The sequence below is a fragment of the Polypterus senegalus genome, chromosome 5 (assembly GCF_016835505.1).
Source record: "Polypterus senegalus isolate Bchr_013 chromosome 5, ASM1683550v1, whole genome shotgun sequence".
Taxonomy (NCBI): domain Eukaryota; kingdom Metazoa; phylum Chordata; class Cladistia; order Polypteriformes; family Polypteridae; genus Polypterus; species Polypterus senegalus.
The window spans coordinates 39,570,725-40,687,601 of record NC_053158.1 but is presented as its reverse complement, the minus strand read 5'-3'; the positions used below and the strand labels follow the sequence as shown (position 1 = coordinate 40,687,601).

The window sequence follows — 1,116,877 nt, the reverse complement described above, 5'->3', positions numbered from 1 at the left end:
CAGTACTATTGCACTGCAGTACATCCCTGTGTCTTAGGAGTGATGACATTGAAAATAATCAACAGCAAATGAGAAGGACGAATATAGTCGATCATTTCTGGAAGTTGAGTATGTACACTGCCACACATAAGATTCCAGTAAGTGTTTAACTTTTTAACCATCAAAAAACAGCAATGTGCAAATATTTAAAATGTAGCAGAGGCTAAAGTGTTGGCCTGTAAACAGCAAGGCTGCAGGTTCAGTGCCCACCAGTGTCAGACTGTGACCCTGAGCAAGTTACATAAATTTGTTAGTACTACAAATATAAAAATGTTCTATAGTTCTATGTTTGTGTTAATGCTAATGATGTGGTGTAAATTTTTATTTTAGACATTCAGATAGCCTTGATGAAAACAAGCCATTCAGCCTGAAAATAATGTATTCACCTTTAAATATGTGATTCTAATTTGGTGTTGAACTATGCACATATTTTTATTTTATCTTTAGTTTTTTTGTCAGTATTTCATACTGAAGTGTTACTTTTGTGCAATATCATAAAACGTGTTATTCTGTGCGACACTATATGGATATATTTACATTTTGAACAGATATTAACTGCTTAACTTAAAGTTACACAGTAGTGGTTGTCAAAGTTTAAACGAATTTCTGAATGGAGAACTGGAGCCAAGTCTTAGTGTTGTAGGCTTGTATTGTCAACTTTGTCAGTTATTAAGCTTGCTTACTAGTCTGGATTTTTGTTATCTTGTGAGGGATCATACGTTTTATCTAGATACAGTATAGTTCAGAATCCAGTCTTATTGTTCTGACGTCTGTAGTAAAGAAAGCAAGTTTAGTGTATTAATGCATCTTTGATAAACAGCGTTTGTTGTCAATTAAGTGTGTCACATTAAACAACTTTTCCAGCAGTTTTTTTTTTTATTTTGCAAACTTTCTTCCGATAGAAAATCTGCCCAACCAGTCTGCAGCTCGCCTTAAGACTTGATTTTTCTCTTAAGTGATAGGGGTGACCTCTGTGTATGCGAGAGTTGACAGCCAGTAAGCACTCACCTGGAAGTGCAATGCAAATAATGCAGCTATAAGGAATGTGTTTTGGACCTCATAAACAAGAATAAACTGGTCTGTCTAATGTTTCATGCTTTATGTTCCACAGCAGAGTGGAAAAATTATTAAAGGGGTGACATTGTGGCTGAACATGCTGTACCTGGAAGGCATTTGCACAATGCTGGATTTGTCAGGTAGCATGTTGCTGTCTGTCAGAAAAAGGGAAACATTTGCAATATTTTGGAAATGTGAAACTACCATGGAAGGTTGTCACTTGTTGTTGTGTAGTTTGTTATGTTCTGCAAAAGTTAGTTGTGTAATCTGACATCTTCAGGTAACAATCAGCAAACACAGTCATCAAGTTTGACATCCACTCTGTCTAGAAGTTGTGTAATGTGCCACTGGCTTATCTTTTGCACCCATATCATTTCTTTTCTTCTGTGTGTGCGTTATTTATAAAATGCTCACGACTTAGAACAATTTTATTTCATCAATGTTGCACACCCATTTATTGGAACGGACTATGACTATAAAGAGCCAAACACTTTTGTCACTAGGAATATACTTTTAAGAAACATTCCCTTAATTTCCTCATTCCTCTTAATGTTTTTCTGAATCATATTATTGTCTATAGCCCACTTAACAACTGCTAGGGAGCATTTCAACATAACCCACTCTGTGACTGTTTTACAGCAGAGATAGAGATAAAAAATATTAAAACTGGGTGGCATGAAACAACTGAAACTTTTGTGATAGTGACAGGTTCACGAGATTTCAAAACAAACTTGCCTTAGGTTCAAGCAACAAAAAAATGCAACGCCATTACAAAATGCCAGTAAAGTATCAATTCTGTTTTGTCACTTTGACATATTACCACTGGCTTCAAGTGTTAAAGCTATGACAGGGGAGTCATCTGTGTAGAAAATGCTCTCATTCGTTGTTGAGCGAATCAAATAAATAATAACAGTACAGGCAAACACAAAATTAGCCTGTTACATGCATTAGCAAAATGTAATTAAGAAATCATTTTGCAGGCAAAAGTTTTGAAGTATCTGAAGCTGTAATAATGCTTTATTTGGACCTGATTACTCTCAACTATAGTGGCTGACAGGAGCAGTGCTCCAGTACATCAGCTGGAGTGTCAAACTCAAGTCCTGACGGGCTGCTGCATTTCCTGACTTGCATCCCACGAATAATGCAAGTTGTTTCATTTTGCGTCCATTCTAAAAAGGCTTTATTACCTTTATAGGATTAGCAAGTAATTCCATTCATTGAGTAATCTATTCAGGCATAATTTGTTTATAAGACTGAAACCCATGCATTAGGCTGTATTAGAGACTCACATTATTATAATTATTATTATTATTTACATTTTATACTGAATGATTCTTCAACAATTTAACTCCATTGTGCTGAATGATTTTAGCACATGGAGTAAAGACGTAACTCACAGAAACTCTTTCAGCAGAATTTAAGCATAACTGAAAAGTTCACTACCAGATTTATTTAAAATCCTGTGAGTAAATCTTTATTATCTTATTGGTTTAGCACTATTAAAAAAAATCCTAATTATAACTTTTAAAACAACTGTACCTGGTAGTTAACAATACAGCAGTGATTTGTAGCTGTCCGTAGTTGTATCTAGTAGACAAAATGTCAAAAGACTAGTTACTGATTGTGTTTGACTAGAATGCCACTTTTCCACTAACTTGAACCCTGCTCTAGAGAGTCATAGGCCTAGCCAAGTGATAGTCTCACTGTGTGACTCAAGCAAGACACTTAACATAAAAGTGTGTCACTGTGGAGACAGGCAAACAAATGCACTTGTCTTTTATTATTTGTAAGTTGCTTTGGATAAAAAAACATGTAAAATGAAAAAGATCAGCTTTTAGACACAAGCAGCATATAGGGTTTAGGAAGAATAATTTGGGAGATGGTTGTAATGAAAATGTGACGCCACTCTGGGCCTCCACAGAGGGAGTTGTGTAACAGTGTTTTTGGATGATACATATTATTGTTTCTTAGATATACTGTATGTCCTTAACTAATGTGATATACAGGTTCAACATTCATTACAGATATTTTGTTTTAATACTTTTTTCTTTTATTCAATTGGAGCACAAGTGGGTTAATTAACTTGCTCAGGGGCACACAGTTAGTAAGAGGTGACAGTTTAACTGATACCTTTGTGTCTTGAAGTCAAATGCTACATGTCACTACATCATATGTACTAGAAGAAAGTAAGAGTTCACGGTCTTCAGTTATAGCCTGTAGTTGAAACTCTTTACTTTTTTCTTAAGCAGTGTGTAGTCTTAAACAGTTATTTGTAAATCTTACTGTTAATTACCATTGATTTATACTTTTTGATTCATTTATTTTAGTGCAGTCTCTGCCACCCTCTTTTGTATGGTAACAGAGTAGACCAGAACATACTTCTGTTGAAAAATTAAACTAACTTCTTTTTAAATAATCGTGAGAGAAAAAAAAGAAATGTCATCCATTTAAATATGGTTATATTATGAAAGTGATTAGCCATAATATTGTGTTGTTTTTGGTAGTTATTTGCATTTTTTTTGTTGATTCTCTTCTTTTTACTCTTTCTCTCTTTAAAATATTTGTACAGGGTGATAAACAAATAAAAGGTCCATCTTTAGTAAAAATGTAGTGCACACAACATCAGACGTGAGTAGTTGCTGATGTATGTGTCTGTAGAACAGACAATTTTAAATATCTTTTTATACTTGGGCTCAATTGCAATAGAAGTGGCACAAGTGCAGTATGTATTAAAGTTTATGTGTTTTGTGTATGTATATATACGTATATATATATGTATATATGTGTGTATATATATATATATATATATATATATATATATATATACATATATATATATATACATATACGTATACAGTTAGGTCCATAAATATTTGGACAAAGACAACTTTTTTCTAATTTTGGTTCAATCCAGCCTTGAGGCTTATGAGTGGCTTGCACCTTGCAGTGCACCCTCTGTATTTACTTTCCTGCAGTCTTCTCTTTATGGTAGACTTGGATATCGATACGCCTACCCCCTGGAGAGTGTTGTTCACTTGGTTGGCTGTTGTGAAGGGTTTCTCTTCACCATGGAAATGATTCTGCGATCATCCACCACTGTTGTCTTCCATGGACGTCCAGGTCTTTGCGTTGCTGAGTTCACCAGTGCTTGCTTTCTTTCTCATGATGTACCAAACTGTAGATTTTGCCACTCGTAATATTGTAGTAATTTCTCAGATGATTTTTTTCTGTTTTTGCAGCTTAAGGATGGCTTCTTTCACCTGCATGGAGAGCTCCTTTGACCGCATGTTGTCTGTTCACAGCAAAATCTTCCACATGCAAGCACCACACCTCAAATTAACTCCAGGTCTTTTATCTGCATAATTGATAATGACATAACAACGGACTTGCCCACACCTGCCCATGAAATAACCTTTGAGTCAATTGTCCAATTACTTTTGAGCCCCTGAAATGAAGGGATTGTGTTAAAAAAACCAAAATTAGAAAAAAGTTGTCTCTGTCCAAATATTTATGGACCTAATATATATATATATATATATACACACACACACAAAGTGAGAGAGAGGGTAGAATATTAAAAGATTGGATATTGCTATGCAATTTTTTTGAGGTTATAAATGAGAGAATTATTTGTTCAGCTGAGCTGAACAGTATAGGTTTTAAATTCTTTGTCATAATTTAGTCTTTAAGACATTTTATTGACAGCAGAGAGGTGTTTTCACATTGTACTCTTAAAACACTATGACAGTATTTTTGTCATATAAAAGAGAATTAATATTGCATTGTTTTCTGTGCTATCAAGTAGTGTGTACAGAAATTCAGCTATTATAACAAAAAAGGCAAAACCTGATGTTTCGATACATTGCTGGGTTTTGAATTAGTTTGTCTGTCATTAGGCACTTTGTAGACAGGAGTAGACATGACAGTACAGTAAACAGGACTGTTTGCAATATTAGAGGTAGATTTAATGTATAATAAACATTACCTCATATCTGGAATCATATAAACATATGTAAATTTTGACAATTTCAAAAATAGATCTTAAATTTATATATTGTACTGAATATCAGTATATGTGGTTAACCAAAGTTTTCATGAGCTATTGTATGCATCTCAAGAATTTTTTGTAAGGCTGACTCTTAATTAGTTATTCTTAATGCATGGGTCAGGCTTGCCATAGTCTTTAACAAAATTAGCTACAAGCTGTAAATGCTTTCTAGTTTGATATTGCCAGCCTGAAGACAACTGTTGCTTATTTTTTTAAATATTTATTAATGCAGCATAGTAGCACTGTGGTTAGTGCTGCAATATGACTGCCCGAGACACCAGAGTCCCACTCACAGCCTGATCGTTCACTCTGTGCAGTATTTTGGATTCCCGTAGTGTCTGCACATTTCCTCCCACATCCCAAAAACATTCATGTTAGGTTAAATGACAGCTGCATGTGAGTGAAAGTACCTTGTGATGGACAGGTTTCACATCCAGGGTTGTTCCTGCCGTGAACCCAGTACTTCTTGAAGAGGCCTGATTAAGTGGATTCTGGAAATAAATATATGGAAGAATATTTTTAAAATGTGTGCAGTCATTTAGATGAGCGGAATTCTAGACTCGACTGTCCGGTAACGTGTTTAAAGCAGATGTGCACTCTCTTTCTTTAAGAAGTTATTCGACAAGACATTGGTGAGGCTTAAGGTAATCACACATATGAAATGGTTAGCTTTCAGTAGCCCTGGTACATATACAGTATAATAAACGCTCAACCTAACAGCCATTTAACTGCCGTTTACAGTTTAGGTTACACAGTTACTGGTCCAACCAGCTAGAGGTCTGTACGTTTAAAAAAACATTTCTTTTTATGGAATATATACTCATTACTATATAAAAGTTTCCCAATCTGTGACAATAAAATATTTTTTTACTAGATGGCATTCCATTTAATAGTCAAAAGTTATTTCCTGTACAGGTATATATTTTACATATAGTGTGTTAGCCTCATAGCACTGGGGATGCAAGTTTAATTCCTGTTTCAGCCCGACTTTGTGTTACGTTCATCCCTGTGTCTGCTTTGGATTTCTTGTGGTATTTCAGTTTCATCATGAGGGCCTCCCTGTGAGGGTTTGACCATGACATCCTGAGAAGCGGGCCTGAAGTGGGATCTGTAAGCTTGTGACTGTACATTGGGAAAAATGTGTGAGTTCAGAAAATAAACAATGCACGGATGACCCTTTGCACAAATATTTTTTTGAATGACCTAAACTGTTTGCAGTGCTTGCTCTTGCATTTTTGCTGTCCTAGGTGAAGCTGTAAATGGTGTGAGGAAGCCCAAGACATAAGCGACTACTACATTATTTGGTAGATTTTTCAAATATTATCTATGTTAATACTAATATATAATAATCGTACTTATAGTAATATACAACAGGTATAATTTGCATAGTATTAAACATGGAATTGAAGAAATATCAATGCTGTGGAGAGTACGCTGACCACTTCAGCAGTTAGGTGGAACTCCTATTATTCTTTAAATATTGTCAGCATTCCTTCCAGGGATATACACACTTCTTCTAAAAACTGCTTGTAATGCAATATTCTCTTTGTGTAAAATAAAAGAAGACATGGAGAAAAAAATATATGTATGTGTTCAGCCAAAATTTGCATCAACCCAATGTCGAAACAAGTCTAGTATATAAAATAAGAACAAACTTGCGAAAAGAAATGAGTACTAAAACAAAAGTAAAACTACAAACCAGAAAGAAATAAAGAAACGTGATGTTCACCTTAAAGTTAGCCGCAGTAGTGTGGTGCAGTGTGTTCTAGGATTTGAAAGACCATCCATAAAGGGCTTGTGTAAGTTGTTCAGCGTTGACATCTGACATTGCCAGCATGCTAAAATAATATAAACAATACCGTATAATAAGGTTAATGGGAGTTGGACAACTCTAATGAGTCCAATAGTTCATTGGTCAAGGTTTGTGTCACTTAAAACAAGTCCCGCCCCCAAATTACACTGCCAAGTTCGCAGTTTGCATAACATGCTGTTTGTATGGTTGATTAGTCAAGGGTTTCACACTTTTTATTTATTTTATCTGTTGACAAAATCCCAAGTATCCTCCAAAGTGGTCCTTTACTTATTAATATCCTCAGGTGCTCAGTCTTAAATATGCGCTATGGCTGTTTATTCTGTGCCACATACTGTACTCACCAAGCAGACATCGTAATTTTAATACTGCCAGGAACTCTTGTGCAGTTTTAGAATTCTTTTTCATATTTAAATTAAAACCTTTCAATTAAAACACCACATAAGCTCTACCTTGGTCATTGGCAGTAATGCAGGGTTGTCCAATTCTGTTGATTTCTTTGTTAAAAAACAATCTCACATTTCCCACGGTGCATGTATATTGTATTAAATGGATCTGAATTGTGTGGGTAACTTATATAAAGAAGTCTTCATATAAAAGGTTTGCTTTTCTAAAAGGAAGAAAGAAAATGGTATATTTATAGGAAGGAAAGCTGTAGAATTGTTCAGATTCTGCAAGCTGAGTTGCCGTCCATATGTGAAGAACAACAGTCCTTAGAGAGACATGGAATAATGTGTAACTTAATTTTGGTTGCTAATTTTTATATAATTCTTAAACCAAAAAAAATCAACAAACAGCTTCATGATAAATTGTGAATGGATAGAAAGCTTTTCGATTGTCTAGATAGAAAGTGCCCTGTGTTGGCTGGGATTGGCTCCAGCAGACCCCCGTGACCCCATTGTTAAGATATAGCAGGTTGGATAATGGATGGAGGGACAGAAAGGCAGGATGTTACATCAGGATTAACACATTCACTGAAACCCACATTTTTTTTTTTAAATCATGCATTCTGTGTGAGTATGCAAAGTCTTAACATTACATCAGAATGCTTCGGCAAGCCTACTGCAGCAGTTACTCAGTTATAGTAGTTACTGTCACTTATGATAAGCGTTATTTGAAAATCGTCTCGCTGCCACTGCTAGCACTTTGTGAGCTGAACCCTCTCCTTGTGTGTGCTGTTGAACCTTTGTGACAAATGCAGTACACCAGAGGAAGGTGTCTAGTATTGATGTTTTACATATTATGATATCCTGGGTTTCAAAGCAGTCAGCACAATCACTGCAATATTTTGTGGTCTGTAGTTATGAAGTATACTGTACATTGTTTTGGGTAAAAAAATATATATATATATAAATAAATAAAGTATCTGTGTAACTGTTATAAGTGCTGTAATTATTAAATAGTGCAATTGTCACACTGCTTACAGGATAGCAGATATGTGATTGCAAAATGAAACTTGTTAATATTAGTAAATAATAGTCAAGGAGAGCTGGAAAATTAGTCTTATTGAAGAAAAACTATACAACCTCTTAGTTTTATAAAGTAATATTTACATTTATGCAACAAAAAATCATCAATCATGTTTTTTCCTAATTCTAAGTAACAAAGATGGTTTTAAAATTGTGATTAGCATCACTTCTGACTCCACGGCAGTACTGTCAACTGTGCTGGCAGATTGGTTGAACACTTTGAGTATTGAAATTCTCCTTTTGGCCGTGCAATTGTTTTAATTAAACATGACTGTTTTTTTAAGCATTTCTTGTTATGGAGTTTCTTACTGAGTAATCAGCAGATGTGCATACCCTGGATCTGCATCTCCTGTTGTCTTCACTCAACCAAAGCTCGAATTTGTGTGGGGACTGTGGGGTGTCCATTGCAAGGACGTGCCATGCAGTATGACTGTCTTCTAAATCTAACCAAAAAGGATATGCTGAAGCTACACACTTCACAGAATGGCCTAAGCCACTGACGTGGGAAGGAGGGTATCTATCTATCTATCTCTCCATCCATTCTTTAAGCTGACTCGTGTCTTTTAATGGCTATCACAGGTGTATTCTCACTTGTAATCACTCATTCAGACAGTATTAAATGAAAAATACACTCAACTGTTCTGTGTCACACTAATCATGGGAAAGACAATGAAAATCAGAGAGTTGACCAAGGAGGTAAAACAACTAGGAACGGCCAAGGTTAAAGCAACAAGACCATCTCCAAAGAGCTTAATATCCCTGGGATCACTGTTGCCAATATTACGAAGATGTTTCCTTGGATGTACAGTAGCTGCATGGTAAAAATTGACCTAAGATTGAAGAGAAACATTGTTCAAATGGTGGACAAAAAACAGGTCCAGGTTGACATGCAAACTCCAGGTGCAACAGTTTCAAGTCACACCATCCCTCGTTGTCTGGATGAAAATGGGCTCCATGGTAAACAACGTAGAAAAAGCCAACTGTTCAGGGAGAGTGAAGTTTACCACAAAGCATTTTGACAAGCCACAATCCTTCTAAGAGAATGAATGGCCTTGATGTGAATCAAAACAAGAACTTGATCGTAAATCACACCAACTCTGTGTTCATGATTAAAAAAAACTTAACAGCTTTTAAAGGAAAGAACATTATCCCTACAATGAAACTTGGAGGAGGTTTCTTTGCTGCCTCTTTGACTATCAGAAGACTATTGGGCATTCTAGGGTAAAACGTACTGCCCAGTGTCAGAAAGATGTGTCATGCCTCAAACATACCTCAGAAAGCACCTAAGAATGGAGGAAAAGAAAACATTGGACTGTTCTGAAGTGGCCTACTGTGAGTCCTGATCTGAATCCCATTCAACATCTGTGAAGATAGTCAAAAGTCAAAGCTGTGAGAAGGCGCCCATCAGACCTGAGAGAACTGTAAAAGAATGGGCCAGACAAGCAGACGTGGAGAAATCTCATTTAAAGCTACAGAAAGTGCTTGAAGGCAGTATTTGTGTCCAAAGGCTGTGCCACATAATGTTGTTTTAAGGGCATCAACATTTTTGTCTGTGGCATTTGTGTTTGTTTCATTATTAAAAATAATTTACTCGCTCATAAATCAAAAACAAAACTTCTGCTTAATTAACCTCCTTGGTGCTCATCCCGAGAGTCTCTTAGGCTTGGAACTCTATGTGAAATGGTTAATCCTGAGTGTCTGTTGGGTTAAGCTGTTATGATCCAATGTTGAGTGTTAAAATTTAATAACGCTCTGATGTCCTCTAGTGGATATAACAGCATCATGCTGCATTCGCCCCCTATTATAATTAATCAGTACTCATGAGTGGGCCAAGGCCTTTAACCAAATCACAATAATGTGTAAACGAAAAGTTGTAAAGCCAGTTTTACAACAAACTGAAACTGAACCATTAGCTGAATCAAGCAGTAATATTGACAGTGTGAAATGGCCATCATCTGTTAACACAGATAGTGAAACTGATGTATAAGGCACAATACAATTACAACCGAAACACCAGTGTGACAAACAGTGAAAGGACGAGAAAGACATTAGCCTCCTAAGCCCTGTTCTCAATGTGGCAGCTGTCAATGTTCACATCAGAAGAGATATGGAAGTCACTAAGCCTTACGCTGTGGTAGCCTACAAAAACACAAGGGACACATCAGTCATGTGGATCAGGCACTGATATTCTGCCTTCTCATGCACAGGTAACAGAAAATATTGACAAAATAAATATGCAAAGAAACAGCTTCTGCTCTCCCAGATGCAACATCGGGCTGCATGTTGCTGAATACATTTTTGATTGTTTCACAAATATTTTATTAAATAATTAAATCAGTACAATAATTTGGAGTTACATTAGAACATATTGTTTCGTACATATAACTGTATTGTTACTGTATCATACTTGTATGATGAATGAGAGACTCCAGACACATGCAATTAAATGAATAGATTTTGATTTATTTGGATTATGGGAAATCCAGGGGTGGGGTCCCCTCTGATCACATCACAAATATATCTATATAATAAAAGCCCAGCGCGGTGTCCGTGTCCGGGTCCGCATTCCTTTTGGCTGTATAGCCGCCTCATAGAAAAGCCCCAGTCTGTCCCCTCTCAGAATTCCTGCTTACCCCCCTCCGTTCTTTCCCCTTTGCTTTTATTTTTCCTGTTCCCGAAAATCTTTTCAAAACAAAAGTAAAGAAATAGACAGAGCGTCACAATAACGTCTTCTCCCCTCTGCCTATTAAATAATCAATAAAATGAAATAAAAAAATCACGAAAGAAACAGAAACCACAACCTACCCTTACAGCGTCCACCGCGCTTCTGGCGTTACAGCCAAACACGTGGTGTATGCAGGTTATGAGGTGTGACGCTAATTAACGCCCGTACTACAACAGATTAAATTGTTCATATACTATTAACTATTTACAGGGATCAACTCTTTTGGGGAAGTTTATAACAAAAAAAAAAATTAAATTATAAATAACGTGCACTTGAGTATTTCGAGCCCCGCGTCTGAGTCGGATGGTTCCCCTGGTCACCAACTCGTGTGTTTCACTATGCCCACTATGCCTTTCCATCTTCAGCTACCCATGTGCACTTGTACGAAGGAGACCTTACGGAACAATGCCGAAACAAAACGCAACTAAACCTGCTGCTGAGAGAGGACACATTACAGCGTGATCACGAAGCAAAGAGGCAAAGGCGTGACAGTCGCTCGCAAGAAACGGACACTCAGCATTCACACAGATTAGCTCAACGACGCGTCTCTGCCGCACAACGAAAGGCAACTGAAACCCCTACAGAGAGAGAAGACAGATTAGGCCGTGATCGCAAAAGAAAGAGGCAAAAGCGTGTCAATGAGGCTCCCAACGAGAGGTCCTTACGATTGAGTCCTTCAACTGTGGTCATCCAACACACAGCGTAGCGCGCGGCAAGTTGCTAGTAATTTAATAATTCACACATTAGTTTACATATATGCAGTATATACATATGTGTGTAAATATATGATTTATATTGTTGCTTGCTAATTTATATTTAATTAATTATCTATATATACACTTACTGACCACTTTATTAGGTACACCTGGCTAGTACTGGGTTGGACCCTCTTTTGCTTCAGAACTGCCATAGTTCTTCATGGTGTAGATTCAACAAGGTGCTGCAAACATTCCTCAGGGATTTCGATCCATATTGACATGATAGCATCAGGCAGTTGTTGAAGATATGTCAGCTGCAAAGCTCACGTTCCACCACATCCTAAAGGTGCTCTATCGGATTGAGATCTGGTGACTGTGGAGGCCATTTGAGTACCATTACAACCACCACCACCAGCTTGAACTGCTGATACAAGGCAGGTGGGATCCATGTTTTAATGGTGTTGACATTAAATTCTGAGTCCACCATCCAAATGTTGCAGAAGAAATTGAGACTAATAAGACCAGACAATGTTTTTCCAGCCTTCTGTTGATCAATTTTGGTGAGCCCATACAAATTTTAGCCTCAGTTGTCTGTTGTAGCTAACATGAGTGGCAGCTGGTGTGGTCATCTGCTGCCATAGCCCATTTGCTTCAAGGTTCATCATCTCTTCTGCATCTTCTCCTTTCGGCTGCTCCCGTTAGGGGTCGCCACAGCGGATCATCTTCATCCATACCTTTCTGTCCTCTGCATCTTGTTCTGTTACACCCATCATCTGCATGTCCTCTCTCACCACATCTATAAATCTTCTCTTAGGTCTTCCTCTTTTCCTCTTCCCTGGCAGCTCTATCCTTAGCATCCTTCTCCCAATATACTCAGCATTTCTCCTCTGCACATGTCCAAATCAACGCAATCTCGCCTCTCTGACTTTGTCTCCCAACCGTCCAACTTGAGCTGACATTCTAATGTCCTTATTTTTAATCCTATCCATCCTCATCACACCCAATGCAAATCTTAGCATCTTTAACTCAGAGATTCTCTTCTGCATACGTCAGTTTTAATGAGTTGTTATTTGAGTTACTGTTGCCTATCAGCTCAAGCCAGTCTGGCCATTCTCCTCTGACCTCTGGTATCAATAGGGCTTTTTCGCCCAGAGAACTGTCTCTAACTGCATATTTTCCCATTTTTGGACCATTTAATGTAAACCCTGGAGGTGGTTGGGTGTAAAAATCCCAGTACATCAGTAGTTTGTAAAATACTCAGACAAACCCGTCTGACACCAACAACCATGCCATGTTCAAAATCACTTAAATCACCCTTCTCCCCCATTCTGGTGCTTGGTTTGAACTAAAGTAGATTATCTTGACAATGTCTATATGCCTAAATGTATTGAGTTGCTGTAGTGTGATTGGTTGATTAGATATTTGCATTAAGTAGTTGAACAGGTGTCCCTAATAAAGTGGCCGGTGAGTGTATATAATTAGTTATATATATATAATTCATTATATTTTTAACATGATAATTCATATGACAGTGCCCTGTTTGCGTACACATATCATAATAACACATTTAAAATGCATAATTAAAGTAAGATACTGTATTATAATACAGAATCACAAGTGAATTTGAATTGTGCAACTCGTAATGATTTTTTCACGAATCAAATAATCGAGAATCGCTAGTGATCCTTGCATAGTGACTTGTTCACGAATGAAATGTGTTAATGCTCATGCGTCAGGCGTTTCTTGCGCGCATGCGCTTTAAACATCCACCAGCCAGCCCGAGCAACGAAACGGAAGATGTGCCAACGTCACGCATGACACGCACGTGCTTTGGCACCCTTCCCGCGGAATAGATTCACGATTCACTGAAAACAGTTGTTCAAAAAGAATGAACCGTTCACAAATCGCCAGTCGCTAGCTCGAATCAAAATGAAATACAATAGAGCAGCCTGTAGGCGAAATTCATCATGACTACTTTGCTTTTAGCTATGACATGCAATCTATGGACATGAATTAAAATGTCCTACGCTTTTGTATTTTATTTTAAACTAACTAAAATATGTGCCATAGTGAAATTGCAATTGATCATTTGGTTGATGTTTTTATGGCTTGATAAAACCGTGCAAAAATGAAATCTAATGTAAAATAACCTTCAATACTGTTAACATATACAGTAATCCCTCGCTATATCATGCTTCGACTTTTGCGGATTCACTCTATTGCGGATTTTAAATATACAGTAAGCATATCTAAATATATATCATGGATTTTTCGCTGGTTCTGCGGACAATGGGTCTTTTAATCTATGGTACATGCTTCCTCAGTTTGTTTGCCCAGTTGATTTCACACAAGGGACGCTATTGGCGGATGGTTTAGAAGCTACCCAATCAGAGCATGTATTACATATTAAATAAAACTCCTCAATGATATAAGATATGCTTCCCGCGCAGTGCTTGATTGTTTGCTTGATTGTTTGCTTTGCTATGTCTCTCTCACTCTCTCTGCCTGATGGAGGGGCTGTTTGCACAGAGGCTGTTTGCCTAGAAGATACGGACGCTCCTCTAAAAAATGTCGCTTTATCGCGGTGCTTCGGCATACTTAAAAACCCAAAAGCACGTATTGATTTTTTGATGGTTTGCTTTAATCTCTCTCTCTCTCTCTTACGTTCTCTGCGCCTGACGGAGGAGATGTGAGCAGAGGGGCTGTTTGCACAGAGGCTGTTTGCTTAGAAGATACAGACACTCCTCTAAAAAATGCCACTTTATCGCGGTGCTTCGGCATACAGTAATCCCTCGCTATGTCGCGCTTTGACTTTCGCGGTTTCACTCTATCGCGGATTTTAAATGTAAGCATATCTAAATATATATCATGGATTTTTCGCTGGTTCGCGGATTTCTGCGGACAATGGGTCTTTTAATTTATGCTACACGCTTCCTCAGTTTGTTTGCCCAGTTGATTTCATACAAGGGATGCTATTGGCGGATGGCTTAGAAGCTACCCAATCAGAGCATGTATTACATATTAACTAAAACTCCTCAATGATATAAGATTTGCTTCCTGCGCGGCGCTTGATTTTTGCTTCTCTCTATCTCTCTCACTCTCTCTGCCTGACGGAGGGGGTGTGAGTAGAGGGGCTGTTTGCACAGAGGACACGGACGCTCCTCTACAAAATGCCGCTTTATCGTGGTGCTTCTGTATACTTAAAAGCATGTATTGATTTTTTGATTGTTTGCTTTTCTTTGCGAGCGCTCTCTCTGACATTCACTGCTCCTGACGCGCTCCTTTATGATAAGATATGTTTGCATTCTTTTAATTGTGAGAAAGAACTGTCATCTCTGTCTTGTCATGGAGCACAGTTTAAACGTTTGACTAAAGGGTGTTATTTCATGTCTAGAGGGCTCTAATAATGTTAACAGTGTGGGAGAGTTTATAAGGGCTTAAAATATACAAAAATAACCATACAAACATATGGTTTCTACTTCGCGGATTTTCACCTATCGCGGGGGGTTCTGGAACGCAACCCCCGCGATCGAGGAGGGATTACTGTACTTAAAAGCACAAAAGCCCGTGTCTGCGTGGGTTTCCTCCCACAGTCCAAAGACATGCACGTTAGGTGGATTGGCGATTCTAAATTGGCCTTGGTGTGTGGTGGGTGTTTGTGTGTGTCCTGCGGTGGGTTGGCACCCTGCCTAGGATTGGTTCCTGCCTTGTGCCCTGTGTTGGCTGGGATTGGCTCCAGCAGACCCCCGTGACCCTGTGTTCGGATTCAGCGGGCTGGAAGATGGATGGATGGATGGCTGTCAAATGCTGTACTTCTTATTTTCCATTCTTTTGTTTTTCTGGTTAGCTAGATTGTGGCATACAAGACCATTTTGTTCCAGTATGACTCCATGATCTAAATAATAATCGCATGTATTCCTAAACCTGGGACTTTTAAGAGTTGTCACAGCTTTCCCTGCACCTACACTTGACGAGGACTGCTGTGCAAGAACAAAGCAGTTTGTGCTGTTGTATTGTATTTCTTAGGTGGCAATGACAGATTGGCTATCTAGCTCTGTTTTGTGTGTTGTGTTTACCCCATTTTTTGACACCCATTGCATGCTCAGCTTACCTGGAAGGACGTCTCTCTCCCTTTTCCAAGATTTCTTCCACTTTCTTCTCTACAAGGTTTTTTTGAGGGGGGAGTTTTTTCTTTTTCTTCTTACAGAGTGAGACAGGCTGAGGAGCTCTCATAAACAGGGCCTTTGCGTCATTCCTTGTGTGATTTTGGCCTATACATTAAATAAATAGCTGCTGTTTACACAAAACTAATTGCCATCTCATCACCGTCTGGGTCGACAGATCATTTCTTTGCTCAAGTGCAAGGGCTGAAAACAGTACAATTTACAATTTCCGACCAATTTGTTTTGACAAAATAGACATGTTAAAATGTTTTCAGCCAAAAAGTAAATCTTTTCATTCACACACATTATAGGGAGCTGCCAATATTATTTGAAAAATTATGAACAATATGCTTATTATTAAAGGAGAGTTTTAACTTTGTGTTTGGTTCAGTCCACTAATCCACAGAAAAACCTTCTTTAATGTCAAAGTCAAAACAGGTCTCTGTAAAGAGTTCTAAACGAATTACAAATGTAAAACACAAAAGAACTGATTGAAAAAGTTTAAATTCTCTTTAATGTGACCCACCTAAATCTGCAGTGGTGCAATCAATTGGTTTTAGAAGGCACAGAATTATGGAGTTCATAATCTGTCTGTAATCACGGGGTTTCAGTGCCACCTCCTGTATCTGAAAGCAACTACTGTCTGTGAAAAGGGGATTGAAAAGCACAGGTTAGGAGATGGAGAAGCTGAATATCCCATGGAGTCCATTTAAATCAGTCCTTAAGAAATGGAAAGAGTATGTATGGCACAGCAGGATAATGTGCTTAGGGCAAGGTATCCACAAAAACTGATTAATTGTGCAAGAATTCTAGTCAGGAAGGTCAACAAGAGACCTACAAGAACTCTCAAGGATTTACAAGGTACGGTGGCTCAGACTGGAGAGAGTGTACAGGCAACAACTAGACGTTAGTCACAGTTCTTTGGGAGAGTGGCAAAGAGAATGTTACTGCTAAAAAAACATACATGAAATCTCATGAGAAGGCACATTACTCTGAAATCAGTTAGAAGAAGGTTTAAAGCTCTGATGAGAACAAAATTGAGAGTTTTGGTCTTCAGACTACAACAACAACAACAACATTTATTTATATTTTCATACAAAAAGTAGCTCAAAGTGCTTTACATAATAAAGAATAGAAAAATAAAAGACAAAATAAGAAATTAAAATAAGACAACATTAGTTAACATAGACAATGAGTGAGGTCCAATAGCCAGGGTGGACAGAAAAAAACAAAAAAAAAAAAAAAACACCAGTTGGCTGGAGAAAAAAATAAAATCTGCAGGGGTTCCAGGCCACGGGACCACCCAGTCCCCTCTGGGCATTCTACCTAACATAAATGAAACAGTCCTCTTTGTAGTTAGGGTTCTCACAGAGTCTTTTAATCCATCCATCATTGTTGGAACATCACGGTGCTTTGAGTAGATGATTACCAGAAAAAAAAAAGGATACCGGTAAAGGAAACAGAAGATTTCACGTTTGCCATTTATCACAAATACACCACACTCACCATGAAGCATGCGGGCGGCAGCATCATGCTGTAGGGCTGTTTCTCTGCAGTAGGCCCTGGAAGACTGTGAGGATAAAGTTAATGCAGGAAAATTCAGGGAAATCCTGGAGGAAGACCCACAGTCTACAAAAACGTGCACTTTGGGAGAAGATTTGTTTTTCCAGCAAGACAACGACCCTGAACATAAAGTGAACGCTGAGCAGGAATGGCGTCAAAACATCATCAGTGATGATCAGTGTCAAAAAAGCCAAATTAAGTCCACCGTGATTCAGTGTCCCACTCGGGAGTACAACTTTAAAAATGCGAATTACTCTGCAACACGTGCATGTATCGTCATGCAACAAGGTTCAAAATATTCCTTATTTAATGAAGAATTGATTCTGTGTCATAAAGAGGTGGGCACTATAGGTGCGGCCCCGGATGTTTCAGCGGCCGGGTTGCGCCAGCCAGGCACAGACACCAACCCTGCAGATTGGCAAAAGCAAGCATGCAATTCTTGTCCATATTTGACGAATTTGTGAAACAACTGGATGACAACAAACTTCAAGAAGGTTACTTCCAATAGGACGGGGCAACGTGCCATACTTCTCATGCCAGTATGGTAGAGATCCGATTGTTTTTTGGAGACATAGTGATCTTGAAAGGTTTGTGGCCACCTCGATCGCCCAATTTAACTCCCCCAGATGTTTTTCTATGGGGATATTTAAAGGGCAAGGTTTATGCAAGCAAACCCAGGACCATCGAACAACTGAAAGCAAACATCGAGCGTGAAATTGTTGCCATCGGCAGTGACATGTTGCAGAGGACATTGTCAAATAAGGAGAGTCGGTTTCCTTGTGTGCGGACGTTGGGGGAGGACTTTTTCAGCACCTTTTGTAATGTGGACTTGTTTTCCACTAAATGCAGGTATGTTCAGTTCTTACCTTACCTTACCTTTACGTTCACGCATTCGCGAGTAATTCGCATTTTTAAAGTTGTACTCCCGAGTGGGACACCCTGTATAATAATAACATGTGAATACTTTTCCTAGGTAGTGTATCCATTTATTAATTATCTTCTTTTTGTTGTTCTATCTGTTCATCTAATCCTCTCATTTTGGTATATTTCACAGGGTTAGAGCTGAGATCCTCCAGTTACTAAGGGTTTGTTCTGACGTTTGCTAGCTGATAATGGCTGATATCCTGAGCGTGGTTTATTAAGCTTTGCAGGCTCCACGTCCCCAAATTGTAAAGATCAGGTTCAGTATTGGATGAAGGGAAGAACAGGATGAGAACAGGATGTTTTATGTTTTAGTCTTAACTCCTGCTAGTTCCTATAAATAACCAAACTCAAGTTTGTATCAAATAACGAGAACTTCTTTGTCAAAGTACAAGAGGTTATAGTACATCTTTATTCAAAGTCTACATATTATTTTATGTGAGGCAGTAAATATTGACACAAATTCATTAGAAGAGGCTGACAAAATGACCACAGTGTACTTTATTTAATGATTTTGGTACTTTGTGTTGCAGTAAAATTAAAAAAAAATTACAAAAATCCAAGATATACAAAATTTCAAGGTTTCTTTTTTTTTTATGTTTAGTTTTACAATAAAAGTAGGTTTAACCAATAAAATTATTTTTAAGCACAACTTCAGACTTTCATCACAAAATGCAACTTACTCAACAGACCAAAAATAACCATTATTTTAATAATACGTCACATATATCACACTAGTTTGATCTGTACTATATCATGAGCGGCTGCCTTTGCAGCATGGCAGCTACCTCTAGCCAATAAAGACACCCTTCACAATCAGGACTCGGAAAGAAGGAATGTTTTAAACATGGAGTTTTGCATACATTTATATACAGTTAAAATATTATTTTCAATAGCTATTATACTCTTCCATTTCAAATTACATAGCAAGTACATTTGTACAAGATGGTCACAATTCCAGCACACGTTAACACCTCTCGTTCCTCTCCTAAGCTGGCATTTACCATGCTTATACGTCTACACAAAGAGGAGCACAGAGCTTCTTCCTGCCAGTGGTTCTCAATGCTGAATCAGTTTCAAAAGACACACGGCTCTCATTTATGTGGTGCCCTTTATTTAAACACGTGGAGGCTCTGCTTGTTTAGCTTGACCAGGGTCAGGAATGGCAGCTCATAGTAGCCCAACTGTCTGTGGTGATCCCAAAGTGATCTCTGCCTATTGTGATAACTGAAGGAAGCTTATATATACTGTATATCACTCACATTAAAAAAGAAAGAAAATGTAAGAAATAACTGTACAGAGTGAGTAACTTCAATCTTCACCATCCCTCCTAATTTAGTTAGGCTGCATAATCACCCAATATCATCAAAGTATAGATACAGCATCCAGCTGGTCACGGAACTGCCTTGTGTGGTACCAAGGTGTGCTGCATGGCATCGGTCATGCCAACTGAAACGCTTCAGCCAGATAACTGAGTGGTGCGAACCAGGAGAGAGGCTTTAGCACAAGTCGTGTTCAATTTGCTTGCTTGTTTCTATTTGTTAAGGCAACGGAAAACCGGTTCAAGCAGCTTATACTGTGCCAAAGACATAATTGCATGATTCTGTCTCAATCTCTCAGCAAGCCGTGATCCAATCATGAAAAAAAAGGAAAGAGTGCAGTTCTATCTTTTGCTTGTTCCGTTCCAGATGCACGTACGTTATATCATCAATGAACATAATTAGACCTGCACTCAAAAAAAACAAGTTCAACTAAGACAACAATCCATTTTGTGTGTGACCGGTCCAGTTTCATAATACTATATGTGAAAGAGTGGAGAAAATTCTGTATATACAAAGTGAGCTGAGGTAGTTAAATGTAATAAATGTTCTCTTGTTAAAAAAATATAACTGGCAGGTAAATAAAACCATATGATGCGTGTGGCCGTGTAGTCTGTTTAAGTTATTCCAGGAGTCAGGAGTGCAGTTCATATGAGCAATGGGGCTTTTGGTTTCCCCTAAGCAGGATACTATTGCTCCTCTTTTTAGCCAGAGACACCTTCATGTGACCAGTGGCACAGGTCTGTTCCTTTGGGAGCCATTGTAGAAATGGCAAGCTGCCACACAGGAACCCAAGTAGAGGAATAAATAAAGAAAGTGGGCATTTTACATCAGGCCAAAATGCAGTTCTAAAGTCTCCTGTTTCTTATTAGTTTTACTATTAATGAAAGGTAACCTGTGCTAAACCTGGCTGCTGCTGCTGCTGTCGTTGATCTAAATGTTTCGTAATGGAACTGAAATCCTATTCACCTTACTGAAAATGGCCACACAACGACTTGAGGGCTGTTAAGCCATTAGGACCAAATCACAGGCAATGCGTCCAAGTGATAATGATCGAGGTAGGGGAAGAATAAAGATGTGGTGGCTTGAAGATTTGCATAAACACAGTTAAGTTATATTCGGAATCACTAAAGAGTTCGGAAAGCAGTCCTAAGCCCTCTTCAATATTAACAGTAAGGCTCTGGTTGTAACCCAGGGCTTCCTTTAGTGATATGCTTAGAACAGCTGTCAGGCTGGGGGTCATGCTGCCTAACTACTGGGGGTGGCATAGCTGAAGTATGTGGCCAGGTGTGGCATCACTGTTTGTGTCCACTTGGCCAGTTTAACTGGAACTCTACTGGACCTTACAAAGGGCAGCACAGACAGAAGGTAAGTTCACTATAATTTGTATGAGACCAAAAAGGCAAAAAGGAAGGTCCTAAGCAATGGATCAAGAGAAAAAAAAAAATAATTGCACAATGGAAAAGAAATAACAAACACAAAATAGATAGCTAGTTACATAGCAATACAAAAGTGTACTTTGTGCCGCTATGCAAATTATTTTGATTCATTTTCTGAAACAGGAAGGCCAAAATCTTAAAAACCCTCCAAAACTAGAACACTAACATTGAGTCATTTATTTAAATTGAAGAATTAAGAAACAACTTGAATATTATTGAAGCAAACTGAAATGGATCAAATAATGTAAAAATGAAAGATAAGAGAAAAAAAGCATACAGGAAAACAAACAATTAATGGAAGGAGAATACAGGGGGTCCTCGGGTTACAACGTTTCGACATACAACATTTACAAAGATCACTCCTATAAAAACTTAAAAAAATCGAGACGTGAGAATGATTAAAGGTAAAGATTATTTTTTACACTCATTTTTTTCTGTTACTACAGTACAGTGTACAGTACAGTATATTTTTCTGCAGCTTAGTTGTGTTTTTATGTTCTAGATTATGATTTTGCAAATGTGTTAGGATAGGCAAGTGACTTAGGCTAAGGTGTTTTTCGACTTACACCAAAATTCGGGTTACATCACTGTTGTAGGAACAGAACTGTGTCGTAACCCGAGGACCCCCTGTACAGTAACTGAATGAATAACCAAAACAATTACAAAACTTAGAAAGAAAGGAAACTATTAAGGAACCAGAAAATTACAATAGTAAACTCAAGGAAAACTTTGAGCATATGAAAATAAACGATCCATTGTGGAGACCCCTAACGGGAGCAGCCAAAAGAAGAAGAAGGAGGAAAACATTGAGCAAAAAGAAAATGAATAAAAATAAAGGTAAACTCTATACATCTTAAACCAAATGACAGCGTGAAATATGTTTTACAAGAATCCTCTTGGTTAGAGTGAAACTATAGTCAAATAAGAAATCTAACTAATATCGCAGCAAAGGGCAGACCAAAGTCTTTTATAAGCTTCTCAGGTAACTGCTGCCCCAATGACTGCAGCACCCATGACTCCTACTCTGGGAGACACAACTGAGAGTAAAAAAATAAAACACAAAACAAATATAGACATGAGCGTGGTCCTAAAGCACTTCTAACAAAAATGACTCATTTGGATTATTTCAGAAGTTTTATTTAGCAATAATGATTTCTTTGTTATGCAATGTTTATTTCCTTATTAGGAAATATATTTTTCATTGAGTTTTAGAGTTAAGAGTGCAGTAAGATGAGTAACATTGTGTAATGTATGGAGGAATATTTCTGACAAAATTATAAAAATTATAAAAAAAAAAAAAGCAAATAAACATACAGTGAAATGTGACAAGAAATAAATAATATCTAGAAAAAGTTAATCATTAGGAGTCTGCATCTGAATTGTCTGCTGTGAATATGGCACTTGAAGGTTGAAGCACCCTCTACTGACGATTCACCAATCAAAACGCAGTACTCACTAGGACCTGCCCTCTCAGCTTTGATGAATGAAAGTGACCGTTTTCATTTCAGGGTTCATTTCATGCTGTGTTTGGTGTTACTGAAATAAATAAATAATAAGCAACGAAAATATATTTTGTGACACATTTAAGTATTTTCACATTTCATGTTGTTATTATTTGTTGTCATATTTTACAGTACAGTAATCCCTCGTTTATCGTGGGAAATAGGTTCCAAGGCCAGCCGCAATAACTGAATTTCCGTGAAGTAGGGACACCATATTTATTTAATTATTTAACGTGTATTTGGACGTTTTTAAACCCTCCCTGTACTGTTTACAACTCACCCTTTACTCTATTAATAACAGGGACAACTGTTAAGCAATATGAAATCGGTAGATAAGTTTACAGTTACTGTATAGCGAAGTACACGTAGCTATATATGGCGTGATGATGGTGATGAATATGCTGTGCAGTAAAAATGATGACGATAAAGGTGATAATGACTTTTACTGCGCAGCCGATAACTGTATTTTACGTCTCTTCAGACGGCGGTGCCATCTACACCGCTCGGCGAGAAAGCTTGAAGAGAAATGGCCGCGACAGAGAGACAAGGGGAGATGCTGTGGGATCTGGGCATCAGTCAAAGCACCAATCACGGGCCCGATTAGAAAGCAGGAAGCTGTGATTTGTCGTCTCCCTCCCATGTACCAATCATAGCCCGTGTTACAATGCACTTAGTCACCGAACTAGTTTTGTTGTTCTTAGACTAGGAAATACTACGACTATATTTAAAAACCCGCAAAGTCGTGAATCCGCGAAAAGTGAACCGCGAAGTAGCAAGGGATTACTGTACTTGTATTTTTTTGCACATTTATTTATTTACTTATTTCATTTTGTCTGAAATATTCCTTCCCTGAAATGTTAGTAAGAAATATGCTGTACACCCAATTCTTCAATCAGTATTCCCTGAAAAAAACGGTTCTGGTGTAAAACTAAAAAATACTAATAACAACAATAATGCAATATTATTTTCTTTCTGGCACAAATATCATCTTTCGAAGAGTATATCCACTACTTGTAGCTAAAGACAGAAACAAAACTGAGAGGTAATCTGCACCTAACCAGTGATCTTTAGTGCACATGAAGTAAACCTTGGCATTATGGAAAGTTTCTTACACCTGCTGTTGTCTTCACTGATATATTTAACTGCCATTTCCACACAATAGAATGCTTGCAATTATTCTTTTGAACATAGAACAAAAAATAACTTTGCATGTTTAAGCAGCGCCACTGTACATCGTTCACAACAATTTTGCCATTCTTGTAGCATGGCAGGTTTCCTAAACGGGTATTAGCCTGCCAAGCTACACGTGATTTGCTGAATGGTCAATGGCTCACTTTCACAGCGTTGTCTCCCTGTCCTACTGTCATGGCATACAGTCACATTTGTTATGCTTATGTATAAGGAAAATCAAAGGAGACTTTGTCAAAAATTCCTTTAGTTTAAAGCTCATCATTGCTCGATACTTTAAAATCAGTAGTGGTGTGTAATGTAAAAAAGCTAGTGTTTATTTAAGGCGGATATGAGTTCCTCAAAATATTCTTTTAAAGGTAGAGTTTTAATGGATGAAGTAAAATTAAGGAGAGAACAAGCGTCATTCATTGTTCATTTTCAAAATCTGAATTAGAAAATCTGTGGGCGAACCTCAGGTTGACCTTCTGCACTCCTACAATGTGGTCTGATGTTGGGACTACTAAATGGCCAAGTGCTCTGGAGAAACTCTCACCTTCTACAACTGGTCCACATTCTAAATTTACGGAGAGTGTTGCTATCTGTAAATGTAAGACTGACTACGGGCTCCCTGTCATTATAGCTCCATTCCCATTTTTTAGTTACTCTCACACATTCTGTTAGCTAGAAGGCATATTTCAAAATTACTAGCTTATGATTTCAAAGTTTAAAGTAGTTTTCAAAATTATATTTATATATATATATATATATATACACTATATATACTGTATGTATATACTGTATATTATATTGTCCATTCCATATACCATTTCATAAAACTGCAACTTAGAAATCTGGAAAATAATTTACAAAAATGTACAAAAATAATACAATAAAATGTGTGCGTACTACACATCAAATATTTTGTTCATTTCATTTGATTCACAAAGTACGCACTCTTGTGTAACACTCCTCTGCTCCTGCCTTGCAAACAGACATACAGATAAAAACCGGAAGAAGCATGAAGTATGATCTGTAATTATTCACCAACATAAAATTCACTTTCTTTGAATGAAACAATGACTTTGGTTTGCTTTATTTCATTGTACAGTACTCAGTGAGTTGGAATTTAATAAACCAAATTCAAGCTCTTAGCGCCTTGTAGAGGTAAATGAATTAAAGTCTGCATGTTGAAAGGTGATAAGAGCTGTCGTCTCCACGAGACTTGTTTGATGTCCTACTCTATGGGTGCGAATGTCTTGTAGTGGCAAAGCAGCCTGAGGCCAGCAGTTATATTGTAACCCAACACCATACCCTCTTGCTCCGCTTCACTCTTACCAGGATACTACTGGACTCTTTGCAAGTCTTACTTCTCTAAATTCAAGTTTCTTTGGATTGCAACATTTATTGAAGTTTTTGCAATGGGAATTTAAGTCAGGATGTAAAAATAAAATACAAAAGCAACAGAATTAAGGAAGGCTGTGAAATTAAGATTACTGGTATATTAGACACACATAACCAAGCTTAGGGTTTCTTAGTATTCTAATATTGAGTCAGCCTGCCAATGGCCAACTGGTTGAGGACATTTTTGTATTTATTTTTTTAATGGTTCTGCCTTATCTATGTCTACGTATATACAGTATATATATTTCTGTTGTTTTGCTTTGCTGTTTCAGTATTCCAGACGCGTAACATGTGCTTTGCCACAACACCAGTGTGTCTTACTGGTAAAACTGGCAAGGCCAGGTCAGCTGGTGTGTGATGTCGCAGAGGTCGTGTTCACCCACCATAAAAGCAGACCTGCACAGTAGACGTGTTATTGGAATTGACAGACTTGTATCTTTATGCCATTCGATTTATTGAAATGTTGAAGCACATTGTTCATACATGTATGAAACTTTTTGTGTTATTTTCTTCATCGTTGACTATATCCCAATGTGAGTAATCAATATCAGTAAAGAAAAATGAGACATAAAGTACTATTTCTTTGATTTAAGAGGCAGTCACTTGTATCTGTCATGCTACAAACGATGTACATTATTTTGCAAGATTGACTGAGACTGTCCTTGTCTAAATGAAATTTGGTCCTGAACAGCATGAGCATGGCTCACAGCACACTGCCATCTCTTTCTAACAGTTTTCTTTGTGTCTGATATCGGCCCCATCCTCTGTGTCCCTAGAATTAAGTTGGCAAAACAATGGAGGAATGAATGGACTACCAGCTTTGTATTTTCTAAATTGGCTTTACCTGTGGGATTGCGGTCAGCTATACTGAGATTGGACTACTTTTGTGCTGGAAAAAACCAAACAGTTGTAATATTATTTTTTTCTAAGGGAATTGCAAGAAAATTTTCTGCTCCAGTTGCCAGATCATTTAGTGCCAGGCCTTCAAGAATTTATTGTTTCTTTTCTTTCTGTCAGACTGCTGGAAGTGTGCAGTAATTATAAAGTTAATATAACTAGTTTGTGCCTTCATTTAATAATCGATTGGCTGTAACAAAAAGGATAACAATATCCAATCTTGTACTATGGATATTCACACTAGAATGGTTACAATATTACTAATTATTTAATATAAGTAGGACATCACCCTGTGTAATGGGTAATATGTCTTTAATGGCATAATTAAAATATAAATTTAATGGCATAAAAATGTATTTAATGGTATAATTAAAAAGAAAGTGCTGCATTTGTTTATTTAAGGACAATAGCAATCAAATGAGCTATACTATGGATTTTCTTATATTCTTTTTACTATAGAATTTCTTTATTATATTAATAATGCAGCATTTCCCTTGATCACATATAATTTCTTTTATGACCTTGATATGATTTTGTCTTAAACCGTTTGAATGAAGGAGCTTAAAATCCACTGCCGTTCTTGGTGTACACTTCAGTTGTGATCTGGGTTCTGAAGTCTAAGCCGTGGGCAGGGTGCCACTCCATTGCTAAACTGGCACAATGCACACATTCATGCTCTTACTGGGTCAAGTTGGACTCAACAGTTAATCTAACATGCATGTTTTTGGAGATGTGGAAGGAAATGTGTTCAAAATATTCATGCTAAATTCTAGGTATGCAAGATATATTGCTCTAAGTCAATGTATCCTACATACAATCTCAGTTTACATCCGTCTCAGTGCATTGCGGAGGGACTACAGTATTCTCCACAAAGTGTGTAAATAGTGATGCACTAACTATCTCACTTCTCTGATTGTCACATGCTGATTGTCTCATTCAATGTTGTTTATGTTGCTCTCAGCAGAGGTAGTTTGTGGGTGAAGACTACAGTACAGTGCTAATCTGTTTCCCCGTTTCTAATGTGCTTTATCCATTTGCTGACACGGCTACCATCCTTCCAGGTTTCTCTCTATGCATTTGGTGATGTAAGCTTTGGATGGAGCTGCTTGGCCATGGAATCCCATTCCATGAAGCTCACTACACACTGTTCTTGAGCTAATCTGGAGGCCACGCAAAGTTTCGAGGTCTGTAGCTATCGACTCTGCAGAAAGTTGTTGACTTCTGCACACTGTGCGCCTCAGCATGCGCTGTCCCCGCTCTGTGATTTTACGTGGTCTACCTCTTTGGGGCTGAGTTGCTGTTGTTCCCAATTGCTTTCACTTTGTTATAATACCTCTAACAGTTGACTGTGAGATTGTAGCGAGGAAATTTCACGAATTGACTTATTGCACAGGTGGCATCCTACCAGGGTGCCACGCTTGAATTCACTGAGCTCCTGAGAGCAAACCCATTTTTCACAAATGTTTGTAGAAGCCGTGTACATGACTTGTTGCTTGATTTTATACACCTGTGGCCAAGGAAGTGATTGGAAAACCCGAATTCAATGATTTGGAGGGACGTCCGAATACTTTTGGCAATATAATGTATGTGAATAGCAGCTGTGGGGATTTCCTGTGTCATCATTACACCTCGTCAGAATGACAGATTCTCGTCAGGTATTTTCTCAAAATGAATTGACGACCATGCAACTGTGGCACCTGATGTATTTTTTTTTTATTCAACCATCAAACTACGGTTACAATACTGTGCCCTTCACAATAATGCCAATATGCTTGTTAGTTTAGTACAAACCCTTGTACATTAATTGTACAATTTTGTCTTGCAGTGGATGAATCACCTGTCCCGTCATGGGGCGTTGGTTACACAGACACACACAAACTCCCAAATCTGCTCATACAGAGTCAATTTAGAGTCGCTCATTAACCTAACCAGTGTGCCTTTTCAGCGTGAAGGTGGAAGCCCACATAGACATCAGCAGAATGAGCACACGCCATACAGAGTGCGGCCAGTCCATGAACAGAGGTCTCTGGGGCAGGGATGCTACAGTACATCCCACTGTGCCCCAATGCCGCTTTTTACAAATATTTAAACATTAAGTTAATAGATTTCTTCATGGTTGGGATATCAAGTTGCAAAGGATTTATGTTGTTTGGATGAAAACAGTACAAAATGTGCACACTCCACAAAGACGGTGACAGGATTTAAATCCAGGACTCTGATCTGGGTGGCAGAAGCACTAACCGCTGCACCGGATCGCCTTGGGAAAAACCAAAATGGTGATAGGGAGGATGTGCAATCTCTGCCAGGAATCAAAGCCAAGGCACAGAGTTGTAAGCCATTTCTATACTCTGTCTTGAATTTTTAAAAACTTAAAAACACCCAAGTGCTTGTGACGCAGTCAAATTCATTTTTAAATTCTTCACAGCACCTGCTAGCTTGCTGCTTGAAGTCCTAGGGAAAAAAAAATAAATGAACAAAAATCAACTTGGACTGCGCTGTACATTGCATCCTTGTGTAAGATGTGCTCACAAAGGATTAGCGCGTGACCTTTGCTGAATCTGTTTACTCGGAGATCATAAAAACCAAGCAATTGTGTGTAAAGGAAACTCAAAAGTCTAAGCACACATCAATTATAGCTGAAATGCCATTGATAATGTCAATGAGAGGATGTGCTTTTTGTGCGATATGAAAAGGTGTATAACGGATCTACTTCTGCCTCTCTAGCACCGCTCACGATGCGGCTTGGCAATACTGCTCGCATGCTTATCAGCTCAGGATGGGCTTTTTCAGATTTTTTCCCTTTGGTGTTTAAGCTTTTGTCCAAACTCGACTATTCCTGTATGGCTTGACTCGGCTTACATGTCTTTATATTGTCTGCCTCAGCATGAGCCTCTCAGTCGTCTCAATCATGTACTACAGATAGCTAGAGGGTGGCTGGGATAGACGTTCTGCTCAGGGTCACATAGTGAGTCACTAGAAAGGACTGAAGGCACCGCTTTAAACCTTACACTCCAACTCCTTACCCCTCCTAGGCTACAGGTAATGCATATGATAATCAAAGGTTTACTTTATGAATTATCAGACTCCTAATCAAGTGCAGGGGTGTGGAGGAGCCAAAGCCTATCCCAGCAGCAGTTGGTTCAAGGTAGGAACCCTCCCTGGATGGAGCACCAGTTAAGAATGGCACACATGATCAACACCCATTCAGAACACAGGATGGCCAAGCCCCTTGCCTTATGCGCACATCTATTTTAAATAATACCAGTTCTGAATGGGGTGGCACACTGAGTTGGTAACCTGCCTTTGGCTCCTGGGTTCAGATCCCAGGCCAGACCCTGACTACATGGAGTTAGTACATTTTTGATATGTTCTATAAATAAATTATAGCGCTAGATAGATTATAGAGTGATCATGACATGCAAGGTACTATATAGACAGTGAAACCAAGCAAAAACAACACATTCTGCAAATGTATTAAAAATAAGAACTGTCACATTGACGTTCGTATTCAGACTCTTTTCTCAATACTTCATTGAAACCTCTGATGGGAATTACAGCCTGGAGTCTTCTTACGTTTGATGCACTACCTGGATCTGGGAATTTCATGCCATTCTTCTCTACAGATCCTCTCAGGCTGTGTCATATTTCACGGAGAACACTGATGAACGGCTATTTTCAGGTCTATCCAGAAATGTTTAATTGTGGTCAAATGTTAGAGAAGAAGGGCCTGGTTAACAATCTTACAGTTCTCATTACAGTGCCACTTTAATGTGACAGATGTTTGAACCTGTTACTGACTTGATTCATTTGTCTTTTATTCTTCTTGATCATGGCTTTAATTTAAAGTAATATTCTTTACTTTTTAATGTAAATTTTAGGAATATGGGTGACACAACTGCTGCTTCACAGCCGGTGTCTGTGTATTACTTTCCTCACATATTCCATCTTAACTGGCCCCAGACTGGGTCTCTGAGTGAATGGGCCCTGAACTGGGCTGGCATCCTGACCAGTGTTGTGCGCCACATTATGGAACAGTGCTGCTTCTCATAACTCTGTAACTAGATTTAGTAATTTTAGACAGTAGATGGCCGGTTAGCTGAAGAAAGCCAAACCGACTTTATTTTACTACACTCTGTGGCCAAAAGTGTGAGGACACCCTCCAAATTATTTTGTTCAGGTGTTTCAGCCACACCTATTGTTAACAGATACATACAATCAAGCACTCAGCCATGCAGTCTCAATTGGCAAACACTGGATCATACTAAAGAGCTCAATGATTTTAAACATGGCACTATCATTGAATTTTGCCTTTGCCACAAGTCAGTAAAGTGGAACCTCGGTTTACGAGTAACTTGGTTTACGAGTGTTTTGCAAGACAAGTTAAATTTTTTAATAAATTTTGACTTGATAAACGAGCGATGTCTTGCAATACGAGTAGTATGGATACACTTTGTCTGCTGAGCGTCATGTGATCACAACTGAGCTGATGGTTCTTCTCTCTCTCGCGCGTCTCTCTCTCTCTCTCTCCTTATCTCGCTCGCCCGTCTCTCTCTCTCTCTCTCTTTCTCTGGCAATCGTCTCTTATTCTCCGTCTGAGTCTGTGTGCCTCACTCATATAGTCAACATCCGTACGAGTGTATACTGTTTACTACAGCATTGTGACTGTGTGTGTGTGTGCGCGCTGTGAAGTGCGAGTCCCCATCTTGCTCCCAAAAACACGAAGCTGAGTCTCAGTACTTTAACACCAGCTTTATTCAGCTTGAAACAGCAACAGCGCTGATATTTATTGTAGCGGGATCCTTATAATGTTCCTTGTATCACCCATCGACGGCAGCCGCATGTCCGCAATCTTTTTGGATGCGCTTATACGGCGAACTGCTACAGTGCTGGGAGACTGCGACTGCTTTGGGACGCTCTTCCGCGTGTCGTCCCATTGGGTGGAATCCCACAAGAGTTTAGAAACTCACTCACACCAGCCATGATTCTTTTTAAAGGTAAAGTGCAGGTTAATTTGTTTTATGTATTTTTACTTTATATTTTGTATTAATAATTTTTATATGAATAGTTTTGGGTTGTGGAACGAATCATCTGAGTTTCCATTATTTCTTATGGGGAAATTCACTTTGATATACGAGTGCTTTGGACTGCAAGCACATTTCCGGAACGAATTATGCTCGCAAACTGAGGTTCCACTGTACTTGAAATTTCTTGTACACTTTCAACTTTATGGCAACGTTCTGGGGAATTTTCTTTTCTGTTACAATGTGACTTTGCCTCTGAGCACAAAGCCAGGTCTACAAAGATAAGGAAAACTCAAGTGGCCTGCACACAGACCTCAAACCCTATTGAACACCTTTGGGATGAATTAGAATGGCAAATGTGAATCAGGTCTTCTTGTCCAACATCAGTAGCTGACTTCACAAGTATGTTTTGGCTTAATAGGCACAAATACCCACAGGCACACTTCAAACTCTTATGCAAAACCTTCCCAGAAGATTGTAGGCTGCTATAGCCACAGTTGGAGCCAACTCCATATTAATGCAAGTGGGATTTGGAGTGAGATATCCAACAAGTTGATATACGTGTGATGGACAAGGGTGTCCACAAATGTTTGGTCATAGAAACAGAAGACATCAAAAGGTTTGTTCGAACCACACTAAAAACAAAAATAATCGTGAAACCTGCATGTTTTACTTTGACATCAGAACCCCAGATATACTTAAAGTCTCAAAAAAGAAGCAGAACTGTCGTAGTAACAAGCTGAGCTAAAGTAAAACAAAGTGACAAGGCTGCTATCAGTTTACAACTCGGACACCAAGACATAAATGCCACAGTCAGCTCTTCTCTCACTGTGTCATTTGAAATCATTTTGACAATGTAAGTTGAACAAACTGGACTGATCAGTTATATTAGGCCTCCTGACAGCCCATATACACCTCCTCTCTCACATGGACTCTCTGATATCAGGCACTACATCTCGAATGCGAGCTCCTGAAGCTTTGGATTTCCAGATATTTAATGTTATTTCCTGTGTCTGTTTGATCTGAGATGTTAGAGGAATAATAGTTTGTGTGTTCAGGGATTGCAAAACCAATTAAAAGAGTGAGTTGTGGACATTAACAGAGAAAAGTGCAAATGCTTAGAGAGACTGTCCATCTTACTTCTACAATCACTGTTTCATTTTGGTATTGTCCAGGGATCTGCAGCTTCTCCACAACATTGCTCAGGATAAAGTGAATATAGAAGATGGATGTATGGAAGATACAACAGATCGCCGTTCAGTGGTTGGCTTTAATCTTTCAAAAGCCCCAACTGTTGGTATATCAGTTTATCCATCCATCTATCCATCCATCCATCCTCTTCCGCTTATCCGAGGTCGGGTCGCGGGGGCAGCAGCTTCAGCAGAGATGCCCAGACTTCCCTCTCACCAGTCACTTGTTCCAGCTCTTCCGGGAGAATCCCAAGGCGTTCCCAGGCCAGCCGGGAGACATAGTCCCTCCAGTGTGTCCTGGGTCTTCCCCGGGGCCTCCTCCTGGTTGGACGGGCCCAGAACACCACACCAGGGAGGCATCCAGGAGGCATCCTGATCAGATGCCCGAGCCACCTCATCTGACTCCTCTCGATGCGGAGGAACAGCGGCTCTACTCTGTGCCCCTCCTGGATGACCGAACTTCTCACCCTATCTTTAGGGGAAAGCCCAGACACCCTGCGGAGGAAACTCATTTCAGCTGCTTGTATTCGCGATCTTGTTCTTTCGGTCACCACCCATAGCTCATGACCACAGGTGAGGTTAGGAACGGAGATCGACCAGTAAATTGAGAGCTGTGCCGTCACCACGACAGAACGATGCAGAGCCCGCATCACTGCGGATGCCGCACCGATCCGCCTGCCGGTCTCACGCTCCATTCTTCCCTCACTTGTGGACAAGACCCCGAGATACTTGAACTCCTCCACTTGGGGCAGGATCTCTCCCTCAACCCTGAGAGGGCACTCCACCCTTTTCCGGCTGAGGACCATGGTCTCGGATTTGGAGGTGCTGATTCTCATCCCTGCCGCTTTACACTCAGCTGCGAACCGATCCAGAGAGAGCTGAAGATCACGGCCTGAAAGAAGGTTGGGTATGGGTTGACCCCATAATATCCTCAACAGCAAATCTCTGTTCCTGTTAGATTTTACAACACTAAATAAACTATCTTTTTAAAAGACTAGAGTCACAATGGATTAATATGATCAGCAAGGAAAGAGCACATCATTAAAGTGCCGCATTCTGTCCATCTGTTTTGAAAACCTGCATAATACAGTTCAGGGTTGTGACGCATTCCTGGGCATAAGGGAGGAGCCAACTTGAGATGTCAATCAAACACGTGCAACCTTCAGGTAAGTGGCATAGACAAGGGACAGCATGAACACTCCATGTAGACAGACCAGGATGAAAGCCACTGCTCTGCAGATATGAGGCAGTGCTGCTGCTAACTATTGTGCCACTCTGATCAGACTCACACAAATATACATGACCTGTACACATACAGACAAGACGGAACTAAATAATATGAATTTTGTGAATCTATTTTGTCCATTAGAGTAGTGTTTCTTAAACAACCCAAACTGTGATCGGTCACTACATGATTGTGAATTCTATTTTAGTGTACTATTTATTGGGACATCTTGTAAAACAATTCCATTACAGGGAGCTTTTGTTTCTGTGGCACAAAAATATAATAAATATTCCCAATCTCACATATCATAACCGATTAATTAGTCTGAGAAGATACAGTAGATGGCAAAGATATGTATAAGGAAACGGGAAAGAAGTGAAAATGACAAACAGGTTTGTGAGAGAAGGGACCACAGCGCCAGATTAAAATGATGAAATGAACATAGCAAGTGTGGGACAAGAATGTGATGATTTTCAGGGTGTTCTGAAGGGCAAGGGAATGGGATGGCAGAATATATATAGTACACTATGGTAGTGTTGTACGGTAAATGCTCATTCAGTGACCATTAACAGCTGCTTGGTGCCTAATTGTACAGTATATTCACTGTTATGGCATACATTAAATCCAAATCTGTTAATGTGGTGCAAAGTAGATTTTGTATCAAACTTAACATGTCTCAGACAGGAAGAATTCCTTCTCATCACACTATTTTAACAAATTTGGATAAATGTTCATTAACTGGTATTGTGAAGGCCTTGTTTGTTAGACCACTGAAAAGTGAGTGAGATAAGCAGTAGACATTCAGCACAATGGTTAGTAAAACTGGACTGTTCAGTGAATTATTCAACAAGATTTATCAGATCAAATGGTGCATACATTTTTTAGGAAGTATTTCATTTTTTTTCAAACTTGGTTAAATGAATTGTTAAGTGGAAACTAAGGTATGTAAAACACATTTAGAAAAGTGTATTTTTGATGGTGGAGCTTATTTGAAAAACTTTATTGTAAAAAATGTTATTTAGGACAATGTAAAGAAGCTGCATTAATTAAATAATTTTTGAACTGCTTCACCCCTTAATATTATTCAAGTGGCTAGGTTTAGTGATCTTTCATAATATCTTTACAAAAATCATGAAATCCTCAAGAATGTCTTTCTCTCGGCTTTAATTAATCCTAAACTAAGCATTTCCACTGGCAGGGGTACAGCTCAGGAATCGATTCATCTTTTGAATTATAATAATTTGGTTCAAGCCCCAGGTGCTTCCTATGTGGAGTTTTCATGTGCTCCCTGTATGTGAGAAGGTTTCCTCTAGTCCTCCAATTTCCTCCCACAGTCCAAAGATAAGCAAGTGAGGTGGACTGGCAAAGCTAAATTGGTCGTATTGTGTGTGTGTGTGTTCACCCTTTGATGAGCTGGTGCCCTGTTCAGGGGATGTTCCTGCCTTGCACCCTGTGCCTACTGGGATAGGCACCAGCTTCCCCACAACCCTGCTCAGAATAAAGTAGGTTTGGATGGATGGAGTACTGTTTAAACAATACATTTGTTTTCCACTTTTCTCTTTTAGCAATATTCATGTGAGAAATCTGCCTGACAGGAAACAACAATATTAACTTTTTTTGTTATATGGCCATTTTTACCTGTTTAGCTCTGCTGTCATTAATATGAATCTTCTTTTTGGGTTCCAGTGCCATACCGATTTTCTAATTTTGGTCTTCAGATTTAAATATATAAGAACCCCTGCATTAGAGGATTGTAGGGCAGTAAGTCCTTTCCTAGCAGCTTGAGACAGAAGGCAGGAAGTGGCCCTGGATGGGCTATCAGTTCATCGCAGGACACTCTTAACAGACACAGGGAGCGTTTAGTGTGACACACATCATTGGGATCTGGAAGGAAACTCGAACAGACACAAGGAGAACATAGAAATTGCACCAATAAGGATTGGGCCTGGAATTGATCTCTAGTCCCGGAGGCTATGAGATAGCAGCAGTACTAACCACTGTGAAAGCGAGACTCATTAAAATTTAAAAAATTAGCAAAGGAGGCTTAATATAGACACACACTTCAATGAATGATTCTGTCATAAAATAATATTCTGTTAATGATATTTCATTAATTTAATGTACGGGCCATATTAGTTCAAGTGAAGGCCTGCCTCGGTCTGACAAAACTGATGATGGCAATACCATTTAATATTAATTAATTTCTTGCTGTAAAGTGTGTTGGGGATTTATTCATATTAATGAGCACAGTTCCTCACAGATTAGATGAATAGGCCTAGTAGGGAGAAGTGCACAACATTATTAGAAGCAACTTTGTTTCGTTTAAAATTGTTAAGCACTAACTGTAGATATTCCTTCATCCTCCCGGAAGGAGTAAAAGATATAATGCTCCTTTTCAAGACTTTAAGCCCATTTCTAGTCTGGTTTAGATTGAGCAAAAATCTCTGGCACTACAAAGTTTTTAATTATTATATTGCCTTCCTAGAGATTTGTCTAAAAGCTCTTTAATAAGAAATAAATGAAATGAGTGAAGCACCGCCTGACTGGCTGCTGGTGTAAATTTCACAGGCCTGGCATTTATGCACAGGACACCCATTTTATTAGCTACTAAAAAACAAAACACATTAAACAGACTAAATGATCATTACACATGATATGAACTTGGACTTTTCTTTGTGCTTACTGCTTTCAAATATGCCTTTTGCTGGTCTTAAGTGGTAGGGGAAGAAGGGATCATATCAGAATTTGAAAAACAATATTGTATACTGTATAAATCTAATGATTTGGTATTGTTATGCTTTGTTACCCTGAAAACTTGACATCAAAGAATGAATTAAATATAGAGATCAGTGAAAGAGGATGTATTAACAAAAATGTGAAGGCTCAAACATGCATACAATAAGCAAGTGTAAACGGGTGAGCCATTTTCAAACTGCATAGGGTTTAAGCTAAAAAACACGAGTAAACTACAACATGGCTGGAAAATGGGTGTTTGAGCGGGTAATGGCACTCAGGCTGCTTTTGTTGCTTTTTGATTTTTTATAATACAGTATGAACTCGCCATTTTTTTTTTTTTTTTACTGTTTCAGTTGTTTGGATTCTTTGCTATTTTTTTAATAACCGAATTCAAACAACCTTCGTAGAGCCAATACTAATTACAGAGCTCCTTATACCCATTAGATATGAGCTACAGAAGTGTCCAGTTTTTAAAACTCAATGTGTGCACTTGTGCAGATATTGTAATGTCCTTTATGTAGGATCATCTCCCCTCAATGTCCTTTAAGATAAATACATCTTGCACACTTATATTAAAGGCAGTTTACAACATTTTCTCATAATAATCTACTGAAAATAAATACACTGTATCACATCTCTTAAGAGTCTTTAAAAGATGTAAAGGTTTACTGGCTCTCGAATAATGACCACATAAAAGAAAATTAGACCAGTTGAACTCCAGTCAGGCACCGGGACATTTCTTGATTCAGTGTTTTGAAGACACTATGGCTTATGTTCAATTTGTACACATTTATTGTATTGAGAATATTCAACACAATGTTCTTCTGATGCCCAAACACTATTGCAATTAACGTTTAATGTACATGGCGCTCAGTATTTTTTGTAGTTTCTAACATAATTATTCTACTGTTTCTTTTAAGTAATTCCTGCCATTTTCCATTGTGGTAATAACCTCAACTATGAAGTTTGGCACTCCACAGTCTACTGCAGACTAACAGGATTATTACAATGAGAAACCTCTTCACATTGTGGATGATGGATTGAAGAGCTTGAGATGGTTTATGCAGACCATAACCACTGAGCCTGTGAAGCCATTTGTTAAAACAGTGCAGTGTTGTTTTGCTAATCAAGTTTTCAAAGGTATCTTCCAGGACTACAGATTTTTTAAAAAGCCAGCCATCACTGCCACAGTACTTTTACTCTCATGAATGAATGATCCTTTATTGTCATTGTCACAAGTACAACGAAATTAAAAAGATGTCTCCGGTCAGTGCCTTATAAACATCCAAACACAACACTGACTGGTGAGACACCGAGCTGCTGCATCCAGATCAATCTCTGGTTATTTCCAGGAACGTTCATCTCTGAGATTTATAGCGACCAAGTACAGAAGCTAGATAGTCAGTGCTTTAAAAAACAGAGGTCACTGGAAAACACCTCTTCAATATGAAATCAATTTGGAAAGAACAACCTACAGACCAATGAGCACACAATATGCAGTACAGTTTGCTAAACAGTACATTTCTCCATTATGAAAATATAATCTACAGTGTAAAAGCACTGATAATTGAACTTCAAAGTAATCTACACAATTTGTTGTTCACCATACATGATTAAAACAATCCATTGTGTCATTACATTACACCAAATTCAGTACATACCCTCGTAAATATTTGGACTTGAATGTTGTGTACCTGAATGCGTTAATCAAATCATTGAGTTTTTTTTTTTTTTGAATCTGGCACACAAACTAGTACTTGCGTATTGGGTACTCCAGGAGTACTAAAACCTACTTGGAAAAAATAATCCACTGCGATTATCCTGAAGAAAATGGAAACAAACTGAAAAGTGTCAAAGGTATCAATCAGTAGGCAGGAGGCAACTTGAGTTGGGTTTTTGCTGCTTCCAAGAAGTTTGCATCACAAGCAACTTTATCTGTCTAGCGTGCAAGGGATAATGGACAGTGAACCTGAAATGCTAAGCAAGCTCATTGAAGGTTGGAAAAACAAAGCTGTGCCTTGAAATTGAACAGCTTTATTAACTGTTTGGGCTTTTAAAAACTGTTTAAAGGTTGAAATTGTTCAGGGTGCTATTTTGATGCAATTTCTAGAGGCTAGTTTAATGTTTTTCCTCACTCCCCTGACTTGATAAGACAAGTCAAGTTTTCAAATATGTTAGTGTCCAATAGAAAACAATTGACATGAAAAATTTATAAAACACAATTTCATGATTTTGGTCATAATAATTTCTATCTGTGTGATACTCTTTTGGCATCATACAAAAGGAAGTAGGCTTTAAACCTATTCTCTGATTGCCATATTTAGTAAAGGAAAGGAAAAAACTAGCGAGTCCTCCAGCGGTACGTCAACTTAATCAAAAATGTTTCATTTCAAAGGGGCCTCTTTTCTGCAGTGAAACTTAATTTATCTACAAAAGTATAAAATTCACTATTGCTCCTTGCTGGTTTCTTACTACCGCCTGTGATGTGTTCAATACAAACAAGTGTCTGAGACTGCATTACCAAAAACTATAACAGATTAATAGCTAAATCATACAACATTATTAGGGTTTAGAAAAATACTGATATTCAGCATTCTGAACACAGTAGCAGCCTTTTCCCCCTAATGACCTTGCGTCTCACACGACACCCCGTTCACACTTGTATTTCAGAACAGTCGTGCAACTCATTTGCCACGTCAAGCTTAATGTGCTAACAGCAAAATGTTTAGAGAAGTGTTATGGCCAAACGACCTCAAGGAGGCAGTGAACGGTTAGGGGACAATCCTTCATAACGTGTCCACATTCAAGAAGAATAAAAGAGATGGCCATGTGATTCAGCCCCCTAAAAAGAGAGAGCCTCGCTACTTAATGCTCCCCATCCTCTTGCTTTTAAAATTGTATTTGTTATACCTACAAAACACAGATTTTATAAAAAAAAGGGAGCATTATCTCCTCTGTTATTCTAAGATGCTTGATAAATCCAACTTTTTCTTTTCCTAACGTTTTGTAAGTCTACAATGATTGAGTAATAAATGTAGGTCTGATTTTTGAGACTCTCTTGGCATAATATTTAATTTCAACTGTACATTGATTTTTTTTCTACTAATTGCCCTTTTTGGAAAAACCAGAACAAAACAGTCTTCTTCAAAAATGATCTGGCCATTGCCACGTTGCTAGGTGGTCGACTAATCTTCTCATCGCCCTCCACTTCGCAGTGGATAAGGGTTGTGTTTTTTGAAAATGAAAAAACTGATTTACTCCACAGGGATGTGTCCACCTATTCTACAAAATACAGGAGCTTTTTTGTGTATAACACTTCATTTTCAAACCCCAGAGCAATGAAGGTCTTAGAACCTTTATTTGTACTCATTGTGTTCCAATGCAACATGAGACCATCAAGTATTGGTACAGCTTAGTTATTAGCTAAACAAACGAGCCTGATGGACTGAATGGCCTCGACTCGTTTGTCAAATTTCTTAAGTTCTCATGTTCTAATATTTCTTTTTCTGGTCCTAAGTGGAAGGAGAAGAACTGAAAAGATCAAAAACTGTTAAAAATAATATTGTATATGAATCTAATGATATACTGTAGTATTGTAATGTATTGGTACCCTAAAAACTCAATAACGAAGTCTGATTTAAATGCAGAGACCTCTTATCATCTTTCGAAACACTCAAACAATCATACGGAAAACAAGTGTGAACGGATGACCCGCGACCGTTTTATTTCTAATGTTCAAACACAGACAATTTTTAATTAACGAGTGCTAGAAACCAAACACAACAATATAAAGGAGACCTTACAAAATTTGCAGATATGCATTACATTGCTTGTCATGCTAAGTCACTGGATAAACACAGATGAAGTCCTGCCAGCACCCTTATAAAATCGTAAACATTTCTAGTTGGATATACGTATCTACTGTATTTTACTAATTAAAAAGGGCCAAAAGCAAAGCACAGTAGCACTGACATTTCTGAGTTTTGATTTGGTGACTAAAGTATACACTGTGTCTGCTATCCCACCCCTTCAAGTTGAGCAAGTTTTCAAATTATTTGAGGAGGGCCGCCTGTCACATTTCTCGCCTCTCTTTAAACTTTATAAAATGGCTCTTTGCCCTACTTTGCCCCCCAAACTTAACATAATTAGCTCTTAAACACAGGGGCTGCTGTGTTGTGACTCTTCTTGCTGACATGTTGTGCTTGCAATCTTCCATGTTGTGTCGGTGTTGTTTGTTTTTTTTGCATCTTGCTTAGAGATAACAGATGTGAATTCAAAACTCAACCTGAAGGATCGATCGCCTGTTGTCCGTTTGCAGAATTCATTCCTAAATATAAAGATGCAGCATTCGTTAAAAAAAATGCTATTAAGTACAAACAGGACCCAAATGTGATATTTTTTGAGATATGACTCTGAGTTGCTCACCGTCCTACTGAATTATTCAATCCTGTTCTTCCAAGAATATGATCCACTCTGGAGGGGAAGGTGGCTGCATTTAGCGGTAATCGTCGCAGGCAGTTGCACCATGGCAAGTGGTTTCAGCCCTATAATGTTAACGTTGTTGAGCAGAGCAACACAACAATTGTGTGTGCTCTGAATATGCATAATTTATATAGGATTAGCAGTTAAGTTAAAAAACAAAACAAAAAAAAAAAACAAACAAAATAAACAATTTTTGTTCCCCTCCTGAAACGTTTACTGACACAGTATCAGTGTGAAACTTAAAACAAATGGCCAAATAATTCCACTGAAAAGGAATGATGCATCTTTAACTGATCCATGGGCAATATTTCTGTGATCCCAGAAAGCCAAATTTGACGACTTGACTCCCAATAAATGCTGCAACACTGACAAATGAGGTTGTGTATCCAAGCTGCCCAAGCGTTCTTCCATTTCATCCCTCTCCTCTTGTAGATGAAACATCAGAACGTATCTGAGCCTGTTGAAAGAGGTGGGTTTTTGTTTTTGAGCAGCATCTCTTCAGGATTTCTAACATGGCCCCCGAAATTCAAGTAAAAGGTATATTCCAACATGCACACTTCAGTGTCCTGATTGCTCTCACCGCTGGCACCCTTTGATAATGCAAAGTCTAGAAAGGTCCTTCAGTTACAGAACATTTGGCACTAGAAGGGCTTGGCCATTAGCGTATTTAGTCACACACGTAGGCCAGCATTATGAGGCTTGAAGGAGAAGTAGCTAGCTTGTGGACAGCATGAATCTTTAGCAAATCTGAATTTGGTCCCCCACTAGTTTCACAATGAAACCTACTGTTTTCTCGTGGCTGTTTCTGTATATTTGAAATGAGCAATTTTTAATATTGTTTTTTGAGGATATTTAATAAAGTTGTGCAGACCTCAACCTATAGCCTGCATTATGTAGACAAAGAACAAGTTCATTGCAGCGTTCAAAATGACCTAGCAAGCCTGGTAACTGGGCACCACATGAATCTGGGAGGCAAAACCATTCGAATAAATTGTGTTTAACCCTTAAAGAAAGATGGCCTCATCTTTTTAACTGTGAGCTTGGTGATCACCAGGGACTTGGCCAATTTGTCTTTGTGAGGACAGACTGAAAATTTTGTTCACATTTTCATGAATATCAGATGCTCCTTTAAAACCAATAAGACTTTTACTGAATATTTGTCCCTGCCAGGCCTTCGCTCTTCCACTTCAAAAAGAACCAAACTGAGCAGAGTTTCCAAAATAAAATTTCCAAAATGGATGCTACTGTATGTGGTGCCACAACTTGCGTCCATGACAATCAACATCACGGATTGCCTTGCTGAAAGTAGAGATCTACTGTGATTCTTATTGCCACCGTCCTGCTGCCCCCACTTTAGATGCCCTGTTAGTTTTCAATTTGTCCCTGGAGCTACAGTGTTGTCTCATACTCCAGGCGCTCTTGCACAAGAGCATCGTCTTTATACTGTAATCGTGGAGGTGCGGGCGAACATTCAAAGGCCAAGATGGCCTTACGTATACTTCTGTCCAACACATGCCTCTCCCATGCTGGATATCTGTTCCTGAACAGGTCTATTTTAATAACTGTTTCCTCTATCCGTGGTGTGCGAGAGGAAGGGGTTGAGGGAGCGGTGGGCCTCACCTGAAAGACAGGAACACAGCCGTCTCTCTCAGTGTATTTAGGGTCCCTCTCGGCCATCACCGGTGCCCCCCGATTTTGCGAAACAGCCCTCAGTGCATTAGCTGCAGCTTCTGGGGGTAAGGTAAAGGTGGTGGTTGGGTCCTCAAGTGTACAGCTTGGCGACTGCCCAAACTTGGGTCCATTGGGGTGAAAAAAGGCATAGTACATAAGCATGAAAACTATTCCAGTCAGGAAACTGCTAAAGATGACACAGAGTGCAGGGATGGCAAATGAATCTGTGCTATGGGGAACCCGGTACAAGTACCATAGGGCGCTCAAAGCAGTATTTTCCAAAAGTATCACAAAGTAGTAGATGAATAACCGGCAACGGGTCCTTCCCTCCTTGACATTAAACCAACTAAAAATATAGATGATCCCCACGACCATATCGAAAACAATCTCCTCCCATTTTGTGATGCAGAATTCAGTCTCGCAGTGGACAATCCAGAAGGTCATGATGCACCAGTGCAAAACGATGAAGATGCCAAAATAGAGCTGAAATACTGAGGCAAAGAGTGCAAATGTGATGACGCGAGCAGCGATCGTGAAGAAGTGCCAGCAGAACTGAATGATGACTGCCAGGTAGCTAATGGGTTTTTTGTCATCTCTGGAGTCACGAAGAGCCTTCTGGTAGGATGCCAAAGCCCAAGCCAAAGAAACCAAAGAGGCAGCAGCTGTGAATCCTGAGGAAGAGAATAAAAGAGACATAACACGAGGGTTAAAAAGTGTGGCCCATTTAATGAAAGCAAAGATCAGACAAAAAGAGAGAACCAACAAAGGACATGATAATGAAATTAAACGAGTTAACTGTAAAGAATTGTTAGCTGCTACACACTTCAAAAAACAAAATTAAAGTGAGACATTTTTCCAATGATATATGTTAGGTTGAACATCCCCACCTTAGCTATATAACAAAAAACAAAAAACAAAAATGTAATCTTGAATTCTACTTCAGGTAATTTCATTTTAATATTTTTCAGGTATTTAATCCATTTGCTTTACAGGATAAGCCATTTTTTGAGGATGATGGTCTGAGGAGGCCGCTAACTGTTTCCGTGATTTCTCTTTCTCTTTATGTTAGCCCTACCTTTTGTTCTGGATCAATATAATGTATAAGCCTGTAAATGTGGTGTTTTATATGTGGGAGTGAGACACAGTAAAGACCAAAAATAGGCAGGTTCATAGGCAGATTATTCTGTAGAAACTTGACCAATGGCAATTCTGTTACCTTTCACCAACCTGAATAATATTATCTTCTTTTTTCTAGTACAGTAATCCCTCCTCGATCGCGGAGGTTGTGTTCCAGAACCCCTCGCAATAGGTGAAAATCCGCAAAGTAGAAACCATATGTTTGTATGGTTATTTTTATATATTTTAAGCCCTTTATAAACTCTCCCACACTGTTAACATTATTAGAGCCCTCTAGACATGAAATAACACCCTTTAGGCAAAAGTTTAAACTGTGCTCCATGACAAGACAGAGATGACAGTTCTTTCTCACAATTAAAAGAATGCAAACATATCTTCTCTTCAAAGGAGCGCCGTCAGGAGCAGATAATGTCAGAGAGAGAGTGAGCGCGAGTGAAAAGCAAACAATCAAAAAATCAATACATGCTGTTGGGCTTTTAAGTATGCGCACCGCGATAAAGCAGCTGCAAAGAAGGGAGCAATGTGAAGGTAGTCTTTCAGCATTTGTAGAGTATCCTCTAGGCAAACAGCCTCTGTGCAAACAGCCCCTCTGCTCACACCCCCTCTGTCAGGCGCAGAGAAAGTCAGAGAGAGTGAGAGAGACCGAGAAAAGCAAACAATCAAGCACCGCTCGAGAAACATCGTATATCATTGAGGAGTTTTATTTAATACTTAATACATGCTCTGATTAGGTGGCTTCTAAACCATCCACCAATAGCGTCCCTTGTATGAAATGAACTGGGCAAACAAACTGAGGAAGCATGTACTTTAAATTAAAAGACCCACTGTTCGCAGAAATCCGTGAACCAGCGAGAAATCAGTGATATATATTTAGATATGCTTACATTTAAAATCTGCGATGGAGTGAAGCCGCGAAAGTCGAAGCGCGATATAGCGAGGGATTACTGTATAGTGCTTTCTGTCTTCACCAGCTACCTCTTCATGGGTCTAGACTTGAGCACTTCATTATGCAAGTCACAAAAGAGTAGGCTGAACAGATTCTCCTGGAACAATTGGGAGGCATAGTGCTTGGCTTATGGTGATTTGTGTGAAACAGACAAGTTTCAATTTACATACACTTTGTGAAACTGACACTCAAATATGTTTCACAGGCAATTTCATAATTGCGAAACTCACTAAAAAGAGTTTTTTTAGAAGTTTTAAATGTTTTCTTTGGTGTGGAAAGCATGAAATATTGCTCCCTAAAGCATTATTCATATTTTCATGTTTACTTGCATTTTTTCTGCAGCTGCATAATATATGTAATGTGTACCATGAGTAAAATCAATTCAGTTTATGCCTCTTGTTCACATTACTGTGGAGTACATATTGCTTATTATTTATTTATTTTTTTTAAATATGACAAGCGGCTACTTTGAGCATGAAGACACTACTTTACCCCTTAGTACACAGGAAGCCCCCCGCCCTTCTGTTACCCATTTCTGTTTCTTGATTCCTGCAGAAGAGGTTAGGATAAGCACTCAAGTTCCTTTTCTGTCTCTGATACATTTTTGGGATTTCAACCCTCAAGACTGTCATCATAATTGCAAAGTTGGGGCTTGTACTGCCACAACATATCAAGCAAAATGTCTATATTATATGTGACAGGAAATGAGTCGGCAGTTTTGCTTTTTTATTGTTTTTTTTCCATTAGAGATCTTTATTTAAATACTGTATGACACACAGATACGTGCAGAATTAAAACATGCAAAAAAGTTACAGAAAGGACTAAATATCCTTCTTTTTGTGTCAACGGCACAAATTTTGCAGGAAGTAAATGTAACTGTCTGGCCATATTTTTTGCAAAGTGAAAGACTGAGTTTTGCCACAAATTAAATTTTGTGTGAATCGTGTCACTCATCACTGGTGGGTTATAATGATTCTTAAACATAATTAAACTTATTTCATATTTTTGAATTGGAGGGAAAATGTATATAAATGCATTTTGGAAAAAATACGTATGATACGTGTAATTTTCATATTTCTTCCTTTTAAGTCGTAGCTTCTCACACTTTAAGGAATTCATATGGCTGCTTCTTTTAAGTGTCTGGTGTCGCAGATGGCTGGGGGGGTGTTCCGGCTGGGACACCCAGGAGGACTGGAGGATGGCTCACGTGACCTCCCATGGGGGCGACCTCCCTGGTGCCTATGGGGACCACGGGTACAGAGCTTTGAAGCTCAACCCTGTAGGGGCCCGTGGTCACCACCAGGGGGCGCCCTAATGCCTGTGGAGCCCTGGACCTCAGCACTTCCGCCACACCTGGAAGTGCTGGGGGGAAGAGGAGCAGGGACACCCAGAGTGCTTCCGGAGATGCAGCCGGCACTTCCACCACACTGGGGAGTGCCGGTAGAAGATTGCTGGGAAGCACCTGGAGCACATCCGGGTGTGTATAAAAGGGGCCGCCTCCCTTCATTCAGTGACTTGAGCCGGGAGGAAAGAGGACGCGGTCTCTGGAGGCGGCCTGAAAAGAGAGAAGGTATTGCTTGGTGGCCTGGACTTGTGGGGACTTTTGGGTTCTGTGGCACTTTTTGTAAATATGGATCGTGTAAATAAACATGTGTTGGGTGACATTGCCGGCTACCATACTGGATATTTTCTTCTAGAATAATGGCTCATTTATTTTTATTGTTTGTAATTCTGAGACTGTTAATTAATCTATGTCTCCTTTTCGTTTTCTAGGCATCTTGTATGTTTTGCCTGTCACACAGGTGGCAAGCGATGTTCTGTGTTATTGTCTATTTTTGCCCATGTTAGATATTCTGGTTTGCTTGATGGTGCCTCCACAGACAATAATGTGTATGCAGGGCAAAATGTATCCTCTCACTTCACACAGGTTACTGTCACAGTTTGACCATTTGTCATTAGAAACACAAAACATGTCTACCACAGGGTGTAATATCCACTCCATTTAAACAATGAACCCAGCTCTCTCTGCCACAGATATGTTTTCATTGCTTTATTTGTCAAGTAAAATTAGTAAAGCCTTCATTATATTTTCTTATGAAATAGAAAATGATGGTAAAGATGGAAATATGATGATTAACTAAAAAGTGCTACTTGATCAGTTGAGTGACTCACTTTTGCATGCTGCAAAACAGAGGTAGGCAGCTCAAGTCCTGGAGTGCTCCACTCATTCTGTTTGTCATAAGTTGCTACTGGTATTTACTTTATTTCCATCCACCAATTATAACAAGTGCTTAAGCCAACTCAGGGTGGCAGAAGCTGAAGTTTAAAACCCAAGCAGACACAGAGAGAACATACTAAATCTGTTTTTGTTGATGAGTACCCCTCATTTTTCAACCCTTTTACCCCATTTTGTTCTAAATATATATGTGTTGGATGAATTAGAAATTCTAAATTGTCTTTGTGTGAAAGTATTTACTTGAGGGAATAGGCCCTGTGATGGACTAATACTCCTCACAGGTTAGTTCCTCATTTGCTCCTATGCTGCTGGGTTCGGCTCTGGCCACTCATAACCATGCAGAGGATCCATCCATCCATTTTCCAACTTGCTGAATCCGAACACAGGGTCACGGGGGTCTGCTGGAGCCAATCCCAGCCAACACAGGGCACAAGGCAGGAACCAATCCCGGGCAGGGTGCCAACCTACCGCAGGACACACACAAACACACCCACACACTAAACACACTAGGGCCAATTTAGAATCGCCAATCCACCTAACCTGCATGTCTTTGGACTGTGGGAGGAAACCCACGCAGACACGGGGAGAACATGCAAACTTCGCGCTCAGAGGACCCGGGAAGTGAACCGGGGTCTCCTAACTGCGAGGCAGCAGCGCTACCACTGCGCCACCATGCCACCCTCCATGCAGAGGATTCAACAGGTAATTGAATGTTATGTTGTTAAAAATTTGCACCCTCTATCATACGATAACACTTCTAACCGATGCAGAGTTATCTGGTTGATAATAATGAATTTAGAAAGTCAGCACGAGAGGAAAAGCAAAGAAACAAAAATGTGAAGAATAAACAAACTAAAGGTAAAGGATAAGAAAAACAAAACCTGACTCCCACTCTGTTACTCATTTCTGAGATTGCAGAGTGACAGGCTGTGTCTTGAGTCCTTTACTCTTTACCTTGATGCCTCAGGACTGTCAACGCCAGGTCAAGCATGCACCACATCATTAAGTTTGCAAATGACACAGCAGTGATAAGCCTCATCAGTGGAGATGATGAGACGGCTTGCAGAGAAGAAGAGGTTAAACATCTAGTGAGGTAAGGAGCATGCACTGAACCAGCGCATTGTCGCACCCACCACACGACACACCAACTCAGGATCCACATTAGGACCCGAGTGCAGCCATGCAACAGGTGATACCTCAGCACCACACTAGTTCAAAACATCTAGTGAACTGGTGTAAAAAACAATCACTTGACTAGGAATGTCAATAAAACAAAGAATTTCATTGTCAATTAACTTCAGGAGAACCACTCAAACCATGTTCCAACTTTACAAATCTAGTTTATTTTCTGTGTGGAGGTATTTGATCAGAGTCATGCAGAAGTAGCCATGTAGTCTATAGTCCAACACTTTAGGAAGCAATATACGTGCTGTACTATAATATATTATAATGTAACATAACATTCTCAAAGTTATGCTGGGGGAGGGCTGGAACATTTCTTGGCAGTGTTGGGTATAAGAGAGGAATTGTCCCTGCCATCAGAGAGCCCACTTACACTCACCTCCTTAGGAGAATTCCAAATTGCCAGATAACTTAAGATTGCACGTCTTTGGGATATGGGAGGAAAATCAAAGTACCCAAGGAAAAATGCAAGCATACATAACCAAAACATGCAAACCCCACACAGACCGGGATAGGGCACAGATGTAAAAGACAGAGGACTGGCTCCTTAAGGCAGCAGTGCTAACTACTGGGCCAACAAAATACAGTACAACAAAACGTTCTCAAACTGCTGTTATCTGTTTCAGGGTTACGGTAAGTCAGAGCCTCTTCCAACAGAACAGGATACAAGGCAGGAAGCAACCCTAGACAGAGTGCCAGCCCATCACAGGGCCCATAAATGCACATCTACGCTCTCAAAATGATAAAAATCTGAGAAGCAGGCTTTATGGGAATGTTCTCGCAAGTGGGACTGCCGATTAAGAAAGATTCAGACACACACAGATACCAAAGAAAGGCGTACAGCGAATGCAGAAGGTATATGGACAATGCTCCATATTGCAACTAAAATGGTCGCAAATGAGATCAAAAATAGGCTTGGGTGATTATTGTTTCTACTTAGTTCACCAGTGGTGAATGAAATCATTGAAACCTCTACACTAATTATATTGTAACAGATGCAAAAGGCCATTTCTTTTAAATGTTGAGCAGGTGTGCTATTAACATAAATGTTGGTACAGGGGAGATTTCCCCTTGGAGATTCGTGAACTGCTCTCTGCTAAAGGATGGTTTATACTTGACATGTTCATGCTGGGTGCAAGGGCCGCACGGACAGATACTCTTTCCTAATTCTGCTGTGCGGCTGACACTGCGGCCATGTATCCCAAATAATTAACTTCAAGGAGAGGCTGATTACGCTTGTGCCAAAATGATGAACAAAGTACTGAATATGCAACAGGTCATCAAAATGCAAAGAAGACATGAAAAAATTAAAAATGCATCTGTCCAACATGTAGGTCCCCTGTTATGAAGATATCTGTGCCCCGTGGAATTCAGTGCCATTTCTGATTTTTTGCAAACACACCAAGATAAGGTTGTGATGTTTTCGTGCATCTTTGTGCTCGATTTTGATTTAAAGCATGCTCTTTGCAAAATGCGGGTGTATTATTTGTTATTGTTGTTTTACCGGGTTGCTCCATGATTGACGGTTGACAGTAAACTTTGTTAAAATGGTATTGAAAAATGCTACTTATTAGCTGTTTCTTCAGTTGTTTTGGCGTGCACACTACATGTTCTGTTACAAATAAATTCTTTAACAGGAGCTCAGCAACAAAGAAACTAGAAAAATAGATTTTGCAAAATATTAATAATACTACAAATGATAATTTATAGTTTATTACTTGACACCCAATAACTCTGTACAAAGACTTTTAAAAGACACAACATTGATGGACTGAAAGCCAGAAGTCTACGTGACCATCATCATCAGGTCCTTCCATGAAAACCCTAAATACAAAGAGGACTGTTTCATTTATGTCAGGTAGACTGCCCAGAGGGGACTGGGCGGTCTCTTGGTCTGGAACCCCTACAGATTTTATTTTTTTTTCTCCAGCCTTTGGAGTTTTTTTTGTTTTTCTGTCCACCCTGGCCATCGGACCTTACTCTTATTCTATGTTAATTAATGTTGACTTATGTTTATTTTTTATTGTGTCTTCTATTTTTCTATTCATTTTGTAAAGCACTTTGAGCTACATTTTTTTGTATGAATATGTGCTATATAAATAAATGTTGATTGATTGATTGATTGATCATTAGAATAAATGTACTAATCCACTTTCATGCCATACATGGTCCCTTGTGCTTAAAAATTACTCAGGTAGTTTTTTCTGGGGAAAAAAATAACATTTCCACAGGAATGGCCTTTTGTGGAGCTAGAAAATTCACCTCAGTCATGTGCGCGATTAAAACCATCTGAATGAAATAGTTGAAGTTCTGACAAAAAATGGATTGGCTGTCATGACCACCCCTCTAAACTGGGGAGGATCTCAATTTAATACCAGGTATACTAGGCTCTATGGATTCCATTTTATTTTTTCACAAATTCTGTTTTATTTTTTTTTATTTTCGGTTTTCACCGTTTATTTTTCCTTGATTAGTTTTTTTTTACTGTAAGTAGCAACAGCTACAACAAAACTAACAATAATGAAATGACACTTTACATTCCTTTTAATGAAACAGCACACTAGCCCAACTGAAACTTATTTTGCAGTTCCATTCATCAGGTAGGAGCCCATGATGCTGTATGCTGAGACTGCAGTAGGATAGTGAATGCCCTCCAGAATTGTAAGAGCTGTTACTAGTCTGACACATTCCTTCTGAGATGAAGGTTAACTTCAGTTTTGGGGTCTAAGATATTTGATACAGCCTGAAATAACTTTTTGTAGAGGTGGATATGTTCAGCGAGGTACCCTACTGATTCAAACCAGTTATTTCCTGCCTTGTGGGTTCCTGGGAGGCTTCCTGAAGAAGGCAGATTTTACCCACATCATTATCGATGCAGCCTCACTAAAGTATTTATACTGCTGCCAGGTCTCTCCCACCAAACAGATGATAAGACACAAGCAGTTTGAATGTACACTGTTAGGCATAACCCCTTTTAAAACTTCCTGGTATGCTTTCAGACAGTATGATGCATTGTTTGTAACTACTGCTAAAATGTTATTAAGATTCAGCTGGTTGCTGTGAAGAGACTGAAGTACTGCTTGTGAAAGGGTGGAAAAGTTGCAGCTCTCCATAAACATAACATCTGCCAGAAAGTACTGGTCTTCAGTACTTGTAATTGTAATTATGTAAATTATTTCTAATGATTCTTAAACCTTAAATGTTTTCAGATTGAAAATGTGCATCATTACACCTGTAGCTTCATCTACTGCATAATTTAAAATAATTAATTACAAAGCTAAAGCAAACTAATCTGCAAGACGCTAAATCCAGGAATTAAACAGAAAAAACAAAAGAGAGACCCGCTTTTAAGGGCTCGGTGCACCTGAGGAGAGGCCTGCTCTTCTGGCCAGGTTTGTAGGTGCCGAGTTTATAACAGAAGAGTCAAATGTGGACCTTGTGTGCCTTGTCACCGTGAGGCAAAACATTTATTAAATCCAGAAACATCGTTTTTAATTTTTAAAAGGCAACCAGGGGCCTTTTAATAATACTTTAGAACAAAAACAAATATTGAAATAGAAATTTACATGCTTCATAACTCCAGGGGCCTCATGCATAAACGGTGCGTACACACAGAAATATTGTGTAAGAACGTTTCCACATTCAAATCGCGATTTATAAGACCTACACTTGGCATAAAGCCATGCACTTTTCCACGGTACCTCATACCCTGTCGTACGCAAGTTCTCCGCTCGGTTTTGCAGACTGGCGGCACCCAGCGTCAAAGCAGTGCTACTGTTCCTGTGTAGTTTCCCTTTTGTTTTTAGATCCACATCCCTGACACAGCTTTATAAATACACTGAAATTAACTGCATATTGTTTATTAATTTAATGCATCTGATTGTAATTAACCTGTAACAATATAATGGTCCACAGAATGGTCAAACTATTCTAAATACCATAGCTGCTTTAGCGTTGTTACTCTCACTGCACATTTTTTTTCTTCTTCTTTCAGCTGCTCCCGTTAGGAGTTACTACAGCAAATCATCCTTTTCCATATTACCCTCACTGCACCACTCAGAGTATTTATATCACTGTATCTGAGTGGGGAATCAAAGTTCAGCAGTTGATTGGAAAGAGAATTATCGGGATACAGCATCAAGCACACCCTGCCTCAACCACGGCAAAACGTTTCAAAGCCTTTCCTGTACGGACCTCGCGGTTCAGAAACAGTTTCATCCCAAGAACTATAAACGCACTCAATCAGTCCATCAAGTGCTCCTTGTAGAACTGTTTGTACTTATTAGTACAATCACCTCACTGTAAACTTGCACTACAGTTATAATGCACAACCTGAGCCACTTTATAAAGCGCGTATTTACATATGATGATGATATCATTTTTAAGATGAAATGCAGCAAAATATGTTTATTATATTATACAGATAAAACTTTAACTTCATTTAAATAATCTATATTGTTAATTATTAAACATGTGAGGACACGGTGTCGCTGCACTAGCGAGGAGCTGGCGCTCCGTTCACGGATTGTTCCTGCCTCGCGCTGTATTCTTCTAAACATGTACTGCGAAGATATTTCAATGTTCATTAAAAGTTTTAAAGAATCAGCGTTCTATGCTTACAGATGGTTTAACGTCTATTACAGAGCTGATTATGTGGCGATTGGGTACTTGGAGAAAGTAAAGGAAGGACAGGAATTGGAGGTTAGTACATTTGAAAGAGACAGTATTGCTGCCATAAATTATTTTATCGAAGGTCGCGCACAGCAAAGCAAGCATCTTGCATGAGGCAGGAACAATCACCGTGTTTCCATGTTTAATGACATGCTTTAACTCCTATTATCATGAAAATGATATCACGTATACATCTCAGTATTTTATTTATCCAGAGAGCTGTAATATCACGAATGTAATGGATTCTGTGTCCTGTCGGAGGAAGAGAAAGCCTGTTTAAGAAGCACGTAGTGATTCACACACATAGAGCACATGGAAGATCAAATACAAAACAAAGCATTTAATGTGCTACTTTAGTTACAATGGGATTTGAGAAACTAGTAAATTAAACGATTTTAAGATGAAGTTTATGATGTTCTACTTTAATGACAAAATAAACTACGTGATTAAAGGGGAAATTTTGAGATTAAAGTTGACATTTCATGCTTTTCTCTGTACCCTAATAAGCTTTCATATGACACTTAGACGGTGGGCTACGACTTGCCTTTTCATGGCACTGTGCGACTTTGTGAACTTGAGCTTTACAGTTTCTCCTACACTCTGTCACTCGATCAACTTCCTTTTGTTGATTACACCACTGTTTAAACCAACAAATAGTACGCTTTTCCTTGCCTCCACTTGATATTCGCTGAAATTCTTCTATTTCCCCCCGTGCTTTTGCCATTGCCTTTTCACAGAACGCTGAGCTTAAGGGCTATTTATATTGATTTGCATATTCAAAGAGGCATAATTCTGGGAGGAGATGGGGTGGGACAGCAGGTGCGTGCACATGCGTTACTTTTCACGCTGACCGGGATTTATGTAGCGGAAGAACATGGAAGCTGGCGTTCGCATACATTTATGCATATTGATTATTTTGTGCGTAAGCACATTTCCGCTTTTGTCCTTACACCATGTTATAATGCGAATTCTACGCATGGCGTTATGCATCAGGCCCCAGGGCCGTTTACTAATAACATTTTTCTATGGGAAAGACTGTTAATACGGGTTAAATATAATTTCATGTACAAATAGAACTACTTACTTAAAAGAATTAACATACAGCCAAATGTTTATTCACCAATCACTATGTTGAGAACTACGTGGTCTCGGGTATTTGTAGTTTCATCAACTGTAACATAAATTGTATTGCCATGAATCTTTCAAAGTACAGCATCCATCTGTTGTTCAAAGACATGGGGCAAATGAGTTTGACGAAGACTGCTCTCATTTTCTGGCAGCGCGCCTCCTTGTTTACAATGCTTAATAAAAGAAAGGACACATCTTTGTCATTTTTTCGAGCGGTACGTCTGACTCCCATGACCACTGTTGTGGGGTACAAAATGTGTAAATTTTGTTCTGTATTTTCATTATATTTTGCTCAAGACAACAACATATGAGTTAAATTCAGGACATATCAAGGCATATCCTCTTCCCAGTTGTACCTCACTTTTAAAACTGCTGTTCCAACAAAGAAAGAAGACATGCTGGTGCCTAAGGCTATTGATTAATTTATCACCTGGGCATCAGGGACAACAAGTAGCTAAATTGGTTTACAGCCTAGGAAAGGAAGACATGCCAGTAGGTATTAAGCAACATGAAAAAGTTTTATTGTTTGGGAAAAAAGACAGTGAATTCATACATCATACTGACAGCCAGCCAATCAGAATATCTAACAATCACATCTTGCAAAACCCCCCAGTAGAATTTTATAATAAATATACATCATCTGAACAGCAACATAGGAGGGAGGAAGAAAAAGGGAGGAAGACGTCAGGAGAAGGGAACAGAGCGACGTCAGAAGAGGGTGCTGGCAATGTGTGGCCATTTCCATCTGATCATCAGAAAAGCATCTAATGAATAACTATGAGTGCTAGATCACAAGCCGCCTGCGGCATTCATCCTTGTCATCTTTAACTTTTTGTAAGCTTTTTCTAAAGACTATATATATATATCCAGACTTTACTATCAGTCCTATTTTCTATTATTCTTTGTTCTACTGGTATTATTATTCCTGTAATAAATACCATGCTGCTTTTAACTTTCTAAGCTTTGTCTTAATGTCTAGAGTGATTGAAATAATAGGTAGATTTCTTTGAGCACCTGGTGCAGCCAGAGATTTGCCATTACCTCTGTGCTGCAAGGTTTATTAGATAGATAGATAGAGATATAGATAGATAGATAGATAGATAGATAGATAGATAGATAGATAGATAGATAGATAGATAGATAGATACTAAGGGCTGAGGATGAGAGCTCCACCTTAAAGTAGGGAACAGTACGTAAAGTAAGGCATTCTTGGCTGATAAATGGCCTATAGTCAATGATGCTGAGCCTTTGTATGTATAAATGTATTCTTGGACACCAAAAGTAATATTTAGGTCTGAGGTATCTTTAAAACATTGTATGTTGTTCGTGCTGATAATAAGTAAGTCTCTGAAAGTGCCGAGAGAGTGACAGGCTGTGTTATTCCTAAAGTGCTAGTGATTAACCAGCTGTGTGTTTGTCATTCATAGAGCACTGTTGTGATTAGGGTCTGTGTGTATGTACGTCTCATGAAGTCCTAGGAGAGTGACAAGTTGTGTTATTCAAAAGGCACTTGTGTGGTTTAAAGTGCTCGTGATTATCCAGCTGTGTGTTTGTCATTCATAGGGCACTGTTGAGTTGCTGTGGATACGTATGGCTATGTATGCGTGTGAAAAATCTGATGAGTACACTTACCCCTAGGTAAAGGGTAAGTAGAGGGAAATAGCATGATAATACAACCACAAAGTCCTCCACAAACTGGTGTCTTGCAGCTCACGATTTTGTTGTTTCCTCTATTGGTACCTGATGGGGGACACTTTTTAATCTTAATTTCTCCTTCTTCTTAAGATGTGTTTTGGATTTGACATGGTCATTGCAAGTATCTTTTCGTGTTCAGTCTATGGTATGATGGCAAAAATTGCAGAAAGGTTGTTGTCCAGATTTGTACAAGTCGCTTTGATATTGTGCCCTAAATTTTGCAGTTAAGCTTGTGTTTCTTAGTTTTTTTTTATGTAGTTAGGGTATCTGATACTGCTCACTTCAACATTTCTATCTCATGCAGTTAGCTAATTCACGTGCCTTTAACAAGGAAACACATTGGAAACACAAACAGATAGAGGCACGACTGAATTTCTACAAAAATTGTGTTTGCTTGAAAAACAACAAACTAGAAAATAGTTTTTGAATGACAGATTTACAGATTATTCGATCATTTAATTTATTGGGAAGTTTTGTAAAAGTCATCCCTTCAGTCCCTACATTCAGCACATTTCCGTTTTTAAATCTAAAATCCGTTTTGATGTGTTAATTCTATGATTCCGTCTGTGTTTTCTGCATCATATAAATCATAGAACCCTACAGGTATCATTATCTTCTAAAACTCTTGGAACTTGGAAGCATTAAATACAGTAGTAATCTTTATCTGCTGTGCCCCATTGCAAAATGAACACTGGGACGTTAAAATGGTGCACAGTGTCTTTAATAAGCCTATCATGCAGTATTCTGTAGCATGTTCATATCTACAGTGCCCCTCCATCCCCTACATCAGAGGGGACACTCATGTCCACAGCTCAGCCTTTACTGCTGAAATGCATGCCCTTGTAAATGAACATTATATAGCTAAAATTGTTCAAAATGTATTTTAAAAGACTGCAGATGTTTTTCCATATCAATTTAATATTTAATGTACCTCTACATCCCATCCACTGGAGGAGACTCTCATTTCCACAGCTGAGCCTTTGTCATTGAAATGTTCTTCTGTTTACAAAATGAACAGTGAACAGCTACAATTGAGCTAAACCTATTTAAAAAGACTTTAGGAATCCTTTTGTCCCTTTTTTTCTTCACTGTGCCCTTTTGTCCTAACCTTTGGAAGGGACACTTATTTCACAAGCTGGAGCAGAGACGTAGAAATGTGTACCCCCTTTCTGAATACTTGACACCTGAAATTCTATAAAATGTACTTTACAAGGTTTTAGAAAGGATTTTAATAGGACATTTTCATGTCCACTCTAGACATCAGTCCTATCCACTGGGGTACACTCATTTCCATAGCTGGAGCAGAGCTGTAGAAATACGTGCCCCCTGCCTGCTGCTTGCATGATGAATACTGGAATTTATAAAATTGTCCAAAAATTATTTTAAAAGATTGAAGAAGTCTTCTATATGTGTCTACTGTGCCCCACTGTCCCATCCATTCAAGGAGACAGTTATTTTCCTCAGCAAGTCCTTTGAAGTAGAAATGAGTACCCCAAGTCTTCTGATTTCAAAATTAACACTGGACAGCTAATGATCTAAAACGTCTATGACTTACTACCGCTGATATTGAAAACACACCAGCTCCAAAGCAAGTGTGAGCTGAGAGCCATCAGTGTATAACTGGGCTGTTCTATGCACACATCTTCTGCAGTGAAGATCCAGCACTGGTTGCCGCACATTTACTGGGCACTTCTGTTTTACTGCACTCAGATCACACAGTATACAGGTGTACATTAACATTAACGAGAGAGCAAAGCACATTGCATAGAAAATGGAGTAACGAGAGAGCAAAGCACATTGCATAGAAAATGGAGAGATTGCCTTTTGTGGCATTTTGTCACTTTCTTCATGGCTTGTTTGGGGAAATCTCAAAGTTAAGTGTTACACTCCAGAAGAATTCTTTGATTTTACCTCAAGCTGTAGCAGCTATTGATAGTTGTGTTGTCACAATCAAGGGCATGTCATTCAGACCATTAAGGAATGGAAATTTGCAGGAGTTTCTGCAGCACACTGGGCTAGAATCACTTGCTCAGCATAAAAATGAGGTGCCCCAGGATAACACACAGATCTCAGACAGACTGAAAACTAAAAAGCAGGGAAAGTCAGTGAGTAATACTGATACAGGCAGCACCTTTCAGAATATCCAACTCAAATGCACAAGTCTTACCAACTTTAGAGATGACCTTCAATTGCATGTTGAGCAAACAGTGGAGGTTACACTCAAAGAACTGGAAAGCTAGTTTGAAAATATGAGGGTAATACATAGCAAGAAACCACACATGGGTGTGCAATCATTTGTTGTTTCTCAGTCTTCTAATAATTCACAGCCTGATAATTTAACCACTTTTGGAGAAAATGAGATTGACACTTTTTAATTAACTGGTATCAAGAAGTCTTCTTGAAGAACGCATCTGACGTCAGGGGCTGAACAAACGGAATGGAGATTGTTAAATGGTAAATTGTCAGACAAGTCTTATAATGGTTTGTGGGAAGTCTTTTTGTGTAATATACACAGTCAGTTTTCCATAATATTCAACATCTTGTTGAGATCATACTTGTGCTTGTGGCTTTTCAGCAGAGGAGAATAAAATCAAAGGTGCTAAATTCACTCAGTGCCTCAACCATTAGGACAGGAGGATTTAGTCAGGATCAGCACAGAAGGCCCATCACTTGAGCGGTTTGATCCTGTGCCCTGTGTTAATCCATCCATTTTCTAACCCGCTGAATCCGAACACAGGGTCACGAGGGTCTGCTGGAGCCAATCCCAGCCAACACAGGGCGCAAAGCAGGAACCAATCCTGGGCAGGGTGCCAACCCACCGCAGGACACACAACAAACACACGAAAAAACCAAGCACACACTAGGGCCAATTTAGAATTGCCAATCCACCTAACCTGCATGTCTTTGGATTGTGGGAGGAAACCGGAGCGCCCGGAGGAAACCCAGGCAGACACGGGGAGAACATGCAAACTCCACGCAGGGAGGACCCGGAAGCGAACCCTGGGTCTCCTAACTGCAAGGCAGCAGCGCTACCACTGCGCCACCGTGCTGCCCGCCGTGTGCTAAATGTTGGCTAATTTAAAACGAGTAAAAGAAGATCAAATGACATTGCATGGCCTTGTGACACTGATATTCTGCTGGTCAGTGACATAGACTCAGAGCCTGAGTAAAACGCACGGTTCTTAATGACTATACATAGTTTGAAAGTTATAATGATATGTAGCTACCTAAATCATCAAGATGGACACAAAAGCACGAGATGAGGACGCACTGCACAGGAGAGGGAAAAGAATCAGGCACACATACATAGAGGTTTGAAAGGTAAGAGACTGAAAAATGAATATTTTATACATTTTACTATTTGCCACTTAAATCAAAGCTATTGGCTATTTTTTTTTTCTTAAGGGCAGTTTTTGTCTGGAGCATTACACGAAGGACAAGTATATTTTAAAATGTACTCTATTATCAGTCTTCAAAAGGTAACATTGCTAGTAATCTAATCTAATCTAATTTAATCCAATAAACCAATTACAGATATTATTTAGTAACTGCTGGAAAACATGGAAGAGATTCAAACTAAACAGAATGCTTGCTTCCAGGTCTCAGTTTGACAAACACTGATCCACACTGTATTATATAAAAAGCCATCAATACTTCCATTTCCTGTACTTATTTATACAATACATGGGCACCTCAGTAGTAAACCGGAGCCACCTCTGGCATAAAAATGCATTATTAACAATGTTTGCTTTGTAAAGCATCTTGCGATGTGTTTTGAACAGTCCTAAATAAACTAAAGATTGATGGATGACAGTGAAGCTCATTTTGTGTGGTGCCTTGGTGGGTACTCTCCCTGTACAAAGGTGACATGACATTCTCCATTTATATCTCTGCACTTTTCACAAGGGCTTTTTACGTGCAAAAAAATACTTTTGCCACAGAAAATGAAAACTATTAAATGAGCAAATATATATTAGGTATCTTTGCTATTAATAATAAAAAGCAAGGATTTTATCTTCAGTTTGACTAAGTGTATCAACAACACTCACAGGAAATGTTGAGCTGGCTAATAATAGAACAAGAGTGTGACAGCCTGATATTTATAGAAACTAACATGGCAGATCTTCTTGAAAAAAATGACACAAAATAAAAAGATGAAATAAACAAACAAAAATGACCCTTCTTCCTCTAAAATATCATCTACATTGACAATGAGTCTAGAACAAGTGGCATTGAGTCCCTGCTTAAAATTCGCCTTTGATTGATTCATGACTTGGCACAGACATGAAACTAAGGATTGGGTAAGTAGCATTGTGGGACAAAAAGTAGTTTGTGTGTCTTGCATTGCAAATTTACAGCACTTAAAGAATCCTAGTGTTAGTTTTTCACTAGCTTGTCAGATATGGACAAGCAGGCATAGTTGTTACTGCACCATTAATCCATCACTGGTGAGCATAGCCAGCTGAATTACTTGCAGCAGTCCAGCTTGAAAATAGTGGCTTCGTTTCTGCTGTCCTTAAAGGAATACTTCACCCAAAAATGATATTTTCTATATGTTACATTACCCCATGTACTTAGTAGTGAGGGTCAAGAAAATTTTTAACCTCACACTTTCATACAGCATGGGTGTAAAATAGTTCACGATATAATTGAAACCAATAGTGATCAATGCTGTATAAAGGAATGCTCTGTGAAAAAATCCATGGACAAAAAGAAAAAAAAACTTGCGTTACTCATCCCTCCATCCATCCATTATCCATCCCACTATATCCTAACTGCAGGGTCACAGGGGTCTGCTGGAGCCAATCCCAGCCAACACAGGATGCAAGGCAGGAAACAACCCTTGAGCAGGGTGCCAGCCCACCGCAGGGCGCACACACACACATACAGACATACCCACCCACACACCAAGCACACACTAGGGACCATTTAGAATCGCCAATGCACCTAACCTGCATGTCTTTGGTCTGTGGGAGGAAACTGGAGTACCCGGAGGAAGCCCACACAGACACAGGGTACTCATCTGGCTTAATTGGTGTTATTTATCCTGGATCAATGACAATCTACCTCTAAGGCACCGTGTGTCATGGATATCTGTATACGCCGCATATTTGTGCACACTCTTTAATGCCAAATTCATTTTTTGTCTGATATACATTTTTTTATTTTTATTCATCATTTTTCTGAACCTTCCCATCCCAATTCAGTCGAGTAACATCAGGCACGTCACATCTGGTCAGTTCACCTACAAGTCCAAAGAAATGAGAGATGAAAACCCAAGTACATAAAGAAAAACAATGGCTGACATGGAAAGAATGTGCAAATTTCACACAGACAGATAGCAGGCCAGGATTTAAACCCTGTCTTTTAAAAGCAACACTAACCACTGTGCCACCCTGCTCACCTCTGTTTAATATTTTATAGATACATTCTTCCATTTCCATACTCTCTTAATCTAATTACAGGGTTATAAGAAGATTACGATGGATCCTATCCTGGCAGCGTTACACAGTTAACACTAACACACAAACTCATAGTTGCTTATAGCACCAATTTAAAGTCACCAGTTATCTAGACTGGCATGCTTTTGGAAAAACCTCCAGAGATTCAAGGAGAACATGCAAATGCCACATGGAGACTGACTAGTGTCTCATTACTGGAACTGTCAGGCTGTCACTGTGATGACAACATGTATTTATTTTCATCTATCCTTTTTTTTAATTCTAAACTTTCTTTATCCAGTTAAGGGCTTTTAAATATGTTTGATTCCAAATATGGATAATTTTATTCATTTCTTGAGCCATACCCATTAAATGAGTTTAATGATGGATGGATGTAGTAAAAAAATGGTAAACCTTGACAGCTTCCATGCTTCAAAGCTTTCATCCTGACTTAAAATGGAAATATATGTTAAGATTGTGCAGTACAGTTCACAAATGAACTACAAGCATTAAATAATCCATAACCCTTGAAAAAGAAGCTGCAGTCAAGAGTGACAAATTATGTTTGTTCTTACATCAGAAATGACGCACCTACAAATCTTTTACTTTAAGGAAATTGTTGACACACTACATTTGATTTATACTAAAATCAAAGATTCTTTACAAAAGACCCTGTGATAGTAAAAGGTGACGCAAGGTGGGTATGAGGTTCTGCAGCATATTTCATTGTGTTTTCTAAATACAGTCATTTATTTTCACTGATTTTTATTTTGGATTTTTGGCAATCTTGTAGTGTCAATCTTATATTATTCCAGGTATCTGAACTGACTGTTAGTTTCAGACATCGTAACAGAAATGTTTCACAAAAAAGCACACAAAATCCTATGTTTGAAGAAAAACAAAAAGGCTCTTCTTTTGTTATTGATTAACATTCTGTTAGTAAAGTATATTTGGCAAGATGAATAGTCAAAGAACTGGCCGAGTTCACATGTACATATGTAAGCAGACAACCTTATTACCAAAATCAAACCTTTAACCAAACTTGTACATGGAAACAAATAATTATCTTCTCCTAAACGTCATCACATGTTATCTCATCTCATTTGCTTAAACTGCTTTTTCTGATAAAGGTTGTGGTGGTAGCAGAACAAGCAGGTCAGCCCAGACTTCCTTGTCCCTAGCTACATATGCCAGCTCTTTGAGGGGAATTCCCAGGTGTTCCCTAGCCAACTGAGAGATATAATTTCTCCAGCACATCCTCAGATCTCCGGATCATCTCATAGGGGGAGCTATCCAGGGGGCATTCTTGTGACATGCCTAAACCACCTCAAAAGGCTGCTCATAATCCAGAGAAGCAGTGACTCTACTCTGATGCTGTCCTGCATCGGTAAGCTTCACTCCAGCAACCCTGCAAAGAAACCTCATTTCTGCCACTCACACTTGTACTCAACTCTGTCGGTAATACAGGATTTACAGGGAGATAATATAGTCATGGGGGAATTTAATTATCCAAATATTAACTGGGATAACCTTGCAGATGGAGGGATACAAGAGCAGGAGTTTTTAGATGTAATCAGTGACTATTCAACACAGCATGTTAAAGCACCAACAAGGGGTGAAGCCTGTCTGGATTTAGTATTCTGTAATAATCAGGATAGAATTGAGGGTGTAGAGGTGATTGAACCACTAGGGTCAAGTGACCATAATATAATACAATTCTCAGTATTTTGTAAGAGTGCAGATGCAAAGACTAAAATTGTTAAGTTGAACTTTAGTAGGGCTAATTTTGAGCAGATGCGACAAAGTCTAAGTAGGATAGACTGGGATAAGCTTTTAAATGTGGAGACAGTCGAGGAGCAGTGGAACAGGTTTAAAAATGTTTTACATGAAATGCAGGACAGATACATACCTAAATTTGGAATTAATAGGAAACTAAAAAAACTCCACGGTGAGATTAATAAAGATTTAAAAAAGAAGTTGCAAAGGAAAAAACTGCTGTATAAGGCATATAAGACTAATGACTGCAAAGTGAATCGTAGCGTGTATGAGAACATGAGGGCAACCATTAAGAAGGATATCAGGGAGGCTAAAAGACAGTTGGAGAGGAATATAGCAGATAAGGAGAAAGAAGACCCCAAGAGATTCTTTCAGTATTTTAGTAGTAAAAGAACAGTTAAGGAGGAGGTCAAGTTCATCAGGAATAGTAAAGGGGAATTAAAAGATACAGACAATGAAATAGCAGATGCCCTAAACTTACATTTTTCTGAGGTGTTTACAAGTGAGCAAGTGGATAACCTCCCAGACTACTAAGGAGGTACTGTGGGATTTGGAAATTGTAGAGGGAGAAGTGCTGCTCAGATTAAATAAGATGAAATCAAACAAATCACCAGGACCACATAATATTTATCCTCATGTTCTTAAGGAGGCTAGTGAGTACATATATAAACCCTTGACACATATTTTTAGGAAGTCACTGAGCACTGGAGAAATTCCAAAGGACTGGAAAATGGCAAATATCATCCCATTATATAAAAAGGGTGACAGGGCAGATCCAAGCAACTATAGGCCAGTAAGCTTAACATGCATCACAGGAAAATTAATGGAAGGAATTATTAAGGATAAGATTGAGCAACACATGGCAAGGACAGGAGTTATTCTGAACAGTCAGCATGGGTTCAGAAGAGGGAGGTCGTGTTTTACTAACATGTTGGAATTCTATGAGGAGGCAACAAAAGGATACGATCAAAGTGGAGCTTATGATATTATTTATCTGGACTTTCAGAAAGCATTTGATAAGGTGCCACATGAGAGGTTGGGCATCAAGTTAAAAGAAGTGGGAGTTCAGGGTGATGTTTTTAGATGGGTGCAGAATTGGCTCAGACACAGGAAGCAGAGGGTGATGGTGCGAGGAACCTCATCAGAACTGGCCGATGTTAAGAGTGGTGTTCCACAGGGGTCAGTGCTAGGGCGCTGCTATTTTTAATATATATAAATGATTTAGATAGGAATATAAGTAACAAGCTGGTTAAGTTTGCAGATGATACCAAGATAGGTGGATTAGCAGATAATTTGGAATCTATTACATCATTACAGAAGGACTTGGATAGCATACAGGCTTGGGCAGATTTGTGGCAGATGAAATTTAATGTCAGTAAATGTAAAGTATTACACATAGGAAGTAAAAATATTAGGTTTGAATACACAATGGGCGGTCGGAAAATCAAGAGTACACCTTATGAGAAGGATTTAGGAGTCATAGTGGACTGTAAGCTATCAACTTCCCAACAGTGTTCAGAAGCCATTAAGAAGGCTAACAGAATGTTAGGTTATATAGCACGATCTGTGGAGTACAAGTCCAAGGAGGTTATGCTCAACCTTTATAATGCACTGGTGAGGCCTCATCTTGAGTACTGTGTGCAGTTTTGGTCTCCAGGCTACAAAAAGGACATAGCAGCACTAGAAAAGGTCCAGAGAAGAGTGACTAGGCTGATTCCAGGGCTACAGGGGTTGAATTATGAGGAAAGATTAAAAGAGCTGAGCCTTTACAGTTTAAGCAAAAGAAGATTAAGAGGTGACATGATTGAAGTGTTTAAAATTATGAAGGAATTAGTACAGTGGATCAAGACTTGTATTTTAAAATGAGTTCATCAAGAACACGGGGACACAGTTGGAAACTTGTTAAGGGTAAATTTCGCACAAACATTAGGACGTTTTTCTTTACACAACAAATGATAGACACTTGGAATAAGCTACTAAGTAGTGTGGTAGACAGTAAGACGTTAGGGACTTTCAAAACTCGAATCAATGTTTTTTTGGAAGAAATAAGTGGATAGGACTGGCGGGCTTTGTTGGGCTGAATGGCCTGTTCTCGTCTAGAGTATTCTGATTTTCTAATGTTCTAATTACCTACAGCTCATGACCATAGGTGAGGACAGGTATGTAGATCAACCAGTGAACGAAGAGTTTTGTCTTTAGACTCAGCATCTGCTTCAGCACCATGGACCAGTACAGCACCTTCAGAACAGCTGCTGACTCTCCAATCTTCTTATCGATCTCATGTTCCCTTTTCTATCATTTGTGAACAAGTTTCTGATATACTTGAACTCCTCCACTCTGGGCAGTTATTCCCTCTTTGTCTTGAGAGAGCAATCTACTCATTTCTGAAAACCTTTTCTTAAATGTCTTTTGAAGGTCTTTAATTTAAACTAGTCTTTAACCCAAAACTTCAGCAGCGATCTGTTATAATCATGGTATCAACTTCTTCAATGAGAAAATTAAAAATATAAGATCCCAGATCTCAGCATCACAGTACAAACCAAATACTAGCTTAGCAGACCCTGTCGCACATTGCATTCAGCACTTTAGTAATTTTAATCCTGTAACTCACCAGGAAGTCTTAACTTTAATTACTAAAATGAAGCCCACTACTTGTTCCCTAGATCCAGTGCCAACAAAACTAGTAAAAAGTGCAATGGATGTTCTTGCAGCGCCTATTCTAACCGTTATCAATAGTTCATTACTGCATGGCACGTACCTGATGCACTAAAAGTGTCAGTCATTAAACCTTTACTTAAAAAGTCAGACCTAGACCCACACATACTAAATAACTATAGGCCTATTTCAAATTTACCATTTCTCTCTAAAATACTAGAGAAAGTAGTCGCCAGTCAGCTTCAGTCACACCTTACGCATTACAATTTATTTGAGAAATTCCAGTCTGGCTTTCGCACTGGTCATAGTACAGAAACGCACTAACACGGGTTGTAAATGACATTCTGATATCCTCTGATGAAGGAAATTCCACTGTAATTATGTTGTTGGACTTAAGTGCAGCATTTGACACCATTGACCATTCTATTTTACTGCACAGGCTAGAAAACGATGTTGGGCTTACAGGCCCGTGCTCGCTTGGTTCAGTTCTTATTTATCAAATCGATTCCAGTATGTACAGAAATGTGCAGACAGTACTCCATCATTATACACAGAAGTTCAATATGGTGTCCGCAGGGCTCAGTACTGGGACCTTTACTGTTTTCACTTTACATGCTTCCACTGGGATCTCTCATTAGGAAACATAATGTTAATTTTCACTCGTATGCAGATGACACCCAGTTATACCTTTCATTTAAATCAAATGAAGTTTCTCCGATGTTGTCTTTAATTAGTTGTGTTAGTGAATTAAAGGAATGGATGAATGAGAACTACTTGTCTTTAAATACAGATAAAACAGAGATGTTAATTGTTGGAGGGAATGACGCTGATCACAGCAATATTTTGTCGTCATTTAACTCAGTTGGAATCCCAATTAATTTTACTGAATCAGCCCGCAATCTAGGAGTTATCTTTGACTCTAGCATGTCATTTAAAGCATATTACAAAGTCGTCCAAAACATGTTTTTCCATCTTAAAAATATTAGGAAATTAAGGCGCTTTCTAAATAAACAGGATTGTGAGAAATTAATTCATGCATTTATCTCTAGTAGGATTGACTACTGCAATGCGGTGTTCACTGGCTGTTCAAACTGTTCTCTATACAGCCTCCAGTTAATCCAAAATGCGACTGCAAGAATTATTACAAGAACAAGAAAATATGAACACATAACCCCAGTTCTTAAATCTTTACACTGGCTCCCAGTTAAGTTTAGGGCAGATTTCAAAATCCTCCTTTTAACATATAAAGCATTAAATGGCCAAGGTCCGCTTACTTGTCTGAACTTATCATGACTTACAAACCTGAGCACATTAAGATCTCAAGATGCCGGTCTGCTTAGGATTCCAAGGATTAATAAAATAACAGTGGGAGGTCGAGCTTTTAGTTACAGGGCCCCTAAACTGTGGAATGGTCTTCCTGCTTCCATAAGAGATGCCCCTCGGTCTCAGCCTTTAAATCCCGGCTGAAGACTCACTACTTCAGTTTAGCATATCCTGACTAGAGCTGCTGATTAACTGTACAGACTGCATCTCTGTTGTTAGTCATTAGCACTATAACATAAGTAACATGATAATTATATTTGAATACTAACCCTCACCTATTCTGTTTCTTTTCTCGGTACCCAAATGTGGCCATTGGTGCCACGCCCACCTGCCAAGTTGTTTGCCTGCCTATGGTAAAGTCATCCCTGATGGAGGATCACAGGAATCATGGGAAAGAGGGTCCTTTCATCGGAGCAACGTTTCAGCCGTGGCATGGCCAAATGGAGATGCAGCTAGATGGATGAGGTCTCCAGGACTCTAAAAATATCCAAACCTAATTATGTCATATCATCTACTGTTAAACCGTAATTCTAAAATTTTATTATTATGCTGTCTTAAGGAATTGTTCTGTTGTGTATATTGTATTGTATTGACCCCTACTTTTGACACCCACTGCACGCCCAACCTACCTGGAAAGGGGTCTCTCTTTGAACTGCCTTTCCGAGGTTTCTTCCATTTTCCCTACAAGGTTTTATTGGGAGTTTTTCCTTGTCTTCTCAGAGAGTCAAGGCTGGGGGCTGTCAAAGGCAGGGCCTGTTAAAGCCCATTGCGGCACTTCCTGTGTGATTTTGGGCTATACAAAAATAAACTGTATTATAATCATGGTATCATGACATAATGTGTTGCATCATTGCCAGTTCCTGTGATAGCAACAGACACCGTTGCTAATAGCTCTATGGTGGTGGCACATGAAAAATAACGTAGAAAATAGTCATACCCATTTAAAAAACATAAAACAAAATTGTGACATTATAATGTCATAAAATAAACATAAACATTATAAAAATAATGACAAATGTCCAAAAATTACATAAATGTGATCAGGACAATATCAGATGAATTTTTGGCAAATGTGAATAAAGCCCTCTAAGCACGGTGAACAAAACACTCTCATCATTTAAATTCCCAATGTAAGCAAGCTTTGAAAAGAACTGCTATTAAAGGATGTGAAATTGTATGACTTTTGCATACTAATAAGTTAGACACTAATTTTTAAACCTGATTGGCTTACCAACACTGGAATTTTTCAAGGCTGCTGCCTCAGCCCACTGTTATACAGTCTATTCACTTATGATTGTGTAGCAAAGCATGAAGGCGATAGCATCATCAAGTTCACAGATGACACCACTGAGGCTGCCTATGGGAGGAAGGTAAAACACCTAAGGCCTGTATGGAGTCATGACAACAAACTGTCCCTAAATGTAGACAGAACAAAGGAGGTCATTGTTGACTTCGGGAAGGACAAAGGAAGTCCCGTTCCAGCACACATCAACAGTTCTCCCTGTTCACACGGTTAGGAGTTTCAAGTTCCTTGGAGTATATACAGTACTAGCAGAATACCAGCCAGCGGAGAAGCAGTGTGTTAAAGAAGGTACGAAAAGAAAAGGAAAAATTTTAAAAATAACGTAACATGATTGTTAATGTAATTGTTTTGTCATTGATATGAGTGTTGTTCTCATATCTATCTATCTATATATATATATATATATATATATATGTATCTATATATATATATGTTGTTCTCATATCTATCTATATATATATCTCTATCTATCTATCTATATATATATACCGCGCTTGCAGCGGAGAAGTAGTGTGTTAAAGAAGAAAGAGAAAGAAAAGGAAACATTTTGAAAATAACGTAACATGATTGTCAATGTAATTGTTTTGTCACTGTTATGAGTGTCGCTGTGATATATATATATATATATATAGCAAAATACCAGCTTCACAGCGATGTCATGTGTTAAAGAAGTTATGAAAAGAAAAGGAAACATTTTAAAAATAATGTAACATGATTGTCAAAGTAATTATTTTGTGTATTTGGTGGCAGCGCCACGAAGTTGTTTTCGCTAGCTGCATCAGAAAATGTACCACGATGTCTGACACGCCTCCTTTTTACTGTTTTCTCACAGCTTGGATTGCTGCTGTCATATATATACACACACACACATATATATATACACATACATACATACATACATATAGATATAGACATATATATATATATATAGACATATATATATATATATATATAGATATATATATATATAGATATCTTCATATCTACATATCTATATACATATCTACATATACACATATATATATATACATACATACCTATCTACATCATATATTCACACACATACATACACACACACAAATTATATATATGTGTGTATGTATGTGTGTGTGTGTGTGTGTGTGTGTGTGTATATATATATACACATACATATAATTGTGTGTATGTTTGTATGTGTCTATATGTGTGTGTATAGGTTTGGTCACTGAGTGCAAGGGAAAAATAATAAATTATAGTCTATAAGTTATTAAACAGTACAAATTTAACGTTTTAAGAAGTACAGGTACATTGAAATTACATTTTCAATGTGAGCGTTCAAATTTGTGCCTCGCCACTCGATTGTGAATCGCCTTAATATTATTTTGCCGTGGTGTAGAAAGGGGTCCGTGTTTGCACTTGTCTGGGCTATAGCGCGGGGAGGATGAAAAAATTAAAAGTGCTCACTTTGACTTAAGGCAGACGCAGTCAGCGTCTCAAAGGCGGCACAGCTATGCACGCGCGCTGGCTGCTCGACTTTGCTGGGCAGGAGACCCCAGTTTGCAGACACGTTCATGATATCAAAAGTCTCAGCGCTCTTTGGAGGTCATTCGGGCCTGATATAATTACGCCGGGCGGATGTGGCCCGGCCCTTGAGTTTGACACATATGGACTAAATAGAACTTGAAAAGATATATTTTTTCAATTGTGATCGCGAAATTCAGATAGAGTTGCGCACTACAGCCTGCATGCCGCAATTAGTCATCCTCCCCTCGCCCTTACTTTTTACCGTTCATCTAATGAATAAACTGAGTATGGCTTTACCAAAACAATCATTGATGGCGAATAAAGTATCCATTATTCGAGTATGTAGATCGGGTTATATACATATACATATATATATACCCGCGTATCGCATGAGAAGTAGTGTGTTAAAAAGGTAGAAAAGAAAAGGGAACATTTTAAAAATAACGTAACATGACTGTCAATATACAGTATTTGTTTTGTGAGTGTTACTGAGTGTTGCGGTCATCAAGGATTTGATTATCATTATTTCTTTCAATCAGGTTCGTATTTGTAGGATGTGTTGTGTTCATGTTACATTCCGTGTTTGTCAATCGTTGTAAAGATGACAGGTTTCATTCATCGATTCGTTTCTTACTGCATCAATAAACAGCTCGTCTTCTTCTTTATCTGAGACCTGACACACTGCATGCACGGGTTTTTTACACTGTCTTCCTTTAGCGGGACATTGACTTTTTCCAACGTGTGCTTTGTTTCGCAGTAGTTGGATTTATGAATATGCTTGTATGTATGAGACACTTCATATTTTTTGCTGCCTTTTCAATTGTGTAATTCGGGTTTTGTTCAGCGCTCTTTGGAACTGTTGCCTTTTATCTGTGAACTGCGTCAGTTCCGTGAGCCACTTGGTGTACATGCATCGAAGGTTCCCAGCTGTGCTGGTGCCATCTCCTGCTATGTCCATGGCTGTATTTAATGTTACCTTAGTCCTGGCACTTAAAACTTTCTCTCGCAGTTTCGCGGAGTTTGTGTCAAACACCACCCTGACCATCTCATCTTCCTCTCCATAAGCACAGTCCTTCACCCGTGAATATTTACCCGTGGCAGTTTGCTATTGGATTGCCGCTGACGGACGGCCTTATATGGGCAGGCACTAAATTACAAACGCCAGCGCAGCCTGTCTATGAACTTAATTTAAAGTGTAGGTTTACATCGTGCTTTGTTTCAGTAGCAGAACTCATGAATATGGTAGTATATGCCATTCGCCGCTTCTTATTGTTTCGCTGCCTTCTCAATTATATAATGCATGTTTTCTTGAGCGCTTTTTTTTGAGGTCTTCCTGGTTTTCTATGTACTGCGTGATTACGTGGGAGGCGTGATGATGTCACACGAAACTCCGCCACGGCGTTGAAGCTCATCTCCATTACAGTAAATGGAGAAAAACTGCTTCCAGTTATGACCATTACGCGTAGAATTTCGATATAAAACCTGCCCAACTTTTGTAAGGAAGCTGTAAGGAATCAACCTGCCAAATTTCAGCCTTCCACCCACACAGGAAGTTGGAGAATTAGTGATGAGTGAGTGAGTGAGGGCTTTGCCTTTTATTATTATAGATCACTCACTGAATTTTGGGGTTTGTTCACATCACCTGCATCCTCAAAAAGGCTCAGCAAAGGTTCTTTTTTTTGAGGAGGCTAGAGAGCTTTGGGATGGGAATCAAAATCTTACTACTACCAACTATACTTAACATCCTGAAATTGGACAAATTACACTGCGGTTTCGTAACCTGACTTGCCAAAACTGCAAAGGACTGTCTGTGCATATAGCGAGGGGTGAGTGTCATGGAATGTAGTCATGTTGTCTTGGAAAAGCGTATACAATTACAATACAATACAATTTATTTTTGTATAGCCCAAAATAACACAAGAAGTGCCGCAATGGGCTTTAACAGGCCCTGCCTCTTGACAGCCACCCAGCCTTGACTCTCTAAGAGGACAAGGAAAAACTCCCAAAAAAACCCTTGTAGGGAAAAAATGGAAGAAACCTTGGGAAAGGCAGTTCAAAGAGAGAGCCCTTTCCAGGTAGGTTGGGCGTGCAGTGGGTGTCAAAAAAAAGGGGGTCAATACAAAACTACAGTATACACAGAACATAGCAAATCCTCAATACAGTATAAAAATAAAAAATGTACAAGTATGAAGCAGAATTTAACAGTAGAGAAAATCACATAATATGATTTGGATTTGTTTACAGTCCTGGAGACCATCAAGCGGCCTCCTCCAATTGGCCATTCCACAGCTGAAACAGCGCTGGTCCAGCCAATCCAATGAGAGGACCCCTCTTTTCCACGATTCCTGCCATCCACCATCAGGGATGACTTTATCTCAGGCAGGCAAAGCAACTTGGCAGGTGGGCCGTGGCACCAAGTGCCACATTTGAGTACCGAGAAGAGAATCAGAATAGGTGTGGGTTAGTATCCAATTCTAACTATCATGTTACTTATGTTTTAGTGCTAATGACTAACAACAGAGATGCAGTCTGTACAGTTAATTAGCAGCTCTGGTCAGGAAATGCTAAACTGAAGTAGTGAGTCTTCAGCCGGGATTCAAAAGCTGAGACCGTGTGCTATGTCCCCACTACTATGCTTTCATTTTAAGAAAGTTTTTAAACCAAAATGATCTCTGTCCATTAAAGCATTTTTACATGGTTTACAGAAGTATCTTCGTCTACATGAAAATGGCAGAAAATGCATATTGTAATCAATCGCCTACACTTGGCATGTGCAAATTGGTGGAAAAATCTTTAAGGGGGCAGTAATGAAGCTGGCCATGGAATTAATCGCAAAACTGTAGTGGCCGGTAAATTATTTGCCATTTGCACATGTATGCAGCATTCAAACTGTACAAAATGCATTTTTAATGCATACAGGAAAAGAACACAACAGGTCCCATTGAAAGCAACTCCATCATGTTGGAACATGGATTTCTTCCATGACAGGTGGGACCAGCCAGGGAATGAGACAGTGTAATGAGTAAAATCAAATCAGGAAAGGGTGTGGTTAGAGTCTGTGTTTTTGGAAAACTGCATTTTTGCCCATGCGGATTACAATGCTGATGCTGCATTTTCAGAGGTATACAGCTATGTACGGCGTTTTCAAAACTCTTTGTTTCAAGGAATGCTGGAGTAATGTGTATTAAAGGCAAAAACACAGACTAATTTCTGTGTTTTTAAACAAAAATGTAGTAGTCTGGACGGGGCCCTGGATGCATGATAAAATGATCGCCATTTCAGATCTGGTTGATTAGTTACTTCTTTCCATCTGCACCAGCGCTTTTGGAATTTATTAGCACTTTTGTGGTATTGGCCTTATGTATGTTTATTTAAATCACTAGATTTTTAACTTTTTTAGTATTATAGTGTTTACACACAAATAGTCATCTAGTTATGCCTGCCAAAGATAGGACAGGTGTGTGAAGAAATTTCATTCATAAGGCTGTAACTAGCAGCACTTGTAAGGCTAGTGTTAAGTTCTGGCAGAGCTGTTACACCACCTGCTGTTTTTTATAAATTTGTCTCCCAGTCACTACTAAAGTCTTGGGGACGCATCAAGCTTGTATTAAGCATTATAATATTGTACTGTTTTATTTATTTTAAACTTTTCTGCAGGCCATGACAGAAGGAATGTTGAACACTTCCACGACAGATTTACATGGCATGTTTAACCACATAAGATCTATGAACATATGTGGAATTTTAACAGCTAAAATTTAAACCATGTCAATAAATCTCATATTCTTTTCTCTCATACCTACTCATGAAATTCTGAAAGCTGAATAAATTGCCTTCTTTATTAACATGACTCAAGCTGATGGCCTACCGTGCAAGTCTTAAACAAGCAATGCCATTTCTTTTGACCCTGAATAAGCTTTAGTCTGCCTCCCCATCAATAATGCACCTCAGTGAAGAGCTAAACTCATTAATCTTTATATCACTGATCTCCTTCACAATACATTCTGACTGAGAGACCTCTGGGGAGTGAAATTAAAGATGTTTGATCTTGTTAAATTATTGTTATTTCAATAAAGCCCTCCTCAATCTGCAGTAAATGTCAGATAATTGAAGGATGCAGTCCTTGGCCATGGCCAGCCCACAAGGACTAACCTTGCTTTATAAGATTGATTTAGACAGACGCCAACTGGTAATGTTATCTTATGGTTTTAAAACAAGAATACAACATTTCACCTGTGTTTTTACTTTCATTCTACCCAGAGCATTTTAAATTTCTTTATTGAACCAGTCTTAATTATATTTCTCATTGTAGATGACATTTTTTACATCCCTAATTTAGAACTGCTGCGGAGTTTACTAGCAATGTACAGAATGCAACACACTTGACTAATGTTATTTTCTATGGCCAGGACTATGGTTTATTGTTATTACTTGCTTAAAAAGCTTTATCCAGCCTTCCATTCATGCATCTTTAACAGTCTTACCCTATAGACCTGATTACTGAGGTGCTGTGGTACTCACGACAGTCATCCTGTGAAATTAAAACAGCAATCATGCATTCCAAATCTGTGGACAAGCCAACATCAAGATTGAATCAGCCATCAAAAAATGTCCTCTTTGCTTTATAAATGGGGATAGCATGGTTGCACTATGTTTACTCTGCCGCAGGATCATGGAGAGACCTAGAGTAGCCTAACGTCATTGGTTGCAAGGACAAAACTAATCCTTTAGCATGTGTGAGGATAACCAGAATACCAAGAACAAATTCTGAGTGGGACGGACACACTTCACCCAGGCAGTGGCTTAGCTGACTCTGTTCACTGTGCCACTGTGCTGTCCCACAAAGTAACATGTATATACTGTATATCTGCTGATGCAATAGTGTAATGATTGTAATGGGGAGGAAGTAATGCTAGATAGTTACAAATACAGTATATCAGAAAAGGCACATTTACTGTTTATACAAAGGGGAGTGATAAAAAGGGACGTGAATAAAAACATGAACCCTATCAAACACAGTGAGAAGATCCAAACTGGTGATACACCATGTCCTCGGACCCCAGGACGTTTCAAACCCTGGGCATCTTATACTTCATACTGTAACTGAGGACCCGCTGAGAAGAACAGACACACGTAGTGCAAAACAAGACAACTCTTTATTAAACTAGTTTCTTTCTTTTGTGAGTCTCAGTTTGTGTACTTCGTAATAGACACAGTTCGCATTAGTGTGAGGTTCACAAACAAAAAAAAAGAGACAATTCTAAATACTTTTAAAAATCTTGACAAACACTTCTCTGAGTTAAAAAGAAACCATATATAGTATTCCCACCATTTGATGGTGCGTGTCCAGCTCCAGGCTCCCTCTTCTCATTTGGGAGCCTCTTAAACCTGACACCGTTGATAGTCATGGCCGTATGAGCTGTACAAATGAGGACACCACATGAAACAAGGGGAAACTGCAAAAGTGCTCAGTGCTTTTATTAAAAACAATCGAAAACAAGTGTTCAGATGTGCAGTGCATAAAAATATTCAATGAATAAATAATCCAAACAAAAAAAAAACAGGTACAAAACATAGAGGTTAAAATCCACTGGCAGGAACAGTCCTTTCTAGAAGCCCAGTGCCTTCCTTTTTTAACACAGTCACAGCTGACCTTCCACAGGTTCGGCTGACTGCCATCCCACGGCTACAGACAGGCTCCCTCGCCGGACCAGGACTCGGGTTCCCAACAGCCATGGTGTTCATGCTAGAGCTCTCCTCCCAAGCCTCCTTGACCTCCACTATCGTCCTGGTCTTCCGTGGCGGTCTGTACAAATTCCTGGTCACTCCGCTCCTTGTAACAGCTCAGCTGTAGTGACCACTTCTGACTGACCCCGAATGTCGGCCACACACTCCTTCTCCTCCCAGCTGCCTGTCTTCTCTCCCGTGAGCCTGCTCTGTTTCGCTCTTTTCACCTCCTGCCTTCTCCTCTCAGTAACCTCTGTTCTGTCTTTTCTTTTTTGATCCATCTCTCCTTGCACTCATGCTTCCCCTTTTAAAATGTGGACTCAGCACAGCTGTGTCGATTAGCAGCTGCCAATTAGGGTCACAGATGATCCTACAATGGTGCACTTAAGGGCCGACCACTCCCACATCGTGCCCAGGAACTGCTCTCACCACACTACTATGCCCCCTCCTACCAAGACGTGAGTGTGGCAATTATTTATATAAAAAGATGCCTGCAAAAATATTTGTAATGCTGGGCCGCCTTAGTTTTACTCGCACCTCTTCATCACTGTGTTAATTGTGCACTGACAGCACCAGGCAGCCTGCTATCCCATCCCTCAATGGGGCAGTTGAAGTCGGACACAAAATACTCACAACTGAAGTCTGTTTATCTGGGAGTGAGGTGTCTGGAATTGTATAGAAAAATAATATATCGTTATTTGAAATGCATACATTGCATGTGTGTTCCGTGTCTACAACGATCTGTGTAAATGTAGGATGACCTTTCTTGTGAGACAAGAAATGCTGAACACATAACTAAAACAGAAACTTTTTTCATATGTTAGAGTAATAATGCTATTGGTGCATAATTAATGCAGTGATGAGCAGGTGCGAGTAAAATTAAGGTGGCCAGGCATTACGATATTTTTGCAGGCTTCAGGGATTCTAGTGGTATGCTATCAGTACCGTGTGCTCCCTACATCAATATTGTATTGCACATATGTGTATTCACACTCTCTAGTCGATACCTCACTTTGAGATACTTTCACTCTTTTGGCAGTCAAGTCAATGCCACCTCCCTTCTGATGCATAGGAGCACTGAGAAGCCTAAATGCGGTCCATTGCCTCTTGTGGCATGACATGCTGCAACACCCTCTTCAGGTTAGCGCACGTACTTTTTAACTATTTACACATTGACCTTAGTTAAAATTGCAAACACCACAACAACGTCTATTGACAGTGTGACACAACTTGTCACAGGACACATTTCTGCCTCCCTTAAACTTTGTTCTAGCAGCATGAAACTAGCTAAATTATTTAGGATAAGGGCAGAGAGAAGAGACTTAATGACAGATCAAAGCCAAAGTCGAACATGAGAAATCAAAAAAATGTTAGATGGCAGAGTGGCACAGTGGTAGCGCAGCTGCCTCACAGTAAGGAGACCTGGGTTTGCTTCCTGGGTCCTCCCTGCTTGGAGTTTGCATGTTCTCCCGATGTCTGCGTGGGTTTCCTCCCAAAGACATGCAGGTTAGGTGCATTGGCGATCCTAATTTGTTCCTAGTGTGTGCCCTGCGGTGGGCTGGCGCACTGCCCAGGGTTTGTTTCTGCCTTGTGCCCTGTGCTGGCTGGGACTGGCTTCAGCAGATATGATATGTGACTTCTTTTTTATTTTGGCACTGTGTGACTTTGTGAACTTGAGCGTTCGAGTTTCTCTGACACGCTATGTTATTCGATCAACTTCCTTTTGTTGTTTATTCCACTGTTTAAATCAATAAATAGTATGTTTTTTCTTGGCCTCCACTTGGTAGTCGCTGAAATTCTTATATTTTCCCCCGTGCTTTTCCCATTGTCTTTTCACAGAAAACTTAAGGGCTATTTATATTGATTTGCATATTCAAAGAGGTGTAATTCTGGGAGGAGTTGGGGGCGGGACAGAAGGCGCGTGCATGAGCATTACTTTTCACGCTGACCGTGATTTATGGAGCGAAAGAACGCGGAAGTTGGAGCATTCCTGCATCTGGATTTTTCTGTGCGTAATCACATTTTGGCTTTTGTGCTTATGTCATGTTATAGTGCGAATTCTATGCACGGCGTTATGCATGATGCCCCAGAAGAATACAAAAAAGATCAGAAAAATGTAATTGCAAAGTTAGTTTTTTGTTGTGAAATTATGCCATGATCTGTCCTAATCCAGACATTTGGCCTTTCATAACTGCTGGAGGCCAGGCACGAACGTGCAATGTTTGATTTACAAAGATTCTTAGAGAAGTTCCTTTTATGCTGTCAGCAACAGAGCTGCAATGTTTGTGCACACATGGACTGCCACAAACCACTGCAAGCAGAGTGCGTCCTGGTGGTGTCAGCTAAGCCCACTCTTTCTCAGCCCATACCTTTCGTGCAGCATTGTTACTACACTTCAAAAATCTACAGTGCAAATTCTGCAGACTACACAAAGAGTTTTGTTGTGTAATTACAATTTGATCCGTCTCAAACCAGATATTTGTACTTTGAGAACTACCAGTGGTCAGCCACAAATCCATGGCATCTGGATAACAAAGGTCCTCAAAAGCTCCTTTTATGCCATGAGCAATATGAGAACTCCTAGGCTTGTACACATATGGGCTGCCTGTAAGCACTGCATGCAGAGCACTTCCTGTTGACTTCAGCTGAGCTCCCACCACTACAGTCAGAAATAATTAAATACAATCCTGTTACATGATAGACATCTCCCCGGCCCCCATTTACTTTGATGACTACAGGGTTATATATATATAAATAAAATATTATTATCATCATCATCACTGGCATATACTGAGAAATTTGTGCAAAGCTTCCACTCTGTCTCACACCGGTGCCTCTGACCATGAAGTCATCTCTCTAGCATCCCATTACTTTCTACTCTAAGGGCCTGTTTATACGCTCAGAACGAGTACGCACACGCATCATGGCTGCCATGCATTCCCAGCGTTCATTTGACACGTCCTCTGAGCACGTCCTAAGAAATTAATGCAACGCGTGTGTGAGTTGCAGTACCAGCAAAAAGTTGGGGAGCACAGTGTGATAAAAGTCAGAATGTGACGTCAGAATCTCTGTTTACTATCTACGTGTGGCAGAAAGCCGCTTTGAGGATCCTCCAGGATCGATGTGTGTGCTTCGATGTTTGATGAATGGTTCGATGTGGTGAAGCAAAATGCTGACATACAAATGCATTTGTAGTGCTTTTAAATTCAAGCATCACATATTCCCCAATGTAATGACACGATACAACATTTTAAAAGTTTCACATACCATCTTCTGTGCCATCTTTTTTTTTGCACCTTCACAACAGCATCAGAATGTATGACAGCGTATTTGAGCCACAGAGAAAAAAATTAAGGGCATGGTGAAAATGTCTATTTTGTGATTAAAGTGAAAATTTTGGCTTTAATCTTGAACTTTCCACTTTAACCTCGTAATTTACTTTATCATTAAAGTAGACCATCATAAATGTCATCTTAAAACCAACCCAGTTGTTAATCGCTGTGTGCTTCTGGGGCTTCCTCCTGACCTGACAGCAGCAATTGCTACACAGAACACATTACATTTATGATATTCCAGCTCTCTGCACCCTCACAAGACCATCCTAGTTAAATCGTAAGAATCTTTGTAAACTGAGGAAGACTTTCAGAAACGCAAGTTCTCTACGTGTACTGCTGTAGAGAGTGCTACATGAGGTCATTCCTGCCAGCAACACTCTATAATGAGCCCCAAACTGCTGAGGGAGTGTTGATCTCTTACTCCCTAAATGATACTAAATTGTTCCTTGCCTCTTAAATTAACTTGATTTTTTTATTGTTTTTGAAATGTTCAGCATTGTATGATTACAGCTACAATTTTGGCAATTTGCTTTGGGATTAATAAAGTTTCTGTCCATCTTCTAGAATGTGTCAGTAGGATTCTATGAACTAATTCATACTAGTGGGATAAGCCAAGGTTAATTCTTTACAAAGTTGTACAAGAGGTACAGAAGATATGCTGAATTAATAGACTGTATGCTGTCTGTTAGGGATTTTATAATAGACTTGTAATGGGGAAACATCTTCTATATTGTTTAGGTAACACTTTAGAATAAGGGCTCCCAAGGGACGTCTATTAGTCAGTTACGGCAATATAACAAGATCTTTAAAACCCTTGGCTTGGTTTTGATAAGCTTTACAAAGTACCAATGACAACAATGTCAGAGTCGGGACTGCCATAATGCTATGTACCCACTCTAAATCAGCTGAACTTGTGTTACACAGGGTTAGGAATCTCGTAGATGCACTAAAGCAAGCCGTTAAAACATGTCAGGTGAGCAACTTTAGATGGCACCTTACATACGCCATTGGCTTCTGAGTGGTTAGCAGTCTTGTGCATAGACTGGAGTTCGCGGATGAGCAGGCGTTTGTTATGACATGATATACTGTAATTTGAGTTATTAAGAATAATGTTTCCAGCTTACACTGACAAGATTTCTCACTTTCAAATGAACATTGTAACATATTGAATTTCAAGCACTAAAAATGCAATTGCCATATAATGCTTAAAATCCGACGGCATGTCAAAGCAAAAATAAAGCCTCAGAAGGTGTGGGACTTTCAGAATCAATGTTCTGTAAGGAAGATTTTCTGTTACTATATGTTACAATCTGCTGGGAGCATTCTGTACCTCAAAACCTCAAAAACAACTGTCACAATTAGAGTATCAGGTCTAACAAAAACAAGCTTTTTATTTTTTACAAGTTCATTTTCCAGGCATTTTTAAAATATAACATTCTTCTCCTTCAACACAATCACACACATAATTTGATACTTCTTCCTTATTTCCTCCACTACTCTCCAACTCCATTACTGACTCACCTGGCTGAGGCGGCGTAACTTCTATTAAGCCGGGTCCGGGAGTACTTCCAGCGCAGCAATGCTGCATCCAGGAAGCTCTTCTGGATGAGGAGGAAGCTATTGATGACATAGGAGCCTTCCTCTGGTAGCTCCATTCAGTGGCTTCCTCCTGAAACTACAGCTTCTATGCAACCCTGAGGGTGTCCAAATGAGAGCACCATAAAAGGGATTCACTGGAGGAACACAAATCTCCAGAAAGCAGCCTCCTGCTATCCATCCAGTGTCAGAGAACGTCATCTATCCCTGCTGGGTTGCCAGCCTGATCTTGTCCACTATTATAATGCTGTCATGGCAAAACCTTTGAGATTCACTTCTTGCTACATATCTCTATATATAAAATATAAAGCTGACTCCCTCATTCACTCACTTATCAACAAAAACACTATTTCCTGTTTGATTTAAAACCGGTCCCTTGGTCAGTCTAAACATGAGCATGGCCCCCCGCAACCAGAAGAGAAAGGAGGGAGGGGTGGGACACTGTATAAAGTTCACTGTACTATTTTCACCTGTTCTTTTCTGTACTTATTCCTCTCCTTTTCTGAGCCCTACTCCTTCTTAAAAAGTTCTCCCTTTGGTTGTGTCATATGTCTTTGTTCCTCTACCCACCAGGAGGCCACTACAATTTATATAGAGAGCTAAAGCAACCCCAAAATTAAAAACATTCAATTCTTTGCATGGGCTGTGTAAATATGAGCCTGTAAACATCACTGATATTTGTAATAAGTTTGTTTCTTTCTACCTGTATATTCTAACATCCTCAGAGAACAAAATCATCAACTGCCATCATCAAGTTTGCTGTTCCCTATAACTAGACGTTGTGTAATGTGATGCCAGCTTTAGGTGTATCCGCTTGTCACAAGTGAAAAGCCCATCAACCAGAACTCCTCATTTTCTTCTGCCACAGCCCTTCAATAGCAGTCACAAAACATCTTGTTAAAGTTATTTTTTGTATTTATAATGTTATATTGTGTCATACAGTGCCTGATTTAAAAAAAGAAATTGAGCCTGGAAAGAGCCTTTCTTGTCCTGGCCTACAGCACCATTCATACTGCTATACCACAACTGTTTGCTCATTTACAAAAAAAAAAAAAATCACTGGAAAAGACTACAAGGTCTTCTTATGTAAGTCTGCATTTGCCCTTCACAAAAAAGGGATCTCCTGCGTTTCTATGACACTGCAGTGGCAGAACTACAAGCAGATTAGTCAGACATCACACTGGCGGTGCTGCTGGCTTTAAGTAAGCTACCCTGCCTTGAACTCTTCAGGAGAAATGTGTACACAGAATAATGCCTTACATATGTAAATTTTACAAGGAAGATAAATCATATTAGAGCTTTTTAATAGTGGGCTTTCTGCGCTTATTTGTGATTAAAACAGCATTCAAGCATCAGCTCACAGCTGTAAAATTAAACAGTGACTCACATTTGGTTTCAGTCAAATTTCAGCAGACCCCGCTTGAACATTCCGTGATACTGACTAGAGCGATGGGTCTTTATATCACAAACCTTAACGATAGTGGATCTAGTTATACCAGAGGGCTTTTCTAATCTGCAGTGTGAAGTGCTTTCTGGAAAGACATTCTATTGCCACAGTGAAATGCTCAAGAAGAGTAATTAAAAAAACAATTCACAGCTGGGTTGAAATTTAGTCCTGTAAGGGGTCCCACAGGCTAAGAATGATTTAGTCCTCTTTAAGACTGTGTTATTTTTTTAAAAGTGTTTGGAGTTATTAGGACATATGCTGCTAATTTGGGGCCCTGAAATACAAGAGGACTCCAGAATATAAAAATCCTAATATTTGTGAATTTCCCCTTGGATTAATAAAGTATCTATTTATCTATCTAATATAGCCATTTGTTGTGAGAAATGCATGGTCATTCTGAGTTATAGAAATATGACTTTTTTAAATTTCTATTTAATAGGTAAGATCATTCCTCACAACTCTGTGATCTGCAGGTAGAACAAGGTCAACACCTCTCTTACATGTTATAAATTGTGATCAAAGCACACCATGACAATTTCTAATCCAAGATTTTGGGGACTATCAGCCAACATGGGTGAACACATAAAACGACTGTTAAATCAACAGAGAGAGAGATAGAAAGAGAAAGAGAGAGATTGGTACTCACATAATTAATTGCCTATTTGTTTTTCAGTTTGTTAACATCAGGTCAACTTCTGATTTTACTATGAGAAACCATGAGAATTTATTGGAAATTCTATGCTCTAAAGCATGTATGGTATAAAAGTGCTGTATATTCTGAGAGAGCCACTTTAACCAGATTAGCAGTGAGTGAAAAGGTAGAAATAACATAACTGGTGCCCACTGACATAAGTACAGCAGTAACATCTGTATCAGTGTGAGTCTAGTATGTACAGGCTAGAGATAGATAGATAGATAGATAGATAGATAGATAGATAGATAGATAGATAGATAGATAGATAGATAGATAGATAGATAGATAGATAGATAGATAGATAATAAACCACAGCCCCAATGAAATACATACAAGAATTACAAAAAAGAAGAAAACTTATGATTTGGGTAAAGATATCAAAGCAGTCATGCAGAGGTATTGTAAAGGTATACTTCTATAGGTATAAAGGAGCCCCAGTAGTGTTTCCTGACACATACCTGCTGAACACTAGAATCCCTGAAACGTCCGAAAAAACTTGTAATCCCAGCCAACCTTAAATCCCTTCGCACCTCTCCATCAGCGTCTTTTGTTTTGTAAATGTGTCGATCAGCACAAGCAGCAAATAGCCTGCTGTCCCATCCCCCACTTGACGGAGCTCAACTCTCTCAGATCGAGCCAAGGCTCCTTATCTGCGTGTGAGGTCACTGGAGTTGTACAGGGTAAATAATACAGTATATTGTTATTTGGAACACATGCATTTCATGTGTATTCCGTGTGTGTCTACAAAGATCTGGGTAAGTGTAGGATGAAAGGTAATACGAGGCAAGAAATGCTAAACACATACCTAAAGCAGAAACTTTTTCCATGTTATAATAATAATGACATTAAGTGCATAATGCGTGAAGACTTTAGTCCAAATATACAATAAACATGCGCGCTTTTATTCAACAATATAGCCAAAGAAAAAAAATCATTCAATTTACATGTTTCTGACAATGAGTGAAAAACCCAAGCTCAAATGTCAATTGACAGGAAGTTGTTAAATGTTCTTGAATGGTGTAGAGGTAAGAACTGCTGCCTTTTAACTGAAAGGTACCAGGTTCAAGACCAGGTGCTCCACGTTTTGAGTAGTGAGCTGCTATTATTATTATTATCACTATAATATGATAAAAGCATACATTTGATTTGAGTCTGTAATACCCTTTGTAAACTTTGGCTACTTGTAAAAGTTGGCGCTTTTTTTTTTTAATTATTCAATTTTATTCTCTCAGTGACGTTCACGTGGTACAACGAACTTGCCTCTCCCTCTCTGAGCTGATGGCATTTATCTCTATTCTTTTCACAAGAGCGGAGCTGTGGTTGATGCCTGCTCAGAACTATTTGTTGTACCGGCAATCAAAGATATGATGTCCCGTGACTGCTATCAGACTGGACAAAGGCAGGACCAACAACAGAGAGCTTCATCACAGCGCCTTCGCTGGCTAATAGACTGCTGCACTCTGCTTGGCACCATAAAGTAAAATGAGACTTCCACCTGCAGCTAAAGTCACTTTAGTATGCAAGCAATTCGCCACACTGCTGTTTAGATCTGGCAGTGGCATGATGACGGTGTATGCACCCAAAAAGTTTTGTTTTTATGTATGAGAGGTGTAAATCCAACTGAATCACATCATGAAATTATGCATTAATGAAGCACATTGGGCAGCGATCTTACAGAACACAAGCGTGAAAGTTCTGTGCATGGCTGCTACAGCTCTTTGATGCCACAATGGACTTGCAAAGCATAATGGGGCTCTGGCTGAAAAAGTTTAAGCTGGTCACATGGTGAATTTCCAAGAAAATATTCAAGCTAACAAGGTCACCAGTGAGCAAAGCATAATTACTATGAAAAAAAGCTTTGGTGAATTTTGTTGATCAACACTAATTACTACCCACAAAAAAACAAACATAGTCTCCTAATAAAAGAGCCTCCTCTGCCCTCTTTTATATACTGTTATTCCACTGTGTTACGAGACCAGTTCAGCCTATCATTGATATGGACGCACATATTTTTATGGTTTCAAAGCACTACCTTTTTTGTTAAGTGCTGAAAAACTAGGGGGACAATTTTTTATCTGTTCAAAAATATTGTATGAGGGACTATTAACAGGGTATTACAGATATGTGTGAGTGTGTTTGTATCTTTTAATTTTATACCCAATATTTGTTAGTGTATGAACAACAGTGTGGTTTGTTATGGAATAAAAAATTAGAAAGCCTGAAATTTACATATTTTTAATTAAAAAATATTCAGTTCAGAACTTTAATTTCTTGTGTGGCAGAGAGGGAGACTGTTTTCACTTACAGTTTCTATTAGCTTATACAATAAATAAATGCTTAAACCAATACTAAAACTTCAAACATTACCAGGTCATTACCAGATAAATTAGTGGATATCAAAATAATTCAGAATATTTTAATATACTTTTAAAATACCCAAACTCTTTAAAGTTTCATTTTTAAGAACAAATCAGGTTTCTCAGATAATCACTTTTTCAACGTTGTGACATTTGCTGTTGTAGAAAGAGGAGACATTAGCTGATTAGTAACACTTATGACAGAATAATATTTCATGGACAAGTCAAATAAATTCATATTTCAAATATCACAAACTCAAATTTCAAATAATTACTTCACTTTTTTTCAGATATGTCCCAACTTTAAGGGTAACATTGTGAAATCAATTTGTCAATTTAGGATTATGATTTCAGAATCCCAGTATTGTTTGCCTTTTGTCAGGCCACCTCAGGTTGATAATCAGACTTTGCTGTTGCTTATGCCTGCGCATTAATGCACAAATAGTCACAAAGCTGGCCTGACTAAGTGCAGAAATAAGTCATAACTAGAGATGGCATCGCATTCGCTCTGGTGCCATTCAGATATATACCTTAGGTTGAGATCCGCAGCATACAGATTTCATCGGCATTACATTTTTCAATAAAAAAACAAAAACAAAAAAAAACTGGCAACTCATAAGTGGCCAGTGATTAACATTCTAAAGATCGAAGAAAAAGATTTATCTGTCTGAAGAAGAGGTAAAACGTTTGAACGTTAATGAAGCAAGTGTTTGATCTTCACAAGCGTGTTGTCAGCACACTGTTTATAATCGTTATGGCCCCATAATTTTGCCTTTGCTACAAAGACTTGACAAGTTGCTTCTTTCTACCACAGAAAATTGCTAGCCTACCAAACAGAATGATTTCAAGTTTGTTTTTATTTTAGTAAGTCAGAACAAGACTACAACTACTGGAACACAACCTTTTAAAGCAAAATTTAATAAAAAGAAACATAAGAATAAAAAAAAAAAAGCCTTAGAACTATCAAAATGAAGGACTTGCTACGCTTGTTGCCATACTACTTACCATAATGTGAAAAGATATTTGCATCTTGTCTAATTTATTTATTGCTGTAGAATTATTTTGTGAATTTCAGAAAAATCTCCAGTCTAACATTAAAAAAGACACCTTCAATAAACAAATTACAATGATAATAATTTAATGAGACTGACATAATACTGCTGGAGAAAGCTACTAGATTGATCACAGGATACAGAGGCAAGCTGTTGGGACAGACAGGAGTCAAATTTGTTCATTGTAAGAAATGAAAGTTATAAGGGGGGCATAATACAAAATTAGAATGCTTGGCACCAACTATTACTTTAAAATCAGGTCTAAATTTACAAAACAATGTAACAAGTAGAGAAGACCATAAACATGAAGGATTGCATGCACTCAATAATCTAAGCACATTGACACCTCAGACTACTCAGAGATTTCAGGCTGTCCTCCCAGCTACTAAGAAACTTCAACATATCCAAAAGTATCCTAACAGAGACAGTTACCACCTGGTTTGGAAACAGCTAGCAGCAGGACCACAGGACTCCGGAGAGCATGGAGCAGTCAGCTGAACGCACCACTGGGTGTGCACTGCCTAACATCCATGACATCTTCACCAAGCGATGTCAGACCAGGGCAAAGAAAACTATCAGAGGTAGCAGGCATCTGAACAATGGCTTGTTCTCTGTACTGTGGTTAGGGAAAGGGTACTACAACCTAAACACCAGTACAGAGAGATTAAGAAGGAGCTAACTTCCTACATCCTAAACAAGTAGAGTGCCTAGAGCTGCATGATGTCATATTGCTATTGCTCCTAATTATTTATTTACCAGAAACGGCACACTGCACGATAACGTGCCGTGAACACACTTGACTTGAGCATTCATAGTTTTCCTACTCTTTCTCTGTACGTTTAGGAATCATTTGCTCAGATGTGCTTGCTGCTTCCTGAGCAGCTCTTCTTTTCTCCACCCTAGCGGCCCGCTTCTTCTCTTCTTTCGTTGGCATCATTTTGCATTAAAACTGATCAAGTCAGTGTTTGTGTTGCAATTACTTAGTACATTTTCTTTAATTTTTTCACTTAAGCTGACACTTAAGTCTTCAATCTGCCTCAAGAATGATTAAAGATATGAAGAGGTAGGTGAAGTGACGGCGAAGGTGGTAGGGAAGAGAACGGCGCCCGTATGCATGTGCCACACGGCCGCCCTGCTGGACGCTGCTGAGAGCCGATTCTACAATAAAAAAAAAAAAAAAAAAAAAAAAGAGGAATAACCTTGGAGGTCAATCATCACCCAGAATGCGGATAGTAGACGCCATGTAGTAAATCTGTACCAAATTTCAGGTCAAAAGGTCAAACGGTTTGTGAGCCAGAGGTGATTTAAAATCCTGGACAGACAAATAAACAGCCACGGAAGCGTATTATATATAAAGATTATATACTTTTTTGAAATAAACGTAGACCACAGTGTTAACGTTTGCAATGCACAGTCTACTGGAGAGTATTTTATAATGCAAATAGTAATAAGATGCATTTCATCAGGCTCATCCAAAAGACAAAAGATAGATAGAGTGTGATTGTTGAACCATACTCCACAGTTCTTAGACTTACCTGTATAGACGTATCTTACAATGTTAGGTTGCAGGACTTCAAAATTTTCTTGAAGAAGCAAATTTAAGATAACCATTGGTACATGCCAACTCTCTACCATGCACATTAAGAGATGTGTATTCTGCCTTCAGCTATTGCAAAATAAGAATTCCCATTCCAATGTAAAGCATTGTGATGCTCCGTGTCTCTGAACCCTTACACGGACCTAATCCCTTGGCACCTAAGCCAAACCAGAGTAAGAGTAAGGGACACAGACCCAAAATATATTGTGTCCACACGTGTGCATGGGAAGCAGCTGAAGGGCTTAGAAAATACTGCTTATACATCTGCCCGGGGGGGGCGGGGTACACTGACGCTCTTTCTGAGTTCTCTGCAGGTCTTACCCGGGAAATCCCACCAGGAGCCGCCATTTCCAGGAAGGACACATCACTTCCGGTTCCGACCCCCAAGGATGAGGTCACTTCCGGTTCCGGCCCCCAAGGATGATGTCACTTCCAGTTCCGGCCCAGAGGACGACATCATTTCCGCCCTCTGTGCTATAAAGCTCACTGCCTTTGCTTTGGCAGGCAGTTCTGTTTTGGACTCTGTTGTTGTATAAACTATTTACAATGCCTCAAAGACTTTTGCAGCCGGGAAACCGAATTAAATGGGTGGCTGCCCCAAACCTTTCCACGCCTCTGGTCTCCACTTATTACAATTGCAAAATCAGAACTTCTGTTTTATTCCAACAAGTGCAAGCAATTCACGGTTTAGTGTCATGCAATTGCTAAAACACAGTTTAATGCGATGACACTAATCAACAGGCAAAAATCAAAAGCAAATGAATATGTCCTATTTAAATATGGGTAGTGAAAACTAAAAGATAAACAATCTTCTTCCTCTTTAAATGGGAGTAAGTTCATTCTACCAAGTGAATGGAAAAGAAAGACATCCATCCATCCAAATACTGTATATCCTAACTACAGGGTCACCGGGGCCTGCTGGAGGCAATCCCAGCCAACACAGGGCGCAAGGCAGGAAGCAAACCCCGGGCAGGGTGCCAGCCAACCACAGGGCACGCACACGCACACACACACACCAGGGACAATTTAGGATTGCCAATGCACCTAACCTGCATATCTTTGGGCTGTGGGAGAAAACCAGAGCACCAGGAGGGAACCCACGCAGACACAGGGAGAACATGCAAACTCCATGCAGGGAGGACCCGGGAAGCGAACCCAGGTCTCCTTACTGAGAGGCAGCAACACTACCCATTGTGCCACCATGCTGCCCAAAAAGAAAGACAGTTAAACAAAAATCAAAAAGTGAAAAAATGCAAAATTAAGCACACCACTAATTCCCAAACACTTTCACAGTCTTAAATTCCTCCCAGGTGAACAATATCTGTTTACATCCAAACAGCACCAATCCATCACTTCTGCAAATAGCTCTGCAGTTCACGACAAAAATGCAGATGGTGAGGTTTCACCTGGCCAATCCCAGCTTACATTGTCTAGTTTCAGTCCATCATTGATGACGCTGAGAAGCTCTCCTAATGTCACACTCTGTCTTCCCTACCACCACATGTACATGAGCATGCGCACTTGTCAGAATGCATACGACTGAACGAATCCTTTTTACTTGTAAATATTGCTGAACTTATCCGGGGCTCTAAACTCAAGGCTTTGACAACCCACATACAGTAATTACTCTCTCCTTGCTGGTAAAGTAAGCAGCACTGAAGCATTGGAGAAATTTAGGATGTCAGCAGCACTTTTATTCTTGGGGCACAGAAATGGCACTGTAGGCCACTAGGACCCACAGGTCCATCTAAATGAGCCTCACACCTGAAGTGTGTCCTCATTCAGCTAGCCAGCCATTTCCATGGAACACTACACTGCATCAACTCCTATAACCAAAATGTGTGCACCATAACTATTTATAAAAAAATAAGGCTAAAGAGTGATATCATAAGAAACCTGCAGTAATATTGTGATGTGGGCCATCACAAGCACAAATTCAAAAACATGTTTATAACACATGTGACATTAAACAATACCACTGCCTGAATTCAGAGACTGAGGAGGAGCATTGATTAAGGAAAGTGTCTAGGACTACGTGATGCACTATTATTGTCTCACATTACATTTTTTTTTAGTTATTGTTTGTTATTTATAACATACTAGCCAACCCGTGGCGTACCATACTCCGCATAATCAGGCCGGTTTTTTAATGATTTATAAGCACAGGGAGAACATTAACATTTGAAAAATCGGTAATGTAATAAATCAGCAAGAAAAGCAACATTGTAACAATGCACGGAACGAACCAACACACAATCGTCTGTGACTGAAAACTGGCGGACCGCCATCGCTCATGTGCCCACCTCCAACTCCAACACTTGAGTCGTTGTCGTCTTTGCACAGTCCAGATGCAGCTGTGACTCATGTAGACTTTCTGTGTTCCTGCAGGAGCATCTAAGAAGACGCATGTTTGTCGCGGATGCGAATTGCTGTATGTAGCGTGTAAAACAGTTTGCTATGGTGCACGCGATCGTGCGTCGTAACCGAAAACTTGGTTTTTAAAGACTGCTTACTTCATTGTGTTTTAACCTCAGTTGTAAAGGATTGTTTTAAGGATCCCATGGGATACCCCTTGCAAACCGTTTTACACGCTGCATATGGCGATTCACCTCCGGCGTGGCTCCTTCCTGCGTGCGCCATAGGTGTCTTACTTGTTGGCAGCTTATTGAATCCACTCCCCTTCCGGCGTGCTTTCCATGGGTGTCTTGCCTTAGTGAATTATATACAGTATATAGATTTTATAACTCTATTAAAAATTGATATTTATAAAGTATTATTGTCATTGGCCTTTTATATTCTTCTTGAATGCACACTCATCAGGGTTTTGCAACTAAGTATTTCAATACATATGGCACTGTATGTATACAGTAATTTCTTTGTTACAAATTGAGTTCAGTTCATTCAGTTTATTTGACTGGCATGTGCACATAAAGTAGTCATTAAATAGCCACTGTACTTCTGTTAGCTTGGCATAATGGCAACATGCAGATCCCAAAACAACTCTGTGATCTACTTTCTCCTAAAAACAGAAATCACAAATTAAATCAGGTCAAGTCAGGTTGATAGGTTGGCATATCAGTAACGCAGATTGGAGACTCAAGAAAAACAAAAGAAAAAAAGAAAAAATCACTAAAACAGCATTGCATGTAAATATTTTAGACTTGAACTCCCTTGCACTGTGCTGTGGGCTTTGTACTGTCGGCTTTCCGTCATGTACAGACACACCATGCAAGTGGTTACTTAAGACACATTTCTACTTTAGACACTGGCTGGTTGAGCCCATGTTTTGAGACATCTGTTGTCTTAGCTAGCTCCCTCATTTCTGGGCATTGGAACCCATGTAATATGGGCACAGTACCAGTTCTGTGCTGCAGTGCGGTAGTCGGATGTTAATTACACTCGCTTGGATCCAAAAGCTAATCAGGGGATTTACCCAAAGAGTATACAGTATATATAGATTTGTGGTGTGAGTAAAGGAGATAAACTATTAAATATTAATGGATTAATTAAAACAGGAAAACTATATAGCAATATTTTCAATAGATATATATAAAGTATAACCGCTACTTAAAAAAGTATTCTTAGAATGCCATGTTTTAAATAAAGCATCCAAATATTACTTGTATTGGAGTATCACATGCTGGCAACATTGTTTGTAGATTAAACAATAGAAAATGTGCAGAATTACTAATAGAATCCACAATTTCTTGCTCTGTATTATGGTGCTTGTCTTGTTTCTTATGTAGCTACATTACTTGAGAATATTATTAACTCCTACATCTGCACAGATAATGCAGTCTTAGAACTGATCTCTGCTATGGATATAAGAACAGTCCTCATTTCTTTACTTAGATATTCTGTTATGTTTGGTGTGAATCCTCAACTGTAATTACAAACAGGGATGCTTTGATACATATAATCCCTCAGAATTCTGCCAGCTGAAGAGTTTGGGGACAATGCAAAAAATGGGAAGAAAAGAAATTTTGGACAAACTAGTCTCTTACAACGTTGTCTGACTGCATTTCTCGAGCTTGTCTGTTAACTGAGCACACAGACTGAATAGTTTCTAATTGCTTGTACATTTTGATGTTTTTAGGTTGCATGTCGTCAGTCATTGCTTGGATTTCAACTGAGGACTTTGCTATTATAGTGCAGACCTTTGCTTTGAAATTAGGGAAAGATGACAGAAATCAATAACAAGGTCCTTTCATCTTAAGCTTTCAGGACTGAGTTCAGGTGTCACCTCCCTTTCCATAGTTGTGGACAACTTTACTAATAACATTGTAGACAAGTGATCATTGTGGGATGCATCAGTAAGTGCCTTTTCCAGTATTTGTAGACAGCCACTTGACCTGTGTGTTCAAGTGCTTTGCTTTCTGGACTTTGCTTCGTATTGTACAGAGGCATAACTATAGGACAGGCATGACAGGGAACTGCCTGGGACCCTGACCTTGGAGATGGACCTCGAGGGCATTTGTTTACATTGGTACTCATTTCAATGACAAATCAGTGGGAACTTTTTTGACGTATAGCATCAACGCACTGCAATGACACGGTCAGAACCAACCCTGTGGGGCCCCATTTGCCTTTACAAGAGTGTTTGTGATGTTTTTAAGTTAAGTTAAATGTAATCAGTTCCATTTTCATAAATCATGGAGAGGACCTATATGTCTGGAAGCAAAAGGATGAAAGAAAAAAAAAAAACAAGAATAGGAGAAAAAGAAGAAGCAGGACAGCGGTAGTATTGAGTATTTTACAGCAGCAGAGGAGAATAAGTGACAGCTTATCTACAGTGAAGAAGTAATTGAATCCATCAGTAACACAAAAATTACAATTGGAATGAAAGCTGACATTTGACTAGCAGAAGAAAACCACAGCCGGAACTCATTTGTCCAGCTAATGGCAAAAGATTGAATGCGAGCTTAGCGAACCAGTGGAAGGCACAGAAACAAAAGAAAACACCTTGACAATGATAAACCCATTGCTAAATATTTTGTTAAGGACTTTGTTAAATGGTGCGACTCAAACCACTTACACCTGAACACCAGATAAACCAAGGAGCTGGTGGTGGATTTTAGGAGGCCCAGGCCCCTCCTGGACCCCTGATCATCATAGGTGACTGTACAGAGACTATAGACCTATAAATAGGTTGTATCGGGGCCACAGGCATGAGACTTCGGAGCTCATCCCTGTTGGGTTCCATGGCCACTGCCAGGGGAAGCTGCAAGGACTTAATGAGCCCGTCTGGGCTGTGATGCAGCCACACCCAGAAGTGCAGCCTAATTAGGCTAATTACCACCTGAAGCACTTCCGGGTGGGCTAAAAGACGAGCCTGCAGCCACTACTCAGGGTGGCAGAGTTGGGAGGAGGAGGAGGAGGACGGCAAAGCAGACCTGGGAGGAGTGGAGGAAAAGAAGAGTGGTTTGGGTGTTTTTCTTTGGTGGTGTTTTTGGGACTGTGTTGTGCCTGTGGGGATTACGGGGAAGACGTGCCCCACAGGTGAAAAAAAATAAATCTTTTTGTTTATTTTGCCCGTGCCTCTGGTGTCAGTCTGTGTCGGGGCAGCACCAATAAAGCACCTTTATCACACAGTCTATTTGTTATTGAATTGTGTTGTCAGAATAACCAAGACTGTTAGTATAGCACTGCGACTGCTCCTGAATCTTCCTATCACTGTTGTGTCTGGTAAGAGGAGTTTTATTTTTTTTAAAGCTGACTAAATCTTGAAATCTAATCTAGTCAACTAAATCTAATACTTGAGATCGATCATATGCCAGGAGATGCTTTGAGCCCTAGCTCAAATTTAAACAGAGCTCAGTGTTCGAAGGTCTTTGGGCCTGGAAGACAGTGGCTGAATTTGTGGCAGCCAACGCCTGCAAAGAGTAATTTTGAAAGTTACAGTAAAAAGTTGAGGTTTTTTTTTTTCATTTCTGGTATGTGCCCTTATTTATTTGTTAAATGTATTTTATTTACTTATTTAGACTTTAAAATTAACTTTAGATAGATATATCTTTATATTTCCCTAGATGGAATCTGGCTTTTTACAGAAGCTCTTTAAATATTCTATTATTGATTTTCTATTTTCTCTATACAACTCTACTACAACTATATAATTATACCTGAAACTAGGCTGAGGCAAAGATCAGTATCCTAAACTCTTTGCCAGTACAACACCAGCTGTCCTGTAAAATAGACATTATGCAGGTCCAAAATATTTAATGAAAAGTGTGTTTTTAAAAGACTCCTAAACATAATTAAATTGTGTACAGTACAAATAGACATAGGAAGATCATTCCACAGCTTTATAGCAAGAACAGAGAAGCATTGTCCAGTCTTGGGACATCTGGAGAGACCAAAGACTGAAGAAATTGAAGAGTAGAATCATTTGGAGAACTGCAGGTCAAGACAAGATTTTTGAAATGGAACCTTGCAGTGATTAGAGGCCAGTGAAGAGACCAAAACAGAAAAGTAATCGGAGTGAAACGAGGAACAGAGAACACCATTCAAGCAGTGAGATTTTAGATGAACTGGAGAGTTTAGATAACAGGTAAAGGAAGCCTTGCAAGGAGAGAGCTGCAATAGTCCAGCTGAGAGGATCCAGTAACTGAGCAAGGAGTTGCCTGCTGTAACTAGAGAGGATGGGCCAGATTGTCAGGATGTTATGAAGAAAGAAACAACATGATTATGTCATTGAAGAAATATATTCATTGAATGAAAGTGAGGAGTCCAGAGTCACACCAAAATTCCTAAGCATGACTGATGGTGAAAGGGTGACATTTTAAAGAGCAATTGTTAGAGGCAAATCTGAGGAAGGCAAATCAGAAGACAAGTAACAAGATATCTGACATCGAAAGGTTAAATTTAAAGTGATGATCATTCATCTGGGCTGAAATGTATGGGCTATAAAAGAAAAATGAGCCGGAATTCTGTGCATCATTAGCATTGAGTGGTAGGTGATGTGAATTGCCTAAGGTGCGAATGCATAAAAACGGGGCTGTAAAGTTCACGATGGGTCTAGTGATCATCTAACACATTGATTCTTAGGGTGGTCTGTCATCGTTTGTGTAACACTGACATTGTTCATGAAAGTACAAATTATAACAATTCAGAGGGACAATCGTATACGACTGTTATTTTCCTATACATGACCTAGGGTTTTACAAAATGCTGGTAATGGAAAAGTATTGAAAAACCCAAATTTTAGTACTCAGCATTTCGGGATGCTTTTGTACTGTAAGCAAACATCAGCTTGCCACTCAACCAGTAGACGGGGAAAAACATGCTTAGACTTGGTGGAGATTTCACAAGTCCACAGGCTCCAACATGACTGTGACTTGACTTGGGACCCCACCTTCTTTATATTACTTCAATGCACACTTAATTCTATTAGGAAGAAAGTTGTGTATGGTGCAGCGCAGTGGCATGGCGCACCTCAGGGTGGTGTGGTGTACCAGGGAAGCTGAAGTTATATGGGATGGGGTGTTTGGAGTTATTCTTTATTTGCTCCAGAACTGTCTTGATACCAGTACTGAAGCCCAAAAGTTGATATCGTTACTGAAGTCAGAATTTTAGTAAAGATTCAGCTCTTGCCTGACCTATCATTTAGTCCATATACAGCATCTTTATCATCTGTGAAAATGTCATTTTACAGTTAAATTAATGGAAGGAATTATTAAAGAAAAGAGTGAATAACACATGAGAAGAACAGGAGTTTAACTGAACAGTCCAGACAACGGAGGTCATGTTTTACTGACATGCTGACATTCAATAAGGAAGCAGCAAAAGCATATGGTAAAAGTGGAGCATATGATATTATTTATCTTGGCTTTTAGAAAGCACTTGATAAGGTGCCACATGAGAGGTTGGGCATCAGACTTAAAGTGGTGGCAGTTCAGGGTGTTGTGTGTAGATTGGTGCAAAACTGGCTGTAACATAGGAAGCAGAGGGTAAAGGTGCGAAAGACCATGTCAGGATCGGGTGTTGTTAAGAGTGGAGTCCCTTGGGGTCAGTGGGAGGGCTGCTGCTATTTTAATATTGTATATACAGTATATGATTTGGATAGGAATATAAGAAACAAGCTGGTTAAGTTTATAGATGACTGGCAGGTACTCTAGAATCCTTTGAATCATTACAAAAAGACTAAGACGATATACAGGCTTGGGCAGATTTGTGGCAGGTAAAGTTTAATGTAAGTAAGTGTAACATATTACACGGAGAAAGTAAAAATGTGAAGTTTGAATACACAATAGGAGGTGTGAAAATTGAAAGTGCACCTTATGAGATGGATTTAGGAGTCATAGCGGACTCTAAGCTATCAACTTCCAGATAGACTTCAGAAGTGATTAAGACAGCTAACACACTGTTAGGTTATATAGCATAATGTTTAGAGTACAAGTCAAAGGAGACTATTCATCCATTATCCAACCCGCTCGTATGCTGAAGCTTTATAATGAACTGATTAGATTCCTCTGCCGTTTTAGTCTCCAGGCTGCAAAATGACATAATAACACCGGACAAAGTCCAGAGAAGAGCGACTAGGCTGATTCCAGGGCTATATTGGATGAGTTATATGAGGAACAAGTAGAAGAGTTGAGCCTTTTCAGTTTAAGCAAAAGGAGATTAAGAGGAGACGTGTTTAAAATCCTGAAGGGAATTATTGCAGTGGAATGAGACTTTACTGTAAAATTATTGAATTAAAATGAGTTCATCAAGAGTCCTGCGGTGGGTTGGCACCCTGCCCGGGATTGGTTCCTGCCATGTGCCCTGTGTTGGCTGGGATTGGCTCCAGCAGACCCCTGTGACCCTGTGTTTGGACTCAGCGGGTTGGAAAATGGATGGATGGAGTTCATCAGGAATATATGGGGACACAGTTACAAACATTTTAAGGTTAAATTTTGCAAACATTAGGAAGTTTTTCTTCACACAGAGAACCATTGACACATGGAATAAGTTATCAAGTAGTGTGGTAGACAGTAAGACTTTAGGGACCTTCAAAATTCCACTTGATGTTACTTTGGAAGAATTTCGTTGATAGGACTGGCAAGCTTTGTTGGGCTAAATGGCCTGTTCTCATACAAAGTGTTCTAAAGTTTAAATATAATTGAATAGCAAAACTAATCTCTCTGCTATAACACAGATCTGATACTTGAGAGAAATGTATTACCAATGACATATGTTTTGCGAGCCAAACCAGTGGAATATAAAAATACTGATGGGAATTTGCAAAGATCAAGGAAAGTGAGAGGAAAGACTTTAAAATGGGTAAAACTTGTTAAGTGAGGTTTAAAATGGCTTAAAGGGAAATGATGGAAAATAAAAAAGAAAATGTGAAAATGATTAAGATACCATGAGACAGCTCAGCCAGCCCTGTTATAGAATGCAGGAAAAATAATTCTAGGAAGAAACATTGTCTTAAAAGCAAAGCAGAAAACTGAGTGAGAGAATAGGGCCCTACTACTGAAATAATACATTTAGGGCAGTGTTTTCAGTAATTAGAAACAATTAGGAAGAGCACAGTGACTAACACTGCTGTTTCAATAACCCTTTGTCCTGGGTTCAAATCCCGCACGTGGTCATTGCTCATGTAGCATATTCTCCCTGTATTTGATGACATTTTTCACATGATGCTTGCATCTTTTCTTCCACATCCCTAAAGTAAGCTAATAAGTTAATTTGCAGTTTCAAACTGGCTCTATGCGAGAGTTGTATGTGCATGAATGATCGGGGAGTTCCTCCTAATGATCTAATAGACACAAGGACAGGATAGTGGAAGATGCAAGGCTGACTATAAGCATCACAGCAGACACCAATGGAGGCAGTGGGGATGAAAATCGGAAAGTTGGATCACCGTTGCTGCTGTCTACGCCAGATGAGAATATCTGATTGGGTGAGCTGAGGAGACAGAGAGTTAATGATGCACTGGACTTGTGGAAAGAGAAAAAGTGAAGAAATCTGATATCTGAATGTGTTAGTTTAATTTTTATTCATGGATTTATTTATTGGTTGACTATTAACTATCACAGATGAGCACTTGTTTTTATGAAAGTATTTATTGGATCATTTATTGAAGCACTGCACTTGTTTGAATTTAGGGTCTTTGAACCCAACTGTTGTGAATAAAAGCACCGGGCACTATGCACCTGCCTCCTGACATTTGTGTCCTCTTTTTCCCAGCACATCCTTGGGTATGACTATTGATGGTTCTGGGTTTGAGAGTTGCCAAGGACCATGGAGTCAACTGAGACCATCAAACGTTATGGTAGCTAGAGTCAATCCAGACCATCACCAACAGGGTGAAGTTTCAAAGCTAAACTTTAATGTTCTAAAATATGTAACTGCCTTTCAAGAGTTTTAAACAGTTTAAATACAAGGAGTTTGTACTTTGTGTATAGCAGAGTTTAAGATATGTAAGAAGCAAGCACCACATATTGACATTTTTTCAGTTCTTTTTTATTATTACATCTAAGATATTAGGAATGACTAGAATGATTAGTTAGTACAGTGTTAAAAAAACACCCATAAAATGAATCAATTAATGAATTATATATTTACACCTAAAACAGTGGCACAATTAAAGATACAAATGTTTTTAAAAATACAAATGCATATACATTTATACTGAAGAAGTGTTTCAGCTGCCAGTATTATTTGATTTTTTTCAAAGTGCAAAAATATTTAATGGATATTTTGTATTGCCTTAGACATAGTTTGTAAAATATTTGTATGTAATATGAATATATTTTTATGTAAAATGTCTGATCCACTGCATTTAGTTTTTCTCATATTACATTAAAAATGCACTCTACCACTAAACACCTTTCTATATTTTGATGAATGGGTCTATAAATAAAAGTGTAAAAATGTTACATATTGTTTATTGTAGTCAATATCCCAATCTCTAATTGAAATAGTATAATTTAGTGATAATGATGATAGAATTTAAATTTTTCACTGCATTAGTTTTTCTAATTTAAAGCATATAGTCATCTATGCTTTGGACCCTTTTTTTAAGCTTTACTGATTGTCACATTAGCTACCAGTAAATTAACTGTTAAATTATTTAATTTTTTTGGTAAAAAAAACGGGCTCAAGCCCCCATGACCTATAAATCTGCAACTGCAGCCAAGTACTGTGATTTAATTGGAGTCCAGTAGTCTGAAAGGATAAGCTTCAATAACGGGCAGTACCTGCGGTGGGTTGGCACCCTGCCCAGGTTTGGTTCCTGCCTTGTGCCCTGTGTTGGCTGGGATTGGCTCCAGCAGACTCCCGTGACCCTGTATTCGGATTCAGCGGGTTAGGAAATGGATGGATGGATGGAACGGGCAGTACCATTTTAAATAAGATGCTTCCCTTGAGCGCATAATGCATAAGTAAGGTCCACTTAGCAAAGCAAATACAACAACTGCTTTGTCTTAAAAGTGACTTTTTTGATCTCACACTTAATCAGCAGCCGACACACAGCATTGCTTTTGTCTAAATTCTTCAGATCAGCAGTGGTCAGCAGCCCTTTTTGTTTAAGTACTGTTCATTTCTGCTTGCGTATTTATTTTTGTTTTTTAGTACTTTCATGTATTTGAGGGAGTGTTGCACTACCACATCGAATTTGAGTTTTTCAGATTTGCTTCTATATGCTGGTGCCGTGCTGATTCTACTCAGCTAATGTCAGGAAGATTAAAAAACCTTTTCTTGTTTAGATGTACAGTAAATTCTGCTTTCATTTCTTTTGTCTCCTACTGCACAACTGTAAGCTTTTCTTTTCTCTCCACTGGACTCTCTGCTGTCTCAAATGATAACTATGGACTACACTGAAAAATTACTGTATATTAAGGATAATTCTTATTCGTTGCTTACTACACCTTTCCTAGACATGCACTATACATAATATTTGGGGTTTGAAATTGAATTGCCATTTAACAGAACACTGTTTCTAGTTGTAAGTGTGTATATGGGTACATATTTCATGAATATAACTTTTGATAAATAAAATCTATTGTCATGCTTCTCACATCATAACATGTGTAGTTGAGGATATTTACCTTTACTTAGGTATTTTTTCACTAAGTAACAATACTTCTATTTGAGTACAGTTTTTAAATACTTCTTCCACTCTAGCCAAAAATTACAATTCCCAGCTAACAAGTCTCATTATGTGATCCAGATATCATAAACCAAAGACAAAGCAACAAAAATTTCAAAAATGGGAGGAGGTCCAGAAACAATGGCCAGTGCTCACAACTCCAATAGACTTCAAGGCACCATGTCTGAGGTCTCCTTCAGCTTTGCTCTAAATAGCCAGATGGAGGACTCACACATGGTGATATCAAGGTGGTCCCACCTCTTGGGGCTCCCCCCACAAAACACAAGTGTCATAAGAACATTTAAAGAAACAACAGAATATTAAAAATAACAGAAAAGATGGAAAAATAAAACAATCAAAAATAAGAAAAAACATCAATAGAATACATAATCACAAGTAATACCATAACGATATACTTAAAGGCTTGTTGTATTGTGCCTGACGTGTGAGTAGGGGACATCTTCAGGGCTTCTGCTCTAACGGCACTTCCATCCCGAACCACAGGTTGGCACAACAACAACAACAACAACAACAACATTTATTTATGTAGCACATTTTCATACAAACAGTAGCTCAAAGTGCTTTACATATTAAAGAATAGAAAAATGAAAGACACAATTATAAAACAAAATAAATCAACATTAACATCGAATAAGAGTAAGGTTCAATGGCCAGGGGACAGAAAAACAAAAACTCCAGACGGCTGGAGAAAAAATAAAATCTGTAGGGATTCCAGACCATGAGACCGCCCAGTCCCCTCTGGGCACTATCACTTACTCCTTCTCCTCTTTTACCCTCAGATTGGAAGTTCTTCGAGAATAAAGAACTGTGACGTCACTTCCACCTCTTATCTGGAAGTTCTGACTCTTCTACCCAGGGACATATATAAAAGCCAAGAACTCGGGAAAGCTCACGTTTACATAAGTCACTTCACTCTTTGCTATACTGAAAAGACAGCAATATTGTTTTCTTGTTTTTTGGCCAAGCAACCTGCCAAGTTAAATGGGTTTCACCCTTGGTGCCCCAAACCTTTATGCTGGCACCCACTTCAGTGTTTGTTCCTGCCTTGTGCCCTATGCTAGCCAGAATAGGCTCCAGCACCCCCAGGTACATTGGTCTGAATTAAGCAGGTTAGCAAAACATACTGTATACTTGTTTGCTCAGTGTATGTAACTCCTTATTAATTTAAACAACATATTTAACCAGAAAATACATCCTTACACACAGCAATCTGAGTAAACACTGTCTCCTCATTAGGAATTAGTTTTCCTTGCTTTCCTATATTAAGAACTGTAACATTTTGTGCTAGAGCTTGATTATATGCTTGGCCATGTGTAAGAACTGGTGACGATAACTAGCGTAGGTTTGGGAGGTGGCAGAGGGATATAAGACGGTCCAACAAAAAGGGTGCAACGCATTAAGTTGAAGGAAAAGTATGGAAATCCCCAAAAGATGCTAATAAAACTACTCATCCTGATCTTGAAATTTCATTAACTGTATTTGAAAGAACTACAATGCACGATTTTCAACTTTAAACTGTACCTCTGGTTAAACAGAATATGTTATTGCTTTTTAATGCAATCCATGCTTTTATACAGAGGGAATATATGAGCAACATTTTGAATTTTTTCAAGAAAAGCATACCGGACCTTTTAACTACAAACTTAAATACCATAAAATAAGGGACATTTTTATAATCATCAAGCATAGCTAAATTCCTAAAAGATTCATCCTTTTCATTACCTTCTTCATTAGTTCAATAAAAATATATGATAGGTGATTACAATCAGAAAAAAAACACAGCCATGAAATATAAGATAATAATAAATTAACGCAGAATGTCCTCCTCACTTTACTGAGGGGAAGTCTTGGCCAGTATTTGAGAGACAGTGTCAATGCTATTCCTCCATGTTGGGACAGGATGTGTGGGTGTCCTGAATATTGCTAACCCACCTTTGCTCCAAAAGTAAAATAGAAATATAAATAACCATATCTGAGCTCTCCACTTCTAACACATCTTGTTTACTGCTGTCATGGCCATGCATTCATCCATCATTAAGCCTTATTCAGGGTCATGGAGGGGAGCAGTTGAAACTTACCTTAGTAATATTGTTTGCAAGGCAGAAACCAATCCTGAACACAGTGCTTGTTTATCACAGGGAAACGTCCCTCTGACATATACATGTCCAATTTAGAGTTGCAAGAGCATGAGTATCTTTGGGATGAGAGAGAAAAACAAGTGTACTTGTTGGAAAATCCTCAAACTGCACACAGACAGTATCCAAGCTGGGACTCACACCTGAAGATCTGAGGAAGTAAAGCTAAACACTGCACTACCGTACAACCTGAACTTTTACTGTGTGTATAAAAAGTATTCACTCACTTGGAAGTTTTTTATTATTATACAGAACTGAACCAAAGGGGATTCAATTTGGATTTTTGACATTGATGAAAAGAAAAATACTCTCTGATGCCAAAATGAAAATAAATATCTGGAAAAAGCTGTAAATTAATTCCAGTTCTAAAACACAAAATAATTGTCTACATAAATATTCACCCCCTTCAGGTCAGTATTTTAGCCTTTGTCAGCAATGACAGCCTTCAGTCTGTCTGCACATGTCTGTATCAGCTTAGCACATCTGGACACTGCCATTTTTCTCCATTCCTCTTTGCAAAACTGTTCTGCCAGATTTCATGGGGATCATAATTGAACTTCCTTTTTCAAGTCCAGCCACACATCCTCAGTTGGATTGAGATCTGCACTCTAACTCGGCCACCCCAGGACATTCACATTATTGTTTTTATTCTTGGGGTCAATGTCTTCCTAGAAAGCACACCTTTCTTCCAGACACAGGTTTCTTGCAGTATTTATCAGGTTTTCCTTCATGATTTTTCACTGTTTTGCTGCATTTGTCTCACCCTGTAGCTTCACAAGCCTTCCAGGGCCTGCTAAAGAGAATCATCCCCACAACATGATGCTGCCATCACCATGGTTCATTGTAAGGATGGTGTATTTTTGATAATGTGCAGTGTTCAGCTTTTGTCAAACAGGGTTTTTAAGTCTGATGGCTTAATTTTGATCTCATCAGACCATAAAACCTTCGTCCTGCTGACTTCAGAGTCTCCAATGTGCACTCTGCCATTCTCTAGATATTGTATTTTTTGAAAAGTTTCTTTAAAGCTGTGACTAGTGAAAGACCTGGAAAACAATTGTTATCTGCATAGTCTTGTCAATCTCAGCCACTGTAGCATGTAACTCCTTAAGTTATCATAGGTTTCTTGGTGGACTGCTTCACTAGTCTTTTTCTTGCATGATCACTCAGTTTTTGCAGATGACTTTTGTGTAATGGACTCACAAACATGCTGAAAGGATGTGTGAGGCCTCCAAAAGACCTGTAAAGCCAGCCAGGACATTCACTGACCTCCTCAGAATAGGCTCACCTAAAATTAGTCAGGCCCCAAATACTACCTGCTGGCTTCAGGCAAGGCAGGCCTTAAAAAATGGTGAGCTGGTTTTAAAAGTTCAGCATACAAGGAATGTCCCACAAGGGAGATACGCTTGACAGAGCCCCGCCCACCAACTCTAACCCTCCTACCGCGTCATATGATATGCACGACAGAGCCATGCATGCCAACTGTAACCGTCCTCCCAAGTCCAGCGTCGCTCTCGAGGCACGCAACAACTCACCAAACACAGCCTCAGTCACTTTCGTCTGCGCAAAAGTCCACATACATCTCTGAGCCATGTTGACTTTACACCGCATGCAAGACAGAGAGCCACGAACCACAAAAGCCTGCCCGCCAACTCTAACTAAGGGCAAGCAAGACAGAGAGCGCATGCAAGACAGAGAGCCACGACCGACAACTCACGGAGCCCCGCCTACCAACTCTAAGACCATGGGATACGCACGCATTTAGTGTATAAATGGATATAAATAATTGCATGTAAACGATTCGCCAAAATCTGTTGTATGCAAACGATACTGTTTAAAATATTATTGTTTTTTCATCAGAAAACCCGGTTTCCACGTCTACCTTTATTAGTTTAAATGGCACTTTTACCAGTCGCAATAGGGCGGACGTGCTGACTTATTGTGTCGACAGGGCAACACAGTGAATGCGCCGTCTATCTATATATGTCTATGTTTTCTGTAGCCTGCTACAGGAAGGTACTCTCTCGACCATTGGCATTGGTTTCGCTCCTTGCTATTTTCGTTATACTGCGACGGTGGTTTCCTAAGCCTTTGTTATACTGAATTCCTTTCTCACCGTTTTCCATTCCTATTCTTACACCGCCGTATGCTACGCCGGGCTTCGACTAGTATTTATAAATAAAGATGTATTAACAAAAATAGAAAATAAAGCAAAAATGCTTAATAGAGCAAAAAAAGGCAAATGGATTTGCATAAAAAGGAAATCCACCACAGACTGTCATGTTCCAGCCAGCTTGTCTACCCTGGCTAGGTTTCAAAGTTCTGTGTTTTGTCTGTTTTCTTGATTTTTGTATTGTTTATTTGTATTAATGTTTCTTTTGTTTATTATGTATATTATTCTTTGTGTTTATTTAATTTTGTCCCATGTGTTTGGTGGGTGGTTCCCTAAGGGGCAGGCTCAACTGCCAGTTTCCCCCAGGAACTGCCCTCCACCTTATTTCTTGAAGGGCTTTCCATAGTTCCTGGTGGTTCATTTTGAACGCACTAAGAAGTGGGAGTGTTTCTTATGTTTAACTGTGCTTTTGCTTTGTGAATTCCTGGATTTTTTGAACCTGTGCTCTGTTTTTGACTTTACCTCTGGATTCTGTATTTGGACTTTGGTTGCTGTGGATTGCCTTGCCTTCACAGGTAATTCCTTTGTGCTCTTAGGAGCTTCATGCATTGCAGAGACTTTTGTTAAAATAAACCTCTAATTAATAAATATTTTCAAGGCCTTTTGTGTCTAGTTGGGGTTTTTGAGGTATTTTTCCCCCTAGATGGCAACCTTTGAAAGTGCTTTTGGGACCGCTGTGTCATGACACAAACAAGTCACAATATGTGATTCAATAATTGTAATCCCAAAACAGAAGCAAACATCCAGGAACCTAAAGAAAAATATCAAGAAATTTAACACTCGCAAATAACTCCAAATCAAATGTAATGTCCTGCTGCTTAAACTCTCTTTCCTGACTTAATATAAAGGCAGACCGAGGACCCAGCAGCTGTTGTGAACTTGGAGTTCCAAAAGCACAGAAATCCCATGAATATCTTCTAAACTGCCCACTAGGGAGGAATACCATCAAAACCCTGACTAGAAACAAAAAGAGACTTGAAGAATCTTTATAAAATAAGATTTATTATTAACAAAAACACTCTGAAGTACAAGAAGCTCTGTGGAGCACAAAAAAGAATTGCCCGAGAAGACAAGGCAATCCATAGCAAACACAGTTCAAATACAGAATCCCAAGCAAAGTAAAAAACAGAGCACAGGTTCAGTAGTCCAGAAATCACAAAGGATCAAAGTACAGCGAACACAAGAAAACACTCCACTCCTTGGCATGTTAAATGAACCACATGAAACTATGGAAACTATCCATATTTATAGAGCAGAGGGCTGTTCCAGGTGGTGATTGGCAGGTGGTCCTGCCTCTTGGGGAACCACCCACAAAACAAATGTAAGATAAAAAAGGCAGCTTATAAGTCATAGATGAATACAAAGAATAATGCACATAATAAACAAAACAAACAAAAAAAAGGCAGAAAATTGACAAAATAGATAAGAAACAGGACTTGGAACCCCAACCAGGGGAGAAACCTCAGCTAAAACTTGACAGTAGCAGTGGCCAAGCCTCCTGGGGATCTACCTATAAAGCACATGGAATGGCTGCACAATTAATGTTAATAGGCACAACTACTAAATCATAGACAAACATAATGGAAATGACATAGAAGCATAAAAAATAAATAAAAATGACAATAACACAACAAATAATTACAATCATTGGCTATAACATAACAGTCTACATTAGGCACATTTATACCTGTGCCTTACTCTTTCCTTTTTTTAAAGGAATACTCTGTCCAAAGATAATATTTTATTTAAATGTTACTCTATTTACTTTATAATGATGGCCATTTTTTTCATATCGTGTTTTCATTCTAAACTAAGCCAATAAAGTTTATGCTTCAATGGAAGTGGACGGAGGCCAATGTTGGAAACTGAAAACGATATCAAACCATCCATGAAAAAATCTCACGTTAACTTGTAATGGTTAAACCACATAAAGTCATCCAATTGAACACCCAAAACTTGCAAATCACAGGCACTTTTTGGTAAAATATTGTTAAATTGACTCTTACTTTAAAATGAAAGTAGCCCTCTGTTATGAACTAAAATGTTCCTAAGCACTAGAGTCCTACAATTACTAAAAAAATGTAAAATTTGATTAAATTAATTTTGCATAAAAGCATGAGAATAAAAAGTGTTCTCAGTCATCACTACAATGCAATTATACTTTTTAGGTGGAGGATTTCCTTATTGACTGATTTAACCGCACTCCACGATATATTCAGTGACAGGGACATTTTCTTGTTTTCATCCCCTGACTTGTCCTTTTTCAATCACCTTTTCACAGGTGATCCATCAAGATTTTTTCCACAAACACACACACGCATATATATATATATATATATATATATATATATATATATATATATATATATATATATATATATATATATATATATATATATATATATATATATATAATTTATTTCAATGTGTACTCAAGGTTTTCCTTCAGCATTTTCTAATCACAGTAAAGACAATCTGCAGAAGAAAACCTCTAATTCCCTCGACTCTGTCTGTTTCCTGCTCCTAGTGGGCCTCAGGCCTTTATGGGTAAATTTAAAAGTGAATTTTAAATATGCATCATGTTTATTTTTTATTGCTAAACTCTGAAATCCCAGGACTAATTTGCTGCCTCGACGTATACTGTGAAGATATAATCAATTACACAGAGACAGCCTTCAAAGTGCCCAACAGATTAACCAGTGGAGGGCCAGTGGCACAAGAAGAGCTGGCAGTTTTCTTTTCTATTTCTGTCTGATTTCTTCATCATACTTCATGTAAATTATAATTCCCACCAGCTACAGAATCAGACACCAATGTAATATTCAGGCAGCACTTAGTTATTTGTATGGCTGATTACTGTCTGGTGCTGTGGCAAAGTAGGCAGAGTTTGATTTATAGCTGGGATGCCCTCTTTGTGGAATTCTCTCGATTTCATGTGGGTTATCTAATAAAGTAAAGATGTTTTTTAAGTGAAACAAAATTCAGATCCTGGTTATGGGCACTGAATCTATGGAGTGTACATGTTCTCTCTGTGTCTGTATGGATTTTCTGTTGAGTGCCATGTTTTTTCTGCCACATCCCAAAGACATGTTTGCTAAATCAATTGGTCCTTCTAAAGGTTCCCTAGTGTGAGTGATTCTGCCAGAGTTGGTTGGTTTCTACGTTGCTCCCAGTATAGCTATAGTAGTCATAACGTGCCATTGTGAAGTCCCTGTAGCAAAACAGCGGTGTCTCCATGCCACTCTACAGTGATTACATAAAACTATGTATAAAGTAAGTCAGCGGTTAATATTTACTTCATCTTAACCACATAAAATAGTAGCTGTCTTCATGTTGTACTAGTGCATTTGCTCTGTATCAATGTATGTCTTCAGAAGTGGTTAAAAATACTGAATTGCCTTGAAGGCTGTGAAAGGCTTAATTCATTTTTAAAAAACGATATATTTTGACATGCTGTCTGGCAGGCATGGGGTTGCCAAGGGCAGAAGGGACATGCAGCAGACACATAACAAGCAATGGACCCAGCTCATTCTGAACTTTAAAAGAGGAGCCTCCACTGGTAATTGTAATTTCTGTTTATTTCTGAAGACAATCATTTGTCCATTGGATAACACAAACATAACATTTTTCAATCTGCTTAATGCACTTTAGAATTTAGTGAAATGGGGACTGCTATTCGAGCATCATCAAGGACAAGGCAGGAACCTTCTGTCAACAGGGTGACAGTCCATTACAAGGAACTTTCATGCTCACACATAGTCCCACTGACAGGGGAGCAAATTAGAACAGACAGTTCACCTAACATCCGTGCACGATTCATGCTCTAGCCAGTGGATTCATGAGGTAGCAACACTAATAAATACACCATGCTGTGGGTTTTCTCTGGATACAACTCATTCATTTTAAAAAGGACTTGGATGGTGGCTCTCTGTTCTGTGTCATGTTGGGTCCATATAGATGTCTTTATTATAATATGCTCACAAATTCCTCATCTTTGCTACAGTATATTAAATAGTATTTATTATTTCATTACACATATCATAGTGTTTAGTTATATAGTGTGACATATAACAGATAAATATTTGTTTAATTTTACAGAAGGTGTATATGAAGAAGATCAACCTAAAAGAAACCTGAGTAAAATGACAGTGCTGCAGTGAACCACATTTTTAAATCCTTTAAGATGTCAGCAGGTGTCCCTTGTAAACAGGAATTAATAACCTGGAAAAAATTATTTCCTGTCTCTAATCACCCTTAAGAAGAAACTCTGATGTCTCTAGTGAAAAAACAGCACAAATCTCACTTTGTTGCTCCATTTTTACATCCTTATAGTAAAGACTAATATTTTCCTTGTCTATATTTTAAAAAGAAAATGATTAGGGGTGGGGGTTAAGTTGTTTTCATCCTATGTTTTTTGTAAAAATTGATCTATTTGTATGGAATAAATATATTAATAAATAAATAAAATAAATATATATTGTATGGAATGGGATAAAATTAATAAAATTGAAAAAAAGAAAAAAGAAAATGTGCCTTTTGCAGCAATCTACCACTCTTTAAGGCCTACTATGCTGTTACACTACTAAAAGAGATAATATGAAAATTCCAAGAACAAAAGTGGTGAGGCGGCCTTCTGCTGCTATGCACCTAAAATCTGGAATAGCCTGCCAATAGGAATTTGCCAGGCTAATACAGTGGAGCACTTTAAAACACTGCTGAAAACACATTACTTTAACACGGCCTTCTCATAACTTCACTGTAATTAAAATCCTGATACTCTGTATATCCAACTCATTATAATAACTATTCATGGTGGCTCTAAAATCTGTACTAACCTCTACTCTCTCTGTTTCCTTTTCCGGTGTCCTGATGGATGGATTAAAAGCCAGAAGTCTGTATAACCATCAACATCAAGTGACTCCGTGAGAACCCTAACTACAAAGAGGACTACAGTAATCCCTCCTCGATCGCGGGGGTTGTATTCCAGAACCCCCCGCGATAGATGAAAATCCGCAAAGTAGAAACCATATGTTTGTGTAGTTATTTTTATATATTTTAAGCTCTTATAAACTCTCCCACACTGTTAACATTATTAGATCCCTCTAGACATGAAATAACACCCTTTAGTCAAAAGTTTAAACTGTGCTCCATTACAAGACAGAGATGACAGTTCTTTATCACAATTAAAAGAATGCAAACATATCTTCTCTTCAAAGGAGTGCCGTCAGGAGCAGAGAAAAGCAAACAATCAAAAAATCAATACGTGTTTTTAAGTATGCCGAAGCACCGCGATAAAGCAGCATTTTTTAGAGGAGCGTCCGTATCCACTATGCAAACAGCTTCTGTACAAACAGCCCCTCTGCTCACACCCCCTCTGTCAGGCACAGAGAATGTCAGAGAGTGAGAGAGACAGAGAAAAGCAAACACTCAAGAACCGCGCGGGAAGCATATCTTATATCATTGAGGAGTTTTAGTTAATACGTAATACGTGCTCTGATTGGGTAGCTTCTCAGCCATCCGCCAATAGCGTCCCTTGTATGAAATCAACTGGGCAAACAAACTGAGGAAGCATGTACTTTAAATTAAAGACCCATTGTCCAGAAATCCATGAACCAGCGAAAAATCCGTGATATATATTTAGATATGCTTACATTTAAAATCCGCGATAGAGTGAAGCCGCGAAAGTCAAAGTGCGATATAGCGAGGGATTACTGTATTTCATTTATGTTAGGTAGAATGCCCAGAGGGACTGGGCGGTCGCGTGGCCTGGAACCCCTGCAGATTTTATTTTTTTCTGCAGCCGTCTGGAGTTTTTTTTTTTCTGTTTTTTCTGTCCACCCTGGCCATCGGACCTTACTCATTTTCGATGTTAACTAATGTTGTCTTATATTAATTTCTTATTTTATCTTTTATTTTTATTTTCCTCATTATGTAAAGCACTTTGAGCTACTTTTTGTATGTAAATGTGCTATATAAATAAATGTTATTGTTGTTGTTGATGAAAATGAAAACAGCAGCCTGTCTTTTAGAGGAACAGAAAAAAAACAAATTCTCTCTCTCTCTCTCTCTATATATATATATATATACTCAGCAAAAAAAGAAACATCCCTTTTTCAGGACTGTGTATTTCAACAATAATGTTTTAAAAATCCAAATAACTTTACAGATCTTCATTGTAAAGGGTTTAAACAATGTTTTCCATGCATGTTCAATTAACCATAATCAATTAATTAACATGCACCTGTGGAATGGTCGTTAAGACCTTAACAGCTTACAGAAAGTAGGCATTTAAGGTCACAGTTCTAAAAACGCAGGACACTAAAGAGACTTGTCTACCGACTGTGAAAAACACCCAAAGAAAGATGCCCAGGGTCCCTGCTCATCTGCGTGAACGTGCATTAGGCATGCTGCAGAGAGGCATGAGGACTGCTGATGTGGCTAGGGCAATGAATTGCCATGTCCTCACTGTGAGACGCCTAAGACAGCGCTACAGGGAGACAGGAAGGACAGCTGATCATCCTCGCAGTGGAAGAGCCCGGATCTCATTCCCATTGAGCATGTCTGGTACCTGTTGGATCGCAGGGTGAGGGCTAGGGCCATTCCCCCCAGAAATGTCCAGGAACTTGCAGGTGCCTTGGTGAAAGAGTGGGGTAACATCTCACAGCAAGAACTGACAAATCTGGTCCAGTCCATGAGGAGGAGATGCACTGCGGTACTTCAAGCAGCTGGTGGCCACACCAGATACTGACTGGTACTTTTGATTTTGAGCCTCCCTTCATTCAGGGACACATTGTGAAACATTTTTAGTTTATGTCTAAGGGTGTTGACTCTTTTAGTGTTCATACAAATATTTACACATGAAGTTTACTGAAAGTAAAAACAGTTGAAAGTCAGAGGACGTTTCTTTTTTTGCGGAGTATATACAGTATATACATATATAGATATATATATATAATATATATACAGACATACTTAAAATGTATGAAAACACAAGTCCAACTGAGTGAAGTAAAACTTACTGGATCAGTTTTGTACAAAATCAATAGGCGTGTAGCACTTTGCAATGGTGTTAACTGTGGCAAGTTTCATTCAGACTGAATGCCTCATTTTTTAGTTCTAGTGTGCACTGACATTATGGCACACAGAAAGACATCACACCAGAAGAGGTCAAACTGTGTTTGGGGAAGCCTGACACAAGTAAATCTGTTTACAAATTAAAATTCCAAATTTTGCAGCCTCATAGATCGTGTCCTGGGTGCAAATGACATGCCTGAAAATTTAGTTTATAGAGTTTGCACCTTCTCTCACTGTTTGTGTGTTTCTCTCCTGGTTCTCTTCTTTTTCTATATTTCCCACAAGAAATAAACACTTAAAAAATGCAAATGTCCCATAATTTATGTAGCTTCAAAAATATTTACCTTGGCTTGCATTTTAGATCAGTTTTGACAAACCCTGGAGTTGCCCTGTAAGGGTCCTTAGGATTATCCTCCGCATTTACAGTAACATGCTTGATCACAACCCATAAAAGCATCAAAAATGTAAACTTTTCAGCTTGGAAATGTGAAGACTTTCTGTTAAGTGTTCTACATTTACAAAAATTTTAAAATGTTCTAAATGGACCATTTTTGTACAGCTGCTACCCACTTTGAACACCTCCGTGTCTTTCAGGTTGGTATTGACCTATCATTAACTTTAGAGAAATTTTATTTTAAAGTAATCTGTTTATTCAACATCTAAAAATGAGTAATCTTTTTAGCTTAGAAATGTGAAGACTTTTAGTAAAGTACCTTAACTTTACATGAAATAAAAAATTTCCCAAATTTTATATTTTGTACTGCTGCTACACATTTTGAACACTACCATACTATTGGCTTAAAATTTTTCTCTGCATTTAACATGCTTTGCTTGTTCACAACCCATAATAATATCCTAAACTTCTTCTGTTCTAAATGTTAGGATCATCAGCACTACAAGTTAAAATGGTCAATCAAAAAAGAAAAAAAGGCCTGGGGTGAAAAACGTGGTGTCCAGGGCACCTAAACAGGTCAAGAAGACCCATAAAACACAACATTGGGTCAGCATAATGAAGACATATTGAGTGTTAGGATGACCGACTATGCCAAATTGTATTGAGTGGACCCTGCAATGGACTGACTCCCTGTCCAGGGTTGTCTCCTGCCTTGTGCCCAGTGCCATTTAGGCTCCATCCTCCCATAACCCCAAACTCATTTACATGGCATGGCATATTTACTTACCTTGATAGCACACAATCGACTGGATAATGACTTTGTCAATTTTCATTAGGAGTGAGTAATTTGTTGTTGAGCTATAATGTTCACAGACACACAGTCGACACAGAGATAGATTTGGTTAAATTACATTTAAAATGCAAAAGTTGAAATTTTGACCTTGTCACAAAATCTGTCTGTCTTTAGCCTGTTATTACTCACTTGCCTATCTGTTTATTATGCAGGGCCTTTTTGGTCTATCTATTATTAATAATTTTCTGTTATTCAATGCCTTTTCTATGTAACTACCAAACTTGTATTCTTATACTTTTTAAAACTTGAATTACAAGTAATTTTGGTCAGATGTTTATTGTGTGTTTTTGCTATTACAGACTCCTATAGTGGATGACTAGAGTGTAAGTAACCATTTTTGGAAAGCACATTGAACCTCGTTGGTTTTCATTGAATATCTAACATGCAGTGACAAGTGTTTAGAAATGTCACATCATTTTCTTTTGGAGTTGAACTCAAATATGCCCTCATATTGCCCATCAAAAAGTCAACCTTACAAAATCTGGAAGGCTCTGACCTTTTCAAATAAAGTGTAGATGCCCATGTGGCTCTCACAAGTGTGACTGCTCATCACCTTAATTCTCTGTCGTTCACGCTCTCTCCATCTGCCCAGTAAGGATCAAATGGTCTATTGAAAATGAAGGCGGTCACTTTCCTTTTTTCACTGAAGTAGACAATCCTGTTCTCTCTAAGCTTTTACTGTATGTACTGTACACTCTGTACACTGACAGGACATCTTCATAATCAACAAATTTCTTCAGTTATTTTCTTGTATTGAATTTCCTGGTAGTTTAAAATTTGTGTTCCTATTACTAGTCGACATACTGCAATTTAATGCATTCCTCCACCTCCTTCCTAAATCTCCTTGTCTGCTAATGACTTTGCCACCTTTTTTCAGGATAGGGTGGCTGCTCTCAGCAGTCAGTTTCTAGCCTCACTGCTACCTACTATGCCTCCTCCTAGGCATCACCCAGCATTCTCCACATTCTCTTGACGCTCTGCCGCTGACGTTTCCAGCCTCCTCTCCATTCACCCCACTACCTGTCCACTTGACCCTATCCCCTTACATCTCCTTCATGCCATTTCAAAGTGGAATCTGACATCTTGATATGTTTCATGCATGCAGACTATCCTGCACAGTCTTTCCATTTGCCACCTACAGACAATATTTGTTGGGTGCTACTACAGTGTGTCATTGCACTGCGTAGTGCACCTACAGTGGTCAGTGGAAGGCTTCAAAGACAAAGATGGCCTACACTCTGCACTTTGATTGATACAGAGATGAAATGGGTCACATTCCTGCTGCTGCAATACCAAGAAGTTAACATTTCATTATAATTAGTTTTGTATTTAACGATAAACCAAGCAGCTGTTGTTCATGTGTTGTGCTTAATGTGCCTTTCCTTTGGTGATTTATTTTTTCGATTTCCGTTTCTGTTTACTAAATAATTAGGGATTTCTGATTCTAAATTGTAGATGTTTACATTCATGATGTGCCATACGATGGACTGACACCATGCCCAGGGATAAATCCTGCTACCAGGCCAGGCACAGGTACCCAACAAGTCTGATCTGGATTACGTGTGTGCTAGTTAAAGTACTGCCAGCAGTGAATGTAACATACATGTGATTAGGATGTGTGATGATCCTGGAGAAAACCTGCAGACACAAGTGTGCGGTCAAGCTTAAGCGCAAATCGCTGCACCGGCCTCCTGTCCAGATTTGATCTTGTTGGTGCCTTTAGGCCTTTAATGTTTTACAAATATTTCAACAAGACTGTCTAAAGCTGTGACTTTTTACCCCAACTTACAGTTTTTCCATGAAGCCATTAAAAATGTACCTGTGTTGTCAGTGTTCCGCTTCAATGGCACTACACTATCTGAGGTCCTTACTATACTGCTCTGACCAAAATATTTCCACAATGTCGGTCCTTTAATGTTATAGTATCAAAGAATCTCATGAAATTGACTTTGAAGATGGGCACACTTTTAATTCTACTTAGACTAAGTTAACTGGCACCACATTCTGAGTCTAAAAGGACAAAAAAGTAAACATTAGGCTTTGATAAATGTTAAAAAGGATTTCTTGGGAGTCTAAATAATAATTTGAATATGGCCAGTGCCACCTGTCAATCAGATCGTAATTGAAATTCATATCACAGAACAAGCTGCATTTACCTTCTCTCTATCTCTAATCGTAATGGACAGAAAAGCTAATTTTCTCACATAAAGTAGACATTCACCTCTAAGTTTGCTGTCCAAATTTTACAGAGAATATCTTTAGAGTAACAGCTAGCTGGTCTATCTGAAATAAGGAGAAAACCAGAACTCCAAAAGTGAGAAGAACAGGAGCTTGGCAGTACAATGATTTGCGAGTGAATGCAGACAGAGGCCATTTATCTGCTCTCATCCTCTTAGATCTGAGCGCTGCATTTGACACCATTGATCACAACATTCTTAGAAATCGCCTTAGTCAATGGGTGGGCCTCTCTGGCACGGTCTTAAATTGGTTTGAATCCTACCTGACAGGGAGAAAATTTTTTGTTAGTTGTGGGAATTACAACTCGAAGACACATGATATCCGATATGGTGTTCCACAAGGCTCTATCCTGGGTCCGCTGCTCTTCTCAATCTACATGCTTCCGTTAGGTCAGATTATCTCAGGGCACAACGTGAGCTACCACAGCTATGCTGATGACACACAGCTGTACGTATCAATAGCACCTGATGACCCCGATTCTATTGAGTCACTAACACAATGTCTGACTTGTATCTCAGAATGGATGAATAGTAACTTTCTCAAGTTAAATAAAGAGAAAACTGAAATCTTAGTGATTAGCAATAATGGATACAATGAGGCTATTAGAAATAAACTGGATACATTAGGATTAAAAGTCAAGACGGAGGTAAAAAGCTTAGGGGTAATTGTTGACTGTAATCTGAATTTTAAATCACATATTAATCAGATCACTAGGACAGCTTTTTTTTCACTTAAGAAACATAAGTAAAGTTAGACCTCTTATATCACTGAAAGATGCTGAGAAATTAGTTCACGCGTTTGTTTTCAGTCGACTAGATTACTGTAACGCACTCCTCTCAGGACTACCCAAAAAGACATAAATCGTTTGCAACTAGTGCAGAATGCAGCTGCTAGAATCCTAACTAGGAAAAGAAAATCTGAACACATTTCTCCAGTTTTAATGTCACTACATTGTGCTTATTGTGTGAGAAACGAGTGGGAAGAGTTGGACGAGTGGAACGAGTGGGACGAGTGGAAGAGTTTCCCACGGCAAAATAAAAGCCGGTGTGTTGTGCTGAACTTGTGTCTGCTCCAGTATGTGTTGGGGTGTGGAGCTGGTGCACACCCTGCAGGCCACACTTGTTTTCACCAAAATAAATGATTTCATTCCGTACCTACAGTAGATTCTGGCAGAATTGCTTTACCCAGAAAGAGAACAATGCAGTCCAGCTTATCTCACAAGAGCCTCTGCTCTTCTCCTGACTCCAAGGTTGTCTAACAGCCCACCATGAAACACTTCTGCGTCATTAATACTCCAATGAGACTATAACAGATGCTCCATTTCCCATGAGCCTCTGTGGGATTCTGACTTGTGGCAGACGAATAGGAGGTTTACCATTTTTTAGAGAGTATCCTTAGTAGAAGACCTCTTGTCATGGTGTAATGCATAGTAATTGAATGCCATCTGGAATGTGCACTCCCTTATATTTCCCACTGCCATTCATATATAGATATAGATACAGATATAAATACATACTTCGTGAAAAAAAATATTAGTAACACCTTTACACCTGCTTATCCATGCAACTATCCAATAGGATTATCTATATGAGCAGGCAAAGGGACAAAGCAGCTAGGAAAATGCATCCAAAGTGCTCACTAAATGCTGTGTCCATGAACGCCAATCTCCAAGATGCCGGCATCTCTGATAGTCTTGCCCCTTCGGACAGTTTTAGCAAGTGTATAGATTTATTGCTTTTGTGGTTGGTAAAATCGTGGTGGGCTTTGGGATTTTGTAGGTTACATAAATGTGCCACCAAGGAAACACAGTTGGAAAACTCTTGCTCTACCCATACCTTTACTCCTGGCACACTAAAGAAGTTCTGCAGCGGCTATCATGCCTAAAAACTGACACCGTGCATTACAGGGTGGGCCATTTATATGGATACACCTTAATAAAATGGGAATGGTTGGTGATATTAACTTCCTGTTTGTGGCACATTAGTATATGTGAGGGGGAAAACTTTTCAAGATGGGTGGTGACCATGGCGGCCATTTTCAAGTCGGCCATTTTGGATCCAACTTTTGTTTTTTCAATAGGAAGAGGGTCATGTGACATATCAAACTTATTGGGAATTTCACAAGAAAAACAATGGTGTGCTTGGTTTTAACGTAACTTTATTCTTTCATGAGTTATTTACAAGTTTCTCTTTGTTTACAGCCATTGACATGTCGCAGAGGTTAACATGTGAGGAGCGGATAGAAATTGTGTTGATGTCTGGTGAACGCAGTAACCGGGTCATTGCAGCAGATTTCAATGCAAGACACCCTACGAGACCACCCACCCATGCTACAGTTAGCAAACTGCTTGCTAAGTTTCGTGAAACTGGTTCAGTGTTGGATTTGCCAAAATGTGGACGCATGAAAACTGTCACTAATGAAGAAACATCAGTGACTGTCCTAGCTTCATTCAGCAAGAGCCCATAGCGTAGCACTCGCCACATGTCACTGGAGAGTGGCATTAGTCAAACATCCCCTCGGTGGATATTAGCTACTCACAAATGGCACCCTTACAAACTCCAGCTACTGCAGCATCTCAACATGGATGACCCAGATCGGCGCACTGAATTTGCAGAATGGGCAAAACAAAATTTGAACAGGACCCTCAGTTTACGCAGAAGATTTTGTTCAGTGATGAGGCAAACTTTTATGTGAATGGTGAAGTTAACAAACAAAACCACCGCTATTGGTCTGACACTAACCCACATTGGATAGATCCCTCCAAGACTGTTGGAACAAAAAAATTGATGGTATGGTGTGGTATATGGGGTACAAAGATAGTGGGGCCATTCTTCATCAATGGAAACCTCAAGGCCACTGGATATGCGAAATTGCTACATGATGATGTTTCCCTCTTTATGCACTGAAGCTGGCACGTTCCCTGAGTTTTTCCAGCAAGATGGTGCACCACCACATTATGGGTGTCAGGTCCGAGCATTCCTAGATGAACAGTTTCCTGGAAAGTGGATTGGTCGTCGTGGGCCAGTTGAATGGCCCCAAGGTCTCCCTATCTGACCCCCTTAGACTTTTATCTTTGGGGTCATCTGAAGGCAATTGTCTATGCTGTGAAGATACGAGATGTGCAGCACCTGAAACTACGGATACTGGAAGCCTGTGCTAGCATTTCTCCAGCGGTGTTGCTACCAGTGTGTGAAGAGTGGGAGAAGAGGGTTGCATTGACAATCCAACATAATGGGCAGCACATTGAACACATTTTATAAGTGGTCAGAAACTTGTAAATAACTCATGAAAGAATAAAGTTATGTTAAAACCAAGCACACCATTGTTTTTCTTGTGAAATTCCCAATAAGTTTGATGTGTCACATGACCCTCTTCCTATTGAAAAAACAAAAGTTGGATCCAAAATGGCCGACTTCAAAATGGCCACCATGGTCACCACCCATCTTGAAAAGTTTTCCCCCTCACATATACTAATGTGCCACAAACAGGAAGTTAATATCAACAACCATTCCCATTTTATTAAGGTGTATCCATATAAATGGCCCACCCTGTACTTGTGTGATTATGTTGCATTCTTTGCAGAAATTTTTAAACTGGAATAATGGGTAGGGATAGTCATTACACTTCTGTTTCGTACAATGTTGTCATTATATTAGGGCAGACTGGCAAGTTAAATGTGGAGGTAGTAGAGAGTTGTTTTGGTTTCAGTGCCACTCAAAGAAAATTTATTTTGCACGTATGTGATATGACTTTGATTTGATCTTCTTACAGAAACATGACGTGGGAATTGGTTTTACTCCAGGACTACCATAACCACTTCCTCTCACTCCCCTGCACCTACAGTTGGTATGTACAAATCAAGGAAATGAATACCAGTACCACGTACTGACATGTGGCAAGGCGATGTGGAACATGTAATTTGAAACTTTTAAATAAAATTTTACTACTCAAAATTTTTAAAGGTAGTATATAAATACGGTATTGGATGTGTATGTAATTCTTTAGGTTCACACTTAACTTTTTTGTAGTATTGTTTCGTAATGTAAAAAAAAAATTACATGAAAATGTAATTGTGATGCAACAATACTTTTTAATGCCACATTAATCATAAAAATTAACGCATTACTGAATACAGTAAATAATTCCTTACATATACTGTAGATATATATTAATATATAGCGAAAATATTATTGGGTAAAAATTTCAGCATCAAGACTCATAACAGAGTAATCTGCTTTAGTCATCCTTAAACGTGATCTGGCCAGAATTAAAGTAGTCTGTGTGTCAGGATGTGAGGCTCTGAAGATGATCAGATTAACACATGGCATAAGTATCAATCTAAAATTGCAAAAGGCCGAGTAGTTTTCAGCAGATCTTGTTCCTTTAGACGTATATTCATTTTCCCCAGATACATACAGTATATACAGGTGAAATATTATGAATGGTCAACATTTCAGCTCTGAATTTCAGTACATGAATATCTTTTAGGTTTTCTTGAACATGATTTGACCACCACAGAGTGATATGTTGAATCGCGTGGATCAGGATGAGAGTCTGGACACAATAAGCCAAAAACAACACAATCTAAATGAACCTTTGCATGGTTAGTAGCGCTGGAAAATGCTGTAAGGCAGAGTAACTGCAATGGCTTTGGCTCTGCACAGATCATGAGTTTGCCTTTTGGCTCACACTGACCTACAATATTCACTGCTGACATCAGTGCTTTATACAGGGAAAGTCATGCGTTGGACACATTAGATTTTGCTCTTGGTAGGAACCATAGACATATATACGGTAGATAGACGCCGTATTCACTGTGTTGCCCAGTCGACACGATACATTGGCGCGTCCGCCACATTGCGAGTGGCAAAAGTGCCATTTAAACTAATACAGGTAGACATGGAAAACTGGTTTTCTGATGAAAAAACAATAACATTTCATACAGTATCGTTTACATGTAACAGATTTTGCTGAATCGTTTACATGCAATTATTTATATCCATTTATACACTAATAATGGCAATTATTAAATAATAATAATAATAATTATTATTATTATTATTAAAGAATTCCTCCCATATAAGTAACATTTCTCGGACTGCCTTCTTCAATCTCTGAAACATTTCTAGATGTCCTGTCCTTACGCAACACAGTACTGAAGTATCGGTTAATGCCCTAGACACCTCACATATAGATTACTGTAATGCTGTTCTATCTGGCATCCCACAAAAACATATCCATCGCTTACAACTTCTTCAAAATTCTGCTGCCAGGATAATAACCTGCTGTTCTAAATCCACTGAACATACTACACCTATTCTTTTTTAGCTTCACTGGCTCCCTGTTAACTACAGAATACAATACTAAATACTGCTCTGAACATTTAAAGCTCTCCACAACCTCAATGATCTCCTCCAGACTGACACTCCTCTCGCTCACTCAGATCCTCATCTGCAGCTGTACTTTCTGTACCACACATCAAACTCTGTGCTATGGGAGCTCGAGCGTCTCTCATAGTGCTCCTCAACTCTGGAATTCTGTTCTCTCTCATATACATCAGCTCGATTCAATAACACATTTTAAAACTGCCCTCAAAACCTATTTTTTAAAACTGGCATACCAATTGTGAATTTTGCACTGTTACTGCCAGTTATGTTTATTTGTTTGCTAATTATTGCTTTTTGATTTATCATTCTCTTGTTTTAATTTTACTAATGTTGTTTACTTTTACTGTAAGGTGACCTTGAGTGCTAAGATTACAAAACGGGATTTTCTAAAGGCCAAATATAACCAAAACAATTGTTCAGCCTTACCTATGAAATGTAATCCCCTGGGATCTGGTTTAGAGCGTACAGTGGTCTGTACAATCCCAAGCAGCACATTATTCATTACTTCGCTCCACAGCAGTGCCACTCGCAATATGGCGGCGATGTTGACGTGCGATGCTGCTGGTCATGCGGCGGCTAGTAATTCTATATCTATGGTAGGAACAGCCTAAGACAATGAACTTAGGTAAAAAACAAAAACAGATAAGTCGAGTCACTTTGAGATATACTGGAGACTTTCCTGAATTCATGAGAAATATGAGCTTCTCATCTAGAAATTTCACAAGAATATCTCTTCAGTTATAGTTACCACTGCAAAAATTGTAAGTGATAATATTGTTCCTGGATTTGGCCACAAATTATAATGTAACCATGACTTCTCTCTTTGCTCATAAAATAAAAAAGAATGACAACAGGCTAAACCAAAATGCCATTTTCCTGTTAAACTGTACTAATTGCTCAGTGCATTTCCTTTATTTATTTTTTTCATTAAAAAAAATTAGATATGTCTTTAATAGCTTTATGAATTAATGGAGTCAAAAAAGAATTGCAATCTTGTATTTCTACCATTGGAAAAAAAACAAAAAATGTGTGACATTACAAAGGGTAACTCTGAAAACTCCCATACAGCTTCAATGCAGAACAATCCCTTATGTGGGCAACATGTCAGGGAGCCACACATCTATCTCAATAAAAACAGAATTACTGACTTGCAAAAAACTGGATGAGACCAAAGCTATGACCTTTCCACTGTGAAATATCACTAAGATGTCCTCAATGTCTACCAGTTCATTCAGTTATTTCTCGGAGATGTAAGCACTTTCTAGTTGAGATAAAGCAAACCTAGCAGTATACTAACACAAATGGATAATCACTGGACTGGTGAAACTCAAAAGGGGTTCCGAGCCATGTAGCCTTTGGCATCTGGACTAGTGACTGATAATTAATAACTGGATGTGCTGTTCATTAATTTACACACATGCTCAAACTAGATTTCTGAAAAATAATTAAGAATCTTACCCCTTGTGTTGTAAAATGGCTGTCTGATTCAAACTTTTTCTTTCGTATTTTTGATGCCCATTATCCGGTTTAGAATCAACAATTCTGTTTATTTTTAAATCAATTAATTACTCAGTCCACCTTGATGGTGTAGAACATATTAAACAAGGTCCCTAAAGAACATTTACAAACATAGGCAGGGCCGACTCGTTAAATAATGTTGCCTGAATCCCTTCCCCACCCACCACATGTAAATCCTTACCAGACACATTTATCCATGGAACAATGTGCAAAATAATAATTAAATAATATTATTAAATTCTGAAACAAACATGAAAAGGATTCGCTTAAAATATATAAAACACATAGAATAGGCAATAAAAATAATAAAAATGTATAAATTCTTCACCACTCCTACATTTTACCACTGTAAACAACCTCACACTGTTCCACTCCATTTGAACTAGTGTGGTAATGACGTGTCACCCATTGCATGGCTGAGCTTGGGTCCTAACTTGGGATCCTGAGGTGCTTCATCGTGTGGTGGATGCGGCAACGCGCTGTATCAGTGCACGCTTTCAAAAAACTCAGTAAAGAAACTGAATGCGAAAGAAACATCAGCTCTTTCCTTCATCCCACACGCTCTTCTACATAACTGGACAGATTCAAGTTCTGCCCTGCAAGATACAAGCTGCCTGTCCTTACTAACTAAACATGTGAGATGCAAACTGAAGAGACATTTAACAGACATACTACAGTACATATGGCTGACACCATAAAAACATTCTAGAAATAAAAATTTTGCAAAATGGCAATCATTTTATTGTTGCACGTGAGCACATTGTGAGCATCTAGACAACATTATTAATGTAATGGCACCAGTGATGGGGAAGCACAGTCACTACTGCCTCTCTGCTCTCACCCGTAGACCGCAGTCCTACCCACAGGACGAGTCCTACAAAGAACGCTAACACCACTTCCTACTTTCCCCTGGAGGTCCTAGGTCTGTTTAAAGAAAATGTTGCCAGAAGTTAGCAGTTACTTCTGGAGTAACAACACAATCGAGCAAAGATCTTCAGCTGAGAGCAATTCAAATCTCTAGCCGGACAGACAGAAATGAAGGATGCAGACGTCCCAGATAACTATCCATCCATTATTCAATCTGCTATATCCTAACACAGGGTCACATGGGTCTGCTGGAGCCAATCCCAGCCAACACAGGGCGCAAGGCAGGAAACAAACCCCGGGCAGGGCGACAGCTCACCGCATCCCAGATAACTATTCATTTCTCAGCTGTACTTTTTATTTTTGTGCATTTTAAACCGGGTACCAGCTTGTTGCCAATCCTACGACACGTTCCTGTTGTCATTTTCATCTACATTATGCACAAAGCGATACTGTATGTGAAAAATCAGAAAAATGAACATCAATATCAGTTACTGACGTGTAATTTTAAAGTACGCGTGCATCATTTTAATGTTGGACATTCTCAGTGTGGTGAAGCAGTGTGAAGTGCAGGTATTTTAAACTTAAAATGAAAATATTCCTTATATTTTTTAAAAGCAGTCTATACATATGATGCCTGATATGTATGTAACTCTTATGGTTCATAATTAAGTTTCATTCTTTTCACTGTTATTTTGTAATTTAAACAAATACTCTTGCATAAAAATTCCACCTCAAACTAAGTGCTGCCTGATGTGATCGCCTTGTCACCTCACCCCAGGCACCGGCCCTGAACACAAATGCTTTAAAGAACTTAGAGAACATAAGAAATTTGACAAATGAGAGGAGACCACTCAGTCCATCAAACTCATTTGCTTAGCTATTGCCCCAAAATCTCATCCAGATACGCTTTACTGGTTGTCAGCGTTTCTGCTTCAACTGCATCTCTCGGTAGTTTGTCCCAGAATTTCACAATTCTTTCAGTAAGGAAGAGCTTCCTGGATTCAATGCTAAATTCACTTTCCCTTAATTTTCATGTCGTCCTCCCATATATGTGATTCTTAATTTAGGGAAAAGCATTTGATGCAGTCTCGCTAGTCTATATTTAACACTTTTTACGATACAGCATAGCATTTAGTTTGCCTTCTTAATAATTTCTTCCCATTTGTGTGTAACTGTAATTCCACTGCTGCCCTTTTAAATTAGCCTTATGTGGTTCAGGGTCACCAGATGAAGGCAGCCTTGAAGCAGCTCTGGAGGGGATGCCATTCCATCACAAGGTACATTTACCATTTACACTTAACCTGATGTATTCGAGAACTCGGATAGGATTCAAATCCAGGACTCAATGGCTGTGAAGCAAAAGGGGCAGCCATTGTGTCACTCTGCTGCACCAGTTCTTTTACTTCACTTCCACTGTAAATTCACAAAGTAGTTTACAAAGTAACATCAAAAGTGAGGATTTTTAAATATTTGTGAAAGTTTAATTGTATACTGTAAATGTAACAAATGTATAATTATTCATTTTCTAGACCACTATGCTACCTCATGAGTCTCTCTGATAGTGCTTGCTGTGAAAGGTTCTATGAAAAACAAAATTAAGATCAAGTGATAATTAAACTGATGATTTTATCCTAGGTAATCCAGTTATAGGGCAGCATGGTGGCGTACCTCCAGTAAGGAGACCCGGGTTTCTTTCCTAGAACCTTCTCACATGGAGTCTGAATGTTCTCCATGTGTCTGTGAGGGTTTCCTCCGGGTGCTTCAGATTCCTCTCATAGTCCAAAGACATGCAAGTTAGTTAGATTGGTGATATTCTTCTGTCCCCATGGTGACTGGGGTGGGTGTCTGTTTGTGTGTTCACTCTGCGATGAACTGGCACCCTGTCCAGTGCTTATTCCTGTCTTGCGCTCTGTGAAAGCCGGGATAGGATCCAGCACCCCCCTGCAACCCAGTTCAGGACTAAGCAGGTTACAAAATGACTGCAAGTATCCTTGTTTAAATATTTTTCTAAAACTGGAGAACTTTCATGTGATGATTCTCTCAGAGTGAAAGCAAGTCAAATTTGGGGACTGCAGTAGCACCCCTATGGTTTAAAGTGGTACGGTACACCTTAGACTGCAGTGCCTGTTGGACTGACATTATTATCATTATGCCAGCCTTTTTTCCACTGCTATTGATGGAGCAGCGCTATGACACTAGTATTTTCAGATGTGCTTTTACAACCGACCTGAGTTAATTGGTGCTGGCACCATATCATGAAATTCAATTATCCTTTTAAATATGCCCCGTGGGGTCACTACACAAAATGTTAGAAACAGTACAATTGACTACTGCCAGTCTGGGTAAATCTGGAACAATTCACTTTTGACATGGTAGAACTCCAGGGTGCTTTATGGACCTGATGAGTAATAATTAAAATGCATCAACATGTGCGATCAGTTTAATAAATATAGTATTGTGCAAAACTGTTTGAAACAAGCTAATGGCATTTATAAAAACAAAGAGCTCTTTTGCCTCTAATATGAACAAAATCTATGAAACAAGGGGCTATTTGTTAATTTAGAGGTTAAATACTTATGGGCGTCTCGAGAACATACTGTATGATATCATCCACAGCCAAAGGGATTTCTAGATGAATTGCTGCAGCACAGAGTAACAAGTGGACTCTGCTTTTCATTTTTCAGCTGTGAAGGAAGAACAAGAAAAGTGAAGTGTCTTTCCCAAATGTCTTGCTATGGGTGACTAACCTCATATCTTTAAGGTAACGCGGTCACTAGATAACTGGAGGGGCACAATGGAACATTAATGGCTGGGGAGAGCAGGTGGGCTGCCTGTAATTTGCTTGCTTGTTATGAGAGTTCCTTATATCTGATGCCATGTGCCCCACCTGTTCAGTGCTGGCATCTGCTGACTTGAACCCACAAAACACCAGGCAGTGTGGTCGTGTCGCCATATACTTATACTTTTTAAATATACTGGTTTGATTTAATGATTCAAGGTTTAAATTGTGAATATGCAGCTGGAAGATATTATATGTAATAATAATAATACATTTTCTTTATATAGCACCGTTCCCATGCTCAATAACACAATACCCAATATCAATAAGGCGAATGTTGGAATTAGTCCTGCCTACGCCTTCACAGTATTAAAAGATCCTTTATCCTTGATCTGTATGGGATAAGATGGGAAACACAGTGCTGCACAAAGTAGCCATTGAAGGTGAGTTGCCATTAGCGGACAGTAAATATGACATGGTGTGGTATATCAAAATACACTGAGTGGCCATTTTATTTGGCCCACCTTCCCGTGCATGTAACTCACTGTTCGAATGTTGATAAACATCTTTAGAGGTTGCAGTGCTTGTAAAACCACAGGAGCAGGTATAAATACACATGCATGCAGTTTACAGGGAGAATGGGGAAACGATAGCATGGCAGTGGCTGCCAGTCCTTCTGATATGAAAATATTAGAAACAGTGATGGGGGATTTCCAAGTATCAGTGTCACAAGTAAAATGATTTTAGATCATTGCTTAAAAAACATCTAGATAGTGGTGCGCATGTAGTTTGAAACCAACTGGCAAATATGACCAATGGAGGCCCAGACAACCTCTGTTCAGTCAACAGTAACACAGAGGTGCAGAGGCTTTCGGGAATGCTCAACTTATTGTAATTTGTCATGAATGGTGTATTTAGGTAAACTAAACTCATCTTAAAATTAAAAAAGACATGATGCTTATGAATTGTCTACTAAGGAACATAAACAGTTGACACTGGGAAGCTTAACAGTCACTGCCTGTTGTGATGAATTCCAGTTCTACCGACTCATGCTAAAGAAGAACTACGTATGATATGGGGAAACAACATGTGTCCATTGATCGATCCTGCTGGGGGATAACTGGACACCGGTGATGGCAGTGTAATTATGCGGGGTATTTTTATGGTATATGTTTGACAGCATAAAATACCATATGGTACTCCAGGAATTCTGGTGGTGCTCCACAAGTATACTTTGGTATTATTTTTTTGTTCTTTTTTTATTTCGCCTTATACAATTTCTTGTATTAGGAATTTGTTAGTTTTTGCATACCCCTTGGGTTCAGAGCGCAGGGTCAGCCATTATACAGCACCGCTGGAGCAATTGCAGGTTAAGGGCCTTGCTCGTGGGCCCAGTAGAGTAGGATCTCCTTTGGCAGTGACAGGGATTCAAACTGGCCACCTTCAGGATACCAGCACAGATCCTTAGCCTCAGAGCACTATTATGCACTATACAGGTAAATGAAATTACATCACTTGGAATATCAAACTGGTACTTTGACATAGTACACAACCAACAACATGTGGAAAATGTAGTATTAATGAAAATGTGTGCAATATAAAAAATGAATGCACCTTTTTCAATTGCCATCTTTGGTGCCTGATTGCCAAGCACACCCTTCACACTCATCTTATTTCAAGGAATGCTGCAAAGATCAATCGCGTGAAACGTTCTTATTAATGTTTACAAAAAAGAGTAATGAAGTCTGTTTTCTTCAAGTAATGCTGGTATTTTTGAGACAATAAAATAAGTATTGTGTTACATTACTCGTCACTTCAAAAAGTAATCTGACTATGTAATGTGCATTACTTTTAACGCATTACCCTCAACAGTGCTACGGTCACAATGACACTAGAAAAATCAAAGTAATCCTTTGGTAAGATGTCTGCTCATACAAACTGCCTATCCTCACTCATCAAGGTGGGACCGTGGAGCTCCAAAACCTGAAAAGGAAAATCTTTAGTCTACTGCAGTGTAGCATTTATGGAACATTAACTAGGTTTAGGGGTGAAAAGACTGGGAGACGGGAATTTTGCACAAAGCTAGATGAGGTACCAGTGTAGGGTTGCCAGACGTCCCTTATATACGGGACATGTCCCATATTTGATCATTTTGTCCCATGTCCCGTACTGACCTTTCAGGGACACCCAAATGTTTAGTTCATTTTCAAATTTCGTAATAAAAATATATTTTTACTACTTTCTCCTCCTCTTCCTCCTTACGGTACTTAGTTGTAACTTTATAAGTAATTATACTTTCTTTTCTCAGATTCTCTTGATAAAAATAACCCAAATGTAAAGAGGAAACTTGTGTTTGCTGCCTGTTTGCAGCTTGTTCAGTTGTGATGGTTGGCTGAGGACAGCGACACTCTTACCGTTTTGCTCTCCAGCCGCGCTGCTGTGCAGTTCTGTATCAGTATTGCAACATACAGTGTGTTGTTACTACTTGCCAAGGCCCATTTTTTTTCTAACTGCCTGTATTAAATTATAATAATATTTCTCTATTGTCTGTATTAAATAAATATTTTCAAAAGATTTCACTTTTACAGAATTCTTTTTATCTTGTATTAAATAATTTTCAAATGATTTTACTTTTGTTTTCCTCATAACCCATTAAAATCCTTGCTTTACGTTTTTAATTTATGTCACTACTTTTATTTAATATATTGGTCTGGGTGTGTAGGGGGCATGTATAAATGTATATATATAGTAATATAGAGAGAGATTTTAAGAGTGTCCCATATTTCTAATTTTCTAATCTGGCAATCCTATACTAGTGCTACTGCAGCAAGACAAACAACAACGATTTGAACAATTATCTCTCCCTAAACATAAGGCACTGCAAGAGTTTAATCACACTCATTTCGTGGCCAGGCAGAATGCAACAAAACTGAAAAAAAAGACAGAGAACTGAACATTAGTTTGCTCTTGTTTATGTGTGAGTCTGAGGCATGGCAAGAAACTGTCAACGACCATAAACATCGCTGTCAGTGCCCTCACGCTCCTAACGGATTAAGTGAATGGATGAGTGAGTCATTGTTAATCACCCTATTTAGCAAAAACCTAACGTTGACTGGGTGACAGTAGCAGACTAAAACACAACGAAAAGGAAGCCAAAAAAATATACAGATTTTAAAAATAAAAGTCACTGTGGAAATACTGTGTGTGAAATTACTGTACACTGAAGTAAGAAGTATGGGGTCATTCCATTCATCTGCTCTTTTTTGATGATGCTATTAGATTGAATTGGAACCCATCCTTTTTCTGTTAGATTGATGCCACACTACCTACAGATATCTACAAAGATTATGAAAATAGCAACAAAATATAAAATGTATTAATAGGGCACTGGACCACCATGAGCCTCCACTCCAGCTTCATTGCACCTTGTGGTTCACACTGTAGTGGTGGGGTGTGACTTTCCTCTTCCATGTGCAATTCAGTTATTTGGTGCTCTGATGATGAGGGTAGATAATGGTGTCTGAGGGACCATTTCAGAATCTCTCATGAGCTGCATTTTCAGGCCCCACCATTTATTTTACACCGTTTTCGATTTGTTTTTTACTTTATTTTTATTATGGTGATGTCATCAATGTAACCCAGCCACAGAGAATGCACAAACCAGTGTGTTTCTTTGTGCGAGCCCCAAGCCTGAATAAATGGAGAGGGTTATGTTAGAAAGGGCATCTGGTGTAAAATTTTGCCAAATCCATATGCGGACAGATGATCCGCTGTGGCAACCCCAAATGGGAGCAGCCGAAAAAAGAAGAAGATGGTGATGTCATCACTGTGCCATTTTGTGGTCTTGTTTCTTTATTGTCTTCTTGCAGGGCCACACATACAATACAATTGTTTAAAGTTGCTATGCCTGTTGGTGGTCTCATGACAAGGGAGTCGAGTGATGCGTTATGTCATCACTCATTGTGGCACACTGTCCTAATAAAGACTTTTGTCACACATGTGTCAGTATTAGACTGAAGACTTGATGTCATTGATGATGCTTTTCTTTTATAGGATGCACCTGTTTGGACGTTTGATGTCTCTTATATTTAATAATAATTATTTACATTTATACAGCGCTTTTTTCAATTCTCAAAGTGCTTTCCATGCAGGGAGGACCCAGGACGTGAACCCATGATCTCCTTACTGTGAGGCAGCAGCGCTTTACATATCGGTTATTTCAATACCTCTATGATTTTTCTCCTTTGGATGGACTGAATTTTTCTTCTTTCTGTCACCTCCAATGCCGCCATTACAAATCAGCACTTAATTAGCTATTAAAAAAAACTGACAACTGTGATTAATATATTTCAACTTTCAGCATCAATTTTATTTGTTTGATTTCAAATGCATTACAGCAAGACACTCTGGACTGTTTCCCATTTTGCTTTCTTCTTGCTCAGGTCACTTTGCGTGCCCAAAGAATCCCAGGTTCATAAATGGCTGCGTTTTCGTTTATTTGAATGCTGCAGTTGAGTTTTTACCTGCTTCTTTGTGACTATGCAAGTCTTACGCACTTCATACTTTGCACAAGGACTCTTTTCTTTGTGTAATAATAGAAAATCTTGAATGCTGATGCATAGAAAGTTGTTTGCTCTAACCCTAGAGGGCCACACTGACCAGAGTACACCATACCTAAAAAATGCACCTCGCACCATAATTAAGTCACCAGAATGCTTCATTGAGGGGCTCAAGTGTTCAGGCCCATGGACTTCTTTTGATATGCACTACCATTTGTTCATTAATTTGCTGAGAACAAACTGAAGGATGACCCATCTAACAAGAGGCTTTTTTGCTCAGTAGATCGCTACATGCATTATTACCACCATTTTACTTGCAAAAGCCCTGGCAAAATGGCCTGGACAGAAATTATATTCATGAACACAGGCACCATGTGATGTCAATGACTTAACCATTTCAATGACTGAACTTGTGTAGAAACACCAGCTTTCAGTGGAACACGTACCCTTCGTTTACTCAAATATTTCCTTTATTTTATTAGTTACCAATACCGCCACTGCATGTGGGAAGCAGAATGGAAAACCTAGTCATAAAAGAAAGGGATTTAAATTAAAAATCCAGGGAAGTAAAGGGCCGCTATGGATAGAAGAACAAGGGGTAGCCAAAGTGGGTCACAAAGAGTAAAACCAGGAAATCGACTATTAAACCGATATATAAATTCAAGATGTAGAACAGAAATCAAAGTCAGTACTACAAAGGAAAGTCATTGGCTACCTAAATGCTGTAACTAATGTGAACAAACAATTGCTTTAGTTTTACTTTGAATCTAAAACTTGGACATCATTCCTGTGAAGCTGCTATCATAAATAATGTCCACTTGGTGAGGTTGCATACGACAGCAGTGATATCTGTGTGACTGGCATCAGATGCTTGGCTGTAATAATGTCAAGAAAAGACCATGAAAAAATATTAACCATGAGAAATATAAAGCAAAATTAAAAAAAAACAAAACTAACAGCTGTGATTCCAGACTCCCAAAAACAATGTGTTATGATTCCAGTTTTAGAACTGTGGACTGTGACCGCTAAAAATTATGATAAGATAGCTAAATTGTGACACTGCTCAGGTCAAAGCAGGTTTAGGAAATGGATGGATGGATAGTGTAAGAAGACGCTATATAGTGCCCGACCCGACACAGATTGGACTCGGGAGGCACGTGTAAAATACAAAGATCTTTTATTTTTGTACACCTTCCCCGTAACCACAGACACAACACAGTCCCAAGCAGTAAGCACTCACGTAAACAAAGCACTCTTCTTTCACCCTTCTCTGGCACCACCACTCCTCCCAGGCAACCTTGTCCTCCCCCACCTGACTGAGTCGCTGAGTGGTGGTTGCTGGCTCCTTTTATAGTTCACCCAGAAGTGCTCCAGGTGCTTGATCACCGAGTTCCGGCTGCACTTCCGGGTGTGATGGATAGGCTGCCCACACAGGCTCAGGAGTCCCAAACGCAGCACGCCCTGGCGGTGCCTGCAGGAGCCAACAGGGCGGCACCCAACTCCAATTCCCATTGAGCCCTGTGGGAAACTGAGGCACTGCTCCACCCCAGGAAGGCAGCCATTTAGCGTCCAGGGGGAGGTATTGCAGAGTCCAGGGATGCTTCCCCTGGATATAGTGTGTAGGGGCGTCCCGGCTGGGCGTGGACCCTGGCCGCCTGTCACAATAGTTTATTGACTACTTACTTGAACAAATCAATGAATTAAAGAACATTCAATATAGGGTGAAAAGACAAAAAAAAACAAAAGTTAAGATAACTACAAAATACAAACAAAAGGGCAAGAAATGCAAAGACCAAAATGCTAAAAATACAACAATGACGAAAAGAACATGTGGTACAATCACAGACCTCATTAAAAAAAGTTTAATTTTCCCAACAACCTACAGTACACTCGTATAGAGTGGACTACCATTTACACTATGGAGGGGAACTCAACAAAACAATACACAACCCGGGGAGATAAAACATAAAACACTAACAACACTAACAACAACATTTATTTCTATAGCACAGTTTCATACAAATAATGCAGTTCAAAGTGCTTTACAGGATGAAGAAAGAGAAAAAAGACAAAATAAAAAAGCAAGTATTAAAATAAGGGAACACTAATTAACATAGAATAAAAGTAAGGTCTGATGGCCAGAAAAAAACAAACAAAAAAAAAAACTGGAGAAAAAAATAAAATCTGCAGGGGTTCTGAGGCCACGAGAACAGCCAGCCCCCTCTAGGCATTCTACCTAACATAAGTGACCTCAATCAGTCCTCATGGTATTCAGGGTTCACATGGAAGAACTTGATGATGATGGTCATGTGGACCTCTGGCCTTTAATCCATCAATATATTAAATGATAACTAAAACTTCTAACAAGCAAAAACAAACCTTCCCTGTGCTCGGCCTCCCTGGCTCCCATTCTATCCAAACTCTCTGCCTCTCAGTGTACATCTAGCCTCTCAGTGGTTATGGCCTAATAGTGGAGGATATCTGCAGCCAGACACTGTTGCTTGGCTATGGCACAGTGTTTAATTCCCCAGATGACATTGCACACTTATATGTGCAAAGCAAGTGCCTGAAACTGCTAGTGAAGGACAGAACCTCTTGACAAAGTTACAGACTTAGTTGCACTGCCTTTTCGTTTTTAGGTTAAGTCAACATGTTGTAATTCGGCTATCAAAAGCACACAAAAAGAGACTTGATTTCCTGCCACTCTAGCTGTAGTGCAAGTGGTGTGTTGAAACTACCAGCTTCACACTAATCAAAGTGAAAATTTATTTAGTTAAAGAAGAATCTAAAGTCATCCAAATCAAAACACAGATATTATATCTTTGAGAAACACAAAAATGGATAAGTACAAGGTGAATTGCACAAGATGTTGTTCTGAGGTCCACCTTCGTGAGTTCGCGTGCCACATGTAGCTTGTTAGTTAGCCTGCCCATCCACTCATGTTGCTTGGGTTTACTTATTTGGTGGCAGTTATGTGAAAAAAGAGGAAGGGAAATAAAAGCAGAGCACATCCTTGTCATGATCAGGCGACTGTTTCTTGACCTTTAAACTGTTTTTATTATTCCTGAGGTTTTGAAGGTCAAGAAATGCACTAATAATATTTACATTTTGTTCCCATTTATTTTTACCAGTGATAAATATGATTTACTTTCTCTAGCAGTGCTATTTTGCTTTACTAAACTATCACAATTCCTATGTCATTGTTGGGCTTGACGACTGGGAGTGAGCAATAATGTGTAATATCATTATCATGATGGCATAAAGGTCAGTGTCTTCCACTTCATGGTCACCCAAGATTTGAAATCATGAACAAAAATCCTTTATCATCCTTCTTTTTGTTAGTTTCTGAGTTACTGGTCACCACAACTTTTTGTGTCCTCTGACTATGAAATACATCTTACAGTTTTTGGCTCTGGTTAAATATATCTTTTCTAGATAGATATAAACTTTATTAATACTGAAGGAAATTGCATGATTAACAGTAGCAAACTAAAAAAGCCACAGTATACAGTACACATGACAAGAATCCTCTTTAATAAAACCCCTGTGTGCGTCCAGGTGTCCGTGTGTGTGTGTCTTCTGGTGAAGTGCGGATGCATGGGGCCGCACGTGTGCAGTCTCTCCCTGTGCATTCCCTGTGCAGAGAGAGAGAGACACACACACACAGGCGCGTGCGCGAGACAAACACAGACACACACACAGGTGTCCGTGTGTGTATCTTTTGGTGAAGTGCACATGCGCGGGACCGCACGTGTTCAGTCTCTCCCTGTGCATTCCCTGTGCAGAGAGAGAGAGACACACACATACAGGCACGTGCACGAGAGAGACACACACACACACAGGCGCACGAGAGAGAGACACACAGACGCGTGAGAGAGACACACACACACACAGGCGCACGAGAGAGAGACACACAGACGCGTGAGAGAGACACACACACACACACTCACGAGAGAGACACACACACAGGCGCGCGCATGTATTGTTGCAATGTTACTTTTCTTGGCTGTTTATTAAATTACGGATTTTTCAAATGTTCATTTTTTTACCTGTGCTTAAAACTCATTAAAAAAAGTGTTTTTAGCGAGCGGTTCGTGGCGCTATAGCACAAACTCTTGCCGTGTTAGTTTTCTCTGTTGTTCAAGGTTTTCTCAATGTTATTCCATGTTTTTACATTTAGTTTACTATTATACTGTGCATTCTACGGTATATTTATATATTTGTGCTTAAAAACTTAAAAAAAATATATATTTACATACAGTTTGTACGGTCTGGAATGGATTAATTGTATTTACATACAATCCTATGGGGGAAATTACTTTGGTTCATGAACAAATCGGGTTTCGACCAGAGTTTTGGAACGAATTACGGTCGTGAACAGAGGTTCCACTGTATTACTGTCACAGAAAATTACAGGCATTTTACGGAAATACAAACCAGTATTACTGCGAGAGAAAATTAAAGGCACACAATACAGTGATGCATATTACAGCCACATACAATTTCCCTTGCCATTTAATACAGACTGTTCTAACTAATGTTTATGTACTACTGTTCTAGCGGCCGTTATTATAACGGGCTTAATATCTAGTTATAATAATATTAAGTACAGTGATCTCCCGCTATATCGCGCTTCGACTTTCGCGGCTTCACTCTATTGCGCATTTTAAATGTAAGCATATCTAAATATATATCACGTATTTTTCGCTGTTTCGCGGATTTCTGCTGACAGTGGGTCTTTTAATTTATGGTACATGCTTCTTCAATTGGTTTTCCCAGTTGATTTCATACAAGGGATGCTATTGGTGGATGGCTGAGAAGCTACCTAATCAGAGCATGTATTACGTATTAAATAAAACTCCCCAATGATATACGATATGTTTCCCGCGCTGTGCTTCACATACTTAAAAGCCCAAACAGCACCTATTGATTTTTGATTGTATGCTTTTCTCTGTCTCTCTCACTCTCTCTGACATTCTTTGCTCCTGACGGAGGGGGTGTGAGCAGAGGGGCTGTTTGCACAGAGGCTGTTTGCCTAGAGGATATGGACACTCCTCTCAAAAATGTTATTTCATGTCTAGAGGGCTCTAATAATGTTAAAAAAACATATTAAGAAGGTCATAAACAGGTTTTCTATGCTCTAACTGCGAAAATATTAGATTTATAAATAAAGAATTTATTGCGGTAAAGTCTGGAACGGATTAACCGCAATAAACGAGGGTTTACTGTATACTACAAAGGTGCACATACATTTATAACAAGAATTATCTATCCATTTCGCATTTTGGCCGAGAGATTTGGCCAAAGTCTGAATTACTAGAAATGACCAGTGTATATGCTGCTTTGGCCGACCATTTCATGAGGTGGCAAGAAATCCCTGTCCAAAAGGTATGTGCTGATGTAAGACTGTCCGCTCAAGGTGTGAAGATGCTTAAAAATTCAGATGCAGATTCAGAAGTGAGTTTTACATTCTGCCCAAGAAACTGCTCACAATGGAATCCGCAGGCATAGAAGAAAAATCACTACGAATCGTCACGTCTTCCCAATCACTTACCGGCGGCCAAGGCTACACTCGATGCAACTGCACTACTAAGTGCGCAACAAATCGTTGCTTATGCCTTTTTTCTTCTGACTTTGGCTGATCGCCCCATGCCATTTCATAAACTGGCTGGCCAAATCCCGATAATCAAGGAAAAGATCAGACATTGGCTGGTAAATTTACAGCGACATTGGTCATTTCCCGATTTGGCCGGACACTTCCCACTTTGGCTGATTTTGGGTTTTGGCCGTAACATATACACGAAACAATTTCAGCTTCCTCATGAAACAGCTACGACTCTGGCTTACAACTTACTGCTCTGTTATTTGACCATGATTTTGGCTACCTGTCTTGATCACTGCTGACATTAGTCAACCCAGGTATGACCCCTGCTTCAATTCTGATCTACCCATGCCATCTCCTGATTCCACTGTCCCTTTCTCAAACCTGTTATCACCCTATGCAAGTAGTATAATCCTTCACACTGTGCATGTTTATCTTTTGATCATTCTGGTAATTACTCCTGACCTTGTTCTTTTTAATTATGCACTTTTTATTCTATGACTGTTAACCTTTTCTGCAATGGTTCCTTTTGGTATAACTGCTCAAGTCCTTCATCTGAACATACCCATAACATGTGTGTATGGATCTTGCAGAGTTGGAAGTGAACTATTTAAAAAGAACCAAAAGAACACATATAAGCCAAAAGACAAGCTTTCTAAATGGGGAGTAATATGCACAAAAATAAAAACCCTAAATCACAGTTAAAAATGGCTCCACAAAAATATTTTTGCCTGGAACACTAGCTAAATAAATGAACACTTTTTCTCCATAAATCTGGATGATGAGATAATTTACAGTTAATTTACTTAGCATTGTGGTTGTAGCCACTACTCAAAATGGTGGCACCCGTGATAAGAAAGATAGTGTCAAAAAAGATGTAAAAAAATGTAAACTAACTTAAATAAACTTACCATGAACAAAATCAAAATCTACATATTCCAAAAACTAACATTAGCATGAAAAACATTGTTAAAATACAACTGGAGAACAGAATAGAAATGAAATTGTAAGCATATCATAACAATACTGTGTATCCCATGTAGTCCACACTGTCATTGAACTCTTTGTCCACATAAATGGCTTCTTGCCCAGCAGCAGGCCACTCATGTGAGTTGCAGTGGGTGGCTTAGTTAACCTTGACAACTGAGTTGGTCAGGGTGTATGCAGTACCTGAAACTTTTTATCATTTTAGTTTTAAAACTGTTAATATCATACAAGAGAGAAATTCTGCTATAATAGGTTAGTCCATGCCAACTTTTCATTTTGTAGCTAAATAAACACAAACATAATTTCATTGTATATACAATATAATGTACCAGCGTATACTGTAGTTTGCCCCTTCTATAGTATCATTACACTTGAGATCTTAATATATTGGTTTAATTAAAACATACATTTGTTACATAAAACAGAAGCAATTTTAATCATTATCCACAACCAATTTGCCATCAGCATTACAAAACAGTATTATGACTGTGTCAGATTGCAGGACTCCACAATGGTATGGAGCAGGTGGAGAGGTCCAAGTGGAATGATGCCAAGAAGACCAAATGTATAAAAATAGCATGCCTGTTATAAAATGACACACAAAAATAAATACAAAAAAGCTACAGACAACAAACAAAAAAGGAGCAAAAATACATATCAGTATTAAAAAGGAGAATCCAGATGCACCTGTGATAAATAAAAATAACAGCAATTTATTTCTTGTATAGCCCAAAGTCACACAAGGTATGCCTCAATGTGGTTTAACAGACTCTGTTTTTAAAGAAATCCCCCAATTTGATTCTCTAAGAAGACAAGAAAAGACTCCCAAAAAATCTTGTAGAAAAAAATGGAAAAAATCTTGAGTAGGGCAATTCAAAGAGAGACCCCATTCCACGTAGACTGGATGTGTAGTGGGTGTCAAAAAATGAGATAAATACAACACAAAAAAACAGAACAAAATGAATCCTCTTCACAGACCTAGATGGCCAATCTATGATTGCCACCTTAGAAATACAATACCTTGTTCTTGCACAGACATGAACCCTTGGCTTATCCTCTTGTCCACTTTAAAATCATGACCAGGCACTTCTTTTTTCTTCTCCTCCTTCTTCATATTCCTCTTCTTCTCTCACCACACCACTCTCACCTGTGACCCCTAAGCTCAACTATTCCTCTGGATCGAACTGCCTTTAAATCCCTTCTGGAGTCACTTCCAATAAACTGGCTGACTGGCTTGTCTTTATGGACTGGAACATCAGGATATAACTTCAAGTCAGAGTTAGCAACAAAAGCTGACAACAACACTAGTCCGCTCAGCTGTTGGCATTATTATTCGAATGTTGGTGTTGGCATGTCAGAGAAGCCATCTCATATAAGAGCAAGGTCCCGTATGTAGAAATCACTTACATTTTTATTAAGGGGAAGGCTAAACATTTTCACAAAAAAGACCAATCTTTTCATCCCCTGCTTTTCTTGCAGTGTTTCTTTACATTTATGCGAGGTATTGCGGCAGTTGAACTAGCAAACTTCCTGCAGAGTAAACAAAGAGCAGCAAGTTGAGGGCTGTTTTGCAAGAGATGATTGGGATATTAGCCTTTATGTTAAAGAAAGTGGAGCAAGAAACTGAGAAAAAAAATTGTAGGAGTCACCCTGTGCATTTGGATGTCAAGAAAAGCTCCATTAATTAATTTAGACCTTTTTATTTTAGATAGATAGATAGCTAGAACTTTATTTATTTATTTTGTCCTTTAATTAAAATGAGCACTATTTTAGTTTGGACAGAGATCTTACTTTAAATGCAGCAGCTTACATTTTCATTTGGAAAAAGAAAAATGTTAGCTTAACAACAAAATGTGTCTTTTACTTATAAACCTGTTAAGCATGCTAGTCTTGCGTCTTCTTGATTGTGGTAGCCGGCCCAGACACAGACAGGCGGACACGTTCAACTCACCCAACACACGTTTATTAATCATTATTTACAAGTGCCACACAAACCGCACAAGTCCCCAACGTCCTGGCCACAACACCAATGCCTCGATTCAGACCGCCTCCTTCACTCTTCTCCAGCTCTAGTCCACTCCTCACCCGACTCCAGCCTTCAATGAAGGGATGCAGCCCCTTTCATAGTCACCCGGATATGCTCCAGGTGCTTCCCAGCAATCTTCCACCAGCAGTCCCCAGTGTGGCGGAAGTGCCGGCTGCTCACCCAGAAGCATTCCGGGTGTCCCCGATCCTCTGCCCCCCAGCACTTCCCGGTGTGGAGGAAGTGCTGAGGTCCATGGCTCCAAAGGCATAGGGGCGCCCCCTAGCAGTGACCACGGGCCCCAACAGGGTGGAGCTTCAAAGCTCTGAACCCGTGGCCCCCAAAGGTACCAGGGCGGTCGCCCCCACATGGTCTGGGGAAGGCGCAAACCCTCCTCCGGTCCTCCTGGGCGTCCCGGCTGCGTCACCACCCCAGCCATCTCCGACATGATAAAAAACCTGTGAACATTTGATACATTTGCGGCTTTTTAAAAGATTTGTGTTGTGTTTATTATTTGTTGCTGTATGTCAACAGAATAAGTTTGGTAAGAAATCGATCATAAAATCAGACCCCGACTTATACGCCCGTTCAAAAATGCGACACATAATTTTTTTTTTTTACATCTTCTTGCTTCCTCCCATGTCGCATCCGTTCCTCAGACGCATTGAATTTTGTTGCAGCAGTGCAGTTACCAATTTCTTTCGCTACTTCAACTATGTTTAATTTAAAACCAGCTTCATATTTTCTTCTGATTGAACGCACCATCGTAGATAAGGGATGCTCTTATGATAAAGGTGTATGAGGGTGTGAGATGCAAAAAACACAAATCAGTGCAAACGTTGCTTCAGAATAGTTCGGGTATTACCCTGTGGTCACGCAGGCACAATAGAAAAAAAGGAAGTGTGCTCTGTGGTTACTCTCTCAGGTGGGCATTAGCATATCATAATCTCTTGTACCAATAATGTGAGTTTTCCACATTCGACTTACACAATCACCATTAAAAAATACCAGAAATTATATTAGGAAATCAAGTCCAAACTTATCCGTGGGAGAACTTATCCGCAAGTATACATGGTAACTAAAATATCAGCAAAAAAGTTGTAGTGCAATTAATGATTAAAAAATATTGAAATCTGTAAGTGCATGTATATTTACATTTAAACAGTGTTTAATTGCCAATGTCAATTAAATGATCGTGTGAGTATAAAGTCATATGAAATGTTTGGGAACTCCTCTCAGCCTGCATAATAACTTACTCTACTTTCAACAAAAAAGATAACAGTGGTATGTCTTTCATTTCCTAGGAACATCTGAGTACTGGGGTGTTTTCCGAACAAAGATTTTTAGTGACGCAGTATTTATTTGTATGAAATTAAATCAAATGTGAAAAACTGGCTGTGCAAAAATTTGGGTACCTTTGTAATTTAGCTGATTTGAATGCATGTAACTGCTCAATGCTGATTACTTGCAACACCAAATTGGTTGGACAGGTGTGTCCGATCATGAGAAAAAGTATTTAAGGTGGTCAATTGCAAGTTGTGCTTCCCTTTGACTCTCCTCTGAAGAGTGACAGCATGGGATCCTCAAAGCAACTCTCCAAAGATCTGTAAACAAAGATTGTTCAGTATTGTGGTTTAGGGGAAGGCTACAAAAAGCTATCTCAGAGGTTTAAACTGTAAGGAATGTAATCAGGAAATGGAAGGCCACAGGCACAGTTGCTGTTAAACCCGAGTCTGGCATGCCAAGAAAAATACAGGAGCGGCATATGTGCAGGATTGTGAGAATGGTTACAGACAACCCACAGATCACCTCCAAAGACCTGCAAGAACATCTTGCTGCAGATGGTGTAACTGTACATCTTTCTACAATTCAGCACAATTTGCACAAAGAACATCTGTATGGCTGAGTGATGAGAAAGAAGCCCTTTCTGCACTCATGCCACAAACAGAGTTGCTTGTTGTAGACAAGCCAGATAATTTTGGAACAAAGTGCTTTGGACTGATGAGACAAAAATTGAGTTATTTGGTCATACCAAAAAGCGCTTTACATGGCGGAAGAACACCACATTCCAAGAAAAATACCTGCTACCTACTGTCAAATTTGGTTGAGGTTGTGTGGCTAGTTCAGGGACTGGGGCCCTTGTTAAAGTCGAGGGTGGGATAAATTCAACCCAATATCAATAAATTCTTCAGGATAATGTTCAAGCATCAGTCACAAAGATGAAGTTACGCAAGGGTTGGATATTCCAACAAGACAATGACCCAAAACACAGTTCGAAATCTACAAAGGCATTCATGCAGAGGGAGAAGTACAATGTTCTGGAATGGCCATCACAGTCCCCTGACTTGAATATCATCGAAGATCTATGGGATGATTTGAAGCAGGCTGTCCATGCTCGGCAGCCATCACATTTAACTGAACTGGAGAGATTTTGTATGGAAGAATGGTTAAAAATACCTCCATCCAGAATCCAGATACTCATCAAAGGCTATAGGAGACGTCTAGAGGCTGTTAATACTACTGTTTCCGTAAGGCATGTCATATATTAAAAGGAAGTAGCTACTTTGAAAGCTCAGCTAATGATAAACTAAAATCCAAATAATTAACAGGGGTTCCCAAACTTTTTCATATGACTGTATATAAGTATATATATACTGTACACATATAAATACTGTGATATATGGCCGGCAGCTTATTCTGGCCAATACCTCTGAGCCACCAGGTGGAGCCCTCCCTGCAACATGGAGATGCCCCAAATTCCAGTTAACCAATTATGGTTAAATGTTCAAATTTACAAGTCAAGGAGGTAAAGCTTAAACCATTTAACTGACTTGTGTCACCTCACCTTCGAGTACTGCGTATAGATTTGGTCTCCACATTATAAAAAAGTATAGATGCACTGATCAATATTTTTGAGGATGGTTCTCGTCATCGGCATATTTAATGGAAAATCAGACAGCCTGAATTCAGTTTCTTATTGTATGCCACTCTCATTCCAGTATTTCACATGAACAATTCAAGCAGAGCCTGTTAACATTAGGATTCTCATTATCATCATCATCATCATTCATCAATACAGACCAATGTTGTGGGTATGCTGGAGCCTATCCCAGCTAGTACATGGTGCAAGAAAAGAGCAAACCTTGGACACAGCGCTAGTCCATTGCAGGGTGAACCCCCACACCAAACACACACTAGAGACAATTTAGTGTTGCCAGTTCACCTAATCTGTATGTCTTTGGACAGTGGAATGACAGCGGAGCATTGGCATTCTGTTATGTTCAACTAAATTTTCATATAAGAGGGTGCTGTAGACATTTAAAATTATAATTTATATAAAAGACAAGACTACTTGAATCACACTAACAAACTACTCATAATATATATACAGAAATATATGAAAAATTAAGTCATAGCTCTGTAGTTTTATAAAGAAAGTGTCTTCTTCAGACTCTTCTTCAGTTGTGCCTGAAAAAGTATCTTAAATTGCCACAAGTGCACACATGTATGCATCCCGCCATTTACTCACTTTTGGTGCTGCTTATATTCACTATACAGAAGCAAGTTAAATGACACAGTAATATTTTACTTTAGGTACTTCAAAAATGCATCCATTACTCATTTACGCTTATGTAACAAAACCTTAACAAAGTCTTATTTTGTTGTTAATAGCACTTACATAGCATCAATACAGCGGTTATTCATCTGTGTAATATGGTCTACTAAAATATCTTTACATGGCTTAAGTGAGACACATTGTATACTTCACTATAACATCTGTGAATCCTTCAAATTCATAAGTAATTTTACCAAAGCACCTTATTCCACATAGATGACGAACCTGTTAAGTGATGCTTTATAAAACGTAATTAAGATCAAAAGAAGCCTCTGCTAAGGTTTTGTTACATAAGACTACATGATTAATAGATGCATTTCTGTGTTATCAATGGCATTTAACTACCAGACCTCATTTAAAAAAAAAAGCTCACAAAGTTTCCCTGCTTCCCATAATACGCCACACTCTTAAAGATACAAAGATTCATTCATATGTAAAGCCGCAGATTGCGGGAAAAAAGTTATTTCAGTAACTCCACTACAACCTATGACAGCCAAGTTATTGAGTGTGCACTCTTCTTGTTCTTATTCACTTTTTTTCCGTATGCAAGTTATCTCATGTCTCCTAAGAGATGAATTTAATGGCTGCATGGGCTTTCCCAAAGTATTCACAAGTCTGTACTTCCTAAACATTGCTTTACTTTTTGAATTACTTACTTAAGATTTACTATAGGTTAAAAGGACAGACTCTGCGCTCTGCCTTGGCAGTGTGAAAGCTCATCGAAAGGACAGATTTTGTTTCTTTTTTTCTAAATGTGGGTTGGCAGTGGGGAATGTGCTGTGAGAGGCACTGGTTATCAAGCATTGACTGATGGCGCTCATAGGGGAGTGCTGGTTTGGTGTGAGTATACTAAATGCTACTGTGAGCAAGCCAAATGTTCTTGTGCATGTAGAATAACTGTCTTTAAGTGAAAATCAGAGTCAATCCATTGAGCAGTGAAGCTCAAAAAAGACACTGGGCTCACATCAGAACTCCAGACTCCAGTCACTTCAAAACCTAATAAAGATTGTATTACCTTTCAGTGGGGCTTGTATATGAGATTCCAATCATTTTAAGAATTAGCCGAATAAGCAATTCAATTCCATATACACTGCTTCTTGACTACCCTTACCTCTGCATCCAAAGTATTCCAGCAAATTATTTTCTATAGTAAATAAAAATGCTGTTATTGTGTTCAGTTCTAAATGTATTTTTTGGTCTCTCCATGGATATTGACATTTCAAAAGGGGCTCAGACAATTTCTCATATTTCAAACACAAGCTAAATTATTTTTATATGTGTATATATGAAAGCTAAATTAATTCATTTATTCATTTTCAACTACAGAGGGATCACACATCCTCCCTGGAAAAGACTATTCGGGGGTTCTGGAGAGGAGGGTCCGTCGGATAGTCGAACCTCGGATTCAGGAGGAACAGTGTGGTTTTCGTCCTGGTCGCGGAACAGTGGACCAGCTCTACACCCTTAGCAGAATCCTGGAGGGTGCATGGGAGTTTGCCCAACCAGCCTACATGTGTTTTGTGGACTTGGAAAAGGCGTTTGACCGTGTCCCTTGGGGAATCCTGTGGGGGGTGCTCCGGGAGTATGGGGTACCGGACCCCCTGATAAGGGCTGTTCGGTCCCTGTACAACTGGTGTCAGAGCTTGGTCTGCATTGCTGGCAGTAAGTCGAGCCCATTTCCAGTGAGAGTTGGACTCTGCCAGGGCTGCCCTTTGTCACCGATTCTGTTCATAATTTTTATGGACAGAATTTCTAGGCGCAGCCAGGGTGTTGAAGGGGTCCGGTTTGGTGGACTCAGGATTGGGTCACTGCTTTTTGCAGATGATGTTGTCCTGTTTGCTTCATCAGGCCGTGATCTTCAGCTCTCTCTGGATCGGTTCGCAACTGAGTATGAAGCGGCTGGGATGAGAATCAGCACCTCCAAATCCGAGACCATGGTCCTCAGCCGGAAAAGGGTGGAGTGTCCTCTCAGGGTTGGGGGTGAGATCCTGCCCCAAGTGGAGGAGTTCAAGTATCTCGGGGTCTTGTTCACGAGTGAGGGAAGAATGGACCGTGAGATCGACAGGCGGATCGGTGTGGCATCTGCAGTAATGCGGGCTCTGCATCGGTCTGTCGTGGTGAAAAAGGAGCTGAGCCGTAAGGCAAAGCTCTCAATTTACCAGTCGATCTACGCTCCTACCCTCACCTATGGTCATGAGCTATGGGTAGTGACCGAAAGAACGAGATCGCGAATACAAGTGGCTGAAATGAGTTTCCTCCGCAGGGTGTCTGGGCTTTCCCTTAAAGTTAGGGTGTGAAGCTCAGTCATCCGGGAGGGGCTCAGAGTAGAGCCGCTGCTCCTCCGCATCGAGAGGAGTCAGATGAGGTGGCTCGGGCATGTGATCAGGATGCCTCCTGGACGCCTCCCTGGTGAGGTGTTCCGGGCACGTCCAACCGGGAGGAGGCCCCGGGGAAGACCCAGGACACGCTGGAGTGACTATGTCTCCCGGCTGGCCTGGGAACACCTTGGGATTCTCCCGGAAGAGCTGGAAGAAGTGGCCAGGGAGCGGGAAGTCTGGGCCTCTCTGCTTAAGCTGCTGGCCCCGCGACCCGACCTCGTATAAGCGGAAGAGGATGGATGGATGGATGGATGGATGGTGGATTTTCCAATGCCTATCTGGGACTGGGTCACAGACGTTAAAACGTTAGCAGTGAAGCCAATATGTTCCTTTCTCCAGCCCCACTTACCAACTCATTGTCCCAATCTGGGAGATAAAATCCTTCCAGTGAGCCCTGAGACTTCCCGAGGGTCTCCGTCCAGGTGGCCATGACAGTAAAACCTCCACAGGGAGGTTTTTGGGAGGCATCCATATCAGATGCTCAAACCACCTCATTTGGCTCCTGTCGAGACACAGCTTCAGTACCTCTACTCCTGGCCTCTCTGAATATTTATCTACTTCTCACCCATCTCTAAGTGATAGCCAAGCCACCTTTTGAAGAAAGCTCATTTTGACTTCTTGTAACTGCAGTCTCATCCTTTTAGTCACTGCCTAAAGTTTATGACCATAAAGAACTTTGACGCTCAGCTCAACTCCTTCTTCACCACTACGACTATATAACTGTGCTTGCCACCCCAATCTTTTTGTCAATCTCACCATCCTCATTCCCCTCACTCGTGAATAAGACACCCTGAGATACTTAAACTCCTTCACTTGAAGCAGTAACTCACCTCACATTCAAAAAAGGCCGTCCACCTTTTTCCTACTGAGGGTTATAGCCTCAGATTTGGAGATGCTGATCCTCATCTCTGCTGCTACACACAAGGTCACAAACTGTCTTAATGCATGCTGGAGTTCACAGCCCAATGAAGCCAACAGTACCACATTGCAAACAAAAATCAGTGACACAATTCTAAGGCCACAGAACTGGCTTCATCTTAATATCCTGTCCATGAAATTCACAAATAGGATAGGAGAACATGCACAGTGCTGGTCAAGTGCCACACAACACCCACTGAGAACGGTGCTGATGTTTTTCCAAGTATGCAGATACGGCTTCCATTGCGATTACACAGGGTCAGAATGGCCCTTATTAGGAGTCCTGGAACCCCATACTGTCCCAGCATCCCCCACAGAAGTCCTGAAGGAACACAGGCATGTCTTATCTCAGTCCAAAACACAGATGTAGACAGAGTGAGCATACTATCATGTTCCCTCCATGATCATCACAAGGGTAAAGTACTGGTCCACTTTTCCACTGCCTGGACAGAATCCACATTGCTTATCCTGAATCCGAAGTTCCACGACTAGGTGGAGTCTACTTTCTAATACTCTGGTGTAGGCTTTCCCAGGGAGGCTGAGAAGTGTGAAAGTGTGATCCCCTGATTGTCGGACCACACCCTCCAGTCCCACAATTTTAAAAAAGGGGACCACCAACCCTGTATACCATTCCAGAGACACAGCTCCTTACAACCACACAACATTAAAAAGGTATGTCAGCCATGACAGCTCAATAATGTACAGAGTTTTCAGCATTCCTGTGTGGATCTCATTCACTGCTGAGGTCCTGCCACTGTACTGTTGCTTAACTACCTAATTGACCTTTCTCCAGCAAATGATCATTGATTCCCTATCAGCTTCTGGCTCTGCCTTTTCCACAGATGGCATGTTTGTTGGGGTTCAGGAGCTCCTTAAAGCGTTCCTTCCACTGTCAGACTACATCCTCAGTCTGGGTCACCATTTCTCCACCCTTGCAGAAAACAGTCTGAGAGAAGTGCTGCCTTCCCCTTCAGAGCCGCCTGATGGCTTGCCAGCGCTATTGGAGTCTGATCGATAATCACTTTCTATGAGCTCTCTGAACTCCTCCCACACCCAGGTTATGCAAGCTAAATATTTTTGCAAAACAGCATCTAAATAAAGCAAAAAAAATGACATATTTATTTACATACTCAGTTAAAACATAAAACACAAATCTGCTTTAATTATTGATTTTATTTGTTACAGAGTGCAGTGTTCTACAAAGTACTATCAGCCATCCAGAGTTGGTTCCTAGCTCAGACTTAATGTTATCAGAATCCTTGTAACTCTGAACTCCATAGGCAGTGTGGATGGATTGAGTTAAATGGACACAGTGGTTAGTTTTTCTGCTTCACAGTTCCAAGGTCTTGGGTTCAAATTATGGCCTAGATACTGTTTAACCCTCAATGGGTCCTTGTTAGAAAGTTACGTTCCAGGTCCTTGGGGCTCAAATTGCACCCCTATTCGTTGGTATATATAATTCAATGGTACCAAGCTCAAATTCAATGAACTAAAGTTAAGATGCGTTTATTAGGTAAGTGCATGATGCATACACAGCTTATGCAGTGAAATAGTGCAGTTAATGGGGTTGCGGCAGTGGGGGGGGCAGCGGAGGGGACTGGTCATATAATGCACATTCCGTCTAGCCGACCTCTTCACTGCCGCGATGTAAGTGCCATTTTAATTCCAATGTTCTAATAAGATTGTAAAATATATATTATCACACCTTTTAGATGCAAACGTTTAAGATTTCTGCAAATGACATGTCTAAAGTTATATGCATTTGTCACAAAGTACATTTGATTTATTGACAGAATGTGCTGGACAAGCAGGCCTAGGGCACTTATCACAGAATTTGCGTGTCTTCCTGTCAAACTCACGCGGGCACAGGTGACAACGTCCCTGTGTCTTCTTCATTTTAGCTGGTCTCTCAGTTCCTGCTTCTAGTTCTCCAGAGTCCAGCTCTAGAAGTTGGATTGCATCCATGATCGGTCTTCTGAGCTGGGCTGCATTGTCCAAACGTCTTTTAATCAGTGGCTCGACAAGAGACTCCCCGAGACTCACGATGAACTGGCGACGCCGTATCGCTTTGGATGACTTGTTCCAATCAGGGTTATTGCACATCCAGATCACGAAACTGACAATGGCAGCTGTGTCAAGCTTGTTGAAGAACAGGACCATTGGCCACCTGTTGATTTTTCGTTTGCAAGAGTAGATGCAGGCCAAATGATCCATGTTATCTACGCCGCTCTTAGTAGCATTATAATGAAGGATGATCTCTGGTTTTTGTTTCATACCATCAACAGCCTTGTCGTGATGCATTGTCGACAAAGGATGACCGACTTTCCTTTTTTGGGGACATATGATACCAAAGTTTTGTTGCCATCAAATGCAAAGATCGAAGAAAATTAGTCTCTGTTTTTTGCTATCATGCTCAGAGGAATGTCTCGTTTATTCTTGCGCATCGTTCCTACATAGGTCATACCCTGTGTAAGCAATTCTTCTGTCAGTGCAACGCTTGTAAACAGGTTATCTCCCACTACATTACGAACACTTTTGTACCAAGGTGATACCATTGCTTTCACAACACGTGCACCCTGATCATGATCTCTGACTTCATTCGGTTGCCGCCCAAGATAGACCTCTGCATTCAGTGGATAAGATGTGGCACTGTCACAGCACCACCACACCTTTATCCCATATTTGGCAGGCTTACTGGGAATGTACTGCCTAAATGGACATCGTCCTCTGAATGGGACTAGTTGTTCAACTCTGTTCAACGACGGTCGTTTATTTGAACCAGTCATCCTCCCAGCGTGAACGACTGTGGAACCGTCTGGGTAAAGTTGAAAGAACTGCATTGTAGGTCAGTGATAGATTATGTATAAGGCCACCGCCTCTGTTCAACGACAGTCGTTCATTTGAATCAGTTGTCCTCCCAATCCACCTACAATACAGTTCTTTTAACTTTGCCAACCAATCAGTTAGAATTGAGAAAGCACTCTGGATGGAAACAAAGTCCAGCATAACTCTTTTTAGGATAACCATGACCTGGATAGCTGAGAATCTCCACAGACTTCTGTCAAAAATTAAGTTTTTTTGGGGGTGCATATTGCACCCCCGATGAAAATATGCCAGCGATAATTGACGGTAACACTTTTTCTATCATTTTATGCATGACCGTATGAAAAACTAGTGCACTTACAATGTCCTAGAGGATAACTGCTGAAATTTTAATAATAACATGGTAGTAGCCATAGAAATGGGCATGGGGTGCAGAACGCACCCCAAGGAACCATTGAGGGTTAAGGTTGCAGTCTTTTTGAATCTGATTTTTAATAGTATCTTAATTGTTTCTTCTATTTTTGATTAAAAAACCTATTGCATAATAAAACAGTAAGGTCTCTACGAGCAGTCTGATTGGTCAATTTGACTTTGGTGTGATTGGTCAGTTTGGTGTTGGTGACGTACAGTAATCAAAAGAGGAAGTGCAAGTGTGAAACACAAGAGGAGCAGTAATTGTGTAGAAGGCACAATGAAAGTTTCCTTCCAAGATGGGAAGTATAAAAGTGGACAGGAGGGTCCCATGGAGTGACAGAGTATGAGAAGCAGGTGTTATAGGAACACATTCAAAAGACAGAGTGCCAGGCAAGAAAGTACACATAGGGCAAGTGATCAAATACTCTTAAATGTATTCTATTACCTGTCTTTTACACGTGGCTAGATAATGATAAGGAATGTGCTTTATTTTGTGCAAGATTAGACATTTAATAGTTTCACTCCTCTCGATTTTTTGGACATTTCTTAGAATTTTATTATTTAAAAGCTCTAGACCCATTTGGGGTCAGTGTGGGACAAAGCCTGTTTTTGAGAAGGGGTTAGGCTGGCTAGGGTGAGGTTTAATCCAGGGGTTCAGACCGAAATTATGGGAAGGTCTGCCCTTTGTGTGGGATTTTAGAATTCTGCTCCCCATCTTTATTCCTCATTGTGGCAGAATTCACACCACACACCATTATACTGATCAGCATACTGTATATGGGCTTCACTATCTGGATTTCTTTTGCCATTGCCATCATTGTTTAAGGCCTAATTTAAATGGCATTTAGGACAGTGCATTGTCTTGGCACAGTGATTACCACTCCTATCTGATTGGGCCAGCAGCCTTGGTTTACATTCTTCTCCCAGTTGCCTTCTGTGTGGTCCTTGCATGTTACTCCCTTGTTGGTGTGGACATCTTTTTCCAGTTACTTTGGAAAATCTGCTTGTTAAGCTTAATTGGCGATTCTAAATTGGTACATTGTAGTGGTGTGGATGAGACAGCCCTGTGGCCAAAGCATCCCTAACTTGGATTACGGGAGAGCTAAGAATGTTATGCCATGCGTTTCCTGCTGCTTATTAAGAACAGTCCATAATAAGAATGGTGAAAATAAAAAAAAAACAAAATAAAAAACAAGGCTGTTTGGACTATCTGGACTATTTAGGAATGACGGCAAGGTATTTTTTAACAGCTTGATGGGGCAATTTGACTGTAACCCCTACAACTCTCTGATTCATGATATCCTTTATGTATTTTGGTTTAAACACTCCTCCAATTGTATTGCATTAATGGCCATGTGTGTTTAGCCGTGCAGCAGAAAGCAATTTTTTGGATGCCTTTGAGAATCGGGTGCATCTGGACAAAGCCCACACAGAAGAGGCTGCGTAAATCTCTTGAAGGCCTAGTGATCATAATTCAATGCACTTTATTGTTAACATGTTGCATCCAGGTAAACTAGGGAGTCGTTATTAGGGAATGGTGTTTCCCGTGGCTTGCAGCAATTCCTTGTGGCACTAATTAGCACACATAGTATATGAAATATTTTTGACTTAACAATTAACATTACAGTTTTTTGCTCTTGAGGATGTAAATCAGTAAAGCTACACCAGGAAGTTAGCCGGATATTTCTTTAGTAACACATCAATAGATCAGAGTAAAAAAAACTTCATCCGTCGTCAGCACCACAGAACCAAGTGTCAAACAGCAGTTGAGCTAATTGAATGAAATTGTATTTTTTCCCTGGTTAAATTATAGCCAAGTCATTAGATAGTGAAGCGGGATAAAGGGATTTAATCACTGCTTTCTGAAGTGTGTTAATTAGCTGGTGGAGCGGAGACGAGGCTAGAGACCATCCAAGTCATTCTTATTCTGACAGTTGTACAAAATCTTCCCCAGCACGTGTGCCCTAGTGTGCGAGACATTGCATCTGCATGTGTGCTGCATTATGCAGAGGGCTTTAGCAAAGTCTGCTCTAGAGGAGCGCAGTGCTTACTGGACTGTGTAATCAGAGGGTGATGTAATGCTCTTCTCTTAAAAAGACCGCAGCCGCATTTTAGGCAGGAGGTTACACAACTGGAAGCCAGTGGCTGAGAGCACGTGCGCAAATCCGAGGGTATGATTGTTTAACATTTTAAATAGAAGCACCTCTTTCGGGAAGTACGTGACTTGTGAAAATTTGAAAGAAAAGGGGGATTAAATGGATGAAACTCGCAAAAAAAATGAAAAATAGGTATTTAGGAATTATAACATATCCTTTTGAGTGACAGTATTGATGGATTCAACAGGGTGAATGTGCCCATATATTTTGTCATTAACTGTTTATTGCAGTCTATGCTTGTATGAACATGCAGTTTATGAGGTTTGATAAAGACAATTAAATATCCAGCACTGAGATAAAGAGGCTAACAACCAGAAAGCATTTCATGCACAGTGGAGTTTTGTTCCAGACAAACAAAGAAATGTGTAAAATGCAGATATTTTGGCAACTAGGAGGGAATGATGAGGTAGTTGAGTGGTTTCAGGTAACGGGAGCATTAGAAACAAAATAAAAGAAGTACAAACAATAAGCTGACTAGAGTTTTCTGTTAATTAAAATGAAGTTAAGTATTTGAATACTTTTTGTTTTAAATGGCTAGAGAGTTGCAATGCGTTGCATGTTGCTTAGACAAATACTTAAGAGTTTCATTGTATTCTGTACTGTACACTTCATAATACTACAAGTACAACTTCATTCATCAGAAGGAATAAAATAACATGCAGCGGTGAGTCATAATATATCATGCCGTAGGGTAACTTAGTAAAACATTCTGAAAGCCATAGCATAGTGCTTAAGTCTTCGGACTTCAAACTGAGAAGTTGTAGATTCAAATCCCACTACTAACATTGTGTGGCCCTGAAAACATCAGTTCACCTGTCTGCGTTCCAAACTGAAAAAATAAAATAATTGTATATTAAATGTTGCAAGTTTTCTTAATAATGGGGCCAAATAAATAATAATAAATAGGAACCATTCCTATGACAGACCTCACTCAAAAACACACCCACACTAACATTTATTTAATAATTATATTTTATTACTACTAGGGGGCTCTGCCCCCTGCTTGTTTCGCTCGCCAGCCCCTGGGTTTGGTTATCCAGGTATACAATTTAAAGAGATTGTTATTTTCATTTCATTCATTTTTTATTTCTTGATATTTGCCAGTAATAAAGCTGTAGTGACTGAGTTATTCCCCGTCCCTCCTTCCCCGGGACTGCTAGTGCCGAGCAGCGTGTTCTGCATGTCTCGCTGCACGTCGATCATTTAAAAGCCTGTACAGCAGCTGACCTTTTGTCTCACTTCTTTGTCTCGCTGGACTTCAAAATGTCTTCAGAGAAGATCACGTTTCGCCCCCCTCGTCTCCCTCCCAAGATTTATTTTATAATAGAGAGAAATAACATATTGACTGGTTGACCAATTTAACCTTTTCCTCACCAAAAGCTACATATGGATGATAATGTGTGTGTGTTTTTGTCAGCACTCTAAAAGCCTGAATAGTTGTCTGTTTAAGAAAGACAAAAAGGTTATGTATTTTCTTTTCTCTTAATGTAGGCACTTTGATTGTGGTCGTGACTTGAGAGACCATAGTGATGTTGTGATGCGGGAACACAAAATAGAAAAAAAAAATGCAAGACAATCCTTAAAAAAGGAGCAAAACCAGATCATGGCCTTTACCGGTTTGCCTAGAGAAAGGCCTTATCCCAGGCAGTCGGACCTGAAACTCAAAAGGCAGGTGATAAAATGGGGCTCAGGCTTTTAAATGTTCAGAAACACTTTAAATATCCCAAATGTGTAAAAATGTCCTTCAAGGGAAAGGAAACCATAAAGCCTCTGTCTCAATGACAAGGGCAGCAAAATATCTTTTTAAATGAAGACTTTATTCACAAAAAATCAAAAATAAAAGAAAAAGACAAGAAAATTACCAAAGCAAACAAATCCAAAATTACAAACCACTAGCAAAATCCAATAATATTCCCAATAGATTTCTTTACTTCAGAAACGTCAGTGACACGCTGGAGAGATGCATCTCATCTACTTTATTATATATACTAGCGACTGAGAGCCCAATCGAATTGGGCTACAAATTCAACATTTGTGAAATCCATACTTTCTCTGCAAAGAATTGTTTTCTTAAGTCCTTGAAATGATTTTATTGTCATAGCACTGATTTATGCTTAAAATAGACCTTTTCGGCCGCCACAAGGCACGGGCTGCTTGATTTCTTTCAACCCGTGCTGCATTTGCGGCTGCTCGAGCTTCTTCAGTCGCTTGTGCACGGCTGGCACGATGTCTGTCAGCGTTAGTAGCATTCTGTGGCGCATGTTCTTCATCTGTTGTTTGTGTCTGATTTGCACGATTTCTTTCAGCATTAGTAGTATTTGTAGCCGTACACTGCTCATCCGTTTGTTGTGTACGTGTGGTCTCATTAGCAAGTGTACGTTCTGCGTCAGTCATGTGACTTCATTTCCTACGCATCCTTCCCACGGCTGCTGCTCTTGTGTCTGCTCGAGGTATTGCGGCGAACACCATACATACGGATAGTATTAAATTATATATAAGGATATATATTTATTGTGGACGTTAGGGGTCGCTGTTGCCCCTTAAACCCAACAGACACTCTGGACATAAGTTAAAAGCACCAAGAAGTATTCTTTTAATTATTTCTTCTTTCCCGTGCTCCAAAGCACCTCCACCACAACAAACACAATCAATTGATACAATAATTCAATACTCTTCTTCTCCTCCACACCTCCCAGCAAGCTCCGTCACACTCCTTCTGGCTCCGGCTCACATGGTGGGTCTCCACCAGTCCTTTATATAGTCCTCAACCCGGAAGTGCTTCTGTACTTCCGTCTACGTGACTTGTCAGCATTTCTAAGTCAGATGGAGAGAGAACTGTATTTTTCTTCAGCCCGGAAGTACGTCTGTGCTTCCGTCCCTGTGACTTTGGAGTACTTCTGGGCTATGTACACTGTAGGGACTCCCCAGTCTCCCTGCAGCGTCTCCTGGCGGCATCCACGGTACCCAGCAGGGCTGTGTTTTGCCGAACTCCAAGCCCCATAGTGCCCTGCGGGCCTCTGGGGCACCACTGCAGTCCAGGGAAGCTGCCATCTATTGTCGTGGGGGAGGCAGTGTCCCTGATAAGCTGCTCTCCCCCATCCTTCCATTACTGGGGTGTCCTGGCTGGGATAAACTGCCAGCCATCCCTTACTATATATATATATATAGAAATCACTGCTCTGAGTGAGGGAACACATTGAGATTGCACTGATGAGCAAGGACTTTATGGTCAGATAGTAGACTGTCTTTGGGAGGTATGTGTGGGTATCAAATGTTTATGCTCCCTAATTGAAATGTCAGCTTTGTAAACAACTTAAATCAAGGCAAATCATCTCAGATCTTTTTTCACTTTTAATAAGATATTGCAACCATCAATATTTAGGAGAAAAAAATATTATTAGCATAAAATTCTTTTAAATACATTAAATTGATAACCTGATAATGAATGAAAGAATTAATTTATTCATTTATTAATAGGCAGCACTATCACAAAGTCGTTTATAAAGTAGCATGAACAGTAATTGGACAATGTATTGCTTTTGGGAAGATTTAAACTTTCTAAGATGGTGTAATGGGATGGGCAAAGCACAGCAGGGGCTCTGGGAGAAGTCTGAGTGGCCAACGGACTGACAGAGTTCACCTATAGCACAGCCGGCTGAGGGGGCTTCTGAATAATCGGGCATGCGTTTGTGTTGGTGGTAGTAGCTGTGAGGAGGAGCTCCTCAATGAGTACATTCTTGAACAGAGACATGTTGGAAGGCTGTGGCACATGTTTTCTTATACCAATCTATTATAAAGACCTTGTGGGGAGCTGCAGCCTATTACATCAGCGATTGGTGCAAGGCAGTAGCTTACCCAAGAAGGGATGCCCATTTATGAAAGGGCACATTCAGACACTCACAAAATTAGCTGCCAGTCACCCTAAAGGACTTTAAATTGAGAAAAAAGTCACAGAGATTTGATCAAATATACAAAGAACATGCAAATTCCACAAAAAAGGCAATTGAACCAAAAATTTAGATGTCAATGAGGCAAGTAGGCTAATACTATGTTTTTGATATATTTAATTAGGCTATACATATTAAATTCTGAATGATGAACATCAGTGCCAATTTCTGACAATAAGTGACTTTTAAATCATGCTGGAGGTCTTTTGTGATATGTTTCTTCTTAGTTTAATATGTTAAGCCAGTGTCATACAAGGTAATACAGATATCCTTTTTTTCAAACAAGACTATTTGTCAAATCAAAGGACTGCCAAAGACACATTTTCTTCATGTTTTAACAAAATGATTAAAACATGCGTCATTTTATCTTCTAACTAATTTGTTTCAATTATTCCAGACTTGCAGCAAATTGTATCATTTGCTTTTATGCTTTGCCTTTTATAATTTCCACAAGTCCTAGTTTAATATTGAAAAATTCACTGTAATTTGAACAACATTACCGGAGAGAAAGCGCAGCGTTTACTAATAAATTTTAATTAGCTCCCCATCAGCTCCTAATCCAATAAGCATTAGTTCACATTAAAAATCCTATTTTGCTTACTGGTTGCTGTGTTTGCTATTGTAATATAATTATTTAAGGCGTACACTTAGGCAGCCGCCAACATGTGAACTTTATGCCCTAGCATCTGCCCTCCGGGTAATCGGGTGGATCTAAAATTAAAGGGATGCTGTTTATATTCCTATAGGTTTAGTTATTATTCAATAAATGAAAACAAAAAATAGAAAAGGCTTCAAAATAAACTTCCACAGATGAAACAGTGGAATGAAGTGAATTTATTTTTGCAAGTGCTACAAAACAAACAAATTCTATTGCATAGGTTTATTGCACACCATTTGCATTATTTCTATAAATCAGGGGTGTCCAAACTTTTTTCACTGGGGGCCACATACAGAGAAATATATTAAGGGCTGGGCCACCCACTAGAGGTGAGGTATATTGCCTCACCTCCTGTGTATTAAGCTAGCAAAAGCAATCAAATATCGGTAAATTATGCTTCATAATTGAATATGCTTAACACTAGAATTGCCAGAGCCTACGAAAAAACTCGTAGATCCGTCCCACCTTAAATCGCTTCTCACCTCTCCGTTAGCGTCTTTTGTCCTTTAAATGTGTTGGTAAGCAGCAAGCAGTCTGCTATCACATCCCCCACCGGCGCACAGTTTTCTCAGCTCAAGTCTGTTTACCTGCGTGTTAGTTGGTTGGAGTTGTATAGACTGAGAAGTCAAGCAAAATCACACCTTTAATAAATACTATATCATTATATGGAATACATGTATTTCATGTGTGTTTCATGTCTACAACAATCTATGTAAACATATCATTAAAAAAGAAATGTTTTTCATGTTTAGTAATAATTGACAAAATGTAGACATGAAGTTTATAATGTGTGAAGCCTGAAGTCCAAATATCAAAGAAACACTTTCACAAAAGGTACAAATACAATAGAACAAGTGCACTTTTATTCAAAAATATAACTGCAGAAATAGAACCCACGTTAGGGTGCGACATTGATACCCATTTACTACGACCGCTTTGGTGGTGCAACAGTATTAACACTTGACTGGTAATAAAAACTTCACAGGTTCAACCCCCGACGAGTCAGTTTTGAGAAGTGAGCTGCTTTTATTCCTACTATTTTAGAATAAAAACATACATTTGATTTCAGTCTGTAACAGCTCGTGCCAATGTATGATACTTGTAAAGGTTAGCTTTGTTTTTTTTATTCAGTTTCATTCTCTCAGTCATGTTCACGATCCTACCATAAATCTGGCACTCTGGTAATTCTAGTGTTAAATAAAAACAGCATCACAGCTCTCCATTAATGGGTTTTGATTTATTGTGTTACAAAGTGCTCTCATCACATGCAATCGAGTAAAAATCAAAAGCACAAGCTTTATCTGACACTTGATGTATTAAGTTAGCTGACAAATCTTCAGTTCGCTGCACAACTGCGTTTCTGGACAAGCTAACATTGTTAAATTCCTGCATTTTCTCCTGGTACATTATTCCTGCAACTTTAGTGAGGCACTGTTTTATGAAGTCACCATCTGAGAAAGGTTTCCCGTGACGGGCAATGAGTTGCACTACCTCGTAACTGGCTAATGTGGCATTATCTTGTGTTTTGTTAGCACGGAAAAAATACTGTTGTTGAGCTAGCAGACTAGCTGCCATTTGCTTAAGTTTCTGTTCTCACTCGGCACCGGTGTAGGATGTGTAGGTCGGATGTTTGGTTTCGTAGTGTTGATACACATTATACTCTTTCATCACTGCAATAATTTCATTGCAAATCAAATTGACACACTTGCCCTTGACTTCTAGGAAGGAATATTCATTTTCCCACCATGTCTGATGTTTTCTGCACTCATTGCTGTTGGGCATTTCTTTGGTTCTGCCATTTTTTGGTCATCCTTAGCAAAACTGTTCTTTGGTCATGCCTGTTTGTGAAGACGCTGCCTTGAACAAGACAGTAGCTCTGCTTTGTGTTAAGCCTAAGAAGTACAATAGAGTTAAAAAACAAGTTTTGTGTGTGGGCCATATTTCATTATATTTTTAGAATTTGCTGTGGGCCAATTAAAAATGGACCACGGACCGTAGTTTGGACACCCCTGCTATAAATGAATTAAAAAGGTTATGTTCTTTCCACTGGCAAAATTGTAAAATGTTCTTGTAATCCAAACCGTGTTAAGGAGTATTTCCTTTGAAGTCCTTAGGAAATTCCTTCACTTCATTGACAATGGAAATGATGACCAGTATAGAAAGGGGGTGAAGGACTTTGTCCTGTGGACTCTTTGGGGATTCAGCTGGCCCTACACACATCTAAAACAAAGTAAGTGGTGGCGTTATGGTGAGCCATGGAGCTAATCAGATTCGGAGGTGGAGGTGGAACTGGTCTAGGTCTATAATACATGGGGGTCCTTCTGAACAGTAAACTGGGTCGGGAAGACAACATTTTGCATTTTCTCTTTTATACTATGACTTTATGTCCCGTGTTTCTGATAGAGGAAGTAAATTTCCCCTCCAGGATCAAAAATAACAGTCATGAGTGTCTATCTTGTTCATAACATCTATAATGTCATCTTAAATTGTACTTGTGTAAGCACATAATATACATTTGTAATTTAAAAGACCATGTTAAAGTGGATTTGGACATACTGTACAGTACAGGCCAAAAGTTTGGACACACCTCCTCATTCAATGTGTTTTCTTTATTTTCATGACCATTTACATTGGTAGATTCTCACCGAAGGCATAAAAACTATGAATGAACACATGTGGAGTTATGTACTTAACAAAAAAGGTGAAAGAACTGAAAACATGTTTTATATTCTAGTTTCTTCAAAATAGCCACCCTTTGCTCTGATTACTGCTTTGCACACTCTTGGCATTCTCTCAATGAGCTTCAACAGGTAGTCACCTGAAATGGTTTTATTTACATAACTCCACATGTGTTCATTCATAGTTTTGATGTCTTCAGTGAGAATCTACCAATGTAAATGGTCATGAAAATAAAGAAAACACATTGAATGAGGAGGTGTGTCCAAACCTTTGGTCTGTACTGTAAGTGGATCAATTAAAATCTATGGAAGGGGTATAAAAAAAGTTTAGTAATGCAAATTAAATCCAAAAAAGTCATAAAAAACAAAAGCAAAACCTGCACATGCCAAACACTTACATCATGCTCACTCATTTATATACCCAGCAATCTTCTCTCTATTTACTGAGTCCACTCTGTCCGAGTGACTCGGAGCTGAAGTCTATCCTGGCAGCATAGGGTGCAGGACAAGAAGAAACCCTGGATCATTCATTTACGTGAGGTCAGTACAGAGTTGTCAAAAAGTAAACTTAAAATAAAATGGAAACAACACGCAACAAAAATATGAAGGATCTTGATCTAGCATAAGCAGGCACAGAAAACAAAATGAGGGCTTGGATTTGTGATGTAGTATAAGGTTATTTTTGTCTAATTAAGAAATGAATGGGGCAGGTCAAAGTGGCAAAAACATACCACTAACCGTAAACTTTACTGGAAATCTCCCTTTAAACTTCCTATGAAAAGTATTCACCCTTTGGGATTTGTCACTTTTTAGTTTTTGGCTATACAACTTAGAATCATCGTGGATTTGATCAACAGAAAATGACTCATTAATGTCAAAATGAAAACATATGTCTCTTTATAGTGGCCTATATTAACTACTAACATTAAACACAAAATCACTGATCGCATAAGTACTCTCCCCTTTAATATCCATCCATTATCCAACCCACTATATCCTAACTACAGAGCCAATCCCAGCCAACACAGGGTGCAAGGCAGGAATCAAACCCCGGGCAGGTCGCCAGCCCACCACAGGGCGCGCACACACACTCACACAATTTAGAATCGCCAATCCACCTAACCTGCATGCCTTTGTGGACTGTGGGAGGAAACCGGAGTACCTGGAGGAAACCCACGCAGACACGGGGAGAACATGCAAACCTGGGTCTCCTAACTGCGAGGTAGCAGCGCTACCCACTACGCCACCGTGCCACCCCCCTCGCCCCCTTAACATGACGCACTGAAATCATTAGTTGTGCAGCTAATCTGGTTTTGATTAGTTCACTGGAGATCACCTGTTTGTGGTTTCATTTGCTTGAAGTACAAATGCACCTTATGTGGAAGGTTCAGCTCGGGGTGAGTCAGTATGGTGTGCTAACCTACACACTCAAGACTAAAGAACACTGCAACAAACAAGGTGGAATCCAGTTAAATCAGCCATAAAGGAATGGAAAGAGTGGCACAGCTGTACATCTGCCTAGAGCAGGCTGTCGACAAAACTGAGTGATCATGCAAGAAAGGTAATGAGGAAGGCCAGAAAGAGACCTACAAAAGGGCTACAAGCTACAGTTGCTGAGATCGGAGAGGCTGTGCAGACAATAGCTGTGCTTCACTGGTCATAGCTACTGAAACAGCAGCGAAGTGAAAGCCACATTTCAAAAACACACTTGACATCTTGGCTATAGTTTGCCCAAAGGTACAAGAGAGACTGGAGGCAATCAGTTGGAGGAAGGTTCGATGGTCCAATGAGACCGAAATCAAGCTTTTTGGCCATCAATTTAAACGCCATGTTTGAACACTGCACATTAATAAAAAAACAGACCATTCCAACCATGATGCATGATGGTAGCAGCATCATGGTGTTGGGGATGCTTCTCTGCAGCAGGCCCTAAATGGTTTGTGAGGGTTTAATTGAATTCAGCAAAATAATGGAGGAAACCAGACTGAATCTGCATGAAACCTGCACCTTGAGAAAAAGGTTGCTTAAATGCAGGACAACAATCCCAAAACTACAGAGGAATGGCTTAAAAACAACAACATTAATATCCTGGTATGGCCAAGTCAATGCCCAGATTACAGTTGAAATGGGAATGTGTGGATGGACTTGAAAAAGGCTGTTTGCTTACGATCTCCATGTAATCTGGCAGTGTTTGAAAAGCTATTAATGCCAAGTCAATAGAGAGACCTGGGCACACATGCTAAAAGCTGTCATGGCTGCCAAAAGTGTGTCTACTAAATACTAACCTTACACATACAGGTGCATTTATACTACAAGTAAATGAATCCCCAGATAGGTGATCTCCACTGAACTAATTATGTTGGTGACTATGAAAACCAACGGCAACAATGAGTTAAGAGTGTAATTCTTCTGCAATGAATTGTTTTGTTTTATATTTGTAGTTAATTTAGATCACTTTGCAGAGATCTGTTTTCACATTGTTAGTAAGAGTCTTTTTCTATTAACAGTCACAAAAAAACAAAATTAAATCCACTGTGTTTCAATACTTTAAAATAATAAAATGTGAAAACTTCCAAGGGGTAAGTACTTTTGGTGCTTTTTGTCATTTACTCCATCTGTAAATGGAGTAATTAAAAGCATAAGACACCAGTAATCTGAAAAAACTAGTGCTGGGACCTGAAAACATTAAATTTATTTCTAGGTACCCATCAGTGCAAGACACATTTAGATTGAATAGCATAAACTGTATGCTTAAGCACAAAGTGTTAATAGATCATATTTTTCTAGTATCCAATTCTGTTTTTAGGTGGTATGAAGACGGCAGGTCTACACACTATTGTACTATTAAAACGTTTCCTCCCAAATCCCACAGAAGTTATTATTAAGCTCAGTGGAGATTCTAAACTGGCCCCTTGTTGGTGTGGTGTGTGCTTGAGTGGGTTTGTGAAGGTCTGGCACCGTATCCTGGTGTGCCTAAGGCCAGATACTGCTTGGACCCTGAATTGGACAGTTTGAGCATGTTATGTCCTGGAATTGTACCATTAGCACATGACTGTACAGTGATATAAATGTTATTGCTGCTGCCCCTTTGCTCCAGGTGCCTGGGTTCTGTTCCCAGTGTGTTCATTTTTGTAGCCTTTGTACATTCTCTGCATTTTCTATAGGTATTTCACTTTTCTATCTGATCTAATAGTCTTACATGTTAAGTTAAATGCCACCTCTAAACTGGCTTGGCATAACTGGCCCTGTCTCTGTGCCCTGAAATGGACTGGGTTGGTTGGTGCCTAATATCCTGGCTCCTCGTGACTTTCTAATGGTCACAATAGGCTGTGAAAATGGATCGAGAGGTACTATTAAATTAAGCAGTGGCAAGAGATAGTATTTAAACTTCAACACAAAAAAAGTAAATGGAAACATAATTGATTGTTGCCAGAATATCCCTGAAAAGCTGTTTTAAGCTTTTAAATTGCAATTCCTGCTTGCTTCATGCTACTTTTAGGAAATGTACTGGTGCGGACAGCTAAAGTGTCTCGAGGTTCAAAAGTAGCTATTTCAGCAGTGCTGTTGGGCAGCTTCAGTTAAAGATTGCTAATGATGCTTATCACAAAATGGAACCAAAAGTAATTAACTTATTTTCACTCAGCAGGGCCACAAGCACCCCGGGGGCCTGCTTAGCTCTTGTCCTTGTCAGCTCAGAAGAACGCATAATTTGAAAATGAGGAATAACATTCACAGACCAATCCAATTTCAAATGCCTTCTTCATAAGGCTGCAGCCAAGGTCACCTGAACCTCTGGAGACTACTTCAGATTATTCTGTAAAAGCAATTGAAGCGACATTTTCCTTTCCCATAGGAAAATCTGCCATACACTAGGTGTTTTGACCACGGGAGATGATCGCAATTAGGACTACTGGTGAGACTATAATGATGTAATAAATTGCTATAATGAACAAAAATAATAAACTATGTCACTGGTGTTATAATTTTAGCATTTCAAGTATTTTCCACCCCTGTTCTGACTGATGCTACAGTCTTAGATGCATGCATGAATGAACAATTGACCATCGGTGGAGCTACAGCTATTATTTTTGAAAACAGTGCCATAAAGAGGTAGAGGTAATAATTTTCACTGACATCTTAAAACTGTTTAGCCTCTAAGACGACCAGTGGTAGTTATATTTGCACAATGAATTACATCACTGAGGACTACTATGAGCTGCAATCCGAGAACAGCAGCGAAGATGAGAAGTTCCTGTTATTTAGAATATTGTATGAAGAGTTTTAAAATAACTTTGCTATGTGGAATATTCTAAATTAGGCCTGTTAACATTGCTTTTCAACCAGTACTTCTCTGCTTGGAAGACGTACATTCAAATCAGTAAAATGTTGCCCACTGATGTTTCTGTATCCTCCACCTTAATCATAAGAGCTAAAAAGACAAGTGAAAGTCTCACCTGTCACACTCTGCCTTAAAATATTTACAATGAGGTCTCACTTGAAAACCTATCATCTTCCCAAACAGATGATGCAATTCCTAGTTTTGTTTTCTGCTTATCAAGTTATTTTTTTTTAATTCTTGTTGAAGTCTAATGTCAGGGCTCACGCATTTTTTCCCCATCTAGAAATGCTGTCCTGCAGTGTTCACTGGTAGGGCCAGTTCTGCCGTGTCTCTGTATGTTGCCCTTTGGAGACATCACTTGTAAACACATTTTTTTATTAGGAAGCTGATGGTAATTACCAGTACAGTAGACTCCCGCGAAGTCACGGTTCAGAGTTCACGGCCTAAGTCATTCACGGATTTTTCCTTAAAACCTAACTAATAATTGTTAGCAGAAACCGCAAATATCCTCCGCAATTTTTATGGCTTTTATCGTGGCAATACTGTACTGTAGAGAGAACAGGAAGCAGCTGTAGAGAAACCCGCGAGTTGGGATGGTGAAAGTAGCCAATACAATTTGAAACTACAACTCCCAGCAGTCCCTGCAGTGGCTCTGATTGGTCTTCTGCTGAGGGTGCTTGGGCTGTTGAGGTCAAAGGATGTCAGCGCGGCTTTTAAAAAGGGGGCTGGTGACCAAAAGCAAAAAAAAAAGTCTTTGTAATTTGTGTTTCAAGTTCCTGTCTGTCTGCCTTCTGTTGGGTTACTTGTACTTATTCATTTTGTCCTGGATCGTTTCATGCGTCTGGATTGTCTGCCGGTGTACATGAGGACTGTAAGTGGATTCATGGCCATCCTGCAATTAAAAGAGCTCTCCTGAACATGTCCACCCATCTTCACCATTTCAGGAACTACCAGTAGGACTACCTTTACATTCCTGTTCAACGTGCGGATTTCTGGACTATCTATATTCATCATTACATTTAATCCGTTGCCGTTTTTCATGAACGTTTTCATGATTTACTGTGTGTGTTTTGTTTGTGCTTTGTTGTATTTATTATGTAATCGCCGTAAGGGGAACAGGGGTGGTATCGCTGTTTTCTTATTTCATTTGTTTTTATTACATTCTTTATGTGCTGTTCGATTACCGGTTTGCTTTGTTTTTAGCTTTGTTTGTGAGTGCGTCCCTGGAATCTCCACCATAAAAATAAATAAGTCTTCTCGATTGCAGCTTCTCTTGTGACGCTATGTTTACTTAAAAGCCTGTCCTTTTTGGCTGATTGCATTGTTTTCTCTCTACTCCCCCAGACATTCTCTGCTCCTGTTAGGAGTTGTGCTCCCCTATGATGTTTGTCTATTGTTTAATCGATAACTAACTGCATACTGAGCTGCTTTTACTTCTGAAAGAGACATGTTTGTTTGAAGTGTTTGAATAAAGTTCCTGTCTCTACAATCTCCTATGTTTGTGTGCAATTCGGTGACCCAAGCTGCACTAAGACTAGCCTGCAAACATCAGCGCTTACCTCTGTGTGCTTGTGTGCTGCCAGTTCAAACGCAGTTGGCTCGGTGATTTACATCCATGGCGTCAGTTGCACTTTGTCAATATTGTTCCAGTTGTTTTTTAAATAGTTTTTACAGTTCATTAGCAGTGTGTAAAATGATCAGTGTTGCAGTAATTGTGATGCTCTTTGCATGAAAAATAATGTGTTCCATTAAAATTTCACTTTTTCTTTGTTAATTGTGACATTTACTTAAAGTGCAGCAAAAAAATATTTGGCGTCCTGAGATGCATTAACTCCCAAGTATGTGGCAGCTCAAGGGTTAAAGCCCCAAGATGCCGCCGAAACGAGCTGCACCATCTAAGGCTTCTGGCAATGAAAACACGTTTGCATGAATTACAGTACATATAGCGGTAACATCGGTATTTTACATTCTAGCACTGTGGGAGACACAGCAGTACAGTATACAGGTTTACCTTTACATTTTTTATTTTTAGGTAATGTATTAAGCTGAGTTTGAAATTAAATTAAAGTGTTTTGGGGGCATATTTAGAGATTAAACTGTGAAAATAGGCATTTTTTTAACCACATCCAACATTTGCGGTTTTTCACAATTCGTGGGTGCTCTAGGAACGCAACCCCCGTGAATTTGGGGGTGTACCGTATTTATCTATAAATCTGAATGAGACTTCTTCATTTGCATCATTATTAAAGGATAAGTTTGGTATTTTTCAGGCAATCATTGTATATTTGTCACATGAAATTGCATTCTAAAAAAAAAATATAAGAAGCATATTTTATAAATTTTAAAAAATAACTAACCTACCGTTGCATTTTATAATGGAGCTAATGGGTACCTGAGTCCCAATGTACAAAAAAAAAACCTTAAAAGTTAATATAGTATGTCCAGCACATATTACAAAAAAAGCAAAAAGCAAAACATTTTGTGAAGTCCAGTCATTTTAAATGGAGATGTGCTCTTAACTTTCATCTTGGAAGTCATTGCCAAATGTCGTTATTGACTTTGACTGTTGATGCCCAAATGTGGATTGCTGTCTCTGCTCTGTAGACAACTAAACAATAATAACTGAAAAAGTCACACTTGTAATAACTTACATTTCAGTATTTTTCAAAGATATTGCCTGCTTCTGATGAAATTTCAATGCACATGGTGGTCAAGCGAAGAAATGTTAAGCACGCATTTAACATGCAATTAATTGACAAGAACCTAATGGACGTTATAGGCATACAATTAGTTTTAATCAGGCTGAAGTTTAGTAAGTTAGGTACAGATATTTTAACATAGGCAGATTTCTGATGGATGAGCATGAACTAGTGATGTATTGGGCTGGTCTGCACATAATATAGGAGACTCACATCCCTTTTTATTATTTCATCCAAAATACCACAATAAACGGACAGTTGGTTTTGCTTTAATATAAGTTTTTACTCTTTAGGCAGTTTATTGGTGACAAGCACAACTAATGAACACTTGCTTCTTGACTTGCAGAAAAGAAAATTACTTACCTAGCTTTTGTTCACTCATATAGCAGCATTTAGGCTTGGTGTGTGTTGCGTTTTGGGATGGTGGTCACTATTAAAGTCACTACATAGTATAATTTGCTGGTAGGATGTATGCTTAAAGGATTACAGATTGATATCAAAATACTTACTGAATAATAATTTTGCTATATTTATGTGATTTTGTAAGCCTTGGAAAAAATGGCTTTTAGTTCAAAACCATTCTTCCATTTAATGTCTGCTACTACTGTACACATATGAACTATGGTTATTTCCTTAAAATATTTCATTTTTGCCATTTATAAATATATCTACTAGTTTTCCCATAAAAGTGTATTTTTATAGATGGATATCATTAATAAACGTGTTACTTGATGCAATAAGACAGGCAGGATGCTTTACTTAAAGAAACTGAATTCTTTATCTAACTGTCTGTTTAGGCCTTTGACTCAAGGCTCATTGATTGTTATAAATGGGTACATATTCTCACTGTGGGTTTTCTACATCGACATGCATTTTTTTGTAATAGGGAGACCAAAACATGGCAAAATGGGAGTATGTGAGGTCTCAAAAATGCTCATCAAAGCCTGCCCAGCTAAAGCTCGTCTGAAGTAAGCCAGACTCCAACTACTACCTACAGGCTACAGCCTACACAGAGTTAAAGATAGGGAGCTGCCTTTAGAAGTTCAAAGTATTTAAATGTTGAAAATCTCTGGCTTGAATAGACTAGTTTAAAAATCTTTATAAATAAAGATTTTTTTACAAAAAGTAATTAAAGAGGCACAAATAAAAAATGCAAAATCTGCACAAATAGTGTCCCTAAAAGGACCACCCAAGGAGACCAAGTGCAAATCTACACACTAGAAACAGAATCCAAGGAAAAAATCTGCAAAACCAGACAATTTAAAGAAAACAACAATTACAGAACTAACCCCAAACAACATTTAATGACAACCTGAGAGAGAAGCCATCTCATCCTCCAGAATATAAAGGTGGAGGGCCCTAAAGTATGACTTCATGATGGCTCTGCCTCTTGGGGTTGCACCCACAGAGCACAAAGAATGGCAAAAAATTTAGATACAATACAATACTAAATAATAAATTAATTTGTGTTCACCTAAGCTGTGTGGCAGGCCAAACAGCAAAGCTAAATTGTCCCAAAGAGTTTACATGTTGGAGCCAACTGATAGGGAGCCTCATGTATAAATGGTGTGTACACCCAAAAATGCTGCTTACACCCATTTCTAAACTCACTTTGAGATGTATAAAAACTAAACTTGGAGTGAAGCCACACAAATTCTCACGGCAGCCTTATACTATACGTACATACTTTTCTGCTCAGTTGTACAAACTGTCAGCACCCAACATCAAAGCAGTGCTACTGTTTCTGTATCGTTTACCTTTCCTTTTTAGATTCTCATCTATGATGTGGGATTTATGAAATACACCAAAATTAACTGTATATCATTTACAAATTTAAGGCACTTGACTGTAATCATTCTGTACCAATATATTGGTGCACCGAATGGCCAAATTATTCCAATCACCATAGCTGATTTAATGTTGTTAGAAGACATCACAAATGGAAGAATTAGAAGAGAGCACATATTTATAGATTATCGTGACTGGTTTCTAAGTCGAGTTAGATTTCCAAGAGCTCTTGGAGCTGTGTATTGACTCAGCACTGGCTTTACAAAGGCAGACTTTGAGGAATTGTGCTCTCCCTGTTCCTTTGCAAGTTCTGTCCACCCTCGAGTTTTTAGCCACAGGAGCTTTTCAACATGAACTTGCTGACCAATCAGGTATTTCACAGTTATCACTAAGTCGCACCATACCAGTTGTATGGGATGGTATTATCAGCTTGTCATCCAGATATGTAAGATTTCTGTGGTTGAACTGCGAATCAACAAAGTGTAATTTGCAGCAACGTCTGGTTTTCCAAATGTAATCACATTGGTATTGCAACGGTGCTGGACAAGTTACATCAGCCAGGGATGAATCACCAAAAGAATGAGCTGGCATTACATCATCTATAGCAGGGGCGCCTATAAGAACAGCAACTCTGCATAGTCGCAGGTGCTTTTTTCAACTAGTGCAGCAAAAGGCAAACAGTTCTTTAAAGATAGCGAATCACCTCAAAGAGCCATGTAAAGAGTAGAGAATCTAACAGTTGTGGGGCTCGGTGCCAACACCACACTATAAAGGCAGCTTCAGAGAATGAATCTGCTTATGTAAATAGAAAGCATTTACATTCTATTAATGTGCTGCTCTATAGTCCACAGAACGTGTGTCACATTGTGCAACCATGTAGTGTGCTGCATAATGTGGCACACAATTGCGGCTTACCAGTACCTGAAGAGATGCGATATGATGAACAGTGTTATAACTTTGTTTGAATTTAATTAGAGGAAAGTAGAAACAGGTAATCAGATACAGAATTTATTTTTTAACCAATTCATTTAATTTGTGGTCAGTATCACATAGTACAGCCCTTATATTCCTTAGTTAATTGGCCACATCTCTTACTGCATCCACTATTACCATTTGCAACTCCACAACAGTGGACATCAGCACACAGACAACAGGTCGCCTGATTGTTTCCAAGCACACGAAAATGTGCTCCACAGCAGTACCATCACCGCCTGAGGTCACCTTTTGTAATATTATCTGAAACAGAATAAACAAATGTTGAACTGCGACTTGCTTGTTCACTGTGACTTTGATATTTGACCTCTTCTTTTTTTATTTCAGGCACTGTGTGACTTTCTGAAATTGAACTTTTGAGTGTCTCCACCATACTGTATCACATCATCAATTTCCTTTTGTTGCTTAAACCACTGCTTAAGCCAAGAGATAGTGAGTTTTTCCTTGCCTTCACTTCCCATTTGCTGAAATTCTTCTTTTTTCCGCATGCTCTTGCCATTGTCTTTTAAGAAAACACTGAATGGAAGAGGCTATTTATATTGATTGGCATATTCAGATATGTGAAATTTGCGGAGGAGTCAGGGTGGGGCTGTAGGCATATGCACATGCATTAAATTTCATGTTCATTGGGGTTTATAAAGGGGAAGTGCATGGAACTTTGCTTACGCACAGTTTTATGCATCTGGATTTTTTGTGCATGCGCACATTTCTGTTTTTGTCTGAACACCATGTTTTATTGTGAATTCTATGCATAGAGTTATACTCGAGGCCCAGGGTCTGGTTTAGTATATATCACATACCTTGGACCTGTTCTCCAAAATCAATATTTTGACAAGTTTCCAGTACCTTTTTGCAATTCTGAATGATAAATGAATAAAACTGTCTTATCTCTTAATGACCCAAAGAAAACCAGAAAATTTACAGATGAAGTAATGAAAACTTGCCACAAAATGATGAGATACTTCCAAAAATTATACTGTAGAGTCACAGAAACATTACTGCAACGAAAGAACATTCATGCTACTTTGGTGTATGCATATGCTAGAATTATATTGAATGCAGAACACTAGTAGATCAGACAGAGCAGAAATCTCAAGTTTTGAATTTAATTTTCACAAGCTTTTAGCCCTGTGATCTAGGACCTACACTGTTAGTCTTCATCCAATAGAGGTACTGTACATGATTAGAACCCTGGCAGAAATGGCTTATGGAGAGATGCTTGCTAAATTGCTTCAGTGTAATTTAACTAACCCATTAAAGGATGATGTGGCAAAGATTGTAGTGACATGACAAGTATTAGCCAGCAGCTGAGATGGATACAGATGGCACAGACACAAGAGTACAGAGTAGAATAATTAATTGTGAATCATTTTCACATGATAAATTAATTATCAGATTCTGGCACATAATTCATATGTACTGTAAGTCCATCTTTTCTTTCAGCAATACAATGATTATAAGAGACTTACTGAAATTTACATGGAATTATGATAAATATTTGACATATTTACTTTAATTCTGTCCTGGTAATACACATAGAAGCATTTGATGGAACATAAAGAGTGCTCAAACCCTCTGAATTTGGTTGCTTGTTGTTATTCATGTCTATTATTGTCCATTTAAAATTTAGGAACCACTTACAACCCTAACATAAGGACATGGTAAGGTGTAATAATATGATAAAAATATCTACTTAGAAAAAAATAATTCTTTAGAAACCAATGTTTATTAATAAAATCTCTGAAACTGACTGGCCAGCTAACCAGGGGAATACAGGTGTGTTGAGAAGAAAGATCAGTAACAGGCCTACATAGCTTGAAATGGAAGCAGTAGATAAATTTATGACACCCCTTCCCCCTCAAGGAGGAAAGCATGTTCTACCTGCGCTGACTTGTACTAAAACTAGACTGGAATGAAAAAGGGAGTTGGCTTATCCTGTCAGTCCGGGAGGTTCATCAAGGATCCCAGATGAACATGATGACAGAGTAACAAAGAAAGTCTTTCTCTCAGTGGCCATATTCAGACAATCAATTCTAACAATGTGGCAAAAGTATAAGATTTGGGGCATTCCATTAAGATCTAGATCAGTGTTACCCAACCTTTTTCTGTGGTCACACATTTTTTGTAACCAAAAATATCCCAAGGAACACCCCCCTCTTTTACTAATCACAAGCACATTATATCTCATACACATTCTGAACTGTCCAAAGGGGTGGGAACACACAAGAATCCGGTAAAAAGGCAGTGATAAAAAAGCATCTCCGAGATCAGCATTTGTAGTCACGGCAGTTAGTGAACACTTTGTTGGTCCTGTCCTCCACCTGCTGAGCTTGTCCCTCTACTGTTCAGACCCAAGCATGCTACACTATTATTTCCACAGCACACCTGGGTACCGTGGCACACTGGTTGAAAAACACTGGTCTAGATAATAAGAGTATAAATGGGAAAACAGGGTGACCCTAGGACTCTACCACGACCAAACCAACCCTAATGGACTCCCCAAACTTAAACCTTCACTCACACAGTGCGCTCTTTGGAGGGGAGTCATTGTGAAACTTATGTACATGCTGTATTTGTGCTGTATTTGAAAGTAAAGGCTTCCTTTTGCCTATGTTCACTCCTTGTTCTGGCCTTCATGGCATCACTTCCTCCAGCCCTCCTACAAAAATGCCATCTTACTTGCCCATTTTAGTTCTGTTGTAGGCTCCAGTCTGTAAACACCTGTATTTTGATCACTGCTTGCTTATTTTCAAGCACAGTATACGGGGTGGCTAACCCAAACCTTTCTCTGTTTCCCTGTCTTTTTTCTGCAAGACTTAATAGTGCTTTACTTTCTCCCTCATCCAGAAAGAACATGACCTCATCCAGATCCTGCCCTTCCAGGTCCCTAGGAATCATAAACTGGCTGCTTCCAGGAAGAGGTTGTCAGTTGTGATCAGATTCATAAGACAGCTACAGTCAGGCTTTCTAAAGCGTTTTAAGACTCTAAAGCAAAAAGTTTAAAAGAACCCACAAGAACTCTTTCTTATTCAGTTTATTTTTGCATTTTTGCACGGTGGCGCAGTGGGTATCGCTGCTGCCTCGCAGTTAGGAGACCCAAGTTTGCTTCCTGGGTCCTCCCTGTGTGGAATTTATATGTTTTCCCCTCTGTGTGGGTTTCCTCCAGGTACTCCGGTTTCCTCCCACAGTCCGAAGACATGCAGGGTAGGTGCATTGGCGATTCTAAATTGTCCCTAGTGTGTGCTTGGTATGGGAGGGTGTGTGTGGGCAATGCAGTGGGATGGTGCCCTACCCAGGGTTTGTTTCCTGCCTTGTCCCTGTGTTGGCTGGGATTGGCTCCAGCAGACCCCTGTAGTTAGAATGTAGCAGGTTGGATAAGGGATGGATGGATGTTCACTAAGTGTTGGGCAGAGTGCTTTTCTGATCTACCATTGTCTTTTGTGTTACAAGACACAGAGTTCACATATATGTAAGGAATGCTTGGAGGAATGCATGTTATTTTGTTAGAAACAAGTGGTTGAGTAATGCATTAGTGTGTTAGAATTTTTCCATTACTATTTTTTATCTATTGTTATTATGATACTGTAGTTATTCTCAGGAATGCAGTAATTGTCAGTTGTTGAGTTTCTATTTTATTCTGAAGTTATTCAGTTTCTTTATTGCGTTATTGTTCTCCCTTTTTTAAATTGGCATTACCATTTTGTTATTATTTTTTATTTTCTGATTTTTTTTTCAACATTTTTCATTGTGCTACCATTTTTTTCTGCATACTGTATGTGGCACCTGTACATCACATGATTTCAGCATGATCACATTTTAAAAGAAGGTGGTGCACAGTGAAGCATCTGAAGTTTGATTCAATCAGAGGAAAGATCTTAGTATAAGATAACCAACACAGGTTTTGTGCTTTTCATTATGGTTTTGTCTTTGTAATATGGAGAAAGGAAAATATCAATTAATGTGTAGCAGACTCTGCTAAACACACCTATTATGGTCCTGCTGACTCCTAAAAGAAAGACCTTAAAAAATCATTTGTTCCCCGGAGCCTGCCGCTACGTGTTACATCTCACCATCAGCACCACTACAGATTAGTTGATGTTGCTGTATGGCTAGTTATCCTGCTGAATTCGAGCCAGACAATTATCTGCCTGTCCATCAAATGTTTATTTGGAGCCATCGAATGTGACATGTTGATGTCATATAAAGTAAGACTGCGCAATGCTGGTTATGCTACATGAGTTTTCTTTTTTCATGGACATTTCTTAACATTGTTTGCCATTGTACAGAATTGGCCACTATTGGCTTCTATTTTGTTGTGAACTTTTTTCTCTCATTTTCCATGAAAATATGAGATTACATTTTTTTCTCAGCCATCATTTCAAAGAAAATGAGGTAAAAAATCTATGAAAAGAAAATAATTTTTGGGTGGGGTATTCTTTTAAAACATTGTGCTGATTACGTGACATGGTGCTACTTTCAGGGATGTGGCCTAGTAAACCTGGACCTCAGGTCCTAGCGACATTTACTCAAAATGGCAGTAGCCAGGTATAAACAAAATGGCATTGTGGTAAAACAAATATTTGTTAACATATTGTTAAAAATTATTAGCATATGTCTAGAGACAATGTCCATACGTGGAGATTCCACAGCATCCAAAATCTTCCAAAATGCAACAAGACCTTGAAACACAATTTAACAGAGCAGGAAAAATCATTTTCATTACCAGCCTAACAAAATTATTTGCTAGACGCTAAACCTTTCAGGGTAAATGAGGATACCCTGAATAAACATCCAACAGCAGATTCTTTGTTACATGTTAGTTTTGTCTATTTTCTTTTTAAAATTTCATCTTTAGATAACAGCAGCTATCCTATTTCAATAAGGTTTTTATTTTACTAAAATTCTTTCTTAAAATGTGTACAGTTCAGTAACCTTTATTCAAGTTTAATGGTATTGAACTCTGATACACACAGAAAGATAAGATTATAAATGACTGACTTTGTGAAGAATGAAGGTGACGTTTGATTTGCCACATTTACCAGCTTGCTAATGGGGGGCCATGCCACCTTTTCGAGACTAGTCGCTATCACTCTGGGCAGCATCAATCGAGCGCCCGCAGCTCCAATACAACACCAGAGTCTTGCCACTGCTGATTCGACTTGTATGTTTACAAGAGATGAATAAACTAGCTTGGATGCAGACCAGAGCTTTTTAATTCCAGACAGCACTCCGCGGTGAGAAAAAACAAATGCCTAAAGTGACATTTTGATTAATAAATCTGTCCATCTTTATTGCTGTATAACTGCAGCTCTAACAAGCCTCTTCCTTGTGAACTTTTCATTTTCGTTGAATAATGACTTCGCCACAAGACTACTGGCGGGAGCCAACTTTCAAAATGAAGCCTTCAGTTACACAGTTGGTTTCAATCTGTTTTTAATATAAATGTTCAGCTTCTGCATTCCCTTATCAGATTTATGGAATTATGTGCTGCACGATTAAACTATGCAAAAAAAGAGCAAAATAGTATTTTTGTAAAAAACACTACATACTAATTGCCAAGAAAAAAAAAATTGCTTTTTTACTTGCTTTAATATGAGTTTTATCAAGAAAGACAGTCTTCATCAAATCATACCACAAGCAATGAATGAGGCTGAACGCTGGCATAACCGTTAACACTGCTGCACCTGGGTGCTCAGTTTGTGCCAGGCTGAGATAACGACGGCGGCTCGGTGAATGTAAGCACTTTGGCACACTTTGGTTTTACAGACTCTTTATCAGGTTCATTTGCTGGGCTACACTACCTCACTACCTCATTGGCATGTTTCAGCCAGTGTTTCTCTCCTGGCTGGGGTTCAAAGTCGTGTTTCTTGAACATTTTTGTGGATATTTGTGTTAATGTTTCCTTCATTTATTATGCGCATTATTTTTGTTTTTGTCTGTGACTATAAATTACCTTGGCTATATCTCATTTGTTTTGTGGGTGGTCCCCCAAGAGGTGGAGCCACCTGTCAGTCACTACTAGGAAATGCCCTCTACCCTATAAATCTGAAGGATCTCCCATAGTTCCAGGCGGTTCATTTTGAATGTGCTAGGGAGTGGAGTGTTTACTTATGTTTTGCTGTGCTTTGTTCCTTTTGTGATTACTGGATTTTTGAGCCTGTGCTCAGATTTTGAGTTTGTTTTGGATTTTGTATTGGGAATGTGTTTGCCTTATGCTTCATCACCCTGGTAAACCCATATATTTGAATGATTGCAAGCAAAAGAAAACGTGCAACAATTGTGATGACGTCTTTACAAATATGAGTTCATAACAGAACTGACTCAAAATGGCCGATCTTTTGGCTTTGGATCCATCTGGCAGGAAGAGGTGGGTTCAGGTGAACAGACACCTAAGGTCAGAGGTGATATAGCTGTCGATATTCTGTTCTGTAGACGGAGGAAGAGAAAAGGCATTATCACACAATGCCAACCCATGGAGAGGAGGGAAATTACCATCTCTGCAGTCCATAAGGTGTCCAATATGTGCACGCATGTGACAGCTTTGTGGTTGTACGATGTCTGCTTTATCAATTATTACAATTATGATGGCAATCTTGGAGGCTGCAATTCTAAGAAACAATACTCAGTACACTCCTCTGCAGTGTGGATAACCTCAGCCACCCCTTCAGGAATCAAGAAACAGGACTGGGCAGCTGGTAGGAAAGGCAAGGTGCAGGTTCCATTGTAGTGGGATGACCTGTAGAGAAAACAAGTAATGTGCACAATGGTGTATTTTGGTTTGGAGAAAACACACAGCAAGCTAATTTATTCTGCACTCTTCTACAGTGATGTGAACGAGAGCTCTTAAATGCATAGTAACTGATTTCTTTGAATGCTGAGGATCACCTGTGCTACGCAGCTGTGGGAAAAAAATGTAGGTAAACGCAGAAGTGTGAACGACACTGTAAGGAGTGACACTTTTCCTTCAACCCAAAAATCCTTTAAAAATACAACAAAAAAAAACATTTAATGTAGTTTGTCTTTCAGAAATGCCAGTTTACATGAAAAGAGAATTTTAGTATCAACTTTGCAAAACTGTATACAAAACAAAATTAGACTTATCAGTAGTGCTGGGTGAGTGTGAAAGGACAAGAATGTGAGGGGTGCAGGATAACAGATCATTGAATTAGAGTCTTTCAAACATCTTTCTTCTTATACTGAATAAATGCATTCTGGTACACTGCCCTGCTCTATGTAGCTTTTCTATGCCTTCATAATCAGGCCGGAGACTTACATTATTTCTGACGGTTTCTTGATCTTTGACATCATTTCCAGGGTTTTGAAGACCAAAGAATCTGCTGATCCATTTATTTTTTATTGCACTGCGTCTAAAACAATGCTGACAATGAATTATACTCCCTTCCAGCGCTATAATGTTTTCATATCATTTCCGTTGATGGTTGCTATGCTGTTACCAGGTCAGCTGATTGAGAATATGTGACATGTGACATCATTAACATGACTGTATAAATGTCAGCATCTTGCACTTCCTTATCACAGAGTTTCTTAAACTTTTTTTTCTGTGACTGAATTTTGCCCATTCTTAATGTCTTCGAGATCCATTCCATGACAATTGTCTGACTGGGGAGTCTCGCCTCCTGTCGTCACAGAAGAGTTTTTGGGTCAACTTGGAGAATCCCCAAAAATCATCATGGTGGACCAATGTCAATTGTTTAACCAACCCCGGTAACCCGCTGTAACACACTTTGCAAATTATATGTGACCCATTCTCACTAAATACAATAACTTGTGGCGCTTAGTTTAAGAAACTGCCATATCATGTGATATTTCACATTCGTCCAAAGAACAGCCTTAAGCAATTATTTTTGTTAATATTTTTCTTTTATGAAAATTTCTTCTGTTCCTTGAGTACAATTAAAATCCGCTCGATTTGGCTCTGGCTACATGTCTGCTTTTGCTACAAAGCTCCATTGTGTTTCTTGTCTTCGATTAATGGGTTGCGTCCAGAGCTTTGGTCATTTATCTCATGGCTTCACAGTTACGGCCTTTGGCTTGTTATTTTGACTTTGCAACTCCTGATTCCATTTCCATTTAAAACTGCTACTACCCAGTGTAGTCAATATATATACTCCAAGTTAGATTTTATGCTTTACAACTGCAATCTTCATTTATAGTTATTTACTTTACTATTTTTAGCGTTACTGGGAGAACAAATGCAAAAACAAATTTCATAGTGTTGATTGAACATGGCAAAAGAAGTGCAGCCTTACAGCTCCAGAGTTTTGGGATTAAATCCTGTCCCAGATGACTGGAGACCCTACCCAGCTGGGACGCCTGGATGGTCCCGGAAATGGACAATACCTCCCATGGGCCATGAGAGGGCAGCTGCCCGGGTCTGCTTGGCATCCACGGGAACGGAGCTGGAACGCTCACCCCTACGGGAGGACGTGGCCACCGCCAGGGGGCGCCCGGACAGTTATGAAATCCTGGATGGCAGCACTTCCGCCACACCAGGAAGCACTGCCAGAAGAAATCCCAGGAGCACCCGGAGTGCTTCCTGATGCTCTCCTGACACTTCCGTCACACCAGGAAGTGTCGTCAGGTGGAGCACCTGGAGCTCATCTGGGTCATTATAAAAGGGGCCGCCTCCCTCCAGTGGACGAGCCGGGGTTGGGAGGAAGGAGACACAGCTTGTGAGGAGGGGAGTGGAGGTCAGAAGAAGAAGGAGAAAGAGAAAGAGAGAAAGAAAGAGAGTTGGTGGAGGAAGGCATTCTGGTGCTAAGGAGAAATAAAGAAGTGTGTTTTGGAAATTCTGCTGTCTGTCTGTCTGTGCCCAGGGGTATGCTTTCCAAAATCTTTACTTGGCCACTAGCTAGCATGTTCTTGTTGTGTCTGTGTTTTTCTCCAAATACTCCAATTTCTTCCAAAATCTTGAATATGTGGTAATCATCATTGTAGTAGTAGTTACACGTACTGATACAATGAAATTTTAACTTGCATGTCCAATTATACAATACATCGCCACTTTGTGGTGCCAAGGTAAACAAGAACGTATTGTGTGCACAGTAGGCTAACTGATGGCATTAAATTGGTATCTGTGAATGTGTACTGCAATGAACCGGCACATATCACAGGGCTGTCTTCTGCTTTGAACTCAATATTACCCATGACGACGTGATTGAATATAATGTGCCATTTACTAAAAAATAAAAATGTAGGTTTTCCATGTCACAGCAAAGACAGTTACAATGTCTTTATAAATGTATTTGCACCTAGTTATTAAGAGTTTCTGTCATTTTTGTTACAGAGATCTTTTTGTAAGATATATTATAAAAATGGAATACCAACCTCCTAACTGCACGGCTTCAAATTGGTTAAGAAAAAACATGAATTCGGTGGGAAAGCATGCCAACAACACACAAAGGACATTAGTTTAAGATGTGAACCTTAGATCCAAGGATCCCAGAATTGCAGCTCTGTGGGCATACAGCATACTCACCCATTCTTCCATTTTGTAAACCTGGTGTCATTATGATGGCATAATAATACAATAAAATACTTGGAAAAATTTGACTTAGAAAGCAATTGTTGTATTTACTACAGGTTAGAATACTAGTATTAGTAAAATCTCTCACACTGACTGGCCAGCTAGCTTGGGAGAATACAGGTGGGCTGAGATCAAAGGCATTGCCTGGAATGGAAGGAATTGGTCAAATTTATGGAACCCGTCCCAAACACCCCCCCAACAAAGGAAAGCATGGACTGGAATGGGGGGCTGAATCTGTCTGAGCTGACTCAAGCCAAAAAAGGACTGAAAGAAACATGGAGAGTTGATATCCTTATAATATGATATTATATATATATATGATATTATATGATATACTATGATATCCTTATTTGTCTAAAGAGTACATAAAGGAAGCCAGATCAACATAAAGACAGGGGCAAGAAAGAAACTCTCCGTCACATGGCGGCCCTATGCAGACAGGCCTTGCTGCATGTATCTGCCATTTTGCATCCTGAAGGGAAACCATAAAAGACCATGTTGGAAAAGAAACAAATTCTTACTAAGAATGAGAGCCACCTGGTAGTAAGCATATTGTGGACAAGGTGAACTGCATCAGGCTGTATGATTTTGCCAACACTCACTGTAATCTGCTATTTTGGGCCTATTAACTACTAGCATAGCAAAACACTCCTTTGTTAAAATTAGGGTTAATTAATGGTACAATGATAAGCCCATCTTTTTCAATCTTTTCATGTGTTTAACAATCTCTGCTCAGCAACCTTACATCCCTATTTCGTTGTACGCCTTGCTGCATTTTTTAGCTGGACACTCAAGACCTTATATCCCTTTGTGCTTCTTGTTGCCTTTCTTTGTCGGCAAATCCAGTCCTGTTGTAGAGACCGGACATCATGACATACAGACCTACACCACACAGTGTACCGTGTTCCACCAGTCACTTGCCCTTGTTCATCAAACATTCCCACCCTCTCATGGGCACAGGAGGACATTACGCATTGGCAGGGGCATGGACATTGGACAGACAGATGTCTTATTGCTTCATATATATTGTGGCCCCCAGGGGGTGCACCAGCCATCAGACACACACCAGGCACAAGTTTAGCACAGAACAAGTTTTATTTACAGGGGAAATGTTTCCCAATCATTTTCCCCTGCACAGTCCCACCACACAGTACTATCTTTTCTTCTTTCTCTTTATCGCAGTCCTTCCACTCTTCTTCCTCCCGACTCTGTCTTCCGGAATGATGGCAGGCGGCTCCTTTTAAGCTGCACCTGGTAGTACTCCAGGTGGCTCATTAGAGACATCTGGAATCACTCCTAGGTGTGGTGAAACCTCAAAGTGGAGCTCTGCAGCTCCCCCTGGTGGCTGCCATGGAACCCAACAGGGCTGTACCAGACTCCAGCTCCCAAGGAGCCCTGCAAGGTGCCATTTCAACCAATTGGGGGCTACCATCTAGCTCTCTGGAGGAGGCAGTAACCTGTGTACATCTGCTCCATGAGTCCTTATACTATGATAGCCTCCCAGCCTGGAAAGGGCCCTGATCATCTGTCACCATTTGGGAGGACCGGGAGAGCAAGTGTGGCTAGAGTGTTACCTCCCCCAGGGACAAAAGATGGCAAACTCCCTGGGTTGCAGCGGTGCCTCGGAATCCCGCAGGGCTTCATGGGAGTTGGAGTTTGGTGCAGCCCTGTTGGGATCTGCAGGCGCTGCCAGGAGGTGCTGCAGCAGGAGCTGCTGAGCCTTTATGGGCAGTTTTTCCACCACACCCGGAACTGCTGCTGGAAATAAGTAATCATGCAGCTGGAGCACTTCCGGGTGCCTTATAAAAGGAGCCAGCAGCCACTACTTGGGGAGCCAGAGTTGGGAGGAGGAAGACGAAGCTTGACCTGATTTGAGGAGGAGAAGGAAAAGAAAGAGGAAGACTTATTGTCTGTGCATTGTGTTGTGCTTTGACTGTGTTGCTGTGCTTGTGGGAAACGGGGAAGATGTTTCCCACAAGGGAAAAGAAAAAATAAAAATCAGTGTGTGTCTTGCACTTGTGTTCCATGCTTGTCTGTGTTGGGTTAAGCTGGCAGTGCCAGCCTGGTGGACCACATCATATTTATATATATGAGAGAGAGACATGATGCATGAATGACTTTGGAACTTTCCCTCCTACCTGTCCTAACTACCTGGGGTTACAGATGTAAAAGAAAGGGGTACCTACAGTAACAGTCAACCCTGACCGTGTGATATGAGTATGGATGGAATTTGGGGCATTCTATGATGGTCTATGTAATAAAGAGTATGAAGGAGACCCTGCCGTGACTAAACACATGCCTATCAAGAACACAGAGAGCCAGTGCCTATCCTGACAGCAACAGATGAAAGGCAGACATCACCCACAGATGGTATATCAGTCTGCTGAAGTTCACAGTCACACACACACCCATAAAGTACACTGACTGGCATTTAGAATGATGTTTATAAGTGGCCTACAACTTTTCTAAGCAATGCTGCATAAATTCAAAGTGCCTGCTATACTCAGAGACTTCATTCATCTTAGACTGTTTCTCTAAAAAAAACCCTCCAAGTAAATTTCTAAAACATTTGGCAAGGATTCAAAGGCAGGACTTCTTCCCAAACAAAATCATCTACTCCAATTTTTCTGGTCTGATTCATTTAACTATACAGTCCCTGCTGTTCGCTTGACTTCCTACAGTAGAAAAGCATCCAAGATTTATTTAGGCAGGAAGTTGCATTTTTTCTCCCAAGAGATGCTTCTCCTTAAGTCCCATAGATGTGTGAGGCGTTCAAAGAAAATCTTGAAAGGAAGCTTTATTATGTAGAGAAATGTACCCTTGGCTTTTAGAATGAAGAGACGAGCAGATGTAAAATGAGGTGATGACTGAAATGAAAAATTGGCTTCGCTTTGCCTTTGCCAAGCTCTGTACACAGCAAACACACAGCCGTCGGTGTTCATAGCTCTCATGGGAGCCATCTGGTGACACTTTTTTTTTTCCTTCACGCCTTGCCTTTCAATGACAGACCCTGTCACTGAGCTGCACTCCGTTTTTACCGTTTCATTCACAATGACAGTTCTAGGATGTGTTGCATTAGCATTTCTTGGACATTTGTCTTGCTGACCGTGGAGCAAAATGGCACATTCATTCTGAAGGGATTGGCAAACATCTTCCATTACTTACTCCACAACAAAAATGCCAAAAAATGATGTTTTCAGCGAGCACTCTCCAAACGTCCTTCTCTCCTTCACACCAATCTAATCTTTATAAATAAAAACTCAGAGTGATTCCCAAGGTGCAAACTTCTCTTCAGACCAGCTATAAAAAAATCATATATGGAGATAACACAGGAATTCAAATATACATCTACAGATATGTGGATGGTGGTTATATTGATTTTCACTGTCGTATTTCTAAATGAGAGCATTTCTAAAAGGAAAAATCAAAGCACTGACAAGGAGATGACCGACTTTATTTTTCCTTGATCTTTTTTGCTGGCAAAATACTTCATCTAGTGTGAACTGGAGCTAAAGTATGGAAAGGGTTAAATGAGTAAAAATATTTATTTTCTAACTTCTGAATTCATTTATCCTAAAGCGTGATTGAGTCTGTGATGGCTGGCAAGGTTCTTTTTGGGAGTGTGCCACTTCATCACACTGTGCCCCTCCTCGCTTACTCAGTATATTCATGCAGGTGGGCTCATGATCATAGACATTACACAACTGAAGGGAATTCTTGTAAATTGTTAGCCATTTCCCTGGGATACTTGGTGACGTCACAGAGACTCGTATATCTGAGTCTTGACCGTATCTTTTCTGAACAAGCTCATATTGGAAACGTAACAGTGGTGTTGAACTGTATTTGTTTAAAAGAGGTGATCAAAAGGTTTTGAAGGTAAACTATTGAGAGAGACATCAGTAACGTATACCTGCTATAATGTTTACACAGCTTTTCCCTGCCACTAAAATCACACGTTTTCTCTCACTTCTGCAAAAACTCTTCTGTAGACGATTTGACGTCATCCTTGGTGTGGTGTATCTAACAGAAGTACCCTTGCCCTTAAGGTTGGCAGTCACGGAGGGCCATGTCAACAGAATAGTGATATCTCTTTGAATCCACAGTTTGCCCTTATGCTTTCCTGTAAACCTTTACCTCTTCAATAAATCCCCCTTGGTTTGGATTTTTTTTTTGCCATGTTAAGTGTTTTTCTGGATTTGGGGTCTGCTTAAGTGTATCAGCCTAGTGGGCACAATATATCACCCTTATAGAAGTTCATGTTTTACTTACTGTATATCTTCATTTTATCCATTCTCCAGCTTTCCTAAATAACAAGTCTATGTATTTTTATCTCTCTGCATTATCCCTGCCAATGCTGTGCATGTAAATGCCAAAATGCAGACCAGGGACATTTCAACCTGTCCAAAAACAGGCTTCTTCATTCAGGGGAAATGTCAGGCACTAGCACTGATGATAAAACATTCTGCTAGAAAGGAATTAACCTGTTCCATGATTTACTTTTTTGTTCTAACTTGTCTTAAAAAACACCTCTTTATTGATTTATTTTTAATTTGGATTCTTCACAGTGTTACACCGATCTGCTGCACTTCTTATGCTCCTAAAAAAAAATTCATAGTAACTATGGGAAAGCTGTTAAAGACAGTCTCTGCAGTATACTATCCTCTTATACATACTGCTGCATCTCCCCTTATGCCCGTTATCAAGTGTGTGGCTGTGTGGGAGTACCAGCTAACTGATGTCTGGTAGGTGTGAATAATTCCAAGAACATGAGTGTGTGAAATGTGTGGAGTGTGTGGAGTGCACTCAGTTACTTCTCCCTTGCTGCCCACTCTGGCCAGTTGCTGGGAACTTTGGTCTGTGTCAATGTACTCACTGAAACTGGGAGACTAAAAGGATGAGATGCCCTTTATAAGATCTGATAGACCACTTACAGCCAAGAGGTAGCAACCAAAAGGTGTGCACTCCATCCATGAGATGACGGTGTGCCCTCTGGCCATTTTTTAACGAACAGTCCATTTCCAGAGAAAGTGTTCTCGTTAATTTATGATATTAGGCTTTATTGCACAAAATGCACCTATTCTTACTTATTTATTTATGCTTGCCATTAATATCTGCCTTGACATGCACACATACATCTATCCACTATATCAATAATTTAGTCATGGCAACCTGCTGAATGGCATGTTTTAAAGATAGCCCTGTGCCAATGACTCCGCACTACATATCTCCAGCCTCAGGCCCCTGAATAACATCTCATCTGCCATTAATCTGTACAACACCATTTTCAAGAATTTTAAAATAAAGAAAAAAAATTCCCATATTGCTCACATTCAACATAAAACCTAAGGCATCAAAAAGTTCACATGAGGTCATTCCAAAACCTAAATGGAGTCCACACCCAATATTTCATTTAAAAATACTAGGGGGCTGTGCCCCCTGCTAGCCACTTCACATCTCTGCCGCTCAACTTGTGAAGGGGGTGCTGAATGCATGCTAAGGAGATGCGGTTTGATCAGCTGCTGTCTTGCTGCTGCTGCTGCCGAGCTGCGTGTTCTGCTTGTTGCGCTGCGTGTTGATCATTTAAAAGCCTGTGCTGAAGCTGTCTTTTTGTCTCACTGCCTTGTCTCGCATGACGTTAAAGTGCCTCTGAGAAAATCACGTATCATCTCCTAATAGAGAGATATCGGTTCAAGCACAAGTCTGAACAGAAACGATAGCATGGTGACCAAGACACTATCTGAAAATTGCTAGGGTTCTTCCCGTAGTAGAAACCTGAATTTGCTGCACATGGCAACAGGTCTGCTACCTCATTGCATAAATCTTAAAGGGGAGTTCAGCCTTCACTTTAGACACTGTAGGTCACTCCTCTAATTGAGATCCTACAATTGAAATCGTTGTGAAACAAGCTATTTTTGCCACCTATCCCATTATTTGTGAGTGATTATCCAGTGAGTGTCTGAACATACTTTGTGAATCAATGAGTAGTGGGATACCAAAGCCTACCCTAGTAGAACAAGGAGCAAGGCAGGAAATAACCTGAACTCACACTCACTCACACATAGCCATTCAGGGCCAGAATGTGGCTTAATGTACAAGTCTTTTGTGTTGTGGTACAACGACAGATCACCACAACAGACCCATGTGGCCAAGAACAGATGAAACACAAACGGCGAGTGGCCAGCAGCTTTAACCACAGCACCAGAGTGCTGCTGCCCTCTTATAGAACATTTGCTATACTGGGAGTACTAGCAGGTTACGTTACTCGGTGTGCGGTTACTGAAATGGCAGCCTCGTGGCACACATTCTTAATTTCTCAAATGGCAGCCCCTTCTGTTAGCACTATCAATAAAAAATTGGAACAGAACACACAACTTTACAAGCCTCAAAAAGAGATTCTCTGCCATTTAAACTGTTCAAATTCTGCCAGCCATTGACCAAACATAGAATTCTCATCACATGTGGAATAATCTTGTGTGTACTAAATTTAAGAAACGTCATGAATCGAATGCACATTTTAAATCCAGCTTCTCAGAATTATGGTAACTTTTTTGCCATGTGGTAATTCAAATAACTAAGAAATGGAAGTAAAACTGTCAGCAGTCTACAAAATCCAGCCATCTTCTAACCAGTTATTCAGTTCAGGGTTGTAGGGAGGTTATCATGGCTGCCCAAGGAGCAGAATGGGAATAAAACCTGGATGAGGTGCATTGCATGCACATACCACCCAGCTATAACAATTCCCATTTTGAATTGTACCTCCGAGTTGTATTAAAACATTGCGTGATCCCCATTATACCCATGTGCTTTTGCCTAAACTAGCAAAAATGTGAGTAATATGGACAATAGGTGTGCTGTTTCAGAAAAAGTTTTGTTTTGTTCTGACCTTAATCCTTGACTGTGAAGGACCTCCCCAAATCTGTACCCTTCAGACGCTCTGGCCGATTAAATTAACATCTGCTTTATGAGAAAAACAATATACCATACAGACTGGTTGCCTAGGTGTCAACCACTTTTTCTGCAAATCAAGCAAGCGCTCAGTTAATGGCACAGTTAATTTACCCAAAGGGCATGACATTTGCCTGTCATTCTGAAAAGGTACAAGGAGACAAAAGCAAAACACTGAGTGGTGTGTGGTGTTCAAACCTCAATTTTATTGCAAGTCATTTCTAGCTGGGGGACCTACAGGAGTAGAGAAGAATGTGAACTTGGATACATTTCCATCCGTTCATTGATTTTCTAACACACTTACGCACTATATGGCTACAGGGAGCTGCCAAATAGTGTCTGCACTATTTAGTGCCCTTTCTATTCAAGTAACTATAATCAATAACAAAATGTTGCTGTTACATTTTTGGCAAATCTATGCAAATGATGTCTACCAGAAGTGTGAGGACGTAGCTTTAATCACTGTATCTTTGTACTTATAAAGAGATCATCAAATAACTATTAAATATAACAACCCTGTTCAGTTCTATCCAGGATCGCCTGTCCCAGCAGCACAGGTCGCAAGGCAGACCCCAGACGTGTCCATTGCAGGGTTCATTCAAGCACCAACATTTGCACTCCACGTAGAGTTGCCAATTAACCTTTGGGCATGTGGGAGAAAACAATGGAATACCTGGAGGAAAATCCACAAAGATACAAGGAGAATGTGCAAACTCCAAGCAGGCAGAGTCAGGCGTGGAATCTGAACCCATGTAGCACTGGAAACCACTGCTTTGCTCTAAATTAATACTTTAAAATGCCAGCCAGTCAGCCCGGCCAATACCCCCAGGCCGCCAGGTGGAGCTCTCCCTGCAGCATGGAGGTGCCCCGAATACCAGGAGGGAATCATGGACAGTGGAGTTTTCCTTCACAGCCCTGCTGGATACCTTGGGGGCCAACAGAGGACGCTGCAGGAGGCCCAGAGACTCTTATGTGCTCTATAACCCAGATGTACGTCTTAGTCACAGCGACAGGAGGAATGACGTACTTCCGGGATGAAGAAGAAGACTTTTGATCTGAAATAGAAAAGGAGTGTGGGAGATCCCAGTCGTTGAGCGGAGCTGGGTGTAAGGGTGGCAATGCGTCTGGGAGTGGAGGATTGTTTATTGAGTAGTTATTGTATTGGTTAATGAGTATTGTGGAGAGGAGGGTGCTTTGTGCACGTATTTGCTTTAATAAAGTCAACTTTTGGACTTTTACCTGGTGTCTGGAGTCAAGTCTGAGGGTTCAAGGGGACGACAACAGTCACCGAAATTCAAATAAATGCATGAAGAGAATGCACAAATCTTTCAAATCACTTCTCTACCGCACTTTCCCACCCAACCAATATTAACACACCAACCCTGCATATAATAATTAGAAAAAGTTTTTAACAATTGTGTTTTTAACGCCATGTTTCTTAAATTTTTATTTCTCGTGACCCAATTTTGCTCACTTTGTATCTTTGAGACCCAGAATCACTGGCTGTAGTCATCCCACCCTGTTGGAGATTTGTCACCAACAGTCATTCCAGAAATGGGATGGAGTGACCTTGCAGAATTTAGGTATGTTAGCATAACGATGTGAAAAGCACATATTGCGGTTGTCTTGTATTTCTGTCTGCCTGAAACACCATGGCATCCAAGAGACCAATTTTGTTGAAACACTACAAACTTATTTTTCAAGGACATTTGAAGGAAAAGTTTGATTTTGGTTGAAATATGGTGCCTCAAATAGAAATCTGAAATCTCCCTTTGGAAAGCATTGGCAGATTAGCTGACTTGTGTATCTTAGAACAGAGAAACATTCGGTGCATCTTTAATTAACGATTAGTTTACTGATTTAGTTTCCTTAGAAGGGTTACTTAATCTTGAACGTTTTGTATATTTTCCTCCTTTATTTGTTCCATAGGTGGCCATTAATGGTAACGTGTATCTCTAATACAAGCTAGAACTGTATGTGTGCCAGCTGCGTTCACACCAACTCACTTCTCCTGCTGCTTAAGGTATTCTGTAAGCACTTATGTAGTCTTCAAGTGCTATCGGAGTCTTTGTGACGTTACACCTTCACACTTCAGAGCGTTCACATGAATTTTGGGTTTGACTTTTTAAAGAAACACAAGATCGCTGCTAAGTTGGTACTTGCTCTGCAAAAAAGCTGTTAAATATCAGCTGTACTTTTTTGTGAAAATAAAAGCAAACTAAACCATCTGTGTATTACTTCACATCAAATACAATTTGACCACAAAATTGCATATCTGACTGTCTGGGTTATGTTTATTTTATATAAAAAAAGCAACATTTATTTCTGTAGCTCAATTCCATACAAAGGATGAAGCCTAAAGTGCTTTACAACATGTCAATAAAGTAGTTATGTGCAAAGAAAAACTAAATTTAGGTAAGAATAATAATGAATAAATAGTATACAGAACAGATTAATACTGTAAATAATGCACTCTTTCAAAAGAAAAATGTAGAACAAAAAGAAATAGAGTTCTTAACATATAGAGTTGAATAAATGACAATCCACTGATAAGTGCAGATGACCAGGGTGGACAGAAAAAAAAACAAAAACTCAAGCTGGAGGAAAAAAAAAATCTACAAGGGTTCCAAACCAAAAAACTGGCGGGCCTCCACTGGGTATTCTGCCTAACATAAATGTTCATAAATAATTCTTTATTGGTTCTTGTTAGGCTTCATCTTAGTGGGTTCAACTCAGCGGGGCTTATGACAAGACGGGGTATCCGCTTTCATTCAGACATCACAGGCAGCAGCCGAGAAAGAACTTTGATCAGCTGGTGGTGGCGTATACAAGTGACTGAGGTGAAAAGTCGGTCAGATGAATCGCAACTCAGAGAATTTGGGTGGCTTTTCTTTCTCTCAATTGTCATAAATTCATAAGACATTCCATGTAATTTCCAACATGGAAACTCATATTTACAATTCATCCCATAGCATATAAATGCCTCCTAAAAACCAACTCCTGGCTACCTTATCAGCACTATACACCTCCGCAACTGCTCTGTGTCGTTGTCCAAATAGGAGAGGGAGGTTAGGAGCACATGCTGATACAGCGCATTGCCGCACCCACCAAATGACAAACCAACTCAGGATCCCAGATTAGGACCCGAGTGCAGCCATGCAACGGGTGACACCTCAACACCACACTAGTTCAGATGGAATGGAACCTATGTGGGGATTGTTATGGTGGATGGAGTGCCAATCCTGCCACCAACCCCCAGGGCCTACATGAAAGAGCGGGATGCAGATTAACGTCATACCCAGGAAGGAGAAATTACAGGTTAAGGGCCTTGCTGAAGGGCCCAACAGAGTAGAGTCACTTTTGTCATTTACGGGATTCAAACCAGCAACCTTCCGATTGTCAGTGCAGGTCCCTAGCCTCAGAGCCACTACTCCGTCAAAGCAGCCAACGATTTTAACGCTCCATCTGGAACATCTTTCAAAAATATTATGTATGATAAATTTGAACCAGAGTTAGTCACTGACCCTCGACAACCAACAATTAATAAAACAACACAAACTTTAAACTCTAATCTGCTGTCGATGAAAGCTTATGAGCCAACCACCACAAGTCTATTTGGGCTACGTTTTGAGCTATATGGCATTGTAAAGTGCAGCTCAAAAGTGTGCATTTAATATAGTCTACTAAGCACTGAATTACATTAACTTTGCAGTGATTGTTTGTCACAAAAATAACATGATAACTTTGAGGAAACAACTACACAATTTTAAACACTCTAATTTTCAAATCAGTTAACTAAACCCCTGAATACACCTGAATGTTACACCGAGTGTACATTTTTTAACTTGTTCAGTGACCCTGATTGATGTTACCCCATACTGTAAACAAGCATGCCAACTTTTTTTACATTATGCCGTGCATATTTTATAAAGAGTTAACAAGAACAAGTCCCCAGTACAACCTTTTATATTCATTTGTACAGGAGCAACACAGACAGGTCAAGCAGCTTTCTCAAGGCCACATAGTGGGCCACAGCAGGAACTGAACGAGCCACCATGAGACGCAGAGCCCGAACCACACTGCCAGTCTGAATGCCCTTTCATTTAACAAATGCTACAAGGAGAGCAGCAACGTGAAAAAGAAAAACAGACAGCACAGCCTCCACAGTGATATGTGCAGCACATACAGGAGTTGGCCATCTTAACTCTTATTTTACTTTGTGTTCTTCTATAGACAACACTCTCCTAAAGTGTTTCATGGATAGAGTGCTGTGATGCAAATATATTCAGAGAACTGGAGAGCAGGCAAACAGGAAGTGACAAGAGAAGCAGCCTCCAGTGGTTTAGGGACATGTCCGGAGTCTGTGAGTGTAGAGGACTTTATAGATCGTGTCACATACGTGAATCACAAAATTCATAACAATTAAGTTATTAACAAGTAAGTTAACAATTAACAAGTAAGTTCTCCTGCTGGGACCCTGATTTAAATTAGCAGCTTGGGCGCTGGATCAGTGCACAGACTGATATTTATTTTGTTTTTTCACTAAACATATTTTGTAAACTTGTGAAAATCTGTTCCCAGGTAAAAAAAACAGCTTTGTTCTGTTTGTACAACTGTTTGCCAGACTTTCAAATTATGTGCCCGTAAGCTGTCTTGAATCCAATTATGTATTGACTTGTCACTTTTCCATTGTGCGCTCTGTGAATTTCCTCTATTCTGTGAGTAGAAATCTCATTTTTATTAGTTTATCTCATGGGTGAATTCCTACTTGTGATACATAAACACTCAAACTTGAAGGAAGATGAAGTGTTATTCATTTTTATTTCTACTTCACTCAGGTTCAGGCCTTTCTTTGCCATGGACTCCGACACTTTTTCAAAATTTCCTAATATGCAATCTTCCACAAAGTAATCACCACCTGGAAAAGTTGGGCTCTGAATATTCGGCCATTAAGAATGTAATCTAGTCGCACAACAAATAAAAACACAAATCCACAAGGATTAGTTGCAGTAGGGTCTTCTCATTTGATGGCTCGGAATTTCATGATCTGCAGAATCCATTCATATCTAAAAATTGTAATTTTTATATTTCTAATGATTTAATGATGGCAATGTGTACCTGAACTTAACCACAGCAGCGCCAGCAGACCGGACAAACAACAAAACATGTCAGTGCGACCTGAGAGAGAAAGCACAAGCCTCAGTTCACATCCTGCACCTTGCAGATGAGCCCCTTATGTAAGCCATTTAGGCAGCACTCAACACTCTGACTTCTATGAAGTGCAGCCGCATTCGTCAGCCTTTCAGGATAAGAGGAAACAGAAGTGCCCCCCATGCCATTGTATTGGACATGCATGAGCCAGTTGTAGGAGCAGCCAGACTCTTGTTCTCTTACGACAATTATAGATACTGACAATTTAAGTGCTATTAATATTAATATAAAGTAAAAATAATAAATATAAATGATATTGATAAGGTATCTTTCCCATGTTCAAAATGCTTTACCTGTACATGTCCTGGTAGATCGTCTTAAATATAAACCGTACACTACATATTATTAAGCACACGGGGAAGGCTGTCATATGAACTAGCCAAGGGATGCGTCATATTGGGGTCTCCATAACATCAGTTTTTGTTTACTTAAAAGGAAGAACAGAGTTAAATGGAGTAGTCGGTTTGCTTTAAAGAGAACTCTTTTTAAATGTTATTTGTGCAACCTAGAGCCCAAAATGCAGCACTATATATATTTATGTATTGTCAGTTACACGAGTATCAAGGGGTCTCTCATAGATGCTTGTCAAGGGAAGCTTGGAGTAAAGACTGAGGATGTAACACAGCCACTAAGCACACTTCAATTCCCCTGTTTAGAATGGAGGACAAGCCAGAATTAGATGTCTGACATCACTTCTGTCCAACTCCGGCTTTGCCCCTTCAGTGGTAAGTATGTTCTGGACCGAAGTGTTACGACTGAGACTGGCAAAACGCGGCAACTGCATTTACCTTTTTTTCCCTTCCTGAACATTAAATGGGAATTCCCTCAGGACCCCTGCTCGTCATCTGTCTTCTTTGATTATTTTTACTGTGGCATAGTTGGCAGGATTGCCAATTTGCCTGACAGCACATGACTTCTCCTTGAAGACAAATCAATCACATAATGAACAAGATTTTCTAGGAATATTATTGCATCTCTATCAGACAGATTACTTTTTACAAGTTGTCTGTTTTCCAGCATTTCTAAAACATCCAGTGTTTTGCAGGATGTGTGTACCAATCTCTGCTTAAACTCCATCTTCTGGCAGCTCCTAGCAAATGAACACACCTCACAAGCTCTTGTAAATCCTGGTGAAGTTAGGAGTAGTTTCCCACCCCTATGAGAAGGACCAAATTTGTGTCACTCTCAGAATTCTGAGCCAGTTAGGACCATTTTCCTACTCTGAGTTTGGGAGCATGTGCTGATAGCACGTTGCTGAACCCACCACAAAATGAACCACCTGGACTGGGACCTGAGTGCAGTGGGCGACACCTCAGCACCACACTGGAACAGTGTGAGGTTTTTTTTGGTGGTTGGAGTGTCAGTCCTGCCACCAACCCCCAAGTTTTCCCTGTAAGTTGGAGGACCTGTTTGCAGGGCTTGACGTAGATTAACACTAGAATTACCAGAGCCAAAGAAAAAACTCGTAATTCCGGCCCACCTTAAATCCCTTCGCACCCCTCCGACAGCCTCTTTTGTCTTCTAAATGTGTTGATAAGCCCAAGCAGCAAGCAGCCTGCTATACCATCCCCCCCACCGCCTAAGAAAGGGCAAGAAGTTCTCCCAGTTCCTGCCTTGATTGATTATCTGGGAGTAAGCTACTCAGAATTGTAAGGGGAAATAATTTGATGTGCGTTTTGTTTCTAAACAATCTATGTAAACAAATTGTTAAAACATAAACGTTTTTCATGTTTTAGTAACAAATGACAAAATGTACACATGAACTATATAATATGTAAAGGCTGATGGCCAAATATCAAATAAACACTTCCATAAAAAGGGCAATTACACTACAACAGCTTCCATGGTGCAGTTGGTTAGAGCTGTCGACTTATAATCCAAAGGTCGTGAGTTCGAAAACCAGCTCCCATGCAAATTTACTGTTTTGAGTAGTGAGCTGCTCTTATTGTTACTATTATACAATAAAAACATACATTTCATTTGTGTCTGTAACAGCCGGTGTAAATTTATAGGACTTGTAAAAGTTAGCGTTTTTTTTTCTTCACTCTTATTTTCTCAGTCACGATCACGATATAACGTCCAATGCCACCACCCATGCCCCTGCCCCAGATCTGACGCGGTTACTTTTTATCTAAAACTGGGAATAACTGTAGATGTGAGTGGTGTTTTGAGACAATGGAACTGGAAATTCTCTGATCTGGAGGGGTAAAAGCTGGCACACAAACGCTGGTGAATCTGCCTTCCTCATATCTCACCATCACTTGAATTTTTTTTTTTTCAGTATTATTGAGTGTTCTGCTCACGCTTTACAAAGATTGTTCAGACACAAAACGCAAATCAAGTTATTTCCCCTTACACTGCTGAGTAGCTCACTCCCAGTTAATCAATCAAGGCCTTGGGAGAACTTAGAGAACCTTTTGGCTGTTCTGAGGCGATGGGGGGAATGGTATAAGGCTGCTTGCTGCTTGGGCTTATCGACACATTTAGAAGACAAAAGAGGCTGACGGAGAGAAGTGAAGGGATTTAAGGTGGGCTGGAATTACGAGTTTTTTGTTGGCTCTGGTAATTCTAGTGTAAACGGCATACCCAGGATGAAGCAATTGCAGGTTAAGAGATGCTTGATAAATACGGGCCGTGTAGACTATCCCAGCCACATCAGGTGGAAGACACAATCCAGATCTGGACAGAATTCTAGTCTGGCACAAGGCACACTCATGCACATTCTGGCTTGATTTATAGATGCTGACTGATGTAACGTGGGTGTCTCTTGCTGTCAACATTGGGGCCATGTAAAATTCACTCTGTAAACAGATAAGTAACAACCCATGAGCTTGGAGCTTGACAAAATAGCAAACCGAACAGGACCACCCCTCTTTGCTATCACCAGTTTAAATGTGTACCTGTGGTGCTAGACATTAAACTACTAATTTGGCAGTTCAGTCCCCATCTGAGAGTCACTTTGTGATTCTAAGGAAGTCTCTGAATTTTTTTGCTTTCCAATTGCAAAAGTACAAATGTATCCAATTGCATTATAGATTTTAACTAATACAATGTCACATTAACTAAGAATTATTAGCGAGTAAAAAACGCATAGCCACAGCAAGTCCTTCTCAGGAATTTTATACAATTTGGTGGTATAATTGAAAAGATGAATTGTTCTCAATTACCAATCCACCTTGGACAAACCTCACTGGCTGGTGTGTGCATGAGAGGGCTCTGCAATGGGCTGGCACCTTATCCAAGGAAGTTTCTTCATATCCTGTGCTCAATGATCCTGGAGAAGGTGCTGGTTCCCTGCTTCCTAGAAGATCCCTGGATGGATGTGGCCACAGGCTGACTGGAGTTTGCACATTTTATATAAGTTTCTTATAGTGTTCGAATTTCTCCCACCTCCCAGGAAGGTGCAGGTTAAGTTCAGTGTTGGTAAATGTGGCCAGTAATATACTGACACCAAATGCTGAGATGATTTCAGCATTGTGCCCAGTGCTGTCGTGATAGTGTATTAGAATAAGTGATCAAATTCTCACTTAGAGAATTTTTCAAAACCTGGCAGGATCTAATCAATAACATTTTGGAATAAGCTTGTAAAGCACTGAGGAAGCAGATTCTCTCCCCATTTCTTTTTCTTCTCCGTTTATCTTTATTCACTTATTAATTCATCTATTTACTTATTTTTACTAGCTTTATGTTTTATTCTGCTGTCCATGCTCTCTTTCTCAGGGGTGAGGGTTGATTTGTTTTCTATCATATTTTTGTAAAATTGATCTACTGTATTTGTATGGAATGTTGTGTGATTTCAATAAAATCAATAAAATAAAAAAAATAATAAATAAGGTTAGATAATGAATAAATTACATCTTGAATAGGTACTGTATGTACCACACGATTCCCCCAAATTACCTGGTTGAGGCCATTCTTGCGGTCAAAGTTCTCAAGACAACACCAACCTGTCAAATGAAAGTTAGGCACTAAGTATCCATCCATCCATCCATCCATCCTCTTCTGCTTATCCGAGGTCGGGTCTCGGGGGCAGCAGCTTAAGCAGAGAGGCCCAGACTTCCCTCTCCCCGGCCACTTCTTCCAACTCTTCCGGGAGAATCCCAAGGTGTTCCCAGGCCAGCCGGGAGACATAGTCCCTCCAGCGTGTCCTGGGTCTTCCCCGGGGCCTCCTCCTGGTTGGACGTGCACAGGAGGGAGGCTTGGACGTGGACAATAATATGAAGCCACCGCTCAGGTGATAATACCATGGCTGCTTTGTTTCTACTCCTATATGGCTGACAGGATTTAATGCAAAACTATGCACGCACTTCATTATTTGGGATTATGTACGCTTCACTGCTTGACGTTTTATCCACTGTGGATTGGTGAAACTGGAAGAGACAAGTTTCTAAGGTGATTTCTAGCATAACAGATCAATACAATAAATGAATAAATAGCGTTCAAAAGGAATTAAAGTGCACAATGATATTATTCATGAAATGTTATATGACAAAAAAGATTAGGGCCTTCTCTTTAAGTCTCATGATGAAAATGGGATCAAAGACCAACAAAAAATCTGTTTAGCATCATGGAAATTACTAATCAAGGCCTATGGGAGCTCAGTGAGCAACATTTACCAAGCCAAACTCGTCCCAAAAGGAACAGCCCAATATGCGCCACATCTTCAAAACCCAGTTTACTGGATATGTCATTGCTGCATCTCGACAATCTGGTCTTGAAACTGAGGTAACTCTGACAAATCACCTTAACTGATGCCTATGTTAAAAACACCAGGAGCAAAAGAAGAATGGTGAAAACTTCACGACTCTTTGGACTTTTAACAAATATTAACCTAAGTTAAAAAAAAAACAATAACTCAGAATGATGAGTGACAATAAAAGCAAAATAGTACAAAACCTTCCTAAAATAAACAAACAGAGGCTGGACTACTATGGCTTAGCCATCAAGGAAAGACCTGGACAGAAACAGAGAAGGTGCACAAACTGAGATCCACTACACCTCGTTTGATGACCCAAACAAGAGATAGATGGATGGACGGATGGAGCAGTGGAAGCTGAAGTGGTTAAGATTATTCTGTGTTCTACTGGGCAATCACAAGACATTTCATGAAAGAAAACCTCCTTCCCTCTCTCTGTTTTGTCCATTTTTCCTCTTTTCTGTCTTTCTAAGTCCTTGTATACTGAAACAGCATCAGTTGCAGGAGGTGTCACTCTGCTCTGGTGCCTTTATACAATCAATATTTTCTATCATCCATCTAATTGGCTAATTACTATCCCATCACAATGTCTTGTCCTTGTAAAACCTGTGAGTGATGAGAGGGCTCGCATCGTTTCACCTGTAAAGAATCTCGGAACACTCTAGCTATGTTTGGTGGGACATTGATAAATGAAAAAAGTAAATACAATAGATGGACAGACGGCAATAGTACTTCATTGATCCTGAGAGGAGATTAATAAATGTGAAAAATGTCAAAAACAAATCATTCAATCAATTAACACTTACTGCATTGCTTGGAGATCACTACACACCAAGAAAATGGCCTTGAGGTGTTGCATCATGTAAATTACATTACTCTGTGAATAACAAAAGATTTTTGCATCTTTACAGTGCAGTAAACACCCTTTCGGACTACAAACTGTGCCAACAACACAAGTGACCGATGAACGGCGTGGATCTATGTGTGTTTTAACGACGTTTTCCTAATACTGATGAAACAATGTGAGTGTGTGGAGACTGACAGACACCTCTAGCCACGTCTGTTCATAGACGTGAATATCACACCTTAGGCAGTCCTTAAAGTACAAACATATGTTGAAGGCTAATGTATAGGACCCGCCTGTATTTCAAAGTAAATAAGCAACAAGCAGACTGCTAATAGTCAGTGAATTGTTCGAATGTGTTATCAGTGCACATTATTACTTTTATCTCACATAAAGCTCAACATAAAAGACATGGCTGAGTGACAAAGGCCCAGCTATATGCACAACGAACAGAGTTTTGACATACATTATACTACCATACAATTGTGACACTAGAGCGAGTTTAGTGCTTCAGTGATCAGGATTATTTTAATAATGCTAACTGACACAAATTGCAAAATTAGACCAGAAGTTTAAAGACTGACGCTCAGAGATGTAGTTGAGATACAGGACACAAGTTAAAAAAAATATCAAGTACCAAACCAAAATAGCTTTCCAGCACAGCTGTGTTATGCATATGCGGCTCGAGTCAAAACAGCAGACCTCCAAACTGAACGTTAAAATGTCTGTTAGTCTCTAATCAGATCTGATCAACCGTAATATTTTACCTCATCCCAGCCTACCTGGAAGGGCTCTTTGAGTTGCGTTTCCCAAGATTTCTTGCCTTTTTTATTTTTTTGTTGTAATTTTTTCTTATTTTCTTAGAGAATCAAGGCTGGGGAACTGTCAAAAATAGGGCCTGTTACAGCCCATCGAAGCATTCCTTGTGTGATTTTGGGCCACACATACGAGGTGCCAGTATCACAGGGGAACAGCGAGTCCTACACAAGTGAAATTAAGAGACGTTGCTAAAAGTAAACCACGCAGCAGATGTGGAATGGCCTGATTTACGTAAATGGGAACAAGTTTACAAGTTATAAATCCGTAAATATTACTGGTGCCTGCAATAACGATATGCCTGGAGTTTTCATAACTTCTGCTTTTCAGTGTTTTGAGTTCTGACTGTACAATATTGCACACTTTGGGTGGGATTTTATATCCTTTAAAGCTGAAGTACCCAGCTGGGCATTTGTTCAATTTTTACGCCATACATTTTTGTAACAAAGGCAGGCCATATGTTCCAATGAAATATTACCTGGGGTGACATAACTGAGTTGCTACGATTTGTATTATACATCTGTGTATTACATTGCAAAAATATGTTATTATTATGATACTAATATGAATAAGACATTTAACTTTGTTGTCCTGTTTCAAATTTCTTGAATTAAGACAAAGTACGATGATGCTGATGTTTATAACAAGTGAATACCTGTATATCCTTATTTAATGCCTTAGCTATTGGTAGGTTTCACATAAAATGTTTCTGGGTGACGTTTTGCATTATTTTGCGTGATAAACTTCTTACCATTAGATATAGAATCTCAAAAATATCTATTTTCTGGAAAATAGCTAAAAAAGCTACATAATCTTAAAACACATCTCCTTATATATAATTTGGTAGTATCCGTATGTATGGTGTTCCCGTCAATACCGCGACTCAATACAAGTTAGAACTCTGCCTCTGCAGTTAGAACATAATGTGGCAAACGCGGACTGAGTATTGCATGATTGGCTAAGAATGTTCGAATGCTACAGTAACGCCGTTGGACGGCCGAGTATAGTAAGTCGGTGTTGGTTCAAGCAGATAACAGTAAGTTCGGCGTTTTAAAATGTGTTATTGAATCGAGCTGACGTATATGAGCTGGAAGAGAATTCCCGCATTCAGGAGCACTTATGAGAAACGCTCGAGCTCCCATAGCACAGAGTTTGATGTGTGGCACAGAAACTCGAGCTGCAGGTGATGATCTGATTGAGCGAGAGGAGTGTAAGTCTGTAGGAGATCAGTGAGATTGTGGAGCGCTTTTAATGTTAAGAGCGGTATTTTGTATTGTATTCTGTAGTCAACAGGGAGCCACGGAAGCTGAGAGAGAATCGGTGTAATATGTTCAGTGAATTTAGAACATCAGGTTATTATCCTGGCAGCAGAAATTTGAAGAAGTTGTACGCGATGGATTAGTTTTTGTGGGATGCCAGATAGAATAGCATTACAGTGATCTACTGTATACGTGAGGTGACTCGGGCATTAATCAATACTTCAATACTGTGTTGCGTAAGAACAGGACGAAGTCTAGAAATGTTTCGATGATGGAAGAAGGCAGTCCGCGAAATGTTACTTATATGGGAGGAATTATTTAATAATAATAATTATTATTAATAGTATTAATTAATAATGGCCTTTATTAGTGTATAAATGGATATAAATAATTACATTTAAAAGATTCGGCAAAATCTGTTGTATGTAAACGATACTGTTTCAAACGTTATTGATTTTTCATCAGAAAACCCGGTTTCCACGTCTGCGTGTATTAGTTTAAATGACACTTTTACCACTCGCAATAAGGCGGACGCGCTGACGTATCGTGTCGACTGGGTAACACAGTGAATGCGGTGTCTAACTATATATGTCTATGATTTGTTCGCTTTCCGACGTAGTGTAAATAAAGTAAATTCATCCAACTGTGGTGCGTATTCCGTATGTAATACCATGTAACACATTATAATTCTCCTGCTTTACGCGAATATACCCATGCCATTGAAAAAAAGACGTACAATTCCACGATCCACTTCAGATACCACAGAAAAGTCTATTTCAAGGGCGTCTCAAACGCCACAGCAGACACAAACCAAAGTAGAGGAACTTAAAATAAAATGTGAATCAGAAAACTGTTTGTTCTATTTCTATGTTTTGTTTCTTTCATTTGGGAAATTCACCAGTTATAGATTCTCGTACTCCTGCTAGTTTCTTGATAAGTGAATATATTTAGTCAGTAAGGAAAGCCAGATTTAATCTCTTGATATAAAGATTTCATGATTTGTAGAGCACTGGTTAGTATCTGTTTAGATAGAGGCAGCATTATAATCTTCTGCTAATAACGTTATGATACCCACTCAATCAAATTCAGGCTCGCAGGGGGCATTCCCATATCTTAGCAGTACTGGGTGGAAGACGGGTGCCAGTCCATTAGACACCACAGCTACACTCACTTATAAATGACTAACTCAGAGCTGCCAATTTACATTAACAGCCAACTCTTTGAGACGAGGTTAGAAAACGGGATTGCTTGGAGAAGAACCCACCAATGACCAGGTTAGAATTTGAATGCACGCTCCGGGAGCTACAAGGCAGCAGCTCAAACCGCTACACTGCAGTGCCACCCAATTTTACCAGTTTAAAGAAATATTTTAAAAATGCCAGTCGTAGGTCATACGATATAATTATTTTTACTTTTCAAAAGTACCCAAATACCAAACATAAAACTAAAGTAGAAACACTTAACAAGCATCTAACCATTATTTTACATAGCTAATACCATGCTGAAGGTGCTTCATAAATACACTGCATAGTACAATTGTTTCCATAAAGTTTTTTTTAATTGGACCCCAGACAGCTTAAGTGAGCTACTCTGGTCACACAGTGATTCAGATGCACCAATTTAACTGACGACCAAGTGCTTTATGGTTCAGTGCCTTTCTCACCTGGCCACACTACCCTTGGTGCCATTGAAGGAATGCCATAAGGCAATATTGGCAGCATGTAACATGTTGCTAAACAAAATGCTCTCCCATCTTTAAGAAGTGCGTAGCTGTGACCCTGACAACCGAGCTCCAGTATCACTGAAGGAGACACTTAAAGGACCCTGGGCAGCCTGCTGTCCTTACCAAATCTTCTAATGTCCTTTTTGGGAATGTGCCTAAAGGTCACAGCAGGGAGATTCTCAAGGTGAGGCCTGATTTGTTCTGCCAATACTGAAATAACTATCACTTCCATCAGTACCACAGGATGCGTCTTCCCTTTAGAGCTGGATGTAGCAGCTGTCACACTGTGTCGGCTTCTGTTTTTGTGGAGTCACACAATTTGTAAGAATATTTATTTAGCTCCCCCTGGTGGGCACTTGCTAAACAATTTTACACATTTATCAGACAATGATGCATTAACAGTACCAACATTCACTACCTACATGTCTGAACTTTATAGACACTCCAAAAATCAGAAGAGTGTTATAATATTAAATTCTTGACAGTTATTCTTCTTATTATTGTTGCATTTTCCTTTTAGAATAAAAAAGTCCTCTTAAACAAATTTAACAAAGGATTAATGTCAAAATAAATGAAAAACAGAGATGCCAGTTTGAAGAAATGGTTTTTCACAAGAGTTGTGTGCCACTCAGCACCATTGGAGCACAGCAGAGCTCTCACTCAGATGCCATCCTGCAGAGTTAACTAAAGAAGAGCATTAAGTGTAAGTCACCATAACAGAAGTGCAACCAGGCAATGAACTCATGGCAGACTACGAACACAATGACACGAAGGCTTAATACAAGACTATATCGATCAGATATTGTATTAATCAAATGCTACAGGCTACATTAATGGCACCCTCAACACCAGAATAGTGCATTGCCAAGTAAGAAAACACACTTATGTATAAAGCAAGAGAAACACTGCGGTAGATGCAGGACACACACACACATGCAGCAAAGAACAGGAAGAGACCAAAATAAAACCTCGCCTTTTATAGAGCTCCCTTGGTATTTGTTCAGTGTAAAACTAGGTTAGGATTGTCTGCGCCCAAGACATTTAAAGTGATCAGACTTGGCACATGTGATTCAGTCCGACTCTGCTGGGCACATTCTTCATGGCTAATGCCAGCGTAAGCCACAATCCTAACGTTTGGTACAGTAGCTAAATTCTGTCGCCAATATGGGGATTTTCTAGTTCAATATCAGATAAGGAGCCTTGTAAGTATGGAGTGGAGACAACTTCAAATAATATCTAATATCTGCAATGTAATTTGTCCAAAATGATGGGCGCTGTTTTGTAATTATCAATGGTCAACATGAGCAATTTTTTCATGTACACCCAAGCTTCTGCCTAAGGAATATTTAGCTACCATTAGAACCAGCTAGCCAATTTGGGTAATAAATGCAGTCATACTCACTAGAAGATTGTCTATCCATTAAAAAAATACATATTTTGTTCTTTGTGATTCTACAAGTGTGTATATTTTATACAAAAGTGTCTTTTACATCATTTAAATAAACGTTAAGTCTCCGTCAGACCCATCTATAATGACAGGCCTACTCTGCAGGCAATGCCTCCCAATCCATTTATCTAGAAAACTGACTGTGCAGGTTTCATTGGGCAGGCTCTGGGCCTGGCTCACAAACTTAAATATGTGATATATAAAGCCCTGAAAACGCAGAAAGCATTCTTGTTCATCATCCCACAGATAGTACAAACGTGGCTCAAATGTTTAATATGAACATTCACAAGAAACAGATTTCATGGTTACTCAGAGGGGGTGAGGACTGTCCCTCCCAGGGGTCTCTTACAGTACTGTTTAGTGAAGTACAATACGTCCAACTGTAATAAAGTTTCTTCATGCACGATCTTAAGTCCTGATGCCTCAAAATAATGCTTCCCTAAATCTAACAGCTACACTATTAATACTTTCAAAAGAGTTGAAAATTCAAAGCAGAGCTATTATCACTTGCCTCCAAAGTGAGAGGCTGCTACATTAGCTAAACTGCTATCGTTTTAATTGTAAATGTTGCTACAAAGGGCAACTTCAGTTTTTAGAGCTGAAAATATTTTAATTGTTGTGACAAAACACACTATGAGGGTGGCTTCCTAAGACTCACCAGCAGCACGGTAGGTGACACCCGAGAGGTACAGTAAATTTCTGCACAGGAAGGCATCAATAAGAAACAAGTGTCCAATAACACAAAGCAAAAATCAAATGTTTCTTCACAGATTAAAGCAGATAGCTACCTGTATTGTGGAATAACTTAAAATTCTCAAACCTTATATCTATCCATCCATCTATTTTCTGCCACTTCTCTGGGTCTGGGTCATGGGGGCAGCAGTCTAAGACAGATATTCCTTTTCCCCACCACCTCCTCCAACTCCTCCAGGGGGATAACTAAGATGCTCCCAAGCCAGCCGAGAGATATAAGCTCTCCAGTGCATCCTAAGACTACCCAAATATCTCCTTCTGATTGACGTGCCTGAAACGCCTTTGCAGGGAGAGAGTCAATGAGGCATCCTAATCAGATGCCTGAACCATCAGAGTGGAGGAACTGCGGCCCTTCTTTGAGTTTCTCCTGAATGTCTGTGCTCCTAAAGCTGAGCCCAGACACCCTATAAGAAAGGCCATTTCTGTTGCTTATATGCACTATCTAGTTCTTTTGGTCACTACCCAAAATTCATGGCTATGAGTGAGGGTCAGAATTTAGATCGGCAAGTAAATCAAGACATTTGTCTTTCAGCTCAGCGCTCTCTTCACCATGACTGACTGTTACAATGTCTGCTGATGCTGCTCTGATCTGTCTGTCAATCTTCCTCCCCCTTCTTCATTCACTCTTGAACAAGACTCAGAGATACTTAAACTCCATAACTTGCAGTAGTACTTCTTCCACAACCTAAAAAGTGGACTCCACCATTTTTTGGCTGAGAACCATAATCTCAGACTTAGAGGTGCTGAACCTCATCCTGACCGCCTCACAATTGGCCACAAATTACTCCAGTTTGCACCTGAGGTCATCACTCAAAAACACAAATAAGAAAAAAGTAGAAATGTGAGCCTGATGTCACTGGACTGGACCTTCTCCACCCCTTGGCTATGTCTAGAAATTCTGTCCATAAAAATTATGAACAGCATCAGTGACAAAAGGCAGTCCTGTTGGAGTCCCATACCCACGTGGAATAAGTCTGGCTTGTGTGAACCAAACTCTGGCTGTAGACCCTGCACTCCCTACTCCTGAAACACATGAGCTGGCACACAAGAATCCGCGAGGAGTACAGAAATATGTGCCAGCTCTGGCAAGTTCTCCCCCAGAGAGGTCAGTTTTATCATTAGGGTATCAGTTCACCAATACACTTGCCTTTGATTTCCACCCAATTCACAACGCACCAGACATGTATGGCTCCTCCTGCAGGTGGTAGGCCTATTGATGGGTGGTCCCATGGCCTGGCTGTAGGGAGGGGTTCCTCGTTTCTCTTTTCTAGGTGAAGTTACTGAACCTTAATAGTTATGTGAGCTGCACTTAGCTTGACATTCACCTAGGACCAACTTGCCTTGGGTGACACTTCTATGGGCAATTCATCTTTGGGATGAAGGAGAAAAACTGGCATAGAGGCCAAAAACAAAAAAACGGTTGATAACCAAAGAAACTCATTACTAAAGAATCGGAGATATAGTCTATATCTGTGTATTCTATGTTTTTGATGCTTTATGCATTTGAATTTGCCCCAGGGGATTAATAAAGCATATTTAATGCAATCTAATGTAACAAAATGCATTCCATCCAATAGAAACTTTTCAAAGTGAAACAATCATTGAAGAGGAGAACGTGCACAGTCCACAAGGTGCAGGATAAAACACAAAACTGAATGTGTGAGATGAGTCAGCAGAGATAAGCACTGCACTCATACAGAAAAACACAATTAAAATGGCAAATTTTTAACTTAATTTAAAAGGTCAAAAAAAGGAAAAGTAGTGCCATTGATTGCTCAAGAACCTCTTTCTCCGCACAATAGCAAGTCCCATACTTTATCAATTTCCTTAATTATATGAATGAGAACAATAATCAGACCTCATGAAAACGTGTCTGACTTATTTCAGCTGTGTTATTAGTATACAGACATTTTTAAATAAATACTATTTTCACAAAACTTTAAATCCAAAGTCTTTTAGGCTCTTTCAAATATAAAAACAAAACTGAACATAAATCCTAAATAATAGACTTAACAGCTGTGATTTAGCCTCAAAGCTAACAAATTATTTGAAAGGCTGCCAGGGAAAATGAGCACAAGGTTCTTCTCGTTTTTTTCACACTAAGCACTGCTATGCCTGCCCACCTTATTTTTACCTGGTGACATTTATATCAATGTTAATAACTGAAACTGACGTCATTAAATCAGTCAAATCAATGAAAGTTTTCATAAAATTACATGGTTTGCTTTTGTGTGAAGTTATCTGGAACCATTTGAAACTAGATACATAGACTTTACATTGGTTAAGTAGGAGTGAAATGATCCAAAAGAGGTGTATCTGATATAATTAATTTAATGTTGTTTATGATTTTTATCTTATATTTTTCTCAACACCTTGTTTTTTCCAAGCTGTTAAAGGAATATTCCACCCAAAAATGATACAGTGCATCTGGAAAGTATTCACAGCGCATCACTTTTTCCACATTTTGTTATGTTACAGCCTTATTCCAAAATGGATTAAATTCATTTTTTTTCCTCAGAATTCTACACACAACACCCCATAATGACAACGTGAAAAAAGTTTACTTGAGGTTTTTGCAAATTTATTAAAAATAAAAAAAATGAGAAATCACATGTACATAAGTATTCACAGCCTTTGCTCAATACTTTGTCGATGCACTTTTGACACACCTATCCTTGGCCAGTTTCGCCCATTCCTCTTTGCAGCACCTCTCAAGCTCCATCAGGTTGGATGGGAAGCGTCGGTGCACAGCCATTTTAAGATCTCTCCAGAGATGTTCAATCGAATTCAAGTCTGGGCTCTGGCTGGGCCACTCAAGGACATTCACGGAGTTGTCCTGAAGCCACTCCTTTGATATCTTGGCTGTGTGCTTAGGGTCGTTGTCCTGCTGAAAGATGAACCGTCGTCCCAGTCTGAAGTCAAGAGCGCTCTGGAGCAGGCTTTCATCCAGGATGTCTCTGTACATTGCTACAGTCATCTTTCCCTTTATCCTGACTAGTCTCTCAGTTCCTGCCGCTGAAGAACATCCCCAAGCATGATGCTGCCACCACCATGCTTCACTGTAGGGATGGTATTGGCCTGGTGATGAGCGGTGCCTGGTTTCCTTCAAACGTGATGCCTGGCATTCACACCAAAGAGTTCAATCTTTGTCTCATCAGACCAGAGAATTTTGTTTCTCATGGTCTGAGAGTCCTTCAGGTGCCTTTTGGCTATTCCAGGCGGGCTGCCATGTGCCTTTTACTAAGGAGTGGCTTCCGTCTGGCCACTCTACCATACAGGCCTGATTGGTGGATTGCTGCAGAGATGGTTGTCCTTCTGGAAGGTTCTCCTCTCTCCACAGGGGACCTCTGGAGCTCTGACAGAGTGACCATCGGGTTCTTGGTCACCTCCCTGACTAAGGCCCTTCTCCCCGATCGCTCAGTTTAGATGGCCGGCCAGCTCTAGGAAGAGTCCTGGTGGTTTCGAACTTCTTCCACTTACGGATGATGGAGGCCACTGTGCTCATTGGGACCTTCAAAGCAGCAGAAATGTTTCTGTAACTTTCCCCAGATTTGTGCCTTGAGACAATCCTGTTTCGGAGGTCTACAGACAATTCCTTTGACTTCATGCTTGGTTTGTGCTCTGACATGAGCTGTCAACTGTGGGACCTTATATAGACAGGTGTGTGCGTTTCTAAATCATGTCCAATCAACTGAATTTACCACAGGTGGACTCCAATTAAGCTGCAGAAACATCTCAAGGATGATCAGGGGAAACAGGATGCACCTGAGCTCAATTTTGAGCTTCATGGCAAAGGCTGTGAATACTTATGTACATATGCTTTCTCAATTTTTTTTTTTTTAATAAATTTGCAAAAATCTCAAGTGAACTTTTTTCACATTGTCATTATGGGGTGTTGTGCGTAGAATTTTGGAATAAGGCTGTAACATAACAAAATGTGGAAAAAGTGATGCGCTGTGAATAATTTCCAGATGCACTGTAACTTGTTTATCATAAACTCACAATATCCAAAACACTACTGCTCAATAAATAATTCTGGGAAATGAGATCTGTGCCCGAATATGAAGTTCATTCAAGCAAATTTGAGCTTTTGATTTGAAGTCAGAGCTTTTGACTAGGGAATCCAATCCCGGGCTCCGGGATTCCCGGACATTTTTCATTCCCGCATTCCTGGGAATGAAACTGCTGTAATTCCCGGGAAACTGGGAACAGCCAAGTTCGCATATATAGCGTGTAAAAGTGTAAAAATCGATCAAGAAATAACAGAGTTATAGTTGAAAACTGAAGACTTTATTGACATCTGTCAGACAACGGCTTTGAACAGTAACTTGAAATTGCAATACGTCAGTCTGTTGCATCCACATTATCTGTGCCAAAAAACTTGCCATCACAGAATGATGACAAGAAACTGGATGCATCAGTAACAGCTGAAATGACAGTGGTTTACAGCAACGGCAAGCGTGGGCTTTGTTTAGAACAAGTGTATCTGTATCTGATGACTGTGCTGCCTACTTCAGTGGAGGCAAAGCGTGCTTTCTCAGCAGCTGGCGTACTCTGCACGAAGTACCCTCTTACCTGGATGACCACACGCTGGACAAGTTATGCTTTCTACGCTTTTATTACCGCAGCTAACTAGATCAGGGGTGCCCACAGTTTTTCAGCTTGTGAGCTACTTTTAAAATAACCAGATTGAAATGATCTGCCTACATTAAAAATGATATATATTCGCCTCTAGCGCTGACATCCGAGGTTCGATTCCCGAGAGGGGTGCAGTGAGTGTGTACGCCTGATGAGCCCAGAATTAGGGCGAAACACGTGTCACGTACTCTTTGCATTATTTGACAGTAAAACTATTTCAACCATATATATATATATATATATATATATATATATATATATATATATATATATATATATATATATATATATATATATATACACACATACATACAGTGGAACCTCGAGATACAAGTTTAATTCGTTCCAGCACTCTAGAACAAACTTCCCCATTGAAAATAATGGAAATCCAGTTAATCCGTTCCGCACCCCCAAAAATATCAACATAAAAATCAATTTTCCTAACAAATAACACTGATAAATTATATATACAAGTGGAACCTTGGTTTGCAAGTAACTTGGTTTACGAGTGTTTTGCAAGACAAGCTAAATTTTTTAATTAATTTTGACTTGATAAACGAGCGATGTCTTGCAATACAAGTAGTATGGATACACTTTGTCTGCTGAGCGTCATGTGAGCATAACTGAGCTAATGGTTTTTCTCTCTCGTGCGCATATCTCTCTCCTTATCTCTGTCGCTTGCGCACGCGTCTCTCTCTCTCCTTATCTCTCTCGCTCGTTCAAGCGCGCCTCTCTCTCTCGTTATCTCTCTCTCTCGCTGTTTCCGACGGGAGTGTTAGCTCCGTGGAAATATGTTCTTTTATATTGCGGCGGTTTTAATAACCCTTTAATTAAATATGTATAATAACGGTGATATCCCTCTTTTCGGCGATAGGCGGCGACAAAGTCACAGAAAAGACAGAATATACTTAGCTTGTTTAATGCGGCTTACGTTGCTATAGATCAGGAAAGACCAGACACATTGCATTATGACCCACGGAGACTTGGTCATGTAGAAATGGCTTTTTTGCTGTCACAACGGAGGCGGTTGTTGGAGTCAATGATGCTTCCACTCCCTCAGGTCTTCAAAGCTTGGACTGTTTCCAGCGTTCCTTATATTGTATTCCCATGACCAAAGCCTCCTGGTCTCATGCCAAACAAGGTAGACAAACTGAGCTAAGAATCAGACCATCAGATCATATAACACTAGGCCTTTTAGGGTGACCACAGCTGTTCCTGTCTGTCTCATGCTTTGGCCAGCGCAGCACTTCTGAAAGGTGACACCCTGTGCTAAATCTAGCTCAGCTCTGCATGGCATGTTACACAGAAAAAAATGAATGAAAATACATTGAAAGAAATGAATAACAGATACAGTGACACAATTATTAATATTATAACAACTTTAGTATAACACTCGCTCGCACACGCGTCTCTCTCTCTCTCTCTCTCATCTCTTTCGCTCGCGCACGCGTCTCTCTCTCTCCTTATCTCTCGCTCGTGCGTGCCTCTCTCTCTCCTTATCTCACTCGCTCTCTCTCTCTCTCTCCTCTTGAGGGCAATCGTCTCCTATTCTCCGTCTGCATGTCCGCGATATTTTTGGATACGCTTATACAGCGAACTGCTACAGCGAAACAATGAAATCACAAGCGCACAAATGCATAGATCCTCACGCTATGGGAGAACAAGGAACACTGAGTGAGCTGACAGGCTGGCAGCGTCAGCTTGGGTGAATCCCCGAGTCGAGGCGGATCGGGAAACGCGTCACGCATAACCAGAGCCTGGCTCATGGCTCGTTCGCGAGCCAATGCTCGTATTTAGATCCAAATTTTTCGCTCATACTTTCCTCTTATCTTGAATTTCTCGTACACAGAGGTGATCGTATCTAGAGGTTCCACTGTATATATATATATATATATATATATATATATATATAAATATATATATATATATATATATATATATATATATATCTATAATAATAAAAGGCAAAGCCCTCACTCACTAACTCATCACTAATTCTCCAACTTCCCATGTAGGTAGAAAGCTGAAATTTGGCAGGCTTATTCCTTACAGCTTACTTACAAAAGTTAAGCAGGTTTCATTTCGAAATTCTACGCGTAGCGGTCATAACGGTCATAACGTTCGACAACGCCCGCCATGTTGAACTTTCTTATTTATGGCCCCATCTTCACGAAATTTGGTAGGCGTCTTCCCTGCGCTAACCGAAACCGATGTACTTACTTATTTCGATGGTATGACGCCACTGTCAGCCGCCATATTGAACTTTCCAAACGTCACTAATTCTCCAACTTCCCGTGTAGGTAGAAGGCTGAAATTTGGCAGGCCCATTCCTTACAGCTTACTTACAAAAGTTAAGCAGGTTTCATTTTGAAATTCTACACGTAACGGTCATAATGGTCAACAACGTCCGCCATATTGAACTTTCTTATTCATGGCCCCATCTTCACGAAATTTGGTAGGCGGCTTCCCTGCGCTAACCGAAACCAATGTACATACTTATTTCGGTGGTATGACGCCACTGTCAGCCACCATATTAAACTTTCCAACGTCACTAATTCTCCAACTTCCCGTGTAGGTAGAAGGCTGAAATTTGGTACTTATTTCGGTGGTATGATGCCACTGTCGGCCGCCATATTGAACTTTTAACGGAAACCAATGTACGTACTTATTTCGGTGGTATGATGCCACTGTCGGCCGCCATATTGAACTTTTCAACAGTCTTTGTTACTTATGGGCCCATCTTCAAGAAATTTGGTACACGGGTTCCCAACGCTAACTGAATCCTACTTACGTACATATATACGTCCATAGCCTGCACCTCGGTCACCGCGTGAGGTGGCGTTGTGTCCCCCGTCCCAACGCCTCCCACGTTGTTGGCTGGCTGCCTGCCTATATAAGACTGTCCGTCGCTCCGGTCTCTACATTCCCTTCCTTGCTTCGCCACGGGATTCACATCTCCCTACTGATAACTACAGCCCAAATTTGTTTAATCCACGGCTTCTCCGCTGTTTTATTGTTTGTTTATTACAATTATAGGTATTGTATAGGTATTTTACAATTACTTTACATTGCTCAGGTACCCATTTCCTTTATCATTCCAACCCCCATTAACATGTCTATCGAGATGATCACTATCGATCAAAGAACTGTCACTTACCGAGTGGTTTCCTGCCCGGAGATACCACCTACCTTTTCCATTCTCTTTGTTACATATTGCACGGCCATATCAGGCTCACTCTTGATATCCGGAGGAAGATTCTGTCTTATGTATTGAATGACTGGGACAGGTTCAAGGTGTGGACTGATTACGGTACAGGAGATAATTATACTACACAGGAGCACTATAAGAGTGAAATGCTTAAGCCCTTCACCTATGGTTCTGCATGTGAGTTGATGGCTGCCACTGAATTGTTCGGTTGTCGCTTTCAAGTGTACCGAAATGGCCAAATAGTTTACACCTTTCGACAACCGCCGATGCCTCTTAAACATCTTAGATTCACAGGTGACGATTTCAGTAGTGGACACTTTGACGTTTATGAATGTTTAAACTCTCAAAAGCTGGATGTGATTTTATCAATGAAACTGGTTGTGTGCTTACAACGCTTGACAGATGCCAAATGTCACTTCAACACAACAAATCCTGCAAATACTGTCGTAATTGAAACAAACCATGAAACTCAAACCGATTATGACAGCAGCAATCTAAGCTGTGACATTTGAGACAAGATTACTGTTCACATGGCCAACTGTAAGTTACATGCTCAAGAGTAAGCTCAGCGCACAGCTTGGTCATGTTACAACCGGAGGGCCGAACTGACAACATGGTATACAAAGAGATCCTTAACAAATAATTATTGGCATATTTTCCCTCAGTTTAAAAGGTTTAATTTTCTTCTTAATAAAAATTTTAATGCAGTACTTCGCCGCTACGAAGCTGGTATTTTGCTAGTATACTAATAAAAGGCAAAGCCCTCACTGACTCACTCATCACTAATTCTCCAACTTCCTGTGTAGGTAGAAGGCTAAAATTTGGCAGGCTCATTCCTTACAGCTTACTTACAAAAGTTGGGCAGGTTTCATTTTGAAATTCTACGCGTAATGGTCATAACTGGAAGCTATTTTTCTCCATATACTGTAATGGAGTTGAGCTCGATGGCCGTGGGGGCGGAGTTTCGTATGACATCATCACGCCTCCCACGTAATCACGTGAACTGTCAACGCAGTACGTAGAAAACAAGGAAGAGCTCCAAAAAGCGCTGAAGAAAACATGCATTATACAATTGAGAAGGCAGCGAAACAATAAGAAGCGAGCGACTGACACATACAACCATATTCATGAGTGCAGCTACTTCGGAAACAACAACAACAACATTTATTTATATAGCACATTTTCATACAAAAGAATGTAGCTTAAAGTGCTTTACATAATGAAGAATAGAAAAATAAGAGACACAGTAAGAAAATAAAACAAGTCAACATTAATTAACATAGAATAAGAGTAAGGTCCAATGGCCAGGGGGGATAGAAAAAACAAAAAAAAAAACTCCAGACGGCCGGAGAAAAAAATAAAATCTGCAGGGATTCCAGGCCATGAGACCGCCCAGTCCCCTCTGGGCAATCAACCTAACATAAATGAAACAGTCCTCTTTGTATTTATGGTTTTCACGGAAGGACTTGATGATGATGATGATGATCACGTGGACTTCTGGCTTTTAGTATATCAATGCTGGGGCATCATGGTGCTTTGAGTAGGTTGGGGTGGCGCAGGCCACCACCACAGAGAAACCGGAAAAGGAAACAAGAGAGAGTAGGAGTCAGTATGGATTTTAGAGCCACCATGAATAGTTATTATGATGAATTGAACATACAGAGTATCAGGATTAAGATAAAGTGAAGTTATGAGATGGCCATGTTAAAGTAATGTGTTTTCAGCAGTGTTTTAAAGTGCTCCACTGTATTAGCCTGGCGAATTCCTATCGGCAGGCTATTAGGTGCATAGCAGCAGAAGGCCGCCTCACCACTTCTTTTAAGTTTAGCTTTTGGAATTGTAAGGAGACACTCATTTGATGATCTAAGATTACGATTTGGAATATAGGGTTTCAGACATTCTGATATATAAGATGGAGCGAGATTATTTAAGGCTTTGTAAACTATAAGAAGAATTTTAAAATCAATTGTGAAAGACACAGGTAACCAGTGTAGCGACATCAAAACAGGAGAAATGTGTTCGGATTTTCTTTTCCTAGTTAGGATTCTAGCAGCTGCATTCTGCACTTGTTGCAAATGATTTATGTCTTTTTTGGGTAGTCCTGAGAGCAGTGCGTTACAGTAATCTAATCGACTAAAAACAAAAGCGTGAATTAATTTCTCAGCATCTTTCAATGATATAAGAGGTCTAACTTTTGCTATATTTCTTAAGTGAAAAAATGCTGTCCTAGTGGTCTGATGAATATGTGATTTAAAATTCAGGTTACAGTCAACGGTTACCCCTAAGTTTTTTACTTCCGTCTTAACTTCTAATCCTAATGCGTCAAGTTTATTTCTGATAACCTCACTGAATCCGTTTTTGCCAATCAATAAAATTTCAGTTTTCTCTTTATTTAACTTGAGAAAATTACTATTCATCCATTTGAGGAATACCAGTAAGACATTGTGTTATTGATTCGAGAGAGTCGGTGTCATCAGGTGCTACTGATAAGTACAGCTGTGTGTCATCAGCATAGCTGTGGTAGCTCACGTTGTAACTTGAGATAATCTGACCTAAGGGAAGCATATAGATTGAGAAAAGTAGCGGACCCAGGATAGAGCCTTGTGGAACCCCATATAGAATAGCACGCGTAGCACGGTGTAAACCTAAAGTTTAAATTAAGTTCATAGACAGGCTGCCGCTGGCGTTTGTCATGCCCACGGCTAATGCGGGATACAAGTGTAATGAGAGGACGCAGGATATAAACGAGAGTTTTGATCACTTTGTAACTAAGTTAAAATTGCTGTTGAAGGGCTGTGCTTATGCAAATTCCGAGAGACTGTCTTTGTGGGGGGATTGACAGTTAAGGCGGGTGGGGGAGTCACGTCATCATCTCCCCTTCCATTAACCTCATTTCGCTCTGAGCTGAGCTCCGCAGCTAACGCAGTCTTGTGGAACCAACTTTGTGACGCTGCCACCAAATACTCACAGAAAAATCCACAAGTTAATACACACACTGTCTCCACACTCTGATTGTTGAATTTCCTTGTTTAATTTTTCTCCACACTCTGAATCCTCCAGGCACTACTTACAAAAGGTTACATTACAATCGTGTTACATTATTTTTAAAATGTTTCCTGCTCTTAGCACAAGCACAGCTGAGAGGCTTCGATGCATGTGCTCCATAATGCGTTAAAAAATAACGCATTTAATCACACTTTGCATTCCAAGCAAAGGGGAACTTCTCTCAATGCATGATTTCCTGGTACACCGATTACATTGATCAGCACGTCGCGATTCATTTTACCCTCCCAACTGCTTGGTTTGAGAAGAAGTATGAAAAAATATGAGGTTAACGGAGAAAAGCAGATCACCAATTGAAGCTTTATGAATAATGTATACTTTATTCAACATCAATAATTGTTTTGGTAAAGCCATACTCAGTGTAATCCCCCTTCCATTTTATAATTTTTCCGCGACTAGCCATGATTAAATGAACGGTAAAAAAGTAAGAGCGAAGCGAGGGTGACTTATTCAGGTAGGCAGGTGACAGCTCAATACCTCGAATTTGGATATAAGTAGGTTCTATTTAGTCGCCAGAAATATCTTTGTTAGGAATGGAAGTTGAATTTAGTCTTTAAATTTCTATGGTGAAGAAAAATTTATGCAATGATGACTAAATTTAACTTACATTCCTACTAAACATATTTCTGTCCACTAAATAAAAATTACTTATATTTAAAATTTAAATAGAACAGATACAATAGTTGATAATACCCACGCAGAACTAACTGCACGTAAGAGCAGGAGTCATCCGTTTTAACAAGCAGCGTATTGCACTAACACGAAATAGCCTGCCCATTTAATTATTTAGGAATGGATAGATAAATTAACATTTTGTACAAATAATGTTTTTAATTTTTCTTCCTCGATGGATTCTGGCACCCCCAGCAACAGCTGCTCGCACCCCAAAGTAGATATATATATATATATATATAGATTTAGATATAGATATACATATATAGATAGATAGATAGATATAGATTGATAGATATATCTAGATATAGATAGATATATATAGATATATACAGATATATATATATATATGTATGTATATGTGTGTCTATATATGTAGACATGTATGTGTATATATATATATATATATATATGCCAGCAACACTCATGACAATGACAAAACAATTACATTGTAAATCATGTTACATTATTATTAAAATGTTTTACTTTTCTTTTTCATTACTTCTTTAACACACTACTTCTCCACTGCGAAGCGCGGGTATTTTGCTAGTATATATATATATACACACTGAGTATACTTTATACATAAAATATATGTTGTCGTACCTTGCATAACTGAATAACCTTTATGGCACAATAACAATTCAATACATTTATAGTCACTACAGTATTTGGATTTAACAATCTTCATGTGGGAAAAGGCTGACTCGCATAAATAAGTAGAGCCGAATAATGCAGTCAAGGAGCTTTTGAATTCAGCTGAGTGAAAAATGACGGTTATCGGATTAACTGCGATTTTAGTTCCCTCTCTCTTCTCTTTCTCAGATCGCTTTTCGGAAGGAAGTTAGTTTCGTAGTTTTTATGAACAGTTCGAAAGTGCCTTTCCACATTTTCCTTCTTTGGAATAGCAATGATAGATTGAGAGATCAGACAAACGCACTACGATTGTGACAATGTGAGAGAAAAAAATCCTCTTCTAATTACACATAAAGCCCATACCCTGCCCAAACATTTTTTTTAAAATCCCTTCTGTAGTCGATATAAATTAGAAGGTTAACTAGATCACAGCCAGAGTTTTGCAGTAGCTCGTGCATTTGATCGTGCGTGCGGGATGACCAGTGTCTTGGAAGAAAGGAGATCTCAGACTGGCCTGTATGTCAATCAAGTGGCAAATGCCATAGGGACGATATATGACAGAAAAAACGTTTAAAAAAAAATGTTTTTTGAATGAAACGCGACCTACCTGCACTACCTTTGCGATCTACCGGTCGATCGAGATCGACGCATTGGGCACCCCTGAACTAGATACATGTACTTATATGACAGCATGAACTTCTTGTAGATAAGGTTAGTCTTTTATGGTGTCAACATACTGCAGTAGTTGTATTACAAATAAGTGTCAGTCGTTCTAAAACCGTTCACATGTGAGATGCGCTGTGTCATCCCGGGAAGCCCGGGATACTCGGGAATGATATGCGGGATTCCCGAATTCCTGGGAATGGGAAAACCCGTCCGGGAATGGATTCCCTACTTTTGACCAACAAATGCAGGAGGAGGAGAGGGGGAGTGTTTAAGGAGGTGGGAATTCGCTTTACGTTCTGTTTCTACCATGTATAGTCTCTGAACTTTAAACCTGCTGCTTATTTTATGTTTGACATGATTTATATACAGTATTGAGGCACATGGAGCTAAGATCTGTCTGTGAACTTACAACTCCACCACTCTCATTAGGAGAGGACAAATGAGAAAAATAAGACTACTGGGCTAGAGAAACATTCCTGTATCCCTGTAGGCAGTCAATCTACTTCGCTGCAAAGTGATGATATTGCTGGAGCACTCAGTGTAACTCTGACTGTAGCCGTAAGGTAACAGCAGTCAACCCTCTGTCTCAAGGTTTGTAGGGACAAGTGGTTTGAGGAATGTTACCTAAAATGATAGTGGCCATGCTAAGACCCAGTAGGCCGAGAAAATGCTTGGAAGTAAGAGATCATCAAAATCAGCAGTTTCATATGTATGGAAACTGAGAACTCATCAACAGGATTAAATGGAATTGATGAAGCGTGTTGTACTATTTTTTTAAAGCTGGCACATGAGTGGAGCCTTATCCCAAAGAAATCACCATGGCTGCTTAAAAACGTAACAGGTCCAAAATGTAGCAGTAAGTAGGTTAAAAATGGAGACTTCATGGTCAAGTCAATCAGAGCTTGTTTTGCTCACCAGACCCTATGTGATCTGGACTAAGCACCTATCTAAGTCAAGTAGATCCTATTGAGTAATAACACAGTGCTGGAAAAAGAATAGTACAAGGCCAAAAAAAAAACTCATCCACACAAATAGTATACACAACAATATGCAAAAGCACAATCAATAAAGGATTATTTGCAATAAGCGGCAGACAACAAGAAAGTCAAAATGACAAAGTCAAGCATTTCTAATAAAAACTATACAAACTGACAATTTTGCCATATTCCTGTTTCTACTATATAGACAAAATAGCCACGGAGATATCATCAACAGCAACATCATTCATTTCTACAGCACATTTCCATACTGTACACCGGATGCAGCTCAAAGTGCTTTACAAGTTGTTAAAGAAAAAGCAGCATGAAAAAACAAAACAAATTTGAAACAGATAAGTATAAGAATAAATAAATGGTATACCAAAAATAATAGAGAAGAATAAATCAATACACCCTTACATAACACAGAGATATACAAGTTATAGAAATAGCACAGTTCATATAAATAGATTCCTGAGGCTAATGTCAGATTGTTGAGGAAGACAGGAAAAATAATGAAAATTCTGGGCCAAGATGCTAGAGAAAAAAAAAATCTGCAGGGGTTCCAAGGCCAAAAGAATACCCAGCTCCCATTGTGTGCTCTACCTAATAAAGTTGATCATCAACGACAAAAGACAATCAGAAACAAACATTAACAAAAACACAAAAATAAAAATCTCTAAAACACAGTCCTTTAGCTATTGAACTTGGCCCTTCATTCTTTGAATGTAAAAGGAAAATTTACCATTACTCTAAGACTATTGCTGTTATGCACAAAGTATCATAAGTGAATTTAGTCACAGCTAAAAAATATACAAGCATTATATCTCTGAATATCTTTAAAAGTTATCTGTTTTAAATAAACGGTGGGGTGTTGAAGAAAGGAGAGCTTAATGTAGGTGTCCTGTAGTTCCAACCACTTGACTCCAAAATTCCCTTGTATTCCTGCCCAGGCTTACACAAAATTACCTGCATGTCCTGCAATTCAAGTCATTGTGTGGTTTTGGCCTACACAGAAGGGTAAAACTTCAGTTAATCCAACTAGCTGACTTGCAAAACCCTGTCATACTGTTACTAAGGATGTGCTACAAACAAACTGGAATTTGCCGCACAGATTAGTAATATTCAAGAAAAGGAAACAACTACTGATAATTCACACTGCAAAATATGTGCCCAAAGGAACAATAAAATATCTTTAAATAATGTGAACCATCAAAAAAATCTGGAAAATTGAGGATAATATTAGGCATTAGGTATTTAAATTATTTTTTTTATATCTTCAGATCGGAAGAGTAATTTTGAAAAAAGAAACATTATGAGAGCTATTCTCAAAGATGGTTAGTTAACATCTCTCAACCTGAAATGCACATATTTCCATGTTCTAATATGTCAAGGAGGCCCAAGTCATCAAAGAAAATAGTTTAAATTCAAATAGCTTCCATTTAGGATAGCAGCTATCCTGTATACGGTATAAATACAGGAGAACATTGATTAGTCGAGTCACATCTTTAAAGATGAGGACTACATCTATTCTCATTCTACAGAGCACTTGTAATACTGCTGTATGGCCACGAAAACATGCCAGCGTTCACAAGCATCCAAATATTCTTGAAAACATTTCAGCCACTAGGACTGATTACCAGGAGCCCACTAGTGCCCACAACAACTCACCTACTGCACCTCTGGAGCTGGAGTTGAACTGATATATTTTAATTTAAGTCAGGGGTTTTGAAAGCCAAGATTACATCTGATCTTATATTTATGATTATACTGGACAGAATATCAGAGACTATCCAGTTTGGGAGTCTACTCCAATTAAATGTCTTCTACCTGACTGCTCCTTCTTGTTTATTTGCTGAGTTTGCCTGTGGTATCTGATTGGTGCTATTGATACCTTCTAGTTCTAGGAGCTCTTTTCCTGAAATTCTGAGCACAGTTATTTCCTTGTTTAAAATTTCAATTCTCAGTTTTTCAGAATTTTTTAATTTAAATTTTCAGACACTTTTTATAATATGTTTAAAGTAAATGATAGACTATTATACAAATGTATGGCTTTATTTTCCCTCCTGAGAACTAGTCGGCCACTTTCTACAAGTGGGTTATGGATAATAACTCTGTCTTTTCAACATTTAGTGGATAATGTGATTGTTGATGCGATTTTTTTCACAGAGTTCCCACATAAAATAAAGTATACATTGATAGCAGAAGCTTTTGTTACTGTCTGATTCTTCAGCATCTCAGATCTATCAAAAATTCTCTCCTTGACGTCCCATAGTTTGCTTACTGAACCAACACTGTAGCTGAGGATGCAGTAAACATGGCTCTCCACCACATCTTTCAGCATTTAGACACCTCGTTTGCTTATGTCAGAACCTTATTTGCGGACTTCAGTTCTGCATTTAACACAATCATACCAGAGCTTCCAGATGAAGATAGGCAAATATCAGTCAGAGCCCCTGATGCTGATCACATGGTCCCCTCAGGGCTGTGTTCTGTCTCCTCTACTTTTCTCTCTCTACACCAATGACTGCACCTACAGTGAACTATCTGTTAAACTGATGAAGTTTGCTGATGACACCACCCTGACTAGTCTGATCACAGACATATTAAATTTGCTGTCCATTTGGTGCACCCCCAACAAGCTTAACTTTAATATCTTGTGAAGAGTAGAAAAGACTGCTGATTTTTAGAGTTGCTCCTCACCTCCTACATCCTTAGTCATTAATGTCACTGTGAACAGAGTGGAATCAATTACAATTCTTGGCACTATTATCCCTCAGTTTTATCAAGCTGTTATTGAAAGCACCCCCATTTTCTCCTTAACAGTCTGGTATGACAATGCACCTAATCACTTAAAGCATAAACTGCACCATCTTATTGGGACAGCAGAAAAGACTGTAGGACAGAAACTGGACTGCACCGAGGTCCTATATACATCACGGGTCAGGAAACGTACCAGAAGTAAAATCAAAAACTATGCTTGGGCAACCAAGGCAGAGTGGTGGCTCTAAGGCTAAAGATCTGCTCCAGAGGTGCTGTATATTGGATGACTCTGTGCTCTGACTACAAGGGATATGTGAAAAATAACAAATTCCTAATACAAGAAATTGTATAAGGTGAAGAAAAAAAAAAAGTCTTTTAGTTATTAGCATTGAGGAAGCATTACTGGTCACTAAAGGAAAGCACTACTAGAAACAGACACAGTTTCTTCCCTACTGCAGTCACTCCTGTTAAACAAGATTCTGATTCACTTTTGTATCATCCTGATTGCTAAACTTCTCATCAAATATAAATTATGTTTATTCTATAAAAATTAGACTGGAGGACAGTTCTACTTAACTAGATTGTTATATCCATTCGTGTTTTGCACACTTTATTTTTCACTACTACTGTATATAATGTAATGGTGTCATGTATTGTATATTGTGTTGTTTAACTGTATTTTAAAAGTCATATTTTATGTAATATACTGTGATATGAAAAATAAAGACCACCTTCTCTACTACTGTATATAATGTAATGGTGTCATGTATTGTATATTGTGTTGTTTAACTGTATTATAAAAATCATATTTTATGTAATATACTGTGATATGAAAAATAAAGACCACCTTCTTTTATTAGCTACTCAATCATGAGGTACATTTTAGTCACATATTGTTTATATATGCAGTCTTATTTATTATTGAAAATATAAACTACAAAATAAAGTTTGTTATATGTTATCAATTGAAGGTGAATTTTACTCATTTTAGGACGTAAGAATTGTAGATGATTGTCAGTTTTCTCGATGTATAAAGCATAAAGTGAAATGAGGGCACACTTCCTTTTTCACTATTGTGTACAAATGAATTCTACAAAAAGTATTATATAATATGTGTATATTTATATATAATTAGTAAAGTAATATCAAGAAATAAAAACATTTCTTTTAATTGTTACAAAAGCACATTTAAAAAATAAAACATTTCTAGTTTGCCAGGGTACGTTTAGGTAATATAAAGTGGCAATTATATATAAATTAGAGCAGAACAAAAACCAACAATTCTGTCACCTTTCTCGATTTTTATTTCTGCATATGAAAGGCAGCATTAGGACTTAGAGTAAAACTCTTACCTTGGACAGCCTCTATGCTCAGGGTCTGAATAATAATGCAGAGCTGCAGGACAAGCTGAGGAGCACTTTCCAGAAAGGTGGCTAGCAAATGCAGCATGCTTACATCGGCATACTCGTATACCATTTTCCAATAGAAGCGCCACTTGTCATTTTCCCCGCTCCGTCGGCTTCGTATGCCCAGGTAGATGGTGTGAAAATATCTAAAATGTAAGTAAAACAGAAAGATTGGATCAGTCAACTACTTTTTATTTATTGATTTCACTTCACAAAATTATTCAGGTGCTACCAATAAAACGTTTACCTAAAACCTAATGTGTATTTGTGGCTTTTCTTTGTTGGGCATTGGTGATATTTCAGTGTTTTGACACTTTTACTATTCTTTCTTTTTTCTTAGTTCTTATTTTGTTCCTTTTCTTTTTATACATTTTTCACATCAGGACATTATAAAGTTTGTAAAGGAATACTATATCTAAAAAAGATAATGTTTAAAATATTACTTGCTCCACTTGGCTTGTAGTGATAGCCAAGAAAAAGTTTTAATCTCATATTTTCATGCAAAACTTGGCTAAGGAAGGCTATGCTTTAATGGGAGCTGGAAGTGACAAATGTCATCAAACGATATCCAGCTGTCCATAAAACAAACTTCCAGTTACTTATGTCGTATAATTCATGTCAAGCCATCCTGACGTACAGTCAAAACGTGAACATTTTTTTGCTAAAACATTTTTAAATGAAACTAGCACACAATAAAGGCATCCATTTCACATGGAGTTGCACTTTTCAATTTAAGATCCACCTTTCCTCCCGTTACACTCGCCATGTAGATTATGCAACATGAGTGGATTATGTGACACGAGTAACATGAATTTGTTTTCATGGACGTTTTAATATTGTTTGCTGTTGGTCACTGCACACTTCTATTAAAGCCTAAACTTTATTAGCTCCGTTATACATGAAAACATGAGAGTTAAAATTTTTCTGGACCATCAATTCAAACAAAATGGGGTATGTAACATTTAAAAAAATATAATTTTGGGTGGAGATTCATAGGTTGTAGTGCGACAACAGCAGAGTTAATAGGGAGTGTGATTGCAATGTCTGTTTAAATGGAATTGTCCATGCAACATAAAAAAAATGGCCAGGCATTATGTCATTTAGCCAGGGTGGCAGGAAAGGATAAAAGGCTGTTGAGAAGTCTAACAGCTTGTGAAATATGCAGGCCAAATGCTGGGGTACATTCTGCCAGACAGCAGGTGTGTAAACAGTTAGTGGGGGAAGTGAGGGGGTCCTCAATAATGCTGGACCCACCATTTGTGAAGAATGTCCTGGATGGAAGGCAGACGGTTCCAATAATTTTCTCCGCCATGTGTGTACTTTTCTTTGCATTGTGTTACGGCCTGACAACATTAGCTCCGCCATTTTGAGTTTTGATTGTTACGACAGACACCATTCTGCACTGGCAGGAGTTTGGTTATCACAGCTGCTCTCTTATTTATGTTCAATTAATATTTGACCTCTGTTTCGAGAAAAGAAATAACATTTGTTCTAATGAGGGATAGTTAGTTTCACTGCCAATTTCTTTTCCAAGTGTTTTTGACTTTGGGCTTCACCTTGTTTTCTTCCTGACCTCAAACGTGTTTTCCTGTCATTTTGGTAGCCATTACTTTTCGTTCCCCAACATATTGACCTTGGTGCTATGCTGACTATTCTTCCAGTTACACCCACAAGTGTCTCCTTCCTCATTCTGGTTATTTTCCTACTTTTTGATTGAGACTTTTATGGAAAAGTTTAATTCGTTTTTTAAACTCTCAGTCAAGTAAATAAATTTTTATTTAGAAGGACTCTAAATTGAAGACAGACCCTCATTTTAAGAAGGGTTTAAAAGGAAAGAAAATCCTTAGAGGATAAAGGAACATAATAGCAATCTAAATCTAATACGAAAAAGGGCAAATGAGCAATTCAGAGTTTAGTGTGAAAAACAACAGAAGTCAAGCATTTATGAAGAGAATAAAAGGCAACAAAACAAAGTGAATAATCAAGACATTTGAGAAGAAAGAGTTACCCCATGTGGGGAAACTAGCAGAACTACTAGAGTGTGGAAAGGAAAAGAAGACCCAGCATTTAGAGCACAAGTGCGTGTAATACATTTACAAAACTCAGGTATGTTGTATGTGGATAAAGTAGCATAAAGCAGAGGAAGTTCCAAGCATAGAGAAACCAAGAAAATCCATTCTTTGGAGATGAAAAGAAAATTCTGGTGTTTAAAAAAAGAGAATTAGAATTTTTAGGGAGGTTAGAGAAACACCAGGAACAACTTAGTGTGGGGAAAAGTTAAGGGTAACAACACAAAAACATTTCATTTAGTTTTCATAAGATGGCTCTGAAACAGACCTGGCCATGTTAAAGATTCTCAACAGGCACATAGCTCATTAAAGATTTACCGACTCTGACCTTGGCATTCGTGTCCAAGAAAATAGTTAAACGATTCACTGGGTACACAGTCTGTACTGGCATTTGAATAAGGATTTATCTAGCATACAGGGAAGTTAACCTCAGCCATAGATGAACTTAATTTAGTAGTTGACTTGCCATAAAACTTTCTGTTTTTAGTCAACCTGAGCACAAAAATTTTCAACCATTACAAATAACATTTATACAGAGCATTGCAAAAATAGCTAAGTCTTTGTATCTATTTCGATACAAAAAATTAGAGTGCTAAATGTAGACTAAAAAGAAATATCAGTAATAAATACCAGATGGGGGATTCATTTCATCATGAAAATGATATCAAGTATACGTCTTAGTATTTAAATTGTTCAGAGAGCTGTAATATCATGAATGTAATGGATTCTGTGTCCTGTTGGCGTAGGAGAAAGCCCATTTATGAAGCACATAGTGGTTCACACACATAGAGTACATAGACGTACACACACAATACCAAGCATTAAACATGTTGCTTTAGCTACGATGGGATCTGAGAAACTAGTAAATTAAAAGATTTTTTTCGAAATTAAAGTTGACATTTCGAGCTTTTTTTCCCCAATGTGTCCCTTTTTTTTCTTTTCTCTGTACCCTAATAAGCTTCCATATGACACTCAGACGGTGGGCTATGATTCGCTTTTTCACTGTGACTTTGATATCTGACAACTTCTTTATTAATTCGGGCACTGTGCAACTTTCTGAACTTGAACTTTTGATCAACTTCTTTTTGTTGTTTATACAACTGCTTAAACCAACAAATAGTATGTTTTTCCTTTCCACTTGGCATTCGCTGATATTCTTCTTTTTTCCATGTGCTTTTGCCATTGTCTTTTTACAAAACGCTGAACTTCTACGCAAGGCGTTATGCATGAGGCCCTAGGTCTTAAAAATTTCTAAAGCATCAATAAAACAGATCCAACAGATTTTCTACAGCTAAATGGTGAATCACATACAGGAGGAGTGCATTTACGAATAAAGCCAGGAAACAATTCGCTTGGGAATGAGGTTTGATAACCTGGAACAAACTACCAAGCTGCTACTTTGTGTTTTCACCTTAGCTTTTCTTCTAGCTACAAGCTTGAATTTAGACAGTGGACTGACATACGATTTGGGTTTAGGAGCATAACTAAAAGTAAGATGTTATCTTCACTTAATGCTTAAGCATCACAAAATATCATGATTTTTGATGCACTAGCTCTTGAATGGAGTACTCACCAATTATTCTTTTATTTTATAATTCAAGAAGGATACATTAGCATTAGAATGGAAAATCGCCTAATCGCTAATCATTTTTTAGGAAGGTTCTATAAGTTTTGGTTAAATGAGCTAAATGCAGCTAGAAAGTTTTATTATGAGACATATAAAGTGATCTGGAAAGTATCCACCATGAAATTTGCTATGTAATGCATAGCTCAACCTTCGAAGCAGTTCTCATTGTTTGGTTGTTTACTCTTGATCCTTTGAGATATTTTCTCCTTATCTCACCTTGTCTTTGGAATAAGACTGACTTGGAATAAATTACATTCCAGACAGCAGCTGATTCTATTTGTGTTTTGTTTGCACAGATGCAGCAGTATCCTTATGGTGTTCCTGTGAGAGGACTCTCAGGTATCCCAAACAAACAGCATGTCTGCCAACAAGCCATGCTAATTTCAGTCACTTGGCTTAAATGTAGTGCCATGTGTTATAACCTTTTGGTAAATCATTAAAACTCATTGTTTATATTATACAAGCAAAATACCCACGCTTCGCTGCAGAGAAGTACTGTGTTAAAGAAGTTATGAAAAAAAAAAGGAAACATTTTAAAAATAACATAACCTGATTGTCAATGTAATTGTTTTGTCACTGTTATGAGTGTTGCTGTCATCAAGGATTTGATTATCATTATTTCTTTCAATCAGGTTCGTGTTTGGAGGATGTGTTGTTTTGAAGTTACATTCCGTGTTTGTCGACCGTTGTAAAGATAACAGGTTTCATTCATCGAAGTGTTCACTACGCAAAATGCTACTCGTGAATGTAAGGTATTTAACAGGCATTCCCGGTTGGTCATGGTGTGACGTAAGGGGAGCTGACTGTAAAAAAAGGCAAGCAGGAGTGTATTTTGAACGAAAAGGGAGAAGACAGCGAAGGAGCAGAAAAGTGAGAAGGAAAACTATTTAAATAAAGAGCTAGGAAGGTGAATGGAAAGAAGCAGCCAGCAGTAAAGCAAGGAAGACTTTGTAATAAGGACGCACGTTCAGTGCACGTAGAAGGTGTAACAATAAGATTGTTAAGCCTTATGATAATGTTCCCGCATGGAAGATTTAGAGAGACACAGTGGGAGAAGTATAATCTGAACCTCTCTACAGTTTCATTTATTTTCGGGTTGTAATGTTCATCAGATTTACGTATCATCTGGTCCAGTGGCGGACCGTGTATCTCACACCTAGGCCTTCAGTAGTGCTCCGCTGAATCAACCTGCCCCTCAAAAACTAATTTACGGTTATAAAAACCATCATAATATGCAGAAATACAGTATATAGAGCCACTGCATTGCAGATAGATAACTCCTGTAGCCACAATAAATGCCTTTATTGAATAGACAAACCAGGGGTGAACAAGTTCCATTCTACTGCAGCTACAGCCACGACACACATAAAAAATATCAATAATAACTCATAAACTTGCAATATTATTTAGGAAAATCGCAACATTTTACTTACCAAAAATTCGTATTATTTGTAAACAAAATTCATCCTCCTCTCTTTCCTCAAAAATAGTTCAATTACTCTGTCGGACAGATTATCCGTGCGCTTCAGTTCCATCAAAAAGTCCCTTTCTATCGCCATCGAAGCTAATGCTGAAAGTTGAACCTGCCCTGTCGTTTTTCTGGCATAAGTTTTAATTCGCTTTAGGGCTGAAAATGTCCCCTTGACAGAAGCAGTGTACACGGGAATGGTCACTGCCTAATATACCAATGTGAACAGCTGCCCCATGGTCTCATTCAGATTTTTCTGATGAAGGAAGTCAAGGAGATCAGTGGCAGATTTTCCTGCAAAATCATCCATGGCATACATTACAGTCAGTTCTGTTTTTAGCCAAGACAGATCAAAAACTGCTCCGTGGCTCTTGTGTTAAACTGGAGAAGGCTGCATGCAGGAAATTTTTCTTGTATTCCCGAAACTTCTGGGGGTCGAGGAGCGTGACAAACATCAGTTTTTTATAGTCTTGAAATCTGGTCTGTGTCTGGCAAATAATATTGTCCAGAATCCTGCCAAGGAGTTGGCGGTAGTGCGTGCGAGGATCTAGCGCTTGGAGCGTCGGCGGTGCATTCAGTGGCCTCGTAGAGTTCCTCATATCGGCTTCTATCCAATCAATGGGTCTGAATACGGTGACGTTGCCGTACGCCTGTTAGAGGGCCCTATTGACACCAACTCAAAATCTGATTGGTTGAAGCAACAGTTTAATCAACATTTATTCTGTGTTAGAGGGCCTGCACAATGGATTGTGAAGGCCTCTCTGCCTGGCAACAAATGATGGCTGAAATGTGATTGGTTAAATGCTTTAATATGAAAATACATGTCTGGAAGCAGCACAACCATCGGAAAAGCTATGAAAGGAAGTGGACAGACTATTTGGAATTATTTAATAAGTATTCATGGACAAAATATAATTAACATCAGTTTGTGATTCAGATAATTTTTTAGGCCAGCAGAGAAGGCATGACTTTGCCAGGTCTTTACCATTGAGGCTTTATACCCTGCGTCTTCTCATTAAACTTGTATCTCGCGAATATCTTGTGCGATCTTGCGATGTCCACGGCTTTATTTAATTTTAGCTCAGACCCGGCATTTAAAAGTTTCTCTCGCACTTTCGCTGAGGGAGGGTTTCCGCAGTAGCTGCACTTATGAATATGCTAAGCACAGTCCTTCACCTGCGAATATTTACCTTATATGTGTAGGCACTCAATTACGTGGGAGGCGTGGTGATGCGAGATGCAACTCCCCCTCACACGGCGACCGAGCTGCAGGCTATTACAGTATATGGACGAAAGTAGGTTCCAGTTATGACCGTTACACATAGAATTTCAAAATGAAACCTGCCTAACTTTTATAAGTAAGCTGTAAGGAATGAGCCTGCCAAATTTCAGCCTTCTACCTACACGGGAAGTTGGAGAATTAGTGATGAGTGAGTGAGTGAGTGAGTGAGTGAGTGAGTGAGTGAGTGAGTGAGTGAGTCAGGGCTTTGCCTTTTATTAGTATAGATTCTTGCTACATTTTAAATATTGTTTGTATATTCATTTGTTATGTATGTAATTATGTCACTGTTCAGTTATGTGCCCTGTCCTTTAAAACTGAGAATCACAGGGCAGGGCCACCCTGACAGTCAGCACCAGGAGTGCCTCTCTGCCTTTATTCAAACCAGGCCCTCCAGACTGGTATTGAGATTTGTGAAATGTGGATAATTGTGAGTAACCTGAAGATTTTTTTTTTTTTTAATAATCGTGGCTCTCTTTTTTGACTAATTATTTCAATTTCAGACACACATTTGGTAGCCATGGGTTGCCTTTTTAAAACTAATTTCATGGTCCTTTTTTACATGTTTTGTGATTACTTTTCTTTATATATATGAAATCCAAAGAATGTTGCTTCATTTTTCTCCTGCAGACTACGGTTTATGGTAATCCTTGCCTCTAAATGGTAACTTTGTGATACTTTTCAACTTTAGAAGCCTGAGCCTCATTTAAAAGCCAGTGTAGGCCTTTTGAGTTTAGGGACAGGCTGTCTGGGGTGAGGTCTGCTGTTTGTTTCCAGATTAGGGGACTACCAATCTAATTCAGGTTATTTGTGAGGACCGCACATTTTTGTACTGTGGTTTGTGTGACTATTTAATAACAAATTCACAGTTAGCCATGAATGTGCCTGTGCTTGGATGGGTGCATGTATATAATAAACAGATCTTTAAATGTTTTATAATATAGGTGCTTAATCCAGTTAGGCATCAATAAAAGTCTCTTCTGCATCACTATAATGAGCAACAAGGTTATATTAAAAGATTTTTACTCAATGGCAGTCAATGCCTGTTTCTTTAAAAAAACTGCAGATTTTCTAAGACTATGTCATCATACAGATCGTATATTTCTTCCTTGCACAATATTATGAAAGCAACCTGAAAGCTAAAATTAACAGCTAGAGACTTCACACTCTTTCACCAGTAACAACGATGTTTATTCATTAGGCTGTGATAAGTTAAGTTATAAAAGAAAAATCTCCATTAGGTCAGAAGAGAAATTGTTGTTAAAGCTAGAAATGTGCATGAGCAGGATGATCACTATGGTAAAAAGGGATTAATTTGTGTAACTCTAAAAGATCCCTTAATTGTGAAGAATGGAGAACCATACTAATTTATCGGTTTCTAGTGATGTAATATGCCTCATATCAGCATTTTGGGAACAAGTTTTATTATTATAACCACTCCCTGTTACCATGTCACAGGCTTTAATGGTGGATGTTGAGATGCAGAACAGATTATAGTGACCTTCATGCTATTCTCGCTATGCAGTGAGAGTACTGTACTGACACCTGGGCTACTCACTGTTGATACCCAAAAATACATTCCTCAGAATTGTGTCCAAAAGATTCTTAAAAGAATACTCCACCCAAGAATAATATTTTATTATGTTACTTACCTCATGTAGTTTGTACTAAAGGCCAAAAAAAATGTGAATCTCACATTGTCACGCAGAATGAAGAAAAAAAAAAGTTAATGATATAATAAATATATAATATATATATATAACAAATAGTGACCAATGCTGAGCGATTGCAAACAATGTGAAAAATATTCATGAAATAAGTAGAAAAAAGTCTCACATTATTCATGTCACTTAATCCAAAAGTCATCTATTCAGTTGTATGTGCAAAACATGTAAAATATTTGTTGGTTTCTCAAATATTGTTAAATTGATACTTCCAGGAAAATCAGCACACATCATTAAAAAGAAACTAAAGTCATAAGGGATTGAATTTTGAATTGAAGATCCACCTCTCCCTCTCATTTGTTGGTCAAGTCTTGTCTTTAGTTTCCAGTTTAAGATGTGTGGTGATTTTTCCAGAAGTGTCTATTTCATAATATTAGCAAAAGAAGTGTTTTGCACGCTTCAAGCACATTTGTAACATAAGTAACACGAGATATTTCTCTCTTTTTTTCTGTGGATGTTTTTCAAATCATTTGTCATTGCATAGCCTTGGTCACTAATATCTTGTATTACTCGACCATCACTACAATCTACATGGGGTAAAGTAACAAATTAAAAATGCAACATTTTTGGAAGGAGCATTCCTTAAATATTAATTGGGAGGTCTGCAACACCAAACTCTGGTGCTGTAAACCCAACAGTTCTGGATAGATCAATACATTAGAATATCTGACTTATATCTTTCCATGCTACTCCTATATTTCTATCTGATTCTGGGTAAAAGTACTTAAAGCAACTGGAGGAAATAATTAAAAGGTTCTCTTAAGGTCTGCCTCACAAAAAGATTGATAAGACATTAATAGCCAGAAGACACAGTGCATTCCTTATTATACCACATAATACAGTAGGTAAACCAACTGGCTTTCTGATGAAACAGAGAATCAACAGGAACAGACTGTGAATGAAACCAAAAATAGATTTACTTAAACTACACCCATATGGAATTTCCTCTCCACACTGTCCTATGGTCTGTGGTTTGAGAATTGGACTCTGCAGCTGCCTAAGGTCACACACGTATAACACTGATGGACATCGTTCCTATTTTAAGAGTCTCATATATATATTATGTGAGAAATAAAAAAAAACAAAGTAATAGGCAAAGAACTTTCATTAAGAAGGGAAAATAAATTTTACATAGCCAGTGAGTGATGGCCGTTAAGTTCAGCAAACTTGCTTGGTTAGATAATTGCAGAGTTGTTCCAGGATTTCATCTTAACATATTTTTAAATGTGGTCTTCAACTACAGGGTGATTCTAACTGATGGGGCCGCGAGTTATGTCTAAATAATGAAGAAATCAAAACAAAATAAAGATCATAGTATTCCAGGATAAATGGTGCTCTTCTGTTGAGACTGTCAGCGAGGCAGTAGAATGTCGGTGGACAGGAAATTGCTGCCATTACCCCTACGATGCTTGCGGATACCTTTGCCAATATGGAGCGCTGTGTTGATCTGTGTTTGCAAGAAAACAATGACCATTTTCAACACCAAATGTGATTGGATTGTTTACACGTCTGTCAAGGTATACACTCTATTTATTTCATTTCTATTGCTTCATTATTACGTAGCACATCATAAATTGGGGCCCCATCCATTACAATCTCCCTGTACTATATATGACATGCTTTAGATACAAAAAAAATTATTATGATATTGTACTGCCAAAAAACTGAGTAGTGGAAGATGGAAATGGACCAGGAGAAGAATGCAGTCAAAAAAAGAAGTTAACCATTGTCACACATTTGCGCATAGGGAGCCGCTTAAAGACCCAACGAGCAGCATGGCATATCATACCAGGGGAAAACGACGGAATACTAACCTTTCTTTCTTTCTTTCCGCAGAAAGAACGAAGCACCACCGCCGTGAATTCAATTGGACTCGATAACAGAACTCAGTCACTTCCGGGTCCCTTCTTTCCCTCTAGTCCACCTCTGATGACGGCATACTCCATCTACCACCACAGTTCCTTCCCAGCATTCCATCTGCCTGTTTCCGGCCCCGCCCCATAAATTGTCCGACTGTCATTTTCATTTCTGCCTGTTGGAGAAAACAGCGACTGCATTTTGTTTACAGTATACGGGGCCAGAAAACCCTAAACCTTTATGCTTGTTTCTGTTCTTTTGTTACATGGCGTAGTAGGCAGGATTAAGCCTGAAGAATGTTCGAAGGGCAGGATCTAAATACAGTCCTAACCATGATGATGAATGAGCTCCAGGCCATGAAGCTGGAACAGGCAGCCACAAAGGCGGAGCTGGCAGAGATCAAGACGCGGCTGGTGGCAGCAGAAGCGGTAAAGCCAGTGCCCGCACGACTTCCACCTCCTCCAATCGTCCCACTCTCTGAGTCGGACGATATCGAATCGTATTTAATAATCTTCCAGAGGACTGCCTTTTGAAATCAGTGGCCGAGGGTGGAATGGGCATCCATACTGGCGCCGTATACTTGAAAGGTGTCACGCAGTGGGCTTATCATGACCTTCCAGAGGAGGAAGCCGCTAATTATGACCTCATGAGGGCCAAGATACTCAATTGCTACGGTGTAACTTCGGGCCAGCAGGTGAGGGAATGGCAGCACTAAAAATTTGACCCCGATATTCCAGCCAGGGCCCAGGCATTTGAGTTCTGGGGTAAGCTGGGCCGCTGGCTAAGGCCGGATATCAACCAGGTGCGCCAGGTGGTGGAGCAGGTGGCCTGTGAGGGGTTCCTGAATGCCATGCCAGAGTACCTACCTCGTCCAGCAGGTCCGTAGATATCCGTATAAGGATATGAACGGCCTTCTGGAGGTTCTGGAGCACCAACTGGCGGTGAACTGAGTCGGGGGGTCGGAGAGGTCTGCTTGCAGGGCCCGACAGGGACGTGTTGCTACCCCCGAGCCCACTCGTCGCGCTGCGGAGGCTTTGGTTAAAACCCGGGAGAAGGTGCCTGCCCCATCGCGCTGTTTCAAGTGTGACAAGGTAGGACACATCCTCACCACCTGTCCGTTGAATGTGGAACCAATGGACTGCACCTGCGCCAAAGGAGAGAAGTACTGTACTCTGTCGAATCCCCTGGCTGTCCCAATTATGGGAGTGGTACTGGTGAATGGGCACTCGGTTGTGATGTTATTTGACTCTGGGAGTAACATCACCACTGTTGCTCACCATTATGTTCTACCGTGACAGTGCGTAGCTCAACAAACGAGCGTGACCTGTGTACATGGGAAGACCAGATCGTATAGGTCCGCAAAGTGTTTTATAACCTGGAAAGGTGATCCAAAACAACTGCTTGTCACTGTATTGCCCGAGCCCCCCTTTCCGGTTATATTAGGGCAGGACTGGTCGGAAAGTAAACGTGGTAGCTTAGGTACCACTCCTAAACCTAGATTGGGTCTGAATTATGAATGGACAAGGCACCATCCCAGCTGCTCCCACGCCGTGCTCTTTGGCGACTAGTGATGATATGGACAACCAGGGGGAAGACTCTCCAGTGATGGACCTTGACCCGGAAGTACAAACGGGTGAGGATCCAGGTCAGATAGCCGCTAACCCGGTGCTTAAACAAGATGCACTTGCCGGCATAGATTACCAGTTTTGATCTTTGCTGGCTTCTTTTAAAAGAGAACAGTGGAACGATGATTCCCTGAAGTTTGCCAGGAATTACATCGTTTCCATCAACAACACGTCGCCAGAAAATTCCCTGCTATCAAGACCCTACTTTGTCTTGGAAAACAATCTGTTGAATCGAGTAGCGGAACACGAAGGTGAGGTACGGAAGTTGTTGTTAGTTCCACGGACCTACCGGTGGGAGGTCTAACAAATGGCTCACGCCCACCTCCTTGGCGCCCATCTCGGGCCGAAAAAACCCTAGGGAGAGTGAAACTCCATTTCTATTGGCCCGGAATCAACGAGGAGGTCCGACGTTTCTGTCAGTCCTGGCCGGAGTTTCAGCTACGTCAGATACCCAGGAGGGACCGTGCTCCTCTAGTTCTGATTCTACTTATCGATGTGCCCTTTGAGAGGATCGGTGTCTATCTTGTAGGTCCCCTAGAACCTTTGATGTGTGGCCATAAATACATATTAGTTGTGGTCGATTACGCGACTTGATACCCAGGGTTTTTTTCCTGAGTGTGTATACCTAAGGAAGTTCTTACGGACCAAGGTACACCCTTTACTTCAGATACGTTCAGGGAGGTTGCCAAGTTACTCCGTATTAAGCATCTTAAAATGTCTGTTTATCATCCTCAGACAAACAGGTTGGTAGAAAGGTTCAACCAAACCCTTAAACAGATGCTCTGCAAGGTAGTTAACGTGGACGGTAGGAACTGGGACCAGCTCTTACCCCTGGTGCTTTTTGCCTATCGGGAGGTGCCACAAGCCTCCACGGGCTTTTCCCCTTTTAAACTTTTATATGGACGCCAACCCCAGGGTATCCTGGACATCCTAAAAGAGGTTTGGGAGGGGGAGGCCCTTCCTTCCACCACCATTTTGGAATATACTGTAATCCCTCCTCGATCGCGGGGGTTGCGTTCCAGAACCCTCCGCGATAGATGAAAATCCGCGAAGTAGAAACCATATGTTTGTGCAGTTATTTATATATATTTTAAGCCCTTATAAACTCTCCCACACCATTAACATTATTAGAGCCCTCTAGACATGAAATAACACCCTTTAGTCAAAAGTTTAAACTGTGCTCCATGACAAGACAGAGATGACAGTTCTTTCTCACAATTAAAAGAATGCAAATAGATCTTCTCTTCAGGAGCGGAGAATTTCAGAGAGAGAGAGAGAGAGCGCTCGCAAAGAAAAGCAAACAATCAAAAAATCAATACGTGTGCTTTTAAGTTTGCCGCGGCATTTTTTAGAGGAGCGTCAGTATCTTCTAAGCAAACAGCCTCTGTGCAAACAGCCTCTCTGCTCATATCTCCTCCGTCAGGCACAAAGAACGTCAGAGAGAGAGAGAGAGAGAGCGAGATTAAAGCAAACCATCAAAAAATCAATAAGTGTGCTTTTGGAAGCACCGCGATAAAGCGGCATTTCTTAGAGGTGTGTCCGTATCCACTAGGCAAACAGCTTCTGTGCAAACAGCACCTCTGCTCACAGCCCCTGCGTCAGGCGCAGAGAATGTCAGAGAGGGTGAGATAAAGGCAGAGACAAGCAAACAATCAAGCTCCGCGCGGGATGCATATCTTATAGCATTGAGGAGTTTTAGTTAATATGTAATACATGCTCTGATTGGGTAGCCTCTAAGCCATCCGCCAATAGCGTCCCTTGTATGAAATCAACAGGGCAAACAAACTGAGGAAGCGTGTAGCATAAATTAAAAGACCCATTGTCCGCAGAAATCCGCGAACCAGCGAAAAATCCGTGATATATATTTAGATGTGCTTACATTTAAAATCCGCGATAGAGTGAAGCCCTGAAAGTCGAAGCGCCATATAGCGAGGGATTACTGTATCGCGCAATTACGTGATAGATTGGCTAAAATACAATCCCTTCTAAAGGAGCACATTTCACGAGCTCAAGTAAGTGCAGGCCCAGAACTATAATAGAAACACTTCCCTGCGACAGTTCCAACCGGGGGACCGAGTGATCCACTTCCCATTCAAAATTGTTGGCCCATTGGCAGGGCCCTTACGAGGTTAAAGAGAGAAAAGGGCTCGTTGACTATTTGGTGAAACAACCGAATCATCAACCGAGCAAGCGGGTATATCACATTAACTTGCTGAAACCGTGAAGGGATAGGGAAGACCGCCCTCTCACCGGCCCAACCCTCTCTCTTTTCTCAAAAAAATCAGACCTTAACTTTGGATACGATCTGACTTCCCACCAGCGAAGGGAACTGAAAAGTGTGATCCTGTCTATCCTGGAAGTGGTCAGTGAGGCACCAGGCCGGACCTCGCTAATTGAGCATGACATAGTGACTGACCCCAGGGTGGTAGTCAGGTAACGGCTCTATCGCCTCCCGGAGGCAAAATGCGCGGAGGTGGAGCTAGAAGTTCAACAGATGTTGGACATGGACATTATTGAAGAGACTCACAGCCCGTGGTCCAGTCCCATTGTCCTCGTTTCTAAGCCAGACAGCTCCTGGAAATTTTGTAACGACTTTCAGCATCTCAATCAAGTCTCCAAGTTCAATGCCTACCCAATGCCCCATGTGGATGAACTACTCGAGTGACTGGGGACGGCATGTTATTTGACTACTCTTAATATAACTACAGGATACTGTCAAATTTCCTTAATGGCATCCGCAAGAGAAAAAACAGCATTCAGCACCCCAAGCGGACACTGGCAATACAAGGTTCTCCCATTTGGACTGCACTCATGCGCCAGCGACCTTTACGCATCTGGTAGATAGAGTGCTAAAGCCTCACCAGTCCTACTGTGGCGCCTACCTCGATGACATGGTCATTTTTTCCGGCACCTGGAAGGAGCATGTGTTGCAGGTTTATGCTGTCCTCCTGACGCTAGCGAGAGCAGGGCTCCGTATCAATCCCTGGAAATGTTTTTTTGGATTGAATGAGGCCAGATATTTAGGCTACCTGGTGGGGTGGGGGATTGGTGAAACCACAGTGTTCAAAGATCAAAGACATCCTTGAATGGCCCCGGCAAGTGTAAGCTTTCTTAGGATTAGCAAGTTACTACCGCCGCACCCTCTGACAAAGAATAGGGCCCCTTTTCATGTGGCATGGGATGACTTGACGGAACAGGCATTCAGTGACTTAAAAATGACCCTCACAATGGCACACGTTTTAAGAACTCCTGACTTCTCCTGTTCTTCTCCAGACCGATGTTTTGGACACAGCATCAATGGTGTTGAACGGCCCGTGATTTACCTGAGCCGGAAACTATTGGAGCAGGAGACAAGGTATGCAGTGGTAGAGCGGGAAGCTTTTGCCATCAAGTGGTCAGTAACTCACCTGAGGTATTACTTGTTGGGTTGGGAGTTCACCCTGGTGATGGACTATGTCGTCCTCCAGTGGATGGCTGTTCACAAGTAGTCCAACCCTCGAGTCACCAGGTGGTTTTTGGACCTACAGCTGTATAAGTTCACCCTCACTTATTGCCGTGGTAACCTCCTGGCTAACGCTGATGCTCTATCCCGGGTTCACGACCTCTCGGTTTGGGCCGCCCAACCCAATGGGTCTGGGCTGGGGGGCGGGGTTGTCATATCACGCACAAGCACATAGGGAGCCGCTTAAAGACCCAATGAGCAGCGTTGCATATCGTACCAGGGGACAACGACGGGGTACTAACCGTTCTTTATTTCCATAGAAAGAACGAAGCATCACCACCGTGAATTCACCCGGACTTGATAACAGAACTCAGCCACTTCCGGGTCCCTTCCTTCCCTCTGCTCCCACTCTGATGATGTCATACTCCCATCTACCACCATGGTTCTTTCCCAGCATTCCGTCTGCCTGTTTCTGGTCCCACCCCATAAATTGTCTGCCTGTCATTTTCATTTCTGTCTGTTGTACCTTTGGAGAAAACACTGACTACATTTTGTTTACAGTATACGGGGCTGGAAAACCCCAAACCTTTATGCTTGTTTCTATTCTTTTGTTGCACCATAAATAACTAAATCTGTTGCCAAAACACTGAACAAGAATTGTACTCAAGAAAGAGTTTCCATAATTTCACAGTTAACAGGATAAAGAATAATATGCACAAAAGATCTTAGTTTTAATCCAAATTTCAGATAACAAGAGATCTGTCTCATTAGTATTTAAGGCATTCCATCCAAGATGACAAATGCAGTGACCTCCAAAAACACATCACATGGAAGCTTGGAGTTGCATCTGAATGCTGCAATTCCAAAAATGGAGGCGTCCACAAACAAAACATTTTGGTAGTGCTAAATATCAAAAATTTTACAAATACTCTGTATTCCAAAGGCAATAAACAGCCAAAACACCTAGCTATAAATTCTCCCTGATACTCAAAACCCCAAAGTCAATACAGGAATTATTTAAAAAAATTATTAGCATTGTAAACATTTTTTAAATTCGTCTGACTTTCCTGGTTTTATTTTTGAAAATACATTGGTTTAATTTCCTGTTCACTGACATTTTCCTGATTTACTATTTCACAGACAAAACACATTAGAGCCCTAAGAACAGAAACGAAACAATAAAGGGTCGTAACAGAAACATGTTGTCAATATGCGATATTCGCTTCCTTAAGAGGGACCCCCTGAAAAGTCTTATTCGTTCAATTAAAAAACATTTCTGGAGTGAGACAGCGAGAATTTTTCATCAGGAGATGAAATGTAGTTTAAAAAAGCAAGCTGAAATCATAACCAAAAGTTTGACCAATCTGTCATCAGGAATAGAAAAGCTAACTAAAAATCAAAGGCCGAAATACCACAAGTTTGTTAACTAGAAAAAAGTTTAATGGCAAGAATCACACAATCACATACCAGCAATGCTGAGGAACGCTACTTTCACAAGTACATTACTCGTTACAATACAAAAAATAGGTAAATAAATATATTATATAGTTACTTATTATAGAATGTAATGCATTAGAAACAGTTTGTTACTTTTATTCTACCCCTTTTGTATGAAAAACTGCACATTCCACTGGTGAGCACTTTTTAGTAAATCCTGAGCTCATATTTGAACCTTCATGAAACTGACCAGAAACACAGCCAAACGTGACAATTTTTTTGTGTTGTATAAATACGTCTTGTCCTTCTTGTGCTGTGAAGTAAATAAACAAGTAAATAAACCCATTCAATTTTTCCATCACCATCCCAAGCCCCCGAAGACTCAGGGTGTGAACGCCGGCCGCTGTGGTACAAGATCACACTATTTAAGATTATCAATAGCAAATAACTGGATGAAAACTAAACTGATACTTTATTTCTAGGTTTCTGTGAACGGATTGCATGCAGCACACTCTTTTCTGCTTGGCTGTGTGATTGAGCCCTGTAAAGGTCCGTCCGCCATGTTTTCTTTATGCCTCACACCTACAATAGTGCTGCTGCGATGATCACTAGCTCCCTGTGACTGTAAACGGAGAAGATGAAATTTACCTCTTAGCACATGCAGGATTAAATGTTTATATAATACTGTATATACATATAACATATGCTCAGTTCTGTTAACTTGGTTAACTTGTTACTAATTAAATGCAATACTTTTGCAAAATAATGCAGTCATTTTTTTGTTGTTTTTTGTGTGCTTCAGACGTAACACAATAATGCATTTCTGTGTTTTTTTTAAGTAATGCAGGTATTTTTACTTTAATAAAATAAGTATTGCTTTAGGTTACCCGTTACTTTAACAAGTAATCTACATAACACACAATTCTTTAACGCTTTGAAGGCTGAATATTTTTTTCAAAAAAATACAGTTTTCTGGAAAGCACACAAAGCAATGGCTTCACACAGAAGGCAGCATAAAACATCTTTTGCTGTGTGCTGTGGCAGGAATGCACGGCAGGCTGGCTGGCAGGCTGTCTTTGCATGGCGACGGTTGCGGTCACAGCGTATCCTAATCTGGTCTGTACCTTTGTCATTGAAAGTGGCAGTCCTCCCAGGCGAAAGTTGCTGTGGGCGCATCAGCTACACTAACCTGTTCAGCACCACAACCAGCTGGGGACTGATCGGCTGATGTTGGCACTTCATACTTGTATCAAAATCAGAGTCCAAAATGGCAGAGTCCAATTTAGTGATAATATGCAAAACGTTGTGCACAGAGTATTTTGCTTTACGCATTCGCATCGAATTCTCACCAGATATCAATGCCATTTTTGCCGTTGTTTACTCCTCGCTACTCACACGAGCTCAGGGAATCTAAGTCAAACCAACGAAGATAACTTTCCTTCTAGAAAAGAGAGCCCAACTAAAGCATAATGGCGAATTTTGTAACCGTTTATAGTTGTTTACCACCATCAACCCCTCCTTTTGGCAAAAGTCGACATCCGGCCTGAAAGAGTTAAATGTGTAATCTCCAGCACTGCACCTCAACACTGTTTTTATCCAATCTCGAATAGCAAGATGTGTATGGAGTTGACCTTTACAGCTTTGACCAGTAATGACACATGCAGCGTGACCTTGGGTGTCACTTGTAGTAACACCATAGTAACCGCTACAAAAGTACACAAAATGGCACAATCCAAGGTCAAACAAAAAGGCTTTGAACTAAAACAATTAATATTTTCTACTTTTCAAATTGCCATTAAATGAAAAACTCATTTTATTTTTGGATTCCTCACTGTTCAAAACCCCTAAGTAGATGCTATGATGGTCAGCATGCATGTACGGGTGTCCTGGTCAGCTCCCCCAACACAATAGATGGCAGCATTCCTGGGTGACATTACCAGTGCAGACACTGGCAAGGCACACTGGGAGCTGAAGTCTGATAGAGCAGCCTTGTCATCCCCTATGGGTGCCACCAGAGGCTGCTGCAGGGATACGTGATCCTTATTCTCCAAGACTTTGATTACCCCAGAAATACTTCCATCACGCTATGTCCTGGCCCTGGAAGAACTCTCGGGTTCAAGATAAAAGGAACCGCCCTACCACATCCGGGCAAGTTGGAGTCGGGAGGAAAGAAACCAAAGCTTGCCAGGAGGTGTGAAGGAGAGGAAGGAAAGAAAATAAAAAAGAGGTTCTGTGCATTTTGGAATCCCATTGTGACTTGTGTCTGTGGGGTGGTGTGTCTGAGGTTTGGGAGGCTGCAGCACCCCTTACTGGTCACAGTTCATATACATCCATCCATTTATTTTCCAACCCACTGAATCCAAACACAGTGGTCTGCTGGAGCCAATCCCAGGCAACAAGGCAGGGTGCCAACCCACCGCAGGACACACACAAACACTAGGGCCAATTTAGAATCGTCAATCCACCTAACCTGCATGTCTTTGGACTGTGGGAGGAAACCGGAGCGCCTGGAGGAAATCCATGCAGACATGGGGAGAACATGCAAACTCCATGCAGGGAGGACCTGGGAAGTGAACCCGGGTCTCCTAACTGCAAGGCAGCAGCACTACCACTATGCTGCCGTGCCGCCCCAATTCATATACAGCATAGTGAAAAAGACTTCACAAAATGCCAGTAAAAATTAAACAAAATACTAAATTACAACAGACCCCATGAGAAGAAAACAAATACGGGAAGCAGCTCTTTATCAAAAATAATGATCTAATGGTGCAAAAGGCAGAAATACCAGAAGCACCTGCAGGTTGCACAAATGCACAAACACCAAGTGCCCTTTGGCTTGCTCATCATGTCTTAAAATGATTAATTTTCATTTCAAATACCAGCAGTTCAGCAAGTAGCTCATGAAGAGTTCCAGAGCTCCACTCAATTTCCATTAAATTTAACAACTTGTACCAAGACAGAGTAGTTTGCATTGGTGCTACTGGCTATTTAACACTAATTATCTTGATTTATATTTACACAGTCTGAAATAGTGCTACATTATTTAATAATTTAAGACCTGAATGTTTAATGTTAATTTATATCCTAATTATTTAATGTTTTGTAAAAGAACTTATTAACATAACAGGTTTTCTTATATTGGTTCATTATCAAAAAAACAGAGAGATCAGTGCATGCAAATGTTACCTCCCAAAAATCAATAACAAGCTTTCTGTACAATCATCTGTGAAGCTACAAGATTCGATAATTTTAAATAATTATCTCTTTAATCTGCCAAAAGAAAGTAAAATGGCACACTCCTATTAGTGTCATTTTAGCTAAATTAAAATTTTTATGTGCTGCTATTTTATAATACTTGTCACATCCCTTGACCTGGAAATCACATATCCCAGCCTGCAGTGAACTAAATGTGTACGCCACAAAGGATGAGGAGTCACTGTTAAAAAAGGAAGGGATGAATAAAATAAAAATAGTACCCTACATAACAACTGGAGCCGCTTTAACCTGAATCTACCATAATAGCGGCACTAAGTGATTCCTTTTAACTATTGTAAGTAACATAACATCCTCAAACTTGCCTAACTCAATTCAAGGTCACGGGGAGCTACAGCCTTTCCCAGCAGCACTTGGAACAAAGCATGAAACAGCACCGAAAGAGGGTGCCAGTCCATCATTAAGCTCCCACATGTAGGACTGTAGCGAGGGGCATCGAGGCAGAAACGTTAGAGAAATATTGAGCCCACTGTGTGATATGACAGACACCCTTACAGTTTTATTTGGAAGTAAGAAGCCCACTTGCTCACTGGAGAAAAGGAGTTCCCTGATAGCCCGGCTCAATAAGATGGCGCATTCTGACTCCAAGGCCCCTGAGTCTGTGGGCAGCCTCTACGTTTGAGGAGGTGAAACAGAGAGTGATTTAACGGTGAAGACTGGAGCTAGGTTAGAAATGACCAGTTCATGGAGTCTGCACACCACTTGGGATGTGAGAGGAAAACAGACACTGACACATGGAACAAGCAAACCTCGTGCTGCTAAGTTTTTATTGTAAGAGAAGATTGGGCTTTTCAAAAGAATAGTCACACAAACAATGGTCAGTAGCTAGAGAGAGGCCTGCCAAAATAGCAACGCCAAAGCAAGCGCAAAAAGCAGAAGCCAAGTTCATTGTTCCTGAAATCTTTAAATCATTTATAAACGGTGAAAGTCCTTCCTTTATGAGTTAAATTTGAACATCAAGCTGCCATCTCTTTATGGGACTACAAAGAAAATATGGTGCTGTCCATGCACTAGCATAGTGCAATATATGTGGGCCCCTAGTAGAGATGGAGGCCCCTCCCTGAAAAAAAGCATTTGCAATGAAATCCTGAATTAACATTTCCATTATTTAGCATTTTCAAGCATTTGACATTTTTTTTGAATGCTGTTATTAAACGTAAAATAGTCGTCTGAAGAAGTGCTAGTCTTTTAAGACTGCGTTCAAACTGTAGCTAAAAGTGAATGTTACCTGAATTTTGACTCTTTATCTGGTGTCCTCTCAAATTAATTTTGTGACTTATCCAAATACAATATCAGTACAGATATTTATCCTGAACGTGCCCCACATGCCAAAAATGAATAGAACAATTTTGTCAAACAGATGCTGGTTGTTGTGTCACTTCAAGTCGTTTCACAGCAGAATCTCTGCAATTTCGTGAGCTTATGATAGCAACAAAGAGAAAAAGGATATGAAATAGAGCTGTTAGTTTGTGTGCATTTATCACTGTGGATGTTCTGCACATTGAAACATGTGGCCCAAAGGACTGGTGAGAGCATGATGGGAAGGGTTTGAATGCAGAACAGTTGTTAAACCCTAACTGAAAAGTGTTGATTCCTTATCTTTTTTTTTGTAGTAACACTTCTCCAAAAAAATCAGAGCTGTGTCACATATTAAAAAAGAGAATCAAGCTGCATTGTGAACGTGGCCTTTTTTTGGTTTCAGTTATCAAACACACAGGGACGTATGGGGTGGTTTAACAACCGTGCAGTTGTTATCAATAACACGGCAGTATTCATGAAAAGGAGTAACAATCTGAAACAACAAAAAGTACAATAAGATTCAATAGATTAAATAGACAAGATCAGGACACTTTAAACTGGATCATCACTATTAATACGAAAAATAACTGCAGTGAAAATATACATAAAAAAGAAACACGTTTCTGGGTTTCTGAGAAATCCTTAACCATTTCCTTCATTTAACGTTTGTTTTTAGCTGTCATTTTCCAGAAAAATGCTACTTGGGCATTCTACCTTATTTCAAACTTACATGCCCCTCCACTGAAGTCATTCACTATTCAAACAAATGTTTTATTGGATATCAAATTAAATAAAACTCATGCATCGACTGGCCAGTTTGTTACAATTACAGGGAAAACTGCTAGGCCATTAAGGTACGAAACATTTTGAGAACCTAGTGGTATTTACTTGTTTCTATTCCAATACTGCATACTGTTATTTCTACCTGGGACTGGAGCTATCAGGTTGCTCTGCACATCTTTATTAATAGGCTCGTGGTCATCTATTATGGGATGAGGAGGGCAAAGAAGACAAGGAGAAGAAGCCTCTTCTGTCGAGCTCACTGCAATGCTAAATTTACCAGATGTACAGAAATCATCAGTGATGACAATCAGTGGTAGCATTTCACCAATTCTGTCTTCCACTTATGATTTAAGCATTGACAATTTCTTATGAATACTTTGCCATTGACTTTTGTGACAATTGTTTGATTTCAGCAGTGCTTTGTTATTTTCTTTTTCTTAACATGAAGCAACTCTTCCTTTTGCAGATTTCAAGGATCACCATACCCTCCCGTCAACCAGTGTGTTGCTTGTAACATCAAATGGTGCAAAATAGCAGCTTCTCACCATTTTTTTAACATAAAAATGCCCAAATCTTTTTTCTGTTTTCAAATATTAAATATATATTTTTGTGGCTGTCTTTGTGGAGGTCTGATGAAAAGGCCCGGTTCCTTGCAGAACCTGCGGGGGTCGTCCACTACGTTACTGTGTCCATGCAAACTAGCAAATAAAATGGTGACAACCACAATGACAAAAAACACAAAAATCACAAAACAGAACTGCAAAGACATCTCTCTATTATATAAAAAAAATCCTGCAACGAGACAAGACTTGCGAGATGAGACTTTGGCCATGAATTTTTTTCAAGTCACGCCCTCCTCTCAACCATATTCAAACACGCACATGGTTCTTTCACCTCTCAATCATGTGAATGCTTTTGACAGACAGTTTCTGCTTTCTCAGCTCTTATAAATCTTAATGTTTTCCTCACTTTAAGTTTCCAATTAAAGAAGGCTTATTATGTCCAAATCTTATTGAAGAATTTCATCTGTAAGGGTTATCAACAGAAAAAATGAGTACACGGGCAATCCTAGCACAAGGAAACGATGAAGTCAAACAAATTAATGCCAAAAAATGTTACACAGCAAATTGGTTAAATGCGTATCAATAAACTATGCTGAAACAGTTGATGGTGATCATGCGGAAGATGAAAACATCAACTTACAATATCCTGAAGAATATCTACAACTGTTAACACCGTCCGGTCTGCCACCACACGAATTACTGTAGAAAGGAGGATGTATCCAAGAAAGGTAATGTAGTATATCTTCCCCGGACAACATTACACAACAAAGGAGATCTTGATATGCCATTTGTATTAAAATGTTAACAATCTCCCGTTAGAACAGCTTTTGCAAAGACAATTAACAAATTTCAGAGCCAAATATTTGAAAAAGTCATTTTATTTAATAGAGAGAAAGAAACGAAATTCAATCACGGGCAGTTATACGTTGCATTGACACGATGAAAGTCCAAACACAGAATCAAAATTCAATGCGATATTGCTGAAAATTTAAGTCAAAAAATTGTTTTTATTGAAGTGTAGTGTAAGTTTAAAAAGTATTTGCGTGTTCATTTCAATGCCAAACAGAACAAAATCGTATTACGCAACGAATAACTCTAACGCATGAAACATAATTTACGTTCAAATTATTACGTTTTACTCTTTTTTAATATGGTTAATTACTAACTGTAATGTAGAATAGTTCTATTATGTATATGTAACATTTCCCATTAAAATAACAATCTATTTAAATTGTACATCTGCATCCCCATACGCGAGAGGCAGAACCGCAAAGAGGCTAGCGCATAGCGCAGGCACGAAAGTTGGAGAGTGAAATGAGCAGGGGTCAAAGTCCCCTAGTTAAATAACATTAAAATATATAACAACAACAATTTATTTCTTGTTTTTCCCAAAATCACACAAGAAATGTCTCAATGGGCTTTAACAGGCCATGTTTTTTGAAAGTCCTCCATCCTTGTCTTCCAATGAAGACAAGAAAAAACTCTGTCTTGTAAGGAAAAAAAAGTGAAGAAATTTTGTTAAAGGCCATTTAGAAGGAGACCCCCTTCCAGGTAGGTTGAGTATACAATGGGTGTCAAAAATGGGGCAGATATAATACACAAAAAAGAACACAAGTATTCTTCTTCACAGAGCTCGATGGCTAGTTTATTATTGCCACCTCAGAAATACAATAGTACAAACTACAACATTCAATAAGAGTTTATACCACTCACTAAATATAGAACTGTCACATATGAGGATACGGATTATGATAGAAAATATGTATTGAGTAAAAATTACATAACAAATTTTTATAAATTACATGCCAGTCAGGCACCACAGTTGAACGCTTTTGAGACCCACCGCACCACCCACAGCAACTGTACAGTTTTAGAAATACAATTTCCATTTATCCACTTATGAGTTTGGATAATACACAGGGTAATGGCTGCTGGTCTCTGTCCTGCTGGGCTCACCCCTACTCCCACTCACCCTCAAGAGTCACCAATTAATGTACCACACATGCTTTTTAGATGCAGATGAAAACTAGACTAACCATGCAGGCGTGGAGGAATATGGAGGAACAAACTGACAGTGGCTGGCCTATGGTTTGAACCTAGGATTATGGATTACGAGGTGACGAATATCATGCTTCTGTGTTTTGAGATGAATAATTGTAGTATCCCCCCTAAAATGTATTAAAAAACTAGAAAGTGAAGGGCCCTTTTGAACCATAGGAGAAAAGACTCACAGGTCTTTTTTCTTTCGCCATATTGAAGAGAAGAGCCACCGTATTCTTACATTGTCTTTGTGTAAACTGTAACAACTTCTTAGTCAATTACCATCCAGGGTGCTGGGTTTATGTTTTCCATCCTTCTTAAATGCGACTAAAGCTGGGTAAGCCACAATGATTTGTTAAGCGCCCTTCAGCTACAAAACCAAACTCACGTATCTGAAAAGAAATAACAGAGTCAACCTGCAAGTGTGAGCTTCTTTTTCATTAAAATGGTTTTGTCTGATTAAAAAGTGGCTTTCCGACACATTGACTATTCATCTTTAATGCACCTCACAATCTTCAGCCTTTCAAATCCTTCTACCCCAATGGCTACAGGTCCCAGTGGTGACTACATTTTCTGTTGCTTTTTCTGCAAATAAAGCTTGAGAATATTTCAGTTGAATCCCTGCCCTGTTTGCACCCATGTGATATATTGTAAGGTTTCTTCTCATTTATTTATTGCCTTTTGATGACTTGTCTTGCTGACTCTATTGTAACCTGACAGCGCTCTTTGAGTTTAAAGCTGTCTTGTCCAGATATGACCGAGGAGCACATCAAAAGGGTTGTGTTAGGTGCAGAATGGAAATGTTGCTTTCCACCTCCTACTTGCGATTGGATGTCCCACAATCCATGTAGCAAAGAAAAGAGGCCTAGTGGGTTTAATTAGCCAGGCTGGCTCGACTAGCTTTATTTAATAATACAAACGGCAAGCTGACGGAAGACCTTGAAGGAGGAAGAAGAAAGGAACATTCCAGCAGTGAATTTTGTTTGACAGAATATAGTCTGTAACCAAAATGTGCCTTTTTGATGTAATGTGCATTTTGTAAAAATCCTTCTTCTGTTTGGGCTTTCACAACCATTTTTATTGGAGCATGATATTTCACATACTTTGCAGCAAAGAAAATTGCGCAGCCAGACTGAAAATTAGATTGTCATGCATTTAGAAAACACCGTTCTGATGAGGCTGGATCGCACCAAATACTTTGCAGTGGTTTGTGTTACATGAAAAAATGAGAATACTGGAAAAATATCTGCAACCAATGTGTGTCCATTTATAGTTTTCAAGCAGTAAGACGAGTATATAGTACTGTCATCTCTATTTTTGCACAATCATCAGACTAAAGTGGTTACAAAAGTAAGTCAGAGATGAGGCATGCCCAGCAGCCTTGAGGTTCAAATCTTATTGTCAGCACTTTAAGGTTTCCGTGGAATTGTTTAAAGATACAATAATGGACATACTCATTCAATATGTCTGACCCAGTTTATGACCGATTGACTGACAAATATGATCCTCGTTTTATTGACATCTATGTGTAACCTAACATACAATCAGTTACTACAACTATATTGTACTGTTTACACTTACTGTTTTATCTTGGTAGAGTAATATTTTACTCTACCTTCCCCTTTTGTATTATTAATAAGTAGCCTATGTCAGAATGCCTCAGATCTCACAGACTTATCACTGTTTATAAGGTATTATGGTATATAACTTCTCCCCACCTTCCCTTCTACATTTATAACCTCAGACAATTAGGTGTAATAAAAGACAAGCAGGAGTTAAGTTACACTTTAAAAAATGTATTATTTATAATATTTATAAATAATAACAATATGCAAAGTACAATTGAATTTTGGCAACCATACAACCTGATAAATGATGATGTGTAGTTTAAGACTTTACTTAAAATGTCTCTAGTTAAGGCATCATTTCTGGTCAGCTTTCTTCAGAACAGGCTCGTTGCCTGTCTTAATATGGCTGCCGAGTTGTGCTCTTCGTTGTGTTATCCTTTTCAGTTCATGGTGTGAGATGGTCTTTCATCAGTTTATAGATTTTCTGTCCAACCCCTGGAGCCAATAGGATGTCATGGTACTTAAAGCTTTCTGATACAAGCCAGTTCCAAACAGCCATACTTCAGACCAATGAGGGGACAGAGTACCTTCACACCTACCCTCCAAACCATGTGTTAAGCTAAAGCTTGGCGGTTAGGCAACCTAGCATTCCTGCGGGGGTTGACTGAGTGACATTAGCAGAGAAATATTAGCCAAACTTGTTTGAGACACTTCCACCAACCCTGTCGTAAAATTACAGAGACTCATTCCAAAAAGTGTGTGTGTTTTCTTAAGCCATCAAACCATTTCTGTTATTATCTATAATGTAACACTAATATTACATTCACTTTGTCTAAGTTACAAATAAAGACATACAAAATATTTATCAACTTGTATGCAAAATTTCACATCGCAACAGTTACTTTAAAGGTACTTTGTTGCGATGTCCTCTCGATTTTACAGATTTAGTATTTACAATATCAACTAGATTGGACCATATCTTTTTTTTGATTGTTTGTTCCGAAAGATCGGACCATATCTGACAGAATATGCAGCACATCTCCTGGTCCAGTCTTTGATCTTGTAATGCCTGGACTGCCACAACTCTCCGCTGGCAGGAGTACCAGTATGTGTCGCAAAGCAACTGTGAATCATTTAAAATGTAGCTGCACGTCTGGAGCTGAACAAGCCGAGGTGGGCACATGCCACTCCTCTTTTTAGATCACTACATTGGCTTCCAGTAGCAGCACAAACTAAGTTCAAATCCTTGATGCTTATCTGCAAAGTAGTCAGCACCTATATATATGGAGACACCTGTGAGGTGCTATGCTCCTCAACCATGCTGGACTTCTGAAGAATGGTGTCTTGTGCACTAAATCTCAATCCAGACTCTTTTAATGTAGTTCTTAGCTGGTGGAACGATCTGCCCACCTTCATTCAAAATTCGGACTCCCTTGTTTGGTCAATTTCTATCTAACTGACATTGGATCTTAGTTTTTTGCAACCCAGGAACTGTAACTCATTTGTATTGTTCTGAACTCATCAATTATAATGATTCATTTTGTATGTTTTTCCTCTAACTCTTTTCACAAACAGTCCCCCAAACTGATGTTTACTTGATTACGATGACTTCCTTTGTAAATTATTTTGGATCAAAGCAACTGCTAAAAAAATAAATGTAAATGTAAGTTCAATATTTTTCTAACCAAAGTTATTTCTTCATTCAATCATTGTATATATTACTTTCCCAGGTCAAAATGCATTCAACAGAGAATCATTTTTTTATCAATTAAAAAAATACATAGCCTATTCTTAAGTTAAAAAAAATTAAAAAGAATAAATTAAACATAAATAGAGTGCTGCTGCCTCCCAGCTAGAAGTCCCGGGTTCGCTTCCCTGGTTCTCCGTGCATGGAGTTTGCATGTTCTCCCCGTGTCTGTATGAGTTTCCTCCAGGCGCTCCAGTTTCCTCCCACAGTCCAAAGACATGCAGGTTAGGTGCATTGGTGATTCTAAATTGTCCCTACTGTGTGTGTGTGTGTGCCCTGCGGTGGGCTGGCACCCTGTCCGGGGTTTGTTTCCTGCCTTGTGCCCTATGCTGGCCGGGATTGGCTCCAGAAGACCCCCGTGTCCCTGTAGTTAGGATATATAGCGGGTTGGATAATGGATTGATGGACAGAGTACCACATACAGTATATATATATATACAATGTATATATATATATATATATATATATATATACAGTATATATGTAAGTCAAGCATGGGTGTTTGAGGATCACCTTCAGGGCTCAAACCAAGCATGCAACAGCACTCCAGAACTGTTTGCTCTCTTCCTTCTGTAGTTCTGAGAAGACACCCAATGAGAACATGTGATGCAAACAGAGAAGCTCCTCCACCTTTCTGGTCGCAGGCTTATAAAGGCAGGCCAGCTCCATCATGAGGCATCATTTTTCGCCCCAAGCCTAACAAGACGGAGCTCCCAAAACTGCCCCCTCTAGGAGTGAGCTATATAAAAGATTGCTCAAGAAGATCTGCATTTTTTAAATAGTTTTTATGCAAGACCTTTGTGCACTTGTTTATTTGAGCAATTGACTTTGTCAAATCACTCAGGTGATATATATATGTGTGTGTGCAAAAAATGTATTTGTCATTATGACAATTATAACACTATGAACTGTAGATTTAAAATATTTACTAGAATGGATGATTAAGAAAGTGATTGTGAAGAACGTCTAAACCCTTTAATAATCCTATCCACCTTACTAAGGTAGTGTGTGTCATATGACCTGAAGAGAATGAAGATGTGAACCAGTAATGTTCTAAGCCCACTTCAACATTTTCTGCATTGTTTTGTGGTCCTGAGCTGAACATTTTATGCAGCTAGCGAGTTTGGACTTGGCTGTGTTCCTGTATGCAATTGTTGAGCATACATGGAGACATCTTGGCTTTTCTCAGACATCTAAGGAAGCAAAGCTGTTTTTGAGTCTTTGTGACCATAGTTGAGATGTGCTGTGCCCACCCAATAGTGTGGTCTGCCTTCTGCTTCTTGAAATCTATCACTACACATAAACGTATTCACCTTGTTGGCAGTTTTCACATTTTATTGTTAGATATTATTGAATCACAATGGATTTGACTTTTCTGACAATGATCAACAGAAAAAGACTCCTTAATGTAAAAGTGAAAACAGATCACTGCAAAATGGTCTAACTTAATTACAAATATCAAACACAAAATAACTGAATAATTAGTCACCCCCTTTACTTTAGTATTTAGTAGATGCACTTCTGGCAGTCATGACAGCCTTGAGTCTGTCTGTTCACAAATCTCTGTCAGCTTTGCAAACACGTGTATCTCATGTCTCTTGTTTACGAAGTGTTTGTGCCGCCAGTACTGTACTGTACTTTCTATCAATATTTTAATGTGAACTTTCCCTACTTACAAAAAAAATGTTTACCATACTGTATAACAGTTAATGTGTCGACTCAGCAGCAGCATCCAATCTCTCGTGTATTGTGTGCGGGAAGCTGTTGCGTTTGCTACGTCGGATTTTGATCTGAATTTCTGAGCTCTATCACAACCTTACAGACCATGCACATATATATCAAACATTCTTGGAACAAATGTTACATAGCACATAACTTTATATATACTGTATATATATATATTGTGAACGCTGGCCCGGACACAGACAGATGGACATCATAATTTCACCACACACCGTTTATTTTACAACTACTATGTACAAAGTCTACCGTGCAGTCACACCCCAGTGCCTCCAGCACCAATCCCCCAAAGTCCAGGCCACACTCTTCCAGTCTTGGTGCCTTTCTCCTGGCCGCCTCCCGTCCTCGCTCTAGCTCCGTCTTCCTTCCTCCCGACTCTCGCCACGACTGCTGGGAGGCGGCCCCTTTTATGGGAACCCGGATGGGCTCCAGCTCCTCCACAGACACGCCCTTGTGTGGCGGAAGTGCCGGCTGCGCACCCGGAAGCCATCCGGGTGTCCCCTGTCATCTTCCCCCCAGCACTTCCTGGTGTGGCGGAAGTGCTGGGCTCCAGGGCTGATCAGGCAGCGGTGGCCATGGGCCCCTACAGGGCTGGACTTCCATGCCCCTTACCCGAGGCCACCAACATAACCAGGGCGGACACCCCCTCGTGGTCTGGTGGAGGTACAGGCCCTCCTCCTGTCCTCCTGGGCGTCCTGGCCGGGCTGCTGCCTTGGCCGGATGTGGCAGATGATGGTCTGGAAGTGGGGCGCCGCCTGGCGGTGGCCACGGGCCCCTATAGGGCTGGGCTTCCATGCCCTCTACCCGAGGCCACCAGCTTAACCAGGACGGACGCCCCCTCGCAGTCTGGAGGAGGTACAAGCCCTCCTCTGGTCCTCCTGGGCGGTGCCACATATATATATATATATATATATACAGTGATCCCTCGCTATATCACGCTTCGACTTTCGCGGCTTCACTCCATCGCGGATTTTATATGTAAGCAGATCTAAATATATATCACAGATTTTTCGCTGGTCCGCGGATTTCTGCGGACAAAGTGTCTTTTAATTTATGCTACATGCTTCCTCAGTTGGTTTTCCCAGTTGATTTCATACAAGGGACGCTATTGGCAGATGGCTGAGAAGCTACCCAATCAGAGCACGTATTACATATTAAATGAAACTCCTCAATGATATGCGATGTGCTTCCCGCCTGGTGCTTGATTGTTTGCTTTTATCTGCCTCTCTCACTCTCTCTGCGCCTGACGGAGGGGGTGTGGGCAGAGGGGCTGTTTGCACAGAGGCTGTATGCCTAGAGGATACGGACGCTCCTCAGAAAATGCCACTTTATCGCGGTCATTCAGCACGTACTGATTTTTTGATTGTTTGCTTTTCTCTCGCGCGCTCTCTCTGTGACATTCTCTGCTCCTGACACGCATTCTTTGAAAAGGAGGATATGTTTGCATTCTTTTAATTGTGAGAAAGAACTGTCATCTCTATCTTGTCATGGAGCACAGTGTGGGAGACTTTATAAGGGCTTAAAATATATAAAAATAACCATACAAACATATGGTTTCTACTATTGTTATATGGTTATATGGTTCTGGAACGCAACCCCCGCGATCGAGGAGGGATTACTCTGTATGTATACAGTATATATATATATATATATATATATATATATATATACAGTGGTGTGAAAAACTATTTGCCCCCTTCCTGATTTCTTATTCTTTTGCATGTTTGTCACACAAAATGTTTCTGATCATCAAACGCATTTAACCATTAGTCAAATATAACACAAGTAAACACAAAATGCAGTTTTTAAATGATGGTTTTTATTATTTAGGGAGAAAAAAAAATCCAAACCTACATGGCCTTGCGTGAAAAAGTAATTGCCCCCTTGTTAAAAAATAACCTAACTGTGGTGTATCACACCTGAGTTCACAAAAAATGTTGTCTATAATGAAATTTTATTGAAAAAGTTCCTGAGGTAAAAAAATAAAAACATTTTCCTAAATATCTTCTTTCAGATATTGTATATTACAGTTTGTTATAAAGTTTTATACTAAGGCAATATTAATTATACTTACTGTATTGTCATATACGTTTCTATTTTATTTTTAATATTATTTTACTTTAGGCTTCTTGCAAAATTATTTTTAACAAAAAAATTAAGACAACAAACAGAATGAGGTCAAGGTCCCTTGCCATTTAATATAGACTGTTCCTAATAATGTTTATGCAATACTGTTCTAGCGCCTGTTATTGTAACGGGCTTAATGTCTAGTGTATATATACTGTATATATATATATATGTGTGTGTGTGTGTATATATATACTGTACATATTTATATGGGGAAGTATTACAACAGTGTTCAATCTGACTTTAGATTTGCAGTGTTTGAGTATGATCTGACCCCTTTCCAAGTGATGTCTGTCTCTGTCTGTGGATGTGGGTTTGTGGATTCTAACTCAAAAATGAGTCACTCATATCAAATGAAACTTGACACATTTATTAGCAGTGTAAAACACTATAAGTCTATTGACTTTGATAAAGATCACTCCAGTAGATATTGCACTACAGAGATAATGATCTTCTGTTTTTGATGCACAATGGCCTGAAATATTCTACTGCTGATTTATGTAGGGAAAGTCTTACGCTAGACAAATCAGATTTTTAAATTACTCTTTCCATACTTTAGTAATAACACACTTTTTAAATAGATAGCTGTTAATCTAAAGTCATCTACATTTCATTTATTGGTAATCACTCAGCAACATCTAAAGTTTATGAGTCTAATGTTACAGAAACTCATTATGAAATACATGAAGCAGGAACTATTGATTATTAAAACATGCTGCCTATATTTACTTGCTTTAAAAATACTAAGAAATAAGACTTTTTTAGTTAAACTGTAGTAACATAATTGCATAATAACAATGCATTTTCTTTTTATGCTGTTTCTGCTTTTAACATGTAAACCACCCTGGACAGTAAAATAGTACAAATAAAGAATGCGTATGTACATATGTGTGGAACTGCAAATGAATAATAAGGAGAAAACAGCAAATGCTAAAGCCAGAAGCTTCCAATTGAGTTAAAGTTCCAGTACAATACAAAATGCTCTTGCCTGATTTATGTCAACGAGAGCCTATGATACAACATGGAAACTTGTGAAATAAGCACAAGATATGGTGGGCGGTGTGACCTGCTGTGGCTGAAATAGTAACAGAATCGTAACTGAGGCAAGAATTTCATGTGACAAGAACAGCATTACAAAAAAAGCGACAAAAAATATGAAGTTGATCACACTCCATAATTATTGAATGCATGTGGCCCCAGTGTTCCTTTAATTGTTACTTACAGTCATCTAAAATAGCAAACAGTGTGCATAAAGCTCCTTCCACATAGCACTCCTGTGTGGCCAACAGTTGAGTGACACACTTGCCATCTCATAAAATGCCTTTGTCTGCTTCTAAAATTTATGAGATAGTGTTGGCCGTGTGTGGGAATTGAAGCAAACTAAACGATTCATCAATACGTCAAAATGTAGTGAAAACAGGCCGGAGTTGGGAGATTTGCCGAGGAAAAGCTAGCAATGCAGAACAAGAACAACAATAAAACCAGTGATTAGTTGAGAGAGTCAGAAACAAGAAGAGCGGTCTAAGCAGAAGGATCAGCAAGTACCTGAGACAGAGAGAGTGAGAGGCAAGCACTGTAGACTTGTAAAGTAAGGCTTATTGCAAAGATAAGGTGGGCATGTACAAGTCATGGGAAATCTTGACAGGCAACAAGTGTGTCAATTATTGGAAAAGATTCTGAGGAATTACATCTCCAGTCCAACTCTTCTCAGTTCTTCAGCTGTGATTCCACTAGCAGGATAGTCAAGAATACAGATTCACTAATGACATGTTGGTGCACATCCAGATAGAAGGCAGAAAAACGCTGGCTGTTCTCTCAATTGTGTTTTATCTGTGGATATCATCTGTTGCCTGCTTCTTCTATATTAAAGTGGAACTTCCTTTAGTAAAGCTACTGCTATCAGAGATGCCTAAAGGCCATGTCACATTACATGATTTATCCAGTGATATTCAGTTGCTGACTTTTTAGCTAGTCAAAGGCAGTTGTGGCGTGGTCCAGTGACCAGTAGTTATGAAGTGTAACATCTCCGGCTACTCAGTCCAGCCAGGCTGCAGCTCCTCTCAACAAAACCAACACAATGCATTAAGGTGTCGGTGGTTCCCCACGGGAAATCCCATATTGCCTACAGGGGCCTCTTGAACCCACCACCGTTGATAATGTATCCAAGAAGGACCCGGGCAAATGAGGACACATACATACAGGAAGGGGTAGGTGTGCAATTCCTCAGTGCATTTATTTAAAACAAAGGTGTCCAAAACGGTGTAGTGCATCTTCATAAATACTGTAAATAAATAATCCATTAAAAACAGTGAGTTAAAATCCACAATTTAAATGAGAGTAAAACCAAAACAGTCACATGAGTCTTTAATGTTCTGTCAGATCATAGACGATCTCAGTACAACTCCCTCTTCGTCTCGCTGGCTCACACATTAATCACTCAGCCAGTGGAGACTCCAGCAGCCACAGTCCTCACTACCCGTCTCCTGTGTTAGCCGCCTCAAACGCCGCTGGCCAGACTGCTCAGGGTCAGTTGTCCTCCCATCATCTTTCACACTCCCCTGTCGTGCCTCGGATCTCTGAGAAGAACTAAATCCCGATTGCACCCACTTCTTTACAAATATTCAGTGGGGATAAACCACCCTTAAAGCACTGAACCTTCACTTCCCTGCGGGATCAACGACTGTGCTGCCTCTCCCACACTGGCTGGCCGGCTCGTCCAGCCTCTCCACCCAATGCTGTTCTCACAGCTCTCTGTTTCCAATCTCTCTGTTCTTGTTCTTTTTCTGACCCCCTTCTGTCCTGTGCAGGTATACTGACTCTTCTAATGGGGCATAGCTATGAGATGGCGGCCCCACCACAGCAATAACGACTGATGCTCGGACTTGCCCATATATGTTCAGTTAGCCAGGCGCCTCCATCATCCTGGAGTGGAGCACGATCGCACACATCTGCCCCCAAATTGGAGCCTGCACATCACGGGCTATGATTATTAATTTAAAATCTACCTGAAGCCACAGACCATCTGTAACACAACACATATAATGAAGTCACGAGGCATAAGGAACATGGGTGTTATGGACCTGATATAGTGTGTTTCACATACCATGACAGAATAGAAAAAAAGAAAAGGGCAGAGATTGGGGCTGAAGTCTCAATACCTGTGATGAGAGCATGATACTTCAGAAATGTGAAACTGTGCTGGAAAGTCATCATGGAGTCATCTAATTTGACATGCCTTGTGATTTCTAGACTCATAAATCTGACTTCTTCAAGTGGCGAGATTAGCAAGTGCAGCCAGGTTTGACATCTCCTTCCATTAGAAGCTGTGTAATGTGACATCAGCTTAATCATGACCAGAACTTCAGGGTGAAAGACTCAATGCAGGATATAGGCAGGCATTTAAATCAGGTGAGAGAGAGGTCTGGTAGGAGTGATGCACATCACTGTACTGATGAAATAGAGAGAACAGTTCCAAAGAGCAAGTAGTCTCCAGGAGGTAATTTCTCCAGAGATCCAGAAGCAGGAACAGCAAAGATAGCTAATTTAGTACAGGAGGCCCTATATTATATGTTGCTTTGCCTTTTAAGCAGAATCTAGGGGTCAAGGATGTAGAATTACCTAATGCTTTCAGAGGAAGATCTAAGTGGACAGTATGAGGACATAAATAATTTTGGAAATAACCTGAAGTGTGCTCTGAAATTGGAACTTTATGCCTCCTTCTGCTCATTTAGCTTCTAAATGATTCAGAGATTAACATGTTGGCTTTTATTTGGTCACTCTGATGATGTCACATATGTGCCACCCCAGCGCATTCTGGGTACAAACACCATAGCAACAGACTATGCTAACTCCTATAGATTTTATTTTTTTCTCCAGTTTAATTGGAGGTTTGTTTTTTGCCCATCCTGGGTACCTGACCTTATCATCAGACAGGCATTTAGAGATTTAACAAAACAATGCTGTATTTAAGGACTATGCGTCTCTTAATTATATATCTAGCTTATGGAAGTGTGCATTACGTTTCTTTGACACCTAGTAAAGCAATTTGAGCTACAGCCTTTGCATGAAAATGTGCTATAGGAATTAATGTTGTTGTAACAATAGGAAATGTTGGCGCTCATAAAATAATTATCAACTTCTCAAAAACTTTTTTAGAGGGAAATAAATGTTAGAATCAGATTCCTCAGGGTAAAAACACTAGACTGAATGCCTATTTTATCTTAGTAAAATAGTAGAAAGTCACAAAAAAATTAAGAAAAACACCAATCATAACACCCACCCAACTCATATGGATCCAATTTACAGTTCTCAATTAATGGAATCTGTACATCTTTGACAATCAGCATATATAATTTTTCCACATCTAATTATTTATTTTTGTAGTCATGTAGAATTCATCTCTGGGTGCAAATCCAGGCCATTGCTAGGCAAACTCATGCACACATTGACACACTCTTACTAGGGAGGTTTAGAAATACCAATTTACCTCAAATGCACATTTCCCAGATAGAGGAGGACATGAGACTATTCAGTATCAGGAATTATTAGTATTGTCTACTTGGATGACACCTAATCAGTATTCACTAGAAAGATTTTTTATAGTTGGAGCTCAAGCAGGTTAAGTGACTTACAGGGACTTACAGTGAGTTAGAGACTTTGGATTAAATGTCCAGGGGCCTCATGTATAACGCCGTGCGTAGAACTCGCACTATAACATGGCATAAGCACAAAAGCCGAAATGTGCTTACACACAGAAAAATCCAGATGCAGGAATCTGTGCGTACTCCAACTTCCACGTTCTTCCGCTACATAAATCCCGATCAGCGTGAAAAGTAACGCTCGTGCACGCGCTTTATGTAACGCCCCAAATCTTCCCAGAATTACGCCTCTTTGAATATGCAAATCAATATAAATCGCCCTCAAGCTCAGCCTTCTGTGAAAAGACAATGAGAAAAGCACGGGGGAAAATATAAGAATTTCAGCAAATACCAAGTGCAGGCAAAGGAAAAACATACTATTTGTTCAAATAAACCGTGGTATAATCAACAAAAGGAAGTTGATCGAGTGACATAGCGTGTTGGAGAAACTTGAAAGCTCACATTCACAAAATCGCACAGTGCCGGAAATAAAAAGAAGTCACATATCAAAGTCGCCGTGAAAAGGCGAGTTGTAGCCCACTGTCTGAGTGTCATATGAAAGCTTATTAGGGTACAGAGAAAAAAAGGCACACAGTGGGGAAAAAGCACTAAATGCCAACTTCAACCTCGACATTTCCACTTTAATCACGTAGTTTATTTTGTCATTAAAGTAGAACATCATAAACTTCATCTTAAAATCGTTTAATTAACCAGTTTATCAAATCACATCGTAATTAAAGTAACACGTTATATGCTTTGTTTTGTATTTGATCTTTTATATGCTATATGTGTGTGAATCACTACTTGCATCTTAAACCGGCTCTCTTCCTCCAACTGGACACAGAATTCATTACATTTGTGATATTACAGCCCTCTAAATAACTAAAATACTGAGATGTATACGTGATATCATTTTTATGATAGGAGTTAAAGCACGTTCTTAAACATGAATTTCACGGCACAGTGATTGTGTACGACCTTCGATGAAATTATTTATTGCAGCAGTACTCAGGCGCAGCTCTATGTCCAATAGAAAAAGTCCAATGTCAATATGTTACCTTATGCATGGTGGATCACCACACAATCAGCTCTGTAATAGACGTTAAGCCATCTGTAATCTTAGAGCGCCGATTCTTCAAAACATTAAAGGAACATTGAAATATCTTTGTAGTACATGTTTAATTATTCTTTCCTTCATGCCAGTACAGGTGAAGTATTTAGATTATTTAAATGAAGTTAAAGTTTTATCTGTAAAATATAATAAACATATTTTGCTGCATTTCATCTTAAAAATGATATCGTCATCATATGTAAATATGCGCTTTATAAAGTGGCGCAGGTTGTATAATATTATAACTGTAGAGCAAGTTTACAGTGAGGTGATTGTACTTATAAGTACAGACAGTTCTACAAGGAGCGCTTGATTGAGTGCGTTTAAAGTTCTTGGGATGAAACTGTTTCTGAACTGCGAGATCCGTACAGGTAAGGCTTTGAAACGTTTTGCCGTGGCCGAGACATCGTGTGCTTAATGCCGTATACTGATAAATCTCTTTCCGATCAGCTGCTGCTGTGAGTCACACACAGATACAGTGATATAAATACTCCGAGTGGTGCAGTGAGAGTAATATGGAAAAAGATGATCCGCTGTGGCAACTCCTAACGGGAGCAGCGGAAAGAAGAAGAAGGTGCAGTGAGAGTAACAACGCTAAAGCAGTTATGGTATTTGGTATACTATGGCTATTCCCTGGACCATTATATTGTTACAAGTTAATTACAATCAGCTGCATTACACTAATAAACAATATGCGGTTAGTTTCAGTGTATTTATAAAGCCGCGTCAGGAAAATAAGGAGTAACCACACAATAACAGTAACATTGCTTTGACGCTGGGTGCCGCCAGTTTGCAAAACTGAGCGGAGAACTTGCGTACGACAAGGGATGAGGTACCGTGGAAAAGTGCGTAGCTTTACGCCAAGTGTAGGTTTTATACACCGCGATTTGAACGTGGAAAAGTTCTTACGCAACATTTCTGTGCGTACACACCGTTTATACATGAGGCCCCAGGGCCTTAACCAGTACGCCACACCACCTTCCATCAACAATCTCTTATGAAGAATGTTTTTAAGGTTACACAAAAATGGGGGAAGCCTAAGATGTCTCCTCCTTTCATATATTGGCATAAAAAGCTGCAACTCCTACAAAAGAACTTGAAACCCACCTCCATCTCCTCTCACTGGTCCAGCCTAAAAAGTCCATTACTGAACTACAATGGAATCTGATGACCTTGCAGGTAGGTGGGACAGATTTTATCATGAGAGACCAAAGTTACAAGTATTTGCTCTTATTAAATTTGAAAGGTCTGTCCGTTTTTTAAATGATTCAACAATGCACAACAATCTTTTGATTGTTTTACACCAGAGAAAACGCATACTGCGAGATGGTGTAAAATCCACATAGATAGTAATGTTATGTCAGGGTTCAAAGGAACACTAACCACTACATGACCATGACACCTTCCAATTAAAGTATCTTAGAAAATCAAACCACTACCAAATTGAACAATTAAAAAAAAGAAAAAATAACAATTAAAAAAAATGAAAGTAAACTTGTTTAAAATTGCACATCTGGTGAACATGATAATTACGTAATCAGCATGATTTTACACATCTCTCTTGCCCCCTTAGTGAAAGAAAAAGAGGTGTCAGGAATCACAGAAACTCGCACTGTGAATCTAAGTAAAGGCAGAAAAGTGAGACTATTTATAAATGTTACAAATTCTAAATCTGTAAATTAGGAGATGGGTGTGAGGAATATTTTAAGGAGATGAGCACTTGGGGCGTAAGATAACGTACTAAATTGCATTATGCGCTTGCAGTACTGACATCATTTGGGATGTTTATGGATGTAAAACATTTATAAGCTATTATTTGGTCATAAAAGAGTATGGGGAGGCATAAAAATGAAGAATTTCATTATCATATGTGTCTAATACTCCATCTTCCAAAAAGCTGAACTTGGCTACAACCTAAAATTAGCCCTGTATGAATAAATGTGGGCGAGTGCCACATGAAGAGATGCTGCTGTGCTCACAGTGACCCAGAAATGGAATATGCGGGTTCAAAAATGAACCAAGACTAGCTGTCCTTTCTAATTATAAATTTTAATATACATACATCTAGAGTTTTGTCCTTAGCTTGCTGTTTTGGTTTCTCAGTTTATAAATTCAGCATTACATACAGGATGTAAAACAGGCTTTTTTAGTGAACCTCTCTGAATACTACAAGAATCTGCTAGGGACAAGGGCACTCGCCAGAAACGGTGTAGTTGAGATGATTAAATAATGGTGAAACTCCAAATTCAAGTGGCATCAGAAATGGCTTATAAAATGTTTCTGAATTTTCTTCTTTTCACTGTTAAACATCACACACAGCACACCATCAGAAATGCCTGCCCTGCATGTTACCAACATCACAAGATGTTAATTTCATAATTATCTTTTGTTGGATTCATTGCTGGAAACTTCCTTTTCTCCTGCACTCAAATGTTCACATGGTTATTCGCAAATTATCTCCAAAACAGGTAGATCTGGTACAGTGGTTTTGTCACCTCACTGTTGGACTACTTTTTAATTGTTGTTTTGCAAGTGACAATAAGATCATAAAGCTGCTGTGCAACCTGACAAAACTTCGACTGCAGTACCCCTCAGCTGGCTGGACTACACTGGCTTCCTGACATATATTAGATTGTCTTTATAATTCTGTTACTGTCTTATAAAACTGTTTGTTCCAATGCTCTAGAATACAAGTTTAGGTTGCTTACACCACATAAACCTATCAGACGGTTCTTCTGTTGTTGACTTCTTTACTCCTCAAAGCCTCGTTTAAAAAAGTACTGGATCTCATAAACATATTCATCCTTTTAGCTAAACTAGAAGTCGCCTTATGTCTATTCATATCTATTCCATTTATCCCAGCATTCAAATCCATATTGAAGACCCACTGGTTCTCTCTGACTTTCTAAATGTTGTCCCTTCATCGATGAGTTCAAGGGCCCTTACTATTCAATGTGATTGCACTGTCACTCCCTCTCTGTGTGATATTCACTTGATCTGCTAAGTTCGAAAGCTCCTACTCTATTCTAAGTAGTTTGAATCAAGTGGGGTAGTTTCATTCTGTAGATGAGCTTGATCAGACATGTTTGCCTGTTTTATAATTTTATATTCTAGCTTGTGCAAAGTCTGGCAGTAATATTTTAAAGGCTCCTTAGCTGTCTGCTAATGGTGCACTTCTTGTACTGAATTTGATATTTCTTCTCTTTTTGATTGCACAATTGAAATGTTACATAAGATTTTTTTAGTATAATTTACTGAACTACAATGGAATCTGATGACCTTGCAGGTAGGTGGGACAGATTTTATCATGACAGAACTAAATTACAAGTGTTTGCTCTTATCAAAATATAAAGGTCTATCCCTTTTTTTGACTGATTCAACAATGCACAATAATCTTTTGATTGTTAAACACCAGAGAAAACTCATACTGTTACTGAAAGAGTGACAGAAGTTGTAAACTCCACACATAGTGATGTCAGGGTTTAAAGAAACACTAACCGCCGCATGTCCTTCAGATTGGGAAGTTTTAAATAAGAGATTGTTGGATCTGTAGAATTCTAAATAAAAATTTTCAAGTAGTATAAGATCCATGATGGGAGCATTTACAAGCCTACCTTAACCCAACAGGAAAGGAATCTGAGTGTAATGTCATGTCTCAGCCATGTCTAGTCCCCTGGCTGGGGTTCAAATTCAGGTGTTATTTCTCTTTTGTTCATTTCTGATTCTTCTTTTTTTCTGTTGATTATGTATATCATTCTTTATTTTTTGCTTTGTCTATTTATATCAGCTGCCTTTGCTGCGTTCTGTTTGTTTTGTGGGTGGTCTCCCAAAAGAGGTGGGGCCACCTGTATATCACCGCCAGGAACTGCCCTCCTCCCCATAAATCCAGTTCCACAGTTCCTAGCGGTTCATTTCAAATGTGGTGAGGCGTGGTGAGTTCTTGTATGTTTGTGAGTTTTTGAGATTTGTGATTCTTTTTGGTGTTCTGTTTTTGACTATTTGAGGAATATCCGAATTGGGACTTTGTTTGACATGGATTGCCTTTGTTATAGTCAATTCTGTTTAGCCTTTGGAGCATTTTGTGAAATTAATCTACCTCTTATGCTTATCCTTATTCTGCCTGGGGTTTGGCAGTGCAGCACCTCTGTGGGCCTTTTGGTAAATGCGTTTGGAACTCTTTACTGCCTACTCCATGACGTGTGTATTTTCAACTGCATACAATCCTATGACACAAGTTGAGTCAAATTCTTAGAAATGGTCATAATGAGTAGTCTTTGACAAGGTCCCTTAGACAGAGTCACTCAGTCTGAGAGAGTAGGATGACGGAGTTCACCCTGTGATACAGCAGACTTTCCTGATCATTTTATACTGGCATTGTGCTTATTTTGAGCTCAGGTTGCTTCCCCAGGAGACTGCAGCCTAAAACACCACACTGACTGTTTTCATTTATCCATTATCCAACCCACTATATCCTAACTACAGGGTCACGGGTGTCTGCCGGAGCCAATCCCAGCTAACACAGGGCGCAAGGCAGGAAACAAACCCTGGGCAGGACGCCAGCACACTGACTATTTTGGACTAGTAAAACATTTCCAGCCGCTTGCTGCACACATCAAAAGACCTGAGTTTCTTTACCAAGTCCAGTCTGCTCTTGCCCTTCTTGTATAGCAACACTGTGTTGTCAGACCAGTCAAGTTTGTCGCTCGTGTGAACCTGCAGGTACCTGTAGATCTGCACCACTTCCTTGTCCTCCCCCTGAATGGTGACAGGTCTCAGAGGCTTCTTGGCACATCACAAGTCTACCATCAGCTGTTTTGCCTTGCTGATGTTGAGTTGCAGGTTGCTATCCTTGCACCACATAAGACAAAGACCTTTACAATCTTCCTGTACTTTGACCCATCTCCATTATTAATGTAGCCTATGATGGAGGAGTTATCTAAAAATTTCTGTAGATGACAAGTGCTGGTAATGTGTTGGAAATCTGTTGTGTAGAGGGGTAAACAAGAAAAGAGACAGGACAGTTCCCAGAGGTACTCCATTATTACATACCACCATTTCTGGCACACAATCCCTCAGCCTCACAAACTGCTGTCTGTTGGGCAGGTAGTCCATGACGCAGGAGATTGTGGGAGCATCAAGATTCAAAGCCTTGAGCTTTTTCCCCAGTTTATGAGACAGAATGGAGTTAAAAACGTTGGACAAGTTAAAGAACATGATCCTGACTGAGGTACTGACTTTGTCCATGTTCGAGTAGGGCTCTGGGGAGCATTTAGATAAGGGCACTCTACAGAGGATACATATGTTCTGAGAGCAGGGGTCATAGCTGATTTAGCACCAGCGTCTCAAAGGTCTTCATGATGTATGAAGTTAAGAGCAACTGGTCTGAAATTCTTGGGGTCACTGGAATGCCCTTTCTTTGGCACTGGGACAACACAGGATGTTTTCCACAGCTGGAGGACCTCCTGCAATTTCAGGAAAAGGGGGAACAGGTGCTGAAGGACCCCTCAGAGATGGGGTTGTTATGAAGACCACAGTAATTAATGACTGAAGAAATATAAGGTGAGCACACCAATGTGCTCAAATTAGGAATAAAGCAACCTGTATTGAAACAGTTAAAAAGTGGCACTGAAAAATATATAAGTAGGCTAAAGTGCACCCAAATCAGACAGGAACATTATCTTCAAAAATCAACTATTTTACTTTGCTAGAAATTAAAACTATGGCTTTGAAGAATAATACTAATGAAAGAAAATCAGGTTTATGCAAACAAGAATCTATATATATAATTCACTAAGGGCACATATGCAAGGCAGTGAGCGCAAGCAAGACAGAGAGCCCTGCCCGCCAACTCTAAGACCATGAGATACGCTCGACAGAGTCCCACCCGCCAACTCTAACTAAGAGCAAGCAAGACAGAGAGCGCACGCAAGACATACAGCCACGCCCGCCAAAGCCCACTCGCCAACTCTAAGGGCAAGCAAGACAGAGAGACACGCCCGCCTACTCACAGAGCCCCGCCCACCAACTCTAAGACCATGGGATATGCACGACAGAGCCCCACCCGTCATCTCTAATCCTACTTCCGCGTCTACTGTTGCTCTCGATCAAACAGCAATAATTAACAAACAAACAAAGATAACTGGCAGTAACAGTGCAAAATTCACAAGTGGTATGCCAGTTTGAAAAGATAAGTTTTGAGGGTAGTTTTAAAATGTGTTGTTGAATCGAGCTGATGTATATGAGAGAAAAGAGAATTCCCGAGTTGAGGAGCACTATGAGAGTCACTCGAGTTCCCATAGCACAGAGTTTGATGTGTGGTACAGAAAGTACAGCTGCAGATGAGAATATGAGTGAGCGAGATGAATGTCAGTCTGTAGGAGATCAGTGAGGTTGTGGAGAGCTTTAAATGTTAAGAGCGGTACTTAGTATTGTATTCTGTAGTTAACAGAGAGCCAGTGAAGTTGAGAGACAATAGGTGTAGTAAATTCAGTGGATTTAGAACAGCAGGTTATTATCCCAGCAGCAGAATTTTGAATAAATTGCAAGTGATGGATTCATTTTTGTGGGATGACAGATAGAATACCATTACAGTAATCTATACGTGAGGTGACTCGGGCATTAACCAATACTTTAGTACTGTGTTGCGTAAGAACAAGACGAAGTCTAGAAATGTTTCGGAGATGGAAGAAAGCAGTCCGAGAAATGTTACTTATACAGGAGGAATTATTTAATAATAATAATAATTACGTTATTGTTTTTTCTTCAGAAAACCCGGTTTCCACGTCTACCTATTAGTTTAAATGCCATTTTTACCAGTCGCAATAGGGCAGACACGCTGACTTATCGTGTCGACTGGGTAACACAGTGAACACAGCGTCTATCTATATATGTCTATGTTTTCCGTAGCCTGCTACAGGAAGGCACTCTCTCGACCATTAGAATTGGTTTCGCTCCTTGCTATTTTCGTTATACTGCGGCGGTGGTTTCCTAACCTTTGTTATACAGAATTCCTTTCTCACCGTTTTCGGTTCCTATTCTTACACCTGCATATGCTATGGCGGGCTTCGGCTAGTATGCTACTATTTCATGATACAGTATATTTTACAAATTAAAGTAAATATACAATATATATATACAGGTGCTGGTCATAAAATTAGAATATCCCTCGGATAACAATAATCTCTTTGATAATTGGATTTTAATGCTAACGTACTGCATAGTAAACACATTCTTTTGACAGTCCTGTGAAAAGAAAACATCCTTTCTGCACTTAACATTAGGCTCCAGAAGACGCTTCAAATTTAAAAAGTAAATTACAGGAGCTCAAAATAAGAACTAAGAGTTGTTATCTACACTGATTGGACATTTTACCATTTAAACTATTTGGATTTGAAGTTTAGTTGATCAATCTATAAATCTTTATCTCACTTTTATATACAGGTGCTGGTCATAAAATTAGAATATCATGACAAAGTTGATTTATTTCAGTAATTCCATTCAAAAAGTGAAACTTGTATATTAGATTCATTCATTACACACAGACTGATGTATTTCAAATGTTTATTTCTTTTAATTTTGATGATTATAACTGACAACTAATGAAAGTACCAAATTTAGTATCTCAGAAAATTAGAATATCAATTAAGACCAATGCAAAACAAGGATTTTTAGAAATGTAAGGTATGAACATGAACAGTATGAGCATGTACAGCACTCAATATTTAGTTGGGGCTCCTTTGGCCTGGATTACTGCAGCAATGCGGCGTGGCATGGAGTCGATCAGTCTGTGGCACTGCTCAGGTGTTATGAGAGCCCATGTTGCTCTGATAGTGGCCTTCAGCTCTTCTGAATTGTTAGGTCTGGCGTATTGCATCTTCCTCTTCACAATACCCCATAGATTTTCTATGGGGTTATGGTCAGGCGAGTTTGCTTGCCAATCAAGAACAGGGATACCATGGTCCTTAAACCAGGTACTGGTAGCTTTGGCACTGTGTGCAGATGCTAGGTCCTGTTGGAAAATGAAATTTGCATCTCCATAAAGTTCGTGAGCAGCAGGAAGAATGAAGTGCTCTAAAACTTCCTGGTAGACGGCTGCGTTGACCTTGGACCTCAGAAAACACAATGGACCAACACCAGCAGATGACATGGCACCCCAAACCATCACTGACTGTGGAAACTTTACACTGGACCTCAAGCAACATGGATTCTGTGCCTCTCCTCTCTTCCTCCAGACTCTGGGACCTTGATTTCCAAAGGAAATGCAAAATTTACTTTCATCAGAGAACATAACTTTGGACCACTCAGCAGCAGTCCAGTCCTTTTTGTCTTTAGCCCAGGCGAGACTCTTCTGACGCTGTCTCTTGTTCAAGAGTGGCTTGACACAAGGAATGCGACAGCTGAAACCCATGTCTTGCATACGTCTGTGCGTGGTGGTTCTTGAAGCACTGACTCCAGCTGCAGTCCACTCTTTGTGAATCTCCCCCACAGTTTTGAATGGGTTTTGTTTCACAATCCTCTCCAGGGTGCGGTTATCCCTATTGCTTGTACACTTTTTCTACCACATCTTGTACTTCCCTTCGCCTCTCTATTAATGTGCTTGGACACAGAGCTCTGTGAACAGCCAGCCTCTTTAAAATGACCTTTTGTGTCTTACCCTCCTTGTGCAAGGTGTCAATGGTCGTCTTTTGGACAACTGTCAAGTCAGCAGTCTTCCCCATGATTGTGTAGCCTACAGAACTAGACTGAGAGACCATTTAAAGGCTTTTGCAGGTGTTTTGAGTTAATTAGCTGATTAGAGTGTGGCACCAGGTGTCTTCAATATTGAACCTTTTCACAATATTCTAATTTTCTGAGATACTGAATTTGGGACTTTCATTAGTTGTCAGTTATAATCATCAAAATTAAAAGAAATAAACATTTGAAATACATCAGTCTGTGTGTAATGAATGAATCTAATATACAAGTTTCACTTTTTGAATGGAATTACTGAAATAAATCAACTTTGTCATGATATTCTAATTTTATGACCAGCACCTGTATATAAAAGTGAGATAAAGATTTATAGATTGATCAACTAAACTTCAAATCCAAATAGTTTAAATGGTAAAATGTCCAATCAGTGTAGATAACAGCTCTTAGTTCTTATTTTGAGCTCCTGTAATTTACTTTTTAAATTTGAAGCGTCTTCTGGAGCCTAATGTTAAGTGCAGAAAGGATGTTTTCTTTTCACAGGACTGTCAAAAGAATGTATTTACTATGCAGTACGTTAGCATTAAAATCCAATTATCAAAGAGATTATTGTTATCCGAGGGAGAATAGCAGTGGCTGCAGGTATTCATTTCTGTCTCAAAATCAAACTTTTTTGTTTATCTATACTATTTCAGAATTAAAATAGCCATACTGTTAGGATTTTTCCCTTTTAAGAAATAATAACTTTCATATGCTATTTCAGAATAAAGCAGGCAATTTTAATGAACTAGGTATAAATGATAAGCTGCGCTCTGGAGAATTTACTAGAACACCTTGTAATTCACACCTAAGGGATGATAAAAATGCTATAAAATGGCAGACATTTGTGCTATTATTCTCTAGAAAAAGAAGCTCTACAATGCCAGATCTGTACAAATGGGAATGACTTTGGGCTGTTAAATTGTGAAGGTCTGAATAATTAAGCAATACAAAATAATTGTCAGGTGTAAAAATAATTAATACATGTAATTAAAAGTCTGTTTGTTTAACACTGATTAACAATTTATTAGGATAACACAGTGCACGGTGCAGCTGGCTCATGCAGTCATGTGAAAAAGAAAGTACACCTAATGAAAATGTTTTGTTTTTTTTTAACATACTGTATGTGGACATATCAAGATTTGATCTTCTTTTATAAATACTCTTTACATAAAGTCGATGTAACTGATTAAAAAACAATGAAAATTTGACAAAAAAAAAAAATGAACAAATGTGCCATTTCTATCTGTGGAAAAACTAAGCACACATTGATGTGTGAACAAGGTTACGGCTGTTGCAATGTTTAGAAAAGACATCTGTACTCCCCTGTCCACACTCGCTCCTACAGGAACGTTCCAAAATCTGTCCACTGCTAAAATTGTGCTTAACCAATAGAAAAGTCTACTAAATTCTGTGCTTCAGCTGCTGCCAAAAATGTCTATGAAGCTGTGATGATTTGGATTCATGGTTACTTTCAAAGTCATCAAAATGTTGTAGCAAAACAAGTCAGTAGTAAAATTACAACATTCACATGTCTAAGTGAATAGAGCCCACATGGCTTTTTGTATTTAAAAAAGATATTTTTAAACAGATAAGATTTTTCTAGTCTGTAAAAATCAGGAATGGTCATTCAGACCTTCTCAGTCAATGTCACCATTCCTTAAAAGCCATCTTAAGGACTAATAGCTCTCAGTCACCTACGTTAGAATTTTGTTCAATTAAATTAATTTTTTTAAAAAGAGATGCACTGAATGGAATGGAATCAGGAAATGATTTGAGATTTTATGAAGAGGCAAAGGTTGATACCGGGAAGACAATACTCTAATAACCAAGCCTAGGATGTGAAACCAAAATCATAAATCAAAGGACACAGAGGAGGAGTGGAAAACCAAAATAATTTCACCAAACTGGAGCCAAAAGGACAGACAGACAGACAGACAGATAAATAGATAGATAGATAGATAGATAGATAGATAGATAGATAGATAGATAGATAGATAGATAAAGCTTTATTTTGTCCACTGGGGGAAATCTGACAAAGTTGCAATCATTTAACAAAAGAACCTGTTGCCAAAAATCGGAGTGAAACACTAATGAGAATTCCATTCTTTCTGTTTTTGCAGTCACAAAGTTGCACAAACCAGAAAATGCATTACGCTAACCTTTATCTCCTTGAACTGGTGATGTAATGCATCGTACACTTTCCGTTGACCTTGCCTGGCAACTACTTGTCAATCAAACCAAACAGAAAGCAGAAAATTCAGGAGCCTCCATCACACACAACATGACACCACCTCAAGACATTTTGACTTTTAAACGTTATTAAGAACTAGCAAAATACCCGCGCTTCACAGCGGCGAAGTACTGCCTTAAAATTTTTATTAAGAAGAAACTTAACTTTTTAAACTGAGGGAAAATATATGAATAATTATTTGTTAAGGATCTCTTTGTATACCACATTGTGAGTTCGGCCGTTCGGTTGTAATATGACCAAGCTGTGCGCTGAGCTTACTCTTGAGCATGCAGCGTACAGTTGGCCATGTGAAAAGGAATCTTGTCTCAAATCTCACAGCTTGGATTGCTGCTGTCATAATTGGTTTGAGTTTCATGGTTTGTTTCAATTACGACAGTATTTTTAGGACTTGTGTTGAAGTGACATTCGGCATCTGTCAAGCGTATACAACCGGTTTCATCAATAACTTCACATCCAGCATTTGAGAGTTTAAACATTCATAAACATCAAAGTGTCAACTACTGAAATCGTCACCTGTCAATCTAAGATGTTTAAGAGGCATTGGCGGTTGTCAAAAGGTGTAAAATATTTGGCAATTTCGGTACACTTGAAAGCGACAACTGAACAATTCACCGGCAGTCATCAACTCACATGCAGAACCATAGGTGAAGAGCTTAAGCATTTCACTCTTATAGTGCTCCTGTATAGTATAGTTATCTCCTGTACCGTCATCAGTCCACACCTTGAACCTGTCCCAGTCATTCAATACATAAGACACAATGTTCCTCCGGATATCAAGAGTGAGCCTGATATGGCCGTGCAATATGTAACAAAGAGAATGGAAAAGGTAGATGCCATCTCTGGGCATGGAAACCACTCGGTAAGTGACAGTTCTTTGATCGATAGTGATTATCTCGATAGACATGGTAATGGGGGTTGGAACAATAAAGGAAATGGGTAGCTGAGCAATGTAAAGTAAGTCTAAAATACCTACACAATAACTATAATCGTAATAAATGAACAATAAAACAGCGGAGAAGCTGTGGATTAAATAAAAAGGCTGTAGTTATCAGCAGGGAGACGTGAATCCCGTGGTGAAGCAAGGAAGGGAATGTAGAGACAGAAGCGACGGACAGCCTTATATAGGCAGGCAGCCAACAACATGGGAGGCGTTGGGATGGGGGACCCAACGCCACCTCACACGGTGACCAAGCTGCAGGCTATGGACGTATATATGTACGTAAGTAGGATTCAGTTAGCGTTGAGAACCCGCGTACCAAATTTCTTGAAGATGGGCCCATAAGTAACAAAGACCGTTGAAAAGTTCAATATGGCGGCCGACAGTGGCATCATGCCACCGAAATAAGTACCAAATTTCAGCCTTCTACCTACACGGAAAGTTGGAGAATTAGTGACGTTGGAAAGTTCAATATGCCGGCTGACAGTGGCGTCATACCACCGAAATAAGTACGTACATTGGTTTCGGTTAGCGCAGGGAAGCCGCCTACCAAATTTCGTGAAGATGGGGCCATGAATAAGAAAGTTCAAAATGGCAGACATTGTGGACCGTTATGACCGTTATCCATAGAATTTCGAAATGAAACCTGCTTAACTTTTGTAAGTAAGCTGTAAGGAATAAGCCTGCCAAATTTCAGCCTTCTACCTACACGGGAAGTTGGAGAATTAGTGAGTGAGTGAGTGAGTGAGTGAGTGAGTGCGTGTGTGCGTGCTTTGCCTTTTATTAGTATAGACACACATAAACAAAAAAAAAAAACAAACCCATTGTGTTTGTTGGCCTCTCAAACTCCCAAACCCATATCTTAGTTATTTTTAAGTCCAAGGAGAGTCTGAAAAAAAATTAATATACAACTCAGTTTATGATAATATGGCACAAGGATGCAACTACGTTTATAAGCATTGTTCAAGTGTTGTAACAGGAAAAGTCCAAATCAAAATCAGGGTGGGAAAAAATCAGGATGTATAAGTACCAGACCTTTAGTAAATATTTGCTTTAATACATCAAATGCTGATAGGGCCTATTGGGTGCAAACAAACCTTTAAGTGTCTTTTAGCAAGTATGGTAAGGGGAGTAACAGTTGTGCTGAAACATTTATTAAGTCGTCAACAATACTTCTCAAAACCAGCTACCATATATACAGTACTTGCAGATAAGTTCTACCTTGGATAATTTCTGGTACTGTATAATGTTGGCCGTATAAGTCGAATGTGGAAAACTAACGCTATTGGTCCAAGAGATTATAATATGCTAACGGCCACCTGAGAGAGTAACCATGGAGCACACAGAGTTTTCTTTCTATGTGGGTGCGGCAATGCGTTGTATCAGCGGGTGCTCCTAACCTTTCTCTCTCTCTCTCTCTCTATTGTACCTACATGACCATACAATAATACCCAAACTATTCCGAAGAAACGTTTGCACTGATTTGTGTTTTTTGTATCTCACACCCTCATACACCTTTATCGTAAGAGCATCCCTTATCTATGATGGAGCATTTGATCAGAAGAAAATATGAATCTGGTTTTAAATTAAACGTCTTTGAATTAGCGAAAGAAATTGGTAACTGCTCTGCTGCAACAAAATTCGATGTGTCTGAGAAACTGATGCGAGATTGGAGGAGGCAAGAAGATGTAAAAAAAAAAATTAAGTGTCACATTTTTAAACGGGCGTATAAGTCAGGGTCTTATTTTATGATTTTTCGGGTTTCAAGACCCGATTTATACATGAGAATATACGTTAATTGCTGCAATTGTTTAATTAATGTATGAACTAGCCATTAAGGATTGTCTTTATTTTAGTTTAGGCAACATTAAGACTACTTTGCAAATCAAATTGAGTAAAAAATTCATATAATAAAGCTGAGAGCAATGAAAATGGATAATTATTTTTGAATGTTAGTCTAGGCAGGATCATTATGAGACACAACAACAAAGACATCTGCACCAATGGGATTTTTAGATGATCGGATGAAACCACTGACAAGGATCTCATGAAATGCCATTGCACGGCTTAAATGATGCAGCTTTCCCTGTGCAGAAAAAGGAAACCAAGTACAGGCAGTCCCCGGGTTACGTACGAGATAGGGACTGTAGGCTTGTACTTAAGTTGAATTTGTATGTAAATCGGAACAGGTACATTATTTTAATAAATGAAATTGTTGACCGACTGTAACCAAGTGCTCTGCCAATGAATGATGGAATTTCACCTCTCTCTGACCTTTTAATTATTTCAACTTTATTTTCAGTGGTGATGGTTTTGCTCTTTTTTACTGTATCACCAGCACTTGCATCAGATTTGTGTTTCAGAGACATTCTTGAAGGGTGAAGACAAAAGGTTAAGATGAGCTCTTGTGCTCACCTTAGAACAAACGCGGTGCGGCCAAAGGCGGGTAGTGAATCGCCCAACCCCAGTTCAACAGGCAGCCATCCGAGGCACACTACAATGCTACCCCCGCCGCCCCATTCACCCTCAATGGCCTCCGTTCAGCCACATGTGCGCTGGGCAGGCAGTGAAACGGCACCCCCTCCGCTCCATCCAGCATGCGTCCAGACTGCAGCAGTACGGGGATGGGAGTAATAGATTTGCTCTTTCGCGAGCCTGTTAACAACCTGGCAGTTGAATTTTGAACTAGTTAAAGATGAGATAGGAAAGCCTGACTGACTTCAAGGAATAGAGAATTCCAATAATCCAGCCTATTGGAGACAAAGGCATAGATAGCATTCTCCAGGTCTTTGGCTGATAAAAATGACTTGATTTTAGCCAACTTTCTAGATGATGGAAAATACTCTTGATCACTGAGTTGATCTGTCTGTCAAAAATAAGAGACTCGAATCCAAATCACCCCAACATTTCTTATGTGTGTTTTAATATGGGGTGGGAAATGGACCACGGTTATCCGCAAAGCTACTAGTGGATACAGAAAGGCCAAACGGCACTTCTGTCTTATTCCCATTTAACTGGAGGAAGTTATTAGCCATCCAGCACTTAACACCATTGAGACAGTTAATCAGATTGGTTATTGAACCCTTGTCACTGCAACATGTTAATCCCACTTGCACGTCAGCTGCAAGTTTATTATATAAGAAAATGCTCATTCATGGTCAACCTGCAGGCCGTGACATTATTCAGGACAGAAGATGCATATACTGTGTACTGTTGTGTAATTATGAGAGCCTTGGAAATCTATAAGCAATAAATAAATAGCTCCTGCTGTTCTTTAGATAATAATGCAACATTAATTGACAACAGAAGTAAAAAAGAGGTCTCTTATCCAAGGAAGTCTTCTTAGATTTACAGTATGTCTCTATTTAGCAGAATAATAAGAATATCATTTGGTGGAGCAATAAAAATATTTCATCACTATATTACTGTATAATCTGTGAGCTCACATACAGGAAGGCAAAGAGAAACACATTTCTAAATTTGACAATAGGTATTTGGTTTAACAGCTGACAAATCTAAACTATAAAAATGACTTTACAAATGGTGGGGACAGGACTTCATACTAAAAATAAAACTCCAGATGTGAGGTCTGAATTATTCCAATGTGGTGTATACTGACAAGAGATTGCAACTTTTTGTGACATTTGTGACATTTCTCCACACCTGAAAAAGTGGTGTACAGTATATCAAAAATATTGTTATTAGTATGCAAATAAAAGAACCTGGAGAACAAATGTAGTAAAGCCAGGGAGAGATTCTGCCACTGTGTAGGATGATAACATTTCACATGCAGAACCAGCTTGTTTGCCTGAGGGTGGAGATCTCTTATTGCTCAGACAGATAAGATGTCAGCTTCTGACTCAGGAGTCCATTATACAGTAGGTACTTGTTTCCCACTACTGTCATCTCAAGGAGGATGCTTAGATGTGAACAGTGAGCCTTCCTGACTGTCATGACTGGGGTGGTGATTATGGAAGACACAAGGCTCCACTTGAATGAGAAAACAAGAAATACCAATAGTTCCTCTGGACCTTACCGTACAGGCGTGAACCCTGTCCGTCAGGTAGGGTTACTTGTCCACTTGCTGAACTCTTAAGCACCACACCAAAGTTCTCTCTTCTTTCCTCACATCTGTCCTTCGCCTATGGGCCTGTCGTCTTCCACCTGCTGTTAGGCCTTGTCTTTCCTCCCAATTCTAGGTGCAATAAGCCCTTTGACGTGAGGCATCGTTATCTTACTGGAATCACGTCTGACAATGATTCTAAATTTGTACTAATGTTGAGATGACTCTCTTTTAGCGAGAGGAATACAAGCCTAAAAGAACACTATCTGCTTCAGGTGCCTCTATGTCCCTGACCTCTCAGTTCCCCTTAAAGGACAACTGTCATGACAGGTTTATTTTATATTGTTATTTCAGCATGAGTTCTTTTTTTCAAACTTCATGAACAGAATGACATAAGGAAGTGGCCCCTGGGGTCCCTTTTATGGATGCCTCAGAAAATTGTAAAAACTTTGCTTCTGTGTTTAAACGTTACTCAGGCCTTGTTTCCTTCTTGCTTTTTGATTAGGTTAGTTACATTTCGATTGTGGCTTTGACACTTGTTTGTTTGACATTTGTTTTTCCGTCTTCTGGTTTCGGCTTTCACTTTGAGTATCTCCCGTAATTCTCTTACTTGCATGGCCTTTCATAACAGCAATATGTTAAGACCATGTTATCTTCACAATTGATAAACTTGAGTATTCTAGATCAGTGGTTCTAAAAGTGTGGTCCACCAAGTATGAGTCAAGTGGCTTGCATGCTGACAATCATCAGGGCAAAATGGCGTTTAAATTTCTCAGATAGTTAACCTAAGCATTCATTTTTTTAACAATGATGTCTGCTAGCTAGCATTGGCACTATACTAACATACGTGAGAAATGGGTCTAAAACTAAAAGCACTGAGCACATTATCTAACTTTCTTGATTCCATGCTTTCCTGCTCTGCTCACGTTTTCTTACTGTGGTCACCCCTCTATCTGTCTCACTCTCTCTTCTTCAACTTCAGTCTTTATCTAGTCCAGTCGATCTTAGTCAGTGCACAAGACTGTCTTCTAAATTCACTTTGATATCAGCCTAGAGAGTCCACATCTGGCCAAGGCAGTCCGTTCATTCTGTGGCACCAGTGACTACTGTTAATTGATCTTCATAAATTGGAGGTCATTATGGATTACTGGATCATTGAAACGCAAACACAGCAATGTTAGATCAAAAATCCATTTCCTAAATTAATTTTATGAAAGGCAACACAGAATTCCGCTCACAGGTGACTGTCAAATTCAAGTGCTCCGCTATTTAATTGAACAAAGTAGTCCTCTGTTCAAAGCACTTTTGAGTCGCACTGTTCTAGATCAATCAATAATCCCTGTAATGGAGTGGTGTGCCCCTCAGGACTGGTGGCAGCTTTGTGCCTGATGTCGCCAGGAGAATTTCTCTTTCTGCTAATGAAACGTTGGTGACTTGATCCTTTCTATTTGCTTTCCCACAAATACAAGAAGATTAAACTTTTCAGTGAGTTGTCTGCTTCATGTTTCAGACAGTTTATTACACAGTACATGACTTGACAGAAGGATTGTGACAAAAACAAAGCCAAGTGTCAAAATGTACAGTACTCTGATTAACTGACGCTCGCCCAGACTGTAAACTGCAATTCCAGGGGAAGCCAGTCCCTGCAGGTACCCCCTTGAGATGAATGTTTAAATGTTTAACAAAATTCTTGAACCTCAGAAGGAAAGAGAGCTCACTGTTTTCCCCTGGGACAAGAAAGCCCTGTATTGTTTTTCCATTTTTTCTTTGAATTAGATTTTATTTTTATTTCATGTAACACATTTAATCAAGCCGGCAGTCACATGGCAGTCTACAGGCTCCTAAGTGTGTGTGTGTGAGGTTGTTTTCATCACATCCAACACCCTTCAATTCAATAGCGTACCTATTGGGATACAGCTGAAGATGCCAATTGTTAATCTGGACACCCATATTTTTCATATGTATTTTCAAAAAACAAATGTGCATGCTTTTGATAGACCATTACTGCATCTTCAGATGCTCATACAACAAGAATTTATGGGTGCAGAGATGGTTCAGGGTATCCAGAATGTTAAGGGTGTTGAGGCGGGGGGCGGTTGGGCTGTTCATTAGACTACAAGGCTATTAAAAAAGAGTGAGACAGACTGTCAGTTTCTTCAAGGATGGCTCCTATCATTCAGCCGATTTTACCAGGATAAGTTCATCCCAGTGGGAATGAGCAGGTTCATTAAATGGGTGGATGGATATTAATAAAACGCTGAGCCTTCCTAATATGCTACAAAATTCTTAAAGTATGCTGGCGTTACAATCCATACAACAGCTAACAATTTAAATAAATACAGCCAATACGTTTTATCTACTAACGTTTAAAATCTTGTATTTGGCACTAATAATAATAAATACTTTTGCAGAATATTATAGCAGGCACAAGCTCATCACAGAATCAATGACTTAGATTAGAAAAAGCAGTGTTTTTACTTAATGAACTAAGATTGAATTTTATGAGCCTCATTTTATCCAGTTATTGGCAACTGGGCCTCCTTATGTTCCGTGTAATTTACAGCTAAGGGCCTTTCGGCAGCAAAGTCGGACTAAAGGACATTTGTAATTCACTGCTGGCTCGCCGATGCTGTCTGATAACCCAAGGTAAACTTTCTTTCATTCCAATTGTGCTGATACTTAAAAAGTAAAGTTCTTCCAGAGTGTCTAAAGAGCAAGGAAATTGGTGTGCAATTCGTGTTCAAGCCCATCGGCCAGGAAATGATCTTTGGCTGCAGTCAGCTCTCAGCAAAACTCACAAAGCTCCACTCAGTCCGGGGCTGGAGAAGTGGCAACCCATTTTAATTGAAACCAGTAAATCTTAAAACAAGTACATCCTATGTTATAAGCAAACATCATATCCTTTGGTCCAAGCTTGTAGTCTAAATGCAGAATCAACCAGAAATGTGAAAAATGCAGCAAAGCTGCGCTTTAATGTTTTGTCCTTTAAAGCACCTTATGATAGTTTAAGCTATTAATGGTGTTATATAAAACACAGATAGATCTGACAGATGTTATTGCCTGTTACCTCAAAGCTCCAAAGTTCTTTTCTCAAGTCCTGAGGCGGTCAATGACTGTCTGCAGTCTGTAGTTTTTGTCGTAATTTGGAGTCAGCGACATGTTGAAAAGGGACACAGGCCCCCAAAAGACCCACAAAAGCAGGGCCAGTGAAGATTCTGGCCTGCTAGTTCCACTATTGCTAGCTGCAGGCTTCTGGCCAAGCAGACCCCAAAATGAGGGAACTGACTTGTAAATCTTAAAATTCTCTTAACAGTCTCAAAACTATATAGTAGAAATGCCTCACAAGAGGGAGAAAACCTGGCTTGTAATCAAAAGGCAACAAGTATTCTCCATGAATGAATATACTTATTTATCAAAAATAAAGACTAACAAAAGGGATTTAAAAAGAGCAAAAAGGAGTTAGTTGCCTTTTAAGGCAATCCTAGGTAACCAAGTGAAGGTCTGAGTTGGCTCCACCCTCCTTTGTTGCTGCTGGGAGCCTTTCTAACCCGAAACTGTCGATAGTCATAGACCGAGATGAGCCAGGCAAATGAGGACACACACTTACAGCAAGGAGTAGGTGGACAAGAGTCAGTGCTTTTATAAACAATAAGGTGTACCAAAACAAACAGTGCAGAGTAATCTTCTTTTCATAAATAAATCATCCAATAAATATATTCATAAAAAAAAGCATGTGATGGTGGACGTTGAGACAAATCATAAATAAATATCTCTATATTATAAAAAAATCCTGGAAAGGAAAAGCAGGGCGACGATACATGTTCTTCTCGGGAGTTCTCGAAGACACTTAACAGACTCGCGAGACCCTAAAGATAGGCAAGGCTGGATGGGTGATTGGTGGTAAAATGTTAGGCAGATACACTGAGCTCTGCATTCCACAAACCCCTGGAATATTCATGCTACAGTTTACAAGCCTGGGAAAGTTCAAGAAGACAAGTGGAGACTCCCAAGGCATTGGATAAATAGAGCTTCATAGAAGACAAGGGAAGATCACAAAGAGAGGCACAACATGGCACAGCACAGTGGAAGACAACTGGGAACACTGGAAGAGGCACCATGGCTTGTTTCAGTAACTGTTCCTTTGGTGATTCTTCTGAAAGTATGGCAGTGGACCATTCATTGTTAAGTGAACACTGTGTGTCTTGGTCTTTCCATCTCCCTGCTCATTACAGGATGTTGTTGCAAAGTGGCAACAGGTACATGCAGTTTACCATAATATCCTACCTTGCCATTTCTTCATTTTCACCTACTACTTTGAATATTATTATTATTTTCATCTTTGTGGTGAAGCCTTAGTGTTAGTAGGAGCAAGCTGGGGTCAAAAGAAAAAAGCAGAATCAGAGCCAAATAGACAGATGATTAATAAAACAAAACACAATAGGGCAAGAACAGGAATCTGAGTCATAGATGAAAAAGAATTTCAGAACTGAAAATGAAACCTGATGCTTGGGCCTGCTTGTTATATAAGGTAACTACACTAGCAATAGAAGCGCAAGGTTTTACCCAACCGAGGGATAATGTGTGAAACAATTACCACCATATTTATACTGGCTAAACCATGACATAATTGATGTGCTAAGCATACCCGAAAGCAACGGAACGGTAACAAAAATAAAACTTTTTAATTTTCATAAAAACGATACAACATATCCCAAAAACGAATTCACAATGGTAAAAAATTCTAATGTGAAACAAAATACACATACACAGGAGGTAATTACTAAAATGTGAGTGAGAGTGGTGTGGAGTCTGGTTCTCCGCATCCCTGAAACAGGATTAAAGGGGCTCTGATAATGGACGTGGTTGGCCAAGGTCTCCAGGACTGTGACTGTGTCTGACTTTATTTTTGACTTTCTCTCTTACAACTGACCATGGGCCCACCAAAGGGTTATTTTCTGCAGTGATGCTCCTGAAGGGGGTTTTTGTTTTCCTCTCCTCTGTTGTCAACTGGCCACAGTTCAACAATTAATTCATGAACAAGTATTTTTTCTATTTATGTTAATTAGTTTCGACTTTGCTTTCAGTGTGCTTTAATAAATCTGTATCTTTCTGTGTACTGATTCTCTATTTAGTAATTTCTAAAATTTATACATTATCAGAGAACTTGTCACAGTGCTCTCTGTACCTGCATTCTTTGAAGAGTGCTATCCCAAAAATAAACTCAATTGAATTGAACTAAATATCGATCTGAACATATTTCTCAGTGTAAAAAAGGTCATTCTGAACACACAGTTTAAGAAACTGCAGGGTATTTGTTGCAAATATATGAAGCACTTTTATTCTTTAGAAATTGTTTTTGAAAAAATCTAAAATAAGAATCCCAAATTTTATATAGTAACAAGCTAAAATGCTAAAAAGTGTACTTAGGTTTTTAAAGGACCCTACAGTACAGTAGACAGATGGATAGAATTTTATTTGTAAATAAATGCATAATATGTTTATGATTTTTATTGCCTATGTATTCATGATTTTTTTATGTAATTTTGTCATAGTTTTGTATATTATTGGTTAATTATGTACTGCCCCTTTAAATGTGCTTATTTACTTGTACTTTGTGGGTAGAGCCCAAGGAGGCAGGGCCACCCTGACATCATCCTCTTTTTTTTCTGGATTGTGTTATTGGACTTGTTTGGTACAGATTCCGTTTTTTACACAGATCTTTTGACTTATTTATTGCCTATTAGAGCTCTTCCTTATATGTTTCTATTTTGATAAATAAGCCTTCAATTTACAAAGATTGTTTATTTACTCGTTTTATAAGTAGCTAAGGGTTTATGGTGATCCCTCCTCTTGTGGGCCTTTTGTTATTTTTTTAACATTTTGAGTTGTTGTGCCAGTTCCTCATTTTTTGGTGCCTTCTCCTCCTGAAGCCAGGTGGTCGTATTTGGAGCCAGTCTGGCCTAAGGTGTACCTCCATCTGTGAAGACTGGGGCCTGCCTTTTGTGGAGCTTTAAGGGACCTCACACCCTTTGTGCTTTAGTGCATCAATAACAAAATGCAAATGAATGCTGAATGGCAGGATTTATAAGATAAGTAGGCTAATTATATATATATATATATATATATATATCTTTCTCTGTAATATCTTTTTTTATTCAAAGATCTGTGTGGGTTAGTATAGTTGGAGTCATGAGGGGGTCTTTATATGAATATTACTTTGTATTCCATTATATATGTTTGTCATGCTGTACCAATGTCTTCTTCTTGTTTAAACTGATTCATGTATTCCTGCAGCACCATTTTGTTTCCTTTATGGACGGAGCCATTTTGGTTGAGGTTGTACATCAAGACATCACTAGCATAACTTTTTTTAACAGACATATTCCTGACCATCATTAGATTAGATTCATGTCAGAAAAAAACTTTTGAGTGATTTCATGTTTCCAGACTCTGCTCATGTTTACTCTTTGTGGCCTAAGACTTGGTGTTTTGTTTTTGACTATGATGGTGGCTATGCAATATATCCTGAGCTTTGTTTAGTTAATATAGTGTTCTTGTTAAGACCCCTGAGTGAACTAAAAAACATGTAACAGGAATTTTTTTGTAAAGGACCAAGAGAAAGCTGTAAACCAGAAATGCACAAGGGTCAAAAACCAGGAATTCTGATGAAGAACTAACCAAAGATAAAACAAGAAACCTAGCTGAGAGTACAGAAAATATAAGTCTTAAACCAGAAAAGCACTAATAAACAACCACAAATATCTTTCAAACATTTATACAATCCTGGATATACCGTAAAGGATGTTCCGGTATTTACAGAGATGTGTGAATGTGTCCCACACGTAGCAAAACCCTGTAGAATTCGGTGACCCGTCACTATGGCAACCATCAACGCCACTGCCAGAATATGGTAATGTCCACAAGAAAAAGAAAATGCCATCATGGCATAATGGTAAAAATAAGTAACTTTTTCAGAAAGACTTGGATCATCAAATAAATGCCAAAAATGAATGAAATCCTCATAAACAATATTAAAATTGACCCAAACATTGCAAGAAGGCACTAGAAAAATTAAACAAAACTTTTAAATCTGCTGTCACGTTCTACAAGCAGTGGAGTCCCTTATGAGTTAATGCGTCCATGGCTTGGCACCCCATGCAGGGTTGTTTTCAGTCTTACATGCAAGTTGATGCAACACTGATGGCAAAGGCTTCAGCCTTGTCATATCTGGCATGAATTAAACAAGTTTAATAAAAGATAGACTGCAGAAATACTCAAAACAACTGTTAGTTATTCCTATTTTACAAGATCTTCCGTGAATTAAAGCAAACTTTGTAAAACAAAGGATTAAGGGCACCTATTTAAAGATCAAATCTGCGTATGGGATGACACATCGGTATGCCAGCTGGATGAGAGCTTCTGTGCATTTGCTAACTTCACAGGTGCTGCTTTATATGGAAATGGCTTATTTCTCAATTTTTCTCACATTACTGTCGGATTAAATAGATGGCAAATGCAAATACTTTCTGGTGATTGTTTTAGCTCCCTCAGTCTGGGACAGCTTCAGAGGGTGTTTCTGTCTCCAGCGTAAAGCTCATGATGGTCAAGAGGGGAACAATACAACGAATGCTAAAAATCCTATCCAGAAGCCAGCAATTTCATTTTCCTTAACTATTTTCTTTTTGGTCATGGTCACAGGCAGCCAAACATTAGAACACTGGAAGAAATATGATGAGAAAAGCCACTCAGCTCAACAAACATATCCATCCTGTTCACCTGGATCATCTCAAATACCAACAAGTCGAGATATGACGGTCCTTAAAGTCCCACTTTCCGCCACATTACAAGGTAACTTATTCAATGTGTCTATGAAGAAACGTTTTCTAACATATGTGTGAAATCATTCAAAGTTTCAAACCATGAAGTTTCAAACCATGTCCCTGTGTTCTTGTTGAGGGGGCAGCAGCCTAGAGCCACTGTACTAATTCCCTACATAACTTTAAACAATTCTATCATGTCCCCTCCTAATCTTCATTTACTTAAACTAAAAAGGTTCAGCTCTTTCAATCTCTCCTCATAGCTTCTACCATTTAGCCTGCGAATCAGCCTAGTTGGTCTCATGGACTTTCCTCTAGCACTGCTATGTATCTTTTTTGGAAATCTAAGTCATAAGAAAAGTTGAAAGGCAGGATCCAGCTCTGGACCCTGTAATCAAATCTGGGAAAACATTAGGAATATTTGTCTAGAAAAGTGTCAAAAGGCAAGGAGATCTTTAGACAGAACCTAGGTAGCCATTAACTGGGGGTAGTGTAGTGATTAGCACTGGTGCCTTACAGATCCAGAGATCTGGGTTCAGATTGTCCGATTTATTGTCATATTGTTGTGAAACTGGGGAGCCCCGAAAACACAGGTACAAAAACACTTTCAAAAGTTACCAGATAGAGGGGGGAAAACACAGTCAAAAACACTAACTAGAAACCCAAAGTGCCGAGTAACAAATCTTTATAAAAATAAAAGGTTCATTATCAAAAAAGCTTTGCAATACACAAAGTTCCATACAGTACAAATAATTGACTGAACAGGCAAAGTGATTAACAATAAACAAAGTCCCAATACAGTATCCAAAAATTGTGGTCTTAAAACAGAGCAGAGGTTCAAATATTCAATAAGCACAGACCCAATACAAAAAGCAAAGAAGTAGTCGAAAGACAGAGCTTGGGGTTGAAAATCCAGGAAATCACAAAGCAAGGCAAAAGGCACAATAAACACAAGAAACGCTAAACTCTGTAATACATTTACAAATGACAATTTAAAAATAACAATTCACAATGATCCCACCCATTAAATACAGAGGAGGGCTGTTCCTGGCAGTGATTGACAGGTGACCCAGCCCCTTGGGGGGTGCCACCTACAAAACACAAACGTCATAACCTACGCCACGCCCCTTTCACAACACATCCATAGAAATATAAATATTAGAAATGAAAGAAACTTTAATACAAACTGATTCAAAATTAAACAAAACAGACAAGAAACACAACTGTGAACAACAGCCAGGAGGAAAATGCTGGCTGAGACATGACACATTTCATACTATATGTACTGTACGTAGTACAATGACATTCTTGCCTGGCTGTCTCCTCACAACAGTTGAGTTTCCTTTTAAAGACATGTAAGGTTGGTTAATTAGAGACTGTAAACTAGCCCTGTAAAAGTTGGCATGTTGTTGCTCTACAATGGCCTCCTCTCCAGAGTTAATTCCTAGTGGTACAGAAACAGAGGTAAAAAGTGCATCAGATACAGTTCTGTTGAATACAATTATTAAAGTTACTTTAATTCATGCTTGTTTATCATGGCCCAGAGAGTGGTGGCTCCTTAAGCTGGTTATACTTGTAAGTAAGAACTTCACTGTACTCTGTACATGTAACCATACAACCACGATGGCTGGAATGAGCTCTGGGCCATGTGACGCTAAACTGGATATGGCAGGTCTAATGACTGATGTATAGATGCTATTGTTGTTAGTTGATGATAAATGTTATCTGCTCAATACAGATAAGAGTGATGTGATTATGTTCAGATAAGGAGGCTGACTAGTTAAAAACGAGTGCATTAAAATTCTTAAGTAAGTAAATTCTGGCTTTGTGGCCTATCTAAAGGTGAAGTCACCGCAAATACAGTGGAACCTCGGGTCATGAACGTCTCGGAACACGTACAAATCGGGTTACGACCAAAAAATTCGCCAAACTTTTGCATCTGTTCACGACCACATACTCGGGTGACGAAAAGGCCAGTTTCCCTTCCAGTTCGTACGCACCGATGATTTCCGCACGTGTTCAGTCTCTCCCTGTGCATTCGCTGTGAACTCTTTGTGCTCTATTTCATTTCCCTTCCGGTTCATATGTGCCGGTGATTTACGCAAGTGTTCAGTCTCTTCCTGTATGGTGCATTGTTCTCGGTCAGACGTGCATCACACAGAGTGACTTTACCTCAAAACTGTAATCCCCTCTCCACCCAGCTTCCTGCTCACTTCCATCATGCCATAACTCAATTCATGCAAGATTAGTTTTCTTGGTTGTTTATGGTTAGTTTTGTATAAATTAAGGATTTTTCAAATGTTCATTTTTTCCCCTGTGCTTACAACTTGTTAAAAAAAAGTGTTTACAGCGAGCGGTTCGTAAGGCTGTAGCGTGAACTCTTGCAATGTTAGTTTTTTCTGTTCAAGGTTTTCTCAGTGTTATTCAATGCTTTTACATTTAGTTTACTATTACACTGTGCATTCTATGGTATAATTAACTATTTTTGTGCTTAAAAATCTTTAACAAAATATATTTACATACAGTTCATACAGTCTGGAATGGATTAATTGTATTTACATACATCCTATGGGGAAAATTACTTCGGATCACGACCAAATCGGGTTGCGACCAGAGTTTTGGAACAAATTACAGTCGTGACACTAGGTTCCACTGTATGGGAGATTGGAAGGATATCAGGTAAGAATATTATTACATTTCCAAACAGAGTAGAAGGGGGGGGGTGACCTGAGAAAACCCACATGGGCAAAATATGACTGTTGAGCTGAGTACAGGTAACGAACAGGCTGGCATTTGATCCCAGCTCCACTTCAATGTCACCAGTCAATTTCTGAACCAGGAGCTTTCCTTTCATTACACTGGAAAGTGAAGATTTTGCTTCCTAAACATATGTGGGTGTATTATATGGACTTTAGCCTATAATTTCACTTAAAACTTTTCCTGTCACATACTGTTTAATTACAATCTCGTATTTTTTTTAGTTTTTTTGTCTTTTTATAAGAATATATCTATTATAAAAAAAACATCTTGGAAGGAGATGAGATGTGATTTTTCTCTGAGAGACACTTTCATGTCCTGTGAGACTTTGTGCTAAGAGATTTAACCATGCCTGGGGCCAAAAATAAAAGACAAAGTAGATGACAAAGTAGAACGTTGTAAAGAATTCCAAAATGTTGGCACGGTACACATGCAGAAAGGGTTAGAGATAATGGAAGTACGGAAATTCGAAAGTCTCAAAACAAGGATAGTAAAGATCACATTAGCGCAAACACACGGAAATTATTACTTGGTGAAATAACAGAACAGCGAAAAGAGATCAAATATATTGTTCAGATTTAAACTTTAAGTCGGAGACTTGTAGATTGTCTAATTCGTGTTGCCATTAGGTTTTGGGTTTGGGGTTGGCGAGAGAAGAAAGCAGGGGGCAAAGCCCCCTAGTAGTAGAAAAACTACAACTGGAACATCTGTGGTGATCTAAAAGCATTGGAACTGCTACTAGCAATTCAGCTTGGTTATCCCAAACTTCTGTAGTTTCATTTGCGAATGGCACAGCCGTGCTGCACGCACTCACTACATTAAAGAGACTTGGCTGATCCAGGTCAGAGAAATGTGTGTATAACACAACTATCAACCCAGCAAAAACATCTGTGCTTCCTTTTCATATAAAACAACCAGCTGGTTGACAACATACTTCAAACATACAAAAACATGAAGTACAAAACACTGTTAGAATCACTTTCTGTATTCACACTTGGACTTCTTCTCTGATAACCTTGGTGCAGTAAGTGATGAGCAAGGTGACAAGTTTTACCAGGACATTGCAACGATCTAAAAACATCAGGTCAACTGGTATCCATAAATGCTGACATTCTACCAACAAAGGTCTGTAGTTCAGCTTGAGATACAGTACATATAATGTCAAAGCAATTGGGGCTGTGACTCCCTCAGGGAAACTTAGAAAATCAAAGGACTGGAGTGAACCAACAGGCCTGGGGTTCAAAGTGCAACACCTTAGAGACTGGGACCACACAGACATACTATACTCCTCTTTGGCAGGACCTTTATAGACCCTAATAACATTTTTCATATGGGGAAAGAGATTAAGACATAAATGAGGAAACTTAAAATGGCCACATAGCATCACAAGAGAGAAGTGCACTATACAGAGGCAAACTGATAACCTGCAAAAAAATATTCAATAAAGAAAAGTAAGATTGCTGATGTGAATTCTAAGCAGCAATAGGAAATAAAAAAAAAGAAAAAAAGAAAAAGATAATTCTTTCAAGTCGTGCCTTGGCTGGATCCTGAAATAGACTGCTTTAGGAGCTGCTTGGCAAAGCAAATCCTAAATAAAACCTGACAAGCTGGTCGTTGCAGTGACAAAGAAGTGTGAAAAGTGGAATTCCAAGAGTATAAATTTAGCCTCTTCTACACAAAGCCGTGGAAGTCTGAGGATAATTAAAGATGTTAACCTGCTCCCCAACCTCTTGGTCTACTCGAAGATGGTATCACCTCAACATTGGAATGACTTGGTACAGAAATGAGATATCGAGCTTGAAAAAAAGCTGGCAAGTTGAATTTTTGATGCTTATACAGCACACGCTGATGTTCTAGAAGTGGCATTAGATAAGTCGTGTCCCATTGTATAATCTACCCTCTTGTTTTTCATTTGTTCCCCTTTTTAAGGACAATCAAATATATTTCCTCTTTTATCAATAGCGTTTCTAAGCAGAAGCTTTCTGATCTTAACATCCCAGTATGACCAGCATGATGCTTACATTACTAACTGGACCTCATTTAATTCTAAAGTTACATAATCCTGTTTATCCAGTTTCTCTCCCTATTTTGGACATGTCAGCTTGATTAGCAGCTCTACGTTGGTCCACTTTGGGTGTGTGAGCTGGCCCTGTGATGGACTGACACCCCCTGGTGCTGAGATAGGCTGGCTGGAGAATGCACAGTAAGTTATATTTCATGGGTGACACACTCACCCCGTGGCTAGGTCTAGAAAATGGCAGTCCAAAAACAGCTGATATCTCTACTTAAAACCACCCTGAATATTGCTTTACAGATACCATGGAATATTTCACCACAATGTTTTGTGTTTATTATGCATTTCTTTTGAAATTAGTGTATACAGCGGTGTGGTGATACGGTGATGCACTTAGCAGTGTGTCACCTCAGGCATCCCACATCCTAGGTTCAAATGCCACACTTATACATTTTTCATATGGATTTTGCCCAGTCACTGGGTCCTCCAGTCCCATATCCACATCCTCAAAGACATGCAGGTTAGGTAAACTGGTGATTCCAAACTGGCCGATGTACTTACTGTATGTGCCCTGCGATGGCTGAGTGTCAGAGGTTCATAACATAAGTGTAGAAAGGCTCAGTGAACTTTGGATTGTGTGCAGTTGTCTGCTTGATGTTTTGTGTTTATAGCACTGTGACAGAGTGGAAAAATAAAAAAGATGGGCTGAGACTGCAACTTTTTCTGGTGTGATCCACAATGAATGACTGCCAGTCTTAACCAAAATTCTGGTACTTTTAGGCAAAAAACAGGATTTGTAACTGTAATAAAAAAGTCCAAAGGAAATTGTGTAATCAGTCATTCTCTGGTTGTATAATCTGACACCCTCACAGGTAATAAGATACAGCAACTGCAGTCATTAAATTCTGACATGCAATCACATAAAAATTTATGTTGTGTCCTGTAATGTGATGCCAGCCTAATGGGCATTGCGTGGCATGCTACTCATTCATTCATCTTCTGAGGACACCTATTCCAAAACAGGGTCATGCCTTTCCCAGCAGCATCTGCCAAAAAGCTAGGTGCCAGCCCTAGACATGGTGTCTTTATATGACACTTCCTAATTTCAAGTTTTTAATTAATTTTCTCTTACTTTATTTGTTTTTTAATCGTTGTAGAATCCAAATTGAACATTAGCTTCTATTTTTCTTCTTTAATCATTATTATTAAAATTTATTTGTAAAGTTTCAGACACCATTTTGGTTTTAACGGACACTTACTTGCTGTCCAGGTTACATTCAGGATATTTGGTGCGTGTAATGTCGCTGGTGCGTCAGGACCAAATTTCACCACTGAAGTTTTATCTCTCTCTGAAATTTTTCATAAACGACTAAACACAAGTAGTCCATGGGAACTTTTGTTTTATTCTCTGTTCTTGATCTTTTTGCCATTATTCCTGCTTTCTTATTTGGTCTTAGCCTTTGCTGTGCACTTTGACTGCATCTCTTCTCCTGATATAATCTCAGATGCTATCTACTAGTCCATCAGATTCATACAGACACAGCTACACTCTAATGTGTGGGATGCTGGTTTTTTGAAAATTTACATGCACGCCTCCACGCAAGAGACAATTAAAAGTCAGGAGTTAATCCAGCCTAATTATACTGACATGCAAGAGACAGTAAAAAGGAAATGAAAATGAGCAGGAGAATCAAAAGTCAAAAAATGGGCTAAACGTTAAAACCACAAGACAAGGAGATCTTTCATCAAAGCCAAAGTGCAATCAAAAAATTCTGAGACAAAAACAAGTGGGGATTCGAAAAAACAGGAAGAACTGGATAAAGATCTTTTGATGCAGCGAAATAAGAGTCATCCGTCAAGCTTTCTATCACTACAAAATTGATGTCACCAATTAATGTACCACAGAGAATTCGGGGAACGCTAACCATGAGATGTCACAAAACAAAAACCTAACTTAGTGGCACCCAAATGGGAAACAAAATGGCATCATGATAAAATGTAATCGGGTTTTAGACAAAAATGAACCCTAAATTTAAATTCCTTGCGCCTTTAAACCCTATAATCCATATACAGATTGACAGGAACTGTGTGGGAACTTACTGTTAGAGATCATGACATTATACTCTTTAACTACTCAAATTTATTGTATGTACAATAGCTTTATAAGTCAACTTCAACAAAGTTATTTGGCAAACAATACAAAAATCTTAAAAACAGGCCAGTTCAAAACGGGTGAACGAGCTAAACCTCATACTTTGGCATGCAGGACAAAAATGAAAACGGATCAAGCTCAGGTGAATATAAATATTAATAATTCTTTACATGAATATTGGGCTTTTCTCACTACTTAAAGTGCTTTATACAGTGAGTGGGGGGCCACTTCAACCACCACTGATGTGCAGCAACCACCTGGGTAATGTGACGACAGAACGCTCACCGCACATTAGCTGTTAGGTGGTGAAGGGGGCAAGAGGTACTTAGCCAATTAGATGCAGGGGATTATTAGGGGGCCAGAATAACCAGGCCATGGTGGGCAGTTTAGCCTGTACATCGGGATACAGCCTACTCTTTATGAAGGATGCCCAGGGGTCTTTTATGATCACAAAGAGACAGGACCTCAGTTTCATCTCATCATTGATACAGCACAGTGTCCCCTTCATTGGGATCCGCATTCGGAGCACAGGGCAAGTGCTCCCTACTGGCCTCACCAACGCCTCATCCAGCAGCAACCCAAGCCTTTCCTGGTTGGCCTCCCGTCCAAGTACTGGCCAGGCCCATGGAGAGAACAGTTCAACAGTTGGTAAAAATCAAACTTGCAAATGATAATGAATTAAAATACAAGGACTTGGAGGCTAGGAGAGAGATGTGCACTGTCATGTGGTCCTTTTCACCTCTTCAAAAATGTATAAAATATCCAAGTTACAAATGATAAGTACAGTAACCTCTATGGGCAAAATGTCTTTCGCTTACCTTATTTGATCTTGTTTGTATGCAGATATTGAGAAATTTGAAATGCCTGGCACTTTCTGTTTGCAGTATAATGCACTTACACAGACACAATGCATTTATTATTGTTCTTTATTTGGCAGACATCTTTACCCAAGGCAACTCAGAAAATCAGAATACCATGACTGCACCTTCTAGATTAGATTTATTCTTTTTAATGGAGCTCCTAGCATAAATTGGACACTCCAGATTGCGTACAATTTAGAATAAAAAAAAAAGACATTGTCCACTACAGGTTGTGGTTAACGGCAGACAAACTTGTGAGTGTGCTGCTCTTTGTGTCTGGGTTAAGATAACAATGGCAAATAAACTGAAAGACGCTGATCACCGCGATCACTAGAGCAGCAGCATAAACTATCATATAAAAGAGGCACCTCTGGGAAAAGGCGCACTTGTATTCAGTGAAGGATGTGCCGCTCTCCCTGGCAGAAATGTTTATGCTACACTGGCCTTGCATGGAACGATAAAGCTGCTCTGAGATTTCAGTTTCACATGAAGGGTCCTGCTGATGAGCAATCATTTTTAAATTAGCGCGTGTCCAAATGTCTACTGAAAGGAAGCATTTAAGAAGTAAATCTGTTGTGTGGTGAACAAACACTTGGATCTTTGGTAACAATCTCAAGTTTAATTAGAGTTGTGCAGATAATTAATTTAATACGAAGTGAGTTCTAAAGTGCAAGGTTCAAATCCTGGGCTAGATTGTGTCTTCCTCCTGTGATGACTTGACATTGGCCCTTTATTAGTGTGTGGAGGTTTAAACAAGTCTTATAAGAGACTGGCGCCTGGTCTAAGCTTGCTTCTTGCCTTGTACTCAACAGTGCTAGAAGGGTCTCCCATGGCTTCTAAGTTGAAAATGGATGGATAGATACAGTTGGAGAAATTATATTAGAATAAAGCACTTTTCCTATTTTGAGTGTTCATTATCTGCGCTGCTTAGTTTTTGTTTGTCTTTATCAAGGCTACATGTAATCCTTAAGCACATTGAAATTTAGGCGCATTACCCACACACTAATGACAAGGTGGATGGTCCTGCAAAGGCGACAAGATCTGAGCAACACTCTTACGAGTTTCACTATCCTCGGTTGGGGGACTGATTAGCACTGCTGCCTCATAGCTCCGGGGTCCCGGGCTCAAATCCCAGCCCAGACATTTTCTGTGTCAAATGGGACACAGGGTGACACATTCTCTTTATATCTGTGTATCTGGACAAAATCTTAGTTCGTTTACTGTGTGTTTGCAAGTTCTCTCAGTTTTGGAATGGTTTTTCTTCCAGGTACTCTCAAAGATCTTCCTGTTAATCTAACTGCTGATTTAAAATTGGATCTGTAATAGCGAGAGTAGGGGGCATTTTAAAATATGCTTATTGACAGACTGCCATTTGACCTGCCTCGTGCCTAGTGCTGTTAGAACAACAGGCATTAAAGTGGACATTCTGTGTCTTACACTGAAACACGTCTGCTCATCCGCAGCTACATACTGTAGTTACCAAGTGTCACTGTTGTAAGAAGTGGCTGTTGGGATAAATCTGTTATTTTTTTTTTACTTCCATTACAATAATAACATAAGCAAGTGGGAGGAAGGAAGCAGCTGGTGATAGCACTTTGTGAAGGCCACTGTGTCAGTGTAGTGTATTTTAATTGGTCTTCTCAGCGGATGCAATGCTCTTGACCATCACAGATAATAATGAAGAGAACAAAGCAACGTAAGTCAGTCAGTAGCTCCATCCAACAACTTTGAGCTCTTGAGTAAAAAAAATAAATAAAAAACAACTAGTTATGTGGCCATTTCATTAATAAGAATATAAAAGATGTGGGTTTCTTTATTGAGATCCTGTTAATATCACAAATGCATCTGTCTTTTAAATGAGCTCCTCCTCAAGCCCTCTTCACTGTTCCACTGATTTAACAAATCATATATCTGACTACTTTTTATACTGATTTCTTTTTTACATTGTAGTGTTGTGAGTATCTATATATGGTATTCATTGTGACAGACAGACAGACAGACAGATGTCCTTTTCTATGGAATGTGTGGGTCTAAATGGAGTATACTGTGTTGACAAAACCTTACAGAGCAACGTTCCTTCTAAATCAAAATGTTTTAGTGAGTTTCACAGATGCAAAATTATATGCCAAACTACTTGTAATGTCAATTTTACTAAACTGTATGTGAAATGAGACCCATCAATATTTACCTCACTTTATGATATCATATTCTACATAAAAAATGAAGCGAGTTGCAGACAAAGGGGGTGCGGTGCCTGTTGGTTGAGCGTACAAATAGGAATTTCATGGTTATGTCTACATGTGACAATAAATCTGAAATGAGCTGATTACATTTTTATCAAAACAAAGCCTTGTATATTTTAAAAAGCCATTGTCCACCTGCATATCGACACTAAGTTTGCCACTCATTGTTACGTGCTTTCTGCATGTGCATTTGGAAAATGTGAAAAATTCTGAAATAGCATAAGCCGGTCTAATTTGGGCTGTTTATGAGAAACTGAATGATTTACTTCATAAGGTAGAAATACATAATCAACAAGAACAGTTGTATCAAATATTTGAAACATTAAAACGTGTGCTTCAATTTCAATGTTTAAAGTGTAAATATACTCAACTGTAATATAAATTTGCCAGTTTTCAGTCACTGATGGAAGTCCATAGAGGGCTAAATTCCTAGTAAAGTATCAAAAATAAAAACATAATGGTTTACCTTTTATTATAATTGTGTACTTTTGTGCCACAATTGTCCAAAATGTCCTATAAATAAGGATTTTTAGGTTTAGAGGGTTAGAAATTGGAAGAAACTCCCAAAAGCTTGAGATCTTGCATAACTAGACATAAAGACAAGTTGAAGTCTATATAATATGTAGGGATGTTCTCGAAGCGGTGACTCAGGTGGACTCCAAGGCCAAAAAAAATGGAAGTGATTTCAAAGCATTCATAAATAAACACAACAATCTACTGTATCTATCTATCTATCTATCTATCTATCTATTTATCATGCCTGTCTGTATATCTAATACAGACGGTTTGCGAGCATAATTCATTCCGGAAACGTGCTCGCAATCCAAAGCACTTGTATATCAAAGCGAATTTCCCCATAAGAAATAATGGAAACTCAGATGATTCATTCCACAACCCAAAACTATTCATATAAAAATGATTAATACAAAATATAAAGTAAAAATACATAAAACAAATTAACCTGCACTTTACCTTTGAAAAGAATCATGGCTGGTGTGAGCGAGAGTCTAAACTCTTATGGGATTCCACCCAACGGGACAAACAGCGTCCCAAAGCAACCGCAGGCTCCCAGCGCTGTAGCAGTTCACCGTACAAACGAATCCGAAAAGATCGCGGACATGCTATAAGCGCCTGCCATTGATGGGTAATATAGGAACATTATAAACACAGGGCACAGTATTATCTGGCCCCGACCTTGCCTGACTGCTGTGTCTATGTATAGTTAGTGGCAGATCCCGCTACAATAAAAAACTGTGCTGTTCCTGTTTCAAGCTGACTAAAACTGGTGTCGCTAAAGTACTGAGACTCAGGTTTGTGTTTTACACGTGCAAGACAGGGAGTCACACGTTACAACACACACACGTGGTCACCATGCTATAGTAAACAGTATACACTCGTACGGATGTTGACTATATGAGTGAGGCATGCCAACTGAGATGGAGAATGGGAGATGATTACCCATAATCCTGCAGTGAGAGAGAGAAGCACCATCAGCCTCAGTTGTGTTCACGTGGCGCTTGGCAGACAAAGCGTATATGTACTACTTGTATTGCAAGACATCACTCTTTTATCAAGTCAAAATTTATTAGAAATTTTAGCTCGTCTTACAAAACACTTGTAAACCAAGTTACTCGCAATCTAAGGTTCCACTGTATTACATTTAAATTCACAATAAATTGACTTTCACATTACAGGGTTGGAAGTATCAGGGACACGCCATGATCGTATCTGATGCAGTAGGTCCACTCACACTGTCGATTTTGTGCCACACTTTCACCAAAACCTAGAAATGTAGATGTAGAATGGAATACCTGTGGAAGTGTGCCCAAACCCTGGGATGACATACAAACCTAATGCTCAAAACGAGCAGGCCAGGGAATTGAACTGAACTCCCAATTGCCGTAGACAATGCAGCTTTATTCTTCAATACTAAGGAGCACTTCATTACCTTATGAACCCCTACATCTGCCATTTCCACCACCCTCAGGGTTTTCTGAGGGACACAGAATGCAGATGTTTCATTGCTAACATATCTGGTTTGTTGGGATCAAGATTACGCACCACTTGAGCTGCTGAAAATGTTACTACTTCATATCCTGAGATGCTACATTTCCAAGTAATGAAAAGACAAGCCTCTCCTCTGGCTTAATTATAGGTTGTAAAAAGCATCAAGAGAATTTCCTGTTTTATCATTTTTGTGCCTTTTGTATTAATTATGTGTGAGCTACTTCCAGTTAATGACTCCATGATCCTTATTACATGACACTCTTAAAGCAGGCTGTGCTCAACTTCAATAAAATCACACACAATCTTTTTCTTCACTCTGAGCACCTAAACCCCCTTGCCCACCACCAATCCATCCCTCTATTCATCAACCCACAGAGCTGAATTAATATTAATATTCTGATGCATTGTACAGTATATCCACATTTTAAGGAAAATACCTGAAATATATATTTGGCAGTAATTTTGAAACAACTCTGTTCTCAGGCCAATGTGCTACAACTACAGTCTTTCAACCAAAATAATCTCTGGGGAAAAACAAGTGCCCCACAGCTTTATTCTCAGAAGAAAAAGTGGAATTAGAATTACTATACAAATTTAGCATCTAAAACTGTTACTGCATTTGATCTAAAAGCAGAAATGAAGGCACATTGGTCACAGGCGAGATGCCACCAGAGACTCCAAATGAGTTTTCTTGTAGAGATTACAAATATTTTCTGGCAGTGGTGCTGTAAGCTATTATAGACCCAAACGCTTGACTTAGCACCACACACATTTCAGTGACAACTTTATGGCTGTGGAACCATTTACTACAATATTTACAGCATGGACTGCTACACATTGCACATATGCACTGTATTATTTAGCACACTGCTTCTTGCAGCCTTGATTGCTTATCACATTATGCATTTTTTTTACATTGTGTACCAGCTTAGGGAAATCAGAATGCCTTGTTAGCCAAGCTCCATCTCATCAAGCGGCAGAGCCATTCTGGAAGCAGGGTGATAATGCAGGAAACAGCGAGCCTGCAATGCACAAATAACTGCATAAACTGTCCAGTATTTCTTAAGTTTTGCAGACGTCACAAAAAATCTGCATAGGGTCGGTATTGTCCATTCATGTTCCAAACCTGTTTATCTTCACGTGTACATAATAGAGTGAAGTTCTTACCTGCATGTGCTCACCGTCATACGTGTCAGCACCGTGATTGGTATATATAACTAGCTAATCTTGGAACTTACCAGAAAATCTCAGAACATTTTTAATTCTACAAATGAATTTTCATGCTGTTGGATGGCCAAGGCATTTACGAATGTAAATCAACAGTGGGTTCAGCACTGCTCAGATAAACACCTCTGTTTGGACAGTGATGACACACGTGAACATTCTAGAGAAAAATGAAAGCTAACACCAGAGGGTGGTGTTATATGTTTATTTAAAGAGAAACTACTGTATTACTCCCTGGCCACCATAATAAGAGAGAGGGCATTCGAGTGGTCCAATGGATAGAACAGGTTCACCAGTCTTACTCTGCATGGAATTGGCACGTTCTTCCTTGTCTGTGTGGGTTTTCTCCAGGTACTCCAGTTTACTCCCAAAAGTCCAAAGAAATTCAGGTCAGGTGAACTGGCAATCTCAAACTGGCCCTCATGTGTGCTTGGTGTGTGTGTGTTTGCCCTGTGATGGACTGGCACCTAGTCTAGGGTTTGTTCCTTGCTTGCGCTCTATGCTAGCTGAGATAGGCTGCAGCAGACCCCTGCGATCCTGTTCAGAACAGAGTAGGTTATAAAATGACTGACTGACGGATATTACTTGATGAAGTGCATGAAGCCCTGCTGTTACGATTCACTGAGCCTTGAGAAATGTTCTCCTCCTTTCCTATGGTTTCAAAATATAAGTTACTTGGTTTTACTTGCATTTTCCACCTTGATTTTCATGTAACATTTTCTACATTATTTTGTTTTTATATATTTTGCTTTTTTAATGATTGCTTCAATTTTGAGGGTCAGTTGCTATTATGAAGCCAATCGCTGCTAGGCAGTGCAGTTTCAGAAGTTGCATAGATGACTATGGTACTGTGAAATTTCAGCCAGGGTTCCTCTCCAGTTGGGGATATAAGTCTTGTTTTGTGTCTTTTTTGTTTCATTTTGAGTCATTAGAGGTTTGTTTGTTACTTTTGTGTATTGTTAAGATTTTTTTTTATGTCTGTGCTACTCCTGGGCCCTCTGCCCTTCTTTGCTGTGCACCATGTCTTGACAATACAGCCACCTACTTATTAAAGATTACTGAAGAAAAAAATGAGTCAAGCTATAAAAATGATACCTGAAGTTAAATTATCAATGCAAAACAACCATACATGAACAATCTTTGATATTTAAAAACAAAAATAATCAAACTGTCCATTTTGTAACAGCAAGACAATCCGATAGAGAAGATTCAAGGTTCAAGACCTATACAGATTTGGCCAGAGAAGCAGCAGGGTTGTTGTTTTGTTAGTACATTTCTATCCTCTGTGTGCTCATCTCTCCCTTGTGTTAACTTGTTTTAATAAACACACTAATTTTTTTATATTTTAGAGGCCTTGGTGGTATTCTGGGTCTGAAGGGTTCCTATAAAAATGCCTGCTAAAGTAACGACATTTAAGTGTTTTCAACAACCCCTCTTTTATTGTTAACAGTAAGGGCTAGCCCATAAACTCATTCATCCATCCATTCTCTAGTGCTGCTTGTCCAGTTGTTAACACTGCTTGTCCGGGTGCACGGGGCAGGCCTCTCCTGATCCAGCATAATGTGAAACGTACATGGCAGGCTACTGACCTACACGGGCCTAGAAATGAGGCTAAGGATTTAACAAGGCAACAATATATCAAAATTGTTCACCAAAAGGAGGGGAGGCAAGCAATAAAATTCCAAGAACCAAGTAAACAAGGTTCATTTAATGGTTTTAAATATTTATTAAATGGATTCAAAAGAATTCAGAATGCTAAACAAGAAAAGCAAGATAGGAAAAAAAGGCGGAGCAAAAATAAGGAACCCTAAATCAATGGTGCAAAAATCATAAACACAAGAATCAGAGATCAAAAACACAATGGTGAAGCTGCAAAACCCTTAGCAGTTTTGGTATAAATAATGATGGGTCATTATTTCACCTGAATAATTAGGAGGCCTCACCTCCTTAGGCTCCAAATACAGGAGACAGGAGGCAGATAACAGAAAATACTAGATCTGTCCTTAACATAATACAGTGAAATTAACAAACCTGAGACTATTACATAATTACAGAACATACAGAATAAAAACAAAAACAGAATTAATAACATAATATACAAAATTATTTTTAAATAATAATAAAAATATAAAATAAACAAAAAATAAAAATAACAAGCTATTAAATAACAAGAGTCAACTTGACTTATTTCTGCAGTTTAAAAATGAATAAGCAACAGCCAATCCAGACTATTGTATTGTTAGTGAAGTATCATCCCAAAGTAAAATAATGGTCATGTGTGATGTATTTGTGCAGATGAAGTGTGACATATAAATGCAAATGCACAATGGCAGAGTGGCCCAGATGGGTCTTGGGGTGTTACACCAACAATATAAAAAGGACAAGTAGAGAAAAGTCAGTACCTGTACTTACAGCAGAGGGCAGGTAACCAACATTGTTTCAGGCAGGGTGTGGATGTTGGCTAGCTGACTCACCATTAGAGTGCAAGCAACTTGGGTCTTGGCCACTCCTCTGAAAGCTTAAAGGTACTGCTGTATTCTCAAGGGAGATTAAAACAAAAGAACAGCCAGAACCATCACTCTCCATGGGATCTAAGAGGTAGACCACAATGTCTGTTTCTGATTAAAACAATTCCACATCTTTGTTAAAATATCCTGGTATGAAATTGTTCCTAAAGTCATGCAATCATTAACTCATTTTCCAAAGATGTTTATTCCTATACATGCTCTTGATATTCTATAGCACATTCTAGCATCAATTTAGACAATACAAGAACCTGCTCTGAACCGGACATATACACACACACACTCTCGCACACACACTCTCTCGCACGCACACTTCCACAATAGGTGAGGTACATAAAATCTGTAAAATAAGAAAAGATTAAATTTTTACTTTCTCATTGTACTGCAGTATAATTTGTCACTGTGATATTAGAGTAATCACACTTACTTTTTAATTGAATAAATGGATCCTAGTAACCTGTCCTGTGCTTTTAATTAATTCCTACAGTAAAAATGAAGAATGTGTTTGAGTAGCTGATGCTCACACAAAGCAAATTAACAACATCTCAGTCTATGTTATTTCTAAAGTTTATTTCGCTGCACAGCTCTTTAATGAGGGGTGACACAGTGGTTTGTTTTCTTCTTCATGGATGTAGTGTCCTGTCTTTGAACTTGCATCTGCCCCTGTGTGGTGTTTCCTTGTTCTCCCCATGTGTGTATGTGCTTTCCTCCAATTTTTATTCTAAGTGTGGACATATAGGGTCTGCAATGGTCCAGTCAGTTCCCTGAGATTGAAAGAGGCTCTAGTGACTCTAAATTGGATTAAGCAGGGCATGAGAATGTTACAATATATTTGCTCTTAAATATGAGGTGTCAGCCTTCATCTTTCCTTTCTCTTGGGAGGCATAATTCAAATCAGCTCAGATCATAATGAGGAATAGCAGTTAGCATGGTCAATTCACATTTTCAGGTTTGAATTCTGTCCCAAATCACCACCTCTGTTGAGTTTACTTGTTCTCTGCTTGTCCATTAAGATTTTTTGCTCTAATTTGGTGTGGGGTTGAATGGATTTGGCTGTGCATATAAGTATGTCCTGTAATGGACTGGTGCCTGCTTTGCACTGGCTACCTGACATAATAGCTTCTGACTCCCCTAAAGTGCATAAAATCAATTATTGCATTCATGGGTTTTTGAATTTCAAGTAAAAGTGCCCTAATCAAAATGGTTTAAATCAGAAGACACGCGTAGGAACTACATAGTGTAGTTAACTTATAGCTTCTCCAGCTCACTGGATTACGATGATTATTGTTACTAAGATATAAGTAATTTCTTTTGAAAAATTATACTCCTTTATATTTATATCCCTTTATATCCCCATTTTACCAGATCCATAATTAAAAGCTGATGTAAAATAAAGCGCTGTCTACCTATTGTCACACACATGTGCTCAGAAGACAACTTGCGGGCTCATCAAATAGTAATTCCACCCCAAATGAAGGCTTGGCACTGTTACCTAAATCTTCTCCTCCTTTCACCCTAACAGATCTGATGTCTAGCAACACCAGTAATACTTTGGTTTCCTTTTAAGGGTTTCCATCACCACCTTCAGTCAGTCTGCAATATGACCCCCATCTGAAAAGACGTCAACTGTAAAATATTGTTTTTGTTTTTTCATCAAATATATGGGGTTGGGTGACCCAACTCTTCATCTTGCTTCCTTGTATTTGTTACACTATCTATTTACGTATCTGTTATAACGGGCAGCCACAGCCATTACCCAGATGGGCCACCAATGGAATGGAAGGACCAAGGGAGAGAGCATCGGTGAAGCAGTACCTCCCCAGAGACGCTAGAGGGTGCCCTCCTGGGTGGCTGTGGTACCATGGATTCCTGCAGGGTGTGCTGGGATTTGAAGTTTGGCACAGCCCTATTGGGTTCTGTGGGGGCCACCAGGGGGAGCTGCAGAACCCTATAATGGACTTCCTCCACACCTGGGAGTGATTCCCGAAAACACTAATGAACCACCTGGAGCACTCCAAGAGCAGAATAAAAGGAGCTGCTTCATTACATTCGGGGAGCCAGAGTCGTGAGGAAGTGGACAAAGCTTGCCAGGAGAGGAGAGGAGAGGAGTGGAGTGGAGGTGGAACAAACAAGAGAGAAGGAAGATAGGAAAGAAAGGGTGACTTCTTGTATTGTGCTTTAATTACTGTGCTGAGGGGGGTCTGAGAGAAGCACTCCCCAGCTGTAAATAAACGTGTTAAAAATATTTAAATATTTATTTTTTTCTTCAGCCGTCTGGAGTTTTTTTTGTTTTTTCTGTCCACCCTGGCCATCGGACCTTACTCCTTCTCTATGTTAACTAATGTTGTCTTATATTCATTTCTTATTTTGTCTTTTATTTTTCTTTTCTTCATTATGTAAAGCACTTTGAGTTACTTTTTGTATGAAAATGTGATATATAAATAAATGTTGTTGTTGTTGTTGTTGTGTGTGCTGGACTGGAACTTGTGTCCTATCTGTCCGTGCCGGGGCTAGGGTGGCTGTATGCACCCCAGTGGTCCACACTATCTAGAGACATAATGCAGTTTGAAGACACTTCCGTCTACTCATTTATTTTATAATACATCCATCTAGTGCAGGTCCATGATGAGATGGTGTAGAATCATCCCTGCATGACGTGGAAGTCCACTGTAGGAACCATATAGCTGGGGCCATTTTAGAATCACATAACTAAGTGAATATGTATACAGTGATCCCTTGCTATATCACGCTTCGACTTTCGCGGCTTCACTCTATCGCGATTTTTTCTCATACACGCTTACGTCACTACGCATGCGCTTTCTGAGAACTTTTATCTCAGCCCTACGATGGCTCCTAAACGTGCTGCTTTTTCTAAGCCTTCTTACTATAAAACTAAGTGCCGGGGGAAGATGCTTAATATCCAGGAGAAGGTGAAACTCTTGGCAATACTCTACAAAAGCCTCGTCACGCATATGAAAAGTCAGCGCCAGCAACTGTCTATCAAGATGTTCTTCAGCCGCGCACCCAGATACCCACTGCCTACTCCTAGTACTCCTTCAGTGGAAGAAGACAACGATGCACCTGCTGAAGATACTGCACCACCTGAAGACTCTCCTACTGAGGTTGTGCCTTCATAGGTTAGTGGTTGTGTGTAAGAACTGTGTGTGTGTGTGTAATTAAATGTACAATACAATAATCTACTATATAGAAGCGGTCAGGATTGTTCTTCCGTCCCGTGAGTGCAAAGCGTAGCGGTATTCCGCTTATCACAGACTTACTACTTGCGGCTTGCGGTACGAAGCGACGCGATGTGAGCAGAGTTCTGGTGCTCCCATCGCTCCTTGCTTTTGTGCGATGCGCTGTAAAAATAGACAAAATTATGTCTCTGGAAATAATTAATGTTGATGAAGTACAAATGCCTCACCGCGTAGTAAATATCAGGGGAGATGGTGCTTGCTTATTCTCATCTATAGCTTATTTAGTGCATGAAACTCCGTCTTTAGCGGTACAGATTCAGGCTGACATTGTACGACTTTGGACAGGCACTTGAGGGAATAAAAAAACTTACGTTTTCGGGAGATGTTATGAATGGGCACTTTAATGTTCTCATTCCCTACACTTACATGCCTGATGTACACATGGAGCGCACACAAATTGAGGATAAAAGTCGGTCGCCTTAAAAGGCAGGTGAGCCTAGTAATAATATGATATTTGTAACGTCTTATATGCGTTATTTTCTCTTATTTTGTCTAATATATTGGGTAATACGAGTGTAATGCTGACTAAAGTGTGTTATTTCATGTCTAGAGGAGTCTAATAATGTTAAAAAACGTATTTAGAAGGTCGTAAACAGGTTTTCTATACTCTAACTGAAAAAATATTCGATTTATAAATAAAGAATCCTATTTCACGAAAATTCATTTATCACAGTAGAGTCTGGAACGGATTAACTGTGATAAACGAGGGTTCACTATAGTCATGGCTAGTGGGTATCCCATACCACAAACAGAGAAAAGGGACGAAGAGGCTGCATGTGTATCAAAATGCAGACAAGATATACTGTATATGTAAACACCACATAAACAGCAACCAGACCTAGGGGTTAAGCAAATGATGCTGGATCTGTTAGAAAGCAGTTCTAGCCAGAGTGTCACCCAGCCATGCAGATCATTCTATTATAATGTTTACATGCCCCCTAAATGTTTATTTTTTTCTTTTTAACAATTTTGAAGTATAATCCAAGTATTAAAAACCTCACAAATTAAGTGTTTTGTTGATAATGGACTGATTCTGGCGTGCCTTCCATACACTCCTCATCTTCTTTAGACTTTACGCCATGGCCTTTGCGGTATCTTCCTAGTCCCTGAATATTTCTTACATTTTGATTTATTTTACGCCTCATTTCACTGCATTGTAGTCTTATATGCTTTGTATCCCTGAATTATATATAAAGAGTGGCTGAATGATAATCCAGCTCCTTCTGTCTTCTATATTTGAAAACACAGCCTTCTAATAAATCAATAAAACAATTATTCTTTAAAAACACACTGCAGACTACTGAATTAAGGGTGCCTCTGTCATGCCGCAGACATTCCTTGATTTATAAAACTATTCCTAAAGTCAAACCTTTGACCAAAATGTATATTTTAAGGATCAACACCTATTGTTCTTAAATTGCTGAAATTCTGCAGGGAAGGCAAAGTCGCTCTCGGCACAAGTGGATGAGAGTTGCTGAGCAACACTGGAAGGCGCAGGCTAATAATAAAATAAAATAACTTATAACCCTAATGTTCAGCTTAAATACGGAGGTTGCCCATTTGAGACCCTTGTCATTGTATTGAAGGGGCTGGGAAGTCAGCTATGGTGAAAAGTTTAGCAGCCAGTAATTTGTGCAATTAATAAAGACTGAGGTAAAATTTAGGAAAGCAAAGAAAAAGAGCAATTTAAATGTCATCCACAGGGAAAAAATGGAAAACAGTATTTGAAGGGGAAAGAATGGGGGAACTGTGAGCCGGAGAATAATGAAAGGAAAAGAAATCGTTTTTGGTAAGATCAACACTGATTAAAAACACACACAGCTCTTTAAATCCTGTGTATTTCGGCACCTTACCTTCTAGTTTCTTCTAGCTGCCCTTCTTGGGTCCTGATGCCACATTACCTTACTTCACTTCTGACCTCACAGAGGGGTGATATTGCTCACTTTAAATGGGCAGAATTGGATGCTAAAAAGCTGAAGGGGAGCCGTGACACGAGAGAAAGCCTATTGTATGCAGTAGTGGAAATCTCAAATACTTCATTGCTTTTACTAGTTTTATGTTGGCACAGTGATTAGTATTACTGCCTCATATCCAGAAAGTGTATAGAAAGTGTGTCATCAGCAAATTTGACGATGGGGTTGGTGGTGTGTTTGGCCACACAGTCGTGAATGTTAAGGACGTAAAGCAGAGGGCTGAGTACACAGCCTGGTGGAGCTCCTGTATTTAGTGTGATAATGCTGGAGGCAAAACTACCAACTCTCACCACCTGTGGTCTCCCTGTGAGAAAGTTGAAAACGCAGGTCACACAGGCAGCTATTCAGCCCCAGCTTACCCATCATTGTCATTGTCTCAAAGACCTGTACTTAACATTCTATAACCCTGCTTAACCCTTCAGTGAAACCCCTAAGATGACCCCCACCCCACAACTGAAACTCTGAGACCAGAAATATGTAAGAGTTTAAATTAAATTAATATCCATCCGTCCATCCATTATCCAACCTGCTATATCCTAACACAGGGTCACGGGGGTCTGCTGGAGCCAATCCCAGCCAACTCAGAGCACAAGGAACAAACCCTGGGCAAGAGATGCAGAAAGGCAAGAGGGTACAACAACTGATAGGAAGGTCAGGGAGGTACCAGGTCTCTGTCACCCTGGACTTGATTGTGTTAGTGGTGTTCCTGAGATCCAGACAGAGCATGTGACACCTCAAGGGTTATCAAGAGGAGCTACAAAGGTGCCCCTTAGCTTACCTACAGACACCATGGTGTCCCGACCTCCATTCTGATGCTCATCACACTGCAAAAACGACAATGTGGCTGTCTTGCTATGTTAATTCCTGCTTATTTATCATCTCATTGCCAGTTAAGGTAGATGCTAAATAACAAGAGAATCACAAGTTAACCCGGTCCACATGTGTCATCATCACAAAACTATGTGCAAATAAAGAAGTGGAAGAAAAGGAAATACTAATTATTCCTCAAAACATTTTGATGAAATTCTCAGGAAAATAAAACGTACCGTATCAAAAATGTCTGGCACTAAAGAAAGAGAGCTAACAAGCCGTATAATAAAATGAGAACTTATAAAATAAGTCTGCCTTCTAGCTACCTGATTTGTGAAAAACTAACAGCCGCTGTCGCTTTCTGGTATGATGGCACATCCTTGCTTCATTCTAACAGCAAGGAGAAGTCAGTCAGTCAGTCATTATCCAACCCACTACATCCTAATAAAGGGTCACAGGGGTCCGCTGGAGCCAATCCCAGTCAGCATAGGGCGCAAGGCAGGAATAAATCCCCAGGTAGGGCAGCAGCCCACCGCAGAACACCCCCACACACCCCCACACACCAAGCACAATTTAGAATCGCCAGTGCACCTAACCTGCATGTCTTTGGACTGTGGGAGGAAACCCACGTAGACACGGGGAGAACATGCAAACTCCACACAGGGAGGACTTGAGAAGCAAAAAAAGATCTCCTAACTGCGAGGCAGCAGCGCTACCCACTGCGCCACCGTGCTATCCACTAAATGCAAAATATAAGTAATAATTAAAAAAAATATTCTTACAACAGTTCGGCAATACAGATTCAGACAATCATTTCTATCTTCAAGACGATCTCCATATTTTTAGAAATTTCATTCAGTTTATATAAGAAATTTCTGCACACAGTTGTCCGATCCTTCTACTTCTTAATTAACTTTTGTCCCACCCAAGACTTTCCCTCCTGAGATGTTGTAAGTACACTTCTTTTGAAATGAGCAGATTCTTTTCATATCTTAAACCCATCCATCCATCCATTTCCTAACCCGTTGAATCCGAATACAGGGTCACGGGGGTCTGCTGGAGCCAATCCCAGCCAACACAGGGCACAAGGCAGGAACCAATCCTGGGCAGGGTGCCAACCCACCGCAGGACACACACAAACACACCCACACACCAAGCACACACTAGGGCCAATTTAGAATCGCCAATCCACCTAACCTGCATGTCTTTGGATTGTGGGAGGAAACCGGAGCGCCCGGAGGAAACCCACGCAGACACGGGAGAACATGCAAACTCCACGCAGGGAGGACCCGGAAGCGAACCCGGGTCTCCTAACTGCGAGGCAGCAGCGCTACCACTGCGCCACCGTGCCGCCCTTCTTAAACCCATAGCACATAATTATATATACAGTAAATCCTCACTATCTGTAGATTCCATTCTGCTATTAAACTTCTGACAGGCCTATCATGCACCAGCTACACATGCGATTTAGCAATAACAGGTCTGTGATGCCCCTAGGTGTCCAGGGCTGCACGCATGCTACATTACAAGGATTAACGAGTATCTACCTGGCATCGAGAGGCCATTGAACCACAGTCCCTGCCCTTTGCACATACCACCTGTCACCACTACCGATTAGATGGTTTAGTGATGTTTGCAGATCGACCCTGCCATGATTGTTCATGGCCTCTAGTTAAGCGACCAAGAAGATGATCGAATGTGACTAAAAAAGGATGTAAAAGTTGCAAAAAGTTTTCCTTGAAATTACATGAAATTATGTGTTTGTGGTAACGAGCAGGAAAAGTGTGTTGTGAACAGGATCTGCCAGAACCTAACCCCATTTTTCCCATTGGATCAATGCTTCAGTATCTGTGGTTTCCGCATTCACAGGGTTATCAGGAACCTAAGTGCTGCGAATAATGAGAACTGACTGTACTTTTCTTTACATAAGTAGTATTTCTTTAGTTCTAATTCTGTTTTCACTTCCATTTATCCTGTACTTCATAATTAATATTATTTAAACACATTATTATGAGTAAATATTCAGTTAATTATTTTGAAATGTAACAGCTTAAAAGATCAGCTTCCTGTGCTGTATTTGACAGAGCATTAAAAATAAAAAAACAACAGTTCAAAAGGTCAATTTTTTGTCAGGCTTTTGACAACATTGTTTATTAAGTGACATTAAAACACTCGGCTCACTGCTCAGTTTTCAAACTGACAGCCAGATTTTCACAAGCCAATTTCAGTATTTTATGAAAGTCTCTCTACTCCATTTGGTTCTTAGGCCGTGTTTTTTCCTAGTGGGCCTGGGTAGTCTGGTTTTTTGACAGACAAGGCTAATTCCAGGACTGAGAGCTATCAGCTATGAGGAGAGACTGAAGCAGTTAAGCATTTTCAGTTTAAGCAAACGGAGATTAAGAAGGGACAGTAAAAAAAAAATTATGAAAATACAGTGGATCTCAGTTGTTATTAGTTAATTTAAAATAAATTCTGCAACAAGAACACAAGGACATGGACATAATCATGTTAAGGGCAGATTTCACATAAATGTTAGAAAGTTTTTATATCTGTACAAAAACTGCTGACACCTGGAATAAATTACCAAGTAGAGTTGTGGAAAGCAGGAGTTTAAGGTCCTTCAAATCTTGACTTGATGTTATTTTGAACAATACAGGAGAATAAGATGGACAAGCTTGTTGGCCTGAATGTCCTGTTCAAGTGATAGTTGTTCTATTGTTCTCATTGGAAGTTGCCTATGTGGAGTTTGTGCGTTCTCCCTGTGTCTAAATGATTTATTTATGGATATTTCAGTTCTCCTCCCACTTTCCCAAAGAAATGTGTAATACAGTATGTTCATAAGTGACACCAAATCGGCTCTGTGTGGGTGTGAGAGGCTCTGTGATGGACTAGTACCTGTAAACCACTGTGGCGTGTACAGCCGCCCTAAACTGACACAGACAGGCAGAGACACAATTGCAGCACACAACACACTTTTATTCACAGCTGTGAAGCGCTTTTTCCCTCACTCCTCAGAGCACAGCACAGTACAAAGCACCAAAGTACACTGTTCACAGTCTTATTAATTCTATTCATCTCTCTCTATGTCCTTCTTCCTCCCAGCTCTCCACTGAGTAGTGGCAGCAGGCTCCTTTTATATGGCACCCAGAAATGCTCCAGGTGCTTGATGTCCTTCTTCCAGCAGCACTTCTGGTTGTGGTGGAAGTGCTGAAAAAAAAGGCCCAACAGTTCCTGCAGGGTTCAATGGAGGTGCCCACGAAACTCAGCAGGGCTGTCCCAAACTCCAGTTCCCAAAGAGCTCTGTAGGAGGCCGAGGTACCACTATAATCCAGGGGGACTGCCATCTAGAGCTCTGCGGGAGGTAATGCCCTGAGAAACTTGTTTCCCCCAGTTCTTTTGACTGTTGAGGCGTCCTGGCCAGGTAAAGGCCCCAGCCACCCACCACACACCTTATGCAGAGATGGTTACTGCCTTTCTTCTTTGCTGCTGGGATGGGTACCCCACAAGCCTGACTTGGATTAAGTTGGCTAGAGAATGCTATGCTTTGTTACATAAAATAAGGTTTGAATGACAAACTGGATATAAGTTTTGATGATAAAAACAAAATATTTATAAGAAGGCATGAACTCATGAGTTCTAAACCGAGCCAATGTGCACATTGCATGTTCTTTCCTCCCACATCCTAATGACACGAGTGTCAGGTTAGTTAGTTCCAATAGACTGGCTTAGTGTGTGTGTGTGTGTGTGTGTGGGTGTGTGTGTGTGTGGACCTTGCAAGGGTCTGGAAGGATATACTTTGATCAAAACTTCCAAATATTTTGGAACAAGGCAAAAGAGTGACAATAGAACATTCCACACAGGGTACAAATTTCAAAACAGGAGCTCATGCTGGTCACTGGAGCATCTCTCTTGGTACAGGTGGGCAGGAACGTCTATTTTCTTAAGTGGTGCCCCACAAGGGGTTGTGGACTGCTGTTATCTGCTGTTTTATTTGAGAGGCTCAAAGGGCAATGGACCTCTTGAAATTCACTAGTTGGAAAAACGTGAGTACATTTTGAGCCACAGCAGCCATACAACACACACAAGTGGATCACAGTCACTGTTGTATGACTCGAGTACTGTTGATACCCACAGTGCTTCCACTGTGCTGTTGGTTTTATCTCTGTAATCTCCGGTTTTTAGTTATTTTTGTTAGTTTTTCACAACTAAAGGTAACTTTTTAAAAAAAAAAATTATTTTCCTCTTACTTCCAGTGCTCAATACAGTCAACAAGTAGAAGAAGGAGGTTCTTGAACTGAAAAAGGAGCTCATTTACTGTTCCAATGTTACTCTTAAAAGAAGCATGCTCCTTAGTCTTAGAAATATCAGTTTTATATGGTGATTTATAGAGCATGACAGCACTTTGATCACAGCACTGTTCAAGTAAACCTTTTTAATAAATGTATCCTCTCCTCTTCTAAACATTTAAACTCCTTAAAATTCGCCTCATCAATGCACATTGAGGTACTGTATATAAGAAACAGTGAAGATTTCAAACTGAAGAGGGGACTTGTGTTTCTGAATTCCATAAATGTGTGTGAGGGTTGTGGTGTCTACTCCAGTGGTTTAAGTGGAAAAAAACAAACAAGCAGTAGTCCAGTGGGGTGAGGGATTCACTTGTGCAGGTATAAGGCTGAAGATACAGACATTTAAGGTAGAAGCCTGGGGGGAGAGGGTCCCATCACTTCAGTTCCAAGGAGGTAGCTGCCATTTTATACATGTGTAATTATAGAATGGACCTGAAGAGGAGTGGAGAGGTAGCAGGAGGAAGAGATGGAGAAAGGCAAGAAGGTACAAAGACTGATAGGAAGGTTAGGGAGGTACCCGGTCTCTGTCACCCTGGACTTGATTGTGTTAGTGGTGTTCCTGAGATCCAGACAGAGCATGTGACACCTCAAGGGTTATCAAGAGAAGCTACAAAGGTGCCCCTTAGCTCACCTACAGACCCCAGGGTGTCCCGACCTTCATTCTCATGCTCATCACACTGCAAAAACGACAATGTGGCTGTCTTGCTATGTTAATTGCTGCTTGTTTCTCATTTCATTCCCAGATAAGGTAGACGCTAAATAACAAGAGAATCACAAGTTAACCCGGTCCACACGTGTGCTCATCACAAAACTATGTGCAAATAAATAAGTGGCAAGAAAAAGAAATACTAATTATTCCTCAAAACATCTTGATGACATTCTCAGGAAAATAAAATGTACCGTATCAAAAATGTATGACACTAAAGAAAGAGAGCTAACAAGCCATATAATAAAATGAGAACTTATAACATAGGTCTGCCTACTAGCTACCAGATTTGTGAAAAACCAACAGCCGCTGTGGCTTTCTGGTATGACGGCACATCCTTCCTTCATTCTAACAGCAAGGAGAAGTAAGTCAGTCAGTCATTATCCAACCCACTATATCCTAACAAAGGGTAACAGGGGTCCGCTGGAGCCAATCCCAGCCAGCTTAGGGCACAAGGCAGGAATAAATCCCCAGACAAGGCAGCAGCACACTGCAGAGCACACACACACCAAATTTAGGATTGCCAATGCACCTAACTTGCATGTCCTTGGGAGGAAACCCATGCAGACACAGGGAGAACATGCAAACTCTACACAGGGAGGACCCGGGAGGCGAACCCATGTCTCCTAACTGCAAGGCAGCAGCGCTGCCCACTGCACCACTGTGCTGCCGCAAGGAGAAAGTGATGGTCTAAATTCATTTAGAGGTTTACTGTCAAGGTCAATTGTCATGTTGACATAGGACAATGAAATTCATCCTTGCACATCTCCTCAGGACAGCTGACAGACAGATATAAATAAATAAATAAATAAATAAATAAATAAATACTCACTCCCTGGGTGCCCCTTCTGCTCAGTTTTTATGTTCTTCTTGTATCTGCATGGGTTTCCTCCCGCACTCCAGAGACATGCACGGTAGGTGAATTGGACCTGCCGTGCACCTTAAGTTTACTGGGATATGCTCCAGCTTCTCCCATGACTCTCCTCAAGATAAGTAGGCTTGAAAAATGGATGGATGGATGGCTAGCACACATCACATATGTATAATGTCAGACAGGTAGGATCCAAGGGAAAATGTGACAGAGCAATATTGTCCTTAACTTCCTTTCCTTATGACGTTACTTCTGCCCCAGAAGTACCTCTTTTAGCCTGAAGTCGCAGTCCTATGAGTCTACTTGCCACTTTGTATCGTGCAGCTCAAAACTGGACCCTAACTGTCTTTCTGATGGCCTCTCCTTTAATTACTATACAAATAATATAAAATATATGCAGTATGTATTTGAATGTATCATATATGCACATGTTACAATATGCACATATTGTAACGTACAGTATACATTATGTTACAATATTTGAATCCTTACGGTTAACTGTTCAGCAACTTTCACCACTTGTGGGTAATAACTGTCCCTGAATGCATTGATACGAGTGCCAGTGGTCTTGTAACGTAAGAAAAGCAGCTGTGCAGGATGGCTAAGGCCTTTAATTATTCTGCTTGCCTTTTGAGGGTTGTGAGTGCTGTATGTTTCCCAAACAGAAAACAGCTTGGTGTGAGCGATATTCTGTGCTGCCTTCACCACCCTCTGCAGAACCAACCAGGTGCCGTACCAGGATGTAATGCACCCACGAGGAAGGACTCTACTGTAGTGTACATCTGTAGAAGTTGCTGAGTACAGATGGAGAAATCCGAGCTTTCCTCAGATGCCTAAGGAAGTAGAGGTGCTGGTGAGCCTGTTTATGTGTTGTGCCCACGTCAGTTTGTCAGTAATAGCCACTGCAAGACATTTAAAACTGTATCTAAATGCTAAAGCGAGTGTGCCTATTGGTTGGGAGAAGGTGATACATAAGTACTAAACTTTTATTGTTACAGTCTGCATTTTTCACACAACTTGAAAACCCTCATCTTTCTCCAGAAGACTGACAGGGACACTATAAAAATAACCTTGGCAAGTGCGAAGTCTGCAAGCACAAGTATTTTCTCCTGCTGAAAGATGTGAAGTATTTAACTGTTTCATCTCAAAAGAGGCAGGGAGAGAAAGTGGAATGACAAACGTCATCTAAAATGTAGACACAGCCAGATATTACGGCTGGAAGTCAGTGACACCGCAGCTGCAGAAATGTGTAAGCATACATCAGAGCACTCTGACTGTGGCAATCCAAGGCTTTTCTGCAGTAATTTCTAAATAGGACTTCTTTTTTTTTAACCTTGTCATCCAAAATGGATTAAATGGGTCCGGGCAAAGGCTTGGTGGATATTAGTGTTTGAAAAGCCGGTCAAATACTGTAAGCAGTATCCAAATGCAAATGTTAATTTAATAAGAAAGGCATATTCAGTCATCCTGTCTCCAGTTACTACTGTCTTTACATTCTTTTATACATTTTGTGCAAACAGCAGTACTGCATGTAAAGCATGAGCCAACCCTTGTTGAAATACTTGTCCAGAGCCCACCTATTTATATGGGGTCTATTTAGTGTCACCAGTCAAGACTTTGATACATTGGAGGAAAAGGAGGATCTGGCCGGGGAAACCCATGGAGACATACTGATGGTGCAAAATCAGTGACTGGTCTAGGAACTGAGCTCATTTCATGTAGAAGCACTAATCACTGTTACACCTTGCTACCACTCTATATAAATTTGACTTTCTGTTATATGTTTTATATTGAGACTAACCTGTAATGAATTAAACCCACAACATCTTTCTCCTTCTGACTAGTCCCATTCACCCCTCTCACCTTCTCAGGTGTAAGCAACAGACATCCTTCAGACCCGGCTTCTCAATCTCACCTGATAAAATACAGTACAAGGGTGTTTTCAAAAGGAGCTAACAAGTCTGCTCACTTTAAACACAGCGTCTGTGTGACTTGTCAGAATAGGCATAGGTATTAATATATTATGTGTGGTTATGTTTCAAGCCAGTGATGAGTATGATTAAACATCTACTGCAGCATAACTCACTTGAAAACAGCAGGATGCCTTAAAACATGTCAAGCAGTGAGCTGCTGCTTTCAACACTGGAAACGTCCTGAGAAACTCTGGTGAATGGACATCTTTCTGTACAATAGTGCCAGAAGACACACACACATATACACAAACACTATATAATAATACAATACAAATACAATACAGTTTATTTTTGTAAAACCCAATTTCACACAAGCAGTGCCACAATGGGCTTTAACAGGCCTTGTCTCTTGACAGACCTCCAGCCTTGACTCTCTAAGAAGACAAGGAAAAACTCCCAAAAAAAAAACTTGTAGGGAAAAAAATGGAAGAAACCTTGGGAAGGGCAGCTTAAAGAGAGGCCCCTTTGGGCGTGCAGTGGGTGTCAAAGAGAAGGGGGTCAGTACAATACAATACACAGAACAGAACACAAGTAAACCCCAATACACACACACACCAATGTTATGAATCAGGAATCTGGGAAAATGCAGAACTAATTTTGGCACTTATTATGCATTTTTGATTTAATTTGGTGATAGTTACTTTTTATTGCTGCCATTATGTGAGATGAAGGTCATTTTCTTTAAAGCATGCCTCATTGGCACCTTATGACAGTTGGCGGGGTATGATTGGTGTGCCTTGCACAAGGAAAACCAGGAGAGGAAACCTGAACTGTCCTGTCATTTGCTGCTACCAAAACACAAATTTAACAATCACAGTAAGAAGACAAAAGCAAAGAGACAGGAACCCGGGAATGTCAAGCACAAGAACTAAACACACATGTACAAAACATGGACTTCTGTCGACGTTCACAAACATTGATAATGACATGTCGCATGTGCTGCTTTTTATATTGACACATTGATTTACAGTAGTTATGGGATTTCTGGAGACGCTCTCCACAGCAACTGACACCGCATTGTAACAACAACAAAACAAAATGGTGGATTGTATGAAAAAAGAAAATGGTGACAGAAATGACACAATTATTTAAGTAATATCTGAAAACAATGGTAATAATAAAACACGGGTACAAAATATGATGCAGCATTTCAGAAAACCCAAAATAGGGACATCTATGAACAGTAAGAAGATGAAACAAACACTCTGGAATTTTTTAAAACAGTCAGAATCCTAACAGTGATGTTGTCACTGTGATGGCATAAGGCTACATTGCTCAGATCGGATTTGCCTACCTTAACGGTTTACTTTCGTAAGTACATGTGACCTGTATTTAAATGTAATGTGAATATATCCGCTCATCACAAGGTGAATACAAGCACACCCATACACTAGCATCATTTTAGTATCACCAAATATGCATATCTTTGGAAGGACACTGGAGCACACGAAGGAAACCCAGCAGGAAAACATGTAAACTCCAAGTCATGGAATATCAGCGACGTGACTCCCTGCAAGACAGCAGCGCTACCGCTCCACCACTCCACCGCTATCACCCCCATGTGTGTAATTATTAACAGTATTAATTATTTAAACAAAATTTCCGATTTATCTGTAACATGTAACATACATACTTTAATGCATTTCATCATGAAAGTGATATCAAGTGTAAATCTAAGGATTCTAAATGTGCAGAGAGTTGGAATAATATACATTTAATGTACTCAGTGTGACGATCTATACCTGGCGATCCACTGTTGTCAGGACTGGATGGAAGCCCTAGAAAAAAAGACGGCACAGAAGACAGCATGTGAGACTTTTGAAATGTATTGTGTCATTACGATCGGGAATATGCGATGCTTGAATATAAAAGCACCATGAATACACTGTACATCTGTATGTCGGCATTTTGCTTCACCACATCAAACCATTCATCAAACATCGAAGTGCGCGCACTGATCTCGTAGGATCCGCAAAGCTTTCTGTCACACGTAGATAGTAAACAGAGACTCTGACGTCACATTCCAACTTTTAGCACACTGTATCCCCTGACTTTTTGCTGGTACTGCAACTCGCGCACGCGTCTCATTAATTTCTGAGGACCTGCTCAGAGGACGCGTCAAATGAACACTGAGAACATGTGGCAGCCATGTTGTGGGCACGTATGCATTCTGAGCGTGAAGTATAAACGAGCCCTTACTTGGAGTTTGATGTGTGTGCCTGGATGTGAAAGTGCAAGCACATGATATACAAGTCATCCTCTCTGTGGTACCATTTCAAGCCTTGGTGAGTAAGACAGAGCACGTTAATATGACCATTCACTTCGTGTGCTGATGTGGATAAGACAGAGTAAGGCTTGGGGAGATGGCCTATCATTCTTTCTCATGCCAAAAAAGAGAAAATTTGATGTTATTTTGTAAAAATTAAGTAGATATGACTGGCAAACTTTGTGAGGCTGAATGGCCTGTTCTCATCTAGATTGTTCTAATGAGAGTTAGGAAATGGGAGGATTGCAACTCCATTCTTCCTGTGCCACTATGAATGATACAGAATGAGAATGTGAAAAGCATGTCTTCCTCTTTCTTGTGCCACCATACTGTATAAGGCAGTCGAGACACAGCAAGAGTCTGAGAGGCGTTGTGTCATTTTCTTAAGTTTAAAATAATGAACCTGGAAGACCTTTGGTGTACACAGGCAGAAAATATCTAAGGGTGCTTTCACACCTATAGTTTGATTGCTTTAGTCCGCACCAGTCAGAAAAATGTTAAAATGTAGTAAACAGACGTGGGTACGGTTTGCTTTCACATATGCCGAGTTCTAAACGAACCAAAATAGACAGCTAAGCCCATCGGCACCAGGGAAACTTGTCTTTCTCTTTTCCAGAACTTCCCGTCTTGCTAAGTGCATCATGCACTTCTATATACTTCGCCCTTTTTTTTTGTCGTAATACGGCATTGTTCAACTGTCTGAGGATAGCCTTTCTCCCTTAGCTGCTTACTGAAAAGCGCGTAAATTCAGCTGTTTTTATGTGTCGTGGACAGTTGCTTTTGGATATGCTCATCCGACCATATATCTATGAGGCACTTAATTTCTTCGGCACTCCACATTTCTCTGCGGTTTGATTTCATCGCGAGTCGATAGCTTGAAGAATTTAATGGAGTCAACAGGAAAAGAATTTTACTCACAACCCCGTATCTCTTAATACCCAAAGTGCATTAAACTATACCATTTCGTCAGATTTGGTTTGGCTGCTTTCACACCAGACGAACCGTACCAAAGTAGAACGAATAAAGCGGTCCGAGACCACCCCTTCAGGCAGGTCTCGGATCGATTGATTTGGTGCGCACCAAAGTACCGAGATTGCATTCACATCAACGCAAATGAACCGAACCAAGGGACCAAACACGTTTAGTGCGCACCAAATGCTGTAGGTGTGAAAGCACCCTTAAATGAAGATGATGCCAGTACGCCTACCGTGTATCACAGGTAAATTAATGGAAGAAATTATTAAAGAAAAGATCGATCTGCACATGGCAAGAACAGGAGTTTTACTGAAGAGTCAAAAAGGGATCAGACAGGAGAGGTCATGTTTTACCAATATGCTGGAATTCTATGAGGAAGCAACAAAAGGATATGATCAGGGATGTGTAAACAAGACTTTCAGAAAGAATTTGATATGGTGCCACATGAAGAAGTGGGAGTTTAGGGTGTAGTGTATAAATAGGTATAAAATAAGCTAAAACACATGAAGCAAAGGGTTAAGGTGAGAGTAAATTTACCAGAATAATCAAATATTAAAAGTGGTGTCCCTCAGGAGTCAGTGCTTGAGCCCCTGCTAGTTTCAGTATATATAAATTAATAGGAATATAAATAACAAGCTAGTTGAGTTTGCTGGTGATACCAAAGTAAGTGGAATGGAAGATAATCTAGAATTAGCTGAATCATTATAAAGGAATGTCCGCAGAACTCGGGGTGGGGCAGATTGTGTGGCAGAAGAAATATAACATAAGTAAATATATATAGGATTTAAATACACAATGGTAGGTCTGAAACTTGAAAGAATTCCTTATGAGAAGGACTAGGGAATAATAGTGAGCTTGTCACTATAATTATCTAGCAAGTGAACAAAAGCGATCAGGGTGGCTAACAGAATGTTGTACCCAGCAGGGGGCGTTAGCTCCCTTGTTAGAATGAGTTCTTTTGTAATTGCAGCATGTTACATAACCCGACTCTATATTGATATGATATTAAAAGGCAAAACTCCTCCCTTGGTGATACGAGGGTAAGAAATCACAAAAGTGGAACAACTTAACCTTTTTTAATGACGGCTTACAGTGCATAACAGACAAAGGAAGCCAATGGCAAGAACCCAGTTTTGGAGTGGGGGCCCAATATGTAGAATCTGCCATTTTCACTGCTGCACTGGAAGGATTTTCAGGATCAGATTACATTATCTCCTATCCATCCGTCGGCTTCAAAGGTGTGCCGGGTAATGTTCCAAGGCTTTATACTATTTCTTCATGTGCAGGTCCCCACTTAGGTGAATCATGTCATTCCAAACAAGGCAAAGAGGATACAATTTCATGCTGAGTTTGACACACAAAAATAGTATACAATGATCCTCAGTGTGACTGCACGTCTCGCAGTTGTCCCTAACTTGTCTCATCTTAAAATGCTTGCCTAGCAGTTCTTATACGGTGAACCCCTGTGCTAAATCTGGCTGTGTGTCAACTGTGCAGGTGAGTAGAAAAAGGCAGATTTATAAGATTTATTTGTACAGAGCACAGTGATGTATTAAACTTATACATTTATTACAAATGTATAGCACAATGTGTGGAGTTCAAGTCAGAGTTTGCTTAGGCTTTACAATGCAATTTGGAGGCTTTATTTGTAGTTCTGCAAGCAGTTTTGGTCTGCGTGCTGCAAAAAGATATGGGCCATAGGAAAGTGATTAGGTATTTACAAGACTGAGGGGAATGAGTTATGAGGCGAGGTTGAACTGTGTCAGTTTAGGCAAATGGAGATTAAGAGGTGATATCATTGAAATGTTTCAAATTAGGAAAAGAATTAGAACAATAAATTGAGATTGCCATTTTAAAAATGAGGTTAAACAAGAGCACAAGGCACACAGTTGGTAACGTCTGAAGGGTAAATTATGACAAACCTTTAAAAGCCTTTCTTCTCACATAAAGAATGATAGACATAGGGTATAAACTGTGTGATTGAAAGTAATTCTTTAGAGACCTTTAAAAATTAGCTTGATGTTATTTTGAAGAAATTAGCTTGGATGGGCTGAATGGCCTGTTTTTGTCAATATTTTTCTGATGGTCTAATGAGCATGCCATGTGAGGTTATTACTAAGCCATGACATCACTTCCTTCAGGTTTAATAGATGAAGGGGAATCCTTTTGACCACCACCCTTTGTTCCTTTCTCTAGACTTGCACATTTTCCATCACTCTGCCAGAAGTTCATTTTTCCCCAGACCTCTGATGGCTCCTCTCTGTAATTTTTAGTTGGTTCTGATCTGTTCTTTCTACTTGTATTTTTGTTGCAGATGAGTACTTTGCTGCATGGCCTTCATAATTCTGCTGTCAAAGTACTCAGTGAAGAGCAGATTGCTGTGCCTTCATCCCTGTACTTTGAAGTTTGTTGGTGAGTTCAGTACACTTGGCATATAAAAATTAAACTCCAGGACTGCCATTTCAATTCCCACGTCTGACTCACAGTGTGATGCCAAATAAGTAAGTGAACTTGTCAATGCTTAGTCTATAAAAATATGTGTAAAAATACTAGCACTGTACTGGTAACATTTCCTGAGATATTGGTGGCTAAACAAAGGAACTACACAGCATAAATGACAAGAATGAGAGAAGAGAGTTTTTCTTCTTTTCCTTTGGCTGAATCGGCCATTATGGACTGTTAAGAATACCTGTAGCTTCTTTCCTTGTGACAATGTTCCAAGTCATCACTAGGCCAGTTGTAGTGTTAAACACCCCAGTATCCAAATTCTTAGCACGTCTGTTAATTTAGGTCTGATGACAACCAAGGCAGCTGTCAAAGTAGTCTTCTATGCAGGGCTGATCTTTTAGTTCCCCTCTCATGTTTGTCCTGAAGGTGTCTACTCACTCCTGTGTGCTATCAGCATGTGCTCCCAACCTCTCGGCCAACTTCAGTCCTCCCTGCCACTCTTGTGTAGTAAGCGGAGTCCCACCAGTCCCACAAGACTCCTGCAGGAATGTCTGCCTCTAGCAGTCAATCAAGTGCTGCATAAAATCAATACAACTTTTGCCAGATACTGTGTCAAATGGTCAGATATCCTGGTAAATAAAATCCACACTTTTTGAAGGTCCCTTGGCAATTTCATGTTTGTTGTGAATGACAGCCTAGTCTGTCCTTTGACAGTGGTGTATGATGAATGATGACTCAGACCTGAGGTACCTGACTCGAGACTATTATGTGTTAAAATTTCTAAACATCCATTGCAGCAAGAAAACAGCAGTGTGTCTCTGCTCTGATTAACAAATTTGGATAATAATGGCCATACATCTGATTTTCCTTGTGTGATTTTAATGGCTGAAAATTGTCATTTTAAGACCACTTTAACTGTCTCAACAAAACATACACCTTCACACAAGTCAGATTCTGGTTTATTAAGTACTTACATGTCTGGCAAACATGAAACATGCCATCACTGTCCAGCGCCTCCAAGAACTACCAGTGCATGGAGATTCATAACAAACAATAGGTATAGTGTCCAGGGTGACAGGAGTGTACCCTAATGCCTGAGCCGGATGCTGGCACACACTGTTTAAAACAAGGGTTTGACGCTTAATCGTCTTAATCGTCTCTGCCGCTCGCGTTATGAAGAGGGGGGCTGAACGCACACCAAGGAGACGCGGTCGCTCCTCCAAAACCCCCTCTTATACGGTGATACAATGGAAAATAAATAGAGTTATTTTTACCTCCTGTTTGCTCAATTAGCAGCTGGCTTGCTGCTTGTTGCATCTCGCACGGCGCTTCGAACATTTAAAAGCCTGGACAGCAGCTTTCCTTTTGTTTCACTGCCTTGTCTCTCTTTTCCTCTAGACATCCTCTGCTCCTGTTAGGGGTCCCGCTCCCGAGGCGAGCCCCTATGAAGAGGAAGATTTTCTATTCTTTTAATTGAGAGACGGAACTGTCCCCTCTGACTACACACAGAGCTTGATTCACTCCTGAAAGAGTCTTATGTTTGTTTGAAATGTCTGAATAACGTTTCTGTCTCTAAAATCTCCTGTGTATCTATGCAACTCTGTGACCCAAGCGTGATAGCGTATGTGGATTTCACTTTCATCAAACAACAAATCTTTTAATTCTCACGGATATGCCTCTTCATTGGGAAGAAACACTACTTTTCCCTGATGGCAACATGAAATAGACGATCTACAAATCTCCGACTTAAAGTTTAAATTCAAACAATATATTCGATCTCTTTTCGCTGTTCCGTTATTTCACCAAGTAAAATTTCCGTTTGTTTGAGCTCTACTATCTACTCTACTGATCTTTACTATCATTTTCTACAGACTTTAGAATTTTCGTACTTCCATTATATCTAACCTGCTCTGCATGTGTATCACGCCTGCGTTTATGAATTCTTTGCGACATTCTACTTTGTCATCTACTCTTTGTCTCACGGGACGTGAAAATGTCTCTCTGTGAAAGTCATGTCACCTCTTGTCTCTCTGAAAAAGTCTTGTCTCATCCCAAGATTTTTTTATATAATAGAGAGATAAGTTTTATTTATGTAGTGCCTTTTATACACTCAAGGACACTTTACAATTCAACAAAAACATATTAACAAGCCAGTAGAAGTTACATACAAGAAAACAAATGATACTCATTGAAAAGATGTGTTTTTAACAGGAGTTTGACATGGATAATTGACTTTTCCTTGCAAAGACTGAGAGGAAGAGCATTCTGAAGTTTAGGGACCATCAGAATGTAAGCTCTGCCACCCATAGTTACAAACCTGTATTTAGGTATAATGAGTAAGCTAGCGTCCGATGATCTTAAATCTTGGGCAGGGTGCCAGTCCAAAGCAGCGATTGCTTTAGTGTTTTAGGGGGATTACTCATTACAATTTTATTTCTGCATTTAGTCAAAAGGACATTTTGCTCCTGCACTGACATAAGTTCACTTACAAGCAGATGAAAACTTGTTGTCCACTGAATGATTCATTAAGAAATCTAAGGAATATGGACAAGTTTCTCAAAAGCCACATAGCATCAGCAGCTCTTTCATTTCTGTATCAGCCTAACACAATTAATTAATCCTGAACCTACCAGGAAGGCTAAAAGATGATAAAGCCCAGATTTTCTGAAATATTGATTTACTTTTATTGTGAAATGTGGTGAACAACAGCTGCTGTGCGTTGTGGTACAATGAAATTAAAGCATTAAGCCTTCAGCTATAAATACATTTGGAGAGGAATTAGTCTACTTATTGAAGTAAATTGTTTGACTTTCTTAAATGAAAAAAAGAAAATCTTGAGGCTTCACAAAAACATTCTAGTATCTTTGTACAAGAAGCCAGCAAGCACTCCAGGTATTATACTGAAATTCACAAATGTGGGAGTGAAACTTGATGAAATTCACTGTAAAATGTTGGCTTGTGCAGATCAGTAAGCTGTTTGGGTAACTGTCTTGTGCAAACTTTACGGTATCCCAAGTCATCACACACTACGGTATTTGCAGATCCATAGCTGGTATTGACATGTGACACAACAGTGGACACTGTAATCCGTTGGCCTTGCCTGATGAAGGCGTACACCATGTTAACATTGGCTTGTGATGTTGACAGTTGACCAGCTTGAGCTCTTTGCTTACATTTGCTCTTCCTGCCTTAAACCTTTCTACCCATTCATAAACGTTTGCTGTTTGTACTTCCGTACTGAGACAACATCCTTCAGTGAACTTTAGCAGGTTTCACTCCCTCTGTTGCCCAAGGAAATCTCATTACGTAGTGTTGTTCAGCAATGGGGCAATCCTGCAGAACAGTGACCATGCTCATTTGACCTTGGCTTCAACTAGACGAACAGCAGGGAGATCTGCTGTGTGCATTCGAATCACCCATAAGCCATCGTAAACCCATTATATTGCATCAGCTACTTAATTTTCAAATTGACTTTACTTTTGATTTACCCTTGTATGGAGGTTTTTATTTATATGATCACATCTATACTAATAAAAGGCAAAGCCCTCACTGACTGACTGACTGACTGACTCACTCACTCACTCACTCGCTCATCACTAATTCTCCAACTTCCCGTATAGGCGGAAGGCTGAAATTTGGCAGGCTCATTCCTTACAGCTTACTTACAAAAGTTAGGCAGGTTTCATTTAGAAATTCTGTGCCTAACGGTCATAACTGGAACCTACTTTCATCCATGTATACAGCCATAGCCTGATGCGTCCCGCATCATCACGCCTCCCACGTAATTGAGTGCCTGCCCATATAAGGTAAATATTCGCGGGTGAAGGATTGTGCTTAGCATATTCATAAGTGCAGCTACTGCAGAAACCCTCTGACGCTGAACAAGCCTTTGTATACATATCAATAAGAAAGTAAGGTGTAAAGCTTAAGTTTAAATTACGTTCATAGACACGCTGCCGCTAAATATTCGCAGGCAAACCCACAACTTAAAACCGGGAATGCCTATTAAACATCTTAGATTCACGAGAATCGATTTGGGTAGTGATCACTTCGATGAATGAAACCTGTTCAAAAAACGCATTACACAATTGAGAAGGTAGCATACAAGCATATCCATAAGTGTAGCTACAGCGGAAACAAAGCACGGTGTAAACCTTAAGTTTAAATTAAGTTCATAGACACGCTGCCGGTGGTGTTTGTCATGCCTACGACGAATACGATATTCGCGAGATACAAGTTTAATGAGAAGACGCAGGTTGTAAACGAGACTTTTGATCACTTTGTAAGGGAGTTAAAATTGCTGTAATGGAGTAAAAATTGCTGGTGAAGGACTGTACTTATGCACATGAATAGGAAAGCAAGGTGTAAAGCTTAAGTTTAAATTAAGTTCATAGACACGCTGCCGCTGGCGTTTGTCATGCCTAAGACGAATACGATATTCACGAGATACAAGTTTACTGAGAGGACGCAGGGTATAAACGAGACTTTTGATCACTTTCTAATGGAGTTAAAATTGCTGGTGAAGGGCTGTGCTTATGCAAATGAAGATGAGATGGGCAGGGATAGAATAGTGTTTGGCACAAACTCAGCGAAAGTGCGAGAGAAACTTTTAAGTGCCAGGTCTGAGCTAAAATTAAATAAAGCCGTGGAGATTGGAAGATCACATGAGATATTCGCGAGATACAAGTTTAATGAGAAGACGCAGGGTATAAAGCCTCGATGCTAAAGACATGGAAGGACGAGTTCAGATTATACACAGAACTTGCAATGCCGGAGGCAGAGGAAAACACTAAGGTCAGATTATTCAGTTATCTTATTGGAGAGAGAGGCAGAGAATTGTGTCTGGTGCTGACCGGTGATGTAAGACCTGATGAGTTAACCATGAGCTTGATGATACGTAAATTTGATGAACATTACAACCCGAAAATAAACGAAACTGTAGAGAGGTTCAGATTTTTTTCAAGAAATCAGGCAAGGGGAGAGAATATAGACAACTATGTCACAGATCTGAGAGTGTTAGCAGGCACATGCAATTTCGGGGAGATTAAAAGTTCCCTTATACGTGACCGAATTGTGTGCGGAATCAGTGATGCAAGTTTGCAACAAAGATTACTGAGAGAAGACAAACTGACTTTAGAGAGGTGCATACAAATATGCAGAACAACAGAACTGTCGAAGGAGAACAGCAGAACAGTCACACAGGCTTCCCTATTCTATACTTCTCCCAGTGTGTCTTTCTAAACCTTCCGTGCGGGAACATTATCATAAGACTTAACAATCTTATTGTTACACCTTCTACGTGCACCCAACCGTCCTTATTACGGAGTCTTCCTTGCTTTATCGCTGGCTGCTTCTTTCCATTCACCTTCCTAGCTCTTTATTTAAACAGTTTTCCTTCTCACTTTTCCACTCCTTTGCTGTCTTCTCCCTTTTCGTTCAAAATACGCGCCTCCTTGCGTTTTTACAGTCAGTTCCCCTTACGTCACACCATGGTACGTTTAGCACAAGTTAATACCGGGAATGCCCTGTTAAACATCTTACATTCACGAGTAGCGATTTGGGTAGTGAACACTTCAATGAATGAAACCTGTTATCTTTACAACGGTTGACAAACACGGAATGTAACTTGAACACAACACATCCTCCAAATACGAACCTGATTGAAAGAAATAATGATAATCAAATCCTTGATGACAGCAACACTCATAACAGTGACAAAACAATTACAATGACAATCAGGTTATGTTATTTTTAAAATATTTCCTTTTCTTTTTCATAACTTCTTTAACACATTACTTCTCCGCTGCAAAGCGCAGGTATTTTGCTAGTTTCACAATATATTTATTGATTACATTTAAAAAATATTGCTCCATACTTCTCAACTTGTGACTCCGGACAGCTTAAGGATCCAAGTACATACTATGCATAATGTGTTACAGTACACATAATACATTTACACAGAAAATGGCCAAAAAAAACAAAAAACATTATATGATCTAAAATATCTGATGTCTTAAAAAGCAAATGATGGGCTGTTGCACAAATTCTAAACAACCTCAGCTAACTATTGTGACAGCAGCACACAGCTGAGTGGGAAATGTTTAGAAAGGTATCTTGCTGAGCAGGCTGTTCACGGCTGTTCAATTTCTTGCTTTTTAATTGCAGCTAACACCATCTGCTAAGTCAATGCTGCACTATCTAAAGACATTTTTAAGGCTTAGTTCCATCATGCAACTGTTCCGTTATTTGATTTCCTGTTGAGGAGACATAAATCTTAAAAGACACAAACTAGTTAAGAACATGATGCCAATCTATCACTGGACACAGTCACTCACACAAATACTGGGCTGACAGGAGCGACTAGAACTGGGAGAACAAGTAAACTCCACACAGACAAAGTCCTAGCGAACGTTTGAACCCAGTCTCTTGAAGATGTGAGACAGCTGCTCTGACCACTGTGCTGTGCCCGATATAAACATACCCAAACATTCATCCATTCATTCACCCAGTTATGGAACCTGCAAATCCAATGGCAGGGCACAATGGTGGCCCTTATCTAATCTTTGGTCCTGTAATCCATTGTGGCTTCTAATTTTTGTTCCAGTGAATACCTTAAATTGAATGCTGCCAGAATAGACCCTGGAATCTCTTTTTTTAAGCATTTTATTGATTTTATTAAAATCAAATAACATTCCATACAAGCAAGTCAATTTTACAAAAATAGGTTAGAAACAGATCAACCTCCACACTTGAGAAAGAGAGCTAGGCTAGCAGAGTAAAACTTTAAGCTAGTAAAAATAAGCAAATAGATAAATTAATAAATGAATAAAAATAAACAGAATAAAAAAGAGGGGAGAGAATCTGCTTCCTCAATTTAAAAGCTTATTCTAAAATGTTATTTATCAGATCCTGCCAGATTTTGAAAAAGTTTTGTATAGATCCTCTAAGTGCGAATTTGATTTTTTCCAATTTTAGATAATATATAACATCAGTTACCCACTGACTTAACAGTGGTGAGTTAGGATTCTTCCATTTGAGCAAGATAAGTCTATGTGCCAATAGTGAACTAAAGGCAATCACAGTTTGTTTGTCCTTCTCCACTTTAAGCCCATTTGGAGGTACACCAAACACAGCTGTTAATGGGTTAGGAGGGATTGTAACACCAAGGCTGTCTGAAAGGCATTTAAAGATCTTGGTCCAGAATGATGTTAATTTGGTGTAGGCCCGAAACATGTGACCCAGTGAAGCTGGAGCTCGATTGCAGCGCTCACAGTTTGGATCTTGCCCTAGAAACATTTTGGAAAATTTTAAATGAGAGACATGCGCTCGATGTATAATTTTGAGTTGAATAATTGTATGCTCTTCGCATATGGAGCTTGAGCGAATTCTTTGCTTTGCTACTTTCCAGTCCTTTTCTGAGACATTGAGTGAGAGATCCTTTTCCACTGTACTCTGGGATCTTTGAAAGGGAGGGACTGTAAAATGGTTTTATATAGTATGGAGATGCTGTCTTAGTCCTCAAGATTGATCAATGTTTTTTCCGGCACAGAGGTAGGTGGGAGGTGAGGAAATTGGGCAGGTTCTGTTTAACAAAGTTTCTAATTTGAAGGTAGTGAAAGAAATGTGTTGCTGGCAAGTTAAATTTGGAGTGTAATTGTTCATAGAATGCAAAGATGTTGCCTATGTACAGATCTCTAAGTGATTTAATCCCAGATGTTTTCCAGACATTAAAAACTGTGTACGTTTGAGAGGGTGGAAAAAGGTGGTTATTATGCAAAGGTGCCACAGATAAAAGCTTCTCTATCTTAAAATACTTCCTACACTGGTTCCATATTCTGAGTAAGTGAAGCACAATTAGGTTGTTAGTATATTGGCGATAACTTGCATTTATTGGGGTACACAGCAAGGAATATAAAGAAATACTGCAAGATTTTATTTCTAATGTAAACCAAGCCTGTGTATGTTCATGTATTTGTGTCCATGTCCAGGTTTTTATAGTTTGTATATTTGCCGCCCAGTAATAAAATTGAAAGTTAGGTAAAGCCATGCCGCCTTCTGCCTTGGATATGTGGATGTCTTGAATTCCAAATAAATTAGGTTATGGTTGAATCTAATTTCTTAAAAAAATTATTTATTGATGAATATTGGAATGTTCTGCGGTGGGCTGGCGCCCTGCCCGGGGTTTGTTTCCTGCCTTGCACTCTGTGTTGGCTGGGATTTGCTCCAGCAGACCCCCGTGACCCTGTAGTTAGGATATAGCGGGTTGGGTAATGGATGGATGGATATTGGAATGTTATGAAATAGAAAAAGAAGCTTATATTCATCTTAACAATGTTAATTCTTCCTGAGACTGGAATCTCTTGACCCTAAACTGAATAAGATGGATGGATGGAAAAGTAGTTTCTGTTGTTTTGTTCATTTAACTACAGTGGCACTCCATGCCATAGATAACTGAAGCTGAATGCCTACAAAAATGGATGATGGGTCTAATCTGCTTTTGGGTAACTGCTGAAGTCCAGGCAATTAACTAAGTGAAGGTTAATTTAAAATGTAAATGTGAAAAGCCAAAGAGGTGAGTGGTATACAGCAGGAAGGAAGTACAGCTGTGTCCCTTTTTAATCCCTCAAGCTTTCTGACAGCTACATTTTATAGAAGTGAAGATGTGTGACTATTATACCGGGTTCTGACTTTTCATCTCGGATACTCTCTGCCTCTTTGTGTGCTTCTATCTGTACACGTTCAGTAAAAGAGGTCTAAATTGATGAGAGCTACTTAGATAGTAGTGGTCTTTCTCAGTCTTTCCCTAGTGCATACATTATAACACTTCGGCTTCTCCTAATGCATTTTACTTGTCAAGGTAAGAAAAGGTAAGAAGGTAAGAAAAATTGCAATTTACTTAACTTTCCAGTTCTATGATATTCCTGCAATCTGCAGCTTTGGTAAGGGTTAAGATGATACTTGACTTGTTCTTCATTTATTTTCTAATGCACGTGGGATATCTGTTCAGAACCAGAACTGCAGGCTGCATAGGGTGCTATAAGACCTTTGAAGCCCTGACTGTAAGGCACAAATTAACCCTGGTGGGACTGAGAAGTAACAATATGCCATTAACAGAATACCTCCCGAGAGCACTAGAGACTGTCCCCAAAGTGGTTACTCCAGGGGCTTAAAACTTGACATGGGCGATGGGAGAACAACTGGCAATTAAACAGTAATCCACCAATCCAACAGGAGGCAGCAAGGTGGTCCACTGTAATAGTGTTGCTCAAACGCACATGTTCACATTTGGAGTATCAGCCGGGCTTGATAAAGTAATCCCACTAACACAACTGCCTGAGGAAATGCAGTCGCTAAGGCCTTCTTCTCTCTCACCTGCAGACAAGGGGGCAAGCCCCAGGATGAGCTGTAACTTCACCTCTGGTTTTGCCCTGCAAATTCCACCCCTTCCACCCTGCAGGCTATTTAAGGAACACTGGCACCATTTACCATGTCTCTGTTGTTTCATATCTAACAACAGACAGACAAACAGACAGACAGACAGATAGATAGATAGATAGATAGATAGATAGATAGATAGATAGATAGATAGATAGATAGATAGACTTTTTACAGAAGCTTGAGCAAGATTATAACAAAAAACAACAACAACCACCCACAAATACACAAAAAGAGCTACAAAAGGAGGAAAACTTCTGGTTTGTCTAAAGATAAGAGAGCAGCCACAATTAGACATTATAAGGGCATATTGCCATTAATTTAAAGGCGCCCCAGTAGCATTTTTTGACATTCTTCTGTTGTTTAATTTTAAATCTTTTTACTTTAATCAGAAGGAGATTATTAGGTGTCATGGTTGAAGTGTTTAAAATTATGAAGGAAGTAGTACAGTGGATTCCAACTGTTACTTTAAAATAACATTATTAAAAAAACACAGTTGGAAATGTGTTACGGGCAAATTTTGCACAAATATTTGAAAGTTTTTCTTAGTAGCGTGGCAGTGATTAGGACTTTAGGGCCCTTCAAATCTTCATTTGATATTATTTTAGAAATTCCAAGTAGATAGGATTTTTGAACTTGGGCTGAATTAGAGCTTGTGAATGCTCTAATATTGTCAAGTATGAGCAGCTCCAATTGTGTGTTATCCTGGGGGCTAACTGACCCTGGTGCTTAGGACTACAGATGCACCTGAAGCCGGCAGAAGCAAATTTAGCTTCAGGAGTTCCCGACTCTAGAAGAGGTCCTTGATTGAAGGCCTAATGGTTCCTTCAGAGAATACCTCTTGTGGGCTTGAAGTTGAAAGGTGAGAAGAGAAAAGGGCTACACAGCAAGGGGCAGGAACTTTGGCTTGAGAATTAAGGAAAGTGATATGCAAGATGAGAGAAACAATGGTTGGTTTGCTATGGAGGTTAGTGAACATACCAGTCGACCTAGCAATCGGAGCGACTGAACTTTGAGCTCGCTGATTATTTTGTAATTGTTTCTTCTTACGTTCATTCCGTGATTTATGTTTAATGTAAACACTGTTCTTGTCATAATCAGTCACAAGTAATATATCAGAACAGAGAATAAACTGTCAAAAACCTACCACCACCATTTGATTTGTGCCTTTATCCTGTTTGACTAGGAAATGTTAAAGAAATGAAGAAGAGAGTTTTGTCATTCTTTAATGTGGACAAGTGGATGAGACACCCATTTGGGTACACAGCGTTACAAACCTACTGTATGTAGAAGGTCTGGAGAGGCTGCAGCAGGTTCTTTATTTCCCAGATCAGAGGATGCTATTAGAGTGCCTAATGTCTTACCTAATGTCACACATGTGCGAGTAGGAGGAAGCTGAGTGAACCAAGTGGAGGTAATTAACCGGCAGGCCATGGAGTGGCAGGGTGCACTAATCTTACTTCTGTTATCTCTGCAGGCCAGATACGGGAAAACCTACCAGACGCACCATCATCGACGTCACTCCCGGTTCCGGTGCCACGAACAACATCACTTCCAGTTCCCGCTACAGCTGACATCACTTCCAGTTTTGGCTTTTAAAGCCACCATCATTTCACTATCCAGTCAATTCAATCTGGGAACCCAATTGCAGCCAGTGATAATATACAGGTGGCTGCCCCAAACCTTTTTCATGTGTTGAGACTGAATTATTTTACACTACCTATTTTTCTAATATATATGCAGTATACAATTTATAGGTGGCTATTGCATGTTGGGAAAAGGAACATTTTGTCAAACAACCTTGATATACCAGTTTAATAACACTTTCAAAAAAACTTTTAATGTGATTTGGCAGTGAAAATTAATCCTCCAGTTAGAAGGGTTCACCGACAAAAGCGCGATAGACATATGCGCCCCGACAAAACCGTGACAGACAAATGAGCGCCAACAAGCACGCTAACTGGTTTTTGACAAATGCGCGCCGACAAAATCGCCACGACAAAATCGCGAGAGAGGCGAAGAGAGTGGGACGCCCTTGCTGCAATTCTTCCTACATATGCAGGGCATGATCTTAAGGACTATCTGTGTGCCGTGCTGATGGCATGCCGCGTCTCATAATATTGACTTCTAAAATAAACATTATTATATATGCTTTAAACTAGTAATTCATATTTAATGAAACTTTCACGATTTTGTTGGGGCGATTTTGTCGGCGCGATTTTGACAGTGCATTTTAATCGGTGCTCTTTTGTCGGCGCGCATATGTCTATCGCGCAAATGTTGGGTCACAGTTAGAAGCCACTGGCACCAGCACTAACTTATAAAAATGGATTGTGAGCAGCTTAATGGGCAGGAGTCACAAAGTACAGATAAAGGCCGAAAGATCCAATTGGGGAGAGGTCATCGCTGGAGCTTCTCAAGAATGGGTGACAGGATTGTTACCATTCCTTGTTTATTTAAATGACATTGATTTAAATATAGTCATTGAAGATAAAAGATATTAGATACAGTACTTTTACAGCAGCAGACAACATTCAGCAAGATGCGGACAATCTTCAGAAATGTGCCATATGCAGTCAAAAGAAATATTAACCAAACAAGAAGGGTGATGCTAACCTACCAGAAGAAAAAAGTGAAATGGATCTGATCAAAATTCTCATTCTTCAGGCAATGTGCAGGAGCAAATAATAAAGTGAATAAGATGTTAGGTTACAGTGAAACAGAAGTAATGCTTAAAGCCTAGACTTTGCTGAAGAGACCACACTTGGAAGATTGTGCAATACTCTGGTCAATATAAGCCACATGTCCAGCACATACAGTATCATTATGTGGATGTTCCTCTGCTGTGCTATAGTTGGGACACGCTATTCAATTCCATTCATTTAAATTTATTTTAATGTAGCTCTTTTCATAAACTATTGGCCCAGTGTGGCTGAGCAAATGTACAGCTATAATACAAAATAAGTAAATGGCTAAACCCTGTAACATTAACATACATTAACACTCAAATTAGGTTAAAACAACAGAAAAACAGAGCACTATAAAATTATATTTGGAAATAATATAAAATAATGCTACCAACTATGCAAAGTGTTAGTCAGAGATTTTCTCATTGTGTCTTAAAGCATAGACATCTCTTTGAGAATGGTTGACTTGTATTCAGAAATACCTGTTGTTACTATAACATAAAATAACATGCTTAAACCCACTAAAGGAAATTCAGGACCACAGTGAGCCAGGCCCTACCCTGACGGCAACAAGTACAAGGCGAGAGTCAGGCCTGAAAGGGGTGCAAGCACATCAAATACACCCAGTCATGGTGCACACCTACGTGCTATACACTCAAACACGCACAAAATCCAAAGTGCAGTCACCTCTTAACCTAACATGTAGGCCTGGATGGGATTTGGTACCCAGAGGGAAACTTAATCAGACAAGTGGGAGATGTTCAGACCCCGACAGGAGACTTTGTATGTGGCGCTCATGTAGTTAGTAGCAGCTGGAAGGACTAGGAGCAGAAAACAAGGTGATCTTGTGGACTGTTGGAAAGAGAATGCAGCCCAGGAGAAGGCATAAAGAGAGAAAGGGACAACGGAAGCTAGAGAGCCTTTCACTTTGTCACAATTAGTGATGAGTGAACCATCACAGGTTTGTTACATGTCATTATGTGAAATTAATCCTATTCTGCCAATGATGACACATGTCAATCGTAATTTATCACAGACCTTTTATAGAATATAACCATCAACTATTGAAATGACAGCCATGATGTGTTCCTTCATTTCCTCAATCACCAAAATATGGATAAAATGAAGGGTAGATTTACAATTTGGTGCATACTAGATGTTCGTACAGTATAACAATCATGCCATGTTTAATTCTTTTTTTTTCTTTTTAACATTTTATTGAGTTTATTAAAAGCAAGTAACATTTCATACCAGCAAGTCAAACCTAACAAAACTAAGTTCACAAACTCACATCCTGATACACAGTCACCAAAAGGAACAGATAGACACACTCATACAGAAGAATAGACATCACGCTGAAAGCAATCCAATAATGTTTAGAGTGGCCTAAAATGAGTTACTTCCTTGAAAACCCACACTCCAATTATTGGCCTGCCACAAAGGTTTGCCATTATTTATGGTATACACTATGTAGGGAAGATAAAAAGATATGGCGATGTGACAAAGTGCAATCAAGAGCATTGACAGACTAAAGGGTCAGTCCTATGGAGCTGAACTAGACAGGAGTAGGTTCAGACCGCGTCAATATCTTTAAAATGTGCAAAAGGCTCAATAAAATTAGTAATGGTAAATAATGAGCCACATAAGTACTTCTTTACTCAAATGGAAATAATTAGCTAAAATGGAGAGTGTTTTAAAGGCTGACCGGACAAAATATTAATACAACTTAGCTAAGAGGTACAGAAATTGATCTGAATGACTGACTTGTCTCCTCTTTTATATTATTAGCATCATTTGGATGTTGCCTCTATACAAGGTGAGTTACAAGATCAACGTTGAGTAAAATTGCTCACCAACAGTACTTTACATTTCGAGAACAGACGAGATAAGTGGAGTCTTGAAGCGGGTTGGATGTATGAATTGAACCAGCAACCTTGTGCTTCGATGTCTCCTGCCTCAGCCACTACACCACAGTACATTAAAAAATAAAAAAGGCGTCCAAACATATACTGTACATGGCTTGCTAGGCCTGTTCATTTTTATGCTTCTCTGAATGCTTCTCTTTAAATAATTGCTTTTACATTTTGGGTACAGGATAACATCTGTAAGTGTTAAAATGTTTTGGCATTCAGAATTATTTGCAAGAGAAAAGTTATGTAATCTGCACTGTTTGAAAGAAAAAAAAATCTCAGTAGCAATACTTCTTTAAAAATAAATACATTAGCCGTGCCAGTGGAATGACCACTTGTTTGTGAGAGAGGACACAAATGGATCCTCCCGACTCTCTCCCCGCGTGAAGATGATGTCGGATGCAGCTGGGCTTCGTCTGAAACCAGCTGATTGCATGAAATATTTACAGGCTGCTTTTTCTATCTCCAAACGATGACAGGATGCAACTGCCAGGATAAGAGTTTCTGAAACGGCAGAAAAAATACATTTCAATATACTGTTTTGCATTAACTAGTGATTAATGTTTTAAAAGCATCAAGCTGTGGCCATAATGTATACAACACACTCCACACTGATTAGTCTTTTGCTTTCAAAAGCATCACTGGTGTACTACAGTATATTCAAAACCAAACACATTACCTGAAAGTCTTCTTGGCTATCTATGTTCTTATTCAGTTCAGAGTGATGGGGAACTGGTGCCAACCCCAGTATCACTGGGTTGAGGTGGGAACCAACCCTGGATGGGACACCAGCCGTGACAAGGATCTCTAACATACCCACAGCCATTCATACTGAGCCAGTTTCAGGGCCCCAGTTAACCTAACCTTTGATGTTTTTTTCTGATGTGGGAATATTAATGATAAAGGATTTAGACAGTAGAAGCTTCGATGAACTGTTCTACTCCCCATGCACCAGATCAGAACCAATGAAAGATCTTAAGAAAAACCTTTTCTACTAAGCACTCCTGTTCTACTCAGAGACTACCTGGTCAGACCCGCCATAAACTACTGTACAATAAAAGTTGTTGTTATATTACAATGAGGATCTTTACCTGGTTTTTAATTTTTCCCTGCTTTTCATTTTTTTTTTAAATGTGAAAGATCATTTTCATTTCTTTATGTTACTTCTGTTGGTTTAATTTGTGATTTTGCAGTTATGTAGTGCCCCTTTAAATGTATGCCTTGTTTTATGTGGGTGGGGCCCAAGGAGGCGGGGCCACCATGATGTCACTGTTACTGATTCATAGCTATAAAAGGCTATGAGCTGGAGAAATCTAGCAGGAGTTCATTGAGTTGGGTTTGACTTTTGTTTTGTAAGTATAGTTTTTCTCTTGGATATTCTGTTTTTTCTGACTGTTTTGGTCTGTTTATTGAATTATTCTCTTGGATGTTGTATTGGAGCTTGTTTGCTGGGGATTAACTTTTAGACAAGTCCTTTTTGTTTTTTTTCTTTAACTTTTTCTATTTTGCTAAATAAATCCTTCATTTATAAAGATGCTTTGCTGTCCTTACATCCACAACTAAGGGGTTTATGATTATGTCCTCTCTTGTGGGATGTTTTTGATATTTTGGGGACTTTCGTTGTACTTCATGCTATGGGCCTAGCCAGATTGAAACTTGCACATAGATTTCTTGGACAAGTTGGTCTGGAATGAATCTCTTCTCATCAGCTGACCTGTGAAGATCCTGGCCTGCTTTATGACACGTTTATGACTCCAGCTCCCAATAGTTGTAAACACGTAAGGATAAAAAAAGAAACATTTGACCTCACTGAAGGACTACAATGAAAAACTGAGCTGGTAGAAGTTTCAAGAACATACAGTAATTAATGCCTAAGCAGGGTTGGTCAAAGGGCATGAGTTCTAAACATAATAACAGAGTAGGCCCTACACTACAACATCCCATTGGTCCAGGAAGTGCATCAAGAAAAGCCAGGTTCGGCATTCATTCAGGCTAATAGAGAAGCCCATGGGTTTCTCTGTCTCTCTTATTCCATCTATTCATCTATCAATTCATCCATCTAGAGATTAAACTGTATCAGAGACCAATCAGCTTACTAAGATGAAAAGCCACCTGGCTATCTAAGCATACTAGATACACAGACTCCCAGTAAGAATAGCTGCTATGCCTCCAGGTTGTATATGATATGATTTGTCACATTACGTTGCTTCTGTTTTAGAAACAGTACACATCTTAAGTTATCTATAATGCACAAATAAAAGTGTAAACCTCCTCTTCTGCTTGTTTTGGTTTGTGGGGGCTATAGTGGGGATTTGTGATGATCTGTTTAGGTCTATGTAATGAAGAGTCTGGAAGTAAAAATATAGTCTCCAAAGGAAACTTCCACAATAAAAAGGATACAAAATGAAATACCTACAGTAGACAATGAATCATGGAGAAACAAGATAACATACAAACCCCACACAGATAAGAATCTACATCTGTGAAGGAACTCAGTAGGAGAATGAGGACAAACAGAGCATTTTTATATTGTTTGTCAAGTGGCCAAAAAGGTAGTGTTATCAATTAAAAAACATCCTCACACATTGATGAAGCAGAACACTTACTAAAATTATTTATTTGGGATAAAATAAATGCTGGTGAGCACAGATGACAGATACTGTATATATATATATATATATATATATATATATATATATATATATATATATATATATATATACGGAAATTACATATGATCATGCGAAACGGAAATTATGTATGACCACAGAACATATTATAATACGGGAACTAATCACTTCATTTATGGATTCCATTTTAATATCGTCTTTATGAATTGTTATTATTTGTGTGAGAATTACTTTACTGATATTGAAAAGAAGTAAACAGAAACACGGCAATCTATCCCATAGAAGTGTGCCCCGTGTCACCCTCTCCCAGCCCTCCTCTCTGGACACCAGCGCTGAGCCGTTCGCCACCAGGCGTGTTCTGACAGAAAAGTTTAATTTATTCGTCCATGTGACCGTTGCAGAAACTGCCACATTGTAACTTTTTTTTAATTGGCAGTAATTGATAGTAGAAGAGATGAGGAAAACAGCTTTGTGTCTTTATATTTTTTAACTGAGGCGAGCTGAAAACAATGTTAAGATTATGTCTTCAGCGGCGAGGGGTCGTGAGAACAAAGTGGCCGGGTCGAGAGCTTCGCAGTTTCGGGCAGCGTCCTCTCTTCTCGCACTGTTTGTGACACTTCTCATGGTCTGAGAGTCCTTCAGGTGGCTTTTGGCAAACTCCAGGCGGGCTGCCATGTGCCTTTTACTAAGGAGAGGCTTCCGTCTGGCCACTCTACCATATAGGCCTGATTGGTGGATTGCTGCAGAGATGGTTGTCCTTCTGGAAGGTTCTCCTCTCTCCACAGAGGACCTCTGGAGCTCTGACAAAGTGACCATTGGGTTCTTGGTCACCTCCCTGACTAAGGCCCTTCTCCCCCGATCGCTCAGTTTAGATGGCCGGCCAGCTCTAGGAAGAGTCCTGGTGGTTTCGAACTTCTTCCACTTATGGATGATGGAGGCCACTGTGCTCATTGGGACCTTCAAAGCAACAGAAATTTTTCTGTAACCTCCGTAAGTGAGTGAGGGCTTTGCCTTTTATTAGTATATATATATATATATATATATATATATATATATATATATAAAGCCCTCACTCACTCACTCACTGACTGACTCACTGACTCATCACTAATTCTCCAACTTCCCGTGTAGGTAGAAGGCTGAAATTTGGCAGGCTCATTCCTTACAGCTTACTTACAAAAGTTGGGCAGAATTCATTTCGAAATTCTAACTAATTCTAACTGGAACCTATTTTTTCGTCCATATACTATAATAGACTTCTGCTTGATGCACGTGGGAGGCGGACTTACGCCTCCCACGTAATTTAGTGCCTGCCCATATAAGGCTGTCCGTCAGTGGCAATCCAATAGAAACACTGCCGCTAAATATTCACGGGTGAAGGACTGTGCTTATGCAGACGAAGATGAGATGGTCAGGGTGGTGTTTGGCACAAATTCAGCGAAACTGCGAGAGAAACTTTTAAGTGCCGGGTCTTAGCTAACATTAAATACAGCCGTGGACATCGCACGAGATAGCACAAGCACAGCTGGGAACCTTCGATGCATGTACACCGAGCAGCTCATGTGAACTGACGCAGTGCACAGACAAAAAGCAACAGTTCCAAAGAGTGTTGAACAAAAACCGAATTACACAATTGAGAAGGCAGCAAAAAAATATGAAGCGTGTGACACATACAAGCATATTCATAAGCGCAACTACTGCGGAAACAAAGCACACGGTGGAAAAAGTCAATGTCCCACTAAAGGAAGACAGTGTAAAAAAAAACCTGTGCATGCAGTGTGTCACATCTCAGATAAAGAGGAAGACAAGCTGTTTATTGATGCAGTAAGAAAAGAAATGATGAATGAAACCTGTTATCTTTACAACGATTGACAAACACGGAATGTAACTTGAACACAACACATCCTACAAATACGAACTTAATTTAAAGAAATAATGATAATCAAATCCTTGATGACAGCAACACTCATAACACTCACAAAAGAATTACTATATATTGACAATCATGTTATGTTATTTTTAAAATGTTCTTTTTCATAACTTCTTTAACACACTACTTCTCCGCTGCGAAGTGCGGGTATATATATATATATATATATACCTCGATCTACATACTCCCAAATAGACAAACCACACGCCGTGGCGCAATGAAAGAGGCTTCGCCTCTAGCGCCGATATCCAATGTTCGATTCCCGAGAGGGTGTGCACTGAGTATGTACGCCTAATGACCCCAAAGTTAGGACGAAACACGTGTCGCTTACTCTTTGCATTATTTCACAGTAAAACTATTTCAATATATATATAAATACATATATATACACAAACATACATGTAGGTTTGGATTTTTTTTTCTCCCTAAATAATAAAAACCATCATTTAAAAACTGCATTTTGTGTTTACTTGTGTCATATTTGACTAATGGTTAAATGTGTTTGATGATCAGAAACATTTTGTGTGACAAACATGCAAAAGAATAAGAAATCAGGAAGGGGGCAAATAGTTTTTCACACCACTGTATATCAGCGCTTCCTGATTCATTTTACCCTCGCATCCCCTTGGTTTGAGACGTATGAAAAAATATGCGGTTAACGCAGAAAGACAGATCACCAATTGAAGCTTTATGAATAATGAATAGTTTATTCGCCATCAATGATTGTCTTGGTAAAGCCATACTCAGTGTAATCATTAGATGAACGGTAAAAAAGTAAGAGCGAGGGGAGGGTGACTTATTGAGGCATGCAGGCGAAACCACAATAGCACGCGGGCTCGATGTAGTGCGCGTCAACTCGATCTGAATTGCGCGATCACATTCGAAAAAATATATCTTTTTAAGTTCTATTTAGTCGACACAAATATCTTTGGTTGGAATGTAAAGCGAATTTACTCTTTACATTTCTATGGTGAAGAAAAATGTATGCAATGATGCCTACATTTAACTTACATTCCTACCAAAGATATTTCTGTCGACTAAATAAAAATTCCTTCTATTTAAAATTTAAATAGAACTTGAACAGATACGATAGTTCATAATATCCATGCAGACTTGCACGTAAGAGCGGGAGTCATCCGTTTTAACAAGCTGCGTATTGCACTGATACGAAATAGCCTGCCCATTTAATTATTTAGGAATGGAGTGTGTAGGTAGAAGGCTGAAATTTGGCAGGCTCATTCCTTACAGCTTACTTACAAAAGTTAAGCAGGTTTCATTTCGAAATTCTACGCGTAAAGGTCATAACGGTTGACAACGTTCGCCATGTTGAACTTTCTTATTTATGGCCCCATCTTCACGAAATTTGGTAGGTGGCTTCCCTTCGCTAACCAAAACTGATGTACGTACTTATTTCAGTGGTATGATGCCACTGTTGGCCACCATATTGAAGTTTCCAATGTCACTAATTCTCCAACTTCCCGTGTAGGTAGAAGGCTGAAATTTGGCAGGTTTATTCCTTGCAGCTTACTTACAAAAGTTAGGCAGGTTTCATTTCGAAATTCTATGCGTAACGGTCATAACGGTCGACAACGTCCGCCATGTTGAACTTTCTCATTTATGGCGCCATCTACACGAAATTTGGTAGGCGGCTTCCCTGAGCTAACCGAAACCAATGTACGTACTTATTTCGGTGGTATGATGCCACTGTCGACCGCCATATTGAACATTTCAACGGTCTTTGTTATTTATGGGCCCATCTTCAAGAAATTTGGTACGCGGGTTCCCAACGCTAACTGATTCCTACTTACGTACATATATACGTCCATAGCCTGCAGCTCGGTCACCGTGTGAGGCAGCGTTGGGTCCCCCATCCCAACGCCTCCCATGTTGTTGGCTGCCTGCCTATTTAAGGCCATCCGTCGCTCCAGTCTCTACATTCCCTTCCTTGCTATGCCACAGGATTCCCGTCTCCCTGCTGATAACTACAGCCTTTTAATTTAATCGACGGCTTCTCCGCTGTTTTATTGTTCATTTATTACGATTATAGTTATTGTGTAGGTATTTTAGACTTACTTTACATTGTTCAGGTACCCATTTCCTTTATTGTTCCAACCGTACCCCCATTAACATGTCTATCGAGGTGATCACCATCTATCAAAGAACTGTCACTTACCGAGTGGTTTCCATGCCCGGAGATGGCACCTGCTTTTTCCATTCTCTTTGTTACATACTGCACGGCCGTATCAGGCTCACTCTTGATATCCGGAGGAACATTGTGTCTTATGTATTGAATGACTGCGACAGGTTCAAGGTGTACAGGAGATAATTATACTACACAGGAGCACTATAAGAGTGAAATGCTTAAGCCCTTCACCTATGGTTCTGCATGTGAGTTGATGGCTGCCGCTGAATTGTTCGGTTGTCGCTTTCAAGTGTACCGAAATGGCCAAATATTTTACACATTTCGACAACCGCCAATGCCTCTTAAACATCTTAGATTCACAGGTGATGATTTCAGTAGTGGACACTTTGATGTTTATGAATGTTTAAACTCTCAAAAGCTGGATGTGAAGTTATCGATGAAATCGGTTGTGTGCTTGACAGATGCCGAATGTCACTTCAACACAAGTCCTGTAAATACCGTCATAATTGAAACAAACCATGAAACTCAAACCGATTATGACAGCAGCAATCCAAGCTGTGAGATTTGAGACAAGATTACTTTTCACATGGCCAATTGTATGTTGCATGCTCAAGAGTAAGCTCAGCGCACAGCTTGGCCATATTACAACCGGAGGGTAGAACTGACAATGTGGTATACAAAGAGATCCTTAACAAATAATTATTGGTATATTTTCCCTCAGTTTAAAAAGGTTTAATTTTCTTCTTAATAAAAATTTTAAGGCAGTACTTTCCCGCTGTGAAGCGTGGGTATTTTGCTAGTGTATATATATATATATATATAGTATATATATATATATATATATATATATATAAAAGAGGGTGGTATAAAAACCAACACAACAGAGTTGATTCCATGACATTTCTTGACATCTATAAATGATAAACAAATCTGAACAACTGAACTTGGAGAACCTGGTAACAGAAAGAGAATGATACTTCTTTGATATCCTGATGATATCCTGGGAAATGTAAACTCACTACCAAATAAGATTGACGAACTGGCTGTGCTGGTGAAAAATGTCAGAACCTATATAGAATGCAGCTTGCTGTGTTTTAGTGAAACGTGGCTAACGACTACCATCCCAGATGCTAACGTGGAGCTACCCGGGTTTAGCACAGTTAGAGCGGACAGAGACGCAAGTACCTGCGGAAAGAAGAAAGGAGGAGGACTCGCTCTCTATGTCAATACAAGGTGGTGCAACTCAGGACATGTAAACGATAAAATCTCCAATTGCTACAGGGACATCGAACTGTTGGCCATAAGTCTGCGCCCCTATTACTTGCCCAGAGAGTTTGGACACGTGATTGTTGTTATTGTTTACATCCCCCCTCAAGCGAACGCGGAGATGGCGAGTGACATCATCCATTCCGCAGTTGCTAAGTTACAAACGCAGCACCCTGAGGCACTTGTGCTAATCGCTGGAGACTTTAACCATGTAACGCTGGACAAAACATTACCTGCCTTCTCCCAGTATGTGGAATTGTGAATTTCCCCTTGAGATTAATAAAGTATCTATCTATCTATCTGATGGAAAAAGGCAAAGAAAGGTCTCAGTCCTTTCTCAAGAAACCACCAGAACAGCAGAGCGACGATCCAATCTTCAACAAGTTTTGTGAGCCATTGACACACATGCTGGTAATGAACAACACAGCTAAAAGTGGAATAAGTCTCATGGAAAGTACAATGACATACTGACAAAGGACGAGGAAGAGAAAGAGTTTATTCTTCAACTTGTCGCAAATCAAAGACACTGGAAATGTTGTAGACCTACAAGTTTGGAACATTTGCTTGTTGTTCAGTTCAGATGACATAAAAACTGGCAAATGGAGTGCCCTCTAAATGATGCTTAGTTTCATTATATTTTATGTGTTTGTTATAAAAATGATGAGGAATAAAACTAGCCTTGTGGGGATCTTGAATCTATTAGTTTTTTTATTTGGACCACCCTAATGAATATTTATGTAGAGTATATTGCATATGTATATATTGCATAAATAAATAAACACATTGCTTTTGACATACAGGAGTAAAACTAAATAAATCAGCCCTTTCTGAAAGGTCACAAGCCAGGTGTTCACATCATAACAGAGATTTTCAAAAAGCACAGAAAAACAACATACATAAAGTACTCTAGGGAGGTAGGAATAATTGAAGGAAATAGTCTGAAGATGGCACATCATGCTTAGGTGTCAGGCAGAGGCCTAATGGAAGCGAGATCTGCAGATGATAAATGTTTCTGTCCTGCTGCCAGGAGAAGCCAGCTCATTCAGAATCAATTGAACCTTGTGCTTCAAGCCATTTGAACTGCTCCTTTGCGCAATGCTGCCGTATCTACAAGAAGGTCAGTGGTGGATATAGATGGAAAGGAAAGTGCTGCTGCCTGCTTTGCCAAACAGAATTCCCAGTAAATGTAACCCTTGTTTATTATTTATCTGCTTAGTCCAAGGTGCCAATTAACTGTAGTATGACTCTAGGCTCTAAGATGGATGAATCATTAGCAGTTAAAGCAATGAAGCTCAGTATGTGGAAATCACACTGAAGGTATTCAAATGCCAGAAATGATGATAATTCATTTGGCACATATCACTGACCTCCCAGTAAGAGGATGGATTGACAGTTTTATGCAAAAGAGTCAGGATACAATTTTTCTTAAGAGTTTGATGGTATATAGGAAAGAATACTTGAGAATAATAGTTGAAATTCAGATTTGCATACATAAACAATTGACTTAGATATAATACTGTACACCTGTAATAATGAGTTATTAAGGAATAAACAAAGATTAACAAATTGCAAGTGTAAGTTTAAGATTTCCAAATGTTGAGCATAATTGGCAGCTCCCAATATAACAATGAAAGGGACACCTTGTGTTGTTACTTACAATTTTTACAAAATATTGACCAATGTTTAACCACATTTTTATGCTCTTTTCCACTTTTTTCTATTTATTTTGTGATCATTTCTTGGTATTTTTCTGTCTGGCAATCTCCCATTGTTTTCTGAGTTCTAAGATGGTCATGATATTGCGCACATGTGTAGATAAAAAGAGATATGAAGGCCTAATAAGATCTTCATCTTTTTTTTATCAAATTAGACAACCAGGCACCATCTATATAGAGCTTCTTATCTTTTGCAATTTAAGAAATGTAATATTTGTTCATTTCGTGTAATTTCCTTCTTCTTGGTTTATTCCAGCATTTAGATGTTTCTTTATGATCAGTCAAAGTTAGATGTGTATGCAGGCCTTGTGAGTGAAGCAAACCCTTGCAGGCTCTATAGTGATGCCTATGATGTTGGGGTCTGCCGGTATGTTCTGCATCTTTATCAAGTCTGGGTGCAAAAATCAAGATCAATCAGTGAGGGTGAGCAGTCGTTTGGCCTTGGAACCCCTGCAGATTTTGTTTTTTTTCTCCAGCCTAAATGGGTTTTCATTTTTTTTGCTTATTCTGTCCTCCTGGCCATTTGACCTTTCCTGTTTTTGTTACATCCTGTATAATATTATTTGCAAATCTGTTATAAGTTCCTTATATTTCATTTTATAAAGCACTTTGGGCTACATTATTTGTCTTCTTCTTTCGGGTGCTCCCATTAGGGGTCGCCACAGCGGATCATCTTCTTCCATATCCTTCTGTCCTCTGCATCTTGTTCTGTTACACTCGTCACCTGCATGTCCTCTCTCACCACATCCATAAACCTTCTCTTAGGCCTCCCTCTTTTTCTCTTGCCTTACAGCTTTATCCTTAGCATCCTTCTCCCAATATACTCAGCATCATTCCTCTGCACATCTCCAGACCAGTGCAATCTCGCCTCTCTGACTCTGTCTCCCAACTGTCCAACTTGAGCTGACCCTCTAATGTACTCATTTCTAATCCTATCCATCCTTGTCACGCCCAATGCAAATCTTAGCATCTTTAACTCTGCCACCTCTAGCCTTTTTCACCTCTTTTCCACAATCTCTGTTACTCTGTACTGTTGATCCCAAGTATTTAAACTCCTCCACCTTCACCAGCTCTACTCTCTGCGTCCTCACCATTCCACTGACTTCCTTCTCATTTACACACATGTATTATGTCTTGTTCCTACTGACCTTCATTCCTCTCCACTCTAGAGCATATCTCTATGTCTCCAGGGTCTCCTCAACCTGCTCCCAACTATCACTACAGATCACAATGACATCACCAAACATCATAGTCTACGGGGACTCCTGTCTAATCTCATCTGTCAACCTGTCCATCACCACTGCAAACAAGAAAGGGCTCAGAGCCGATACCTGATGTAATCCCACCTCCACCTGGAATGCATCCGTCACTCTTACTGCAGACCTCACCATGGTCACACTTCCCTCGTACATATCCTGTACAACTCTTACATACTTCTCTGCCACTCCCGACTTCCTCATACAATACCACAGCTCCTCTCGATGCACCCTGTCATATGCTTTCTCCAGGTCCACAAAGACGCAATGCAACTCCTTCTGGCCTTCTCTAAACTTCTCCATCAACACCCTCAGAGCAAACATTGCATCTGTGGTGCTCTTCCTTGGCATGAAACCATACTGCTGCTCACTAATCATCACCTCACTTAACCTAGCTTTCACTACTCTTCCCCATAACTTCATAATGTGGCTCATCAATTTTATTCCCCTGTAGTCCTGCACATCCCCCTTATTCTTAAAATATCGGCATCAGTACACTTCTTCTCCACTCCTCGGGCATCCTCTCACTTTTCAAGATTCCATTAAACAATCTGGTTAAAAACTCCACTGCCATCTCTCGCAAACACCACCATGCTTCCACGGTTATGTCATCTGGACCAACGGCTTTTTCATTCTTCTTCCTCTTCATAGCTGTCCTTATTTCCTCCTTGATAATCATTGCACTTCCTGATTCACTATACCACCTCATCTAACCTCTTCTCTCTCTTGATGTCTTCACTCATCAGCCTCTCAAAGTACTCTTTCCATCTGCACAACACACTCTCCTCGCTTGTGAGTATGTTTCTATCTTTATCCTTTATTACCCTAACCTGCTGCACATCTTTCCCAGGTTGGTCCCTCTGTTTAGCCAATCGGCACAGGTCCTTTTCTCCCTCCTTAGTGTCCAACCTCTCATACAATTCATCATACATCTTTTCTTTAGTCTTCGGCACCTCTCTCTTCACCTTGTGCCTTATCTCCTTGTACTCTTGTTTATTTTCTGCACCTCTCTGACTATCCCACTTCTCCTTTGCCATCCTCTTCCTCTGTATACTCTCCTGTACTTCCCCATTCCACCACCAGGTTTCCTTTTCCTCCTCCCTCTGTCCAGATGTAATGCCAAGCACCCTTCTTGGTGTCACCCTTACTACATCTGCTGTAGTTTCCCAACTGTCTGGTAATTCAACCACCCAGTGGCTGTCTCACCTTCTCCCTAAACTCAACCTTGCAGTCTTCCTTTTTCAACTTCCACCATTTGATCCTTGGCTGTGCCCTCACTCTCTTCCTCTTCTTGATCTCCAATGTCATCCTACAGACCACCATCCTATGCTGCTTAACTACACTTTTCCCTGCCACCACTTTGCAGTCTTCAATCTCCTTCAGATTGACTCTTCTGCATAGGATGTAATCTACCTGTGTGCATCTTCCTCCACTCTTGTACGTAACCCTATGTTCCTCCCTCTTCTTAAAATATGTATTCACCACAGCCATGTCCATCCTTTTGGTAAAATACACTATCCTTTGGCCTTCTTCATTCCTCTCCTTGACACCATACCTACCCATCACCTCCTCGTCTCCTCTGTTCCCTTCACCAACATGTATATTGAAATCTGCTCCAATCACCACTTTCTGTCCCTTGGGTACACTGTTCATCACTTCATCCATGATCATTATCATTACTCTGTCTGACACTCTTTTCACCTCCAAAACACTCTTGACATACTGTTCCTTCAGAATAACCAATACTCCATTTCTTCTCCTATCCCCACCATGATAGAACAATTTGAATCCACCTCCGATCCACCTGGCCTTACTCCCCTTCCATTTAGTCTCTTGCACGCACAATATATCAACCTATCAAGCTACATTTGTATGAAATATAAATAAATAAATGTTGTTGCATTTATACCTTTTCAATGCACTATTATTATGGATATTGATGAGATTAGTGTACAAATTCAATTTTTGTAATGTTCTGATTGATTTGATTTCATTTCACTTTTAGATTGTTTAGTTTTAATATTTCTATTGTTATTTTAGGAATTGTTTTAAGAGACATCAACAGTTATTGTTTACTGTTCTCCTGTTGTTTTCCATTCACCCAAAACACCCACCTAAGGCGCTAATAACTACAGGTCTTCCATTAGTAATCCCTTTAATACATTATAGCCCCAATACTCTGTCTTCATGTATCTAACCGGTGCAGTAATACAAAGCAGATTTTCTCTAATTCACTCCAATCACAATTATTTTCTGACCATCTTAATGCACACATCTGATAAAGCCTCACCCAGAACTAACACTAAGCAGTGTATGGCTGTGTATGTCACATACTGTAACTGAGTGTTCCCATTGTTTGCTGTAGAGACTGATGTGACACATCACATATATTTACAAATGGCTTGCGTTTAGATAGATTTGTGAGATCAGAAAAATTAAAAATAAACTGTGCAATTAGCTTAACAATCCTTAATGTTGTACAGCATAAAATGAATCTCACAATGATATAATCACAACTTTTGAACTGATAAACCTGCTTCGCAGACTATACAAAAAAATGATTGAATAAAATAAGCTTTTAAGCTTCATAAAGCAGAGGATAATAAAACATGATTGGTCACAAACAGGATACTGCTCTTAGAATGAAATATTTAAATTGATGGAATGATAGCATATCATCCAGAAAAAAAATAACAGCTGATGTTTTAACAGGCTTCACAGTCTGAAAATTGCCAGTCAAAACACTGCAGATGTTACTGAAAGCAGACCTTTGCTTAGACATTTAAAAACAACAGGCTTTGAAACACAGGTGACGTAACAACCCTTTACTTAAGAGACCCAAGACAACATGTTTAATAAAATCTGAGAAATTGCTGAATTAAGGTGAAGTCAGTACAAAAGACGAAAAAGCAAAAAAAGCCTCTCTCGACATTCCAATATGTCGGTATGTCTAAGTACTAGAATCCCTGTGGTTCTATTCAGACCTTAAATCCATAGTTATAAATTTAATAACCATATTCAAAGTTAATAACAGAATACTGCAAGTAAAGCTTTCACTGAGATGTCCCAATAACTCATCCAGATACATTTTAAAATTCATGATTTCCAAATTACCTAGCCATTTGTTTCAGATTCCAAACAGCCCTTTGTATGAAGAAGTGCTTCCTGTTTTTAAATGTATGTTCATTTACTTTACACTAATACACAATTCAGAATATAATCGAAAGAATTACATTTTTCATTGAACTTTATTAATGTCTTTGAGAATTCTGAATTCCTGGATTAGACTACTCATGCAGTTTTATCTGCACAAGAGTAAAAAAGGCTTTATACAAAAATAAGGTAGTTTATTGATCAAATAATAAGGGTTCAAATGTCAACTAAATCTATACTAATAAAAGGCAAAGCCCTCACTGACTGACTGACTGACTCACTCACTCACTCACTGACTCATCACTAATTCTCCAAGTTCCCGTGTAGGTAGAAGGCTGAAATTTGGCAGGCTCATTTCTTACAGCTTCCTTACAAAAGTTGGGCAGGTTTCATTTCGAAATTCTATGCGTAATGGTCATAACTGGAAGCTATTTTTCTCCATTTACTGTAATGGAGTTCAGCTCGAAAGCTGTTGGGGGCGGAGTTTCATGTGACATCATCACGCCTCCCACGTAATCACGTGAACTGACTGTCAACGCAGTGCGTAGAAAACCAGGAAGAGCTCCAAAAAGAGATGAAGAAAACATGCATTATACAATTGAGAAGGCAGCGAAACAATAAGAAGCGAGCGAATGACATATACAACCATATTCATGAGTGCTGCTACTGCAGAAACAAAGCAAGGTGTAAATCTAAAGTTTAAATTAAGTTAAGAGACAGGCTGCCGCTGGCATTTGTCATGCCCACGGGTAATGCGGGATACAAGTTTAATGAGAGGACGCAGGATATAAACGAGAGTTTTGATCACTTTGTAACGAAGTTAAAATTGCACGTGAAGGGCTGTGCTTATGCAAATTCCGAGAGACTGTGTTTGTGGGGGATTGATAATTAAGGTGGGTGGGGGAGTCACGTCATCATCTCCCCTCCCATTCACCTCATTTCGCTCTGAGCTGAGTTTCGCAGCTAACGCACGCAGTGTTACGAAAGCGACTTTGTGATGCTGCCACCAAATACTCACAGAAAAATCCACAAGTTAATACACACACTGTCTCTACAGTTTCTCCACACTGAATCCTCCAGGCACTACTTACAAAAGGTTACATTGACAATCGTGTTACGTTATTTTTAAAATGTTTCCTTTTCTTAGCACAAGCACAGCTGAGAAGCTTCGATGCATGTGCTCCATAATGCGTTAAAAAATCACGCATTTAATCACACTTTGCATTCCAAGCAAAGGGGAGTTTATGTCAATGCATGATTTCATGGTACACCGATTACATTGATCAGCACTTCCCGATTCATTTTACCCTCGCACACCCTTGGTTTGAGAAGAAGTATGAAAAAATATGACGTTAACACAGAAAAACAGATCACCAATTGAAACTTTATAAATAATCGATTCGCCATCAATAATTGTTTTGGTAAAGCCATACTCAGTGTAATGCTATCCACAAGTTAATACACACGCTGTCTCTAGAGTTTCTCCACACTGAATCCTCCAGGCACTACTTACAAAAGGTTACATTGACAATCGTGTTACGTTATTTATAAAATGTTTCCTTTTCTTAGCACAAGCACAGCTGAGAAGCTTCGAGGCATGTGCTCCATAACATGTTAAAAAATCACGCATTTAATCACACTTTGCATTCCAAGCAAAGGGGAACTTCTCTCAATGCATGATTTCCTGGTACACCGATTACATTGATCAGTGCTTCCCGATTCATTTTACTCTCGCACCCCCTTGGTTTGAGAAGTATGAAAAAATATGAGGTTAACCCAGAAAAACAGATCACCAATTGAAGCTTTATGAATAATCGATTCGCCATCAATAATTGTTTTGGTAAAGCCATACTCCTTCCATTTTATAATTTTTCTGCCACTAGCCATGATTAAATGAACGGTAAAAAAGTAAGTGCGAAGCGATGGTGACTTATTCAGGCAGGCAGGCGACAGCTCAATAGCTCGAATTTGGATATAAGTAGGTTCTATTTAGTCGCCAGAAATATCTTTGTTAGGAATGGAAGTTGAATTTAGTCTTTAAATTTCTATGGTAAAGAAAAAGTTATGCAATGTTGACTACATTTAACTATATAAAGTCAAAACTTGATTATATAAAGTCACTGTTGGAATAAATAAAGTCAAAATTTGAATATATAAAGTCAGCGTCGGTATATATAAAGTCAAAACTTGAATATATAAAGTCAGCGCTGGAATATATAAAGTCAAAACTTGAATATATAAAGTCAGCGTTGGAATATATAAAGTCAGCTCTAGAATATCCATCCATTTCCCAACCCGTTGAACCCAACCACAGGGTCACGGGGGTCTGCTGGAGCCAATCCCAGCCAACACTGGGCACAAGGCAGGAACCAATCCTGGGCAGGGCACATGCATCATTTTCAAAACATTAACCGAACAGTGTTTTTTAAATTTATTTTACTGAATACGTTTTTGTTCACTTAGTTCAGTTCAGAGTTGTTTCAATCAATAGATTTTGACTTTGACTTTATATATTCAGGAATGAGTTTATATACTCCGATGTTGACTTTATATAATCAGGAATGACTTTATAAATTCCGACGTTGACTTTATATATTCAAGTTTTGACTTTATATATTCGGGAATGACTTTATATATTCAAGTTTTGACTTTATATATTCTGACGCCGACTTTATATATTCACAAAATCAATTTATTTGCGTGTTTGGCACCCATTAGTATATGTGTGTGTGTATATATGTACACATGTATGTATATATATATGTATGCCAGCAACACTCATGACAAAACAATTACATTGTCAATCATGTTACGTTATTATTAAAATGTTTCCTTTTCTTTTTACTTCTCCGCTGCCAAGCGCGGGAATTTTGATATATATATATATATATATATGTACATATATATATCTATATATAGAGATATAGATATACATAGATAGATATATATATATATAGATATATATAGATAGATATACTGTATATATATATATATATAGGTATATATATCTATATATATATATATATAGATACGAGAACAACACTCATATCAATGACAAAACAATTACATTAACAATCATGTTACATTATTTTTTAAATTTTTTCTTTTCTTTTTCATAACTTCTTTAACACACTACTTCTCCGCTGCGAAGTGCGGGTATTCTGCTAGTCATAAAATAAAACTGGAAGCTTCATCTGTCCCTCTTGTGTCTATGTAGATAGATGCCAGGATCTTTGGAATAGCTTGCCCACTTAAACTTCAGGACAGTAGACTTCAATTTATTAGTGCTTTATTCTTTTTAAGGAAATCATGTGTCTGCCTCGCACTATCAGTCTAATAAGTTCAAATAGGGACAAAAGTGTTACATCTAGCCCAATCCCGAGCCATGCCCGCCATCCACTGCCTGTCTAACTCAGTATTTACTAAGCCCTAGTGTCTTCAAGATGTTCCTGGTTCCTCTAGATCATTGATTCTTAACCTTTTTTGAGTCATGCGAGTCACGGGCCCCTTTAAGAATCTGTTGAAAACTACAGACCCCCCTTCCCCAGAAATATTCAAATAAACACAACTTTGCATGCAATGAATATAATGTACTTTATTTATCGAGATTTGATTGTCTTATACATATATGGCATAAAGTATTATTAAACCTTAAAGTAAATAGTCTAAAAAAACACTCCTTTTTATGAAAAAGTAATGGCCACTCATTATACAGTAATTATGAAATACAATCCTCTTGTGCAAATTAAAACAGATCTACTACTACTATGTTTTCTACTACCATTACTGCTACTACTACTACTACCACTTTCTCGTTATCTACTTTATTTCAATGAGAAGGTTGTTCTTGTTTGCCTTGAATAAGAATATAAAACTGTGGAATGGTCTTCGACAAGGTGACATGCATATCATCTTTGACATCCACTCTATTTCGACTTTTCGTTTTTATAGAAACAAGTGTGAAAACCCTGATTCACAAAGGTATGTAGTAGCAAAGGGAATCAGAGTACTCATAGTAAGCATTAGGCTTAGGTGAGATAAACACTTGTGAGAAAAATAATACACAAGAAAAATAATGGTGAGAGACGTAACGTGTGTGAAAAACCACGTGAGAAAGTTCACGCAAGAAAAATCAACAGTACCAGGCTGCATAGTGAATATAAATGTTTGTTTTTATCTGACCCTCACGGACCCCTTGAAACCCATCCATTGACCTCAAGCGGACCTCAGGTTAAGAACCCCTGCTCTATATCCTTGCTCCTCGGTTTTCCTTTAATAGCCCCTAAGAACTGGCCCTAAGCCTTCTGACCGTACCATTAAACAGGTTGGCTGCGGTGTTATCTGCTTGGGAATTCCAGTGGTCTACAATCAACCTAGGCACATAGACAAGCCACTCGAAAAACTTTACGAAAGCCCATAATACCCTGTGCTGTACACAACACCACACTTCAACAATACAAATTTTAAGCATTTAATGGATACTTTGTGCATTTCTAATTGTAACATTACATAAATTGTTACATTATACTGACACTAACAGTAAGGTAAGAAAGTATTCAGACTCTTTCACTTTCCGCACAGTTTTGTTATAGATTTAAGTTTACATAGATATATTTTTCCATTTTCCCCTATCACTCTATACAATACCCCAAAAAAGGTTTCCAAATGTATTAAACACTGAAATTTCTCATAGAAATATTAAGACTATTTGCTGTGACACTCTAAATTGTAGTCGGGTGCATTCTATTTGCTTTAATTACCCTTGAGATGTTTATAGAACTTGACCGGAGCCCACCTGTGGCAAAATGAATTGACTGGACCTGCCTAATGCCAATTTTGGTGTAGCATGGTAGTGGCAGCATCATACTATGGAGGTACTCCTCAGGTAGAGGGACAGGGAGACGGGTCAAAAGTGAGGGAAGGATGAATGCAGCCAATTACAGAGGGATCCCTGAAGAAAATCTGTTCCAGAGTGCAAGCGTCCTCAGAGTGGGGTGACGGTTCATCTTTCAGCACAACAATGGCACAGAGTCTACAACCGAGATGATGCTGGTTTGGCACTGGCTGTCCTGGAGTGGCCCAGCCAAAGCCCAGATTTAAAATCTGTGGTACTGACACTTCCCATTCAATCTAATGGAGCTTGAGAGAACTTGCCAGAAGGAATGGGATGAACTGCTTAAATCCCGGTGTGCAAAGCTTGTACATACTTTCCCATGAGGACTCAAAGAGCTAATTGATGCCAAGGGCCTTCTACAAAGTACTGAATTAGGGTTCTGAATACTTACATTAATGCAAGATTTCAGTTTTTGATATTTAGTAAATTTGTAAAGCTTTCCGGAAACATGTTTTCACTTTGTCATTATGGGTTATTGAGTGTAGACTGATGGGTAAAAATGGCAAATGCATCCATTTAAAATGAACTCTACAACACAATAAAGTGTGCAGAAACTGAAGGGGTCTCAATACTTTCTAAGGCCAATGTATGTCACTGCAAATAGTACATACAGCATTCTTATATATTAATATATAGTACGTCATAGGTCAGCATTTTTCTTGTAAAATATTCCAATACACATATTAATTATTACACATTACAGCACTTTTAGGCCATCTATCAATTAGCTTGAAGCTTTGACAGAGGCTGACTTCAGCTTCATGAAATACATCCCTAAGCTGCTTTACTTTTAGCTTTACTTTTGAAAAACGCTTTTTAATTATCAGATGAGCATTTTATTTCATTACAACTGTCACATAAGCGTTTAAATTACTAAATGTGACAGAAGCTTTGCAACAAGAATGCTTTTTGGGATGAATTACAGATAATTTAAATTATTTTTTTCATATTTACAGCTCAGACAACATCTAAGACAGTTAAGCATCTAATTTCATACTTCTTTTCAACATGGCCTGGGAGCACATAAACACAGAGAACACAGACAGTGAGTGGTTCCCCAAATGTCAGGGTCACCCTGACATCACAGCACTGAGTCCTCCTTCTGGTTTTATATTCAAGCATGAAGCAGAATTTAGCAGTCAAGGATTTTGTTAACTGTGGAGTATCAGTGAGCATTGTGTTTTCTTGATTATTTTTGCTGTTTAAACAATTTTCATTTTTAGTTGACATATTGGGACTGGTTTGCTTTAGAATTACGTGGCTTATAAAGATTCAGATACAGGGTTGCCCACAAAAAAGTGGCCCACACCCACCGAGAAGACTCCCATCTCGTCTGCTGCTGGATAGGTGGCTGCGGTCATGCTGCCTGCCTTGTTTCCTTGCTATCTGACCCTTGGAAACTGCTTTTTTTTGTCAGTTCTACACACAATTGCACCCATTGTTACTTCCAGCAAGATGGTGCGACTTGCCATACTTCCAGCATATCTATCGTTATACTATTCGGAGGCATTTCCCTGATGAAAGGATTATTAGCAAGCGTTTATGGCCACCATGATCGCCTGACTTAGCAATGTGCGACTATTTCTTGTGGGGTCATTTAAAGGGCTGCGTGTATGAGCCAAATTCACGGACTGTAAATGAACTAAAGTTGAAGATTGAAAATGTAATACAGAGAATCGATCCCCTGACACTGCAAAGAGTGTACTTGAACATGCTGAAACGGGCAAAGAAGTTAATTAACACAAAAGGAGATCTTTTGTAAATGCGAGTACCAAATTTGCCAACAGAGTCGTCTCGGTGGAGTCGGGTCACTTTATAGTATTTGTGGTCCGACCAAATTGAGGTGAGCAGGTCAGTGATGATACTGGCTAGCTTTATGGGTCTTTTGGGGGCCTCATAAACCCTTTTGCTCTGTTTTCAATTCCAAATCACAACACAGTGAGTCACAGGTCATGTCTTCCAAACCACTGCACTTCACAATGGGTCACCTCATCACATCAACAAAGCCACAAAGTGGTGGTATCTGTGAAAAACAAAATGGCACAGGGAAAGATGCAAAAATAATTGAATCAGTTTACATGCATTTTTAAACAAAAAACTAAACTCAGATTTAGAATCTTGATATTTCGAAACCCAGAATGGTGAAAAGAAAAAAAAAATCAGAAAAGCATAGCAAAACCAAAATAAAAAATGTTAAAACAAATCCACATTAAAAATTTTATTTGTTCTGAGGCAAACTAAATATTCTGAAGAGTGCTAAAGATTGACAGAAAGCACTTTAATTATTCACTCTTGTGGTTTCATAGACATACTCATAGGCATTAGACCACACTATCTTAAAAAATGATATGTGAAGTATAAAATGTCCAATAACAATAAAAAATCATTTCAGGTGGGGTACTTTGAGAGACACTGATCCTATACTCTTAAAAATAAAAGCACCAAAGTGGTCCTTCACAGTGGTGCCGAAGGGGAACCATTTTTCGTTTTTTAAAAGAACAATCTTCATGAAGGTTGCAAAAAGAACATTTATTTGTTTCGATTTATAACAGCCACCACAGAAGATACCAGATTTGTGAAGTCCTGATTTTAACGGGACTCTTGCTGCAAATTATTACACAGACTACTTGGGTTTTCTTGATCTGCTGTATCCTGCTTGGTAGCATACCATACATTAAATAATTTGTATTGTTCACATATTAGGAACCTTGTAAAACCCAAAAACTTCATATGCAATGAACCCATCCCAGATTTACAGTAAATGGTTCTTTGTCAAGCAATGGTTCTATGAACCACATAGCCCAGTAAAACGCCATTGAGGAAGCCCAATTTTTAACAGTGTAATATTACTTTTGAAGCGGAGGGAAAATCATTCAAACTTCTTACTCCCTGCAATTCATTTTCATCAGATTTTATGAGCGCCCCTCTTGCTCTTTTTTTCCATTCGCTCCACCCTTTGCGCCTTACCAACTAACCGACCCCAAGCATAACTGCCTTGAGGAAGTCTACTAATAAGCATTTCCCCTATTTTAACACTAAATCAGTTTTCTTTGAGCTGATACAAATATAGATCAAGAAAAACGATTCATCTGTATGTAAAATAAATAATGCTTCAACAAACACTATTTATTTATTTATTTTTCAAAACAAAGATTCAAATAACTTTGTAGGCAGCTGCAACTGTTTTTCAGACTACAACAGAATAGTCCATCCAGCCCAAAACTGTCTGTAGTGAATTAGGGCCAATATGACATATTCATTAGGTAAAACGTGTGAACTGTCCTTAGGTCGACTATTAGTGCAGTACAGAAAATATCACTATTACACATAGATATCACTTGCAGTTTTCAAGAGACACTTGGCCAGAGACAGGAAAATAAATTGCACATTTTAATTTAAAATCTTTTCAGTTACTCCAAGATAATGACTATCTCTTAAGCATTTCCAAATATTAATCACATTCCATGCGGATTATCCCAAACTCATTAGGCAGTTCCTTCAATTAACTTTTTTGTCTTTTTGTGGAATTGACTGGGAGCCAAAACTGAGCTTCTCATTGGCAGCAGACAGACCTAAGTGTAAAGGAACCAAATGTCTCATCAGTTGCACCCGTTTTCAGTGAATAGTTTTATTTGGCCACCTTCAATATAAAAAGAAGAAGAGAAAAAAACTAAAAACAAAAATCATTCTCTCTGGCAAATGCTTTGTCATAAAGTAGTGCTTTGCTCAAGGTTACAGCATGTTAGGCGATCTTTAAAGCAATTGTAATACATAGTAAAAGAGTAAATTAGTTTAAAATCTCATTCATTTGCTTTTTTATTTCCACATATTTTTTGCTAAACGGATTGCCAGTTTCAGCTGAGCTGAGCAGACCACATAAACTGTGTAACTCTAGTCGTGCGATGGCAGCAAGATTGAGCTTTGAAGAATAGATTTACCATTACAACATCCATCCATCCATCCGTTATCCAACCCACTATATCCTAACTACAGGGTCTGCTGGAGCCAATCCCAGCCAGCACAGGGCGCAAGGCAGGAAACAAACCCCAGGCAGGGTGCCAGCCCACCACAGACCATTATAACATCCTGCTGAAAATATGTTCAAGTTCCTGCATACAGATTAAGACCAGAGTGGCAAGACAGAATAAGACTCAGATGGTCTCGTGATCTGCCATAAGGGTCAATGAATAAGCAGAGCCTGTCCTTCAGCCTGCTGGTTTTGAAAATGTTTATACGTACATGTGACGCCATTTAAGAGCTCTACGTGACAGTAAATCCTAACTCCTCCTTCCATTAACTACAGACAAGGCTCACCAGAGAGAAAGGAGCATAGACTGGCAGGGCTAAGGAATGTCCTTATGCCAGTTACAAGGGTGGCATACCCTAGTTATGTACACGATGCATGGGATGGGTGAAGGCAGGAGACAAGGGCAATCTGGGGTTAAGAAGGCAATGCCTACCACTGCTAGCCTGTGGGTGTAAAAAATGAAAAGTGCAAATCAGGAGAAAACAAAAGTCCTGTCTATTTGCTACTTTTAATGCTCCCTTTATTAATTCCACACTTAACTTTATTTGAAAAGTCATGTAATAAATAAACATTACCATATAGATTATTCAGTTATACAGTATACAAATTACAATACCAGTGAAAGGTCTAGACACAACCTGAAATGTTCATATTTTTGATAGAAATTGATAACTCTTTTTATCAAAACACCATTAAATTTCCTTTATAATATAGCCAAGACATTACTACTGTTTCTAATGGATAAAACTGCTCGAAGTTATGCATTTTTATTATTCAACTGCAAAACCCTATTTTCAGCTGCCATTACATTAGTGTCCTAATGGTCAACTCCTTTAGTTTATCTTTAATTAGCCATTTTAAATGATAATTGGTTATTAGAGAAACCTTAGCACCTCTGAAACCTGTTACTTTGTTCATTTGAGTTGCACAGTACTGGCATTCTTAAAGTCCAGTTCTGGGTTAAAAAATGACTGACTAAAATAAAATTGTTTTCTTAAAAAACACGTGTTTTTTTTTTTTTGTACATTTTAAGGCTACTGTATTCCATGTGACAGACTGCCAAGAAACTGAAGATTTTACATTAACTCCCTGGGAATGAGTTCTTTTATAATTGCAGCGTGTTACAAAACATGAATTGAAACAGATATGATATAAAAAGGCAATACCCCTCCCTTAGTGATATGGCGGTAAGAAATCACATAGGAGAAGTAACTTGGCTTTGTTTAATGACAGCATACGCTGCATAACAGATGAAGGAAGCCAATAGCAAGAACCCAGTTCGGGAGTGGGGGCCCAATGTGTAGAGTCTGCCATTTTCGCCATGCAGTGGAAGGATTTTCAGGATCGGATGACGTTATCGGCCATCTGTCCATCGGCATCAAAGGTGTGCCGGGTAATGCTCCAAGGCTTTATACTCTTCCATTCCAAACAAGGCAAAGAGAGGATAGTTTCATGCTGACTTTGACACACAAAAATAGTATACAATGCTCCTCAGTGTGACTGCACGTTTCGCAGTTGTCTCTAACTTGTCTTGTCTTATAATGCTTGCCTAGTAGATCTTATATGGTGAACCCCTGTGCAAAATCTGGCTCTGTGTCAACTGTGCATGTGAGTAGAAAAAGGCAGATTTATAAAATATATTTGCACAGAGCACAGTGACATATGAAACTTATGCACGTATTACATTCATTCAAAGGTGTCCATTATTGTCTTAGGAGAAGACAGCAAACTGGATATAATCAGGACAGAAAAAGAAGGGAAAGGTACAGATGCAGTACTGCATAAGAGGATAAGGACATCAGAGTCTGTACTTTGAGAAACAAACCACTTAAAAGTCCCCTTTGGCTTCTTCTTTAAATATATGGAAAATAGCAGTGTCATCTGCAAGAGAGAAAATATGACTCTGAGATGCTGGCCTAAGTGACAGAGTTTCAAAGAAAAAGCCATATCTGAAAGGCTAAAATAGACAAAAGAATAAAGACATTGGATGGAGGATGACTGAAAAAGCATATGATGGACAGAGCCCATCCAGGCACACACACACACACACACATTTACTGGGGTCAATCTAGAATCACCAATTCTCAGCAGGCATGTCTTTGAGGATGTGGAAGAATAACTACAATAAAAAAGAAGAACATACATAGACGCTATATGAAGGTGCAAGTGTCACATAAACAATGACCAGTAGGAGGGCCAGAACTCAGGGTGCTGGATCTGTGAGGTGGCAGCATTGCCCTCCACACCATTGCACCTTTCCCTGTATAGAAGACCAATTATACCAGCACAGGTACCAGGTGTTCTCTGGGTAGAAACAGTCCGATCAGCATTATTTATATAAATTGTTATGTCACACCATTAACATTAGCATGACATCACATATCTGGACTCTCATTCATTTGTAAATATATCGGCTGTTTCGGAATGCGGTATGTGTAGATGTTGGGAAAGAATATACAGTAGGTCATGTGGCTAGCAGTAAAAAAAAATAAAAAATAAAAGATTGGATTAAAAAAGAGCAACATTGTGGCTTTAGTCCTGTAGTTTACACACAAACTTGAAATCCACATTCTTTATGTCTGATTTAGGTTAAATATAGTACTTCAAGAAAACTAGTTGATTATTATGAAATGGTATTTTCTTTAATGTTTTGTGGCATTTTTTGTATCCCTTTTTACAGAATATGGGTCTATGGGGTTTTTCTACCCAAGGAATTCATTTTTTGCATTCATTTTTTCTGAAACAGTCCTGAAAAAAGTTATTTATATATACATTAGCTCTGTAAGCCTGTGCTGTAAAAAGCCCGGGGTCCTAGAAACTATTGAAATGGTCAGAAAAAAAATTGAAATGTAGAGATGTCAGGTAATTGAAAGGAACTACTCTGGGAATTTCTCTCCTAGAAGGATTAGTTTTGCCAACGTGCTGGACTCGCTTGTGTATCCTTGGAGGTGGAGCCCTTATCCCGACCCCAACTCTCACTTCTGAATTGGACAGATACACACACTTCCACGCGTAGACGTTTACATATAAGAATATATTTATTGTTATCACACAATGACATTTTTCATTATTATGGACATTGCCATTTTCTACAAATTAGCATTGTGGTTTCCAAAGGAATTTTTAACCATAAGGAAATGGGGGCTTGATGCAGCATGTGACATCACTGGAGTGACCATATAAAGGCTGGGATATGCATGTCTTAAGTAACCAAGACTGGATAAACAGGGGCGGCACGGTGGCGCAGTGATAGCGCTGCTGCCTCGTAGTTAGGAGACCCAGGTTTGCTTCCCGGGTCCTCCCTGCGTGGAGTTTGCATGTTCTCCCTATGTCTGCATCGGTATCCTCCCACAGTCCAAAGACATGACTGTTAGGTGGATTGGCGATTCCAAATTGGCCCTAGTGTGTGCTTTGTGTGTGTCCTGCGGTGGGTTGGCACCCTGCTCGAGATTGGTTCCTGCCTTGTGCGCTGGGATTGGCTCCAGCAGACCCCCGTGACCCTGTGTTTGGATTCAGCGGGTTGGAAAATGGATGGATAGATAAACAGAGTGTGAGTTAGCAAATTTTCTATGTTATATTTCTTTTTTCAAGGCATTATTTCTTCAGACTTACTGTAAGACTGATTCTTGGTTTAGCATTTGCCGTTAGCTAAGAAATTCTTGATTCTTGACCAGTGAAACTCTGCGCCATCTGCTTTCTTGTCCATCTCCTGGTCCTCTTGCATAAAATATGTCTGTCTTCTTGAGAGATCAGAATATTGATATTGCATATGTTGAATATTGATATCCACAGGGCAGGAACCAATGCTACTTTGAGCTGTATATCTGCATATAAAAAATGAATAAATGAATGCACCCGTCCTCAGATCCTCATGAAATAAATCATCCCACTGGCTGGCCTATACATTCTCTCTTCTTGAACATATACTGTATCTTTTAATTGCATTAGTTTTGTGTCTGTGCTGATTTCCAGATAATTGCTGAACTTGCGGCTTACAGTGACACCTTGAGGAAATGCAACTTAAGCGATCTGTTATCTTACAATAGATAGATAGATAGATAGATAGATAGATAGATAGATAGATAGATAGATAGATAGATAGATAGATAGATAGATAGGGTAAAATTTGGCTTTTTAAAGAAGCTCTTTAAATAAATAAATATAAACACACACGTTAGTCTGAACACACACTTGAATGACTATAAAACAAGAAGCTTTATAAGAAAGAAGACTTCTAACTTGGCAGCCACAGTCACAGAGAAGCATGATAGAGATGAATTGCTGCTGGTATAAAGGAACCCCCAGTTGCGTTTCTTGACACACTTCTGCTGAATAATTCATTGGCTGAAAGTCCTTAGTGTTAGTGTGTCAGAGAGAGGATGTGTAGCATTGTTCATAATGGCACTCAGTTCATTTTAATCCTCTCTTTCACTACGTCCTCCTGTGGTATAGCGGGTCCACAGCTCACTGAGCAAAGGCCATTTTTAAATCACCGCACCCGAGGCGGCTTCGTGAGGGGGGGCGATGTTGTAGCGAGCCGCGGGGCAGTCGTCGATGTGGGCGTTTCTCACCGTGTGCACAGGTGAGGAACTGCCCACATTCGTGATTGCTCCTGTGGCTAACGCTACAGCTGTGATGGCCCCTCACGTTATAAAAAAGAAGCGCAAGTCGGTTGAGGTAGGTGAAAAAGAAACGATCAGAGAGAAAAAGGAAAGGAAAGAGGACGGAGGTTACAGGGAGCGAGGAAGCATGCGGAGCAAGAGAGACGGACAGGCGGTGCGTGCGTGTGGTGGCGCGATCGAGGGCAGCTGTAGGGAAGCTGGGTGTTAGGCCAACACCCAGACGTTTGAGTTGAGGTTGCTCCCGCTGAGCGACCATGTAGCGGGAGTGACCAGGTGAAAGCGACGAGCCGCAGAAGGCCGCCGAAAGGCAGCGGAAGTCGGGAGGCTTGGTGGTGGAGTCCCCAATGTGTGCGTCCTGGTCATTGGTGGACATCAAGTCTCGGGGACTGGGAGGAGTGCCATACCGGAGCCAGGGATCGGGAGGTCTCCAGTCTCGCGTGTGTTGTAGGAGGGCAGCTGCAGAGAGCGTCTTGCCTGCTGCTAAGCCCAAACGGGATAAGCAGGTGAGACGCTAACAGAAACGCTAATAAACGATGCACCGGATTTGTTGTTGTTTTTAAAGACTGCTTCCATGAGAAGATTTTAACCTCTGGTTTTTAAGGATTGTGTTTTTCTGTTGATTTTAACCTCCACCTTTTATTGGATTATTTATTGAAGAAAGAACTGCACTATTTATTGGAACACTTTTGTTTTGATGGACAGTTTTAAATAAAAGCACTATTCACTTTTTGAACCATCCCCTTGTTCAGATGCTCAATTATTTGTCTCCACTGACTAGCTCACTCGGTAACATTATCGACGGTGTGGGGTTCAAGGGTTCCCAAACAGCCATGGGAGCGTGGAACCCACATCGTCACACCTCCACAGGGGTCAAGAATGAGTCCTGTAACTGAGCCTGACCTTTAAATTAGCTTGTTGATTCAGTGGGCCTCTCTTGAAGTAACATTACCAGCCCAGCACACCACAGTGTAGAAAATTGCACTGGCCATCACAGAGTTACAGATATGATAAGATATTTAAGTCAAAGTCATATTAATATAATAAATAAATTATATTAACTTATATACATATATACATAGATATATACAGGTGGTCCTCAGGTTACAACGTCTCGACATACAACGTTTCGATTTTACAACGCTCACTCCCATAAAAACTTTAAAAAATTGAGACGTGAAAAGGAATAAAGATATGGATTTTTTTACACTCATTTTTTCTGTTACTACAGTATAGTGTACATTACAGTATATTTATGTCCTTTTCCTTTATCTGTGGCTTAGTTGTGTTTTTATGTTCTAGATTATGATTTTGCACATGTGTTAGGATAGGTAAGTGACTTAGGCTAGGGTGTGTTTCGACTTACACCAAAGTTCGGGTTACATCACTGTTGTAGGAACGGAACTGTGTCGTAACCCGAGAACCCCGTATATATTACATATATATATTTATATGTGTGTATGTGTGTGTGTGTGTGTGTGTGTGTACAAAAAAGAAAGACATCTAAAAACCAAAGGTGCCAAAAAAGCTAAAGTATTTTAGCCTATGTTTCCACTAAGCAATATGCACTAAAACTTTTAGGAACATGATTTTACTTTGAATTTATTTAAATAAGCATCCTAGTCTGTGAGCATTTAGCGGAACACAGCAACCTTTTGCAACTGTGTCTCAAGTGGTATAGTTATCAAAGCCCTAGCAAAGAGCTGTTAAATTGCTTTTGTAGACTGAAATCCTCAAATAACAGGCATGCATGTCGAGATAATAATAATCTACACAGAAAGGTGCTTAGCATTTAAACAGTTAATGTTAGTTATTATAAACATAAAGAGAGATAGATGGCAAATACTTACACTGGAAAGCTGTTCATAGACTTCAGTTCAGTGTTCTTTATCATCGTCCCTCAGAAGCTCATAAGGAAGCAGAGTCTGCTAGGCTACAACACCTCCCTTTGCAATTGAATCCTAGACTTCCTGACAGAGAGACCCTAAACAGTCAGCATCAGTAACACCATCTCCAGCACCATCATGCTGCATGAGCACTGACGCCCTTCAGTGTTGCATACTCCTGCTTACTGTGTTGACTCTTGATTATATGGCTGCATATAGTTCTAACACCATCATTAAGTTTGCTGACAACACAACTTGTGTGTTGGGTCTCATCAGCAATGTGGATTTGTCAGCTTACAGAATGGAGACAGAAACTGATGTGTAACACTTTTTTAACATGGATAAAAAGAAAGGGAGGATAGTTGCCTCGGAACAGCCCATGCTGCCCACACTCCTTTGCACATCGAGGGCGCCGTGGTGGAACTGGTCAAAAGCACCCAATTTTTTGGTGTGCACCTGGCAGCTGACTTCACCTGGACAAATAATACCATCTCTATAGCCAAGAAGGTGCAACAGTGTCCCCACATTCTTCAGCAACTGAGGAAGAACTCCCAGAGTTCTCACCACAGGGACATCATTGAGAGTATGCTGAACAGCTGCATCATTGTCTTGTTTGGAACCTGTAGTATCTCTGTAGCTGATGTTCTACAGTACAATGGATAGTGTGTGCAGAAAGAAAGATCATTGGGACCTATCTACCCTGCATTAAAGACATCATTACACAGTTTTGTGTAATGTATGCCTACAGCATTGCAGAGGACCACTCCCACCGTTTGCACCATCTCTTTGTCCTACTTCTATCTGGCAAAATGTACTTTAGCATTTAAACCAGATCTGCCAGGTTCTGCAACAGCATCTACCCCTTGGTCTTCTAGAGACTGAACTGTGTGCTTCCCCACTGATCTCAGATCCATTCCTAGTAGTCTGTCTATATAAAGGACATCTGTTACTGATGCTGTCTCTATTATTAGTTATTGCTATTAAATTATTTATTACTATTTCAAATGAGGTGGCGCAGTGGTAGCAGTTAGGAGACCCGGGTTCGCTTCCCGTGTCCTCCCTGCGTGGAGTTTGCATGTTCTCCCCATGTCTGCGTGGGTTTCCTCCGGACGCTCCAGTTTCCTCCCACAGTCCAAAGACATGCAGGTTAGGTGGATTGACGATTCTAAATTGGGCTTGGTGTGTTTGTGTGTGTCCTGCGGTGGGTTGGCACCCTGCCCAGGATTGGTTCCTGTGTTGGCTGGGATTGGCTCCAGCAGACCCCCGTGACCCGGAGTTTGGATATAGCGGGTTGAAACATGGATGGATATTTCAAATGACTACTAGTTCTTCATTTATCTATTATTTCTTCAGGTCTCAATTAGTATAATTCAGTGTAGTATAATATTGTACTTGTCTTGCACTGGTCCTGTGTTATGTTATTTATGTACTATTTATGCATATGTAGCTCCGTGGTCCTGGAGAATGTGATTGTGTCCCACTGTATGAAACCTTTATATTTACATATTTGGCTGAGGCCTTTATCTAAGTGACTTACAACATTTATGATATAATTGGTTAAACTTCTTTTAGTTTTCTAATTGGAGCACAGGCAGGTCAAGTGACTGGCTCATGGTGCAAGTACAATACAATACAATACACTTTATTTTTGTATAGCCCAAAATCACACAAGAAGTGACACAATGGGCTAGTAGTGGGATTTGAACCCACAATATCAGGGTTTGAAGTCAAAAGCCTTAACCACTACACCACACTGCCTACCTCAGCTGTATTTTTATTCGTAAATAAATATAACAGGAATAATTATTCACTCGTTCGATTCCCTCAGCTTTATTTTATACTAGCCACCCCCCACGGCTCTGCCCGTATAGTAGTGAAACAAGACAAACTTTAAAAATCAATAAACAAAAGACATTGCTAGCTAAGCAGAGGAAAGGTACACTCCAAAACGCAGAGGTAGACCGACTCTCCACTCCTGATGTCACTCTTTCTCTTCCTCTCGGCCCGCAGCCTCTGTCTTGGAATGGCACAAATATATCGCTCCTGCAAGTGAACTATGATTCTTAGCATGATGATAGAAGTCGCAAAATCAACCGGATTGTTCAAGTAAATTCTAGAAAAAAACCCAATTTAAATCTGTTACATAGTTCTCTCGTTCGCTTGCTAAGCAGAGGTAAGGAACTCCCCGAGGCTGGCGTGTAAGTGAGGAGGACCCCACCCCCCTCCCCTCAGCCCACTGTATCTCTCTCAGATTTGCGCAAATAAATTGGTTCAAATATATATATATATATATAGAGAGAGAGAGAGAGAGAGAGAGAGAGAGATTTCACACTGCCATTATGGCCAGGCAAGGCCACCCTTTGCTCCACATCATATAAATACTTCCTCCCTTTAATGAGCATCCTGTGCTCGCATGTCAAACCCTTTCCTTCTAACTCCCAATTAAGCAGCCAAAACAGAGTGAAATTGCCTTTTTAATAAGTAAATACACATATTGATTATAATGCAATAATGAAGTAAGACAGCCTGGAGGAACAAAGTGTTTAAAAAAATAAACACAATTGATTGCTTTGCACAATTAACACAAATATAAGATATAAGCCAATGATGCAGCAGGAAGCCACAGTAGCTCAATCAATCTGCATTTAGCACCCTGCACGAAGCACACTATCATAAGGTACCTTACAATTTTAAGATGGGAGGTCAGCTACAAAACGTGACAAATTGCAAGGAAACATAAATAAAGATGGACTGAAAGCACAAAAGATTAGACTGACAGTAAGGGAACCAGGATAAGTATAGAAGGTCCTGAGAATTCAGATGCAGAAAGTGTTACAGGTACTGTGGATCTCATTGAAATGCAGGAAAGAGACAAGGTGAGGTGTTTAAACACATTTGCACATGACCACTAAAGGAGCTTCACACACAGACACAGGGAAGAAGTTCAGCTGCCATGAGGCTAAGTGAATATTTAACAAGGGTTCTGGCATGGTAAGGAGGCCGAAGTCAAAGGGATACATTGGCATAACAGCTTGGTAAAAATCTTCAACAAATATCTACAGGTAATACCATACTGTACAGAACACCAGCATCATTTCACAGCATTAGCCTGATCTGTGTTAGAACTCTGAAATCAGCATTTTGTACACTGCAGCTGAGAGTGCCTTCTGTGTGCTATTTGTTTAGTCTTCCTGTATTTGTATTTGTTTTCTCTGACAAATCCTGTTTAAGTTGTTGCTGTGATGGGCTGGCATTCAATTTAGGGCTTTTTTGGGGGGGCTTTTTTTTTTTTACTTTGTATCAGTTAATTCAGGGATAACCTTTGGTACCCTGTTATGGCTTCATGACAATTAAGGCTCTGAAAAATAATAGTGTAAAATTACTAAAGCAACTTAATCCAGTTCAGGGTCATTGGGGACAAAGCTTGTCCTGGCATAATTATAAAAAGGCAGGACAGGGGACCAAATCAATGCAGCACTTACTGTTCTACATGGACACCAGATCAATTAAGAATTGACAATTAACCAAACACAAATGTCTGTGGGATGTAGGAGGAAAACCAGAGGACCTGAATACCAGCATTGGCTTTGGACATTATTAATTCTTTTTGGAACATTTTAAAATACACTCACCTAAAGGATTATTAGGAACACCATACTAATACGGTGTTTGACCCCCTTGCGCCTTCAGAACTGCCTTAATTCTACTGAAAGCATTCTTTAGAAATGTTGGCCCATATTGATAGGATAGCATCTTGCAGTTGATGGAGATTTGTGGGATGCACATCCAGGGCACGAAGCTCCCGTTCCACCACATCCCAAAGATGCTCTATTGGGTTGAGGTCTGGTGACTGTGGGGGCCATTTTAGTACAGTGAACTCATTGTCATGTTCAAGAAACCAATTTGAAATGATCTGAGCTTTGTGACATGGTGCATTATCCTGCTGGAAGTAGCCATCAGAGGATGGGTATGTGGTGGTCATGAAGGGATGGACATGGTCAGAAACAATGCTCAGGTAGCCCGTTGCATTTAAACGATGCCCAATTGGCACTAAGGGGCCTAAAGTGTGCCAAGAAAACATCCCCCACACCATTACACCACCACCACCACCAGCCTGCACAGTGGTAACAAGGCATGATGGATCCATGTTCTCATTCTGTTTATGCCAAATTCTGACTCTACCATTTGAATGTCTCAACAGCAATCGAGACTCATCAGACCAGGTAACATTTTTACAGTCTTCAACTGTCCAATTTTGGTGAGCTCGTGCAAATTGTAGCCTCTTTTTCCTATTTGTAGTGGAGATGAGTGGTACCCGGTGGGGTCTTCTGCTGTTGTAGCACATCCGCCTCAAGGTTGTGCATGTTGTGGCTTCATAAATGCTTTGCTGCATACCTCGGTTGTAACGAGTGGCTATTTCAGTCAAAGTTGCTCTTCTATCAGCTTGAATCAGTCGGCCCATTCTCCTTTGACCTCTAGCATCAACAAGGCATTTTCGCCCACAGGACTGCCGCATACAGGATGTTGTTCCCTTTTCACACCATTCTTTGTAAACCCTAGAAATGGTTGTGCGTGAAAATCCCAGTAACTGAGCAGATTGTGAAATACTCAGACTGGCCCGTCTGGCACCAACAACCATGACACGCTCAAAATTGCTTAAATCACCTTTCTTTCCCATTCTGACATTCAGTTTGGAGTTCAGGAGATTGTCTTGACCAGGACCACACCCCTAAATGCATTGAAGCAACTGCCATGTGATTGGTTGATTAGATAATTGCATTAATGAGAAATTGAACAGGTGTTCCTAATAATCCTTTAGATGAGTGTATAATGAAGCAAGTCTTACTAAGTAGTCTGGCACTTCTACTGACGAACTCTCTTTCTTAGAAGCAGTTTTGTGCTGATAGGAGTGAATGTGCACTTTAAGTCACACATGCCAGCTCTCCTGACTGTACACTGCCCCTCCTACTAGTTATGTCATTTTTGGGTATTATTATTATTACTATTATTATTTAACTTTACATTCACAATTTCCTTTTTTGAGCATCTTTTGTGGCACAGTGGTAGCGATGCTGCCTTGTAGTGAGGACACTAGGGTTTGTGTTCCAGGTCCTCCCTGTGTAGAGTTTCCATGTTCTCCCCATGTCTACGTGGCTTTTCTCTGGGTGCTCTGCTTTCCATTCACAGTCCAAAAACATGCAGGTCAGGTGGACTGGCGATACCAAACTCACCCTAGTGTGTGGTTGGTGTGTGTGTGTGTGTGTGTGTTTGACGTCTGATGGACTGCCACCCTGCCTTGTGCCCTATGCTATATATATGTGTGTGTGTGTGTGTGTGTGTGTACAGGTTAAATCACATTACAGTGAATACCAAAGTAATGAAAATTTCAGAATAATGAATACTTTTCATTCATACAATATCATGTTTTATGGATTTTGTTTTAATGAAATGTAAATTCCAGAATAACAAACATTTTTTCGACCAAAAATGGCCACCGAAGAGAATAATGTGATGCAAAAAATAACGCTGAGCCTATACTTTCACTGTGTTTCAGGAACACTGGAACAGGCTATCTCTTTTTTATTAGACCAAAAGAAAGTGACACTCTATTGCGAAATGTCCAGTCTCAGGGAGTCTTGGCAAGTTGTGGTGAGATAATAGGTGAGACATCATACAAATTCTGAGTCAGTGCTCAACCAGACGTCCGCATGGGTAGTTGTGTTGTGTGTGGATACTGTACTGTTTGAGCTTCATAGCATTTCTCAAAGTTTTCTTTGGAATTAACAAAAAAGTGAGAAACTCCATCAGTTTATGCTGAAAAAAGTTACATCTAACATCTCATTTTCTTTCTGTATTCATACCTGCATTTCTAAAAAAAGAGTTACATCTAATGGTTCATTTTCAAATATTATATTTTTTGTACTTTAAGAAGCTTAGGTCACAGAGTTGCAGAAGAGATAGTAAGGTTAGTCCAGGTTTCCAGGGAAAATGCAGGTACCTTATTACTGTATAGAGAAGGCAAGTACAGTCTCAAGACGCCATTCAAAATAGGAGCTGCTACTTTAGTACTCAAGCACATGGCATAGGAGCCACGACATGGGGGAAATCATCCTGCTTTAGTTCCCATCTTCAGATCAGAACAACAGCAGCTCAGAATCATGTGGCAGACCAGTGTCAGAAAAGCAGGTGAAAGTTCTAAATATCATATGTCAAACACATTTTTTGCTAAACCTGATCCTGCAGAGGACAACCAATTACTTTCCCCTTGGTTTACTGTTTACCAGATGCAGCACACCAGCTATGGAACTGTCCTTGCACCACTGCTGTTAGAGATAGCAAATCTCTGGCGACACCAGTCACAATAGTATACGTAGTGCTGGGCGGTATGCCCAACATTCTATATCACGGTATTTTTCAAAATTATACCGGTTTCACGGTATTCAACGTTTTTTTTTTTCCCCATGCATGAGTGGATGTTAAACACATTTTACACTGCAATTACTGCAGTAGATTGGCTAAGACTAACCTATTCCACTGTCATGAGAATTGTACATTGTACAAAAAAAACATTTTAATGCACACACAAGTATTAATACAGGTTTGCATGGCCCTATAAAGTGATAGTTTTCAAGGGGGTGGCACTAATGAAGAGAAGGAATCACACTGCAGGACAGTTGCAGTCAAAATATAGAGCCTTTTTATTGAACAAATTTTGCGAACAACTTAAAGTAAAATTTTGACAACATATTTTCAACCATCCAAAGAGGCATTTAGACTAGGTAAAATAACCAGTGCACTGAACATGTCTTTAATAAGGTGCTGCATGACGGGTTGGGCATCAAATTAAAAGAAGTGGGAGTTCAGGGTGATGTTTTTAGATGGGTGCAGAACTGGCTCAAACACAGGAAGCAGAGGGTGATGGTGCGAGGAACCTCATCAGAACTGGCCGATGTTAAGAGTGGTGTTCCACAGGGGTCAGTGCTAGGGCCACTGTTAGGGCCGCTATTTTTAATATATATAAATGATTTAGATAGGAATATAAGTAACAAGCTGGTTAAGTTTGCAGATTAAACCAAAATAGGTGGATTAGCAGATAATTTGGAATCCGTTACATCATCACAGAAGGACTTAGATAGCATACAGGCTTGGGCAGATTTGTGGCAGATGAAATTTAATGTCAGTAAATGTAAAGTATTACACATAGGAAGTAAAAATGTTAGGTTTGAATACACAATGAGCGGTCGGAAAATCGAGAGTACACCTTATGAGAAGGATTTAGGAGTCATAGTGGACTCTAAGCTATCAACTTCCCAACAGTGTTCAGAAGCCATTAAGAAGGCTAACAGAATGTAATATAGCACGATGTGTGGAGTACCAGTCGAAGGAGGTTATGCTCAACCTTTATAATGCACTGGAGAGGCTTCATCTTGAGTAGTGTGTGCAGTTTTGGTCTCCAGGCTACAAAAAGGACATAGCAGCACTAGAAAAGGTCCAGAGAAGAGCGACTAGGCTGATTCCAGGGCTACACAGGTTGAATTATGAGGAAAGATTAAAAGAGCTGAGCCTTTACAGTTTAAGCAAAAGAAGATTAAGAGGTGACATGATTGAAGTGTTTAAAGTTACGAAGGGAATTAGTACAGTGGATCGAGACTGTTATTTTAAAATGAGTTCATCAAGAACACGGGGACCCAGTTGGAAACTTGTTAAGGGTAAATTTTGCACAAACATTAAGAAGTTTTTCTTTACACAAAGAACCATAGACACTTGGAATAAGCTACCAAGTAGTGTGGTAGACAGTAAGACGTTAGGGACTTTCAAAACTCGACTTGATGTTTTTTTGGAAGAAATAAGTGGATAGGACTGGCAAGCTTTGTTGGGCTGAATGGCCTGTTCTCGTCTAGAGTGTTCTAATGTTCTAATGTACAAGAAAAGGAATAGTAAATATTTTTTGTAAACCAACTACGCTTTCTGTTAATGTTAACAATCTCTGTCCACTGACACGTTAAAGTGACTTTTTAAACAACTTTACTATCATTAAACTGCATAATATTTAAACTAATAAATAACAATAAAATAAATAATAGTGCAACTTCCAATAATAATACTATTACTTCAAGCCCAGGTGCATTACACAGTATTCACCAAATAAAAATAAAATGAAACAAGTGCAACTTGGTGATGACATCTTTACCAACTGAACCATCATTAAGGCAAACTAAACTGCATTAATATGGACCTTGCTTCAAGCTAAGCTATATACATAAATAATAAAACTGCAACTTGCATTTATAATACTATTAGCATAGCCCTCCGTAAGCGTATTAGGGAAACGGTAAATAAAAAAAATACGAACATGTTGACTTTATTCTTGACGTTTTCACTTTATTCTCACTGTTTATGTTGAGATTAAAGTCGATATTTCCACATTATTCTCATAGTTTATTTTGTCATTAAAGTAGAATATCGTAAATGAAAACTTCATCCTAAAATCAATGTTTAATTTACTACATTTTCTCAAACCCCGTCACAAGCTATTGTAGCACACTTTGTGTTAAGTGTTCTCCGACACAGTTGTTAATCGTTACGCACTTCTTAAACTGACTTCCTCTTGTACTAAGAAGGCACAGGCAGCACCGCACAGAATACATTCACTTCATGATATTCCTGCTCTCTGAAAATTTAGAATGCTAAGATAAATACTTGATATCATTTTCATGATGAAATGCATCAAAGCAGGTATTAAATATGGGGGGCTATGGTAGTGAGGCGATAGTGCTGCTCCCATGCAGTAAGGGGTCCCCAGGTGTACGTTCAGGGTAGACAACTTTATGGCAGGTGTGACGAGGCTCCAAAAACTGGATGTATGAATGGGTATCACACAGTTTGAACTTAAATACAGTATTGTGTAAATGTTGGGTTCGTGATCTGGTGGTCGGAGACACAAACACAGAATTCAATGGATGTTCTTCTGAGCGGGCTTTCTTTACTGCATGCATGCTGTCTCTGTCTGACGTATTAAACCACCAGCTCCTATCCTTCCTTTTTCTTTCTCCACATAACCAATCACCACACAATAAACGTCTTTGTGAAATTAAAGCAAGTTATAAACTTAGACCACGGAGTGTTCAGAACTTTAAAAAAAATCTGTGTTATACATGTTTAATGACATGCCATCCATTCAGGGTTGCACCTATCCCAGCAATCATTGTGTGCAAGGCAGGACGGGGCGCCAGCTCATCGCAGGGTGAATACGAGTAATACATACGCTAGCAGGGTCAATATAGCATAACAAAACCCCACATCCTACATGACTTTGAAAGGAAACTGAAAAACATGCAAATTCAAAGCAGGGGACACCTGGGACCCCCTTGCTGAGAGGCAGCAGTGCAACCTCCATGCCACCGTGCCCCCACATGATTAATATTTGATAATTATATCAAGTATTAATCTCAGCATTCTAAATGTTCAGGGAGCAGAAATATCATGAAATGAATGTATTCTGTGTGGTGAGCATTGCCTACACCTCCTCTTAGTGCAAAAGGAAGTCAGTTTAAGAAGCACGTAGCGATTAACATGGCTGAGGCACACTTAACACAAAGCATTTAATGTACTACATAACTTATGACGGCGTTTGAGAAAATCTAGTAAATTAAATATTCATTTTAAGATGAAGTTTAGTTTATGATGTTCTACTTTAATGACAAATTACGAGAATAAAGTCAACATGTCGACTTTAATCTCAACATAAACGCCAAGAATAAAGTCAACATGTCGACTTTATTCCATCATAGGCGTCAAGATTAAAGTGGAAATGTCGAGAATAAAGTCAACATGTCGTCACACTATTACACTACCCAGGTACATTACACAGTATTCAAAAAAAAAATAAAAGAAATGCAACTTAGCTTGCAATATTATCCAGTAGTACAGAAACAGTATTCACATATTTGAACATAATGGTCCACATCCGACCTTTTAAAACCAAAGTATCTCCAGACAACAGACATGGCTCCTTTTTTCAGCAAAAGTTCTGTGTCATCAAGTTCAACTTTATCATCTGCTACAGCTTCAGTTTCAGAATGTTCTCTGTCCATTTTCACCATCCAATACCTCCACTAAAGCATGTATCCCGTTGTATGCGTGTTTAGTGGTGCAGCAGTGAAAAAGGTCTCCCTTAAACAGTTTCCTGCTACGCCACGTTCCGAACGTTGTTTATGCTATTTAAATCGGGGTTGCGATATAAGAAAAATCCATATCATAACAAAAATAAAAAACTTTTTTTGGTATGAACCGGTATACCACCCACCACTAAGTATACACATGAATAAATTATATATAAGTTGTCCTGAACACTAGCTTTGGGATGTCACAATGTTATTAATGCAATTTCTGTTTGATTTAGTATGGCAGAGAGCTCACCACTACTGATGCCATTTCCTGTCAGAACGTCAGCCCCACCCTTCTGCTTCCTCTGCTTTATAAACCCTTGCCAAAGGAAACCCCTTGTCATTTTGTGCTTGATTTCTGACTTTAAAGGAAAAAGCCATTTACAAGCTGTAAGAAGCCCTAAAGTTGTTATTAGTGATGGATTACATTTTGTTGCATCTTACTAACCAGTTCAACATCGGACAATAAATGAGGTAACTTGTGGTGCCCCAAAATGTTTTCTGTTTATTACTGTTTCTTTGGTATGCATATATGTCTACAGTATACAATATATATACTAGCTGTGTAAAGCCATGGTGTAAAAAGCCCAGACTCCCAGAAACCAGCAATTCTGGCACTTCAATCAATCAATCGCATCGGTTGTGCATTAGCGGCTAAGTGAGGTTTCCTTATCTTTGCAGTTTCGTTTTGCCGATTTATTGTATGAAATCAGCTATAGGGCATTTGGGGTAAGGCACATAATACGGCTTTTACCATGCAATTAATACTTTGCAAATCTAAAATTGCTTGCAAAAGATAATGATAAAAAACACTTAATATATAAACAACATTGTTACATTTCTCATGACTGAATTCACAATTTTTTGATGATCTGGAATAAAGACTGACTGGAGTGCTCTCTGCTGGTCAAATCTTGTCATGTGACAAAAAGGGAGAGTGATATCAGCAGATAAGAGGGCTGGTCAAGTGGCTAGCTTTGGCAGTATGTGATATTTTAGAGCTAAATCCTCTCTAAAGAGTACAAGAAGTGCAGCTGGTAAATGTGGCTCAAGTGTCTGAGTGGGCTAATTCTGAATTGACATGTTTAAAATAGTGGAGGCTGTGAGTTTGCCTTGGATTAAACAGCATACTGATAATAACAAACTGATAATGGTGCAGCGTAGGTACATAACAGGGACAAGACCTTTTTGGTAAAAGGTGAATATCATAAAATGACAGGTATTGGAGACACCATCAGCAAAAGAGAATGAAGGAGAAAGACACAAAGAATCAAACCACTGAACATGAATAGGAAGGCCTGAATAGAAAGACACGATGAAAAAATCACTGAAGGCCCTCATGACCAGCTACCTCTGGTTTTCAAAATTGTGCAAATGTTGGCTGATCAAGGACTTAAAACGCATAGATCTCTCTTTCAGATTGTATTCCTGGCTTTATGCATAAAATTAAAGATGTAGTGCAAAACTATCACTACGCTTTTCTTTTTTTTCCATTTGTTTCTCATTTTAATATTTTTCAATAAAGAAGTCTGATGGTTCGTGAAAAATGTCTGATATGGTTTTACTTGACTTCAGCTTTTTATATCACCAAAATATGAAATTTTGCTAGAGGACCTGTAAACATTTTATATCCATATTATACAGACACACATATACTGTATATAAATAAAGTGAAAATACCAACTAAGTGATAACAAAGCATACATTTAAGAGAAAACAAATATTTGGCTGCCCAACTAAACCTGATGACTTTAATGATCTCTTAGGCACAACCATCAGCAGTGTGTCTGTTTGCGGAGAGAGTGTCAACCTTTTTGAGAGGTTTATTTACCTCGGCAGTGACATTCATGCCCCTGGTGACTCTTCCTATGATGTCAGTAGACGGATTGGGAGAGCATGGGGGGTCATGATGTTGCTGGAAAGGTGTGTTTGGCAATCCCGATATCCTTGCAAAAGGATGAAGGTCCAAGTCTTTAGAGTCCTGGTGCTTCTTGTCTTGCTATATGGTTGCAAGACATGGAGGCTATTAAGTGATGTGAGATGAAGACTGGACTCCTTTGGTATTGCGTCTCTTTGGAGAATCCTTGGGTACCACTTTTTTGGCTTTGGTGTTGAATAAGCAGTTGCTCATGGAGACCCGAATGAGGCACATTACCTGCATTGTGAGGGAGCGTCAGTTATGGCAAAACGGCCATGTGGCGTAATTCCCAGAGGGTGATCCAGCTCATAAGATGTTGAGGACCTGAATTGCTGGACCAGGAGGGTGGGACTGGACCGTGTGTCAGCCTGGAGGGTTGTCAACCAAGATCCTGAGGTGTTTCATCATGTGGTGGGTGTGGCAACATGCTGTACCACTGCATGTTCCCCAACTTGTCCTGACTAAGCCTAACGACAAGTGCCTTATGACTATTCTTATCTCAGATAACTTGAGATTCACTCCTCAAACTCCTTCCCTACCTCTGCTTCCAGTATTTGGCCTTTCTTCTTCCGACCAGTTCAACTTATCCATTCATTTCTCAACTTCAAGCTCGAAGACTATTCACCCACAATTGGCTTTTAAGCTTCAGTCTTGTACAACTTCCAGGAACTACCTAGTAACTACTTCCTGGATCTACTGACAAAAACATACTTGATAAAATGGGTTCAGGAAAGGATGTTAGCATTCAAATACAAAACAACTGTATGCACTGTAGCAATCATCAAAACACAAATTTTAGTAGGTTCATTGTGCCTATAACTAAAGCCAATTTTTAGGTAATAACCTGTTTGTTTATTAATATATTACTGTGTGGCCTGTTATCTTTGTGATATTCTGTAAAGAGTAATTAGAAAAATCACAATGCACTCAACACGTCAGACTCTGAGATCTTGGTGTAAGCCTGTGTTTAACCAAAAAGTGTAACTTGCAATATCTTCTGAATAAGGAACCGGAAGATGAAGCAAGATGAGTCAAAATGCAAAGTTATCAGATGTTTAGCCTATAATCATACAGTAATCCCTCGCTATATCGCGCTTCGACTTTCGCGGCTTCACTCTATCTCGGATTTTAAATGTAAGCACATCTAAATATATATCACGGATTTTTCGCTGGTTCGCAGATTTCTGCGGGCAATGGGTCTTTTAATTTATGCTACACGCTTCCTTAGTTTGTTTGCCCTGTTGATTTCATACAAGGGACACTATTGGCCGATGGCTTAGAAGCTACCCAATCAGAGCATGTATTACATATTAACTAAAACTCCTCAATGCTATAAGATATACATCCCGCGCGGAGCTTGATTGTTTGCTTGTCTCTGCCTCTCACCCTCTCTGACATTCTCTGCGCCTGACGGAGGGGCTGTGAGCAGAGGTGCTGTTTGCACAGAAGCTGTTTGCCTAGTGGATACGGACGCACCTCTAAGAAATGCCGCTTTATCGCGGTGCTTCCAAAAGCACACTTATTGATTTTTTGATGGTTTACTTTAATCTCGCTCTCTCTCTCACTCTCTCTGACGTTCTCTGCGCCTGACGGAGGAGATGTGAGCAGAGGGGCTGTTTGCACAGAGGCTGTTTGCTTAGAAGATACTAACGCTCCTCTAAAAAATGCCGCGGGAAACTTAAAAGCACACGTATTGATTTTTTTGATTGTTTGCTTTTCTTTGCAGCTCTCTCTCTCTCTCTCTGAAATTCTCTGCTCCTGAAGAGAAGAAGATCTATTTGCATTCTTTTAATTGTGAGAAAGAACTATCATCTCTGTCTTATCATGGAGCACAGTTTAAACTTTTGACTAAAGGGTGTTATTTCATGTCTAGAGGGCTCTAATAATGTTAACAGTGTGGGAGAGTTTATAAGGGCTTAAAATATATAAAAATAATAAAAAAGTAGAAACATATGGTTTCTACTTCACGGATTTTCACCTATCGCGGGGGGGTCTGGAACGCAACCCCTGCGATCGAGGAGGGATTACTGTATTTAGTAGGTCGTAAACAGGTTTTCTATGCTCTAACTGCGAAAATATTCGATTTATAAATAAAGAATCCTACTTCGCGGAAATTCATTTATCGCGCAGAGTCTGGAACGGATTAACCACGATAAACGAGGGTTGACTGTATATATATATATATATATATATATATATATACCCCGATCTACATACTCTCAAATAGACAAACCACACGCCGTGGCGCAATGGAAGATTCAAAATCTTCAGCTACAGTATCTTAAAGTTACTTTAGAATGGAAAATACTATATATGAGATACATTAATTTCTTGAATGTCAAAACCCTATAATAGACATGTAACAAAAAACTATAAAAGGGTAGCACGTCCAAGCTACTTCTTGATAAGAGTGAGAATTGCACTTAGGCTACCTTCACACTACTATGTTTTCAATTAGAAACACAGACATTAGTCTTAATTTTCTCCTTTTGTAAATGCTCTCCAGAGCCGTATATTTCTGAAAAGGCCAGCTCAGCACTGTAGTGTGGATGAGTGGAAATGGAGAGTTTTGAAAACGCAGACTTTAATTACACTCTCATTGGTTTGTGCTAATTATGAGTCCTTTCCCTGACTGAATCCCACTCATTACAACAGTTCATTCACTGACTGGAAACTCTTCTTGGAAGAAAACCATTTTCTAACACGGCGGACACAGAAGAGTTGCTTTCCTGTATGCAGTTAAACTGAATTTTGTTCAGTTTGTAAGTGGCATACATGCACAAAACAATTTACCGGTCACTACAGTTTTACAATCAATGTCATGGCTGGTGATGTAACCATCCCTTCAAGAAGGACAATTCCTCTTCCTGTTTCTGTTGATGTGCGCATGCCCAGTGTGGGTGAACGGCTACATCATTCGTTTTTTCAGTCATTTGAGTATGAGTAGTGATACTTTCACAAACGATGTGAAAATGGTACTGCAAACCATGATTGTTTTCATTTAAAATGTAGTAGTGTGGACATCGCCTTAGTGCAGCAGATAGTGGTCAAGCAGCGACAATATCTATTGATTCGTTCATATGGGTCGAGCAACAAATAACACTGTAAATTCTTATGATGATTACATAATAAACTGCAGTTTTCATCTTTAGCTTCAAAAATGAAAGAATGCTAAACCTTAATTCTCTTAACCTTTTACAATTTATTTGAAACTTTCCTATTTATTGTTAAAACCCATGGTTATGCTATGACCAGCTGATACTGCCTTGTGAATTTAGAACTTGACTTTGGATTTGGTTGTATTCTATAATCACTTTCAGTACAGAAATGTCAAACTTTAAGTAGAAATGAGCATACAACTGGTTTTGACACAAATGTGGGTACTGCTTATGATGTCAGTGTGATCTCAGTGTGTGCATACAAGCCTCCTGTGACAGACTGGCACTTTGCAGGGCATTGACCAGGTTGTGTTTACCAAATATTTAACACAATCATTGCTTGCCATTCTAAACTGAACCCATATAAACTGCGTGACTGTGTGCTGTTATTAATTAGCCCCTCCATTATGGCCAGTGTTGACAGGATAGGTTCTGACCCACCCTTCACAATAATGAACTGGATTAAGCATGTTTGAAAATGTCATAATTATTGTTAGCACTCACTCTTTAAAACCGAAACAACCCCTTCCTGCTTTTTCTTTTGCCAAAATCAAAAAAGCATTAAAAAAAGGGTCAACGCACTAGAAAGAGACTTTCTTTATGTAAGCTTGAGCTTTTAACAAGAGAACAGTTACAGAGCTTATTCAAGGATCAGATACTGAACTAAAAGTCTGTCCCAGCAGGGACCCTCGAGAGCATCTGGGACCAGTTGCTTGAAGCAAAAATGTCTGAAATGGAGAATCAGAGCATTCATCTGTCTTGTTGAATTTGCTACAAGAAAATAAATATGGCTGAAGCTGGAAAACATGCTTAAAAAAAAAATCACATAAGCTCCTATGAATGGAACAAATACATCAACGTGTTACTATAAGCCCGACAAAGCATATGCTTACTAAAAATGAGCAAAATCATAATTACAGTTAAAATTTCTAATACCAACATAACATAATTAACATAGTATGCTTGTGTGCTTGTTGTCCTTTGTGTCACAGCTCTTTGCTCATGACTGTCAACTCTCTGCACACAGTATTTTTATCTTGTATTGGCTTACTTGTATCTTTTCCTGATTTGAGTCTTTGCCTGATGTAAATGGGTTTGATTTGAAAACCAATATGTTTTGCTACAAGTAGAGCATTAAAAAAATAAAAATCAATAATAATGCTCAAATTGCTAAAAAATGTCCAAGAGAGTCGAAAAAGTCAGCCGAGTCAAATAGCTTTCCAGACTCTGTGCCTCACAACATGGCATCTTAAATGTCAGTCTCTGCCAGCCACCAGAAGCACTGCTTTCCACCTTTTTATTGATACAAAATTGCAGAATACTTGGTGCCTAAAAGAAAAGGGGCTTTCAATAGCTGTCTACTTCCATTCTAATCGGGCTGAGGCATGATGGGTGACTTAATCTTTGATGCAAATCGAAGTCTCTACTGTCCAATTGCAGTGATGCTACTGGAAAGGACAGAAGATTGAGGCAGTGGCATAGCAAGGGGGGACATCTGTCCCCGGGCGCAGCATCCAGGGGGCGCCAAATTAATGTTACGAAATTTTAGAATGAAATGTTTTCCATTCTTAAATGCATTAAAAAGTAAATAAAAATCCTTTGCATACTCAGTCCATCACTCCATCAGTATGAGGATATCTTTTTCCTATGTTTTTTGTCTCTTTCTGATTTCGAAGCACGTATTAGTTCTATATACCCAACAGACAATAATTTATCCCCTCCACTACTCTAACATGCTTGACTCCCACCCAGAAACATTTTTGACGTTATTAAACAGGTCGCGCGACTGACATGAGGCATTAGTGTATCATTGTCTAAGTTGTTGCAAACGCCATTTCTGTGTGCCAAGTGATTTGTGTTTATGTGTTTGATAGAAAATTGATTGGGCTGTGGTGAAGTATTCTAGTAGATGGCTGCAAAAGTCTACACGTTTCCCCATCATATTTTCATACGAATAAATTGTAAGTAATGCAGTTTTTATAAATATATAATTATTTTGCTGTATAATTTGCTATATACTTTCTTTAAAAATCATTTTTAAATACGGAAAACAAATTTTTTCTTACAAAAACTAATGACGGATTTAGATTTTAAAGAACACGAGATGGCTTTACCAGACTTATATGAAATTTTTTTCTTAAAATACTATTATTTTAAATACATTTTTTAAAATTTTCTTTCCCTTCCCCATTGCATTGTGGCAAACAGGAGGGGGCGTGAAATCTTCAGTTGTCCCCGAACGCTGAAAACCCTAGCTACGCCTCTGGATTGAGGCACTTGAAAAGCACCTTCCTGTCAACTGTTTTACTCTTCTTTGAATCCAAATTAAGGAGTTCAAAGAGACAATAGTGTGGATCTGTTGCACTTGGCAAATAATTAGTAAGAAAGCTATGCAACAACAGCTAAATATCAGTGAGTTCTGAGAGCTACTTTTAGTAAGTCATTACATGCAACTTCATAGAGCGCTGCATCCCTTCTGTGGTTAAAGAGAAGCACATCGGATTGAGATGGTCCAGGTTAGCTCCACACTCCAAGATTGCTTCCAAGAACCACTTGGAACCTTTGATAAAATACCCGAGGATGAGTCGGGCAAACGAGGACACACACACACACACAGATTAAGTACGGGGTTGGTTCAAAGTGGTTAAGTACTTTTATTTACAAAAACAAAACAAATAATGTCTCAAAGTGCAGAGCATTCCGAAAAGTCCATCAATAAATAAAGAATACATAAAATCAAAGTGAAATGTGGAGGTTAAAATCAATAAATAATCATCAAAAATGGGAACTTTCTTTTCCCGAGCCACAATGCCACACTCTATAATCTGGCATCTCCTCAGCTTTTCCTATCAGTACCTTGCAGCATGAGGAGACCCCTCAAGGAATATTTAAACATTTACCATATATGTTTAAGACAACAAAACAAAAATGGAAGAAATTAAATTTTATTGAGGATTATTGGTTCCATCTTTCCTGATGGAAGGATACATATGAGTTTGCTTCTCTATTGACAGTAGCAGCCATACTTGAGTAAAAGCAGAGACACCTTTCTGAAAAGCGATTCAAGTAAAAGTAAAAGATGACCATTACAAAACTACTCAAGCAGAAGATTTAAATGATCTAATATTAAGTGCAGTTAAGTATGAAAAGTACAAGCTAATGTAGGATCCCTCTCTCTCTGTTTTAAATAGTCAAAAAAACTAAAAATTTACAAACATGAAAAAAAATCAGACTACTTTCTTTCTGTGTGTGAGTTGTACCACAATTACTAAAGTATCAACCAAAAAAGTGCAACTTGAAGCATTGACTTTCAGCATGGCTGGACATCTTAATGATTGTATTCTAATTCGTTGGGCAGGGTGCTATTAGGAAAGGTGCACAGGTTTCCTTTCCTTCAAAAAAAAGGAGCTAATCCATTCCTGAAAACCCCTCCATAAGGTGAACTTTCATAACCTAATTACTTCTTCTTCTTTTGGCTGCTCCCAGTAGGGGTTGCCACAGCAGATCATCTTCTTCCATATCTTCCTGTCCTCTACATCTTGCTCTGTTACACCCATCACCTACATGTCCTCTCTCACCACATCCATAAACCTTTGCATAGGTCTTCCTCACTTCCTCATCCCTGGCAGCTCTATCCTTAGCATCCTTCTCCCAATATACCCAGCATCTCTCCTCTGCACATGTCCAAACCAACACAATCTCGCCTCTCTGACTTTGTCTCCCAACAGTCCAACTTGAGCCGACTCTCTAATGTACTCATTTCTAATCCTATCCATCCTCGTCACACCCAATGCAAATCTTAGCATCTTTAACTCTGCCACCTCCAGCTCTGTCTCCTGCTTTCTGATCAATGCCATGTCTCCAGCCCATATAACATAGAAGTTTCATAACCTAATTACAATTAATTTAAATGGAAAACACTCCTTAACCTCTGAAACTACCTGTATTTTTATTTAAATAATACCAAACTACATGAAAATGGACATAATTGGTTTAATAATAAAATCTTTCATCAAAAACACCCTAATAAGACACTGCTCTTTATTAAATAATGTTTAATAAAGCTCTGTCCTAATAGCATGTCATTGGAATCAGGAACGAAGCCCACCAGACTTAGCAAAAAGGATTTATTCAGCAAATATCAAACGACTGTGACTTTTCTGACGTATTTTACAACTCACTAAACGTAATGCTAGACCAATCAATAAAGCAGTGGCTACAGTTTGAAAATAATCCATCAATTTGTTCATTGATTCATTCATTCCTCCATCTATCCATTACAGAACCTATTTAAACCAGCTGTTGAGAGAACTTATTAAGGATCCCTGTTTACTTGTTAACCAAGTGGACAGGTTAGAGCACTAAAGTGGCCGCCATTCTAATCAACATCAGTTTCTCCCTGGGTATCAGTCTGGTATAAGATATTCAAGTAAGACTTTTAGCTTTAAACAACTAGGAGGATTTCGCTTAAAATGAAGCTGCTGCTTTCACGTGCTATCAAACAGACAGGAAATTCAAGTTCTCCATTGAGAAATTATACATGAACGCCCTATGAAGTCTGAGCTCTAAACTGTACAAGGAGAAAACAAGGATACCTGAATTCTTTAATTTGTGATGTGACAATGACAATCTCTACATATAATTTTCATTTGGATCTTGATCTTTGTTTGTCCACGAATGAATTAGAAGAAGCACTAGACGGCAGTAGAGAGACAGCTAAAACATAGGCATTGCATTAATAATCTCCTCCAGGCTTATACTACTGAAGACTGTAGTACGCCAGTCACACCTCAAAACGCAGACATTCCAACTAAACAAATTGTTGTGCTTTAAATTAACTAAAGAAATCTTCATTTAGATCTTGATCTTTGTCCGCGAATTCCACGCATGCGTAGACCATCTTCCAGTTTAGTACGTTGTTGTTACTCACAGATGTCAACAATGTGCCGGAATAACGAAAGGGGTGGTGGACAGTGTTACGCCGATTAGCTCCTGAGGCCTGGTTAGAGAATGAGATTGCCGAAGATAAAAGGTATGTGCCTACGTAACATATGAATGAAAGAAAGACAGTGGGTAAAATGAATGACAACGTAACAGCACGTTCCGGAAATTATTATTGTTACGTTGTAGCCGGCAAGTGCTGCACGTCTCACAGTTGTACATGCTCACATGTCAGTGAAGTGATCTCTATTTATGCTTTAAAGAGCCTGGATACCTATGTGTCCCCCTTTAATAACCATTGCTCCGTGTATATTGCCTTACTCTTTGGATTGCCACAAAACCGAGATTGGAGAAAGGTTAAGAAGACATCGTGAGAGGAAACGACAGCGTCCTGAAAACGAGACGGACTGTGAACGGACAGAAACAGAAATGCTCCTACACCACCACATAATTACGATTCGGATAGTGATTCCGAGTGGGCCGTTCCTATCGAATCAATATCCAAGGGTTTTCTTTTTTAATTTTGTTTCCCTTATAAAAAATCATAATGCTGTGCGACGAATGGCCCAGTTCATGACAACTTTAACACGCGCAACGTAGTTGGGCGCACATGGCTAGTAAAAATATAATCGGGTCGTACAGAAATAGCATTTCTGTAGTCAAACTGCGTTTGGAATGAAACAATTACATCTCTATATATATAAGATCCAACGTCTGTCTGTCTGTATGTCTGTCAGCTTTTCACGAGAGAACTACTTAACGGATTTAGATTGGGTTTGCTTGAAAATTCTGGTTGATTTTGTAACTTCTCTCATCGCACTAAGTATCATAGTTTGCTTGCAGTACTGATACATTTGTGCTAATCCGAGATAGAGGCTGTGGGTCGATGGGAGGTGAAAGCATAACGTCAGGAATAGGGAGCCAGGCAGAGGCCCTTCTCACTCACGCGCCAGCTTCCATTTGAGCCATTCTACCTGTCGCCACGTTTTGGAGTGCACCTTGCCTCTGCTTAACTAGCGATACCTGTTTGTTTATTGATATTTAAAGTTTGTCCTGTTTCACTACTACATGGGCAGAGCCATGGGGGATGGCTAGTCTTTAATACATTTAAAGTTCTCTTGAAATTCACTAAAAAAATACAGCTTAACTTTAATTGCATTTTTCTTTATTTTTTTTGCAACACAAGTAACAAATCAATAACAACCTCACGTTTCTCTCAAAAATCTTCCAAAAACTCATGTGAGCACATTAAAACAGAAAGGTGAAACATCACAAGTGAGAGCTCTGAAAACTCCAATAACAAGTGAGCACAGCATTACAATTCTCCCTATTCGGGGGAGCAGGACCTTAGTGCTATGGAGAGAGAAGACAAACAGGACAGTCTTCATGTGTGAGGATCCACCTTTTCCTTTGCCTCGTTATATCACTTTTTTAAAATTGTTCACGGTTGCAGCGACCAGTTCTGGGTACAAGGTGAATGTAGTGTTTAAAATAAAATCATAGAAAAAATTCTCCCTTTAGTTTAACAAATATTACTCTTTCCTTGAACCACTACCATTTTGTGTTATGTTGATGACGTTTTTGAAAGGGTCCCTCTCTGAACAGGACACATACAGTATCTGGAGAGCATGTTAGAGTTCCAGGATGAACCAAATGAAAAAAGCATGTGACAACTTGGAGAACAAGCAAACCCTGCTTGCCAGGAGTGGGGTTGTGAAATGTGACCACAGCCATGTTAATGTTCACTAAGAAGATGGCATTAAAAGGAATGATTAGCTTCTAACTTTAGGAGTGGCTGGCGTGTCATTGTGAAGTTTACTCATGCACTTTGCATTTGTGCTCTAAAAATGCCATGAGATGACCGACATGTTGTACATTATAACAGAAACAAGTGTCAGTGATCCCTACCTTCTAATTAAAGGATTACAAAATGAACAGATGGCTACAAAAGTGGTTAGCAAGTAGCAACATCTTGGAAGGAACTGAAAAGGCCTGACAGAGTATAGACAAATACAAGCTGGTTACACAAAGTACAGCTGAAAATTATCTAATATCATTTGGGATTCTAAAATACCCTCAGCATATGTATGCTGCATGAATGTTCATATGTGGGCATGTTAATCCCATTTGGGGTCGAGGCTGCTGGTTGGGCTGAGAAAAAAGAGCAATCTGTAGCATTTTCCCAACATATTTTTGAGCACATCTCATCCTTTCTTGCTTCTTAAATCACTCTTGTCTCTCTGTCTCCTTAGAAACAGGCTACTGGAGGCATTCTCCTGCAACCTGCTTGTTTATTAGTGGCTATTTTTAGTTTTTGCTTAATTATTTTCACATTTTCCACTGACAATCTGGAGAAGAGCACAGGTCAGGGATGGACAAAGGAAGCAAGTATGAGCAAAGAGCAAGCTTTTCAAAAAGCAAGATTTAAGAAAGAGAAACTACAGGCATTAAAACAATAAGATGAGGCTTGGAATGGTTAGCTGGTCTAAAAGACACATTCTGAAGGCAACACCCCACCCATTAACACCCATTTGGGCAAAGAATGGCACTATAATGCTGGTTTCTTTAGTAGTCAACTGGGCTTTCATGGTGATCTCCACATCCCAGGATATCGAGACCAGGGAACAGTGTGCTTCAATTCATCAAGGTTTAGGGGGTCTACTCTAACATTAAAGAATTACTAAATGCATTTGCATGCATTACTTTCTACCAAGTACAAAACAAGTTTTAATTTGAAGTGCTTTAGTATATTTAAAGAAAACATTTCTTCGTTCATTCTGTGTGATCAATAAAAAGCATTTTCACTGAGATTCACTGTTATAAAAGCCTGTTCGTTTTCATTCATGAACCTTTCCAGAATAAAAGTCGCTTATATGAAATTTTCATCTTTCTTGCTCGGAAAATATTATGTTACATTTTGTAAATGTAATGAATTACATTTTGTGTTTAAGTCTCTCCCACCAGCCAATGGGAAGCCTCTTGTTCACTCAGCTAGTTATTAACAGCCATATTGTAGTGACTTTGTATATTATCCACCCTACAATTCAGGCTCAAGTATATTTAATTATTCTTCACTCCATCTATATTTCAGCTTATAAGTCCTTCTCTGAGATTTGTCATTCCAGGTCACAGGGTAGCTTGTCACCTGTTCATCATATCCACTTTAAGTCACCACTCAGTCAGCAGTTTACCTTCATGTTTGCTTCAGCAACTCTCCATCACACTCATATTGTGACATGTCAGTCCTTCCGAGAGTCACTAACCATAGCTGCAGGGTAGTGTGTGATTTGCTCAGAAGGTCACGACCCACAGTCATATTGTAACCTATTTATTCTTCTTCAAGTCTCCACTCACCCACAGCTCATTTGCTTTGTGCCTTTCTGTCCCTTCTAGAGTCACCACCTTCCTGCCACATTGCAGCTCTCAGTTCCTCAGTTTCTTAGCAATCAAGCTGCCTCAGGTTGTAATAAATACTAAGATTTTTAAAACCAATATTAATTTTTTTTGTTATTGACAATATATAGTGAATAATACACATACAGGTTACTTCATTATTTAAGCATTTAATGATTTGCTTGATTTGAGGAAATCTAATCCCGACCATTGTCAAGGCTTAACTTAATTCAGAAATCCTTTAGTGTTGTCATGAAAGCAGGTCAATTCAATGGAGTTCAGCAACCAAAGGAACCCAAATCTATATTAGCGATAACATGGGCTTGATACACAAATATAAAGCAGCTCTCCATCTCCTTAGATGACAACTGGGATATCAATATTAGAAGTCCAAACCAGCCAGCCACTTCTAATGATTCTGTATGGAGTGACATTTAGCAATCTAAAGCCACCGTCTTTCTCTGTCAGTGATGACTGAGGAATAGCTCTTAGGAATGCAAAGGAGCCAACAATTCCCAGCAGCCATGATTCCTAAGAATCTAAAGCAGCCATATTGTTTGATTGACACTGATTGGCATGGGACAAACTACAATTCAAAGAAACCAGCCATCTCTACTAATGTCATACTATGCACAACATACAGGAATCAGTCAACTCACCTAAAGGGGATGTAATTTAGAATAATCTACCATCAGCTTAGACCCTGCACAAGTTCCTTGACCTCTTAACTTTCAGGGCCTGGTGGCTGAATGATACAAGCAAGCAGGTCCTACCTATTTCACCTGTTCTTTAACCTTTACAAGTCTCATAGGCACTCAGTACAAGCAGTCGGCAACTGTGTCTGAGCCAAACAAAAAAAGGCCTGACTGACAGTTGATGCCAACTCTCTTAGCATCAAAAATGGATATACTGTATCTGTATTTGGAATGTTTTTAAACTTTTTCTCCATGCCCCATAAAATCCGATGTAAAGTTAAATTTATAGAAAGTACCTAACTTTAGAACACAATTTTGCATTGCAAGTGTTTACATATCATGTTTATGAAGAAATTAGACATTAAGCCCGTTACAATAACAGGCGCTAGAACAGTATTGCATAAACATTAGTAGGAACAGTCTATATTAAATGGCAAGGGACCTTGACCTCATTCTGTTTGTTTTCTTAATTTGTTTTGTTAAAAATATTTTTGCAAGAAGCCTAAAGTAAAATAATATTAAAAATAAACTAGAAATGTATATGACAATACAGTAAGTATAATTAATATTGCCTTAGTGTAAAACTTGTGTAACAATCTGTAATACACAATATCTAAAGAAGATATTTAGGAAAAAGTTTTTATTTTTTTACCTCATGAAATTTTTTAATAAAATTTCATTATCGACAACATTTTTTATAAATACTCTGAGTTGGGCAACAGTTTGCCTTTTTCAGGACCATCTACAACGTTGACAACAACATCTGTAAAACTTCTAACTCTTGATAATGCAACATATAACTGACAGTGGCTGAATACTGGTTTCTGGCAAGTAAATGTCAACTTTTTCTAAGGTTTGCCCTTTAGCTTTATTAATTGTTATGGCAAAGGCTAATGTAACTGGAAATTGTCGCCTTCTTAAGGTAAAGGGTAAATTAGTAGAGGATGGAGGCAATTCAATACGGAGAATATTCTGACGCTCATTTTCTTTATCTTCAATCGATCTATTTGCTCGTATTTTTCTTTTGTCTTTCAGCCTTTCTTTTGTTGATGTTTACTTGCTGAGCTGACCGTTCTTCCAGGAGATGTTGCTTATATACGATTTGAGTGTCTGTGTCTTTTGTCCTACTTGACGTGTGCTTTTTTTTGGCTGGCATGTTGTTAGTAGATAGTTAGTGAATAAACATGCGCGGGGTAGTATTTGTGATGTCTCCCCAGCAACGGATTTTATGTGCGCGGCCGCGACTACCCAATCAGCACTCTCCCCAGCAATGCTGTCCTTTATTTGCTTATCATGCGCGGCCGCAGCTATGACATTCACTGTGTGCCCAGCTTCCAGTGTGGTGCCGTCGCATTACACCAAGCCCCGCGCATGCGTACTTCACCAGAAGACACACACACACGGACACCTGGACGCACACAGGGGTTTTATTAAAGAGGATAACTAACTAACTAAAAGTTACCAATCTTATCTTTTAAATAAATCATTCCGGAAAATGATCTTGTGAATACACTGAGCCCCAAAAAGCATTTGAACTGCGCACCCACCTCCCATCACTAAATTTCTATTTATACCCACAGCTTGAGCACCTCAGGTTTATTTACTGTAGTAGAAGTCTGTGAAACTGCACGGGTGAACTGCCGTCTGCTTGGTTATGCACTAGAATGAGGCATATACTCTTCCTGATAATGTTTTCACTTGCTTACTTTATCTTTTAATGGTTAGTTGCACATTGTGCGTATTATGTGAAGTGCAATGCTGTCCAATGAATGAGCTGTTACTCTATTGGACTCCTGACCAATGAATGAGGCAGGAGGTGGGTCTTCAATTCAAATGCTCAGGAGCATCTGAGTGCATTCAACTCTCACTCTCAAGAGTGTTTTCTGGTAGTGATTTATTTAAGAAGTAAAAATACATGTGTTTGGGACATTGTAAGCATATGACTAATAGACTAGGAATGTGAATTATGTGACATAAATAACAGGTCTTTTTTTTTTAATGGAGAATGTAATATTGTTTGCTGTTTTCCAGCATGGGTCACTATAGATGTTTAGTATTTCTGTTCTGCATGAAGATATAAGATTAAAGATTTTTCTCTGACATTACTACAAACTACATGGGATAGGTAACACATTTTAAAAAATAAAATTTTTGTGTGTAGTATTCTATCAAGGGTATGGTCTTTGTGTTTGGACTTTTATGTGAACTGTATGCAGTTAGTAAGAATATCCATCCATCCATCCATTTTCCAACCTGTTGAATCTGAACACAGGGTCATGGGAAGTTACTGGTGAGTCAAAGCTGGCTCTGAGATCCAGTGACTCTGCATTGGATTAAACCGTTTTGACAATGTACAGTATGTATGTTTAAAGTTAGAAAACGGGGAAAAAAGGCATGAAAAACCCATTTCTTATCCTGTGGATGAAGAGGAATACCTGTGTACTTCAATTGCCAATATAATGAATTATTGCTTATTTTTACAGCTTGTATAGTTTACTGACTTTTTATTTTCTTTTTCATTAGTTAGAAAGACACTACAATGTGTTATTTATAGTTTTGTACATTGTATAGTATCAATGGTTTCAAGACCAGATATATTAATAATAATTGAAAGCGCACAAAATAACAGGTGGCAGTATTAATTTTCTTCTTCTATACTGGGAGATGCAATTCCAGTGATCACAGCCTCAGTTGCTTTGGCTTTGAATTTTGTTAACTTGTTTGCAGCAACAGTACACATTACGTGAATACTTAATGGAGCACCGAGTTTCAGTAAATAATGACTCCTTTCTTCTGTTTTTTTCATTTCTAATGAAAAGTATGTTACATTGTGAAGAACTGGGATTCATACTACAGCTTTTTACTGTAACCAATAATCGAACATTTATTTTCTTTACCAATTCAAAAACCAAACATGCAATTAAAGTGTTTCAAATGATTACTGTATTAATTTCTGGCTCGTTGCAGTAGAATTTCTAGCCTGATGGAAAACCAAACATGAAAACAAATGGAATAAAAATGCTGCCAGCTAATGAATAATTAGATTGCTTACTTTGGTCTTTGGTTTAATGGATTAATTTTAAGAAAAAATTGAAAGTACAATAAATAGCGTTTCCCATACTAAATGTAAGTGTTTTAAGGAAACAATAATTAACAGTAATTAAACTTTCATAATATTGCACAATTTACCTTTTAATGGTAAACCTCAAATGTTATGAAGCCAATAAAAAACAAAAGAGTGGTGTAGTATTAAATCCATCCATCCATTATCCAACCCACTATATCCTACCTACAGGGTCACGGGGGTCTGCTGGAGCCAATCCCAGCTAACACAGGGGGCAAGGCAGGAAACAAACCCCGGGCAGGGCGCCAGCCCACCGCAGGGCACGCACACACACCAAGCACACACTAGGAACAATTTAGAATCGCCAATGCACCTAACCTGCATCTCTTTGGACTGTAGGAAGAAACCCACACAGACACGGGCAGACAGAGCTGGAGGTGGCAGAGTTAAAAATGTTAAGATTTGCATTGGGTGTGGCAAGGATGGACAGGATTAGAAATTAGTACATTAGAGGGTTGGCACAGTTGGACGGTTGGGAGACAAAGTCAGAGAGGCGAGATTGTGTTGGTTTGGACATGTGCAGAGGAGAGACGCTGAGTATATTGGGAGAAGGGTGCTAAGGATAGAGCTGCCAGGGATGAGGAAAAGAGGAAGGCCTAAGAGAAGGTTTATGGATGTTGTGAGAGAGAACATGCAGGCGATGGGTGTAAAAGAACAAGATAGAGAAGACAGAAAGATATGGAAGAAGATGATCCACTGTGGCAACCCCTAATGGGAGCAGCCGAATGAAGAAGAAGTAATCAGGTTATGAAAATTCATCTTATGGAGGGGTTTTCAGGAATGGATTAGCTCCTTATTTTGAAGGAAAGGAAACCTGTGCACCTTTCCTAATAGCACCCTGCAATACAATCATTAAGATGTCCAGCCATGCTGAAAGTCAGTGCTTCAAGTTGTACTTTTTTTGGTTGATACTTTAGTAATTGTGGTACAATTCACACACAGAAAGAAATTAGTCTGATTTTTTTTTCATTTTTGTAAATGTTTCGTTTTTTTGACTATTTAAAACAGAGATAGGGATCCTACATTAGCTTGTACTTTTTATACAAGGTAACACTGTAACTTACTGCTTTAAAGTGCTCTGTCATCTGCTTTAAATTATTTATGTAACCTTTAGAGGGAATTAACCATAACCTACCTATTATTCCAATAATACATATTACCTACATCACCCCATATTAAGACAAAGTTTTTTGTAATCCTTTGCTGTAAACGTTAACAAACTTTACTCCTGAATTGCCAACACATGGAAACCAGCAGGCTACAAAGATAATTAAAAGCAGGTCAGAAGAAGAGAAAAGTCAAAACCAGTCAATCAAAATCAGAATGTAAGCCAAAAATCATATTTAGAAACACAGCCATTGGTTAATTTGCCATAAATCAATAATCAGAAACGCACTACATGTTAAGAAAGAATCTAAAAACTTTGGTGATGACCACAATGCACTGTTTGCTTATGAGCTGTCAGCTGATGACATCACACGATGAGACTTCCAAGGGCAACACCCCCAGTAACTGTGCGACACGTCTTGGCAACGGGACCACAACATGGCCGTGCCTGAACCAAAAGTAAAATGCTATTGAAGCAATTCCCTAAACAAATAATACTTAATTTATTAATATTATAACAATAATTCATACCAACAATAATCAAATATTCACAGTCCTCAAGTTCACAAACGTGAAAATTAAACCTGACTTGAAGCTAGCAAAAAATGAAGACATTTTTGTATACACTCTTAATAAATATCATTGAAAGAGGCTTGTGTTGTGTACGTCTCCCGGACTCGAAGCTCTGCCCTGGTGCTAATCTGTCCAGCCTCTGATCAGAAGGCAGCACAACACAGGCCTGCTGAACTTGGGGGATGTAGCTCAGGAAACTATGCTCAGTTTTCTTCAGGTTGGAGTGGTAAAACCAATAATACGCTAAAGGCAACAGGCTTACTGTTTTATTCTATTATGTTACTCATATATTTAATTATTTTATTATATAATATTATTGTTTTGCACACAATGCTACCTGGATGGGTTTCGGGATTCTATGACACTAAAAATATTTTAACTGAGAGTAGTAAATGGAAAGGTATATGACTGCAAGAATTATTTGTATTGTGAAAATATTTTACAAAACTAGCCGGAGTACCCATTTAAAACACATTGAAATTAATGTAATCAAAGCTGAGCTCAGCAATAACATTAGCAGTACAACATCTATTGGACTGCATTTTGTAATGCATGTAGTAAACAATGCCTTGCATTTGTTATTCCAACAGATGGCACATCACAATAAAATGCCTGTGGTCTGCCTTTGTGTTGGAATGACAAATGCAAAGAATTTTATTACTACAAAGGTTTGTGATGCACCATCTGTTCGAATGACATAGCAACTGGATGAACACACAGATACACAGACAAGCAGACATGTATCCTTTCATGAAGGTGGATATTACAAAGAGAAATCAAATCTGAGTGTCTGGTGTTTGGTACCACTTCCTGTTTATACAAAAAATAAAAAATGTGCTTTGTAGAAAAAAAATATTGTATTTTTTACAATGTATGTATAGAAAAAAATACTTCAGACATCATGGGCAAATAATGAAACCCCCTTAAATTGACATTAGGGGAGGGAAGTGCAGTATCTGTTTTGTCATGATAGGGTCCTATAGTGACCCTGTTCCCCTTTATAATCTTTATTATGCAGACCTGAATAAAATGGTCCAAATCCCTGACATATTCCCCATATATTACACAACCTTATTACCAAAATGACCTCAGGCAACAAGTCAGAACATTAAAACATGCAGGAGGGGGATTTACACTTATTCATGTATAAATTAACTTAAGGTTTCAGATTATGCCTAAAGAATAAATAAGTTAAGTTTTGGTTAAATAGGCTAACAGCTGGCTTTCTGTCGTATATTGATTTGTCTCTGTTCCTGCTTGATCTTTGCTCCTGCACTGCCTTTGAATGGAGCAGCAAAAACAGGCAGCATAGCCCATATTTGCCTTCACAGGATCAAAAATGGCAGAGAGACAGCGAGCCTTTGCAGACCTCATCTCTCAAATTCTAATAGTCTTTGACACACCTCTTGCAACAATGGCAATGTATAGTTCAGAATGTCTTAGCTCAGGCAGATTCATCCCCAATCCCCTGCCAGTCAAGCTCATGCTTTGCTCCTGTAAGCTTTTTCTCCAGTTTCAAAGGATACACCAATATAGTTTTGAACAAACAAGAAAGAAAGGGTATAGAGGTAATTAAGTCATACACTGCCTTTTCAAGTCTGCTTTCCAGTCCTGGCTCTCTTCCTGTGGCTATGGACTCATAGAATGTCAAGCATTCTTGTACACCTGGTCCACTCTGACCATCTCTTGCTTTCCCTGTCACAGAGGAGCAGAACGCTTAACAAAAGTCATCATAACTGATCTAGTAAGTCGTAAATGTCCCCTGAGCAAGGACTGCCTTAGACCGCTTTCTCACACTTTAAAATTAGATATTGTTAAAAAATAACTTCCCTGCTTCTTAAAACATTTATATTGTTAGACATTAATAATAAAAAAAATTATCACCGTGTATGTTAGATATTATTCCCTGTTACAATACCACAGACAAAAACATGAGATAACAATGTTTTACAACAATGCTCCCATCTGTAACTACATAATTCATATCATATAATAATTCAACAATGGAAGAATCAAGTTATAGAAAGAGAAAGAAGTGAAGTGCTCAATGATATGGCTGCAGTGTGCTATAATACTAATTCAATGAGCATATGTGCTAGTCTCATAAAAAGAGAAGGAGTCCGATATAAAAATTAACTCTGTTATGTCTAGATTGATACCATTTGGTATTTGTTCACTTTAATTTACATATAAAGGAACAGCAGATTTGTCTTCTAATTGTTCCGGTTAGCTTTTGGGGTTTTTTTTTTTTTTTGCAGTTGCTTTTTGTGCATTTGCCTCTTACCGGATTATTCTTTGAGCTTCCACAAGCCCTGATAAAGAGACAGTTTCCTTTTAAAAGTGTCAGCTTAAATCACAATACTTCTTAGATATGTATTCCTCTCTGAAGACAAAGTGTCTCCTTTGATCCAAAACTTAGATATACAGTTGAACTGGACAGCTCTCATTGACACTGTCATTTGTCTATTCATCACCTAGGGATACTTTGGATACATCCACAAAGGCCTCAATCTCAATTCCTACCTATCAGTGGGTTGTCATTTTTCTTCCTCAGTATGCACATCAGAGACAATTTACTGCCTGCCTCGCCTTCTTTACCTGCATTATGTCTTTTTCACATCTCACACGTGTGTCTTACTTGTGAGCTTCAGTATTCTATTCTCTAATTATTATTGTAACTCTTGTTTGTTGGCAAGTATGTTGCATTCTTCTGTCACTTGGCAGTTAATCACAGTGTTTTGGAAGAGACTTTAGTAATTATTGATTTTATTATTTGCAGTGTTCATGTTTTGCATATTAGGTGTGCATGTTTTCAAAGTATTAAACACAAATGATTAAATATTGTATGATAATTCATGAACTGAGTTTTTTCTTTAATATTTGGTTTTTTGTTTACAGTTTTGTTTTTAGTTCAAACAGTTTTCAAAAATTTTTATTATTCACATAATAACTATTAAAACGAGCATGTTTTCAGCCTTTTTTGATGGCCTTGGCAGGGAGTTTCCTCATTGGTTATGTAAGAACATTTAATGGATGTCCATTAGAGTCTTCAGAAGTGGAAAATGAATACTCAGTCAAGAGGTATCATACTGCAGCACAGTCTGTGCCCTTATAGCCTCCTGGTATGACCTGTTCGCTTTGTATTGATCACAGAAGTCGCTGATCATTGCTCCAGGTTTGTCAAGCAACAAAACATTTCAAGAATTTTTAGTGTTTTATTACCATTTTTAACTCCTAAGGTAATGCCTGAAACTGAATGCAGCAGGTGGATTTAAGGGCATAATGGCTCACAAGCCCTTTTTGGATGTGTATCTCCTAATGTCTTGCAAATGGTAATAGGCTGCACCAGCACGTAATTTACAATAGTCGAGCATGCCAGCAAGTGGCCCCGATGTACGCACAATCATTTTGACTTGACTATTAGCACATTTCAAGCTCATTCTTCTGGATAAGAGCACACTTATTCAGACTTGTATATGAAGTGGTCATTTGCTAGCATATAAAGCTTTGAATGACCCTGGACACTGCTTACTTGACTGAATTTATCATTACATACATACTAGAGTGGACATTACAATCTCAAAGAGCTAATCTTCTAAGTGTTTTAAAGATAAATCACATTTTTGAGAGCAGTCAAACCTTTAGCAAAGGGAGTTTGAGTAAGAACTACCCAGTAGGTCTCAGCGTTGAAATCCTGGCTGAAGATCCTTTACTTCAATCTAGAATACCCTTATTACAGCTGCTGGTTAGCAATTCATATTGTACTGTAACATTTGCATAAAGATGGCTATCATTATAAACCGTTACTGACTCCTTTGTTCTGTTTGTCTTCTCAGCATTCTACTGTGGTACCCTGGGCCACTTCTGTGCTGCTAAGTTGCTACTTCCTCTCATCAAAAGCGACACCAGAGATATTGTGAGACTTGACATTGAACATTAGAAAAACTTTTGAGAAGAACAGGCCATTCAGCCTAATAAAGCTTACAATTCCTATTTACTTTTAACAATCATTTTTTCGTTCTGGTTTTTGTCCTGTTGCCTTTCCAAGACTATGCATTAGTGTTTTCGTTATTCGATTCACCATCCTGACTGCATTCTTCCAATTTCACCTCCAGGTAGTTATAACATCTGCTTGCTCACCTGGATCTGCACCACTGTTTGTCAAGCGTGATGAGGTGCAGCTACGCTCTCGCTGTAGGGAGGACATTCTGAGTAAGTGACAGAGTTTGAAGGTATGGCTTGTGCTGTATGCCTGACAGTTCTCACCTACAGTATGAGAGCCTTGCAGCTGATAGACAGTGAACAGGACATAATACCTCCTGGCAAAGTAAACAGATGTTCTATGTTTGTGATTTTTAGCTGGCATGCGTCGGGCAAAGGGTAGCAAGTGTTTAAGGCAAAGTTTTATTTTCCTTTTTTCCAGAACTTCCCAATATAAATACTTCAACCACATTCCAAAATTTAAATGAGTTTCAGTCTTTAGCACCATAAGATAATGTTGACTTACCATGGGCACATCTCATATGTTAAGTGATAAAAATACACATGAAGCATGGATATAAGCTGCTACCGCAAAGCATGCCTGCCACTTCCTTTCTTTTCGGCCATCCCTTTATGTCTTCAAAGGCTTTTCTTTTAACAAAGATCATCCATCAATGCACTGAGAGAAAGAAAGTTCACAGACTGTCCAAAATCAGTTTCTTATGCTTTATTGCAGCTGCCAGGTTGAACAGCTTGATTTCAAAGATTTCTGAGCATTAAATTAGCCAAAACAACACATTAGACGCAGCACTTATTTATTCAAGACTTTAATAGTACACAGTGTCCTCAGCTGAATAAAGCAATCAACACCCTGTAAAAAAGTAACTGGGGTACAAGCCACAGCAAAAGTGTCTGCTCTGAAAGTCTAACATGGAAAAAGGGAGGAGAGACAAACTTGATTCTGTCATGATCTGACATATGTAAGCAATATTTTATAATCATTTCTTGGCTTTTAAAAAATCTCCATGGTATTGTTTTGAGGGTCTAGGAAATCAAGTAATTCATTAACATCGGGCATGAGTGTCTAGGAGTCACCATAGAGGCTCTGGAAAGATATGCAATTCCACCCCAGACCAAGAGAGGGTGCCATCATTAACTCGGTTTTTTTCTCTGTCCACAGTTCAAAAGCTCAGTGGCCGAAGGAACGGGTACCATACCTCCATTTCCTGCTCTGAAGCGCTCCTCTTCTGGATACCAACACAGAAAACAGACATTCATTTGAGCTGAGTGTTCAGTCTCTTCTTTTGTTATTTCATGGCCATTCCACTGTTATTCTTCAGTTATACAGGGTTTTACCAGTTGGTAACTCAACATCCTGTTTAAATCCATGTCTTTCTCTTTACAGTTGTTTCATTTAAATTTAAAATTTAAATTAAATTTAAAAATATTAAAGATGAAATACATTTTGATTTGTTTAGTTTGGTTAACAAGCTGTTGCAGAGTGAGGATAACAAAAAGTGTGTGGCATGAAATAATCATGTCAAAGGTATAAAGGTCAGTGTTGTACGCATAATGTGTTATCCAAGTTTGTGGATAATTCAAAGGAAAAATACTTGTGTTCCTTGATCAATATTTACTGCTTTTAAGGCTACAAATTCTCTTCCATTTTTCTGTGACATTTTTGCCTTTCTGTGGTATTGGTTTCTCACAAAAATTACTGACTTCTGAAGTTTTTCTCTTTTATTTCACTCAACTCAATGGCTTGTTTGAAACATCGCATTCCCTATTTTCAGCCTTGTCATGTCACCGATGTTGACACCATCCCCTGATTATGAACATTAGATTTCATTGCTGTCACCCTGTGCAGTCAGTACAGATGCACCTTCAAACCAGTTAAAGAAAACTACAACTACAAGGTGGTGCTACGTCTGGTCTTACGAAGCCAGATGTGATTCTCTAATGAGAATATAGGTCAGGGGACACCTGTATAACAAATTTGTAGTGGACAGAGGTGGAATTTGCTGCTGAAATGGCTCTTTCCACAGGGTTTGCGCCTATAGACCTGCTCCCAATTCCCACCGGTCTGCACACTTTAAATGGCTGGGGTGCCACCAAAAATGGAAGTGAACCAAATTGAAAAGAAACTCAATGAAAGCCTGGCCACTGAAAGAAAAGAAAAAACTACAATTGCCGCTATCAATTAAAGAGCTCAGTAACTGAAGCTTAAAGATTGATTTATATACTTTTGCCAATTTGACTACTGCATCACTTCATGGTAAAACAAAAGCAGTTAGTCTTTAGAGAGGTACTGTGGTCTGTATAATCAGTGTATAGTACACAAAGCACTGAAACTACCGTATGCTCTGGTGTGGCATGTTTGGCATTTACAATCAGACGCTAATGTCAACTTTAGTTATTCATGTAGACTGTGCAGTTTCATTCTTCAACTGTGGAAATTCTAGAGTACCATTTGGCACACAAACTGTTTCCAGTGTACTGTATACTGAAATCTGCTTCTCCTGTGGCTCTTCTTTATCAACAGAAAAATGACCTTGGTCTTTGCCCTCCTTTTTAATCAGTGTGACGGCACACGTATTTTATGGTTGTTTTTTCGCTAACCTAACTGCTCGTTCTTTGTACCGCACAGTGACTCCAACTGTATCATCTTAATTATAAACGACTCTCTACACATACCACCAGAGGCAGTGCATAATTCACTTTTACTTCAAATTCAAGTGATGTGCTCAAGTACTAAAGTATAATCTGGATTTGCAGAAAGATTTTCCCTTTGTGATAGGGGATATGCAAAACATTTCTTTTTTTCACAGGGGTCTTCAGTGGGAGACTTGCAGTCATAGACTTGACATTGCTTGGATGACACTAAGCAGAGCACTAGTACTCTTTTCTGTTTAAATCATCATTCTTTACTTTGAGATCTGCCTTCGTGAGACATTGGATTGGTTTGGAAATGAAACGCTCTGTGAACAGTGTAATTGCTCTCACCCACATTTAACCAAAATCTACTCATGGTTGTCTCCAGGTGAGATTGTGTTGATCCTATCTGCTCTTATAGCTATAGTGCAAAGGATGCCACCAGCAAGAAGACTCCCTTTAAACTGATAAAGCATTTTGTGGAGCACTGGAGGAGCTATGTGACCTGGAGTATAAAATCATTGTGAAACTGCAGACTGCCTCTATTATAAGATTTTCAATTTTGGTGAAACGAACTATGATAAACTATAAAGGGCCTAAATAATTTTCAAAGGAATTTATGGAGGCCTTGAAGTTAACTTACCTAAAAAATTTACAAATGCGACACACAGGACCTTTAAAAGTAGTGTATCTAATGACATCTGCATTCTTTCTTTTTTTTGATCAATAATTGTACATTCTGTCTTCTTGTAACCAATAATTTACTAGTCATTTATAACTTTAATGCATATGTCTTATTATCTAAGTGATTTATGGTACTTTTAATTTTAAATGGTCATACAATTAATAACTAGATATTTAAAAAACTGGAGACAACAAAATATTGCACAGATAAGTACAAGGATGTACAGATACAGATAAGTACAAGGGAAAGCCATCCGTCACCAAAATAGCTGACCAATCATATTTGTGTAATATCACATGATGCAGAACCCCATGTGTATTTTTGACATAAATGACAGCTTGTCTGAGGGACCAAAGAAGGAGCAACGTCAAAGACGGAGCTGTCTCACAGAAAGAGACACCATGTCATGTGGATATCGAAGAATGTAACTCATGCATCACTCCAACTGCTGAGCTAAACACTGCCCAGGACAACATCCACTTTTGACATTGCTGTATCCAGACTTTGCTATATTTTCTTCCACTGCTGTTATTCTGCTTTAATAAGTGCTGCTAGAGTGATTGAAGTAATAAAGTAAATACAGGTCTCCTAGTGTGGGGAGATTGCCATTGTTTTTCTCAAAGGGTTTGCATGCTGAGAAGAATGAACTTCACAGTAATTGATTGGTAAGTGCTTTTAACAAATTTAACAGATTATTCTCAGGGATCGAGATGTGTCAGCCTTAGGTACATAGCTAGGGACATGGTAAAGGAATATCAGTCTTACAGCATATGTCTAAATTATTCTTACAGACCAAGTTAGCCTTAGAACTAAGGATACAGTGAAGTTGTGTCAGTTTTATGTGTCTACGTTTTTCCTGGGGACCAAGGTAGTCTTAGATCTAGGTAATATCCAGGTACACCCACATGATGTTTATGCCATAGTACGTAAGACCCTATGTGGACTACAAAGGAGTGATAGGCTGTGTAAGCATCACTCGTAATTGGTGCTAGTGTAAAAAGAGTCTGTGTGCATGTGTGTGTGTATAAAGTTTAGGATAGGAGATTAGACCAACCCAATTACGAACGATAATACAATGGGCATTAACTTTCGTCTTGTCAATCCTTCCTTCTTTAAATTCCCTTAATTCAGATCAATGTCAAAGGGCAAAGAATCTACCCCAGCAGCACCAGCCACAATGCTTGTGTTTTAACCTATGGCAATAAAGTCGAGAAAGCAAGCGTGTACAATCAATATTTATCACAAATACAAAGCACTTTATTCTGAGAGGAGGTAGCTGGCAAGTTAGCTTAGGTATTTCATTATTAAACAATTATTTTAATGCAAGTTTCAAAGTTAATGGAATTTGTGTGCTCTGTATCATATGTTATTTGCAGTCTGTAATTTAAAGTAAATTTAATGTAACATTGATTTTTTTTTCTCTCAGCAATTGCTTGACAGACCATGCAAAATCCAGTTCCCAACCACGTTGTTGTTTGGTTGGGTGAATTTGTAAATGGCACATCCACCCTACATGTTCCTCATACAGGTGACAGTTACATCAAATGAAATGCAGGCAATATGGCCTATTAGCGAAGACATTTGAATATAAACCGCAAGGCTGACGGTTCAGTGCTCACCACTGACTCACTGTCACTTAATCTGCCTGTGGAAACAATCCTAGTGTAGTAGGCCCAGCTGTAATTTGTAAGTTGCTGTGCATAAAAGCATCAGTTAAATTAATAAATGTTAATGACTTGGTATGAGAAAACTGGGGCAGCCACCTCCACATGCCCAGTGGAGCTCAGAGTTTTTAATTCATTATTTGTATAACTGTGTGTATGTCTGACAGAAACAGAAAGTGACAGTGTGCAAGAGAGAGCAGGCTATGCTAAATAAAAAGAAAATCTGTACTTTCTACCAAGTCAGCAGCTCAGGGCTGCTTTTGTTGTGGAGATAAACCCTGGCATGTGTATGACAGGAGGCAACTTGAAACAATTTGAAACAGAATGCGCTACCCACTGTGAAACAACTAGTGTTGAAGATGGAGATATGTGTCGTGTGCATATATCCAATTCTGATGTAACACAGAATCATAATTATTAACATAATCCGAAACTCTGACAATGGCTGTGACAACTGTTAAGTCTTTGTGGATACATAAATATGCCTGTAATGAAGGTAATAAAAAAGTAAGAATGATCTTCCTCAATAAGGTTTATGCTTCCTCCCTTAAGTGAGACAAATGGCTGAATACACTGTCAGTAAGACAGAATAGATGTTAACAGGAAATCCCTTTTTTAATGTTCTGTGTGGGCGTCTTATAAAGGAAACGGGACAGCAAGTCCTTTGGAGAACTTCTTGTTAAGAGCCTAATGAGCATGGCCCACTTTGCTCTTATTCTCATTTTAAAAAATGTAGGCACTCCCATAAAAGTAACACATAAGGAATTGATCAAAGAAAGCTGAAATAGTAAAACTATTTTGATTTTTAGCATATAATTAAATTTGATCTATTTTTTAATTCCATAACACTATCAGCAAAGTCATAACCTAAAGAACTGCTTGAGTGAGAGCTACAGTAACAGTCATGTTAGTTAACAATATTATCTACTGTACATAGTGTACTGCCAACTCAAATGCCAAACTCTGTACAAAAAACCCACAAGAAGAAGGGACTCTCAAACCTTTGGCTTGTGTAACATAGGAGACATGTTGAATCATTTTAAATAAAAATAGTTATTTTCACAAAAATGCTCTTCTCAACAAAAAGCTCCAAAGAGCGAAAAAAGCAAAGGCAATCCTAGGCAAACAAATCCCAAAAACACAAAGCTAGAAAGAATGGACAGAAAGGTCAGAAATCTTATAAATTCATAAAAGCATAAATAATCACAACTCACCAAGCACATATAAATGAACCGCAAAGGACTGCTTGTTTTTTAAGCCTTTATAGGGCTGTGGGAAGAACCTTGAGTGTGACGGACAGGCAGACTCGCATCTTGGGTAACCATCCACAAAACAAGGAAAATTGTAACACAGGCATACAAACATGGAAAACAGGACTAAAAAAAACATGGAATGATGCAAATAACAAATATAGTAGCAAGATTAATGTAAACAAAAAATCAAAAATGAACAAAAAAGACATAAACCAGGAATATGAACCCCTGCCAGAAATATTACACTTAACAGATACTTATATTTTTGTGGGGTGTAGGCTTGTGGTGTTATGGGTCCACAGCTCGTGGAGAAAAGGCCATTGATTTTAAATAAATAATCATCGCACCCGAGGCGGCTTCGTGAGGGGGCGTTGTTTAGCGAGCAGCGGGCAGTCGTCGATGTGGGCGTTTCTCACCGTGTGCACAGGTGAGGAACTGCCCACATTCGTGATTGCTCCCGTGGCTAATGCTGCAGCTGTGATGGCCCCTCACGTTTTTAAAAGAAGCGCAAGTCGGTTGGGGAGAGAGAGAGAGAATCGATTGGAAAAAAAGAAATGTTCGGGAATAGAGAGAGAATCGATTAGAGAAAAAAAGAAACGTTCGGGTAGTGTAAGAAACGATCGGGGAGAAGAAAAAAGAAACGTTCGGGAAGAGAAAGAAACGATCGGAGAAAGGAAAGGAAAGGAGAGGACGGAGGTTACCGGGAGCAGGAGAGGAAGCAGGTCGGTGAGAGGGAGAGAGCCGCAAGAGCGAGCGGACGTGGCGGCGAATGAGCCGTGGACAGCTGCATGGAAGCTGGGTGTTAGGCCGACACCCACGTGTTTGTGTTGATGTCGCTCCCGCTGAGCGAGCAGGTAGCGGGAGTGACCAAGGTGAAAGCGACGAGCCGCAGAAGGCCGCAGAAAGGCAGCGGAAGTCGGGAGGCTTGGAGTGGCAGTCCTTGGTGTGAGCGTCCTGGAGACCAAGGATTCCAAGTCTCGAGGCTGGGATGAGAGCCAAACCGAAGCCAGGGATCGGGAGGTCTCCAGTCTTGCGTGTGTTTGAGGAGGGCAGCTGTAGAGAGCGTCTTGCCTGCTGCTTGGCCCATACGGGATAAGCAGGTGAGACGCTAACAAAAGAACACCGGATTTGTTTGTTGTTGGTTTTAAAACTGCTTCCAAGAGAAGATTTTAACCTCCGATTTTTAAGGATGTGTTTTTTCTATTTATTGGTTTTACTCCACGTTCTTTTTATGGATTATTTATTTAATGAATTGTGAAGAACTGCACTATTTATGGAACACTGTTTTTGTTGACTGTTTTAATAAAAGCACTTTTGTACTTTCAACCATCCCCTTGCTCAGATGCTCAATTTGCCTCCATTGACTAGCTCACTCGGTTACATTATCGACGGTGTTGGGTTCAAGTGCTTCCAACATCAAAGGGAGTGTGGAGCCAGAACCCACATCGTCACATTTGGTGGCAGCGGTGGGATATCCCCAGCGGTGGGATGAGCTAGCAGTGGAGGCCAGAAGAGGAGACAGAGCAGCAAGCGGGATTGGTAACTGACTTTGAAGAACCCACGTACCCAAGCCGGAGGAGGACATTTTTAAGGACTGAGCTTTTTAAGTACATTTATTTATTGCTGGTTTTTATTTGTCTTTTAAGGTTCTTATTCTTTTAATGTCCTGGTTTTATGAAGGGGGTTTGGGTTGGTTTGTTTTAGTGGGATTGTTTTAGTGCTTTTATTGTTTTAGTGCAGTGTAGAGTGGCCGAGCTGTGGACCTGAGCTCCAGTTGCATTGGGTTGGCAGTGGAGTGGAGCCTTCCCATGCAACTGGAGTTTTATGGGGGGTGGAATGTGGTGTTATGGGTCCACAGCTCGTGGAGAAAAGGCCATTGATTTTAAATAAATAATCATCGCACCCGAGGCGGCTTCGAGAGGGGGGCGTTGTTGTAGCGAGCAGCGGGGCAGTCGTCGATGTGGGCGTTTCTCACCGTGTGCACAGGTGAGGAACTGCCCACATTCGTGATTGCTCCCGTGGCTAATGCTGCAGCTGTGATGGCCCCTCACGTTTTTAAAAGAAGCGCAAGTCGGTTGGGGAGAGAGAGAGAGAATCGATTGGAAAAAAAGAAATGTTCGGGAATAGAGAGAGAATCGATTAGAGAAAAAAAGAAACGTTCGGGTAGTGTAAGAAACGATCGGGGAGAAGAAAAAAGAAACGTTCGGGAAGAGAAAGAAACGATCGGAGAAAGGAAAGGAAAGGAGAGGACGGAGGTTACCGGGAGCAGGAGAGGAAGCAGGTCGGTGAGAGGGAGAGAGCCGCGAAGAGCGAGCGGACGGGCGAGCGAATGAGCCGTGGACAGCTGCATGGAAGCTGGGTGTTAGGCCGACACCCACGTGTTTGTGTTGATGTCGCTCCCGCTGAGCGAGCAGGTAGCGGGAGTGACCAAGGTGAAAGCGACGAGCCGCAGAAGGCCGCAGAACGGCAGCGGAAGTCGGGAGGCTTGGAGTGGCAGTCCTTGGTGTGAGCGTCCTGGAGACCAAGGATTCCAAGTCTCGAGGCTGGGATGAGAGCCAAACCGAAGCCAGGGATCGGGAGGTCTCCAGTCTTGCGTGTGTTTGAGGAGGGCAGCTGTAGAGAGCGTCTTGCCTGCTGCTTGGCCCATACGGGATAAGCAGGTGAGACGCTAACAAAAAGAACACCGGATTTGTTTGTTGTTGGTTTTAAAACTGCTTCCAAGAGAAGATTTTAACCTCCGATTTTTAAGGATGTGTTTTTTCTATTTATTGGTTTTACTCCACGTTCTTTTTATGGATTATTTATTTAATGAATTGTGAAGAACTGCACTATTTATGGAACACTGTTTTTGTTGACTGTTTTAATAAAAGCACTTTTGTACTTTCAACCATCCCCTTGCTCAGATGCTCAATTTGCCTCCATTGACTAGCTCACTCGGTTACATTATCGACGGTGTTGGGTTCAAGTGCTTCCAACATCAAAGGGAGTGTGGAGCCAGAACCCACATCGTCACAAGGCTATGTACAATCGTATGATTTCTCAGTTATTAAGTAAGTGTTTCCAAATTCTCCAGCAGAAGCCTAAGAGACCATGTACACGGTAAAGTAATTTTTAAATATATGTAAAGAAGTATCCTCCAGCTTGGATGAGTCTCTCAGGTAGAGAGGTGTGGAAAACAAGCGCCCGTATTTCCAGATGTGGTGTGTTCCTGACTTCTCCTCACATAAAATCCTTCACTTCTACATGCGCTCATTCAGTATAACTGTTGTAAAGTTGAGACATCAGCGATGGTCTGAAGTACTGAAGCTGGAAGGAATTCCTCTAAAGGTTTGTTAAAGACACCTTATTGTCAGCAAGGACTCAAACATACTGTACATCAGTAGCAAAGCATTACTTCTTAGAGTGGAGTCCATCATAGACTGAATGAACTATACGGGACTACGTTATGCCTAGGCTGCAGCAAAATAGTAGACAACATGTTGTCGGAAGGAGCAGAACATTGCTGGAAGGAGAAGAACTTTTCTAGTAATTTTCAAAAAGCAAGCTTTTACAAAGACACTTAATTCATTACTATTCCGAAAATGAATGTTAGATAAAACAGCTTGTCATGTTACTAGGTTTTTGAAAATTCTACATTATCTTTTATAAAGGGTTCGTGTTTCCTTAAGGTGAATGTGCTAAAAATGAGTTTAAGTAGGATCTGTAATGAATTATGTTGTATTGTAAGTCTATCGTATTGCTAGGCTACGCATGGTATTTTTTTAAGTGCTATCATTATGCACATATGGTTTCAAAAGCTCTAAGTTTTACAAGCATGCCATTTTGTTGGTTCCCATTTGTGATATCCGAAGCATTAGCTAAAACAGCTCATTTTGGAAACATGATCTTAGTTTTATGAACGTCTGTTGATGACATAGAGCTTTATAAGATCAGCAAAAGAGCTAATCAAAATGAGAAGAGAGAAGGAGAAAGGAGAGAGAAAAGGGAGAAAAAGGAGCAAGAGGGCAGTGAATCCAGGAATGCTCGGACTTAGTGCTGACACTTCAAGCAACGCAAGAAATGGGCCACCTGCAAACACTAAACTTCCAGCAGTACCAGGTTGTATGACCTTCATACTTTGTTTTACATTTGTTTATGGCGCTATCAATTTTAATAATGTTTAAAGATTAAAATTTACTATAGCCTGCTTTCCTGCATGCATAATTGCTGTATTTTAACCACCGGGAGCCAAAACCAAGATTCTCTGTCAGCTGGGTCAATATGGTTGAGGGAGAGAACATACCACCAATAGGACGGCTACAATGACAGACCTGCATGCATGAAGTCTGGAGGAACTGCTGACAGAAGGTAGTGGATTGTAGCCCTGGGTGCAAGTGCATTGCAACTGTAAACCATGTATCCCCAAAGGCTGCTAAATGTTAAGAAATGGCATTCTAAAGTAGTGACAGAGAATTAAACATTATAATGTTGATGTCAACTTTTTTACAGTATAGAGCACATTTAAAACAACATCAATAATGTTGCAGCCAAAGTGCTTTACAATAAATATAAAATAAACAGAGTAAAATGCAATAAAACACAATACAACCAGCAGTAAATTGAAACAAACAACTGACTAAGAGGAGGGAACCATCAATATCACTGAAGATCATGGAAAGCGAGAGAATAGGAATGCAACTTCCATCTTGTTTTAAGCAGTTCAATGAAAGGCGTCTCGTCTCCTTAATGTAATTAGGTAATGAATTCTACAGACACGGTGCAGCAGATGCAAAAGCCCTGTACTCCTTAGTTTTACACTTAGTACGAGGGACTGCAAGAGACAAATGACCGGTAGATCTAAGCTCCCTGGATGACTGGTGTAAAACACACAATTCAGATAAGTAAGTGGGAGCATACCCATGTACTGATTTAAAAACCAGCAGCAAAATTTTAAAATCACTTATGAAACTAACAGGTAACTAGTGGTAAGAGGCTAAAATTGGAGATACAGAATCAAAAAACCAAAAAAAAATGAACAGCAGCATTCTGAGCATACTGGTTCCCAAATACTATGGGTCCACATTAAACAGAATTTGTACATTCGATAAATTGGGGTTCCATGATAAAACGCAACATCTGCTGTCACCTTAGTCAAGGACCTTGTGGAACGCAGCCACACCTTCCACTCTGCCATCATTTCAGCTTCTCATTTGATTATTACACATATTCAGCAATGAACAGGATATGAACAGACAACTGTGAAAGGCCAGACTGAATGAAAAGGTAAACGAGACACGGTTCATGTACAAGACAATTTATAGCTCTTGATTTATTGTGTACGTACAATATATATTTATCAGATGACTTTATATACAGTATAATGTGGATGGTTGGGGTAGGAAACTGTGGCACAAAACAGGGACAGGGCTAAGCACAGCATTAAAAAGAAAGCTGGAAAGATTTTCCCAGATAGCTAGAGGGAATATATTACCCTAGTGGATAATAATGTGCCACTCCAAGGAGACTGGTAAGTAATATATATTTAGTGATCCAGCAGAAAGACATAAATCAAAGCAAAGGGTCAATACCAGACAGTCTGTCCTACTTTTCTAAGTTTGAAACACTAACAAAGAAATCAAAATTAAAAAAAAAGGAAGACAAAACCAAAATAATCATTTAAGAATGCTCATGTCAACAGAGTGAGATCTTTATTTTAATTATCTGTAACTCAGGGTTAAAGTGTTGCACTTCCAATATCTTGCATGGTGCACTTTTGGCAACACAAGCATAGAATTACAAACAAAATGGCAACATCCTTAAAAAATGCACATCATTCCCATAAAACATAATTATAAATCAGAGTTTCACTATTGCGCATGAAACATTTTTGTTATTTTGCTAAACAATTCTCCATATCAACAATCTGAAAGCAACCATATAGATCCTAATAACAACAAAAAATAAACTATGATCACGAAAGATATGGGATGGGTTGTTTTGCCTGCCTAAGGAAACGTCATCTCTGATGGAGGATTGCAGGAATCATCGAGTAGAGGGTTTCTTTCATCAGATTGACTGGCCCAGCACTGACTCAGCTGTGGAATGGCCAATAGGAGGAGGCAGTTTGATGACCAAGGACAAATCCAAATTGTATTATGTGATATCATGTACTGTTAAATTCTGCTCTGTACTTGTAATATTTCTATTGCACTATTGTGTTGTATTGAGGATTACTTGTGTTCTGTTCTATGTATTGTATTGTAATGACTCCCTTTTTTTGACACCCACGGCATGCCCGACCTACCTGGAAAGGGATCTTTCTTTGAACTGCCTTTGCCAAGGTTTCTTACATTTTTTTCCCCTACAAGGATTTTTTTTTTTGGGAGTTTTTTCCTTGTCTTCTTAGAGAGTCAAGGCTGGGGTCTGTCAAAAGGCAGGGCCTGTTAAAGCCCATTGTGGCACTTCTTGTGTGATTTTGGACTATACAATAATAAATTGTATTGCATTGTATTGTATATGGGATAAACCTCACTCTCTACTTGAAGACAGAAAGATGTCATTGAAAGATGTCAAGAGGACAGATTATCATCTCACCATTAGGGCCAAACAACACAGAGCATGTGGTTCCAAGCATAAAGAAATGGGACCATGTTGCCCTTTTAAGTGTGTGGTCTGGTAGAGCTGATGGGAGGCCAGTCATTAGCGTTCAGTTTGTTAGGTGGCAGCACAAAGCCCCCAAATAGACAGATGTGTGCCTTTTAAGGAGATGCAGGGACCTCTGAGCCTACAGAGTCTCAGCCTAGTATCCCCGTTGCCAAACAAGGGTCGCCCCAACCCAAAAAGTAATTCTAGGAGTCTACTGGAAGTGATCCTGGAAAGGGGGTTGAGCTCTTCTCATACAGGAGGCACAATGAAGTCTGAATATCAAGGGACAGTTTAGAAGGAAAGGACCAGGATTGGAAGAGATAGAAGGAAGATTGCAGGTGAGAAGGGGGTGGTTTGGGGTGCTATAGTAACTTGAGAGATGGGCAGGTGGGTAAGCCATCTCATGAGCCAGACAAGGGTCCAATTTACCTTTTTATGGGATTAAGAAAGTCCAAACAAAATGAAGAATTCTTGTTTTGTTATCTCCTTTGTATATTGTGGTCCTGCATGTGTGCTACATTTGATAACAAATCCAACTTTTTTGAGAACTGTGGCTATCACAGCATTACTTCAGCTGCAGAGAGACTATATATACCGTACATAAGTAAATCCAAGCAATATGTCTGATAGTAATCCAAAAAAAGTTGCTTAAAATGAAAGGAAAGTTAGCGGGATAAAGCTTCATCAGAGATTTAAGCAGGAACTCCTCAGAACTGTTCTGTTTAAGAATGATAATGTTTTTAATCAAAGTGTGGCATTACATAATCAAAGCATGCAGAACATCTCCATGGAAACTGCTTTGCTACTTGGAAACCTGCACTAAAGTTTATGGACTCTTAAAAAAATTTCAATCCTGACACAGCCATTTTATTGTAGAAAAGCATTTCTAAATCTTACTTCATGCAGCAAATATTTAAATAACTCCACCAAGCAGTGCACAAAGACATTCCAGGTATTTTGAATTTCAGCAATCATACAGAATGAAAAGAAATAATTAATTTCAGATGCCAGAAATAAAGTGTTATGAATGATAAGCATAATTTGCATTGGTTATAAACAATATATTCCTCCTCCATGCTAATATCTTCAAATATATCAAGCTATAACTTTGAACGTTTTTTTTTTGCTGGCAGAGATCCTGATCCCATAATGCAGAAAGCAAGCTTGAAAGGTTTTTCGGTTCATCATACCACACACTGATTTAGCACCTCCAGTTAAATGAACACACATGATAAGACAGAATCGACCCAAGAAAACTCTTGTGGACACAGGGAGAATGTAAATATCCTACATACACATACACCACAGGCTGGAAATGGCACTTTTAAAACCAAATTTGAGATAAGGCTAATGATGGTGCACGGTATCTGGAGTAGGCTCAGACAGCCATTGACAGAGTAATCAAATATGTTTAGAGATGTAGCTAATCAAAGAGATGGCTGCTGCCCAAAATCTGACTTGAAATGTTGTGTAGCTAAGTCAGCGAACTTTTATACATTGAGCCCTCATGATTTGAAATTATGTTACACATCAGAACACACCCCATAAAATAATGAATAAATATCCAAATCATTAATTACAGTAAAGGTACACTTTTGATACTGTTAGACAGTGGTACAGTGGTACAGGATCCAAGTTTGAATCCCAAAGTGATAACTGCACTGCACTTGAGGACTTTTAATGTTCTGCTTTTGCTCATTGTGAAGATGTGTATGCAAAGTTAACTGGAGTGCATCTTCCAATGAGCTGACATGCCAGTCAGATTTAGTTCCTGATTTGCATTATGCTGCTTATTCTCCTCATGGCTAGCAGACCCAAAGAGGCAGTGACAAAGTCACCTCACATATTGGTGGCCTGGCCCAGTTGAACAGATCATTATGATTAGTTGAATAGATGGACGCTGACTTGAGGTGCAGTGTGCTTTTAACACTCCTCAGTCTGGATCATCACATACAACTCATAGATATACTAATAATCATTATATGAGGGTAAATCAAAAAGTACATTTGAAAATTACGTGGTAACCACAATGTATAGAGGCTGGTGAAATATAACCCATTGCTGAAATTCACTGAACGATGAACAGCGACATTTTTCGAGGCTAACAGCTGATCAGGGATCTTTCTTAAAGAGACAATAAACAGTACTTTCAAGGACCATTAAACAGCTGCTAATGTTGATGTGTTAGTCCACCGTGCATCCTTTTCGTCTTCAAGGGGGAGTCGCTGCTCTAATGAATTTTCACACCGCATGGTACCACCACACCTGAAGAGACTCACCTAACACAGGTCGAATTGCTACGCAAAGTTAAAGGTTTTCAAACAATATGAAAGTGGCAAAGCAGTGATTGTTATCATCTGCGATGCTTAAAAATAAGGAGGTTCACTTGAATATGTGTGTATTATTGTATCTTATCCTGTACAACATATTTGATCTCTCCCATATAATTATTGAGAAAAAGCAACTTAGCAGGGGAAAAATAAATTAATGACAGAATTCTCTTGTTTAACCAGTCCTGGGAGATTTCATCTGGGATTCATATGTGCATTATAGACAGTAATGTAAGTACAGTATGTACATATTTCTTTCTTGCATCACCAAAGCCAAACTGACCGATTAGATTGCTCATTTACCTTAGTATTTTATTATACAGACACACTGGCCACTTTATTAGGTGCACTTGTTCAACTGCTTGTTAACGCAAATATCTACTTAGCCAATCCCATGGCAACAACTCCATGCATTTAGGCATGTAGACCTTATAAAGACAACCTGCTGAAGTTCAAACTGAGCATCAGAATGAGGAAGAAAGCAAATTTAAGTAACTTTGAACTTGTTGCTGACAGGCGGGCTGGTCCGAGCATTTCAGCAACTGCTGATCTCCTTGGATTTTCATGCACAACCATTTCTAGGGTTTACAGAGAATGGTCCAAAAAATGGAAAATATCCAGTGAGCTGCAGTTCTCTGGGACAAATGCCTTATTGATGTCAAAGGTCAGAGGAGAATCAGCTGGTTCAAGCTGACAGAAAGTCAACAGTAACAACCAAAGTATGCAGAAGAACATCTCTGAATGCTCAACACATCAAACCTTGAAGCAGATGGGCTAAAGCATCAGGAGACCACTCCTATCAGCTAAGAACAGGCAACTGAGACTACAATTCACACAGGTTTACCAAAACTGGACAAAATAAGATTGGAAAAACATTGCCTGGTCTGATGAGTCTCATTTCTGCTGCGACATTCGGATGGCTGGGTCAGAATATGGTGTCAACAACATTAAAGTATGGATCCATCCCTTATTGTATCAATGATTCACGCCTACCTTAGTATTGTTGCTGACCATGTCCATCCCTTTATGACCACAGTGTACCCTTCTTCTGATGGTTACTTCCAGCTGGATAGCCCACCATGTCACAAAGCTCAAATCATCTCAAACTGGTTTCTTGAACATGACAATGGGTTCACTGCACTCAAATGGCCAATACAGTCACCAGATCTCAATCCAGTAGAGCACCTTTAGGATGTGGTGGAACGGGTTACTCGCATTGTGGATGAGCAGCCGACAAATCTGTAGCAACTATGTGATGCTATCATGTCAATATGGACCAAAATACCTGAGGAAGGTTTCTAGCACCTTGTTGAATCTATGCGACTAAGAATTACGGCACTTCTAAAGGCAAAATGGGGCCCAACCCGGTACTAGCAAGTTGTACCTAATAAAGTGGCCGGTGAGAGTAGATAATTTAAAATGTGTGGCTCATAACAATTTAAACTTGTTTTCATGGCTGATTTTATGGCTCATTGTCCTAGCAAGCTCTTAATCCTCATCCAGCCATCAGTTCCAGACTGAAGACAAGACGGCCGTGCTTATGCTTCCTATATTCAGATTGCAACTGTGCAGAATTTTGATGGCTTTTATGTTTAAATTACAGTTGTCGGAGTGTCGCTGTTATATTTCCTACTACCTTTTGTTGTTCATGTTGCCACTGTTACCATGATAATGACATATTAAAAAAGCATGCATACCTGGAATTGTTAACTAAATTTCAAATATATGCAAATTTTTAGTTATTTTTTAATTTAAAATTTAAACCACATTTTTTGGCTAATTTAATACCCCTAGTAAGTATGGGACTCAACTAGAGCCATACCAGCCTGCATAGGTAAAGTTACTAAAAGCTTGATTGGGTTTTAGTTTGACATGGGAATGGTTTTGATGGTGGTTCAGCCATTGCACAGGGTTGGTTTGGTCAGGTTGAGGGCCCAATATTACCAGTGGTGCTCATGTGTACAATAATATAAAATCAAGTACATTAACTTATATTTATTATGTACACAAATAAATATACAGTAAAATGAATAGGCAAATAAAAGAGGAAAATAGCTTAAATAATATTTAATTTGAAACAAAGCACATTTGGTCAAATGAAGTAAACAAACTGTTTAGTGGGTTGACTGCTGGCTATCTTCACTTATACATTTCTTTGAGTGTATCAGTACGTGTGTGTGTACATGCATATTTAAATTCATCATGTATCTCAAAAACTACTTATGCAAAAATTTTGCAAATCAATAGGTCTGGTCTGATGACTAAAAAGAGCAGACTGAAAAAATCCTGGTTAAATTAAACGATTTTAACAGTGGTTATTGTTGAACATAGGTCAACTTGTTTCTGAAGGATATAAAAATAAGTAGTGGACCAAACTGGACAAAAACAGTAGGCCTGTAGACTGAAACAAGACAAACATGATGCAACTTCCATCCATTAAAGTTATAACTGATAATAGATCTCCACAAACACACATATGAAAGACATGATTCTCAACATTTTGAACATCACAAAATCAAAATCTGAACTTGACTTTGACCCATCAGCAAACTTCCATTTACATGGAGACAAAAGAACAAGAACAGGTTTTCCTTCAGCAATCAAATCCAACACCGAACCAGCAGGGGTTCAAGACAAGGAATCCAACATCAGAAGCATAAATCACAAAAACACTGGAATCAATAACAGTGCCAAAGCTGTTGATCCTTCACTAGGATCAGTTTAAGCACTGATGTGGCCAGCACCCCAGCTACCTAATTAGGCTCCTCATACAAGAGACAAAGCAAACAACAAACAACACTAAATATATAACAACCATAACACAGAGTGATCCTGGGAAACTTCATCCTGCTCTATGTGACTTACTCCAGCAGGAGAATCCATCATGTTACTGGGACTGCTTGTTAATAAAAGTCTCCTGATATTTCAGGTTTTTCTCATTACACCATTTCTGTTTTTATCACCTCTGATATTGCTTTAGGATAGGGTGAAACATAAGGGTAGTCATCTTTTGGGTTGTGTGCTTTCTTCTTCTGTTTTGGATTATCATGGGTTTTTTGCACAATGGTTGGGCTTATTATTTATCTACTGTATATATATAAAATCCTAAGCCTAAAAGTGCAACGATTTTGTGCAATGATTTTATGTGACATTTTTATGTAACGGTTTTTGTCACGCTTTAAATCGGGTTTATTTTAAAACCTACATATATATTTTTGGTATCATTCTTTTTAGACTTTATCAAACTTTAATGTGATGTTTTCAGATTTTTAGATTCTTATTCTGTTTTTAAATTATAAACTAAAAAATATCAAGCACTCATGTCGCGCGAGATGAGATTTTTGTCCCGAGATTTAATCACCTCTGAGGCCAGAAATAAATGACAAAGAGTAGACGAGAAAGACAGCTGTTGTACAGGCTTTTAAATATTCGAAGTGCCGTGCAAGATGCAGATCACGCGACACGGCAGCAGCAGCAGCAAGCCAGCAGCTGATCGAGCAAAGAGGAGGTAAAACAAAACTGTATTTGTTTCCCATTGTATCACCATTTAAGAGGAGTTTTGGAAGAGCGACCGTGTCTCCTTGAGGTGCGTTCAGCCCCCCTCTTTACAATACAAGCGGAAGACATGAAGTGGCAGGTGCATAGCGCAGAAAATGGGGATTGATGAGCAGAGCGAGCAGGGGGTAAATACTAGAATTACATTTAAATGTAATTGGTTCCCTGGGTTTTTGTTTTGTTGTTTAATTAATACAGTGTCTCACCCCTCCTTCAGATGACAGCATCAGAAATCGACTCAGGCTGCTGCATTACATAACAAGCTGCTGTGTAATCCAAAGCTCCTGAGTTTGTCCTATTGCTGTCCATTTCAGGGAGGACAGGTAGCTGAGAAGTTAAGGGGTGAGTGAACCGGAATGCGTGAGTGTATTGGAAGCTGACAGTGACAGAACCTCCACTATGTAAGAGGCCTCTTACAGTTAGAAACTCAATTGGCTGATGAGATGGTGGAAAATTCCCTCGAACAAAGCAGAATAAGCATTTACATCTGACTTGGAGGTCCTAAGTTCATGCTTGTCTCTTTTTGTGAGGACATAAAGTGGAGAGGGGTAAGACCCTGAGCGATTCCACACCAATTACATTCACAGGCTCGTCTGCAATTGCTCAAGTGCTCAGGGGAGGTGTGTAGGGTGGGAACAATATTTTGTTACGGCATCACTATGGTAATTAGGTCAGAGGCTGTGACTCATGATGATGCCAGCAGTGTGACAGTATTGAGGTCATGCTGTTTACTTCCTCTTTATCCAAGACTGACTGATAATCCCTGTGTGCTCTGATTTTCTAGTTTTTGAGTCTTGAGCAACATTATTTGGATTACGATTTGCAACTTTGTTTATTGGTTTGACAAAAGATCAGTTTGAGTTCCTGATTTAAGATCTTAGCATGTTTCCTGACCTTCATTTCATTTTCTGGTCCTGAATTCAAATTATTATTGCTATTTTTATCAGAATAGTACAGCACAAGTCAAGAGCCCTTCTTCTCAACCAACCAAGGGAAAATACTTTTAGCAAATCTGGATACGTGTTTACGTCTGACTCCGAGGACCTGAATTCATGGCACGCCTTTCCTTGTAACAGAGAGGGGTGAATTGCTCTACTATTGTCGTTGACTTCCCAATTGGCCAATTGTTAAAGTAGAGAAACAGAAATAAAAGATAGGGAAGTCCACATTACTTTATATTTATAATTCAAATATATAAACTCTGCAGAACACAGGAGATAATAAAAACAAAAAACAAAAGTTGACTTCATTTATCTTTATTCTTTTTACTTTCCCAATATAACTCAGTTTTTTTTTCGCTTGACGTGAGGCTGTAAATGTAAAGGTCAGCTTAATGCTGCCATCATTAGATGTCTCCAGTGAAGTTACGCTGTTCACTATGACAGCAATCATCTGACTGGCTGTTAAAAATAACCACAGTAAAAGTGTAAAATATAATAGTCAGTACTGTACATTTAGGCCATGAGAAACATTCATGCACATGCACATTAATTTCTAGGCACTTTATGAACTGTCAAAGGGTGTTGCATATCAGGTAAGGCAGGACTAATGGAGAAAGGAGTTTCTGAGTTCATCATAGATGCTAACATAATAACCAGTGCAGAAATGTTTGAAACATCTGTGGGTAGCAAAGGATTTGAGAGGTTTATGATGTCTGAAGGTAGGTCACGAGGCCCTATACATGATCTGCTACATATGGGCCCCTGTGATAGTACAGCAGAATTTGTTGGGGTCAGTGTCCTAAGCTCTGCAATAGGCCTGCAACAGGCCTCCAAAGTTAGGCAATAGGAGCCACTTGAGGGAATTTGTGAACTGGGAAATCAAAATTAAAGGCATAACTGACCCCTCAATGTTGTGATCCTTAAGGCTATTCCACTAGTAACTGGGCTCCTAGTGACCACAGAAAAAAGAAAATGACAATGTACCAAACAACAATAATAAATTGTAAGTTCGTCAAAAATTTGTTAAACATCAAATCAAAATTTTTTGGTTTTAAACCCCCCCAAAAAAACACCTTGTCAGAATCCATTCTGGACAATGCAATGAAAAATACTACCAGTATTATAATATGGATATTTTAGATTTTTTTTCTGAGTTTTATATATCATTGTGCACACAAAGTTCACATTTTTTGGGCACTGAGTCGCCAAGCCATGCAGCATTTCTTGATGTGGCATTTTGGTTGTCATGTGCAATTAGGCACATGGCACATCGCTGTCTACGCAGCTTGCACGTCTTTTTTGTTTCCGATATATCCATGCAGACATTTCAAACATGTTTTTTCCCTGAAGAGGATGTAGAAAAACTTAGTAAATAGTAATAAATCTTTCATCATCATCATCATCATTATTAATAATATTATTATAATTTCACAGGGTCTCTTTTGTTTTGTGACTCTAGGAGGTGGAGGATGGGTTGGACTTTTTTAAGGTTTGTTTCAACTCCCATTGTGCCACATAGCTAATTGTGTATACATTTGGCTCATGCCCACTTCCCTTATATGTTAGCTGGTGCATGGGTGGCAGGAGACAGGGCCTCTGGCAGCCAGAATTCAAAGATTGGTTTGTGCTACTATACTACTCTGCACTGGCACTTCCCTGTTTGAGGCTTCAGGTACCCAGCAGAGCATTTGATGCAGGGGGTATACTCGGGGGGCTGTCCCTGTCACTACCCAATCTGTGTTACATATCGAGGAGTATAACATACTTAATCCATCAGTGAAGACACAGCGTACAATGAATTTAGGCAGAATATTTTAATAACATTCTCATTATGGTCAGCTAATGTATCCCTCAAATGAAAATACTGCAAGTTTGTTTTAAACGTATGCAGGGTGCAAATCTGCCTGGAGAACTGAAGCAGTCTGGGCAGTGACATAAAATATAAAGCAGAATACACGTTCAGCACACATGGCTGCTATAGCTCTGTGATGTCACGCTGGCCTTACAAAGTCTTGTTGGTTGCTGATTAAAAAAATTTGACTATGCTGGCCACACGGCGAATTTCCAGGAACATTTTTGGCGAACAAGTATATCAGCAAACACAGCAAATTTGCAATGAAAAACATTTGCCGAATTTCTCCAATCAGAACTAATAAAAGCCTAATGTCTTTAGTATGCAAGGTGAAACTGAATTCAACAAAGAAAATAAAAAGCGCCAAAAGAAGCAAAGACCACTTTGTACAGGCTGGTTATTGAAAGTGTTTTAATGCTCTCCATCACTGTCTGCTATTGCAATTTCTAGGGAAAGGCAAGGATTTGTGCTGCTAAAAAAATACTCTGCTTTTTTAGACTGATACATAAAACCACTTAAAATGACCTAATCTTTTCACTCAGCTTCTTGGAAAACAAGTCCGATCAGTCAAAACAAGGATCTGAAGATTTCATAAAAGTACTGCAGTTACCCATAAACAGTAAGAGGCATTAATGTAACATTGTGACCTTAAACTTTGATAAACGTTCAAGTGTGCTTTTGTTAAACTGGTCATTTATGAGCTGCACGGGAATGGTGACAACTGTTGTCCTTATGTTATGTACACACTTTATTTGTGTAACCTTCAATAGATCAAACTGAGCAAAACTATTACTGCCATTTTGTATTTATTTACATGGCAAAACATGCCAACTCAACACAGTCACTACCCAAGGCTGACCTCAAGCCCCTGAAGCTGGGAAGCAGCAACGCTAACTACTGTGCCACCATGTCATTTCCCACTGTGCTAAAGCTACTACTCCTTCACATTTCTTTGTTGGCACATGAGCTCCGTATCTTTGCAAAAAAGAAAAGAGATCAGACCTACGCCAACCATGTGGAGGAGAATTGTAGACCTTAGCTATGATTGCCACAGGTCAAAACATAACAGAAGCTCCAAAAACTATAAAAAATACATTACTGTAAAAAATCGCCCAGGGAAATACAACACTCAAGCCTTGAAACTGTGGGCTGCAGAATGTAATTCCTTGTGTTCACGGAACCACTGAGTTACAAGTAGAGTAGATTCTTCAATATCATTAGCACTGAATTTCATTTAACCAAAGGAGTTCTATTTTGGTAATATTTCTATCAACATCACAGTTGCCTTTTCTAAAAATGAAATAACATGCAGCTGCTGAAAATTGGATTACTTGGATTAGGTAATTATGGAGTAAAAGGCTGCAGTTTTATTGTAAGTGTATTTCTAGGGGAGGTACCGGAGTCCCAACCTGAAACAGAATTAGTTTTTAGTTAAATATCCATTAAACAAACATTGTTGTTATGTTGAGCAAAATTTCCTTAAGTTTCAAATTCTTCAAATCCAGAAGTATTTCCATTCAATCTCCTCCCTTGTGGCACCAGTTTGACCTCTGCTGTATCCCTTAGGTCTATTATTTCATACTAAAACTTAAAATCTAATCATAGAGATGATGCAATAAACATTAAACATTATGATGTGCTAAATATAAATATAATGTACACTGGTAAATAATCACCAAGATGCGCAGTGTTCCTCAGTACTGTAGAAAGCAGAGAAGACTGGGATGCTGCTAGTGTGGCAGTCTTCATGCAAATGTCTGACTGTGTCAGGGACTATTATTTTACTGGTTATGTCACTATGACAACTTGATTAAAACTGGTGAGTATTTCTTTCTAGAACCTTGTCCATAATGTGTCACCTCACCACCAACATGACTGCTTTCAGACTCCCAAGTCACAGAGCCATACATGTGAGCCTACACTGATGTCAATAGTGAAAGACTGCTATATAAGGTGCATTTTAATTATTGTAATACATCACTAATGCTGTATTTCTTCTTGTGAAATATATGTTGTACAATATATTATATGTTTTGCTTACTTTATTGAGGGCAAGTGAGAACAGAAAATCTGTTTCCTTAGTGACATACACTTCCACAATAAATAAAAACTTTTAGCATCTCCCTTCTGTAACACCTTGGAATGACAATTGTAAAAGGCAGCCTTGGCCATTACATGGCCCAGGATAGAAGCTGGATGGAAGGACCAGGGGAGAGAGCATCTCTGAGGCACTACCTCCCTTGGGACGCTAGAGGGCAGCCCTCCTGGGAGGCTGTGGCACCACAGATTCCCACTGGGCACACTAGGACTTCGATTTTGGCACAGCCCTATTGGGTTCCGTGGGGGCCACCAGGAAGAGCTGCAGAGCCCTACAATGGACTTCCATCTCACCTGGGAGTGATGCCAGGTAATACTGATGAGCCATCTGGAGCACTCCCAGGAGCTGCACAAAAGGAGCCTCCCCACTCCATTCAAGGGCCTGAGTCAGGAGGAAGGAGTGGAGGTGGAGGGACTAGCAAAGAGGAGGTGGGACTGTGCTGCTGAAATATACTGGACTGTTATCTGTAAATAAACTGTGTGGCAACTTGTGTCTCAGTCTGTCTATGTTAGTGTTAGGGCGGCTGTACGCACACTTTGGCTTCACACAATCAATTCTTGACAAATATACCAAAAACTGCCACTGATGTTTTTAAATGCCTGTAGCTTTTTTTGGAGGATCTAAACTGACTGGAAGAAGGCCTGATCAGTCCCACATTCTTTTTGTTATATAATTCCTGTCTCTCTCTCTGTCTCTGTATTGAGACAAAATAAGAATAAACTCACACAGAAGTGAACTTGCTTTGTATTTGCCTGCCATCAGAATACAGACTTTCAGAAATTTCTGAACCTCTCAGTAATTTAAGATATGAAGGGAAGTTTGAATCAACTTATCTTGTGTGGAACCTTATTTGTATGAGCTCTCTACACATTGGCAATGCAGTATAAAGGCTGAGAGGTGGATGACTGACCTATGTAACCAGTGCTCAAAGTCAAGGAGAATTAACCAATGCCCATATTTATCAAGCATCTCTGAATTACTCCTAGGAATTGCAATAAAAGTCTGACTAGATTAAGAATTTGTCCCACCTCACAGGAGAACATGAAAAGCAGTTCTATATGAAGTATCCTACACCCACTTCCAGCAAGGAGAATAATGAAGTTTCCAAGAGTTTACAGCACCCCAGGCTGCAAGGTGGTAATCAAGATGATATTTTGTACTTTCCTTGGAAATCATAATGACATTTTTGAAGTTTTCTGATACTCCTGCTAAGGCTTCAACACAAAGATATTAATAATAATAATAATAGAAGAAGAAGGAAAGGTAGGACATTGCACTAAGATGCATTTAATTGTTGCCACTTCATATCAACATCAATAGGAAAAGCACTATAAAAATAAAATGGATTATTATAATTATTATTAAGAATAATATTTTAATAAGCACAAAGATGAACAGACTGGGACACACATACACACAGTCATAGCTTCAGATGAGTAATTTTCCCGATGTTATGACTTTAGGAAACTACTTGCAAAGTAACCTGAAGTTGCATTCTCTCTTGCAGTGTTCCTGATCAGATAGATAGATAGATAGATAGATAGATAGATAGATAGATAGATAGATAGATAGATAGATAGATAGATAGATAGATAGATAGATAGATAGATAGATAGATAGATAGATAGATAGATAGATAGAGTGTGGAAGCTGGCCCGGACACATCAATGTCACAGACAGATAGATAGATAGTGTGGAAGCCGGCCCGGACACATCAATGTCACAGTTAGATAGATAGATAGTGTGGAAGCCGGCCCGGACACAGACAGGCGGACAAGTCAATGTCACCCACAACACGTTTATAAATCATATTTACAGTAGTGCTGTAGTGACCCCCGAAGTGGGTCCTACTCCTGAGGCGCCGGGGGTACGCTGCCCATTGTGGGACGTGCCGCTCCACCCGACGGGTCTTCACTGGCAGTGGGGCACTGTCAGAGATGGCTGGAGTTGGGAGGAGAAAGACAAGGTCTTGGAGGAGAGGCAAGGAGGCGGCCTGAAAGAGAAGAAGGCACTGTATTGTTGGCCAGGACTTTGGGGACTTAAGGGTTGTGTGCACTACTGTAAATATGATTAATAAACGTGTTGTGGGTGACATTGACGTGTCCGTCTGTCTGTGTCCCGGCCAGCTTCCACAATAGATAGATAGATATGCCACTGTGCCGTGCTGTGCCTCTGTCTATGAGACTCCTGCTGCCTTCTTGAACATTTCTAGGCTTGTAAAGAATAATGGGAATGTTCCAGAGGTTTGTGAAATGCACAGCTCTGCATTATCTGTAAGACATTTTTCTGTCAATGACCTGTCTTCAGGATAATGTGCTGGCTACTCGAGTACAGTTTGCAAATGTGACCACCTGTGTGTTGATCGTTTGCGATTCACATACTGTATGTGTTCTCATCCACACTTGGGGCAATGATCTTTATGTGCATGCCGCTCTGCATGAACACAGCTTGCTTTAACATTACCGCACATGGAATGGTAGGCAAAAATATAAATCTGCACCTCATGCGTTTCTAAGAGTGTTCAAAGTTTGGCGCAAAATTTTAGAAATGGTCGGTTGTGACATGTTCAGATTATCCCTTCTGAAAAGCTGTATTTTACAACAACAACAACATTTATTTCTATAGCACATTTTCATATAAATAATTTATCTCAAAGAGAAAGATTACAAAAAAAGAAAAACTACTAAGATTAGGCAAGAATATTAAAGAATAAGTAACAAAGAAAAAATAAATCTATACGATTATATAAAACAGAGAAATATCAAGTTGAAGAGTAGCGCCCCCTATATACAATACCATGATGCGGGAGGACAGAAACGTAACTTTTCCAACACTCTTACTTTGGCAAACAGTGCTTGGCTTCTTCTCGTAGATGGACTGATCATGTAACATACTAATATTATTCCATATCTGTCAAATGCATTTCTATTTACAGGTTCATTGTTTTTCCAGTATTTACAAAACATTCTGCCTTTCCCAAAATGTACATGATGATCTCTGCCTGAACGCCATCTTCTGAGAGCTCCTAGGGAGTTGGGACAGCTCACCAGCTCCTGGTGAAGTTAGGAGCAGGAGTAAAAGCATTTCATCAGATTTCCTCACTTATGAAACTGTTGAGAGTAGATCTAATTTGTGCCACTCTGGATTTGTTTAGCTTGTTAGGACTGTTTTCCTTCATTGAGTTGCTTCACAAATACAGACACAGAAATAAAAAAGCCAAAGAATCAAAGTAGAAAGAATTCAAAGAATATTACATTTGACTATCATACATTTATAAAAGGGTCATATTAATGATGTCACTACAAACAAGTTCTGGAAACTGCACCCCCATAATGGCCCACAGCATTATGGTTATGCAGTAAACAAAAAACATAAGTTTAATTAATTAAATATGTAATAATAATTAATTCAATTCAAATAGGGTATTTCTATCATTCAAGATGAAGAAGCCATTTGCTTTAATCCAGACCAGGGTCGTGGGGTTTGCTGGAGCCTATCCCAGCTAGCATCAGGCACAAGGCAGGGACAAACCCAGGACAGGGTGCCAGTCCATCACAAGGCAAACACTCACATGCACACACATAACACACATGAGGGCCAATTTAGCATTGGCAATTCACCTAAACTGCATGTCTTTAGAAAGGGCAAGAAAACCAGAGCACCAAAAGGAAACCCACACAAATACAGCGAGAACATATAAAATCCACAAATTCATCGTCTTTTTACTGTGAGGCAGCAAGGCTACCACTGTGCCACCATGCCACCCCTGAATTCCAAAATACCAAAAGGCAATTACTGACCATAAGAAAAAAATCTGTTCTATGCCAAAAAACACACAATCCATGACATTGTTACCCTGTGAGGATTTAAGATGGTCCAAAAACAGAATAACTTTATTGCCAGTTCAATGCTCCATTACATTCAGAGTCATAAGTGTGTTCTGTAAGGTACTGTTATGGCGAAATATCTGTACGAAATGATGAAGTCTGCAGCTAGAAGTCTCAATGCTGTACCTCTTTGTTCCACAAAGAAGTTTTATTTTATTAGCCAAGAATCAAAAATACAAAACTTGAATAAACCAGAAAAGTGAATATTGCAAAGTACCACACAGGGTTATGAACATTCATTAGACAAATGTTGAATGTTTTATAGCTTCACAATTAATGGAGATTGTTATGAAGCTAACATGACTGATTTCTCTATTAAAAACATATGAAGTTGTTTTATTGTTGCTAAATTTACACAAATGTATTTGATATTTTTAAAAGTAAGACTAAAACTTGCTATCAAGCAGCCTCAGATATTTAATAATGTACAATGCAGATCTTTTACAAGAGTCCCACAGATATTCTTTCAGTTATAAAAATGATAAAGCAGGTTACCTAAAACCGGAGAGAGAAGGAATGGTGACAATAGAGAGAAAAAACAAAGACCCCCCCCACAAGAACAGTTGCATTACATTGGATTATGTTTTAAAGCAAATCAAAAAATCAACATCTCTCTAAAGCTGTGCCAGATTTTTGGGGTTCTTTTGCAAAAAACAATGCTTTGTTTCATTCATGTCATACTAGGGTGTTGTTAGGGAAGCTTACTATGAAAGGCACTATATTCTAAGCAAAAAACAACAAAAAAGGAATAAAGAAAGCATTTCAATTCAATTTCCCCAACACTTACAAAAGGGAAGATGCTAATCTACTGTTTTCCCAGTTTTTATCATTTTGTATGCTGTAAAAACTGAGGATAGGGTGTGACGTAAACACTTTACCCTGTAAGTTCAATAGCGATGATGTGGCATTGGAAATGAGGTGTTCAAAGTGAGGAAGGGTCAATGCCATAGCTTGACTCAATCATCTGCTGAGTGAACACACTACATTAAATGAGCATCTCTTAGATTGATAATGTCGTGTGTGTGTTCTAAAGTCCAGATTGATCAATTTGTCAACAATTAATTCATAACTGATTAACTGACTCACTGATTTAACAACCAGACCCTTTTGCAGCATTCTCAAACCCTCCAGATCAGAACTGCCAACAAACGACCGTGGATGTAATGCCAGCCCACCGCAGCAGTTGTGAATACTTACAGTAAATGAAAGCTTTTCTGGATGATGTCTCAGCATAATTTTCCTCAGATGCTGAGATATTTTTGTATCCAAGTGAAATATACCAACCACCATATATGAAGAAAAAATTAAAACAATTGATTTGTGTGGCCGATGTGATGGTATGTAGTTAAGCCCATTAAGAAATATTATTTTAATTTGATTCCCTTAAGTGGCTTTTAAAGATTTCTCTGAATCAGTCCAGTAAAACAGGACTCGTGAGTGAGGCTTTTCTTTTTTTTTAATACAGTTTACTGTTTTTGTACTGAGCTCGGAGCAGAAGTAGTCCACTTTTTAACCTCTCTACTTTTTAATCTATTATTTGCAGTAGTACAATCGAGGGTCCCTCTTTCCTTATGTAAATGGCACATCTAATTGCAGACTGAAGCAGGCACACTTCTCCTGGTGCTCACGCTAGTGGCTCCTGTTATTCTCCCTTGAGTGTCGCTGCTCATTGACCCTTGTCGGGGAGGCTCTTAGCAGCTCCAGTGAATACTGCAAGCCTGTCAAAAGCACACACACAAAATGTTTCAGGAGTCTCTGAGAGAGAAGATGATGCAAGTGAAAAAAGTGGAAGAGCCTGCATAAGAAACATGTTCATGTATTGAATTTATAAAACTCTACCTGCTCGCTTGCTTAATTAAAATGGCAGATAATCTGATTGGTACAAATGAGGCTGCCCTTCCATTTCCCTGCATTGGTCGTGGAAATGCAAAATGAATTTATAAAATTGCACCTGCTTGCTTATTTCATTAATATTGCCTAAATGCAATATCCATTCATTTCATTTTTATAATCTGATAATTCAGTTCAGGGCCAAGGTGACAGGGAGTTGGTGCCCATCAGCAAGACTGGGAACAATCACATTCAATCATATATTGTCCATTAAGATAACCTGAATGTCATTTGTCATTTTTATTTTCCTTTCATATGCGCTCTTTGTTTATTTTAAAGTATTATTTTTCATCTGCTTAATTATTTACTTTGAACTTAGTAAATACCTGCACTTTGTTAATATACTTATAGGTAATTCTTTTTATATGCGTAACGGCACCTTGTTATCATTTTGAAAGTCATGATAATTCTAGTTCTATGCATATTTCTGCCTTTTTATGCCTGCTGCTGTAACCCTGCAATTTCCTTCAGGAAAAATAAAAGTTCTATCTATCTATTGTGGAAAGCTCGAACCCGACACACAAAGGCAGACACAGAACGTCTTAAAACACACGTTTATTTACACTACACCTGAACACAGTGCACCAATCACCACGAAATAGTCCTTTTGACTCCTTTCTTCTCTCTCTACCGCCTCCAACTCCTCCCAGGCAAGCTCTGTCCTCTTCCACCCAACTCCGGCTCTAGGAATGGAGTGAGGCGGCCACTTTTATATCTTCCCAGAATGTGCTCCAGGTGCTCGATGACGAACTTCCGGCAGCACTCCTCAGTGTACTCCAGGCGTACACCATCCCTGGTCTGGCAGCACTTCCTGGTGTAGCGGAAGCACTGCCTCCCAGGGCTCCACAAGTATCTGGGTGCCCCCTGGTGGTGACCACAGGCCCCAACCGGGTTGAGCTTCCAAGCTCTGCTCCTGTGGACCTCACGCAGACCAGGGCGGCTGCCCTCTGGTGGCCCGGGGAAGGTATTGCTCCTCTCCCAGACCATCCAGGTGTCCTGGCTGGGCAGGACCCCCGGCCATCTGCCACACTACCTATATATCCAGTGTTCTCCTATGTTCTTTGTATTTTATTAGAGGAACCCCAAGAGTTGGGGGCACCCTGACGTGCCGCACTAACCCTGACATAGACAGGGTGAGACACAATTTGCCACACAGCACACCATTTATTTACAAAAACAGCCTGTAGTTCAATGAGGTCTGGTAAGTGTTGTTTTTTGCGAATACTGATTGTCTGACCTCTTAGATTTTAGCTTCTGTGATTAGTTTTTTGATTACTGTGTGCGCTATAGCGTGTCCACAGCTCACGTCAAGATGCCAGTTTTAAATAAATAATCACCACGCTTGAAGATTAGCAAGGGGGAGTGGTGGTTGAGTGGCTGAAGCAGTTCCAGGGGAATTCGTGGTGTAGGCGTTTCTCAGAAACCGTCCACATCCGTAATTGTTCCCGGGGCTGCTGATTGCTACAGCAGCCACATCCTCTTCATAAATAGAAGCGCGAGGTGGGTAAGGAGGAAAAAAAGGAAGAGAAAGAAAAAAGAGAGACAGAGGTTGCAGGAAGTAGTATGGAGAGAGAACCGGTGTGAGCAAGCGACCATGTGCTCGTAGGCGTGCAGCTGGACAGTGGGCCCAAGCAGGGATGTTCGGCCAACACTCGATGGGGCAGAAGGAAGCGGTCGCTCCAGCTGAGTGAACAAGGAGCTGGAGTGACCGGTGAAGAAGGACAGCTGGCCACTTAAGGCCAGGAAGGCAGAGGGAGTCAGGACTTGGGACGTGGATTCCTCAGCGTGAGAGCCCTGTTCGTTGGGGATCCCAAGTTGCTGTTTGGTGGAGCCTATCGGAGCCAGGGATCGGTGAGGCAAACCAACCAGTAGAAGTAGGCAGAGAAGGTCAGCTGCTGCAGAACAGCGACTCTCCTGTTGAGGGGCCCAGATGGGAGAAGCAGGGTAGCCACCAGGTAAAAGACACCGGGCTTTGTGCTTTTAAAAAAACTACTTCCAGCATTGTTTTAATCTCGTCGTCGTTTTAAAGAATTGTTTTTTTTCTATGGTATTTCTAACCTCCACTTCAGCAATTGTTTTATGGATTATTTATTTAATGACTTTTTGGAAGGCACTGCACTTTATTTAATTTGGACATTGTTTTGTTGTTATTTTTAGTAAAAACACTTGACAGTTTTTACACCATCCCCTTGCTCCATTTGTTGTGCCTTACTACCGAGCTCATCAGTGGCATTACCGATGGTGTTGGGTTCAAGGGCTCCTGGGAGCATGCAGCGAACCCGCATTGTCACACTGTGTGATGGTTTTAGAATTTGTTGCTGTCGGATACCATCTTTGGCAAACCCTTTATTGTATTTGCTTCATTGTACTGGTTCTATTTTTTTGTTCTTCTTTAGTTAAATTCAAATATATAAACATATAACATAACAATTTACAAAGATGTTTTTGGATTTGCCTTATCTAACCAAAGGTTTTACGGTTACTCTCTAGAGGGGGATTTTTCATATTTTCCCAGTTTTTTGGGACATTTATGCAATATTTTGAATTTTTAAAGCCAAATTAATTTTTGGATGGTGTAGGCCAAGGCTGGTCAGTGGAGTTTAGAGGTCAGGCTGCATGGGGTAAGGGCTATTTCTGAGCAGGCCAGGGCTGGGTCTTTTTAAAGGCCTCGCACACTTTTGCCATTTTGTATGCTACTCAGTATAACACTGTACATTTTTGGGATGTGGGATGAAAGACCATATAGGCGAGAGGAGGATGTGCAGACTAGAATATGTACCCAGAGAGAACCACTGCACTCCCATCCTACCCCATATATTTTGTTTTTATACTTACTTTTTTTTAAGAAGTATTGTCCAACTCCGATCCTGCAGGGCCGCAGGTTTTCATTGTAATTAATGACCAGTTTTTGCTGCTAATTAACTTCTTTTGCCTTAATTTTGATTGACTTCCTATTTAAGACTCAGGCCCCTTAATTGATTTTCTTTTCTTTAATTAGCAACCAAACACTAATGAGATCCAAAGTGAGCCAACAAGTGAGCAGTTAGTCTGTGACCATCATGCAATATTTGGAAATAAAGAAAGGTGAAGGTCTCTGTAACATTGATCTGCTCAGGTCAACAAAACATTTTGACAGTGCAATTAAAGAAAGAAAATCTGCTGTGGCACAATGAGAGTACCAACAAGCCATGGAATTAAATAGCAGGTTTAATTAACAACACAAACCGGCTTCAAATTAAGAAACTGTTTGGAGTGAAAGTGGTTGGTGTTTGAGTCCCCGACTAAAGTAGTCATCTAATGACTTGCTTCACATTTTATTTTTGTCAAGTTGCCTTTCAAGAAAAAAAAAGAATCAATTCAGAAGAATGAATCTTAAAGAAGTCAAAAAACAGCAGAAACTAGTCACTGATTAAGAAAGCGTCAGGAAAGAAAACCTGCAGCCTGTAGGTGTCTCCTCAAGGATCAGAGTTCAACAGACCTGTTTTACAGAATAACAAAGATAATAAGAAGCTTTAAGAAAGATGAATCAGGCAATGTGACAAACAGTATGTTAGTGAGACACCGTAACAATAAATGGCTTACTAGCTCTGCCTGTATTTGTAGAAGAACTCCACAGGCAAAATTTACAGAGAACAGTTCAGAGAAGTATAAACATGGCCATAAATGTGATATGCTTTACATTGCCCTTTTATAGCAGGAATGCTACAGGCCACCACTCCACGGACATGCCATCCTCCGACTCTCATTACGTTACTCTGGGCTGTTTGCTTCTTCGTTGCATTTTGCAGAACCCTTTTTTTTCATAATTCACTAGAAAGAAGAAACCCTATCTATAAAAAACTTTGGTGTCATGGCAAGTATATAAAAAAAAAGTCCAAAAGATTACCAGGAGCTTGACAGCATTCCACATTAAGGTTCCTCCAGGTACCCCTTGTTTTACAGCCTATAAACTGGCTGTCCCAGAAGACAGAGCAAATAAATTTCACTGACTTTTCAAATGAAAATTAAATAACTCGGGAGAGCAGCTTTCTTTGCTTGTAGGGCTGCATTTTCGGCCAGAGATGCTTACTGTCTATTACACTTGTTGGCCATTATAGCTCAAGAGCCTTGCTTTGGAGACCTATTGCACATAATGTACACATATATCACCAGCTGGACAGCCAAATATTAAAGCCACATTAACATTCAGGCTTTGAAGTGGTCCCTACAGGCAGTTGCCATTGCTGTGATATACTGCACCTCTGTGGTTAAAGTTGCTTCATTGCATTGGTCATATAAAATAACTTCTATACGTTCAACGCTGCACCATTTATTATTATATTGTTAGCCTACAGACATTAAATAGCAACTTACTTTGAGGATTTGTCGGTAAACTGTATCAGTGGAAGCTTTTTAGTGAGGAATCAGAGAATTAGCTTCTGTAATTTATAAATTATGAAGTATGTAAAACATTTTTTGCTTCTCATAAATTAACTCCACATATTCTGTGCTTAACACATAGTTCTCTTTTGTCTGTATGAGCAGTACTCTTCTGAGGATCCTGGTAACTGTTATAAAACGCTTACGTCAACCTGCTTAATCAAGTTGAGGGGCGTATGGAGCTGTAGCCTTTCCTGGCAGTACTGAGTACAAAGAAAGAACCAGCCCTGGGTTAGTTGCCAGTCCATTGCAGAGCCCACTCAAACCCTCACAACAGGGCTAGGGGAGGAAAACTGGTATACCTGGAAGCCCTTGCAGAAAGACCAACAACAAGGCAAGAACAAATGACATCGGATTCGTGAAGCATTAGCACAACCCACTGTGGCACCCAAGAGAATAAGCACCCCACAGCACCCCAAATTGACAGACAAAAAAAAAAGAATTTTTGAAATTGTTGCAGATTTATTAAAAAAGAAAAAAACTGAAATATCACATGGCCCTAAGTATTCAGACCCTTTGCTCAGTATTTAGTAGAAGCACCCTTTTGAGCCAATACAGCCATGAGTCTTCTTGGGAAAGATGCAACAAGTTTTTCACACCTGGATTTGGGGATTCTCTGCCATTCCTCCTTGCAGATCCTCTCCAGTTCTGTCAGGTTGGATGGTAAACGTTGGTGGACAGCCATTTTTAGGTCTCTCCAGAGATGCTCAATTGGGTTTAAGTCAGGGCTCTGGCTGGGCCATTCAAGAACAGTCACAGAGTTGTTGTGAAGCCACTCCTTCGTTATTTAGCTGTGTGCTTAGGGTCATTGTCTTGTTGGAAGGTAAACCTTCGGCCCAGTCTGAGGTCCTTAGCACTCTGGAGAAGGTTTTTGTCCAGGATATCCCTGTACTTGGCCACATTCATCTTTCCCTCGTTTGCAACCAGTTGTCCTGTCCCTGCAGCTGAAAAACACCCCCACAGCATGATGCTGCCACCGCCATGCTTCACTGTGGGGACTGTATTGGACAAGTGATGAGCAGTGCCTGGTTGTCTCCACACATACCGCTTAGAATTAAGGCCAAAGAGTTCTATCTTGGTCTCATCAGACCAGAGAATCTTATTTCTCACCATCTCAGAGTCCTTCAGGTGTCTTTTAGCAAACTCCATGCGGGCTGTCATGTGTCTTGCCTCTCCTCAGTGTGTGGAGACAACCAGATTCCACGTTCTCTCCAGACCAGGAAGTCCCACCCACTATTAAGTAAGCCATCCTCCAAGTAGAGGCATACATTATTGAACCTATGTCTGAGAGTGAAGAAGCTCCAGCTCGGAAGCAATCTTACTTGAACCTTTTTTGGACTATGTCTGTCATTCTGATATTTTTCTTAACGTTCTTTTAATTAGTTAAATGTGGTTTATCAGGGTGGCACCCCAATGCACTGTGCTGCTTTGTCACCTGTTGTTACAGTATATATCTTTATATATATAAAATCCAACATATGTCTGTCTGTCTGTCTGTCTGTCTGTATGTCTCTCCGCTTATCACGAGAGAACTATCGGGTTTGTTTCTATAATTTGTTTGAACATTCCAGTTGATTTTGCGACTTCTATCATTGCGCTATGTATCATAGTTTATTTGCAGTACTGAGTTATTAGTGTGAATCCGAGAGACATGCAGTGGGCCGAGGGGAGAGGACTGGGACCTCCTCACTCATGCACCAGCCTCGGGGCGCATACCTTACCTCCGCTTAGCTAGCGAACGAGAGAACTACTTAACGGATTTAGATCGGGTTTTTTTCTATAATTTGCTTGAACCTTCCGGTTGATTTTGGAACTTCTCTCATTGCGCTAAGTATCATAGTTAACTTGCAGAAGAGATATATTCCCGCTAATCCGATACAGAGGCTTTGGGCTGAGGGGAGGGGAATGTGTGACCTCAGGAGTAGAGAGACAGACAGGGACCTCTTCACTGTCCTCTTTCACTACTACGTGGGCGGAGCTAGATCTATATATAGTACAGTATGCCTTTACCTATTGAACAGCATCCCAAGGTGTTTTACAAGCACAGACACAGCATATGGTACGGTGGTTTTACAACTGGAGAACAGGCAGATTCACAGGTCACCCAGTTAGTCAGAAGTGGGCATTACGTGCAAGGCCTTACGCACATCACCTGCAAGATCAAACAGGCTAATCCATGGTGCTGAAGTGTGTGCAGCCTACATAACCTACAAGCATGACTCATTTTTAACTTGCCAAAATTAAAAATTGGGAAATCTTGGCCTGTACATGGATATGGATATGCTTATTTTGTAGCTAAATTTATTCTTCCTCAAAGTTTCCACTGTTAAGACACCTGACCATTTGGAAAATACTCTGAAAGTCTGGCAAGTGTCAGGAAGAGAGACACAGATAGACATAACTTGATTTGTACTAAGAGAAAACAATAGTTTTTTACAAAAAAACACCTCAAGCTAGAATAACGTCTTGCTTGTCAGTAAATCAGACAGTAATCACAGTGAGCCATTATATAGGTGAAGATGTGGAGGAGCCCCAGTAGCACTTCCTGACACATTTTTACAGAATAATTTGCTGGCTGAAAGTTCTCAGTGCTAGTGTGTCACAGAGGGGATGTGCAGCATTGTTCATAATGGACATTCTCTCCTCTGCTGCTACTTCCAGTGGATCCAGACTACATCCTATAACTGAGCCAGCTCCTTTAATCATCTTGTTGATTTGGTGGGCTCCTTGAAGTGATGTTACCAGCCCAGCACATCACAGTGTAGAGAGTTGCATTAACCATCATGGATTTGAAGAAAACATAAAGGATGTCACTAACCACATTAAAGGAGTACAGTCTCCTAAGAAAAAAAAGAGTCTGCTCTGACCTTACTTCTACATTTACTCTTTGTCACAGGCCCAGTCCAGCCTGCCATTGATGTAAACCTCCAAGTACTTAAAGGAGTGGACCACCTTTACATCTACTCTCCGAATAGTGACCGGATGCAGCGGCTCTTTGGAGTGGCAAAAGTCAATAAGCAGTTCCTTTGTTTTGCTGATGTTATTAATATGCAAATGATTCTTTTTGCCCCAATAAACAAAGTTTTCCAACTGACTCTGATACTCTGTCTCATCTCCCTTTATCAATACATCCCATTATTCCAAAATCATCTGGTAATTTCTGCAAGTGACATGACCTGGCATTGTATTTATAGTCCGGGATATACAAGATGAACAGAAAAGGTGACAGGACCCTTCGCTGTGGTGCTCTAATGTTGCTCACATCTGTATCATAGATAGTGCTAATATTTTTACTAAATTTACATTTTCAGATAGGTGACTTTTTTCTGCTTTGGTTTAACATTAGGGTTATGCAGAACAGTTGTCCTTGGTATTTTTTGTGTCACTGATTACTGTCACTATCACATTCTATTATTGCATGTTTGATTCTTTTGCCTCAGCAGGAAAAAATAATGCATTGTACCATTGGGCATAATGAAAATATTGAGTTAAGCTTAATTAAATTAAAGCAGCACTTATTATAGAGCTATGTGTTTATATATTTATTGCCTCAGTCACCCAGTCCTTGTGGAGTGAAGGCTGAAGCTGATGGTAGTACTCAGCCTGCAGTAAAGGGAAAATACCTGACTGTTAATGAGTCACTTACAGGTAGCAAGGCCTGAAATTCTGTCGATGGTGTGTTTACAGCACTCAATAGAATATGAATCGATTTATCAACTACAGTGATAACACAAAGGAGTTTAATGGTGTGGGTGACTTTAATTAAAGTCTACAGTTGGTTTCAGTCTTGCCTGTCTCATGTTGCATGAATAGGACCCTGCCTCCCCGAAGAACTTGAACTGGTTTAGTTTGACCTGGAAACAGAAGAAGGGTTCATATAGTACATTGTACACCAAAATACTGCAGTGAAATAATGTCTTAAATGAGCGTTAACTTCTGTAATCTGTAACTAATCAGTGCAGTGTGGTGAAGACCCTGCTAAAGAGAAAGAAAAATGAAGAGGTGTGAAGAGGTGATGAGAGGCAATGAAAGTGACTAAAAGGATGAATGGTAAGTGGAGAACAAGAGCAAAACTCGAGAGGGAATAAGCAACCTCTATCCTAATGTAGCCCTCACCAACTATATGATATAGAGACTCCATATTATGAAGTACAGTTACAGATACAAGACTGTTTTGACATGGATCAGAATCTCCTAATTGATTTTTTTGGTGTGTTACTTAGCATAATAAACAATGATTGATTTATGTCTTGCTTTATTTATTCATTGACTTTCACTCATTTTTGATTGGCCCATTGATTTATTCATTAATGAATGGATGATTAACTAATTTTATTGATTGCTTGACTAAGTCATTGATTTATTAATTGATGATGGATTGATTTGCTCATTAATTGACCGAATGACTGATCAATCTGAAATTATTCAGATTGATATAACTCTGGCCTGGTCTTGAGCACTCTTCCTTGACTCAATGTCAAATAAGGACACAACTGTTTTTTCTTCTTGCTTTTCCTTCTAATAATAATAATTATAATACATTTTATTTATATTGCACCTTCCCCATGCTTAAAGTGCTACTAATAGTCGAGACGTTGTTATGGGAACCTTGAAATAGGCTGAATATCCAAATTAATGGGAATAAAATCAAAGTCTAGGGACATGCTGGAGTTAAAAAAACTGGAAAAAACAAAATGACCCTTTATTAAAAGAGCAGCAGGGTCAAAACAAGTCAGGAAAAAGGTGTTGCGAAAATCCTGAGCCTTAATTATAATAATTCATGAAAGAAATCAAGTTGAGTTTTATGTTTTCTCCAAAAATTGAAAACTTGGATACAGAAAACTAACTGGCAGAGAAAAATGCCACAATTTACAATGTGGTTACACCAAACCTTCTCATCACAAAACCCTGCTGCAATATATTAATCCAATGACATAGGAACATCAGATGACTTGATACAATTCACTCTGTCAACCACATCACAATTATTTAAACCCTCCATACAATATACAGTGCATTGCTCAAAGAGATTAAGGGAACACTTAAGTCACACATTAGATCTCAATGAACGAAATTTCCAAGTGAACAATCTTTACTGAGTAATACTGGATATTTTTTTGTGAACAAAATAATGTAACAATGGTCAATAGAAGCCAAAATGACTAACCCACTGAGAGCTGGATTCAACATCACACTGAAAATTAAAGTCAAGAATTGAACTGCGAGGCTGATCCAACTTGTGTGAATTTCAGCACGGCAATTCATAATGTGACTCAGTAGTGTGTATGGCCCCCTGTGCCTGTATGCACTCCCAGCAACGTCTGGGCATGATCCTGAAGTGACGGCGGATGGTGTCCTGGGGGATCTCCTCCTAGACCTGGATCAGGGCATCAGTGAGCTCCTGGACACTCTGTGGTGGTGTTGGATGTACTGATACATAAAATCATAGAGGTTCTCAGTTGGATTCAGGTCTGGAGAGCATGCAGGCAAGTCAATGGCATCAAGACCTTTGTTGACCAGGTACTGCCTACACACTCTGGCTACATGAGGCCGGGCATTGTCCTGCACCAGAAGGAACAAAAGGCCCACTTCACCAGTACGAGGTCTGATAATAGCTCTGAGGATTTCACCCCACTACCTAACAGCAGTCAGGGTACCATTGCCTAGCAACTGAAAGCCTTGCGACCCACCAAGGATATTCCCTCCCTAGACCATCACTGACCCAAAACCAAACCGGACATGAAGGCTGCATAATGTTCACTACAGTGTCTCCAGACTCTTTCACATCTGTCACATGTAATCAGTGTGAACCTGCTCTTATCTCTGAAATAAATCTGGTGCCAATGGCTGAGCTGCCAAGTGTGGCATTCTCTGGCTAATGCTAATCGAGCTGCACAGTGATGGGCTGTGAGCACAGTTCACACTAGAGGACTCTCTTCATTTTTTTGAGCAGTATATTTCCATGGCAATAGCCTCCAACCTGAGCCCATAGGCTTCACATCATATTGAGGATACAATCAACTGTAGAGATTTCAACTTTTAAAAATCAAGGTAGCAAATGGCAACTATTCTTTTCCACCAACTGTTACAGAAAAATTTTCTTTCTTCAGGGCCTGATCCAGAACATCTTAAAGAATAGGCTGACATATATTTCTAAGAAGCCTAAATTGGATAAAGTCAAGTGTGAGAATGAATGGATTAGTGGAGATTTATCTATTTATTTTCAGAATCCATTTGTATCAATATGGCTTAAGGTAGAAACCAAACCTGAATTGTATTCCAGTTTATAGAAGGGTCCATTCTCTCTCCCCCCCCTCTCACACGCACACAAACACACTCATACACATACTTACAATGGGCTGATTGAGAGTAACCAGTTAATGGGACACACACATCTTGTGAGAAGTGGGAGGATACCTGGATTATCCACATGAAAGGTGCAATAAGATTTTAAAAGAAATCTGTTTGGGGAATGATAAGAAGAAGTAGGTCCATGGCAAAAATTGATTATCTCAGGTAGATCACCCATGACCTTTCACGAAGACCCAGCTTTCATACACTGGACCCTACATTGCACCCCAATATCTTTTGGTAGTCTTCAGATCTTCAGATTTCATGATGCCTTGCACACAGTCAAGGCATCCAGTGCCAGAGGCAGCAAAACATCCCCAAAACATTTTAAAACCTCCACCATGTTTGACTGTTGGTACTGTGTTCTTTTCTTTGTAGGCCTCATTCCATTTTCTGTAAACAGTAGAATGATTAGCTTCACCAAAAAGCTCTACCTTGGTCTCATATGTTCACAAGACGTTTGCACAGAAGGATTTTGGCTTCCTCAAGTACATTTTGGCAAACTCCAGTCTGGGTTTTTTATGTTTCTGTGTCAGCAGTGGGGTCCTCCTGGCTCTCCTGCCATAGCGTTTCATTTCGTTCAGATTTTGACAGATAGTTCGAGCTGATACTGTTGCATCCTGAGTCTGCAGAACAGCTTGAATATGTTTTGAAGATGATTGGGGCTGTTTATCCACCATTCGGACTATCTTTAGTTGCAGTCTTTTGTCAATTTTTCTCTTCCGTCCACATCCAGAGAGATTAGCTACAGTGCCATGTGTTGTGAACCTTGATTATGTTGCGCATAGTGGACAAAGGAACATGAAGATCTCTGGAGATGGACTTGTAGCCTTGAGATTGTTGATATTTTTCCACAATTTTTGTTCTCAAGTCCTCAGACAATTCTCTGCTCTTCTTTCTGTTCTCCATGCTTAGTGTGGCACACTCAGACACACAACAGAAAAGTTGAGCCAACTTTTCTCCATTTTAACTGGCTTCAGGTGTGATTGCTATATTGCCAGCACCTGTTTCTTGCCACAGGTGAGTTCAAACGAGCATCATATGCTTGAAATAAAACAATTTACCCATAATTTTGAGAAGGTGCCAATAATTTTGTCCGCCCCATTTTTCGAGTTCTGTGTGACATGATGTCAGATTTGGCTTTTTTTCTCTATTTTTGTGTGTTGTTCCAATGCACATAAAGGAAATAAACATGTGTATACCAAAACATTTGTAATTGCAACAATATTCTGGGAGAAATGGTGCATTTTCAGGGAAAATTCCATGGGTGCCGATAATTTCAACCATGACTGTATGTGATCAGAAATGGCACCAAATGTGACTAAAAATAATCAGAATCAAAGATGTATGCAGAAGAAGTATAAACAGGAGACAGGATAACCAGAGCAGACTGTCCTGAAACGCATACTAAAGTCATAGTGTATGAAATAGGTAAAGGACTTTGCACTAAAGTCTTCTTTGAGGCACCCTTCAGCTTACTCTGATGCTAAGTAGCAGAGACAAGGCCATGAACAGGTAAAGGGCCAGAATACCAGAGAGAAATCAAAAGTACCAATCATCAAATCCCAAAGCACTGAATCGAAAATCAAAGTTGAAAAAGAGCACGCAAAAAGTTAATTACACTGGATTTTTGTTTCCATAACTAAACAACATAATATGTTTATTTTTCTTTCTAAGTGAATCCAACATATGGATAAAGTCCTTGTCACACAGCCCTTTTAAACTGGGAGTGTGTGATTAAGTCACATGTAACAAGGGATTAGCAATAGTCTTGGCTTTCTTAAAAAGCATGGCTGTTCTGCCAAGCTACAGTACCAGCAGGGATAGTTTTTTGTTTTTGCTAGACATACTGGAGAAGAATGATACAACAGATTTAAATTGGTAAAAAAAAAAAACAGAGAAACATTAGTGCCCAATATGCCAACAAGAAATCAGAGTGAAAGGTGAGAACTTTCCAGTAGCCATAAACACTCAGTAAGTATTGGTGCAAAATTGTTTGTTTCTGTATCTAGAGTCTACGACAAAGATTCCTGACACACCATCAACCCAGTGCTGACGATCAATATGACCTCCAGTTGATGACAGAACATTAGAACAATTCTGATGAAGGCAGGTCATTTAGCCCAACAAGCCCATCCATTCTATTCGCCAAGACTGTTGAAGATAAAATCAAGACAAGATGAAATAATTATAATTATAATAAGCAGAAAAAACAAACAAAAGTAGAAAAAGAATTTGCTAAACATAAAACATCAAATTGATAATAATGGCTAAGACCGGGCAAAACACAACCAAGAGAGCGGTGCCCGCAAAAAATGCAAACAACGAAACAGCACAGTGGTGACGTCACCATCATAATGATAAAATACAGAAGGTACAAAAATGGGCAACAGCAACTATTGAAAGGAAAGGGATTATTTATTCAGTTCTGGCAAACTTTGGTCATTAACCAGTCGCGGTGTACAAACCCAAAATGCTAGATCCGTGACACTGGAGTGCTAACCATTTAGATGAAGTGCTGCCCTAACTTCATGAATTGAAATAATAAAAACAACATCGATCCATTCTTGAACAAGCTAAATCTAGTACAGGGTCACAAGGGCCAGTTTGGAACCAAGTTTTAGACTGTGGTGCTGGTCCATCACATGCCACACACTCCATACTAGGCCAGTTTAAGAGTTGACAATTAACCTAAAACAAGTGTCTTTGGTGTGAAGGACAAATAACACAATTAGTCAAAGGACAGATATTATTGAGTTCCACTTATATTAATCAGTTTCACACTACTTTGTGTTCATGTCTGTTTAAACAAAATTTTGCCTTCATGTGTACTCATCTTGTAATTTGTAAAGTGCGTACTTGCATTTTACCTGAGAACTTGTCCCAGCACTCTGCACTCAGTGCTACATAAAAAAAAACACGAATTTAGCTGAAAACTGGAGGACCTAAATCAAACCCCACAGGGAAATAAGGAAATTGTGAAAGCAGCATATAGTTAGCAACTGGGTGCTAGATGTCTATCCAGAACTCTAAAGCAGTATGGCCACTGTAGCACCAAAAAAAAAAGTACACAACATACAATAGACATTCTTTACATTTACAAATGTAATGTTTGTAAAATCCAATTTAGATGTGTAAATCTTGGACGACATGTCTTGAATGTAACACGACTTCTTATTTAAAGCAGATGCACTCTGGTGTCACAGGTGGCCTTACTTTGATAGATTACTTTATTTCACAGTGGACACGGACTATTTAGTGGGTCTGCAGGAAATGTACTGTACCAGTAATTGCCAATTGATTTCTGACTTGCCAGAAGTCGTTCTGTCAGCTGCCAGGGCCATGATATGTAATGACGAGAAGCTGTGGGCACATCGTAAATGAAAATCGCATCACCAGGCATTAAGTGTCCTACTGATGGGCTAAGAAGCCTCAGTTGATTTAGACATCCAGTCAAGCAGCAGCTTTCCTTTCTGCGTCTCCAAGATAGGCCACAAAAGGGCCTTGGCACTTTCCAGTTCATTTCAGTTTTGAGAACAAATGAGCAGTGATGGACCCATCTGACAGAAAGGTTTTAGTAAGAGTTCGACCTGCTGGGAGACATCTGTGTCTCTGCATAGTACCAGGATGCTTCTCTGTCCCAAGGCACTACTTCAGCAGAAAAGCTTTCAGGGAAGTGTGTGTGTGTGTGTGTGTGTGTTTGTCAGGGGGTTAACAGGTCTGTCACAGCACTGTGAGGATGAAAGGTTTAACAGTTTCCTTCTTATTCATACAGCCTTTATTTGCTAGCAAAAATTTCATAAGCACCCTGGAATTCAGAAGACCAGAATTCTACACTACATTATAAAACTCTAGAAAATGAAAAGCAAAGAGACCTGGAATGGCAAAGTAAGATGGCACTGAATATAAAACGAAAGGCGAAGCTCATGTGTTCTTTTTGTGCACCTTTAATACAACTGAGTGTCCTTCTGTTTCTGCTTTTTCTGTCATCTTCATAAGGGTTCTGAAAATTAGGAGAAGCTGCTGCTTCACCTAAGATGCAAAACACACTCTAGTAATGTAAGTAGCAAAATCAGGTTTAAAATAAAGGATGGCACATGAAAGCAACACACAAAAGGAGAACAGATGGCTCTCTAGATGCTCACCAGATTAAGGCACTTCTCGTTGAATGTGGAATGAATCATAAATTCATGGGCTTTGCCATCTCTGAGTTCCCAACACACAGATTCCTACCCCAGCTGTGCCCTGTGATGGCAGGAGGAAGTCATTGGTACAAGCCGTTCCTCTTGTAACTCACAAGTAGTCATTGCCCTAGGTCAGATCTGACACTTGCAGTGGGTTATCTGTTAAAAAGAAACCTTTATTGCTCCTGCCAGCTTCCTCTGTTTTTTCAAAAGGTTTAAGACTCAGTCATTAGCCAAGTCCCTTTGTGATAATCACTAGTTTGGTTAATCTTCATTTCCCTGGGAAAAATGGCAGTCTTGGGATATCTCTTGTGACAAAGTTCAAGGTGACATATTGGTCAGCACCGCAACCTCACAGCTCCAGAAACATTCCAGCTTGTGTCGACTTGGACTTGTTCTCTCACATGCTGAAGATGATGCTCTTAGTTTAATTAGTGATTTGAAACTGGTTCAGAGTAAGTAAGGGTGAGTGAATGTGTGTGTGACAGTGCCTTGTGAGGGAGCGGTGTCCTGTCCAAATTTTTGCCCCTTGTGCCTAGTGCTGCAAAGATAAATACCTTAGAAAATGGATGAATGATCACTTGATCACAAATGTTCATTTTCTTCCCATAAATCTTACTCATGCTTACAGTATAGAAATGATACAGTGAGAGCAATTATGGTACCTAATTTGAGATAAAATCCCCAAGGGCCACGCATGGGAGAAACAGAAGTTATTATGCAAAAACAGGCAGTTCTATAACTTTCAAACAGCAGCGAATTGCTATAAATCTTTAAATACCATATTGCTTTTTAATTAACTGTGGTAATAGCTTTTCGTCATTAATAAGGCTTTTCCTTTACTCCCCCCTTCCATGGTAGAATGCAGTATGTTTTCAGATATCTTCTGTACAAAATAAATTGGCATCATTTTATTCTTTCACAGAAGCGTTGACAGGAACTTTTTTTTAAATAAGCAGACTAATCTACTTAGAAATCTTCAGACCTCTGCGGTTCAGGAGTTCTGCTGAACAGCCTATCAAATTGTATGTTTATGTCACATGATTTACACAGCAGAAATTCCAGGAAGGGCACTGATGCTCCATGTAGCACTATAGGATAGTGGTGCTAACCAAGAGGCTACTACACAGCACACCCATTACATGACACGCCTACTTGGTAATCGTCATTACCCATGAGCGATGTAAACTTCCTACTACCCTAGTCTTAACCATACTGAAGGTAGGCACTTTGATTGAGGTACACCTTGAAATAGCCATGTTGAGAAAGACACAGATGATTGGGAGTATTGCAAAACATCGCTGATTTACATGGCAAAAGCTGCTAAATGTCATCTAACATGGGCAATTTGATTGGTTCTTCAATGCAGCAGAGTTCTGGAGGTGTGCAGCTAAATGCTATTATAAATGAAGGAGCAGAAGACAAGATGTAAGTCAAAAGACAAGCAAAGCTTAGTAATCAGACACTAAATTATACACAGTCATCAAGCCAAAATTCAAAACCCTAAATCATTGTGGAAAATATGTAGGTCAGAGGTTGTTTTTGGCAAGAACACTACCTAAAAAAACCCATTCTAATTTTTTTGTTATTTCTTTATAAACTGGCATGAACAGGAAATGCACATCATGATCTTTATACCTACAAGGTAATAATGTCACTTACTCAGCAATTCAGTAACAATTTCTCCACAAAATGGCAGCACCCCTTATGAACAAAATGGTGTTGAAAACAACGCAAAACTAATTCAACTAAGTGAATAAATCTATACTAATAAAAGGCAAAGCCCTCACTCACTCACTGACTGACTCATCACTAATTCTCCAACTTCCCGTGTAGGTAGAAAGCTGAAATTTGGCAGGCCCATTCCTTACAGCATACTTACAAAAGTTAAGCAGGTTTCATTTCGAAATTCTACGCGTAACGGTCATAACGATTGATAACGTTCGACAACGTCCGCCATGTTGAACTTTCTTATTTATGGCCCCATCTTCATGAAATTTGGTAGGCGGCTTCCCTGCTCTAACCGAAACCAATGTACTTACTTATTTCGATGGTATGACGCCACTGTCGGCCGCCATATTGAACTTTCCAACGTCATCAATTTTCAAACTTCCCGTGTAGGTAGAAGGCTGACCCCATCTTCACGAAATTTGGTAGGTGGCTTCCCTGCGCTAACCAAAACCGATGTACGTATTTATTTCGGTGGTATGACGCCACTGTCGGCCGCCATATTGAATTTTCCAAACGTCACTAATTCTCCAACTTCCCGTGTAGGTAGAAGGCTGAAATTTGGCAGGCTAATTCCTTACAGCTTACTTACAAAAGTTAAGCAGGTTTCATTTTGAAATTCTACGCGTAACGGTCATAACGGTCAACAACGTCCGCCATATTGAACTTTCTTATTTATGGCCCCATCTTCTCAAAATTTGGTAGGCGGCTTCCCTGCAATAACCGAAACCAATGTACGTACTTAATTCGGTGGTATGATGCCACTGTCGGCCGCCATATTGAACTTTTCAACAGTCTTTGTTACTTATGGGCCCATCTTCAAGAAATTTGGTACACGGGTTCCCAACGCTAACTGAATCCTACTTACGTACATATATACGTCCATAGCCTGCAGATCGGTCACCGTGTGAGGTGGCGTTGGGTCCCTCATCCCAACACCTCCCACGTTGTTGGATGCCTGCCTATCTAAGACTGTCAATCGCTCCAGTCTCTATATTCCCTTCCTTGCTTCGCCACGGGATTCACGTCTCCCTACTGATAACTGCAGCCTTTTTGTTTAATCCACGGCTTCTCTGCTGTTTTTTTGTTCATTTATTACGATTATAGTTATTGTGTAGGTATTTTAGACTTACTTTACATTGCTCAGGTACCCATTTCCTTTATCATTCCAACCCCCATTACCATGTCTATCGAGATGATCATATTGCACGGCCATATCAGGCTCACTCTTGATATTCAGAGGAACATTGTGTCTTATGTATTGAATGACTGGGACAGGTTCAAGGTGTGGACTGATGACGGTACAGGAGATAATTAGACTACACAGGAGCACTAGAAGAGTGAAATGCTTAAGCCCTTCACCTATGCATCTGCATGTGAGTTGATGGCTGCCTCTGAATTCTTCGGTTGTCGCTTTCAAGTGTACCGAAATGGCCAAATATTTTACACCTTTTGACAACCGCCAATGCCTCTTAAACATCTTAGATTGACAGGTGACGATTTCAGTAGTGGACACTTTGATGTTTATGAATGTTTAAACTCTCAAAAGCTGGATGTGAAGTTATCGATGAAACCGGTTGTGTGCTTACAACACTTGACAAATGCCGAATGTCACTTCAACACAACAAGTCCTGCAAATACTGTCGTAATTGAAACAAACCATGAAACTCAAACCGATTATGACAGCAGTAATCCAAGCTGTGAGATTTGAGACAAGATTACTGTTCACATGGCCAACTGTAAGTTACATGCTCAAAAGAAAGCTCAGCGCACAGCTTGATCATGTTACAACCAGAGGGCTGAACTGACAACATGGTATACAAAGAGATCCTTAACAAATAATTATTGGCATATTTTCCCTCAGTTTAAAAAGGTTAAATTTTCTTCTTAATAAAAATTTTAATGCAGTACTTTGCCGCTGCAAAGCGCGGGTATTTTGCTATATATATATATATATATATATATATATATATATATATATATATATATATATATATATATGACAGCAACAGTGACAAAACAATTACATTGACAATCATGTTACGTTATTTTTAAAATGTTTCCTTTTCTTTTTCATAACTTCTTTAACACACTACTTCTCCGCTGCGAAGCGCGAGTATTCTGCTATTTTATATAAAATGAAAATTAAAAAATGATGGAAGAATTTTAATCCTCACATTTTAAAACGTAATAATAGGTTCAAAGGGTATACCAAAAAACAATAGGAAAGTGGCTACAAATTACTTTTTAAATCAAATCATATTTTGAATAACCTTTTTTTTTAACTAAATCATATTTTGAATGATCCTTTTTCAGAATGAGGGTGACTTGGGACAGTTCATATTTAGCGTGTAGTTATCAACTACGCCGCTAGGTATTGTGTAAATACTTGTAAATCAGTCCACTAAGTGGCACTGTGCTGAGTTGATTGAGATGAATATTTCTGACATTTGTTCTTCAATTGTGTGTGTGACTTCACAGATTATTTTTTTTTTCTCCAAGCTGAAAAAAGAGCGTCAGGTCATACCAAATGTCAAAAAAGTGATGATCGTGTCTTTGGAAATTCATAGACTTGCTCATAAAGAGTTCGTTCACCATGGTCAGACTTTTAATTAGCAACATTACACTGAACTGTTGAGGGCTCTATGGGAAAGCACCAGGAAAAAAACTTCTGGAGCAGTGGTGCATGCAAAATAGGCATTTTACACCATGACAACACACCTGAACACACAGCACTGTAAGTCAAAGGGTATTTGAGCAGAAAGAATGTGATTGTTGCTCTGATCTCCGTGAAACTTGCTAGATCTTGCTCCCTGTAACTTCTTTTTGTTCCCAAAATTTAAAATGAAACCAAAGGGAACATGATTTACTAGTGTGGAAGAAATCCAGGAAAAAAATTGCAGGAGTCTCTAGACATGGTAGGAGAACATGAGTACAGGAAATGTTTCTATGAATGGAAGAAGTGCTGGGACAAGTGTATTGCATCTCAAGGGGAGTCTTTTGACGGTGATTAAAATGGCATCATTGTAAGATGCATAATAAAGTTTTTTGGTCCCCCCTTTACATTTATATTGTTTATATACTGTCAGAGTACTGGGTGATAGCTAAGACACAATCCTGAACAGAATGTGAATCAACAGCTAAGTATCCCATGATGCACTGGGAGTGATGTCTTTGACATGACCATATAAAAGTCAATGAGTGCATTCTCAGATTATTCAAGATTGAATAAAAATAGCAATACTCACAACTCTTATTTTTGTGACTCCTGGCAATAGTAACTAGCTCTGAATCTTTGACTTTTTGTTTTTTTTGGTTCATGATTGGGCTTTGTTGACTCTCTATCTCATTTCTGGTATCAACTCTTGCCTGTTTTTTGGCCACGTCCTTTTCTCATGGTCATCACTCATAAAATTTTTAACATAATGTACTACCTTTTTTAGTCTTTACAATATCTCTGTTTATGTTTTGTGTTGAATTTTGTTGTTTCTTATGATTCTGTATTTTAAACTATCGTATAGTGTACTGTGCTTTTTGGTGGAACTGTGCTTAATAAGAATAAATTGAATGGAATTAAAATGAGCTTAATTAAATTCTGAAAGGTTTAATATGTTAAACCAAACATAGACAACCAGTAATCAGAAAAAAAATAATTTGTCTTCTTCTTCTTTTCCCACTTCTATGTTGGGTTGATATGCTTGATCAACCTCCACTAAACAGCTCAGCCCTTTTTCTTCAGATCTTCCTTTACTTTATCCATCCACCGCTGCTTTGGTCTCCCTCTCTTTCTCTTCCCCTGTACTTCCATTTTCCATCAATCTTTTGCCCACATATTTATTATTTCTGCTTATCACATGTCCACACCACTTCAACCTTTTTTCTTGTACTTTTTTAGATATCTTCACACTTTGATTGTACCTCTGATTGTCGATTACACAATACTCCTGATACCTTCTTCCAATTGTTCTATCCACACTGCACTCTATGGGTTATCATTCTATCTAGTTTTACATCTCGGGCTATCACTGATCCTAGGTATTTAAATTTATCCACTCTTTTCAATAGCTCTCCCTCTGAATCCTGATCTCCATTAGACCTCATATTTTGTCTTCTTCCTATTTATCTTCAACCCTCTATCTTCCAAAGCCCCTCTTCATTCTTTCAGCTTCCTCTCCACTTACTTTTTTTCTGGTGCTACACAACACAATGTCATCAGCAAAAAGCCTCCACCAGAGGAATTGGTCTTTAATCCCATGACTAAACACATCCATCACCAGACCAAAGAGGTAAGGTCTTATGAAAGATTCCTGGTGCAGAACTCTAACTGGGTTATTATCTATTACCCCAACACTGCTTTTAACCCGAGTCCTCTATCCCTCACACATATCCTGGACAATCCTCACATGCTTCTCTGGCCCTCATTTCTCTATCATTCACCTACAGACCTCTTGACGTGGCACTCTGTCATAAGCCTTCATTAAATCAATGAACCCCAGTATGCTAACCTTATAGTACCAAGGCTTGAAAATAACAGTTCATTCAATGTTATAAATTAAAAGCTCAATACACAAACTGAATAGTTAAAGAAAGGAAATTAAAAGATCACATTCAATTTTCCTTTCGTGCATCTCCTCATCTGCCACACAAAACTGCAGGCAGGCAGGCTGACTGCAATGCCTCACATGCATTAAAAATGTATCTGGCAACTTACTAGGTTGTAGGTTAAAGTAATTCTAATAATAATAATACAAATGTAGCTGGCATCACAGAGAGCTCTGCCACCTTCATTATTCAGGTTCCCAAATTTTAGAATAACAAAAGAGTACCATTATACTGTTAACTTAATTATTCCTGCAAAAATGGAAGCAGCCCACAACTTGGAAGCCCTTTCACACAGGGTCGTGCTTTTGAAATAAAGACCCACGTCTCCCCCAGAAAAATGGCCATGATTCCTTTCTTCACTTCAATAGTGGGACCCCATATAAAACAGCCTCCAAGATGTGGACTATTTTCATTTTACCAGAAGAAATTACTTAATATTTTTTTTTTCAATATGCAACTGGATGACATGATGTGGATTGACGCGAGTGACATGAGATTTTTTTCATGGACATTCTGATATTGCTTGCTGTTATCCTGTGTTGGTCATCGCCAGCTTCCATTGAACCATAAACTTTGTTAGCTCCATTCTGCATGGAAACGTGTTGGAAACCAGGGGCACTCCAGCCGCCCAAACCCCGACACAGACAAGCAGAGACACAATTTCCCACGTAACATGCATTTATTTACAAGTAGGAAGCGCTTTTGTCTCATTTCCCACAGCAGCACAATACAAAGCAGCACCAGACACACAGTTCCTTTCTGCCTCCACTCCTCCACAGCAAGCTTCGTCCCTCTTCCTCCCAACTCTGGCTTCCTGAATGGAGTGAGGCGGCTCCTTTTAAGCCGGTCCTGGGAGTGCTCCAGATGGCTTATTAGTATTACCTGGAATCACTCTCAGGTATAGTGGAAGTCCAATGCAGACCTCTGCAGTTCCCCCTGGCGGCCTCTACGGAACCCAACAGGGCTCTACCAAACTCCAGCTCCCAGCATGTCCTGCAGGAATCCATGGTGCCACAGCCGTCTAGGAGGGCTGCCCTCTAGCGTCCTGGGGAAGGTAGTGCCATGCAGGTGTTGTCTCCTCCTGTCCTTCCATCCAGCTGGCTTCCTGGCCGGGTAATGGCCATAGCTACCTATCACACATGAGATCAAACATTTTTCTTGGCCATCACCACAAATCACATGGGGTAAAGAAACATTAAAAAAAGAATATCATTTTTGGGGATTTCTTAAAGAGTGAATTTCATATTAGACGTTTTTTGCATTTTTGCCCAAAGTAAATGAAAGATTTCTTCACTGAGAAATATCTCAAGTGAAACAAAAAATATTAAAGTGTCTCTAGTATTTTGACCTTGGAAAACAGTAGCAGTTTGAAGTTTGCTTAGTCCCAAAAATTAACCTCTTATGCACAAGGTATTTTAAAGTTATCTGTGTATAATGCAATAAACCCACAGGTCTATCAAAAGCAGTAATGGTATTTTCACATACCAAGAGGTGTCTTCTTTCAAATAAACCATTCGTTTCCATGTTGTCTGTTCTCTTTCATTATTAAAATATGTGATTTACACATGTATACCCCAAGCACAATCACAGTCTGCTTTTATCAAATATCCCTCTTATGTCAAGCCGCACACAGTGAAAGGCTCAAAACCACTGAATAGCAGCTGAGGTTCAGAGCATTTTAATGATGTACAGTTGTCTATGATTGGTCATTTGTACTACATGTCATAGCTGTGCGTAATCAGCAACAAATATAACACCTATATAACCTCTCGTCTTTATGCACCGGTACGCATTGTTATACACAAAGCTTAAGTCAGATTCTGAGCAAAGTTTTGGCTTTATTGAGAATGACATGTTTGATGAAGGACTCAAGGCTACACTTGATTTGTAAGTACTGCTTAGTATGACTTTGAAGTGTCACGGTGTGCAGTTTTACAGTCCACGCGACATGGATACAATTACCATATCTACAAGCAGTCTGCTGCACGTTCTCCCTATGTTAGTTTTCTCAGCTGTGATCTTTTAATTTCAACGTAGAGTACACTGGCAATGTTTTTGGGGTATCAATGAGTAATTGTTATGCCACTCAAACTTTCAGGCAAATGTCTATGTATCATGTGGCTTGAGTCGCTGTATTGTTAACATCCAAAAGGATAGACAGCACTGTGCAGTATTTTTTATTTTTTTTCTGATTGTGCTCAATTCATCCCTGGATCCCCCACCAATGCCAACCCCCTGGGAAGGAAGAAACGAACATGATTACAAGAGGGAAACAAAATCGAACAGCAGCAGGGAAGGTCAGGTGGTGGATTGAAGGGACTGTGATTAGAAATGGGATTAAAAGTCTCATGAAGGCTGTGTCAATCCCTTCAGTGGCTTTGTGGTAAAAATGTGGGGACACAGATCATACCATGAACAAGTCTCATATGCTTGTGAGCTGGCGACAGCCTCCTGAGACTCAGAAGTGGGCAAGAAACAGTGGCTTAGGTGTGTGAGTCTGTATGACCAGCTCTGTGCCCAGGGTTACCAGCAAAGGCATTGTCCTTACCTTCGTAACCTAGCACTGGAAGAAGCTGGTATGAAAATATATATATGTACTTAGTTTACTCCAGATGTGAAATGCAAAAAAAAAGCAAAAAAATAAACAACAACAAGAAAAATAAATAAGTAAACTTTGGCAGAGCAACTGCCACAGAAGGCAGGAGAAGATGGGCAAATTGCAGCATAAAAACCCCAATCTACTGTACAAAAGGTAACCTTCCTCTGTGTCTAGCAGCAAATTAAAATGTTTTAAGGACTGGGATGACAAATCATTTGGATGAATACATAATTATATGTTCAGAGATACAAATTGTTTGCTTGTGGCTTCAGAGTGATACAAAGTATATCTTTTTCTAAAACAATCTGTAACTGCAACTGCTATACTCATTATGAGAGATTGTTTAGGTGCGAAACACTAAATATTTCCAAAAAGGGACCCTAATTTTCCAAACGAGGGAGCACCTTGTGACAAACGGTACAACAGCACAATGATACAGTAGCTGACATATAGGGGCACAAAAGAAGATTGATTCCAGGATTGTGCATCATAAAATGTCTTAATAACAATAATAATAATAATAATAATCAATTCTATTTATATAGTGCCTTTGGTTATGTACTGTAAAATCTAGGTTTATTGGAGAGAAATCCATTACGCACATTGTATTTATGTTTTATTTAGTTGATATTGGTGTACACAAAGGTTTTTAGTCACATATATATCGTGTTTTAAAAACATCGGCAGCGTTGTACTCGCTACTGTTCAGCCATTTGCACCTCCTTTATTACAAAAGTGTGTAATAGCCGTTTATTTTTTGGGATGTAATTTAGGTGCTTTAATGCCAAAATCCCCTTAGTGCATAAGTGGTTAATACTTAGATATCTGAAGGCTTTATGTAGCAACCCTGCTTTCATCTTACCATGAACCTGTGAGATGTTTTTAAATAACAATTTCTAAAACTTCTCTGTGTAGGCCATTTCATTTAATGGAAAGGTTTAAAAGGTCACAATAATCATGGGAAGGATGGCAGTATTAGTTTTAAAGGCCTCTAATTTTGTCACCATCCTTATTTTTTTGTTTTGCTGTCTTTGGTGAAGCCAGGGTCAGCTCTGCAACCTGTTCCATGTCTGGTCTCCCCTCAGCTAGTGGCCGACTCCCCCAGGCTGCTAGAACATCCAGAGCAGCTTGTTGAGCGCATTAAAGGACTTGATTAATGAAGAGTCTGCTCTGGGTCATTTTTATTTTTTTTTACAGAAGGTGTTTGTTGTCCATTCAATCCAGTGGATTTTTCAACTGGACCCTAAGTATTTTATAGGCCTGGACCTCCTCCCTTTTTATGGTGACTGATATTTGGAGGCTGTCTGGTACACCTGAAACACACCCCATATTTACGTGCAATGAAAGAACCTCTTCTCCTTTACGTGACTTCTGGAGTAGTAGTCACATACTTCTGATGACTTTGAGTCTGTCTCACAGCTCAAGGACTGCAAAACAAGGCTGCTGTCAAACTTCACAGAGAACAGGAAAATGACTCTCACTGTTGCTTATGCTGCTGTCATATACTGGAGATGTGTTCAGTTTGTCTGTTGCTTCAAGTCGCTCCACAAGACCTTTTCTTTTTTTTCTTATTTCCTTTCTTTATGTTCTGCTGATTTTCATATTTGGCAGGAGATTAGGAAAAACCAGTACCATTCTGAGTTCCTTTTCTGATGTTATTGTACTGCTTATTTTCAAATGTTCCTACTGTAATTAGAAGTCAGTCTTCCGCCCACTGAATGGAGGCTCTCAAACTCCTTTTGTTGTATATGCTTTTTTTATACTCATATTGCTATTAATATCGCAATGGGGATGATTTACTAAGCACTATTTTTGGCATTAAATCAGTTCTTTCCATGTGCTTCTACCCATTCATCCATTCTCTGTCCCACTTACTCCGTTCTTAGAATTGGGGCTGGAGCTCACCCTGGCAGCATCAGGAGTACCAGTGCCAGTACATCACAGGGCCTCACACACACTTTCCTATTTTTCATCTATAAAGTGCTTGAACTCGACATATCAGCCAGATTTTAATTTTCAGTTTCAAAGGACCAATATACTGTATAAGCATTATGGGTTTATAGGCAGTGATTGAAGTGAGCAGGAATGATAGGGAATGAAATCCTTTGAAATTTAACTTTTTAATTTAAAGGAATACTTCACCAAAAATGATATTTCTTATACGTTATTTACCCATGTAGTAACTGAAGTGGGCAGAAATGGTAGGGAATGAAATCCATCTATTTCTAAAATTTTAACTGAAAGAAATAATTCACCAAAAACTATATATTTTTATATGTTACTTAATTAAATGAATTTGTAGTGATGACTAAAACATTTTAATCTCGTGTTGTCATGAAGAATGGAGATAATAAGGTTTCTAACTGAATAGACATCTGTGGAGGTCAACACTGGGTAACTGGAAACAATACCAAAAATGTCTATGAAAACATCTCCCATTATTCATGTTGCATAATCCACATGTCAAGTCATCCAGTTGTATGCTGACAACATCCCAAACATACTACATGTTGGTATACATCTTGGTACGTCTCAGCACATAGAGAACATGTATGACTTACACATCTACTCTATATGTGGAAATGGCACTTGTGCATATAGGAAGACACTTCTCTCAGGGTTTTATTCTTTATTCAGTCGCCATGAAAAACAAGTGGCACCACTGTGGCACAGAGAACGGCACTGTTACACATAATGCTTAGATCCTCACTTGATTCACATGATGGATGTCTTCTGCATGGAGTCTGCGAAGTCCTTCTGGGTTCATATGGGTTACTACCCACAGACCAACTATATGCTCCTAGGTTCAGCAATGACAGAATTTTCAGTTTCAGATTTTATCTGTCATGCGTAGCCAGTGCATCAGAATTCTTGTTTGTAAAGGTTCCTACTCTGTTGGGCCCTTAAGCAAGGCTCTTAACTTGAAAATTGCTCCAGAGGTGCTGTACAATGGCTGACCCTGCACTCTGAACCCCTAATATCATGCAAAAAGACAACTTCCCCTTGGAGATTAATAAAGTATATAAAAAAAAAAATAAAAATAAAAGTGTTCTCGCAACCATGAAATGAATAAGTAAGTTAGAATAGGAATTATTAAAAACAAATATCTAAGGATATACAACTTAAACTAGACTATATCATCCAAGTAAGACACTCTGAATACAAAAGATAAGTTATATCCAATGTAAGTGTGCCCTTAGATAGATAGATAGATAGATAGATAGATAGATAGATAGATAGATAGATAGATAGATAGATAGATAAAGCTTGACTTCTGTTGTTTTTCAGACTCAGCTATCAACTGATTTTTTAGTTCTCTTACAAGCTGCTGTCTTTCTGTTCTGGCTCTATGCAACACAAACACAATGTTATTCAATATACAGGGGAAGGCAAGAAGAGGGACTGCTGTTCAGTCAGTGACATATTACTAAAATGGTCATTTAAATTTAGAAAACTGGTGCAATTGGACTTTGACATATATCCTTCTTCAGTTACAACAATCATGGGGTCAAAGAAGCTAAGACACCTCTGCAGTGTCTGTGGCAGCACTGTCCCATAACAGGCTTACTCTTTAAGCATGACTCTGATAAGTTTATGCTTGATTGCTAGTGGCATTAGATTTAACACTCTACTCAAAAAATCATTTGGAGGTTACTTGAGAACTAACTCACTGATTACTGAATGCCCTGTCTGTGTGGAGTCTACATGTGTTTTAGAATCTTGTGAAAAATTATTCAATAAGATGGAAATACAATGAAGTCACCAAGATAACTATAAAATACTATGAGGGTAAAATGAAATTATCAATCCATAATTTCCACAAGATAGGGGTTTCGCATAGTGCAAAATATTCAGTGCCATTGGGACTTACAACAAATATTTGTCACTATAGTGTAAGGTATAGTGGCTACAAACTGAACAGAAGTCAAATCAAAGTGACAAATCAGTGGCATGAACACAGAGCGTCACGGCAAAGTAAAACGTTTACAGTTATTACTCTATTCATAAATACAACGGATATTTCATGTCTCACTTAACAATATCAATTTAAATTATATAGCACAGTAGTCGGATATGTATTAGTTATCGGCATGCAAGCTCCTGTAATCTTTGGCACATTAGACACATTTTATTTTTATTTCCTCTCTGCATGCCTGATCCCACTGTCCTGCAGACAGTTCACTCAGAATTACCAGCTGAGGAGGCTGTCAAGTGAACTGAGCAGTGAAAGAAAGCCTTTTAAAGCATCTCAGGCTCCATGGGCTTAAGGGCTAACAGAGTGTAGGGAGGGGAGCCATCACGGTCATGTAGAGCATTTCCTTCATAACCACTCAGCACTCAGAGCGGCACAAATGCCAAAGATGGAGACTGGCCTTTAAAAAGTCTTGACACCATCAAACCACTTTTAGACTTTTTAATTTAAGTACAGTGCTTGTGCTGAGTTGGCATAAGAATTTAAAGTACTGCATTACAAAAATCTTGCAAGTGAGTTATGAAGCAGCCTTGAAGCAAGGATTCAATTCAATCTTAATATCCATGTCTGTTAATCAGCAACTCCATAGGAGTGAATGTTAGTAGGTGTGCGTGTGTACCCAGTGATGGACTGGGATTCCACACAAGGGTGGCTGGTACTTTATGCCCTATGCTGCTGGGATAGGGTTTGGCATCCAAAACCACAAGCATACTAGACAATGGATGAATGGATGGCAGTCATGGCTAATAAGCTGCAGCAAATATTTCCTGAAATATTCAGTTATAAAACTCACGTGTTTACATTTAAGTGAAAACTGAGTAGTACAGCCATTTTCGCTCTCTATGGGAGACATGGTACTGTCATGATCAAGCGTATCATTTTAATTTTGTTTTCTTTTAGCTGTTCCTACGTCTTTAAAAATGATGTGCATATAGTTCCCAGGGTTTTGAAAGTCAAGGAATCTACTTTATTTTTCATTCCCATGTTTTGTTTTTACCACTATTAAATATGATTCACTCTATTTTATCTGCTCTATGGGCACCATCGTTCTGGTATATATTTTTTTGCCACTTGCTAGGCTTGATAACCAGGGGTATTCAACTCAACATGTCATTACCATAAGGACATAAAGTTCAGCACCACACACTTCCTAGTCATTCAATATTTGAATTCATGAATAATTTCCTTTAGAATGTTAGTTTCTGAGTTACTGGTTACAACAAATTATTTTGCCCCAACTATGAACTACCGTATATACTTTTTTTATATACTTTTTTTTCATATTCTTGCCTCCTCCAATCTCGCACCAGTTTCTCAGACACATCAAATTTAGTTGCAGCAGCGCAGTCACCAATTTTTTTCGCCACTTCAACAACTTTTAATTTAAAATCAGCTTCATATTTTCTTCTGATCGAACGCTCCATTGTAGATAAGGGATGCTCTTACAATAAAGGTGTATGAGGGTGTGAGATACAAAAAACACAAAACAGTGCAAACGTCACTTCAGAATAGTTTGGGTATTACCGTGTGGTCTCGTAGGCACAATACATAGAAAAAAAGGCAGTGTGCTCTGTGGTTACTCTCTCAGGTGGGCGTTAGCATATCATAATCTCTTGGACCACACTTGACTTATATGACCAACATTATAAAATACCAGAAATTATATGGTAAAATCAAGCCCCGACTTATCCGTGGTAGAACTTAAACGCGAGTATATACGGTATCTCTTGTGTTTTCTTAGCTCCAGTTACATGTTCATTTTATATATTTAGGCTTAGTTTGTACTGCCCTGTTGTTTGACATGAGTCTGACTGCACATTTTCATCTTTGTTTATTTGATCCTAGTCCTCGCAGTTACGACTCCTGCTTGAATTCTGACCTGATCTGTCTGTGTCATTTCCTGATTTAATTCTCTCTCTCTCTCTCAAAACTGCTACCGCTCTGTACAAGCTGTTCAGGTGCTGTAGTGGTAACACTGCTCTCAAATGAATCCAGCATCCTGGTTCTGAATTCCACACCTGGTTATTCTCCCTGTGTCTGTGTGGTCTTAACTGTGAGTACTGCAGTTTTCCTTACACATCCCCACACATGTTAGGATAATTTCAGAGTTAATTTATAATCAGTAATTAATCCAAGCAGACAACTTTTGGGTTGTGAGAAGAAAACTGGGGTATCCCAAAAAAATTATACAGATTGAGGGAACAGGGCAAAGAAATGCAAAAATAAATGACCCCCAGCACCTTATTTTCAGTTTCTATCTAAAACTGGATGTTCAGCATGTAATTATAAATCCACATTATTACCAAAGACCATTTCTGATAAGAAAGTCAGTGATTTCTTTCCCACTAAAACTGTAAAACTTCCATAAGAGAGAGAGGGGCAGTGCTGGACTGGCATATGGCCAGCACAACTCCTCCAGGCTGGTAGAAGACAGAAAGGCTACAGAACAAGTGGAATGCAGCTGTCTGATCTACCAGGACATGGAACCCTGGGGCTGCCTTGATGGACTGGCCATTTATAGGCTATTTTGAGCTTGGACTTGCAATACTTTTGACCTGTTGACCTTTACACTTTTAACCCAGAAGTGATTCCAGGGGTTCCCTAGACACAAACACAGGATAGGATTTAAAGGCTGTGCATTGTAAGAAGCCAAAAGAGTCCAAATCAGTGGGATACTTGGGAGAAAGGGTCACTGGCGAGGAAAAAAATCAGACAAGAAAGACAGAGAAAAAGAGAAGGGAGATGAAAGACAAAGCATTTTGGCAGTAATGAGAATGGGGAATGTATCCCATGTGACAGAAACTGACAAAGCAACCTGTACATTTAGGCCTAGCTGGACAGTGTGATTTTGTAGCCTGGTTGGTCACCATCTTTCCCTTTTCACGAAACATACCGATAATACCTGTTGCGACATATTGTGCAGAAAACCACAAAAGGCCACGCACAAAAGTGGGCAAAAAAGTTATTCAGGAAAAAAAGAACATAAGCAATCTCTGAATGAGCTAAATAAATATTTATTTTGCTCTTGAAGAAGAAAAAAGCCAGACTTTTGTGTTCTTCTTCTTTCTGGAAAATCCCCTATTTTAAAACTGCTATCCTTGTGTTAAATAGAAATTACACAGTTACTGTACAAGCATAAAAATGTATGTACAGTCATAATTAACTAGGGGTTCACCACCAACAAACTTAGAAGAGTTTCAATATAAAAACATCCTAAATCCTAATCAAAACTGACAATATCGTTGCTCATAGAAACAGGCTATGTTTGCTCATGTCTTGGCTGGTATAAATATGTGTGGTCTTCCAAATACAATATCCAAAAGGGTAGTGCTGATCACTCTGATGGCCAAAATGAAAAAAATGTAGTTAAAATATGACAGGAGGCATCAGGTGATGATGATGCGCAGAAAAAAAGAAAAATAAAAAATATGAAATTCAATATCTCAGTCAACTCTCCAAAAATCATTAACCTAAAGCAGTGTTTCTTAAACTATAGATCACAGATGGGTCAACACATGATTGTATAATGAGGTTAGTCGAGTTTAGTGAAGTGCAAATTATATGCTGAGTGATATACCACCTGCCATTTAGCATATTTTTTATTACAGTAGTAATCGAAACAATGCTGTTAACATACCATAGGCAGACTTCATTTCTATGGCACAAAAATATAATAAATATTCCCCATGGCCCCGATCTCCCCTCTCACAACCATGGGAAACAATCAACTGAGACGACTGACAAACAAAGATAATAAGAAAGGGGGATAGAGGAGGGAATAACAGCCAAGCTGGCGAGGTAAAGGGACCGCAACACTTGAAATATCAAAATGAAAATAACTCATGCAAGACAAGAATGTGATGATTTTCATGATGTTATAATAGATGAATAGGGTAGGGGTATATAAAGTGTCATGGAAGTGTTCATTGGTCATGAACTGGTCAGTGCTTCATCACGTGTTCACAATTATAACCTACAAGGCCAGACACAAAACAAACAAAACTAACCCTATAGCTCGGGAGCCAAGAGTAGAAAGGGAGAAACAAAGAGACGGTTATAGAGAATGTTCTAACTTGTCACAGTGACAAAAGGCTCAACTTAATTGTTTCACTCAGCACAAATGGATGCGTGTTCAGCTATAGATGTTTTCTTACCCCTGTTTGGAACATATTGTAGTGCAAGAATAAACAGCGAGTTAACATCAAGCTTCTTGTGAAACTGAACAAATCTGTGATGGAAGTTTTTCAATTATTGGATGAGGCTTACAGTGAAGAGTACATGTCTCATGCATGCGTTTTTGAAAGGTACAAGTCAGTGCTCGAAGGAACCCATTTTTTGTCTGTAGAAGATGTGAAAGCAAAAATGACAGAGATCCTTAACAGCCTTTGAGAAAATAATCTGTGAAATTGCTTTGAACATTGGCACCATCGTATGCCGAAGAGAACTATTTTAAAGGTGATTGTACTTACTTTTCTAAATTTGTTAGATAAAAAGAGTTACTTTGTACATTCAATCCAATAACAGAGGAGCAAAGAAAATTTTGCATCAAGTTTAACACGCTTTGGCGAGGAAGAATTCGTTCTTGTGACACATTTTTTAAATGGTTTGCTAAATTTCAATCTGCTGGTAGTGAAATGGGAGTGTTTGGACTGTTAAGAAGAATAAGAACATCAGAAGGTATCTAAAGGATGAGATAAGCTGTAATCATTCAACATCATGTTAATCGACAGCATTAAACATTCAAACTGGTTTATTTATAAAGATTTTTCCTATCACCCAAAATACAAATACTAGTTGCGTTTTTAGGAAGACTTTACCTATTTTTTATGCAGTTGACTGAATTGCTAAAAAAAAAATGGTATGTTTAAGTATTTGCAAACTCATTTAAAAAACATATTGTTATATTAATGGTGGCACTAAATTGAAAAATTCTACATTAAAAAAAGTTATTTAACATATTTTTTTCCCTTATCTGATGCCATAAGTCAGGTGACTAAGTTAAGTGACGTTTCTTTCAAAAGTCATCACAAACTTGTGTTGGAAGCATATATTTCTCCCCACTTTACTAATCAGGGAATGGGTTAATTGTTTTGAATGATAATTGTTTTATTACCAATATGTTTATTTTCCATATTTGTCCTTCAGTTACATTCATGTGAGAGAGATACTTGAAAGGAAGTTATTGTTGTCTATTTATGGCTTCACTGTCATTATAATAATCTGCTTCTTGGCTCCCAAAATTATACCGATTTTCTTATTTGGGTCCTCAGATTAAAATGTTGAAGTACCCCTGCCCTAAAGTTACAGCACGCGTTATAATAAAGATAAGCTCATCGGAAAGTGACTTGTTTACATATTCAAAAGCAAGATACAAGAGATACATGGAAAACACAACCCGCCGTTAATCGTGCCTGTCTGTGTGAATCCCTAAACAATGATAGAGTCCTCCACTGCTGTTCACCTTTAGACAGGCTGAGAAAAGATGGAGAGGGAGGGGAACCAGATCTGTGGCCCTCCTGTCCCCACTGTCACAACATCTGTGGCTTAATGATTGGATTCCTCGGCCAAATAAGGTCACATGAATAACCTTCACAGACATCATTCTCATTTCAAGTAACCATTGTGTGATTAATGTCTGATTATACCCAACCATTTATGCACCATGTAATAGAGTATAGTTATTTGTAACTGGAATTCATTGTACCTTGTAGCTGTATGTAAATAAAAAAGAGTAATGACATAGTCACAGCTCATCCATCCATCCATCCATTATCCACCCTGCTCTGTAATAAAAAAACTTAAACCTAAAATGAACTAGGCATCATGATATCATAGCCATTTGCACCATTGCTTCACCCATTCAGCATTTTGGATTCAAATCCTGCATACACTCGAGGTCTGTGTGATGCTTGCATATTTTCCTTGTGTGTGCTTGGTTTTTCCTCCAACATTACCAAAGATGTGCTGGTAAGGATAACTGAAAACTCCAAGATTGAAGGTGCCATGGGATGGACAAGCAGAAGCCAGATGACAGAGGCCAGGAGCAGTTCCACCCCTCATACGTTAGGTGGCAGTGGTCTGCAGGAGATGTCCCGCCTGGAACACCATGGGGTTCATGGCAGCTGGAGTCCAGAAGTACAACCCTGTTGGGGTCCCTGTGTGCCCCAAGAGGGTGTTTTTGGGGTAGGACTACCCTGGTTCTCAAGTCATGCATTGAGCTGTTCCGGGTCCAGTATAAAAAGAGTCCCGATTCTGATTCCTTGAGTTAAGGCAGCAGGCAACATTCAACTGGAGGCAGGAAAAGAGTCATTGCTTTGTATGATTATATGCTGTACTTTATGGTATTTGGTATTTGGTGGATTAAAAATTCAATATTTGAACCCCGACTGTGTTAGACATTATTGGTTCTGGGTTTTGGGGCTTGGTGGCATCCCTATTGCTTATAGTATGTGGTAAATTCATCACTATAAGTGCATATTATTTTGCATTACATTTTGAGTGACTAATTTTAGTCTGAATGCCTAATAAAATAAAAATTAATTGCTCAGAAATAGATCCGCCAGAGTAATTTGAACATCTGACCTTGTGATTACGGATGCACTAGGCCACAATGACTGCTAGACAGGACCTTTTATTATCATGTATTGAATAATTAATCATGAGACTGGTAGTAAATAAAAGCTTTCCTTTTTATCTTTTCATCAAACATGCAGTGAACATCAGGTTTTATTTTATTTTTGCACATATGCTTTCTCAATGGAGCTTGTGCATTGTACCAGTTTCTGTGGTTTTTTTTTTACAGGGTAATGTAGTTTTCTTTATACATGTAAAAAATAATAATAAGGTTAGCATAACTGGAGATTCTAAACTGGCACCAGCGTGTCTGGCCTGGCACTCTGTCCAAGATCTTTTGTCCAACACTGCCAAGATAAATTCACAAACGTCATGACACTAAATTTGATTAGTCAGTTAGAAAATGGTCAAAAGTAAAAAACACAGGGTAAAATTTTCAACAAGGTCTATAGCAAATAATAAAGTTTTAAACAATCCTCATAGATTCATTGATTGAGCAACGCACAATATAACCATTACAAAACAACACATTATTGAAAAAGTCATGGATGTGCACTGCATATTTGTCACACAAAACTATAAAAACAGAGCTAACTGCTAGAACACTAGCACACTTTACATCTGAAAACAAATTTGCCTCGACTCATTTATCTTATGCACATACAGCTGCTTGTAAAATGCTATAATGGATCTGGATAAAATATGCAATTTGCATTTAATATGAGTTAAATTACATTTTATAAAAGTTACTCCAGCACATCAAGTTGATTCTCCGTCTTTTAAAAGTGGCTAGTGTTCACTTTCAGATGTTTCATGAAGCCCTGAGAATGGATCCATTGGACCCTGCAAGCAATTATAGCACCTTCTTCAGCAGAATTAGGCTTATTTGGTAATAGCTCAGCTTTTTATCAGTATTCACAAGCATATGAGAAGAAGTGAAAAAGTGTCAACCAACTGATTAAATCATTTGAGATGACTGGACTGTCTTCTGAATTTATAAGCAACTGCCTAAACTGCTGTAGCCAACTTGGGCTTCTGAGATGAGCTACATTTCAAAAGGAGTTGGGTCTACAACAACAACAATTATTTATATAGCTTGTTTTCATACAAATAATGCAGCTCAAAGTGCATTACATGACTAAGAAAGAGAAAAAAAGACAAAATAAATAAGTAAGAATTAAAATAAGGAAACACTAACATAGAATATAAGTAAGGTCCAATGGCCAAAGAGGACAGAAAAAACAAAAAAAAAAAACTCCAGATGGCTGGAGAAAAAAATTAAATCTGCAGGGGTTCTGAGGCCACGAGACCAGCCAGCCCCCTCTAGGCATTCTACCTAACATAAGTGACCTCAATCAGTCCTCATGGTATTCAGGGTTCTCATGGAAGAACTTGATGATGACGGTCATGTGGACTTCTGGCCTTTAATCCATCAATGTAGGTAAGTTCATTGCAGGAAACACTCACACGAGGATATTTGTTTTAATACATTTAATAAAAATAGTGCACTGTTACACAAAAATTTGCCTTCAAGTGACAGGGAATAATGTTTGCCAGTCAGCAGGAGTAACAGTGTTATGTTACCATGCAATGCTGCATTCCAAGCTGAAGGTGGAAATATATAGTAAATACTGCTGATGAGCTGATGGTGGCAGTATTGAGTAAATAGTGAGGATGCCACAATGTGAGTTCATGCCACTCCTTTCTGCTGCCCACACTCCTGGACTGGCATTTGCCTGAACCCTTTGGGGTGCTGCTATTTTACTAATGACCACAAACTGAAGTGAGTAAAGACATATGGCTTACCATTCTGCCATAAAATAACTTCTGTAAAGGTATGAAAAACCACAGCAGTTGTGTACAGTTCTGTACGCCATTTGTAATCCTGCAAATAACTATATTCTGAAGATATCTGGAATGCAGCCTCTACTACACGACTAAGGTACAACAAAGGTAAAAAACATCTACAGATACTAATGATAACAATCTGTTTTTAGGCATATCAGTGTACTGTTAGCGAGTGATATATCCGGATTTTAATCATAAATATTCAATCTTTAATTAACCCAATTATTTATTAGTTTGGTCACTGTAGATCTTGGACAGACACAGTGGTTAGTGCTACTGCCTCAGAGTTCAGGGATTTGGGTTTGACTCCAGGACTGGTCACTGTGAATGTGGTATTTGTAAGTTCCCCATATGTCAGCATAGTTATTTTTCTGGGAACTCTTGTTTCCTCTCATCTTCTGTTACTGCCAACTCTAATATGATGAAATGTTACCAAGTGTGCTTGTGTGTTTCCTGCAATGAACTGGCATGACATCCACTGCTGGTTCTCTGATAATGCCTGATGTTGCCAAGATAGACTTTGGCTCTCCAAGCCTGCACCAAAAAGTCAGATTCAGAGAAAGAAATGATTAGATGGACAGACTGAATAGGTTTATAAAACTGCTTTTAATGGATTCCAATCACAAATAGAGTTTAGAAGAAAGAGACTTTAATTAAGGGGCCCACAATGTTAGGAATACTGATGGGAAGTGAGTCAACCTGAGAAGATATGCCATTTTAGGATTTTTCAATGTAGTCCCCCTGAAGATGAACACTCTTCTCCTAATGGTGTTCCAATCTGCATCTGTATGCTCTCAGAAAAAAAAAATGAAACTCCTTGTGAGTCACACCATTAGACCACCTCATCTTTTATGTCAAAATGGCGACCACACAGGCATTCCTTCATATCAGGAAAGAGAATGACATCAGAAGGCACACATTCTGGCAATTAGGGGGGATAGGGCAACAGTTTGAAGACACATTCTTGCAATGTTTCCACTGTCATGTGTGCTTTGTGCGGTGGACCATTGTTGTGATGAAAGAGGACACAGAAGGACAACTTTTCAGGATTTCTTCATCAATGGCATACTTCAACTTCCAGATTAGGTTGGAATAATACTCCTAGTTAATGGTGCACCATTTCCAGAGAAAGTCCATCATAACTCTCACAGTCCTAAAAGATTGTAGCCATAAACTGTCTAGCTGATGGCTGTGTCCTGAATTTTTGGGGACGGTGAGGAGGTGGCATGCTTCCTCCACATGAACTGCTGCTTTCTCTCCAGGTCAAAATGGTGCACCCATGTTTCATCGTGTGTGACAAACTGATGGAAAAACCTGTCCTAGGTGTGCAGAACATGCATGTTTCTGATCTTGTGTGAGGTTGTAGGGAATCCAGCATGCAGACAGTATTCTCATGTGCAGCTCATTGTGGAAGTTGTGCTCAACACATTCCTTAGATATTGCCACCTGCTCAGTGACCATTCTGATGGTCTCTGTGAGTTCATGGATTTCAGCAATGTATTTCTCCATTGTTGCTGTCTGTGTAGGACCTGGCCGTGCTTCGTCTTTCAGTGCTTTCCCTGCCTTTCTTAAATTTAACAAACCACCATTTAACTGCCATGAATGATGCTGCATCCTCTGCTAAGGTCCACTGCAAATCATAATGTACATACTTGGCTGATCACTCCTTTTTCCACAGGTATTGGATATTAGCTCTGTTATCCATCTGTATGGAATTCACCATATTGCATCAATAAGGCCACCGTCAGCCAGCAAGAGAAAGAGTTGCCAGGTTGAAAGTTGACAGGAATTACAAACAAGGCCTGGTCTACATAAGAAAACAATTTCATGTACCTGACATTGCTACTGCATAGGCAGGCACACTTCCTTACAGACATCCCTCATGTAAATTAAGGCTAAAGACACATTATTTCTGTATTACACAGCCTTACTGGACTGCTGCTAACTTTGTCCATGTTTATTTTTAATAAACGTAGCAATTGTTTTTAATGACTGTTACCACGTTTTTCCCATTACTCTTCTCTGCATTCTTTGATGTACTTTGTCCACCAAAGTGTTACTGACAATGATTATGGAGTATTCCAGTAGAGTTTTCATCATTTGCCTTTGCCATACCCAGTCACATATGCAGAATATATATTGTGGTACATGGCCGGCCGTTCATCCCGGCCAATACCCCCAGGCCGCCAGATGGAGCCCTCCTTGCAGCATGAAGATGCCCCGAATGCCAGCAGGGAATTATGGACAGTGGACTTTTAACGCACAGCCCTGCTGGATACCATGAGGGCCGCCAGGAGTCGCTGCAGGGAGGCCCAGGGACAATTTTTCCCTGCACCCTGGAAGTACGTCCCAGTCACATGGACAGAAGAAATGGTGTGCTTCCGGGATAAAGAAAAGAAGTTTTTACCTGACTCGGAAGTGAAAGAAAGTCACGTGGACTGGGGGACAAACACTTCCGAGTCAAGGACTATAAAGGACTCTGGGAAATCCCAGACGGACGAGCTGAGTTGGGAGGCAGGGTGGCTAAGCATCTGGGAGATTAGAGGATTTGTTTATTGGAGTATTGTTTATTTATTGGAGTATTTGGGAGTGGAGGGTGCTTTGTGCACTTATTTATAATAATAAATATTATTATTTGGACCTTACCTGGTGTCTGACGAGTGGTCTGAGGGTTCAAGGGAGCAAGAAAGCCCTAAACTGTCACAATATACATATACAAATATAAATGAACACAGACACATATATCTAATATACAAAGCTGAGCATAACTACAGTATGTGTGTTTGTCCAGTATGCATACCTGCACTGCTGAACCTATACCACATTCTGCACTGATTACACATTTGTACGGGGAAGACAATACAGTAGACTGTCATTCCAAAATTTGCTTGATTCCTCTATCTGGAGCAATGGCGAGTAACCCTGCTTGGGTTTGTCCAGTATGCAATCCACACTCTTTAATTTATCCATTCAGATTTTGCCCAGATTCCACATTTGTACAGGGGAACACTATGGCTTAGCACCTCTACCCGCAGAAATGGTTGGTACCACTACTTCTGTTTGTCCAGTATGCAAATCCACACCATTTAACTTATCTCTGCCAAATTTTGCACAAATTCCACATTTGCAGAATGGAATACCAAAGGGTATGTTTCATTTCGCAATTTGGTTGGTACCGCTACCCTGGCAAAAAGAGGTCATTTAGCCAAATACAGTGTGCCAATTTCTATTATCCTAACTCTTAAATATTAACATGAAGTAGAGATTTGAAGGACCCCAAAGTATTACTGTCTACCACACTACTTCCAGGTAACTTCTTCATCGTTTCCGTGGTTTGCTTTGTCAAGAAACATCTCTATTTACTTAAAATGAACACAACATAAATAGATAGTATCTGAACACATATTTCAGGGTATTTTTATTCATTACTATTTTGAATTATTCTAACATTTCATGTTGTGTTTTTATGAACAAAAGTATGCTCTATAAAACTGCCATTATTTTCCTCTCCCCTCTTAAACAAACTCTTGAATGAAAACATATTTGAGCAGTGAAAACTATACAGCCTTTATTGTTGAAATTCAAGAGAGGAACAGACAAAGTGACAGCTTCATGCCACTATTTTGTTAAATTCTGGCTTAACTTTCCACTAGACAATTACATCTCTAATCAAACACACATTCCTTATTTAGTCTCCTATGTAAACAGTGGCCTTCATTACCCTTGTCTTCCTTGAATCATTCAAACAAACAGAACATACTCATAGCTGTATCTAAATAATAATAAGCAAGTTATTATTATTCTCTACTGTTCACTTTAAATCTAAATAAAATACACAAACATAAAGAAACCCCACAGGTTTTAATCCAAAAACCTCCCACTCAGTTTGTCTAAGGCAAGAAGAAACTGAACTGGCCAAGGCTACACTGATAATAACGAAAATTAACATTATAATCTAACATTTTCAAATGTTCATTTTATAATCTTCAATAGCTTCCAGGTTTGTTTAAAACTCTTACAAATTACTTTTGGTGGGCAACTGAAAGCATAAACATCCATGAAATTATCTCACAAGCTTTTGAGTTGAAGACAGGAATCTTGACAAGTAAATGAGGTGGAGAAACGGCCATTTAAATGAAAACTACAATCCTGCTTGATTGCATTTACTATTGGTGCACTTCACTGATTTTACCAAAGTATTTACTTAACAGTGGTTTAATAAAAAGTGCATGCCTCTTCCATGTTGTGAGCATAGAACTGGATGACTTGACATGTGGATTATGTGACTTGAATAACGTGAGATTTTTTAATGGATGTTTTGAAATTGCTTGCTGTTGTCCAGTGTTGGTTGCCATTGATGCCTATTCTATCAGAAACTTTGTTATATCCATTCTGCATGAAAACTTCAGTTTAAGATTAGAGATTCCCAGCCACCATCCTGAGATGCAGCACCGTTCTGTAGAATTTTTTTTTTGTTGGTCTGTGAAAATAAGGCAAGTCATGTATTTTAGCTAAGTTTTTCCCTACCTCTGGCCCCCGGCGTTTTCTGCTTATCAATGTAACATTAGTAAATATGAATGCTCAATACTACAAGGGGATTCACACTATTCTGATTTGTTGCCTGTGGTGGGCTGACGCCCTGCCCGGGGTTTGTTTCCTGCCTTGCGCCCTGTGTTGGCTGGGATTGGCTCCAGTAGACCCCCGTGACCCTGTAGTTAGGTTATAGCGGGTTGGATAATGGATGGATGGATAATGGATGGATGGATGGATGATTTAATGCAACAAACACTGGATGCTTAAGTTAAAAGAAGGTCCCCAGCTCCAACTCTACAATCTTATGCTAATAAATCTGAAAAAACAAAACTCTAAGAGGGAATACCCAGAAAATTCCCCACACCGATACAGAAAGCATGCAGGTTACAGTAGAATGCATACACTGTATTGTATATTTCAATATATATACAACCAAAATACAGCTTTTTTCCAAAAGAATAAATCTGAAGCCACCTCTTAAAACAAAACTAGGAGGCAAGCACCTCAGAATTATGTAGCAGTAGAGTAGAAAGTGTGAACACTTACAAAGTTTTAAAGGTCGCGTCTTATCATACATGCTCCCAGCTCTAACGGAGTGGCTATCTTTAAAGTCGGTGCAGGAGTGGATGTTCTGCCTCATGCAACATGATTTTTAACCTGTAAACCACAGCTTCAATCCCATTCACAATGTCAGACACATACAGTAAGTATGCAGAACATGCATGACAGAAGTGAAGCCCTGGGGCTATTGGCACCCATTAGAAAACAGAGAAAGAAATAGTCACATACCCTACAAAGGCCTAAATAAAGAGTATGTAGATGGGATTAAATGGGATTTAATTCCAATATTAAACAAATATATGTTAATGAATTCTATTTACTTCTAAAGAAACTAAAAGAGGCTGCTATTGTTGCTTTTGAAGTTTGACGTCTTTTGTGATATTCTCGGGAGGAGTCTCAATGATGGTATCATTCCTTAATTTACATCTTCCAACTTCATTCTTACATTTTATGGTCAGACACCTCTGTGCTTCTTTTATTGAACAAAATGACATCATGATAGTGGCATGTCTATTCATACTGGATGTACTGGACTTTTATGATGTTTTTTGCCCCTTTCATCCATAATAAAACTGAACATTTAAACAAACTTCAAACCTCACCCTGTCTTATATAAAACTAAGATAATATTTTCTCACATTCTACATCACCCAAGAAAAGCAGACAACTGACTGTTTACATGTATTATCGTTCATTGGGAACCATGGAGGCACAGCACTGTGCTCAGACAGACTGTCTGCATTAAAATTGCATATAAATAATAGTAATAAAACTAGTTGCACACATGGCAAAATGGCCAGTGTTAAATCAACAATTTTAAGTATGTACAGTATATACTGTAGGCCCACACTTCTCACATATACACTTTCAAGGGTTAATTCGGCACTGGTGATTTTACTGTGTATTTTCTTTGTATTTAGGCAGGCCTGTCCTTTTCACAGCAGGAATGGAATATATTTATAAAAAATGCGTGCAGATAGTCATTAGGCTTTGAAATTTTGCAAATTAAAACGAAAACATAAGTATGTGCATAACAGTGTATCTTTCATATTAGATTTTACCAACTCATAAACTAGAATTGGAAATGGAAATGGAACAGCAAAATCAAAATGAGATTGGAATGGACTCAGAGAATTTTTAAAACATTGCCATCAGAATATTTTTTTTTTTTAAAAAACTGGAGCTGATTTAAAGTAGGAGTTCACCAAACATTTACAATCAAACCGTTGATTCCAGCTTTGAGGAGCATTTCTGGATAGGATGAATCCAGACATGTGCTTTTTAGCCTCACTAACACCTTTAAAGTGGCCCAGTGTGAATGAGTGTCAGTTTTTGTTTGTGTGAGCAGGGGTCATGAGGGTTAGTTTGTGACTTGCGCCTGATTATTTAGTTCCCTACGACTATAGATTTTGAATAAATTAATTCAGTGAATGGCTGGATTTAATGTAAAGAATATGCAGAAAAGAGCTGGCTCATGTTTCACAATATTATAAAACTAGCCAGTTGCCAATATAATAAAAAAAACACAGTTTGTTGTGTTTTTGATTGAGGAAGCCACCCTTGGCAAAAAGATAGTTATGCATGTGCTGCAGAAACCTCTTTTGGCATGCTGTGAATGGTGGTCCCCATTACTGGTAAACCTTTCCGACTCTTCTAGGCAGGTTTGAGAACGCTATGTATTGTTCAAAGGAATGCATTTATGATTGCCCTGTAATTACAGTTGCTTTAAAGTGAATTGGATAAAGCAGATGTGAGTCAAAAAATAGGATACTTTCATCATTCTCTGGCAAATTGTCTTCTTCTGTAAAGATAGTACTTCACTGAAACATCAGAGGTCATATGAATCATTATTGGCACATCTGTGTGGGATTCAAACTGGCAAGCAAAGGGTTTATTGTAATACGTTAGTGCATGCTGACTGCTAAATGTCTCCGTGTTGTGCACTTGCTTTCTTTGGTAATATGATTGAAAATCTTTAACCTGTCTTCCCAAAGTTTGGAGACTGGGTCAATGAAGCTTGGCAATGATCTTTCCAGAGGTTCACCTATTGAATCCTTGCTATGACTTTTATTTCCTCTATAGTCAAGCTCAATTGTCTTCTAGGCACTCTGGCAGAATCCGTGAGGATCTTCAGCAGGGCCAATACGGGGACCTCACTAAAATATCCAATCAGTAGTAGCGACAGGTGTGTATACAAATGGCAAGGACGTAGTCGGTGAAAGCTTATGGTCCACAATTACTGAGAATTTCTCATTCGTGGGGAACAATTGCAAGCCCAGGTCCCCATCATGTATTCAACGACTTATCCACACCTCTTAGTGTGTGGAAGACATACATTTACCCATTCAGTGTAGCACACACGTAGCCCTGAACAATTACGGGCACCACACATGTATTATTGCTCCATCTCACATTTCACTGTGAACAGGTGTGTTTACACCATGGGTATCACAAAATGATTCACACTTTTATATTAGAAGACAGGCAAATCTACGGGAACAGAATCTGTGAACAGCAAGAACTTTCTATATATGTATATACGAGTATATTTGTGTGTGCATTTATACATATATATTACATGTTAAAATGGTTATATTCTAGGATGGCATATTTTGTATTTCCAAATTTGACAGCAATGTTAGCTTCCTTTAATTATTCCTTTAGACAAGCAGTTAGAAGCTGGATGCCGAGCAACTTAATCTGTGGTTCTGCTAGAGTGGTGTCAGTGTTGCTAGGCATATTTACTGTTTCAGGCATACTGACAAAGAAATTCGGCATCTCCTGTGTTTCTTCATTATCATCACGCTAAGCAGGAGATTAGTAAACTGGGTATAATGGCACAAAGTTTAGTTCAAATGCATATTTTACAGTTTATCTTTTTGTGAAAGCTAGCTGCCACTTATTTGAACCTCACACTCCAAGCACAAAGTCATAATGGCAAACAACAGAGAAAATATACATTGTTCATGTTTACCATTAAGCCAGTGATGTCCTTGTATTCTGAAGTATCTATATATATAATTCACTAAGGCAAGACAACCATGGAAAGTACGCCGGAAGGGGCGTGGATTCACTAAGCCGCCGACAAGTGAGACACCTATGGCGCACACAGGAAGGAGCCGCGGCCACCAACTCCAAGACCACTGGATACGACGACAACTCACAGAGCCACGCCACCAACTCGGACGCGATGACACAGAAAAACCGGCGTCATTTATATTCGTCTGTCGTAGAGGTCACATGCAGCTCCGACCCACGTTGACTGTTAATAGAGGCATGTTTCTCGCGGAGGTGAATCGCCATATGCGGCGTGTAAAACTGTTTGCGAGGGGTATCCCATGGGATCCTTAAAACATTCCTTTACAACTGAGGTTAAAACACAACGAAGTGAGCAGTCTTTAAAAAACGAGTTTTCGGTTACGACGCATGACCGCGTGCACTATAGAAAACTGTTTTACACGCTACATACAGCAATTCGCATCCGCGACAAACATGCGTCTTCTTAGATACTCCTGCACTTTGTACACACCCCCCTCCCACCATGGTCGGGTGTCTTAGTGGATTATATATAGAAAGTCAGCCAAAACCGCACAAAGCAATGAAAAGTCTACGTGAGTCACAGGTGCATCTGGACTGTACAAAGACGACAACAACTCGAGTGACGAGTTGGAGGTGGGCACATGAGCAGGCAGTGTATATTGAACGAGAAATCAGCAAACTAGCATGATGGAGGGAGCGGAGTGGATGTCCTTCTCCTCTCCTCCCGTTCCACCCTGAGCGCCGCACAGACAATTGTGTGTTGGTTCGTTCCGTGCATTGGTTAAAACCCAATGAAGGAAGCAATCTTTAAAAACCAATAAGCCCTGTGCCTCGGTTTCATTACCATCTCACCTGCTTCACCAATGCAGGCCCCGCAACAGGCGATCCAACTGGGTAACCAAAGTCTTTGGGTTCAGGGAGGAGTATGGTTACAAAGCTGAAACTTAAAGGAATTGACGGAAGGGCACCACCAGGTGTGGAGCCTTTCGCTTCATTTGACTCAACACAGGAAACCTCACCCGGCCCGGACACGGACAGGATTGACAGACTAATAGCTCTTTCTCGATTCTGTGGGTGGTGGTGCATGGCAGTTCTTAGTTGGTGGAGCGATTTGGCTGGTTATTTCCGAAAACGAACGAGACTCCCGCCTGCTAAATAGTTACACGACCCAACAGCGGTCGGCGCCCAAATTCTTAGAGGGACAAGTGGCTTTCAGCCACGTGAGATTGAGCATTAACAGGTCTGTGATGCACTTGTATGTCCGGTGCTGCACGCTACACTGAGTGGATCAACGTGTGTCTACCCGGCGTGGGTAAGCCGTTGAACCCCATTCGTGATGGAGACCGTGGCTTCCAATTGTTCCCCACTAACGAAATTCCCAGTACGTGCAGGTCATACGCCGCACTGATTACGTCCCTGCCCTTTGTAAAGCCCCCCATGGTCGGGTGACTTGGTGGATTATATATAAAAAAAAAGCAGCCGGAACCGCAAAGAACAATGAAAAATCAACGCGGAAACCGACTGAGCTGAAGTGGGGATGTTTTAGGAGACTTTTCAGCAAAAGAAGGTTTATCCATCACAGGTACAGATTTGCTGTTGGTCGGATGATGTTAACAAGTGCGTCTTTGCAATTTAAATCCCCACCCCTATTTTGAATGATGCCTTCATGAAGCATTGGATTGGTTTACAAATGTGACATTCAGTGAACTGTCTAATTGTTCCACCCACATTTAAGCATAATTCACCTATGGTTGTCTCTTGTGTTATATCTGTCTGGCTCTGTGAGACTAGGACTTCCCCAATGGTAAACATTTAATATTTCATAAAATATGGAACCTTCCAATCCCTATTCAGGCCAGTTACAATCTTATCTATTCACTTATAAACTTCTGCAAAAATGCAGTGGCTCTCCTTCCAAATTATTTTACAACACTTCATACTGCTGAACATCCACACTTCGCAGGTTTATAATTCCAGATAGACTAAGCAGATTAAGTAAAGACCAGTGAAAAAAGACAGCACAAAGTAGCAATGGAATACATGCATCTGATACAAAGCTGCTTTGCTCATCTTTAAATCAGGGCTTAATTTCACTGTCATATGAGTAATATTTTTGGAGCAGATGGTGTAAACGTCAGCTTTATATGAAGTAGTTTAGAAAAATGCTCTTCTGGCCAATTCCATACTTGCTGTTATCTTATAGAGGCAACACAATAAGAGTTGGCTAATTACTTATCTTTAATATTACTAACAGTGCAGCTTCTTAGGCAGCAGCTTGCTATCATGCTCAACACTCAATAAAATATTCATACGGCTTGTGCTATGCCTAAAAGTTAATAATTCTGATAAAATATTTAAACAACATACTACTATGTTAATGCAAAATTAATACGAATTTTTAATGAGGGGTGTACAGCTTAGTAAAGGAACACTCATTAATGTACAAAAATTAAATGGATTTTTGAAAAATGTTAATAGAAAAAATAACACCTGTAAAAATAAGACTTGGTACAATTAATACAAACATGTATAAGAACTGCCTTTATTCATGTCATCTCCATCTCTTCCTGTTTACTCTTAAGGGTTACAGATTGCTGTTGTAGCACACTGAGGTAGACTGACCGCCCTGCTCAGTCCACTGTAACTTCTCCCAGTATCTCCTGGGGATTTTATTTGTTTACTGTGTCCTGGGTCTACCATGGGGTGTTCTCCAACACACACCCCCATCCTCAAACCCCCCGGAAGGCACCTAGGAAGAATCCTAAATACATCACCAAACCACCACAACTGGCCTGGACAAACGGCAGATTTACTCTGAAGTTCTCCAGCATCACTGAGCTCCTCATCTCTTCATGGAGAATGAGCCCAGGAACCCGGAATAGCAACTGTATACAATCTCATGCATATTTAACAAATTCATCAAACTATCTTAAAAATAATAATGAGTATGTATTAGTAATAATAAAAAAGTAAAACTGATAATATAACATGTTAATAATTGTTGAAAAATTACAATACTACAACTTTAAAAGAGCAATACAAAGAGATACAAATCAGTAGTGATAAATAAAGACAAAGGACAGAATAATTATGGTGTGAATTGTAAACGTGTAAGGATTTATTTAAATATGAAGAGTGTCATAAACGCATTTGAATTCTTAATATTAACTGTTTATAAATCGTATGACCTGTGGGCTAAAATTTTCCCTGAATCTACTGGTTTAAGCACTAATGGTCCAGTACCATTTACCAGAAGAAAGGTGTAAGAAATGCGGCTGTGCAAGATGGCTGAGTGTTTTAATTATACCGTTTGGCTTTCTATGACAGAAATTAGCTGGGTTCCGGTAATGTCCGCTGCTGCTTTCACCACCCTCTGCAGTGCTTTACAATCTTCAGCCAAACACATGCCATACCAGGATGTTATGCTACCAGTGAGAGTGGTCTCCACTGTGCACCTCTAGAAGACTGTGATAACAGATGGAGAAATGTGATCTGCCTTCAGACTTCTGAGGAAGTAGAGGCGCTGGTGACTCTTTTTGAGATCAGTTATGCTTACTCCAAGAAATCTAAAGTTACTCACTCTTTCAACAGCATTCCCTCCAATGTACTTGTAGATACCAGTGTGGTCTGCCTTCTGAAGTCAATGTTGCTTGAATTTAATGACATTAAGAGGGAGCTTGTTGTCCTGGCACCACTGAGTCAGGAGGAGATAACTCACTGTGATCTGGCCAGATTGTAATCTTAGCCTGGTAGTTCAGTAATCTGTTGCTGTTAACCTTTCTCTCAAATTGTGAACAACGTTTCACATCTATTGTACCAATATTCACTAAAGAGAAACAAAGGTTTGGTACAGTTTTTGTGAACAACAGCCATGTAAGGAGTTGAAATTTCCATCTTTTTATGCTTTTCTTTAACAGCATACACACAATTGGATTGAGGTATTTAAAAATGGTTCAACAAGTGTGACAGATGCAGAGCACTCAGTATGGCAATAAATAACAACCACTAATGCGAAGGTGGAAAGAAGATAACCCCCGATTTTCACCGACAGTATAGTAATGATATAGGAGAATCACATTATAACTAGGAGAGGTTTCCAATTTCCTTGTGATGGATGACAAGGTGAAAGGAATGGTCCATGACTAACTTCACACTCAACCAAAACATTTTTTCTGAATGCATTCAGAAGATTGTAAGGAGACACTGTAAGTGTACTAAGAAGAAGGGAAACTTTATTGAGAATTAATAAACTTGAAGCTCTCACACAAATTTCATTTTTTTGAAAAATAAAGTTCAGGAGTCCCTAGTTTTAATAAAGGCTATTAAACAAATCATAGCCCTCATATTTTAGTGAATTTTTATTTCCAGTATTTGTGTTTTTTTGTGATTTGATAGAGGGTAGCAAAAAAGGCAGTTAATCTAAAGGAATTGTGATTAAAGGTTGATTTTGGCTTCTGATTTGTTTAACATTTTAATAGTTTGAGCAAAAAGGAGGGTGACTTACTGTTTTTCAGTAATTATTTCATTTCTAGTGTACTACTTGTAAAAGGGACAGAACAACGGCACAAACGTTAGTACTCAAGGAGATCAACAAAAGAGTCTTGTTGTCTGCCCTGTCAATTAACTCTGATTCAACAACATTCTTTCCTTTTTAGTGTGAGGATGCTGAGGCTTCTTCAGATTTCTCCTGCCTCAAAAAGTCATACAGGTTAATTTACAGGACCTATGACTGGATGTTTGACTCACATTCCGAAATTATAGGGTTAGAATGACACACAGCCGCAGCCACAGAATATTATACTCTTGGAAGTTCCTTTCCACAAAGATAACACACGGTTTGTGGTCATTAGGCTTCTAAAGTCTACAAAGTGCATGTCAAATATCTGTACAAGGATAAAGAGTTGATCTACTGTTCTGCAGAAAGGTTGGAAGCTGCATTGCTCCTGTTGTATCTGTGGTTCAACTATTTGGAAAACTATCTTGTAGAACATGAATGCCAGGAGAAATTCCTGTAAGTAGGTCTAGGGTTTTGTTCTCTGACAAGTGTCTGGTGACAGTGTGCCACACAGACAGGTTCAGTACGATGATGAAACATGGAGACTCCATAACAGACTAATGACTGTAATGTGTGATATGGATCCAGACATACTAGACGTTGGCAATGGAAGCTGGAGTTTAGGAGACAGGAAAGGAAGGAGCCAGAGCTTCCGCTTGAAAGGTACTAGTTTAATAAAGTCATGACTACAGTATTTCTCTGGAATCAAACTTCTCGCCTGAGCATTCTCTCTCTCTGTCTCTTGCTATCTTGAACTGCAGATGAGGCCCAATACTACATCAGTGATCTTCACAGTTGAAATCAGTGGATGAGAAGATCTTCTTAGGGACTTTCAATTGCAGAGAGAAGAACCATAGCACAATGTGGCTTGTATATGAGAATGACCCTGTCATGGACTAGTTGGCTTCTGCTTTGCACTCAAAGCTGCTGGGATAGCCTTCATTCCTATCACCCTGAGCAGGATTAAACAGACTCAACAATGGATGGCAGAATATGAAGCCAAGAAGACCCACCCTGAGATTATCCTACTAGAAACAGCCATTTTGTTAGATGACCCTATGACAACTGCTTGTTGTTTTGTCATTCATGTAAACATTCAGGTGGTCTAGTAAACCAGTCATCCACCCATGACAACACGCTGATGCAAAGCTTCAAACAATGGAGATGACAGCCTATGGCAACAGAATCAGGAGAATGCTTTTGAGATTTTTAAACATAACACGTATAACCTTACCTACTCCACTATAAGGTCAAAAGAATGTCATCTAAAAGCAGAATTTGAAACCAACACTTCAAAGGACTTATTTTAGAACATTACATACTTTGTCCCCATTAAAATTTGTGTGAAACATTTTCCGACAGTCCTCATATGAAAGGCTGCCAGTTAAAAGGCTATTATGCACAAGGATGTTTTGCATAAATGTTCACTGATCAGCAATACTCCAGTAATGATGTGCACTTGAACAACCAGAAATTAATATTTCAACAACATCCATCAAATCTCTATTCTTTTATTAACCGGAAACATGCTGTAAAAGGAGGTAGAAATATAAAAGTGACAAGTTCAACCAGAATGGCACCACTTTTTAAGCATTACAGTATATAAATATCCCCACCCGCTTGGCCTTAATGGCCGAACACTATTTAAAGCCAAAGGTTAGCAATTTTCTGTGTCTATTTCTGACAAAATCAATAGAAACTCCTGCACAGAACCCTAGATTAGAGGGAACACTTGAACTGACACCCTAATAAATACTACAAAGTGGTCCATATTTAAAAGTAAAGAAGCAGAGCCTGCCTGAGCTTCCTGATATAAATGATTCATGACTGACCGACCATAGAAGACAACTGCCTTTCACACGTAATGCCAGAGAGCAAATGGGTTGGCAGGTGTAGTACTAAGCTGCAGGGCTCGAGGAAACCAATCTGTTCTGTTCAGAATCCTGTTCATTTTTTTTTTACACAAGACACTGATATTTAAACACACACATATACACACCAAATGCAAATGGTCAAAGGATGGCCTGCACCTCAAAGGTGGCGTGCTTTTACACCACTCTCATCTTACTGTAATTTAAGATGACGATGGAAAGGTTTTAGCGAAGCTGCATCATACCTCCGGAGTCCTGGTTTTAACAATAAAATATTTAATTACATTAATTGTTTATAGCACTTTTCTCACTACTCAAAATGCCACTTCAAGCACTACAAATGTGTAGCACCCATTATCGTGCCAGTATGATCACCACACTTTATCTATTAGATGATGAAAGGGTGAGAGAGATGGGAAATTTCGGCAGGGCATCAGGATAAACCATACTCTTTTTGAAAGATGCCCAGGGATCTTTAATGACCACAGAGAGTCAGTACCTTAGTTTTTTTTGTCGCAGATGGCGACCTTTTCACAGTACAGTTTCCCCGTCACAGCATTGGGATCCACATACAGACCACAGGGTGAGCACCGCCCCCACCAAGCTGGCCTCACCATCACCTCTTCTAGCAGCAACCCAAGCATTTCTTGGATGGTCTGCCATCCAAGTACTGGTCATAGTTAGCTTCAGGTAGATGACCTGTTCAGAAGTGCAGGTGGTATGGTCACTGACTTTGTGGAGTTGCAATGGGGTCTTCTATGGGTACTCTAGTTTTCCCCCATCATCCTAAATATGAGATGAGATAAAACAGCCTTAAGGTGATGGTGGAGCTCCCATGAAAGGTGCTATAAAAATACAAAATTATACACAAGTTTTAATTCAAATTCACAATGTTATCAACAAAACAATCATGACATACTGCAAGTATGGTCTTTATTTCAAACACCGCCTTACAGTTGCTTTGGGCAAGCTAAAACATTAGATAGTATTTATAACGTGATATGAGGCTCTGCATGTGGAGGACTTACAAATCTACATATATGTAAAGAAATGCAAAGATGATTCACTCACTCTCTCATCAACAAAGATACTACAGTATTTGCTGTTTAAATAAAAAGTTGAAAAACTGGCAGGATGATACATCTAACACAGCAGTGATTCGCAAAGGTAGAAGTGGTAGAAGCAAAAAGGGAGGGAGAAAGAAGTAGTGGTGGATGTGGTGTCCTCGGAGCTTGTCAGTTTAAACTTAACAGGTCCCCCACAAGCTACTCCATTAAAATATATATATATATAAAAGGGGACCCTCATACTTCACTTCAAAATTATTTACATTTACATGTGTGTCTGCTTACTTTGAACAGGGATGCTCCACGAGTCAACTCTCTTAAATCTTTTACATATACATTCATATTTGAAAATTAAAAAGGCGAATCACATTCAAATGAAAACTGTAAACATGAATGAAAATTGTATATACTCAAATTTCACATTTTTTTCCACTGATTACCAATTTCAATTCAAAAGAATAAACTTTCCTGTAAAATGGTGTCTGGCGATGACCATCAGCAAAAGCCAAGTCACTAACAGAAGCAAAAACTGATATAGTGCATGAATGTTTTACTCATGCGCAATTGTATATAGCACGTTCAAGAGTAAGTGACTTAATAATATTATTACTTATTATATGACTGACGCCTTTATTCAAGGTGACTTACAACATTTGATATGCAATTGGTTACATTTGTTTTCTCTTTTCATTTGGAGCATAAGCAGGTGAAGGGACTTGCTCATGTTCACAAAGTATCAGTAGCAGAATCTGAACTCACAATCTAAGAGTGTCAAATCCTGGGTCCAAAGCCTTGAGCACTATACCACAATACCTGTCATTAAAATTAGCTCTTGGTTAAAAAAAAAATAATAATAAAACCTACAAATATTGTATGTCTGATACACCCAATTAACCGATGGCACTATAATTGAGGCCCATTATGTTAGGAAATTCTGGGTGAAACCGGGAGGCTGAAGTACACCAGGCTAACATTCACACCAAAGACTTCTGCTTAACAACATTAAGGATGAACTATCTAATAATTCTCAGATTTCAGTAAAAAATTCTTAATTATCATGTACTAGCCCAAATACCCAGCGTGGCCCTGGAGGAAAATAAAGTGTTTTTTTAATTGTTTGAGAAAACCATAATAAAAAAAACCCACAACTTTAAAAATAAAAATAAATGAACAAACAATAAAGACTCACTAATGTGCTTGTTTTGCAGTCTTGTATGTATGTTATCATCCAGTTGACGCTCTGAACTGGCCAACTCCATTTAATTTGAAAAGCAGCAGGGGCCCGGTGCTGCTTAAACATAAAGAATGCTGGCAGTCGCCTGCTATATACTAACTGTGTAAGCCAGATCCTAGAAAGTATTGAAATCATCAGAACTACACTGGGCATCTCTGTGTTATGAGGATTCATGTTGCAGACGTGCTCGCATCGTTTGTGCACTAGTAGCTAAGCGACTGTCTTTCTTAGGAGGTTTCCTTTTGCCAATGTGCTGGCCTCGCTTGCGTATCCTTGGAGCTGAAGCCCTTACCCCGACTCTACCTCTCACTTCCGGGCTGGACAGAGACACACAATTGCACGCGTAGAACTCTATCTATTTTCAAAAGCAACAGGCGCGCAGTGGTGCTCAAACATAAAGAATGCTGGCAGTCACCTCCAGTTCACCCTCTGGTGGTCGTTCCGAGTGTCAACTGAATGATAACATGCATACAAAACCATAAGATCATCTCCCCCCCTGAAGAACGGGGTGGGTTAGGGCTGATTTCACCCTACAGTATTTTTAGTCGACCATTGAGGAACATATGTACCAAGTTTCATGTAAATCGCTCCAGCCGTTCGGACGTGATGCTGGAACAAACATGCATACAATATCTATACATACTGTATAAAAGTCAATGTGTGTAAGACCAAAATGATAAGGCATACTCAGACTAGACTCTGATGAAATTATTGTATACAGTATGAGACTAACCTTTTGAGAGCAAGCTAAATTACAGTTAACACTTGATAATAACTTTCATTAATAAGTCATTAGCAAACATTAACACTCATTCATATACATTTGTGGTGATGCTACATAGAGTGTGTTTACAGGTTAAGACTGAGTAACCCAGTTAAGGCAGACACCTGGTTTCTTAATAATCTGTCTTTACATGGGCAAGTAATCATCTGGAGGTCTCCTTTGTCAAATTGCTCCAACATCATTAAACTGTGCAAAAAAACAGCTAAATGTCCTCATTGGTCATTGGGAATCCAAAAATAAGCATGATGCATAAGACCATTTTGTTGTGTTTTATAAATATGTTTAGTCATTAATTCTTTATTTACATATTTCTATTACCTGATTGCATCCTGCAAACTCTTTTCTGCTTGGTTGCGCAACTGAGCCCTGCAAAGGACCACTCCGGTACATGTGCTTCTTGAATTATACCCAGTACCACTTGAATAATAATACAGCAGATATTTTTACTTCAGTAAGACAAGTATTGTGTTAACTTTTAACATGTCACCCTACAGTTCTCGAGATTAAGTTGCTGAATTTAGGACTGTACGTTCAGTTCATCGACATACCTGTAAATGCAGCAATTTCTGAAAAATTGATGCAGATTATTAGAGCCAAGTGGATAATTAAAATGATCCCATTTTGTGGACGCTTCTACCCATGGCTACTGAAGGCTCATGCAAAATAAATACATTTGCAGCCTGAGAAAGTGCAACAGACATGCGCAGACTACAAAATCCTTAACGGTAACCCAGTTATGGGTTTAAATGGCCAGAATATCAAGTTATTCATGGAGAAATCTACCTCTGTTAATCAGGTTTCTCAGAGGCCAATAACACTTTCTCTAATTGGAATAAAGGTTTTCGTGGCATTTTAGAAATCAGGTTTCTGTGAATAACCGTGTTATTGAGGCATGGTTGTAAACACACCTACAGAAGGTTAATTATTTGAGGTCAGAATGTCCTGTGTAAAATTTGCATTTTAGAATAGGTTAGAGAATAACTGGTGGCTTACTTTAAGTAGGCTGTGGTGGGACTTTGTGAGTATTATCGTTTTTAAGTTTATTTATTTTGCTATATAAATTCATGTGAATTGCTGTTGGGAACTCCACAGTTACAGTTTTAATGTTTGTGATTGTTTACTTCATGTGTCTTTCACTGAGGCGAGGCTTCTCTCTGACCACTGTATCATAAACCCCAGATTGGTGGAGTATTACAGTGAGGATTGTTTTTCTGTAAGTTTCTCCCATCTACACACAGGTTCTCTGGAGCTCAGCCAGAGTGGCCATCTGGTTCTTGGTCACCTCTCTTACTATGATCCTTTTCCAATGATTGCTCAGTTTGATTGGATGGCCTGCTCTACAAAGAATTGTGGTTGTTCCAGAGTTCTTCCATTTAAGAATTATGAAGGAGACTGCTCTGAGCACACTTCAGTGCTGCAGAAATTCTTTTGTAGCCTTCCACAGATCTGTGCCTCGACACAATCCTGTCTCTAAGCTCTGCAGGTGATTTATTTGAACTTGTGGCTTGGTATTTACAATACAATACAATACAATACAATTTATTTTTGTATAGCCCAAAATCACACAAGAAGTGCCGCAATGGGCTTTAACAGGCCCTGCCTCTTGACAGCCCCCCAGCCTTGACTCTCTAAGTAGACAAGGAAAAACTCCCAATAAAAACCCTTGTAGGGAAAAAATGCTGGGCATGCAGTGGGTGTCAAAAAGAAGGGGGTCAATAAAATTCAATACACAGAACAGAACAAATCCTCAATACAGTATATTTACAAGTATGGAGCAGAATTTAGCAGTAGACGATATCCCATAATATGATTTTGATTTGTTTAGAGTCCTGAAGACCTCAGCCATCAAGCTGCCTCCCCCAATTGGCCATTCCACAATTAAGTCAGAGCTGGGCCAGCCAATCTGATGAAAGGACCCCTGCAATCCTCCATCAGGAATGACTTTATCTCAGGCAGGCAAAACAACTTGGCAGGTGGGCCGTGGTACCAAGTGCCACATTTGAGTACCGAGAAGAGAAACAGAATAGGTGAAGGTTAGTAACAAATTTTAACTATCATGTTACTTAGTGCTAATGACTAACAACAGAGATGCAGTCTGTACAGTTAATCAGCCACTCTAGTCAGGATATGCTAAACTGAAGTAGTGAGTCTTCAGCCGGGATTTCAAAGCTGAGACCGAATGGGCATCTCATAGTAGCAGGCAGACCATTCCACAGTTTAGGGGCCCTGTAACTAAAAGCTCGACCTCACACTGTTATTTTATAAATCCTTAGAATCATAAGCAGACCGGCATCGTGAGATCTCAATGTGCTCTCTGGTTTGTAAGTCATGATAAGTTCAGACAAGTAAGCCGGACCTTGGCCATTTAATGCTTTATGTGTTGAAAGGAGGATTTTGAAATCTGTCCTAAATTTAACTGGGAGCCAGTGTAAAGATTTAAGAACTGAAGTGATGTGTTCATATTTTCTTGTTCTTGTAATAATTCTTGCAGCAGCATTGTGGATTAACTGGAGGTTGAATAAAGAACAGTTTGAACATCCAGTGAAGACAGCATTGCAGTAGTCAACCCTACTAGAAATAAGTGCATGAATTAATTTCTCAGAATCCTGCTTATTTAGAAAACGCCTTAATTTCCCAACATTTTTAAGATGGAAGAAACATGATTTGGATGATGTGCGCTATAAATGACATGCAAGAATCAAAGATAACTCCTAGATTGCAGGCTGATTCAGTAAAATTAATGGTGATTTCAAATGAGCTAAATGATGACAAAATATTGTTGTGATCAGCATCATTCACTCCAATAATTAACATCCCTGTTTTATCTGTGTTTAAAGATAGGTAGTTCTCATCCATCCACTCCTTTAATTCACTAACACAACTAATTAAAGACAACATTGGAGAAACTTAATTTGATCTAAATGAATGGTATAACTGGGTGTCATCTGCATACGAGTGAAAATTAACATTGTATTTCCTAATGACAGACCCAAGTGGAAGCATGTAAAGTGAAAACAGTAAAGGTCCCAGTACTGCGCCCTGCGGGACACCATATTGCACTTCTGTGTATAATGATGGAGTACTGTCAGCACATTTCTGTACATATTGGAATCTATTTGATAAATAAGAACTAAACCAAGCGAGCACAGGGCCTGTAAGCCCAACAAAATTTTCTAGCCTGTGCAGTAAAATAGAATGGTCAGTGGTGTCAAATGCTGCGCTTAAGTCTAACAACATAATTACAGTGGAGTTTCCTTCATCAGAGGATATCAGAATCTCGTTTACAACCCACGTTAGTGCCGTTTCTGTACTATGACCAGTGCGGAAACCAAACTGGAATTTCTCAAATAAATTGTAATGTGTAAGGTGTGACTGAAGCTGATTGGCGACTACTTTTTCTAGTATTTTAGAGAGAAAGGGTAAATTTGAAATAGGTCTATAAGTATTAAGTATGTGTGGGTCTAGGTCTGACTTTTTAAGCAATGGTGTAATGACTGACACTTTTAGTGCATCAGGTACTGTGCCATGCAATAGTGAACTATTGATAATGTTTAGAATAGGCGCTGCAAGAACATCCATTGCATTTTTTACTAGTTTTATTGGCACTGGATCTAGAGAACAAGTAGTGGGTTTCATTTTAGAAATTAAAGTTAAGACTTCATACTTAGTTGCAGGATTAAAATTACTAAAGTGCTGAATACAATGTGATGCTGAGATCTGGGATGTTATATTTTTAATTTTCTCATTGAAGAAGTTCATAAAGTCTGTACTGCTAATGTTTTAAACAGTACCTGAGGATTTTTATTACTAATATCTATTATTGTAGAATAGTAATCTGAGTGAGCTTTAAAGAGAGGTTTTTTATATTAATTATTATTATTACTATTATTATTATTATTATTATTTTGCTCTGATATACAGCCCATGTTCAACTGTGGGACCTTCTATAGAGAGGCATCTCCCTTTCCTTATTATGTGCAATTAACTGAATTAACCACAGGTGGACTCTAAACAAGGTGTAGAAAAACCTCAATGATGATCAACAGAATGGGATGCACCAGAGCCAAATTTCTAGTGTTATAGCAAAGAGCCTGAATACTTGTATCAATGTGAAATTTCAGTTTATTTATTACTAATATACTTGCAAATGCTTCTAACATCCTGTTTTCTGTTTTTCATTCTGGATATTGAGTGTTGCTTAATGTGGAAAAAAATTAATTTGAATGATTTTAACACAAGGCTGCCACATAACAAAATGTGAAAAAAGTGAAAACGTGTGAATATTTTCTGAATCCACCGTACTTGCAGACATGTATTGATTTGTGTAGATCACCAGCAACCTGAAATGGGATGAATCTTTCTTCCTAAGAATTCATTATCTGATGTTCACAAAGCATTTTAAAGTTATTAATTTATTTTCATGTTATTGCAGTGCGGTCACCGAGACACTTTTTTGTGTTCTGGTTTTTCGGATGATGTTGCCATTCTGTGACCATCTCTGCCTGGTTGCTTTCATTCTGTTTACCACCGCCATGCCAATTTCCAGTCATGCGTATTAGATAGAGGTCATATGACATACTGAGTCATTCTTCCCTGCATATTCCCTGCATATTTAGGTTGGAAACATGTAGGCCCTGACATCCAGGTGTTATCCAGGACTTATTATATATAAACAGCTTTTAGAGTGTAACTTAGAGGCAAAAATAACTGTCTGAGTAAGGATACTGACGTCAAGTGACAATAGTAATTTTAAATGAGAGTCAATGACCTAGAGATAAAATCATACTAAACAAATCGAGATTCAAATCCAGGCAAACTAATGCACCCAAATCCTAAGCACTGGACAACATTATGGTCAAAAAATCATTCCTAGTTGTTTTTAAATGATCCAGAAAGTACCAAGCATCAAAACCCTTATTAGTCAAGAAGCAGATATTGAGAAATAAGTTGACAAAAATTCTATAACTGTGATAACTAATGAGAATATCTGTTAAATACATTTTAGAATATCCACAGTCTCAGACAACCTGGAAGCATGTGACACTGTCCCAGAATGTGACAGTATTGTCACGTATCACATACTTCTGGTCATCTTTCTGCAGAAACTAGGATAGCAACTGTAAACAAACTTCCCCAGGATGGAAGCACCTACAAAAAACAAAAGGATATCTCGTAATTAACAAAAAAAAAGAAAAAATATTAACTGAACGAATACCAAAGGTAAGAAATAATAATAAATGGGTCTTCCATCAAAGCTGTGTCATGTCTTAAAGGCTCACATCGTCACATTGTTAATTGAAAACATTCATGATGTTTGACAACATTGCCTTGTGGTTGGAGAGATGGAGACATGACAATTACAAATAATTAGCTGCTCTACCCTTGTACTGCAGAAAAAGTGTCTACACAGGGCACTGGGGTAATGATGCATGGGGAGTTTTATTGCCTCAGATTGTTTGAGCTCAGCCCAAATAGAGGTGTTTACTAACGTTATTACAAAGGCAAATCCATTCCAAGTTCATTTAAAATTGCTACAAATACAAATCACAATGCCATATTGGCACAAAACTCTAAAATTAAATCTGCCCGACAATAAAATGGACTTAAAAAATGTCTACCGACAGGAAATTTAAGTTACTAATTACTTTTATTCACTAAAACACAGTGTCCTCAGTTGTTCTCTTTCCATCATCTTCTGTAAAACAAAGTGACTCAATTATATAAGAAAGATCTTGTATTTTGCATTGTTTCATCATGACGGATCCCTGGAGAGGACTCTGCCTCTATCGCACCCACTCCACTGGACAATAAGTGAGGGCAATCTACCCCTAGAGCGCTGATCTTTCGCTCCATTGCGGGGTCTATGAGCACGCTACCTTTCTCCACACTGGCTGGCTGGCTCATCCAACCTCTCCTCCTGATGCTGCTCTCACAGCTCTCATTCTGTTCTTTTTTTTCTGTTGCGTTTTTCCATGCCGGCTCTCCCTTATATGTCTCTGTGGGAACAGTACCCCAGTCGCACACCGCAGAAAGCCAATGAAGCAACTACCACACTAACCTCCCACAGCTGCGAGAACATGCACACCCATGGAGATTGAGCCAGTCAATTAATTATTTTTTTAAAATTGGCTGCTGATTTCCCCACCATGGGCCTGCTATTCTACAGCTCCCCCAAATCAAATTCCATGAAACTAAAATTGTTATGGTAAAAAAGTAAACATAATGATAGATAAAGCTGGATGAAAAAGCCTAATCAGCACTGATCAATCACCAATCAATCACAATACAAAGATGAAAAAAGTCAGACTGGACTCCCTGAGGAGGTTGGTCTGTTATGTGTTATACGCTTAGCACCTCCATGAATTGTAGGCTGTGTTACACAACTTCTGAAAAAACCTGCTTCGTTTCATGTGTTGGCATACTATGCTGAGCTGCAGGCAGAACAGTTGGCTGTCGTTCCACCAACCACACAGCATAACCTCTGTTTCAGAGAAGAGATGAAGCAGAGTCATGGATTACATTGAAATAGATTTGCTAATATTAGGGCTTAATGGCAATGAGAACCAAAAGACAGTATGAGTCCCCAACAACAGCACTACAGATTTCTGCATTGTGTGTAATGGATCAATAATGTAGAGCGAAAGAATGTACAGAGAAAATAAAAGAAGAGGGAGAAGGATGTTAGTAGTGCTATTATTATTACTATTATTATTCATGTGCATCTTTACTATTAGCAAATAATCACAAAGCATTTATCTCAGTTGCTAGAGTGATCAAATGACAAAGAACGAAAAAATGATTAACTGAAAAAAAATGGAAAAGCCGGCATGCTGTCACAAGGTCTGTAGCACTTCAGTGAAAGCTGCTGCAGGCCGTGCTGCCACATCTGTTTTCTTTCTTTACACAGGTACCTGTATGAACCTTTTTTTAGATGTTGTACAACAAGGAAAGGTAGGGCGGTCAGACTGGCAAGCTGTGAAAGCCCGACAGCTAGAGAGTGGGAGATAAAATACAATTTCGCTCTTAAAAGTGTGAAAGCAATAAGGCGGAATCCATGGCAGATTTACAATGGGGTTGCAGTAAGCTTATAAAAACAACCATACTTCAAATATCTTTATTATTATTGCACTAAAGGATAAGACTGATGGGTACATAAGAGAAAGAAAGAAAGAAAGAAAGAAAGAAAGAAAGAAAGAAAGAAAGAATTTAATATAGGAAAAGCTATCAAGAATCTGTAAAAGAAAAAAAGATTGTACTTTATTTACATAATATTTAAATTAAATAGAATACCAATCAACAACTTCAGTTAGCAACACTTTAAAATGGCTTCAGCAAAAACAACTATAAAAATATGACTTTCCCTATATAAAGTTGTGATTTTAGTAGTAAAATATGCAAATAAAGAAAATCTTTAAAATCTTCCAGAGGCCTACAATGCTAATCAACGTAAAGTTTTTCTTTTTTTCCATCAAATCCATAGACTTGCACCCTGACCCACAAACACACTTCACTCCTGAAATGTGTAAAATGTGTAAATCTGTTGAAAGCTTAAAGCTGAACTTTTCACCATGTCACAGCACTAGGAAGACCAACAGGAAGTGCAAGAGTAGGGTAATTCAAGTCCATGGACAATTAGGAATTTTCATTAGTATTTCAGAAGTCACCCAGGTGATTAGATGGCACCATTGGGCCCCTGGGTAATATAAGTAGGCTCCTCAAGTATACTGGAAAGTATAAAACGTTTGGAGCTGATGGAATTATTTCGATGGTGATAAGTAAGTGCAGAAATTAACGGAGGGTGTATTTGAGACTGAAACCAAAAAGGACCAAAATCTTTACGAAAAGGGTCACGGGAATCTCGAACAAACTATGGCATCATGTACTTGATACAGAATCATTAACAACCTTTAAAAAGTATCTGGATGAGATATTGAGAACTATGATGAATCTAAAGGACCGAATCATCTGCTCTATGTCAAACTTCTTATTCTCTTAGGAACATAACACTCTATCTTATGATGCAGAAAGTCATTTAACTTGCTGTTTCTTAAAAACACAGCTCTTCTTCTAAGAGTGGTTCATATCATCTGTAATTTAATAAATTATAAGCATTTCATCCTTACACCTACTTGTCCAGGTCTTTTTTGATTTTTTTCCATGTCTGATACATACAGAAAAGTCTAATGCACAGTTTACCAACACCCCACCACTGCCTAAGATTTCCATACTGACCTTTCTTTAACCTCTGTCTCTCCAAAGAAAGGAAAAAAATACAAGCTTTTATCTAATAAAAGCTGGTCACTGAAATACCAATATGTACTTTGATGCTTTAAAAATTGCAGACATAATTGCGACTTTCACTATGCAGTGGTTAGAAAAACCACTTGGAGCAAAAAGTGAATTATGTAAAAATAAAGCATTGTTTGGATACATAAAAGTAATCTAACCTGGCAAGAGTTACAGTGCACATATCAGGCTCTTTGTCTGGCTGTTTGTTATGCTTTGGGTACATATCTCCCTGTACACCAATTACCAAATCATGAGTAACCACCGAATTAGTCAGTTCTCTCGATGACTGTGGAACTCAGGTCTAGTGAGGCATCTAGTAAGCAACTTCCATCCTCACCCAGATTGAGGTGCTCTTCAGACCTGTAGCTCTGTTCCTTATTGATAAAAAAAAATCAACCCTGTTCTCATCAAAACATCTGGCGAACCTACTTGTTTATGCAAGAGTTTTACTGGATACGCAATAAATGTCAGTTGTGTTCTCTAGAGGGGCTCCTCTAATGTAGCTTGTGAGGTGGGAAAAAAAATCTATTCCTTTATACAAAAGGTAAGTGTGTATATTTGGTGCCTCCATTCCAATTACGTTCTAAGTGCTAGTTTAGTACTACTAGCTTAATGCGGTGTTAGACACTGCATTACTCCTCAAAATATGTATTCATGTAGAGCGGGCTCTATACGGGCAAATGCATTATACATGTGCATGCACTGAAATGAACATCAGCGTGGAAATATAAATTTGCATTAAGTCAACTTGGCTGCTGCCGGCAAGTAGTACAGCTCACAACAGTCAACAATTATATAAGAAAACCTTCACAACTTCAGATGCACATCCAATTAGCTGGTGTTGCCTGTAATATACTGTATGAATCTGGAATCAGCATGCTTTATGCATGCTAGAGGATTGAGTAGTAAACAATTAAGTAACATAAGGACTGATTCTCCGTAAGCTGGCTATATTTTTAACAGATGCTCATTAAAAGCTTCCCACTATAGTAACAGAGTCAAGGATGCTGCCCTTGGAAAACATACTAGTGATCCCTTTACTTGCACTATAATAGTGACAAAACAACATTTCTCCATTTCACTACTGCCACCAGTCAGAATGATTTCCTAGTCATAAAGACGGACCCGTTTCTCCACCTCCCTGCCTTGATGTTTAAAAATCCATGACAAAACTTGTAGAGGGATAAGAGTCAAGTGAACTCACCATAAACAGTAAGAGAAGGACAGAAAGACAACACTAAAGGGTTTAAAGCTAAATATTTAGGACTCTTTCTAAGGTTCTTACATATATTACAGTGGTGTGAAAAACTATTTCCCCCCTTCCTGATTTCTTATTCTTTTGCATGTTTGTCACACAAAATGTTTCTGATCATCAAACAAATTTAACCATTAGTCAAATATAACACAAGTAAACACAAATGCAGTTTTTAAATGACGTTTTTTATTATTTAGGGAGAAAAAAAATCCAAACCTACATGGCCCTGTGTGAAAAAGTGATTGCCCCCTTGTTCAAAAAGAACCTAACTGTGGTGTATCACACCTGAGTTCAATTTCCGTAGCCAACCCCCAGGCCTGATTACTGCCACACCTGTTTCAATCAAGAAATCACTTAAATAGGAGCTGCCTGACACAGAGAAGTAGACCAAAAGCACCTCAAAAGCTAGACATCATGCCAAGATCCAAAGAAATTCAGGAACAAATGAGAACAGAAGTAACTGAGATCTATCAGTCTGGTAAAGGTTATAAAGCCATTTCTAAAGCTTTGGGACTCCAGCGAACCACAGTGAGAGCCATTATCCACAAATGGGAAAAACATGGAACAGTGGTGAACCTTCCCAGGAGTGGCCGGCCGACCAAAATTACCCCAAGAGTGCAGAGACGAATCATCCGAGAGGTCACAAAAGACCCCAGGACAACGTCTAAAGAACTGCAGGCCTCACTTGCCTCAATTAAGGTCAGTGTTCACGACTCCACCATAAGAAAGAGACTGGGCAAAAACGGCCTGCATGGCAGATTTCCAAGACACAAACCACTGTTAAGCAAAAAGAACATTAGGGCTCGTCTCAATTTTGCTAAGAAACATCTCAATGATTGCCAAGACTTTTGGGAAAATACCTTGTGGACTGATGAGACAAAAGTTGAACTTTTTGGAAGGCAAATGTCCCGTTACATCTGGCGTAAAAGGAACACGGCATTTCAGAAAAAGTACATCATACCAACAGCAAAATATGGTGGTGGTAGTGTGATGGTCTGGGGTTGTTTTGCTGCTTCAGGACCTGGAAGGCTTGCTGTGATAGATGGAACCATGAATTCTACTGTCTACCAAAAAATCCTGAAGGAGAATGTCCGGCCACTTGTTTGTCAACTGAAGCTGAAGCGATCTTGGGTGCTGTAACAGGACAATGACCCAAAACACACCAGCAAATCCACCTCTGAATGGCTGAAGAAAAACAAAATGAAGACTTTGGAGTGGCCTAGTCAAAGTCCTGACCTGAATCCAATTGAGATGCTATGGCATGACCTTAAAAAGGCGGTTCATGCTAGAAAACCCTCAAATAAAGCTGAATTACAACAATTCTGCAAAGATGAGTGGGCCAAAATTCCTCCAGAGCGCTGTAAAAGACTCATTGCAAGTTATCGCAAACTCTTGATTGCAGTTATTGCTGCTAAGGGTGACCCAACCAGTTATTAGGTTCAGGGGGCAATTACTTTTTCACACAGGGCCATGTAGGTTTGGATTTTTTCTCCCTAAATAATAAAAACCATCATTTAAAAACTGCATTTTGTGTTTACTTGTGTTATATTTGACTAATGGTTAAATGTGTTTGATGATCAGAAACATTTTGTGTGACAAACATGCAAAAGAATAAGAAATCAGGAAGGGGGCAAATAGTTTTTCACACCACTGTATATGACATCATTTGCATCCTATAATATTCCTAAATAACATAAAGATAATGTAAACAGAATTAGCAAACATATGAAGACTGAAGAAGACAGCGCTGTAGTCCATGCTGTCATTCCTACCACTGCCTATGTCGCCAGAATGTGCACATATTATTGTATGTGTTATGCTTTATCTGTTGGAATTGTGTTTTGTTCTGTAAATAAAAAATTGAGGTGAAACACAATCCCTTTCTCTGACTGAGAGAGACTAAACCTTAAATGTAGCACTGGTGCATCCTCTTGCCTCATCCCACAGTAAAATTGTTAAGAATGACTTGTCCTTCTCTGATTCCATTCCACATTTATTTTAGGAGATTAAAGCCCCCTGAATTGGTATTCACCTTTACCTTAGCAGCTGTACTCGTGCATACAGAGTCTTCAACTAAACTTTCAGGCTGTTCGCTCACTTCGCTCATCATATTCTTTGTCTTCTAATGTTCTGCACATCTGTATTTTCTTCTTGTTTACCCATTTCAGAATTACCACCTTGAAAACATAGTACGTTATACAGCCACATTTGGAGTGGAAAAATTACATCCTCAGAATATCCCAAATAACCTTGGGAACAATGCAATAAAAAATTAGAATTAGGGTTAGGGTTAGGGTTAGATATTTCCAGAAATGTCCAGTGGATATTTTGGGGACCCTGCAGAGACTAATGTCCAGAGGTTCCTTTGCAAAAATGTGTCCCATTACTACCGTTACTAAAGTCTAAGGAGACTTAGAGGACTTCACATAATACCTTAATCCAGATTTGAACTGGGGTCATCTCTTCAGATTGGCAGCAGAAAGCTTAAAAAGTAATGATTCTTTTGACTGTGAGGACACTTTTTATTCCACTATCAGCTTGGTCTAATACTATTTTATTAAAATGAATGCTATATGGTGTCCTAAATAAAAATGCTGGCTTAGGGTGCCTAAAACCCTAAAGCTGGGTCTAGTTAGAGGAACATTATATCACACTATTTACGGGGCTATTATGGTCAGTCTGTTGTATTCTCAGAGGATGATACCTTAACATATCTTTCTAATTTATATTTTCAGAAATTAAATAGTCTGGTTTAATTGGAGAAGCTGTTAAATGTACAATATCATTATCAAACCTCCTCCTCCTTCCTCTCCGGGAGGTTGGCTGCCAATTCATCCTTTGAATTAAGAAAATGTGTGCATCTCTTTTGCAAATGTTGACGTCATAAAAAACAAAAAAGGTGCAGCTGTTCCCGCTATCTTGCTTCAGTTTCTCCAAACTGTGATTGTATGCAGTGGCAAAATTAAATTGATTTAAAGTAGGTTGCAAACACATCATTTGCTCTCCTTTAGACTGAATATGTTTAAAAGAGCTAAGAAATAAGAAGCCAAACCACAACACAATAAAATGTGCATTTCTTGGGTTTTTAAACTGAATGGCTTTGGTGATGTGGATACGCACAGTTTCAAGGTCTGGGCCTCTCATGACCAGTGAAGTTCCCTTTTTGTTTCAGCACTGTGACATCAACTCTCTTCCACTCTTTCATTTTTTCTTTTGAAGATAGTGACACATTGCATGACTTCCAGTCAGATGCAGATGCCAGACTTGGAGACTGTAGTTTTTGATTTCATCCTCTAAGGATGTCAGATTACATGACCAGCCATCATAAGACATGAAAAACTCTTATGCGACCCTTTCCTATGCAATACAATGGTGAGTCACAACCCTGCGTGATACAAAAGGCAGCAACCTGCAAACGACTCATAGCTTAAGAAACTCTGATATAGACTATTAGGAACCTTAATATTGTGCCCCCTAAAAGGCATGCCATACTTCATATCAGATGCTCTGCTACCCAACAGAACTTTACAAGTTCTGGACATAATGCTACCAAATCAAAAAAAACAGTTCATTGACCAATGCTTCACCTTCAGGGAGCAGCAGGAAGTCTGAAATGGTAAAAAGCAAAGGCAAAAGGGTGAAACCTCAGGAAAAACATTTGGCCTTGGTAATACCAACTGGGTGGTAAAACTGAGAATGGACAAATGATATTCTTCAATAATTAGAATTTAACTTACCTACTGCCATGAATTGATGGAGAAAAAGCAAATGTGGTTTATAGCATGAAATGCTGAAACCCTTTCTTGAATAACAATGGGTATAAACCTTCAAGTCTGCTAGTCACACACTTTTACTCTGTGCCATAACAAAATAAAAAATGCAGGGTAAATGCCACAAATTTGCAGTCCTGGATAATAATTTATCTCATTAATTTGCTTCAGTTCAGGCATTCTGGGGATGGAGCATATTCTGGTAAGGAAAGGCGCAAGGCAGGGAGCAGCCATATCAAATCACCAGGCATACTCACTTCCACTTCCACTATAGGCCAACTTTGCACCACCACTTAATCCAAGAAGTACCTTTTGTGAAGGAAACTGAAATAGTAATGGGACACAAATAGGCATAAAGAGAACAAGACAGTGACCCAGCTGGGACAATTAAAAATAAGAAACTACAAATGTTGAGAAATTGATTAGGAATTGCATATCTATGTGTATTTCACACAAGTGAACTAAGAACAAAATATTTCCCCCTTAAATCAAATGGACAGTGACAAAATTCATATTTCTACAAAGCATTTATTTATTTAACTTTTGTTACAAATTAAATGGTCTCTACCGAAGAACTTGCTCCATCTGGATAATCATTTTGGCTGGCCATTAGTATGAGATTATTATTAGGCGTATTAAAATATATCTTCCCTCTCATGTGATATTCATGATAACCCTTTAATCATCTTTTATTATCATCTGGTCTATAATTTGGTCTGCTTGTAGCAGGTAAATCAAATCACACTAATCAGAAAGTGGCAGGCTAAAAAAATAAAACAGAAAGTCTTCAAATAGCAGTTCTATTTTAGTCAGGGCTGGTTACACTAAAACATTCACAAATTAGCATGTTTCTGATTGTGGGGCCTGTAATGAAACATACATTTTGCATGTGTTTATTATACATTTGGGAAAAAGTGAAAGATCAGGTACCAAAAAGAAAAGTGGTACACTGCAGATTTATGATAGAAACTTAAATATGTCTAGCTGCTTTTGCCCATTACAGGTTTGTGGGAAGCAGAGATCTACAGTATCTGGACAGACACGGCAGCCTTAAATGGGACATCCAGTCTACCAACCCTTTACTTATTAGCACTGGATCAATTTAAATACATCTTCTGAAAGTTTGGCAGCTACGTCCTCAGAGACCACTCTGATTAAACCAGGTATCCCTGCATCTTTGAAATGCTACTCACAATTAAAGAGCCTGGCACCCTTTGTATCTCCAATCCACTCTGTCCTCTATAAAATGTAGCAGAGCTCCTAAGAGTTCCACAGAACTCTCCTGACATTTCTCCTCCTATGCCCACATACTAATACGACACACTGGCATAAAACAGGCTGTCCAGTTGATAGTGTGGCCTTATGTATTGAAGCACGAGCCCTAACATTACAGTTTAATATTACAGTCTCACTACCATGGGTAGAAAGCATCTAAAGAAAGTGATGTATGCCCCATCTAGAATTACTCATCACCACTTTCAGACTGTGGATTCACTTTACTTCTCCAGACATAAACATAAAGAAAGTAAGAACACTTCTGGCATGATAAACCCCACTCTATTTTCAATCTTTCTGTCTGGTAAATGGTTAAAGTCAAACAAGACCAAGGCTACCAGATTTGCAAAAAATTACTTATCCCCTAAGTTTCAGGGTGCATAAATCATCTTGGATTGAACAGTCCCCTACAGAAGTGTTTCTCAAAGTGTTTTGGTGGCAGGCTACCAAATTTGCAAAAAAATACTTATACCCTAGTTGCAGGGTGCATAAATCATCTTGAATTGCATAGTCCCCTACCGAAGTGTTTCTCAAAGTGTTCTGGCCAAGGGACCAATTTATCAAAGTCATATGTTGTCCACATACAGCCAACAGTCACATACTACTCCAAATTTACAGTTAGCACATAGCTTATTCTACAGATATTCATGTGAAGCACATTGTAACAACCCAAGCTGCAATGAAGAACAGTTGGCACATGCACTCAAATAATGAAATAGTAGGTCTGGACAGAGCTGTTTATTGGAAAGCATCTCTTTAATTTAAGTTTCTGTACTGCTCCTGTTATAATCAATTCAAAGATGCTCTAAGATAGACAACCAAAAATCCAGTACAGACAAAACTCTGTCAAACTCACTCTGCTCCTTGGTCTCTTTCTATGTTGAGCTACCATGCTGGCTCCATTTTGTTGGCTTTACCCACAGGTCTCCGCTTGTCACATGGAGTCTTCACTGAGGTCTTGGTGGCACACAAATTCCCTTTTTGAAACCCCTGCTTACCAGGTGCAAAACCCTCCCATTTGGAAAGTTCTGTGTTATAAGACTAACATTCAACCCTTGCTGGGTATACATGTCAAACTCCTAGACTTTAGCCATTGTTCCATAATAAAGACTTAAATGTGGTGTTACAGCACACAGAATTAGAAAATGAATTTATCACAAGCAATGTGTGTCAGAGTCCACATGGAATTAAGGGATTGCTGTTGTCGGGGTAGGATGACGAGGAGGTTTAATAAATGAGTCAAAAGGTAAGATTGGATGGGAGATTGAGAGGTTGCGAGTTTGAAGAAATCTTGAAAAAAATAAAGAGGTGGAGAAATCAGTACAGCCACACAGGATCAAAGAGGGAATGAGTGGTGGAGAAGTAAAGATGTTATCTGCAGTCACAAAGGTTTTAGAAACAAATTCATTATTTAATTTTGCACTTTATACTCTCATTTTAGAAAAGGGTTTCTTGAGTCCTTGAATCTGAATCTGACATTAGTTTTCTTTTTTTATTTAAGTTCAGTAATCTCAAAAAACAGATTTTAGTATTTTGGAAGCAGAAGAGATTATCAGTAACAACCCTATCCACACAACATTTGTTTTCAAAATTAAAGCTTTCTTTAGCTTTTATTTATTTTAGGCAGTTTCGCCAACCATTTCTGTTTGTTCACATTGACATTCAGATCTCCTCTTGTGTTGTTTAGGGTGTGTCCTCAGAAGCTGTGACCTCAGACTAATGACGCAATGGAGAAAGGTCATCTTTGGAAGCACTTTGCTATGCAAGATTGTGGATTCAAAACAATCCTTCTTGTACCTTGAAATCCTATTACTTCTGCTTCTCTGGTTTTTGACTTAGCTTCAATTTCTGACTTAGATTTTTTGCCTTGCGATTCGGCTATTGTATCAGTGCAGCTGAATTCTCAGTTTTCAACTATTTTTTCAGTTTTGACTTTGTCTTTTTCTCCCTGTTACTACTTAAATATTCTTGGTAGCTTGCCTAGCATAACAACAGGGTGCTCTGTGGTTGGCGTTTTAGAGCTGTTTTTTGTGGCCTTATTAGCATGAAAGCTCTTTTAAGGAGGATGACTAGGTTAGCCTACGTACCCCCTGGCACATGCTTATGGACAAAACACTTTGAGAACCACTGTTCTGCACTAATCTGATGAATATATTTGTAACCAGGGTAGATTTTGAGAGAGAGAAAAACAAACACAGGGCAGAATGTTTTGTTGATAAAGCTAATTCCATAACTCAAAAATAAGTGTGGGTGCTGTGTAGTAACACTAAATATTGCAGGGGCATAAAGCCTAGCCTAATACCTGAGAGTGCTCCCTCATTGGTCCATCCTCAGGCTGTGTTGAGTGGATACAGGGATTATATTGAAGAAATTAGGGAGGACTAGATAAACAAGGAAGTGAAAAGAGGAGAGGGAGGACATGTAGAGTAGAGCTGAACACTGTAAGAGTGGGAAATATATCTTTAGCAGAACGCTGAAGTGAGACACAAGAAGAAAGCTTTAGCAAAGTGCTAAACTGATAGAAAAGAAGTGGTAGAATAACGTTGGCAAGGATGAGAAAGCTATAATATATTGAAACGTCAAGAAAAAAAGTGGAAAAAGAAACGTACGGCAAAACACTGATGAGCAGAGAGAGAGGGAGAAACCAAAGTTGATAAACGATTTAGAGGGGGACAAAAGTAAACACAAACCCCAACAGAAAGGACACCATCAGAAAGAAGGTGTTCAGGATGCAAAGATAGTCAGGAGAGGAGGAGAACTGGAACGACGGCGTGGACGGAGTGGACGGAGTGTGTGGGGAACAGAAGAAGAGAAAGACCGTAGGATGTGAGTGCAGCCCTAGCAACCCACTGATGAGTTTGTTTTTTTTTTGGTTCACAATGGGGCAAAATGAAAGGCCAAAGAAGGGATACAAGGAGAAACAGGAGTTCATTCACCCAATGTCTGTGCGTTTTGTTTTGTTTTGTTTGTTTGGTTTATTTGTTATTTGTCTTCAGATAAAATTCAAGTGAAGGGGCCAATGCTGTTTTATTTGTTGGCCACTATGCACCCAAGCTACGTTTGGGGCTCCCAACAGAGTGACTAATTACTCTGAGAGGTATACGTACTAAGGGTGAACTCACCAGTAGTATTTCTAGATTGATATATGTTTGGAAATAGCTTATTAATTTTGTTTTTTTTAATTCGTGCTGCACATAGTTATAACATGCATTGGTTGATTGTCTGTTGTTGATTTCAAGTAAAGATAAAAGTTTTCTTTTCTTTAAACTAGGAGTAAGTCGTGATTTGTTATGAGCTTTTCAATATTGGTTGGAGATGACCAATATTGAAAATTCAACAATTGGGGTGATGACACCATACAAAAGAACTCAGGGCCTTGCACACTGCTTAAGAAGGAAGGGTGGTGCAAGGGGGTCACATATCTTTAAGTATTTCTGGTTTTTTTGTATGCTGTTTGGAAATGATGATTATTGTTGTCCTTAGATTGTATTTTTGTATTTCTGTTTAGATATGAGCTTCAACTAATCCAATTCAATGTAAAAGATGTTATGACAATAAAGTATTTCATTTTCATAGGCAATATAGTAACATCTGATGAATGCTAAACAGCCCAAATGTTCGAAGTTTCTTTGTAATTTTTCAGCATCTACATAAAATATACCTGTGTATTTTATCCATATATACAGTACTTCACTTTCAGTATCCATATCAATGTAAATATGAAATGTGTTTTGTATTCCATAAAAGTAGTGTTGTTTTCCATTCGGAGTTTCATGCTTTCCCTGAACTCTCTAGTTTACCTCCTCCTTCCCTAAATATGTGCAGCTTAGGATAACTGATGACTCTAAACTGTCTCTAGTGTGAGTTCTGTCATGGTCCTCCTGGAGCTCCACTCTGGCTTCTCCCTTTTAAAGCTCTTTTAATTCTCATTATTTTTCTTGTTTTTTCTTTAAGGACTGAGCCCCAAGATGTAGCATTTCAATAATCACCAATTAATCAGGGGCTGCTGCTGATTATGGCACAGTCACATGAGGCCTAATAAACAAAGGGCAAACTCGAGGTCAGGTGATACATTGTGCGATATTCAGCTTGCCTAGCAGAACCTTCTATAGAAATGGAGTACTAGAGTTAATGCTTTTCCAGTTGCGGATTTGTTTTTTGTTGTTTTCAACCAAAGATCCATCTGTGTGCTCAAAATTAAATAAAATAGTACAGCGAATTAACATATCTACACATATCTGCAGAACAATGTCCCTTTTTTCAAAGCTAAACCCTTCTAAGGATATAAAACCCAAGTCCTGAAACTGCATGACTTCCTGTTTGCAGCTTGATTATAAATGAAGTGTGACTTTGCAAATGTCTATTCCCATCCCAGTTGAACAACTCTAAACTTAGGTTAGGAGCACACATTGATACAGTACATTGCCGTACTCACCACATGACAAATCAACTCAGGATCCCAGATTAGGTCCCAAGTGCAGCCATTCAACTGGTCTAAACTTACAATTAAAGTAAATGTGAATGAACAAGAGTCAGCTGCATGATTTTAACCTGCCAATTTTAAATTCTGTGCTCCAAAACCTGAACTCTTTCACAAACCAACATCAGTATATCTGACACATTACTTAGACTTTTTATGTTTTGTATCTGATATCATATGTAGTATTTGGAAAGGAGATGGTGTAATTACAAATTCTTGTTAAAATATTAGAACATTACCAGATTTTGATGAAAACGGACCATTCATCCAAAAAAGCTCATCAATCCCACTGACTTAACTTCCCCAAAATAATATCAAGTTGAATTTTGAACGTCCCTCAAGTTCTACTCTCCACCACACTTCTTGGTAATTTATTCTATTTGTCTATGATTCCCCAATGTTTCTGAAAAATCTGCCCTTAACAAGTTTCCAACTGTGTCCTCTGTTCTTGTTGAACTCATTTTAAAGTAACAGCCTGGATACACTGTACTAATTCCTTTCAGAATTTTAAAACTTTAATCATGTCTCCTAATCTTTGCTTGCTTAAACTGAAAAACACTCAACTACTATAATCTTTTCCTATGCTTATACTGTACCTCTCAGTCCCGGAATCAGCCTAGTCACTCTTTTCTAGCACTGATATGTCCTTTTCATAACTCAGAGATGAAAACTGCACACAATACTTCAGATGAGCTTAAGCATAACCTCCTTTGTATTCTACATTCTGTTAGCTTTCGTAATGGTTTCTGTACACCATCTAGATGTTGATAGTGATGAGTTCTCTATAGCTCCTAAATCCTTCATATAAAGAGTACTTTCAAGTTTCAGACCACCCATTGTGTATTCAAATCAAACATTTCTACTTCTAGGCCTGTATGCTGTCTAAATCCCTCTGTAATGATTTGGCTGATTCTAGATTATCTGCCATTCCACTGTGAACCTCACCCCGGACACAGACAGGCAGACACGTTCATGTCACCCACAAACACATCTTTATTCATCTTTTCTCTTTTCTAATTCTGCTCAGCAACCCCAATACTCCTCAGTCCAGGCTCATCCAATGCCTTCTTTCTTCTCCTTTTCCTTTTCTCTTTTCTCTCTCTTTTCTCTCTACCGCCTCCTTCCTCCTCCAGACGTTGCCACTCTTCCACCCGACTCTTGTCAACGACTGGAGGGATGCGGCCCCTTTTATAGGAACCCAGATGGGCTCCAGCTGCTTCCCGGCAATCTCCCGCGGACACACCCCCGTGTGACGGAAGTGCCGGCTGCGCACCCGGAAGTCCCCTGTCGTCTTCCCCCCGGCACTTCCTGGTGTGGCAGAAGTGCCGGGCCCCTGGGATAATGAGGCACTGGGGCGCCGCCTGGCGGTGGCCACGGGTCCCTACCGGGCTGGGCTTCCAAGCCCTCTACCCGAGGTCTCCAGTACAACCAGGACGAATGCCCCCTCTCGGTCTGCAGGAGGCACAAGCCCTCCTCTGGTCCTCCTGGGCGTCCCGGCCGGGGACCACACCACCAATCTTGGTATCATCTCCAAACTTAACCATTTTGTTATTTAAATTTCTAACCAGATCATTTGTATATAGTAAAAAAGGGAGTGGGCCCAGCACTGACCCCAAGGAACACGACACGTAGCATTAGCCATTTGTAATAAGGTTCCACATACCCTAACCCTCTGCTTCCTGTGTTTCAGCCGTTTTTGCACCCACCCACACACCATACCCAGAATCCCTACTCCTTTAAGTCTGAAGTCCAGCCCCTCATGTGGTACCTTATCAAATGCCTTCTGAAAACCAAGATGAACAATATCATATGTGCCTCCCTGATTAAATCTTTTTGTTGTTTTCTTACAGAATTCCAGCATATTAGTAAAATACAACCCTCCCTCATCTTAACCCAAGAGTTAATTGTTCATTAAAACACGTATTCTTTCCATGCACTGCTCAGTCCTTTCTGTAGCCTTTTTAGTGTTATGTTTACCCCAGGAAAAATGAGCCAAAAACGTTGAACTTTCTTTCCACAAAAAAAAAAAAAGTTTAACAGAAAAATGTAAATACCAAAACGTCAACATAAACACAGTAGAAAAGTTATGTCAATTGTTTACTGCAGTTTTTTGTACATGATGTTCGTGTGATAGGTTTTGAAATAGGGACCAACGTATAGCCCAGAGTTGTAATCAGCACACTAGAAGGGTGTGTTTTGCACACTTTGTTTATGGTTTTTCTTTTGTTTGCACATGAGAGTGTAGAATGTCATTGCCTGATCAGCACCATCAACATACCCCAGTGTGTTATTGCAATCTAGTGATGTCCACATTTCCCCTGACATGAACATTGACAGTTACTGCATTGTTCTTAAGAGGCTAATAATGTTTGGCTTGTACTTGCACTTGCAGGGAATATCATGGCAGTTTGGTCGTACACTTACACATCATGCATCAGTTTCTCTATCCATGTCAACGTCTAATGACTAATTCACATTGTCATCAATATTGTGCGATTCAAGCCTTTCATTTGTCATTGTGTTTTTCATTGGAATCTCCTCCCCTCTCATGAATATTGATGAGTTACCTTCATGTTACCATAAAGTGGCAGAAAGCACAGAAGTATTCATGTTTTTGTAACATGATGTTATTTCACCCACTAGATGGCAGCAACATATTGTCCCAATAGTTATTCAGAGTTAACACTGTAAAGTGCATCATTAAATGTCAGCCCAAGCTGAACTTGTAGTTAACCGTTCTAGCTTAGAATTTTGAGCCCGTGCCATGCTCTTTATTAACACAGAGAAGGTTAATAATCCCCTCCATTAATTTACTTGTTATGCACATTAAAGTTATCAAAGTTTAGTTAAATGGCTCTGACGCTCTTTTTACAGAGCGGGCTAATATTTTCTATTTTCTAATCCTTAAAATTAGGAATTTCCTCAATGCAGTGACATTTGAAAAATGTGTCAAGGGTGTATATATACAGTATATACTCACTACATGTATAATTTTATGCTTCCATTAACTGTTCTCGTAAGTAAGGCAAAGTTAAAATTGGCCATGAGAGGTTCCTATGCAAAATGTTATTTTTGTCTTGTTTCTTTTTTCACAAAAAAATCACCTTCTTTATTGCCTGTATAACACATGATGTAGAACAGTAGTCACCCACACACAGTCAAACACAACACATGCAGCGTTTGTCAGTCTTCGTTCACATTTCAAAGTTTGTGTCCAGTGTGCCTAATGCTGTTGGCTACTAAATGACGGTGGAGGAAGGATTAGCCATAATGCAAATTAAAAGCTGCTGACCAAATTGTTCCCAACAGAGTCTAACCCTTCCAGGCAGTTTTGCGAGCCTCAGCTCCAACCTTCCTGCCAGTTTTCTTTAGTCACATAAAAGTAACCAAAGAGGGACAGTTTGAGTCTGCTAGTGTCATCTTCCAGGTCTGCATGGGGTTTTTGAAGTTAAACAGAACTGCAGCTCCTGTACTGCGTTAAGACAGAGTTCTGCTGAGTGGCGTGACTGTGGAATTCAGAATGTTCCGAAACACACTGGTATTTTATCTATGCATTTTCTTCAGGGGTACCACAGATCACATTTGTGCAGCTACACAATGCTACATTTGCTAGGGTAACGCTACAATACAGCTTAGATTTCCTACCACATTCATATGATAATTGTATTCCAATATTTACTACTATTCCAATTCATTTTCAGATTTGAGAGATTTGTTTATGTGCATGTAACCTAGTAACTTTTACAAAAATTGCAACACTACTATAATGCAAAAAATATAAAATAACATTCTAAAAGCTTCTTAATCCAGTTGAAATGGGGGCTGGACAAGGCAGGAACCAGCCATGAACAGGCCAAACTAGAAGGTCAACCTCAGAAAACCATCCTTTAAGTCAGTGGTTCTCAAACTGTGGGGCAGGCCCCCCTAGGGGGGCACGAAGTAAAAAAAAGGGGGGCGCAAAGATGTGAAAAAAAGAAAACAAGAATCGAAAATATGAAAAAAACATCTATTGAAACCAAAACAAATTAACTTAAACTACATTCTGATACTAGAAAAATAAATATACAGTTAGATAAATGTTGATAAAAGTTAAGTAGGTATAACAAAATATGCATCTATGATATATCATTAATTTAAAAAGAACAAATTGGTATTAGTGGGCTCCTTTCAATAAAACATTAGGAGGGTGCGATTACAACTGTTATGAAAACTTGGGTCGCAAATACTGTTCGTAAAGGTTGAGAAGCGTTGCTTTAAGTAATCTACTGCTGTTATCTTTATGAATGTGGGAGGAAACCCTGAGTACAGCAAAGCCCAAGAAGACATGGGGAAACGCCATATAGACAACAACCAGGTGTGTGGTTTGAACCCAGGATGCTACCCTCCTAAGAAAACTAAAGCCATAAAGAACTTTATCCTTGGCCTAACTGAAACCATGCCTCTGATATCTTCCAGTGTTTTTTTTTTCTTAAAAAGTTTCTTTAGATTGTTTTCTGTTCTCCATTATTCATCTCACATGACTCAGCATGGTGTCCCTTGATAGATTCCCATCATCAGCATTTTCCAGTGGTTAAGGCTTCTCCAAAATAATGGAGCACAGTTTACATCAGTTGTTCTCTCTGTGGCTTACATGCTATTCCTTTCACATCATAAAGATAAACACGTTAGGTTAACAACATAACATAATATTCTCCTGCCTGCTTGATCCGATTCAGTATCATTGTGAGCCAGGAGCTTACCCTGGCAGCATGGAGTGCAAAGCGTGATGCTGGTCTACAGTAAGGTCACGTTAATAGACAACTCTAAATTGACCCCATGTGAGGGTGGGTTTGTATGTGATTGGGCTCTGTGATCTGCTGACCCCCATACACGTGGCTGTTCCATGTTCTGCACTCCATGCTGCTGGGATAGGCTCCAGCCCCCCAGTGTGTGGTCCTAAATTTAATCAAGTTGTTTTGGTTAACCAATGAATAGACATTCTTCAAACTCTTTTTTCTTCAGATATTGTAGGCTATTGAAGCATTGCCAAGTGCCGAGTACGGCATACACACCTCAAATAATATGCATTAGCAGAATTACACAGATAAAAAAATAGAAATCACTTAGCATGTTGCTGAAAATAACTGTGACAAAAGAGCTGTTGTGCACATATCTATAGCTTTAACCAGCCATTAGACATAGCTTCTTTACAAAACACGCTATTTTCTTTGTAAATGAAATGGGATGAAACTGTACACTGAATAAAACAGATGGACATTGGTGGCCACAGAGAGTGACAGTGGCCACCAATCGATCTTCTTTACCAGTGATATTTCCTGCTATTAACTGAGCTCCATCCTTAATTCCTTCAAGTTTCACCAGTCAGCCCCTAGATCTGAAATGGATCCAGGGTTGTAAAATACAGCAATGCCATGCAAAACTATTGAGACTTTAAGTTCCCAAGTTCCAAAGCCCACATGGACTGCTCAGCTTACTTTTACACCTGCATTAATCTAAATGATCTTTCAAAAGTGGAAAATTTGCATCTCCAGACACAGGTGTGAGTGACGCCAAATCAGCTGCTCTTTGGTGGAACACATTTTTAGCTACACCCGCATCTACTCAATAGAATCTGTCACCTTTTGAAGAATTAAATAAAAGAGAGTTTTGAATAAGCAGGTCAAGGAGACACAGCACAGTACTTGTAAACTAAAATTTCGACTCTCAATTTAAGCTTACAAGATTCATATACAAAACAACACCAATGCTGTGGGGTTTTGAAAAATTCATGTAAAAAGTAATGTCAGAAATATAAAAGACCCAATAGCCAAAGTGATGTGCTTCAGTTTTTTTTAATATTTCAAGTTGGAATTAACTTTCACCATTTTTTTTAATTAGGAAAGAATCTAAATGAGGAGCAGGAATTAGTCTGTGAGTTAAAGAAAAATGGCTGCAGGCACTGGAATTTGTCAGCTGGTGACTCCAGTTGTATCTATAAATATACTAACCTAATGGCCAGTTTACCACACGGTCTGGCAGCTAGAGATTTGGACCTCACGCTGCAGGACCACAGGTTTAAATCTTACTGTAAGATTAGCATTATGGTTAGAATATCTAAAAACAACTTTGCTTTACCTCTAATATGCAAATACAAATGGTGTATTTAAAAATGCCTGGTTCAAATGATGGAACAAAAGCAAAACTGCACGGTTGAGCTTAAATGGCTCTGAAATTACTGCTAGAATGCCTTTATGTTTGTCTCAGTAGCAGAGATATATTCTATTCATTGACATTATCTGTCACAATATGGTCAGTATTAAGGTGATAAAGAATCTGCCCATAAAGAACCAATCTAACACAGTAACTAGTTTTGAAAAATGAACGTCAACAAGCCCATTTAAATGTTACGAAAATCACTGTTGAGAGGCTATAAGCTATAACGTTCATTAAAACAAAAGTCATTAGTGGCCCCAAGTCCAAGTTTTTAAAATATTTAAGTATGGCCAACAATCTTACATTATTTAGCCTTCCCTTGAAACAAAATTAAGATGACCCTCTGTATGTTGAATTTGTCTTTTTCTAAAATGGCTGTGGTATTTGCTGGGCACAGGAAAAGCTGGATGCGTAAGTACATGGCAAAAGCAGCCTGTTCTCTAGCAATGGCTGAGATGGTAAGAAGGACAGTGTCATGACAGTAATGGCACACCAAATGATCCTACCATAAACAGAAGAAAGGTGAAAAACTAATAATGTTGTAAGTACTAATTGGAAATTATACATAATAATGCAAAAATAGCACTGCTTGCAACATTACCTATAGAAAATCCGACAGAAATAAAAAAGTATTTTTTCGGGGCTGTTTGATTACTCATATTATGATGTCCTGAGTGAAAAGGAGTCTGTCATCTAGATGCCAGCCAAAACAAGAAATGAAACTCCAAAGCGGGGGATAAGATGAGTTAATAGCTCAAAAGCTGAAGTCATTACACATGAGAGTAATCAAAATATTAATCAAAATCAGGCCCCATAGACTCACTCAAGATTTGTTTCTCTGTTTTACACACCAAATATCTGAGCTACCCCTCATGTTAGATTACTTTGCTGCTCAAATCAATTTATCCTACCACGTGTTACACAAGGTTGAGTAGCCTCCGTGTGCTACTCCACCTTGATTCTCTCAGTGTCTTGGGTATAATAGTTAAGCACTAATGCATATTTTCTTTTTTATTTCCAAGAAACATTAAAGATTTTCCTTATAAACACTGATATTCCTATTCCTTTCTTTTGGCTACGAAGAAAATTTTGCTACTTCCTTCTTCCTACTAAAAACCAAATTTTGCCACAAAAGAAAAAAATCTTTTTTTTAACTCTTTTGTCCACCCAAATGTTACTTCTTTTCCTTTGTTCTTTCCTTCAGATTTGTTTAAAGGATTCTTTTCATCTTAAAATATTCAAGGTTTTTCTTAGTTCTCCTTTGTCCTTTTCCAGGAATACTCTAAAACTCAAGGTAAGTGCTCCACATTTGTTAAAAACACCAACCAGTCTTTCATTTGATTGCGGCTGTTCTGTACAGAACAGGAAAAAAATTGTTCACCTAATTTTCCCACCTGACTGTGGCAAACTTCCAGCAGTGCAAGGCCTTTGCAGTGGCTGTGTCCATGATATCACATATGCCCAATTGTTGTGATTATTTTCCATTTATAATTGTTAGTCCTTTTTGGAGGTGTATTATTAAATCATAACTAGGTTTGGCAAATCTTTATTAAAATGTACTATGCAGTAATGTGGATATAGTGTAGTTTGTTTTTTAAGAACATTTTCATCTTGCTTTTTCGGGCGTTCTGGTTATTTAATTTATTATTTACTAGTTAGTCCATCCATTTTCTAACCCGCTGAATCCGAATACAGGGTCACGGGGGTCTGCTGGAGCCAATCCCAGCCAACACAGGGCACAAGGCAGGAACCAATCCTGGGCAGGGTGTGGGTCTGATGCTGAAGTAGTTGCACACTTCTTCATTTACTGTTGTTTGCCTGGGTATCTGTATTGTTTGTTAATAATTGTCATTATTAGGATACAATGAAGGAAGCAAACTATAAAGAAAGAGGACAAAATAATAGGAAAACACCAAAATGGTGTTAAGCATTTAAAGCTATAGTAAAAACAGAAATATTTCTAAATGTCTTTTAAATGTAAAAATCATACTGCTCTGCTTTTCTGAATGAGAGCAAAAAAGACCAATTAAGTAAACGAGATCAGTTCTTACCACTGACCATGAATCTGGTTGGAACAAAAACCTACAGCCACAATGGGTCCCCAGGACCAAGTTTGGGAACAGCTGCAGTCTGGTATTTAGGTCTGAGGTTGTAACACTGACATCAGCTGTGCGACAGTGTAAAGGTTGTACTGTTCAATTCTTCTTTGTTCGAGTTTGACGGATAATCCCTGTGGCACTTAGTGCTTTGTTTTTCTCCATTCCTTTTCCTGGTATTCGATTCTTTGGGAACATTACTTTGACTACAATTTAGTGTTCTGTTTTTTAGTTTGACAAAATGTTGGCTTGCTTTCCCGACTTGAGAACTTACTGTGCTTCCTGACTTACGTTTCGCCTTCTTGATTCAAACCAAGTTTAGCAGACCACTAATGCACTAAATTGTCATGATTAAAACCTGAAAAAAAATGAATGAAAGACCAAATATGCACCAAAAAAATTGTGAAAATGGCACAAATAGAAAAAAACAACTCCCCAGATCCTCACATGTCCATCTGTAAAATGGTATTAAATATACACAAACTACACTTATATATACAGGTAAGAGTAACTGTTGCATTTAAAAATGAAAGAAAAAACGTTTAACTTGTTTGATTTTACTGCTGTCTTTCCTAGAAGACGAAAAGAGGGATTGGATTGTAAGGGTTGATTATTAGTGATAAATATCATTTTCATAAATTGATTATATATTGATTATACTGAAAGACACCTATTCTTGTTTACTGTTAGCTGTTGCCTTTAGCACTCTTAGAAAGCACTTAATTAAAGCCTCTTGATCTGTGACCCAGTCCTGCTGCTACTTTAGCACAATGTTAATCATTGATATGAGAACCAGTACAATCTAGTGTAGCACAATTCTGACTCAAAGAAGTGTTACCACCATCTGTAAGTCAGTCACCTCTTTCCATGTACTGAGTGACTCCACAAACGTGTCAATAAAAGTATTCTTCCTATTCTTAACTGGCTTTGCAATGCTGGATAAAAACATAACAGTCTTAAACCTGTTTAATCCAATGTGTGCCATCATAAAGCTGCTAAAGAAGCAATAGACTTGAATGTGGATGGCATGATCATGAATCCTGTGGCTATAATAAGTTGTTACTCAAGCAGGTTTACCCCTTGCAGTTTTGTGCATACTGTTGTAAATATATTGTGACAATGTTTTCTTTCAGCAAAGCACTGTTTGTGGAACAAAAAAAAAATTATTAGATGGGCACCCTGTTAAAACTGGGAGATTTTGTTATTCTTTACCTATTGATTCGGACACATATCAGAACCCCGCTGTCACCGGGCATGTGGTTACCAAAGTATAGTGTCAATGAAATAGTCATTATAAACTGTAGATAAAGGAGCTGTGAGATTTAGTTTGGTTTAGTGTGCGGTTAATACTGAGTAAATGTTCATTACATTTTCACACCACAGGTGGCTTCATTCATATCTAGATAATGTTTTGTTCTCTTTCCTTGCATTTTTCACTTTTACAGTTAGGAAGATCATTTAATTTACCTGTTATGACTTAAAGCATCAGGAGAAGAGAAATGCTGGTGCACTGGTTCTTTTCCATTTTTGGTCAAGCAACTGAGAAACTTCATAAAGCAGAAACCACTAGATGTTACAGAGGTTTCTGCAAGCACAACTGGACTTGCAGACAGAGGATTGCCTGCTAGCCTGCCCAAGCCAGCAGCTTGTGACGGTGAGTAACTTCCTACCCGTAAATGCATCCAGCTTTGCGAGCGTTTCATTAAATTGTATTGGAGATCTGTTTGCTGTCATTAGGGGCTATCGGTGATAAGAAAAGAGAAAATTAAACAAGATGGTTTAACAGAGTCAAAGTAAAATTGAAATACTAAGTAATTTGTAGTTGAAGTTATACAGAACATTTCTCTGTTTTAAGATAGGCGTGTTCACATATTTAGCAATGCCTTCTAATGGGAGATTTTGAAATTTCAAAACACTGAATGGCACAAATTGTTCGAGATATCTTAAAAAAAATTGAACTGCCGTGACATAAACTTCCTTCAGGAATACATGTGCCACATTTCAACAAAACTGGTCCTGTGGGAGTCAAGTTGTTTCATGCGGACAGACAGATATGGGCTACTGCAATAAGTGATTCTTGCATTAGATTCAAACGCACCTAAAAACAGCATTGTTTTTGATGGGATATACCCTTAATAACTCAAAACCTTAGGAAGAAATTACAAAAATCTGAGGCAAGAAAAATATTTTAAGATAAAAAAAATTAACAAAATACAGAATTAAAACACTTAGGATGGTGTTTTCTACAAAGTGTACTAAGCATATATTAAAGATGGCATGTCCTTGATTCAGTGGCAGTAGGAGAACATTAATGTGTAGAAAATAGCTAGGTGGATTCGTTGGTTTTTTTATCCTTCAAATGTAGGCAAACCTAAAGTAGAGTGAGAACTCTTAAATAATTTACAATTAAATAGTAAGTAACAAATAAGAAATATACATAATAATAGATAATACACGAAAAAACAGAATGCAAATTCATTTTCTCCTTTCACCAAAATGATCCCAATTGGCTCTGTTACTGGTGTAATTTTTGCTTAATGCTAAGCTCACGGTTTCACTAAGAGACCTTGACCCCTGTACAGTGTGAGTAATACAGCAATCTGTTAGGCAGCCCCCACCAGCCCTCCCCCTAAGCAGAATGTCTGGCAGGGATGAGCCTTCATCCATTGTTTATGACTTGTTTTGTGTCTTATTTAAGATGAGGGATTGTCTCATCTTCTTAGTCACTGACCTGGATGAGGGTTTTAAAGGAGGCACATGAAGACAAACTATGTTGTGTCTACAAGCCCAAGCTGCCTGCTACCAAAACTGGATAATCAATTACTGAGAGAAAAGGTCATTTCATGTTCACTTCACAAATGAGCACAACTAATGCTGTCTAATTTCTAGTGTAATGTGGATGAGCATAAAATTATTGTAATTTAAAAGAATATCCACTGTCATGATCATAAATATTATTACAGTAGAACCCATAACTGTAATTTAATATTATTTCATTACTGATTACAGTTTGGATAAATGAGTAAAGGTTCCCAACAATTTCCTTTTGCTGCAGCATTTCTCACAGCCTTCAGCTGTGCTGCCAGAAGGACACACCAAATGTTGTCACAAAAACGGAATATATTGTTTTCTGATGACAAATTCAGACATTTTTTGTGACAAGAAGAGGTGCCCTTTATAAAGGTTTCACAGTAAAGAATAATGCCAAATAGGCCAAAGGTATTGAAAATGGTGAGTGTAACATGTATTCCTGCACTTGACTGTCCAACCATACATCAATTTGCTAACCATCTTATACTGTATTTACCTGTACTAAGGTGAAGAAAGAAGCTACTTTATATGTTTGTTCCAAAGTACAGCTGATTCTGCAGAATAGGAGACAGGCAGCCACTCCATCTTTGATGTCACTTCAGGGTCTGCCCACCTGGACGCTCCCCTTCCTGCACTTGAACTCAAAACCTGAAAATCATCCATCTTGATGCAGTTCCCATTCAGAACTCCAGTTTGAAAAGACTACTCAACATTTACTGTGTGTTTTCTCTGTATTTCTCATTCAGCTACAAGGGGTCACCAAGGCGCTTTTCCACTGCATAGTACGGCACAGCACGGTTCAGTACAGCTCACCTTGGTTCGGCTCAGTTCGGCTCGGTTTGCGTTTCGACTGCAGTTTAGTACCGCTTTAGAGTGGGCGGGATTACTCACGTGTCGTTATAGTTGCGCAGCCTCTACTGCCGGAACTTTTACAACAACACGCAGACAACGACAACACTTTAGCTCGACGACGCGCAAGGGTAAGCATCTAAAAAAAGCACATCACTAGATAATTTTTATCACTGTTGCAAAGCATAAAATGAACTTAACTGCCAGTGTAACATTAAAATGCTGATTCTGTATATTACAGATCTTCCACATTTTGCAAAAAAGTCGCCGCAACAGACCATCTGTTTGGACATTTAACCGTGCTTCAGAGTGGTGGGATGTGATTGTTCCCGGTTTCACAAACACTCAGTGGCTGGAGAACTTTCGAATGTCTGAAGAAACATTCATCCACTTATGCAACAAACTGCGTCCAGCGATGGAGAGACGGGACACAAACTTCGCGTGTGTGTACCTTTAAAGAAAAGAATAGCCAGTGACGCAGTAATGACGATTTTCTCCGGCCAATCAGTGACCAGCAGTTTACACGTCACGTTTTGGTAACGGTTCGGCGCTTGGAACCTCGGCTGAGGGGATACTAAAAAGGACCAGGTACCAGGTACTGTTCCCAGTGGAAAACCCCCCAAAAGTGAGCTGAACTGAACCGTGTCGTGCCGTACTATGCAGTGGAAAAGCGCCACAAGGTTGTGCCCCAACTCTTTACCTTTATTTTTGTCCTTTTTTACAGTGTTTTATTTCTTGTTGTAGTGTAACAGTAGTCAAGTTAAAGGATAAATTTGGTATTTTTTAAATTCAGACTTATATCTTCACGATTATGGAATATATTAGTTTGCCACATTAAACTGTGTTCTAAAATAACACATTTTTTTAAATAATTTTTAAAAATACCTTGTTCTTGCAGTTTACAATGGGGCTGAATGGTACCAGTGTCCAAACATGAAAAAAAATGCTTAGGCTTACCACAAGTGTCCATTTTTCAAGGCAAGAATGTTATTGGATATCTAAGTGGATCTTGAGATTGTGTAAACGTTGTAAAATAGCATATCCACATTGCTTTTAAAAGGGATGAAAAAATAAAAAACTGTTTGTGAGATTCAGCCATTTTAAAACGAAAGCCAGCTCTGCAACTCATTTTGCCTCTGCAGCACTGTGTGAAAGGCAAGAAACTGTCACCAACCCACCCATGCACAACCCCATTCAAGCTAACCTGAAACCACGATTTAGAATTATCTTTATGGCTTTGTATATTTGTTCAGGAGAACACTAAGCACACTACACAAAGTCTGGAAGAACCTGCAATCTCCATACTAACAACAATCAGGCACGTAAAGCAAGCTCTTGGTGGGAGATCCATGAAGCAGCACCAGTAATAACTGTTCTACCTGACCATCCTACATAAGAGCTACTCAGCTATACGGTATTCAGTTTGCTTGTAAATGACATTTCCTCGAAAGACAAAAATTGCTTTAAATGGCTTCAGACGCATGTTTGGTTTTGTGCTGATGAACTTATTTCTTTTACTTAAGTCTAAACTCCACTCATGATGGCAGCTGTAAGAAGACAAGGGAGCAGAATTCCTCATAAAAGTGGAATGCTTATGTTCTTAAATCAAAACCTTTACTGCTTCAAAGCTAACATGTTTGGTAAGATTTAATGCTTTTCCATTCAACTATGCACCTTGGTACCCTTCAGTCCCATTGTAAGCTGCAAGCACGAAGAAAGTATTTTTAAATTTTAGAAAACTAGCGGGCTCTGCCCCATGCTTACTTTGCTCACCAACCCCTGGGGGCAGGCATTGGGTGTCCACTATCTCATGGCTGAGCTGCTCAAAGGGTGTCGGGCCTCCCTCCATTAGGAAAACTGATTCTATCAAAAGAGATTACAAATGATAATGCATGACACCAAGAACATGAAGAGACCATATCCCCGAGATATCTGACATCTGGTTTACTTTTAAAATAGTTTTTGCAGGAAATTCAAATCAACTAAATGATTTAATCAGCATATATTTTACATAATCTGCATATTGTTTTACAGTTTGTTTTACATGAAGCACTGCCATAACTGTTACCAGTCATACAGGCTGTGAGGATACTATGGAGAGGCCAAGGTCTTTACAGACAACTACGTCGACTGCTTGTTCCTTGTTGGGTGTGCCTCATTGGTGTAATTTGCTTCCATATCTTACACAAGGGCTTTTATATTAATTTTTCCTTAAGCATGGATGCACTTATTCATTTCATTGTTGTTGTTTTCTGAACAAACTACAAAAACACATTTTCACAGAGAAAAATAATCAATGTCAGCACTATTCTTTGATGCAGAACCAAATTTTGTGAAATTGGCACATTCTAATCCATAAACATCTACTTGTGTTGATGTGCTTACAAGGCACAATGGGCTAATTACATACCATTACATTCACGTCACCAATATGTGAACTGAAAGCAGAGAAAAGCTAGGCATAAACAACTTGGCAGCAATAAAAAGAACAAGAATCTAAATGACTATTATTATATTAATTCTCCTATGTAAATTTCTCATTCTTTTTGTAATAATTTTCCATCAGAGTTTCTATTTCTGCTACTTATTTGTAACAGGTATGTGCTGTTATATTATAGTTTCTAATTCAGTTTATCTTGTCTAATTTATCTTTGAACCACAACAAAGCATTTCGTGTCAGATGTGTAGCTACTATAACGGCCAATAGTCTAGAGGACTCAAGGTGGGTTCCATGTTTGACTAGTAACATTTGCTTAAAAAGGCAGCATGTTTAAAGGTATTCAGACATGTACAGATATAAAAAATCAGGAGTGGTCACCCCTAGACTTTCTCGTATACTCGGATATGCGGATGGATATTTGAGGAGTAAACCGCAAGACAACGATTATATTTTTACCAGTAACGGCGTACTGCATGATAACGTGCAGTGAATACACTTGACGTGAGCATTCATAGTTTTCATCCTCTTTCTGTCTCTTTTTAGCATTCGTTTGCTCAGAGGTTGATGTGCTTGCTTCTTCCTGAGTAGCTCTTCTGTTCTCCACCCTAGCGGCTTGCTGCTTCTCTTCTTTAGTCGGCATCTTTTCGCATTAAAACTGATTAAGTTAGTTTCTGTGTTGCACTTACTTAGTACGTTTTCTTTAATTTTTCACTTAAGCTGGCACTTAAGTCTTCAATCTGCTTCAAGAATGATTAGCGAAGGTGGTAGGGAATGAGAACTGCACCCATATGCATGTGCAAAATGGCCGCCCTGCTGCGTGCTGCTGAGAGTTGATTCTATAATAAAATAAAATAAAGATAAAAGGAGTAATAAAAATCATCACCCCAAAAGCGGATAGTAGACGTCACATTATATATGTGTACCAAATTTCAAGTCAATAGGTAAAACGGTTTGCGAGTTACAGGTGATTTAAAATCCTGGACAGACAAACGAACAGCCATTGTATCGTATTACATGGGAAGATATTATGTACATTAATGAACTATCAAAAACAAATTAAATCAAATTAGTACTATATTGAATAATTATTATAAAAGTAAATTTGAAAAAATCGGACTCTGCAGCTGCAAGAATAAAAGATAAAGTACCACTTCCGGTTAACGGAAATAGCCCAAAAGTTTATAGAAATCTACATTTTGTACCTAATACTTGTGTGCAAAATTTGGTTGACCTAAGTGAAAGCTAGGGAATTCATTCCCGGATGGGTTTATCCATTCCTGGGAATTCGGGAATCCCGCATGTCATACCGGGGAATCCCGGGCTCCCGGGGATGACACAGTCCATGGGCATCTCACATGTGAACGGTTTTAGAACAACCAACACTTATATTTGATAAAACTACTGCAATATGCTGACACCAATAAAAGACTAACCTTACCTACAAGCAGTTCATGCTGTCATATAAAGTACATGTATCTAGTTCAGGGGTGCCCACACTTTTTCAGCTTGCGAGCTACTTTTAAAATGACCAGGTCGAAATGATCTACCTACATTAACAATGCTATATATATATGGTTTGTTTATTTGACAGCATGTAGATCGGGGTAATTACATTCATGGCATTCGTAGTCTGAATCACAATCTGATTGTATGGGTGCATATGGGATGACCAGTGTGTTAGAAGAAAGATCTCAGACTGGCCGTCCTGTATGTCAATCAAGTGGCAAATGCCATAGGGAGGATATATGATAGACTAACGTTTAAAAAAATGTTTTTTTAATGCAACGCAATCTACCTATCAGATACTGATACACTTGTTTTAAATAACGCCCGTGCTTGCCATTGCTCTGAAAAACCGCCATTTCAGCTTTTACTGATGCATCCAGTTTCTTGTCATCATTCTGTGATGGCAAGTTTCTTGGCATGGATAATGCGGATGCAACAGACTGACACATTGCAATTTCAAGTTGCTGTTCAAAGCTGTTGTCTGACAGACGTCAATGAAGTCTGCCCTGTCCCGGCATTCGTGAGCTACAGAGTGCAGACTCTTCCCAGTCCACTGTACTCACTGTAGACTGAAGACTGCTGCTGGTTGACTGAATCAATCTGCAACACACTACACCGTGGGCCAAAAAAACATGCCACTTAATTATTTTCAACTATAACTCTGTTATTTCTTGATCGATTTTTACACTTTTACACACTATACCTGTATATGCAAGCTTGGCCGTTCCCGGTTTCCCGTGAATTACAGCAGTTTCATTCCCGGGAAAGTGGGAATGAAAATGTCCATGAATCCCGGGCTCCCGATTACCTAGTGAAAGTGTACTCAAGTTATCGTGTCTACATACACACACATACACATTTCAGTGCATTTATGTGAATTTCCAGAAGGAATATTCTGAGCAATGTGAGGTCACTGTTGATTTGTTACTTGGTATGCAAAAAAAAAGCAATTAAAGATAAACTGTATATTTTTAATGAAAACAAACAGCAACAACAAAAGTGTTTTAAATGCATATCACTTCACTCCAAATGCAATTTTTCCACAAAATTGCTTTTCTGGTTAACCAAATTGCATTTGATTTCTTATTTTACAATTGAGTAAGTTAAAACGTCAGAGTTATGCCACAACTCAGAGAATTCAGGTAATTTTCTTTTCTATAAATTGTCTGACTTGCAGCTTCAAGTTCGTAAGGCACTCAAGTGGAACTTCCAACTTGGAAACTCGCATTTACTGTCTGCCTGATAGCATATGAATGGGGCATCATATCTATCACAAACATAAACTGTCAAAACGCTGAGCACCGACAATTCACCGATCAAAACATAGCCCTCGCTAGAGCCTATCCTCTTAAGATTGATTGTTTTTCATTTCATTGCATATTTCATGTTGTTTGTGTCATTACTGAAGTAAATACAGGAAGAAATCATTAAACAAGTATAAATAAATACCCAACACATTTCATTATTTATGTTTATACAGTATGTCATTGTGTTTTTATGAATTTATTGTTACATTTTTCAATACATTTATTTATTTGTTTGTTTGTCTATGTATGTATGTATGTATGTATGTATGTGTGTATGTATTTAGTTTTGCCCCAAAATTTTCCTTCCCCAACAGAGGGCTGATTTCTGCTTCACACCCAATGCTGCCATAATAGGTTGCAGGAAACACACAGATTTGCTTTGATATGAATGAACATTTTAATGATTCCAACCTATAAAGGGATTTCCTGCCTCTACTTCTTTCAAATTATTTGGTCCCAGTCAGTGATTTACTGCACCTCTCGGATTCCAACGATTCAGTCTTGTACATTGATCTTCCCCATTTAAATCATTCAACTGGATTCAGTGATTTACTGAGTCTATCTCATTCAAATGATTGAAGCTCTTTAGATGAACTATTGAATGGCTCCCATTCCAATGACTCAGTCTCCTTCATTGATTTAATGAGTCTCAACAATTCTGAGCTACTAAGCAATTCATTGAGATCCTGACGCTCATCTAGTCAAATAATTCAGGCCCATTCACTGATTTACTGAATCTTGTTGAAGTCAACCAGCCTCTTCCAGTGTCTAAAAAGAGTCTGTTATTATTTTAGTAATTCAGTGAGGCCCCCTCATTAAGTTCAGCACAACCCTCTTTTAGACATCAATCTCCCTCAGCAGTATTTTCTTTCAGTTAACATCACACATGTAAGGAACAGAACTTAGAAAACAAATCACCTCTTGATTAACTTTGCAGCACAGATAACATGTAAACCCTAATATATGACATATTCTGCAAACTACCACAAATACACATGATGTTAAAGTCATTCCAATCACATTTTTCTTTGCAACAACTAGGGCTGCAACTAATGATTATTTTGATAGTCAACTAATCATTCAATTCTTTTTCGATTAATCGATTAGTCATGATTATTTCATGCCTGACTGTTTTGATGTCTGCAACCTGCATGTGAACTGAAAGCAGAGATTACATCGACTAATCGTTGCAGCCCTAGCAACCACCTCCCTGAACTGTTACAGAAGAATGACTCAATGCAGTAACAAAATGCACAAAGGAATTCCAGTCCTTACACATTGGCACACATGGCAAATGTAACAATGACCAGCCTAACTGACAGCAAGGATTCAGAATGTGGAGAAAACTGTGATTACCAGAGGCTCAAAAAAGGCAGTGAAAAGCAGCCGTCACATGGCAACAGTAATGCTATTTGATTGGACAAGACTTGACTACGGCAACCCTCAACATCTAGTATAAATAATAAAGAGCACAAAAAGCATGAAAAAACTGTTTATTGTTAAAACATATAAAGGAGATGCGTTAAACATATATTTAAAAAATATGAGAGAGTAAAAGTGCATATGGCTTAACACTCAAGTTGGAGCATTTTACATTTTTTAGTTGCTTCAAAAAGTCAGTTATCACATTTTTGCTTATAAAATTTTTTGTAACAGTGAGTCATATTTAAAAATAACAGTGATAATAGAATGTATTCAGATGTGTTAGTAGACTACTTTAAATACACTCTACATTATCGTGTAGTTAAAAATATTGCCCAGATAGGCCTGTGATGGCTTAATAGCTTACATAGACAGCAGATTGCAGTTCAAGTGATAGAAAAATGGCATTGATTGATCTATTGTTAGTTGTCATTTGTGGAGAGTCTGTGACTAACTGTAGTTCAAATTGCTAAATTTAACATTTTTGAAAGATGAACCCAAAATGTTGACTGCTTTGGACCATGATGGAGAGCATGCCTGGAGCTTTGCTGGTAAATAATACTGTCAGAGAAATACAAAACCATTATGATTGGCAGATAACATAGCAAAGTGGTTTTAGAGTAACATAAATAGTGAGGGTATATTTGTTCATTTTATTCTAGCAGAGTGATGCGTACATAATGCCTTTCCTCCTATATTTCTACATTTAGTACATTTCTTTACTGGTTCTACTTTTACAGCTAACTTACCTCAAGCAGCAGGATACTTCAGCTGGAGTACAAGCAGCTTGCACACAACGTTTGACTAACATTTGACACTTTGCTGTCATTATCAAACAAGAATACAAAATACATATGTCAAAGTAAGCTCTCCCCAGGTAAATTTTAAACAGTAAATTAACCATAATTAAAGCAGTAGAAAATATCTCCCTGTTTTAAGATACAGGAGTTCACAAATTTGCCAAAGCTGTTCAATGAGAAATTTTGAAATTTAAAAAATGTTGACAGTGCGCTGAATCAAAGATAACTCTCCAAAAATTCAACTTTTCTCACAAATTTTCTTGAAGCAAATTTCAACAAAATCAGTCCACTGGGAGCTGAATTATTTCATGCCAACAGACAGAGAGACATGGCAATCACTGTAGGTGATTTTTGCATTATTTTGCCTAATAAAATAGACAAACGCAAAACAACAACCTCGTTTCCTTTCTGCGTCTGCTCCTACAACTGTTGATCGGGTAAGGTGACCAACCCCTCAAAATACCAAACACTCCCCTCACTCCCTGTCTCGTTCTCTCACTTGCTCTGAAGCCGTCTCGAGCCTGAATTTTCTTTCTCAAACTAATCAGGTCTTGCCACACCTTTCCTCCCTTATTCTGAGCTCAATGCTACCAAGCCATGATGTCCTTTAAAGAGTCAAGTCTTTAAGGCATGTAGAGTCTGGCATACCTCAGTAAAAAGGGCCACATGCTCCAACTATTTCCATTCCAGCACCATGTGCTGCCAAATGACAGGGTGGAAGGGAAAGACTTGCTTTCTGTCAGGCCTTCTGGATGTTACCTTCACAAGGGTAGTTTGGTCCCAGGAGGTTTTTAACCTCCTACCACTTTTATTGAGGCCATCCCTATCCCTGGCACCCATGTAAGGTGAGGTTGTTTCTTGTGGCCACCCCTTATCCCTGGCAACTATGTAAGGTGAGGTTGTAATGTTAAACTGCTGTGGTATACATATGGAGGACACCAGTGTGACAGCCCTCTACACTCAGTATAACTATCAATGTGGCCAACAAGTATAATTTGCTGGGTACCAACCTGCTCTCTATGGTCACAGGGCATGTCTTAAATTTCCTTGTAAGATGCAGTACATCCTATCTCTGTGTCCCTCTTTGGCCATTGAGCGCATACTCAAGGAACATTCCCCTCTATAGGTGGTCTTCTTCCTACATTTTCATAATGGCACACATCAGCATTGACAGTCTGTGATTTTCTTCTTCAGCAGTCCCTTTCCTGTGCTATCCACAGAGAAGCCATTGCTAAATAAGCAACTAAGGATTTTAAAACAATATTTTTTATTCTATGCAAAACAAAGCAGTTAACAAAAAAGAATGTGCACACATGACTAAAAATAATATATTAATGTGATTCTTTAGCTCCAAAAATTCATTAGTTTTTTTTTTTTTTTTAGCGTTTTTATTCTGCTTACTGTGCTGACAAACATAGGAATGAAATTAGTGGCTTTGTCTCACCCTTAATATTTTCAAAGTGTACCTAATCGAGAAAGCGTTTTGTTACTGCAAGTTATTTTGAAATGAATTTATCTTTAACGCAACATTCAAGTACGTTCTAAAAGAGAACATTCAGTTCTGCTATGGCAGTACGGCTCTGATGTTCTCCTTTTATAGAGTTCATTCCCATATTACACTCTATGTGCACCTGTCAGTCATTTTAGATAATAAAATGAAGCGGGCTTAAAAATAAATACAATTAGCACTGCTGCAATATTCTTGCCAACTTATAAAGTAAATCTGATGGCATGGAACTACTAATTACCGAAGTTGCTGGCTTCTACCACTGTAATGCAATTTGTATTAGTCTTTAATTAGGTGTACTCATGTAATTTGTTTGAAAAGTAATTGCATACTATTTGTCAAAGCCTGGACACTCTTACCACTGGAGAGTTTCCAAACAGTGAGCACTAGACAATGTAACTTATCTTTAAAGGAGAACTTGACTTCATCCTCTTTTGGGTGTGCTGATCACCAGGATCAAACAGTCACGGCGAAGCGTTAAGTGCAGCTTTCCATTGTTAGGGCCAATACACAAGCTTGCAACATTACTTGGGCTGTAATTAATACAGCTAACATGTGATGCCTAATGAGCAGATTGAACAAAGGGGTAAGAAATAGGGAACAGCATATTAAAGAGACCATTTTCTTCTAGGGTTTTAAGTGAAATGATGCCAGTGTTTTTCTGGCCCCAAATGCGTTTTGGGGTACTAACAAATATTTATAAGACATTTGCTTTAATGAAGTTGATGTTTTTTAATAGTTTTGTTCATGCGAAGCACACATTTAAAATAAAAACAAACACAAAGATCTATGACTTGTGTCAAATGTTCAGCTGTGCTGCATTGACTTTGACTAGGGTGGCACAGTGGTGCAGTGATTAGGTCTACTTCCTTAGGACTCCACCACACTGGTTTCAAACTTGGCTTGGTGTCTGTCTGTAGGGTGTTTGCACAAGTCTTCAACTTTCCGTCCTGACCCAAAAGATACATTAGAGATGGGCTGCTCTCTCTAATATTGTCCCCACAATATAAACGGTGTTCTTCCATGTTTAATTTAAATCTTTTAATGATTTAATAATTATGTAACAATTTTATAAGTCTAATGTGTATATGTATTAAACTATTAAAATTACTTAAGTATTTTTAATCTGCACTTTTTTAATAAGACCCCCGTGACGCTGTGTTTGTATATAGCAGGTTGGAGAATGACTGACTGACTTTTTTAATACTTAGTATTTATTTTTAACATATACTTTTCATTTTTATTGCACAATATAAGCTGCTAACTGAGCTGTCTTTCACTGTGAGTGTATAGGTGACAAATAAAATCTAAATCTAAAACTTAAAATATTTATAATACACCCTCCACTCCACTATATTCATAAACAATAACAATAATCAAACAATAATCAATCCTCCACTCTCCCAGACACGTTGTCACCCTGCCACCCGACTCAGCTCAACCCTGGGATCTCCCACAGTCCTTTTTATAGTCCTTGTCCCGGAAGTGTTTCTCTGTCTGTCCATGTGCCTGGTAACACTTCCAGGTCAGATAAAAACTCCTCTTCTTCAACCCGGAAGCACGTCATTTCCTCTGTCTATGTGACTAGGACGCACTTCTGGGTTGTAGGGAAAACCATCGTTGTTCCACCCTGCAGCACCTTCTAGCGGCCCCCGTGGTATCCAGCAGGGCTGTGGATAAAAACTCCATTGTCCATAATTTCCTGCTGGCATTCAGAGCACCTCCATGCTGCAGGGAGGGCTCCACCTGGCGGCCTGAGGGTATTGGCCGGGGTGACTGGTCGGCCATATATCACTATAAATGCTGCAGAGTCTTGCTTATCCGACATAAATGGGTCGGACGAACGTCAGATAAGCAAAAATGTTGGATAATGGCAGGTGTTAAGAAAAAACCTATTAAATGTCAAACTATGTTATAATTTTACACATTACGAACCTAATAATCATGTTTTACAACAAAACAACAGAATAAATTAACTGAAAAAATGAACTTAGTTACAGAATTGTCTGACGTTAAATACAGTATGTACTGTACTTAAAAAGTTCAGTCCTGTGATGAATTAAAGACATTTTTGATTGTAGTCTGCTTTCCTGACGAGTGCCGTTTCTTTGCTGTGAAGTCTCGCCATCTCTGCAGCATCATTATGTCGATTTCTGTAGCGTCTTCTTGTTGCTCAATGTAATTAATTGCAGTTTCTAGCCTTAACTCCGTCACTAATATAAACATCCATACAAGCGTATACTGTTTACTACAGCATTGTGACTGCGTGTGTGTTTGTGCTGTGACGTGCAAGTCCCTGTCTTGCACCCAAAAACTCGAAGCTGAGTCTCAGTACTTTTAGCAACACCAGCTTTATTAAGCTTGAAACAGCAACAGCAAAGTTATTTAATGTAGTGGGATTTTTCATTCTCCTATACACAGACACAGCAGTCAGGCAGGGTCGGAGGGGAAAGTAATACTTAGCCCAGCGCATTTATAATGTCCCTTGTTCCTTGTATCACTCATCAACGGCAGGCGCTTATAGCATGTCCGCGATCTTTTCGGATTGGCTTTTACATCGAACTGCTACAGTGCTGGGACACTGCGATTGCTTTGGGACGCTCTTCCGGGTGTCGTCCCATTGGGTGGAATCCCACAAGAGTTTAGAAACTCACTCACACCAGCCATGATTCTTTTCAAAGGTAAAGTGCAGGTTAATTTGCTTTATGTATTTTTACTTTATATTTTGTATTAATCATTTTTATATGAATAGTTTTGGGTTGTGGAACGAATCATCTGAGTTTCCATTATTTCTTATGGGGAAATTCGCATTGATATACTATACGAGTGCTTTGGACTGCAAGCACATTTCCAGAACGAATTATGCTCGCAAACCGAGGTGCCACTGTAATTAGCTGCGGCAGAGTCGGGAGCAACAAAAAATAGACTACGCTCACGCTCGCAACTTGCAGTTCTTGTTACTGATTGATGCATTTTTTTTTTTTTTTTTTGCGGTGGGACGTCAGATAATACGGAATGTTGGATAAGCGAAGGTAGGATAAGCGAGACTCTACTGTGTATATATGTATATTTATTTAAATATATATATATATATTTGCAGCTGGAGATCCACAAAGGGAGAAAAATGAATCACGCATCATAAAGTAGTTTTTATTCCTGAGCTTTCAGCCCCTGCCAGGGGCCTTCATCAGAGGATAATGCTTAGACTTACAAGAATCAAAGGCAATATATAGAAAAAAATTACGTGGAGGGGGGCTTAGTCAGTGTGATTAGGAGGGGAGGTACTGGTTGTAAAGTTTATTTATTATATGGAGGAAGAAGAGTTTTTCATAGCTGTGTGCTTCACGGATTGCCAAAGGTTCCCATCGTTTAATACATTGGAGGTCTTCTAGCCCGAAGGTTGTACAAATGGAAGAGAAGCTCTGTGATACGGTTTGCATATTTGCAGCTGGAGATCCATAAAGGGAGAAAAATAAATCATGATTATGCAAACCATATCACAGACCTTCTCTTCCATATACTGTATATATATATATATATATATATATATATATATATATGCTATATACATGCTTTGAATAACTATAAATGAAACATTTATTAAAATACATTTAAATTTTTTAATTCAAACTAAAGAAGACAAATGTAGAATCATTTTGAGTTATCACAAGTGTTTAAACCTGTTGGCCATTCCAGTCCAGGCATGGCTGATTATTTTGACCAATGGATCTGCAAACATCACAAATCATTTCATTTGGTATTTAGGTGCATTCTCTTTCAATGAGTTATAGGCTATAGAAGTGAGTATACATTTTATTCTACATGTGTCTTTATTAATTTGCATTATAAAACTTAGATTTATCTTAATAAACATTGTATTTACAATAATTTACATGTTTTGGGGCACCTTGTATATATATTTACACACACACACACACACACACCATAGCAAACAAGGTCCCATCCAGAGTTGGTTCCTGCCTTGCATTCCTAGAACTGGATTAAGATGGTTCACTTACCAGATTGTACTCTAGCTATGACAGCCCATTTGAAATTGCCCACAGTTTTCTCTCTACATTGTCACTCTCATAAAACATAGCAGAGAAGCCTATTTTATTTACGCCGTACTTGATTATGGAAATGTATCAGAAGGTGCTGATGGATTTACGAGATTGGAAAGCTTAACTGACAAGATATCTATCACAGGCCACACGGAATGTTTTGCACATTATTTTCCTGCAGTGTGACTGGTTTTCAGTCAGCAGAAGAGATTTTCAGTGAGAAATGCCATTTTAACTTGATCGGTACATGGAATGATATGTCGTTTGATCTTTTTCAGAGTCTAGCCGATGAGACGGGATTTGCAATAAAAGCCGCTCGGTATTTATATGTATACGTTACAATTTCTTTCTCTTTTCAAGTGTCAACATTTAATTCTATATTTAGGTTGCATTTCATGTGTTACATTATATTGGTAATCACTGCATAGTACACAAATGTGGTTAAGAAGTAAACTGAATTAAATGTTTTCCTCTACACGGCCATAAACAAGTTACTGATAACAGAATTTCTTTCTTAGTTTACAAGTCAAAAAATTAAAAGCAAATAAACTCCAACCATAATGGCAACTAATCATAATGTCCACTGGCCTGTACAAGCCTACCTGTAGTAAAGCAGGGAGTCAACCATTTAACCACCAGGCAGAGCAGCAGCTAATTGATTGGATTAAACAGAAACAATGACTCTGCCAGCTGTAAATCTGTGTTTGCTTTGTGTCTAGTGATAGTGTGCTGTAGCTAAAATAAAGCTTGCTTCACTAACTAAATGAATGGGATGTATACCCCTAGGTGACTCTGCATATAGCAGGGGGATTATGTTTTTTTTTTTACAATCACACACTTCAAAACTCTTTAGCCTGCCTGAGGACCCTTCACTGGATCACAGCATGACATCACCTGTGCCCCTCACCTCTCCACCTGCTTTGTAACTACGGTTGCCGTGACTCTGTAGCCCCACCTGCTGGATGGTTCTCACTTTAACAGAGCAAAGATTTCCCATTCTTATTTTCACTCTGCTTATCCTTATTGGGATCATGGTGGCATCACACTGAGATATGCTGACCAGGCCACACTATACTATTAAGGTGATTTGATTAAAACAACAGTGTCCAAAAATTGCTCCATCTAACCTGTCTGAAGGAAATGTTATTGTATGTTATAAACGTATTTATGAAACTGAGTTTATTTTTTCTTTTGCATCCCTGTATTAGTAGACGGTGTACTTTTTGATGTATAGGAGTCTGAATATGAATTCTCTGTGTGACTGCCTGCAAATGAATTACAAATTAAACATTTAAAACCCTGCAGCTACATGGCTTCAATTATTTACATTGTAAGTGTTCACTTTCTGTTATTTTTTTTTCACTTCACTCATTTGCCATTTAACAAAATAAATACCAACTCAAGTAAGGTGTACTAAGGCTGGAGGGATCCCATCTTGATTGATCTGTATGCTGCACAAAGAATTTAATTGAGGCAGAAATTGGATTTTCTGTATAAAATAACGATTTACTTCTTATTCTGTGTGGGTAGCACACTGGCATAGTGGATAACTGACTCATAGCTTTATAAAGCTGGGTTCAAATTCTACCATGGTCACTGTCTGTGTGGGTTTTCTCATGGTACTCCACTTTTTCTTGCATACAACTTAGGATAAAAATTGAAAAGACATTCTGTATGAGTGTGTGTCACCCAAATGCATAGCAATGGAAACTAAGACTTAAAAAGTTAAGAGTTGCAAGAAAACAGACAGCTTCCAAGCTTGCACTTACTAATTAAAAATACAAAAGGCTAACCATTCTTTAATTGAACCCACTTTTGTACGTTTGCAGGATTGACAACTCCAAGTTGGCCTCAATGTGAATAAATGCGCACTGTGATGAACTGACGCCTCATTCTATAGGTTCATGTATGTAGGTACATGTTCCCAGTATCACAGGAACAGACACTACTTCCACACAACCTCTGTTCAAAGAATTGAGTCTACATATTAGTAATTTGGTCATATTATTTGTTTTGCGATTTGTTTGTATTTCAAATTTCTCTTTTTGTGAAGTTATTCAGGGGTCCCAACCAGGAGTCCTTCTCAGTCATCATTGAGTGACCCTAAGTACAAATACTGGGACCAGTCCACTCTGTGTTCATCAGTCTTCATGGCCAATTCAAAAAGTATGTATCTGATAAGAATGAATTACAAAATCTGAATGAACCTCTTGCACTGGATAAACAGGTTCAGTTAATGGATCAATAGATTTAGAAACTCAACGCATCTCCTTTATTCTACTTTGTTAAATTAGGAAGCATTTCTCACTTGACAAGCTGTGTATTTTTCCAACAGCAACTAAATCTGGGAATCTCCTTCTGAATAAAAATTTTTAAAAACAGCAGCCACATCCATCCCTGAGGACCAGCGATGAGTGGAATGGAAGACATGGCACAGGAAAGATATTCAATTCTTTCTGTTTAATGTGAAAAACAGGTGAAATCAGTTACTTGTGATTCACTAAATATAAAGCTGAAATCAGCAAAGAGTTTAAAAGACAGCATGTAGTCAATTGTTAGCAGCATTGGCGACTGGCCTTATTTTAGACTGCCATTGACACAGGCTAATTGTTCATACATCAGCGCTGACCTCGGTAACTCAGTATGTAGTGTGCTTATAACCACAATATTAGTTGGTAAGTAATGTAACATTCAAGAAGCAATAAACACAGGAAGAAAACTAAAAATAAATCTACATGTATTTACCCTTCACAATGGCCCCATTACATTCTAATAAGCAAATCCATTCCTTGTTTGTCCAAAGAGAAATAAAGCAAATGTTTTTACAAACCATTTTTATTCCACTTTTTCATGATGCAGTCCTTGTCTAATTTCATTTTTGGGAATCAGTTTATATTAAAATTCTGAAACTTTATAAAGGAGATTGAAGAATAATACTTATCTCATTTTGCCTGGTATTTAAGATCCATTGGCTAATCCCAGGGTACTAACCTTGGCCACCTCCTCACCCCTCCAAAATGGCATCTGCATGACAACAGAAATCTCAACGAAAAACTCTTGTCTCATCTCTAAAAAGTCAAGTGCTAACAAACCTTTTTTAAGGACACCATTTTGTAAACCTCTAAAGCCAATAGCAGTGCCTGTAAATCTCTTGGGACATCATCAACAATGCTAACAATGAGACTGACAATGACTGCATAGGATAGGCATTAAGGAAAATCATTTATCTTGTCAGACTGAAAGTTTGCTGGTATAAAGAGAAGTTCCTGATTATGGTGAGCCCTAACGCTGTTACTCCCTACAAGGTAGCCCGCAAGCACTGACTGTGTCTCTTAATAACTGCAAGGCTAAGGAAACATTAATCTTAATTACAGAAAAAAACACTATTAAAAAAACCTAGTTCTTCTTCTTTCGGCTGCTCCCGTTAGGGGTTGCCACAGCAGATCATCTTTTTCCATATCTTCCTGCCCTCTACATCTTGCTCTGTCACACCCATCATCTTCATGTCCTTTTTAACTACATCCATAAACCTTCTCTTAGGCCTTCCTCTTATCCTCTTGCCTGGCAACTCTAGCTTCACATCCTTTTCCCAATATACTCATCATTTCTTCTCTGCATATGTACAAACCAACACAATCTCACCTCTCTGACTTGGAGTTAGAGACAAACCTACAAAAGACTACATGTAAATATAAATGGTAGATAGATATGCACTGAGAAAGTAACAAAAACAAAATAAATACAGGAAAACAAAATAAACCTTCTCAATACAAATACAAATGTTATCAGCTTTAAGTGATTTGAAAGATTGATTACTTATGAGCTACAAATAAGTCCATAAATACCAAATATACATTTCAGAATGTGCACAAGGAAAAAGGAAGTTCCTGGAAAACATAGCAGCAAAGAGCCTGCAGCTCCAATGGTGACATAATATTCATGTAACAAACAAAAACAAACTTTATAACAGTAGGGAAACACAAGCTAAGCCAAGGAGATAAAGTATTATTTTAAATGGTGAATCATCACAAAGACTGAACAGTCCCATCACAAAGAGCACAACTTTCACTTATAACATCAACTCAAAGCTATCAGTTGAATGTAGGAACCTAGTTAGACTTTAAAACTTAACTGAAGTTGTGGAGTCTTCATGAAGAGTTGTAGTAAGAAACAAGCACGAACTTGAAAAACAATATGCATATACTAAAAAAGGAGGACAAATGAGTTAAAAGCTTTACCTGTTTTTGAAGATTGAACATTACGTAGATTGTCCACTAGGAGATGAGTTGTTCACAGCATGGAGGTCAAACATGAAGGATCAACTATAGCTGGCTGTGTTTTTAAAAAGACAGATTTGGTTTTGTAGACCAGAACTGCTGCAGGGTGCAGGGAAGTGGTCTGAAGTGAATCAAGGTAAGTATTGATACAATTCGTCTGTAATTTCTTCTGAAAGCAATACCCATGCCACTACTTGTATGTTTTTGTTACAGGGCAATTTAAAAGGAAGCAGTTGTTGGGTCAGCACTAAACTTACCTTAATGAAGAATCTCAAGAGCAACCCTACAATGAACCTACACAAGATTACTTTGTTCTTCTTCAAAACAAATTAACTTACTAACTAGTACCATGAATGCAAATAAAACAGCATTAAACTAAAAACACATAGTAATCAAAGTCACACAAGATAACCAAAGCAAAAGCATAAAAGAAAATAAGTGTTCATGAAGCAATGTGTTAAATGTGGACAGAGAAAAAACAGCAAAAAAAAAAAAAGTCACAAAGACAAAGCGTCTAACTCTCCTAAGATCAGAAGATCAAACTACGTTTAAATGAATGCATCTTATAATTAAAATAGCTACCCTGCAGTCATATGCACATTACACCAGTACTTTACAGCATGTGTATGTTAAGGGGCAAATTAATTATTCAATGATTATTGCAAGCAGCAAAAGACAAGGAGATGGTAAAGAAAGCAAGAAGTGGTGGTGGTGGTGGGAGGTAACCAGGAAGTCAAAATGGACCATGAATGCGCAAGCCAAGGGGCAAGACAAAAATCTAGGATGTGAGAGTTAGGGAACCAAAATTCGACCTAGCACTAAGACTTACTTGGAAGTCAACTAACCATACTAAACTGAATGGTATTTTATCCAGGAAAGTGAAAATCATTAATGTGACATTCAAGGTCAAATGGCATTTATAACACTTTGTGTAAATGGCAAAAGAAAGGTGTTAATCAAAATTAGCTTTTCTCATCAAGGCCAAGACAAATAATAGAAATGTGATCTGCAGGTTCAAAAACCACAGAATTCACAAAAACCTGTGTAAAAACTAATGTTATTACAGCGTGCATACAAAAGCTGAAGTGATGCCACGACAACTCTACAACTATTTTGTGTAAGACAGATATGTCTGGGAAAATGTAATTCAAATGCCAGTCAAACTTCAAAATATTATCTGTAACAATAGAAAACAGGTCTAAGGACATTATGAAAGTGGAGATTTCTCTGAAGATTTTAAGAAAATAAAGAACAAGGGATGAAAGCACCAAAAACGACTTGACAGAACTGTAGCGGAGGACCCCTGAAACACACAGATAGAACAGAAAGAACTAAAAAGAAATCCCAATATGAAAAGTACAAACAAAGTTGAGAATACAAAGCAGAATAGTCCTAACAAAAAATACTGCTCTCTTAAATAATGAGGCTCAATGACGCTACATGCACACTAACAGATAATGACATTGCAACAAGAGTCAAAAAGTCTTATAACAGTGATGCCCAGGACAATAAAATGAAATAAAAATATGGCTAAACAATAATTATATTAAGAGTATAATAACAGAGTGTACAAAAGGCAAATCATCACAATCAACTCACTGTGGAACCCAAGAAGTATCCAATATGAATGCAGCAAAACAAAAGGAGTTAGCTAAAATATAATCAAAAACAGACAAATGGCAAAACGTTAACAGCAAAAGCTAAAGACCAAAAATACAGTGGAAAAAAAACAAAAAATGAAAGAAGCTTCAAACCACTGGAAGCTCAAGTTCAAAGACTGTAAAGAAAGGCAACAAAAGAATCTGAGCATTTGATGTTGATGTTGAAATGTCCTTTAACACTATCCTTTGGACATACTCTATTACAATTTGTTAAGAGATCTTTATTTTGTGTGATTTGTTAAGGCATTATTTGGTTAAGATTTTACGATTACTTGTATTGGTAGCCTAAATCATCAAGTCTCTCCCTTGTTCCCTTACCTATTCTGATGCCGAGAAGGTGACAGAAAATTTTTACATAAATGGACCAGGAGAAGAGACATGCGCCAAAAAAAAAAAAAGGAAGATCTGTAATCAAGAAGTCAATAAAACTCTGTTATCAAGTCAAAATCAAAACCCTAACTCATTGTTGAAAATGTATGGTACAGAACACATGCTAAACTCAGATGAAGAGGAAGTGTTCCTTGTGACCTTTAAAACCCCCACAAATAAACACCCCCACCACGACTTCCCCCATGACATCATAGCTACACATTACCAGGTCATACACTGTGACAACTGCTTCATGTGCCTACAAAAAAAGGTGTCACAATATTTTCTGGAAGCAAACTAAATTCATACTAGGAATCCTTGGATGAAAAAAAAACTAGCTTTATGTTTTTTCTTTCAGAAAACATCTTTGTAAATGCAAATTATAATACTCAGATGACCAAGCTCCCATGAATCTTTCCATGCAACTCTGTCTTATCCTCTGCCTGGATATTCATGCCACTGGCTCTGTCTCACACTGCTCATTTGAGGTCAAAGGCAACCATTCACTTTTCCAACTTCATGAGATGAGACAATCCAAGCCAGGATCCTTCAGAAGATTGCTGTTGGCCATAGCCAATGGAATTAAGCAGAAAATCAAGGCTTGTAAATTCTGCTCTTTGAGCACTTCATTCTCTTCCTCTCTCTTTCATTCACTCACAGACACTCATTTCATGGGTGGTTTCCAAGGATGACTGCATTTCTTCAGGTACCATCTCTCTACCAGCTCCACCTAGCCCCATTAGAATACACATGCTAAAGAAACACAGCGAGATCAAGAGGCAAGCAGGAAACTTCAATAGAAATCCATATCAGCATGGAGCACTGGTGATACTTTTAGCTTATACCCAAATACTTCAAAATTCTCAAAAAGCACTGATAAACCTTATCCACGAAAAACTGCATCAATTAAACACAGAATGATATGTTGGAAGATAATGGTGGAAGTTAAGGGAAAGGGAATTTAATATAGACATCATGTAGCTCTAATTCACACAAAGCAAACATTTCACTCAGGTAGTTAAAGTGGAAATTTTCATAAGTTTCAAGAAATATCTGAATGAGATACAAGCTGACTATTAAGTAACTAAACAAGCCTGACGAGCTAATCTCCTCTTGCTTGCAACATTTTTAAAGTTTTTATACTTTCATAATTAACACTGAATCACTGCTTTACAAGTAATGTAAATTATTGCTTAACAATTATGGGCACTAAATATGAGTAGTTAAGGAGAACAAGTGCAAACAGGCACAGGATTTGCAGACTCTACTTACTTTTAAGACCTAAATGTACAGTCCATCCATTTTCACTGGGCTTGCAGGGTTATAAACATCCATCTTTTTTCAAATCAACAAAATATACTTTAATGGACACAGGAGGCAGAACCCACCTTGGCAGGAGCAGGTTTCACTTTACCCCAAATTAACTTTGAAAGAAAACACATACAAACACACTACAGGGAAGTTTGAGACATCAAAATCTTTGACTGTAGATGGAAACCAAAGGAAGCCCTAACAGATATCTGAACATCATGTAAACCCTTGGGAAACCTCCAAATTCCAACTCATATCAATTTGCTTTAATTAAGCAACAAATTACCTCAGTTACAACTGGAGGACATTTATCCTTTACTCAGATTACTCCATCTGTTTTGTACATATCCTTAGAGGAAATAACTTCAAGCATCTACAAACCAGTACAGTATGCACATATAAAAATATTTTTTATTTTATATAACAGCTTTCTACAATGAAAAAGGTCTGAATATGTTTTACAAGAAAAGAGTTAATTTATTACTTTTACTTACAGAATATATAATTTTTAAACACCAGGCACATGACGTGGCATGCTCGGGGTGACATAGAGAGTCCACGGTGGGACTATACCAGCAGTCCTGTGGTTTAAAGTTCAATGTCTAAGCCAGCAGCCCTGCTCACACTGACTGCTTTCACTGCAGGTTTATAAATAGCGGGTCCTCGGCGGAGTTTGAATATTCTCCCTGTCTACACACAAACTGTCCTCTGGGCACTTGTACTGTCAACTCTCCACTGCAGAAGGTGACACTTATATGCCCCCTGGCGAGTGAGAGTGCGTATATTTGCCCTGTGATGGACTCTGACTCCCTTCAGGTTGCGTTCTTGACTTACTCACATTGCTGCCCCCGTTTATCCCCTACAACCACAAAAAAAAAAAGAAATAAGCATAAGCATTTCTTTGAAGAATGGCTGAATGAATCAGCATTTGGATCTGTATTAACCATTACCAATAAGGCTAATTTCATTTAAATTGAATAAGATCAGCAAGGGTAAGCAGGTCTTAGATGATTAATTCTCCAGCTCCCATACTGGAATCTTCCCAAGTACAAATTTCATTAGCAAGACCTTATTTTTAAACTTTCACTATATAAATTAAAACGTGTCATTCCCCAGACAAACTATACTCTTTAACAATTTCTCCATGATTTGTTGCAGTTCTATCTGTGTCAGTCCCATTAGGAATCTCCCAAAGATATGACAGAGTCTTTAAGTGACAGTGGAGTACACTACTGAAAAATGACGAGTTTTGCCAGAGATTTCAAAAATGTCAAATGTAAATCCTACTTGCTCTCTGTACAACAACATTTACCTAGCCTGTGTGCAAAGTACACCAGTGCGCAATTCTGCTTAGCCTGCAAGGCCACTTTTTCCATATGTTTAAGATCTAAAGCACCACTGACAGTATGCTGGCTGGCCTGCACTTGCACTCATTATGAAAGCCTGGATGAATCCACCGAGAGCAGTGAAGGTCATAAATAATAGAAAGCCAGCACGCTTCAACACAACAATCACCGGTCCAAGAGGAGATGACGGCTTCAAGTATTCTTTGACAACTGCCCAGCAGCAGTTTCTTGGTCAGGATCTGGACATAATTTTGACTTTGGCCCTATCCATTTGTTCTTTACAAACTCATTTTTGTTAATATTTTTCATATGTTTTCTGGTTGTTTGTGAACAACATCGTTTACTGAGTTGTCCACAAGAACCATTGCTATTGTGCCCCTTTGCTTCTAGGTGCGTGCATATGCACAAGTCACCGGGTGACAATGTGGCCACTATTTTAGGGAACTCTTTTAAACTTTGAGGAAAAATAAAGAAATCTTAAGCATATAAAATGAGATTTTCAGTTTCTCACCCATTTCCCATTTTCCGCTTTTGAGTGTTAATCTTGACCTCTGGAAAAGAGGCCTGATTTTTCCTCAATTTACATTACCAAACTTCATTTCTAGCACACTACTTTCTACCTCATGTCCTTAACAGATCTCAGCTATACAACACAACTTTACAATTTTGAATGAATATCTAAACAGATTATACAATCTGCTGCAAAGGAAAAGTTTGGTATTTGAAGTTGAAGTTATTTCTTTACAAAAATGATATACATACATTTGCCATGCAAAATTGTATTCTAAAGTTAAGCAGATTCTATAAATTAAAAGAAAAAAACACATAGCTAGTCCTGGCATTTTATAATAAAACCATAAGGGGCATGAGACACTCAGAAAGCACGAGCCTAAGAGTTCACTGAATGTGTCCATTTTTTCAAGCCAAGAAAGTTTTGGAATATTGATCCTTGTCTTAAGATTACACACACATTGTAAAACAGCTTATGTGTGTCATTTTCAAACACAGAAAAACACTAGTATTAAGAGATTCAGCCATTTTAAAAGAAGACAAGATGTGTGCACTAGCTGAACACTTCAGTTCTTCCACAACAACCTTTTTTGCTCCAGGCCACAGTATCTCCAATAAGACAAAATTGCAGTAAACTGGTCATGCCACATGCTTTGTATCATGTTGATTTACTTCCGTATTTATGTGAGAATTTCTCCTAGGAAGGCCACTTTTATCACACAAACAAATGGAAAACGTAGATAGATACATAGATAGATAGATAGATAGATAGATAGATAGATAGATAGATAGATAGATAGATAGATAGATAGATAGATAGATAGAGAAACTATATAATATACATTTTAAGAATGCCTAATGATAGAGAGATAGATAGATAAATAGAAAAAGACTATATTTACTGAAAATAGATAGACAGAAAGAAAGAAAGAACTTTATTTGTCCCCAGGAGAAAATTTGGCTTTTTACAGACTCATTTCTTAAGTTAACTTGTTAAATAAATACATATACACAAATACGGTCTGAACACACACCAGAATGACTAAACATGAAGAAAAGAAACCGATTGACTTGACTATGCGATAAAATGGTTTTGTCCAGATCCCTTTTGTTATCACAAACGTCTCAGAAACATGGAAGGCATGTTTTCTTACATTGAACACTTTTGCCGTTTCAGGGACATACTGTATTATTTAAGTTTTTAGACTTTTGTTTTCTGACAGTCCCATACCTCATAAGGTTCCGTTATAAAACGCCAGGCTAGGTAGGTGTTTTTTAATATATATAGAAAACGTAACTTTAAAACATGATTTTTAGTGGCAAGTGCATACTGCATGTTATAAAGAAACAACTATAACTTGAAAAATACTGAACTTTTCCTTTAATAAAAGCCAGATGCTTCAATCTGTCTGATAAAATTGATATTCTAGTTTAAATTTAAGCCTTTATATAAAAACAGGACTGGACATCACCCATTTCCAAATAAAAAGGGTACAGTCAACACTCAAAATTCATAAAATTGCCATTCACTGTTTTGGTTATTTGTGGGCTGTCCTGTGAATAATTAAATAGGAATATTTTTAGAGTTTGACAGAAATCACTTAAATGTGCAGATGACATGTAAGCCAAAAATATAAACAATGCTGAAATTGCTTACTGTTAATTTTATTATGGTTGATATCATTCTATATATGTCCTATCAACAATAACGAAATGTGAAGACTTACAGGGAAATTGATAACTAGCCTATCCTCACATTGGCGTTGGTGAGTGTTATAATATTTAAGATTATGGTTAATACTATAGATATTTCTATATTTTATTATGGTAGATATTTAGGATTAAGGCTTTTTTAAATGCTAAAAATTGTGACTGTTATTTCCTAAACTATAAATCTAAATAGGGTTAAATGAGTTTCCTCATTTTGTTTAAAACAGACCGACTGACTTAATCGTATGTTATGTTTGTCTGTGTGTTAGGGGACCCAAGTATTATTTGCGAATTTTCACATTTGCACGGTCTTTCGCTCTTAACTCTTGTAAATGTGAAGAGGTGACCTGTAATTACTGAATTAATTAAACAGAGGCTTTACTTAAAAGTATGAATGCTAATAAAACTTTCACTGCAGGAGGTGACAGAATTTGCCATACAGTAGAAGGAAGGATTGTATACAGCCAAGAAATTCACAACAGTAATAAGCCTTATTAAAAACTCAAGATGTATGATTAATCTGATGATATAGCATTGGTGGAGTTATTAACGCCACTGTCTCAAACCTTCAGGGTCCATTTTTAAAATCTGGTCATTGTCTTAATGGAGTCTGTACATTCGCAATTACCTGCAGGGGTTTAATTGGTGTATTCCAGTGTCATCCATATCCCAATGTTGTTTAAAAATAGGTTAACTGGTGATTCAGAATGTACTGTACATAGTGTAGCTGTGTTCCCAGGTGTGCCAATCTACAGTTGGTTCCTGTGACCTCATGCTGGCACAAGCAGGTTTGAAAAGTAAGGGCATGAATGAACTAATTTTTGGACTGAAGTAACAAATGTACCCATGTACCTAAACGTATTTCACTATATATATGCAATATATAGTCTATAAAGCAGGAGTTATTAAACTTTTTAATCTGAGGATCAAAATTAGAAAATCAATACCATGCAGAGACCCATGAAGATTATTATTATCATAATGACAGATAAATCATAAAGAAAAAAATAAAAATGGCCATATAATTAAAAAATTAAATGTTTTAGTTTCCTTTCAAGCAGATGTCACACAAGAATATTACTAAACAAATACATTTTTAAAACTACATTCCATTTACCCTTTTTCCAAACCTGCTTATCCTGAGTAGGGTCACTGTAGCCTCCCCAAACAAGAACGGAGCACAAGCAGGAACAATACTTGGACAGAGTGCCAGTCCATCGCAGGGTAAACACACACACGTACACTGTACAGCAGGGCCAGTTTAGCAAAGCCAGTATACTGAACCTGTATGTCTATGGACTGTGGAAGGAAACCAGAGCACCCGGAAGAAACCTACGCTTGCACACGGGGAGAACATGAAAACACCACACACAGAGAACCAGGGGTTTGAATCAAAAACAATTACTATCATTCAAAACAGGAATATATCACTGCCAGTGGAAATGCTTGGTATAAACTTTAGAAGCCTGAGAGAAATACATTCTGGGGGCAACATAAGGATATCATTTTTGAAAGATCTCTTAAATAAGTTATTGGACTAATGACACCATTTAAGAAATACAGTAATTCAGAAGGTAATTGATGCAGCTTATTTACATTTACCTCACATTTTTAATAATATTTATCAAATGAGCTCCATATTAAAAAAACATTTTTCTAAATGAATTGGCAAACAGCAAATGTAAATGTAAAATGTAAATTTTTACGCAAATAGTTTAACATATCCCAGTTTCCTTTTAACAATTCAGATAACCAAGCAAAAAAATGCTGAATTATTTTTAAAAACTGTAAGCACTATTTTTATTTTACAATGGTGATAGGGTAAGTCTTGCTGAATAATTCCGCAAGCAGTCCAGTTTGAAATAATAAACTCTACCTCTGACATTGTGTTGAAAGTCAACTGCTTGTCTCACACTTTTCATATTTCCTGGTGTTCTTACAGTTTTCAATGGTCTAACAAACATGTCCAGTAGATGGACATTAATCAGACCTCTTTGAAACAGAGTTACAGGAAGGAATTCTTCCTCACAGATCAAAAGGTTAAACTTAATACAAAATCTTCTTTGCACTTTTGTTTCAGATTTAGATTCAACGTATGCTATAACAGCAACACACAATGAAAGTTTATGGCCACAGATATATATTTTAATGTTATGGCCAGGATTTCTTCCCTGTCTTATGTCTGTTAAGTTTGTATTATTTAGTACACTTATTTCTGTTAATATTGTTCTTTTCATTTACCACGTAGTTGACATGTTAAATACATTATTGTGTTTTTATATTTAAAATTATTTATGTTCTGTTTCTTTAAATGCCTGTATGTTCCCTGTGTTTTATGCGGTAGCCAAAGAGGTGGAGCCAACTGCCCATTACAGTTGAGGGACTGCTCCCAGCCCTGTAAAGGCTGATGGGTAATGTAGTCTTTCCTCGTTCATGGAATGTGCTTTGGGTATTTGGTGAGTTCTCTTTTTGATTACTTGCTGTTCTTTGGATGTACTGGTATTTGGTTTTGACATTTTCTGGCTCTGTGTTAAATATTTTGTTTTCTTGTTTTGAACTGGGATTTGCTTGCTTATGCTTACCTTTTAGGCAATTCCCTTCTGTCTCCTTTTTGTCTTTTCAGAATTTTTTTCAGGTTTTGTTAATAAAGTTTTAAATTTATAAAGATTTCCTGGGGTCTCTTACCCCAGCTGAAGATTTTATGTTTCTCAGAGAGACATACTGAAATTTTTCAGACTCTTTACTATTCCTTTTGAAATTTAATGGCCTGACCTCCATTTTGAGGCCTAATGAGGCCTATTGCCTCCCATTTTCAACAAACAAAACTGTTATAAAGAGGAGTGGGGCCTGAACTACTACTACCCTTTCCAGCATGAAAGACACCACACATCTCAATAACAAACTTTTAGGTCCTTCTGCTACCTAACATTAAGTCTTGTACCACCAGTCTCTTAAACAGTTTCTATCTATTAAACTGTTAACTCCCATACTTAACCTGTGATCAAGACTCCATTTTGTAAGCAGACGCACTACCAACTACTCACTCCGTACCCACAATTTAGTTTTTTGAGTGTCATTAGCTTTGCCTGATAAATATTGTTCATACCCAATATTGTGTAACTTACTATATTTACTCCATGTACTTCATTTCACACTGTAACAGTTACAGATTTGTTTATTTTTAATTTTAATTGCTGTGGTTAGTAACCAGTGTTTGCTGTGTTGTTCTACTAACTATTGCAGCACTCAGGTCCTAAATAGAGATCCTGAGCTGGTTCGTTGTGTGGCGTGTGCGACAATGTGCTAAATCAGTGCTTGCTCCCAACCTCTCAACCTCGACTGTATCGTTACTACAAGTTTCTGTACCAATAGGATAAGCAAGGAGTTCTTATTTTTGTACTGTAAAGTGTCACCTTAAAATTGAGTGAATTAGAAAAAAAATCTGTTCTTTTCGTTTCATCACCTTTTCAACTCAATGTTGCACCCGCTTAAAATTCTGCATGAATGTTACAGAACGACCAAAAATGTATAAATCTTTACGAATATATTTGAGCCCAACACTTCTTTATTAGTATGCATTGATTCTACTTAGTGTCACTGAAACAACCATCCATGCATCTGCTGTTGACTGATCTTGAACGTCAAGGGTGCCCCACACAGTTAGGAGTCTTGACAGGACAATCTCCTGCCATGAATGGTAAGTGAACACACAAAGCATTTGCTGAATCCCACATTTTGAGTAAAACTTAATTTCATGAAGAGTTTCTTAAGGAACTGTGGCACACAGATGATTCCAGCATTTTCTTCAAAAGGTATGAGTTGCTGAAAGCGTACATCACTTCATCGCTTCTGTCATAATGTGATTAACAGTTTTCTACAACCTTGTAATCAAAATCAGGAAACAAGCATTAGAAACACATTTTGCCATAAAAGCTTGAAATCTCATTCATGAAAATTAAATAAATCCATGAACAGCAGTGGCAGGCAGTCATCACCGCACATTCTTTGCAGCTAAATATCTTCTCAGCAATGAATTCATTGGAGCTGCGACTCTTTTGTCGAAAAAATAAATTCAATCTGAGATTACAGAAAAAAAGCTAAATGAAATGAAGAACATAAAAATGTATAAAGATGCTCAGCTGCAGCACTCTCTTAGGATCAGGAAATGTGCCACATCAAAGGAAGGAGCCTGAGCTAACAGCGTGCGCTGAATGGGCCTCTTAACACGAGAGGGTTTTGACATCTTGGAACCACACAAATGTGTCACTGCTGACTACACACTTTTAAAAAAGTGACAAACTCTGCCCATTATACCCAACACATTTCAAACGGGATACAGGAAAAAGAAGACAGCACTGTTTAATGACTCAAGCTTTAGGACTTAAACCTCAAGGTTGAAAGTTCAATATCTGCTTGGGACAGCCACTTAAACTATCTGTGCTCCAAATGTATGGAAATGTATGGAGTGATTGGAATAAAAAGATAAAGGTAGTGCTGTACGGAAACATTTGGAATATATCCTGAAGTTAGAAGTTGCCACATTGAATAAATAATAATAAACAGCCATTAGCAAAGATGCTACTGGCACACCAACAACACCTCACTAACAACCTCTAGGCTCGTCTGCCCATCTTCATGGACCCAGCTACCGTATATACTCTTAAACTTAAGCTGGAGTCTGCAGTGCAGTTGATGCTGCCTTCCATAATGGAAGACTAATTACTGCCCTGCCCAGGACTTTGTTCTCATAGGCCAGCCAATGAGTTGTCAACTTCCCTACTGTTTATTATGTAGCATATCTCAAGGTTTTGTTCCCTAAAGTGTTAAGAGTTACTAGGATTGCCTTGTCTAACTAATTGACCCCATAAGATGATCTGACTTATCTTCACAAACTAAAGACAAGCGTAACAACTACAATTATGTGAGTGGACCTAGGTGAAAGCCTCCACCTGTGTCTATTGTTTAAGAAATTAATTGTGGGTTTAAAAAATTGACGGACCATTGCCTATTCATTCCTTTCAAAAAAAGTTTATATGGTTGAAAAATTTATCCAAAATAATAAAAAATACTCTTGGTAGCAAATAATTATGGTTTCAGAGTCTTACACTTTTATGATTTTGTGAGTGTTGCCAGCGGTGAGAACACCATGACACTTGTCAGATGGATGAAGAAAGCATGTGTCTGATTTCTGTAGTCTCTGAACATCTGTGTGGCTCTTAGAACCTAATCTGAAGTCACATTAAATGGAACAGGACTTACAGGAATTAAATTAAGTTCATTTTCAGGCGAAGTGTGTCACAAGTTGCCTGTCTAACAAAGCCATACCTTAAAGGTAAAAGAAAATTACACAAACTTTTTGAGTCACTATCGTATCATATGAATATCCATTGTGCTTCTCGACTGTAGACATTTTAAGGTAAACTGGCTATTGTTTCAATTAAAAACAAATGTATACAAAGTTATATGTTGGATAATAACATACAGTATACAGCATTACAGATAAGCCATGTCATGACCATCTCTTATGTGGCATGTTTCCCCATGGTTTTCATTTCATCCCTACATAAAAACACCCACATATTTAAAACCTGACTCTGCTCCAACAATGGCCCAGCTAGAAATATTCTCTCTTCTTAAAATAAAGCAGGAAGCCATGCAGCTACTATTTGGCAATATATATTTTTAGTATCTTCTTCCAAGTGTAATCTTCTGGCTCCCCAAGTTTGCTTTTTTGTGTCAGGCTGCAGGTTCCTTACCATTTCAGCAATGAAGTTAAACATTTTAAATTAATTAAACAAAGTGTAACAGAGGTCCTGCAATGGATTGGCTTCCATCTAGGGCTGCTTCTAGACATGGACCCAATGCCACCAAAATAAACACTGCTCCATCATGACCAATAAACAGATTTGAAGATGTTAATTCATGTTTTATTTTACAGGGGTGACACAGTAGTTAAGGCTGCTGCCTCACAATTCCAGAGCCCTGGGTTTGAATCCAGGCTCACTCATTTACTAGGCGTGTGCATTTGCCCGTCCTACCCATGCTCACAGGGTTACTGCGGACTTCAGGTAGCTTCCTGCCTTGCAAGCAATGTTGTTGCTGTTACTTGCCTATCATTCATTTATATGTAGCTCTCAATTAACAACCCAGTTTTTTAGGTATGTACAGCATGATAAAATTTCTGACTGTCTGTCTGTGATGTGATGAGAATCGTATAACAAAATGCCACATAATTAAGGCAACAAACAATCTTATACTATTACTTAATAAATGAAAAGTTAAATAATAAAGTAATTATTGTTTTCTATTATTTAAAATCAATAAATCAACAAAATTAAGTATAATTCTACCTTTGCTTCAACGTTCAAAACAGTTAACTAAGTTCTTGAACGTTCCTAAATGTTCTTCAATGCTTAAAACGTCTAACATTTTTTTTATATGACTCGCATTCCCCAAAATGCTTCCTGAATTTAACATTATTAATATTGCTGAACTGAATTAAACCTATACTCAAATTCAATATTTAATTATGATCCATCCATTTATTTCCACTCCTACTCAATTAAGCTTACGATTATAGCAGTGCAGCACCCAAGCCGGCAGCTCCAAGTGAAAAGCTGGAACAATTTAGCATGACCAATCCTACTGACAATCTGGTTTTGTTAAATCCTTGCAAACAGAAAACCAAGCCACAAGCTTATATACAGAGTCAAACTGGAGGCCAAAGCCCCATGAAGGAGCACAGATACCAACTGAGACACTTTTCTGACATAAAATGAATTACAGATCATCCCACACCAAACCAAATGACATTTTCACAGCTTCTGATATACGACAATGCTGCATTCGCCTGTTGCTTTATCTTTTCTGTTTGGCCAGGATCCAACTGCTGCCATATTATCTGTGCCTGTCTGAAACTCTTATCGTCATCACTTTACACCCCACTTATCTGGTTCGAGATTGTTTACAGTGGGTGCCTTTCCTGGAAACACAGAGCACAAAGTGGGAACCAAACCTGGACAGAGTGGCAGGAAATCACTGGGCACACACCCATTGATAGAGGCTAATTTATAGTTGCAAATCTTGTAAACACAAAAATGTAGATTCAAAAAACAAAGCTTTTTTAGGGAAAGTATTATAATCGTCCAAAGATCTGATGTCAAGATTTTGATGAATCTCAGCGTTTTAGACCTCTCTGACTTTTTATATATGGAATATTGTGATCCCTCACTATATAGCGCTTCGACTTTCGCAGTTTCACTCCATTGCGGATTTTAAATGTAAGCATATCTAAATATATATCACGGATTTTTCGCTGGTTCGTGGATTTCTGCTGACAGTGGGTCTTTTAATTTATGGTACATGCTTCCTTCAGTTGGTTTTCCCAGTTGATTTCATACAAGGGACGCTATTGGCAGATGGCTGAGAAGCTACCCAATCAGAGCACGTATTAAATATTAAATAAAACTCCTCAATGATATATGATATGCTTCCTGCGCTGTGCTTGGCATACTTGAAAGCCCGAACAGCACGTATTGATTTTTGATTGTTTGCTTTTTCTCTCTCTCTCTCACTTTCTCTGACATTCTCTGCTCCTGACGGAGGGGGTGTGAGCAGAGGGGCTGTTCGGACACTGGCCTAGAGGATACAGACGCTCCTCTAAAAAATGCTGTAAGACTACCTTCACATCCGGCTGTGCTTCGCATACTTAAAAGCCGAACAGCCCTATTGATTTTTGATTGTTTGCTTCTCCCTCTCTCTGTCTCTCTCTCTCTCTCAAACATTCTCTGCTCCTGACACGTGCACTCCTTTGAAGAGGAAGATATATTTGCATTCTTTTAATTGTGGGACAGAACTGTCATCTCTGTCTTGTCATGGAGCCCAGTTTAAACTTTTGACTAAAGGGTGTTATTTCATGTCTAGAGGGATCTAATAATGTAAAAAAAACGTATTTAGAAGGTCGTAAACAGGTTTTCTATGCTCTAACTGCGAAAATATTCAATTTATAATTAAAGAATCCTACTTTGTGGAAATTCATTTATCGTGGTAGAGTCTGGAACAGATTAACCGCGATAAACAAGGGTTTACTGTATAGGGAAAGTATTGGAATCCTCCAAAAGTTCAGTTTCGAGAATTTGATGAATCTCGATGTTTTAGACTTCCCTGAGTCCGAAAATACCATTTTTGGAATTATGTCTGTATGTCTGTGTGTGTGTGTATGTAAACATGATTAATTGAGAACACTTTCACTTAGGTCAACCAAATTTTGCACAGAAGTATTAGGTACAAAACGTAGATTTCTATCAACTTTTGTGCTATTTCTGTTAACTGGAAGTGATACTTTACCTTTTGTTAATTCAACCTTGCTTTTATAATTGTTCAATATATTATGAATTTGATTGTATTTGTTGTTGATGGTTCTTTAATGTACATAATATAAAAATATAATCATTGTCTTGCAGTTTACTCTTCAAATGTTCATCCCTATATATGAATATACGAGAAAGTCTAGGGGAGACCACTTTCGATTTTTTTTTTAAATATCTGTTCCCTATGTTATTATTCCTAGTGAATATTCAAGCAACACTGCAGAATACATTTAACTTTTTAAGTTGCTGACTAAACAAGAATTTGTATTATTTCATAGAACAGCTTTCCAACCATCTCATGCATTCATGGTACTGTTGGGAAATCTCTAATACAGTTATGTATTAATAGCATGATGAAATATGCGGTTGGGAAAAGGTATTCATACTTCAGATGGTTTACTGAAAAATACTTGCTTTCCAAAAACTATTAACAAATAAAAATATTTTAAAGCATAAACAGGAGACTAACTATTGTAGCCTAAAATGTTTACTCAGGGTTCTAATCCATTCATGATAAACTTGCTGACTGTTGTAATGAAAAATGCTGCTTTGCAAAGCCCCCAACTACAGTATATTGCAAATAATTTGCCTAAGATTATAACTGTATATCTTAATGAATGCTCAAAAGGTGGCATTTCCTCATGCTGTTTACCTGCTGTGACCATACACTGTTAATCATCTGCCATGACACTCTTCATGTTCAAATCCAAACTGACTAGCCACTGTTCAAAAACTGAGTATGTCACAAAGAAGGAATTTTACATTATTTTTATCCTTCTTCAAGGTACTGCACTATCGGTTTCAGTTGGCTTATAAATTCTATTTTTCTGCTCATTTTTAACTCGGTTTAACTGTTTTTGAATTATAACATCATTACTTGTTTTGTAAAGCATGCTATGATGAGTGCATTTACATGCACTTTAATTACCTGGTTATTCACAGAAATCTGGCTTCTAGAATACCATGTGAACCCTTATTCTGGTTAGAGAAACCGAGTTATTGGTCCAGTGGTAGCGCTGCTGCCTCGCAGTTAGGAGACCCGGGTTCGCTTCCCGGGTCCTCCCTGCGTGGAGTTTGCATGTTCTCCCGTGTCTGCGTGGGTTTCCTCCGGGTGCTCCGGTTTCCTCCCACAATCCAAAGACATGCAGGTTAGGTGGATTGGCGATTCTAAATTGGCCCTAGTGTGTGCTTGGTGTGTGGGTGTGTTTGTGTGTGTCCTGCGGTGGGTTGGCACCCTGCCCAGGATTGATTCCTGCCTTGTGCCCTGTGTTGGCTGGGATTGGCTCCAGCAGACCCCCGTGACCCTGTATTCGGATTCAGCGGGTTAGAAAATGGATGGATGGATGGAGTTATTGGTCTCTGAGAAACCAGATTAACACATGTAGATTTCTCCACAATTTATCTGGCTCTTTGGCCATGTAAACCCTTAACTGGCATACTTACACTCAAGGATTTTGTAGTCTGCGTATATCCAATGCACTCAGTTTGCCTACTTATATTTTAGTGTCACTCATGATTTCAGCAGCTACAAGTAGAACTTTAGAACTTAGAAGTGTCCATAAGATAAATTTCCTAAGGCAACTGCTCTGACAATCGTATAATTTTTCTCCTGTTTGAAATCATTGCTCTCAATATTTCAGAAATTGCTACATTTATGTTGATGACATGAATTTACAGTGCTAAGTTCAGCAACACAATCTTGGATGCAGTTGGGTAATACATGAAGAGTAACGTGCGTTATAAAATCTGATTAGTTTTAAAAGTCACAAGTAGCCCGACGCAATACTTATTTAGCTGGAGTTCAAATACCTGTGTTATAATTATCCCAGCAGTGCTTGGTGTATTGCAAGAAGTACACATACCAGTATGCCAGTCCTTTACAGGGCTCGATCACACAGCCAAACAGAAAAGAGTGCTACATGCAATCTGGTAAAAAAAAAATATATTCATAAAGAGTCAGTTTAGTTTAACCCAACTTTTTGTTACAGGTATGTTGACACCAGAGGCCAGCGTTCACACCGACAACAATGTAAAAAGGGGACGTGGGTTATTTACTTCACAGCACATGAAGCATTAGATATAGTGGTAAAACACAAGAATATCATCACAGGCTTCAAACCTGTTTTTGGATTCGCAGTGGCTGATGATGACATTTTACTCCTTTGTCTCATTTAAACAACGTTGGAGTGTTGAGCCAAAGGAGAGAACTCCTGAAGGACACTTGCGCATGTAAATGGAGATTTTTAAAAAAAACGGGTTTCTGCTTTAACCAAGTTACTCACCTTATCCCAGTTTTGTGTGTGCATGTAAACGCACTCGCTGATAAAAATTACAAGTACTGGCTTTGCCATTTTGTAGACTTGAGTAAATGCTCTGTTCATCATTTTATATTTTATTTGATGTTGGTAAATCGATAGGCTCTATAGAGAGTCTTAATATATCACCATGACTTATCACATATTTCAATTATAATGATTATGGTGAATGCCTAACATGTCATCTTGTTCTCTTCTGAATTGTACTCTAGTTTACTTTGCAAAGCACATTTTCAAAGTGATTACTATGAACTGAGCTACCTGAACTAAGCAAGACTCGATATTTAATATTTCTAAGTCTGACTGAACTTGGCTGGACACAGACTATTCCTGAACATGTCAGATGTTCTTCCTCCTCCTTCCAAATTAAAAATGCACTTTTAAGTTATAGTTTAGTTTATTGCCACATGCAAATTTCACCACATTTATGAAAATATTAGTTTACATTCATCCAATTGTAGATAAGCATGATACAGCTGAATATGTTCATTCACGATTTTTAATACATATGAAAAACACTATTATAAATTAATTGTAAAAATTCAGTTACTCTAAAACCACTGCACTGTTTTCAGAAATGCTCAGATATGCTGGAAAAGCTCTAACCACCAGAGGGTGTAATCCTGGCATGGTCTCTACCATTGTCTCCAACAGACAGGTAGAAGCTTTGTTCTTCCTGGCTCTCTCTTAAGTCAGTAACTGTTCTCCTCTGCAATCCTTTATTCACTCTATTCCTTAAAAACAGCATTTAATCTACTGGATGTTTCCGATACTTCTGTTTATGATATAAAACAATAAAAAGCATGTATTAGAATACAAGTATTTTTAAATATTATTTATTAAGAGGGCGGCATGGTGGCGCAGCGGTAGCGCTGCTGTCTCGCAATAAGGAGACCTAGGTTCGCTTCCCGGGTCCTCTGTGCGTGGAGTATGCATGCTCTCCCCATGTCTGCGTGGGTTTCCTGTGGGTTGCTCTGGTTTCCTCCCACAGTCCAAAGATATGCAGGTTAGGTGCACTGGCGATCCTAAATTGTTCCTAGTGTGTGCTTGGTCTGTGGGTGTGTGCGTGCCCTGCGGTGGGCTGGCGCCCTTTCTGGGGTTTGTTCCCTGCCTTGCGCTCTGTGTTGGCTGGGATTGGCTCTAGCAGACCACCGTGACCGTGTAGTTAGGATATAGAGGGTTGGATAATGGATGGATGGATGGATGGAAATTTATAAAGTTTCTTTGGCACATAACTATCCCAAGTAACTTGAAATGTCAAACCATATAAGCATGGAACCAAAGGTACCATGTTAGGATAATCCATAGTGCTATTCAGTAAAGTGTGAAGAAATATGTTAAATGTATAAATGATTGCATCTGTCACTGTCCCCCCCTCACCGATCCATTGTCATAGGGTCAAATACCACACCTTCTCATTATCTGTGTGGAGTCTGCATAAACTCCACGTAGTCTGGCTTTCCTTCCAATCCCCCAAAACACAGATGATTCAAAACTGCTCCATGTCATGCATATGGCAGTAGAGGTGAGAGTGAATGAGCTTCACAGACTGCCTTCATGTCCAGTTCTAGTTCTGTTTTGTACTTAATGCTGCAAAGATAGGTTCTGGCCCACCATGACCCTGAACAGAATTAACAAGGTTTGGGAAGGTTTGGGTTTTCTTGTTAAATATAAAAAAAATCAAAACCATAATATATAAAAACTAACAAACTAGACACATCTGACAAAAGGTTAAAGAAGATATCAGAAAATCACAGCACTAGTCTAGTGGTCATTGGTGTATCAGTCTTGGAAGTCTGAAAACGGAAGAGACTGTTTTTTAGCAACAGCTTTCAAAACAAAGGACAAAATCACCAGCTCTAAAACAAAGTACAGGCTGGTCAGTCAAAGCAGAGTTACAGTGGAAAAGAAGTGAACTGAAGGTTATTCCATAAGTGCCAGATGACAAAAGACATCACCAGTTAACGAAAACACAGGCAAAGCTATGCATGAAATGTGCCATAAATGACACCATAAAATACATAAAATTACACTAAGTGCAAAAATACAGTAACGGCAAGGACACGTTACCTCAGCATTCAGTATAAGAAGGTGTTATGATGTCAATTTGCAACTTAAAGACAGCTACAAGGTATTATTTCATTCATGACACAGATTTACAAGGTTGTCTTTTAAGTTACAGTATACTTCACATTTATCTTTTCTAAATGTCATCTCAACTGTGCACATCTCAGGGACACAGATTTCTTTAAATTGCATTAGGGAGTCTTGTATCAGAAAAAAATGGAATAAAATGGTAAATATACATTTATTATACTGTATATTTTATTTGCAACATGACTACTCAAACCATGTGTTATGATTGTGCTTCTAGAATACATTATTTAGTCAGTTAACTTATAGCAGAAGATTTAAAGCATTTATAGAATAAATTTAGAAAAATAGTTCTACATAATACATTGATATTAATGAATGGCTCAAAGGCAGACAGTGTGGTGCAGCGGTTAAGTTTGGACTTCAAAACCTGAGGTCAGCCCTGCTACTGCCACTGTGCGACCATGAGCACCTCGGTTTACCTGCCTGTGCTCCAGAAATCCAAAAAAAGGACCCAGTTGTAACTCAAATGTTGTAAGTCCCCTTGGATAAAGCCATCGGCCAAATAAATAAAGTAATGGTTTATTTTATTATTATTCCAAAATTGGATTGAAAGCTTTATGTTTTCTCTTATGTTACAGATTATTTAAACCCACTTCCAAATGAAGACAATACAGTGGAAGGTGGTAGTGCTGATCCCTCACAGTAAGGAGTTTGTGCCATGGGTCCTTCCTGTGTGGAATATGCATGATCTCCCTGTATCTGCATGGATTTCCTCTGGGCACTCCTATGTCCTCTCTATGTCCAAAGATAGCAGGTTGGGTGGATTGGCAACACTTAATTGAATTTGCCACTAGTGTGTGGTTGTGGTTTTGAGTGTTTGTGTGTTTGCCCAGCAATGGACTGGCACCCTGTCCAGGGTTTGTTCCTGCATTGTGCCCTATGCTAGCTGAAATTGGCCCCGGGTTAGAAAAGGATATGACATGTGAATTTCCCCTTGGGGATTAATAAAGTATCTATCTATCTATCTATCTATCTATCTATCTATCTATCTATCTATCTATCTATCTATCTATCTATCTATCTATCTATCTATCTATCTATCTATCTATCTATCTATCTATCTATCTATCTATCTATCTATCTATCTATCTATCTATCTATCTATCTATCTATCTATCTATCTATCTAAGTTTACCATTCATTTGTGTGATAAAAGTGGCCTTCCCGGGAGAAATTCTCACATAAATACGGAAGTAAATCAACATGATACAAAGCATGTGGCATGACCAGTTTACTGCAATTTTGTCTTACTGGAGATACCGTGGCCTGCAGCAAAAAAAGGCTGTTGCAGAAGAACTGAAGTGTTCAGCTAGTGCACACATCTTGTCTTCTTTTAAAATGGCTGAATCTCTTAAAACTAGTGTTTTTTTGTGTTTGAAAATGACTTCCAAATGATGGCAACAGGAAGCTGCATGCCATCCCGGCCATCATTGGGCACAAGACCAGACCGAACCTTCGACATGACTGTAGCAATCATATGGGGCCAGAGTCATCAATAAATCTAAAATGCACATCATTGGGATGAAGAAAGAAGATAGTAGGTCCTGGAGAAACACCCACACAGACATGGTGAGAAAATGCAAAGTTCACAGAGACAGCAATCAAGTTGGAATTTAAACCCAGTGTCTGAATTCAGTTAGACAACAGCGAACACCACTGTGCCACCACACTGCACCTGTATTATATTATATTATATTATATTATATTATATTATATTATATTATATTATATTATATTATATTATATTATCCTGGAACAGGGAAAGCACTGCTGTTTTATAGCTACAGATTATTGTGTTTGAATTCCACCCCAGTCATTCTCAGTGCGCAGTCTACAAACTCTTTCTGTGTCTGCATGCATTTTCTTTCAGTAATCCATTTTTCCTTCACTTGTTGTTAGGCTCTGCAATGGACTGGTGCCCTCTACAAGGCTAGTTTCCAGTGTCTCCCCCTATGATCTCCATGACCTTAAAATGGATAAGTGGGTAAGAAAATGAAAGAAGGGATTTATACATTATGATACAGAAGACAATAGATATATGGAATAAGGTACCAAACAGTATAGTGAAAAATTGCATTGGGGAACCTTCAAATCTTGATTTGCTGAGATAGTTAAAGGAACAGGGCTTGACAAACTATGCTAGCTTGTGGAGGACCATTCCCACCCTTCCCATATCTGGAAGAAGTTTCTTTAACATACGAACCAGTTCTGCCTGGCTCTGTAACAACTTCCACCCCTTAGCTCTCCAGACTGTGAACGCTGTGCTGCACCACTCTACTCACTCAGATCTACTCCTTGTAGTTTATTTATATTTAGTATATTTGTTACATTTGTTACAACTGTTGTTTTTATTAAATATTTTAATGTATTATTATCTTCAAGTCGGAAATTTTCATTTCTTTCTTTTACAATTTTCTTCTTTTTCAGTCGTTCTGGTGTGTGTGTGTATGTACGCATTTATTTATTTAGAGAGCTTCTGTCAAAAGCCATATTTTCCCTAGGGACAAATAAAGTTTGTTCTATCTATCTATCTATCTATCTATCTATCTATCTATCTATCTATCTATCTATCTATCTATCATGTATTTATTTATCTTTGTATAGTATAGTATAGTTCCTGTATTGCACCTGTCCTGTACTTGTCCTGTGTTTATTTATATGTTGCACTGCAGTCCTGGTGAATGTTATTTCATTCCACTATATGCTGCAAAAATGCCTATGGATGGCATGACAAAAAAGCTGCTTGACTTCTCATAAAACATTTTATTATATTATAGAAGTATGGGCACTAGCAGGCACAGGAAAGGGTGGGAGAAATAACTACATTTCAGAATGAAATATATTCTGTGGTTACTCCCCTATACAAATGGAGAATCTGTGTAAAATGTGGTGGAGATAGGTTAAACAGTATGGAAATGCATACATTTTGTTATCATTTACATGATTTTATTCAACTTGTTTGTCTGGATAAAATTTTGCAATCGATTTTTTTACCCACTTTTACCAAACCGATTTGCTTTAAACTTTGCATGCATGGTAATCTCCGGTGACAATGCAATATTTTAGCAGTTTTGACCCACGATCTGTACCTTAATTGCATGAAATTTAAATTTCTTATATAATACTTTTACCAAATAAACACACACACATTATATATATATATATATATATATATATATATATATATATATATATATATATATATATATATATATATATACAGTATATATATATATATATCACACATATATATGACAAATTAGAGGTGTTGGTCAAGTGGTTAGCGTGTTAAACTTTCGATCAAACAGTCAAAGGATCAAGACCAATGTCGACAAATTAATTACAAAAAAAATAATTTTGATTAATTAATATCAAAGTTATGTCAAATTTCCTCAATGTGAAAATTAGATAGATAGAGACAGATAGATACTCAGTAATCCCAAGGAGAAATTCACATTCACAATTAAGCAGCATTGGTCAAGTGGTTAGCGTGTTGGATATTCAATCAAATGGTCGAAGGTTCAAGACCAATGTACACAAACTCTTTTCTTTTATTCTTTTTTTTACCAATTTTTCATCATTTATATACAAATTTGCCGATAATACTCTTTTCAGTGATTTGGTGATATTGGCTTCAATTGATAAAGTGTTGGGCTACTCTAAGAAAGAGTGATGGTTCAATTCTCCAACAGACAAAAGCACATTTCAGGTTCACACGTGTAAGGTTTAACCACAGCACCTACCCACCCAAGTCAAGGTTATTGTAATGTGCAGGGGACTCTGTGGCATTAGGGTGGCTATAAAAATATATTCCTTAAATAATTCCAAAAAAATAACTCTTACAATTTGAAAATATTTCCAATTATAACTAGTATCCTACTTACTTTAATAAACTTTTATGTGATGTGTCATTTTGTTTGCATAGCTAAGCTGGTTAGAAATTTCACTTTAACAAGTCTATGCATTTTAATTGAATTAAATTACTTCTTTTATGGGCTTCTCGCGGTTTAATTTTTCGTCATATATGACCAACAAAATCTTAGAACAAGAAAAAAATTTCTTTTTTACTTATTAGTGCATTTTTGAATAAAATTGTGTCACTTCAAAAACTTTTATATCTATATATATATTTTGAACTGTGCATTAGATGCTATTATATTCTATTCTCACACCAGCTTAATCTAAATAGTATCCTGGGAGACCAGACAGAATTGTGCCAGCACAGGGTGCAAGGCCACATCAAACAGCTGATATGGTACGAGTCCATGATAGGCCCCACTTATGCACATAAATACAGGACCTTATCTGGATGGAGAATTTTACCTAACACATGTAATCTTAGAAAATTTGAGCAAAAAAATTGAGTACCTGGGAGAAAACAACTACACACACACACACACACAGGTACAGCATGCAGACTACACATGGACAACACCCGGGCACAGGATTCAAACTGGATCTATGAGGCAGCAATGCTAGCAATCATGCTAACCTTACTATTAGAAATGTAACATGCATTTCCTAGAGCTGCTTATTCAACTATTAGGTTTGCAGGGAGCTTACTACCAAATAGGACATTTGCTCTTTGCTGGGCACATTCACACAAAAACCCAAAGTCACTTAAACTAGGGCAATTTAGAGCCAAGAGTTAACAGTATGTATGTATGTAGTATGACTTTGGAATATGAAAGATAAAGTGGAGTATCTGGTGAAAAATCCCCTTACAACATGAAAATACCATACAGACAGTGAGTGAACAAGAAAATGAAGAAAGTCTGAAGATGACAGCCCACAGCATTAAAGACCATGCTGCCCATTGATCGTATTAAGTTAGATACACAACATTATACCTTACGTCTTTGTACACTTCACAGTGGACCAATCATAATTGTTAATTATTGTTATTATTAATTAATTAAATACATGTTTGTGTTTTATGTTTCAGTATGGAGAGTGTATTTTGGTCTGTAAATGCCTAAACTTATTGTCTCTGTTCTAAACTAAATATAAATAGTTCCTAGAGTTAATATTATAAGACTAAAAGAGAAGCCTTTATAAACTCAAACTTGCATTTCCAAATTCAGCGGTACCTCAGTATGCGAACTAGATTGAGAAATTTATTCTGTCGGGCAGTGTGGCATAGCTGTTTAGAAATTGGATAATCAGTTTGCTCAATTCTCAGTTCTGACTAAATTAAATGTTCTTCAATTGTACAAAAACAAAGGTAAGTAGTTCTACTAAGTACCTGTACTTGTAAAGTGCTTAAAGATGGCTTTTGCAATAAAAGTGTGCTATATAAAGAAGGGGCTTCTTGTGACTCCCCTGGACAAAGATGTGGCATGAAGGGAATTATGACACAGATCCTATTTACTTGGAGGGTCGTTTAAAACCTGGTAAACTTAAATGACTTGGTTCTTTGCAGATCACAAGATACTAACAGGTACTGAATCCCCTGTTTACTGAGCCTGCCATTTCGTGGCAAAGTGTTTAAAATGTGATATAACAACACTTCCACAATATGTGGCATCTTCTCCCAAAATGTTAACTAAACGACTGCAAAATGACAGTGTCTTCGACACTTCAAAAGAAATCATAAAAAATAAATGCAACAAAATCTTTTAAAAAGTAAGAACATCAAGAAGTGCGAGTAATTCATTCTAGGTGTAAAACACCGTACAGTACTTTACAAATAAATCGGCAGTACAAGTTGCCAATAGGCACACGGAATCCTACCAGCCAGTCCTACGGTGGTGCGCTCTGGAGCGGATGAAGCAAGTATTGTAAAGTTTACAAAGATGCGCCTGCCGTGCCTGTGTTACGTGGAAATAGTCCAAACAGTCAAAAACACAATCACTTTGATAAATGAGCATCTGGGTCTCTTTTATCCCAGCAAACTTAAAGCAAGGTGTTTAAAATGATTCACCTTAAAACCCAACGGGATGCTTTTGCTGCCAACCTTCGTCCTGCACATCTCTTTCATGGACTGGAGCGATGCAATCCAAAACCGGGGGACGTGGTGCACATTGTGACATTCAGACCCTTTAATATCAATCAATCTACGATCAGACAGTGCTTGCCTTTTCACTACAGTCTTGCATTTCTGTGACAGCTCTCCGCTGAAACAGCAAGGCACTATATAGATACTACAATACGGTGCAATGCCAATTAACACATACAAACCGCCTATAGTTGCTTGCTTTTGAACAGATGGGAGCGTTCACGTCCAGGTAACAGTAGCCCTCCACCCCACCCATTCCTCCCCGTCACGGTTCCCTATCTCAATAGCAACACGAGCGGCGCGGTCCCTCGCCCTTCTTACCTCCAGATCTGCCCCAGCTGCAGGATGTGGATGAGTGACTGCAGCAGCCAGATGCAGAAGGAGCACGATGCAGATCTCTTCTTCTCGCCGTGACGAGCAGCGCCTCCGCTGCTGCCGCTGCTGCTGTTACTCGCCGTGTTGCTCTTGCTGGCGGTGGACGCCTGTCTTTGCGGGGTAGAGGGCCGGGCATCCGAGTCAACGGGCGCGGCAGAGCCGCCAAGAAGCTTGCCGTCCACATGAGCGCAGCCGGCACTCGCTGCGCTCTCCTCGGTGCTGAAATCATGGACGAACCAACGAAAGCTGAACACCTGCACGGAGAAGGAGCCGAGAACCACGAAGAAGAGGGTGAGCCCGAACCACCAGTACTGGGCACGCAGGTAGTAATCGACCGATAGCCAGATATCCGTGCCTACATCAGCAAAGTAGACAGCGACGGCGGCCAGAATCCAGAGGCAGTCCCACACCGAGTAGTGTTGCTGCTCCCTGCCCAGGCGGAGGCAGAGGGACGAAGAGCCGCAACAGCGAGACGCTCCTTCCCCATACTCCGCTTCTCCCGTCCCCGAGTCCGGCTGTGAGCCCGGAGCCAAACCCTGCACGGAGCCCGAATGATCCGAATTCTGCAGAGGCGTGAACGCCACTTCGCTTTTCTTCATCTTTAATACCCCGTCGGACTTAGCGGCCATTACAGCAGCCCTGTCTTAGACTGACGGACACCGTCTTCTCTCACACTCTCACTCTCTCTCTCACTCTCGCTCGCTCTCCACCTCCTCGCCTTTCTCTCCGTCTCCGTGTGCCAGTGGAGAGGAGTGGGACTCAGCGCCCGCCTCTTCCGCCACGGGGACTCCCGTTCACTTCCTCTCGGCGACGGGTGCGAGCTCTCCAGGCATGATGTCATCGGTCCCGCAGAGAGTGGCCAACTGCAGTAGCTGAGCCGCGCCGCTACAGAGGGCTTCGGCTGGGCGGTGTTCCCCTCTGCGTGGCGTGTCAGCTGTCGTAGTGGCTCGCATCGTTCCGCCCTGGTTTTGCTTTCATTCCGGTAATAAAGACAGACAAGTGTTTGGAAACGGAGCCATTCGAAAGTAAACGCGAACGAGTAAATACATACATCTCCGAATTGATCACTACCTATTCATAACCCATTTTAAAAAAAAGAAAGGTGGCTGCGGAGAGCGTCTTTTTAAAGGGGAAGGGGACCTACAGCCGCCTCAGTTTGGTGTCGTTTTTGTACAGTTTGTCGTTAAAGTCTCATAATTTTTTAAGGCACTTTTAACCTTCAGTTGTGTGTCGATGGATAGCAAGTATAAAACACATCATTTGAACGTAGGTAAATATCAAAGAAATGTCAACCGGGATGGGGTCTGCGCGTGCTGGGGCAAGGTTCAGCCAAAATTAAACTGACTGCGACTGGGGGGCCGCGTGGGGTCTGATCACAGCTCAAAGTAAGCAACATGTCATGGCAACGTGAGAGGCTTCGGTCAGTTTCAAGTCAGTGTTTAAAACTACACAGATGAAGGTCTCAGGTGAGCATTAATAAACCGCGAATGGGGGCTGAGTTAGTCTGAACTGTCAAAAAAGCAATCTGGAAACAATCTTGCAAACAGCTCATATATACAAAGGTCCTTAGTGCTTGCTGATGTTTTAGAGTCTTGGTTGGTTACGTGTGTGTCTGGTGTTTTCTGGCAAGCTGGAATTATGCCCCCGAATCTAAAAAGATGTCACTGATCTGCATGTGCCCAGATCTCTGAATTATCCAATCAGCCTATTGGCTCACTTTTACATTTATATTTATTTGCTTTTCTGACACTTTAATCCTAAGTGACTTACAAAACAGGTCAACATATTCCATTAAACATCAGTCCGGTGGACTTTTTGGCAAAAAGTGTTAAAACACAAGGTTATTGAATTGATCATCACCAGGGAAGCGCTCAGAACAAAAGACAAGCAAGTTAAAATTCCTAGGCTTCAAAGACGTAACAGCTAGATAGACAGAAAATCACCAAATAAGAGACTTCATATGCTTCTTAAATGCATTGAGAAAGTCAGACTTTCCAGTGGAGGTAGGCAGCTCCTTCCACCAGCTAGGAGCTACCTATGAAGTGTCTGCTTAGAGATTTGATGCCACACAGAGCTGACATCACCAGATGCCATTTATTAGTAGAACTGAGTGGAGCCTTACAATGTCTCCATATATACATATTGTCGCGGATGCCAGGGGCGACGACCCGGCCGGGACGCCTTAAAGGACCAGAAGTGGGCGTGCACCCATCTGGGATCACGTGGGGGCCGCCATCCTGGTTGCTTTGGGGGCCACCGGTTGAGGGCATGGAAGTCCCACCCTGTAGGGGCCCGTGGTCACCGCCAGGAGGCGCCCCAATGCCTTGGGGACCCTGGACCTCAGCACTTCCGCCACACCAGGAAGTGCTGGGGGGAAGAAGAAGAGGGACACCCAGAGAGCTTCCGGGAGAACAGCCGGCATTTCCGCCACACTGGGGCATGTCCAGAGGGGAATGCCGGGAACCACCTGGAGCTCATCTGGGAGCGTATAAAAGGGGCTGTCTCCCTTCATTCAAGGCTGGAGTCGGGTGGAAGAAGGACAAGACACGAGAGAGAGAGTGGAGGCGGCCCGAAGAGAGGCATTTTGTGGCCAGGACTGTATGTTGGGGTTTGTGCACTAATTGGACTGAGTCTGAGTGACTTGATAATTGTAAATATTTGTATAAAATAAACATGTGGTGGCGATTAACAACATGTCCGCCTGTCTGTGTCTGGGCCGCGTCCACAATATATATAAATACTGTATATATATATTATATTTAAAAAGATTTTCCATTGTGTCTGCATTTTTCAACCATGACCACTCCCCTCCACACTGCTCACCTAATCATTACTGTGCACATTCTCTCTCCGTACCACCCTGTGACACTCTTAGTGCTAACTCGCCCTTCAATGCCGTCAGTTATAACAGCAAGGCAGAAAAGCAAATTATCTATTCACGAACGTTGAATTTTAGATTGTGATAACAAAAAAACAGCGGCAAGAGCTGATAATGAATGTCAGAAAAAGAAAATGAACAAAAAAGAGCTTCATACTGTATAATACAAATTAAGAACAAAGAGATTTGTCCAATAAACGAGAAAGAGAAAAATGTCCCGAACAATATGCGAACAGAAATGCAAAAAAGTAACGTTTATAGTATGTAAGTTAGAAGATGAAGTCATTCATAATATTGTTTTTGACAAGACGGTAGTGTAATTTAATTTTTTATTTACTTCTTGTTATGTTTTACTTTTTTTACTTCTATTTTTTTACTTTTCCTTTTTATAGCATTTTATTATTCATTGATATTTAAAATATACAGTTGTAGTAAAACACTCAAGTAACTGATTTTCTATCCATAATAACTAAGGACCAAATCATTTTCCTCTCACACCCCACATACTATTCTCTATACCAACTCTCTAAATACAATTGCTTTCTCTAACAGAGGGGCACCCAGAGCCCCTTTGAGCAGCTTAGTCTGCAAATAGCAGGCACCCAGCACCTGCTCGTGGGGATTGGTGAGCAAAGTGAGCAGGGGGCGGGGCCCCTAGTATATATACACTATATATATATATATATATATAGAGAGAGAGAGAGAGAGAGAGAGAGAGAGAGAGAGAGAGAGTGCTGACCTATTGACTACTCTGTAGGCAAGCATCAAAGATTGGGGCTTAATACATGCCACTACAGAGAGCCAATGTAGTGATCTGAAAAGAGAACTGACATGAGTACATCTTGGCTGGTTGTGCTGTGATGAAACCATTTTTATTTTAATAATTCCAACCCGCAAGTGTATCCTTTAGTTTGTCTCACACTTTCCAACTTTTCTTATATTAATCCTGCTTGACTAGCAGTCTACACCTAGGTACAATCTATTCACGTGGACTCTTCACAAGTCTGCTTCATTATCGTGTATTTCATTGTTTCTTTGGATTGTACTTATTTGTTTCATAAGGCACATTGTGTAGGTTACTATGTAAAATAAAGATTGATTTATCTGCATGTCTTCTACTGCATTTGCTCAATCTCTCTTCTCTGTATACTAGAAATGCTCTTTAGAAAGTATAAACAGGGGTATGTAATTCTGACTCTGGAGGGCTGCAGTGGCTACAGGTTTTCCTTCCTGCCACTTTACCAATTCGTAACCAATTTCTGCTCCTAAATGACTTCTTTTCCCATCATTTTCATTACCTTGTTTTTTAAGACTCAGTCCTTTGAGTTGCTACTTTTTTCCTTAAATGGCAGCCTAACAGAAGTGATATGTGAATTGAGCCAACAGATGACCAGCTAAGTCATGGGCCTCAAACTCCAAAACAATTTCTCTCCAACCAGTTTCGAAATTAGAAGTAAGTTTTAATTGTTAATTAAACCCGTTATTTAATTTCAAGGCTTGTTGGTGCTCTCATTCGGCCACAGCAGACATTTCCAAAACTGTTGGTTTTGTTATTTCTAAGAGCACCGTCAAAATGGTTTGTGGACCTGCGCAGATCAACATTATTGAGACCTTCACCTTTCTTTATTTTCAGATACTCTATGGTGGACACAGGTTAGCTGGTCATGTGTTGGCTCATTTTGTAGCTCATTATTGCTTGTCTACAAATGAGTAGAAAGAAAAATAAAACAAGAGGTGTGAATCTTAAGTAGGAAGTCAATTAAAATTAAGATAAAAGAAGTTAATCAGCAGTAAAAACTGTCCACTACTTAAGAAAATGGTTAGAATGAAAACCTGCAGCTACTGCAGACCCTCTGAGATTGGTGTTGAACACCTCAGGTATAAAATGATGTGTGCCGGAAGAGGTGACTTAAAACTCTCTTGTGATAATGTGTTTCATGAAAGGTTCTATATAAAACTAAGATTGATTGATTATTGATTGCCTCCCTGTAGTGCAGTGGTTTGAGCTACTGCTTCTTGGATCTAGTGGCCTGGACTCAGATCTGGATCTGGTTGTTGTCAATTTGGAGTCTGCATGTTCTCCCTGTGTCTTTGTGAGTTTTTCCAGTTTCTTTGGTGCTCCTTTCCCACCCCCCAAGGACGTCCTATCTAGGTTAACAGTGCAGGACTGTTTCTGGTCTTGAACCAGGTTTAGAAGACCCTCAAGTTCCACCTGATCTCTCTATAATCATCAACTTTCAGTTGATCTTAGACGGGTGGATATTTCAGGCATCCTCTATGCCCATTCTCTTAAGGAGACAGTCCATTGTTGCCTTCTAAAGAATTGTAGTGATGGGCTAGTGAGCACTGGCCTCCGATCAGACTTCCCTGGACTTACTGTAGAATGGACATCCTGGCCCCTGCAGCCTTTTATTAGTCTTGTCTTGGCCACTTACTATACACAATTTCAAGCAACTTTTCAGTTGCCTACCTCCCACTGACTGGTTACATGTTTTTGTCCAGACCATAACTCTTTTCTGCACCAGTTTCACTGCCTATTACCAGTTATGGAGTATCCAGCACTTATGCAGGATGTATCCCTTTTGTACCCCCCTCCCCTATATATTTGCAATTATACTTTTGGAGAAGAAGAGTTTATATAGGCAACATTGGATGTAAGTCCAGTTAAATATACCCGTTGGACTGAAAAAGCTTAGGGGTAATTGTTGACTGTAATCTGAATTTTAAATCGCATATTAATCAGATCACTAGGTCAGCATTTTTTCACTTAAAAAACATAGCTAAAGTTAGACCTCTTATATCACTGAAAGATGCTGAGAAATTAGTTCACACATTTGTTTTCAGTCAACTAGATTACTGTAACGCACTCCTCTCAGGACTACCCAAAAAAGACATAAATCGTTTGCAACGAGTGTAGAATGCAGCTGCTAGAATCCTAACTAGGAAAAGAAAATCCAAACACATTTCTCCAGTTTTAATGTCACTACACTGGTTACCTGTGTCATTCAGGATTGACTTTAAAATTCTGCTTATCTATACTAATAAAAGGCAAAGCCCTCACTGACTCACTCACTCACTCACTCACTCACTCACTGACTCACTGACTCACTCACTGACTCATCACTAATTCTCCAACTTCCCGTGTGGGTGGATGGCTGAAATTTGGCAGGCTCATTCCTTACAGCTTACTTACAAAAGTTGGGTAGGTTTCATTTCGAAATTCTAAGCGTAATGGTCATAACTGGAACCTATTTTTTCGTCCATATACTATAATAGACTTCTGCTCGATGCCCGTGGGAGGCGGAGTTACGCCTCCCACGTAATTTAGTGCCTGCCCATATAAGGCCGTCCATCAGCGGCAATCCAATACAAACACTGCCGGTAAATATTCACGTGTGAAGGACTGTGCTTATGCAGAGGAAAATGAGATGGTCAGGGTGGTATTTGGCACAAACTCAGCGAAACTGCGAGAGAAACTTTTAAGCGCCGGGTCTTTGCTAACATTAAATACAGCCGTGGACATCGCATGACATGGCACCAGCACAGCTGGGAAACTTCGATGCATGTACACTGAGCGGCTCACGTGAACTGACGCAGTGCACAGACAAAAAGCAACAGTTCCAAAGAGTGCTGAACAAAAACCGAATTACACAATTGAGAAGGCAGCAAAAAAATATAAAGCGTCTGATACATACAAGCATATTCATAAGTGCAGCTACTGCGGAAACAAAGCATACAGTGGAAAAAGTCAATGTCCCGCTAAAGGAAGACAGTGTAAAAAAAACCCATGCATGCAGTGTGTCACGTCTCAGATAAAGAGGAAGAGGAGCTGTTTATTGATGCAGTAAGAAACAATTCGATGAATGAAACCTGTTATCTTTACAATGATTGACAAACACGGAATGTAACTTGAACACAACACATCGTACAAATACGAACCTGATTGAAAGAAATAATGATAATCAAATCCTTGATGACAGCAACACTCATAACACTCACAAAACAATTACTGTATATTGACAATCATGTTCCGTTATTTTTAAAATGTTCCCTTTTCTTTTTCATAACTTCTTTAACACACTACTTCTCCGCTGCGAAACCCGGGTATATATATATCCGATCTACATACTTTCAAATAGACAAGCCACACGCTGTGGCGCAATGGTAGAGGCTTCGCCTCTAGCTCTGAGGTTCGATTCCCGAGAGGGGATGCACTGAGTATGTACACGCGCTTTCCAATTCATTTTACCCTCGCATCCCCTTGGTTTGAGACGTATGAAAAAATATGCGGTTAACGCAGAATCACGTTACGTTATTTTTAAAATGTTTCCTTTTCTTAGCACAAGCACAGCTGAGAAACTTTGATGAATGTACTCCATAACGCGTTAAAAAAAATAACGCATTTAATCAGAACGCTATAAATTGGTATGGGGGACTGAGGGAGTGTTTATCCAGTGCAGGGTTTGTATCTTTTTTTGTTTCAGTGCTGTCAGGGTAGGGTCTGGCACCCTACACATGGAACTGGATTAAAAAGGTTCAATGAAGAATGGATGGAGGGCTCTTACTTATACAACCTCTACGTAGAAAGCAAAACAAAGCAGGGCAGGACAAAAAGAGACCAGAATTGTTCAGGCTTCAGGTAGTGAAAACATAGAGAAGAGGTAAAGAATACATCAGGTAAGCTAATTTGAGTTTGTAATAAATTTAAATTGTGCGTTTTACTGCATTCTTGTTTATCGTCTTGTTTAACAGGGTAGTGGTGAGATGTTGCGGGTGAGTCGGCCATGCAAGCCAGAATTTCACCTTACTGAGTACATGTAGTAGTACTACTGCCTCTGTATTGTATGCATCTTTCTCTCTGTCTCTCCCTAGGGCTGTTGGAGATGCTTCATCTATTGTGACATTTAAATTGAAAGTGAAGACCCACCTCTTCACTTTCGGACTCTTCTCTGAAATGGACCCTACAATACTTTACCGTGCTGCCACTTCTTGTTAGCAGTACTTTCTCTGGTTTTACCATCCCTGATGACAAGCCTTTTCTGTGATCCTCTTAGTGTCATTCTGCATACAGTGTTTTTTTTATGCTGGTAATGGCGCTATATCAAATAAAGAGTCATTCAATAGCTGATTTTCATAAATCCTCTTTTCTTTAACTCATACATCATTTAATAGAGCAGACCTTAGAGGCACAGCTCTTTAAAAATACTTCTTCTTGGTAGTGCACATGAAGAATGTCGACTTTACTTTCTCTGTTATTTAGTCTAATGATGAGCAGAATTGTAAAGGATGTTGATGTTGTCTAAATGAGATTACAGTGCACAGTCCTAAGTGGTCTCAGTGTGTATTCAAAAATATGTGCACACTGGATTGTTATGTAAATAAGATGTTAACACATGTTTGTTATGTGTGTACCAGAATACATTTTAGGATAATTATAACGAATTGTAGAAAAATGATTTTGTTAAACTCCATAAACAGTGAGATGCATCTTTTTCAATAAGCAGTTACATCCCATTTTCTTCTGTATGCCTAAGTACCTATTGTCAGTGTCTATCCTTTCTTAATAGCTTTATTGTAAGACATAATCTGAAGGATGGACAGCCTATAAGTCCTCCTCTCTCATCCCCAATCAGGATAAACACAATACTGAATGCAGAAATATGGCTGGAAGGAATCATTCAAAATTCTTTATATCATCTATTCAGCCATTATGAAATATGCTTAATCCAATTCAGGGGCATAAAGACTAGAGTCAGGCCAGCAGCATCATGCATAAGGCAAGAGCCAGGCTTAGATGTGACACTAGATCCTCACGGGACACCATCACACAGAAACTCACACTCCCTCATAATGTGCCAATTTAGAGTCACCAGTTAAGCTCACCCATAAGTCTTTGGCATGTGGGAAAAAAAAAAGCCAGAGAACTGCATTGAGGGTCAGGTTAGACCTTTTAGTGCACCAGGTTAAGAGGACCTTCAAGTTACACCTGGTTTCCCAGGACTGCTGAGCCTTCAGTTGATCTTAAAGGGGCGGGTATTTCAGGCAGCCTCCATGCTCATTTTTTTAAAAGACAGTCCTATAGTGACTCTTAGGTGATGGGCAAGTGAGAACTGGCCTCTTTGTCAGATTTCCCTGGACTCGCTGTAGAATGGGCATCCAGGCCACATGTGGAATATCTTGCAGCTTTTTCTTAGTCTTCCCTAGGCCACTTACTATACCAAGTTTCAGGCAACTCACTTCTGGTGGCCAGTTACACATTTTTCTCCAGACTGTGACTGCCTTCTCCACCAGTGTTAAATTACCAATTATGGAGTATCCAACACTTACACAGAATGCACATTTTTAATTACAGCTTTATGGAGAAGCAGGGTTTATATAGACATGTTTGTTCTGTAAAAACACCCATTGGACAGAATAGAGATTCACTAGGAGACACACTCTCTCATATTGGTCTACTTAGCCTTGGCATTTAACCTAACCTACACATCTTTTGTTAGAAGGAACACAAAAACATACAAATTCTGCACATTTGGTACACAGGAACAGAACTGAGAACTAACATTTTTAGTACCACCTTTGTCTTAGATGAAATTTAACATCAGTCTCATTCATTTTCAATGCCGCCTTATCCATTACATGGTGGTAGGTATAGCCAGAGACAATACCGACATCAACTTAAAGGCAGGAATTGACTCTGAATTGGATGCCAGTCTGTTACTGGCATATACCCATAAACACCCACAAGCACCAAGAATCACACATTACCCTCACCTGCATGTGTTTTGGTAAGTTGGAGTAAACACAGACTCAGGGAGAACATGTAAATGCCTGGGTTGTTAGATCCGTGACTAAGTTACAACTGGCCATACACCCCTGAAAGCTTACTTTCTTAAGTAATGTGGAGTTAATGTGGGAAACACGGGCCTTGAAAGAAATGTTGGGGTGCCAAATGGGACACCCTGTTTACTTGCAAAACAAGTAAGAATTGAAAATTACCAGGCGTGTGATAGCAAAAAGTGTAAACAAAACAAAATGGCTTGAAAACTGGAGAGCGGTGCAGTCACAGGGTTAGAGCTCCATAATGCAGTTAACTACTCTCCTGAATAACACACCACCTATCTTTTATAGCTCCTGGACCAGAAGGGGGTCAATTGCCCACAGTGGGTGTCTTCTCCTAGTGGTTAAAGAGATATGAGAGTTAGAGATCGCACCCTCTGGTGTCCCAGAGTGGTAGTGCTTACCTCAGATGAGCCCCAAAGATGACCTTCAGATGTGCATGTGTGACATTTGTCTCTTTTATCATCAAATGGCCATGTGTCATCCATCCATTATCCAACCCAGTATATCCTAACTACAGGGTCATGGGGGGTCTGCTGGAGCCAGTCCCAGCCAACATAGGGCGCAAGGCAGGAAATAAATCCCGGGCAGGGCGCCAGCCCACCGCAGGGCACACACACACACACACACCAAGGACAATTTAGGATTGCCAATGCACCTAACCTGCATGTCCATGGACTGTGGGAGGAAACTGGAGCACCTGGAGGAAACCCACGTAGACACGGGGAGAACATGCAAACTCCATGCTGGGAGGACCTGGAAAGCGAACCCGGGTCTCCTAACTACAAAGCAGCAGCACTACCCACTGTGCCGCCCTGTTAGTGGACTTTTAATTGTCATATTTGATTATGCTTTATTCTGTTTTCACTGTGTATTTAACATAATTTGTGTGTTTACGTATGTTTTAATCATTTTTCTGTCAATATCTTACAGTTGTATATATGAGTATGTGCTCAAAGCCTGTACACCATGAAGACTGTTGTAGAAAAATACATTGAAATGAACTGGACTGAATAAAACACACAAAGCGACCAGGCCAGCAACTGAAACCAACTGTGAGGTCGTAGCGCTCACCCCTGGACTGCTGTGCTGCCCTGCAGTACATCAGCAGTACAATTCTGAGTCCTCATAAAGTAGGCATCTTTACTCTTATTGCCTTCCATGCTTAGCAAAGGAGAAATGCCAGAGAAGTGGAAAGTTGAAAATGTGACTCCAGTCTTCAAGAAGGGAGACAAAGTGGATCCTGGTACTTACAGACCAGTAAGTCTTACTTCCATAACATGCTAAATTATCAAAACCTTAATGAGAAAAAAATTTGAAAAGTACCATCATGAAAATAATATACAAAGTAACAGCCAACAGGGGTTTATAAAAGGAAGATCTTGCCAAACCAAATATTTTGAACAGACAGCTAGAAAACTTGATAAAAATAAAGAGTATGACATCATTTATCTAGACTTTCAAAAAGCATTTGATACAGTCCCACACCAAAGATTAATTCTGAAACAAGACGCTGAAGGCCTCAGAGGTAACCTACAAAACTGGGTCTCAAGCTGGTTAAGCAATAGGAGACAAAGAGTAGAGATAAGAAGGGAATGCTTCATGTGGAGTGAGGTCATCAGAGTAGTCCCTCGGAGGTTTGTCCTTGGACTATTACTTTTTCTTATTTATATTAATAACAGTATAGTTAATAAACCTGTGAAATTCCCAGATGACATTAAAACTGGAGGAATGGCACTGCAGAGGCAGCAAAAATAATTCCAAAAGATCTGGAAAGCTTCAGAACTGAGCAAACGCTTGGAAAATGCTATTCAATGTAGAAAATTATAAAGTGCTACACATGGGTAAAATGAACATCAACTATAAATGCAAGATGGGAGGGCAACATCTGAAAAGGACTTAAGGGTTGTCTTGAGATTAAGTTTCATAAGCAATGTACAGAAGCAAAATAAAAGGCAAATAAAATGTTAGGTTATATTGAATAAACTGTTGAACTGTTATCTACTATATAATAAGTATTAATGTCTGTGTATCCAGTCCCTCTGAGGATTCTGATTGGCCAGTTTGGATTTTATGATTTGATCAAAAGAGGAAGTGCGAGTGTGAGGTGCAAAAGGAGAAGTCAAGGCATATGAGGCACCCTGAGAGAGTCTCCTTCGAAGATGGCAAGCATAAAATTGGACAGGAGGTGAAAAGGGCACCACAAAAATAATGGCAGAGTCTGAGAAGCAGGCTTTATGCGAACACACTCAAGAGAGGGAGCTCCAGATAAGAGATGTTCACACATAACACGAATGCTGAGGAAAGTAGCTGAAAGTGCATGTAGAGCAAGAGATAGCAAATAGTTTTTAATTATTCTGTTACCTGCCTTTTTATAGGTACCATGAATAATACTATGTAATGCACTAGAAAGTCTGCATCTGGAGTATTGTGTGCAGTTCTGGTCACCACCCTACAAGAAACACATAGCAACACTTGAAGCTGTGCAGAGGAAAGCAACCAGGAGTATCCCAGGACCTAAGGACATGTCTTACTCTGACACACTCAGAGTATTGAACCTGTTTAGTCTCAAGCAGAAAAGACTGTGCGGGGGTCTAATCCAGGTCTTCAAATTCCTCAAAGGCATTGATAATGTAGATCCAAAAAAAATCTTTCAGCTTAATGGTGAATCAAGTACTTGAGAACAACAGTGAAAATTATGAGGAAGTGTATTTAAGACTGAAGCCAAGAAGCAACCCTTTACTGAAAGGGTTGTGGAAATCTGGAACAAACTGAGGAGAGATGAAGTAGAAACTCTGACAACCTTTGATAAGAATCTGGGTTGATAGCGGGATAGCATAGCCATTATCTAAACAAATGAGGTTGATGGACTGAATGGTCTCCTCTTGTTTGTTAAATTTCTTATGCTCATCTCCTTCCTTCTCACATGCCAATGGCACCAACTTAGACAAAAAGGGTCAGATGTCAAACTAAAGGTTTGTAGCTAAGGGTGTAGGAGCATGCCGGATGAATCACTGGCTGTGTCTTCTTATTGTAATTATGAAAACAGATAGACTCCAGCTGGACTGTTAAATCTTTAAATAAGAAAGTATTTCAGGTGGTTGCTACTGAAAAATGTTAAAATCTGTCAAGCCAGAGAGGAAACATAAATATATGTATTGGTCTAAATTACTGGTTTAATAATGACTTCATTCAACAGATCTGACTCAGTCTTTTAACATTAGATCAAAATATCTATTGCTTTAACAGAGAGAAAAGTTTTTTTTTTTTACACTTTCTAATTAAGGTAATGGATTTTGCCTTTTAATATAATTTTTTAGACAGCATTTCACATTTGTTTCTGATTATGGCTGAACTTTATAGCAATCATATAATCACATCAGCAGCTCGACCATTAAATTTGCTGATCTGCCACAAAAATTTAATTCCACTTTTTCTTAATTTGCACAAGCTATAGATTCTATCTGAGCTTCATTCTTAATGCATAGATAGTTTTAGAATGAAAGTGACAAAGGATTTTTCTTTTCTTTCAGCAATAAAGATAACGATATGTAGAACCCTATTAATTTATACCAGTTTTAGCATAAAACAGTATATTTCAACATCTTAAAACACACCATTAACTATTGAAAATGCTTGTTTTCCATTTTTAAGTGGCTGAAGTCTAACAATAATGGAAGTCAAGCATTCCAAATGTTTCATAAGTGACTAGAATTATTAATGTGTACAAAATGAGACACCATTTTGAAGTTCTAAGGCCCACAGTCCTGTAATATACAGTACACATTCAGTGTACACACATATACAATTCATGAAACACATGATGGCTTTTGCTGCTATTTGCCTTGTGCTCTTTGCTGTTTATGTTCACTTTTCCGTTTGGGTTTCTGAAATGACAGAAGAGAAAGGAAACACGTTAATTTAATTGTTAATGATTTAACAATTATTTAACTATTTATTATGATAGCATAACAATCTCAAATCCACTCAATCAAATTCAGGGTCATGGGGGACTGAAGCATATTTCAACAACACATGGTGCAAGGCAGGAACCATCTTTGAATAGGATGGGAGTCCAACGCAAGGGCACACTCATGCATATACAGCAGGCAGTTTGGAAATGTCCTGTCAAGCACAGTGGAGGACCATTTGGATAACCCATGCAGACATGATCAGAATGTGCAGTCGAAACACAGACAACTTCTGGGTAAAGGATTTCAGCTTGGAACGCTGGATCCATGAGACACTGTGTTGTCATATTAGTTATATTAATTGTTATATCATGTTATTATTTATTAACTGTTTCAATGAGTAAATAAAAAAAGATCTTTAGGACCTCCGAGATGAAGCTGCACTGTAGTTTTCTGGGCCCCTCCTTCTGTAGACAGCCACCTGCAAAGAAATCATAAATCCAAGAATGAGAATCAAATTATACACCGTCTACTAGATGCAATGCTTAACAGATGACCACAAATGCCTGTCCATGTCCTTTATATAGTTGCGATATTCTTGAGAATGGAGTTGGGACTGTTGCTCACATCAGCCATCAAAGTTCAAGTGCACTCACTAGAGATTCATATTTCTAATTAGTTGGCTCTTTGTCTTCCTAGACTTATGCGTGTTTGTTATGTCAAAATCAGCTAATCATGACCCAGTCAAGCCTTCAGTGTGTATGATTTCAATTAGTTCATCATCAGTGTATTTTAAAATTCTTAATTAGAGAGGCTTATGTTCCTGAGGGTATCATGGTGAAACTGATCTTTTCCGGCGTGCTCTGTCTCAGGGAGCAGCGTTAAGGACATCACGGCATGTGTTACACCTCCTACTTGGCCAGCAGGAAGTAAAGGCAAATGATCGGGCTTGTCCACTTTTGCTTGACTTATCTGGAGACCTGGGTTTGACCCCTAGTTAATCATCATGGTGACTGACTGCAGAAAAAGTCAATAAGAGACCACTTCCTGTATTTATCAAGTGTCTCAGAGTAGGAAATCGGCCCCACCATGATTTAAATATGTTCCTGCTGTAGGAATTAGGATTAATAGCAGTTTATCAATTTTCCTAATTTAGGAAACTACTTTTAACTTCAACAGGATTTAGCAGAGCTCATGAGCTGTCCTAACTGACTAAGAACTGTCAGAAGATGCCATTCATGCAGGCACATCCTGAGAAAGGTAGAGTGTCTTAGAAACCCCAGACAATGATGAACTTGTAAAAAGATGGAATAATATTAGTAACAAATCTTGAACGTTACATTATCGATCTATTTCCACAGCCAAGCCATGTGCTGTCAGTTGAAATGAAAGTTTTGGTAACGTTACAGCCACTTCTTCAATTTTGCACCAAACCTTAAATGTCCTTACAATGCATGAAGTAATATGCTGATTTATACATTTCACCACCACTCCATCTTAGGTAATGTTCAAGCAAGCTGCATTCAGCTGTTGGTATTGTTGGTATCATTGGTGGCATTCACATAAAGATCATTGGCCCAAATGTGGATGAGCATGCATAGGTGAAGTATCAACTCACAGGTGATCATGGATGCAACCATTGTTGTAGTAGCCCACAAATTACCTTGAAGATAGGCAGGACAGGATGGTAATTGACAGCAAAATGTCACATAGGTACACTGAGTGTTGCATGAACCACTGGAATATTTGTGTTACACTTTACAAGCTCAGAAAGATTCAAGAAGACAAGTTGAGACTCCTGGGGTATTCGATAATGGAGCCCTGCAGAAGATAAGGCAGGGGGTTGGGGGGTCACAAGACAGCCGTGACATGCAACTCTGGAAGACGATTGGGAACAATGGAAGAATGAACATGACTTCAGAAACAGCACAAGAATAGCCGTGTCCATTTTCAGTAACTGTTACTTTACAAGGCATTTCTTGTAGCCATCACAACGGGAAGCTGATTTTTCTGGAAGTAGGGCAGAGTGTGATAAACCTGTTATATGTTAGGTTCTTATATCTTAGATTTTTTCTTTTCCAAGGATATCACCCAAATGATATGAAGCCTAAAGCAGATAATTTTCAGTCTGTCACATTCTTCTCTTAAGTGTTTGATTAAACCAGATAGTGGATGATGAATCCACGCAGGTGTAAATGGAAACAAGTTAGATGGAGAATTGTTGGCTCCTTTGTCATTTACATCATTCCTAAGATGAAGCCATTAAAAACAGGGAATGCTGCGAATGCAGCTGTGAAATAAGTGAAATAAGAAATTAAGGGTGAGGAACCTTAACAAGCGGGACCACTAAAATGACACATTAAAATTTCACTTGAGCAATAAGTGCTTCATCACCAATAATTGACTTCTATTTAAGAAACTGGGTTGGAACAAAAACCTGCAGTCACTACAACCCTCCAGGACCGACACTGCCTACCCGTGCTCTATACTAAGACGGTTTAGATATTACTTTGACTTTCTTCCCATGTCCCGAAGATGGGCTGGTTGTTCGGTCTGAACTGGTGGCATCTGAGTGAGTGTGTGTGTTTGTGTGTATGGGAGTTTGTCCTGTGATGGACTGGCGCCACATCCAGGCCTGGTTTCTGCCTTGCATCGGGGCTCTGTACTGTACCATGTATGCTCTGTGGGATGGGCTTTGTTCCCCAAAACCCTGAATTGCATTTTATGAAAGGATGGATTTGTATAATGGATAGATAGATAGATAGATAGATAGATAGATAGATAGATAGATAGATAGATAGATAGATAGATAGATAGATAGATAGATAGATAGATAGATAGATACTTTACTAATCCCAAGGGGATATTCACAAATAATATATGGGCATTTCAGCAGTTCATTCTTTCATTATCTGTACCCACTTCATAACAGCACTGTGCACAAAGCAGGAGCAAATGTAATGACAAGGCGACAGTCCATTATAAACATCAAGCAATCATTTGTTTATATAGAGCTATTTTAGAATAAATAATCACAAACCACTTGATTTTTCTTCATAAAATATTTTAATTAAATAGTGAAAGGTATAAATCAAATTAAATGGTGTTCATTTTGCAAAGTAATTCACGACTCTGAGGGCTGCTGAATGAAGATTTGGTTTTGAAAATATGAGCCAGCTCTCATTTAAAAATAAATGTATAAATTACTTTTAAATATGGAATCTAAAAGGCTAAATCATGTAAGTCTGTTTTCTAAACATGAAACTCTTCTTGTATAGACAAATTCATAAAGAGTTTTAATTGAACATTAAAAAGATTCAATGGCTTGTAACTCTGACCCTATTCTCAAGTGAAAATTACTCAACTCCCTGTAACCAAAGACTTTAAGTGTTAAATTCCAAAATGGTTTGTGCTTGTGCTCACATGAAAAAAGTTATTCTAGCTCAGCAGTGAAAAGGTTACATTGCCATGAGATCCAGTTGTAAATGTGACCGTGCTCTCATAGTTGCTCAAATAAAAAGTCAGTAAATAATTATGCAGCTACTGTAGTTTATGTTTCCTATCATAAGTCGTACCACAGTACAGTATATTATAGGTGGGTTACACACATAAGAAATGTTTCTGGTGGTAAAGAAGCATTTAATAATGTAGTATTCCTAAATTTGAGAGGAGAGATTGGGTTACATTACATTGTAAGCATACTGAAGGCAAGCAGACAGGGAATTGGCTTGTAAGCCGTTTAAGTCAATTCATCATATGGAATCGTAAGAAAAGCAGTGATATGGGAGTGCTCATTAGCACAATTAGAACGAGTGATTAGTACGAGGCTTCAGAGAGAGTTTGTTTTACGCAGAGCTAACATGGGTCTGTCAAAGTTGGATGTACAGTAACAGTTTTAATGCACTGGTAACACTTTATAATAATGTTTAAATCATTTTCATTAATAAATCTTTACAATGAATGGATTCAGATTTAGATAAGGTACTACTAAAGGATCCGAAAAAGCATTACATTGTACAATGCTATGCCAACATCTTTGTTGGATGAGTGGATGAGCGTGTCTATTCTTTCCACCGAGGCTTTGTAATGGACCCATACAAAAGATACATTAACAATTAAGTTGGTGAGCAGAATCCAGCTACAGGAATTCATTAATGATTTCATTAGTTTCCATCCATCTCTCAGATTTACAGTCAGCATTTCCACCACAACTCTACCATTTTAAGATATCAGTCTATCATCTTTCCAGGTATTAAAACCTTTACCTATTACAAGCCAGACTGACTGACACAGTTACCTTCTCTACAGCTCCTTTCGTTCCTGCTTTACTAAAAACTCTCATTCACAGTACCTTAAACACCACCGTCTCCATAGTGATGAGGCTGACTTCTTTAATGAAGCCCTCAGAAAGAGGAGTTTCTTCACTGATGGAGGACACCCTTGTCATATTGTGAACAGGGCCCTAAAAACCAAGCCAGGAGTAGACCTTGCAATACTGTAGGAGGAACCTCAATAATGAAAGCTCCATCCTGCTGGCCCTCCTATTCCACCCTAACATTCTTTCTCTCCCACAGGACACCAAACAGATTTTCCTACTTTGCAGACGTATCCTTCCACAGGAGCCTTTTTCCCTAACCCTCTTCTTCTGTTGACCATTTAACTTACTCTCTTAAAAGTAAAGGTGCTGTAGTAGTTCTTTAGAGCATTGGAACGATTTTTGGTTCCCAAAAGACCCATCCGCATGAAGGCTTAAGAAAGAATCTTTATTTGTTTGGATCCATAAGAAGCTTGATACAGTAAATAACCATGAAGAGATTATAATACTGTAGATTCATGAAAAACTAATGGGTCATGATTTAAAAAGGACTCTTGCTGCATATAGTCACAAAGTCTAGATTTTCTTAATCTGTTAGTGTCCTATAATACATTACAAATTCCAGTGTTTTTTCTACCTATTGCAAAGTTTTCAAACCACAAATAACCAATGTTACGCACGTGCAAGTAGGAGGATGTTGTATGGACCAAGGGAAGGTAATTCCATGCCAGGCCAGGGGGTGGCAGGGTGCAGCAAATCTTCTCTTGTTATCTCTGCAGACCAGCCGCGAGAAAACCTGTCTGACTCAACCTTGAAGATGTCACTCCATTTCTGGGGCCTAGGATGACATCACTTCCGGTTCCAGCACCTTGAATAACATCACTGCCGGTTCCAGCACCTGGACTAACATCACTTTTGCTTCCGGCGCCGCAAAAGATGTCAGAAGAAGGTCACTTCCGGTCCCCCTACATCACTTCCGGTATGACTATTTAAAACCATCATCTTTACAAACCATCATCAGTTCATTTCGGGACTCCAACCAAGAAACTTGTTACCAGAATTCAAGCCATTGCCACCAGGGATAACATACGGGTGGCTTAACCTTTTTAAGTGTGTCGAGTCTCATCATTTTCACACCAAGTACATATGCAAAGAACTCTTCCCCGAATGAGATAGTGTTTGGTCAAGTGATGGTTCTATGAGAAACCACACAACCTAGTAAAGAAGCATAAAATTGAAGAACTGTTATTTTTAAGAGTGTACACAAACCTCTTGTCCAAAGCTCGCTTCACTGAGGAGAGTCTCACCAGGCTATTTGAGCTGTAACAGGAGTTGCTATGTCACTTACAGATATGTCACCAAGAATAACCTTTTATCTGCTCTCTGTGACAAATTCAATATTGAAAAAACAGGCCTTTTGCTAGTAGGGCAGAATGGTAGCTCTAAGGCTAGGAAAGGTTTCCAGTTTGAGACCCATAAATGTCAGAAGTGATTCCACTCTATTGGGCCCTAGAGCAACACCCTTATGACGTTAACCTCCATCCATCCCCCCAAACAGGTCCTCCAACTTGCAAGGAAAAATTTGGGAGTTGGTAGCAGGACTGGCACTCCAGCCACTGTCAAAAAACCTCAAATTGTTCCATTCCATTCAAGGTAGAGTGGTACAGAGGTGGCACCCATTGCACGGCTGCACTTCGGTCCTAATTAAGATCCTGAAGTGGTTTGTCGTGTGGTGGGTGCAGCAATGTGCTGTATTAGTGCATGCTCCCTACCTCTCTCTCTAGCTCTCTTTTACTACTTAATCTCGAAATTTCCACTTTAATCACATAGTTTATTTTGTCATTAAAGTTGTACATCATAAACTTCATCTTAAAATTGTTTAATTTATTAGTTTCTCAAATCCCATCGTAACTAAAGTAACAAGTTAAATGCTTTGTTTTGTATTTGATCTTCCATGTGCTCTATGTATGTGAATCACTATGTGCTTCTTAATCCGGCTTTCTCTTCCTCCGACAGGACACAGAATCCATTACATTCGTGATATTACAGCTCTCTGAATAATTAAAATACTGAGATGTATACGTGATATTTTCATGATAATAGGAGTTAAATCATGTGATTAAACATGGGTACACGTTGGCGCAGTGATTGTTCATGTCTCAGATTCTTGCTGCCCGACCTTCGATGAAATGCTTTAGTACAGAAGTACTGTCTCTTTCAAACGTACTAACCTCCAATTCCTGTCTTTACTTTTTTTTCTCCAAATACCCAATCGCCACACAATCAGCTCTGTAACAGACGTTAAGCTGTCTGTAAGCTGAGAATGCAGATTCTTCAAAACTTTTAAGGAACATTGAAATATCTTCGTAGTACGTGTTTAATTATTCTAACCATCTATCCTTCCAGTGTCATGCCAGTCCCAGTAAGAATACAGCGCTTGGCAGGAACAATCCGTGAACGGAGCACAAGCTAATAGCTAGCGCTGCGGCACCGTGTCCTGGCAAGTTAAATTATTGGCAATACAGGTATAGATTATTTAAATTAAGTTAAAGTTTTATCTGTATAATATAATAAACATATTTTGCTGCATTTCATCTTAAAAATGATATCGTCATCATATGTAAATACGCATTTTATGAAGTGCCTCAGGTTGTGCAATATTATAACTGGAGTGCAAGTTTACAGTGAGGTAATTCTACTTATAAGTACAGACAGTTCTACAATGAGCACTTGATTGAGTGCGTTTATAGTTCTTGGGATGAAACTCTTTCTGAACCGTGAGGTCCGCACAGGAAAGGCTTTGAAACGTTTGCCGTGTGAGAGCAGTTTAATAGACAGCATGGCTGAGGCAGCGTGTGCTTGATGCTGTATACCGATAATTCTCTTTCTCAGCTTCTGTAGATCTTTGATTCCCCACTCAGATAAAGTGATTTAAATACACTGAGTGGTGCAGTAAGAGTAATGTGGAAAAAAATGATCCGCTGTGGCAACCCCTAACGGGAGCAGCTGAAAGCAGAAAAAGAAGGTGCAGTGAGAGTAACAACGCTAAAGCAGCTATTGTATTTAGAGTAGTTTGACCATTCCGTGGACCATTATATTATTACTGGCTAATTACAATCAGATGCATTAAAGTAATAAACGATATGCGGTTAATTTCAGTGTATTTATAAAGCTGCGTCAGTAATGTTGATCTAAAAAAGAGTGCTGCCAGTCTCCAAAACCGAGTGCAAAACTTGCGTACGACAGGGTATGAGGTACTGTGGAAATGTGCATAGCTTTACGCCAAGTTTAGGTTTTATACATCGCGATTTGAACGTGGAAACAGGCTTACGCAACATTTCTGTGTGTACGCACTATTTATACATGAGGCCCCTGGCCATTCCACAAGCATTTGGGTCCAGTGCCAAAAAGTGAGAGACATAAACCATTTTTCAATAAAACAAAAATATTATTGTCTTATCTTCATAAGAAACTTTTAATGATAAAAAAGTCTGTGAAAGCGATGAACAAGGAAGGTAAAGGATTTTGATATCTGAGATCTGATGTGTCCATGTAAAACTAATCCCAAGATTATGGGAGGCATTTTTGTTGGTCCACAAATCAGGCACGCCATCAATGACAAAGCGACTCAATGATCTACTTGAAGAAATCATATGGGAGGCATTGAGAATTTTCTTGGCAACTACAGGCCACCAACTTACATCCAGTATACAAAACTTGCCCTTCTTTCCTGCTACTTTGGAAGTACTGTAATCAGTAATGAACAAGGTGAAAGGCATCATGGGGACACTGTAACAATGGAAAAGCAGAATCAGGGCAATTGGATGCCATCAGTACTGGTGACTGTTATTGGGTACAGGAAGCATCAGGTAACTGATTACAATTGAAATGCAATGTGTCAGCATTGTTAAACAATTAAACACCCTAAATTCAATAAAAGTTGAAGTTTCTTCAAATGTACCTGTGATACAGTCAATCTGATATTATATTTGTCTTCAGTATGAAGCTGTCTAGCATAATTACAAAAAATGTTTCAGGAAGTTAAACTTTTGAAGAAATCTTTTGTCTTTCCATATCAGCTTAATACAATAATATGTTTGTGAAGAAGAAAGCTAAACCTGATAGCATCAGGCACAAGTCAGACACCAATCCTGGAAGTGACCATCTGGCTACCACTGGACACAGTTATGCACACTGGACCAATACAGAGTCACCAGTCAACGTACTGTAATTTCCATGTCTTTGGGATGTGAAAGTATGCATGAGTATCAGCAAAAACCCACAAAAACAAGGTGAGATCCAGCAAAATCCACATTGGTGATTTGGATTTAAACAGGGTCCTCACTGCCCGGCAGCAATGCAAATCACTGAACTATCCCTATGTTCACCACAAATTTTAATTACTTTTAATAGAGGCAGCCACAATGCATTTCATTTTTGGCTAAATTTACCTTAATGTTTTTATTTTGCCATCTTTTGTGTCATCTTACATTTATATAATGCAGGACTGGACCCATGTGTCATTGTCAGATACAATGTTATCGACATGCTCAGCCTTAAACTTGCCTTACAAAATGAAATATAAAATATTACAAAAGAGAAAGGAGGCCTGGTGAGTGAATGTCTACAACAATGCGATGAGTACAGATAATTAACCCGATGCCGCTCTCTTTTAGTTGACATGACAAGGAATTAGTGAACAAATGTGACAGCTTCATCATCATATTCCTGATGGCAGCACTCTGCTAGACATAGAGAACAAGCTGCAGAAATAATCTCAGACAAGAGCCGTCATCGTCATCTTCAAGACAGGTGGGCTTGGTTGGCATTCTCTCCACAGAGGCCATCCTCCTGGTGTGCTTTTATAATTCTACTTTCAGTAGTAAATTGCAACCGGCACCATATTTGATGGTAAAACCTTTCCGCTGCCTACAACACATTGGCTCACTGTCTAATTTGGTTCTAATGTCAGGCCTCTGCATGTGACCTCCTGAATGCATCACTACAACCTGGCACCAGCTGTGCTCCATAAGCACTGGCTTCCCAGATGGCACCTAGTTAGCCCATATTATTTGCACCTCAGCATCACGACAGTCATGGAAAGTAAAAAGAAGAAAACAAAAAAAAAATGTAGGCCGAATTGTCTATAGTGTAGTAAAGCATTCTTATAGATGATGAAAACCCATCCAGTTGATAACTCGTGAGACAGCAGAAAGAAAGGAACCGTAAAGAAAAAGACGAGCTGGGTGTCATGCATGCACATCAATGGATCACTGTCTGGCCTTATCTGAGGTATATACTACCACCCTGGGTAGAGAGGGGACGCTGGCACTAACTATGCCCTCTTCTGTTCGCTCCACAGTACCAAGTTGCCAAGTGAGGGCATTCGACTCTGAGGCTACCAGAAGGAGGCGTCACTCCGTGAAAAAAACACACAGCAGGACAATGCTCCTACCTGGTGACTGAGCATGAAAGCCTTTACAAAGCCTAATGGCTCCTTTTGATTTGGGAAGCAGTTTGCTTCATCTTGCGCTGCAGAGCACATATTTTTTTTAGTATTTTCCCTTTGATTTTACAGGGACAGTCAATTTGACACCCCAACATTTATCCTATGATCTTGCATTTGTTCTTTCAACCACATGAGGTACACCATATTTATTAAATTAAAAGGTTAATTAATGACAGGGACAAATTAGGAGACTGGTTTGAGTTAAATCCTGTAGCTGCTTCGGTACACCAGGACTAGAGCTGCTTACCCTGACTGGAATCATTGTTGCTTTGTGAGAGACTTTGGGATGATGCTGATTGTTAATGAGGCTGTAGAAAATAAAGGTGATGTGATGTTTTGGTTCTACTAATCCAGGTGCAGTCACTGTCAGTGTAGTGTTTGCATGTTCACACAGTGTTTAGGTGGAGCTTTTCATAGTTGAAAAATGCGATGGATACAATTTACTTCACTATAAATGAAGGACTAACTGTTATCTATTACTACATTTTCAGGATTCAGTTTTAAAACAACTGAAGTTAACCTCACTGATACCAGTCAAACCACAAATGCAGAGGAATCACATGTTAACCCCATGGAGACTGTGGATGTGAGTCAAAAAGGTTTGCCTGTTGTGATGGACGGCCGGAGCCCTTTCCTGGCTGGGAGGTCGACATGAAGGAAGGACCAGGGGAGCAGATGTGCACATGGCATTGCCTCCCTCAGAGCACTAAATGGCAGCCCCCTAACGGTTGCAGCAGCACCTTGGATTCCCGAAGGGTTCCAGGGCAGTTAGAGTTTGGCCTAGCCCTGTTATGTTCTGTGGGAGCCACCAGGGCCCTACTTTGAGTTTAAGACCACCCTGCTTCACTCTGGGAGCCAGAGTCAGGAGGATGAGGAGGAGGACAAAGCTTGTAAGAGGAGGAGTGGAGAGAAAAAGGGAAGAAAAGAGAAGGGAGAGTGCTGTTTATTTGCTGTGTATGTACTATGCTGTGGTGTGGGGAGCGATTGGGACATGTTTCCCTCGTAAATAAACATGTGTTGTGCTAGCCTTGTGCTAACATCTGTCCGTGTTGGGTTTTGGAGAGCCCCTGGGGGTCACACTGTGTTAAAAAATCTGTAGTAAACTTACTAAAACTTTAATTTGATTAAATCTAAATATATACCTACATGTTTTTTTCAGGTCTTGTCACTTGATTTTATGTTACATGCCTGCTTAATCTCACACTCAAAAGCAGTCACTAGTGGAGAGAAGCATAAGCACGCACAATGATTTCAGGGGCAGAAGGCAAACGTTCATTGAATAATACAATAATTATGTGAAATAATGCAATTATGTTTTGAGATTCCATGGTATAGTATAGTATTAGTAGTAGAAGTAATAATAATAATAATAATAATAATAATAATAATAATATGGATAGTAATACAGGGGCTAGTTTCCAGAAGATTGGGTTAGAATCTCAGCCCAGCCACTTTTCTGGATTTTCCTCTGACATCTGACTGCAAACTCACACCGAATGAGCAAGTTAAGGTGTGTGCTGTTCTGTGAATGTAACAAGCTTCTTCCTGTCTTGTGTCCTGTAGTGTTAGAGTTGTCTTTCACTCCCTGTGCCTTTAAATCGAGCTGAGCAGGCCTAACACAAGGATGTCAATAACAGTAATAATGCAAGCAAATATTACTTAGAGAATGAGCATTGAAATCTGTGCATTGACTAAATGGGAAAAGAGATCAGGGAATTAAAAGTATGAATGAAAGATGAATGTTGAACCCAGAGCACCTTTCACTATAAAAGTTAATTTGAAATATAGTAGATGCTTTGTTAAATTTGATTTTTTTAATTGCTTAATAATTCCTCTCTCTGTGTGTCAAAGCAATCTTACACTGCTAAAATGAGACACAGCAATGTTGGAATGCAAATGTTAAGCAGGAGTTGGGGCTGGGTGCAGCCTTTTACGTTCTGTCACACGGTGTACACTTGAACTCTGCTGCACAGCAGAGACGTTTGAGTTATAAAGTGAAGCAGCATGATGTCATCTTGTAATGGCTTTAACCTTTTCTTCTCTGAGAATTTGTGTCGGTACAGAATGTTCTCTTAAGATGATCATAAAAAGCCCGGACACATCATTGCAGCTAAGCACAAAAGTAAATCTTCTACAAAAGCAATAAATCCTGCTAAGTACCCGGCAGACAGATTTTACACTCTACAATGATATGACGATCTGAGGACCAAAACGAAAAAGCAAGCGTCTCATGCATAATGTGTAGTGCTTTAATATCTCCTGGCCACAGAGCATGATTAAGCAAGTATGCTATATTAATAGACCTGTACATCACCTGCCAACCATAACTTTGGCTCATGTCAATAGAATAAACTCCAACAATGACAAAACGTACTGTGGCTGACCATTGGGTATTGGTGCTGTTTAATTAACTGGCATGCTATCCATTTAGTATTCAGTAGTGCCATAGATGGACAGCTCACCAATGACTGGTTCTTTCTTGCACATGATGCCGTCAGGTTATACATAAACCCATGAGATGAAGCAGCAGATACAAATCCAGTTTTGTTTTTTATTGGTCTGTATGCTTCAGGCACATAGTCGAACACCTTTGATTTTGATTTTGTGAAGCAGCTTATTTGTGAGCACAACTTTCCAAGATGCTTTGCAAAGGTACACCCACATCATCAGTTTTAATTGTTAAGTGACTTATTCAGGGTCACACATTAAGTCAACTGAGGGAAAAGAACCAAACACCAATCTGCCTACCCAGACAAACAACAATCAAATAGTGAAAGTCCCAGAGGACAACATTGCCCATTTGCAAGGTCTGTTTAGTAGCCGTTATGGAGGTTAAATTGCTCAGCTCTCATGTTGTTTTCTCAGTGCAACCACCCCTTAGTTACCTTGGCAATTTCTCTTTCCTCCAACAGCTCTGAATTTTGCAAAACAAGGTCCCTTATCTCTGCCATTTTCTAGAACATCAGAACAATTTAGACGAGAACAGGCCATTCAGCCCAACAAAGCTCGTCAATCCTATCCACTTAATTCTCCTAAAAAAACATCAAGTCAAGTTTTGAAAGTCCCTAACGTCTTACTGTCTATCACACTACTTGGTAGCTTATTCCAAGTGTCTATCGTTCTTTGTGTAAAGAAAAACTTCCTAATGCTTGTGTGAAATTTACCTTAAGTTTCCAACTGTGTCTCTGTGTTCCTGATGAACTCATTTGAAAATAACAGTCTTGATCCACTATACTAATTCCCTTCATAATTTTAAATACTTCAATCATGTCACCTCTTAATCTTCTTTTGTTTAAACCGTAAAGGCTCAGCTCTTTTAATCTTTCCTCATAATTCAACCTGTGTAACCCTGGAATCAGCCTAGTCGCTCTCCTCTGGACCTTTTCTAGTGCTGCTATGTCCTTTATGTAGACTGGAGACCAACACTGCACACAGTACTCAAGATGAGGCCTCACCAGTGCATTATAAAGTTTGAGCATAACCTCCTTGGACTTTTACCCCACACATCATGCTATATAACCTAACATTCTGTTTGCCTTCTTAATGGCTTCTGAACACTGTCGGGAAGTCAATAGTTTAGAGTCCACTATGACTCCTAAATCCTTCTCATAAGATGTACTCTCGATTCTCCTGACTGCTCATTGTGTATTCAAACCTAACATTTTTACTTCCTATGTGTAATACTTTACATTTACTGACATTAAATTTCATCTGCCACAAATCTGCCCAAGTCTGTATGCTATCCAAGTCCTTCTGTAATGATATAACAGATTCCAAATGATCTGCTAATCCACCTATCTTGGTATCACCTGCAAACTTAACCAGCTTGTTACTTATATTCCTATCTAAATAATTTATATAGTGTATATTAAAAATAGCAGCGGCCCTAGCACTGACCCCTGTGGAACACCACTCTTAACATCGGCCAGTTCTGATGAAGTTCCTCATACCATCACCCTCTGCTTCCTGTGTCCATGCCAATTCTGCACCCATCTAAAGACATCACCCTGAACTCCAACTTTTTTTAGTTTGATGCCCAACCTCTCATGTAGCACCTTAACAAATGCTTTGTTAAAATCAAGATAAATAATATCATATGCTCCACTTTGATCATATCCTTTTGTTGCCTCCTCATAGAATCCCAGCATGTTAGTAAAACACTTCTGCTGGAGGATGGCCTTTTACATCTACAGTTGAGATGCTATGATAATTGGTCAGGGTTAATTGAATACTTCATTATTGTAGAGAATCTGCAAAGCTGTTTCCCAGCAGCTCTCTTTACAATTTGCTCCAAAGTACTCCCCATGAAGAAAGTGATGTAAAAGTATAGGGTGGTCCAGATCTAATTATGCAACTTTTAATTCAATGCAGGAAAACAATACAAGACAAAAGAATTGCTGTTCGATTAACAACCGTCTCCCCGCCATTTTGGAATGCAGGGCAGGTGCTGTCTTCTATCAGTAACAAAAAGAATTTTTTGTGAATTCTCTATGTAATAAACGTAATAAGTTACAGCGTAATGAAAATTGCATAATTAGATCTGGACCACCCTGTATATATGTGTCAACTGCATATTGGTGCACGCTTTTCAATAGTGTGCCACTGGTGGCAGAAAATTCCAGTATTTTTGGTGCCACTCCCTTACAAATATTTAAAGTAATTTAATGAATCTATTTTCAAGCCCATTTAATCCAGTTACAGATTTGTGGGGAAGAAGCCAGAGCTGGCAGCTTTGGGAGTAAAGAAAGAATCAGACCTGGACAGAAGAACACTCAGTTATGGGACACACTCATGCATATACCCTCATTCAATCATACAAAGGTCAAATTAGTGTAAGTGAGGTCTCATTGTGTGCTAATACGTTCATCAATCCTTCCCAGAACCTACTTTGTCCAATTTATGGTCATGAGAACTGGAATCAATTCAAGCTATGCTACACACAAGACAACTACCACTGCACACGATGGCGCTGCATCACAGGACGCACTAAACAGCAAACCACAGCAGGCTAATTTACTGTCACCAACAGTACCTAGCTGTGAATGCAATTACTTGATAGAAAATGTGTTGTCTTAAGGCAGGCATGGTGGCACAGTGGTTTGCACGCTCTCTGTATGACTGTGAGGTTTTTGTCATGGATAGTCTGGTTTTCTCCAACATTCCAAAGATATGCACATTGACTAAACTAGCAGAATGCGAGTGAAAGTGGGAGTGAGCGCATAACCATGCCTGCCACTGTCCTTCCTCATTGTCTTCGATCATCCAATTAAACAAGTAGTACACTGCTAACAGTCACGAGGGCTGGAACCAGTCATATGAGCATCAGGTGCAAGGCAGGAAGCAGTTCTGAATGGGCTTCAGGTTCATCATAAAAAGCAGCCTGCCTCCATCTTGGGACAATGCAAATTTGAAATGAAACTAATTTAAAACATGCAACATTAATAAAAATGCATGTAGACACAGGGAGAGCATGCATACAACAAGGACAAGGCTGGCAGTTACACCCAATCTAGTGACACAAACAAATACAAACCATGTCATCCGTCTTTTCAAATTAATTCATGATGAAGCTTATGAAATATGTCACATAAAACATCTAATGTTTCTTAATGTGTAGCTCTGCAGAGATCACACAAATAATCACCAATTAACATGATTTTGGTACCTGCTGCATGGGAAAATGTATTTTATTCCTGAGGTCTGTTGGGTGATTTCAACTTTTTCCAGGAACCATCCACTTCCTAAAAAAAGAGATATGAAATGATAAAATAATTGTTTGCAGAATAAATGCAATTGTTATTTTTATTAATTGAAATTATAATACAATGGTATTCAGAATTTTTCTGATGTGGTAATTATTTTATACATGATAAAGTACTGTACTCCTGCTTTCATGTTTCAAATTCCTATTTTGAATCCCAGCCCAGGCATTATCTGTGTAGAGTTCTCTTCATAGATTTATTATTATTATTACTTTAATAATCACTGTCATCATCCATTTTTGAAGGGGTTTTCTCATTATATCCTAAAAATGTGCAGGCTAGTTAACTTACCATGACATGACATTTTCCAGTCCACTTAAACCACTGGGTTGGGCTCTTTGTGTATTATTTACAAGTACAAGTTTTTAAATTTGGACTGTAAGATGTATTATTTTAAGAATATATGGAAACAGTTTTGTAATTCTCTCCTTTAGTTCTGATCAGAGGTTTTATAGGTGAGTAAGACAGATTTAGAGGTAGGCCAGCTATACTCACTAGTGATGGTACCAGAGAGTAGTCAATTAGTACACGTAAGTAAGATTTTCACTGTACTCTGTACACATGACAATAATGGCCCTGTAAAACTAGAAGTGGAAAAAGAAAGTGGGAGGGAGAAGAGAGAAGCAGATGTCAGAGATGGAAACGGTCACATACCCACCTCTTCAAAAATGTCTCCAAGAGTAAGAATGTCCTAACTTTCCAAGAGATGTCAATGTGAATGTGAATGTCAATTTATTTATCTAGCACATTTAAAACAACATAGGAATGCTGTGGCCAAAGTGCTTTACAATAATAGAACAAAAAGAAAAACATACAAATAGCATAAATAGAAATAAAATATATGAACATAAATAAAATAAAATAACAAATGGAAGTAAATGTTACATAATCACAATGAGGAAACCATCAGTATTACTGAAGGTCACGGAATGCAAGTGAATAGAAATGAGTCTTTAATTTTGTTGTGAACTGTTCAATTGTAGACACCTCCTTTATGTGATGAGGTAATGAGTTCCACAGGCGAGGAGCAGCAGCTGCAAACGCTCTGCCCCCCTTAGTTTTATACTTGGTACAAGGGACAGCAAGAGACAACTGACCAGAAGATCTAAGCACTCTAGATGGCTGGTATAAAACACACAATTCAGATAAATAGGCAGGAGCAAGCCCATGTCAAGATTTAAAGACTAGCAACAAGATTTTAAAATCAATTCGAAAACTGACAGGCAGCCAGTGTAAAGAAGCTAATATTGGAGAAACAGAATCAGACTTTCTTGCCCCAACCAGGAAGCGAGTGGCAGCATTCTGGACCAACTGTAACCTGCATATCAGTGATTTGCTAATCCCAGAATACAGTGAGTTGCAGTAATAAAGGCGAGAAAAGATAAAAGCATGAGTAGCTTTCTCAAGATCCCTAAAAGATAAAAAAAAGGCTCGATCTTACCTAATAGATGAAGTTGGAAAAAGCAACTGTTGACTACAGAATTAACCTGTTTCTCAAAAGAGGGAGATATAAAGAGACAGGATTTTCTCTGCTATGTAGAGAATGGATGTGGAAGACCTGAGTCTATGTCATTTAGGATCTGTGCAAATATGTGTTTCTTCACCTTATGCCATATAATGAGGGTATATTTGATTAGTTAATTACAAGTTAATTAGCCTCTCTCAATTTGAGTTAAGTGAAAGGAGAGGTGAGCAAAAATTTGAGAGTTGCCAAATTTGATTTAATATATAACCAAGAAGGTGGAATTAGTGGTGGGCTAGTCATTACCAAGGGTCCATAGAACCAAAGCCTAATGATATAGTTCACACTATCAGGTTTGCTATGAATCAAGGTCTAAAGTTTATTAAATAGTCTTCCTTTACCCTAAAATAAGACTGAGAGGAAGGAGTGGACATTTGTCCAATATTTAAGCATTGGGGGTAATGGTAGTATGGTGATTATAAATGTAAATTGAAGAACAATGTTCATTTTAAGAACTACTCAGAGTAAAATGTAACGGGTAGGATGACCAAAAGATTGCAGAGTCTTTAAATTAAAAAAAAAAAAATCTAAAAATAATTCAATGTAATAATATCCAGAAAAATAGGGAAGAGTTCCACAACATGGTATTTACTTGACGTCCTTACTGCACAAGAGATACTGTTCAGGTAAGAGGCCTTTCGCTTCCAGCCTGAGGTCTTGTCAGGCTGAAAAGAAGTGCAGTGCATGCTGGGGAAGTCAGAACACAAAGCACGACTTTGAGTTTGTCTGATGATTTTTTTTTTACTTTTGCTTGCTTAACTGGGAATCTCGAAGAAATAACCTTGAGCTTTCTAATAACGCTATTTGAAGCGTTTTCTGTATCTTTTGCAGTTTCTCATAGTAATGTCAACATGCTCTGGTACCGGTGTGTGTGTGTGTATGACAGTATGTGTGTGTTTCTGAGTGTTTTCTCCTATTTGGGCAGGAATCCCCCAGTTCTCTCTGATTCTGCTTTTTTTAAATCGTAACTAAGAGTCACCTCTCTCTTTCTCTCTGAATCTTTGCTTGAGAACACACAACCTGCAAAACACCAGGGAGTGGACTGGTCATCAGCATTTTACTACTTCTGCTTAGACTGATTCAAGATTTATAGCACCCAGATTGTATGATTCTGTGTATCACCATATATGTGCTGATAAGGTTTTTAATATCAATTTAAATAAGAGCTTAAAAGCCAATGCCTTTGTCTAATGATTACTAGCATACCCAAAAAAGGTAGATTGTCCATTCCTTGCCCAGCTTTAGTTCCTTAAGGGCACAAAAGGACACATTTGAGAAGCCTACTACTGGTGGCAGAACTGGGTTGAAGTAAAGGAGAGAAATAAAAGACAGCCCCAGTCAGTGAGCAGCCTGCCTTTAGAGGTCCCTAGAGTTGAATATTCAGGCTATAATGCGGACACCGAGACAGGTAAGAGGTTACAGGAAACAGTTACATAGCTGGTTTTGCCTTTTCTTCCTACTCCCCATTACGTAAAGACCCTAAGAGGTTAGTTGGTACCTTTTGCTTTATGTGATCTGATGTCACGATAAACACTCACCCAGTACTGCTGCATGACTGGACTCTGGTACTCACCAAGTCTTTTTCCATCATGGCCAATTTCAATTTTGTTTAAGTTTCCCAATGGCTTTGTTTTGATTTTAAATGTGTCAATCTGTAATTTGAAAATATTCCACATTTTAAATTACAGCAAGTTCATGTATATCAAAAACAAGCTTTACAATGCTATACATGTTAATTTCAAAAACCTGCTAATATTCTTCCCCAGAACGCTGACTTGATGAGCCTGTCTCATTTACTGCTCTGTACATCTCAGGTAAGAATGACAAGCACTTGCCCAAATGTCTCATGGACCTTTAGGAGGATCTTATGCTAACCACACCCACTAAATGTAGCTAGGGGGTTATGCCAAAAACACTGATAAATGCAAAGACGAAAAACTTGCTGTATGCCCATAAGATAAAAAAATGGAATATAAAAAACCTCTAAGCTTGGAGCATACATAGAAGCAATGTATGGAATGATCTGCTTGTTAATGTGTGATACCCCCATTCGGTCTCAGGCTGGAACGTCACTACTTTAGTCTAGATGTCCTGATTAGAGCTAATGATTATCTGTGTATATTGCATTTCTGTTTGTTAGTCTATCGTACAAAAATATAAGTAATACAATAATTATGAACTGCTACTAACCTCCTTCTTTTCTTTTTCTCTTCTCTGCATCCTACTTCTAGCATTTGGTACCACTGCTCTGTTTCCAAACTATTTTGCTACCCAAGGAAAAGACAACTAAAGATACTGGAAATCTTGGAATCAACAGATTCTGCTGTCAGCATAGACAGCCCGGCATTGGATGTATTGGACAATGCACAGGACCCAGGGGGGAACAGCCAGCTGGCAGAGGTGTTCAGAACAGCGATATGTCTGACTTTGTTTTTGGCTTTCTCTGATATAACTGACCATGGACCCTCCAGAGGTTCTGGTTTCTCAAGGGATGCTGCTGACTGGAGATTTTGTTTTCCTCTTTTCTATAGTCAACAGGCCATAGTTTAACAATTAACTAATGGACAAATACTGTTGGGCTTCATTTATATTATTCCATTACAAACTACTTTATTTTCCTGTATGTTTAGACAAATCTTGGCGTTTAGCCTTAGTTCTACAATATTCAGAAAAATGTAATAAAGAAATCTGACAATCAGCTTCTACTGCATGCAAAGCTACTCAGCTGTTGTTGTCTTACTAATTTTCTACATTATTTTATGTTACAGCTGTTATGATTTCAAGACAGCATTTGTCTTTAATATAGTATAAAAACATAAGCATGAAAGAGTAATTGTCACATCACCTGGCCTTTTTCAAAAGGATCTCTTTGTTCTTCTGGAGCATTCAATAAAATTGGTTCAGAGGTTTCTTTATCACCAAAAAGGGTAATAAAAACGGAGGCGTCAGTCCCAGCTGCCAAGACATCTCCTGTGTACACGTGGATCGAGAGTTCTGTCACATCTTCATTGTCTTCAACTATCCTTTCTGACCTGCTCTCGATTTCTGTCACACTTTGCTCTGTTTTCTGCCTGTTTATTACCGTTGACAAAACAACTTCTTTATGTACAGGCGAGTCCTCATTTTCAACATAAAACTCCCTGAAAAAGAAACAACAGGTTCAATGAAATGGGTACTGAAAGGAGGTTAAATAAGTCAGATAGACTGAGCAATGCTCAAAACTGAATGTATGCCATTTAATATTAAAACCGTCAAATAAATGATTAAAAAAGCAATATGTATGACACGTGAGAAAATTGCAGTTGTCAGCATCTACAATATTTGTTTAATGTATATAGATTTAATATTTTTAATGATGTCCCTGTTATAAAATGGAATCTAATTTGGGGCTGTTTTTTGTGCTGATGCTGCCAGATAGGCTCCAGGCCACCATAACAATGAACAAATGGATTTACAATGCCTGAATCATATGTATACCAGTAACAACACACTGCTCGATAACATGCAGTGAATACACTTGACTTGACCATTCATAGTTTTCATCCTCTTTCTCTGTACGTTTAGCATTCATTTGCTCAGAGGTTGATGCGCTTGTTGCTTCCTGAGCAGCTCTTTTTTTCTCCACCCTAGCGGCCCTCTTCTTCTCTTCCTTCGTCAGCATTGTTTTGCACTAAAACTGATTAAGTCAGTGTTTGTGTTGCAATTGCTTAGTACGTTTTCTTTAATTTTTCACTTAAGCTGGCACTTAAGTCTTCAGTCTGCTTCAAGAGGTAGGGGAAGTGACGGCGAAGGTGGTAGTGAATGAGAACGGCACCCGTACGAATGCTCCACACAGTCGCCCTGCTGGCCGCTGGTGAGATTTGATTCTACAATAAAATAAAAAATAAAAATAAAAAGAGGAATAACCTTGGAGGTCAATCATCACCCTGAAAGTGGATAGTATATGTGTACTACATTTCAGGTCAACAGTTCAAATGGTTTGCAAGCTACAGGTGATTTAAAATCCTGCACAGACAAACAAACAGCCACGGTAGCGTATTATATACTGTATAAAGATGTGATCAGTCTTTTATGATTCATAATATGCTGTGAAAGAACAAGACAAAAAATAATATTTAAATAGTAATGGGTTCAGTGAGAATACGCTCTTTAAATGAGCATAATGGTACCCTATTAAAGCTTCTGAAAAACAGCAGGGACTTCTTCAGTTCTTCCAGTCATTACTGACACCATTTATGCTGTGGACTGTGGGGAACTGGGTGTTAACCGGACTCTACAGGGTGAATGGTCTGCGTCATTAAATTCCTGGCCGGGGAAAAAACTGACAAACACATGTGTCAATGTGCAACTGCTAAATCCTTATCCATGTGTCCTTACCAAATCAGTCTCCATAAGCACTGTGGTAGTCGTCTATGCCTGACAATATATCATCTTGCATATGTTAGCGTAATGAATATTGCCACACACATCCCGTACTGTATTTACAAGAGGTTACCAGGGGCAAGGTCTCCACTAGGTTGGCACAGGGGAGGTAAAAGTTCTTCATGAGATGTCCATGAGAGAGATCAGAATGTTGTGCTTGCAAGACTCTCCAAATGGTATAATACATCATTTAGGATATCCTTCAGTAAATTGCCTGTGCATGCATCACAGCAGCAAGCATCAGGGTGAGGATCAGGCAATTTAAAAAGGGTTGGATAAGCTACAGAACTGGGTAAACAGTGCAGTTTAATGGAGAAAAGTGCAGAGTGCTACAACACATGGACAACAGGAATGTCAACTTTAAATACCAGAGGTAAGACACTGGCCTACAGGAAGCAACCTCTGAGAAGGATTTGGGGTCACATTATTTTCAGCATCTAAGTAAGGTGCAGAAGCAATTAAAAAGGCAAATGAAATGTTAGGTTTTATTATAAAAACTGCTGAATATAAATTGAGGAATGTTATGCTTAGTCTATATAATGCTGAACTGCATAGTCAGAATGGATCTGGAGTGTTGCGCGTAATTCTATTCAACACGTTTCAAGAAAGACATTGCAGAAATTGTAATTGAAGCTGTGCAGAGGAGAGCAACCAAGGGCATCCCAGGACTTAAGGACATGTCCTACTCTGAAAGACTCAGAGATTTAAACTTGTTTAGCCTTGAGCAGAGGAGACTGGGTGGGGACTTTATCTAGGTCTCCAAAATTTTAAAAGGCACTGAAAAAGTAGATCCAGCAGAATTCTTTCAACTTAAGAGTAAATGATTATACTTGAGAATATTAGTGGAGATTAAGGGGAAGTGCATTTATGACAGAATCCAGAAAGCATTTCTTTACGCATACTGTTTACTATTTTGGTTCACCGCTACTATAGTTAATGGTAACTATGCTATTAGTATGAGTGTATTATATTTCTACTTTGCAGTGCCCCACGTGTACAGCCTTACCTTTATGTGAACTGCTGTTTCAAGCAAAGAAATTCACTAGCTCTGACAAGCAGGCCAAACGGTTATCTTCATATATAAGCTACCCTGTGCCGATCACCAAAACAGGTGCCTGCTCACCGAGCTGCTTTCTATTGAAGACGTCTCTTCTCAGCTGCTAACCCCTGGCAAAATGGCAGAATATGGTAGTCACCCACACCAGGTGTTCTTAATATCATACCTTGACCTAATCAAACAATATGAAATCAATATTGCTATAAAGCTAAATTAATTAAAAATATTGTTAAACCGATGGTAGCAAAAGTAGGAAATTAATTAAAAATGTCTTATTAGAAAATACTATTGTAGAAAATACAGGAGATGAAAATGTGTCTGTTCAAGTGTGGGCACAAAGCTGTTCCAGATTGTCATCAGTCCACAGAGGTCTTTCTCTGGGAATTCAGACATCTTGTTCTTATTTTCTTTTTGCGGTTCCCTTTTCTGTTCTGCCTTCTATATGTCGTATGCAAACCCAAATTTAAAGGCCTCATGTTACATGGAATTAGCAATGATAACATCAATAATCGTTTAGTGTTTTTCTTTCTCAGGCTGGTTGTCCATTCTGATCCTAATTACCCCAGGCTAATAATAAAGTTAGTTTTTCACATTCCAAAGAAATGAAACAAAATCTGAAGATTTAGGTCAATAAAAGATTAAAATTTTAGGTCAAAATCAAGCAGTCTATACTAATATTAAAATTAGTTGGTTAAAAGATGAAAAATATCAAAGATATCAACAGGTAAAATGAAGGCTTATTTAACCATTTAGGTGCATTTTGAGATATAAGATGTCACACGTGTGTCTTGGGGAACATCTTACCACTAGAATTACCAGAGTCCATGAAAAAACTCGTAGATCCGGCCCACCTTAAAACCGTTCTCACCTCTCCCCCAGCGTCTTTTGTCCTGTAAATGTGCCGATTAAGACGAGCAGCAAGCAGCTGGCTATTCCATCTCCACCGTCGTAGAACGTTCACTAAGTTCTCCCAGCTCATGCCTTGATTGATTATCTGGGAGTGAAGTGGAGTTTTCAAGTGGAAATAATAGATCATTATTTGGAACACACGCATTTCATGTTGGTTCCGTTTCTACAGTAAAACACATTTTTAAAACAGAAACTTTTTCATATTTTTGTAATAAATGTTACAAAATGTAGGCATAAACTATGGAATGTATAAAATTGATTGATTGAACCGGGGACTCTTGATTACACTTGGTTTGCGTCTGTACTTGCGCTGTTACTTAGAGTCAGATCGGGGGACGGGTTACTCAGCTTAAGCAGGAACAACGCACATGTTGATCTTTTGTTTTCTTTTAGTACATCTGCCTTCCCTGTTTATTTATATATCTAGTGACTTATCTGTCTGTCTGTCTCTCTATTACACAGTGCTCTGTCTGTGTGTTATGGATCTTAAAAATAACAGTTATAAGGACACTTGTTCATGTTAATTGCAGTCTCAATTGTTAAAAAATATTTTAAAAGGATCATCCCACATGAAAATATAATGATCTCATTAACTGACAGTGCATACCAGTTTATACATTTTATGTCCGTTTGAGGTTAAAAAGAAAATACATTAAATCATATATCAATCGACACACGCTGCACGCAGGCAATCGGGCAGTGAGAGTGGAAATAAAGACACTAGATAGATTGTATACAACAGGCAAAAATAGCAACCACTTGATAGCAGTATTAGCTATAATGAATGAAAGCATGAATTAATCAACAGAAACAACCGCAATCAACATTTTAAACTTAACGATTTACTTAAGAAAAAAAAAAAAGAAAAACGCCCAACATGCAGAAAGCAGACGCTTGCAGGTAGGCAGTGGTGCAGCCATGGTTAAAAAGAAAAAAAAATAACACTTTCTCCCTAGTGGGGAATTGAACTTGAGTCTCTGAGGCACAGTAAGCATGCTGTACTCCGAGAAGCAAATCTTAGCGTTACGCCACGGAAGCTATTGTATTGTTCTTCAACCTTTTGTGAAAGTGTTTATTTGATCTTTGGAAATCAGGCTTCATACATTCTATAGTTTATGCCTACATTTTGTAACATTTATTACTAAAATATGACAAAGTTTCTGTTTTAAGAATGTGTTTACACAGATTACTGTAGAAATGCATGTGTTCCAAATAACGATCTATTATTTCCACTCTAAAACCCCAGCAGTTGAGTCACTCCCAGATAATCAAACAAGGCATGAGCTGGGAAAACTTAGTGAACGTTCTGCGACGGTGGGGGATGGAATAGCCAGCTACTTGCTGCTCTTCTTAATCGGCACATTTAGAAGACAAAGGACGCTGGTGGAGAAGTGAGAACGGTTTTAAGGTGGGCCGGATCTACGAGTTTTTTCGTAGACTCTGGTAATTCTAGTGTTAAAGGCTCTGCTGGTGGTAATTCCGCAGCAGTCCACAGGGTGGCTCTGTATTCTAACATCTGTTCTCTTCCTCCCTCTACAGACCGGATGATTGACAACTTCACCTCCTCTGACATCACTTCTGATGTCTGCCCACCTGGACCCGCCTCTCCTGCCTGGCTTGTATTTAACTGGAAGTGTCAACGTCTTGGATAGTCTGATCTGAGTCTCATGTTGTTAGTGACATTCTTTTGCTGAAAAGATGCAATTATTTTTGTCGTTACAATATACCGGGTTGCGGTGTCGCCACAAATCTTTGTCTTTCTCTTGTCCTCTTTTACAAAGAGTTTAAATAATTGCACAGCAGTCATGAGTCTGATGATTTGTTTCAGAAGGTTATGGTCTCAAATGGTTAAAATTCAGGTGGTTCTGGGTGCACATGTAATTCTTCATATGGTATATTTCTATGCACATACACAGACATATGTAAAAAAACAGTGACAAAGTAGTCAAACATGCCTAGGTCTCCTGTAGCTACAAAAGGCCACTAAGAAGACCCAAAGGTATCAAACATGATATCAAACAATGAACCATAAAATGTGGAAAATAAAGAGCGAGGGTATGTAATGATACCATTAGCAAAAGTGAGGATCTCATTAACTTAATGATGTTAAATGTGGAGACTAGGCAAGAAAATGTAAGTAGATATCAACATGTGCCTACCTTCCTGCTGCATGCATTGTATTGGAATAACATTGCTTAATTTATTTTTGATTGATAATTTAAAGATGGCCCATCATAGTCCTGTAATGCTACATCTCTTCTTAAACCAAACATGGAATAAGATCTCATGCAGGGCAGGGCTTGAAGGCAAGATTGCTCCATACTGTAGCTCTGTATTTAATTTTATTGCCAGCCATGCCACACAAAAGCCAAGTGAAGATCTTCAAAGCATATTTTCTTGGGTCAGCTGGCAATCCCAAAGGTTAATTTATGGAAGTAAATACATTCTATCCATTTGAATAACTGAATTGTTCACTCAACTCAAGGCATCCCAATGCATTGTACCAGTAACTTAGCCTGAGGTGAAATGAACAATGCACAAACCTTAGGCTTGGATTTTCTGAATATAAGGAAAAAAAGAAACATATAAAGGGTTAGGTTTTTACAATTGAATAGACGCCCTGTTCATTATATACTGTAGCTCAAGCTCATAGCATGACACAAAGGGCAAGTTTAGCAAAAGGTAAACTGAATTCCAGCTGCTGAAAAAAAATGTATTAAATAAAGTGGTAGTGCAGAGGGATTTCCTCTTCCACACAGCCTGCTTGGCTTATTTCATTGTTCTGTTGCATTGAGGGTGCGACACAATGGTAAAGCGTGAGGTGTGATCTGAAGATACCCTTAAACTAACATTTTCCTTGAGGCTACCATTCAAAAAAGAAAAAGAGATCTGATCTGCCTTGCTGTGTTCATCAGCTTGTGTGGGCACAACTGAGGCACGCCAACACGTTTGAAGTTGTTGTACTATTTTATGTAATATTTCTTCTTTAAAGACATCCAGCAACTAGATTCTAACTAGCTGTAAAAATATCTATTAGAAATACCTATAAATCAATAATCTGCCAAGAAAAAAACACTAATACTACTTTTCTGGTCTTCTTCACATTATGCTGTACTTTTATTTATGGCATATTAAGTATATAATTATTATAATATATACAATTTTAGATGGATGTTGTTGTCAGTAGTCCAATGTTTTATTTTATTTTATTTAATTCAGCCCAAATGAAAGTAATCTTAAGAGCGGGAAGGTTAAGCAGCAAGTGTTTGAGTAAACCAACGAGATCAAACTGCTCCATAAAATGTTATTCCTCATAGCCAGTGTCGGTTGTCAAAATTTACCAAGGCACTTTTACAGACAATTTGCTGTATTTGCCGGTGACCTGAAAATTTGCTTTGTCAAAGGTTTAAACAAACTTTCTTCCATATGCCCCATGATGCTTCCCGAAGTAACTGTGACATCACAGAGCTGTAGCACCAATAGTTAATGGTGGTGTCACAACCCTATAAGTACCTGCCCAATCAGCTTTTGTACCGGTATACTGATGTGGAGGGGGGCCCCCACTCTTGGAGTTTCAAGCGCAGTGATACTTTCACAGTTAATAGAGAAGCTGGGGGATGATCTGTGTGATATGGTGTTTCAAGGGCCGCAATACCAATTGACAATCTCTGGGGGTTCACCGCCTTGAAGTTTCAAGCACTGCAAAACTTTCACATTCAATCATCAGGCAGGCGGGTTCTTTGATTTGCCGGGTGCAAGCCAGTATACCAGAAGAGACTGGCATTACACACAACACTGCCAGTGCACTACTTAAAATATTGGAGAAGTGCTGGTACTCCATTCTGGCAGTAGCAGTCCACTACAAGCACTACCTGATCAATACTCCAAGCAGATTTTCCACTCGCAGTATTTTCATTTGAGTAGTGCATTGGCGGACAATAATATTATAATATTGCATAGATTCTTTGTACAGTGCATCTTCTCTTCTGGATTGAGCATGTTATGCTCTCACTATGTAGTGCAGAATGGGTAGTGACGGGAACAGCCCCCCCAACTATATAACGCTGATCCCTTGCATCATTCTGTAGGTGTTAGTTAGTCATAGGGGTAGAAGCTTGGGGGACACAGAGTGATAAAGTACTTGGAGTATAAAATTGTATTTCTGGGAGGCACAGTGGCACAGCTCAGGTCACATTTTTGCTTAATACAATTGATCCAACATAGCTGGTAGATGATTCCCTAGACCTCAGGGACACTTAAAAGACTACTAAACCATTATAATCCACCCAAAACTAGTTCCGTTTCTCCTTCCACATTGATTTGACTGTATTTCACAGAGTTTGCTGAAATTCTCGAACATTTTCTTGTTTTCTTTGAACACAAGGTGAAGCAAATTCAACGGTGTTTGCTCATCATTACTTATAACAATAACATGCAAGGGGACAGGATACTATTATTGTAAATTCCCATTTCTGCTGTTGTTCTTCCCATGTCTTGTAGTGCTTAGAGCAAATGATCTCTTTTCCCACTACCCACATAACAGAGGCACCCTACTATTTTTCTTGCACTCACCCATCCTTCAAGTTTAGTACTACTCATGGATTTAAGCAACTGACATATAAGGACATTAGGTGATATTACACAAGTGTGACTAGGAAGGAGCTGAATGGGCCAAGTGGAGGTAATTACCCACCATGCCAAGGGGCGGCGGGGTGCACTAAACCTACCTCTATTATCTCTGCAGGACAAATACAGTAAAACCTGCCTGATTTAACATCACTTCCAGTTCCGGCACCCAGACTGATGTCACTTTCAGTTCCGGTGCCCAGACTGATGTCTCTTCCAGTTCTGGCCAGAAAACATCAATTCCGGTTCACGGCTTATAAAACCACCATCTTTCAAAATCTCATCAGTTCAGTACTAGAACTGAACCTAAACAAAGCAACTTTGTTTTCTTTACCCTTTTGCAGCCAGGGACAATATACGGGAGGCTACCCCAAACCTTTATCATGTGTTGAGACTACTTCTTTTACAGTGACTTGACCACGTACACACAGTGAATTGAAGGTGTATATTGAACCAGCAGCCTTGTGGTTGAAAGTTCAGTGTTCTAGGCACTAGGCCACATTGCAATAAAAATAATTATAAGGGAATCCTGTATAGAGATAATTAGGGTGCAGTGGAATATTAGGAGTAGCCTTAGAGATTGAACATCCCAGAACAATTATTTGAAGTAACCTTTTAGTGAGGACAGAGAGGCCCCACAAGGGAATTTGAACAAATGTTTTTTTTTTTAGCACTATAAAATTCAATGGCTGTCAATGAAATTTTGAATGGTTTGGGCTCAACATATGCTTAAGATGTGAACCCACAAAATTAACTCGTTGGACCCCCAAAAGAATGAAAATGAAAATTGTGAGTTTCGTGTAAAGGTGGAGTCCTTGCAAATAATTTTTAAAAGCATGTTACAGTGTTATAAATCACTCCGTGCCCATTACTGGGTTGTAGGGTTAAGTGGCAACTGGGCGACAGTCAACTCGGCAAAAAGACAAGTCGGCGAAAGACAATTCAGCGAAGAAACAACTTGGCGAAATACAACTTGGTGATTTCCTTTACCAGTAAGGTAATAGGTTGAAAGAGATTTTTAAATTATATTTTGTCACACATGTGCGATTAGGAGGCAGTCAGAGAGACTAAAGGTGAGTGAAACATCGCGAGAGAAGGGGTTGTCACATGGTGCTTACCTGAACTCTTTTTGCCAACAGAAACCAAGACGGGAAATAATAAATCAACTTTCGGGTTTTCAAGATGACCGCGATGACGTCACTTCTGGCCATCCCTGATGACGTCACTTCCGGCCAACTCTGATGATGTCACTTTCTGTAAAGCTTCCAGACTGCCAACCATTTCCTGTCACATGTTTTTTCTTTTACATATAAACGCCATTTTGTTTAAATTATGTATTCACTATAATTCAAGACTTTGAATCAACATCTTTTTTTTTGCTTATTGTCTCACCGACAATATATGGGGACGGTCCCCAAACCTTTATTTTTGTCTAAAGCAATTATTTCAATCACAATTTAAATGACAAAGTGATTTAAATTGTTGAAAATAAATTTATATAATTGACAAACAAACATTATACTGCAGATGGAACAAACTCTATCTTACATTATCTTCTGCAACTAAAATTGCTAATCCTTTATATAAATTGTATTGATTGTAATCGTATGATAACGTTATTTAGAATACAAAAGGTGACCTGCGAGTACGGCCTAAGGAATACCTTTACTCTCAACGTATTGGGACTCTCATAAAGCAGGTGATTCTGTGGATTTTCCGGCGCCCTACGTTGTTATTTAAATATCATTAAAAAATCTCTTTGAACCTAACTATTACCTAACTGGTGAAAGATGTTGCCTTTTTTCCGAGTTGTCTTTTCAGCAAGTTGTCTGTCGCTGAGTTGTCTTTTTGCCGAATTGTCTTTTCACCGAGTTGTCTGTCTCCCAGTTGCCCCTGAATGGAGTTGCAGCCACCAGACAGCTCTTCCCAGCTGGGGTGGAAAGAGAGTACTAGATTACTGTAACGCACTCCTCTCAGGACTACCCAAAAAAGACATAAATTGTTTGCAACTAGCGCAGAATGCAGCTGCTAGAATTCTAACTATAAAAAGAAAATCCGAACACATTTCTCCAGTTTTGATGTCACTACACTGGTTACCTGTGTCATTCAGGATTGACTTTAAAATTCTGCTTATGGTTTATAAAGCCTTAAATAATCTCGCCCCATCTTATATATCGGAATGTCTGACACCCTATATTCCAAATCATAACCTCAGATCATCAAATGAGTGTCTGCTTAGAATTCCAAGAACAAAACTTAAAAGTGGTGAGGCGGCCTTTTGCTGTTATGCACCTAAAATCTGGAATAGCCTGCCAATAGGAATTCGCCAGGCTGATACGGTGGAGCACTTTAAAACACTGCTGAAAACACATTACTTTAACACGGCCTTCTCATAACTTCACTGTACTTAAAATCCTAATACTCTGTATATCCAACTCATTATAATAATTATTCATGGTGGCTCTAAAATCTGTACTAACCCCTACTCTCTCTTCTGTTTCCTTTTGTCCTTGCGCCACCATCTTCTACTCAAAGCACCGTGATGTTCCAACAATGATGGATGGATTAAAAGCCAGAAGTCTACGTGACCCTCAACATCCAGTGACTCCGTGAGAACCCTAACTACAAAGAGGACTGTTTCATTTATGTTAGGTAGAATGCCCAGAGGGGACTGGGTGGTCCCGTGGCCTGGAACCCCTGCAGATTTTATTTTTTTCTCCAGCCGTCTGGAGTTTTTTTTTGTTTTTTCTGTTCACCCTGGCCATCGGACCTTACTCCTTTTCTATGTTAACTAATGTTGTCTTATTTTAATTTCTTATTTTGTCTTTTATTATTCTTTTCTTCATTGTGTAAAGCACTTTGAGCTACTTTTTGTATGAAAATGTGCTATATAAATAAATGCTGTTGTTATTGAAAGGCAGTAGAGTCTGTGAGCTGTTGACAGGCTGAACAGGGTTAGGTTTAGGGTCTCTTTTGTCTTCTTGGTTATGATCTATTTTCCATCTTTGGCTTGGACTCATTACCCAGGTCCCATGTGTTTGTTGGCAGTATGCTACCCTTAGCCCCTCCTTCCACAAGCCATTTTTCTCCATGACCCCACCCACCCATCATCTGGTACTGAGTAATATTAATAGGGTTTTAGTCACGTGATCATGGTGGCTTAAGAAATTAAAAGAAATGGTGTATAGAGCTCTTTGCTGAAGAATTATGCATTGTTGCTTCTGCAAAAGTGTCTAGTCTACTTGGTCCCATTAATAGTGTTGTCTGCTGTTGCCTGTTTTGATACCACTACCTATTCTTTGCTGTCGGCTTGTGGGTGGGCCTCTTCCCCGTTATTTGGATAATATTCTTGAATTATGGATTTTGATAAAGTACCTTTGTTTTGCTTACTAGTTATGGTTCCTCTTGTGCCTTCTCTCCTTGAACAGCACCTCTACTTTAGTGAAAGGTAAATGCTGTGAATGATGGAGCTTATAGCCATTGATTCATTATTATTTGGCTAGACATTACGTTTATTTAAACCACAGCCCAGACTGCGTCACATTCAGTGGCACTTGTTATGTCTTTCATTGTCAAAGGGACTGATGAAAACCATGTCCCCATTTCTACTCTGATGTACATCTGTGCAAGAAAACCCCCATTATAGTGTCTGTGTGTCTTCATTCCCATCTTGACATTTAGCACGTAAAAGAGGCATCATATTTTAGACAAGTATGTCTAATACAGTATGGACTTGTAGTAAGATTTAGTTTAAACATTTGGATACATAGATGTCTATGTTTCATCTGATAATTTTGAAAGCTAACAAAGAGAGGTAAAATGAGGCCTTGGTTCCAAGAAACTGAACAAAGTCTTGACAGCAGGTAAACTGTGGGCAAAGAAACAGAAATATACAACATTGTACTTATTATTCACTTGACTGCTTTTACAACTAAGCCCCACTAGGGGGAGCCACAATCAATTTATTTATTTTTGAATCCAACAACCTTTAAACCCTCACATAGACCGCCTTCTGGATTTGTGTTAATTTGACTACTCCAGAAAGGAAATAACAATTGGATGCAGTTATAAGGAAGGCAAATGCTAAACCTGAAAGATGGCTGAGTATGAAAGCAACAGCTGGGTGCCTTAGTTGTTAACTGGGAACTGGGCACTGGGAACAGAGATCAGTTGCTCTAAGCACAACAAGATGAGAATAACATCAGAATGAACAAAAAAACAGTTTTCTGTTCACATTTTTAGGAAATCATGTACTGGAAAAGCTGGAAACATTGATATATGTTGTGTATTCAAAGAGTTAGAGACACAGTGGGCTACAGAGAGGTAAAAACCAAGGTCTTCAAACTTTTCAAAGCTTTTATTATTACAGACAAAATTAAATTTTCACTTGAAGTTAATGAAAATGAAAATATATGCTTTGAGGTTGGGGTGTGACAAGCTCAACTATAGTACCATTTTTTATATAAAAAAAATACATTGTTGTCTTTTGGTGAAGATGCTGAAATTTTAAATAGTAGCAGGGTGAGCAGATTTATGGTAGACATACAAACTGGTTTAGCACTAACAATAATAACAATTCGTTACATTTATATAATGCTTTTCTTACTGCTCAAAGTTCTTTACATAGACATAGAGGAACCACTTCAACTACCCATTAGCTATTATATGGTGAAGGGGTTAGGGAGATAGCCAATTAAAGACAGGGAAGGCTTAGGGGCCAGAATGACCAAGCTGTGGTGGGAAGTTTAGCCAGGACATCTGGATAAACCCAAGTCTTTTTGAAAGATGCTCTGGGATCTTTAGTGACCTCAGTTTTATATTTCATTTGAAGGATGGTGCTAGTTTTACAGCAGAGTGCCACACCACAGGGTAAGCACTCCCTGATTGCCTCACCAATGCCTCTTCCAGCATCATCCAAAGCTTTTCTATCTAATTACTGGCAAGGCCTGAAAATGTTTAGCTTACGGAGGATGAACTGTTCTAACCCGCAGGTGATATGGCTGCTGAACATACCAGAACATATGCAGGGTAATCACAACCATAACGGATTAGAGATAAATTTCAAAAGGTCTTTCACTCCAATGCATCTAGAATATCTTAGTTTCTACCATAAACCAGAAGAAACGATGATTAAAAGGCACACCGCATGCTGATATTTCACCAAAATCATCTCTAGTGTTACTCTAAGAAACACAGCTCAGAATGCTACCATATACATTTCAGTTTAACAATTTAGGAAAAGCATCATTCTTTTCAGGAATCTGTAAATATAGTACTACAAGAAAAGTGCAATTATTTTATGACCTGTAAATGGGCTGCCCCTTCATGCCCCAGACACAACCTAACACACACATCATGGGTTCAAATAAATATTTTCATATGATGAAACAGCTTCTCTCAGGCTCCTTCTTTCCACAATACAATTCATTTTGTTTTTCAGGCGGGCATTGTCCTCCTTCTCTTCCAACTCTAACTGTCCTGGGTGAGGTGGAATGACTTCTTTTATGGCTGACTCAGGAGTACTTCCGGTTCCACAATATTACACCCAGGAAGCATTTCTGAGCCAGGCAAAAACCCCCTGGTGGCTCCCAAGAAACCCAGCAGACTGCACATTGGGCCTATAGCTCTACTGTATCCCTGTTGAGCTGGAGGTCCACCAGAGGGATGATACTACCTATTGTGTTGTGGGAATCACATGACAGTGGGAGGCAGTCTCTTTCTACCATTTCATCATAATATTCTGAGTTGGAAAGGGGCGTCCACCATCCAATTATTAGGAAAGCCACGACTTTTGAAGCACCTGGGCAACAATTCTTGTGTGCATTGTGTCTCTAATCTTAGTTACTATAGCTTGTAACATTTTTTGAGTTCTCACAGGTCAGTTGGTCACCGCCCTCACAATCACTTCTTGCACAATCATTCAGATTTTGTGGACAGCCTGTACTAGTGAGATTGACAGCCATGCCACAGTCTGCTTCGTAATGTTTGATTTAGCTGGATATTCAGTGACTTGGATATTTACTTGTCTCTATTCATTGACTTGTGCTTTTCAATTACTTTTTTCCAGAGCTGCTTGGAGTCTTCTTTTGTCGTCATTGTGTAGGCTAGGTCACCATACTGACTCACAAGAAACTGGTTCTTCCTCATTCAGAGACATTTATAATACGGTCCATTTACTGCCTTGACTACAGACCGGTAACTTCTAAAACCATTTGATGGCACCAGTGATGACTCAGTTGTGTCACATACAGTATTTAGGTGTGTTTTATATTTGTAATTCATTTAGACCACTTTGCAGTACAGAGTAATGGGGATTGTGGAAGAGAGGTGAAAAAGAGAGTGCAGGCAGGGTGGAATGTGTGGAGAAGAGTGTCAGGAGTGATTGTTGGCATACAAAGTCAGAGAGGCAAGATTGCGTTGGTTTGGACATGTGCAGAGAAAAGATGCTGGGTATATTGGGAGAAGCATGTTAGAGATAGAGCTGCCAGATAAGAGGAAAAGAGGAAGGCCAAAGAAAAGGTTTATGGAGTGGTGAGAGAGGACATGCAGGTGATGGGTGTAACAGAACAAGATGTAGAGGACAGAATGATATGGAAGAATATGATCCGCTGTGGCAACCCCTAACGGGAGCAGCCGAATGAAGAAAAAGAAGAAGAAGAAGAAGAAGAAAAAGAAGAAGAAGAAGAAGCAGAATTTAGACCACTTGGCAGACATTAGTTTCACTTTGATATTAAAGAATTTTTCTGTTGGACAATGTCAAAAAAGCCGAATTAAATCCATTCTGATTCAATGTTGTATAACAATAAAATGTGAAACTTCCAAGAGCACTGTATGTATTTATACATACTTATAAATATACTCAGTAATCTATCAAATCAAATTATTAGGTACACCTATGCAGAACCAAGCAGAGCTCCTATCCTTATCCAGAACAGTCTGAATGCTTAAAGTCGTAGATTCAACAAGGCACTGGAAAAATCATTTGGGGGTTTTAATCAATGCTGACTTGACTTAATGTCATTGATTATTAGGCCATACATTCATGCCGTGATCTTCCCATTCTATCTCATCCCAAATTAATACAAACTGATAGCTAAAGGAAACTGAAAGAAGGAGCCATACAGGGAACTATAGATGATAGAAGTCAGAGTTCAAAAAGAGGTCAGTCTAAGAATATTTTTGTATTTGTGAGTCTCACGACTCCCAGACATCAAACAACAGGAAGGACAGTGGCAACTCCAGAATTTCAGTTAGAACATTAGAAAGATTTATAAAAGAACAGTCCATACAACCAAACAATTCTTGGCAGTCCTAACCACTTAGTCAGTCAGACAGTCTTTATCCAACCTGCTATATCTTATCACAGGGTCATGGGGGTCTGCTGGAGCCAATCCCAGCCAGCACAGGGCACAAGGCAGGAACAAATCCTGGGCAGGGTGCCAGGCCACCACAGGGCACACACACACACGAAGCACACACTAGGGACAATTTAGAATCGCCAATGCACATAACCTGCATGTCTTTGGACTGTCGGAGGAAACCCACACAGACACTGGTAGAACATGCAAACTCCACGCAGTGAGGACCGAGGAAGCGAACCCAGGTCTCCTTACTGTGAGGCAGCAGTGCTACCACTGCGCCACCGTGCTGCCCTCCTAACCACTTAATTCTTCCAAAATAACATCAGGTCAAGTTCTGAGGGTCACTAAAGTCCTACTGTCTACCACACTACTTTGTAACTTACTTCATGTGCCCCTGGTTCTCTGTCTGAAGAAAAACATTCAAATGTTTGTGCGTAATTTATCCGTAACAAGTTTCCTACTGTCCACTGTAGTAATTTCAGTCATAATCTAACACACTTCCATCATGTCTCCTCTTAATCTCATTTTGCTTAATTCTTAATGTTTTCTGAAAACTGTCTGGAAGTAGATAGTGTTCGGTCCAATATGACTCCTAAATCCTTCTCATGAGGTGTACTTTCATTTTTCAGCCCTCCCACTCCTGTCCAAGACCATCTGTAATGATTCAGCAGATTCCAGTTTATCTGCCCATTCTCTTAGCTTAGTATCATCTGCAAATTTGACTAACTTTTTTTAAATATTGCTTTTCAACTCATTTATATATATTAGAAATAGCAGTGGCCCTATCATCATTCCTAACTTCACCTGATTCTATTAAGGTGCCTCCATCACCCTCTGCTTTCTGTGTCTGAACCAATTCTGCACCCATCTACACACAACACCCTGAACTCTCACTTCTTTTAGTTTGATGCCTAACCTCAATGTGGCACCTTATCAAATGCGTCTTGAAAGTCAAGAAAAAAATATTATATGCACCACTTTGATCATATCCTTCTATTCCTTCCTCATAGAATTCCAGCAAGTTAGTAAAACACAACCTCCATCATGTGAACCCATGCTGACTGTTCAGTAGAACTTGTATTCTTGTTTGGTGTTGCTTAGTCTTATCCTTAATAATCTTTCCATTATTTTACCTGTGATGCACATTAACCTTCTGGCCTAATGTTCCTTGGATCTGCCCAATCTGGCTTTTTAATAATAAATTAGAGAATATTTGCCATTTTCCAGTCCCTTGGAATTTCCCCATTACCTAGTTCAAAAATTTGGGGTTGCTGTTTACTTTATAGGGTTCATTTTTATATGTAACGAATATCACATTTGTTACATGTGTCATGAAAAACCACACATTAATTGTGGTAATGTTAACATTGAATTTTTCAACTGTACAATAAAAATCCCGACAAAAAGTAGGGAAATCAAGCAATGATATTAATATTGGAGAATTAATAGTATAGTAAATGCAAACAGTATAGTAACAGGGCAGCTCCTACAGGATTTTTGCAAAACACAAGCAAATGATAAACATAAGGAGCAATACAATTATTAAATAAAACAATTTCCAAAAGAAAGCCCCTAAGGGCCATTTACAAAGAAGTCTGTCTTGGGTAGTTGGTTTAGTGCATTATCCATTTTCACATACAGGCATCAATAAACAGTCTATTTCTGCACTGCACTAACTATGTGATCAATTGCCAGTTATGCTGCATACATATATTGTGCAATTAATTTACCAAAATAAAGCTGTCATTGCTTTATTTCCTTATTTTTGGTAAAAGTTTTCTTTCCTTGTACAAATCAAAATGTTAACATTAAGACAGGTATTGTGTGATATTTGATGTCAGATGTAATGTGATATATGCGTATATACATACTAGGAGGCTAGTGGGGATGCCCATGTGGAAGTGGGTATGCTGGCATCTCAGCTGGGAAGGACCAAAGATCCCTACCCAGTCAGAAGGCCAGGATAATGGAGAAATGGGGGTAAAATCTGCTCTGACTATTGCCTCCCCCAATATGCTAGAGGGCAGCATCCCTGGGCTTTGGTGCCCATTCAGACATCTGCAGGGTATGCTGGGAATTGTAGTTCCATGGATCAACCCAATTGGGTTCTCTGGTTGCCACCACGGGGTGCTGCAGAGGAGCATAACTTCTACTTTGTGGGGTTCCTGATTGACTTGGAAGTGTTTCTGGAAAGACTCCCAGGTGTCGGGTTAAAGGAGCTGCTCTGCCTCATACAGGTTAGTTAAGGTTAGGTGGAAGAAGGACGACACTCACCTGGGAGAAGTGGAGGAGGCAATGAAGGAGAATGAGACAGAGACTGAAAAGAGAATACTAGTTTATATACAACCTGTGAGAAGTCTTTGTAAGGTATTGTTGTTAATAAACCTTGTGTTTGAACCCGGGACTTGTGTGCTTGCAATTGTGTCTGAGGTTTAGGGCGTTACACCACCCGCTAATATTCACAATATATATACAGTCACACAATGTTATGTAGGGGACAGCTTAAGGGCTCTGGTGATGGTAATTTTCCACCGCTTCAGGGGTTGGTGCTGTGTGCTGCTGTCTTTTGTTTTCCTCCTTCTGCAGACCGGAACATTGATGTCTACACAACCATTGACGTCACTTCCAGTGTTAGCCCCTCTGGACCCACCTCTTCCTGCTGGAAAAACTCATAACCTGAAGATTTGCCATATTAATTCAGGTCTGTTTTGCACTCATGTCTGGAAAGACATTATCAATCTTACTCAATCAGCAGTTATTTTCTTAACTGTTTTTCAAATTATACGGGGTCATGATGCTGTCCCAAACCTTTTCATGTGTTCTTGTATCTCACTCTGTGTCTAAGGATCTGCACTGCTATCTGGAATGTTGTCAGTTCAAATCTCGTTACGGCCAGAAGGAATCCTACTCCTCTGGACCCTTGAGCAAGACCCGTAAACTGAAAATTGATCCGGGGTGCTGTGCAATGGCTGACACTGCGCTCTGACCTCCAAAGGTCAGGCGGAAAGACAAGTTTCCCAAAAGGGATTAAATAAAGTCTAATAAATCAAAATAAAAAAAAATAAAGTATATACAAAAAATAAAGGTATATCAAATATACACACATATGTATACACACCCCCAAAAAAACACTCAGGTGGCACAGTAGCACAATGGTAGTGCTGCTGCCTTGCAGTAAGGAAACCAGGGTTTATGTCCTGGGTGTTGCCTGTGTGGAGTTTGCATGTTCTCCCCATGCTCACATGGGTTTCCTGTAGGTGCTGTTTTAAAAGGCGATGTGCCATCAGGTAACTTGCCATTGTGAAAATGTCCCTAGTGAGTGTGTGTGTATGTGTGCGTTTGCCCTGTGGTGGGCCAGCAAGCCTTCCAGGTGTTATTCCTGTGTTGCGGCCAATGATTGCTAAACCTGCCCAGGATAAATGAGTTAGAAAATATATATATCTATATATATCTATATACATGTATATATACATATATGTATATATATATATATACATATATACATATGTCAGCTTCATGAGTATTTGAACATTGATGCAATTTTTGTAATTTTCTCTCTCTATACCATCACAATGGATTTCAAATTAAGCAATCATGATGTGACAGAAGTATAAAATTTCAGCTTTAATATAAGGTGCTTTAGCAAAAGTATTGCATTAAGCTTTCAGAAATTACAGTCATTTTTCACACTGCCCCTCCATTTTCAATGGCTAAAAAGTAACTGAACGAAGTAATATAATATAAAATATATGTATCGTCAGCGGTGGTCTGGTTTTCTGCCCGGGGTTTGTTTCCTACCTTGTGCCCTGTGTTGGCTGGGATTGGCTCCAGCAGACCCCCGTGACCCAGTAGTTAGGATATAGCAGGTTGGATGATGGATGGATGGCTGGATATACGAATTGTTTTAATACTTGGATGAAAATCCTTTGCAGTCAATGACTGCCTGAAGTCTGAAACCTATGGACATCACCAAATGCCGAGTTTCCTCCCTAGGCCTTTACTACTGCTGCCTTTAGTTGCTGCTTATTTGTTGATCTTTCTGCCTTCACTTTTGGCTTCAGTAACTAAAAAGTATGCTCTATTGGGCTGGGACCAGATGATTGACTTGGCCATTGAAGAATATCCCATTTTTTTACCTTGAGAAACTCTTGGTTTGTTTTCGCAGTATGTTTTGGGTCATTATCCATTTGTACTGTAAAGGGCCTTCCAATCAGTTTTGCAGCAAGTGGCTGAATCTAAGCAGAGAGTATAGGCCTATACACTTCAGAATTCATCCTGCTACTTCTGTCAGCAGTCACATCATCAATAAACACCAGTGACCCAGTTCAGTTGGCAGCCATGCATGACCATGCCATTATACTGTTTGACAGATGATGTGGTAGGCTTCGGATCTTGAGTTGTCCCTTTCTTTCTCCATACTTTTCTCTTCCCATCATTCTGGTACGAGTTGATCTCGGTTTCATCTGTCTAAAAAACTTATTCCAGAACTGGAGTCTAATCTAGCCTTCCTGTTCCTCAGTGTTATCAGTGGTTTTCATCTGAAGGTAAACCCTCTGTATTTACATTCATGAAGGCATCTCTTGATTGTAGACTTTGACAATAATATGGCTACCTTCTCCAGAGTGCTCTTGACCTGGCTAGATGTTGTGAAGGGGTTTTTCTTCACCATTAAAGAATTCTGCAATCATCCACTTTAGTTGTCTTCCGTGGTCTCTCATGCCTTTTTGTGTTGCTGAGCTCACCAGAGCATTCCTTCTTTTTAAGAATGTACCATACTGTTAATTTGGACAATCCTAAAGTTTTAGCTATCTCTCTTATAGGTTTATTTTCAGCCTAATGATGGACTCCTTCACTTGCACGGACACTTCTTTGAACCTCATGTTGAGTTCCACTGAACAGCTACCAAATGCAAATTCTGTGCTTTGAATCGACTCCAGACCTTTTATCTACTTAATTTGTCATGGAATGACAAAAGAACAGGCCACTTCTGGCCATGAAACTGCTTGTTAGTCACAGGTCCATTTACTTTTTAGCCTCTTAAAATGGAGGGACTCTATGAAAAATGGCTGTCATTTCTGAAAGCTTAATGCAATACCTTTGTTAAAGCCCATAAATAAAAACTGAAAGTCTGCACTTCCATCACATCTTGATTGCTTAACTTCATATGCTTTGTGGTGGTATACAGAGAGAAAATTACAAAAATTGCATCAATAAATTGCATCAACCTAACTGTATATACAGTATAGATAGATTGATGGAGGTCCCGCTGCAACCCAGGGGGGCTGCCATCTAGTTATCTGGGGCAGATACTGCCCTAAATGTATTTTCTCCCCCTGTCCTTCCATTAGACAAGTGTCCTGGCCAACACACCGTTTATTTACAATATTTACAAGTTTGTAGTGCATCAACCCCAGTGCCTCTTGCACCGATTCCCCCAAAGTCCAGGGCCCACAGTCTCTGTGCCTTCTCTTCCTGGCCGCCTCCAGTCCTCTCCCCAGCTCTGTCTCCCTACCTCCCGACATCCACCCATGACTGGAGGGAGGCGGCCCCTCTTATAGGAACCCGGATGAGTTCCAGCTGCTTCCCGGCATTTATAATTGGCCACACCTCTGTGTGGCAGAAGTGCCGGCTGCGCACCCGGAAGCTGTCCGGGTGTCCCTGTCGTCTTCCCCCCGGCACTTCCTGGTGTGGCGGAAGTGCCGGGCTCCCGGGATAAATAGGCACTTGGGCGCCGCCTGGCGGTGGCCACGGGTCCCTACAGGGCTGGGCTTCCAAGCCCCCTACCCGAGGCCTCCTGCATAACCAGGACGGACGCCCCATCTTGGTCTGGAGGAGGCAGAAGCCCTCCTCTTGTCCTCCTGGGCGTCCCTGCCCTGAATAGTGGGGTAGCCAACGGGCCCGACACAGCATGAATATAACAACCAGGGTGATTTGACGTTCAGCGCTAATGCCTCTCTCACCCTCCAGGAAAATGGAAGATTAGAAGAATTACCTTACGAAACTCCGTTCAAAATCCATTCAAGAAACAGTCCTCTTTTGGGTGGTGAAGATATGACTCCATTAGATGACTTCACTTCTGGCTCACTCCAGATGACATCACTTCTGCCTTTACCCCATTTCATCACCTCTGGCTCACAATTTCAATCTCATTGTCAATTATCCTTGTCATTTCCTGTCCGTCACATATAAAAATCCCCTGTACTATTCAAACAGTGTCTCATGGAAGTCTGTATTATTATACAAGACTATTCTCCACAAGACCCTCAGTATACGGGTCTGTGTCCCAAACCTTTATGTGTCTCTCTTGTGTTTTCTCTGTCTTCACAATATATGCAGTATACACTAAGTTATTTTATAGTTTATACAAGATTACACAAAAACTTTTAGTTTGCAACTTGTCCCGTGGTTAGTGCAGACAGATGTGCCTCCAGTTTTGAACAAACCAGTTTTTAGATTTCGCCCTGAGTAACAACCAGACCCTGGTGTGTTGAACCATTAAAATGTCATTTTCTTAGCCATTTAATCAGGTAAACCAGTTGGAGGCTGGAGCTCATCCCAGCTAGCATGGAGTGCAAGGCAGGAAACAAACCATGGAGTGGGTGATAGTCTGTCACAGAGCAAGCACACACACCAAGCACATAACAGAGGTAATTTAGTGTTGCTAATGGGTGTCTTTGGATACTGGGAGGAAACCCATGAAGGATATGCATACTTCACACAGGGAGACCCGGGATATGAACTCTGATCTCCTTACTGCATCACAGCAGTGCTACAGCACTCCATGAGGAAACACGTGCAGAGATGGAGAGAACATGCAGACTCCATGCAGAGACCTGGGATGCGAACCTTGGCCTTATTACTGTGAGGCAGCAGCACTACAACTGAGCCACCATGATGCCCTATTTAAACGTATCTGAATTTAAGTTTTAATGCATGTGTGAAGAGGGATTGCAGATTGTGGAGTTGGTCTTGGCTGGAGGGGGCAGTTCCCTCAAAGTATGGGGTCCCGAGTGGCAATTCACTACCCACACATGTAATTAAGTCCATGAATAAAAACCTTTGTGCAGGGAGAGACAGAGACTAGAATTGATTGCTGTGGGGGTCTTTTGGTTCAGCATTTTAGTAATGATGCCACACTGCCCACCTTCGCAGCATTAATAATGTTCTGTTGTTTGTGCTGGGTGTCTCACTGTGACTACAGCCATTGCAAAGGGTTTACTTTCTTGTGTTTGTCAACCATTCAATGTGCATTTGATTATCTCACCACTGCTGTTTTATGAGACCAGCTTGTTCCAAAATAATTTGTCAGGCAATAAAACGAGAAATTATTATTTAAAAGTTGCCAGTGGCAAACACTATTTAGCACTACCAGGATGTGCTTCAGAAAGCAGTTATGACTATTATACTGCCGATGGGATAAAACAGCAAATGGACAAAATGAAGGCGGAACATTACATCCATTCAATTTGATTGTATGGAGAAAAACAGTTAAAATATGAAAAATAAATGTAGCTGCATTGATATGTTTGGACTTTGAGAAAAACGTTATTTAGAGGTGAATGAATATTGCTGTAAATGTACTCAGCAATGAATCAGAGTCCCTTCCAGAATTTCTTTTGCCTTGCAAACTCCTAGACTGTGAATGGACCTCAGCTCTCTCCAGCCCTGTAAATGATAAAGCTGTCTCTAAAATAAATTAATGGAATCTTTAATATGGAAAAAGGAACAGTTGACAATGGCCGGAATTAGGGACAAATGAAACTTAAATGTTATTTATATGTCCATCTCCACTATCATTACAAGCCTTGCCTTGCAATTAGGGGAAGACATTTATAGCAATTGGATAATAAAATACAATAACTATCCACCCATCTTGAAAGCAGTGCGCTTAGAATCCAGAGAATGCAATCAAACGTCTCTCCTGTTTTACCCATCATGTTGTCTGCCTGTGGAAATATAAAACCCGACTTGACAACTTTATATGGAGCCATGCTTTGAAAAGCAGAACTCTGCTGGATTGCACCTGTCTAGGCTGCCGGAGGTCTGCTTTTTCTTACCTGATTTTATCTTCTACTAATTTAAAAAGTGTTCATCCAAAAATTACGCCTGTCTCTCACTGCTCTAATCCATCTATTTATAGATGTAAAAGGCAGCAACTCTTTACTGCCCTGTGCCTGATTGGTAGGTAGCTAATAATACAATTTATCTCATTCTTGCTCATTTTAGAGACCTGTAAAGTAATTAAAATTTCTGAGGTGAGAAAATATCTGCAAACCCAAAAATGAAAATAGGTAACAATTTCCCAGATTAGAGGAGATCAATCAGTCCATCAGGCTTTCAAAGACTGCCAGTTTTCAGGTTGTTCCAACAAATTATTCAGATACCTCACTTCAAAAACACGTCAGGTGATTATTCTAAATTTTCATGATCCTTTGGGTGTGGAAGTGATTCCTGGATTTCAGCTGGAGTTCACGTCCCCATAATGTCATCAGTGTCCTAGGACACGATTCACAGTTCCTATGAATGAACCTATTGCATATATTTTGGCAAAGCTTTTGAGAATTTTAAAGACCATATAGAATTTAATCAAATGTTACTAATCAATAAATGATAATTTTTACAATTTAATATATAAGGATATACTTAAACTGCGGTGGGTTGGCACCCTGCCCAGGATTGGTTCCTGCCTTGTGCCCTGTGTTGGCTGGGATTGGCTCCAGCAGACCCCCGTGACCCTGTATTCGGATTCAGCGGGTTAGAAACTGGATGGATGGATGGATGGATATACTTAAATGACTGTCCCGGGATTTGTTCCTGCCTTGAGCCCTGTGTTGGCTGGGATTGGCTGCAGCAGACCTCCGTGACCCTGTGTTAGGATATAGCGGGTTGGATAATGGATGGATTAATACTTAAATTAAGTTGTATGAATGGATTATAAAAAGTATAAGGAAAAAGACTGAAGGTAACTAAAGGGCTAACTGAACGTGGCTTAAAGCTTGAGCACGTGAGGGTTGCCTCATCTTAGGAAGAACCATCAAATTAATTACTAAGGTTAAAATGAAATAAATGAGTAATGAACACCCACTTACAAAGTGAAAAACAAACTAATGAGAAAGACCAAACAACTCTATTAGAACATTAAACAGCTTTGGAAGTCCCTAAAGTCTTACTGTCTACCACACTACTAGGTAGCTTATTCCAAGTGTCCATCGCTTTTTCTGTAAAGAAAAACTTCCTAATGTTTGAGCGATATTTACCCTTAACAAGTTTCCAACTGTGTCCCCGTGTTCTTGATGAACTCATTTTAAAGTCATAGTCTTGATGCACTGTACTAATTCTCTTATTAATTTTAAACACTTCAATCATGTCACCTTTTAATCTTCTTTTACTTAAACTGTATAGGCTCAACTCTTTTAATCTTTCCTCATAATTCATCCCCTGTAGCCCTTGAATCAGCCTAGTTGCTCTTCTCTGGCCCTTTTCTAGCACTGCTATATCCTTTTTGTAGCCTGGAGACCAAAACTGCACACACTACTCAAGATGAAGCCTCTCCAGTGCATTATAAAGGTTGAGCATAACCTCCTTGGACTTGTACTCCACATATCGTGCTATATAACCTAACATTCTGTTAGCCTTCTTAATGGCTTCTGGACACTGTCAGGAAGTCGACAGCTTAGAGTCCATTACGACTCCTAAATCCTTCTCATAAGGTGTACTCTCAATTTTCCGACCTCCCATTGTGTATTCAAACCTAATATTTTTAATTCCTATGTGTAATACTTTACATTTACTGACAATAAATTTCATCCAAGTCCTTCTGTAATGATATAACAAATTCCACGTTATCTGCTAATCAACCTATCTTGGTATCATCCGCAGACTTAACCAGCTTGTTACTTATATTCCTATCTAAATCATTTATAAATATTAAAAATAGCAGCGGCCCTAGCACTGACCCCTGTGGAACACCACTCTTAACATTGGCCAATTCTGATGGTTCCTTGCACCATCACCCTCTGCTTCCTGTGTCTGAGCCAATTCTGCACCCATGTAAGAATTCCCTGAACTCACACTTCTTTTAACTTGATGCCCAACCTCTCATGTGGCACCTTATCAAATGCTTTCTGAAAGTCAAGATAAATAATATCATAAGCTCCACTTTGATCATATCCTTCTGTAGCCTCCTCATAGAATTCTAGCATGTTAGTAAAACACGACCTCCCTCATCTGGACCCATGCTGAATGTTCAGAATAACTCCTGTTCTTGCCATGTGTTCCTCAATCTTATCCTTAATAATTCCTTCCATTAATTTTCCTGTGATGCAGCGTTTCTCAACCTTTAAGTATTTGTGACCCGAGTTTTCATAACAGTTTTAATCGCGCACCCCTAACATATACATAGATACATATTTTATTATACCAACTTAACTTTTATCAACATTTATCTAACTCTATATTTATTTTTCTAGTATTAGAATGTAGTTTAAGTTAATTTGGTTTGGTTTCAACAGATGTTTTTTTCATTTCTTTTTTTCACATCTTTGTGCCCCCCAAGGGGGGCCTGCCCCACAGGTTGAGAACCACTGCTGTGATGGCCTATAGTCACTTGAATCTGCTCTGTCACCCTTTTTATATAATGGGATGATATTTGCCATTTTCCAGTCCTTTTGAATCTCCCCAGTGCTCAGTGACTTCCTAAAAATATGTGTCAAGGGTTTATATCTGTACTTACTGACCTCCTTAAGAACTCGAGGATAAATATTATCTGGTCCTGGTGATTTGTTTGATTTCAGCCTATTTAATCTGAGCAGCACTTCTCTCTCTACAATTTCCAAATCCCACAGTACCTCCTTAGTAGTCCCTGTTACTGCTGGGAGGTTATCCACTTGCTCACTTGTAAACACCTCAGAAAAATGTAAGTTTAGAGCATCTGCTATTGCACTGCCTGGATCTTTTACTTCCCCTTTACTATTTGTGATGCACTTGGCCTCCTACTTGACTGTTCTTTTACTACTAAAATATTGAAAGAATCTCTTAGGGTCTTCTTTTGCCTTATCTGTTAAATTCCTCTCTAACTGTCTTTTAGCCTTCCTGCCATGTTCTCATATTATAAAGCAGTGATGAAATCAAATGGAGAACCCTTACGACATACCTATTAACGAAGAGATGTTTAGAATAATGGAAGAATCGATGTGTATATGAAGTTACTGATGGCTGTAGTCGATTGGCTAAGATGATAGAATTCTGCATATTTCATATTTAGAGTCAGACGACATGATAATGGTAAGATAATGGTAACAGAAAAATATAAAAGGGAATGAACTATTTCTTGCTTGCTCACTCCATGGACTGAGACATTTGTGCATATCTATGCGCAAATCAAGAATCATTCTGCATTTTCATCTGGTCTCTGAGAATTATTTATTTGAATATTGAGAAGTTTTTTCCACAGTAACCACAATTTGGACACCACATAGTTATCTTTGTAAAAGACTAAAGAGCTTTAGTTCCCCAGAATCTGATGAATTAGGAGGTGTCCTTTAGCTCTTCACAGGTTCCTTGTAGTTTGGTAACCAACATTGCACACAACACTCAAGATGTGATCTCTCTAGTGTATTATGAAATATTGAGACTAATGGCCATTGATTGATATTCAACAGCTTTTAGAATGTGCTGTATATTTTATTATTATTACCAGACTTTACATTCTGCTTTTCTTGGTGATTATCACGGTGGGAACACACTGACCTGGACTAACCAGACCACCATATCTCTAATATCATCTTTCAGCTCCCCCTGTTGACATCCCAGACTCTCCTAGACCAGTAAAGAGATATAATCCCTTCAGCATATTCTGGCACTTTCCTGAAGTCTTTTTCCCAGTGGGACGTGCTATGTACACCTCCAATAAGAGGCCCCAAGGATATATTTTAACAAAATGCCTAAACCACTTCAAATGGTGCATTGGTTCTCTTGCACTGTCAAACTTCTCAACCTGTCATGGAGTGTGAGCCCAACAATCCTTAACAGGGGCTTATCTCAATCACATGTACTTACGATCTTCTTCTTTCATTCTTTTATTCACCAACCACAGCCCATTACAGAAGCAGATTTACTGGTAAACTGAAGGCTTCGTCCACAACAGTGGAACTTTCATAAAACTGTGCAGCTATACCAAATCGATGGCTAATCTCAAGACCACCTCAATATTGACCTCTGGGTTTTTGAACTATTCCATTTGGAGCCCTTTATATTCCCTTTAATTCTCTTAGTCTATTTCTTTAATAAACTCTTTCTACAGGGGAGTGTGCTACTTTGCATCATGTCACCACAGTGCAAGTGACAGTGATGAACACATAGTAAGAACTTTGTGGTATTTTGCTGTCATAATCTTGGTTTGCCTGCTGTATGCCACATTGCATACTGCCAGCACCAGGGGCTGGGGGTCCAACTGACAGGGAGATGGGAAAACTACGATTACAATTTCTGACATTTGTAGAAACTCATTAACATTTAAAGAACTCTAGATACTGTAAATGACTGCGTATTTCTGCCACAGAGTTCTGTTTCAGCATGTTTTTTTGCTTCATATTGTTCTGTATTTTACTATAACTATACAGCATTGTATATGTAATTAGAGAAGCGTGAGCTTGGCTTAGAGGATGAAGTGTAATTAGTAAGAATAAAGTTAATTGGATTATTTTACCATTACTGCTAAACCTTCAGTTTTTGTCTATTAAACAAGAATCTATGCAGAATTTTTGCTTTATTAATTCAAAATATTTGTAATCATGAGGGGTTCTCATTTAAATCAGAAACGTTTGTGATTACTGAGGTTATGACTATTACTATTAGCAGTATTATCACATTATCATTACTGCAGAGCTCTGCCTCATTAATATAAATGAATGATTAAATGAATAATTAATTTTGAGATCTTTGTGTTTTTTTCAGAATGATAATATAGTTATAAGTTCAATTTAAGAAACTGAGATTCTGCAATTCTGTTCCAACCAGTTGCACAATCAGTGAGTCATTTTACCTTATTATTACCTTTATTTCATTTAATTAGCTGGTCTTTTTTCTCTTCTCTTATTCTGCATTCATAAAAGCAAAGCAGTGTGATTTATCCATTAATACGACATTTAGAAATATTTGTATTTTTTGCTATAAGTTTAAATGTTTGACTCTTTTTTGCTGTTTCTTATTAATCTGCCTTTGTACTGTGTAGCTTGCTTCTTAGTTTATTCTAATAATAACAATTAACAGCAAGCAGAGCAGATAATCAGGAAAAAGACACTGGATACTAAAAAGGCTGCGACTACTTCAGCACAGCTAAGCACAGCTTAACAGTGCAGGCCAACAAAAGTGAGTGTCAGTTTCTACTGTGAAGAGGAGACTCTGTGCTGCAGGTTTGACAGGATGAGCGGCAGTAACAAAGCCATTCCTTAAAGGACAAAATAGAGCCTTGAAATAACAGCAGTGGACCACTGCAGACTGGACAAAGTCTCCTCTTCACAGTACACAGTGAATTTCCCCTTGGGATTAATAAAGTATCTATCTATCTATCTATCTATCCATCTAGAAACTGAGTGTTGCTTTTTTTGTCTACCGTTAAGCTGTGCTTGAAGCTCTTGTGCTGTGAGACGCCTATAATCACGCAGGTTGGTGACCTTCAGAAGCTTGTCTTCTAACTGGGTTGTGGCTTTGGGTCTGCCAGATCTTTTCCTATCAGAGTTTCTTCCAGTTTTCAATTGATTTTAGATTGTGTAAAAGACCACTTTTCCTGCAATTTCTCTAAATGAAAGGCTTCCACTTCTAAGGGTAATAATGGATCTTCTTTTTTATTTTTATTGCCATTATCAGTGGAATTTTGTCCAAGTAATACTTTAAAGGGTATATATAGTAAAACAGTGTGTTCCAACTCTGCTTTAAGACAGACGGAGCATTTTTAAGTAATCAAAAGAAGTTGGGACACCAACACAAATTGTTTGCTTCAACTTGTAAGACTTCTGCAGCAATTAAAGTAAAAGAATACATGTTGGTTGTAACCTATTAATTGTACCCTGAAGAAGGCCCATTTGTAATATTCTAATATTTACTAGTTTCTATTTTTCTTAACCTAAACTTTAAATTTAAACCCCTGGCAATTTATTGTTTACCTTTTCACTATTTTAGGTCATTCATTGCATTTCACCAGATTAAATATGATGAAAAACTGGAACAATTGACTGGTTTGTCATTCCACTGATTGAAAACACCTGACTCGAATTTCACCTTCAAACTAACTGCTAATCCTAGAGGTTCACATACTTTTGCCACTCACAGATATGTAATATTCCTTTATTTTCCTCAATAAATAAATGACCAAGTATAATATTTTTGTCTCATTTGTTTAACTGGTTTCTCTTTATCTACTTTTAGGACTTGAGTGGAAATCTGATGATGTTTTAGGTCATATTTATGCAGAAATATGGAAAATTCTAAACGGTTCACAAACTTTCAAGAATCACTGTGTGTATATATATATATATACTCAGCAAAAAATGAAACGTCCTCTGATTTTCAACTGTTTTTACTTTCAGTAAACTTAATGTGTAAATATATGAACACTAAAAGAGTCAACACCATAAGACATAACTAAAACTAAAAATGTTTCACAATGTGTCCCTGAATGAAGGGAGGCTCAAAATCAAAAGTACCAGTCAGTATCTGGTGTGGCCACCAGCTGCTTGAAGTACCGCAGTGCATCTCCTCCTCTTGGACTGGACCAGATTTGTCAGTTCTTGCTGTGAGATGTTACCCCACTCTTCCACCAAGGCACCTGCAAGTTCCTGGACATTTCTGGGGGGAATGGCCCTAGCCCTCACCCTGCGATCCAACAAGTCCCAGACGTGCTCAATTCCTTCGACGATAAACACGAATACGTCCATCACCCCTGGTGAGACAAAACCGTGACTCATCAGTGAAGAGCACTTTTTGCCACTCCTGTCTGGTCCAGCGAAGGTGGGTTTGTGCCCATAGGCAGCGTTGTTGCTGGTGATGTCTGGTAAGGACCTGCCTTACAACAGGCCTACAAGCCCTCAGTCCAGCCTCTCTCAGCCTATTGCAGACAGTCTGAGCACTGATGGAGGGATTGTGTGTTCCTGGTGTGACTCGAGCAGTTGTTGTGGCCATCCTGTACCTGTCACGCAGGTGTGATATTCGGATGTACCGATCCTGTGCGGGTGTTGTTACACGTGGTCTTTCACTGCGAGGATGATCAGCTGTCCTTCCTGTCTCCCTGTAGCACTGTCTTAGGCGTCTCACAGTGCGGACATGGTAATTTATTGCCCTAGCCACATCAGCAGTCCTCATGCCTCCCTGCAGCATGCCTAATGCACGTTCACGCAGATGAGCAGGGACCCTGGGCACCTTTCTTTGGGTGTTTTTCACAGTCGGTAGACAAGTCTCTTTAGTGTCCTGTGTTTTTTGAACTGTGACCTTAAATGCCTACTTTCTGTAAGCTGTTAAGGTCTTAACGACCATTCCACAGGTGCTTGTTAATTAATTGATTATGGTTAATTGAACATGCATGGAAAACATTGTTTAAACCCTTTACAATGAAGATCTGTAAAGTTATTTGGATTTTTAAAACATTATTGTTGAAATACACAGTCCTGAAAAAGGGACGTTTCTTTTTTTGCTGAGTATATATTTAGCATCTTTAAATAAAGATATAATTAAATATTTAAAATGAGCCAAATAAGTAGATTAAAAGTAAATACTGTAAACATTTCACATATTTATTAGTAGCAGTTTTACTAAAGCACATTTTGTAAGCCTGTTTTCTTCTTTTCCATTGTACCAATAAAAATAAATCTGAGAGTCACTTTAGTGATATTTTTGGATGAGAAGTTTATATTAATAATTCTGTGCTTTTATGTTTTCTCTCCTTTCTATTGTTTTATGATTACACTATGGGCATGTGTGCCTACAAAACCTGACTCTTTACAGTTTAATTATGCCTGAGAGGGTACTATATTTTAAAGCCAATATTGTCATCTTGAGCATTTGTCTTAATGGGTCTGGCATTGGTTGCAGCGAAGGTAGGCTGCTGATTTGAAAATATCCTAATCTCTTGAGCAAAGGAGGCCTCTAAACTCCTTCTGTAGCCTTGTAGCGCACTGCTGATTAGACCATTTGGATGCTCTAATAGGTCTACCCGCCTTTTCCCAAGTAATAGACTTCTTATTCAGTGACAGCAATTTATGAGTTGATATTAAATCAGGTAGGAAGGCACAATCGGGTCATAAGTGTGTGCATTTCAGATGGAGAATGAGGAGGATTAACGGTTTATGTGATTTTCAGTGTGGTATGGTAGCTGACGCCAGACAGGTAAATTTTTGTACAACTCTGTTCACGTTAGTGTATCTGATACATTAACCTTAAAGGATTCCACAAGAATTCAGCCCTGCAGTGAGAGACAAAAATGTTAAAGAATGGGCCGACTAATAAATGGGATACAGTCCATCAGATAACAGTGGAGTGTGGAGTATAAAAGTGGGACTTAAATAGGAGCAACATGTTGAGATTTGTCACATATAAGGTAAGGTAAGCACCAGTCAGATTTGAAAACCTGTCAGTGAAAAGTGCAAATATCTGATTGCAGTAAGCTAAGAAACACAAACACCAGAAGTGTGAAAAAATATCAGCCTGTGCACTGGTGAAACTACAGGACCTGCATGGTGTCTGTGATGCCCGGGTTGCCCACAGCTGGAATTTCCTCTTTGAACCTGAGTCATTGATGGTCATAAAGCAAGATGGATTAGGGTGAATGAGGACCCATAACAGCAAGAGTAGGTGCAAAATGTGCATTGGGCTTTCATTCCACCAAATTGTGTCCAAACAATAAATAAAGTGCGGGGTAGTCCTCAATAAATAAAATAATCCATCTTCCAGAGGGGCTTAAAGTGGAGAAAGACAACCAAATTGTGATTGCATTCACTACACTGTTGGCACGCAGACTCATTCTGATAAACTGGAAGAACCCAAACTCTCCTCTTTTAAGTTAGTGGGAAACCGATGTATTATACTATGTGAAATTGGAAAAAATCAAATACTCAGTTAGAGGATCCGTGCAGACATTTTTCAAAACATGGCAGGATCTGATCAGTAATACTTTAAAATAAGTTCATGAAGCACAGAGAATTTATTAATTTAGGTATGTTTACAAGCCTTAAATTTTACGCCGTTTGGCTTGCTGTCTCTCTCAGGGGTGACGATCGATCTGTTCTTAACTCAATTTTTCTTTTTGTAAAAACTTGATTGCTTTGTATGGATTGCAATAAAATTAATAAAGGAAAAAAAAACAGTTGTCATGGAGGTTAAAATCCTAGTTAATAAAAAATCCTAAAGCAGGTTGAAATCAAGTTTTAAACCACAGTCAGGATTAGTCCACAAAAGAATCATGAGCCTCAGTAGCCACCTATATCTACATGTTTTCTGCGCGCCCTTAAGGTTTGCTCAGTAGCAAGAGACCAGCAAACGTGGGAGGCCTTCACTGGCTTTTATCCACACCACCATCCCTTGGCGTCCATAGGGACCCCGTAAGTCCTGCTCCCTTATCCCAGTGCCATTCCTCAGTGTACATGGGACCTCTCAGAGTGGTTGTCAGTTCCTGTTCCACTTTGGTGCTCAGCGAGAGTGACCCTATCCAGGAGCACCACTGCTCCACTTGGGGCTTTTTCTGCAACTGGCATGCCTCCTCTCTACTATACCAGCTCTGTCTTGATCCTGCATTCCCCTGCAGACTTGTCATCTTTAACTTAATTCTACTTCTGTCCTTTTTTACCATTTCAACTTTCTTTGGGTCTGTTTCTTTCTCTTTTTTGTGCTCCCTTATCTAACATACTCAGGTTCCTTTTATCCTATTGTAGGTGTAGGTGCCTTGATTACAGGACCACTGTTCAATTTGATCTGTGTGGATTGTTTAGTTTTCATATGTCAAAGTGTACTCTGCTATGTGCCATGTGTTTTGTGGGTGGTTATCTAAGAAGTGTGGACACTTGCCAATTCTGCAGGGAACTGCCCTTAGCCCTATAAAGGCTGAAAACAGCCCACAGTCCCTTGTGGTTCATTGAATGCAATTGTGGTGTTAGTTGTGAGTTCTTCAATGTATATTTTTTATGATCATTCTATGATTTACTAGTTTTTTGACTGTATGTTCTGCTTTTGATTTGTTTGCTGGATTTGTAATTGGGACTTGTTTGCCTTGGATTTCTTTTGCTTATTCAGGCATTCATTGTAGTGTTTTTTGTGCTCTTGGAGCTTCACTGTTTAACAGAGCTTTCTTGAAAATAAATCTTTTACTGGTAATGATTTTTTTTTGCATTTGTTGTGTGATTAGCCAGGGTTTCCCCCTCATTGTCACTGTTTTCCACCCATTCAGTCATTGTTCAGGACATTAAGCTTTCTGGACTCTCCAGGTCATAACAATAAAAGCGTTTGTAGGTACTGTATGTGTGTAAGTGGGCCTTGTGATGGACTTTCACACGGCCTTGTACTTAGAGCTGCTCAGTTAGGCTTCAGCCTCAACAGCATCCTGAATTGGATTAAGAGGGCTTAAGAATTCTAATATTGCACTGAAAGAATTATGAATGTGGCTTATATAAAAATTCAAGACACTAAATGTTCATTCACATTCAATTTTTATCCTCACTTTTCTAAGCTTCGCTCCAATTCCCTATTAAATTGCACTGGATTAAACTGGTTAAGATGGGTTAGTAGGGGTGCTTGGATGTGACAAAGCACATCTACCATTTGTTTGATTTTAAATGTTGCTTTAAATTGAAAGATTATAACATTTGTTAACACTCCTTTAAAGCCGTTTAACCGTATGGTACTCACTCATTAACTTGGAAGACCCAAACTTTTTCTTGTTTGGCTGCCTCTCTTAGATGAATCTCTCGCATATTCACTGAAAAACCTAAAAATAAAACCAGTCACTACAGTACAAGTATAAAATTACATGCTAATTACATGCTAATAGTATAGATTTAAAAAGTTTAAAGAAAGTGGTCTTTAAATTACAATGCAAAATATTACAGGCAATTATATTTGTAAATAACTATTGTAATTGTTAAGATTTTTACATAAATGTACAATAGTGATATTCAAGCAAAGTTACCAGTTACACTCAAATCTTATGTTATTAGAGGATTGTTTGTGACTAACGGTTGGTTTGTGGTGTACAGTACATACAAGATGAAAGAAGTTGGTGGCTATGATTTGTCGCATCTGTCATTAGATTTACAATTAAAAACCTTCCTGTTTGAGATAAATAATCAAGGCAGTAAGGGAGGGAGTTCATTTTATTGAACATTACAGCAGACACCCTAAGACACTTCTCCAGCCCCCCTAAGTGTCTGGGCATTTATTGGCACTATTCAGTTTAGTTTTTATTCAAAACAACATGAACATTTGTAAATGTATTCCTTTACATTTTATAGTTCATGTATCAGTTGCATTATTAAAGTCATGGCCTTGGACTTGTTGTCAGATACATGTATGCAAAGCAGCGTCATGTAAAGTCACAACATTTTATACATTTGTCTGCCATGTATTTTCTCACTACAAATTTTGTTTTTTCCAGATTAGTTGTTTTTCTGCAAAACTAAAGATTTTCAATAAAATACACAAAAAAAAATTTGTTTAGGATGAGATTGTGGATGTTCTGAGACCTTGAATTATGGTTTGCCCTGTGGTTTTGATATTTTGATTACAATAAATTATCTTGCTTTAATTTTCATCCTAATAAATAACTACAGTGAAGTATTCACATTGAGGACTCTTTATTGTGTTGTAAATATAATTTTAAATAGATTATTTTGCCATTTTTGCCCATCAACCTACATTAAAATACTCCTAACGAAAAAGTGAAAACATGTTTTCAGATTTATTTGCAAATTAATTGAAAATCTGAAGAAGTCTTTCATTCATATAAGGGTTCAGACCCCTAATTCAGTACCTTGTAGAAGCTTCACACAGCTGGAGTTGGGCAGCCCATCCCACTTTTCCTGGCAGATCCTCTTAAGCTCTACTAATTTAGGTGGGATGTGTCTGTAAATGGCCATTTTCATGTCTTTACACACATGTTATATGGGGTTTAAGTGTGGGCTTTAACTGGGCCACTCAAGGGCAGTCAGAAAATTGTCCTGAAGCCATTTCCATGTTACCTTGGCTGCATGCTTTGGGCCATTGCCATGCTGAAGGGTGAACAGTCACCATAGTCTGAGGTCACATGCAAGTCTTTTTAAATGATATTTCTGTATTTGACTGTATTCATTCTACACTCAGTTGTCACCAGTCTCCCTGTCCCTGGCATGGAGAAGTGCCCCATAGCATGATGCTGCCACCCCTATGCTTGACCAGAAAGATAATATTACACAGATGATGAGCAGTGCTTGGTATTTGCCATTGCTTGGAGTTGTGCTCATAAAGTTTAATTTTTATCTCATCAGGCCAGAGATAGATAGATAGATAGATAGATAGATAGATAGATAGATAGATAGATAGATAGATAGATAGATAGATAGATAGATAGATAGATAGATAGATAGATAGATAGATAGATAGATAAATAGACGGTTCACTGATAAGGTGCTGCTGAAATGGTTGTCCTTCCATTAGGTTCTTCCATATCAGCAGAGGACATCTGAAGCTGTCTTAGAGTGACCATTGGGTTCTTGGTAACCTCCAAGAACAAAATCCTTCTTGCCCTGTTACTCAGTTTGGCAAAACAGGCTACTCTAGGAAGAACCTAATGGTACCAAACTTCTTCCATTTTACAATTACTGAGGCTGCTCTGCTCCTAGAAACACTCAAAGCTTTAGAAATGGTTGAACAATCTTGCCCTGATCACTGCCTCACCACACTATGATCCCGGAGAGATTTGAAGAGACTTCCTTGGACTTCATGGCTTAGTTTTTTTTTGACCTGCAGTTTGAATTGTGGGGCCTTACATCCACAAAGGTGTGTGCCTTTCAAGACAGTGTCCCATTAATTCAATTGACTATGGATGGACTCCAATCGGGTTCTAGACACATCTCAAAGAAGAATTAAAGCCAGCAGGATGCACTTGACCACAATTTGGAGTGCCACAGCAAAGGGACTGAATACTTACATGAATGAGAGATTTCAGCTTTTGATTTATAATAAATTTGCAAACATTTCCATAAAACTATTTTCACTTTTTCATTACTGGTTATTAAGTGAAATTTAATGAGTAAAAATGGTAAATTTATATAATTTAAAATTAAATAAAGAGTGCACAATGTGAAGGGGTCTGACTATTTTCTGAATCCACTGTAATGATACATTCTCCAGCATTTTTTCTACTCAAGAATAAAATAACATTGAACTCTAAAGTTGATCAATTAATGGAATCATCAATTAGATCAAAACATTGAGCACTTCTTAGATTTCTGGTCATGAATGAAAACAGCACACTTGACGAAACTGATAAGGCCAGCATTTTTTTACGTCTAAATCAGCCTCCTTGTTTCATTGGCAATAAACTTTTCATAATTCAAGAAAATCGTCCACTTCACCGCTCCTTTGGCTGGCTTTTGGTAACATTAGCAGCTTCTTCATGTCATTCCAAAATTTGTTTTCCATACGATATTGATAAGAATGGCAAAACATGTTCAGCATGTTGAAAATGTGCAGGCTGGTATCATTCACTGCAAAACCTTAGGCTGGAGTTATACTTCATGCGACACGACCCCTGCTCCAGTAGACGCACCTGCTACTCAGGCATTATACTGTTTACACATGCGCGTGTACGTTACGTAAATCTGGAAGAATCCACCAGGTGGCAGTGCGAGATATTATCACAGTGAGAACGGGTTCGGCTTCACTGTGTTGTGAATTGCCTGGAACAACCATTAAATTCCGATGACATCTTACAGAAATATATCTGAAAAGGCTGTTTAATGATTAAATCCATCAGTCCAGGGATTTGTCCATTTCAGCTAGCATTGGGCATGAGGCAGAAACAATCCCTGGACGAGGTATCAGCTCATCACAAGGTGAATACAAGCACACACATACACTAGCGTCATTTTAGTATCACCAAATCTGCATATCTTTGGAAGGAAACCGGAGCACACTGAGGAAACCCAGCAGGAAAATATGCAGGGAATACCAGTGACGTGACTCTGTGAGGAAGCAGTACTAACGCTCCACCACAGTGTCACCCCCATGTGTGTAATTATTAACAGTATTCATTATTTAAACGAAATTACCAATTTATCTGTAAAATGTAACATACATACTTCAATGCATTTCATCATGAAAGTGATATCAAGAATAAATCTAAGGATTCTAAATGTGCAGAGAGTTGGAATATCATACATTTAATGTGCTCAGTGCGGCGATCTATTGCTGTTTGCTGCAGCTGTCAGTACCGGAGGAAGCCCTAGAAAGAAAGACGGTATGTGAGACTTTTGAAATGTATCGGGTCATTACGATCGGGAATATGTGACGCTTGAATATAAAAGCACCACAAATGCATCGGTATGTCGGCATTTTGCTTCACCACTTCGAACAGTTCATCAAACATCGAAGCGCACACACTGATCTCGTAGGATCCACAAAGCGGCTTTCTGTCACATGTAGATAGTAACCAGAGACTCTGATGTCATATTCCAACTTTTAGCACACTGTGCCCCCCGTCTTTTTGCTGGTACTGCAACTCGCGCATGCGTCACGTTAATTTCTGAGAACCTGCTCAGAGGACGTGTCAAATGAACAACGGAAACGCATGGCAGCCATAATACAGGTGTATACGCGTTCTGAGCGTGAAGTAGAAACGAGCCTTAAGTCTGCTACCCAGCTGCGTCTTGAATATGAAATTTTGAAGCTGCTGCCCCCTGCAGGGAAAGAGTGGCAGCTGCATCTCCCACCCTGTTAATTTGATGTGGAGACCAAAGGTTTGAACCCGTTATTGACATCATCAAGACCAATGCCACTTTCACTCAACCAAATGTGTCAGACTGAACTCACAGTCACAATCCTTTGATCAAACATCACATTCTTAATAAGCACAAAACATTCTATTAAAAAAGAATAGCATAAACTGGGTTAGGTTACATTCCTGAAATAAATTATGAAACTTACCATTTTTACCGACAAATGAGAGAATAATTTTGCTCAGCTCTCCCACCATAACGGCAAACAGTTCAAAGGTATAAACCTGAAAAACCAATAAACAAAAATTATCATTGAGGCCTGTGGCTGTCAAAGGTATTAAAATATCAAAAAAAATGAACAGTGAAAACCTAGTTTTATATTTAGTCAGTCAGTCATTGTCCAACCCATTATATCCTAACACAGGGTCACGGGGGGTCTGCTGGAGGATATCCCAGCAAGCACAGGGCACAAGGCAGGAACAAACCCTAGTAGGCCCCAACCCACCGCAGGACACACACACACACCAAGCACACACTAGGGACAATTTAGAATCGCCAATGCACCTAACCTGCATGTCTTTGGACTGTGGGAGGAAACTGGAGCATCCAGAGGAAACCCACACAGATACGGGGAGAACATACAAACTCCAGGTCTCCTTACTGCAAGGCAGCAGCACTACCACTGCGCCGCCGTGCTGCCCATTTTAAATTCATATTTAGTTACATTTCTCTTAACTGGTAATAACCACTTCATTCTGATTGTTGATTCAGTGCACTAATGACACTTTAAGGACATAGTTAAAGAAAAAGATTACTCCCTAGAAGGTGGGCTCAATATAAATATTTTCATATTTATGCATACATTTTGCTTGCATTTATGCATTAATCAAGAAACCATCAAAATAATATCCAAATCAGCTGCAATACTATAAAGATACACATTAAGCAACAGCCAGGTCATTTGTCAAAAAACATTTTTTTTGTTCTCCCAACCTCCATTTCACAAGATATTTTCTTTACTTACACACAAAAAGTTTTAGCATTATTACTTGAGCACAAAGGCTTCCAACATTTTAACAATTTCTGAAACATAGGCAGGTCATGTAAACAATCATTAATAACATCTTAGAAGTAACAAATATCAGAGGGTCAATAAAACCATAGTGTCCAGGAATCAAACTACTGATACTGAATATTCACAGCGTTGTCCATCAGGCCGATGTGTTTCGGGACTCACCACTTCATCAGGGCCTGTACAAACTACAAACTAAAGACAAATAAATTCACATCTCATTAAGACTTATACGTTCCTTAATGTGCATTTATGCATTGTCACAAATGCACTTCAGAGGGACATTTTACAAGTTCCTCACAGGTAGGTAATACCACCCCAATCCGAGAGGGGGCACTGCACCAACTAACTACCTTGACTTGTCTCTGTTCCACAGCAAGGAAGGACCGCACAGTGAGGGCAACTAACCCTGCTTCTTGCAATCCTGGGGTGTAACTTCGAAACCGCCCTGAGTATAATGTTGCTTAAAGCCTAAAGCGACCAAGGAAAGGCTTTCCAGATGTTATGCAAATTGACATTGAAGAAAGAAGACTTGTCCACCCGTTTACAAAGAGACAACTTAATTTTGTTGATAATATTGCTAAAATGGCATCTTTTTATTTTGTATGTTTATCCAGTAAAAGGTGACAGCTGGCTTGGCTTCCAAAAATGCTGTTATTGTACAAGCTTGTTATTCCTCGGACGCCCACAGCATGCACATAAAAGTATTTTAGTTTTTTTCTACGACTATCATATCACTTTTCAAATGTAAACATGCAGTGACAAGCTTCCAAACAGGTCAGTGCTGAAGGTCAAGCATAAAATCTTTTTAATAACCAAGAACTTGCAGAATAGTCACATTAAGGAAAAAAAAGGTTCATCTGAAGATGGCTGTATCATTTATTAGACTCATTCTTGTAAATAGTGTTTAGGTAAGATAATAAAGAGAGCAGCTAACAGACCCTCCTTCCCACTGGCAAGTTACCCAAACTATTCCATAACATTTCAGTAATTATTTACCGCTCTAATGCTGATCTTTCTGATCATAAAATACAGTAGGTCATTACGATAGCAATTGACGAGGAAAAATTCATAATTAATTGCAGAATTACGGTATTTGAGAGATCCTCTAGAGTGCCTCTTTCTCTTGCACCATTTGGTTCAAAAACTAATCACCATATCGGCCTCTCATAAATTTTGAGTTTGATATTTTTCTGTTTTAGCTCTAGATTGTCCTCAAGAAACTGTGACACACAGACACACACACACACACACATACACGGACAGATACACACCCATCATTGAGATATCAATGTTCTTGTTGTCAGGGGACCCTAAAACGTTGAGATTTGTTGAAAACCGGAGATCGAAATTTGTGATAAATCTAAAGTTTTCGCTCCCCCCCTCATAGAAGGTAGGTTATGGTTGGGGGGGAGTTCGCAAAGCAAAAAACACACACACACTGAACTAACACACAAAGCTAAATATATATAAAGTTTTATCTCTGGTTCAAGTGTGTGTTTTTTATTGATCTTTTGACGTAACACTAAAATTGAAATGCTTTGCAGAGGTGTGCAAACTTTTTTTATTTTATACTAATACATGAAATGCCAGTGTTAATCACAGTATAAAGATATACACTCATTGTATTGCATGTATGACTGTGAATTTCTAATCGTCAGCTGTTGTTGTATTTTCTGTATTTCACCTAAACCCCTCTTCTTCTGAGCGGTCATGATGATAATTAGTGCTGAGTGAACCCCGTTGCATTTGCAACATCTCTACATCAGCGAAATCACAGAAATGTTCAGAAACCTTGTATAACTCAGTGAAATGCATTTTAATCAATGGTGAAATTGGAACTGAACTAGTTCTGAATGGATTATAATGGTGCAATGGTCTTTTAATTGTCCCAGAGGGCTTGGGAAAAGTCTGCCAACAATTCTGGAACAATTATTGTGACCAAAAATGTGATCTAAGCTGTGAGGCAGCGTTGCTAACCACTGCACCACAGTGCATCAAACAACACAAGATGCAGACGGAATGAACACTACAAATAAAATACAACAAAGGATCACAAACTAGAAAGAAGTAAATAAAATAAAAAGCATTGTGCTGAGGGAGTGCACGTCACAGGGTGTACAATAGCCATACCCCAAAAATGGTGCCATGGGACCTGTTCCATTGTTTGAAGCTGCAGCTCCTGGCACAGTTGGATCATCTTTTTTGTCACCCATTTATTTGTGCTGACGCTTTGCACTTTCTTCTCCCATCAAGAATGAAGAAATGCCTCGTAAATAGTAATACATCTTTTGTTCTTATTATTTCACAACGTGCCCTGTGTTTTCTGATGGGTGGAGGGGAGGGCTCCTTTAAGGCTCATTTCAAGAGCACACGGCTAGTTTTCATGCACAGTTAGAGATTGGGGTGCTGTGCTGTCAGGGCACAGTGATCAGTATTATATATATTGTGAGGTTTCTGAACTGTTTTGGGACCCCCACCCTCAATGGGATGACACGCAGAAGTGCGTCTCGAAGTGTGATTGCTGCGTCTCTGGAAGATTGCTTGACTGCAGTGGAGTTACAAGGAAGCAAATCTGAGCCGACCGCAGTTGTGCTATAAGCGCCTGTCATCGATGGGTGATTCGAGGAACATTAGAAATACAGAGAACTGTATTACTTGGCCACTAACCTGGCCACGACCCTGCCTGACTGCTATGTTTGTGTATAGGAGAGTGCTACAATAAATAACCGTGCTGTTTCCAGTGTTGTGCATGGACTAGTTCAAAAGAGTGCATTCATTGATCAAGCTCATTTTTCTAAGAACGGTGAACTTAACGTAACGTATTTGCAAGTGAAGAACTTGAACGTGAGCTAGTTCAGTTTTATATGCCATTCTGGATCTGGTTTAGATCCAGCTTAAATGTTTTGCCTTACCCTGTAATGTAGGGGTGGAGCTGAATCCGAATATGGTATTTGGATAAGCACAAATGCCGGATTTTTACGAATATTTATTTTGTACGAATTTTAGGCCATTTATTTGTATTTAGAATAAATAACATAAAATCAAATAGGCACCATCTGTGTCTGCCTGCTTGTGCTTAAGCTGCACCCCCGCTGACACGAGCACACGCTGAAGCTCCGTTTTCACTTTTAGGAAAATATTGTACTTCGCGAGGCCACTTTATATTTTTCCCCATTGGACACGTAATATGTGATGTGAATTTTGACTGGCAGTGTAATAGGTTAGTTCACCTACACGCTGGTTCCATAGTCACCATTTGTGTCACACAGTTGGAAATAGAGCGGTAATTTATACGTATACTTGCATATATTTAACTTCCATTTTTGACCGGGAGGATATTAGCATACAGTACAGGCCAAAAGTTTGGGCACACCTCCTCATTCAATGTGTTTTCTTTATTTTCATGACCATTTATATTGGTAGATTCTCACTGAAGGCATCAAAACTATGAATGAACACATGTGGAGTTATGTACTTAACAAAAAAATACAGGTGACTACCTGTTGAAGCTCATCGAGAGAATGCCAAGAGTGTGCAAAGCAGTAATCGGAGCAAAGGGTGGCTATTTTGAAGAAACTAGAATATAAAACATGTTTTCAGTTATTTCACCTTTTTTTGTTAAGTACAAAAGTACTCCACATGTGTTCATTCATAGTTTTGATGCCTTCAGTCATGAAAATAAAGAAAACACATTGAATGAGGAGGTGTGTCCAAACTTTTGGCCTGTACTGTATATGGTTATACGTATTTATTGCTGGTATGACTCAATAAAGTGTACAGTATTTAAATAAAGAAAGTCTTCATAATTATTGTATTTTATTCCAGAACACTGTAATAGCCTAATATAAGGCATGCAAAATTGAAAAAGTAAACTCATGGGTCATTTATACTAACTCCTTACAAAATACAAAATGAACTGAACATGAACTAGTTCGAAACTGAAATGGTGAACTATGAACGTGAATTTATTCATTTTAATCTGTGTGAACTGAACTTTGAGCGAGTTCTTGTGAGGTGTGAACTTGCACAACACTGGCTGTTTCTGTTTCAAGCTGAATTAAGCTGGTTTTGCTAAAGTATGAGACTCTGTCTCATGTTTTGGGGTGCAAGACTCGCGCGTCACAATATGTTGACAGTGTTGGTAATACTGGACGTTTTTTGTTTATTTTTTTTTAAATCCATGCGGAATGGACATCTGGCAGTGCTTCTCAACATTTTTACCTTATTAAGTTCACTGACGACACACATAAGGCAATCGAAGAGCCCAAGGGGTTGAAAATAATCATGAATGGGAAACAAGTGCAATCAGAGATGGCAGAAATATCTTGCAACATTGTTAGGTGGAAAGGGGTGGGAAGGCATGGATTCAGTGCATCTCAATTACTGAAATGGATTTTTTTTCTCTTATGTTCTTGTGATAAGCCAGCAATAATCTAACAGTAGGCATGTGTCAAAATTCTGTGCATGGCTGCTACAGCTCTATGATGTCATATTGACCTTGCAAAGCATCATGTGTTGCATGAAAAAAAATGTTTGCCTAAGCCAGCTGCATGGCAAATTTCTAGGGAAATATTTGCCAAACAAGGTCACGGAAAACACAACGCATTCATTGCAAAAATGCTTTGGCGAATTTTGCTGATCAACACTAGTAAACTTAAATAGTTTTGGCCTGAAGTGGAAAGAGACACCCTATGATACAGGAAGTTCACAATAGAAAGATATCTGTATATATAAAATGCTAAGGGTTGTGTCTGTCTGTCAGGTGATTATTCATGAACCACTAGGGGTGGATCCTTGATTTTGGTCTTATTGAAAGATTATGAAGAGCTACACGTTGGTGAGGCAAGAAAATGTGACTAACACCAACCTACACAAAGTTAGCGTCATTCGCGTCTTTCTTACAGCATACACAAACTGATTGACATGACAGTGAGAAAAAGAAGAGCATCTGCTGAGCACAAAGCAAATGGCATACGCCAATTACATGATAGGAAAAAGAAGAATAACAGCTCCAGCATAAAGCTGGTACTCATGAACTATTGAGGTTGGAACCTTCATTTTGGAAAGACCAAAGGTCCACATGTTTTCTAGTACTCTTAAGTTTCATGACAAAGTGGAAAGGATTCAAGCCAAACAATAAGCAATTACATACAGTTTGGCGGTTTCAAGACAAAAAAAAGACTAAAATTCTGAAATGTTTGTAGTCCAATGAACAGCTGCAGCCCATGCACATAGTGGCCAACATGAGATGGAGCAAAGCAGTTGAGATGGAGAACTTATACAAGCACATGTACACTGGTCAGTAGACAAATTCAAAGGTATTTGTTCAATTGAATAAAACACATATTAACCTGAGTATTTAAAATTGTGTATAATATGCACAGGACTGGCAATATTTACTTCAAATCCAAGATACCTGGAAACTTGGTCAAAATAGCACATTTACAATGCAATAAATATGGACCATCAAAAAGAGAAATAGTGTTTACTACCATTTTTAATATTTGCTTCTTATTCCAGGAAATAGACTGTATTATCTGAGTTAATTGCAGTTCATTGCGTAAGCATGTTTTATCCTTGATGGGTTACTTTATCATACAATGAAGAACGCTTTCCCACCTTGATGTTGTCATTGTGCTCGAGGGTCCGCAAAGGCCACAGCAAAGGCCTGTCTCCAGTATCACCGTGGCTCCCATGAATGCCCAATAAAACCTGGCCTGGACTGGCTTTATTAAAAAAGTCACTGCTGAATACAGACACATGGTAGGCAAGCACTGTGAAAAAATATGCAAAATGAGTAAGTTTTTAATTCCATATTATGTTCACGAACATACAGTAACAAATATTCACTTTCTTATCCTGTGTCGGGCTCTATGAAAGAGGTGATACTACAGAAAAGCTAAAAGAACCAAATGTGTTTGTGATGTGGAGTTAAGAATCACCAACTAAAGGGTCACTGCAGTGCCAAGTTAAAGTAGTGAAGTGAGCTGTACAAGCCCCTGTGTGAAAAAATCTTGTTCTTCACTTCAAAATGGCACATCATACACGTTTAGCGAAGAACGGAGGCAGGAAGATTGAAAATGTTGTTGGATTTGCCATGTCTACATGCCAACCGCTGACTCTTCCTTTGTACTCACATGGTACAGTATATATACTCATTGAGGTCTGGGTAAGACAAATGTGACGCTAAGTGGTTTAGTTAAAAAGGGGATGCCATTTCCCAAGTCCTACCCAAAACTGGCAAAATGATTTGAAATCAATGGGGAGGAGGAATCTAACTGCTTTTGAGTGGATTATAATGGGGCAATGGTCTTTTAAGTGTCCCTGACAGCTAATGATACATCTGACAACTATGCTGAACCGATTATTGTGTTCAGCAATGTGATCTGAGCTATGATTCAGCAGTGCTAACCACCGCACCACTTTGCCTCAAAAAACACAGGATGCAGTCAGAAGAATAACTACAAACAAAATATATCAAAAAGCCACAAACTAACAATAAACAAAAAAAAAAAAACTATCTATTATAATAAAAAAAAATCCTGGGATGAGACGTGACTTTTTCAGAGAGATACTTTCACGTCCTGCGAGATGAGACTTTGTACCAAGAGATTTAACCATGCCCGGGGCCGGAAATAAAAGACAAAGAGTAGAAGACAAAGTAGAACGTCGTAAAGAATTCAAAACCATTGGTGCAATACACATGCAGAGCAGGTAAGAGATAATGGAAATACTAAAATTCAAAAGTCTCAAAAAATTGATTGTAAAGATCGCATTAGTGCAAACAGACGGAAATTATTACTCTGTGAAATAACAGAACAGCGCAAAGAGACTGAATATATTATTCGGATTTAAACTTTAAGTCGGAGACTTGTAGATTGTCTAATTCGTGTTGCCATCTTCCCAATGAAGAGGCGTAGCCACGAGAATTAAAAGATTTGTTGTTTGGCGAAAGTGAAATCCACATACGCTGTCACGCTTGGGTCACAGAGTTGCACAGATACACAGGAAAGTTTAGAGACAGAAACATTATTCAAACACTTCAAACAAACATAAGTCTCTTTCAGGAGTGAATCGAGCTCCGTTTGTGGTCGGAGGGGTCAGTTCCATCTCTCAATTAAAAGAATAGAAAATCTTCCTCTTCATAGGGGTGCTCCTCAGGAGCAGGACCCCCAACAGGAGCAGAGGATGTCTGGGGGAGAACAGAGACAATGCAGTAATACAAAAGGACAGCTGCTGTACAGGCTTTTAAACGTTCGAAGAGCCATGAGAGATGCAGATCACGCAGCACGGCAGCAGCCGCAAATGAGCAGCTGATCGAGCAAAGAGGAGGTAAAAAAAAAAAACTGTATTTGTTTCCCATTATATTACCGTTTAAGAGGGGGTTTCAAAGGAGCAACCATGTCTCCTTGGGGTACGTTCAGACCCCCTCTTCACAATGCAAGTGGGAGAGATGTGAAGTGGTTGGCGCGTAGCGCAGGCCAGGGGTTGGCGAGCGAAGCGAGCAGGGGGCAAACCACCCTAGTATTATATAGTAGATATACTGTATATCATTATGCTCACAAGTTACTAATCTTTGGAGCACTGATTAGTCATGCCACAGAGTTAGAAGCACAAACCAATCTACATGTCCCAGTAGCCATGTGTTGGGTCCATATAAGGGAGCGGGCATAGAGCAAATTCATGTGCAATTAGCCACGTGGCTATCACTGAGTCAAAACAAACCCTAAATCCTATGAGATAATAATAGTAACAAGAGATTGATCTTTTTAATGGAAGACAAAAGTGCAAGCAGTTGTGGCCTTGCACCCCCGTGGCTTCATTTACCAAGTTGTCTTCTCTGTTATGGAGCCAGCATAGTCCCATATGCAGCCATTTGGCTTCACATACCCATGAGTTCAAATAGCCTCCTAAAAGGACTTTGTGTTATCTGACCCTATTCTCTGGAGACAACCTGTTTGCTCCATTTATGAGGCGGAATTACCTGCTTTTATTTTTCAGCTTTGAGGTATTAGCAAGCTCTTGTTAGTCCTTTTGAATATTAATGCTCTCTTCTGAGATGGTCATCCATCCCTGAGGCCTACTGGATTACCAGGCCTTCATGATGCTTGCGCCAAGGCCACATAATCCTCTCCAATCTCTACTATTGTCCCTGTCTATACCCCTTTCTGGGGTATCCTGCACATCTGCACGTGGCCGTGTGTTCCCATCTTTATAACCTCATGTATTGTTGTATTGCTTACCAATGGAGGTCTCTGGCAGGGATTTTTCCCATCCTCTTGCCAGGTGGACACCCTTCACTAATGTTTGCTTTTCTTATGTCTCCAGAGCTTTTAGCTACTTTAGTACTCATCAAGCAGTACTTCTCCACTCAGGGGGTTCAGACCCAGCTTGACAGGGCATTCATCTATAATCCATCATTGTGAGAACAGTATATAGAATGTCACTTTATAAACCTCCCTTAACAACTAACCTTCTCCTTAGAGTAGCTTTTTTATCAAATTTTGTTTTTTTTATAGTCACAACATTTAATGTGCAGTATATATCAATGCTCCACTGCTGTGGACGAATTTCCTGAAATAAGCTGAAACTCTGGCAGCTCTCCTTGGTTTGCCAGACAAATTGAGTGTAGTAATGATTTTATAAGAACCTACGGTAAAGATAATTTATTCCAAATGACTTTAAAATGTTCCCAAAATCTACACATTGAGTGTTTCAGACAGATTTCTACTTACGTGGAAGAGCAGGTTTTAAAGGCCACTCCACTGGGATTTCCAGCCACCTGTCCCCATTGGAAGTTAGGGGCAGTGACTCATTCACACAGCAGACAAATGAATCCAGCGTGCGAGGATTCAGCATTTTAAAAGAGTAGAGAGATACTCCGGCTGCTCTATCCAGAGCACTGCTGAATCCCAGACGGACTTTAAACAGCTCACCCAGGTCTTCAGGAACATTAATCTACAAATGAGGCATGAGTAAAATGTACATGCATTATTTATAATTTTAATAGACTATCTTCCTCAAAGTGACAGAGGATTCATTTCAGTTAAAATCGTGCTAGGCTCAGTATTTTACATAGCTGATGGTAATTATATGCCATGCTAAACATTATAGTGGATGCAAATTAAAATTGTCCTTTTTATTAAAAACAAAAAGATCAATGTGAATTAATTTTGAACAAATTTAAAATAGTGAAAAGGCAGAGTAAATATAATGAATTAATCCTATATGCAGTATTAGGTATGTATGTACTCCAAAGATACGTTCATACAGTAGTTGTGCTTGTTAATAAAGAAGAAAAATAACATCAGTCACTTCCGATTTCAGGGAATATAAATATAAATTAAATGATTGCCCTACAGCATATTGGTTTACAGCACAGCAAATTATATTATATAGAAAGATATTTCATCTATGCACTTCAGAGTCGCTGCATGGATGTTTCAAAGAAATACAATTTCATTAACTACACTTGCATGTAATATTTTAAAATAAATTGCTCACTTCATGTGTTCTTCTCTGGTTGCCATTGTGATGTTCACCACTCAGAATGAAAGGCATTGATCTTCCCAGTGTCCCGTACAGAACAATAGTTAGGTCCAAAGCTGCTTCTGAAGTCTTTACAGTCTCTTTTTTGTGTTCAACCAAGTCTATCTTCCATAATCCTTCTACAGAATACAACCAAACAAATACATATTTGCTACAAATAATAGAAAGATAATGGAACTAAAAGTTAATTTCATTAAAATGTTATACTACTTAAGAATAACATTACACATAATATGTGTCATTGGTAGAGTAGCCAGACTCTTTTGATGTCAACAAAAGATGGGATGCCATCTACAACAAAATCATATGAAATTTGCTCACTGATTATATGTCAGCCTCCATTAATGACATGCCTGGGGATTGTTGTCTGATCCTAATTGTCACTTTTGTTTCCTGAACACCAGAGGTACATTAATGTACTGTATATGTTTTGGGACTGCCCTTCTGCATTTTTGCTTTAGGCGTCTTTCTTTCTTTCTTTCTTTCTTTCTTTCAACATCCCCTTGCCTTGCTTCTCCACATTTTTCTACTCCTAGAGTGTGCCTCACTTCATTTGTCTGTCATCCAACAGAAGCTATTTATGTTAGGGATAAACCTTGGGAACGTTGCTCTTGCCTCTCGCTGGAAATCTTGTGATGTCTTTCCTCTTTCCATCTGGAAGTCTTCATTTTATAATCTGATCTATTGGGAATATGTCAGCAGTGAAAATCAATTGGGCATCTGGACTAAACTGATATGGTATGGATGGTCCAAGCACAGATGCCACCTTGTCCTGGCTGCAGCCCTGATCCTTAGGGTTTCTTCTTCATAATAGGGTTGGTGATATGCTGTTACCGTGCTTGCTGGTCCTCATGGACTCCTTTATTTGTTGTTGTCAATTTGAATGTGGCAGGAGTCACGAATGTACATCTGAGGATCACCATCCAAGCTCTTCCCAGGTATGTGAGGGGGGCTGAAAGGGGGATCTGCCAATAACATTCTTATTTTCTTCTTTCACAGTCTTGAGAAAGTGCCCAGTGAGGGAAACTGACCCCTACCCCCACTTACAGTCCCAGAGCTTCAAAGGAATGACCACCTGGAAAAAGGCGTCATTAATCACAGTGAAGATCTAAGAAGAGGACCTATTGGCAGAGCCAAAATATTTAGACACTACTTGGCTACACAGTACTTACTTTTGTTGTTATTTTCCACACCATTGAGCATTGTTTTTGTTTTGGACTTTATTAGTAAACAGTACCCCAAAGTATTCTGGTTTCATTGACCCTTCTTCACTAGAGTGACCACACAGTGTTAGGTTAGGTTTGGTTTGGTTGTATAGGATTGAGTTGGGTTGTCTTGTGTTATGGGGTGGTGTGCAGGGACAGGTAGGTGCCGTCGCATTAGGTTTTATTTTATTTTAATTCTTGTCAAAACAGTTTATGTTTTTCTTTAATGTACTGGTTTTCATCCATTAATTCTTCCTGTCATTCAGATTTAAATAAAGATATACAGTGAAAAAATCAAAATAAATAAATAAATAAATAATGCTCCAAATGTGAATTTCTTCACATAAGGTGGTTGCTGGTGATGTGTTTGGTGGGTTTTGGCAGCAGTGACATTCTGTTTAATGAGTTTTTTTGTGGAGAAAACAAATAACATGCGCATTAGTGTGTGTTTTCATATGAAAAATTAAGCTGGATGTAAAATTTTTAAAAAACATACTGCATTTTTCTGCAGCGATTTTAACCAGTGGCATTAATAGAAGTGATTTTACTGGTGTGCTACGCATGAAATGCTTTGTGCAGCCGCAGAAAATAACACAGGAAATACTGGAAGTGAGAATGTGGCTTTGAGGAGCACAAGTAATTGTTTTCAACACAAAATGCTTAAGATGTCCGCAAAATTAGTGATCTTTCTGTTCAATCATGTTGTGGCACCCACAGGCAAACCTCATATAATTGAAGGAAAATGCGGGTTATATATGTGTTGAAAAAAAAAAAAAGAAACGTCTTCACAGATGCAAGTCTCAAAATTGACTCCTTCAAGATGGCAGAACTTTTAGTGAAAAAGACTTTCAGCAGGAAGAGGTGGGACCAGGTGCCCCGACACTGCAAGTGACGTCAAGGGTGGTAAAGCCGTCAAACTTCCAATCTGCAGAAGGAGGAAGAGCCGTAAGAACCTTTAAGCTTATCCCAATGCACATGCACATGACACCTGCAAATGTATTTTTTAGGTTAATTTTACGAAGCTGTATGTCAACTGAAATAGGTCTGTTTCACTTTTTACTAAAGGGTAGCTTTCCGTGATTCTTAATAAATTAAATACCCACTAAAGCCTGCTTACGGTTAATTAACTAAACAGGAAGAATAAGCAGGGTATCAAATAGTAGAAATTAAAAAAATGTTTGAATGAAAAAGGCATATATAATTTTAAAGATTTTTTTTGTATAATTAGAAATAGATATCAGTGATTCTTTGCAGGTGTCACTCTTTGTTATTTCCTATGTGTAACATCACCTCTCTTGTCCAACATTGGCTAGTGATGGCATATGGTGTCACCTGGGACCCATTTTAATGTTAATCACTTGCTTTACAGATAATTGATAATGTATTTCTCCCCAAAGGGAAGTTAAGACTTTACAGAAGTCTAAGAAAAACGGAACTGTAATAACAAACAAGAACCACCACCACCCCGAGACACGCACAAGAACTACTGGCTTAGCTAATGATATGTGGGCACCTTACTTGTACAGAAATTCTGTAGTCAAGCATTTTTGGTCTTAGTCTTGCGCAGTCTGCATTTTTTAAACTTTCCTTCACCTTCTGGAAAGTCTGCCCTGTCTTTAATGGCTAATGATTTTTTTCCACTTTGAGCAGCATTCATATCTTCAAAAGGATGCAGCTTGTGTGAAGGCCAAAGGCAATTTCTGAGACTCTTATCATCTCTGTCTGCATCCATGCGTGGAGTTAAATAAGTCTCAATAAAAAAACAACATTTTGGCAATAAGATGGTGTCACACATGTGTGATTGGGAGGCAGCTAGAGGGCCTAAGTAATAGTAGTACCACGCCAGACCAGGGGGTGAGCTGCAATAACTTTCTCTTTCTGTCCTCTTCAGACTATCCACGGGAAATTCCACTAGGTGCTGGCGGTATTGATGATGCCACTTCTGGCACCGAAGACATCACTTCCGGTTCTGGCGCTATGGATGACATCACCTCTGGTCTCGACAACATCACTTCTGGTTCTGGTCCAGATGACGTCACCTCCTCTCATGGCCTTTAAAGCCGCCATCTTATCAAACTAAAATCAATTCTGTTTTGGATTTCAACCTTGACACAACTCACCAAAAAATGCCCATTTGCAGCCAGGGCATATTATATGGTGGGTCTCTTGGCTATCTTTGTTACAACAATTAAACACACCCGTTTGAAACATTCATTTCTATTTTAAGCGTTGATTAATTTCATGTGGTTTTGTACAACCCCAATTTTGTGTTATGGTGTCAATTTTATCTTTTAATTTTTTTTGGTGTTGCAATTTTAAGTTGTCTTTTTTATTTTGTTTATACTACATGGCAGCTGTAGTAATCAACTGTTATTAGTTATCAAATTAACTTTCTGAACTAATGAATGCTCTGGACTTTCAGCTTTGTGTGACCTGGATTTCAATCACATTTGCTTTCCTTTACTTTTTTAATCCATTGTTTTCTCCATCATCCATGTGGCTTGCTGCAAAAGAAAGGATCCCAAAGATTGGACTGTCACAAATGTCTTTTTACAGTTACCTTTGCCTTCATTTAAAGAGTGTAGCTGTTCTGAAATACAGTACATCATTCAGCTCGATTTTCCATTTTGCTTCAAGACACTACTCTGTGATTGCACATATTTTCATAAGTGGCATTCGCAATTCAAGGATTAGCATGCTTGAATCTTCCTGAGAACAGATCTCCCAGTGGCATGAGATGCAATGTATTTTTCTTTGCAATTAAATTAACCTATTATTCTGAAGATGGATTTTTCTATTGTCTTCTCAGCAGTTACTGGTGTTTCTGTACTTCATAATTATATAAGGTACAAATACATGTGAAAAATAAATCATAGGGGGCCTAATTTTAATGCCGACTGTTAATGTATTTCTGCTCCGTTCAGCTGCACAATACTTGAAAAGTTTTGTAAATATGAACCTTTTTCATTAACCAAAAACTTTTTGACATCCATCTTGGAAGAAATTTTGGAATCAGAAAGGGATGACCAACTATGATTATTCTGTATATTGTGGATTCGGAAAGTACTCACTCAGACCCCCCTCACTTTCTGCACGCTCTGTTGTGTTGTAGATTTAAATTTAAATGGATACATTTACTCTTTTTCCCATCAATCTACATTCAATAACCCATAATGTCAATGGGAAAATGTGTTTTCAGAAAGGTTTCATTCCCAGCATTCAGACCCTTCATTTAGTACTTTGTAGAAACCCCTTTGGCAGCAAATGCACACCTGGATTTGGGCAGTTTATCTTATTCTGCATAGAAGATCCTCTCAAGCATCATTAGACTGGATGGATCATGCAGTGTCTGTAAACTGCCATCTTCAGGTCTCTCCACAGATGTTCTGTGCGGTTTATGTCTGGACTTTGGCTGAGCCACTCAAGGACAGTCAGAGACTTGTCCCAAAGCCACTCCAGCATTGTCTTGGCTGTATGCTTTGGGTCATCAACATGCTGAAAGGTGAATCGTCACCCCAGTCTGAAGTCACATGCACTCTGGAGCAGTTTTGTATTCAAGCACATCTCTATATTTGACGGCATTCATCCTCTACTCAATTCTGAATAGTTTCCTTGTCCCTGGCACCTAGAAACACTCCCATAGCATGGTGTTGCCATGACCATGCACAGATAATGAGTATTGCCTGGTTTTTGCTTGGGGTCTGCCAAAAATAGTTGAATGTTTTCAGTTTAGCTGATCATTAAATTCCGTTTTGGCAAGTGGGTTGTCATATGCCTTTTACTCAAGAATGGCTTCCATCTAGCAACTCTACCATAAATGCTTGAATGATGAATTGAGATTGCCATTCTTCCAACAGGTTCTCCCATCTTAGAACAGGCTTACTGAAACTCTGTTAGTACGATCATTGTTATCTTGGTCACTTCATTGACTAAGGCTCATCTTGCCCGATTAATTCCCTGATCTATACCTCATCATAATTTGATTGTGCAGGTCTACAGAGAATTCCTTGGACTTCTTGTCTTGTGGCATGGCTTTGTACAGAAGCTCCAGTTGTGGGACCTCATATACACAGGTGTGTGCCTTTCTAAATGATGTCTAATCAATTCAATTTCAGTTGATTCCAGTCAAGTTTTAGATACATCTTAAGGAGAAATAAACCAAACAGGATGCACCTGAACACAATTTGGAGTGCCACTGCAAATTGTCTGAATACCTGCAGAAATGAGAGATTTCAGTTTTTGATTTTTTAATAAATTTGCAAATATTTATGGAAATGTCACTTTGAAAGTGAAGGAGTCTGGATAATTTCTGAATTCACTGTATGATGTATACTTAATGAGTGCGCTATATGAATTTTACCAAACCTTTACAAAAACATTGAAAACATAATGAAATGAGAGCTAATATTTCTCTATTTCACCCTGCAATGGGCCGTATTTTGTACAGTAATTGTATTCCTTAGCAATGAGTAAAACTGTAGTACATTCAAAATGTGTTATACAATAACAACCTGTAAGGCACAGTAATTTTATATTATAATAGCAAATAAAGTACTTTCTAGCTGTCTAATACAGGTTTTTTAATGATTTGTCAATACCATTGTTTTGAAATTGTTATAAGTACACAATCTGGGAAGTACAATGTAAGCAAAGTAATACCATCAAATGGAGCTTTGGAAAAAATGGAACATATTATAGATCTTAGGCTTCCGATTCTTGAAAACCTGTACAGACAGATTATTGGAGGTTAAGACTCAGGTTGTTGCCTGTAAATGTCAACACTTCGGCACATCTCACACAATCAATATTAACTCTCCTCAGGTTGTGAGCATATGGGCTAATTTGAGAGTGTTGCACTAAATGGCTAAATGGCATGACATGTGATTAAAGGATGAATTTGCATTTCAGAGGTCAAGGAGACATGGCCAACTTCAAAAATTTGACATCAAGTCTTTAGGATAAGAAAAGCACTATTACTGTAGGCAGTTACATGGTCAAAAATACAGTTAAAATATCTGAAACTTAACAACTCCATACAGACAAAATTGCAAAAAAAAAAAGTCTAACTCTAGGCTGAACATCAAAAAGACAAGAATTTGAAAGAACATCAAAGACTACATTAAACAAGCTAAACAATCTGCTTTAATTTACCAGAAAATAACAATCGTGTCTTCAGTTGTCTGCCTAATAATTGCAGTTGTCAAGCAACAGCAAGCGGAAGACGTGGCTAGAAGCAAACAGTATGCACCAAATGGTCTGTCTGAGGGTGTAGCAGGGCTATCTATCCCTAGTGATAATGCAAAGATATCTAAAGAGAGAAAAGGCAGAGTCTCAGATTGGCAAAATACTTACGTGAATTTATGTGCTGGCTCCCAAGAGGTAGGCCTGTCATGCTAGGCTTGTCTTGAAATGCTAATTGGAAAATGTAACAAGAAAGCATGTTTTACTAAACAAACCCACTTCAATGAGAAATTATTCAGTCTGAAAAGAATACAAATACAGAAACAGACAAGTATTCATAGCAACTGAGTGTTTAATTTGCCCTCAGGGACTTGCCGAAAGAGCTCTTCAGTTTTATTTATGAAGCTCTTCATGCCCTGTAGGATACAACTAAACAAGTGATGTGGGACATTATCTATCTGAAATAACTCAGCTTTGTTTATTAATAAAAACATAGGTCTTCCTACAAAAAGCCAGCTTATTTGGACTTTTCTGATTTATCAGTAAATACAGCAGGAATATCAAAAAATGTAACTTTTTGTGTACTCTTTTGTAATTATTGATTTGGTTTTATGTATGATGCAAGCAGCAGTAGTTCATTCAGATCTCACTGCCTGTATGGTGAGTCCTGATTGTTCCTTCTGTATCAAACAGTGCATAAATAAAGTACGATCTCCACAAATGGAGTTGTTGGACAGGGACTCTTGGAGCTGTCAGGCAGAGGCATTAGTTACTGTGCCATAAATTATTAACTCATGTTGATTTGGATGTCACTTTATTATATTTCCAAACATGCATTGATTTAAATAGCCAAGATTATGCACTGCTGCTTCCAAAAGGTGGGAATGATTAGTAAATTGACTACAAAGCAGAATAACACTTACATGCATAAAATGTACTGACAGTTCAGCCACATGTGCTAGACAGAGGTGCACTGTGGACAGCAGCTGAAATACACAATTACATTTTAATGATACAGAAACCTAAGAGACAAAGGAGAACTAGAATTCACAATGGAGGTAAAAAAGTGGGGTTTATCACATTAAGAACACTGATAATGGAGATGGTTAAAGGTCAGTTCACTACAGAGAACTATAATAAGCTAGAGAAAGTAGTTTTATGAGAATTTAATAGCAATAAAAGTAGGGCACTAAAGAGTAGCAGATAGTGCTGATGATTCACATCTTGAGGGACAGGAGTTTGAGAAGCAGCCCAGTCACTGGCTCTGTTGAGTTTGCATAATCTTTCTCACTTGGCTTCAACTCTAGATAGATAGATAGATAGATAGATAGATAGATAGATAGATAGATAGATAGATAGATAGATAGATAGATAGATAGATAGATAGAACAAACCACGGTAAGATGAAAGTATGAAAGATGTGTTTTAAGATCTGAAATGTATAAATGAGATCAACATGATTAACCCTTAACTACTCACGCTGGTGTTTTTTGTACTCCAATATCAGTTATTTTTGTCCAACGTCATTTTATCCTCAGCTTGATTGACCACAAGTACACTGTCGCAAAGGATTCCCTCCAATGTGCCCCCAACTGAGTTTATGAGTGGATACAAAATCACAAGTTCCACATGGTCCATTTGGTACACTGTGATTGTACTTACATATGTTAGACAGAGATGAGATGTTCTTTTTGCAGTGACTTTGTCTGTAAAGAACATTCAATAACTGGAGTGAAATGTGATACATGTGCAAATCATGCAGTAAATGAAAGTGTGACCAGTGATGAATGCACACTGGAGAAGTGGATCAGGTTAATTTTCAGATAGTCCTAGACTTATTATTCCGTAATATGGCATTAAATTATATTAAAAACACGTACCATTTAAAATAATTACAATATTTTATATTACAACTTCACAGCGTGCATATAAATAGCCATTTTGACATGGGTGCATAAAGTATAACACGTTTAGTACTTATGAAAAAGAGAAGTGGTGCGAGTAGGGAAGGGTTAAGTTTTCTTTTTAACACAAAGGTGACCAAGGTAAAGCTGAAGAAATGGTACTATAAAACCTTGGTGATCACTTACAAGTTTATTCAACCATTGAATTCGTTGCCAGAGGCTCATTGTAGGAGTGGATATGCTGGGCATTTTGAAGACAAAATTGACAATCTCTTCTCATCTCATTTTCTGAAACTGCTTTTCCTGGTCCATCAGCTTTAGGAGGAGCTTCCTGGGGGTATCCTCATGACGTGCCCAAACTACCTCAATTGGTACTTCTCAATCTAGAGGAGAAGCGACTCTGTTCTGATACTCTGAGGCTCTCTTGAATCACTGATACTCATATATTGTCACAAATTAAATTACTCATCCTCTCTGGTGATACTTGGAGTCCAGAGCAATCATTTAATGAGCTTGTAGTCAACTGGAGTGTCTACTGTAGTAGTAGTAGTATCTTTTTATTGTCATTTCAACCATATGCAGTTAGTACAGTAAACAGTGAAACAAAACAATGGTCCTCCAGGTGCTACACAGAAGACAGGACTTCAGAAAAAAACTACACATTTTAATATAAAGTGCATGTGTGCAAGCATGTGCAAACATTACCGGACTGTGCAAAGGCAGACAGTGGTGCAAACGAAGACACTGTAGTGCCGACCAGTACATTTATGATATCGAAAGGTACAAAAAAGCAGTGTGAGCCAAGAATATATCGAACAGCCGTAAACATGACACTGGAAGTAAGAAGAAAGTAATGGTATGATAATAAATAAAATAATAAATATAAAGACATGACCTAGTTGAATGGGAAGATGTGTATCAGTCTAGTCCCTGAGTGTTAAGGGGTTTAGGTGTTTGCTGTACGCTCACATTACTCTCTCTCTTACAGGTCTTTTGTGTTTACTTTTAGCTACTCGGAACAACATATTTTTATAAAATGACATACAAATATACAGTATGAGTTAATAGTTGGTGGCACAGTAATTATTGCTGTTGCCTCACAGCCCAGGAAGCTGGAGAGCAATAATAGCCCAAACACTATGTTAGTGGAGTGTATTCTTTATCTGGGTCTTTGGATGTGAGAGATTTGAGAGTACCTGGAGAAAAACCCACAAATGGCCTGTGCAGTAAGTCAACTGATGACTAAATTGGATCAGTGTGAGTGAGACTATGTGCATGTAGATGGTGTCTTTGATAGACTGGTGACTCTTATAGAGTGAGGTTTGTGTCTTGACTCTTAAAGTGTTATGGAAAAGCTTTGGCTACCTGTGATAATGACTGGAATTAAAGGAACTCATAAAATAAATAAATGGATTAATTGATAATTAAATAACCTTGAGCCATGTTCCTTGGTTCTCTCCATTAACTCTTTGCCATTAATATGGTATGGGTTACATTGCTTGTACTCAGTATTAATGATTAGAAAATTTATAAAACAAGAAATAAAAGGAAAACAAAGATACCTTTATCAAAAATTCGGACGTGAGTGTCAGTAGGTTTTGCACCCTAGGAACCAAGTTATCCAAACTTTTGTATAATATTTCAGTAATTATTTACCGCTCTGATGCTGACCTTTCTGATCATAAAATAGGACACTACAATCTTCTTCGACAAGAATTCATAATTAATTGCAGAATTACGGTATTTGAGGGTTCCACTAGAGTGCCTCCTTCTCTTGCACGATTTGGCTCAAAAACTAATTAGCACATTGTCATCTCATAACAGGCTTAAGTTTTAAGTTTGGTATTTTTCCATCCATCCCTTTTAGCTCTAGATCATCCTTAAGAAACTGTGACACAAGGACAAACACAAACAGACAGTCAGACACACACCCATCTCCAAGATATCAATGTTTTTGGTATCAGGGGACCCTAAAACATTAAAATCAGTCAAAAACCGGAGATCAAAATTTTTGACAAATCTAAAGCTTTTGCTTCTTACCCCTTAGATGATAGGTCATGGTGGGGGAAGGTACAAAACAAAAATAGTGGCTAGCAGGACCGACCGTCAGCCACATACTTTATACTGTAGCTGACGGAAGAGACCTCTGTCCTTTTCACTTTAAATTAGACATGCTTACCATAGAAAAGATCTTTTAATGCCCATCTAGGTCGAGAGCATGCTCTGACTACAGTGCATTGCCGCACCCACCACACGATGAACCACCTGGACTGGAATCCGAGTACAGCCGTGCAATGGGTGACACCTTAGCACCACACTGCACAGTGTCAGTTTTTTTTTAAAGTGGCTGAAGTGGCAATCCTACCACCAACCCCTTGAGTTACCATATATAGGAATTTGAAGGTGATGAGCCATGCTCAGCTTAAACATCATGCTCAGCATGTACTCCACTCTATACCTCTCACCAAAAACCCCTTGACACACAGACAGACTTCCCCTATGCTAAAATTATCTTTCTGTACTTTTCACATAGCACAAAGATCGAAGCGAGAACTTCAGGGCACTAAGCAGCACAAAGCTGTAGATGATGTCTACACATGGCAGACCTCACATTATCCTGGTTCTAAACCTGGCCTACTCAATGTCTGAGTGCAGGTTGCACATTTTATTTCTCATATTATTTTGGTTTTCTCTCTGAGTACTTTGGTTTTCCTTTCATATCACATGTCATGCTGGTTAAGTTGACTGGTGATTCTGACTTGGCACAATATCAGGGAGTGATAGGGAGTTCCTACCTTGTGCTCATTGTTGCTGGGAAAGACTCCAACCAGAGCACGTGAACTGGATTAGGTAGAGCAAATTTAAGAATGGAGGCATTGAGTTGAGGCTACCACAATCTGAATTAGACTTGTGTACAAAGAGAGTACTGGGAAACCAAGTTCTCGATCACTCCAATTCTAAGCTGATTTCCAGTGTCAATAGGAATTGTCTGAGCATTTCACGTTTCAGCTCATGAGATGCACAACCTGTACACTCCTCAGCTCAAGAACACCAAGTAAAAGTGCTGACCTTAGTGCTTTCACAAGAAAAAGTCGGTCTTCTGAATTAATTCTGCCTTTAGGCTAAGATGCCAGTACTGCAGCAGGATGTTTTAATGTTCAAATAAATTTCTAAGTAGCGACTTCTTGACTGATTCACCTTAAAGAAATGTTTACATTTCAAAGTCTCAATTAGTCCACTTGAGGTCATAGACCCCAATAAAAAGATCTAAACGGTAAACAGTATAAATAATTCATAGGCTGTTATGTAAATAACGAACAAATGCAATGTGAATGAATAGACTGAATTATTTTCTTAATTAATTTAAACATTAACAGCACACAGTATAGTACCTTGTTATAACAAGTAGTGCCCTTCTTATATTTACTATACATACTGCTGTAAAGGCAAATTTAGCAGTTAATGATAATATTAATATGGTTATTTAAACAGTGAGAAATGCTTTATTCATTATGAATGTTCTGATGTATTATTAGTAGTTGTATCTCAGTTATGTGACAGTTTTCTATTTTTTATTATTATTATTACGATTTAATGATTGATAAAATCCCACAGCTGTTGACACTTGTGTCCCTCTGTAGGTTCACAGTGCCACCAAAAGGTTTGTTGGTAGAATAGAAAAGATGTCAAAAGAACAAGCTTTAACAGTCTGCCTGAGGTGGACATATACGTGGATATATACTGTGGTAAAATGAGCCTCGACACAGACAGACAGACAGAACACAGAAGTCCCAAAGCACACACGCTTTTCATTTTCTTTTCCTTTTCTGGCACACAATACACAAATCACCACACATAGCTCAGTCCCTTCTTCTCTCTCTTCCTCTCTATTCTTCTGCCACCTTCACTCCTCTCCTTGCAAGCTCTGTCCTCCACCTCCTGATTCTGGCTCCCTGAGTGGAGTGTGGCAGCTCCTTTTAAGTTGCCCCCGGAAGTGCTCCAGGTGCCCTTTGATGATCATCCGGCAGCACTTCCTGGTGTGGTGGAAGTGCTGCATGGGCACCCGGAAGTACACCCGGTGCACCCAGATCCTCTTCTGGCCGTACTTCTGGGTGTGGCAGAAGTGCTGCAGCCCAGGGCTCTACCACTGTCCAGGCGCCCCCGCCGGTGGCCACAGCTCCATCCCCGTGACCCCGATACAAACCAGCGGGGTTGCCCTCTCATGTCCCGGGGGAGGTATCGTCACTCTCCTGGGGCCTCATGTATAAACGGTGCGTATGCACAGAAATGTTGTGTAAGAACTTTTCCACGTTCAAATCGCGATGTATAAAACCTACACTTGGCGTAAAGCCACACACTTTTCCACGGTACCTCATACCTTGTCATACGCAAGTTCTCCGCTCGGTTTTGCAGACTGGCAGCACCCAGCATCAAAGCAATGCTACTGTTCCTGTGTGGTTACTCCTTATTTTCCTAACACAGCTCTATAAATACACTGAAACTAACCGCATATTGTTTATTAGTGTAATGCATCTGATTGTAATTAACTTGTAACAATATAATGGTCCAGGGAATACCCATAGTATTCCAAATACCATAACTGCTTTAGCGTTGTTACTCTAATTGAACCTTCTTCTTCTTCTTTCAGCTGCTCCCGTTAAGAGTTGCCACAGCGGATCATCTTTTTCCATATTACTCTCACTGCACCACTCAGAGAATTTATATCACTGTATCTGAGTGTGAATCACAGCAGCAGCTGATCGGAAAGAGAATTATCGGTATACAGCTTCAAGCACACACTACCTCAGCTACTTCAAAACGTTTCAAAGCCTTTCCTGTACGGACCTCGCGGTTCAGAAACAGTTTCATCCCAAGAACTTTAAACGCACTCAATCAAGTGCTCCTTGTAGAACTGTTTGTACTTATAAGTACAATCACCCCACTGTAAACTTGCACTACAATTGTAATATCGCACAACCTGAGCCACTTTATAAAGCGCGTATTTACATATGATGACGATATCATTTTAAAGACAAAATGCAACAAAATATGATTATAATATTATACAGATAATACTTTAATTTCATTTAAATAATCTATATTCATCACTGGGACTGGCATGAAGGATAGAATAATTAAACGTGTACTACGAAGATAGTTCAATGTTCCTTAAACCTTTTGAAGAATCAGCACTCTAAGCTTACAGGTGGCTTAACATCTATTACAGAGCTGATTGCGTGGCGATCGGTTACTTGGAGAAAGAAAAGCAAGGACTGCAGGGGTGACCACGCCAATATATATCTATACTAATAAAAGGCAAAGCCCTCACTCACTCACTCACTCACTCACTCACTCACTCATCACTAATTCTCCAACTTCCCGTGTGGGTGGAAGGCTGAAATTTGGCAGGTTCATTCCTTACAGCTTCCTTACAAAAGTTGGGCAGGTTTTATATCGAAATTCTTCGCGTAATGGTCATAACTGGAAGCAGTTTTTCTCCATTTACTGTAATGGAGATGAGCTTCAACGCCGTGGGGGCGGAGTTTAGTGTGACATCATCACGCCTCCCACGTAATCACGCAGTACATAGAAAACCAGGAAGACCTCAAAAAGCGCTGAAGAAAACATGCATTATATAATTGAGAAGGCAGCGAAACAATAAGAAGCAAGCGAGTGACATATACAACCATATTCATGAGTTCTGCTACTTCGGAAACAAAGCACGATGTAAACCTACACTTTAAATTAAGTTCATAGACAGGCTGCGCTGGCGTTTGTAATTTAGTGCCTGCCCATATAAGGCCGTCCGTCAGCGGCAATCCAATAGCAAACTGCCACGGGTAAATATTCACGGGTGAAGGACTGTGCTTATGGAGAGGAAGATGAGATGGTCAGGGTGGTGTTTGACACAAACTCAGCGAAACTGCGAGAGAAAGTTTTAAGTGCCAGGACTAAGGTAACATTAAATACAGCCATGGACATAGCACGAGATGGCACCAGCACAGCTGGGAACCTTCGATGCATGTACACCGAGCGGCTCACGTGAACTGACGCAACAGTTCCAAAGAGCGCTGAACAAAAACCGAATTACACAATTGAAAAGGCAGCAAAAAATATGAAGCGTCTCATACATACAAGCATATTCATAAATCCAACTACTGCGGAAACAAAGCACACGTTGGAAAAAGTCAATGTCCCGCTAAAGGAAGACAGTGTAAAAAAAACCCGTGCATGCAGTGTGTCAGGTCTCAGATAAAGAAGAAGACGAGCTGTTTATTGATGCAGTAAGAAACGAATCGATGAATGAAACCTGTCATCTTTACAGCGATTGACAAACACGGAATGTAACTTGAACACAACACATCCTACAAATACGAACCTGATTGAAAGAAATAATGATAATCAAATCCTTGATGACAGCAACACTCAGTAACACTCACAAAACAAATACTGTATATTGACAGTCATGTTACGTTATTTTTAAAATGTTCCCTTTTCTTTTTCTAGCTTTTTTAACACACTACTTCTCTGCTGCGATACGCGGGTATATATATATGTATATATATATAACCCGATCTACATACTCGAATAATGGATACTTTATTCGCCATCAATGATTGTTTTGGTAAAGCCATACTCAGTGTATTCATTAGATGAACGGTAAAAAGTAAGGGCAAGGGAGGATGACTTATTGAGGCATGCAGGCTGTAGTCTTGCGTCAACTCTATCTGAATTGCGATCACATTTGAAAAATATATCTTTTCAAGTTCTATTTAGTCCATATGTGTCAAACTCAAGGGGCGGGCCACATCCGCCCGGCGTAATTATATCCGCCCGCGAGATCATTTTATATACTGTATTATTGTTATTAAAGTCCGGGTATATGAAGCGCTGGTAACACAATAAACTACAGATCCCATAATGCAGCGCTTCAGCTGCCTTGCCGAACAGTTACGCGTTAATCAAGTCTACCTTAAGATGCTGCAAGTTATTGCGAAGCTAGCTCACACGATGCTGAAGAGAAAAGTTGATTCTGAAAATAGAGCCTTTAAAACCGATGGGAGGCTGAGTATATGTTTACTGAACCCGTGTGTCTCATTTGTGGAGCTAATGTGGCTGTAATTACAGAATTTAATCTAAGACGGCACTATAAAACAAAACATCAGGGTAACCTGAAAGACCTGAATGCAATGCAGAAGATACAGAAAGCAGAAGAATTAAATAAGAATCTGACACTTCAGCGGACGTTTTTACCCGTGCACAATCACAAAGTGATTTCAATTGAGGCTGCTTTTATGGGAGACACAACCACTTGCCCCACTTTCCCTATTACCAAGTAATGTTAAACCAAGTCGTCACTACGGTGTTCCCAAATCCGCACTTTGCTGATAAACTGAGCGCACTGAGTTTGCACGGCGCTTTGGTGACTTTGAAGAACAAAAAGTCCGTCTACATGCGGCTCGAACCTTGTGCATGTTTGGTAGCACATATCTGTGTGAGAAGCTCTTCTCAGTGATAAAGACTAACAAAACAGCACACAGGAGTCGCCTCACTGATGAGCACCTGCAATCCATCCTGAGAATCTCCACAACACAGAACCTCACACCAAACAGAAACGAACCTGTTGCCAAAAAGATGCCAGGCGTCCAGCTCTAAAATGACATATGAGCAAAGACAACTGAATGATTTGATTTGTTATTGCTGAAAGGAACACATTTTATTTATATTTCTAGGTTTTGTTATGCAGCATGTTCATATTTGAATTTGTATAATTTTGACAGGATATATTTTTATGGAGAGCAAAATCTTTTGGGATATTTAAAATCTAAGTTTATTTTTATAAAATATAAAATTACATAAGAGTAAAGAAATTTGAATGTTTGTTCTTTTAATGTTTACTTTATTTCTAACTTGTATAATTTAGACAGGATATATTTTTATGGAGAGCAAAATATTATAAGTTGTTTAAGGTTTGAGTTGATTTATTCAGGAATAATATTCCTGTCTGTTTTACCATTCCTACCAAAGATATTTCTGTCGACTAAATAAAAATTCCTTCTATTTAAAATTTAAATAGAACTTGAACAAATCGATAGTTCATAATATCCACGCAGACTTGCACGTAAGAGCGGAGTTATCCGTTTTAACAAACAGCGTATTGCACTGATCTGAAATAGCTGTGTGTGTATATATGTAGATATGTATGTATATGTATATATATGTTTATATATGTGTGTGTGTATGTATATATATATATGTATTTGTGTGTATATATGTGTGTGTATGTATGTGTGTATGTATATGTATGTGTATATGTATAGATATGTATATATATATGTTTGTGTGTGTGTGTAAATATATATATATATTTATATTTATATTTATATATATATATATATATATATGACAACAACACTCATCACTCACAACAGTGACAAAACAATAACATTGACAATCATGTTACGTTATTTTCAAAATGTTTCCTTTTCTTTTTCATTGCTTCTTTAACACACTACTTCTCCGCTGTGAAGCGCGGGTATTTTGCTAGTTGAATATAAAACAGAAAGAGAAAATAACGACACAGCTAAAAACGCAGCGGCAAATTTCGACAAAAGTTAAACGCTTGTGTCATGAGCACGAGGCGGCTATGCAGTGTCCACAACGGATGTGGCCATCCACCGTGCATAAGATAACATATTGACATTGACGGGCGAAGGGGCCACCGATTCTTTCTCTGCCTAGAGCCGCCCATGAGTACTGCTGCAATAAATAATTTCATCGAAGGTCGCACACAATCACTGCGCCGTAAAACCCATGTTTAATAACGTGCTTTAACTATTATCATAAAAATGATATCACATATACATATAGTTATTTAGAGAGCTGTAATATCACGAATGTAATGGATTCTGTGTCCAGTTGGAGGAAGAGAACTGGTTTAAGAAGCAGGTAGTGATTGACACACATAGAGCACATAGAAGATCACATACAAAACAAAGCATTTAATGTGCTACTTTAATTACGATGTGATTTGAGAAACTGGTTAATTAAACGATTTTAAGATAAAGTTTATGATGTTCTATTTTAATGACAAAACAAACTATGTGATTAAAGTGGAAATTTCGAGATTGAAGTTGACATTTCATGCTTTTTCCCCACTGTGTGCCTTTTTTTTCTCTGTCCCCTAATAAACTTTAATATGACACTCAGACAGTGGGCTACAACTCGCCTTTTTACGGCAGCTTTGATATGTGATTTCTTTTTTATTTCCGGCACCGTACGACTTTTGTGAACGTCAGCTTTCAAGTTTCTCCAACACACTATGTCACTCGTTCAACTTCCTTTTGTTGATTATACCTCTGTTTAATTAAAAAAAATAGTATGTTTTTCCTTTGCCTCCATTTGGTATTCGCTGAAATTCTTATATTTTCCCCCGTGCTTTTCCCATTGTCTTTTCACAGAATGCTGAGCTTAAGGGCGAATTATATTGATTTGCATATTCAAAGAGGCGTAATTCTGGGATGCGGGATTTATGTAGCGAAAGAACGTGGAAGTTGGAGTACGCACAGATTCCTGCATCTGGATTTTTCCGTGCATAAGCACATTTCGGCTTTTGTGCTTACGCCATGTTATAGTGCGCATTCTACGCACGGCGTTATACATGAGGCCCCTGGTCCTTCCATAAAGGCATCCAGGGGCGGGAAAGGCCCCAGCCATACATCACAATACACATATCACAAATTTGGAATGCTGGGCTTTAAACATTGACTGCATTTTGTAACTTGCCTCAACATTTTAAAAAGAAATAAAAACATGGAAGAAATATCTTCTTTCATTCAAATATAGAATTTCAGAAAACTGATTTATGACTATTTATTGAATTTAATTTTAACAATGAATATGTAGGCAAAAGAGTGATGAAAATGGAAGTACAGGAGAAGAGAAAGCAAGGGATGCTGAAGTGGAGGTGGATGGATAAAGCAAAAGAAGATTTGAAGGAAAAGATCTTAACTGGTGAGAAGGTGCAGGACAGAGCTGAATGCACAAGGCTGATCAAGGGCATTAACCCCACATACTGTAGAAGTGGGAAAAGAAGAATAATAATATTGAATTTAATTTTATTTTTCATTCTATTTGATTTGAGAAATGATAATTGCTACTTAGTTTGTGTTTCTTTGCGAGTTTTGATGATGATTATGCCTAACATTTTAGGTTTAAAAACTGCTGTTCACAGATGAAATAAACACATTTTTTAGATCTTTGTTTTTCTTTTATTAATCTGTCCTGTCATGACATCTGAAGTTGCCATTTAGTCAGCACTTCGTCACAATGCCCTGTGTGTACACACTAAGTCCTACTTTATTGTCACATCATAAGACATTCATTTGTCATCTTGTTGAGGAGCGCTTAAGGCAGACAGACAGACAGACTAGAAACAAGTCCTGGGTTTTCTTTAATACTGGATGTGTTAAAAGATATTAACAATACCAAGAAGCTCATTATGTTTGCATGGTGTGGAGATCACAACAGGCGATAACAAAAGATTTTAGAATCTCTGAGACTGTGGATAGAAGGGCAGAAACCAAGATACAAAGTGGTATGATTGGCGCTTGGTTTGTTTCATATTTTTGCTTGTTCTTACTCTTTACCCATTTTCATGGTTGCTGAATCTGTTTTTGTTTTAATTCACTTTTGCAGATTCAAATACTTTTGCATTGCCCCACCATTCCATCTTGAATTTTATTGGCTTCATCCTTTTTTTGTGATGTTGCTATACTGGTTGTTATGTGGTTTATGCAAAATGACATTTGGAGATGTGCATCGTGTGATATCATGGGTAGTTACATTTAAAAGACGGCAACCTTGAACTCAAGAATCATCTACATTGTCATTGTTTTCATTTGCAAGTAAGTTCTAGTCTCTTTTCTTGGCGTTCACTTGATTTTGTTCTTTGACATCAGAATTAAACCTCTTAATGTTTTGTTATCTCATGTCATCTGTTGAAAAACATTTGTAGTGGTGACTGTGACAAAACATGGTCATAATTGGAGTTGCTTTTTGTTTCTGAATGAAGTGAATTGAGTTTGTTTTTCATTTTTATTCAGAGTGTGATCGAATGGTCATGAATTAAAATACAATATGCCTTTATATTGCATTTCAATTTGATAATAATATTGTGTGTAGTATTGAAAAGCATTGAATCATTAGACTGTTTTCTTTTTAATTATTACCCAATAGATGGTGGCAAAATTATTGTATTGTTTTTAACTTTCCATAGTGTTGGGCATGGGTGGTAGAGGTGACAAAAACTTAAAATGTTTTTTGATTCACCTACTAATAAGATAAGCATAAAGGACAATCTAGTGTTGGTGCCCAGAAGGAAGGGCAGGCAACCTGGTCAGGATGATGGAAGGTTTCATTCCCGGCCAGTAGACCATAGTGAAAGGACAGTGAGAACAGGCTCACCAGGAGCAGGGGCCTCATGCATAACGCCGTGCGTAGAACTCGCACTATAACATGGTGTAAGCACAAAAGCCGAAATATGCTTACGCACTGAAAAATCCAGATGCAGGAATCTGTGCGTACTCCAACTTCCACGTTCTTCCGCTAAATAAATCCCGGTCAGCATGAAAACTAGCACTCGTGCATGTGCCTTATGTCCCGCCCCAACTCCTCCCAGAATTATGCCTCTTTGAATATGCAAATCAATATAAATCGCCCTTAAGCTCAGCCTTCTGTGAAAAGCCAATTGGAAAAGCACGGGGGAAAATATAAGAATTTCAGCGAATACCAAGTGGAGGCAAAGGTAAAACATACTATTTGTTTAATTAAACCGTGGTATAATCAACAAAAGGAAGTTGATTGAGTGACATAGCGTGTTGGAAAAACTTAAGGGCTCAGATATCAAAGTCGCTGTGAAAAGGAGAGTCGTAGCCCACCGTCTGAGTGTCATATGAAAGCTTATTAGGGTACAGACAAAAAAAAAATAGACACATAGTGGGGAAAAAGCATGAAATGTCAACTTCAATCTCAAAATTTCCACTTTAATCAATTAGTTTATTTTGTCATTAAAGTAGAACATCATAAACGTCATATTAAAATCGTTTAATTAACTAGTTTCTCAAATCACATCGTAATTAAAGTAGCACATTAAATGCTTTGTTTTGTATGTGATCTTCTATGTGCTCTATGTGTGTCAATCACTACCTGCTTCTTAAACCAGTTCTCTTCCTCCGACTGGACACAGAATCCATTACATTCGTGATATTACAGCTCTCTGAATGACAAAAATACTGAGATGTATACGTGATATCATTTTCATGATGATAGGAGTTAAAGCACGTTATTAAACATGGGCTTCACGGCGCAGTGATTGTGTGCGACCTTCGATGAAATTATTTATTGCAGCAGTACTCATGGGCGGCTCTAGGCAGAGAAAGAATCGGTGGCCTCTTCGCCCGCCAATGTCAATATGGTATTTTATGCACGGTGTATGGTCACGTCCGTTGCGGACACTGCATAGCCGCCTCATGCTCATGACACAAGCGTTTAACTTATGTCGAAATTTGCCGCTGCGTTTTTAGTTGTGTCGTTATTTTCTCTTTCTGTTTTATATTCAATATATATTGGTGTGGCCGTCCCTGCAGTCCTTGCTTTTCTTTCTCCAAGTAACCGATCGCCACACAATCAGCTCTGTAATTGATGTTAAGTCACCTGTAAGCTTAGAGCGCAGATTCTTCAAAACGTTTAAGGAACATTGAAATATCTTTGTAGTACATGTTTAATTATTCTATCCTTCACACCAGTCCCAGTGAAGAATATAGATTATTTAAATGAAGTTAAAGTTTTACCTGTATAATATAATAAACATATTTTGCTGCATTTCATCTTTAAAATGATATTGTCATCATATGTAAATACGTGCTTTATAAAGTGGCTCAGGTTGTGCAATATTATAACTGTAGTGCAAGTTTACAGTGGGGTGATTGTACTTATAAGTAAAAACAGTTCTACAAGGAGCAATTGATTGAGTGCGTTTATAGTTCTTGGGATGACACTGTTTCTGAACCACGAGGTTCGTACAGAAAGGCTTTGAAACATTTTGCTGTGGCTGAGGTGGCATGTGCTTGATTCTGTATCTCGATAATTCTCTTTCCGATCAGCTGCTGCTATGATTCACACTCAGATACAGTTATATAAATACTCCGAGTTGTGCAGTGAGAGTAATATGGAAAATGTTGATCCGCTGTGGCAACCCTAACGGGAGCAGCTGAAAGAAGAAGAAGAAGAAGGTGCAGTGAGAGTAACAATGCTAAAGCAGTTATGGTATTTGGAATACTATGGCTATTCCCTGGACCATTATATTGTTACAAGTTAATTACAATCAGATGCATTACACTAATAAACAATATGTGGTTAGTTTCAGTGAATTTATAAAGCCACGTCAAGAAAATAAGGAGTAACCACACAGGAACAGTAGCACTGCTTTGACGTTGGGTGCCGCCAGTCTGCAAAACCGACCAGAGAACTTGCATATGACAAGGTTTGAGGTACCGTGGAAAAGTGCGTGGCTTTACGGCAAGTGTAGGTTTTATACATCGCGATTTGAACGTGGAAAAGTTCTTACGCAACATTTCTGTGCGTACACATTGTTTATACATGAGGCCCCAGGTCATTCCCCCACCCACTAGGTGGCAGTATTCCTCCGGGCTAAACTCAATTAGGACACCTGCAGGGTTGCATGGGAAATGGAGTCCAGAAACGTAACTCTGTTGGTGTCTTTGGGGACTGCCAGAGGACACTGCTGGGGGTGGATTGGCCTGGTTTTTGCACAACCCAAACTGCTCAGGACGACTTGGGGTGGAGAACAGAAGCAGTTCCAGGGTCAAATTTAAAAGAGAGCCCTCTGCCTCATTAGGATTGAGTCAGAGTTGGGAGGCAGTGGGCTACACTCTTGGTGGGGGAAGGAGAACTGTGCTTTACTGTGTTTTTGGTTGTGATTCTTGAGAAGAAGGTGTAGGGGCTCAATAAAACCCATTTATTTGAGCAGAGAGTATGTTTGGGCATTATTGTGTCTTGGATTTGGGGCTCAGTGGTGCACCCTAAAGGTCACACTAAGTTTTAAGTTTGAAGGTTGAATTATATTGTAAGTATAATCCAGGTATTGCCAACATGTGATTGATGTACAAGAAATCTAGTCACCTCCTCTGAAGTGTGACTTTTTTTTTATTTGAATTAGTACTTATAAGCACAACATTTACTTAGGTTATGATGAATTTAGGTGGTTCTTTGAGAACAAGCACATGAAGACCAATATGAGAGAAATGGAAAATACATACACCTAAAGCACTGGTACAGTGTTGAGGAGGCTTGTTCTCAGTAAAAATAACTGCTGCCATCAGATGCTTACCTGTCACAGGCGCTGATGTGGTACTGCCATCACCCTTTAGCCAGGACTGAACATTACATATTGCTTCTCTCCCTCTGCTTGTCCCCTCTTTCACTTTGATGGTCTCCAGATACCAGTCAGCTCCCTCTCCTTTTTCCACATCGAGCTGCTGCAGCTCCCCAAGGTCCACTGCTTCCAGTCTGAAGACGTCCACCTGAAATATCAATTCATTGATTTCTTTGGCTGTTTAGCTATGATTAAACCACTTTAGGATAAGTGCTCTCACAGCACAAGGAAAATGTCAGTTTTGGAGATTTAAAATTAAATCATCAAAAAGAATTACAGCATCATACCAAGAGTAGCACTAATATGAGGGCTGCAAGAAACAGTAACGTTCTTACTGATTTCAGACTAAATTTGCACTTGACTTGAGAACTTGCCTGCCACATGCTAATAAGCACCACTTAGAGACAAACCAGTGGAAAGCAGCTTAAAGAAAGAATACAAATGGCATATCAAAGATCTCCTTTGTTGTCTAATGTTATCTGGGAAGATGTACTACATTACCTTTCTTGGATACATCCTTCTTTCTACAGTAACTTGTGTGGTGGAAGACCAGACGATGTTAACAGTTGTAGATATTCTTCGGGATATTGTAAGTTGATGTTTTCATCTTCAGTACGATCACCAGCAACTGTTTCAGCATAGTCCATTGATACGCATTTAACCAATTATGCCGTGTAAACGATCGACAGTGTACTCATTTCTTAATCTCATTTCATAAGATTTGGACATAATACGACTTCTTTAATTGTGAACTTAAAGTGAGGAAAATGTTAATATTTATAAGAGCGGTGGTGGTATATGGTTGAATATGGTTGAGAGGAGGGTGTGATTTGAAAAAATCTCGTGGGCAAAGTCTCGTCTCGCGGGACTTGAGAAAATCTCTTAAAACAAGTCTTGTCTTGTCTCAGGATTTTTTATTATATAATAGAGAGATATTTGTTTTCTCTGGTGGGCAAACAAGTGTACTCAGATATAAAGGTCAAATACCATCTCTTAAATGAGCACAAATGTATTAATACAGTCAATCACATTCTGAGCCCACATACTGCAAAATGAGGTCATGGTGGAGCAGCAGCTTACCTTGAAATGGTTTGTCTAGAAGGTAGAGCCTGAAATGAGAAAGATTGTGCTGGGTTCAATATATGTAAATGTTTCAGCACAGCCATAAAGGAGTTTTTTTTTTGTTTTGGATTGTCAGTGTTTAATTTTCAGGTTTATATTCTTATTTATTTTTATTATTATTGGATTGTGTTTTGGGATTTGTTTACTATTTTTTGTCTCTTTAGACAAACCCTTTCTGCCTTATCATTGCCCTTTTTGCCATTTTTGTTCTTTTGAGATTTTCTAAATAGATTTGTGTGAATTTATTAACAGTATTTCATAGACATGCACTTCCTAGCCAAAGGTTTTGACTTTTCCTTTCCCTAGAACAGCATTTAGATCTACTTTTGGTATCTTGTGAGAAAGTTAAAGAGATATTTTGAACTGTAAAAGCCAGGGCCCTTTTTAGGCCTTGTTAGGCTGAAGCCAGCCTGTGGAGTTTGAGGTCAGGCTGCATCAGGTAGGACTTGTTTGTGGATGGTTTTGAGGCCTGCACACTCTTTGCTGTAGAATGCATGTGAATCACAACAATGCCCCATTACCAAATCATTCACATTGCGAAACAACTTCAGGCATACATTTTTGCTAATGTCTACAGTATTTGGTTGCTTTGTAAAGTAGTCTGATTAATGGAAACTTTAAAATAAAAAAAATATATATATGTTTTTTGTGATAATAAAAGTTCAATATAAATTGAGCATAAAACAGAACTGGCAATATATGGAATTGCAAATGTAGGAATTCGTGAAAATGGATGTGCCAGAGTAGTAAGACAGATGAAGTGTGATGGAGTAGGGTGCTGGGTAGACAATGGAGAACCCACTTTCCAGTGCAACCCTACATAGAGTATAGAGTAACAATGCCACCCTGCATCTACCTACAGGCGGTCTTTTTTCAGTTGATTCTTTAGAAATGTTCCAATTAGAATTGCAATGAAGACTTTCTGTAGAAAGATCACTTCCATGATCTGATAAAAATTGAGATGTAGATTCAGTGAGTGTGCCATGAAACACTGTGCCATCAAGGCAACAAATGTGTAGCCACATAAACCACAAAGTGCATGATCACTGTAGCAAGATGCCCTTCTGACATTTTTGACTGTACCACCAGGCAAGGCAAGTTAAAATCATCCCTGAGATCTGCATGGGTTTGCCTCTGGACACTCCACTTTTCCTTCTGCATTCACAAAGATGTGCAAGTTAGGTTGAAAGATGACTAAAATGGGCTCCATTCAGATGTACATCCAAGTGGACCATTTTTCGGACTGGCACTGTTTCTTGTTTTGAACCCAAAGAAGCAGGGACAGGTTGTGCTCTCCTGCAACCCTGATTTGGATTCAGAGGGTTTGGCCAATTGTACAAAAGGAAGCATGCTTGTGTAAACTGTCATGGAGTGACCCCAAAAAGAACTGCCAGTGACATGCAGTAAATCAGACAGCTGATGTTGTTAACTTCCCAGGGATCCCTGATGAGTAAAGATGTGTGGTGGCCTTAAAAACGTTAAGGCTTCTACACCCTTGTGTATTACTAAATTTAGCTTGGATCTGTAAGTGATCACAGAATAGGAATAAAAGGGAAAGCTTTAGCCAGAGCGCAACCTTCACAGATTGTGGAGGTGACTGAGAGAAGAGCTCATTGGCAGTAGGAGAGATGAGTTCATTTTGGTAGACTGTGGTGGCCAAGCAGGCTACCTTTCTAACAAAAAGGATGGTGAATGACAATTAGCAATTAGCTGTTGGTGCTCTGTTACTGAAACTCTGGGCATTTTATCAATTTCACTTGGTTCATAAAAGAGTGAGTGCTGATTATATGTAGTTGTGCTCCAAATTGTATGGTCCTTCCCAAGTACAGAAGTGACTTTCTCTATAGCCTTAAAGCTAATCTGTCATGCAAGCATGTCAGGCAGGAGCAGAATTATGCAGACATCTGGCACGACGGTTTAAATGAATTAAGATACATCTATTTCAAACGCACTCATGCAGCTTAAATGTTTGGAAAGCTGATAAGGAAAGCAAAATCATATTCATCCAAATTAATTCTTTTATTGTGGCATTATGACAACAATCCATATTACAGCATGCAATTAAATCTTTCTTGTCTCATTGACTGGTGATAATTATTATTTTCGGTCATAACTGAACACACTAATTGTATTAAGTTTATGATGAAGATTTCAGAAAGGATTTCAAAAAGAACAATTAAAGGGCTTGGACACTCATTATCTGAGGGAAAGGTAACAACGCAAACTTTGAACTCAGTGGTGGTGTTTGTGCTCACTGCCAACATGCTCACAAAAAGACATCATTTAGGCATGTGCCCTGTTTTGTGTCAATTACATAATGGATTTTTTTAGTTATATAAACTATTCTATAATAAAATGCTAAGATTCGTGTGTTTGTCTGGTTCCTTCAAGCAGTCTGAGTGGTCATTTTGGCTTTAGTGTGATTGGTCAGTTTGGCTTTGCTGATATGATTGAAAGGCGAAGAGCAAATGTGAGAGGAGTAAAAGTGTGGGAGTCATGCTGAGAGTCACCTTCAAAGACAGGAAGTATAAAAGCTTCAAAGGAGTGGACAGGAGGTGAGCAAGGAGTCAGAGAAACAAGCTTGACAGGAGTGTGTTGTAGAGAAGTGTGATAAGTGGTCCTTGGCAAAGAACAGGTTTTGTAAATAATTAATTGCGTCCTGAGAGTGTGCATGCTCAGCATGATAGTGCTGCTCTGGGGTTGATTGTGGTGCTTGGCTGATCAGTCAGGTGCTAAATTCACACATTGGAGTTGGTGGAGGGTCACATCTACACCCAATCAAGCCAATATAAGAGAAGCCTGCTCGGCTGAGAGGGGCAGATAGAGACAGGGAACAATGGAGAAAGAAAAGAACGAAAGGAAGAGAGCCTGAGGTTTACAGGGGAAAAAGATTATGGAAACGGAAGGATTGGAAGCCACTGGGGTGCGAAGGAAAGGAGGCAGGCAGCTGGGAGGAGAGCCCCTAGAAAGAAAGTAGTGCTGGCGCTCAAGGCAGCTGAAGAGGATAGCACCAACTGAACATTTCTTGGGATAGCTGGAGTGACCGGATGCTCGTTCCCGCCCAAGACCGAGGAGTGGCAGCAGAGGTTGAAGGAGCTCAGGGTGATAACAGTAACCCGAGCCTGTGAAAGGTTAGATGTGCTTGTTGGAAGAACGTCTCCTCTGTCTGTAGAATTCCCATTTAGAGTAAACAGAGGAGACATCAGTTTTAGAAAGGAGACACTGGGCACTGAGGTTTTAGAAATGTTTCCTGTCTTGGGATTTTAGTGTTGTTTTTAAAGTATATTTATTTATGTATTATTTTTTTAAATTTTATTGGTTTTATTGTAATCATTCCATACAAATAGATCAATTTTTACAAAAAATAGGATTGTTTCAACCCTCACTGTCACATGCATTTTTATGGATATATTTATTGGATTTATCTATTTCACTTTCTGCACACTTTACTGTGCTGTAGATTTAGTTTTAAATAGATAATTTTTTTGTTTTTGCCCATCAATCTACGCCTCATTAGCCCATAATGATGAAATTTATTTTTTTTTAAATGATTGCAAATTAGTACAAACCACAAATTCAAATTTGTCATTAATGTAAGTAATCCGGCCCTTGAGTCGGTACTTTGTGGAAACCCCTTTGGACAGCAATAACAGATTCAAGTCTTCTTTGGTAAATATCTGTAAGCTTTTCATTTCCAGGTTTGGGCAGTATATCCCATTCTTCCTGATAGCTCTGACAGACTGGATGGGAAGCATCTTTAAACTGCCACTCACAGATCTCTCCAGAGATGCTCTGTGAGGTTTAAGTCTTAAGTCAGAGACTTGCCCCAAAGCCAATCCAGCATTTTCTTGGCTATATGATTTGGGTCATTGTCAGGCTGTAAGCTGAAAGTTGGCCCAGTCTAAGGTCATGTGCATGTCCAAGCAGATTTTCTTCAAGAATATCTCTATATTTGGCTGTAATCATCCTACCCTTGATTCTGACTAGTCTCCTTGTCCATGTTTCTGAGAAGCACCCCAACAGCATGATGCTGCCACCATCATACTTTACTGTAAAGATGGTATTAGGCAGGTGATGAGGAGTACCTGATCTTAGCCATACAAAGTGCATAATGGAGTTCAACCCATTGAGATTTTGTCTCATCAGATAAGAGAATCTTTTTTTCTCATGCTCTTAAAGCCCTTCAAATGTCATCATATGCATTTTGCTATATAAACATTTGATTAATGCTGTGATGCTGAGATGGCCATCCTTCCAACTGGTTCTCCCATTTTGACAAAGGACTTCTGAAGCTCTGGTAGGTCATTGGGATCTTGGTCAGCACTCTGACCAATGCCATTCTTTCCCAGTTACTAAAGTTGAAATGATGGTTAATTGTTTTGGAAGAGTTCTGATGATTCCAAATCTTTTTCATTTCATAAATATCAAGGCCATTGTACTCCTGAGAATACTCAAAGCTTTAGAAATGGTTTTATGCCCTTACATGATCTATGCCTCACCACAATTTTATCACAGAGGTCTACAGAGAGGTCCTTGGACTTCATGGCTTGGTTTTTATCCTGACATGCAGTTTGATTTGTAGGACTTGATATACACAGACGTACGCCTTTCTAAAAGATTCCCTATCAATTGAATTTGCCACAGGTGGACTCCAGTCAATTTCCAGACACAACTCAAGGATAATTAAAGCAAAGATGATGGAGCTGACCACATTTTGAAATGATACAGCAAAAGGTCTGAGTACTTCTATAAATGAGAGATTTCCATTTTTGAGTTTTCTGGAAACAGGTTTTCTCTTTGTCATTATGGGTTATTGAATGAGGATTGGTTTTCATAATGGCAAAATTATCCATTTAAAATTAAATCAACACAATAAAACGTGTAGAAGGAGAAGCTGCCAGAACACTTTCTGAATCCACTGCAAATTTATAATGACGTAATCAAGTGTTAGTAATTGTATTTGTAATTTCCTTTTCAGTTCCCTATGTACTTTAGAAACAGGTTAGCAATGCCTGAATCTACCTTCCCAAATGTTGTAGTGTGCTAGAATCATTTACTTTTATGTTAGTAAAGGGCCGCATCATCCTAAATCTGCAAAAATAAAAAATTTTCCAACAATAAAAAAAAATAACAAGAAGATTAGAGATGCAAGATTTTGGCTGCAAGGTTTTGAACAACACTGATGTCGGATATATAGCTAAAGTGTTGCTTTCTTACCTTGTTTTTTATTTTACAAGCTGGGAGATTCTCAAGCAAATAATCCGCCAATTAAATAGATAACGTTAAACAGGATCTGGGATAGACGTGTTCAACTTTTTCAAGATTGTCCTTTATAATACACTAGCTGTGTAAGCCTGTGGTGTAAAAAGCCCGGGGTCCTCGAAACTATTGAAATCGTCGGAAAAAAATTGAAATGAAGAGATGTCAGGTAATTGAAAGAAACTACTCTGGACATCTTTCTCCTAGGACAGGGGTCCTCAATCACGGTCCTGGAGGGCCGCAGTGGCTGCAGGTTTTTGCTCCAACCCAGTTGCTTAATAAAAAGCACTTATTGCTAAAGTAACACTTCTGCTTCACTTTAGTGATTTTGAGCCCTTATTGCTTAATTTTGTCTTAAACAGCTATTTTAATTGCACCTTATTATCAATAACATGCAAATGACAAGAGAGAGCAGCATTTCTCCATTTAGCTTATTTACATTTACACCTGTGTGTATTTATCTGCACTATTGGGTTTAATTAAATACTTGGAAGAAAAATGAAGAGAAAAAAGTGAAGGACTGAGAATTACTCATCCATTTTAGCCTTCAAATCATTTGCATGATAGAAAGGGAAAGAAAATCTAGGATATGAGAATGACCTGACATAGCAGAGTTAATTTAATTTCATAGCATGTTAGTGCTTTATTGGCAAGAATTGCTTTCTAATTAAGCAACCAGGTCAGAACAAAAACCTGCAGCCACTGCGGCTCTCCAGGACTGGGATTGAGGACCCCTGTCCTAGGAGGATTCATGTTGCCGACGTGCTCGCCTCGTTTGTGCATTACCGGCTAAGTGACTGTTTCCTTTTGCCAACGTGCTGGCTTCGCTTGTGTATAAGCGGCGGGAGGAAAAGTAAAAGGGATACTATTTTGCTGATGTGCTCGCCTCGCTTCCATATTAGCCACTAAACTAACCTCTTTCTTCACAGGTTTTGCTTTGCTGCCATGCTGACGTCACTTGTGTATTCTCAGAGGTGGAGCCCTTAGCCTGACTCCACCTCTCACTTCCGGTCCGGACAGACAGACAGGGACACTTCCACACATAGATGTTTATATATAAGATACTACAAATATGATCAACGGAGCAACCAAGAGCTATGATGAAACCAGAAACAAAGGATTTACTGGGGACAAAGAGTTATGGTGAGAAGAAGTTTTTCGGAATTTAGTGACGTTAAAGGTGGTGTCCCTCAGAGATTAAAGTTGGGCTGCTGCTCTTTTTTAATATATACAGTATAAATATAATAAACAAGCTGATTAATTTTGCAGATGACACCAAACCAAGTCGAATGAAAGATAATCTAGAATCAGCTGAATCACCATTCAGGGATCTGTACAGCATACAGGTAGGGGCAGATTTTCTGGCAGATGAAATTGAATGTAAGGAAATGTAAGACATTTCTTTTAGAAAAAAAATGGTAAGATATGAATACACAAGAGGAAATCTGAAACTTGAAAATAAAGTTTATGAGAAGGACTTAGGAGTCATAGTGGACTTGTCACTATCTACATCTAGACATCATACAGACACCATTAAGAAGGCTAATAACAGGCAAGGTTATATAGCATGCAGGGTGTAAGTCAAGATGTATAATGCACTGGTGAGGCCTTATCTGGAGTACTGTGTGCAGTTTTGGTTGCATTCAAAGCTTTCTCATCTTGACTCTGTATTATGACTAAATGTTTTGGGTCCATTTCAATAACAGTACTCTAGTAAACAACTCCTATCAATCGAATTTGTGTCCGACTACAATAATAGTTCAGTCCTCTGGTTTTCATAGTAAATCACAGTCCCTTGAGAAACCTGTTTTGTTTAACTTCCTCTATCAAAGGTTATTTGCATATCCTAGTTGGTTGCTAAGTACAGATTCTCTCATTTTCTCTCTTTTGTCGACAAGTTATTCAAAGGGGTTGGCTGGAGATAAAAAGACAGATGATTAGGGTTTACACTGTGGTCCAATGCCTTGTGATGGACTGGCAGCACATTCAGGGTTGCTTAATGCCTTGTGTCCAATACTTCTGGGATAGTCACTGGCTCTCTAGAACTCTGAGCTGGATGGATGAATCAAACCAAAAAACCACAATCTTGTATATTTTATTTCCACTGAGTAAATTGTGTACATATTGTTGTGGGTGGCTAGAGCCCTTGCCTGGTTGGGATGCCTCTGCCTTGGAAGGACCAGGGGAGCAAATGGGAACAGAGAGCTACATACCCCGTAACGCTAGAGGGCAGCCCCCCTGGGTGGCAGCTGTGCCTCGGACTCCCACAGGGCTTCATGGGAGATAGAGTTGGACAGAGCCCTGTTGGGACCCGGGGGTGCCACCAGGGGGGGCACTGAACCCGTGTGGGGGGTTTATCTGCCACAACCGGAAGTGCTGCCTGAAGTGGGGCAATGAGCACGTGAAACACTTCCGGGTGCCTTATATAAGGGGCCAGTGGACAGTACACAGAGAGCCAGAGTCAGGTGGAAGGTGGACGAACTGTGCCGAGGAGGAGTGGAGGAGAAAAGGGAGTAAGAGGAGGAATTATTTCTATTGTGTGCTTTTGTGCTTGTGGGATGGTGTTGTGGGTTCGTGGGGATGGGGAAGATGTTCTCCACGAGCAAAGAAATATAAAAAAACATTTGTGTTTTTATAAGTGTGCCTCCTGCGTCGGTCTCTGTTGGATAGGGTGGCTGGCACGCCCCCCTAATGGTTCTGTCACAATGTACATACAGATGTTAGAAACCTTCAAAATTTTTATCATAATCAGGCAATTGTCTGGGCCGATTACTTTATTTCATTGTGTTCACTTTTTTAACAAAATAATGCCAGGAAAACGATAGAAAGATATCTGGGCCTTGCCTGTATAAATTAAACCTAAGAACATGGTGCTATTGTCATAATATCTGCATTTCTTAAAAAAACCTAAAAATACAAGGATTAGCTGCATTCACTTTACTAGTGCACTTGAAATTAAGTACAATGAAATATGAAGCTGCCTTCGAGTTCAGACTGCATATTAACTTCACTACATTTCAAGTATTCATGAAGGCAATTCAAAGCCACTGCCCGTGGGGCCTCACAAGCAACAGGAACTGCCAGTTGAAGCTCATCTCTTTGAATTAGTCTGTAGTGTGCAATACACCATTGATAAACTGACTGAGGTTCATTGCTCACTTAACTCCCTGTAAATATCGTTTATTTCACATCATATTAAAACCTCTGCAGTGGGCTGGCGCCCTGTTCTTGGGTTTGTTTCCTGCCTTGTGCCCTATGTTGGCTGGGAGACCCCCGTGATCCTGTAGTTAGGATATAGTGGGTTGGATAATGGATGGATGGATATTAAAACCTCTAGGATACTGAAACTCACCTCACATTGTCCTTTTTTAGTGTGTAATAACCACTGGATACACAAGCCTAACTTACATTCTTTTATTCGGATGAAATGTGTGCTTCCACTGTTAAATGATTTGTTATACAGTGCATGCGACAAATGCTCATGATGAACAGAGAGGGGAAAGTTTAAGTATTGTGTCACTATTAAAAATAAAAAAAAAACAAAAGAGACAGCTTGTTATAAAGGGAACAATGCTTAATCTGCATGATCACCTTTCCGGAGTTAAAACATGAATCGCCTCTTCTATTCAATTTCCTTTTTCCAGTGTCTCCTAATGATCCTCTGAGTGTGACACACACTTCCGCATCTGTGCCTGACTGTGGTGATGCCCCAGTTGTTACTGTTAAAATATACTCTTTCACTGCAAAAATAAATAAATATAGACATGCATTTATAAAAAGCAGCAACTATCTGCTTCCCAGTAGCTAATTCAGATATTATATCTTCACTTAAACGGCATGAGCTAATTTTTTAGCTTTTAGAAATATACATCATGAGAGAAAACACTTATTTAAGTAATCATCCTTTATTTAAAATAGCACCCTTCATAGAGAACATAAAATTACAAATGAAAATAAGCATTACAAAGTAACATATACTGTAATAATGATAAATTCAGTTACCAAGTGAAACTGGCTAACCTCTAGATGCATTGGAAAAGCACTCATAATCTAATTTAGTGAAAGGTATTGCAAATTATAGCTTCTCATAAGCAAGCCACTACTTTGCTACACAATACAACAGCTGCTTCGGGAAAGGCATTGATTCCAGGAGGGATATTTTAATAAATGCAGGCATTTATGACATCCAGGTACATACCAGTGAGAAAGTCGGATGTGCTCCTCATGACTGGCAGCTCTGTCACTGAGTTCTCAAAGTCTCTTTCCAGAGTCGTACAGAAAGGAAACTCATAGCACACTTGTGTTGCCCTGTGTATCAGTTTCACCTAAATATTTAAAAAGAGAAAAAGGCTGATGTCTTATTAAACTAAATTACTTTTAAAATACAACATTTAGCATGTAAGAATACAGCCTGAGAGTCTAATATTTTTCTAGAAAATGACTTCAGTAAGTGTTGCCCCATGGCTAAAGTGCTACCACAAACTTGTGGGTTTGTTCCCCAGCAGTCAGGCAAAGTATGGCTCTGAGCAAGTCTCTTAAATTGGCCATAATACGGTGGCAAAAAAAAAAAATTAAACTATTGTACTGTTCGTCTTCATTCACTACAGGCATGTTCTATCTGGAACACAATGTGCTTAAGATGGGCTTTAAAAAGTGTGCTCTGCCTAAATATAATTTCTTTATACAATACATCTCATCATCTTGAATTTTTGATACATTTCCAAAAAAAAAATTTCAACCAATAAAATAACGGACATAAACTGACATTGAAATGTCAAGTGAAGCATTCTACCTCAATGCAATGCCAAGTTGTTCCCATTGCGTTGCCATCCATATAAAGCCGAACTTTTTTTAGAATTCCATGTTTTGGGTCCATTTCAATCACACTCTGATACATTTGTATATTTCTGAGAGATTCCTTTGGGATAATATGAGGTGTGCTGCTTCCTTTCTCATAGCAGAGCTCCAGGAGTATGTTAGACTCAGTGCTGAGGTCCTGAAAGCCAAAGGAGCTGACATAGAGATCCCATACACCTATGAACACAAAAGGTTTTGTGCATGATGAGTTTAGTTAATTTCACTAAAAAGATACAAACATTTAGTTCTCTGCATTGAGAATGCAAAACTAAAACATTAGAAGATGGAAGCTTATTGCAAGTGAAGATTCTGAACACCATTTCAATCCCATACAAATAAGAAGTTTTGGTAAATTACCTCAAGGAAAAGTCCACTGAAATAAGCCATTGTTGGGGGTCTTAAAGAGACTAGAAAGTAGTTCAATAGAGATAAGAGGAAAAAGATCATTAAGGCAATTATGAAAACTATTGTTACAATATCTCATGTTATATACGTATATACTGCATATTATATATTGTGACAGATAGGGGGTGCTATCGCTCCCTAGAACCCCTGTCCAAGACTCCAGACACCAGATAAAAGTCCAATAGTAGACTACTGTATATTTATTAACAACAGTGCACAAAGCACCGTCCTCTCCACAATACTCATTAATACACAAAACTAATACTCAAGAATCAATTCACCACTCCCAGACGTGTTGCCCTCCTACCACCCAGCTCAGCTCGCCGTCTGGGAACTGCCACAGTCCTTTTATATTCCCTGACTCGGAAGTGTTCCCAATCCTGGGTCAGATAAAACGTCCTTTTCTTCAACCTGGAAGCACGTCATTCCCCTTGTTCATGTGACTCGGACGTACTTCCGGGACGTAAGGCAAATAACCATCGTTCCTCCCTACAGCGTCTCCTAGTGGTCCCCATGGTATCCAGCAGGGCTGTGTATAAATACTCCAATGTCCATGATGCCCTGCTGGTCTTTGGAGGACCTCCATACTGCAGGGAGGGCTCCACCTGGCGGCTTGGGGGTATTGGCCGGGATGAACAGCCGTTGGCGCCCTGCCCAGGGTTTGTTTCCTGCCTTGTGCCCTGTGTTGGCTGGGATTGGCTCCAGCAGACCCCCATGACCCTGTAGTTAGGATATACTGTAGTGGGTTGATGATGGATGGATTGTTCAGTTAAATTACCACTTCTGGTTCTGCGATTTCTTTCAAATTTCATATCTACTTATTTTTCATCTTGTCTAATATGCACACAAAATTTTAATCATATATCTTTATAGCCATAGTTTATTTAAAAAAATCTGAAATGTGTTCATGTAAAATACCACTTCCAGCCCAAAAGTTCATAGGATTCCTTATCTTCTGATACAATACTCTACCGTGGCTGTCCATTTTTTCTGTCCAGGATTTTAAATCACTTGTAGCTCACAAACCAATTGACCTATTGACCTGAAATGTGGTACACATATACTATGTGACGCCTACTATCCACTTTTAGGGTGATGATTGACCTCCAAGGTTATTCCTGTTTTTATTTTATTTCATTGTAGAATTAACTCTCGGCTGCAGCCAACAGGGCAACCGTGAAGCGCATTACGGACAGGCGCCGTTTTCATTCCCTACCACCTTCGCCGTCACTTCCCCTACCTCTTCATATCTTAAATCAAAGAAGAGAAGAAGCAGGCTGCTAGGGTGGAGAAAAGAAGAGCTGATCTGAGCAAATGAATGCTAAACGTACAGAGAAAATGTATGAAAACTATAAATGCTCAAGTCAAGTGTATTCACTGCACGTTATTGTGCAGTGCGTCATTACTGGTTTTTAATATGAAGCAGGTGTACAAAATCACATTGATTTGGGTCAAAGCATTTGAGTTATCGTGTTTACACACAGACAGACGTAATTTCAAAAATGGTATTTTCGGACTCAGGAAGGTTCAATATGTCAAAATCTTGAGGTCGAATCTTTTTCCGGTTTCTATACTTTCTCTGCACTATGTATACGAGAAAGCAAAAATAGCAACTGAATAACATACAGTAGTAACTTATGGCAATCTGAGATCCTTACAAAGCTATTCAGTAAGCTTCTCTTTAATGTAAAGCTAATTCTTGAAAGGCAATAGAAGGATTTGAACTGCTGCGTCATCGCTGCACTGTACTAGGTTCACGTTCTGGCCTGGCCACTTTTATGTTCTCTGTGTATCTGTGTAGGCTCTTTCTGCAGATAGTCTGGATTTGTCCCTCTTCCTAAATATATGCAGGTTAGTTTGATTGTCCACTTTAAATTGTCTTTTAATGAGGATGTGTGGCTAAATTTGTCTTTGCACGCACTGTTGCCTGTTGCTCAGGCCCTTTATAACCTTGAATTGTGTTCAGTAATGCATGGCTAATTTTTTTTGTTTCTTGGACAGATTTCCAATCAAACTTAGTGAAGTATTGTGAATTATTTGCTATACACCATAGCACAAAATATTTAATATTATTAAATTGCTAGAATTCAATTCAGGATTACATGGACATGTAGCATATCCATGTAGCCCTAGTCAAAAACCAAGACTGGGCAAATAGTAAACTGAGTATTAAAATATTCAGAGTTACACCATGTCAAGTTTAACCCTTACAGTACCTTCTCATGCTAACCCAATGCTATGCCTTACAGATCTCAAAATGAACCAGTAAAGGCTAAATATATGTTGTTTGTTGGGATTTTAAAGCCGACTTATGTTCGTTATTAAAACAACTAAAGGGTGATGAAGTAGTAAAGGCACAAGCAAAACACATTTGAATTGTAGGGGAGTGAATGGGGTGAAGTCTTAAGTAATGAGTTCAGTGTTCAACAATCCATTTTCTTAGTGTTTGCACTTGTCACAAGGGTAGTATGCAGTCCAGGTGAAACATTACTTACAGTGTTACACATGCACGTCAGAGGACCTCCTTGAAGGCTCAGTCAAGGTAAGTAAGAACCTGCCAAAATGAGTAGGCGTGTGTTGCTGCTAACATTGTCATCTCCTTCTTCCAAGAAGCCACCCAGTGAGGGTTTCTGACCCCAGCCCCTTCTAGTCCAGCCTTCTTAAAACCCCAGGCATCCCGGAAGAAGGTGTCATTACTGGCTTGAGCAACCTGCCGGACAGAGCTCCACTGGAAGCGACTAAACCTATGCAGCTAATTATTTTCCAACATATGGACACACGCTGAAGAGCATCTTTTCTCTTCTTTTTGTTTTGCTTTGTCCGCGGATATAAAAGAGACTACCCAGGTGGTGCCCCAAAATTTCTTCATGTTTCAGAACGGTCATTCCTGCACCCTGCCAAAACAGACAGTAATAACAAAATCCAATGACTAATGCAAGGCATCTTGATAACAACTGAAGAAAGGTTGTGTTACAGGAATTCTGATAGAGTGGATTAATCTTCATCTGACAGGGTTGATTTCATAAAGGTTTCCCAAAGATGGGACAAATGTGAAAAGTAGAGAATGATTTGGAAAATTAAAATACCAAGAGTTTTGTGACCTATGAAATTTGAATTAGATTGACATGTTTATTAAACATTACTCTTCAGTAAGTATTATTATCCAGTTAATCTCTCTTTCCATAAAGTAATGCAAACATAAATGTCACAACAGCAAAGGACACCAACCTGACAAAGTGATTATCTGACAAGCCTGATTTGAGAAATTTGTTGATATAAAAACAGTGTGTATATAAAATATCCCAAATAAGCTTGGTATTCATTAATTTATGTGGCGTTGATAGAATAATGCTGGAATGTTTATTTTTTAACTTTTTAAGCAGTATTTTTTTTATTTGGAGAACATAAAAAGTCAGTGAATAAATTTATAACACACAGAAGGAAAAACAAATGAGGTACTCCATGTTGGTCATATCATTCTTTATAAAGCCTATGCTGTGCTCCAACCAAGCCTTTAAAAGCCGATAACATCCCCCATTTATTATTGTGCTTTTAAAGGAAATAAACACAAATGAAACTCAGTCCCTAAAGTGCTGCATCACGTCTGGATTGTAAATTGGAGGGTTTGCCACTCTGCTAGCAGGATGGTATGTTAGAGCCCAGGACCCCCACTTTTACACAGACCCACCAAAACATCAGGCTATGCTCCTGCTCTGAAGTCCATATACAGTACAGTACACTACCAGTCAAAGGTTTGGACAAACCCAGAACTCTTCGTGGTTTGTACAGAAACTGATTCCTTTATAAATCAAGATATTAATTGAACAATATAGACAAAACTTTATTAGTGTTTATAATGGCTATTTCTGATTTTTAATATATTATGCACAAATAACTGCAACACCTCATCTTCTACAGGCACTTGTTGTTGGCTTTCAGCTGGAGTTTCTGCCGTGTCTGGGGTGCTGTTTTTATGTCTGTGTTATTCTTTTTCGATTCCTTTGCAACTATTATTATTATTGTTGGTCATTTTGTTTCTATGTACATATGTATCTTCTTTTATGTTATGAGTGTTTTGTTGGTGGTCCCCTAATTATCTGAGCTGCCTGCCCATTCCCATCAAGGTACTGCCCTCAGCCTTATAAAGGAAGAGGACAACCCACAGTCCCTTGCGGTTCATTGTGAATGTGCTTGTGATGTGGTGAGTTTATTGCCCTGACATTATTCTGTGCTTTTTGTGATTATTTGATTTTCTGGACCTCTGTGCTCTGTTTTTTGACAATTCTTGAATTTTGTACTGGGACTTTGTTTGCAGCCATATGTGAATGATAAATTAAAAACATTCATTCATTTCAAACACTAACAGGCTTCAGAAACACTAGTATTGTCTTGGCTATAAATGTAATTAAAAGTAATGTTATCTTGATAAAAAATGGTCAAGTTCTATAAAAAACAGGAACTTTTCTGGCTTCACATATAAACTCCCCAAGTTTCCTTTGTAATTATAGCATTTTCTAACGTGTTCACCTTAACCGTAACCATATCTACAACAGCAGAATTTCATTTGGTTTGCTGAAGCCGACTGAAAAAGCTGATAAGGGAGTCATTCTCTGTTTGAACTATTTAAATCTTTCAATGTTTGCTTTGTTACCATCCAAAGGCACTTGACAAAAATGAAACAGTGACCTTTCCAGGCCTGCATATTCAGATCTCACACTCTCTCCCTCATAGGCTAACAGAACGTTCTGTGGTAAATAACAATTTTTCCATATAAAAAGAGGTTTAGGAACATGAATTGCCGTAAGTTCAAGTATTTCTAAATATCCCTCGACCCCTTAAAGAGGTACTCTACTGATAACAAAGAGACGACTCTCAATTCCCAGGTAATCTCACAGAGGATTTGACATTGGTGATGCATTTGTTAACATCTAAAGCTTTTGGTTTTGTAAATTTTATACACATAGCATTGCTTGTGTTCACTGTTACAAAATGAAATGTTACTAGGCTGCACTTTTCATTGTAACAAACTGAAGCTTCACATAGGATTTCAATTTCGAATACTTCAAAACACATAATAACCTTTCTTATTGGAAATGGAGATATTTTAAACTTGAGTAAGAAGAGCACATTATTTTAAATAATACATAATATCATCGACTGCTTACAGTCACACTGCACAGTAGATGAAAAAATGATATTCTTCTTGTATGCTCTCCCGCTTAGTCTTCATTATGGATTTCTGTAAACCTACTGGTAATGTAGACAGTTCCTCAGTGAAGAACACAATACCCCCGCTGAAACAATCGTTTTCTTTGTTTTAGATTCTCATTAAACTGTATCTTAATATCTTCAATTCCAGTGGGTAAAATGAGAAAAAGAAAGCTTGTAAACACTGAACAATAAAGTATTTGCTTTCTTTTGATCTTGCAAAGTGTGCCTACTTGAGTCTCCTTTGGGTATTCTGGTTTCCTTCCAAAAATTCAGGGGCATGCAGGTCAGGCAAGTGGGTATTCTAAAGTGGTCCACAGTGAGTAAGTGTGCCTTGTGATGGACCAGCTCCGTGGCGCCCTACCTGTTAGCTACGCCTGAAATAAACAACCTTTGATGTTACATAACTAGAATGAGATATAGGAGCAACATCTTAGAAATGGAACTTCAGCCTGGCCTAGAAGTGCTTCCCAAGTGTAATCCTATGGCACTGGAACTAGAGCCAACCTTACCTCACTCGAGAGGTCAGTCAGGTGGAGGAGGAAACAATTTGTTGGAGTAGATAAGGAGGAGTGAAGGAAGAGGAAAGGACAAACGCTTTTGTGGCTTTTTGATAATAAGTACCAAAGTAAAAGGATCTGTATGATTAAAGCTCTTTGATCTGAACCAGGGACTGAGAGGGTGCAATTGTGCCTGAGGTTTGGGGCTGGGTGATGCCCCTTATTGGCTACAGTTCATACATGTATAAATGTAACTTTTATGCTTAAATGCTTGTTGTATATATGTTACAGGCCTAACCCGATGTTAGGACAAACTAGTTTAGACAAGGCCAAGCCAGTTTGTCTGAAGCGTGATAGGATGATTTGGTTTGGCCTAGGAAAGTGCGATTGCAGACCAAACCAGTTTAAACTAGGACAAATCAGTTTGTCCTGGGAGCTCTACATTGATTTCAGGATAATCTAGTTCAGACTTGGTTCATCCTATCCACTTCGGAAAACTGGTTTGGCCTAGCCTAAACTAGTTTGTCCTGAAATTGGGTTTGGCCTGTAACATATGTGACTTTGTAACTGTTTATCAAATTAAATAACATTTTTAAGCAGAAAATGCTTTCTTATACACAATGTCCTGAGTACACACTCTGTCTTTCCTTGCTTTTCTGTATCACAAATATTTACTTTAACTTTTTTTTTTTTCTTCAAGTCTCCTCTATATTAAGTAACATGGGCTTGTCCATATGTAAAACCTAAAACAATAAAATACCAAAAATATCTAAACTTTATTGAGCATTGGAAATGGAAGATATGCACTTTGAGGATATGCTGAAATGTTGTATTAGTACTAACATGAATGCAGTAATACGGTTATAAACACACACATCTGTGGTGTAGCGGGTCCACAGCTCAAGTCAAAAAGGTCACTTTTTAAATAAATTATCGCCGCCTACAGGGATTAGAGAGGAGGCATGGTAGTGTGGCCAGAAGCGGTTCCCTGGGAATTCGTGATGCGGGCGGTCCTCGCTTAAGTGCACAGGTGAGGAGTCGTCCGTATCCGTAATTGTTGCTGGGAGCTACTAATTGCCACACCTGATCCACATCCCCGGATCATGTAATAGAAGCTCGAGACAGCTAGAGAGGAAAAAGGAAGAAAAAAAAAAGAATGAGAGAAAAAAAAGAAAAAAAGACAAACGGAGGTTACAGGAGAAGAAGAAGGCAGGAAGCATGAAGTGGAACCGCATCGTCACAGCATCTGCATTAGCCTTCAAATCTGTGTTCTTTACATGGGTTCTCTAAATTGGAGTTTCTGGTGCGTGTGTTTATTGCTGTCTACATATTCACTGCATTCATTTCCAGATGGTGCATGCCATTCAATTCCAGGAGTTGTGTAGCTTTATGCTGTACGTTGCTTGGGTATATACTGTATGCACACAATTCAAACTTGTAAAATTGAAAGTGAGCCCTACATAAATATAACAATTAGTCTCCATGTCCCTGCTTTGAGATGTGAAGTGTAAAACGAACTATACTAAGTTCTGTAATAAATAAGATGTGGTACTGGGGTTTCTGCAATAACAATTGCTTCACTCACACTCTCCCAAAGTGAAAAAAATGTTTATTTATTAAAGCAGAATCGCTAATGGAGCTTTATGGTGGGGCAGTGGCTACTGCAGGTGTTTCACAAGTACAGAGACACTTTCTTACTGGAGGGTTTTCTTCTCTTGTATGTGTGTTTGGTTTTCTCTGGTTACTTCATTTTCCTCCTACTTCCTAAAGAAGTAAGTGCAGGTCAAGCTGCCGACTGTAACCTAACTAAATGTTAGCGTGTGATGCAATGAATTTGTGTCCTGCCCTGTTGGGTCTGGTATTGCACCCTTATGAGCCAGTTTAGGCTCTGACTCCGTGCAGTTCACAAATGGACTAAGTGGGTTTGATCATAGATGCATTCTGGCGTGCAAGGAAATGAAACCAAAGGCAGAGAGAGGGACTGGACTCAAACAGCATGTTGGCATTGTGACAGAGTCTATTGCTAGCTTAATCAATCAGTACCTGAGGAATTCTTGTCAAAATCACAGCTAATGAAAACAGCAATTACTTTTGCAATGGTGGTGCTGGTTGGGAGTATTCCCATTCCTAGAATCAACAGTTATTACAACATCTTGTAGTTCAGTACTGCTATAATGGACAGCTCATTCTCTCATTTTTCAAAAACTGCCTATTTCAGAAGAGAGTCAAGTGAGATGGAGTGCATCTGGACAGCTTCATCTAAGTAATGTCGGATTGGGTGCTCAACTGTCACAGTACACACACACCCACATATTTACTGTACATGCACTCAAATAAAGATGATTCACAGTATACTCAACAATCAACCTGACCTGCTTGTGTTTGGGACAGTGGTGCTCAAGGAAGAACTCATGTGGACACAGGACGAATGTGAATACTCCATTAAGTCAGTGTCATAGCTAATATTTAAACCTAAGATTCTATAGGTGTGAGGCCAGCAACACAACAAAAGAGCCACAAAGAGGTCATTGCAGCGCAATGAATAGATTTTGGAAGTAATCTGTACAAAATACACGGGGTACGAGAACTATGAAGTTTACTTGTCTGTAGGTAAGCAGAAGAGGGTTTGAAAAAAATCACATAATATTTAGCTTAACAGTTTCTTTCTATTATAATTTAGCATATAAAATTACTTAATCAGACTTCTTATCTTTTGGCAGCCATAGCAGACTAATAGACAAATTACATTTTTTATCTATATACAATCAGTCATTATGGGAAAAAGATAAGTAGACAACGTACTACAATTCTTCATGGATTCTGTCATGGAAAAATGTGAGCTGAGTATTACATATTATGTTTTTAATAACAACTTAAGTACATGATTTAGTCTAAAACATGTACATGTATACATGATCTATTTAACATACCCCCAGGCTCCTCTGTCATTTTGTTCTGGCTTCTCTTGACTTTCCCAAGAAGTTTCAGCTCCCGTTCCGTCCATCTGTCACCGGTTCCACTGTCTAGCCACCGTTGGCATGGAAACACAAACTCAGTTTCTGCAGCTCCAGTCTCCTGCACAACAATTCTTTCCAAGTAACATCCTGCTCCATAGCCTGCATTATTGTGTCCAATGACCAGTCTGCTGAGGATGCCCAGATCCACTGCTCGTAGATGGAAAATGCAAGCCTGTAGTAACACAATAGCATGTAAAGAAGAAAACAGAAATGATATAAATTAAATCTTTAGGTGAACTAAATGGAAATGAACAGTTCAAGCATATATTTTAAAATTTTTGTATCATACAAAACAGCAGATTCAACACAAATTCAAAATGATTTTGAACAATGATGCCACAAAAGATGTTTAACCCTTCATTATGGTTTTCATACATTCACTTCCCTGGCTGTGAAATGTAAGCATTGATTTATTAGATGATGTGACACGGAAACGTTCTGCTGACTCACACATAATTCAATCAGATTTACATTTCAAGTGGCAGCTTGTCGACAGAGTGTGGCTGGGTGCTGTCTCCATTGATATAAAGAACAATATACATTTATCGATACATTTGGCTTCTGAACCTATTCATCCACACATCCATGTTTAAACGCCAATCAATCAAAAGGAGACAGAGCTTATCCGAGCAGCAATGGATGAAAAGTATGAACTAGAAGTACAGTACTGACTTTTCGGTCCAGTTTTTAATGACTCTCACCATAATTTCATTCCACTAATGGCCGATCCAGACCAAATTCCATCCTGTCTCTGCCCACTCCTACCCACTTTCTCCCATTAACCTAAAAAAAATTAAATCCACTCCCAACAGCATTCCCACTTTGCTCTCTAAAAGGCATATGAATTGGGCACACAGCCCAAGTGGATTCTTCACACAGCAGAATCTAGAAGGGAAAAACGCATCACAGACATGAGACCAAATCTTTTTGACTGTTTTATCTTGTTCACAATAAAATCAGAGTTAACGATTGATATTGTTTTTAAAAATAATAGATAGACAGTCAGAAAGACAGAAAGACAGACAGACAAACAGACAGACAGACAGACAGACAGACAGACAGACAGACAGACAGACAGATAGATAGATAGATAGATAGATAGATAGATAGATAGATAGATAGATAGATAGATAGATAGATAGATGACACTGAAAGCCTTGTCCACTCGAATGTAAGTCAATATAGATACAAAGGAAAGGAAAAAGAAAAAAGGAAACAAAACAAAATAAAACAATGGTCAAACGAGTCATCACTGTTGTCCATCTGCCATACAAGCTGTTGTGCATATGCACCACAGTGCCTAGAGTGATTCCTTTGAAAAACCAGTAAAATCAGTAAAAAAATAAAGAAGACACCACCACATCACTGACTCGCAGGCTATCTTTTCTGACTGTATGTGCTTTTACCGTGAAATAGTACTGTTTATAGCATTGATTGTACAATAACTTATATGCACAGATAGGCCACAACATTCCATTGAAGTGAATAACAATGAATATCTTGTCGCAATGGCAACCTGTCAGGAGGGGGGATATATTAAAAGGCAAGTCAGTTCATGAAGATCATGTGTTGGAAGCAGGAAAAATAGGCAAGGCAAAATTATGATGGCTAAAGGATTGGGTCAGAGCAATTCCAAAGTAGCAGTTCTTTTGGGGTATTTCCAGTATGTAGGGGTTAGTACCTACCAAAAGTGGTCCAAGGAGAGACAGGGTCATGGGCGTCCATCTGGTTCAATCAAACAGAAGAACTACTTATGCACAAACTGCAGAAAAAATGAATGCTGGCAATTAGAGAAAGGTGTCAGAACCCACAAGGCATTGCAGCTTGCTGTGTATGGGGCTGCATAGCTGTAGACCAGTCAAACTACCCATGATGACCACTGTCTGCTGCCAAAAGCAAGATTGGGGCCTGGTCTGATGAATCATATTTTTTTTAGATCATGTGGACAGCTGGGTGCATGTGGTTGTTTACCTGGGGGAGAGATGGCAGCAGGATGCAGTAAGGGAAAAAAGACAAGCAAGCAGAGGAAGTTTGATGCTCTGGGGAATGTCCTGCTGGCAACGGTATTCCCTGATAGCAGTGGCCTCTTTCAGCAGAATAATGTGCCCTGCCACACTACAAAAAATTATGAATGGCTTGAGGAACAAGACAAAGAGTTAAATGGTGTTGACTTGGCCTCCAAATTCCCCAGATCTCAATCCCATTGAGCACCTATGCTGGAAAAAAGAAGTAAAATACAGGGAGGCCCAACATCTCAGCTTATATGACTTAAAGGATCTGCTGCTAAGGTCTTGGTGCCAGATACCACAGGACACCTTCAGAGGTCTTGTGGAGTCCATGCCTCAACAGATCAGAGCTGTTTTGGCAGCAGAAGGGGACCTACACAATAGTAGGCAGGTTGTTTTAATGTTGTGGCTGATTGGTGTATATATTGTTTATTTATTTTACAAGAATTTTCTTAGAGAGGTTCTTCTGTGCTTGGACCACCTGCTCCTGACTATAAGAATAAAGTCTATTGACTACTTTTAAGTTTTAGTCCCACTCAGCAAAAACCTGAGATGGGCCCCATGGAATTTCCACAAGAATGCAGACCTGTAGCCTTGAAGAAAGTAGCAAGTCCATCTAAGGGCTCACTCACTTATATCTGGTAGTGTACAGTCAAAATTGGCCTAAAATGAACATCTCTGAGAGAAATTAAGGAGCACTGCAGTAGACGGAGTAAACCCAAACAGGTACAGTATAGCAAATAACATCTGGCTTGGAGTGAGAGCCAGTTCACTGGAATTGTCAGTCAAGAGCTACTATGATATAAATGTGTATATTATTTATTTACAAAAGGCAGATATCATTTTTCTTGCAGAAAAATGTTGTCAGGGTCAAGATGGAAATTGGCTGCCAAAAGGCAAGTATTTTTAGAGTGGGAAAGAAGAGGCAAGCTGCAAACCTTAGAGAATTGTAAGCAAAGAGTTTGTTACTGCAAAAGCTAATTCAGGTGAACAAAACCAAAACATTAAAGAAAACTTAAAACTCAAAATTATTTGCCAGAAGTCCTAAATCAAACCAGAAGACTTGAGTCCCGAGCCATAAAAACAAATGGAACTAGATGTGGTTGATTATTATTGAATGTTAATGCTAAAACAAGATTAGATAGATAGATAGATAGATAGATAGATAGATAGATAGATAGATAGATAGATAGATAGATACTTTATTAATCCCAAGGGGAAATTCACATAATCCAGGAGCAGTATACTGATAAAGTCATATACAGAGCTGCTGGAAAGGCTGCCACTGATTAGTGGCACATTTCCATCTTAAACAGCATTATAATGAAGGATGTCACATGTAGCTCAACGCAGTTACATGACAACTGGGATGACAATAGTAAACAATATGGCTTAAATAATTTGCAAATTTAAAAAAAAAAGCAGGGTGGCATGGTGGCGCAGTGGTAGCGCTGCTGCCTTGCAGTTAGGAGGCCTGGGTTCGCTTCCCAGGTCCTCCCTGCGTGGGTTTCCTCCCACAGTCTAAAGACATGCAGGTTAGGTGGACTGGAGATTCTAAATTGTCCCTAGTGGGTGTGTGTGTCCTGCGGTGGGTTGGTGCCTTCACCAGGATTGGTTCTTGCCTTGCGCCCTGTGTTTGCTGGGATTGGCTCTGGCAGACACCTGTGACCCTGTGTTCAGATTCAATGGGTTGGAAAATTGATGGATGGAACAACAGCAAAAATAAAATAAAGTCATGACAAAATTATATTAACACACTCACTCATGCTGTTTGCAGCCACAGTTTGCTTCCAACTGAGATTTGTGTTGCTCAAACACTCAAATGAAAGTGTGCAAAGTTCATCTATTTAAATAACCAGACACTGTGTTTGTAATTGGCTGTAGCAAACAGGGCAGGATTAAGGGTATAATGTGTCCCTAGGCAGAGTTGGATACAAGTGCCCAAAAAGAGACCTCCATAAAAAAAAAAGAGAATCCCTCTTTTAGATCTCTGTGATCGGATCCCTAACTGTAAACAATGAAGGTGGAAGGGGAGGTCCCCCCTTGGAGACGGGAACCCCTGCGATTACAAGTGAAATCATCGAGTGCAGGTCCTTGGAAATCGCCGCCCTTGAGATTGCAAGTGCCCCTACGCCAGTGCCTACTTGGCCAATGCCTGCAGCCGGCCCTGGCAGCTACTTTTACAGACTAAAAAGCAAGGACAGTCTGTTCTTAATTATCTCATTATTGATTAATAATTATCTGTTAATTATCTCATTGTTGATTAACTCAAACTCTTCAACTGGAAATAGGAGACACTCAGTTAACAATCACTGGACTGGTGTCAGTATCTCATTGAAAAATTGCTTTCTGGAATAAATATTATTCTTTTGAGTATTGTTTATTTTTATCATTCATGACATCACTGTATCACTTTTCTCTCCAGTGTATTTTCTGTCGACGCAACCATGTTATGCATTGTTTTTCTCAGTTATTTTACACATACACATTTTTCACATTATTGTTGATAATGACTAGTGATGAGTGAACCCCACTGAATTTGGTGAAATTGCAAAAATGTTCACAAATTTCATTGAACTCTACAAAATGCTTTTATGTCAATGGGGAAGGAAACTGTACTATTGTGAGTGGATTATAATGGTGCAATAGTCTTTTAAGCATTCGTGGCAGCTAGAGAAATGTCTGCCATCTACGTTCAAATGATTATTGTGTCACCTGAGCTGTGAGGCAGCAGTAATAACCACTGTGCTGCTGTGCGTCCCTAAGATAAAACGAATACAGTTCAGTAACAGAACCGTTAAATTTCTTGCAGACACAAAGTAAGAATTCACTGAGGCTTGTCCCTCACAGATCCCACAGCAGGCACTCACCCGTCTCAAACTGAAAAGTACAGTGTCTTTTTTTTCCCCTGACGATTTTACTCGCTTCCTGCCGCTTCTACCAAATAAGCGCAACGCTAAAGCATGTGGATTCTTCATTCCTTCCTGTCTGTCCAACTACACAGGATTCTGGGAAAGACTGTTTTGGTGGGTAGGGCTCACATATTACACACAGGTCACATGCAAGTCCACACAAATAAATATTAGTTTTAGAACACGAATGCGCAGAAATATTTTCAATTTAATTCTGCATACACATTGTGTGCTTAAATGTACTAGCAAATTTTCCATAAATTTTTAGCATACCAGCAAAACAGTTTTTATTAAATCCAGATCAGAAGAAGGATCTCATCTGTCATAGCAGTTGATCCAGCATACTGCTTACTACTAGGATATGCGTTATATACTTGGGGGATTTCCTGCCACATCAAACATTTTATGTTACAGCACTGTAATGTCATATTGGCCTTGCAGGGCATCATGGAGTGCTGAGAAAAAACAGATACTCTAAGATGACCACACAGCAAATTTCAGGACAATATTCAATGAACAAGGTCACCGCTGAACCCAGCAAATTTGCTGTGACAAACACTTCAGCAACTTTCACCGATTAACAATAATACAGTAAATACTATGCATCCATTTTGATTGAATGTATTCCTTTAGTTTAACCATTTTTATTTGTTTCATAATGTTTGAGTTATAGCTGTGGTTCTCAATCTGTGGGGCGGGCCCCCCTAGGGGGGTGCAAAGTGACAAAAAGGGGGCATGAAGATTGGAAAAAAAGAAAACAAGAATCGAAAATATGAAAAATGCATCTATTGAAACCAAAACAAATTAACTTAAACTACATTCTGATACTCAAAAAATAAATAAATAAATTTAGATAAATGTTGATAAAAGTTAAGTAGTTATAATAAAATATGCATCTATACTAATAAAAGGCAAAGCCCTCACTGACTGATTCACTCACTCACTCACTCATCACTAATTCTCCAACTTCCCGTGTAGGTGGAAGGCTGAAATTTGGCAGGCTCATTCCTTACAGCTTACTTACAAAAGTTAGGCAGGTTTCATTTTGAAATTCTACACGTAATGGTCATAACTGGAACCTATTTTTTCGTCCACATACTGTAATAGACTGCAACTCGATGGCCGTGGGAGGCAGAGATGCGTCTTGCGTCTCACATCATCACACCTCCCATGTAATTGAGTGCCTGCCCGTATAAGGCCGTACCTCAGCGGCAATCCAATAGAAACACTCTGCCACTAAATATTCAGACGAAGATGAGATGGTCAGGGTGGTGTTTCACACAAACTCAGCGAAACTGCGAGAGAAACTTTTAAGTGGCGGGTCTTAGCTAACATTAAATAAAGCCGTGGACATCGCAAGATCGCACGAGATAGCACAGGCACAGCTCAGAAGCTTCGATGCCTGTACTCCGAGCAGCTCACGTGAACTGACTATGAATGCAGTAAGCAGAGAACAAGCAAGACATCTAAAGAGCGCGGAGACGTTTTGATCACGTGAACGTGTCTGCAAAAAGTGGCATTTCCTGCACTGCAAAAATACTTTAAAAGTCGGGCAGCCGGCACACGCGCATAGCTGTGCAGGCCTTTGAGACGCTGACTGCGCTTCTGCCTTAAGTCAAAGGGAGCACTTATAATTTTTTTCTTCCTTCCTCTGAGCTATAGCCCAGACAACTGCAAACACGGGATCCCTTTTCTAGACCGCGCAAACTAATATTAAGGCACTTCGCATTTTCTTTTGCACGTATACGATAAAACAAAAAGGCAAGTTTCCTTTCTTTACACCTTTTTTCCTTTTATCCCAAACCAAAGCCTAATTTTCTTTCATTGCAGGTAATGCCGGTAGGGCACATTGCCAGAGACAGAAATTTGGACGTTCACATAGAAAATGTAATTTCTATACCACAGCCGTCGTGTAGTGCCTTTCAAAAGGGATCTACTACCGAGAGATGATCCATATACATTTTAGCTGCTGTTAGTACTACTTACCTGTTGTGTTATAACGTCTTTAAAATGTCGTTTACCCGAAACCACTCCAGTAGTGCTCAATGTAGCTTTACTTCTTAAAACATTAATTTTTACTGTTTAATAACTTATAGACTACATTTTATTATTTTTCCCTTGCACTCAGTGACCAAAGCTATACACACATATATAAACACACATACATATATATATATATATATATATATATATATACGTGTGTATATATATATATATATATATATATATATAATACATACATACACACGCATACGAATTATATATATGTGTGTGTGTATGTATGTATGTGTATATATAATGTAGATAGGTGTGTATATATATATATATATATATATATATATATATATATATATGACAGCAACACTCATAACAGTGACAAAACAATTACATTGACAATCATGACAATCATGTCACGTTATTTTCAAAATGTTTCCTTTCTTTTTCATTACTTCTTTAACACACTACTTCTCCGCTGCGAACTGCGGGTATTTTGCTATATATGTATATTTATCTGTATGTATATGTGTATGTGTATGTATGCATGTATGTATGTATATGTATGTGTATATATATGTTGATATGTGTATATATACAGTGATCCCTCGCTATATCACGCTTCGACTTTTGCGGCTTCACTCTATCGCGATTTTTTTCTCATACACGCTTACATCACTACGCATGCGCTTTCTGAGAACTTTTATCTAAGCCCTACGATGGCTCCTAAACATGCTGCTTTTTCTAAGCCTTCTGACAATAAAACTAAGTGCCGGGGGAAGATGCTTAATATCCAGGAGAAGGTGAAACTCTTGGATATGATTAAAGATGGCAATACCCTACAAAAGCCTCCTCACGCATATAAAGAGACAGCGCCAGCAACTGCCTATCAAGATGTTCTTCAGCCGCGCACCCAGACACCCACTGGCTACTCTTAGTACTTCTTCACTGAAGACAACAACGCACCTGCTGAAGATACTGCACCACCTCTGAAAACTCTCCTACTGAGGTCGTCCCTTCATAGGTTAGTGGTTGTGTGCAATTAAATGTACAATACAATAATCTACTATATAAAAGCGGTCGGGATTGCCCTTCCGTCCCGTGAGTGCAAAGCGTAGCGGTATTCCACTTATTACAAACTTACTACTTGCGGCTTGAGGTACGAAGCAACGTGATGTGAGCAGAGTTCTGGTGCTCTCATCGTTCCCTTGCTTTTGTGCGCGATGCGCTGGAAAAAGTTAGACACCTATGGCGCACACAGGAAGGAGCCACGCCCACCAACTCCAAGACCATTGGATACAACGACAACTCGCAGAGCCACGCCCACCAACTCAGACGTGACGACACTTTGTAAACACCCCCCTCCCAACTCGCTACTACCGTGGTCGGATGTCTTGGTGGATTATATATAGAAAGGCAGCCAAAACAGCACAGAGCAATGAAAAGTCTACGTGAGTCACAGGTGCATCTGGACTGTACAAAGACGACAACAACTCGAGTGACGAGTTGAAGGTGGGCACATGAGCAAGCAGTGCATACTGAACGAGAAATCAGCAGACTACCATGATGGAGGGAGCAGAGTGGATGTCCTTCTCCTCTTTTCCCATTCCACCCTCCGCGCCACACGGACGATTGTGTGTTGGTTCGTTCCGTGCATTGGTTAAAACCCAATGAAGGAAGCAGTCTTTGAAAACCAATAAGCCCGGTGCCTCTATTTCATTACCGTCTCACCTGCTTCACCAATGCAAGCCCCGTAACAGGGCAGCCAACCGGGTAACCAAAGTCTTTGGGTTCAGGGAGGAGTATGGTTACAAAGCTGAAACTTAAAGGAATTGACGGAAGGGCACCACCAGGTGTGAAGCCTTTCACTTCATTTGACTCAACACAGGAAACCTCACCCGGCCCGGACACGGAGAGGATTGACAGATTGATAGCTCTTTCTCGATTCTGTGGGTGGTGGTGCATGGCAGTTCTTAGTTGTTGGAGCGATTTGGGTGGTTATTTCCGAAAACAAACAAGACTCCCACCTGCCAAATAGTTACACGACCCAACAGCGGTTGGTGTCCAAATTCTTAGACGGACAAGTGGCTTTCAGCCACGTGAGATTGAGCATTAACAGGTCTGTGATGCACTTTTATGTCCGGTACTGCACACGTGCTACACTGAATGGATCAACGTGTGTCTACCCGGCGCGGCGAGCCGTGCGTAAGCCGTTGAACCCCATTCGTGATGGAGACCGTGGCTTGAAATTGTTCCCCACGAACGCGAAATTCCCAGTACGTGCGGGTCATACGCTCGCACTGATTACGTCCCTACCCTTTGTAAAAGCCACTGGTCGGGTGACTTCGTGGATTATATATAAAAAAGCAGCCGGAACCGCAAAGAACAATGAAAAATCAACGTGGAAACCTACTGAGGTGGTTTTTGGAAAATTAACAGTCAACGTGGTGCGTGTGGACTGTACACAGACGAAAGCGACTCAGGTACAGAGTTGGGGGCAGGCACATAAGCGGGCAGTGCGTACTGAACGAGCGCCGTTCAACCCGTCCTTCGCTTTGGAAGGAGAAGGCGCGACGGCGCTCCTCTGGTTTTCAGTCACGGACAATTGTATGTTGGTTTGTAGCATACATTGTTGCAATGTTACTTTTCTTGGTGGTTTATTAAATTACTGATTTTTCAAATGTTTTTTTTTTTCCTCTGTGCTTAAAAATCATTTAAACAGCGGCCTGATTATGCGATGTATGCTAAGCCGCGGGTTGGCTAGTATGTCTTATTTTCTCTTATTTTGTCTAATGTATTGGGTAATACGAGTGTAATGGTGACTAAAGGGTGTTATTTCATGTCTAGAGGGCTCTAATAATGTTAAAAAACGTATTTAGAAGGTCGTAAACAGGTTTTCTATACGCTAACTGCGAAAATATTCGATTTATAAATAAAGAATCCTATTTCGCGAAAATTCATTTATCACGGTAGAGTCTGGAACGGATTAACCGTGACAAATGAGGGTTCACTGTATATATATATATATGTAGATATGTATATGTGTAGATATTTGTATATGTAGATATGTTTATAAGTATATATGTATATGTATATATGTTTATATGTGTGTGTGTGTGTATATATATATATATATATAATATATATATATAATATATATATATATAATATATATATATGTATATGTATGACAGCAACTCTCATAACAGTGACAAAACAATTACATTGACAATCATGTTACCTTATTTTTAAAATGTTTCCTTTTCTTTTTCATAACTTCTTTAACACACTACTTCTCCGCTGCGAAGCGCGGGTATTTTGCTAGTCTATGATATATCATTAATTAAAAAAGAACAAATTGGTATTAGTGGGCTTCTTTAAAAAAAACGTTAGGGGGTGCGATTAAAACTGTTATGAAAACTCGGGTCGCAAATACTTAAAGGTTGAGAAACGCTGATTTATAGTGATCAGCAAGACCAGACAACCTTGCTTCAATGTGGAATTTCATGGAATTTAGTGGATTTCAATTCTGCTTCTTGTCATTCTTGTTTGTTCCTAATTCCGTTTTTATTCAGCTGGGTGCAATTTCAATTCCAACTCCAGGAATTCAGTTGTAATTTACCATGCATTCTTAATTTAGTTCATGAATCACCCCATTCCAATTCTGAATGCTGTTCACATCATCCATGACCATTCTCATAATGCTAAAATACACTTCTGTTGAAATTTCAAACATTCCTTATAGCAGCTGCTCTTCTGTGTTTAAGTAGCTTTATGGTTAATGATGTTGTAATTTCCTCATCAGTATCATTAAGCTGCCATCTTTGAGTATATTCTCTTGTTCTTTTACTAATCTACTAAGAAAATCTGTTGAATATCTGATAAGATGTAAGTCCAGGCTCTGTGTGTTTGAGAGCTGGCAAGCAATGCTCATTCAGAGTACAATGCTTAAAATGCAGCGACAAGGAATAAGGGACAGGAGGGTCCTGGACCTCACAAACAGAAGACAAGCTTGTCTATCTGTCTGTCTGTCTCATGCTTTGCAAACCACGACAGAACTGAAAGAGACCACACTCACTCCTTCTACTGTCTCTTTGTCTCAATTCCATCTGGCAATAGGCACTGTAGAATCCAAACCAGTTGTGCCAGTCTCTGCCACAGCTTCTACCCCATCGGCTGTCCGGACTCAAGTCTGTGTTGTCCCCCTGCCCTCAGATCTGTTCCTAGTAGCTTATTTTCACACAGTACATTTAATATGCTTGTTACTACTGTTGTTTTTTTATTGTTAATTGTTGGGATTATTTATCTATGTTTTACTGTGGCGGAGTGGTGGCTATGAGGCTGGAGATCTGCACTGGCAATTGGAAGGTTGCCGATTCAAATCCCGTAAATGCCAAAAGCACTTTGAGTAGTGAGAAAAGCGCTATATAAATGCAAAGAGTTATTATTATTACTACCTATTTCAAATTCTTACTATTTATATTATAGTACAGTTCTTTACACGTCTTCAACTTGTCCTGTATTTATATGTATGTGGCACCACAGTCCTGCTGCAATGCTGAGTATGGTTAGAATGAAAATAAAGCCACTTGACTTGCAAAAAGTTTAAAAGGGCCAAGACTTCGGCTGAACTTGTTGTACATGTTTACTCTTTATACAACACTAGCTGTGTAAGCTCGTACTGTAAAAAGCCAGAGGACCTAGAAACTATTGAAGTTGGCAGAAAAAAACCTGAAATATAGAGATGTCAGGTAATTGAAAGGAACTACTCTGGGTATCTCTCTATGCTTGCATCGCTGGTGCAAAAGTAAAAGGGATACCATTTTGCAGATGATAGCGGTTAAGCAACTTTGTCTTTCTTCTGAAGTTTCGTTTTGCTAACGTGCTGGTCTCGCTTGTGTTATTAGTCGCTAAGTGAGTTTTCTGTTTCCTCGGAGGCAGAGCCCTTACTTCGACTCCACCTCTCACTTCTGCGCCAGACAGACACACACACTTCCACGCGTAGACGTTTATATATAAGACACGACATTCTTTGTCACAAAAAGGTGTGTGCATGACTGTTCTTGAAGATTGGCATGCACCTGGTAAATGTGAAATGCCCAACAATTTTCAGTCATGTAAACTAAAAAAGGTCCAGTGACAAGATCAGTAACTGTAGCCATCAAGCTGGACATGCCCAGCAACTAAATGCTGCATGATATGACATTGGCTTTGTTTGTTTAGTCATTCCTCTTATCTAAAGCCAGATATCAGGGAATTACATCTTTGTCTGTACTTGTAGCAACACATAAGAACCTCTGCTTGATTCAATCTTTTGGTAGATCATATACAGCATACTGGCATCTTTAGTAAGTCTGAAGCAAACAGTTACTAGATCTTAAAGAAACTGGCAGGACAGCCTAAGACATTGTGTGATTTGGCTACAAGAACATCAGTATCATAGGATCAGATCTTAAGGGTGAAAAACAAGGATGCCGTTCCTTCATAGAAGCAAAGACCTTGGCTGAAATATGAAAGGTTTGAAGCCGTACTCATCCTGTGAGAACTGCAATTTCGCACTGTAACATTTTTATTCACCTCGGCCTTTTACAATTTATCACAGGGTACTCACTCATTTCTCAAATGACTTTGCCTTCTAAAAATTGCACTACAGTACTTTCTACACTTGCAATATAAAAAACGGAACTTTAACAAGGAAAGGTTATATGGACACTTCCGTGGCCTGTCATTATTAATCTTGAATGTGCTTTAAAATCACGGTCTCGATTTGACATCAGTGTGAGATGTGTGACAGTCAAAGCAGGCTAGAGGTACAGTATGTGCCTCATTGCTGCTGTCATCTACAGTATAGAAAGATAATTTTGGAGTTTCTGTAAAATGATTTGTGGTTATTTGGCAATTGATGCCTGACTCCTCCACGTTTGGTCCATCTAATGGGACTGCTTGTATTCTTCTGATAAAAAAAGACCACTAATGAGGAATATAATTAGATGACCTGTACAGCTTCTATCAACCTTATATTAAATTTAGTCTATCAAACCATCATATTTATATCAGTTAATTGCATAATGATGAGGGACTAACAGATTAATTGTATCTATTGGGCAGAGAAACAAATGAAAAAGACATTTGGCTCATATAATAATGATTTTTATTTTGTTTCTTCAATTTATGTGGTTTTACTGATGAAATGTTTAAAACTGAGAAAAACAAAATTTCCCCTTATTTCAAAAAGGGATCATTTAAATACAGCTGATTATTAGTGCTTCATCAAAGTTGAGAACAGTGTCCATCTGCATTTGATGATTAATACAGTCATTTATTTTTAAATTTTAATTATAATTTTCTTAGCTCTATCCAAAAACCTAAACTCCTGGTGGCTTCTAATTTATTTAAGCAGTACAGTGGGGTGCATCTTCAAAAGTCCATTTTAAATGTTATCCCTAAGCTTAGAAAAGGTGAAATTAGCCCTTTTTAATTAGGTTTATTTATTAAGTCCTAGATAAATGATCAGTAAATGTAAAAATGAAGAAATTACTATCTTAATGTGTTGCCAATAATTCAATAAACGCATCAGTTTTTTAAAGGGCTCTTTTATGTTAACTAAGGTAAGAACATATGGTAAGTGCAAAAAATGGGAAAAAACAAAGTGAAAGAAACATGAAGTTGCACAAAATCAATGAGAGTGCTGCCATGTTAGATGGAGGAGAAGGAGAGGTAAATAATAGAAGCAGCAGAGACCCTCCATTAATCAGAAAGAATGATGCCTTCAGCAGTGACAGTTTGAGAAGGTTGAAAGTATGGCCACAAGCATGACAAGGAAAGTGAAAAGACTGAAAGAATGCCTGAATGTCAGCTGGATGAATGATCAACGCACTGAAGTAGAGCTGCTAGTTATACTTTCCTTTTTGGACAAATGACAAATAGATTGAAGCTTTGCCAGGAATCAAAGTGAAGAAGACATAAGCTGAAAGCAGTCTTATCATCTTATAAACTTTGTATATATAGTTATTACCAAAAAAATGTCTTATCCTTCATATGCAAAGCTTGATATGCTCCTGTTAGTCAAATATACCAGTTAATCAAGAGGCCACCATTCTTGTATAATGCACTGACATCACATTAGGGAATGTGCTGAAAGCACACATATAACAGTCATATTTGACCCACTTCACTTCAAAAGAAAGTAAGCCAAAACAGGAAACTCTAATAAGGATGGAAAACATTGTGACTACTCCATGTAGTACACTTTGATTGACACTGATATATCATTCCCTGTCTTACTACCAAAAAGTTTCTCTTCTGAAAAAAAAAAAACGAAAGCTCCTAGAGAAGGTAGGGCCACAAAAATAGTATACGTGTGTCACATACATGGGAACTGGGAGCTGAGGGTAAAGAAAATTATTAATTTACAGCAGGCAGCACACAAAAATCCTAAAAATTCATGTTAGGTTGATGTGTGGTTTGAAGTCCGCCTATTGTGAGTGTAAGTGTACTTGTGAGTGTGGTCTGTAATATTGTGCCCCATCCTGGGTCCATTCTTGATTTGCTTGTTCTGCTGTTTGGATGGAGTCAGTTCTCATGACCCTTAACTTAAACACTGTAAGTAGGATTGATAATGGACAGCTAATACAAGAATGAATTAATATTAACTTATTTGTTACAGCTAATAATGGACAGGTAATATAGGAATTAATGAATATTATCTTATATGTTACAGTACATTTTGTATTCTTAAGTATCAGATAATATATACACATACACAAACAGCATATTTTATACACTATATAAATATACCACATACAGAATAGATATATACATCCATCCATTTTCAAACCAGCATAAATGTATTGTGGTGGACGGCTGGGGTCCATGCACAGCCGGGACGCCCCTTCGCTATATATTCAGGGGGAGCAGCCATGGACTGTGCAATACCTCCCCTTGGACGCTAGATGGCTGCCCCCTGTGTTGGAGTGGTGCCTCGGTTTCCCGCAGGGTTCCATGGGAATCGGGGATTGTGTTTGTCTACTTGTGGGACTGTGTTGTGCCTGTGGGGATCACGGGGAAGACGTGCCCCACAGGTGAAGAAAAATAAAACTTTCTTTGGTTTTTATAAGTGCCTCTAGTGTGAGTCTATGTCGGATCAGGCACCTATATAGCGCCTTTTACAGTATATAAATATAACAACATGTATACACTATAATTATGTATATAGTCTATATCTATTTATGTAGAGCTTCATGTTACAGGCCGACTCATCAACAGACTGAGAAGAAATTCTTAGTTATTTGCGGATAACCTAAAGATAAATGTTTTAACTAAAGGGTTAATCTCATGGCCCTAAGGATCAGAGAAATCCAAACCCATTAAAAAGTTAACTTAATTGTGAAAAAATAGAGAAAACTGCAGTGATGTTTCACAATTAATAGTCGTAAAGAGCGTTCTCAGTACTGGTCTGCTGCAGTCACAGAATAACACAGATGGTACCAGAGCAAGTCAGCAGCATGTTCCACTTGTATCTTTAGGTGCGTTCACGTATGCAGTAAAGCGAAAAGCACCTACTGAGGTTGTCATGTCTGTCTGTCTGCTTGAATTTTGTTAAAGTTTGACATACTTATTCTTCAATATAATTTGTCATGAAAACACGTTTTTTTTTTAGGATGTCTTCAATACACCATGCAGTACAAATATTTGAAATTTCAAAATCTTCCATTGAAAAACATTGGACTTCAATTATGGATTTGTTTACTGTGTTGAATTTACCTTGAGAGAAGTCACTTCTACTTGTTAATTTTGTATGTTTTCCTCTTTTAATTTTCTGACAACCACTCCCAATACAATTTAATCAAAAACATTGAGAGGAATCAAAAACATTGAGAGGCACGCAAATGTAAGCCACTCACTTTGCCACTTGAATTAGAAAAATAAAAGTCAGAAATTAATGTAAGAGGAAAGGAATTATGTAAGCATTACCCTGTAAGCACAGAATGAACAAATCTGTACTCTGTATTTACATTACATTAACACAACCTCACAGCAGCTTTCTCTACACATTATAATGACTCAGTTTTTTATCTGATACCTTGATTTATCAGCAAAGCTCCTGACCTGCTCTCCATTATGGTCTGAGGCAGCCAATAACTTTACCTTAAGACTTTAACATAGACAGTATCATTGTGTATTTCTTTCAAAAATGTTATATTTAAGAAATCTGAATCACTGTTAGTCACAGAACTTCCGCAGCCATCAACCAACACAACACTCAGTGTAGCACAACAATCACTGTCATTTACACACATTCCCTTGAATTGAACACTACACCCCGTAAAAGCTGCTGAGCCACCACAATCCTATTTAGGAACTAGATGATATTGTAAAGTGCTGCTTAAAGTGTATATTTAATGAAGGCTACAAAGTATTTAATTGCATTCTATTATCACTGCTATATTTCAATATGACCCATTGTTACAAAAATATTTAATAAATACAAATATAACTGGCTGTGTGTTGAGAAACTAAAAAATATAAAAAGTTACAAATTTCAAAACTAACTTTCAAATTTCATCCATCCAACCCGTTGAATCCGAACACAGGGTCACTGAAATTTGAAAGTTAGTTTTGAAATTTGTAGCTTTTTATATTTTTTAGTTTCTCTGTGTCCCTAAATGTCATGCTATACGTTAACTTTTTTATTTGTTTTATCATGATCTCATTGATGCATTTTATGGAAAAAAATATTGGAAACAATAATTATTAACATTACATAAACGATATTAAAAATCAGAAACTGTTTATTACTATAAAGTTAGCTCTTATCATAGAAAAGCATGATATATTCACAATGTTCAGTGTTTATTTCTATCCATTTTGCGCTTATTAAGATGTACATTCATTGAATGTTATCTTATTTTCTGAAAGCCTTCGATTTCCTTGGACATTTCTATTGTGTATTCTGTAACTTAAAATGATCAAATTCGCAATGTTGTTTAAATCAGAACCATTACCCTTCTTACCTGTTTTGCATTGTTCTTTGTTTCTTCACATGCCTCACTTGCTCCAGCCTAGTTATTTAGAAGACAGCTTAAAATCACTCCAGTTTGTAAGTATACCATAAATGCTCTATAAATTTGTCTCCTCTTGTATGTGCTCTCATGATGGCCAAAATATACACTCACCAAGAAAAAAAAATGGCAGGCCAAATGCAAGCCTTAATTATTACTAGCATACATAAGTGGAAGCCAGGTTTGCTTTCACAGGATGTCTTTGATATAAGAAAACACACTTTGTCATGAATGTAGACTGTGTTTTCACAACTAGTTCGCTTGTATCATTTTTTTTTTTAGTCTTGTTCATTTAGGCAGATGTAAACAGACCAATCACACAAGCAACCAGACGGAGCCCCTTTGGAAAAGGTGGTCTCGGTGCAGTACCAAACGAACCCTGTAACAGTTCGCATGAGATCTAAATGTCATCCAGCAGAGGATCGATCTGCATGACATTTTGTGTTCTTTTTTGTCACACTGAGTGTCTGCTGTTGATAATTTAGAAATCTCGTTATTAGCATAATAAGTCAAGGATTAACATGGAGAATTAAAACAATAAAAAGCTAAAATAAAACAATCAAATACACACATAGGTACAAATACAACACAATTCACATAAAATGACTCAGACTATTACTTGCTCAATCACAACAGCACCTGATTCAGTCTTAGAGCTGTGCGTGTGCTAATGGACAGAAGTTGACAATGTTTATTTTTTTTTAATTGGTGTAAATTTACTTGTGATTGATTCGATGAGAACAAAAAATGAACAGCAGTGCCCTGTGAGACTGCCAGTCAAATGACCTCATTTTACACTTAGAATGCACCATGTGTGCACATAGAGCATCCTCTTAATGTTCACACAAACAATGACATGTTAATCAGTGTTAATCAAGCATTCCTAAATAAACATTAATGACAAATATATACAAGAATAATGGCAGTAGTCATTTGACAAACTAAATTCTGGTTACATTCATGTTGTGGCTACAGGAGAGAGTAAATGCACAACATCATCACATAAGTAAGTCTACTGTCATTAAACTGAAGCACAATAGTGCATGCCATCAGCAGATCTTGGGCCTCATGTATAACGCCATGTGTAGAATTCATACTAAAACATGGCGTATGGAGAAAACTGGAAATATGCATACGCACAAAAAAATCCAGATACATGAAATTGTGCATAAGCCAAGTTTCATGCACTTTCTCTTAATAAATTCCAATGAACTTGAAATTTAACACACATGCACACTCCTGCACCCCCACCCCAATTCCTCCCACAATTTTTATTTGAATATGCAAATCAGTACATATATCCCCTTCTGTTTAATGTTTTATTAAAAGACAATGGCAAAAGCATATGGAAAAAATACAAATTTCAGTGAATGCAAGTGGAGGCAAGGAAAAACATACTATTTGTTGGCTTAAGCAGCGGTACAAGCAACAAAAGGAAGTTGATCGAGTGATACAGTGTGGTGGAGACACTCAAAACCACAAGTTCAGAAAGTCAAAGTGCCTCAAATAAAAAAGTGTTCAGATATCAAAGTCGATGTGAAAAGGCGAATTGCAACCCATCATCTGTTTTATTCTGTTTCAGGTAATACTGCAAATGCTGACCCCCATGCCAAGGACATGAATCCATGCGGTAATGGTGCTGCTATGCCCAGCACATCTTACAGGCAGGGCTGCTCACACACCTCTGCCTTGGAAAGTGCTTGGCAACCATCTGGCTGTGTGCTAACTGAAGCTATTCTGGAGTCACAAAATGCAATAGTGGATGCTGTAAGAGATGTGGCCAATGAACTAATTAATACAAGGGCTGTACTATTTGATATCAACCACAAATTAAAATAATTGGTTTAAAAATAAATGCTGCATTTGATTTATTACATTCAAATGAAGTTATAATGCTTTCCGATTTGGCTGATCATTTGGTGGGTCAGGGTCAGGTTCATCATACAGCATCTCTTCAGGTATGGGCAAGCCACAATTGTGTGCCACATTATGTAGCACTCTACATGCTTGCGCAATGTGACACACTTTCTGTGTACTACACATTAATAGAGTGGAAATGCTTTCTATTTACATAAGAAAATTCATTCCCTGAAGGAGCGTTTATAATGTAGTGTCGGCACTAAGCGCCACAATAGATAGATTCTGTGCTCTTTACATGGCCCTCTGAGGTGACTTGCTATCCTTAAAAGGACTGCTTGCCTTTTGCCGCACTAGTTGGAAAAAAGCTTGTGTGACATTGCAGAGTTGTCGTTTATATAGGCACTTCTGCTACAGATGATGTATTCTAGAGTTGGAGAGTTTACTTGTGTTTTGCTGTGCTTAAAGTTCTTTTTATATTATTGGATTATTTTCTGACCTCCTGCTCTGTTCTTTTGATCTCTCTTTAGATTCTGCATTAAGACTTTGTTTGCTTTTGGCATTGAAATTACCAAATGTGTTGTATGCATTTTGTGTTCTTCTAAGCTTCACAGAATTAGAGATGTGTTTTTGGGAAGAATAACTCTAATATTTGATTAAGATTCTATAAGACCCTTTTTTATCTGTGAGATTTCCCCCTCTAGCAGTTATTTTTGGAAGTGCTTTTGAGACTTAAGTGCTTTGGGACTCCAAGTTCATACCAGCCTGGTGCTCTAATGAAAGAGGTTTTTTCTTGATTGGTATTTTCTGTCTCGCATATTGTTGTAGAGAACAAAGAGAGCCTTCTTGTCCCGGTGCAGGAGAGAGGTTCAGACAATGATTTCATCGAATTTTACTGAATAAGGCAGTACATTCAAGAAGAATTACCAATCTGTCTTGTATGCTCTCAGGTTGCTTTGCAAGCTCCACAATTCTTTATGCTAGTCTAGAGTAAATTGTGATTTGCAAAGAGATATATGCCCACATCACTTGTGCCACACAGAGCTTCAGGACATGACTATATATGTGAGCATGTGAGTATAGGCACAAATGTAAAAACTGGCTGTATCTTGTGAGCAGGTGTTTCTGAAGGAACACACCAAGGATTTGTATTCTATACCAGAAGCCTAACATTTTTCTTCCTTTATTTTTCAGGAATACCCCAAAGGAACCAGATTTTTAGACCACTCCTAGGTTTCATGTAAAATTGAAATTAGCAAGGACTTCAGCTATAGGGCAGCACGATGGCGCAGTGGGTAGCGCTGCTGCTTAGCAGTTATGAGACCCGGGTTCGCTTCCCGGGTCCTCCCTGTGTGGAGTTTGCATGTTCTCCCCATGTCTGCGTGGGTTTCCTCCGGGTGCTCTGGTTTCCTCCCACAGTCCAAATACATGCAGGTTAGGTGCATTGGCAATTCTAAATTGTCCCTGGTGTGTGTGTGTGTGTGCCCTGCTGTGAGCTGGTGCCCTGCCTGGGGTTTGTTTCCTGCCTTACGCCCTGTGCTGGCTGGGATTGGCTCCAGTAGACCCCTGTGACCCTGTAGTTAGGATATAGCAGGTTGGATAATGGATGGATGGATGGACTTCAGCTATATGAAAATGCCAGTTGGCTGACTAGGGAAGAAGTTTGGACAGACTTCTTTTTGATTTGAGAAATGTGATATGTATCATTACCAACTGCCACTTAAGAGAATGATTTAATTTTTTATGTAAAATTCGTTAAGTTAGCATAACTGATAACCTGCCTGTGATCCAATTGGAAAAACAAATGGAATGTAACTAAGTGCATGCCAAATGATATAAGTCACCTTGGATAAAGTTGTCAGTCAAATAAATAATAATAATAATAATAATAATTAAAATGATACCATTAGGAAAGTACGCAGCCTCACAATCACTAAAAAATCAGTTACTCTATAGCTAAAAGAAAAATATTCTAATGTCCACCCAGAGAAATACTATAATTACCTTGTACTTCCCACTTCATTAAATAAATGGTTGAGTTACAGATCTACTGAGGGTGCCTCTTAGTGAAGAAATCTTAAAACTGTAATTTTATTAAAAAGTCTGGCACACACACAATAAATGTTCTTTATGGTTTTTAAAGGAGCTGTTAACTGATACATCATTTGTAAGTCATAGTCCCAGACTGTTATTATTCTATTGTGTGTCCATTACTACTTAGAAAATACAGATGATGTCTGACTGATGGTTCCTAAGCCTTCTATGTGCACTTAAAACAAGAATAAAAACCTTAAGTGAAAAATAGTAAATACTGTAGGAATCATGTGAAAGTATTTACTATGAGTGCCATATGGGATGGACTGGCATCCAAACCTGGATGGAGGCTGGTTTCCTGCCAGGAAGGAAGACCATAAGGGAAGAATAGAGATGGACTGGCCAGATTGGGGGCTAATACCTTTCCCAGAAGGGAGTTCTGGTTGGAAGAACAGAAGGTGTCTGCTGACTGGTGTTATGTGTTCCCCTTTACACATGGTAGCAGGATCCCACTAGTGGAACTCCCATACATATACCTGCAGGCCAGGCTGGGAATTACAGGCTCATGGGACAATTCTGTCAGATTTCCTGGATGCCACCAGACGGAGCTTCAAGGGAGCATTGTATCTTCTTTCTGCCTGACATGAAAGTGCTTCCAGTGTGCAATTCTGCGGCACCAAATGCAGGTGGATGACACTACATGGGAGGTGTGGAAGGAGAATGAAAACATATTACTTTGTATTACTTTGTTATGCAGCCTGAAAATGAGGAAATTGGAACCCTGTGAAGGTATTTTGTGGTGTCAACACCATGTACTTGAACCCAGGACTGTGTTGTGTAGTTGTGTTTGGGGTGCTGCTATGCTCTTGTTGGTTACAATACCACAAAGCAAATTTTTTGAGAGCAAAATTATTAAGAAGAATATTAATAAAAATAGACAAAATGGTGAAACTGTCACCAAAACTAGGTCTAATACAAAAATTGTATATGATTGTATATATTGTGGTGGACAGCCAGGATCCTTATCTGGCTGGGATGCCTTTATAATGCAAGAAATGGGGGAGAGAACATGTACAGGGCATTACCTCACGTGGAGCACTGGATGGCAGCTCCTCTGGATTGCTATGGCACTGCGGATTTCCACAGGGCTCAATTGGAGTTAAGGTTTGGTTTATGGGTGCCACCAGGGGGTGCTGAAGGAGCTGCACATTCCTACCTCATTGGGCTTCCTCCTCACCCAGAAGTGCTTCTGGATCATGCTAACAGACCACTGGAAGTACTTTGGTGCAAGATAAAACTGTTCCAGAAGCCAGGGTTGGGAGGGAGAGGATAACGCTTGCCAGGAGGAATGGAGGCTAAGAGAGGTGCTGAAGAGAGAAGAAAGAAAAGACATAAGAAGATGGTGTGCTTCTTATATTGAGCTTATTGTGGATCATTGTACTGTGCTTACTGCATGGGAAACCTGGGAAGCGTTTCCCACAGCAAAATAAAAATGTATGTTGTTCTGGACTTGTGTCTGTGGCTGTCTGTGTCAGGTTTTCGGGAGCTCAGCGCTTCCTGCAGGCACTATGTTACAAGGCAAACATACTTTAAATTTTTTTTTTGTATTTTAGTCAACTGTTCTGTGGAGAAATGCAAGTACAAATTTCATTGTACTATGTGAATATGACAATAAACTTGATTTGACTTTAAATCTTTTTAGAGGTAACATCTGTTATGGGCAAAGAAGGAAGCCAGAGGATTATTAAGAGCGGCTGAGAAAAGACCAGGTCGGGATCACAAGAGACGACAGAAAGTGCAATCAAAGCTGTGCTGGGTTCAAAACAAGGGAATCAAAAGAATGCCAAAGCGTAAAGTGCGGAGGAGTAATGCAATCAGGGAAGTCAAGAATGAACAAATGGGCAAAAAAAGAAGAACCTGCTACTAGGCCTACTTGATCAGAAATCTTACGGCTACTACAGTAGGTTTTCAAAGGCATTTTTATCCATCGAGGGATGTAGAAATTCCTATCATTTCCAGCCTTAAACCAGAGAGCAAGTGAAGTTCAAACTCCACAACAATCACGATTACACAACTAACCTGACATGGATTAGGAAAAATAAAAGGAACAATACATTAAGCAAATTAAGTAGTTCAAAAACAAGTAGAAGCTGCAAAATGAATATAAGACTGGATCTTCATATCCCCATCCATGGATAAAAAAATATAACTAAACACCACTACATCATCTTGTCAAGTGTTGTTTTTTTCGCTTAGCCCAATGCTAAACCTATTAAATTTTTGTATGAAACATCAAGAACATTCAATGGAAACCTACAAAAAAGTTCAAAAGTGTATGTGGAGATGAGCCTCAAGTTCTTCATTGGTACAAGCCTTCTTTGACCTTATTGGATCCTCCACCATGACAATGCAACCGTTTACTTTGCATTGTCTGTTACATTACAATGATCAAATTCACCAGATCTGATGCCACGTGACTTTTTCCATTCAAAACTTGAACAATCAGCCAAACATTCAAGGTACTATAACTAGTGTACCGACAAAATAATTTCAAGAATACCTCTAGACGTGGAGAGATGTGATGTTGGCAGTGTGTTGCTTGTAAAAGGAGCTATTTTGAAAGGTTAGCATTTAATCATTTTACTATAAAATTCTCTTTAATACCAGTGTCATCAGTTTCACGAATAGACCCATGGAAGAATGGCAGGAGACAGCAATGCAGGGATTTAGGCTACAGCCTCCTGAATGCAGTGTCTTCAGTTTAAATCCTAAGGCCAGTGGAAAACTCAATTTTTCCATCATCCATTTGATTTTTCCTGTATGTTCTTCAGTTTTCCACTGATATAACCAAAAAAGTGAATATTAGGTTATTGTCCAAGAGTTTGTGACTTCTGGCCTGTTGCTCTGACGTTAATGATGAATACCATGGAGCGGCTGCTGCTTCACCACCTGAGGCCACAGGTCCGCCACGCCCTCGATCCTCTGCAGTTCGCATACCAGGAGAAGGTGGGAGCGTAGGATGCCATCATCTACATGCTACACCGATTCCTCCGCCACTTGGACAGAGGCAGTGGTGCAGTAAGAATTATGTTTTTGGACTTCTCTAGCACCTTCAACACCATCTAACCTCTGCTCCTTAGGGACAAGCTGACAGAGTTGGGAGTAGATTCACACCTGGTGGCATGAATCATGGACTATCTTACAGACATACCTCAGTATGTGCGTCTTGGGAACTGCTGGTCTGACATTGTGGTCAGCAACACAGGAGCACCGCAAGGGACTGTACTTTCTCCAATCCTGTTCAGCCTATATACATCAGACTTCCAATACAACTCGGAGTCCTGCCACGTGCAAAAGTTCGCTGATGACACTGCTATTGTGGGGTGCATCAGGAGTGGGCAGGAGGAGGAGGAGTATAGGAACCTAATCAAAGACTTTGTTAAATGGTGTGACTCAAACCACCTACACCTGAACACCAGCACGATCAAGGAACTGGTAATGGATTTTAGGAGGCCCAGGCCCCTCGTGGACCCCGTGATCATCAGAGGAGATTGTGTGCAGAGGGTACACACCTATAAATACCTGGAAGTGCAGCTGTATGATAAATTGGACGGACTGCCAATACTGATGCTTTGTGTAAGAAAGGTCAGAGACGACTATACTTCCTTAGAAGACTGGCGTCCTTCAACATCTGCAATAAGATGCTGCAGATGTTCTACCAGGCGGTTGTGGCGAGTGCCCTCTTCTACGCGGTGGTGTGCTGAGGAGGCAGTATAAAGATGAAGGATGCCTCACACCTGGACAAACTTGTTAGGAAGGCAGGCTCTATTGTAGGAATGAAGCTGGACAGTTTGACATCTGTGGCAGAGCGACGGGCGCTGAGCAGGCTCCTGTCAATCATGGAGAATCCACTGCATCCACTGAACAGTGTCATCTCCAGACAGAGGAGCAGCTACAGCGACAGACTGCTGTCACTGTCCTGCTCCACTGACTGAGGAGATCGTTCCTCCCCCACACTATGTGACCCTTCAATTCCACCCATTGGGGTAAATGCTAACATTATTCAAAGTTATTGTATGTTTTTACATGCATTTTTATTACTCTTTAATTTAATATTGTTTTTCTTTTTTTGTATCAGTATACTGCTGCTGGATTATGTGAATTTCCCCTTGGGATTAATAAAGTATCTATCTATCTATCTATCTATCTATCTAGTTTCATCTTATTTTTCTTTCTTTTCTTTAAGAAACCTACTTGTTCCAAAATGTTTATGATCTTATTTATAAACCTGTATCCCTTAATGCTGAATTTCTTCTTTTTCTTACATCCTTATTTTTTGCACCCTTACATACTGTATGAACCTGTCATGCTCTTCTAAGTCTCATCCTAGCCTTCTCTAAAATCTGCATGTTACTTAGCAATCTGCTGTGCTGTGGGTGCCTTTGCACCATCCAGAAGTAAACATCCAGGCATTTATTACGCCAAACATCCTTTACTTGAGTATATCTGTTGAACATTATTTTATGTGCCATTCCAGCAATATTTCATGCAGTGTCCCCCAAGATGAAGGTTCATTATTTCCTTAGATCATAAGTAACAAGAAGTTTATACTGTATACGGTGGTAATAAGTAACAAAGCAATAGCTCTTTTAGTACAGTAGGTTTATTTGACAAATCCAAGGGCTAAATCAATAATTCTACAAAGTTAGAGAGTCATTCACTTATTGTTACCATAGGTCAAGGAGCGGTTAAGTGTTAAGCTGCTGTGAGAATACAAAAAAAAATTCCATTTCTCTTATCAGTTTATGTTATATAAGTAGAACTGCTGGAGCAAAAATACCTTCTAGATTGATACATTATATGTTAATGAATGAAAACTGCAAACATTGTTAAAGCAATATAAAGTCAAATTACATTTAAACATTTATTCATTAATCCACCCTGTTTTAAACCTTTTATTTCATCAGAAGGTCATAGGGATCTGGAAACATTTTTGGCAGCATTAAAGGTATACTCTTCCCAAAAATTATACATTTTAAAATGTTACTTACATCATATAGTTTGTAGTAATGTGTGAGAATGTTTTTTAATTCCATGTTTTTTTTTAGAACAAACATGATGTGTCTGATAGAATATGAGCCAATAGTGACCAACAATGGACAACAATATAACGGCCATGAAAATCATGTTGCATAATCCATATATTAAGTCACCCAGTTTTATGCTCGTAACATGCAAAACTCATGCATTTTTGCTAAAATATTGTTAAATAAATACTATTGGAAAATGAAAGTAGTCCAAAAGCAGGAAGCCCTTTCACGCAGGACTACGCTTTTGAATTAAACACAGGGCTTTTGACCATTAAATGATGAGGAAGGGCAGGTCTTCATCAATTCAAAAGCATAACCCGGCTTCCACAATGGAGGCTTTGAACAAGGCCTATTTAGATGCAATGTCCCCACCCATGATGTCAGAAAAGCTCTTTAAGAGGCTGAAGTTGAAAGTCTTCTGCAAAGGGATCTCCCATGGATATTCCCACTTCACCCTCACTACTTGATTAGGCTTTCCAGGTGCCTCCCCCACCTGACTGTAGCAACAAGATTATTTGTGTCAAGTGTAATTTGTGAAATTTATTTCACAAAACCATGCAGTTCAGCTGAGAGAGAGAGAGAAACTGCCAGGGAGACTGACAAATGACAGCTGTAAGTCAGATTAGGAAGATAGGCAGAAAACATGTGAAGGACACAAGCAGGTTATTTTAAAAGGTGCTGATGTCTGCTTGACCAGTATGGTTAAAAAACCCAGCATCTGTGAAGGTATTAACAAGCAGCTTGTTTCTCTGGTAGTTGCCCATTTCTGACATGAATTCTATGAATATATAAATATGTGAGTGTTGTGGCAGGCGGCTGGCGTCCATGCCCAGCCGGGACGCCCCTGCACACTATATTCAGGGGGAGCAGCCCTGGACAGTGCAATACCTCCCCCTGGACGCTAGATGGCCACTCCCCTGAGGTGGAGCAGTGCCTTGGTTTCCCACAGGGCTCCCTGGGAATTGGAGTTGGGTGCAGCCCTGTTGGGTCCTGCAAGCACCGCCAGGGGGTGCTGTGTTTGGGACTCCTGAGCCCGTGTGGGCAGCATGTTCATCACACCCGGAAGTACAGCCAAACTTGATGATCAAGTACCTGGAGCACTTCCAGGTGAACTATAAAAGGAGCCAACAACCACCATTCAGCAGCCAGAGTTGGGTGGAGGAGAACAAGGTTGCCTGGGAGGAGTGGTGGTGCCGAGAGGAAGGGGAAGAAGTGCCCTCCAGCTGAAGAAAAATAAAAGTCTATTTATTTTACACGTGCCTCCCGTGTCCAGTCTGTGTCGGGTCAGGCGCTATATAGCGTCCATCTTACAGTGTTTATAATGATGAGGCTCCAGCACGACGTCATTAGCGTCTCACTATGCCACTGATGTTCCTCACTGCTGGATGGGACATCTGTGTGTCAGCATTCTACCACTTGGCTATGATGTCCTTTGCTTCTCTTCGGCCTCATTATGTATATATACAGGATAATGCAGTATATTCTGGGAATGAATGTTATCTTTTTAAGCAAGTTAAATACTTGCGCCCCCATGCCTTTGGAGCCCTGGACCTCAGCACTTCCGCCACACCAGGAAGTACTGGGGGGAAGAGGAGCAGGGACACCCGGAGTGCTTCCGGGGTTGCAGCCGGCACTTCCGCCACACGGGGGTGTGTCCGTGGAAGATTGCCGGAACCCACTTGGAGGACATCCACGTGATAATAAAAGGGGCCGCCTCCCTTCATTCGGGTCGGGTGGAAGAAGGACTAAGCAGGAGAAGAGGGTGTGGAGGCGGCCCGAAGAAAGGAATTGTGTGTGGCCAGGACTGTGGGTACTTTGGGGGTTTGTGGTGCACTTATGGACTTCTACATATTGTAAATAAACGTGTGGTGGGTGAAAAACAACATGTCTGCCTGTCTGTGCCTGGATAACGTTCACACTGGATACAATGAACCAACTCACCACCTGGTGGTGATCAGCTGACACCTCTGCCACCCTCTTCACCTGAGTTTCCAGATCATATGGACTTAACATACTAAATTTATTGTGGCAATTTTCATGTAGTTTGATGTAATTTGAACTAAAAACTGTTATTTTTTTGTTACTTTACCATGGGGGTTTCAGGAATGTGTTAGCTCCTTGTTAAAGTTGTCGAAGCCAGCATGGCTCTCCTATTAGTGTGAATTAAGATATAATCATTAAGATGTCCACTAATGCTGCATGTGATTGCTTCAAGTTGCAGTTACCTGTACTATGGCTCATACTTTAGTAAATGTAATAAAACACAAAAAGAAGGTAGTCTAAAGTATTTTATTAGCACCTTGGATAATGGAGTCTAAAAAATTATAATATTTTTAAGTTTGTGAAAATATGTTATGACTATATATATAACAGAGTGATCCTACATTTACTTGTACTTTTGAAACTTAAGTACATTTAATATCAGATACTTTAAAACTTCTACTTGAGTAGTTTCCTCATGTGCAAATTTCACTTTTTACGTGAGTCACTTTAGAGAAAGGAAACTCTGCTTTTATTCAAGTATGGTTGTTGGGTAATTTATATAACACTAATAAAAAGACGCTAAAACCAAAGGATTTACAGTTGAGCCCACAAGGGTTTGCTTATCCCAGAAGCCACTTTGTAACCAAAATGGGTGTTTAAATAAACTGTCAAGCTCCTAATGTGCACAATATACCACTGTAAACCACAGAACTAAAAATATGGCGTAACAAGACAAAAAATACTATTTAAATTTCAGCAACAAAAGCCCAAAGCACTACAGTGAAATACGAAAGCAAACAACAACATATATGGAATCAGGATTTTCTCAGGAAGGATTAGAAAACCTGGAAACATACACTATTTCCACATCAGACCTCCATTTTTGAGGAAAAGTAGAAATAGAAACATCACATGATGATTCATGTGCAAGTCCAACATTAGACGTCATAATCTTAGGGGAGGGGCAGCACGGTGGCGCATGTTTGCATGTTCTCCCCGTGTCTGCGTGGGTTTCCACTGGGTACTCCGGTTTCCTCCCACAGTCCAAAGACATGCAGGTTGGGTGGATTGGCGACTCTAAACTGGCCCTAGTGTGTGCTTGGTGTGTAGGTGTGTTTGTGTGTGTCCTGCGGTGGGTTGGCACCCTGCCCAGGATTAGTTCCTGCCTTGTGCCCTGTGTTGGCTGGGATTGGCTCCAGCAGACCCCCGTGACCCTGTGTTCGGATTCAGCGGGTTGGATAATGGATGGATGGATGGATCTTAGGGGATTATCAACCAAACAAAATAAATGAAAAACTAAGAAATAAATTAATCAATGACATACAAAGCATCCCATAACAAACTCAGCTGCCTGTAAAACCAGTTGAATCTGTTAGAAGCTATGGATTCTGAAATGCTGTAGAAGAAAGAGTTTCTTTATAAAATGGAAGAATTAATTAATGCAAGCTACAAGCTAATTATATAACCTAAGAACAAAACAATATAAAACATTTTTGAGAAGAATAAACTAACCTGCATATCAGTTAGTCTTTTCTTTACATTTAATGCTAGTATGTTGGATATTTTAACATGCCATCTTAATCTAGATGTTTGATATTTTACTTTAGGAAATGTTTATCAACTTTCCCTGTCCCTTTTCATATGGATTTGCATGTGATTTAGGGTTTTCCACCCCAAAGAGTTTGGTGATGATGGTTTACTTTATAGGTAATTTTGGTGTTATTTATGGATTCAAAAAGCAAGACCTTGCTGCTTCCTTTGTTTTTTGATTTACTGGCTAAATACCTTTGTTTTTGATATTTTTGATGCTGAATTTTGTTTTGTGATTTTATTTTGGCTGCTCTAAACCCGATCTCCTGGAATTCAATTTATGTCTATAATTTGACAATGCTCTTTCTCCAAATTACCTTTTCAAATACTTTCCTGCAAAGTACGACATTCAAATAATTAAGATCTGAATCTCCCCAAAGCACTGCCCTCAACTACAATATGTGTACATATGAAAAGTATGAAAATATGATTCCTAAAATTTGTGCAAGAATTGATCCTTATTTTCTTATTGACATTGTTAAACTGAGTCTTACAAATCCAAAGGACGTTACATAATGCCTCACTGGCTTCTGATTTCTCTGCCTACTAGTCAACTTTACCCACCTGCCCAAGGGCTGACTTACACAGTATAAACACTACCTCATGAAGAACTCTTTTAAAAAATGTTTATATGTCTGTGTTTGTTACCATAGCAATACAACATTTCAAACAGAGCTAGAATAACTGACATGGTACGTTGCCATGGCAATCTAACTGTTAAAATAGGCAGGAAGTGATTTTATACAAGAATGCAATAACTATTGATGACAGCAAAAAAGATGTACACTGATATGTGGCTAGGGCCAGGTGAAGGACCTTAATGAGTTGTGCCATTCTCATTTCAGTGATATTCATGTAATTTGTCTGGATTGTGATGAATCTAGATTAATGTATATAGTGTAAAGCCACAAAATATGATCAACAAACTCATATTGTTCAAGCAGAGAACGACACTAAACTCATTGATAAATGTCATTACACAAAGCCTGTGATTTCCACCTTTAATTACCAAATCATGGTCATTCTCTTCCTTACTGTTGTTTGTATATCCATCCATCCATTATCCAACCTGCTATATCCTAACTACAGGGTCACGGGGGTCTGCTGGAACCAATCCCAGCCAACACAGGGCGCAAGGCTGGAAACAAACCCCGGGCATGGCGCCAGCCCACCACAGGTTGTTTGTATATTCATTTTCTAAATCAGATTTTTGTTACTCACACCTTCACACACCATATCACAGTAATCAATCCACTGGAAAACAGGAAGAATTCTACTAACATCCAAACACATGAAACTAGCGTATCACCTCTGTGAAGAGACAGAGAAAGCCACCATGTCACCACAACTCCCACATTCCCGTATTTAGAAAAAAAGTTGAGATCTGTGCTGCCTAAGATGAAGAAACAGTGCTTTTTGAAAGATGGGAACCAGAAAATGAGACATAGTCAAAGAGATCAAAACCAAATATCTAAAGCACTTTCATCAAGCCAAAAACAAACAACAAAAATCATAGTCAAAACTGCTGCCAAGAAGACATATGTCTGAAAGAAAGCATTTCAGAATGTTATTCACAAACTTGAATAGAAACTCACTGCCCCCATATACCATGACTGCTCACAACCTCTGAGACCAAGCCCCCAGAAACCGGGAAGCCCTGTCTTGACAGTTGGCTCACAAAATGACGGCACCCATAACTAAACAAAATGGCATCAACTTACTTACTTTTTCTCTCCCCCCCACCCTCATACTGTATAGTGTTTATATGATTATATTTTATTCAGTCCTTTAGCAGGATCTTCATTTATGCCTGGTCACCCCTCTCTTTCTTCTTTGATCTTTTCTTCCTGTATCCTGCTAGGTCTTCTCCAGGGTCTTTTTCCTTCATTTGAAACACCTTTTTCAGGTACCTTATTTCATTCATCCCATATTCCCATAGCACTGTAGCTGTTTTATTAATATGATTGCCATGAATGGTTGCATTTCTAGTTCTTTATAGATTATTCTTTTATTGCTTATCCTGTCTATTTTTGTTTTACCTACAGCTCATCTCAGAATGCTTCATTTCAACTGCTTGTTATTTTAGATTTTTGTTTATCTAGTATCGCACAAGATTCTCCAGCATATAATACAATTTTCACATATAATGTTTCAAAGATGCATATTCACTTTTTACTAATTCAATCTTCTCTATTTGTTGTTAAATTGATAGTATACTTTATTTGCTTTATTGTTCTGTTTCTAATGTCTTCCTCTATCTTTCCATTCTCATTTATTATTACTCCCAAGTTTTCATATATTGACACATTTTTGTAGGTGTTTCCACCTATCTGTATCCACTTTTGCTGTTTCTCTTCTTGTTCTTCCCTTGTTATTTTCTTTGTTTTACTTTTCTCTACATTTATGATCGATAATAAGAAATTCCCAAATATTCAAGAACTGCGCCAAACTCAGTGAAATGTATTGAAGTCAATGAAACTAAACTTATTTTGAGTGCATTATAATGGTGCATTGGTCTTTAAAGTGTCTCTGATAGCTGGGAAAACGTCTGCAATGTATGCTGGACTGAATGTGACAGGAGTCCTGAAAGAGCAGTCACTGCACCACTGTGCCTCCCTGAGATAAAATTAGTAGAATTAAATATCAGAACAGTAAAATGTCTTGCAGACAGGATGCATGGCAGATAGGAGGCAATTCACTAAGGTTGATTTGGTAGCAGGTACTCATCTCTCTTGAACCAGAAAGTACAATTTGTTTTTTTTATCCCTGACGCTTTTGCTCGTTCACTGCCACTGCTATCAAATAAGCACAACACTAAAGCACATTGATTCTTCATTCCTTCCTGCTTGCATCAACTGCACAGCACTTTGGGGTTTATTATTAAAGGGGTAGTCTCACATATTAAGCACAGGTCACATACAAGTCCATACAAAACAACATTACTTTTAAGACACAAATACGCCGACACATTCCCAGTTTACAGCTTTCAGGTAATTTTTAGCCCTCGACTAGGACTGGCGTTATATACATTAGGTGGGGAGGCTATCCCATCCAACATTGGCTGCTACAGCCAATATTAGTCTTACAAAGCATTATGGGGTGCTGGGAAAAGCCTGCTGCACAACGAATTTCCAGGAAACTATTCCACGAACAGGGTCACTGGCGAACACAGAATATTCGTTGCGAAAAATTAACTTCGGTAGTCAATGCTAGTTGTGATACTTTTTGCTTTTAGCTTGTTCTTCCACATTGTTAGTTTTAATGACATTAGAAAGGAATAAAATGTTTTCAAAAACATTAAATAAAGTCTTTAATGGTAACAGTAAGTAAATAATTTGGAATCCTCATAGTTTAAACCATAACAAGGAACGATTAAATTGTAGAATATGTCTAGGAGAAGGCTATTAAAAATTAAGAACAAAACAAAATCCTAATAAAATCTGGATAATCTATTTAAACTCCTTTTCAGATTTAGAAAGTCATGCTTACATTAGGAGGCTATTCCTTGGTATTCTCTTAGGTACTGAAGTCCAACCAAACTGCTAGGGACAGTAGGCAGGAATTGACCATAAATCAACATATGCAGTATGTGCAGACAGTCTCCCATTAGGATTCCATGGACTGTAAGTGAAATGGTAAAGCATCCTTTTGGACTGGTGAAGGAAATGGGGTGAGACTGATAGGAATGTAGAAAGTATAAAGCCATTTCACACTTGTGATCCAAATGATTTTGGGCAGCATGGCTAAGTGCCCAGCCACTGCTACATCGAGTGTTATATTTAATATATCAAACAGTATATCATTATCGAGAGAGCTGTAGCGTTTCAAAGGAGATAAACAGATTAGAGCCCATTCTTAAAGGTAAGCATTTTCTTACATTTCTGTTAATTCAAGAACAATGACTACAGCACAGAGGCTGTTTAGGAGGGAAAGCTCTTATAATTATAGAATGAAAAAAATCTGTTGTCTATTTTTGTTTTATTAAACTATGGCAGTCATTGTCACTACCATTAGGACTATGGAAAAGATGGTGTTTACTTCATATTTAACAAAGAGAAAGAGTTGGACCAGGAGATTAATAAATGAAAAGAGTAAGGCTACATCTGCACTATTACATTTTCATGTTTTTAAACTAACACAATCTCCACCCACACTAGAATTTTCACATTATTTACAAAAGGATCTCCATCTACACTAAAATGACCACATACACCCATGATGAAGTCATTCACCTACACTGGGAGATAAGATAAGCAAAGAGGCTGAGAATATGTAATGCACAGGATCCAATCAGGGAAGGCCCAGATTATAAGCATGACCAATCAGAGCACAATTAGTCTGTTTTTACTCATCCACACTGTAATGCTGAGCCAGCATTTTCAGAAATATATGACTCTGGGGAGCATTTCCATTTTTAGGGGTTACAACACTAGTGTGGATGAAAGGTGAAAACAGAGACTAATAATGTGTTTTTAAGCGAAGATGTAGTAATGTGGATGAAACCTAATTCGTCAGAGAGTCAGGGGGTTGTTATGTTAAAAACAGTAAAAAGGATTCTAGTGACAAATCAAAATAAGGTCCAAAGAATGAGTAGTCAAAAGAAGGTTGAAGCAAATGTCAAAATCAGATTATAGGAAAAATCCTTAACAAAATGACCACAAGAGTTCATTTTTTAAAATACTAGGGGGCTCTGCCCCCTGCTTGCTTCGCTCACCCACCCCCGTGTTTGGTTTACCGGATATACAATTTAAACATAATTTCATGGGAATTGTTACATATGCATTATTTTCACTTTGTTTTGTCAAAACAATACTTGTCCTTTAAATTCCGGCCCCGGACGTGGTTAAATCTCTTTCTCGCAGGACGTATAATGCTGTTTGCGTTGTGAAGGGGGGTTGAACGGACGCTATGGACATGCCGTCGGATCATCTGCTGTCTTTCTGCTGCTGGCGAGCTGCCTGTTCTGCTTGTCGCATGTTGTTGTTTTAAGAGCTAAGAGCACATGAAGCGTGTCTGTCAAAAGCAATCCAACAACTGCTAGGTTAGATGTCCGTGGACTTGTTTTAAATGATGTCTCACTGCCTTGTCTTGCGTGACATTGTAAAAACAATACTTGTCCTATATTTCCAGCCCTGGGCATGGTCACATCTCCTTGTCGCAGGACGTATAACGCTATTCGTGTTGTAAAGGGGGGGGTTAATATGGCAGCTGCTGACACGCTGCCCATCGATCATTTTAAAGTCTGTTCAGCTGCTGTTCTTTTTGCAACTTCGTGTCTCTGCTGCTCTGCTGCTTTGGTGTTAGGGTGGCTGAACGCACGTAAGAAGAAGTGGTCGGATCATCTGTTGCGAGCTGCGTGTTTTGCTTGTCGCTTGTCATTGTTTTAAGAGCTGGGAGCAAGTTAAAGTGTCTCTCGTGGGACTTCAAATTGTCTTGAGAAGATCACGTCTTGTCTCCCTAGTCTGCCTTCCCAAGATTTTTTTTCATAATAGAGAGATCTTTAAACCATTGCACATTCTTTTAAAGCGATCACTTAGTGATGTGACACCAGTAATCACATGGTGGCAAGAGGTATTGTTGTTACATATAACATGGCTGCGGCCAATCAAAATGAATAGAAAGTCATTGTGCTGTTTTAGATTGGACATGTATCGTTGGTGTTTTCATCCTTATAATGTTAAAAAAAATAATAACAGTCATAAAAACTGCATAAACCTGCATGAAAATGTGCAAAAATGAATCAAAATATGAATGAACTATCGTAACTATGCCCTTCTGATTATAAATAATGATAATCCATACCCATTTCTCACAATTTGCCTAACACGTGAAGAAGGCTCTTTTTAATTTCCTTCATTTGTAAGAGATTTTGTACTTTAAAAGAAATGCTCACTGCCTACTTTGCGTGTTTATAAGCTGTTCCCATAAAATCAATGTAATACAACATGCTATTAAAATGCAGGTATATCTATTATCTCTATATCGTCTTCTGCACTGTATGATTACATAGCTGATGACTTGACAACTAGATTACTTGTGATTGCACTGATAAACTGGTAAAAGCTAATTATTGTGCAGATCCTCAAATCAAGTGATATACTCAGCTGAATATTATGAGTGTACTTTGGACAATGAAGGAGTACTGAAGTCCCCTCACACAGCTTTCACACCCAACATATGCAGCCACATTTAGCTCTGTTACTCAGTTTTTGAGGGTCATCGCAGCTGTAATTTTAAACTTTATTTATTCAGGGAAACTCATTTTAATTATTGGTATTTATTATTTTCTTATGTAATTGCTGTTTATTATTAATATATTATTAAAAAATAATTGGTAAAGCTTAATTCATTGACTTGGCCATACAATGAGACAGTTACAAAATGTTCTTTTAATTTTTTTTTTCATCTTAGCCCTTACAAAGAACAATTTAGGGTCTTTAACATGTTAAAATCACATCTTTCGTTTTACTCGGCCTTGTTTTTTTGGTTGTTAATTTATTTTCATGTAATTCTGCAGCTCTGTGTTGTTTTTCATGGGTGTCATTATTTTTGCAGTTGCTTGTTTTACTGTAGCAATGTTTTTGCTAAGGACAAGTGACTGGAACTGACTCATGATGTCACCATCATGACAATGTAAAAGCCAGTGTTGTGCATTTTTTGTTATCCAACCCTGCAGATTCAAAATGAAAAATCCAGTGTAATAGTCATGTATGAGTGCTCCTGGAACAAAACTTCGCTTTTAATTTTGGCTATAATTGTAGCTTAATGATTTGGTGCAGACGTTTTGGTTCATATCACAACTATGCTTCATCTTGTTAAAATGAGTTATTTTTCCTTTTATTTTTTTGCTTGCTAGGTACGTTTTACATGGATTTAGGGCTTTTATACCACAAGTAATATAAATTTATTATTCTTTTTTTTAGCAGTAGGGTGTTGTACTGTGTTAACCATTATGGATGCAAAGAGAAGTCAAGCAAAATTACATCTTGCCAGAAGAAGGGGCCTGAGTTGCCTCAAAAGCTTGCATATTGTAATCTGTTCAGTTAGCCAATAAAATGTGTCATTTTGCTTGACTTCTCATTACATTCATTGGTTTTGTAAAATTCACCTTTGTTAAAAAGTTGAAGTTTATATTATCCTCTTGTGCTGCCTTTTGGCTGAATTCACATCGGTTGTTGCCTTTGCAATCCACACCAACAGGGGCTGCATGACGCGTGACGTCATCCGGAGCACCGGCATAAAAGTTGCCTCAAAAGTATTTGTTTTCATATAGGTATTTTCTCTGACTTTACTATTTTTTCAAATAAAATATCTTTCCCAGGCTTTAGAGGTTGGCTTTTGTGTTAGCGTTCTGAATTTTGATGATTGGTAGACTGTCCTTTTTGGATTGACCTCTGCCTGTCTGTGACCACGTGTCACCTTGAGTCAGGACACGTCTCTTGATGCATTTCCCTATAAATCTTCCTTTTCTTCATTACAGCACAAGACAGACATCAGAGTGAGTGTAAACTTTAGGTTTTAATGGACAGACAAAGCAGCACAAAACATTCCTTCATGTTATTATATACTACCACAACGGTCTTCAATACATAAACAACATTGTAGTATGCCGTGATTGGTGGATTTTTGAGCAGGCAGAAAAGAATGGCAAAGAGCAGGATCCTGAAAGGTGCTAGTGCAAAGATGAGAGTATGCATTGGCAATGCTACTGCTCATCCTCAGGCCATTTCAGAAGGAACAGCTACTTCAGAAGTTAGTCTACCGATAGAGCTAAGGTCATTCAAGAAGTACAAGAAAGAGTGGTGACCTGGAGAGGAAGAAGAGGTTCCTCATGTTTCTAGGGGTAAAGTAACTGAGTAGATGCCAAGGTTGTCTGACACTCATTATGAGAAAGAGAGGCAATGGATAAATTGGGAGCAGAGTTTGGGTTGCCTCTTTAAAAGAGCTTGCAGTTGGAGGGCTGCCCAGGGGTGTAGAATCACTTGGGTTGGCCAGAGAGTTCAAATCTGTGCCTTGTTTTATATGCAGGACTGTCTAAGACCACACCACTAATTTTGCTTTATGGCCATAAGTGACTTCGTAAAAAAGTCACATTGAACTTAAAGACTAATAGAGTATAACATTGAGAGGTGAGCTAGACAACAGCTTGTCTGGTAAGAAGAAGAAAGACTAGATAGATAGATAGATAGATAGATAGATAGATAGATAGATAGATAGATAGATAGATAGATAGATACTTTATTAATCCCAAGGGCAGGCCGCCGCCAGAAATATTTGGGCCCCAGACAACTGGGTACGTGTGGGCCCCTCTGCCTTCCCCCGGGTCCCCACATGCCAAAACCTTCAAATACGTATACAAAATGATCAAAATGTAGTTTATCCGACAGCAACAATGCTGCATTTATGAATACCATACTTGATGAGTTAAGCCTTCTCGCACATCATATATATACTAACGGTTAGGGTTATCTGCATGGTGTACAATCAGTATGGTAACTTGCTGTATCAAACTTCAAAGTTTTCAAAAAATCCAGGTGATCCAGAATCTTTAGTGATCCACACAAAACCAACACACACTCATCACTGCTTTAAAAGCAACAATAAACACCCAAGCAAATGAATTATCAAACTACGGAGACGGATTTCTGTTACACCATACACGTCAACATCCACGATAGTGCACAACAATATCGCTGTTGTCTGAGACAGAACAGCACCTGTGTGTGTGAAACGGAAGTATTCAGTTACAGCGGCGAAGTCAATCCATTATCCAAGTACCCTGTACAACAAACATACTACTCAACGTCAAGCTCAAGGACATCGGCGTCGGCTCTCCTTGTCTTTGAGAAGCGTGCCGCTGCCGGCCCCCTTTGACAAGCGTGCCTCACACGACACGAGCATGATATCTACTTGTGTGGAGCGTGCGGGTATTAAAACACTCACTTGTATTGGTATAAGCTAAATGATTTAACTTTTCTATTACATGTAACTTGAATAATTGTCTGAATATATATCAAAGCGCACAACATCAGCATAAAAAAAAACAAGCGTGAAGGGGCCCCCTTCCGTTAGGGCCCCAGACAAGAGTCCCGTTTGTCGCCACTGGTGGCGGGCCTGCCAAGGGGAAATTCACATACTCCAGCAGCAGCATACTGATAAAAAAAACAATATTAAATTAAAGAGTGATAACAATGCAAGTATATAAGAGACAATAAATTTGTATAATGTTAACGTTTACCCCCCCGCGTGAATTGAAGAGTCACATAGTGTGGGAACGATCTCCTCAGTCTGTCAGTGGAGCAGGACAGTGACAGCAGTCTGTCACTAAAGCTGTTCCTCTGTCTGGAGATGATCCTGTTCAGTGGATGCAATGGATTCTCCATGATTGACAGGGGCCTGCTCAGCGCTGGTCGCTCTGCCACAGAAGTCAAACTGTTCATCTCCGTGCCTACAACAGAGCCTGCCTTCCTCACTAGTTTGTCCAGGTGTGAGGCGTCCTTCTACTTTATGCTGCCTCCCCAGCACACCACCGCGTAGAAGAGGGCGCCGCTAAAACCGTCTGATAGAACATCTGCAGCATCTTATGGCAGATGTTGAAGGACGCCAGCCTTCTAAGGAAGTATAGTCGGCTCTGTCCTCTCTTGCACAGAGCATCAGTATTGGCAGTCCTGTCGAATTTATCATCCAGCTGCACTCCCAGGTATTTATAGGTCTGCACCCTCTGCACACAGTCACATCTGATAATCATGTGGTCTAGGAGGGGCCTGGTCCTCCTAAAATCCACCACCAGCTCCTTGGTTTTGCTGGTGTTCAGTTGTAGGTGGTTTTGGTCGCACCATTTAACAAAATCCTTGATTAAATTCCTATACTCCTCCTCCTAGAACTCCTAGAACTGTGACTGCAAAAGAGAGGCGAGATGTTGGGCACTACCAGTTGGGAAAGAAACCCAGAGTGGGGACAGCTTTTTTCTTTTGTGTTCTTCCCAGTTTGTTTAATAAAGCTGTTGTTTTGTGCATATTTTTGTCTGAGTTTCTATGACAGCTTCTTCTCCTAGTAACAAAGCCCAGAAGAAAGAGGGTGGCCAGCTGGCTTAGGTCAACAAGGCTTTGACTCTGCATATTATAAAGGATTGCAGACCCCTACAGAGATTTATATTTTACAGAAATGTTGTTAATTGGAGTTTTGTTTTTCCTCCCCTGCACTGACAACTGGCTAGATTCTTATTATAATTTTGTAAAACCTTTTAGCAAAAGTTTACAGAGGCTCCCATTACTTATAGATAAAATATGTATAGGTTACTGTATATAAGTAAATGTTTCAAATATTGATGGTTATTTTAGTGCTTTGCATTCATAAATCTGTGATAGCCCTGTTAGTGGAGAGCACTGTATAAGAATAAACTGGCCCAGATTATGTTGATGGATTTATTTATAAATCCTATTGAAAGAAGTCTATATGCTCTTCATAACTAGCGTCATGGCTAGTTATGTGACTTGATAATGGTGTGTAATCTTCTAGTGTTGAGTGAGCTGTCCACCTTTTGGCAATGGATGGCATCACATGAGCTGGCATCCAGGCCAGGGTTGAGCAGGGATCCATACATGGTCGGAATGCCAGTGTAATGGAAGGACCAGGGGAGATTTTGTCGGATGAATATTTTCATCCCCGATACGCTAGATTCCAGCAACCCTAGTCTTCAATACCCATTCAGATATCCACAGGGTATGTTGGGAACTGGGGTCCCAGTGTACAGCCCTGTTGGGTTCTGTGGGTGCCTCCCAACTTTGTCGGACTTCCACCTGAACTCAAGTATGAGATAACAGGAGCGGTTCCATCTCACATCAGGGAGTCAGAGACGGGAGGCAGTGGGCAAAACCTCATTGGAGGAGAGAAGAAGATAAGAGAAGGCATCGGTTTTGTAATTATTTTGGTTGTTTTGGTTGAGATTATTGTGTTACTGCAGCTGGTTGGATTAAAAATCCTTTTGTTAAACCCAGAGTTGTGTTGGGTCGTGTGTCTGGGGTTTGGGGACTCGGTGGCGCCCCCTACTGGTGACAGTGTCTATGATGTTGAGATGCTGGGGAAAGGTGTACAACTTTGGATTTGTGGGGTTCCTGACAACAGTTTGGTGTGGTGGCTAGAGCACCAGACCTTAAACACCAAGGCTGCAGTTTTAACAGGGGTAACACTAAAACTGTGAAAATTAATTGATTTGATGTTATTTTCAAGGTTGAAGTTTTAACCCCAGCTCCACACTCAGTGTGTGACAAGTCGGCAAACTCGTCTATAGTCCATTTGCAAAAAAAAATTCAATATAATTACGTCTATTTTTGTATAGCACTCTACAACGAGTGCAAGCTCAGAGCATTATAAATAGCAAACAATTGTAGTGTATCCTAATCTGACAGCTAGCTATGGTTAAAGACATCTGCCAAGCAAAATAGTGATAATAATAATTAATTTAATCATGATGAAATGTCTGAGATGTATGCTTATAAACCCACAGAATAAAGGTGCCACCTTGATTATTCTTGGACATGTACCATCACAACCATGTCTAGCACTTATTATTATTATTATTATTATTCTTTATTTAGCTGATGTCGTATTTCCAAGGCAATTCAGAAAAATCTGTTTGTGGTAAATACAACAGATTTAAAAGCTTAGCATATACAGTAGCTAAGTGTATATAATAAAATACAGCATAGATGGCATACGAGTTTCATGGCACAGTGCTGCAGTATTTAGCACCAACAACTCACTGTAAACTCCAATTGAATCCCCACCCCGTGATCTGCTGGTTCTCTTGATGTCTAAATGTGTTTTTTCTGTACGTTGTTCACTTTACCCCTAAAAAGCTTAACTTATATCGACTGATGACTGAAGACTCGCCTGATGTAGGTGTGCTAGAAATGCCCTGTTATGGACTGCTGCCCTATCCAATGTTTGTTCCTATCTTATACTCTCATAATAGGCTGAAATCTATTGGATTAAACATGCTGAGAATGTGAAAGGATAACAATGATAACAATTAAGGCTTCTTTAGGGGGATAACAAATCTACCTGACACCTTAACAGACAGAATGTAAAAAGCACTTGCCATCAAGTGTTAAATATCAAATCATATTCCCAAAGTGCTTATTGTAGGTTTAAATGACTGTGCCTGCCAAAAATTAAAGAAAATAAGAGCACAAAATATTAGCAAAAATAGTGATTGTGCTTTTAAAAATATCTTGAAATGTAGGTCAAACGAGAACAGCTAACTGTTAGTCTTTTCCTTTCACAGTGCGCCATGACCAATTTGTTCTGTTTATTTTCAATCTCACGCTGATGCAGCCCGTGTGTTGCAGGAACTTCACTTTTGTCCTCATATGAACAGCACAGAAGAACGTAGAGTAGATAACAAAATTTAAAATCCACCAAAGTAAACAGAAAAATAATTTGTAACAACTTGCTGTTGTTTGTTTTTTGTTTTTTACAATCTACTTAATAAAGAAAATACTGCAGTTCAGGGAATGAAAAGTGCTGTCAGAATACATATAAACTCTGAAGACGGATAAATGAAGGGGACAGGGTTTTGAGGTGAAAAGCTCAAATTCGCTTCAGCGCACTTCTCTTTCATGCACTACTTTCATTTTCCAGACATTACAATATTTTAGCAAAAATCCATTTGTTGTGGACAGTGTGAGCACATAATTGGAAAACTGAAGTGTGGATTATGTGATAAGAGTAATTTCAGATTTTTTTCAAGAACGTTTTAAATTTGTTTTGCTCTAGTTCAGTGTTGGCCCTGCTGATCCCCATTCAAGTCTGTTGTATCACAAATGTTGCTACCTACTTTTTTATATTGTTTGCTGTTGTCCATTGTCGGTCACCAGTGACTCCGTTTCTATCTGAAACATTACATCCGTGCTGCGCAAAAACATGAGATGAAAACTTTTTCTCAGCCATTGCTACAAACAACATGGAATAAGTAAAAGATAATATTTGTTTTAATATTTTTTATTATTTTTAAAGAAAGAAGAACAAGAGGATCAGAAAAGTGCCACATCAAAAAGACAATAAAGTCTCCATCCCACCTCACCCCATTCAGAGATGGCTGAAAGGAAAAATAAGCACAAGCCACATAACCTTCACATCCCGATTAGGGCAAAAGAAATGATTTTTAATATGTGCAACTGTTTTTTTCTAAAAAATGCTATTGTGGATGGAGAAGAGAAATTACTAGCAGAAGGTGAAAGTTCTAAAAGAAAAAAGCTGTTAAATAAGTTCCTCCTAGAACTGATCAGATATTGGTCTTGCTTTTCTCAGTGAGATGCCAGGAGGATCTTAGCAGGTAAAAAAAATATTAAAAAAAAAGATCTTTAAGTGACACAATTTTATTCAAAAACACACTAATAAGTAAATAACATTTTTTTTCTTGTACTAAGATTTTGTTGGTTATATGTGACTAAAAAAAAAGTCATGGGGCAGCCATAAAAGAATGAATTAAATTCAATTAAAATGCATTGATTTGTTAAAGTGAAATTTCTAACCAGCTTAACTATGGAAACAAAATGACACAACACATAAACGTTTATTAAAGTAAGTAGGATAATGGTTGAAATTGTCAGAGTAATTTTTTTGGAATCATTTAAAGAATTGAGGTTGGATTGCTGGTGCCTGGGGTGTGGCGTGCGGTGATGCCCCCTAGTGGCCACACTTCATATTGATTCTGACTATGATTTTCAACTTGTTATCTTCCGGCAGGTTGCTACCTCGAAAGATTGTACCTGTATATTGTAGTCTGTTCAGTTAGCCAATAAAAGGCGTCAATTTGCTTGAATTGCATCCATAATGGCTAACATGGTACAACACCCTACCGCAACATACACCTTTTTATCAGAATGAGTCTGGACCGCTGTGAATCTTTATTCTGTAATGTGTTGGGTAACAGCAATATCTTAATGAACACTTTATTGTAATATTCTGTGAGACACTACCAGCTACCCATCACATTTTCTTCATCTGAAAGAATTCTATCCTGCATAGTTAAGACAAGAAGAACGTAACTTAAAATTGCACAAAAATACAATTTACCTTTTGAAGAAAAATTCTAAATATTTCCAAAATATTGCAGGCATTTATCAATACTAGATGGATGGTCATCAATGAACACACTCAACTGTTGACTGACTGACCACCTCTATCTAAACTCTTGCTTCCATTCTTCCACTTTCTTTTACATTATTACAATACTAGACATTAAGCCCGTTACAATAACGGGCACTAGAACAGTATTGCATAAACATTATTAGGAACAGGCTATATTAAATGGCTATGGACCTTGACGTCATTCTGTTTCTTAATTTTTTTGTTTTGTCAAAAATATTTTTTGCAAGAAGCCTAAAGTAAAATAATAATAAAAATAAAATACAAACGTATATGACAACACAGTAAGTATAATTAATATTGTCTTAGTATAAAACTTTGTAACAATCTGTAAGACACAATATCTAAAAAAGATATTTAGGAAACATTTTCTATTTTTTTACCTCATGAAATGTTTCTGTAAAATTTCATTCTTGATCAGGACCATCTACAACCTTGACAACAACATCTGGAAAACTTCTAACTCTTGATAATGCAACATATAACTGACCGTGGCTGAATACTGGTTCTGGCAAGTAAATGCCAACTTTTTGTAAGGTTTGCTCTTTTGAGTCTTTCTCTTTTAGCGTTTTTCTGACGGTCATTTTCTTTTTCTTCAATCGATCTATTTGCTCGTATTTTTCTTTGTCTTTCAGCCTTTCTTTTGTTGATGTTTACTTGTTGAGCTGACCGTTCTTCCAGGAGATGTTGCTTATATAGGATTTGATTGTCTGTGTCTTTTGTCCGACTTGACGTGTCCTTTTTCTGGGTGGCATGTTGTTAGTAGATACGCCCGTAATATTTTCTCTTACAGTAATACTGGCTTGTATGTGGCTGTAATACGCGTCACTATATTGTGTTTCTTTTATTTTCTCTCGCAGTAATACTGGTTTGTATTTCCATAAAATGCCTCTAATTTTCTCTGACAGTAATACTGGTTTGTTGTCCACAATATGACTTTCATTTTCTGTCACAACATTAGGCAATCAGCAGAGTGTCCCCAACAACTGATTTAATGTGTAGCGTGTAGCTGATAGTCGTGCCCGTGGCGTCTCCCCAGCTAGTACTGTTTAGTTACCCAGCAAGTATTTTAATCTGTGCTGGCGTGCAGCTGATTATTATATATGTGGTGTCTCCCCAGCAATGGATTTTATGTGCACGGCCGCGACTACCCAATCAGCACTCTCCCCAGCTATGATGTCCTTTATTTCTTATCATGTGCGGCCGTGGCAAGGCCATTCACTGTGTGCCCAGCTTCCAGTGTGTGTGCGTCAATGGTGCCGTGCACATGGGCGGGGCACGGCGCGATGCATGGCGCGGCCTCCGCATGCTCACTTCACCAGAAGACACACACACACAGACACCTGGACGCACACAGGGGTTTTATTAACTCTTTCAGGGCTGATGTTGACTTTTGTCAAAATTCAGAGGCAGAGGATGGTAATCCGCCATAAACGACGACAAAACACACCATTATGTTTTAGTTAAACTCTCTTTGCTAGAAGGAAAGTTAGCTTCATCGATTTAACCTCGATTCCCTGTGCATGCATGAGTAGCGAAGAGCAAACCACCTCTAAAATGACATTGACTTCTAACGAGACACCAAAGCAAATGCACAAAGCAAAATAGTCCGTGGATGACGTTTTGCATATTATCACCAAATTGGACTCTGACTTGCCAGACTCCAGTTTTGATGCAAGTGATCTGAAGATGAAAATTTAAAACGAAAGTGAGGTACTGGCTTCCGCTGATCGGTCCCCAGCTGATCGTGGTGCTGAACACGCTTATGTAGCCGATGCGCCAATGGCAGCGTTCACCTGGGAGGACCGCCACTTATGGTGGCAAGAGGTACAAAACAGATTGCGTAGCACTGCCATATGAAGACAGACCAGGCAGCCGGCCCGCCACACTTTCCTGCCGGCCATCATGCTGCCCCTACATAACCACCAGAGACGCTGTACAGGAGCCGACAGCAGCCACAGCAACAGCCGTTTTACGTTGATTTACACGCGAATACTTTGCTTTGTGTGCTTTTTAGAAAATGGAGTTGCCTGCAAAAAATATTTAGCCCTCAAAGAGTTAAAGAGGATAATGTATTATTGCTTGGAAACTAATACAATTTAAAGCATAGAGTAAATCGTTAATAATCCTTTATTGTATACAACAATTTATCAAATTGGGGGTGGGGGACATGAAATGGTTGACATAATAAAAGAATTTCATAATTTGCACAATATCCACAGGTAAATACAGTTAATCAACCATCCAAAGGAAAATGAAAAGCATTATTACTGACCTGACCCTTCTGTAAAATTTGGAGAGAACCAGGGTTTGTCAGTTTTCTTAGAGAGGTGTCTCCATTTTGTCCAAACACGGTAACAAACAGGATGGCATCTGTGTCAGCAGCCGGCAGGTCTCCTATGTAAACTTTTACCAAGTAGAGAACATCTGAGAAGAGAGGAAGAAAAAAAAAAAGCTAACAAAAGGCCTTAACTCTTTGAGGGCTGAATACTTTTTCCAAAAAAACATTTTCTGACAAGCAAAGGTTTCACAGAGTAATCAACATAAAACGTCTGTTGCTGCATGCTGCGGCTGCCAGTTTGCCAAGAATATGCGGCAGGCTAGCTGCCAGGCTGTTATTGCATGGATGGGACAAGGTCGCAGTGCATTGCAATCTGGTTTCTACCTCTTATCATTGTTAAGTGGCAGTCCTCCCTGGCGACCATTGTCAGTACAACGATTAACTGGGGACAAATCAGCTGAAGCTGGAACCCCACATTCGTTTTCAGTCACTTGTATCAAAATTTGAGTCTGACAAGTCATAGTCCAGTTCAGAGATAATAGGCAAAACTTGGTCCACGGAGTAGTTTGCTTTACACATTCATTTTGGTCTCTTGCCAGATGTCAGTGCCATTTTTGCTGTGGTTTGTGCCTTGCTGCTTATGAGAGTGCAGGAAATCACGGTCAGACCAATTAATCTAACTTTCCTTCAAGCAACGAGAGTCCAACTAAAACATAACAGTTGGTTTTGTCACAGTTTACAGTCGATTACCATCGTCAACTCTTCCTTTTGACAAAAGTCAACATCAGCCCTGAAAGAGTTCAAGTATTTGGCTAAAGCAAACATGAAAGAAGTCATTTCAGCACACTTGTTCCATTAAGCTGCATGACATCTTACAGCTGATAGATCCATTTGAAATGAAGATAGAGCATAAAAACATAAGTGAAGGCTTGTTGATAAAATGTAGCACAATTCCTGTTTGTGAACCATACCCAAAATGATGCCAAGTTGAGATTGAAAGACATCCAATATTTTTAGATTTATTGTAAAGTTCCCTGTATATCCACAATTACGTGAATGAAGAAATACAAATGTTTGCATATTTCAGAATTTGGGCAAAGCTTACACTTACTCAGCGTTCCCTTGTGCTATCCATTTTTGAACTTGATGTGATTGGGGGTCACATGGGATTATTGCCTATCCTACTAGCATTAGGTGAAAGGAGAAGTCAGCCCTGGGTGACATGCCAGTCCAGCAAAGGGCACACTCACGCACACTGGCAAACACGGCTAATTTAGAATCATCAATTCACCAAACATGTAAATCCTTGGGATGTGGACAAACTTCACAAAAACCTTCAGCACAAAAAATGGGAATGAAAAAACTCCACATAGATAGTGACTGGACCAATGGTCTAACCCAGCATGAATGTTAACCCCTGCAAAACTGCAGCACCCTCCATCCAGAGCTAATTATTGTTCTTTTAAGGCCCTAAAGTCGATGTCACATTATGCAACTTCTAGTAATGGGTATGTCAGATTTGCCCACTGACTATGTCAATTTATATGGCTAAAAATCACTCGCCATGTCACATTTAGTGACTGCATGTCAATCTTGTAGCACAATTGTGCTCGCCCCTTTTTATGGCAGCCAGTAACTGGTTGCCTGACGAAGGTATGGCGACTTCACCTGCAATCTCTGTCCTTTTTTTTTCTTTTTTTGATCCTGTCATGGTGCGTGAAATACAATGAGCTTCTCTTCTGTTTGTGAGATCCAAAGCTCCTGTATTTGTACTTTTATTGGTTGTCACCTCCAGTGTCTGTCGAAGCCCATAAGGAACCCTAGGCAGATGTGTTGCCCTTGGTGTCTGGAGCACACTCCCCTTGAGTTACCAAAATGGTGACCCTCATTGTTCATGGCGCATACCACGCTGGGGGGCTTAAAGGTCCAGAGTACTTGCCTCTTTGGTTACATAAAAAGCACCACTCAGTGTCCACACTTCAAGGACTGGGTAGGTGGGGTGAGGGGAAATTTGGTCAATATCCTCATTTCTTTAGCATCCAGATTACTTTCATGCACCTTTTTAACTGCCCAGGTTTCTGATCCATACCAAAGCGCTGTTCTGTTTTATACACCTAACCCTTTACTCTTGCACTGATTCTTCAGTCACATAATCCTAACCCTAATCCTCCTTTTCCAATTTTTCTAGCTTGATTGAATTTTATGATTCATTTCTAGATCTAGCTCTCCATTCTATGTTGTTGTTGATCTGACGTATTTGAACACTTCCACCCTTTTAAGCCTTTAACCCAGGAGGTTAACTTTCCTATCTTGTTCTTGTCCCTTAAATCTTAGATATTCTGTCATTTCCTAAAAATCTTAAGGCCTCTGTCCTCCATAGCCCTTCCTAGTCACAATACAAATAGCATGCGCCTAGGGGCCTGATGTACTATTCCCCTAGCAGTAACATCTGTAACTAGAATAAAAAGATATGAGCCCATTGATGATCCTTGATATAACCCAAACTTAATTTCAGATCCACCTCGTGTAGACAACCTCATATACATCTTTAACTATTCTTCCATACATCTCTGGTACTCTCTTTTCCCTCATACATCTTCACATTTGTTTCAGGGAACTTTATGAGGTGCTTTCTCTAAATCTGGAAATACCATATGCAGTCTTTTCTGTTTCTCTCACAATTTTATAAGTGTTTTATTCAATCTGGTTTTATATTTGCTTTAAAAGTTTGGTTTGCATGTCGGGCAGAAGGCATTTTCTGTTTCAGATGTTCCACTTGTTGCCATCAGGTTGAAAATTTAGATTCCAAAGATTAAAAATGACAGATTTAAGAGCTCCCTTATTCCCACTGTTTTTTTTTTTTTACAGTGTGCACTTAGAATTCAATATTCTTTTATGTGGGTGTATGTCATAAAAAAAGGGATATTATTGCTTACCTCTTGGCTTATTTCTTGTTTTTGTGAAATAATAGTTTATGTTTTGACATTCCAGATGCAACCAAATTTCCCCCGGGACAATAAAGTCTACCTAACCTAACATAACCTATACATGGAGAACTCGTTGAAATGAATGAATGAATAAATAGCGTTGTCTGCTTATCTTCACTGTCCCATTTATCCCCATCATTTCAGATGACTACAGCAATGATACTGTCATTGTGGAGGAAAAGAGTGAAGGGACAATCAAGTACAGGAAGGCAAGCATTAAAATGGCTTTTTATTTTTGTATGAATAATTTTAATTTTATCGAATACATGAGAATTTATTATATATATATTATATATATAACATTATATATATATAGTTATACAGTATATCCATCTATCCATCCATCTATACATCCATTCATTTTCCAACCCGCTGAATCCGAACACAGGGTCACGGGGGTCTGCTGGAGCCAATCCCAGCCAACACAGGGCACAAGGCAGGAACCAACCTCGGGCAGGTTGCCAGCCCACCATACCATACCATTTTCCCAACCTGCAGAATCCTAACACAGGGTCAGTGTTGGCTGGGATTGGCTCCAGCAGACCCCTGTGACCCTGTGTTAGGATTCAGCGGGTTGGGAAAATGGTATTGTATGGTTGGTATATATATATATATATATATATATATATGTATATATATATATTGTGGCATCCGGCCAGGGCTGGAGCCCAGCCGGGATGCCCAGGAGGAAAGAAGGAGGGCTTGTACCATCCTCCAGACCGTGAGGGGGCGTCCACCCTGGTTATGTTGGGGGCCACGGGTAAGGAGCATCCAGCCGGCACTTCCGCCACACTGGGGCGTGTCTGCGGAGGAGTGCCAGGGAGCAGCTGGAGCCCATCCGGGTTCCTATTTAAGGGGCCGCCTCCCTTCAGTCGAGAGCGGAAGTCGGGTGGAAGTGGACAGAGCTGGAGAGAGGATTGGAGGTGGCCAGGAGAAAGGCACAAGGATTGTGAGGCCTGGGCATTTGGGGGAACGGTGCTGGAGGCACTGGGAAGTACACTGACTTTATTTGTGTAAATATTGTATAATAAACGTGTGTCCATCTGTCTGTGTCCGGGTTCAAGTCCACAGTAGTGTAGCCGGCAGGATGCTCCACCTGGGTCGAGGTGGGGACCTGTATTAAAATCAAATTGTTCTGTGGACGGCACGGCGCAGCAGCGGACCCCACACACTTGCTGCGGGAGCGGCACGTGCACAACCCTGCGGGAGCGGTTTACCCCACGGACCGCCGCCGGACCGAGGTATGGCCATGTTCCCCGGGTGCAGAGGAAGGAGAACGGGCGTCGCCAGAGTTCAAAAGAATTAAAGGAACACTTTTTAATCAGAGTATAGCATAAAGTCAATGAAACTTATGGGATATGAATCTGGTCAGTTAAGTAGCAGAGGGGTTGTTAATCAGTTTCAGCTGCTGTGGTGTTAATGAAATTAACAACAGATGCACTAGAGGGGCAACAATGAGATGACCCCCAAAACAGGAATGGTTTAACAGGTGGAGGCCACTGACATTTTTCCCTCCTCATCTTTTCTGACTGTTTCTTCACTAGTTTTGCATTTGGCTACAGTCAGTGTCACTACTGGTAGTATGAGGCGATACCTGGACCCTACAGAGGTTGCACAGGTAGTCCAACTTCTCCAGGATGGCACATCAATACGTGTCATTGCCAGAAGGTTTGCTGTGTCTCCTGCACAGTCTCAAGGGCATGGAGGAGATTCTAGGATACAAGCAGTTACTCTAGGAAAGCTGAAGAGGGCCATAGAAGGTCCATAACCCATCAGCAGGACCAGTATCTGCTCCTCTGGGCAAGGAGGAACAGGATGAGCACTGCCAGAGCCCTACAAAATGACCTCCAGCAGGCACTGGTGTGAATGTCTCTGACCAAACAACCAGAAAGACTTCATGAGGGTGACCCAAGGGCCCCATGTCCTCTAATGGGCCCTGAGCTCACTGCCCAGCAGCATGCAGCTCGATTGGCATTCGCCATAGAATACCAGAATTGGCAGATGCACCACTGGTGCCCTGTGCTTTTTACAGATGAGAGCAGGTTCACCCTGAGCACATGACAGAAGTGAAAGGGTCTGGAGAAGCTATGGAGAACATTAACATGTAACATCATTCAGCATGAGCAGTTTGGTGGTGGGTTAATGATTGTCTGGGGAGGCATATCCATGGAGGGTCACACAGACCGCTACAGGCTTGACAAAGGCACCTTGGCTGCCATTAGGTATCAGGATGAAATCCTTGGACCCATTGTCAGACCCTATGCTGGTACAGTGGCTCCTGGTGCACGACAATTCCTGGCCTCATGTGGTGAGAGTATGCAGGCAGTTCCTGGAGGATGAAGGAATTGGTACCATTGACTGGCCACCACACTTTCCTGACCTAAATCCAATAGAACACCTCTGGGACATTATGTTTTGGTCCATCCAATGCCACCAGGTTGCACCTCAGACTGTCCAGGAGCTCAGTGATGCCCTGGTCCAGATCTGGGAGGAGATCCCCCACGACACCATCTGTCATCTCATTAGAAGCATGCACCGATGTTGTCAGGCATGTATACAAGAACACAGGGGCCATACAAAGTGCTGCGTACAATTTTGAGTTGCTGCAATTAAATTTTGGCAAAATGGACTAGACTGCCACATAATTTTTTCACTCTGATTTTTGGGGCGTCTTTGAATTCAGGGCTCTGTAGGTTGATTATTTTCATTTCCATCAAACGATTTGGCATCCTTTCGTTCCTAACACATTACCCAGTCTATATCAGTATAGATATCCAGGAGGATTTCTTTTTCCCATTGAGATCTGATGTGTTTTCAAAGTGTTCCTTTATGTATGTATATATATATATATATATAGTCACACACGTGCGAGTAGGAGGCAGCTAAAGGGTCTGAGTAAGTGTACTAAAATATCCGACCAGAGTGCGCTGACTGTCTTTCTCAGTTTCCTATAGACCTTTCCCGGGAAATCCTGCAAGGTTCCGGCGCCTCAGAAGATGTCACTTCCGAAGCCGGCCCGTTTGCTGACGTCACCTCCGAAGCCGGCCCCTTTGCTGACGTCACTTCCGAAGCCGGCCCCTTTGCTGACTTCACCTCCAAAGCCGGCTCCTTGGCTGACATCGCTTCAAAAGCCAGCCCCATGGCTGAAGTCACTTTCGGCCATTTTTATGACATCAGCTCCTCTCCAGGCCTTTAAAGCCTTCACCTTGGGCTACTATAGCCAGTTCTAGTTTGGACTCTGTGAAATGCACTTGAGATTTATGGTACAAGAAACACTTTTGCAGCTGAGAAAAACAATATATGGGTGGCTGCCCCAAACCTTTATGATGTCTTTGGCGTATTATTATTACAATATATTATTTTATATTATATATATTCTGCTCAAAAAAATTAAGGAAACTTGTAAATCACACATTGGACCTCGATGAATGAAATATTTAAGTGGAAAATGTTTACTGAGTATTACTGTGTAATTCATTGAGAACAAAAAAATGTACACAACGATCAATGGAAACCAAAATCACCAACCCACTGAGGGCTGATTTAACATCACACTGCAAATTAAAGTCAAGAATTGAAATGCAGACTGCATAAAGTTCACCACTTCGTCTCCAGACTCTTTCACGTCTGTCACACATACTCAGTGTGACCCTTCTCTCATCTCTGAAGAGAACATGGCGCCAGTGGTGGAGCTGCCAATTGTGGTATTCTCTATTGAATGCCAATCAAGTCACACAGTGATGGGTTGTGTCCACAGGTCCCACTAGAGGATGTTGGGCCCTCATGCCACCCTCATGGGCACCATTAGCTAGCTGGAGGTCATTTTGTAGGGCCCCAACAGTGCTCATCCTGTTCCTCTTCCCACAAAGGTTGCAGATACCATTCCTGCTGCTGGGTTGATAACCTTCTATGGCCTTGTCCAGCTCTCCTCCTGTAATGGCCCATCTCCTGGTATCTTCACCATGCTCTTGAGACTGTGCTGGGAAACACAGCAAATGTTCTTCCAGTGGCATATATGGATGTGCCATCCTGGAGGAGCTGGACTACCTGTGCAACCTGAATCAGAGGCAGGTACAAGCAGTGACAAACATACTAGCAAAAAGCAAAACTAGGGAAGAATCACCCAGTGAGGATAAGGAGAGAGCAATTGTCTGTGGCCACTGCCTGCAAAACCATACGCCTCCTCCAGACTACGAGGCTTTGGGAACCACGGGAACAGAGCTTAGAAGCTCAACCCTATAGGGGCCCATGGTCACCGCCAGGGGGCACCCAGATGCCTGAGGAGGTCTGGCCTTAAGCACTTCCGCCACACCAGAAAGTGCTGGGGGTAAGAAGACCAAGGACACCCAGAGCACTTCCGGGTGCACAGCCGGCACTTCCACCATATCAGGGAGTGCCAGCAGTCGCTCATTGGGAGAGCACATCCGGGTGGGTATAAGAGGGGCCGCCTTCCTCCATTTGATGGCTGGAGTTGGGTGAGGAGAAGGACAGAGCTTGGGAGGAGAGGAAAGGAGGTGGACCTGAAAAGGCATTGAGGAAGAAGGCCTGGACTTTGGGGTGAAAGTGGTTTGTGTGTCTTCACTTTGTAAATAATAGTTGTGAATAACCGTGTGTGGTGCTTTGCAACAATGTCTACCTGCCTGTGTCCGGGCTGTTTCCCACAATATATATACATATATATAGTAATAGAATAGGATGCTTCTCGCACCCTTGCACCCTCAGACACCACGTCAGACACTAGGTAAAAGTCCAATAATGATATTTATTATATCAATAATGTGCACAAAGCACCCTCCACTCCCAAATACTCCAATAATAATAATAGCAACAACAATAATCCTCCACTCTCCCAGACGCTTAGCCACCCTGCCTCCCAACTCAGCTCAGTGTCTGGACTGAGGCACCGTCCTTTTATAGCCCCTGACCCGGAGGCGTTTCTGTCCCATCAATCCATAGTTCCTAATTCCTTCCGGGTCAGGGTAAATAGTCCCTTTCTTCAACCCGGGAGCACGTCATCCCCCACAGCGACTCCTGGTGGCCCCCAAGGTATCCAGCAGGGCTGTGTATAAATACTACAAAGTCCATGAGGCCCTGCTGGACCTCGGGGTACTATCCTGCTGTCGGAAGGGCTCCTCCTGGCGGCCTGGGGGTGAGGACCGGCATGAGAAGCCGGCAGTCCTCCACAATATATATATACAGTATATATATATATATTACATATATATACACACATATACGTACCAGAAAACATTAAGTTTTGAATGAAAATATACTATATGATTTGACATAAAAACTGTCACGTATGGTAAGTGAAAATACCTTAACACAGTTAAAAATTTAGCTCTGCAGGCACATATTGTAATGATTCCGGTTGTTTTTATGTGTAAGTTGTAAGGTTATGGCATAAGGGACAATGGTTTTAGTCACAGGGGACAAGTACATACAATGTGATAGATTATGTGACATTGAGAAAAAAGGGCTACACAACTAGGAGCTCGGCAAGTTAGTCTAGACTCATTTATTATTATTATTCATTATTTTTTTCTTCCATTATATATATATATATATATATATATATATATATATTTTTTTTGGCTCATTGGACTTTACAAGTTTCATTTTCATGCATCTTTATTTAACATCTTTGGTTGAGAAATATATTAGTTTTTACATTTCATTCTTAAGTGTGTCATGTTGCCATTTTGGAATTTCAGCTGTAGTTAATAGGTCTCTAGGAGGCATGGCATGTTTGCTTGGGACCACCTCTCATGTGACACCATGAATCATGCCTCAAAGACTGGCTTATAAATTCCAGTGTAGCCACAGTATTCCTTTGTCCAAGATTATGGATCTGAACTGCGAACAACTGCTGGGCTAGTGCTTTAGGTTCTGATTATCTTACCATTCCATATCTTGATTGAAATCTGAGCCTTAGCATTTTGGCTTCGGTTGAATTTTTGAGCTCTTGTTAACATGTCCTGTGAATTTTTGTTTGACTACAATAACAGTTAAGCCCTCTGGTTTTTGATAGCACTCCACACTCTAATTAGAATCTTGTTTGTTCTAGATTCTGTCTCATAAACCACAAACATCTTTTGGTCTGTTGATAATGATATCTAGCAGTTGTCCCTTCTGATTTTGTCAGCATGCTCCTTGAAGAAGGCAGCTGAAACTTAAAAGTCACGTGGAAAGCGACTGTACTGCAGTCCACCCAAGCCTGTTTAAGTACTCATGTCATTAAGAAGCACGGGCCCAAATGACCAGGCTGTGGCATGCAAGTTAGCCAGGACAACAGGGTATGTTCTACTCTTCTCTAAAGACTCTTTCATGACCACTGAGAGCAGGGTCTTTAGTTTAAGTCACAATACAGTGGCCCCGTCACTGCTATGGGTCATTGGGATCCACACACAGACAAAAGGGTGAGCACCCCCTGCTGCCCTCAGCAGCACCTTTACCAGCAGCAACCCAAGCTTTTCCTACAAGACTTTTTATCTGTCAGAATTACACACACATACACACACATCCTTCCCACAGAGTTTGTCTCCCAGACTGTTCTGGTTTGTGGTTAATTATGATTATATATGCAGAACAATGACTTTAAGGAGAACAAAACCCTCAAAACATAAAGCAATATCACTGGCTCTGATAATCTGAAAAGCATAGTACATTCTTGCTCAGTGGAGACTCCTACTTTATCCACTGCACTTACAAATTTGGCAAGTAATAATGTGACAGAGTGAAGACTGCCTGATTAGAGTTTGGCATTCCACGCACATATAGTAATGTTAGATATGAAGTCATTTTATATTAATGTTACATACCTCTGAGAGGAGGCCTGTCAGGCCTGACAGCTGCCATCTCAGTCACGCTCTCTGACCCATCCTCCTCAAACAGCCACCGGTCTGTTGTGTGAAATCCCAGCTCTTGTTTCGTAATGCTGTCTTTCATACAGAGCTATAGACATTTGGAAGAAAAAAGGAGATAACATTTCTTCAATGAACTGTAAGGCAGGTTTTATTTTATTGTAAGAATTTGTAAGGAACACAAAAATATTACAATGGATCACACACAAATCTGTTAATCCTTTTGAGAAGTTTTGAAAAACTGTGAAGTTTGGAAAGACTGGTATATTTGAGTAATTTAGGAATCCAAGCACAAGTGATAAAAAGAAAAATATGAAGTAACTTTAGCTTCATACAACAGACCACAACTTGAAGTTGCCTTGATTTTGATGTTCACCCAGAAGTAATTTTAGGCTGTAATGTGGCACAATAGTTAGCATGGTGTTTTTGGGGGGTTGTGGCTTATAACTTCATTAATCAGGGTTCACTTATCAGCACAGTTCTCTTTCAGATGGAGTTGTTTGATTAAGCATCCCAAAGATTTATTAGGATATTTGCCCTTTATGAAGTTGCTCATCTTGAGCGAGTTTGACTATGTACTGGAATGCCCACCCATGTCGACTTTAAGGTGTTACATTATTATAAATTACCATCTGGTGTGTCTGTACTTCAGAAAGTATCTTGTTCCATCTTATTAAGTATTCTTTCTAACATAGCTGAAAATCTCAGATAGATAGATAGATAGATAGATAGATAGATAGATAGATAGATAGATAGATAGATAGATAGATAGATAGATAGATAGATAGATACTTTATTAATCCCAGGGGGAAATTCACATAATCCAGCAGCAGCATACTGATACAAAAAACAACATTAAATTAAAGAGTGAAACAAATGCATGTAAAAACAGACAATAACTTTGTATAATGTTAACGTTTACCCCCCCCGGGTAGAAGTGAAGAGTCGCATAGTGTGGGGGAGGAATGATCTCCTCAGTCTGTCAGTGGAGCAGGACAGTGACAGCAGTCTTTCGCTGAAGCTGCTCCTCTGTCTGGAGATGACACTGTTCAGTGGATGCAATGGATTCTCCATGATTGACAGGAGCCAGCTCAGTGCCCGATGCTCTGCCACGGAAATTAAACTGTCCAGCTTCATTCCTACAATACAGCCTGCCTTCCTCACAAGTTTGTCCAGGTGTGAGGTGTCCTTCTTTATGCTGCCTCCCCAGCACACCACCGTGTAGAAGAGAGTACTCGCCACAACCGTCTGGTAGAACATATGCAGCATCTTATTGCAGATGTTGAAGGACGCCAGCCTTCTAAGGAAGTATAGTCGGCTCAGTTCTTTCATACACAGAGCATCAGTATTGGCAGTCCAGTCCAATTTATCATCCAGCTGCGCTTCCATGTATTTATAGGTCTGTACCCTCTGCACACAGTCTCCTCTGATGATCACAGGGTCCATGAGGGACCTGGGCCTCCTAAAATCAGTTCCTTGGTCTTGCTGGTGTTCAGATGTAAGTGGTTTGAGTTGCACCATTTAACAAAGTCCTTGATTATCTTCCTATACTCCTCCTCCTGCCCACTCCTGATGCAGCCCATGATAGCAGTGTCGTCAGCGAACTTTTACACGTGGCAGGACTCCGAGTTGTATTGGAAGTCTGATGTATATAGGCTGAACAGGACCGGAGAAAGCACAGTCCCCTACGGCGCTCCTTTATTGCTGACCACAATGTCAGACTTGCAGTTTCGGAGACACACATACTGAGATCTGTCTGTAAGGCAGTCCGCGATCCATGCCACCAGGTGTGAGTCTACTCCAATCTCTGTCAGCTTGTCCCTAAGGAGCAGAGCTTGGATGGTGTTGAAGGCGCTAGAGAATTCCAAAAACTTAGCCTTAACTGGAGTGCAAAAATACATAGCTGAAGTGACATTTGATGAGGACACTGTATTAAGATAAGGTTTGGAATCAAAATACATTAGTAGATGGGTATCCTGCTGCCATAAAGGGTTTGTAATGATGTTCAGAGATTACTCAGGGAACCCATTGTTCATCACATAAAACTACTACATGCTACCATCAGTGTTATTTTTAATGTTCAGAGTACCAGTAATAAGAATTCACCCCCATGGAAATTTTCACATTTTATCATTGTACAACTAGGGGGCTTTGCCCCCTGCTCGCTTTGCTTGCCATCCCCCCTGTCTGCGCCATGCGCCAGAAATTTTGCGTTTCTGCCACTTGCATACGTAGATTTCACTTTCACCAAACAACTTCATCGGGAAGAAACACTACTTTTCCCTGATGGGAACATGAATTAGGCAATCTACAATTCTCTGACTTAAAGTTTAAAACCAAACAATACCTACATACTTCTTTCATATTACCTATGTCCATATATTCAATCTGTTTTCGGTTTTATCTTTTCGTCAATATCACATTGAATTTTGATTCCGTGTTTGGAATTACATCGTGACAACGCAACATATAACTGCCCGTGAGTGAATATCATTTCTTTCTCTCTACACAAACTGTGTCTAACAGTAAAATTCACACAAATGAGAAATGACTGAACCGTGTGCGTGCTTGTAAATGTTTTAGATCTGGGCAGGACTTTTCCAAATCTCTTTGCATAAAGTCTTGTCTCGCGGGGCTTGAAATTTTTTCTTGCAGGATTTCACTTTCACCAAACAACCAATCTTTTAATTCTCGCAGATACACGTCTTTATTGGGAAGAAACACTACTTTTCTCTGACTTAAAGTTTACATCCAAACAATATATTCAATCTGTTTTTGCTGTTACGTTATTTCACTGAGTGATAATTTCCATTTGCTTGCTTACTTCCATTATCTCTAACCTGCTCTGCATGTGTATCGCGCCAATGTATTTGAATTCTTTACGATGTTCCACTTTGTCATCTGCTTTTTGTCTTTTAGTTCCAGCCCCAGGATTGGTTAAATCTCTTGGCGCACAGACTCGTCTCATGAAAGTATCTCACTGAGAAAGTCACGTCTCGTCTCTCTTCCCAAGATTTTTTTTATTATAATAGATAGACATTGCATCACAATGGAATTAATGGAATTAATTTGGCTTTTTTGACATTCATCCATAGAAAAAAGATTCTTTAACCTCAAAGTGAAAGCAGATCTCTGCAAAGTAGTCTAAATTAATCACAAGAATAAAACCCAAAATAATTGATCTCATAGATACCCCCCTTCAAGTCAGTATTCAGTAGATGCACCTTTGGCAGCCACGATAGCCTTGAGTCTTTGTCTATCAGCTTTGCACTTTTAGACTCTGCCATTTTTCCCCATTCTTCTTTGCAGAACTGTTCAAGCTCTGTCATTTTACATGGAGATCAGGAGTGAACAGCCTTTATCAAGTCCATTGAGATCTGGGGTCCAGGACAGTGAAAACTTCCAAAGGCCGAATACCTTCCATAGGCAGTGTATGTTCTTTAGATGCCAGTTTCAATGTTGAGTGAAGTCTGTTCCTGCTATTCATGCCTTCATGAGTTTCCTACTATAGCTGAAAACTTCATTTTCAGTGTCATCATTTTCATTGCTCATTCTTTGACTTTTGAAACAGAAATATGGTACAACCATGTTTCCAATTACTATGGAAGTCACTTAAGGTAATCCTGACAAAGGTATCATTTACAGTAGCCTAAATGTGCAAAGCACTTACTGGTAATGTATAACTTATGTTTTGCAAAAATCTCAGTGCATTAATTGGTTATGCCATGCAAGTGACATGGGGCGAAAGGGCACTCTTTGTTTTTTGTTTAAAGCAGGACAGCAAACATCACAAAGCATGGTGTACAAGTTACAGTTAGAGACCTTACAGATGCTCTAAATGCCAAAAAAAACGTCTGAATACTAAGGTCAGCGCTTCTACTTGAGATTTTAATGAGCAACCCTTTTAAACAAGCAGGCACACAAAAGCATACTCTGAGAAAAGGTAATAAAGAGATGATGTGGCTATTCTTGCTGGTAGGTTTCTGTGTGTATGTGTGAAAAAATGCTGAAATCTGAAAATAAGTCATTACCAAAAAGCGATCCTCATTTATTGTGTTTGCACATAAAAGGTTGTTGTTGATTTTAATTTGGTTCCATGAGGGTGAAGTGAGTGTGTATCCAGAGTTGATTCCTGCATTGTGTCTGATGCTTCTGAGAGATTCAGGCCTCTATGATTCTGAATTGGATTAAGGCAATTCAATAAAAGATGGACGGATGGATTTAGACCTGAGATAATAAGCAGACTAACTTAAATTTCCTTTTGCTCTTCACAAGACCTATGAAGAATTGAAAACAGGATCTCTGTTAACTGGGGCAGTTCCTCATGGTCTAAATGTGTTAATTTTCAGATCATTACTGTAAAAATTATATATAGACCCAGGTATATTTTAATTATAAGCCAATACCAAATTTTCTATTCTTTCAAAAAGGCTTCAAAGGGTAGTAATTGCATAGCTTTAAATTTTTGTTATTAAATATTTCAAACCTTACTGTCCATAATGCAAAACGTCAGTGCAATCATCTCAACAAAGACATTCTAATGTCTATTAATAAAGGGAATACTGCTGCCTTTATGCTGATAGATTTTAAAGCAACTTAAAACATTATTCTATTACGTTGGTCTACTTATGTGGCTAAGTTCATATTTCTCAAGTCAAACTGAGTAGGTTCATAAATGTAATGATGCTACTCAGTCATTGGGTTCTTAAGGTCATTGTGATGATATTCAGGGCTCAGGACTCATACCGTTACTGCCTCCACTTTACATGCTCTTTCAGTTGTAGATTTTGGGAGATATACAGTGAATCCGGAAACTCTTCAGATCCCTTTATATTCGGCACACTTTATTGTGTTATAAATTTCATCATAAAAAGGACCAATTTACCATTTTTGACCATCAGTCTGCACTCAATAACCCATAATAACAAATTGAAAACATGTTTTCAGAAAGATTTGCAGATTTATTAAAAGGCAAAAACTGAAATCTCTCTGTAGCTGCATCATTTCCAGGTTCCCAAAATCAAGCAGCTACTGAGTTGGCAAGTAAGTCAAAAACACGTAAGTAAAGAAATTTCTCAGTCCAGAAAGGTTTGTCTTAAGTTTAGTGAAAATGTACAAAGGAACAAATCAGAAAAATTCACAAAAAAAGTTATTACACACATAGAATAAAAAGCAAGTCAGTCAGCCATTATCCAACCCGCCACATCTTAACACAGGGTCACAGGAGCCAACCCCAGCCAACACAGGGCGCAAGGCAGGAAACAAATCCCAGGCAGTGCGCACACACACACACTAGGGACAATGTAGGATCGCCAGTGCACCTAACCTGCATGTCTTTGGACTGTGGGAGGAAACTGGAGCATCCGGAGGAAACCCACGCAGACACGGGGAGAACATGCAAACTCCACACACGGAGGACCTGGGAAGCAAACCCAGGTCTCCTTACTGTGAGGCAGCAGTGCTACCACTGCGCTACCATGCCGCCCAGAATAAAAGGCAAAAAGAGAAAAAGGGTTTCTTCTACAATCTTAGCCTTTTCTTCTGAAACTCCAGTTACTTTTTATACTTAAAGATTGTGTTATTTCTCTATGGCCAACTCACAGAAGCTTCGCTTAGTACATTCAGTGCGTTCTTTATTACAGTTTGAAACTGCTTGCCCTCCATACCTTACCAACTGCAAGGCAGATCATAAACTAGAATTAGTCTGTGGTCAGAGCTTCAAGAAATAATTAGAATATTCCATTTATAATTTAGCTGGTGGGGGTTATAATAGAACGTCCCATTGTCTATGCTCTAATATATTTAGGCAAACATTTTAACATAACTAAGAAAATAGTTCTATTAATTTAAAATAACCTTACTAATTAACAAATGGCTCTTTCTTACATTTTCAGACCCTTTGCCGTGGCCCTACAAATTGTGGTCAGATGCATCCTGTTCATTTTGATACTCCTAAAAGTATTTCTACGGCTTGATTAGAGTCCACCAGTGGCAAATTGAACTGATTGAGCATCATTTAGAGAGGCACACACCTGTGTATTTAGGGTCCCACAATTCACACAGTCTGTCAGAACGTAAACCAAGCCACGAAGTCCAAGGAACTCTCTTTAGACATCCACATGAAAAATTGTGGATAGGTATTGACTAGAGCATTGGGATAAAATGATTTTTAAAGCTTTGAGTGTTCCCAGGAGCAACATGGCCTCAGTAATTGTGAAATAGAAGAAGTTAGGGGTCAAAAGAATTTCCCATAGAGTTGATCGTCCAGCCAAACTGAGTAAATGTGAAAGAATGGCCTTAGATGGGGAGCTAACCAAGAACCCGATGGTCACTCTGACTGAGCTTCAGAAGTCCTCTGTTGAGATGGGATAACCTGATTGATGGACAGTTTTCTCAGCAGCACCCTATCAATAAGGCATTTATGACATAGTTGCTGGATGGAAGCCACTTTTAATAAAAGGCATAAGACAGCACATTTAGAGGTTTTCATACAACTCTGGGGGAAAAATACTTTCTGTTTGGATGAAACACAAATTGAACTCTTTGGAAAGAAGTCTAAGCAGCTTGTCTGGAGTACACCAGGCACTCATCCTTACCCCCCTAAGAGAAGAGGTATGTTGGCAGCATCTTGCTAAAGGGATGCTTCTCAGCAGTAGGGACACGGAGACTGGTCTGAACTGATTGAATGAATACAGCCAAATACAAAGAGCTTTTTTAAGAAAATTTGCTTCAGACTAAAAATAACCTCAGACTTGGACATTGCAATGACCTGAAGCATATAGCCAGGACAAAGCTGGAACAGCTTTGAGAAAAATCTCTGTCTGCACTGAGTGGCCCAGACTTAAACCCCATAGAACATTTATGGAAAGACCTGAAGATGGCAGTTTACAGATGCTTTCTGTTCAACCCAATGGAGGCTTAGAGAATCTGCCAGGAAGAATGGGATGAACTACCTAAATCCAGATCTGTAGAGACTTAGCTAAAGAGACTCAAAATTGTAATTGCTGCCAAAGAGGCTTCGACAAAGTACTAAATGAAGGGTCTGAATACTTATATGAATTAGAGATTTCAGCGTTTAAGTTGTCGTAAATTTTCAGACCTTTCTAAAAACATTTTTTCCAGTTTGTCATTATGGGTTATTAGGTGTACATTCTTGGGTAAAAATGGCAAATTACCCATTTTAATTTAAATCTACAACTCAAAGTGTGTAGAAAGTTAAGAGGCTGAATATGTTACGTATCCACTCTAGTAAGAAAACATATTCCTCTAGTTTTACTTGTATGCATTCTACCCTTACTTACTGGATATCTTAGCAAACACGACACAGAGTGTATAATTCATTCATTTATTTACAGTTGGCCTAGGTCATGTAGACTTTAGTTTGTGGAAAGCATAACCGGCCATGACTCTGATGACGGTGAGACTCACTGAAGTGGTCAGAGCGCTAATGTATTCAGGCCTCACCAAAGACAGGAACAACTACCAGCGCCACTATGATGTACTGTAACCCACAAGGATTTTGTTAGGATCTCATTAGCTGTGTATGGCCTTAGATACAATGTTAAACACATAGTACAATATTCACCAGCCAAAAAGGCAACGTCTAAGAGAAAACTAATTAATAAGGGGAAGGAAACTAAATGAGGATGACAAAAACAAACCAACAAATAGGGAAGGTTAAAGAAATGACATATTTAGAGTATCAACAAGATGTCACAAAAAAACTTATGTGCTCCATTCAAGTCATTAAAGGAAATTCAGACTAGAAGTTGTGAGCCACCGGGGCCCGTACAGCCACCCTAACCCCAATACAGACAGGCTAAGACACAAGTTTGCCACACAGCGCATGGTTTTTTATATTTGGGGGAAATTCCTTAGCTCCCCACAGCACAGAATAGCAAAGCAAGCACAGTCCCTTCGCTTTTCCAGTCTGTGTTCCAGTTCCTTCAGCACGCTTCATCCACGTCTTCACGACTCTGGCTCCACGAATGGATTGATGCAGCTCCTTTTATTCTACTCCTGGGAGTGCTCCAGATGGCTCATTAGTATTACCCGAAATCACTCCCAGGTGTGGTGGAAGTCCATTATATGGCTCTGAAGCTCCCCGTGGTGGCCCCCACAGAACCCAACAGGTCTGTGCCAAACTCCAAGTCCCAGACTGCCCTGCAGGAATCAGTGGTACCACAGCTGACCAGGAGGGCTGCCCTCTAGCATCCCAGGGGAGGAAGTGCCTCGGAGATGCTCTCTGCCCAGGTCTTTCCATCCCAGCTGGGTAGGCTACCCATCACAATGGCTAGAGTCAACCCATGGGCATAAGTATTGAGCAAAATACCAATTGTTATGATCAAGTTTATCTTTACCAAATTTTGTGTTTTCTCAATGATATTTTCAATTGTACCTGCTCCATCTTTGGGATTGTTTATATGGTGAATCTACTGGTATTGTTTTTTTTTTCTGCATGCAGTAGTGTTACTTTTGAAAATATTTTGCTGTCTTATTGTTTTTATTATGGAAATCATCATTCTGTGAGGGTTGTTAGTTTCAGGTACCTGAAGTGGATGACATGTGATGTCAGTCTAGTGATGGTACAAAGTTCTGCATCACATATCTCCTGGTATCTGATATTTCAAACATAGCTTTATTTTCATTGGAGCGTGTATTGTTGTGAGAGTCTTTTTAGTACTGGTCCTCTTATGATCATTTTTGATTTTGATCTTGTGGTTAATGTTTTTGGATTTTGACTAAAGAAGGAATGACCTCCTGGTAACAGTCCTGATGTTTGTTTATGTTTAACCCCCTGTCGCTATTTTCATATATCTTATGGTAGAACATCACCCATGGACACAACTGGCAAAGAATGGTGACGCCAGGAAGTGACGTTGCAAATGCAACAGATAAAGCAATAAAATAGAGCAGCAATGAAATATCACCTTAAAGGGTAAGAAAGAGTAAGAAAAAGAATGTGAAGACTTTACTGTACACCTTAATGAGAAGTCAAGCAAAATTACACCTGTTATTGGCTAAGCTTTTTAGTTAGCAAATAAAAGGTGTCATTTTGCTTGACTTGTCACTTCATTTGTAATGGCTAACACGGTACAACACCCTGGTCCTGCTGTACACCTTATAGACATTGCCTTTCCTCAAAGACCGTGGATCCCCAGAGGTTTTGTTTCTGTAATAATATCAAGTAATTCATGGCTCTTATGGTTAAAATCAGAGTGTTTCATTTACTCTCCAAGTTGCCTGTTGGTTTTCCCCTCTGTCTTGTAGTGGTCTCATATGGTATACAGTAATCCCTCCTCGATTGCGGGGGTTGCGTTCCAGAACCCCCCACGATAGGTGAAAATCCGCAAAGTAGAAACCATATGTTTGTATGGTTATTTTTATATATTTGAAGCCCTCATAAACTCTCCCACATTGTTAACATTATTAGAGCCCTCTAGACATGATATAACACCCTTTAGTCAAACGTTTAAACTGTGCTCCATGACAAGACAGAGATGACAGTTCTTTCTCACAATTAAAAGAATGCAAACATATCTTCTCTTCAAAGGAGCGCCGTCAGGAGCAAAGAATGTCAGAGAGAGAGAGAGCGTGACAGAAAAGCAAACAATCAAAAAATCAATACATATTGTTGGGCTTTTAGGTATGCGCACCGCAATAAAGCAGCCGCAACAGAAGGGAGCAATGTGAATGTAGTCTTTCAGCATTTGTAGAGTAGCGTCCGTATCCTCTAGGCAAACAGCCTCTGTGCAAACAGCCCCTCTGCTCACACCCCCTCCGTCATGAGCAGAGAACGTCAGAGGGATAGAGAGAGAGACCGAGAAAAGCAAACAATCAAGCACCGCTCGGTAAGCACATCGCATATCATTGAGGAGTTTTATTTAATACGTAATACGTGCTCTGATTGGGTAGCTTCTAAGCCATCCACCAATAGCATCCCTTGTATGAAATCAACTGGGCAAACCAACTGAGGAAGCATGTACCTTAAATTAAAAGACCCATTGTCCGCAGAAATCCACGAACCAGCGAAAAATCTGTGATATATATTTAGATATGCTTACATTTAAAATCCGTGATGGAGTGAATCCGCGAAAGTCGAAGCGCGATATAGCGAGGAATCACTGTACATTTGTTTTATTTTTGACTACTATTGTTCTTCTGAGTATTTCAACAGTAATTGGTTTGACATGACAGTTTTCAGTAGTTTGTGGTGTTAAGTAAATTGAAGGGTTAAGCAATTCTGTCAGTAACTGCGCATGAAGCAGAATTTTTATTTTTAAAACACATTTAAGATAATGAGCAAGTTTTAAAGGTGTTTTCTTACCTTTTGGATCTGAAGTTTTCTTTTCATTGTGGAGTTCTCAGAACTGATGGACACTTTGAGCACTTGACCAATGTCCCCCGTGTTCACCTACAATCAATATAAATTGTTAAATTAGAAAATGACTGACCATTTTAATGTTTTTTTAGAAACCAAGACAAACACCTAAAAATATCTGAACTTGAAATGCTTTTTCTAAAAAAGCTTGTACCATCTAATTTTCATTTTATACTCTGACATTTATATTTGACCTGCTACATTCCTTGTCTAGAAGAACATTTTGCTGTTAGAGAAAATCTTCAGGTCTTTTATGTAGCAAAAAAGAACCAGACTCTCTTGACTCAACCATTTATAGTATTTATTCTTCATTTTCAGTAAGTGGATAATCAACAAGAAATTTGTAATATTCAACTAACTAATTTATATCTTTTATAGTGCTAATACATGTGTTAAGTTCAGTAAAACAAAAGGAAAAAGGATTTGCAAAAAGAAAAACATAAAACTGTACCCCACTGCCAAAAGATTTGAAAATCACTGGTCCAGAGGAAAATTGTGTTGGGTATTAGATCTTGGATATTAATAACTGGTGCCTAAGAGTGAGCTGTAGTTAATGCAGGGCTTCAAACAGAAGAAGTTCATATCTCATGAGGCATGTTGTTACCTCATTGATGAGAACAGCTTACCTAACCAACCTCCAGTCTTTAGGACTGCCTCAGGATGAGCAGTTTATGGTGATGAGGATGGAGCATCAGACCAACTTGGCAAGAAGGCCATAAACTGACTAAACAAAGCAACATGGGAATGAATTGTACCTGAATTCTATTGGTCTAAAGTATGGCTGTTAATGATTTGCTTTGAATCGGAGACCATTCTGTACTACAACACCCCATTAGTTTGTGTTTTATTGTTAGAATGATATAAAGTTGATCACCCCACATTTACCTTCCTTTCTCATCATGTAGCCATGAAGAGAAGACCAAGATGAAGACAACTGTAACTCTGCAGCCATACTGAGACAGGAATGTGGTCTGTTTCAATACTTCATTCAATGGAGACATGGTCGAAAAGCAAACTAGATTGAAGGTAGGCTGAGAGTCACTTATGCACTCAAGATGCACTGCTACCCAGAGTGTATGGGTATGGTTTGCCAAAATTCACATTGTATTCCGCTTCCATATTTTTATCAATCCTACATAATTAAATGTTTAACTTAACTCCTGCCTTTTCTTTACTCTAATTACCTGAAGTTACAGATGCACACGGGAAGCTGGGAGGAAGTGCTAAAGTACCTGATCAGGGAGTGGTACATGTATGGGAGTTTAGACTAAAGTCTACACAATAAACAGTATAAAAGGGGAAAATAGAATCACAATAGGACATTGGATAATAAACCAATATCAGACATTGTAACTGTCATCCAGATCACTTCAAATCCCCAACAAGCACAGGAACAGCCTACAAAGTATAGAAAGACTGCCTGTCCAGATGAGTTGTGTTCACTCAGTCTGACAGGATTGGGTAGCTGATTGGCTAGCATGGAGACAGTGGTCAGGGGAACTAAAGCGTTGGACTAAAAAAGTTTACCACTAGAACCTCAGTGTGGAACATTGATAAAGTCAGTTAACTTGCCAGTGTTGTGAGGGTATTTGTTGAGTGTATTTTCCCCTTCTAGGATTGTGTCCTTGAAGTGGTGTGTCTTATGTACCTCAATGATCACTTTGACTATGCTGTCTGGAGATATTTGTTCCTAATGGGGCTATCCCTGTCAAACTGGTCTATGATGGACAGCAATTCATTAATGACTCCCATGATATTCTTAAATGGATCGAACGGAACCAACGGTTACCTTGACCCACACCTGGATCAAAAAGCTCTTACTGGCTGGTGACCCACGTATCCCAGTCAGGTTAAGTATGTAAAGCAGCATACATGTCAGATTTTGACATTAGAAAATCACTCTTGAGTGAACCATACTGGTAAATTGTTATTGGACTTCTGTGCTAGACATGGATTGCTCATACCAAACACCACATTTGAAAATAAGAATGTCTCCAAAATGTACTTGGTACTAGAGTGCCGTGAGCCAAATATTGATGATCAGATTTACAGCTGAGTCATTTGATAGTAGGCCACATGTTGTGATAACCTGGGTAAAGAGAGGAACTAAGCTGTCAGCTGATCTTGACTTGGTGGTGAGCTAGCTCATGTGGAAAACTGACCTGCTGGACACAAAACCCAAAGGCGTAATGAGGGTTTACTGGAAACAACTAGTGGATACTTTTATTTGACATACATTGAATGGTCATCTCCTTAAAAGCTCCTTTTGAATCTCAGGAGAGCTCAGCACCATAGAATGGGAATAGACCATGTTAAAGACCTCACCAGTGAGAGATAAAAGGAGCTCTGGCTAAATGATTGTTCATGTCTGTCATGGTATTTGTACTTAACAGGAGGATTTTTGACATGTGTTGAAATTATATGTGCAATTTAAAGTCTGACAAAAAATAACAAAAGAAATCCCTACTGGCCTTGCAAAGGACAAATGCCTCCTACTCCCTTCAAGAAGGCAAACTTGCATATTGGTGGCAATAGTATGACATTATGCTTTTCTATTGATTGCCTCCAGGACTGTAAGGCAGCATTAAAAAAATGCTATGTTCTTCCATTCTAGTGCTATTTTCAGAAATTGGACAGGTTTATCACGCAGGACAGAAAACTTAAGAATTGATGCAGTCCATAATTCCTTTAATGATGAGCTTCCTATACATTTTTAGCCCATGGAGTCCTAACACACCTTCTTGTTATGGGTCTACCAGAGTTATTGTCCTATTTATTTCATCAGTATTTAACATTTTTATTGTTTATCATATTTACATTTTTTTGATAATACTGTATTTGTTTGATTATGTTTTCTCTAATTATTTCCTTTGTAAGTATTGTGTTTGTATGTTCTTTGTTTCATGGGTGAAACTCCAAGAGCCTTTATATTCGAGGCGAAGAGTTAATTCTTCAGTCGTTACTTGAAGTTTATTGAGTGCATATCTTTAGAAATACTGGATTTTTTTCTGTTCTTGGTTTTTGACTATTGGATTGCAATTTAGGACTTGTTTACTCAGGACTGCCTTTAAGGTAAAACCCTTTTGCCTAATTTTTCACATTTCTGTTCTTTCTCGTGGTATCCAAAGTACTAGGTTGTTGTACCGTGTTAGCCATTATGAATGTAGAGAAAAGCCAAGCAAAATCTTGCCTGAAGAAGGGGCCTGAGTTGCCTCGAAAGCTTGCATATTGTAATCTTTTTAGTTAGCCAATAAAAGGTGTCATTTTGCTTGGCTTTTCTCGTGGTATCCAAATAAATTCTTGCATTTATAAAGATACTTTGTTGGACTTCAACTTCCATATCAAAGTTTTAGGAGTCTTCTCCCTAGAGTGGGATTCATATATATTTTATGTTTTGTGACATTAAAGATATATTTTGAACAATAAAAGCCAGGGCCCCTTTATGCCCTTGTAAGTTGAAGCCCTTCTGGGGCAGGCCTAGTCTGTTCATTTTTTGGAAGACTTCACCCTCTTTGCTGCTGGAGTGCTTTCGATTCCACACATATTTAATGTTCAAAGATATTATTGCTAAATTATTAACCATAAAAAAGCGACCCTAAGGACACCTAAAGAGTACAGAAATCTGTAGGCCTCAGTAGTTCTAGTTTGCTATGCAGCCAAGGTTACTAAGATGCTGTACTGGAGCTCAATGCTGGCGACTGTTGTGTCCTGAAATCCTATTAAAGATCGTGCCATGCAAGGGGCAGCAGGATTGTCTTGAGGTAAGTGAGGGAAACTGCTCTGTCTTGAGTCATGTAAAGTGGCTTTTCATAGTGGTGAGGTTAGGCAGAAGGTAAATAAAGTTTTATTTGTACAATAAAATCTGCACACGATTATGATAATGATAATTATGATAGCACTCAATAGCAACTTGAAAGGCGCTTAAAGAAAAGACTTTGAAAATCACAACCTGAGAAAATATAGAGCTACCATGAATTACCCTTTGGCATTTACATTCAATAAAAATATATCTGAGGAGAAAATAAATTAAACAGATAAAACCAGCTAATCTAAGAACTATGCACACTCTTGAATCTTCAAAATGTGAGGCTATTTTGCAGCCCTTCACATCTTCCATAGACATGATTGATCGGTTATAGCAATCATTAAATCTTCCAAAGTGAAGAATTATCACCATAGTGACAAAGGCAAAAGCATTAACTTTGGGAATGGAGCTGTGAAAATTTGCTGGCATCATTAGGTGTCCTAATTGCCTTAGATGCAGAACTCATTTTTCATTAAACTTTTTCCTAGGGCAAAGACAAGTCAGTCAGAGGCCACCCGCACACTCGCCTGAAACGCTTTGTCTTCCAGGTTCTCCACAGGCAGCGGCGCAGATTTTCTTTTTGTCCCGAAAACAACAACTGACAGGTTTGTTGTATATTCTGGTACAGGGAAGCACTTGATGTGCATCAGCCATTGCTGTTGTCCAAGCTCTAGTTCACTCATTGGGTTGGGCCAGATTTCACTCACTTCTGTGTAAGACAAGTGTGTAAGAGTAATACAAATACAAGTACAACATTTGAAAAATTACAACTCTATGTTTATAGGCAGAATAATGATAATGATTACTATATATATATAAAGTTACTTTGAGCTTAATCCTTTGTAACCTTGATGGCCTTTAAGTATTTAAATTTTATAACATGTCCCTGGTAGACTGCAGTCTTCTGTGAATTATAGCTAATCACAGGTGACTGCAATGACATCACTTATGGTCCAATATAAGAATTTTAGAAAATAACTTTGTTTCTGTGCCAAAGATACTGTCTGTTCTAGAAATAAAACCATAGAACAATATATAATAATTATGATTTAAGTACACTTGAAAAAGCAAAAAGACTGTGAAGCCTCTAAAAGACCCAAAGATGAGTCCAAAATTTTTACTGGCCTGTATAAAAATTGACCTCACACAAGGCAGCCTGACACTAAAAGTGAACACCCAGACAAATCAAAAAAGGGGCTTTTAAAGTTCACAATATACAGTACATTTAGATGTCCCAAAAAATGGAAAAAATATCCTTCAAGAGAGAGGAACCATCAAAACCTCTGCATTCTGTCTGCGAGGTTGACAACACGGGAGAGCCAGGATATGCCAACAAGTTAAACGAAAGCTTGCAAAAAAGACAGACCCAGAAATATCATTAAAGAAAGATTTTAGAAAGAATACTAATAAGGGTTTTGAATCCGCACCTTAGATAAAAACGTGTTTTTTTGAACAACATTTTAATCTGTTGTGCCAATTACCTACTGATAACCTCAGAGGATACACATTGAAAAGATGACTTAAACAAATATGGAGGCGATCATTAAAATACAAGATGTCACCAAAAATGATCCAAAATATTATGCAACTAGAAATGTAAATTGTAAAATGAAAAATAAAACTTAAACACCAAAAACACCCAAAATAAGGGGCAGATTTGTTCAAAATTATTAAAATATACACACAAAAATTATTAATAAACACTTAACTCTAACACCCTGATTTGTAAGGATACAGTCAAAGCAGAATTTTAATAAGGTATTTATTTGAAAATCACAAAAAAGCATAAAATTGTGAAAAACAAGGCCACAGGAAAAGAAAAGCCACAGTAACAAAGTCCCAAAATATTAATCAGAGTGAGGATCCACAAAAACAGAAGCAAAAATGTATAGGCCAGAAAATCAATACTTTCAATACTACACTCTTTGAATGACAACGAACTGCTAAAGCATCCACTCCCTAGCTTTCAAGTATATAGGATGAGGGTAGTTCTTCAGCCGTGACATCAGGGAACATCAGGGAACTTGCAGAGGCGTCAGCTAACTCTTAAGAATTAAGCGGGGCAGAGGACATGGACCCACCTGTGCTTGCTGCCCCACTTGCTTTCATAAGAAGACATTGGCAATATCATATCTTAGCCGTATTGTTGGCATATTAATCCTAGTCTCAAGAAAATACCTCCAGATAATGAAAACATCTTGCCTTGCCCTCTGATGCGGAGGTGTTTCACTTGCATGTTGTTGGGCCGTGGCATTTTTTTCATTTCAACGTTGTGTCTCTCCGTCTGTGTCATTAGCACGACCTCATTGCTGCACACAGGTCTTTCATAGTGAGAAGTGAGGTGCATGCATGCGCCATCTAGTGGCTGTGGTTGAGCGTGAGCTGAGATGAGTGCTCCATGCACACACACACAGGTCTTTCGGTTATATATACCTAATGTACTTAGCTAGTGTAATGAAGTTATTAGATTGTGTTTGATGAACTATAAATTCATATAAAATTTGGTTGAATAGCACACTTATCTAGGATTTATCCTCCACCTGCGTCCTTGATCCAATACCAACAAGGTTTTTCGTATCGGGCGTGCTGATTGATAATGTTCTTGACATAGTAAATTCGTCATTAGATACGGGGGTCTTCCCAGACTGTCTTAAGACTGCTGTAGTTAAACCCCTTCTTAAGAAACATAATCTTGACCCCTCGGCTCTTGAAAATTTTAGACCCATCTCTAACCTGCCTTTCTTAAGTAAAGTTCTAGAGAAGGCAGTCATTATGCAGTTAAATGACCACCTCAATAAACATGCTATTCTTGATAAATTTCAGTCGGGTTTTAGAACAAATTACAGCACAGAAACTGCACTTGTTAAAGTAGTAAATGAATGCAGATAGAGGCCATTTATCTGTTCTCATCCTCTTAGATCTGAGTGCTGCATTTGACACCATTGATCATAATATTCTTAGAAATCGCCTTAGTCAATGGGTGGGCCTCTCTGGCAGTGTCTTAAATTGGTTTGAATCCTACCTGACAGGGAGAAAATTTTTTCTTAGTTGTGGGAATCACAACTCGAAGACACATGATATCCAATATGGTGTTCCACAAGGCTCTATCCTGGGTCCGCTGCTCTTCTCAATCTACATGCTTCCGTTAGGTCAGATTATCTCAGGGCACAACGTGAGCTACCACAGCTATGCTGATGACACACAGCTGTACTTATCAATAGCTCCTGATGACCCTGATTCTATTGATTCATTAACACAATGTCTGACTAGTATCTCAGAATGGATGAATAGTAACTTTTTCAAGTTAAATGAAGAAAAAAACTGAAATCTTAGTGATTAGCAATAATGGATACAATGAGGCTATTAGAAATAAACTGGATACATTAGGATTAAAAGTCAAGACGGAAGTAAAAAGCTTAGGGGTAATTGTTGACTGTAATCTGAATTTTAAATCGCATATTAATCAGATTATCAGGACAGCATTTTTTCACTTAAGAAACATAAGTAAAGTTAGACCTCTTATATCATTGAAAGATGCTGAGAAATTAGTTCACGCGTTTGTTTTCAGTAGACTAGATTACTGTAACGCACTCCTCTCAGGACTACCCAAAAAAGACATAAATCGTTTGCAACTAGTGCAGAATGCAGCTGCTAGAATCCTAACTAGGAAAAGAAAATCCGAACACATTTCTCCAGTTTTAATGTCACTACACTGGTTACCTGTGTCATTCAGAATTGACTTTAAAATTCTGCTTATGGTTTATAAAGCCTTAAATAATCTCGCCCCATCTTATATATCAGAATGTCTGACACCTTATATTCCAAATCGTAACCTCAGATCCTCAAATGAGTGTCTCCTTAGAATTCCAAGAACAAAACTTAAAAGAAGTGGTGAGGCGGCCTTCTGCTGCTATGCACCTAAAATCTGGAATAGCCTGCCAATAGGAATTCGACCCGGTTGATACAGTAGAGCACTTTAAAACACTGCAGAAAACATATTACTTTAGCATGGCCTTTTTATAACTTCAATTTAACTTAATTTAACTTAATCCTGATACTCTGTATGTTCAATTCATCATAATAACTATTCATGGTGGCTCTAAAATCACTGACCCCTACTCTCTTTTCTGTTTCTTTTTCCGGTTTCTTTGTGGTGGTGGCCTGCGCCACCTCCACCTACTCAAAGCTTCATGAGGCTCCAACAATGATGGATGGATTAAAAGGCAGAAGTCTACGTGACCATCATCATCATCAAGCCCTTCCGTGAGAACCCTAAATCCAAAGAGGACTGTTTCATTTATGTTAGGTAGAATGCCCAGAGGGGACTGGGCAGTCTAATGGTCTGGAATCCCTACAGATTTTATTTTTTCTGCAGCCGTCTGGAGTTTTTTTGTTTTTTTCTGTCCTCCCTGGCCAATGAACCTTACTCTTATTCGATGTTAATTAATGTTGATTTATTTTGTTTTCTTATTGTGTCTTTTATTTTTCTATTCTTTATTATGTAAAGCACTTTGAGCTACTGTTTGTATGAAAATGTGCTATATAAATAAGTTTTGTTGTTGTTGTTGTTATTTATCTCCAGGTTGTTTATGCCATTGGTAGGGATTTTGTGAAGGGGACCTGATGACTTGTTAGGTCCAGAAGCTTGTGAAAGACCCTGATACAATTGCACCCTCTCTAAACATACAGTATAATAATTCTTGCTGAAATTTGCCATTATTGAGATGTTTGTCTTTATACTTCAATCTTAAAATTGTTTGCAGTACCATGCTGTGGCAACATTACAAAATTGCTCACCAGTGGGGACACCTTAGGGAAATCAAAATCGGTCCAATTTAGAAAGTGTACCACCTTAAAGTTCTTCACAAGTATAATTTTCCATTCTTTGCAGAATAAACAAACTAAACAAACATTTATGTCAGTTAGGGTCACATACTGAACTAAGGTGGAGATTCAGTTTATAGCCTTTGCAGTCGAAGACACGCATACCTTCTAAACAGATGTTTTTGGTTGGTTAACTGTTGCAGCACAACATTTTAGGTGAAACTTCACATCCCTGCTGTTTCATGTATATGATACTGCCCCAAATGTCCGCAGGGACACCTCTTTTTGCTGATGAAAGCAACTGCAGGTAATTTTCAGATGCTGAGTTATTTTATTGATGTTTAGCCGAGGAAAAATGAGGGCTTTCTGAACAATGCACTCTAGAAAATTGTAACAGTTTACAGTGTGTCCTTGGAAAAAGACATTAAGCTCCCGCTAGGCGATACAGACTCTAAATAGAGCAAGCTTATAGATAGAAATTTGTTAGGAATGAGCATTAAGAATCCACCCGGATATGGCTAATCCTTTAAGAAGAACAGACAGCTCAATTAAATCTGAGTGAGAGGAGCATGCTACAACAATAATACCTGAAGTAAGTATGGCTACTTTACAGCAGTCTTTCTTCTGTGAACTCTTGTCAATCCAGTCATTGTGTACAAAGATATGTTTGGTAGTGGGCATTTCTCCTTCTTCCACAATCACCTTCTCAAGAAACCAATCATCTGAAAAAAAGATAATTAAAGGTGCGATTCTTATACTCAAATATCATTGGAGATATGAAGCTATACCATACCATTATTATTAACAAGGCTAATTATGTCATACAATTTCTGATAAGGCTATGTGATATTCACATAAAAAATTGACCGTGCAATAATACTCTAGAGATATTAAGCTGAACTGAGCCATACCCACATAACCAATTAACCTTGTGCTAGGGAGTGAGAGAGAGAGAGACGTAGAGGATCAGGCAGTCAGCATCAATGATGACAAAATGTTAGCCTAATAATGACATTAAAAAAAACACAAATAAAACTGGAAAACATTTTTCTTTTTTTTAGGTTTGTGTGCCTGAAGGATGTTGTCAACCAGACGGATTGCCGAAGTTGCCAAGAAAATTTTCAACAACATCCTTGAATGACTCCCTCCAGCCCAACTAACAGATCTTCGAACTGCTTGTCAGAGATGACGTGTCTGATTTGTGGATCAACAAAAATGCCTTTCTTATTCTTGGCATCGGTTATTTGTGGAAATATCTGTCTCAAGTATCGAAATCCTTTGTCTTACTTGTTCATCACTTTCACAAAATATTTCATTAGTCCAAGATTTATATGAAGAGGACAGAAAAGCATCTTTATGGCACTGACCAGTGATTTATGCAACAGTGGCATTCGGTGGTGTCAAGAAGGGTGACCACCCCAGGTCCCACACCTTAGGGGGCCCTGCTTTTGAGGTTTGTGTGTCCCGTTTGAGCAGATTTGTCAAGTTATATTCTTCAGTATAGATATATTTGAGATGCTTCTAAGAGGAATCCTTTTAAAAACCCTCTTCAAGGTCAAATTCCATACACGTGCGTCTTTGAAATCATTTTGTAGTCCGAATATTAATGCACAAAAACATGTAACCGGCTGACATGACATCAACGTGAGTTATGACTATGACATCGTGCATATTGAGACTTGCAATTTAGGTACTTTTCTTGAAGAAGCTCTGCTAATTTTCACATGAAACTGCTTCGCATTTCGCACTGTTGTGGTATTGTCATGAGTTATAAATAGATTATATCGTTATATTTTGATAAAATCCATGTGTTATCTTGCAAAAATTTAGCTGAATACTGTAATGAGAAAATCTGGTGTATGTTAATATTGTTTTTATTAAATTTGCGTGCAAGTTTATACAGTCCACACACACTGGTAACAGCGTTTGACGTAACTGGCTCCATGTGGGGTTGGTCAGCCATAGGCCCCACACACCCCTGAGGCTGCCACTGAATTCATGTTACACACTTTTCTGTTCTGGAGTCAAGTCCCTTATGGAGCAGCCAGGTCTTTTTAATGTAATGAGACTTTTTAGCATGGCCATCACATTCAAAAATGAAACAAGAGTACAGTTACGTGTAGATTCACGGCTGACTAAGTTGAGGCCATTTGTACTTATGAGCAGTATTCTCCTTATTATTTTTTAACTGGTGTGAATAATAGATGAGCAGATGCTTTCCTTTTATGACCGATTTCTTCTGTCCCTCTACATTGCATGTAGTGTATTAACTGCTCACTACAAAGCACCAACAATTGAACAAGTTTTTTACGAGATGTAATGAACACTGCTAAGAAGCAACATATGAACACCATTTGTTCTTTTAAGAATGCAAAGTTGAAATTCAAAAATAATTGTTCCTGCCTTGTTCCCTGTGCTTACTGGGATAAGATTCAGTTTACCTGTGACCCTGTTAAGGATAAAGCAGGTTTAGAAAATGGATGATTGGATTATTAAGGGAAGTTTATTACTTATTTTCACAACATCGCCTCCAGGTGGGGCCATGCCCCACTGGCCCATAATGAGATGCCACTGTTTATTATTATCCACCAATGAGAAACTGTTTCAACAGTCTGGTCAGCCAAAGAGTCCATACCTGGGGGCTGAAAGTACTTATAGGTTAAATTAGATTATTTCAGATTCAATTTATTAGCATAAACCCGCTCAGTTACAAAATAGCATTGTTAATTTATTGAATTTATGAATTGTTACTTTGGGACTTATTGTTAAAAATTTTCATTAACACTCAAAGAACAAACATTAGGCATCATAATGTTTGGTGCATTGATCACACATTATCTCATTCACCCATTCACTCACTTATTAAATCATCCATCTCCTATTTTGTTTTAGCTCTCCAATATCTGCAGCTATTATTGGCCTGCCATTTCCTGCTCTGCTCCCTACTTGCTGTACTTTGCCCTTTTTGCACTCTATGACCAGTGGTCACCCCAGTACATGGAATTAAATCATGTCCCTGTCATCGAATAGAGCGCCAGAGCAATTCAATGTGCATAACAGAGCAGCATGGATTCTCTTCTGTGTTGTGATGCTATGAGCCTGGATTTCATTTGCACTGCTTAGTTGCAAGATGTATTGGAAGACATCAGATATGAAAAATCCTCACAGGCAAAATCAAATGAATGGTCTTTAATAATTCTTCAATCAACCATTTAACCAAGACAATTACTTTAAAATAACTTACTTGATTGAAATAATATTTTCTATGAGTGAAATGGTAAACAGGGATGACTTAAATTGAGAGATCACAGATGTAATGGAATGGGGAAGCAACTGTCCAACTAAGGAAACACAAAGTAAATTTGATGATCTGTGACTACAACGGTCATGGGATTGTAAGAGTTAAAACTATGTGGATTTAAATAAGAGGAGAAATAACAGAAATTTTATGTCAGTTTTGGAGGAGGTAACTGTAAAAATTCAGAGAAAAAGTGTGATGTAAATGATGGTATTAACAATGGGAGAACAGAAAGAAAATAGGAAAAAAGGTGCTAACAGAAAAGGCAGAGTGATGACATGATATATTAATTACAATTCAAAGGCTTAATTATTTATATTGAAAAATAATTTACTTTGCTGTAAGCAAAGGGAAAAAAATAACAGCACTTGCAGGAGATGTAAAAATATCTTTTACAAAACACAACTGAACACTTCCACAGAAATGACTTTGGGTTAATTGCATGTGGCAGCTGCTCGTTCAGGTATGTGACTTTGTAATAATCACAGTGCATAGAAAACACATAGGATAACATAATTGCAAGGTAATTATATATAATTGGTACCCATATTTTAAACTACATTCAATTAAGACATTTATAACGGCTCATATCAAATGAACACTGATTCCACTTTTAGTTACATGTATTATATTATATTTTATTATATGGCTTTCCCTTAAAGATAGGGTGAGAAGCTCCGGGAGGGGCTCAGAGTAGAGCCGCTGCTGAGTCAGATGAGGTGGCTCGGGCATCTGATCAGGATGCCTCCTGGACGCCTCCCTGGTGAAGTGTTCTGGGCACATCCAACCGGGAGGAGGCCCCGGGGAAGACCCAGGACACGCTGGAGGGACTATGTCTCTTGGCTGGCCTGGGAACGCCTCGGGATTCCCCCTGAAGAGCTAGAAGTGGTGGCCGGGGAGAGGGAAGTCTGGGCATCTCTGCTCAAGCTGCTTCCCCCGCGACCCGATCTTGGATAAGCGGAAGAGGATGGATATTTTATTCTATTCTATTTTATTCTATTATATTATACACCATTCAGCGGCCTTCATTTTTTATACATTTCGTTACGGTGCAGCCTTATGCTAAAATCGCATACATTCATTTTTCACTTAAACTCAATACCCCAGAATGAAAAGCAAAAACAGGACTTTAGAAATTTTTTCAAATTAATAAAAAAAAATTCAAAACTGAAATATTCTATTGACACAGGTATTCAGACCCTTTTCTCAGTACTTAGTTGAAGCCCCTTTGGTAGTGATTCCTGCTTGGAGTCTTTTTGGGTTTGATGCAACAAGCCTCACACACCTGGATTTGAGGATATTCTGACATTTTTTCTCAAGATCCTCTCAAGCTCTGCTAGGTTGAATAGGGATCGTCGGTGGAGAGCTATTTTCAGATCTCTCTTAGAGATGTTTTATTGGGTTCAAGCCTGGGCACTGGCTAAACCACTCGAGAACATTCCCAAAGTTGTCCTTAAGCCACTCTGCTTTGTGCTTAGGGCAGTTGTTTTGTTAGAAGGTGAACCTTCTGTCCATCCGGTAGTCCAGAATGCTCCAGATCAGGTTTTGAAGGATAACTCTGAACTTTGCTGCATTCAGCTCTTCCTCTACTCTGTTTGGTCTTCCAGTTCCTGCTGAAAAAAGAAAACCCCAACATGATGCTGCCAACACCATGTTTCAATGTTGGAATGGTATTGTACCGGTGATTAGCAGAGCTTGGTGTGGTGATGTGTAGAACTGAGGCAAAACAGTTCAATCTTGGTTTCATCAGAGCAAAGAATCTTGTTTCTCATCATTTGAGAGTCATTTAGATGCCCTTTTGCAAACTCCATGCCAACGTTCATGGCCAATCTGCCACAGAACACAGATTATGGAGTGTAGCAGTGGTGGCTGTCCCTCTGAAAGTTTCTCCCATCTCCACACAGGCTCTCTTGGTCACTTCTCTTACCAAGGCTGTCTCTGACAATTGCCCAATTTAACAGCCTGCTCTAGGAAAAGTTGTGGTTGTTCTAAACATATTTCATTGAAGAATTATGGAGGCCAGTGGACTCCTGGGACAGTGCAACTGAATTATTTTGCAACCTTCCCCAGATCTGTGCCTTGACACAATCCTGTCTCTCATTGCTTGGTTTTTGTGCTGATACACATTGTTAACTGTGGGACCTTCTATAGACATTGTTGTAACCTTTCTTATCATGTCCTGTCAATTGAAATGACCAACAGGTAGAATCCAAACAAGGTGTAGAAACATCTCAACAATCATCAATAAAATGGAATGCACCGCAGCCAAATTTCAAATGCCAAAGCAAAGGGTCTGAATAAGTGGCCAATTGTGATATTTTAGGCTTTTTTAGTATATTTGCAAAAAATTCTAAAATGCTGTTTTTGCTTTGTTATTCCAGGGTATTCAGTATTACTTGATGAGAGAAAAAATAATTTAAATGAATATAGCATAAGGCTGTAACATAGAAACATGTGAAAAAAGTGAAAGAGTCTGGATACTTTTTATAGGCACTGGACATCCTGGGTTTGAAACTCATGCCTGGATGTTGTCCATGTGCACTTTGCACTCTGTGTCCGAGGGGGTTTTCCTCTGGGTATTCCAGTTTGCCTCTCATGTCCCCAATGATATGCAGATAAGGGCAGTTGGTGAGTCCACCTGCGTGGGTGTGTGTGTGTGGGGGTCCCTAGGATGGACTGGTGCAATGTCCTGGGCTGCTTCTTGCCTTGTACCCAGTGATTCCAGGTTATGCTCTGGCCCCCCAACACTGTATGCCAGGACTGGATTACTTGATTTGAGAATATATAACGTGATGTATCATGGCTCTCGAGAATGGTGATGTGTTGCCAATTGATTGATTGATTACTTACAAGTAAAAATGTGTTTGTACTCTGTACACATAACAGTAAATAACCTATAAACCATTAATTTAATACAATATAGTATAAAATAATGAGATTAACTAGCACCCTTTAGACCATGAGATGGACATAGCTCAGAAATTAATATTTGTTAATAGTAGCAGGTGCAGCAGGCCTCATTTCTCACTCTTTTTTCTTTCCCTACTATTTACTCTCTACAGACCTTCTTATTCAAATCCTGGAGCTTTTGTTTGCATGTTTACTGTAAAGGTAATTAGTTCCAAAGATTTTATTACATATTCTGATTTAAAAACCCATTATCTGGACTCTGGTCACCTCCGTCATATGAAGTACCCTATTTCAGGCAAAAGGCAAATGTATACAACTTAAAATTCCCTCTTCTCATTCTCCACCCACCTTCAGTCACATTTAAATTATTGTGCAAACCTCTGGTGGGGGGCAATTTGTTCAAATTGGAAGCTTGCTTGCAGATTATTTTGCGGAGGGACAAGAAAAAGTTTTCTTGTGTAAAGAGATATTTATAAATCTGACAAATCTCCTTGTATGCAGGTGTAGAGAGCACTGGGGATCTCTAAATCTATGAAGGAGTAACTAGTTTGGCAGGTAATTGATGAGCTCTTACAGACAGAAAGCCCTGCTCGTCTCATTATATGATTTAAGTATATTATGCTAAATAAACAAAAATGTCTTTTTTAAAAAAAGTAGTGTTTAGAAGATTTATTTCCCTAAAACCAGGCTCATCATTACATTTTGTTATTGTGTGTGTGTGTGCTTTGTTAGACAGTATCATGCAAAATATCCTGAAACACAATACAAAAAGCTGTTTCTATCTTTCATGCTTCTGTTTTCTTCCTCCATTTCCATTTCAAGGTCACAAGGAACTGGAGGCTATTTCAAATGCACTATCCAGCACCAGGCCATTGAAAAGCTGTCAGTCAAATTAACACCCCAGCTTGGAATGTGGGTGGAAACAGGAGTACCTGAGGAAAGCCCATGCAAACATGACGAGAACAAGCAAGATCCACACAGCAAAACTCCTCTGGCCGAGCTCAAAGTCAAATCCAAGTTCCTGAAACAGTGAAGCATTGTTGCTATCTACCATGACATGCTTCCTTTGTTTCTACAGTATATTCGTTATATTTGTGGAAAGATAAAAAAATAAGCATGGGCACCTGACTTTATTATCCTGCAGAGAAAGATTAAATAATAATCATATGCTAATCCTTTAATGATAAGGGTGAAATTAAAACAATCAAAATAAAGCCTGCAAATTCTAAGATAACACAGGAGTGTACTGCCAAGCATACAAAGGTGGCACAAACAGAAAATTCTTTGCCATGTTTGACAATGTTTAAGGTTTTTGTTAAGACTTCGATGTTATGTCCAAAGGAACTCAATACAAAGATACAGCTGGGGCTTCCCATGGTGCCTTAATTGTGACACAAACTTTATTCTTTTATGAGATAAGTGGGTGCCCTGGGAATAAAAGACTTCAGGGGCTTCATGCACTACACAGCTTTGAGGTAGAATCGATTTAACTATAACTATAATCAAATTGTTATACAAATGTGCATTATCCAAGTTCAAATTTATTGCCATGTGTATGCCGTAATATGAAATTCTTATTTACATGTTTTCTCAGAATAGTGACTAAAGCAATACCAACAATAGACACACACACAAAATATACTGTGTGTATATATATTTGCAGCTGGAGATCCACAAAGGGAGAAAAAGAATTAATCACATATCATAAAGTAGTTTTTATTCCTGAGCTTTGTGGATCTCCAACTACAAATATGCAAACCGTATCACTGACCTTCTCTTCCATATATATATATATATATATATATATAGTCACAGGAAGCTGCGGGTCAGACCCAGCCGGAACCCGGGATGATGGAGGAAGATCCATCCAGGAACGCCCGGAGTGCTTCTGGGTGCAAGAGCAACATTTCCGCCACACCAGGAAGTGCTGCCAGAAGGATGTCATCAAGCACCTGGAGCACATCCGTGTTGAAATAAAAGGGGCCGCCTCCCTACAATCAAGGAGCAAGAGTTGAGAGTGGGAGCAGGACGAAGCTCCCGCGGAGAGAGGAAATGCGGCCCACGAACAGTGAGAGAGAGGTCCGTATTTAGGTTAATTGGTGCTGGGAGCACTGTGTGCTGTGCGAGGCAGTGTTTTGTTGGGAATAAATCTGTGCTTTTTTTATAAACACGTGGTCTCTGTCCTGTGGTGTTCGGACGTATCTCACTATATATCTATCTATCTATCTATATATATATATCTCTATATATATACATATATATATATATATATATATATATATATACATATATATATACATATATATATACACATATATATATATATATATATATATATATATATATATATATATATATATAACTATATCTATATATATATATAAATATAGATAGTGGCAGACGGCCGGGTTGCCCTGACCAAGGAAGGACCTGGGTAAGGAGGGTTTCTGGAGCATTACCTCCCTGGGGGCACTAGAGGGCAGCCCTACCCCCGGAGTGCAGTGGTCCCATTTGTTTGGAGCATAGAATCTCAACCCTGTTGGGGCCCATGGCAACCACCATGGGGCGCCTGGAGATCTCATGAGGCCCATTGTTGCAGCTCTGTCGCCACATCCTAAGTGCTGCCGGAAATTGGTCAATGAGGAGCACCTGGAGCACTTCTGGGTGCCTTATAAAAGGAGTCAGCAGCTGCTGTTCTGGAAGCCAGAGTCAGGTGGGAGAAGACAAAGCTTGCCAAGAGAAGTGGGGTGAAAGAGTTTTGAGCTGGACTGTGCCTAATACTTGTAACTGTGCTGTAGTGGTGGGAAACGGGTGAAGGCGTTTCTCACGGAGAAAAAGAATAAAATCTGCGTGTGTTCTTGCACATGTGTCTAGCATCTGTCTGTGTCGGGTTGGGGCGGCAGGTGCATCCCTGGTGATCTACAAAATACTGCATTTAATTATATTTATATAATTAGCCAAAGTAGCCAGCGTTACCTTAGTGTATTTGTATAATGGGTTAAGGTAAGAAAGCAAAAATTTGTTTTTTAAATGTTGACCCTTTTGTCATTGATGCCTGAAATGTTACTATTTTTCTCAATGTCTTTGGTCTTATGAGTCTAAAATTTTTTCTTTTTGCGTATGATTAGATTCCGTAATTGATAATTCCTGGTTTGGCACCATGAATGCCACTCCTGATTTGGTGTGGCTTCACGAATAGATATTTAATCCCATATCGTTTAACTGCTAGGCTTGTTGAATAATTAAATCTATGAGCTACAGAAAGCAAGTACAGTAGGGGGGCCAAGTTGGACTGGGGATCACAGGCATTTCTAAAGTAAGTAAAGTCTTGTATTATTGTAGGAGACAGCACCAGTGGCTGTATTTGATAAAGATGAATCAAAGCTGATTCATTTAATGTTGATTTAAAATTGCTACAAATCACAATGCTGCATTGACATCAAAGCCTAAAATTATAAGTGTCTCATTGAAAGGCTTTGCTTTGATAAAAAATGTGGTGCCATCTACTAATTTGAAAGTTACAATCACGTGTACAATGCAATGAAATTTCTATCTGCAAGTTTGACCTACAATGCACCAGGCTGCCACTGTCCTTGTCCGATGACCCAATATCACTCCACTGGTTATATGTAGTATCTATTCATTCATTTTTCTGACTTTCAAAGTTAGATATCTTGTACTTTTCCTTCCTCTGATTTGTCTTTAAGCATTCTCTCTTGAAGATGCCATCCTTTCACCATTAGTCACTGTCAGGAATGTTGGTGTGAGACTGGACTCATTGCTTTCATTAATCAAACATACATCTTCAATGACCTGACCTGCTGTTTCTTTCTTCATGATATCCAGAGGATTCAACCATTCCTCACTAATTATTCTACACAACATCTTGTTCAGGCACTGGTTCTCTCTCAACTGGACTACTGAAACTCTCCCCTGGTGGGATTTCCTTCAGCTGCTGTCAGTCCTCTCCAGCTCCTCCAGATTGCAGCTACCTGACTGGTATTCTTGGTTCCTTCTTTAACTCCCACTACTTCTGCTTCAGTCTCTCCACAGGCTTCCTGCAAAGATACAGTTCAAAACTCTTCTCTTGACCTACAGTTCTCTGATTGATTGTGCTCCACATTATCTTCAATCCTTGGTCTCTCTTCACAAAGTCTCTGTACTGCCACGGCCTGTCTACTGACTGTACCTGCTCTCACCAAACGTGTCAATCTTACTTTATTCTTACTCCAAAGCTGTTAAATGATCTCCCTTTATCTATTTGTACAGCATCCAATTTACTTAACGTCATTTGAAAATGCATCTTTTCATTAAATATTTTGGATGTGCTTAGTTTCTCTCCTATAGAATAGCTGGTAGAGTTTAAAAGACTGACCTTTGTCTTATTCTAGCTGTAGATATTATTATGTAGTAGCTCTACTCCCATATGCTTGCTTTTTATCTTGTACTCTGTTTCTTTGATATATTAAAACATTCTTTGTAAGGTATCTGCTAAATAAATAAAAATTAATATCAAATAAATTTTCTACTTAACCCCCCAATAATATATCTTCTTAAAAAAGTAAGTGAATGAAACAGGCAAGTTTTGTTTTGCATAAAGGTTTGCAAAATTGATACCAAACTTCATTTCACATGCAATTTTCTCAACTGCCAAGCTCACTAAAAAGGGAGTTTTGGAGTTTTAAAAGCTTTTTGGGGCTGAAAAAAGGGACATTACACCTTAAGGGTTTGGTAAAAATGTCACTTTTGTACCCATATATTTCTCAGAAAAGGGTCTAGATGAAAATAAATGGACAAAAACTGTGTTTTGAAAATATCAACATGGCAAAAAATAACCTACAATGGGACAAAAGCGTAATCCACCAAGACACCAGAATTGGTGTCCAAATTATCTTAGAAGAAAACACCATACTTGTGGTCGTAGATGAGACACCTTCTTTGGCAGGTACAAAATCAGTGTGTGCCGATAACTATGTCCTCTGCCAGAATCCTAATGCCTGATGGGAATTGTAGTCCCTACATCAGTATTGGTTTTTGGGTTTGCCCCATCTCCATCACAACTCCATTCCCCGATATACCATATCTACGCTCTCTATATAAAATCCTAAGCCTAAAAGTGCAACGATTTTGTGCAACAATTTTATGTGACGTTTTTTAAAACCTACATATATATGTTTGGTATCATTCTTTTCAGAGTTTATTGAACTTTAATGTGATGTTATTAGATTTTCAGATTCTTATTCCATTTTTAAATTATAAACTAAACAATATCAAGAATTCATGTCCTTTGAGACGAGACTTAACCAAGAGTGCCAAGAGATTTAACCATGCCCAGAGCCGGAAATAAAAGACAAAGAGTAGGACTATAGACATAGAATTACTAGCAGCATCGTATGTCAACATCGCTGCCATATTGTGAGTGGCACTGCTGTGGAGTGAAGTAATGGATAAAGATGCCTCACGCATGTGTTGGGATTGTACAAACCGCTGTACGCTCCAAACCAGATCCCAGAGGATTACATTTCATAGGTAAGGCTGAAAAATTGTTTTGGTTATATTTGGCCATTAGAAAATCCCGTCACTCTCAGTGTATCTTTGATCAATCAGTTTGCTCGGGCTGAGATTGCTTCAGATGATGTGTTTTTTTCTCAAAGAGCACATTGAGGAAACACAGTTTGAAATTGACAACCATCATTTCATGCTCATGTCTTTAGTTGTGTCTGTCTTCCACAAAATAAGGCAACACCATATTGCCAGACTGAATACTCTCAAATTACAGAGTGGCAACCCACGGAAAAAGCTATGTAAGACAGTTCTGTTTCAAGGATTTTAGACTCTATCCTGTATATATTTAAGAAAACACATTGTGTGTGTGTGCGTGTGTGTGAGAGAGAGAGATTGAGAGAGGACTGAGTGAAATGTTTTCAGAAATTATTAAGCCAATTCGTATACAATAAAATTGTTTATTTTTGTCATTGAGTGTATCATTTCACTGTTAAAAGAAAGACCAGACTGCCAGTTGCAGTCTTACTATTTTGACTTTCAGACATTGGTCAAGTTTTCATCTCAATAATTAATAATAATAATACATTTTATTTAATTGGCACCTTTCTTAGCACTCAAGGTCACCTTACAATAATATTAAACAACAATTAAAACAAGAGAAATATAAATCAAAAAGCTATAATTAGCAAACAAACAAAGATAACTGGCAGTAACAATACAAAATTCACAATTGGTATGCCAGTTTGAAAAGATAAGTTTTGAGGGCAGTTTTAAAATGTGTTATTGAATCGAGCTGACGTATATGAGAGAGAAGAGAATTCCATAGTTGAGGAGCACTATGAGAGACGCTCGAGCCCCCATAGCACAGAGCTTGATGTATGGTACAGAAAATACAGCTGCAGATGAGGATCTGTGTGAGTGAGACGAGTAGGAGATCATTGAGGTTGTGGAGAGCTTTAAATGTTCAGAGCAGTATTTTGTATTGTATTCTGTAGTTAACAGGGAGCCAGTGAAGCTGAGAGAGAATAGGTGTAGTACTGTATGTTCAGTGGATTTAGAACAGCAGGTTATCATCCTGGCAGCAGAATTTTGAAGAAGCTGTAAGCGATGGATACGTTTTTGTGGGATGACAGATAGAATACCATTACAGTGATCTATTCGTGAGGTGAATCTGGCATTAACCAATACTCCAGCACTGTGTTGCATAAGAATAGGACGAAGTCTAGAAATGTTTCGGAGATGAAAGAAGGCAGTCTGAGAAATGTTACTTATATGGGAGGAATTATTTAATAATAATAATAATAATAATATTATTATTATTTAATAATTGCCATTATTAGTGTATAAATGGACATAAATAATTGCATTTAAACAATTCGCCAAAATCTGTTGTATGTAAACAATACTGTTTTAAGCATTATTGTTTTTTCATCAGAAAACCCGGTTTCCACGTCTACTGTACTTGTATTAGTTTAAGTGGCACTTTTGCCACTCAAAATATGGAGGACGCACTGACGTATCGTATTGACTGGGCAATACAGTGAATGCGGTGTCTACCTATATATGTCTATGAGTAGGACAGCTGCTGTACAGGTTTTTAAATGTTTGAAGAGCCGTGCAAGATACAGATCATGCGGCACAGCAGCAGCAAGCCAGCGCTGATCGAGCAAAGAGGAGGTGAAAAAAAATCTGTATTTGTTTCCCATTGTATCACCATTTAAGAGAGGGTTTCGGAGGAGCAACCGCATCTCCATGGGGTGCGTTCAGCCCGCCTCTTCACAACTCGAGTGGCAGACTGGCCACAACTGGGGGTTAGGCGCTGAAGTAGCCTATATTTTAAATTGGACCAACAGAAACACACATGCAAAAAATCTATTTAAGTCAGTTAGGTCTAAAAAAAAATCTTACAATTTTATTTATATAGTTACTAATGGTTTTTATAGCACAAATCAGTACTGAATGTCACAAAGTAGGATACATTTCACCTTTTTTATGTAAACGTATATGTCCACCCAGGATAGCACAGTAGTTTTGTTGATGCCTCACAGCTCTAGACTCTTGTGCTCAAATTCTGGTCTGGTGAAAGGCTTTGTAGTGTTAGTAAGTTCTTTCCATGCTTATTTGGGTTTTCTAAATCACCCCAAAGACAGAAGGGTTAGTTGGCTAGACCCTCTAAATATGCCTAGTGTGAATGAATTTGCTGGGTGTGTGAGTAAATGTGCCTTGAAATCCAGTGATGCTTTGTCAAAATTGGTTCATGGCTCGTGCTAAGTGCTACAAGTGTTACCACTTGGGCAGCAGTCCCCCTAATCCCGGAGCAATGCTAGAGAAGAGGCATGATGGTAAAAATGAATCGAAAAGTACATGCCAGCTACATCTGAGTCTAGGTGTTGCCACAGGCTACTAAAGCTACATTCAGACTGCAGGTAAAAGCGACTCAGTTCCAATTGGTAGCATATATTCTTTTTTATTTGACCATCCAAATTAATTTTGCAAGTGATTTACATCTGATTTTGCTGCTTACTGATATCTATTCTGAATTGGCAGATACAGTGACCTATAAGATAGCCATGAGTACTAGTTACATGCAAAAAGAAAATTATTTACAGATCAGTACATATGCACATTTGTTGAATCTACACATAGAAATATGTGGACATGACAGTGCAGAGACTCAGCAAAGCTATCTTGGAAAAATAAATGCATTTCAAAAAACACATAGAAACTGGGGTATGATGGCAAACTATCTTTCATTTTTGGATTTCACGATAATCTAAAAGATTGAACTATTGCTACATGAGTGAAAAAAGAAATAATGTTTTAATAGCAGTATAAACAAGTGTTAGAAAGAGTGCCTTACTGTTTACCTGTCTAACAGATAGATTACAGTGATGGTGACAACATAATCCTAATCTTCCCATGCTGCCCCATAAACATATAAATTAAGTTTAGAACCCTGAAATACAATGAATAGCCTAGTATAATCACAAAATCCATTATTTCTATTTACTATATAGCATTCTTGCAAGCACAAAGAATGCAGCAGTATTGTCTAATCAATGAACAGCATCAAGAGTTTTTTCAGTGAGAGACATTTTTAGCTTTTTATAAGCAAATATGAAGAATGTAATCAATCAAATCACAGATGGTAGTGAACAAATGAGGTCAATATTTGAGTTTTAACGCAAGTCATAATTTAAGCTCATTTGACAGATTCATATATTTAAAAATAAATCCGCTTTCAGTAACGCATTCAAAGCCTACAGTTGTAGTCCTGTTGCTGTGTTGATTTTATTTGTCCCTTTTGTGTCTCTTATGCTATGCCATTTTGAGTATTATTATTATTTTTGTTATTGTTCTTGGATTATTAATTATGTGGTCAGACCATAGTTCTTTGTTCCCATAGTGTTTATGACAAGGGCACCAGTCTAGTCAGTCCCTGAATATATGCCATCTGCCTGAAATGTTGGTAGTTCTTTATGATATCCACTTTTCCCAGTCTACGCCTAGCTATTTTAGAAAATATGACAGTGGGTCATGCAACTTTCCCCATACTTAAGTCATTCTTGATGGTAGCACTTTTATGAACTCTTTTCTAAACTTTGAAATTAAATAAACATCAGTGCTAATGTGACAGTAGTACAGTAAATGTAGTAAAGCGCAGAAGATCGAAGATAGATGGGGTATAGCCAAGTGAACATGTCTGGTCTTCTTGCCAGTGATTTGTGGGCTCTCTCCACTGCTCAATAAAGTTTCATAATTTATAAATACTGTAGATATTTTTTTTTACTCCCAATGACATAATTGAAGCATTTTTCTGAAAAATTAAGTTGCACTGCCATAGGCAGCTAAACTTCCTTTCATGGTAAATAAAAATGGCAGATCATGAAATGGTTAGAAACCTTAAAAATGCTTTGAAAAAAATGAAGACCCTTGAATTTTTCTAAAAATTTTATTTTCACATTTTTTATTCTGAAATGGAACTTTGAACAAATTTTTCTTTAGAGTCTCAGGAAAATATCACATGTAATTTTATTTGACATTTTAATTTTGTAATTTGTTATAATCTGTAATGTTGTATTTGGAATTGCAATTGTAGTCAGTTTATCCATTCCTGAAAATCGCATGTTTGCCAGGAGAATGTGGGAGTACTGAGCCTGAAACGTTCACAATGACCACTACGTCTTCCTCCTACACTGAGACAGAGGTGTGGAGTTCAATCTTAGTAAAGAGGTAATGCGTTGAAGCATTAAAATGGACGACTTAAATCACCACTTATAAATTCCTTGCTTCTACTGTCATGCAGAACTGAATTATTTACCATAAGGGCTAACTGTTTCTATTACCTTAGCTTGTTAAATTTTGAAACATACTTCCGCACAACTCAGATATTTGTGGTAAATTATATAACAAGGTAAGCAGGTGTCTTTCACAAAAGGTAGTACCACAATTTCTCAGTGAATAGCCACAGACATATTTTGCTACTGTATAGTTACATTTTTAATAGTAAGAATTTGTTAATGATACTGCCATAGAGCGAGAGCATTTAATGGCAGCCACTTCACAGAAATCGCTGTGCTGTTTGGCTCTGCTAAAAAATAATAAAGGAAAAAGATCATTTCAACAGTCCTCTACTTGAGTACTTCTTCTTAAGTGCGACAGAAGAAAGGACAAGTAACACAAAAGAATTTGGGGTCTTCCTGTCATTAAGTAGTGCTATAATAAGTGTATGCCAAAAATGAACATGTTGTGTTTAAAATAATAATGAACAAATAGAACGTCCACTATTCAGTGGCTATAAACAAAGTTACACAGTTGGATTGATTCTCTATATGTTTTCATATTTAAATGATCAGCTCATAATGTTAAAAATCAAAATCATTTAAATTTGTGCACATCACGTAAAGAGAACTTGACTCCAGCACGATAATGAGTTGCAAGGTATAAAATAATGTAAAGAACCCTGCATAAAAATAAGGTGTGGCACAAAGGTGTTTTTCAGAAATCGAAAGCCATCATCCATGAAAGAAATGTTTTATGATGAACAGCACCAGGAACCTCTGCTGATATTTGAACAATTGTTCTTTTATCTCTTCACTTGTAAACTGATTGGTGCTGTAAAGGCCTACTAGGCAATGAGGCAAAATGAAAGGTGCTGCACATCACAAAATGAAGTTGTCTCTCATTCTCAGTCCATTAGTTAGTATCGGCAGCTATAGTCCAGGCTCTTGCAAAGGTACCTGGGAGACGTAGTTTGTGCAGCAGTCTAGTAATTTAAAGGGTTAGGTATCACCCAAGGACACTTCCCTGCAGGACAGGAATGAATCTATGGAAATACTCTCAAGTTCAGGCTTTGAAGAATCTCCATGTTCTCATGCAATTAAGCTTGAAGCAGGGAGACGAGCACAAATGAGGCGAGGAGCACTTGAACAGAGTGCCATAGAGAAATGAAGTGTTAGGAAGCCTCAGAGTGGCAGTGTTTTGTTATTTCGCTGTGTTTCTTTGCTTTTATTCAAACCTCCCCATGAGTGTCATGATTATCACCCTTCACATTACTTGCCTAGATTCCCTTGGTGTCTTTTTTGTGTATAAGGATTTTTTAAAATCATTCTTTCTTGGCACAATGATCACTGTTTAAAGCACTATATTATAGTATATCTGTAACACATAAAAGTAAAATAAAAAGTTACTCTTTCTGTTCTTGACAAATTAACAAACAAACAGTACTTTCTGCAAAGTGCCACAGTGAATGTTGGACAAAAAACAGCCATTTGTGCCCTTAAATCCTCAGTTTAGTGCATTTATAAATGTACGGATTGATGGATGACATACATTTTCAGAAATTTATATAAAGAATTTACTGTATTTTAATATTAAAACTAGTGAAGAATAAAAATGTTCTGGGCTGAAAGCAAAATGTAAAGTACTAAAATTTGGTATTTACATGCAGTGGACTAGCGATCATGATCTGGATATAAAATCCCAAAGGTGCAATTTGCTTACTGTCCTTAAATTCCAAAAAAACCCACAGCAGACATCAAAAAACTTAATCCCAAAGGCTCTGGAATTCTCTGCATATGCTAAAAAAGACCAACCACTGATCCTCAGTATGTAAAGCATATTTCTCACAATAATTACAGTACCTCTGCTTTGACTTCTGTGCCCGATAACAAGCTGGTTTATTTTGCCAAGATGAACAGCTTTGATTTTGAACATGTCCACCTGTAAGCAAAAAACATTCTAATTATAACAAGCTCTCGTTAAGAATGCATTGTTATGTAAAAAGTAACTTTAAAGTCAAACATATTGTTAGGATAATAATTGTGATTTTTGAGGGAGCATTTGAAGCTGTGGTTTTCTTTTGTTTTTAAAGTTGAAATTTCATTCTTTCTCACTTTCTTTATTTCTTTCTTACTCTAAAATAGTTTTTTTTAGCAGTTTTGGGGTGGATATGACCTCTGGGTTGCCGCAGCTGGTTTTGTCTCTTCTTGCACCTAGACTTCGATAGTCATGGAACAAGATGGACTATGTAGTCAGGACTCAGACAAGCAAATATACGGTAGAACAGTGGTCAGTGCTTTTTTATTGAAAAATGTAGTGTAGTGCAGATCAATTAATACATTAATAATCCTCAGTAAAAACAGAGTCCAAATGAAGGTTACAATCAATAAATAATTCCATAAATAGGTTAAAATCAATAATAATAATATCACAGTCACGATCAGGTTCAGTAAAGAGCCTCAGTACTCCTTCCTAGACCTTGTCTTTGCTGCTCACCCACAGGGTCTGCTAAGCTGGCAGAAGCACCCACCGACAAGCTCAGACAACCCTTTTCAGGTTGTGTCCCCACCATCATCCCTGCTCCTTTGTCCCTCTGCTATCCCTTCATGTTCGTGATATCTTACTAGAGCAATCAGCTGGTTCTACTTCAATCTGTTGCTCAGCAGGAGTGGCATTTCGCCTGAAGAGCCGCTACCCTGACCACCATTCTTCTTCTCAGCTGCACCAGCTCTGCCACGATGCTAACTTTTCCCAATTTTATCTTCAGTCTTTCTGTCAGTTTCACTTACATTCCCTTCTATCCTGCTCAGGCTGCTAAAATCTTGTGGTTGCCTTTGGCTTGGTAATGACCAATGAGGAAGACAACTGAACTGATTGCAGCTGCACATGAATGTGCAGGGTTAGAGGACAATAATCAGCTGTAAACTGAGACAAAACTCGTCCTTAGATTTTAGTTCGACTCTCTTTGCTAGAAGGAAAATGACATAGCTTTGTTCATTCAGCCTCAATTCCCTACGTGTGCATGAATAGTGAAGAGCAAAAGACCTCTAAAATGGCATCAACATCTGGTGAGAGACCAACGTAAATGCGCAAAGAAAAATACTCCATGGACATTTTATGTAATTTCGTTGAATAGGACTCTGACTTGTCGGACTCCAAGTTTAATGCAAGTGATCTGGAGATGGAGATCAAAAACGAAAGTGAGGTACCAGCATCATCTGATCGGTCTCCAGCTGATCGCGGTGCTGAACACTTTCATGTAGCTGATGCACCTATAGCAGCGTTCGCCTGGAAGGACCACCACTTATGATGACAAGACCATATTGCGTCACACTGCCATCACCACTGCCGTCCACCTGCTGACCAAAGACAGCGAAGTAGCCGGCCCACCAAGCATTCCTGCTGACCATCGAGGTGCCCCTGCACAACCACTGCTGACAGAGATGCCGAACATGCACGAACAGCAGCCACAGCACATAACAACAGATGTTTTATGTTGGTTTATGTGTGAAACCATTGTTTTGTGTGCTTTTCAGAAAATTGAGGTTTTTGGAAAAGATATTCAGCCCTCAAAGAGTTAAACAGCAAGGGCACAATGCCTTACAACAGTTTGTACCTACACCCTCCCATCCTGAGCACACTGGTTTAATACTAAAAACACACACTGCCACGGACCCCTAGTGCACTTCACCACAGTGGAAATTAAAGAGTAATGTTCTCTAAGGGTTTGGTAACATCCCGTTACGGCCCACACATTTCACAGATAAAGGCTAAAGATACAAATAAAAGGGGTAGTAGTGTAGTTTGGAAAGGCAACATGACTAAATACAACACAATGCAATTGTAGTCTGCAGAAGTTGAGAGAAAGCGCTAAAGCTTGGGTTTTTTATGAGATTCTTCTCAATTTTGCCTGCTCCTATTTAATAAGCACATTGATCAAAGCATCCTCCTGTTAACCTTAGCACAATGCTGAAGCCTGATGGGAACTGCAAGGCTGATGTCTGCACTACAACAAGGTTGCAGATAAGATTAAAATACACAGAATGCAAAAGGATTTTACATATACTAAATACACTTTCTTTCTGTAATCAATGCTTTGGTCAATTTGCTGGTGGAAAAACACCAGTTTTGTGAAATGTTTTACAAAGTTCCACTGTAAATTCAATGTCATGCAGATTGCTAGCTCACTAAACAGCATTTATCTTATTGCTGGACTGACTGGGTCAGCCTGGCAGTTTGTACAGCGTTCAGCAAAGCAGCGTTGCTACATTTAATCATTAAATGTGTTAAAATCTTTTTACAAAGCAATGTGGGAAATTTTGTCTGATCACACATGCATTAATGCTACCTGCTATCACAGTGGTGTTTGGCTAGCTACAATATGAGGAAAAGGAACATGATCTGATGCAAAGCAACAAAATTTATTTATATAGCATGTTTTCATACAAATGTAACTCAAAGTGCTTCACAATATGAAGAAAAAAGAAAATATATACAAATTGGGTAATACTAATTAACAAAGAATAAAGCAGCGTTTCTCAACCTTTAAGTGTTTGCGACCCAAGTTTTCATAACAGTTTTAATCACGCCCCCCCCTAACTTTTTTTGAAATGTAGATGCATATTTTATCTAACTCTATATTTATTGTTCTAGTATCAGAATGTAGTTTAAGTTCATTTGTTTTGGTTTCAACAGATGTGTTTTTTTCATATTTTTGATTCTTGTTTTCTTTTTTTTCACATCTTCGCGCCCCCCTTGTGGGGCCTGCCCCACAGGTTGAGAACCACTGGAATAAAGTAAGGTTTGATGGCCAGGGAGGACAGAAAAAACAAACACTAGGAATTCTACCTAACATAAATGATCTCAATCAGTCGTCATGGTTTTCAGGACGCATTGAGTGTTGCTAAGAACTGTTATAATGATTTTGGGAAAACACTACAGCAACACTACCAGATCGTCATTTTAATGTTTCTCTACAAGTTAAAAGAAATCGATATCCGAGGTTGTGAAGGATATTTTAGGTTATCCAGTTCTCTATAATGGTTAAAGCTAAAACCAATGAATTGAAACAGGAGTCACCATATGTGTCAGCTGACATGCCAATAACATTAGTAAATCGGTCACCAAGTTTTTGGGATGTTAATTGTTATACAGACATTGCTATTGGTGCTCAAAACAGCAAAGACACCTATGAACAGCACCTGATGGAACATCTCAGATAGCAACATGTACCACTTTCCAGGCAATGCAGTCAATTTCCACTAGCTGAAACTGATTGTAGTTATTATGATGAACACCATAAAGGTAATGCGCATATGGTAAATTCATGAAGTATTCAAATAAAGTGAAAACATGATTTTAGAAATATTTGCAAACTTCTGAAGAAAAAAAAAATGTCTTATCACATTGATCCAAGATTTCAGACCCTTTACTGAGTGCATAGTTGAAGCACTTTTGGCAGTGAAAGCATCCTGGAGTCTTCTTGGGTCTGATATAAAAAGCTTTGCACTACCTGAATTTGGGGGTTTTGACTGGAGGTGGTGGCACTGACCAGAAAGCAGGAGACAGAGTTGGAGGTGGCAGAGTTAAAGATGCTAAGATTTGCATTGGGTGTGACGAGGATGGATAGGATCAGAAATGAGTACATTAGAGGGTCGGCTCAAGTTGGACAGTTGGGAGACAAAGTCTGAGAGGCGAGATTGTATTGGAGAGGACATGTGCAGAGGAGAGATGCTGGGTATTTTGGGAGAAGGATGCTAAGGATAGAGCTGCCAGGGAAGAGGAAAAGAGGATGACATAAGAGAAGGATTATGGATGTGGTGAGAGAGGACATGTAGGTGATGGGTGTAACAGAACAAGAAGCAGAGGACAGGAATGTATGGAAAAAGATGATCCACTGTGGCAACCCCTAACGGAAGCAACCGAAAGAAGAAGAAGAAGAAGAAAGCCATTGTTCTCTGCTGATCCTCTCAAACTCTGTAAGGTTGGATGGAGACAGCCAGTGGACATCCATTTTCAGTTCTCTCCAGAGATATCTGATTAGGTTCAAGTCTGGGCTCTGGCTGCACAATTTAAAGACATCCCCAGAGTTGTCCCTAAGCTGTTACTCTGTTGTTTTTGAGTTGTGCATAGGGTCAATTTCCTGTTGGAAAGTGAAGGTTCAGAGTGCACTGGAGAAGGTTTTCATTAAGGATATCTTATACTCAGCACTGTTCTCAGCATGACACTGCCACCACCTTGCTTCAACACTGGAATGGTATTAAAAAGGTGATGAGCAGTCCCTGGTTTCAACCAGACATGACGTTCAGAATTGAAGCAGATAGTTCCATCTTGTTTTTATCAGACAAGAAAAGATTGTTTCTCATAGTTATGGGGTTCCATGTGTCTTTAACTGAGGTGAGGCTTTTGTCGGCCCACTCTGTCATAAAGCCTTGATTGGTGGAGTGTTGCAGTGATGGTTATCTTTTTGAAAGTTTCTCCCACCTCCACATAGATTCTTTGGAGGACATTCAGAGTGATCATGGAGTTCCTGGTCACCTCTCTTACTGTGGGCATTCTCCAAAGCTTACTGATTACTCAGTCAGCTTTAGGAAGAGTCATGGTTGTTCATACCTTGCTCCCTTTAAGAATCATGCAGGCCAATGTGCTCTTGGGATTCTTCAATGCTGCAAGAATTTTTTTTGTAGCTTTCCTCAGATCTGTAACTCAGCACAATCCTGTCACTAAGTCCTGTCGGTGATTCCCTAAACCTTGTGACATGGTTTTCACTCTGATATACATTACTGTGGGACCTTCTATAGATAGGCATGTACCTTACCTTATCATCTTTAATCAATTGGATTGACCGCATGTGGACTCCAAACAAAGTATAGAAACAATGACAATCAATCAATAAAATGAAAAGCACCTGAAAGGGTTGGAATACTTGAGATAATGGGATATTTCAATTTTTGTTATTTTTAAGAAATGTACTCATTTCTAAAATCTTGTTTTTGCTTTGTCATCCTGGGGTACTGATTGTTGCTTGATGAATGAAAAAATGAATTTAAATGATTTTAGCCTAAGGCTTCAACATAGTAAAAACTGAAGAAGTGAAGGCATCTGTATACTTTTGCAATCTACTGTACGATTAGTGACTCTCAAGAACCAGAATGCACACCAGTAAATGCAAATATATAATAAAAATCTTTATGAATACCAATGTCCTTATTGCCAATTTTCTTTTAATACAATATGGTGTTTGTTCCTCCCCTTGTGTTTAAGAATTTACATGAAAAAGCTATGCTTTATTTGGCCTTGAGAACTCATTCCATGTGGTTTAATGGTTAGCAAGGGATTAAGCATTTTATGTGAAAGACATTATCAGTGTGCCATTGAAAGAATCTGTTTAAATTGCGGGTTGCATCAGCATTTGGTTAAAAAAAATATACAACTTATACCATGGCAGTAATTTTCAGAGGGATTTAATTTAAAGTAGCATTCAGGCAATTGTGAATGGCAAAGTAAAAAATCTGTTAATCCCATGCAGTAGTAAATCTATTCTTATATTAAGAAACAGGAAAACAATCTAAATCCCACATTCCAAGATCCAATATTTTACCAAAAGTCTAGAGCAAGAACAAAATGTGAATTAAAAGACGAAACGTGAAGAGCACCAAGAAACCAGACACTAGAGCAGGGCCAGTGCACACAGAAAACACTCAATGTGTCAGCAAAGGCCTGAAGCTAGAGCAGACCCTTTTAACCAGTATCAGGTTGTTGCCATAATTGGGAGCCCACCAGAGGATTTAGCAGCGATCGAAGTTCCCACCCTTAGGGTTTCTCTTCAATTGAAAACCATTAAGAAATTAAAGAAACTTCCAAAAGGAGAAGAACAAAAAAGGGAAGGAGACAGAGCTGGGGGTGCAGCACGAGCTTAACCTTGACACGCGCACATATCATATCTAACCTTGAGAAAGGGAACATTTTTATTTCTATGGAATGGCATGTGATTTTGGAGCAGAGACATTACTTAGCAATGGGAATCATTTGTGGCTGCTTTTAAAAACGTATTGGCATCCTGTTCATTTTTACCTTTGTGTTTAACAATCAATTGACTATCAAAACAGTTCACACACACGCAAATAAAAAAGATTATGTTCTTCCAGCCAAGAATGGAGGACTACATTCTAAAAGGGACTGTCGATACTGACTTTAAATTCAGTGCATGAATGCCATCCATCCATCTTCCAAATAAGCTTTTCTTGAGCAGGGTCGCTGGAGCACAACCTAGCAAGCATCAGGCATAAGGCATGAACAATTGCAGTTGTGCCATGCAAGCAGGTTTCATTTTAGAACAATCAGAAAATGTAACTCTACAGCCCTAACAACAGTCTTAAATGCAGAGCCAACAGAATCCAAATAACAAGCACAATCCATCCATCTTCCGAACCCACTTATCCAGAGCAGGGTCATGGGGCAGCTGGAGCCTACCACAGCAATTATAGGGAACAAGGCAAGAACAATCCCTGGACAGGGCACCAGTTCATCCCAGGATTAAATCACCCACACACACATTAGGGGCCAATTTAGCACCACAAACCTACCTAACCTGCATGCCATTGAATTGTGGGAGGACACTAGAGCACCCAAAGGATAAATGTTTGTTTTTTATTTCCATAGCTGATAGTCCATTAAATATTATCCATAATGGAGTTATCTGATGCCACATCTACAGCAACTGGCTGGTGACAGAATGGATCAAAATAACCAATAAATATGAGCTCACCAGCACATCCATTGTCTTTAGCTGAATTGTTCAAGTTCATGGACATTTTCATAAAGATAAACCAATTGATAATTAGATCTTATTTTTTACTACGAATATAAAATGGTAATTATTAGAGTAACATACAAATCACGCAAACCAGCAAGTGTAGCTTTCAGCAAAGATGGGACATTTGGTGTCAAAATGTACCCTATACTGCAACTTTACTCTACACGGTCAATTTAACAGGTTCAATGGCACTTATTAAAGTAGTTAATAAAAAATAAACATGCACAATCCACATCCATCTCCTAACTTGCATAATCCAGTTACTGAAGGGCCAATAGCTGCCCCAAAAGCATCAGAAACTGAAATCAGGCCCCAGCACACTGCACACTCATACATTCCAGTGATGTGCGGTAAGGAACATGGCTGGTGAGGCACTGAGTCAGATTTACAAATATATGAACCCAAAAGAGTAGCTTATTCACTATTCAGTTGGCAGCCTGCACATTGACTACTGGTTATGTTTCATATCTCATCAGCATTTCTTCACGTACACATAGGTAAGGCACATATTTAGAAAGAACGTTACATTTATAGTGGCAAGAGAGAGCGGAGAGAGTGCATTTGCTCTGCACCCTCCATGTGTTCTAAATTGGCCATTGCAATTCCACTGATTCAATACAACTGAAAGTATAGAGAGATATACAAAAAAACTGATTTCAATTTTGACCTTAATTGAAACATTTAGTTGTTTTTAAAAGCTTTTAATTGTAATGTTTTAATCAATTTTAATGCAGACTGTTCAACAAAAGGGCAACAAGAAAAACAAAATATTTTATTTAAGGTCAAAATTTAGTTTTTAAATATTAAATTGTTTTATTTCTTAGTCTGATCCCATTTTTCATAAAATTGAAAACCGTTTATGGTCTTACCTTTATTTGTAAATGACGTCCATGCGCTTATCCTTCTCCATGAAAATCTCCGTCACATTTTTGTAAAAGTCCTCCTTATTTTCCTTTAGTTTTAAAAGTCCTAATCTTCCATTTTGGCAGTCAGTCAGAACAACAAATAAAAATAAACGGGCTGCTGCAGTGCACTTGACTTTCTGATATTGCTAACTTATTGGCACCTCTATGTCAGCAGCAACAAGCACCTATTGGGCTCACGTGCGCCCCCTTCAGTGCGGCACGGTACGGTCTGCCTCACCTTGTGCATTAAAACTGTGGTTTTATGTCCATTCAGCAAGACTAAATATGTCACACACCTTCATTAAAAATATTAGCCAGACTGTCGAAAGTCAGGGTGTATAATAAACTTGGCTGCAAATATTATATTGGCGACATACAAAGAGACAGCAACAGACATGCGCCAATTGCATGCATCAACCCAGTGTGTGAGGGACAGCGCAGTCCGAGGTGAGGTGTGGCTCGTCGCTACCACAGCTCGTGTTTCTCTCTGTATTTGGACAGGAAATGCACAAATTCAGTGATTTTGACTATAGAAATTATCACAATTATTGGAATCATAGAGAAAACAAATTTATAGCACAGACCAGTGGACAAACTTATTTTATCTTATCATTCTTACTTTTTTTACTTTTCATGATGACAGGTAAGGCTCCACCTCCCCTCCCTGCCCTGACCGCACGTCCGTGACACATTTATGATAGTCTAATTTGGTGTCACCCTTTAACCCAGAACACACATCTTTGCAATATCAAAACATAACTCAAGTATCTTGAGTAAAATCCTCACAAACTTGGGAACATCATGCAGACTATGAAGAGAGAATTTCTAGACTGGGATTCAAACCAAGTCTTGTGGTGCAGCAAAGCAGCTGAAATAAGAGCTTTAACACTAAAGGACAACAACAATAAAAAAAAAAACTATATAAATGGAGATGTTATGCAGGCAAAGTACATATTATATTCTTTGTTTTATTCATGCTTGCTGTCAAACTATGGTAACAAGTGTAAAGAGTGTAAGAGGCAAGCTGATTGGTGTTTTCTATCGATTAAAATGAAGTTATGTATTTTAATACCTGCTCGTTTATCATTGTGCAGCAGAGTGGTGACATGTTGCTTGGTTATGCTAGTAAGAATTTCACTGTACTCCTTACACCTGACAATACTACTACTAGAAATGCCACTGCTACATTTCTTGTAACAACTGTTATGTCAGCAGAAACTGGACTTTTTCCTTGATAGTGAAATAGCAATTCATCAGCTTTCCACTAGGTGTCCCTATAGGCATTCAGTAATTTTTTTGATAATAGTCTTAGACACATAGCTAATGATGTAATTGTGGACTAATTACAATTCACCCCATTAATACAAAAGACAACAGAAAGCAGCAGGTTGACTGCATTAATGTTTTACTTGAGGAAATAATTGTAAATATTCCTCTTTAAAAAGCCGATCACATAAAACTCTGTGTTTTTTTCCAACTGGAAATTGTAGTAAGTCAACTTTACAGGAGGTGTTTATCCTAGATGGCTGACTTTACATCAATGCAAAATCAAAGAGCTGACTGAAACATCTGACCGTGAGTCACTAAGTTGCACAACTTAATGGTTTGTGGAAAGGAAAATCAATTATGCCTTGATGATAGTTAAATGCCTTAAACTTTGTCAATAAAGGTTTTTAAGGTTTGACACATTTCTACATTTTTGAAAAATACACTCTAAGGTAAAGTAAAATACAGAGGACATTGCAGTCAGGCAGCACAAGTAAACTATTCTCTAATCATGAAGTTCTCTGAGACTCGATGTTGACCTGCCCTCAGTGCCAATGCTAAGTTATTTTGTGCCCTAGGCCAAGCTTATTAGTGCGTCAATTGACTGTTTGGTAGCTAACATATGCATCTGGGTTTCCCCCCCCTTACGATCTGTGCCTTAGGTGAATGCTTAATTTGCCTTAATGGTGGTGCTGGACTTGGCCGCAGAGTAAATTATGAGAAAATTCGAAACATTAAATATTCAGTGCTGGACTGTTTATTATAACTTTTCTTCCTTTTTCTACAAACTTTGTTAAATATTCACATCTGACACATAATTCAGTAAGTCTCCTTAGACATAAACCTTATTATTAACTTTCGTCTGCACCTACTGTAATTTATTACATTTACTTATTTGGCCTTCATCCAAGGTGACTTACAACATTTATGTTACAATTGGTTACACTTCTTTTTGGTTTCCCAGTTGGTGGCCAGGCAGGTGAAGTGACTTGCTCAGGGTCACAAAGTGTCAGTAGTGGGATTTGAACCCACAACCCCAGTCTTAACCACTACACCACACTGCCTGCTATCAATGCTTTAATAATTGAGTAATCAATGGTGAGATTATATTTAGTAAAGACATTATGGATATGGCTGAATTATCGAGTCATACAGCAGGCACAAAGACATTATTTGTATGACAAAACTTTGGTGTCTTATGGCATCAGTACCATCCACTTTCTCACTATGCCGTTCTCAATGGGAATTGACAACATGAAAATAATCCGGTATTAAATGTGGAAGTAAAAAAGATACTATGCTGATTTCATTGGTGTATATAATAAAACAAAGAAAATATTATTTTGAAAAATTGACTGCCCAGGTTTTGACAGAGAAAAGTTTAAAATGAAAAGAGGCTATTTTAGGGTAAATATTTGATATATTTTTACAAATAATTATTTAGACTTATATAAATTACACATACAATTGTTTTAAATATAGTTGCTGCTTACAAAAAGTGGTCACTTGGTAGATGTTTTTCACTTATAATACTGTGAAGGTATTTCAAAGTAGAGGGACCAACGGATGTGTGCCAACATAGACCCGGCTTACTTTCCACTGCAACGTCTCTCCATCTAAACAATGTCCTGGTAAAATCTCTCTTCATAATCATCTGAGACAGCTGCCAAGTTCTCTTCGGGGCTGATGATATAGCAAACGATCTTTAAGACACGTTGCACCTAACTGCTTGGAAGAAGGAGAAAAGCTCCTCAATTAGTTCCTCGTAGTTTTTCGCCTTTGTGCTCCCAAGAAAAGTGTGGCACATACTCTACAATGCCTCCCAAGCTCTATTTTCAACTTTTTTAAAGGTTGGATTTGAAGTTTGCTTACCTGTTACCTACTGAAGATGATGGCTGGATTATTAAAGCATGAGAAGACAGAAGCAAATACTGACTGAGGGCACAAATGTGTGGTAAATACCTTTTTTTTAGGTAGTTTCCACCTCGACCAATGTTAAGAATGCAGAAGACTGTCAGTAGTCCGTTTCCAGATTTGGATTCAGTGTGCTCAAATCTATAAAGAATACCTACAATTTTTGACGTAAACAAAGGAACAAAAATATTTTTTGCCGAGCAGTGTTATTGCATGTATTTATTGTTCTAGGTGTGAAGAATTACTTTCTAACCTGAATTTATCCATAATCATCTTCCATCTTTGTCCCATATTCTTGCTGAAGAGTTTGTTTTAAAAAGTTTACTTCCACCCTTAACTAAATTCTCTTCATAGTTTTAAACACTTCTATCATGTCACCTTTCAATTCCTTTTTTCCTTACCTGGAATAATTTAATTCCTCCAGTTTTTCCTGGTAGCCCATACACTGTTGTTCTGGAATCAGTCTAATAACTCATCTTTGGACTTTTATTTCTAACCTGCTTAGTCCTGATTACGGATCACAGTGGTTGCTGGAGCCTATCCCAGCCAGTATAGGGCGAAAGGCAGAAACAAACCCTGGACAGGGTGACAGTCCATCACAGGTTAAACACACACACCCACCCACACACAAAACACAACCAATCCACCTACCTGCATGTCTTTAGACTCTGGGGGGAGCCAGAATACCAGAGGAAACCCACACAGACACAGGGAGAACAAGCAAACTCCACAGAGGGATAACCCGGGGCATGAACCCTGGTCTCTTTACTGCAAGGCCGCAGCGCAACCACTGCACCACCATATCTTTGGACTTTTTCTTTTTAAATGAAGTTACAACAACTCTTGAAAAAATGATCAGAACTGCACACAATATTCAAGATGTAATCTCACAAGTGTATTAAACCGCATAAGAATATGTTCCCTAGGTTTACAGTCAACACAGCCTTCTATGTAACCAAAAAGTAATTTTTAGCCTTTCATGTCAGCTTATTAGACTATCTGCATGTGGTCAGTCATCTGTCCATTATGACTTTTAAATTCTTCTCACAGGATGTTTCAGAACTCCCTCATCTCCAATACATATATACTTCTTATATGCAGGCTTTGACATTTATTTATATTAAACTTCATCTTCCAAGGCTGAATTTGGTTGAGGTTTAGGAGTATACTGATTCTAAGGTATGTGCAAATCAACAGTTTTTTTTTCCCCCACAAGCATAAACAGCTTTTAAGTTATATTTTAATCAAGATCTATTGTATAAAACCGAGCAGCAAGTACAGTAATAACTCCTGTAATAATCCACTTTAACTAATTGGGAAAATGTTTAATACACCAGAATATGTTATTTTCTAAGACAATCCACAAAATGACTTCTGAATTCCTGTGTGTTGAAATAGAATTCCCCTATTCCAGTTGGGATACGCTTCCCAATGATCCTGCTGTGGTTTAAATGAGTCCTGGAAACAAATAACCAGATAATGTAACTCACCAACGGTCACAACATAGCAGAACAGTTTCCGACTTGCTTAATTCAATTCAGTGTCAGGCAGAGGAGGGTGGTGGAGTCTACCCTGGCAGCAATGGACACAATGCAGTAAACAGCCCACCACAGGGTCCATCCACACTCACATTCACACAAACACTCCTGTTTGGAATTGGCAATCAAACAAACCCTACTGACTGCAGAAGTGGGGGGAATTGTCTGCCTGCGCAGACATTGGTGGAATATGCCAACATCACGTAGATCACATAGACAATTGATTTATACACAGACTGCCAGCAGCACCACATAATACACTGAAGTGCCACCCTTCAAAAGGGTACATATTATAAAGTTGAGTTAAAACAAAAAAATAAAATACTTAATAGATATAGGTATTTATCCTCATCTTTCTATTATTTAAAACCATTTTGTCAATTGCTTATTCATGCTAAGCAATAGCTAATACTGCCCATAACCACACTAAGTCAATATATGGTCACTAATAAACAGAACATGGTTGTTATTTGTAGGAATTGGTTCCCAAAAAAAACCCCAAAAAACTGGAGGAAAGTTCAAAACTTACACGGACCAAATTAAACAAAATTTACTGGATATGTAAACAGCAGTGCTAACCTCCACACCACCATGTTGCCCTGCACTATATACTGAGATATAATTTAAAACACAGTCATATGGCAAACACTAGTACATTAAAGTTTTCTAACCCATCAAAAGTTGACCTTTTACTGGAGACAGAATGAGGTCTTTTAGTTCATTCTGCACTTTTATCATTTTAAAATGTTAAAGTCCTTACCTGTCCCCTACTAAATGTGCCAGGCTCGCCATTGTGCTTTGTTAGCCACCGCTTTCCTGTATCTCCAGTGTCACCATGCAGCCGTAGGAGCACCTGACCGGAGAAACCGGCATTCTTAACATCACCAGTATGCACATGGACCGTATACTCCACAACTAAAAAATACAAGGACAAATGTCAAAAAATGTACAAAAATGTCTGCACTTTAATTAGAAAGGCTACTGCCAAATGTCACGAACGTTGGCAGGTTTAGCTGCTAAAGAAAAGTGGAAAACAACACAACTACATGGTAGGAAAGTTTTGTAACTAACTAGGCAAACCTTTAATTGAAATAAAAATTGACATTAAAAAAATCAAACTCAGTATAAAAAAGGAACAAGGGAGTTGCAATCAACTGTCAGATGTCAAGTAGTTTTAAAAAATTATTTGATTTTCATCAAATTAAAAATACAAAGGAAAGCAAAATAATAATAGACCTGGTTAGTGTAATACAGAGAAGAAAAAACGTCTACTGAATACCTAATTGTACTGATCGGCGAAATTCGGCAAAACATTTTTTAATCAAATTTACTGGGTCCACCAATTGGACCTTGTTCACCGAATTTTTCCGTGGCAGGCAGCTTAGGTGAACTTTTTTTGTTTTTTCCCCAGAGCCCCATGATGTTTTGCAAGCCCAAATGACACCACAGAGTTGGGTGTGCCATGTCCATTCAGTCTTAACTTACGAACTGGTTGAGGCCTACTATCACGCTCACCCCTGCCTCCTGTCAGTTATGCAGTCATATGTTGAAGCTTTATGTCAATGGCTGGAATAGAATCACAAAAAACATTGTGCCAATGTTTCTCTTTTTTAATGATGCTTACATTTAATGTCTTGACTACACAAGGACGTTACCATATATCAGCTTGTTTCCTTAGACTTTATATATATATATATATATATATATATATATATATATATATATATATATATATTATATAAATGAGGTAGAAAATGTGTGCATGGCTTAACATTCAGATGAATTCGACAACTAAGTTAACGGATATGAAAGATGGGAGCATTTTACATTTTTTAGTTACTTCATCAAAGAGTCAGTTATCACATTTTTGTTGATTAAGTGTTTTGTGACAATGAGTCATATTCAAAAATAACAGTGACAATGCAATGCAATTAACGATTAAATTAAATACATGCTTTTTACAGTACTTTACAATGTCATGCAATTAAAGATGTAGCTTAAATAGGCTTGTGGTGGCTCAATAGCTTTCAAAGAGTGCAGATTCCAATTCAAATTATGTTAAAATGGCATCGATTGAGGTGCTATTATTAGTTGAGGAGGGTCTCTGACTAGCTAGTTCAAATTTCTTAAACAGAACATTTTTGAAAGTATACCCAATGGAGTTATACAATATATAATTAGCAAAGGAAAAATAACTATTAATACAAAATGACTAATACTAGCAGAAAATCACTATCAATATTACCATATGAAAGGAGAAAAGCAACTGAAATAAGTTTCCAGTCTAGCTGTTAAAATGAGTTAAAACACAGTAATTTATTAAAACTATACAAATAAGTAAGAACTTGGAAAGGAACTCATTTATTGAATATTGGGAATACCATAAAGTCTGAAGGTGCATGGAAGCAAAAGCGGGCCTTTGGGTACGGATAAACTGTAACACACACTCAGTCTCTTGCACATCATGCCATTAAGTAACTCTTTCAGCCCGGTGCAGACTGTAATCCTGCTCTGTCTTTGCCATTTGCAGCCAGTGTGGTCCTTGTTGTATGCTCAGTGGCTCCTATCCACTGCTCACAGATCAACTGCAGTTCCCTTTCTATGCACACATGCTATTGTTATATCACTAGACGGAGCTGCACATTTCCAGTGTAATTAATTAATTCAAATCCCATTTATCTGCAAGTTGATAACATTGGTTATTTACAATAATAATCTGTAGATAATATTAGTTCAGTCCAGTTTAATCAATTCAGTTTTGTATTGCTTACACAATTTTTTCCTCTTCCATTTACTGCATTTCCATAGAAGTGACTTTTTTAATTTTTAAGGTTAACCCACCTAAAGCAGATGGGAACTGCTTTGTGTACTGCAAAAATGAAATCTAAGCAAGGGAAAAGTATGAATATAATCACATTAAATCTTGTTTTCCTTATTGTAAAAATTATTCACTTATCAATAAAATAATTGTATTGGTGATTTTTAGCTTATTTAAATCACGTAAATTTTACTTACCCCAATGGCAGATATTTTTGCTAAATAAAAGCAAAACAGCTCCCATTTAAAGTTTTTTTTTTGTCTAGTCTAAGAAAACAGAGCTTCTAATTTTTGCTCCGCCTGACCTATACACGGCAATTAGCCAAAAACTTTCATCACTTTCTAGCTTTGCTCAGGTCTCTCTACACAACTTAGGTGTTTTCAATCAGTCCCTGAATTTTGATGCACATGTGAAGTTTTAGTCGCTCTTGCTTTTTTCATTTGTGAATCCTCCCCAAATTAAGGACTGTTGTTTTTAAGGCCAAGATAGAAATTCTTATTCATGCTTTTATCTCATCACACATTGATTTTTGTAACTCTCTTTATACCTGTCTAAGCAAATCTGGTTTAACTCGCCTTAAGTCCAGGCTTTTAGCACACTCCCATAAGTGGACTCATATTACTCCTGTTTTATTCTCTTTGCATTGGCTTCCAGTAGAATTCAGGATGCAATATAAAATTCTCATAATCACTTACAGAGCCCTGCATGGTCAGGCTCCTCAATACATTGTGCATCTTGTGCCCCATTACATCACTACTCGAGCCCTGAGATCCAGCCAACAAGAGCTATTTTCTGTCCTCCGCTCCAGGCTGAAGACACAAGGGGTTCGAGCATTTCAATTTGTTGCTCCCAGACTGTGGAAAGGTCTTCCTCCTGCACTGGACAGTTTAAAGTCCAGTTTAAAACTTACCTTTTTAGACAAGCTTTTGGGTATTTTTTGTTTTATTTTACTTTCTTGTAACTTCTTTGTTCTTTTATTTTATTCTATAGCTCTTTGTGATGCCTGTCTGAGAAAAGAGCTTAATAAATAAATTTTACTTAGATTCTGCTTACTTACTAGTATTTGTATATGCATTTTTTTTGTAGTAAGGGCTGCTTATACACACCCTCCTTAGCGTATGACTAACATGCAATAGGCATCTAAGCTGCTGTCAGACAAGGAATATATGCTCAAGAGCGTGCAGAAGGAACTCCGAGTCCAGCTCAGGGCGGCAAAAGAGCAGTACAGGAGAAAGCTGGAGCAGAAGTCGCAGAACAACAGCATGAAGGAAGTGTGAGATGGGATGAAGATTATCACTGGCGGCAGCTCGAAGCGGGGTGCCGCCATCGAGACAGACGTGGAGAGAGCAAACCAAATGAACAACTTCTTTAATAGGTTTGATCACAGTAATCCCCACTCTCACCTCGGAGTACTGCATCCTCCAACCATCCTTCTGCTAATACCAGCATAGGTGAGACATCCCCACCCACAATTACAGCAGCCCATGTGAGCAGAGAGCTGAAAAGACTTCATGCCAGCAAAGCAGCGGGTCCAGATGGTGTATCGCCACGACTGCTGAAGGCCTGCGCGTTGGAACTGGGGAGTCCTCTACAGTGCATCATCAACCTGAGCCTGGAACAGGGGAGAGTCCCAAGGCTTTGGAAAACATCTTGTATCACCCCTGTTCCAAAGGTATCACGTCCTAGTGAGCTGAATGACTTCCGGCCTGTTGCTCTGAAGTCACATCTGATGAAGACCATGGAGCGGCTGCTGCTTCACCACCTGAGTCCACAGGTCCACCACGCCTCGACCCTCTGCAGTTCGCATACCAGGAGAAGGTGGAGCGGAGGATGCCATCATCTATATGCTACACCGATCCCTCTCCCACCTGGACAGAGGCAGTGGTGCTGTAAGAATTATGTTTTTGGACTTCTCTAGCGCCTTCAACACCATCCAACCTCTGCTCCTTAGAGACAAGCTGACTGAGATGGGAGTAGACTCACACCTGGTGGCATGGATTGTGGACTATCTTACAGACAGACCTCAATATGTGCATCTTGGGAACTGCAGGTCTGACATTGTTTTCAGCAACACAGGAGCGCCGCAGTGGACTGTACTTTCTCCGGTCCTGTTCAATCTATATACATTAGACTTCCAATATGACTCGGAGTCCTGCCACGTGCAAAAGTTCGCTGATGACACTGCTATTGTGGGCTGCATCAGGAGTGGGCAGGAGGAGGAGTACAGGAAGCTAATCAAAGACTTTGTTAAATGGTGCGACTCAAACCACTTACATCTTAACACCAGCAAAACCAAGGAGCTGGTGGTGGATTTTAGGAGGCCCAGGCCCCTTATGGACCCTGTGATCATCAGAGGTGACTGTGTGCAGAGGGTGCAGACCTATAAATATCTGGGAGTGCAGCTGGATGACAAATTGGACTGGACTGCCAATACTGATGCTCTGTGTAAGAAAGGTCAGAGCAGACTATACTTTCTGACAAGGTTGGCATCCTTCAACATCTGCAGTAAGATGCTGCAGATGTTCTACCAGACGGTTGTGGCAAGTGCCCTCTTCTACGCGGTGGTGTGCTGGGGTGGCAGCATAAAGATGAAAGACGCCTCACGCCTGGACAAACTTGTTAAGAAGGCAGGCTCCATTGTAGGATTAAAGTTGGACAGTTTAACATCTGTGGCAGAGCGACGGGCACTAAGCAAACTCCTGTCAATCATGAATAATCCACTGCATCCACTGAACAGGATCATCTCCAGGCAGAGGAGTAGCTTCAGTGACAGACTTTTGTCACTGTCTTGCTCTACTGACAGACTGAGGAGATCGTTCCTCCCCCACACTATGCGACTCTTCAATTCCACCCGGGGGAGTAAATGCTAACATTATTTAAAGTTATTGTCTGCTTTTTTTATTTTTATTTTTTTCATTTTTATTACTATTTAATTTAATATTGTTTCTTTGTATCAGTATACTGCTGCTGGATTATGTGAATTTTCCCTTGGGATTAATAAAGTATCTATCTATCTATCAAAATATACAAATTCAAGAAAACCGCCCTCAAGGTGAAAGTGAAACAGTAAACTAAATCGGAACTAGTGGGAGTTGCACAGAATGTTTCTTTGTTTTAAGATGAATTCACCAATGCTTTTCATTGGGAGATTTTGAAATTTGAAAACTTTATACAGCTTTATACAGAGATATCTCAATGGAAATTGAACTGTCTCAACAAATTTCAGTAAAATTTGTCTACTCTAGTCAAGTGGACAAACAATGGCTATTGCAATAGGTGCTCTTCTTATTATATACGAATTCACCCACAAAAGTGCGTTGCTTCATGTAGACTGGGTGTGACTTTGTCTCCGTGCATCCCTAAAAAAGATGACAAGCTGCTTTCGACTAAAATTTGTGTTTTTTAATCTTCTCAGCAACAGAAAACCAGAAATGTGCATGTTTCACACATTTCTGAAGCTGTGAAGAAGCAGCAGCTCTAAATGCTGTGCCATGCTTACTCACCTGGAAAAGGGTCCCGCCTAGGGTGAAGTGCAGGAAGTTCTATGTACATCCATTCATTCGCTTTAAACCAACACATGAAATTCAACTGCATTTCCACATTTGTTTCCTTGTTCTCCAGATGCACTGTGTCAAGCCGCCATGAGTGCTTCATGTTATCCGGTTTAGTGGAAACGCACACCTTTAATATTGTACCCACTTCAGACAGGTCAAGCTGGGAGAAAAACAAAAGCTTTGATGAAATAAATTTAAACCATTCATTCTTAGACAGGAAACTCGACAAACACATCCCTAATTTTACAAATACATTATAAAGGTAAAATGATTTCTAATACATTCAGTAGGTGTTCACAATGTATGCTGAGATTATTGTGATTTTAAAAGCCAGGAACTCAGCATCAGATACATAATGGGGTTTATGTCTGTGTGGAGTTTGCCCCTTCTGTGTCTCTGTACTCTCAGTTTGCCCGTATAATCCAAAAGTCCTGACTAATATCTCATCCAGAGTTAAGTTTTGTTTTTCACTTGATGTTACTAAGATAGGATTTGGCTCTTCCCTTAGCCCTGTGCTATAAGAATGAATGAATGTCATTGACAACTGATAACAAAATATTTGCTCTGTTTACTAATTTTACTGACCCTTGTATCCAAATCAACTTACTATCTCAGTGAAACTTTTTACATGTTTCCATGACTTAAAACTAATATTTTCAATGAGCCACAGATGGGGACTGAACTGGCAGCCTTGAACCTTGCAGATTAAATTCTCAGTCACGAAACTACATTACCAGCCCATCAAACTCAAAGGTTTAAACAACAACATTGTTAAAGTACATCAGTTTTGCAAAACATTTCCTTAATAATTTAAACCAAGACATGAAAATAACATATTAGGTAATTTTATACAAATTGTTGAATATAAATTGATGGGCATTATGCTTACACTATGTATTGTGGACTAGTAAGACCACATCTGGAGTATTGTGTGCAGTTCTGTGATCTCATAAAACTTTGTGTGGATTTGAGTGTGAAAATATACACACGGTAAAAAAAAACAGGAAAATTAACATAGCCAAAATAAAATCCATCCATTATCCAACCCGCTATATCCTAACTACAGGGTCATGGGGGTCTGCTGGAGCTAATCCCAGCCAACATAGGGCTCAAGGCAGGAAACAAACCCCGGGCAGGGTGCCAGCCCACCACAGGGTGCGCACACACACATACCCACACACCAAGCACACACTAGGGACAATTTTGGATCGCCAATGCACCTAACCTGCATGTCTAATTGTGGGAGGAAACCGGAGTACCCCGAGGAAAGCCATGCAGACACAGGGAGAACATGCAAACTCCACACAGGGAGGACCAGGGAAGTGAACTGTGAGGCAGCAGCGCTACCCACTGCGCCACTATGCCACCCCAAAATAAAATCTGATTTATAAAACCATCTGAATGCGCATTTGTATGCAATTTACCTTCATAGATCATAATCATCTTGTACATGTGCATATGTGAATGCACCTCAAGACCTACCTGTTTGCCACCCTGGATCAACAATATAATATGGACTGTGACAATCAACTATGTACACATACAGACATGATGTTGCAGAACTTCATTGGCTGGTAGAGCAGCCTTCCTTCTGACACATTGAGTCCCACGGTGCACTCTGTAACTGAATGCACGAGAGCTTGTGTGGCATTGCAGTGCCTCTCCTCTGCATTCTGAGGGTCAGGAAAAAGCATATGGCACCAGTATCTGTGCGGACATCTGGCACATGTAAGGACATGATTGCTGTTACAAAAACTGAGGATTCAGCCATTACCAATAAGCCAGCCACTACAAACAGTAGCATCACGTCTGCTAAAGCTACTTTGCTTCAAAATAAATGAATCACGGACTGACCTAGGCCACTGATCAATGCTATTTGTCAGTCAAATCTTAGCATTATACACTCACCTAAAGGATTATTAGGAACACCATAATAATACGGTGTTTGACCCCCTTTCGCCTTCAGAACTGCCTTAATTCTATGTGGCGTTGATTCAACAAGGTGCTGAAAGCATTCTTTAGAAATGTTGGCCCATATTGATAGGGTAGCATCTTGCAGTTGATTGAGATTTGTGGGATGCACATCCAGGGCACGAAGCTCCTGTTCCACCACATCCCAAAGATGCTCTATTGGGTTGAGATCTGGTGACTGTGGGGGCCATTTTAGTACAGTGAACTCATTGTCATGTTCAAGAAACCAATTTGAAATGATTCGAGCTTTGTGACATGGTGCATTATCCTGCTGGAAGTAGCCATCAGAGGATGTTACATGGTGGTCATGAAGGGATGGACATGGTCAGAAACAATGCTCAGGTAGCCCGTGGCATTTAAACGATGCCCAATTGGCACTAAGGGGCCGAAAGTGTGCCAAGAAAACATCCACCACACCATTACACCACCACCACCAGCCTGCACAGTGGTAACAAGGCATGATGGATCCATGTTCTCATTCTGTTTACGCCAAATTCTAACTCTACCATTTGAATGTCTTAACAGAAATCGAGACTCATCAGACCAGGCAACATTTTTCCAGTCTTCAACTGTCCAATTTTGGTGAGCTCGTGCAAATTGTAGCCTCTTTTTCCTATTTGTAGTGGAGATGAGTGGTACCGGTGGGGTCTTCTGCTGTTGTAGCCAATCCGCCTCAAGGTTGTGCGTGTTGTGGCTTCACAAATGCTTTGCTGCATACCTCGGTTGTACCGAGTGGTTATTTCAGTCAAAGTTGCTCTTCTATCAGCTTGAATCAGTCGGCCCATTCTCCTCTGACCTCTAGCATCAACAAGGCATTTTCGCCCACAGGACTGCCGCATACTGGATGTTTTTCCCTTTTCACACCATTCTTTGTGCGTGAAAATCCCAGTAACTGAGCAGATTGTGAAATACTCAGACCGGCCCGTCTGGCACCAACAACCATGCCACGATCAAAATTGCTTAAATCACCTTTCTTTCCCATTCTGACATTCAGTTTCGAGTTCAGGAGATTGTCTTGACCAGGACCACACCCCTAAATGCATTGAAGCAACTGCCATGTGATTGGTTGATTAGATAATTGGATTAATGAGAAATTGAACAGGTGTTCCTAATAATCCTTTAGGTGAGTGTAAATGGCTTGTGCATTAATAGAATGTCAGTGTTCGCGATTAACAAAAGTAGCTGCATTCTCACTATACACCCTATTGCAATATGAGTGCAGTAAAGTGCTCATTACAAGATGACACTTCCGCAAATTGCCTTTTTTGTTGGCAAAAACATGTTATTTATCTTTTATGTGTGTCCGCCTACATCAAATAAAACCTGGAGGAAGTCCCTTGCCAGTCATGCACCAAAGGCTTCCAGCACAGCGAGCATATTGGAGTGAAACTTAGCTGAGAATTTCCTGACCTGTCAGTCAGTTCCCTGAGAAACAGTTAGTGATATAAACTGATGATGAAGCAAAAAAGGTACATACAGTAATAACAACAGCTTGGTGATATGAGCCATGCTTTAGCTGGTTTGGCTGCTTTTCCTTGCTTGATCAACGTTGTTGTCATTTCCCAATTCTTCTGAAATGTTGCATATGGCTGTATCAGAGTTGTTGTAAATATACACACATTTCCCCGCCAAGGTTTCTTTTATAAACCCTGGCGTTAGCGTTTGAAGATCTGCATGCACATTTACAATACAATATATAACAAATATATTCAGTTCAGCTTGTGGAGAAGGACTTGCCCAGTGTACTGCATACTGAGCATGCTTCTTTTGCATGTTCTCATTGTGCTCCAAATCCCCGAGCTGAACGATTTGTTGGCTGAAAGTCCTCAGTGTTAGTTTGTCAGAGAGAGGATATGCAGCATTATTCATAATGGCACTCAGTTGCTTACTTACTTACTTACCATTATTAAGCGACATATCTTGAAGAATTAGGAATAAGCACAGCATTAACATAGTGAATAGATATAATTGACACTTTGCTCACCTTATGCTGCGTGTTTTGTCCTGTAATATTCAGTTTAAGCTTCTTATAACCTTTGTCCCCACAGATCTTGAATGTTGGTTGCATTACTCCTGCTGCACTTGGAATTTCAGAGCCTTTGACATGCAAAATCCAGATGTAAAATTGACTGACCTGCTCAGAGTTTGACACTGACCTTTCCCCTTAAAAGAAAGAAATGCACAAAATAGTTATAAATCAAACTACTAAACTAACATTTAATTAGCAGCTCTGTGGGTAATATCAGTGTGTTTGAATCTTTGCTTGCTAATGAACATTATATGTTCATATTTCATATTATCTCATTATTATCTTGCTCAATCAATTAAAGCTAATTAAACATTTTAATTGGCCTTGCAAAGAATGGCCAAAGGATGGCCAAAACAACTGCACAGAATGATAAATCAGATGGATTTTGAAGGTTCTCTGTAATCATCTGTGTTGCTATTAAAATTCTTACTCCTGTCTGAATTCAGTAGAGACCATTCCTTTGTAGACTTAACCTCTGTCGTTGTTGTAAGTGGAACAGCTGTATCTTCAGAAACGAAATGTTAATCTGAGAGCAGCACACCAATCAAACATTTTAAAAAAAGAATGAATTAAATGCAAATTAGCAGCTGTAACACATTGCACTTTTCTTTTGATTTGAGGCAGCACTGACAGTATTCTCAGTCTCTTCCCATTTGTCTGGCGGAGGATTATTATAGCAGTAGGCTAATCAGACAACACCAAGTCATTCAATCCCAGAACAAATCTCCAGGTTTTTATGGGCAATTTCTGGTCACTCTTAGGCCGTACATGTGTCATCAGGCCTTCACTCAGTGGGCCATCACACATGCACCCTACGTGGAAGTTTCATTATTAGATGCCTAATCCCACCTCAGTTGGTATCTCTCAATTCAGAGCATGCAAAGGCTCTCCTCTGAAACTTCATCCAATAGTCATATTTATTACCTCTTGCCTACCAAATGATACAAACCAATAACAGGAGGAAGTATAAAAAATTTTGATCAGTGAGAAATAGAATGCCTAACAGGCTTGAATCAATTAACAATGTTCACTTACTACATCAAAGAGTATTAGCTGCAGACAGCACTAATGAAAACCTTCCAAATACAGTGGAACCTCGTGTCACGAATGTCTCGGACCACGTACAAATCGGGTTACGACCAAAAAGTTTGCCAAACGTTTGCATCTGTTCACGAACACACATTCGGGTGACGAACAAGCCAGTTTCCCTTCCGGTTCGTACGCGCCAATGATTTCCGCACGTGTTCAGTCTCTCCCTGTGCAGCAAGCGAGAGAGAGAGAGTGTGAGCGAGAGAGTGAGCGAGACAGAGAGAGAGCGTGAGAGAGAGAGAGTGCGAGAAGGCAGTTAAAGAAAGCAGTAAGGCTGAGAAGGCAGTTAAAGAATGCACCGGGCTTGTTTTTAAAGAGACTGCTTTTAGCATTGCTTTAATCTCGTTGTATTTAATGAAGACTTTTTTCTACTGGATTTTAACCTCCACTTCGCTTCTGTTTTTATGGGATCATTAATTTATTGAAGGATTCTGAAAGCACTGCGCTTTAATTTGGACTTTGTTTTTGATTGTTGTTTTGTTGATTTTAATAAAAGAACTTGGCACTTTTTGCACCATCCGATTGCTCCATTGTAGTGCTTCACTGTAGTGCTCATCAGTAACATTACCGACGGTGACGGGTTTAAGGGCTCCCAGAAGTGAGATGGGAGTATGCAGCGAACCCGCATCTTCACAGACTTTACCTCAAAACTGCAATCTCCTCTCCACCCAGTTCCTCCTCACTTCCTTCAGAACTCGACTCATGCAAGGTTAGATTTCTTGGTTGTTTATGGTTAGTTTTTGTATAAATTACAGATTTTTCAAATGTTCATGTTTTTCCCTGTGCTTAGAACTCATTAAAAAAAGTGTTTACAGAGAACGGTTCGTAAGGCTGTAGCATGAACTCTTGCAATGTTAGTTTTCTCTGTTCAAGATTTTCTCAGTGTTATTCGATATTTTTACATTTAGTTTACTATTTCACTGTGCATTATATGGTATAATTAACTATTTTTGTGCTTAAAAATCTTTAAAAAATATATATATTTACATACAGCTTGAACGGTCCGGAACGGATTAATTGTATTTGCATACAATCCTATAGGGCAGTGATGGCGAACCATTTAGAAACCAAGTGCCCAAACTGCAATCCAAAACCCACTTATTTATCGCAAAGTGCCAACATGGCAATTTAACCTGAATACCACCTAAAACTGAACACCAGCATAACCAAGGAGATGGTGGTGGATTTTAGGAGGCCCAGGCCCCTCATGGACCCCGTGATCATCAGAGGTGAGTGTGTGCAGAGGGTACAGACCTATAAATACCTGGGAGTGCAGCTGGATGGTAAATTGGACTGGACTGCCAATACTGATGCTCTGTCTGTCTATCTACTGAGCTTTTAGTTTAGAAAAGCAACTCATACATTAACATCTTTTGTCTTAAAAGAAAAACATAATAACGGAGCTTTCAATGATACAAACAACTTTTTGTTGAAAGGTAAAAGTTTGCATTCCGTATGCTTTTGAACAATTAATGTGCTTTTTGCTGTTGTATGCATGCTGATAATTTGTCTAACCTTGGCTCATACTTTGTAAGCTTGAGAGCAACACATGCAGCACTCAGGTCATCTGTTAGTCTGTTTCTGGTGTCAGATTTGATTTAATTCAAAGCTGAAAACAGCTGCGCACAAGCATAAGATGTTCCAAACAAAGTAAGGAAAGCAATCTCAAGTGCCTTCATTGATTTAAGATTATTTGGCAGAGAATTCCACACTTTAAGGATTTCATTTTCATAACTAACTGTGCTGTCCTTTGTCATCCCTTCGATCCTCTCAAGTGTTTCACGCAGGTCTTCCCTATTAACCTCCGCCCCCAAAGCTTCCATTATATATTATGGGGTCGTGGATCAGGTGTGGCGATTAGCAACTCCCGGCAATAATTACAGATGCGGACGACTCCTCACCTGTGCGCTTAAGCGAGGACTGCCCGCATCACAAAGCTCCCGGAAACCGCTCCGGCCACTCTACCATAACCCCTTTAAGCGCGAGTGCGGCAATTATCTGTTAAAACTGGCCTTTTCAATTTTGAGCTGTGGACCCGCTATACCACATCCCCTCCAACCCCACCACGGGAATCACAGACTCAAAAGGCTGCAGTCCGTGCCGCACCCTCAAGCAGCATGTGTGCCGCCTGCCTTACCCCAGACAGGGGAGGAAGGAAGCGCTCCCATTGGGCTGCGGGGCAGAGGGGCGGGTGATGTGAGAAAAGTCCTCCGGCGCGCGTGAAGAGGGGGAGAGGTGAGGGAAGCAGCCCGGCTCCGCATTCCTCTGGCTTTATAGTAACAAATTCTGTGCTCGGGCGATGGCGCGCGTGCCCACTGAGAGGGCTCTGAGTGCCCCCTTTGGCACGCGTGCCATAGGTTCGCCACCACTGCTATAGGGGATATTACTTCGGGTCCAGTGTAAACATCACTGTAAAGGAAATTAAATAATTGTATGGTTTGAATAGAGACAAGAGTTTTATGGTAAGATATGAGGATTATTTGCATCTCTCGGAATGACACAGACAACCTGTCTACAGACCCACATTGTATTGAAAAACTACAGAAAAGTTTGCTTGACAGTTAAATTATCCAAAGATCTTGCTTATACATTGTTCTCCTCTCTCGCTAAATGAATCTTAGCATGGAGAGATCTATTAATTTTTTACATCTAAGATGTCGCACTTAAAGGTTTTCCAATGCTGTATCTGTCCTAGTGTTTATATAAGCACAGGGAACTCCAGTTTCTGTATTACATCTTGCCTGAAGAAGGGGCCTGAGTTGCCTCGAGAGCTTGCATATTGTAATATTTCTGGTTAGCCATTAAAAGGTGTCATTTTGCTTGACTTCTCACTCCTGTCACATTTGAAAGTCAGGTGAGTCTTTATATGGGGATTGTTTCTGTGTTACACTGGGGGATGGGATGGGATGGGATGGGATGGTAGGGCAGAGCTGATGGCACAATTCTGCATCCTTCTACAGATATTTTACCAGATATAAATACCAGCTACACAGGAAGTGGCTGTCAGCTGACAAACTGAAACTCACAAGTCAGACATCATTGCCTTTCTTTTCCTTTTTCTTAACAATTAAATAGGGTTTCCAGGTTGAAAGTCCAACAATTTTTCTTTGTCGTTCATTTATACCCTACAATGTCATGATTCTTGATGTGTTTCATGTTTTCTCCGTGTGAATGAATATTTTTGTGTGTTTATAGGGATATTAACTATTTTTTCAAATGATTCGTTTGTTTTGTTTACTTCAGGTCGTCAGTATTCTGTTTCATGGTATCCATTTTACGCATCCATTTGCCATAGACAGTTATTCTGGAAGTTACTTGAATCACATCAATTATGCAATGGTTTAAAGAATGAAGCATGGAACCACTGTTATCCAAATTTGCCAAATTACTTTAAAGAATTTGTATGTTTGCTTTCATTATTTCCTTATCTGACTTTCTAGCTCCTGATTTATTGCTTTCATTACAGTTCTTGGACATAAAATGGTTTTGATGATCTCTCTCTTAGTCTTTTAGTTACAGTCCTTTCCCTCCTCTTCTAGAGTCATATTTTAAAAACTTGTATGCATAAAAGCTGAAAAGACATATACCTGGCTTTCCGCACAAACATTAGCATTTATTAAAGAAAACTTGATGCGAGAATGTGCATATGTTTATGCCATCTACAACCAATATGTATGCAACATCTTGGAGAAAATGTGAAAAGACAACAACCTTGATCAAGCAGGGAAATGAGGCTGAACCACCTGATAGATGACTCGTAAATAAAAACTCATACCATCGAGCCATTTTTATAAGGTGCGTTGATGTGACAAACATATTACACATCAAAATAACATTTCCTCCTTTTATTTTTTGTCCATCTTTCCTAAAATGTGTAACCATTGTGACAGACATCCTGGTGCTTTGCCCCACCGGCACACCGCGAGAAGGGCAGTATCTTCCTTGGAACGGAAGAAGGCAGCCACCCGGAATTGTATGGGGGCCACAGACGTGGGGAGCTCAACCCTGTGGAGCAACATGGCCACCACCAGGGGATGCCTGGGCAGCTCCAGAACTAGGATATGCCGGATGTTAATTGGGGAGCACTTCCGGGTGCTGAATAAAAGAGGCCGCGCCTCACTCCACTGAGAAGCCAGAGTTGGGTGGAAAAGGACGGAGCTTGTGAGGGAGGAGTTGGAGGTGGCAGAAGAGAGAGTGAGAAAGGAACTTTATTTTGTTCTTTTTTTGTGCACTGTGGTGGTTTTGTAAATAAACACGTGTGTTTTGGGACATTCTGTGGCTGCCTGTTTGTGTCTGGGTCTGAATCTTCCACACCATCTTTATTATACTCATCTCCATCTCTGTGATTTAGCTAGGTTTCTCTCATTGGTATATTTAAAAAGTTATGCTCATCTACATACAATTTCAACTCTGGTTTTTTTTTTTTTTTTATACGCTTGGCATTCAAACAATTTTTAATGTATTACTTACTTACTTTAATTTGGGCTAGAATTTAGGTTACTTTGCATATTTGTTTGTTCCTTCATTTGAAGTTCTAAACCTGGCCTGTCCTAAATTCTCTGCTCCACCATTTCCTAATTTTAAAAAGTTTTAATTAACCTATTTATATGTCTCCCCAAAACATCGATGCCCTTCACGTTCTAATGTAACTTGTCACAGCAGAACAGCTTCCATCTGCTCCAGAAGGGTTCCCAGTGCTCCATAAGCCTACTCCCCTTCTATCCTACACTAAGATTTGAGGCACACATTAGGCCTTCTAATCATCTAACCTTACCTGGACTAGCATGTGACACAGGCAGAACCTTGTAAAAGACCACCTTGTCAGTTCTACTTCATATCTTGACAGAACTGCAGAACTGACAGACTGCCCTTATGTATGTCATTTGTTCCAACATAGACAATGAATACTGGATTCACCCCTGTTATGGCCAGGGAGGCCTCCTACTTGGGCACATGAACAGCAAAACATTGTAACTCTCTGACTCTGCAGCAAACTTATGTCTTAATCCCCTAATGATGGAGTCCCCTACTATCAAAACCTCTCTCTTTCTGGGGACTGGCTTTGAGGTGATCTGTTGGAGCTCCTCATAGCTGTCTTCTACTTCAGAGTCAATGTCCTGCTTCAAATATGGAAAATGGTTTGAAACTTTCAGTTCTAGGGTCAATGCTCCTAGACAGTGTGCACCCTATGCATTGTGCTTATGTCCACCTATGTCTATCCCTCTTGTCTGTAGCTTTTTGTCACATTATTTCCCTAAAGGACATCAGGGTCAGGTCCATCAGTTCTTTGTTAAAATGCAGGACAACCACTTCCTCCTCAAAGAGGACAACTAAAGCACTGAGAAGCAGAGCAGCCGTGCAAAAGAAAAAAAACAAAACAGCATAGTATTTAAAGTATGAGTTTGAATTGACCTGATATTTGTTTTTTTCTGACTCTTCTTTATAATCAGTGCTGAAAAGCACCCTGAACTATTGTTGGACACACTTTCATAATAAGCCTATTTAAATAGGAAAGTAATCCTGACAACACATCTTTGGGTTGTGTGAGGAAACCAAAGTCCAGAAATGTAAAGGAGTCAGCATGTGAGAATGGGGTAAAGCTTTATGAAAAAACAGTAGTACCCCATGCGCCACCATGTCATCTGGACAATTGGCTGGATTTAATACTGGATGAAAGCAACAAAATTACATTTATTCATTGAAAGGATATCATCTATTATCCAAAGCAACTTAAAATTTGGCTATTACTCAAAATGGCAACAGTGGCATGCAAGCCATGGTAATGCTTATTTAGGCATCACTTTGTATGCAGACATTTAGAGTATATCCACTGGGGCACTCTATTTCAAAGTCAACTCAGCGTGGCTTTAATATCACCTTCATTTCTCTTGCCTTTGCTTAAGGGTAAGGTAGCAATAATTGCGAGAGGTGACATGTACAGTAGATGTTGAGGACCAATTACAACGCAAATACTGTGACTGTCTCTGTATGGATGGCATAATCTCCATACGTTCAAGGGAACCAGAATTTAATGGGACCCAAAGTACATGCACACCCACACTCACTTACCCACTGTGAGTTTAAAGTCACCAGTTAAGCTGATGTGTCTGTGTAAGGAAAAAAAAAACAGGTGTTATTCTGGGGAAACTTTACAAGGATTTAGGTAATGAGGGCAAAAATGAACATGTGGTATTAAAAAAGGAGTAATGAGAGCAGGTAAGGCTGATTTGCATTTCTATGAAATAAAATGACATGCATTCTTGCTTACCATGGCACTAGAGAGAATGATGTGTTGCATGTTGGTTGGACATGCAAGTAAGAATTTTACTGTACTCTACAGGTGATACTACTTCTACAACAATCTTAAAAATGATGGTTCTTTAACGGTACAATATGGTTCTTTACTATATTGTGTGGTTCCTCATAGCTCCATAGCTTGACAAAGCATCATTTCCATATCAACTTGATTCTTTGTACATTGTAAAACTTCCTAATATGAAAGAAAGCAAGACATGTATTGTATAGTCAACTGCAGGAAACTAACAGGTTAAGAAAACCCTGGACTTAGCCTGTGTTACTGGACGCATGTAGTGAGATCCAATGGTATTTCACAAATCTCTTACCATCTATTCAGAGCCAGGAGCCTGTCAAGGAGCTAAATAAATTAAGGTTTTTTCTGGAACCTTCATGTGAATGGGTAATTTGTGACCCCAAAAAATATGGTTCCCTATGGGAACTCTCTGAAGAACCTCTCTGGCACCTTTATTTATTTTTAAGAGTGTACCACTACTGTTACTACTTTTCTCACAGGCAGTCGAATCAGGTCTCTGGAGCTGTGAAGCGGCAGAACAAATATCAGTTTGCAAAAGCAGCTGATGAGAAAAAATAAAATAATTAAAAGATAATAGGTGTGTAAGGACTAAACCTTGGATCATTAAAAAAAGAACAATGGTTCACAATAATCTTACAGAAAGAAACTGCCTCTGTTTTTTTTTTTTTTTTTGTTGCATTACATTTTATAATTAAGACATAATTACTTTGATTTTTAAAAATCTGTCAGAGTATGTAACTGGGCATAATTCAACCACTTCATTATACTGTACATACTAAACCAATTTGGTTAAAATATTCAACTACTGCTATACAGTATGGAAAGAAATAAAAATGTGACTTAATATCAGAAGCAAATAAAAGTCTGGCTTACAGCCATTAGAGATTGCTTTTGGAATTGGAGTTGCTAGTCATTAATTACAGACAGCTGACTGTAAATGATAATACAGCATGAACCACAGAGTAGAAGTTGTGATACTCCCTTGAAAGACAGAAAATAAATTAAAACTTCCCTAATAAAACTTCCCTAAGTCAGCAAATCAACTTGGAGGAAGCAGAATGTATAGTATGCTTCTAATACTTGTATTTAGCATGTAGACCTGTATACTTTATTATAAAAAATGTCTAGAGATGAAACTGGAGGGACACAATGAATGGATTGTTGAATAATATACTGTATTCTGCATTAAATATATAACAGAACATTCACTCAGGGATGGCATGGTAGGACATAAAATAAATCATTTTACTGACAACATTCAAAACCACAACACTGGCTGGCATCTTGCTGAATTAAATTCTAAATATATGGCCAGCAGCCCACACCTCCACATTAGGTGTTTCCTTAAGTCAAAGGCTAATATCGTACTGTAGAAGAAAAGAATGAGAGTGAGATGAAGAGGTACTGGAAACCTGGGAAATAAGAAAAAATAAAAAGAAAAACTGTCATATCTATATTGTAAAAACATGTACACATGTTATAGCTGTTGCAGGCACACTTCTCTGGCTAGACAAGACCTTGCTGAACTCTTGAGGTCACTGGACACCATTCCCAGTCATTTTTCATGTCATTTTTTTTTTGTATAACTTACACTCTCTCTTTAAATGTCCTTTCATACTGTACATATAATTCTTTATGGTGTACACTTTTTCCTACACTATATTGAAGTTTTACTTTAATTACTCTACTTTATGTTTTATTCTTGAGTAATTTGTCAAAGAACATCTGACTGTTTAGTGACATAACTTCATGGGCATTACTTGTGTCTGCTTTCTAGATGACCTCTTCAAAGAATGGAAGCAGATTGCCTTGACAGGAATAGAATGACCTTTACTAAATCCATGCTGGCTGCTTCTGCAACAATGTTGCTATAGAGACTGTCATCTAATTTGGCTACTGTTCTTGTCTTTAGTGGCCAAGGTTTCTGTTATATTGTCAATTATAGGCAGTATGTTTCTTATTGACAGAAGGGATGCCATTTTTTTGTTTTATGAAGCAAAAGTATTAAAAAAAGGATATATTATTGTAGTCTTTACATTTACCCCCAAAGGAAAAAAAGTGTATAAAGTAGTTGACTGTGTATGTATATTTTACACACACACACACGTATATATTATATATTTATACACATACTATTTATATATATATAGAAAGAAAGAGAGAACATGCATGGATTAGCGTCCCTGCTGTGATAGGTTAGAGTCTATTGTCTGGCCAAGAAGTCAGTGGAAGAAACAAGCAGGAAAAAAGGAAGGATGTTCCCTGCCAGACAACTAGTTATGCCAGCATCCCTGATGGAGTATGTTCAGGGTCATTACCTGGTCAGGACGCCAATATAGTTATCCTGCTTGGACTATTTACTCCCCAGTACACTAGATGTCAGAATCCCTGGATTAGAATTCCCACACAGATATCCACAGGACATACTGGGACCTGTAGTCCCATGGGATCATCTCTGTTGGGTTCCATGGTGGCTGCTAGGATTCACAATCCCTACTTTCAGGGGCTTCCAGTGGGCTATGCCCTGACATCAGAAGTACAAAAAAAAAGAGCAGTTTTGCCTCAGCCAGGTGAGTTGGAGTAGGGTGGAAGAGGATAAATCTTGCCTGGGAGGAGTAGAGGAAGGAAAAGATAGAAGAAGAGAATTGTGTTTGTGATTGTACTGGTACTGTTATTACAAAGAAGCCTTTGTTGAGCTAATTTGTTGCAATAAAAACTCTGCATTTGAACCCAAGACTTATGTCATTGTGTCATACATATATATTAGCAAAATACCCTCACATCGCAGCGAAGAAGTAGTGTGTTAAAGAAGTTATGAAAAAGAAAAGGGAACATTTTAAAAATAACGTAACATGATTGTCAATATACAGTAATTGTTTTGTGACTGTTATGAGTGTTGCTGTCATCAAGGATTTGATTATCATTATTTCTTTCAATCAGGTTCGTATTTGGAGGACGTGTTGTGTTAAAGTTATATTCCGTGTTTGTCAACCGTTGTAAAGATAACAGGTTTCATTCATCGAAGTGTTCACTACCCAAATCGCTACTCGTGAATCTAAGATGTTTAACAGGCATTCCCGGTATTAAGATGTGGATTTGCCTGCGAATATTTAGCGGCAGTGTGTCTATGAACGTAATTTAACCTTTACACCGTGCTTTCCTATTGATATGTCTACAAAGGCTTGCTCAGATTCAGAGGGTTGTTCCTTTCTTACTGCATCAATAAACAGCTCGTCTTCCTCTTTATCTGAGACATCACACACTGCATGCACGGGTTTACCTTTCCCAGTCCTGCAAACTTTAGTGATACAATTTACAATTTACCACATTTTTTACACTGTCTTCCTTTAGCTGGACATTGACTTTTGCACTTATGAATATGCTTGCATGCGTCACATGCTTTATATTCTTTTGCTGCCTTCTGAATTGTGTAATGCGTTTTTTGTCCAGCGCTCTTTGGGGCTCTTGCTTTTTGTGTGCGTACTGCATTCACAGTCAGTTCACGTGAGCTGCTCGGAGTACATGCATCGAAGGTTCTCAGCTGTGGTTGTGCTATCTCGTGTGATCTTGTGATGTTCATGGCTTTATTTAATGTTATCTCAGACCCGGCACTTAAAAGTTTCTCTCGCACTTTCGCTGAGTTTGTGCCAAACACTATTCTATCCCTGACCATCTCATCTTCGTTTGCATAAGCACAGTCCTTCACCAGCAATTTTAACTCCGTTACAAAGTGATCAAAAGTCTCGTTTATACCCTGCGTCTTCCCATTAAACTTGTATCTCGTGAAAATTGTTTTCGTCTTAGGCATGACAAACGCCTCGTAGCAGCAGCGTGTCTATTGGATTGCTGCTGACAGATGGCCTTATATGGGCAGGCACTCAACTATGTGGGAGGCGTGGTGATGGGTGACGCAACTCCACCTCACACGGCGACCGAGCTGCAGGCTATGGCCGTATATATATGTACGTAAGTAGGATTTAGTTATGACTGTTACGTGTAAAATTTCGAAATGAAACCTGCTTAACTTTTGTTAAACATCACGCCAAAAACTCAAAGTCAAAAACTGAATTCACAGACTGATCCATCTTGCGTAAATTTCCTAACGGCAGCTCATGATGTGACTCAGAAGTGTGTTTTGCCCCCACGTGCCTGTATGCACTCTCGAAAACATCTGGGCATGTTCCTGATGAGACAGTGATTGGTGTCCTGGTGGGGGGGGTATCTCCTCCCTGATCTACATCAGAGCATCTGATCTGTGACACTACTTGGTGGTGTTGGAAGCCCCAATACATCACATCTCATGCTACCAGTAGTAAAAAGGACACAAGCAAAATGCAAAACTAGAGAAGAATCAGTCAAGAAGAATAAGGAGAGAGCAAGTGTCTGTAGGCACCACCTGAAAAACCATTCCCTTTTTGGGGGTTTTCTTGCTGTTGCCTCACCAGTGTACCTGTTGTCACTTTCTTTTACACCAAAGCAGGTGAAGTTTATTGGACAGACTGATATCTCTGAAGCTTAATTGATGTGGTGTTAGACTGTGATGATTAAGTGCTCTCTCTCTCTCTCTCTCTCTATATATATATATATATATATATATACATAGATAGAGAGAGAGAGAGAGAGAGTTTTATAATTCATTAAGGTGATTCTTGAATGCAAGTGGAATGGAGTGGAAAATATAATGGGGAATCTGGACTACAAAACTGTAAGGAGTACACGTTTTTGTTATTTTAGGGGGTTTCTTCATATTTCTTACAAAGGAGAAATTCACATTGGAGTTTGGAAACTTGCTAGCAGTCTGAATTTTTATAAAACAATTTATATGACTGAAGAAAGTCATTTTCTGGGTTTTAAAGCATTTTCTTTGATGGAAAACAGGGAATTCTACTTCCGCATTTACACGTGTTCTTTTCTGCAGCTACATAAAGCATGTAATCCGTACCACACTGGTAGAATCAATTCCATTTATGACTCCCGATCACATCACAGCGGAGAAATGCGGTACATTTTCCCATAAAAAGACAGACTAAAACACACTATTGTACACATTACTGTGTTTTCCCCACAGAAAAAGCTTGGTACACAGAAAGTTGCTCCCCTCTTCTGCATTACCTAGCAAACGCTTTATCCTAGTTAAGGATATGCACACTTCTGGTGATCTTTTCATTCCACTTTAGATCTTAAATCAAATACTAAATAATATGCAGACAGACAAGGAATCGATGCATGAAAACACTTCCAGACAAAAACTAAATACCTTTCTTCTTGTGTGTATTACACAAATTTTTCTGAAAGAGAAACATGATTTATTTTGTGGCACTAAACAATGAGTTTCACTGCAAATTCAATTTGCACAAATTGTTTTGCTCGTCACAATTGTAGACAAATTGCTTTCAGAGTTAACTTCTTTCTGAATCTAATTCACTTCCTTAATTTTGAAAAAATTCTGTTCTTTATGAAGCATCAAACAAAATAGTGTATTATGAGAACTTGGAGAAAAATCTAAACTCTACAAAACATCTTTAACATTTATTTTTTATTACCTGGTAAAGATTCACAGATTAAACTAAAATATGCATACATAATAAAGTATTTTCAGTAGTTTACAATTCATGACTTAATGGTAACCTCTTAACTACGGAATTTAAGGCTGTAAAATGTGTGATGAAAACTGGTAGCAGTAATACAAATTAATTTACAGCAATGGTTCTGAATTTTCTTCCAAGCAGCTTCTGTTTGTAACTGGGCTTCCGTCTTAACGAAGCAACGTGTTTCCTCTCAATCTCAGTTTTTCATGTCAATTCAGAAATTTGGGATGACTACATTTTAAATTAGAATTTAGAAAACATAAATATACATTACATAAGGATAGTTTAATATTTTTATTTTGGATTTAAAGGTTTCCGTCATCATCGTGATTTTCATTCTGCCTTTACAGTTGTTCTTGTTATTTAATCTATCTATCATTTTTAAGTCTGACACTGAAGTAGCTGCAGCCTTACAGAAATCCATGTTGTTTGCTTCTGCATCTGCTGTGTCATTGATTAATTTTAATTATTGGGATACAATTAAGGGAGCAAATTTCACAGAAGAAAGTCAAATTAATAGGAAAATGGCAAAAGAGAGTTAGGTATTTTAGGCAATGGAAAAATACAAATATTTCTGAATTTCATATAAAGATAATTCTCACACTTCTAAAAACAACGAAAGAGCAGAAAACAAAGACAAGCTGATTAAACAATGATATCAATTTAAGGGGAAATGGCTCACCTACTGTAAAACTACCTGGAATAAAAACCTGCACCCACCGGGGGTCCCAGGACTGAACTCGTGAAGCCCAGATCTAGAGAGACATACCCATTAGCTTCATCTTGCATACAGTCTTCTGGTCACCAATGTGATCATCAAGCCATTTGAAACAAGGAAACAGTGCTTCTTTTTGTGACCTCCTGGACTCTCGCACTGTTACAAAACTGAGATACATCCCAGCTCCATAGCCCTCTCCATCATGACCAAGAACGACCTTCTTCAGCTGACCAAGGGAAACTGCTTCCAGTGAAAACAAGTCGACCTGCGATAAACCAGAAAAATTATTCAGCATATTACTCATTTTAAAATGAAGGTTTAATGGCACATAAGGGATAAATTACTCTAGTTTAACCTTGTAATTTATGAACAAATTAAAGTTTTGAATGTATAGAGTTATTATAATGAAATGGCTTAAAATAGTTTAATCTAATTTCTGAAAGTCTTTGACTAAAATATAAGAGAGTTAAAAAAGCTTGACGAAAATTCATTTCGTCTAACTTGATTAGCCAGCAGGTAGATGACAAAATGGTGCCTAATAATTGAAGCAAATTAAATCAATGATTGAACTGATTCCATATCTCACTTAACCAAAAGTTCCAAAAGTGTGAATGTTGGTTTTATTTTTATCTCTTATAATTCAGTTCTTTCAATTAAGTACTGTATGGCATACTTTCATTTTTAAAACCAGAGTGCTGTAAAAATTTACAGATCATTTAATTCGTTCATTATTTGACCCTTTTATTCCATTTCATGGTCACATGGAACTATAGTATATTTAAAAAAATAATAAATTAAATGTATTTTTAATTGTTGATTGCTACAACATTACATTTAAATATATCTATAGATGTATGTCATGTGGAAACATTATTATATTGGAAAATTATACTTAACACAAATGGAAATAGCTTTTTTTTTTACATTAAAGCGTAATAAAAAATTAGAAGACTTGTGAATAAAAAGCAATGCACTATATACTGTATTTCTGTATGATATTGTACCTTGCCCCTTTGAAATTTCTGACCGTCAGCTAGGGAGTGCTGCAGTTTCCGTGCTCCAGTGTCTCCTCGTTCACCATAAACTGTAATGTAGACATTTGAAAATGTTCCAGCTCCCCACTTTTCACCAGTGTGGACAGATACGAGGTATTGATTTACTGCAAATCAACAAACAAGAGATTTTGTCATAAAAATAACTAATTTTGTATTATGTTTCATTGCATTATAAATACTGATGACTTGTAAAAGTTTGATACTCTTCATATTCAAGGTAAAGAGGTAAAGAACCAATGATGACCTCCCTGTAGTAATCAGGTGTAGGACAATCCACTAGATGTATCTTATGTACCTCCCTGGCTCAGTCAACTCATGTTTGTTTAAGAAGTTCCAGATGGAACTGGCAAGGAAATGGAAAGCACAAATGTAGTCCGACAAAAGCCAAGTCAATTATGGGGTCAAAATACCAAAAGAAATGATCAAACCAAACTTCAAAGCCAGAGCACAAAAAGAGACATGGTAGCTAAATATCAAACCAAAGATCTTTCAAGTAACTAGTGTTATACAGTATATCCCTGACTAACTATGATGGAATAATAGTTTTTTTTAAATAAATCCAAAATCTTGGATGCCCAAAATTGGTATCTTATAATGGTGGGACTGGAAAAGGAACTGTAAACAACATGGCATCTGAAAATAACTACAACAATCCAAAAAACTGAGCCCGATAATAATGATAAAAAACAGCCACAGAAACAAACATAAAAAGTCTTAAATTAAACTGCCAAATGCCAAATCCCTGGTTTGTTAAAATACTCATTCATACGGCAACATGTTTCTAGTTCTATTCTTACAAGTTTTCCAAATAATAAAAGTACACCTGAGCATTTCCTGAAATGTCCTAACCTAAACATATAGTGAATCATTTGAATTATGCAAACATTGATAACTAAATCATTTATTAGGAAATCAATAATTAAAAATAGCATTTAATAATTTAGTCTGAGTTTCTTTCAGTAAATGTTGCAATAATTGTCATTTGGAAAAAATAAATTCAGTGCATCCTAATTCCATTTTTGAGGAATAGATATTTAAGTAAGAGAGAAACACCAAACTTAGCAACAACACAGACTTCTTAAAAGGAGGAAACCCATGCAGACATGAGGAGAACATGCAAACTCCACACTGGGAGGACCCAGGAAGCAAACTAACTACGAGGCAGCAGCGCTATCCATTGTACCACCACGCCGCCCCTAAAAAAGAATTAAAACAGTAAATATGAAGTGTGGTCAGAATGTTTGGGACCAACTCTGTATCTCTCAAGTGCAGTGTCATAGCAGGTTTCAACTTATTGCAACATGTTTTGGAAGCACCTCTAGATACAGTAACTCATGAATCACTCGCTCATCTTTAGTGAGTTGGAATTAGCTCAATTTAGGGCAAATGGTATTTTACCTTATTTCCTGGATTAAAAAAAAAAAGCAATTTCAGTAAGCTTCATAGAACTGTCTCTTACATCATGACGGTGATCCTGCACAATTGGTATTTTCAGTTCATATATATTCAGTATAGATTGAGAACCATAATACTGAAAGAAATTTGCTCTGTAATTCTATTTTGTAACCCGTTAGATGGTGTTCTGCACCCCAAACCCTGAACACAACTGTCTCTGATACAAGTTCCTGTCTGAAATGACTTAATTATTGGACATAATAACTTTTAGAAAATTCAAAATGCACATCATAAAGGTACAGCCAATAGTCTTCTCGCTGTTCCCTTCTCTCTGGGTGAGTGTTGTCATCTTAGGATGAAGAGAAGAGGGTCTTTTTCAGGCTGGACATGGATGTAATAATGTTGACTACTAAAAGCATGTCTGGGTCAGAAAGAACCTTTATAGAACAGGAGAGCTTCCCTCCAGTCTCTTCCTCAAGTGGCATCCAAAGACTCCAACAGGGATAGCCACTGGGAATGCAATTCCCATGCAGCCCTGCAGGCATCCAAATGGAAGGTTGATGAGAGGGATACTGTCATCCAGAGAACATGGCCCTCTGAGACAGCACCATCCATCCATCCATACTGGCCATGTACAATGGCCTATTGGCTGGAAAATGCACCAACCATCTTGTTTGCCCTCCATTTAATTTTGATGGTGTCCTAGCTGGGTCAGGAAACATCATTCATCTCTTCTGGGATATCACTTTCTTCAATTACAATCTTGAAATACATTCTTGAAATGTAAGGCTGTAGCATATAAAGATTATTGCCATATATGATATGCACGGCAATTCCCTGAAACTCACTTAAATCATTTGTTTTAAAATTTGACAAAATGTGTGAAAGTTTATTTACAGGTTTACAGCAGGGTTGTAAATCAGAAAAACTTGTAAAAAACAGATGACTAAGGAGTTAATATGTTTTGACGAAACAACAAATATGTTTCAAAAGTGGCAGGTCACTATGACACTCCGCTTTAAAGATACAGTCAGGGCCTAACATTTTTCATTATAATCTGCAGATTGACCATACTGCTTATACTTACAGCCATATTGAACAATTAATTAATTAATGGACTCCATTTATTCTAATCACTTTCAAACTACATTGTTTTCCTGTCTGTTTAAACAAATCTGTCATTGTGTGTATTCATTATGTAATTAGTACTTTGTAAAGTTTGCATTTGTATCTACCTGTGAACTTATCACAGCACTGTATGCCGGCAATCAGTGAAGAGCGCAATGCAATAATAAACTGAATTGAATTGCAAACTGCTGATCTAAACAGATTTTTGGGATCAGCTTTCTTTGTTCAAAGCCTTCTGTATATTGGTTGGAGCATGGACTGCCCATAGTCACACATTTCAACATACGATCAAATTTATAATACAAAGTTTTCCATCTCTGGCTGTAAATAAATATTAGGCATGTATATGAGTGTCTCATTCACTTTTCTTGTTGTCTCAAAAATACACTCACAAGATGAAACACAAAAAAATAAAAACACCAGCATTGTTGAGGGAAACAGTCTGAACTCTTTACAAAAGCAGACATAAAGACACCAAAAGCACAATACAGAATTTTTCTCTCAAACGAGAGGACTGCTATTTGTATATTGTACATATTAACCATTTGACACACATAAATAAAGAGATATCTAAAGGTATTTTAGGCAAACTTTGATAATCAAAATTTTTAAATAGTCAATGTCTAAACAGTTGTTTATCATTAAAAATAAGAGCATCTGCATGTTTTTTTTTTTGCGTCCTTACCCTGGAGAGCTTGTTGGCCCTTTGCCACCGCGGGAAATTCTTTCACAGTTTCTGCATCTTCTGTGTTCCTTGCGAGCCAACAGTTACAGTCAAAATTGAGTTCTTTTTCTGTGCGCAGCTCTTCCATGTGGATAGATTTTAAATGCCAGCCTGCAAAGTCTGCCATCTTATCACAGCTGACCCTCACCTTGTATATATCGCCTATAGCTCCAGCATCTGCCTGAAAGTGGAAATAAGACAATGAAAAAAATCACTGTTGTTCAATTAGTTCCTCACTCAAAACAGTCAAGTATTGTGCCTTACAAAAAGTAAACACTCTATGTGCAAGCTTTCACGTTTTATTATTATACACTACTGAATTACAACAGATTTATTTGGCTTTTTTGACACTGATTAAATGTAAAAAGGACTCTAATCTCAAAGTGAAACAGATCTCTGCAAAATGGTCTAAATTAATTATAAATGCAAAATACAAAATAACTCACTGCATAGTAATAAAATGTGAAAACGTCCATGCATATGAGTGTGCATATATATATATATATAGTGGTGAGCGAATTACACCTCCTCCAGACCATGAGGGGGCAACTGCCCTGGTGGCTTTGGGGACCACGGGAAAGGAGCATGGAAGCTCAACCCTATAGGGGCCTGTGGACAGCGCCAGGGGGCACCCAGATGTGTGTGTGTATATTTTTATATATATATATATATATATATATATATATATATATATATATATATATATATATATAATACGCTACCATAGCTGTTCATTTGTCTATCCAGGATTTTAAATCACCTGTACCTCGCAAACTGTTTGAACTGTTGACTTGTAATTTGGTACACATATACTACATGTTTCAGAGTGATGATTGACCTCCAAGGTTATTCCTCTTTTTATTTTTATTTTATTTTATTGCTGAATCAACTCTTGGCAGTGGCCAGCTGAGCGGCCATGCAGTGCATGTGCACGGGTGCCGTTTTCATCCCTATCACCTTCGCCATTACTTCTCCTACCTCTTCATATCTATACTAATAAAAGGCAAAGCCCTCACTCACTCACTCACTCACTCACTCACTGACTCATCACTAATTCTCCAACTTCCCGTGTGGGTGGAAGGCTGAAATTTGGCAGGTTCATTCCTTACAGCTTCCTTACAAAAGTTGGGCAGGTTTTATATCGAAATTCTACGCGTAATGGTCATAACTGGAAGCTGTTTTTCTCCATTTACTGTAATGGAGATGAGCTTGAACGCCGTGGGGGAGTTTCATGTGACATCATCACGCCTCCCACGTAATCACGCAGTACATAGAAAATCAGGAAGACCTCCAAAAAGCGCTGAAGAAAACATGCATTATAAAATTGAGAAGGCAGCGAAACAATAAGAAGCGGCGAGTGACATATACAACCATATTGATGAGTTCTGCTACTTGAAACAAAGCACGATGTAAACCCTACACTTTAAAATTAAGTTCATAGACAGCCTGCCGCTGGCGTTTGTAATTTAGTGCCTGCCCATATAAGGCCGTCCGTCAGCGGCAATCCAATAGCAAACTCCACTAAATATTCACGGGTTAAGGACTGTGTTTATGCAGAGGAAGATGAGATGGTCAGCGTGGTGTTTGGCACAAACTCAGTGAAACTGCGAGAGAAAGTTTTAAGTGCCAGGACTAAGGTAACATTAAATACAGCCATGGACATAGCACGAGATGGCACCAGCACAGCTGGGAACCTTCGATGCAAGTACACCGGCGGCTCACGTGAACTGGCGCAGTGCACAGATAAAAGCAACAGTTCCAAAAGGCTGAACAAAACCGAATTACACAATTGAAAAGGCAGCAAAAATATGAAGCGTCTGATACATACAAGCAGATTCATAAATCCAGCTACTGCGGAAACAAAGCACACGGTGGAAAAAGTCAATGTCCGCTAAAGGAAGACAGTGTAAAAAAAAAACCCGTGCATGCAGTGTGTCAGGTCTCGGATAAAGAAGAAGACGAGCTGTTTATTGATGCAGTAAGAAGCGAATCGATGAATGAAACCTGTCATCTTTACAGCGATTGACAAACACGGAATGTAACTTGAACACAACACATCCTACAAATACAAACCTGATTGAAAGAAATAATGATAATCAAATCATTGATGACAGCAACACTCAGTAACACTCACAAAACAAATACTGTATATTGACAGTCATGTTACGTTATTTTTAAAATGTTCCCTTTTCTTTTCTAGCTTTTTAACACACTACTTCTCACTGCGATCGCGGGTATATATATATGTATATATATATCCCGATCTACATACTCGAATAATGGATACTTTATTCGCCATCAATGATTGTTTTGGTAAAGCCATACTCAGTGTATTCATTAGATGAGCGGTAAAAAGTAAGAGCGAGGGAGGATGACTTATTGAGGCATGCAGGCTGTAGTGCGTCAACTCTATCTGAATTGCGATCACATTTGAAAAAATATATCTTTTCAAGTTCTATTTAGTCCATATGTGTCAAACTCAAGGGCGCGGGCCACATCCGCCCGGCGTGTAATTATATCCAGCCAGCAAGATCATTTTATATACTGTATTATTGTTATTAATGGCCCGGGTATATGAAGCGCTGGTAACACAATAAACTACAGATCCCATAATGCAGCGCTTCAGCTGCCTTGAACACTTACGCGTTAATCAAGTCTAGCTTATGATGCTGCAAGTTATTGCGAAGCTAGCTCACACGATGCTGAAGAGAAAAGTTGATTCTGAAAATAGAGCCTTTAAAACCGATGGGAGGCTGAGTATATGTTTACTGAACCCGTGTGTCTCATTTGTGGAGCTAATGTGGCTGTAATTACAGAATTTAATCTAAGACGGCACTATGAGACAAAACATCAGGGAGTTCTGTGTTGTGGAGATTCTCAGGATGGATTGCAGGTGCTCATCAGTGAGGCTGAAAGACCTGAATGCAATGCAGAAGATACAGAAAGCAGAAGAATTAAATAAGAATCTGACACCAGCGGACGTTTTACCCGTGCACAATCACAAAGTGATTTCAAGTGAAGTTGCTTTTATGGGAGACACAAATGCACCAGTGCAACTTTCCCTGTTGCCAAGTAATGTTAAACCAAGTCGTCACTACGGTGTTCCCAAATCGCACTTTGCTGATAAACTGGCGCACTGAGTTTGCACGGCGCTTTGGTGACTTTGAAGAACAAAAAAAGTCCGTCTACATGCGGCTCGAACCTTGTGCATGTTTGGTAGCACATATCTGTGTGAGAAGCTCTTCTCAGTGATAAAGACTAACAAAACAGCACACAGGAGTCGCCTCACTGATGAGCACCTGCAATCCATCCTGAGAATCTCCACAACACAGAACCTCACACCAAACAGAAACGAACCTGTTGCCAAAAAAAGATGCCAGGCGTCCAGCTCTAAAATGACATATGAGCAAAGACAACTGAATGATTTGATTTGTTATTGCTGAAAGGAACACATTTTATTTATATTTCCAGGTTTTGTTATGCAGCATGTTCATATTTGAATTTGTATAATTTTGAAAGGATATATTTTTATGGAGAGCAAAATCTTTTGGGATATTTAAAATCTAAGTTTATTTTTTATATAAATTTACATAAGAGTAAAGAAATTTGAATGTTTGTTCTTTTAAGTTATTTAAGGTTTGAGTTGATTTATTCAAGAATAATATTCCTGTCTGTTTTACCATTCCTACCAAAGATATTTCTGTCGACTAAATAAAAATTCCTTCTATTTAAAATTTAAATAGAACTTGAACAAATACGATAGTTCATAATATCCACGCAGACTTGCGTAAGAGCGGGAGTTATCCGTTTTAACAAGCAGCGTATTGCACTGATACGAAATAGCTGTGTGTGTATATATGTAGATATGTATGTATATGTATATATATGTTTATATATGTGTGTGTGTATATATATATATATATATATATATGTGTGTATATATGTGTGTGTATGTATGTATGTGTGTATGTATATGTATGTGTATATATGTAGATATATATATATATATTTATATATATATATATATATATATATGACAGCAACACTCATCACTCACAACAGTGACAAAACAATTACATTGACAATCATGTTACGTTATTTTCAAAATGTTTCCTTTTCTTTTTCATTGCTTCTTCAACACACTACTTCTCCGCTGCGAAGCGCGGGTATTTTGCTAGTCTTAAATAATTTTTGAGGGAGATTGAAGACTTAAGTGCCAGCTTAAGTGAAAAATGAAAGAAAACATACTAAGTAACTGCAACACAAATATTGATTTAATCAGTTTTAACACAAAAAGATGCTGATGAAAGAAGAGAAGAAGCGGGCAGCTAGGGTGGAGAAAAGAAGAGCTGCTCAGGAAGCAGCAAGCGCCTCAACCACTGAGCAAATAAATGCTAAACATACAAAGAAAGAGGATGAAAACTATGCATGCTCAAGTCAAGTGTATTCACTGTACATTTTCGTGCAGTCCGCTGTTAATGGTATATAAATAATACATGTGTGTAAATGAGAGGAAGGTCAGTGGAATGGTGAGGATGCAAGGAGTAGAGCTGGTGAAGGTACAGAGTAACGGGGATTATGGAAGAGAGGTGAAGAAGAGAGTGCAGGCAGGGTGGAATGGGTGGAGAAGGTGCAGAGTAATTTGTGACAGATGGGTATCAGCAAGAGTGAAAGAGAAGGTCTACAGGATGATAGTGAGACCAGCTATGTTATATGGGTTGGAGACGGTGGCACTGACCAGAAAGCAGGAGAGAGAGCTGGAGGTGGCAGAGTTAAAGATGCTAAGATTTGCATTGGGTGTGACAAGGATGGACAGGATTAGAAATGAGGACATTAGAGGGTCAGCTCAAGTTGGACGGTTGGGAGACAAAGTCAGAAAGGCGCGATTGCATTGGTTTGAACATGTGCAGAGGAGAGATGCTGAGTATATTGGGAGAAGGATAGAGCTGCCAGGCAAGAGAAAAAGAGGAAGGCCTAAGCGAAGGATTATGGATGTGGTGAGAAAGGACATGCAGGTGATGGGTGTGACAGAACAAGATGTAGAGGACAGAAAGATATGGAAGAAGATGATCTGCTGTGGCAACCCCTAATGGGAGCAGTCAAAAGAAGAAGACTGTATGTAATAACCTTTAGTAGCCCAAAAGCATTTAAAATTACAACCTATTGTTTGTATATAACAGACTTTCTTTAACATGTCAGGATTGATATTACCTGTGCAATGCCAAAGAGATGCCACATCCACAAAACTGAGCACCATACGATTTCTGCTGTGTTCAGTTGAGGTATGCATCACTCACACACAATACAGACATTTTGATAGAGAATACAGTCAATCAGAATGAAAATGTCTGATTAACTCTGAAATACTGTACTGGAGTATTTAAAAGTGCAGTCTCATCGTATTAGACTCAGTTCCCATGTTTAAGCATGCTGTTTGTGTCACTGCACACTGCCAAAGATCCCGAAGCATTCTGGATATTCATTATTTAAAATGAATATTGCTCCTCATAATGTAACAATTAACACATTTCATGCATGTGTTTTGAGTTATTTTTTTATCTTGTCACTCATGCACGTCAGAGGACGTCCTCACCGACTTTGTCGGGTTATGTAATAACCCATTGGGACGAGAGGGGGCGCTATCACTAACACTGTCATCTCCTTTTTTCTGTACAGTGCCAAGAAGTGGTCCAGTGAGGGCAACTGACCTTGCCCCGTCCAGTTCAGCCTCCATAAAAACTCAAGCCTCCTGGAAGAAGGTGGCATTATTGTCACAAGCAACCTATCAGATGGTGATCTGGTACCACAGTGACCTTGGCCAATGAGCCTGATAAGCTGAGCCCACATAACAGGATGAATACACATTAAAGTGACCCTTTTGTTCTGTTTTTGTGTCTTCAGAAAATAAACCGGTTGGTGCCCCAAATTTTCTTACAGCATCATTCTTGCACTCGACCACACCCTGCAGGATCCGTTTATGAGGAAGTTTGATCACTTTGAATTAGAAAAGTTTTATTTTACTCCTTTTTTGCTTTTTTTTGTTTATGCAGCGCAGCTAGATTTAATTCCTGGCCTGGTCATATTTTGTGGTGAATGTGTGAATTTCATCTTGTCCATAAAGGCAGTTCAGTTTCTTTCCATGTCCCAAATATTATTGATCTGCCTCTTCATAAGATGGTGGCACCCACAGCTACATATCCAAACTTAACCAAAAGTTAAGGAAAGACTACAAACTCTAGACATCTTTTAGGTATTAGAATCTTTGTTTGTCTCCTATTTTGACTATTGGGTTTGGTAGTTTGAGTAATGATAGTCTGTGTACCAACTTTGCTGCATTTCAGTATTCTAAAGTCTAAAAGTTCTAAATAGATAACATCTTCACTAATATGGATGTTAATTAATGTTGATTTATTTTGTTTTTCTTATTGTGTCTTTTATTTTTCTATTCTTTGTGTAAAGCACTTTGAGCTACTGTTTGTATGAAAATGTGCTATATAAATAAATGTTGTTGTTGTTGTAATAAAGAACAAATCATAAAAATTATGGTATTTGGAGTGTAATCTTGCCCAGAGTCACACTGTAAGTCAAACTTAATTCATTTTCAAATGAATAACTAACCAGAGTCTTAAGGACACTTGCTTCAGCTGTTAAAGGGTAATTCGGAGAGCAGAAGTCTATCAGGGCAAGAACCTTAAACCAGGTCAATTCAGAATCAATAATTTCCAAATAATTAGTGATCTGGTCGCAAACTGAATAGTAGTCCTCAGACCTGGTAGGAGGCAGCACTGACTGCTACACCTCCGCATCACCCTAGTCTTTTGTTCATGCTTTGGCCCAATACATAGTTTGGATTTACTGTTGAGGCAGACATACAGAGTGTATGGAATAAAAAAATGTCTCAAAACTGGAGCCACTGAACACACTGCACAATGTGGACTTGGGAGTTACTTACTATATAAAAGACACTGCCAAGTCCGTCCTAATTTGCATCTACTAATGGCTACCAAGAATCAGCTTGAATATGGAACCAAAACAAACCAATGTCCTTTTAAAACACCAACTGGAAATTCTAGAGAATTAATAATAGCCTACAAAGAGCTGAATGAAATTTCTTCAGACTCAGGTTTTCTAAATGTGTTTAGAAAACAATGTTTCTTAACAAAAAATATGTGAGCAGTCATATGCTAGGATAGCTGACAAGTTTCTTTAAGATCTTTTACGACTAAAATGGGGAGAGGCATCAATACAGTCTCAAAAAAAAAAAGAATTAATATTAACATTCCGGAATCCTCCTGTTTTACTCCAAGTCTGCTGCCTGCAGTATGCTTCTTTATTATTTTCAGTATCAATATTATTACTAGGAAATATGTAGACCTTCAGTCCTCAAATAAAGGTGGTTCATATAGAGCAAGATGAGCAGTTCCATTATGGCCACCCCTTGAGCGCATCGCTAATCCAGCTTTTGAAAGTAGCGCTCCTCAACCAAACATGTATGCAAGCTTGTAAAAGCAAATGTTTGCATATGGGTGAAAGCGGTGAGTATTTGACATTCTCCTCGTTTGTCCTGTTGTTGTCATTCTTGCATTCTGTATTGTGGCGTATGTGTGGCATCTTATCATCACTGAAGTGTCTCGTGCGTTTGGCTTGACATTCAGGAGATGTCACCACTGGAGTTCTTTTTCACGTTATCTTGCTGTGTAGTACTGTTGGCTGGTTACGCCTCACACTTAGCAGATGTTCTTCAGCAGTTTGGCATAAGAAGATACAAATTTTTTGCTTCAACAGTACATATTATGTCGTAAGCTTTCTATTAAGACTAAGAGCAGTGTTTTAGTTTCAGTTTTTTGCAAGTAAATATGTGAAAAAATGTATTATTTATATATCTATCTATTATATAAAAAATCTTGGGTCGAGACGTGATCATCTCAGGGAGACACTTTGAAGTCCCGCAAGACTACTTGCACGTCACGCCCTACTTACAAACAATTTCTCTGAGACACTTTAACGTCCCGCGACGACAAACAAGTGAGCCAAAAGGACAGCTGCTGTACAGGCTTTTAAATGATTGTTGCGCAGTGCGACATGCAGATCATGCAGTATGGCAGCAGCAGATGCTGTAAAGGCTTTTAAATGATCGACAAGCAGCGCAATATGTAGAACACGCAGCTCGGTAGCACCAGCTGCAAGACAGCAGCTGATCCGTCCACATTTCCTTAGCGTGCATTCAGCCTTCCCCTTCACAACGCAATCGGCAGAGACATGAAATGGCGAGCATGAAGCGTGCCCCCCAAGGGGGGTGGGCGATATATATATATGTCACTGCCACATGGGTTGAAAGGGCATCCCAACCAGAAAGGGGAATGGTTCCATACCTGGACGGGAGGCTCTGAGTAAGCAGATGGGCATCCTGGTCAGGAGAGAGGAAGGAGTCAGACACAGAAGAGATAGACAAAAGGGATGGCACCCTACTGGAAGAAAATGTTGCTGGGAACTCTTTATTCCCCCAGTAGGCTAAATGGCAGCAGCCCTATGTATTGGCACCCATTTGGGAACCAGCAGGGAATGCTGGGAGATGTAGTTCGGCAATACAGCCCTGCTGGGGACCAAGGGGGATGCTGTTGCGAGATGTGCTCTCCACAATCTATGGGACTTCCATATAACCCAGAAGTACTTCCATCAGGCAATGGACCTGGCACCAGAAGTACTCACGGGTCTTTAATAAGAGTGACCACACTCCCTTATCTAGGTGAGTTGGACCTGTGATTTGTGCTTGTGCTACTTTTGGAAATATTTTTGATAATAAACCTTCCATTATTTGAACTCAGGACTGTGCTGCCGTATTTTTGTCTTGGGTTTGGGCTTGTTGATGGCCTGGTTCCATCACAAAAAAAAAATATATATATAGACACACACACACACACATATATATATACACAGTGGAACCTTGTGTTGTAACGTGTGAGTCTCTGTCTTGCACCCCAAAACACAAAGCTGAGTCTCAGTACTTTAGCAACACCAGCTTTAGTCAGCTTGAAACAGGAACAGCACGGTTATTTATTGTAGCGGGATCTGCCACTCTCCTATACACAGACACAGCAGTCAGACAAGGTTGGGGCCTAGTAATACTGTGCCCTGCGCATTTATAACGTTACTGTATTACCCATCAACGGCAGGCACTTATAGCATGCATTATATGCTTTTACGGTGAACTGCTGCAGTGTTTTGGGACGCTCTTCCGCCTATCGTCCTGTTGGGTGGAATCTCAAAAGAGTTTAGAAACTCACTCACACCAGCCATGATTCTTTTCAAAGGTAAAGTGCAGGTTAATTTGTGTTATGTATTTTTACTTTATATTTTGTATTAATCATTTTTATATGAATAGTTTTTGATTGTGGAACAAATCACCTACGTTTCCATTATTTCTTATGGGGAAATTTGCTTTGATATACGAGTGCATTGGATTGCGAGCACGTTTCCAGAATGAATTATGCTCACAAACCGAGGTTTCACTGTATATATATATATATATATATATATATATATATATATATATATATATATATATATATATATATATATATATATATATATATATATATATATATATATATATATATATATATATATTCCTCAGAATTCTACACACAACACCCATAATGAAAAAAGTTTACTTGAAGTTTTTGCAAATTTATTAAAAAATAAAAAAACTGAGAAATCACATGTACATAAGTATTCACAGCCTTTGCCCAATACTTTGTCGATGAACCTTTGGCAGCAATTACAGCCTCAAGTCTTTTTGAATATGATGCCACAAGCTTGTCACACCTATCCTTGGCCAGTTTCGCCCATTCCTCTTTGCAGCACCGCTCAAGCTCCATCAGGTTGGATGGGAAGCGTCGGTGCACAGCCATTTTAAGATCTCTCCTGAGATGTTCAATCGGATTCAAGTCTGGGCTCTGGCTCGGCCACTCAAGGACATTTACAGAGTTGTCCTGAAGCCACTCCTTTGATATCTTGGCTGTGTGCTTAGGGTCGTTGTCCTGCTGAAAGATGAACCGTCGTCCCAGTCTGAGGTCAAGAGCGCTCTGGAGCAGGTTTTCATCCAGGATGTCTCTGTACATTGCTGCAGTCATCTTTCCCTGTATCCTGACTAGTCTCTCAGTTCCTGCCGCTGAAGAACATCCCCACAGCATGATGCTGCCACCACCATGCTTCACTGTAGGGATGGTATTGTCTGGTGATGAGCGGTGCCTGGTTTCCTCCAAACTTGATGCCTGGCATTCACACCAAAGAGTTCAATCTTTGTCTCATCAGACCAGAGAATTTTGTTTCTCGTGGTCTGAGAGTCCTTCAGGTGCCTTTTGGCAAACTCCAGGCGGGCTGCCATGTGCCTTTTACTAAGGAGTGGCTTCCGTCTGGCCACTCTACCATACAGGCCTGATTGGTGGATTGCTGCAGAGATGGTTGTCCTTCTGGAAGGTTCTCCTCTCTCCACAGAAGACCTCTGGAGCTCTGACAGAGTGACCATCGGGTTCTTGGTCACCTCCCTGACTAAGGCCCTTCTCCCCAATCGCTCAGTTTAGATGGCCGGCCAGCTCTAGGAAGAGTCCTGGTGGTTTCGAACTTCTTCCACTTACAGATGATGGAGGCCACTGTGCTCATTGGAACCTTCAAAGCAGCAGAAATTTTTCTGTAACCTTCCCCAGATTTGTGCCTCGAGACAATCCTGTCTTTAGGGTCTAGAGACAATTCCTTTGACTTCATGCTTGGTTTGTGCTCTGACATGAACTGTCAACTGTGGGACTTTATATAGACAGGTGTGTGCTTTTCCAAATCATGTCCAATCAACTGAATTTACCACAGGTGGACTCCAATTAAGCTGCAGAAACTTCTCAAGGATGATCAGGGGAAACAGGATGCACCTGAGCTCAGTTTTGAGCTTCATGGCAAAGGCTGTGAATACTTATGTACTGTACATGTGCTTTCTCAATTTTTTTATTTTTAATAAATTTGCAAAAACCTCAAGTAAACTTTTTTCACGTTGCCATTATGGGGTGTTGTATGTTGAATTCTGAGGAAAAAAATGAATTTAATCCATTTTGGAAAAAGTGATGCGCTGTGAATACTTTCCGGATGCACTGTATGCATATATATATATATATATATATATATATATATATATATATATATATATATATATATATATATATATATATATATATATATATATATATATATATATAAAATACAATTATTATTTGATGACAGATCTGAAATATAGGGAGGACTGATATTACCATATTAAACCATTCCCAAGCCCATTTAATCCAATTTGTTGTCGCTGAAGGTCACTATCCCAGAAACACTAAGTACAAAGTAGGAAACAGCTCCCAACAGGGCTACAGTCCATCATGGTGTCCACACACACACACACACACACACACACACACACACACACACACACTTCTGCACTCACACTCAAACAGGCCAATGCATAGCTACCAATTATTGCAACACACACATTTCAAGATTTGATGGGAAAACTGGAGATTCTGGAAGAAACCCACATAAACACAGAGAGAGAATGTGCAAACTCCACATGGACATTGACTGGGTGCACAATTGGAGCCCAGCAGACTGGATTCATAAAGAAACCTTTCTTGCCACCACTGCACCCTTCAAGATAGATCATTTAAGTGTCGATAAAGTTGACATGAGGTGATCGCTGGTGTGTGTGATGTAAGAAAGTGAAATGAGATGCTTCTTCCCAGTTTTATTTTATTACTTTAAATTTTATATGAATCACTTAAGCGTGACTTAAAAAAAATATATTTATTTAAAGATCCTTCTGGGAACAGCATTTACTGTTCTAATTATAATCAGAGAGGAAAAATTAAGGCTGAAAATATTGCCAACATACTGTACATGTGAATATGCGCTAACTGGACTGCTTGGTTCTAATTAATTGTGGCAACACTGTTCTGATGATTTTTGTTTAAATTAAGTGACTGTGTAATCATTAAATTGGCTGTAAGAAGTCTTTAAATTATATTACATCCATCATTTCATGTCTTCAGATTTTTGCAAATTGAATTTGCTCTAATTGGTTCTTAAGTTATGTAGGAATGAGAATGAGGAAATAAATTATACATCATGCTACAGTAGTAAAATTCTGCAACTGTCATTGTTCATTTCAGTATACAGTGCTGATGATTACGTGTTATTCTCACTCCTACTGATTCTGTTGCCATTTTGTTTTCAGAGGGTTTCAGGATGACCACTAAAGATATGCCAGTCCCTTAATCTGCCTTTTAACTTTAGTGGTCAACATATTCAGCTGCATCATATATACAATGTCATTTTAAATCTAGCCTTAATATATTCTATTTAAAAGAACAGCTACTATGAATCATAGTTTCAGACTGCTGACAATGATTTCTGTTTAGTATTGTTCATTTGAAATGCATTTTTATATTGTCATTATTTTTGACCAGTGCCAGTTTGACAATTGTTTGTCACTGTGGCATCACAGTACAGATATGTTGAGGACACGTAAAGTTGGCTGAAGATTATTTTGAGTGTAATAAAACCAGGAGATGATTAAGGTAGCAATACCTGAAGTGACAACAGGCAAGGGTCAGAATACCAGGGAAGCCAAACAAAACCAGTGAACCAGCAAACAAAGGGCCAGGACAAAAAACAAAAGTCAAATGCAGAAAGAATATAATAAGCATAACACAAATCCTACTACTAGGGTCTACTTGATTGAAAGCTAACTCTATCTCTAAGGAGAATAAAGGGTTTTGTATCCACCAAAGGTTAAAGCACCACATCATCAGCACAGAATTTTATTGTCATTTTGTGTCAGAAGTGCAGTGATTGTGGTCACATGATCAACAAGCAAGGTGGCATGTAAACAAAAAAAAAGCAACAAAAATAAGATTTTTAATGTCAAGATTCTGTCCACAACAATCCTTAATTAAATCTTTAAAAACTATATTCGAACAAATAAAGAAATGCAGAAAGATATACAAAGAAATGTAAATTATGAAATGCAAAATGAAAAATCCAAAAAATTAATTTCACAAATACAAATGTTATCGGCGCAGTGGTAGCGCTGCTGCCTCGCAGTTAGGGGACCCGGGTTCGCTTCCCGGGTTCTCCCTGTGTGGAGTTTGCATGTTTTCCCCGTTTCTGCGTGGGTTTCCTCCGGACGCTCTGGTTTCCTTCCAAAGACATGCAGGTTAGGTGGATTGGCGATTCTAAATTAGCCCTAGTGTGTGCTTGGTGTTTGTGTGTGTCCTGCGGTGGGTTGGCACCCTGCCCAGGATTGGTTCCTGCCTTGTGCCCTGTGTTGGCTGGGATTGGCTCCAGCAGACCCCCGTGACCCTGTCGTCAGATTCGGCGGGTTGGAAAATGGATGGATGGATGGACAAAATATTATCTGATTCTGAAATTGAAGATCATTTATTTCAATCTATACATTTACTCTTGGGTTTTCTTCAGCCAAAATAAACTCAGAGTGGTCAGTGTGGTGCTGAGGTGTCACCCATTGCATGGCAGCACTCGGATCTCAATCCAAGTGGTATGCCGTGTGGTGGGTGTGACAACACATTGTGATCAGCGCATACTCTCAACCGCTCTCTCACCCAAGAGATTTAATTCTGCCCTTAGTTTCATCCTAACATAAATCTACAAAAAGCAAAACGTTGATAATTTTGTATGTCTTTCCACAACAACATTTTGTTTTGCTTATGGACATCACTATTTTGCCAAAGTTGAGTCAGCTGCTGCTATGGTAATTTACCCATAAGCCTCTGGGAGTGTGCAAAAGGTGAACTCATCAGCATGCGGTTTCAAACTGAATATTGGATAAAGACACTTAGTACATTTACTTGCTATTCAAATGTCTGGGTTACCAAACACTCTTTCTGGCATTAGGGCTTTTGATTTCTTCTTCAACTAAGTGGTTTTTTCATTTTTGGTTACAAGTTTGGCTTCTCTTTTGACTTTGCTTTCTTCTTTTGATCCCTTTATTCTAAAACCCTCTCTGTCCCTTTTGAGTCAGAACACCAAAATAGAAACAAAGTAGACAATTAAATAAATTTGCAAAACAGAAAGAAACAGCAAAATACAGAAGCAAAGCTGTCAAATCTAATTTTCAAAAATCCTAACTGTAATTTTAAGGGCAAAAGTTGAAAATTCCAAAAAAAAATGTAAAACTAAAGGTTAAAAGACAGCAAGCGAAGTTAAGAAAGCAAAAGGAGCAAAAAATACAACAGAGAACCCAAACCAGGTCCCTCAATGGTTGTAATTAGGGGTCTTGACCCACCACCATCAAAAACTAAAATATTGTCAACATCACACAGAAGAGAGTAAATTAAACAAATAAAAAGACTTAGAACTGCATAATTGGCAAATAAAAGACAATTAATAGAAAGAGAGCTAAAACTGAACCTTTGGAAAAGAAATGAAAAAATCTGGAGTGCACTCCTTTCGACTTTCCCATATACTGAGAATAAAAGGAAAAGGTCATTAGAACCACTTCCAGTTGCCCAATATTTCTCAGATATCATATCTCTTTGTTTCTCATCATAACTAATTGGTGATATCGACACTCAATCATTTATCTCTATTTAAAATCAAACTTTATATTAAAATGTTATTTTTGCACTTAGGGAAGTTGAAAATGGTGGTGGAATTTTATCGTGATTACATATGCGTTACCTTGATTACATGCAAAGTAAAAAGTTATAGTCACCTAAAAACACAGAAAACGTGATAGTATTAAATAATACTTGTTGCCATAAATTTCTATAGATAAAACTGCATTTAGCTACATTTAATTATGATAATGATGGCGGAAATAAACAAAAAATCATAAAATTAAATGTATTACCGGGAACATGACGGTGAATGCACTTGACTTATAGTTTTCCTACTCTTTCTCTGTATGTTTAGCATTCGTTTGCTCAGAGGCTGATGCGCTTGCTGCTTCTTCTCTTCTTCTGTCGGCATCTTTTCGTGTTAAAACTGATTAAGTCCGTTTTTGTGTTGCAATTACTTAGTACGTTTTTCTTAATTTTTCACTGAAGCTGGCACTTAAGTGTCCAATCTGCCTCAAGAACGATTTAAGATATGGAGAGGTAGAGGAAGGGACGGTGAACGTGATAGGGATGAGAATGGTGCCCTTACACATGCACCGCAAAGCCACTGCCGAGAGTTGATTCTACAATAAAATAAAATAAAAATAAAAAGAGTAATGAAAATCATCTCCCCGAAAGCGGATAGTAGACGTCACGTAGTATATGTGTACCAAGTTTCAGGTCAATAGGTCAAACGGTTTGCAAGCTATAGGTGATTTAAAATTCTGGGCAGACAAACGGACAACCACGGTAGCGTTTTATATAAGAAGACAGTTTATAATATTGTGTACACATTTATATTTCCAGGATACAAAAAATTTGGATGGTTGTTTAAATGAAATACATATGAAATAAATTCCCGTTGAGTAATTTTTCTCAAATGTCATATCTGTTTGCTTTCTTTCATTATAAATATCTGTACAAAATTTAAATCATCTATCTGTAATTATAGTTTGCTTGACTTCTCACTACAATGAATATTCACAAAAGTATTCAGTTAAAGTACCACTTCCAGTTGCCGTAAGTATTCCTTACTTTTGATATAAAACAAGTGTACAAAATCTCATTGACTGAGGTCGAATTGTTTTCGAGTTTACAGACAGACATAATTTCAAAAATGGTATTTTCGGACTCAGGAAGGTCTAAAATTTCAAGATTCATCAAAATCTCGAGGTTGAATTTTTTCACGATTTCTGTACCTTCTCTATACTATGTAAACGAGAAAGTAAAAAAAAAAAAAAGAATGGAGGCAAAAAAAACAAAAACACCTTAGGGTGAGATCCAAAACAGATCCAAACCTAATTCGACACCACTGGGACAAGATACACATGCAGTTTACAATCACTGATGATTTCAGAAAGCTCAACACCAGTTCAGAGACTCGCACACTTTAGTTGAAAATGTGAAACCACAGCTACAACAACACTAAAGTTGAGGAGGGATTAAACTGCTTTATGGTCATTCGGTTCAGTTTATCATTTCATTGTCAGAATGTTGTGACCATTTTCTACTTTTAATGAAATGTAAATCAAAGATTATTTTTATAACTTGATTCAAGCAGGAAATCAAAGAGCAAAACAGGAAAAAATGTCAAGACAGTGTTGTTTTGTTACACAGGAATATAATAAATTAGTAGGCTTATTCATGGAAAAAGACAAGTTCATACATAAAATGAATGAAAGTCAAAAACCTCTACAATGATTTAGCAGAGAAGTTGGTTTTTAAAAGCTAAAAAAGGTCTTTCTTTGGAATAAAAGTGTTGAAAACTAGCGTTTGACCAAAGCCCCTGACTTATCAATTTTGTGTGACAATGATATGTGACGGCATAACAATCAAATACTACAATGTGAACACTTGATGAGGTCACCGTTATGTGAAAAAATAATGGCAAGACAAGAGAATATAAAAATGACACCACAGCAGAACCTGTTCACCTCATGGCGTTTGACAAACACCCTCTATTAAAGAGGCAAAGGACCAGCAGTTAGTTTTACTTCTTGAACACGTGACAGGTTGGGTAGATGAGAAGTCAGTGTTGCCATTAATTTGTTAAATCTACAAAAGTGAATAAAATAGGATGGTGAATCTCAGTTAGGTGCTTTTGCAATCATTCCTGATGTCTTCTGTAAGGTAGATGGACAGAACAAAGTTTAATAGGATCTTAAGAAGAAAATAATTCTGTGCTATAAAACTAGCAGAATGTAAGTTAAAAATTAAACTGCTTAAATCAAAATCTATAACTGTCCATAATACTTTTGCAACTAGTGCCAAAACATTGTGATTTAAATAAACACAAAGCTTTACATAAACAAAGGTGAATATTATGGATTGAAAGTTTCCCTGAATGTCTGAGTTACTGTCAGATGTCAATAAGGCCCAAACTATCAAAACCTTTCAATCTCTCAGGGAAAGTCATAATGTGGACTAGTTGGTATATACTGTATACTAGCAAAATACCCGCGCTTTGCAGCGGAGAAGTAGTTTGTTAAAGAAGTAATGAAAAAGAAAAGGAAACATTTTAAAAATAACGTAACATGATTGTCAATGTAATTGTTTTGTCACTGTTATGAGTGTTGCTGTCATCAAGGATTTGATTATCATTATTTCTTTCAATCAGGTTCGTATTTGGATGACGTGTTGTCTTCAAGTTACATTCCGTGTTTGTCAACCGTTGTAAAGATAACAGGTTTCATTCATCGAAGTGTTCACTACCCAAATCGATACTCGTGAATCTAAGATGTTTAACAGGCATTCCCGGTATTAACTTGTGGATTTGCCTGCGAATATTTAGCAGCAGCGTCTCTATGAACTTGTGGATTTGCCTGCGAGTATTTAGCGACAGCATGTCTATTAACGTGTGGATTTTTCTGCAAGTATTTGCCGGCAGCGTCACAAAGTTGTTTTCGTCTAGCTGCATCAGAAAATGTACCACGATGTCTGACATTCCTCCTTTTTACTGTTTTCTCACAGCTTGGATTGCTGCTGTCATAAATCGGTTTGAGTTTCACGGTTTGTTTCAATTACGATAGTATTTGCAGGACTTGTGTTGAAGTTACATTTGGCATCTGTCAAGCATTGTAAGCATACAACTGGCTTCATCGATAACTTCGCATCCAGCTTTTGAGAGTTGAAACATTCATAAACATCAAAGTGTCCACTACTCAAATTGTCACCTGTGAATCTAAGATGTTTAAGAGGCATTGGCGGTTCTCCAAAGGAGTAAAATATTTGGCCATTTTGGTACACTTGAAAGCGACAACCGAACAATTCAACGGCAGCCATCAACTCACATGCAGAACCATAGGTGAAGGGCTTAAGCATTTCACTCTTATAGTGCTCCTGTGTAGTATAATTATCTCCTGTACCGTCATCAGTCCACACCTTGAACCTGTCCCAGTCATTCAATACATAAGACACAATGTTCCTCCGGATATCAAAAGTGAGCCTGATATGGCTGTGCAATATGTAACAAAGAGAATGGAAAAGATAGGTGGCATCTCTGGGCATGGAAACCACTCGGTAAGTGACAGTTCTTTGATCGATGGTGATCAACTCGATAGACATGTTAATGAGGGTACGGTTGGAACAGGAAAAGAAATGGGTACCTGAACAATGTAAACTAAGTCTAAAATACCGACGCAATAACTATAAGCGTAATAAACGTACAATAAAACAGCGGAGAAGCCGCTGCAGTTATTAGCAAAGAGACATGAATACCGTGGCAAAGCAAGGAAGGGAATGAAGAGACCGGAGCGACGGATGGCCTTATATGGGCAGCCAATTACGTGGGAGGCGTGGGGATGGGGGACGCAACTCCGCCTCACATGGAGACTGAGCTGCAGGCTATGGACGTATATGTGTATGAAAGTAGGATTCAGTTATGATCGTTACATGTAGAATTTCGAAATGAAACCTGCCCAACTTCTGTAAGTAAGCTGTAAGGAATGAGCCTGCCAAATTTCAGCCTTCTACCTACACGGGAAGTTGGAGAATTAGTGATGAGTGAGTCAGTGAGGGCTTTGCCTTTTATTAGTATAGATTATGATGCCACAATTAGCACAAAATAGCTTTAAATGTGGCAAAGACACACATGACTGTGAGCAAGAAAATGTATAGAATGCAAAAACACACAATGAGAAGAAACTGCAACAAAACTAAACTTCAAACAAAAGTGTCACTGTCATAAAGATAAAAAGGAGATGACGAGCCAGTCCAAATCAATAAAATCACATACAATGATCTCCCTGTAAATAGTTCTGTGATTTCTAAAACCAATATAAGTATAAGTATGAATACTTATGCAATAAAATATTTTTTGTTTTATATTTCCAGTTGGTTTAAACCGGGTGGCACGGTGGCACATTGGGTAGTGCTGCTGCCTCGCAGTTAGCTTCCTGGGTCTTCCCTGTGTGGAGTTTGCATGTTCTCCCCGTGACTGCGTGGATTTCCCCCAGGTACTCTGGTTTCCTCCCACAGTCCAAAGACATGCAGGTCAGGTGCATTGGCGATCCTAATCATCCCTAGTGTGTGCTTGGTTTGTGTGTGTGTGCCCTGCGGTCGGCTGGCACCCTGCCTTGCGCCCTGTGGAATTAAACACAAAAATTACTATCTGAATAAAAACCTCAATGGAAAGTAAATTGATAAGACGAGGAGCCAGAGTGTGGTTGACGGATTGTATTACCATGAAGTGCAAAAGGTGGTCATCTTAAATAAAAGGTTTCAACAAGGCCAAATCTTACCAGAAATTCATCTCTTGCTCCAGGAAGAAAACTGACATGTCCAGGTTTATTGGAAGAAAGAAGAATATCAGCACTTCTCCCTTCTTCACCGTACATAACAAGAGTAACTTTAATGTCTTTAGGTTGTGAAGAGTCTTGAAAGGTTTTCACTTGGATTTTCCATTTTCCTTTGAAAATAAAAAAAAAGAATTGTTATTTTAAATTACTATGAAGAACAAATAATTTTCAATTAAAATGTGTCTTATATGAAGACAATAATATGCAATTGCACAGGTCCACTTGATGCCAATTTTTCTGTTAACATAAAATTGTCACATATTATTGGACATTCATAATTATTTTTTATTTTTATGCATAATTTATATTGGTCTCTTATGGTTCTTACTATGTTGTATAGTATTTTCATGGACATAACCATCCTTTTTATCATTTCTATAGTTGCTACCACGTGTTGTGGCACTGTCACATCATTTCATGCCTTTGTTTAAGATGGAATCAAGGTTTTGAATTTAAATGGGTTGATAGCAGAATGGACATGAAAGTTATGTTACGGGAAATTATTTTCTGGTTAAAGTATGGACATCTAGCTTTGGTTTTTGTTTTTTCATTTTTGAATTTTATTTGACAGTTTGGTTTTGATATTTTGTTTTTTCCTCTTTCTGTTCCTTACCTATTTCTCAACAATCCTATTGCCTCTCTCTTAAATTATCGTGGTAATCTCCTGAGGCTTCATGCATAGAATTCGCACTAAAACATGGTGTACGGACAAAAAGCGGAAATGTGCGTACACACAAAAAAATTCAGATGCATAAGTCTGTGCTTTCGCCAACTTCCACGTTCTTCTGCTACATAAATCCCAGTCAGTGTGAAAGTAATGCACGTGCACGTGCCTGCTGTCACTCCCCAACTCCTGCCAGAATTATGCCTCTTTGAATATGCAAATCAATATAAATAGTGCTTAAGCTCAGCGTTCTGTGACAAGGCAATGGCAAAAGCACGGAGGAAAACAGAAGAATTTCAGTGAATACCGAGTGGAGGCAAGGAAAAACATACTATTTGTTGGTTTAAACAGTGATATAATCAACAAAAGGAAGTTGATCGAGTGACATAGAGTGTTGGAGAAACTCAAAAGCTCAAGTTCACAAAGTTGCACAGTGCCCGAAATAAAAAAGTTGTCAGATATCAAAGTCACTGTGAAAAGGCGAGTCGTAGCCCACCATCTGAGTGTCATATGAAAGTTTATTAGGGTACAGAGAAAAAAAATAGGCACACAGTGGGGAAAAAAGCACGAAATGTCAACTTTAATATTGAAATTTCCACTTTAATCACGTAGTTTATTTTGTCATTAAAGTAGAACATCATAAACTTCATCTTAAAATTGTTTAATTTACTAGTTGCTCAAATACCATCGTAACTAAAGTAGCACGTTAAATGCTTTGTTTTGTATGTGTTCTTCTATGTGCCCTGTGTGTGAGTCACTACATGCTTCTTAAATGGGCTTTCTCTTCCTCTGACAGGACAGAGAATCCATTACATTCGTGACATTACAAAATACGGAGATGTATACTTGATATCATTTCCATGATGATAGGAGTTAAAGCATGCTAATAAACATGAGAACAAGGTGGTGCAGTGATTGTTCATACCTCACGATTGCTGCACCATGCGTGACCTTAGATGAAATAATTTATTGCAGCAGTACTGTCTTTTGCAAACGTACTAACCCCCAATTCCTGTCATTCCTTTTCTATCTCCAAATACCCAATCGCCATACAATCAGCTCTGTAATAGACGTTAAGCCATCTGTAAGCTTAGAACGCTGATTCTTCAAAACTTTTAAGGAACATTGAAATATATTCGTAATACATAATTAATTATTCTATCCATCTATCCTTCCAGTGTCGTGTCAGCCCTAGCAAGAATACAGCACGAGGCAGGAACAATCTGTGAATGGAGCGCCAGATCCTTGCTAGCGCTGCGACACCATGTCCTCACATGTTTAATTATTAACAATATAGATTATTTAAATGATGTTAACATTTTATCTGTATAATGTAATTAACATATTTTGCTGCATTTCATCTTAAAATGATATTGTAAATACACACCCTAAAGTGGCTCAGGTTGTGCAATATTATAACTGTATCGTAAGTTTACAGTGAGGTAATTGCACTTATAAGTACAAACAATTCTACAAGGAGCACTTGATGGACTGATTGAGTGCGTTTATAGTTCTGGAGATGAAACTGTTTCTGAACCGCGAGGTCAGTACAGGAAATGCTCTGAAGTGTTTGCCGTATGAGAGCAGTTCAAAAGACAGCATGGCTGAGGCAGCGTCTGCTTGATGCTGTATACCGATAATCCTCTTTCCGATCAGCTGCTGTAGAGTGGGAGTAACAACGCTAAAGCAGCTATGGTATTTGGAATAGTTTGGCCATTCTGTGGACCATTATATTGTTACGGGTTAATTACAATCAGATGCCTTAAACTAATAAACAATATGCGGTTAATTTCAGTGTATATGATAAAACCACGTCAGGGATGTGGATCTAAAAAAGAAAGGGAAACCACACTGGAACAAAAGCACTGCTTTAACGCTGGGTGCGGCCAGTTTGCAAAACCAAGCAGAGAACTTTTGTACACTAGGGTTCGAGCATCGTGAAAATGTGCGTGGCTTCACCCCGATTTTAGCTTTTATACATCGCGATGTGAGCGTGGAAATGGGCGTACACAACACTTATACATGAGGTCCCTGGTCATTTACATTTACATTTATTTGCTTAGCAGACACTTTCTTCCAAAGAGACTTAAAAAAGAGGTTAACAAAATCAAGTAAACATTAGTCTGGGAGACTACTTTTGAATGTGTGGCCTGTTTTTCTATTTATTTTTTTCATTTAGGGAATGTGCATATTTTTCCATTTTACTACAGAAAAATTTTAAAAAGACATTCATTTTTAAGGGCAAAATAATTTCTTACGAGTGTTCAGCAAGTTTCCTTTGACTTCAGTTTAGTAAAAAGAGGCCGACATAAAGGTTAACAACTTTCAGATATGAAGATGGGTCCAAAACAGCTAAAGGAAATATCCACCAGTGTGAGTAAATAGGTGACCAAAGATAGACTAACAGAGAACATCTGACTTGGGGAAGGTTCATGGAGGGGGCTGGAGTGATTTACTCCAACATCTTGCATATCGGCATATCCTCAAAGAAATCCAATAGTGCTCTTTATTGCAACTCTGAATAGGTTGCTTAACCAGTTAACACAGATACAAATGTAACGCATTCCCACAGCTAGGTGTGTTGTAAAATGCTTTCACATTGTGCTTACGTAAATAGCACTGTGTACAAAAAACAACAGTTGCTAAATTGATAAAAAGATTATTGTAGCACTTCTTTAAAATGCATCATTTTGCAAATCTTGAATTGTGTTACATGCTGGAAATGTTATGACACCTTGAGAATAAGTGCTAAATGGAGCTGTAAGTAGTGAAAGCAGTGGATAAAATATGAAATAAAGCTTAAGAACAATGTTACTGAAATTAATGTTGAGAACTGCATTAAAGTAGATTAAAGAGTTTAATGGAATAATCTATACACGGTGCACCTTTGTATAGCACTTGTTCTGTTACTGCATTTTTATGGTCTCTCTATAGAAGTTCTCTGGGACCCCATTGTTGAAAGTTTTTATTCCAATTAATCATTGCTCCATTTTTAATCTGGCCTAAAATATTTAGTCCACCTCGGACCAGTAGTTTGGGATGTCCGTAACTGAAGATAAAACTGGATGAAGGAAAGCTGCGATGCCAGATGGAGTCAGTCCTCGAGTAGTCTAGACCTGTACTTGAGGACTTTGTTGTATTCTCCATTATCTGTTGAATCTGACGCTAAGGCTGCAAACAGTGCCACTGTGGTGGAAAACACCCTGCATTATTCCAGCTCCAAACAAGGCAGGCTCCTTTCCACCTAATGACTATAGAAAAGTGACCAACACATCCCACATTGTTTTGGTTTGTTTCTGTATATTTCTTGAGCCTCTGCAAAACAAAATTAAAGTTCTATCTATCTATCTATCTATCTATCTATCTATCTATCTATCTATCTATCTATCTATCTATCTATCTATCTATCTATCTATCTATCTATCTATCTGTCTGTCTGTCTGTCTAAAATGTCAAATTTTATGCATTTGGAGGAAATGCCAGGCACTCACTGGAGAAGTGTTTTAAAGGTAGACACTACCACTGCTCATGCATGGACAGCTATCTATAAGCCCAGATAGAAAAAGAAACAATTGAAGATTTACAGTGGACGATTCTTCATATTAAAGGGTCCACCAACTTTATTTAAAAAACAATTGGTTCCAGCACTTCTTGTAAGCACCAAGAAACATTTTTTCATTATTTTCTACATTGCAGTAGACTGATACTGCTATTCATTTCTTTGTGGGTTGGTTTGGAAACCTCAGATTATATGTCCAGAACTTATTTTTATTATTAAGTTAGACATTTCTACGAAAACCCAAAAAAAATAAATAAATAAAAAATACTTGGTCACATTTTGCTGGGCCATTCTAAGCGTGTGATTTTGAAAATATAGGGTAATAAGATGGTGAGCACACTAACCACTGATGCTTTTTAAATCCTTAAGTGGTTTTTCCCAGCCAACTAAAAGCGGAATTAGTTTCTTATAAAATGACAAATCAACTAGAAATTTCAAGTAATATGGGGAATTAATAATGCTTATGCTTTGCTGAAGATGAACCTCTATGTATCATTATCCACTCTAACTATCCATTTTAATAAAAGAACCAATATCTGTGTGTCTGTGTGTCCATCTGTTTACTATGTCTCTGCCATTCCAACAGCTGGCACATTTCAAACATATTGTGTTTTTCATTCCAACAAATGGTGCATTCCAAACGTTTACACTGATTTAATAAATCTCATAGCAAATAGCATATTACAGAAACAAATGCATTGCTTTTGTAATTGCATCAGAACGCACATCACCAGCATTTGCAATATTTTATTTTATTACTACAAATACTATGAAGGTGTATGTATGCCTTTCAGTTAGAGAAATTGCAAAACAAATTAAAGTGTCAGTGAGTGTACAGTGGCATCCTACACAATCCAAAGGCAATTGAAAAATTTAAGAAACTCTAATAGGAAGAGTTCTGGAAGACCCAAAGTCACAACCCACTCAGAAGACAAGTTTCTGAGGGTCACCAGCTTGTGTGATTACAGGCGCCTCACAGCAGAACAGGTTCAAGCACAGCTTAATGGTGGACGATAAAAGCAACTCTCAGTTTCTACTGTGAAGAGAAGACTTTATGCGACAGATTTGAAAGGGTGAGCGGCAGTAACAAAGTCATTCATTAAAGGAGAAAATAAGGCTTTGAAATACCAGCTGTGAACTACTGCAGACTGGAAGAAAGTCTAGTGGACCAATGAATCAAAATTTGAAATCTACACTTCATCACGTATGGTGTTTTGTACACTGTTGAGTTGGTGAAAGGATAGTGTGACACCAACTGTCAAACATGGAAGAGGAAGTGTGACAGCCTGGGGTTCTTTTACTGGACTCTACTTGCACAGAGTGACTGGCATTCTGAATCAAAATAATTACCGCAGTTTAGCTGTTATATCAGCAAAAGGTGGCTACTTTGATGAATCAAAAATTTGAATAAAATTTTGTACAGTTAACGATTCCTTGACTTATGTTTTTTATTTGCCATTGTTTATTTGCTGTATGCCTTAATTTCATGGAACATTAGACTGTAAACTGCATGCATTTCCATAAAAACTTAAAAAACTGAGTTGTTTTAAAACTTTTTACCAGTAGTGCAAGGACAGCTAAAGAAATCAAATCACGCTATATACGTTGTGTTATGTCTTGTTCTAATTTATAGACGTTTTTTACTGATGAGCAAAACAGAGTTTAGTTTTTTTTTTTTTTGCCTCTAAAATTCATTTTGCAGTGAATTTTGGATTTGCAAAACGTGAAATTCAATAAATTTAGGTTTTAGGGTATGGAAATCAAGGCATATTTCTCTCTAAGTGTTACTCCATAGCCAAAACTCATGTTTCTTTCCTCCAACACCCTCAAACAATACTCAGATATTCCACTGTTAATTCCACTGAGCTCCACACACTCACATCTTGATGGCCTGCTAGTCTTGTCTCGCATCTGCAATCACTTTCCCCAATCCAGGTTTCCTACAGCCACATACAGAAAGTCCAACGTTGCATGTAGAGAAGTGCTTGTAGTTACGTCCTCGCACTTTCAATACCCTGACTATAGTAAGTAGGAGGTAGCAGGTGAGATGAAAACACGTGTGCTAATGGTGCAAATTTCACTTATGGAGAAACAATTTGCTTCTTCAGTTTTTTGCAAAGTGAAACTCAAAGTTTCAATAGAAATTCAAATCACTTCACTAATTACTTGGTATAACCAACTCAAGTCTCATGATATGAAACCAAATAATTTACTGGTACAATATTATTTGAATAATAATGAAAAACATGTCTTACCTTTTGGATAATCTTCTTTTGATTTCTTGTAACCTAATACAATTAAAACATAAAAGAATCTGAAATATTAAAACTATCACTATCAGTTAGTAAATAGGATTAAAGGAGACTTTCATGAGCTTTATTTTCTGTTATTCATAAACCAATATGTTTAATATATGTGACAGAACTCCAGCGAATTTACAAATTATAAAATAAAATGACTGAAAACAGAGTAATTTCCCTCATTTTGATTATTCACAATACTATAATGATATTGATAGTCACTGACATTTTCTCTCTTCATTGTAAAACTTCATCAGCCCAGCTCAGTGTTGCTTATGGAATATTCATCTTCACTAGTTTAATGGCTGTTTTCCCAGTTTACCCCGTTTAGTCCAAATCCTTTTCTTGCCCTATTTATGGTCTTGTCTATCTTTTAAGGTGAGACTTGTCCTTTTCATATCATCTGACAAAACCTGCAACACAACCCCCTCTTCGGTGACCTCCATTTGCCTCATCCCCTCCTCCTCTATCCTGAGGCACATCTTATCCCAGTCATTATCTGCCTTTCACTTCCTGTTCCCAAATCACCTTAGTCCATTTCTTGTCAGCACAACACTTACCAACTCCACTCCAATTCCTTCTCTTAACTCAGAATTGATCTTCTTCTCCCTTGATGATCACTGCACACATCTATCTGATTATTTTCATCTTTGGTCATTCCATCTTTCATGTTCCAGCCATAGCTCACTTGTGTAGAACATACCACACCACTTTCATAAACTTCACTTTAGGGCCTGAAAGGTTTCTTTAGATGTAACAATGAGGGGCAGATACTGAAATTTCTTCCGTGTACCTCTCACCCTGGCTATCACTGTTGTGTTCAAACCTCTGTCTGTGCCAGCATTCTCTGCTAGCAAAGGACACACTGGCTTGAGGTTCTCCTCTCACTGGAGACTGTTTCTAATGCAGAGATATCCTTCTGAAGAGGTCGTCAATTTAAGAAAAGGTTTTGTGATAAGAGAGTGGTCCTTCCTCATCCAGGACCCCTTACATTTTAAAGTATTATCTAAAATAGGTGAATATAACACCGCCAAATATGTGAACTTGCCTTCTGCAAAAAGCTCTCGTTCAGTTTTTCCATCATCCTGATATTCATTTAGCCACCTGATAAAGGAAAGAATTTTTTTACTTAATGCAATGAAACAAAGGCCATTACAGCTTTAGGGTTAGATGCTAGTGTTTAAATTCAAATACTCTACCTGTTGCAAAGGAAAACATTTTCGTGTTGTCTATTCTCTTCTTGGAATCGTATAACAACTTTTTCCAGGAACCATCCATTACCTTAAGGAAGCATAATTGTCTTTTAAATTATGCCCAATAGCATTTTAGAAATTGCAAGAAAATGTCTTCGGTGTATAAAGATGTTAAGTTAAAAATTACTGACATAATTACAAGCTGAGAAGATGTGACAGATTATATAGAAAGAACGGGAGTCCTTTACTTCCATTTATTAATGCTATTTTTGTACTTATACTTTCTTATTCACACTCCAGTTGCTCAGCTGGCATTATAAGACAACAGGCTGTGATTTGCTGCTATAGGGTTTATCTGCTGAGTTAATGAGTGACAATAGCAGGAATAAGATTGGCATAAACATATTGTGTATACATTGAATAACCAATTTTCAGGATGAAACACTAAATTATAAAAAGTATTTAGATTGTGTAACTTTTTAATGCTTTCTTCAAGAATGTGGTAGGAAATTGTAACCCATCCCAACAACATTGGGTACCAGGTAAAGACTGGGCCTGGACAGGAATCCATCACAGACCAGATCATACGCTAGTACACTGAATTTATGCTTACAAGACCACCTATAACAGCATGTCTGTGGAATCTGAAAAAAAAAATCAGAGAACCAGAAAAATACTCCCAAATATGAGGTGAACATAGAGACACCTCAGACAAGTACTGGTCCACACACTGAATACAGGAGATATTTGAAAAAGTGACAACCTGAATTTATCCTTTAATCAATCCCAGTTCCACACCTGCAATATGAATGTGAGGGATAAAGTATCAGAACCAGCCCTAGATGGAATGCTAATCCATTAACAGGACACACACACAAATCCCACTAACGCTGATCAATTTAAATTTGTTATTAAGATTAAACATTAGATGTAAATCTTTAAGATATTAAAGAATAGAATCTTTGATGATATTCAAGCTGCACAGATAGGAGCTGGACTAGGAAAAATAATCTCGCCATGAAGTTATGAGACAGACGTTGTCAGGTCATAGGTATCAAAATATTGAAAAAGAGAATTTTCTTTCTCCACAGTTGTGAGAAACCACCCAGTGAGGGCAACTGACTCCAACCGTTCCAGTCCCTAGGATTTAAAAGGGTTACCGCCCAGAAGGAGACGACCTGAGCTAAGGAACTCCATGTTGATCAACCTGACAGTTGGACCGGATTAACATCGGCCCTTCACCTTATCTAGCAAATGTTTTGTTTTCATTTTTTCGCCATTGTGTGTCTGGTTTTGTTTAAAGGACTAAGAATAAATGGGAAGGGCTGGGTTGCCACCCTAAAATTCTTCTTTTGTTTGTCTCTGATGTACCTCAGATTACCACAACACACAGTATAACAGATAATGAAAAATGAGGCCCAAGTTCATAAATCATTCACAGAGCAGAAATGCCAAGATAACAATCAGACGCAAACCTATGTACAGCAGCCAAAAGGAGCACATTATCACACAAACACCCATTGTTTCAAATTAAAAGTTGCATACAAGTCATTACAGAATTGAAATCCACTAAGGCCCCTTGCATCACAGAATTCAATTTACCCATTTCAGAAGGCAAAGATGAACAGGCACAAGTCCATTATAGGGCACACTCACAAACATACACTCAAAATGCCTAACAGATGTGACAATTAAATTAAAAAAAAGCCTTTGTAGAAACAGGGAGAACATGCAAACTCCACAAAGGCAATGCCTAGCCTGGACGTTGTTCACAATACTATGGAGCAGTGAGGTACCACCACTCAAAATTGCACCATTGCCCCCCTCACCATACAACATATGGACCATCATATGTTTTAAGATTCACAGTTACACACAGTTTTTTGGCTTTATGACAATATTAATCAAGGAGTGCAAAGTTATTTACTGCACATTACCTGGGCCACCCCCTGCATGTCCGATGATGACCTTTTTCAGTTGTCCCACAGACACTGCTTCAATGTTGAAAATATCAATCTGATAAAAGAAAACATTATATTATATTATATTATATTATATTATATTATATTATATTATATTATATTATATTATATTATATTTATACACACACATTAGCAGTTACAAGGACTTAGGGAACACCTTCCACTAAGTTAAGTGATACCACTCCATGCCAAGAGAGGGCGCAGTTGTTGACCCTTTCTCCTCTTTCCTCTACAGTCACAAAGCTGACGAATGTCACTGCCCCTACATCCAGAGATGTTCTGCCAATTCTAGATATCCAATATAGATAAACTTGCCAACTTTATGGAGTTGCAACTGAACAGGTTGCTCCTCCTATTCAGAAGCGACAAACTGGTAGAAAACAACTTCTCCTGACTGTGGTATGTGGTCACATTGTCTTAGTGCTTTTTCTTTCATTACTTTAAAAAGAGATCTAGATATTAACGGGGTTTAACCTGAACCTCTTTTTGTCCTTTGTATCCTCTTAACACCATGTTTTTTCTTTATATCTGTCATTCTAACAAATTCATTTAATTATTTTTTTTTCATAGTGCTAAAGTAACAGTGAAGTCATAATCTCATATCTTATGTCACGCTACTGACAGTGAGGAACAACATTATGACACGTTTACCTGTTTTTTTCTGATTTGCACCTAATATATTTTATAGCAGTTTCAACTATAATGATGATGGGCTAAATTGTGATTTGTGTACTGCCTCCCCAAAAAAATTAATTCCTGGCTTATGTATTGTTAGATGTGGTATTTCTACACATTTTTGTTTCTTTTAATTAAAGTATCAGGTTTGATTTTATTTTTGGATGGCTCATCCTATTATTAAAAGTTTTATACTATCTTTCATATTCAAGCGTTCTGTGTATCCTCTTTAATGATTACCTTTTGAAACAAGTTCTTGTATCATACAAACAGAATTAAGTTCCTTGCTCTCATATGCCAATCTTTGGTATTCTATCCATCCATTTCCTAAATCTGCTTTATTCAGTGCAGGGTCATCTTGGGCTTGTGACTATTCCAAGCAATGCAGACAGTTTTGGACATAGGCAGCATGGCAGGAACCAAAGTCAGAAGGGAGGGCACTATGTCATTCAGCACACACTAACACAAGCAAATATGCATGTGGCTGAGATTAGGAAACAAAGCCAGACTGTGTGTCAACACAGAGAGTACATGAGAACTCAATCTCAACTCATGAGGGGGCCTCTTTTAAGTATTAACCCATCGTTGTTTTGAGAAAGCATCACAATGTTGGAGGAAACTTTTTACAGGCTCTTGATGCCTGAAAAAGGATGAAAAATTTCATACATTGTTAGGTAGTATCTACAAAAAAGCTTTATTTTAGTGCTGCAGTGCTTTAAAATTACATATGCATTTACTATAATTAAAGGAACTGACAGATCATAAAACTAGGTGTATGGCTTACCCCCTTGGTAATATTTACCTGTCCTTGCTGAAACTTCACTTTTTGGTTGACAGATCTGTGGAGTCTCCTCTTTCCAGTGTCTCCTTGAGTTCCAATCAAGTTCATGTAAACTGAACTGTCAGTTTCTGCCCCTGGCTTGGCTCCGGTGTAAATATGAACCTGGTAAACCACAACTGTTAAAAGAAAAACACAAAATTCTATTAAAAGTTGCAGTTACAATTTCAAAAAATAAATAAATAAAACATACAACCTTATATATATATATTGTCACCCACATGTGCATTGGGGGCAGCTAAAGGGCTTGAATGAGGGTCATTTCGAGCCAGACCGGGATGTGGCAGAGTGCACTGATTCTTTTTCTCGCTTATCTGCAGACCGTTCACAGGAAATTCTTCCTGACCCTGTTGATGTCACTTCCGGGTCCGAATCTTTGGATGAAGACCCTTTTGGTTCCGGCCCCTCTGATGTCATTTCCGGGCCCGAGTCTATGAATGCAGACCCTTCCAGTCCTGGCTCCTTTGATTTCACATTCTATACTGGCCTTTAAATGCCTCCACCTTTCCTCTATCCCCTCAGTTTTGTTTTGGACTCCTATCACTTATTTCAATTTTGTAGCCAGGAAATAATATACGGGTGGCTGACCCAAACCTTGTTATGGCTCTTTGTCGAGTTTGTGACAATGGCGTAGTCATCAGGATCCGAACCTGCGTGGGGATAGGGGAAAGGTGGAGGCTTTTAAAGGCCAGTATAGGAAGTGACGTCAATGGGGCCGGGACCAGAAGGGTCTTCATCCATAGGCTCGGGACCAAAAATGACACCAACAGGGCCAGGCAGAATTTACAGTGAACGGTCTGCAGAAAAGTGAGAAAAAGAGTCAGTGCTCTCTGCCACATCCCAGTCTGGCTCAGAATTACCCTCATTCAAACGCTTTAGCTGCCTCCCACACACGTGTGTGACAATATATAAATATATACTGTATATAAATATATACTGTATATATATATATATATATATATATATATATATATATATATATATATATATATATATATACACACAGATGTATAAAATGCCATAAATACCCGTATATAGGACGCATTTTTTTCTTAAGAAGTAGGCCTAAAAACCCAGGTGTGTCTTATACAAAGATACAGTGGAACCTCGGTTCACGAACGTCTCGGTACATGTACAAATCGGTTTACGACCAAAAAGTTCGCCAAACTTTTGCCAGTTTCCCTTTCGGTGTGTACATGTTCAGTCTCTCCCTGTGCATTTCCATGTGCAGCGAGCGAGCAAGAGAGAGAGAGTGCGACACACACACACACAGGTGCGCGAGAGACACACACACAGGCGTGCGAGAGAGAGGCACACACACACAGGCACGCGAGAGAGAGGCACACACACACACACAGGCGCACGAGAGAGGCACACACACACATACAGGCTCGCGAGAGAGAGGCACACACAAGAGAGAGGCACACATACGTGAGAGAGAGGCAAAGGCACACACACAAGGGCGCGAGAGAGGCACATGCACACACACACAGGCGCGCGCGAGAGAGAGGCACATACACACACGAAAGAGAGAGCAAGCTAGTGAGCGAGAGAATACTGTATTGATTTTGGAGAATGACCCGGCGTTTGCAAGCTCATTTTACAATACATCCACCTGTATGCCTTATTGTAATGTTTGGAAATTGTTTTATTTTGAATTTTCACGCCACCGATACATCATTTTCGCCGTCTAGTATGTTTCTTGCTCTTTGTTGATGTTCAGAGAGACTCCAACCTAACACAAACGCATGGATACAATCACTGGCGCTGGCGGCAGCAGCTTTTAATTAGTAACTCAAAATCAGGATGCGTCCTATAAACAGGTACACAGGTTTTTCCATGGTTTTTAGGGTCAAAAATCCACTGCGTCCTATACATGGTATCGTCCTATATGCAGGTATTTACGGTATATTAAACTGTATATATAAATTTACAGTATGTATATGTGTACTGGAGAGGCAGATCACTATTTTATAACTGCCTGATTTTGCCAACACTGTAGTAAACTATTATTTTCAGCATGTTGCTGATATATAGTATACTGGATGCACAGTACCTGCTAGAGCATTCTTCATACCACGGGGAATGGCCAGCTCCTTCCATACGTCTCCAGATCCTTTTTCTTCATCTAACCACTCCTTGACAGGAAGAATGAGATCTTTTTCTGTCAATATTTCTTGCAGAATAACCTCCTCTAAGAACCACCCAGGGGATTCCCCACTGTTATCATGGCCTATACGGATTTTGTAAAGCTCTCCGAGGTTTTTAAGGTTAACCTGGGTAGAGAAACAGTACATATGGTTAGATAAAGCTTAAAGAAACAGACGCTTTCTGAGACCGTTAGTGATATTCATCAGTAAGTCTTTCCAAGTATTGATTTTAACAGTCTTGTACAGAAGACATTATATAAGTTAATTAAATTGGCAATCTGGAGGAATGGCATTCACTTAGTTTAATCCCTGTGGATGATGTACTGCAGATCTGATCTTGTGTGTGTGTTTCTGCTTGTATCATAGTTTTATAAGGGTGAAGGATAATCAGAAAGCCTTATAATCTCATTATGTCTTTCAATATTTTGATAAGAAAAATGTACATTGAAATTGTAGAACTATAATCACCAGTCTGGTGTAGTACAGTTGTTCTCTGTGCTGCCTGTGGGGTGTCAAGTATTAAAAAATATGTACATATTTGCCTGATCCCAAAGTGATGTGTTATTATTCATTAATGCTTATTGTGTATTTTAGCTTGTATATTTCTAATATTTAAAAGACTTTCATACTGTAATTATACGCTTATAGGTTTATTGGGTCATGTGCAGAGACTACAGTTTAATTCTTAGTGGACTGCTTTTGAGCAAATCTGTTTTAAATGAGCTTTATTGTAATTTTACACCACCGTAATATCCATGTACCCACCTTCTTATCCATTGTCACACACGTGCGCATGGGAGGCAGCTAATGGGCTTGAGTAAGGGCAGTTCCGAGACACACCAGGATGTGGCAGAGTCCACCGACTCTTTTTCTCCCTTGCCTGCAGACCATTCACGGGAGATCCCACCTGGTCCTCTGGATGTCACTTCCGAGACCGAGCCAATGGAAGGAGACCTTGCCGGCTCCTGTCCCTGTGATGTCACGTCCAGGCTTGCACCAATGGCAGAAGGCCCTCACAAGCCCGACCCCTTTGACTTCACTTCCTGTCTTCCCCTTTAAAAGCATCCACCTTTTCCTTATCCCTTCAGTTCTGTATTGGACTCAGTTTTGTGTGCAGCAGTGCTATCATTTAAAGACAATTTGCAGCCATGAAACCAAATTATACTGGTGGCTGCCCCAAACCTTGCTATGTCTCATTGTGGCTTTTGTGACACCATCTAATTCAATTCATAATTATGGAGTAATGGATGTAAAGTAGAAATCATTCCTATAAATGCTGGTTCAAATGCAAATAGACTGATGCAGGATGCCACAGTGATTTCTCATTCTTATTTTAGATGCCATTTATCCTCTATTGACATGTGTTACATATGAATATGCTCACATTTTGCGCAACAGCCTCAAAGACTCTTTATGAGATAACTCGTCAGAGGTGTCCATCTACAGATCGCCTCATGAGTTAACTCGTATTTAGCATTCAGCCTGTTAATGAGTGCCTCCAAGCTGGTGCAGTACGTGTAAATGTGCTCTGTGAGAGAAGGTGGTCCGATTATAGAGTTAATTACGGTTCTGCTTCTGACTCGGACGGCATTGCTCCTGGCTCATGTGACATGTTCAGACAATGGATGGATGGGATAAAGGGGACAATAATGCCTGAACCCCATTTATTCTGTAAATGCCCTTACAAAGCTTATACTATACTAGCTGTGCCAATCATCTCAGTCAAGGTAAAATTTAAGTTTGCAGTGTACCATCCATTGCAGGGTTCTCCTAGAGCAGGTCTTCATCCTAACCATAAATGGCACCCAAGCAGAAGAGAGTTGTGACGTAAGCCAAAAGATGACCAGCTAAGTCGCGTCCTTAAACTCCAACCAAAATCACTCCAGCCAGTTTTTAATTAGACTCCAATTCTTGTTGTTATTTAAACCTGTTATTTAATTCCATGGCTTGTCGGTGCTCTCACTCTGCCACAGCAGACATTTCTAATAGTGCTGATTATCTTTTTTTCTATGAACACTGTCATATTAATCCTAACCCTAACCCTGTGCAGATCAGCATTACTGAGACCTTCACCTTTCTTTTTCTGCAGATATTGTATCATGGACACAGGTTAGCTGGTTATGTATTGGCTCATTTTATATCTCATTATTGTTTGGCTGCTAATTAAAGAATAAAGAATTAATTGCAGGGCCTAAGTCTTAAATAAAAAGTCAATTAAATTTAAGGCAAAAGAGTTAATTAGTAGCAAAAAATGGACAGTAATCAAGAAAAAGGTTTGACTGAAAATCTACAGCTACAGTAGCACTCTAGGAATGGAGTTGGAGACTCCAAATCTATTAGAACATATTTTCTCATGCATAAAGTAATAACCAACAGATGGTGCAACTCAAACATATGCATGGCTTTTATGAATTCCATACCAAATGAGATATAACATTGATCTAGCAACCGTATGGACACACAGACACGTTTATTAAGGTGGATGTTATCATTTAAGTGTAAACAGGAAGAACATTGTTAAAAATGTACACGTTATATTATTAATGCAAGTTAAAATCTATTTTGTAATCACAAAACCACCAGCATTTCTTATGTACAAACCATGTAGCCTTCTAAAAGCTGCCCAAACATTGGCCAGATATTGTATACCTGTATGGTAGTGGAAAACAAAACTTTTTTAATACCTGGAATGTGTCTGCACTATTTGGATTAAAAAGTTGATGCTTCCCAGATCCCAGGATGATTGGGCCTGATTCACCTTTGTTGCCATAAACAAAAAGAAAGACAGTAGCTTCTGTAGCCGCAAAAGGGAAATCTCCGGTCACAACTGTAACCTTCCAGTCGCCCTCTGTTTCAGAAATCATAAAAGACAAGGTGAAGGCACATCATCTTCTGTCCCTAAACCTGAGTGACAGAGCCATATGCACACATACTGCACAGAGTGAGCTTTATGAGAATTTAAACTCAGCTGCTCATAAATCAAATAAATCTCTACATTGTCAAGATGGCATGTATGCAGCTAGGCTGTGCTTAACAGTAAATGAATGGAATTACTGTTTGTCAGAGTCAAATTATCATTACCATTTGCCAGTTCCTTTCCACTTCGTTGAACACTGATTCGAATTTCTGAAAATAAACATAACAGTTTTGAGATTATTTCAGAGTATTGTCAATGACAGGCAGCAAGCTGCTAGAAAAAAAACACAAAGTCAACACATCGCTTCACTGCTGTAAGAAGCATTCAGGGTGAATGAGGACAAAATAGTTGTACAGCTCAGTCCCTTGGTATGCATTACAAGCAGCACGGCTCTAAGGTACTGATATCAGTCAGAAAAGATGGGAAATAAATCAGCATATGGTATTAATCTAGAGCAAATGAAACTGTGGAATTTATTGAACCATTTATACAATATATCCTGGTGGGTTTTACCACATAGAAAATTCCATAACACCGGGACAGCAACAAGGATGGTCCTAGGAGAGAGAGAGAAAGAGAAGACCCCTCACATGCAGTGGCAATGCACGTCATCATGACAAGGTGAGTGAAGGAGCCCTGCGAGGGAGCTGTACACTCATTAAGCGTACTAGATACCCAGGAAGGATAAGTGCAAGGCAAAGAAGATCTATTTGGAAACTAAAGTCACGGAGTGTTATAGAAGGTCAAAATAACGGGTCAACAGAGTGAAGCACATATTAGTGAATTAATCACCGTCCTGAGTAGAATGATACTCCCATTTTAAATGTGAGTTCAGGAAGAACCAGCAGGAGGCCAATAGTTAGCCATGAGCCTGACGGCTGTGGTATGCGGGTCTGCGGCTTCAAAAGAATGGCCAGATTTTAAATAATCCATTTCACGGTGTCAGTCTCTGTGGGCACGATCGAACAACTGCGGGGAGTTGGCGGGTCACACCTGCACGTGAATATGTGATTATTCTTAAATTGCTTAATCGGTTCCCTGTAGTGTGCGATGGAGATGCTGCGCCCACGGAGCCATTTATGTACAGGCCAGCAGAGAGGGGCAAGAAGGAAAAAAGGGAGAGAAGAAAATGAGGAAATAAAGAGACAAAAGAACAGGAAAAGCTTTGAGAATGAGAGCAGCATTGGGCAGTGAAAGAGGAAGGTCAGCGCGGTCAGGAGTCCCGTGAGGAGCGAAGGATCGGCGCTCGAGGGATCGATCACTCCCACGGACTAAGTGTAAACGTGGGCTCGATCAAGGTGGATTCCACCCTAGGGATCTGAGGGATGACTGCATGTGTGAGAAGGAAGACGGGAGGACAAATGACCCTGAGCGGTCTAGCAGACGCCGGCGGAGGTAGACAAGATCAGGGGTTAGTAGTGTGAGGACCATGGCGGCTGAAGTCTCTCTAGCTAAGCAAGCCTTAGGTGAGCTGGAGAGACTGGAAAGGAGCTATGCTTGGCTTGTGGGACCACAATGTCTGCTACTGGATTTTAATCTCGTTTTATCCTTGCTTTAACCGTTTGGGATTTTATCTTTTTATTGATTATTTATGGACATTTGAACACTTTGGTTTTGACTGTTTTTGATAAAAGCACTTGCACATTTTGCACCATCCCGTTGCTTTGTTTGGTGTCCTCATTGCCCAGTTCATCCGGGTTACATTACCAATGGTGTTTCAGTTCAAGAGGCCCCCGAAAGAGAGATGGGAGCATGGGGCAGAACCAACATCGTCACAGTGGCTCATGTTCTTCCACTGAAACAGTCCGGATGTATGAAGGTTTTCAGCAGGGCAGCAAATTAATTCCAAGCCCTGTAAGGAGGACTCAGAATTTCAGTGGTTTAAGTGTCTATGGCACTGTGGCTTGGTGCTCTTTACAGACCAGCACTAACCACAGAGGTCATTTCAGGATCAACAGGAATTTAAAATCTCAGGTCAGTGACCTGTTCAGTCCAGAAAGGTGAAGTTTGTTGTGACAAAGGTTCACTAGTGCAATAGGAGCCAGACAAGACAGAGTACAAGAGAGCGAGTCTGAGGTGAGAGAAGAGATTTCTTCATGGAATTCTGACATGGATTAGTGGGTGAGCAACCCCACCAGGAAGACTGAGATATAAGACATTTGTAGGTGGACTCTGGGTGGTAGCAGTATTGTTGTTTTCTGTTTACTTTGAACAGTATGAGTACACTATTTTTTTTCCAATACCTGATACATATGTGGCTATGGTGATGGAGGCATATACAGTGGTGGAAATTACATTAGAACATTAAAAGAGTTACAGCAAGAAGAGATTATTAACCCTAGCAAAGTTCATAATCCATCACTGTACACCCAACTATAGCAAAAAATCAAGTTAAGTTATGGAAGTTCCAAAAGTACTTCTGTCTACCACACTACACTCTTAAAATTAATGGCTATTTAATCGCAGCTTATGGAATTTTACTGTTTTTTTTTTACTTCCTTGTGGAACTATTAATTAACAAAACACCATTTCATGCTGGGAAGGGTTATTTGCATATGAAGTTAGCTCTCTTTGCTTTGAAAAACCTAATATGTTGAAAAAGCGGAAATGTTTAATGTTTGGTAGGGTACCTGGCAGAACACTAACAGATTAAGAAACGTTGGACTTAGCTTGTGTTTTATGCAGCAGGAGTCCTTTTTTTAAAAATCTTGAACCCATTGGTATTTCAAACATTGTTTGCCATCTATTAATGGTAATTTACTGTATGGAGCCGGTTATGGATCTAAATAAATAAAAGGTTCTTCCTGAAACCTTCATGTGAATAGGTGTTTTGGGAACCAAAAATCGTTCCCTAATGCTACCCCTCTGAAAAACCCTTCCGCGATCTTTATTTATTTATTTTTTTTAAGCGTGCACAAGATGATTTATTAAACGTGCTTATGATCCTCTTTCTAACATTCATGTGAAATTTACCCCTACAAGTTCCATTTGTGTTCTTTAAGAATTTTTTCCAGACTAACAGCTGGGATCTACTGAGCTAATTCTCTTTGTAATTTCAATTGTACCTCATGGCTCCTACCTTACAGTCCTGTAATAAGTCCAGTCGCTCTTCTCTGAACTGTCTGTAGTGCTGCTTTGTGTTTTTACAAATGAGGTTTCATTAGTGTATGTGTTATATCACTTCAACAAAAGCTCGCTTCACTTGCACTGAAAAAAATGTAACCTATCAGCTTCTTGATTTCCTCCATTTCCCAGTTTTAGATGTGGCCAGTGAAGTGATGTACATGTGTGTAAATGAGAGGGAGGTCAGTGGAATGGTGAGGATGCAGGGAGTAGAGTTGGCGAAGGTGGATGAGTTTAAATACTTGGGATCAACAGTACAGAGTAACGGGAACTGTGGAAGAGAAGTGAAGAAGAGAGTGCAGGCAGGGTCGAATGGGGATGGAGAAGAGTGTCAGGAGTAATTTGTGACAGACGGGTATCAGCAAGAGTGAAAGGGAAGGTCTACAGGATAGTAGTGAGACCAGCTATGTTATGGGTTGGAGATGGTGGCACTGACCAGAAAGCAGGAGACAGAGTGGGAGGTGGCAGAGTTAAAGATGCTAAGATTTACACTGGGTGTGACGAGGATTTATAGGATTAGAAATGAGGACATTAAAAGATCGGCTCAAGTTGGACAGTTGGGAGACAAAGTCAGAGAGGTGAGATTGCGTTGGTTTGGACATGTGCAGAGGAGAGATGCTGAGTATATTGGGAAAAGGATATTAAAGATAGAGCTGCCTGGGAAGAGAAAAAGAGGGAGGCCTAAGAGAAGGTTTATGGATGTGGTGAGAGAGGACATGCAGGTGATGGGTGTGACAGAGCAAGATGCAGAGGACAGAAAGATATGGAAGAAAATGATCCACTGTGGCAACTCTTAACTGGAGCAGAAGAAAGAAGATGTGGACAGTAAAGAGTCTACTACAACTACTAGGTCCTTCCCAAAAAGTGTACTATCAAGTATATGTGCCCCAACATTGCATATTGAAATATAAACTTAATGTCAGGTATTTATCTGCAATGAGTCTAGCTAAGTCTGAATACTGTCAAATAATTCAATAGATTCAAATAATTTGGCTGTTTACGTGTTGTCTAGATAATTTTGCATTATATACAATCTAACTTTGCAAAAACTTTGTATTTATTCATTTCTTTCTTTTTACTGAAGGCCCACACAAAGCAACAATATTTCATTGAATTCAAAGTCAGACTGAGGTTACATACATCCTCATTCCAAAAAGCATCTTGATGTGGAGAACCCTTTCCATCCCCTCAAGTTACCACCTATGCATGTTTCATTATCAAGCACACCATCCCAAATGAAGGCTTAAATCAGTCTTATACTGCATCTCCATAACTTGAAACCCCATATATATCAATCCAGCTAAAACTCACAGGTATAAATCATGGAGATTCCCATTATTTACCTCTGTGACTTTGTCCTGGACTCATTTGACTGACTTACTTCAAGTTGCAAAACTGCCTCTTTACTTGTTACTGCTGTATTGATAATTAAAATATATAAAGTCCAGACATCAGCATCCTCAGCAAATTAAATTAATTCTGATGGTTTATAGGAGAATATTTTTACATGATTTATTTCATTTTCTTTTAAATTTCCTCATTTCTATCCTTTTGCTGTCTCTGTCGTGATGATAGTGTGCTTCATTTCATGGTACATTTTGAATCAAAGCTGTTTAGTTGTTGAGGTGTTTCACTGCACATGCGCATCATTTTATCACATTAGATATCTAGATCCAAGGATTGCAGCAAAAGGCTGTAATTTAGATAAAAAAATAAAGGCTGGGCTCTTCAATTAAATTGATAAAGGATTATAGTAGAAATTTCGGGTTATGGGCCAAACACTTTAAGCAAAAGTTTATTTAATCCTTTAGTCCCTGCTTCTCCTAAACTGGGACTTCTCTTTAGATTTTTCAAATCCCTGTCCCCTAAAAAACATTTCACTAGCAATTAGCTATTTACTCTCCATTTTTCTGTTGGTCTCACAAGGAACCCAAGTTCAAACTGTACGTGTTGCAAAGGAATTAACCATTTTTTACAATTGAAAGTAAAACTACAACCTTGTTTAATAATCTGGTGTCTTTGTTTGGTGAAGTTAGTGTTGTTGTTGTTTGTTTTAGTAAAACAATCACGTATTTGTTAATGGATTGATCTATCTGCTCGTGACCCATACTCCCCCTTTAAACTGGTGGAGGTGGCATCAAGGATGTAATGACAGCTGTGCCTCCAGGAGCAAACGGAGTGTGGCTTCTTCTAGTGGTGTGTGGTGTCCCTCACTTGTAAACCGGTATGGGGAATTATTTATTTTTTGTCAGGGTTTTCCTCCAGATGCTAACATTTTAATTCCACATCCCATAGGCGTGCAGCTTAGGCTAGTTGGCAATTCTAAACTGGACCTGTGTGAGCGCATGCATGAAGTGGGCTCAGGGCTGTTGCCTTCAGTACTGCCAGCAACCCTGAATTCAGTTAAGTGGGTTTGGGAAAATTATGTTATATTAAAGAGAAGGGCTGCACAAAGCTTTACAATTTCCAGTATCATTCTGAGCACATTATCATTTTCAGCAGGCATATGCAGATATTTGTATTATCCCAGGAAAGGTTCCCTAAGCAGTGGTCCACTGTGTCTTGTGAATGGTTATACCAGGGGTGAGCAATGTTGGTCCTGGAGGGCCGCAGTGGCGGCAGGTTTTTGTTCCAACTCAGTTTCTTATTGAGAAGTCAACTATTGCAGATGAAGCACTTATTGCTCAAATGACATTTTGATGCTTCATGTTAGTGGCCTCGCTTACTAAGGTTGCCCACCCTGAATTGCTTATTTCACTCTTAAATAGCTGCATTCACTGTTTTTAACAGGTCTTTATTAACAATAAGATGTGAATGACAAAGAAGCCAGCAGTTCTCCATCTAACTTGTTTCAGATTACACCTGTGTGGCTTCATCATGCGCTATCTGGTTTAATAAAACACTTAAGAGAAAAGTGTGACAGACTGAAAATGACCTGTTTTAGGCTTCAAATCATTTGAATGATATCATTGGAAAGGAAACAATCTACAATTACAGATTAACAAGCCATAAAATGAAATAAGGTCTGAGATTGACAAGGATTGATTTCTAAGTAAGCAGTTGGGGTGGAATGAAAATCTACAGTTACTGCGACCCACCAGGATCGACACTGCTCACCCCTGGGTTATACCTTACTGATTATAACATATACAACTTTTAACATTCATTAGAGGCTGGGTTCTGATCCTTGCCTGGTCACTGCCTTTGTGGAATTTGCATGTTCTCATCATTTCTCCAGATATTTTGTTTAATTCTCCCATTCCAATAGACATGAGTGTTAGTTTGATTGACCACTCAAATTCTGTGGGCAAATCCTTGAGTATGCACTGTGATGGACTGAAAACCCATATGGCTGTGATTCCCAGTCTGAACCTGATAGGCTTTGGCCTTCAAACTGTACAATTGGATTGTGAGAGTTAGAAAATGGATGGATGGATCTCTAGGTGAAGATTTGTGCCCACTTTGGTACCTTGATTGTGCACCTATATATACAGTATGTGCATTTACATCAAGAAAAAGTGCAGAAAAATCCAGAATAACTTGGGCAGCATAAATAATGATTACTGACTGAGTGGGTTCTGTCTAAGCCCAAATAAAAGAAGCCTAAAAATGGGAGCTGTGGCATTAGAGTAGCTACACAAAACACAAAAAAGGCAAATGAATCCTTTTGAAACATTACATTAACTCATGTTTAGTAAATTCATGACATTTAATGTTTCATTAAGGTTTGAAATAGAAGAAGCAAGTTACCTTGAAGTGGAAGTTCTATGTCAGACTTGACAATACCCTGAGAAGAATAAGGAATCCACCTAGAAGTAAATTAATTATTGTCAGCATATTTAAATAAAGACTCTTGATATATCTGCTCCCTTGTCAGTAGACATTCATCTATTATTTTCCTTTACAGTGCAATACATTCAGAGAGATTATTATTAGTGGTATTAACTGTTTGGGTTAATTTTATTTGCAGGTATAAATTTGCTCCTACTGGTAACCATTTTTCATCTCTTAATCTATTATTGCATGGAATCAATTCATAAGTTTTAAAAAATGAATTCTAATTCAAGTGTAGACTAAACATCCACATTTTGCATAAATCAATCAACCAGCCATTCTGCTGGTATAAAAACATACCTCCGTATCTTACCAGGGCATAATACTAGGTTGTTGTACCGTATTAGCCATTATGAATGTAGTGAGAAGTCAAGCAAAATGACACCTTTTATTGGCTAACTAAAAAGATTAAAATATGCAAGCTTTCGAGGGGTCTGGGATGTCTTTTTAATATTTGTATTTTGTTTCAGAATTTTTTGCATTGCTTGTAATCTTCCATAGATTTTCAGGATCTAAGACTGCAGAAGTGTCATGATGGAAATAAATGGGCATAGTCATGTGGGTCGGCACATAACATCACCATAATCATCCCATTGTGATTATAGGCCTGGAGGCCTGATATGATTGTCAACTTATCTAAACCTTTTTGAAAAAATAATCTTCATCAGTTTGGTTCAGTTGTTGCTGTTTTCTGTTCCCATTTGCAAGCCATTTTGCACACAGTTTTGCCAATGTTAAGCACCTTTACTTTGTGCTTTAGATCTCGTGTTTGCTTGTTTCGCACTGTGGTGGTTTCTACCCATTCGGATGTCATCATCATGACCAGGTGTCCACAGTCACTGGGCAGGGTCAAGATGGGCTTCACACAGGGCCTTCGCGATTTACCTTTTTCAAGTTAGCAGTAAAAATTCTGAGGCTTTTTCATACAAAGTGCTGCTTTCTTTGTTTTTCCCAGTTGATTCTAAAATTTTGTGACATAGTGTTAGCTTTTGTATTTTTTTTTCTATACCACTTCAGTATGTTGTTGGTTTCATCCTAACACCCTGTGCTGCCAGAATAAACTCTGGCTTCCCTCTAACCCTGAAATTGATGGGCAAGTTTGAGATTGTTATTTCATTTTACATTGTGGCGGACGACCAGAGCCCTTGCCCGGCCGGGACTCCTCTTCTTTATATGGTCCAGGGGAAACAAGCATGGACCGAACAGTACCTCCCCCAGGACCTAAATGGCAGCCCCCCTGGGTGGCAGTGGTGCCTCAGATTCCTGTAGGGCTCCATGGGAGATGGAGTTCTCTATGAACCCTGTTGGGCTCCGGGGATGCCGCCAGGTGGCGCTGCTGTGGTTCCTGAGCCCATGTGCCCGTTTCTTCAGCCACAAGTGGAGCACTTCCGGGTGGGCTATAAAAGGAGCCAGCAGCCACCACTCTGACAGCCAGAGTCGAGAGGAAAAGAGAAGATTTATTATAAGTAGTGTGTGCTATTTTGCTTATTGGGACTGTATTGTGCCTGTGGAAACAGGGAAGGCATTGCCCACAGGTGAAGAAAAGAGAATAAAAAACGTGTGTTTTTATAAGTGTGCCTCAAATGTCTGTCTGTGTCGGGTTGGGTGACTGGCATGCCCCCTAGTGGTCTTATGACAACATACTTTCCATTTATTAAATCTGCTTCCTTTCATATCCATCAAAAATGGAGACTTTGCCAAGGACAATTAATTCATTAAGGAATTCTGGTACACAATCAAAGGAAATTGAATTCGGTCCTTTATATCAGTTGCTTGTATGGGAATTTTAATTTGTACTGTGTCTTTTTTTACAATATTAATTGACTCCCTCAGAGCCTCTGTTGAGGTATGTAATAAGCTGCTGTAGTCAGAGGGGTGTTACTGCTAACACTGTCTTCTCTTTCTTCCTGTACAGTGCCATGAAGCCACTAAGTGAGGGCACTTAGCTCCGCCCCTTTCAGTCCCACTAACCTAAATACCGGGTGTCTCAAAAGGAGTCGTCACTTATGGCCCAAGCATACCTTATATATGTGTGTTATAAAAAATGTGATTTACTTAATTTACACTTTTGTTTTCTAAAAACTGGCATATAAATATAGCATATTTTAAAAGAATTAGTGCTGTATTGTGTGAATGTGCTGCATGTTGCAAATGTAAGCAAGAATTTCACTGTACTTGGTACAGGTGATCCAATAAACCTGTACACCCATGTAAACATGTAGAGCCACATGTGTGTCTAACAGGTAGTCATGTAGAGAAACAAATTGAAAGTGTGACACTAGAACTAACTACTCATGCATTTCATCCTTTAGAATGGAGGAATGCCCACCACAAGATATCGGATATCACTTCTGGGGGAATGCCCATGACTCCTGCAGCTTCTGCCTACACAGTCGTATAACCTAGAACAGGGGTGCCCACACTTTTTCAGCTTGCGAGCTACTTTTAAAATGACCAGGTCAAAATGATCTACCTACATTAAAAATGCTATATATATCTATATCTATATATATATATCTATATCTATATACAGTACTATATATATATATATATATATATATATATATATATATATATATATATATATATACACACACACAAAATATATATATATATATTACGTTTACTCTGTTACATTTACTTGAGTAACTTTTTAAAAAAATTGTACTTCTAAGAGTAGTTTTACTGCACCATAATTTTTACTTTTACTTGAGTACATTTGTGAAGAAGAAACACTACTCTTACTCCGCTACATTGGGCAACACTCGAATCATTACTTTTTTTCCATTAGATAAAGTCTGACAGACAATTTTCAATCTGCTCTGTAGTGTATGCTGTCAAGTTGTGAACACGCCTTCCATTGCGTCTCCAGGTCTGATGCGAGGTTTTGGATGTTCCCCAAATCAGCGCGCCGCAGCTTTGAGGACAGATGTTGTATTTTCCATTTGAAAGCATTTACTGAGCTAATCATATTGACCATGGTTTTCTCTTTTCCTTGCAGCTATAAATTAAGCTCATTCAACATGTTGGTGAGATCGGAAAAAAATGCCAAGTCTAGCGGCCATTGATCATTATTAAGTTGCTTGTATTCTGCATGTTTAATGACAAGGAGAAACTCCTTTTTCTCCAGCCAGGGGTCTTAAAATCTCAGAAGGAATTTCTCCCTAGCTATCTGCCTCAACGAAGGCATCTTTTATGATCTCCCCATCTTGGAAGGACTTCTTATGCTTAATGATCGAGTGACTCACCCGGAACGATGCTTCGGTGTGTCTGCCTTTGCTTTTGAATTCAGCCGAGTGAAAAATGACGGCTGTCTGAGTAACTGCGATTTTAGTTCCCTCTCCTTTCTCTTTCTCGGATCGCTTTTCGGAAAGAAGTCAGTTTGTAGTTTTTATGAACAGTTCCAAAGTGCATTTCCACATTTTCCTACTTTGGAATAACAATGATAGATTGACAGATCAGACAAACGCATTTCGATTGTGACATTGTGAGAGAAAAAAATCCTCTTCCAATTCCACATCCAGCCCATAAACAACACATTTTTTTTAAAATCCCTTCTTTAGTCGATATAAATTGGAAGGCTAACTAGATCACTTAGATAGCCGGAGTTTTGCAGTAGCTCGCGAGTTTGATCGTGTGTGCGGAATGACCAGTGTGTTAGAAGAAAAGAGATCTCAGACTGGCCGCCCAATATGTCAATCAAGTGGCAAATGCCATAGGGAGGATATATGATAGACTAACATTTAAAAAAAAATTTTTTTGAATGCAACGCAATCTACCTGCACTCCCTTTCTGATCTACCGGTCGATTGTGATCGATGCATTGGGCACCCCTGACCTAGAACTTGTCTGGAAGTCGACATTCAGTTTGAAAACACCAACAAAGGTTCTGACAAGAGGATGCCTAACTCTGCCCAGAGTTGGCCCGCCCCTTCCTTATCAGATGTTATAAGAACAGACATCCCTCTGGAACTCAGTGTTAATTTGAACCCGAACCTTCAATGAGGACAGAGGTCCCACTGATGGACCTTTCTTGAGCATTTGTGCAAGGCTTAACTTTCACATGCCGATTAAATTTGTCACCTGACTGGAGCCCAATCTTTCTTTTGGTGCCCTTGATTTGTTTCTTGGTCACAATATACAGATGTACATATTATAGAAACTAATGAACTACTCACTCTTAGAATTGGCATGGCCAGTATCAATATTACAAGCATAATGGAATTAGACCGTCTTTTGGAATGTATGAAAAGCAGTGAGTACAGAACAGTAAAGTCAATAAAAACAATATACCGGTAGATGGAAGATCACAGATTACTGGCAAATGCACGTGTTTTTGAAAGACTGTAGAATTGCTGAACCTGTCTAATTCCAAAAAAAGCTCATGTATATTTGTTCCCCAGACATCACCTTTCACAGTTGAAGATGTACTCCGAATCCTCCTCTGGCTCCTTGATGACCACTTTCTCACAATACCAGTACTGAGACTTAGTTGCAGCTTCACAGCGTAACAGCACCCTCTGCAGTTTTCCTAGTGACACTGCCTCCAGCTGAAAGGTATCCATCTTTAAAGTAAAAGACACAAAAGCTTTACTGAAGGTGGAGAAAAAAAAAGATTTCATGCTTAAAGTTCAAGAAACCATCTCCACCTTTCATCAGCAAAATGAAACCCTGCTTTACATTTGGTGATGGCTTTATTTATTTATGTGTTCAGTGAATATTTATGAATGGCTATGAAGCATCTCAGTACTTTAAATTTGGGTTCAAACTAAAGCATAACAACTGTTCAGATATAGTGGCATGTGGCGTTTACACTTAGAAGGATGACTCCAATGACACCAAAGCTGATTAAACCAAAGTTCTTTTATTAAACAAATGATAAACATAAGGATGGGGCATAAGGGTGAACAAAATATCAGTCATTTTCTAACCCACTTGGTCCTGAACAGTGTCACGGGGGGTTCTGGAAGATGTCCCAGCTAGCATACGCAAGGCAGGAACAAACACAGGGCTGGGCGTCATTCCATTGCAGGGCAAACACACACACACACACACACAAAACTAGGGGTCAATTTATTATTGTCAGCCCACCAAACCTGCATGTCTTTGGACTGTGGGATGACCCGGAGGAAACCCACACAGACATGGGGAGAACATGCAAACTCCACGCAGGGGGAACCCGGGACGCAAACCTTGGTCTCCTTATGGCGAGGCAGCAGTGCCACCACTGCACCACCCTAAGCAAAAGGTAACAACACAAAAGGAAAACAATAAACTTACTGGTTGTTGAGACCCTTAATGATAATTTTAATTCCCTTGACTAATGGAGTTATTCACCTCAAATAAGACTAAATTAGTTTAAAACATCTTTTTAAACTGTCCCTTACCTCTTTTCTTCCAATATCTGAACTATTATCGAATTATCCTTTCAATTCCTAGTTCATTGAACTAGTGTTTAGAATGACGATTAAAGCCCCAACCAGAACGTACTTCCACGTATACTCCTTAAATAACTTCTGGGATCAGGACTAGTCTGTGGAAGTGTTCTGAAGTGTTTCCAATTAAACTCTCTGTATCCAAGCAATCTTGAACTTCATCCATTCACAAAAGGGACAACCAACCCTAATTATTACCTTTACCTTACTATGAGTCACAGGGAGCCCTATATTCAACAATGAGTTGTCTACTAATTGATTTGTTTCATTCTGGGGACATGTACCATGTACAATACAAAACTCTTTACCATAGCAATCTTGTCTATACCCCCCACCATACAGTTAGGTCCATAAATATTTGGACAGAGACAACTTTTTTCTAATTTTGGTTCTGTACATTACCACAATGAATTTTGAATGAAACAACTCAGATGCAGTTGAAGTGCAAACTTTCAGCTTTAATTCAGTGGGGTGATTGCATAAAAATGTGAGGCAACTAAAGCATTTTTTTAACACAATCCCTTCATTTCAGGAGCTCAAAAGTAATTCGACAATTGACTCAAAGGCTATTTCATGGGCAGGTGTGGGCAAGTCCGTCGTTATTTCATTATCAATTAAGCAGATAAAAGGCCCGGAGTTGATTTGAGGTGTGGTGCTTGCATGTGGAAGATTTTGCTGCGAACAGACAACATGCGGTCAAAGGAGCTCTCCATGCAGGTGAAAGAAGCCATCCTTAAGCTGCGAAAACAGAAAAAACCCATCCAAGAAATTGCTACAATATTATGAGTGGCAAAATCTACATCCTGAGAAAGAAAGCAAGCACTGGTGAACTCAGCAACGCAAAAAGACCTGGGGCCTCACGTATAACGGCGTGCATAGAACGCGCACTATAACATGGCATAAGCACAAAAGCCGAAATGTGCTTACGCACAGAAAAATCCAGATGCAGGAATCTGTGCGTACTCCAACTTCCACGTTGTTCCGCTACATAAATCCCGATCAGCGTGAAAAGTAACGCTCGTGCATACGCTTTATGTAACGCCCCAACTCCTCCCAGAATTACGCCTCATTGAATATGCAAATGAATATAAATCGCCCTTAAACTCAGCCTTCTGTAAAAAGACAATGGGAAAAGCACGGGGGAAAATATAAGAATTTCAGCAAATACCAAGTGGAGGCAAAGGAAAAACATACTATTTGTTCAAATAAACTGTGGTATAATCAACAAAAGGAAGTTGATCGAGTGACATAGCGTGTTGGAGAAACTTGAAAGCTCACGTTCACAAAATCGCACAGTGCCGGAAATAAAAAGAAGTCACATATCAAAGTCGCAGTGAAAAGCCGAGTTGTAAGCCCACTGTCTGAGTGTCATATGTAAGCTTATTATGGTACAGAAAACAAATGGCACACAGTGGGGAAAAAGCACGAAATGTCAACTTCAATCTCGACATTTCCACTTTAATCACATAGTTTATTTTGTCATTAAAGTAGAACATTATAAACTTCACCTTAAAATTGTTTAATTAACCAGTTTATCAAATCACATTGTAATTAAAGTAGCACGTTAAATGCTTTGTTTTGTATTTGATCTTCTATGTGCTCTGTGTGTGTGAATCACTACTTGCTTCTTAAACCGGCTCTCTTCCTCCAACTGGACACAGAATCCATTACATTCGTGATATTACAGCTCTCTGAATAACTAAAATACTGAGATGTATACGTGATATCATTTTATGATGATAGGAGTTAAAGCACGTTATTAAACATGGGTTTCACTTCGATGAAATAATTTATTGCAGCAGTACTCAGGGGCTTAGGCTTGTGGTGGCACTGGGCAGCAGAAGAATCGGTGGCTCCTTCGCCCGCCAATGTCAGTAAGGTAGCTTATGCACAGTGGATGGCCACGTCCGTTGCAGACACTGCATAGCCGCCTCGTGCTCATGACACAAGCATTTAACTTTTGCTGAAATTTGTTGCTGCGTTTTTAGCTGTGTTGTTATTTTCTCTTTCTGTTTTATATTCAATATATATTGGCGTAGCCGCCCAAGAGTCCTTGCTTTTCTTTCCCCAAGTAACCGATCGCCACACAATCAGCTCTGTAATAGAAGTTAAGCCATCTGTAAGCTTAGCGCCGATTCTTCAAAACATTTAAGGAACATTGAAATATCTTCGTAGTACATGTTTAATTATTCTATCCTTAACGATACTCCCAGTGAAGAATATAGATTATTTAAATGAAGTTAAAGTTTTATCTGTATAATTTAACAAACATATTTTGCTGCATTTCACCTTAAAAATGATATCGTCATCATATGTAAATACGCGCTTTATAAAGTGGCTCAGGTTGTGAGATATAACTGTAGTGCAAGTTTACAGTGGGGTGATTGTACTTATAAGTACAAACAGTTCTACAAGGAGCAATTGATTGAGTGCATTTAAAGTTCTTGGGATTAAACTGTTTCTGAACCGCGAGGTCCGTACAGGAAAGGCTTTAAAACGTATTGCCGTGGCTGAGACAGCGTGTGCTTGAAGCTGTATACCGATAATTCTCTTTCCTATCAGCTGCTGCTGTGATTCACACTCAGATACAGTGATATAAATACTCCGAGTGGTGCAGTGAGAGTAATATGGAAAAAGATGATCCGCTGTGGCAACTCCTAACGGGAGGAGCTGAAAGAAGAAGAAGAAGAAGAAGGAGAAGTGAGAGTAATAACGCTAAAGCAGTTATGGTATTTGGAATACTATGGCTGTTCCCTGGACCATTATATTGTTACAAATTAATTACAATCAGATGCATTACACTAATAAACAATATGCGGTTAGTTTCAGTGTATTTATAAAGCCGCGTCAGGAAAATAAGGTGTAACCACACAGGAATAGTAGCACTGCTTTGACGCTGGGTGCCGCCAGTCTGCAAAACCGAGCGGAGAACTTGCGTATGACAAGGTATGAGGTACCGTGGAAAAGCGCGTGGCTTTACGCAAAGTGTAGGTTTTATACATTGCGATTTGAACGTGGAAAAGTTCTTACGCAACATTTCTGTGCGTACACACTGTTTATACATGAGGCCCCTGGACGTCCATGGAAGACAACAGTGGTGGATGATCGCAGAATCATTTCCATGGTGAAGAGAAACCCCTTCACAGCAGCCAACCAAGTGAACAACACTCTCCAGGGGGTAGGCGTATCGATATCCAAGTCTACCATAAAGAGAAGACTGCATGAAAGTAAATACAGAGGGCAGACTGCAAGGTGCAAGCCACTCATAAGCCTCAAGAATAGAAAGGCTAGATTGGACTTTGCTAAAGAACATCTAAACAAGCCAGCACAGTTCTGTGAAAACATTCTTTGGATAGATGAAACCAAGATCAACCTCTACCAGAATGATGGCAAGAAAAAAGTATGGAGAAGGCGTGGAACAGCTCATTATCCAAAGCATACCACATCATCTGTAAAACACGGTGGAGGCAGTGTGATGGCTTGCGCATGCATGGCTGCCAGTGGCACTGGGACACTAGTGTTTATTGATGATGTGACACAGGACAGAAGCAGCGAATGAATTCTGAGGTGTTCAGAGACATACTGTCTGCTCAAATCCAGCTAAATGCAGTCAAATTGATTGGGTGGCGTTTCATGATACAGATGGACAATGACCCAAAACATACAGCCAAAGCAACCCAGGAGTTTATTAAAGCAAAGAAGTGGAAAATTCTTGAATGGCCAAGTCAGTCACCTGATCTTAACCCAATTGAGCATGCATTTCACTTGTTGAAGACTAATCTTCGGACAGAAAGGCCCACAAACAAACAGCAACTGAAAGCCGCTGCAGTAAAGGCCTGGCAGAGCATTAAAAAGGAGGAAACCCAGCATCTGGTGATGTCCATGAGTTCAAGACTTCAGGCTGTCATTGCCAGCAAAGGGTTTTCAACCAAGTATTAGAAATGAACATTTTATTTCCAGTTATTTAATTTGTCTAATTACTTTTGAGCCCCTGAAATAAAGGGATTGTGTTAAAAAAATGCTTTAGTTGCCTGACATTTTTATGCAATCTTTTTGTTCAACCCACTGAATTAAAACTAAAAGTCTGTACTTCAACTGCATCTGAGTTGTTTCATTTAAAATTCATTGTGGTAATGTACAGAACCAAAATTAGAAAAAAGTTGTCTCTGTCCAAATATTTATGGACCTAACTGTATACTAATCATAGTAGCACATTGGTCAGTGCTCCTGACTCACAGCTTCAAAGACCTGGCTACAAATTTCTTTGTGAAAAATGCTATCCAAGTGTAAGTGTGTATTTTTTTGTCCAGGGGCTCCTTTTATCTCACACATCTCAAAAGAGAAGGCCAGGTTATCCGGTGACTCCGTATGAGTGACTGTGAGTATGCTCTGCACTCTACTAAAGCCTTTTCCTAGACAGGTTCTCCAAGTGATTAATGCTCTCTGGCCCAGAGGGTTATTATTGTTAGAACAGCTTACACCTGAAGAAGCACCAAGGCCAAATACAAATTCATTTGTTTATATTTGATGTACTTGTCAAGGTGGTGCCCAAAATTCAGATGAGGCCATGAGAAGCTCACAGAATAAGGAAAAAAGAGTCAGGCCCAGAAGGCCCACTTTATTTTAACACTGCGAGTTACAGAACTGAAAAGGATGCATCCAATGCTCAGAAGAAGAGAGTGCCACGTTAAAACTTTAGCCCCATTATGGTTAATTGGAGGTTTACATGCTGGTGTGTGGGAAATAGAGGACAGTGGTGTGATGGAAAGTATACCGAGACTACCAGGAAGGTGTATGCCTTAGAGGTCACAAGAGTTTTAAGATGTACTCCAAGCACGACCGAGATGTTATGGTGTGCTGTAAAGAATTACACAGTGTCTAGACACTATAAACAGTGAATGGGAAAACAGATGCAATACTTGTTTGGTGGAAAGAAAGAATTTAAGAGTTCAATGTTGGGCAGCGGTGTGAAATAATCCGATTCAAAGGTTCCTGACTAATACGGTCAAGTGGGGCAAGCATGTGGTTGTGATATAGCTGGTCCACGGCTCTAAATGAATGGACTGTTTTTAAATGAATAATCGCTGCACTTGTGGGTTAAGGAGAGGGTGTGGTAGTGTGGACATTTCCACAATGAAGTGCATGGAAGGGAGAAAAAAAGACTGAAGGAAGAACAGAGTTTAGTGGAGAGAGGCTGAAGGTGTGGAGAACCTATGCGAGCGAGAGAGAGCAGGCTCGCTGGATACCAGGCAACTGGAAGGAGAGCCCTGGAGTGGGTGTTTGGCCGACACTTGGGGGGCTTCAAGAAGCAGTTGCTCCAGCTGAGCGGTTTTTATGAGTTGGAGTGACCAGCAGTATGGAGGAACCGCCCCAGAAGGCAGCTGGAGTCAAGGAGGCTTGGGAGGGTGAGTGTCAGCGTGAGCGCCCTGGCCGTTGGGGAACCCAAACCCAAACTCTACATAGCCAGGGGACAGAAGGCTAACGGACCAGTGTGGAAGGTGGCGGAGGGTGACGCCCCTGTTGCAAAGCCCGATGGGAGAAGCAGGGGAGCCACTAGGTAGAAGGAAGAAGGCACCAGGTTTTTTAAAGGGGGCTGTTTCCAGCCTGCTGATTTTAACCTCGTTTTTTTTTTTATATGGAATTATTTATTTGGGATTTTAACCTCCACTTGTCATTTTTATGGATTATGAATTGAACTATGGAGCACTGCACTGTGGACACTCTTTTGATTTGTTTTTGGCTTTAGCTTTGTTTTTATTTCTTAAAAAAGCACTTGTACACTTTTTACATGACCCCCTTGCTCCTAGTGTGATTAGTCCTCATTGCAGAGCTCATCCGGTCACATTGGGTTCAAGAGGTTCCCAGAAGAGAGGTGGAAGCATGGAGCAGAACCCGCATCGTCACAGTGGACCTCTCTTCTGTCTTTATCAAATAAAAGAATTACTTAATATTGAGTACCTGCCAGCCATAGTGTTTAGATCTTTGGACATCCATTGTTTTTCCCTCAATTGTCACACTTATCATTGAAGATTCAAAGATCAGTAATAATGCAGTGCACCAGTAACAACACTGTATCTTTTTTTTTACTACATTATTCCAAAGACTGCCATTACCTGCCCTTTCTGAAACCTGATGGGTTGGTCAGACTTGTGAAGCAGTCGCTGCCCTGAATCTCCTCTCTCCCCAAACAGACAGATGAAAACTGGAGACTGCGTCTCTGCCTGATTCAAATGTCCCGTATAGATGTGGACTTGATACTGCACCACTAGAACACAATAAAAAGAACAAAAACAAAAGTAAGGGTACACGGCCACTGGTTGTCCTACCTGTCTAAGATGGGATGAAATTTAATTAACAACATAGACCTTGGCGTTAATGTTTCCAGTGCACCATCTATTTCAATATCTTTTGTAATGAATGTAGTAATAAAATGAATTGTATTTGTCATTCCAACAGATGGTGCATTATTGTAGCATTAAAGTGCATTACTACAAATGTTTTTGATGTGCCAACTGTTGGAATGACAGAGACATAGCAACTGTGAGAACACACAGATACTTGTCCTGTTTATTAAGGTGGATTAAAAACAGCCCCTGTGAAGCATTACCTGTCTAGTTTCTTCACCATGCATGCAGTCAAGACATTACGGATTACTTCATTTGAAAATATTCATGTAATACATTTCTATCAAATAAAGCACCTTTCAAAAGATGTTTTCATCGCTGCTACTTGGGTGTAACTCACCTTTTCCTCACATCACACCATATGAGCCGACTCACTTGATAATACTGTAAAATGGGAGACTCTCCAAAAATCTGTGATGGGATGTTCAGGCACAGTGGGAAGATATTGACCATGAAATTCACATTTCAATTCAGTTTATTTTTGTGTATTGCTCTCATTGAATGGAAGCGCAGAGCACTGTGACAAGTTTATAGGTAATTACAATTACAAACTTTACAGACAAATTACATAAAGAGCACATAAAAACATTAATAAATAAAACCACAATGTGTTAATAGCATGAAGCAGTAAGGCTGAGTGTCGAGATGATAAATGCTATTTGTATGAAATTGTGATGTAGTGCTACTGGGAAACATTATGTGAGTCTGTAAATTGTGAACAACTCTATACAGTAAAAGCAGATTTTAGATGAAAACACCAGCAATGAGTGACTCTGCATAAACAGACAATATAATCATGCTGTGCAGCAATACATGTAGGAGTTGCAACATTGTAAAAAATGATAATACAGTGTTACTGTAAAGTACTATTTGGTGGTGTTTGCTCTGAAGGGACACGGTTACACTCCATATCGTAACCTCAGATCCTCAAATGAGTGTCTCCTTAGAATTCCAAGAGCTAAACTTAAAAGAAGTGGTGAGGCAGCCTTGTGCTGTTATGCACCTGAAATCTGGAATAGCTTACCGATAAAAATTCGCCAGGCTAATACAGTGGAACACTTTAAGAAACTGCTAAAAACACATTATTTTAACATGGCTTTCTCATAGCTTCACTTTAGTGTAACCCTGATATTCTGTACATGCATTTAACTATCATTATCATTCATGGTGGCTCTGAAATCTGTACGAACCCCTACTTTCTCTGCTGTTCTTTTTCCGGTTTTGTGTGGTGGCGATCTGCACCACCACCACCTGATCAAAGCACCGTGATGTCCCAACATTGATGGATTAAAGGCCAGAAGTCCACATGACCATCATCATCAAGTTTTTCCACGTGAACCATGCATACCATGAGGACTGATTGAGGTCATTTATGTTAGGTAGACTGCCTAGAGGGGGCTGGGTGGTCTCATGGCCCTGGAACCCCTGCAGATTTTTTTTTCTCCATCCGTCTGGAGTTTTTTTTTTTCTGTTCTCCCTGGCCATCGGACCTTACTTTTATCGTATGTTAATTAGTGTTGCCTAATTTTATTTTTTATATATTTTGTCTTTTTTCTATTTCTTCATCCTGTAAAGCACTTTGAGCTACATCATTTGTATGAAACCGTGCTATATAAATAAATATTGTTGCTGTTATATATCTATACAAACACTATTTCCTGTTTACCTAAAAAGCTGACATTTGGAGTGACATTACACCTAAGTCTCTGGGTTTCGGCTAAGAAGTGATATTTCAATGTGTTAATATTCATAGGTAAAAAAAACCTTACATTAGAAAAACAAAATACCTCAAAATTTTAAAAAATGCCTTCATGGATTGAAATTTTGGCGACGTTATAGTAAAAAGAAAATCAGCCGACACGTGTTTATTCATTTGTCCATATTTATTTTTACTGTGCTAACTTCCATGCACTGGACTGAAAGCGTGTTTTATGTAAATTAAGGACACAACAGAAATGATTGACGGGTCACATGAGTACCACCACTAGCCAATAGGGTGGACAGACAACTGCAGACAGGGTGGTGTCCTGGACAGGAAAAGGAAGATGTGATTGTGTTGTGCATGGAAAAAAAAAAAGTTTGGCAAAACTCAAGAAAAAGGCAAAGCTCAATGGTCAGCAAGAGTTGTTTTTTGCTTTTGACTACCGGCTCTCATCTTGGTTATTTGTTCCGCACCATCAACTTCCAGTCCCCAGTTGGGGTGATGAAAACCAACCCATCTCAAAAAGCAAATGAAAATGGGGGGTGGTTGTTGCTCCAGACCTCCCCTTGGTGAACACAGCACACGTTAAAGAGCGGGTAGGTAGAGGGTTGCTCCCCATTAGTGAAACAAGTGCAGTTAGAGACAAAGAAAAATGTTGCACACCTCTTCGGACGCTTCAGCTGGCCTTTTGGTTTCAGTGCATCTCAGAAACTGAAATGGCATTTTTTTCCCTTGTGTGCTTGTGACACTGTGAAAGTTACTTGCTACCAACCAATGGCAATCCATGCCACAAAAGCTGGTTGCGACCCAGTGGTTGCGAAATACCGACAAAGGGTACCAGAACTTCTGCATATTCACTTCACACACTTCTTTGCTTATGCATTCACATCTGCAGGCTGTAAATAAGGACTACATACAACTGAAAAGAAATTGAATGAAGAGGGGCAACAAATGAAAATAAATCATAAACATCTAAAAATGATAATATATACTTAAATTTCACATTTTGCCTAATGATTAGCCATTACAATTCAAAAAAATATGGTTTCCTGTAAAATTGCATTTTTTAATGATCATCAACCAAAGCCAAGACACAAGGAAAAGCACAAAAAAGCAGGAACTAATCAAATGCAGGAATGGTTCACATATGGACAATTGTGCATAGCATGTTCAAGAATAAGCCGTGCCAGTGACCTAATAATAATATTCTTAGTTATTATTAGGTTGCCGCCTTTATTCAAGGCAACTTACAATATTTATGATACAACTGGTTAAATTTCTTTTGGTTTTTCTAATTGGAGCACTGATTGGTGGCATGACTAACTCAGGGTTATACAGTGTCAGGGTTGAGATTTGAACTCAAAACTTCAGAGTCTGAAGTCCAAAACCTTAACCACTGCAATGCACTGCTAGCTAGCAAGATTAACCTTTTGATACAAATAAAAAAACTACAAATATTGTGTACAGAAAATCACTTAGTTGTGTAGTAATTCTGATACAGTTGTTTAACTGACAGCACTGTAAATGATGCTCATTATTTTACAAAATTTCCTGGGTGAAGCCGGGTAACACAGCTAATAACATACATGTATGTAACATACGTTGTCAAATGTGCACAAGCTAATTGCTGTATGTTGGTTTTCAGCCATCTGTGTGAGCCCCCTTAAGCATGTTTGATCAGTGCAACCCAGGTTGGGCTGCCTACAGTGAAAACTTGTTGCGTTTCTTGTGAATCAAAAATACTGTGGGCTTTGCAATCCCACCACGAGCCCTCACTCATTGTAGACTCTTCCCATGGTCTAGTCTCTGTGGTTGAATTCCAACTATTTAAAAAAATGGATATACTGTACAAGCAGGCACATATTTGTGAAAATGAAGCCTTAATATAAGTATAACATCATCTTCCCTAAAGAGTGTCCTTTCTCCACTTTTGAGCCACTGTGTACTCTATGTTTTTCCCAGTTGACAGGGGTGTGTTCTTGCACCTACTCTGTTCGATACTTGCATGGACTGGGTGTTGGGCAAGGTTGTGGAGTCCAGCAGCTGTGGGGCATCTGTTGGTGAAGAAAGATTCACTGATCTTGACTTTGCTGATGATGCTGTGATTTTTGCGGAGTCAATGAAGGCTCTGATTGGGGCTCTTGAGAGACTGAGCGAGGAATCTGAGTGTCTGGGCTTGTGAGTGTCCTGGATAAGAAACAAGATCCAGGCCTTTAATGACCACGGGCATGGCCATCAGCAGTGTGTCTGTCTGCAGGGAGAGTGTCAACTTCGTTGAGAGGTTTACTTATCTCGGCAGTGACATTCATGCCTCTGGTGACTCTTCCTATGAAGTTAGTAGATGGATTGGGAGAACGTGGGGGGTCATGACATCGCTGGAAAGGGGTGTTTGGCAATCTTGATATCCTTGCAAAAGATTGCACAAAGATTGAAGTCTTTAGAGTCCTGGTGCTTCCTGTCTTCCTATATGGTTGTGAGACGTGGACACTATCCAGTGACCTGAAACAAAGACTGCACTCTTTTGGTACTGTGTCTCTTCGGAGAATCCTAGGGTACTGCTGGTTTGACTTTGTGTTGAGAGAGCAGTTGCTCATAGAGTCCCAAATGAGGCACATTACCTGCATTGCGAGGGAGTGTCAGTTATGGCAGTGGCTCTCAAACTGTGGGGCAGGCCCCCCTATGAGGTGCGAAGATGCAAAAAAATACATCTATTGAAACTAAAACAAATTAACTTAAACTACATTCTGATATTAGAAAAATAAATATAGAGTAATATAAATGTCGATAAAAGTTAAGTAGGTATAATAAAATATGCATCTAAGATATACTGTATCATTAATTAAAAAAAGAACAAATTGGTATTAGTGGGCTCCTTTCAAAAAAACGTTAGGGGGGCGTGATTAAAACGGTTATGAAAACTCGGGTCGCAAATACTTAAAGGTTGAGGAACGCTGAGTTATGGCACTACAAACATGTGGCGTAATTCCCCCAAGGGTGATCCACCTCACGCCTCATTGTTGAGGACTGGAGTGGCTGGACCAGGCCAAGGGGACACCTATATGACATTTGGTTGTGACAGATAGATGGTCATTTCTGGAGGGTGGGACTGGACCGCTTGTCTGCCTGGGGGTTGCCAACCAGAATCCTGAGTGGTTTTGTCATGTGGTGGGTGTGGCAACCCGCTGTACCAGTGCATGCTTCCCAACCTAACCTGACCTGAGATATGCACTAAAAGATATCTGTAGTCACTGCTTCTGGGTGAATTGGTAAATTAAAGCATTTGGCATCTTTCAGAAAGTGCAGTTACAGTGGGCATGATACCTTTGCATGCACATCATGATGTACTTTTGTTTAGGCATGTTCATGTTAATTGAGCTCACAGATGCTATTAATTGGTGTTAGTGGTACAAGTTCATTAAAACAACAGAAAGTAGGTTTAAATTTTGGAGTTTAGGAGTTTACACATTGTTCCCAAGTCTGCGTGATGCTTCCTCTGGTATTCCTTACATTACCCCAAATATCTGTGTTACAATCCATTTTAATTAGATTTTTTTCTATCCTTCATTTGTGTCTTCTTTAATCATTGTTTATCTAATTTGGGCTTTTTGAATGTGAAGATTTCAAATTTCTAGTCCATTTTTCAAGAAAAGTGTATTTATTATGGGTTAAATGTAATTCTTCCCACAGTACCATGATGTTTTTCACTAGCTTCGCCATTTTTTTCCTAGTCACCGTAGTATTACTAAGAAACGTATGGTTTGTGATGTCAGAGATGCGACAGTATGATGGTCAATCAGTAGCTGTCAGCCAGTGACAGTAATGGTCAGAAATAGTCAGCCATTTCACTTCTGCAGTTACTAGGGCTTGGCAAATGATAGGACTGATTTTTGGTGTACAAACATTGCATGATTTGACAATATCTTATTTCATGATCCGTCTCAATAAAATACTGTCTTACTGATTTTTGGGAAAATATAATTTGCTCTTTAGACTAATTGCCAATTGTAAATGATCTGATTATAGTATGTGACTTAATGTGACCTTTAATACTCCAACACCCACTCCAGGGTTGGTTACTGGCTTGCACCTAATGCTTCTGGAGCAGGGACTGGATGACCATGTTCTTAAACTGGAAAAACAGAATAGAAATTGAATTGTTGGATGGATATTTTACTTTAAATAGAACTTTAAGGGAATGACCTTGAATTGAGCAGCATCAAGAAAATAAGTTGATGGTGGACCACCTTTATGCTAGTGAGATCCCAAAGATCAGCCACCATAAATGTAGAGGAGCCTGAGGTGGTACAGTCTTACAAAAAACTGTTGGTCAATCTGAACATTGGACTGGATGGGCTGGACAACATAGACCAGCTGCACAAAAAGAGAAGGGTCTTCGTTTTCAGGAGACTCTGATCCTTTAATCTGTATGACAAACTTCTGTAGATATTAGGCCAGGTAATAGTGAACTGCTCTACACTGGTAATATTTCATTCTGTTATTATTATTAAACTGGGTGCCGAATTGTAGGTATTGCATTCATACAGTATATTTGCACTTTATTTTCAATTATTCATATTGCATTGTTATTTCTATTTTATTAATGGGGAAAGTGAATTTTCCCTTGGGGATCAGCAAAATACTGTCTATCTATCTATCTCTTATATAGTGCTTTTCATATCTGTATATCTATCTATCAAAATTTCATTTGCCACTTGTGTGTTCTTCAGATGAATGTTATTTTTAGAATTCTATCCGACCTCTACTTCATATTATTTGCCCCAGTGTTATTAGGAAAGCTTCACTTTTGGAGGTAAATGATTTCTTCCGCATAGTGTATGTGTAATTAAGTTATCGCACATTCACCGTCTAATCACTGATCTAGTGTTTGTCAAAGTCAAGTACTTAGAATAAGAATAATGTCCATGTGCACAAAGCACTTCCTTCAATGTGCATTTGACACCTTTTTACAGAGACTCTGGAGCATCATGCACATCAATAATCCAATTACAGAGAGAGTTCAATTTAGTGTGTTGCTCAAGGTCTCCAGTCAGTTTTTAAATTAGAAAAAAAAAATATGAATGACTCACTTACTCTAACTTTATCCTGAAGACTTTACACTTTTTATTACATTTTATGTGACATAATAAGTAGCTCTAATTGTGGCAAGATGAATTATAAAAGAGAAGTCTTATTTAATGTTTTATTTAGTCTGCCATATATCATACACTACTGTAATATAAATGGAGCTCATTCTGAAAAGAACTTCCGTCCAACAGTTAAATCTAAGCATCTAAATAAATGTCAAGTTGTAAGCCAGCAGCTCTCATTATTTACTTTGAGGTCATGTTGATCCATTTGTGCATATTCTAAACCCACTTATCTGAAACAGAATCACAGGAAAGGCAGAGTATTGGGCTTAAGGCTGGAACAATCCCTAGATGGAGCACCAGCTCATTGCTGGGTGAACATACACACTAAACACACAACAAACACACAATATGGCCAATTTAGCATTATACATCCACAAAACCTGCCAGTCTTTGGACTGTGGGGAGAAACCAGAGCAGCCAGAGGAAACCTTTGCAAACACGGTGAGAACATATCAACTACACGCAGAGAGCACTCAGCATATAAATGCCATTCTCCTTCTGCCATTGCATCACTGCGCCACTCTGTTCCAAGAAATCACGTCCACCAATTTAAAGAGTCCGGTATGCATTTATTCCTTAGAACATCAGAAAGAACAGTCCATCCATCTCTAATAAGTCATATCCAGAATGCTTGGTTAATGCTATCCCCTGACCATGAAGGACACTATAAAGTGTACAGTGTATAACTCAAACTTTAAAACCTGCCAAATTTAATGTAGATTTAAAGATGGTCAGAGCATACAATAGCAGAATTGGTTGCAAAGCAGGAAATACGTCTGGACAAGATACCTGTCCATCACAGGTGAGACTCACACATGCACCGACATTTGGTCTAGCTTTAGAGATTGCAGCTAACTCTAACCAGCACAACTTTGGGATATGGCAAAAATGCAGAGGCCTCCAGGGGTAGACTAGGAATGAATGTGCAGATACCACAGACACTACTTGTAGCAGGAGTCACACTTGTGCACATTAGAGGCAGCTGGAAGGACCAAAAGAAGATAATGCCATGCCAGGGGATGGCAGGGTGCAGTAAACTTTTCCCTTTTATCTCTGCAGACCAGACACAGGAAATTCTGCCTGATTCCAACAACGTCACTTAAGGTTCCCAGCCACCAAGAACATCACTTCCGGTTCTGACTCCCCAAGAACATCACTTCCAGTTCTGACCCCCTAAGAGCGTCACTTCCGGTTTGAGCCCCGATAACGTCACTTCCGGTTCCGGGGCTCTAATAACGTCACTACTGGTTCCGGGGCCCCAATGACGTCACTTCCGCTGACCTGCCTTAAAAGCAAGACAACCTCCATTTTGTATTCAGTTCTGTTTTCTCGTGTGCCTAGGCTATTTATTTTCACACAGTTCAGTCTTCAGTTTGAACAAGCGAGTGACTTTACTTTACAAAGCTCTTCTTTGCACTGACAAATGTTCATTCAAGTTCAGCCTGGACCCCTCGTCTCACTTCTGTTGGTGTTAAACCTTTTCTAACTGTACTTCAGTATTATTAAAGCTAATGTTACTTTCTAGTACTAAAGGGATTAGTAGCCATTTGCTGTATATATAGATTATTAAACAAACAGAAACGTTAGTGTATATGTTGGTGTATTAATCCACTGAAAATCTGAAATGGCTTGTCTAATAGTGAAGCCTTTAAGATACGGTAAATGCAGTGAAAATCCACTCAGGCCTAAAGATTTTTATTCAAGGAGCTCAACTTCCAGATTTTCAATTGTTTAATTAAATATCTCTTTGAAAAAAGACCAATGGCAAACCTTTAGTTTGGATACTACAAAAATGCATTTATTAATCATTTAGCCACCTTTGTACATTTAAATCATCAGTAAAGTGCTATTCATCTCTGTGCAGTGTGACATATTAAGAGTCTAAGAAACTGGTAAAATTACTTATGAATATAAAAGATTCCCAGGTCTTATACTTAAGCATGCAATATCAAGGTCTCATATAAGCAGTTCCAAAGTGAAGTTATTTTAGTAGGGTGCCAATGAATAACACCTCTACTGATGCTTTGTAAGTGTTAGTAACACCAAAAATGGCCTTTGTTCCATAAAAGTAAATTAGTAATAGATGCATGTTTTTAGTACCTAAAATGTTACTAGAACATAGACTGGTAAATCATACATGCAACTCTTGTTAGATTATCAAAAATTAAATTGATTTATCTTTTTAAGCAGGCAGCACAATATTTTTAATATTGTAAATTTGCCTGATGTTTTATTCAGGATCAGCACAGAATAAATATTATTTGTCTATTTACTTTTTTTTTTGTACATTTGTCTATGCAGCTTAACTGATTTGCTCCGAGTGATGCAGACATTCAGAGGTCAGAAACTGAAGAGTGAGGACATGGTGTACAGTCCAGGGTGTTAGCTTCTACATCACACTGCTTGCTTTCTGAAAACAAGCTTATGTCAATTTCATTGCATATTAAAAATATATCTTTAAAGTATTTTTAGTATTTGTCTACATTTTATCCTACCTGGGTAGACTGGCTTTCCATCTTTTTTCCTTGTTACTGGGAGTTCACACTCGGTATCTCCATTTCCATGATCTTTTGACAGCAACCTGTTCACATCAAACACCAGAAGTGGACCCCCTTTATCCTTTCTCATTGTCACCTATTAGAAAAATACAACGCTGTGTCACTAGGACTTCCGATCTAATGAGAATGAGCTGACTGCCATCCAGTGAGGCTCTTGTCCAGGGATCTCAAACTCCAGTCCTGGAGGGCCGCACTGGCTGCAGGTTTTCATTCAGACACTTTCATTAATCAGTGACCTGTTTCTGCTGCTAATTAACTTCTTTGGAATTACTTTTGATTGACTTGCTCTAGAAGACTCAGACTCCTTAATTGTTTCTTTTTCCTCAATTAGCAGCCAAACAATAATGAGATACAAAATGAGCCAAAACATGACTAGCAAACTGTGACCATCGTGCAATATCTGAAAATAAAAAGGGTGAAGGTCTCAGGAATGTTTATTTGCTCAGGCCCCCAAAACAACTTAACAGTGCTCTTAGAAAAGTAAAGAAAAAATCAACAATTTTGGAAATGTCTGCTATTGCACAATGAGAGCAGCAACAAGCCATGGAATTAAAGAACAAGTTTAATTAACAACAAGACTCGGTGTCTAATTAAGCAACTGGTTGGAGTGAAATTGGCTGGAGTTTGAGACCCTGACTTAGTTGGTCTTCTGTTTGCTCACTCACTTCACATTTCATTTCTGTTTAAAGAAAGAAATGAAGCAATTCAGAGGAACGATAAAGAAGTTTTGGGGAACAATTTTAAAAAAACAAGCCAATTAAAATTAATTCAAAAGAAGTTAATTAGCAGCACTCATTAAGAAAAGGGTTAGAATGAAAACCTGCAGCCGCTGCGGCCCTCCAGGACTGGAGTTTGTGATCCCTGCTCTTGTCATAGCAGGGTTGTGTATTTATGCCGGGAAATCTCCACGTCAAGTCAATTTAATCCTTGCAGTTATTTAACTCAACTCAAATATTATGAAAATGTAGCCAGGTAGTAGCAAAACTGATTAGAATCATTAGCCTGATTAGCTTTTCTCCAGCAAACATACCACACCTAAAAACATGAATAAATACACCTGCATGCTTTCAATTCTGTGACACTCCTGCGGCAAACAGATTGTTCAAAGAAATACATTCATATTATGTGATGTGCCAACTGACTAGGCAGTATGCTGCTCTGAGTGGGTACATTCAAAATGTTTAATAGCAGTACATTTTATTGTAAGTTAAAGTGCTCAAACAATTGCGTCACCTTTTGCAGTTTCCACTCTGCCTCGCTGCTTGTTCCGTCATGGCCAATTCTTATTTTATAAATTGCACCAACATCCTTAATTTTCACCTGCAGTGCAAAACAAAAAGAATCCATCACTTGTAGTTTAATTGCATACTTTAACCTTTTTATAGGTTCTGTCTTAATCACTCATAGTTACCTCAAGCATTTTCAATGATGACAAAATGGACTCGGTATGCCATCCCCTATGAAAAGGCTGACCACTGTCATGTTGAGCAACTGGAGCCTCATGAGCAAAATTTTCTTACGCAAAAGTCATAATTTAAAAAAACATAAACTTGGTATGAAAATTGACTCAACGCTATGGTAAGTTCTACAGCGACACTGTAGTGACACCTTCACATCAACACAAAGGCAATTCAAACACTTTTGGATGTTGTGCGTGAAATGTAAAGAGACTTGAATGTATTGTAACATTGACATTTACTTGGCAAAATGATTTTATTCTTTTGCAACTTCAATAAGAATGTTCTTAACATGTCGTAGTTCTTCAGCGAACTGCTACTTGAACTAATCTCCACTATTCTCTGCTGTTTCTTTCTGGTTCTTCTGTGGTGGCGATCTGTACCACCAGCATCTGATCAAGGCACCATGCAGCCTCCTGAGATGTTGGAATGAAGGCCGGGTCTTATCTGTCCACGAGACTAACTTCATCAATCAAATCATATGAAGCCTGAAAACTAAGAGGTTTAATTTAGGAACATTCATGTTAGGTAGAATGCCCAGTAGGGGCTGGATGGTCTTTTGGCCTTGGAACCCCTGCAGATTTTTTTTTTCTCTAGCCTAACTTTTTTTTTTTTTTGCTTTTGTTATTTATCTTTAATAAAAAAAACTGCTCAAAAAATTAAAGGAACACTCTGAAAACACATCAGATATCAATGGGAAAAAAATCATGCTTGATATCTATACTAATAAAAGGCAAAGCCCTCACTGACTGACTGACTCACTCACTGACTCATCACTAATTCTCCAACTTCCCATGTAGGTAGAAAGCTGAAATTTGGCAGGCTCATTCCTTACAGCTTACTTACAAAAGTTAGGCAGGTTTCATTTCGAAATTCTACTCGTAATGGTCATAACGGTCAACAACGTCCGCCATGTTGAACTTTCTTATTCATGGCCCTATCTTCTCGAAATTTGGTAGGCGGCTTCCCTGCACTAACCGAAACCAATGTACGCACTTATTTCGGTGGTATGATGCCACTGTCGGCCGCCATATCGAACTTTTCAACAGTCTTTGTTACTTATGGGCCCATCTTCAAGAAATTTGGTACATGGGTCCCCAACGCTAACTGAATCCTACTTACGTACATATATACGTCTATAGCCTGCAGCTCGGTCACCGTGTGAGGTGGCGTTGGGTCCCCCATCCCAACGCCTCCCATGTTGTTGGCTGCCTGCCTATATAAGACCGTCCGTCGCTCCGGTCTCTACATTCCCTTCCTTGCTTTGCCACAGGATTCACGTCTCCCTACTGATAACTACAGCCTTTTTGTTTAATCCACGGCTTCTCCACTGTTTTATCGTTTGTTTATTACAATTATAGTTATTGTGTAGGTATTTTAGACTTACTTTACATTGCTCAGGTACCCATTTCCTTTATCATTCCAACCCCTATTACCATGTCTATCAAGGTGATCACTATTGATCAAAGAACAGTCACTTACCGAGTGGTTTCCATGCCCGGAGATGCTGCCTGCCTTTTCCATTCTCTTTGTTATATATTGCACGGCCATATCAGGCTCAATCTTGATACCCGGAGGAACATTGTGTCTTATGTATTGAATGACTGGGACAGGTTCAAGGTGTGGACTGATGACGGTACAGGAGATAATTATACTACACAGGAGCACTATAAGAGTGAAATGCTTAAGCCCTCCACCTATGGTTCTGCATGTGAGTTGATGGCTGCCGCTGAATTGTTCGGTTGTCGCTTTCAAGCGTACCGAAATGGCCAAATATTTTACACCTTTCGACAACCGCCAATGCCTCTTAAACATCTTAGATTCACAGATGACGATTTCAGTAGTGGACACTTTGATGTTTATGAATGTTTAAACTCTCAAAAGCTGGATGTGAAATTATCGATGAAACCGGTTGTATACTTACAACGCTTGACAGATGCTGAATGTCACTCAACACAACAAATCCTGCAAATACTGTCATAATTGAAACAAACCATGAAACTCAAACCAATTATGACAGCAGCAATCCAAGCTGTGAGATTTGAGACAAGATTACTGTTCACATGGCCAACTGTAAGTTGTAGTAAAGAAGTCACCCATGAACATGGACAAGTTCATATGGTGATTATATCAAGAATACTCAATGCATTTTATAAGCCAAACATGGTTACTGACATTAGTGAATGGGAATAGCTAAAGCCACACTTACTTTGAAATTGAAAGGAACTAGATGTGGAAAACATATAGTTTATAAATCCATTGTTTTTTGTGCATATTTTACTTTTGCCTTTCCAGCTTAAGCAAAATTTTAGTATGGAATCTAAGGAAGATTTTATAAATGAGGCCCGAGGAGACTATAAATCACATCAAAGACATGAGTCAAATATTAGTGGATCCAAGAATAAAGAGGATTGAATAGATATATTAAAGAGAATGGTAACATATAAATTAGAAAATGGCACCCAGGGTGCAAGGAGGATGGCCCCTGCCTTTGGCATTTAATCTAGAATCATTTAATAGCTGGGGCTTAGAACATTTTTCTGGTCAGACTAATGTTGTTGCACTTGGAGTTAACAAGACAGTTGGTGACAAGAATTTGAATATGAAATAGAAGAAACACGGGGTTGTGGTGACAGAAGTAGGAGGAAAGTAGTGACAGAAGAGACCAGAGACATACTATAAGTATTGTAGGTAGGCACCCTGCCTAGACAGATGGAGCAAAGAACCCATGTTGTTTTTTGTATCAATTGTCATCTAATATAAAGCATTGCTCTGTTATAATTGTTTTTGTAAATATATCTTTTTTGATCTTGGTGTTGCTCAATAGATATTGTTCACAATAAATGTTTGAACCCAGTCTAAATATACAGTTATTACCAGAAATTCATCTTCTTGGTGTGCTTGAAAGAGTTTGTCTTTAATGGCTTTTTTCAGATTGATGGGTCCAGCTACTCCTTGGTCTCCATAGACCCAAAGGAAAACCAAAGCTTTTGTCCCTTTGTTGCCAGTCATAATGCAGACTTTCCAGTTGCCATCAGCAGAGTCTGAAGACACTTGAACCTTACTCTGGGTTTCTTCTGTAAAAATACAGTGTTAAATAAGTTAGAGGAGAGTAACATACTGGACTTTTCTGAAAAACTATTTTAAATATCTTGAAATGAATACAAGAGACCCTAGATTTTATGAGCGCAGCACTAATTGAAATTATGCAAAAATATATTTCATTGACTTATAGCCACCAACTGAAAGAATTATGAATGGAGGCCCAGTAGGAATCTGGATGGTGGACAGTTTATTAGAGGTGCAAACACAAAGTCCTACCATGATAAAGGACATGCACGCTGGTGATGTGCACCCCATCTGCATGCCAGCACAAAGTATAAAACTTTATCAGGGAGAGGGGTTCATGGAATAAGTGAAAGGAGTAACATCATCAGTCATGCCTCCAAATCATCTTCCAGGTCAGAGATGGTGGATTAGGAGGAAATAACAGAAGAAACAATGCTCCCTGGCATTTAAAGATTACACATTCCCAGATGTTTCCATGTGAAGCCTTACTCCAATTATTTTGGTAGCCAGCACCCTGTTTTGGAGTCTTGCCCTTTTGGCTCATTTAAGGACCCAGGTACGCACACAACCAAGGCGGCATTAGATGGAGCTCTAGTCTGAAATCTGTAATGTAAATGTAGGTCTGCTCCTGAGCAGGAAGTAGTTAAGTTAAGTCATCCCAAGAAGGACTATAAAGGCACCTCAAAACTACAGCCTGATGATATATTATTAAATAATTTAAAAATGATATGTAAATGAAACATAACTATTTTATTTAGAGTGCCACAGTGTTTACCATTGCTGCCACACAGCACCAAGAATCTGGTCACTAACTATGTGGGTTTTCTCTAAAATCCAAAATACACTCATGTTAGTTCAATGAAAATTTAGGTTCCAGCCTTGATCCCAGTGCAGCTGGCACAGACTCTGGATCCCTGGCTAACCATATAACAAGGACCTGTGGCTCTGATTTATTTGTAGCTCCCTCTACTAAATTATGCCTGCTTGTACCATAGGTTTACATATAGCTTAATTTTTTGCTATTTTGAGATTGCGGATTATAATTTTTGAAATTTTTGTTCTTTACTGGTGGACCAACTGTGGCCCTCTAAGAGTCACTCTCAGAAGGTTAAAAATGACAAATTGCAAACAAGCATGCAGGGTATCATTTTAGACTAAATCTGGGTGAGTGATTATGAACAGAATGTTATTTTGGATTTCCGATCTTTTACTAGGATTCTATGGACCTCTATCAGAGGGTGAAAAAAGAGAAATTTCTATTACAAATCAAGAGAAATTTAGACTTTCAACATTTAAAGTGGAGCTCAGATTTTAAAATTTAAAATATCTCATGCAACTATTCTTGTTTATTATGTGTGTCTGCATCATGAAATAAACCATTGTATTGCTTAGCACACCCGACTTATGAAGGCTGATGCTAATTCAGATTTTTTATTATCTTCAGATTGGACCCGGTATTCTGTATTAACAAAAGGTAGCCTCGTACTGACTAAGTGTGATACTCCCCAGGGTGCAGTCAGTAGCAAAATGGTTGGATGGCTACTTACTGGAAACAGGAGCAGGTGGCGGTCTGGAACTGGATTGATTTCTTACTGGTGGCTCTTCTGCCATGAAATGTTTGTCCATGGATGCCGAGGTGCCAGTGGGTTTTTCCCGTCCAACTAGAACATTAACAAAAACAGTCATTTTCCCTTTTTCCTTTCCTTTTTCTAAAACCTGCTTTTCCATGATGTAAACAAAAAGAAACACATGATGAATTGAAAAGAATATGTAGATGAAAAAATATAAAACCTCTCAAATTGTATAACAAGAGTTGAAAATATCTAGCTGCACAGTGAGTTTTGTTTCTTCAAATCCATTCAACTTCAGTATATCTTATTTGATAAAAATGAAGCAACTGTGAAATTATTTGTATTGTTTCTATTCATTCATGCATGTATTCATATTTTGAACCCTCTTCAACAACTGCATATTTTCAGGGAAGATGGAGATAACAAATCTGATAGAACTGGCTTCTGTGGAGACCAATGTGGTACCACAGCAAATAATATCAAAAATGTCTATAAAAAAAAATCTGATGTTACTCGTGTCATTCAGTAGTATGCTACTAACATGCAAAACACATTCATTTCTGGGAAAATATTATAAAAGAAATACTTTCCACAAAATAGGAGCTCTCCACACAAAGGAAACATCTGTACACAGGAATGGGCTGTTGAATTACAGACAGTGCACTGGACTATTGAATAAGAGAAGAGACGGGTCTTCATTTCAAAATCTCGATCCCTGTGAATGAGCTTCTGCTATATGCACTGCTTTGATTCTTCATATAAAAAAGAAGTTTTGGTTGCAATATTCTTTTAATATGGAACAGCATGGAATGCTACTTTTCCTCTTTCATTAAGAAATGTGTATGGTTGGTTTCCATCCTAATAATAATAATAATAATATAAATAATAATATATTTTATTCCTTTTAGTTGAAGATGTCACTTTTTTCATATTTCTGTTTCTTTTACTGGGATGCTTTCCTTTTGCAGCTTATTTCAACTGACGGCATATTGGATGCCACCTTATTTGAGTGTAAGGCATTGCAGGAATTAGCAGTCAGTATTTTCCTTAAAAATAATCCAACACTCTTAAAAGTCCAAAATGACAAAATAAGAGTGCATTATTTTGTTCAGGCTGTTATTAATTACAGCATTTTCTTCCTTTACTATGATCCAATCGTTGTCTAAAATGATCTTTTGCCTGCCTTATGATTACGGTTTTAGTGCTGGTGTTTTTAACTGTGGTAACTATTAACTACAAATAAAACCACCAAATGAGTAACTGTGTACACTTCAATTCATTACATGTTTAAAACAACAAAGAAATGTAATTCATTCAGAAATAGTATTTGAAACGACTACCATGGCACATCCATCAGACAAAAGAAATTAAAATAAAATGGTAGAATAAGTGAACTTTAAATTCCATGATTTTGGTTCATTTCCCACCTGTGTATTGTGAGACCCTAAGCAAATCACTTGACCTTCTTGCCCTCCTTAACTTTTAAACAGCTATAATATACCCTCTACTTTTTTTTAGTTCCTTGGTATAAAATTATCAGCTGAAAGATATAATAAGAACTGACAAAGAGGTGGCTATTGGGCAATTTCTGGGCTCTGTACTTGGCAGTTAAACTTTCAAGGGAATTTGTTATTGTGTGATTTAATCTGAGTTTGCAGATTGCTGTGCCCCTTCTGACCACTGTAATTTTTAATAAGTGTGGGGTAGCCCCCAAAAACTCTTTATCAATTCAGGGTCCTGTTTATTGTATTTGTATTCCAGTATGTTGGTTTCCCACGATGTCCTTCCCAGAGTAACTTTCTTCTGTAAGGTGTTTGGGTGGCTTCAATGGCCTCTCAGTCCTATTGATAAACTAATAGTAATAGAAAATTATTCTAAATATGATCTCATCTGAATGAAATGCCTTTTCCTTACATTTAATGACTTGAGGATAGAAAGAAAGGCTATTTTCTCCTGTGTACACCAGAGGCTTTGCGCGGCCATCAGGAAGAAGACCAATGTACATTCCTGTAGATTTCACCGATTCAAAACTCAAAGATCCATTGAGGAAGTTCTTGTCTACTTTGAAGTGACAGTACTGATCACCGGTACCCTGAAACAAATTTGGAAAAGAAATAAAAAATATGGAACAAAGAAATAATTAGTGAACAGCACATATACCCTAACAGAAGTGAAATTCAAAAGGGTTAAGTGATATCCATATTTAATATTTGTGGTTATTTCATACTGACTGAACTGTTTCATTTATATCCAGAGGACTGATGATAATAGTGGTGCTGGGATCTACTCTTATTCACTTTGTTGTATCATTATTACGAGGTCGTTTCATTTGTAATTTTACTGTACTGTATGTATGCTTTTCATTATGCTTAGCTCACATCTTTTGCACACTTTTTTCACTAAATTTTTTCAAAAGTTTTTTGATTTTAAAATGTTTCACATGATGAAAAGTATTTTGTTTTCTATGAGTGCAGTCAATTTAGAGAGTGTATGTTTTGATGCTGTCTGGGAAATGTGTCAGAATAATGTGGTACGTGAAATCATCTATGTGACTCTTTAAAAGTTTAGTACTGGCATCTTTTCCTCTTTCAAAACTGTGGATGAGACCTTCAGTTCTGTGTAGTGACTCTTCTGGTTAATATTTTTCTGGTTAAAAGCTCTGTTAATTCAACTTTCATTTTTGGTTCACGTTTTGGCTCTGATGACAGTCTTTTGAATCACCCAGTCATGACCTTAGCATTCGTTTTTTGAATACACCTCTTCTTCTGGTCCAGCCTTTCTCTAACCTAACATATTCTATAATCAGGAAGAGATGCCATCTTTTAACCAGTCCCATCGATAAGGTCACATTCTGTGTTCTTCCCACTCCCTTCCCAGGTAACTTTTAAACAGTCATTCCAAAATGACAATGCCTATAGAAAACAAAAAATGGTGTTGAATCAGTGCACATTATTTTTTACCATCTTAAATAATTTTTGAATCTAAAAACAGCAAGATTTAGATTCTCCGTAAGTCAAAATTCTAAATGTGTGTAAAAAATATTTAAGGCAAGCATAATGAAAACCATACAAATAAAATGACCAGACCTTTTCATAACAACCATTAGGGTATATCATTTTTGAAATTTGGCTGAATTCACTTCAAATTTGTTATTTTTGACACTAATTTAACCTTTAATTGTTAAAATCATAGACTATTTATGATTTGCGTTTTCTGGCAAGATGAAGACCTTTAATTAATCATTAGTATAATTATTTACATTGTTCTGAAACAAATATGTTTAAAGAAGGACAAAAAATGTTTTAATATAAACCAATGTTTCATTTCCTACCATTCCGTCACACTGACCATCCTTCATCCTAATGAACATCTTGGGTGCACGGATGCTCTCTAGCATGTAAATCCCACCTCTGACTTTGTGTACGCGCAGGTAAGATTCTTCAGCTTGCTTGCCGGTGCCAACACACTGACCATCTGGAGTGATGCACAGAGACTGCCTCACACTGCTGTTTAGCAGGATTATAGCTCCATCTCGGAGAACTCCCTAATGCAAGAAATGAAAATTGATTTGAAATAATTAACAGATGCAGTTACTTCAAGTAATTTTAATTTGTTTTATCTATACTGAAGTGTTGTCTGTACCTACAGTATATTGTCAGCAAAGGAGTCTCTCTGGCATTGAAGGGTAAAGTTAATGAAAGCCGTATGAGGAACAGTGTGATCTGTGGGAGTGAAGTGTGCCCAACGCAACATGGAACATGAAACATGATGCAACACTGGAAAGAACAGAAAAGAGAGGTGTCAGATGAATGTGTGAAATCTCATGGAGTGAGAGGAAGAGACAGACTTGGTGTGAAGGAGAAAGGTGTTGTGCTTAGGAGAAACAGACTTAGGTGGTTTTAAGGTGAGTAGAGCAAAAAACGTTAGATGACCGGGTGATGAGGTGGAATAAGGTGGAGAGGATGAGGCCAAAAGGGAAACTGAAAAAGGTGTTGTTGGAAATGGCATTGGATACTATGAAAGATGGGTCTCGCTCACAAAGGATGTCCAGGACCATAGAGAGTTTTAGTGCAGCAACATCTGAGAGACCATTTTTAAGGCAGCAACCAGAAGATGAAATGTACTGCAAGTCTGTGTTGTGCCTAGCACTACGCAAGGCAAACTGAGTAAATGAAGATAACCAGGAGAGGAAATGCTTAACAAGCCAGAAAATTAAAGAGCCAAGAGTCAAGAATACCTTACATCTAAATGAAAATTAGGTAAGCCAAGGACTGAAGTAAGAAACAAAATTCCAACAGGAACCAAGAAATCTAAATAGCACAATAGGGTTTGCTTTGTTTAGTTTACTTGATTAGAGATGGACCCATAGTTCAGGTTTTTTTAAAGCCTCATAATAATGATGTTGCAATGCATGACGTCCAGATTAATAAATCATAACAAGAGTGAAGGAAAAAGATTTGGAGGGGAAACTTAAAAAAAAACAAAAAACTGTAAAATGGCTGTTACACCTGTGGTGATGGCGGTGATGACAGTGGTGATGGTGATGGCACTGAAGTATTCATGTGTACAAGGGTGGGAATGCTGGCCAAAAAGACTCCAACAAGACAAGGGTACTGACATTCACAGAATTACAGCAGTATTGATACCTATGCCAAGACATTATTAAAGAGTGTCCTGGGAGTAATTACTCCAAGGGATCAACTTATGGCAGTGAGAAGTGGATGACAATTTAATAGCTGCCCAGTAGTTGCAGAAAGGTATTGCCACTGTTTGGATTTTTCCAAGAGAAAACAATGGATTTTCACAAAGAGAAAGGGCAAAACAAACAGTATTTAAAAGCCTATGGTTTTATATACAAGACAAATCAAAACATGCAGTCTCTATTAAGGGGGCAAACAACTCAAAGTCACGAGAAAAAGTGTACATCACAAACCAAAATAATGTATAAGGTTAAATTAAACGGCTTAAGAAGTTATTTTTATCCCACTGTTGATATGGCAAATGAAATTAACATTTACATATGACACAAAATGCATTTTGAGATATCTGGAAATTAATTTAATATATATCTTAAAATTATTTTCAGATAATTAATTAGTTTCAAGATATGTTTAATGCATTTTAAGGTATCTCAAATAGATTTCAATATATTTTGAAAGGACAAGCTGATCATTTTGAGATAAGTTGATGTGCATTCTGAGATACCTCAGATACATTTTGGGATATATTAAAGTAAGTCTGTTGAGATATCAAAAATACAATTCACAATATGTCAAAATCACTTCCTGTAAAATTTCTTTTTTTTTTTTTTTTAATGGAACTTTTTGCCTGTTTTAAGATGTCTTGAAATAAAGTTGTGATATCTTGGAATGAGCAGTAAGTTATTTGAAGTATCAGGAAACATAGTGGACATATTGTGAATTGTAATGGAGATAGGAGAAAATGATATCCCATATCATTAAATAAATGTCATTTTAAATAGATCTTAAAATATTCTTGAAAAAATCTAAATATATCTTGAATACATTTTGAAATATTTGAAATGGAGCAGAGAATCATTTTAAGATATCATGAAATGATTTTGCGATATCTATAAGTGCATTTTAGATTTTAGAATTGTGAGTCAATATGAAGATATCTGAAACAGAGTACATTTTAAGCTAACTTTATCACATTTCCAGATATTATAACTACTAGCAAGCACTTCAATAGGTAGTTTCATTTACTTTTTCCTCATTTTTACAGTTTTAGTTCCCTTGTCTTCCTCTCTGCACTCTCATTTATGATTGTGTTGGTCCATATTTTGGGTTGGCAAACTTTTCATAGTGCATCAAAGTGACCACAACGACCAGAAGGTCAAATTTGTAGAGATTAGTAAATTTAGGACATGGCTGTGTAAGTCTACAACAAAAATGAAAAGAGTTCACATCTGACTATGTGACCCTTTCTCTTTAACTGCACAAACAACCAAGGCAACCCCGGTGTAGACCATTAAGAAGATGGGCACAGTGTTTTTAGGCCCTACCTTTACATGGACAGTGAGCCTCTCAGAATGAGCTGAGCCCTCTCCTACTCCTGCAGTGGGGTTCCCTTCTTTGTTGAAGGTGACAAAACATCCTGAATTTCGGACTGATTCTAAAGTTACTGAGAGATCAGTCTGCATATTAACATGAAGTTCACATAAAGTACCTCCATTGTCCTGAAAAATAAAAGAAAATATTACATCAGCTATATCGAAGTATCTACTTACCTCAATAGTTTAAATTTTTGGCAATCACACCAGATCAAACATTCAGACCTAAACCTCCGGGCTGCATTAACAGTGTTTGGGGTTCAAAAACATCATCCATATTAACACTACTTATTATGTGCCAATAAATAAAGTGTTTCCTACCTCTCCTTCTTGACTAATACTCAATGCAATGAAATTGGCAATAACAGTTAACACAGATTTATTTAGTTATTTGCAAATTTTGATTATTTATTTAGTGATGTTTGCATTAATATCCTTAAATAACAACATAAGACATTTAACTGAGAGGAGGCCATTCAGTTCATCCAGTTCATTCAATTAACTAAGAGCTAATATGTCTCATTGAGACACTTCTTAAAGGTCAAATTCTTCTTCAAGTACACGTCTCAAAAGCTTGTTTCAGTTTCCCACAACTCCTTCCTGGCTTCAATCCTAAATGCACATCCCCTTAATTTCTTCTGGTGTCTACGATTATATGATTAAAATAAACAAATCATCATCAGTTCTTCTACCATAATTATTTCCAGGGTCCTTAAAAATCCTGGAGTTATCAGGATATGGTGTCTTCTTCTTTTCCTACTAATCCCTGAACCCAGGAAAGGCTCTGTCACTTAGAATTGTCCCTGTGCTGCCTACCATTTCCTTTGTAGCAGTGCTCTTATATTCCATGTTTAAACCTTCCTACTGCTGGCATTACAAAAACAGCATAACCGCCTATGAGTGTTCCTCACCATTATGTAGCTGATCCAGCTGACTACAGTTAAGCTAGTCTGGCTACCTACCAAAAATTGAAAATCCTTAGGGTTATATCTCAAAAAGAACAGTAGGCCTAACTTTTCTAATATCTGTCTTGCTATCAGGATCTTAGCTATGCTCCAAAGGTGGCAAAAATGTTAACAGTTTTCACCTACAGTACACAAGTAACCCATACATGATACTGCTGAATAAGACTCAAAAGCAGACTGGAAAATGGAACAGCAACCATCAAGATGCCTTCCCATTTGGGCTGCCAACCAATGATGGCCTCCCAGCCTGGCGACATCATCCATTACGATGGGATGTTTGTCCATCCACATCATCTATCACAACATTAAAATGATCAAAAAAAAAAAATAAATCAGGCAACAGGTTTTCTAGTGGCATAAGCTTTAGGTGTTTCCATTTCAGTCACTCCCAGAATACACAACATGTGTCATATCATCAGAGTCACCATTTATAAGTCCATCCATCCATTTTCCAACCCGCTGAATCCGAACACAGGGTCACGGGGGTCTGCTGGAGCCAATCCCAGCCAACACAGGGCACAAGGCAGGAACTAATCCCGGGCAGGGTGCCAACCCACCGCAGGACCCACAAAAACACACACACACACCAGGGCCAATTCACAATCGCCAGTCCACCTAACTTGCATGTCTTTGAACTGTGGGAGGAAACCGGAGCGCCCAGAGGAAACCCATGCAGACACGGGGAGAACATGCAAACTCCACGCAGGGTGGACCCTGAGTCTCCTAACTGAAAGACAGCAGCGCTATCACTGCGCCACCATGCTGCCCCATTTATAAGTCAGTACCTGCATTTTCATAGTATCCAAAAGAGATAGATAACTCCTTATGTGCTTGTATATATATTGTATATGTTTATATTTTATATATGTTCTGCTTAGAATTCCAAGAGCTAAACTTAAAAGAAGTGGTGAGGCAGCCTTCTGCTTGTTATGCACTTAAAAGTTCGAATAGCTTACCAATAGAAATTCGCCAGGCTAATACAGTGGAGCACTTTAAGAAAAACTGCTAAAAACTCATTATTTTAACATGGCTTTCTCATAGCTTCATTTTAGTTTAATCCTGATATTCTGTATATACATTGAATTATCATTATCATTCATGGTGGGTCCGAAATCTGTACCAACTCCTACTTTCTCTGCTGTTCTTTTTCCGGTTTTCTGTGATAACGATCTGCGCCACCACCACCCGATTAAAGCACCGTGATGTCTCTACATTGATGGATTAAAGGTCAGAGGTCCACATGACCATCATCATCAAGTTCTTCCGTGAGAAGCCAGAAAACCATGAGGACTAATTGAGATTATTGATGTTAGGCAGAATTCCTAGAGGGGGCTGGGTAGTCTCATGGCCTTGGAACCCCGCAGATTTTACGCAGGTAGGAAGTTACTGTCATTGGCTGCTTGTGTGTTCCAGACGGGAATTATCCATTGGCAAGTCGACATGGGCATCAGAAAGTTATTTCTGCTTTATGTCTACCCAGCTGCTTGAGCGCAAACATAAGAGAAGCAGTGCATTGGCACCTCACTCCTATGGATGCTTTAAGCCGTAACAGGTAAGCTGATTTTCCTAACCATAAAAGTATAAAATTCAAGCATGGAAAGCAAAGGTTTATCCAGATTTGAATGAGGTACTCTGTGGTGTGTAAGCCGCTGTGCACAGAGCAAATTAGCATTTATTCAGTATTTACCTTATACTAAATCTACCTAACAGCTCCATTATCAGTGAATTGTAAAGATTCACTATTTTAATGACATTACAGTTCACCAAGGTGACAACATGCACCAGTGACAGTCAGGATTTCAGTCCCAATAAATAAGTGAAAAATATCAAAATGCCCAGGTTTTCTAATAAAACACTGCTCTACTGACACAGGCATCCTCACAATATGTTTAGAATAGATTTATGAAACTCGAAAGGGGGCACAGAACCCCATATCACGCCTCCATTGTAATATATGAATAATGAAGTTGTCAAAATTCTGACAAGGGATGCTTCCTTAAGATCCTGAATTAAATTTGTACAGCATTGTGAGGGCGAACAAGAAGAAAGAAAAACAGACAGCACTGCCATTTACTTGTTTACACTTCAAGCAATTTTATTTGCATGCCCTGATCCCTCTTTGAGGACGATGTGATAAAGCAGCCATTAAACAAATAAGGATGAGCCTTATGCGTGAGCATATGTGCTACACAAGTGTCCCATTTTGGGACTTTGAAAATCTGCTCAACTTATCAGTTACCATCAGAGTGACACATTCATCTGATATCCATAATAGTCACTCGCTATAATAAATTTGCCTTTCACTTCTCTTATTCCCAAACATTTGTCATAACTAAAGAGCTTTGCGAGTCCCATTTCATGAAAAATGTGGCCAGACATGCTCAAGCAAAGAAGGAATTACAAAATGTTTAATTTATTTATTTAGCTTATGTTAACTGGCACATGTAAATAGTCACTCTATAGGAAAATGAGGTGTGCGTCATTACGTGTGTGTATGAATGCCAGTGGTCTCTGTGATAGACTAGAGTCCCGCTTTCAGTCTTTTGCCGAGTCCTGGTGGGACAGCCCGGGCCCCCACAACATTGAAATGGGTTGAGAAAGTTCTAGAATTGACTTGTTGAACTCAGTCCATTCAGGGCTACAGTGACTGCACAGCCCTTGAACGCACTTGAATATATTACACCATGCATACATTTTATAACTTGCTTTATTTCTAATATTCATTGCATCTGTTGTGTTTGGGCATCAATGCACAGCTTTCTTCATTTACACCTTTTTAAATTACATTTCATTTTCATTTTTAAACACATACTACTTCCTCAAAATGGCTGTTCTTAGCTATGGATATACAATCCGAAAAACATTTTTTAGTATATCTATATATGCTAGATATGTGTTTATAAGTTTCAAAAGCACAAAGCAGGAGGCCCAAATTTAGATTTAGCAAACATTACCAAGGCAGTCACTTTGTTCTGGTCGATGGCAATTGCTAGCCGATGATGCTGCACGCTGTGAAATATTCGTATGCTGCCTCTTTTCACAGTAACATTAAAGAAACCTGAAACAAACACATAAAACAGATTATGACAATAGGTTAAAATACATAAATATGAATGAAATAAAACAGGACCATGGTGTGTGCAATGCTGCTGCCTCATGAACCAAGAATTTTGGGTTTGAACTCCTGGCCCTGTTGCTTTCTGTGTCCGTCTGCACAGGTTTTCCCCTCACATGCCCAGAGATATGCAGGTTAGAACAACTGGTGATTCTATATTAGCCCAGTTTGGGCTCTGTGGTAAACTGGAACTCTAATCTACAGAGATACGCTCCGGCCACCCGCAGCACTAAACTGGATAAAATTGACTTGATGTGTATAAAATAGGACACTATCTTGAAACATGACTGTGATGACTGCGTACCCAAGTTCCTGGTGATGTCTTTTAAAAGGTACATTTAGCTATTCTGTCTTCTTTCTTAATGGTTTTAACTACACCTTGAAGAATTGTTGTCTGTTTCCAGCATACTAAATACATATTCTTGGTATTGAAGGATACAAATCTGAAACTGTGAAGTTCACACCATAACTCTACTTGTGTCCAGTAGAGGTCACTAGAGTGAAGAAGAATGTTTATCTATGTCTCTCTTGATTCTGCTCTTATTTCAATTCAATTCAGTAAAGTTCTTTGGCATAAAATGGATTTTACAATTTTCTTATGTAGCACTATTCTTAACATGCTGGGGCACAGATTTACATGAAAAAGAATAAGAATAAAATACAATATGTTTCAAATTCTGGTTATGTTTTATTATATGTTATGTTTTGCACATTTTGTTATGTTGCAGCCTTGTGCTAAAATCTTTTAAACTATTTTCATCCTCACATCAAGTACAACTCAATACTCCAGAATGACAAAGTAAAAACAAGATCTTAGAAATTCTGCAAACTTTTTAAAAATAAGAAAATCGAAATATATCACATTGACCCAAGTATTCACACCCTTCACTATGACACTTGACTCTGGTGCCTCCCATTCGATTGATCATTGGTGAGATGTTGCTGTACCTTGTTTGTAGTCTACCTGTGCTCAATTCAATTGATTAGACAGGATTTAGAAATGCACACTATCACAGCAAAAACCAGGCCTTGAGGTTTGCCTGCTGAGCTTAGAGACAGGATTGCGGCCAAGATCTGAGGATGGCTATACAAAATTTTTGCAGCATTGAAGAATTCCCAAGAGCAAAGCTTGCCTTCACACTTCTTAACTGGAAGAAGTCAGGAACAACCATGACTTTACTAAAGCTGCCCACCTGGCAAAACTGAGCAATCAGATATTCAAGAACCCGATGGTCACCTTGTCTGAGGTCCAGGAAATCTGCATGGAGGCAGGAGAAACTTCTGAAGGACAATCATAACCACTAAACTCCACCAGTATGGGCTTTTTGACAAAATGGCCACATAGAAGCCTAATCCTCATTATAAAAACATAACGGAAATCTGCTGGAAGATTGTAAAAAGGCACCCAAAGGACTGTGAGAAACAAGATTCTCTGGTCTTATGAAAAAGTTATTAGTGTCACGACTTTAGAAAACCAGGCATCATCTGTGCACTACAATTCCAGCGATGAAGCATGATAGTGACAGCATCATGCTGTGGGCTTGTTTTTCAGAGGCAGGGACTGGGAGATTACTTGGGGCTGAGAGGTATCTTAAATAAAAAAGAACACTTGCAAAGCTCCCTGAACCTCAGAAAAAGCAACGACAACACAGGACTGGCTTAGAGTCAACTGTATGAATGTTCTTGAGTTGCCTTTCCAGAGCTGAACCCATTCAAACATCTCTGGAGAGACCTGAAAAATAGCTGTCTGGTAGTCTCCATCCATCCTGGCAAACTTTGAAAGGATCTGCAGAGACGAATGGCAGAAAATCCCCAAATCCAGGTGTGTGAGGCTTGTCATGTTGTACTCAAGAGGACACCAGGCTGTAATAGTGCCCATGGTGCTTCAGTACGGAGTAAAGACTCTAGATCCGTGTGTCAATGGGATAGTTTAGCTTTTTATTATATTAATAAATTTACAAACCTTTCTAAAATTGTGTTTTCCCTTTTTCATTCTGTGGTATTGAGTGATGCTTCATGCGGGGAAAAATGAATGTAAAAGATTTTTGAGCAAGGCTACAATAGAACAAAAACTAAATACAAGACAGGAACCAACCCTAGAAAGTGTGTAGTCTATGGCAGGACACGCTCACAATTACTTATTTCACAGTCACATATCATCCAACCTGGCGGTACTTGGGATGTAAAACTGAACTGTAGAGAAGACAATGTCACAAACACAAGAAGATCATGAAAAGTCATTACTGACAGTGGCTAGGCCAGTTTCAAAGTACAGTAGACTGGGACTGTAAAGTAGCAGAATTAAGCATCCCGTGTTTGACATTTGATAGATAAATATGTTTTAAGCTTTAGAATCCATCCATTATCCAACCTGCTATATCCTACTACAGAGTCACGGGGGTCTGCTGGGGCCAATCCCAACCAACACAGGGCGCAAGGCAGGAAACAATCCCTGGGTAGGGCGCCAGCCCACCACAGTGCTTTAGAATTTGTTTTTTTTATTTTAAGTTAAGGTGAAGTCAAATGACTTGCAGGTAACGGAGGATAAGGTTGGCACTACCCAGCTTAGGTAATCTGTACACCATGTCTCTCACAGGGCATTCCTGTGTGCTATAGTAGCAATGAGTGTCCAAAATCATAAACACTATGACGTTCTCTAAAACAAAGACTGCCCACTAATTCCGGTAAATCAACAGCTTGGTTTGTGGACTCAGATTCCACTTTATCACCATGGTGTGATACAATAGTCCTGGAACTTCTGTTGCTACACTGACTTATCGAATTCTACCACTGGGGTAGCCCCTCACCCCTTACCTGAAAAATACAAGCCCCTCATTTCCAGAAAATGACAATGTCCCCAGATTTGAATGTGTTAATCTTAACTCTAACCATACACACAGGTGTGAATTCCTCCAGTGTGCACTAGAGGTGACAATCTGACGAGATCACAAGGACAACATGATCTGAAAATGCCAAAAGGTGCTATCCTTATCTTCTCCAACTGGATGTATTACAAACCTTTTGATATCCTGTCAGTGAAAATAATGAACAAAAGCCAAGAGAAGATGCAGCTTTGGCAGAGTCCAAAGCCCACACTGAACAGTCTCAATGTAATACCACATTTGCAATAAAACTCTGCAAGTCTAGGGACCAAAAGGTATGTAGCTGTAGGCCTGAAATCCCATCCTATTTTAGCAGCTTCCACAAGATTTATCAGAGTGCACTCATGAGCATTTTCCAAATGCACCAAGCATAATTACTGCAGACAGAATCAGCACATTCTCATTATCCCTTAAATATACTGTATGTGCAAAGAGAAATTTGTTTCATGGCCAAGGAGAAACACACATTTCTCCCCTAATATAGGGTTCAGCTATCGGATGGAGTTTCCATTCCAGTACTCCTGCACAGGCTTTTCCAGGAATGCCAAAAAATATAATTGCTCAGTAATGCAAACTTATTCCCTTACGTTCCTTTTGCAAAAGAAAAAAAGGGGGGATCATCACACCAGTCTGCTAGTCTTGCCTTCACCACAACACTGTGGAGGGGTGTTGGCCTAAGCACTCCCACAATACAAAGTGCTTTTGGCATTTTTTGGTTGGATTTCATCCACTCTTGTGAACTTGCAACTCTGGAGGTTTTGTGACTTCAACCACAGAAACTGATCCGACCCTATCCAGCGCTTCTAGTAGTGCCTCGAAGGCAGAGGGCATTTCCACCCAGTTTAAGAATCCCTCAAAGTGTTCTTACCAAATGTTAACATTGTTCTCAGTTGATCAGAGCCTGCCAAATTTTCCGTATGATGAACCAATATGTCCGTGGCTATTTAAAAATCATTCTCCATGACCTTAACATAAAACCACCTATGCAATGGATTTCACTTCCGCTGCTGCTGCTCTGCTTGCCACCATTTTGGTTTGCTGGATTCTAATCTGGGGAAGTTTCTGCTAATATTTCTTCATATTAATCCTCATGTCTAACAACAGGTTCTGTGAGCACTCAAAACCATTTTGAGCAAAGATATCTACGGCTGCCTCTATTACTAAAGTCCTGAATAGGGCCAATTCAACATAATGTTAATAATTCTTCCTCAAATACGGAAATAGTTCATCCACAGGTGAGAGTCATTCTACTAGGCATTCACAGTGGATTTCAAGGACTATCCATTAGGAGCTTGCTCTGTTTGATCCAGTTCACTATGAAGATGCGATCAGCTAAAATTCTTAGTTCATCTCTTTACCTGAATGTCCTGCCCATTCATACCCAGATGAGATAACACAACTATAAAGCCAATCATTAACTTTTGGCCTAAAGAGCCCCGATTTTTATTTTCCACCAGATACCCTTACAAGCATCTTTGTGTTTGTACCGAGTATTTGGTGTGGACTAGCTCAGTGATCATATTCATATTCAGATCAGGCTAGCCATTCCTCCTAATCAGGCATTTTCTTGTGTCCATGTTATTCCCCAATTGATAATGCAATCCTACGCAGGTTTAGCAGGTATAGAAGATGGGTGAATGGATGGATAGAAAGATCATTTATAGTAGCCTTGCAAGCGCAGATTGCAATGTCTCTGTAAATGTAAAATACTTTGAATAGTTGTTTGGTGCCTACACACAAACAACATTCAAAGGTTTCCTTACAGCAAACTGAAATCCTATTGATGTGTCCTTCTTATCCTCTGGAACAAATTCCAAATGTACAACATGCAGCAGGAGGTTCGTGAGTATCTGGACCACTACTCTGGGCATCTCTTCTAAAACAACTTCAGAGTAGTAAGATTACTCTTGAATTAGATGTTTAGTACATTTTTTAACTTTCTTTCAATTTTGCAACCAAAGTGTAATATATCTTTGTCCATTGAACTCTTTCCTGTTATCCGACTGGCACTGTATCTGACCCTAGCCCCTGTATCATGCAGAGCAACAATAATTTTTGACTAGAGATGGAATCGGAAACCGGATCATATAAAATACCTGGTCCTACCAGTTTCGCCCTTGGCTAGATTTAGCAATACAGCCCAGGATGTGAGACAAAAATCATTGCAAGAATATCAAAATCCAAAAATAGTGACTGGAGTCAAAGTCAAAACAGTAGACCTGAATTTAAGTCAAGGGGCAGAAAAGAGTTTAAAACCAAAGATTCATTTACCGGTAAATGCTCAGAGAAAACAGTATGCATTAAGTAGTATCCACAAACTTGGACACAGAACACTCAGTGCTGCGAACATACTGTAAGAGCGGTTGTGCTAGTAATGTCGTTTAGCGAGACTTCCAGGAGATATCGCCCAGCAATCTGTGAACGTTCCCCTAACTGTGGGAACTCAAAATCACACCACAGGAAAGTATATGTGCTTTTAAACACCATTATAACACCAGTATAACTGTGTCAGATCCAAAAGCAAATGTGACAACCATATTCCTCGGCCTCTAAAACTCCCAAAGCAAAGTTTTAATTATTTTGTGAGACTATGCGGAAACAGCACGAATGATTCATTTACACAAGATTATGACAGCTCTTCACTTTGTGAGCAGAAAGCTTCTTTTGGCTAAACCAGACTAGACTACGTGGGACATCAAACCATCAGGCTTGGCATCACCGTGGTTTTGTTCAGTTTAATCAGAAATGATTTTGATAGCACTGTCAGGAGTAGGGTAGATAACATATTTCTGAGGATCACTGAGATACAGAAGACCCCCAACTGTGATGACTCACATTGCTATTGGGGAGATCAGCATTCATAGTTTTAAAGTATAATTTTAACCCATCATTTATCTACCAAATTATATGTATTAATCTAGTTACAGGGGAATGGTTTTACATTGGTATGTTTTGTAAAGACACTAAAAAAAACATCCATTTAATATCAATTAAATAATTCAATCAGGATTCTGTAGCCACATTGACCAAGCAAAGTTAAAAACAATAATTCCATTGTGTTATTAATAAATGCTTTGCATTTTCTTAATAACTGTAAAGTCACTATGTACCCTATACCTTATATTTCACAGATTTTTCAGCACTTAATAAAAGCAGGGACTCTGCCTGTGACAATTACAATTAAGCATTGTCCCCAATAGTAGCTACAAGTTGCAATCATTTGGCTATTTTTCATTCAATTTTAATGTTTGAGTTTTAATGGAGAGGCATGATGGTACAATGGTTAGCACTGCCTCCTCACATATCCAGAGTCCTGCTTTCAAATGACACATTTTCCCTATTTTTCTATGCTTGAGTTAAAGTCCAGATCTTAGTTCAATTACGAATTTATGGCTGGACTCAATAAGGGCTGTTGACTCACGATCTCGATGCAGGTTGACAGGGCTTGACTAGTTTTGCAAAAAAGAAGAAATAGGAAGAAATGGCAGGGTCCAGATATGCAAAGCTGACAAGGCCGAGACCTGTGCACAAAGACTCAAGGCTGTCATGGCTGCCAGAAGTAAATACTAACTTCATCCAGCCATCCATTATCCAACCCGCTATATCCTAACTACAGGGTCACGGGGGTCTGCTGCAGCCAATCCCAGCCAACACAGGGCGCAAGGCAGGAAACAAACCCTGGGCAGGGCACCAGCCCACTGCAGGGCTTTTTTTTGTGTTTTATATTTTTAATTAATTTAGCCCACTTTTTGGAGATCAGTTTTAATAGTGAAAATGTGAAATCGTCCAGGATGCGGAATACTTTTATAGGCACTGGATTAGTTTTATCATTCCCCATAATATCAAAAAAGATAAACGCGTTTTTGCTCATTGATGGCGGTAAATAGCAGTGTGACTAATTAAAATTAAAAAGTAAACCTTGTGAAATGTTACCTCTTTCATGAGTGTACTTTAGCATATTCTGACAAATAACGCATCTAATTCCAAATCTGGCTTAAACAAGAAACAATAGGGAAGAAAGTAAAGAAAGCTGCTAATTTTCCTTAACAGACCCACCCAAAAAGGACGGGGAGGGGGCCTAGTAAGGATGGGGGGCTACTGCAGTGTAGAGGAAAAGCCAAGATGTTTACTTTTAGCACTCATCACACTTTACCATGTTTGTCCTTCTTATCTCCAAGGGCATCCACTGTTCCATCTGGATGAAGACGGACAAACCTTCCTGTTAGTCTGCAGTGAAACTGAATGACATTGCCTTTCTGAAACTTCCATCTTTCAGCAGCCCACTAATTAGGGTATCCAGGAAAAAATAAACGTAAAAGATTTTGTTAACATCAGCAATCCTGAATCAGGTCAGATTTGTATGAATCTCTATGAATTAAAATATTTTATTAACAAAATGCAACTTACAATTTCCTTTGCTTTCATCTCCGTTTCTTGTTCTGCACAAATGAAAAGACAAAAAGTCAATCATCACTAAGACACAATATGAAATACACCCAAGTTTAATTACAGTGTAAGAGTGTAATATTTATGAGTGTGTACTGTAAATTAGAGAGGACAGCTATGGTCGCACAGTGAACCAGAATACAGCAACCATAAATGTAACATTCTCAAACACACTTAATTTAATTCCGAGTCATGGAGCAGAGGTTATTTCTGCAACATCAGGCACAGGCCAGAAACCAGTACCTGGGTGAAAAGGCCAGGCAGAATTCACACAGGTAGCAAAAAGATTGATGCCCAAGATAGCCATTGTGCACTCAACATAATAACCACTTTATATATATTCATTAAGCTACTGAAAAAAAAAGAAATATTTAAGAAATTTAAATGGTTTAATGTGGCTGTGTTTATTTAATTTGTTCCTACCAGTCCTTGACCAGTACAATTTACTATCCAAGAATGGATTCAAATTAAATTTGTTTTAATTAATTAATATTTAGTAAAAAATATCCAAAACAGAAAATGTTAATGCACCACCAAAATAATTCTGAATACAACCAAATTTTAAATTGTATGCTTTATCTTTTCTAAAGGAAAATACTAACTTTCTTACTTTCTTTCTTACTTCTTAAATGTAAATATAAATAAAAAAAAAGTTTCTGAAACACACAATAATAATAATGCTGAATTATTAAAACAAACCCATCAAAACATCTGTTCATTTTCTGAATTGAAAAACCCATTCTTAAAAAATAGAAAAACAGCGCACATTGTTGGCAGGTTCTTAGGTTTCAGTGAGTTGTCATGAATCTGAGATTGAACTTTGACATTTGAGCTCACAATCCCAGCACTCAGCAGAGACTCTAGTGGTCTCGTTAGCTGAGCAGAATGACACTGGTCGGCTAAGTGGCTAAGCTTCCTGTTATCTTTGTGACAGAGCACATTGAACTCGGCGAGGAGTGTATTTCAGACATACTGTATAGATTTGGATTGTTTCATTATTTTTTTATGAAGTTCTTTATCATGTAAACCTAAATTATTATGTGTACTCCACTGGACTCTAAAGTGGTTTGATATGAGGAAGAATGGGTCTGTTGACATGAGCTGGGCCCTGCCTTGAACCGAATGTTGTTGGGATGATCACAGTCAACTGCATTGAAATGCTAAATGGACCTTTTGCCCAGTGTTGCTAGGACAGGATCTGGTCCTCTACAAATCTTAATTGGATTAAGTTGGTTTTTAATTTCTGAATATCACATTTTGAATGAGTGCAGACATGTGTGTGAATGGGTTCTGCATTGGACTAGACCTTCCTTTGAGCCCAATGCTGCTGGGATAATCACACACAACTACATTGGAAGGCTACTCGGCACTGGTCACCACCTTTTGCCCACTGCTGTTGGGGCAGGATCTGGTCCTCCACAACTCTTAGTTGGATTAAGTTGTTTTTTTCTGAATGTTATGTTTTGAATGAATGCAGCCATACATGTGAATGGGCTCTGTGTTGGACTAGTCCCACCTTTGAGTCCAATGCTGCTGGGATAATCATTGAAAACTGCATAGGAGAGGCTGAAGGGACTTGTTGATGGATGAATGGGTTTGAAGAGAAATTCATATATGCATTACATTTTTGTGGAAATATCAAAACCTGAATAGAAGAAATGTGCCTAAACAAAACAAAGGAACACTTTTTGAATCATTCCTGAATAAACTTAAGAACCGTTAAATGACTTAAAATTTTAAACTTTCAAAGTTTTCTTGATAATTTGCCATATAAATATGGTTAAACGTTCAAGCATTGGGAGTGTCTGAGGGTTCTGTTAATGGCAAAACATAGATGTTGTTGCACAATCTCTAGGCTCTTTACCACTAACATACCTAGTATGGACAAATTCCTTGGCAATGCAGCTGCCAACCACAAGTCGCACCTCCTTCAGTCCCAACCAGATATAAACCACCTGCTAACGTGGAGTTGCTGTTCATTGTTGGGCTGGTTTCTAAGGAGGTTTGATATTTTATGCCTTTTGTTTGAATTTGAGGATTCTGCTGACTGGCACAGATCACATCCAATGGGACCCTAAGCCTTCATCTGAGGCTATGTCCACACTACTACATTTTCATTTACTAAAAATATTTTTAAGCAAAAACAATCTTTCTCCCCAACAGTGTAACAGTGCCTCTCCCACTTGGACAGAGGTAGTGGTGCTGTAAGAATTATGTTTGTGGACTTCTCTAGCGCCTTCAACACCATCCAACCTCTGCTCCTTAGGGACAAGCTGACAGAGATGGGAGTACATTCACACCTGGTGGCATGGATTGTGGACTATCTTACAGACAGACCTCAGTATGTGCATCTTGGGAACTGCATGTCTGACATTGTGGTCAGCAACACAGGAGCGCCGCAGAGGACTGTACTTTCTCCGGTCCTGTTCAGCCAATATACATCAGACTTCCAATACGACTCGGAGTCCTGCCACGTGCAAATGTTCGCTGACGACACTGCTATCATGGACTGCATCAGGAGTGGGCAGGAGGAGGAGTATAGGAACCTAATCATGGACTTTGTTAAATGGTGCAACTCATACCACTTATACCTGAACACCAGTAAGACCAAGGAACTGGGGAGACAGCATAAAGAAGAAGGACGCCTCACGCCTGGACAAACTGGTGAGGAAGGCAGGCTCTATTGTAGGAATGAAGCTGGACAGTTTGACATCGGTGGCAGAGCGACAGGCGCTGAGCAGGCTCCTGTCAGTCATGGAGAATCCATTGCATCCACTGAACAGTATCATCTCCAGACAGAGGAGCAGCTTCAGCGACAGACTGCTGTCACCGTCCTGCTCCACAGACAGACTGAGGAGATCACTCCTCCCCCACACTATGCGACTCTTCAATTTCAACCAGGGGGGGTAAACGTTAACATTATTCAAATTATTGTCTGTTTTTACCTGCATTTTTATTTCTCTTTAAATTAATATTGTTTTTATGTATCAGTATGCTGCTGCTGGATTATGCAAATTTCCCCTTGGGATTGATAAAGCTATCTATCTATCTGTCCCAATCTATCTATTCACATCGCTTCTGAAAGTATATCTTCATACTCGCTAAAATGACTGAAAACGCATATGACATAGACATTTTGTCTACACTGGGCACACATTCAGCAGTGCAAGAAATCCATGAAGGGATGGTAACAACATCGACCATGGGATTTATCACAAAACTAGAGTGACCAGTAAATTATTTGCCTTTTTGCACATGTATGCTGCATTCAAACTGTACAAAATGTAATTTGGATGCATAGGGGAAAGGAATATAAGCAACTTGGAAAGCAACTCCTCGATGTTGGCTATGCTGGAATATGTTTTTCTTTCAGGAAGGGTGACCAACAAAAAATGAATGGCATCCAATCAGGAAAGGTCTATGTAATAAGTATGAACAAATCAGAGCGTGATTAGAGTCTGAGTCTGATTAGACTTTTTGGGGAATAATACTGGAGCATTGTGGATGAAAGGTAAAGATGGAGACTAATGTCTGCATTTTTAAAAGAAAATGTAAGAAGTGGGGTTGGGGCTTTGCTTAAAATATAAATATAAATAATAAATAAATCACTATTTTCACAATAACTTTTTTGTCTTAAATTATTTTCCACCTACGTTCAGAAAATGAGAATCCATCTGTCACATACAGCTCTCTTACTATTTTACTGTCATCCTCTCCTTGATCCAGCCACCTGAATTTGCAAAATAAAAAATTCATTTAAAATCGATGGTATTTTTAATACTCATAAATACAAAATAATAAGAAGGCAAATATTTCTAATATGTTTGAAAGACCTAAGTGTGAAGTATGGTATCATCAAAAAAAAGTAAATGTATAAAAATAAAACCCAACCTGTTACATGAAAATGTGTACTCAATGTCCTTTAAGGTGTCGATGACCACAACTTTTTCCAGAAACCAGCCGTTGCCTAAAATAATTAAAGATAAAAAATGACCAGTTTATGGAATGAAATGTTTTCTCTTATGTCGCAGAGGTTTTTGCATTCTAAAATATTACCTGCTCCAAGTCCATCATGTCCTATTACAACCTTTTCCAGATACCCAAGATGAACAGCTTCCAGTGGAAAAATGTCAGTCTAGCAAACAAAAGCAAAGTCAGTAATAAAGGTCAGTTTCTCACTGCTCACTCACATAAACATATACACATATGTATATTTATAATAGCAAGTTTGTTTTGTTCCAGTCATAAATTTTCCATTCATGAGATTTGAAACACTAAACTCATACTGAGCTGTCCTCATGCAGATAAAATAAACAAAACAAAAAAAAATAACTGTATGGCTGGCTAAGCTAAAAGGACACCCCTTAAAAGCAGGAGCTCCAGGAATGCTCCTTTAGGCCAGAAGCCACGATTGCTCCTGTTTGGGGTTAGATGGTGACAGCACTGCAGCTCATTTATAACAGTTTTACTCTGAAACTCTCTTCCACTTTCTCCTGCCTAGGAGATGAATGGCTGTCCACTTGGGATGCCAGTGTAACAGGATTGGGTTGCACCTGCTACAGTCTGACCCCCTACTGGTCTGGAACTAAAAGCCTTTCTTCTATTTCTGCTCCACATGAGGTCATCAGTTCGTATTTGCAGTTACTTAAAGCCAGAACTTATGTTGGCATTCACAAATGCCAGTCTATTGGAGGGGGGCATTTAAACTCACTCATACCAATCAACAAGTGGCATTTAATACTGTGAGAGGAAACTGGAGAAAAGAGGAACCGCCTAACAAATGGAAACACAGCTACTAGGACAACACCATATGATGTACCGTGCAGAATCAGACTTATATTTGTAGCAGCAAGCATGGCGCAAGGGCCAACCCTGAAGAGGGACACAATATCAGCTTGGCATGATATCTGCAGATGATGGACTGAAATTAAAGTTCTAAACAGACATTTGTTTATTTTTTGTTTTGTTTGTGTTCTTTACTTCACCTTATACAATTTCTTGTATTAGGAATTTATTAGTTTTAGCAAACCCCTTGGGGTCAGAGTGCAGGGTCAGCCATTGTACAGCACCCCTGAAGTGAGTACAGGTTATGGGCCTTGAACAAGGGCCCAGAAGAGTGGGATCCCTTTTGTCAGTAACAGGGATTCAAACCGGCAACCTTCCAGATACCAGCACAGATTCTTCAAAACCTGTGAGACATGAACAGTACTCATACAAACAAAAAGACAAATCTAAATCATGTATACAGAACATGTTATGATTGCACTCTTTTGTAACTTTTTTTGTATAAAGTTTAATTTTTCTCAATGTTATTCTGGACATTTTTGAATTTGTTAAATTATGTTACAAATGTTTGGAATATTGTTCTGAAAATATTTTAACATTTATTCTGTAAATCATCCTCCGCCATTTTATTTTTGTTATGCACACCACTATTTAGTGTTTGTTTTGCTGAGACACATTGTGCCGTTGCTGGGGGTGTGGTCTTTGGGAGTCACATTGGGTGCCAATACTGACATGATGATTTATAAACTAACCGTGTGTGCCAATCGTTGACCTAATATTGACCACAACGAACCAGCATTCTAAACATTTCAGATTTTGAGAATGGCTAGGATCTAAACGTCTGTGTATGACTAGGACTGGGATTTTGGTTTTAATGAAAGATATGACTGAGTTTTCTGGTTTTCAACTTTTGAACATCCTTGGCTGTTTCTTCTTCTGACTTGTTATTAATTTGCTCGCGTGGCAGTACAATATATACTGTGCATTGTAAGTGGGTGCCTAGTGGTATGGTGAATCCAAATGTTTGCAATATTGGATGGAACATCAATGATGCCTATACCCAGACAGGAGACCAATATGGTGGAGGGTGGCTGGGGGGCACAGTGAAATTTCATTGACAGCTGGCAGCACCTAATAGTCGTTTCCATTGTTCAGGCACTTACAGGTTGTCTTCATCTTTTATAATTAGGCCACCAGGATGATAGGAATACCTGGGGATCTCCAATTGAATGTTTTATGAATTGGGGCCAAAAATGGCTTGTGGAACAATGCAGTACCTCCAGATGCATTCACAGACCTCTGCTTAAAGGGGTCTCAACATATTTTTTGAGGAATTTAGCCAAAGGTACAGTGGCAAGAGCCTGGTCTACAGCATTAGTAAACTACAGTATATTGTCAGTGAAAAGAAAGGAGGCAGGTCTTTACATGGGAAAGTGAACCAACAACTTCACAGATAAAAATGTAAAATCACAGACTTGACGAAGGTAAACTCTAGAAGTCTTTAGAATATACAAACTTCACATAGGCCACAACTAGGCATAGCGTTAAAAACTGGTTTGCCTGGAGAAGAAAAACTTTGGCGTGCTAGGCCTCACAGGACACACGCTTCTAGAAATGCATGTTATAAGTTACCAAATTACATGATTCACAGGAGAATTTAAAAGTTTTAAAAAATGTTCCCTTCACCATAAGATTAATTACTGTAGTGCTCAGGAAATGCACTGACTTTGCAAAATCTTCTTGTTTCTGCACTCAGTTGGTTATGTCACACCAAAGGTTTCTTTTGTTAGTGTGTTTGAATTCCAACTGCCTGCCTGCCCGATGGCCGCTCTTTTGCCATTGAGCGCCTGAACTGAACCGGATTAGGTTGCAGTATTACTGCTGTGTTCCTGAAGTTTCTTCTACCATTCTCATCCCTCTACGAAGTTCAAAAGAAGTCCAGTTTGCGTTCTTGCAGAGAATGTAAAAAGGCCAAGCTGTGAAGGTTTTAGTTATAGCTGACCAGGAGATTATTGTAAACCAGGAAACATGTAAAGGTCAAAACGAGAAGGACGGTGTATGTGACAAAAAAAAAAAAAGCGTTAATCAGAAATCAATGTCAATGCAAATGTGCTAGAAGTTGAAAACCTAAAGAACTGTCACTAAATAAACGCCTCACTTTTGTAAAGTAATATTCACAATCCCAGAACGACATGTGGCACTGTGGCATACAGTGTCATGCAAGTGACATCACAGACACGACTTCAAGAAACCGCACCTCCTAGTAAAGGAGCATAGTGGCATGGCAGCTAAGCCACAAAATGAATTAAACAAAATGGACATGCAGTAAACACAAAATATAATGTGAACAATAAGCAAGGTTATTCTGCAGAATACAAAATGAAGAAGAATGAATAACTGATTGAATTCCCTGGGGTTTAAAGTACCAGTGAATCATCACTGAAAATCAAGAAATATTTTTAAAACTAGGGGGTCCACATCAGTGACAAGCTAGACAGGTCTTAAAAAGTTCTTTTGTGTTACAAAAAAAGAGCAGACTATTTTTTTTCTTAGTAGACTGCACTCTTTAATGTGGCCATTGACATCCTTTACATGTTTTATGACTCGTCATAGCCTGTGCATTTTTCTACGGTATGCTGTGTTGGGTTGGTAATATTATTTCAAGAGAAGCCCACCATATCAACAAGCCAAGCTAAGAAGGAAGGCTCAGTTTATGGGATATACTCTGGAATCGCTGGAGGTAGGAGTGGAGGACAGAATGAAGACAAGAGTGACAGACATGATGAACAATGCTGCACATCCTCTCTGTGACACACTAACACTCAGGATACTTTTAGCCAATGAATTATTCAGCAGAAGTGTGTCATAAAAAGCTAATGGGGATCCTTCATACCTTCATCAATACACATTTATAAAGACTCATCATGACTGTGACTGCTGTTTTTATCTTTAGCCAAATAGTACTTTTATTTCTTTTTAATAATTATTATGTGTATTCCATCCATCTATTTTCTAACCCGCTGAATCCGAAAACAGGGTCACGGGGGTCTGCCGGAGTCAATCCCAGCCAACACAGGGCACAAGGCAGGAACCAGTCCTGGGCAGGATGCCAACCCACCGCAGGACACACACAAACACACCCACACACCAAGCACACACTAGGGCCAATTTAGAATCGCCAATCCACCTAACCTGCATGTCTTTGGATTGTGGGAGGAAACCGGAGCACCCGGAGGAAACCCACGCAGACGCAGGGAGAACATGCAAACTCCATGCAGGAAGGACCCGGGAAGTGAAACCGGGTCTCCTAACTGCAAGGCAGCAGCGCTACCACTGCGCCACCATGCCGCCCATTATGTGTATTTGTTTTTTTTAATATTCCTTTATTTGCTCTAAAGAGTACTGATGGAGAAGTATAGAGAAGTCCAGAAGGTCTTGCATTGTGTCTTTGTGGACCTGGAGAAAGCATATGACAGGGTGCCTCGAGAGGAGTTGAGGTATTGTATGAAGAAGTTGGGACTGGCAGAGAAGTACGTAAGAGTTGTACAGGATATGTACGAGGGAAGTGTGACAGTGGAGGTGGGATTACATCAGGGATCAGCTCTGAGCTCTTTCTTATTTGCAAAGGTGATGGACAGGTTGATAGAGGAGATTAGACAAGAGTCTCTATGGACTATGATGTTTGCTGATGACATTGTGATCTGTAGCGAGAGTAGGCAGCAGGTTGAGGAGACCCTGGAGAGGTGAAGATATGCTCTAGAGAGGAGAGGAATGAAGGTCAGTAGGAACAAGACAGAATACATGTGTGTAAATGAGAGGGAGGTCAGTGGAATGGTGAGGATGCAGGGAGTAGAGTTGGCGAAGGTGGCAGAGTTTAAATACTTGGAATCAACAGTACAGAGTAATGGGTATTGTGGAAGAGAGGTGAAAAAGAGAGTGCAGGTAGGGTGAAATGGATGGAGAAGAGTGTCAGGAGTGATTTGTGACAGGCGGATATCAGAAAGAGTGAAAGGGAAGGTCTACAGGACGGTAGTGAGACCAGCTATGTTATATGGGTTGGAGACGGTGGCACTGACCAAAAAACAGGAGACAGAGCTGGAGGTGGCAGAGTTCAAGATGCTAATATTTGCACTGGGTGTGACAAGGATGGACAGGATTAGACATGAGTACATTAGAGGGTCAACTCAAGTTGTACAGTTGAGAGACAAAGTCAGAGAGGCGAGATTGCATTGGTTTAGACATCTGCAGAGGAGAGATGCCGAGTATATTGGGAGAAGGATGCTAGGGATATGACTGCCAGGCAAGAGAAAAAGAGGGAGGCCTAAGAGAAGATTTATGGATGTGGTGAGAGAGGACATGCAGGTGATGGGTGTGACAGAGCAAGATGCAGAGGACAGAAAGATATGGAGGAAGATGATCCGCTGTGACGACCCCTAACAGGAGCAGCTGAAAGAAGAAGAAGATGATAATATTCATTTTAGTTTCTGTGAAAAAAAAACAAGTTTCTCCCTGGAGACAAGTTCTATCTATCTATCTAAACACAACAATTTGATATCCTTTTAGCATCACAAAACTCTTAACATGTCAGGTCATTTTCTAACCGGCTTTATCTAGATCAGGACTGAGTAGCTAGCATAGGGTACAAGGCAGGAACAAACCCTGGACACCACAGGATGAACACACATGCAAGCACCAAAACACACACTAGGGCCATTTTAGTGTCACCAATTCACCTAACCTGGCGTGTCTTTGGACTGTGGAAGGAAACTGGAGCACCTGGTGTAAACCCACGCACACACGGAGAAAACATGCAAACTCCATGCATAGAGGGACCAAGTTCATAATATTTCTATGACTTATATATTATAGTTTGTTACATAAGGGAGTGGCCACCCTAACCAGCACACAGAGGACCCAAATGGTGTCTGGGCCATAGACAGCCAGGAAATGGGCCACAAGATGTCCTGGTTGACTACCCACTGGAGATGGGAACTTTGAATACCATTCCAGTAATTCTGAGCCACCAGCAGAGGGACGTCTAATTTATAGTCTTCCAGTCATTAAAATGGACACATAATCTGGGACTTAACTGGCCATTTAAGTGGGCACTAGTACCACTAGAGGGAGTTTTGGCAATATATTCCCAAAGATTCCTTATGCTTATACTGAATTCATTAGTAAATAGGCAAGTCAGCTTTGACGTGGTCTCAGATGAAACACTCTTCCAGTTAGACCCTCATAGAATTTGGTGTTAGGAGGGAGGAAGAGTTTGGCAAGAACATGATTGGCCAAAGGGTGATGGAAGGATCAGGATAAAGACAGAGATGGAGCTGTTTAATTAAATCTGAAGATATTGTTTTGTTTCTTTGCAATATTTGAATTTTTTTATCCTTTATTCTTATTATTAGAAACATCCTTATTCTGTCCCCGAACGCTATGTTAGTAAAGACCCAGTCCATACGAAGTGTGTGTTGCCCCGCTGCTTGTAGTGAACGTGGACAGATAGCTTTACTCACCAAGAAACTCAAGGCTAAGAATCTGTATACGTTAATGTAGGTTTCTGACAAGAAGTCATACAAAATATTAGGATGTGAAAATTGACAACTTGAAGGTAAAAAGACGATAATTTCTTTAACCTAAAATACAGTTATGCGGAAGGTGAAGCTAAGACTAAAGCAGTGCCAGTAGCAAAGAGGAAGCTAGGGACATACCAATATGTATCAAAATAAAAAAATGGGAGTTCAGGAATGTACCAGAAAAGGCTAATAGCAATATTAACACAGGCTGCTGTAGCAGCACAATCCTCTTCAGTTATTTTAGTCTCTTTGGGCTTTTTATTTTGGATTCAGGGTGACCCAAGGGCACAAGTGCTGGTCACAATGTACACTTACAGTATATGCAAACATACACGTACTTAGTATACAGACACCCTATATACTGATTAGTAAAGGTATTGCATTCCATTGTCTACCACTGGGGAAGGGGTCAGGGCTGAATTCTGGTTAAACCATAAGTCATTAATACTGTACCTGTCCTTTTCTAAATTTTATGGGTTTCTGAGAGTTGAGCAGTTGTCTTGAGCCCGTATCTCCTTTTTCACCGTAGACAGTTACATAAACATTTGCTTCTGTTCCTGCATTCCACAGGTCTCCTGTGACAACATGGACCTTGTAGACAGAAACTTAAAGAAAACAAAACAGACATTTAAAACAACAAGCTGGTCTCAGATGATATACTGCATTACTTGCAGAAACTGATAAGACTGGAAAGCGATAGCGGCTGCAACTGAGGGAAGATCTGGTGGCAAATATCATCTTTGCTTTGTATTTTCACACTCGCTCCCCATGTTTTATTTTTTCGTTCATGCCATTTGTTTGATAATTGATTTCCTTTTTATTGTTTTTTTAGCATCATCTGTTAGATTCTCCTGATTGTGTGTTGCGAAATTAGGAAGTTTTAGTTTAGCAGTATTCCAGAAATGCTAAAAGATTCATATTAGTGTGGAGGGTGAATGACTGGGGGCTGATAAGAACTCACCAGCATTTGTGATGATGATGTGTAGTGATAACATTGGTGTGGCACACAGGATTTAATGAGGGGTTTCATCAAAAGGTAGTCATTTTGGTGCACTTTTTACAAACCTGGATAGGCTGGAAATCCTTTATGGAAAATAGGAACTTCTCTACAGATTTCACCATCACTCTCATCTCTGGAAAGCCAGCGGTTTACTGGAAGATAAAATATTTCTTCTGTTGAAAGGTCCTGCAGTCTGATCTGAAAAAACAAGAGCAGACCATGCCTCTGCATGAAAAAGACATGAAAACCAGCAAGAGCTGAAAGCTGCCGGCATCCACACAGATCTCCGAGGTGGCTTAGCAACAGAAAAACTAAATACCAGACAAGTATGTTACAAAATGATGTCTTTTAATAGAAACCTGGCCTAATATAATATACTGACACCTGCTTGACAAAGTTCATGGCCACACTATCAAAGCAGAAGAGAATGGAGCCAACACCTGACAGGAGGGCAGTACATTGGAAGTCCCACCTACACCAACCTTCTGCTCAGCCAATTTAGAATCAATTTTTAATTCAATACGCAAGCTTCATATAGGCAATGACCAGGTGGGATGCGGGATTTGTGAGGCAATAGCATTAACCATTGTGCCAGCGCCATCTCTTTTTAAGTGCTCATGTCACTCCTCTTAAGTAAGGTTTTCAAACGTCTTACACATAAAATGTCTCTTTGAAGAATACTCACTCCTTAATGAACTCTTTAAAAAAGACTTTTCTGACATGGAGAATGCCTAATTTGGTTGTGCGTGCTTGAATCTTGGGTTTGGATATTACAATTTTATCAAGCCAAGTTTGGGTTTTTTTTATACTGGCAATTAATTACAGACATATTTTACTTTTTCAGCACATTAGTAGACTGAGGACAGCATTATGGTGTTGTGTGCCGTGGTGCTCCAGGAGACTGCGTTCAAATCTTAGCCTGACCACACATTACCTGGTAACCCATAAGTTTAGGTAATATAAATATGTATCTGTTACTCACTATTACATAGCAAGATCTCAACAAATTCTTCTTTTAATCATAATAATACTTACAAATCATCACTGAAGTGGTTATTCACGTCTGTTCAGATTGGCATATTAGCAGCCTTTGATTTGCTGATACAATTACTTGTAAATATGAAGGATTCACATGTCTGATACTGACGTATGCAATATCAAGAGAAATGTGCTTCACTTAAGTAACCTCTAACCATTTCAAAGTGAAGTTATTTTAGTAGGACGCGTTACAGATATAATCACTTTACCGATACTTTATTAGTATCATTAAGACCAAAAGAAGCCTTTGCTATGGTCTTTTGCATTTTGTGCCCCTGGGAACTCAAGTTGTCCACATGTGTTACAAAGATCTGCAGGTTAGAGGGGCTGGTGCCAGTCTGAGCAAGTGAATGTATTCTGCAGTGGTTTGCCACCCCTCCCAGGAGTTGTTCCTGCTTACTATGTAGTGCTGCAAAGACAGGCTGCAGTCACTGTGATCCTGAAGCGTACAAAGAAATCGGACCTGAAAATAGAGCAGATGGATTAAATTTGCACTAGGAATTCTGCATGTGTGAACACCATGAGAGAGTTCAGTCAAGGAAGATCATTACTTGTGCTTTTCTACTGTTGCCTCCATATCTACTCTATGGGTTCAGAATGCTACAACTGGACTTTGGGTTTTCCTATAACCAACATATGAGACTGGCAGCATGACTTTGTCAACACTGATCCTCAACACAAGCATCAAACAGGGCAGTGTGCTAAGCTCCCTGTTATACTCGTTGTTCACCTGTGACTGTGTAGCTAAAACACCACTTCAGTTCCATCAATGGACTAATCACCAACAATGATGAAACAAGATGCCGAGAAGAGTTTTGTTATTCTTATACAATGGTGACAGGACATCAGTTTCTTCTAAGATGTCAGCAAAGCTGTATCTCTAGTCATTGACTTAATGATGTGGGGGACTGACCACACTCTCTTCTACAGGAGAGTGTAGAGAGACTTAGGAACTTTAAATTTCTTGCAGTAACCATCATTGATAACTCAAGTAAGCCCATCTTAGATGCTCAATGAAACCACAGATGAGTCGAACTATGCTTACCAACCTTTGAAGACACACAGTGGAGTCCATTCTTACTGGCAGCATTACATCCTGGTACATTAACTGCAGAGCTCAGAACTGCAAAGCACTATAATGGGTGGTGTAGTTGGCTCAGAGCATCACTGGTATACCACTGCCCTTTTGTCAAGAATATATAAAACATATGTAGGCTTAGAAAGCCAGACAGTATTTTTAAAGACCTCAGCCATCCTACACAGTCACCTTTCTCCTTTCTGTTAAAAGGCACAAGACCTTTCACATTCCAGGACAGTGCTACTCCACTAGTCATAAAGCTGCTCAGCAGTCACTTGTACAGCTAACTGCATAACAATTTCTTGTCTTGTACAGTATATTGTCTGATGTTGCATTTATTGTACTGTATGTTGTCAAGTTTATTTCTTCTTTAGGAGTTTTACTACCATGGCTAGCCTGTGGGAGACATGCAAGCAGGAATTTCAATTTACTCTGCATGCGTAATACTAATAACATTAATTCTAATAAGATGAATGTAATAATAAATTTGAGCTTAAACTCAAACCCTCTCTACATTGAGCATCAGCATGCTTTCTTACATACTGTATGTTCTTGATACATTCTTAAACCATTTTTAATTTCAAAATAGCTGTTTTCAATGGTAATAATCATCCCAAAACACTTTATTAGTGCTGGTCTAAACTACAACGGTTTACATACTTTTTTCTTGAAGTTGGAACACTAGCATCCCAGAGGTACTGAGAAAGCCAATGAGCATCTGCGCCAGGAACTCTGTGATTAATAGTCTCCACAAGGCCAGGGGTCTATAAAGTGTCAGTTCTGGAGGGGTCGTCATAGCTGCAGATTTTTGCTCCTAACCAATTATTCGATGAGAAATCATTTATTGCTTTTGAAGCACTTCTTGTCCATGCATCATTTTTATGTTTGAATTTAGTTGTCTCGCTTGTTAAGATTCCCCACCCTTAATTGCTCATTTTATCCTTAAACAGCTGAATTCACTGTTTTTAATTGCTTCTTATTAGGAACAAGGAACCAGCCATTCTCCGTCTAATGTGTTTTCATTTACATCTGTGTGAATTCATCATGAATTATCTGGTTTAGTAAAATATTTGGAAGGAAACGGAAGAGAAAAAAGTGAAGGACAGAGAATTAGTCATCTGCTTCAGGCTGCAAATCATTTGGATGATATCCTTGGAAAGGAAAAAATCCCCCCTCTAACAATGACCTGACATGGCAGAATGGAAACAATGACAAGGCATAAAATGAAATAAGATCTGTTATTGGCAAGAGTTGACTTCTTGTTAAGTAATCAAGTTGGAACAAAATCTCCAGCCAGTATGTCCCTCCAGACCATAGTGCATATTTGCAGACCACGCACTATGCTATACTGCTTATAGATTTAATTTCCACATAGAAAATATACAACAACATGGTTCAAAGAAATCATACGTTGAGCTATTAAAAAGGCACTAAAATATGCTAACAACTGCTTGCATTGACTAAATTGATTGAAGTAGTAAACCATAGGATGCAGGGGTGAAAATATGATTCCTCCAACTAATTAATCAGACATTTTGGGGCAAGCAGAAACTGTTAAAACTTCTAAAATAGTAATAGGCTTCTAGGTATCTACACATGCAAGGTGTGCTATTAGAGATTTCATTTTTTGGAATTTAGTGTCAAATTTTTGGAAAGCGCTTTTATATAATTCCATATTTCTATTACATTTATGTTAAAAATCACACTGGTGGCTCAGATTAAGCTTTTTAATAGCAAACTACGAGAGAATCATTACAAAATGCATATGAGCACACAAACAACACATTGTATTGCTTTATACTTAATAGATACAAAAATACCTTTAATTAACAAAAAAATAAATAAAAAATTGCACTCACCTCCTGACAATGCCAGCCTGGAAATTCTCCTGAATTGCTGTGCCCAATACGGATCTTGTACAGTTCGCCAATATCCCCAGCATGTATCTTTCATAGACAAAAAAAATGATAACCAGGTTCTGAAATATTCATTTCCATTAGTGTTTTACCTGAAGTGGTGGAGACTAACAATGCAATGTAGAAATATACTCAAAACGTAACTGCAGTCGTTATGGATACGTAAACTAGTGGGTGGCAAGGCTCAAGTACATTCAAACATTTAAATGTTCTCTGACTCAAGGCCCTGCTCCTGAATTCAGGGTAATGACTGACACATATCAGCTATAACTTCTAAGACAATTCACTTTGATATCCTCAAACATTTCTTCTTTTGGACCTCACATCGCTTTCTCCTGCCCACAACCAGTAGATACTGTTTTCTCTGGGAAATTGTTGTGTTAAGAGAATCCAAGTTTCTTGCTTAACAATCACCTGAATCCATCTGTGAATCCGTAGAAGATCAGATGGTATTCGAGCGCCTTATCATGAACTTTCATACTGACAATGTATGGAATCTGGTGGTGGCTGATCAGAGCCTAAAACCTGTTCTTTAATTACAGCAAGGTCTCGATACACATGTGGGACTGAGCTTCTCATCCTGCTCAGGTTCGGTAACCTTTCTCTGTTTAACTGTCTTTACTGCAGGGCTTAAATTGAAGGGGGAGTTTTGTTTACTTTATACTTGGTTCCTAATAAGTATCTGATTAAAAAACGTATTGTTGGTAATGTTTAGTTAATAAAAAATTGAGGATGTTCATTAAGTTATTTATACATAATTATTTTATCAATTTTGCTTGAAACTTCCTAAGAATTCTAAAATCCACAGACCTGGGGCCTCATGTATAAATGGTGTGTACACACAAAAATGTTGAGTATGCCCCTTTCCACGATCACTTCATGATGTATAAAACTAAACTTGGCATAAAGCCATGCACATTTTCATAGTAGCCTCAGACCATACGTACACACGTTTCTGCTTGGGTTTGCAAACGGCCAGCACCTAGCGTCAAAGCAGTCATTTCCCTTTCTTTTTTAGATTCATATCCATGACATGGGCTTTATCAAATACACTTAAATTAATTGCATATTATTTACAAATTTAAGGCACTCTATTGTAATCATCCTGTAACAATATAATGGTGCGCAGAATGGCCAAACTATTCCAAATACCACAGTTGCTTTAGTGTTGTTACTCTCAGTATACCACTGAGAGTATTTTAACCCATTGTATGTGTGTGTGATTATCATAGCTGCACAGCAGCTGATCAAAAAGCTCTACAGCACGTTGTGTCGAGAGTACAGAGGATTATCAGAATACAGCTTTCATCCCTGGAGGACATGTATAGCACACTCTGCATCAGGAAAGCCACAAGCAACTCCATGGATTCCACTCACTTATCCCACAGTCTATTTGAACTTCTCTGATCCAGCAAATGCTTCACAGCCTTTTCTGTACGGACCTTGAGGTTCAGAAATGGTTTCATCCCAAGATCTATAGATGCACTCAATCAGTCCATCAAGTGCTCCCGGTAGAACAGTTTATACTTAGAATTACAATTACTTGCACTATAACTACTGTATAATATTGCACAACCTGAGCTACTTTATGAACATTTTGTACTATATATACATTTATATTCTACTTATGCTTTCATATTATATATTTTTTAATTGGATTATTTTTTTTATTATTTTTTAGTTTATGGAGGAGTTACATATTGAATCTCATTGTACCATTCAAGGACAATAAAGGAATTCAATTCAATACATTAAAAGAGAGCGATTATTTACAGATGACGTCAACTGGCTTCTAAGTCGATTTAGATTTCCAAGAGCTAACCTCTTGGAGCTGTGTGCTGTTAGAATACCAGGATGTATACTTGATATAGTAGAGAATAATATTCCAAGTAATTCATTTTTCATGTTGATTATGGAAAATTAATAGAAACACAGTATGGAATTGCTTCTGCTTAAAATGCTGTAACTCTTCAAATAACTCAAATAAATAAATGTCAAATTAAACCATATTGTATACCTCAAAAACATCTTCATGACCGCTATTAAACAAGTTTTCTTCATAGCTATAAAGAAAGATTGGTCCAGAATTGCTTCTTTCACCGTAAAGTATGATGTAGACTGTTGAAGTTGTCCCAGCACAAGGTAATTGACTGGTCAAAACAGAAACTTTCCATTTGCCACCTGTAATAAGAAAAATAAGCAGATATACAGTATAATAGAAATGTATGTCACAATGTTTAAAGACATTTGCTGTCTATCTGATAATATAAAATTAGTAATTGTTTTTAGTTTTTCAACATTAAAAACAAATGTAACTGCAGATGTGCTCCTGTAATGAATTACAGTAAAAAATTGCAAAACTGAAAGCAATGTACAGTATAAAGAGAATACATAGCTAGAAGAGCTAGAGTACATACTGTCATGCTGTGTTAACATGAAACATTAGTAGAATACATATAGTAACTAAAGAGAGCACAGAGCTAGTGGATAGCTAATCTAATAAATTAAGATTATTCTTAAGCCTCTTGATCCAATTTAGAATCAGCAGGCTGAAACCCATCTAGGCAGCATTGTATGCAAGGCAGACACCAGCACTGGGCAGAGGCTAGTCCATCACAGGGCACATTCATATACACACACACACACACAAAGTCAGCTTTAAATATTCAATTGCCTTAACCTGCATATCTTTGGAAACCCCACACATAGAAAAACTGGGTGTGGCATTCAATCCCAGGACTCTGAATCCATGAGGCAGCAATGAGAACCTCTGTCATATTCACCATTAATTTCATAAAGCAAGAAATATTTTTACTTTACTTTTACTTTATTCTTTTGTAAGTTGCTTTGTGATAAAACTGTCTGTTAACTGAACATTGTTAATGTATACATTTCATGATCTCTGGAGGCTGCTGTGCAAGAAGTCAAAAATAAACCTTACAAGTTATTTATTATTTTCAATATAATGGACATTACACAATTTATTAGACACACATCAATGGTCATTATGCTGAAAATTAACACTCTACTGAAAATAGTGTTTTATGAATTTGTTTCTCCTTGTCCATTACATTGTTGTGAACATTGGAGCAGATCATATAAGGCAGAATTGCAGCAACCCTGGTCATGTAAGTGCATAAGAAACACACTAGTTCCTTTAAATCAGAAACCACATACTTCTAGCACGAAACATTTAGCATTAGGATAAAATCTACTGAACTAATTGCTTTTTCTTGCAAAATGAAATGGCATTTCTAATCAAAGAGGCAAGAAACAAACTTATGAACAATATATAGTTCATCATTACAGTGTAAATGAAAACATGCAGATGAGAAACATCACGGCTACTGCCAGTCTTTTTAGGCTTATCCCGCCAAATTCTCTCTTTGAACTGACTACAAGTGGTTTCACATAGCAGGAACATTTTTCAGGAACAATGGAACTTCTTAGAAATTGAGGAACATTTTAATAGCATTCCCACCACAGGAACTGGGGCCATTTGTAATTCCTGGTCATTTTTTTAGCTCCTACTCCAGGGTATGGTATGTACATATTGTTCAGCTAGGAACTATTGTTGGTGGTGCTTGGGTGATGAATTATGCTGATTGGTCGACACCCAGCACTGGCACTATCTTACAAATCTGCTAGTAGGTTTTAGCTTTGGACAGTTATGGAGCACCACACTTTGCACATCCTTCTTCATAGCCACCTCCCTGGATCCCCGCACCATGTTTTTTTTTAATCAGGTACTTATTAGGAACCAAGTATAAAGTAAACAAAACTCCCCCCTCAATTTAAGCCCTGCATTAAAGACAGTTAAACAGAGAAGCCATATCGAACCAAAAAGTTGGGGGAGGGTTCCCGTGACCTGAAGATTTTGCTGCACTTTGCGCCACATCACTCTTCATTGCTGCTTCCCTGGCGTCCTCAGACATACATCACATCAAAGCAGCAATAAGTGGAGAGGAGCACACCTCACTTCAAACAGCGTCAGTCCTTTTCTCCAGTGGGAATGCAACACACAAAAGCAGCCAAGGACCACTGTACTGTGTGTATAATTTGTATGTGACATATAAAAAATGATTTAATTGAATTTGATTTTGATTTAGTTATTTTATTTTTGACTGTTCAATGGTTAGTGTTTCAACTTGGAAGATTCATTGTTGTATAATAGTTTAGTTTTGTCTTGGAGGAATCTTACTTTTAAACTATCTTATAAAACAACTTCTGGTTTAGACCTTTATTTGTGCCACACTACTTGGTATTTAGTATTGAGTGGCATTAATTCAAGTTTTTTTAAATGTAATTATTCTTATTTGTTTTTTTCTGACCTTAGTTTCTTTTTTTTGGTCCCTTGCTTGCTAAAGGGTTCATGTTATTTTTAATCGAATTCTTCCTTGTCTCTTGTTCCTGATTATCCTGTTCAACTTCATTGTTTCAGTATTTTAAATGAAAATTGTAACAGAACTGATGTTCTCTATTAGAAGAATAATGATATATCAAATGATCTTTCTTCTGATTCGCATATATTTTAATTCAGTTTTTACTAAGTTGAAGCTAATTTAGGTTTGCGGCAACATTATTTACAAAGTGAATACTTTTAGATAAAACTCTTCCTAATTCCATGTCACACAAAGAAAGTTATTTCTATTTTTATGTAGACCTAAGTAAAGATTTTTTTTTATTTTGACTAGGGGGCTTTGCCACCTGCTCGCTTCACTCGCCAACCCCTGTGCCTGTGCTACATGTTAGCCTCTTTGCAGTTCTGTTGCTCGCATATGCGGATGCGTTTGTACAATTTAAACAGATTTTTATTTTAAATAGGAATTGTTATATATGCATAATAGAATTATTTTACATTACAGCGAGTAATTAACCATATTAAAAAAGAGTAAAACATAATAATTTGAAAGTAAATTATGATTCATGTTGCGTTAGTGTTATTCATTGCGTAATACAATTTCATTCTGTTTGACTTAAATTAACACACAAATACTTTTTAAACTTACACTTTTGCTGTAAAACTTCAGTACAATCCATTTTTTAATTAAATTTTTGTCAATATCTCACTGAATTGTGATTCTGTGTTTGGACTTCCATTATGACAACACAATGTATAACTGCCCATGATTGAATTTCGTTTCTTTCCATCTATTAAATAAAATAACTTCTTCGAATGTTTGGCTCTGAGATTTGTTAATTGTCTTTGCAAAAGCTATTCTAAAGGGAAACTGTTAATGTTTTAATACAAATGGCATATCAAGATCTCCTTTGTTGTGTAATGGTATCCGGGGAAGATGTACTACATTACCTTTCTTGGATACATCCTTCTTCTATAGAGGAACTTCTGCAGGATATTGTACTTTGTAAGTTGATGTTTTCACCTTCTGCATGATCACCACCAACTGTTTCAACATAGTCTATTGATACACATTTAACCAATTTGCTGTGTAACTGAATGTCATTTATGGTGTTAATTTGTTTGACTATCGTTTATCTATACTAGGTTTGCCCATGTACTCATTTTTTATGTTGATAACCCTTCGTGATGAAATTCTTCAATAAGATTTGGACATAATATGTCTTCTTTAATTGGGAACTTAAAGTGAGGGAAACGTTAAAATTTATGAGAGCTGAGAGAGCAGAAACTGTGTCTGTCAAAAGCATTCACAAGAATGAGAGGTGAGATTAATGTGTGCATGTTTGAATATAGTTGAAAGGAGGGCATGACTTGAAAAAAATCTCATTGCCAAATCTCGTGGGACTTGAAAAAATCTTCCAAAAAAGTTTTGTCACGTCACAGGATTTTTTTTATAATAGAGAGAAATACTTTATTACACACAAGGGCAATTTAGTAGTAGTAGCAGTAGTAGGACTAGTATTAGTATTACTGTCATCATATGTGATCAATGATGTGCTCACAATTTACACTCAAAATAAATCCTAACTACAGTACATGCTGTTACAATGAATAATTAGACACACTCATTTTAGCAGAAACCATTATGGGAGTCAGTTAAGCCATAATGCTCCCAAAAATGGGCAATAGAATCAAAATGGACAGAATGTCTTGCTAGTCCAGACGGATTGCACTTCTTCTTCCCAATGACATGCACACTTCATTGATTGGGAACACTAAACTGGCCTGTTGTAAGTAGGAGTTTTATGTTTCACTTTTCCTTATACTGTAACAAATTTGAATTCCCTTGGTCATACATGGACAAGTCCCAGAAAGGTTTCAACTCTATATCATCGTGTAATGAAAAACTCAGTTCTACAAAATGTATGGCTAGTGTGATGGCAGACATGTGTCAGATGCCATAAGAATGAATGCAGCATGAACTGGGGGATCCCAGTTTAATAAAAACAAAATTAGCCAAAAAAAAAAAAAAAACAGTGGGATGCACTAAGAAAGGCTTCATTGCCCAAACGTTGTTCTTTTCTGAGCATAAGGTTCCAGGGAGCTCGGTCTCCTATTGCTTCTATAGACGAAATGACCCCCTTCTGTCAGCTGTTGGTTGGAATACATGCCACTGTCCGTGGTGGGGGCGGAGTTTAGTTTGAGCACCAAGACAGGGTGCCACAGTTGTTTGTATCAGTACCCCTTTTCATCCATAGGTGGCACTACTTACCTCAAGTGAGCCCTTAAGGTGTCCCCTATGTGTGAATGCGTGACATAAAATATAAAAAGTAGTTACTTGCTTGCATATAACTATATAAATCTTCCCTCTTGAGATAGCTAATTGAAGTTCAATAGAAACTCAGTGTTCTTCCCTTTATAAAGGTGAATAACTGAATGTAAATCCTTAAGAAATATTTTAGGAGTTCTCTTCACCTTTTTTCTTCATATACAGGGAGTAATAAGTAGGACAATCTTAGAATGGCAATGAAAGCAAAGGCCCATTTCCTTGTATAATACAATGAAAGTTCTTTTATCATCTGATGTTTAAAATATTGCACTTTATCTTTACATATAATGTTCACTACTCTTCAGCCTTAAATTTCTAAGCAAAGTTAGGAAAGAAGGAAAAATAATTGGATATGCATTGTGTGAGCTAAGACTTAAGCTTTTTCTAGTCCAAATGTGTAAGCTGTTTACTAAGGAATTAGTAGGGAATTATTTAGTTTCAAGACTCCGCAGTGCCCTACTTTTGGTGACCTACACAGCAAATCAGGTTATTGTAAAAGATAAGGTTATAATCAAAATTTTACTTTAGAGGCATTACAAATGTTATTTACATGACATCTGTTTCTTTGAGCCTTATGGACACTTAAACTCAGTGGACATTATTTACTGTAGTTTTGAAAAAGTTTACAGTGTTTTTAATAAACAAATTGGAAACTGCAATTATATTTTTACATTATATTGTTTTTCACCCAACCTTCAGTGTTCACAATGCCACACGGTTTATGGGCTCAAATAGTGTTGTTTCTCATTTGGACCTGGGGTTGGCGCTGTCATCTGATCCTTTCTCCACTTCTCCCTCTGCAGACCAGCCAAAGACAGAGAGCCTCAATGATGTCACCTCCTGTTCACCCACTGATAACAACACTTCTGGCATCCTTTGATGACATCACTTTTGGTATCCAGAAGCCACCTACAGACAACATCACTTCCTGTTCTGGATTCCCTGATCCCACCTCTTCCTGTTTCAGCTGTATTTATAGACCAGACTCATCCTGTTAGCTCAGTTCTGTTTTGGACTCAGATCTGTAAAAATTTGTTTCCTTTTTTCATACCAGTTTTCAAGAATTCAAAACTTTTTTTGTTGTCTACTGCCCTATCTTTTGACAAAAAATATTATCTGTCTATTTTAGTTTTTTAATACAAAACATATAAGAACTTACTTTACTGTAGAAGATACACTTCACAAAAAGTACCTTACACCTATAGGTGCACCCAAAAGCTTTTAACCACGCTCACATTAGAAAAACGTGCAATTCTTTAAAGTTAACACTTCACCTCCCAAATTCCTTCATCACCTAATGTTCAAAAGAATGAATGTGCACTGTGTGTCATGTTCAATGGTTTTTATTATGCTATGACAATCCTAGTTGTGAAAAATAATTCCATAATACTAAACCTTATTTATTTTTGGATACAACGTTTAATATTTTATTGTATATCAATACTCTAGACTTTCTAGAATGGTCAAAATGCGCACCACATTATTCTAATATATACTGAACATTAAGTTTTTCATGTATTCATGTTGTGCATTTTTATGCAGAGTTTTGTGCTTTTTACCTGTCCGATCCCACGAAATTCCAAGCTCCACTCAGTGCAGGATTTACGTATAAGCTACACAAGCTATAGCTTAGGGCCCCTGCCTTCTTGGGGGTCCCCAAAACAAATCATATTTGGCACTTACATAATATATCTGGACTTATAAAGGGCCCCATGTCTCAAATAGCTTAGGGCCTTATCAAGTCTAAATCCGGCCCTGGCTCCACTTGTCTTATTTTTGAGTTTTTATGTTCAATTGTACTGTTTTTAAATTATGTTTTGTTTTCATTTTTCTGTTAACATCATTTTTTTGCATGTTAAAAGAATATTAATCCCAAAAATGCTATTTTATATATGTTACTTACTACTAAGTTTGTCATGGTGGCTACGAAAACATTTTTAATCTCATATTTTCATACAAAATGGAAAGGAAAAAGTAAATGATATAACAAAAGTTAATAGTGATCAATGATGTACAATGGCAAGGGATGTTCAAAATGACCTTGGAAAAAAAAATCTCACATTACTCACATTTCATAATTCAGATGTCAGTTATCCAGCCGTATGCTCAAAACATGCAAAATGCACACTTTTTTCATCATTTTAAATTTTTACTTCCAGAATACTTGGTGCACATCAAAAAGCCTTTCAGCGCATATTCAAGCATTTAAATCCATATTGTACTATATTTATAATTTGTATGTGACAAACTAAATTTGATTCGATTTGATTTGAAACTAAGGCCCCCTGGGAGTCACTTTTTGAATTGATCAAGAGACCAGTCTTCAATTTTAAAAGTCATACCCATGAAGCTTTAGTTTGCCTTTAATGATGTGTGCTGATTGTTCCAAAAGTATGAGGTAAGCTGCCCAAATCCAGGTATGAAAAGCTTGTAGAAGTGTACCGAAAGCAGGAATTGCTGCCAAAGGGGATTCTACAAAGTACTGAATTAAAAGTCTGAATGCTTATATAAATTAGAAATTTACATTTTTTATTTATAATACTGTAAATTTGAAAAAAAAAACATGTTTTAACTTTGTCATTATGGGTTACATAGGTGGCACGGTGGCGCAGTGGTAGCGCTGCTGCCTCACAGTTAGGAGATCCGGGTTCGCTTCCAGGGTCCTCCCTGCGTGTCTGTGTGGGTTTCCTCCGGGCGCTCCGGTTTCCTCCCACAATCCAAAGACATGCTGGTTAGGTGGATTGGCAATTCTAAATTGGCCTTGGTGTGCTTGTGTGTGTCCTGTGGTGGGTTGGCACCCTGCCCAGGATTGGTTCCTGCCTTGTGCCCTGTGTTGGCTGAGATTGGCTCCGGCAGACCCCCGTGACCCTGTATTCGGATTCAGCGGGTTAGAAAATGGATAGATGGATTATGGGTTACTAAGTATAGATTGATGGGCAAAAATGTATCCACTTAAAATTAAATCTACTAGATAATAAAATGTGCTAATAGTGAAGAGGCCAGAATGCTTTCAGAATCCACTGTATGTATTGAAATTTTCTGGTCTTTCATTTCTAAATCATGGTCATCTGTAGGAGTTCCAATAACAGCTATGGAGGAAACTATCAATTCTTTTAGTTTTGTAGTAATAAAATGTTAATAAGCATCTACAGTCAAGTCCATATGTACTTGAAAAGTGACCCTATTTTCATAATTTTGGCTCTGTGTGCCACCACAATGGGTTTGAAATGAAGCCATCATTAAGTGTAGACTTTCAGGTTTAATTTAAGAGGTTTACCAAAAATATTGTATTAACTGTTTAGGAATGATAGCCATTTTTATGCATGCCCCCCTATTTTGCAGACAATGACTTACTGAAGTCTGGAACCCATGGCCATCTCCAAATGCTGGGTTTCCACTCTAGTGATACTTTGCCAAGCCTTTACTGCAGCTGTCTTCCATTGCTTCTTGTTCACTGGACTTTCTGCTATCAGCTTTGTCTTCAGCGAGTGAAATGCATGTCCATTTGTGTTGAGGTCAGTTGGTTGACTTGGCTTTTGAAGAATCTTCCACTACTTTACATTCCAAAGCACTTAGTTTGCTTACACAGGATTTTTTGGCTCATTATTCTGAGTACTGTCTGTAGTGTGATGTGTTGTCCTATCAGTTTTGCAGCATTTGGTTGAATCAGAGCAGATGGCATAGTAAAATATACTTCAGAATTCATCCTGATACTTCTGCCAGCAGTCATCATCAATATCATCAATAAACACTACTGACTGACTTCTGTTGATAGCCATGCATGCCCATGCCATTAAACTGCCTCCACCATGTTTCACAGATGGGGTATTCATCAAAATTGAGCAGTTTCTTCTATTCTCCATACTCCTCTCTTTCCAACATTCTGCTATAAATGAAAGAAAATTGTTTCAGAACTAAACAGGCTTTTAAAAATGTTTTCTGGCAAAATCTAATCTGTCCTTCCTATGGTTGAGGATTACCTGTGGTCTGCACCTTGTGGTAAACCTTCTGTCTTTACTTTCATGAAGTCTTCTCTTGATTGTAGACTTTCGCAATGATAGGTCTACCTCCCAGAGAATGTTCTTGGTTTGGCTACATGTTGTGAAGGTGTTTATCTTCACCAAGGACAGAATTCTACAGTCATTTAGCGCAGTTGTCTTCTGTAGTTTTCCAGACCTTCTGGTGTTGCTCAGTTTACCAGTGTGTTCCTTCTTTTTAAGAATGTACCAAAGGGTTGATCTGACCACTTCTCGTGTCTCTGCTATCTCTCTGAAGGGTTTGTTTTATTTTCTCAGCCTAATGATGAACTGTTTTTATTTGCATGGACAGCTCTTTGGACCTCATATTGAGGGCTCAAAATGACAGCTGCCAAATGCAACTTCCACACTTGGAATCCATTTCAGACCTTTTACATGCTTAATAGTTAATTAAATACCGAGGCAACTGCTCCCAACTGGCTGTGGAACAGCTTGTCAGTCACATGTCCAAATACATTTGAGCCCCTGGAAATGGGGGACCATGTGTAAAAATGTCTGTCATTCCTAAATGGCTCATACAGTATTTTTGGTAAACCCTTAAAAGTAAAGCTGAAAGTCTACACTTCAATCAAATAATGATTGCTTAATATCAAATCCATAGTGGTGACATACAGAGCCAAAATTTTGAAAACTTTATCACTGTCCAAATGCTTATGGACCAGACTATAATTCTATATTAGTAATGTACAGTATTTGTTAATGATGTTAATGAATCTTTGGGCAGCACGGTGGCACAGTGGTAGTGCTGCTACCTCACAGTTAGGAGACCCAGGTTCACTTCCTGCGTCCTCCCTGCATGGAGTTTGCATTTTCTCCCCATGTCTGTGTGGGTTTCCTCCCATAGTCCAAAGACATGCAGGTTAGGTGCATTGCTGATTCTAAATTGTCCCTAGTGTGTGTTTGTGTGTGTGTCCTGTGGAGGGTTGGTGCTCTGCCTGGGTTTGGTCCTGCCTTGCGCCCTGTGCTGGCTGGGATTGGCTCCAGTAGACCCCATGTTAGGATATAGCGGGTTGGAAAATGGCTGACTGACTGATGAATCTTTAAAATAAAGCAAGTATGAAACTTTATTCCTTTCTGTATTTCTGTGTATTTTGAATTTTAATATAGCAAATCGGTTCACAGAGCTCTTTTTGAAAAATACTGTAAAAACTACCTCTGAATAATATGTAAAATGTAAATAATACAGTACACAATCCTTGGGAAGGTCTGTCTTAAAGAAACTTTTTTTTTTAATACAAACCAAATATTACATTGTATTTTACATGTAAATTCATACTTCAGTTCTTTTGAAATTTTTAATCAATAACATTGACCAATTCTCTGGTTCAAAGTTTTACAGAACAAAGTGTTTCTCTTGATGTCTTTATTTTTTTCATTCTTGTAAAGACTATTTCATTTTCTGACATACATTTGGTTAATTAAGGATTGTTATTCTCTTGCAAAAAACATTCAATTATGTAAAAATATACAAGTTTTTATGAAAGTAAAAGAACATTTTCCATGAATCTGTTGATATTCTAAATCTTCTTTCCCATTGCATTGTCATGAGAAACCAGATTCTCCAGACTGAAACAGGAAAAAGAAGGGGTTTGTTTTATTTTTTTTAATATTTATTTTTGAAGATCCAATAATTTTAAGATAAAGGTTTTCATTTTCTTAAAAATAAGTTTTTGTTCTGTTAAATTTCAATTATCAGGGTTTCTCTCACTATTTTTTATTTTTAAGCCTTTGTTTAATCCTCTCGACCTCATGTTTAATATTTTCAAGTTCATGTTTTTTTACAATTTCATTTATCAAGCAGTCCCAGCTCCTTTCTTTCAAATGCATACTCATCTCTTTACCATCCATTATCAAAAGCTGGTCTTGTGCTTTAAGCAGCCTGGCTAAGGAACACATGGTCCACACATGCTCTGGATCTGATGATTTCTTATAAACAAAACCTCTTGTTTCCTCACTGAAGACCTCAACAGTGGCAGTAAGTATTGGGCAGTGTTGACCACAGATAATATGCAGCTTATCCAAAGAGTCTTGTTCTTTCACTTCTAAACTATTAGATGTTTGTCTTCCAGAAGGTTTTGAACTGACAGGATGTTCTAGAGAATTGGTGCCTTTTTCAGGGTGGACCTTGTTATCAGGTACCTTAAATTCCACAGAAGCAAATGAAGGTAAACTGCCACTCTTCTGCATACATTTCACTGTACCCTCTGTACTCCCCACAGTTACCGGTCTCACCTGTTCATGACACTTTTTTCTTCTTGCTCCACCTGAAGAATCACTGTTGAGAAGGCCTCTTTTACTTTTTATGCTGGTTTGGTCTTCTACAAAAGGCTCTGAATCACTAGCATGTGGCATAGTAAAGTAACTGCACTTTGCTTCCACAGGTTTAGCCATTTCTTCAATCTCTGAGGATGATATTGCAGTAAGTATGGAAATTTGCTGTCCATAATGATAATATGGAGCATCCTCACTTGTATTATCTAAAGCTGTCTCTGCTGATGTTGTTTCAATGTTATCATACATCCCTAATTTTTCCGGAGGGGACTTTCTAATTAAGTGATTTTCTTTCAGTAGCCATCTCCCTTTGTCAATAAGAACACCATCATCCAAATCCTTTTCAGCAATGTTATCACTAACAATTTGGCTTTCGTCTGTCTGTTTGGCAATTTCTTTGTTAATGGAGGATGACGGACTGCCATTGGCATTTTCCATGGGTCTGTCAGGGGTTGCACTTGCGATTTTTTGGTCTACTTGACTACCTGGACTCGTTCGAGTATGGGGCCTACTATAAGTGGAGGCTTTGAAAGTTGCCTCTGCCTTGCCATACAGCCTTTCAATAGTTTTCCTGACAAAACCTTTAGAAACTGGTGCCCTTGCGATGTCCTCTTCTCCACTTTCTGTTGTAATTTCATATGAAGCTTGCGATCGATAGGCACTACCTGCACTATCTGAACTGACAGGTCTACAATCAGACATGTCTGTCGTGGGCGGGCTTGGCAATCTCTTTTTATGATAATATGACTCCACTTTACTTTGAGCCAAAAACTTTTCTTTTATAGATTTGATACTAATTCCATCAATTTCTTTTTTAGCACAAATTTTAGATTTATAGCTGAAAGTTAAGGATGAAGAAGATGAAAGACTGCCAGCAGACTCTAAGCCTTTGTCATTAGATTTCATTGAAGCAAACATAACATCAGGAGGCTGAGCATCATCTTTTACTTCTGGAATAGTTTCAATAGTGGCCAGCTTATTTGCATCCTCTGTCACATCCATGTCACACGGATAGCCTTCAGAAAATTCTTTGGTTGTTTCTTTTGTCTCATTTATGACATGAACATTTTCAATGACATTTTCTGAGTATGTTATTGGATTGTCAAACTGGGACTGTTCCTTCATGTTGTCTGCTTCTTCTAAACTATTATCCGTGACTTCTTCAGTGATATCTTCATTCGGCACAACTGAAAGTTCACTTATAAGGCTGTCTAATTCTTGAATGTTATCTTTCTTTTCATCAATCTCTGTAGCTTCAGGTGTGCTTACATGCTGTTCAACAGCGTGAAATACTTCATAGTCCACAATATTTGCCTGGTTCTCATTAGATTTGCAAATACCTTCAATTATTTCATGCATATCGAAATTGTGTTCAATCTTACTATCAGCAATTTCTGACTTAGTTACACTGAAATTGTGGGACTTTAAAGAGGAACTGTCAACAGGGTGTTCAGGTTTTCCATGGTTATCCTTCCAGCATGCCAGCAACTTTTGTAAGTCAGTAAGACTGGACTTAAGTTCACTGACTTCTTCAATGCTTTTCTTAAATGACTCCATGTGCCGCAGGGTCTGAGCACATATATCACTGGCCAAGGCTTCCTTAGTATTTAATATACAAAGCTCATCCTTCACCGTGATTGCAGATAACAGAGCCAGAAAAACCTTTGAGGGAATGTTAAATCCAGAATCACTATCACAAGAAATATCTGGAAGACTATAGGACTTTTCTAAGGAGGAAGAATGTCTGTTACAAGGCAAGCATCTATGCATTTCGATTGAAGATGGCAGTGCCTTAAATGCATGTTTGGTTTTAAGTTGTCCTTCAAAGTCAGACACGTTTAGTGAAATATCAGCCAGGTCAGTCTGAATAGCAGCTTCTGCCTTCTGTCTTTTGGTTATACACACCTTGTGCTGTTGTTCATTAGCGCAACAAGCATTTTTCATAAGAATACATTCTTCTGGTTCTTCTAAGACTTTTTCCATTGTAGGAATGAGATCATTCCTTTTTATGTGATCGTTCTTGCAGTAGAGCCGTATATCCACAACATGATCCTTTATTTCTTGAATATGTCCAGATACTTCATTTTCATTCTGGCATTCTTTATAATAACTGTGAATTTCTGGGGATTCTGAATCCACATTTTGTAGCCAGGTTTCTACATAGTTGCTGGATAATGGGGGTGAAGAACGTTTAACTGAAAGTCCTGCTGCAGTGTCACTTCCATTACTCTGAACAGATTCATCTGTTTTGTAATCTGTATCCAGTGAGCTCAGGGAAATATTTGTATCCTCTTTAGATTTCTTCTGTTTCATAGTTTTTGATGCCTTTGACTGTATTGGTGGCAAAACATTTTTTCTATTTGCAGTTATATTAATGGCTTTATTCATTTGCTGGAATTGGTCTTGGTCGAGGCTTCCCTGTTCTTGTTGGCCACTTGATTTGTCCTCTGTGTCTGGTTTAATTTGCTTCTCAAATTCTGTCCCCACATAATTTCCTTTGTTACCAATTGTATTGGTTTCTTCCGGAGTGTTTGATGAGGAAGACTTATTTCTCATTTTTTTTTCAGTAATTGTATTCCTTTTCTTTCGATTACCAATCTTACTGATTATTTGAGTGTCATGTTTTTTACATTCATCAGCACCCTGGTTTGAATCTAACGCATCACAACTTGAGTCACATGATTTTGTTGAGTCTTCATCTTTGCTCAAAGTATTCTCGGTTGCTTTCGTTACAGCATTTTCTGACTCCAACTGAATATTTTTGGTAACTTTTGACTTTCTTGCTTTCTTTTTTTTCTTTCTCACAGAAACAGGAGATCGACTGTCAGGACAGAGGGGATCAGAAGCTGCAGTGATACCAGTTTGTTCTTGCATTTCGCAAGACATGCTTTCTTTAGCAGCAGCATTAGATATCATACTTTTATCCAGCAAGTTTGGGTTTGGTGCTACTGAATTCCCATCTTGTCTTACATTGGATAAATCCATGCTACTCATGAAGTCAGAGGAGAGAGGATGATGATGATTCTCTTGTTGTTTTAGCAATGCAGAAGTTGTATTTGGTCTCTTACTTAGTAATTCATTATCTAACTGAATCGGCACATGCTCTGAAGATACTGGCCGGTTACATTTCTTTTGTTCCTCTGTAAAGCACATCTGATTTGCAAAAAAATTATCAAAGCAATTTTCTTGCTCAACTATTCTCATAAATGATTCAGTTATTTCATCCATATTTCTGTGTAAGGTTAGTACCTCTGCTACACCCACAGCCTTAAAGTCAGAACGTATCTCGTTGTTGCTGAGTTTAGTGTTCTGGACAGGCAAGGTGCTAGAGTGACTCACCAGACAATATTCTCCTTTCCTATCACCAGTTTTCATTTCTTCTACATATGAATATGTTCCAATTACATTCTCCTGAATTTCTGTTTCTGAAATAGACTTTATCCTTTCAAAAGATGCCTGTTTAGTTCGCGTTCTTCGGGGTCCTGGTGTTGGAGCTCTTTTTTTTACACTCTTGTAGTTTTTATTAACAACATTAACATCATTATGAGAATGTAGATCTGACCATGTTTCATCCTGGTGATTCTCCTTACACACTTTGCAGGTATTGTGTGCAACATTATTGCCTTCGGATGAGAAACCATTCTGCTCTTTTGTGTGGCAATTTTCCAAATACATTACTCTGCTTTTGTCTTTAGGCAAAATAATGTTTGAATCCGGTGAGCCAACCTCAGACTGGACATTTTTCAATTCGCTGGTAACACTGCGTCGACTGAGTGTTGTGGTCCATTGTATTGTCTCCTCTTCCTTTATTGTCAGTTGTACTTTCATCTCCACTGTCATGCTGCCATCTTGGTTTACACGCACAGACTTTACTATATCATCATCAGGTGGCATTAGAGGAATGTCTTCCCCTAGACAGGTGCAGGTGTCCAGTGAACTCATTGGATTATCAGAAATATTATATAAGCTACCACCAAGAGAATTATTGATCTCATTCAACAAATACTTTTCGGAAGACAAAGAGAACCTTCTAGACCGTGTACTGGAGAATGACTTTTTTTTCACTGGTGGAAATTTCAAGCAATGAAAGGAAGAAGATTATAGATGTGAAGATAAAATATGTTGTCAAAGTGAATATTTAAGGTAAGAGCCAACGTCCATGAAGGAAGGCAGTAAAAAGAAGGAAAGAAAAGAAGAGACATTTTAGATAGAGCTAACTGAAACAAGAAAACAATTTAAATTTAACACTATGCTACTTTTACATAAAAGAATATTTATTATTTGCAGAATAAACAAAAACATGTTCTTGATCGTTAAGGTGCCAGAGTGATTCACAAGGTAATGTTCTTTCTTATCACCAGTTTGACTGACCCATAAATGTGACATTTAGCCATTTTCTATTACTAAGAGGAGCAGAGATGGACCTACAGTAAATGTTTTAGGATGTAGCATGCCTGTTGTGTTTTAGCAATCAAATAAAATAATCAAGGTTACATCTCTAGAAGCACTCCTGGCTAACAATGCACACAAAGCTTTAATATGTTCTAGGCTGGGCATCCACATCCCCTGAAATAAATTAATAGTGATATTGCCTTCAGTTAAATTAATAATTTGTCTTGGAATTCCTCTACATAAAATAAAAACAAAAACACAGAGCGAGACAAGCGTGCTGCTGGTCACTACGAGCTCTGAGCCTTATAAAGAAAATAAGTTTCCTTTCTGGGAAAACATCTCTATATATATAAAATCCAAAGTCTGTATATCTGTCTGCTTTTCACGAGAGAACTACTTAATGGATTTAGATCGGGCATATTTCTATAATTTGCTTGCACATTCCGGCTGATTTTGCGACCTCGCTTATTACGCTAAGTATCATAGTTCACTTGCTGTACCAATTTATTTGTGCGACTCCAAATGAGATGCAGTGGGCCAAGGGGAGGGGGCGGGGCCTCCTCACTCACGCTCCAGCCTCGGGGCGTATCTTAAATCTGATTAGCTACTGAATGAGAGAACTACTTAACGAATTTAGATTGGGCTTTTTTGTAGAATTTGCTTAAACATTCCGGTTGATTTTGCAACTTCTCTCATTACGCTAAGAATCATAGTTCCCTTGTAGGAGCGGCATATATTGCCCGAGACAGATGCTGCGGGTTTGGGATGCATGATGTCAGGAGTAGTGAACCGGTCAGGTCCCTCCTCGCTGTCCTGTTTCACTTCTATGCGAGCAAAGCCTCGGGGGCCAGCTAGTATTATATAAAATCTGAATTGTCAAAGAAGCTTTAGGAAGCAATAGTCCTTTTTTTCTACCCAAAAATCCCTACATGAACTATGAAGCAACAGCCCATAAAACCATCATTGTGTTATCCCAAGGTTACTCCTATCTTAATTTATACGGATCTGTTTACCATTATTATTGTCATTGTTAAATATATCAAAATATTGTTCACTGTGGCTTCCTGTGACTCTGACCAAGAAAAAGTGGACATACTGGATACTGCATAAAAAAATGGATGAACAACTATATCATTTCAAAATGTTTCTAGGGTCATTTTCAAATGTATATGTTATGGAGAAGCAGCTTGCATTGTTTTGAACCTGGCCCATTTGCACAAACATTATTTTTTCTCTTAGCATGGACTTTCTCTGCATTGCCTTCCATCGTCTTAAAATATATTTGGTAGATTAAAGATTGCAAGTAGTGTTAACTAAAATGATTCATGCAAAATTGTAGCTAAATTCAACGCTTCGCTTGACAAAAACATGAGCAAAATAAATTTTGTTATGCTTCCAGCAATATTCGTGCCATTCACAACATGAAGAAATGTATTTTGTTCTTGTCTATGGTTTCATGCATTAATTCTGCATGTGTCTGCCTGTTACTAAGCAAAAATCAATAGTAGAGTGATAGACAGCACTTTATTTGTTACTAGGGGGAAATTTGGCTTTTTATAAAACCTCCATAAAAAAGTATTACTCATAACAAAGAAATATTATTGTATTATGACAGACAACAAACCCCCTCTTCATGACTAAAACAAAATGAAACTAAGAAGAAAAAAAATTCTGATTTGGCTAAAGATAAAAAGAGCAGTCACCGTGAGACATTATGCAGGCGTATTGCCATTCGTATAAAGGAGCGCCAAGAGTGTTTTTCGACAAACTGCTGCTGATTGATTCGTTAGCTGAATATGCTCAAGGCTAGTGTATCAGAGTGAGGATGCCCCACCAGTTTTATCTTCATTCTGTCCTAGGGGGTTGAGAGTGTGTCTTGTTGCTGAGCCTTCCTTTTTAATCCTATTAATTAAGTGGGCCACTCTTAAAGTAATATTAATGGCCCAGCGCACCACAGTGTAGAAAATCACACGGGCTATGACAGAGTTGTAGAAGATGTATAGCATGTCGTTACCCACATGAAAGGAGCACAGTTTCCTAATAAAAAGGAGTCTGCTCTTCCCTTTCTTGTATAGTTCCTCTGTGTTACAAGACAGTCCAGCTTGTTATTGATGTGGTCCTCCAAGTACATGTAGCAATACACTGTGTCCATATCCATTCCCTGTATAGTGATCAGGCATAGTAGTTTTTGGTGTGACGAGTCAATGACCAATTCCTTTGTTTTGCTGATATTAAGTTACAGACAATTCTTTCTGCACCAAGAAACACTTGACTGATGTACTCTGTCTCATCTGTCTTATCAATGAACCCCATTAGCGTAGAATCATCTGAGAAGTTTTGCAGCTGACATGGCCTGGTGTTATATTTATAGTCTGAGGTGTACAGGGTGAACAGAAAAGGAGACAACAACAACAATTTCTTTCTTGTTTAGCCCAAAATCAAACACAGAGTACTGCAATGGGCTTTAACAGGCCATGTTTCTTGACAACCCCCAGCCTTGACTTGCTAAGAAGACAAGATAAAACTCCTAAAAAAATACCCTTGTAGGGAAAAAATGGAAGAAATCATGGGAAAGGCAATTCAGAGACAGACCCTTTTTCAGGTAGATTGGGCATGCAAAGGGCTTCAAAAAATGGGGTAAATAAAACACAAAAATGAACACAAGTAATCCTCTTCACAAAGCTAGATGGCCAATCTATCATTGCCACCTCAGAATACAACACAACACAGCAGTACAATAGTTATAGTACAATCTACAAAGCAAAACGCAAGAATAGAATATCATTCATTAAATACAGAACTATCACATATGAAGATACAGATTTGTTCAGTGTCCTGGAGACCACGGCCAACAAGCTGTCTCCCCTCAACTTGCCATTCCACAGCTGATTCAGTGCGAGGCCGGCCATTTTCATGGAGGGATCCTTCTAGCTGATGATTCCTGTGCTCCTCTATCTAAGTAGAACTGTTCCTTGTGGTGCTCAACTGTTGTTCACAATCATATCAGTGGCAAAGTCCTTGAGTCTCAGAAACTGTGGTCTACAATATAAATAGTCCTTTATCAAGGGCATCATGGGGTCATCCACTGAAATTTTCCTGAGCTTACCTCTTAACAGGAATGACTGGATGATATTGAAAGTTTTAGGAACCAAAATTCCTTATTTTCCACTTAAAACTGCAAAACTATTCACAAGTCATAATACATTTTCCATCATAAAGGCAGATTCATTTGGGCTAGGGCTGCAAGCAGTTTAATATTTTTTTCAGAGAGACATCTAGGCCGTATGCTTAGACAAGTACACTGGAATTCACAACACTTCTAGCCATGCCAATTAACTAGGACTAACATTGAAATGGGTGGCTATGTGCTAAAATTGCTTATGGAGCATAAGGAGAAAATTCTCTTTGTGTCATACAATAATGGAAAGTTTGTGGGAGAGACACCTCATAACCTCATTAGTATGTGCATAAATTGGGAATTGCCTAGCACTTCAATAAAGCGAAAGATTATCTTAACTTCTTGAGTTGCACCATGGTCCACTAGGGGGAGTTCTAGAAAGAGTTGTATAGAAACTTCCAAGACTATTCCTGACCCCATTAGTAGGAAGTCTGGATTTAGAAGCCCCTTTTGATCAAACACGGCTAAGACAATGACTTAGGGTCACCAGGATAAGTATAGGAAAAAAAGTAAGCTGGTGGGCATCCACTCTTCCTAGTATATATTCTGGTGGACAGAAAAGCAGCTCAGTCTTAGTGTCAGACAACAGAACTAACAAAATTAAAAATCATGGATAAACATTTTTCACTAGCCACACTTCATTACCGTGTCTGGTGCTGTTTTTTTGTGTGCCATGATTTATAAGGACAAGCCCACACTTGCAGTCTGGTTATATGCATATTCTCTTCTTTTATTCATTTTTTCCCTTTTGATTCCTAGAACCTCCATCATTCTGTTGTAATAGTTTTGTTATTATAAATAAAAACTCTTTTTATCGATTTTGTGGTCTGTGTTGATTTTATTTGACTTCAAGGATGGCTTGAGAGGGTCTCTTCTTCTAAACCCTGTTGCACTTATGTCTGTTTTTGATAGGACCAACTCCAGTTCTTTCATAGTCCCCTTTTCTCTAAATAAGCACTTTTTAACTCTGTTGTTCCATAGATATGGGGATCTAAGGTTCAGTCCAAACTTGGTCTCTGTCTGTGTGTAGTTCACCTGTTCTCTTCATACTTGCATGGATTTAGTTTGGACACTCTGGACATTTCTCCACATATAACATAGGGTTTCATGTTAAATGTATTAATCACACTATGTCCATGTTCATGCACTTCTGGACTGCTATAAACCGCATTTCCCTTATGTGTGTGTCTCTTATGTGGGAGGCTAGGTAGAATTTGGTCTAAGAGCCCACATGGAAAGGAGCTATATATATAAAATGCACTATTATTATTAATAATATTATGTTTCATAGGTGCTATATTAGAAGTGGAGATGCAACTGGTCAGCATACTGCATGGCTCTGTGAGAAGGAGTGCAGATGTATGGGTGGCACCACTTAATCCACTGCCTGGAGACTTTTTTCTCCTTATCAGGTATATTTCTTTTAGATACCCAAAAGTCTTCTCCTACACTAATGAAATATCTAAAGATTAGAAAAATACAGCCTTACTAATTAGCATTTATTATATTTGTATTTTTATAGGGCAAGTGTTATAAAGGTTTTTATTTACATTTTTTTAAAATAAACTTGTCATTAAATTGCTCATCACAGTTTTTGTATGACTGAGAATAGTGAACAAATGGTCAAACAAATTTCAGTGTAATTGTTCATTGGTCCATTTCTAACCTGCTTGTCCAGTGTGGGGCACTGGTGCCTACTTCAGTAGCATTGGATACAAGGAGGTTGATAGTCCTGGGTGCACTGCCAGTCTATTGCAAGTCAAATGAAAAATATATATACTGTATATATCTTTTGTTAATAATTTGCACCAAGGTACTTACGGTTCCTTTGTTGTGGTTTGTTTCCTTGCTTTGGCTGAACTCGATTGGAGATTCCAGGCAGTCGAGTAGGTAAACTTTGAGACTGTGGGTCATATCTCCCTTGCTTAAATGGCTCTCGTCCAGCTGCTACAACAATTCCAGAGCACAGGATCAATGCCTGAAGACCGTCAATCTGTAAAATAAAAACAAGACAGATTATAACACTGACAGTGATAAGGCAATGGATGATCACAGCTGGTATTCCATTTTCTCACATGAAGATGTTAATTGAACTCCATTAGACGGACGCTGTAGATACAGTCATCATAGATGAATATTTACTTCTTCATTATTTGTTGTTTCTTCGGTACTTCTTCCTTTTTCTGTACTAAGTATTGTTTTTCTGCATTAGTAGTGTACCCTCAAGAACTAATGCTAAGGCCACTGCTCCTTTTAAAATACATAAACAATCTTGATAAAAGTATTAAAGAACAATTGGCCAAAATAACAGGTGATACTAGAATGACAGATTACTTAGAATCAGCCTAATGTTTATAAGATGAACCAGGACAAAATACAGGCTTGAGCACGTACGTGGAACATAAACTGAAATGTTCGTAAATGTCAAGTATTACACATGGAAAGCGTAACTGTTAATTTTGAACACACAATGGGTTGTTTGAAACTTGAAGGTATAACTTTTTTAATTAGTTTTTTTTATTTATTTAGCAGGTATCTTTATCCAGGCCAATGTACAAAGTTATAATACATGCAAGAATGACTAAAAAGTGCAAGGATCAGAAGCAACAGAGAAGATACAAAACTGAGCAAGTTGGAGTAGTACTACTACTGTATAGATATAACTGCAATTAGACTAAGACAAAAATCATTATCCTAAATTCTTGGTTAGTACCACAGCACCAATCGTGTAGAGCAGGCCCAAAATATTAAATGAGAACGTGCATTCTCAACAGACGCCTAAACACGAGTAAACTGGGTACAGTTCAAATAGTCAAAGGGAGATAACTGCACAGCTTTGGAGGAGGAATGGAAAAGAATTGTCCAGACTTGGCCCATCTGGCAAGAGGAGGGAGAGGAAGCAGACAGTCAGAGGCAGAATGGAGACTTTTTGAAAGGACATATGGAGAGGCCAAAGACTGGAGATACTGAGCAGCAGGACCATTCAGAGAACCCTAAGTCAAGACAAAAGTTTTGAACTAGATCCTTGCAGTAAAAGGAAGCCAGTGATGAGACTGAAGCACACGAGGACAGTACTAGAAGTGAAACGATGGACAGAGAGCACCAATCAAGCAGCTGCATTCTGGAAGAACTAGATTGTTCAGATAGCAGTTGAGGGAAACCCTGCCAGTAGAGAGTTGCAATAGTCCAGCTAAGAGAGAACTAGTGCCTGAGCACAGAATTCCATGGCATAATTAGTGAGTGTTACACATGTCCGCATAGGGGACGCCTTTATGACTCTGATAGGTAAGCGATGCCACTACAGGAAGAGAGGGGGCTCTGTCGCTAACCACCTTGTCTTTCTCTCCACAGCTCTGAAGGACCACAATTGGAGGAGGCAAGACCATGCCCCAACTTGAGCCCCACCTTTACAGGGCCAGATATATATACAATATATAATTATAAGAGCTGCCTGACAGAAGTTGAGGTCTCTTGTTTTGGACCAATACCAAGGCAAGCCGTAGAGTGAGAGTGCTACAAAAATGCACTTCACAGAATGCATTGCTATAGAACAGTTAACAGCAGTGGCCAAATATTTTTTGTACCATTTAAGCTTATTTAAGCAGGGGGTACCAATTTGGGCCCCTAGCCTTTGAATCTGCATCCATTCTTCATTCTACAAAGGTTTATGGTGATGAGCATTCATCCAAGATGAGATGGCAGAGACACAGATGGAGATCTGGGCTGAAGCTTGTAGGCTGTAAGAGGGAAACGAGAGGAAGATCTGTGCATCATCAGCACAGAGGTGGTAGGAGAAGCCCTGAGAATAAATTACATTGCCTAAGGAATGAATGTAGAGAGAAAAGAAAACAGGGCCCAATACTGCTCCTTGGGGTACAGCTTGTTATGATTTGTTTTCTTTTAAAATTCTATTAGGACATTCTGGTTTCTAGCCACAATGCTATGCAGAACAACTGGAGGTCACAACCCACCATGCACTCCCTGATTATCCAACATTGGATAAAAATACTTCACATGTGCTGTGCTTTGCTTTATGCTTCTTTGACTTCTCACTTTAGTTTTCTTGACTATGCTTTTTGTTTTCTGACTGGGCTTTGGTAAAAGATAAGTCCTAATGTTTGGTTACAAACTTTCGCTCAGTTTAGACTTACATTTCACCTTCAGATCTCTACTTAAAAATAATTGTACCTTTACTACTAAAGGCATAACAAAACTAATAAGAAGGACGTAGGAGTTGTAGTGGACTGTTCAACTTGCTACATTCATAAATTGTACAGAAGCAATCAAGAAGACTAATGGGATGTTAAGTTACATACAAGTGGACTACAAGTTAAGGGAGGTTCAACCGAAACTATACAACACAGTTGTGAGACCCCATCTTGGAATACTGACTGGAACTTTGGTATCCATGCTACAAAAAAGACATCCGTAGCAGCACTAGAGGAAGTCTATAGAGCAACTAGCCCAGATCAAGACTGCATGATATGAATTATGAAGAAAGACTTAAAGGGTTGAACTTTCTTAGTTTAATTATAGTGCTGAGAAGATGATATGATTGAAGCATTTAAAATTATGACAGGGAACTATTAATGTGTTTCCCAGTTCTTCACCGAAAACACAGGGACACGGGTGAGATTTACTAAAAGGTAAATTTTACACAGATGATAGAAATGTTTTCTTCACACAGAGAACCACAGGCACATGAAATACGTTGTCAAGTAATGTGGCAGACTTTAATGCTTTTTATTATTATATCTAGGTTTTTATTATTTTTTTTTAATTATCTCAGTGTTATTTTTGAAGAAATTAGGTGAACAGAACTGATGACAGTTGCTGGAGTGAGCAACTGTTCTCATTAAAATTATTCTAATGTCTTGTTCTAATTATATTAGGTAGTTTACGCTCGCATATGAGCAGAACTAAAGTGTAGAGTATCTGAAAGGGAAGAATGAAAGTATCCATTTACAGTGGTGTGAAAAACTATTTGCCCCCTTCCTGATTTCTTATTCTTTTGCATGTTTGTCACACAAAATGTTTCTGATCATCAAACACATTTAACCATTAGTCAAATATAAAAAAAAAATCCAAACCTACATGGCCCTGTGTGAAAAAGTAATTGCCCCCTTGTTAAAAAGTAACCAAACTGTGGTGTATCACACCTGAGTTCAATTTCCGTAGCCACCCCCAGGCCTGATTACTGCCACACCTGTTTCAATCAAGAAATCACTTAAATAGGAGCTGCCTGACACAGAGAAGTAGACCAAAAGCACCTCAAAAGCTGGACATCATGCCAAGATCCAAAGAAATTCAGGAACAAATGAGAACAGAAGTAATTGAGATCTATCAGTCTGGTAAAGGTTATAAAGCCATTTCTAAAGCTTTGGGACTCCAGCCAACCACAGTGAGAGCCATTATCCACAAATGGCAAAAACATGGAACAGTGGTGAACCTTCCCAGGAGTGGCCGGCCGACCAAAATTACCCCAAGAGCGCAGAGACGACTTATCCGAGAGGTCACAAAAGACCCCAGGACAATGTCTAAAGAACTGCAGGCCTGACTTGCCTCAATTAAGGTCAGTGTTCACGACTCCACCATAAGAAAGAGACTGGGCAAAAACGGTCTGCATGGCAGATTTCCAAGAAGAAAACCACTGTTAAGCAAAAAGAACATTAGGGCTCGTCTCAATTTTGCTAAGAAACATCTCAATGATTGCCAAGACTTTTGGGAAAATACCTTGTGGACTGATGAGAAAAGAACATCATACCAACAGTAAAATATGGTGGTGGTAGTGTGATGGTCTGGGGTTGTTTTGCTGCTTCAGGACCTGGAAGGCTTGCTGTGATAGACGGAACCATGAATTCTACTGTCTACCAAAAAATCCTGAAGGAGAATGTCCGGCCATCTGTTCGTCAACTCAAGCTGAAGCGATCTTGGGTGCTGCAACAGGACAATGACCCAAAACACACCAGCAAATCCACCTTTGAATGGCTGAAGAAAACAAAATGAAGACTTTGGAGTGGCCTAGTCAAAGTCCTGACCTGAATCCAATTGAGATGCTATGGCATGACCTTAAAAAGGCGGTTCATGCTAGAAAACCCTCAAATAAAGCTGAATTACAACAATTCTGCAAAGATGAGTGGGCCAAAATTCTTCCAGAGCGCTGTAAAAGACTCATTGCAAGTTATCGCAAACGCTTGATTGCAGTTATTGCTGCTAAGGGTGGTGTTTTGTGTTTACTTGTGTTATATTTGACTAATGGTTAAATGTGTTTGATGATCAGAAACATTTTGTGTGACAAACATGCAAAAGAATAAGAAATCAGGAAGGGGGCAAATAGTTTTTCACACCACTATATATTAAAGCTGTGTTGTAAAGATAATATAAATTGACTACTTAAACTTAGTGCCTCATGAAGCTTACATTATAGTTTGAATGCTACACCCAGTCATCATATTCTCCCCATGTCCACATTAATGTTCCTTTGGGTATTTTGGTTTCCCTTCCTCATCTCCAAGAGTTGTGTGGTATATTAATTGACGACTCCAGCCTGTGAGCGTGAATATGGGTATGTAAGTGATCAACTCCTGCAATGAAATGGAATAGAGTCTCTCAAGACTCAGTTAGAATATACATGTTAAAAAGCGATCTCTAGATGGAGAGGGAGTGAGAGAAGGGAAGAGCAGCAAGAAAAGGGAAGTGCAGTAATAGTCATGCTGCCCCACTAAGAGAGGGCTGGACTGAATGCTGTGTTGAAGGTCTGTGGTGTGGCTGTACTCTTGTCAGCTGAGTCATGCAGCTGATAAGAAAGGGTGTGAAAGCTAGAGATGGTCCAAGGTGGGAGAATCAAGACATGGCAGCATCCAGTGAAAGGCCAAATGTCTAGGCATCCGTGGCAACATATAGCAGTAGCAGTTTGGATCTGCATGGTGCATTGGAGATGGGACTTGCTGCGATACTGAAGTCTTCTGTTGTCCCGATGAGGACAAAGTGAGAATGCAAAGGATGACATTGGTTTACCTCGCCACCATTTGGGATTTTAGCTTTATTCATTTGGATTATTCATCTGCACCCCAGAGACATTGATTGATTTTATGGCATGGGATTTAGTGGATTATTTATTGATCTTATTTATTTGACTGCACTGTTTTGCACATTTGGTTCTTTGTTTTAAAATAACCTCAGTACTTGACTATTGATGTCCCAGATAAAGATGCCATGGCTGTGGACATCTGGGGCATCACACTGTCATTTACGCTTTTCCTTCTTTTGTCCCTTAGATCCAAGAACCACAGACTGATGGACATCTGACATGTCTGCTGCTCATCAAATGCAGGGCCTGGCTTTTCTGCCTTGGAAGCTTTTTGAGAGCCATCTTGTTGGAAGTAGGTTTTCATTTTGGATCTACATCTGTATGGGACGTTTTGAATTCAACCATGTGTTGATTTGTTATATTCCTTGTCTTCTTTTCTTTGGGAAAAAAAATCTGCCATTAAACAGAGTTCACCCTGTGTTGCCAAAACTCCTTAGGTCTTAAGTGGATGTACTGCATTTGTTTTCATACGGCTAATATATGCTGAATCTAAGTGATAAGATTGTGGGTGTCTCTGTGAAGTGGCATAAAGTAATTTAGCTTAAAACATATTAAATTACTCAAAAGGCCATGCAAGATTCATCAAAAGTAAAAACATCAGAAACTATATTGACATCATTTTAGTTGGTAAAAATCTGAAGACCGTTCTGTTAAGACTGTGTTATCATTATATTTTGACCATCTATTTCCAAATCAACCTTTTTCACCTTAAGGTTGTGGAGGACCTGAGCCCAAAACATTACCTTCATCGTAAGGCACACTTACATTCAATCTCATGCATACTGTACAAGACCAACAATGGTTCGGTGGACTCATGCATCTGCAAACTGGGAAGGAGCTGTATTTATCACTACAGTCATTATGCCTTCTGTTATCTCTTGTATATTAGTAGATTTCGTAACAAATGCAATCCTAAAAAACTGGGACAGTATAGAAAATGCTAATAAAAATAAAAAAGAGTTATCTATAAATTTACTTTGACTTGTGTTCAAATACATACTGCATAAAGACAAGGACTTTCATGTTTTAATCAGCTGCATTGTTTTTTTAAGATATATTTATTCTCAACTTGATGACTTGAACACGTTCTGGATAGTTTAGGACTAATAATGAGTTGAATATCGAAGTAATATTAAATACAGTAGGTACTGAGGCAATCATGTTATAGTATAAGCCTCCGAAAAAGGCCTAGTCCTTCAAGAGCAAGGATAGGTTAAGGTTTGCCAATTTGTCAACAGATGTCTTGGTGAATAATCTAGAACTTTGTGAAAACTTTTCCCCAGGACAAAACAGTAAGATTGGGGTCATGTCACCTTCTACATTGCACAATATAATTAAAAGATTCAAGCGATCTGGTCAAATCATAGCATGTAAATGGCAAAGCCAAAAATCTCTTCTGATGAGTGTGACCTCTGATTCTGTCTTTAAAACCGTCATGTGTCTGTAAGGAATGTCAATGGCATGGACTTAGAAGTACTTTGCTAAGCTTTTGTCAGTCAACATCATTCACTTTTCTACATCTACAGGTATGGCAGGATCACATCGGTATGACTGTAGATAAATTGAATGATTTTAAGCTAATGACATTCAGGAGATTTGGCGTGAATATTTTTTCCGACTGCATGTCATCACATCCTGTTAAAAGAGTTGACAATGCTATGGTAGACATTTTAAGAAGCAAAACAGTAATAAAGAGTACATAGGTACAACTTATTTCACTTGACTTATTTGTCATAGGACCATACTGAAATGTATTATTTCTCTCTTAGAATAGCCACATCAATATCAAAGAGAACATGGTAAATTAAAAGTGGTAAAATCATAAATGTTTCCATAAGCTACATTTATTCTGATTTTTTAAAAAGTTTTCATTATTTCATATGAAAAAAGGCAGACTTCAGTGTTCTGCCATACATCTAGATGATTAATCTTTAAGAAGTTTCACCAGGTTGTTATGTCTCAAATAACTATTAGCTTTTGTGGTAAGAAATGTGATGGCCTCCTCATTGAGAAACTCATCATTAGTACTTACCCGTCTTCCGTCGGCCGAATACAGCTTCAACACTGGAATCTGCATCACTTCAGACACGTGATCAAGCAGCGCTTCGAAAGTCTGAGTGGTTTTCCTTTGCAGCATAATAGTGTGCTTAATCCCCGCATCCCCATTTTTGAATACCACAAGTTTCCGGGGAGTACGTATCACCACAGAGTTCTCCCTGCGAATAGACCGAAACTGATTTTGTTTTGCTATCTGCATGGCATGTCGCCGGGCACTGACTGGCCTAGTTGTATGCCATGGTAGAGGTTTTCTGCTGGCCTCCTCCAGGTTAATGGGCTTTACTTTCTTTTGATCAGAGCAAATATATGACTTTCCATCTTCCAGCTCTTCGATGCTGCTAATTCCATGAATTCCTTGAGGGGTGGTTATATTCCTCACCCCAAACGGTAAAGGGACTCTCTTTGACAGGCTGTCTAAGAGAGCATCTAATGTTTTATAAGTGCGGTTGTTAATCACGGTCCTAAAACCCTTGAACTGTGGATCACCGCTCTTATAAAAACAGACACGTTTAGATGTAATTGGATCTGTGACTTGAGGGTGCCGAGATGACATGGTTAATCCACTTTCAGAAGAATGAGGCTGCAGGGAGTTGCTTGGAGGTGATGAACTCATTTCTGTTTGCTACCTAGATAGAGAAGAAATAACACACTGTAATTAGATAATAACTATGCTACCTGCAATTAATTTGCAAAACATCACTTTTTCAAGCTTCCCGGTAATTTACATAATTTGCTGCCATCCATGTGAACAACTTAAAAAAAGATAAACCACAAGTGGCTCATTTCTCACTGAACGAACTATGCAAACAATAATTTTTACTTAGAAAGATGTGCACAATATATAATTATAAAGTTGCTCTAATTTCTGCAGCTGTGGTGGAATCGTAATTTGAGAGGGTACAATTAGGAATTGTTTTAAACAGTATATATACCTTTTCCTTAACAGGTTATAAATCTTAATACAGAAATCCTTTTCAAATACAGAGGAGGGTTTTTTTCTTTCTTTTACCTTTGATAAATACTGCAAACTTTTAGATCTGTTCAATCCAGTTTTGTGTCACAGAACAAGAGGAAATGCTGACTTGGGCACTAGTCCACCTCATGATACACTCTGTGCCAATTTAGAATCGCCAATCCAATTAACAGGCAAGTCTATAGGATGAAGGGTAATTACTTATTATTAGCTGTGAAAGTTTTATTCTGTGTTATAAAGTTTTTAATAGGTTCTATTATGTTTACTTTTTTGCAAAAAAAAAAACTTCAATCAATATTTCAAATTTTAGTACACTTTTTGATGTCATTATAGAAGTATGTAGAGGCACCATGGCCTATTTTGGAAAGTCTTTATCTCCAAGTTTTAGTTCAACCTGAAATATTCTCATCTTCCACTAGACAAACGTCTTGCACATTTCATACTTTTGAAAATGTATAGCAATACATTTTTTATTGATAGCACAGAGTATTTGGTATGATTCTACCTGCTCGCCAACTCAAAATGGAGAAAAACCTCAAAAACAAAAATCAAAACCTGCACTCCCACATGTATTGGTTTCACCTCTGCTAAGCAGCCTGATTCAAAGATTGTGGCTTATGGCCTTCACTGGCCCAATATATTTTGCTATTTATTTATATTTTTTCAGCCTGCCCTTGGTCGTTTGGAGCATTTTTTGGCATTCCAATAGCAGGTTTTTAAGGTAGTATATTATGATTCTTTCAGTAGTGTTTTCAGTTAAGGCTTACTTTTATTTTTTCTCATTTATTTCTACTTATCTACCCATTATGGTTGGCTCTGTCTTGTGTTCCTGTATGTAGGGTCACTACTGTATTTCTTTAGCATGCTTTTGGAGGTTATGACCTCTGTCCAATTATCCTGCAAGGTTAAAAGTCACTCAGAAAGTTCAGTTTCCTATCTGGACAAATAAGATATTTTTAAACATTTTCCTCATTTGAGTTTTACAATTTGTGGTTTTAATTATCCAGAATCTCTTCTGTCCCAGCAGAAACATTTGCTCAATGAAAGGTGGCCAAGCCAACTCACCACAGAGCACAAGCAACCATATAACACTTAAGTATAATTTTCATAATTACTGTATTTCATATACAATTAACCCCAGCAACAGACCATGGGTGCTTTCCCAAGTACAGTACTCAGAAAAGGGATCTGTCTCTAGGTAGATGTATGTACTGTACATTCATTCACCCATCCATCCACCTGTTCACACATTTATCATTAACCATGATTAATCCAGTTAATTCAGGGTTGGGAGACAAGAAAGAGAATGAGCACTGGCTGCAAAACAGAAACCAACTCTAGATGGGGCAGAGGTCTGCATATATATATATATATATATATATATATATATATATATATATATATATATATATATATATATATATATAGTGTCATCTGGAAAGTATTCACAGCGCATCACTTTTTCCACATTTTGTTATGTCACAGCCTTATTCCAAAATGGATTAAATTCATTTTTTTCCACAGAATTCTACACACAACACCCCATAATGACAACGTGAAAAAAGTTTACTTGAGATTTTTTCAAATTTATTAAAAATAAAAAAATTGAGAAAGCACATGTACATAAGTATTCACAGCCTTTGCCATGTAGCTCAAAATTGAGCTCAGGTGCATCCTGTTTCCCCTGATCATCCTTGAGATGTTTCTGCAGCTTAATTGGAGTCCACCTGTGGTAAATTCAGTTGATTGGACATGATTTGGAAAGGCACACACCTGTCTATATAAGGTCCCACAGTTGACAGTTCATGTCAGAGCACAAACCAAGTATGAAGTCAAAGGAATTGTCTCTAGACCGTAAAGACAGGATTGTCTCGAGGCACAAATCTGGGGAAGGTTACAGAAAAATTTCTGGCGCTTTGAAGGTCCCAATGAGCACAATGGCCTCCATCATCCGTAAGTGGAAGAAGTTCGAAACCACCAGGACTCTTCCTAGAGCTGGTCGGCCATCCAAACTGAGCGATAGGGGGAGAAGGGCCTTAGGCAGGGAGGTGACCAAGAACCCGATGGTCACTCTGTAAGAGCTCCAGAGGTCCTCTGTGGAGAGAGGAGAACCTTCCAGAAGGACAACCATCTCTGCAGCAATCCAACAAACAGGCCTGCATGGTAGAGTGGCCAGACTGAAGCCACGCCTTTGTAAAAGGCACATGGCAGCCCGCCTGGAGTTTGTCAAAAGGCACCTGAAGGACTCTCAGACCATGAGAAACAAAATTCTCTGGTCTGATGAGACAAAGATTGAACTCTTTGGTGTGAATGCCAGGCATCACGTTTGGAGGAAACCAGGCACCGCTCACCACCAGGCCAATACCATCCCTACAGTGAAGCATGGTGGTGGCAGCATCATGCTGTGGGGATGTTCTTTAGCGGCAGGAACTGGGAGACTAGTCAGGATAAAGGGAAAGATGACTGCAGCAATGTACAGCGACATCCTGGATGAAAACCTGCTCCAGAGCGCTCTTGACCTATATATATATATAATGGCATCTGGAAAGTATTCACAGCGCATCACTTTTTCCACATTTTGTTATGTCACAGCCTTATTCCAAAATGGATTAAATTCATTTTTTTCCACAGAATTCTACACACAACACCCCATAATGACAACGTGAAAAAAGTTTAATCCATCCATTATCCAAACCGCTATATCCTAACTACAGGGTCACAGGGGTCTGCTGGAGCCAATCCCAGCCAACACAGGGCGCAAGGCAGGAAACAAACCCCGGGCAGGGCGCCAGCTCACCGCAGTTAACAAAAACATCTTTAGAAAAATATTTAAAAGAAACCAACTGTTCAGTTAATTCATTCAAAATGATGTATGTGCCCGGCATTTTGAACGCTATATTTATTTATTCTTTTTGTATGGGCACTTACCCAATCGACTCTGGGTGGCTTCTGTCGAAGTTTACCTTTCACTAGTATGAGTGAAATGACAAGCACGGAAATTTTATATATTCGGGAATGATTTTATATATTCTGACGCTGACTTTATATATTCCGACGCTGACTTTATATATTCAGGAATGACTTATATGACTATATATGCGGGAATGACTTTATATATTCATGTTTTGGCTTTTGGTGTATTGGTGTTCTTTTCATGCTTCAATCCAGACTTTCTGACTAATATTTTGAATGCTTCTTTATCATGAATCTAAATTATGGCTTTCCTGAATTAATTTTATTACATTTTTGGAGTTATAATTCATGTCTTTTTAATGTTTTTTTGTAATACAGGAACACCGTTACTGCCTTATTTTGTCATTTTCCTTAGCTCTTCTTGAGTGGCAGAAACCCGGTGCTTGTTGCCACATGAGTGTTGATGCAAAAATGCTTAAATTACTAAAAATTAAGCTTCAACAGAGGTGTCAAGCTTAAGATACTAAAGCGACATGCTTCATCGATATTCAAAACATGGTTACATATAATGACTGCTAGTTTTCTCATGAAACCACTTTAAAATTTGTTTAATAGATCATATTTGTACATTTACATATTTCAAGTCACATTTAGGCCTGGGTTTAAAAAGGAATCTAGATGGACTCCCCGAATATGCACAGCAATTCAGGATTTAGTGGTCACCCGGGTTTATCTGAACAGCCAATTACATCACAGCAACCAACCTGTATCTAGAATGGGAACAGCCTGCTCTTAAACAAAGAATAAATAAAAAATAGGTGACATGCCACATTGTCATAAAGAACTTTATTTGTCTATGATGCCAAAGATTTGACAGTGTTGTGCAGGTGATGGTAAGATGACCACACACGCTGCTGCTGCTCTCTTTCTAAAGGTGCACAGATCTCAGGGCTGCCCACTCTTTCTGTCTGCTGCCATAGCCCACCACTACTCTTTTTTTCTTGGACTTGATTGCCCTATGTGGATTAAATGTGGTTATTGCTGATGGACTCACTCCAGTGCTCAATCTAGAGAGTACTCAAAGTAGCTTCTGTAATTAATTTATGAAAAATATCTTCAGGGAACAGTTCTGCATTTTAAAATTAGTTTTGTTTATTTTTAATTTTCAGAAATACATAATCATTTTGTGCTTAATTTAAGCATTAGTTTAATACTTAAGCTGAGTCAGTGGTGAACAGTTTTTGGAGTTATTGTATATTTATCTGCAATGGTAAATTTTGGTGAATAGTCATTAATATTTATCTATAAAAATGCCTAATCATTTTATATTATACTTTAAAACTTCAGACACTAGTAAAAATAACTAATTAAATTAAATAACTAATTTAATAATAAAGTATGGACAGTTTTTGAAATGGCCAATCAATTTGCATTATCCTTTAAAAACACGGGCAGTGTAATAGCACTAGTAACAAATATACTATTTTAATAAATGTTAAGTTCAAAAACAAGCAGCTTTGTCAAGACTGCAGCAAAAGCACAAGTGTGTAAATATCCTGGCCTTAATACGTTGGCCTCTCATATTCTGATGAAACACTGGAGGACCTTGGAGGAATAACAATAGGTGAGGCACAGAAGCAGTTAACATAACATGTTACATCATCAAAAATGTCGATAAGTTTGAATCTAAACTAAGGGGTATGTTTAGACTCTGTAAGGTGCTTGTGAAATCCCATCTAGAGTACCGTATTGACGCGTGTACCACGCGCACATTTTTTCATGAAAATTAGCATTAGAAAATCAGGAGCGCGTCACACACGAGGAAATGTAATTCTGTAATGTTTACTTCTTCTGCTTAGGCTCACTCACTCACACTCTCTTTCTCACTCGCTCACGCTTTCTCTCTCGCTCTTGTTTGGCATCGTCATTCAGCAGGCATTCAGCATGGATAGTAGCAAGCGTTTACGCTCCTTCACGGCGGGAGAGAAACTGAAAGTGATTTTGGAAGCAGAGAAGATAGAAAATCGGGCAGAAATCGCAAGTAAGGTGTTCCAGAGGCAAGTGTTCGAGATTGGCAATGGAAGAAAGAAAAACGTTTGTCATGCAACAAAGCAGAAGGGCATTTCGTGGAAAACGTGCCCTAAATGCTTTCTATACAATCACAACGTGCGTCGTACACGGGGCAAAACGATTTTCGCGATTTTCTTTGTAAAAATTATGGTGTGCGTCTTACACGAGGGCGCATGGTACACGAGTAAAAATGGTAGTTCTGGCCAGAATGCTACAAAAAAATGACACAGCAGCAGGGCTGAGCAACCAAACGTGTCACTTGAAGAAGCACCATGTTGTATTGGGATTGACTACAAGAGTTGAAACTCTCTAGTATTGAGCCAGGAACACTAAGTAGAAGGCTAAAGTAAGTTTACCAAATTCTTAAAGGCATCCATATACCTGATAAAAGGAATTATTTAAGTTATAAAGTGAATCACATATGTTGGGACACTAGCAAAATATAAGGAGGAGAGCATTCATGTCAGACATGAAACTGCTTCTTCAAATAGATGAAGAGTCTCATTGATATCAAAGGTCAAGGTCCGTGTCATGTCCCTAGAATAGAGCTACTGGGACAGCTGTACCCAAGTGGGCAAAGTGTGATATTTATTTATAAGTTGGGCTGAAAATACATAAAAAAACAATTGTATTTTTTGGTGTCACTATTGTACTGTTACATACTTCCATCATACCCCAAGTCACGTATCATAAATTGTTCAAGATATGAAGTTACAGTAAAAACTAAATCTCATGTTAACATGTACAACAAATGCCATCAACAATGTTTAATTTTTGTTTTTAGTTTAATGTGTTCTGGGATTGGGTTAACCATTTTAAAGGTTACAGCATTTTTAATTTTCCTTATCAAAGAGTCTTTTTTGTTATTAAATATTTTTTCCTGGTGGTGCTGACTACTGAAGATCTGTGTGCCAACAGGACCCCACCTTGCATGTAAAAGAGAAAAATATACCTTAGTTCTGCCCTTAAAAAACATTTTCAGGGAAAAAGTACCCTTTATTCCAGACTTATTGTAGTAACATAGTGCATCCATTGTGGGGTGGGCATCCCTTTAACTCCACCCATTGCTGTAACCCTTTGTTTTGTAATGAAATTTCAAAAGACTTGTTCTGACTGAGAATATCACTCGATTATGGTGGCTATTATACAAATCTCTATGCTATTATCCATCCATCCATTATCCAACCCGCTATATCCTAACTACGGGGTCACGGGGTCTGCTGGAGCCAATCCCAGCCAACATAGGGCTCAAGGCCGGAAACAAACCCAAGGCACGGTGCCAGCACACACACACACACACCAAGCACAATTTAGAATCGCCAATGCACCTAACCTGCATGTCTTTGGGAGAAAACCGGAGTGCCCGGAGGAAACCCACGCAGACACGGGGAGAACATGCAAATTCCACACAGGGAGGACCCGGGAAGCGAACCCAGGTCTCCTTACTGCGAGGCTGCAGCGCCACCCTCTACGCTACTATCTTATTTAAATATATTTTAATCCTCTTTACTCACCAGAACTTGTTAGGACCACACTGACACCCAGATTAGACTCAGTTTCCTGTGAGGTCTGGGATAACCCTATGCCATATACAGTATACTTACAGACATTTGTGGGCACCACTGCCCAAAAAAAGGAATAACTCAAAATTGTCTCTGAAATAACTTGAAACAGCTAAATGTAACTTCCATCCATCACTGTTAATTCCATATTAACAAATATCAGACTTTGGTTTGGAATTTTGAATCAACAGAATATTTCAAATAACACAAATGAAAATAGCATGGACAAAAATGATGGAGCTCTTAACCTAATATTTTATTATATAACATTTAGAGACAATCACTGAAAACAAGCGATTCCTGGAGCTCTCAGTGAGACTTCTGCACCTGTTAACTGGTCATTTGACACACTCTCCCTGAGCCAACTGTTCCAGCTGTGTCAGGTTTGAAGGGGGCCTTCTCCAGACTGCATGTTTCAGTTCTTTCCATAGATAACTGATAGCACACAAATTACGGCTCACAGAAGGCTCTAGGGTACCAACAGATTTGTCCATGTCTCTGCTGTATGGGTCCCTGTGACAATGCGGGTTCTGCTCCATGCTCCCATCTAACTTCTGGGGAGCTCTTGAACCCGACACCGTCAGTAATGTAACCGATGAGCTAGACAGTGAAGACATCAACAATGAAGCAAGGGGATGGTGCAGAATGCTTTTATTAAAATCAACAAAACCAAAAATAGTGTTCAAATAAAAAGTGCAATGGCTCAAATAGTTCTTGAATAAATAATCCATTAAAACAGGTGAACTGTGGAGGTTAAAATCTAATAAATGCATCCCTTTAAAATGAGGTTAAAAACAATGGCTGGAAGCAGTCTTTTCTTAAAAATCTGGTGCTTCTTTCTACCGGCAGCTCCCCTGCTTCTCCCATACGGGCCCTGCAACAGAGGAGTCGCCCTACCAGCAAATGCAGCTCCCTTCAGTTCCGGTCTGGTAGCCTTCTGAACCCCGGCTCGATAGGGCTCCAGCCAAACCGAGACTCATGTTCCCTTCCCAGTGGCCAGGGTGCTCACGCTGGGGCTCAACACACGCAAAGCCTTCTCGACTGCCACTTCCTTCAACGGCCAGTTGACTCCTCTGCTGGTCACTCCAGCTCCTCCAAACTACTCAGCTGGAGCGATCGCGTCAATCTGCCCCAAAACCATCCGAGAGTTGGTCAAACACTCCTTTGGGGCTCTCCTACCGCCTGCATTACTGTCAATAACCTGCTTTCGCTTTCACTCTCATGCACCGGATTTCTCCTCCCTGCCGCCTTCTTCTCACTTCTAACCTCCGTCCTTTTTTTTTCTCTCTCTTTTTCTCCTTCCATCCACCTCACGCTTCTATTATATATTATGGGGATGTGGAGCAGGTGTGAAGATTAGCAGCTCCCAGCATCATTTATGGATGTGGACGACTCCTCACATGTGCACTTAAGCGAGGACTGCCCGCATCACGAAACACCCAGGAACTGCTCTGGCCACACTACCATGTCCCCTCTATAAGCCACAAGTGCAGTGATTCTCTATTAAAAAACTAGCCTTTTTGATCTGAGCTGTGGACCCGCTATACCATAGTCCATCACCATCATGAGCAAGAAGAGTATTTTTCTGAAAGCCCTTTTCCCACTATTATTGTTGCGAAATAGCATGGTAGATAGCATACCTCCACCACAATTATTTCTCGTGGTCCTTATGCTGGAGTCCTGCCACTTTGGACAAACATGTTATTTCTGACTACACCTGTTCACCTTGATTGCATTTGGTTTTCCAGGAAATGCTGATAATACTCCCACATACAGTTTCCTGCAGGTTGGGGATGGCCCATTTTAGCCAGTCATGGGGGGTGGGGGTGTAAGAGGCATATTATGATGAACCAATCGACACCTCTCTCACCCCTGCATAAGCTTATCTATAGGGTGGTCCAGATCTAATTATGCAATTTTCATTATTCTATAACATATTAAGTTTATTACAAAGAAAATCACCCGAAAATCCCAGACCATCGAGAAGTGCGCAAACTGACAACAGGAAGAATCGGCTTCGTGCCAAACTGTAATCATCCGTACATAAATCAGAATCATGAAGACGATCTGGATCTGCATAATTAGATCTGGACCACCCTGTCGATTTAGTGCTTTCTGGCTTTCCTCATAACGTTGTTGAATTGCAATATTTCATGTCACATTCAACGCCAAAATGTCCCTTTTTAAAGCATCTTTCTGACAAGTGGAACGTAACTGTATTCATAAGCAGCAGGCAAATTCTGATATTTGCTCTCTCCCTCCACCTTTCTTTTGCCTGAATCATTCCTTTCTTTACAGAACTTTAAAAACAAATTTAAAGTAGATGCTTTCCAAGTTTACATGTTCAAATATTTACAAAGATTTATTTTAGACTGGCAAGTCTAGGCTAGAACAGCAAGTAAGATAGATAGATAGATAGATAGATAGATAGATAGATAGATAGATAGATAGATAGATAGATAGATAGATACTTTATTAATCTCCAAAGGGTAATTCACATACTCCAGCAGCAGCATACTGATAAAAACAATATTAATTATGGTAAAACAATTTGTAGTATTTCATCAGTTTTCTGTAACTCTCAAATTAACTTTAAGCGTTAAGTCTTTTTTTTATGCCTTTTGTAAAATTCTGGTATTTTTTTTAAGAATCCAGTGACACTTTATGCTAAGGGAGTTTGAGGGGATACCTTACATTTGATATCTAACTGTCTCGTATATAATCTCAATGAGACTCAAAATTAAACATACAAAAATGAGTTGCTTACTTACCCAAATTTCACATTTTGGAATGGAGAATATTCAAGTCCAGCTTCTGCCTTGAAGCCACAACAGCAACAACAACAACAATGAAACGTGCCTCAAACTCAAGGTCTATTTTGAGCCATATGCCTTGCAAGGAACATCAGGGGCAATTTGCTTAATCTTTGCTCACCTCTAATCGCTCCAACACATGTGCCTTCTCTGCTAATACTGACAACTGAGCTCTCACAAAGATGTGAACTGTAAATGGAACACCAAATAAACAAGGACACTCAAAATTACTCTTTCGTGGTATAAATTAGAGTCCTTTTATATTTTAGATCTACTTTGCAGAATGTTTTTCCATGTTATTCCCTCATAATAAGTAGCATTGTTCAAAATTGATAATATAAATGCATTAACTGCAATACTAATAGGCATGCAGTGATAGAAGTAAAATAAACACAACAAAAGGTAACAACCAAAATTAAACAACTGTTACTAAAAATGTCAATTATACCAAAAGTCTTTTCTCAACTTCAGTGAAAAAGAATCAATAAAAGTTCACCTTTAGCTAAAACACTTCAAAAGCATCACAACTGGTTATTCTTCAGCGGACAGAATAAAACTTTGTGAAAAAGAGCAGATGGTCGATGTTATGTCTAATTTTCTAAGGTAATCTGATTTGAAACATTGCCAGTTAATGCGGATTACGGAATGATTTAAATAGTAGGTGAAGCTAGTGGGGGCACGGAGTGTAACAACTAATTCATGAATGTGCTTATGACCAAGTGGTTCTCGGGAAACAGATTAGATTCTTTTTTATCACGCCATCATGTACGAAAGGAACGGTTGTTTTGTGAAATAAAAAGTCGCACAATATTCCAAAAAGTGCTCTTTTCTTACAAAGGTATGACCACATATATGATGCAAGTGCATTATTTATCCTTTAAACTGCAGATGATAAGGGACACTTGTACTGTCTCTGAACCAAGCATGAGACTAACACAGCATAACATTTCCAAACCTGCTTAACTCAATTCAGGGCCATGGGGAGTCAGAGCTTATACCAGCAACACTGGAATCAAGGCTTGAAGCAACCCTGAACAGGACATTAACCCTTTGCAGGGCCCTCACATACTCATACGTGGCTAAATTGTTTTTCCCAGTTAGGTTTTGACAGAAGCCATGCAAGAGTATTACCTTTTTAAGGTATTAATGAAGAAATGTAGACAGGAGTGAGTTTCTGAAAATGAACCCCTCCAAGTTTGTTATATCGAGACAGAGCTTCCTTCCCTTTGAAAAATTATTTAATACTAGCTGTGTAAGCATTGAAATCATCAGAAAAAATTGAAATGTAAAGATGTCAGGCAATTAAAAGGAACTGCTCTGGCCTCTCTTTGTTTTCCCGATGTGTTCGCATCGCTTTTGTATTAGCGGCAGAAGGAAAAGTAAAATGGATAGCAGTTTGCTGATGGTAGCGGCTAAGCAACTTTGTCTTTCTTCGTAGGTTTCTTTTTACTGACATGCTGGCCTCGTTTGTATATTAGCGGCTAAGTGAGTTTCTGTTTCCTTACCCCGACTCCACCTCTCACTTCCGGGCCAGACAGACACACACACAGTTCCACATGTAGACGTTTATATATAAGATATTTTTTGCTAAAGGGTGACAACTCTTAAAGATTATCATGTATAGAAAATGCATAAAAAAATGACACTTTCAGTCCGTATCTGATACACTTAGAAGGGGAGTACTGTAAAGTGGAATTCAGTTTTGAGGAATCACATTTTTGCTCTACTCACAAGAACAGCATATGGCTATTCATATATTCATTAGAAAATAACTGTGGGTGAATGAATATCTGAATAGCCATCTGTAAAATAATTGGATAAAATTTTCAGAAGCAATGTGTTTAAAGGTATACAAAAGTAGACACTACAGATTTAGATAGGCTATAAATAAAGAGCTAAATTCAGTTACCATTCACAATCAACGTTCATGTAAGATGAATGTTGCAAAAACGTAGCACAAGCATAACAGGTACAGAATGATAGACGTAAAGGCCTTAACTTAAATAATTCACATCTGCAACATCATCAAGTGTAGCTTCTTAACATAATTCCCGATATACTGTTCAGATTTTTTTATGCCTCTGGGATACCCTCCAAAACCAGTCTAGTCTAGGATAGGCTAGTTGTAGCCTTGGCCAGGAGAAGAGGTCCTTAAGTATTTCCCAACTTTCATTGAGTGTATCAAACCCAACCAAAACACATTCCAGCTCATTTCCTCCCTCTTCTACCAGAGCAAATAGGGGGCCCTCTTTATTGCCTATACCATCCTTGGGACTGCTGTTCTTCTATCCATAACTCTTACCCTCAACCTTGGTCAGCAGGGAAGTCCCTAATAGCCCACCTCCACTAGAAACAGCCAGGTTTACCATCCTTTATCCTTGTAGTCTTTTACCAGTTGTTGATTTTTGTTGGTCTTCCGTTCTGCTGCCTCCTCACAGCCTTCTTCTTCTTACGATACAATCAATTCTATTATAAATCAAATTTTCTTCCCTTCTGTTGAGCACATAACCACATCTAGCCTCAGGGTAGTGGAGCTTCCTTCAAAGTTCAACTCCCACCTCCAGTCCATTGGATGATTGAAGCAGGGTGGGTTTGGCTGATTTTAGGGCTGTAGACTTTTCTCCTTCCTAAAAAAAATGCAATGCTGTAGAATGAGCCTCCTTTGGTTTGGTGCTTCTTCCACCTTTTCTGTTTCAGAATATCTGTGAGCATCAATAGTATGTTGCCATGCTGTCATCTATACCTGCCTTGGATTAATTATGTGTACAGCAAAACAGGATGTGCACCATCGTTCCTTTCCCACCACACAGCTTGCACAGTGCATCCTTCCTCATCCTCCACCTGTGCAAGTTCACTGGTGTGGGAAGGGTGTTATTCACTGCTTTTAGCAGGAAGAATATGCAGAATGGCTTCAACTTCCACAGATCGATATGAGTGATGGTTCCTTTAGGGAGGTCCTACCTTGTCCAGGCTGCTTGTGTCCCCAGTTCAACATCTCTTACTGCTCTCTATCCAGCCTCCAGGTTCTTCACTTCTACTTGGACCATAGTTCTTTGCTCACTTGGGTTTGCCTTTGCTCACGGCTGTAAGTGGGAAGTTCTGAGGCCTTGTATCCGAATTGAAGAAATTACCAATAAACTCTGAAGTTACTTAATAATCCTCATTGCTGAGATCTTAATTGTTTTTCTGGTGTGTAGAAGCAAATCTCCAAATATATTTTCTTTCATTTAGGGTTGAATACTTACCCTCAAGCTGTCAAAAAAAATATCCCAATGATCTTATTCCTTTCCATTAGTAATACAGTTACAACAGAGCCGACAGTTTTTTTTCAGAAAGAAAAAATAAAATAAAACACATTACAGTAAAAAAACAATTGTTCATTTTATTAATCTTGTTTTGTCTGGATTTGTCCTGCATTTTCCACATTTTGGGACCCAAACTTGCTAACCACCTTGCCCAATGTGGAGCTGTTATGCATGTCGGTAACACTTCCTGGTACAGGATGACTTACAGTTGTTTTATATACCGATACATACCTTTCACTTCTAATTTGGGTTAAAAAATTTAGTTCATTAGAAAAACTGCTGTCCAGAATGATAAAAAACAAACCCTAGAAAATATCCATAGTTGTAATTGTTATTATTGTTAACAGATTCCTTAATGTATAAATAATCTGCATCATTAGAAGAAAATCAAAGTTGTCATTTAATGCTTCTATGAATTGAAATAGTTATTAAAGTTCTTAATGGCTTCAGCAACTGATGTTATCTTAGGATAATAGTTTTGACAGGGCAATGGAAGAATTATCAACAATAAACAGGTATCCTCAAGGTCTGCATTTCATTATCTTTCGTGATATGAAGCAAAAGAGACAAGAAATGGAGCTTAAGGAACTGCTTCAGGAAATAACCGCTTATCATTCTGTTTTTCTACCTAAATTCATTCTGGTATGCTGTGCTTAGGCAGATATGAACTTTAAATAAATACAAGAAATATTCAATACTAGTCACTGCACTTCAAATTAACTGGTGAATAATCATGTTGATATAAAGCTGACACTTTGCCACTTCTGCATTATTAGAACATGAGAACATTAGGACAATCCTGTCAAGAATAGGCCGTAAAAAGTTCTTTAGTCAGCAAATTTCTCCAAAATTATACCAGGTTAAGTTTTGAAGATTCTTAAATTCTTACTGTCTGTGTCACCACTTGGTAATTTGTTCCATATGTCTATGGCCCTCTGTGTGAAAAAAAATGTTAAAAGCATTTATGTGAACTTTACTCTTAACAAGTCTTTATCTGTGTCCACATCTTCTTAAAATTAACACATTGGATCCACTGTGATAATTCCCTTCATAACTGTAAACAGTTCAGAAATGTCACCTCTTAATTCCCCTTTGCTTAAACCTAACAGATTTAACGCTTTCAATTTTTCTTAAAAGCTCAAACCTCACCATCCTCTTCTATAGCATTTCATCTAGAGCTGCAAGGTCTCTCTCTGTGCTGCACATAGTACTCCAGATGTGTGTGATGTTCAATCTAAGAATAACCTCCCTTGAGTTGTACTTCACACCTCGTATTATATATAACCTAAAATCTTGTTAGCCTTCTTGATCACATCTGTACACTGTCTGGATATAGATAGTGATGAGTCGACTATGACTCTTGGATCCTTCTCATAAGTGGTAATTTCAAAATTCAAACCTCTCACTGCGTTTTTACTTCCTACATGTAATACTTTACATTTACTTACTGTACACTAAATTTCACCTGGCAAAAATTTGCCACAGTCTGAATTCTTCAAAGGTCTATCTGAAATGATTTGGCTGAATCTAGATATATCTGCAATTGCACCTAAGTAGTATTATCTGCCAAGTTTGGTTATGGTGCCCAGTGTTTATCACAGCTCAGGAGACTGGTTTTTGAATCCTACCCTGGTCACTGTCATGCAGAGTTTGTGTATTTTACCTGTTTATATTTTTATCCAAATAGGCTTCATCATAAATCTGTACAAGTTAGGTAAGCTGATGACTCTGAATGTACCCCGTGTAAACAAATCTGCATATGTACATGTATACAGTACAATACAATACAATTTATTTTTGTGTTGCCCAAAATCACACAAGAAGTGCCACAATGGGCTTTAACAGACACTGCCTCCTGACAGCCCCCCAACCTTGACTCTCTAAGAAGACAAGAAAAACTCCCAAAAAAACCTTGTAGGGAAAAATGGAAGAAACCTTGGGAAAGAGAAACCCCTTTCCAGGTAGGGTGTCAAAGAGAAGGGGGTCAATACAATACACAGAACAGAACAAATCCTCAATACAGTATAAAAAATGAAATTTTTAGAAGTACAGAATAGAATTTAACAGTATATATGTGATGAACTGAGGGCCCATCCAGAGTGGATTATGCAGGTTGCAAATAAGAATGATTCATTGTAAGGATTTTTTAAAGTAATCTTCTGAGTTATCAAGAAAAAACCTTTGTCCATCCAATGAAGTGTAATACAACTGTCAGTGGCTTCCAGTTTTCCTACATTCTTGAAACAATAGTTGGCTTTAAATGAGCAAGTCTCCATGGCAGCTCCTCAGCTGACTGCTGTTTCAGAGGGGGCAGCACAGACCCATATGTTCCTTTCTAGAGCTTTATGCTCTCTTGTGGCTAAGAGGTGCTGCCATCTTTAGCTTTTCTTTCCTGACCTCATTGTCCTTGCCCATTCCTTGGATGTCTGCCCCCTAGTATCCTGGATCAGCTCAACATATTTCCACTAAGAGGTTTCTCTATCTCAGTATTGGTGGTATCCCATCAAATATCCATCTGGGGAACTCAACACACTTTTAGGGTATACAGCCATCTCTTAGTCCCAGCATTTTCACACTGGTATGGCAGAATCCTTTCTATTGTCAATGTGTATATCTGTTTCTTGGAGGTCCCTTGTAAACCTTCACTTTTTGGTGAATTTTGTTCTGATTTCATTTTGCCAGCCAGGCCTACCCCTCAAATATGCCATAGTTATCTACGCATCCACACTGCTAACTACAAGTTGTCTATTGACCTAACAAACACGCCTTTGGCATATGTGAGCAAAACAATAGTGTGTGAAGAAAAAAACTCTTCAGTGAAGGCCTTAGCATAGCCAAAGGTCTTTGGTAGGAGTAAATTCTAAGATTTAGGTCAGTTCAGGGTTAGAGATGGCTGGTCATTGCCAGCTCAAAATAAAATGTCTAGTATTCATTTCTGCTGATTATGCCAAGGACGTTGTTAACAATAGATGCTGTGCAGATTGCTACTTGTTTTTGTAGAACAAAGATGCTGATATTGAGTGAGAGCTTTTGAGTATACAGTTTGATGGATTTTGTGATAATTCCAGTGACACCTATGATAATAGGGATTACTTCAGCATCTTTTTACCAGAGTCTTTTAATCTCATTTCGAGCTGGTGGTAGTGCTTTAATTTAAAGTATACTCTTCTTCTGGACCGATGTCTGAAGTCTAATAGTTGAAGGCACAGAGATATCTTAAATTATTAGTAAGTTTTATTAATGGATAGGTTGATGATGTCTGGCTGGTTGACATTAACCATGACATTGGTTTGCATAGAGACCTCCCAGAGTATCTTGGATAAACTTGAAGCATTTTTTCAGAATCTTATGTTCCTCCAAGCTTCATCCCCACCTTTGCCATGCCATGTCTAAATTGTTGTCCTTAAACAGAGTCCAGTAGATGACATTTCCCAAGCTGTTATAGATGGGAAGCAATGGCCAGTGTTACACAAGCACTGACAATGCAATGGGTGGTATCATCACATGTTTTACATACATTATATAAACTATCTTCTCCTGTTGTTATGATGATGTGCTTTATGCAGTACGTTTTTCACTACCTGATCTTAAATAGAAAAGACACTAGTTTCAAATGGCAGCTTGATGGACTGCTGTTTCATCCAGCTAAATGCCCACTAGCTATCATTGTGCGTCTTTTCAACACAGTTTTGGTACTGTTCGTGCATTGGTTTCCTCTTCAGTTTTCATGCTGTTGATTTGGTGATTTCTTTACATACATGCATGTCTCCTCAGCCTAATGTTTGCTATTCAGATTAAGTTTCGAGGCGAATGCTTGACAGTATTTTTGGATGGAATATTTATACTTTGTTCAGTCATGTATTCTGATCACATGGGCTTCCTCATCCTCTATTATTATCTTCTAACCAGCTTAACAATGGAAAGAAAATTTATTCATTTTAATTGAATTAAATTAATTTTTTTATGGGTGCTCCATGATTTTATTTTTAGTCACATATGACCAATAAAATCTTAGTACAAGAGAAAAAAATATTTTTTACTTTTTAGTGTATTTTTAAATAAAATTGTGTCACTTAAAAATCTTTTACTAATGTATTTTTTAGCCACCCTGATGCCACACAGACCTTGGCACGTTACAAAAACCTTGACTTGGATTATGGAAGGTAATTTGACATTACCAACAGAGTGGAATCGAACCTACGATCTTAAAGTGAAACGTGATATTCATTCATGTTCATTTCTCATTTCAGAAAATTCTAACCACAGTGAAATCTTATACGGGTGAAGTACTGGAAATGTGCTTTTGTCTATTGGAGAATCGAAACTTCAAACTTCTTAGAAAAGCACTTTATCCACTGAGACAATATCGCTAAATCACTGAAAAGAGTATTTCAGCAAATTTATATATAAATGATGAAAAATTGGTAAAATTAAAAAAAGAGTTTGTGTACATTGGTCTTGAATCTTCGACCATTTCATTGAACGTCGAACACGCTAACCACTTGACCAATGCTGCTTAACTGTCATATTGAAGTAATTTGACAAAACATCAATATCAATTAATCAAAATGATTTTTTTAAATTAGTTTGTCTACATTAGTCTTGAACCTTCAATCGTTTGATCGAAAGTCCAATACGCTAACCACTTTACCAACACTGCTAATTCATATATTTTATAAGAGTGTTGACTAAAAGCACTATACTGTATATATGTGTGTATTCACTAAAAGTATAATTTAAGGAAATGAGAAATTTCAATTTGACACAATTAACATACAGATCCCAGGTCAAAACTGATGAAATATTACATTGTCACCGGAGATCAGCATGCATGCAAAGTTTGAAGGAAATCAGTTCAGTAAAAGTGGGTACAAAATTGATTGCCAAATTTGACCCTGACAAAAAGGAGAGGGCAAGCTGAATAAAATCGTGTAATAAGAAGAAAGAGGTGCTACACCACATTGGATTGTCTCATGATTTTGTGAAGTTATCTGAATAATATAATAATTTTATTTTATTTTTTTTTTGTTTTGTTGTGAATGTTGCTATGTAGTACACATCCTAAAGACGTACTGACTGCCCGTCCAGAATTGGCTCCTTGTTCCTGATGCTGCTAGGATAGGCAGAGTTTCAATGACCCTGAACTGGATTAAGCAGGTTATGGAATGTTATATTACTATCTAGTCCAGAAAGCATTCCAATAAAAACTTAAATGGAACTATATTCCAAAATATCCTACCTTACTGTATTTGCCTTTTCTACCAAATGCTCATGTGCCATTTCTTGACTAATACAAGCACTGTGGATAGTTTTTATTTTAATGTCTGGTCATTGCTGCTTGTAAAAGTTTTATTTAACAGTACACAAACAAAATGTTAAGATTTTGTTTTGTAGCAGTAGTTGACTAACTGTTGCATCTAAGTTGTGTTTAATGTGTTAGTTAAAATATGAGTTAAATGCAATTTTTTATGTTTAATTTGACAACTGTAAAAAAATTAAAAACGGAAACATTATGGCCAACTCACAAATAAATGCCCAGTAAATAGACGTATAAAACTATTAACAATTAACAGACATAAAAAAGAGCCTAATGACTTTTCAATTCCTTCCCAAAGAAAGCTTTGCAGTAAGAGGTCAGTCGCACTCTTTTAAGCCTGTACTGTCTAACAGATTTTAATCGGTGACAGTGCTAAACAAAGCTATCCTGTGCTTTACCTACGGTATATTAAATGCAGATTTACCCCCTTATCCCCAAATACTCATGTCCCCCACATTAACCAACTGGCACAACACACTTTATGAATCTGAAGATGCAGTTACTGTTGGCTTTGGAAGTATCCAGCGGAAGGCAAAACTCCAAGTACCGTCCAGGCGGCAATGTGCTATGCTGATAGGAATGAAGGTGCTGAGTGATTTATCCGCCAGCGGTCAGGACATCTGGCACAAGAGTCAGCCTCCCAGTAATTAAGGTCACTACTCCAATTAGAGCACACTGCTGTAGAAATGGAGTTGTGTACACCTACGTGACGCTGGCACTTCCTATATGGGACACAAATGAACTTTCCACATTGCAACTGATGAAAGACATATATAGAGCCCTGTCATTGTACGAGCACAAGATGCAGGCTAAACTGTTGAACTAACCTTGACATTATCCATTCAGACAGAGGAGGATGTTGTAAATACATGAATCTCCTACCCTGTCTTGCCATTTAACCTCTTGTTCATAGATGTGAGAGAGGCAGAGAGAGGGTTGAGGTTAATCTTGAGCCATTGTTGTTTTTATCATGCGCAGGAACTCATCCACTTATAATTAGCTTCGACTCTGCGGCTAGCTGGATCACAGTTGGCAATAGTATAGTCATTTTTACCACTGCAAATCCTGCAAACAAATGGAGGTCTGAAAAAGGGCAAAGCCCCAAGACCTCCAGACTTTCTGAAAAGCTCACTGTGATACCACTGCCTGTATGAAATATGAGAATGTCTGAAAATAAGACTCATTTAATAATTACAAACTAGGCATAACATTGTCAAAGTCACTTTATCCAGTTCAAGGTTATGGGTGTGCAATTTTACAATGCAGTTAGCAATCCTGAAAGGAAGGCCCACACAGGACTCACTAGTTACTCATGACTAATATGCATATTTTTATTTCCATTATGTAATTATATCTAATATTTTTACTTTATTTGATGGCATAGTGACATGGAAATTCGCCCTGCTGGCTCACAGGGCCTGTACTGTACATGAGCATGCACTGCAAAGGACTGGCACCGGGTCTGGTGTTGATCCCTGCCTTGTGCCTAATGTTGCAAGTACATTTTTCTGAAACCTAAATTGGAATATGTGAGTTTAGCAAATGGATAAAACCTTATATTAATTTACATTCAACTTCATTTTACACATATCAGCACAAGGTCTGTTCATCTGCAAACTTCTTACATTACTAACATATTAAAATACTTCTAATTTTAATTTGTCGTTTTAGGGAGGGCCACTTGTGGGGTGCTAGTCCATCATTGAGCCTGCACATCCATCACACGCAAATAGGACCATTTCAAATTCCCAGTTAACTATAACTATTCTTGATTTGTTCCCTAATCATCGACTGTGATGCAGTAATACTCATTACTCTTAAAGAGATACCCCTTCTGCTATTTGCAGCCTTGTAAATAAAACTAAAGTTTGTTTCACAACCAATTTCAAAATTGTGAAATGTCAAATTTAATAGGTTTTTTTGCGTTTTAAAGCTTGTTTGTGGGTGAAAAACAAGGAATATACTCCTTAAAGTCTCATTCACACTTATCTGTTCTTTTTATACCTCCCATTCACATCATGTTGGAGAAGTGCCTGTTTTCCTAGCTTATACTGCTTAAAGATATGCACAATTTTTGGTGATTTTTTATCTTTTGCTAGAAATGTTTAGTTACATACTAAATGACAGGCAGACACGAGAGAAATCAATGCACAGAAAAACTTCCAGATCGAAACTAAATGTCTTATTCTTGTGTGTGTATATATATATATATATATATATATATATATATATACAGTATATATATATATATATATATATATAGTGATGGAAAGCGGGGAGTCAGCGAGCCCCAAACCCCAACACGAACACACTAACAGTCAAATAACAGTGCATTTATTACACACACTCCTCATGGAAATCAACAAAAATGTAACACAAGCACAGGTTTCTCTCTCTCTCCCCACAATAATTTCTCTTTCTTCTTTTCTCTCTCACCACTGCACTGCTCTCCTCCAGTTGAGTGTTCCCTTCTTTCCTTCCTCCCAGCTTCATCTTATTGAGGACCCGGGAGTACTTCTGGTGCCAGGGGTGCCTGCCTGATAGAAGTACTTCCAGGTCATATGAAAGTCTTATTGTAGGGAGCACATCTCCCTGCAGCGCCCCCTTGTGGCACACAGGGACCACAGCAGGGTTGTGTTACCAGACTACACCCCACCATTCCCTAGTGGTTTCATACTGGGCACCGATATCCAGGGCCATTGCCGTCTAGCGTCCTGGGGGAATAAAGAGTCCCCAATGACATCTTCTTCTGGTGGGCTGTCCGTCAGTCTTCTCTGGCCATCACTTTCAGGTCTGTTCAGAGCTTCTCGTCCGGGTAAAGAACTGTTTTCTCCTCTATATATATATATGGTTGAATAGTTTTACTGTCAAACAATGCAAAGAGTATGTGACACGTGTTTCGCCCTAATTCTGTTCTCACCAGGCGTACACACTCACTGCACCCCCTCTCAGGGAATTAACTGAAAGAGGGCACCATGGCGGATGTTTGCAGGCTCGCAGACCAACCACAAGTGTTACCTGGTAGGTAACCACCCATACAATCAGATTGTGATTCAGACTACGAATACCATGAATATATATATATAGTGAACCCTCGTTTATCACGGTTAATCCATTCCAGACTCTATCGTGATAAATAAATTTTCGCGAAGTAGGATTCTCTATTTATAAATCGAATATTTTTTCAGTTAGAGTATAGAAAACCTGTTTACGACCTTCTAAATACGTTTTTTAACATTATTAGAGCCCTCTAGACATGAAACACTTTAGTCACCATTACACTCGTATTGCCTAATATATTAGACAAAATAAGAGAAAATAAGACATATTAGACGTTACAAATATATTATTACTAGGCTCACCCGCCTTTTAAGGCGACCGACTTTTATCCTCAATTTGTGTGCACTCTATGTGTACATCAGGCATGTAAGTGTAGGGAATGAGAACATCAAAGTGCCCATTCATAACATCTCCCGAAAACCTAAATTTTTTTTCTCCCACAGTGCCTGTCCAAAGTGGTACAATGTCAGCCCGAATCTGTACCGCTAAAGATGGAGTTTCATGCACTAAATAAGCTATAGATGAGAATAAGCAAGCACCATTTCCCCTGATATTTACTACGCGGTGAGGCATTTGTATTCCATCAACATTAATTATTTCCAGAGACATAATTTTGTCTATTTTTTTTTCTGTGCATCGCGCACAAAAGCAAGGGAACGATGGGAGCACCAGAACTCTGCTCACATCGCATCGCTTCATACTGCAAGCTGCAAGTAGTAAGTCTGTGATAACTGCGAATACCACTACGCTTTGCACTCACGGGACAGAAGGACAATCCCGACCGATTTTATATAGTGGATTATTGTACTGTACATTTAATTACACACACACACACAGTTCTTACACACAACCACTAACCTATGAAGGCACAACCTCAGTAGGAGAGTCTTCAGGTGGTTCAGTATCTTCAGCAGGTGCATCGTTGTCTTCTTCCACTGAAGGAGTACTAGGAGTAGGCAGTGGGTATCTGGGTTCACGGCTGAAGAACATCTTGATAGACAGTTGCTGGCGCTGTCTTTTCACATGCGTGAGGAGGCTTTTGTAGGGTATTGCCATCTTTAATCATATACAAGAGTTTCACCTTCTCCTGGATAGTAAGCATCTTCCTCCGGCACTTAGTTTTATTGTCAGAAGGCTTAGAAAAAGCAGCACATTTAGGAGCCATCGTGGGGCTTAGATAAAAGTTCTCAGAAAGCACATGCATAGTGATGTAAGCGTGTATGAGAAAAAATCGCGATAGAGTGAAGCCGAAAGTCGAGCGTGATATAGCGAGGATCACTGTATATATATATATATATATATATATATATATATATATATATATATATATATATCAAGAATAAGGCATATGTATATTTATGTGTGTGTGTATAGTATGTACTGTAAGTCAAAAAGAAAAAGAATAAATCATCATTTGTTCTTATTTCTTGTGCTTATTTAAAGAACAGTAAAACTCTAATATAGTTATATTTAAATATCATGTAAAAAAAAATGAGCACAGACAACTGACCTTTAAGGAAGTGACTGCTAATCAGCCTAGATATGGCAAGAACAATGTGTTTCCAAGTAATACCTTCCAAACATATTTTAGCATGATTCCCTGGTGATTAATACATGTAAAAATGATTATTGTGGAAATCATTTGTTGAAGCCACTCAAAATATAGAAAAGGAAAGCTGTAAAACAAAAGCGGGAAATGGACTCAATTCCTTTCTCCATTCATCGATTTTTGAGCCATAAATCTAATAAACCTTTGAAATCTTCTTGTACAAAGCAAATTTCTTGAACCTTCAGTATGTTCAAAATCAAAGTGTCACAAAACATACATCAAAAATGATAAAAAAGACATAAATTATGTTAAATTTAATTTGCAGGTTGTCCGAGTAGGCTGCTTACAGCGAAGAAGTACTTATTTCACTCTGGAAAAATCCCAATTGTAAGTGGTACTCATTTGATTAATTTCCTTTAAAAAAGTAGATTATTTTTAGAGTTTGAAAGCTTGGGATACAGAGTTGACAACCCGCTACTGACTGATAGGCTCCAGGCAGTCTCTATGTGAATTTCTGCACCTTGTTTTTACAAAATGTTTTTATTTCTATTAAAACTCTGTAAAGCCAATTAATTAACATTGGTTGATTAATAGGGTGGCATGATTTTATAGTAGATAGCACTGCAGCCTCATGACTCCAGAATCCTGGGTTTAAACCCCCACACCTGGTAGCGGTCTGATCAGAGTTTGCACATTTTCCTCCTGTTTGCATAAGCTTTGTTTCAGGTGCTCCAGCTTCCATGTATATTCCAAAGATATCCATGACAGGTTAACTGGCTAGTCTGTTGTGGCCTTATGGGAGTGTAAGAGTAACTGGGCCATGTCTGGGGCTGTTTCCTGATATGTGGATAGTGTCAAAATTGGCTCTAGCCCATAGGCAACCCTGAATTGGATTAACCACATCTGAGAATATTATGGCTGATTTATTCATATAATGAATGATGTAAAGACACTTCTTAAAAAATGTATTAATTCACTAACTGGCATGGTTAAATTGGCCCAAGTATGTATTTGTGTGCGAGTGTGTTCACCCTGTTCAGGGATTGTTCCTGCCTGGCACTCTGTGCTTGCTGGGACAGGCTCCAGCTTCCTCATGACTCTTGTGGCAGACAGCAAGGGCCCTTACTTGGCTGGGACCAGGGTAGAAGACATGAACAGGGCATTATCTCCCCCGGAGCACTAGATGGCAGTCTCCCTGGGTTGTAGTGGTGCCTTGGATTCCCACAGGGCTTCATGGGAGTTAGAGTTTAGTACGGCCCTGTTAGGTTCCGTAGGTGCTATCTGGGGGTGCTGAAGGGACTACTTTGTTGGGCTTCTGGTGAAGGTTGCTAGAGGAGTAGTAGAGGCAGAAGAAGAGAAAGCTAGAAGAAAAACAAAGACAGAGGGCTGTGTACTGCTTTATTTTTGGGCCCGGTGCTTTATTGTACTGTGCTTACTGATTGGGAAACCTAGCAAGTGTTTCCCACAGCAAAATAAAAGTCTATGTTGTGCGGGAACTTGTATCTGCGTCTATCTGTGTTGAGTCTGGGGAACTAGTGAACCCCCAGCAGGCCACACTCTGCTCTGGCTAAGTGTTTGGAAAATGGATGGATAGTTAATTTTGTTGTTGTGTTGCAAATCTTTTATCTTAGCAGAAGTTTCCTTTCTGTCTACTGTATATCAACTTCATGCCTATTTTCTTTCATTTTTGTGGTGATAATATGTCCTCCAGTATGCCATGTGATCCTAGTCTTTTAGAGCTAGATGTATAATATTTATACCTGAAGACAACCATAAGTGAATTTTGCTTAAAAGTAGGTGGAAACAATTAGACAGTTCACTGACTGTCAAATTTCTGAACAACTCCAACTGCTCATGAAGGAGGAGCTCAAGGTAGGGGCGGTGATTTTGAACTGTAAACCAGATCTGACAGAGAGAACGCTTCTGATTACAGTAAACCATCTACATCCGAAAAGACCCCTCTTAACACAGAAATGTGTGTGTGGTGAGCACATTGTGTGTGTTAAAAATAAATATTGTCTGTCACAAAAGAAAAAACTTTTTGGCAAATCAGATTACACATTGGCATTCAAAGACATCAATGGACTGATGATAAAAGTTAATGATCTGCTGTCTCAGGTGCTGTGTGTTCTCTATGTTGTTCAGTTACAATGATTGTATTGCAGTCAATGTAAGGTTAAAAGAATTAGCAGCTACATTTGTGAAACTATGAATTATAAAGTATGTATTTGAAGTAAACAGTGTGTCACACTCTGCAGAAAGGAGGTGAAATAGACTGCCTATAGAGAGCTGATAACAAACAGCCATATGAGATGCAGATTTCTGTATTAAAAACATCAAAATTAGTACATTTGCCTAACAACACGAACACCACTCCAGCAGAACCACAGATGAGACTATGTAGCACTCCTTCACTGACTGCATGTCTAAACGAAGAACTAAAGTGGCATATATACTCGCATATAATCGCGAATAATCTTGAAACCCGAAAAATCGATCATAAAATCAAACCCTGACTAATACACCCATTCAAAAATGCGACACTTACATTTTTTTTTACATCTTCTTGCTTCCTACAAACTCTCACCAGTTTCTCAGACATATCAAATTTTATTGAAGCAGCACAGTCACAAATTTCTTTCACCACTTCAATGTCTTTTAATTTAAAACCAGCTTTATATTTTCTTCTGATCGAACACTCCATGGTAGATAAGGGATACTCTTATGATAAAGGTGTAGGAGGATGTAAGATACAAAAAACACAACTCAGTGCAAACGTTGCTTCAGAACAGTTCAGGTGTTACCGTGCGGTCACATAGGTATAATACATAGAAAAAAAGACAGTGTGCTCTGTGGTTACTCTCTCAGGTGGGCGTTAGCATATCATAATCTCTTGGACCAATAGCGTGAGTTTTTCGCATTCGACTTATACGACCGACATTATTAAATAACGGAAATTATACTGTAAAATCGAGGACGACTTATCCGTGGGAGAACTTATCCACTAGTGTATACAGTAAGTTATATTACTGTTTAATTGAAAATGCAAACATGCCATAGCAGAATACAGATACAGTGTTTTAACATATATCATTGACCACGGTGCTTATCTACATTCTACAGTATTTGCTGTGGTCAAACTATATAGAGATGCAATTGTAAAAATCATAGAAAGACTGTAGCAAACAGAAGCACTTCTCAAACACATGGAGCCAAGTTCCTGCAGTGATCTATGTGTGTGTCTGTGTCTTCTGTTGTTGAGCTCATGACAATATAAAAACTAATCACTAAGTTTATGTTATCTTATGCTACTGAGCTGCTGAAGAGATAACAGCAATGTTAGCTTTTTATTTGCTCTCACTGTCAAGTCTTTTGCTCAGTTTCTTTTGCTCTCTCCTTGTCTGTTCATAGTACTTTATGCATTTGTTTGATACATGAGGAAAAGTTTTTTTGGGACACTGCAATCCCATCTGCTTAAATTGCACGAACTGGAGGAACTGAGGTTAGGTGTTTAAGAAAAAGCACCGGCATTGTCTGGTCCCACAAGACAAATGTGAGCCTTACTGTCATTACCGTCTAGTACTATAGCTGCCATCTGATATTAAACTGTACTTGGGCTACACTGTCCCTGCTTCACAAGTGACATCCAGCTTAAAGTCATTCTTGAAGTTTATTATTCATCTGCTCACAGCACATTACCAAGTCAACTTGTCAAGTGATACCTGATTTTGAGGGCCAAGAGGGTCTTTTCATTATAGTAGATCCTTGTAGGAGATTTTACTTTGTTGGCCACCAATCCAGAAGGATTGTGTTCATGTTTATCTTTGCTACAAACTAGCATTCAGGCTTGTCCAAATGTTCCCTTTCCATTTTTTTTATAAAAAAATTGATAATAATACCACCTAAGCTACAATGTTTTAAAAATGTTTCCTTTCTTTTTGCATGGAAGTTCCCAAACCTAAAAACTAGTTTCAGTATCAACATCTGTCTTTAGTACTTAGCTGAAAATTTGAAAACACACATTCCATTAAGATGAACATTGCAATTTAAATTAAAATGTGATAGGTGTAATTTACACCAATTAAAATTTAAGGAAGATTCAGGCAGCATGTAGGAGAAGGGGTCAGGAACAGATTTGACAACTATAGCTGACATTTAAATTAATATACTGTGAGGGATAGCTGGGACCCTTGTCTGGCTGGAATGCCCTCATTATTGAAGGACAGGTGGAGACAGCATGCATAGGGTATTGTCTCCCGGAATGCTAGATGGCTGCCCCCTGGGTTGCAGCAGCGCCCGAGATTCCCACAGGGCATCATGGGAACTGGAGTTCTTTGGCTCAGCCCTGTTGGGTGCTGCCAGAGGATGCTGCGGGGACTTACAGCTCTACTTCATAGGGCTCCCTCCTTAACCGGAAATGTTCTAAACCTTCAGGACACCGGAAGTACTTCCGGGGTTTACTTGAATTGAACTTCCTGACATAAGTCCAAGAGCCAGAATTCGGAGGAAGAACGATGAAGCTTGCCAGGAAAAGCGGACGAGGCATCAGCTGAGAGAAAGAGGAAGAAAGAGAAGAAGAAGAAGAAGAAGTAGGAAAACAAAGACAGAAAGTATTACTGTGCTTTGTAACTGTGGTTGTAGTGTGGGAATTGCTTACTGAAGAGTTCCCTGTGAATAAAATCCTCTTGTTTGCTGTGACTTGTGTGCGAGCCTGTCTTGTGTTGGGTGTTTAGGGAGCTGGAGTGCCCCCTTGGTCGCCACAATACATGCAGTATACTGTACAGACTTTTTTGATTTTAAAAGGCAAGTGTGGGCCGGCATCTTGGTTGGGATTGATAATCAGTTACCTGGCCAGAAGGCCCTCATAACATAATAATGGATGCAAAACATTGGTGGACGGGCATCTTAGGTAGTGATGTGTGACTGGCGAACCATTTGTTCTTTTTGAACGATTCTTTTCAGTGAATGATACAGATCAATTTGTGAGCACGAGGGAATGAATCTGTTTAGAGTGGCTCAGTAAGAGTGCTAAAGCGCATGTAGGTCCTGCATGATGTCATCAACATTGTTTGTTTAAAGTGCATGGACAAGAACCACCTGAATCCTGAGTCTCGACTCGCTTCTGTTATGATTCTTTTGAGTTCAATCAGTTTCAGTATTGACAAATGAAAACTTTGTCATTGATAAATTTCTCATTTATCATACAAGTACAATACAGCAACAAAACGTTACATTAGAATGCATTCACTATTTTGTTTTGAATAATTCATTATTACAATTATTTAAAATGAACATACAGTATAAACAGCATTAAAACTAATATGTGTATCTCCCTTTGTGCATTTAATAAATGAGCCACACACAATTGAACCTAATTTCTAACAATTATTTGCTTTCACTTTCACTGTAGCGCACACTTTTTTATGTTTCATTGACTGTACTGTATACAGTATGTATCTTTACCTGGTTCTTTTAAATTCAAACTGAATGATTACCTGAGAGCCAGGTCCATGATTCTTGTTCAGTTGATTCGTGAACTGAATAATTACACATGAACAAGTCACACGATTGTTGTTCACTTGGAATTATTTAATGCAATGTCTTATTTTAATTAAGCATCTTAAATGATGTGTTGTCATGCTTTGTGTGCCAAAACATGTGAAATATGTTAAATATAAAATGAAGTATATCTACATACACATAAATAAAGACGATCATTTATTAATATTAAAATGTATATACTGTATTTATAAAGAGATCAGATGAGGATTCCCCCTCAAGACTTTATGTACTGTATGTACCAGCATCTAGTCCTAAAATTTAACCAAATGAATCCAATAAATCAAAAGAATCGATTCACTTAAACAAATATTTTGAAAGAATCAATTAAAAGTGAATCAAAATGTCCACTAATCCTGGACCAGGATGGTTGGTATTCCTTTTCCTGGTTGGGATGACATAATGGAAGGATGGAGGGAGAATTCTTCACAGGGCCAATTTTCTCCCCCTCTGCTGGGACTCCTGTGTGGACACTAATAGAGCTGCATGGGAGTTATAGTCCTGATGCGCAGACCTGCTGGGATACTTGGGTGCAGGCTGGAGGGTTGCCAGGAGAGGACATCTCCAACTTAAAGAGAATCCATGGTCCAGAAATGCGCACTTTGTGCAATGCTATGGCACAACAAGTACTTGTAGGTCTGGCATAAAAGGAGATGCTCTGCCTCACTCAAGTGAGCTGGAGAGAGTTGGGAGAGAAGAATGCTCACCTGGAAAGTAATAGAGGAGGAAAGATGAAAATGATCGGAATAGAATAGAATGGAATACTTTTGGATGATCGAAAGGCCAGTAATAAGGTACCTGGCTCAATAAAACCCAGGACATTAAACCATTGTGAGTTATACAATAGTGGAGTTTTGGGGTCTAAGGCACCTCTTACTGGGCACATTACCCATTTACGCTTTTGTCAAAACAATAGATTGCGTTACATTTGTATCATTTACTTTGTATTTTTGTGTACATCAAGACTGTATTCATTGCCACTCTTATGTCTAAGTGAAACAAATAAAAATGTAGAAACTTTCATTGGGTGGGGATCTCAAATTAATTTCTGCTTTAAAGTATTATGTTGAAGAATGTGACTCAACCTGATTTTCTGGTGTTTCGCCCACAATGATCAAAACAAAGATTTACAAATAGCAGTGTAGTCAAGCAATGAACCAATCAGCTATAATGTTACTGATTGTAGGTTTGATGTTTCTGTTGTTTAATTTTTATAAGTTGTTTATTATCTTTACATTTTACTGTATTGTGGAGTATTGTGGAGTTTCCTGCTGTCCATCGAGTACTTTAGCTTCCTTTACAAGATAGATGTAACTCGGTTTTGACAAAAGCACCACTGTAATCTGTAATCTTATACATTACTTCCTGGATTAGCCACATTGTTGATCCTAAATTGACATTTTATTTTCTGTGTGTCTGATGTGGGTATCATAGTGTGAAAAAGCACATCTTGCAACAGGTTTAATGACATCATAAAAGTCAGAGCAGAAAGGTAAAAAGAACCAAAATATGTTGGGGAACATTTCAGAACAAGAAGAGGAAGAGTAGCCTGGGCAGTGCTGAGGTCAAAATATGGGAGAAAGAAATCATTGGTGACCAAATCAAAAGGATGTTTCAAACAACATGTCAGATTGTAGTATTTATTGTTGAGAATAGAGAAAAAAAAGTTGCCATGCATTCAACATTCTGGCTGTATAGCTTTTATCAGTCACAGCTGATACGTTGTGCCTCTTACCTTCTTTCATTTTCAATGTTGAAGTAACTGAAGAAACTCTGTATAAAGAAATGATTGGTACTTGAATATGAAATATCTAAATTACCTTTTTAAATGTATTGTAAGTTAATGAAGTGGATAACATCTACTTGAAAACTTGAGTGTCTAAAATCAAAAGATTTCATTTATGGAATATAAGCCTTTCTCTAACCCGGTGATTCCCAATGTGGGGTGCACGCCAATTCAAGAATTTAGGTAAGTTAAACAATTTTTAAAATGAAAAAAAAACAGAAATTTACTTGTAAAAAATGATAGAAAAAAAAAAATTATTTTTATTTTTTTACAGAGACTTTTATATATTTATATAAGTATAGAAGGGATGGTGAAAAACCCTTTAATTTATGATTTTACAACCGGCTTCGGGTTTTCTACTTAGAAATCATTTTTACCATTGAAATAATATGAATTGTAACAATGATTATAAAATTTTGCAATATAACAAAAATATAAAATGATCCAAATATTACAGAAAAAGCTGTAATTAAAGTTATTTTATATTTATGAATATCACGTCTCTTATTATATGTTTTCAAAACTGTATTTGCTGTATTTTCATATCACTCCATATTATATGTTGTGGATATAGGGGAGCCTGCAGCCACTACTTGGGTTGCCAGAGTCGGGAGGAGGTGGATGAAGAGTGTGATTTGGGGTGATTTTTCTTTGTATTTTGGGACTGTGTTGTGCCTGTGGGGTTCACGTGGAAGACGTGCCCCCCCAGGTGAAGAAGAAAAATGAATCTTTTTGTTTATTTTGCCCGTGCCTCTGGTGTCAGTCTGTATCGGGTCGGCGCCAATCTCACAATATATACTGTATATATATATTTTTGAACAATTTCTTAGTGATTTCTTTGTCAGTACTTCAACTATTCTTTCCCTTTTTAGTTTCCATGTTCTTTGGAAGCTTGTTTAGACCAAATGAATGACATTATGGGCTTCCTCCACGTGAGTAGGAGTTCACTTTTTGAATAGGTAATAATAAGAATAAGGTGTATTTTACAGTGGGGGGACATTATGATTTTAGAGAGGCCTAGGTGGGGCATGGCCAAAAAAAGGTTGGGAACCACTGCTCTAACCCAACCTATTTGTACGAGTATCTCCTGGCTATCCTGAGATATTTTTATGAGATATCTACAATCAAGCAAACAATACACAAACAAAGAAAATGCCCTCCTTTAAAACACAATATGCTTGCTAAAAATGATGAAAAACTTGAGATGTCAACGCTGCAATCAAAAGTAAACATATACTGTATATGAATAATTGAATTATCTACCTGAATTTAGCTGAAAGATAAGCTATGTGCACTAAAGAGATGGCAGTAGATTTTGAAATTATTAGTCATAGGATTTGACTGTAATGTCAGGAGCGTCTGCATGAAATGACACTTGGTATAAATCTCTGTTTTATGAAGGCAGGAATGTTTGCTGAAGAATTTACAACTGCAAGTTTCTAGGGTCTCATACATTTTTGTTTATCTAAGCTTAATGGGCACAGCCGGTGCCAGGGTAATTCATTAGCGCCTGTAAACAAATCCATAGAAGCAAAGCAAACATTTCCATCGATCAGTTAAACTTTTCCAAACAGCAGGAAGTAAAGCCTTTTTGTCTTGCAGGATACTGTCACACTTTCTGCTGTCTAAACAAAAGTTTCCCTTTGCTGCAAGCACAACATAATCAAATGATTACATAAGTATGATTTTTTAAAGCACGCTGTGGGTGCCCCAGAGGAAGGAAAGGCATTCTGGCCGGTGTAAAAGAAAGTTTTATACCCAGCCAGGACACCATAATGGAAGGACTGGGAAAATGGATTCACCAGGAGCAGGTAATTCCCTCACACAGCAGGTGGCAGTGTTCCTCAGGGCTAAATCAGGTTAGGACACCCACAGGGTTGTATAGGAAATGGTGTCCAGAAATGCAACCCTGTCACTTTGGGGGCGCTGTCAGATGAGGACTGCCCTGGTTTTCATATGACCCGGAAATGCTCCTGATAACTGGGACAAGAGACCAGACGCAGTTTCTCAGGTTGGACTTAAAATAAAACCTGCTGCCTCATTTGAAGGGAGTCAGAGTCGGGAGGCAGTGGGATACACTCTTGAAGGAGTGAAGGAGAGAGAAGTAAAGAGAATTAAAAAGGCTGTATATTGGCTGTAACTGTAATAGTAATGAGCTGTTTGAATTAAAAACCCTTACATTTGCACCTGGAGTTGTGTTGAGTCATGTGTATCTGGGGTTTGGTGGCTCGGTGGTGCCCCTTACTGTTCACAAAGCTTAGCAGAAAAATAATTTACAATTTCAAGTTGAACCTGCATTTTCAGAAACAGGCATTTTACTCAGGGTGGATGAAAATATGAATTAGCTTTCACATTGATTCAGGTGTCACACACCGAAAATTTAAAGTAGTCAGTGCCATTGAACTATCTATCTATTCACGTATAAACTATACGAAATATATTCCATTTTTATAAGCAGTGATAAACTATGCTTTAAAGGGAATACTGATTTTAAATAATATTAGCAGACAAATGACAGATGTAAGATGATGTCAAGTTTGATTTTTTACGCCACGGTATTAACAAAGGATTCTTGCTAGTCTGAAAGGTGCCTGGAGCAAAAGGGAACTCAAAGGGAACTCAAAGGATATCTGATGAACAAACAAGAATCTGACTAATAAAAAGTGTAGCTAAGAAGGAGCAGTGGCCAGATGGCACATCGTTACGATGCAAGTACCAGTAAAATGCACTTTAGATGTCAAAGGATGAAGTATGCCAGTAATATTTATTTAAGAGTTTTCATTAACCCAAATGGCATTTTAGCTTTGGCAGTAAAATATGGAAGATAAAGTTCATAGCACACTTCTTAAAGAATCTATTATATCACAATATTATCAGTAATTTGCTGAATGGATTTATTTTATATTGCAGGCATCATCAATGCATGTGTGAATTACTATTATAAAAGACACATCCCCTTAGGCAAATGCTATTTGCTCTTGAGATGTTAAATAAATCATCAGTAAGAGCTACTTAATAAAATTGTGCATTTATTTCTATTTCATGAACATAATGGGATCATAGGAAATTATACAGTAGTGCTCAAATATTGACAGGTGATCCCATAGCTACAGTAGTGAAGTAGTGGAACACCTTCCTTATCATATCAGACAAGACAATATCAAAACTGTTTTTATTCCTAATAATAAATCACTGTATCAGAAAGTGATATCCTCACTGGTGTGTATAACATAAACACTGACTAACAGATGGAGGTGTGGTGATGCAGAGCTTCACACTGCTGGCTCTCGGCTGTACGATTTGGCCTTGCTTACGTGAATCTTTTTGCCGTATGACTACTTTACTCTGCTTTTTCACTATGCGTCTGATAACAAATCTCAAAGAAAAACTATACTTTTGTCTTCTCAGCTATGACTTTTGCTCAGTATTTGATATGTCCGTATATCTTCTGCAGACCTAACCCCGTGAGCCAGAAACAGGCTTGAAGAATTTGACACAAATATACTTTCACATATTACAAAAAACAGTGATTTACTAGATAAGAAATTAAACTGAGCATATGATGGAAATTTGGAAAATAATGGTTAAGAAAATAAAGTTGAGGGTTGTTATAAACATTTAGACATTTATAAGTTCAGTTACTGAGGCATGTTTATTAGTATTTTTGCACAACATCTGGTGGGGCTGTACCTTACTGATCCTTAATGCAAAAATGGCAGTGTTCTAAACTTTGATGCTTATACTGCTTGTTTATGACAAGGACTTTGTTGTAGGAGTGTGTCCAAATAAACACATGCCCAGATGTGGCACACATTTACTGTATAGTATCCGGGTGCCTTCTCAGTTTAGAACATTAGAAAAACTCAGCAAAACAAAGCTTGCCAATCCTGTCTTCAAAAAACATCAAGGTGAGTTTTGAAGGTATCTGAAGTCCTACCACACTATTTGGTAATTTACTCCATGTGCCTATGGTCCCCTGTGTGAAGAAAAACTTTTGTGTAAAATGTACCCTTAAGAAGTTTCCAACTGTGTCCCAATGCTGTTAAATTGCTCTTCAAGTAATTGCCCAAATCTACTTTACTGTTCATTTTCAAACCCTCTAAATCCTGGTCAGGTTAAAGAAGGGTTGGAGAATAAACAGGAGAGTGCAATGGGGACAGGTTATGATGAAGCACATATAATAACCTGTCTTCCTCTTCCAGCTCAAGAATGGCATCGTTCAGAAGAATAATGACTTCACTTCTGGAGCCACCCCTAAAGTAGGACTCTCACTCCTTTCAGCAACATCCCTATAAAAACATGGCAATGGCCGAAGTCGGTGCTCAATCTTGGACCCACAACTGCTGGAGCTACACTAGCCAGCATAAGTCTAGAATGATGATTAAGTTCTGCAACTGCTTTTTTTGTTGTTGCCTTGTTTTTATTAAAATATCTGCTAATAAACAGGGAACTCAGGGAGGCTGCAATATTTGATCATGTTGTGTGCAGTTAGTTCCCTAACAGAAATATTGTAACGGTGTTCTTTTTAGAACATTGCCTCTTCAATCTGCAGTTGTTCATTTTATAAGAAGACTCAAGTGAGTTAACATGTTGCACAGTTTGTGAGACTGACATCATTGCCTTGCAGTCACACATGCATGTCTTATGAGAGTGTATGCCAAATCAACGTGGAAACTCTGTCTTTATTTCAATATTTATTTCTTGTAGAACATTTCCTAACAAGAATCAGCTTCATGATACCCCAAATAACAAAGATGGTCACAAGGTAGATTACTAGATAATTCAAATTCAAGGTGAATCACATAGACGTTCGAGGCTCGGAGTGAAGCTCAACTATCTAAGACAATGCATTTTCAGTTGTATTGAAAGACTGCCTTTAGCTACAAATGTGCATTCATCAAGGCTCTGGGTGTTCCTAGGCTTAAATCCACACATCATAAAAAGATATAAAAATAACATAAAGAATAATTCAAAATTCTCAAACCCAAGTCATAGATGTGTGTGGCCAGAGCCTCTTGAAAACTTGATTGCAAGGCAGGAAGTAGCCCTGAGCAAGATGGCGGTCGACCCCAGAGACCACCCATACACACACTCACAGAGTCAATATGGACGTGCCGATAAAGCCAAGGCTACATCCACACTATTACATTCTCATTTAAACAAAAATGATTGCAATCCACACTAGCCTTTGCACATCATTTACATTTACGTTTATTTGCTCGGCAGATGTTTTAATCTGACGCGAATTACAAAAGAGGTAATCATAATCAAGCAACATTGTTCTATTGCCTGTTTGTTCAGCAAGTGTAATAGGAAAGGATAACAAAAGTTGCATGCCACAAATGAAAAGATGTAATGACTAATAAATTTACAATCATAGATTTACAATCTAATAAAGTATCTCCATCTACAATAAAATAACCAAAAATGTATGTGACATATACGTACACCTACACTGAGCATATGCACATCCTCAGAAAAATCCTTAAAAGGAAGGTAACAATGCTGGACATGGAATTTATTGCAAAACTGTAGTGACCAGTAAATTATTATGGAAACCAACTTTTCTATGTCAAATATGATTTTTTTCTATGAAGGTTGACCAGTCAGGCAATCAGACATTGTAACGAGTGGAATCCGGTAACATAATAAGCAAAAGCAAATTAGAGAGCGATTATCTTCTGACTTTTCAAAAGCCTATGCTTTCATCCATCCATATTGTAATACCAAGCTAGCGTTTTGTGATGCAAACGGCACTAGAGAGTGTTTTCAAGAGTCTCCATTTTCAGGGGTTAAAAGTGCTGAGGTGGGGTGGATGAAAGGTGAAAACGGGAACAAAGTCTGTGTTTTTAAAACAAAATGCAGTAGTGTGGAGGCAGCCTAACTCGCAGGGGCTGTAGTTGGAAAACTTGAATGCATGGGGGAGAAAACCAAAGACAAAGAAAAACTTAGAATATACAGCTATTTTTTTCCAAAACAACATCAAGTCAAGTTTTAAAAGCCCTAAAGTACTACTCTCTATTCCCTAAGCAATATCTGTCATTGACAAGTTTTCATCTGTGTCCCCATGTCCTTGTTGAAGAAATTAATTTAAATTAACAAATGGCATCTACTGTACTAATTCCCTTCATAATTTTAAAAACTTCAGTAATGTCACCTCCTAATCTCTGATTGCGTATTAATTTAAAATGAAAATGTTTTACTCAATCTTTAATATTTCATAATGACTTGTACTTCTTAGAATTCTGGAATCAGCTTAGTTGCTCTTCTCTGGACTTTCTTTAGCGCTTCAATTGTTGTTGTTTTTTGTAACAAGCTGAGCACAGTACTCCAGACAAGGCCTCATTAACTAATGTGTGATATAGCTTAATTTCCCTTGAATTTTACTCTACACACTGTGCTATATAACTAATGATGAGTGAAACAGGCAAGTGTCAATTTGCATATGGTTTTTTGAACCTGACATTAAAATTCCTTTCCCTGTAGCAAAATTGTTTCTTCATTGTCTTCTTCAACTTCTTCATCTTTTCCCATATTTCATGTGGGGTCAATGTGCTTGATCAACCTTCTCCACACAGCTCGGTCCTGCACCTCCTCGCCAGTCAAACCCTTTTCCTTCAGAAGTTTTTGTTCTTTATCCATCCACTTCTGCTTTGGCTTCCTTTACTTCCCCTGTACTTCCATCCCCATCACTCTTTTGCCCACATATTCATTGTCTGTCCTCATCACATGTCTGTATCATTTCAGTCTACTTTCCTACATTTCTGCCATATCTAACTTCTCCTGCACTCCCTGAACTGCCCATGTGTCTGCTTCGTACATCATTGCTAGTCTTACCACTGTCTCAAAAACCTTACTTTTAAACCTTGCCTTCATAATCTGATCACATAAGGTTCATGATACAGTACCGTCTTCCAATGGTTCCATCAACACTATACTCTATGTTATCTCTGCATCTAGCTTTCCATCTTGGTCTACCACTGAGCCTAGATATTTAAATGTATCCACTCTTTTTAAGAGCTTTCCCTGTAGGCTAACTTCAAAATCCTAATCACCATTAATCTTTATTTATTTTGTCTTCTTTCCATTTATCTTGAACTCTCTATGTTCTAGTACCATTCTCCAATCTTCAGACTTCCTCTTCACTTCCTCTTTCCTGAGCTACACAACAAAATATCATCAGCAAAAAGTCTGCACGAGGGGATTGGTCTTTTAACTCATGACTCAACACACCCATAACTAGGTCAAAGAAGTAAAGATCCCTGGTGCAGACCTACTCTAACTGGGATCTTGTCTGTTACCCCAACAGTGCCTTTAACCCAAGTCCTCACTCACTTATACATATCCTGGACAATCCTCACATACTTCTCTGGTACTCTTTTCTTTGTCATGCACCTCCAGACCTCTTGACATGGCAATCTATCACAGGCCTTCTCTAAATCAATAAACACCAAATGGAAACTTTTCTGTTTTTATTGATGCTTATTGTATAAGCTGTCACAATGCAAAAACTGCACACCTTGATCCTCTCCCTGGCATAAAACCAGACTGCTTCTTCCCTTCCCTAAGGTGTTCTTTTCCCTAAGTCTTCTATAACCTTTTCCTAAATTTACACCGTGTGGGACATCAGCTCTATCCTTCTATAGTTTCCACAAATCTGAAAATCACCCTTCTCTTCATAAATGAATACATTCACACTGTTCCTCCACTCCTCTAGTATTGCCTCCTGTTCATATATCTACTGTCATACATTCCACAAAACATCTAACCCCTTTTCTCCTAAACGTTTCCACATTTGCTTTTCCATTTTCATTCTTTTTAGTGTCTCCTCTGCTTCCTCTCCTTATTCTTGGTGCTAGCCCTTCATTTGGGACTTCATATTCAAATACTACCCTTGGATTTTTTTCATCAAGTACCTCTTCTATCTATTCATGATCCCATCATGCTCACTGAAGGCTACACCTTGCTCATCTTTCGCCAGCTTTATCTGATTAAAATCATTCCCAGCCTTGTTCTTGGCCTTCACTGTTCATGTGTCTACAATTTTTCATATAAAGGTTTCTGCCCAGGCTCTTTCCACTGCTTTCTTGTTTGTCTGCCTATAAATCTCTCTATATTCCTTCTTGCCTGATTGGTACCATTTCCTCTTAGCCTTCTTTAGCCTTTATCATATCCAACACTTCTCTGTTCCACCACCAGGTTTCTTTGTCCCCAGGTGGGCTACATCCTGTTGTCCTTCCAAACACCTCTTCATCTACTCATAATACAGCTTTTCTATTCTTCACCCACCATTCCTCCACACTCTTAAATGACTGCGAAATCACAAAACTCAATAAAGAGTTTTCTGCTGTTCTCAAGTTTCTTGTGGGTGGTAAACAAGGATTATTTTTCCCTAAACCCTCGTTCACACTTGTGTTCTTTTCTTTAGCTGTATGAATTATGAAATCCAAACCACACTGGTAAAATCAGTTTTTTTTATTCCTCTATTTCACATCACCACGTTGGAGCACAATACTTTTTTTTTAAAGTTTGACATACTGCACATTTTCTACACAAAGACACTGAAATGCGCCACTGCGCACGTTAATGTGTTGTGTACAAAGGAAAACTCAGCACTGCCAACACCCCCTCACTGTTACCTGGCAACTGACGTATCCCAGTTGAGGATGAATTCATAACACTGCATCTTTTCAGCTTCAACTGCCCCACCATGCTGCCCAAAAACATTACCCAAAAAGATGAACAGAAATGCATCCATCAGAAATAAAAACATTTTTCTCCTAATTCAAAGTGACTGTTTCATTGATGACAATTACTCTCATTTCACACTGTAAAAAAGTTTTCACATTAAGATCAGTGTGAACAATGGAAAACGTTACTCCTTGAGTGTGTTGAAGGTAAAACTCAACAAATATCAGTTTTCTGCCCCTGTTTCCAAACGGCACAAATAAAGATAGGATTTCAGTTCCAGCACTTCCCACTCAAGGTCCGCTTGGTGTTAGCAATCAACCTATCAGCATTTCTGAAACCTACACAAGGACACCCACACAAACATGAGAGGAACTGCCAGCTCTACACCTCTCAGCACTGTAAGGTGGCCATAGGACCAACATACCACCTGCTGAAGTCTGTAATAGCTCAAACACAAACTTCTGCTTTAATCCCCCACGTAAAGAAGTGACCGTTGAGGAAGTAATATACAGGTGGTCTAATTGTAAGAATGCAGAAATAACTGTAATTTAAACATTTGATTTTTCACTAAAATCAAACTAAAGACCTCCATGCAAACAAAATCATGTTCAAAACATAATTCAGTATGAAAGATAAATCAAGATGTAAATGTGGCTGAATCCACTGAGGCATAAGTGGTCCAGACCAAAAAAGCAACTGTAATTATAGCTTTACATTGAAAGTTGATATGCCTACCTAATTCTTAGTAGTCAGAGGAAACCAGAAGAATTGGGACTGAGAGCGAGGAAATGATCAGCCTCCGTCTGGAAGGTGAGTTAGGCAACTGTTCCCCACCTTTTGTACATAACAGCACAAGCTGCGTCGCATGTTTGTGCGTACATCAGCTGTGACTAGCAACTGTAAACAGTTTGGGTGAAGCCTGCCAGCGGTGAGAGGGTTCAGTTTATGTTACCATGTTCTGACAAGGGCCAAATCTTGATAAAAGTGTATACATGTCATGTTTCCTTATACTCATCAGTGATATAGCACACACAAAAAGTAAAAATATTTTTTAAAAATTGTTAAAACACACTATACACATATATGTATATATTTGTAGACTATACATGCATGCTGTATATATATAATATATATACTGTATATATATATATATATATATATATATATATATATTATATAACATATAATGTGACATAGTATGTGGCAGCCTGCTCTCCCAACTCGACACATTAACAACACAAGCACAAGTCCAGAACAACACACAGCTTTTAGTATAGCACAGTACAAGTAAAGCACAATCAGCACACAGCAAGCACTTTTCTTCTTCTTTCTCTCTCTTTGTCTGCCTCCTCCTTCATCCAGCAAGCTTTTTCCATCTTCCGCACGACTCTAGCTCTTGGAGCAATGGTAGCTGGCTCCTTTTATGTAATACTCGGAAGTACTTCTGGTGCCCATAGGCTTGGTCCAGAAGCATTTTTCAGTAAGGTGGGAGCACGATAAAGCAGGGCTGCAGCACCTCCAAGCAGCACCCTGGAACCCAACAGGGCTAAGCCATCAAACTCCAAGATCCCAGCGTACCCTTTGGGAAACCACGATGCTGTAACATCCCAGGGAGGCTGCAATCTAGTGATCCATGGAAGATATGCCATGAACATGCTTTCTCAGCTGGTCCTTCCATTACAAAGGCGTCTCAGCCAGGTAAGTACAGTGAAACCTCGCTATATCGCGCTTTGACTTTCGCGGCTTCGCTCCATCGCAGATTTTAAATGTAAGCATATCTAAATATATATCACGGATTTCTGAGGACAATGGGTCTTTTAATTTATGGTACAAGCTTCCTCAATTTGTTTGCCCAGTTGATTTCATACAAGGGATGCTATTGGCGGATTGGTAAGAAGCTACCCAATCAGAGCACGTATTACGTATTAAATAAAACTCCTCAATAATATAAGATATGCTTCCCGCGTGTTGCTTCGCACACTTAAAAGCTCTAACAGCCTGTATTGATTTTTGACTGTTTGCTTTTCTCTGTCTCTCTCACTCTCTCTGACATTCTCTGCTCCTGACGGAGGGGGTGTGAGCAGAGGGGCTGTTTGCACAGAGGCTGTTTGCTTAGAAGATACAGACGGACGCTTCTCTAAAAAAGGCCGAAGGACTACCTTCACATTGATCCCTTCATTGTGGCAGCTTTATTGCTGTGCTACGCATACTTAAAAGCCCAACAGCCCTATGGATTTTTGATTGTTTACTTTTGTCTCTCTCTCTGACATTCCGTGCGCTCCTTTGAAGAGAAGATATGTTTGCATTCTTTTAATTGTAAGAAAGAACTGTCATCTCTGTCTTGTCATGGAGCACAGTTTAAACTTTTGACTAAAAGGTGTTATTTCATGTCTAGAGGGCTCTAATAATGTTAAAAAACGTATTTAGAAGGTCGTAAACAGGTTTTCTATGCTCTAACTGCGAAAATAATAAATTTATAAATAAAGAATCCTACTTTGTGGAAATTCATTTATCTGTCTGGAGCGGATTAACTGCGATAAACGAGGGTTTACTGTATAACTGTGCGGAGAATATTTATAAATAATGTGGGAGAGTTTCTAAGGGCTTAAAATATATAAAAATAACCATACAAACATATGGTTTCTACTTCGTGGATTTTCACCTACCGCGGGGGGTTCTGGAACGCAACCCCCACGATCAAGGAGGGATTACTGTATATACAAATAATATATACAAGTATAAAAGTATATGAAGGGTATTAAAAAGTTTTGAGTCTGACCTGTTTTGCTAAACACAATTAAAACAAACAACAATTTAAAAAAAAATTTTGTGAACACTAAATGTTGTAAAATTCACCAAGCTTTTCTATACCAATCAAATAAAATGTTTTGTCTTGTTTGTGTAACCCTTTCCCCATAATTGGCTTGACAACTTCATTGTTGGCAATAGGGTGGATGTAACTTCTCTTTGAATTCTCATTTTCACCAAGCAGCCTTTCTATACCTTTTGGTGTGAACAGGAGCATTGTGAAGCAGAAGGTAGGTGGTCAACAGCTTTCTTCTCCGATTTTTGCACACTTACTGCTAAGAAGGCAATTCCAAATAGACAAGAGGGCACCAAACATAGATCCAGGGTTTAAAATCTCTAAAAGCACTCGGGTTTCTCCTCTCTGGTTTTTCTCCTTTTTTCTCTTGATACAGGGTACTGTCACTTAGTGGCCTTGACATGAAACTATTGGACTTGTACTCATCCTTCCTGAATGAGCACTATGATCTCAGGGCTATTGTGACTTCAGGGCCAGAGCATTCCTTCCATCCATCCATCTATTAATTTGTCCATGAGTCCATTATCTGAATTTTCCCATTCAGAACCAAGGGCTTCATGATTCATTCCAGCAACAGTATTCACTGGACAAGAGCAAATATGTATTGTGGTGGACAGCCCAGCCCTTTGCCGGCCGGGACACCTCCATGCTGGGAGGACCAGAGGCCTCATGTATAACGCCGTGCATAGAACTCACACTATACTGTAACACAGCGTAAGCACAAAAGCGGGAATGTGCATATGTACAGAAAAATCCAGATGCAGGAATCTGTGTACGCAAACTACCACGTTCTTCCGCTACATAAATCCCGATCAGCGTGAAAAGTAATGCACGTACACACGCCTGCTGTTCCGCTCCAACTCTTTCCAGAATTATGCCTCTTTGAATATGTAAATCAATATCAATAGCCTTTAAGCTCAGCGTTCTGTGAAAAGACAATGGCAAAACCACAAGGAAAAATAGAACAATTTCAGCAAATACCAAGTGGAGGCAAGGAAAAATGTACTATTTGTTGGTTTAAACAGTAGTATAAACAAGAAAAGGAAGTTGATCAAGTAACATAGAGTGTTGGAGAAACTTGAAAGCTGACGTTCTCAAAGTCGCAGTGTCCGAAATAAAAAAGAAGTCACATATCAAAGTCGCCATGGAAAGGCGAGTTGTAGCCCACCCTCTGAGTGTCATACGAAGGCTTATTAGGGTACAGAGAAAAAAAAAGGCACAGAGTGGGGAAAAAGCATGAAATGTCAACTTCAATCTCAAAATTTCCACTTTAATCATGTAGTTTATTTTGTCATTAAAGTAGAACATCATAAACTTAATCTTAAAATTGTTTGATTTACTAGTTTCTCAAATCCCATTGTAACTAAAGTAGCACGTTAAATGCTTTGTTTTGTATTTAATCTTCTATGTGCTCTATATGTGTGAATCACTACGTGCTTCTTAAACCGTCTTTCTCTTCCTCCAACAGGACACAGAATCCATTATATTCGTGATATTACAGCTCTCTGAATAACTAAAATACTGAGATGTACACGTGATATCATTTTCATGATGATAGGAGTTAAAGCACGTTATTAAACATGGGAACACGGTGGCGCAGTGATTTTGCGTGACCTTCGATAAAATAATTTATTGCAGCAGTACTGTCTCTTTCAAACGTACTAACCTCCAATTCCTGTCCTTTCTTTCTCCAAATACCCAATCGCCACACAATCAGCTGTGTAACAGACGTTAAGCCATTTGTAAGCTTATAACGCCGATTCTTCAAAACTTTTAAGGAACATTGAAATATCTTCGCAGTACGTGCTTAATTATTCTATCCTTCATGCCAGTCCCAGTGAAGCATACAGTGCGAAGCATGCAGGAACAATCCGTGAACGGAGCGCCAGATCCTTGCTAATGTAGCTACACCGTGTCCTTTAATTATTAACAATGTAGATTATTTAAATAACATTAAAGTTTTATCTGTATAATATAATAGATATATTTTGCTGCATTTCATCTTAAAAATAATATCGTCATCATATGTAAATACAAGCTTTATAAAGTGGCTCAGGTTGTGCAATATTATAACTGTATCGAAGTTTACAGTGAGGTGATTGTACTTATAAGTGCAAACATTTCTACAAGGAGCACTTGATGGAGTGATTAATTGCGTTTAGAGCTCTTGGGATGAAACTGTTTCTGAACCGCGAAGCCCGTATAGGAAAGATGTTTGGAAGCATTTGCCGTGTAAGAATCAGTTCAAATAGGAAGCATGGCTGAGGCAGCGTGTGCTTGATACTGTATACCAATAATTCTCTTTCCGATCAGCTGCTCCGAGTGGTGCAGTGAGAGCCATATGGAAAAAGATGATCTGCTATGGCAACCCCTAACGGGAGCAACTGGAACAAGAAGAAGAAGGTGCAGTGAGAGTAACAATGCTAAAGCAGCTATGGTATTTAGAATAGTTTGACCATTATGTTGTTACAGGTTAATTACAATCAGATGCATTAAACTAATAAACAATATGTGATTAATTTCAGTGTATTTATAAAGTCACGTCAGGGATGTGGATCTGAAAAAGAAAGATAAACCACACAGGAACAGTAGCATTACTTTAACGTTGGGTGCTGCCAGTCTGCAAAACCGAGCAGAGAACTTTTGTACGACAAGGTATGAGGTAAAGTGGAAATGTGCGTGGCCTTACACCAAGTTTAGGTTTTATAAATCACAATTTGAACGTGGAAACGTTTGTACGCAACATTTCTGTGCGTACGCACCATTAATACGAGGCCTTAGGGGAGCAAGCGTGGCCAGAGGGTTACCTCCCCCAGACCGCTAGGTGGCAACACCATGGGTTGCAGCGGTGCCTAGGACTCCCGCAGGGCTCCATGGGAGTTGGAATTTGGTACAGCCCTTTTGGGGTCTGTGGGCACTAACAACAACAACAACAACATTTATTTATATAGCACAGTTTTATACAAAAAAACTGTAGCTCAAAGTGCTTTACAAAATGAAGAATAGAAAAATAGAAGACACAATAAAAAATAAAAATAAGTCAACATTAATTAACATAGAATAAGTAAGGTCCGATGGCCAGGGTGGATAGGGGGTGCTAAAGCAACTGCTGAGCCCTCATGGGCAGTTCTTCCACCACACCTAGAAGTGCTGCTGGAAGTAGGTCATGAAACACCTGGAGCACTTCTGGATGCCTTATATAAGGGGAGAGCAGACACTACTCAGTGAGCCAGAGTAGGAAGGAGGAGTGGAGGAGAAGAGAAGAAAGAAAGAAAGAAAGAAAGAAAGAAGAAAAATTGTGTGTTGTGCTGTGCTTGAGACTGTGTTATACTTGTGGGGAATGTGGAAGGTGTTTCCCACAAGGGAAAGAGAAAATAAAAAGCCCTGTGTACTTTGGAGTTGTGCCTCTGCATCTCTCTGTGCCAGGTTGGGGCAGTCGGTGCCCACCTTGGAGGTCCACAGTATATACTGTATACTGTTACAAGGAACTCATCTACCAATATGGAGGTATGGTAAAAAAGAAAAGGAAGCAAAGAAGAAACAGAAAACATTTCCAGAATAATGCATCTGTTAATAGGAGGCCCACAGTATTTGAAACACAAGTTAATAATTGTTAGAGGTTTGACCTACTTCTCATGTTTCCATACAGGGGAATTATAAAGCGTTATGTGTTATCCCACATTGTTAAAGAAGAACAGGTCACAAGAACAAATGACCGAAAGACCAACAAATGAAGACCTTTCTTAGAGGCTAAACAAATTGACAGTTTAAGGCCAGAGCGCAAAGCATGAGTAAAGTGAAGGAAAAAATTCAAACCAAGATCAAAAAACCTGTCTTGAAAATACGTAAAGTAAAGTTCTAATCCTTTGTCTAGAACAATTTCTCTAAATATTGTAGCACAAAGCTTTGTTTAAAAATAATCCAAAGCAAAGATGCAGACTACAGTGAGGTGCTCTTTTAAATACAATGCCAGTGGATCACAGGTTTAGTAATGGGTGGCATTGCTGAAAACAACATGTGTACATCTATAAGAAAAAAATACCAATTGAGTGCATGAAAATGTTCTTAAAAAGGCATTGTTCATGAAAATTATACATTAACGCTATTGAAAACATAACAATAAAAAAACCTTGCTTAATCCAACAAGATGGTAACCTGACCCAAATGTTACTGTACCTCAGAAATATTTACTCCATGGGCACTAATATGTGGGGATTGCCAGAAAATCAGGTCACAAGACTTTCTGGGATTCAGGAATTCTCCTGAAATTGCCTCTATGACGGAGAATAAAGCTGCCTCTTCTCCAGAGGGAGACGGAGCTTCGAGTCTGGAGATGAGACGGGCAAAAGCTCCTTCAGAAAGAGGGGAAGTAGGGCCAGAATCGGTGAGTTGGGGACAGTCTTTGTGTTAGGCATTGTGTGTTGTACTGTGGACTGTGGGTCCTTGGATCAGCCCCGCCATCTACTAGGCAGACCTACATTTAGACTTAGGGGTTTAGTCAGGTCGAGCGATGAGCTAAACAGGCAAGTTTTGCTTTGCATACAGATTCGCAAAACTCATAATAAAATCCATGTCACAGGCAATTTTGCAATTGTGAAACATGAAACCCACTTTTTTTTGGAGTGAAATTTACTTTTTTTCCACAATAAACTCTCATCCAACCTCAAAAATCCTGTAATTTCTTTTCACTAAAGATCTTTATTTAAATACTAATGACAGGGAGATGCTTGCTGACTTCCACTTAAATTGCAAGAAAACTCTTCCAAACGGGAAGCACATTTTTCCTTTCATGAATGGCACACATTTTGCAGGAATTGAGTGAAACTCAATTTATTTTGAAACTTTTTTGAGAAGCGAAACACTTATTTTTGCTGCAAATCCAGTTTTGTGCAAATGATTTTAGTCATCACTAAAAAGGACTTACTTTTGTCTTGTTTTCAGTCATCATGTTTTGTTCTCCCACAGTTTTGTACCTCACTTTTGACATTACTTTGTAACTAACTTCATTGTTTTTATTAAGGTCTTTATTTTATACTTTTGCTCTGGACATATTCACAGTTCTAATCTTAACCTCTGTTGTGGATGGTCCACCATCAACCAGCAAGTGGGTCAAATGTACTGACCTACTACTGTTACCTGTAAGGGTGCCAAGAACATAGACCAAACTCTGTTACAATATAAAAACTCTTACATAACATGGAATGATTCAGAGTTTCTCTGCTGGTACAATAGGAAGAACATTATGGCTAGGGTTGTTTGGTATTTGCTTCATCCAAACTCTGAAGATGATAGGCTCATAATTGACAAATGTTGTGCTGATCTCGATATAGTCACTTTAAAATCATTCCCTATTCATACAATATTCATAAAGATAATTGAGGTAACAAAAATTCTATATGTAAATAACCCTGAAAATTCCAAAAACTGACACCAGTACACATGAAGTACACATATTTTAACATTAAAGTTAACATCACATTCCTATTTTTATTTAATCTTTTTAAGGTAATGTCTTAAACTTTGTAAATAGCTACTTTTCATTTAATTTTGTCATTTAAAATATGATACTTCCTCTATGAGCGATTATCTGCCCATCCTTGAGTTGTAAATGTTGAGATCAGGCTTGACAAATTTTTAATAAGGCAAATTGGTTGCTAAAATCTAATCGAAGGACTCCATCTTGTGGTAGAAATGAGTAGTGCAAAATGAATGACAACAATGACATCATTTCTAATGTTTTACTGTATTTGAAGAAGGCACTTAAACAAAGAAATTGAGCAGAGATTAGTGCGGCTGCTCTCAGGTCCAGTTGTCATAGGTTCAGGTCCCATGCTTTATAGGGTTTGCACACTCAACCTGCGTTTGTTTTTTTTTAAAGATATGTGGTAAGATTATTAATTATTATAAACTGAAATGAAGTACCTATGTGAAGGACTTGCTGATAGACATTCAGTGTGGCTCTTTCTTTTTGCCCAGTTATGCTAAGAAAGGCACTAACTCCCCAACTCCAACTAATATAAGTGATAAGTTAATTCTGCAAAAAGGTGGGGGATGGATTAAAATATATTATTATTTTTATTATTAATAAATAAAGCTTTATTTTACCTTGATGTAATATTTTGAGATCATTCATGAAGCAGTTGCCAGCATCATAGTACTAGTCTAGGGATACTAGTCTTTCACTACTGGACCATCAGACAAACACAACAAAGGCAGGGGTTGTAAGGATTAGTCTCATTCTGAAGACTCATTTGAGGAGAAGGTGATTTAAAATGATCCGAATGTTAAGGATGTGACTTATGCAAACAGAGGTTCACAACAAGCATGACTGTAATGTTTAACATTAAAATAAGCAAATAAATAGAGTGAATGATGATGACCATTAATTTAAAATAAATCCTTTAAAAATAAAATATTTTAGAGTAAACATTCCGTAATTGTTAGACAATACTTCTTTACCGCAATAATTTTAACTATGTGGAAGACATGAGTTGGCAGTCTAACGAAGAAGAAACATCATTGGGTCTTAGCATTTGTTCGCACATATGATATATACTTGACTGCCATGAGCTTGCCAGGAGAAGACACTGGGCTGGATGAAGTCCCACAATAGATTTATAGGAAAGAAAAAGTAGACCTCCACATAGGCCAAAAAAGAGGTCCCTTATACGCTAGTGTGAGAAGGTAAAGTCAGGACGGTGCAGGAAGTCTCAGACATATAGTTAGGGCTCAGGAATATTGATGGTCAGAGCCACCAATGTAGGAGAGGAGATCTGCTGTCTGGGAAGAAACGTACAATGTTCTTCCAAGATGTTAAAAATCAGGTGACTCAGGATTTGGAAAATATGACTGACACTCTGTGAAGAGAAAGAGTGTATCCTGGTAGCTCTTGACTGTAACGTGTCACTAGATTAAGGCTCTGTGGAGATAGGCATGAGAAAAGAGGTATAAAACAATCCCACCCTGAAGGAGAAAACCTGTATTACTTCTTTTAGAAGATGGGTATGACAGCCATCTGACAGACCTGGCTAATAAAGGTTCGGGGTGTAGGAACATCAGGAGCCTCTGGAGGGAGCTGTAGCCTGGTGTCCAAGTAGCAAAAGAAAACAAGTTTGGTTTCTTATGATTGGATTCTACATTTTTCAGGTAACAATATCTTCTTAAAGTTAAGGATAGTATTTCTGGAAAATTTTATTTTCAAAAGAAAAAAAAAAAGAATGGTGATGCATAGTTTAATGCTACTGTCTCATGGATTCAGTTTCGGGGTTCAAATCCCTTTCCAAGTCCAATTTTTCTGCCAATTATTTAAGCGTTCTGCCAAGGAGATGTTAGTAGTAGTTTAGTGTAGCTGTTAATCAAAATAGCAAAATTTGTAAAAATGATCTGTCATCAGTAACCCTAAAGTGAAGCTGAAATATACAGAATAAAGTTGCTATGTGTTACCATGTGTTCATCTGTTTTATAGTTATTATGTATCATGTTTTTACATACTTTAGATTATGTATATATTATGACCTGCCTTTTCAAATATGCCCCTTTTCATTGTTATTTGTGGGTGGAGCCCCAAGAGGTGGGGCCTTCCCTGATGTCATCACCACTGAGCCCTCCCTCTGGCTATTTTAGTCATCTGAGAAGGCTCAGGAGCAGGGAATCATTTTGTTATGGTGGTGTTCTGTGAGTATTGATATTTCTGTTTGGCTTTACTGGTTTTTGGGAAATTCTTGCCTTTTCTTCTTAGATTCTAGGTATGGGTTGTGCACTGGGACCTGTTCACTGTGGATTATCTTTTAGGTAAGTCCTTTTGCTTTTTTTTTGCTTGGTTGAACATTTCTTTCTTTTTCTTTTTTAAATAAATCTGTAATTTACAGTATAAAGATCCTTTGTTGGCCTCTTTGTTCATAAGTCAGGGGTTGATGGTTAACCTCCCTTTTTTGGATATTTCATGTTCTTTCTCCAGCTCCCCATTTTTAAGGTCTGTGGGTAGTATATGGGGCTTGACTACATTATGGTGAGCCTCTGTTGGGCGGATTAGTGAATATCCTGGACTAGTTATTGGCTTATTTTTGTGACCTCTCACCCATTTTGCCTGTGAGTAGACTCCATTTCATGACAAATGTTCTTTTACAATAAACACTAATGAAATTAATGTACGCACTAGGTTTTCAAGATTTCTTCCACAATCTTGGATAAACTGAACATGGCACTGAATTTTATTCCTTTGCAGTGGTGGCAACCGCTCCTGAAAATAGAAATGACTTTGAAAAAATAATAGCATGAATAAAAGATGCGAAAATATTTTTAAAATGTTAAATATATTTTTCATCTTTCACTGGGCTGAGATCAGTCCTTTGGTGGTGATGGACAAGTGAACCGGTCTCTTGGAGAACCACCCATAAAACTACACAGACATAATAAATTTCTGCATACATTGGCTCTGTGGGCTTTTTCTTATTTGGCTGTGAAAAGCACAGAAACCTGCACTAGAGGTTTTATGTTTAAAACCAGCTAACATAGCTGAAATACTCAGCGTTGCCCAGGAGGAACTACTCAAAGTTATTGTCTGCTTTTTTCATTATTACTCAAAGTTATTGTCTGCTTTTTTTATTTTTATTTTTTTCATTTTTTTCATTTTTTATTACTATTTAATTTAATATTGTTTCTTTGTATCAGTATACTGCTGCTGGATTATGTGAATTTCCCCTTGGGATTAATAAAGTATCTATCTATCTATCTATCTATCTATCTAAATGTGAATAATATTAACAACAACAAAAAAAAAATAAAAAATTAAGAATACAGACATAGCAAAGGAATCTGAACCCTGAAACATAAAAGTTTTATTTGGGTGCTGATGTGATGCTGTGGTTAGTGCTTCTGCCAGACTGTCTTGAGAGAAGAGGGCAAACTCAATTTAGCAAAGATAGCAAAAGAATGGGAAGGCCCAGATGCACAACTACAGCATAGGTTAGGGACACCGGAGGCTGAGCTTTGAGAAATAAACTCCTTACAGGTCCTCATTTGGCTTCTACCTTAAATACATGCCAGATACCAATGTTGTCTGCATCAGAGAAAAAATGACACTGGGATGCTAGCATAAGAGTTTCACAGAAAAAAACATATCTGAAAGTGGCAAATAAAAAAAAAAGATTAAAATGGGCAAAAGAGCACAGACATGAGACAGAAGATGAGTTTTAAAGAGTATTATTGACAGCATTCTGGTGATATCTTTTCTTTGTTGCAGATGACACTGATATTATGTGTGTATTTAAACTGAGCACCTTTAATGTGCTTGTTGCACAAACTACAGACTCTGATGTCTTTCTCCTGTTATGCAGTTGTGCGTTTGGGCCTTCAACTTTTTGTTTTTATCCTGGTTAGATGTGGTTTCCTTCTTTTTGCAAAATAGTAATAAACACCTTTGTGTGAGATCTTCAGTTTTTTGGCAATCTGTCATTTGGAATTCTGTTTCTTGAGAAGCCAGTTTCATTTTGGCCATTTTTGAAACCAGAACTGAACTTTAGGAATAGCAGTAACTTGCAACCCAAGTGAACAGAATGACGCGTTTCAGTGGCGCTAACGCAATTAATAAGGTAAGATAAACCTCCCACTGTTCCACTCCATCTGAACAAGTGTGGTGCTGAGGTATCACCCGTTGCATGGCTGCACTCGGGTCCTAATCTGGATCTTGAGTTGGTTTGTCATGTAGTGGGTGCGGCAATGCGCTGTATCAGTGTGTGCTCCTAACCTCCTCCTTATAATAACCAATTAGCATTTAAGCGTAACTGATTAAGGATAAGCTAAGGGTGTGTATTATTAGGACACTGAAGGAATGGCTGACAAAAATTGGGCTTTACAGTCATATGTGAATAATAAATTAGAAATCAGTAATTTCAATCAGTAAGTGCCATTATAAAAACTAGTACTGCATTTTTAAGGCAATTTAATGGTCTGTGGATAAAAACATATCAATTTCTATCAAAAAACATGAAAATGTCTGGGTGTGGGTAAAGTTTTGACTGGTAGTGCATATGCGCTGTGAATTGTGATCATATTCTTTAGCCTGGACTGATGGTGTGACTGATTTTAATTTGTGAGTTTGTGCACTAATGCTCATTTCTATTTCTGCATACATTGGCTCTGTGGGCTTTTTCTTATTTGGCTGTGAAAAGCACAGAAACCTGCACTAGAGGTTTTATGTTTAAAACCAGCTAACATAGCTGAAATACTCAGCGTTGTCCAGGAGGAAAATAAAGTGTTTTTTTTTTTTTTTAAATTGTTTGAGAAAAATATAATTAAAAAACACAACTTTAAAAATAAAAATAAATTAACAAACAATGAAGACTCACTAATGTGCTTGTCTTGCGGTCTTGTATGTATATTATCGCTCGGAACCGGCCAACTCTATTTCATTTCAAAAGCAACAGGAGTGCGGTGGCACTGAAACATAAAGAATGCTGGCAGTCACCTCCAGTTCGCCCTCTGCCGGTTGTTCTGAGTGTCAACTGGATGATAACGTGCATACAAGACCACAAGATCACCCGCCACTCTACCCAGAAGGGGGTGGTTTAGGGCTGATTTCACCCTACAGTATTTTTTAGTCGACCAATGAGAAACGTGTGTACCAAGTTGCATGAAAACCGCTCCAGCCGTTCGGACGTGATGCTGGAACATACATACATACACACACACATACAGTACATGAACTTTAATATGTATAGATTATACCTTATATTTTTGTGATAAGTTGTACATCCTCTATTTCAACCCCCCAAATGGTCATGGGAAAGCCCCCAAATGCATTATGTTATGATGTGTGCTGGTGGAGCATCAAGTATATCAGTGTTTCTGGCTTATTTTTGTATATAGTGTGCTTGTATTAAGCTTTAAAACTAATAAAGTTGTTGGGAAACAAAATTAGCAGATATATTTTCTAGTACTAAATATTTGTTAAGGTAAGCTAAACTCCTAATAGACACTATTAATATGAAACCTAATTTTATGATTTGCAGAATTGCAAAACTCCCCCTTCTGCAGGCCAGCATTTAGCACATCCCAGTGTTTGTTACAAGTTTGTCTTGACTTGATTTTGATTACTTGTAATCTCTCAAAATGCTTTTCTAAAAAAGAAAAAAAAAGTACGCCCAAAGACAAATATTCTAAGAACTGAGCAGGCACTAATTTTTAACAAGCACTTCTTTTCCAAGAGATGTGTTTATAATTAAATGATGAAAATTATTGTTTCTCTTTTTCACTTGCCTAAAGGAGTATGATTTGAAATATACTGCATGTGAAACCCCCTTGGGAATTTTTTTTTTCATAATTATACAATGTAAATCAAAGAAGAAAAAAAATGTTAAATGAATATGTTACCTTTTGGAATGTGAGGCTACTTCGGCATAACTTTCCTGAATGATTCTCTCTGAAGATTAAAAAATGAATGTACTGTGATGGAGACTCCGCCGGAGAGGCTTGTAAGCTCTTGTGCCACACACGGGTTGCGCTCGGATTGTTTTATAAGCATTTCATTAGCTTTGCTTTAGGGATTTTTATGCAGCATTTACTTATTTTCTTGTAAAGATGTATTTTTGAGAAAATGAAGTTGCAAGTTGATTAGCATGTGCAAGTAAGAATTTCACCATACATATTGTGGCAGACTGCGGTGGGTTGGCACCCTGCCCAGGATTGGTTCCTGCCTTGTGCCCTGTGTTGGCTGGGATTGGCTCCGGCAGACCCCCGTGACCCTGTATTCGGATTCAGCGGGTTAGAAAATGGATGGATGGATGGATATTGTGGCAGATGACTGGGGACCTTGCCCCACCTGGATGCCTGGAGAAGGGAAGGACCAGGAAAGGGGCAATATCTCCCCTGGGGTGCAAGAGGGCAGCCCACCTGGATTGGATTGGGACCATGGATTTGGAGCTTGGAAGCTCAACCCAGTTGTGGTTCATGGCCACCGCCAGGGGGCGCCTGGACAATCCCAGTGCCCTGGAGTGCAGCATTTCCGCCACACCAGGAAGTGCTGCTGGAAGTTCATCAGGGCATACCTGGAGCACATCTCGGTCCAACATAAAAGGGGCCGCCTCACTCCATTTGGAAAGCCAGAGTTGGGAGGCAGAAGACAGAGCTTGTGAGGAGAGGAGAGGAGGTGGCCGAAGAGAAAGAAAAGAGAGAAGAGGCAAAAGGGACTGAGCTTTATTATTGGTACTTTGCACACTGTGTGCTGTGCAGGAAAAGAGAGTTAATAAATGTGTTTGTGTTTTGGACATTGTGTGTCTCAGTGTATGTCTGTAGCCGGGCTGATCTTTCACAATATCAAATTTCAAATATTATTTGACCATAGTCTTATACATTTTTACATTTTTCTTTGTATTTTTTGTTTCTTAATGTAATTTACAAAATTGTATTTATTTTTTTGTTATTTATAGTTTAATATTGGCTCATATCTAGTATTTATCTTTTTCCTTATGTTTGTTCCTGTTGTACCCCATTGAATATTTATGAAGCACTTTTGGTATGAGAAGGGTTATACTATTAGAACATTAGAAAAATTGTAACGAGAACAAGCCATTCAGCCCAACAAGCTCATCCTCCCTAAAGTTCTACGCTCCTGTTAGCCCTCTCTTGATCTCTTTTGTACACTGCATAGATGTAGATAGTGATGAGTCTAGTGGGACTCCTATGTCCTTCTATTAATGTGTGTTTTCAAGATTCAGACCTCCCAGTATATATTTAAACCTAACATTTCTATGTGTAATACTTTCCATTTAATTAAATAAATTGCATCTGCCAGAAATCTGCTCAAGTCTGTATGCCATCCAAGTCTCTTTATAACAATTTAGTTCATTCTACATTATTTGCCCTTCTACCTAGATTTGTATCATTCACAAACCTAACCAGTTTATTGATTATATTTTTGTATATACTCTACATATATATAAAATGTATTATTAATATTAAATATATATCTGTTCGCTGGAAGCTGAGTGGTTTCATGCAGGTTGACAGAAGGATAGAAATGATGGTGGCAACAGATGCGCTGAATTTTCTATTCACATATCTTATCTTTCTGTTCTTGGCTGACAGAAATGGAACCAGGGTAGTCTTCTGCTGGTCTAGCTTATTTACTTTCAAGGTGTAATGTTTTGTTCATTCAGTCATGCACTATTGAACACCATTGAAATAAGTCACAGTCATTTAAGTATTTGTAGGCTTTTTGACATTTTGTTCAGTCTCCTCTCATATCTCTTATTAACATATTCTCACTCACACAAGTGCTCTTCACTTAACAATTTAAGTTTATCACACCATTCTTTGTAAATTTGAAAGACTGAAGTAACAGCAGAGCAGTTTTTTCTTAGATGATGAAGCTTACACACTTAAACCAACAATCAAAGCACAATCATAGGTGCTTAGATCATGTATCTTTCCCATTCTGATGTTTGGTTGAATAACAATATAAAACTATGAAAAAGTAAATGTGTGCTTGCCTAAATAATCATAAATATTATCAGGAGGTGCCCTACCCTCAACATGTGGTTGTAATTCAAAATTTAGGTCTCCAGGAAAGACCACCCACAACTTAAAAAGTAAGAAAGGAACAAGGGAACAAGCCTGAGTGCTGCCAAGGTGTGCAGGTCAGTAAAAGGTGAATCCTATGTGAGCTACTGTTAAGAGGTGGAGGCACTTCTGTGTGCTGACAGAAGGATACTGCAGAACATGAGAACACAGAGCTTGGGCTTCTCCATTAATAAGACAAAGTTTAGCAAAGACAACTACAAGGACAAGCATCCAGGGAACATTTATAGGTGCCTTGGCTGTTAATAAACTCTGGAGTACAGTTGAAATAGGTAGCTTGAAACATTCTAGGCTACAGGCCCCAGATTTTATAGTGCAGCCCCGTGTAGGGGAGAAATTACTAGGCAGAGACTCAAATTTTCCAAAATCTGCACACATGGTTAGGTTTTCACATTAATAAAGTAGATCAATGAACATCATGGACATAACCCAACTAGAGCTTTCTCTCTCCCTCAGGAGAGAGGCGGTATTAGCTGTACCTTGTTCAGATTAATACACAGGCTCTAATACCATTTGGGAATACATTTCAGCCTGGGTTTTTCTCTTGGAACTCATAAATTCGATGTTACTATGTCTGACCATGTTTCAAGACATCCTTCCATCTTCACACCACCTAATGATCTGAAACATAATCAGACACACATGGTTTGCGCAAGCTGTCATACAGGAGGTGTTGACTTGCCCATCAGAAGACATTCAAGCTTGCACCACTTCTCATACGCATGGGTTTTTTACCGCCTGACAAAGACTGCACGAAGAGCATAGCTTACCTTACTGAATCCTGCCACAGTAAACTGTTTTACTAATGCTGCAGTTTATATAAAACCCATGATAGGATAATCTAAACTTTATCTTAAGAAGATCTGTACCTGGTGTCTCTCTGTATTCTACTCTGTCACTTTGTAGCAAACACCATTTGTGTTCAGGATCTTTCACTCCAGGACAATGGAAGAAACACTGCTTCAATCATAAATATCTGGGTAATCAGCTTTCATGTTGGGATGCTCAGGAGAAGGATCAGCATTTAAACTTGATGTTTAATACGTAGAGATGGACAGTGTGGGAAGAATGCTAAATAGCTTCACTAAAAAATGTAATTGCCTTGCAGGTGCATAAGAGAGCTGCATCATAATTGTTCATATTTCTCAAAAAGGTGCAGGGTTTCAGTGAGTTACTGTTAGTGGTCATGTAACATTTAGGGGGCGGGGGGCTGCTTACTGAGATCCCTACTTTTAGCATCATCTAATTCTGAAAAATCTCCTGTGTCTGTAAGCCTTTGTTCTCAGTATTTAAGTGTATTTTGCACACGTCTACATGCTGCATTCTTTTAGTTTAATAACATCTGCTACCTTATTAAAACCTTTTTGAAAATCCAGAAAAATTATATCATATTAACCTCTCTTATTGTATGCTTTTGTTGCCTCCTCACAGAATTCCAGTATATTAGTGAAATATAATCTGCCCTATTTGAATCTATGTTGACTGTTGTGGACGCGGCCCGGACACAGACAGGCAGACATGTTGTTAATCACCACCACACGTTTATTTACCACAACTATTATTTACAAAGTCCTAGTGCACACAAACCCCAAACACAGTCCTGGTCACACAATGCCTTCTCTTCGGGCCGCCTCCACTCTCTCTCTCTTGCCTTGTCCTGCCTCCACCCGACTCCAGCCTCGAATGAAGGGAGACGGCCCCTTTTATTTCACCCTGGATGGTCTCCAGGTGTTTCCCGGCATTCCTCCCTGGACACGCCCCAGTGTGGCGGAAGTGCCGGCTGTTCTCCCGGAAGTTCTCCTGGTGTCCCTGCTCCTCTTCCTCCCAGCACTTCCTAGTGTGGCGGAAGTGCTGAGGTCCAGGGTCCCTAAGGCATTGGGGCGCCCCCTGGCGGTGACCATGGGTCCCTACAGGGTTGGGTTTCCAAGCCCTCTACTCATGACCCCCAAAGCAACCAGGGTGGCAGCTCCCACGTGATCCAGGGTGGCGTAGACCCTCTTCTGATCCCTCAAGGCATCCCGGCCGGGTCGTTGCCCCTGGCATCCCTGACACTGTTTAGTAATACACCTGTTAATATCATGTCATGCTTGATCATTTCCCTTTTATATTTTATTTCATCAGTTTATCCTTGATGCATGTTAAGCTTACTATTTATTTTGATTAGATTGATCAACGTTTTATATAATGATGTAATATTTCCTAGATTAATCAATGGTTTATATTGAGTCAGATATGTGTGCTTGGGTAGCATCTTCAGGGCTCAATTGGAATCAAAAGATGGTGAATGGTGAAAGGCGAAACACAATTATTGGTGCCTTCTCCTTTTCTATCGATAGAGTGGAAGCAGAATCTCTGGAAGAACAATGATGTCAGTTCCATTATAATCCTGGAAGTCCCATCCTCCACATTTAAGAAACCAGAGACCAGAAGTCTACTTTCACACTCAAACACGCATCTGAATCAGGCACTTCTGTAACTTCAGGAGGTATAATTTCTTAAATTATATGATCTTCAACCAGATTGATCTTGAACCTGTATAATCTGTTATTTTGCTGGATTTAACTTTTTTTTGGACATTAAATGGGGTCTTGCAGAGGACCCAAACTCTTTATCTTTAAATAAATGTATAATAAAAATGACTATGCTTTGGTATTACCGCTTTGTCTTGTTGACAGGTAATATAATCTCTGCTGCTCCAGAGATTACAACAAGTAATAAATAACTACAACTTGTTGTCAGTCTTCAGGATGGATAAATCTAAAATATTGGTAGATTTTCAAACAAAAAGGAAGACACTAAACAAGTGGAGCTGTATCTTTATATATTTAATTGTTGTTAACATCCTTTCTATCCTGTTTTGGATACTGAATATTAAGATCTGCCTAAGAGAAGTAGTATGGTTTAAGACAATTTAAGCATTAACAAAGAAACCAAAATGCTTCTGAAATTTCTCTAAACTGGAGAAAGTTAATTTTGCATAGTGAAGCAAAAAAAAAATATCAAAATGTAGTTCTGAGTCAAAAAGAACAAATAACAAGCAGTTTAAGCAAATGTAAAGCTTAAACTGTCAAAGTTTAGCATTTGTGGTACTGCTATCTACAGGATTTCCACTTAGTAATAGAACTTCCCTTTTCTCAGAGTTTAAAGACCTATAGCTTTTATACAATCCTCCTTTGTGCTTCATTGGAGCAGTAAGCAAAAGATACAATAGGAGTGTCACTATGCCTCATAGATACGTACACCTGCATGTCATCAGTATAAGGTTAAAATGACAAATATATATATATATATATATATATATATATATATATATATATATATATATATATATATATATTGTGAAAGGCACTATATAGCGCTTGACCCGACACAAATTGGACACGGGAGGCACGTGTAAAATAAAAGGACTTTTTATTACTCTTCAGCTGGAGGGCACGTCTTCCCCGTACTCCCCCCAGCCACAACACAGTCCCTAACACCAGTACAATACAGCACAAGCACTCTTCTCTTCCTTGGCACCACCACTCCTCCCTCGCAACCCTGTTCTCCTCCACCCGACTCTGGCCAATGAGTGGTGGTTGCTGGCTCCCTTTTATAGGTCACCCGGAAGTGCTCCAGGTGTTTGATCACCAAGATCCGGCGGCACTTCCAGGTGTGATGAAGCTGTTGCCTACATGGGCTCAGGAGTCCCAAACACAGCACCCCCGGCGGCACCTGTGGGACCCAACAGGACTGCCCCCAACTCCAATTCACATGGAGCCCTATGGGAAACCGAGGCACTACACCAGCCCAGGGGGGCGGCCATCTAGCATCCAGGGGGAGGTATTGCACTGTCCAGGGCTGCTCCCCCTGAATACAGTGTGCAGGGGCATCCTGGCTGGGCATGGACGCCAGGCGCCTGTCACAATATATAGACAGGTAGGGCTGGGACGCGGTCATGGTGGAAGAATAGGAGGAGACAGCATGCACAGGGAATTGTCTCCCATGGATTGCTAAATGGCACCCTCCCCAGGAGTTATCTGGTTCAGCTCTGTTGGGTTCTGTGCATGATGCCAGAAGGTGCTGCGGGGACTACCGAGCACTGCTTCCTGGGGCTCCCACCTTACCCAGAAGTGCTCCCAGGCCAAGCCCTGGGGACACCGGACTTACTCATGGATGTAACATAAATGGATCTGCCTGCCTCAGCTTGGGGAGCCAGTGTCAGGAGGATGAAGATGAAGCTTACTGGGAGGAGTGGAGGAGGCAGTGACAGAGAGAGAAGAAAGAAAAACAATGAGGAGAAGAAAAGCATTGTTATGTGCATGATTTGTGTTAGTGACTGTGTTGTGGGAAGCTCTTACTTGGGGAAGAGTTTCTCACTAATAAAAAAAATGTTTGTTTATTGAGACTTGTCATTTACAGAACCTGTCTATGTGTCGTGTGTTGGGAGAGCTGGAGCACCCGCTGCTGACCACTATATAAATATGGAATGCAAAGTTTATTTAAAAAGTAGAAATTTAGCGGGATGGTACATCTATCTGTCTCTCTATCTAGGTCAGCAGATATCTGCTAACAGAGCACATTTCAATATATCATTATTTAGGGGTAACCTCTCCCCCCAATCAAAGACAACAGTTATCCGGATGTCTCTTTCCGCCCACCACTAACCTATGCAAAAGTCTTGTTTTCAGCTTACATCACAAAGGAGAGCTGCATTCCTCACCAGGCACTTTGAGATGTGACAGGAGCCGTTGTGTCACTTCCTAATATGTCACCATCAATGCCCTTGTATCTGGTAATTTGGATAAGTTCAATATTAAACAATAGGCTTCTTGCCACTCTAAAAATCTTATTTACTGCATTTCTTGTACAATGTGTCTAGCTACCTATATATGTGAAACGAGGAGACAACTAACAGACCATTTCATGGAGCATGTTTGAGCTTTTGAAATCAAAGACCTTACAAAGCCTTTTGTGAAACCCTTGATCATAGCCATACTGATCTCTCTGTCTGTGTTCTTTCACAGGGCTACAAAGTCACTTTTCAAAGAAAAACAGAAGCTAAGCTCATTCTTAGACTGGAATCACATATTTCTCCAGGTTTTAATCACCAACCAATTTTTTAATCACTTCATCTTCTATAATGGCAGATTTTTCACACCTTCTCTCATCTTCTTTTTTCACCTGCCTTGACTTTGTTCCCTCCTTACCCCCCATATGTGTTAGACCATACCTGATGAAGGCTATACAGTTGTGTCTTTAACTTTATTTTTTTTCCGTCTGGGAATCACCTTTGACATTTTTTTCATAATATTGTAATGATGTATATTGTGTTGTTTATTAAATATTGCGTTTATTATATCAAACACAAAAGCAACTTGCATCTATGTTACCTGAAAAAGACTGATTCATGCATTCATTTAAATGTAAGTCTGACATCAGACCATCCCGAGGCACTACACACATGATATGTGTAACTTGGCAAATTATAAAAAATTTCTGGGAACAGCAGCAAAGCTATACATAGCTTTCATTGACCTGACAAGGGCCTTTGATTACATAAAATGGGAAACCTTCTGAAAGATCCTGTCTACAGTCGGATATCCTACCAAATTTATCACTATCCCGAGGCTTCTGCATGACGAGACGAGTGTGACTATCCTTTACAATAGGGCTGAAAAAGATCCCTTCATGATGTGAAAGGGGTCAAGCACAGGCTGCACTGAACTTTTTCATCTATCTTGTTAATGATATTCTACTTCTGATATCTGATGGCTTTGCAGGTAACTGAGCCCAATATCTTAAGAAGCTCTAGAAGTTCCCTTGGAATCCACCTAACCCAAATGGCAACCACTTTTAAAAATAAAACATTTTTATACAAATCTCTGTGTATTTTGTACTGATGAAGTTGGTAATATTTTAAATGGGAAGGAGAAGAAGATGAAAAGTAGTGAATAAACAGGTAAGGGTTAAAACCAGGAAGTCATAATGCACTCCAGCCAAGGTCAAACAAAAATCCTGTAATTTCTGATACCAGGAAAGGAACTGCACTGACCTCTTAACTGTCACACTAGTGTGGAAAAGGAGGGCAAGAGGTAACATAATTATACATTTGTATAATTCCAAATTAAATTAAAACAAATGTTTTTTTCTTTTTTGTATTTTAGTATGAAATTATCTTAAATTTTCATGGGTGCCACAATGTTGTTTATGGTTAAGATGACTACTGCCTGTTATGTGTAGTAATGGGCAATTAACATACAATTCTTTGTTTTTGAACGACTTTTTCAGTAAATCACATGAATAGATTCTTGAGCATGAATAAATCAATTCAGCTGAGCTTAATGGGAGTGTTAAAGTGCATGAATGTTCTGCACGCTCTTGTCAACGTCTTTTATTTTGCTGACACTGGTAGATTTTTAAAGTGCATGAACAGCCTGAATCTTGAGTCTCAACTGATTTGATTCATAAACAAGTCACTACCAGTCTAATGATTCTCTTCCATTTGTTTAACGAATGAACCACTACATGAGAATCAGTCTAATGGTTCTCATTCTTTTGATTTGTGACTGAGTCACCAGCCTTACCACCTGCTCTTCAGAACATGTCATCCACCTGAAGCAATGCATGCTCGGGCCTGGTCAGTACTTGGATGGGAGGCCAACTAGGAAGAGCTAGGGTTGCTGCTGAAGAGGTGCTGGGGATGCTAGCAGGGTGTGCTTACCCTGTGGTCTTTGTGTGTGATTCCCAATGCTCCGGTATAGTAATGGGGACACTGGGCTGTAAAAATGATGTTGTCCTTTAGATAAGATGTAAAACCGAGGTCTTTTGAAAAGAATAGGGTTTATCCTGTTGTCCTGACTATATTGGCTAGTGGATAGTATCATCTATCTCTAATTGGCTAACTCTCATCACTTCACCACCTAATAACTGGACCCTGTCCATTCTGGCCCTCTAATCATCCCTTATGTCTAATTGTCTATCTCTCACCACTTTACCAGCTAATAGCTAATGTGTGGTTAGCGTATTGGTGGAATAATGGCTGCTGTCTGATCATCCATGTGGGTGCTACACATCAGTGGTGGTTGAAGTGGTTCCTCTCTGTCTAAGTAAAGCACTTTGAGTAGTGAGAAAATAATGATTATTATTATTACTATCCAAGAACTCGTTTAACAATTCTTGTTAATCTGATTCATGAATGAGTCACCACTCAAGAACCAATCTATCGATTCTCATTAATTTTATTGGCCTTTGAATCATTATGAGTAGCCCAATTCTTATTCACTCGTGATTCTGTAATGAAACGTCTTATTTTAATTATGCATCATAAATGTATTATCATACTTTGTGTACAGAAACATGACAAAAACATATATGAATTATCATGTTAACTATATAATTAACTAGATGTCCCCCGCGGCTCTGACCACATAGTAGTGAAACAGGACAAACTTTAAAAATCAATACAAAATAAAAAATGTAATACTAGTCAAGTGGAAGGTAGATATGCTCCAACATCAAACGCTGGCACTGTATCTGATCATGTTCAGGTCTGAAGGGAGAGCGTCCCCCACGTGGCGAGAAAAGCATGTGGCCGTGATATCTTTGGCAAACAGGAGCTACCCTCTAAAACACATGTAGCTCTGATCTCTCTCTCAAAAACGTCAAACATTTCTCTTTAACGATCTGTAGATGATAATGTCTGAAGCACAAACAGCTATCGCTAGCTAAGCGGAGGCAAAGTATGCTCTAACATGTGACGAGAGGTAGACTGACTTGAACGGAGGGTGGCGGTCTCTCGGTCCCTCCTTCCTCCAGGAGTCCCGGCAGGGTTCCTGGCTGTCTATCACAATATATATATATATATATATATATATATATATATATATATATATATATATATATATATATATATATATATATACAGGGTGGTCCAGATCTAATTATGCAGATCCAGATCGTCTGGATGACTTTGATTTATGTGGGGACGATTCCAGTTCAGCTTAAAGACGATTCTTCATGTCGTCAGTTCACACACTTCTCGATGGTCTGGGATTTTTCGGGTGATTTTCTATGTAATAAACTTAATAAGCATTATGAAAATTGCATAATTAGATCTGGACCACCCTATATATATATTGTCGTGTTTATTCTTCCCCAAAGAAGACAGCACAAACAAAAACAAAGTTTTGGGGACCGTCCCCATATATTGTCGTCCAGACAATAAAGAATGTAAATGATTCAGAGTTTCCAAAAGTAAAACAGTGAACAACTTTCTTTGACAAAATGGCGGCTTTATACAGAACAGGATTATGGTACAGGAAATGGTTGGCAGGAAGTGACGTTGGAAACAGGAACCGGAAACAACGTCATCATGATTGGACGGAAGTGAGGTGGATTGATGGAGCCGGAAGTGATGTCATCATGGTTGGCCGGAAGTGACGTCGCGCGCCATTTTGGAACCTGGAAGTGGAGGAACTATTTTTCTTCAGGTGTTCTGTTGACCAAAAGAGATTTGGGTAAGTACCACGTGATAACCCTCTATCTCGCGATGTTTCACTCACCTTTAGGCTCTTTGACTGCCTCCTAATCGCACATGTGTGACATGACCCCCCCCTCAGCCCAGACCCATCGGGTCGGGCGACCTGCACCGAGAGGTCGTGGACACGAGAGAGCATCTGCGTTGGCTTGCAAGGAACCTTACGATAAATGACACTGAAACGATAAGGTTGAAGATCCAAAAACCACCTAGTGATGCGAGGGTTAGACTCCCGATGAAGGGACATCCACTGTAAAGCAGCATGATCCGTCACCAGAGTAAACTCACGCCCCAATAGGTAGTACCTCAAAGACGTGACAGCCCACTTAATCGCCAAGGCTTCTCGCTCCACCGCAGCATACTTGGTCTCCCGGTCCAGCAGTTTCCGGCTCAGGTACATAACAGGGTGTTCAGCACCATCAACGCATTGGCTCAGCACGGCACCCAAACCTGTGGCGATCGTCGGTCTGGAGGATGAAAGGAACAGAAAAATCAGGAGAACTTAAAACAGGTGCTGAAGTAAGGGCCAATTTTAAGTCACTGAATGCTTTATCAACCGAAATGTCCCATACCACTTTTAAAGGTGCGCGTTTCCTTGTTAAATCAGATAAGGGCGCAGCTATTTCTGAGAAATGCGGTACAAAACGCGATAGTAACCTGCCAATCCCAAAAATGCTTGAACTTGCCTCTTATTCATCGGACGGGGCCAATTCAAAATGGCATCAATTTTAGAACATTGTGGTTTAACAACACCCCCTCCTACTAGGTAGCCTAAATATTTGGCTTCTCTTAACCCAAAAACATTTCTTCGGATTAATTCGAAGACCAGCAGACGCTAGCGTGGAGAATATTGTTTGAACCTGCCATACATGATCCTTCCACGTGCTGGAATAAATGACAACATCATCTAGGTAGGCAGCACTACATGAATTGTGGGGCCTAGCAGTGTGTCTACCAGACGTTGGAAGGTAGCTGGTGCCCCGTGCAAGCCAAAAGGAAGGACCCTGTATTGCCAATGTCCACTGGGAGTACTAAAAGCGTTTTTTTCTTTGGCGGAGTCCGTTAAGGGAATTTGCCAATACCCTTTGGTCATGTCAAGAGTAGTTAGGAATTGAAGCGTTCCCTAACCGATCAAGTAAATCATCTACTCGCGGCATGGAATACACATCAAATTTAGAGACCTGATTAAGTCGACGAAAGTCATTACAGAACCTCCACGACCCATCAGGTTTAGAAACTAAGACAATTGGACTAGACCAAGGGCTTTAGCTCTCCTCAATAACCCCCAATTCCAGCATTCGTCTAATTTCCAACTCTACTTCCGCTTTCTTTGCCTCCGGGAGCCTATAAGGTTTCTCTCTGACAATCACTCCAGGGTCAGTAATAATGTCGTGAACAATCAGCGCAGTACGTCCAGGTAACTCGTCCACAACTTTAGGGACAGACAAGATAGCCGTCTCGAGATCTTGTCGTTGTTTAAATGTCAAATCGGGCCAAAATTAAGGTGGGCACATGACATAAAAAGAGAACGAGGCTGATTGGACGAGGGATCAGGGTCCCTGTCCTTCCAAGGTTTCAGCAAATTAATATGATACACTCGTTCAGTCGGTCGCCGATTAGGTTGTTTAACCAAATAATCAACGAGACCTTTTCTTTCTTTAATTTCATAAGGGCCTTGCCAATGTGCTAACAACTTGGAATGAGAAGTTGGGACGAGCACCATTACACGATCACCGGGACAAATTCTCGAATGGTGGTGTTTGGTTATAATAACGGACTGCGCTGCTTGTGCCTTTTCCAAATTTTCTTTTAGAATAGGTCTGATTTTCTCTAATCTATCGCATAATTGCGATATATTCAAGAATATTTGAAGTAGGGAGGACCTCCTCTTCCCATCCTTCTTTTAACATATCCAAAAGCCCTCTGGGTTGTCTTCCATATAATAATTCAGAAGGAGAGAAACCAGTGGAGGTCTGAGGGACTTCCCGATAAGCAAACAAAACGAGAGGAAGCAACTGATCCCAGTTTCTTCCATCCTCGTTAACTACCTTGCGTAACATCTGTTTTAAAGTTTGATTAAACGCTCCACCAACCCGTCAGTTTGGGGATGATAGACAGACGTTTTCAGATGTTTTATTCGGAGTAATTTGGCTACTTCCCTGAACGTCTCCGAAGTGAAAGGAGTCCCTTGGTCCGTTAAAACCTCTTTGGGGATCCCAACACGGGCGAATATCCCTACTAATTCCCGTGCGATGTTTTTCGTATTAGCTGAGCGCAACGGAACAGCTTCTGGAAAGCGAGTGGCATAATCTACTAGCACCAAAATATATTTAAAGCCTTTTAATGAGGGTTCCAGGCCTACGAGATCAACACCGACTCATTCAAAAGGGATATCAATAAGGGGAACGAGAGGAGCTCGCGTCCTTCTTGGAATCTGGAGAAGTTGACACTCCGGACATGAAGTGCAAAATCCCCGGACCTCCTCATTAATTCCCGGCCAATAGAATCGGAGTTTTATTCTCTCTAATGTTTTTCGAGCCTAAGTGGGCTCCTAGAAGGTGAGCGTGTGCTAATTCACACACCTTTCGCCGAAAAGTGCGTGGAATCAACAACAGCGCTCGCACTTCTCCCTCATGTTCTGCCACTCTATATAATAATTTGTTTTTAAGTACAAAGAACGGCATCGGTGGCATGGGATCCAGGGTTGTATAACCCTCGGTAGATACTATTGCATTCCTAATATTTTTTAAGGAATCATCGTTCCATTGTTCTCTTTTAAAAGACGATGGTGTTAATAGAAATTGGGCAGTTAAGTCTTGTATTGGGTCTTGTGCGACCTCAAGGGGTGTGGTTTCAGTCACCACGCCCTCGTTAACTGTACTAGTTCCCGCAGAGGTCGATGGGACATCAATTCCTTCGCATTGGGTACCCGTATGGGTCCGTGCTACTGTGGGACATGGCGTGGAGGCAGTCGGAGCAGTATTCTCCATTACTAAGCCTAAATGTTTTTTAGGTACAGTTACGTTATTACCGCTGGTAATTTTATTCCAGTCTCTACCCAGTATAACTGGAAAAGGGGGATCCGGTAATACAGCCATGGCCATGCTCGTAAGGTGATGATTTACCGATACCACACATCTGGCAGTTTTATAATACCGGATATCCCCATGAATACATTTTAGACTAGTTTTTATTCTAGTCCACTGTTGCGGTAAAACGAAACGGGTAGCAACAATGGAAATGTTACTCCCGGAATCAAACATTGCTCTTACCTTCCTGCCATTTATAATAACTGCACCTGTATATGGAAGAGATAAAGGATTAGTCACAGTGGCACAATACCCTTCTCCCTTAACTAATGAGCAATCCATGGGCTCAAAGGAACAGTTGGGGGACAGATGTCCAATCTCCCCACACTTGAAACAGCGGGGAAGATTAGCACCTCTGTCCCGTTACGGACAGCAGGCTCGGGAGCTTGTCGGGTGGGCTCAGGAGCTGCCCCACGTGCCTGTTGGGTTCGACGTGAGAACCGTTCTGATTTCCCTGATTTGCAAGCCGCCCAGTGGCGCTCTGTGATTTGTATTAAGGTGTCCATGTCCTCAAGTTTTGTTTGCGGACTTGCTGGGCGATATGGTCAGGAGGGCATGCACAAAGGTTTCACACGCTATAAGCTCGGCCATCTTGTGCGAATTATTAATGTCGGGCCGTAGCCAGCGACATACTTTCCCCCAGGCTTCAAAGCCCTGGGTTCTTATCGGTCTCTCCGGATCGAACTGCCACTCCCTCCATTCTCTCGCCTGCTGTTCCGCAGATATGCCGTAGCGCTTGAACACCTCCTTCTTTAGAGCGTCATAATCAGCAGCCTGCTCCTCAGTTAGATCATAATAGGCTCTCTGCGCCGTTCCCTTCAGGTAGGGAGCCAGTAGGTACGCCCATTCCGACCTCGGCCATGCGTTCGCTTAGCGTATGCTCGAAGATCAAAAATATGTTTCTATATCGTCCGACTCCGTGAGTGTAGTTATGGCAATAGGAGGTGGCCGAGCGACCTCCGTCCGTACTCCTGCAGCAGCAGCACGAGCGTTGGCTTCTGCTTCATGGGTCCTTGTTTTGCCCATCTGTAATTTCAGGGTTTGAAGATCGCCCATGATGGTGTTGAGAATGGTATTCAGGTCCTGTTCCTCCGACATCATGAAGCAGACGAAAAACAATCCTAGCCGACTACGCCAATTGTGGTGTTTATTCTTCCCCAAAGAAGACAGCACAAACAAAAACAAAGTTTTGGGGACCGTCCCCATATATTGTCGTCCAGACAATAAAGAATGTAAATGATTCAGAGTTTCCAAAAGTAAAACAGTGAACAACTTTCTTCGACAAAAATGGCGGCTTTATACAGAACAGGATTATGGTACAGGAAATGTTTGGCAGGAAGTGACGTTGGAAACAGGAACCGGAAACAGCGTCATCATGATTGGACGGAAGTGAGGTGGATTGATGGAGCCGGAAGTGACGTTATCATGGTTGGCCGGAAGTGACGTCGTCACGGCCATTTTGGAACCTGGAAGTGGAGGAACTATTTTTCTTCAGGTGTTCTGTTGACCAAAAGAGATTTGGGTAAGTACCACGTGATAATCCTCTATCTCGCGATGTTTCACTCACCTTTAGGCTCTTTGACTGCCTCCTAATCGCACATGTGTGACAATATATATATTAATAATCAAGAAAATGACTTTGATACACATACACATACATAAATATATATATCAAAATATTACATGAATTATTAATTTATATATTTATGATGCAATCAGAGGGGATCCCAGGACTTTCCATATACCCCAGACTCTGAATCAAACGAATCAATTAAATCAAAAGAATAGATTTACATAAATGGGTAGGTCAAAAGAATCAGATTAGTAAAGTGAATGGAAATGCCCATTACTAGTTATATGATAATGGACAATGCAATTTATGATTCCATCATAACCTGCCTATATAAATATTGGAGTCAGATGATTTAGTTATTTTCACTAGGTTTTGCCTATTAACTTTTCAAAACTTTTTACACCTGGAGTTTTGGTTTTTGCCTAGTTGTTCATTTATTACATAATTTTAATGATTATCTTTGCCTTCTGAAATCTCTTTTGGGAAACCATTCTTATCATCTCATTACCAACTCTGAACAACAAAGTCTGTTTTACCATCCGGCACTTAATGTACTATCTGATGTTTGTTTCAAAACAATCATAGCAGCAGTGAGAATATTGGATACATGTTTTATAGGCAGGTGGAAAATTGTACCCAGATGTAATCCATACACAAAACACGTTATTTCCAGGTGTAAAGGGGCCTAACAATCTAACATTAGCCACTTTCAAGGTGACATAGTACATGTCCACTAAGAAAGTGATTATTTTTTAATAAAGTGTTCTGAAACCTCTGAAAGTGCATTATTTATGTAATGGCTGGTGTTGATTTAGATGAGATTTTAGGGTGTTATTACTAAAATTGCATTCAGAATCAAATATTCTGTTTTTTGCTAGCATTAGCAGCAGAATGTATAGGTTTACACAATCTGTTGGCTGGGATTGGCTCCAGCACACCCCCGTGACCCTGTAGTTTGGATATAGCGGGTTGGATAATGGATGGATAATCAGATAACCATATAAGTCACTGTGACCAGTGGTGTCATTAGAGAGTTGTGGACCATCAGACTGTCTAAAATGATCTCAAATAGTCGAGTGTCTGTGGGGTGAAATCATCAAGGGAGACCCCTATTCCCCAGACACATCCCTGTCCCCCCACACATATTGACTGTGCATCATTTACAGTGGGAATTACCCTACTGCATTGTTAAAAGTATGGTCAATTCTCTGTTAAGGATCTCTAATCCACAGGTCTCCGAAGGGCCTGTGAGGATCCTAATCTGGCTTTGGTTACCGCACTAGGCGACACTAACCCCAGAGACGCCGCTGGTTGTGACTAATCATTTAAGAAACTTTATCAATTTATAAGGTCATTATTATCACATATATAAAGTACAGTGAGTTGTGTATACTAATTAACATGCAATAACTTGTAGTTGTTACTGGTACTGACCTTTATTTCTGAAAAGAAGCCAAACATTTACCATTTTTTTCCTCTTATATTATATTTTAAATGTACTTATATGATTTCTACTGTCCCATTCTTTTATTACCTCAGTAGAAAAAACTGTTCGTTTGAAATAATTTACTGAGCCATGCATTGATAACTTTGATAGAGGCCCACTTATACTTATGTATACTACAATTGGTAAACCCTAATGGTTATCACCTCCGTGTGGTCAATCCAATGGACCAAAGAAGTGAGTGTGAGTGGCCACAGGTAATAGGAGTCGCACTAGACTGTGACAGGGAGCTTTTTTATGTGGAATATGAACAAAAGGGCATCTCCCAAATAAGGCAGAGCAGAACAAAAAAGTCAATCAGATGAATGTTCTATTCTTCAAAATTGTACCATTTTACCTTATAGACAACTGTGCACACTTTTGGCATTGTCTCAATCAGCCTCCATAAGAAATCACCTGAGATGCTTTCCCAACATTCCTGAAGGAGTTCCTCATATGCCAAGCCATTGGTGGTTGCCTTTTCCTCACTCTTCCAATTCAATTAATCTCAAACCATCTCTAATTGGGTTTAGGTTAGGTGACTGAGGTCATTTGTGGCAACATATCATCACTCTTCTTCTTCTTCTCCTTCTCCAAGTAGCTTTACACAGCCTGTGGATGTGCTTATTAGGATCACTGTCTTGTTGAAAAACAAATGAAGTCCCAAAAAAGAATAGATCTGAGAGTATGATGTGGTAGTCACCAGCGAAACACACCCACACTGTCACACCTCCTCCCCAATGTTTCATATTGTCAACAACGCAATTGTTCTCCAACTCTGTGTCTCACAAAAACATGGCAGTTGGAACCAAAAATCTGAAATTTAGTCACATCTAACCTTAAAACAGATCTCCACTGGTCTATTGCCCATTCCGAGTGTTGCCTGGCCCTATTATATCACTTGTGCTTATTTATGACCTTTAGGAGTGGCTTCCTGCAAGCAATTCAACCATAAAGGTCTGCCTCATGAAAACATCTCTGAACAGTGGGTGTGAAGATGTGTTTGTTGATTGAAGTTTGGGAAGCTCTGATCTGGGGTTCACTTAAGCACTGATCTCTAAGGCTGGTGACTTTGATGAATTTCTCATTGGAAGCAGACGAAACCTTTGGTCTTCCAGTCATTTGTCGCTCTTCAACAGAGCTGGTTGCATCAAAACACTTGATGGTTTTTGTGATGCAAAATGGAGATGAGTGCAGAACAATTGCAGTTTTTTGGATTGATTGACCTTCTTTTCCTAAATTAATGATTGCCTGATTAATTAATTAATTCAATGCTTTACTGCCATATTATGGTGTACCATGAAAGCAAAAAAATGGAGTGATGCCAGCTGAGGTATTTATCCTCTTCCTACATTGTTAAAACACCTGGGATTGGTTAAATATGTCAGTAAAGATGGGAGCTCTACTAATTAAACCTCAATGAGGTGCACAGACAGATAAGAATGATTTATAGATTGTGGTTGTGCACAGCTTTCATTAAGGTAATTTGAGGCAATTTGAAGAATCCAAAATATAAGATAATTTTGATTTATTCAGAACATTTTTGTGCTCTGCATAATTCCATGTGATCTTTTTCATTAGTTTTTTTTTCTTTGCAATGTAAAGCATTCCAAAAATAAAGAAAAATCCATCAATAATGAGATATGTCTGTACTGTACATATTACCTGTATTTTTTCTATTAAACTAGCTGTGTTAGCCATCTAAAACAAGTTGAAATCTAAGCAGTCAACACAGAATGCAACATATTCACCATCTTTCATTCTAACAGATGGCACATCACAAACATTATCCCTTCTTTTATAAATCACGTGCTAAATGGCATATAACAGAGATGTAACAACAGGTCGGACACAAATATGCACACACACACAGATGCTTGTTCTTTTATTAAGGTGGATGAGCACTAATAGATCTCACAGATTTCATGACAGGGATTGAAATGGAAACCCTGTTTGGATAAAGTCATAACACATATAAAATACTACTGGCTAAACAGATATTATATTGAGTTCATTTTTTTGAATTCTTTTAAGTATTTCATTTCTCCTTTCTTTACTTAATAATAAAATTTTAAAAAATCTGGAAATTCCATATGTTTGTTTCAGCACATGACATGCTACAAATGTAGAATATCTTCTGCATAGCAAAGCAATGCAAGGTACAAAACATGATGTGATAAACTGCTTATCCTTTCCTCAGATCCTCTTCAGCTACAGATATTTATTGAACATCCTCAATATACTACAACGACCTTTCAAGAGGTAATATCTAATAAGAGTTCAACAATGGGTTCAGTTTTCAAAGGTGCCGCATCAGTTTTCCAGTTTGCATGCTTCCTGATATCGATCTTTCCTGTTTATCTTCCACCTGATCAAGGCACATGAAGAGAGGACCAGGACACACACACACGCAAGAGGGATGCACTCTGACAAGTGTTTACTCCACAACATGACATTTTGCCCCAATTCTTATTTTAGATATTTAGATTCTTTATTTTTAGACTGATACCAAACTGAAGGTGGTGTGAATTTTTTAGAGCACAATTTCCTATAGCAGAGGAAGTTCACAGCTCATCTGTCATCTGGAAGCCAAGTAGACGACGGCACAAAGCCAAGGAGCTGCAGACAGGTGGTGTGCTTGAGGAGGGTCCCTGTTTGTATTAAAAATTGAGGCTCTTATGCCAAATACTTTGACTGTAAATACTATACATTATTGGTATACATTAACAATGATAATTAATAACTAATTGTTTCAAGTGCAATATTGAGAAAAAGCCATTGTAATGTCTACTTGTATTATTCATATTTAAATACAGATGACTTTTAATTTTCTTCCTGTTAACCCAAACAACCATTCTTCTACAGATTACCTTTCAACAGAGACCACCATTCCAATACATTTTACAAGTACAGAACTATGGCGCAATTACTTATATATATATATATATATATATATATATATATATATATATATATATATATATATATATATATAAACTGCTCAAAAATTAAAGGAACACTTTGAAAACACATCAGATCTCAATGGGAAAAAGAAATCCTCCTGGATATCTATACTGATATAGACTGGGTAATGTGTTAGGAACGAAAGGATGCCACATCGCTTGATGGAAATGAAAATGATCAACCTACAGAGCCCCTGAATTCAAAGACGCCCCAAAAATCAGAGTGAAAAAATTATGTGGCAGGCTAGTCCATTTTGCCAAAATTTAATTGCAGCAACTCAGAATTGTACGCAGCACTTTGTATGGCCCCTGTGTTCTTGTATACATGCCTGACAACAACGGTGCATGCTTCTAATGAGATGACAGATGGTGTTGTGGGGGATCTCCTCCCAGATCTGGACCAGGGCATCACTGAGCTCTTGGACAGTCTGAGGTGCAACCTGGTGGCATTGGATGGACCAAAACATAATGTCCCAGAGGTGTTCTATTGGATTTAGGTCAGGAAAGTGTGGTGGCCAGTCAATGGTATCAATTCCTTCATCCTCCAGGAACTGCCTGCATACTCTCACCACATGAGGCCAGGAATTGTCGTGCACCAGGAGCCACTGTACCAGCATAGGGTCTGACAATGGGTCCAAGGATTTCATCCTGATACCTAATGGCAGCCAAGGTGCCTTTGTCAAGCCTGTAGCGGTCTGTGTGACCTCCATGGATATGCCTCCCCAGACAATCATTAACCCACCACCAAACTGCTCATGCTGAATGATGTTACAGGCAGCATAATGTTCTCCATGGCTTCTCCAAACCCTTTCACTTCTGTCACGTGCTCAGGGTGAACCTGCTCTCATCTGTAAAAAGCACAGGGCATCAGTGGTGCATCTGCCAATTCTGGTATTCTATGGCGAATGCCAATCGAGCTGCATGCTGCTGGGCAGTGAGCTCAGGGCCCATTAGAGGACATGGGGCCCTTGGGTCACCCTCATGAAGTCTTTCTGGTTGTTTGGTCAGAGACATTCACACCAGTGGCCTGCTGGAGGTCATTTTGTAGGGCTCTGGCAGTGCTCATCCTGTTCCTCCTTGCCCAAAGGAGCAGATACTGGTCCTGCTGATGGGTTATGGACCTTCTATGGCCCTCTCCAGCTCTCCTAGAGTAACTGCTTGTCTCCTAGAATCTCCTCCATGCCCTTGAGACTGTGCAGGGAGACACAGCAAACCTTCTGGCAATGACACATATTGATGGAGAAGTTGGACTACCTGTGCAACCTCTGTAGGGTCCAGGTATCGCCTCATGCTACCAGTAGTGACACTGACTGTAGCCAAATGCAAAACTAGTGAAGAAACAGTCAGAAAAGATGAGGAGGGAAAAATGTCAGTGGCCTCCACCTGTTAAACCATTCCTGTTTTGGGGGTCATCTCATTGTTGCCCCTCTAGTGCATCTGTTGTTAATTTCATTAACACCACAGCAGCTGAAACTGATTAACAACCCCATCTGCTACTTAACTGACCAGATTAATATCCCATAAGTTCCATTGACTTTATGCTATACTCTGATTAAAAAGTGTTCCTTTAATTCTTTTGAGCAGTATATATTATACAATTAAGACAAGTGAGTCAGCAAATACTGAGTCAACACCTTTATAGTCCAAAGTTCACTTCTTTGCCTACTTTTATATCCAGTGTGTACAATCTGTTTGTTGAGGATGGCAGGTTTGCCCCGACCAAAGCTCTAAAAATGCATTACTCCAATTAAAGCCTTGCAAATGATAATATACTGAAAAAGGTGGTCACTGCTTTTTTAACCTGTTATGGCAAAGCACCCCATTCAGGATATTCCAAAACTGAATTAACCATCTGGGACTCAGCATGTCAGCATCCAAAAATAGTTAGCATTGCAAAGTAAAGGTGGATTTCCTGGAGAAAGAAAGGATTTGTGCATTACGATGTAGAGGAAGTGATATAGAGAATAATGCAAAAGCAGATGTTTAATTTCCATTGTCTAATACAACAGATATTACCATTTATTTAGATGATTACCAGTAAAATATTGACTGATTGACATGAAATTGTTCATTTGTTCATTCATTCATGGGAAAGGGGCTATATAAATATATTATTATTATTATTATTAATTCATTAATGCATACATGCATTTATTTATTTTGAAAAAATGTCTAATCAGTTCCCTGTCTGTTCCAGAAGTGTGCAAAAGAAGAACAGGACCTGGACAGGACTCCGGTTTTTCAAGTAACCCATAAAAAAATCATGTCCTTCCACTCTTACTCGTACATGGTTGATTAACATAACATTTCAAATCTGTGTAACCCATCTGAAAGTTATGGAAGCCAGAGGTTATCCCAACAGCACTAAGTACAAGGCATAAACTAAAGTCTAGACCAAGTGAGAGTCCATGTAATGACTAATTTAACCAATCCCAGGGTCAGGAGAATTCCCAGATCAGGGGAAAAAATGTAATCTTGAATACAGAAAATTAGTTGTATAATAAAAATAGTAACAAAAAAAAAATAATAATAATAATACTAATGCTGCATCAAAAGAAACCAGAAAGAACCTGTGCATATACCTAACCAACTTTAAACATTCATTCCTTCTCAAACCTATTTAATCTAGTTCAGAGTTAGGATAGGCTGGTGCCTATCTCAGTGGCACAAGGCACAAGGCAGGAAGAGCGCAGCACAGTGTATTAGTCCATCACAGTGGAGAGAGATTAGGAAACATGGAATTTTAACCACAACAGAATCGTAAAATTTAAAAATATGTTTAAAAGAATTACTTATGAATGTTTGGAAATGACTGGTATGCGAGTTGGATAATGGATGGATGGCAGAAGAAATTACTCACATATTATATAACATTTGACTTATCTCACTATGTAAGACATCGAGCTCTTTGTGGTTCCCTCCTTGTTTTGGCCTTCTAGATTGGAAATAGCTTTTTCTTTAGGCTGGTTTTAGAAAATACTTTGTGCAGAAACGTACACCCTTATGATAAGACTAAACCAATAGGTGCCTCCAGCAAAAATAACCAGAAGGACTTGAAGTTGTGGATGACACATCAAGAGAGCCCAGTGTTTCACCCCCTAATGGGATGCAAGGGGTCAAAGTTACTCCTTATCACAAAACTTGGGGATCTGTAACATAGATATATTAATAATAATATGCCTTTAATGCTAAAGAGCATTGTTGGTGTTTGAGCATTTGCAATTAGCAGTTATATTAAATACAATTAAGGAACACAGATCCAAAATTAGTACTTTAATAGCTGTCTAAATTTGGATTGTATATTTTTATGGTGAACTTTACTATTTACTATATAAAATGATTAGCAGGGTGGATGAGCTGCCATGCTGACCAGAAGACTATGCGCTATAGATTGAGGCAGGAGAGACACATAAAGGTATGTTCTTTATGTTTGTTAGGCTCCATGTTCTCTACCATTTACAATATACAATGGGACCTCTCATGCTAATAAACCATTGGTTAGAATATTGCCTACAGGTGGTGTGAATTTTAAAGTTTAACTCATTCATTGTTTAATACTCCTCTCTCACTATCAATATCAGCAAAGTGTTGGCGTGTCACAGGTAACAAATGGACTGCTGACCATATGGAAACATGAACCTTCTGCTAAAGGCCACTATGAGCTCCTGTTGAGCTGTGAGCACAGTGTAATGACAGCACAAGTTAAAGACTGTAGGAGTATTTATGTTCATTCAAAATAGTGACACAGCTGTGATGCATCTGTTGGTGAAGAGAGATTCACTGATTTTTTTTTTTTTATTAATTTTATTACAATCCATACAAAGCAATCAAGTTTTTACAAAAAGAAGAATTGAGTTAAGAACAGATCGATCCCCACCCCTGAGAGAGAGAGCAAGCCAAACGGCATAAAATTTAAGGCTTGTAAACATAACTAAATTACAAATTCTCTGTGCTTTATAAACCTATTTTAAAATATTACTGATTAGATCCTGCCATGTTTTGAAAAAGGTCTGTACAGATCCTCTAACTGAGTACTTGATTTTTCCAATTTCAAATAATATAACACATCAGTTTCCCACTGACTTAAAAGAGGAGAGTTTGGGTTCTTCCAGTTTATCAGAATAAGTCTGCGTGCCAACAGTGTAGTGAATGCAATCACAATTTGTTTGTCCTTCTCCACTTTAAGCCCCTCTGGAAGAACCCCAAACACAGCTGTTAATGGGTTAGGAGGGATTGTGAGTCCAAGGCTGTCTGAGAGGTAATTAAAATTTTTGTCCAGAATAATGTTAATTTGGTGCAGGCCCAGAACATGTGACCCAGTGAGGCTGGGACTTGGTTGCAACGTTCGCAGGTTGGATCATGCCCTGGAAACATTTTGGGGAGTTTTAGTCGAGACAGATGTGCTCGATATATAATTTTAAGTTGTATAATTGTATGCTTTGCATATGGAGCTCGAGTGAATTCTCTGCATTGCTACTTTCCACTCCTTTTCTGATATATTAATTGAGAGATCTTTTCCCAGTGTCCTCTTGGATCTTTGAAAGGAAGGGATTGTAAAATGATTTTATATATTGTAGAGATGGAGTCTAATCCTTGAGATTGAGCAATATTTTTCCAGCATGGATGAGGGTGCAAGATGAGGAAAATCTGGAAGGTTCTGTTTAACAAAGTTCCTGATTTGAAGATAGTGAAAGAAATGTGTAGCTGGAATGTTAAATTTGGAATGTAATTGTTCATAGGATGCAAAGACGTTGTCTATATAAAGATCTCTAAGCAAGTTAATTCCAAATTTTTCCAGATATTAAAACTGCATATGTTTGTGAGGTTGAAAGAGGTGGTTCTCTTGCAGGGTGCCACAGATAGAAGCTTCTCCGTCTTAAAATGCTTTCTACATTGGTTCCAGATTCTAAGTGAGTGGAGCACAATTGGGTTATTAGTGTATTGCCGATAACGTGTGTTTATTGGAGCACAGAGCAAGGAATACAAAGAAGTACTGCAGGATTTTACTTCTATTGCGGTCCAAGCCTGTGTATGTTCTTCTATTTGTGTCCAGGTTCTTATCGCCTGTATATTTGCTGCCCAGTAATAAAACTGGAAGTTAGGTAGAGCCATGCGCCTTCTGCCTTTTGTCTTTGTAGGGTCGCTCTTTTGATGCGTGGATGTTTTGAATTCCAAATAAATGAGGTTATTGTTGAATCTAATTGCTTAAAGAATGATTTATTAATGTATATTGGGATGTTTTGAAATAAAAAGGAGCTTAGGAAGAATATTCATCTTAACAGTGTTAATTCTTCCAGCTAGTGTGAGATGAAGGGTTGACCATCTATGCAAGTCTTGTTTAATTTTTTCCATGCAGACGCAAAATTTTGTTGATAAAGAGCTTTATGTTTACTTGTGATGTTTACCCCTAGGTATTTAAACTGTTCTGCAATGATAAAAGGTAGGGTGTCTAATCTAATATTATATGCTTGAGAATTCACTGGAAAGAGTACACTTTTATTCAGATTAATTCTGAGACCAGAGATCTTTTGAAATTCTGTGAGTGCTGCTAAGACTGCAGGCACAGAATTTTCTGGGTCCGAATATACAGTACCATGTCATCTGCATATAATGAGATTTTCTGTTCCAGTCCTTCTCTGCTAATCCCCTTTATCTGATCAGTATTTCGACAATGTATTGCCAGTGGTTCAATGGCAATGCAAACAACAGCGGTGACAAGGGCATCCTTGTCTAGTGCCACGTTCTAGTTTAAAGTAGTCTGAGCAAATGTTATTGATGCAAACTGAAGCTTCTGGGTTAGTATACAGTAATTTAATCCATGCACAAATGTTGGGCCAAACCCAAACTTCTCCAATATAGTAAAAGGTATTTCCATTCAATCATGTCGAATGCTTTTTCTGCATCCAATGATAATAATATTTCTGGGGTGTTTGATTTAGTTGGTGAGTATATTACATTAAACAGGCGTCGAAGATTTGAAGATAAGTGTCGGCCCCTAATAAATCCAGTTTGGTCTTGTGATATTACGAGGGAGCACTTTCTCCATCCTTCTAGCTATGATTTTAGAGAGTATTTTAACGTCGTTATTCAGAAGTGAAATTGGTCTGTATGATGCACATTGTAATAAGTCCTTATTTTGTTTTGGAAAGACAGTGATTAGTGCTTGGCGAAAGGTTTGTGGAAGAGATTGGTTATCTCTGGCTTCTGTAAATGTTGCTAATAGGAGGGAGCTAGCTGAGCGGAGAATTTCTTGTAAAACTCTGCAGGGTAGCCATCAGGGCCTGCTGCTTTTCCACCTTGGAGTGACTTTATAGCATCTAGTAATTCTGATAATGCCAGAGGTTTATCAAGTTCCTCCACACTAAAAGCGTCTATTTGTGGTATCTGTAATGTATCCAGAAATGCATTAGATTGTATATTGTCTTCTTTAAACTCAGTAGTATATAGGGATTTATAGTAGTCTCTGAAAGTGTGCATTATATTTTTGTGTTTGATGATTTTATCTCCGTTCGTGTTAGTGATTACCGAGATTGTGTTGCGTACTTCTTGCTTGTGAATTTGTTGCTAAAAGCTTATTAGCTTTCTCTCCATGTTCATAGTAATGATGTCTGGATTTGTAAATTAGTTGTTCAGTTTCTTTAGTTGTCAAGAGGTTTAATTCTGAATGTAGAGCCTGCCTCCTCCTATGTAGAGTCTCGCTTGGTAGTCTGGCGTGTTCTTCATCTATTTTAGTAATTTCGCTTTTTATCTCTGCTACTTTCTTCGCTTCGGATTTATTTCTGTGGGAAAGATATGAGATAATCTGTCCTCTTAAGAAGGCCTTAAGAGTTTCCCAGAGTATTCCTGCAGAGATCTCGGGGGATGTATTTGTCTCTAGAAAGAATTTGATTTGTTTGGATATAAATTCAGTACAATTCTCGTCAGCTAATAGAAGCGGATTGAGGCGCCATCTGCGGGGTGAGTGTATGGGGCTTAGTAATTTAAGCTGCAAGATCATAGGTGCATGGTCCGAAATTCACTGATTTTGACTTTGCTGATGATGCTGTGATCTTCGTGGAGTCAATGGAGGCTCTAATCGGGGCTCTCGAGAGACTGAATGAGGAGTCTGAGAGTCTGGGCTTGTGAGTGTCCTGGATAAAAACCAAGATCCAAACCTTTAATGACCTCCTAGGCACAGCCATCAGCAGTGTGTCTGTCTGCGGAGAGAGTGTTGACCTTGTTGAGAGGTTTACTTACCTTGGCAGTGACAATTATGTTTCTGGTGACTCTTCTGATGAAGTCAGTAGATGGATTGGGAGAGCATGGGGGGTCATGAGGTCACTGGAAAGGGGTGTGTGGCACACCCAATATATTTCCAAAAGAACGAATGTCCAAATCTTTAGAGTCTTGGTGCTTCCTGTCTTGCTATATGGTTCCGAGACATGGATGTTATTCAGTGACTTGGGATGAAGACTGCTCCTTTGGTACTGCGTTTGTTTGGAGATTCCCTGGATATCGCTGGTTTCACTCTGTGTCGAATGAACGGTTGCTCATGGAGTCCCAAATGAGGCACATTACCTGTATTGTGAGGGAGCGTCAGTTACAGCATTATGGCCATGTGATGCGATTCCCTGAGGGGTGATCCGACTCACAGGATCCACATTGTGGAGGACCCAAGGGGCTGGACCAGGGGGGTTTGCCAACCAGGATCCTGAGCTGTTTTGTTGTCTGGTGGGTACAACAACACACTGTACCAGTGCATGCTCCCCAACCTGACCTGACCTAACCTCAGTTGCCTCAATGTGTGAGTCTAGGTATAGTTAAATAAATTCCATGTCTCAAAAACTACTTGGACAAAAATTTTTGAAAAGCAATGTCTACTAAATGGAGCAGACTGCAAAAATCACAGTTAAATTGAACAATTTCTATGGCAGTTATCATCAGACATAGGTCAAACGGTTTTTGAAGGATATGGGGATATATGTCCCCATTTTGGACCAAACTGGACCAAAAGCCATAGGCCTGGTTCCTGTAACAAGACAAATATGATGCAACTTGTTTCTTCAGAAGTTGTTCTTGTACACAAGTTTCGGTGTTCAAGGTGGATATCTCAAAAACCACTTGTTCTAAAATGATCTGTCTTTGCTGGGGTGTAATTATCCAGGAGCTCCAAACACAGCAAAAAATGTACATCATTTTACTACTAAAATTGTAATTTTACAACTTGAAAATCAATTTTAATCATACACACACACACATACCCAGACACACATACAGACACAATGCTAAAATCAACATTTATCAAGGCTTTGAACATCATAGAACCAGTATCTGACCCCATCACCAAACTTCCTTTTACATGGAAGTAGATTAGCAAATAGACCAGCCAAATTTTCAATCCATTCTCCACAGTTTAAGATTTAACTTAAAAAAAATTGTTTACCTCAGAATGAGGTATGCTTATGGGCAGATATCTCAGATGAAAAAAAAAAAAATCAATCATTGAAATTTAAAAATGTAATTTCAAATTAGCAGTTATTGCTTTCAGAATGGTCTTGATTTTTTCCCAACCTAGTTTAAAGGTTCTCAGGAAAATTACCACACTATCAGAAAGAAAAGGGCCATCCTAATGGAAGTCCTTCAGTTTGACAGAATGGTCATTTCAAATCTTCAGAGTTACTGAACAGATCAAAACAGGATTTGTCTTCCACAGGATCTTATGAGGTACCTGAACTGCAGCCTGTCAACTCAAAATAGAAAGCTGCCTCTCACAAAGTTTACATGCCAAGTAAGGATAATCAGGAAATGAGTACAGAAAAAACAACACACTGATAAGTCCTTAAAAATAAATTTAAAATGTAAGGTATACGTAAAAATGAATTACCAAACTTCAAAGATAATAAGAACATTTAATATAAGGAAGGCAAAACAATTGTTTGTACAGTATGCCACAATGAAGGAAGTAAATATAAGGAAAATCAAAACAAATGTGTAAACAATTTCAAAAGAAAATTTTAAAGTAAAATAAAATTATGAACAAAAAGGAGAAAATCCAATTAATGTAAACATAAATGAAAAGTGCACAATTATTTAGAAGAATAAAAATGAACACATTTAAAATATAAAGCAAATGTCGCTCAAAAATAAAGAGAAATGTAGCCTTCGAGCAAAACTGTCTACGAAGTAGACAGAAATAAAAGAAAAAGGTGACAAAATCATAGTAATAAACAAAAGGAGCATATAGAAAATAGCAAATAATGAAAGTTAATAGAGTAAAAGAATAATAAAGGCATGTATTGGAGGTAAAGAAAAAAATAAATAGTTCATTCAAGGTGAGTGGCCATCCCTGCAATATTTTAATATGCCAGCATATTGAAGGGATTTTAAATTTCAATTAGCAGCCCTTGACATTTTACAGATTTAAGGAAACCTAACATAATTTTCTCATGCCTGCTTAAAGGTTAAGGAGGCCGAATTCTATCTTGGCAGCATTAGGTACGAGGCAAGAACAAACCCTGGACTGAACATTAGTCAATCCCAAAGCCCATTTACAAACTTACTCACACTCTCAGTTTACAATCACCAATTAAATTAAAGCAAATGTATTTTAATAATAATAATAATAATAATAATAATAATAATACTAAGTTTGAACATGACCTGATGATTGAAGTGCAAGCTGTCATAAGTATAAATAGCAGAAGCTCAAATAGGATATTATACAACACACAGTTTAACCCTCACAACATACTGACTCAATGCTGTGCCTTCTGGGTCTTTTTGGCCCGACTCTGACATCCCTTTTTTAGCACTCTGGACATACTGAACTGTTTTTGTATTTAAAGACCATCTTAACCTGTAGTAGTGATTTTTTTAGCAGTGATGAAGTTTTAGAATGGATGACATTTAGGATGCTTTTATAAGATATAAACAAATTTACCCTAAAAGCACTAAAAAAAGAGAGCAAAATCCACTAAAGCAGATGTAGTAGAGAGATATATAGATATGTAGACAGATACAGAGATACAAGATAGACACATAAATGCCTAGACAAATAAAGAGTACAGTACTTTATTTGTCGCAAAGGGAAATGTAGCCTTTATAGAATCTTAAGAAACGCAGAAATATATAGTAGGTCAAAATGTATAGAAACTGTACAAAAATTTGACGTGACCTCTTTTGCAAACTTAAGGCACTTTATTAAAAGCCTCATTTATGTTGCATTTTGGATATTTTTACAGGTTGTGAACAAACTTTCAAAAACCCATTAAAGTCAATTCTGGGTCAAAACTGACCCAAAGAAAGAAAGAAAGAAATAACTTTATTTGTCCCCAGGGGGGAAATTTGGCTTTTTACAGAAGCTCAATAAATAAACAAATACATTTATAAACAACAAGCCCCTCTCAAATACACTGGAATGACTAAAAAGAAAGAAAACTCCTAACTTGGCTGTCACAGTTGCAGGGAGGCATTCTGCATATGTATTGCTTAAGGTATAAAGAACCCCCACCCAACCCCCCCAGCATTTCTTGATGTACTTCAGCAGAATAATTTGTTGGCTGAAAGTCCTTAGTGTTAGTGAGTCAGAGAGCGGATGTGTAGCTTTGTTCATAATGGCACTCGGTTTTGTTTCAATTCTCTCCTTTGCTACTACCTCCAGGGGATTTAGAGTGTGTCCTATAACTGAGCCCACCCTATTAATTAGCTTGTTGATTCGGTGGGCCTGTCTTGAAGTGATCTTACCAGCCCAGCACAGCATAGCATAGAAAATCAGAGAGTTACAGAAGATGTTAAGAATGTCATTACACACATTAAAGGATTGCAATCTCCTGAGTAAAAAGAACCTGGTCTGCCCTTTATTATATGGCTCCTCCATGTTACGAGATATGGCAAGGTAAAAACATTTTTAGAAGCTGTGAAAATTATGGAATGTTTAACTTTATTTCATTAGGGGCAAATATCACAAAGTTTAATTCTGAACAGATGAAATTTAGGGTTAATTTACTGATTTCAAACAAAAAAACGTAAATAGGTTAAAATTGGCCTGAAAATGTTGTAAAGATTAATGTCACAGACCTGTAAACAGTTTCATTTGTAATATTTTGAAATAATAACAAAGATCATTTCCAGTTAAGGGTTCCAGGCTATTCTCAAAAAATATAGAAATTATATATAATGACTTTACTTTAAGATGTAGTACAGGTCACTAACTAACTTATAAAGGAATGCACCACAATCCAAACTGCTTTTCCTCTATATATTGCAGGTAAGGGCCATACTTAATTACACTTATACATTTTCTTTTTTTGCACCATGACCATTGTGTTTCTGTAGGAATAAGCTCTGCTTGGTATGCTGCAGAACACACATAACAAACAAGAGAAGTCTTTTATGGTGGTGTCTTAATTAAGTTAATTGTTGGGTCTAAAAGTGCTGTATGGTCACTACTACCAACTGCTGTCCTGGAGATGTAATGCTGCGCACAAAAACTGGACAGTACATGCCTGTCACAGAACTCTAATTCTGTAAGATTTTCACAGTGAACGTGTTGCAGGTTAAACTCTGGCTCCAAATGCTCCTTCTATTCTATTCTATGATAATGGCATGAAAATAGAAAATGTTGCTCCTTCCTGGTCTTTTAATTAAATATGTCTTTACGTGGATGTATTTTCATTTCTTAAGATGTGGCAAAGTTACAATTTTTGAAGGTAAAAATACATGCAGTTAAGCCAGAAACTCAACCCACTAGACAAATACTACATGTTGATTATTAACTAAACTAATTTAATGTTAGGACATCAAGTGTGATTTTTCAAACCAGGATATTATCGCAGTACATTGGCTGTAGAAATCAGATTGAGAGCAGATGAGTTCTCCCTTTTCCTGAATCTGAAGAAGGTTTCTAAGCTGTAGAAAAAATCCTTTATGGTCCCAGAACCAACAAAATGGCATTCCAGTGAACCCAAGGACTTCAGACCAGATGCTCTGACATCATACATCATGAAGACCTTTGAGAGGCTGGTGCTAAATCAGCTTTGACCCCTGGTTTTAGAACATCTGGAACCTCTGCTGTTCACCTATCAGAAACGAAGAGGTGTGGAGGATGCTCTTATCTACATTCTCCACAGTGCCTACTCCCACTTGGACAAAGCTGATACCAGTCAGGATAATGTTCTTTGACTTGCCCAGTGCTTTTTAACTCCTTTCTGCCTCATCAACTGAGGATAAATCTCAAGGCTTTGAATCTTGATGCTCTCACAATCTCCTGGCTCATGGACTACCTGACCAACAGGCAGCAGTTTGTGAGAATGAGGGACTTTATGTCACAAATTGTAGTTTGTAATACTAGAGCACTTCAGGGAACTGTCCTGTCTCTCTTCCTTTTCACCTTTTACACAACAGAATTACAGCATAATATCAGTTCTTGTCATCTAAAGAAATTTTCAGATGACTCCTTCATCATAGGCTGCATTAATAATGGAGACAAGTCAGAGTACTTCACCTTGTGGTGCTGGGCGAACCGCCTGCAACTCAACATCAGCAAGACAAAAGAGGTGGTGGTGGACTTCTGGCAGGCCAAGAAGCCTGCTCCATCACAGGGCAAACCCTGAGCACACTTGAAGCTGTTGTGGAAACAATGATGGGGGCAAAATTGAATGCCATCATTAAGAATCCTCTCCATCCCCTCCAGGACATTCTCTTGGAGAACCTTTAGCCACATGCTCATTCCAACATGGGGTGCTAAGAAGCTGAACTGGGTTTTTTTCTGCCCACTGCTATCAGGTAATTCAATTCCCTATGTACTCATTAATTTCATTTTGAAAAAGCTGCACAATGTATATTTATTTATTTATCAGTTGATTAATTGATTGACTATTGGCTATACTATTGACTATTTTTTTATGTTTCTTCTGCTGCTGAATTTCCTCTTGGAATTAATAAAGTTTATCTAATCTAATCTAATCTAATGTGCTATTATCTAAAAAACCATATACAGTGCATCTGGAAAGTATTCACAGCGCATCACTTTTTCCACATTTTGTTATGTTACAGCCTTATTCCAAAATGGATTCAATTCATTTTTTTCCTCAGAATTCTACACACAACACTCCATAATTACTACGTGAAAAAAGTTTACTTGAGGTTTTTGCAAATTTATTAAATATAAAAAAACTGAGAAATCACATGTACATAAGTATTCACAGCCTTTGCCCAATACTTTGTCGATGAACCTTTGGCAGCAATTACAGCCTCAAGTCTTTTTGAATATGATGCCACAAGCTTGTCACACCTATCCTTGGCCAGTTTTGCCCATTCCTCTTTGCAGCACCTCCCAAGCTCCATCAGGTTGGATGGGAAGCGTCGGTGCACAGCCATTTTAAGATCTCTCCAGAGATGTTCAATCAGATTCAAGTCTGGGCTCTGGCGGGGCCACTCAAGAAAATTCACAGAGTTGTCCTGAAGCCACTCCTTTGATATCTTGGCTGTGTGCTTAGGGTCGTTGTCCTGCTGAAAGATGAACCGTCGTCCCAGTCTGAAGTCAAGAGCGCTCTGGAGCAGGCTTTCATCCAGGATGTCTCTGTACATTGCTACAGTCATCTTTCTCTTTATCCTGACTAGTCTCTCAGTTCCTGCCGCTGAAGAATATCCCCACAGCATGATGCTGCCACCACCATGCTTCACTGTAGGGATGGTATTGTCCTGGTGATGAGCGGTGCCGGGTTTCCTCCAAAAGTGACGCCTGGCATTCACACCAAAGAGTTCGATCTTTGTCTCATCAGACCAAATAATTTTGTTTCTCATGGTCTGAGAGTCCTTCAGGTGCCTTTTGGCAAACTCCAGGTGGGCTGCCATGTGCCTTTTACTAAGGAGTGGCTTCCGTCTGGCCACTCTACCATATAGGCCTGATTGGTGGGTTGCTGCAGAGATGGTTGTCCTTCTGGAAGGTTCTCCTTTCTCCACAGAGGACCTCTGGAACTCTGACAGAGTGACCATCGGGTTCTTGGTCACCTCCCTGACTAAGGCCTTTCTCCCCCGATCGCTCAGTTTAGATTGCCGGCCACCTCTAGGGAGAGTCCTGGTGGTTTCGAACTTCTTCCACTTATGGATGATGGATTTTGAGCTTCATGGCAAAGCCTGTGAATACTTATGTACATGTGCTTTCTCAATTTTTTTTATTTTTAATAAATTTTCAAAAACCTCAAGTAAACCTTTTCCACATTGTCATTATGGGATGTTGTGTGTAGAATTCTGAAGAAAAAAATGAATTTAATCCATTTTGGAAAAAGGCTGTAACATAACAAAATGTGGAAAAAGTGATGCGCTATGAATACTTTCCGGATGCACTGTATATGCCATAATATATTATACTTTAGAATAAAAGACATCATATAAATTTTAAAAAAGGGTGTCTATTTCTAGTATTCACTAAGCAACTGAAAAATAATATCCTGCAACACATTGAGAAAAAAAGAGATTTAATGTGTTTATGTTATACTTCATATTCTCGTGGTATACATTTTCATAAAGGGCTCTGTGCTCAAATGTAGAAGTCTGCTTAATAGGAATAAATAGAACAGAACTGACTGTCTTGTAGTGAACAAGTTCAAGACCCACATACTCAAGAATTTGATTAAGCAGACTTCATAATGCATCTATGTATGTATGAACTGAATTGAATTGAATTGAAATTCTTACTGTGGTCTATTATTACCATAATGAATTTGGGGGAATTCTTTTACACAAAAGCAATGACAAAAATAATATGAATTGAGAAAGCTGTAATTGACCTTATGAACTTTCATTCAGATCTCCACATTGTCTGAACCTGTCTGTAGTGTTCAATTATAAGGTAATAATGACTTTGGATGTGAACACCCTTAATTTGACACATGAGGCTGGTATATTGAACCTGGGGTATTGTACAGTATCTAATAAGTAGTGGTTGAATGCTTATTTAGTTTTGTAAGGATGTTGGAATGAGGCAAATGATGAACACTACAGAGCCTACAGAAAAGCAGATGAAGACAAGAAACCTGATGCATCAGCAGGCTCTAAATATTATGCGGTGAATTTTCAGTAAGCATCAGGTGGCAAACTCTTCCCTCAAATCACAAACTGCAATTATCTAGATGAAAGTGGGAACAGAATTGTTAGTGGGAAAAAAGATGAGTCAGGTACAGAGAGCATGGGAAAATGCCGACTTCAACTTTGAAAGCATTTCTTTCCTTTTGTGCAGTATGTGTTTCACATTGCAGCAGCATTATCCACTAAGCAACAATCACATGGAACAAAAGCTATACATGGACAAAAAGCAAAATAATCCACTTGTTGAAGGGCACCCATCCATTAGATGGAAAGAGTCTGGTCTTAACAGTCTGTGGCACATTTATTATTTCAACTTCTGCACTTTTATTCCAAGTTAACTGGCCATGTCCATGAAGTCCTAGCTTTATGAATGATATCTATCAGAAAAGGAGTGTGATATAAAAATGATCAAATATTTTGATGAGAACAGGCCATTCAAACTTATACATATGCACAAAGCAACGCTTCTGCATATTTCAATACCTGATCTCACAGGGTGCTGAAGTGTTTGCTGGTACCACTGGTAAAAGGCAGGAATTGATTTTACATACACACACACACACATAGGACCAATTTAGAATTACTTCAGCCTAACCCGCGTGTCTTTTGGATGTGGGGGAATTCCAAAGAACCAAGAGGAAGACCCACAAAGTCACATGTAAACCATGCAAATTCAACACAAATAGTGAATAAGCAAGATATCTGAACCCAGAATTCTGGATCCATGAGTCAACAGCACTAAACATTGTACCATACTACTCTATCTAATAATGAAATAAAATACATTATGGGCAAAAAGTTGAAATATAAAATAATTCTAGACATTTTCACTTTTTTTAATTGCCATGCCTGCACTGTTGTTCGATGATTGTGAGCTACACCCACAGGGTCTGGAAAGTTCCAGATGTTCAGTCTTCACAGGGAAGATGTACACATTATGAACCTAATAGGCTCACCTGCCCAGGAGCTTTACACCACAAGCATTACCCTTTATATGAAATCCTGAACGAAATCTAACCTAAAGGGTTTCCTCCGATCAGAAAGACGGTCTTTGATGACTTGCACACACCTTCCCAGTAATATGGGCCGCGAAACTATGGCCTGATGAAGTAGCTACCTGAGCAAGAGAAGGGAGAACACACTCCTGAAGTACGAGGGCTGATTGAAAAGTAACGAGTCTGTCCCTGTTTCTCTTTCATGGAGATAGATATGGGAATGCAGTGCAGGTGTTTGTGAATGGCATACATTAGCATATGTGAACCTGCAGTTTGACCTCTGTATTCTTCGACATTCTGTCACAGCGAGTAGAAGCCCCTTGTATGTGTTGTCTTGGTGGATGAAGAAGATGTTCCTGTGAGAATAATGCAGAGGTGTGTGATTGAATTTTGGGTCAAGCTTAGGAAGAGTGGCAGTGAAACTCTTGAAATGTTATGACAAGCATACAAACTATTGGCAAGAATACAGAAAGCTCACTTTAGGCAAACTTTTGTCTTCATTTGCTATCTCATTTGAATGAACTCGACACATTGTGACTGAGAAACTGAGAATGTATTGTGTGTGCGCAAGGTAGATATCCAGAAACCTCAAAGAAGAGGAGAATTAAGGTTTTCAAGAACACTGTTCAAATGTCAGAGAGGACTCCAGATTTCCTAACCTTGATTGTGATGTGTGAACCTTCTGTCTTCTTACAAATGTTCAATGGCCATGTCAGCATCCTTAACCATGGTGAATGGCCTCCTTGAACACACTTCATCATTCACTAACGTCGTGCCAACCTTAAAGTGCTTCCACCATAACATATAGCAGCATGGCTTATCATTTCATCACCAATACAAGAATTTCATTACGGCTCTTCTCAAGCTAACTGCAAAATTCAATTACACACCTTTGCTATACTCTCATGGAAACGTCTTCTTCATCCAGCATGACAACATATATGAGGTGTTTCCCCTCGCTGTGATAGAACAATGAAGAATACAGTGATCCAACACATGTCGATGTATGCCACTCACAAACAACTGCACAGCATTTGTCTACCTCCTTGAAAGAGAAATGGACAATCTCCTTACTTTTCAATCAGTCCTTTTTTGTACACCATATTATAAACAATGTTTCCTGTAGATAATGTGGCACATTACATGACTTCTAGTTGGAAGGGATGTCAAATTTGATGAGTGGCAATGCTGAACTGAGAATGTCAGATTACATAATTAGATATTTTGGAGCATGGCAAATTGCATGTGTTTCTAGGTGTGAATTTCCAGATCAGTTATACTTGTCCCTTTCTCTAACTAGATTAGATTAGATTAAATTAGTCCTCAAGGGACAATTAAAAAATTTACAGAGGCCAACAAAACAAACAAACAAAATAAATAAATACTGTACATAAATAAATAAAAATAACAAAAAAAAAAAACACCCAATAAACTCAATAACAGGCTTGTTGGTGGCAGTATGATGAGGTCAGACCTGCTGATATTGTACCACAGGTTTATATTTAAAGTCATTAATATTTGGATAGAACAGGTCCAGCTTTTAGTGTCCACAAATAGAACATGTCTAATAGACACTTAATTCCTTGTTTGTAGTCACTAGCATCTATATATATATAATTCACTAAGGCAAGACAACCATGGAAAGCACGCCGGAAGGGGCGTGGATTCACTGAGCCACCGACAAGTAATACACCTATGGCGCACGCAGGAAGGAGCCACGCCCACCAACTCCTAGTACCTCCAAGCCACGTTGACTGTTCATAGAGGCATGTTTCTCGCGGAGGTGAATCGCCATATGCAGCGTGTAAAACGGTTTGCGAGGGGTATCCAATGAGATCCTTAAAACAATCCTTTCCAACTGAGGTTAAAACACAATGAAGTAAGCAGTCTTTAAAACCCGAGTTTTCGGTCACGACGCACGACCGTGTGCACCATAGCAAACTGTTTTGCATGCTACATACAGCAATTCGCATCCGCGGCAAACATGCGTCTTCTTCACTCACAGACAATTATATGTTGTTCTCTCCAGAGTTCCATCTTTTCATTCACTTTCTGTTGTATCCTCAAACCCTCCCTTTTTAGACAACCGTGTCTTTCCAGAAGTGTTTAGCATTCAATTAATAATTATGCATGAGATTGAGCGTGTGTCTACCCGGCGCAGAGAGGCCTGGGTAAGCCATTGAACCCCATTCGGGCTGCAAACCGTGGAATTCCCACTAAGTGGGACTCATACGCTCCCACTGGTTGCGTCCCTACCCTTTGTGCACACCCACTTCCCACCTCGCGACTACCATGGTCGGGTGTCTTGGTGGATTATATATAGAAAAGCAGCCAAAACCACACAGAGCAATGAAACGTCTACGTGAGTCACAGATGCATCTGGACTGTGTAAAGACGCCAACGACTCCAGTGACGAGTTGGAGGTGGGCACATGAACGAGCAGTGCATGCTGAACGAGAAATCAGCAGACTAGCATGACGGAGGGAGCGGAATGGACGTCCTTCTCCTCTCCTGCCGCTCCACACTCTGCGCCTGAGTGCAGTGCACTCTCATCCGTCCGTCTGGCAGGAGAAGGCGCGAGGGCGGTCTGCCAGTTTTCAGTCACGGACGATTGTGTGTTGGTTCGTTCCATGCATTGTTACAATGTTGCTTTTCTTGCTGATTTATTACATTACCGATTTTTCAAATGTTAATTTTCTCCCTGTGCTTAAAAATCATTAAAAAATCTGCCTGATTATGCGGCGTATGGTATGCCGTGGGTTGGCTAGTTCATAATAATTCATCTTTAATATATTGGCACACAATAAATCACCACAGTTGCTGTGGGAGCCAAGATGGGTAGTGACAAGGACAAATCGATCTATCTATCTATCTATCTATCTATCTATCTATCTATCTATCTATCTATCTATCTATCTATCTATCTATCTATCTATCTATCTATCTATCTTATGAATATGTTATTTACCTAGATATAAGTTGTAAGAGGAACAATGTAATAGTCTGTAAAGTCATTATATTTTATCTAAATCTATGCAATGCTTTGGATAAGCATATTAGCTAAATAAATAATTAGGTTAATAAGGTTGTCATCATATATCTTCATAAATCAGCTTACACACATTTATCAAAACTATACACATCATCAGTTCTTTCTTACATATTTGAAAAGGATTGAAATACGTGTATGCTTTTACCCAATCATGAAATAAATATACTCACTTTAAAGTCTCACTACAAAAACTAGAAAAAAAGCTCCTTTAAAATACCAACTGTAAGTCTGCCAACTGAGCAAAATGCAGAATTACTGACAAATTATTCCTTAATCTGTTGAAGAGGAAGAAGTGAAAGCTCTAGTTTGCTCATTTTTTAATACATTTTTGTTAAAATGTTTTCATTATGTGTATCCTGTTACTGATCAAAGCTGATGAGTACATTAAATGGGTAAAACTTTAGATGAGTGAACTTTATGAAATTGCTGCGAACATTAGTCATGTATTGTTACATAATACAAACAAAGCCTTTGCTAAGTTCTTGTTATATTGCATCAAGCGACAAGCCGAATCTTTATACTGTAGGTAACACCGATTCTAATGTGTCGCCATTGGTGATTTGTAACATTCAAAAAGACCAAACAAAACATTTTAATGTCTTGTTATATAATGCAGCGATAGACTAATTGATAGATACACCCAGCAAGGCCCTATTGAAAAGGCTTATCATTAAATTAATACATTCATTTTATTGTACTCATTTACCAAGTGAGCTGTTACTGTTATATGAACAGGATAATTACCATTTTTGCCTTTGAATTCTTCATTCCATTAAACTAACTAACTAACAGGCTAGTGTTTAAAATATCTGGAAAGATCATTTTGCATTTTTCATCAGCATGACCCACAGTACTATGTAGAACACCAATATGAACAATAAGCAAGTCCCAATTCAAGAATGAAAACTGAAGAGTTGTTTTCTGTTTTCTGAAAGCTTAACATATATATAAATGTCTTAAAATGTATATAAATATTCTTTAAGCCAATATCCTTCAAGAATCCCCCCCACCAACTACTTAATCTTCATATTGTTTATTTAAATGTTTGGTTTATTTAAAGAGGAACCATGTCCATTTACTCGTTTTGTCCATTCTATCAAAATGAGCAAGAGGAATAATACATCCTGTCATTGTATGTGTCACATTGACTTTCCTATAAACACGTTACTTCATTAGGGTGTTTTTCATGCCTCACAGCTGCAAAAGTAACCTGATCCCTTGCAAACGTCTGCCAACATAAATTGAGGATTGTTGGGATGACTGTGAAATATAAAGGTTTAATAACTGAAGTGCAGGCAGTATAAGTTGGATGAAGTTTAGTTTGGCATCCACACCCCTTTTGTGACTGAGTTATTTATATTCCTTGGAGACAACCAGTTGGGATCAAAAGTAAAATAAACTATTGAGTCATCGCATTCATTCGAGATTTGGTTATAATGTGAACTATGTATAGCACAAACACCAACGTTATCGGGTTTATTTAGCCTCTCTCTGGACTGTGTGCTTCACCCAGCAGTCTGATTTAAATGAGCATTAGCACACAAACACTAAAACAAATTGAAAAATACAATATTTATTGATGGACAACAATTGTTTGTTTTTATTTTGCCTTAAACAGTGAGGTAAAGAGAAAAGCTGCTGAGTTTAGTGTTGCTTTAATTAGTTAAACATCAAAATTGTCAGTGTTAAACAAACTCTTATAGCGTTAGAGTAGACCTTAAAAATCTATTGATGGAAACACTGTTTTCATGTATACTGCACTTCATGTTAAAAGTAAGTCTTTTTACTGGTTGAACTGAAAAAAATTCATTTTCACTTTGCTACCAATACGTCTGATAAAGTCTTCAGCTGTATGATAGCCCTATAATGGAAAATAAAGGTTAAAAACCATTTAAACTGATTGGTGGGAATTTCCAAAAAAATACTTTTTCTTGCCTCTCCCTACACTTATTTGCTTATACTGTGCAGTTAGTTATGCAGCATGCAGGATAACATGTTCAAAATAGAGAGTATGGAAAGACCAATCACCTTTATCATTGCGTTGTTTACAAACCCTGAGGTTGTGGGTTCAAATCCCATTACTGACACTTGGTGACTGTGAGCAACTCACTTCACATACGTGTGCTCTAACTACAAAAACAAATGGAATAATCGTACTTCAAATATTGTAAGTGGCCTTGGATAAAGGTGTCAGAGTAATAATAAAAATATACAGTAATTAAATTTAAGCACAATGAACACTGTGTCACTCTACTAGATCTTCAGCCTAATCCATTAAGCTATTGTTATTACCATGATCCTGGCTAAATGTTGCAGCCTCACAGCTTCAGAGTCCTTGGCACAAATCTCAGCCTGGGCAGTACATTCTATAGAGCATCTTTCAGTCGCTAACTATTATATAGCAACCCCTTAGCAAGGACTTTACTTAGTGGTCTTAAGGAGACTTATAAAGCATCCATAAACACAGAGTTTTCATCTCACTTCAGTGTGGCATTTTAATAGCTAGCTGGATGTGAGTAGCATAACTGGTCATGCAAAGGCTTTATTTCATCTTTCTAAGGATTTACAGGCCTTGTACTTAAGTAGGGCCCGTTAAGAGATGTCTTATCTTCTACTTACTGGTGGTCTTAAACTTGGAGTGGATAACTAAAACTTAAAACCACTTCTGAAAAATTCCAAAGTGCAGCTCTTTCAGTGTTTTTTGATTACTATTTTATTTTATTTTACATCCCTAATTCTGAAGTGTGTGTTTATTTAGCTTTATTTTAAACTAGTTAAAAGTACACATATGAAAGTGAAGGTCTGTGAAACGGTTTGCATATTTGTAGCTGAAAATCCACAAAGGGAGAAAATGAATCTTGTATTTTAAAATAGTATATTATAGAATAGTATATAGATATTGTGAAGAAATAAACGTGAGAGACACAGATTAAGGGTTGGGGAGCCTTCCCCATATACTGTCGTAGCGCAATAAGCAAATCTGTATGCACTGATATCACGGTTAAGTTCATTTAAACATTTGACAACCAAGCAAGGACAAATAGAGCAATTTATTTAATCTGGACTGGAAATAGGCGGAAGGAAGGGGGTGACATGAGCAGAAGGTGACGGAGGTGATATATCATCAGAGGGTGACCAGAAGTGAAGTCATCAGGGATGGATGGATGGATGGATGAAAACATGGAAGTTCTTCATGTGTTGGGACAGCGTTTTCATGCGTAGAATTCAAGGTGTGTGATGTTTTTGTTCTTCCTTTTTCCTAGTGAGAAAAATAGAAAAGCATTAATACGGTGTCTTAAACCCTGCTCCGGTGTGTTTTTGCACTCTGTTGGGCCCTTTGGCTACCCCCTAATCACGCGTGTGTGACAACACATATATATATATACATCCGGGACACTCAAAGGAAGAAAAGGATGGGGGAAGGCACATATTTTTGGACACTTACTCCCCCAAAATGCTAGATGGCAGCTCACTTGGAGTGTAGCAGTGTCCTGGATTCCTGGAGGGCATCCCGGGACTTGGAGTTTGGATTCTGAGCCCTGTTGGGTGCCATGGGTGCCGCCATGGGGAACTGTCAAAGGACCTGGGGACTTATCCTTTCCCTATAGCCCTGAAGTACGCAGGGATGCAGAGTGAAGGGGCGGCGAGATTAACTGATAGCACCTGACAAGTAACCTTGCATCCTACAATTAAGACGGGGATGATGACCAATCGCCCGGTGGAAGGATCGGGGAAGGAGGAACAGCATTGTAGTGCTGATTTCTAAATTGTCCTGACCCTTAAGAAATCGGTAATCAGCACATTTAAAAATAAAGGTTTTGCAGACAGTAAAGGGTCTCTCTGTTTCTCATAGACAGACCCAGACCGGTAATACACCCCAAATTAAAAAGGAGGTCCCAGGAGAAAAGCAGGGATCTCCTGATATTATAGCGCATAGAGCTGTGAGCTAACGAGCAGGGGAGGTGAGATGGTCCACCCTCAGCGAGTCGGGGGTCAGAGCAAGTGTTTCCAGCCTGTTTCCAAACCCACAGGGCACCAACGTCAGGAGGGAGGTGGCTGTGCTATGAATGCCACTGGCCGGGCCATGTGTGAAGAAAATGTCCTATGAGAACTAGGGAGCACATTATACAAAAGCATTGGCACAGTATCTCCCCACAGTTCTCTTGCTGTTGTTTTTCACAGCAAAGCCATGGTCCGGTCACAGCAGACAGCACATCCTGGAGAAGGAAAACGCTTGTGGGACTGAACGCTTTGCCCCACAGTGCTCAGTGAGGGACAGCTGGCAGCTCAACCCAGCTGGGACGCCCAAAGGAGGGAAGGATGGGGGAAGGCAGATATTTTTGGACACTGCCTCCCCCAAAATGCTAGATGGCAGCTCCCCCGGAGTGTACAGGTGCCCTGGATTCCCGCAGGACATCCTGGGACTTCTCAGCCCTGTTGGGTGCCATGGATGTCGCCAGTGGGAGCTCTCAAAGGACCTGGGGGCTCATCCTTTCCCTAAAGCCTGGAATTACGAGGTAGTCACGAGGATGGAAGCCCCAAAGTACTTCCAGACTGAAGAAAAAAGCCAGTTCTTCATTAGATCCAGTGCTGGCCAGTCACGTGGTAGGGAGGACGGAAGCACTTCCGGGTTGAAAACTATATAAAGGACTGATTGGAACCCAGTAAGCAAGCCAAAGTCGGAAGGAGGTGGACAACACTTGCTGGGAGGTGTGGAGGAGAGATTTATATTGTGCTTGTGCTTGACTTATTATTATTATTTATCTGTGCAATTGTGGCTGTGGTGCATAAGGCATTGTCTTTAAGAAGAAAAGAATATGAAAATATTTCTTGGGCCTTTTACTCGGTGTCCAGAGCGTCTGTCTGTTGGGGTTAACGGGGCAACAGTGATCCCTAGCATTTACAATATATATACTGTACATTTATATATACTGTATTAATACAATATTTAATGTTAAATGCCTGGTATACTCAAAGATGAAACATAACTCTTAATTTTTTTGTTAATTCTGTCTTATTTGATGGATACTTCTTCACTGCTTTACAGTCATATTATGCAGACACACTTAGGAAAAATTAAGATTTTAGTCTTAGCAAGGCAATAACATGTATAGGTTCATGAAATTTGCCAGAACATTAGTGTGCTATTTTGCAGCCCACATCCATAATTCTATGTACTAAAAAATAATAAGACACACTAAACAAAGAGCTCAACAGCTATTTTATCTGTATAAGATGAAGCCTCCATTAAGATCTTGTTACACCGCATTTACAGTGCCTATAAATAGTATTTACCCCCTTGGAAGTTTTTGTATTTTATTATTATACAATATTGAATTACAATAGATTTAACTTTTTTTTTGATCAACAGAAAACTTCTCAGCAAAGTGATCTAAATTATATACAAATATAAAACACAGAATGATTGATAACATAAGTATTTACCCCCTTCAAGTCAATATTCAGTAGATGAACAGTAGGCAGCCATGACAGCTTTGAGTCTGTGTGCACAAGTCTCTATCACTTTTGTACATCTGGACCCTGCCATTTTCTTCCATTTTTTTCTTTACAAAACTGCTCAAGCTCTGTCAGGTTTCATGGAAATCATGAATGAACTGCCTTTTGCAATTATATTCTGAATTGGATTGTGACCTGGACTCTGAATCAGCCACTGCAGGACATTGACATTATTATTTTCAAGCAATTCTTGCACAGTATTGGCTTTATATTTAGGGTCATTGTCTCTCAGTCTTCTTCCAAGGCACAGGTTTTCCTCTGGGATTTCTTTGTATTTTGCCAAATTCATTTCACCCTCTACTCTCACAAGCCTTCCAGGGCTTCTTGAAGAGGGGCATCCCTAACACATGATGCTGCCTCCAACCTTAGTTCACGGAGGAAAGGATGTGTTTTTGGTAATGTGCAGTGTTCAAAAATGGCATTTAGGATCAATATTGGCCTCATCAGACCACAGAAGATTCTTCCAGCTGACTTCAGAGCCACCTATGTGTCTTCTGGCAAACTCTGACCAAAATGTCATGTGAATTTTTTTAACAATGGCTTCTGGATGCCACTCTCCCATAAAGCTGTGAATAGTGAATCACCTGGGAAAAACTTGTCTGCACAGCCTCTCCAGTCTCAGCCACTGTAGCTCGTAATTCTTTCAGAGTTCTCATAGGTCTTTTGATGGCCTCCCTCAGTAGTCTTCTTCTTGCATTACCATTCGTTTTTTGTGGACAGTTTGCTCTAGGCAGATTTACAGCTGTACCATACTATTTCCATTTATTAATCATTGATTTAACTGGACTCCAAGGGATATTCAGTGACTTGGATATTCTCTCGTCTCCATCCCCTGACGTGTGCGTTTCTATCACTGTTTCATGGAGTTGCTTCGAGTGTTCATTTGTTTTCATTGTATTGTTTATGCCACTATGCCGATTCATTACAAGCTGGACCTTCCATATAAGGTGCAATTATACAACAATCAAATGAAACTCCTTTAGTACAGATGGGGGATCCCCATTGAACTAATTCTGTGACTTCTAAAACCAATTGGCTGCACTACTGATGATTTAGGTGCGTCATAATAAAGGGTGGGGTGAAAACATTCTATAGGCAGTGTGGGTGAATAATAGATGTGGTATAGGAAGACCCTCCGTTACAGTGTCAGCTAATTCACAATATGTTTATAAACTTTTGTCGCTCAATATTGTTCTATCAATCATCACATCATGTGCATGTGAGTGTTACATCCTCATTCTTTCATTACTATAAAAAATGGCAATATCATTAATTTGGCAATAATCCACATTATTCTTTCAATTGTGGCAGTTTATGTGCACACTGTTCACTTATTTTAACCAGTATGTCTTGAATAGTCCTAGACGTGCCTGGCCAGTGTAGTCTGTATGCGTGACAATACTACTACTACTCCTACTTCCTAGTACTACTTTGTGTAATAAATTAGCAAACTGCAAGTTCGTCAAACATCAATCAACTACTCCCTTTCACAATCCATTTACCTGGATTCTGTTCTTTTTCAGGATGAAAGTGGTTGGACTGTCCTGCAACTCTTCAGGGCATCTGTGCAGTATGAGGGTATGCCTATCAGCAAAGAGAACATAGGATTTTTATTAGGAAGAGTCAAATTCTTTAAGGGCGGCACGGTGGCACACTGGTAGCAATGCTGCCTCGCAGTAAGGACACCTGGGCTCATTTCCCGGGTCCACCCTGCCTGGAGTTTGCATGTTCTTGCTGTGTCTGCGTGGGTTTCCTCCCACAGTCCAAAGACATGCAGATTGGTGATCCTAAATTGTTCCTAGTGTGTGCTTGTTGTGTGTGTGTGTGTCCTGCGTTGGGCTGGCGTCCTGCCCAGGGTTTGTTCCTGCCTTGTGCCCTGTGCTGGCTGGGATTGGCTCCAGCAGACCCCTGTGTTAGGATATAGCGGGTTGGACGATGACTGACAAATTCTTTAAATAAAATGTCTGCAAATTCTACCAGTCCTAGCTTTGTTCCTCTGGCTAGACTAACACGGTTTAAATATGCATTTAGATAAATCGGTAACTGAGATTTTGCTTCCATTTACAGTATGTATCTTTTGTACTGAACGGTGTCCTCCATACACGTGATGTTTCCTTTGCCTGTGAATGTTGTCATTTTCTGCGATGAACAATTGTCCCATTCAAAGATGGTTCCTGCCTTGAACACCTCACTGCCAGGATAAGCTTCATCTCACCACAATCCTGTTATGAGTAAACTGAGGAATGTATGGACAGATTGGATAAAAGATGCCTATCCTACCATGTCTTTAATGTTGTTAACTATTAAACATAAAGAGCTATCATTGTTTATAGAGATCTGTAATCTGTTTAAAAACCCTCCACTATCAGTTTTAGACTCCATTGTAATAAAGTTTGAATCAAAATGGAGAAGATCTAAAATATCAAACAAGTCTATGTTCTGAGTTTAAGCTGAGGTTGGTACTCAGGTAATTACTTTTTTTATTGTCAAAATGCCACATTTTAGGGGAAAAAAATCTTAACTCTTTCTTCTATTAAACTGTGAAAGATTTCTTCAAACAACAAATAATTTGGTAAAAGATTAAATTAGTGAATAAGTGATTCAACATCCTGGTTTGGAAACCCACGACTAGTCACTGTCAGTGTGGATTTTGAAATTGCTCCCTTTATCCACATGATATCTTCTTTGTGTACTTTGCTTCTTCCCCCACATCCCAAAGAGTTACATCTTAGGTCATTAGGTGATTCTAAGTCAGCCCTGTGTGAGTGCGAGTGCGGGCTGTGGGCACTGCAATGGAGTGGCTCCTTGTCCTGGCTTCCTGCCTTCTGCCATGTGCTGCTGGCAAGAGGGCTTGACAGATAATGTACAATTTAAGGAAACCTTTCAAGGAAATGTGGCTTCTCCTTGTGAAAACACAGTAAAGACTTACTATAGTGTCTTTTAAGTCATTTTAACTTTGCATACAAGTAGAAAAAATATTCTCTTCACCACTGGTAGTCCTTCCGTCACAATATATTTAGATGTGAACTTGAGTCCTTCTGAAAGGAAGGTGGAAAGCAATCGTCTCAGCTCATGATTGGTGATTTGTAAACAACTAATTCTTTAGGAATCATGCAAAATCGATTTATGACCCTAAGCAAATAAGTTCATCACAGCTCGCAGGAATGCTAAAGCACACGCTTGTCCTGTGGCTTCCGTTTCGCTGATGCTGGCAATACAGTAAAAGTTTTAAACGCTTGCCTACAAATGGCTTGACTTGTTTCACTTATGATTCTTTCAAGTTCAAACTACATCAATATCCACAAATGAACTGTTATCACTGATGATTCTCCCATTCATCATACTAGTGCAATACAGTAACAACACATTGTGAACCTTGAACCCGGACACAGACAGACACGGACCCCAAATGTCTCAAAGCACATGCGTTTATTTCACAGCACAAGCCCACAGTGCACAATTAGCAACGATAACGCTCTTTCTTCCTCTCTTCTGCTGCCTCCACTCCTCACACACAAGCTCCGTCCTCTTCCACCCAACTCTGGCTCCCGGAATGCAGTGAGGTGGCCACTTTTATAGCTCACCCGGAAGTACTCCAGGTACTCCACAATTAACATCCGGCAGCACTTCTGGGTGTGGCGGAAGTGCTGCAGACCACAGTTCCGAAGCTGTCCCAGCACCCCCTGGTGGTGGCCACATCCCCCTAAAGGGTTGAGCTTCCAAGCTCTGCGGTCCCCATGCAATCCAAGGAGGCTGCCCTCTTGCATTCCAGGGAAGATATAGCCCCTCTCCTGGTCCTTCCCATCTCCAGACATCCCGGTGGGGCAAGGTCCCCGGACGTCTATCACAACATATATACGAAAATGTAATAACTGTCTTGTTTTGTACAATTAATTATTAGAATTGTTTTAAACTGAATATACAAACAACATTAACACTAACATGTTTACATCCCTTTGCACATTTAGCAAATTAGTTACACAAAACTGAAGCTTACAGAAACATTATTCTAATTTCTAACAATTATTTGTTTTCAACTTAACTTTAGCGAACACTTGTTTATGGCCGATTAACTGAACCGGGCATGTATTGTTAACTGATTCTTTTGAGTTCTAACTGTATCATTACCTGAGAACGAGTTGTGCAATTCTGAATAACTTGTGATACTGTAATTTAATATCTTATTTCAATTATGTATCTTAAATGGTTATCGTGCTTTGTGTACTGAAACAGGACATGGTCATATAAATTATCATCATGTTAAATGTATATTTCATTCTTTCTATATACAGTAGATATACAAAATAATGAAAAAGTTATTAAGGTGTTTATCTGTAATGCAATGAGAGGAGAAAAAAAGCATGCCCCTTAGTTTATATTAAATTATATAACAAATTTTGGTCTGCCATTCTCATTATGGACTGAATTTGTACAGTAATCTGTTGATCCAGTGACACTGTTTCCTGGTCCCTGCACCATGCTCGCATGACCAAAGGCTGAGTAAGTGTGTCTAGGATTTGTAGGAAACCCCAGGAAAAGTACCACTGGCAGGCGCGCCCTTTGTACTCACAACGACAATTGAGAAGGAAGCACCTTGAACGCTGAGTAGCATTGTTCTGCCAGATGTGCCGCCTTGCCTACCCCCTTGGAGTGGGTGCGCACTCCCGTTCAGGTCCGCATTGTGGTCAACCTTTTCTCAATACACATCTGCAAAGGAGAGGAAGCAATAGAGCAACGTTTTCCGTTACCATACAAACTCTTCGTAAATGTAAAAAATGGCCTGACTACACATAGCACTGCACTCTATGATTGATGCTATTAAAAAGGATAAGAATAAAATAAAATCATCTCTAGCATAATGTCATATAAAGAGTACCTCCTAATTTCCTGTCAGATGGGAAATTTAAACAGTGCGGTGCACCTCTACCTACGTATTTCTCTCATCTCAGGTTAAAACTGAATTTTATGTTTGCAGCCCATTCAATGCTGGTAATGGCTCCTAGGATGTTAGAAGTCCTGTTCTACAAATTATTCATAATCAAGGGGTGCAAAATATTTAGCTGCTGTGATAATTATTCTACTCCAAGTACTGAGCCCTTTAATTTTATCTTAGATCACTTAACAGGACGTCTAAGACTTTTCCAGCAGGTTCATGGTCAGGGATGAATCCTGTATGGGACAACAGTCCACCACAGGACTCACTCACACATACACCTGCACTCACTCAGCAATACTAATGCGTTTCAATAATGTCTTTTTTTTACCACAGCATTTTTATCTGTCTATTAGTATAAATTTCATGTAATCTAATTTGTGTGGCATGAGGGTTGGATGCAATCCTTGCAGCAAAGGGTGCAAAGCAGAAACCAATCCTAGGTAGGGCATCTGTCTATTACGGGTCACATTTACACACTTGAAAACACACTCTTAACAATGTTAATGATTTTTGAAAATTAAATTTTTACCACAAGGTTATTGATCATTAAATATTTTATTTAGCATGAACGTAAACTGAATTGCATGTAGGGACAGAGGTTAGAAGATCTAGGAACTGAAATTGAAGATCCTGGATTTAGACCTTCTTTTTGAGGCTCTGTAGTAGTGTGATTTCCTCCCTCTTCTCAGAGATTTGTGTGTTAAAATTAATTTAATATGAGTCAGTGTGGGATTGATACAGTGTCTAGACGAAGTATTTACCCTCTTGGAAGTTTCAACATTTTATTATTATACAACACTGAATCACAGTCAAATTCATTTAGATTTTTGACAGTGTTCAAATGAAAAAGACTCTTTAATGTCCAAGTGAAAACAGATATCTGTGAAGGGATCTAAATTATTTATAAATATAAAACACAAAATAACTGATTACTTAAGTATTCTCTCTGTTTAATATGACATACCTGAATCATTAGTGGTGCAGCCAGTTGGTTTTAGAAGTCGCATCATTAGTTCAATGGAGATTGCCTGTCTGTAATTTAAGGGTTTTGACTGATTGTAGTATAAATGGACCTGACTGCATCTGTAAAGTCCAAATTGTGCTGAGTCAGTATGTTGGTCAAACCTACAAGATGAAGACAAAAGAACTCCACAAGCAGCTCTATGAAAAAAATGACACCTGGAGATAACCAAGTCACTGAATATCCCTCGGAGTTCAGTTAAATCAGCCATTGAGGAATGGAAAGAGTGGCACAGCTATAAATCTGCAGAGAGGTGTTTTAATGCACCCTTTGATATAGTGGTGCCCATCTTATTACAGCTATTAAAATACTGTAGTTCTAGTCATATACACATAAACACACACACACTTGCACAAATATTGATATTAGCTTAGATTTGGGGGTTACTTTCTTTTTATATTAATGTTTGTATCACTTCAAATTTGATAGATAGACCTGGAGTTAGAAGGTGGTCACTGTTCCTCTGTTTGTCATAAAAGAAAGCTAGGAAATTTTCATCTGGTAAGGGTATAAGACTTTAAATGTTTGCACCAATACCCCAAAATGGAAAGGAATAAATTAGAAGAAGAGAATCTACAGGATGGCCATGCAATGTTGCCATTAATACAGAGTATTTGGCACTTTATAAACTATTTTACATGGCATTGTTTCAACAGAGAATTCAGTAAGTTATCTTGAACTGATCAGCACCAGGTAGGTAAACTGCATGTAAATGTAGTTGATTGCTTTTATTTCTTTTGTAAAGGTGTTTTTTTTTTCTGGAAATGAAATAAAATAACAATAAAATGAAATAAAAAATTGGTGCACACCACTTCTCAGCATTTTACTTCCATACCATTAACCTGGTGCACAGATTTCTTCAATGTCATATGGTACCAAATGTTGCCAGTCCGGGTCATTGGGTAATGCTAATAAAGGGGGTCTAACAATCTTACAATATACCTAATTGTCCACATTCAGTTTGTTTCCATCCAGGTGATGCATTGACTTTGCAAAAGGCCAAAGCTGAGGCTATCATGACCTGCTTAAAATTATAAAAAACAATAACATTCAACTGCAAAGCCAGAGCACCATACGTCACCACAGGTTTTCGCCAACCGTTCTAGACTAGCAAGTTGCAGGACGGAAGTTAAGGTTAGGGGTTAGCATGGTTAACATGTAGGATAAATGGATAAGGTTAGAGGTTAGTGGTATCACTTTAGATTAGGTGTCACTAATTACACTGTATTTTACCATGTAATTACCTGTATAATTACAGAGTAACTAGGTGTTATTACCTTGTATTTACTGTGTAACACAATGTAATGTTGTGATTAAGCACTTTATTGTAATTGTTATTGTATAGTTTGTGTACATACGTACTATTAAAATTGTGGAATAACAATTACAATTGAGTCATTAATTATAGCATTAAACTATATTACACATTAAGTACAAGTTAATAACAACTAGTTACTCTAATTATATAACCAATTACATGGTAAGTACAGCATTAAGGCTAGGATTGGGTGTGGTTAGCATGTCAATCAATTTGATTTGTGATGACCAATAAATACTTATTACCAAACTGCTAGCATAGACATGTAGTGATGTCACTTCCAACCTGACACTGCTGTGACATATGGTGCTGTGCTTCTGCAGGTCGACACAGCTCCAAAAAACAGCTCTCAATTAAGTGGAGCCTATCTTTTTTTACATATATGATAACTTTTACTAAAATTTCAGTCATTCCATTAATCATTATTAACTGACCTGTAGACTGTAGGCAATATATCAAAGAAAGCTGAACAAACCTATAATATTAAGTAAATATTCAAAATTAATTCTTGGGTTAAAAAGACACTTATAAGGCAGGGTAGGACTTCGGGTCCATGTAAGGCTGGCGATGTCTATAAATAGAGTGGGCCCAGCTGGCCTAACATAAATCCTCACATGCCAGTCTATTCATTTTTATTTCTTATTGTACCTTTTATGTCAAACACTATCCCATACAGCAAACATGAAACATTAACAGATAACAAATACAGGATAGCACTTACCAAAGAATGCATAGAATACAAATTCAGCCTCATATACAGTAAATACCAGACTGCATATCATAGCCTCTCCTGACATGTAAGGGATTGGCTTAGGAGTGGGTCTAAACCCTGTACGAATGTGGCTTCTGGGCTCAGACTTTACTCCCTGGCTACAGATATCCTACCTAATAAAATTGACCTCTTTTGAGTTTAATGATTGCTAATATTAAATTCATACCATGTGAATGTGTCAAGCAATACATTTCTTGCAAAAGAAAAAAACAAACAAAAAAACAATGTTTTTAAAAAGTTTTGGGGATCAATCAGACTTCTGTTTCAGTTTCCACTTGTTTCATTAGGGCTTTGTTGGGATGATGGAGCCCAAATCATAAGCATTAGACATAAGACATGAACCGGACCTGAATAGGATGCACCCGCCAGCACTCATTGATAACTTGGGCAGTTTATTCATAACGTTCAGGATGTGGGAGGAATAAAGAAGAAAAATGATGAGAACACAGAGAGAATGTTTAAAAATGACCAAGAGAGAGACCCAGATAGCACCAAAGCTGTGAGGCAGCAATTTTAACTGCTGTGCTACAGTGCTGGTCTACTTTTTCTATAAGTTGCTTTTAATCTTTTAGCATTAAATTAAAAAAAAAGTTACTGGTGATCAGTGATTATTGTCTGATGGCACAGTACATTCCATGAATGACAGGGTGGTATGTAATTTTACTACTGTAAGTCAAAGTTAAACCGACAAGAGATATGACTCGCATTTCTAAAATAACAAACTCACCTATTGAACCATGCAGTGTTGAGTGTAGGCCTGTTGTAAATGACATCATGCTTCAAAAGAATTGCACACCAAGGCCAGAATAGTACCAGCTCAGAAAACCAACCAAAATAGAGGCTGAGCACTACAACGTTGGAAACATGACCTCAGTTTGGGCCATAACTTTCTGTTTTAATGGCTTATGCCTCAATCAAATTCCTCACCTTCTTTTCTTTGACTCCATACTTCAGAACCTTAGTATGTTTTCCTAGCCATTTTTAAAAGCACATGGCAATAGTATTTAGGTGTAGCAAACTGAAATAGCTTGAAAGGTTATTTTTCAGTGGATAATCACACCGCAGCAACTCCCATGTGAGGAAACCCTCACTTGCCGTGTTAACGAGTGAAAACCCCCAGCTCTAATCCTGCTGACTATTTGACCACTGGAGCCTGCCTGCCCCTAGGCCATCATCGGCTCAGCCTGACTCCCAAACTGACACCTGCTGGGATTGTATGACTAAGCCCTGGTTTAGCTAAATCACTTTAGCGTCAGGCATTAGCAGTGTCTGTTGTCAACACAGGATGCGCAAGATGGGGTTGGGTTGGGGGTGCTGGGATGTGATTTTGCCAGCAGGAGATACATTAAGACCAATTACAATTAAGGTTATTTAATGTGTCTGTGAAAAAAGTGAATGTGGGCAGGTGTGTGGGTGTGTGCCAATGAAACGATCCTTGGCTTGTAGTATAAGGTTGCCATTTTGGTGCAAGTATATCTAATAAAAGGTGATTTCTATATAAAACTCTCAACAATACAGCGATCACACACCTCATACTCTCAGAATTAAGAGAATTTATTAATAATTTTAAAAATAAAGTTGAAATTCCCTACACTGATTTTTTTTTGGGGTTTGTCAATGAATAGATCCAAGAAAGCCTGTTCAATTCTTACTGTAACTAGTTATGTCGGAAACAGGGAGATTTCGATTGGCATAGAGTTTTGTGAAACTGATGCTAAAATTTCATTTTGCAGACGATTTCACAATTGCTCAATGCAAAACTCAATAATGAGCTTTTAGTAGGGTTTTAAAAGTTTTTTTTTTTGCCGTTGAAAATAAGAAATACTGCTCCCTAATGCCTCGTTCACACTTCTATGGTTAACCTGTGTCCTTTTCTGCAGCTGTATAAGGCATGTGAACCATACCATACTGTTAAAATCAATTCTCTTTATGCCCATTTTTCACATCACTGCCAAGGAGTGCAGTACATTTCTTAAAAATATAACAGGCTGCATATTTTCGTAAAAAACACACTGTTATGTGTTTTCTCTACTAAATGACAGGGTGACAGATACAGAATTGACAAACCTTTCAGACAGTAACTGAATGTCTTCTTGTGTCAAACAGCACAAATTTCACTGGAAGTGAAAAGCAATTTATTTGGCATATTTCTCAAATATGAAACACAGAGTTTTGCTGCAAATTCAAATTTGCCTGATTCTCTTTGCTCATCACTACAAATAACACACATCAGTCATGATTAACTTTATCAATAAAGCAACCACCAAGTCATCCATCAAAGTAAGAAACCAGCCAGTTAGCCAACCAGTCAACCAAGCAATCATCCACCAGTCAATCAACCCCAAAAAACAGCAAACAAAGCAAGAAATCGTCTCTCTCTATGTTATCAATTACTCCAAATGTGGATAGCGCTTGTCAAGGTTAGGTATGGGAGAGTAGAGACAGGCAGTTCTACATCCCCAAATTGGAAAATGTTGGGACAGTATGGAAAATGCAAATTAAAAAAGAAGAATTCAGTGATTCTTAAATTTACTTTGACTTTTATTTCATTGCTGAAGGTATGAACCCAAACCATTTCATGTTTTGTCTGGTCAACTTCATTTCATTTCTTTTCATATATTAATATGCATCCATTCCTGCATTTCAGGCCTGCAACACATTTCAAAAAATTAGTTGGGACAGCAAAGCATTCATCACTTTGTAATGTCGCCTTTCCTTCTGACAACACTTAAAAGATATTTTGCCACTGATGATACCAAGTGATGAAGTCTTTCAGGCGTTATTTTATCCCATTCTTTCTGCAAACCTATCTTCTCCACAAATTCTGTTTTAGGGACAGGTCAGGACTGCAGACAGCCCTGTCCAGTACCCGTATCTTCTTCTTCTGCAGCCATGCTTTTGTAATGCGTGCACAATGTGGTTTTGCATTGTCTTGTTGAAAATGCCTGGACGTCACTGGAAAAGGCAGTATGTGTTGCTCTAAAATATCAATGTACTTTTCTGCATTTATGCTGCCATCACAGAAGTATCAATTTCATTTGCCAGTGGCACCGACACAACCCCATACCACAACAGACCCTGCAGGCTTTTGGACTTGTTGCTGATAACAGTCTGGATGGTCCATTTCATTTTTGGTCTGGAGCACACGGCTTCCATTTCTTCCAAAAAAGATCTGGAATACTGATTCATCTGACCACATTACTGTTTCCACGGTATGACGGTCCATCTCAGATGCCTCCAAGCCCAGAGAAGTCATGTCGCTTCTGGACATGGTTAACATAAGGCTTCTTTTTTGCAGAGTAAAGTTTTAAGTGGCATTCGTGCATGTAACTCTGTATTGTAGTGCTTGACAAAGGTTTGACAAAGTAATCCCTTGCCCATGTGGTTGTATTAGCTATTTATGAGCGATGGTTCATGATGCAGTGCCATCTGAGGGATCGGAGATCCCAGGTGTTCAGCTTAGGCTTGTGTCCTTGCCCTTTATGCACTGAAATTCCTCCAGAATTTCAGTTTAATGATCTTATGCACTGTAGAGGAGGAAATATGGAAATCCTTTCCAATCTTTCTTTGAGGAACATTTTTTTAAACATTTAAACAATTTTCTCATGCATTTGTTGACAAACTGGAGATCCTCTGCCCATCATTGCTCCTCAAAGACTTTTGTGGGTACTGCTTTCGTACCAAATCAGGATTACAATCACCTCTTGACATCACCTGTTTGAAATCACATCCTTATTTATTTATTTTACCTCATTATTGGCCCTGATTTGCCCACATTCCAACTTTATTTTGCCTGAAATGCAGGAATGGATGTATATTAACAAATGAAATGAAGCTGACCAGACAAAACATGGAATATCTTGGGTTCATACCGTCTCCAAAGAGATAACTGTCAAAGTGAATAAAAAAGAATCACTGTGGTCTTTTATTTGTATTTTCAATACCATTCCAAATTTTTCTGTTTTGTATTTTGGGGAGAAAGGTCATCCCACCAAAGTGGTTTTCCTTCCAGAAAGGAGAAGAAAGGCATGTGTTTTGAGTAGCTTTAATAGCCCTCTAACAGAAAGCATCTTAAATATGGCTGTTCTGCTGTGGACAAAGCTACCTACAGTATTTTAACTTCTAGTCTTAGTCCAACTGATAGACAATGTTTTGGAAACCTCTGTCTACATGTAGGTTCACAACCTGAGCATACAGTCTTGTCCAAAATACCACTAACCCATCGCTGCAATTATTTGGTGTGGGGTCAAGGGCCTAATTGTGAAATCTGTCAATATGGAGAATCTGAGGTACAAGTGGCACCATCAGAATCTTCACAGATTATTGTCTGCGATCCAATCTTTATAACCATTCATCGATCAATCCAACAATCAATCAATCTGCCAATATTATTTATTAATACCACCTGAAAATACTTTGCTTGTTCTGGATCTCACATTAAAGTAGATACTGTATGTCTGAGCCAACAAAGCAAAGCCTCTGAACTTAGATCATCATCTGGCAGATTACAAATCCTACCCATAGTATATAGTGCCTTTGATTGTTTTAGATGTTCTTTTAAACACTAAAATATCTTTGAGAGGAAAAGGGTGACATAAGAAATAAATTTAGGCTAGGGTATGGATACGAAGGGGGTAGTGGTTGAAGGTGACATCAACAATTTCTAGTATTCAGTTTGTGGAAATGTTTCACTGTAAAGTTCTTACTTGAAATAATAAAAGTTCAAATTCTGGAATTTTTAAATGAACATTTACTAATTATTTCCTTATTGACAAATTATGAATATTCACAATTCTGTGAAACATGGTTTGATGAGAAAGACGATTCAGAGGGAAGAAAAACATTCCAAACTCAGCACAATGTAAAAATTGGACATCTTGAATATTCTGCAGTAAAAGCCACAAGGGAGCCTTGTTGTGAGGGCAGGTGTGCAACATTAAAAAAAACAAAAAACAAACGTGGCATCTAACCTATAATTTGTGGTATTTCTCACTTTCTCTAGGTTAGCTCAATTAAGTGAGGTAGAGCAATACTTGAAGTAAAAAAATAGCAATTACTGTACCATTTAACTGGAATGTGTATTAATATGCCTTTATGTTTTCAATTAAATTTGTTACCAAAGAGACATGCTTAAACTAAATGAATCCTACAATTACTAGGATTGTGAACAAACAACCTTAACTTTTGATATTCTTTGGAATATTAACAATTATTCACTCTCAATGGCTCAAATTATGGCTGCTCTCAAATGTACATTTTAAAAAAAATGTGGAAGTGAGTAAACAATTCTTACACTTTTCAGTTCAGTTTAAAACAGGAGGTCTAGCCTGAACATGGCATACACTCTCAAAGAATAAAGAATTAAATTAAATTAGTTTTCAGTTTCCCTTTCTAGTTTGATATTTTGTGACCTTCCCAGTATGATTATTGATAATCAGTCATTGACATTTCAAGTATCTTATTTCAGTGAGGCCTGATTTAGTCCCCCAGAATGCGTCTTCATTTTCAGTTAAGTCATTCTCTTTTTTTCAGGCCCAGCGTCCCACTGAAACACTAACTAGAATTTGCTTTGTTTTACAACTTTGATTGTGGCTGTCATGTCGAGGTATCATGGTACACTGGTTTGTGCTGCTGTCTTACTGCTCCAGGAGCCTTGTTTATTTTCCTGACTCGGTCACTGCCTGTGTAAATTTTGTAAGTTCTTCCTGTGTCCGTTTTTTCCTGACTTTTCTGGTTTCTTCCCACATCCCAGAAAGCAATCATGTTAAAATAATTGACTGCTCTAAACTAGCCCAGAAAAGCAGAATGCAGACAGAGATAAAGAGACAGGGGGAGTCCGTCTGCTACTGCACATAACCTGAGATGGACTGAAATCTGCTCCAGTGCTACGCTCACCCACAAATCTGATTCTGACTATTCAAACTCCTAACCTACCTATCCCGGGGATCAAAAAATAAATAGCTGGTTATTATGCCAATACAGTAAGTCAGTCGTTGTCCAAGCTGCTATATCCTAACACAGAGTCATGGGGGTCTTCTGGAGGCAATCCCAGGGAGCACAGGGCACAAGGCAGGAACAAATCCCAGGCAGGACGCCAGCCCACTGTAGGGCGCACACACACACACACACACCAAGCACCCATTAGAGACAATACAAAGTTTCCTTAATTCTGCTTTTAGTTGTTGTAAATGCATTAATTGGTTGTGTAATTTCACAATTGGTTAAAAGGAGTAGATACATGGAAAAAGTGCTTGAACATCTGGTTTGGCAGTGAAGGATGTTCAATCCAGTCGCCACTGCTGGTGCAAATGCAAGGATGAAGGTGGAGGAGGGAATCCAGGAAATGGGGCCAGATGTGAGGAAGAACCTTCCAAGTTAAAATATCTAAGCTTTAATTAGCTGAGTGTGTTGTCCTTCTTCTGTGATAATTGTATTGGAAGTAAGTGGAACACCTGCCAGTGATCTGAATTTAATTACTACGTGGCCAGCCATGTTGTAGGCCTCTTTAACTCTAAAGTAAAAAATGTGTTTCTCTCTAATTTCTTTAATAGTCTTCTGACTTGCAATAAGTTTCCCATCAAAATTCAACTCAATGGAACGAACCCAAGCCTTTTCAGTTTTGATACAGTGAGTGGTGATGGAAAGGTTCAATCAGGTTTTTCAAACTTTGCAAACCATTTCGAAAGTGCATGGTGCAACTTGTTTTGTTAATTGCCCAAAGAGGATAAAATTAGCCCACTTAGGATTTGTCCTGTTGGGCCATCAAGGACGAAGCAGCAGCCTGATTTGCTTTAGGGATTTGTACTCCATCTCGATGTAATTATGGAAATTAGTCTGGCCTGGGTGCAACATGCGCTGCCTTGTTGCAAGGGTTTTAGCTTACAATTATACAGCCATTGCTTATCAAAACACAACAGGTAAATTTAGTGAAGGCTGATGTTGTCTCTCCATGGTTTCTCACCAATTAAACAAGATCTGCTTTACTAGCCTGAGGTGACAGGGGAGGTTATCAGTAGGGTGTGTATTTGGAGATTAACTGTACTCATTAGGTGGCAATTAACTCGCCTTGTGCTCCATGTAGTAAGTGGCTCAGCGTGTAGAAGGCATTTGCACTGACACTTGATGAATCTTCCATTTTTAAAGGATAGCACTCTAAAGTGATCTCAGCCAACATCTCACTACTTAGCTTTTTTTAGAAAGAGATGACTGACCTAATTTTTTTGTAAGTAAAAAGCAATGATTTAAAGTAAATTTAAAAAGATTTATTTAACTGAGTAGTCCTGCGGTGGGTTGGCACCCTGCCCAGGATTGGTTCCTGCCTTGTGTCCTGTGTTGGCTGGGATTGGCTCCAGCAGACCCCCGTGACCCTGTATTCGGATTCAGTGGGTTAGACAATGGATGGATGGATGGATTTAACTGAGTATACGAGGAGGGACCCAAAAATAACAAGAATTTTTTTAAAATCGTATATATATTTCTCAGAAAATTTTCGAAATGTAATCACCCTCAAAATACTCTCCCTGAGACACAATACCCTTGTCCCACCACTTTTTCCATTGTTAAAAAACTATTCTGAAATTCTTGCATCCTGAAAACGCTTTTCTTTAAGGTCTCTCTTCATTCTTGGAAATAAGAAAAAATCGCAGGGTGCAAGATCCAGGGAGGTTAAGCATTTCTCATCCTGTTTTTTGTGAGAAACTGCTGCACACTCAATGCTGTGTGGGAGGGAGTGTTGTCATGATGTAGAAGCCACTCACCTGATCACCACAATTTGGGATGTTTTCTCCGCACTGCGTCACTCAATCGCTTGAGCACTTCAAGGACGGCGCTTGACCAAATGATGCAGAGCGCAGTCTAGCATACACACCTAGTGGCAAACATCAGAACTAACGCCCTTCCAGCCTCCAGAAGAAAATTCTCATTATTTTTGGGTCCCCCCATGTTTAATGTGCTTGCATAAAATGAATGTGCTTGTACTTCAGTTCAATTTAATTCAGTTTAACAAAGTTTAATTCAAATATTAGTATATGGTGAACAACATCACAGAGCCTGTAACGTGTGTAGCCATTTAATTTTCCACAAAACTAATTTATACACTATATAGCTCACAGCTATATAATCTCCATTGACAAATGCTGGCAGTAGAATGGGTCGTACTGAAGGGCTCAGTGACTTTAAGAGTGACATTGTCATTGGATGACACTTTAGCCACAAGTCAATATGTGAGATTTCTGCTCTATTAGATCTGCCCTGATCAAATGTAAATGCTATTATTGTGAAGTTGAAGCGTCTAGAAGCAAACAACAGCTAAGCCAAAAAGTGGCAGACCAAGCAGACTTACAGAGTGGAGCCACCGAGCGCTGAAGCACGAAGAGTAAAAATCTCCTCTCCTCTGTTGCATCACTCACAACAGAGTTCCAAACTGACTTTGGAAGAAACGTCAGCATAAGAACTGTATGTCGATGGCTTGACTAGCTGAGCAGCTGCACACAAGCCTAAGATCACTAAGTGCGATGCCAAGCGTCAGTTGGAGTGGTGTAAGGCACACTGCCATTGGACTATAGAGCAGTGGAAACATGTTGTCTGGAGTGATGAATCACAATTCTATATCTGGAAATCTGATGGACAAATCTAGGTTTGGAGGATGCCAGGAAAATGTTACCTTAAGGGCTGCATAGTGTCTACTATAAAGTTTGGTAAAGGAATAATAATGGTATGGGGCTGTTTTCCATGTTTTGGGCTAGGCCTCTTTGTTCCAGTAAAGGGTATTGTTACAAAGACATTTTAGACAATTATGCACTTACAACTTTGAGGAGTATATAAAATTTGGGGATGGAACTTTTCCATTCCAGCATGACTGTGCACCTGTGTACAAAGCCAGGTTCATACAGACATGGTTTGATTAGTCTGGTATGGAGAAACTCGAGTGGACTGTATACAAATCTGAATTCAACCCTATTGAACATTGGAATAAATAGAATATTGGGTGTGAGACAGTCCTTCTTGTCCAACATCCGTACCTGCTCTTTTAGCTGAATAGACACAAAATCCCACAGACATCCCAAAACTTTCCTAGAAGAGTGGAGGCTGTTATAGCCACAAGGTTCCACATTAATGTTCATGGTTTTGGAATTGGATGTCCAACTAGGTCATATAGATGTGATGATCAGGCATCCACAAATATTCTGGCATAGTGCATTTTAAAGATTTGCTGACCATCCAGTCCATAGATCTGGGTTTTGTTCATGGTCCAGTCACAGTATTGGATTTGCACATTCTCTTTTTGTCTGTTTGGGTGCCTTCCTGGTGTGAACTGTCATTCCCTAACTTAACTGGTCAATGGTGACTTTCAATTGTCCCAGTGTGAATATTTGTGGCCTACAAGTTTAGTGATTGGGTCCATGGATTGCTGACAGTGCTGACTAATTATTCTCTCTTTAAGACTAGAAGAAGATAAGAAAAATAGACAGATGGCTCAAAAAATAACTTACTAAGAGTCACACATTTGTCAGAAAAATCTATTCTCGACTTTATACATTAAAGAAGAAGAAGACTATTAAGGAGTGGCACCATGAGGACTATGAGAACTCTAAAGGAGTTACAAGCTACAGCGGTTCAGATTGAGAGACTGTACAGACAATGACTTTTGCCTGGGTGCTCCACCACTCATTCACAGCTTTGCTCGGTGATTGATGGGTGCCCACGAGGTGACACTCCTCTGGTCATGGGCAACTTCAATGCAGCCACTGGCACTTACAGGGCTGTCTATGAGGATTGTCTCGGTCCCCATGGGTCTGGTGACCGTGGTGAAAGTGGCTCCATGTTCCTTGACTTTGCAAAAGGTCAGGGGCTGCGAATTGCTGGATCCTGGTTCCAGCACCCTGAACCGCATCGTTGGACTAAGTACTCCAATACTGATGGTGCAGTGAAGGAGACTGATCACATCCTCATGGACAGACACTGGAGGCTCTTGCAAAACTGCAGGGTCTACAGAAGTGCCCAGTTTGTGAATTCTGACCACAGACTTGTTGTTGCTACTCTTAGGATCTAGCTTAGGTCCAGTAGGTTACCACCTAGTAGGAAAATGAGCCTGGACTTGGCCAGACTCCAAGACCAGGCTGTTTCTAATGCGTTTGCATGCAGTTTGTGTGAGGAACTTTCAGATTTGGGTACGAATGCCAATCCTAATCTGATGTGGGAGACCTTACGCGACAAGACCCTGAAGGTTGCTGAGGGTTGTGTTGGTGTTACCGGTGTTCCCAGAAGGAGGTGTTTCATCTCACAGGACACCCTGGATATCATCGAGAGGAGTAGCAGTGCATGACTCAATGGCAACTCTGGTCTGTACCGGGAACTGAGAAGGACGGCTGCGAGGGCTCTGAGGGCAGATAGAGAGGGGTTTGTTAGAGGAATCTGTGAGCAAGTGACACACCATCTGTGGTCTAGCGACCCACGTCCTGCTTACAGTGGAATCAAAGCATTATGCACATCTGAATCTGTTCCTCGGAGAGTCGCAGTTAGGGCAGCTGATGGAATGGTCCTTACGGATGACACTGCAGCTGTGACCCGCTGGGCTGGCTACTTTGAGCAGTTGTTTAAAGCTGATCCTTCGGCTAGGGCGTTGGATATCTCTGGGTCCACGGTTCTTGAGGCTGATCCTCCAGTTAGCTGTGAACCACCCAATCTCCCTGACATTGCAAAGGTGGTGATCCAGCTTTGGAAGGGCTGCAGGGATCTGTGTTATCCGGGGAGAACTTCTCCAGGCTGGTGGTAAGGCTGTCCTCCTGGCATTGCAAGCAATCTTTGCTTCCATCTGGGAGACTGGCATCATCCCAACTGACTGGAAAATGGGACTTGTCGTCCCTATCTGGAAAGGGAATGGTGATCGCCTGGATTGCAGCAACTATAGGGGGATAGCACTGCTCTTGGTGCCGGGTAAGGTCCTTGCTAGGGTCATCCTCAATAGGATCCGTGATCACACGCTCAACTACCAGTGACTGGGGAAGTCTGGTTTTACGCCTAAGAAGTCTGCCATAGACAGCATCCTGGCACTGAGAGTTCTCATAGAGCACAAACGCAAATATTGGCAGAGTTTCTTTGCAGCCTTTGTCGATTTTCGCGAAGCGTTTGACACAGTTGATCGAGCTGCCCTGTGGGACATCCTGAGGGTTCGTGGGATATCCTTGAGGTTGCTGGATATCATCGCCGGCCTGTACAATGGTACTGTGAGTGCTGTGCAGAGTGGAGGCAGGACCTCTGCGTTTTTCCCAGTTGATTCTGGGGTTCGTCAGGGGTGTGTTCTTGTTTCTACTCTGTTCAATACTTATATGGACTGGGTGTTGGGAAAGGTTGTGGGGTCCAGCGGCTGTAGAGGATCTGTTGGTGAAGAAAGATTCACGGATCTTGACTTTGCTGACGATGCTGTGATCTTCGCGGAGTCAACAGAGGCTTTGATCGAGGCACTTGAGAGACTGAGTGAGAAGTTTAAGGGTCTGGGCTTGCGAGTGTCCTGGATAAAAACCAAGATCCAGGCCTTTAATGTCCTCTTGGGCACAGCCATCAGCAGTGTGTCTGTTTGCGAACAGAGTGTTGACCTTATTTAGAGGTTTACTTACCTTGGCAGCAACATTCATGTCTCTGGTGACTCTTCCTGTGAAGTCAGTAGACTGATTGGGAGAGCATGTGGGGTCATGAGGTCGCTGGAAAGGGGTGTGTGGTGCTCCCAATATCTATGCAAAAGGATGAAGGTCCAAGTCTTTAGAGTCCTGGTGATACCTGTCTTGCTATATGGTTATGAGACATGGACGCTATCCAGTGACCTGAGATGCAGACTGGACTCCTTTGGTACTGTGTCTCTCCGGAAAATCCTTGGGTACCGTTGGTTTGACTTTGTGTTGAATGAGCGGTTGCTCATGGTGTCCCAAATGAGGCACATTAGCTGCATTGTGAGGGAGCGTCAGTTACAGCACTACGGCCATGTGGCGAGTTTTCCTGAGGGTGATCCGGCTCATAGGATCCTCATTTTTGGGGACCCAAGTGGCTAGACCAGGTCAAGGGGTCGCCCACTTAACACCTGGCTGCGGCAGATGGAGGGTCATTTCCGGAGGGTAGGACTGAACCACGTGTCTACCTGAGGGGTTGCCAACCGGTATCCCGAGTTGTTTCGCCGTGTAGTGGGTGCGGCAACGCACTGTACCAGTGCATGCTCCCCAACTTAACTTGACTTCACTTGCTCCACCAATAGACCTTTTTGGGTGGGTGGCAAACAGAAACCCACTGCTAAAAAACACATGACATCTTGATTAGAGTTTGCCAGAAGGTACACAGGAGACTCTGAAGTCAGCTGGAAGAAGGTACTGTGGTCTGGTGAGACCAGAACTGAGCTATTTGGCCATGTCTAAATGTGATGTTTGGTGTAAGTTGAGTACTGCAAATTATCAAAAAAAAACACCAGGAATCATGGATGTGACAGCATAAGGCTGTGAAGATATTAACCTGCAGCAGGCCCTGGAAGGCTTGACAAAGAAGAAGCTAAAAAATACTGAGAAATTTTTGAGGAAAACCTGTGCCTTAGAAGAAGATTTGCTTTTGAGCAAGACAACAACCTTAAGCATAAAGCCAAAGCTACGCATGTATGATATAAAAACAACAATGTAAATGTCCAGATTCCAAGTCCAATGGAGAATTTTGGCTGGACTTGAAAAAAGGCTGTTCACTGAGGTTACTCATGTAACCCGACAGAGCTTGCAGAGTTTTTCAAAGACTAATGGGAAAAAATGTCAGTGTCCAGATGCGCAAAGCTGATAGAAACCTGGGCACAAAGTCAAGACTGTCATGGCTGCCAAAGGTGCATCAACCAAATACTGACACTTACTTAATCAATGATTTTTTTGTTCTATATTTGTAATTAATTTAGACAACTTTGCAAAGATCTGTTTTCACTTTGACATTATAAAGTCTTTTCCACAGATCAATGTCAAAAAAGCCAAATTAAATCCACCGTAATACAAAGTTGTATAACAGCAAAATGTGAGTACTTCCAAGGGGGTGAGTACTTTTTATAGGTCAAGGTGTTCTGGTTTCTGACCTCCACACCACCCTTGGCTATTACATTTTTCCCAAAGGAATGGTCAGGTTTTTAAGAGATCATTTCAGAGTTTTCTGCTGGAGTGGCTTGGTGGAGCAGTCATTAACAGTGCTGCCTCAGAGTCTACATTTCAAACCCAACATTAAGTTATTATTTGTGTGGAGTGTTCATGTTTCTTCCTACTGTATGTCTGTGTGGGTTTTCTAGGTTATTTAGTGATGAAAATTTGCATGTGCACGATTGAACCCTGTCCACAGTTGATTCCTGTCTTACTCACAATGTAGCCAGGAATGAATTTAATGAACCCTCAACTGAACCAAGTAGACATGAGAATGAAGGAAAAAAGAACAAATGTGTGCCACTATGTGCAGTTTATTTCCCCTGATTTACTAACAATTTAATTTGTGTTATATTATATCTTTTTCAAAATAGTTATTGTCTGGTGTGGTCTGCAGGAGGCGTACCAGCTCCCAAATCTCGATACAGACAGATGCAGACACAAGTTCTTTCACCCACACAGTTTTTATTTCTTGTGGGAAACGCTTCCCAAACTGGATTTCCCATCCGCACAGCACAAAACACAGTCAAATAACGAGTAAGAGGTGCTTTCTTCTCTTCTTCTTCTTCTTCCTTTATCTCTCTGTCTGTCATCCTCCTCCACTGCTCCCAGCAAGTGTTGTCTTCTCTCTCCCAACTCTGTCTCCTGGAGTAGTGGCAGTGGGCTTCTTTTTTCCAGTACCAGGGAGTTTCTCCAGTGGCCCATTATCTTTTCCGGGTGAGGCAGAAGCCTGACCAAGTAGGGCTCTGCAGTCCCTGCAGCACCCCCTGGTGGCACCCACAGAACCCAACAGGGCTGTGCCAAACCCCAACTCCAATGAAGCCCTGTGGGAATACAAGGCATTGCTGCACCCCAGGGGGGCTGCCACGCAGTGGTCTGGGGGAGTTAATGCCCTGTGCCTGTTTTTTTCCTGGTCCTTTCATTATTAATGTGTCCCGGCCAGGTAAGGGCCCTGGCCATCCGCCACACTAGATATTTTATTAATTTACAATCCCATTTATACATTTTATTACAATTGCTCCAGCTAATTTCAGTTACTTTGTTTGAAGTTACTTTGTTTTATACAGCTTGGATAAGGAGACAATATTCTTCAAATGTTTATCTAAATGTTCCGTCATGGGTCTCACTACACGTCAGGCTAAGCAAGATTCCTGTCAGCCCATGGGGCCACCTATTTTTTTTTTAAATATTTGTATTCTTAAAGCACCTAGCCTTATGCTATGTCATTTTATGTTTACTATGACTAATTTGTTTTAAGCAGACCTAATTATTTTTGTAAAATTTTAAACATAACAATCTCTTGCTGATATGATTGCAGAACCACTTATACCATTAATTAATAATAATAAGATGGTTAATTTTGCAGATGATACCAAGCTAGGTGAATCATCAGAAAATCTATAATTTGTTGAATTGTTACAGTGGGACTTGGACAGCATACAAGCTTGGGTGAATGTGTGACAGATGAAATTTAATTTAAAAGTATTACACAAAGGAAGTACAATTGTTAGGTGTGAATACACAATCGGATGTTTGAAAATTGAAAGTATACCTAATGAGAAGGATTTAGGAGTCAGAGTGGACTATCAACTTCCAGACAGTGTTCAAAAGCCATTAAGATGGCTAATGCTATGTCAGGTTGCATAGATGATGTGTACAGTACAGGTCCAAGGACGTTATGCTCAAGGGTTACAATGTACAGATTAGACCTCATCTGGAATACAGTTTTGGCCTCCAGGCTAGAAAAAAACATAGCTTTAATAAAAATAGAAATAGTGAGGGTATTAGAAATAAACTTAACACCTTAGCATGAAAAGACAAAGCTGAAGTAAAGAATTTAGGTGCATGGACTCCAACCTAAACTTTAAATCAAATATTACCCATATTACTAAGACTGCATTTTTCCATTTAAAGAACATTGCAAAAGTTAGGCCTCTTATAACATTGCAAGATGCTGAGAAATTCATGCACGCTTTTTGTTTTTAGTCAGCTAGATTACTGTAATTCAGTCCTAACTGGTCTACTAAGAAAACAGTTGCAGTAATTTACGAATGCAGCAGCAAGAATCTTATCCAGAAAAAGCAAATCTGAGCACATCTCACCAGTTTTAGCATTGTTCCATTGGTTACCCATGTCCTTTAGAATTGACTTTAAAATATTACTAATGGTGTTGAAAGCCTTAACTAATCTTTCTCCCTCCCATATTTTGTAGTAGCTGTCCACCGCATTCCAAGTTGTATTCTTAGATCTTCTAACAGAGGCCTGCTTATAATTCCTGAAGCCAATCTTAAAAGAAGAGGTGAGGTGCACCAAACTCTGAAATACTTTACCAACTGAGATGCTCCAGACTAATATTGTGGAACATTTGAAGAAACTTCTAAAATCCCAATTGTTAAATTTTGCTTTGTTGCAGCTTCAATTTAGTTATGCACTTAATAAACTAGATATGCGTAGAATTATCATTCTCTTCAGTGAATCTGAAATTGTGTGTTGTTTTGCTTTGAATGTAACTACTTCATTGACATCTTGCAAAGCACTTTAGGCTACATCCTTTGTATGAAAATGTGCTATAGAAATAAATGTTGTTTTCAGTTTAAGCAAAACAGATGATTAAGAGACATGATTAAAGTGTTTAAAATTATGAAGGGAATTAGTACAGTGGATGGAGACTGTTATTTTACAATGAGCACAGCGACACAGTTGGATACTTGTTAAGGCTAAATTACACACAAACATTAGGAAGTTTTTCTTCACACAGAGACCCTCAGACACTTGGAATAAGTGACTAAGTAATGTGGTAGACAGTAGGACTTTAGGGACTTACTTACAAAATTCAAGCTGATTTTATTTTGGAAGTATTTAGTGGACAGGACTGGCAAGTTTTGTTGGGCTGAATGGCTTGTTCTTGTCTAGATTGTTCAAATGTTCTAAAAACACAGATGAGGGCATCATGCAGTAAATAAAGAAATGACCAATGTCTCATTAACTATGCTGTATTGAAGAGTGCCAATAATAAAATTTTAAATCTCTTTATATGTCAGATATGTTTGAAGTGTTTAAAATTATAAAGGGAATTAGTACAGTGTGGAACTTTTAAAATGAGTTCCTCAAGAACACAGGGACACAGTTGGAAAGTTTTTAAGGGTACATTTTGCACAAATATTAAGAAACACACAGAGAACCATAGACACAGGGAATAAGTGACCAAGTACAGTAGTGTGGTAGACAATAGGACTTTAGGGACTTTCAAAACTCAACTTGATGTTATTTTGGAAGAATTAAGTTGGGCTGAATGGTCTGTTCTCGTCTAGATTGTTCTAATGTTCTAACCAGACTGAAAACAGCATACATGTATATTTTAAAAGCCATTCATTGGTTGAAATTAATTTTCAAATCTGAAGGCATTAGAGCCAATCAGCTTGTTGCAGATTACCATATAACAGAAGAAAGAAAAAGAAAAGAGACAGAAAAAATTGTCAGCATTGTTTGCATATGGTAAATTAACATTCGCTTTACTTAAACTATTTGAAAAATGGTAAATTAGTGGAAACATCTACATTAACTGGTAAAATAGAACATTTGATGATATTTACATGTTGATTTTGAGCAGTAGAATACAACTTTTGGCTCAGTAACATAAAACTGTGGAATTTCAGCATATGAGAAAATGTAAATTACCAAAGGCATGTATTGCTTAACAAACATGTTTTAAAAGCCGACACGAACATTTAGAACAAAGTTTAAATAATAAAATCAGAGAATGTCATAACATGTGTAAAATATATTTTAACTTTCTAATGCAAGTATCTCTGCCCAAATAATAGCTCATTTTTTAAGATTTGAATTGCACCTATTGTGTTTTAAAGCTGGAGCCCAAAGACAAATGAGAATTGTGGCAAATAAAGAAAATAATGATTCACAGTGATTATGGAAGCTGCAACGTTTGACATCGACAAGATGAAAGGTGGAAGTATTTCTGGAGAGGATGTGAAATATTTAACTTGAGAGATGATTCCCAGTATTTATCCTTAAAAAAAAACCTGACAACATTCAACATGAAGGGGGTAGACAAACATATTTTTAAAACGTTTCCTCTGCAGTGCTAAAAACAGGAATTTTTAGCTCCCTTAGCTCAAGGTCAGCAACCTAACAGTAAAAGAGCACTTTTGAACTTCCTTTGGACTGAAGTAAAACCCTAACTGATGAAATGTCACTAAGAGACCATGATGACTGTTACTTTGAAACTTCATTCAAAGTAATTATAATAATATACTTTAGTGTACAAAGCGCCTTTTATACTGAGCAGTGCTGGCGCTGTCATTATGAAAACTAGCAGTACGTGTTGGAACATAAGGCTGCTTTGGCAAATCTGATTTAAGTGATTTTATACTTTAATTAGAAACTATATTCCTGTAAGTGTATAGATAGATAGATAGATAGATAGATAGATAGATAGATAGATAGATAGATAGATAGATAGATAGATAGATAGATAGATAGATAGATAGATAGATAGATAGATACTTTATTAATCCCAAAGGTATATTCAGATAATTAAACAATGATTCTATACAATATAGTGTCGTTCATGGTACCAACAATCTAAACATTTTTTATGAATAATTGAACATTTTCTGCTCATGAAGAATCAGACAGCTAGACATGTATACATGAGAAACTTCTGAGCAGGGTAGAGCCAAGAGAACAGTGTGTCAAAACGTGTTTGGATAGATTTAGGTAGGGATAGCTAAGAACAAGAATCATAAAAGATGGTAATGTGAGAATTTTGAAAAAAACGTAAGAGTGTGGTTGTAAATGTTTATTTTTGATATGAAAGCAGAGTCCACAGGAGTCTTGCAAACTCACTATGGGTCACTTAAATAAGCTGAATTCTTCATGACTGATTTCTAATTTGTGGCTTACCACCAGTACCTACAACTCAGGTCCCACTAGACCATTAATACTCTCCCTTGAAGTCCTTGTACAGCCCATAATGATTATAATAAATTTATCTTTATTGGCTTGTTTCAAAATGTAAATTTTTTGGACCTTCCTTTACATAATCCAAACTTCCCTGTTTGATACTGCTCTATATGTAAATCAGAACATAGCAGCAACAATCAAAACAAAACTAAAAGAGTATAAGCCCTCAACAGCAGTACTTATTTTATTGGACCGGTTTCCAAAAGTTTAGAGATGATGTTATCATTTACTTTTATTGACATTGTATGGGTCAATGCCATAATTACAATTTAATGGGTAGCATTCTATAGAAGTGGCCATTTGGTACACAGGGATGTCATATGTGGAAATACTGGAAAGGTCCATGAAAGCTCATATTCTGTGGATGATACAATAAAAGGAGACTCAAAATGAGGTGTTTGGCTCCCAAGACAATACATGTTAGCAACAAGATGTCACTAGCAGAGGTCTCTGATCCTTTTAAGACAATATAGCTTGTGAGGATCGGGGTGCCTAGGGCCACTAGGAGGATTTCCTGGAGAACAGACCATTGGGTTTTATAAACCAAAGCACAGCAACTGAAGTGACTGTCAGATTGACCTGGACCTACTTCAGGGACAGCTTGATGAGTAGTTGGTAAGGGCTCTCCTTGCAGGTTGAAATATAGCCAGTCTTGTTTTACAGAATTTAGAGGATGGTAAAAGGTACATGAACATGTGTAGTAATTTTTCTGGTTTTAGAGTTCGCAAAATATTAAGTGGCACAGCATCTCCTGCCCTATTAATTTTAATACTCCGGAGTGATTTTAAGAGGTAGGTCTTTTTAAAATTACAAGACAAAAATATTTTTTTCTTGAGGAGTCAAGGTCTTTATTTAACAAGTTCTTCAAATTCTGGAATAGAATAGCTATCAGTTTTTCAGAGGCTTCATATTCTGTACACTCCAGTTTTTCTTATGTACTCCTCTGTAGAGTAAGCATTACCCTAATATATCCATACATTACCATGAACTTAGATTATTATTATTAGGAACTTGGTCATGAATGTAGTGGGACTAGATCACTCATTCATGCTCTTCTCAATCACTTCCAGCTTCAATATCTTCTATATCTCTAGATCAACTTCTGCAAGCTTTGCCTCCAGAAGGTGATATAGTTGATCAGACATTACAATACAATGTGAAATCAGATGGGCTAAGATTTTTTTTCACTGTGCAAGATGTCCACTACCTTTTCCAACATTTCCTGCAATTAGTTTTTCATTTCCGCTGACAGCTGGTTTCTAAAATTCAATCTGAACATCATTGCTGATCGGCCCTCTTTGGGTGTTTCATACTATGCGTGCCAGGGTTTAAGCAGCTTCACATTTACGGTAACTACATTCCATAAGATATTTTTGCCTTTTAACATATATGGGCATGTAAAGATCTTATCTTAAACTGTATCTTTAGATAAAGGTGATGTAATATAGAAAAAACAATGAAATATACCAATACAGATTTTGTGGGAGGAAAAAGTAAGTCCACCCTTTGCTCTTAAAGCTGGTATTTCCCCTTCAGATTACAATTTTCTGTTTCTACCACATATCAGCATACAAGATGGTAGTGTACTAGTCTGTATGTCAAGGTTTCAGGATATTATGTTAAAGCTTTGTGAGTAATTACCTATTGCATCTTAGAAGTCACTTAGGAAAATTAAATTATCTGTTCTTACTCAACTAAGGGTTTGGTTAGCAATATGGTATTAGGTGTTTAGGCTTGAGAAATGATCTTTGGGCTCCTGGCCTTTCTTTGCTTTGACCACATATTTTTCTTTCATTTTCTGGTTCTGATGCTTTCCTCAGATGGCAGTACAGGTATATCAATTAAAGGTAATGGCACCAGAATTATTTTACTATCAGGGTAAGATGGGACGTAATCTTTCATCTCTAACTCTGTCCCTGGCCAGTGAAGCAGAGCCTGATCCACTCAAGGTCTTGTCCATTCCTAAATAATATCACATATTATTCATGTCACAAACGTGTCTAAAGACTGCAGGGAATCTACGAGTAATTCTTGGAATTTTTTGACAGATTTAAGCAACACTTTTGTGAGTTTTTGCATTGTTCTTTTGCATTTTCTTCTTTATTTTCTTTATTTGTCATGCCAATCAACATGATCCGTGTAACCTGCCAGCATAGACATAATGGCAACCGTTTTCACAAATAAAAAGGAAGAACAAAATTGTCAGCTTTTCAGAACTCTATTGGAAAACTGAACTCTAATCTTAGGCTTATGCAAACTTTTGGAGGGCAGTAAATTATTTATTTAAAGTTGTGGAAGACTGTTAAGAAATAATTCACAAGAGTAAACTGACATTTTTAAACAGTAATATAAGAGCCAAAGAAGTGAGAAGAAAGTATGTATTTCAGCGGGCAAAAACTAAAAGCCAAAGGAAAACCTGGAAACTAATGAAACTCATCAAGAAGCTCAGTCTCTTGTTGGAAAAGTAAAATGCAGACATTAAATAATCAAAGTCTTGATGTTCCAAAAACTGCTGCTATGAACCCATCTGGCCATATTTACTTATACTGCGCACGCACACAAATACACCATAGCAATGTAGAGAATTATAACAAAACAGGCATAAAATAGTGTCAATAATAATGGCAATGATGGAATTTCTCAAAATAGTAAAAGTTAAGGAAAAGGTAGATCTCCTTCATTTCTGATCTTTTTTTAACATGAATAGCTTCTGATTTTGGATCTACTTTTTCCTATGTACCATTTATTTATGTGCTCTTTAGGAGCTATTTTTTTCTTTAAGAAACATGGTCATGTCTGTTTTGTAGATTGAGGTGACGGAAGTTAAGTTTTTGAAGGCTTCTCAGATTAGTTCTTTTACTTTTTATGGTGGTATACCATACTTTTTACTAGTTGCACTTTTTTCATATCATCTAAATCCAGACAAAAGCGTATCTTGCAATAAAGTGTCAAGTCTCATAGTAGAATTGTGCCTCTTGTGGGTGGTCCACTGTGTTTTGATCTTTAATTTTTATAAATTTATTAAGTCTTTTTGAGTTATATTCCTGGCAATATATGTTTATAGAATCTAAGGTTTTCATGTGCAAAGATTTCGAATATTTGGTCAGAAATTGTGTTTCTGGCTTATTTAAAAAGCATATAATTTGTTTACATTTTGCCTTCACACTTTTTCCTATTAATGCTGCTATTTCACATCTTTTTTTAGTTAATGCATCTTTGGCAATGGTTTCCAGAATTCACTACAACACATTCATTTGAGATTTCATCAGAGTGATGGTTTAAACACCGTCCTCCATTTTGGCATGAAAAAGAGAATATTATTTTATGCTCTTCTGGGTCACTGAATCTCTTGTTCTTGTCTTGTGTCAGTGAATTTTTGGCTCTTATTTTGGCTTTGACACTCAATTGTTTTGACTCCAGGTTTTGAACTTTTCCCCGTTCTCTAACTACGACTCTCCTGGTCATTTTTCTGTTCTTCTCCTTTACCGTGTCTTATTAATCAGTACACATTGCAATCTTGATCCCACGCTGCTCTCTTGACTACTGAAAAACATTTTCAAAGGCAAATAACTACTGTCTTTTCCACAACCACAGTGTTATTATTAGAGATTACATTGCTTACCAAGAACTACAGGTCTAAAAAAAAATTCCACAAATGACTAAACAAATGCTTTATAAATAAGTAAATGCCAAAGATAAAACTCTAAAAACTGCAAATAGTATATTAAAAATAGATTTCTGCTCACGTCCTCCTCCACATTAGTGTCAAGTCAGGAATGTTTTTTGCCTTCACTGCTTATTTTCAGATCAACTGAAGTACAATGCTGCATTTATCTGTAATTAATCTGGCTACAGAAGTTCTAATTAAGATTTCACGCTTGTGTTTATAGCTGATATGCTCACTTCACAGTTTTAGATGCTCTTTACATATACAAATGGCACTTTCTGTGCCAATGAAAAAAAGTTTATCTCTGACTAAAGATTTCAGAAAATAAATCTTTGTCCACACATTTTTAAATGCCTTTATACACTAACTGGATTCAAGGAGCTGGAACCTGTCCCTGCCAACCTTGCATTAGATGCTGTTCTTCCTCAGAGGGACTGATTTTTAGCAAGGACCAGGAGAGGAGATGTAAACCAGAGATGTACTAAGTTAGTTAACCAGGAATCAAGCTAATCTAGTAAAAAATCAGGCCAAAACAAGAATTATGGTCAGGAAGTCAGAAATGTAAGCTTCTCTTTAAGTCAGAAATAAACCAACAAAAACAATTGCAATAAATGCACAGTTTTTATTTAAAATTGGATAATGTGAAAGTGAACTTGATGACCTTTATATGACTACATTACAGACATCATATGTTGCAAGGCCTGGGGGATTCTAAGAATGTAACCATGGAAGCCAGTCAGTCATTATCCAACCCACTATATCCTAACTACAGCGTCACAGGGGTCTGCTGTAGCCAATCCCAGCCAACACAGGGCGCAAGGCAGGAACAAATCCCTGGACAGGGCGCAGGACACCCACACACCAAGCACACACTTGGGACAATTTAGGATCGCCAATGCAACTAACCTGCATGTCTTTGGACTGTGGGAGGAAACTGGAGCACCCAGAGGAAACCCATGGAAGCCCATAACCCAAATGTCAGAAAATAGTGACACCCTCAGGAAAATCAAAATGGCCTCAGCATAATATTAAAACTTTTAAACTCATCCAGAATGTTTTACAATAAAAAAAAATGCCAAAATTGGATTTATTTAGGGTTGTGAAGACAAACACTTCAGGAAAAAGCTGAAAACAAGAAGGAGACCAAACATATACAATAAATGCTACTTAATAAACGATCATGTTTGTACTCATTCATATGTGATCAATTGACCTAAGGTGCACATCTTTCAGAATTAAGTAGAAGCTAAAGTACAATTTGAACCAGCTCATAAGGTTGCAGGACTTCTGAATGTGTCACTATTTTGTACATTTTTTCATGAATAGGAGGAAGAACCATAAAGAAAAGGGGTTGAGGCCTCCAAACAGTGCTACAAAAGCAGGCCAGAATCTCCACTGCTCTGTCCAAAATGGCCTCATGCAATTTCAGCCAGACTCCAATTTCTAGCTGCAGGCTTCAGCCTAAACAGGCCCTAAAATGGGTAAACTAGCTTTTTAACCTCAAAATGCCTTAAACGTCCCAAAATATCCTTAGATGCCTGTTAAGTGAGCGAAGCCCTAAGAAACTGAAATCTTTATAAACTAATATATTTATTCACAAAAAAATTATAAAATACACCACACATTTTCAATAAAGAGAAGTTGCTTGAAAGGAAATTCACATTGAACAAATCTGATATCACAATCAATCACAATGCTAGTATAAGAGCAGAAAAATAGTCAGGGAACCAATTAATCAAGAAGCAGTACTTACAAATAAACTCCTGCTAAGCTTCAATGCACCACTCCTAAGACCCTGGAATAAATAGCCAGATAGAAGTCACAAGAAGGGGTGGCATCAGGTCCTTCGATGAAAATGCTAAATACAAAGAGGACTGTTTGATTTATGTTAGGTAGATTGCCCAGAGGGGACTGGGCGGTCTCTTGGTCTGGAACCCCTACAGATTTTATTTTTTCTCCAGCCTTTGGAGTTTTTTGTTTTTCTGTCCACCCTGGCCATCGGACCTTACTCTTATTCTATGTTAATTAATGTTGACTTATGTTTATCTTTTATTGTGTCTTCTATTTCTCTATTCATTTTGTAAAGCACTTTGAGCTACATTTTTTTGTATGAATATGTGCTATATAAATAAATGTTGATTGATTGATTGATTGATCAGAAAGAAACAAGAAACTAGGAGAACAACATAATAAAAATAATAAATACCCAGAACAATATTACCAAAATACATAATTACAATAAATATAAGGAAAATAAACAATGAAAGCACTAAATGGGAAAAAAAATTAACTAAGGGAAAGACCCTGGCCAAAATATACCATTTACATGTGAATATTGATCATTTAGATCATCACTTTTAACTTTGGCAGTATGGTGGTACATTGGTTACTGCTCCTGTGATATCCTATATGCAGTTGTTATTTGTGAAGACTTTTCCTGCAGGTTTTCCTGTTTTTCTGTCTCATCCCCAGACATACAGTATGTGCTGGTTAATCAGAGATTCCAAATTGGCCTTTGAGAATGTGTGAGAGAGAGACTCATCCAAGTCTAGTTATTGCTTTGTGGCCATTGCAACCAGTATCAGCTCCAGCTACTGTGTAGCCTTAAACCAGATAAAGTGGGATGAAAATGAAAACACTTTGACTTTATGAATCAAAATGGAGCATGTAAAAGTTCTAGAAATTGCAGATAATTTGAATTGGAGCCTCCATGAATGTATGACTGCAAAAAAAGTGTGAGGCCTCAATAATGCTCCACAAAGGCTTCTCTGGCCAGGTCAGGCCTTCACTGCCTGCCTGGAAAAAAACTCACCCTGTTGGACCAATCCTTACTCAAGTGACCTACTTCAGGGTGTGCAGGCCTAAAAAGCCCCAAAATACCTTTGAATGTCCCTAAAAATCTAAAAGAGGAGATTTATTTACAAAACACATAAAAAAATACAACAGAAGCTCTACAGAGCAAAAAAAGTGTCATTAAAGGAGTTGCCAAAAAGGGCAATCCACAGCAAACAAGTCACAAAAAACTAAAAGTAACTAAAAAGTAACTAAAAGTAAACACTATCCTAAGTCCGAGCAAAAATCATTACAAATCCAGTAAATGCAACAATAAACACTAATCCTCCAGATCACAATCACAAATGATTTCCATTGAGCTGCCTCTCTCCACAGCCTTTAGAGTGCTGAGGGCAGGTCCTAAATTGAGAAGGACAAGTGGCCCCGCCTCTTAGGGAGCCACCCACAAAACACAAGGAGCGTAACCGAACATATGCTTTCACATGGAAACATAATTACACCAAACTGAAATATCATGAACAGAAAATGAATTATTATAAACATCTAAAAAGTACTTTACATTTAACAGAAAAGACACAAAAATAAACATAAACAGAAAATCCAGAACATGAACTGGTAAAGACATAACACATTGGCTTACTGTAGAACACAGTATTACTGTAATAACTGCACAACTGATTAGTTCTTACACCAAAAATAAAATACTGTTGTTTTCAATTATCTGAACATACAATATGGGCCTTATTCAAAATATGATGCAGTTGATGCAAAACTGCTTACAAATTCATATGTGATGGCCACACAAAGCTTAAGACCAATTAAAGAATAGAGACAAGTGCACAAGCAATTAAAAACAATTAAATTAAGGATAATTCTCATTGTGACTTTTGTTTGATTTTTAATGTTTTAATGTTTGTGTATCAGACATTTGTAACATCCCCAATACACTGTCTTGCTGAACCCCATTAGGGAAAACTGCACATCAAGCACATCACTGAAGGCACTTAAGACAGAGCAACTGAGCAGAAGTCAGTCATGAAGGCTATAGGCTTGGAAGACAAAATCCAGGATGTAGAATGCTAGAACGAGAACATCAGAGAAATGCATGTTGACAGCGAGCACCACTTAGTATAATCAATGTAATCAATGTGCAGCTGTAGTCTCTCCATGGTGGAAGTAAAAGAAAGTTTTGGTAAAATGGAAAAGTTCCTCTTCATCATTATGAATCACTTTTATCTTAAGACCAGAGGTCTGCATGTTTGACTAGTTTTCCTTAATATTTTGTTCTCATTTGTTTTTCATTATCCTGTACATTTTTTGTTAAAATTAACCCTTTTTATTTTATATATTTTGGCTTCCACAACTCTGTTTGGAGGATATAGCGGGTTGGAAAATGACTGACTGACTGAACTCTATTTGGGTTCAGTTACAGCTGTAGTGCACCCCCTACAGGCCACAAGTGTTAAAACAAAATAGAAAAACAAAGATATAAAACCCATAATCTCTTGGGCACATTATGAAGATGAAAATGATTAGTCACCTGCCTGACTGAATATCCAGCCACAGTGATCAAGAAATATTGAAGATTTTATTCATGCCAACCAAGCCCTTCTATCGGTGTTAGGTGATTTTTATTTCAACACCTGTTATATTATAAACTAATTAAACACTTCCAGTCCAATGGCAGGCACTTATCGGGTCATTTTTCAAGATTTCTTATGAAGGCTCTTTAAATATCCCACTACCACTGCTGATGAAAGCTCTTCTGCTGACAATCTCAATAAAGAAGCACAGGATAACTCATCTGTAAATAACAAACTCACAGCCTTCTATCACACAATTTTAAGGTGTTGAAATCTATGCCAGAATAACGTGGGAGTGAGCTGTTCCCAACAATAGCAATATTTTTACATTACAAGGCTGTATGTGAGACTAGGAACACATTTATTTAGTACTACTGTCAAAAGTGGACTGGGAATAAACATGATTACTAAAAATACACAATCACAGCGCAATAACTCTTTCAAGTCTGGTGTCCAATGTATACTTTTTCCATTCCAGTGTGTTGTAACTTGATAATAACTACAAGAAAGATTCAACTTCAAGAGGCATTCTGAGTAACTTCATGTTCAAGCACAATAAGGACTGGCTTTTTCAATGTATAAAATAAGTTGGAAATTCATTGGGACTTAGTCTGCTAAAAACAAAACTGCCTCTTAGTGAGATACAGACTTTGTCTTGAATATTATTTAGCACATTGACCACTAAGCCAAATGTAACACAATTATTATTAAAGCAAAAATTTCTACAACTAGGTTGTCAACGTGGTAGGAATTAGTGTCTTATAGCTCCGGGAGAATGGGATCAAATCATGGGCTAAGTGCTGTCTATGTGGAGTTTGTACACTCTTCCCATGTCTGACTGTTTTTTTTCTGGTCTTCATCCCAATGTCATAAGGAGAGGGGCATTTGGTTTACTAGCCATTCTAGCACTGATCTGTTTGAATGAGTATGAGTGTCTTACTTGAGTGTGCCCTGTATGCCCCATGCAGAAATGGCTTCCATCTTGTGCCCTGTGCTCCCAGGTTGATGTCTTCTTCCTGCAACTCTAAACTTATTCTAGAAAGATTCATAAAACTGATATACAGATTTCTACACTCAAGAGTTTATGCAGCATTACAGTAAGTTACTCAAGTTGCTCAAGGATACCCAGTAAGGTACTGGAAGGACTGGAACTTCCAACCAGACATCCAGAGCTCTGTTTCATTGAAGAAGTTGTTGCTTTGCATTTTATGTCTATGAAGTTATGCAATACTCCTGGCTACACTATGGTTAAAATTAGGGTAGTGGGAGGATTAGCTGACTTAAATAATGATGATTGGCGAGTAGATCAGATAGCATAAATATGTAATCCAACAGGCTGTTCAGTGGAACTCCTCAGGAGTCCTGCAGTATCAAGAAAGTGACTTCATGATCCACTTCCCTTGGCAAGTAAGGAAGACAAGGCTACCTCCCTTATTCTGAGCAGATTCTAAAGGGGCATCATTGAAATCATTCTAACCAGGTGCATCACTATCTAATTTGGGAACTGCAAGGTCCTACAAAGGATATTGTATGAGGCCTGTCCGGGAAAATTGTTAAAATAACGAGAATGGTTTGCACAGCATCGATGTAACCTGGCAGCCAAGGAGAGTGGACTGGAATGCACATGCGTGAACAATAATGACTTCACTGGACTCGTCAGCGGGGGCACTAGATACAATTAAATGAGCATGAGTACTTTGTGGCCATCACATTCAAAATGACTGAGTGAGAAGAGCAACAAATCTGCATCAAATTTTGCATTAAAGTTGAACTTTCATCCACGGAAACTATTTGGATGATTCAGAAGGCTTTTCGTGGTACGCTTCAAAAATGGCCAAGAATCTGTTGAAAGTGATCAACATTCAAGCAGAACGTCTGAGAATATTGAATGTGAATGGGCTGCAATCAACAAAGATTGACGACTGACAGTGCGAGAACCAGAAGCTGATCTGAGGATTTCAATACCTACTGTGTCTAAGATTTTGACACAGGATGTTGGCATGAAACGTGTCATGGCAAAATTTGTTCTGCGGCTTCTTTTTCCAGAGCAGAAGGAACGTTGTGCTGCAGTTTCTAATGACCTGCCTCAAACTGCTACCAATGAATTACATTTCCTCTAGAATGTCATAATTGGAGATGAATTGTGGGTCTACGGCTATGACCTGGAAAATTAAGGCTTAGTTGTCCCAATGGAAATCGCCTGGTTCTCCAAGCCCGAAGAAGGTGTGGCAAAGTCTCAGCAAAATCAAGACCATGTTAACCGTGTTTTTTGATCTATCTATCTATCTATCATATGCTGCCTTTCATATCTATCTATCTATCTATCTATCTATCTATCTATCTATCTATCTATCTATCTATCTATCTATCTATCTATCTATCTACCTATTGTGATCTGTAGGGGTGCCAGTGAGCCCCCAAATTCCCCAACACAAAAACATCAACAGAAGTCTCAGTACAGAATATTAATTAAAGTCAAAATTCCTAAAGGAAGTGCCAAAAACAGGCAAAAGGCAAAGCACCACAAAACAGCAAAGCTCTGCAAAGAAACAGCTAGCCAGAAACAGAATCCAAAAAGAGAGACTAAAGGTCAAATATAGTGAAAAATAAAACAGGCGAGTTTTGATTTGCAGACAGTTTTGCAAAACTAATACTAAAAACAGGTGATTTTACAATTGTGAAATACAAAAGTCGCTGAAGAGTGCTTTGTGATATTGTAGGTGGTTTTTTTGGTGAAAAATAAGGAATACTGCTTTCTAAAGCCTTATTAACACTTCAATGTTGACCTGTGTTCTTTTCTATAGGTTGTGACCCCCAAGGGGTGCCACCAAGCACCCAAACCATTGACACAATGACACCAAGACAGTCTTGGGTATGAATAAACATTTTTAATGAAAAAAAATTTAATTAGCCCAGCCCAATACAGCACAGCAAAAGAAGGCTTTCCATCTTCTTTCTCCTTGAATCCTCCCAGGCGAGTGTTGTCTAGCTGCTCTCCTAACTCTAACTCGCCTGACTGAGATAGAGCGGCTCCTTGTAACTATGACCCAGGAATATTTCTGGTGCTTGGGCATAGCATGCCGAAAGCATTTATAGGCTGAACAGAAGTTCTTGAAAGTAGGGACTGTGAATTCCAGCAGCTTCCCCACGGAACCCAACAGGGCTGCCCCGTTGAACCTCAAATCCCAGCATGCACTGTGAGTGTCTGTGTGGGAATCCTAAACCAGGGAAGCTCTACCATCTAGTGTATTGGAGGAGAAAATATTCAGCAATGCTCATCTCCCCCTATCCTTCCATTATGTTGGTCTCCTGGTTAGGTAAGGGTCAGGATGCCAGCTTATGTGTGCCATCCATTAGATAGATAGATAGATAGATAGATAGATAGATAGATAGATAGATAGATAGATAGATAGATAGATAGATAGATAGATTGACAGGAGTTTGCTTAGTGGCCGTCGCTCTGCCACATATGTTAAACTGTCCAACTTTACTCCTACAATAGAGCCTGCCTTCTTAACAAGTTTGTCCAGGCGTGAGGCGTCTTTCATCTTTATGCTGCCACCCCAGCACACCACCACGTAGAAGAGGGCACTCGCCACAACCGTCTGGTAGAACATCTGCAGCATCTTACTGCAGATGTTGAAGGATGCCAACCTTCTCAGAAAGTATAGTCTGCTCTGAGCTTTCTTACATAGAGCATCAGTATTGGCAGTCCAGTCCAATTTGTCATCCAGCTGCACTCCCAGATATTTATAGGTCTGCACCCTCTGCACACAGTCACCTCTGATGATCACAGGGTCCATGAGGGGCCTGGGCCTCCTAAAATCCACCACCAGCTCCTTGGTCTTGCTGGTGTTAAGGTGTAAGTGGTTTGAGTCGCACCATTTAACAAAGACTTTGATTAACTTTCTGTACTCCTCCTCCTGCCCACTCCTGATGCAGCCCACAATAGCAGTGTCATCAGCGAACTTTTGCACGTGGCAGGACTCCGAGTCATATTGGAAGTCTGATGTATATAGACTGAACAGGACCGGAGAAAGTACAGTCCCCTGCGGTGCCCCTGTATTGCTGCACACGATGTCAGACCTGCAGTTCCCAAGACGCACATATTGAGGTCTGTCTGTAAGATAGTTACAAGTTACAAGCTGTATAAAGAATGTAATCTGTATCATACCAGTACATTCGGTTCTTTTTATAATTATGCCTCTTGTTCATATCACCACAGAGGTGAGCAGTATGGTTTTTTAAAAAATGTGACATGTTGTGTATTTTCCACTTCAGAGACAAACCAAAATGCACCATTGCACACACTACTGGATTTCTCCACAGGAAGCATCTGCACATGGAAAGCTGGCACTGCCAAAGCCATTCACACCTTTATGTAGCAACTGCCTTATCTTAGTTAAGGATATGCACACTTAACAGTGATTTTTTTCCACTAAATAATAGGCAGGTACATATGGAATTAAGTCACGAAGACACTTCCAAACAGGAAATAAACCTTGTTCTTAATTGTGTGCAAATGCCACAAATTTTACATGACGTGAACACAATTTTTTGCAAATTTTTTTAGCAAACCAAAACACTGAGTTTCACTACAAATTTGATTATGCCCTAATCTTTTCACTCATCACTCGTCAAAACCATTAAGCAATAAGTAGTTAACACAAGAATTAGATTGACAACGATTGCGTTCTGCTAGAGAGAAGTTAATCAGGAAAAGTTGAACTGAAAGATGAGGAAAGCTATGAAGTTCAGTTTTGTGTCCATCTGCAGTAGTCTTCTTCTTCTTCTTTTGGCTGCAGTAGTATTGTGGGTTAATTTTCATTTAAATGAAATCTTTTCCATTGTTATTATTTTTTAATAGTTTTGTTGGTGATGTCATTGCAGATGGAAAGTTGGATGGCTCATCACGTGGTCAACTGGGAGGAGGTATTGCTTGTATTTAGTGATGAGCAAATCCTGTTGAATTCACTTTGCTTTGACTTGAGCGAAATTGTGGAAATTTGCCAAACTCAGTGAAATGCACTAAAGTCAATGGGGAAGAATTACTGTAACTGCATTAGATGTGAGTGGATATAATAATGGTGTAATGGTCTTTTAGGTGATTCTGACTATCATCTGCCAAGTATGTTAAACTGATTATTGTAGCCCAAAATGTGACCTGAGCTGTGACTCAGCTAACCACTGCACCACCATGAGAAAACAATTAATAGAAATTAATTATTTTAATTAGAACAGTAAAATTTCTTGAAGACAGAGGCAAACAGGAAGTATGAAGTCACTAAGGTGTACCGCCAACTGATTCATAACCAGTCATTCACCTCTCTCAAGCTGAAAAGTACAATTTTGTTTTCCTTTCCAGACATTTTTGGTCATTCACTGCCACTGCTACCAAATGCACAAAATACATGTGGATTCTTCACTCCTTCCTGCTTGCTTCAACTGCACAGCACTCTGGGTAATACTATTAAAGGGGTCTGCTCAGTGTTACACACAGGCCACACACAAACCCATACCTTCGGGACATGAGTACACAGACACATTTCTGATTTTCTTATGCATGCGTGTTTTGTGTTTAAATGTATTTTCACGTTTTCCATTAATTTTTATCTCACTACTAGGATCAGCGCTATATAATCAGTGGGCTGTCCCATCAAACATTGACTACTACAGCTCTCTGCAGTCGGGGCCAAAGGTTTTGAAAATGACACAAATATTAATTTTCACAATGTCTGCTGCTTTAGTGTTTTAAGATATTTTTATCCGATTTTTCTTTGGTATAATCAGGCATAGTTACATGCATTTCATGTGTTTCAAAAGATTTTATTGACAATTACATTACGTTTATACAAAGAGTCAACATTTGCAGTGTTGGCCATTCTTTTTCAAGACCCCTGCAATTCACCCTGGCATGCTTTCAATAAACTTCTGGGCCAAATCCTGACTAATGGCAGCTCATTCTTGTATAATCAATGCTTGGAGCTTGTCAGAATTTGTGGGGTTTGTTTGTCCACCTGCCTCTTGAGGATTGAACATAAATTCTCAATGGGATTAAGGTCTGGGGAATTTCCTGGCCATGGACCCAAAATGTCGATGTTTTGCTCCCTGAGCCACTTAGTTATCACTTTTGCCTTATGGCACGGTGCTTCATCATGCTGGAAAGGGCATTGCTCATCACCAAACTGTTCTTGGATGGTTGGGAGACGTTGCTCTCAGAGGATGTTTTGATGCCAATCTTAATTCATGGCTGTGTTCTTAGGCACCACCAGTGCAGAGCTTGCTCAGGAATGGCAGCAGGCAGGTGTGAGTGCATCTGCTCAAAGATTTACCAATAAAGCCACGATTGTTTCAATAGAAGAAGCTATGCCTTCCATGCTTTCGATGCATATCAATGAAAACAAAAGGGATCTGGAAGTAATCATTTCATCACATATTCCTGGTACTGTTTGTTTTGTGGTAAGAATATGTTTTCTATTCAATTGTGTGAGTTCTCACATAAATACAGAAAAATATCAAAATAAAACCATCCATGTGGCATGAAAAGTTTTCTGTCACTTGATCAAGCAAAAGGAAATCATGCAAAGGAAGGGTAAAAAGATTTTTGTGATGAGATGGCTCTTTTAAAATGGGTGATGCTCCTAAAATTGTTGTTTTAAATGCCCCAAAATAACATGTATAAACTATGTTATAATGTGTTTGCAATCGCAAAAAGAAGAAAAATACTCTTCAAATATGTTTTTAAGTAATAGTTCTTCTGGTGATGCCCCATTATCTACTATAGTTAAGCACCAGTGAGGACAACATATTTTTAAAAATTTATAGAAAATGCTTAACTTTAGAACACAATTTCAAACGGCAAATACATATACTGTACACTATGTTTGTGAAGAAATAACTTTGACTTGAAAAATACCAAACTCATCCTTTAAGAACATTTTAAGAATAGAGCCTGAATAAGACAACTACTCAAGCAAACAAAACAACAACAAGATTTATTTATATAGCAAATTTTAATACAAATAATGCAGCTCAAAGTGCTTTACATGATGAAGAAAGAGAAAAAAGACAAAATAAATTAAAAAAATACAATTAGGGATCACTAATAGAATAGAATAAAAGTAAGGTCCGATGGCCAGGGAGGACAGAAAAAACAAACAAAAAAAAAAAACTCCAGACGGCTGGAGAAGAAATAAAATCTGCAGGGCTTCTGAGGCCACGAGACCACCCAGCACCCAGTAGGCATTCTACCTAACAACAATGACCTCAATCAGTCGTCATTGTATTCAGGATTCTCATGGAAGAATTTGATGATGACGGCCATGTAGACTTCTGGCCTTTAATCCATGTCCATGTAGGGACATCACAGCACTTTGATTAGGTATTGGTTAGATTAAGGATAATTCTCATTTTGACTTCTGTTTGAGTTTTAAATTTTATTTAGGGATTGTGTTGTATTTTTAGTCAGGAGATAAAATGGCTGTCCTGTATATCAAACCTCTGTAAAGTCCTCAAAAAACTGACTTGCTGAACCAGATAAGGAAATATCAACTCATTTCTGCCACTCTCTTATTAAAAATGATGTCCTGTCCTTTCCAAACAACTACACCCACCATCATTTTAAATAGATTGCAGTGAACATCAATTGTTCATACAAACCGGGCCATCCTAGAGTGTGTGCAGACTAAAATAATCCAATGAACATACAGACAGGCTTTCAAGTCAAGTCAAGTGGCTCCATTGTCATACCATGCATTCACTGTGCTGCAGCATACAGTGGCATTAAATAACAGTTTTGGTTAAGTGAAGACTTGTAAATAGTCACAGAGGAGGGAGTTTGAGTGTCTCAATGAGTTTTCTCCCCACTCACTGCTGACTTCTACTTAGCAGCTGGAATTTGTTTTGGAACCCTAAGACCTTACAATGGGCTGAGTAGATTTACAAAATAGATGGGTGGATTTAGGAGTTCTCACAAAATGTAATATTGCTTCCTGTTAGCTAAATGGCTTTGTTGGTAATTCATGTGATGCACTGGCTTGCTGCTTCAACAGCTAAGAAGAGACGACCTCTACGTGAACATCTTACTACACTCTGGAAGGAAGGAAGACTGCTGTGAACATCAAGTGTTCATACAAACCATACCATCGTAGAGAGTGTGCTTACTAAAGTAATCCAATGAACATACAGACAGGCTTTCAAGTCAAGTCAAGTGGCTCAATTGTCATACCATGCATTCACAGTGCTGCAGCATACAGTGGCATTAAATAGCATTCCAGAACCGCAGTGCAATATACACACAAACAGTACATTTATCACATTGCCAATGCAAGAAAGGCAAAAATAAGATAGATAGATAGATAGATAGATAGATAGATAGATAGATAGATAGATAGATAGATAGATAGATAGATAGATAGATAGATAGATAGATAGATAGATAGATAGATAGATAGATAGATAGATAGATAGATAGATCCTTTACCTATTTACAGTGTTCACTACTGACAGTGTATCCTATATCACTGAAGATCAAATGTGACACTTGATCTCTATAAATAATAAAGAAGCAGAAAACTGAGATTTGCAAAAGATTTTCAAAAGCAAGTTACAATGTAGAAGTATTTAAGTGGCATTTGCTCTCTAATAGTGTTTGGGTGACCCATTTTGTTTAATCAGCCTTCATACTGAATGTAGTTAAAATGTAGTTACTATAAGTGTCCTAACTGACACATCTCATTATATTCAAGAGTGTGGTTACATGTGCTTTAACAACCCAATAATTCACAGAAACCCATGAAACCCTTATCTTTCTGTGGTGGCCTGGTGCCCTGCCCAGGGTTTGTTTCCTGCCTTGCGCCCTGTGTTGGCTGGGATTGGCTCCAGCAGACCCCCGTGACCCTGTAGTTAGGATATAGCAGGTTGGATAATGACTGACTGACCCTTATCTTGGTTAGACAAACTGAGATAACAAGTACAGGTTAACATACGTATGTAGATTTCTCCATGAGTAATCGGTTATTTTGTGCATGTCTGGTGCATTCTGTTAGCTTTGCACACACTTCCAGCAGCCCCAGGTAGAAAACAATGAAAGCATCCATAAAGAATAAGTTCCTGAGACAAATGCTCAGGTGATCTCTTTATTCTTTCTCCTGATTTCAGTAACCTGAACATTTTAGAAATCAATACATTAATGTTGATGAGCTGAACATACAGTGCCTAGCTCTGCTGCACAATCTCTGGAGCAGTAATGTGCGTTAAGTAGTCCATTTATTTTTTAAAGTAATAAGTAAACTAACCCAATACTTCTTGTATTGAAGTAAAAATACCTGTGTTATTATTATCTCAGCAGCATCCACCGCATGTAAGGCAATAAGCAAATATACAGGTAAGTCACTCATTTGTCCGTCTCAATCATACAGCCAAGCAGAAGAGTGTGCAGACAGAAACATCTTAATAAACGTATAACTTTAGCTTTCATCCAGCTATCGACTATAGATATTGTGAAACGGTGTGATCTGATCACGCAGTGGCCAGTGTTCATAGCGCAAATCTTCAAGGTCTCAGATCATAAAGGAGATTATTAAATTCACAGCACATGAAGGATTAAACATATTCATACAAGACAAGGAAATTGTAATGTTTGGCTGTATTTCTGGTTAGTTTTATGAAAGTTTATATAAGGTCTTAGGATTTAATAATAAATTTAACTGGCCAGTCAAATATGCAGTATTTCATACAAAAGAAGAAAAAGTTATACAAAACTAATGCACAATGTAAGCATTACATTTTATAATAAATAAATATAGAACATATTCAGCTACTTGCTTTGTAAGAAATGTTACTTTTAAAAATAATGTTCTCCAGATTGCTTGGGACACACAGGCTCTGCACTTGTTTTCAAATTAAGGACATGTAACTCTGTTTTTAGGTGGTTTAATGACTCAAGGGAGAACTCCCTAGGTGGACGCGTATATCTAAATGTGGGTTTTTAAGAAACCACGTTTCTGTCTTCACTGGGTTACTTACCTTATCCTGGCTGTGTGTAAGCAAGTAAACTCACTCCATGATGCTCAAGACAAATTCATCTGTATCCCTGTGTTCCCATTGCTAATGCTATACCACTACTAATGTACATGGTTGCTTTTAACAAGTTACTTACTTTGACTTCACATAGTTCAATTGACCATAAATAAGTAACTCTGATTGTACAAATGTAGAGTCCAATATACAGTAAACTGTAATTTATAGGTCACTTTGGATAAAAGTGTCAGCCAGATAAGTACAGGTGAAAAAACCTAAATCCATCTAACTGATGATTTCAAGTGTGACTACTGAAGAAAAACTGGGAATGATTTACAGACTACATTATTATATAAGCTAGATTAAAGTCTTTCTTTTTTGTTATATTGTAAATATAACCTTTTATTTGCTTGTTGAAGTATCTTGTATATAACTCAATATGCTGTCAGCTCTAAAAGAACAAAAAACACTTCCTTACCTTCTGTCTTTTTATCATTAAAGATTATCAGTTTGCTGAACTCAAATTAAGCATTACTATCAGATAACCTGAGAAAGTTTTTCGTTCCTCCTCATATTTTTACATGTTTATCATGCCGTACTAACATTATTAAGCAATATAGCTTCTCACTTGGTGTTGCCTTTAATCCTTCAGGTACCATCACAGACTGCTCAAACGGTGATCAAGATGAGCCCAGACAGTGCCGTTAAAATACATCCTCAAGTGCTCGGATTTACTCTTTACTTATCATGAAATGTAATTACACTTTAAAGCAAGCCTGCTTCTACACTGGTAGTGTGTGCGTAAGTGGGTCTTACAACGGGCTGCTGAGCCCTCCAGGGTTGGTTTCTGCCTTGTGTTTCGGCCCCCACAACTGTAAATTATATTAAGCATGTCTGAGAATGCTATGTTTTATTAAATTAATACGTAAATTATTGTAGGAGAGCAAATTTATGCCAGTACAAATCCAATTAGAGTCATTATTTTAACTATTCTGTACACTGTGTTTAATTAAAAATAGACAGTTTTCAGAGTATGGAAGCTACGGCTAATTAGTGACCGAATTGCAGTTAGAACTGCTACCCCACTGGTTCCAATCATCAGAATTTGGATATCATCTCTGCTAACTGTCTGTGTTGAACTTATCTACCCTCCAAAATGATCACGAGGGTATTCTGAACCTCTCCCCATGCTGTAGAAATGGAAACTGAGCTGTTTGGAGTCTCTAAATTGTGTGGGCCACTCAGCTATGATGGAGTGGCATCCCATTAATGGCTGGCTCCTGCCTAGCACTGCATTACCCTCTAATAAGAAAAAGCAGATTCAGAAAGGCGGTGGATGACTTTTGCAGCATGTAGTCAAGATGTAGGCAATGACATCTGGCCTGAAGAAGGGGCCTGAGTTGCCTCGAAAGCTTACATGTTAGGATCACAGATAAACAGAAAATCATCTGACATTGTCATTGCAACTTCAATAACCAGACTCGTTTTGAACTTTTTTACAGGCAAGAAAACAATTTGGTTCACTCGTTAAGAATAAGGTTACCATTGTAATGAAGATGTATCTCTTTCTGCATCCCACCTTAAAGCTTTGTTCATGTATCATGTTTTATTCTATTTACCTATACGATAACATTTTGACTGTCTTCAAGTTAAAGGAGTTATACGTCACCTAACAATGCTGTCTGGCTCAATTTCACCATGTAAATATGTATGCCACTTTTGACTTTGCTGATTCGGTATTTAGCCAATGAAACAATTTCTTTTTCTAGTTTGTCTCAGGTATGGAATTTTAAGTTAAATGTCTTTATTCATTTCAATAGTTTTTTTTAATACATAGATTACTACTTAACCCTTTAATGTTTAAGTAACAAACAGAATCAAGTAATTATAATACTGGCAAAACATTTTGGAATTCAGTTAATACCAAAAAAAATGCAGAACCTATATTTTAAGGGCATTATTGGAAAAAAAATATAAAGGCAACAGAACATATATCCTGACAGACAGCCAGCTAGAGATAGATAGATAGATAGATAGATAGATAGATAGATAGATAGATAGATAGATAGATAGATAGATAGATAGATAGATAGATAGATAGATAGATAGATAGATAGATAGATACTTCATGTTGGTAAACGGGGTAACTCTTATAATATTTGTGGAGACAATGCAAATCTACAGATAAGAATCTCAGCCAACGTGACCAACACAACTGATCAAAAGTGTGTTCCTTTTCTTTTTCCTGTTTACCCAGGATTATGTTGCAACCAGTTGTTGTTGTCCTGTACACCTGTGACAGAAAATACTAAACTGCATAATGTAAAGTGACTAATTATTTGAACAACTCCATATTGAAATAATTATTAACCTTCATCTCCAAAACTTAATAAAAATACATAGTGAAGATCTATCAGCTCTTTTGGTAAATTTAGAGAATGAAATCATTGCAAAATGCAAATCAATAGCTGAGGGTTTGAACACTGTAATTGTAATATAAAATGCATAGTTTTCTTTAATATACATGTTATTACAATATACCGTATAAAAATGTTGCAAAATTAAGAGTGAATTGCTTCAGTATCTGAAAATATTACAACTATAGAACAAGATTCTGTAACAAATTACAAATCAAAAAATAAGAAGTTACTACAACACTGAAAACCTGATTATATTGTAATAACTACAATATTAAATAATACTGGGCAAAGAAATACTAATGGTGACATACATAAATAAAATAAACTTAGGGATCAAAGTTCTGAATTAAATCATATTGGAAAAACTTTAAATTTTAAATTAGGTAACTCAGTGATAAAGGTGTCAAAATTTAAACCACTGAAATTCTGATGATATTGTAATAACTACAATATTAAATAATACTTGGGAAAGAAATACTGATTATAACATACATAAATAAAATAAACTTTGGGTTCAAAGTTCTGAATTAAATCATACAGGAAAAAGTTTAAACTTAAGGTCAAGTTAATCAGTGAAAACGATGTCAAACTTTAAATTGCTGAAATTCTGATATTGTAATAACTAAAATATTAAATAATACTGGGGAAAGAAATACTGATTGTGACATACATAAATAAAATAAACTTGGGGTTCAAAGTTCAGTTTTAAAGCATACAGGAAAAAGTTTAAACTTAAGGTTAAGTGAATCAGTGAACGAGAAGTCAACATTTAAATTTGATATTGTAATGACAGATTGGGAAAATTCTTGTCAATGAAATCAGGTGAAGTATAACTACGTTGAGCACTTTTCATTTATACCCAAAAGAGAAAACGCGCATTACTGCTATGGAAAGCTGTGAAATGTTTGTTTTAAAGTAGTATAAACAAAACCTCCATTAACGTCTTAAAAAGCAAACCAAATTTACTTTTCTGAATAGTTTTCTAAAGCTTATTTTTGTATTTGCTTGGCTGTTTACATACATTATGGAAATCAAAACATGATTGTAGGTTTACTGCATCCTAAAAGTCAAGAAGACTCTTCAGTAAAAAGACCCATTAAGTAAAAAAAATCTTATGTGCATTTATATATTTTTTTATTAATTTTGAAAAAGTGCAAAAGTACAAAAACATCCTTACAAAACTATGTACATTGTGTAAAACTTAGAAATGCCCCATGGTCATACAGTATATATCGTAACATTTGACATCAACAGTTTCTTTTTAAAAAATGAGGTATTGCATTTTCTTTTCGTCGCTTTGGTTCTACACAGTCTGTCCTGTAGCTGGTCTACTAAAGACCGAATAAAATGCGATTAGCATGCAGCCCTCCGATACAGAAGATTTGAAATTTCGACATCTAGTAGTCGCGCACCTCCGCTCCCTGCCAGCCCCGAACGGCGTCTCTCGTCTCCGCGCTGCCTTAACACTGCGCGTTACTGTAATTGCAGTAATACACGGCGGTGCTGGCATCGGAAAGCACAGATGAAATGAGACCATTGTCCGGTCCGGGCGCTCCAACCTCCTGTCCACTGTAGGCGAGATCAGGCCGGGCTGCCGAATTCAGGTACTGCTCAAACTCACTGCGGTCTACGTCTCCCAGCAAGTCAGGTGGATGTAGAGCATCGATGTTCCCGTGGTGCTGCTGTGTCTCCGGGGGTGGGGACAACTGTCCGGCATGGTGTCCGTGCTGGGCTTTGGAATGGCCGGGCACAATGAGCTGATTATAGTACATGGCAAGGGAGCCGTGACAGCCCATCATGCCCTGTTCCATCGTCGACAGGTGTCTGCGCAGTAGCGAGTTGGCATGTTGCTCTTGAGGTGCATAGTCTGTTGTCTGCGGGTGGTAGCTGTAAGACATCATATGGCAGTCTTCTTGAGAATGGGAGGGAAAAAACACCGGGTCGTTCTCAACTATGTCCAGAGGCGAGGTGTCTGGGGTTGGCAAGCTATAAGAGTCGAAATGGGCGCCCATGGCCTGCGCCTCTCTGTAGTGCGTCAGTTGACCCTGATAGCAGGGGTCGTGGTAGTTCACCCCGATACTGTCCACGCACACGCGGGGCTCAGTGCCGGTTGGCGCTCCGGACTGATCGGACACGCCGTGCACCAAGTATCCGGGCTCCAGCCTCTTGATGCGCTTCACTTGTTTCCTCCTGCGTGGCCTGTATTTGTAGTTCGGGTGATCCTGCATGTGCTGCACCCTCAGCCTCTCTGCCTCCTCAACGAACGGGCGCTTTTCGCTTACCGGTAAGGCTTTCCATGACTTGCCTGTTAATAGACAGCGAGACAGAAACAGAAAATGAGAAAATAGGTCAGTGACATGAGCAAGAATGGACATTTCTCTGTAACACATGTAATGACACGGCGAAAGTTATATCGCGAAACACCTGTCAATCCGAACTGATGTAAAGTTTGACAAACACTGACTTACCTAACATTTTGCTAAGTTCGGCGTTGTGCAGATCGGGGTTCTGCTGCGCCAGGCGTTTGCGCTCGTCCTTTGCCCAAACCATAAAGGCGTTCATTGGTCTTCTAATTCGAGGTTCACTCTTGCTCCTATTTTGGCTTCCGGGGGTGCCAGAACACGTTTCAGTTTTCATTTTGGCTTCCCCGAGAGGACTCAAAGGGTCAGTCCACTGACAATGTCCAATACCAGGCATCAGGATTGACATGGAGCACCTTCCTTGCGTCTGATCGTCACTGGCATACCCCGCATCAGGACTGCTCATTGCTGTTCACTCTCCGTTAAATCGCGACAGGCACACTCCAGAATATTTAGAGTACAGTGGTCGCAAACAAATAGACAGCGTTAACAGACGCTTTACAATGAACAACGGACCTGAAGCACTTGTTTGCCTTTGGCTTCGATCTTGTAGTTAGAAAACACACTGAAAGCAAAAAACATTCTAACTTCAGAGCTCAGCTCTCGCGCTCTGCCCGCTTTCTACCCGTGAGGTTATTTTTAAACACGCTCCCAGCAAATCAGAGGGCGGGGGCGGGCTCTCTCACACCTTTACCACATACTCTCCGCCCACGGGAAGGGCGACCCGAAGCTGTGCAGCTTTGCAGTAGCTCCCTCACCACAAACACACGCACTGCATCTCTATCTTTCTTTTACGTAGTATTAAAACGAAGCATTTAACTATTGCTGAAAAGCTGAAATTGAAAAAAGGCATAACGTTTTAATGTCGTATATACTATCCAACTGATTTATTAATCATTTATTTGTACTGTTCTTTTTGATTCATTCATTTGCCTGTTAATCTTATTCTTCTGAAAAGAAATCTCCTTTAGGTTTACCTGTTATGGAAACCTGCAAGCCGGTAATGTAAGAATTAAAAAAAAAACTTCTTCAAAGTTAAACCATTGAAGTATTTATTTGTTTGAAATACAGAAGGGGGTGCATTTTCTCGTTGTAAAGTTATGTAATAAAAAAAAACAAAGTTCGGGACACTTTTGGCAAGCAACGCTTTAGCTACTTAACACGTAATCTTTTTTCGATTTGACGTGTAGTGTGCAATAATGCCAGAATTCCTCAATCCGCTCGTGTGTTGTATAGGGCGCTTTTCAGGTGCTTCACTATGGAAGATAAATTCATCAATAAAGTAAACAAACTGGTTTTCATACTGAGCTGCAGTACATCTGCTTTTCAAATTACTATTTTTCTGTAGATTAATTAATATTCCCCCTGTTACAAATGGAAATAAAGTATTGGTACTTGTATTGCAGAGTCATACTGAGGTAGTTGAGTTCCTGCGCACAACAGGCACACTCCCGGATCCTTTTCCGTTCTGTTTGCGTGCCCCCCTCCGTTGAAAGAAAGAAAGAAAGAAAGAAAGAAAGAAAGAAAGAAAGAAAGAAAGAAAGAAATGCTGCAGTTAAATTGGCCGCGATGGGCTGACGTCCAGTGCAGGGTTTGTTCACCATTGCGTCCACTTTTGCTGGCGGCATTTGCCACTGCATATGTATACTGGAAATCGATAGGTGCATATTGTTGGTATATAAGAATGTCCGCAAATGTGAATCCCTAGTTGGTTTCACTACAATGTAAAATGCATTACGATTATTCTAAAAGTGAGTCTGGCATTTTTTGTTGCGTTTCCAAATTATATATTTGAGTTCTTATAGGTATTTCGTTAGTTTCATTCTAATGCTTATCGCTGTAAATTGTGTGGCCTGTATCCGTTTTTGTTTTCATTATATACAATTATTTTGCGTGCTTGTGCGCAATTTTGAGAGTGCCAGTCGAGTAAAGTTGTAAATATTACAAGGATGGTTAGATGGATCGCACACGTTTTTGTGCATTTTTACTCAAAAGAGTGAGATCAGTTATATAGGTGAACTTAATGTGTCATAAATTGAAACTTATTTTTCATTGATGCAATATGTCTTGCCTTAAAGCGTTTCATTATCTTGCCTTTATGTTCATATGCGTACATGTACGAGCATCATTACTATTATTACTACTAATAATAAAACTACTTAATACAAACAGTTTGGATTCTGTAGGCGATTGGCTATATGACTGAGATACTGAAGAGACAGTGAAAAAGGAGGGATGGATCGATAGCTTTTAGAAAGGATAGCATCAACATAATAACAGTAGTAATAACAATGCCATAGCAATAAAACGGCGTCCCGTTTGGGGCTGGTATCTGCCTAACGTTTGATGGTTCCTAGACAGCATCCTTCGCTCTGTGATACTGCAGTGGAGAGAAGGGGAATGACGAATACTCTCAAAAAAAATTGAATACCCCAGACGGAATGAAACCTCTAAATTAAACGAGCAGCGCCTCAGAGTAACAAAGAGGAAAGGGCAACAAAATCTGTGCCGAGAAGTGTAGACCTTAAGAGACCGACTAAACTGATTTTTATTCCATAAAGTCCCAACAGCTACAACTCCTGATATGTTCAATTTCTTGCTCACACACGAATAAATTTACACTTTGGTACTTTTTTCCTGTTATTAAATGATCTATTTGGAACGTGATGGACGTAAGCCATTTATTGTAATTAAACCTAATTTAACATAGCCGAATTTAACTACTCAATAAAATATTTTATTTATTTATTAACTATGAAGGGATACAATCCGATTGTGTTAGTGTTTGCTTTCCCTACTCAGGCTAATCTTTGATAAAAAAAAAAAAGAATAAACGCTCACACCTTTAAAATCAAACGTTTCTGACAACCCCTTCCTTTCGGCAAGTCTTCCGCTCAGGTTGTCTAATTAAAACAGAACAATGAAACGGGGAGGTTCTTTTAAGAGTTCACATCGTCTTTATGCAAAGTTGATTCATTTTTGGAGCGCCTTATTGAAACGCAAGCCCGTAAACTCTCTCTCGCAGAACACGCCCCTTTGCTTCGCAGTCTCAAAGACAAACGGCTCTTCTTTGTAGCTTCTTCGCGTTGAACTTGGATCAAAGATAGGGAGCAGTCTGCTGTTCAAAGACAGATTGGCTTATCGCACTTAGGCCGGGGCGTCTGTTATCGGTCTTCCAAAGTCTGTAGTGTTCAGCGTCTCTTAGAAAGAAATTGGTTCTTTAATAAAGCGATTACCAAGCCGAAACCACAATCGACGATGATGCGCCGCACTTTTTAGCTTTATTGTAGACAGTGTCGCAGTGTGATGTTCAAACATTTTACTTCCCTTTTTGATATTCTCCTGTAATCGCACACCTAGACTGCTCGTTAGCTTCCCTTTTTACAAAGTGATTTTTTTCCTCTTCATTTTGTGCAGATCAGATATTCAACACCACTAATTTTTCTTCAAAACTTCCGGAGTGCGCCTGTCAGCTGTATTTTTTATTAGATGTATTAAAATAAATCACAATTTTCGCTGAGTACACGTTCCTCTAAAATAATCACTTTCTTTTTCATATCAGTAATAAACTCAAACATAGCTAGATTTAATACCCCACACCTTATATGTTAAGTGCTTTATACTTTGTAAAATCAAATTCACTTTACATTATATTATATCTCAAGAGCTGCGTTTTACTGAAAAATATAATATGTTCATATTACAATTTAAGAATGCAGCACGTTAATTTTCTGCCAGTCAACCCAATGGAAGATGATGGGGACGTTTTCATACCTGAATATGTTAACCTTGCCAAAAAAAACAGTATATTTCACAAACATAAAAAAAAAAATAAAAATAACTTAACAGGCTCCTCAAACTCGCTTTGTCCAGTGTTGGGTTCACGGGGGTCGGAGCTGGGTGGGGTCCTAGTTTATCACTGACCCACTCAGCCACACATCCACAAGGGGCCAGTTTGAAATGTTGACTCAGTTCAGTGCATGTTCGAGATTGTGGGCAGAAAAAGTACATGAACATAGGAAGAACATGCAAACTTCACTCAGCACAATGACCAGGAATGGGATTCAAAAATTCTTGACTCATAAATCAGAAGCTTATAGCCACTGCATCATTGAAGAAAATAAACTAAACAAATGATAGTTACAATAATCACAATAAAAAACTGATGAAATGTAGTGGTGTGTGTATATGCGAGATTGTGTGACAGTTGACCAACTGCATTAATGTTATTCAACAAAGAAAAAAAAACTGAGAACTTTACTTAACATATGGGAAATGCAATTAAATGTCAAAGATATACATTTTTTAAAATACATTTTACGATACTTGCTCTGAATATGAGTATTTTTTATTTAAACATGCAGTCAACCAACCAACTGATTTGTATCATTATATCTATTGTTATTTTTAAAAACACTTTTTGTTCACACCATCAATTAAGGTAAGAATTGATGTAAATGTTCTTTCATACTATTTCTTGTAGATAAGATTAAGATGTTGCATGTTGTTGAAGTTCATCATAATTTATATTAATGTGCTATTTAAATCTTCCAAGATCAGTTATTCCATAAGGTATCTATATTGCCCCAATTATGTATTTGATTTATTTCATACTGAAATGTTAATTACTTTATGGTAGTGCTTTATGTTAAAATACTTCTTAAAATATGTATACAATTTTCTTATTTAGTAATAATTCAATGCAAGCCACTTTTAGGTGAGCAGTATACAAAATGTGTAGCTTATCCCTATTTTGTATTCAATCACTTATTTACATGACTCTTTCTTTCTTTCTTTCTTTGTCTTACTTTCAGCCATCTTCTCCTTCTTTGTTTGATCATCTCACATAGATTAAGAGGATCAGACCAGTTTCTCTAACTCCAGCTGCAGTTTCCCAGGTGTTCCCAGCCCAGCTGGGACTTACTACCTCTTCAGCAAGTCCTGGTTGTGTCTTAAGTCTCCTTCCAGAAATCCATGCCCAGGACACCTGAATGGGGGGCATCCAGGGGACATGCTTCGATGCTTTATTTTCCTGTTTTTTTCACTTTAATAGCAGCAGCACTACTCCATGTTTCTCATGGACTGATGAGCCCCTTTACCCTGTCATGGAGTCTGCACCCATGTGTTCTGTGTAGAAACCTCATTTCATTTTGGCTGTGACTGTGCATGGTAGAAGGGCTTGTTTGCCTCATTGATATTTAGAATAATGTCATTTGGAGTCTCTTGTTCCTGGAAATTTACACTGGTAAACTGGATTTAGAGGAGGATTCAAACTAAAATAAATCTATAATTTTACACCCATGGGGGTTTTCACTAAATTTGATGAAATAAGAGATTTTTTCTTAGACATCTTGTGTTCCAGAGGGGATTACACTGGACAAACTAGGCAAGAAAAACTGGACAGACACCCTCCCATGAGTCTTGTCCTAAATAGGGACACTTGGGTCCACCCCTGGAAGTGAGCCTGGGGTGATATTTGTCATCAAGCGTCTGACCATTATAACTGTGTCAAACACTGCTGCAAGAAAGTGTTTGGGGGTTCCAAGGAGGGGAGGGGGGTATGCAACATAGCCACTGGAACAATGACAGTGACCGGGGCTGACATGGAGACAGTCGACTTTGGAAATTGAAACTGGTCTTTTCACGAGAAGGGAGTCAGAAAGTGTAAGGGAGCACCCAGAGAAAGGCAAGTGGCATAGGGAGAACATGACAAATCCACACTAGTAGTGACTGAATTGGCAATTACAGCCTGGTCCCTGGAGCTGGAGGTGTGAAGTGATAGGATGAACTATTACACTAAGGTTCCTCAAATATAATATAATATAATATAATATAATATAATATAATATAATATAATATAATATAATATAATATAATATAATGGAAGCTGTTTCTTTGTGTTGGTTTTACAGTCTTTAGCCTCTTCCCCAAAATAAAGCATTGGAGCAGAAATGTTTATAGCCTGATATACTTCCTGACACCATCCTTCTTTAGTCAGCTCTTGTGACACACAAGAGGCAAGGTGACCTTATTCTAACCCCAGGTCATAAGAAGGAGTATACTATAAATGAATATATCATAATTGCATAACGTAATAGATTTCTCAAACTTGTCTTATCCATTTCTGGGTGTCTATCTCAACTGCAACGAGCAGAAGGCAGTAATGAGCCTTAGACACGGTGTCCATTCCATTGCGTGGCCTACACACGTGCACGTCCACATGGGGTCAGTTTAGAATAACTAATCAACCTGACACGTACGCCTTTGCTGAGGTGGGTAGAATACTAGAGGATCACAAGAAAGGCCTGTAAATTCCACACACAGATAGCAGTTAGGCATGAAATGTACAGTATACCAAACTAGATGAGAAACATGGAGTTGCCCAAGTGAAAAAAAGTAAAGGTGAAAAGTAATTACAAATGATGTATTACAAAAATGTATTTGGCTTAACATTACTCCATTTAGTGCATAAGAACTGTTATGCCCTGCGGGAGCTTGCATTCTTGATAACAATAGTGAAGAGTCAAGCAAAATGACACCTTTTATTGGCTAACAAAAAATATTACAGTATGCAAGCTTCTGAGGCCCCTAGGCCCCTTCTTCAGGCCAGATGAAGAATAACAATAGGAAATGCTTAATTAAAGAAAAACTTAAATGTAATGGGGAGTTGTCAAATGCAGATTTTTTTAGTTAAAAGCTAGCTGCTTTTAACCATCACGCCACTGAAACTGTTTCTTCATTGACAGATCACACTGTAATATTACTTGTCACTTGTTCAACCCCAAGCTTCCCCTGCCATCCCAAAGAGGCAAGGTAAATATTGTCATTGTCAGGACATTTTCTAACTCACTTAATCCAGACCTCCATCTCGTCCTTCTGGGGGATGGGGTGCTGGAGCCTATTCTATCTAGGAGATTGCAGAAGGCAGGAACCAGCCCTGGACAGGGCACCAGTTCATCACAGGGTGAACACACACACACACACCCCACACTAGGGCCAATTTAGCATCGCCAATTCACCTCACCTGCATGGTTTTGGACTGTGGGAGAAAGCCACAGCACCCCATCAGAACCCCCACACAGACACAGGGAGAACATGCAAAGTCCACATACGGAGGACCCAGGATGAGAACCCTGGCATCCTTACTGTGAGGCAGCAATGCTACCACTGTGCCACTATGCCACCCAAGGAAAAATCATATGCGAAAACCTGGCTTGTGTTAACAAGTACCAGAGTATTGTGGCTTGAAAAACAAAGCTGTGGATAAAGACCAAACAAGCAAATGGAGATTGTGTTTTGTATGTATAGAAATTTAATATAGTTTCCTGATTCGGCTGTTAAGAATTTTCAAATTGGTCCTGAATGAGTGTGAGAGTAGGTATGTGTACATATTCAGGCCAATTCAGTTTAATTTTGTATAACACTCTTTATTGAGAGCAGGCACAGAGCACTGTAATAAGTTCACAGGTAAATGCAGTCACCATCTATCCATTCATTCATTTTCTAAACCCAGGTATCTAAAGCAGGTTTACAGGAAAGCTGGAGTGAATCCCACCAAGTATTAGGAGAAAGGCAGAAGCAATCCTTGTACAGGGTGCCAGTCCATCACATGGTGAACACACAAACACACAACTTAGCTTTACAGATTACTAATTACACAATGAACACACAAAGACACAGATTTGTTGAAACAGACAGGAAAACAAAGTATTCTGAAACTGATTAACATAAGTGGGACCCAGCAACACCTGTCCATCAATTAATTGTTGAACTATGGGCAGTTGATGCATATAAAATCTGTGATGAATTGGCACCTCCAGCACCCTAATAATATAATATAATATAATATAATATAATATAATATAATATAATATAATATAATATAATATAATATAATATAATATAATATGTTATTTCTTTGTGTTGGTTTAACAGCCTGTTGCCTCTTTCCCAACATAAAGCATTGGAGCAGAAATGTTTATGGCCTGATATACTTACCGACACCAGCCTTTGAAACTGATTAACATAACGGGGCCCAACAATACCTGTCCATTAATTAATTGTTATACTATGGGCATTTGATGTGAAATCTGAAATCTGTGATGAAGTGGCACCTCCAGCACCCTAATAATATAATATAATATAATATAATATAATATAATATAATATAATATAATATAATATAATATAATATAATATAATATAACCATTCATCCATCTTCAAGCCGACTCTTCCTGAGCAGGGTCATGGGGAAACTGGATACATTCTCAACAAGTATCAGTCATAAGGCAGGAACACATTCTGGACAGGGCACCAGTCCATTGCAGGGGGAAAACACACATACCAACGAACAAACCAGGGGTCAATTTAGCATCACCAATTCACCTAGCCTGTATGTCTTTGGACTGTGGGAACAAACCCACAATTGACACGTGGAGAAAACACAAACTTCACACATTGAGCACCCATGATGTGTAACTCTGTCTCCTTTACTGCAAAGCAGTAGTGCTACCATGCCACCATATTATATTATATTATCTATCCATCCATTATCCAACGCTCTATATCCTAACTACAGGGTCACGGGGGGTCTGCTGGAGCCAATCCCAGCCAACATAGGGTGCAAGGCAGGAAACAAACCCTGGTCAGGGCACCAGCCCACCACAGGGTGCACACACACACACACTCACACACCAAGCACACAATAGAGACAATTTAGGATCGCCAATGCATCTAACCTGCATGTCTTTAAACTGTGGTGGGAAACCGGAGTACCCGGGGAAACCCATGCAGACATGGGGAGAACATGCAAACTCCACGCAGGAAGGACCCGCGAAGCGAACGCGGGTCTCCTAACTGTGAGACGGCAGTGCTACTCACTGCCCCACCTTGCTGCCTATATTATATTATATTATATTATATTATATTATATTATATTATATTATATTATATTATATTATATTATATTATCCAAAAGAAAAAATATAAAGTAGAGCAAATGTAGTCACCATCCATTAGCTTCCACTAAAGGCTAGGAGCAGACAGGTTGTAATCATATACTGTAGCTTAAGTTTAACTCGTATTCTGCCCTGATCATGTTTTAAGAAAGTCCACTCTCTGCTTTCCATTGTTCTCAGTGTTTGCATTTGCTGTCTTCAATAAGTGGCAATGGGTAAACGCCAGCGTCTCACTATCAGGACAGCAATCACAACTGTAACTGGAAGACAAAGCCACTTTTCGAGATGGGATTTGTTTACTTACGAAAGTTCAGTTAGAAGGGAGGTCTCTGCAGGTATGGGACTGTATGCTAAACAGGGTCAGCCTGGATTGTTAAAGCCAAACACTCCCTAAGCAACATCAAGTAAGTGTCATCCTGCTCTTGATTCTGTGCGGCCTGCCAGCTGGATATATGTACATTAATAGTGTGCCCATTTGTTGTATTGAATGTTTATTTTGTTTATTTTAACTTTGAAATACTGTAATAAAAAGCTTGTTTGCTTTATTGAGTGTTTATTTAAATTATTTCATTTTGAAATAAACGTTTTACAAGCTTACACTCATTTTATTAAATTTTTAAACAGTTAAAACTCTGAAGATGGTCCTTTTTAATCTGAATCAGTCAGCCTGAATACAGATTACATTATTATTACTATTATTGTTGTTATTATTATTATCGTCTATTTAACTGACACCTTTATTCAGGGTACAGTGTTGTTGTTTTCCTACATTTTGTTCAGTTTAGCACCAGCAGATTAAGTGATTTGCTCAGGGTCACACAGTAAGTAGAAGCAGGGATTGATCCAGTGACCGTAATGGATGCTATGGACTGCACACAAGATTGCATTTCTCATTCCAAAAATTAAAGCAATTTCAAAATAATTTAAAAGACTGCATCATCAAAAGTTTCATAAAATTCTCAAGATATTTGAAAAATGAACTGCATATCAGGGAATGTTCATTTGTTATCAAATTGTTTGCAGTATCTATATTGTGTATATTTATACCATTTTCTTAACATTTATTTTTATTTATTATTTTCTTTTTCTTGTTTTAATCTTCAAACCTATAGCAAAGGAGAATAGCTGAATCAACTGTATATACAACTAGAGAGAGATTTTCAGTTTCAAAAGGTAAAGCAAAGATTCCGAGGTACACTAAATCACTACGGAATCAGTTGTCTTAAGGATTTGACCACCCAAATTTACATTAGCAGTATATGTTTTCTTTTTCTCAGCCTTTATAAAGGTCTTCTACTTCTGGAGTAATTGTTTTAACATTGTAAATACTCTCATCAAGTAATTTATTGAGAGAGAATGTAATTTTTATTGGTGGCTATAAACAATGATGGTTGTGTTGTGTGTGAAAAAAGAAAATCATTTGATGATGAGCACATTCCTGTGTCTATTATCTTGTTAAGAATGTGGGTGCCACACATGTAAAACAGTCCTGTTAATAATAATGGGATCATTTTGCTTTAATTTATAGACAGAGCTCTATTTTTCCTTTCAATTTGCGGTAATAGGAATTCGCCAGGCAAATACAGTGGAGCACTTTAAAAAACTGCTGAAAACACATTACTTTAACATGGCCTTCTCATAACTTCACTTTAACATAATCCTGATACTCTGTATGTTCAATTCTTCATAATAACTATTCATGGTGGCTCTAAAATCCGTACTGACCCCTACTCTCTTCTGTTTCTTTTTCCGGTTTCTTTGTGGTGGCGGCCTGCGCCACCACCACCTACTCAAAGCATCATGATGCTCCAACAATGATGGACTGAAAGCCAGAAGTCTACGTGACCATCATCATCAGGTCCTTCCATGAAAATATGATGATTTATGTTAGGTAGAATGCCCAGAGGGGACTGGGCGGTCTCTTGGTCTGGAACCCCTACAGATTTTATTTTTTTCTCCAGCTTTTGGAGTTTTTTTTTGTTTTTCTGTCCACCCTGGCTATTGGACCTTACTTATTCTATGTTAATTAATGTTGACTTATGTTTATCTTTTATTGTGTCTTCTATTTTTCTATTCATTTTGTAAAGCACTTTGAGCTACATTTTTTTTGTATGAATATGTGCTATATAAATAAATGTTGATTGATTGATTGATTGATTGGTACACTCATCATTGGAGAGGTCCAGAAAACTGTAAATATTTAGAGTTTGTTTATGTGTTTGTACAGTATGAGGGTGGTATGGTGGCAGTATGGTTCTGGCACCCTAGGTTTCATTCCCATGCCCAGTTGTTTTCTGTGTGGCATATGCGAGTTTCCCATTTTTCCTGACTGTTTTTCTTCCCAAATCCCCAAAGACATCCATAAGCAGTAAGTCATTTTGAATGTCTGTTTCATTGGAGCTGGTTGCTGCCTTTGTATATTCTATTGTCTCTATGAGGGATTTTCTCTCACACAGAGAAGACGCGCCTGCTAGGCAAATTGTGATTCCAGATTTGCCCCATGAGAGTGTGTATCAGAGGTCTCTGTGATAGAACTGGCATTCTGTCCGGGGTTGTTCCTGCCTTGCACCCGATACTGCCAAGTTTGGCTCTGGTCCCACTGTGAACCTAAACTGAATTAGGCAGGTTTCACAATGTTGTGTTATGTTTGTATGTATAGGCAAAAATATTATTTTGACTTTTTGGCAGTGCCTCAGGTACTAAAGGCTTCTAAAGTTGATAATGTAGGTAAACAGTGAATTAAGATAAGGTAAGCAAAGCTAAAGTCAATTGGCTACAGAGGAGGGCAAAGCGAAACTCCTGATTGTACAGATACTTGTCAAAACAAGCATTTAAGGGCCAATTGTTCTTTGAAAAGGTCTGTCCATCCTCAGCCCGCTGCCTGCGCCTCCTCTGTGGGCATTTGGGGCAGTAAGCAGTCTCATATGGTGCAGAACATTCTATGGAATCGCTCAGTGCCACTTGATACTCTCCCTCTCTGATACAAGTTTACATCTGGAATGTCAGTACTCTTTGAGTCTGCACCAACTGTATAAATATGGAGACACGTTTGAGGACCTCTGCTCTTTCTTGACCTCTTAGGTCTTCTGTTGAACAGTGTCTGTTGATGCCACCTCTGCATGGCATCAAATCTCTGTCCAGACTCTTTTCATGTGTAACTCCTACCTGGTGGAGCGAGATGCACACCTCAATCCGAACTGAGGATTCCTTCATTGTGTTCAATTAGCATTTGAAGACTCTTGTTTCTAACTCACAGCTGTTAGATTTTAGTAGCTCAGGAACTGTAACTTGCTTGTTTATTTTTTTTCTGAGCGCTTCACTTGTAGTGATCAGTTAAGTAATGTTGTTCTGTAACTTTTGTCCCCAAACAGTCCTAAGACTGACTTCATTATGTTGACCTCCTTTGTAAGTTGCTTAGAATATAAGCATCTGCTACGTAAATAAATGTAACTGTACTGAAAATATTTGGGGAATACCTAAATCCACGTCACAATAATGCTAGTTTGCAGCTATAAAGTTTGGCCTAGGATTTAAGTGTAAACTGAAGAATTTGTGTTTGTTTTTAATATGTATTATCTGTGAACTAGAGTTGATTCAGAAAATTAAAATAATGAACAACTTTTAACATTATTAATTCTCTCTTTTTCTGACCTGTTTATTAGAATACAAGTTTTTAGGGGACAAAGCTTATTCTTACAGTGTTGAACAGGAGGCTGGAACCAACTCAAGACACTGTAGCTGACCGTCAAAGGACATATTCAATATCACAGCACTCCAGGTTAGAGTGCTGCACAACCTAACCTGTATTTGTATGGAAGAAGAAGGGAAAATGACATGGAGAGGAATGTGTAAAGTCCACTTGTATTACCGCTTACCACTACACCACCATGCCAGTGTTACTTCAAAATTCAGATCAATTTATTTCAGTTTTAGGAGACTGCATTCCTTTAAAGTGGGTTCTGACATCCTTTACATGTTCTACCACCCTGCCATGGCCAGCATGATTTTCTATGCTGTGGCATGCTGGGCTGGTAAAATCACTATGAAAAGAGACCCACCAAATCAACAAGGTGGATCAGTTATGGGAGACCCTCTCGACCTGATGGAGGTAGTAATGAAAGAGAGAATGAAGACAAAACTAATGGCCATTATGAAGAATGCTGCACATCTACTCTCTGACACGCTAACATTGAGTTCCTTTACCCAATGAATTATTCAAGAGAATTGTGTCAAGAAACATTAATGATTTTCCTTTATACCAACAGCAATAAGGTTTTTACACTATGACTGTTCCCTTATAATGAGCTAAGTTAGAGTTTTTTTCTTCTTTTTTCTATCTATCTATCTATCTATCTATCTATCTATCTATCTATCTATCTATCTATCTATCTATCTATCTATCTATCTATCATATATACTCACGTATAAGTCGGGTCTTGAAACCCAAAAAATCAATCACAAAATCCGACCCCAACTTATACGCCCTTTCAAAAATGAGACACTTAATTGTTTTCTTTCTTCTTGCCTCCTCCAATCTCGCATCAGTTTTTCAGACGCATTGTATTTTGTTGCAGCAGAGCATTTACCAATTTCTTTCGCTATTGCAACGACGTTTAATTTAAAACCAGCTTCATATTTTCTTCTGATCAAATGCTCCACCTTAGATAAGGGATGCTCTTACGATAACGTGTATGAGAGTGCGAGATACAAAAAGCACAAAACAGTGCAAACGTTGCTTCGGAATAGTTTGGGTATTATTGTGTGGTCACGTAGGCACAATAGAGAGAGAGAGAGAGAGACGTTAGAGCACCCACTTATACATGCCAACATTGAAAATAAAGGCAGTGTGCTCTGTGGTTACTCTCTCAGGAGGGTGTTAGCATATCATAATCCATTGTACCATTATAAAATACCAGAAATTATACTGTACAATCAAGTCCCGACTTATCTGCGGGAGAACTTATCCGTGACTATATACAATATCTATCTATCTATCTATCTATCTATCTATCTATCTATCTATCTATCTATCTATCTATCTATCTATCTATCTATCTATCTATCTATCTATCTATCTATCATATAGAGCCTTTCATATCTACATACTGTATCTATTTGTCTATATATCTGTTTCTTGTGGTGAGTGGAAGTTATCAGACAACTAAAACACAAACTTACAAACTACGTTTTTCATATTTTTTGGAAAAACGAACAGTTCCAAAGATCAAATGAAACAAGGGCTATAGCTGTCAGAGGTAACGTCTCTTTGATAAAATATTTAAGTATAGTGCCCTCTTTAGTTAGCAATTGCAATTTTCAAGGTTATAAGAGTAGCAGTCTTTGACAGTTTTTAGCTTCATTTGCATTCATTGGTTTGATGCAACCACTTATACGTACTGTTCCTTTTATAGTTAGGATGAAGCCTTTATCTAAGGTAACTAACAACATTTGAGGTACAACTGGCTACATTTCTTTTGTTTCTCTAGTTGGAGCACAGGCAGGTAAAGTGACTTGCTCTTGGTCACACAATGTCAGTAGCAGGATTTAAAATCACAACATTGGGGACTGAAGTCCAAAGCCTTATCCACTACGCTGCACCGCTTCCCTCTATATTTGCTGTGGTTCATCTTGTAATATTATTTCGTTCCATAGTACACAGAAATTGAGTCATACACACTCACTTAAAATGGGAATTATTTAAGGTAGCATGTTTTGTATTTTGGAAGGTAACCACATCTTCAGAAGAAAGTCAGCCTGAATACACAAGCAACATGGAGGCACCACACAGAAAGCATCCCTGCTAGGTTTTGATTTGGGGGGGCATCTGTGGTAGGCAGACTGAATCATGAGTTATGTGCAAAATACAGGAACTTTCAGTGGTAAGTGACTCAGGAAGCCTTTAAAAGTGTTTTAAAGCCGTTCACTAAACATCATTTTCATAAGTGGAAGTATTTTTTATAGTTCTTGAAGTTAGAAACGAGGTAAATGCAGAACAGATATGTGCCAGAATGGAGTACTTTCTGTATCTGAGAAAAATGCAGAAGCATCATTTCTGGAAAAAGGATGAAGGCAGGTCAAAACAGATTAGATCAGAATTTTCAGTTAGTCACAAGGATGTAGGCCTTTAAAAATGAAACAAATCTTAGCTGCATGAAAAGTAAAGGTTTATACAAAGCTCCTGGCTGATATTCACAAAAATAAGGTTTAGATTATTTATTCAGTAATAAATCAGCTTTTTTTTGGTCACTTAAACAGGTAAATTGACCCATTTGTATAAAATAACCACCATCTCTCAATCCATCCTTCTTTCAGTTTATTCACAAAGCATCGATTTGTTAACTATAGGAAACAAAAGAATTAAGTCATTTTGAAAGTCAGTTGTGTTGGAGCCAGTTGCTGCCTGTGTGGAGTTTACATGTTCAGCTGTCTCTAAATGTGACTTCCTCCCACAAGCGATAGGTGTGACTGCAGTCTAAACGTAGGCGTGTGCGTGACTGGGGCAATGTGATGAACTGGCAGCCTATCCAGGGTTGGTTTCTGTCTTGTGACAGATACTGCTGATGCCAGGCTAATGTGATACTTCAATCATGGCAAAATAACACAAGGGAATTAATCAGTTTATTTCAAACTAGTTTTTAATTTTAGATTTATCAATACCCATCCATTTTCAGAGTCAGAATTAGAATTATTTTTATGTGCCAGTACTCAGTGCACAGGAGTTTAACTTGGTAGCTAACTAACTAACTAAACAACTTGACTAATACCTTAGCTTAGTTACCTATACTATATAATAAACAACAAAGTCTGTGTGTCCAGTCCCTTTGAGCAATCTGATTGGTTGCTTTGGCTTTGGTGTAATTGGACAGTCTGGCTTTGGTAACACAATGATAGAGGAAGTGAAAGTGTGAGACACACAAGGAGGACAAACAGCATGATAGGCATGCAGAGAGTGGACATGATGTAAGAACCCTGCCACGAAAATAATGACAGAGTCAGAGAAGCAAGCTTTACTAGAGCAAGCTTGAGAGAGGGAGCATCGGTGAAGAGACATTCACACACATGAGGATTCTGAGAAAAGTAGCTGAAAGTGCACGTAAGATAAGGGATTTAGGGAAAATATTTTTAAATAATTTGAGTACCTTTTTTCGACAAGTAGCATGGCTACTCCATTATAAGCAACTAATAACACACTGCATACTTTACAAGTAGAATAAGCCTTTTTAACACAATATAAAACAGTGAACAATGACATTAACATACTTATAGAGTCTGATTATTTTTAGTGATAATTTGCTACTTTCTACACTTTAGTGTACTCAGCCAGTAACAACACTTCAAGAGAGGCCCACCGAATTAAAAAGCATATAAAAAAGTCAGGCTTAGTTACAAGGCACACTCATGACGCACTGGAGAAAGCAGTGAAGGAGAGAATGAAAACAAAACTGTCTGCCATTATGAACAACGCTGCACGTCCTGAGTCTAACAAAGAAGCATTCAATACTTTCAGCCAATGAATTATTCAGCAGAAGTGTGTCAAGAAGTGCTGCTGGGGCTCCTTCATACCAGCAGCAATATATCTGCATAATGCTTCACTGCACTGCTTGCTTATCTTTAGTCATGTCAGAATCTTTCTTCTCTTTTGTAATTCTTATGTGTATTTAAGGTAGGTTGTTCATATTGTTATATGTTATAATATTTCTTGAGCTTCTATAAAAAGATACATTTTCTCCTTGAGACATGGGGTTTTATACCCACAAACCCAAAGAAATAAGCATTAGGGTAACTGACAACTCTAAATTGGCCCCACTTAAACAGACTGCCATGGTTGTCTGCTACCTAGTGCACAGTGCTTCTGGGGAAGGCCACAGTGACCTTGATCTAGCTAAAGTGGGTTAAATGGCAGGATAATCTTACCTCTCCGTTAAAAGATTTGAGTAAAGGACAAAATGATTGGAGTTCAGTTTCTGCTAGCGAGTCACAGTGTCACTAAGAAGGTCTCTAAACCTTCAGGTGACATAACTGTGGAAATGCAGAAGGACACACTCATAAAATGTTTTGCATTTGAGTAGTTTATTAAATAAATCAGGACACCTAATATTATTATCTTTAAATAGTAAACATATAAATCTAATACAGAAAAATATAATGTCACCTGTGATTTTCATTTACATCTCATCAACAACTGTCAGCCTAGAAGGGGTTCCAGGGGTGCTGTAAGACAGACTACATGATTTCAAAGAAACGTAACCACAGCAACTCAAAAGACCATAAACTTGATATAGATCAGATAAAATAAAGTACTCAACCACCTGATACCCCCATGTCAAAATTAGACTGTGCCCCCTGCAGTTTGACACTAAGGTACACATTGAAGTGATTGATACTGTTATCTCCCACCTATTCCTATTTTGATATGGCTGTGTAAAGAGTGTTTGTATTGATTTCTGTGCTAACTTATAGTCCTTATCTATCTATCTACAGTATCTATCTATCTATCTATCTATCTATCTATCTATCTATCTATCTATCTATCTATCTATCTATCTATCTATCTATCTATCTATCTATTATGGGCTTTAACAACCCTGGCTTTACTGTACTGTAGGTGGTTTTGAGCTGCATCCAACTTTGTACCAGAGAGGGAGTGCGCCAGAAATAATCCACAGTGCTTTAACCTCCATTGTACCATGTTATAAGCTTCTAGGAGAGCAGCTGGGCACACAGTGGGCCCACATATGATGATTTTGCCTGTGGGCTCACTGAGTGAGAAGTACCATGCTTACCTTAGGGCATATACAGTGAGTGGTCAGAGAAGTGAACATTGATCCTTTTGTTTGTGGCACATGATGGACTGGCACTGTATAGCAAGTTTCTATACTCGTGAATGATATCATTAAGATCACAAACTCTAATGAATAATGCCAGTTCAGAAAATATAGGGTGGTCCAGATCTAGTTATGCAATTTTCATTACGCTATAACTTATTAAGTTTATTACATAGAAATTCACCCAAAAAATCCCGGACCATCGAGAAGTGTGTGAACTGATGACATGAAGAATCGTCTTCGCGCCAAACTGGAATCATCCCTGCATAAATCAAAGTCATCCAGACGATGTGGATCTGCATAATTAGACCTGGACAACCCTGTATATGGATCAATGGCATATGTGAACTTCTGGCTGTTTCTAACATGAACTTCTGTATGCTCTGCAACAAATTGTATTCAGCAGGAAAAAATGCCCATTTTAATTCTGTCAACAAGAATCAACATTATGCAAAAAAATAAATATTAAGCAATGTTTGCATTTTGGAGACTTGCGTGTAATTTTTTTTTTCTTTTACTGTTTGTATTTCATATTTCTCTTTTATTGAAAGGTTGGTGCATACATATTTGAAATAGGGCGTAGAGTCTGGTTCAGTCTGCCCAAAATCTAACAATGAATTCCTGCCAAAAAAGATTTAAAACTGAGGCTCCTGCCTGTGAGCAGGGGATCATTTTGAGGCGACCTTAAAGGATTTTGCATTCATAGTCACATCACACAGAAAGAAAATTTGGTGTGCATACCAGTGGCACATTCGATGCAAACAGGAGACTGGGTTAAAATCCTTAATGTCCTGTGAAGTGCTTAGATTTCACTCTTATGTTTATATTTATTCACATTGCAGATGCTTTTATCCAAGAAGACTTACAAAAGAGATAAATGAAATCAAGTAAACATCTGTCTGGGGGAATGTTTGGGAACAAGATTTACAGGACAAGGTTACAAAATTGATCACCACAAGTGAAGAGTTCAGAACAAAATGCAACCGAGTTACCATTCCTAGGTTACAACAAAACCTAAGAGCTAATATCGGTTAGACAGAAATTCACGAAACAAGAGAGTCATCAAATGCTTCTTAAACTCATTAAGGGAGTTAGAAACTTGAATGGAGGTGGGCAGCTAGTTCCACCAGCTAGAAGCTACACAGGAGAAGAGTCGGAATTAAGTATTGATGCAAAGCAGACGCCATTCATGAACAGACCTCAGTTGTTGAGAAGGAGCCCCATTGACTACTCTGTAGGCAAAAATCAAGATTTCGAACTTAATATATGCACTACAGGGAGCCAATGTAGTGATCAGGATAGAGAAGTGGCATGTGCCCCCCTTGGTTGGCTGAACACCAGATGTGCCTTTGTGTTTTGAATCATCGGCAGCGGGTTGGTGACACATGCAATCAGAGAGTTACAGTAGGCCAGACATGACAAGACCGAAGCCTGGACCAGGAGTTGTGCTGCAGACTTTGTCAGATATCGTCTGATCTTGCAACATTTTCCTCAGAATGATGTGCCCGCCTGAGATGTAGAAGTCACAGTAGTGGTAGTGTCGCATGTACAGGGTATACTGAAATTCTTCTTTGCAAGTGGGCACTGACACCGGGAGAAATGGGAACATTCATTGTGAGCACAAACAAGTTTCTTTGTAATGTCACCATAAGTAACAATATCTGGTGATTTGACAATAGACTTAGAGTGTCAAATCAAGTACACTGTGTCACTTTTAAAAGATGAACTGACACCTCTGGGATTGCTAATGCCATACATGGAATGGACCTTTGGAGAATTTACACGTATGTGTGTATTGCACTGTGTACATTTTTATATGTTCCCAGTCACTATGGCCAAGAAGAGCAATCTCTATATATAATCTTCATTTGGATCTTGATCTTTGTTTGTCCGCGAATTAATTAGAAGAAGAAGCACTAGATGGCAGTAGAGAGACAGCTAAAATATAGACATTGCATTAAGAATCTAATCTCCTCCAGACTTATACTACTGAAGACTGTAGTACGCCAGTCACACCTCAAAACACAGACATTCAAACTAAACAAATTGTTGTGCTTTAAATTAACTAAAGAGATCTTCATTTAGATCTTGATCTTTGTTTGTCAGCGAATTCCACGCATGCGTAGACCACCTTCCAGTTTAGTACGTTGTTGTTACTCACGATTGTCAACAATGTGCTGGAATAACGAAAGGGGTGGTGGACAGTGTTATGCTGGTTAGCTCCTGAGGCCTGGTTAGAGAATGCGATTGCCGAAGATAAAAGGTACGTGCCTATGTAACATATGAATGAAAGAAAGACAGTGGGTAAAATGAATGACAACGTAACAGCACGTTCCGGAAATTATTATTGTTACGTTTTAGGCGGCGAGTGCTGCACGTCTAACTGTGGTACCGTGACTTGCTCACATGTCAGTGAAGTGATCCCTATTTATGCTTTAAAAAGCCTGGATACCTATGTGTCCCCCTTTTATAACCATTGCTCCTGTATATTGCCTTACTCTTTGGATTGCCACAAAGCAACCTGCGAGATTGGAGAAAGGTTGAGAAGACAGCGTGAGAGGAAACGATAGCGTCGTGAAAACGAGATGCACTGTGAACGGACAGAACCAGAAATGCTCCTACACCACCACATAATTACGATTCGGACAGTGATTCCGAGTAGGCCGTTCCTACCTAATCAATATCCAAGGGTCTTCTTTTGTAATTTTGTTTCCCTTATAAAAAATCATAATGCTGTGCGAACAAAGGGCCCAGTTCACGACTGGCAGCCGCGTTTAAATAGGTAGCCCTTCACAAACAACTTTAACACGCGCAACGTAGTTTGGTGCACATGGCTAGTGCTTTAATAAACTAAAATTGATTAAGAAATATTTGGCAACAGGGTTTCAGACTGAACAGGCATAAGCTGGGCATACACTGTGCCATTTTGACACCATTTTAAGCCTGATTTGCAGTCACTGACTGATTTTTTGAGTTGGCTTGAATTTCAGCTTTCTTGGCCATCGTGTTCAGTGTGGCAGGGTTCGCAATGCCCAGTTGCATCTCACAATTGGGCTGTTGCCTGATTAGAAGAATTTCTGTCATGTCAGAAACTTCAGTTGGTAGACTTTTAGTGACTTAGAAAAAACAAAACAATTGTAATAGCAGTGAGAAATGATTGTAATTGTGTTTCAGTATATTATAGATAGATAGATAGATAGATAGATAGATAGATAGATAGATAGATAGATAGATAGATAGATAATTTATTAATCCCAAGGGGAAATTCACATACTCCAGCAGCAGCATACTGATAAAAAACAATATTAAATTAAAGAGTGATAAAATTGCAGGTAAAACAGACAATAACTTTGAATAATGTTAACGCGTTTAAGGTGGAATTGAAGAGTCGCATAGTGTGGGGGAGGAATGATCTCCTCAGTCTGTCTGTGGAGCAGGACGGACAGTGACAGCAGTCTGTGGCTGAAGCTGCTCCTCTGTCTGGAGATGATACTGTTCAGTGGATGCAGTGGATTCTCCATGATTGACAGGAGCCTGCTCAGCGCCCATCACTCCGCCACAGATGTCAAACTGTCCAGCTCCATGCCTACAATAGAGCCTGCCTTCCTCACCAGTTTGTCCAGGCGTGAGGCGTCCCTCTTCTTTATGCTGTCTCCTCAGCACACCACCGTGTAGAAGGGGGGCTCAGCAAAACCGTCTTACAGAACATCTGCAGCATCTTATTGCAGATGTTGAAGGACGCCAGCCTTCTGAGGAAGTATAGTCGGCTTTGTCCTCTCTTGCACAGAACATCAGTATTGGCAGTCCAGTCCAATTTATCATCCAGCTGCACTCCCAGGTATTTATAGGTCTGCACCCTCTGCACACAGTCACCTCTGATGATCACGGGGTCCGTGAGGGGTCTGGGCCTCCTAAAATCCATCACTAGCTTCTTGATTTTGCTGGTGTTCAGTTGTAGGTGGTTTTGGTCGCACCATTTAACGAAGTCCTTGATTAGGTTCCTGTACTCCTCCTCCTGCCCACTCCTGATGCAGCCCACAATAGCAGTGTCGTTAGCGATCTTTTGCATGTGGCAGGAGAAAGCAGAGTCCCCTGTGGCGCTCCTGTGTTGCTGATCACAATGTCAGACCTGCAGTTCCCAAGACACACATATTGAGGTCTGCCTGTAAGATAGTCCACGATCCATACCACCAGGTATGAATCTGCTTTCTTCTTAGAGGAAATAAGTGGATAGGACTGGCGAGCTTTGTTGGGCTGAATAGCCTGTGCTCGTCTAGAGTGTTCTAATGTTCTAATGTTCTAATGTACTTCCATCTCTGTCAGAGAGTCCCTAAGGAGCAGAGGTTGGATGGTGTTGAAGGCGCTAGAGAAGTCCAGAAACATAATTCTTACAGCACCACTGCCTCTGTCCAAGTGGGAGAGGGATCGGTGTAGCATATAGATGATGGCATCCTCCGCTCCCACCTTCTTCTGGTATGTAAACTGCAGAGGGTCAAGGGCGTGGCAGACCTGTGGCCTCTGGTGGTGAAGCAGCAGCCGCTCCATGGTCTTCATCACATGTGATGTCAGTGTGACAGGCCAGAAGTCATTCAGCTTTCCAGGACGTGATACCTTTGAGACTGGGGTGATACAAGATGTTTTCCAAAGCCTCGGGACTCTCCCCTGTTCCAGGCTCAGGTTGAAGATGCACTGTAGAGGACTCCCCAGCTCCAGCGCACAGGCCTTCAGCAGTCGTGGCGATACTCCATCTGGACCCACTGCTTTGCCGGCACAAAGTCTCCTCAGCTCTCTGCTTACATGGGCTGCTGGAATTGTGGGTGGGGGGAAACTCTCTCCTATGCTGGTTTTAGCAGAAGGATGGGTGGAGGGTGCAGTACTCCGAGGTGAGAGTGGGTTAGGGTGGTCAAACCTGTTAAAGAAGTTGTTCATTTAGTTCACGTCTCTGTCTCTGCAGCCAGTGATGATCTTCATCCCATCCCACACTTCCTTCCTGCTGTTGCTCTGCAACTTTTGCTCCAGCTTTCTCCTGTACTGCTCCTTCGCTGCCCTGAGCTGGACTCGGAGTTCCTTCTGCACGTGCTTGAGCTCATGCTGATCACCGCCTTTAAAAGCCCTTTTCTTCTGGTTAAAAAGGCCCTTGATGTCACTTGTAATCCATGGCTTGTTGTTAGCATAGCTGTGTACTGTTCTTACTGGAATTACAATGTCCATACAGATGTTGATGTAGTCAGTAGTGCAGTCAACAACCTCCTCAATGTTCTCACTATGTGATCCCTGCAGAATATCCCAGTAGTAAAGTTGCTAAACATTATACATTTGGTTTTACCTTTGTTGTGCTCATTTTCACCTTTTTGATTTCAAAAATCTATCACATAGCAACATACATACATAAATGGCCAATGACAAAAGTATCTTAGGAAACATTTACTGGAAGAACTCGAACTGAACACACACAGCGGTAAATTACAGTACATACCATAGATAACATACTTCCAATTCTATTTGTAAAATAGAAAGACTGTATTGTTCACACTATCCCAGCCTTTCACATGCCCAGTTACACCTTTTCTTTTTTCTTTGTAGTTTCAGAGCACAGTACAGCAAAAGTCAGCAGTGTAGCTCCTTGTTGACATTTGGAGATGCCTGTGGCCATATTGGTTTTTTTTTGAATGGGTAAAGATTTATTGCAAAATGTCAATGGGTATAACTGTCTCTCGGGTATATGAACACATATAGTCTCCCACATGTCAATCAGCAAATATACAGTACAGTATATACAGTAGAGTAGTCGCTTTAACAGGATTTTTAAAAATCACAGTAACAATCTTGTCCATTGAAGGAGAGATTGAGCATCAAGTGAAAATGGCAGATGTTATTAATGACTTCAAGACTGCAAAACCTCTAAGGCGAACACTGTAGAAATGAGTGAAGTAAGACAGGACCTGTTATTTATTATATTGCATTATGCATTATGCATATGGCAGCATGGTGGCACAGTGGTAGCGCTGCTGCCTCGCAGTAAGGAGACCTGGGTTCACTTCCCGGGTCCTCCCTGTGTGGAGTTTGCATGTTCTCCCCGTGTCTACGTGGGTTTCTTCGGTGCTCCGGTTTCCTTCCACAGTCCAAGGACATGCAGGTTAGTTGCATTGGCAATCCTAAATTGTCCCTAGTGTGTGCTTGGTGTGTGTGTGTGTCCTGCAGTGGGCTGGCACCCTGCCTGGAATTTGTTCCTGCCTTGTGCCCTGTGTTAGCTGGGATTGGATCCAGCAGACCCCTGTGACCCTGTAATTAGGATATAGCGGGTTGGGTAATGGATGGGTGGATCATGCATATGCATTGAATTATTTTGCATTATGTTAAAAGGAAATTTTGTTGCATTTAGTTTGCGGTATTGCGAAATATATGTACACTGATAATCTTCACATTAGGCTTAAAATGTAACAAATTACTCATTGGGAATGTTTTTCATTTAGTCTGTAATGTTACAAAATACGCATTGATATGTTCTGTTAGTAACACTTATCTTAAATGGCCAGTATGTTGTGAGGCTGAGGATAAGGAAGGGCCTATTAGAAAACTTCTGTCCTGGGCCCTGACATGTATACTGGGGCCCCAGCTGGCAAGTCCAATTAACATGAAACACATCATCGTTCTGCAGTGTCTTGTTTAAAAAGAATGAATTAAAGCACATATCTTCATTTGAACTAATATAAAACAAGAATTCTCTGACGCTAAGGATCTGCACTGGTATATGTAGGGTTGCCAATTCAATTCACATCATTGCCTAAAGGGATCTTACTCTGTCCTTAACCTGAAAATCGCTCCAGAGGGGCTGTACAGTAACAGACCTGCATTCTGACCTCCAAAGGTCATGTGAAAAGACAATTATTAAAAAGAGGATTAATAAAGTATCAAATCAAACAAAAAAAAATCAACTTCTATATACACCTTACTCTGCTTTTATGTTTACATTACTTGAAAACTGGTGAACAAAACCCTGAGGAAAACTACAGTGTAGTTATCTATATATATTATTCACTAAGGGCACGCTAGACACTGAGTGCAAGCAAGACACTGAGGGCACGCAAGACAGTGAGCGCAAGCAAGACAGAGCCCCGCCCGCCAACTCTAAGACCATGGGATACGCTCGAGAGAGCCCCGCCCGCCAACTCTAACCCTATTACCGCGTCATGGGATACGCACAACAGAGCCACGCACGCCAACTGCAACTGTCCTCCCGAGTCCAGCGCCGCTGTCGAGGCACGCAATAACTCACCAAACACAGCCTCAGTCGTCTGCGCAAAAGTCCACATGCACCTCTGAGCCACGTTGACTTTACACCGCATGCAAGACAGAGAGCCACACCCGCCAACTCACAGAGCCCCGCCCACCAACTCTAAGACCATGGGATACGCACGCATTTAGTGTATACATAGATATAAATACACTATGTAAACGATTCACCAAAATCTATTGTATGTAAACGATACTGTTTAAAATGTTATTGTTTTTTCATCAGAAAACCTGGTTTCCACGTCTACCTGTATTAGTTTAAATGGTACTTTTACCACTCGCAATAGGGCGGACGTGCTGACTTATCGTGTCGACTGGGCAACACAGTAAATGCGGCGTCTATCTATATATGTTTTCCATAGCCTGCTACAGGAAGGTGCTCTCTCGACCATTGGCACTGGTTTCGCTCCTTGCTGTTTTCGTTATATTGCGATGGTGGTTTCTTAAGCCTTTGTTGTATCAAATTCCTTTCTTACTGTTTTCCGTTCCTATTCTTACACTGCCGTCGGCTAATTATCATTATTATTATTAGTAGTAGTAGTAATAGTAGTAGTAGTAGTTGTTGTTGTAGTAGTAGTTGCAGTACTAGTAGTAGTAATTTTGCAGATAGTTATAATTCATACATGAATGATTAGAAGGCACATACATCTTAAGAAACAGAAAGCACAATATAAAATGAGAGAGTAGTACTATATAATCATGCCTGCAGCTATACAAAAATCAGTATCCTAAAGTCTTTGTCAGTACCCCAACAGCAGTTATCCTGTAGAAGAAAATCTAAGCAGTTCCAAAATATTAATCGAAAGGTATGTTTTCAAAAGACACCTAAACATGAGTAAATTGGGAGCAATTTGAATAGCCAAAGGGAGATCATTTCACAGCTTTGGCGCGTGAACGGAGAGCTATTGTTCTGTTGGCGTATCTGGCATGAGGATAGACAATCAGCAGACAGGCAGAGACAGAGATTTCTTGAAGGGACATAAATGGAAAGACCAAAGAATGGAGATATTTAGGAGCAGAACCATTCAGTGAACTGTAGGTCAAGACAAGAGTTCTGGAATGAATCATTGCAACATCATGAAGTTATTGAAGAGAACAATGTAGAGGAATTGTAGGAGTAAAATAGGAACAGAGAACATCAGTCTGGAGGAGATAGGGAGGTCAAATAGCAGTTGAAAGAAACTCTGCCAGGACAGCATGGCAATAGTCCAGCCAAGTGAGAACCAGTGCCTGAACAAGGAGTTGCATGGTGTGATTAGTAAGGAATTGTCAAATCCATTGAATATTATGAAGGAAGAAATGACATGATTGGATCATTAAAGATACAGATTTGATGAATGAACTTAAGGAGGTCAGAGTCATGCCGAACTTCCAGACTGTGAACCAGTCCAAAGCTGAACCAGGATTCTGAGTTTATCAAGGGAAAAGATAAGCAAGTAGCAAATGAACAGTTAACAGCTGATGAAAGGTCAAGAAGGATAAGGACAGAAGAGAGAGAAGCAGCTTGAGCAGATCTAAGAGAATTTGTGACTGAAAGCAGTGCAGTCACGGATGAGAGAGCCTTGAAGAAGAGATAAAAAGAGAGTTGTTTGTGGACTATACTGTTTGTTCTAGAGGCTTGGGCAGGAATAAGTGTAGGGAGACAGTATGGTCATTCTCAGTGTTAGATGGGCTGAGAGAGGGTTTCTTTAGTGTAGGGTCACATAAAACTTCTTGAAATCAGTAGGGAAAATAACAAAGGTCAGTGAGGCATTAAAAAGACGAGAGATGAACTGAAAAAGATGTAGAGGAATGGGTTCCAGTTCACATGTGGTTGTTGGTCTATGGTCGCAAAACACTCTAGAAATGTCAGAGTCATTTATAACAACAACAACAACAACAACATTTATTTATATAGAACATTTTCATACAAACAGTAGCTCAAAGTGCTTTACATATTAAAGAATAGAAAAATGAAAGACACAATTATAAGACAAAATAAATCAACATTAATTAACATCGAATATGAAAGAAGGAGAAAGAGAAGAATGACACAGAGGTGAGACAGTAAACGTTTTTGCAGCATGGCTGGCTGTAGAATACCCTTTAGAGTAGCCTACTCTATTTTTTACAATTCCTGCCCTAATAGTATACAGTATTTATACAGTATGTCATTTAACATGTTGCTTTTATATATTATATTCTTTTTATATTTTTGATTTGATTTACTTTATTAATCCAGGCGGGAAATTGCCACTTTCACATGACCTTTAAAGGTCGGAGCACAGAGTTAGCCATTTTACAGCACCCCTGGAGGAATTTTGAAGTGCAGGGCCTTGCTCAAGGCCCCAATGGAGTAGGATCTCTTCTTGCATTAACTGGATTTGAACTGGCAACCTTCCAGATACCAGTATGGATCCTTAGCCTCAGAGCCACCACTCCAAACTTAAAGTTGTATTCCTATGTGTAGTGTAATGTACACACTCAGCACTCCTTCCTGTCTCCTGCCTAGCCACGATGATCCCTTTGACTTTGAAATGGATTAAGCAGATCTGATGACGATATAATAATCAGTTGTAATGTGTTTTAATCATCCATCCATCCATTATCCAACCCGCTAATCAATGGATTAATTATGTTATTAAACAAGTAAAATATGAAACTTTGAGAGCTAATCACATATTTTCTGTATTGCTATCGCAAACCTAATAAAAAAACTCTAAACCAGAAAGATGTTTAGGTAATGG

General features: G+C 39.0%; 4 protein-coding genes across 4 annotated transcripts; all 4 read right to left on the bottom strand.

Annotated features, from left to right (window-relative positions):
- Window positions 1-40,414: 40,414 nt before the first annotated feature.
- LOC120529866 (XK-related protein 4-like) lies at window positions 40,415-147,242 on the bottom strand. Its single transcript, XM_039754085.1, has 2 exons — window positions 146,801-147,242; window positions 40,415-43,216 (listed from the first exon to the last, which is right to left on the bottom strand). Exons 1-2 carry the CDS (start codon window positions 147,240-147,242, stop codon window positions 42,264-42,266), a joined length of 1,395 nt encoding a protein of 464 aa, XP_039610019.1. The 3' UTR covers window positions 40,415-42,263.
- A 71,360-nt stretch (window positions 147,243-218,602) lies between these two features.
- LOC120529865 (XK-related protein 4-like) lies at window positions 218,603-550,621 on the bottom strand. The gene is made up of 2 exons (XM_039754084.1): window positions 549,691-550,621; window positions 218,603-218,852 (listed from the first exon to the last, which is right to left on the bottom strand). The coding sequence occupies exons 1-2, from the start codon at window positions 550,371-550,373 to the stop codon at window positions 218,603-218,605; spliced, it is 933 nt and encodes a 310-aa protein (XP_039610018.1). The 5' UTR covers window positions 550,374-550,621.
- A 12,007-nt stretch (window positions 550,622-562,628) lies between these two features.
- LOC120529864 (lipoxygenase homology domain-containing protein 1-like) lies at window positions 562,629-982,204 on the bottom strand. The gene is made up of 60 exons (XM_039754083.1): window positions 982,138-982,204; window positions 941,779-942,430; window positions 934,478-934,649; window positions 914,107-914,270; window positions 912,033-912,119; window positions 908,123-908,255; window positions 907,511-907,662; window positions 900,753-900,831; window positions 900,588-900,663; window positions 900,350-900,426; window positions 896,658-896,689; window positions 896,404-896,533; window positions 889,208-889,311; window positions 885,241-885,414; window positions 882,547-882,759; window positions 881,130-881,307; window positions 879,192-879,305; window positions 877,453-877,652; window positions 874,352-874,438; window positions 873,056-873,194; window positions 863,418-863,569; window positions 856,280-856,434; window positions 851,787-851,845; window positions 845,078-845,122; window positions 844,681-844,844; window positions 841,903-842,122; window positions 839,811-839,965; window positions 838,289-838,367; window positions 836,358-836,439; window positions 836,207-836,262; window positions 835,114-835,146; window positions 828,579-828,745; window positions 809,156-809,375; window positions 805,897-806,051; window positions 804,944-805,157; window positions 791,122-791,300; window positions 787,116-787,326; window positions 781,555-781,709; window positions 768,219-768,297; window positions 750,950-751,084; window positions 746,066-746,247; window positions 741,680-741,766; window positions 731,311-731,443; window positions 721,497-721,648; window positions 675,456-675,714; window positions 666,348-666,589; window positions 665,754-665,880; window positions 665,147-665,295; window positions 655,130-655,322; window positions 638,987-639,046; window positions 632,385-632,548; window positions 631,616-631,838; window positions 628,500-628,654; window positions 622,014-622,089; window positions 617,742-617,820; window positions 583,324-583,618; window positions 582,052-582,130; window positions 578,860-578,935; window positions 563,796-563,851; window positions 562,629-563,346 (listed from the first exon to the last, which is right to left on the bottom strand). Exons 2-60 carry the CDS (start codon window positions 942,415-942,417, stop codon window positions 563,327-563,329), a joined length of 8,472 nt encoding a protein of 2,823 aa, XP_039610017.1. The 5' UTR covers window positions 942,418-942,430; window positions 982,138-982,204; the 3' UTR covers window positions 562,629-563,326.
- A 105,632-nt stretch (window positions 982,205-1,087,836) lies between these two features.
- On the bottom strand, window positions 1,087,837-1,089,695 carry LOC120530225 (transcription factor Sox-17-alpha-A-like). Its single transcript, XM_039754518.1, has 2 exons — window positions 1,089,184-1,089,695; window positions 1,087,837-1,089,020 (listed from the first exon to the last, which is right to left on the bottom strand). The coding sequence occupies exons 1-2, from the start codon at window positions 1,089,479-1,089,481 to the stop codon at window positions 1,088,176-1,088,178; spliced, it is 1,143 nt and encodes a 380-aa protein (XP_039610452.1). The 5' UTR covers window positions 1,089,482-1,089,695; the 3' UTR covers window positions 1,087,837-1,088,175.
- Between the last annotated feature and the right edge of the window lie 27,182 nt (window positions 1,089,696-1,116,877).

Excerpts from the sequence above, each read along its gene's own strand:
- LOC120529866 (XM_039754085.1), bottom strand. The coding sequence starts at position 147,242 with ATGCATCACGACAAGGCTGTTGATGGTATGAAACAAAAACCAGAGATC. Across the intron at positions 43,217-146,800 it reads ACGTTGTCACCTGTGCCCGC|GATTCACAGCTGCTGCCTCT; the intron begins GTGAGTTTGACA and ends TCTCTTCCTCAG.
- LOC120529865 (XM_039754084.1), bottom strand. The coding sequence starts at position 550,373 with ATGGCCGCTAAGTCCGACGGGGTATTAAAGATGAAGAAAAGCGAAGTG. Across the intron at positions 218,853-549,690 it reads CAGCTGGGGCAGATCTGGAG|ATATTTTCACACCATCTACC; the intron begins GTAAGAAGGGCG and ends CTTACATTTTAG.
- LOC120529864 (XM_039754083.1), bottom strand. The coding sequence starts at position 942,417 with ATGAGTTCATCACCTCCAAGCAACTCCCTGCAGCCTCATTCTTCTGAA. Across the intron at positions 882,760-885,240 it reads GGCTCACTGTCCATGTAAAG|GGAGTTCTCCGAGATGGAGC; the intron begins GTAGGGCCTAAA and ends TTCTTGCATTAG. Across the intron at positions 731,444-741,679 it reads GAAAACTTCAGATCCAAAAG|CTCTGTATGAAAGACAGCAT; the intron begins GTAAGAAAACAC and ends AAATGTCTATAG.
- LOC120530225 (XM_039754518.1), bottom strand. The coding sequence starts at position 1,089,481 with ATGAGCAGTCCTGATGCGGGGTATGCCAGTGACGATCAGACGCAAGGA. Across the intron at positions 1,089,021-1,089,183 it reads CGAACTTAGCAAAATGTTAG|GCAAGTCATGGAAAGCCTTA; the intron begins GTAAGTCAGTGT and ends GTCTATTAACAG.